The sequence below is a fragment of the Mobula hypostoma genome, chromosome 10 (genome assembly GCF_963921235.1).
Source record: "Mobula hypostoma chromosome 10, sMobHyp1.1, whole genome shotgun sequence".
NCBI lineage: Eukaryota > Metazoa > Chordata > Chondrichthyes > Myliobatiformes > Myliobatidae > Mobula > Mobula hypostoma.
In genome coordinates, this window is record NC_086106.1 from 15,230,037 (window position 1) to 16,267,500 (window position 1,037,464).

A 1,037,464-nucleotide genomic window follows, 5' to 3' on the forward strand; every position below is an offset into this window, starting at 1 on the left:
TTTCCTGGCACAATTTACATATTACTATTTAACTATTTATGGTTTTATTACAATTTATTATTTACGGTGCAACTGTAATGAAAATCAATTTCCCCCAGGATCAATAAAGTATGACTATGACTATGACTATGACTATGACTTGAGGTTTGTCTCCTTACAGGCAGCCACAGAACAAACGAACCCAATAGAGCCCATTAAAACAAAAGACCATCATACTCCCAATGTCTGCATCTGTAGATGTAAACTTCCTACTACTCACAACATTTACAAAGTCCAAAGTCTGGAGTGTTTTTGCGACATTGAGGAAGCGGTTGTTTTCCTGACACTTAAGTAATGTGACTAGATTTTTGCGAAGGAACATCGAGCCGAGACACGTAATCAACAAAGGTCAGAATGAATGGAAACAAAAACAGGTTTGAGATACTGGATGGCTAATCACTCTTACAAATTATTTAAAGGTTCAGCGAAATATGAATGAATTAAATCAGATTCAGGAAAGGCTGTGACTTCAAATTCCACTTATTCCTGGAAAAAAAAACAATTTTGTGATAAAAATACCTAAACTTGTAAATGGCAACTTATTAAGAATTTCTAAACAATGCTCTGCATATGTAGTTAATTTGTGTGGCAACTTAAAGCAGTGTTTGGATTAAATGCAGCACAATGTTTTCTACTGCTGGTAATGAAATAAAGGCTTACAGTGACAGCACATTCCTCTCCAACGTTATATTCCGAATTTTGTATCCCCATCTCAATGCCCTTGCAGATCAACATTGGGAGACTAACCTATCACAGAGTCACGGAGTCACATAGTGCAGAAACAGGCCCTTCAGCCCATATGTCCATCCTGACCAGGATAGCCGTCTGACCGATCTGTCTTTGGACTCTGGGAGGGAAAATGGAGCACCCGGAGGAAACCATCGTACTCACGATAAGGACATACAAACATCTTACAGAGGACGCCGGAATTGAACTCCAAACTCAGATGGCCTGAGCTGTTTCCTCTGGTGTGGGAGCTTAAGATCAGAGGGCACAGCCTCAGAATAGAGGGGTGTCCTTTTAAGAACATAAGAGCTTAAGAAATAGGAGCAGGAGTAGACCATCTGGCCCGTCGAGCCTGCTCTGCCATTCAATAAGACCATGGCTGATCTGGCTATGGACTCATCTCCACCTACCTGCCTTTTCCCCATAACTCTTAATTCCCCTGCTATGCAAAAATCTATCCAACCTTATCTTAAGTATATTTACTGAGGTAGCCTCCACTGCTTCATTGGACAGAGAATTCCAAAGATTCATCACTCTCTGAGAAAAGCAGTTCCTCCTCATAACCGTCCTAAATCTACTCCCCCAAATCTTAAGGCTATGTCCCCTAGTTCTAGTCTCACCTACCAGTAGAAGCAACTTTCCTGCCTCTATCTTATCTATCCCTTTCATAATTTTATGTTTCTGTAAGATCTCTCATTCTTCAGAATTTCAGCTTCTTTAACTTCTTTATCCAGGGAGCGGTGTATCTGTGGAATTCGTTGCCGCCGGTGGCTGTGGAGGCCAAGTCATTGTGTATTTTTAGGACAAAGGTTGATAGATTCTTGAGCAGTTAGGGCATGAAGGGATACAGAGAGAAGGCAGGAGATTGGGGCTGAGAGGAAAAGTAGATCAGCCATGATGAAATGGTGGAGCAGACTCAATGGGCCAAATAGTCAAATTCTGCTCCTATATCTTATTGTGTTATGGTAATAGGGTCACACTAATAGCTACACTACATGACACCCAATGGACCCATCCAGGAGTTTTTTAAGAGACCACAAACAAGAGAAAATCTGCAGATCTGGAAATCCGTGCAACACACACAAAATGCTGGAGGAACTCGGCAGGCCAGGCAGCATCTATGGGAAAAAGTATAGTCGGAGTTCCGGGCTGAAACCCTTCGGCAGGACAGGAGAAGAAAAGCTGAGGAGTAGATTTGGAAGGTCGGGGGGAGGGGAGAGAGAAACGCCAGGCGGTTAGTGAAACCTGGAGGGGGATGGATGAAGCAAAGAGCTAGGAAGTTGATTGGTGAAAGAGACAGAAGGCCATGGAAGAAAGAAAAAAGGTGGGGGAGGAGCACCAGAGGGAGGCGATGGCCAGGCAAGGAGATAACATGAGAGAGGGACAAGGGGATGAGAAATGGTGAAGGGGGAGGGGGGCGCGGGGAGAGGCATTACCGGAAGTTTGAGAAATCGATGTTCATGCCATCAGGTTGGAGGCTACCCAAGTGGAATATAAGGAGTCATTCCTCCAACTTAAGTGTGGCCTTATCCCGACAGTGGAGGAGGCCATGGATGGACCTACTGGAGTGGGAAAGGGAAGTGGAATTAAAATGGGTGGCCACTGGGAGATCCTGCTTGTTCTGGCGGACGGAGTGTAGATGCCCGGTGAAGCGGTCTCCCAATCTACGTCGGGGTCTCACCGACATACAAGAGGCACAACCAGGAGCACCGAACACAGGATATGACCCCCACCTGGAAAGACTGTTTGGGGCCCTGAATGGTAGTGAGGGAGGAGGTTTAGGGGCCGATGTGACACTTGTTACGCTTTTAAGTCTTTTAAGAGAGGTTGGCTTTATTTGTCAGGTGAGGTTGAAACCTACAGCGTAACGCGTCTGTTGTATCGTCAGTCAAGGCAGTCTATGTGGCCTTTACTAAATGAGCTGTGATAACTCCTGACAATGAGGATGTGCTGGGGGCAGCTTGCAAGCATTATCACGCTTTTAGCGCCAACATAGCATGCTCACAACTTACTAATCCTAACCTTTGGAATATGATCTGGATGATAATGTGGTAAATTGGATCAGCAAGTTTGCTGATGATACAAAGATTGGAGGTGTAGTAGACAGTGAGGAAGGTTTTCAGAGCCTGCAGAGGGACTTGGACCAGCTGGAAAAATGGGCTGAAAAAGGCAGATGGAGTTTAATACTGACAAGTGTGAGGTATTGCACGTTGGAAGGACAAACCAAGGTAGAACATACAGGGTTAATGGTAAGGCACTGAGGAGTGCAGTGGAACAGAGGGATCTGGGAATACAGATACAAAATTCCCTAAAAGTGTCGTCACAGGTAGATAGGGTCGTAAAGAGAGCTTTTGGTACATTGGCCTTTATTAATCGAAGTATTGAATATGAGAGCTGGAATGTTATGATGAGATTGTATAAGGCATTGGTGAGGCCGAATCTGGAGTACTGTGTTCAGTTTTGGTCACCAAATTACAGGAAGGATATAAATAAGTTTGAAAGAGTGCAGAGAAGGTTTACAAGGATATTGCCGGGACTTGAGAAACTCAGTTACAGAGAAAGGTTGAATAGGTTAGGACTTTATTCCCTGGAGCGTAGAATAATGAGGGGAGATTTGATAGAGGTATATAAAATTATGATGGGTATAGATAGAGTGAATGCAAGCAGGTTTTTTCCACTGAAGCAAGGGGAGAAAAAAACCAGAGGACATGGGTTAAGGGTGAGGGGGGAAAAGTTTAAAGGGAACATTGGGGGGGGGGCTTTTCTTCACACAGAGAGTGGTGGGAGTATGGAATGAACTGCCAGACGAGGTGGTAAATGCGGGTTCTTTTTTAACATTTAAGAATAAATTGGACAGATGCATGGATGGGAGGTGTATGGAGGGATATGGTCCGTGTGCAGGTCAGTGGGACTAGGCAGAAAATGGTTCAGCACAGCCAAGAAGGGCCAAAGGGCCTGTTTCTGTGCTGTAGTTTCTATGGTTCTATGGTTTCTATGTGAGGAAATGGGAGAACCCTGAGGAAAGCCAGAGGCAATGAAAAGTAGGTGCTGCTAATCTACATGCCTCAACCACTTACTCGCTCCATATGTTGACCATGAAAGGTTTTCCCTTAAGTTTGTCACCCATCTCACCTGAAATCTGTTCCCTCTATATCTTGATTCTCCAACCACAGTGAAAACAAATGCCATAATCTGAAAATTAATCTTCAGGGATGTTACACCATTATGGTTTTCTAAACTCCTGTTGAGCTTCTGTTTGTTGACCTGGAGATGAACAAACTTTCAAGTGATTACCAGTAGACAGGCAGATCATGCAAACGTTGGGACGCGATTTGAGAAGGCAAAACTCTAGTAACAGGACAAAAGGCTTGGTCTTCTTATCTAAGTTGGATAAAATTGATCGAAGATTTAGAATTCTTCTGGATAGCTGAATTGGAGAAGTCCAGGCTGTGGTGACATGAGGTCAGAGCTAAGGCACAGTGGGAGGAATTAGAAATTTAGAAAGTTTTTGACAAGAACAGGCTATTCGCCCAAACAAAGCTTGCCAAATTCTCATAGTGTGTTGCGCTGATTATCGAGTTTAGATTTGGAAGTCTCTAAGGCACTGCTTTCAACTACACAACTAGGTAGTCTGCTCCATGTGCCCACAACTTGCTGTGTAAAGAAATGCTTACTGATGTTAGTCTGATGCTTCCAGAATGTACTACCCCTGCACTGTACATCCTTAACCGAGGCTCAGCCAGGTCCAGGAGGAGGTGGGTGCTCTTTATCACAACCTGGCTGGTAAAGGCCACACACTGAATCCTGGAAGTAGCAGTTGCCATGGAAACCAGGCCTGAGGCACTGGGTCCCATTTCCCGTGCATGTATATTTTTGAACCTATGCAATGTTTTGATATATTTTTGAGGACAGCTGCAAGCTTCTTTTTATAAAATTTAATCCTGAATTCATCAATTAAACACGAAATTCCAATTGTTTCCCTGTTTTTTCCTAAACTTTGTTTTAATCCATTAAGCCATGCTTAACTCTTTCTTGGATTGACCTCCTAATTTCGGTGTTGAAATGATCTGCAGATACTATTTTTTCCCCAGTCCATTAGTTTATTCTTCAAATACACAGTGCCACTGTTGGAAAAGCTGTTGCCTCAGAGCCCCAGTGACCCCCGGTTTGATCCTGGTCTCGGGTACTATCTGTGTGGAGTTTGCATGGTCTCCCCAAGTGCTCGGGCTTCCTCCTACGTCACAAACGTGTGCAGGTTGTTAGATTAATTGACCGGTGTAAACCTAACTTGTGTGTCGTGAGGGGAAGAATCCAGCAGAGGTGATGGGAATGCTGGGAGAATAAATTGGGATGAGCGTAAAGAGTCAGTTCCTCCTTGACGGGCTGAAGGTCCTGTTTCTGCGTTGTATTACTCTATTGAAGTAGGGATGATTAGGTCAAGGTCCAACGGTCTTGCATAAGAAAGGTAAACGATAAAGTTCCTTCCCACACAATGTTTGGCATATCAGGCAGAAACTTTGCCATTTTTTTAGCATCTGTGTGTTTTACAAGGCTGGATTGCTAGCTCGACCAAAGTTATCCCCTTTGGTTCAAGAGCCTGATGGCTGAGGGGTAGTAACTGTTCCTGAACCGGGCGGTGTGAGTCCTGAGACTCCTGTACCTCCTTCCTGAAAGCAGCAGTGAGAAGAGAGCATGTCCTGGGTGGTGGGGATCCCTGATGCTGGATGCCACTTTCCTGTGACAGTGCTCTGTCTAGGTGTGCTCAATGGTGGGGATGGCTTTACCCTTGATGGACTGAACCATATCCACTACTTTTTGTAAGATTTTTCATTCAAGGGATTGGTGTTTCCATACCAGACTGCAATACAGCCAGTCAATATACTCTCCACCACACATCTCTAGAAGTTTGCCAACATTTTAAATGCCAGGCCAAATCTCCACAAACGCCATAAACTCGGTTCTTCTGAAGGTAAAGTCAGAATGGATGATCGTCCTCAAGCAAGCTCAGGATGGAAGTGATGAGACAGAATGCAGAACCAGAGCTTAGTAGCCTCTGTAGACCACTGTAGACCACTGTCAGTTGCTGAGATGAGGATCGCTTATGCCCAATGTCTCCATTTTCCTGTGATTAGTTGAATTGGAAGGAAATTAAAGAGGCATTGGATTCCAAGAGGAGAAAAATCCTGACTCTTGTCTACTGTCCTTGAAGAGATATGGAGTGTTAGCCTGGGCTGTAAGTCCAACCAATTCAGAATAAATCTCTTTTACTAATGCTGTAGGAGCATGCAGGGTGTCCAGGGAGGGGTAATACCTTGTTGTGCCCATTCTGGGGCAGCTCACTCACCTTTGGTACCTACCAGACACTCAGCTCTCACCTGTGGCTCCAAGAAGCGGTTTGCACACAACCAGCAGCTTCGACAGGCGGGCTAGACCAGGTGCGGGTAACAGGCAGCCTCATGCCCTGTGAGATAGGGCCATGCCTGTCCCAGCGTGCAAAGTCAGCTCCAGCGGTCTTTGTGTATCAGGGAATCCAATGACCAGGAAATTCGGTACGGCAACGTTCCGCAGTCTGAGCGAAGGGAAGAGAAGGTATAGAAGATGTCATGGTCATTCACTGTAACCAAGGAAGAGCTCAGTTTGTGACTCTTGTTCATACCACTGGACCTGGACTTCTGAGGTCAACAGCGCACGGCGGTCTTTCCACTTTTGAAAACTCTCCCACGCAGGTTTCAGTTCATGGTCGGACAGGACAGACAACCACCACGTTAATGGTGTAACTTTTTTTTTGCTGCTGGATGTTGGGGGGTGGAAGGAGGGTTTGATGTTTGATGTTTTTCTTTGGGTTGGTTTCATGGTTCTTTGTTTCGCGACTGCCTGTGAAGAAAACGAATTTCAGGGTTGTATACTGCGTACATACTTTGATAATAGAAGTCTAAAGATCTGTGAATCTTTGGATTATTTTATTATTAGTATTTTTTTTTTCTTTTGTATTTGTGCAGTTTGTTGTTTTTTGCCCATTGGTTGCTTGTCCATCCTGTTGGCTGGAGTCTTTCGTTGATTCTATTGTGGTTCTTGGATTTACTGAGTATGCCTGCAAGAAAATGAATCTCAGTGTTGCTTATGGCGACATATGTGTACTTTGATAATATGTTTGCTTTTTAATTTGTACTTTGGACAATAAACGCCCAGGATATCGATGCCCTGGTTCTATTGAATCAATAAAACACAACCTATGAGGATTTTAATTTCGGCATGTTTTCAGACGGGAAGGCAGAAAAAAATATCTAAAATAACAAAATGGTACATAAGACTACAGGTAAACAACAATGCACAAATGAAAAGTAATAAATATATTTTACAAAAGGAACATGTTCCAGGATGCTTACTGAGGATAGGGGGAATGGGAGCTCAGCTGTTTGCTGACGGGGCAAGTAATCTGGAGAATCGGACAAATAACTTGGAGACTGGAGTTTGAATCACACCGAGACTCAATGTAATTTGAACTTTGAACTTTAAACCTGTGGAATTCAGACTGGGTTAACTGTAATTCAGAATGAACACCCTCGACCAGTAACACACACAAAACTCTGGAGGAGGCCAAGCAGCACCTACGGAAAAGAGTAAGCAGTCGACGTTTTGGGCGCAGATCCTTCATCAGGACTGGAAATAAAGTTGAGAAGGTGGGGGGAGGGGAGGAAGAATGACAAGGTGATAGGTGAAAACAGGAAGTGGGGGAGGGGTGAAGTAAAGAGCCGGGAAGTTGATACAGGGCTGGCGAAGGGGGGATCTGATAGGAGAGGACAGAAGGCCATGGAAGAAAGAAAAGGACAGAGGAGCATTTGAGGGAGGTAATAGGCAGGAATCAGTTATCGTGATCATGAGATTCACAGATTGTCACAAGATCTGATCTGGTTCACTAATGTTTGTTCAAAAGAGGGAAATCTGCCATCTTAAAAATGTTCAAAGTTAATTCATCATCAATATACATATATGTCACCATGAGATACCACAATAAATTCAAAGAAACACAATAGAATTAATGAGAAACTGCACACAGAGATGGAGAAGTAGCCAATTGGAATCAGAATCAGGTTTATTTTCACCGGCATGTGTCGTGAAATGTGTTAACTTAGCAGCAGCAGTTCAATGCAATGCGTAATATAGAAGAAGAAAAAGAAAAATAAAAGAATAATAATTGTACAAATATAAAAAGAAAAAAATCAAAAAATAACAATAAATAAATACTGTAAGTAATAAATATTGAGAACATGCATTGTACAGTTCTTGAAAGTGAGTCCATAGGTTGTGGAATCAGTTCAGTGTTGGGCGAGTGAAGTTATCCCCTCCGGTTCAGGAGCCTGTTGGCTGAGTAGTGAAAACTCTTCCTGTGCCCGGTGACGTGAGTCCTGAGGCTAGAGTCTGGCAGCAGTGAGATGAGAGAAAGGCCTTGATGCTGGGGATCCTTGACAACGGATGCTGTTTTCCTGCGACAGCGCTCTTTGTTGATGTGCTCAGTGGAGGAGAGGTCTTTACCCTTCATAGACTGGGCTGCATCCATTACTTTTTGGAGGCTTTTCCCTTCAAGGGCACTGCTGCTTCCATACCAGGCCGTGATACTCTCCACTGCGCGTCTACAGAAGTTTGTCAAAGTTTTAGATGATGTGCCAAATCTTTGCAATCTTCTAAGTAGAGGAACAATACCTCATACTTCCTGTTAGTAGTCCACACTACAATGTTGATTCCCCCCAACTTCCCCTCTGTCCCTTTCCTCTCTTCCCCTGAGCTATCTAGTTCCCCTTGCACCCGCCCACACCCCCATCGCTCTGTTTCTTCCCCCACCCTCCACCATCTCCACATCACCCACACACTCGAACTGGGCCTCAGGCTCATGTGATGCAGCCAGTGATAAAACCATTAATAATGCTTGGCCCATTGGTGACTCCAGACCCATTGTCATGCGATTTCCACTTTCCTGGCCTCGGAAATGCTCCAGCAAGCTTCTCAGTTGTAATTTAGTGTTACATACCTCAAGGAGATCTGTGATTTTTTTTTGTGAGAATGAAGTAATGGTCTTTTGGAGGTCACCTGATGTAATTTTCCTGCCAATGTGAAGCCACGTGATGACACGTGCACCACGGGTGTATAAGGGAAGACCTCAGATGACGCAGTTGGTTTTTAGTTTTTAGTTTTCCAGCTAGAACATGCGGCTGTGTCTCCATTTCTGTTGCGTATTTGTTTTTATGACGCAGTTTCATTTTTAAAACGGAGTGTTACGTTCTGTTGCAAGGTACAATAGTGCTGGACTGGCAATTTTTGCTAGATGTGTTGATGTACCTTTTTCCAGCAGTAGTACAGGAGAGTGAAGACTTCATTGAAGTACAGGCTATGAAGGATTAAAATAAGTCGGGAATGTTCGGCAGTTTAATAAAGGATCAGCCTTATTGAGTCTTCGTTGAAGGAGTAGCAACCTGCATCAAAGATAACTCTTGCCAAAAGAGACAAAGTAGTTCATGCAAGGTGATCTCCAGAATTTAAGATCAGTTGTTTTAAACTGTTTATTTCCTGCATCGTGAATTCTTTGGACAGAACCAACAGGAAAGTCGCGTCTATGCCCTTCTCCAGAAAAGTCTCTCCCAATTGAACGTATAAATCTGTTGGACTTCCGAATTTACCATTTTAAGAACTATATCTGACTTTATCGCTTTAAGAACTGTTTTTCGCATTTAACACTTTAAGAACCAGTGCCGAGTGATGATTTGTTGAACGGCTGCATAGCGGTTAACTTCTGGTTAAGGTTTTGTTTTTTTTTATTGTTTCTCCATGTTTAATAAATGTTTGGTTGTTCTTATATAACCTGTCTGGATTGATATTCATTGTTGCCAGTTACGTAACACAAGCTATTAAACGCAAGCACAATAGATGCTGAATTGGCTGGACGCACACTACAGTGGAATAAAACAACAGCTCACTGTGATTCTCTCGAAGGTGACTAGAAAAGGGCAAAAAGAAATGTCCGGCTTTATCTGTGACACCCACGACACAGAGATATACATTTTTATACTTTATACTTTATACTTTATTGTCGCCAAACAATTGATACTAGAACGTACAATCATCACAGCGATATTTGATTCTGTGCTTCGTGCTCCCTGGAGTACAAATCAATAGTAAATATTAAACATGTAAATTATAAAATCATAAATAGAAAATAGAAAAGGGAAAGTAAGGCAGTGCAAAAAAACTGAAATGCAGGTCCGGATATTTGGAGGGTACAGCTCAGATACGGGTCAGGATCCGTTCAGCAGTCTTATCACAGTTGGAAAGAAGCTGTTCCCAAATCTGGCCGTACGAGTCTTCAAGCTCCTGAGCCTTCTCCCGGAGGGAAGAGGGACGGAAAGTGTGTTGGCTGGGTGGGTCGTGTCCTTGATTATCCTGGCAGCACGGCTCCGACAGCGTGCGGTGTAAAGTGAGTCCAAGGACGGAAGATTGGTTTGTGTGATGTGTTGGGCTGTGTTCACGACCTTCTGCAGCTTCTTCCGGTCTTGGACAGGACAACTTCCATACCAGGTTGTGGTGCACCCTAGAAGAATGCTTTCTACGGTGCATATATAAAAATTAGTGAGGGTTTTAGGGGACAGGTCAAATTTCCTTAGCTTCCTCAGGAAGTAAAGGTGCTGGTGGGCCTTCTTGGCAGTGGACTCTGCTTGGTTGGACCAAGTCAGGTCATTTGTGATATTGAGCCCGAGGAACTTAAAGCTTTTGACCTGTTCCACTGCGCACCACCGATGTAAATGAGGTCGTGCGGATCGCTACTCCTTCTGGAGTCAACAACCAATTCCTTCGTCTTGCTGACATTGAGGGATAGATTATTGTCTTCGCACCATGCCACCAGGTTCTTAATTTCCTCTCTGTACTCAAACTCATCATCACCTGAGATACGGCCTACAATTGTGGTGTCATCAGCAAACTTATATATTGAGTTCGATGGAAACTTGGCTACACAATCATGGGTGTACAGTGAGTACAGCAGGGGTTACATGAGGTGGAAACTAAATAAAATTGGTATTACATGGTGTAAGCTAATTTAACAATGTGACTATCTAAGGAAAGGAGTTAATTATAGAAATCAAACAAACTATAGATGCGGGAAGTCTGCGAAAGAAATGAAGATGCTGGACACTCTCAGGGGCTAGGTTGTACAGGTGGAGAAGGAGGCAGGCTGATCCAGGCCAATAGTCAGTTTTCAACTTCAGAACGAGATAGGAGAAAGGAGACGTCTCTGACAGAATGTATCTCACCCAATTTGCTCACAGATTCACTCAGTTGATTTTATTTATTTATTTTACTTTAGTTATTTAGAGATATAGTTCAGTGTGGAATAGGCCTTTCTAGGCCTTAGAGCCACGCCGCCTAGCAACCGCCCCCCCACCTCCCAACGACCCTGATTTAATCCTTGCCTAATCACAGGACAATCCACAATGACCAACTAACCTACCAACCGGTACGTCTTTGGACTGTGGGAGGAAACCGGAGCACCCGGAGGAAACCCATGCAGTCACGCAGAGGATGTACAAACTCCTTACTGATGGCAGTGGAATTGAACTCTGAACTCCGACGCCCCCCTGCGAGATGTAATAGCGTTGCGCTAACCACTGCTCTACCCACCTCATAATATATTATCAGGGATCTTACCAGTCCAACTGTTTCCATTGTTAATTTCAGCGAGTTGTGGACTTGCACCCCAAGTGTCTCTGTACATTAATGCTGTTGAGGGTCCTGCCGGCAACTGTGTATTGTCCCTCCCACACTGGACCTTTCCAAGTACAACTTCTCACACTTTCCCAGCCTAGACTCCATCTGCCAGCTCCCCATTCATAACTAACTGATCTGTATCCTGCCGGATCCTTTGACAATCTTCTTCACGGTGCACAGCTCCGTGTCTTGTAACATGTCCACTCACATACATTTTCATCCGGGACATTGACCTCCCCTCGGTGGCCATTTTATTAGGTACACCTGTACACCTGCTCGATAATGCAGATATCTCCTCAGCCAATCATGTGGCGGCAAGTCTATGACTAAAGAAGCACCACTGGGAGCGTCCCGACAAGTTGCATCTCCGTCTGGTACGAGAGCAGCCGAGCATCGGACTGGAAGTCCCTACAAAGGCCTGTGAGAGCTGAGGGGATCACAGGGGTCTCCCTACCGTCCACTGGGGACATTTATCAGGAGTGTTGTGTACACAGGGTCCTTAGTATTATCAAGGATCCCACCCACCCATCCAGCATCCTCTTTGACTTTCTCCCATCAGGCAGGAGACTCCAATGCATAAAGACAAGAACGGTCAGGGTGGGAAACAGTTTCTTCCTCAGGCCATTCGGCTTCTGAACTCCCAGCCGCATCGCATTCAAAGTGTCACTGGTTAATCTGTTCTGTACCTCACAATATCTAATTTATGTACTTTAGTTTGCTATTTATGCATGATTCATCTGTAGATTTTATCCTTACTTTTATAAGTTATTATGTGTTATGGGTGTTATGTGTACTATTGTGCTTTACACCCTGGTTCAGAGAAACGTTGTCTCACTTCTATATACTATATGGTTACTTATATATGTATATAGTTAAATTATAATAAACTTGGCTTAACTTGACTTAATTCTTACTTTCCTAAGTTATTGTGTGTTATGTTTGTGCTATACACCCTAATCTGGAGAAACGTTGTCTCCTTTGGCGGTATACATATATATAATTAAATGACAATAAACCTGACGTCTTGGTGAAATATAAAGTTAGCAGCCCACCCTTCCCTTGGAGTTAAAATGGTTTCTGGTCGCATGCAATGTTTATCCGAACTCAGTGAGCTCTGCACTTTTTCCCCCATTGGCAGATTCACAAGAGAGTGGAATCTGCTGATAGCCATTTAACACACATTTTACGCACGAGCTGTCCGCGGCCATGGGGCTCGCTCGGAGACTCATAGCCACTCCAGCTTCGAAGTGGGATTGGATTCCGCCGAAATCCATGCATTAGCTTCTTTCCCAGACCATACTACATCAAGATTTTCAAGTAAAATTACCTTCAAATGGAGGAGAAAGTCTGCCTTTCCCAAAACAAGCAATAATTAATAAATCTGTGCGTTAAAATTGGTCTCAATCAGAATGCACAGATTACATAGCTGTGGTTTTGACAAACCACATGATTAGAGCTATCATATCGATGGAAAGATCCTTTTTTATTTACCATTGTCCCCAGAAGAACCAAGGCCTAAAGCTCTTTACAGCCAACGGAATGATTCTGAAGCATGGTCTCTGTTATGGCCTAAGAACAAAGACAAGCAAACAATACACGCTAGCTCCCACAAAACAGTAATTTGTTAATGACCCAATACTCTGTTACATACTGTGAATGCTGGGGTGAGAAGCACTGGCCAGGTCACAGAATCAGAATCAGGTTTAATGTCACCAGCATATGTTGTGAAATTTGTCGTCTTTGTCGAAGCAGTACAATGCAATACATAATAGAAACATAGAAAATAGGTGCAGGAGTAGGCCATTCAGCCCTTCGAGCCTGCACCGCCATTCATTACGATCATGGCTGATCACCCAACTCAGAACCCTGTACCAGCCTTCCCTCCATACCCCCTGATCCCTTTAGCCACAAGGGCCATATCTAACTCCCTCTTAAATATAGCCAATGAACTGGCCTCAACTGTTTCCTGTGGCAGAGAATTCCACAGATTCACCACTCTCCGTGTGAAGAAGTTTTTCCTAATCTCAGTCCTAAAAGGCTTCCCTTTTATCCTCAAACTGTGACCCCTCGTTCTGGACTTCCCCAACATCGGGAACAACCTTCCTACATCTAGCCTGTCCAATCCCTTTAGAATTTTATACGTTTCAATCAGATCCCCCCTCAATCTTCTAAATTACAACGAGTATAAGCCTAGTCGATCCAGTCCTTCATCATATGAAAGTCCTGCCATCCCAGGAATCAATCTGGTGAACCTTCTTTGTATCCCCTCTATGGCAAGAATGTCTTTCCTCAGATTAGGGGACCAAAACTGCACACAATACTCCAGGTGTGGTCTCACCAAGGCCTTGTACAACTGCAGTAGTACCTCCCTGCTCCTGTACTCGAATCCTCTCGCTATAAATGCCAGCATACCATTCGCCTTTTTCACCGCCTGCTGTACCTGCATGCCCACTTTCAATGACTGGTGTACAATGACAATAATATTAGAAAAAAACCAGTGAATTATAGTCAGAATATATATATAATCATTAAATTCAAGTTGTGCAAAAATAGAAATTAAAAAGTAGTGAGGTAGAGTTCATAGGTTCAATATCTATTCAGAAATCTGATGGCAAAGGGGAAGAAGCTGTTCCTGAATCGCTGAGTGTGTGCCTTCAGGCTCCTGTACCTCCTGCCTGATGGTAGCAATGAAAACAAAGCATGTCCTGAGTGGTGGGGGGTCCTTAATGACGGATGCCACCTTTTTGAGGCATCACTCCTTGAAGATGTCCTGGATACTACAGTGGCTAGTAGCCATGATGGAGCTGACTAAGTTTACTACTCTCCGCAGCTTGGTTAACTGAGGAGAATTCACTTGTTCCTTTTCCAAGTAGTGTCAGAGGATTATTTCCAGCTACAGGGGAGAGCAGCCAGACTTTCAGATTAATTTCCCATCTGAACGTTAGGGTGTCCGACAGCAAAACATTCCCTCATCGTTGCACTGGAGTCACTGCACATTTTGTGCTGAAGTTTCTTGATATCTAGAATGCAAAGTTCTGGAGACATTTAATTGGAACCCTATTTCTGTCATCCAAGGCAGTACGTAAATGTATATCCTTTGATATAAAAGCATTTGTTTTGAAATCACATTGAACTTTCTTCACGAAAAGTGAGCAGATATTATCATTGACAGGATCTAATATCCAAGTAGAATGTTGGAAATTTATTGGCAGGACTTGCACTTAACAAGGAGCTGAAGTTATTAGTTTTATTGTTGGAAAATCAGTTTTCTTTCCAACAATAAACCTTACAGAATTTATCTTTTACCATTTTCCAAATGCTCAGCTTGGCTCTGGAACAATCCTGACTATATGTGAGATACACTTGGAGATGTGAGGGTAGGGGAAGGGACAAAACATGAGGCAAAAGACAAAAGGTGGTCATAACCTTTCACAAAAGGATATTCGGATTTTGGAAATGAAATTAGAGCAGTGTGGTAGCGTAGTGGTTAGCACAACGTTTCAGAGTACAGAGGACCTGGGTTCAATTCCCGCACCTGCCTGTAAGGAGTTTGTACATTCTCCTCATGACCATGTGGGTTTCCTCCGGGTGCTCTGGTTTCCTCCCACAATCGAAAGATGAACCGGTGGGTAGGTTAATTGGTCATTGTAACCTGTAAAGTAAGTTGAGGGAAATTGTTGGGCAGTGTGGCTTGAATGGCTGGAAGGGTTTCAATAAAACACATTTAAAAATTATGTTATAATTTAAACTTGTCCATACTAGCTAGCATCACTGCTGCAAAGACCCAACATAAGTGCATCTCTTTACTTGAATAACCAAACCAACTCAATTCAAAGGTTCAAAGGTTAATTTTTTTTATCAACATATGTACTCAGAATACAACTCTGATATTTGTCTTCTCCAGATAGCCACGAAATACAGAAAAACCATGGGAGTTGTTGAAAGGAAAGAGATCAACCCCCCCAAACGAAATAGAAAAAGAAACAAAACTCATAAACCCCTAATCCACAAGAACCTTCCACGCAAAAAAAACCTTCCCTTCACTCACACACCAAAATCTAACCAACAAGGACATCAGACCGCAAAATCAATCAACACCTCCTGCATCCAAAAAAAGTAACTTGTTGCCCAACTGCCAGTCGGCAACAAGAGAGAAAACACAGACAAACTGAAGGAGACCGATATAAACTACAGTCCACACCAATAATTACATCTTGGAATTTTGAAAATATCCTCCGTCAGCATCGGGGAGAGTGACAGCTTGAACTCAGTCCTTCCGTGGGGCCTTCATCCGCTGATATGCGGCCTCCCGACCGCTGCCAAATACTAATTAAAACCAAGAAAGCACTTTGAACTAACTAAAAATAAAAACTAAACAACTCAAGTCCTCCGTAACCAAAAAGGGCAGGAACATACAACTGTCTGGAACTCCTCAACCATCAGGGTCTTGAATAAAAGGGGATAACTACACTCCCCCACCCCATCATTGAAGTGTTTCTACAACCAATGATCTCACTTCAAGCATTCTTCATCTCATTATCTCATGTTCTCATTATTTACTGTTATTTATTTATATTTGCATTTGCACAGAATGTTGTCTTCTGCACTCTGGTTGATCTGTCAATGGTCCTGTTATAGTTACTGTTCTAGATTTGCTGAGTATAATCACAAGAAAATTAATCTCATATGACATATTAGATTATTAGATTAGATTATGAGAACATGCATTTAGTAACGCATGCATTAAGAAATGATACAATATTCCTCCGGTGTGATATCACAAAACACAGGACAGATCAAGACTGAAAAACTAACAAAAACCACATAATTATAGCATATAGTTACAACAGTGCAACAATACCATAACTTGATGAAGAACAGGCCGTGGGTACAGTAAAAAAGTTCAAAGTCTCTCGAAAGTCCCACATCTCACGCAGACGGGAGAAGGAAGAAAATTCTCCCCGCCATGCCCGACCACAGTCCAACTCTGAGTCGTCCGAAAACTTCGAGCTCTGATCAGTCCTCCAACACCGAGTACCGAGCACCATCTCAGCCGAACGCTTTGACCCCAGCCTTGGTCGCCAGCAGCAGGCAAAGCTGGGGATTTTGAGGCCTTCCCTCTGGAGATTCTCGATCGCACAGTAACAACGGCAGCGAAACCAGGCATTTCAGAAATTATAAATGATATATATATGCTCTGATAATAAAATTTTGCTTTGAACTTGAATGAGTGAGGTTCCATGGAAGTGAAGTCCTGGCCTGAGTAACCTCTCCTTATAAAACATAGAAACATAGAAAACCTACAGCACAATACAGGCCCTTCGGCCCACAAAGCTGTGCTGAACTTGTCCTTACCCTAGAACTACCTAGACTCACCCATAGTCCTCTATTTTTCTAAACCATATATCCATTCAAGTGTCTCTTAAAAGACCCTATCGTTTCCGCCTCCACCACCGCCGCTGGCAGCCCATTCCATGCATTCACCACTCTCTGCATCAAAAATGTGCTCCTGACATCTCCTTTGTACCTATTTCCAAGCACCTTAAAAATATGCCCTCTCGTGCTAGCCATTTCAGCCCTGAGAAAAAAGCCTCTGACTATCCACATGATCAATGCTTCTCATTATCTTGTACACCTCTATCACCTCTCATCCTCAGTCGCTCCAAGGAGAAAAGGCCGAGTTCACTCAAGCTATTCTCATAAGGCATGCTCCCCGATCCAGTATAACTCAGGCCTCCTGGTAAATCTTTTCCACACTCTTTCCTGTAACGGTGTGACCAAACCTGTACACAGTACTTCGAGTGAGGCCATGCCAATGTCTTGTACAACTGCGGATTAACCTCCCAACTCCTGTACTCAGTGCCCTGGCTGATGAAAGCTAGGGTGCCAAACGCCTTCTGCATCACCCTGTCTATGACGCCACTTTCAGTGAACCATGCAGGTCTCACCTCAGCAGGCTCAAGAACAGTTACTACCCCTCGGCCATCAGGCACTCGAATCAAAGGGTATAACTACACTCACTTGCCCTATCATTGAAATGCTCCCACAACAAATGATCTCATCTTAAGGACTCTCTACCTCGTTTTTTTATTGCTACTTATTCATATTTGCATTTGCAGAGTTTGTTGTCTTCTGCACTCTGGTTGATCTTTCATTGATCCTGTTATAGTTACTATTCTATAGATTTGTTGAGTATGCCCGCAGGAAAATGAATCTCAGGGTTGTATATGGTGACATGTATGTGCCCTCTTAATAACATTTTGCTTTGAACTTTGAATGTCAGGAAAATTCTCCAGAAATAGCAAAATTACTTTATTTTAATTCAATGCCAGGATCTGGGCATCACTGGTAAATTCAGCACTTATTGATCATCCCTAGTTCCCTTTGAGGAAGTGATGGTGAGCTGACCTGATCATGAAGGGTCAGTGATATATAGATTAGATTAGATTATGAGGTCACGCAGTCCTCTTTTATTGTTATTTAGTAATGCATGGGTTAAGAAATGATACAATTTGTTCCTCCAGAATGATATCACAGAAACACAAGACAAACCAAGGCTAAAAAAAAACTGACAGAAACCACATAATTATAACATATAGTTGCAACAGTGCGAAGCAATACCGTAATTTGATAAGAACAGGCCATGGGCACGGTAAAGAAAGTCTCAATGTCTCTTGAAAGTCCCATCATCTCACACAGATGGTTGAAGGAAGAAAACTCTTCCTGCCATGAGCTTCCAGCGCCGCAAACTTGTCGATGCAGCACCCTGGAAGCACCTGACCACAGTCCGACTCTGAGTCCATCCGAAAACTTCGAGCCTCCGACCAGCTCTCCGACACCGAGCACCGGGCACCATCTCTGTCGAGTGCTTCGACTCCGGCCCCGGCAACAGGCAATAGGCAAAGCCAAGGATTTGGGGCCTTCCCCTCCAGAGATTCTCGATCGCACAGTAGCAGCGGCAGCCAAGCGGGCATTTCAGAAGTTTCCACAGATGTTCCTCTGTGCTTCTCACGGCTGTCTCCATCAAATCAGGATTGTGCACAGCTTCCTACTTCACAAATACGATATCAATTTGGAGCGGCCGCGCAGGCTGCGTCGCGCCGCCATCTTCTCCTCCCCCAATTAGTACTTCCAATTAAGATAGTGCAGAGCTTCAGAAATATAACAGAGAATTTAGAACAGTACAGCACGGAAGAGACCTTTTGGCCTACAAGGCTGTGTAAAAGTAATTAAGCTAATGGAACCTAATGAAACCAATCCCTTCTGCCTGCATACAGTTCATATCCCACCATTCTCCACATATTCATGTGCTAAGGAAAATGCAATGCTAGCATTCATTTCAAGAGGTCTTAAATACAAGAGCAGGAATACAAGATGCTGAGGCTTTATAAGGCACTGGCGAGGCCTCACCTTAAGTACTTTGAACAGTTCTGGGCTCCTCATCTAGGAAAAGATGTGCTGGCATTGGAGAGGGTTCAGAGGAGATCCACAAGGATGATTCTGGGAATAAAAGGCTTATCATATGAGGAATATTTGACAGCTCTGGATCTGTACTTGCTGGAATTTAGAGAGACGAGGGGGGATCTCATTGAAATCTTTCCAATGTTGAAAGGTCTGGACAGAGTAGATGTGGAAAGGATGTTTCTAGGACAAGAGAGCATAGCCTCAGGATAGAGGGGCGTCCATTTAAAGCAGAGATGCAGAGAAATTTCTTCAGACAGAGGATGGCGAATCTGTGGAATTTATTACCACAGGCAGTTGAGGAGGCTGGGTAGTTGGGTGTATTTAAGGCAGAGCTTGATAGGTTCTTGATTGGACATGGTATCAAAAGCTGCGGGGAGAAGGCCGGGAATGGAGCTGAGGAGGGAAACCAAAAGGGTCAGACTTAATGTGCCAAATGACCTCATTATACTCCTATGTCTTATGGTCTCATCTAAGAGCCATCTAAGCACCTTTATCATATCAGCCTCCTTGACAGCACATTTCTGGTACCTACCATTCCCGTTGTAAAAATCTTGGTCCGCATATCTCCTTTTCTCACCCTAAGTGCAGGCCTGATAGTATTAGACATTCCACCCTTGGGAAAAAGAAAGCATACAAGCTGTCTACTCCATCTGTCCCATTCATAACTTTATAAACTTCTATCAGCCTCCATCTCTCCAGAGGTACAAACCCAAGATTGTCTACCGTCTCCTTGTAGAACATAGAAATCTACAGCACATTACAGGCCCTTGGGCCCACAACGTTGTGCTGACCATGTAACCTACTCTAGAAACTGCCTAGAATTTCCATATAGACCTCTATTTTTCTAAGTTCCAGGTACCTATCTAAGAGTCTCTTAAAAGACCCTATTGTATCTGCCTCTAGTCTAAAAATAGAAGTTACACATTCTAACTATGCATTAAAATCCATAATTCCATTGGACTTTTGTATTTTACTCATTAGTTTCTTATACTGTTGGAAAAAAAATGAAGGATTTCCTTCCTTCTTGCGCCTGCTCTTCATTTCCACCACCGTCGTCGGCAGTGCATTCCACACACCCACCACTCTGTTAAGAATTTTCCCTGCCATCCTTTCTGTACCTGCTTCCAAGCACCTTAAAACTATGCACTCATGTTAGCCATTTCAGCCCTGGGAAAAAAGCATCTGACTATCCACACGATCAATGCCTCTCATTATCTTGTATACCTCAATCAGATCACTTCTCATCCTCCGTCGCTCCAAGGAGAAAGGGTCAAGTTCACTCAACCTATTCTCATAAGGCATGCTCTCCAATCCAGGCAACATCCTTGTAAATCTCCTCTGCACTCTTTCCATAGTATCCACATCCTTCCTGAATATAATACTCCAAGTCGAGTCTGACTAAGGTCTCATATAGCTGTAACATTACCTCACGGCTCTTGAAACCAATCCCACAGTTGATAAAGACCAACACACCAAACATCTTAACACTGTCAACCCGCGTAGCAGCTTTGAGTGTCCTGTGGACATGGACCCTAAGATCTCTCTGATCTTCCACACAAGTCCACAAACACACACAAATATACACCGACATTTACACACATATTTGCACATGCATACATATATGCACTCATTTATACATATATATATGCATATAAATACACATAAACAGATACACATATATATGCACATATACATATTTACGCATAAGCACTTATGCATGCAAATGCACTCATATATGCATGTAATCACACATTTACACACAGATATATACATATCTACATACATATATAATCACACATACATACTCATTTATAGCCCTCTAATCCAGGCAGAATCTGGTAAATCTCTTCTGCACCCTCTCTTTGCCTTCTCATCCTTTCCTACAATGGGGATGTAATGCCCTGGTACACAAGATTCATATTTTTTTCTCTCTTGTGCTTTTCTGTTCTCTGTGTAAGCTGCTTGTCTGGGTTACTGTGGAAGATAAGAGAGAGGAGAAATGTGTGCCATCCGACGGGGATGGCACAAAATGCTGGACGAACTCAGCAGGCCAGGCAGCATCTGTGGTAAAAGAGGAAACAGTCGACATTTTGGGCCCACTGTGTCATTTGGCATTCTTCTGCACAATCCACACCACCACCACTGTTTGTATCATCTGCAACAGCAGAGGTCCCAGTGTGGATCCCTGCAGACCTCCAGCCAGAATAAGTCCCATCAGCCACTGTTGTGTTTAGCATTGAGGGGGATGGTGCAGAGCATACCAAGGTGGCAGCATGCAGGAAATCCCACTGAACTTCATCGATAACCCTGCTTGTACAGTATGTGAAATCCTCCCTTGTGGGAGTGGTATAGGAATAACACTATTAATAACCACTGCATCTCCCCTTCTTGAGAAAAAAGAAAAACAAGTTATGTACCTCTTGTCTGTAGAACTGCATTAAAATTATAGTCATTAAAATTGAGCAAATGAGCTCACTTTACCCATAGCACATAACTTATGCTCCTAACATAAACATAAGAAAATTGCCAACATTATAACTATCTTTCTCTTTTCTTCTAATGGTCTCTGGATACTTTCCATAAATATATGTAAACAACAGTCTTACTGTAAATTCTTGCTTATTGGGGAGCCCACTGTGACACCATCTTATCGAAGGTCAACCACTTTGGACCACACATTGTGTTTGGTATTGAGGGATGGTGCAGAGGACACCATGACACCAGCATGAAGAATATTCAAACTGAACTTTATTGACAACGCCGGTTGTACAATATGTGAGCCCCTCTCATGTGGGAGTGGCTAACCCAGTAGCATAGTAACTACCACAGCAGCCACTACCCTCTGCTTTCTACAGGGAGGTAATTCTGAATCCAAATGACCAATTCACATGAAATTCATGCATCTTGATCTTCTGGATGAAAAATACCATGAGGGACCTTGTCAAATGTCTTACTAAACTCATGTGGACAACATCCACCATTCCACTGTCTTTATCAAAAACCTTTATCACCTCCTTGAAAATCTCAGCAAAAACAAAGCCACGGTTACTGACCCTAATTAAGGCAACATCCTTGTAAATCTTCTCTGCAACATCCTTGTCAATCTCCTCTGCACCCTTTCTATAGTTTCCACATCCTCCCTGTAGTGAGGTGACCAGAACTGAGCACAGTTCTCCAAGTGGGGTGTGCCCAGGGTCAGACTTTATACTTTATTGTCGTCAAACAATTGGTACTAGAACGTACAATCATCACAGCGATATTTGATTCTGTGCTTCCCACTCCCTGGATTACAAATATTAAATATTAAAAATAGTAAAAATTAGTAAATATTAAAAATTTAAATTATAAATCATAAATAGAAAATAGAAAAATGGAAAGTAAGGTAGTGCAAAAAAACCGAGAGGCAGGTCCGGATATTTGGAGGGTACGGCCCAGATCCAGGTCAGGATCCGTTCAGCAGTCTTATCACAGTTGGAAAGAAGCTGTTCCCAAATCTGGCCATACGAGTCTTCAAGCTCCTGAGCCTTCTCCCAGAGGGAAGAGGGACGAAAAGTCTATTGGTTGGGTGGGTCATGTCCTTGATTATCCTGGCAGCACTGCTCTGACAGCGTGCGGTGTAAAGTGAGTCCACGGACGGAAGATTGGTTTGTGTGATGTGCTGTGCCGTGTTCACGATCTTCTGCAGCTTCTTTTGGTCTTGGACAGGACAACTTCCATACCAGGTTGTGATGCACCCTAGAAGAATACTTTCTACGGTGCATCTATAAAAAATAGTGAGGGTTTTAGGCGACAGACCAAATTTCTTTAGTTTTCTCAGGAAGTATAGGCGCTGGTAGGCCTTCTTGGCAGTGAACTCTGCTTGGTTGGACCAAGTCAGGTCATTTGTGATATTGACCCCGAGGACCTTAAAGCTTTTGACCTGTTCCACTTGCTCACCACCAATGTAAATTGGGTCGTGCGGTCCGCTACTCCTTCTGAAGTCAACAACCAATTCCTTTGTCTTGCTGACATTGAGGGATAGGTTATTGTCTTCGCACCATGCCTCCAGGTTCTTAATTTCCTCTCTGTACTCAAACTCATCATTACCCAAGATACAGCCTACAATTGTTGTGTCAGTATTTTTCCAATTTCTTTTCTTCAACCAAGGATCAATGTCAGCTAACTCTCCAGTCCTCTGGGACCTTGCCTGTGGCTAGACACATAAACTGGTAATTGACTATGACTAAATAGTAGATTTCATGTTCCCTTTTGGAAAATTCACAAAATAGTAGCAGTCCTGTCAACGAATCAAGGGTCTGAACAACAACTGAGCCTCTTGACCATGTCTGCATGCTTTTATGCATTGAGTTGCTGCCACATGATTGGCTGATTAGATATTTGCCCTCCCTCCAATTTCTGCTTTCCGCAGGGATCACTCCCTGTGTGACTCTCATCCATTCGTCCCTCCCCACTGATCTCCCTCTTGGCACTTACCCTTGCAAGCGGAATGAGTGCTACATCTGCCCCTACACCTCCTCCGTCACAGCCATTCAAGGCCCCAAACAATCCTTCTAGGTGAGGGGACACTTCATCTGTGAGTCTGTTGGGGTCATCTATTGCATCCAGTGCTCCCGGTGTGGCCTCCTGTATATCGGTGAGACCCAATGTAGATTGGGAGACCACTTCGCTGAGCACCTATACTCCATCTGCCAAGAAATGCGGGATCTCCCGGTAGCCGGCCCATTTTAATTCCACTTCCCAATCCCATTCCAACATGGCTTACTCAAGTGTTGCAATGAAGCCACACTCAAGTTGGAGGAGCAACAGCTTATATTCCATCTGGGTAGCCTCCAAACTGATGGCATGAACATCGGTTTCTCAAGCTCCCGGTACTGTCCCCACGTCTCCCTCGCCATTCACCATTCCCCATCCTCCTCTCCGACCTTATCTCCCTACCTGCCCATCACCTCCTTCTGGTGCTCCTCCCCCTTCCCTTTCTTCCATGGTCTTCTGTCCTCTCCTGTCAGTTTCCCCCTTCTCCAGCCCTGTATCTCCTCCCAGACTTTCCAGCTCTTTATTTCACCCCTCCCCCTCTCTCCGTTTCACCTTTCACCTCCTACCTTGTGCTTCTTCCTCCCCTCCCCCCACCTTCTTAACCTGACGTCTCAACTTTTTACTCCAGTCCTGATGAAGCGTCTTGGCCCAAAATGTTGGCAGCTTAGTCTTTTCCATAGATCCTGCCTGACCTGCTGAGTTCCTCCAGTATTCTGTATCTGCTCGCTTTCGGAAGCCTGGACGACAGAGTTTCAGAAGTGGAGTAGAACACGCAGCTGCTACTGTACGAGTTGCTTAGTATTGCTGGCTGGGGAATGAAAACAGCGAGTGACGATGCTTCTGGGAGTGTGCTGCCTTGTTGACCCGACGCAGATCTGACCCGACCTGAGAGATCACGCTACTGCAGTAGAGCAGCAGCAAGGAAAACACAAAGCACTTCCCTCTCTTCAAAAAGAGACCAGCATGGACACCGATTAAACCAGAAATTTGGATCAAGCACGATTGTTTTACAAATTCCTCCGACAGGACCACAACCTTGAGATAGGGCTTGGAGGCTTGTGTGCCTCAAAGACCCGGAGAGAGCTATGATGGCTGGAGTCAGGGCTGTGTGTAATGAACCAAAGCCCTGTGCTTTGGCTCTTGGTGGGGTCACCCATGCCGAACAGGTCAAAGGGTAGAGGCCAGACTAAGAGTGGTCCACCAGTCCTCCAGCTTCAGGGGTTCAGCTCAGGGCCAACAACCCCAACTGGTAAAACAAAACATTTATGGGAACAGCAATGAAGAATCCTTCTACATCTGAGTGTGACGGTATTCCTGAGTCTCCACCCGGGACCTGTATGACCAACAGTCGTGAAAACCGAGAGGAAGCTATTGACATGATGAAAGAAGCTCTGAACACCGCCAGAGATGGAGGACCTTCATTGCCAACGGTATAACAAGCCTTAAGTAATTTTAAAAAGCTATCTCTTCATTCCTTTCAGCCCATATTTATTATTGTTTCTAGGACAAAAATCAGAGAATGATGAATAATCAACGCAATTACATTTGGTACAAGATAAAAGTGGGAATGCTTTGTTTATGGACATTGTGGTTGGACTAATTTCTATGTAAATTTGCCAAGACTAAACTAACATTTAACATTACTGTGTTTATGCCCTCTCTGACCTAGGGATTAGTTGCAAGGCAAGCCAATGATTGCTTATTATCCTCTTGAATCACAGGCTTTTATGTGGCACTAATACAATTTTATTTCTGTACGTCCAGGATGCATTTAGTGATAATCCTTTTAAGAGGAACAAAATGATTTTTTTTTCAACTGCACGCATCTCCACATGTTTCTAATTCAAAGTAACTGTTGTGTGCTTCTGCCAGTTAATATTATCACGAAAGTTAAAGCAACAATCAAACCGAAAGGCATTTGAGATTTGAGAATGGCTTAAGGAGAAAGAAAGTATAAATCTTGTGATTTCAATCTGTAGTTCTGTAATTTGCCGGATTGTGTTTTGTCAAGAAATATGATACCATGAAGGTAACAGATAGTCAGCAATATTCTTAAGTGTTCAATTAGCACTGCTCAGTGATCGCTCGGCCAGCTAAAAATGATGGAAATTATGGTTGATTAAAGGTAAAGGTTAGTAGTTGATCTTGATATTTATTGCTTAATTAAGTTATCATTATTATTATTATTATTTGCCAGCCTGTGTTGTAATGGCATCAGCACCGGACTCCGAGGCAAACAGTCCCAAATTCGACTCCAGCCAGTTCCTTGCACGCTGTCCATCCGTGTCGAACTAGCAAATCGGCCTCATAAAAAAAATCAGTCAATTGCTGTGGGAACGTCAAAAATGCTTCCCGATGCGCCACAATGCGCGAGAAGGAGAAGGAATTATTTCTATTATTATTTCTTTTTGTATTTGCAGTTTCTTGTCCTTTGTACATTGGTTGTTTGCCTGTCCCGTTGGGCGTAGTCTGTCATTGATTCTATTGTGTTTCTTGTATTTACTGTGAATGCCCGCAAGAAATTGAATCTCATGTGCACTTTGATAATAAATTTACTTTGAGCTTTGCAAATGTTTTTATTCCAATTCTTCACGTCCTGCGCTTGGTTCTGTGACGCAATATGTATTCCTGGCCTTGAACATGACGCCCCCATGAGTGATGCAAGTTCTTACTTATGACCAATGTACATCCTTCCTCAATCACACTGAAGAATGATTCTTCTTTCTTTAAAGAAAGAGCATTTTACATCTGTCATCCACATTCATCATAATCATCATCATGTGCCGTGACATAATGGCTGACGAAGGGTACAGGACATGTTTGAGCAGCAATGCAAATAGGCAATAGTCAATACCATTCATTCATAATGTGCCATCTCATATGACATCATCATCATGTGCCGTGACATAATGGCTGACGAAGGGTACAGGACGTGTATGAGCAGCAATGCAAATAGGCATAGTCAATACCATTCATTCATAATGTGCCATCTCATATGACATCATCATTATGTGCCATGACATAATGGCTGACGAAGGGTACAGGACATGTTTGAGCAGCAATGCAAATAGGCAATAGTCAATACCATTCATTCATAATGTGCCATCTCATATGACATCATCATTATGTGCCACGACATAATGGCTGACGAAGGGTACAGGACATGTTTGAGCAGCAATGCAAATAGGCAATAGTCAATACCATTCATTCATAATGTGCCATCTCATATGACATCATCATTATGTGCTGTGTCGTATGACATTAACATTATGTGCTGTGTCATATGACATCATCACTATGTGCTGTGTCAGATGATGTGGGCGATCATGGTCTTTCCACGACCATGATTATCCTTGGCAAATTTTTCTGCAGAACTGGTTTGCCATTGCCTTCTTCTAGGCAGTGTTTTTACAAGATGGGGTGACTCCAGCCATTATCAATACTCTTCAGAGATTGTCTGTCTGGTATCAGTGGTCGCATAACCAGGACTTGTGATATACACCGACTGTTCATATGACCATCCGCCACCTGCTCCCATGGCTTCACGTAACCCTGATCGGGTGGGGGGGGGGTGCTACACCTTGTCCGCGGATGACACTTCCTTTAGTAAAGACGTATCCCCAACCCGCCACCCAAATAATCAATACCACATGACTCAAAAACCCAGCAGGATCACTTTGTTGAGTACAATAAAAAGAAAAATCGGCTAATATTTATAAATGTTTACAATTCCATATTCCCAATATAGATGCTGCCTGGTCTGCTGAGTTTGTGTGCGTTGTGCATGTTCCCAATATCGATCTATTTTTCAGTATCACAATGGCATGCAAGGCACTCCTGCTATCATCTGTCGGACATGCATCACCAGCCAAGTTCATGCTGAGGCCCTGACCAAAACAGGTAGCATGCACCTTGCAGCACACGTAAAATGCTGGAGGATCTCAGCAGGCCAGGCAGCCATCTATGCAATAGAGTAAACAGTCGACATTTTGGGCCGAGCCCCTTCATCTCGGGTAGAAAAGAGAGATGAGAAGTGAGAGTAAGAAGGTGGGGGGAGGAGAGGAAGAAGTACAAGGTGGTAGGTGATAGGTGAAACCGGGGGGGGGGGCGGGGGGGGTTGAAGTAAAGAGCTGGGAAGTCGATTGGTGAAAGAGATGAAGGGCTGGAGGATGGGAGAATCTGATAGGAGAGGTCAGACGCCATGAAGGAAAGGGAAGCGAGAAGTGATGGACAGGTAAGGAGATAAGGTGACAGAGGGAAGGGGAATGGGGAATGATGAAGGGGAGGGGGGGTGGAATTTATTAGAAGTTTGAGAAATCGATGTACTTCCTGTTACATATTGTACAGAGCAAGAAAGACGACAGAGCAGCATGATTAAATGTTTTTACTAAGTCATGTTAATAATGGTACACACTGGGCAACTTACAGAGCAGGAGCGACAAACTGGGATAAAATCATGCACACTCAAAAACCCATGCCTAAACGCCTCCCTTATGTAGGAAACCCGATCAATTCTCCACACAATCAAGCAGATGCATGTGCACTTGCCAATTCTCACAGTCGATCAGATATTGATCTACTACATCATAAACAGCCAGCATGTTGAGCCCAACGGAAAGAAAAACTGGATAATATTTATAAATGATTACAATTCAATATCCCTGTTATATATTGGACACAATAGGGTCTTTTAAGAGCCTCTTAGATAGGTACATGGAACTTAGAAAAATAGAGGCCTATGCGCTAGGGAAACTCTAGGCAGTCTCTAGAGTACGTTTCATGGTCAGCACAACATTGTGGGCCGAAGGGCCTGTAATATGCTAGAAATTTCTATGTTCTATATTCTAGATCCATTTTTCTGCATGTAATGATTTTACAGGGTGCTGTAAGGTGCTCCTTCCCTCTGCTGGCCTGCAGGTCACCCTTGGGCAAGGTGTAACACCTGTTTAGCCTCCCCCGCCCCCCAATCAGGGTCATGTGAAGCCATGGGAGCAGGTGGTGGATGGTCGTACGAGCAGCCGGTGCAGATCACAAGTCCTGGTTATGCGACCACTGACGCCAGGCAGACAATCTCTGAAGAGTGCTCATAATGGCTGGGGTCACCCGTCTTGTAAAGACACTGCCCAGAAGAAGGCAATGGCAAACTACCCCTATGGTATTTGCCTCTTCTACCAACCCACCGCTAGCCTACAGGTTACCTTTGGGCAAGGTGTGACACCTGCTTAACACCCACCCCGCCCCCCCCCCCGATTTGGGTCACATGAAGCCATGGGAGCAGCTGTTGATGTCGTGACTTGTCTATATCACAAGTCCTAGTTAAGCGACTACTGATACTAGGCAGATGACCTTGGAAGAGCATTGATAATGGCTGGGGTCACCTGTCTTGTGAAGATACTGCCCAGAAGAAGGCAATGGCAAACCACTTCTGTAGAAGAATTTGCGAACAGCAATCATGGTCATGGAAAGACCATGATTGCCCACGTCATGTGACATGACACAATGATGATGTCATATGACACAACACATAATGATGATGTCATATGACATGGCGCATAATGATGATGATGAATGATTGTATACAAGGTACCCGTTATCTTCTGACAGACATGCATCACTTGCCAATTTAAAGCTGAGGCCCCGACCAAAACAGGCAGAATGTACTTTGCATATTCAGTTGGGGTCCAAAAATCTGTTCCGGGCAAAGTGTGTAAAACTGGAGTTCTCGCTATTGAACTGACACAGGGTTAGGTGTCTCAGGAGGATATAGAATGCCAGTTTAAAAACAAAATCTTTGCAGTCTACCAAACAGAAAACGTTTAAAGAGCAGCTCTATATATTGGCTCAGGGAGCACTTTATTAGTTTTAAGATAGTGATGGAAAGGTTAGGACGTATCCACAGGGTCTATCAGAAGCCTGTTTGAAAGGAAAGGAATGAATGGCCAGCAGGAGTGCTTTATCAGGTGTCGGGGAGCAGCGTATTCCTCTTAACAATGAAGAGTAAATCTGACAAGTTTAGGGAGGCTTGGCTGAGGAGAGGTATTGAGGGTCTGATCAAGAAAAAGAAGAAACCATACGTTGGGCCTAGTAGGTCAGGATCGAGAGAACTATTCAATAATTATCATAAGGTTAAGAATGCTCTGAATAGGGAAATAAGGAGAGCAAAGCAAAGGACAGAGAAGGAGAATCCCAAGATTTTCTGTAGCTATATTAAGAGTAAAAACGATGGCAAGTAGAGAGTAGGTCCCTTCAGAGGTCGATAAGGACCACCTATGACCTGAGCTGCAGGAGTTGGGTGGGATTTTTAATAAATATCTCTCCTTGGTGTTTACACAGACCGAGGTTGTGGGCCTGCAGCCTCCGGGTCTACGGACTCAATTTGGTTCGGAATGCTGCTGCTTGCTTTTACTGTTTATATGATTAGTGCTTTTCTTTCTTTCTTTCTCTGTGTGTTGGGCGTTGGTCTTTTTTAAAAATTGGGTTCTTTCGGGTTTCTTGTTTCGTGGCTGCCCGTAAGCAGAGGAATCTCAAGGTTGTATAATTTATATGCACTTTGATAATAAATGTACTTTGAATCTTTGAATCAAGATGGAACGGTTGTTCGACTTAAATTTCATCTGTCGCTTCTTGGCCCAGTTGTGTCAAATCCTGTTGTAATCAGCCTGACCTCAGTTAAGCACCCCACTCCAATGAATAACGTCTAAAGGAGACATTCTGTGACCACAGGCTGCAGGGTTTGCCAACATGTGGGTTTTGGATGAGGACTGGCAAATTTCCAGCAGCCCACTCAGATTCCTGGAGGTGACCCAGTTGCAACATGCATAGGTCATTCATTTCCCAGTCGTTGGTATTCCTGGGGACCATCATAATGTCGGAACTAATCAGGCACACAATTATCGTGGCTGCATGAAAAAGCTGAAAGCTCCCTTCTCCACCAAATAGGTTTCATGAATTTTGAAAGTATTTTCGTCCTTTGGCGTGGGGCTAAAAATGGCACCAGAGGGTGAATTCTCCTAGGTCATCAGTGGAACAGTAAAATTCTTCTTCTTCTAATGCCTCTTTACCCCTTTTCAAGGTGGCTGGGGTCCTGTCGGAGTCTGTGATCTGCAAATGCACTCAGCCTGTGGATCTTCACAGCGGCGTACTCTCGTTCTTGGAGCTCGCCGATCGGCCACTTTTCCGATATCTCCAGGAGTGGCCGGAAAGACGGCACTTTCGGGGCACGGCCTAATGCGGCCCTGTGGACCCAGTTTTTCTGCCTGCTTCGTGAACTAAAGTGTCGAGGGGAGCTAGAAGATCAAGACAGAGTTGGAGGTCTCTGCAGTTGGCTGATCGTTCTCTCTCTCTCTCTTCCAATGCTGAGTGAGAGTTTGCAACTGATCCTTGAGTTGGGGGAAACTCGGAATAAAAGTGGCGCTGCAGACTGCAACATCGAAACCGTGACTGTTTGTGTCCCTTCTCGCTGTGGAAGGAGTGATATCTGTCTCTCCCTTGTTAGTGAGAGAGAGAGAGAGAGAGGGAGCCTGATGGATGTCGAACTGTTGGGATGAGCAGTTAGTTTTTGATGGACTGTAGACCACGGTCTCTCTTTGGGGGCTTTGCTGTTGCTGGCGTGGGGGGGGGGGTTGGTGGGAAAGCTGATGCTATCCGTTAGAATATGTTGGGGGAGGGTTGATTCTGCTTGTGGCTGCTTGTTTGTGGGAGGGGGATAGGGGGCTTTGGGGTTCTGTCAGTTATTCTTGGGGTTTTTTCCTTCTCTTTCAAGGACGTCTGCGGAGAGTAGGGATTTCAGGCCGTCACTCCTGGCATTTGTGCGCCAGCGTCCCCCGGAAGTGAGGAGAAAGAGCGTTAGCGAGAGTTTCGCAATGTTTCTCGGCGACGTACCCTTCACGGTTGGAGGTGTGAGCGTTGGAAAAGTAGAGTGAGAGGCCGATTCGGAACACAAGTTGGGAGACTGATAGGGGTTTGGTGGTTCACGTTGTGTGTGGAGGCTGATGGAGGAGTCTGCTAGCTCCAGCTACATGGCAGAGGTCATTAGATTTCTGAAACCAGATTCATCGAACGTTACCTCGATCCCAGCTTTCCCTTTGCAATTTGCCCTTCAATCCAATTTATTCTCTAGCAAGTTTCCACAGATGTTTGGCTGGGAGCATTCTAACTGGTTACATCACCGCCTGGGTGAGGAGGGTCCAATGCTCAGAGGGTTGTAGCCTTAACCTCCTCACTACCCAAAGGTGGAGCCCCAAGCGGGCAATATCCATCATTAAGGACACCCCTCCCCACCTAGGATGTGCCCTTTTCTCATCACTACCATCGGGGAGGAGGTACAGGAGTCTGAAGACCCACATTCAGTGTTTTGGGAACAGCTTCTTCCCCCCTGCCGTCAGATTCCTGAACGGTCCATGATCCCACAAACACTACCTCACAATTCCTCTTTTTCACTATTTATTTCCACGTTCTTATTGTAACTTACAGCAACATCTTATGTCTTGCACTGTGTCGCCGCCGCAAAGCAGCAAATTTTCATGAATGACACATGCCAGGGTCCATAAACCTGGTTCAGATATCAGGGGCTTGCTGAGTCCCCAGGCTTTTGGATCTTGTCGACCAAACTCCTGAGCCTTCCACTTAGCTTCCCAGTTCAATGCTGAATGCACCTTGGACCTTGCAAGGGCTTTCTGTAGTGGTCAGTTTATAGTTCATCTTTCAGGCATGAGCCAAAGTCCTGCGACTAGTTATCGAATTGAAGACAACAGCGCCAACAGCAAAGCTTAAACGATGCAATTACTGCATGGGGTGTGTGCGTGTGGCCCTGGGACAAATGAGCAAGTGCCTCTCTTGCACGGCTACCTTAGCGCTCAAATTTGTAGACGTTGCTTCCAAAGTCATTGCACCCCTATAAGATTAATATCATTCTTATATAACCTTATGAGGTGGGTTAGATAGCTGGCATCTTTTTCCCGACTGTAGATTTCAGCAGAGGGAAACCAGAAGTCCAGGAGCCAGTCCTCGTTGGAGGATCAGAGGTGGTGAGGGTCAGCGACTTTCAGCGGACCTGTCCTGGACCTAGCACACGGGCGCAATTACGAGGAAAACACGGCAGCGCTTCTACTTCCTTTGGAGTCCGCGGAGATTTGGCGTGACACTTAAAGCCTTGACAAACTTCTATAGACGTGCAGTGGGCAGTGTATCGACTGGCCGCAGCGCGGCCTGGTATGGGTGCGATGATGTCTTCCAACGGAAAATCTTACAAAAAGTAGTGGACGCAGCCCGGTATATCATGGGTAAGGTCCTCCCAACCATTGAGCACGCCTACATGATATGCTGTCATAGGAAAGCAGCATCGATCATCAGGGACCCCCAACCCAGCACACAGGTCATGCTGTCTTCTCACTGTACCAAGAAGGTACAGGAGCCTCAGGACTCACACCACCAAGTCCAAGAACAGTTACTACCCCTCAACCATCAGGCTCTTGAACAAAGCTTAGATTCAAAGCTCAGATGGAGCTTAGTAAAATAGAGAGCTATAGGTAAGCCTAGTAATTTCTAAGGTAGGGACATGTTCGGCACAACTTTGTAGGCCGAGAGGCCTGTATTGTGCTGTAGGTTTTCTATGTTTCTATGTTTCTATAAAGGGATAACTACATTCACTTGCCCATCCATTGAGATGTTCCCACAACCAAGATCTCACTTTAAGGACACTTTATCTCAATTTCTTGTTATTTCTTGCTATTTATTTATATTTGCATTTGCACAGTTTGATATCTTCTGCACTCTGGTTGATCTTTCATTGATCCTGTTATAGTTACTATTCTATATGCCCAAATGACTCTCAGAGTAGTATATGGTGACATGTATGTACTCTGATAATAAAATTTACTTTGAACTTTGAAATGTCTAATACTACAACTCTGAACCTATACTCTAAATTTTTAACGTAATTAAGGTGAGAGGGGCTAAGTTTAAAGGCAAGTGTGTGGCAAGTGTTTTTACACAGAGACTGGTGGGTACCTGCAATCCTCTGGCAGGGGTGGTTCATCCATTCATATATGACGTAGGCGATCATGGTCTTTCCATGACCATGATTGTTCTGGGCAAATTTTTATACAGAAATGGTTTGCCATTGCCTTCTTCTGGGAGGTGCCTTTACAAGACAGTGACCCCCGGCCATTATCAATACTCTTCAGAGATTGTCTGCCTGGCGTCAATGGTTGCATAACCAGGATTTGTGATTTGCGCCAGCTGCCCATACGACCATCCGCCACCTGCTCCCATGGCTTCACATGACCCTGATCGAGGGGCTAAGCAGATGTTACACCTTGCCCAAGGGTGATCTGCAGGCTCGCGGAGGGTTGATACCATAGAGGTGCTTAAATGGGTCTTAGGTAGGTATACATGCATGCAGGGAATCAAAGGATGGAGACATTATCTAGGAAGCAGGCATTTAATTAGAAGCTTAAACACAAGAAATTCTGCAGATGCTGGAAACCGAGAGCAACACACACAAAATGCTGGAGGAACTCAGCAGGCCAGGCAGCATCTCTGGAGGGGAATGAGCTCTCTAACAGCACTGTGGGTGTACCTACACCTCAGGGACTGCAGTGGTTCAAGAAGGCAGCTCATCACCACCTTCTTGAGGGCAACTATGGGTGGGGAATGAATACTGGCTCAGCTGGCAACACCCACATCCTGTGAATGAATTTAAAATCTTTTTTAAATAAACAGTAAAAAATTAAAAAGTAAATAGTAATTAGTAGTTTAATTAGTTTGACACAACATTGTGGAGTTCCTGCACCAGAGTGGAATTTGCTCTTTAGCTTCTGAAGAGGATCTGGGAGCCACATTCTTCAGAATTAGAGAGCAGAGCTCAACAAAGTCATGTCTAATTTTTCTTTCTTTCGATCTGAACGATAATTCTTCAATCAATAACCTCTTGTTGTCGTAATGAAGAAACAGTAGGTTTTTGGTTAGTCAAGGCGTCAAAGTTTATGGGGGGGAAGGCAGGAGAATAGGGTTGGGAGGGGTAATAAAGTTTATGGGGGGAAGGCAGGAGGGGTAATAAATCAGCCATGAAGGAATGGTGGAGCTGACTTGATGGGCTGAATGGCCTAATTCTGCTCCTCTGTCTTATGGTCTTCTCATCTTCTCATTGAGCGCTGTACTTGGGGTGCCACAGTAGCAGTTAGCGCAACTCCATTAGAGTATGCCGTGATCTGGATTTCAGAGTTCAATTCCGGTGCTGTCCGTAAGGAGTTTGAACGTTCTCCCCATGACCGCGTGGGTTTCCTGCAGGCGCTCCGGTTTCCTCCCACAGTCTAAAGACATAGCGGTTAGTAGGTTAATTGCTCATTGTAAAATGTCCTGGGATTAGGCTAGGGTTAAATAGGTAAAACTGTAAAACTGAACATTCCTACATGCAGAATTCAATGTTTTCTTCTGTGAGCGAGAGAGTACTGTAATTGTGCAATAATCATATCCCTGACACGTTCTTGTTCTAAGAGAGGAACCTTTAAAGAGAAACACGCGTGGCTGGCGCGGTTTCAGAGACGTCTGCTGCAGACGGCTGTCCAAGAAGGCTGAGTTCACGTACCCACAGGACGAACAAACATTCAGCAGTCAATCAGGAAGAAGGGGACGGCAGGAAGTGCAATCAGTGAGTTCAAACATTTAGCCTCGCGCTGAAGCTGACTATAACACAGCAAAGGCCATCAACACAGAAAGATGAGAACAAGCGAGGAAGATCTTGGAACAAGCAGACAAAAAGGAGGGCTTCATCCAACACCTTTCCGACGCTCCGCTTTCTGGAACCAATGATTTCTCTCTTTAATCTGACGATTCATTCAGGTCTTCTGTAAAACTGATATTGAGAGCAGAAGGTGCTGAGCCACCCTCGTCTGGTCTTTATTTGTTTATTGAGATACAGCACAGAATAGCCTTCGAGCCGCACAGCCCAACAATCCCCTGATTTAACCCGAGCCTAATCATGGGACAACTTACAACGACCAATTAACCTACCAACCGGTACGTCTTCGGCTGGTGGGAGGAAACTGGAGCAAACCCACGCGGAGAACGTACAAACCCCTTACAGGCAGAGGCGGGAACTGAACCCTGGTCACCTGTACCACAAAGCGTTGTGCTAACCACTACACTACCATGCCGCCCTAATATTGAGGCGTAATACCAGATTTTTATCTGGTTCTTTCCGGTGAAACAGAAATAATTACAACATACTGAGCAGCAGCATCTATGGAGGGGGATCAACAGCTGACATTTCAGGACTAGCCCCTGCATCAGGACTGGAAAGGAAGGGAGCAGCTGCCAGAATAAGAAGGTGGGGGAGGGGAGAGCGTACAAGCTGGCAGGTGATAGGTGGAAGGGGAACGTCGACTCAGACCATGAGAGGCCTGCGTCGGGCATTTTCATGCCTTACAAGGCGCAGATTGGAAGTCTGTGTGGGGCGCCACTCCTTGCACAGACACTAGAGCAATGTGTGGTTAAGTGCCTTGCTCAAGGACACAAACACGCTGCCACAGCTGAGGCTCGAACTGGCGACCTTCAGATCACTAGACGAACACCTCAACCACTTGGCCACATGCCCAACATCAGGTGAAGGGGAGGGAAGGTGAATTGGGAAACATAGAAATGTTAGCTGGATAACCACAAAGAATATGTTAACCACCAACACTCGAAATGCTGCAGGAACTCAGCAGGTCAGGCTGCATCTTTGGAGAAGAATAAAGAGTCAACGTTTCAGGCCGAGAACCTTCATCAGGACTGGAAAGGGAGGGAGAAGAAGCCAGAATAAGAAGGTGGGGGGATGTGGGAGGAGTGGAAGTTGGCAGGTGATTGGTGAGACCAGGTGAGGGGGGAAGGTGGATGGTTGGAGGAAGGGGGAGGGGTGAAGTAAGAAGCTGTGAGGTGATAGGTGGAAGAGCTGAAGGCCTGAAGAAGAAGGAATCTGATAGGAGAGGAGATGGGAGAAAGTGCACCAGAGGGAGTTGATGGGCAGGCGAGGAGAAGAGAAGGAGTGAGAGGGAAACCGGAATGGAGAATGGGAAAAAAGAGGAGGAGAGAGTGAGTGGGGTAGAAATGACCAGAAATGAAAAAAAATAGATGTTCATGCCATCAGGTTGGAGGCTTACCAGATAGAATGTGAAGTGTTGCTCCTCTAACCTGAGTGAGGCCTCATCTGGTAGTGGAGGAGGCCATGGACAGACATGTCAGAATGGGAATGGGCACTGAACAATGCAAAGCCTTTTCCAGTCAACAAGGTGCTTCTGGGATGGAGGACCTTAGTCACAAGAATAGGCTGGGATTGTTCTCACTGGAGTGCGGGGGCCTGAGGGGGCGACCTGAAAGAGCAGTGGTTCCCCCTTTTTTTAACCACGGACCCAGTCTGGGAACCCCTGTGAACTCATGAGGACATAGATAAGGTGAATGGTGACAGTATTTTTCTTCCCAGAGTTGGGATGTCTAAACTGAGAGGGCGTGGATTTAGGGTGAGAGGGGATAGATTTACAGGGGAAAGTTTTCCACAAGGTGGCCGGCAGGTATGTGGAACGAGCTGCCTAAGGAAGTGGCAGAGGGAGGGACAAGTACAACACTTAAAAGCAATAGGAAAATAATCACAAATAAAGGGCCAATCCAGCTTCTATCGCATATTTCCAAGAGTTAGAATTTTACTTTTAATTTTTTTGATCATCTTAGACCATCTCCTGAATCAGCTTCTGTGTTCGGTGACCCGGGTTCACTTCCACCGTTGTCTGCGAGGCGTCTGTACGCTCTTCCCGAGATCGCACGGGTTTCCTGCGGGTGTTCCGGCTTTCTCTCCTGTTCCAAAGACTAAGCAGGTTAACTGGCCACGTGGGTGAAATTAGGCAGCACGGGCTCGTTCGGCTGGAAGGGCCTGTCAACTGTGTCGTATCTCTAAAGATGAAACAACAAATAATATCTCTCTGATCGATAGCAGTGGTTGTAACTCTGCATATCGCAATTGTACAGTTCAAAACTTCACCTGCTTGGCTCTGCATTAACTGTAAGTTTTACGTGGCTTACCTGTATATTAGGTCTGTGAGGCTCTGTAGACTGCCCTGTAACCAGGTGGTTTTCACCCGGGCAGAAGTTTCTCTCCACACCCCAAAGACATGCAGGTTGCGAGGTTAAGTGGTCGCAGGAGGCTAACCCTGGCGTGGAGGGGGGCAGCAGGCTGATCGTGGGAGATGATTGGATGATGACAGAACGGGTTACAAGATCTAAGGGGTGAATTTGAGTGGCGGGGTGGAGATACGTCTCTACCAAAGGAGGTGTAGGATGCTTCTTCCCTCCACTAGGCTGCAGGTCACCCTTGGACAAGGTGTAGCACCTGCTTAGCTCCTCGATTGGGGTCACGTGAAGCCATGGGAGCAGGTGGTGGTTGGTCGTACGAGCAGCCAGTGCAGATCACAAGTCCTGGTTATGGGACCACTGACGCCAGGTAGACAATCTCCGAAGACTATTGAGAACCGTCTTGTAAAGATACCTCCCCAGAGGAAGGCAATGGCAAACCATTTCTGGAGAAAAATCTGCCAAAAACAATCATGGTCTTGAGAACGCGGTCATAGGTTGCGTGAACTTGGCCTTTTCTCCCTGGACCGACAGAAGATGAGAGGTGACCCGACAGAGGTGTATATGATGAGCAACATTGATCGTGTGGATAGCCAGAGGCTTTTTCCCAGGGCTGAAATGGCTAATCCAAGGGGGCATAGTTTTAAGGTGCTTGGAAGTATGTACAGAGGGGATGTCAGGGGTAAGTTTTTCACACAGAGAGTGGTGGGTGTGTGGAATGCACTGCCAGCGACGGTGGTAGAGGCAATACTACAGAGTCTTTTAAGAGACTCTTAGATAGGTACATGGAGCTTAGAAAAATAGAGGGTGGTAGGGAAATTCTAGGCAGTTTCTAAAGTAGGTTGTTACGTGGTCAGCACAACATTGTGGGCCGAAGGGCCTGTGATGTGCTGTAGATTTCCATGTTCTACGTTCTATGATCGCCTCCGTCATACGACACGGCATCTAATGATGATGACAAAGGTAGACTGCAACAAGCCTTCCCCCTTATCAGTGCTGAACAAAACTAGAGGTCATAAATTAAGAGTAAGGGGGAAGAGATGAAAATGTTTAAGAGGCATTTAGACCAAAACATGCACAGGCAGGGGGATGGAGGGATATTGATCATGTGCAGTCAGATGGGTTTGGTTTAACCATATAACCATATAACAATTACAGCATGGAAACAGCCGATCTTGGCCGCTCTAGTCCATGCCGAACGCTTACTCTCACCTAGTCCCACCGACCTGCACTCAGCCCATAACCCTCCATTCCTTTCCTGTCCATATACTTATCTAATTTTTCTTTAAACGACAACATCGAACCTGCCTCTACCACTTCTGCTGGAAGCTCGTTCCACACAGCCACCACTCTCTGAGTAAAAAAGTTCCCCCTCGTGTTACCCTTAAACTTTTGCCCTTTAACTCTCAACTCATGTTCTCTTGTTTGAATCTCCCCTACTCTCAATGGAAAAAGCCTATCTATGTCAACTCTATCTATCCCCCTCATGATTTTAAATACCTCTATCAAGTCTCCCCTCAACCTTCTACGCTCCAAAGAATAAAGACGTAACTTGTTCAACCTTTCTCTGTAACTCAGGTGCTAAAACCCAGGAAACATTCTAGTAAATCTTTTCTGTACTTCCTATAATTCTTCCTTCCTATAATTCTTCCTATAATTCGGTGACCAGAACTGTACACAATACTCCAAACTTGGCCTTACCAATGCCTTGTACAATTTTAACATTACATCCCAACTCCTATGCTCAATGCTCTGATTTATAAAGGCCAGCATACCAAAAGCTTTCTTCATCACCCTATCCACATGAGATTCCACCTTCAGGGAACTATGCACCATTATTCCTAGATCCCTCTGTTCTACTGCATTCTTCAATGCCCTACCATTTATCAAGTATGCCCTATTTTGATTAGTCCTACCAAAGTGTAGCACCTCACACTTATCAGCATTAAACTCCTTCTGCCATCTTTCAGTCCACTCTTCTAACTGTCCTAAATCTCTCTGCAAGCTTTGAAAACCTACTTCATTATCTACAACTCCACCTATCTTAGTATCATCTGCATAAACTTACTAATCCAATTTACCACCCCATCATCCAAATTATTAATGTATATGACAAACAACATTGGACCCAGTACAGATCCCTGAGGCACACCACTAGTCACCGGCCTCCAACCTGACAAACAGTTATCCACCACTACTCTCTGGCATCTCCCATCCAGCCACTGTTGAATCCATTTTACTACTTCAATATTAATACCTAACAATTGAACCTTCCTAACTAATCTTCTGTGTGGAACCTTGTCAAAGGCCTTACTGAAGTCCATATAGACAACATCCACTGCTTTACCCTTGTCAACTTTCCTAGTAATCTCTTCAAAAAATTCAATAAAATTTGTCAAACATGACCTTCCACGCACAAATCCATGTTGACTGTTCCTAATCAGACCCTGTCTATCCAGATAATTATACATACCATCTCTAAGAATACTTTCCATTAATTTACCCACCAGAGGCCGATAATTACTAGGTTTACTCTTAGAACCCTTTTAAAACAATGGAGCAACATGAGGAATACGCCAATCCTCCAGCACCATCCCCGTTTCTAATGACATTTAAAATATTTCTGTCAGAGCCCCTGCTATTTCTACATTATCTTCCCTCAAGGTCCTAGGGAATATCCTGTCAGGACCCGGAGACTTATCCACTTCTATATTCCTTAAAAGTGCCAGTACTTCCTCTTCTTTAATCATCATAGTTTCCATAACTTCCCTACTTGTTTCCCTTACCTTACACAACCCAATATCCTCCTCCTTAGTGAATACCGAAGAAAAGAAATTGTTCAAAATCTCCCCCACCTCTTTTGGTTCCACACATAGCTGTCCACTCTGATTCTCTAAGGGACCAATTTTCTCCCTCACTATCCTTTTGCTATTAATATAACTGTAGAAACCCTTTGGATTTATTTTCACCTTACTTGCCAAAGCAACCTCGTATCTTCCTTTAGCTTTTCTAATTTCTTTCTTAAGATTCTTTTTACATTCTTTATATTCCTCGAGCACCTCATTTACTCCATGCTGCCTATATTTATTGTAGATATCTCTCTTTTTCCAAACCAAGTTTCCAATATCCCTTGAAAACCATGGCTGTCTCAAACTTTTAACCTTTCCTTTCAACCTAACAGGAACATAAAGATTCTGTACCCTCAAAATTTCACCTTTAAATGACCTCCATTTCTCTATTACATCCTTCCCATAAAACAAATTGTCCCAATCCACTGCTTCTAAATCCTTTTGCATCTCCTCAAAGTTAGCCTTTCTCCAATCAAAAGTCTCAACCCTGGGTCCAGTCCTATCCTTCTCCATAATTATATTAGTTTCAATATAATTAAATTGTTATCCTGGTTGGCATTGACACTGTGGGCTGAAAGGCCTGTTCCTGTTCTAGACTGAGAGAAATCTGAGCTGCACCTTCTTCACCCAGAGAGTGGCAAGAACTTGCCCTGTAGCACAGGCCCATTGGTCCTTGCTGCGTGAGTTTAGTTTGTGTGTTGATGCAGTCCAGCTGCCACAGGGCGTGTGCCTTTTGACGTCCTGCCGGGCTGGCGCTGCGGTAAGTTGGTTCAGGTTTCTTGGGAAGTGCTCAGGCCCCGTCTTCAACAATGACCCCCGCGCGCGATCCGCCACGTCCTTTCTAACAGACCTTTGGCCAACTTCACGTTTTGCCGAGGAACTGAATGGCACCAGGTGCTTTACACAGAACCACTTTGGAACACCAGCAAAGGGGGAGATCCAAGCGCTTGACGGGACACGGCGGGATGGCGGAGCCAACTCGATGGGCCAAATGGTCCGATTCTGTCTTAGGGTCTTATGGTATCACAGCTGCAAATGCTGGAAAACCTCAGCAGGCCAGGCAGCATCTGTGGAAAGAGAAACTGTTAACGTCTCAGGTCAAAGTTAATGCTTCTCTTCCCATTGATGCTGCCTGACCTGCTGAGTTGTTAATGCTTCTCTTCCCATTGATGCTGCCTGACCTGCTGAGTTGTTAATGCTTCTCTTCCCATTGATGCTGCCTGACCTGCTGAGTTGTTAATGCTTCTCTTCCCATTGATGCTGCCTGACCTGCTGAGTTGTTAATGCTTCTCTTCCCATTGATGTTGCCTGACCCGCTGAGTTTCTCCAGCATTTTATGCTGTTGTTTCAGATTTCCAGAAACTGTGGCTTACTTTTTGATGTTCTCGACCAGGGGCTCCCAACGTTTTTTATGTCCTGGACCCCTACCGTTAACTGAGGAGTCCGCGGATTCCAGGTTGTTTACTTAAGGCAAGGTTGGATAGATTTTTGTGTAGTAGGGGAATTAAGGGTTATGGGGAAAAGGCAGGTAGGTGGAGATGAGTCCATGGCCAGATCAGCCATGATCTTATTGAATGGCAGAGCAGGCTTAATGGACCAGATGGCCTACTCCTGCCCCTATTTCTTGTGTTCTCATTCTGGACAATGTTGTTACCTGCGTTGCTGAGCAACAATTTTGCAATGTGGGCATGCAATCCTTCATCATTGTGCTGCGGGCTGTATGTGTCACACACTGATTCTGCAACCCCGTTGTTGTGCCAGTGAAACAAGAACTCAGCCACTGCATGGTGGACCACGTATATATGGGCCCCCTATCTTAGAAAGGATGTACTGATGTTGGATAGAGTTCAGAGAAGATTTACGAGGATGATTCCTGGAATGCAGGGGCTAACATATGAGGAGCGTTTGTCGGCTGTTGGACTGTATTCATTAGAGTATAGAAGAATGAGAGGGGATCTCATAGAAACGTTTCGAATGTTGAAAGGGTTGGACAGAGTAGATGTGGAAAGGTTGTTTCCCTTGGTGGATGAGTTCAGGACAAGAGGCCGTAGTCTTAGAATTAGAGGGTACCCAGTTAAAACAGAGATGAGGAGAAATTTTTTTAGCCAGAGGGTCGTGGATTTGTGGAATTCGTTGCCACATACAGCTGTGGAGGCCCGATCATTGAGGGTGTTTAAGGAGGAGATTGACAGATATCTAATTAGTCAGGGTATCAAGGGATATGGGGGAAAAGTCAGAAATTGGAACTAGATGGGTGAATAGTTTAGCTCACGGGGGAGCTGCGGAGCAGACTCGATGGGCCGAATGGCCTACTTCTGCTCCTTTGTCTTGTGATCTTGTGATATTCTACTCTGGATCAGTCCAAAACTGGACACACATCTGCGCCCAAACTGGAAACTCCAGTACAGTACCAAGGAAGTACAGCTGTGTCTTTGAGATGAAATGCGAAGTCAAGACTGTATCAGCTTTCTTACTTGCTGCCTGTTACACCGCTGGCGTTTAGGGCAGCAATGAAGATCCCCCATCTCGGGCGATGTTCAGGGCTTCCTTCATCATGTCAGTAGCTTCCTCTCGGTTTTCACTACTGTCAGTCATGCAAGTCCTGGGTGGAGGCTCAGGAAAACCATCACAGTCTCGGCCTGAAACGTCGACTGCGCCTCTTCCTATAGATGCTGCTTGGCCTGCTGTGTTCACCAGCAACTTTGATGTATGTTGCTTGAATTTCCAGCATCTGCAGAATTCCTGTTGTTTACACTCAGATTTTGAAGGATTCTTCATTGCTGTTTCCGTAACAATTTTGTTTTACCAGTCTGTTTAACCCTGAACCTGGAGGACCTCTGGACCACGCTTAGTCTGCTCTCTACCCTTTGACCTAGAGCCAAGAGCCAAAGCGTAAAGCCCTGACTCCAGTCGACATCGCTCTCCGGGTCAGTGAACCCAACGATAAGGTTGTGGTCCTCTTGGAGGCATTGAATTGAAGAAGGGCAGGGAGATTTCTGCCAGGTTTCCCAGCTAAGATTTTTCTCTCAAAATACCTAAAAATAGTATCTTCACATTACTATTTGTGGGGTGGTGTGGTAAAATGATTTAAGATTAGCTTTATTATTTATACATACATCAAAACGTCAAAACACACAGCGAAATGTGCCATCAACAATCAATACAGTCCAAGGATTGTGCTGGCAGAAGCCCACAACTGTCGATATTCGGCAATTAAGTAGCATGCCTATGCCAATTATGATTATGATGATTACGAGGACACGCAGTCCCCTTTTATTGTCATTTAGTAATGCATGTATTAAGAAACGATAAAAATGTTTTTCCAGAATTGATATCACGAAAACACATGACAAACTGACTTAAAAATGAACAAAAACCACATAATTATAACATATAGTTACAACAGTGCAAAGCAATACCGTAATTTGATAAGAACAGACCATGGGCACAGTAAAAGTCTCAGAGTCTCTCGAAAGTCCCATCATCTCACGCAGACGGTGAACCTCCAGCGCCGCCAACTTGCCGATGCAGCATCCCAGAAGCATCCGACCACAGTCCGACTCCGAGTCCGTCCGAAAACTCCGAGCCTCCGACCAGCTCTCCGACACCGAGCACCGAGCACCATCTCTGCCGAGCGCTTCGACCCCGGCCCCGGCAACAGGCAATAGGCAAAGCCGAGGATTTGGGGCCTTCCCCTCCGGAGATTCTCGATCGCACAGTAGCAGCAGCAGCGAAGCGGGCATTTCAGAAGTTACTCCAAATGTTCCTCTGCACTTTCTCACGGCTGTCTCCATCAAATCCGGATTGTGCACGGCCCCCTAGTTACACATATTGATATTCATTCGGAACGGCTGCGCACGCTGCGTCACGCCGCCATCTTCTCCTCCCTCCATTTACCAACGCTAACTGAACATCTTTGGACTGTGGGAGAAAACTGGAGCACCTGGAGGAAACCCATGCAGTCACGGAGAGAACGTACAAACTCCTTACAGGAAGTGGCAGGATTACTACCAGGCCCAACAGATCGATGCCCCTACAAAGAAGGCATGGCAGCGGCTACATTTCATTAGGTTTGAGCAAATTTGCTATGTCACCTAAAACACTCGCAAATTTCTACAGATCTGGAGAGCATTCTGATAGGCTGTATCACCGTCTGGAATTGGGGGTGGTGGGGCAGGGGTCTGCTGCACAGGATTGAAGTAAGCTGCAGAGAGTTGTAAAAACAGTCAGCGCTATTACGGGCACTAGCCTCCATTGTATCCAGGACATCTTCAAGGAGCGATGCCTCGAAAAGGCGGCGTCCATCATTAAGGACCCCCACCACCCAGGACATGCCCTCTTCTCATTGCTACCATCAGGGAGGAGGTACAGGAGCCTGAAGGCACACACTCAGCGATTCAGGAACAGCTTCTTCCCTCTGCCATCTGATTTCTAAATGGACATTGAGCCCATGAACATGACCTCACTTTTTAAGAAATTCCTATTTTTGCACTACTTTATACTTTATACTTTATTGTCGCCAAACAATTGATACTAGAACGTACAATCATCACAGCGATATTTGATTCTGCGCTTCCCGCTCCCTGGAGTACAGATCGATAGTAAATATTAAAAATTTAAATTATAAATCATGAATAGAAAATAGAAAAGGGAAACTAAGGGAGTGCAAAAAAACCGAGAGGCAGGTCCGGATGTTTGGAGGGTACGCCCTAGATCCGGGTCAGGATCTGTTCAGCAGTCTTATCACAGTTGGAAAGAAGCTGTTCCCAAATCTGGCCGTACAAGTCTTCAAGCTCCTGAGCCCTCTCCCGGAGGGCAGAGGGACGAAAAGTGTGTTGGCTGGGTGGGTCGTGTCCTTGATTATCCTGGCAGCACTGCTCCGACAGCGTGCGGTGTAAAGTGAGTCCACGGACGGAAGATTGGTTTGTGTGATGTGCTGGGCTGTGTTCACGATCTTCTGCAGCTTCTTCCGGTCTTGGACAGGACAACTTCCATACCAGGTTGTGATGCACTCTAGAAGAATGCTTTCTACGGTGCATCTATAAAAATTAATGAGTAAATTACTTACTTAGTTTAACTATTTAATATATATACTTACCATAATTCACAGTTTATTGTTCTGTTATCATGTATTTCATGGTACTGCTGTTGCAAAGTTTACAAATTTCACAACATATGCTGGTGATATTAGACCTGATTCTGCGCTTTCTGATTCTGGCGCTGGACGAGCTATGGGACCACTTTAAGTCATCTGCCTTGTTGTCTCCATTACACGTTACACTTCAGAGACTAGGATGCACTTCGGGAGATCACCACTTAATATCCCATTCACAGTGTCAGGGTATTACTGGCTAGAATATGCATGGCCCATCCCCAACTGTCCCTGGGGACTGAGTATTTCAGAATCCATCTCCTTGTTGTCTATCTGAAGTCATAAATGGCTCAAAGAGGGTAAGAGTTTCCTTCTCTCATTATTCATGTAACTAAAAGCAACCCTGTGCCTTGTCCAATGTTTCCTCTGAGGTGTGCGCACACTGCTTTTGCCAAGCCTGCACTGCTCTGTTATTATTGATGTCGTGAGGACTGACAAGTACCTGGATGACAGACTTGAGTGGAGCTCCAACATAGAGTCTGTGTACAAGAAGGGCCAGAGTCGCCTCTACTTCCTGAGGAGACTGAGGTCCTTTGGAGTATGCAGGCCTCTCCTTCGCATGTTCTACCAGCCTGTTGTTGCCAGTACAATCTTCTATGCAGTGGTGTGCGAGGGCAATGTCATCGGCATTGGTGATACCAACAGGCTCAATGAACTGACTAGAAAGGCTGATGGACACACCGGATGATGAGGGAGAACAAAGGACCCTACGGAAAATCCTGGCAATTCTGGACAATGTTTCTCACCCTCCGCAAGCCACCTTGGCTGAACAGAGGAGCACTTTTAGTAATAGACTAAGACAACTGCACTGCTCCAAAGAGCGCTATATGAGGTCATTCTTACCCTCGGACATTAGGCTCTAGAATGAGTCAACCTATAGCTGGGGAAGTGATGACCCCCTCCTGTTAGACTGTTTGAGGTAACTTATTTTTTATTCTTCCTATTTGTCTTCTAATATTTATATCTGTGCACTTCTAATTTTACCGTGATACTGTAATTTCCATTGGGATCAATAAAGTATTTATCTAATCTTATCTAGTGGCGCACGAAGGAATTTAAACTGCACGCAAAAAGGTTGTCGCCCTCTACCTCATTGGCATGTTAAGTATGTTTCATCATCATACACAATCACATCTCCTTTTCCGGTTTCTGATGCGGACCGTGTTGACAACGTGGCGTTTGCGATGATTTGTCTGCAGATTTTAGAACTGGCTTATTTATACTGTTTTTATTGAGGAAATTATTCAGTCTGCACATGTTGCTGTCACTGGGCAAAAAAAAATTGCGCAGCACAAGATTTTTGGGCGCACTGGTCATTACAAATTAGAGGGAACAATTGGCCTGGTTATCATTATTTCTTCAATTCCAGATTTATTTAACAAAGTTTTAAGACTCAAGCCATGCAGCTGGCTTAATCTTCAGGTCCGCTTTACCCAGGGAAGTATGAAATGTGCCAAACACAAGTATAAAGGCCGATTTATACTTCTGCGTCAAATCGAAGCCGTAGGTATGGCGTCGCCGCGAACCCTACACAGAGCCTACGCGGATCCCTACGTCGTAGCCTGACGCGCACCTCCCCCAAAATGTAACTACGCGTCGTGGCAACGCAGACCGCAACAACTGTGATTGGTCTGCTTGGCAACATCGCACTTCCTCCTACGCTGCAATAGCTTCCCTTCGGGCGACTGAAGGGCAGGGATGGAACCCTGGCTGCAATGCTTTCCATAAAGCTTTACAGACCTCCGAAATTATGGAGGACACATTTCGCTTTAACGGAAAAAGATGCTCGCTTTAAACTTGTTTACCCCGAGAAAGACTACCATGACCATGAAGCCTTGCACGGGCAGGTGTGTGCGCATGTGCAACATGCCCGAATTGCAGAGCGACGCAGACACACCAATGCACAAGTATAAATGCTCACAACGCACGTAGCCCACTTGCGTAGGTTACGGCGTCCATTTGACGCAGAAGTATAAATCAGCCTTAAGCCTTTAATTCAACTGGCACAACAGAGGGAAATGAGACTGCATCACTTCCTCAATGGTTCCCCGCTGTGATGTTACACTTAGAAGTCATGGAACACTGCAGCTAGTCTATCGGCCCATCTAGCCTAGTCCCACCAACCTGCACCCAGACCCTAGCCCTCCAAATCCTTCTTATCCATAGTTGACCCCTGTGGGAGTGGATCTAATTTCAGAATGGCCAGGAAACATTTCCCAGCAGCACTGCACTCCGGCCCCAAGGTCACTCAGATGTCAGTCTGGCACCCTGGTTCTCAGTGTGCGACCGCTCTGTAGACTTAAATTGGAGGTTGATAGGTTCTTGATTAATCAAAGGTCACAGGGAGAAGGTAGGAGAACGGGGTGGAGCGGGATCATAAATCAGCCATGATTGGATGATAGAGAAGTCTCAATGGGCCAAATGGTCTAAATCTGTTCCTGTGTGTTATGACCCTTTAGCGTGCAGGTGATGCCTGTGTTTGCACACACTGAGCTCCGATGACGTTGACTCATTCTGTGAGGTGCATAAAAGAATGGGTCTGGCAGCTCTCTTAGACACCACTGGACCAAGAACCTACTAATAATCATCACAGGCCTCATCACTTCTGGAGATCTCCCCTCCAACCTGGTTGTTCGCAAACCCCATTTCTACTTCCATCCAGGATTCACAAACTAAAACACCCCTAGTCGGCCTATGGTTTCAAAGTTTCAAAGTCCATTTATTACCTAAGTATGTATGCGATATACAACCCTGACATTCATCTTTCCCACAGACAGCCATGGAACAAAGTAAACCATGGAACCCTTTAAACTAAAAACATCAAACAAACCCCCACACACAGAACAGAACAATCTGTGCAAACGACAACAAAAAAAAGCGAAAAACACTGAAGATAAAACATGAAATCAAAAGAGTCCAGGCATGTTCAGTTCAGCTCAGTTTTCATTATCTGTGGGCTTCCATGATTCAAAATCGCCCAAAATAGCAACTGAAGAAAGAGTGTCCAGAAACCAGAATCACATCGTAGCAGAGCCCAATCCGCAAATCTCATCGATTAAACCTTGCTCAAGACCCAGGATTGTCCGTTCCTGCCCCTACTGAACTCTCCTCCTCATAGCTCAATGCCTCCTCGCTAAACCCTGGTCCAGTTCCTTCCCACCTACACCCGTGACACCTCACGTGTTCTCCACCGCTTCAACAGCTTTCAGTTCCTTGGCCCCAGCCGTCTTACCTTCATCATCAGTCCCTCTGCATTTCGGTCCCCCAATTAGGATGCCTCGGGGCTCTCTGCTTCTTCCTGGACAGTAGACCCAACCAGTTCCCTTCCACCGCCACTCGCCTCTGCCTGGCGGAACTGGTTCTCACCCTCAACGCCTCCTCCCACTTCTCTAAACCACTCACATGGACCCGGTTATGTCGTCCTATTCATTGGCTACGCGGAAGACCCCGTGTTCCAAACCTTCACGGCAACTCTCCCACAACGTTCTCCACTACACTGACAACTGCATTGGTGCTGCCTCCTGCACCCACGCACAGTTCGTCAATTCATCAACTTTGCCTCCGACTTCCATCTTGCCCTCTTCTTCAATGGGTCCATCTCTGGCACCTCCCTCCGCTTTCTTGATCCCTCCGAGTGCATTTCAGGAGACAGGTGATCCAACAACATTTACAGCAATGAAACTGACTCTCACAGCTACCTCGACTGCACCTCCCACACTAATAACACCACTTCTTTTTCTCAGTCCCTCCGTTATCGAGGTGAGGTCTTCCACTCCAGGATACGATTTGAAGAATGGGGCTTCCTCCCACAGCCATCCATGGAGCCTTCACCCACATCTCCTCTATTTCCTGCACTTCCACCCTCACCCCATCCTCTCACCCCTACAGAGAATACAGGGATACAGCTCCCCCAGCCCTCAGCTCCCACCCCACGAGCCTACACATCCAATATATCATACTCCGCAGCTCCTGACATCCACAACTCGATTCCAACACCCTCTCCTCCCCATCTTACCCTCGACTTCCATCTCTACTTCCTGCAGGGATCTCTCTCTTTCTCTCACTCTCACTCTCTCACACCCTCTGACACTCTCACTCTCTCACTCTCTCTCTCTCTCTCTCTCTCTCTCTCTCTCTCACGCACTTCCTGGTCCGCTCATCTCTCCCTCTCAGGCACCCTTCTCATAACTGAATACCTGTCCCTACATCTCTTCCCTCACCACCATCCAGGGCCCCCATGGGTGAGGCAATGTTTCAAACGCAAATGCCCGGCATTATCTGTTGCTGTTGCATCCGGTGCTCTCGTTGTGACCTCCTTGCTGTCGGTGAGACCAGACACAAAATGGATGACCGCTGGAAGTTCTGATGAAGGGTCTCGACCTGAAGCGTAGACTGTTTACTCTTTTCCATAGACGCTGATTCCTCCAGCATTTTGTGTGTGTTGCTTTGGGTGACCGCTTCATTGAGCACCCGCACTCTGCCCACCATGACCTTCTGGAGCTCCCAGTTGTCAGCCATTTTGATTCCCCTCCCATTCCCACCCAGACCTGTCTGTCCTTGGCCTCCTCCACTGCCAGGCCGAGGCTACACACAAACTAGAGGAAGAGCAACTGATATTCCTCCTGGGTAGTCTACAACCTGGTGACGTGATCATTGGATTCTCCAACCTTTGGTATCTGCTCCCCATCTGACCCTATACTCCCTCCTCCTTACCCACTTGCCCACCATCACCATATCTCTCCCTTCTCTCCCGCTTTCTCCATCTGCCTATCACTCATCACTCCTCCCACTGATTCCCCTCCCTCCCTTCATTCGATGCTCCATCTTCTTCAGGCACCATCTTCATAAACTGACACCATTCCCATTCTCCCCTTCTCCATCTGCCTATCATCCCTCTCCACCCAAATCCACCCATCACCAGCCAGCCCAGCGGTCACTCCACTCCTTCCCTCCATCTCTTTACAACAATTATCTCCCATCTATCTTTCCGTCCCCAGATAAAGGGTCTCGACTCAAAACATCGACTGCTGATTTCCCTCCCACGGAAGCTGCCTGACCCACTGAATTCTCCCAGGATTTCATATATTGCTGCTTATTTCAGCAGTCTTATGTGTTCCCTAGCAACCACCACTGCACTTCTACTGCGCCCCCCACCCCCCCACACCATAGCAACACACTGCTTTACAATAATAAAGGCTCCTGGCAAGATGTTTGTCACTACATTCAGATATGTGGCCCTAGTGCGGAGCGAGAGACATTGAAGTGGGCCGATAGTTCACAGACTTTAATGCGGACAGAGTTAGAGGGAAAAGAAAACAATAAACGCTAGGCCAAACAGGGCCATTAATCAAAACTCCCTTTAGAAAGATGAAGCCAACACTGCAGATCAATGGAATAATTAAATATAAAACGAATACCGCTAGTCTTCAGAGTCAGTTGACTGGACAGTCCAATTTCTCATGCAAGGCCGAATGCAAGCAAACAGCGAAACGTTGCTGTGCAAACACGAGGAAATTTGCAGATGCTGGAATTTCAAGAAACACACATAAAAGTTGCTGGTGAACGCAGCAGGCCAGGCAGCATCTATAGGAAGAGGTACAGTTGACGTTCCGGGCCAAGACCCTTTGTCAGGACGAGTCGAAGGGTCTTGGCCCGAAACGTCAACTGTACCTCTTCCTATAAATGCTGCCTGGCCTGCTGCGTTCACCAGCAACTTTTAAACGTTGGTGTGGTTTGCTCAAGTCTCGGCAAGCGCTACGACGAAAAGAATGGAGTTAAATACCGTCACCATGAAATAATAATTGGCTGACATGTGCATATTCACGAGCACGATTGCCAAATCCATGGTTGTGACAACGTTATGTTTTGTAACTCCAGGAAATAATCGAAAGAAAAACCCGGGAGTCAGGAAAGTGTTGATCTCACTCATACATCGCTGAGGCACTCTACGGTCTGTAAGGAGTTTGTACCTTCTCCCCAGGACCACATAGGTTTCCTCCGGGTGCTCCGGTTTCCTCCCACAGTCCAACGCGGTACCGGTTGGCAGGTTAATTGATCGTTGTCAATTGTCCTGGGTTAAATCAGGGGATTGCTGGGTGGTGCATCTCTAAGTGCTGGAAGGGTCTGTTCCAATCTGCGTGTCAATAAATAAATACCACATGGTGGTGTAACAACGTATGCCATTCACCCACAATGAATTATGTAAAAAAATACAAAGATGCTTAATCAAACAATATATTCACGAGACTCTGGAAAATGTGGATTACTTCCCATGTGTCGGGAATCTCCTCTTGGTGAGGGCAGACATCCATGAGGAGCACTGAATGTATCACGTTAATCGAAGCAGAATTAAAGTGGACACTCTCTTATTTACTTGCCAACTGCCTGTTATGGCACTGGTGTTTCGGGCAGCGGAGAAGGTCCTCCATCTCGGTCAGTCCTTGGCCATCTTCTCTAGTGTGCCCCGGGTGTGGTTCAGGGTCCTCAGTTCTGTCTCTGCAGTACAGCACCAAGTTGCCTGTGGTCTCCCGCGTTTCCCCTGCCCTTCAGGGGTCCAACGAAATGCTGTCTTGATGATAGAGTGAGCCTCTCCTCTCATCTCGTCCCCAATCCAAATCCAACAGGCACTCTCTTGATCCTGCCTTATAATTCAACAGGATTATGGCTGCCCCCTGTACCTCATCCATCACTGGCCATTGCTGTCTTCTTGGTAATGCATCCTCTCACAATGTACAAAAACTGCGACAGGCTGTCGGGTCAGCTGGAAAGGTCACCGGCTGCAATGTCTTGCCTGTGTCCAGGGCAAGAAAGCGTACGGGGAGAATCATTGCCGACACTACCCACTCGGGAACCAGCCTTTTCCAAAAGCTATGCACGCAAGTCACGGTAGCGTAGTGGCTAGCACAACGCTTTACAGTACCGACAACCCAGGTTCAATTCCCGCCGCTGCTTGTAAGGAGTTTGTACGTTCTCCCCGTGAGCGTGTGGGTTTCCTCCGGGTGCTCTGGTTTCCTCCTACAGTCCAAAGGCGTACCGGTTGGAAGGTTAATCGGTCATTGTAAATTGTCCCATGATTAGGCTAGCATTAAATTGGAGGGGGGCTTGGTGGCGCAGCTCGAAGTGTGGGAAGAACCTATTCCATGCTGTAGGTTGATAAAACATTTTTTAAAAATTTTAAATGCTGGAGGAACACAGCAGGCCAGGCAGTCCTGATGCAGGGTCTCGGCCCGAAATATTGGCTGTTTCTTCTTTTCCGTAGATGCTGCCTGGCCTGCTGAATCCCTCCAGCATTTTGCGGGTGCATGTCCTTTTGGATTTCCAACATCTGCAGATTTTCTCTTTTTATTTCCAAAGGCTCCCCTTTGGAGAACTTCACACCATCTTAAAAGTTTCTCCCTCTGGGCAGTTAATCTGATTAACCATTCTAGTTAGCCTCCCCCACCCCCTCTATCTATTTGTCATAGTCATAGTCATAGTCATAGTCATACTTTATTAATCCTGGGGGAAATTGGTTTTCGTTACTTACCCCTGACATCCCCTTGGTACCTATTTCCAAGCACCTTAAAACTATGCCCCCTCGTGTTAGCCATTTCAGCCCTGGGAAAAAGCCTCTGGCTATCCACACAATCATAGTCATAGTCATAGTCATACTTTATTGATCCCAGGGGAAATTGGTTTTTGTTACAGTTGCACCATAAATAATAAATAGTAATAAAACCGTAAATAGTTAAATAGTATTATGTAAATTATGCCAGGAAATAAGTCCAGGACCAGCCTATTGGCTCAGGGTGTCTGACCCTCCAAGGGAGGAGTTGTAAAGTTTGATGGCCACAGGCAGGAATGACTTCCTATGACGCTCTGTGTTGCATCTCGGTGGAATGAATCTCTGGCTGAATGTACTCCTGTGCCCACCCAGTCCATTATGTAGTGGATGGGAGACATTGTCCAAGATGGCATGCAACTTCGACAGCATCCTCTTTTCAGACACCACCGTGAGAGAGTCCAGTTCCATCCCCACAACATCACTGGCCTTACGGATGAGTTTGTTGATTCTGTTGGTGTCTGCTACCCTCAGCCTGCTGCCCCAGCACACAACAGCAAACATGATAGCACTGGCCACCACAGACTCGTAGAACATCCTCAGCATCGTCCGGCAGATGTTAAAGGACCTCAGTCTCCTCAGGAAATAGAGACGGCTCTGACCCTTCTTGTAGACAGCCTCAGTGTTCTTAGACCAGTCCAGTTTATTGTCAATTCATATCCCCAGGTATTTGTAATCCTCCACCTCCATTAACCCCCATCACTGCATTGCGCTGTAAAAACTTTAAACTACATGTTATAACGCTATTTACGTTGTAAGTAAATGCTGGTATTTATGTGCTCATGCACATTTTATTCCATATCGGCACTTTAAGTTCCAGCTTTACTTTCTACATAATTATTTATTTTTTATAATTGCTGAAGGTTGTTTACTTTCTTGGTGTATGTCACGCCCTAACACACCACAGCAAGTTCAAGGATCAAGTTCACCTTTATCCAGCATATACATTTACCTGTATTGGGAAATTGCTGGGGTTCGTTGGCGCTGGATGTTGCAAAAACCTCCAGCATTCGACAACTATATATTTTTATTTACTTATTGAGATTTAGTGCAGAACAGGTCCTTCCTGCCCTTCGAGCTGCACTGTCCAGTAATCTCCCTGATTTAATACTAGCCTACTCACGGGACAATTTACAATGACCAATTAACTGACCAACCGGTTTGTTTTTGGACATTACTGATCCACTTCTTGACCCACGACAGTTTGTACTCAGAGGAAACCCATGCGGTCACAGGGAGAATGTACAAACTCCTTACAGCAGTGGTCCCCAACCTCCGGGCCGCGAAGAATGCAGGGGTGCAGCGGTAGCCGGAGCGCGCCCAGCACATCTTTAAGAAAAAAGCCAAAATAAACAAGCTAATTAATTAGGTGCCGCCCAGAAGCCAGTCTTCATTAGAGGAACTGAGGTGGAGAGGGTCAATAACTTTAAATTCTTCGGCATTAAGGATCGACGTTTGTCTCTCTGAAAAGTGTCAGAGGATCTGTCCTGGGACCAGCACGTAACTGTCATTGCAAAGAAAGCGTGGCAGTGCCCATACTTTATTAGAAGTTTGTGTAGATTCAACATGTCACTTTGATCCTGACAGCCCTGTCTTTTCAGCCTGTCTGGGCTGGCGTTTAAATTGACCAAACAATGGAACAGCTAAAGGCTCCAGCGCCCTGGGAGGAGGTGTGAACATCGTGTAGACCAAGTGAAATTGGCAATCGCCTCTGATCTGAGCCCACATTTACGTGCCAGGAGGCACCTAATTAATTAGCTTGTTTATTTCAGCTTTTATCTTAAAGATGTGCTGGGTGCACTCCGGCTACCGCTGCACCCCTGCATGCTTCATGGCCCGGAGGCTGGGGACCACTGTCTTACAGGCAGTGTCGGGAATTGAACCCAGATCGCCTGTACTGCAAAGCGTTGTGCTAACCACTACGCTACCGTGCCGTCCATGGCTACATTCTTTATGCAGAATGAAGCGTTATATAAAAATAAAGTTAGAAGTCCAGATCTTGAACAAAATGTGCATAAATACTAGCATGTACTTACAACATAAATAGCGCTATAAAAAGTGGTTGAAGTGTTTACAGTGCAGTGACAGAGTTGAGGGGGTTGGGGGGGGTGCTAATTAGAAAGGTTGATCAGATCAGAATCAGAATCACTTTAATTTCCAGTACGTGAAACCTAGCGGAATTGATTATGATTTGGCGCACAATCTGACTTTAATGATTATAGGCCAGCCACTCTGACTTTAGTAGTTCTGAAAACGTCTGAACATCTGACGTTGGCCTATTTAAGTCCATTACTGATCCATTTTTTGACCCGCTACAGTTCGCTTATGGAACAAATCATTTTGTTGAGGATACACTTAACGTGCCCTCATTACGGCATTTAACATTTGGACTCCCCCAGCACCGATGGTTCAAAGGTACATTTAATGTCTGAGAAATGTATACAATATACATCCTGCGAGGATCTTGTTTATGGATTTTAGATCCGCCTTCAACACTACTGTTCTGAAGTTGCTCTGCAGCAAGCTATCCCTGTTTGCTGTAGCCTACAGTATCTGTCAGTGGATTGCGAACTTCCTGACAGGAAGGAAGCAGTTTGTAAGGTTGGGCTCCTACTTGTCTGATCCAATGTCTACAAGCACATGCTGTGTGCTCTTTCACCCCTCCTGTTCTCACTTTATACAAATGACCGTACCTTAGATTAATAGCACCTGGTGAAGAAACTTCTAAGATTAGGAACTTTTCATTTCTAATACATGGTGAATAAATTTGATTCTTGATTCGTAGTCCTTGATTTTACTGCCTGGTGCCTATTTTTCATGATTCCCTCAGTCTCCAAGTTTTATTGGCCCGAGTCTGGAATGCATTGAGATCAAAATTCAAAATACCTATAATCTTCTGAGCAAAAATATTTCTTATTCCAGGTCAGGAGGGTCAGAGTTCAGAGTTCAATTCTGCAACCGTCTGTGAGGAGTTTATAGCTTCTTTCCGTGAACCACGTGCGGGTTTCGTCCGGGTGCTCTGGTTTCCTCAATCCAAAGACGTACTGGTCAGTAGGTTAATTTGGTCATTATAAATTGACCTGTGATTAGGCTCGGGTTAAATCGGGGATTGTTGGGCCGCGAGAATCATTGGGCCAGAAAGGCCTGTTCCTCACTCTGTCTCTAAACCCGGGGCTCCCAACTTATGCCATGGACCAATATTGGTAAGCAAGTGGCCTGTGGATCCCAGGTTGGAGATTTCTGCTCTAAATAAACACAGTAATGTGCAAAAACCACACTGTCCAGTAATCCCCCTGATTTAATACTAGCCTACTCACGGGACAATTTACAACGACCAATTATCTTACCAACCAGCTTGCTTTTGTACATAACTGATCCACTTCTTGACCCACTACAGTTTGTACCCGGAGGAAACCCAGCAGTCATGGGGAGAATGCACAAACTCTTTATGGGCAGTGTTGGGAATTTAAAGTGGACATATGTAGAGGATGCCTAAGAATTTTGCACTGTCCTGTATTTGTCGACATGGAGCGGAGAGCGAGTTTGTAAATCTGACAGGAGCAAAGGACATTGGGAATGGTGAGGGTAGTGTACCACGGTAGGGGAGTGGGGCAGGTGGCAGAGAAGGAACACCAGGGGGCTGGGGGTGACATAGGTGCAGACACACCCAGACCTGAGATCCCAGGCAAGGTCACTTGATTCCAAACAATCGTTTTATTGATCTTTACAGAATGTCTCTCTGGTGCTTCCTGCCCCTTCCCCCTTTCCCCAGCCATGATTCCCCTCTCCCTGCTCCCTTCCCACTCTCGGTCCACAATAGAGATCCAGATCAGAATCAGGTTTATCATCACTCACAAGTCAAGTTTACCACCATTCAACTATATACATGTATACCGTCAAATGAGACAACATTTCTCTGGACCAGTTTTTTGGTTTTTCTTTTGCAGTACTTTATACTTCGTACTTTATTGTTGCCAAACAATTGATACTGGAACGTACAACCATCACAGCGATATTTGATTCTGCGCTTCCCGCTCCCTGGAGTACAAATTGATAGTAAATATTAAAAATTTAAATTATAAATCATAAATAGAAAATAGAAAAGGGAAAGTAAGGTAATGCAAAAAAACCCGAGAGGCAGGTCCGGATATTTGGAGGGTACGGCCCAGATCCGGGTCAGGATCCGTTCGGCAGTCTTATCACAGTTGGAAAGAAGCTGTTCCCAAATCTGGCCGTACGAGTCTTCAAGCTCCTGAGCCTTCTCCTGGAGGGAAGAGGGACGAAAAGTGTGTTGGCTGGGTGGGTGGTGTCCTTCATTATCCTGGCAGTACTTATGTATTACAGTGTATTACATAAAATTACCGCAGTACTGTGCAAAAGTCTTAGGCACCCTATCTATCTACCTATCTTTCATTCTATATATATACTGTAAGTAAGTGTTTCAGCTGTACTGATAGACTCTTTGTCTCATGTCTATGGATCCTGCTGAGCATGAGTGACTGTCGGTCTCAGTCTATGATTTTGTTTAAACTCAATATGGACATAAAATGAATTCTCTTCTCTTGAAAGGAAGCAGCACTTGCAGGAGACTTGGATTCAGACTGATATTTCAACCAGTCACCGACACATACCACCTTTAAGTGTGACTTCCCTGCTGGGAGCATGGGATTGTGGAATGTACTTTTGTACTATAGTTCGGCATCATTCCCTGAAATGGGGGGAATATCAGGCAATATTTATAATTTTCTTTCATGTGTGGGGTCAAGAAGAAGGTTTAGTGAAACAGATTTTTCCTTTTAAGCATATCCAATACTTCACAAAATTGCATCCAACTTATATCCAACAACTCGAATCATCGCACTGATATCATACACATGTCATTAATAAAAAAAAAAGGTTGCAAACACAATATGAATTCTTTGTTTGAAACTTGCTGGTGCTCCTCAGAAATGCTGGTTCACTTCAGACACAGCTGCAGTTTGATAAAAATCAATTAACGAATAAAGTCTTTGGCCGGTGCTTCGAAGCGAACGCCCTTCAGAGCTCCTGACAGCTGCTGTGCTAATTATCCTGAGGGCTGAGAATTTGCCAATATCAAAGGAATTGATGCATATCTTTTCTCTTAAATTTCCTCCTTTACGAGGTGGGTATGCTGTTGGCGGCGCTGGAGGTCGTTGTCCATACTGATTGGTTCTATCACGGCCTGGTAAGGAGATGGCGATTATTGTCCATCATGATGTATCGTGGAGAACATTCTGATTGGTTCTATCACGGCCTGGTAGGGAGGTGGCGATTATTGTCCATCATGATGTATCGTGGAGAACATTCTGATTGGTTCTATCACGGCCTGGTAGGGAGGTGGCGATTATTGTCCATCATGATGTATCGTGGAGAACATTCTGATTGGTTCTATCACGGCCTGGTAGGGAGGTGGCGATTATTGTCCATCATGATGTATCGTGGAGAACATTCTGATTGGTTCTATCACGGCCTGGTAGGGAGGTGGCGATTATTGTCCATCATGATGTATCGTGGAGAACATTCTGATTGGTTCTATCACGGCCTGGTAGGGAGGCTCCAAAATGAAGGACCAAAAGAGGTTGAAAAGGTTTGTAGACCCCGCCAGCTCCATCATGGGTGCAACCCTCCCCAACTTTGAGGACATCTTCAAGGAGGTGGCATCCGTCATTGAAAGCAATAAGGACATGCCCTCTTCTCATCAAAGAGGAGGTAAAGGAGTCTGGAGACCCACAGGCAATGTTTTAGGTACATCTTCTTCCTCAGTGACATCAGATTTTGACCTTGTCAAGATGCAAAACAACAGCGATTGACCCCGTGAACACTGCCTCCTTTTCTTTTTCTTTTGCTTTATATATTCATTTTATTTTTAAATTTTAACTTATAGTTACCTTTTTTTCAGACAGTCCACTGCATGTTCTGGCCAAGAAAGATCTCCAACCTCACCCTACTCCTTCAGTGTCCTCATGAGGAAACACTGGGGATGGACTGGGCATGTGGAAGGCCAACTCCATTACCAAGACAGCATTTCATTGGACCCCTGAAGGACGGAGGAAATGGGGGAGACCAAAGACAACTTAGGGCCATACTGTAGAGGCCGAAATGAAGACCTTGAACCACACCTGGGGCACAATAGAGAAGATGGCCAAGGACCAACAGAGATGGAGGACCTTCATTGGTGCTCCAAATGCCAGTAGTGTTATGGGCATAAGTATCATTATCTTTTTTTATCTCTTGCACTGTACTGCCGCCACAAAGACAACAAATTTCACAACATATGTCAGTGATAATCTGATTTGGAATTTGATTCAGAGACAGACGCATTGTTGAGTCTGGAGTTACACAGTATGGGTGGGGATGACAGATTTCCGGGTCCGAAGAAGATTTGTGAAACTAAGATGTAGAATTTCAGTAATTTGAAAGCAAAATCCCACAGATGCTGGGAGCTTGAAAGAAAACACTAACCTCTGGAAGTAATCAGCAGGTCGGGCAGCATCTGAGATGATTGAAAAGCAGAGTTACTACTTCTTGACGTGAAACGACCTTGCTCTCAAATGAGGTGTGACCTGAAGAATTCCAGCACTTAATTTTGTTTCATTAAATGATAAGAGTAATGACGTTAGTCTGGAAGTGGTTTGCCTCTCAAAACATTGCAAAATCTAGGATTAAACGTGATAAAAGGAAATTATTTCCATTTCCAAATGCCCTTCAGGACGTCACAAAACAAGTTATTTTTGTAAAGTGTTTCACTGTAAGAGTTAGAGAGCAGACAAGTTCTTTCCACTCTGGACTTCTCTACGTCTGGTTTTGCTCAATGTTCAGAGTAAATTTATTATCAAAGTACATATCTGTCACCATATACAACCCCAAAATTCTTTTTCTCGCGGGCATACTCAATAAATCCATGATAGATTCAATGGAAGCCCACACCAACTTGGGTGTTCACCTGGAGTGCAAAAGACACAAACTGTGCATGTACAAGAATAAATAATAATAATAAATAAATAAGCAACAAATATCGAGAACATGAGAAAAAGAGATCTTGAAAGTGAGTCTAGAGGTTGTGGGAACATTTCAACGATGGAGCAAGTGAAGTTGAGCGAAGTAATCCCCTTTGCTTCAAGAGCCTGATGGCTGAGGGGGTAATAACTGTTCCTGAACCTGGTGGTGCAAGTTCTGAGGCTCTTATACCTTCTTCCTGATGGCAGCAGCGAGAAGAGAACATGACCTGGGTGGAGGGTGTCCCTGATGATGGATGTTGCTTTCCTGCGATGATATTTTGTGTAGATGCACTCAAATGTAGATGTTCTTCCTCAGAGAAGTTGCAGTCATATCAAGTCCTTCCATCACACTTCCATACTCATAAGACAATAAGACCATAAGATGTACATAGGAGCAGGATTAGGCTTTTATTATGATTATGAGGGTACGCAGTCCTCTTTTATTATCACTTGGTAATGCATGCATTAAAAAATGATAAAAATGTTTTTCCAGAATGATATCATGAAAACACATGACAAACCAACTTAAAAACAAACAAAAACCACATAATTATAACATATAGTTACAACAGTGCAAAGCAATACCGTAATTTGATAAAGAACAGACCATGGGCACGGTAAAAAGTCTCAAAGTCTCTCGAAAGTCCCATCATCTCACGCAGACGGTAAACCCCCAGTGCCGCCAACTTGCCGATGCAGCATCCCGGAAGCATCCGACCCAAGTCCGTTCGAAAAACTCCGAGCCTCCGACCACCTCCCGACACCGATGCACCGAGCACCTTCTCTGCCGAGCGTTTCGACCCCAGCCCCGGCAACAGGCGATAGGCAAAGCCAAGGATTTGGGGCCTTCCCCCTCCGGAGATTCTCGATCGCACAGTAGCAGCGGCAGCGAAGAAGGCATTTCAGAAGTTTCTCCAGATGTTCCTCTGCACTTTCACGGCTGTTTCCATCAAATCCCGATTGATGCACGGCCCCTAGTTACACATATGATATTCATTCAGAACGGCCGCGCGCGCTGCATCGCGCCACCATCTTCTTAGGCTCATAGAGTCTGCTCCAGCATTCAATCATGGCTGATTTATTATCCCTTTCAACCCCATTCTCCTACCTTCTCCTCGTAACCTTCGACTCCCTAACTTATCAAGAACCTGTTGTAAAAAGGCGTATAGTGTGTTGGCATTCATCAACCATGGGATTGAGTTCAAGAGCCGGGAGGTAATGCTACAGCTATATAAGACCTCAGTTAGACCCCACTTGGAGTACTGTGTTCATTTCTGGTCACCTCAGTATTGGAAGGATGTAGATGTTATAGAGAGAGTGCAGAGGAGATTTACAAGGATGTTGCCTGGAATGGAGGACGTACCTTATGAGAATAGGTTGAGTGAACTTGGCCTTTTCTCCTTGGAGCAACGGAGGATGAGAGGTGACCTGATAGGGGTGTATAAGATGATGAGGAGCATGGAATCTCTGACGGTGGTGTCTGAAAAGAGGATGCTGTCCAAGTTGCATGCCATCTTGGACAATGTCTTCCATCCACTACATAATGGACTGGGTGGGCACAGGAGTACATTCAGCCAGAGACTCATTCCACCGAGATGCAACACAGAGCGTCATAGGAAGTCATTCCTGCCTGTGGCCATCAAACTTTACAACTCCTCCCTTGGAGGGTCAGACACCCTGAGGCAATAGGCTGGTCCTGGACTTATTTCCTGGCATAATTTACATATTACTATTTAACTATTTATGGTTTTATGACTATTTATTATTTATGGCGCAACTGTAACGAAAACTAATTTCCCCCAGGATCAATAAAGTATGACTATGACTATGACTATGATTGTGTGGATAGCCAGAGGCTTTTTCCCAGGACTGAAATGGCTAACACGAGGGGGCATAGTTTTAAGGTGCTTGGAAATAGGTACCGAGGGGATGTCAGGGGTAAGTTTTTCACACAGAGAGTGGTGGGTGTGTGGAATGCACTGCCAGCGGCAGTGGTGGAAGTGGATACAATAGGGTTTTTTAAGAGTCTCTTAGATAGGTACATGGAGCTTGGAACCATACAGGGCTATGCAGTAGTGAAATTGTAGGCTGTTTCTGGAGTAGGTTGCATGGTCGGCACAATACTGTGGGCCGAAGGGCCTGTAATGTGCTGTAGATTTCTATGTTCTGTTAACTTCTGCTTTAAATATACCAGTGATGGCCTCCAGAGCCATCTGTGGCAATGAGTTCCACAGTTTCACCACTTTCCATCTAAATAAATTCCACTACTTTTCTGATTTGTTCTGTTCTGGGGTTTTGCTCTCTGGTCCTAGAATCCCCAAATATTGGAATCCCTACCCCAAGTTATTGGACCCTCTCTCTCCCCCGATGTAAATCCCCTCGATGAGATTATTCCCAATATAAGCTCATAGTTCTTATTCTCTGATTCTAAATCTCCCATTCTGGTTCAGAAATCTTTCTTTTGTTTTTACCCTCCAAGCTATATGACTTTTATTATATCCTATTTCAGGATATGCAATCTCTTCCAGTCCTAATCTCTTCAATATTCAATTAAGACAATTCTGCTGCTTCAAAGAGAGTTATAAGAGGTCATTCTTACCCTCGGCCATTAGGCTTTATAATGAGTCAAACTGCAGCCAGGGAGGTGATGACACCCTCCGGTAAGACTGTTAAAGGTAACTTATTTTCCATTCTTTCTCACTTGTCTTCTAATATTTGTACATCTGTGCACTTGGTAATGCTGCTGTGATACTCTAACTTCCTTTGGGATTGATAAAGTTTCTATCAATCTATTGATCTATTCCTTAGTTCCTTATGTTACTACTCTGTTTTCCTTCTTTAAGGGAATCCTTGAGACCCATGTTTTTGGACAAGCTCTTGTCCAGCTCAGAGTTTTGCAAACGTCTACAGATGTACCCTGGAGAACATTCTGACTGGCTGCATCACCGTCTGGTATGGGGGTGGGGGAGGGTGTACTGCACTGGATTAAAATAAGCTTCAGAGAGCTGTAAACTTAGTTAGCTCCATCATGGGCACTGGCCTCTGTAGTGTCCAGGACATCTTCAAGGAGCAATGCCTCAAAAAGGCGACGTCCATCATTAAGGGCCTTGATCATCCAGGACATGCCCTCTTCTCATTGCTACCATCAGAAAGGAGGTACAGGAGCCTGAAGGCGCACACTCAGCGATTCAGGAGTAGCTTCTTCCCCTCTGCCATCAGATTTCTGAATGGGCAATGAACCCATGAACACTACCTCACGACTTTTTTTCTCTTTTTTGCACTGCTTATTTAACTTAACTTTTAAAATACATATAATTCTTACCATAGTTCACAGTTTTTATTAGATTTAGATCATGAGGACATTCAGTCCTCGTTTATTGTCATTCAGAAATGCATGCATTAAGAAATGATACAATGTTCCTCCAGTATGATATCACAGAAACACAGGACAGACCAAGACTAAAACTGACAAAAAACACATAATTATAACATATAGTTACAACAGTGCAAAGCAATACCGTAATTTGATAAAGAGCAGACCATGGGCACGGTAAAAAAAAGTCTCAAAGTCCCAATAGCCCCAACATCTCACGCAGACGGTAGAAGGGAGAAACTCTCCCTGCCATGAGCTTCCAGCGCCGCAAACTTGCCAATGCAGCATCCTGGAAGCACCCGACCACAGTCCGACTCTGAGTCCGTCTGAAAAACTTCGAGCCTCCGACCAGCCCTCCGACACCGAGCACCGAGCACCATCTCTGCCGAGCGCTTCGACCCTGCCCCGGCCGCCGAGCAACAGGCAAAGCCGAGGACTCGGGGCCTTCCCCTCCGGAGATTCAGGATCACACAGTAGCAGCAGCAGCGTAACAGACATTTCAGAGGTTTCACCAGATGTCCCTCCGCGCTCTCATGTCTATCTCCATCAAATCAGGATTGTGCGCGGCACCCTACTTGACAGATAACAGACATCACCACCGGAGTGGCCGCTGTGCGCTGCGTCGCGCCGCCATCTTCTCCTCCTCCAATATTGTATATTGCAACGTACTGCTGCTGGTAACGACAAATTTCATGGTGATTTGAAACCTGATTCTGAATCTGAGAGTTAAATTTTGTTGCCAATACCCACTTCTTGAGGCATTTATGCATCATAGGAGCTACGATGGAGCTTATTGGCAATATTGACAATGATGTCTTTACAGATTAATACTCATGTTGGTGTTGGGTTCACCCCAACTTCTGATCTGTATTAAAGCACCTGATTGCACGGATAGCTAGCCGATGGGTCTGCTCCTACTACTGAGCCCGAGGATATTCTGTAATACATGGACGTTACGAACCAGATACACTTTACATCTGGCCCCTCAACTTTACTTTAGACCTGGTTCATGCACAATTCCAGCCACATGAACAAGGTTCCCAACGTTCTCTGAAACATTAACTGAGTGGTTTTATTTCCTTCAGACAAATTAATGTTAAGGTTTTAATTATTTTCCATAAATTTAATGCATTTTAAATAAATGCATTATTTTCTATATATTTTTTAACGTTGAAAACATTTGTCTCCTGTCATTACAAGCTTACAAAAGCAATGAAGGTGAGTACAGGCCATCAGAAGACATTGGAAACTGTAAGGCCTTAAACATTTCTCTTACTCATCATCTGTCAGATCATTCATAACTGCACGTACACCGTAACACAATGCACAATGTGGCAACTTCAGTTTCTGAGTGGTATCTCATAAGAACAAGGAAAGCCCCCATTTGTAAAGGAAGCTTTGCATCCCTCTGGCTGAGTGGTGCCAATACAACAACAGGCAAGACCAAAGAGCTGGTCATTGCCTTCAGGAGGAGGAAACCAGAGGACCACGAGCCAGTCCTCCTCGGAGGATCAGAGGTGGAGAGGATCAGCAACTTTCAATTCCTCAGTGTTATCATTTTAGAGGACCTGGCCTGGGCCCAGTATGCAAGTGCAATTACGACGAAAGCACAGCGCCAGTCAGTTCTCTCCCCACCACACATCTATAGAAGTTTGTCGAAGTTCTAGATGTCTTCTCGAATCTTCAAAAACTCCTCGGGAAGCAGGGGCATACTGCATACTGTTGCGGAGGTTGTATTGTGACCTGTTTTGGTAGCATAACGAGATCACGTCCAAGGTCTTGCGTTCAGCGCCACATCTGACGAAGGCAGGCACCCTGTGTACAGTATTCACCATCCTATCTATCTGTGCCAACTCTTTCAGGGAACTTGGACGCAAGGTCCCTCAGATTCTCAATATTCCCCATTAGACTGCCCAAAATCCATCACCTCATTCCGATCAGGATTAAGGTCCATCTGCCCATTCTGCTGGTTGATCAGTAACTTCCTTCTCAACAACACCACGCACAAATATACGAAATGTAGAATGCCTGTAACCTTTACAGTCTATTGTACACAAGGGAGGTCCCAGATAACTGCCTCCTACCACCCTTGCCCTCCGACTCATTGTTTATGATAAAGGGAGTCAGTTAAGATCCTGATCAGCATCTAGCCTAAATACAGTAAAGGTGACGGGTGGAGATACGTCTCTACCAAAGGAGGTGTAAGACACTCCTTCCCTCCGCTAGCCTGCAGGTCACCCTTGACCTCAGCACAATCCTCGCTGATTTGATTTAATGCAAATGACACATTTCACAGTACGTTTCGGTGTTCTGATGCAGATGTGAAAAGTGAAACTAATCTATATCTTCTGACTACAGAAAATGTGCTTTGGTGTTATTCAGAAGCTGTTAATTGATTTTACATTAGGCTGTCTCATTGGTAATCTAATTAGTAATGATCATTTGGGTGACGGGATGGAGATACGTCTCTTACCAAAGGAGGTGTGAGGTTCTCCTTCCTCCGCTAGCCTGCAGGTTACCCCTGGGCAGGTGTAGCACCTGCTTTTTCCCCGATCAGGGTCACGTGAAGCCATGGGGGCAGGTGGTGGATGGTCGTACGAGCAGCCGGTACAGATCACAAGTCCTGGTTATGTGACCACTGACGCCAGGCAGACAATCTCTGAAGAGTGTTGATAATGGCTGGGGTCACCTGTCTTGTAAAGACACCTCCCAGAAGGCAATGGTAAGCCACATCTTTAGCGAAAGACCACGATTGCCCATGTCATACGACATAACGAACAGATTATGTAATATTATTGTAATATGTAGGCGTCATTTTTCAAACTAAAACTTTGCAAGGAGAGTTATCAAACAAAAAGTAACCGACAGCCAAAAAAAAATTATTATTTTTCAATGTTACGAACTAATTGATTTGTACGAATATAGGGTAAGGAGTCTTGATATGCGATGTAGTTTAATGTATTGACATATATATTTTTTCCTGTACTCTATATTCTTATATATAAATTAATAAAAATATTGGAAAAGGATTCATGAAGAAGCAGCACACACAAAATGCTGGAGGAACTCAGCAGGTCAGGCAGCATCTATGGAAAAGAGTAAACAGTCGATGTTTCAGGGTGAGACTCTTCATCAGGACTCTGATGCATGTAGAGGTGCTTAAAGAAGACCTGAAGGAATTCCTCTGTGGTGACAAAGGACTAACACAGGGTCTCAGCCCAAAGCATCACCCATCCCTCTGGCCCATTCAGTTCCCACACTGGTTTCAGCATCTTCAGACTCCTGTGCCTTCACGAGCCAGAGATTTATCAAAGAGGCAGCATTTAAGAGTGTCCTGAACTGGGAGTAGGAGGAAAGGGATAGAGGTTAGGGAATAAATTTCTAACCACAGGGACTGAGCAACTGATTGGCAGCAATACCAGGGGTGGGGTCAGGGAACTTGGGGACGGGCAAGAGGCCAGAATCAGGCTTATTATCACTGACATGTGCCATGAAATGTTTTATTTTGTGGCAGCAGTACAGTCCAAGACAGAAACATGACTCAAGGTTCCAGAAATAGTGCAGAAGAGAAATAGTAAGGCAGTTTTCATGGGTTCATGGACCATTCAGAAATCTGATGGCAGAGTGGAAGAAGCTGCTGCTAAATTGTTAAGTATGGATCTTCAGACTCCTGTACCTCCTCCCTGATAATAAGAAGAGGGCATGTCCCAGATGGTGAGGGTCCTTAATGATAGATGCCACCTTTTTGAGGCATCACCTCTTAAAGTTCTCCTCAATGGTAGGGAAGTGTTTTTTTTAGATTAGATTAGATTATGAGGACACTCAGTCCTCGTTTATTGTCATTTAGAAATGCATGCATTAAAAAATGATACAATGTTCCTCCAGAATGATATCTCAAAAAAAACACAGGACAAACCAAAACTAAAACTGACAAAAACCACATAATTATAACATACAGTTACAACAGTGCAAAGCAATACTGTAATTTGATAAAGAGCAGACCATGGGCACGGTAAGAAAAAAAGTCTCAAAGTCCCGCTCGACTCATCATCTCACGCAGGCAGCAGAAGGGAGGAACTCTCCCTGCCATGAACCTCCAAGCGCCGACAACTTGCCGATGCATCGGAAGCACCCGACCACAGCCGACTCTGAGTCCATCCGAAAACTTCGAGCCTCCGACCAGCCCCTCCGATACAGCCTCTCCGAGCGCCATCCTCTGCCGAGCGCTTTGATCCCGCCCCGGCCACCGAGCAACAAGCAAGTCCGAGGACTCGGGGCCTTCTCCTCCGGAGATTCTGGATCACACAGTAGCAGCGGCAGCGAAGCAGGCATTTCAGAAGTTTGTTCAGAAGAATGTGTTGATTCCACAATGGAGCTGGCTAAGTTACAGCCCTCTGCAACATCTTTCAGTCGTGTGCATTGGACCCTCCCTATGAGTCAGAATGCTGTCCACAGTACATCTGTAGAAGTTTGTTGGACTCTTTGGTGACATCTCAGATCTCCTCAGACTCCTAATGAAGTAGAGCTGCTGGTGTGTCTTCTTCAACGTGGTGGGCCCAGGATAGATACTCTGAGAGGTGGAGGAATCAACAGAGGACTGCAGTGGAAGACCTAACAAGGATGGGAATATACAAGGGCATAGGGAAAGTTAAAAAGTAAGGATGAAAATGTCAGAATCTGGTCAGGAGCCAATGTAGCAGAGAGACTGAAGTGTGAGTTTATATACGAGCACCACAATTTTGTTTTCCTGTTCTGGAAGGAACTCATACCAAAACCAAGGAGGCAAGTGGAACCACTGTGCTTCTTCTTTTTAAGCCTATCACTTCTTCTGAGATATAGGCCAGGGACAGAAGCTCACTGGAGTCTCTGTCGTGGGCCAATCTTTCAAGCTGTGTCCCCTGGTGTATCCCATCTTCAAAGATCCTTCCTCTCCTAGGGATGGGGTCTCCGGTGCTTCTGTTGGCATTTCCATAGCACTGGACTTTTATGGGACGAGATTGCTAGCCCCGTGACCAAGCCATTTTGCAGCCGGTCTTGTGACTGCCGTGGTGGAATTGGAACTAACCCTAGTCTGTAGGTTTTGAGTTCCTGTTTCTTGACAACATTGTACGGATCTGTAACCAAATTCAGACCCTGAAAATCTGTCAGTACCAAACAGACCGTTTTCCAGGGTTTTTGCGCATTGGTTAGAAAATATTCTTCATAAACACAAGAGTCTCTTCTGGAAAGAAAGGGAGAAGACATTGTTCTGGCTTCTTCCCTCTTCCTTTCAAAGTTCAAAGTAAATTCATTATCAAAGTATATATACTGTACGCACCATATACAACCCTGAGTTTCATTTTCTTGTGGGCATGCTCAATAAATCTATAGAGTAAGAACCATAACAGAATCAATGAAAGATCGCCCAACCTGGGTATTCAAACAGAGTGCAGAAGATAAAAAATTGTGCAAATACTAAAAGAAAAAATAATGATAACAAATAAATAAGCAATAAATATCGAGAACATGAGATGAAGAGTCCTTGAAAGTGAATCTGTTGGTTGTGGGAACATTTCCATGATGGGGCAAGTGAAGTTGAGTTAAGTTTTCCCCTTTGGTTTAAGTGTCCATTGGTTGAGGGGTAATAACTGTTCCTGAACCTGGTGCTGTAAGTCCTGGGGCTCCTGTATCTGATGAAAATTTCCAGCCTGAAATGTCAGCTCTTTATTCCTTTCCATAGATGCTGCCTGACTTGCTGGGTTCCACCAGAATATTGTGTATGTTACTCTAAAATATTCTTCGTGCTGGATTCAGCCACACATGAATTGGGCACTAAGTGTTAAGGGGCACCTTTATTGGGATTTCAGGTGGACAATTGAAAAACCAGCCCATTCCCAAAATGTGGAAGTAATTTGTCTAAAAGATGAGGGAAATTATTTGTGTTTAAAGCTACTAAATTGCCACAATTTGAATCTTTGTTCATCAGATCATAATTTATTTACATTACAGAACTTCTTAAACCCAAGACTTTGAAGGATGTTTGTTTTTTAAGGAAAGAATGTAAATTCCTGGCATTAGCACTACCAGATGTCTGTGTTTGGAACTTAGTGTGAACATTTCAAAATGTCGAACTTTAAAATAAAGCCACATCCGGTATGAGACATCTCGATCCTGTTGAGACTCTGTACGGTCCAAGTTGCTCCCCTTTATTCCCCGGTATTTCCTTGCCAACTTCAGATCAGGTTCACATTATCTTCCAAGGCTGAGGACAAAACCACTTCATGTGGGCTCCAGTGACGAGCTTCAGCATTGTACTTTGGGTGAGTAGTTCAAGAGTGATGTATTCTGAGGTTAAAAGCACTTAAGTGGGAGTGTGACTTTGTAGGTCATTTTGGTTGGATGAATGTGTTTCTCAACACCGACCTTCAATCACTCGAGTTGGCGCAGATCAGAGTTTCGTAATTATAAAAACAATTGCAGTTACTTCAATCTTTAGGTCTACTTCATCTCTTCAATGTTTCTGGTCGTCAGACACATTTATAAAGTTGAGGACCCCATTGATAAAAGCTGTCATAATAATCATAGGACCATAAGATATACAAGCAGAATTTCATTATGGCTGATCCAATTCCCTCTTAGCCCCAATCTCCCGCCTTCTCTCCCTGAGCAATCAACAACCTGTCAACCTCTGCCTTAAATACACCTAATGACTTGGCCTCCACAGCCACATATGGCAACAAATTCCACAGATTCACCATCCTCTTGCTAAAGAAATTCCTCCTCATCCCTGTCCTAAATGGACTGAGGCTGTGTCCTCTGGTCTTAGACTCTCCCACCATAGGAAACATTGTCTCCACACCCACTCTCTCGTGGCCTTTCAACATTCAATAGGTTTCAATGTGATGCCCCCCTCCCCAATGAAAAAATACAGCATGAAAACAGGCCATTCAGCCCAATCTGTCCATGCTGACCCATGAGCACCCTTGTGGATTAACCCTATTAACAACACTGATCCATACACTCACCCCACCCCCCATCTGCCTGAGTAATTCGTGTTCATCTAGGTACAAGTGCTATCGATGGTGGCCAACTGCAGTCAGTGCTCCCGCTGTGGCTTCATCTGTGTTGATGACACCAAGCACAGACTGGGAGACCGTTTCACAGAATACCTACAGTCTGTCTACAATGGACACCCCGAACTCCCAGCTGTTGATTGATTCCCCTATCACCGTTTGGTTTCCCGCCGCCTCCTCCCTCTTCAAGTCCAGGTTGCAGCAAATGGTCCACTCAGCAGAGACGATCACTGGCTGTCAGCTACCAACATTAAAAGACCTGTTCATCACGAGAACAAAGAAAAGAGTGGGAAAAAAATTACTGCTGATTCTACCCACCTATTCACCAAATTGCCACCAGGGAGATGCAACAAGACCATCACCACCAGGACTACATGTCATCTCCGAAGCTTCGTTTCTGTAGCTACCCAGCTTCTCAACAAAACTCACTCAGGTGTAATGCCTTAAATATCCCATCACAACCTCTGTTCAATGGTCTCGCCTGCTCTCCTTGTTCTGTCGATGATTATTGAGTCTGTTCAGATGTTCACATTTATTTAAGTTTGAGTATTGACATGGGTGCGTGTGAGCGTTCTGCTAATTATTGATTACTTACGGCTGTTTGCACTACTGTCTTGTAAATTGTTCGAGTTTAATTGTCATTCAATAATACATGAATACCCATGTATACAGCCAAATGCAACAGCATTCCTCTGGGGCCAAGATACAAAACATAATACCAACAGTCATACACAGCACAAGGCACATATAGCATAAATAAGATAACAAGCATGTGTAAGATATCAGTAAAATACAGCCATGTAAAGAAAAATATAATCCAAGACCCTGAGTCCATGAATGAATGAATGATTGACCCCGCAGAAGCTCCTGTGCTGTGCGCTGCCATCTTACCAGAGGTTGTTGGTTGCTATGGTATTTTCTGTTATGGTATTGTCCTGTGTTTTAAGCTTGGCACTGAACCACAATCAATTCTGATTGTGATTTCAACTACCCATCGCCACACTGACCTGATGATTCCTTGTCCTTCCCTACTTCTAGGGTGAAGCCCAATGCAAGCGGGAGGAGTAACACATCAAGTTTCCCTCTGGGTGGTCTACAACCCAATGGCATGAATATTGAGTTTTCCAGTTTCAGGTAAGTCTCTCGTTTTTATTTCTTCCCTCCCCCTTCTCCTTCTGGCTCTCCCATTTGTGTCCCCCTTCACCCACCTTTATACCTTTCCCCTTCCTCCATTCATCCACCACACACAGATCCCCCTCCACCCTACAACCACCCTCTAGCTAGTTCCAACTGTTGTTCACCTCTCCTTTATCCATTAATGGTTCCCATTCTCATCTCCTAGATTTGTCCGAATCCAACGACTTTGGTTCTGTTTATCTCCCTCCAGCTGTAGTTTCTAACCTTCACTCTCCCGCCTCCTACCTCTGCCCATCTGCCTCTGTCACAGTCTCCGAGCTCTATCTCCACCCACCCTCCCCCCGCCCACCCACCGGCACTTGACACCCATCACCTTTCCTTGCAAACCTCCCCCATTCCTCTGCGTCTGCCAGCCACCTCGTCCCTCCACCCTCAGTACTGATGTGGGGTCCATCAGCCCAAAACGTTGACATTTCTTTCCTCTTGCTGACCTGCTGAGTCCTTCCGGCAGATAGTGTGCTGCTTTAGATTCCAGCATCTGTAGTCTTGTGTCTCTAGGTTCACCAGGATGATGCCTGGATTAGAAAGTAAAAACTATAGAGAGACAATGGACAGACTTGGGTTGTTTTCTGTGGACAGAGTTTGTGGGGAGAGCTGGGGTTGGAGGGGTATAAAACTTCGAGGGTGTAGGCAAGGTAGATAGAGCCTTTTTTGCCCTTGGATAGAAATGTCAAATACTAGAGGGCATAGCTTTAGCATGAAAGGGGAAGATTTTAAGATAGATTTTTATGGAAAGTTCTTTTATATAAAGAGTGGTAGTCCGCATGTGAACTGGCTACGATTGAACCCAAGTGTGGAGGAATGGCAGGCTCCATCTAGAGCCGGAAACAGAATTTATCCACTGGAATTCCAACAGAACATCCGTGGATCGACCGAGCAACACCGCGAGAGAAATCATACTCAGAACAAGGAACCCGCGATAAGCGCTAATCAGGACTCCACTCTAAGTAGTTACAGTACGCAGAATTCGGATGGCGGAGCAAAGTTTAGATGGTGCTAAACGGTGGCTCCTCTGCTTGCATCTTCGGAAACAGCTCTATTTCTATCTTCGATATCTCATTTTTTCCTTTTCAAGGTTCTTTTGAAGACCCTGACCTGGAGTTACACGCTGACTTCAGTTCTTTGCGGAAATGGGATCCGCTGTCAGGGCCTCATGACCGGTTGCTTTTCGACAAGCCCTGGAAGACCAGCATGCCTTCAGGATGCCAGATTTTCATAGTTCTGAAGGCGGGCTGATTCAAGGCTGGTGCCCCTGACTGAGGCGTCGCAGGAGAACACAGAACATTGGGGGTAGTGGGTTAGCTGCCGTGCGTTGTATGCCCAGAGAGCTGAGCCTTTCCTGGACCAACTCTCTGAGCACAGAGCTTGGAAAAAGCGACACAACAGACTTTTAGCATCGTAAATCAGTGAGTTGTTTATTATGTCTCCTCTCTCGCTGTGAAACGGGGACACCCCTTTTTCCCTTATTAGGGAGAGAGAGAGCCTGTGGTATGTCGAATTACCAGATGAACGAGTAGAATTTTTGGGTACTGCAAGTCAGTGCCTTTATTGATGCTTGCTGCACGCTTGAATGCTTGGTGGAGGGTGTCAATGCTCTTTTTGTTGGTGGAGAGGAGGTTTGTTGCCTTGCTGCTGCTTGTGCATGGGAGGAGGGAGCTGGGGGGGCTTTGGGGTTCTATCGTTTTAATTGTCATTCATTCACTGGGCACTCCTCTGTTTCCGTGGATGTTTGCGAAGAAAAAGAATTTCAGGATGTATACATTTCTCTGACTTTAAATGAACCTTTTGAACCCGTTGAAACCCCATGCCAGTTGAAACAAATCTGACGAGATTAAACAGATAGCACAAGGGCTTAATCACTCTCATTAAGACAACAATTAACTGTTACAGGTGCTCCAGAAACCTTGGAGCCCAATGCTCTACAGCTCTCCACACAGGCCCGTAAGGCTCATGACAATACCTTCCTCTCTGAGGCCGACACCTGATGGCCCAAGGAGCCCTGAGGTACTTGAGATAGGGCTGGTAAACTCGAGACAGACCTGATGCTCTCAAGACAGGGCTGGTAAGCTCGAGACAGAGCTGATGCCCTATGTCTTGTCACACAGCCTGCAGGGTTCAAGGCAATGGTAGGTATTTGGAACATGCAGCCATGAGCAGAGGTAGAAGGACATATTTTATATTAAGATACAACACCAAAATCGGCCCTTCTGGCCAGTGTTACCCCATTAGATCCATGAGATCTTCTAATCCGTACATCTTTGAAGCACCCAGAGGAAACTCACGCGGTCATGGGGAGAACGTACAAACTCCTTACAGACACTGGCGGGAATTGAACCTGGGTCGCTGGCACTGTAACTGATTTATGTTGATAACCACATTACCATCCCACTCCAATATGACAGCAACATTTCAGAAACGTTTACCACCTGAACACGTAGGGATAGGGATCATGTGTAGGGAGAAAAGTTTGGTATAACTGGTCAGCATAGATTTTGTGGGCTGAAGGGCATGTTCTTGTGCTGTACGGTTCTGTGTTCAAAGTTTTATGTTACAATGGATATTCTCTTCATTCCTGCTCTTCAGAGATATTGCAAAGCCACGTCCACAGACATCTCGGGGAATATTTTCTGGCACACGATTTTTTTAATGCTTTTGGAAAGCCATGCTGGAATTTCTGAAATGTTAATCCCTGACGGGATGCGACGCTGGAACACTGTAACCAGCCTCGACAGAATATCTCGGATTCCTGGACCCGGACGGAAAGGTTTGCTGAAAGATGAAGCTGGCAATCCAGATCTGTTTGCACCATCCGAATAGTGGAATAAAATTCTGCTTCTTATCTATTCCTTTTGATTGTGCTGGGAACACGTTTGGTCAAGATGATTCGTACTACCATACCTCTCCTACAGACATAGAATCCACAATCTTCTCCAGTAGGAATACACACATACCATTTTCATAATGTCTGTTTTTGAATTCAGCCCCATACACCACAGATAAAGCCCTCCAACCTTTGAGCACATCTACTTCGTAGAAAAGCAGCATCCATCATCAAAGAACCTCACCACCCAGGCCATGCTCTTTTCTCGCTGCTGCCATCAGGTAGAAGGTACAAGAGCCTCAGGACTCGCACCACCAGCTTCAAGAACAGTTACTACCCCTCAACCATCAAGCTCTTGAACAAAAGAGGATAACTACACTCATTCCGTGAGATGTTCCCACAACCAATGACCTCACTTTAAGGACACTTTATCTCATGTTCTCATTATTTATTACCATTTATTTAGTAGCAGTTTGTTGTCTTCTGCACTCCGGTTGATCTCTGAATCAGAATCAGAATCGGGTTTATTATCACCGGCATGTGTGTGAAATTTGTTAACTTAGCGGCAGCAGTTCAATGCAATACATAATAAAGAAGAAGGAAAAATAATAATAATTCATAAATCAATCAATCAGTTACAGTATACCTATATTGAATCGATTAAAAATTGTGCAAAAGGCAGAAAGGAGGAGGAGAAGATGGCGGCACGACGCAGCGTGCAGCAGCCACTCCGGTGAATGATATCTGTAATCTGTCAAGTAGGGTGCCGTGCAGAATCCTGATTTGATGGAGACAGACGTGAGAGAATGGAGGAACACCTGGAGAAACTTCTGAAATGCCTTTTTCGCTGCCGCTGTTACTGTGTGATCCGGAATCTCCGGAGGGGAAGGCCCTGAGTCCTCGGCTTTGCTTGTTGCTCGGCGGCCGGGACGGGGTCAAAGCGCTCGGCAGAGATGGTGCTCGGTGCTTGATGTCGGAGGGCTGGTCAGAGGCTCAAAGTTTTCGGACGGACTCAGAGTTGGCTGTGGTCGGGTGCTTCCAATGCATCGACAGTTGTCGGTGCCTGGAGGTTTATGGCAGGGAGAGTTTCTCCTTTCTGCCGCCTGCTATCGGGACTATCGGGAGTCGATCGGAACTTTGAGACTTTTTTTTACCGTGCCCATGGTCTGCTCTTTATTAAATTATGGTATTGTTTTGCACTGCTGTAACTATATGTTATAATTATGTGGTCTTGTCAGTGTTAGTCTTTGGTTTGTCCTGTTTTTTTTGTTATATCACTCTGGTGGAACATTGTATCATTTCTTAATGCATGCATTTCTAAATGACAATAAATGAGGACAGTGTGTCCTCATAATCTAATCTAAATAATATATATTAAAAAAGTGAGGTAGTGTTCATGGGTTCAATGTCCATTTAGGAGTCGCACGGCAGAGGGGAAGAAGCTGTTCCTGAAACACTCATTGTGTGCCTTCAGGCTTCTGTATCTCCTACTTGATGGTAACAGTGAGAAAAGGGCAGGCCCTGGGCGCTGGAGGTCCTTAATAATGTACACTGCCTTTCTGAGACACCGCTCCTTGAAGATGTCCTGGGTACTTTGTAGGCTAGAACCCAAGATGGAACTGACTAAATTTACAACCTTCTGCAGCTTCTTTCGATCCTGTGCAGTAACCTTTCCAAACCAGACAGTGATGCAGCCTGTCAGAATGCTCTCCACGGTATATCTATAAAAGTTTTTGAGTGTCCTTGTTGTCACACCAAATCTCTCCAAACTCCTAATGATCCTGTTCTTTCATTGATCCTGTTATAGTTAGGATTCTATAGATTTGCTGAGCTGAGTATGCGGAAAAATGCATCTCCGGGTTGTGTATGGTAACATATATGTACTTTGATAATAAAATTTGCTTACTTTGAACTGCGAACACACTGCCACAATATCTACAGTTGGCCTTCCCACTTGGTATATCAGTTCTTGTTTAATTTGGTTCCAAAGTGAACTTTTTGTTTAATGTAAATGGTTTTATTACGGGTTAGATATGGGGTGGAAGTGGATATTGAACATAGAACATCGAACAGTACAGTATAGCACAGGCCCTTTGGCCCACAATGTTGTACACAATATTTTTTCAAGATGGCGTTGGCGATATACTTTGATTTTTTGTGTGTATCTCACTAAACTACTAAATATTGGATATACTTCTTCAGAACTGCGATCACTGCAGTTCTTTTAGGAAATGTACTTTTGAACTGTCTGAACGAACTAGCTATTTTGTGATCTCCTGAAGGACTGGCATGCAGTAATGCGGGTAGGGCACCTTGAGTAGATGGGATTCGGCCGGAAGAGAGAGCGCCAGGTCAGACTTCAAGCCGGATTAAAGTGCCGAGGCTCGAGAGCAGAAAATGCACTGGTGTTCAGCCCCTCTGCCAAGATTCCTCATCTGAGCCCATCCCGCCTGAGCCGTCTCCCTCTCTTCTCGCTACTACCATCAGGAGTGAGGTGCTGGAGTCTTGGGCCAAACACCACCAGGTTCAGGAGCAGTTGTTGCCTAGCAACCATCGGGCCTCTGTCCCAGCTTCACTCGACTCAGCACCGAACTGACTCCACGGCCTGTGCTCACGTTCCTGGTACTATTTGTTTATTTTTTTAAAATTTGCACAACTTGACCTCTTTTGCACATTGGATATTTGTCAGTATTTAATTTTTCATGGCTTCTACTGTATCTTTTCATTTACCTGTGGGCGAATGCAAGGAGATGAATCTCAAGATTGTATATAATGTACATACTTCGATAATATATTTACTTTAAACTTTGACCTCTGACATTTTTAACCTACTCCAACGTCAATCTAACCCTTCCCTCCCACTCAGCCCTCCATTTTTCTTTCACCCACGTGCCTCTGTACGAGTCCCTCAAATGTCCCTGATGTATCTGCCTCTGTCACCACTCCCAGAAGTGCGTTCCTTGCAATTATTAATACCAGTAAAAAAAAATGACTTTTCTGACATCTCGCCTAAACATTCCTCCATCATCATCGTCAGGTGCCATGCTCAGTTTGAGCTTTGACTGCCATGGCCCACACACTCCTGTTTTGGGTCAAGTGGATCAATTCATTGGTATTCATTTCCAGTTCTCTGGCTGCTGTCTCCATCATCATTTGTCTTTGTCTTCCTCTTTCAGCGGATGTTGTATATTTGGATTTTCAGAAGGCCTTTGACAAGGTGCCACACATGAGGCTACTTAACAAGATAAGAGCCCATGGAATTACGGGAAAGTTATATACGTGGATAGAGCGTTGGCTGTTTGGCAGGAAACAGAGAGTGGGAATAAAGGGATCCTACTCTGGTTGGCTGCCGGTTACCAGTGGTGTTCCACAGGGGTCCGTGTTGGGGCTGCTTCTTTTTACATTGTACATCAACGATTTGGATTATGGAATAGATGGCTTTGTGGCTAAGTTTGCTGATGATACGAAGAGAGGTGGAGGGGCCGGTAGTGCTGAGGAAACAGAGAGTCTGCAGAGAGACTTAGATAGATTGGAAGAATGGGCAGAGAAGTGGCAAATGAAATACAATGTTGGAAAGTGTATGGTTATGCACTTTGGCAGAAGAAATAAACTATTTTGAGTTAAATGGGGAAAGAATTCAAAGTTCTGAGATGCAACGGGACTTGGGAGTCCTTGTGCAGGATACCCTTAAGGTTAACCTCCAGGTTGAGTTGGTGGTGAAGAAGGCGAATGCAATGTTGGCATTCATTTCTAGAGGAATAGAGTATAGGAGCAGGGATATGATGTTGAGGCTCTATAAGGCGCTGGTGAGACCTCACTTGGAGTACTGTGGGCAGTTTTGGTCTCCTTATTTAAGAAAGGATGTGCTGATGTTGGAGGGGGTACAGAGAAGATTCACGAGAATGATTCCAGGAATGAGAGGGTTAACATATGAGGAACATTTGTCCACTCTTGGACTGTATTCCTTGGAGTTTAGAAGAATGAGGAGAGACCTCATAGAAACATTTCGAATGTTGAAAGGCATAGACAGAGTGGATGTGGCAAAGTTGTTTCCCATGATGGGGGAGTCTAGTATGAGAGGGCATGACTTAAAGATTGAAGGGCGCCCATTCAGAACAGAAATGCGAAGAAATTTTTTTAGTCAGAGGGTGGTGAATCTATGGAATTTGTTGCCACGGGCAGCAGTGGAGGCCAAGTCATTGGGTGTATTTAAGGCAGAGATTGATAGGTATCTGAGTAGCTAGGGCATCAAAGGTTATGGTGAGAAGGCGGGGGAGTGGGACTAAATGGGAGAATGGATCAGCTCATGATAAAATGGTGGAGCAGACTCGATGGGCTGAATGGTCGACTTCTGCTCCTTTGTCTTATGGTCTATGGTCTTTCTTTCCTTCAATCTTTCCCATAATTACCGTGCATGCTAACTCTCTTTCCTAATCACATGTCCAATGACATTACGTTGCATTTTCATGATCTCATACATTATTTCTCTTTTTGTGTTTGCTCTGTTCATGACATCCTCGTTAGATATTCGTTTCGTTCATGATATTCTTTGCATCCTCCTCAAAAACCACATCTCTGCTGCTACGATTCGTTTCCTCATGTTACTAGATATTGTCCAATATTCTGAGCCACGTAACATGACTGGATAAACGTAACATTTCAGTACTCTGAGGCAGGTTGTCATGCCTAGTTTAGTATTGGTCAGTATACTTCTCATTCTCGTAAAGGTGTCTTTTACCATCCCTATTCTTCTTTTGATGTCATGCTATTTGATGTCACCCAGCTTCCTAAGTAGCAAAAGTTCTGTACTTGTTTTATGTCTTCCCCGTTTATTGTCAGCCTGCAGATAGGATTCTCCTTCTTTTTGGATACAGGTTTCCCCCGCCATCCAAAGGTAGAGCGTTCCTATGAAACGGTTCGTAAGCGGGAATGTCATAAAGTGAAGAAGCAATTACCATTTATTTATATGGAAAAAATTTGTGAGCGTTCGCAGACCCAAAAATAACCTACCAAATCATGCCAAATAACACATAAAACCTAAAATAACAGTAACATATAGTAAAAGCAGGAATGATATGATAAATACACAGCATATATAAAGTAGAAGTACTTCTCTACAACGATTGCCTGAACAGATCTCCGTAGCGAAAATCTCACGCAAGCGCTCTCGGCAAAAACACTCTCCAGTAACCTTTAAGCTATGAAGACGCCAAATCATACCAAATAACGCATTAAAATACACAGCCTATATAAAGTAGAAATAATGTATGTACAGTGTAGTATCACTTGCCGGAATTGGGACAGTGCCGAGCACACTGCTGATGGTGTGTTAGGCTGAGTTGGCGAAGGTTGAGGTGGTGCAGTGGCCCCCACCCTCCGGGCAGCGAACAGATACTGATCCGCGAAGCGTGCAGGGGTACAGCGGTGGCAGGGACGCACCCAGCACATCTTTAAGAAAAAAGCCGAAATAAACAAGCTAATTTATTAGATGCCGCCCGGCACGTAAATGTCGGCCCAGATCAGAGGCGAAGCAATCGGTAATCGGCTCTGATCTGGGCTGACATTTATGTGCCGGGCGGCATTTAATTAATTAACTTGTTTATTTTGGCTTTTTCCTTAAAGATGTGCTGGGTGCATCCTGGCTACCGCTGCATTCTCCGCGGCAATGTATCAGTCCGCGGCCTGGGGTTGGGGTGGTGGGACACTGCGGTGTCATCTCATCGTCGTCTGTTTCCATCAGGGAGGCAGCTCATCTTCTTCTATGTCTGCCTGCTTCGATGTCGAAGGTCGAGGTTCGTCGTCTGCTGTGGCTGATGTGGAAGGCTTGCTTGACTGCTTAGCCTCATGCATTTTCTATCATACAGTTCTTTGTAAGCATTCAAGCTATCTTGCAAATACTGTATGCCCTAAAGCTACGTACCCTTTCAAAATTAAAGTTGTACTTTTCTGCAATCATTGAAGTGAAAATCTCACGCAGTTGCTTCATGTTCAGTTCCTGGACTACTTCACTTTCGGTCCGTTCACTGGGGCATTCAGTTTCGATTGTTATCCTTTCCTCTTACTATTACATCAGTTCTTCATCTATCAGTTCTTGGTCATGGGATGCCAAAACCTCTTCAACATCATCTTCGTCAACTTCCACAAGCCAAACTCACTTTGTCCTTACTTTGTTCACCACAATCGAAACGCTTAATTATGTCTAGTTTTATGCTAAGTGTAACACATTTACGAGCTTTTTCAGGCTTTTCCAATACCTTAGAACTCATCTTGCTAACGGCTGCTCACAGGCACGTGTTTAAGCAATGTCGGCTAGAATGCAGTTCCGAATCCGGGGGAGGAGCGGCTGCTCGGGGCGTGCGTTGCCTTTTTTCATAACAGTGAAAACACCTTCTGTTAGCAAAAACAGGTAACTAATGTAGGTCTTTTGTAACAGCGAGGTTTCGTAAAGGGAACGTTCGAAAACCGGGGGACACCTGTATCACCATACATTCTGTCTTTTTGCAATTGATAGGTAGACCCATTTTTGCACTTTCTTCAACAATTATATCAATTAAGTTTTGTAGTTCTTCCTCCGTACTTGCAATTAACACAGTGTCATCTACATATCTGAAATTATTGATGTTTTCACCTCCAGCTTTGATTCCCAAGATGTCTCTTATTTTTTGTAACATTGTTTCACTGTACACATTAAATAAATCAGGGGAGAAAACACACCCTTGTTTAACGCCTCTCTTGATTTTTGTAAACTGACTCACTTCTCCATCTATTCTTACAGCAGCAGTTTGTTCCCAGTACAGATTTCTGATTAGGCGGATGTCTTTCGAATCTAGATCTAGAGTTTTCTGTAATATTTCAAATAACTTATTTTGCTTCACTTTATCAAATGCTTTTGTGTAGTGGATAAAACAAACAAATCTTTTTGCACTTGAATAGCTCGTTTGAAAGTATCCTTAACATCAATATTGCATTTCTTGTACCTTTGTCTTTCACAAAACCATATTGTTCTTTACCTATTTCAGCTTGTATCTTACTTTTAGCTCTTGTCATCAAAACTCTCAAAAGTATCTTAGTGATATGACTCATTAAACTTATGGTCCTATGTAATTCACATTCTATTGCTCCAGGTTTCTTAGGAAGAGTGATAAATACTGATTTTTTTCATCTCTTCTGGTATTATTCCAGCCTCATAAATGTCATTGATTAAATCAGTAAGTTTTTCAATTCCATAATCTTCATGGGCAATAATTTGTTCTATTACTAATTCATCAGGACCTGCTGCCTTTCCTTTCTTCATCTTATTTATTGCATTACGAACTTCAGATTTTAAAATACTTTGATCTTCAATGTTTTTCTTAATTTCTGGTTTTTCGCCTCGATTGTCTTCAAACAATTCCTGAATATACTCAAACCATCTGTTCATAATCTCATTTTTTTCCATGATAATGGTACCGTCCTTTGTTTTCAAACATCCACCTGAAGAACAGAGGAGCTTTTTACCAGTGATATTCTTGATTTGTTGATGTAACCTTTTTGGATCAGTAATAGGGATTCTTTCTGTTTGCTCACATTCCTGGTTTAACCATTCTTCCTTGGCTTTTTGACATAAGCTTTTAACTTTTTTATCTAAGGACTTATATTCTATAGGATTTGCTTTCTTCTGTCTCCTTTCTTCCATTAGATTTTTGATTTCATCTGTCATCCATTTATTCTTTGTGCTTTTTACTTGTTTAGGAATCACTGACTTTGCTGATTCTACCAAGGCATCCTTTAGAGAGTTAAATTTCATTTCTACATGATTGCTATCATCTTCAACAGATTCTATTTCTAGACTTTGAAATCTGTTCCTTACTTCAATTGTAAATTTTTGTCTTAAGTTTTCTGCTTTAATTAATTGCAAGTAGTCAAGGGATTGTTCAGGTTTTTGCTTCTTTAGTTTTTTAAGTTTTACTTTTACATGACATACTGCTGGGTTATGGTCACTATTACAGTCTGCACCTGGATATGTTTTGCATTATTCCTCCACTCATTTAAAAAATCTGCATTCTAGCATTAGCGATTGTCATCCTGGGTGAATTACCTCAGTTTTCCAGACTATGGATGGAGAAAATGGCAGATGGAGCTTAAATCATAAACATGAGAAAGTCTGCGGACGCTGGAAATCCAAATCAAGACACACACAAAATGCTGGAGGAGCTCAGCAGGTCGGGAGCATCAATGGAAATGAATAACTAGTCGATGTTTCGGGCTGAGACCCTTCTCCAGGACTGAGAAAGAAGGGGGGAGACGCCAGAATAAAAAGGTGGGGGGAGGCGAAGGAGGCAGGCTGAAGGGTGGTAGGTGAAATCAGGTGGGTGGGAAAGGTCAAGGACTGGAGAAGAAGGATTCTGATAAGAGAGGAGAGTGGACGATAGGAGAAAGAGAAGGAGGAGGGGACCCAAGGGGAAATAATAGGCAGGTGAGAAGAGGTAAATAGGTCAGAGCGGGGAATAGAGGGGGGGGGCAAGGAATTTATTTAGAGGAAGGAGAAATCAATATTCGTGCCATCAGGTTGGAGGCGACCCAGCTGGAATATGAGGTGTTGCTCCTCCACACTGGGATGGCACTTAATCCAGGCAAATGTGAGGTGTCGAATTTTGGGGGATCAAATATAAAGAGCCACTCTTGAGGAAGTGTCCTCAACAGTGTTGGTGGACAAAGGACCTTGAGGTCCAAGTCCATTGCTCCCTGAGAAGAGCCACACAAGTCAATAGGGTGGCGAGGAAGGCTTCTGACGTGCTTGCTTTTATTAGTCAGTGTTCAAGGGTCTGGAACTCGTGTGACAACTTTATAAGACTCTGTTTAGGCCACATCTGGAGTATTTCATTCTATTCTGGGCCACTCCATTATAGGAAGCACGTGGAAGCTTCGGAGAGGATGCAGAGAAGTTTAACAGGATCCTATTTGGATTAAAGAATCTGTTTTCTTTGGAGCAGCAGAGGCTGAGGAGAGACCTGATAGTGGAGGCATAGAGTCATAGAAAAATACAACACAGAAACAGGCCCTTTGGCCCATCTAGTCTGTGCCCAACCACTTAAACTGTCTACTCCCATCAACCTGCACCCAGACCATTGCCCTCGATATTCATACCAATCATGCACCTGTCCAGACTTTTCTTAAGCGCTGAAATCGAGCTTGCATGCATCACTTGCACCGGCTGCTTTTTCTACACTCTCACGACCCTCTGAGTGAAGACGTTTCCCCTCATGTCCCCTTTAAACTTCTCTCCTTTCACCTTTAACCCGTGACCTCTGGTTGTAGTTCCATCAAACCTTAGTAGAAAAAGCCTGTCTCTAGCCCTTATAATTTTGTACGCTTCTATCAAATCTCCTCTCAATCTTCTACATTCCAAGGAAAAAAGTCTTGACCTATTCAATCTTTCCTTCTAACTCACAATTGCCCCCAGTCCCAACAGTGGTTTATAAAATTATAAGGGGCATAGATAGGTAGGCCTCTCCCACTCACCCATAAGCCTTTGGGATGTGGAAGGAATACAAAAGACCCAGAAAAAAAGCCATGTGGTCATGGGGAAAGTATTCCCACTTCATACAGGCAGCAGCTGAGATCAGAATTGAACCAAGGTCATTAAAGCTGTACAGCATCAGTTTTACCAAACGGATTTCAATCTGCAGCAAGAGCTAGTAAAAAAGGGACCAACATATTGATGCAGCTATAAAGAAGGCAAGACAGCAGCTATATTGCATCAGGAGTCTGAGGAGATCTGGTCTGTCAGCTAAAACACTCACAAGTACTACAGATGCACTGTGGAGAATATTCTGACTGACTGCGTCACCATCTGCTATGGGGCAGCAGGGGTGGGGGGACTACTGCACAGGATCGAAGTAAGCTGCAGAGGGTTGTAAACTCAGTCAGCTCCATCACGGGCACTAGCCTCCGTAGTACTCAGGACATCTTCAAGGAGCAATGCCTCAGAAAGGCGGTGTCCATCAATAACGACCCAGGTCATACCTGGTTCTCATTGCTATGAGCGGGAAGGAGGTACAGAAGCCTGAAGGCACACACTCAACAACTCAGGAACAGCTTCTTCCCCTCTGATCGTCCATCCGATTTCTGAATGGACGTTCAACCCATGAACACTAACTCACTTTTTTTTTGTTTGATTTCTTTTTCTTGCACTACTATTTAATTTATTTAATATGTAGTTACTGTAATTATACAGCTTTCTTTTTCTCTCTGTTATCATGTATTACATTGTGCTGCTGCCACAAAGTTAACAAATTTCACGACACATGCTGGTGATACTAAACCTGATTCTGAAATGATTTGCTTTACTGAATATAATATTTCTTGTAACTTGTCTGGTCCTACCTTTATAGTGACATACACAATAAAATGAAGTTGCGTTTGATCAGAATTTTTGTTCAAATTTGATCTCCCATGTTCCCCTGAAAACATCATCACAAGATGGACTAACTATTTAAGTGAGTATCCCATAAAAAAGAAACATCAGTTTCTACTAGTTTAGGAATGCGTTCTGTCATAACCACACTTGTAATCGATTGCAGAGCTGGAATTTATCCAAACTGCACTGAAAAATAACCTTTTGGAGATTATTTACAATGCAATAGTTCAAACCTGACCTTGGAATATGTGGAGGAATGTCCAAAACCCAGTTTGCCTCGCAGTTTTTTGCAAATAAAAAGATGCGTGCCATTTTATGTTGAAGAAAAAAGTGTAACAAGACATTTATTGAACTCCAAAGACACTGAACACAAAGCGTTGTAAAAGTCCTTTATGTAATTACGTCATCGGCCTCTTAGATCACCCACTCAACTCAGTGTCGGTGGGTGTGAATTATAGTCATAGTCATAGTCATACTTTATTGATCCCGGGGGAAATTGGTTTTCGTTACAGTTGCACCATAAATAACTAAATAGTAATAAAACCATAAAAAATTAAATAGTAATATGTAAATTATGCCAGGAAATAAGTCCAGGACCAGCCTATTGGCTCAGGGTGTCTGACCCTCCAAGGGAGGAGTTGTAAAGTTTGATGGCCACAGGCAGGAATGACTTCCTGTGACGCTCTGTGCTGCATCTCGGTGGAATGAGTCTCTGGCTGAATGTACTCCTGTGCCCAACCAGTACATTATGTAGTGGATGGGAGACATTGTTCAAGATGGCATGCAACTTGGACAGCATCCTCTTTTCAGACACCACCGTGAGAGAGTCCAGTTCCATCCCCACAACATCACTGGCCTTACGAATGAGTTTGTTGATTCTGTTGGTGTCTGCTCCCCACAGCCTGCTGCCCCAGCTCACAACAGCAAACATGATCGCACTGGCCACCGCAGACTCGTAGAACATCCTCAGCATCGTCCAGCAGATGTTAAAGGACCTCAATCTCTACGTACGTTTCCAGCAATTATGCTACCCTGGACAGAAACCCCCCCCCCCCCCACCCCTCCATTATTCACTAAAACTGGCATTGTGAGCCTGTCCGGAGCTCGGATGAACCGTCCGGCTTGGGTCCCATGTAGCCAGGTAGTGTTCGTGGGTTCAATGTCCACTCTGGAATCACAGGACAGAGGGGAAGAAGCAGCTCCTATTGAGTTGGGGTTCACTTTAAGAGGCTGGCCTTACATGATGGTGTAATTCCGTAAAGGACTTTTGCCGCACTTTGAGTTCAGTTTTTTTTTGGAGTTTAATAAATGACTCGTTACGGATTTTCTTAAACACAAAACACCTCATGCCGCTTTATTTGCGAAAACCTACATCGGTGACCCCGATGTGATGTCGGTGGTTGTCAATTACGTACATCTCCGCCAATACCCTACAGTCTCAACCGGGGTGTAACCTGGAAGCAGGCTCACGGTTTGGTGAGAGAGAGAGAGAGACAGAAGACACCGACTACGAATAAATATGTTGATCATTCATTTAACTAAACATCTAAATTACACAAACTACAAAACTAAATACTCAGCAAGCAGACACTTAGCAAAAAGTGCGCGCCGAGCAGACCTTCCTGACGGTTCTGTGAGGTGTGCACTGGGATCAAAAGGAGAGAGAAAACCCTTTACACCTGGGGCGTCTAAAACCAGACACCAGGTGCCGCGGCCCTCAAGCCGACCAATGGGAAGTGCGGCTGCAGTTTTTAAACTGACCAATCAGCGATCGACACAGCGGAAGCGGTGTTTGACTGGCAAGTAAGCCGCTCCCCCACACTACACATGGCCCCTAACGGTGGTGCTCACTCCTCTCAGTTGGAATAGCCATGGATTTTAGGCCTTCTCCAGACTGACACTGAAGAATTGCTCTATTGTTTGAGGTAACTTTTTCCTAAAGTGTCAGTACCTCCAGCTGAACTCTGTGTCTTTGTGTGTTTCCCCCTAGCTGTCATTCTGTTTTTTTGTATTGCCATGTGCTCTTGTTTGTTTTCATGCCCCATGTGCTCCTGTCCCTGCCCCGGCTCTACTCTGGCTCCTGTATCACGGATTACTCCACCCTCACCTGTTTCCCATTATTACCTGTGTTGCTGCCACCTGTGTCTCATGGTGCTCCACCTATCATCTGCCGCTCTGTTTATTGCTCAGTGTATTTCAGTCCTGTGTTTTCACCTGTTTGTTGCCAGACTGTGCCAGTGAGTTTTCCTGTTCCTGATTTTTGGATTTCTCCGGATGTTTTGACCTCTGCATGAACTTTAACGCCGACTTTATTTGCACCTCGGGATTTGTTACTCAACAGATATCACAGTGTGCACAGTACCTGGTCTGCGATTGGGTCCCTGCTCCAGTGTCTGACAGTACAATCTGGCCAGAATGGATCTCGCAGACCCTGGTTGTCTGAGAACTGTCCTGGAACAATGGGGTGTGATGCTGGGGAGACTCCAGAACCAGCTGGAGTCTGTGTTCAGGGCAGCCAAGTCGCTTTCTGCCAATGTAGCCGATCTCAGGGCCCAGACTCAGTCACTCCAGCTCTCCCAGAGCGCCCATCAACATTCTGTGACTGCATCTGCCACCCCGCACTCCGTGTCCCCGCACGCTCTTCCCGTCCAAGACCCCTGTCTGTCTCCTCCAGAAAAGTACTCGGGTGAGTCCCAGTACCTGCCACTCTTTTCCTTCCTAGTGCACCCTCATTTTTGAATTGCAACAAACAACATTTCCGGCTGATCGAGCCAAGGTGGCCTACGTCATCAACCAACTGTCCGTTCGGGCGAGAGAACGGGGAACAGCCGTCTGGGAGGCAGGCTCACCTTTCTGCAGTAGTTTTCAGTTACTTTCTGAGGAGACGAGAAAAGTGTTTGATTGCTCCAAACGTTGGAGAGAGGCTGCCCGTGAAATACTGCACATGCACCAGGGGCGCAGATCTGTGCCAGATTATGCCATAGAGTTCTGGACCCTAGCCACCTCCAGCGGCCGGAACCCAGAGGCACAGTATGACATCTTCCCGAACAACCTCTCTGAAGGCATCAAAGAGGAGCTGGTCACTCAGGACCTTCCTGCCACCTTTGAAACCCTGGTGGATTTGGCCATCCGTGTTGATATTCGCCTTCAGCAGCACCGCAGAGGGAGGGGCTCCAGAGGGTCCCTGGGGGGCACGGGGTGAGTTCCAAGCTCCTCGTCAGTCTGTATTTCCCTGCTGTCTGCCCCCATCTACAACTCCGTTCCAGAGCCCAAAGCTATGAAGGTTGACTGTACCCGCCTGATGCCAACTGAAAGACAAGGAGGAATCAGCACCCGCTCCAACCAGGCCACTTCATCTCCACCTGCCCAGTAAAAGCCAAGCTCTCACCAGTAGGATGAGGAGTACTGGTGAGCGTGACCCCTGTCTTGCCCTCGACACCACTCACTCTCATACCTGCTTCTCTGGAGTGGGGCGTCCAACGGCGAGCTGTCTCCATCTTGGTCGATTCTGGTGCGGAGGGGAGTTTTATCGATTCCGGCTTGGCTGCCCAGTGGGGGGGTTACCCACGTAGGCTCTCCAGTCACCATTCATGGCCAGTGCCTTGAACGGTCAGAGACTGGCTAACATCACCCATGCACAGCCCCGGTGAGCTTCAGTTTATCCGGCAACCATCATGCACAGTTAACCCTTTATGTTATTGACTCTCCTCAAGCTCCCATTGTCCTGGGCCATCCCTGGTCGGTTAAACACAACCCCCACATTGACTCAGTCGCAAGATTGTAGGCTGGAGCCCATTCTGTCACTCCCACTGCCTCTGCCATACTCAGATCCCCTTGACTCCAAGCCCAGATCCCCCTGAGGAATTTCTGGACCTCAGTACCATCCCTCATGAACACATGGACCTCAAAGCTGTGTTCAGTAAGTCCCAGGCCACTTCTCTACCACCTCATCATACATATGACTGTGTCATTGGCCTCTTGCCCAGCAGATCTCCCCAAGGGGCCGCCTATACTCCCTGTCCGTACCTGAAACAGAAGCCATGAGTAAGTACATTCAACAGTCTCTGGCTGCAGGTATCATCCGGCCGTCTTCCTCCCCTGCTGGTGCCGTTTATTGTTTTTTTTCTGTTGGAAAGAAGGACGGCTCCTTGCGTCCATGCATTGATTACCGGGGACTGAGTGAAGTCACTGTCAAGAACCGTTACCCTCTTCCGCTCGTGACCTCAGCATTTGAACTACTTCAAGGAGCCTCAGTTTTCACCAGGCTTGATGTCTGTAATGCCTACCATCTTGTCCGCATCCGTGAGGGGGACGAGTGGAAGACAGCCTTCAACACCACCTCAGGCCATTACGAGTATCTGGTCATACCTTTCAGTCTCACCAATGCCCCCGCCGTCTCCCAAGCCCTGGTAAATGACGTTCTCAGGGATATGCTGAACCAACTTGTTTTCATGCACCTCGACGACATTTTGATTTTTTTCTAAGTTCCTTGCTGAACACACAGGTCACATCCGCAGAGTTCTCCAGCACCTTCTGGAGAACCAGCTCTTTGTGAAGCTGAGAAATGTGAGTTTCATCGCAATACAGTCTCCTTCCTGGGATGTGTAATTTCAGGCGGTTCCATTTAGATGGACCAACAGAAGGTCAAGGCGGTGGTCGAATAGCCCCAACCTTTGACCCGTCGGGAATTGTAACGCTTCTTGGGCTTTGCTAACTTCTATCACCGCTTCATCAGAAATTACAGTACACTGGCTGCACCACTCGCTGCTCTTGCCTCGTCAGCTGTCAGATACTCCTGGTCCCCTGCTGCTGAAAAAACACTCTCTGACCTGAAAGGAACGTTTCACCTCTGCCCCCATCCTGATTCAACCCGACACCGACTGGCAATTCATTGTGGAGGGTGGATGCATCTGACAGTGGCGTAGGAGCTGTTCTCTCTCAGCGCTAGCTCCAGGATGAGAAGGTACACCCCTACGCCGCCTTCTCTCACCGCCTCACTCCCATGGAACGGAATTATGATATTGGAAACTGGGAGCTGCTGGCTGTGAAGTTAGCTCTGAGGGAGTGGAGGCATTGGCTAGAGGGAGCCAAGGTCTGGACTAATCACAAGAATCTGAAATGTATCCGTACTGCCGTACTAGCAAGCATCTCAACTCCTGTCAAGCTGGTTGGTCCCCTGTTGTTCTCAAGGTTCAATTTTTCTCTGTCCTTCCACTCCAGTTCCAAGAATGGGAAACCCGATGCCTTCTCCCAAAGATTTCCCTCCTCTGAGACCCCTGAGGTCCCCAATGTCATCCTCGCTGTCTCGTGGGTGCAGCGCAATGGGACATTGAATCCATTATGCATGCTGCTCAACGGAACGAGGCAGCCCCTAGTCAATGCCCCACTACCCATGTTTGTGTTCCCAGCTCTGTCCACTCACAGGTATTGCAGTGGGGTCATCCTTCCCAGTTATCCTGTCACCCTGGAACCAAGTGTACTCAGGCCTTCGTCAGTCAGCAGTTCTGGTGGCTCTCCATAGGAGATGACATCTGCAACTTTGTCTCAGTCTGCTCGGTCTGTGCTCAAGGCAAGAACTCTAACCGGTCACCCGCTGGTCTGTTACAACCCCTGTCTATCCCCAAGAGACCCTGGTCCCACATTGCCCTGGATTTTGTCACCAGTCTTCCCCCATGAGATGGTAACATCACCATTCTCACAGTAGTTGAGTACTTCTTCAAGTCTGTACTCTTCATTCCCTTTACCTAAACTCCCCTCTGCCAAAGAAACAGCCAAATTACTAATACTGCATGTTTTCAAATTGCACGGTTTACCAGCAGATGGGTCAGACAGGGGCCCTCAATCCGCATCCAACTTCTGGAGGGCATTCTGTAATCTTCTGGGTGCCTCTGTGAGTCTGTCTTCAGGATTCCACCCACAGACCAATGGCCAGACCAAGCGGGCCAACCAACAGCTAGAGGCTGTATTGCAGTGTCTGGTCTCCCAGAACCCCTCCTCGTGGAGTCAGCAGCTACCCTGGGCCGAATACGCCAAAAACTCTCATCCACCCTTAACCACCGATCTGTCCCCCTTTGACTGCTGCCTTGGCTGCCAACCTCCACTATTTCCTGCCTAGGACGAGGAGGCTGGCGTTCTATCTGTCGAGGCATTCGTCCGCCGTTGTCAACGGACGTGGGGGCGCACTTGCTCTGCCCTTCTCCGTGCCTCAGGCGTCCCATTGCTGAAGTCATCAGCCCTGCTGCTGTCCGTCTCAAGCTCCCTTCCGCTCTCTGCCACATTCACCCCACCTTCCATGTGTCCTGCATCAAGCCTTTCATGAGCCACCCCCTGTGTCCTGTCCCCAAACCCCCCTCCACCCCCCTCCACGGCTCATCGATGGGTCAGAGGCCTTCACGGTGTGTTGACTGCTAGATGTTCATCGCCGGGACTGCGGCCTCCAGTACCTTGTGGACTGGGAGGGCTACGGTCCTGAGGAGAGGTGCTGGGTCCCCGTCCGTAGATGGGGGGGGGGGGGGGGGAATACTGTCAGTACCTCCAGCTGAACTCTGTCTCTTTGTGTGTTTACCCCTAGCAGTCATTCTGTGTTGTTTTTTGTATTGCCATGTTCCCTTGTTTGTTTCATGCCCCATGTGCACCTGTCCCCATTCCTGGTCTACTCCGGCCCCTGTATTACTGAGTACTCCGCCTCTCACCTGTTTCTCATTATTACCTGTTTTGCTGTCACTTCTGTCTCATGGTGCTCCACCTATCATCTGCCTCTCTGGTTGTTGCTCAGTGTATTTCAATCCTGTGTTTTCACCTCTTTGCTGCCAGATTGTGCCAGTGAGTTTTCCTGATTCTGGTTTTTTGGATTTCTCTGGATGTTTTGATCTCTGCCTGAACTTTGATACCGACTTTGTTTGCCCCTCTGGATCTGTTACTCAATAAATATCACAGTGTGCACAGTACTTGGTCTCTGCTCCAGCGCCTGACATGAGGTTGAATGATGTTAAAGATTTCATGATTTTTTTTAAATTTTAGAAGCACAGTAACTGGACTCTCTGGCCTAACTAGGCTGAACTGCCCAATTACACCCAAGTGAGTAATTAACCTGCTAACCGGTATGTCTTTGGAATGTGGGAGGGAACTGGAGCAGCTGCAGGAAACTTATGTGGTCATGGGGAGAACATACAAACTCCTTACAGACAGAGGGGGATTTGAACCAGGGCGCTAGTGCTGTAATAGTGATACACTAAACTCTACACTATTATTTTGCTTATTTTGGGGGAAAAAAGTAAAGTTCTTCCCTTGGTAGATATTAGCCCTCCCCCCCCACCCCCAAGCAACATCATTTGAAAAAACATAGGTGATGTAATCACGATCTCCTTGTTTAGGGTCACATTGTGCAAAAGCGAGCATAAGACCATAAGACATAGGAGCAAAATTAGGCCATTCAGCCCATCGAGTCTGCTCTGCCATACCATCATGGCTGATCCGGGATCCCACTCTACCCCATACACCTGTCTTCTCGTCATATCCTTTGATGCTCTAACCAATCAGGAAACGATCAACCTCTGCCTTAAATATACACGCGGACTTGGCCCCCACCGCAGTCTGTGGCAGAGCATTCCACAGGTTTACTACTCTCCGGCTTTTTAAAAAATACATAAATAAGTTCCTCCTCACCTCTTTTCTAAAGGGGCTCACCCCTCAATATTGTGGCTGTGCCTTCTTGTTCTGGATACCCCGTCATAGGAAGCATCCTCTCCACATCCACCTTACCTAGTCCTTTCAACATTTGGTAGCTGTCAATGAAATCCCCACACATTCTTCTAAGTTCCAGTAAGTACAGACCCAAAGCTGCCAAACGCTTCTCATGTGTTAACCCCTTTATTCCCGGAATCATCCTCGTGAACCTGCTCTGGACTCTCTCCAATGACAACACACCAAATTGTTGACAGTACTTCAAGTGTGGCCCTGACATGTGGGGAGGTTTTCAGGTTGATCAAAGAATGTGTAGATTCTCAGCTTTTAAACTCCTCAGTTGCTGAAACTGTGCAAAAGCAGCCATGTTGGGAGGTTTTCCTGTTGTTCAAACAGTTCATAGATTCTCAATTTTAAAGCTCCTCATTTTCTATACACACAGAATAACATCACACAGAGCCTCCAGTATCTTTTACACAGGAAACGTTGGAAGCTTTCAGAATCAGAATCAGCTTTACTATCAATGACATGTCATGAACTTTGTTGTCTTGTGAAAACACTCCAGTGCAGGATTTAAAGAGAGCTAGGTTATAATAAAAATTAAAACAAATAAATTGTGCAAAATCAGAATAGTGAGATCATGTTTTGCGTTTGTTACTTTGATTTCCAGGCTGCAGATTTTCTCTTGTTAGTGTTCATGAAATGTGTTGGTGGAGGGGGAGAAGCTGCTCCTAAAACGTGGAGTGTGTGTCCTCAGACTCCTGTACTTCCTCCTCGATGGTAGCAACGAGAAGAGGGTGTGTCCCGAATGGTGAGGATCGTTAACGATGGATACCACCTTCTTGAGGTGCTTTTGAGCTGGAAACAGACGTTCAAAGGCAGTGGAGGTGTTGCGGAGGGTACAGACAACATTGCTATGAAGGTCTGAGGAGGTTTCTCAGAGACAACAAAATGATCTTCAACGACAGATCTCCACTGTGCAAGAGAAAATTGATCAATGGCTCCAGAGAGCGGGCAAGAAATTGGCGGTGCTGTTGTGGTGAGGAGGTTAATTGAGATTAAAGTTGTGGGATCTACTGAGACTGACCTATACTCAGTGCCCGCTTTATCAGGTACACCAGATATTTAATCAGCCAATCATGTGGCAGCAACTCAATGTATAAAAGCATGCAGGCGTGGTCAAGAGGTTCAGTTGTTGTGCAGTGAAACATCAGAATAAGGAAGAACTGTGACCACAGTGACGATGGAATAATTGTTGGTGCCAGATGGGGTGGTTTGAGTATCTCAGAAACTGCTGATCTCCTGAGATTCTCATGTACAACAGTTTCTAGAGTTTACAGAGAATGGCGTGAAAAACAAAAAAAAAAACATCCAGTGAGTGGCAGGTCTGTAGGCAAAAATGTTTTGATAATGAGAAAGGTCAGAGAAGAACGACCAGGGTGGTTCAAGCCGACAGGAAAATGACAGTAACTCAAATAACCGCTCGTTATAACAGTGGTGTGCAGAAGAGCTTCTCTGAGCACGTAACATGTTGAACCTTGATGTGGATGGGCTACAGCAGCAGACCATGAGCACGGTCACATTTTTAGTTACAGGTGGTACCGAATAAAATGGCCAATGGGTGCACAGCTTACATCAACGTGGCTGATGCTACCTGCACTTGCATCCATAACGATGAATTGTTTTGAGAGGTTGGTGATGAAACCTATCAACTCCTGCCTGAGAAGTGATGTGGATTCGCTCCAATTTGCCCATCAGAGCAACAGGACCACAGCTGGCTCTTCACTCAACCCTGGAACATCTGGACGGCAAAGATGCATACTTCAAGATGATCTTTATCGAGTACAGCTCAGCATTCAATATCATTGTCCCCTCAAAACTAATCAATACTCTTCAAGGCCTCAATACCTCCATCTGCAATTGGATCCTGGATTTCCTCACTTACAGACCCCAGTCAGATCAGATTGGCAGCAACATCTCCTCACCAATCTCCATCAGTACAGGTGCACCACAGGGCAGTGTGCTTAGTCCCCTGTTCAACTCGCTGTACACTTATGACTGTGTGGCTAAGCACAGCTCCAATGCCACGTTCAAGTTTGGTGAGGACACCACTGTTGTGGGCCAAATCAAAGGTGGTGATGAATCAGCATATTAGATTATGAAGACACGCAGTCCTCTTTTATTGTCATTTAGTAATGCATGCATTAAGAAATGATGCAATATTTCCTCCGGTGTGATATCACAAAACACAGGACAGACCAAGATTGAAAAAACTGACAAAACCACATAATTATAACATATAGTTACAACAGTGCAACAATACCATAACTTGATGAAGAAGTCCATGAGCACAGTAAAAAGTTCAAAGTCTCTCAAATGTCCCATATCTCACGCAGACGGGAGAAGGAAGAAAAACTCTCCCCGTCATACCCGACCACGGTCCGACTCTGAGTCATCCGAAAATTTTGAGCTTTGATCAGCCCTCCGACACCAAGTACTGAGCGCCATCTCTGTCCGAACGATTCGACCTCAACCTTGGTCGCCAACAGCAGGCAAAGTCGGGGATTTTGAGGCCTTCCCTCCGAAAGATTCCCAACCGCGCAGTAATGACAGCAGCGAACGAGCGTTTCAGAAATTTCTCCAGATGTTCCTCTGTGCTTTCACGTCTATCTCCATCAAATCAGAATTGTCCACGGCCCCTATTTGACGGATACGATATCATTTTTCACCGGATGGCTGCGCACGCGCAGCGCGCTGCTCTCTCTCTCTCCTTCCTATCAGATCTCCATATAGGGGGGAGACGGAAAATCTGGCTGAGTGGCGCCATAACAACAGCCTGTTACTCAACGTCAGCAAGACCAAGGAGCTGATTATTGAGATGAGAAAATCTGCAGATGCTGGAAATCCAAGCAACTTCAAGAGGTGGAAACTAGAGGCCCATGAGCCAGACCTACTGGAGGATCAGAGGCGGAAAAGATCAGCAACTTTACATTCCTCGGTGTTGTCATTTTGGAGGACCTGTCCTGGCCCCAGCGTGTAAGTGCAGTTACTAAGAAAGCACAACAGCACCCCTATTCCTTGAGGAGTTTGCAAAGATTCGGAATGACATCTAAAACTTTGACAAACTTCTATAGATGTGTGGTGGAGGGTATACTGACTGGCTGCATCATGGACTGGTATGGAAACACCAATGCCCTTGAATGGAAAACCCTACCAAAAAAAATAGTTGATACAGCCCAGTCCATCACAGGTAAAGCCCTCCCCACCATTGAGCACATCTACACTAAACGTTGTTGCAGGAAAGCAGCATCCATCATCAGGAGCAAAGAGGTCCTTCTGCAGCTGTACAGGGCCCTGGTGAGACCACACTTGGAGTATTGTGTGCAGTTTTGGTCTCCAAATTTGAGGAAGGACATCCTTGTTATTGAGGGAGTGCAGCGTAGGTTCATGAGGTTAATTCCCGGGATGGCAGGACTGTCACATGTTGAACGATTGGAGAGACTGGGCTCGTATACTCTGGAATTTAGAAGGCTGAGAGGGGATCTTATTGAAACATATAAGATTATTAAGGGATTGGACACGCTGGAGGCAGGAAGCATGTTCCCGCTGATGGGTGAGTCCAGAACCAGAGGCCACAGTTTAAGAATAAGGGGTAGGCCATTTAGAACGGAGTTGAGGAAAAACTTTTTCACCCAGAGAGTGGTGGATATATGGAATGCTCTGCCCCGGAGGCAGTGGAGGCCAAGTCTCGAGATGCTTTCAAGAAAGAGATGGATAGAGCTCTTAAAGATAGCGGAATCAAAGGTTATGGGGATAAGGCAGGAACTGGATACTGATTGTGGATGATCAGCCATGATCACAGTGAGTGGTGGTGCTGGCTCGAAGGGCCAAATGGCCTACTCCTGCACCTATTGTGTATTGTCTATCAGGGACGGCCACCACCCAGGTCATGCTCTCTTCTCGCGGTTGCCATCAGAAAGAAGGTACAGGAGCCTCAGGACTCACACCGCCCAGGTTCAGGAACAGTTACCACCCCTCAACCATCAGGCTCTTGAACCAAAGGGGACAATTTCACTCAACTCAACTTCACTCGCCCGTCATTGAAATGTTCCCTCAACCAATGGACTCACTTTCAAGAACTCTTCATCTCACATTCTTGATATTTATTAGTTTATTTATTTATTATTATTGTTTCTTTCTCTTTGTATTTGCATAATTTGTTGTCTTTTGCACAGTTGTTGAATAGCCAAATTGGTGTGGCCTTTCATTGATTCTATTATGATTATAATTCTATTATGAATTTATTAAGTATGCCCGCAAGAAAATGAATCTCAGGGTTGTATATGGAGATAATAATAAATTAATTTTGAACATTTGCTTGCCACCGTTACCTTGTAAACCACACAATTGTATCAAACCATGAGGGATGGGAAATTAATACCGACTTTATCAAGGACAGCACACTTAAAGAAATAATAATGATGGAATTAGTGCTGGAACAAGTGCAAGGAATGCCACTGGGAAAGTTGGAGGCTGCAACCAAGTCAAAGTTTGTGAGCTGACTCCCCTTCCCAGCCCATTTAAGAAATGAATCCAAAACCGCACCTCGGTTCAGCTCTGCTTGAGTTGGAGAGGTTCCAAGTGCACGTCGACTTCTGCCGGGGCAGCGAGAGGGAAAGTGGCCACACAGCATTTCCAAAAATAACAGCTGCATTTGTTTCACATCCCACCAGTGCGAGGTTTCGCTTCAAAGACAGGAGGAGGTTCCAAACCACATCAAAAATTCTGCAAAGTGTTTTGCTCGGTTTATCTCCAAAAGTGGCTGCTGGTTATTCCAGTCAGGGAAGTTGTGCAAACTGTTAATGTGATAATCTGAGGCCTGTCCAGTCAGAAGTGACTTTTGGAGTAAGCTATTAGGTTTCTGACTCCTCCAGCCAAGAGAGAATCAAAATGCAGCAGCATAATAGAAAACATTCTTCTAGGGTGCATCACAACCTGGTATGGAAGTTGTCCTGTCCAAGACCGAATGAAGCTGCAGAAGATCGTGAACACGGCGCAGCACATCACACAAACCAATCTTCCGTCCGTGGACTCACTTTACACCGCACGCTGTCGGAGAAGTGCTGCCAGGATAATCAAGGATACAACCCACCCAGCCAACACACTTTTTGTCCCTCTTCCCTCCAGGAGAAGGCTCAGGAGCTTGAAGACTCGTACGGCCAGATTTGGGAACAGCTTCTTTCCAACTGTGATAAGACTGCTGAACGGATCCTGATCCGGATCTGGGCCATACTCTCCAAATATCCGGACCTGCCTCTCGGTTTTTTTGCACTACCTTACTTCCCATTTTTCTATTTTCTATTCATTATTTATAATTTAAATTTTTAATATTTACTAATTTTAACTATTTTTAATATTTAATATTTATAATCCAGGGAGTGTGAAGCGCAGATTCAAATATCGTTGTAATGATTGCACATTCTAGTACTAATTATTTGGCGACAATAAAGTATAAAGTATAATTGAAAATTAACAGCATGTTTGTAGTTCAGCACAGAGACCTTGCAGAATATGATCCTATACTTTGGTAGCAGAAATAAATGTGCGGACCATTTTGTAAACAGGGAGGAAAACCAGGAATCTGAGATGCAGAGGGACTTGGGAGTCCTTGTGCAGAACACCCTGAAGGTTAACTTGCAGGTTGAGTCGGTGGTGAGGAAGTCAAATGCAATGTTAGCATTCATTTCAAGAGGCCTAGAATACAAGAGCAAGGATGTGATGCTGAGGCTTTATAAGGCATTGGTGAGGCCTCACCTTGAGTATTGCAAACAGTTTTGGGCCACTCGCCTTGGAAAAGATGTGCTGGCATAGGAGAGGGTCCAGAGGAGGTTCACAAGGACGATTCCAGGAATGAAAGGATTATCATATGAGGAACGTTTGATGGCTCTGGGTCTGCACTTGCTGGAATTCAGAAGGATGAGGAGGAATCTTATTGAAAGTTGTTGAATGTTGAAAGGCCTAGACAGAGTAGATATGAAAAGGATGTTTCCCGTGGTGGGGGAGTCTAGGACAGGAGGGCACAGCCTCAGGATAGAGAGGCACCCTTTCAAAACAGAGATGCGGAGAAACTTATTTAGTCAAAGGTGGTGAATTTGTGGAATTTGTTGCCACATGCAGCTGTGGAGGGCCGGTCGTTGGGTGTATTTAAGGCAGCGATTGATAGGTTCTTGATTGGACATGGCATCAAAGGTTAAGGTTACGGGGAGAAGGCTGGGAACTGGGGTTGAGGAGGAGATTGAAAAAAAAGGATCAGCCATGATTGAATGGTGGAGCAGAGTCGATGGGCCAGATGGCCTAATTCTTCTCCTATGCCTTATGGTCTTATGGTCTTCATTGCTGGAACTCCAAAGCAACACGCTGGAGGAACTCGGCAGGTCAGGCAGCATCTATGGCAATGAATAAACAGTCGATGTTTTGGGCCAAGATTCTTCTTCAAGATTTATGAACCTTATTAGCTCAAGTACAGTTTGTATACAGAGTATTACAGTTATATATTCACTCAGTGGCCACTTTATATGGTGTCACCTTGTATTAGGTATCTCCTATACTTAATAAAGTAACCACTGAGAGTACGTTTGTGGTCTTCTGCTGCTGTAGGCAGTCCACTTTAAAGTTCGACGTGTTGTGCATTCAGAGATGATCTCCTGCAAACCACTGTCATAACACGTGGTTATTTGAGTTACTGTCGCCTTCCTGTCAGCATGAACCAGTCTGGCCATTCTCCTCCGACCTCTCTCAATAACAAGGCATTTTCTCCTGCTGAACTGCTGCTCACTGGAAGTTTCGTTTTATTAATTTTCACACCGTTCTCTGTAAGCTCTAGAGACTGTTGTGCATGAAAATCCCAGGAGATCAGTGTTGTGTAGTTTGAACCAGTCCGGCCATTCTCCTCTGATCTCTCTCATTAACTAGTCACTTTCTCCCACAGAACTGCCACTCACTGGATTTTTTTTTTGGTTTTCCACACCATTCTCTGTAAACTCTAGAGACTGTTGTGTGTGAAAATCCCAGGAGATCAACAATTTCTGAGATACTCAAACAACCCCGTCTGGCACCAACAAAGTCAAAGTCATAGTCAAAGTCACTTAGATCCCATTTTTTCCCCATTCTGATGTTCAGTCTGAACAACAACTGAACCTCATGACCATGACTAAATGCTTTGATGCATTGAATTGCTGCCACATGATTGGCTGATTAGATATTTGCATTAACCAGCAGGTGTACAGGGGTATCTAATAAAGTGGTCACTGAGTGTAGTTGGTTCATTTTAGATTAGACTAGATTATGAGAAGACTCAGTCCTCCTTTATTGTCATTTAGAAATGCATACATGCATTAAGAAATGATACAATGTTTCTCCGGAGTGATATCACAGAAAACAGGACAGACCAAAGACTAACAGTGACGGAACCATATAATTATATATAGTTACAGCATAACCATATAGTTACAGCAGTGCAAAGCAATGCCATAATTTGATGAAGAACAGACCATGGGCACAGTAAAAAAAAGTCTCAAAGTCCCGATTCGATCGACTCCCGAGTCCCCGATAGCAGGCGGCAAAAGGGAGAAACTCCCTGCTGTAAACCTCCAGGCACCGTCAACTTGCCGATGCCTTGGAAGCAGCCGACCACAGCCAACACTGAATCCGTCTGTCCGAAAACTTCGAGCCTCTGACCAGCCCCTCCGATACAGCCTCCCGAGCGCCATCCTCTGCCGAGCGCCTTCGACCTCACCCCGGCCACTGAAACAAGCAAAGCTGAGGATTTCGGGGCCTTCTGCTCTGGAGATTCCGGTTACCACACAGTAGCAGCGGCAGCGAAGCGGGCATTTCAGAAGTTTTCCAGATGTTCCTCTGTACTCTCACGTCTGTCCTCATCAAATCAGGATTGTGCACGGTCCCCTACTTGACAGATTACAGATATCATTCATTCACCGGGGAGGCCACGCGCGCTGCCCTCGCGCCGCCATCTTCTCCGCTTCTCCTTTATTCTCTTTGTAGAGAGTATAAAGTGTAACACACAGAAAATGCTGCAGGAACTCAGCAGGTCAGGTAGCATCTACAGAAAGAAATAAATGGTCGACGTTTTGGGCTGAGACCCTTCATCAAGCCTGTTCTGCTGTGACCCATGAGGACCCTGGCAAACTCTCACTCATCCCCACAATGATCAAAGATTGATTTACCTCTGCCTTTTGTAGCATTGAGTATGAGAGTTGCAAACTCATTTTCGCTGCATTGGTGCATGACAAATTGAGCTATGCAATGACAATAAAGATGTTTCATTTCTTAAACACTCTGCTTCCACTTGTCCTTTAAGGATGAGTGTTCTAAGATCTCACGACTGACTGAGAGAAATAAGAGAGGCTTGCTATTTGGAAATAGAGGCATCTAACACCAGCGTCTGCCACAGCAGGGAGCATCCTCTCCACACTCCATGTCGAGACCCCACAGGATGTTTCTGTCTCGTTGCCTCTCTCTCCCCAACTGCTTTTCCTTTCCAGAATTATCGCCTCAGTTTGACACGTTGCAAAAGAGTTCACAGCTCTGGCAAGCATCTTACTCAGCAAGCAGCAAGACAGATTCCTGATTCACAGCAAAAAGCTGTTGATTGTATTCAACATTTCCTTTTCTCCTCTGTACGCATTAACCAGTTTCTTCGAAGTACATTCATAATCAAAGTAAGTATATCTCACCATATACTACCCTGGGATTCATTTTCTTGTGGGCTTTTACAGTAGAACAAAGAAATACAATAGAATCAGTAAAAACTACACACAAACAAAGACTGACAAACAATCAATGTGCAAAAGAAGACAAACTCTGCAAATATAAAATTAGCTATTATCACTGGACAACAATTTTTTTTCAGAAGTGTTGGTTCCTCAGAAATTTTTTTTTTAATAGACTGCTTGACGCTGAACACAAATATCATTTCAGGCTACCTGTATTATGCAGGAATTTAGAGAAGCAAGAATTTAACTTTTATTCAATATAATGTGTCTAATTGTATAATGGTGTTGACACTTTGCAATAGTTCAACTAAGCTAAAAATGCTTTGTTGATGATTTTTGTTTGTACTCTGTGTCTGAGGCTTCTCGCTTAAGCGTCCAACAATAATCAGCCAGCATTGATGGATTCCAGTTGCCCTGATACCGTTTCTCCATGACTGCAATGTCCTGGTGAAACCTTTCACCTTATCACCGACAGTGCCAGGATTTGCAGGGAAGAAGTCTAAATGGAATGCAGAAAATGAATCTTTAGTATCATGTTGCATTTCATGGTTTTGTGTGCCTGAAGCACATTGTCAACCGAGCTGCACATAGTTTGGTGCTCTGTAGTTGCCAAGAAAATTTTCAACAACATCCTTGAATGCCTTCCATGCGATTTTCTCCAGTCCCACTAGGGGTTCTTCAAATTGCTTGATATTGATGACCCACTTGATTTGTGGACTAACAAAAATGCTTTCCTTAATCTTGGCATCAGTTACTCTGACATGACTTGTGAATTGAAATAGCAAATATAGGTGATTTTTAAAAAATGGTGCGTGATAGGGAAATTTCATGATTTTCAGGATCAGCAGCTCAAAATTCATCAGATGCACCCAGAAGTATTCAGGAAGCAAAATCTTTGTTGTCCAGGGTAATAAGTAAATATCGGCGGGAGGAGAGAGAGCAGCATATGCACAGCCCTCAGGTGAAAAATGATATTGTATCCATTAAATAGGGGCCGTGGACAATTCTGAATTGATGGAGACAGACGTGAAAGCACAGAGGAACATCTGGAGAAATTTCTGAAACGCTCGTTCGCTGCTGTCATTACTGCGTGGTCGGGAATCTTTCAGAGGGTAGGCCTCAAAATCCCCGGCTTTGCCTGCTGTTGGCGACTGAAATTGAGGTCAAATCGTTCGGACAGAGATGGTGCTCAGTACTCGGTGTCGGAGAGCTGATCAGAGCTCGACGTTTTCAGATGACTCAGAGTCGGACTGTGGTCGGCATGGCAGGGAGAGTTCTTCCATCTCCCGTCTGCATGAGATGTGGGACATTTGAGAGACTTTGAACTTTTACTGTGCTCATGGACTTCTTCATCAAGTTATGGTATTGTTGCACTGTTGTAACAATATGTTATAATTATGTGGTTTTGTCAGTTTTTTCAGTCTTGGTCTGTCCTGTGTTTTGTGATATCACACCGGAGGAAATATTGTATCATTTCTTAATGCATGCATTACTAAATGACAATAAAAGAGGACAGCATGTCTTCATAATCTAAATAAATAGATAGATAGATAATACTGAGAACATGTGATGTAGCATCCTTGAAAGTGAGTCCATAGGTTGTGCAACCAGTTCAGTGTTGAGGTGAACGAAGTTATCCACATTGGTTCAGGAGCCTGATGGTTGAAGGGTAATAACTGCTCCTGATCCTGGTGGTGTGGCACCTAAGCTCTTGTACCTCCTTCCCAAAGGCAGCAGCGACTTAAGAGCATGGCCTGGATGGTAGGGGTTTCTGATGATGGATGCTGCTTTCTTGTGGCAGCACTCCTGGTAGATGTGATCAATGTAGGATGGGCTCTTCCTGTGATGACAGGGATGTATCTTCAAGAAGGGAGAGAAGCAGAAGAAAGGAAACTATAGGCTAGTTATTCTGACCTCAGTGGTGGGAAAATGTTGGAGTCAATTATTAAAGATGAGATCCCAAGGTACTTGGAGGCACATGATAAAATAGACCTAGTCAACATGGTTTTCTCAAGGGAAAATCTTGTCTGACAAATCCATATTTTATACTTTATTGTCACCAAACAATTGATACTAGAACGTACAATCATCACAGTGATATTTGATTCTGCGCTTCCCGCTCCCTGGATTACAAATCGATAATAAATATTAAAAATTTAAATTATAAATCATAAATAGAAAATAGAAAAATGGAAAGTAAGGTTGTGCAAAACAACTGAGAGGCAGGTCCGAATATTTGGAGGGTACAGCCCAGATCCGGGTCAGGATCCGTTCAGCAGTCTTATCACAGTTGGAAAGAAGCTGTTCCCAAATCTGGCCGTACGAGTCTTCAAGCTCCTGAGTCTTCTCCCGGAGGGAAGAGGGACAAAAAGTGTGTTGGCTGGGTGGGTCGTGTCCTTGATTATCTTGGCAGAACTGCTCCGACAGCGTGCGGTGTGAAGTGAGTCCAAGGACGGAAGATTGGTTTGTGTGATGTCCTGTGCCGTGTTCACGATCTTCTGCAGCTTCTTCCGGTCTTGGACAGGACAACTTCCATACCAGGTTGTGATGCACCCTAGAAGAATGCTTTCTATGGTGCATCTATAAAATTAGTGATGGTTTTAGGGGACAGGCCAAATTTCTTTAGTTTTCTCAGGAAGTAATGGCACTGGTGGGCTTTCTTGGCAGTGGACTCTGCTTGGTTGGACCAAGTCAGGTCGTTTGTGATATTGACCCCGGGGAACTTAAAGCTTTTGACCTGTTCCACTTGAGCACCACCAATGTAAATTGGGTAGTGCGGTCCGCTACTCCTTCTGAAGTCAACAACCAATTCCTGTTGGAATTCTTTGAAGAAATAACAAGCAGGATAGACAAAAGAGAATCTGTTAATGTTGTTTACTGGGATTTTTAGAAGGCCTTGACATGAGGCTGCTTAACAAGCTACAAGCCCAGGGTATTACAGGAAAGATACTAGCATGAATAAAGCCATGGTTGATTGGCAGGAGTCAAAGAGTGGGAATAAAAGGAGCCTTTTCTGGTTGGCTGCTGGTGACTAGTGGTGTTCCACTGGGGTCCATATTGGGACCGATTCTATTTATGTTATATGTCAATGATTTAGATGGTGGAACCGATGACTTTGTTGCAAAGTTTGCAGATGATATGAAGACAGGTGGAGGGGCAGGTAGTTTTGAGAAAATAGGGAGGCTACAGGAGGACTTGGACAGATTGGGAGAATGGGCAAGGAAATGGCAGATGGAATACAGTGACCAGTGGTGTTCCACAGGGATCAGCTCTGGGACCCCTCCTCTTTGTGATTTTTATAAATGACCTGGATGAAGATGTAGAAGGGTGGGTTAGTAAGTTTGCTGGTGGCACGTTGAGGGTGCTGTGGATAGTCTGGAGGGTTGTCAGAGGTTACAACGGGACATCGATGGGATGCAGAACTGGGCTGAGAACTGGCAGATGGACTTCAACCCAGATAAGGGTGAAGTGGTTCATTTTGGTAGGTCCAATCTGAAGACAGAATATAATATAAATGTTAAGACTCTCGGCAGTGTAGAGGATCTGAGAGATTTTGGGATCCATGTCGATAGGACATTGAAGCTGCTGCACAGATTGACAGTGTTGTTAAGAAGGCGTATGGTGTGTTGGCATTCATCAACCATGGGATTAAGTTCAAGAACCATGAAGTATTGTTACAGTTATATATGTCCTTGGTCAGACCCCACTTGGAGTACTGTGTTCAGTTCTGGTCACCTCACTACAGGAAGGATAGAGAGAGTGCAGACGAGATTTACAAGGATGTTGCCTGGATTGGAGGGAGTACCTTATGAGAATAGGTTGAGTGTGCTTGGTCTCTTCTCCTTGGAGTGACGGAGGATGAGAGGTGACCTGATATAGGTGTATAAGATAATGAAGGGCATTGAGGCTGTTTCCCAAGGCTGAAATGGGTAACATGAAGGGGCATAGTTTTAAGGTGCTTGGAAATAGGTACTGAGGGGATGTCAGGGGTAAGTTTTTCACACAGAGAGTGGTGGGTGCGTGGAATGCACTGCCGGTGGTGATGGTGGAAGTGGATACAATAGGGTCTTTTAAGAGCTTCTTAGATAGGTACATGGAGCTTAGAAAAACAGAGGGCTATGCGGTAGGGAAATTCTAGGCAGTCTCTGGAGTAGGTTACACGGTCGGCACAACTTTGTGGGCCGAAGGGCCTGTAATGTGTCATAAATTGCCATGTTCTATGTTCTACAAATACAGTGTTGGAAAGTGTATAGTCAGGAACTTTGTTAGAAGAAAATAAAGGGTTGACTATTTGCTAAATGAAGAGAAACTGCAAAAAACTGAGATGCAAAGGGCCTTGGGAGTCTTTGTGCAGGATTCCTTAAACGTTAATTTGCAGGTTGAGTCTGTGGTGAGGAAGGCAAATGCAATGTTAGCATTCATTTCAAGAGGACTAGAATATAAAAAGCAATGATGTAATATTGAAACTATATAAAGCATTGGTGAGGCCTTGCTTGGAGTATCGTGAGCAGATTTGAGTCCCTTATCTTAGAAAGGATGTGCTGAAACTGGAAAGAGTTCAAAAGAGGTTCACGAAAATGATTCCAGGATTGAATTGCTTGTCATATGAAGAGTGTTTGATGGCTCTGGACCTGTATTCACTCGAATTCAGAAGAATGAAGGGTGACCTCATTGAAGCCTATTGACTGGTGAAAGGCCCAGTGGATGTGGAAATGATGTTTCCTATGGTGGTCACAGCCTCAGAAGAGGGGGGGAGGGTCCTTTTAGAATAGAGATGAGGAGGAATTTATTTAGCCAGAGATTGGTGAATCTGTGGAATTCTTTGCCACAGGCAGCAGTGGAGGCCAAGCCTTTACGTATATTTAAGTCAGAGGTTGATAGATTGTGTCTGGTGCTCCCGATGTGGTCTCCTGCGTATCGGTGAAATCGGGTGTAGATTGGGGGACTGCTTCACCAAGCACCAGGAGTTCTCACTTTTTCGACAGAAAAAGCGAGATCTCCCGGTGGTCACCAATTTTGTTTCCCCTTTGCACTCCCATTCCAATACGTCTTTCCATGGCCTCCTCCACTGTCGTGATGAGGCCACACTCAGGTTGGAGGATTAACACCTTATATTCTGTCTGGGTAGCTTCCAGCCTGATGGCGTGAGCATCGATTTCTCAAACTGCAGTGATCCCCCGCCCCCATTTCACCATTCCCCATCCCCCTTTCCCTCTCTCACCTTATCTCCTTGCCTGCCCATCACTGCCCTTTTCTTTCTTCCATGGCCTTCTGTCCTCTTCTATCAGACTCCCCCTTCTCCAGCCCCGTATCTCTCTCACCAATCAGCTTCCCAGCTCTTTATTTCATCCCTCCCTCCCTCTCCCTCCCGGTTTCACCTATCACCTTGTGTTTCTCCCTCCTCTCCCTCCACCTTTTAAATGTGCTCCTCAATTTTTGTTCTTCAGTCTTGCCGAAGGGTTTTGGCCCGAAACATTGACTGCACTCTTTTCCATAGATGCTGCCTGTCCTACTGAGCTCCTCCAGCCTTTTGTGTGCATTGCCTGGATTTCCAGCACCTACAGATGTCCTCTTGTTTGTTAGTAGATTCTTGATTGGTTACAGCATGAAAGGATACAGGGAGCAGGCAGGAGACTGGTGCTGGGAGGGAAAGTGGATCAGCCATGGTGAAATGGCGGGACAGACTCGACGGGCCAATTGTCCTAATTATGTTCCTATGTCTTATGGTATCACAGACCAGAAAAGAGCACTTTCAATTAACAAAGCTTCACTATTACTCCTTAAACAGTACTGCCACCATTTGGATCACTCAGCATCTCTCAGTTGCCACAGAAACTCCTTCCATTCTTCCCACCTCTCCCACTTCTCTGTGACTTGAAATTGGGCCATTTAATAAACCTTTTTTTTTGTTGCAATGAAAGAGCACAGGCCTCACCCATTGCATTTCAGATTCCGATTGATTTATCAGATATACGTCGAAACATACATTGACATGCGCCATTTCTGTTAACAACCACCGCACCCAAGGACGTGCTGGGGGCAGCCCTAGGGTTGCCAACTTTCTCACTCCCAAATAAGGGACAAAAGTAGCAGTCAAATCCTGGGACACTTGTGTTCATCCTGAGAAAGACTACCATGACCATGAAGCCTTGCGTGGGCACTGTGTGCGCATGCATGACGTGCACATACGTGACGTGCGCATGCGTGTACGTGGCGATTTTTTTCTACAAATCGTTTTGGCTTAATCTTCCCGATTCTGTCTGAGTGAAACTACACTGTACATACATTATTTCTACTTTATATAGGCTGTGTATTTATCATATCATTCCTGCTTTTACTATATGTTAGTGTTATTTTAGGTTTTATGTGTTATTTGGTATGATTTGGTAGGTTATTTTTTTGGGTCTGGGAACACTCAAAAATTTTTCCCATATAAATTAATGGTAATTGCTTCTTCGCTTTACACCATTTCGGCTTACGGACGGTTTCATAGGAACTCTCTACCTAGCGGGGGAAATACGGGACAAGGGCGGTCCCCTATGGAACAAACCAATTTAGCTCAATATACGGGATGTCCTGGCTAATACGGGACAGTTGGCAACTCTAGGCAGCCCGCAAGTGTTGCCACGCCTTCCGGCACCAACATTGCATGCCTTCGATATTTCACAAAACAACACAAACATCATCAACAACAATAAAACAAGCCCTTTTCCAACACATCACACACCTGGACAGGCCTCCAACTCCAGGACAGGTTGCCTCCGGGCCTTCAGGCCTTGTCCCAGGATTCTTAGCTTCCAGCATTTTCTAACATTTTCTCTTTTTCTTTCAGATACTCTATACTTTGAGTTTTGAGTTTTTTCTTTCATTAAATGTAACTTTGGGCAATCAAATATAATTTTTTGTTTATAAAAGCAGTTCGATTCCAAAAAGGGCTGAAAATCTATCAGCTAGTGACAATAATACCATTTCAACTGTTGTTTATAAGTTCATCCCACTCCAGAGATTAAGGTGTAAGATCATTCTTGACACATTCCTGAACTCAGGGAGTCAAAGAATAACAGAAGCAGTATCTAGTCTGTGCTAAACCATATACACTTCCATCAACCTTCACTGGGACCATAGCCCTCCATATCCGTACCATCCATGTACCTATCCAAATTTCGTTTAAACATTGAAATCGAGCTTGCCACTTGCCCTGGTAGCTCGTTCCACAGTCTCATGACTCTCTGAGTGAGGAAGTTTCTCCTCATGTTACCCTTAACCCTTTCACCTTTCACCCTTAACCCATGACCTCTGGTTGTAGTCCCACCCAACCCCTGTGGAAAAATCCTGCTTACATTTACCCTATCTATACCCCTTATAATTTTGTACACCTCTATCAAATCTCCAGGGCCAGGATATCTCCATCAGATGGGAAAAAGACAATTAATTCTGTGCCTGCCCTTCCCATTTACATAATGTGACACTATTCACAGAAGAGCCTGGAAATTCTTCCGACATTAACCAAAGTCACTGAATGGTCCTTGTCTCAGTGCTCTTTATGTGTGCATGCTGTGTGACCGATGCCAAATTCCCTAAAATACAACGTTCTTATGGCTGGAGATATGTGGAATGTCTTATGGATGCAGAATGGGTGATATAAATGAGAAGCATTTTCATTATTTTTCATTCTTCCAAAATATATATATTTTTTCTGTCAGCTTGTTTCCTTCTTCTCAACGAGAGAAAGTTTCTAATTTTTCTGAGTAAGGGTTGTTTCAAAAAAAGAAGCATAGAGCATAGAAATCTACAGCACATTACAGGCCCTTCAGCCCACAATGTTGTACTGGCCATGTAACCCATTCTAGAAACTGCCTAGAATTTCCCTACCGCATCGCCCTCTTTTTCTAAGCTCCAAGTACCTAAGAGTCTCTTAAAAGACCCTATTGTATCTGCCTCTACCACTTTTGCAGGCAGTGCATTCCACGCACCCACCACTCTCTGTGTGAAAAACTTAACTCTGACATCCCCTCTATACCTACTTCCAACACCTTAAAACTATATCCCCTCGTGTTAGCCATTTCAGCCCTGAAAAAAGGCTCTGACTATCCACGTGATCGATGCCTCTCATCATCTTATACACCTCTATCAGGTCACCTCTCATCAATCTGGTTTTGAAGCCACATTACAAAATAAGTAAGACTCGGCCTGAAACGTCAGCTCTTTCCTCCTTTCCATGAATGCTGCCTGGCCTGCTGAGTTCCTCCAGCATTTTGTGTGTGTGTGTATGTATGTGTGTGTGTGTGTGTGTGTGTGTGTGTGTGTGTGTGCTTGTTGCTTAAGACAATATTTACTTCCCTGAATTCCCTCTTGAAGCTTCTAGCTGTCTTCACATCTTGCCGAAAATAAGATCAGTCACTGAAAGGGGGCCTGGACTTGTTACACATCGCTGCCAGTTTGGAGAGTCTGCACAAGCTGATGGACTGTCTTAATGCAAGTGACAGGAGCCTAAAACTAGTTCGCACCTCAGCAAGGATTCCAAATTCAATACTGAAAGCAAATCAGCACATTCAGTGTTTAGTGAGATTTGTAACTTAAACTGTGCTTATGCCAAACATGCCTTCGTCCTTTGTGAGAGGACTTAACACAGAGGTTCCCAAGCTTTTTTAGGCCATGGACCCCTACCATTAACTGAGGGGACCATGGACCCCAGGTTGGGAACCCCTGAGTTAAAGAGAGGGGTTTAAAGGTGATAGGGATGGGGTTATGGTGACGGTTACTGGGCATTTTGGCCTCTCAGCAAGCTTAGGCCTCTCATATTTTTAAAACAACCTAGAGCTGAGGGAAATGCAGAAATCGTTTTCTACAGGAAGGAGGGCCTTTCCCGCGACATTATTGGGAGCTGCAGTGTCTTGGGAAGCAATTGAAAGGCCTCAATAGTATGGATAAGGGAAGGATATTTCCTATGGTTGGAGAGTCTAGGACCAGAGGACACAGCCTCAGAATAGAGGGGCATCCTTTTAGTACGGAGATGAGGAGGAATTTCTTTAGCTAGAGAGCAGTGAATCTGTGGAATTCTTTACCGCAGGTGGCTATGGAAGCCAAGTCTTTAGGTGTACTTAAGGCAGAGGCTGATAGATTCTTGATTGGTTAGGGCATGAAGGGATACGGGGAGAAGGCAGGAGATTGGGGCTGAGAGGGAAAATGGATCAGACATGATGAAATTGTGCAGCAAATTTGAAGGGACAAATGGCCTAATTCTGCTCCTGTATCTGATAGTCTTATGGTCAGAGTATTTTTAATTAAATCATTTTCACAGCCATGAAGCATAATATCACAGATATATGGAGGAATTTAAGGTGGGGGCTTATATGGGAGGCAGGGCTTGAGGGTCAGCACAACATTGTAGGCCGAAGGGCCTGTACAGTGCTGTATGTTCTATGTATCACGGAGGCAGAAAACCACACAGGGAAGAAGTTCATTCCTAGCTACAAGTGAAAGAATGTGTGAAGATAAAGATGCTGCTCCAACTCTCCTCCACACACTTAATAGTGAGCCAACTGGTGCCTAACATTCTTACATGTGTTTCAAGCCAAGACCATTAAAGACTCTCCAACCACCACCACATCTCCTACAATGTTCTAATGACCAAACATTGATTCCTGAGGCTCACTGTTGTCAGGGCAGGAAGTATGAATTTTGCAAGGGTTTCGGCCTCCCAACATACTGCAGATTCTTGGTAGAGTTCCACGGCTTCCAATGAAATGGCCACGAGAAATTACAGAATACTTGCATTAAAAATGATGGCCTCTGGGTTCCCTTTTGCTGTATTTCTGTGTAAAATCTCAGAAATAGTGGTACTGGAGAATCGTCTGTTCTAATCATTTTACACTCAATCACATAATTCCTAAATCAGAACATCAGAGAAGCCGGATCTCAGAGAAATAGAATCTCAGATAAATAAAATCTCAGGGAAATAAAATCTGAGAGAAGCAGAATTCCAGATAAATAAAATCTCAGAGAAATAGAATCAGAGAATAAAATCTCAGAGAAATAGAAACTCTGAGAAATAGAACGATGGAGAAATGGAATCTCATAGAAACAGAATATCACAGAAATAGAATCTCAGAGAAATACAACTTCAGGGAAGGTGAATCACAGAGAAATAGAATTTCAGAGAAATAAAATCTCATGGAAATAGAATCTCAGAAAAATAGTATTTCAGAGACACAGAATCTAAGCGAATTAGAATCTCAGAAAAATACATCATTGGGAAGGTGAATTACAGAGAAATAGAATTTCAGAGAAACAGCATCTCAGAAAAGGAGAATCTCAGAGATCGGGAATCTCAGAAAAATAGAATCAGAGAAATAGAATCTCTGAAAAATAAAATCTTGGAGAAATAGAATTTCAAACATATTAAATCTCGGAGAAATAGAATCTCACAGAAATAGGATTTCTGAGAAATAGAATTTCAAAGTACTAGAATTCAGAAAAATAGAATCTCAAAGCAATATAATCTCACAGAAATAGAATTTCATAGGAATAGAATCTTGGAGAATAAAACCTCAGAGAAAAGGAATCTCTCAGAAGTAGAATATCAGAGAAAGAGAAACTCAGAGAAATAGTATTACTGGAAAGCAGAACCTGAGAGAAATACGATCTCAGAGAAGTAGGATGACGGAGAAAAACAATCTCTTAGAAATAGGATCTCACAGCAATAGAATCTCATGTAATAGAATCTCAGAGAAATAGAACCTCAGAGAAATGGAAACACAGAAAATAGAATCTCACAGAAATAGAATTTCAGAGAGGGAGAATATCAAAGAAACAGAATCTCACAGAAGGAGAATATCAGAGAAACAGAATCTCAGAAAATTAGGGTCTCAGAGAAATAGAATTTCAGAGAACTAGAACCTCACAAAAATAGAATGTCAGAGAAATAGAATGTCAGAATAGCATAATCTCAGAGAAATACAATGTCAGAGAGGGAGAATCTCAAAAAAACGAATCTCAGAGAAACAGAATTTTAGAGAAAGAGTATCTCAGAGTAATCGAATCGCAGAGAAGTAGAATCTCTTCGAAATAGTATCTTATATAAATAAAAACTCAGAGAAATATAATTTCAGAGAAATAGAGTCTCAGACAAATGGAATAGAACAATAGAATCTCACAGAAATAGAATGTCAGAGAAATAGAATCTCAAATAGCATAATCTAGAGAAATACAATGTCAGAGAGGGGGAATCTCAAAGAAACGAATCTCAGAGAAACAAAATCTGAGAGCAGGAGCATCTCAGAGAAAAAGAATCCCACAGAAACAGAATCTCTGAGAAATGGTATCTCTGAGAAATGGAATCTCTTAGAAATAGAATAAAGGAGAAATAGAATGTCAGAAATAGAAGCTCAGAGAAATGAAATCTCGGAAAAATAGAATCTCAGAGAAATAGAATTCAGAGATAAAGAATCTCGGAGAAATTGAATCTCAGATAAATAGAATCTCAGATAAATAGAATCTCAGAGAATTAGAATCTCTTCGAAATAGTATCTTATAGAAATAAAAACTCAGAGAAATATCATCTCAGAGAAGTGCAATTTCAGAGAAATAGAATCTCAGTGAAATAGAATTTCACAGGAATAGAATACGAGAGAAATATAATCTCAGAGAACCGGAATCTCAGAGAAATAAAATCTTAGAGAAATAGAATCTCAGAGAAACAGAATCTCAGATACATCAAATATCAGAGAAGGAGAATCTCAGAGAAATATAATCTTGGAGAAAAAGAATCTCGGAGAAATAGAAACCCAGAGAAATAAAATCTCAGACAAATAGAATTTCAGGGAAATAAATTCAAAAAGAAATAGAATCTCAGAGGAATATAATCCTACAGAAAAAGAAACTCCCAGAAACAGACTCTCAGAGAAATAGAATCCCACAGAAATATAACCTCGTTTTCCTCCAGGTAAATCATGTCTTCTGTGATTGTCAAGCCTGCCAGAAAGGGTATCTCAGAGAAATACAATTTCAGGGAGGGTAAATCTCAGAAAAAGAGAATATCAGTGTACTAGAATCCCAGAGAAATAGAATTTCGGACAAATAGAATCTCGTAGAAATTGAGACTTAGAGAAATAGAATCTCAGAGAGTTAGGATCTCCGAGAAATAGAATCTCAGGAAACAGAATTTCAGAGAAATGGAACCTCAGAGAAATAGAATCTCAGAGAATATGAATCTCAGAAAAGTACATTCCTACGGAAATAGAATCTCAGGGAAATAGAATCTCAGAGAAATAGAATCACAGAAAAAAAGTATCCCAGAGGAATAGAATCTGTCACAACCACGGATTCGGCAGCGCAGCAGATACGGCGACTGCACTCGTGAATATGCATGTGTCAGCTAATTATTATTTCATTGTGATCATATTTCACTCCATTCATTCCATTGTAGTTTTTGTCGAAACTTGGACACAGCAACACCTCGCTTCTTGCATTCCGCCTTGCCTGAGAAATTGGACTGTTGAATCAACTGAATCTGAAGACGACCAGTATTCGTTTAATTCTTAACTGTTCTTTTCAGCCGGGTAGGTTTCGTTTTCCATTTGAGAGTTTTAATTAACAGCCCTATTTGGCCTAGCGTTTATTGTTTTCTTTCCTCTTTAACACCGTTCGTATTAAAGTCTGTGAAATTCAAGCCACTTTGGTATCTCTCACTTTGCACTTGGGCCATGTCCAAACCCGGTGACAGCAAGTCTCGACCACGCAAGGGTGGACCCAGCGGAGAGAGATCAGCTGACCTTGGCCGTGAGATTCATTGGTCAGCGTGATTTGTCGAGGCAACAATGCTCCGTTGGAATTCCTATGTATGAACTCTTGTTTTTGTCTCCAGTGTGACAGAAGGATCTTGCCAAGTAATGGACCCAGCAAAGTTTGAACAGTGACGTTTTGACATTGGAGGCTTGAGGAGACAGTGCCTTTATTCTGAGTGCACGTCTTGACTCTACATTCCGAGAGTCCCACGTCAACATTCTGAGCTTCTCTAGTCTACATTGAGATTCCCTGGTATCTATTCCAAGCTTTTCAAGTCTAAAGTACTCAGGTCCCCAGCTTTGGGGTCCCGTGACTCAGATCTGCATGATAAATGAGTGCTTCAAGCAAGCTTATCAACTGATTCAACAAATCATTATTCGAGTCAGTAGTGTAAATTCTGGAAGAAAGCTACTCCAAAAGCTGATCCCTGGCTAGTGTGCAAATACACAAGTAACCCTATCAAGAGTATTTTTAACCCCTTGATGAATGTCATGGTGCAGACTGGGAAAATTGAACTTTCATGTAGCAAATTAAAACAGATCTATAGAGAACCAGCCAGCTTAACGATGAAAGAAACCTATCTATGCTGTCTTGACCTGTAAAGTTGAGAGTATATCCTAATTGTCTCTGGAAAAATTGTGAAAGATAAAACACTGTGAGCAAGACTTGAAAAGATTCCTTCTTTAGGTTTCAACTTTCATGGTTTCAAGGTTTCCCAAGTACTTTTCTCTATGTCTCCGGGATTTTCTTTTTCCAATTGTTTCCAAGGCTTATTCAATGTGTTTAGGGTTTTTCAGAGTCATCCCCATCTCAAGGACTCCCAAGCCTCCCTCTTGGCCCCGCCCAGGGTTTCTTGATCTCAGTCTGTTCCCAGGTCTCTCAAGTTCCCAGGACTCTCAGTCTGTTGGGGTTCCCATGCCCCTCTCTCAAGTTCCCCAGGTCTCTCTAGTTTTCAGATCTCCCTGGGCCATCAGGTGCCAGCTATAGGGAGGGGGGTCCTGTAGTGACTTCAGGCCTGTGCAGGGCATCAGAGAGCTTTTGGGTTCCAAAGGGTTTTTTTTTTACGGCAGCTGAATTTGTTAATTGTTGCTTAACTGTTATTAATGGTTTTAGAGTTTCTTGTGTTTTTCTCGAGCGATGTGGTAATGTGGTTTCCTGGTGCTGCTGTTTAAGTTTGTTAAGTTTATTTTGATAGGCTCAGGGATCCTGTGTTAGATTTATTGTTGAAGCAGATGCCCGATTAGCTCCAATCGGAGGGTTCTCACTTTGAGAATGCTCCGTCTCACGGTGTCACTTGGCCAAACTACCTCTGTAAACGCTCTTGTCTCTGTCTCTACGTGGAAGTCCTTGGCTCCGATATTGGCAATGCACACCATGGTACTTATCTACCAACATCACCAAAGGACATCTTGGACAAGTCCCTCGTTCTGAGGTCTGTGGTGCCTCAGGGGCTGCACCTAGAGAGGGGGGCCCTGTCACAACCACGGATTCGGCAGTGCAGCAGATTCGGCGATTGTGCTCATGAATATGCACGTGTCAGCTAATTATTACTTCATTGTGATAGTATTTAATTCCATTCATTCTGTTGTAGTTTTTGTCGAAACTTGGACATGAACACAGCAACACTTCACTACCTGCATTCAGCCTTGCCTGAGAAATCGGACTGTTGAATCAACTGAATCTGAAGGCTACCAGTATTCATTTAATTCTTAGTTGTCCTTTTCAGCCACAGTGTGGGCTTCATTTTCCATTTGAGAGTTTTAATTAACGGCCCTGTTTGGCCCAGCGTTTATTACTTTTTTTCTTCTTTAACACTATTCGTATTAAAGTCTGTGAACTATTGAAACACGTCAATATCTCTCCCTCTGCACTATGCTATGTCCGAACACAGTAAAAGAATCTCAGAGAAATACAATCTTAGAGAAGGTGAATCTCAGAGAAATAGAATCTCGGAGAATTAGAGTAACAGATTCTCAGAAAAACAGAGACTCAGACAAACAGAATCTCGGAGAAGCACATTCTCAGAGAAATAAAATCTCAGAGAAATAGAATCTCTGAGAAATAGAATCACAGAGAAAGAAAATCTCAAACAAGTAGAATCTCAGAGAAATTCAATCTCAGGGAAATAAAATCACAGTGAAATAGAAACAAAGAATAATAGAATCTCAGAAATGGAGAATCTCAGTGAAATAGAATCTCAGAGAAATAAAATTACAGAGAAATTGAATCTCAGATAAATTGAATCTCAGAGAAGGAGAATCTCAGAGAAATAAAATCAAGCAGAAATAGATTCTCAGAGAAATAGAAACTCAATGAAATAGAATTTCAGAGAAGTAAAATCTAAGAGAAATTGAATTTTAGGGAAAGAGAATCTCAGAAAAATAGAAACTATTAGAAGTAGAAACTCAGAGAAACAGAACCTCACAGAAATAGAATCTCAGCGAAATAGAACCTCAGATTAACAGAACCTTACAACAATAGAAACTCAGGGAAAAAAAATTTCAGAAACATAGAATCTGAGAGAAACAGCATCTCAGAAAATTAAATCTTGGAGAATAGAATCCCAGAGAACTAAAATATCAGAGAAGTACAATCTAAGAGAAATAGAATCTCAGAGAATTAGAATCTTGGAGAAACAGATTCTCAGGGGGGAAAATCTCAGTGAAATAGAATCTCAGGTTAATAAAATCTTGGAGAAAAAGAATCTCAGAGAAAGAAAATCTCAATAAAATAGAAACTCAGAGGAACAATATCTCAGAGAAGTGAAATCACAGAGAAGTAGAATCTCAGAGAAATACAGTAACATAGAAATAAAATCATAGAAAAATAGAATCTCAGAGAAATAGAATCTAAGAGAAGGTGAATCACAGAGAGGTAGAATCTTGGAGAAATAGAATCTCGGAGAAACAGAAGTTCAGAGAAATGTAATCCCAGAGAAATAGAATTGCGGACAATTAGAAAAGCAGACAAATAGAATCTCAATGAAGTAGAATCTCAGAGGAGGAGAACCTCAGAGAAATAAAATCTCGGAGAAGTAGAATTCCAGAGAAATCGAATCACAGCGAAACAGAATTTCAGAGACATAGAAGCTCAGACAAATAGAACATCAAAGAAATAATATCTCAGACAGGGTGAATCTCAGAGAAACAATCCCAGAGAAATAGAATCTCAGATAAATAGAATCTCAGAATAATGGAATCGAAAAGAAATAACTGCTCAGAGATGTAGAATCACAGAGAAATAGAATCTCAGAGAAAGAGAATTGCTGAGAAATAGAATCTCAGAGAAATGGAATCTCAGAAATATACATTCTCAGAGAATTAGAATCTCGGAGAAGGAGAATCTCAGAGACTCAATTATCAGAAAAATAGAATCTCAGAGAAAGCGAATCTCAGAGAATCAAATCCACAGAAATAGCATACCAGTAAAATACAATCTCACACAAATAGAATCTCAGCGAGGCTCTCTTAGGAAGAGAATCTCAGAGAGTTAAAATCTTAGAGAAATAGAATCTAAGAGAAATAGAATCTCAGAAAAATAGAACCTCACATAAATAGAGTCTCAGTGAAATAGCATCTCAGACAAATGAAATCTCAGAGAAATGGAATTTCAGAGAAATGAAATTTCAGAGAAATAGAATCTCAGGGAAAGTGAATCTCAGAGAAATGGAATTTCAGAGAAATAGAATTTCAGAGAAATGAAATTTCAGAGAAATTGAATCTCAAAGAAACTGAATCTCAGAGAAAGAGAATCTCGGAGAAATAGTATCTCAGAGAAATAGAATCCCAGAAAAATTGAAACTCAGAGAAACAGAATCTCAGAGAAGGTCAACCTCAGAGAAACAATCCCAGAGAAGTAGAATCCCAGGCTTTAGACCACCTGGACAACACAAACACCTATGTCAGGATGCTATTCATAAACTATATCTCAGTATTTAGTGCCATTATTCCCACAAACTTGATTGAGAAGTTACAGAACTTGGGTATCTGTACCTCCCTCTGCAACTGGATCCTCGACTTCCTAATCAAAAGAACCCAATCTGTGCGGATTGGTGATGACATATCCTCCTCGCTGATGATTAACACTGGTGCACCTCAGGGATGTGTGCTTAGCCCACTGCTCTATTCCCTGTACACACATGACTGTGTGGCTAGGCATAGCTCAAATACCATCTATAAATTTGCTGATGATACAATCATTGTTGGTAGAATCTCAGGTGGTGACGAGAGGGCATACAGGAGTGAGATATGCCAACTAGTGGAGTGGTGCCACAGTAACAACCTGGCACAACGTCAGTAAGACAAAAGAGCTGATTGTGGACTTCAGGAAGGGTAAGACGAAGGAACACATACCCATCCTCATAGAGGGATCAGAAATGGAGGGAGGAAGCAGATTCAAGTTCCTGGGTGTCAAGATCTCTGAGGGTCTAACCTGGTCCCAACATATCGATGTAGTTATAAAGAAGGCAAGACAGCGGCTATACTTTTTGGAGTTTGAAGCGATTTGGCATGTCAACAAATACACTCAAAAACTTCTACAGGTTGTATCGCTGTCTGGTATGCTGGGGCTACTGCACAGGACTGAAAGAAGTTGCGGAAGGTTGTAAATCTAGTCAGCTCCATCTTGGGTACAAGCCTACAAAGTACCCAGGACATCTTCAGGGAGCGGCGTCTGAGAAAGGCAGCATCCATTATTAAGGACCTCCAGCACCTAGGGCATGCCTTTTTCTCACTGTTACCATCAGGCAGGAGGTACAGAAGCCTGAAGGCACACACTCAGCGATTCAGGAACAGCTTCCTGAATGGACATTGAATCTTTGGACACTTTTTTTAATGTAGGGTATTTCTGTTTTTGCACATTTAAGAAAAATCTATTCAATATATGTAATTGATTTACTTGTTTATTTATAATGATTCTCATTTTTATTTTATTTATTATTCTTATTATTTTCTCTCTCTGCTAGATTATATATTGCATTGAATTGCTGCTGCTAAGTTAACACATTTCACGTCACATGCCGGTGATAATAAACCTGATTCTGATTCTGATTCTGAAATACAATTTCAGAGAAATAGAAACCCAGAGAAATAGAATATCAGAGAAACAGAATATCAGAGAAATTGAATCTCAGAGAAACAATCTTGGAGAAATAGGATCTCAGAGAAATAGAATCTCAAAGAATTAGAATCTCAGAGAAATAAAATCTCAGAGAAGCAGGAATTTGTATGTTAAAACTAGCTTCAAAAATAACTTCTGGCAATGAATATCACCTTACAGGATGCAGTGTCATTACAAGATCTACCAAATTGTCTCATCTTGGTGAAGTTAGAGTGAAAGGGGCATCAGAGTTCTAATAGATTGGGATAAGAATATTTTGTCATTTCTATGTTCATAGGGTAAGGGGGTTTAGAGACTTAAAGAGAATCTGAGATGGATCTTTTCACCCTGGTAGTGAGGAGTACCACCACTAGAGGGAAAGAGGTGGAAGCGAAGATACTGACAACATTAAAGAAGTCTCTAGACGAGTTTTTAATCCCTTTGGTATAGAGAGGTACAAACCAAGATTTGGATGTTGCGATTAACAAGGATGCTATGGGCATAGAAAGCTGATTGGCCTTTTCCATACTGTGTGATTTTAGAACGCGATGACACCCTGATTCTATAAATCTCAGGTTCAACAAAGTCTCCTCTACACCCTCCCCAGTGCAGTCCTTCACCACCTCCTAAGCAACATTTATTCCATGATACCTTAGAGGAATCATCAGAGTAAGGAAGTGATCAATTTAGCGTTCTTCAGCGTCGTTGGCCAGACAGCGGAAGGGAGGAATGTGAGAGGTCTACAAGGCAGCATCAATGGCTGGAGGAGAAAGGAGGCGAGCAGATGGGAAAGTGGGGCACCAAGCTTCAGTATCCTGTGTGAGAAGTTGGCCCACCTCCTCTCTCACCCCTCCAACCTTCTAAAATGTCACCACCTCCTCTTTTACCCAACCAACATTTTGAAATGTGACCACGACCTCTCTTACCCCATCAACCTGCTGAAATGTGACCATCTCTCGCACCATGCCAACCTGCTGAAATGTGACCACCTCATCTCTCATCCCACCAACCTTCTGAAACGTGACCATCTCCACTCTCACGCCATCAATCTTCTGAAATGTGACCACCTCATCTCTCATCCCACCAACCTTCTGAAACGTGACCATCTCCACTCTCACGCCATCAATCTTCTGAAATGTGACTACCTCCTCTCTCATCCCACTAACCTGAAACATACCCAAATCCTCTCTCACTCCATCAACCTTCTGAATTTTGACCACCTCTTTTCTCACCCCACCAACTCTGAAATGTGACCATCTTCTTAGTCACTCTATCAACCTTCTGAAGCGTGACCTTCTCCACTCTCACCCCACTAACCTGAAACGTGCCCAACTCCTCTCTCACTCCATTATTGTTCTGAAATAAGACCTTTTCCTTTCTCACTCCATCAGCCTTCTGAATCGTGACCACCCCTCTCTCACCCCATCAACCTCTGATATTTGACTACCTCCTCTCTCAGGCCCAACCTTCTGAAACGTGACCACTTCCTCCCTCATCTCATTAAACTTCTGAAACGTGACCAGAGTCCTGTGGTGACCTAGCGGCATTACACATTAAAGATGACTTCCAACTGGCAGAGAGGCCACACCTGAAGATCCTGGTGTGAACCAGACAAATTTAAATTATATTAAGCAGCAAACAGGAGAGAGTCTGCAGATGCTGGCAATCCAAATCAACATACACAAAACACTGGAGGAACTCAGCAGGTCAGGCAGCACCTATGGAAATGAATAAACAGTCAATATTTCGGCCTGCGCTCCTTCTTCAGGACTGAGAAGGAAGGGGGAAGACACCAGACTAAAAAGGTGACGAGAGGAGAAACAGACTTGATGATCACAGAGAGGGAGCAGTGAGATTAGCAGTTAGGAACAAATTATGAATCATATATAATCTTTTAAACAACATTGCTGATGAAGACCATAAGACATAGGAGCAGAATTAGACCATCTGCCCCATCGAGTCTGCTCCGCCATTCAATCATGGCTGATCTTTTCTCTCTCCTCCTCAACCGCAGTTCCCGGCCTTCTTCACGTAACATTTGATGCCTTGTCCAATCAAGAACCTATCAATCTCTGCCTTAAATTTGAGGACATGAGCTAAAGGGCAAAAGTTTAGGGGTAACATGAGGGGGAACTTCTTTACTCAGAGAGTGGTAGCCGTGTAGAACGAGCTTCCAGCAGAAGTGGTTGAGACAGGTTCAATGTTGTCATTTAAAGTTAAATTGGATACCTATATGGAGAGGAAAGGAATGGAGGGTTATGGGCTGAGTGCAGGTCGGTGGGACTAGGTGAGAGTAAGCGTTCGGCACAGACTAGAAGGGCCAAGATGGCCTGTTTCCGTGCTGTAATTGTTTTATGGTTATATGGTTAAATGCACCCAATGACCTGGCCTCCACAGCTGCATGTGGCAACAAGTTCCACATTCACCACCCTCTGCCTAGAGAAATTTCTACACATCTCTGTTTTGAAAGGGCGCCCCTCTATCCTGAGGCTGTGCCCTCTTGTCCTAGACTCTCCCACCATGGGAAACATCCTTTCCACATCTACTCTGCCTAGGCCTTTCAAAATTCGAAAGGTTTCAATGAGATTCCCCCTCATCCTTCTGAATTCCAGCAAGTACAGACCCAGAGCCATCAAATGTTCCTTGTATGATAACCCTTTCATTCCTGGAATCATCCTTGTGAATCTCCTCTGAACTCTCCAATGCCAGCACATCTTTTCTAAGATGAGGGGCCCGAAATGAGAGGGAGGAGAAGATGGTGGCGCAAAGCAGCACGCACGGCCGCTCCGAACTGATATCATATTTGTTAAATAGAGGCTGTGCACAATCCTGATTTGATGGAGACAGCAGTGAGAAGCACGGAGGAACATCTGGAGAAACTTCTGAAATGCCTGCTTCGCTGCCGCAGCTACTGTGCGATCAAGAACCTCCAGAGGGGAAGGTCCCAAATCCTCGGCTTTGCCTATTGCCTGTTGCCGGGGCTGGGGTCGAAGCTGCATCGGCAAGTTTGCAGCACTGGAAGCTCATGGCAGGGAGAGTTTCTCCCTTCAACCGTCTGTGTGAGATGACGGGACTTTTAAGAGACTTTGAGACTTTTTTTTTACTGTGCCCATGGTCTGTTCTTCATCAAATTACGGTATTGCTTTGCACTGTTGTAACTATATGTTATAATTATGTGGTTCTTGTCAGTTTCTTTTAGTCTTGGTTTGTCTTGTGTTTCTGTGATATCATTCTGGAGGAACAAATTGTATCATTTCTTAATGCATGCATTACTAAATGACAATAAAAGAGGACTGCGTGTCCTCATAATCTAATCTAATCTAATAATCTAAAACTATTCACAATACTCAAGATGAGGCCTCACCAGTGCCTTATAAAGCTTCAGCATTACATCCTTGCTCTTGTATTCTAGACCTCTTGAAACAAATGCTAACATGGCATTTGCCTTCCTCACCACTGAATCAACCTGCAAGTTAACCTTTAGGGTGTTCTGTACAAGGACATCCAAATCCCTTTGCGCCTCAGATTATTGGATTTTCTCCCCATTTAGAAAATAGTCCGCACATTTATTTCTACTATCAAAGTGCATGACCATGCATTTTCCAACATTGTATTTCACTTGCCACTTCCTTGACCGTTCTCCTAATCTATCTAAGACCATCTTCATCCTACCTCTTTCCTCAATATTACCTGCTCCTCCACCAATCTTGCTATCATCTGCAAACTTGTCAAAGAAGCCATCTATTCCATCATCTAGATCATTTATATACAGCATAAAAAGTAGTGGTTCCAACACCAGCCCCTACGGAACACCACTAGTCACTGGCAGCCAACCAGAAAAGGATCCTTTTTATTCCCACTCACTGCCTCCTACCAATCAGCCGATGCTCTAACCATGCTAGTAACCTTCTTGTAATACCATGGGCTCTTAACATGTGTGGCATTTCGTCAAAGGCCTTCTGAAAGTCCAAATATACAACATCTACTGCATCCCCTTTATCTCTCCTACTTGAAGTCTCCTCAAACAATTCCAACAGGTTCATCCGGCAGGATTTTCCCCAGGACTCGCGTGACTGACTGTAGTGAAAACCAAGAGGAAGCAATTGACATGATGAAAGAAGCTTTGAACACCGCCAGAGATGGTGGATCTTCATTGCTGCCCTAAATGCCAACAGTGTAATGGGCAGCAGGTAACCGACCAACAATATAAAACATTTAATTCCATTAATTATTTAATAGCATATCAATCTCACTGAACTGCAATCCATTAGTTCTGAGTAGTTGGAGTGAATAAAGCTCATGAAAGGGAAAATTACAAACGTAGATTAGATTAGATTATGAGGACACGCAGTCCTATTTTGTTGTCATTTAGTAATGCATGCATTAAGAAATGATACAATGTTTTTCCAGAATGATTTTACAGAAACACAAGACAAACCGACTGAAAAACTGACAAAAACCACATAATTATAACATATAGTTACAACAGTGCAAAGCAATACCGTAATTTGTTAAGAACAGACCATAGGCACGGTAAAAAGTCTCAAAGTCTCTCAAAAGTCCCATCATCTCACGCAGACGGTGAACCTCCAGCGCCGCAAACTTGCCGATGCAGCATCCTGGAAGCATCCGACCACAGTCCGACTCCGAGTCCGTCCGAAAACTCCAAGCCTTCGACCAGCTGTCCGACACCGAGCACCAAACACCATCTCTGCCGAGCACTTTGACCTCGGCCCCGGCAACAGGCAATAGGCAAAGCCGAGGATTTGGGGTCTTCCCCTCCGGAGATTCTCGATCGCACAGTAGCAACGGCAGTGAAGCAGGCATTTCAGAAGTTTCTCCAGATGTTCCTCCATGCTTCTCACGTCTGTCTCCATCAAATCAGGATTGTGCATGGCCCCCTAGTTAACACATTCGGAACAGCCGCGCTACGTCGCGCCGCCATCTTCTCTTCCCGCCTGATATATTCTGACAGGTGTAACGAAGGAGGTGGGTGAAACTTTGTGTGGAGCACCAGGACGACGTAACCAATGGCCCATTTCTGTATGTCTGCACACTCATCATTTTTGGTTAACGATGAAACTTCCAGCTCCTCGATCAATCGTAGAATGAGAGAAATTGTACATAATTATTATAAGTGCTGGAGGAGCCTGCTGGGATGTGGGAGGACCCATTTTGGGTTTGAAGGATCTGACCTGACTGTGGATTGTGTTGATACCTGCTACTCGAAGGCATCAGAGTTGGTGCGCAAAGGTGGCGTGCAGTCAATGTCTCGGATACTTCACTTGCGATCACAGGGCTCTGTTGGACAGTGATAACGTGAGTTGCCGCAGGCCTATTACCCTTCTCTGGTGGAGCAACAGATGACATGGGAGCTAAGTGGCCTTGGTTGTAGCAGGAAGTAGGCCTCAAGCCGCGGGCTTGCCTACTGCTGCAGACAGGGTGAGGAGATGCCAGAGGTGGCACAGCATGGCGTCTGCGCTTGGCTGGGGGCTGGCCACTCCCATTGGCACTGCCCTCCAAGGTTCAAGCAGTGAAATGACAGGCCGAATTGCATGCACCTGCACACTGCCAGGAGACTACCATCAATTGCAAGACATGTTGCGGAGGTATTTGAACTACATGTATATATATGATTTTTTTTCCAGGTGAATATGTTTCTTTGTTCATTATTTTGAATGTGCCATTTTGATTTGCAATTTGGCCCCAGAGGAACGGTGTTTCACTTGCTGTATATAATACGGTTGAATGAAAATTAAACTTTATTTGATTTGATTCGTGATTTGATTATTATAACAATCAGTGCTTTCCTCTCCCCTGGAGCATCTGCTTACCCAGACTTGCCCAGTGGAAAGGTTAAGCTCATTATCTCAAAGTTCAGATTTCAAAGTACATTTATAAACAAAGTATGTATACATTATACAATCTTGAGATTCATCTCCTTTCAGGCAAAGAAACCCCAAAAGAACCCATTTAAGAAAAGCGTCAAACACCCAATGTACAAAGAGACAAAAAAAACGTTTGAACTATAAAACCTAAGCGAATAGCATTCAGAACTGAAGTTTAACGAAAGACGCGAAGCCAGGCATCACTGCGCCTGGAGCAGGTTGCCGTCTCAGTTCAGCGCAGAGCCAAGTGGACGTCACAGGACCACAGACATGAAGCCAGGCATCACTGCATTTGAGGCCACAGTCTCAGGTCAGCGCAGAGCTGCGTAAACGTCGCAGAGCAGAGCAGCGAGCCGCACTGGGCAGAATCGGCTATCCCTTGCCTCCAGTCCTGACACCCTGACCTTTTAAATCTGGCCCAGCACTCAAATCATCCCAACACCGGGTCGTTCCTCATCCTTGGGCAGCGCTGGGGTCTGGACCCTGCCACCACAATTTGGCCCGCATCCAACCTTTTCAATTTCGCCCAGTGTTTAAATTGATCAGATATTGGGACTTGGCGCGTGGTCAAGTGGTTAAGGCGTTCGTCTAGTGATCTGAAGGTCGTGAGTTCGAGCCCCAGCTGAGGCAGCGTGTTGTGTCCTTGAGCAAGACGCTTAATCACACATTGCTCTGCGATGACACTGGTGCCAAGCTGTATGGGTCCTAATGCCCTTCCCTTGGACAACATCGGTGGCGTGGAGAGGGGAGACTTGCAGCCTGGGCAACTGCCGGTCTTCCATACAACCTTGCCCAGGCCTGCGCCCTGGAATCCTTCCAAGGCGCAAATCCATGGTCTCACGAGACTAATGGATGCCTATATAAAAAAAATTGGACTTCCATACTCCCGCCTCTGCTCGCTTCTCCATTATTAGTGGTGATCATCATTGATAAAGTGTTATTTACGAGGAAGGAGGCCGGTGGCATAGTGGCATCGCACTGGGCTTTGAGTTGAGTAGTCCCAGTTTCGAATTCAGCTGGCATCTTGGGCACTTTCCATCCATGTTGGTTTGAACATCAAGGTAGCAACTCGGCCTCGTAAAAAGCAGACAAATGGTAAAGAAACGGCAAGGTTGCAGAGAGGAATAACTATTTACAAGCAGTTTTCTTCGTTTTGTACTTTGCCACCAACATGTAGTCGCTGGGCACCACCAGCACCACCGTAAACCGGAAGTTGGCCTGTAAGAATCTATTCTGAGCATCACAACCTCCACCAAATAAAGTTTCATTCTCTAAATAATTTTTTAAAAATCAAATTCCCAAAGTACATGAAACAGGGATTGCTTACTTCAAGGTTGGCAATAGAATTAATGAGGTTGAAGCCTCTTTTAAACTATTAGTTCTCCAAAATCAACAATGTTGTAAGGTTATTGAAAAACACAGACAAGAAAGATAACTCAATGCATAAATCACCAATTATCAAAAGGCAACATCAAGTCCACCAACAAAATTGACATAAAATGAAACTTCGCTTTCAGTTTGATGAGAATAATAAGATGGATTATTTTGTTCCTTGGATGGATTTCAAAGAGGAAGAAATGTCCTTAATGACATCAACCATCTTAGTCATCAATATCAACTGTCCAGGATTGTAGCTTGTACCACGAGGAATCTGTCTTTTTTTGGTAATATAACTCTTAAGTAGATGAGCTTCTGTGAATGTTATTTGTTCATTTCATCAAACTTGCTATTACCCACAAGATTATATTTCATTAGGATTTGAGGAGATTTGGTAGGTCACAAAAAACACAAGTTTCTACAAATGTACTGTGGAGAGTTACTGTACAAGATCATGGTAAGTTGCAGAGTTGTAAAATTAGCCAGCTCCATCATGGGCACTAGCCTCTGTCATACCCAGGTCATCTTCTAGGAGCTGTGTCTCAGAATGGCGGCATCCATCATTAAGGACCCCCATCACATCTATTCTGGACCCAACATATTGATACATTTACAAAGAAGGCAAGACAGCGGCTACATTTCATTTGGAGTTCGAGGAGATTTTGGTTTGTCACCAAAGACTCTCGCGTATTTCTACAGGTGGACTGTGGAGATCATTCACAATGGTTGCATCACCATTTGGTATGGAGAGGGCATTGCACAGGATTGAAATAAGCTGCAGAAAGTTGTAAACTCACGCAGCTCCATCAAGGGCACCAGCCTCACCAGCACCCAAACATCTTTAAGGAGTGATGCATCCATTATTAAGGACCCCCATCACCCAGGACGTGCCCTCTCCTCATTGCCAGCAACAGGGAGGAGGGACAGGAGCCTGAAGGCACACACTCAATGATTTAGGAATAGCTTCCTCCCCTCGGCCTTCAGATTTGTGAATGGACATTGAACCCATGAACACTATCTCACAACTTTTTGCTTCTTTTTGCTTTACTTATTTAATTTAACTTTTAAACTATATATACGCACTTCTTACTGTAATTTGCAGTTATTTTATTATGCATTGCAATATGGTGGATGACATTCGTCTGTCTTGAAGGACAATGGGTGATGAACATCATCACAAGCCTAGGTATGGAGATCCAAAGATGCCCAGTCATCAAGATCCCCCTCTCAGTCTCACCAGTGTAGTCCAAATGAAAGCTTATGAAGCGATATGTTTAGGACCAGCTTGGGTGCAGAAGCTGCTGGAAGGATGTCCAATGACATCCAGCCGCCTTAGGGGCTCCACTCCGGATTTGCTGTCTGGGTTTACTCCCGTAGCCTTCATCTATCCCGCGGCTGCCCACAAGGCAGTGAGGCTATCAGCCTGAGTTCGAAAGGAGTTTGATTTCCGTTTGTCTTATGGGATACAGTGCAGGAAAATGTGAAGCATTTTGGTAAAAGGAACAAAAATGTGGACTATTGTCTAAATGGGGAGAAAATTCAAACATTAGAGGTGCAAAGGGACTTGGGAGTCCTCGTGCAAGACTCCCAGAAGGTTAATTTACAAGTTGAGTCTGTAGTAAAGAAGGTTCAAAGGTTCAAAGGTACAATTTAATGTCAGAGAAATGCAATGTTGTCATTTATTTCAAGGAGAATAGAATATGAAAGCAAGGAGATAATGCTGAGCCTTTATAAGACACTAGCCAGGCCGCATTTGGAGTATTGTCAACAATTTTAGGCCCCATATCTCAGAAAGGATGTGTTGTCATTGGAGAGAGTCCAGAGGAGGTTCACAAGGATGATTCCAGGAATGAAGGGGTTAACATATGAGGAGCATTTGGCCACTTTGGGCCTGTACTCGCTGGAATTTAGAAAAATGCATGGGGATCTCATTGAAACCTACCAATTGTTAATAGGACTAGATAGTGTTGATGTAGAATGGATGTTTCCTGTGGTGGGGGTATCCAGAACTAGAGGGCACAGCCTCAAAGTTGAGAGGTGACCCTTTGGAACAGAGGTAGGGAGGATTTTTTTTAGCCAGAGAGTAGTAAATCTGTGGAATGCTCTGCCACAGACTGGTGGAGGCCCATCCGTGGTATATTTAAAGTGGAAGTTGATCGTTTCCTGATCGGTCAGGGCATCAAAGGATATGGTGAGAAGGCAGGTGTACGGGGTTGAGTGGGATCCGTGATCATCCATGATGGAATGGCAGAGCGGACTCGATGGGCTAAATGGCCTAATTCTGCTCTTGTGTCTTATGGTGTCGCCAGCGAGGACGCGCTGTATGAGGCTTGCTGTTGGAGAGGCTATGTACTGGCAGGGAGAGACTTAAGTGGTGGAAGCTGAAAGTGAGAGCGATAAGCACCACCCATTACAGCACCACAACAACCATAACAACAAATTTCACAACGTAAACCGGTGATATTAAACCTAATTCTGATTCTAAAGTGATAGTATCAGTCTGGTCTGCATCTTCCCTGAACTAAACAACTTAACCAGTTAACCAGTTGATGCAAGCCAGTTAACATAACCCCATTGTCTTATATTGCACATGTCTTGTGTCATGCCTTGGGCCAAGCAGCTCTTTAACCCTTGGAAAAGTCAGCTGATGTGTTAGAAAGCTGAGGTTAGTAAAAAGCCCCCAGGCCACCGACGTTGAATATCCATCAGGGTAGCTACGTACTCTTGGAGATCGTTATGATGTTAACTTGTTCATAGATACTTGGGTTCCATTGAACAATAGTTGGAGAAGAAACATTGAGCCTGAAATTAGTTGAAAGTTTGAAAAGGCGCTAGAAGACACGATTACTCACTGACAACAAACGGATAATCCAGTGCTTTGTATTCAAATCTCACATTTATGAATGCAAATCTAGATAAATAGATTTAGTGGGAAAAGCTAGAAGTAGTTGTAGATGGCTGGCCTCTCTGACTGGTGGCCTATGACTAGTGATGTGCCACAGGGCTCGGTGCTGGGTCCATTGTTGTTTATCAGTGAGATTAATGATTCGGACAATAATGTGGAAAACTGGATCATCGAGTTTGTGGATGACTTCGAGATGGGAGTGCACTGGGCAATGTGGAAGGCTTGCAGTGTGACCTTGACCAGATGGGAAAAGTGGGCTGATGGAATGTAATACAAGAAAGTGTGAGGTGTTGCAATTTGGACAGACAAATCGGAGGAAGACTTACATAGTAAATTGAGGGTGTTTAAGGAGGAGACTGACAGGTATCTAATTAGTCAGGGTATCAAGAGATATGGGGAAAAAGCCGGAAATTGGAACTAGGTGGGTGAATAGTTTAGCTCATGGGGGAGCTACGGAGCAGACTCGATGGACCGAATGGCCTACTTCTGCTCCTTTGTCTTGTGATCTTGTGATCTTGTAAATGCTAGAGCTATGAGTCTATGATAGAACAAAGGACTTGGGAACAGAGATCTAATCACATCAAAGGTAGAGAGAGTTTTTAACACATTGGCACATTGAGCATCATAAATTAGGGAACTGAGTACTGAAGGGAGAATGTTATGAAATTGTGTAATACAGTTGAAACACTCTGGTTTCCTTGCTGCGTAAGTCTGGGGAAGGCAACCTCCGGCCCCGCTAAATTAGTGAGATTGAGGCCTGCTTGATCCCACCCCAAACCTCTTGTATGTGTGGATGCCGTGTAATTCGCTACCCCGTAACAAATTAATGCCACAAGATAGCAGACAGTACACTGCATATGATTAAAGGAATTATATTTATGAATCTTAACTTAACTAAAGGGTTAGTAAAGAAAAGCAAAAGGAAAATGGCCCATTTTAATTAAACAGTCCAATGTGCACAAGTTGGAGCTCATCTTGAAATTCTCTGTCACTCGCGAGCTGGGCCCTCGGTCAACGTGAAAGCACAAACCACCTTCCGAACGTCGCTCGCAGTCCATCTCGAAGAAACGGGTCTCCCACCAGGCTGTATGCTACAACCACTTCTCCCCAGGGTCTTCTCTCTTCATCTCCTCTCGAACAATCACCCAAACAAGCATGAAAACAGAACAGACTGCTCTTACAGAGCTGCCAAAAATGAAATACGTACAGCATAACAGTAAAAATATGAACCGGGGCATTACACATTGGTGAGGCCAAATTTGGAATATAATGTGCATTTCTAGTCACCTACCTACAGGAGCAATCAAAATCGGAATCAGATTTAATGTCAGTGATATATGTTGTGAAATTTGTAATTATGTGGCAGCAGTACATAGCAATACATATTAATAAAAAATGTGAATTTTAAAAAAACCGTAAGAAATATATACATATTTAAAAAGTTAAATAGATACTGCAAAAGGAGAAAAAAATGTATTGAGGTAGTGTTTATGGGTTCCATGTCCATTTTGGACAGAGTCCAGTGGAGGTTCACAAGGATGGCTCTGGGAATGAAGGGGTTAGCATATGAGGAGCATTTGGCAGATTTGGGTCTGTACTCACTGGAATTTAGAAGAATGCAGGGGCATCTCATTGAAGCCCACCGAATGTTGAAAGGACTAGATAGGGTGGATGTGGAGAGGATGTTTCCTACGGTTGGGGGTGGGGTAGATATCCAGAACTAGAGGGCACAGTCTCAAAATTGAGGGGTGACCATTTGGAACAGAGGTCAGGAGGAATTTTTTTAGCCAGAGAGTAGTGAATCTGTGGAATGTTCTGCCACAGACTGCGGTGCAGGCCAATTCCGTGCGTATATTGCAGGCAGAAGTTGATCGTTCCCTGATCGGTCAAAGGATATGGCGAGAGGGCAGGTGTATGGGGTTGAGTGGGGAGCAGACCCGGTGGGCTGAATGGCCTAATTCTGCTCCTATGTCTTATGGTCTTACGAATCTGATAGCACAAGGAGAAGAAGCTGTTCCTGAATTGTTGAGTGTGCGCCTTGGCTCCTGTACCTCTTCCCTGGTGGTAGCAATGAGAAGAGGGCACGTCCTGGGTAATGGGGGTCCTTAAAGATGGATACCGCCTTGTTGACGCGCGGCTCCTTGAAGGTGTCCTGGCTGCTGGGGAGGCTGGTGCCTACAATGGAATGCTGACTGACTTCACAACTTTCTGCAGCCTACTCAGATCCAATGCAGTTCCCCTCTGCCCTCCGCCGATACCAGTGATGCAGCCAGTCAGAATGCTCTCCACGATATGCCTGTAGAAATTTGCCAGTGCCTTTGGTGACATTCTAAACCTCCTAGGTTATTAATAAGGTTGAAAGATGTTGCCAGAACTTGAGGACCTGAGATATATGCAAAGGTTGAATAGGTTAGGACTTTATTCTATGGAGCACAGGAGAATGAGGGAGATTTTATTGTTGTTGTTCAGTTGAGTCCGACTCTTCGTGACCTCACGGACTATAAGGTTTTCACGGCAAGATACAGAAGTGGATTGCCAGGCCTCTCTTCCGCGCAGATGCTGCTGCTGCCCAGGTTGGGACCCGGCTGGGTTTGAACTCACGACCATCTGCCTCGAAGTCCAGTGCTGATGCCACTGCACCACCAGCCAGCCCGGGAGATTTTATAGGGGCATACAAAATTATGATGGGTGAAGATAGGATGAATTCGTGCGTGGTTTTTGCCCCTCAAGTTGCGTGAGACTAGAACTAGAGGTCGTAGTTTTAGAGTGAAAGGTGAAAGACAGTATTTAAAATGAACCAGAGGAGAAACGTCTTCACTCAGAGGGAAGTGTGAGTGTGAAAAGATCTGGCCGCGGAAAAAAAAATAGATGCGATTGCAACTGCAACATCTAAGAGAAGTTTGGATAGGTACGAGGATGAGAGAGGAACAGAGGGCCATGGTCCACGTGCAAAAAGAAGGGACTTGGCAGAAAAGCAGACTGGCATGGACTAGACGGACCAAAGGGCCTGTTTCTGTGCTGTAATGCTGTACAACCCTATGGTAGTGAAACTAACCTTCCGAACTAATGGAAACATCTTCAACATACAGTGACTACACCCCCTAAACCAAGGTGACCTGATCTGCATATCTCAGGAACATTAATTCGTTAAGGGAAAAATGATCAAGGGCTCCGTTAGTCCTAAGATTGGTGATACTGAACAAATTCCAATGCACAATCCAGCATAAAAAAAAATCTCAGGGCACCAGCACACTTTGCAATGGTTTGTCTGGCATTAAGTTCCAACGAACTGTCGCACTTTATCACATCTCTGATCACTGCTCCCAGCAATTAGCCAATAAATTACACCATTGCGCTGTGATTGATTGCAACAGGCTTTGCATGGGAGCACCAGAGACAATAAAATTCACCTTATTATCTCCTGATTTCCTATGTTGGATAAACTCTATAGTCCCTTACATTATATCACATGTAACAAATAATAACTCAAAATCTTTGGTAGTTAATGAGTTTTGTAAAGGTCTGGAATTGTTTTCTGGATCCTTCAAGTGTGTGTGTGTGTGTGTGTGTGTGTTGACTTTGGGAGACTTCGGTGTAGAGTCTTTCAGAACAGGAGCCTTCAAAGGTCGCCATATACCAAGCGGTCTGTGTCACCACCCTCCTTTCTAGCTGTGAAGCTTGGGCAACCTACAGCCGTCACATCAAGTCCTTGGAGCGCTTCCACATAAGCTGCCTCCAGCGCATCCTGGGAATAACTTGGCTTGAGCGGGTGCCTCACACTGAGATACTGTAAAGACCAGCTGCAGGAGTATTGAGGCCGTGATCGCCCAGCGTCAGCTGCAGTGGCTGGGGCACGTGATAAGGATGCCCCCATGTCAGCTACCCCACAGAGTGTTATACGGTCAGCTACATCATGGTCGACGCTCAGCTGGAGGGCCGAAGAAGCGCTATAAGGATCAGATGAAGAATGCTTTAAGGAAGTGCAAGATCAGACCCGAGGACCTGGAGGATGTTGCTGCTGACCGTATGACTTGGTGACAGCTGTGTAGGGACGGGGTTCGTATTCTGGAGATGGAAAGAACAACCAGAAGACAGCAGAAGAGAGCCGGGAGAAATACAGCCATGGTTGCCACCACTACCACATATACATGTCCCACCTGCAATAGAGCTTGTGGGTCCAGGATAGGACTGTATCATCATCAAAGATCTCACCGTTAAAGGAGTGGACATCGTCATCGGATTTCGATGGACAACCGAAGAAGAGAAGGGTGTGTGTGTGTGCGTGCGTGTGTGTGTGTGTATGTAGCTGCAGACTTTAAAAACGAATGCAAGGTTAAGTTCAGGGAGACGTATCTATTTCGTGTTGCGTGTTGTATTATGGGTTATGGTAATTTATACCCTGGGTTGGGGCACAGTAGAAGTGGATGAGTTAGGCAAAGCACACAAAACACTGGAGGAACTCACCAGGTCGGGCAGCATCCACGGAAGTGAATAAACAGTCGACTTCCCAGCTCTTTATTTCACCCTCCCTCCCTCCGAGTTTCATCTATCGCCTGCCACCTCGTGCTTCTTCCTCCCCTCCCCCTTCCCACCTTTTTGCTCTGACTTCTCCTCTTTCTTTCCAGTCCTGCTGGGAGAGAGGGAGGGGTGAAATAAAGAGCCGGGAAGCCGACTGGTGACAGAGATAAAGGGCTGGAGGAGGGGGGAGTCTGATAGGGGAGTGTAGAAGATCATGGAAGAAAGAGGAGAGGGAGGAGCACCAGAGGGAGGTGATAGGCAGGTAAGGAGGTAGGAGAGTGAGGGAAACAAGAATGGGGATAGTGAAAGGGGAGGAATTAACAGAAGTTAGAGAAATCGATGTTCATGCCATCTGGTTGGAGGCTACCCAGAAGGAATATAAGAGGTTGCTCGTCCAACCAGTAGAAGAGGCCATGTTGGAATGGGAATGGGAAGTGGAATTAAAATGGGTGATTACCGGGAGAGCCTGCTTCTTCTGGAGTATAGGTGCTCGGCAAACCTGTTAGCTTACATAGGCAGAGTCTTTGAAGGGATTTGGATATTTTTGTTTACTGCTTATTTTGGGATGGCAGAGAGGAACAGTTACTTCCCCTCTGTCATCCGATTTCTGAATGGACATTGAACCCTACCTTACTGTGTACTTTTAATTTTGATTTTTGCTTTACTTACACATCCTTATTGTAACTTGTTGTTTTTATTAGATAGATAGATAGATAGATAGATAGACAGAGATACTTTATTGATCCTGAGGGAAATTGGGTTTCGTTACAGTTTCACCAACCAAGAATAGAGTATTATTATTATGTATTATGTTGTTCAGCTGCCGCAAAGTTAACAGATTGCGCAACTTTAGATAAATATTATTATTCTGTCTTGTTTAACTTTATTATATTTCTTTGAAAGGCCTGTTTTGCCATATTCTTGCAGGGGTTAAAGTATAAAGAAGGTTATTCCATGAGTTTACGGGATGGGTGTGAGAATGATTTCACCGTGGGAAGAGAATTCCACCATTTTCCTTTTTAAAGTTCATTTCTCAACTGGCTTCTGGGAGCAGGAGACATGAATGTGTAACGACCTGAGAAAGGCTTCACAGCTAATGTAATGGTTTCTCTGTAGCGCAGTGTCTGGGTTATGACTAGAGATAACGGGGGCTTTGGAATGTGCGGCGTCCAATGGGGGGGGGGGTGTTTTCCTTCCTTGTGTGCCCGAGAGAAGGTTTAACGGTCTTTTGGTTCGGCGGAAGAATGAGCGAGAAGATGCCAGAACAGGGAAGCCGTAGACTGTAGGATGGAGTGGACTTGGAATGGGGTCGGGAGTCGACAATGCCCGGGGGAAAATCGATGGAGAGCGAACAGACGGGAAAACAATCTCCAATGCTGCGCATTAGAGTGTTTCATTAAGATGAGCCCTTTTTATTTTTCTTTACTAACCCTATAGTCAAATTAAGAATTATAAAGCTCAATTGTTTAATTGCATATTGTGTACTGTTTGTTATTTCGTGGTACTGATTTGTAACGGGGAACACATCCCCCAGTATCCACCCAAACGAGATTTCTCAAGTTTGGCCGGGCTGGGGGCTGTCATCATCCCCTAGATTAAGCGACTAACCGAACCTAAGGGTTACAAGTGCTTCCTCAAAAGAAATATATTTTTATATGTGATCTCTAATGACCAGGACTATGAAGGTGCTTTTGGGGCAGGTAATTATTGATGAGTACCATCGGTGCTACAACGTCAACAGCTCAGCAGCCAATTTTCTCTGGGTAGGCTCTCACAAACGGCAAAAGGCGGTTCTTAAATTAATAGCGGTGAGGACAATGAGAAGATTGCCGAGTTCTTTTTCGAAGCACTTCTACATTTATCTGAGAGGACAGAATTAGACTGTGTTTAACAATAAACCACTCCTTGTTCAGGCATTAGCTCTCTGCTAAGTTGTAGAGGCCTAGAACCTGGATTGAATCAGACAATTTACACCACGCAATGTGCGAAAGAGCATGGTGGTCATGTGCTCTCCTCTGAAGACTCACCAGTGCTCAGGCAACTACCATACATTTCCGTTTTAAAGATTGAATTAAAAATGAACCTTATTTGTCACACCTAGATCAAACCATGAAGTGAAATGCTTTTTAAAATTTATTTATTGAGATATGGCGTGGAACAGGCCCTCCTTGTCCTTCGAGGCTATGCCGCCCAGCAACCCCCGATTTAACCCTAGTCCAATCATGGGGCAATTTACAATGACCAATTGACCTACCAACCAGTATGTCTTTGGACTGTGGGAGGAAACCCACGCGGTCACAGGGAGAAGGTAAAAACTCCTTACAGGCAGCAGCGGGAATTGAACCTGGGTCTCCAGCACTGTAAAGCGTTGTGCTGACCACTACGCTACCGTACTGCTGGAGGCAGCCTGCAAGAGTCTCCATGTTTCGCAGAGCTTGCTAACCCTAACTTGAATGTCGTTGGACTGTGGGAGGAAACTGGAGCACCAGGAACCTACGCAGCCATGGTGAGAACGTACAAACTCCTTACGGACGGGGGCACGAACTGAACCCCGTTCTTACAGTTGCTGCTGTAAAGCGTTAAGCTAACTGCAACGGTGAGATTTGGGCCCCAAACATTGGGGATTGAGTAATGGGGGGAATCCGATAAGGTCTAAATAGGTTGCTGGGGACAAAGGAATCAAAGGACTGTGAATTGGGAAATTATCTGGACAAGATGGTTTGATATTTTTAGGAATCAGGGAATTGATAAATTTATTTATTATTGGCAAATGTACCAACGTGCAGTGAGAAACTTGCTTTCTATGCCATCCAAATGGAACGTTTCATTACAAAGCAACACACACACAATGCTGGAGGAACTCAGCAGGTCAGGCAGCATCTGTGGAAAAGAGTGGACAGTCGACGTTTCGGGCCGAGGCCCTTCTTCAGGACTGAGAGGGTAAGGGTCAAGGCGCCTGAATTAAAAGGTGTGGGGAGGGGAAGGAGGCTAGCTGGAGGGTGAGAGGAGAAGACAAGAGGGTGGGAAAGGTCAAGGGCTGGAGAAGAAAGAATCTGATAGGAGGCGAGAGTGGACTATAAGAGAAAAGAAAGGCGGAAAGGACTTAGCGGGGGGAGTAATAGGCAGGTGAGAAGAGGTAAAAGTTAGAGTGGGAAATGGAGGGGTGGGGGGGGTGAAATTAGTTTACGGGAAGGAAAAATTGATGCTTAGGTCATCAGGTTGGAGACTACCCAGATGGGATATAAGGTGTTGCTCCTCCCCCTCCCTCCTGAGGGTGGCCTCATCTTGGCTATGGATAGGCAACGTTACAGCAGTGCATTGAGGCAGTACAAGGGAAATCAAAAATAGAACACATAAAGATTCATTATGTTTACAGAGAAAGCGCAATGCAGCTAGACAATAAGGTGCAAGACTTCCGGTAAAATGGTGGTGCGCACGAATGCAGCGGCCTCTACGGGGGCAACTGCAGGTGCGATTGTCAGATTTAAATGTCTGGTTTTTACAATCGTAAGGCGCTGCTGGACAGTAGGAGCTTTATGTACTGCAGGTCTACTCCATCCGTGAATTACTCAACAGCAGAGGAACTGGAGGAGCTGGATTTGGTGCAGACCATTTTGCTTCCCGCTGTGGAGAGGCATCGGAGTCAGCAAGCACGAAGCCAGTGTGCTGCCTAACGTCAGGTGCCTGCCTTGGACATCTTGCAATTGTAAGACCCTGTTGGGCACTGGTAACATAGAATACTGCAGTTCACTGGCTTGGTGGTGAGACTGGCGGCGGGGGAGCTGCATTGCCTCGGTTATAATGCCAACTAGGCCTCATGTTCTTGCTGACAATGCCTATGGATTCAGAGACTTGGGCTCTATCTTTACCTCCTCCACCTCCTCTTTTTGCAGGGATTTCTCCCTCTACGGCTCCCTTGTCCATTTGTCCTTCCCCACCAATCTCCCTGCGGGCACTCATCCCTGCAAGTGGCCAAAGTGTTACACCTGTCCATTCACCCCTCCCTCACCTCCATTCAGAGTCCCAGACAGTCCTTCCAGGTGAGACAACGCACCTGCCGGGGTTGCCTATTGTGCCCGGTGCTCCCGACGTGGTTTCCCCTACATTGGTGAGACCCGTCGTAAATTGGATGGGGTGGGAAACCATGTCGTCGAGCATCTCTGTTCTATCCGCCACATGCGGTACTTCCCGGTGGCCAAACATGTCAGTCCATGGCCTCATCTTGTGCCAAGATGAAGACATCCTCAAGGTGAAGGAGCAACACCTTATATTTCATATGGGTAGCCTCCAAGCTGATGGAATGAACATCAATTTCTCCTCCCAGTAAACTATTTTCACAACCCCCCCCCAATTCCCCACTCTCTTAACTTTTACCTCTTATCACCTCCCTATTACTTACCCCTGGGTCCCGTCCTTCTTCCCTTCCTCCAATGGTCCACTCTTCTCTCCTATCAGATTTCTCCTTCTCCAGCCCTTAACCTTTCCCACCCACCTGGCTTCACCCATCACCTTCCAGCTAGCCTCCTTCCCCTCCCCCCCCACCTTTTTATCCTAACATCTGTCCCCCTCCTTCACAGTCCTGACGAAGGGTCTCAGCCTGAAACATTGACTCTGTTTATTTCCACAGATGCTGCCTGACCTGCTAAGTTCCTCCAGCATTTAGTGTGTGCTGCTTTGGGCTATATTATATTTTGTGTTTGACTATGTTTACTGCTGTCTTCTACGTCCTAAAAGTGCCTTGTGCTGTGTTAGACCTTTGGCACTGTGTTTTGCACCTTGGGCCCAGAGTAACACTGTATCACTTGGCTGCATTCAGGGGTATTCATGAATGGCCAAGTGACAATTAAACTTGAACTTCAACTTGAAGGCCATAACGAGGTAGATTGTGAGTTCAAAAGAATTTAACAAAGGTCACTCCTACTGTAAAGCGCTGTGCTAACCACTACGCTACCTTGCGTGTGTGGATGACAAGAGTCTAGAGAGAAATGGGCCAAGTTCAGACGGGATTTGCTTGAAGATATACCTTGGTCAGCATTGACAAACATGGGCTGAAGGGCTTTTTCTATGACTCTATGACCAGAGCATGGAGAGTATCATTTACTGCGGGGCTCTGAATGGAACTGAATGTGCCACAATCGCGTGATGTGAAGATGGGTCTCCACAAGGATGGTGCACTGGTCATTTCTGTCAATACATCATCCATCTGCCCCGGGCTGACTGGTGAGAACAAGACTCTTTCCTCTTGCTCCTCATGCGCTCCAGACATCTTTGGGCTTTCTTTGATCTCACCTGCCTACATGTCCTCACATGTTTTACAGGGGCCTCAGGACTCACACCACCATGTTCAAGAACAGTCACTACTCCTCAACCACCAGGCTCTTGAACAAAAGGGGATAACTTCACTCAACATCACTTGCCCCATCATTGAAATGTTCCCTCAACCAATGGACTCACTTTCAAAGACTCTTCATCTCATGTTCTCGATATTTATTGCTTATTTATTGATTATTATTGTTTCTTCATTTTGTATTTGCACCGTTCGTTGTCTTCTGCACTCTGGTTGAACGCCCAAGTTGGACAGTCTTTCATTGATTCTGTTATGGTTATTAGTCTATGGATTTACTGAGTATGCCCACAAGAAAATAAATCTCAGGATTGTATATGATGACACATATGTACTTTAATAATAAAGTTTACTTTGAAGTTGTTTTTATACTTTCCTTTTTGATTTAAATCTTACACTTCATGGACTCTGCTTTCTGCTGTATTGACCTTAAATTGTCTTCAAAAGAGTTTCCCCTTTTTCTTGTGCTTTACTCTGTATGCGCCTTGTCAGACAAGGAGTGTTCAATTTCACAATCACACCCGCTGTGGGACATAATTTATACAAATGGTTTGAGTTCTCTTCATTATCACAGAATCTGGGTGGCAGGGTGGGGATGTGTCTCCACTAACGGAGGTGTAAGGTGCTCCTTCCCTCCGCTAGCCTGCAGGTCACCCTTGGGCAAGGAGTAGTATCTGCTTAACCCCCCAATCAGGGTCATGTGAAGCCATGGAAGCAGGTAGTGAATAGTCGTGTGAGCAGCCGGTGCAGATCACAAGTCCTGGTTATGCGACCACTGATGCCAGGCAGACAATCTCTGAAGGGTATTGATAATGGCTGGGGTCACCACTGGCCAGAAGAAGGCAATGGCAAACCACTTCTGGAGAAAACTTGGCCAAGAACATCCATGGTCACGAGAGATGAAAGACCATGATTACCACATGGGGTGTGATGAAGAATTCCAGAATCAGCACAGAAACCCCAACCCCAGATCATGCTCCTTTCTCGCTGCTGCCATCTGGAAGAAGGTACAAGAGCCTTAGGTCCCACCCCAGCAGTTATTACCTGTCAACCATCAGGCTCTTTGAACCAGGGGGGATAACTTCACTCAACTTCACTTGTCCCATCACTGAACTGCTCTCACAACCTATGGACTCACTTTCAAGGATTCTTCATCTCATGTTCTCGATATTTATTGCTCGTTTATTTATTACGTAACCCTTAGGTTCGGCTAGCACGTGTTTGTCCAGGGGAAGACAGCCTCTGGCCCAGCCAAACTGAGAAATCTCGTTTGTGTGGATGCTGCATGATGTGTTGCCCGGTTACAAATCCGCACCGCAAAATATCAGACAGTACACCATATGCAACTAAGCGAGTGAACTTTATAAATCTTAATCTGACTATAGGGTTAGCAAAGAAGATTTTTAAAAAGGGCCCATTTCAATGGAAATGGTCTAATGTGCACATTGGAGTTCATGATTTCATCTAGTCGCTTCCTATCGACGACCTCCAATCATCGCCAACCTTTGGACCCTCGCACCAAGTCTAATCCGACTGGCGGTCTACCAACTCTCTCCGCTCACGTCTTCTCTCTTCATTTCTCGCCGACAAAAGACCACGAAATCCCTGCTCCCAGACCCACAAGAAAGAACAACATGCCTCTCGTTGGCTAACATATATCCCAAAGACCCTGTTATCTCTAGTCATAACCCAAACACTGCTGCTGCAAAGAAACCATTACCTTAGCAGTGAAACATTTTAGAGAGGCCATTACATTAGCAGTGAAACCTTACAGAGCGTTATAATTGTTATTATTTCCTATTTTTTTCTTTTGTATTTGCATAGTTTGTTTTTTTTTGCACATTGGTCCCATAGGTTGCAGGACTCCCAACGAAAAGGAAGGTTGGGAGCCCCTGAGCTATGGTGTCAAAGACTTTTGCATGGTGCTGTAACTTCAATGTGTTGCTTGCAATTTACAAATTACATTAAGAAATGAAGACTGGTTCTTGTTCTGAATTAATATCTGCTATATTCACATAAGCCTCACAAAGTCCAACCCTGCACCGCTGTCATGAGAGGCAGAAATGGGTATGGCCAGCCAACAGGGCTCTGGTGAAGCTCTGTAGGCCAACCCCCTGTACAGTGGATGCAATGGATTGCAGGAGTGTTGATGACCTCCAACCATACCGTTAACTTCAGAGAATGGAGATGGAAGGTTATCAATGACCTATGCTCCACTGGGAGCTGAGAAAGAAAACAGACATTCACGTAACTCCAGAATACTCCCTCAAAGCAAGCACAAAAGGCCTTGAGCTCATCAGGGAGTGAACTTCATTGGCATAGGGTATCTTGGGCACCCTATCTATATCTATGTGCCTAAGACATTTTGCACAGTCCTGAATAAGGTGCTGTTCCTACAGTTAGTGTACAGCCCTACTCAGGTAGTGGAAGTGGCTGAGGACAGGTAGGTCAGTGTGGGAATAGAAAGAACTAAAATGGCTCCAGACAGCCACAGTGGACAGAACAAAGGTGCTTACTGAGGAGTTGTCCTTGGTCGTAGTGATATAGAGAAGGTCATACTGGAAGTCATCACCATCATCGGTATGTACCATGTCATATGACGTAGGCAATCATGGTCTCATGACCACGATTGTTCTTGGCAAATTTTTCTACAGGAGTGATTTGCCATTGCCTTCTTCTGGGCAGCGTCCTTACAAGACGGGTGACCGCCCCCCCCCCACCCCCAGCCATTATCAATAATCATTAGACTGCTCACATTGTAAGCACTAGATGCAATCAACAAGGCTGGACGAAATGCATGCGAAAATCTACCTCACCAGGATGGAGATGAGGGAGAAGGTGCAGGGGCAGGTATTTCACCTCCTAGAGTTGCTGAAGGAAGTACCTGGGGAGGGAGGTGGATAGGTGAGGAGGGAAGAGTGGACCAGGGAGTTTTTAAGAAGAGTGTAAGGCAGAAAGTGGGGGTCAGATGTGCTTATCAGGGTGATCACATTGTAGATGGTGGAAATTGCAAAGAATGCTATGCCTGATGATCTAGGGTGGCAGGTGAGGACCAGGGGAGCTCTTTCCCTATTCTGCCTGTGTGGGGGAATAGGGTGAGGGGAAACAAGTGGGAAATTGAGAAGATGCAGGTGAAGGCCAAGGCTCCACCAATAACAGTGGGAGGGTGCCCCATTTTCAAAAAAAGGAAGTTATCTCGGATGTCCTGGTGTGGAGAACATCACCATGAGAACAGATGCAGTGGAGATGGAGGAACTGAGAGAAAGTGGCTGAAAGATGGTGAAGGGAATCCCAGAATAAAGAGGTGAGGGCAAGGTATGGAGTAAGAACTAGCAATTTAATCATGTATTGAATGGGCTTGTATATGAATGCCCACCCAAACAGATGTTGTGAATGAATCTGAATCCGGTTTAATATCACCAGCACGAGCCACAAAATTGGTTAACTTTGCGGTAACAGTGCAATGCAATACATTATAATAGAGGCAAGAAAACTTGAATTACAGTAAATATATATATATATATATATATATATATATATAAATAGTTAAATTAAATAAGTAAGGCAAAAATAAAAAATTTTAAAAAGTAATGAGGTTGTGTTCATGGGTTCAAAGTCCATTGAGAAATCGAATGGCAGAGAGAAGAAGCTGTTCCTGAATTGCTGAGGCTCCTGTACCTCCTTCATGATGGTAGCAATGAGAACAAGGCATGACCTGGTGATGGGGGTCCTTAGTGATGGATACCACCTTCTGAGGCCCTCCTCCTTGAACAAGTCATACTCAGAGTCATAGTCATAGTCATACTTTATTGATCCCGGGGGAAATTGGTTTTTGTTACAGTTGCACCACAAATAATAAATAGTTAAATAGTAATATGTAAATTACACCAGTAAATTATGAAATAAGTCCAGGACCAGCCTATTGGCTCAGGGTGTCTGACTCTCCAAGGGAGGAGTTGTAAAGTTTGATGGCCACAGGCAGGAATGACTTCCTATGACGCTCTGTGTTGCATTTCGGTGGAATGAGTCTCTGGCTGAATGTACTCCTGTGCCCACCCAGTACATTATGTAGTGGATGGGAGACATTGACCAAGATGGCATGCAACTTAGACAGCATCCTCTTTTCAGACACAACCGTCAGAGAGTCCAGTTCCATCCCCACAACATCACTGGCCTTACGAATGAGTTTGTTGATTCTGTTGGTGTCTGCTACCCTCAGCCTGCTGCCCCAGCACACAACAGCAAACATGATAGCACTGGCCACCACAGACTCGTAGAACATCCTCAGCATCGTCCGGCTGATGTTAAAGGACCTCAGTCTCCTCAGGAAATAGAGACGGCTCTGACCCTTCTTGTAGACAGCCTCAGTGTTCTTAGACCAGTCCAGTTTATCGTCAATTCGTATTTGTAATCCTCCACCATGTCCACACTGACCCCCTGGATGGAAACAGGGATCACCGGTACCTTAGCTCTCCTCAGGTCTACCACCAGCTCCTTAGTCTTTTTCACATTAAGCTGCAGATAACTCTGCTCACACCATGTGACAAAGTTTCCTACCGTAGCCCTGTTCTCAGCCTCATCTCCCTTGCTGATGCATCCAACTATGGCAGAGTCATCTGAAAACTTCTGAAGATGACAAGACTCTGTGCAGTAGTTGAAATCCAAGGTGTAAATGGTGAAGAGAAAGGGAGACAAGACAGTCCCCTGTGGAGCCCCAGTGCTGCTGATCACTCTGTCGGACACACAGTGTTGCAAGCACACGTACTGTGGTCTGCCAGTCCTGGATAATACGGAGGCTAAAGACCAAGATGGAGCTGACTCAGTTTACAACTTTCTGCAGCTTACTTCGATCCTGTGCAGAAGCCCCCTTCCCTTCCCTTCCTCCCCCATACCAGACGGTGATGCAGCCAGTCAGAATGCTGTCCGTGATACACAAGTGGAAATTTGTGAGCGGGAAATTGCAACACCACTTCAATAGCCGAGCGTATGGCCACATGTGACTCACACTATGACTCTTCAACACATTTCCACTGTCTGCAATCAATCGCGAACCTGACTGGTTTATTTGGATGAGCGGAGCACCAGAAACACTCAGCAAATTCACTTCTGTCCAGGACAAAGCACTCTGTTTGATTAAATCTCATTCCCTCCGCCGAAAGCTCGTTCCCTGCGCTTTCGCTGCGGGGCATGGCAGGTGTGAGAAGAGCTGCAGGGTTTCACAAAGGCGACCTCAACAACATCTCCCAAAACCAACAATCGCCTCCGGGGCCAAGGTTCATCAGGAGACCAGACCCACCGGCAACACACACCGAGTGCTGGAAGAGCTCAGCGGGCCAGGCAGCGTCTATGGAGAAGAGTACACAGCCGACGTTTCAGGCCGAGACCCTTCATCAGGACTCCTCTCCATAGGTGCCGCTTGGCCTGCTGAGTCCCTCCAGCATTTTCTGCTGTTGCTCTGGACCTCCAGCATCTGCATGATTTTCTCTTGTTTGTGATTCTACCAACAGGATCTACTCCAGGTTGGAAATATATCGCCATTCCTTCACGGTTGCTGGCTCATATGGCGCTGGAGGAAGTATTTCAACACATTCAAGAATGCTGGAGCAACTCAGCAAGTCAGCCAGCAGCTCTGGGAAGGAGTAAGCGGTCAGTGTTTCAGCTGAAACCCTTCAGCAGGACTCTGGAAAGAAAGGGGGAAGGCGGCGGGGAAAGGAGGAAGGCGGTGGGGAAAGGGGGAAGACAGCGGGGAAAGAGGGAAGGCGGTGGGGAAAGGGGGAAGGCGGCGGGGAAAGGAGGAAGGCGGTGGGGAAAGGGGGAAGGCGGCGGGGAAAGGAGGAAGGCGGCGGGGAAAGGAGGAAGACGGCGGAGAAAGGGGGAAGGCCATGGGGAAAGGGGGAAGACGGCGGGGAAAGGGGGAAGGCGGCGGGGAAAGGAGGAAGGCGGTGGGGAAAGGGAGAAGGCGGCAAGGAAAGGGGGAAGACGGCGGAGATAGGGGAAGACGGCGGGGAAAGGGGAAAGAAGGGGAAGCAGATCTCATGACCTGCTCTTGGAGGACAGGACCCAGGTGCAGAGGAACGGCGGGCTTTCTCTATCACAGAGGTCGTTGGCACCCACCCAGCCCAAGAGCAGGGGAATGGTAGAATGCCCATGAGGAGACAGAAACGAAAGGTTAGATATAGGAATCCCAACGGAGCAGTTGAGAGACACCGAGACAGTTCATTCTCTCCAGCACGATGACTCCGCCAAGACACAATGAGAGGCCGCTTTAAATAATCGTAGACGTGTGCCGGGACAATATGTGCCGATTATCTTGGCTGGATTAAACCAAAAACATAAGGGCTTGACGGCTCTGGTTAAAACAACTATTAGTAACACAGGTGCTCAAAAACCCTAGAAGTTCAACGCTCTAAGGGAAGGTGTCCAGGCTGCGAGGCTCCTGACGGTAGACGACCGGAGCAGTTTAAATGCCTCAGCATCACTTTCTCAAGAGCAATAAGGGAAAGATAGATCAACCTTCGCGGTGACATCTCTATACGATAAATTAATTTAAAAATGAAAGACTGGATTAGATGCTCAGGGCTTCCTGACTCAGCTGTGGGGCAGCTACCTCGTATGCAAAAGTTTTAGACACACACGTGTAGCTAGGGTGCCTAAGACTTCTGCAGAGTCCTGTAGATGACAATGAGGTTCGCTCCCTGATGGGCCCGATGCCTTTTATGCCCGCTGTTCGGGTGTGTCCTGGAGTTATGTAAATGTAATTCAAACAAGAACCAGTCTTCAGTTCTTTACGTCAAGCAGTTAATTGAAGTTGCTGTACTGTGCAGAAGTTCTTGGGGACCCTAGCAACATAGAACATAGAAATCTACAGCACACTACAGGCCCTTCGGCCCACAATACTGTGCCGACCATGCAACCTACTCTAGAAAGTGCCGAAAATTTCGCGAGCGCATAGCCCTCTATTTTTCTAAGCTCCATGTACTATCTAGGAGTCTCTTAAAAGTCCCTACTGCATCTGCCGGCAATGCACTCCACGCACCCTTTCTCGCCTCTAACTCTATTTTAACCTTAAACACAAGAGATTCTGCAGGTGTTGGAAATCCAGGGCAACACACACAAACTGCAGGAGGAACTCAGCAGGTCAGGTATCATCTGAGACCCTTCATCAGGACTCGAAGGAGAATCCCGTCTGCTCTCCTTTTTAACCATCCCGTCTGCTCTCTTCACCCTTCCCTCTTTTCTCTACAAGTTAACCTTTGTTCTTAGTTCTGATCAATTAGCCATTAACCCAAGAGACCGATGTTGTTTCTCTCTCCCAAGACACTACCTGAAAGGTGGGGGCTTTCCAGTGCACCTTTTAAAAAATTAAATCTCCAACATTTGTGATAGGGTGGTGGAGTGGAGATACGTCTCTACCAAAGGAGGTGTAAGGTGCTCCTTCCCTCTGCTGGCCTGCAGGTCACCCTTGGGCAAGGTGTAGCACCTGCTTAGCCCCCACCCGATCAGGGTCCCGTGAAGCCATGGAGGCAGGTGGTGGATGGTCATATGAGCAGTTGGTGTGCAGATCACAAGTCCTGGTTATGTGACCTCTGACGCTAGGCAGACAGTCTCTGAAGAGTATTGATAATGGCTGGGGGTGGGGGGGAGGGGTCACCTGTCTTGTAAAGACACTGCCCAGAAGGCAGCAATGGCAAACCTCTTCTGTAGAAAACTTTGCCAAGAACAATCATGGTCATGGAAAGACCATGATCGCCCACGTCGTACGACACGGCGCACAATAAACAAACTTCTGTGATAATCTAATGGTGATAACTTGCAAGAATTTGCTCAGTAGTTGTGCAAAAGTGAACAAATGTGAACAAAGTTGCAGGAGAGACACTGAAGCTAGAGGATATAGAAGTGTTTTATTCAACAAAAACGAGAAGCAAGCATCAAATTGGAGACCCTTTCGGAGGAAGAGCCCTGTTCGACACAATATTACATGACATTTTATATGCTAAACTTCAAAGGACAATTCTATAGTTACAATATATATACGGCGCTTCCTTTGAATTACAAATAACTTTCACACCTCCTTCTTTGCACCCACACTCCGGACACCCAAAATGAATGTGCTTCTGCATGGTCTAATGTTCACAGTTCGAGGAAGCTATTGTCCAGAGCTGCATTTTAAATTTAATCTACACTCCACATTCAGGTCTGAGGATTGGTTGCTGGAGTTAACACTTTGCTATGCACCCTGAGCCCAGAATCCGCGTTAACAGTGATGCTGCAGGAAAAAAACGTAGCCTGGAAACTTAACTGTAAATGTATGTGACATGTCACAGAGCCAGCGAATTGCAAGCGCAATCTCAGTTCCATAATCGACCATGATTGTTATGCATCCGCCTTTGCCATCTAAAACTTTGTTACAACAAAGCTTGTCATTCCCAGCCAGTAACCAGTAACAGATTGCATATTTGTACCCCTTAATCCGCCCTGAAAGAAAAAGGCTTTGTTATTGCTTCGAAATGTGTTTGTACAGAATCTGAAGGGGTCAGAGTGATTTCTTAGACATACTAAAATAAGCCCTATTTGTTACTGATGTCCACACACATGATGCAAACGGCACTAACAATGAGTCAGGAAAGCCCCACATATGAAGACAATTATCAAATGCTAACAAGTTCTGATGTGAATATGAAATATGACAGAGTCCCTGATACATCGGTCTTTTAGATTACATTTTCACTAACTGGAGGAATGCAAATACAATCTGTCCACTCCAAACCAGAGGCGCCTTCCTGCTCCCAAAGGTTTTCCAACACCAGGAAAACTGTCATTAATCAAATGCAAGATGAAAGGGAGGGAGTCTCGCTGCGTGCTTGCCTGTTTACTTTCATTAACGTTTTGTTTCGTAGAATTTACCATGTGTTACAGATTTTGCAATGTCAATTGTAACTTGGTCTGAATAATTCACTTTACAGGCCTGTGTGCTCTGCTAGTGTTTAATCTTGTAACAGTGGTGTGAACAGGCTTATTTAAGAGAAACAACACAGGAGACTCAGCAGATTCTGGAAATCAAAGCAACTCGCACAAAATGGTGCTGGAGGAACTCAGCAGGACGGGCGGCGTGAGCAAGCAGTCGGCAGATTGGGCCGTGGGTCCTTCCTCAGGGCTGGGGATATTCTTCAGGACTGCCTGTGAATGGAGAATTCTACGAAAGGTAGTGAATTCGGCCCCAGTACAACACGGGTAAAGCCGCCCCAACCGTTGAGCACATCCACATGAAACGCCGCCGTAGGAAAGCAGCATCCATCACCAGGGATCCCCACCACCCAGGTCATGCTCTCCTCTCGCTACTGCCATCAGGTAGAAGGTACAGGAGCCTCTGAACTTGCATCACCAGGTTCATGAACAGGTACTACCCCTCAACCATCAGGCTCTTAAACAAAAGGGGATGACTACCCTCACTTGCCCATCCATTGAGATGTTCCCACAACCAATGATCTCACTTTAAGGACTCTTTATCTCATGTTCTCATTATTTATTGCTATTTATTTCTATTTTCATTTACACAGTTTGTTGTCTTCTGCACTCTGGTTGATCTTTCATTGATCCTGTTATAGTTACTATTCTATAGATTTGCTGAGTATGCCCGCAGGAAAATGAATCTCAGGGTTGTATGTGGTGACATAAATGTACACTGATAATAAAATTTATTTACTTTGAACTTTGGAAGGGTCTTGGACCCAAAATACGCCTGTTCATTTCTATGGATGCTGCCCGACCTGCTGAGTTCTTTCAACATTTGGTGGGTGTTACTCTTATTTAAGAAAATGTAGCATCTCAGTTCTGGAATTTTATCGTTAAGAATGTAAGGCATATACACCCTTCACTACCTCAGTTTTATACCCTGTAACTAGGAGATAATATCCACCGTTCTGATAATGTCCTAAAGAAGAGTCTTGGCCCGAAACATCGACCATTTAATCTTCTCCCTAGATACTGCCAGACCTGCTGATCTCCCTCCTGGCACTTATCCTTGTAAGCAGAACAAGTGCTACACACGCCTTTACACTTCCTCCCTTACCACCAATCAGGGCCCCAGACAGTCCTTCCAGGTGAGGCGACACTTCACCTGTGAGTCGGCTGGGGTGATATACTGCGTCCGGTGCTCCCGATGTGGTCTTCGATATACTGGCGAGACCCGACGCAGACTGGGAGATCGTTTCGCTGAAAACCTACGCTCTGTCCACCAGAGAAAGCAGGATCTCCCAGTGGCCACACATTTTAATTCCACGTCCCATTCCCATTCTGATATGCCTCCTCTACTGTAAAGATGAAGCCACACTCAGGTTGGAGGAACAACACCTTATATTCCGTCTGGGTAGCCTCCAACCTGATGGCATGAACATTGACTTCTCTAACTTCCGCTAATGCCCCCCCTTCCCCTCGTACCCCATCCGTTATTTATTTATATACACACATTCTTTCTCTTTCTCTCCTATTTCTCCCTCTGTCCCTCTCACTATACCCCTTGCCCAACTTCTCCCCCCCCCTTTCTTTCTCCCTGGGCCTCCTGTCCCATGATCCTCTCATATCCCTTTTGCCAATCACCTGTCCAGCTCTTGGCTCCATCCCTCCCCCTCCTGTCTTCTCCTATCATTTTGGATCTCCCTCTCCCCCTCCCACTTTCAAATCTCTCACTAGCTCTTCTTTCAATTAATCCTGACGAAGGGTCTCGGCCCAAAACGTCGACTGTACCTCTTCCTAGAGATGCTGCCTGGCCTGCTGCGTTCACCAGCAACTTTGATGTGTGTTGCTTGAGTTCCTCCAGCATTTGGTGTGTGTTGATCTGGATCTCCAGTGGCTGCAGAATTTCTCTTGTTCATAATTTGCTGGTCCACTGTTATGTTCAGCACACTGACAGCTCAACTGTGAGTACAATTGGAATAAAAGAAATGTAGGAATGTTAAAAAAAAGGAATGACAACAAAATAATGAGAAATTCTGTGAATGCTGGAAATCCAGAGCAACACATACAGATAATGTATCTCAATAAATAAATAAATAAATTCCTTATTTGGGAAAACAATCAAAGAGGAATTGATGTGTATATGAGAGCGATGAAGTTTTTGGTTGCACAAAACACTGGTTAGCCCACACCTGGAGTGATGTGTACTATTCTGGTCACCACACTACAGAAGGATATGGTACCAATGGAGAGAGTGCAGAAGGTATTCACCAAGATGTTTCCTGTAATGGAAGGCTGTATTATAAGGAGAGACCAGACTGAATGGGATTATTCTCTGTTACAATACACACTCGACCGCGCTAGCCTTCCAAGATTTAGATGCACCAATACTCCAGAGTACGGATAGCTGGCACAGTCACTTTAAAGATTCTGGTCTGCGCCGTTAATTGGTGGCCAAATTTTGGCGCCAAGATTTGGCTATTTAAAGAGCACCTGAACTCGTGTTTGGGGCCTAATCGTCAGCTCAACTTTGGTTCAATCTGCAGTTGCATTTAGGATTTCTATCTCGTCTAGTCTTGTTAGGTTCTCATCTATAAATTTATTGAGTATGTCCATAAGAAAATGAATCTCAGAGTTGTATATGGTGACACATATGTACTTGAAATTCAAATCAAATCAAATTCAAGTTTAATTATCATTCAACCATACATGAATGCAGCCAAACAAAACAGTGTTCCTCTGGAACCAAAGTGCAAAACATACACAGCACATTCAAAGTAGTGTGCAAAAAAAAACCTAGTCATGAAGAAAAAATATGTATACATACATAGCCCAGGTCCCTGAGTGACATGTCCCCCAAATTGATGGTACAGTTCTCAGCAGTGCGCAGACACATGCAGTCCAGCCTGTCATGCCACTGAGTGAACACTGGAGGGCAGCACCAACAGGAGAGGGGCAGACCCCCCAACCACACACAGACACCACACCATATCCTCGCCTGGACTGCAGCAGCAGGCAAACCCACGGCTTGAGGCCGAGTCCTCACCACAACAGGGTCCACGCAGTCTGTCGTGCCACAAACAAAGGGAACAGGCCTACAGCATCTTACATTATCAATGTTCAACAGGGTCTTGTGATCGCAAGAGGAATGTTCAGGACAACTATCCACGGCCACAATGCACACCACCCTCACTCACCGATCCCCAAGACCTCCAATGCCCCCCTGCAGCAGGCAGCAACGTGGGTCTGCACCAAGCCCAGCTCCTCCGACATCCAGTCCAGCTACTCCAACCTCAAGCAAGCTCCTCCAACCAAGGTAAGTCCTGCCAACACCCAGTCCTGCTACTCCAACCAATAAGCAACTCACTGACAGAGCAGGCATGCAGCCCCCAAAGCTCTTGGAGCTCCTGATTGGCTGACACCACATTCCTAAGCTGAACAACAAAGCCCTTTATCTCAGCTCAAACCCAGGCAGGCTGAAAGTAGAACAGACTGCTCTTACAAAACTGCTGAAATGAAATATCTACAGCATAGTAGTAAAAATCTTAACCAGGGCATTACATATGTTCTATATTATCTGTTCTAGACCATGGGCTCCCAACCTGGGGTCCACAGACCCATCAGTTAATGGTAGGGTCCATGGCATAAAAAAGGGTGGGTACCCCTGTTCCGGAGGAAGGTGGACCTAATAGTTGGCATGGGCAGCATGCAACAAAGTGGCTCAATTCTATGATTCTGTAAGTACAGAGAAACAAATTTGATAGTAGTGATAGGGAAGAGTATTGAGAGTTGGCAACAAATAGTTCCCTTCTGTGTTCCTATAAGAAAAACTACCATGTTCAAAGTTCAAAGTAAATTTTATTATCAAAGGACATGTATGTCACCATGTACAACCCTGAGATCAGGCGACCCAGGTTCATTTCCTGTCGCTGGCTGTAAGGAGATTGTACCATGGCCATGTGGGTTTCCTCCGGGTGCTCCAGTTTCCTCCCACAGTCTAAAGACGTACTGGTTGGTAGGTTAATTGCTCATTGTAAATTGTTCCGAGTTTAGGCTAGGATTAAATCAGGAGATTGTTGGGCGTCATGCTTGAAGGACCAGAGGACCCACTGCACGCTGTATCTCAATAAAAAAAAATACTCAGTAAATCTATGGAATAGGATCAAGGAAAATCAAACAGAGTGCAGAAGAAGACAACAAACTAGGCAAATGAAAATTAAATAAATAGCAATAAATAACAAGAACATGAGATAAAGAGTCCTTAAAGTGAGACAATCGGTTGTGGGAACATCTCAATGGATGAGTGCAGTTATTCCCTTTTGTTCAAGAGCCTGATAGTTGAGGGGTAGTAGCTGTTCTTGAACCTGATGGCATGAGTCCTGAGGCTCTTTTACGTTCTACCTGATGGCAGCAGTGAGGAGAGAGCGTGACCTGGGTGGTGGGGATCTCTGATAATGGACGCTGTTTTCTTACGACAGCGTTCTGTGGGGATGTGCTCAATGGTGGGGAGGGCTTTAACAGTGATGGACTGGGCCGCATCCACTACGTTTTGTTGGATTTTCCATTTAAGGGCATTGGTGTTTCCATACCAAGCTGTGAAGTAGCCAGTCAATATACACTCCACTACTCATCTACAGAAGTTTGTCGGAGCTTTAGGTGTCATGTTGAATCCTCACAAACTCCTAGAGAAGGTGCTGCTATGCTTTATGACCATTCTGATCAAAACTGACCTCAGGATCACCAACTCCGAAGAACTAAATTAATGCTCTCTAGTTATGAACTGGCCTGCCAGAGGAAATGGATTGGTTTGCTCTGCTGCAGATTTCCCTCATTAGCACTGGGGCATGAGACCAAAGCCTTTCTTATAAATTGAACAAAAACAGTTCCTTGCCTTTTTTTCTCTCATTTAAAAATAAACTAGCATGCATTCAATCGGGATTTTGAAAGTGCTTCAACTTAAATTAAGTGTTTTCGAAAGCATTCACTGTCATAGCAGGCGGAAAGAATGCTGGCTAACTTGTGTTCAGTCACATTCGGAATTCCACAATGCTGGTGGCGGAGTATGTGAGGTAGATGCTGGGCCAGCCATCAAGGAGGAAAGAATGCTGGCCAAATTCTGTTCGGGTACATGCAAGTTCCACAACACTGGGGGCAGAGTACTGTACGTGATGGCCAGCCGTCAAAATAAATAGTTGGAAATATCTGACCCCCGCCCGTTCAATTTTCAGAAGAAGACAGCGCTAGCAAGCAATTCAACCAAGGGCAACATTTTCCAGATGGTTCACAAAGGGATTTCTTTCACTTCTTTTACTTTCAAATGTGGTTCTGCTACTGTTGGAACCTGTGATCTACATTCTGGCTGATTAAGTGACCGCACTTTGCTTTCTCCAAGAGTGTTCCATGATGTGGACGATCCTGAAGCCAAAAAGCCTGGATGGGCTGTGAGCCCACGACCAACTCCACTTCTTGCTGAAAGAAGCATCGAGAAAGATTGAAGTCATCGAGGCGAGAGCAGAAGGCGAGTAGGTGTTCTGCGTCGTCTACCAGCCTCTCACTCGCTGCCGCCAGAGGGAGGTGTCTGCATGTCCTGATCTCTCTCTCCCTCACTGCTCCCAGAAGAAGATCCCTGCGTTCTAATGGTCTTTCTTTCTCCCTTGATGTTGTCAGAGGGTGGTGCCAGAGTCCTGGGTCCTAGGCAAGGTTTAATCGACACCGTTTGTGGTCTGGACTCTGTCGTTCACGTTATGATGTGTTTCTGGTTTCTGGCCCATCCTTTTTATTGTTGCTATTTTAGGAGATTTTGATTGGGTGACCTACAGATAATAAATGACACAGCATTAGATTGAACTGAACATGTTTAGCCTCATTCAATTTTGTGTTTTATATTCTGTGTTTTTTGCTTGTTTTATTGCCGTTTACACTATCTTTTTGCATATTGTGAGGGAGGTTAATGTTTGCTTTGAACATCTCCCATGGTTTTCTTTGTTTCGTGGCTGTCCGTGTGAAGACGAATCTCAGGGTTGTATACTTTGATCATAAATGTGATTTGGATCTTTTGTGTTTCACCTTCAGTTAATGCATCCTCCCAGTGCAACAGTGAAACTCTCAATGATAGTTTGAAACATTGTTTATGATATTTGTTAGGGTGTTTTTGGTATTAGGGCACATAACAAATTAATTCAACCACCAACCTTCAGATCTGAATATAGATTGTAGATTAAATTTAAAATGCAGCTCTGAACAATGGGTTCCTAAGAACCACGAACCTCAGTTAATGCTGATTTAAATTTATTTGGGTGTCTTTAGTGTGGATGCGAGGAGGGAGATGTGAAGGTTGTGTGCAGTTCAAAGAAAGCATTATGGATGCATTGTAAATATGGATTGTCCTCTGATCTTAAGCATGTAAAATGCCGGGTAATGTTGGATCAAGCAGCCTTTTTCCTCAAAGAGGGTCTCAATATGATACGTGCTGTGTCTAATTTGGTTGAATAAAGAGACTATTTCATACCTACCAGTACTACTCTCTCTGGTGCCTTTGTTCATGTGACAACAATATCAAAATCACTTGTTCCAACATGGAAAGATCAAGCATGGGGTGAGGATTCCCTTCAGACCGTGCACAATGACAGCCTACATTCATTCACGATGATTGTGGCGAAAATGCAATTATCCATTGATGAGGGAACTTCTTCCATATTAATGACATCATGCAGGGAGCAAGAAACCAGCATTTCAGCCTCACACGTTCAGCTACTATCAGCAAAGTAAAGAGTTATTACAGGATTAGCTAGCTTTCAGAGACAACACAACCAGAATCAGAATCAGAGTTGGAATCAAGTTTAATATCACTGGCATATATAATCAAATTTGTTGTTTCGTGGCAGCAGTACTTTGTAATACATAATAATAAATTCGTGGCTGAGTTATAAAAAAAACTGGGTGTCGGGGTGGAGATACGTCTCTACCAATGGAGGTGTAAGGATCTCCTTCTCTCCTCTAGCCCACAGGTCACTCTTGGGCAAGGTATAGCACCTGCTTAGCCCACCCCTCCAATCAGAGTCACGTGAGGCCACGGGAGCAAGTGGTGGATGGTCGTATGAGCAGTTGGTGCAGATCAGAAGTCCTGGTTCTGCAACCACCAACGCCAGGTAGAAAATCTCTGAAGAGTAATGATCATGGCTGGGGGGTCACCCGTCTTGTAAAGTCACTGCCCAGAAGAATACAATGGCAAACCACTTCTACAGAAAAATTTGCCAAGAACAATAATGGTCAAAGATCATGATCACCCATATCATACAACACGGCACATAATGATGATGATGGTGATTGAATAAAAACTATTAAGTACAGTGAGAAGTACAGATTAAAAATAAAAATTATATTCAATAAGTAGTGCTAAAGGAGAGGGAGAAGTACTGATGTATTGTTCATGGGTTCATTGTCTATTCAGAAATCTGATGCGAAGGGGAAGAAGCTGTCCCTGAATCACTGAGTGTGCACATTCAGGCTCCTGTACCTCCTTCTTGATGGTAGCAATGAGAAGAGGGCATGTCCTAGGTGATGGGGGTCCTTAATGATGGATGGCACCTTTTTGAGGCATCGCCTTTTGAAGGACGGTGGGGAGGCTAGTGCCCACGATGCAGCTGGCAGAGTTTCCAACTTTCTGAATTTTTTCCGATTCTATTTCAAACCAATTAACCAGGGCATTTGGTTAAGTTCTGAGTTAATCTGTTCAAAGATCAAAGTACATTTATTATCAAAGTATACATGCAGATATATCTTCCCACAGGCAGCCACAAAAGAAAGAAACACCAAGGAACCTGTTCAAAGAAAAGAATCAACCTTACACCCCCACAAACACAAAAAAAAACAAATCATGCAAACAGCAAAGAAACACCAGTGAGACACACAAAATCGAAAGGGTCCAGGCATATTCAGTTCAGCTCAGTTCTAGTTCAATTTAGCGCTGTGTTATTCGTTATCAGTGAGGAAAGATGTACAATGGGTGACTTGACTCTTCATGAAAATAAATTAGTTTCACGTGATTCAAGCAAGCTCCAAGGGCTTATCTATTTAACTGACCCTAACCTTGGAGATTCCAGACTCTGGTGAACATGAAGCCAAATTCTCCAGCCTGGTATAGAGCAGATTTATCTGTAGATCCACATTGACCTTACAGAGAATCAGAATCAAAATTAGCTTTATCATCACTGATATATAGCATGAAATTTGTTGTTTTGTGATGGCAGTATAAAGTAAGATGTAAAAACAAATACTATAAGTTACAATAAATAAACAACTAAACAAAAACAAATAAATAAATAGTATAAAAGAGGAATAGTGAGGTAGCGTTCAAGGGTCCATGGACCATTCAGAAATTTGCTCGCAGAGGAGAAGAAACTGTGTGTGTCTTCAGACTCCTGTACCTCCTAACCTGTTGGTAGTAACAAGAAGGTGGTGTGTCCTGAATGGTGAGGATCGCTAATGATGGATGTCACCTTCTCGAGGTGCTTTTGACCTGGAAACAGACGTTCAAAGGCAGTGGAAGAGTTGCGGAGGGTACAGACAACCTTGCTATGCTATAAAGTTCTGAGGAGGGTTCTCAGAGACAACAGAATAACCTTCGAAGAGCGATCTCCACTCTGCAAGAGCAAATTGCTGAATGGCTCCAGAGAGTGGGTGGGAAAATGGCAGTGCTGTTGCGCTGAGGAGGTAAATTGAGATGAAAGTTGCGGAATCAACTGAGACTGACCTATACTCAGTGCCCACTTTATCAGGTACACCTGCCCGTTCATACAAATGTCAAATCAGCCAATCATGTGACAGCAACTTAATGCATAAATGCACGCAGATATAGTCAAGAGTTTCAGTTGCCATTCCGACCAAACATCAGACTGGGGGAAAGCTGTGATCTAACCGACCTTGACTTTGACCACTGGTGCCAGACAGGGTGGTTTGAGTATCTCAGAAAACTGCTGATCTCCTGGTATTTTGATGCACAACAGCCTCTACACTATATCGAGGATGGCATGAAAAACAAAAAAAAATCATCCAGTGCACGGCAGTTCTGTGAACAAAATTGTCTCCTTAAAGAGAGAGGTCAGAGGAGAATGGCCAAACTGTTTCAAGCTGAAGAGTCTTTCACGATGGATACTGAATTCTTGAGGCACCATCTTTCAAAGGCTTCCTCGATGGTAGGGAGGCTTGCGAAAGTGTTGGAGCTGGCTGTGTCTACAATCTCCTGTACATCATAGACCCAATACCAGTCAGTGATGCAACCAATCAGAATGCTTTCTGTGATAGATCTGTAGAAGTTCACTAGAGTCTTTGGTTGCATACCAAATCTCCTCAAACTCCTAATGAAGTATAGCCACACACATGCCTTCTACTGATTGCATCAATATGTCGGCTCAGATAGGTGCTCTGAGGTGTGGACGCCCAGGAACTTGAAGCTGCTCACCTTTTCTATTGCTGGCCCCTCAATGAGGACTGGTATGTGTTCTCTCAACCTCTCCTTCCAGAAGTCCATGATCATTCCACTGAGTGCAAGCTTGCCGTTCCAACACCACTCAACCAGCCAATCTGCCTCGCTCCTACATGCCTCCTCATCAGAATCTGAGATTCCACCAACAGCAGTGAATTTATAGATGCAGTTTGAGCTGTCCCTAGTCACAAAGTCTAGGGGGTAGAGTAGTGGGCTGAGCACACATCCTTGAGGTACAGCCAGTGGCTATACTTCATTAGGAGTTTGTGGAGATTTGGCACGTCAGCAAAGGTTCTAGCAAATTGCTTGTCAGCAAGGAGGGGGTGCTATTACACATCTGCGCTGAATGTGGTCTCCCGGTGAGGAAGTCGAGGATCCATTTTTGCAGAGGAAGGTAAAGGCCCAGGTTCTGAAGCTTGTTGATTAGGTCGGACAGGATGGCTTTAAGCACGTGCCTGACACACCCAGCCATAACATCTTGCATCTGCTGACAATCAAAATGAGAAGGGTTGTGGGATTTGGAGTCAGTTTGACAGAGCCACAAATGCAGGACATAGGCTCAAGAGACTGCAGATCAAGGAATCTGATGCAACACAAGGAAGCCCAAAGCAGCCAAGAAACCCATCTAAACTAGTCCCATTTTCCTGCATCTGGCCCATATCTCTCTAAACTTTCCTATTTGAATGCCCTTTAAAAAGTTGTTAATATACTTGCCTCAACTCCCTCTTTTAGCAGCTCAGTCCATTTGCTGACTACCTTTTGTGTAAAAAAAAGTTGCCACTCAGGTTCCTATTAAACCTCTCTCCTCTCACCTTAAACCAGCAAGGAGAGGCCTAGACGAGGCTGTAAGGACCCAAGTGTTGGAGTATCTGAGACTAGAATCGAGACGCGATTTTGAGACTGAGACGAGAACAGGGGTCTTGACTAGATGCTAGACGAGAACCTGACGAGACAAGACGAGAATCCAAAGGAGACAGATATCCTAGACGCAATCGCAGACTGAACCAAAGCTGGGCTGACAATTTAAGCACCAAACTTGAGTTCAGGTGCTCTTCAAATTCAAAACATGGCGGCCAATTAGCAGAGCGGGCCAGAATCTTAAAACCGCCCCACCTATCCATACTCTGGGGAATCAGCGCGTCTCAACCCTGGAGGCTGGTGCGGTGGGGTGCATACCGTAACAAAACCCATGCCCTCAAGCTCTTAATTCCCCACATCTAGGAAAAAGACTTTGGGAATTCACACTATTTATGCTCCTTATAACTTTATATACCTCTATAAGCAGTTCCTAATCTACTTCAGGTCTCGCTGATGTAGAGGAGGCTGTACCAGGAGCACCGGATGCAATAAAGAACCCCAAAAGACTCATAAGTAAAGTGTTGCTCCGCTTGGAAGGACTGTTTGTGGCCCTGAATGGAGGTGAAGGAGGAGGAGTAGGCACAGGCATAGCGCTTGTCACACTTGCCCAGATAAGTGGCGGGAGGGGGAATCAGTGGGAAGAGGCAAACAGGCATGGGAATCACATGGAGGGCAATTCCTATGGGAAGCGGAGAGTGGTGTAAGAGGTGGGAGAACAGAAAGGTGTGCTTCATGGTAGGATCTCATGATGACAAAGGTTATGGAGAATGATGTGCCACAAAAGGCTGAATTGCCCATGGCCGCCCATTTCAATTCAACTTTCCTTTCCCATTCTGACATGTCTGTCCACGGCCTTCTCCACTGCCATGATGTGACCAGACTCAGGTTGGAGGAGAGACAAATCATAATCCATCTGAGTAGCCTCCAACTATTAATCAATTTCTCTAACTTCCAATAGTTCCTCACCACTCTCTTTCTCCCTTTTCCATTCCCCATTCTGGCAACTCTCTTACCCCTTCTCTTCTCCTCACCTGCCCTTCACCTGCCTCTGGTGCCCCTCCTCTTTCCCTTTATTCCATGGTCCACCCTCCTCTCCTCCTGTCAGATTCTTTCTTCTTCAGTCCTTTACCTTTTCCACCAATAAGCTCCCAGCTTCCTACTTCACACCCCCTTCCCCCACCCACCCACTTTCCATCTCACCTGCTCTCACCAATCACCTGCCAGCTTGATCTCCTTCCCCCTCCCCTGCCATCTTCTTACTTTGGCTTCTTCTCCCCCTTCCTTTCCAGTCCTGATGAAGCGCCTCGAGCTGAAACATCAACAGTTTATTCCTCTCCACGGAGCAGGGGTTCCCAAACTTTTTTTAATACCATGGGCCCCTACCAGTAACCGAGGTGTCTGTGGTCCTCCAGGTTTGGAAACCCTGCCAGAGATCCTGCCTGATTTGTCGAGTTCCTTTGGCATTTTGTGTGGGTTGCTCAAAATTTCCAGCTTCTCCACAATCTCTTGTGTTCATAATTTTGTGTACTTCTTTGAGATCTCCTCTCATTCTCCCATGCTTCAGTGCTTGAGGCTACTACTTAGAAAGCCTAGTGCACCTGCATGGAGCGAGGGCTCGGTGTGATTACGCTGGCAGCGGTTGCTTTAGTTTTTATTTGTGACTGAGGCCTGAACTCTTGCTAACTGACTCGTGCTTATACTCCTGCCAAAGCTAAACTTGGGAGGTCGACCACAAGAGATCCTGCAGGTAATGGAAACCTTACGTAACATACACAAAATGCTGGAGGAACTCGACAAGTCAGGCAGCATCTATGGAAGGGTTTCAAAGTACGTTTATTATCAAAGTGTGTATAAATTATACAACCTTGAGATTCGTCTGCTTACAGGCAGCCATGAAACAAGAAACCGAAAAGAACCCAATTAAAAAAGAGAAAGACAAACCCCAATGCACAGAAAAAAAAACACAAATTGTGCAAACAATAGAAGCAAGCAACAGTATTCCGAACCAAATTGAGTCCGTAGACCCAAATCCCCCGAGCAGCCAGATTAGGTCCAAAGCCTCGGTCTCAGTTCAACGTATAGTGGGGCGAAGCACCACAAACCTCGCAGGCACGAAGTGCTTAGCAGCGGGAGCAGGTCACAGCCTCAGCGGCACGGAGAGAGGAGTGAACATCGCGGAAGAGCAAGCAAAATCGGCCCTACCCTCACCTCTGGTCTCGTCTGGGAATTAAGCAGTTGACAAGCTGAGACCCTTATTCATTGAAAGGAAGGGGGAAAGAAGCCGGAATAGGAAGGCGGGGAAAGGGAGGGAATACAGACTGGCAGGTGATAGGTGTGAACAGGAAAGGGGAAGGGAGCGGGATAAAGCGAGAAGCTGGGAGCTGATAGGCGAAAGAGGTAACGGGCTGAAGAAGAAGAAATCTGATAGGACAGGACAGTGGACCAGGGAAGGAGGAGGGGCACCAGAGGTGATGGGCAGATTGGGAGAAGGGCGAAGAGGGGATCCAGATTGGAGAATGGTAAAAGAGAGACGGGGGAGTGAGAGAAATGATCAGCAGTTAGAGAAATCGAAGTTTAATTCTGTGTGTGTTGCTTTGGGAGGTTGGCCTCTGGTCTGGTTCGCCCTGAGGTTTGGTGAGGCAAGGGGGCACAGGAGGGGTATCAGAGTGCAGCAAGTGGGCTGGATGCTTGGGAAGGGGCTGTCCAGAGACATCAGGGTCAGGGGGAAGACCAGATGCAGGGCGAGGGAGGGCCACCATTCAAGGAGAGGAGTGGATGTTGAATGAAAGAGTTCTAATCAAGTGCCGCGACCCAAAACATCAATTGTCTCTTTCCCTCTGCAGACATTGCAGGACCCACTAAGTTCCTGTAGCAGGTGATTTGTTGCCCCAGATTCCACCATCTGCAGTTTCTTGCGTCTCCGACCTAGATATGGTCCAACAGGTCAAATTGAAAGAAATTACATTTCAGGTCATATGACTCCTGATTCCAGACTTGTCCAGCGCAGGCCAACAATCTCCCAGTCTCTACCCTGTTGTACACATCAGGAGGAAGAAACTGGAGGTCCACGACCCAGTCCTTATCAGAGGATCAAAAGTGGAGAGGATCAACAAATTTAAATTCCTCGGTGTTATCATTTCAGAGAAACACAGTTGCAATTACGGCTGCGCCTTCTATTTCCTTAGGCGTTTGTGAAGATTCGGTATGACATCTAGAACTTTGACAAATGTCTATAGGTGTGTAGTGGAGAGTATATTGACTGGCTGCATCACAGCCTGGTATGGAAACACCAATTCCCTTGAATGGGAAATCCTACAAAAAAGTAATGGATACAGCCCAGTCCATCATGGGGATCCATGAGATGGGATCCATGGGATCCCAGTCCATCCCAGTCCAACCCTCCCCATCATTAAGCACATCTACATGGAATGCTGTTGCAGGAAAGCAGCATCGATCATCAGGGACCCCCACCACCCAGGACATGCTCTCTTCTCGCCGCTGCCATCAGGAGGAAGGTAGAAGAGCCTCAGGATTCATAGCACTATGTTCAGGGACGGTTATTACCCCTCAACCATTAAGCTCCTGAACCAAAGGGGATGACATCACTCAACTTCACTTGCCCCTCATTGAAATGTTACTATAACCTATGGACCCACTCTGAAGGACTCTTCATCTCATGTTCTTGATATTTATTGCTTATTTATTTATCATTATTATTATTTCTTTCTTTTTGTATTTGCAGTTTGTTGTCTTTTGCACATTGGTTGAACACCCTAGTTGGTGCAGTCTTTTAGTGATTCTATTATGGTTATTATTCTAATGAGTATGCCCGCAAGAAAATGAATGTATATAGTGACATATATGTGCTCTGATAATAAACTTACTTTGAACTTTGAACTTTCAATGACAGTACCTCACAATTTCAAGAAAGGGGGGGCACGGTGACCTAGCGGTTAGCACAACGCTTTACGACGCAGGTGACCCCGGTTCACCGATTAGGGTCCACATGAAGCCATGGGACCAGGTGGCAGATGGCTGTACGAGCAGCCGGTGTACGTCACAAGTCCTGGTTATACGACCACTGACGCCAGGCAGACAATCTCTGAAGAGTATCGATAACGGCTGGGGTCACCCGTCTTGTAAAGACACTGCCCAGCAGAAGGCAATGGCAAATCACTTCGGTAGAAACATTTGCCAAGAACAATCATGGTCATGAGAATTCGATCACCCATGTTTTACTTCACGGCACATGATGATGATGTCATACGACATGGCACATAATGATGATGAGTGTAAATTGGTTCTTGGCAGCCAGCACAGACGTGTTGGGCTGAAGGGCCTGTTTCAGTGCTTTATCTCTCCCCATGGCTCCACTAAAGAAGGGAAGATGTGAATATATTTCAATGGTTTCAACATGATGAGATGTTTTCAACCAACGTTGAAATCAGAAGATGGAAACACAGCCAATGACCCAATAAATTCAGCATTCCAAGAGGTTAGCTGCTGATGTTTGTGTCCAGCTTTGGAGGAAACTGGGATATGACGTGTGTCCATCTGTCTCTCCACTGCTTCTTTCCAGCCAATTGTACAAAGTCTGGGAATATTCGGAGCAAAGCGGCAGGCTGCAAGTGTGCCATAAGGTTTGGGTTACAGCAACAAGGTCACGACACTCCGCCGTGCGTGGTCAGCGTGTTTACACTCACCATCAGGAACCATATCAGTTCTGATGAACCCTTTTATTCTGAATCCCCCTGGCCATTACATGACCTTAAACATTTGTTATATTGTTTTCTGTGGAATGTAACAATACCCACTGAAAATGATGAGATGTAAAGGGAGTGGGAGGAGATAGCATGTAGATTTTATCAAATGATTTTTCTAAAGAGTACAATATTCCCAAGATCGTCTCTGGATTTACTCTGAATTTATTCCCAGTAAAATATTTATTTTCTTTTAGTTAATATTTTCATTTAACTGCACTTGTATATATGAAATTCTCCAAGAGGATCACAACCTTGTTGTAGGGGTTGAAAGATTGCGTGTCTCAATGATATGGTGAGCTACTTTGGCTCTTGGCAGGGTCACCCATGCCAAACAGGTCAAAGGGTAGAGGTCAGACTAAGAGTGGTCCACCAGTCCTCCAGGTTCGGGAGATCAGCTCAGGGTCAACAACCCTGACTGGTCAAACAAAATTGTGACAGAAGCAGCAATCCTTCTAAATCTGAGTGTGAGGGTATTCCTGAATCTCCATCTGGGACTTGTATGACTGACAGAGGAAGCTACAGACACGATGAAGGAAGCCCTGAACACCACCAGAGATGGACTGTCTCCATTGCCGCCCTAAACGTCAGTGATGTGATGGACAGTAAGAGAGAGAGTACATATGAAGTGCAAACATAGACTCCGAGAGTCATACAATACTGAAGCAGGCCCTTCAGCCCAAAGAATGCATGCTGACCTTTGGGTACCTATTCACACTAACCCAGTTTTAATCTCCCCGCTTTTCCACCAACTCACACAATTTTTGCCCCTCACCCGAGTAGTAGGGGCAACTTATTAACAACGGTTGAGGGAGAGACTGATAGAAAAATATGATCAATATGAAGAAGCATCCGATGTTTTTTTTTAAGAAAGAAGCACAATTGAAAATGGCCTTTGGACTGCACTGTTGCACGTCCCAGCCAGTGAGGACCTGAGGTCCTCTGCTGGTCGCGTCCCAGCTGTCTTCGTGATATGTAAGCCAGTACGCAAGCCTGAGCAGTACAATATGGAGGGCGAGCTGTTGCCCAGGTTGCAAGCTTCCCCTCTCCATGCATCCAATGAACCCAAAGAAACGGGAGAGACCAATACACTTTGGTACCGGCAGCGTTGCAGGAGTTGCCAGTCAGTGTTGGACTCAATGTAGGATTGCCTTAGGGACTCCAGCTTTGGGTTTTTCCTTGGGATTTAGTCCTGAAGCCTCCCCCGTGAGTGAGTATGACTGCAGGGCAGCGGAAGTTTGAGATCAGAGCTTCCCATCTCCTAGACGAGCTGCCAACCACGGCTGACGAGCCCCGTCTGCCCGAAGCGACTGGTTTGAAGGCGCCAGTAACCGGGCTTTTCCCCTTCTCCTGTCAGTAGAAACGTTTCTGCCGGGCTTAGTAGCTAAGCCACACGAGAAGGCCAGGAGCTGGACTTGGCTGCCACCCCATGTCACCATCACCACCCCCGGCTATAAGAAACTTAAGGCATCTTAGTGCAGTTATTGTTTGTTTGGTTATTTATTTATTGAGCTACAGCGCAGAATAGGCCCTATCGGCCCTTCCTGTGAGCCATGGCACACAGCAATCCCCTGATTTAATCCTGACCCCATCACAGGGTAATTTACAATGACCAGTTAACCTACCAACCGGTACGTCTTTGGACTGTGGGAGGAAACCGGAGAACCCGGAGGAAACCCACACGGTCACGGGGGAGAACATACAAACTCCTTACAGGCAGCGGCGGGAATTGAACCCGGGTCGCCTGTACCATAAAGCATTGTGCTGACCACTACGCTACCATGCCACCCCCGTTTAGAAACGTGATTGATAATCTGTGCGGGGCAGGGACCGACAAACAGCAAAGTATTTGCGGTAAGATCATGAGGTATCGAGTCAGGCCAAGCTATGTACCTCCACTACTTTTGGAAACATCGCCATGAGATCTTTTAAATTACTGAGAGAGAAAGGGAGACAGGGAAGCGAAGGTCAGCCTCACTGCGGCTGAAAGATTGACCTTCAGGAAGTAAGGGAAGATTGTTCGGATGAAACCGTTTAAGCCACTGAAGTCTGACGGAATGAGAGTGTGGACGGATTTGGAAAGTGACACCGAGACGGCCAGAGATAAAGCCTGTGAAGTCGAGGAGGCACTGAGCTAAAAGACGTTCAGAGACTTGGAAACATAATCAGGCCAGTCAGTTCTGAAATACGTGCCTCCCAGACAAAAGGCAAACAGAACACTTCAGATACATTCAACAAAGTTCAGGCACTGAGGTCGGATTGATGGAAGGAGCATTATTTTCTGCACAAGTTCCGAATCAGCAGAATAATTTATTATCTACTGGGATTTTCATATACGTAAGCAACATAGATTTGTTTCAGCAGGAAATGGCATAACCCCATAATAAAAAATTGGGTTTGCAGCCAACATATCAATTTCAAGTTCATTGACAAATTGTCGCATAAGTATTGGGAATTTTGGTTTGGTCGGTCGTAGAATGTTGTAAGGCATGAAAATGCTCGACGCAGGCCTCTCATGGTCTGAGTCGACGTTCCCCTCCCTCCCCTCCTTTAATCCTCTCCACAGGGGCTGCCTAACCTGTTGAGTTCCTTCAGAATTCAGTGAGTGTTACTTTAGCCGGTCCTTGCCTCCACTCTCCACTTATAATTCAAATTACCCACCATAGTTATTTCACTTGAAATAATCTTCATTCAAAAGGAATTTTAACCTTAGCTTAAATTGCCAGATTCCTGTTATAAAAATGATTTAAACAGTGTTCACTTATCACATTCCAGATGTCCTCCTTCCCTCCCCCCCCACCATTTTATTCTGCTGTCTTCCCCCTTCCTTTCGGGTCTTGCTTTGAAGCGTCGACTGTTTATCGATTTCTATAGATGCTGCCTGACCTGCTGAGTTCCGTTGTGTATGTGTGTTGCCCTGGACTTCTCCAACTTCTGGTCATTTTCCCCCCTCCCCCTTCTCTTTTTTGCCATCCCCCATTCCTGCTCCCCTCTTACCCCTCCCTTTCCTTCCGCTGCCCCTCCTCCCTCCCTTTCTCCTACCATCCACAGCCCTCTCCTATCAGATTCCTTCATCTTCAGCCATTGACCTTTCCCACCCACCTGGCTTCACCTATCACCTTTGAACTATCCTCCCCCCACCCCCAACATTTTCATCCTGGCGTCTTGCTCCTTCCTTTCCAATCTTGAAGGAGGGGTCTCACCCCGAAACGGCAACCGTTTATTCATTTCCGTCGATGCTCATTTTGTGTGTGTATGTGTGTTGCTCTGGATTTCCAGCAATTTGCAGAATCTCACGTGCTTTAGAGATTGATTGTATCACATGTCAGCGAGGCACTGGCTTGTAAAAGGTTGTAGAATTTTTATGCTCCCGGGCAATTAGCAAAGAAACTAAATTTAAAGTACCCTTTGAAGAATTATTTTTATCAGTTCATCTACAAGGGTGAATGAACATAAACAAAGTTGTGGCATGTTTACTGAATTCAAGTAGGCATAGCAATATACATGTTGTGTTTACATAATTTTACTGTGTTATATAATCCTTGTTTACAATTGTACTTGTTTGCAATCTCCACATATGTAATGCTAATTTGAAGCAAAACTTGAATAGAAATATTTAACACAAAGAGTGTTTGCGCATTCCTCTATTCCACCCATTGGCTCTACAAGAGTTTGACTCACAGTGAAAGTGCTCCAAAGACCAACTCTTTCACCCGTTAAAATACCTTCAACAAAGGATGATGGCCATGGCAAAATAGAATTATACTTTGCAGTCTGAATATCTTAAAAAATATACCATAGTCACCTCATTACCAATATGATTATGATTATGATTATGAGGACATGCAGTCCCCTTTTATTGTCATTTAGTAATGCAAGCATTAAGAAATGATAAAAACGTTTTTCCAGAATGATATCACGAAAACACATGACAAACCAACTTAAAAACTAACAAAAACCACATAATTATAACATATAGTTACAACAATACCGTAATTTGATAAGAACAGACCATGGCACAATAAAATATGGCAAAATAATTTAGATTCCTCTGATAAAGCTCGACAGAGAAGTGGGTGGACAGCAGTCAAATAAGATTTTAAAACTTTAGAAATCTGGAATGTGAATTTTGCAAACTGCTTTCCATAACAGAATCAGAATCAAGTTGAATATCATTGGTAACACAAACAAAATGCTGGAAGAACCCAGCAGGCCAGGCAGTATCTGCAGAAAAGAGCAAACAGTCGACGTTTTGGGCCAGGACAGGAAAGGAAGGGGAGAAGTCAGAGTTAGAGGGTGAGCAGTGGGTAGGAAGAAGTACAAGGGGGCAGGTGATGGGTGAAACCAGGAGAGGGAGTGGGTGTGAAGTAAAGAGACGGGAAGTTGATTGGTTGGTGAAAGTGATAAAGAGCTGGAGAAGGAGGAATCTGATAGGAGAGGACAGAAGACCGTGGAAGAAAGGGAGGAGCAACAGAGGGAGGTGAGAGAGAGAAAGAGGGATGGTGAAAGGGAGAGGGGCAATTACCAGAAGTTTGAGAAATCAACGTTCACGCCATCAGGTTGGAGGCTACCCAGACAGAATATAAGGTGTTGCTTCTCTAACCTGAGTGTGGCCTCATCAAGGAGGCCATAGACTGACATGTTGGAATGGGAATGGGAATGGAATTGAAATGGGTGGCTACAGGAGATCCCATTTTTTTCTGGTGGATAGAGAGAAGGTGCTCGGCGAAGCAGTCTCCCAATCTACACTGGGTGTGACCAACATACAGGAGGCCACACGAGGGGCACCGAATGCAGAAGATGACCCCCACAGACTCACAGGTGAAGTGTCGCCTCACCTGAAAGGACGGTTTGAGGTCCTGAATGGTAGTGAGGGAGGAGGTGAAGGAGCAGGTATGGCACCTGTTCAGCTTGCGCGGATAAGTACCAGGAGGGAGATCAGTGGAGAGGGATGAGTGGACAATGGAGTCACAAAGGGAGAAATTCCTGCGAAAAGCAGGAAGTTGGGGGGGGGGGAGTTAGGGAAAGATGTGCTTGGTGGTGGATCCCCTTGGAGATGGCAGAGAATTATGTGCTGGACACGAAGGCTACTGGGGTGATAGGTGAGGACAAGAGGAACCGTATCCCTAGTGGGTTGGTGGGAGGATGGGGTGAGAGCAGACATGCGTGAAATGGAAGAGGTGTGGGTGAGGGCAGCATTGATGGTGTTGGAAGGGAATCCCCTTTCTTTAAAGAAGGAGGACATCTTCTTAGTTCTTGAATGAAAAGCCTCATCCTGAGAGCAGATTTGGCGGAGGCGGAGGAACTGAGAAAAGGGGATGGTATGTTTACATTGTTGGGGTGGTAAAATTGCAAATGATACGCAGTTCTTTAAGAAGGGAGAGAGACAGAAGATGTTGTTGACTTGGATTTTCAGCAGGCCTTTGACAAAGTGCAAGACATGAGGCCTCTAAACAAGGTAAGAGACAAAGGTATCACAGGAAAGATAATAGCATGGACAGATGATTGGTTAACTGGCAGGAGGCAAAGTGGGAATAAAGGGAACATTTTCTGGTTGGCTGCCGGTGACTAGTTGTGTTCCGCAGGGGTCGGTGTTGGGACCACTTCTTTTTATGTTATATGTCAATGATATAGATGACAGAATTAATGGCTTTATGGCCAGGTTTGCAGATGATATAAAGAAAAGTGGGCGATTAGGTAATGTTGAGGAAGGAAGAAGTTTCCAGAAGGGCCTAGGGAGATTAGGAGAATGAACAAAGATGTGGCAGATGGGATGCAATGTAGGGAAATGTATGGTCATATATTTTGGTAGAAGGAATAAAGGCATAGACTATTTCCTAAATAGGGCAAAAATTTAGAAATTGGAGATGCAAAGGGACTTCGGAGCTGTTGCGCAGGATTCCCTAAAGGTTACCTTGAAGGCTGAGTCAGTGGTAAGGAAAGCAAATGCAATGTTGGCATTCATTTCGAGAGGACCAGAATGCTGAGGCTTTATGAGGCATTGGTCAGTCCGCACTTGGAATACTGTGAGCAGTTTCGGGCCCCCTATCTGAGAACGGAAGTGCTGGCAGTGGAGAGAGGAAGCTCACGAGAATGATCCTGGGAACAACAGGGTTAATGCACGAGGAGCGTTTGATGGGTCTGGGTCTGTGCTCGCTGGAGTCTGGAAGAATGAGGGAGAAATCAAATGGTTATTGAAGGGGCTCCCATCCTTTTTTTATGCCATGGACCAATACCATTCAGCAAGAGGTCCATGGACCCTAGGTTGCAATCTCCTGATGGAGAGGATAGTTCCAATTGTGCTGGAGTCTAGCACCGGAGGGCACAGCCTCAGGCTACAAGGACGTCCCCTCAGAACCAGAGATGAGGAGGAATTTCTTCAGCCAGACGGTGGCGAATCTGCGGAATTCATTGCCACAGACAGCAGCGGAGGCCAGCTCATTGGGTATATTTCAAGGGGAGGTTGTTAGGCTCTTGATTAGTCAGGGTGTCAATGATTATGGGGAGGAGGCAGGAGAACAGGGTTGAGTGGGATAACAAATCAGCCATGATGGAATGGCAGAGCAAACTTAATGGGCCAAATGGCCTAATTCCTTTCTTATGCCTTATGGTCCTATGGGGGGAAGGAGTTAAGGACAGTTAAGGACAAGCCCTTTGGTGTATATTAGCTGTAGGGCGGCTTCTTATTCCTATCATGAAGGGGTAATGAATGATCTCTGGCTGGGAGCCATCTTGGCTTCGTTGAGGATTACATTCCTTTTAGAATTAATCAGCCACAATTTCTTCTAAAAGAGTGAGTGTTTGCTTTTTATAAAGACAGAAGGCATGCGACAATGTTTGGCAAAAATTGATAATTATAGCATTAGATCTGGTGGTGATATTTTAGTAAGTAAAGCAACACACACAAAATGCTGGAGGTACTCAGCGGGCCAGGCAGCGTTGATGGAAAAGAGTAAACAGTCGACGTTTTGGGCTGAGACCCTTCGTCAAGTGGAATAAAGTTTGTTTGGGGAGAGGATTCAGGATAGGAATCAAAGCACACAGAAAGGATGTGCTCACTATAACCTGAACCTTTTATCCAAATCAAGTGAGAAGGAAAAAGTATCACAGGTGGTACATAGCTGGGAGGCCTTTGAGAAAATAATTGGCAGGATAGATAAAGGAGAGGAAGTAGATGTTGTTTACTTAAATATTCAGAGTGTTTTGACAAGGTGAGATTTGACAGAGGGTTATAAGATGATGAGAGACATAGAGTAGACAGGGGAAATCCTTTTTTCTCCCCCAAGATTGAAATGTCTAATACCAGAGGGCATGCATTGATGGTGAGAGGGGGTAGGTTCAAGGAGGATGTGAGGGGTAAGTTTTTTACTCAGAGAGTGGTGGATGCCTGGAATGCACTGCCTGGTATGGTGGTGGAGGCAAGTACATTAGAGGCTTTGAAAAGGCGTTTAGATTGGCACATGATTATGAGGAAGATTGAGGGATATGGACATTGTGTAGGTAGGAGGAATTCGATTTTGGGGTTTTTTGATTTACTTTTTAGCTGGGTCAGCACAACATTGCGAGCCAAGTAGCCTGTGCTGCACTGTTCTATGTTCTAAGGCACCGCACATGAGGCTGCTGTGGAGAATAAGAGACTATGGTATTACAGGAAGGCTACTTGCAGGGACAGAAGACTAGCTGATGGGCAGGAGGCAAAGGGTGGGAATAAAGGGAGGCTTTTCTGGCTGGCTGCCGGTGGCTAGTGGTGTTCTGCAGGGGTCGGCGTTGGAACCGGGTCTTTTCACATTATATGTCAATGATCTGAATGATGGAATTGATGGCCTTATGGCCAACGCTGCGGATGATACAAATATAGGTGAAGGGGCAGGATAGCGTTGATGAAGCAGAAAGACTCGGGCAGATTAGGAGAATGGGGAAAGAAGAGGCAGAGAGAGTGTAGTGTCGGGAAGAATATGGTCAAGCAAGATGAGTAGTATAGGCTATTTTCCTAAGTGGGAGCAAATTCAGAAATCGGAAGTGCAAAAGGATTTGGCAGTCCTCGTCCAGGACTCCCTAAGCATTAACTTGCAGACTGAGTCAATCGCAAGGAAGGCAAATGCAATGTTAGCATTCCTTTCAAGAGAACTACAATATAAAAAAAAACAAGGATGTAATGCTGAGGCTTTTAAAAGCATTTATCAGACCACATTTGGAGTATTGTGAGTGTTTTTTGTTTATCCAAGAAACGATGTGCTGGCTTTGGAGAGGGCCCAGTTAAGGTTCAGGAGAATGATCCTGGAAATGGAAGGGTTAACGCATGAGGAACAATTGATACTCTGGGTTGTACTCGCTGGAGTTTAGAAGAATGAGGAGGATATCATGAAAACCTATTGAATATTGAAAAGGCCTGGACAGAGTGGACGTGGAGAGGATGTTTCCAATAGTGGGAGAGTCTGGGACCAAAATGTTCACAAGTTCAAAGTCAAATTTATTATCAGAGTACATACATGTCCCCACATACAAACCCTGAGATTCTTTTTCCTGCGGGCATACTCAGCAAATCTACAGGACAGTAACTGTAAACAGGATCAATGAACAACAAATTGTGCAAATGCAAATATAAATAAACAGCAATAAATAACAAGAACATGAAATAACAACGTAAAGAGTCCTCAAAGTGAGACCATTAGTTGTGGGAACATCTCAATAGATGTGTAGTTAGTTCAAGAGCCTGATGGTTGAGGGGTAGTAACTGTTCTTGAAATTGCTGGTGTGAGTTCGGAGGCTCCTGTACCTTCTACCTGATGGCAAAAGTGAGAAAAGATGGCAAAAGCCCGCGTGGTGAGGATTTTTGATGATGGAGCCTCGGAATACAAAGAGTTCCCTTTAGAACAGAGATAAGGAGGAATTTCTTTAGACAGAGGGTGATGAATCTGTGGAATTCAATGCCACAGAGAGATGTGTTGACCAGGTCATTGCAGGTTGATGGTTGATGGGTTTATTCAATTAGTTATTTTAATTAATTTATTTGGAGATACAGCACAGATACAGACTACTGAGTGCATTGGTATTCTCCATCTTCCTGTACGCATGCGAGACATGGACCCTCACAGCAGAGCTACAGAGGAAGATAGAGGCATTGGAAATGAGATGCTATCGTAACATCTCGGGCATCTCATACTTGGACCACATCACAAACGAGCAGGTTTGCAACACCATCCAGCACCACATTGGCCCCCATGAAGACCTTCTCACAATGGTGAAGAAAAGAAAGCTGAGACAGTACGGCCACATAGCAAGATCCGGTGGCCTTGCAAAGCCCATTCTACAAGGAACTGTGGAGGGGAAGAGCAGGAGGTGTAGACAGAGGAAAAGATGGATGGGCAACATTAAAGAACGGACAGGGAAAACATTTGCGGTGACCCAGGCTCTGGCACACAACCGCAACAGATGGAACAGACTGGTGCAAAGCTTGTCATGACAGCACCCCGACGACTCCACCAGGAGTTAAAGGCGCAAGGCAAGGCAAGGCAAGGCAACAGCACAGAAGGGGCCCTTCCAGTCCAACAGCACAGCCGAGCAACCCACCTATTTGACACTAGTCTAATCACAGGATAGTTTACAATAACCTACTAACCAGTATGCCTTTGGACCTGTGGGAGGAACCCCACACGTTCACAGGGAGAATGTACAAACTCCTTGCCTACTGTGCCCAAATTGAACCAGAAACGCCTCGAGCTGAGGGTTACGCTAACCATTCTTGATTAGTAAGGGCAACAAAGGTTACAGAGATTTGGCAGGAGATTAGATTAGATTAGATTATGAGGACACTCAGTCCTCGTTTATTGTCATTTAGAAATGCATGCATGCATTAAGAAATGATACAATGTTTCTCCAGAGTGATATCACACAAAAACAGGACAAAACAAAGACTAACACTGATAAAACCACATAATTATAACATATAGTTACAGCACTGCAAAACAATACCATAATTTGATAAAGAACAGACCATGGGCACGGTAAAAAAAAGTCTCAAGTCCCGATTGACTCCTATAGTCCTCGATAGCAGGCGGCAAAAAGGGAGAAACTCCCCTGCCATAAACCTCCAGGTACCGACAACTGCCAACTGCCGATGTATTGGAAGCACCCGACCACAACCGACTGAGTCCGTCCAAAAACTTCGAGACTCCAACCAGCCCCTCCGATACAGCCTCCCGAGCGTCTTCGACCTCGTCCCGGCCGCCGAAACAAACTAAGCCGAGGACTCAGAGGCCTACTCCTCCGGAGATTCCGGACTACACAGGAGCAGCGACAGTGAAAAAGGCATTTCAGAAGTTTCTCCAGATGTTCCTCCGTTCTCTCACGTCTGTCTCCATCAAATCAGAATCAGGATTCAGAAGGAAAATAAATCAGCTACATGATCGAATGACAGAGCAGACTCGATGGGCTGAATGGTCTAATTATGCCTCTACGTCTTATGTTCCTGTGGTCTCCTGGAACATTGACACAGCCTCTGATATAGCTTGTAAGCTCGGCCTTATTCAGTAGGTTTAGGTAAATGAGAGGTGACCTCATTCAGGATGACAAAATCAAGGCAAGGTCACCTAGCACCGAAATGAGGAGAAATTAGAAACTGTCTGATATTTGGATCAGGCCTCTTGAAGGGTGTTCCATCCTTAGTCAGAGTTCATTGCAAATCATCCCACAAATGTACTTCTGCATGGAAAATACATCTTCGGGATCATCAAAAAAAACTATATCAACCCAGATTTTGCACTGCAAGCCTTTTCCGTGGAGATTCCTGGATTGGCAGGGTGCCATGGTAGCTTAGCAGTTAGCGTAACGCTCTTACAGCTTGGGTAGTCGCAGAGTTGGGAGTTCAATTCCGGCTACCGTCTGTAAGGAGTGTGTACGTTCTCCCCATGAATTGGGTGGGTTACCTCCAAGTGCTCCGGTTTCCTCCCACAGTCCGAAGGCGTACCGCTTGGTAGGTGAATTGGCCAGTGCAAGTTGTCCTGTGATTAGGTCTTTATTCTTTGGAGCGTAGAAGGTGGAGGGAGGACTTGATAGAGGTGTTTAAAATTTTGAGCGGGATTGATAGAGTTGACTTGGTTAGACTTTTTCCATTGAGAGTGGGGAAGATTCAAACAAGAGGACATGGGTTGAGAGCTAGAGGACACAAGTTTAGGGGTAACATGAGGGGGAACTTCTTTACTCAGAGAGTGGTAGCTGTGTGGAACGAGCTTCCAGCAGAAGTGGTTGAGGCAGGTTCAATGTTGTCATTTAAAGTTAAATTGGATAGATTTATGGACAGGAAAGGAATGGAGGGTTATGGGCTGAGTGCAGGTCGGTGGGACTAGGATAGGGTAGGAGTTTGGCACAGACTAGGAGGGCAGAGATGGCCTGTTTCTGTGCTGTAATTGTTATATGGTTATATGGTTATATGGTTATATTAGGCTAAGATTAAAGTAGATGAGGTATGTTGGCACGTGGCCAAGTGGTTAAGGCATTTGTTTAGTGATTTGAAGGCCGCTAGTTCGAGTCTTGGCTGAGGCAGCACATGTGTCCTTGAGCAAGGCACTTAACCACACATTGCTCTGCGACGACACTGGTGCCAAGCTGTTTGGGTCCTAATGTCCTTCCCTTGGACAACATCGGTGGTGTGGAGAGGGGAGACTAGCAGCATGGGCAACTGCCGGTTTTCCATACAACCTTGCCCAGGCCTGCGCCCTGGAAACCTTCCAAGGTGCAAATCCATGGTCTCATGAGACTACCGGATACCTATAAAGTAGATGGGTTGCTGGTACAGTTCATTGGGCTGGAAGGGCCTGTTCCGCTAAACAAAACTTCTAAAAAATATGCAACAGGAACGTTTTTGAAGTAGTAATGCAGAAAAATTTTCTGCAAATAATACGTTTTTTTTTTGTCTTTGTTCTGACGTCTTCCCCCTTCCTTTGCAGTTCTGACGAAGGGTCTTGGCCTGAAACATCGACTGTTTATTCATTTCCATAGATGCTGCCTGACCTGCTGAGTTCCCCCAGCATCTTGTGTGTGCATTGCTTTGGATTTAAGACGGTAAGACCATTGGAGCAGAATTAGACCATTTGACCCATCAAGTCTGCTCTGCCATTTCATCATGACCGATCCACCTTCCCGTCTCAGCCCCAGTCTCCTGCCTTCTCCCCATATCCATCCATGCCCTGACTAACAAAGAATCTATCAATTTCTGCCTTAAGTGTACGTAAAGATGTGCCCTCCACAGCCGCCTGTGGCAACGAATTCCACAGATCCACCAGCTCTCTAGCTAGAGAAATTCCTCCTCATCTCTGTTCTGAAAGGAGGAATTTGTTTAGCCAGAGAGTGGCGAATCTGTGGATCTCCAGCACCTGTGGACTTTCTCATGTTTAAAGTTTTTTGGTTTATGTTTGGTCCTGGTTTGCTTTATTTATGAAAGTCCTCAGGAAAAATCTGCCGGACTTAAAACTAGAAGTAAAAGCTAAAAAGACTATCAGAGCTTCAGAAATACTGATTAAATTCTTGCGGGCTTAAATGTTAGCAGTCAGATTTTGGAACCGAGCATGGTCGACTGCCATGATTTAATCTTTCACAGGCAGCATGATGAATAACTTTTCTTTTTAAAAATCAATAGTTAGTGGTTGCTAATGTAACTTGATGGACATGAAATAAGATAATTGAATCCTTTAAGAATCTTAATCCTCTCTGGCATTTTCTATGTCTCTATCAAACTCAACACAGTGGAAATGAACAGCTGTCAACAGCTGTGACTTCGTGGTTGGGTATGTTCAAAAGATAATTCCACTTATAGAGATAACTAAATCCCAGTCAGTTTGTTCTATGGAGTATAGAAGCAGCCTTTATAAATGTCATGAATACTGCTTTGTGCAATTAAAGAGCACAGGGCACTATAGATGGAACCAGCTTCCTCACCATACACTATTTGAAACTGTGCGTTTCCTAATACAAACATCTCTGATTTTGGAACAAGTCAGAGTCAAGTTTATTGTCATTTAACTGTATACATGAAAATAACATACATAACCATATAATGTATATGAAAATGAGACATAACACACCTATCACACGATAGCTTATAAAGGTAAGGATAAAATCTATAGATGAATCACGCATAAATAACAAACTAAAGTGCATAAATTAAATATTGTAAGGCACAGAACAGATTAACCAGTGACACATCAGATACGATATGGCAGGGAGTTCAGAAGCCTAATGGCCTGAGGGAAGAAATTGTTTCACATCCTAACCATTCTTGACTTTATGCATTGGAGTCTCCTGCCTGATGGTAGAAAGTCAAAGAGGATGTTGGATGGATGGGTGGGATCTTTAATAACTTTGTTGAGAATTTACTTTTATCCCTATTCTTCCAAATATTTAGGGTTTTTTTACTCATAAAAATACAGTCACATTGATGATCATTGATGATCATTGGTGAACATTGATGAACATTGATGAACACTGGTGAACATTAATGATCATTGATGAACATTGATGAACATTGAGGATCACTGAGGATCATTGATGAACATCGATGAACCTTCAGGATCATTGATGAACATTGACGAACATTGAGGATCATTGAGGATCATTGATGAACATCGATGAACCTTCAGGATCATTGATGAAAATTGATGAACATTGAGGATCACTGAGGATCATTGATGAACATCGATGAACCTTCAGGATCATTGATGAACATTGACGAACATTGAGGATCATTGAGGATCATTGATGAACATCGATGAACCTTCAGGATCATTGATGAACATTGACGAACATTGAGGATCATTGATGAACATTGATGAACATTGAGAATCATTGATGAACATTGAGGATCATTGAGGATCATTGATGAACATTGATGAACATTGATGAACATTGAGGATCATTGATGAACATTGATGAACCTTCAGGATCATTGATGAACATTGAGGATTATTGATGAACATCGATAATCATTGAGAATCATTGATGAACATTAATGAACATTTGTGAACACTTGTGAACATTGATGATCGGAAAGCAATTTGTTTTTATGCAGGAGGGGTGATTTTGATGTTTCTCTCCGAACGGTTTTCATGTTCTTTCTTTGTTTCATGGCTATCTGGAGAAGATGAATCTCAGAACTGTATGTGGATACATGCTATGACAATAAATGAACCTTTGGTCCTTTTCAGTTTATAGCAGAATATAAAATACTGTGCAAAAGTCTTAGACACATATATATAGCTAGGGTGCCTAAGACTTTTGCACAATGCTACAGTAACTTTATATATTGCACTGTACTGCTGTTGCTGCAAAAATTAATTTTATGACATATGTGAGTGATGATAAACCTAATTCCGATGTGGGTTACTGTGGACTGACAGTGGGAAGGGGGCAGGGAGAGTGAGGTTGGGAAAAGGGGAAGGGAGAGGGGAGGGAGCAGGAAGCACCAGAGAGACATTCTGTACTGATCAATAAGCCAATTTTTAGAATCAAATGATCTTGCCTGGTGTCTCAGGGTTGGGTGTGTCTGCACCCACACCACCCCCCCCACCCTTCTCTACCACCTGTCCCTCTCTCCTTCCGTGGCACTCCACCCTCGCCATTCTCAACATCCTTTGCTCCCACCAGATTTACAAACTCTCTCTCTGCTCCACATTGACAAATACAGTACTGTGCTAAAGTCCTAGATACCCTCACTGTATATATGTGCCTAAGGCCCCCACACAGTACTGTATCCGACTCTACCATGACCCCCAGCAATACATTCCATGCACTTACCTTTCCCTGTAAAAGACTATCTCCGATATTCTCCCGTACTTTCCTCCAATTGCCTTAAAATCATGCCCTCTCATATTAGCCATCGCTGCCGTGGGGAAAATGTGCTGGCTGTTTACTCTATTAGTGCATCTTATCAACTTGTACATCTCTATCAAGTCACCTCTCATCCTCCTTTGCTCCAAAGAGAAAAGCCCTAGCTCGCTCAAACTTCCAGAACGGCTATGAGACAGCCGACAGAGGAGAGGTTGACACCCTGACACAGTGGTACCAAGGTAACAACCTCTCCCTCAGTGTCCAAAAAACAAAAGAGCTGGTTGTGGATTACAAGAGGTACAGAGACAGGCTCGGCCTGATCAACATCAGTGGGACTGCAGTTGAGAGGATGAGTAGTTTCAAGCTCTTCGGTATACACATCACCGGTGATCTCACCCAAATTGTACACACCGGCTTTGCGGCAAAAAATGCACAACAGTGTCCCTTCCACCTCGGGCAACTGAAGAAGTTCGGCGTGGGCCCCCAAATGCTCAGGACCTTCTACAGGGGCACCATTGAGAGCTGACAGGCTGTATCACCGCCTGGTACGGGAACTGCACCAACCTCGATCGCTGGGCACTGCAGAGAGTGGTACGACAGCCCAGCGCATCTGTGGACGTGAACTTCCCTCCATTGAGGACATTTACAGCAGCAGGTGTGTAAAGAAGGCCTGGAAAATCATCGGGGACACCAGTCACCCCAACCATAAACTGCTTCAGCTGCTTCCGTCTGGCTAAAGTAAAGTAAAGGCATCCGTGTTAGTCCTGCGAGACCATGGATCTGTGCCTGGAAAATCTTCACTCTCCAGGGCGTAGGCCTGGGCAAGGTTGTATGGAAGACCGGCAGTTGCCCATGCTGCAAGTCTCCCATCTCCATGACACCGACATTGTCCAAGGGAAGGGCAAAGGCCAATACAGCTTGGCACCGGTGTCGTCACAGAGCAAAGTGAGCTTGAGCAAGGACACAACACACTGCCTCGGCTGGGGCTCGAACTCACGACCTTCAGATCGCTAGTCAAATGCCTTAACCACTTGGCCACGTGCCCACACGTGCAAATGGTACCGCAGCATTAAAGCCAGGACCAATAGGCTATGGGACAGCTTCTTTCTACAAGCCATTAGACTTCTAAATTCAAATGACAGTACACTGCGACGGAGTCACAATGCAAACATTTTTACTCTCTCACATTGTGGGATGGATGTAAGATTTAAATAAATTCTACATCCTAAATTCTAATATCTCTTCCACAATCACCATCAGCACAGGCCAATCACAAAGCTGTGTGCTTAGTCCCCTGCTCTGTTCACATTATACTTGTGACTGTGAGGCTAAGAACAATTCCAGTGTCCAATTTAAGTTTGCCGATGACACCACTGTCGTTGGCCAAATCAAAGGTGGTGATGAATTAGTATGTGGGGGGAGATTTTAAATTTGGCTGAATGGTGTCACAACAACAATCTCCATTCAATGTCAGCAAAACCAGAGGTCCATGAGTCAATCCTCATCAGGGAATCAGAGGTGGAGAGGGTGAGCCAACTTTAAATTCCTCAGCATTATCATTTCAGAGGATCTGCCCTGGGTCCAACACATAAAAGTGCCATTACAAAGAAGGCACAGGAGTGCCTGTACTTTCTTAAAAGTTTGTGAAGATTTGACATGTCATCTAAAACTTTGACAAACTTCTATAGATGCACGGTGGAGAAAATACTGCCTGCCTGTATCATGGCCTGGTTTGGAAACACCAACTCCCTTGAATGGAAAGGCCTATAAAAAAATTGAAGATATAGCTTAGTCCGTCATGGGTAAAGTTCTCTCCCACCATTGAGCACATCTGTGATGCTGCAGGAAAGCAGCCTACATCATCAAGGACCCTCCACCACCATCCAGCCCACGTTTTCTCCTTAGCAAGGAGGTACTGGAGCCTCAGGTCCCACACCACTAGGTTCAGGAACGGTTATTACCCCTCAGCCATCAGGCTCTTGAACCAGAGGGGATAACTTCACTCACCCCAACACTGATGCAATTGGTTTATTGATCACTACAGAATGTCTCTCCAACGCTTCCCGCTCCCTCCCCTCTCCCTTCCCCTTTTCCCAACCATGATTCCCCTCTCCCTGCCCCCTTCCCACTCTCAGTTCACAATAGAGACCCAGATCAGAATCAGGTTTATCATCACTCACACCTGTCATGAAATTTGTTTTTTTGCAGCAGCAGTACAGTGCTATACATAAAATTACTACAGGACTGTGCAAAAGTCTTAGGCACCCTAGCTCATATATATATATATATATATATATATAGCCTCTTCACCCTGCTCCAACAACGCCGTCTCCGTTGGCTGGGCCACGTACACCGCATGTCAGACAGGAGGATCCCGAAAACCTGCTGTACGGGGAACTGGCTTCCGGCAAGAGAACACAAGTGTGGTCCCATTTTCGTTTCAAAGACATTTGCAAGAGAGAGACACGAAGTCACTGAATATGAACGTCGAGAGGTGGGAGGACATCACAAGCGATCGCTCTCACTGGAGGCTGGAACTACGCAGAGGTCTAAAAAGAGGAGAAGAGAAGCTGAGGCTTGCTGCTGAAGAAAAGCGCACTCGTTGGAAGAACAGCACCAAGACAACACTGGAGGACAGTGCCTTCAAGTGCAGTCACTGCAGCCGAGACTGTCACTCCCGTGTGGGACTCTACAGCCACAACAGATGCTGCCCTACTAACACAGACTGAAGCAAGACTTTCCAGGCACAGAACCATGGTCTCACGAGACTAACGGATGCCACTATATATATGTGTGTGTGTGTGTGTGTGTGTGTATATATACCTCAGACTTTGACACAATACTGTATGTAGTTAAAAATACCAGTCTGTTGTACTGATTCCTCTTCTTGTAACATATTTTGCTTGAATGTGGAGATCGAGCAGCCACGCCAGTGTGAGAAACAGCCAACAACTAACATGCATTTAGTAGTGTTGGCTCAGTTTCTGAAGAATTGGAACAGCTGGAGAGCAGGAGCCATATCGTTCGTTAGTACAAAGGTCTCTCCATTCCAAGCACATTCGTGAAAAAGTGCACTGTCATAGAACGACTGCAAAGACACAAGGAAAGATTGTGCATTTTGAATCTGAACTGCTGTCAGTCTTTATTTTCCCCCTTGACAATGCACTGACACTGACCAGAGGCCACTGCAAAAACCTCAAAGTTTTCACTCACCGTGGTTGGCGCGACGTTATTACAGTTCTGGGGTGGCAAAACTCTGAGTTCAATTCCGGCATCTTCTGTAAGGAACATCTGTACGTTGGAATTCCATGGAATGCCTGGGTTTTCTCCGGGTCCTCCTGTTTCCTAAAGATGTGGCAGGTAGGTTAATTGGTCATTTTGAACTGTCCAGTTAGGTTAAGATTAATCAAGATTAAGAACATAGAACATAGAACAGTACAGCACAGGAACAGACACTTTGGCCCCAATGTTGGGCCAAACCAGCTAAAAAGTAAATCAACCCCCCCCCCCCAAATTATTCAATTCCTTTTATTACCTTCCACTTTCCCCACAATCTCATCTCACTTACAAACTGCAGATGATGCTGGACACTTTTGGGTGCATCTTAGGGATTTTGGGCTGCTGATCATGAAAATCACCATGAAATTTCTCCATTGTGCACCAGTTTTTTTTTAAATCACCTGTCATTTTTATTTCAATTCATAATTCAAGTCAGGATAACTGATGCCAAGATTAAGAAAGGCAGTTTTGTTGGTCCACAATTAAACAGGTCATCAACGGCAGGCAATTTGAAGAACTTCTAGTGGGACTGGAGAAAATCACATGGAAGGCATTCAAGGTTGTTGTTGAAAATTTTCTTGGCAACTACAGAGCACCAAGTGCGGTGCATGGCCAAGTGGTTAGGGTGTTGGGCTCACGATCTGAAGGTCGTGCGTTCGAGACTGGGCCAAGGCCGCGTGTTGTGTCTTTGAGCAAGGCACTTAACCACACACTGCTCCAGTCCACCCAGCTGAAAATGGGTACTGCTAAATGCTGGGGGTTAACCTCGCGATAGACTGGTGTCCTATCCGGGGGGGGGGGCGCAGTCTCGTACTCTCAGTCGCTTCACGCCACAGAAACCAGCATAAGCACCCTGATGGACCACAAGGCTCGGGACAGACTTTAACTTTTTTAACAGAGCAACAAACTACGTGCAGCTGGTTGACAACACACTTCAAGCATACAAAACCATGAAGTGCAACATGTCACTAAAGATTCATTTTCTGCATTCCCCAGTTAAACTTCTTCCCTGCAAATCTTGGCACTGTCAGTGACGAGCACGGTGAAAGGTTTCACCAGGACATTGTGGTCATGGAGAAACCGTATCAGGGCAACTGGAATCCATCAATGCTGGTTGATTATTGTCGGACACTTAAGGGAGAAGCCTCAGACACTGAGTACAAATGAAAATCACCAACCAAACATTTTTGGCTTAGTTGAACTATTGCAAAGCGTCAGCACCATTAGGCAATTAAACACATCATATTCAATAAAAGCTAATTTTTTGTTTCTGCAAATTCCTACGTGATACAAGTATTTTATTTTTTGACTCAATGTATTGCGTACAAGAGATGGGATGTTATGTTGAAGTTGATGAGACCTAATTTGGAATATTGTGTGCAGTTCTGATCACCTACATACAGAAAAGTTTGAAAGAATGCAGAGAAACTTTATGGGGCTGTTGCCAAGACTTGAGGACCCGAGCATTCAGGAAAGGTTGAACAGGTTAGGACTTATTCCCTGGAGCACAGGAGAATGACGGGAGATCTCATAGATATACAAAATTATAAGAGGTATAGATAATGTAAATGCAAGAAGGCTTTTTTCCACTGGGATTTGGTGAGACTAGAACTAGAGGTCATAGTTTAAGGGTGAAAGGTGAAATATTTAACCCTGAGGGTTCTTCACCCAGAGGGTGGTATGAGCATGAAACGAGCTGCCAGCGGAAATGGCGGATGAGGGTTCAATTCCAACATTTAAGAGAAATTTGGATAAGCACATGGATGGGAGGGTCATGGAGGGCTATGGTCCAGGTGTGGGTAGTCAAAATAACAGTTTGGCATGGGCTGCTTCTGTGCTTTATGATTCTATTACTCTAATCCCAAGCGCCATAAAGTCAGACTCAATTCTCACCTAAAGTGGTTACCAAGTTCCACAGATTCCAAGGTGCTTTTTGAGGAAAAGAAGAACAATCTCCAGTGTCCCCCCCCCAATATGAAAACAAGCCATGGGGCAATTATAGCACTGCTTTTGCAGGAGTTCGCTATGAGCCCCACTCCCTGCACCGCAGTGACGATCAAGCTTTAGGTTCTTAAGCACCTTGGGCCATCTTCTCTACAAAAGATGTTCTCAGGAATGCAAGTCCTCCCTGGCAGAGGAAAATCTGTGTCAACCAACTGACATCTCCAACTTCTGGATGTTCTCACCTGCTTCGAAGGACATCGGTCATACCAGTGCCCAAGAAGAGCTGGGTGAGCTACCTCAATGACTATTGCCCTGAAGCACTCACATCTACTGTGATATAGGTCTTTGAAAGGTTGGTCATGACTAGAGTTAACTCCTACCTAAGTGTAAGGAGTTTCTCCTTTTATGTTACTACGAAGGCTAACAAAATGGCTTCTTTGTTATGTTATAATTAAAATGGCTTTTCTGTAATAATAACTGTGATGTAAGGAGTTCTCTCTCTCTCTGCTTGTTTGGGTTATATTATTGATAAGAGAGAGAACGAACCAATTGGGATAGACATTATTCTTTCTTGTGTGTCTGTAAGCTATCGTTTCGCGGGGTTTTGGCACAGAAGGTGGATGGGGACAGAGTGAGGAGACGCGATGCTGTAAGCTGGGCGATGGGACGGACCCCGAGCAGGAGCCCGAAGCCCAGGGTCTTCGGCGAGGAGAGGAGACAAAAACAGACTGGTGTGGAGTGTCTGGTCGACAACCGTTGATCCCAGGCGGCGGGTCGAGGGGGTCGGAGGGAATCGAATGGTGGAAAGAAGATTCCATTAATTGAGCTCCAACGGTTGTGCATGAAGTGGTTGAACTTTGATAAGTTTGGTGCCTTTTATTTTCCTTTTATATTTTATCTCTATTAATTACATAGTTCCAGTAATATCTATAAAGTGTCATCATTTAATCGTATATGGTGTATTGTCTGTTATTTGGCGGGGTGGGGTACATCACACAGCATCCACACAAACTTGAGTACCCAGTTTAGCGGGTCCAAAGGCTGCTCCCTCTAGACGAAAGCGGGTTGAGCGAGCCTGAGGCTTACCGGGGGCTACCTAAGCAACAACCTGGACCTGTTGCAATTTACCTACCGGCATAACAGGTCTACAGTCCTGTAGTCTCACTGCCTCCCCAATCTCTTATGGTGCACCTGGACAAGAGCAAAGCAAATTCCAAACTGACGTTTTTCAATTACAACTCACCGTTAAAAGCCATCTTCTCCTCACTACTAATAAACAAGCTTCCAAACCTTGTACTTGGAACATCTATCAGTCCTCCTCGAGGTGGAAAGGGTTATCAGGTAGCAAAAGTGGTTAGGACAACGCTTCACAGTACAGGCAGCCTCAGTTCAAGTCCCACCACTACCTCTAAGGAGTTTGTACGTTCCCCCTGTGACTGCACAGGTTTCCTCCGGGTGCTCCAGTTTCCTCCCACATTCCAAAGACAACGGAATACAGTAGGTTAATTGGTCATTGTAAATTGTCCCATGATTAAGCTAGGATTAAATCAAAGGATTGCTGGGTAGTGAGGCTTGAATGGCTGCAAAGGCCTATTCTGTGCTGTATCTGGATAGATAGATAGATACATAGAGAGATAGATAGATACATGGAGAGATAGATAGATACATAGAGAGGTAGATAGTTAGATAGATAGGTACATAGAGAGATAGTTAGGTAGATAGATACATAGAGAGGTAGATAGTTAGATAGATACATAGAGAGATAGTTAGATAGAAAGGTACATAGAGAGGTAGATAGTTAGATAGATAGATACATAGAGAGATAGTTAGGTAGATAGATACATAGAGAGGTAGATAGTTAGATAGATACATAGAGAGATAGTTAGATAGAAAGGTACATAGAGAGGTAGATAGTTAGATAGATAGATACATAGAGAGATAGGTAGGTACATAGAGAGGTAGATAGTTAGATAGATAGATACATAGAGAGATAGTTAGGTAGATAGATACATAGAGAGGTAGATAGTTAGATAGATAGATACATAGAGAGATAGTTAGGTAGATAGATACATGGAGAGATAGATAGATAGGTACATAGAGAGGTAGATAGTTAGATAGATAGATACATAGAGAGATAGTTAGGTAGATAGATACATAGAGAGGTAGATAGTTAGATAGATAGATAGATAGAGAGATAGTTGGGTAGATAGATACATAGAGAGGTAGATAGTTAGATAGATAGATACATAGAGAGATAGTTAGATAGATAGATACATAGAGAGGTAGATAGTTAGATAGATACATAGAGAGATAGTTAGATAGATAGATACATAGAGAGATAGTTAGATAGATAGATCCATAGAGAGGTAGATAGTTAGGTAGATAGATACATAGAGAGATAGTTAGGTAGATAGATCCATAGAGAGGTAGATAGTTAGGTAGATAGATCCATAGAGAGGTAGATAGTTAGATAGATAGATACATAGAGAGATAGTTAGGTAGATAGATCCATAGAGAGGTAGATAGTTAGGTAGATACATAGAGAGGTAGATAGTTAGATAGATAGATACATGGAGAGATAGTTAAGTAGATAGATCCATAGAGAGGTAGATAGTTAGATAGATAGATACATAGAGAGATAGTTAGGTAGATAGATACATAGAGAGGTAGATAGGTAGATAGATCCATAGAGAGATAGTTAGGTAGATAGATACATGGAGAGATAGATAGGTAGGTACATAGAGAGGTAGATAGTTAGGTAGATAGATACATAGAGAGATAGTTAGGTAGATAGATAGATAGAGAGGTAGATAGTTAGGTAGATAGATCCATAGAGAGGTAGATAGTTAGGTAGATAGATCCCTGGCTATCAACATCACAAAGAAGACCAGCCACTACACTTCATTGGGAGTTTGACACAATTGACTATTTCACCAAAGACTCTGAAAAATTACTGTGGTGGAGAGCACTCAGAGTGGTTGCCCCACAGGTGGGTACAGTGGCTCACCAGAGGCTGCAGAGAGTTGTGGATTCAGCCATTTCTATCATGGGCAAAATCCTCCCACCACTGAAACACATTCAGGCGGTTGTGCCTGAAGAAGGGGGCATCCTTCATTGGAGACCCTCACCATCCAGGATAGCATTGGTCAGGAGGTACAGGAGCATGAAGACCCCTACACTCAATGCTTTAAGAGCAGTTTCTTCTCCCTTTCACCATCAGATTTCTGAATGAACACTCCCTTGTTATTTGTCTTTTGTGCTGTTTATCATTTGTGTGCTTTCTGCCCCTTATGCCACTGGTGTTCAAGATCCTCAGTCACACACCGAATATGGAAGAATTCTTCATTGCTGTTTCCATAGCAAATTTTTTGACCAGTCAGGATTGTTAACCCTGAGCTGACCCCCACCCCCCACCAAACCTGGAGGATGGGTGGACCTCTCTTAGCCTGGCCTCTACCCTTTGACCTATTTAACACTGGTGACCCGGCCAAGAGTCAAAGCATAAAGTCCTGACTCCAGCCAACGTAGCTCACCGGGTCATTGAGGCACGCAAGTCTTCAAACCCTACCACAAGGTTGTGGTCCTCTAGGAGGAGTTATTTGTGCAACTTACAGTAATATTTATGCACCATAATATTGCTGCAAAACAACAAAGTCCGTGCATGTCCGTGACAACAGTCCTGTTCCTGATTCTGATTCTCACTATGATGTAATTCCTAAGTTCATATCACAGCAATTTACCCGAGCATGCTCGCTTAATTTCTACAAACGTAGACCGAGGTAGCAGTTGTCCACCATGCCCGAAGACCATGACAGGAGACCTGGGCAGGAGAGTTTTTAAGGTGGAACAGACGTTGCACTGGGGCATTTCCAGTCTCTCGACCTCGGAAGTCTGGGTCCAGTGGTACGAAGAAACATTACAAACTGGGGTCTTTCCTTCTCTACTGTGGATGACCATAGGCAAACAATATTCATTCTTGCTACCCTTACAGTTCAAAGTTATCTGTGTATATATGTGTAAGGTATGAAGAGATATATACTTCACGCATTTACAGTCACAAACATACGGTATGTGTATATTGAATATGGTTGTTGGGAGGTGTCACAGGGATTTTACATTCCGAGAAAACTGTCCAGGATGGAAAGTCATGTTGTTTGCACGTTCCTTTCAAGAAGCAGGTGGAAAAATGGAGTTGAATTGCATACCTTTATCACATAATTTGCACGAATGAGAAAATGGCGCCAGCAGACAACGTGACATCCTTCAGACGGTTCACAAGACCATTTCTTTTGCTTCCTTTACTTCTTCTTCTTTCAGATATGATTCAACTGCTTTCAGAGCCAGTGATTTACAGTTTGATGGCGTGTCTTCAGGCCGATTGAGCAATCCGGTGTTTTGCTCTCTCTGAGAGAGTTCTGTCAGGCTTCGAGTGGGGACAAGAGCGGAAGGTGACACTCACAACACGCTGGAGGAACTCAGCAGGTCGGGCAGCATCCGTGGAAAAGATCGGTCGACGTTTCAGGCCAGAACCCTTCGTCAGGACTGTAGAGGGAAGGGGCAGAGGCCCTATAAAGAAGGTGGGGGGAGGGTGGGAAGGAGAAGGCTGGTAGGTGCCAGGTGAAAAACCAGTGAGGGGAAAGATAAAGGAGTGGGGGAGGGGAAGCCGGGAGGTGATAGGCAGGAAAGGTGAAGCATGAATAGGGGAAAGCACAATGGGTAGTAGAAGGAGACGGAACCATGAGGGAGGTGATAGGCCGCTGTGGGAGGGGGCATAATGAAATAGGGATAGGAGAAGGGAGGGAGAGGGAATTACCGGAAGTTGGAGAATTCTATGTTCATACCAAGGGGCTGGAGACTACCTAGACTGTATATGAGGTGTTGCTCCTCCAACCTGAGTTTAGTCTCATCATGACAGTAGAGAAGGCCATGTATGGACATATCCGAATGGGAATGGGAAGCAGAGTTGAAGTGGGTGGCAACCGGGAGAGCCTGTCTGTTGTGGCGGACGGAGTGGAGGTTCTCGACGAAGCGGTCCCCCAATCTGCGTCGGGTTTCACCGATGTAGAGGAGGCCGCACCGGGAGCACCGGATGCAATAGATGACCCCAACAGACTCACAAGTGAAGTGTTGCCTCACCTGGAAGGACTGTTTGGGGCCTTGAATGGTGGCAAGAGAGGAGGTGTAGGGACAGGTGTAGCACTTGCGCTTACAGGGATAAGTGCCGGGTAGGAGATCCGTGGGGAGGGACGTGTGGACCAGGGAGTTGCGGAGGAAACGATCCCTGTGGAAAGCGAAGAGCGGTGGAAAGGGACAGTTGTGCTTAGTGGTGGGGTCCTGTTGAAAGTGGCGGAAGTTGCAGAGGATAATGTGCTGGATCCGGAGGCTGGTGGGGTGGTAGGTGAGGACAAGGGGAAACAGACCGGAAGGTGAATGGGGTGTTTATCTCTCTCTCTCTCTCTCTCTCTCTCTCTCTGTGCCTCATGTTTGTTGCTGACAAAGGATGGTCTTAGGTCTTCGGGAAGTTTTAATTGATGCAGTTTGTGGACTGGACTCTGTAGTTCACGTTATGATGTGTTTCTGATTGCAGGTTGTTCCATTTTTTGTTGATACTTTGTGCGATTTTGAGTGAGGCAGACTGGTTCTGCGGCCTACAGTAAATGAACACCACAGTGCCAGATTGAACTGAACTGAGCTGAAACTGAATATTCCGGGACTGTTCCATTGACTTTGTGGTTTGATGCTTTAAATTCTGAGTTTTCTTGCAATTAGCATGATTAGTTTTTTTTTGACATGTTGGGGGTTTGATGTTTTCTTTGAATGGGTTCCATGGTTTTCTTTGTTTAATGGCTGTCTATGAGGAAGAGGAATCTCAGGGTTGTATAGTATATATATACTTTGATAATAAAGGTACTTTGAATTCTTAAATCTTTGGATCTTAAGTGAAAGCAAATTTTATCCCACATCTCAGATCTTTGGGTAGTGGTTCGTGAATTCTGTAAGAGTGAATTTTCATTACCCAAACAACCGCAATGCAGTTGTTGCCTGTATAGTTTTCTGAATTATTTTATCTCACAAGAGGATGAAATATGGTTGTTGTATATTTCCACTGATAAAGTTGTTAACCCAGAGTGAGCCTCTTTGTTGAACTGCATAGGAATGGCACATCATGGGTAATTTCAGTCAGAGTAATTTTGTAGTTAGACACCAGTCTAATGGTAAATTGGATAAAAGAGATTTTATCTCACACCTTCAATGAAAGGGATTAAGAACCTGAGGGGTTTGGAAGTTATCAGAGCACCATATTGTATGTAGTGATGAAAGGTTTAATCATTGAGAGAAGACATTTAAAGCACATTCTGCTCATAGGTGCTCTTTGTGAAGCTAACAGCACAACACATGCACACTCTCACACACACAGATACACACATAGTCATAGTCATACTTTATTGATCCCGGGGGAAATTGGTTTTCGTTACAGTTGCACCATAAATAATAAATAGTAATAAAACCACAAATAGTTAAATAGTAATATGTAAATTATGCCAGGAAATAAGTCCAGGACCAGCCTATTGGCTCAGGGTGTCTGACCCTCCAAGGGAGGAGTTGTAAAGTTTGATGGCCACAGGCAGGAATGACTTTCTATGACGCTCTGTGTTGCATCTCGGTGGAATGAGTCTCTGGCTGAATGTACTCCTGTGCCCACCCAGTACATTATGTAGTGGATGGGAGACATTGTCCAAGATGGCATGCAACTTGGACAGCATCCTCTTTTCAGACACCACCGTGAGAGAGTCCAGTTCCATCCCCATAACATCACTGGCCTTACGAGTGAGTTTGTTGATTCTGTTGGTGACTGCTACCCTCAGCCTGCTGCCCCAGCACACAACAGCAAACATGACAGCACTGGCCACCACAGACTCGTAGAACATCCTCAGCATCGTCCGGCAGATGTTAAAGGACCTCAGTCTCCTCAGGAAATAGAGACAAGCACACTCACACTCTCACCTCTCACACACAGATATGCACACGCACACACACACACACACACACACACACACACACACACACACACACACACACACACACACACACCCTCACACTCAGATATAAATACACACATGATCCCTGAAATGAAAGGGTTACTGTATGAAGAGTGTTTGATGGTTTTGGACCTGTACTCACTAGAGTTTAGATGAATGGCATGGGGGAGGGGGGAGGATCTCATTGAAATCTATCAAATATTGAAAATCCTGGATAGTGGATGTGGAGAGAATGTTTCTTTTGTGGGGGAGTCTAGGACCAGAGGGCTCAGCCTCAGAATAGAGGCATGCCCATTTAGAACTGAAATGAGGAGGAATTTCTTTTGCCAGAGGGTGGTGAATGTGTGAAATTACTTGCCATAGAGGGCTGTGGACGTCAAGTTAGTATGTGCAGGTATATTTAAAGCAGAGATTGATCGGTTCTTAATTAGTCAGGGCATGAAAAGTTACAGGGAGAAGACAGGAGAATGGGGTTGAGAGGGATAATAAATCAGCCATGATGGAATGGCGGAGCAGACTCGATGGACTGAATGGCCTAACTTGCTCCTATGTCTGATGATCTTGTGGTCTTTTTACGCTTGTCACTATTATGCTGTCTTGTCCATTGACAGCAAACATAACAGACTGTGCTAATGTCTTACCTAGTCTTAACAGCATCAGTCCTCTCTGAGTTTAGAACACCCAACTTATGGACACCAAGTCCATTAAAACAAACGTTTGGTGGACCAGCTGGATGGATAAGGATGGATTTACTGGCAGCTGTGAGGCTTACAGGAATCTTCTGTCGGGTGGGAACTGGGCCTCCTTTCTCCTCACAGCCCACCCACCTCCCCACCGAACTGCCATGATCCAGGGCTGGGGGAGCCAAGCAGATCTGTGCCTGCCGAGAGGGCTCACTTGTTCTCTCACTGCCAGCAAGGGTGGCTGGGCGCCACTCTGCCCGCACCTGCTCGGTCTCCCGTCACCACGGTGACCCGCTCCCACTCACCATTGTTCACTTCCAACTTGTGAACAGAGCCTAAGACTTTTGCACAGTACTGTAGCAACTTTATGTATTGCACCGTACCTCTGCCGCAAAAAAAGCAAATTTCATGACATATGTGAGTGATGATAAACCTGATTCTGATAGGGGTCTCTATTGTGGACTGAGAAGGGGGCAGAGAGAGGGGAATCGTGGTTGGGAGAAGGGGAAGTACCAGGGAGACATTCTGTAATGATCAATAAACTAATTGTTTGGAATCAAGTGACCTTGTTTAGTGCCTCAGGGCTAGGGTGTGTCTGCACCTGTTACCACACCCCACCTCACCCCTGACACTCCTTCTCTGCCACCTGTCCCACCCCGCTTCACCCTCACCATTCCCAACATCCTTTGCTCCCACTGGATTTACAAACTTGCTCCCTGCTCCATGTTGACAAATACAATCCTGTGAAAAAGTCTTAGGTGCCCTAGCTGTACCCTAAGAGGTTTTGCACAGTACTATAACTCAAGATAAACAGCCCAGAATCAGGGGTGTCCAATTCCACTTCCTTCCTTGAACTAGCTACCGTACCAGCCACAGGACACAGTAGAGAATCTCACCAAGCTGTAGTTCTTGCAGTCTCAGTGGCCACGTTATTAGGTACCCCCTGTTCCACGTGTCTTCCCCATTCTGATGTTTGGTCTGAACAACAACTGAAGCTCTTGACCGCGTCTGCGTGCTTTCACGCGTTGAGTTGCAGCCACACGATTGGCTGATTAGGTAGTTGTATTAACGAGCAGGTGTGCAGGTGTACCTAATAAAGTGGCTGCTGAGTATGTGTATTTTGATATTCTTTGACATCCTACCATCAGGCTGGAGACTCCGATGCATAAAGACAAGAACGGTCAGGATAGGAAACAGTTGTTCATTAGGCTTGACAGTTGTTCATGAGGCCATTAGGCTCCTGAACTCCCTGCCGCATCGCATTCGAAGTGTCACCAGTTAATCTGTTCCATACCTTACGATATTTAGTTTATGAGAACACTCAGTCCTCGTTTATTGTCATTTAGAAATGCATACATGCATTAAGAAATGATACAATGTTCCTCCAGAGTGATATCACAGAAAACAGGACAAACCAAAGACTAACACTGACAAGACCACATAATTATAACATATAGTTACAGCAGTGCAAAACAATACCGTAATTTGATAATGAGCAGACCTTGGGCACAGTAAAAAAAAGTCTCAAGTCCCGATTGGCTCCCGAGTCCCCGATAGCAGACGGCAAAAGGGAGAAACTCCCTGCCATAAACCTCCAGGCACTGACAACTTGCCGATGCATTGGAAACAGCCGACCACAGCCGACACTGAGTCCATCCGTCCGAAAAATTCAAGTCTCCGACCAGCCTCTCCAACACAGCCTCCCGAGCGCCATCCTCTGCTGAGCGCCTTTGACCTCGCCCCAGCCGCTGAAACACGCAAAGCCGAGGATTTCGGGGCCTTCTGCTCCGGAGATTCCGGTTACCACACAGTAGCGGCGGTAGCAAAGTGGGCATTTCAGAAGTTTCTCCAGATGTTCCTCCATACTCTCACATCTGTCTCCATCAAATCAGGATTGTGCACGGTCCCCTACTTGGCAGATTACAGATATCATTCATTCACGGGAGAGGCCGCACGCGCTGCATCGCGCTGCCATTTTCTCTTTCTTTTAATTGATGCACTTTACTTTGTTTACCTAGATGTAATTAATTTGTAGATTTTATCCTTACTTTCTTAAGTTATTGTGTGTTATCTGTGATTTATGTGTACTATTGTGCTTTACACCCTGGTTCAGAGAAACTTTGTCTCATTACGATATACATTATATGGTGATATACATTATATACATGTACATAGGTAAATGACAATAAACTTGACTTGACTTGAAATTTACTTCGAGCTTTGAACTAATCAACACTTTCAGCTGAGCCAGTCTTTGACTTCAAAGGTTCAAAAGGTTCAAAGGTTCTAAGGTTCATTTATTATCGAAGTACATATGCAATGCACAACTCTGAGATTCGTCTTTTCCAGATAGCGACGAAACATAGAAAGCCATGGGAGTCAGTTCAAAGAGAAACAGCAAGCCCACCCCCACCACACAAAAAATGGGACGGCTATGCAACCCATCAATGCCCCCCCAAAACCCCACTCCCCTGCACAAAAGACAACAGGAACACCGACACCCAATTTCTCCTCCCTTCACATAAAAAAAACTAACAAAAACGCAACAAGGACATCGACGCCCAAACCCTGCCCCCTCAGCACAAAAAAAGAACAAGAACGAAAGGAGGGAAAACGTAGGATATAAAAGCCATAAAACTGAAGAAGTCCATAGTTCCTGGTCCAAATCCAGAAATGCAGAACCGCGGTAACATCCCCAGACAGCATCGAAAGAGGGAGATACCGTTCGAGTGCAAGAGGCCTACACCCGGGCCACAGCGAGCCAACACACGGCAACAGGCTGCTCACAAACTCCCTTCTACGGCAGCAGAAGGATCCCAGCAGCGATTGAAAGGCAGGTGGGCGACGTCTATTATCCGATGTCAGTTATGGTATCCAGAGCTCCCAGTGCGGCTCCTCCTACTGGTCGCACCAAGCGCAGACTGAGCGATTTCTTTGCCAAGCACCTTCGCCCCTCTACTTGACATCAAGGCAATATTTGAATGTGTGCGTGTTATCAATCATACTCTAATGCATGGTTTGCCAAAGGTTAATATAAATGTACTACAATAGAAGTGTGTATTTCATCATTTCCCACTGATCCATATTCCCTCTGCTGAAATGATTGCTCATGCAGAAAACCATCTGTCTTAAGAGCTTCCATCATGGTGATAAATGTGCCTTAAACTCGTGCTTCTTGCACACTTTCAGTATTGCACTCAGTTAAGGTACCAAGAATTGTGGCCACTTTATTATCGGCACACCTGCTCAGCAAAGCAAGTATCTAATCAGCCAATCATGAGGCAACTCAATATATAAAAGCATGCAGACATGGTCGAGAGGTTCAGCTGTTGTTCAGGCCAGACATCAGAATGGTAAAGAATTATGATCTAAGTGACCTGGACCATGGAATGATTGTTGGTGCTGGACAGGGTGGTTTGAGTATCTCGAAAACCTGCTGATCTCCTGGGATTTTCATGCACAACAGTCTCTAGATTTCCATACACAAGATGCTGGAGGAACTCAACAAGCTGGACGGCATCTATGGAAAGGAGCAAGCAGTCAACATTTCGCGACAAGACCCTGAAGACATTAACCGTTTACTCTTTTCCATAGATGCTGCCTGGCTCGCTGAGTTCCCCCAGCATTTTCAAATTTCCAGTGTCTGCAGACTTTCTCATATTTGAGTCTTTAGGGTTTACAGGGAATGGTGCGAGAAACTAAAAAAAAGCCCAGTGAGTAACAGTTCTGTGGGTGAAAATGCTTCATTAATGAGAGAGGTCAGAGGAGGATGTCAGAGTGGTTCAAGCTGACGGGAAGGCAACAGTAGCCCAAGTAACCATGTGTTACATCAGTGATGTGCAGAAGAGCATCTCTGAACTCACAACACATCAAACCTTGAAGCGGATGGGCTACTTTAACAGAAGATCATGAACATACATTCAGTGGCCACTTTGTTGGGTGCAGGAAGTTCCTAATAAAGTGGTGACTGAGTATACGCGGACAATTTCTTGCATGTAGTGCAAGTGAGAAATTGCCTTCCTCACTGCTACAGAAGAAAGTGATGCAGGTCTACCATATGGTACAACTTTATTTATTTGTTTGTTTGTTTTCTTTTTTTAACAGCACTTACAATGCCTCAAAAAAAATTATCTTAAAGATTGAAAAAAGATTTTTGTGATAACAAAAGAAAAACCTACTAAGCAGAAAAGTGAGGAAAAAAAGAGAACCCATTAGGTGTACAACCCCGGAGCCATGCGTCATACAAAAAGCTTCTAAAAATAAACATCAAACCGCCAGCAAGAAAAGAAAATATACAAAAAAAAATTTACAATTAGATCGTGGAAAAATTATATCAATTAACTCAAATGATAATAACGAGCAAATGAGCCCCATCTTTTCTCAAAATCAAATAAAGGTTCAAAGGTTCGACTTCTAATTTTCTCCAAACTAAGACATAGCATCACTTGAGAGAACCATTGTGACAAAGTGGGAGCTGACGTATCCTTCCACTTCAACAAAATGGCCCTCCTGGCTATCAATGTAACAAATGCAATAACGTGTTGGTCAGACACAGAAATACCATGAATATTTTGAGGAACTATTCCAAAAAGCACAGTTCATTTATTGGGTTGTAAATTAATTTTAGGTGCTTTAGAAATTGTTGAGAAAACCGGCTTCCAGGGTATAACTTTAGCATACATTACTGCCCATGTTGGAGTTGATAGACCAAGATGACTATCGTGGAAGTAGTTTCAAATACAAGATAATTAAAATTCAAGCAGAGCTTGAAATGTTTAATAAACTTCAGATTTCTGGTTTCTGATGGGAGTTAGTCGGTTCAAGTGCATTATTGAATTGCAGGGGTGGGGGGGGAAGTTAAGATGCACCAGAGGGCGACTTCTTTGAGTCCATCTGTGAAACAGCTTGAGTTCCTCTCTTTTTAATATCTCTTCTTTCCTTTTCAGGGTGGCTGGGGTTCTGTCGGAGTCTGTGATCTCCAGCTGCACTCAACCTGCAGTCCTTCAGAGCAGAGGGTTCACACTCCCAGAGCTCGCCCACTGGCCGTATCTTCAACACCTCCAGGAGCGGACTAGAAGACGCGAGGACGTGTCCCTTCGGGGTGTGGCCTCACGTGGCCCTGTAAGCAACCGATTTCTCGCCGGTGTCACCAAGTGAAGCGTCACGGGAGATCGCATTATCGAGTCAGCGGCCGCAGCAGTCAGGGGCCTCAGCCCTCGAGCGACGTGCTCTCGCTCTCTCTCATTGGAGGGGAGCAGAGTTCGAGAAACTCAAAAATAAAAGCAGCGCTGCAGACTGTGACATCGAAACAGCGAACTTTTGATCTCCCCTCTCAATGTGGAAGGGGTGACACTTCTCTCTCCCTTGTTAGTGAGAGAGAAAGCCTGTGGAATGTCCAGGTGCTGGGTTATGGACTGTAGCTCTTGATGGACCTAGATTCATGGTCTCTTTGGGGACCTTGGTGGGTGGGGTGGAGGGGGTTGCTGATGCTTCCTGCTGAAACAAGTGGGAGGAGGGAGAGGAGGAGGGTTGATGCTCTGCTGCTGCTTGTGTTATAGGAGGGAATTCGAGGAAGTTTGGGGTTATAACGTTCTCCTTCATTTAGTCTTTGGGGTTTTCTTCTGTTTCATAGCTGTCTGTGAAGAGTATGAATTTCAGGTTGCATACTGTATACATTCTCTAATACAAAATGGAACCACTGAATCATTGTCTGAAACATTCGTGGGTACTGTCACGTTTCCCGAATATGAAAATAATAATGTGAATATTGTCAGGATTGAGTGGAGTGTAGATCCAAACAAACATTTTCTTCAGTGCTGATCTTAAGGTAAATAAAAAGTGTTTCCAACTGTAGGTTGGGGTCTACGTGGACGTTGCATGCCAGCTGTCGATGTGATACGCAAGCCAGAGCAGTATAAAATGGAGAGCAAGCTACTGGTCTTGCAGCAGGTTCCTCCTCTCCAGGCATCGATGAACCCAAAGGAACCACAGAGACCGATACAGTTTGGCACCAACGTCACCTTCGCAGGAGTTGTCAGCCAGACTGCCTTAGGGACTCCAGCTCTGGGTTTTTTTCCTCGGGGGTTCACTCCCGAAGCCTTCCCCATGAGTGGGTAGAGCTGCAAGGCAGCGGAGGTTGGAGATCAGAGTTTTCCTTCTCCTAGATGAGCTGCCAACCACATCCAACGAAAACAATTAGTTTTAACCCACCTTTGCCCCTTTTCCTGTCTGTAGAAATGGCTCTGCTGAGCTTAATAGCTCTGCTACACATGAAAGCCAGGAGCTGGACTTGCTTGTCAGAGGCTACTTGAGGTGCACGCCATTGGGAGTGTTTAATAGATAGTGGGAGTTCATCCCCACTACCCTCACAGGCTAAGACAACCTTAAGGATCCAGGTTCTAACTAAATGCAAAATAAAAAGTTGATACCATATGGTTTTGTATTATGTAGAGAGGAAAAAAGTCTACATTATTAATGATAAACAGAAGTGATTCTGAAGATGGAGTGCAGTCCTGATGAAGGGTTTCAACCCAAAACATTGGCTCTTTATTCCTCTCGATAGATGATGACCGACCTTCTGAGAGCACTTTCAAGGATTCTTCATCTCCAGTTCTTGATATTTAATTGCTTTATTATTATTATTATTATTATTCTGTTGTATTTGTACAGTTTGTTGTCTTTTGCATGGTTGTTTGTCCACCCTGTTGGGCGAGATGTTTCATTGATCGATTATGGTTCTTGGATTTACTGAAAATGAATCTCAGGGTTATTATTAGATTATGAGAACACTCAGTCCTTTTTTATTGTCATTTAGAAATGCATACATGCATTAAGAAATGATACAATGTATCTCTGGAGTGATATCACAGAAAACAGGACAGACCAAAGACTAACACTGACAGAACCACATAATTATAACATATAGTTACAGCAGTGCAAAGCAGTACCATAATTTGATAAAGAACAGACCATGGGCACAGTAAAAAAAAGTCTCAAAGTCCCGAGTCGATCGACTCCCGAGTCCCTGATAGCAGGCGGCAAAAGGGAGAAACTCCCTGCCATAATCCTCCAGGCACTGTCAACTTGCCAATGCCTTGGAAGCAGCCAACCACAGCCGACACTGAGTCCATCAGTCCGAAAACTTCGAGCCTCTGACCAGCCCCTCCGATACAGCCTCCTGAGCGCCATTCTCTGCCGAGCGCCTTCGACCTCGCCCCGGCCGCTGAAACACGCAAAGACGAGGATTTTGGGGCCTTCAGCTCCGGAGATTCCGGTTACCACACAGTAGCAGCAGCAGCGAAGCAGCATTTCAGAAGTTTTCCAGATGTTCCACTGTGCTCTCACGTCTGTCTCCATCAAATCAGGATTGTGCACGGTCCCCTACTTGACAAGTAACAGATATTCATCACCGAAGTGGCCGCACGCGCTGTCGGCAGGCCGCCATCTTCTCCCCCCTCCCGGGATATGAAGTTACTTCTAGTCACTTCTCCTAATCAAGCTGCAAAGTCCCCTCATTTATCTTCTTTGTTCATTTTAAGTTCAAGTTCAAGTTTAACTGTCTTTCAACCATATATGAATACCCTTGAATATAGCCAAATGAAACAGCAAAACTCCAGGGCCAAGGTGCAGAACACAGTGCCAACAGTCACACAGCATAAGGCACAGAGAGCACCTATAAGGCAGCAAGTGCATATATCAATAAAACAGTCACACAAAGTACGATGAGTGTTAGATAATATTCTGGACTTAGGGTGTATAGTAAAATATTAACTTCAGCCACCCATTTTCAGATCTGAATATGGACTGTAGATTAAATTTAAAATGCAGCTCTGGATGATGTGTTTTTTTTTTCTTTGCTATGAAAACAGGAGTTAATTGAAAAAACAGACAACAGGAATTCTGCAGATGCTGGAAATTCAAGCAACACACATCAAAGTTGCTGGTGAACGCAGCAGGCCAAGCAGCATCTCTAGGAAGAGGTACAGTCGACGTTTCAGGCCGAGACCCTTCGTCAGGACTAACTGAAGGAAGAGTGAGTAAGGGATTTGAAAGCTGGAGGGGGAGGGGGAGATGCAAAATGATAGGAGAAGACAGGAGGGGGAGGGATGGAGCCGAGAGCTGGACAGGTGATAGGCAGAAGGGGATATGAGAGGATCATGGGACAGGAGGTCCGGGAAGAAAGACGGGGGGGGGGGTGACCCAGAGGATGGGCAAGAGGTATATTCAGAGGGACAGAGGGAGAAAAAGGAGAGTGAGAGAAAGAATGTGTGCATAAAAAAGAGTAACAGATGGGGTACGAGGGGGAGGTGGGGCCTAGCGGAAGTTAGAGAAGTCAATGTTCATGCCATCAGGTTGGAGGCTACCCATACGGAATATAAGGTGTTGTTCCTCCAACCTGAGTGTGGCTTCATCTTTACAGTAGAGGAGGCCGTGGATAGACATGTCAGAATGGGAATGGGATGTGGAATTAAAATGTGTGGCCACTGGGAGATCCTGCTTTCTCTGGCGGACAGAGCGTAGATGTTCAGCAAAGCGGTCTCCCAGTCTGCGTCGGGTCTCACCAATATATAAAAGGCCACATCGGGAGCACCGGACGCAGTATATCACCCCAGTCGACTCACAGGTGAAGTGATGCCTCACCTGGAAGGACTGTTTGGGGCCCTGAATGGTGGTAAGGGAGGAAGTGTAAGGGCATGTGTAGCACTTGTTCCGCTTACACGGATAAGTGCCAGGAGGGAGATCAGTGGGGAGGGATGGGGGGGACGAATGGACAAGGGAGTTGTGTAGGGAGCGATCCCTGCGGAATGCAGGCGGGGGGGAGGGAAAGATATGCTTAGTGGTGGGATCCCGTTGGAGGTGGCGGAAGTTACGGAGAATAATATGTTGGACCCGGAGGCTGGTGGGGTGGTAGGTGAGGACCAGGGGAACCCTATTCCTAGTGGGGTGGTGGGAGGATGGAGTGAGAGCAGATGTACGTGAAATGGGGGAGATGCGTTTAAGAGCAGAGTTGATAGTGGAGGAAGGGAAGCCCCTTTCTTTAAAAAATGAAGACATCTCCCTCGTCCTAGAATGAAAAGCCTCATCCTGAGAGCAGATGCGGCGGAGACGGAGGAATTGCGAGAAGGGGATGGCGTTTTTGCAAGAGACAGGGTGAGAAGAGGAATAGTCCAGATAGCTGTGAGAGTCAGTAGGCTTATAGTAGACATCAGTGGATAAGCTGTCTCCAGAGACAGAGACAGAAAGATCTAGAAAGGGGAGGGAGGTGTCGGAAATGGACCAGGTAAACTTGAGGGCAGGGTGAAAGTTGGAGGCAAAGTTAATAAAGTCAACGAGTTCTGCATGCGTGCAGGAAGCAGCACCAATGCAGTCGTCGATGTAGCGAAGGAAAAGTGGGGGACAGATACCAGAATAGGCACGGAACATAGATTGTTCCACAAACCCAACAAAAAGGCAGGCATAGCTAGGACCCATACGGGTGCCCATAGCTACACCTTTAGTTTGGAGGAAATGGGAGGAGCAAAAGGAGAAATTATTAAGAGTAAGGACTAATTCTGCTAGACGGAGCAGAGTGGTGGTAGAGGGGAACTGATTAGGTCTGGAATCCAAAAAGAAGCGTAGAGCTTTGAGACCTTCCTGATGGGGGATGGAAGTATATAGGGACTGGACATCCATGGTGAAAATAAAGCGGTGGGGGCCAGGGAACTTAAAATCATCGAAAAGTTTAAGAGCGTGAGAAGTGTCACGAACATAGGTCGGAAGGGATTGAACAAGGGGTGATAAAACAGTGTCGAGGTATGCAGAAACGAGTTCGGTGGGGCAGGAGCAAGCTGAGACAATAGGTCGGCCAGGACAGGCAGGTTTGTGGATCTTGGGTAGGAGGTAGAAACGGGAAGTGCGGGGTGTGGGAACTATAAGGTTGGTAGCAGTGGATGGGAGATCCCCTGAGCGGATAAAGTCGTTGATAGTGTGGGAGACAATGGCCTGGTGCTCCTTAGTGGGGTCACGATCGAGGGGTAAATAAGAGGAGGTATCCGCGAGTTGTCGCTGTGCCTCGGCAAGGTAGAGGTCAGTACGCCAGACAACAACAGCAACCCCCTTATCGGCGGGTTTAATAATAAGGTTAGGATTAGTGCGGAGGGAGTGGAGAGCAGAGCGTTCCGAAGGAGTGAGGTTGGAATGGGGACAAGGTGCGGTGAAGTCGAGACGGTTGATGTCCCGTCGGCAGTTGGCAATAAAGAGATCCAGAGCAGGCAGAAGACCAGAGCGGGGTGTCCATGAAGAAGAGGAGGGTTGAAGACGGGAGAAGGGGTCATCGGTGGGGGTGGAAGAGTCCTTGCCGAAGAAGTAGGCTCGGAGACGGAGACGGCGGAAGAAAAGTTCCGCATCGTGGCGAACACGGAACTCGCTGAGGTGTGGGCGAAGGGGGACAAAGGTGAGGCCCTTACTGAGAACAGAGCGCTCTGCCTCCGACAGTTGAAGGTCGGAGGGGATGGTAAAGACCCGGCACGGATGAGAGCTGGGATCAGAGGGGGGAGGGGGGAGGCTGGGGGTGTCAATGGAGAGGGGAGGGTTGGGGTGAGAGGAAGGTGGAGCCTCTGAGGGCCCAGGAGTTGACGGTGGGATCTGAGGAAGACGGGGCTGCGGAGTGGTGGTGGGGGAAGGGGAGACGGGAGTCACAACAGCAGCACATAAAGACCCGGCCTGGAGTTCAAGGCTGGAGTCGCAGTTGGTGGTTGCGCGATCGCTTTGAATGTCTCCATGGTCGTTGTTGGAAAAAACAGACATTGTCTGGAGTGTGGGTGTGAAGAAGGAGGTGTGAAATTTATATGTAATTCAAAGGAAGCATTATAGATACATTGTAAATATAGATTTGTCCTTTGATCTTTAGCATATAAAATGTCATGCAGTGTTGGGTCAAGCAGGCCTCTTCCTCTGAAAGGATCTCAATATGATGCCTGCTGTGTCTCCTTTTGTCAAATAAAAGCCTTCTTCATATCTACAAGTACTTCCCTCTGTCAAAAAACAACAGTGATATATATGTACTTTGATAATAAACTTACTTTGAACTTTGGACTTTGAGTCTTGGGTATCACTAGACATAACAAAATCAATTGTAATGACATCAATTAACCAGTTTCAAGTCCACTACTATCTAATGTTCCAAAACAAACTATGATTCTCAGGAACACGTTCAAAGTGATGTAAGATCAACCCATCTGCATTCACCAAAAATGGCTAACAAACACAGATTTGACCAACTGCTTTCTATTTCATCAACTCCCAGCTTCTCACTTCATACCCCTCCCCATCCACCTGGCTTCACCTATCGCCTTCTAGCTTCCCTTCATCCTGCTTTTATAATCTGTCTTCTTCTCCCTTCTTTCTCTGTCTTGATGAAGGGTCTTGGCCCGAGATGTTGACGGTTTATTCCTCTCCATAGCCTGATCTGTTGAGTCCCTCCAGCATTTTGTGTACGTACGTTATTAATGATTGACTTGTTGATAATGTTTGTACATCTGCCTGGCTGCGGAAGGGGTTCAAAGCATTTCTCTCTTCCATCATGTTCAGGAGCTTTTTTTTTTCCAAGCACTGAGGTCAATCCTTTCGATTGGTAGCTGTGCTGGCTTTGATAGAGAGGTAGATCTGTAATACCGAGATGATATTCCCACGGGGAATTCCCACAGATCAACTTCAGAATGTATCCCCAGCAAAAATGGAGACCTTTGTTTTGATGAATTGTCCCTTCAAAAGTAGAACTCATCCAGAGCAATAATATATTCCCCTTAACCATTCCTCCAGAGTGAGTACTTCCAGTCACTTCTACTCGAGCTGCAAAGTCCCCTCATTTATCTTCTTTGTTCATTTTAAGTTCAAGTTCAACTATCATTCAACCATATATTAATACCCTTGAATACAGCCAAATGAAACAGCAAAACTCCAGGGCCAAGGTGCAGAACACAGTGCCAACGGTCACACAGCACAAGGCACAGAGGGTACATACAAGGCAGCAAGCGCATACATCAATAAAACACAGTCACATAAAAAATAATAGTCCGAGACCCTTGGTACATGAACTTTGCAGCAGTCTGCAGTTAAACACAACACAGCTTGTCTTCTGCCGAGCGAACACTAGGGGCAGCATCGACCCCAGCTCGGATGCCATGCCACACTGCCCCCGCTGGAGCACACCGATTCTGGCCCCTCTGTCCCGGGCAGCTGTAGACAGGCGACACCCTGGCTTCAGGCCTAGTCCTCCTTACAACTCCATTTCGAGTTGTGTCATAGGAAGAAATGGTAGCAGAAAAGATTCAAAGATGTGGTCGAGGCATCCTAGGGGGAAAAAAAATTCCCCACTGACCAATTACAGCAACTCAGGCTAGAGAAGGAGCTTTCTAGGTGGCACTGAAAAGCTCAAGTTCATGCATCGGGAGCTGACATAAACCCCTGTGTAGACACACCATTTCACATCCATCCTCCCCGCCCACCCTATCACCTACCTCTTGCCCTATCTGTGGAGGAGTCAATGGCCATCGGGAAGGAGATACAGGAGCCTTTGGTCCTGAACCACCACCAGGTTCAGGAACAGTTAGTCGTAAATGCAAAGGACACATTTTCTTGTATGTTTTGATGTCTCGATAGACGTGTGACAGATAAAGCTAATCTCTTAAACTTTAGGTTTGCAACAGTATGAGAAGATAAAATAAGACCATAAGCTTTTAAGAGCAGAATTAGGTCATTTGGCCCATCAAGTATGCTCCACCATTTCATCATGGCTGATCTATTTTCCTCTCAGCCTCAATTTCCTCCCCTTCTCCTCCCCGTTTATATCAACCTCTGCCTTAAATATACCGAATGACTTGGCCTCCACAGCCACCTGCGGCAATGAATTCTGGCTAAAGAAATTCCTTCTCATCTCCATTCTAAAAAGACGTTTCTCCATTCTAAGTCTGTGCTCTCTGGTCTTAGACTTACCCACCAGAGGAAACATCCTCTCCAAATCCACTTTATCAAGGTCTTTCACCATTCCATAGGCTTCAATTAGGTCACCCCTCATTCTTCTGAATTCGAGTGAATACAGGCCCAGAGCCATTAAACGCTCTTCATATGACAAGCCATTCAATCCTGGAATCACATTTGTGGAACTCTTTTGAACCCTCTCCAGTTTCAGCACATCCTTTCCAAGATAAGTGGCCCAAAACTGCTCACAGTACTCCAAGTGAGGCCTCACCAGTGCCTTAGAAATCCTCAACATTACATACTTTCTACTATACTCTAGTCCTCTTGCAATGAATGAAAATGAAGAGTTTGTATGTTTGACGTGAATGCAGTAGATCGAGGAGGGTGGAGGATGAGTTGAGGGGGAGTGGTGCTCTACAGTTGAGTTTTATGACGCAGTTGGATCAGGACATCAGTTGGAGATGACCTCAAAATGAGGTAATTGAGTGTCTTCCCTCACTGTGTCTGAGTCTTGTATCCTTGACTTGCTTTGCACTTCTGACTGCTTTCTTGCTATAAGACCATAAGACATAAGAGCAGAATTAGGCCATCTGGTCCATCGAGCCTGCTCCATCCACCATGCAATCTTTTATTATCCCTCTCAACTCCGTTCTCCTGCCTTTTCCCCAGGAGGAGGAGAAAATGGCAGCACTACGCACTGCACGCGGCCTCTCCGGTGATGAATACCTGTAATCTGTCAAGTAGGAGGCTGTGCACAATTCTGATTTGACGGAGGCAGACGTGAGAGCACGGAGGAACATCCGGTGAAACTTCTGAAATGCCTGTTTTGCTGCCGCCGCTACTGTGTGATCCGAAATCTCCGGAGGGGAAGGCCCCGAATCCTTGGCTTTGCCTGTTGCTTGGCAGCCGGGGCTGGAGTCGAAGCGCTCGGCAGAGATGGTGCTCGGTGTCGGAGGGCTGGTCGGAGGCTCGAAGTTTTCGGACGGACTCGGAGTCGGATTGTGGTCGGGTGCTTCCAGGATGCTGCATCAGCAAGTTTGCGGCGCTGGAAGCTCATGGCAGGGAGAGTTTCTTCCTTCTACCATCTGCGTGAGATGTTGGGGCTATCGGGACTTTGAGACTTTTTTTTACCATGCCCATGGTCTGCTCATATCAAATTACAGTATTGCTTTGCACTGTTGTAACTATATGTTATAGTTATGTGTTTTTTGTCAGTTTTAGTCTTGGTCTGTCTTGTGTTTCTGTGATATCATACCGGAGGAACATTGTATCATTTTTTAATGCATGCATTTCTAAATGACAATAAACGAGGACTGAGTGTCCTCATAATCTAATCTAATTACCTTCGACCCCTGACTAACCGAGAACCGATTAACCTCCGCAACATACACTAGATGCTGGGGGGTTCTCGACAGGTCAGGCAGCATCCATGGAAATGAACCAACAATCGACATTTCAGTCCGAGAGCCTTCTCCAGGACCTCCGCTTTAAATATACCCAACGACTTGGCTTCCACAGCCACCTGCGGCAAAGGATTCTCCAGATTCACCACCTCTGGCTAAAGAAATTCCTCCTCATCTCTGTTCTAAAGGGAAGTGCTTTTATTCTGAGCCTGTGTCTACCTGTCCTTGGCACCCACTTTCCATGCCCACTCTTTCAATGTTCTATAGGTTTCAATGAGATCTCCGCTCATTCTTCCATCCAGATCCATCAAACACACGTTCATTCCCATGAACCTTCTCCAGGCCCACTCCAAAGTCAGCACATCGTTTCTCAGGTAAGGAGCTCACAATATTCTGTGAGGTGTGAGGACAAGAGTGCTGGGGACAACCCGGTCTTGTCGGCTTGAGCTGGAAGGACCCGGCGTCCCCCTGGGCAACTTAGACATGGCCTCCTTTCTACGTCCGCCAAGGCGTTCTGTGCAGGACTTCCTTCCACCGTCAGCCAGGCTGGGCTCACTTGTGGAGTATCTCCCAGCACCTGCTCTCGCTGCGATCCGCTTTTCTTTTACGAGGCGCTGCAGCTTCAAGTTACGCAGGTTTCCAACAGGGCTGGGCCCCCTACTGATTCCTCAGCAGTAAATTACGTGAAGAGGGCTGGTTAGACACCACGAGCAGGGAGCAGGGAGCTGGCAGCATTCCTGCATTCCACACGGCAACACAGATTAATCATGCACGCAGCCTCCGCACATCTTCCAGAGTTTCCTGTGGATTCAACTTAACAGGCAGAATGCCTGCCTTGAGCCAATTTCTCCAGCAAGTAGTCTGCATAGAGAACGAGGAATTGCGAGTGGCTCCTTGTAATTTCCTGCAACTAATTCATTAGATTTCATAGCTGTTTTTAACTTCTGCCCCGTGGCTCCGGGAATTAAGTTTCTTCTCCACATTCAGTTTGCTCTGTGTCTGGAACAGAGCATCTTTGAAGGGCATTCCCCACAGATCTCAGATTTCGGCTGGGTCATATCTACAGATCTCCTGTATTAGGAGACGAGTGGATGGTGGTGTCTGAAACAGAAGCAGAAAGGTTGAATGAACTCAACCTGTTGAGCAGCATCCATGGAATGAGAAACCGGTTATCCGCCCTCAGAACTGGGGCAGCATAGCTGGACAGCGGCTCTTCACGTCACCGGAGACCTGGGCTCCATCCTGATCTCCAGGGTTATCTGTCTAGAGATTTCGCACTCTCCCCATCACCCCGTGGATTGCTTCTTGTACCTCTGACAACCCAAAGTTACACAGGTTAAATAGTCAATTTTCTTATTAAGAGTGTCAAACGTCCTTGTGTTCTGAGGTTGTGCTTCCTATAGTGGGTGAGTCTAAGACCAGAGGGAACAGCCTCAGAGTACAGGGACATCCCTTTAGAACAGAGCTGAGGAGAAGTTCTTTAGGCAGAGGTGGTGGCTCTGTGGAATTCATTGCCACAGACGGCTGTAGAGGTCAAGTCATTGGATATATTTATTAGATTAGATTAGATTCAACTTTATTGTCATTGTGCCAAGTACAGATACAAAGCCAATGAAATGCAGTTAGCATCTGACCAGAAATGCAAAGAATAGTGTTATTTACAAAATAACTGTGAATAAAAGAAGTGCTACAGCACACAAATACAAATGTACTGAGACAGTACAATACGGATGCAATACTGCTTAGTGCTGTGATGAGAGGTTCAGCAGGGTCACAGCCTCAGGGAAGAAGCTCTTCCTGTGCCTGCTGGTGCGGGAGCGGAGGCTCCTGTAGCGCCTACCGGATGGAAGGAGAGTAAAAAGTCCATGGTTAGGGTGAGATGCATCCCTGATAATGCTTTTCGCCCTGCCCAGGCAGCGTTTATGGTAGATGTTCTCAATGGTGGGCAATTGGGTGCCGATAATCCACTGGGCAGTTTTCACCACACGCTGGAGTGCTTTGCGGTCCGATACGGGACAATTGCCATACCACACTGAGATGCAGTTGGTGAGTATGCTCTCAATGGTACAGCGGTAAAAGTCCGTCAGTATCCTGGGACAGAAGTGAGCTTTCTTGATGCTCCGCAGGAAATAAAGGCGCTTATAAAGCAGAGATTGATAGGTCCTGGATTAATAAGGGTGTCAAAGCTTACAGGAAGAAGACAGGAGAATGGAGTTGAGAGGGACAGTAAATTAGCCGTGATCAAATGGCAGAGTGGGCCAAATAGCTTAACTCTGCCCCTGTGTCTTATGGTCTTAAGATGAACTGCCCCAAGTGTGTAGGCGAGGGTAAGATCTAGGGATAGTTAACAGGACTATTTAAAAAATGCATAAAAGATTCAAGATTCAAGATTCAAAGATTCAGAAGGTTCAAAAAACTGTAGATGTGAGTGGTACTGGACGATTGTGGTTAAGGCAGCTCACCCTGCTCTTCTTGGGTTGCTGCTCTTTGGAAGCAAGAGGATTGAGTAATTGAATTTTAGTGGGTCAACGCCATAGAACTCTACAACTCTAGCTCTGACAGAGTTTGCAGGCCACTACTTCGCTAACATCGTGAACGGCAGTGATGTTTCGCTCCCAGACGAGCTCGACGCCTTCCATGCTCGCTTTGAGAGGGAGAATAAAACTACAGCTATCAGGATCCCTGCAGAATCTGGCGACCCTGTGATCTCTGTCTCGGAGCTGAGATCAGAGTACCTTTCAAGAGGGCGAACCCGTCGAAGGAGATAGGCTCCGATGGTGTGCCAGGTAGGGCTCTGAAAACCCGCGCCAACCAACTGGCGTGTGTGTTCAAAGACATTTTTGATCTCTCAGTGCTACAGTCAGAAGTTCCCTCTTGCTTCCAAAGGGCAGCAACCCAAGGAGAACAGGGTGAGCTGCCTTAACCATTATCGTCCAGTAACATTCACATCTAAAGGAATGAAATACTTTGAGAGGTTGGTTATAATTCAGCTCCTGCCTTAGCAATTTGCTTAGTGGACCCACTGTAATTGGCTTTTGCCACAATAGGTCTACAGTGGTGGCAATCTCATTCAGTCTGGGATCATCTGGAGCAGACCAGTGCTAAGGCCAGGCTGTTGTTTATGGACTGCAGCTCAGCGTTTAACACAATCATACCCTCGGTACTAATCGACAAGCTCCAAACCACGGGCCTTTGTACCTCCCTCTGCAACTAGATCCTTGACTTCCTCACTGGGAGTCCCAGTCCTTACGGATCAGAAACAATATCTCCTTCTTGCTGACAATCAACACTGGCACAATTCAAGGATATACATGCTTTGCCCACTGCTCTACTCTCTCTACACCCATGACTGTGTGGCTAGGCACAGCTCAATTGCCATCCATAAATTTGCTGATGACTCAACTATTGTTGGCAGAATTTCAGAAGGGGATGAGGAGGCAAACAGGAGCAAGGTGGATCAGCTGGTTGAGTGGTGTAGCAATGACATGCTCGAGCATCAGTAAGAGCAGGGAATTGATTGTGGATTTCAAGGAGGGGAAGTCAAGTCCCCATCGAGGGATCAGAAGTGGAAAGAGCGAGCAGTTTCAAGTTCCTGAGTGTCAACATCTCTGAGGATCTAACCTGGACCCAGCGTATCGATGCAGTTACAAAGAAGGCACAGCAGCGGCTATGTTTCATTAGGAGTTTCAGGAGATTTGGCATGCAACCAAACGCATTCACAAATTTCTACAGATGTACGTGGACATGGAGGGCATTCCAACTGGGTGCATCACCATCTGGTATGGAGGGGGCAGTTGCACTGCACAGGATCAAAGTAAACTTAGTCATCTCCATCATGGGCACTAGCCTCGCCAGCTTCTTCCCCTCTGCTATTCGATTTCTGAATGGGCATTGAACCCATGAATACTGCCTCACTACTTTTTTTCTCTCTTTTTGCACTACTTTTTAAATATATATATGACTGTAAATTACAGTTTTCATTATTATGTATTGCAATGTTCTGCTCTCGCATAACACCAAATTTCGTGACATATGCCAGTGATGTTAAACCTGATTCCAATTCTGTTTAATCAAGAGCACAGAGCAAACGGCTCAAAGATTTTCTTAAACTCCCCTGAAAGAATGTAACATCTTCATTGATTTGTGGGAGTACCTGACCTGTCAGGGTCACGAGCAAACTCAAGCGCAGGAATCCCAGATTCTTCGGTAGTTCAAACAAAACACGGGATTTATTGCGGAGATTAACCCGCAAAGCTAACAAGAACTCAGGCAAGCTAGACAGAATCTTGAAGAACTGAAGTCGTTCATGAAGATCTTGGTTTGAGTTTCATCAGGCAACGATCCACAACGACCAATCAAAGAGGAGTTAGCATGCATCCCCCCCCCCCACCCTCGAAATCCACCCTGGAGCACATAGGAATTCAAGACCAATCAGACAACACAGGTATCCAGACGAAGCAGTAGCCCCCAAAGACAATAACTACAGTACAAGACATTGAAAACACCGTGCTAATTAAATTACCCCAAATTGAATAAAAGTGATAAATACAAAGAGTTTAACAATCCCCATGATCACAAATGAGACAGCTACAACACAAAGTGAAAATCCAGAGCTGGTCCAAAGACAAACGATTCGACATAAAAGGTAAACAGTCCCAGGGACACTGCAAACCCACGAGGTGACACCGAGAAAGTACAGTCCACATACTAGCAGAACGGGGAGGAACCATCGCACAGCCCCATGTCTCCCGATGACCCTTTGGTCTCGGTATCTGAAGATGACTTGCAGGCTGCCTTCAAGAGAGTGAATCCAAGGAAAGCACCCAGTCCAGATGGAGTACCTGGCCGAGTACAGGAGACCTGTGCTGGCCAACTTAGTGGTGTGTTCACGGATATCTTCAACCTTCTCGCTCCGGCAGTCTGTGGGACCCACCTGCTTCAAGCATGCTTCAATTATACCGGTGCCCAAGAAGAGTGAGGTAACCTGCCTCAACGACTATCGCCCAGTAGCACTCACGTCCACAGTGATGACGTGTTGTGAGGGGCTGGTGTTGAAGCGTATCAGCTCCTGTTTGAATGGTGATTTTGATCCGCTCCAATATGCCCTACTGAAGCAACGGGTCCACAGCAGATGCCATCCCATTGGCTCTTCACACAACTCTGGAACATCTGGACAGCAAAGATGCATACATCAGGATGTTCTTTATCAATTACAGCTCAGCATTTAATACCATCATCCCCTCAAAACTGATCAGCAAACTCCAAGACCCGGGCTTCAATACCTCCTTGTGCAATTGGATCCCGGATTTCCTCACTTGCAGACCCCAGTCAGTTTGGGTTGGCAAAAACATCTCCTCCATGATCTCCATCAGCACAGGAGCACCCCATGGATGTATACTTGGCCCCCTGCTCTACTCGATTTACACCTGTGACTGTGTGGCTAAGTACAGATCCAACACCATATACAAGTTCACTGATGACACCACTGCTGTGGGCCGTATCAAAGGTGGTGATGAATCAGCATACAGGAGGGAGATTGAAAATTTGGCTGAGTGGTGTCATAATAACAACCTCTCCTTCTTTGACCCCAGCATCTGCAGATTATTTTGTGTTTACTTTTCTCCGCACTAATCTCAACCTCACCATCAAACCCGCTGACAAAGGTGGTGCTGTAGTAGTCTGGCGGACGGACCTCTACCTCACTGAGGCCAAACGGCAGCTCTCCGACACCTCCTCTTACTTACCCCTGGAACAGGACCCCACCAAAAAACATCAAACCATTGTCTCCCGCACCATCACTGCCCTTATCAACTCCAGAGACCTTCCATCCTCAGCCACTAAGCTCATAATTCCCACACCCCATACCGCTCGGTTTTACCTCCTCCCCAAGATCCACAAGCCTGACTGTCCCGGTAGACCCATAGTTTCTGCCTGCTCCTGTCCCACCGAACTTGTATCTGCCTACCTGGACTCCATTTTGTCACCCATAGTTCAGTCTCTCCCCACCTACATCCGGGATACATCCCATGCCCTCCACCTCTTCAATAACTTCCAGTTCCCCAGTCCCGACTGCTTCATTTTCACTATGGATGTCCAATCCTTATACCCCTCCATTCCCCATGAAGAAGGCCTCAAAGCCCTCCGCTACTTTCTAAATAATAGACCTCACCAGTTCCCCACTACCACTACCCTCCTCCGGTTGGCGGAACTGGTTCTCACACTCAATAACTTCTCTTTTGGCTCTTCCCACTTTCTTCAGACCAAGGGTGTAGCTATGGGAACTCGCATGGGCCCCAGCCATGCCTGCCTCTTTGTTGGTTATGCGGAACAGTCTGTGCTCCAAACCTATTCTGGTACTGCTCCCCAATTTCTCCTTCGGTACATTGACGACTACATTGGTGCTGCTTTCTGCACCCATGCTGAGCTGGTCAATTTCATCGACTTTACTTCTAACTTCCACCCAGCCCTCAAATTCACTTGGTCTATCTCGGACACTTCTCTCCCCTTTCTCGATCTCTCGGTCTCCATCTCTGGAGACAGACTGTCCACTGACATCTTCTACAAGCCCACTGACTCTCATAACTACCTCAACTATACCTCTTCCCACCCTGCCACATGAAAAAATGCCATTCCCTATTCCCAGTTCCTCCGTCTCCACCACATCTGCTCCGAGGATGAGGTTTTCCGTTCCAGGACATCTTAAATGTCCTCTTTATTTAAGGATCATGGTTTCCCTTCTGCTGTCATCAATGATGCTCTCACCCGCATCTCCTCCATTTCCCGCACTTCGGCTCTCACCCCATCCTCCCGCCACCACAACAGCGACAGTGTTCCCCTTGTCCTCACCTACCACCCCAATAGCCTCCGGATCCAGCACATTATCCTCCGCAACTTCCGCCACCTTCAACAGGACCCCACCACTAAGCACATCTTTCCCTCTCCACCCCACTCCGCCTTCCGCAGGGATCGGTCCCTCCGCGACTCCCTGGTCCACATGTCCCTCCCCACGGATCTCCTACCTGGCACTTATCCCTGTAAGCGTAAGTGCTACACCTGTCCCTACACCTCCTCTCTTGCCACCATTCAGGGCCCCAAACAGTCCTTCCAGGTGAGGCAGCACTTCACTTGTGAGTCTGTTGGGGTCATCTATTGCATCCGGTGCTCCCGGAGTGGCCTCCTCTACATCGGTGAAACCCGACACAGATTGGGGGACCGCTTTGTCGAGCACCTCCGCTCCATCCGCTACAACAGACAGGCTCTCCCGGTTGCCACCCACTTCAACTCTGCTTCCCACTCCCATTCAGATATGTCCATACATGGCCTCCTCTACTGTCATGATGAGGCTAAACTCAGGTTGGAGGAGCAACACCTCATATACCGTCTGGGTAGTCTCCAGGCCCTTGGTATGAACATAGAATTCTCCAACTTCCGGTAATTCCCTCCCCCTCCCTTCCCCTATCCCTATGTCACTCTGCCCCCTCCCCCAGCTGCCTATCACCTCCCTCATGGTTCTGCCTCCTTCTACTACCCATTGTGTTTTCCCCTATTCCTTCTTCACCTTTCCTGCCTATCCCTCCCTGCCTCCCCTCCCCCACCCCTTTATCTTTCCCCTTACTGGTTTTTCACCTGGAACCTACCAGCCTTCTCCTTCCCACCCTCCCCCACCTTCTTTATAGGGCCTCTGCCCCTTCCCTCTTCAGTCCTGATGAAGGGCTCCAGCCCGAAACGTTGACTGATCGTTTCCACGGATGCTGCCCGACCTGCTGAGTTCCTCCAGCGTGTTGTGAGTGTTGCTTTGACCCCAGCATCTGCAGAGTATTTTGTGTTTACAGTCTCTCCCTCAGTGTCAATAAGACCAAGGAACTGATGGCAGGCTGCAGGAGAGGGAAACCAGAGGATCAGAGGTGGAGAGGGGCAGTAACTTTAAATTCCTGGGTGCCACTGTCTCAGAGGACCTGTCCTGGACCCGTCATATAAACGTAATTACAAAGAAAGCACGACAGCACCTCTACTTCCTCATGAGCCTGCGGAAATTTGGCATGTCATCAGAAACCTTGGCAAACTTCTGTAGATGTGTGGTGGAAAATGTGCTGACTGGCGGCACTATGTCCTGGTACAGGAACACCAGCGCCTTTGAGCAGAAAATCCTGCAAAAGGTAGTGGATTCGGCCCAGTACATCACGGGTAAAGCCCTCCCCACCACTGAGCACATCTACATGAAACACTGCCGAGGAAGAGTAGCATCCATCATCAAAGATCTTCACCACACTGGCCGTGCTCTTCTCTCGCTTCTGCCATCAGGTAGAAGGTACAGATGCCTCAGGACTCGCACCATCAGGTTCAAGAACAGTTACTACCCCTCAACCATCAGGCTCTTGAACTAATGGTGTTAACTGCACTCATCTATTGAGATGCTCCCACAAGCAATGATCTCACTTTAAGGACTCTTTCTTTTGTTATTTTATGTTCTCGTTACTCCCCCCACACCTTCACTATTCCCCATTCCCTTTTCCCTCTCTCACTTTATCTCCTTGCTTGGCCATTGCCTCCGTCTGGTTCTCCTCCCCCCTTTTCTTTCTTCCATCTTCTCCTGTTAGATTCCCCTTTCTCCAGCCTTGTATCCCTTTCACCAATCAATTTCCCAGCTCTTTACTTCATCCCTCCCTCTCCTGGTTTCATCTGTCACCTCTCTCCTCTCCCCCACCTTTTAAATCTACTCTTCATCTTCTTTTCCCGCTGAAGGGTCTCGGCCTAAAACATTGACTGTACTCTTTTCCATAGATACTGCCTGGCCTGCTGAGTTCCTCCAGCATTTTGTGTGTGTTGCTTGGATTTCCAGCATCTGCAGATTTTCCCTTGTTTATTTATTGCTGTTTATCTATATTTGCATTGGCACAGCTTAGACCATAAGACCATAAGACAAAGGAGCAGAAGTAGGCCATTCGGCCCATCGAGTCTGCTCCGCCATTTTATCATGAGCTGATCCATTTTATCCTATTTAGTCCCACTGCCCCGCCTTCTCACCATAACCTTTGATGCCCTGGCTACTCAGATACCTATCAATCCCTGCCTTAAATACACCCAATGACTTGGCCTCCACTGCTGCCTGTGGTAACAAATTCCATAGATTCACCACCCTCTGACTAAAAAAATTTCTTTGCATTTCTGTTCTGAATGAGCGCCCTTCAATCCTTAAGTCATGCCCTCTCGTACTAGACTCCCCCATCATGGGAAACAACTTTGCCACATCCACTCCGCATATCACTGCAACTTGTTGTTCATTGATCCTGTTTACCGTTACTGTTCTATAGATTTGCTAAGGATGCCCGCAGGAAAAGGAATCTCAGGTTTGTATGTGGTGACGTGTATGTATTCTGATAATAAATTTTACTTTGAACTTTAAGCTGAAAAAAATCTTTTCTTTTTTTTTTTTAAAAAATGAGCCCTGGTTGTGACTTGACCCATAATTGACCAAGGTGGGGAAGGACCATGAGGAAGGCGGCAAAACTCTTCAGTCTCTTCAACGGGAGGGTGAGAAGCCCAGTGAAAATGGCAGACGGAGAGCAAGAACCTCTTATACCTATTGTTTCTACCAAATTTGTTCCTTTTGGTTCCAAAAGCAACTGTGAGATGCTGCCATTTGCCCCTGTCATTTGGCTCCAGACAGATATCCTCGACCTACCCACAGAAACCTTAGAAACCGTAGAAAAACTACAGCACAGAAACAGGCCTTTTGGCCCTTCACATTGCGAGCCATCTCTTCAGATTTGGAGGCTGAGGGTAAGTGACCTTACCCTCAATCAGCCAGCTGCGTGGGGCTGGGCTGGGTGCTGGATGCTTCATGCAAATCATGTCTACAGATGAATCATTTTGACCCTCAGGACTATGTCTGGTTTGAGGTGCTGAGGAATGTACTCCTCATGCTGGGCTCAACAATAGGGCTTTTGTAACGAACATTACGATAACACTGCTTTGAGTTTAACACGACAAAATATTTTTATTGGAAATGATTCAGAGACATGTTTTGGATTTTGGAGATGAAGTTAATCTATCTCATTATTTATTTTGGGACATCCATGGAAGATTGGCCTTGATTCTGAATTGAATTGAATAGTTTTTTTTTACTTACATCCTTAATATACATGAGGAGTAAAAATCTTTGTGTTATGTCTCCGGCTCAATGTGCAATTTATAGTAATTTATAATAAATAGTATGTACAACAGGATAGTCAATAGAACATAGAGATACAGTTGCGTCAGCGTGAATTAATCAGTCTGATGGCCTGGTGGAAGAAGCTGTCCCGGAGCCTGTTGGTCCTGGCTTTTATGCTGTGGTACCGCTTCCCGGATGGTAGCAGCCGGAACAGTTTGTGGTTGGGGTGACTCGGGTCCCCGGTGATCCTTCAGGCCCTTTTTTCACACCTGTCTTTGTAAATGCCCTGAATAGTGGGAAGTTCACAACTACAGATGCGCTGGGCTGTCCGCACCACTCTCTGCAGAGTCCTGCGATTGAGGGAAGTACCGTTCCCATACCAGGCAGTGATGCAGCCAGTCAGGATGCTCTCAATTGGGCCCCTACAGTATAGAAAGTTATTAGGATTTGGGGGCCCATACCAAACTTCTTCAACTGTCTGAGGTGAAAGAGGCGCTGTTGTGCCTTTTTCACCACACATTTACACTTACCAGTAATGTTTACTTTCTTTCCAGTGGCAGAAGGCAGGGTAATGTTCACAGTTCAAGACAGGAGGGCCATCAGAAGAACAAGACAGGAAATGAACGATAGGGAGGGTTTGAGAGAAATAGTGAGAGACACTACAGCTGCTGAGTGCAACACACATAAAAGTTGCTGGTGAACGCAGCAGGCCAGGCAGCATCTCTAGGAAGAGGTGCAGTCGACGTTTCAGGCCGAGACCCTTCGTCAGGACTAACAGGTGCTGAGCGCAATCAGGATTTCAAGGATGAGCTTGGGAAAAGGTGGGTGGTCGGTCGTGAAGACTGAAAGTACTGTGGGGAAAGGGCGAGTGTTCAGGACAGAACAACACGAACAGGAACACAAGAGCAAGAATGTGTCATCCAGCTGGTCCACTCTGTCACTTGTCAGGATCATGGATGGCTTGCTAACCCAGGCAACCTGTTCATATTCTATATACCTTCACAGTATGGTCCGGGTCAATTTTGACCCGGCCCAAGAATCCCCTCATAACAAGTGTCTATACCAAATTTTGAACTACAGATCTATTTAGAATGTATAAATAGTCTATCTGACATTAAAAGATGGGTGATTAATCCTTAATTAATGTTTCAGAGATCTATTTCAATAGATACGGGTCAAATTTGACCCCAAACAGCCTCAATGTACATTAATCCTTAATTAATGTTTCAGAGATCTAAAATCCATTTCAATAGATACGGGTCAAATTTGACCCGGAACAGCCTCGACATACAAAAATTTGTTGCACCTGTACAAAAGTATAAAATTTTTAAATATTTTCATTTTAGCTGCTCCACCTGACTCTGCTTTGGACACTTTTAACTTGCACTGGACCCTTATAACTGATTTTAACTGACATGTGGCTGTTGTGTTTTACTATTTATTGTTATGTTTATTATTTAGTGTTGGGTTTGTTATGTTATGATTGCACTGCCCCTGGGAAACGCTGTCTCATTCTGCCCTGCAGAGCTGATGTATGGTTAGAATGACAATAAAGTTTTTTGAATCTTGAATCTTTTGCACAGTTTGGGTCACTTTAGGAAAAGACATCAAATTTCGGCTTTAAAAAATGGCATTTAGGGTGTTTTTACTGCTGTCAAATGTCAAAACAGGTCAAATTTGACCCGAACAGTATGTAAGGGCTAACCCAACGTCGTCTGCCAGCACTGTTCCCATATCTCTCAATGTCCTGCAATCTCTCACCTGACTTTGAATGACTGCAATGACTGAGTTTATAGGGTTATTCTATTTGGAGTGAACGAAGATAAGGTGTGACTTGATTGAGCTGTACAAGATGATAAGAAGCCTCCAAGAGGACCACGACCTTACTGTGGTTTGGATAACCTGAAGAACTGTGCTGACGGGAGTCCAGACTTTACGCTTTGACTCTTGGTAGGGTCACCCATGCTGAACAAGTCAAAGGGTAGAGGCTAGGCTAGAAGGGGTCCACCAGTCCTCCAGTTTCAGAGGTTAAGATCAGGGCTAACAATGCTGACTGATAAACCCAAAACCCTTACGGAAACAGCAATGGAGAATTTCCTGAGTCTCTCCCGAGACCTGCATGGCTGCCAAGACCAGACAGAGCTGGAGGCCTTTATTGCTGCCCTAAAAGCCAGCAGCATAACAGGCAGTAAGTAAGTGAGGAGAAACGTGGATGGGTGGGGAAAGGGGTTGAAGTGAGAAGCTGGAAGGCGATAGGCGGAAGAGGTAAAGGGCTAAGAAGATGGAATCTGATAAGAAGGAAAGTAAACTATGGAAGAAAGGGAAGGAGGAAGGGCATCAGAGGGAGATGAGGAGAAGAGAAGGTGTAAAAGGAGAGCCAAAAGGCAAAACAGAGAACGGGGATAGGAGGAATCACTGGAAGTTAGAGAAATTGATGTTCATGTCATCAGGTTGGAGGCTATCCAGCCAGAATTTGAGATGTTGCTCCTCCAACTTGAGAGGGGTTTCATTGCAGCAGTGGAGGAGGGCATGGACAAACATGTTGGAATGGGAATAGGAAGTGGAATTGAAATGGGAGGCCGCAGGGAAATCCCGCCTTTTGAAAAGCCTTGAAATAGACGATTGGGAGAACACAATTGAAAAGAACCAATAGCCCATAGCCCCTGAATGAACGTACTTCAGCAATGTGGAGAATACTATCAGGGCGCAGGACAACACTGAAAAGTTGGTAAAATGGACAGAGAAAAAGCACGTGGAATATAATCCAGGTAAAGGTGAGGTGGTGACCGTAGGAAGAGTCATAAGGATAGGACATATACAATAAATGTTCGGAATCCAGGAATATTGAGGAACATAGGGACTTTCTGTCGAAGTATCCCTGAAGATGGCAACAGAACAAGATAAGGTTGTTAATAAAATTCAAGGCCTACTTGTCTCCATTAGTCCAAGCAATGAATACAACAGGATCAGGTTTAATATCACTGGCATACGTTGTGAAATTATTATTTTGTGGCAGCTGTACAAATAAAAACTATAAATTATAATAAGAAATATATATAAAAGCTAAATTAAGTAAGTAGTGCCAAAAGAGGGGAAAAATTGTGAAATAGAATTCATGGATTCACTGTCCATTCAGAAATCTTGATGGCAGAGGGAAAGAAGCTGTTCCTAAAATGTTGAGTGTGTGTCTTCAAGTTCCTGGCCCTCCTCCGTGATGTTCTGGGTGATGAGGGTCCTTAATGGTGGATGCCGTCTTTCTGAGGTATCGTCTTTTGAAGGCGTCCTGGGTGCTGGGAAGGCGAGGGCTCGCGATGGAGTTGGCTGAGTTTACAACTTTCTGCAGCTCTTTACAACCCCTCCCCCAAACCAGATGGTGATGCAGCCAGTTCGAATGCTCTCTATAGTACCTCTGAAGAAATTTGTGAGTGCCCTTGGTGACACACCAAATCTCATCAAACTCCTAATGAAATATGGACTGCTGTCATGCCTTCTTTCTAATTGCATCAATATGTGGACCCAGGAAAGATCTTCAGAAATTTAGACACCCTGGAACTAGAAACTTCTCACTCTTTCCACTTCTGATCCCTCGATGAGGACTGCTGTTGTTCCTGTGACTTCCCCTTCTTGAAATCCACAATCAATTCTTTGTCTTACTGATGTTCAAGGCTGTTGTTGTGACACCATTCATCCAGGCGATCTATCTCACTTCCTCATCACAATCTGAAATTCTGCCAACAGCAGCTGTGTCATCAGCAAATTTATAAATGGTTGAGCTGTGCCTAGCCGCACAATCGAGAGTGTAGAGAGAGTAGAGCAGTGGGCTAAGCATGTATCCTTGAATTGTGCCAGTATTGGTTGTCGGGCGAGGGAGAGATAGTATTTCCGATCCATAAAGACAGTGGTCTCCTAGTGAGGAAGTGTGTTGGCGCGTGGCCAAGTGGTTAAGGCGTTGGACTAGTGATCTGAAGGTCGCGAGTTCAAGCCTCAGCTGAGGCAACATGTTGTGTCCTTGAGCAAGGCACTTAACCACACATTGCTCCTGCACGTTTATAGCCCAGGGGCGGCGGTTGGTGCAGTATGGACAAGACAAGACAAGGATCCAGTTGCAGAGACCCAGGTTTTGGAGTTTGTTGATTAATATTGAGGGTATGATTGCGTTGAACGCTGAGCTGTAGTACATAAACAGCAGCCCAAAATAGGCATTGCAATTATCCAGGTGATCCAAGGCTGAGTGGAGAGCAGTGAGATTGTATCCGCTCGAGAGCTGTCACAGTGATAGGCAAATTGCAACAGGTCCAGGTCCTTGTTTAGGCAGGAGGTGACTTTAGCCATGACCAACCTCTCAAAGCACTTCATCACAGTAGACGTGAGTGACCCTAAGTGATAGTTGTTTCCCTGCTCTTCACACTGCTTGAATTTTCTCAGCACACTTGTGTAATCCTTGTGCTACAATGGTGTGACCACAGTAAGTGATGCTTCGTTTGAAGAATTCAAACTTGTTGCATCATGCTCTGAGCCCAAAATCTTCTAATCTTTTTAACACTGTCTTGAGATTTTAGAGATGTTCTTTCTCGTCCTTACCAGTAACAATGATGTCATCCAGGTAACCTCTAGTGCCTGGACAGCCTTGTTACAGCTGGTCCATAGCTCTTTGCCAGAGTACAGGAGCAGATGCTGCTCCAAAAATAAGCCAATTGTAACAATAAAGCCCTTTGTAAGTGTTAATGGTGAGAACAACTTTTGACTCTTCTTCCATTTCTATCAGTAGGTAGGCCTCAGCTAAGTTCATTTTGCTGAAGTGTTCCCCCCCCCCCCCCGAGAGGTTTGTAAAGATGTCCTTTATCCGGGGCAGGGGTATTGATCTACTTTCAGTACTGGGTTGATGGTGACCTTAAAAACACCACCGATCCTGACAGACCCATTCTTCTTAGCTACTGGGACCACTGATATTGTCTATGGGCTCCACTGAACCTTGGAAAGATTTCCTTCAGCTTCCATGCGATCCAGCTCACTGGTTACTTTACCACGGATGGTATAAGGAACCAGACGGGCTTTGTAAAACTTGGGTACGACATTTTCATTTGACACTATTTTACGCTTGATAACGTATGTTTGAGTTTTCCACTCTCATCCTTGAACACTGCCGTGGTATCATCCAGTAACTTTCTTAATTCACATTCGGTTGACCATTGCAGGGGATGTGGCATGCAAATAGCGGATTGATCTTTAATCAGGTTGTAGTTGTCTCAGCCAATCACAACCCCACAATGTTGGCCCTCCTGTTTTTACCACATACAAGCCCAATGTGGCTTGTTGGCGTATTTCAGTTACGGATGCCATTCCCACAGGAGTTTTTTTTTCTCCCATAGTTGGATGTCTGCAGGCTTCAGTTCAGTGCTGCTCAGACTCATTTCGTGGGATGACTGAAACAGGTGAGCAAATGTCCAATTCCATCTTAATTAATTTGCTATTACCTCCTGGTGTAAGCCATATTGCTTGTGACGTGTTAGATTCACATTATCTCCAGTCCTGTGTCATCCTTATCATGACCAGATTTTTCATCAATAGCATGCAGATTAGTGCACTTTTTGAAACTGCAACTTGACTTTTTAGCTTTTTCCCTTCTCTGTGTAGACCATTTATTTTGGTCCAACTAAAGTGCACTTTGTTACATTTTCTGCAAGCTTTGCCTTTAAATTTGTATTGGTCTGGTGCATGTGAGCTCCTACCATAATGGTAACACAATTTGTTTGGCCTGGCCAGTTTCTGTTTAAACATTACAATTTTGTTCACGTTCACTGTCATTCCTAACTGTAACTCATTTGCATCTCTGTCTGATGTTTCCATTGATACAGCAATTTCACCTGCTCTTTTTAATCTGAGTTGTGCTCAGGCAGGAACTGTTTTTGAATGCTTTCTTGTAAAATTCCACAAACTAACTGATCTCTCAGTGCATCATTAAGCCCATCACTGAACTGACAATTCCTAGACAATCTCTTCAATTTAGCCATGTATGCTGAAATGGACTCCCCTTCCTTTTGATTCTGCTTGTGAAATCTACAGCATTCTGCAATCAACAATGGTTATGGTTCTAAATATTCCTGCATTAGTTTCAGGATATCAACAAAACATATTCCATTTGGTTTGGTTGGAGCAGTCAAACTTCTAAGCAAATTGTATGCTTTTCCATCTATTGCACTCAGCAAAACTGTCACTCACTTTTAATTGACTATTCCATTTGCTTCAAAATACTGCTCAATTTGTTTGGTATATAATATCCAGTTATCTCTTCTGCAATCGAATGCGTCTATCTTTCTGATGTAGCCAGCTATTTCTATTTCTTTTTAATTTATGATTATTATCACCCGGTACTTACTGTTTATGAACCTGTGTATTTCACCCATTTTCTGACTTTTTTTAACTCAATCATCTCTATCGCTTTGCAAAAAAATGCATGCACTATTTTTTTAACTCGAACATCTCCGGCAGGAGATGGGGGCTGCAAGGAAAATTGGATCAGCCGTAATGAAATAGTGTAACAGACTCGATGAGCCAAATGGCCTAACTTTGCTCCTATATCTTATGGTCTTATGGTCTTTTCTCGCTGCACTTCAACAGGTAGGTAGTGATCTTGGGTTCATTTTAAAACATTTTTGTCACTACTGTTACGTTTTGTAACTCCCAAACATAAAACTAATTGAAAGGAAACCACAGGGCCGAGAATACCACGCGGACTCTAGTTTCATTTTTACTTCAGTGAGGCAAGCTCTTGTGATGTGGTGGCATGATAACATATGCCATTCACATACTTTTACGTATAACCTGTAATAAATTAAGTAAACAACAAAGAATGCTTAATCAAACAATAAATTAACAATTAGTGCAATTCAGACCTAACCAGGTGACCTATCTTGCTCCAGTAAACTGACTCATTGTCACCTGCTAGTCACGGTATAGTGTCATCAGCACTGGAGCTGTGCTTAGCCAACAGTTATGTGTGTATACAGAAAAAAGCAGGGGCCTAAGCAAACAACAGGAATTCTGCAGATGCTGGAAATTCAAGCAACATACATCAAAGTTGCTGGTGAACGCAGCAGGCCTAAGCATGTAGCTTTGAGGTACACCTGTGTTGTTGGTCAGCGAAGAAGAAATGTTGTTACCAATTCTCGTAAAATGCTGGAGGAACTCAACAGGCCTCTGGAAAAGAGTGAACAGTCGACATTTCGGGCCCAGACACTTCATCATGAGTCCTGAACTGTTGTCTCTTTACTTGCCTCATAAGCTTTCCTTTGGACCACACTGGTGAGGCTGAGAGGTGGATCTTGACGACCGGGCATCTCAGGATCTCCATACCTTCTGCCCAGGCTTGTGATGACGATGATCTTCACCCATTGTCCTTTGAGAAAGCCAGATTTCAACCAACTTTGATTTCCAGCATCTTCAGATTTGTTACCAATTCTCACTGATTGATGAGAGGATAACGATAAGACCATAAGACATGGGGCCATTTGGCCCATTGAGTCTGATCTGTCATTTCATCCTGGCTGATCCATTTCCCTCTCAGCCCCAATCTCCTGCCTTCTCCTGTATCCCTTCATGCCCTGACTAATCAAGAATCTATTAACCTCTGCCTTAAATATACCTAATGACTTGGCCTCCACAGCCAACTGTGGCAATAAATTCCACAGGTTCACCACTCTTCTGGTTAAAGAAACCTGCAGAACATTTTTGTTCAGAGAGTCAAGGCCAACAAAAGCAGCACAGGGAACGCCATTATCTGGAAATTATCCTCCAAGCCACTCACTATCCTGACTTGGAAATATATCACCGTTCCATCAGCATCGCTGGGTCAAAGACCTGAAGCTCTCACCCTAACAGCAACATGGAAAAACCGAGACCTCAAGGCAGGTTCAAGGAGGGAGCTCACCACCAGCTTGGGAGGAGCTGGCCCACCCTGTGAAACTCGCATCCCTCGAACTGATATCGTATCTGTGAAGTAGGATGCCGTGCACAATCCTGATTTGATGGAGACAGCCGTGAGAAGCACGGAGGAACATCTGGAGTAACCTCTGAAATGCCCGCTTCGCTGCCGCTTCTACTGTGCGATCGAGAATCTCCGGAGGGGAAGGCCCCAAATCCTTGGCTTTGCCTATCGCCTGTTGCCGGGGCCGGGGTCGAAGCGCTCGGCAGAGATGGTGTTCGGTGCTCGGTGTCGGAGAGCTGGTTGGAGGCTCGGAGTTTTCGGACGGACTCGGAGTCGGACTGTGGTCGGATGCTTCCGGGATGCTGCATCGGCAAGTTTGCGGCGCTGGAGGTTCACCGTCTGCGTGAGATGATGGGAGTTTCGAGAGACTTTGAGACTTTTACCGTGCCCATGGTCTGTTCTTTATCAAATTACGGTATTGCTTTGCACTATTGTAACCATATGATATAATTATGTGGTTTTTGTCAGTTTTTCAGTCTTGGTTTGTCAAGTGTTTTCGTGATATCATTCTGGAAAAACATTGTATCATTTCTTAATGCATGCATTACTAAATGACAATAAAAGAGGACTGCGTGTCCTCATAATCTAAAAAAAAACTGTCTGCTTTGCTGCCAGGTAATTGTTGCTTCAGCACCCGTTTAAAAATGCACATTGCCCAAGTGGATTTCTCCAGAAGGGAGCCCTAAAATAAACAGAAGGTCAAAGCAACATTAGATTCTTGATTGGTCAGGGCATAAAGGGACATAGGGGAAGGCAGGAAATTGACGCTGAGATGAGAAGACGGAACGGCCATGATGAAATGACGGAACAGACTGGATGGGCCAAGTGGCCTAATTCTGCTCCTATATCTTACGGTTCTGATGTCAGCATGGACAACAGGAGGCAGAGACAATGCGGCAGCAGGCAATCCTTCATACAACATCAAACAGAGGGCGTCAGCCTCACCGTCTGGAGCACGGTGTCATCATTTGCTTTCACATATGGAGGCTTGGACAGGTTCTGCTGCGCTTTGAAGTTCTTTCTTTTTTAATCACTCAGGATCCTGTTCTGGATTCAGACAGATTTATCGCTCCTCTGTGAGGCGAGAATTGATGCTTCCAAACAAAGATCTGGAGAATATCGCTGAGGAAATAAAACTGTCAAAGAAACATCACCAACAGGTTAGGTAGGCCGCAACCTCTTCTTTGCGGTTTGCAAATACATTTTCTGTGCAAAAGTTTGCAACTGAACATCTGTGTGAGGCTACGGTTGATCAGGGTGCTGTGTCCTGGCTGTCTAGATATGCAAACCAGGGCAGTGCAATATGGAGAGCAAGCTGTTGCCCGTGCAGCAAGCTCCCCGTCTCTCCTCGCATCCGATGAACCCAAAGGAACGACAGAGACCGATACGGTTTGGTACCAGCAGCGTCGCAGGAGTTGCCAGTCAGCGTTGAACTTAGCGTAGGACTGCCTTCAGGACTCCAGCTACAGATTTCCTCTCAGGGTGTGCTCCCCAAGCCTTCTCCATGAGTGGGTACAGCGGAGGTTTGAGATCAGAGCCTTCCTTCTCCTAGATGAGCTGCCAACCACAGCTGACGAGCCCCATCTTCCCGAAGCAGTACAATGAAATGTATGATAAATAAATATAGAGAAAAAATCTGAATTACAGCAAGTATATATATGTCTATTAAATAGGTAAGTTAAAATAACTAGTGTAAAAAAAACCAGAAATAAAGGAGTAGTGAGGTAGTGCTCACAGGTTCAATGTCCATTTAGGAATCAGATGGCAGAGGGGAGGAAGCTGTTCCTGAATCGCTGAGTGTGTGCCTTCAGGCTTCTGTACCTCCTCCCTGATGGTAACAATGAGAAAAGGGCATGCCCTGGGCAGTGGGGGTCCTTAATGATGGACGCCGCCTTCCTAAGGCACTGCTCCTCGAAGACAGAGGCTCGTACCGATGATGGAGCTGACAAATTTTACAGGTTACACACACAAAAAATGCTGGTGAACGCAGCAGGCCAGGCAGTATCTATAGGAAGAGGTACAGTCGACGTTTCGAGCCGAGACCCTTGGTCAGGACTGACTGAAAGAACAGATAGTAAGAGATTCGAAAGGGTGGGGGGGCGCGATCTGAAATGATAGGAGAACACAGGACGGGGAGGGATGGAGCCAAGAGCTGGAAAGTTGATTGGCGAAAGGGATACAAGGCTGGAGAAGGGAGAGGATCATGGGATGGGGATGGGAGGCCTAGGGAGAAAGAAAGGGGGAGGGGAGCACCAGAGGATGGAGAGCAGGCAAGGAGTTATAGTGAGAGGGACAGAGGGAGAAAAAAGAGAGAGAAAAAAAAAGAGGAAAAAAATAAAAACTGATAGATAAATAAATAACGGATGGGGTACGAGGGGGAGGTGGGGCATTAGTGGAAGTTAGAGAAGTCAATGTTCATGCCATCAGGTTGGAGGCTACCCAGACGGAATATAAGGTGTTGTTCCTCCAACCTGAGTGTGGCTTCATCTTTACAGTAGAGGAGGCCGTGGATAGACATGTCAGAATGGGAATGGGACGTGGAATTAAAATGTGTGGCCACTGGGAGATCCTGTTTTCTCTGGCGGACAGAGCGTAGGTGCTCAGCGAAACGGTCTCCCAGCCTTTTTGTGTGTGTTGTTTGAATTTCCAGCATCTGCAGATTTCCTCATGTTTGAAATTTTATGGGTTTCTGTAATTTACTTTGATCTTGTCCCGCAGCACCACACCCCCCACCCCATACCAGACGGTGTTGCAGCCAGTCAGAATGCTCTCAATGGATACATTTGTAGAAGTTTTCAAGTGTTTCAGTTGACAAACCAAATCTTCTCAAACTTTGAATGAAATATAGGTGCCGCCTTGCTTTCTTTATAGCTGCACCGATATGTTGGGACCAGGTTAGGTTCTCAGAGATGGTGACACCCGGGAACATGAAGCTGCTCACGCTCTCCACTTCTGATCCCTCTATGATACTGGTTTGTGTTCCCTCATCTTACCCTTCCTGAAGTCCACAATCAGCTCTTTGGTCTTGCTGACGATGAGTGCCAGGTTATTGCTGCGACACCACTCAACTAGCTGGTATATCTCACTCCTGCACGCCCTTTCCTCACCATCTGAAATTCTGCCAACAATGGTTGTATCATCACAAGATCACAAGACAAAGGAGCAGAAGTAGGCCATTCGGCCCATTGAGTCTGCTCCCCCATGAGCTATACTATTCTCCCATCTAGTTCCAATTTCCGGCTTTTTCCCCATATCCCTTGATACCCTGACAAATTAGATACCTATCAATCTCCTCCTTAAACACCCTCAATGATCGGGCCTCCACAGCTGTATGTGGCAACGAATTCCACAAATCCACGACCCTCTGGCTAAAAAAATTTCTCCTCATCTCTGTTTTAAATGGGTGCCCTCTAATTCTATCATCATCAGATCTATAGATGGTATTTGAGCGGTGCCTGGCCACACAGTCATGGGCGTAGACAGAGTAGGGCAGTGGGCTAAGCACACACCCCTGAGGTGCGCCAGTGTTGATCATCAGCGAGGAGGAGATATGATCATGAAGCACCTTCAATAACTCCAAAAGACTGAAGTAGGGTAAAATAGAAAGGCTTTTATTCGCTGTACAATACAACCTCCGCGGTGAGTGTCTGCCCCCAGACTGAGGGGGAGGGGCAAGGCGAAATCACCTTTATTGAGGGGTCTGTGGGACGAGCCACAGGGGCAGTCAGCAGAGGGGCGTGTCCAGACAGGTAACCCAGTTACAACATATATATATGGTTTACCACAGATCACCAATCTGCACAGGTTGTGGTCTGGTTAGGAAGTTGAGGACCCTCTTGCAGAGGGAGGTACAGAGGCCTGGGTTCTGTAGTCTTCCAATCAGGACTGTAGTGAAGATGTAATTGAGCTGCGTCCTTACAGCTGGTGCTGTAAAGCATTACAGTAACGTTACCATGCACCCCTAAATGGTTCTCTTGATGCAAATAAGCAGTCTGGAGAGCAGGAACTTGCGATTTTTTATTTCCATCAGAATTTAACGCAGAGCCCCAAGTAAGCATCTGATCCAAAGGACATCACAGACACGCTCTCAATCTAGCAGACAGCACCCACTGTGAATGAAGAACCACATCTGCTCGATTGAACCAGGCTAAGGGGAGAAAAAAAGGATCATTAGAAAGGCAAATAGGATTTTGGATCTCGTGTATGAGAGCACTAACTGCGAGAGCAAAGAAGTGATATGATTTGTACCAGAAAACAGTTAATAAATTCATCATAATAATGATGTGCCATGTCGCGTGATGCGGGCGATCGTCAGAATCAGAATCAGGTTTAATATCATTGGCATATGTTGTGAAATTTGTCAACTTAGCAGCAGCAGTACAATGATAGATATAGGAAATAAAAGTAGTAAATGAATTACAGTAAGTATATAAATACGTATCTTAAATTATTAAATTAAAAATAGTGTAAAAAAATAATTTTAAAAAGTGAGGTAGTGTTCATAGGTTCAATGTCCATTGAGAAATCGGATGGCAGAGGGGAAGAAGCTGTTCCTGAATCACTGAGTGTGCATCTTCAGGCTTCTCTGTATACTGGGATTAGTCAGTCGTCCCTCTCCCGTCTGCAGCTGGTCCAGAATGCCGCAGCCAGGCTCCTGACAGGTGCCCGGAAGAGGGACCATATTACTCCTATCCTGGCCTCTCTCTACTGCTGCCAGTACGGTTCAGGATTGATTTTAAGATTCTCCTGTTTGTTTATAAAGCCCTAAGTGGGCTGGCCCCCCATTGTATCACAGACCTTCTCACCCCTTATTCTACTTCCAGGTCCCTCAGGTCGGCTGACTTGGGGCTCCTAACCGTCCTGCGATCTAAACTTAAGCTTGGGGTGACCGCGCCTTTGCTATTGTAGCCCCTAGACTGTGGGACAGCATTCACCTCCCTATCAGATCTGCCCCCTCCACTGACTCTTTTAAATCTAGGCTCAAATCTTACTTTTATTCACTAGCGTTTGAATCCTCCTGATGTGGCTGATTTTGGACTTGTGCCTAGGCCCTTGTGTTGTTTCTTGGATACTACTGAGGCTAGTACCCATGATGGAGCCAACTAATTTTACAACTTTCTGCAGCTTCTTTCAATCCTGTGCAGTAGCCAGTCAGAATGATCTCCACTGTACGTCTGAAGAGGTTTTCAAGTGTTTAGGTGACAAACCAAATCTCCTCAAACTCCTAATGAAGTATAGCCGCTTCGATATGTTGTGTCCAGGTTGGGTCCTCAGAGATACTGACACCCAGGAACCTGAAATTGCTCACTCTCTCCACTTCTGATCTTCTGTGAGGATTGGTCTTTCCTTGACCATGGTTGTTCTTGGCAAATTTTCTACATAAGCAGTTTGCCATTGTTTTCTTCTGGGCAGTGTCTTTACAAGACGGGTGACCCCAGCCATTATCAATACTCTTCAGAGATTGTCTGCCTGGGGTTAGTGGTCGCATCACCAGGACTTGTGATCTGATCCGGCTGCTCGTACGACCGTCCACCAGCTGCTCCCACGGCTTCACATGACCCTGATCAGGGAGGCTAAGCAGGTGCTAATTCTTGCCCAAGGGTGACATGCAAGCTTGCGGAGGGAAAGAGCACCTTGCACCTCCTTTGGTTGAGATATACGTCCACCTGACCACCCAGTAAAAATGGGGAAAAAAAAACCTGGAACCAACAAAGGGTCGATTCATTATAATAATACCCGAAATATTGACACAAATCGCTGGGGGATCTCAGCATTCATGGAGAGGAGATGCGGTGTCCATTATTCCATCATTAAGGACCCCCACCACCCAGGGCGTGCCCTCTTCTCACTGTTACCATCAGGAAGGAGGTACAGAAGCCTGAAGGCTCACACTCAGCGATTCAGGAACAGCTTTTTCCCCTCTGCCATCCGATTTCTGAACGGACTGAACCCATGAACACTACCTCACTACTTTTTATTTCTGCTTTTACACTCCCTATTTAATTTAACTATTTAATATACACATATAAACTTACTGTAATTTACAATTTTTAATATAATATATTATTATGTATTGAATTGTTCTGCTGCTACACAACATCAACAAATATCATGATTTAGATTAGATGATGAGGGCACGCAGTCTTCTTTTATTGTCATTTAGTAATGCATGCATTAAGAAACGATAAAAATGTTTTTCCAGAATGATATCACAAAAACACATGACAAACCGACTTAAAAACTAACAAAAACCACATAATTATAACATATAGTTACAACAGTGCAAAGCAATACCGTAATTTGATAAGAACAGACCATGGGCACGGTAAAAGTCTCAAAGTCTCTCGAAAGTCCCATCATCTCACGCAGACGGTGAACCTCCAGCGCCGCAAACTTGCCGATGCAGCATCCTGGAAGCTGATCATACTGGTCATACTAACCCTGATTCTGATTCTGTGGAAGCCCTATAGATGCTGCCCAACCTGCTGAGTTCCTCCAGCATTTTGTGCATGTTGCTCTGGACCTCCAGCATCTGCAGAACCTCTTGTGTCCAGAAATATTGAGCGATGAACTCAAATATTCTTGAAAATTAGGGAAAAATATCGAGACTATGAGCTAGTGGTTCTATTCGTCTCGATAATCGTTCACAGACGGCAATGTATGAAACGATCACATCAGAATGCTTTTTTTAAAATAAAGAGCTTTGAGATGTGCTGAAAAAAGTCCGTAATTTGAAAAGAAACCCATCAGCCTTTTAAGAAGGAGAATATGAGGAAAATTAAATGAGGCTGTTTATTCTGCGTGATGGTGCGGCGGGTAGTGCTGCTGTCTTGCTGCTCCGGGGAGCCAGGCTTGGTCCTGACTCCAGGCTCTGGCTGTGGGGAGCCAGCGTCCTGTGACCATCTGTGTTTCCCCCTGCTATCTCCAGTTTCCTCCCACGTCCATGGAATGTGCTGGTGGATGAACTGACTGCTGTAAATTATTCATTAATAGAGTCATAGAGTGTTACAGCACAAAACAGAACCATACCTCATACCTTTCAGTCTGATTTGTCCATACCAGACAGAGTATCTTCCTAAGCTAGATCCGTATATCTTTTCCATTTGTGTACCTGTCCAAATACATTTTCAATGTTGTAATGTATCTTCAACTACTACATTCTCTGACAGCTTCTCCCATATCCATCACCCAAAAGTTTCCCCTCAGGTCCCCTTTAAATAGAATCATAGAGCACTACAGAGCAGAAGGAAGCCCTTCAGCCCATCTAGTCCTTGTTCACATCAGTCACTGAAAGTAAGCATGCAGGTACAGCAGGCAGTGAAGAAAGCTAATGGCATGTTGGCCTTCATAACAAGGGGAGTTGAGTATAGGAGCAAAGAGGTCCTTCTGCAGTTGTACAGGGCCCTGGTGCGACCACACCTGGAATATTGTGTACAGTTTTGGTCTCCAAATTTGAGGAAGGACATTCTAGCTATTGAGGGAGTGCAGCGTAGGTTCATGAGGTTAATTCCCGGGATGGCGGGACTGTCACATGTTGAAAGATTGGAGCGACTGGGCTTGTATACACTGGAATTTAGAAAGATGAGAGGGGAGCTGATTGAAACATATAAGATTATTAAGGGATTGGACACGCTAGAGGCAGGAAACATGTTCCCGATGTTGGGGGAGTCCAGAACCAGAGGCCACAGTTTAAGAATAAGGGGTAGACAATTTAGAATGGAGTTGAGGAAAAACTTTTTCACGCAGAGGGTTGTGGTTCTGTGGGATACTCTGCCTCAGAAGGCAGTGGAGGCCAATTCTCTGGATACTTTCAAGAAAGAGTTAGATAGAGCTCTTAAAGATAGCGGAGTGAAGGGATATGGGGAGAAGGCAGGAAAAGGGTACTGATAGTGGATGAGTAGCCATGATCACAGTGAGTGGTGGTGCTGGCTCGAAGGACTGAATGGCCTACTCCTGCACCTATTGTCTCTTGTCTATTGTCCATGCCAGGCTATTGATCTGCCTAGTCTCACATATCTGCACCCGCACCATAGCTCTGAGTACCCTTCCCATCCGAGTACCTACCCAAAATTCTCTTAAAATGCTGAAAGCGTAGCCATGTCCACCAGTTCCGCAGGCAGCTCGTTCCACTCTCTCAACCTTCGGGCTCTCGAACCGAAGGGGATAACCTCACTCGCCCTGTCACTGAGAAGTTCCCACAACCTATGGACTCACTTTCAAGACCTCTTCGTCGCACGTTCTCGATATTTATTGCTTATTTGATTATTATTTATTTCCTCTTCCTTTTTGCATTTGCTCAGCTTGTTGCCTTTTGCACACCGGTTGAACGCCCAAGTTTGTGAGGCCTTTCGTTGACTCTATTACGCTTATTATTAATGAGGATGCCCGCAAGGAAATGAATCTCGGGGTTGTATATGGTGGCACATATGCACTTTCATAATAATTTTTACTTTGAAATTTTAACTTTTGAATAAATTGAAAATATATTGAAGAGGAGGAGGAGGAGGAGGAGAAGATGGCGGCGCGACGCAGCGCGCACGGCCACTTCGGTGGCGATGTCTGTTATTTGTCAAGTAGGGTACCGTGCACAATCCTGATTTGATGGAGACAGACATGAGAGTACGGAGGAACATCTGGAGAAACTTCTGAAATGCCCACTTCGCTGCCGCTGCTACGGTGTGGTCCGGAATCTCCGGAGGAGAAGGCCCCAAATCCTCGGTTTTGCTTGATTTGGTGGCTGGGACGACGTCGAAGGCGCTCGGCAGAGGATAGCGCTCGGGAGGCTGTATCGGAGAGGCTGGTCGGAAGCTCGAAGTTTTCAGACGGATGGACTCAGTGTCGGCTGTGGTCGGCTGCTTCCAAGGCATCGGCAAGTTAACGATGCCTGGAGGTTTATGGCAGGGAGTTTCTCCCTTTTGCCGCCTGCTGTCGGGGACTTTTGAGACTTTTTTTACTGTGCCCATGGTTTGTTCTTCATCAAATTATGGTATTGCTTTGCACTGCTGTAACTATATGTTATAATTATGTGGTTCTGTCAGTGTTAGTCTTTGGTTTGTCCTATTTTTCTGTGATATCACTGTGGAGGAACATTGTATGATTTCTTAATGCATGCATTTCTAAATGACAATAAACGAGGACTGAGGGTCCTCATAATCTAATCTAATCTAATCTAAAAATAAATCTGAATCTGGAAGTTTCAACAAACTCTTCGGTATTTTTGACATAGCATGACAATACAGAAAGCAAAGAGCCTCAACAATTCTGTTCTCAGTGAAGTATCTTCGCCTCCATGCCCAATATGAATTCACACGTTGTTCTTGAAAAAGGTCACTGGGTGTTAAACAGAAACTGCTTGATTTTCTTTATGAGCCGAGATGAGATGAGATAAGATCCCATGTGCTATATAGCAGAGCGGTTGCTCATAACAACAACTGCTATCTCAGTCTTCAGCCTGAAGACTTCTGATCTCTGACTCTGTGTTCCAGCAGGCAGTGTCTTCACTCAGTCAGCTCTGGGTTAGTATTAAACTCTAAAAGGACGTTGAACACTTCAGTACAGGAACAGCCCCTTTGGCCCACATGATTGTGCTGAACACCAAGCCAAATTGAACCAAATCTGCTCTGCCTCACCCCTCCCGCGGTGCTCCACTCTCCCCGTACCCAATATCCTTTCCTCCCGCCAGATTTACAAACTAGCTCTCCACTCACATTGACAAATACAGCAGTACTGTGCAAAAGTCTTAGACACCCTAGTTACATACAGTATTTGTGCCTAAGACTTTTGCACAGTGCTATATATTGATCTCAGCCTTGAAAGAAACTCAGTTAAGTGTTCAAAAACTTTCTTTTATAAAGCAAAACTTCCTCTGATTTCTCCGTTTGCTGCGGTTCAGGAAGGGTTTTGCCGCTACGCAATTGAGTTCCAGCCATCATATCTAAACCGTAAAATCCTTCAGCAAGTATAATAGATCTTCAAACTTAAAACAGCTCTAGCAGTGGAAAGTAAGTTATGAAAAAAATGGAGTTGAGTCAAGAAGATGTCTTACTCCATGCCAAATGGAGACCAGTTTCTCCTTGTCGTTGTCCTAAATACCCAGCTCCTTATCTTTGTTCCATATTCTTTATTCTAGATTCCCTCAGATCCGGTGAAGCCTGTGATATAGGTAGGAAAAGGGAAGAGGTCCTGAAAGGAGAATATAGGGAGCTAGGAAGGAAGTTGAGAAAAAGGACCGCAAAGGTAGTAATCTCGGGATTACTGCCTGTGCCACGCGACAGTGAGAGTAGGAATGCGATGAGGTGGAGGATAAATGCGTGGCTGAGGGATTGGAGCAGGAGGCAGGGATTCAAGTTTTTGGATCATTGGGACCTCTTTTGGCGCAGGCGTGACCTGTACAAAAAGGATGGGTTACACTTGAATCCTAGGGGGACCAATATCCTGGCAGGGAGATTAGCGAGGGCTACTGAGGTGACTTTAAACTAGAATGGTTGGGGGGTGGGAATCAAATTAAAGAGGCTAGGCGAGAGGAGGTTAGTTCACAACAGGGGGATGGGAACCAGTGCAGAGAGACAGAGGGGTGTAAAGTGAGGGTAGAAGCAAAAAGTAGTAAGGAGAAAAGTAAAAGTGGCAGGCCGACAAATCCAGGGCAAGCATCAAAAAGGGCCACTTTTCAACATAATAGTATAAGGGCTAAGAGAGTTGTAAAAGAGCGCCTGAAGGCTTTGTGTGTCAATGCAAAGAGCATTCGTAACAAGGTGGATGAATTGAAAGTGCAGATTGTTATTAATGATTATGATATAGTTGGGATCACAGAGACATGGCTCCAGGGTGACCAAGGATAGGAGCTCAACATTCAGGGATATTCAATATTCAGGAGGGATAGACATGAAGGAAGGGGCGGTGGAGTGGCGTTGCTGGTTAAAGATGAGATTAATGCAATAGAAAGGAAGGACATAAGCCGGGAAGATGTGGAATCGATATGGGTAGAGCTGCGTAACACTAAGGGGCAGAAAACGCTGGTGGGAGTTGTGTACAGGCCACCTAACAGTAGTAGTGAGGTCGGAGATGGTATTAAACAGGAAATTAGAAATGTGTGCAATAAAGGAACAGCAGTTATAATGGGTGACTTCAATCTACATGTAGATTGGGTGAACCAAATTGGTAAAGGTGCTGAGGAAGAGGATTTCTTGGAATGTATGCGGGATGGTTTTTTGAACCAACATGTCGAGGAACCAACCAGAGAGCAGGCTATTCTAGACTGGGTTTTGAGCAATGAGGAAGGGTTAATTAGCAATCATGTCGTGAGAGGCCCCTTGGGTAAGAGTGACCATAATATGGTGGAATTCTTCACTGAGATGGAGAGTGACATAGTTAATTCAGAAACAAAGGTTCTGAACTTAAAGAGGGGTAACTTTGAAGGTATGAGATGTGAATTAGCTAAGATAGACTGGCAAATGACACTTAAAGGATTGACGGTGGATATGCAATGGCAAGCATTTAAGGATTGCGTGGATGAACTACAACAATTGCTCATCCCAGTTTGGCAAAAGAATAAATCAAGGAAGGTAGTGCACCCATGGCTGACAAAAGAAATTAGGGATAGTATCAATTCCAAAGAAGAAGCATACAAATCAGCCAGAAAAAGTGGCTCACCTGAGGACTGGGAGAAATTCAGAGTTCAGCAGAGGAGGGCAAAGGGCTTAATTAGGAAGGGGAAAAAAGATTATGAGAGAAAACTGGCAGGGAACATAAAAACTGACTGTAAAAGCTTTTATAGATATGTAAAAAGGAAAAGACTGGTAAAAACAAATGTAGGTCCCCCACAGACAGAAACAGGTGAATTGATTATGGGGAGCAAGGACGTGGCAGACCAATTGAATAATTACTTTGGTCCTGTCTTCGCTAAGGAGGACATAAATAATCTTCCAGAAATAGTAGGGGACAGAGGGTCCAGTGAGATGGAGGAACTGAGCGAAATACATGTTAGTAGGGAAGTGGTGTTGGGTAAGTTGAAGGGATTAAAGGCAGATAAATCCCCAGGGCCAGATGGTCTGCATCCCAGAGTGCTTAAGGAAGTAGCCCAAGAAATAGTGGATGCATTAGTGATAATTTTTCAAAACTCGTTAGATTCTGGACTAGTTCCTGAGGATTGGAGGGTGGCTAATGTAACCCCACTTTTTAAAAAAGGAGGGAGAGAGAAACCGGGGAATTATAGACTGGTTAGCCTAACGTCAGTGGTGGGGAAACTGCTGGAGTCAGTTATCAAAGATGTGATAACAGCACATTTAGAAAGCGGTGAAATCATTGGACAAAGTCAGCATGGATTTGTGAAAGGAAAATGATGTCTGACGAATCTCATAGAATTTTTTGAGGATGTAACTAGTAGAGTGGATAGGGGAGAACCAGTGGATATGGTATATTTGGATTTTCAAAAGGCTTTTGACAAGGTCCCACACAAGAGATTAGTGTGCAAACTTAAAGCACACAGTATTGAGGGTAAGGTATTGATGTGGATAGAGAATTGGTTAGCAGACAGGAAGCAAAAAGTGGGAATAAACGGGACCTTTTCAGAATGGCAGGCAGTGACTAGTGGGGTACCGCAAGGCTCAGTGCTGGGACCCCAGTTGTTTACAATATATATTAATGACTTGGATGAGGGAATTAAATGCAGCATCTCCAAGTTTGCGGATGACACGAAGCTGGGTGGCAGTGTTAGCAGTGAGGAGGATGCTAAGAGGATGCAGGGTGACTTGGATAGGTTGGGTGAGTGGGCAAATTCATGGCAGATGCAATTTAATGTGGATAAATGTGAAGTTATCCACTTTGGTGGCAAAAATAGGAAAACAGATTATTATCTGAAAGGTGGCCGATTAGGAAAAGGGGAGGTGCAACGAGACCTGGGTGTCATTATACACCAGTCATTGAAAGTGGGCATTCAGGTACAGCAGGCGGTGAAAAAGGCGAATGGTATGCTGGCATTTATAGTGAGAGGATTCGAGTACAGGAGCAGGGAGGTACTACTGTAGTTGTATAAGGCCTTGGTGAGACCACACCTGGAGTATTGTGTGCATTTTTGGTCCCCTAATCTGAGGAAAGACATCCTTGCCATAGAGGGAGTACAAAGAAGGTTCACCAGATTGATTCCTGGGATGGCAGGACTTTCATATGAAGAAAGACTGGATGAACTGGGCTTGTACTCGTTGGAATTTAGAAGATTGAGGGGGGATCTGATTGAAACGTATAAAATCCTAAAGGGATTGGACAGGCTAGATGCAGGAAGATTGTTCCCGATGTTGGGGAAGTCCAGAACAAGGAGTCACAGTTTGAGGATAAAGGGGAAGCCTTTTAGGACTGAGATTAGGAAAAACTTCTTCACACAGAGTGTGGTGAATCTGTGGAATTCTCTGCCACAGGAAACAGTTGAGGCCAGTTCATTGGCTATATTTAAGAGGGAGTTAGATATGGCCCTTGTGGCTACAGGGATCAGGGGGTATGGAGGGAAGGCAGGTACAGGGTTCTGAGTTGGATGATCAGCCATGATCATAATAAATGGCGGTGCAGGCTCGAAGGGCCGAATGGCCTACTCCTGCACCTATTTTCTGTGTTTCTATGTTTCTATGAAGCGGCAATTCCGGACAAAACTTGAATCAATGAAGGACGCTCGACAGTTGAGGTAGGGCTTGAATACTATTATCTCTTATAAAGTGAACTCATGCGACATAGGAGAGAGCAGGGCTTTGCTTCCGGATGAGCTCAATGCCTTCTATGCTCGCTTTGACTGTCCAAACATGGAGAACCCATCACGAACTCCCACAGCCCCCGATGACCCTGTGATTCCAGTCTGAAGCCGGTGTGCGAGCAGCCTGCAGGAGGGCGAATCCACAAAAAGCATCCGACCCAGGTGAGGTACCTGGCCAAGTACTGAAGCCCTGTGCCAATCAGCTAGCTGAGATCTTTAACCAGTGTATAATACCAACCTGCTTCAAGTGAGCTTCAATTCTACCAGTGCCCAAGAAGAGTGTGGTGACCTACCTCAATGTCTATCACCCTGTAGCACTTACACCCACAGTGATGAAGTGTTTTGAAAGGTTGGTGGTGAAACGTATCAGCTCTTGCCTGAGAAGCAACTTGGATCCTCTCCACTTCGCCAACAGGTCCACAGCAGATGATATCTCCTTGTCTCTTTACTCAACCTTGGAATATCTCTACAGCAAAGATGCACGCATCAAGATGCTCTTTAAGGACGACAGCTCAGCATTCAGTACCATCATCCCCTCAAACCTAATCAGAAAGCTCCAAAACCTTGGCCTCAGTACCTCTTTGTGCAATTGGACACTGGATTTCCTCACCTGCAGACCCCAGTCAGTTCAGATTGGCAACAAACATCTCCTCCCCAATCTCTGTCAGCACAGGTGTATCACAAGGCTGTGTGCTTAGCCCCCCGCTCTATATTTATAACTGTGTGGCTAACCGCAGCTCCAATGCCGTAATCAGCTTTGCTGGCAACACCACTGTTGTAGACCAAATCAAAGGTGGGTGAAGAATCAGCAGATAGGAGGGAGATTGAAACTCTAGTTCAGTAATGTCATAACAACAACCTCTCACACAATGTCGGCAGGACCAAGGGGCTGGTTCAGGAGAAGGAAGCCGGAGGTCCATGAGCCAGTCCTCAGTGGAAGATCCGAGGTGGAGAGGGTTAGCAGCTTTAAATTCCTGGGCATTATTATTTCTGAAGAATTGTCCTCGGCCCAGCAGATAAGTGCAATTATGAAGAAAACACAGCAGCATCTCTACTTCCTTAGGAGTTGTCTGAGGCTTGGCACGACATCTCAAACTTTGACAAGCTTCCACAGGTGTGTGGTGGAGAGTATATTGACTGGCTCATGATGGACTGTCATGGAAACACCAAAAGCCTTGAACAGAAAATCCTGCAAAATGTAATGGATACGGCCTAGTAAATCACGGGTAAAGCCCTCCCCACCATTGAGCACACCTACACAAAACGCTGTCCCAGGAGAATAGCATCCTTCATCAGATAACAACGAGGCAGCCTACAGAGAGGAAGTCATCACCCTGACACGGTGGTGTCAAGAAAACAGCTTCTCCCTCAATGTCACAAAAACAAAGGAGCTGGTTGTGGACTACGGGAGGGATGGAGACAGGCTAATCCCTATTGACATCAATGGATCTGGGGCTGAGAGGGTGAACAGTTTCAAGTTCCTCAGCATGAACATCACCAAGGATCTCATGTGGTCTGTACACACCAGCTGTGTGGTGAAAAAAGCACAACAGCACCTATTTCACCTCAGACAGTTGAAAATGTTTGGCATGAGTCCCCAGATCCTAGTACAGGGAGGAGAAGATGGCGGCATGACGGCAGCACACGCGGCCTCTCCGGTGAGTGATGTCTGTAATCTGTCAAGTAGGGGACCGTGCACAATCCTGATTTGATGGAGACAGACGTGAGAGTACGGAGGAACATCTGGAAAACTTCTGAAATGCCCACTTCGCTGCCGCTGCTACTGTGTGGTAACCGGAATCTCCGGAGCTGAAGGCCCCGAAATCCTCGGCTTTGCTTGTTTCAGCGGCCGGGGTGAGGTCGAAGGCACTCGGCAGAGGATGGGACTCGGGAGGCTGTATCGGAGAGGCTGGTTGGAAGCTCGAAGTTCTCGGACGGATGGACTCAGAGTCGGCTGTGGTCGGCTGCTTCCAAAGCATCGGCAAGTTGACGGTGCCTGGAGGTTTATGGCAGGGAGTTTCTCCCTTTTGCCGCCGCTATCAGGGACTCGGGAGTCAATCAACTCGGGACTTTGAGACTTTATTTACCGTGCCCGTGGTTTTTTCTTCATCAAATTATGGTATTGCTTTGCACTGCTGTAACTATATGTTATAATTATGTGGTTTTGTCGGTGTTAGTCTTTGGTTTGTCCTGTTTTCTATGATATCACTCCGAAGAAACATTGTATCATTTGTTAATGCATGTATGCAATTCTAAATGACAATAAAAGGAGGACTGAGTGTTCTCATAATCTAACTTTCAACAGGGGCACAATTGAGAGCATCCTGACTGGCTGCAACACTGCCTGGTATGGGAACTGTACCTCCCTCAATCACAGGACTCTGCAGAGAGTGGTGCGGACAGCCCAGCGCATCTGTAGATGTGAACTTCCCACTATTCAGGACATTTACAAAGACAGGTGTGTAAAAAGGGCCCAAAGGATCATTGGGGACCCAAGCCACCCCAACCACAAACTGTTCCGTCTGGGAAATGATACCACAGCATAAGAGCCAGGACCAACAGGCTCCGGGACAGCTTCTTCCACCAGGCCATCAGACTGATTAACTCATGCTGATGCAACTGTATTTCTATGTTATATTGACTATCCTGTTGTACATAATATTTATTACAAATTACCATAAATTGTACCTTACACATTTAAATGGAAACAACAGGAATTCTGCAGATGCTGGAAATTCAAGCAACACACATCAAAGTTGCTGGTGAACGCAGCAGGCCAAGCAGCATCTATAGGAAGAGGCGCAGTCGACGTTTCAGGCCGAGACCCTTCGTCAGGACTTTAAATGGAGATGTTATGTAAAAAAAAATTTACTTCTCATATATATGAAAGGCATAAGTAATAAAGTCAATCCAATTCAAGTCAAGTCAATCCCCACTACATGCCATCAGGAAGAAGGTCCAGGAGCCTCAGGACTAAATCCACCAGGTTCAGGAACAGTTATTACCCCTCAACCATCAGACTCTTAAACCAAAGGGGATAACTTCACTCAACTTCAATTGCCCCATCACTGAAATGTTCCTACAACCTGTGGACTCACTTTCAGGACTCTGCATCTCATGTTCTTGATGTTTATTGCTTATTTATTGGTATTATTTCTTCTTTTTGTATTTGCACGGTTTGTTGTCTTCTACACAATGGCTGAACCTAGTTGGTGCGGTCTTTTATTGATTCTGTTATGGTTATTATTCTATAGATTTATTGAGTATGCCCACAAGAAAATGAATTTCAGTGTTCTATATGGTGATATATATATATACTTTGACAACAAATTGACTGAAATTCAAACTTCGAATCGTGAATGTCTCACTGGCATCATCTCTCATCTTTCTAGACTCACTCTGTGTAGATGCACTTAATGAAAGTAACAAAAAAAAATTAATTGACTGGAAAATATTCAGGACATTTGAAAGAGGCTCAGGTGAACGTCTATTTCTATTTTCTTTATCATCCTTTTGGCTGAAGAATAATTCAGCATGGACTAGTTTGGCTGTAGGGTCTGTTTCTATACTACAGAGTTCCATAACTCTTGTTATTTTATCATGAGTTATTTTGTTGTGTATTATATTCTCAAAATGGTAAATATTATAACAATTTTGATTCCAATAAATCAATGCACTTTGGCAGTCTTTATGTAATCCTATTAAGTAAGGAAGAAAAGTGCTGTTTTTGATATAATTGTTATGATTCAAACAATATGTTAAACTAGGTTCTGACTTTCTAAAGTTATTTCAGAATAAAAAAAAGGAGGAATCTCCCCCAATTCACAGCAAAGCTAAACTGCTCTGAAAATAACTTGCAAAAATGAGACCAAGATGTTTGGCAAGAGCAAGGCCGAGCTGAACCCTGGAGCTACAGTGAAGATCTGTCAGGAGACGGCACACCAGATGAATAGGCCTCAACCTGTCACAGGGTCCTTGGCCTGAAAATGACTTGCTGTGAACTGAGATGCAGGGCCATTGAGATACTGTCAGAAAGATAGCTTCAGGCAAAGGGATAACTATAACTGCAATGGAAAATCTAATTCACACAATTTTTCCTTTAAGTTCCAGACCACTGCATTCCAGAAACCACCCCCCCTACCCCCCGGAAGACCTACAGCTAGGAACACGCTCTACCACATAGCCTGAAGCATATTATAGCGCATTTTCCACTCGGCAAACAGAAATACATCCAGGTTGAAGATCAATGGTCGGTTCTGCTCTTTGGAGGGAACAATTGTTCATGAACCTTTCATTGATCTGCAAGTGGCATATAAGGATGGCACGGTAGCGTAGAGGTTAGCACAGTTCAATTCCCGCCGGTGCCTGTAAGGAGTCCGTACGTTCTCCCCGTGATCTCTGGGTGCTCTGGTTTTCTCCTACAGCCCAAGGATGTACCGATTGAGAGGTTAATTGGTCACTGTAACTTGTCCCGTGATTAGGCTAGGGTTAAATCAGGGGCTGCTGGCTCGAAGGGCTGGAAGGGCCTATTTCACACTGTATCTGAATCAATCGATCAATAAATGAGTCAGTAAGTAGACAAATAGACATCCGTTAGTCTCATGAGACCATGGATTTGTGCCTTGGAAGGTTTCCAGGGCGCAGGCCTAGGCGAGGTTGTATGGAAGACTGGCAGTTGCCCATGCTGCAAATCTCCCCTCTTCACGCCACCGACGTTGTCTGAGGGAAGGGCACTAGGGCCGATAGAGCTTGGCACCGGTGTTGTCGCAGAGCAATGTGTGGTTAAGTGCCTTGCTCAAGGACACAACATGCTGCCTCAGCTGAGGCTCGAGCTAGCGACCTTCAGATCACTAGACTGACGCCTTAATCCCTTGGCCAGTAGACAGATTGATAGACATCTAGACAGGCAGACAGATAGACAGAGATTCTGACAGGTAGACAAACAGACAGATCAATAGACTGACAGGTAGATAGATAGATGGATAGAGAGGTAGATGGACAGAAAGACAGACAAATAGATAGATAAACAGATAGATGGATAGACAAATAGATAGACAGATAAACAGATACATTAATTAATAAATAGATAGATAGACAGAAGGATAGACAAATAAATAAAGGGACCCTGGGAGCCATCAAGTTGTTGGTTGGGACTAAAAGAGACTGAACGAGTCAGCTTAACTGTAACATGCAGAATTCAGTTTGAGGAAATGGAGGCCAGCCACTGGAGATCAGAAAATACGAGTGTATTTTTAAGGCTGCAGCCAGGATCTGTGTGGGAGCACAGAAATTTGGGAGTCCATATATACATATGCATAGTTGAAGTGATGTGGAGAGGATGTTTCCTATGATAGGGATATCCAGAACTAGAGGGCACAGCCTCAAAACTGAGAGGCAATCCTTTAGAAAAGAGGTAAGAAGGATTTTTTTTTTAGCCAGAGAGTCGTACATCTGTGGAATGCTCTGCCACAGAGTGCGGTGGAGGCCAAGTCCGTGGGTATATTTAAGGTGGAAGTTGATGGTTTCCTGATCAGTCAGGGCAAAAAAGGAGATGGCAAGAAGGCAGCTGTATGGGGTTGAGTGGGATCCGGGATCAGCCATGATGAAATGGTGGAGCAGACTCGATGGGCCGAATGGCCTAATTCTGCTCCTATGTCTTATGGTCTTGTATGTTCATACACTAAGGGGCATGTATGAAAAATCAAACAGGTCATTGGTAATTTGCTTTTAATTCAGATAACTTGTACATTAAGACCATAAGATATAGGAACAGAATTGGGCCATTTGGCCCATCGAGTCTGCTCTGCCATTTCATCATGGCTGATCCATTTCCTGCTCAGCCCCAATCTCCTGCCTTCTCCCAGTATCCCTTCATGCCCTGACCAATCAAGAATCTATTAACTTCTGCCATTTATATACATAAAGACTTGGCCTCCACAACTGCCTGTGGCAACGAATTCCACAGATTCATCACTCTCTGGCTAAAGAAACTCCTCCTCATCTCTGTTCTAAAGGGACGCCCCTCTATTCTGAGGCTGTGTCCTCAAGTCCTAGACTCCCCTGCTATAGAAAGCATCCTTTTCACACCCACTCTATCAAGGTATTTCACCATACATTAAGTTTCAATGAGATCATCCCTCATTTTTCTAAATTCCAGTGAATACAGGCCCAGAGCCATCAAAAGCTCTTCATATGACAAGCCGTTTAATCCTGAAATCGTTTTTGTGAACTTCCTTTGAACCCTCTCCAGTTCCAGCACATCCTTTCTAAGATAAGGAGCCCAAAACTGCTCACAATACTCCAAGTGAAGCTTCACCAGTGCTTTATAAAGTCTCAACATTATATCCTTGCTTTTATATTCTAGTCCTCTTCAAACGAATACTAACATTACATGTGCCTTCCTCACCGTAGACTTAACCTGAAAATTAACCTTTAGGGAATCCTGTACAAGGCTCCCAAATCCCTTTGCACCTCAGAATTTTGCATCTTCTCTCCATTTAGAATATTGTCAACCCTTTCATTTCTTCTACCAAAGTGCGTGACCATACTCTTTCCAACACTCTATTCCAACTGCCATTTCTTTTCCCATTCTCCTAATCAGTCTGTAGCCTCTCTACTTCCTCAAAACTACCTGCCTATCTTCATATCGGCTGCAAACTTTGCAACAAAACCACCAATTCTATCATCCAAATCACTGGCTTATAATTTTAAAAGAATCAGTGCCAACACAGACCCCTGTGGAACACCACTAGTCACCGGCAGTCAGCCAGAAAAGGCTCCCTTTATTCTCATTCTTTGCCTCCTGCCAATCAGCCACTGCTTTATCCGTGCCAGAATCTTTCCTGTAATACCACAGGCACATAGCCTCATGTGTGGCACCTTGTCAAAGACCTTCTGAAAATCCAAGTAAACCACATCAACCGATTTTCCTTTGTCTATCTTGCTTGCTATTTCTTCAAAGAATTCCAACAGATTTGTCAGGCAAGATTTTCCCTTGAGGAAACCATGCTGACTACAGCCTATTTTATCATGTGCCTCCAAGTACCCTGAGACCTCATTCTTAATCATTGACTCTAACATCTTCCCAACCACTGAGGTCAGACTAACTGGCCTATAATTTCCTTTCTTCTGCCTCTCTCCCTTCTTGAGAACGGAGTGGCATTTGCAATTTTTCAATCTTCTGGATTCCAGAATCCAGTGATTCTTGAAAGATCATTACTAATGCCTCCACAATCTCTTCAGCCTTCTCCTTCAGAACATTGGGGTGCAGATCATCTGGTCCGGGTGACTTATCTACCTTCAGACCTTTCAGTTCCTCAAGAATCTTCTCTCTAGAAATGGCAACTTCACACCCTTCATGACCCCTGATACCTGGAACTTCCATTATACTGCTAGTATCTTCCACAGTACTTATTCAGCTCATCCACCATTTCACTGTCCCCCATTACTACCTCTCCAGCATCATTTCCAGTGGTCTGATATCCACTCTCACTTCTCTTTTACACCTTATGTATCTGAAAAAACTTTTGGTATTCTCTTTAATATTATTGGCTAGCTTACTTTCATATTACATCTTTACCTTCTTAATGACTTCTGTCGGTTTTTGAAAGCTTCCCATTCCACTAACTTCCCACTCATTTTTGCCTTATTATGTGCCCTCTCTTTGGCCTTTATGTTGGGTTTGACTTTTCTTGTTAGCAACAGCTGTGCCATCTATCCCTTTAGAATACTTCTTCCTCTTTGGGATGTATATATCCTGTGCCTTCAGAATTGCTTTCAGAAATTCCATCCATTGCTCTTCTACCATCATCCCTGCCAGTCTTCTTTTCCAATCAATTCTGGCCCAATCCTCTCTCATTCCTCTGTAATTCCCTTTACTCCACTGTAACATTGATATATCTGACTTTAGCTTCTCCTTCTCAAATTTCAGGGTGAATTTGATCATATTATGATCACTTTTATCTTAAGGTCTCGAATCAATTCTGTTTCAGTGCACAACATCCAATCCAGAATAGCTGATCTCCTAGTGGGCTCAACCACGAGCTGCTCTAAAAAACCATCTCATAGGCGCTCTAGAATGTCCCCCTCCTATAATACAGCACCAACCTGATTTTCACAATCTGCCTGCATATTGAAATCCCCCTTTGGCATGCATTTTCGATTTCACGTAGCAATCCTTACTGCTGTTTTGGGGTCAGTATACAATTCCCACCAGGGTCTTTTTACCATTGCAGTTTCTTAGCTCTATCCACAATGATTCAACACCTTCTGACCCTATGTCACCTCGTTCTGATGATTTGATTTCAGTTTTTACCAACCCCTTTGCCATCCCCTTTGCCTGTCCCTTTGATACAATGTGTATCCTTGGACATTGAACTCCCAACTATAATTTTTTTTCAGTCATTATTCAGTGACGCCTACAACATCATACCTGCCAATCTGCAACAGTGCTGCAAGTTCATCAACCTTATTCCATAGACTGTGCACATTCAGATACAATACATTCAGTCCCATATTCACATTTGATTTTGTCCGCCTTTTATGTTGCAGCCTCTCCTCACTACACATTGCCTCTGTTTGTAAACCAGCTACCTCAGCCTTGGCACTATTATCCGCCTTTCCTACCACACTTCTTGCACTGAAACATACACAGCTCAGGACACTAGTCGCACCATGCCCAACCTTTTGATTCCTGACTTTGTCTGAGGTCTCACCAAGATCTGCCTCCACAACCTCTCCACTAACTGATCTGGCACTCTGATTCCCATCCCCCTGTAACTCTAGTTTAAACCCCACCGTGCAGCATTAACAAACCCTCCAGCTAGGATATTAGTCCCCTTCCAGATCAGACGCAAACCATCCTTTCTGTACAGGTCTCACCCTCCCTGGACGAGAGGCCAATGATCCAAAAATCTTATGCCCTCCCTCCTACATCAACTCCTTAGTAAACTGTATAATCTTCCTAGTTCTAGCCTCATTAGCATGGGGAGGAAGCGATACTTCGTTAATATCAAGCATAGTTCTGGAATTAAAAGATCATTGAGTACCGTACAGGCTGACCTTTTCAATCATCCACACTAACCCCATTGCCCTCATTAGTTCTGCTTCCTCCTTCACCTTGCCTATTTTAGGTAGATGTGTCCTAAATGTAGTATTTACATCTGGCCCAACCATGTCTTCAGCCTTGGGTTCCAAATATTAGATTAGATTAGATTATGAGGACACGCAGTACTCTCAAACGCATCTCCCCCATTTCACGCACATCTGCTGTCACTCCATCCTCCCGCCACTCCACTAGGAATAGGGTTCTCCTGGTCCTCACCTACCACCCCACCAGCCTCTGGGTCCAGCATATTATTCTCTGCCACCTCCAACGTGATCCCACCACTAAGCATATCTTTCCCTCCCCCCCCCCCGCCGCTTTCTGCAGGGATCAGTCCCAATACGAATCCCTTGTCCATTCGTCCCCCCCATCCCTCCCCACCGATCTCCCTCCTGGCACTTATTCTTGTAAGCGGAACAAGTGCTACACATGCCCTTACACATCCCCCCTTACCACCATTCAGGACCCCAAACAGTCCTTCCAGGTGAGGTAATACTTCACCTGTGAGTCGGCTGGGGTGATATACTGCATCCAGTGCTCCCGATGTGGCCTTCTATATATTGGCGAGACCCGACGCAGACTGGGAGGTCGTTTTGCTGAACACCTACGCTCTGTCCGCCAGAGAAAGCAGGATCTCCCAGTGGCCACACATTTTAATTCCACATCCCATTCCCATTCTGATATGTCTATCCACGGCCTCCTCTACTGTAAAGATGAAGCCACACTCAGGTTGGAGGAACAACACCTTATGTTCCGTCTGGGTAGCCTCCAACCTGATGGCATGAACATTGACTTCTCTAACTTCCACTAATGCCCCACCTCCCCCTCATACCCCATCCGTTATTTATTTTTATACACACATTCTTTCTCTCTCTCTCCTTTTTCTCCCTCTGTCCCTCTGACTATACCCCTTGCCCATCCTATGGGTTCTCCCCCCCTTTTCTTTCTCCCGGACCTCCTGTCCCATGATCCTTTCATATCCCTTTTGCCAATCACCTGTCCAGCTCTTGGCTCCATCCCTCCTCCTCCTGTCTTCTCCTATCATTTTGGATCTCCCCCTCCCCCTCCCACTTTCAAATCTCTTACTAACTCTTCCTTCAGTTAGTCCTGACGAAGGGTCTTGGTCCGAAACGTCAACTGTACCTCTTGCTAGACATGCTGCCTGGTCTGCTGCGTTCACCAGCAACTTTGATGTGTGTTGCTTGAATTTCCAGCATCTGCAGATTTCCTCGTGTTTGCAGTCCTCTTTTATTGTCATTTAGTAATGCATGCATTAAGAAATAATACAATATTCCTCCGGTGTGATATCACAGAAACACAGGACAGACCAAGACTGAAAAACTAACAAAAACCATATAATTATAACATATAGTTACAACAGTGCAACAATACCATAACTTGATGAAGAACAGGCCATGAGCACAGTAAAAAAGTTCAAAGTCTCTCGAATGTCCCACATCTCACACAGACGGGAGAAGAAAGAAAACTCTCCCTACCATGCCGACCACAATCCGACTCTGAGTCATCCGAAAACTTTGAGTTCTGATCAGCCCTCTGACACCGAGTACTGAGCACCATCTCTGCCAAACGCTTCAACTTCAGCCTCTATCGCCAGCAGCAGGCAAAGCCGGGGATTTTGGGGCCTTCCCTCCGGAGATTCTCGATCGCACAGTAGCAGCAGCAGCAAACCGGGCATTTCAGAAATTCCTCCAGATGTTCCTCTGTGCCTTCTCACATCTGTCTCCATCAAATCAGAATTGTGCACGGCATCCTACTTACAAGTACGATATTACTTCACCAGAGAGCTGTGCGCGCTGCCTCGCGTCGCCATCTTCTCCTCCCACCTTTTAATATAAACCATCTTTTGTGTAAAATAAGCTTTCCCCTCAAATCCCCTTCCTCTAGTTTTAAGTACGCCCTCTTATTTTTGATGCTACTATGTGGGAAGAAAAGTTTTGACTATCTGCTCCAGGGTCCAGGGGTTCCTAACCTTCTTATATGTCCTGGTTTGTTCAGTATGTACCGTGTCATATGATGTCGATAATCACAGTCTGTCCATGACCATGATTGTTCTTGGCAAATGTTTCTACGGAAGAGGTTTGCCTTCACCTTCTTCTGGGCAGTGCCTTTCAAAGATGGGTGCCCCCCCCCCCCGCCAGCCATTCATTATCAATGTCTGCCTGGCGTCTGTGGTGGGACAACCACACAGGACTTGTGATCTGCACCAGCTGCTCGTACGACCACCCCTGTTCCCATGGCTTCACCTGACCCTGATCCGGGGGGGGGGTGGGGGAGCGTTAAGCAGGTGCTACACTTTGCCCAGGGGTGATCTGCAGGCTAGCAGAGGGAAGGAGCACCTTACATTTCCTTTGCTCGAGATATATCTCTACCCCAACACCCCAATGCTGTGGACCCCTACCATTGACCCAGGAGTCCGTGGACCCTAGGGGTTGCGAATTCTATCTGCACCTCTTATACTTTTGCTGTTCGTACCTCGTCAGGTCGTCCCTCAGCCTCCTCCACTGCGGTGAAAACAAACGCAGCCTATCCAATCCCTCCCCTTAACTAAAGTCCGCCAAGCAGTCAACATCCTGGCCAATCTACTCAGTGCTCTCCCCACAACACAACGTCCTTGCAACAGAACGGCACGATACCCCAAGTTTGGTCAACCCTGTATTCTGCTAAGCTACAGCACAATCTTCCAACTTTTATATTCTAATGGATATTGAATTACTCGTCAAAATTATTCTGTGTTAAGGATGAAATATTGAAAGCAAAGAGCATAAAAATGTTCTTGTAAAAGTGGTTAAAATCAAACTGAATTCAATGGAATAAGCTCTCATCTATTTAGGAAAATCCAGACAAAGGTGTCGAAAGTTGGCATCAGAACTCTGCCAGTTAGGAATAATATGAAGCTTATGATAGTATGGTATGGGCCTCCAGCGATCGGGGTCAACCGTGGATGTTGTGTCCTAGCTGTCTAGATATGCAGGTCTGAGCAGTACAATGTGGAGGCCCATGGAGCAAGCTCCCCCTCTCCACGCATCCAATGAACCCAAAGGAACGGCAGGGACCGATACGGTTTGGCACCAGCAGCGACTCCCGTGAGTGCGTATAGCCGCAAGGCAGCAGAGGCAGATGGGGCTCGTCAGCCGTGGTTGGCAGCTCATCTCAGAGAAGGGAAATTCAGATCTCAAACCTCTGCTGCCTTGCAGCTATAGCCATTCATGGGGAAGGCTTCGGGAGTTAACCCCGAGGGGAAAATCCAGAGCTGGAGTCCCTAAGGCAGTCCTACATTGGGTTCAAAGCCGACTGGCAACTCCTGCGACACCTCTGGTACCAAAATGTATCGGTCTCCACCGTTCCTCTGGGTTCATCAGGTGCGCGGAGAGGGGGAGCTTGCTACATGGGCCTCCACATCGTACTGCCCTGACCTCCATATCTAGACAGCACACATCCCACCTCTCCCAGAACTTCCGGGAGTCTCCTGCATATTAATAGTGGCTCCCTGATGCCCGCAAATTATATACGTTATCACGGAAATCAATATTTTTGAGAGCGAGCGAGAGAAAAGCAAAAGAGAGCACAAGAGCGACCACGAGAGAGAGAGAGTGCGCCATGACAGAGTGCTCCAAAAAAATATAAAACGTACATCACCCCAGACCACACGAAAGTGTAGCCCTGCCTAATACGGGTCAAAATAATGACAGTGTTGCTCACTGCACTGTTTGCAACAGTGACTTTTCTATTGCCCATGGTGGGTTAAGACTGTACAAGACATGTTGAGGTGAGTTTAACAGGTGTCATTCGTTCATTAGCATAGCTAACGTTATTTAAACTAGTTGGCTGGCTGCTAAGGAGCTACTCTATTGCAAACATCCCACCTTTCCCGGAAGTCTCCAGCAAATTGATGGTGCTACCTCCCTGAAATGAGTTTTTGCAGGGTGGGATGTCTGAGACAGCTAGGACACAATATTCATTATCAACTCTGACCAACGGAGGCCCTCACTCACTTCACTCACGATATGCAAAAAATTTGTTGGCACACGGCATGCAGTGCCGCCCCTCAATTCCTTAAACATCACCAATAATAAAAAGATACAGAATGATTAACTTTACTGTCATATTAAACAGCAAATGATTTTTTTTTACAAGGGAAGTGAGATATCTTCACAAAAAATGTTTCATGTCAGTTTGACGCAGCTTGGTGGCCGTGAGATCACATGACGCCAAGTTAACCTTTCCAAAACAGTTTCCGTGACAATTGATGGTACACCAAGCATGATGGGTAAAGAGGCAGGTTTTGTCAATGAGTTTGCAAGATATGCTCAGTGGCCACTTTATTAGGTACGCCTTGTACAACAGCTCGCTAAAGCAAATATCTAATCAGCCAATCATGTGGCATAATGGTAGGCAGACATGGTCAAGAGGTTCAGTTATTGTTCGGATCAAGCATCACAATGGGGAAGAAATTACTCTGACCGTGGAATATTTGTTGGTGCCAGATGGGGCGGTCTGAGTATCTCAGAAACTGTTGATTTGCCGAGATTTTCACACACAAGTGCCTAGTGTTTACAGAGAACAGTGCAAAAAAGCAAAGGAACATTAATTGAGTGGCAGTTCTGTGGGTGAAAATACCTTGTTAATGAGAGAGGTCAGAGGAGAATGGCCAGACCAGTTCAAGCTGACAAGAAGGTGACAGTAATTCATATAACCACGCATTACAACAGTGGTGTGCTGAAGAGCATCTCTGAATGTACAAAACATCGAACCTTGAAGTGGACAGTCTTTAGCAGCAGAAGACCATGAACAAACACTCAGTGGCCAGTTTATTAGGTAGAGGAAGAACCTAATAAAATGGCCACTAAGCATATGTAGGACATCCATTTATAGGCTTTTCTCATATAGTACATGCAGAGGCTTCGTATTCAAAAGTTATCCTAGAGGAATTTGAAGAATTGATGAAAATTATAGCCAAAGTAATTAATTATATTCCTGGGTAAGCATTGAAATAAGGTCAATTTCAGGTCGTGAATTGGATTAGACATTGCCTTTGTGGTAGTAGAGGGTTGCCTCTCTGACTGGAGGCCTAGTGCTGTGCCGCAGGGATCAGTGCCTCGTCCATTGCTGTTGTTTGTCATCTATATCAATGATCTAGATGATAATGTGGTTAGCTGGATCAGCAAATTTGCAGATGACACAAAAGTTGGGGGGTAGTGGACAGTGAGGAAGGCTATCATGGCTTGTAGAGGGATCTTCATCAGCTGAAAATATGGGCTGAAAAATGGCAGATGGAATTTAATGCAGACAAGTGCATGGTGTTGTACTTTGGTAGGACCAGCCCAGGGTAGGTTTTACACAGTGAAGGGCAGAGCACTGAGGAATGCAGTAGAACAAAGAGATCTGGGAATACAGGTACATAATTCATTGAAAGTGGAGTCACAGGCAGATATGGTTGTAAAGAAAGCTTTTGGCACATTGGCCTTCATAAATCAATGTATTGAGTAGAGGAGACTGGATGTTATGTTGAAGTTGAATGAAGACGTTGGTGAGGCCTAATTTGGAATACCGTGTGCAGTTCTGGTCACCTACTTATGGAAAGATATAAATAAGGTTGAAAGAAAATTTACAAGGATGTAGCCGTTTCTGGAGGGACTGAGTTACGAGGAAAGATTGAATAGGTTGGGACTGTATTCTTTAGAACGTAGAAGATTGAGTGGAGCTTTGATAGGGATATACAAAATTGTGAGGGGTGTAGATAGGGTAATTTCAAGCAGGCTTTTTCCACTGAGGTTGGGTGGGACCACAACTAGAGGTCATGGGTTAAGGGTGAAAGGTGAAAAGTTTAAGGGGATCATGAGGGGAAACTTCCTCACTCAGAGGGTGGTGAGAGTGTGGAACGAGCTGCCAGTGCAAGTGGTGCATGTGAGCTCAGTTTCAATGTTTAAGAGAAGTTTGGATAGCTACATAGATGGTAGGGACATGGAGGGATATGGTCAAGGTGTAGGACGATGAGTTTAAATGGTTTCAGCATGGACTAGATGGGCCAAAGGGCCTGTTTCTGTGCTGTACTTCTCTATGAATTTGTGATTCTAATTCACACAGCAAAGTCCACTTATGCTCAAAGTAAATTTGTAATCAAAATACATATATGTCACCATATACAACCCAGAGACTCATTTTCCCGCAGGCATTCACAGTGGAAGAAAGAAACGCAATGAAAGACCGCACCCAACAGGATGGGCAAACAACCAGTGTGCAAAAGACATAATAATAGGCATCCGTTAGTCTCGTGAGACCATGGATTTGCACCTTGGAAGGTTTCCAGGGCGCAGGCCTGGGCAAGGTTGTATGGAAGACCGGCAGTTGCCCATGCTGCAAGTCTCCCCTCTCCCCTCTCCACGCCACCGATGGCATTAGAACCCATACAGCTTGGCACCGGTGTCATCGCAGAGCAATGTGTGGTTAAGTGCCTTGCTCAAGGACACAACACGTCCCCTCGGCTGGGGCTCGAACTAGCGACCTTCAGATCACCAGACCGACACCTTAACCACTTGGCCACACGCCAGCACTGTGCAGAAGACAACAAACTGTGCAAATACAAAAAGAAAGCAAAAATCATAATAATAACAATCTCAAAAATTCCATGAAATTGAAAGACTTTGGAACATGAACAGGGTATACATTGTCCCAATAGTAATATCTACGACTGGTATCATCCTGAAGTCACTACACAATAGCATTAAACAATTAGGCCTACAGAGAAATATCTGTGTAAATCTCCAGAAAGCCACAATACTAAACACCATTAGAATAGTCCGGAGGTTCCTAGCAAATTGAGAAAAGAGTGGGCTTGGCTATCCTCTACCTCAGGTTTTACCAACTTGACCTGAGAAAAAAAAATAGTAAATAAGCAAGAACTATCGAGGACATGAGATGAAGAATCCTTGAAAGTGAGTCCAGAGGTTGTGGAATCAGTTCAGTGATGGGGTGAGTGAAGTTGAGTGAAGTTATCACTTCTGGTTCAACAGCCTGATGGTCGAGGGGTAGTAACTGCTCCTGAACCTGGTGGTGCGAGTCCTGAGGCTCCTGTACCTTCTTCCTGATGGCAGCAGCGAGAAGAGAGCACGGCCTGGGTGGTGGGGGTGGGAGGGGTCCCTGAGGCTGTGACAAAGCTCCGTGCAGATGCGCTGAATGGCGGGGAGGGCTTGCATAGCAAAGGCTCAGTCCTTAAACGATTTGTTGAGTACTTGGATGAAATTCATCTGTTTTTGATGAATTTTCTTGTCAAGACATTGTGTGGATTTATAGACTGAAGTTTTTTTTTTGCAGATTTCACCTCACATTTAAATTACATGAACACTAAATTACAGGGATCAGGCAAAACACTTGACATTATGTTTGATAATATAAAAGCCTTTGAAATCAAACAGGAAGTATTTAAACATGATGCCAAAAAATAAAGCTTATGCATTAGTGTGCAAATGTCTTACACTGCATATATCTAGGGTGCCTAAGACTTTTGCACAGTACTGTAGTAATTTTATGTACAGTATTGCACTGTACTGCTGACGCATAAAAAACCAAATTTCATGACGTATGTGAGTGACGATAAACCTGATTCTGATTGTGGACTGAGAGTGGGAAGGAGGCAGGGAGAGGGCAGTCATGGTTGGGAAAAGGGGACGGGAGAGGGGAGGGAGCGGGAAGCACCAGACATTCTGTAGTGATCATTAAACCAATCGTTTGGAATTGAATGACCTTGCCCGGTGTCTCAGGGCTGGGTGTGTCCTCACCCACACTACTGCTCTGCCCCTGGCACTCCTTACCCGCCACCTGTCCCACACCCCTCCCGCAGCACTCTAGCCTCAAAATTTCTAACATCCTTTGCTCCCGCTAGATTTACAAACTCACACTCCACTCTGCGTTGACAATTACACTTCTGTGCAAAAACCTTTGGCACCCTAGCTATATATATGTGCCTAAGACTTTCGCACGGTACACTAAAAGATTCCCCAAAAAAAGCACATCTTGCTGCTTTTCACACCTTAGGGCGGCATTTTGCCATTTTTTTTTAATGAGGCAGAGTTGCTCACTTGAAACTCAACCCACCGATAGAAAAGATGCAAGGAACCGGCCGGATTCGAACCAGGGACCTTTTGCCTCGTAGTCCAGTGCTGATGCCACTAGACCACCAACCTGTTATGACAGGTATTGAAAAGACACACATTGGGAGCTTTCCAATGCAATTTATGAGCATTATTGATTCAACTGCTAAACAACTTACTCCATGATTCATTAAGTACAGGTCATTTGAGTAAACGGCAAAATTCGTAAAGTGCACAGACGGTGTGACATTAGGCAAACCGAACTTTGAAATGTTATGGTGGATTGATTTGGAATATACAAAGAGCTCAACTTGGAGGCCAAAATTTGACTTAAGAGCTGAATTAGAAAATATTGGAAGGTGACATTTCATGACTAGATCATAGCATCAGAACCCTGAAAATGATGTTCTGAAACTCCAGGATTCTATTCATGAAAAATCTTGCCTTGGCAATATTAACTGTAGTTCCATCAATAGATCGTGAATAGGGTGGTGAATCTGAGGAGTTTGTTGCCACAGGCAGCTGTGGACGCCAAGATAGGTCAGTACGCGGGTGTAGGAAAATTGGAAGATTATGGAAGGCGGGTTTAGTTTGATCATGGAGTCAGCACAGCATAGTGGGCCGAAGGGCCTGTACTGTTCTATGCTCTGTCTGTGGAATTCATTGCCACAGACAGCTGTGGAGGCCAAGACTTTGGATATATTTAAAACAGAGGTTGATAGGTACTTAATTAGTCAGGTTGTCAAATGTAATGGGGAGAAGGCAGAAGAATAGGCTTGAGAGGGATAGTAAATCGACCATGACAAAATGGTGGAGCAGACATGATGGACTGAATGGCCTAATTCTGCTCCTGTAACTTATGGTCTTATATTCATGTGAGTCATTGTTTTCAAACAAATTTGTTCAGTAAATTTGGTTCAGTCTAATTACACTGGACATTTTTTTTCCCCGAAGTATTGCTCTATGATAGACCACTTGAAGCTGAACTCAAATACAAATTCAGACTACTTGTATCATGTAGGAATTTGGAGAAACAAGAAATTAAAGCACTTAATTATGTAACCGTGCTGACACTTTGTAAGAGTTCAACTAAAATGTTTTGTTGATGATATTCATTTGTAGTCAGTGTCTGAGGCTTCTCGCTGAAGTCTCTAACAATAATTGGCCAGCATTGATGGATTCCAGTTGCCCTGATAGAGAAATTTCATGGTGATTTTCATGCCCAAAATCCATAGGATATACCCAAAGGTATTCAGGAAGCAAAAAGTCTTTGTTTTCCAGTGCTACTGATGAGGTTATTGTTAAGTGTGTAGCTCTCAGACAACCAAATACTAGCCAGATATAAATTATTTGTCGCACTTAGTGCCACAACAAAAGTCTCACTGAGAGTAAAGTGTGTTTACTTTCCTTGATCTTTTCTGAATCTGTTTCAAAGCTTATAATTTCATGTTCATATTCCTTGCGTTACATATGAGGTACAATAACAATATAATTTAGAAATTGTAAATATTCAATCGCCTTTTTAAAAGATTAATATTAATTACTTTTGAACACATTTACTAAAATGCTGCATTTATTTCAGTCTGTGTTAATAGTAGAACAATGAATAGATGTAAATAAGCAACAGGACTCATCCTTTATCCTTAAAGTCTATAATTATTATTACTAATTCAATAACCAATGTTAATCACTGTTCAATATTTCCATGGCACGTGAGAAAACTTTTTAGAAGATTATCACTGATTCAGGCTGTTGGAAACCAACTTTTTAAAATACCTTATACTTTATTGTCGTCAAACAATAATACTTCAACAATATAAATAATACTTCTTATAAGATTTGTACTTTTTAACAAACTCGTGAATTTCACACTCACTGGCAGAAAGCGGTATAGCAGCTAAACTAACGGTTTATCACCTTTCTCATTTTTTATTGGCCAAGTCTTAGCACATTACCCATGGCGTGACGTAATTATTTTAATTATGTAGCCTATTAACTTGTTTAATACCATCTAAGGAATTTCCTTTATCTATAAAAATGATAGATTTTTCAGAAGTGCCATCTTTATTCTTTTGTCTGAGGAATAATTCCCCACTCCCAGAAGAACCCGAAGGATCAGAAAATTAAAAGATCCAACGGGCACGAAAAGGTTCCCTACCCCCCGTCTATCTGAGTCTCCTATGTTCCAAGAAATAAAGTCCTAGCCTGCCCAACCTCTCTCTATAACTCAAGTCCCGGCAGTACCGTCATAAATCTTCTCAGTACTCCTGCCGCTTTAAGGATGTCTCTGCCATAACAGGGGGAGCAGAACTGAACACAATACCCCAAGGGCAGCCCCACCATGTTGCACACCTTCAGCAGAACGTCCCAACTCTTGTACTCGGTGCCCTGACTGATTAAGGCCAGAGTGCCAAACACCTTCTTCACCACCCCGCCTACCTGCGATGCCACTTGCAGTGACCACGTAATTGTGCTTGGCAGCACTCTCTCCTCTAAAGCAGACATCGACTCAGGGATCAACCATCACCCGAGTAGTGTACTGGAACCTATGTAACATTAAGGAAAAGAGTCTTTGGAGATCATGACCTACAGGTCCAAACAAAACTTTTGGTCTATAGAGTGGTCCTCCTTCCTACATTCCTGTGTGGAGCTGGATTTAGATTATAAACACACGCAGTCCTCTTTTATTGTCATTTAGTAATGCATGCATTAAGAAATGATACAATATTTCCTCCGGTGTGATATCACAAAACACAAGACAGACCAAGACTGAAAAAAAACTGACAAAACCACATAATTATAACATATAGTTACAACAGTGCAACAATACCATAACTTGATGAAGAAGTCCGTGAGCACAGTAAAAGTTCAAAGTCTCTCAAATGTCCCACATCTCACGCAGACGGGAGAAGGAAGAAAAACTCTCCCTGCCATACCCGACCACAGTCCAACTCTGAGTCATCCGAAAAATTCAAGCTCTGATCAGCTCTCCGACACTGAGTACTGAGCGCCATCTCTGTCCGAACGATTCAACCTCAACCTCGGTCACCAACAGCAGGCAAGGCCGGGGATTTTGAGGCCTTCCCTCCGAAAGATTCCCGACCACGCAGTAACGACAACAGCGAACGAGCGTTTCAGAAATTTCTCCAGATGTTCCTCTGTGCTTTCACGTCCATCTCCGTCAAATCAGAATTGTCCACGGCCCCTATTTAACGGATACGATATCATTTTTCACCGGAGGGCTGCGCACTCGCGGAGCGCTGCTCTCTCTCCTCCAGCTTCAGGGATCATGGACCTCCTGCAGAAGACACCTGAAAACCCAGGAACAATCCCACCAAAGAGCCTTACAAAAGATTTTGAGGATCAGCTGGAAAGACAGACGCAATAGCACCAGCGTACTGGAGGAGGCCAACATGAACAGCACCTCCACCATGATAAAGCAACACCAACTCCGATGGATAGGTCATGTCATCAGGTGCCTAACTCATGTCTCCCCAAACAGATCCTTTTACTCCCAGCTGAAGGAGGGTCAACAAGCCCCTGGCTGGCAACTGAAATGCTTCAAGTTAACATCGAAATCAGCCTGAAGAAATTCAACGTTACATCTAAAACCTGGGAAGACATCACACTCAATAGATACACCTGGAGGAAACCTGTTCCAAAGGAAGCTGACAACAGGAATTCTGCAGATGCTGGAAATTCAAGCAACACACATCAAAGTTGCTGGTGAACGCAGCAGGCCAAGCAGCATCTATAGGAAGAGGCGCAGTCGACGTTTCAGGCCGAGACCCTTCGTCAGGACCAAAGGAAGCTGTGTTACGTGAGAGCGACCTCTGCTGTGCCACAGGGAACAAGCGATAGCCGCGAAAGGAGCGACAGAACAACCAAAAGACCCAACCGCTAACCACAGCCGGTACTCATTGCACCAGAATACGTGGATCCTGGATCGCCCTCTACGGCCTCTTGATGACACACCAGCAGACAACCCCTCTGGAGAACATCGTACCTCACTCGAGGGATCACATTCTGTTCCTCAGCATTCCAGAGTGCTACCATTCACAGTATAAATCCCGTCCTGGTTTGCCTTCCTAAAATATAAAACTCTGCACTTGTCGAAACTGAAGGCCATTTGCCAAGCCTCACCCACGTAACCAGCTGATCAAGTTCAAAGGTTCACCTTATTGTTAACGTAGGCGTGTACAATACAACTCTGATATTCGTCTTCTCTAGATAGCCATGAAATACAGAAAAACCATGGGGGTCGTTGAAAGAAAATACATTAACTTACCCCCCCCCCCGAACAGAAAGAAAAAGAAATAAAACTCACAAATCCCAAAAACCTCCACCCCCTCCCTCGCACAAAAAAAATGAACAGGTCACTCACACGGAAAGCTGCAGCCAAAACATCAAATCCTCAACCCCCTCCCTCACAAGAACAACAGTGACGATAACATCAAATCCCCAACCCCCTCTCTCACAAAAACAACAGTGACAATAACATCAAATCCCCAACCCCCTCCCTCACAAAAACAACAGACAATAACATCAAATCCCCAACCCCCTCCCTCACAAAAACAAGTGACGATAACATCAAACCCCCAACCCCCTCCTCACAAAAACAACAGACGATAACATCAAATCCCCAACCCCCTCCCTCACAAAAACAGTGACGATAACATCAAATTCCCAACCCCCTCCCTCGCAGGAAAGAACAGCGACAATATCATCGAAACACCCGACCCCGTCTCTCAGCAACGAAACATCAGGCCCCAAATCCCCAACCGTCCACTCTCACAAAAGCTAACAGATCACCCACCCACCTGCCAAACGTCCACAAGAACGAAAACACCGAAAGCTGAAGGAGACCAATATAAATTACAGTCCAATAATCACATATACCTCAGAATACCGAAAATATCTTCCCGTCGGCATTCGAGGAGAGCGGCCGCACACACTTAGTCCTTCCGTGAAGAGCGACCACCACACCGGATCCGAATGCCGCCAACCCGGCTACCGGCAAGTTTCCCCGCAACCTTTATAAACTTATTCAATGTCTACCATACCACCTAGTGTCATCTGCAAGCTTACTAACCTTGCCTTGCACATTCACTCCCAAATCACTATCTAAATAACAAATAACAAAGATCGCAGCACTGACCTCCATGGTACACCATAGTGACAGGCCTCGAGTGTGACAAACAGCCCTCAATTATCACTCTCTGATTCCCAACATCGAAATCATTACAAATCCAGCTAGCTAACTATTAGCTGTCTATCGGGGCTAAAAGGGTAAATAAATTGAATGGCAGTCTGACTCGATCTGCTCCTATGTTTCAACAAGTACATTTAATATCAGAGAAATATATAAATATACATGGTGAAATTCTTTTTCTTTACAACCATCCATGAAAACAGAGGAGTGCCCCAAAGAATGAATGACAGTTAAATGTTAGAACCCCAAAGCCCCCCCAGCTCCTCCTCCCATGTACAAGCAGCAGCAAAGCAATGACCCCCCCACCCCCCACCAACAGAAAAGCATCTGTGCCCTCCACCGAGCACTCAAGCGTGCAGCAAAGCATCAATAACACAGACTTGCAGTACCCCGAAGACTACTTGTTCACCCGGTATTTGACATACCACAGGCTCTCTCTCTCTCTCTCTCCCTAATAAGGGAAAAAGAGGTGTCGCCGTTTCACAACAAGACAGGAGACAAAACAAAACAACTCGCTGATTTACAATGTTAAAAGTCTGTTGTGTCGCTTTTTCCGAGCTCTGTGCCCGGGTGTCTGGGCACACAGCCAGCAGCCAGCAGCCAGCTCGCCGCCTTCGATCTTCCGTGTAATCCCACGACACACCAGACAGTGGCACCGTCCTTGAGTCAGGCCGCGAAAATCCAGCACCCTGAAAGCACACTAGTCTTCCAGGCCACGTCTTTGGCATATTGAAAAGCGGCTGGTCGTGAGACCCTGAGAGCAGGTCCAATTTCTGCAAAGAACCAAAGTCAGCGTGTAACTCCAGGTCAGGGTCTTCAAAAGAACCTTGAAAGGGAAGAAAAGAGGTATCAAGGATAGGAATAGAGCTGTTTCTGAAGATGTAAGCAAAGGATCCGCCGTTAGGCACCAGGACATTGCTACCACCTTCTCAATGTCCGAAAGGAGGCACAGGAGCCTGAAAGCTCCCACTCAATGATTCAGGAATAGCTTCTTCCCTCTGATATCCAATCTCTGAATGGACATCGAACCCGTGAACACTACCTTACTACTTGTTTTTCTCTCTTTATGCGCTACTTATTTAATTTAACTTTTTAAAATATACATTCAAAGATTCAAAGTACATTTATTATCAGAGTATACAACCCTGAGATTCGTCTTCTTCACAGACAGCCACGAAACAAAGAAAAACATCAACAACCTTGCCCACGCAAAAAAAAAACAAATTGTGCAAAAGGCAGCAAAAAAAAAGAGCGAAAAACACAGAATATAAAACACAAAATTGAAAGAGTCCGGGCATATTAAGATTTAAGATTTATTTTATTTCTTAATTCCACCCCACAACATGAGGGAGTAAAAATCTTTATGTTGCGTCTCTGTCGCAATGTACAAGCAATAATTGCATACATAATTGTTTTGTCTACAAGTATGTACAGTCAGATCAATGCGTATTGATAAATCTGATGACCTGGAGAAAGAAGCTGTCCCAGAGCCTGTTGGTCCTGGCCTTAAAGCTGTGGTACCATTTGCCAGCTGGTAGCAGCTGAAACAGTTTGTGGTTGGGGTGACTCGGCTCCCCAATGATCCTTCGGGCCCTTTTTACACACCTACCCTTGTAAATGTCCTGACTCATGGGAAGTTCACATCTACAGATGCACTGAGTTGTCCGCACCACTCTCTGCAGAGTCCTGCGATTGAGGGAAGTACGGTTCCCGTTCCAGGCGGTGACACAGCCAGTAGCAGTCCAGCTCGATGTTTATTATCTGCAGGTCGCCCCGATTCAAAGTCGCCCAAAATAGCAACGAGAAAAAGGGAGCGACCAGAAACCAGAAACACATCATAACATGAACTACAGAGTCCAATCCACAAACCACGACAAATAAACCTTATCCAAGACCCAGAACTCCAGGGCCAGCTTACTTCTTACTGTAATTTACAGTTTTTAAAAATTATTATGTATTACATTGTACTGCTGTGGTAAAGTTACCAAATGCCACGATGTATGCTGGTGATATTAAACCTGATTCTGATTCTCATCATTGTCCTATCTGTCCTGGATGCCACGCGATCTAACCTTCCAGTCTGGTCTGGCATATCAGATGGTGGCCAGATAGTGTGCAAAGTTTTGAAAGTAAGGAACTTAAATGGTCAGCCTAGACATGGTTTGCCAAAGGGTCTGTTTCTGAGTTGTCTGTAAACTTCATACTGTAAATAATGCAACAGAAGAGGGTGCTAGTGAGCTGGCAAGGTGGTACCAGGCAGATCATAAACACAAGAGATTCTGCAGACGCTGGAAATTTAAAGCAACGCACACGAAATGCTGGAGGAACTCAGCAGGTCAGGCCGCGTCCTTGGGAGTGAACAAACAGCCAACGTTCTGGGCCAAGACCTTTCTTCAGGATTTGGACTGATCGGTACCCTCCACTTTCCAAACTTGAGGATTTTATAAAGTGAACCTGCAGCAACAAGGTAGTGTTTCAGCTCTGTAAAAACCTTGGTAAGACCAGACTTGGAATATTGTGTTCCGTTCTGACCGCCTCATTACAGGGAGTATGTGCAAGCTTTAGAGAGGGCACAGAGGAGACTTACCAGGATGCTGCCCGGATTAGAGGGCACGCCTTATGAGGAAAGGTTGAACGAGCTAGAATTTTTCTCTTTGGAGTGAAGGAGGATGAGAGGTGACATGGTAGAGAGGAACAAAATGATAAGTGGCATAGATTGAGTGGACAGTCAGAGACCTTATCCCAGGGAGGAAATGGCTAATACAAGGGTACAACATTTTAAGGTGATTGGGGGAAGATCAGCAGTAAACTCTGAACACAGAGTGAGTGTGAGGAACACCCTGCCAGGGGTAGTGGTACAGTCAGGTACAGTATATTAGGGGCATTTGAGAGACTATTAGAAACACTTAGATGATAGAAAAATGGAGGCCTTTGTAGGAAGGAACAGTTAGAATGATCTTAGAGTGGGTTACATGGTCAGCACAACATTGTGGGCCAAATGGCCTGCACTGTGCTGTAATGTTCTTAAATACTTCAACACCGTCAAGTTACTTCTCCACAATTTAGAGCCGGGTTCTCAATGAAATAGTGGAAATTAACTACAGAGAGATGATTTTACATTCCTGGGGAATTTATTCCGTCACAAACAGAATCCAATGGTCTAAAAAACCACTAAGATAACTGGACACAGGAATAGACAATAGGTGCAGGAGTAGGCCATTTGGCCCTTCAAGCCAGCACCACCATTCACTGTGATCACGGCTGATCATCCACAATCAGTATCGTTTTCCTGCCTTCTCCCCATATCCCTTCACTCCGCTATCTTTAAGAGCTCTATCTAACTCATTTTTGAAAGAATCCAGAGTATTGTCCTCCACTGCCTTCTGAGGCAGAGCATTCCACAGAACCACAACCCTCTGTGTGAAAAAGTTTTTCCTCAACTCCGTTCTAAATTGTCTACCCCTTATTCTTAAACTGTGGCCTCTGGTTCTGGACTCCCCCAACATTGGGAACATGTTTCCTGCCTCTAGCGTATCCAATCCCTTAATAATCTTATATGTTTCCCCTCTCATCCTTCTAGAATAGCCTGCTCTCTAGTTGGTTCCTCGACATGTTGGTTCAAAAAACCATCCCGCATACGTTCCAAGAAATCCTCTTCCTCAGCACCTTTACCAATTTGGTTCACCCAATCTACATGTAGATTGAAGTCACCCATTATAACTGCTGTTCTTTTATTGCACACATTTCTAATTTCCTGTTTAATACCATCTCCGACCTCACTACTACTGTTAGGTGGCCTGTACACAACTCCCACCAGCGTTTTCTGCCCCTTAGTGTTACGCAGCTCTACCCATATCGATTCCACATCTTCCCGGCTTATGTCCTTCCTTTCTATTGCATTAATCTCATCTTTAACCAGCAACGCCACTCCACCGCCCCTTCCTTCATGTCTATCCCTCCTGAATATTGAATATCCCTGAACGTTGAGCTCCCATCCTTGGTCACCCTGGAGCCATGTCTCTGTGATCCCAACTATATCATAATGATTAATAACAATCTGCACTTTCAATTCATCCACCTTGTTACGAATGCTCCTTGCATTGACACACAAAGCCTTCAGGCGCTCTTTTACAACTCTCTTAGCTCTTATACAATTATGTTGAAAAGTGGCCCTTTTTAATGCTTGCCCTGGATTTGTCAGCCTGCCACTTTTACTTTTTTCCTTACTACTTTTTGCTTCTACCCTCACTTTACACCCCTCTGTCTCTCTACACTGGTTCCCATCCCCATGTTGTGAACTAATTCCTCTTGCCTAGCCTCTTTAATTTGATTCCCACCCCCCAACCATTCTAGTTTAAAGTCACCTCAGTAGCCCTCGCTAATCTCCCTCCCAGGATATTGGTCCCCCTAGGATTCAAGTGTAACTCGTCCTTTTTGTACAGGTCACGCCTGCGCCAAAAGAGGTCCCAATGATCCAAAAACTTGAATCCCTGCCTCCTGCTCCAATCCCTCAGCCACGCATTTATCCTCCACCTCATCACATTCCTACTCTCACTGTCGCGTGGCACAGGCAGTAATCCCGAGATTACTAGCTTTGCGGTCCTTTTTCTCAACTCCCTTCCTAGCTCCCTATATTCTCCTTTCAGGACCTCTTCCCTTTTCCTACCTATGTCACAGGCTTCACTGGATCTGAGGGAATCTATAATAAAGAATATGGAACCAAGATAAGGAGTTGGGTATTTAGGACAATGACAAGGAGAAACTGGTCTCCATTTGGCATGGAGTAAGACATTTTCTTGACTCAACTCCATTTTTTTCATAACTTACTTTCCACTGCTAGAGCTGTTTTAAGTTTGAAGATCTATTATACTTGCTGAAGGATTTTACGGTTTAGATATGATGGCTGGAACTCAATTGCGTAGCGGCAAAACCCTTCCTGAACCGCAGCAAACGGAGAAATCAGAGGAAGTTTTGCTTTATAAAAGAAAGTTTTTGAACACTTAACTGAGTTTCTTTCAAGGCTGAGATCAATATATAGCACTGTGCAAAAGTCTTAGGCACAAATACTGTATGTAACTAGGGTGTCTAAAACTTTTGCACAGTACTGTATTTGTCAATGTGAGTGGAGAGCTAGTTTGTAAATCTGGCGGGAGGAAAGGATATTGGGTACGGGGAGAGTGGAGCACCGTGGGAGGGGTGAGGCAGAGCAGATTTGGTTCAATTTGGCTTGGTATTCAGCACAATCATGTGGGCCAAAGGGGCTGTTCCTGTACTGAAGTGTTCAACGTCCTTTTAGAGTTTAATGCTAACCCAGAGCTGACTGAGTGAAGACACTACCTGCTGGAACACAGAGTCAGAGATCAGAAGTCTTCAGGCTGAAGACTGAGATAGCAGTTGTTGTTATGAGCAACCGCTCTGCTATATAGCACATGGAATCTTATCTCATCTCATCTCGGCTCATAAAGAAAATCAAGCAGTTTCTGTTTAACACCCAGTGACCTTTTTCAAGAACAACGTGTGAATTCATATTGGGCATGGAGGCGAAGATACTTCACTGAGAACAGAATTGTTGAGGCTCTTTGCTTTCTGTATTGTCATGCTATGTCAAAAATACCGAAGAGTTTGTTGAAACTTCCAGATTCAGATTTATTTTTAGATTAGATTAGATTATGAGGACACTCAGTCCTCGTTTATTGTCATTTGGAAATGCATGCATTAAGAAATGATACAATGTTCCTCCAGAAAAGTCCCCAATAGCAGGCGGCAAAAGGGAGAAACTCCTTGCCATAAACCTCCAGGCATCGTTAACTTGCCGATGCCTTGGAAGCAGCCGACCACAGCCGACACTGAGTCCGTCCGTCTGAAAACTTCGAGCTTCCGACCAGCCTCTCCGATACAGCCTCCCAAGCGCTATCCTCTGCCGAGCGCCTTCGACGTCGTCCCAGCCACCAAATCAAGCAAAACCGAGGATTTGGGGCCTTCTCCTCCGGAGATTCCGGACCACACAGTAACAGCGGCAGCAAAGTGGGCATTTCAGAAGTTTCTCCAGATGTTCCTCCGTACTCTCATGTCTGTCTCCATCAAATCAGGATTGTGCACGGTACCCTACTTGACAAATAACAGACATCGCCATCGAAGTGGCCGTGCGCGCTGCGTCGCGCCGCCATCTTCTCCTCCTCCTCCTCCTCCTCTTCAATATATTTTCAATTTATTCAAAAGTTAAAAGTTCAAAGTAAAAATTATTATGAAAGTGCATATGTGCCACCATATACAACCCCGAGATTCATTTCCTTGCGGACATCCTCATTAATAATAAGCGTAATAGAGTCAACGAAAGGCCTCACAAACTTGGGCGTTCAACCGGTGTGCAAAAGGCAACAAGCTGAGCAAATGCAAAAAGGAAGAGGAAATAAATAATAATCAAATAAGCAATAAATATCGAGAACGTGCGACGAAGAGGTCTTGAAAGTGAGTCCATAGGTTGTGGGAACTTCTCAGTGACAGGGCGAGTGAGGTTATTCCCTTCGGTTCGAGAGCCCGAAGGTTGAGAGAGTGGAACGAGCTGCCTGCGGAACTGGTGGACACGGCTACGCTTTCAGCATTTTAAGAGAATTTTGGGTAGGTACTCGGATGGGAAGGGTACTCAGAGCTATGGTGTGGGTGCAGATATGTGAGACTAGGCAGATCAGTAGCCTGGCATGGACAATAGACAAGAGACAATAGGGTGCAGGAGTAGGCCATTCAGTCCTTCGAGCCAGCACCACCATTCACTGTGATCATGGCTGATCATCCACAATCAGTACCCTTTTCCTGCCTTCTCCCCATATCCCTTCACTCCACTATCTTTAAGAGCTCTATCCAACTCTTTCTTGAAAGAATCCAGAGAATTGGCCTCCACTGCCTTCTGAGGCAGAGCATTCCACAGAACTACAACCCTCTGAGTGAAAAAGTTTTTCCTCAACTCCATTCTAAATTGTCTACCCCTTATTCTTAAACTGTGACCTCTGGTTCTGGACTCCCCCAACATTGGGAACATGTTTCCTGCCTCTAGCGTGTCCAATCCCTTAATAATCTTAAACAACAGGAATTCTGCAGATGCTGGAAATTCAAGCAACATACATCAAAGTTGCTGGTGAACGCAGCAGGCCAAGCAGCATCTCTAGGAAGAGGTGCAGTCGACGTTTCAGGCCGAGACCCTTCGTCAAGACTAACTGAAGGAAGAGTGAGTAAGGGATTTGAAAGCTGGAGGGGGAGGGGGAGATGCAAAATGATAGGAGAAGACAGGAGGGGGAGGGATAGAGCCGAGAGCTGGACAGGTGATAGGCAAAAGGGGATACGAGAGGATCATGGGACAGGAGGTCCGGGAAGAAAGACAAGGGGGGGGGGTGACCCAGAGGATGGGCAAGAGGTATATTCAGAGGGACAGAGGGAGAAAAAGGAGAGTGAGAGAAAGAATGTGTGCATAAAAATGAGTAACAGATGGGGTACGAGGGGGAGGTGGGGCCTTAGCGGAAGTTAGAGAAGTCGATGTTCATGCCATCAGGTTGGAGGCTACCCAGACGAAATATAAGGTGTTGTTCCTCCAACCTGAGTGTGGCTTCATCTTTACAGTAGAGGAGGCCGTGGATAGACATGTCAGAATGGGAATGGGATGTGGAATTAAAATGCATGGCCACTGGGAGATCCTGCTTTCTCTGGCGAACAGAGCATAGATGTTCAGCAAAGCGGTCTCCCAGTCTGCGTCGGGTCTCGCCAATATATAAAAGGCCACATCGGGAGCACCGGACGCAGTATATCACCCCAGTCGACTCACAGGTGAAGTGATGCCTCACCTGGAAGGACTGTTTGGGGCCCTGAATGGTGGTAAGGAAGGAAGTGTAAGGGCATGTGTAGCACTTGTTCCATGGACTCCGTCAATACTTCCCGCCGTCTCAGTAAAGCGGCCAGCGTTGGACTGTACTTCACATTTCCTTCAGCTTTTCAGTGTTTTCCTTCTTGTGGCCGGAATGTTAGTTTTTGTGAGAGTGAGGGGTTGGGGATTCAGGGTCTGTTCTTGTTGGTGTTTTTTCGGGTGAACGATCTGTTGGTTTTTATATAACAATAGACAATAGGTGCAGGAGTAGGCCATTCGACCCTTCGAGCCAGCACCACCATTCACTGTGATCATGGCTGATCATCCACAATCAGTACCCCTTTCCTGCCTTATCCCCATATCCCTTGACTCCGCTATCATTAAGAGCTCTATCTAACTTTTTTTTTGAAAGCATCCAGAGAATTGGCCTCCACTGCCTTCTGAGGCAGAGCATTCCACAGAACCACAACCCTCTGTGTGAAAAAGTTTTTCCTCAACTCCGTTCTAAATGGTCTACTCCTTATTCTTAAACTGTGGCCTCTGGTTCTGGACTCCCCCAACATCGGGAACATGTTTTCTGCCTCCAGCGTGTCCAATCCCTTAATAATCTTATATGTTTCAATCAGATCCTCTCTCATCCTTCTAAATTCCAGTGTATACAAAGAATGGCATCAAAGACTTGAGAATGAAGTCACAGCAACTGCGGTGCTACACTGACACAGTTCCCTCCAAAGATTGCTTTATCTGGAGTTGAGTAATGTTGTCCAGTGATCCTTCAGGCCCTTTCTACACAGCTGTCTCTATAAATGTTCTGAATAGTGGGAAGTTCACACCTACAGATGTGCTGGGCTGTCCGCACCACTCTCTGCAGAGTCCTGCGATTGAGGGAGGTACAGTTCCCATATCAGGCAGTGATGCAGCCAGTCAGGATGCTCTCAATTGTGCCCCTGTAGAAAGTTCTCAGGACTTGGGGGCCCATACCAAACTTTTTAAACTGTCTGAGGTGAAAGAGGCACTGTTGTGCCTTTTTCACCAGACAGCTGGTATGTACAGACCACGTGAGGTCCTCGGTGATGTTTATGCCGAGGAACTTAAAGCTGTTCACTCTCTCAACTCCAATTATCTTCCCAAAAATCATGATCATACAAAGGCAAATAATTAAAGATTATCTTTCGCTGTCAGATGGACATCGAAACATACAGTGAAATGTGTTTGCTTGGGTCGGGCATGTACCAGGGTAGCCCACAACTGTCTCCACCCAACATAGCATGCCCCACAACTTACTGATCCTAACTCATACATCTTTGGAATGTGGGGGAAAACAGGGAAACCGGAGCACCCAAAGGAAACCCATGAGGTCATGGGTAGAACGTGCAAACTCCACATAGACAGCAGTGGGAATTGAACCTCGATCTTACAGCTGGCGCTGTAAAACATGCTAAAAATCACAGAGCATTACTTTAAAGAAGGATACCAGAGTAATTCCCTTGATCAATATTCACCGCTCAGCCGTTATCATCTAACAGAATCTCATTATCATGTGACCATTAGTTGGATCCTGCTGTTCTCAATATGGCTGCCTGGAGATCAGCTTACTTCAGGAAACAATTTATTGACTCTAGAATAACTCAGAATGCTGGAGGAACTCAGTAGCAATATTGGAAATGAATAGATAATCGATGTTTGGGGCCATGGCCACCTTCAGGATTGAGAAGGAAACGGGAAGATGCCAGAATAAAAAGGTGAGGAGGGGGGAAGAGGGGAGGGAGGATAGCTGGAAGGTGAAACCAGGTGAGTAGGAACGATAAGGGGCTGGAGAAGAAGGAATCTGGTAGGAGAGGAGAGTGGACCACAGGAGAAAGGGAAGGAGAAGGGAACCCAGGGGGAGACGATAGGCAGGTGAGAAGATGTAAAAGGTCGGGGGGGGGGGATTTTTTTTAACCAGAAGGAGAAATCAATATTCATGCCACCCAGATGGAAATAACGGGTTGCTCCTCGACCCTGAGGGTGGCTTCATCTTTGGCACAAAAGAGTCCTTTGAAATGTCTGATTGCTGAAAAATATTTAAATGTTTCCTTCACCATGATTTGAACAGCTTAACAATGAACTGTGGAATACAGGCTGTTTTGGAATTAATTAGATACTGCCTGTTACAATGCGATTTCCAGGGGTTTTATTTATACTGTACATATATGTATGTCTGTATAAAACCAAAGCAATGCTGCTGAACTTACCATCAATTACCACAAGAGGGAGCTCTAAGGTAAGGCAGGACAGAGCATGATGGTAATGGGTCACACCAGAGAACTCTTGGCCTGCTTCTCAACTTGACTCCAGCGACGTGTGCCATTCGGATCGCTGTAGTACTGGAAGAACGTTGCTAAGCTAAAAAGCGTGCACCGAAGATTCGCCAGGACTTTACTGTTTGGGACCATTTTCCTTGGGGCAAAGGAGGCCGAGGGGTGACCCGATGGAGGTTTACAGGATCAAGACTGGCATAGAGAAGTTGAATGGTGGCAATCCTTTTTTTCTCTCTCCCTGGGTAAAACTAGGTTTAAGGTGAGAGGGGAATCTGTGACAGGGGACCAGAGGAGCTAAGTTATGCATGCAGCCAAGGGGAGGTACAGGCAGTGACCTCTTTATGAGGTAAAGGAAGTACTTGTGGTCTTTTGCTGCTGTAGCCCATCCTATTCGAGGTTCAGAGATGCTCTTCTGCACACCCCTGTTGTAACACTGGTTATTTGAGTTATTGTCGCCTTCCTGTCAGCATGAACCAGTCTGGATAGTCTCCTCTGACCTCACTTATTAACAAAGCATTTTCGCCCGCAGAACTGCCACTTTTCTGCTTTTTTGTCCCTTGCACCATTCTCTGTAAACTCTAGAAACTAGAGGAGTGGTTCCAACCATTTTTATCCCAATTCCCCCCCCCCCACAAAGTACTCTCACATCTGCAAACACCCTAAAGCACCTTCACACTTGCCAACATCCCTCTTCGACACAACATACTTTCTGGTGCCCCCATAGTGTAAGAACACGTCTACCATATGCTAACATGAGAAAAATGATTCTGCTTTAAATTTTTATTTGTCTTTAGACCTAGCTTACACAGTGCCTGTGTGCGCGCGCGTGTGTGTGCGCGCGTGTGTGTGTGTGTTACACGGGCGTGGCAGTGGACGAACCCAAGTGCAGAACACAGCGCGGCGGCAGAGTCGGGAGGCATTATCGCCGTAGCGAGCATGGAATCGTTTTCCAGGAGAGTCTTTACCCGAAGTCTTGGGTTTGGAGAGAATCCAGGAGCGATGCTAGACTTAGAACTGACAGTCCTAAGAACCATGAAACGAGGTTACTCACACCAGAGTCGACCAACAAACTGGCAGCTCCCTGTTATGATCACAGGGTCTTTATCCTGCATTTTCTGATGGAAAGTAGGTGTGTGTAGTTAGTGGAACCTGGGAATGATTGGAAATTAAACAAGGGGATTGAGGCCCAATTCCTGAGGTAAATAGCAAGGTGGGGGATTGCCAGAAGGGACTATGACAGTGTGGTACAACAGCTTTGGTATCAATGTGATCCTTGAGCTTGATGGTTTTAACCAGAGTTGAAATATCTGGTTCAAGATGTGACAGCAAAAGCCTTAAGTCCCCATGCGTAACAATGTCCAGGCGGTTTCTCCAAAGACCAGGAAACTTCATAAGACAGTGCAGCCACATACCATAAAAGCCAACATTTTTGAAAAGCATTTTTGCTTCTATATCATTCCGAATTTTGATATCCTTGAATTGATTCTGAAAATCCTTCTTCAGTGACTGCTGGTGTAAGCAGTACTCTTGCAAATCACCATATGTGAGAGTGCCATATTTTCCATGCAGGAAAACTGTGAGAACACTTTTCTCCCAATGGTTTGCTTATATATTTCCAATTTTCCAATAAAAGTGGACACTGCACTCATTGCCTGGATTAAATTGAAATTCTCACCCTGCAGTTTCATATTTAGAATGTTCATTTTGTTATACAGATCGGCTAGGTACGCCACAACTGCATGTAAATGTGCAATCTTTTTCCTCAAGCTCTTGTTGACTTTGAGCAAGAATTCAAACAGTGTCAAAAAGGTCAAAGAAACATTTTAAACAACAGTGTTTTGACAGCCAACGCACTTCAGTGTGAAGAAGCAAGCTTTCAAACTCTTCATCGTTATCTTGGCATATCTCCTCTCTCCTGTTTAATCCCAGCCTAATCACGAGACATTTTTACAATGACCAATTAGCCTACTAACCAGTACGTCTTTGGACTGTGAGTGCAAACCGGAGCGCCCAGAGGAAATTCACACAGTCACGGGGAGAAATATAAACTCCTTACAGGCAGGGGCGGGAATTGAACCTGGGTCACTAGTACTTTAAAGTGTTGCGTTAACCACTACACCACCCTGCTACCACGTCTACATGCTTTTCTACACTGAGTTGCTGCAACATGATCGGCTGATTGGGAATTTGGATCAACAAGCAGATGTACAGGAGGTACCCAATGAAGCGGGCACTGGGTGTATCATGGGTCCATGTTTGGAACAGGTAAAATGTCCCCAAATGGCTTGTTAGGGTAAAACAAAACACGATCGGTATGTTCTTCTAAATCTACGGGGAGCAGCTGTAACGTCCTGTGATGGAATGTGATTTTGCTCACTCCATGGGAGTCATTTACAGCAGCAGGCAGCCTGACAAACGCAGAAGGTCCCTTCCATGTCGATCGGCCGCCAGTAATTCGTTTAATCTTCAACACTATTAAATTGAGCGCTTTCAGGGGAAACTGGGCTACAAGGCACCCTGAACATGAGCCACCTTAAACCTGCCCAGTTTGTGATAACCGGCTGACCATTTCTAATTTTATTTTATTGACTTTGTTTGGAGATACTGCATGACAAAGGGGCCTCCCGGCCCAGCGAGCCTGATTACACCCACGTGACCAGTTAGCCTACTGAACCCCTACATCTTGGAATATGGAGGCAATTGGAGGAACTCTTCCCCCACCACCACCATAGTCGCAGGAAGAATATACAAACTCTTTGCCGGAATTTAACCCAGGTGCTAGCATTGTAATAACCTTAGACTGAAAAATACACTACCAGGATGCCCCTAGTTCCCATGGCAACATACCTACTACATTCCTATGGGGTGGAATTTTAAATTTGTTCCACAGTGACATGGAAGTCAAAAGTACAGCTTTATATCTGTAGAATAATTCTTGGACAGAAATGACTCAAGTGCTTTTAGAACACAGAACATAGCACAGGAGCAGGCCATTCGGTCCACAGTGTTTGTGCTGACCTTGATGCCAAGTGAAATTAATCCATCCAAGATTGCAAGAGTCAACGTTCAAGAATATTTGTTATCAAGGAATGTATACGCTACACAGCGTTCAGACTTGCTTGCTCACTGGTAGCCACAAAGCAAGAATCCCGAAAGAAAAACAATTAATGAGAAAAGATAGGCAAGGATAAGCAAGGACAGTCATCAGGATCTCGTCACAAAAAAGAAACTGTGAGATCAAATACTGAAGACTGCAACCCAGTTTTCCCTATTTACCAACTTGGCTTTACTTGTATCAAAATCCAGCGAGAATTAGATTATAAGAACACTCAGTCCTCTTTTATTGTCATTTAGAAATGTATATATGCATTAAGAAATGATACAATGTTTCTCCGGAGTGATATCACAGAAAACAGGACAAACCAAAGACTAACACTGACAGAACCACATAATTATAACATATAGTTACAGCAGTGCAAAGCAATACCGTAATTTGATAAAGAACAGACCATAGGCACAGTAAAAAAAAGTTCTCAAAGTCCCAAGTCGATCGACTCCTGAGTCCCTGATAGCGGGCGGCAAAAGGGAGAAACTCCCTGCCATAAACCTCCAGGCACCGTCAACTTGCTGATACCTTGGAAGCAGCCAACCACAGCCGACACTGAGTCCATCCGTCCGGAAACTCCAAGCTTCCAACCAGCCCTCCGACACCAAGCACCGAACACCATCTCTGCTGAGCGCTTCGATCCCCAGCCGCCGAAATACGCAAAGCCGAGGATTTCGGGGCCTTCAGCTCCGGAGATTCCGGTTACCACACAGTAGCAGCGGTAGCAAAGCAGTTATTTCAGAAGTTTTCCAGATATTCCGCTGTGCTCTTACGTCTGTCTCCATCAAATCAGGATTGTGCACGGTCCCCTACTTGACAAATAACAGATATTCATCACCGAAGTGGCCGCGCCGCCATCTTCTCCCCCCCCCCCGGGAGGATTAGTTGGATCGCAATCAACCTGCAAATGATGTGTAATCCCTCCATTCCTTTCTGTTGTGTATTTAGTCTCATAAATACGTTGTTGATTAAGCATTTTTGTTCGTTTCAATAATTCATGACAGACAAAATGTAAAAATGCCTGAATTGCACACGTCATTATATGTGCGCACCTCGCCTAAAGTGAAGAACAAACTTAAGACTCGCATCTCTCGGGTCTCTTGTTTTTCCTTTGAGTTAGTGTAATGCTTTGAAGTTACAAAATAACGCAAAGTTTTACAGTACCAGAGACCCGGGTTCTATTCCCACCACTGCCTGTAAGGAATCTGTACGTCCTCCCTGTGATCGTGTGGGTTTCCTCCGGGTGCTCTGGTTTCCTCCCACAGTCCAAAGACGTACTGGTTGGTAGGTTAATTGGTCATTGTAAATTGTCCCGTGATTAGGCCAGGGTTAAATCGGGGGTTGCTGGGTGAGCCAGAAGAGCCTATTCCATGCTGTATCTCAATAAACAAATAATTTAATTAAGTAACACTTTCATCTTCATGTGTCTAAATGCCTCTTAAATGGCACCACCAGATCTGCCTCCACCAACGCCCCTGGCCGTGCATTCCCGGCCCCCATCGCTCTCTATGTTAAAATAGTTGCCACGTGCATCTCCCTTAAACATTCCCCCCTCACCTTAAACCTGAACCTTCTGGTATTGGGCATTTCTGCCCTACAACCTAAGGGCATGTTTCTGGTCTCCTCAGGTTCAAGGAGCCATACAACGTAGAAACAGAGAAATGGTATTGGCCCAATAGAGCGCAAGTTGTCTACCCGAGCTGGTCCCACTTCCTGCATTTGGCCCATATCCCTTCAAACTTTTCCCGTCCATGTACATCCCTAAATATCCTTTAAATATTGCTCTTGTACCTGCCTCTACCTTAAAAGGACTACACTCAAAATGCTGGAGGAACTCAGCAGGCCAGGCAGCATCTATGGAAAAAAAGTACAGTCGACTTTTCAGGCCGAGACCCTTCTGCAGGTCTCGGCCCGAAACCTCGACTGTTGACTCTTTTCCAGAGATGCTGCCTGGCCTGCTGAGTTCCTCCAGCATTTTGTGCGTGTTGCTCTGGATTTCCAGCATCTGCAGATTTTCTCTTCTTTGTGATCTGACAGCAACTTTGGAGGCAGTCCAGAAAAGATATCCAATGCAATGAATATTGAATTTCATCAGCATTCGGTCATTCTCCTATCCCATCTCCTCTCTTTCCGATTCTCCTATGGTCTTCCCATGGCTGTTCCCTGTCCCATACCCTACTTCAAGCCTCCCAACATCCATTTTCATCCCTTCCACCCCCTGCTCTCCTGCTTCCCTCCATATACTCTGCACATTTCACTCATCTGCTCTGTCCTCCCTCATCTGGGCCGGGCCCCATCCAAACATCACCTCTCCTCTCATAGTTCCCATTCTCATGCATGTATCTAATTGCTGTCTGTCCGTATTGTATGTCGTGTTGTGCATTTATTACAGGTTGTGGTAACTCGTCTGGTGGATTGGGGCACGGTAGAAGCAGATGAGTAACCCTCACAAACTAACCCTTTGAACCATTAGTTTTGAGTCAGAGACTTAGTAGGGGACCTGGAATTTCTTGTTGACCGCTCATTTCGCTGCATTGCTAATTTGGTTACGTTAACTTCACTCTCACTACACTAGTTTTGATAGTTTTTTATAAGATCATTCATCTTTGCTGGTTTCACAAACGAAGGATCAAAGGCACTTTTTAGGACCTCGAACTCAGTTATCCAGAGGCGTGTCGAGTATCTCAGCAGTTTTGGTTTATTTCTCAAGTACCTGCTGCAGTCACCTGCATGACCTCAGATTCCAGCACTGGTACCATTTGTGTTCCAGCTTCTCATCCCTCAACCTCTTCACTCTTCCCCCTCCTCAATTGCCTCCTTTTTTTTGCCTATCATCTGCCTGCCACCCGCTCCAGCCCTCCACCTCCCCCATCTGCCATCATCTTTTATTCTCCTCAACCAAGCAATCATCTCCGGCGCCTCTCCCCACCCTCTGCCCATCACCCCCCTCCACTTTGGTCCCAATGCAGGGTCTCGGCCCAAAACATTGACAATTCCTTCTGCCCCACGGAAGCTGCTCGAGCTGCTGTGCTCCTCCAGAAGGCCGATGGCTGGCTTTGGATTCTTCTGGCTAATTGGCAGGTTGACAGTGTTGTTAAGAAGGCGTATGGTGTGACGGCCTTCATCAATCATGAGGTTGAGTTCCAGAGCCATGAGGGAGGGAGGAGAAGATGGCGGCGCGACGCAGCTCGCAGCGGCCACTCCGGTGAATGATATCTGTTATCTGTCAAGTAGGGTGCCGTGCACAATCCTGATTTGATGGAGACAGACGTGAGAGCACGAAGGAACATCTGGAGAAACTTCTGAAATGCCTGCTTCACTGCTGTTGCTACTGTGTGATCCAGAATCTCCGGAGGGGAAGGCCCCGAGTCCTCGGCTTTGCTTGTTGCTCGGCGGCCGGGGCTGGGGTCGAAGCGCTCGGCAGAGATGGTGCTCAGTGCTCGGTGTCAGAGGGGCTGGTCGGAGGCTCGAAGTTTTCGGACGGACTCAGAGTTGGCTGCGGTCGGGTGCTTCCAATGCATCGGCAAGTTTGCGGCGCTTCCGTCTGCGTGAGATCACGGGGCTATCGGGACTTTGAGACTTTTTTTACCGTGCCCATGGTCTGCTCATATCAAATTATGGTATTGCTGTGCACTGTTGTAACTATATGTTATAATTATGTAGTTTTGTCAGTTAGTCGTGGTTTGCCCTGTGTTTCTGTGATATCTTTCTGGGGAACATTGTATCATTTCTTAATGCATGCATGTCTAAATGACAATAAATGAGGACTGAGTGTCCTCATAATCTAATCTTATCTAATGAGGAAATGTTATATAAGACCATAAGCTAAGTAAGACCTTAGTTAGACCCCACTTGGAGTATGGTGTTCAGTTCTAGTCACCTCACTACAGGAAGGATGTGGATACCATAGAGAGAGTGCAGAGGATGTTGCCTGGATTGGAGAGCGTACCTTATGAGAGTAGGTTGAGTGAACTTGGCCTTTTCTCCTTGGAGCGATGGAGGTTGCGAGGTGACCTGGTAGAGGTGTGTAAGATGATGAGGGGCATTGATTGTGAGGATAACTTTTTCCCAGAGGCTTTTTACCCCAGGACTGAAATGGCCAACACAAGAGGGCATACTTTTAAGGTGCTTGGAAGTAGGTACAAGGTTGTCAGAGGTAAGTTTTTCACACAGAAAGTGGTGGGTGTGTGGAATGCACTGCCAGTGAAGGTGGTAGAGGCGGATACAATAGGGTCTTTTAAGAAACTCTTAGATAGGTACATGGAGCTTAGAAAAATAGAGGGTTATGTGGTAGGGAAATTCTAGTTAGTTTCTGGAGTAGGTTTCTTGGTCGGCACAACATTGTGGGCCGAAAGGCCTGTAATGTGCTGTAGATTTCTATGATTCTAATTACTGGGCTGAAAATATTTTCCTCTCAGGGGAGGGTAAGCAAGTTGGGCTTGTATCCTTTGGTGTTGAGAAGAATAATCAGTGATCTTTTCAAAATAGAATGGTGCAGGACTTCAGATGCAGAGTATTGCATGCAGTTCCGGTCACCTACCAACAGGAAAGTTATCAACAAGGTTAAAAGAGTGCAGAGGAAATTTACAAGGATATTTGAGGACATGAGTTATAGGGAAAAGTTAAATAGGTCAGCACTTTATTCCCTAGCGCAGGGATTTCCAATCTTTTTATGCCATGGACCCGTATCGTACCCCTGTCCTAGAGCATAGGAGAATGAGGGGAGATTTGATAGAAGCATACAAAATTATGATGGGTATATGCAAGCAGGCTTTTTCCACTGAGGCCGGGTGAGACTAGAAGTAGAGGTTAAGGGTGAAAGGTGAAATGTTTAAGGGAAACATGAGGAAGACCTTCTTCACTCAGAGGGAGGTGGGAGTGGGGTGAGAAGTGGTGGGATCGGGTTTGGTTACAACATTTGAGAGAAGTTTGGACAGGGACCTGGATGGGAGGGGTATGGGGGCGCTATGGTCCAGTTGAAAGTTGAATGGACTAGGCCAAATAATAGTCCAACACAGACTAGATGGACCAAATGGCCTATTTCTGTGCTGTAGTGCTCTATGACAATAAAATGTATAAAATAAGGACATAAGAAATAGGAGCAGGAGTCGGCCATCTGGCCCGTCGAGCCTGCTCCACCATTCTGGTTGATCTGGCCATTGACTCATCTCCACCTTCTCTCCATAACCCTTAATCCCCCTACCATGCAAAAATCTATCCAACCTTGTCTTAAATACATTTACTGAGGTAGCCTCCACTACTTCATTGGGCAGAGAATTCCACAGATTTACCATTCTGTGGGAAAAACTGTTCCTCCTCATCTCCATCCTAAATTTACTCCCATGAATCTTGAGGTTCGGAGTGGAAACGACTTTCCTGCCTCTGTGTTATCTATCCCTTTCATAATTTTATATGTCTCTATCATAAGTGAGATTGACAGGGTAGGGGTGCTTTTAGTAGTTGGGGAATTTTGAATGAGGAGGCATAGTTTAAAGGTAAGGGACCAGTTATTTAAAACCAAAGTATGAAGAAAATTCTCCTCACAGATGTATGAAACTCTGGAACTCCCCGGAGAGAAACGAAGGCTAGCTCATTAGAAATACTTAAAAGGGTGATACATTTTTGAAAGATCACGCAAAGTCAGCATGCATGGTAGAGCTCTTGAACAAAAAGGGGATAACTACATTCACTTGCCCATCCATTGAGATGTTCCCACAACCAATGATCTCACTTTAAGGATTCCTTATCTTGTAATTTCAAGTTCTCATTATTTATTGCTATTTATTTATATTTGCATTTGCACAGTTTGTTGTCTTCTGCACTCTGGTTGATCTTTCATTGATCCTGTTTACAGTTACTATTCTATAGATTTGCTGAGTATGACCACAGGAAAATGAATCTCAGGGTTGTATATGGTGACACAGATGTACTTTGATAATAAAATTTACTTTGAACTTTGAGTGAGCTACTCCTCCTCCTGCCTCCATAAGGCAATAAGACACAGGAACAGAATTAGGCCATTCAGCCCATCCAGTTTTCTCCGCCATTCCATCGCAGCTGATTCATTTTTCCTCTCACCCCCATTCTCCCGTGTTCTCCCCTTAACCTTTGACCCCCTTACTAATCAAGAACCTATCAAGCCCCACTTTAGATATACCCAATGTCTTGGCTTCCACAGCCGTCCTTGGCAATGAATTCTGCACATTCTCCACCCCAGGCTGAAGATATTCCTCCTCATTTCTTTTCTAGAAGGGCATCCTTGTTGTTCTCTGACTAGATTTTCTTGATCTCCTCATGGGTCAAAATTGTCATTAATGTCAAAGGAAACCTTGGACCCTTCCTTGCTCCTAGGTACAGTCGAACGCAGGGACCTTCTGAATCTTATCCCTACTACTTATCTGGGACTTCTCCATGGATTGTCACCTTGTTGTGGTGGAGAAGCTTGTGTGGTCCTGAGATCCCGAGAGCAATGCTGTCTGGAGCTATGCTCCTGGTAGGGTCACCCATGGCGGTAAGGTCGAGGGTGAGGTCCCTGACAAAGAACAATCCAACCAAGACCTCAACGGTGGAACAGGCAGACAAAGTTACTTCAAACTCAACGGCTGTGAAGGCGGATGAAGGCTGCAACAAATCCATCAGCTCCAATCGTCGTGGTTTCCATGCCATTGGAATCAGTTGGTTGGTTTGTGAAGTATCGTGTGCTTCTTGGAGTGCAACATCAAGTACACATTAAACAAATACATGCACAGGCGTCTTCGCTCTGTGCGGAACGAAGACCATCATCCTCGATCTCGAGGTCAGCCACGACGATGACTTATCTGGGAGCTGATGAACACTTCCGTTGGTTCCCTGGTATTGGACTCCTGCCAATTCTCATCATCATTTCATGTTCTCAATAAGATTTCAGAATCAGGCTTAATATCACCAGCATGTGTCGTTAAATTTGTTGACTTTGTGGCAGTGGTACAGTGCAATAGATAATAATAGAGAGATATAAATGTGAATTACAGTAAGAATATATAGATGTATATTAAATATTAAATAAGTAGTGTAAAAATTTTTTAAAGTAGTGAGGTAGTGTTAATGAATTCAATGTCCATTCAGAAATCGGATGGCAGAGCTGTACCTGAATCATTGAGTGTGTGCCTTCAGACTCCTGTACCTCCTGCCTGATGGTAGCAATGAGAAGAGGGCATGTCCTGGGTGATGGGGGCCCTTAATGATGGACGGTACCTTTTTAAGGCCCCGCTCCTTGAAGATGTCCCGAATACTGCGGAGGCTGGTGCCCACGATGGAGCTGACAAAGTTTACAGCTCTCTGCAGCTTAATTCGATCCTGTGCAGTGGTAACCCCCCACCTCCCCATACCAGACAGTGGTGTAGCCAGTTCGAATGCTCCCCATGGGACATCTGCAGACACTTGCAAGTATCTTTGGTGACATACCAAATCTCCTCAAACTCCTGATGAAATATAGGTACTGTCCTGCCTTCTTTGTAGCTGCGTCGATATGCTGGGTCCAGGACAGACCCTCAGAGATGTTGACCTCCAGGAACCTGAAATTGCTCACTTATTCCACTTCCGATCCCTTCATGAGGACTGGTGTGTGAGGAATGAACGCCCTCTCCCTACCCTTTCTGAGGTCCACAATCGGTTCTTTAACCTTACTGACGTTGAGTGCAGGGTTGTTGCTGTGACACCACTCAACTAGCTAATAGATCTGGCTCTTGTACGCCTTTTCTCATCACCACCTGAAGTCCTGCCAATGATAGCTGTGTTGTCAGCAAATTTATAGATGCCATTTGAGCAGCGCCTGGCCACACAGTCATGGGTATCGAGAGACTAGAGCAGTGGGCTAAGCACACACCCCTGAGGTGTGCCAGTGTTGATTGTCAGCGAGGAGGAGATGTTATCACCAATCCACACAGATTGTGGTTTTCTGGTGAGAAAGTCAAGGATCCAGTTGCAGAAGGAGGTACAGAGGCCCTGGTTTTTGGAGCGGGACTGGCCAAACAAATGAAACCCTTATTATTAAAGGTCCACTTATATCATGTAAAATTAACGTCTATACTAATTTCTATATTAAAGTTGCCATTGTAACAGGTAAGAGCTCTGGCCTTAAATAGCTCTGCTTACTCACCAACTTCACACCTCATTAGAGCAGGCTATTTTTCATTATAATTATCTTTGGTGTGAGTCACAGCACGAATCTTGTCACTTCTCTCTAGAGGTGCACAATCTCATTTCCCTTGCATCTGTATGTGGAGCAAACCAGCGAGTGTGGGCCACAGTCCTTTCTCAATGATATCAGGACAAGAAATTCTTTTACATAGGAAGACGCACGTTGAGGACGAACTTCAGGGAAGATGATCATTTTAGAAGGGAGGCAGTTATTGGCCTGGAGTGGTGGTAGGTGTAAGGAAAGTGTAAAGTTTTGTCCCTCCTTAGTACAAGATGTTGGTAAGTTGGTAAGGCAAAATAGTGTTAGTCTGGGATGTGGGAATATTTTGAGAAAGTGCAAGGGAACCAGCCCACAGCAAATGTTTTGAGAACATAGTGTGAGCCTTGAGAGTAGAGAATGGTGAACAATGTGTCTGTCTGGCAAAGTATTAGAGTTAGGCCTGTTGAAGGGTATAAAAAGGAGCAATTTCTTTGTGCAAGTGGGAGCCTTCTCAGGCTGAGTTGCAAATAGCATTAACAGCTGGAGTTAGAGACAAGGACAGAGAGAGGTGGGGAGGGAGAGAGCAGAGGAATAGGGAGAGAGCGAGAGGGGGTGGGGAGGGAGGGAGAGAGAGGGCTGGTGGGAGAGAGAGGGTGTGTGTGTGGGAGAGAGAGAGTGTGTGTGAGAGAGGGGGAGAGAGAGAGGGTGTGTGTGTGGGAGAGAGGGAGAGAGAGAGAGCGAGAGAGGGTTGGTGAGAGAGACAGACAGACAAAACAAATTGTCTGACACATGTGCTTCCCTCCGATAGTATATTGTGTGGCGTGACTGGTGGCATTGAAACGTATTAGTTTGTCTCATTTATAATTTCATTAATATTTCTTCTTTCTGTATTTAATTTAAAAAGCGGTGTCCATTATTAAGGACCCCCATCACCCAAACCATGCCTTGTTCTCATTGCTACCTTCAGGAAGGAGGTACAGGAGCCTGAAGGCACACACTCAGCGATTCAGGAACAGCTTCTTCCCCTCTGCCATCCGATTCCTAAATGGACACCGAACCCTTGAATACTAACTCACTACTTTTTTTATTTCTATTTTTGCAATACTTATTTAATTTAACTGTTTAATATCTATATGCTCATTGTAATCCATATTTTCCCCTATTATTATGTACTGCATTGTACTGCTGCTGCTAAGACAACAAATTTCATGACATCCGCTGGTGATATTCAACCTGATTCTGATTATTCTTCAATAAAGTAATTTCTTATATCCTTTAACACATGCTGAATCAGTAAAGAACATAAGTTTGAAAATATTTTTGTTACAGAATATAAAGATAATTTGGTGTAGGGAGTAGACCTGTGAAAGTGTTTGGAGGAGTGTTTGAGAGAATGAGTGAGGTTTCAAGGAGGTGAAGGATACAGGGAGATGATATCAGATGATGGGAAAAGGCCATGCCCTCTTCTCACTGTTACCATCAGGGAGGAGGTACAGGAGCCTGAAGACACACACTCAGCGATTCAGGAACAGCTTCTTCCCCTCTGCCATCCGATTCCTTAATAGACATTGAACCCATGAACACTACCTCACTTTTTACAAGATATTATTTCTGGTTTTTGCACGATTTTTAATCTATTCAATATACATATACTGTAATTGATTTACTTATGTATTATTATTATTTGATTTATTTATTTCTTCTTCTTCTATATTATGTATTGCATTGAACTGCTGCTACTAAGTTACAAATTTCACGACACATGCCGGTTATAATAAACCTGATTCTCATTCATTAAGAAAGTCTTTGACTACAAGTACCTCGGGTCAAGAATGATGAGTTCGGAGAAGGACATAAAGATACGGAAGGCGCTGGCGTGGAGGGCTATGAACGACATGAAGGAAATCTGGAAGTCGAACCTGACCCGAGGGCTTAAAAAGAGGATTTTCATGGCAGTCATAGAGTCCATTCTCACGTACAGATGCGAGACGTGGACACTCACCAAGATGATGTGAAAGTCTCTAGATGGTTGCGATACACGAATGCTCCGGATGGCTCTTGACGTGAGTTGGCAACAGCACATGACGAACGTCGAGCTCTATGATGACCTACCGATGCTCACCACTAAAATCAAGGTGAGAAGACTGCAACTAGCGGGGCACTGTCTACGCCACCCCGAGCTACCTGCCAGCCTAGTCATCATATGGGAGCCCAAGCACGGGAGGATGAACCCTGGGCGCCCTCCCAAGACTATGGTCAACACGCTCCTAGAAGACAGCGGCGCGGCTAATGTAGATGAACTGAACACACTGATGAGGGAGATGGAGAAGTGGAGAGTCCGTCATCGTGCCTGATGTCGGCCCCCTAGGCCTGAGTCGACGTAGTAGTAGTACTGATTCTGATTCTGACTCTGAAATCCAGTAGAAATTAAAGGAACCATTAGTAAACTTGTCTTTTGCACTATTTTTTTTCCATTCTGGTTGTGTTCTTTAATGCAAAATGTGTTTCATTTATGTTTTACTCGTTAACGTTTCCTATATGATATGTTGCTACAGGTGAGATTTTCATAGCAGCTATACTTGTGCATTTGACAATAAACTCAACTTTGACTTTGAGAGCGCGTGGAAAATTGCCAAGGTTGAAGATACTAAAACCATCTCTCTTGAAGGTTTGTGAGGTGGTTTCTAGTACAACAAATGCTTTATAATTTGGTAACAAAAGCTTTACAATCTAATAACAACCAATGCAGACCAAATATGGGGGCAGCCTACAAGTGTCTCCATGCTGACAGTGTCAACGTAGCATGGCCACAGTTTATTACCCTAACCCGTACATGTTTGGAATGTGGGAGGAAACCAGAGCACCCTGAGGAAATCCACACGGTCACAGGGAGAACATACAAACTCCTTACGGACAGCGGCAGGAATTGAACCGTGATCACTGGTGTGGTAAAGTGTTACGTTAACCACGGCACGGACAGTGCATGTGAGTAGTGGGGAGTATTTTGACTGGTTGCTTTACAGCCTAGTACTGGAACACCAATACCTTTGAATGGAAAATCCTACACAAAGGAATGGACTCAGCCCAGACCATCAAGGGTAAAGCCCTCCCTACCATTGAGCGCATCTACATGAAACACTGTCGTAGGAAAGCAGCATCCAACATCAGGGACCCCCAGCACCCAGGTCATGCCCCCTTCTGGATGCTGCCATCAGGGAGAAAGTACAGGAGTCTCAGGACTCGCACCACCAGGTTCAAGAACAATTCGTATCCCTCAACTGTCAGGCTCTTGAACAAAAGGGGATGATAACTCCACTCGCCCCATCATTGAAATGTTCCCACAACCAATGGACTCACTTTCAAGGACTCTTCATCTCTCATGCTCGATATTTATGGCTCATTTATTTATATTTGCATTTGCACAGTCTTTTTATTTATTTATTGAGATACAGCGCAGAATAAGCCCTTTGATTTAACCCTAGCCTAATGATGGGACAATATACAATGACCAACTATCCAACCGACTGGTACATCTTTGGACTGTGGGAGGAAACTAGAGCGCCTGGAGGAAACCCATGTGGACACTGGGGGAACATACAAACTCCTTACAGGCAGCGATGGGTTTTGAACCTGGTACTGTAAAGCATTGTGCTAACCACTATGCTACTGTGCCACCCGTGTGCTTGATAGTGATTACGCAGGGATAATTATTCCGCACATTCACCAGAAGGATGAGAGAAACGTTAGATTAATGTTAAATCCAAAAATCAGCATTCTGTATAGTCGTGGATCAGGGATTCTCAATCTGGGGTCCACAGGCCCCTTGATGAATAGTATTGGTCCACGGCATAAAAAAGGCTGGGAACTCCTGTCTTAGAGCATAGGAACAGGGTGTCCAATTCAACCTGTCAGTGCTGATGAAGTCGATTAGCTAAGTTCGAAATATTTGCCTACGTTTGTTCCCTATCTCTCTTACCTACCCATGGACCTGAGCAAATGTATTTTTAATGTGAATGTCCTCACCCCTACCATTTCCTTTGTTATCTAAGATTAACTTTACTTGTCACATGAACATCAAATTATGCAGTGAAATGCACCATTTGCATCAAATCAAATCTGTGAAGACGTTGCCTCTCAAGTTCTTTGCTAAATCTTTCCCCTCTCAATTTAAACCTACATCCTTTAGTTTTGGTGAAAAGGCTATGGACCTTCACCTTATCTATATCCTTCATGCTTTTATCCTCCAAGAAGACCACGATGTTGTCGTGGTTTAGAGGCTTGCGTGCTTCAATGACCTTGAAGAGCTATGTCGGCTGGAGTCAGGGCTTTGTACTTTGGCTCTTGGTGGGGTCACCCATGCCAAACAGGTCAAAGGGTAGAGGCCAGACTAGGAGTGGTCTGCCAGTCCTCCAGGTTAAGGGGATTCAGCTCAGAGCTAACAACCCTGACTGGTAAAACAAATTGTTATGGACACAGCAATGAAGAATCTTTCTACATCTGAGTGTGGTGGTATTCCTGAGTCTCCACCTGGGATTTGCATGGCTGAATTTGAAACACACCCAGGGCACAATAGAGAAGACAACCAAGGACAGATCGAAATGGAGACCTCCATTGCTGCCCTAAATGCCAGCAGGTGTAACAGACAGTAAGTAAGTAAATCATGATTTAAATTACCTCCATAGTGTTACGTTTTGTAACTTCAAAACATTAAAAAAAATTCAAAGAAACTCACGGGAGTCTGAAAATACAGATGTAGTTCGAGTTTACTTTAAGTGAGGTGCACATGTATCATGTGATAGTGTGATGAAATATGTAATTAATGTATCTTTACATCTAACCTATTATTAATTATCTAATTCAACAAGAATGCTTAATCAAACAACATATTTATACAAGAAGTGTAAAAGAGAGACAAGATTGGATATCGGACCACTGGAAAACGATGCTAGAGAGGTAGTAATGGGGGACAAGGAAATGGTGGATGAACTGAATAAGTATTTTGCATCAGTCTTCACTGTGGAAGACACTAGCAGTATAGTGGAAGTTCCAGGTGTCAGGGGACATGAAGTGTGTTAAGTTATCGTAACTAGAGAGAAGGTTCTTGGGAAACTGAAAGGTCTAAAGACAGATAAGTCACCTGGCAGATGGTGTACACCACAGAGTACTGAAAGAGGTGCTTGAAGTGATTGTGGGGGCATTAGTAATGATCTTTCAAAAATCACAAGACTCAGAAAACTGGAAAATTACAAATGTCACTCCACTCTTCAAGAAGAGAGAGAGGCAGAAGAAATAAAACTATAGGCCCGTTAGTCTGACCTCAGTCGTTGGGAAGATTAGGAGTCGATCGTTAAGGATGAGGTCTCAGGGTACTTGGAGGTACATGATAAAATAGGCCGTATTCAGCATGGTTTCCGCAAGAGAAAATCTTGCCCGACAAATTTGTTGGAATTCTTTGAAGAAATAGCAGGCAAGTTAGACAAGGGAATCAGTTGATGTTGTGTACTTGGATTTTCAGAAGGTGCCACACATGAGGCTGTTTAACAAGCTACAACCCCATGCTATTACAGGAAAGATTCTAGCATGGATAAAACACTGGCTGATTGGCAGGAGGCAAAGAGTGGGAATAAGGGAGCCTTTCCTAATTGGCTGCCGGTGACTAGTGCTGTTCCACCGGGGTCTGTGTTGGGACCGATTCTTTTTACGTTATATGTCAATGATGTGGATGGTGGAATTGATAGCTTTGTTACAAAGTTTGCAGACAATATGAAGATAGGTGGAGGGGCATGTAGTTTTGAGGAAGTAGAGAGGTCACTGAAGTACTTAGACAAATTAGGAGAATGAGCAAAGAAATGGCAGGTGGAATACAATGTTGGGAAGTGTACGGTCATGCACTTTGGCAAAAGAAATGAAAGAGTTGACTATTTTCTAAATGGAGAGAAAATACAAAAAAACTGAGATGCAAAGGGACTAAGGTGTCCTTGTGCAGGATTCCCTAAGGGTTAATTTGCAGGTTGAGTCTGTGATGAGGAAGGCAAATACAATGTAGCATTCATTTCAAGAGCTCTAGAATATAAAAACAATGATGTAATTTTGAGACTTTAGAAAGCACTGGTGAGGCCTCATTTGGAGTATTGTGAGCAGATTTGAGCCCCTTATCTTAAAAAGGATGTGCTGAAACTGGAGAGGGTTCAAAGGAGGTTCATAAAAATGATTCCAGCCTTAAATGTCTTGTCATATGAAGAGCCTTTGATAGCTCTGGGCCTGTATTCACTAGAATTCAGAAGAATGAGTGGTGACCTCATTGAAACCTATTAATGGTGAAAGGCCTTGATAGTGTGGATGTGGAGAGAATGTTTCTTATGGTGGGAGAGTGTAAGACCAGAGAACACAGCCTCAGAATAGAAGGGCATCCTTTTAGATCGGAGATGAGGAGGAATTTCTTTAGCCAGAGAGTGGACATCTGTGGAATTCATTGCCACAGGCAGCTATGGAGGCGAAGTCTATGTATATTTAAGACAGAGATTGATGCGTTCTCGATTGGTCAGGGCATGAAGGGATATGGGGAGAGGGCAGGTGATTGGGGCTGAGAGGAAAATTGGATCAAACTCGATGGCCCAAATAGTCTAATTCTGCTCCTATATCTTATGGTCTCATGGTCCAAGATTGCTCAAATATTATTGAAATATTAAATACACAACACTCAACCTTCTACATCACAGGGAAAATAGTCCTAGCCTATCCAACCTCTCAAGCCCTCCCCATAACATCCTTGTAAACCATTTTTGTTGCATCCTTTTCAGTTTACTTTGAACAGAAGAGCACAAGACAGACCCTTTGGACTGTTGCCCGTTCGTCAACAGAACAAGGTTAGGAAATTCACTACACAACTCGTACTTAATCAAAGCTCACACTTTCTTGTCTCTGTACGAACAAGAATGTAAATATGTTGACCCCGGGCAAATATTAGGACATGAATTCTGCTGTTCCCTCTGTACCAATTCTCACTCAGAGCACTTTTCCAATTTAAAACACCAAAACAGGGGACCTCTGTTGGCCAGAAGATCAATCCTTTCTTCGCCCAGCCCCTGCTGTGGGGTTCTTCCTTGCGATGATGGGCCTCTTGAGAGAGTTATCGCTGATAACACACTCAAAGTGTCCACTTTTATACTCATTCCATACCAATTCAAATATTGCATTCCAGTGTCATTGGATGTAGGTTATCTGATTGACCTTTAACACCTTTTTATTGGCTCTGATCTAGACCAGCATCCACTTATTGCCTTCTTCCCAGCAAGTGACAGTCGGTAATTTATGGCTCTTTATTCTCTTCAGTAATCAGCTGGAATCACTCTAGGCAGGCACCAACCCCAACATTCACAAACCTCGCAAATAACATCTCACAAATAACTTCTTATTTGGAAATGATCTCCAGTCAGGCAGATTACCTGAAACATCATGATGTCCACACAGAGAGCAAAGCAGCTCCATCTCACAAAATGGAGGATGCAAAACACTTCCACAAAATGGTAGCCTCCATCTCCAAGCACATGGCAGAAACAAAGACAATTGATCTGCCTGCTTCCACTGTTCTTGACCCATTTGAGTTCAATGTTTTGCATCCGCCACGGCCAACAGGACCATGATATTGTCCTGGACTAATTAAACCAATGACTCCTAATTAATCGAATCCCTCTTCCCCGCACATTGACCCTTCTCTGTATATTCATGTCCCTATCTATTAGTCTTTTAAACACTCCTGCACTATCTGTCTCTATAACAGCCCCTAGTGATGCCCATTCCAGGCACCAACCAACTCCCTGTAAGAAACAAAACCTGGTCTCCAGACATCTCCTTTGTACTTTTCTACTCTCTCGTTATGCACATGCCTGCTAGTACTAGACACTTCAATCCTGGAGGAAAGCTACTGGCTTTCAACTCTTATCTATGCCTCACATAATTTTATAAACTTCTGTCAAATCTCCCCTTAGCCTCTGTCTCTCCAAAGCCTCCATATCCCTCCTATAATGAGGCAACCAGAACTGAATGAAATCTCTAATGAAAGTTTATAAAGCTGGAGCATTGTATTTCTTTTCTTTCTTGAGGTAGTACAAGTACTTTGATAATAAATTTATTTTGAACTTTGAAAATAATTTTCTGACTCGTAACTCAATGCCTCAAGATGGCACTGGTGAATCTCAGCAACTTGCGTCTGGTGGCTAATGAAACACACAGAGCAAATGAATACTTTGTTAATCATTCTTTTTCTGGTAAACGATCATCACAAGCAATAGTCTGTAACTTCGAGACAATTTGACGTGGCAGCACCGAGGTGAGGCGAGGCATCTGGCGCGCCACCGATAGTGAGGAAGGCCCGCATTCCGATCGATTTAAGCGCCTGGACATATCGGAAAGGTCGAATCGAGGTGGCGGGGTCCAGGCCCCAGAGCATATCGAAGCAACTGAACCCAATGTTTGAATGATGATTTAGGCACTGGACTGGATTGGAAAGGTCATGGTGTCAGGACTGGAGGTGAGGGTCGGGCTGATTCAGCTCGCTGCTCTGCTCTGCGCTGAACTAAGGGTTTGTGGATGGATTCTCTGGGAACTTCAGTCCAGGATGCTGTTTGCTTACATGAATTGTTTTTTATCTCTCTGCACATTGGGTGTTTGACGGTTTTCTTTTTTTTAATGGGTTCTTTTGGGGTTTCTTTGTTTCATGGCTGCCTGTGAGGAGGTGAATCTCCAAGGTTTTATGAAGTATACATTGATAATATACTAAATGCACTTTGAACTTTGAACATCAAATGAAGGTAAGTTAGCTATATTCCTTTTGTACTGCCCTATCAGCCTTTCCAGCTACATATACTGGAACACAAGGCCCCTTTGTTCATCAAAGTTGCAAAGAATCCTGACATTAACCTTGTACTCTCCCGTTATGTTGGCTACCCCTAAGAGTAACACCGCACTCCTGCCCAGATTAAAGTCCATCTGCCACTTCTCTGTCCATATCTGCAACTGGTCCATATCCTGCTGTATCCTTTGGCAATCGACAGCATCACCAATCTTTACGTCATCTGCAAACTCACAAACTCACTCTGTCACATTTTCACTCAAATTACAGAAGTTCTAGTATGGTTCCCTGTGGAACACAACTGGTCCCATCGACCACTACCCTCTGGCTTCTATGGGAAGCCAATTTCAGATCCAATCAGCCAAATCACCTTGGATCCTAATTTTCTGGATGAGCCCACCATGTCAAATGTCTTACTATAACCAATGTCTCCAACATTCCCAGCTCTACCCCCATCAATCACCTTCATCACCTCCCACTGAAAAATTCAGATCGATCATTTAGGCGTGACCCACCCCACACAAAACTATGCTGACTATCCCTAATCAGACCATGCCTCTCCAAATGCTCATAGACCCCAAGCCTAAGAATCCTCTCCATTAGTTTCTCAACCACTGGTGTGAGATTCACCAGTCTTTACTTCCTAGGATTAATGACGTCCTTCCTAACACAGGGAGACCAGCTTTGTAGGCATTTCTCTGGATGTGACCTTACCAACATCTTACACAGCTGTAAGATATCACCCCCAACTCCTGGGCTCAATCCCCTGACTAAGAATGCCTTCTTCTCCACGCTGTTGCCACTTTCAAAGAACCAACTACCTGTACCCCTATGTCTCTTTGTTCTACAACACTATCAAGTCTGAAAAAAAACGCCCTCTACGTCCCATGCTCTGTCACCTACCATCAAAGCCAGTTTTATATCCAGTTGGCTAGCATGGCCCGAATCCCATGTTATCTCACCTTCCAAGCTGCACTGCCCTCATCTGAATTCTAAGTCACCTTTTCATAAATCTCGAACTAATTTGTGAGACATGATTTCTCATGCACAAAGCCGTGCTGACTATCTTGAATTAGTCCTTTCTTTTCCAAATGAATGTAAATCCTGTCTGTCGGAATCCCCTCCAAAAATGTATCCACCTCTGATGTTAGGCTCGCTGGTCTGCAATTCCCCAGCTTGTCTTCGGAGCTCTTCTCAAACAAAGGCACATTAACCACCATCCTGTGGTGATCCGTGTAAACAAATATATTTCAATTGTTCAACGGTTCACTTTAATACCGGAGAGTGTATACAGTATACCACCTAAAATTCTTACTCTTCACAGACATCCATGAAACAGAGAGAGAAAAACCCAAAAATAAATGACAGAAAAATGTTCGAACCCCTCCCCCCCATGCACAAGCAGAAGCAAAAGCATCCACTCTCCCCCCACTTACACCAGTAAAAGCATCAGCCCCCTTCTCCCACCACTCACCATGCAATAGCAAACCCGCCCCCCCCACCGGAGACCACGATCTAGAGTCCATCAAAAACTACTGTCCATTCCCACACTTCCACATCGCAGCAGGCTCTTAACGAGGGCGAGAGAGAGAGAGAGAAAGAGAGAGATCGCTCCCGCCACAGCGAGAGGGCAGGCCAACAACTTGCTGTTTCGACGTTGCAATCTGCAGTGCCGCTTATTCGAGTTCCCCCGATGCAAGAATCATATCATCATTCTCTCTCTCTCTCTCTCTCCCTCCCTTCCCCTCTCCCTCTCTCAGAGAGAAAGAGAGACCTCTGACAGCCTCGCTGTTTCGATCTCCTCATAACGTCATACAGTACAGTACTCTTTGATAGGGGCCCGGGGATTTATCTCTCTTTAAGTGTTTTAAGGCCTCCTGCACCTCCCCTTCTGTACTGTACATTCTCTTCCAGATCTCACAGTTAATTTCCCCGCGTTACGTCATATCCATATTTTTTCTCCATGGTAAATACAGGCAAGGAAAATTTCTTTAAGACCTCGCCAGTCTCCTGTGGCTGGAGGAATGGGGAGAGACTAAAGGAACAGCGAAGAGAATGGTGTCCACTCATCAGTTACAAGGAAACGAACTTGGACCGCTGGCACTGGAGAACTAGGTGACCATACCCCTCTGTACCCCCACCTCCCCCCAGGAACCGTTACGACAAAGCCCATGCTCTCGAGTACTCAGTGACGTTGGCATAAGCCAGCATCAGAGGCCCCCAACAGTTCTACAGGAGATGGACTAGCCAGTTCGCTGTATTATGCCCGCACTAGAATTGTGAGACCTACTTCAACCAGGAGCAGGCCGAACTAGATATCACAATTTTGATATGGGTAGTCTCCATACAAGCACTCCCAGGGCAGGACAGAGGTGCAGTCTATGCTTACAGACTAATTCTGTCATGGTCCAGTCCGTGAAGTCCGTATTCCGGTTCATGGACTGCTCCATTGATCCTTATTCCAGGTTTTCTGATTTTCCTTTGTTCTGTTGGGTGCTCTAATTGAGACACATGATTCTCATTTGGGCAGACACATGAATACCTCCGGAGAGCAGGGCTTGGTTGTTGGATTGTTCCTGCCAAAACCCCTGTCTGAGTCTCTTCTTGGCCCCTTCCTCCTGAAGTCTTGCCCTACAACCAGTGTCTGGATCCTTGCCTCCCCTGTAACCCTCTCCTGCACTGCTGTCAAGTTCAACTGCTGGAGCAAGATAAGGAAGTGTCTGTTGTTGTTTGGAACTGTCTCTGTCCATGCCTTCACTAGGTAGGTCTGGCTGTTGGTGTCTCAGGACTGGGTGTGTCTGTACTTGTACTACCCTCCTTCCCCTGGCACTCCTTCTCTGCCACCTGTGCCACACCCCTCCTGTGGCGCTCCACCCTTGCCATTCCCAACATGCTTTGCTCCTGCCAGATTTACAGACTTGCTTTCTGCTCCACGTTGACAAATACAGTACTGTGCTAAAGTCTTGGGCACCCCAGCTATATCCATGTGCCTAAGACTTTTGCATGGTACTGTAAAACTCTTCACCTGCCAAGTTAACTCACCAACAGAATGCAGTGAAAAACACCAAGATGAGGTACAGTCACCCCTCACTTGCTGTAATCGGACCTCAGCAGGAGTACTTAACACATATCAAGAAATCAGTGATAGACAGCACCTCGACACAAGTGTTTCTGAGATGACCTCCTTTTCTATCATTCTCTTGTCTCTAAGTGTTTTCCCATTTACCTGCAGAAGGTGCAGTGACCTCCCTTTTACTTCTTCCTTTTCCAATATGCAGAGCCCAAAATGCTTCTTCCAGGTGATTCACTCGTACCTCTTATAATTTAGAGTTTTGCACTCAAAGTTCATTATGTGGTCTCCTCTAGATTGGGGAATCTCCTGAAAACCATGCAGCTGCTTTGAAAACACCTCTGCTCAGACTGCAATAGTGACTCTGAGTTTAATTACCCATCCATTCAAAAGAACTGTGTATTACTTGAAGAAAAATTGCAGGAATAAAAACAATCTTCAGCACAGAGAGATTCTGCCGGTTTACTGTATCATCTTATTATTTTGTACACCTCAGCACCCTTGCTCCAGGGAAGAGAATGCAGCCTATTCAAACACTCAGTATAAGAAGATCTACATCGGCTCCTGCTGAGTCCCCTCCACACATTTCCCAGAGGAACTTCCCCTTCCTGAAGTCCACAATTAATTCCTTGGTCTTGCTGGCATTTAGTGTGAGGTTATTGCTGTGACATCGCTTACCCTGTTGATCTATCTTACTCTTCTATGCCTCTCCATTGGCAACTGAGATCTTACCAATAACTGTGATGACATATCCAAATTTATAAGAGTTTGAGCTGTTCGTAGCCACAGACTAGTCATTCAGAACCTTGCCCACAACCTATGCTTCCAAGCACATTCCTGGGTTGTCCTGCCCACTCCCTAGTTCTCCTCTTCCTCTTGATGTATGAATAGGATACCTTGGGATTCTCTTTAAACTTTCTTGGCTTTCCATGGCTGCCTCCTAATTCCCTTCCTAAATTCTTTTCTGCCATCTTCGTAATCTTCGGGTTCTCTGTTTGATTTTGGCTTCCTAAATATTAGATACACTTCCTTTTGAAAGAAGGTACAGGAGCCTTAGGACTCACATCACTAGGTTCGGGAGCTTGAGGTAAAAGAACCCTTAGGAACCAGTGATCACAATAAGATTGAGTTCAACTTAAAATTTGACAGGGAGAAAGTAAGGTGTGGTGTGGCAGTATTTCAGTAGAATAAGATAAATTACAGTGGTATGAGAGAGGAGTTGGCCAAAGTAAATTGGAAGGAGCTGCTGGCAGGGACGTCAGCAGAGCAGCAATGGTGTGCATTTCTGGGTAAAATGAGGAAGGTGCAGGACATGTGTATTCCAAAAATGAAGAAATACTCAGATGGTAAAATAGTACAACCGTAGCTGACAAGGAAAGTCAAAGCTACTATAAAAGCAAAAGAAAAGGCATGCAACAAAGAAAAGATTAGTTGGAAGATAGAGGATTGGGAAGTTTTTAAAAAACCTACAGAGAGCAACTAAAAAAAGTATTAGAAGGGAAAAGATGAAATATGAAAGCAAGCTAGCAAATGATATCAAAGTGGATAGTAAAAGTTTTTTCAAGTATGTTAAAAATAAAAGAGAAATGAGAGTGGATATAGGACCATTAGAAAATGAGGCAGGAGAAATAATAACGGGGACAAGGAGATGGCTGATGAACTAAATGAGTATTTTGCATCAGTCTTCACTGTGGAAGACACTAGCAGTATGCCTGATGTCGTAGTGTGTGAAGGAAGAGAAGTGTGTACAGTTACTGGTACATGCAGCTTAGAAAAATAGAGGACTATGGATAACTCTAGGTAATTTCTAAAATAAGTACATGTTCGGCACAGCATTGTGGACTGAAGGGCCTGTATTGTGCTGTAGGTTTTCTATGTTTCTAAGAGAGAAGGTGCTCAAAAAACTGAAAGACCTCTCTCGACATCCAAGATTCCCTTACCTTGCCGTTGTTGTCCTAGCCTCTCACTGCACCATACCTGTCTTTACTCTGTACAGTTAGTCTCTAAAAACTTTCTCATGTCAGATGTGGACTTGCATTAAAAAAGCTGATCCCAATTAACTCTCCCTAGTTCCTGCCTAATACTCTTCCACTTGCCCTACTTTCCCATATGCTCCATGCTTATCCTTGTGTATAGCCATCTAAAAACTTTAAGGAGTTATGGTTACTGTTCCATAAATGTTCTTCCAGGCTCCTGGCCGGGCAGGTCCAATTGGAGGTTTTTGTTTGTCTTTTTTGTTGCTGCTGCCCCCCAGAACGTGTGATGACATCTGCGGGTGTGTTGACTGTTAACGCAAACAATGCATTTCACTGTCTGTTTCTTTTTTAATTTTTAATTTTTATTTGGATAAGGAATTCATAAGTATCATGAACTTTTTTCACATGTATAACCTTTTCCTTTTTTTTTATATATGTATAAAACTATAATCGTTTATACATTCCTAAGTACACATTAGGATACAAGAAAAAATTAGACACTTAAATAGATAATTATGTGCAGTTGAAATTCTACTCTATTAGGCTAAGTAATAATATTACTTGTTAAGAAAATAGTAATAATAGTGGATTAATAATAATTTCCATATATCTCTTCTGGACCATTCACTGTCTGTTTCAAAGTACATGTGACATGAGTCTGAGTCCAAAATTAGACCTCCTACATTCTGATTTCAGAAACCCTCCTGGATCCACCAAACAAATTCTGCCCCATCTAAACCCCTTGCAGTAAGGAGGTCCCACGTCTATACTGGGGTTGCTGAAGCCACCCACAACACCCCGTTGACTTTTCATCTTTCCCTAATCTGCCTGCATAACTGTTCCTCAATAACCCGGTGGCTGTTGGGGGTCTAAGGTATAATCCCATCAGAATAGTTGCACCTTTTGTATTTTTGAAATCTAGCCATCTAGACTCAGCAAATGAACCCTCTATTTTGCCCTCTCAAGTGTAGCTGTGATGTTGACTAATATAGGTTACAAAGAGAGAGGCCAAATTACTGAACCCTGTGGAGCCACGTTGGTAACAGCCTTCCAATACGAACTACATCTGTCATCTAATATCTTTTGGATCATACCACAGAATCAAACTTGGATCTCAATTACCTCTCTCCTTTGAAGACTAGGGGCTTCATACTTTTGACCAATTTGCCACTTGGAGCCTTGTAGACTACATCAAAATACACGGCCTCATTGACACTCCAATGTTTGTTCCTTAAAACAATTCAGTCAGGCTAATTGGACACAACATTACCTTCAGGCCATTTTGAATTAATCTATGGCTTTGTACACAAATCCTTCAAAATAGATTCCAATAACTTTTCCATGACTGAGCTTAAACCAACAGGCCTGCATTTGCTTAGTTTTTCTACTTTATTCCTTTTTAAATACACTCTGGCCACTTTATGTGACACCCTCTATACCTAGTAAACTGACCACTGAATGTATGTTCATGGTCTTTTGCTGCTGTAGTCCATCCACCTCAAGGTTCAGCATGTTGTGTGTTCAGAGATGCTCTTCTGCACACCACTGTTGTGATGCATGGTTATTTGAGTTACTGTTGCCTTCCTGTCAACTTGAGCTAGTCTGGCCATCTTCCTCTGATCTCTCTCATTGACAAGGCATTTTCACACACAGAACTGCCACTTGCTGAATGTCACTTGTTTTTTGCACCATTCTTTCTAAACTCTGGAGACTGCTGTGTGCAAAAATCCCAGGAGGTCAGCAGTTTCTGAGATACTCAAACCACCCTGTCTGGCACCAACAATTGTTCCATGGTTAAAATCACTTAGCTCACATTTCTTCCCCATTCTGATGTTTGGTCTGAACAACAACAGGACCTCTTGACTATGTCTGCATGCTTTTGTGCATTGAGTAGCTGCCACATGACTGGCTGATTAGAATTTTGCATTAGCGAGCAGGTATTTATTAAAGTGGCCACTGAGCATAATTCTTCTGTGTTAGCAGTGCTCCAATCCTCTGTCAGCACTTCTGTAGCTAAGGAGGATTGAAAAATTATCATCAGGCCCTCTGAAATGTTCTTTTATCAGCTCGGGATATATTTTGGAAAACACAGAAGACTGTGGATGTTGGAATCTGGAGCAAAGAAAGAATGTTGGAGGAGCTTGGTGGATCAGGCAACTTCCGCGGAGTGACATGAGTCAACGTTTTGGGTTGGGATCCTCCATCTGGATTGAGGATATTTTTCTTTGGGTCAGATGATTTTACTTCACACTCTGGGATCAGAATCACAATTGTGCTGATGTAGGACGACTGCCAACGGGAGAAGGAGAAAAGGGTCTGCCACACCCTTCTTGTCTGTGTGAAACATCGATCCTGTTGTTTCTGTGAAACTGAATGCCAGCAAAACATAGTATAGTCATACTTTATTGATCCCGAGGGAAATTGGGTTTCGTTACAGTTTCCCTGTATTTCCCTGTCGACTGTACCTCTTCCTAGAGATGCTGCCTGGCCTGCTGCGTTCACCGGCAACTTTGGTGTGTGTTGCTTGAATTTCCAGCATCTGCGGAATTCCTCGTGTTTACATGAATTTCAGGGTAGTATACTGGCTCTGTCTGTCTAAGTAGACAATGGATGCGCCCGGTTTTCCGGGGTGCAGACCGGGGCGATGAATATGGAGATCCTGGGCTGCCCAGACATCAAGATCCCCTTCTCGGCCTCGCGAATGTGGCCCAAAGGAATGCAAAGCAGTACATTTGGCATCAGCTTGGCTGCAGGAGCTGCCGGGAGGTGACGTGATACGTCATCCAACCACCTTAAGGGCTCCACTCCGGATTTGTGTAGGGTTTACTCCTTAGCCTTCTCTTCTCCCGAAGACACCCACAAGGCAGTGGGATCTGTAACCCTGGATAGGGGCCCATACCGGGTGCTGTCAGCCGGAGCCAGCTGAGCCCGGGACTCGTGTAAGGCAGGGTCGTCACGCCCAGTAGTAGTGACATATGGAGCCACTACCCACTACCCACAGGGTAGTATATTGTGACATATATGTTCAGTAAGACCTTACAAAACATTAACCAGCTTGTGTACATCTGCATCAACATTACAGAAAGCCTCTCAACCATAATTCATTTATTACATTGCCTCCATGCCTGATTCAGCTTCGTGTCAGAATGAAGGTGTATCATTGAGCAGGTCTGTTGCCCCCCACCACTCCCCAGCACACAGGGCCTCCTCCTGACAAATAGATGCACTTGGTATATCATAGGCTCTCTGTGTAACGCATGGGGTCCCCTCCCTCCCTCTGCGCTTCAACCCTCTCCTCCGTGTCGGCCATTACGCGAGTCAGAGCTGTCTTACCAGCATACATCCCAGTCCATCACAGGCAAACCCGTCCCCACCAATGAGCACATCTACAGTGAGCACTGACACAAGGAAGCAGCCTCCATCATCAAGGACACCCACCAGCCAGCCCGTGCTCTCTTCTCGCTGCTGCCATCCAGGAGGAGGTACAGGGGCCTTTGATCCAACCTCACCAGTTTAGATTATGAAGACACGCAATCCTCTTTTATTGTCATTTAGTAATGCACGCATTAAAAAATGATATAATATTTCCTCCAGTGTGATATCACAAAACACAGGACAGATCAAGACTGAAAAAGAAACTAACAAAACCACATAATTATAATATATAGTTACAACAGTGCAACAATACCATAACTTGAGCACAGTAAAGTTCAAAGTTTCTTAAATGTCCCACATCTCACGCAGATGGGAGAGGGAAGAAAAACTCTCCCTGTCATGCCTGACCACAGTCCGACTCTGAGTCGTCCGAAAACTTCAAGCCTCCGATCAGCTCTCCGACACTGAGTACTGAGCGGCATCTCTATCCGAGCGGTTAGACCTCAATCTCGGTCGCCAACAGCAGGCAAAGCCGGTGATTTTGAGGCCTTCCCTCCAGAAGATTCCCGATCGCGCAGTAACGACAGCAGCGAACGAGCGTTTCAGAAATTTCTCCAGATGTTCCTCTGTGCTTTCACGTCTGTCTCCATCAAATCAGAATTGTCCACGGCCCCTATTTAATGGATACGATATCATTTTTCACCAGAGGGCTGCGCACGCACGGCACGCTGCTCTCTCTCCTCCCGTTTCAGAAACGGTTATTACTCTTCAAACATCTGGCTCCTGAACAGTATGGATAACTTCACTCAGCTCAACACTGAACCGATTCCATAACCTACGGACTTTCAAGGACTCTGCAACTGGTGTTCGCAATATTATTTATAATTATAATTTGGGTGGCAGGGAGGTGTAAGGTGCTCCTTCCCTCCACTGGCCTGCAGGTCACCCTTGGGTGAGATGTAGCACCTCTTTAGCTCCCCCAGTCGGGATCACGTGAAGCTATGGGAGCAGGTGGTGGATGGTCGAATGAACAGCTGGTGCATATCACAAGTCCTGGTTATGCGACCACTGACGCCAGGCAGACAATCTCTGAAGAGTATTTACTTTAAACTTGGAGCTGAAGCCCTTTTGCTACAGCAAACCACCAGCAACATTCCCATCGAGACGCAGCGGCAATTTAACGCCCATCCGGGTATTTAAACCACAGTAACGGGCCCTACTTCCCACACTGGAGGGAAACGGTTACAGCACAATCATGTATCGTGATTCACAAGCCCACTTTCAATCTCTTGGCCTCCATGGAATCAGAATGGTAGAGCACAGAAATAAACCACTCAGGCCACAGTGCCTGTGCTGATTGATTGAAAGAGGTATTCAATTTGTCACTTCCAGGATTTAATTAACTCCTATATGAAAGTTAATATTAAATCTGCTTACACCATCATTTCAGACAGTGGTCTCCAAACTGTAAGAAATCACAGTTACTCAACACGCATCAGATTCCTAGATGCAATAGTCAAACTAATTCTAAGTGTAATACTAAGGATAATGTATTTGATAGCATAAATCTACACACTTCTGCGCACCACTGTTGTAATATGTGGTTACTGTTGCCTTCCTGACAGCCTGAACCAGTCTGGCCATTCTCCTCTGACCTCTCTCATTAACGAGGCGTTTTTGTCCACAGAACTGCTGCTCACTGGATGTTTTTTTCGCACTATTCTCTGTAAACTCTAGACTCTAGGGGTTCCCAGCCTGGGGTTCATGGACCCCTTGCTTAATGGTATTGGTCCATGGCACAAAAAAGGTTGGGAACCCCTGCTCTAGAGACTGTTGTGCGTGAAAATCCCAGGAGATCAGTTTCTGAGATGCTCGAACCAGCCTGTCTGATCATTCCATGGTCAAAATCATCTCTTCCCCATTCTGATGTTTGGTCTGAACAACAACTGAACCTCTTGATCATGTCTGCATGCTTTTTTGCATTGAGCTGCTGTTATATGATTGACTGGTTAGATATTTGCATTATCAAACAGGTGTATAATGTACCTAACATGGTGGCCACTGAGCGTATGAACCCCCCAAGATGACCACGGCCTTGTTGGGTTTGGAGGCTTACGTGCCTTAATGACCTGGAGAGCAATGTTGGCTGGAGTTAGGGCTTTATGCTTTGGTGTTTGGCCAAACAGATCAAAGGGTAGAGGCCAGACTAAGAGTGGTCCATAGGTCCTCCAGGTTTGGGGGGTTCAACTCAAGGGTAACAGCCCTGACTGGTAAAGCAAAATTGTGATGGAAACAGCAATGAAGATTCCTTCTACCTCTGAATGTGACGGTATTCCTGAGTCTCCACCCAGGACTTACATGACTGACAGTAAACCAAGAAAAAGCTACTGACATGATGGAGGAAGCCCTGAACACCATCAGAAATGAAGGATCTTCATTGTTGCCCTAAATGCAATGTAGTGGGCATTAGGTCAACGAGTGTATGAACACGGGGACCTGGTTAAACAAAAAAAGCAAATTCTAACCAATGATATCACACTGAAAGAATTAACAGCCGGGGATCTTACTGTTTGGATGTTTGGAAATCAGCAATGCCGTTAACAAATTCTGAAGAGAAACACATGCACTGAGGGAGATATTTGTCAGAATTTGATTTTCTAATTAAATCACTGAGTCATTAGCACTTGATTTGAAAGTAATTTGTCATTGCACTGTAACAAAGTAAATCTATTTACTATAATAAATCATTGCGGGAATGAGGAAAATTATGTTAATATTTGAAAGGAATTACCTATCTGAGTAATAAATCTCTTGTTGAGCTACTTTTCAAATATTTGTTATTGCGAGGAAACACAGAAAATAGCCAGCAGGCAGGCAGTACACCGTGCAGAGTTTAAACCAAAGTTAAAATTCATTCCAGTGCTCAGAAACCAATGTCTGGAGAAATACTAAACAAATCCTCAAAATATATAAAAATGAACAATTAATAATTTAATATTGAAATTAATTCCTGTCAGAGTCATTCACAAAGCACACAGAAATGAAATATAGACAGTAAAGATCATGAGAAATAGTTTTGCCTTTGCAACACACACAAAATGCTGGAGGAACTTAGCAGGCCAGGCAGCGTCTATGGAAAAGAGTAAACAGTCAATGTTTCGGGCCGAGACCCTAATCCGTACTGACCAATGTGCATACTTGGATACTTGGGAGGTTGGCCCTTGGTCCCACAATGAAGTTTTAAAGCAAATATATCTGTATGTACTGTACATACACATGGAGGAACTGATGGTTGTCTGTAAGAAGTGATCAGTGCTCTGGATAGCTGTATCAAGCAGCTCCCTGCTGTGCAGCAATAGAGAACTAGTCTTTGTTTATGCAGCTGTACCTTGAGGTTTCAAATCCTGGTCTCTGCTTTGAAGTTTCAATGGAAGAAATGTGTTGCCTAATGTAGTTTGTGTGCTTATTATGATGTTATAGCTTTTAGAACACTGTACAGCATTTTCAGGTTTATTTAATGTACTGGTTACAGAAGAGAGAGCTTTGTTGGTTTTCCTCATTTTTTTGCAGTCTATGAGAAATCAGTGCCCCCATCTCTCACAGATGACACAGTCTTAGTGTAGTCTTTAGTTATTCTTCCTACCCATGTTCTCAGCTTCCCCCTCACCCTGACATCTTACAGAATATCCAGTCAGCAACGGGATGCAAGGCTGTAGGAAACAAGGAACTAGGCCTAGAGGTGTTTTTAACATACCTGCCTGACAGGTGAACATCCTTTTTTTAGGATGGGAGAGTTGGTCTCTTCTCTGAGGGTGTCAAGGAAGCTTCATCACCATCGCCATGCTGTCTCCTGACATGGCATCATTCTTCAGTCTATCTTGAAGTGTAGGGGAAAGGAGGGACTTTGGGACTGCAATGTTTCTATGGGGTTCTGGTTTTGTGGATGTCTGGGACGAGTACGAATTTCAGGCTGTATACTGTTTACATTCTCTGATATTAACTTATTGAACCTTTTGAGTGTGTGGGTGGTCACTTCCAGAATAATTCTACCAGCCCCTATCACTTTCAATTGTTAGCATCAATGGACACAGATCTGGAACAAGCTCGATCATCTTTGGTGAGGCCTACATTCCAAATATAGGTTGATTTGGAGATAACGGCCTGAATGCTGTGCAACAAAAATCTGAGTAAAAATGGAAAACAAAAGCAAACTGCAAGTCAACCAAGGCTTTTACTCCCAAAATTTTGTAAGCCAGGTTCAAGATCAAGTCCAAATATGAGGACGAAACCCAAGTCTGTTATATGTGTAGACGTAAAGATACAAGAAGACCACCACCTGGTCGTGGTTTGAAGACTTGCGTACCTCAGTGACCCGGAGAGCTATGTCGGCTGGAGTCAGGGCTTTATGCTTTGGCTCTTGGTAGGGTCACCCATGCCAAACAGGTCAAAGGGCAGATGCCAGACTAAGAGTGGTCCACCTGTCCTCTTGGTTCAGGAGTTCAGCTCAGGGCTAACAACCCTGGCTGGTAAAACAAAATTGTTACAGAAAGAGCAATGAAGAATCCTTCGACATCTGAGTGTGACAGTATTCCTGAGTCTTCACCCAGGACTTGCATGGCTGACAGTAGTGAAAACCGAGAGGAAGCTACTGACGTGATGAAGGAAGCCCTGAACATCGCCAGAGATGGAGGATCTTCATTGCTGCCCTAAATGCCAGCAGCGTAATGGGCAGTAATAAAACTAAACCCAAGTCTGTTAAACGTGTAAATGTAAAGATACAAATACTGGAGTTTACATGTAATTTAAAAAAATCTAATATGCATAGAAAAAATATGCAAAAAGATAAAATATATAAATTACATTGATGTGAGATTTAAATCTTCACTTGTAGTTACTGCACTGACCCACATTCACTCAAAAGGTTATTTATAGACCTCATGAACAAGTCCATGCAGTCCCGGAACCAGTTGATTGATCTGAAATGGCTCTCTAATTAATTAATTAATTAATAGGCTTGTGGTTTTTTTAACCCTAATTGCTTGGAATGCAGATATTAAGAGCATCAATTTAATGCCACTAGGACAAAATTCGGAATATTTGCACCTTAAGAACATCTATATAATGCTCGTGCATTGAATTATATCGGATGACATGGAGTGAGAGCCCAGGCTCATGTGTACGTAACACACAGAGGCAGGAGTAGGCCATCTGAGCCCTCACACCTGCTCTGCTACTCAATATGCTCACGGCTAATCTTTTACCAGCTCACCAGCATTCTCCTGCACTAATGCTCTATTCCTCCATTTCTTTAATAACCAAACAGCTATTGATCTGTCTTCTGTATGTGAGCCTCCTTTGTCATCTTCAATGTCCACAGTAGAAAATTCCAAATATCTGCCTCCCACTGGGTCATGGTATTTCTTTTCAAGTCTATCCCGAGACAGCTGATGATCTATTTTGAGATCACAAACTTAGTTCTAGCTACCCTAACCAGGAAAACATCATCGCTGATTCTAACTCTCAAGCCCCTGCAGAATTTTGTATATTTCAGTGCGATCACCTCACATTCCTCTGCACTCAGGAGATTATAAACTATGTCTGCCTCTCACATGCTTAAACTCCAGCTGCCACTTCTTTGCCCATATCAGTAACTGATCTATATTCTGCTGCATCCTTTGACATTGTCCACAACTCCACCAATCTTGTGCTATCTACCAACCCACCCATCCACATTTCTATCCAAGTCACTTCGCAAACAACAGAAGCCCCAGCGCCAATCCCGACAGAACATGCTACGCTGCCATGGGGCGTCATGGTAGCGTGGCGGTTAACAGGACACGATTACAGCTCAGGGCGTCGGAGTTCAGTTCTATTCCGGTGCTGTCTGTAAGGAGTTTGTACATTCTCCCCGCAACCACATAGATTTCCTCCGTGCATCTGGTTTCCTCTCACAGTCCAACGACGTGCCAGTTAATAGGTTAATGGTCATTGCAAATTGTCCCGTGATTAGGCTAGGGTTGCTGCGTGCTATGGCTCATTGGGGTGGAAGGGCCTGGCTGTGTTCTATCGCTAAATATGTCAAGGACCTCCAGCCAGATTAACGCACTTACACCATTACCACCATCTGTCTTCCAAGAGTACTATTATGGGTTCCCACTTAAAGGGTTTTATTTTATTTAGTAATATAGCATGGAGTAGGCCTTTCCAGTCCTTCGAGTTGCTCCGTCCCAGCAACCCTCTACAGACCCCCTCACCTAACCATGGGACAAATTACAATGACCAATTAACTTACCCGATACATCTTTGGACTGTGGAAGCAAACTGGAGAAAACCCACCCTTTCCATGAGGAGAACGTACAGAGACTCCTTATGGAACAGCAGCAGGATTGAACTCCAATCTCCGGAACTCTCTGAGCTGATACAGCAGTGTGCTAAGATTTGTCCTGTGAACACAGATTCTTTTAAAAAACATTTAACTTTCTCTGCCATTACTTTATTCCACTGTTATAATTTCACTTGACAGTCTGTAAGGGAGCTAAGCTATTCAATCTTACCCGTCTAAAATAGCCCTAAGTAAAGGCATCCATTAGTCTTGCGAGACCATGGATCTGTGCCTGGAAATTCTTCACTCTCCAGGGCGCAGGCCTGGGCAAGGCTGTATGGAAGACCGGCAGTTGCCCATGCTGCAAGTTTCCCCTCTCCACGACACCAATGTTGTCCAAGGGAAGGGCATTAGGACCCATACAGCTTGGCACCAGTGTCGTCGCAGAGCAATGTGTGATTAAGTGCCTTGCTCAAGGACACAACACGTTCCCTCAGCTGGGGCTCGAACTCACGACCTTCAGGTAGCTAGTCCAATGCCTTAACCACTTGGCCACGTGCCCACAAAATAGCCCTACTCTCTGTTTAAAAACGCAAACATGAGGAAATCTGCAGATGCTGGAATTTCAAGCAACACACATAAAAGTTGCTGGTGAACGCAGCAGGTCAGGCAGCATCTCTAGGAAGGGGTACAGTCGACATTTTGGGCCTGAAACATCGACTGTACCTCTTCCTAGAGATGCTACCTGGCCTGCTGCGTTCACCAGCAACTTTTATGTGTGTTCCAACTGTCTATTTTATGTTTTTCCACTGTTTTCCTCTTTTATTCTAATTTCCCTTTCATTAGCAAGCAACGCCTTGACCCACCTTTGCAAGATATCTGAGATTTTCCCAATCCTCAAGCTAATTAAAGGATTCACCAAACACTGACACGTGATTTCTGACTGCTTTTCCTCCACCTGCTGTTCCAATTTCAGGAGCATTTCAAGCTTTACGTAGTTGGTTCACGTTTGAGCATCCACTGGGGTGATGCGGCGAAAGACAGAGATTTATTTTTATTGCTTTCAAGACTCCTTGACAGCAATAACTTGAAAGTGAATCCATATTGTAATAAAAATATGGACATTTTCAAGGACACCATCTCATATACTCAATATTTATTGCTTCTTTGTTTTTTTTTAATTATTACTTCTTTCTTTTTGTATTTGCAGTTTGTCTCTTTTGCAAACTGGTTGAATGCCCAAGTTGGTGAGGTTGTTCATTGATTCCATTATGATTATTATTCTATTATGGGTTCACTGAGTATGCCTGCAAGAAAACGGATCTCAGGGCTCAATATGGTAACATGCATGTGCTTTGATAATAAAATTTACTTTGAACTTTGAACATCTGCATTAAGAGACTGCAGATGGACTTTGAGAAAGAACCCAGCAGCTCTGGATGTAGTGCGGTGCGTTATCTTAGCATAGACGGCACAAAGCGGGCCGGCTGATCGATAGTGGGAAGAGAGGTGGAGTCCGGGTTCTGAATCTGCTTGGGATCGTTAGAACCTTCAGTTCGGCAACAGGATTGTGGTTTGGGTGCCGGCATTGGAGATGGCAGGTTCTGTAGTCTGTAAATGGACAGTTACCCGATCCTTGCTGGATATGAGAAAGAACTGGTGGCACAATGACATCAGCGCCGGACGCGGGAGCGGAGGTTCCCAGGTTCGAAACCAGTCGGGTCCACTCCCGAGTACGCTTTCCATCCGCGCCGGGTTGAGTGTCGAGATCGCAACTCGACCTCGTAAAAGAAAGGGAAAAATACTGTGAAGATGTCTGTGTGAGGAATGGTGTGCCACACAGTCTCTCTCTCTCACTCCGCGCCTTGTAAAAGCCATGAAAAAGACATCATCACGGACGCATGCACGCATGCACATGCCAAAAATAAAGAAAAAGAACCGGTGATTGAAAGCGTGGATCCGATGAAGAATAAAGTATCGGACAGGCAGCAGGAAGAGAATCCCGGAGTTGTGGAAGCAGCGGGGATAGGGGCACCAGTAACCTCCTCATGGCGGAAAGCAGCATGTAGCACACGGTGAGAGAGGCAGTGGGGGAAGCAGTCAATTGAATGTGAGTACCTAGGGTCCTCAGAGGGTCCGAATCGAGAATCAGTCTGAACCGACTGGGAGAGTCATATAGAACAGAAACATGGCTTTTGGCACATACCGACCAAGAAAATCCATCTAAGTTGGTCCCATTTGCCAGTATTTCACCGATAACCTTTCAAACATTTCCAATCCATATAGCTGTCCATCCATCTTTTAAAAGGTGCTATTGTATACGTCAGCTTCTGACAGCTGATTCCACACAGATACCATCCATTGTGTAAAAAAAGTAACCCCTCAAATTCCTATTAAATCTTTGCCCTCTCGCGTTAACTCTATGCCTTCTAGTTCTTAGACCGTAAGACTATAAGATATAGGACCAGAAGTGGGCCATTCGGCCCATTGAGTCTGCTCTGCCATTCAGTCATGGGCTGATCCAATTCTTCCAGTCATCCCCACTCCCCTGCTTTCACCCCATACGCTTTGATGCCCTGGTTAATCAAGAACCTATCTATCTCTGCCTTAAATACACCCAGTGACTTGGCCTCCACAGCTGTTCACAGCAACAAATTCCACAGATTTACCACCCTCTGACTAAAGTAATTTCTCCACACCTCAGTTCTAAAAGGACGTACTTCAATCCTGAAGATGTGCCCTTTTGTCCTAGAATCCCCTACCGTGGGAAATAACTTTGCCATATCCAATCTGTTCAGGCCTTTTAACATTCTGAATGTTCCTTGATTCCTTATCGCTGGGAAAAAGCCTGATTGCATTCACCATCTTTATGTTCTCATTATTTTGTACAACTTCATAAGATCACCTCTCAGTTTCCTGTGCTCCAAGGAATAAAATCCTAGCCGTCCAACCTCTCTCGATAACTCAGTCCCTCAAATCCTGGCAACACTCTTGTAAATCTTTTCAAAGATTCAGAAGATTCTATTTTTTTTGTATCAAAGTATGTATGCAGTAGACAACCCTGAGATTTGTCTTCCCACAGACAGCCATGAAACAAAGAAAGTCATGCAACTCATTCAAGGTAAAGCATCAACCCACCACCCCCATGTGCAAAAAAAAACAAGTTGTGTAAATGGCAAGAAAGAGTGAAAAACGCAGAATATAAAACACAAAATCGAAAGATTCCAGGCATATTCAGTTCAGTTCAATCTGATGCTGTGTTGTTCATTATCTGCAGGCTGCCCCGATCAAAATCACCCAAAATATCAACAAAAAAAAGGAGTGACCAGAAACCAGAGACACATCATAACATAAATTACAGAGTCCAAACCACAAACCATGTTGATTAAACCTTGCCCAGGACCCAGGACTCTGGCACCACCCTCTGACAATGTTAAGGGAGGGAGAGAGACCATTTGAACGCAGGGACCTTCCTCCGGGAGCCGCGAGTGAGTGGGAGAGAGTGATTGGCAGACGCAGCCACTTTCCTCCTGCGGCAGCTAGCGAGAGGCCGGGAGATGGCACTGAACACCCGCTCACCTTCCACTCTTGGCTCGATGATTTTAATCTTCCTCAGCGCTTTAATCGGCAAGAAATGGGCTGACGCCCGTTTCGAGGCTTCTTGGTTTCGAGGCCGCATGCCTCACCGACACCCTCAGAGACAGCAACTCTGCACTCTTTCCAGTTTGATTCCTATAGCAGGGCAACCAAAACTGACACTCCAAGTGTGGCCTCGCCTGTTTTCTGCACTGTGACCTCCCAGTGGCCTGACTTATGAAGGCCAATGTGCCAAAAGCATTCTTCACCACCCAGTCTACCTGTGATTCTATTTTCAGCAAACTATGCATTGTCCTCCCAAGAACTCACTGTTCTATAATACTCCCCTGTTAGCTGCGAAAATCCCACCTGGATTTAACTTTCCCAGTTTCAACACCTCAGCTTATTCAATTTAAATTCCATTTGCTATTTCTCGGCCCACTTACTCGGATGATTAACAGTCCCCTGGTCATTTTTGATAACCTCCTTGTCCACTATACCATCCAATTTTAGTGTGATCTGCAAACTTACTAATCACGCCTCATATATTTCCATCCGAATGGTTGATATAGATGTCAAATAACAATCGGCCCAACACCAACTCCTGAGGCACACCATAGTCACAGACCTCCAGTCTGAGAAGCAACCTCACACATTCATCTTTGTTTGCTACCGTCAAGCCAAAGGAGTATCCGAGTAGTCAGCTTTCCCTGGATTTCAGAGCAGCCTACCATATGGAAGTCTATTAAAAAGTTTACCAAAGTTCATCTAAACCATATCTATCACCTTGCCCTCATCTACTTTCTTAGTCAGATTGTCAAAAGTCTCACAAAGCCATGCTGACTACCCCTAATTCTTGAGCAACACACACAAAGTGCTGGAGGAACTCAGAAGGTCAGGCAACATCAAAGGAGAGGCAGAAATAGTCAACATTTTGGGCTGAGACTGGAAAGGAAGGGGACAGAAGCCAGACAAAGAAGGTGGGGGATGGGGTAGGAGTACGAATTGGCAGGTGGTAGGTGAGGCGAGGTGAGAGGGAAGGTGGGTGGATGAGGAGGGGAAGATGGCGTGAGAAGCGGTGAGGTGATGAGGTGATAGCTGGACAAGGAAGAGAGTTATAGAAGAAAAAATCTAACAGCAGACAACAGTAGACCTTGGATAAAGGGAAGGAGAGGGAACCAGAGGGAGGTGATTGGCAGATCATGAGGGCCGGGGAGGGGAGAAGAGAAGGGGAGAAAGGGAGAAAGGGTGAGGGGGTAACTAGAATGATAAATGGAAAACGATAGAAGGGTGGAGCAGAAACAAAGGGGAGAGATCACTAGAAGTTAGAGGAATCACGCTATCAGTTTGAAGATTACCCCGACAGAATGTCACTCCACTCATCACTTTCCTTCCCCTCCACACTCTCATGACAAAATTCACCTTGCCTTAATTCAGAACATGAGCTACTGAACCATTTCCATCCCATGCCCCTTACCATAATTGATTTAAAACTAATAACCCTGCCTTGTGCAACTGGATCCTGGACTTCCTGTCAGATCGCCAGCAGGTAGTATGAGTAGGCTCCCTCACCTCCACCCCTCTGACTCTCAATACAAGAGCCCCTCAGGGCTGTATACTAAATCCCCTCCTTTACTCCCGGTATACCCATCACTGTGGCGCCAGCCATAGCTTTAATCTGCTAATTAAATTTGCTGATTGATTGGCCTAATCTCAAACAATAACAAGGTGGCCTACATGGAAGAAGTCATCACCCTGACACAGTGATGTCAAGAAAACAACCTCTCCCTCAATGTTGCAAAAACAAAGGAGCTGGTTATGGATTACAGGAGGAATGGAGACAGGCTAACCCCTATTGACATCAATGGATCTGGATTTGACAGGGCAAACAGCTTTAAGTTCCTCGGCATAAACATCACCGAGGACCTCACGTGGTCTGTACACACCAGCTGTGTGGTGAAAAAGGCACAACAGCGCCTCTTTCACCTCAGACAGTTGAGGAAGTTTAGTATGGGCCCCCCAAATCCTAAGAACTTTCTCCAGGGCACAATTGAGAGCATCCTGACTGGCTGCATCACTGCCTGGTATGGGAACTGTACTTCCCTCAATCACAGGACTCTGCAGAGAGTGGTGTGGACAGCCCAGCGCATCTGTAGATGTGAACTTCCCATGATTCAGGACATTTACAAAGACAGGTGTGAGAAAAGGGCCAGAAGGATCACTGGGGACCCAAGTCACCTCAACCACAATCTATTCCAGCTGCTGCCATCTGGGAAAAGGTACCTCAGCATAAGCGCCAGGACCAACAGGCTCCGGGACGGCTTCTTCCACCAGGCTATCAGACTGATTAACTCACATGTATTTCTATGTTACGTTGACTGTTCTATTTATTATAAATTATTATAAATTACTGTGATTGCACATTGCACATTTAGACGGAGACATAACATAAAGATTTTTACTCCTCATGTATGTGAAGGGTGTAAGAAATAAAGTCAATTCGATTCAATATAACTATGCTCCCCCCCCCCCACTGTCAACTCAGTCACCTGCCCTACCCTATTACTTAAGGATAGACTGAGACTTGCCCTCTCCCTAGTAGCATCCTCTATATTTGCTAAGTTCATTCAGGAAAGTTAAAGGACAGGGAGACCTGGATTCAATTCTCACAGCTGCCTGTAGAGAGTTTGTACATTCTCCCCATGACCGCATGGGTTTCCTCCCACAGTCCAAAGATGTAGCAATTGGTAGGTTAATTGGACATTGTAAGTTGTCCTGTGATTAGACTGCAAGCCTCAAGGGCCCAGAAGGGCCTATTCCATGCTGTATCTCAATAAAATGAAATAAATAAATACCAGAATTGATTGTGGTTCAGTGCCAAACATAAAAGGCAAGACAATACCATTACAGACCACACAATAGCAACCAAAATTGACAAGGCAATAGTACAAACAGTCATGAGCAATCAACAATTAGCAGAATGGTCACATGCGCAAATGTCAATAATCAAACTTAAGTAAATGTGAACATATGAACAGACTCAATAATTATCAACAGAACACGGAGACCATTTAACAGGGGTTGCACTGGGACAGTTACGGCATTTACACCTGAAAAAGTTTTGTTGAGAAGCTGGAAAGCTACTGGAAAGGTAAGATCCTCTAATATGACAAACCTATTATCCTTACAACAGTCCACAATCTCCCTGCATTGTGGAGATTTGCATTGCCTATTTGGGGAGCACAGAACAAACCCAACAATGGGGTCTTATTTCTCAGCTCCACCCATGAAGCCTCACTGAACCCTCAGTAATGTGATCTCTGACTCTATGATCATAAAATGCAGCTCCCCTCCTCTCTTTCCTCCACATCTGTCCTGCCTAAAGCTACCTCGGAACTTTGAGTTGGTAGTCCTGTCCCTCCCTTAGCTGTGTCTCTATAAGGCTAGAATATCCCAGATAGATATTCGTGATAATCAATAACAAGGAATGCTATCTTCTTGTAAATGTTTCTTCACAAAACTTGCTGCCTTATTGGAGTATTTTCACCCAACTAACACATTGGGAAACCGGGAACTCTATCCTCAAACGATAATTTTCTGCATCACCATGGCTGCAGTGTACTGTACTTGCAGAAGATGTTGCTGTTACCTGTCTAGGTGGTTATGAAGACTACCACCAGTAGCTGGCCCATGAGAACACTGGTTCCTCTCTGTATCACAGACCATTCTGACTGAAAATTATCATAGCTTCCTACTCAACAGTATTACGGAATATGTCCACCAGAAGGATTGCAAAGTTTCAAGACTCATCAGCGCTTCCTCAGGGGCAGTAAATAGTCTTTCCAACAAGGTTCTCATACTGAAAAATGAATCAATTATGAGGACACTCAGTCCTTGTCATTTAGAAATACATGCATTAAAAAATGATATAACGTTCCTCCAGAATGATATCACAAGAAAACACAGGACAAACCAAGACTAACACTGACAGAACCACATAATTATAACATGTAGTTACAGCAGTGCAAAGCAATACCATAATTTGATGAAGAACAAACCATGGGCACGGTAAAAAAAAGTTTCAAAAGTCCCCGATAGCAGGCGGCAAAAGGGAGAAACTCCCTGCCATAAACCTCCAGGCACCGTCAACTTGCCGATGCCTTGGAAGCAGCCGACCACAGCTGACACTGAGTCCGTCCATATGAAAACTTCGAGCTTCCGTAATGCATGCATTAAGAAACGATAAAAATGTTTTTCCAGAATGATATCACAATAACACATGACAAACCGACTTAAAAACTAACAAAAACCACATAATTATAACATATAGTTACAACAGTGCAAGGCAATACTGTAATTTGATAAAGAGCAGACCATGGGCACGGTAAAAAAAAAGTCTCAAAGTCCCGATAGCCTCATATCTCACGCAGGCAGCAGAAGGGAAGAACTCTCCCCACCATGAACCTGCAAGCGCCGCCAACTTGCTGATGCATTAGAAGCACCTGACCACAGCCAACTCTGAGTCTGTCCGAAAACTTCGAGCCTCTGACCAGCCCCTCTGACACAGCCTCTCCGAGCACCATCCTCTGCCAAGCGCTTCGACCCCACCCCGGCCACCGAGCAACAAGCAAAGCCAAGGACTCGGGGCCTTCCCCTCTGGAGATTTCGGACCACACAGTAGCAGCGGCAGCGAAGCAGGCATTTCAGAAGTTTCACCAGATGTTCCTCCGTGCTCTCACGTCTGTCTCCATCAAATCAGGATTGTGCACGGCACCCTACTTGACAAATAACAGACATCACCACCGGAGTGGCCGCTGTGAGCTGCATCGCACCGCCATCTTCCCTTCACTGGTAATTTCTGAATGAGGATCTAACATACATAGTATATTATGGATAATACTTTGCCGAAAGGGTCTTGGCACGAAACGTGGACTGTACTCTTTTCCTTAGATGCTGCCTGGCCTACTGAGTTCCTCCAGCATTTTGCGTGTGTTGTTCGGATTTCCAGTGTCTGCAGAACAAGTTTTGTTGAGAAGCTGGATAGCTTCTTCTTTGTGATTGAACATTTAGAGTTAACTGCATGAGATGTCCAGGATGTTCTGTTCTGTCTGTTATGGCCAGGAGGTCATGCTGTAGGAGGAAGAAGCTATTAAAAGGATATTTTCAGGAGAATACAATTCACATAGGATTGGGTGTTTGCTGTTTGGTAAGAACTTCTTGGGCTGAAGTGCCTGTTTTCATGCTGCACCTCTCTATGTCTCAGATGAGAGCCCCAATCTCTACAAGTGGATGGTGACACCAGCGAGCAATGTTACCAAAGGCGACGTTCTCAAGACAGTTCACGAAGCATTCCTTTCACTTATTTTATGTCTTCCTTTTATCTCCCATGTGGTTCTGCTATTGTTGGAGCTTGTTATCTGCAGTCGGGTGGCGTGTTTTCGGACCAATTGGGCAATCTGGCACTTTGGTGTCTCTGAGAGTGTTCGACAAGGCTGCGAGCCAAGCTTGCGGCATGGAGACTAGGAAGCCAGGAGACGGGGTGCGTCCATGATTGACTCCCTCTCTCACTGATTAAAGTGCTGAGGAAGATTGAAATGATCGAAGCCGGTGCAGAGGACGATCAAGTCTTCGGTGACTTCTACCGATCTTTCACTCGCTGCTGCCCAAGGAGGGTGTCTTTGTGTGGCAGTCTCTCTCCCCCTCTCAAGGGAAGGTCCTTGCATTCGAATGATCTCTCTCTCTCCCTCAATGCTGTTGGAGGACGGTGCCAGAGCAAGGTGTAATCCCTGCCATTTGTAGATTTGGACTCTAATTCAGGTTTATAATATGTTCTAGTTCTGGGCACTCATTTCCTTCGTTACTACTTTTGGGTGACTTTTGAATCGGGCCGTCTGCAGATAAAGAACAGTGAGCTAAACCAAAATATGCCTCTTGATTTTGTGTTTTATATTTTGTCTTCGTTTGTTTTTTTTTGTTGAGGTTTGCACAGAGGGGTTTGATATTTTTCTTTGAGCGGTTGGTTCTATGGTTCTTTGTGTTGTGGCTGTGGAGAAGATGAATTTCAGGATTTATGCTGCATACATACTTTGAATATTTGAATCTTGAATGTATAATATGACATTATTGGTCAAGTAACACACATAAAAGTTGCTGGTGAACGCAGCAGGCCAGGCAGCATCTCTAGGAAGAGGTGCAGTCGACGTTTCAGGCCGAGACCCTTCGTCAGGACTAACTGAAGGAAGAGTTAGTAAGAGATTTGGAAGTGGGAGGGGGAGGGGGAGATCCAAAATGATAGGAGAAAACAGGAGGGGGAGGGATGGAGCCAAGAGCTGGACAGGTGATAGGCAAAAGGGATATGAGAGGATCATGGGACAGGAGGTCCAGGAAGAAAGACAAGGAGGTGGTGGGGGGACCCAGAGGATGGGCAAGTATTGGTCAAGTAATGGCTTTCATGAACAGTTTTACCAGAAGGTGTATTATTGAGGCTATCACCACTTGTAACACAATATACTGTAGTTGAATTCAAGGAACCTAATACATGTTATCCCTGCTTCTGATTCCACATATTGTGCAGGCAATATGCTATTGCCTTTCAGCTTAGATCGTGTCCTTTCGTGATGTTCGTGCCATGTTTAGATCTTTTATCTGTGATCATGTGGATTTCCCCCTGGGGCTCTGATTTCCTCTCAATTTCCAAAGTTGGTACTGTTTTTATTTGGCCACTAAATATTGCCCCTTGTGATGAGTCCTGCAGCCAATAGAACATTAGGCTTCTAGGTCTCTCAAGGACCTGTATTTACTAATTGTTGTCTTAACTATAGACATTAAGCCCCTGTGCTTCCTGATACATTTTGTCAATTTAATCGTGACTGGTACGGGTTTTCTGCTTCTATGATCATTTAATGTGGACTCCCGTTTAGCGCACATTGTGGGGTTGGGAATGATCTGTCTCGCGATGTTGCTCGGTGGTGTCACCAGTGTTCTGCTTGAGTTCTCTGTTTCCGTCTCGACGTGGGAGTCTGTCGTTCCTCTGTACCTGGGTCCAGTCGTGGTCAGCGCTCACCCTGGCAGTCCCTAATGGATAGGAGGATGGTAGAATCGAGAGGAATTGATGGAAATGTGGGAAGAATTTTTAAAATGGGATCTGTGTAAACTGGTGCTTGATAATCAGTGTGGTTTCACAGGCCAAAGGATCTGTTGATGTGCTGTATTACTCTCATAAAAACTATGAAGAAATGGTGGGAGTTTTCAGAAATAAAATAGGATTAAGGTAAAAGCTTGCTTGTTTGTCAGTGAAAACTCTTTGAGCTCAAGGGAAAGATTCATGCTTATGCCTCTGTGACAATCTATATTTGGTTTAACTTGGGCTATAAGGGGTAATGTAATCAATATTAATCCATTTCCCAATTTACACCTGCTTAAAGTAGTGGTCATGAGCTTGTCAAAGTAAACTATAGGAGTGATAAAGCAATAAAACTGTGTTTCGAGCTTTGTTGGGGAGGGGTGGTGCAGCCATCCTCCAGAGTAGTTGATTGCACCTTCAACCCTTCCACTCTCTCTGTTACTCATACAATTTCTTTTGCGCTGGATTGAAACATCCATCCCTGCCCACCAGCTGTCAGACACTGGAGCAGGGATCCAATCGCAGACCCAGTACTGTGCACACAGTGATATTAATTGAGTAACAAATCCCGACGTGAGAACAAAGTCGGCGTCAAAGTTCAGGCAGAGATCAAAACATCCAGAGAAATCCAAAAACCAGAATTGTGAAACAGGCAGAATCAATATTCAGACGGACAGAGTACAGATACAAATGCTGGAAAGGCTCAGGAAAATTCACTGGCACAATCTGGCAACAAACAGGTGAAAACACAGGACTGAAATACACTGAACAATGAACAGAGAGGCAGATGATAGGTGGAGCACAATGAGACACAGGTGGCAGCAGTACAGGTAATAATGGGAAACAGGTGAGGGTGGAGTACTCAGTAATACAGGGGCCGGAGTAGAGCAGGGGCGGAGACAGGAGCACATAGGGCATGAAAACAAACAAGAGCACATGGCAAAACAAACCACAGACTGACGGCTAGGGGGAAAACACACAAAAAAACAAAGTTCAACTGGACACCAGCTTAACATTGAGAAGGACAAAGCCACCTTCTTCAACTTCAAATCGTACTGCATCTCTCCAGTACGGCTCTTAAGCCTCCCTTGGCCCGTCTGCTGTTATTCCAACGCACTCCCAATCTGCTTCCCGCTTTCCAATTTTGTGACCATCCAAATTTCTGCCCTCAGTGTCCCACCTCACATCAGTCCTGCCCACCATCTCCTCTGTGCCTGCTCACCTTCTCAAACTCAGAATCACATTATCATTGGTATATAATGTGAAACGTGTTTACTGCAGCAAAAACGCAAAAACATAAATATATAAATTACCAAAATAAATGAAGAATGCAAACGAAAGGCATAACAAAGCTGTGTTCATGGACTGTTCAGACCTTCTTGAAATTCACAGTTTCCTGATAGCATTGAGATTGTTGTTGTTGCATCACTCAACCATCTGATCTATCTCACTCCTGTAAGCCTCCTTGTCGGTTCTGCCAACAATTGCGGTGTCATCTGTAAAACAACAGATAGCGTTTGGGCTGTGTCTGTCCACACAGCCATTATTGTGGAGGGCTAAGCATGCATCCTAGAGGTGCGTCTGTGTTGAAAGTCAGGGGGGAGATGCTATCACCAATCTGCATTAACTTGGATCTCTCAATGAGGAAGTCAAGGATACAGGTGCAGAGGTACAGAGGCCTGGGTTTCGAAGCTTCCTATTAAGCACAGTTAAAACTCTCATCCTTGCCCCAAATCCACCCGTAATGTTATTCCATCCTAACCCGCGGACCCTTGCACATCAATTCTGAGGTGACAGCCATCGCCCTTTTACTTTGGCTTCTCCTTCAACCCTTTTTAATCGCTCCATCGCTTCACAAGGGACAATTTCCTAAATTTCTTCTGCAAACTTCACCTTAAAGCTAACCTATTTATTGTTTGTTTATTTATTTATTGAGATACAGCACGGAATAGACACTTGGAGCCGTGCCATGCAGGAATCCCAAAGTTTAATCCTAGCCTAATCACAGGACAATTTACAATGACCAAATAAGGGAGTGAGGAGAAGATGGTGGTGCGAAGCAGCGCACGCAGCCTCTCCGGTGAAATGATATTGTATTTGTTAAATAGGGGCCATGCACAATCCTGAATTGATGGAGACGGATGTGAGAAGCACGGAGGAAGAACTGGAATGCCCGGTTCGCTGCTGCTGCTACTGTGCGATCGAGAATCTCTGGAGGAGAAGGCCCCAAATCCTTGGCTTTGCCTGTTGCTGGTGGCTGGGGCTGGGGTCAAAGCGCTCGGCACAGATTGTGCTCGGTGCTGGGTGTCGGAGGGATAGTCGGAGGCTCGAAGTTTTCGGACGGACTCAGAGTCGGACTGTGGTTGGGTGCTTCCAGGATGCTGCATCGGCAAGTTTGCGGTGCTGGAAGCTCATGGCAGGGAGAGTTTTCTTCCTTCAACCGTCTGCGTGAGATGATGGGACTTTTGAGAGACTTTGAGACTTTTTTTTTACCGTGCCCATGGTCTGTTCTTCTATCAAATTACGGTATTGCTTGCACTGTTGTAACTATATGTTATGATTATGTGGTTTTTGTCAGTTTTTCAGTCTTGGTCTGTCTTGTGTTTCTGTGATATCACACTGGAGGAACATTGTATCATTCCTTAATGCATGCATTACTAAATGACAATAAAAGAGGACTGCGTGTCCTCATAATCTAATCTATTAGCTGGTACATCTTTGGACTGTGGGAGGAAACCGAAGCACCCAGAGGCAACCCACGCAGTCACGGGGAGAACAAATCCCGTGCATGCAGCGGCGGGCATTCAATTCTAAGTCCTAATGCTGTTAGAGGCTTTGATTGTTCTTTATTCTACATTAAAGGCACAAGGTGTTGTCAATGACGGACGGACACACACACACACACAAGTTCGGCACCCACAAACAGTCCGTCGTTGCAGCCCTAGCGCGTACAAACCCAACCTCAACACACGTGGCCTTCAGTGATGCCCCGCCCTCTCCCTCCCTCCACCAATCCCCTGCCGCTATTTTCCGCCCGGCCCCGACTTTTGGTCCAATTGGCCGCGGGTGGGCGGGGCGCGCTGGGGAGACTGACAGGCGCGGATGCTGCGAGCGTTTAGTCCGGCCGGGAGATTGCGGAGTCACCATGGCTGAGGGGGGCGAGGGCGAAGAGGAGATTCTTTTCCTCAGAACAGTAAGTGCCTGCTAACATCACCGAATAATTTAATGCCGCATCGTCCGACGTGTTATCACTGGTAGAGAGAGCAGGTGATACACGTACATAACATTGTAGGGGTGGGGGGAGAAAAATAGGATGGTTGTCGCTGGCAGTGCATTTATTCATAATAAAATAGGAATGTTTGATTGGGATAAAAATAGTATAATGTTTGAATAACCTACTTAAAACTGCATCTTATTCTGTGAGTGTTTTTTTTTGGACTTTATAATGACAAGAATTTACAGGAGCGAAATGCTGCAAGATGCTAGCCCTCTTTTAAAAAAATCTGACTCATCTCTCGCTATATATAATTGGACTTGGAATGTATGCTGTAAAAGCTGTGCTTGAATGACAACCAAGAATCAGTCCCTCAAGATTTAAAAAGGGAAAGTCGAAACAGTACTTGGGTGCAATCAATATTTTGGGAATGTTAATGTTGGCTTAATTCCAGCAATTATTCTTTCCCCCTATACAGTATTTGTTCTAACAGGTGTAGTTTCAGGGTCAGACTGAATTTTGACTTTTGGTTTAGCACAGATGAAAATTTCCACCAAATATTAGACAACAGTGTCTCATCAAGGCTAATTCAATTGAAAATATAAAGTATATGCTCAAAGGCTCACAAAATATGAATTTTCACTGTACTGTGAGTTGTTATCTGAAATTTGTGTGGTAGCCAGATTGCGTGTAAGATGTAGCGGTGGGATGTGTTTATTCTTTGTAACTGTGCGCAATTACACATAATATCATCTAGTTTTTTTTTATTTTGGGGACTCCAGAATTCAGAGGATTTTTTTTCCGAGTGTTCAATTATATCTAGAAAACTTTTAATATGTCTATCTAATGTACTGCAAATACACACTTTTATATTCACTGTTTCAAGTTGTAATGGTGCCTATGCTGAGAATGCACATTCTGTGATATATATAGTTGGTGTAATAAATCTGCCCAGGGAGATTTTGTTGCTTGCGTTCTCTGCTCCCCTGTCAGCTAGAAACAGCCTGTTGCTGCTGCCCTCATTCTGATATCATTTTTATTCTATGATTTATGCCTTGCATACTAAATTCTCATATGGCTAAAATAGAAAATTAGATCCGAGACCTTTGGAGGACTTCTCTCATTAGGGATGTTAATGATAACCCCTTTTTTTTTAAAAAAAGGAAAAATATTCGCTTTATCTTTTCTCATTTCCTGAAGTCATTCACTCCCCGTGGACTGCACTTCCAGCTAGCCGCTCTCTCATAATTGTGTGAATGTTGACAGGTTATCAAACAGCAAGGAAGAAGTGGCAATCAAATTGCCTGGATCCTGTCCCCGCCTGACGTCCATGTAGATGCAATTCAAACAGAGGTTGTTGAATTTTGATAGACACAGGAATTCAACCTCTTGTCGTGAAGGTATCAACGTCAATTGTAGTATTGTATCACTATCGTTGCTTCCACTAACTCAGAACAAGTCAGATGTTCAGCAAGAGTCTTCCCTGGAGAGATCAATTATTGCATGGACCATGAATTATAATTTGTCCAAATGTCAAAACTGTGTTACATTTTCTGGAGTCATTTATAAAACATGTGATAGCGAAGCATTTTGAGAAGAGTGAAAAGGGCTGCACAAAATTATTTGGATCTAGGATAGGAATGCCTTGCTGGACAAATCTACTAGAAGTTTTTGAAGATGAAGCTGATTGAATAGATGAAGGAGAAACTGTAGATATGTGCATTTGGTCTTTTAGAAATCTTTCATTCCAGTTCCCACATTATAATTGATGTCTAAAGGAGAGCACTTACCATTAGGGGTAAGGTACTGACGAGACTGAGAACTGGAGCAACAAACAATCTTCTAGAGGAAATCAGTGTGCTGAACAGCATCGGGAGGGGATGAGGGAGGGGGAATTGTTGCCCAGGATTTCGAGCTAAAATGTCAACAATTCCTTCCACCACCAACTCCCCCCACAGCCACCACATAAATACTGCTTAATCCTCCGATTTCCTGCAGCAGATTGTACGTGCATTGCTCCAAATTCCAGCATCTGCAGTCTCTCGTCTCTAAACAGAAAACTAATTGGCTGACAGGATACCGAAGGGAGGAATAAATTGGTAAGTTTTTGGCAGGGACAGGCAGTGACTATTGGGGTTACCACAGTGAAAAGTGCTAGGTCCCCAGTTATTCATAATATAGATGTACAGTATATAAATGATTTTAGATGAAGGAAATCAATGTAATATTCTCGTACTTATGTTTGTAGATGATATAAAGCTGGATTAGAGAACTATGAGAAGGATGCAGGGCAGTTCCAGAGTCAAGGAGTAACATAATACAGAAATAGATCCTTCAATCCAACTACCTTTATACTCGTGTTAACTACTTCCTCTGGCAGTTATTCATTACCCTCTGTAAAAAAGTTAGCTCTCAGGTCTCCTAAATTGCTCCCCTCTCATCTGTGCCCTTAGTTTTGGATTTCCCAATCCTGGGAAAAAGACTGACTATCCACTTTTTCCATACCCCTCATGATTTCATAACTTTTCCAGCGTGGTCAACCTGTCCCTATAACTCAGGCCCTCTAGCCCAGAGAGCATCCCCACATCTCTTCTGCACCTTCTCCAGCTTGACAGTGTCTTTCCTATAATAGGCCGTACACAATACAGCAAGTGAGGTCTCACCAATGACTTGTACAACTACAACAAAATGACCCTACTCCTAAACTCAGTATCCTGTCTAATTGAAGGCCAGCATGCTAAACACTTTCTACACCACCTTGTCTGCTTGTGTGGCTCCTTTCAGCAAACTGCACTTGCCCTCCCAGGCCCCTCTGTTCCACAACACTTGTCAGTGCCCTGCCATTCACCCTATCGATCCTACCCTGATTTGAGTGTCCAAAGTGCATCACCTCACAATGTACCTAAAGTTGAAATCTATTTGCCATTCCTCAAGCCATTTCCCTAACTGATCAAGATCTCTTTGCAATTCACTGCAATCTTCTCCACCATCAATAAAACCCCCTATTTTAGCATTATCAGCAACTTGTTAACCGTACATTCACATAAATAATGTTTAACTGATGTCCTAACACTGACTTCTGAGCACTGCAGTAGTCATGGGCCTTCAGTTCCAGTGTGATTTGGACAGGTCGTGGGACAGTGCAAATACTTAGTAGATAAACTGTAAATAAATTTGAGATTATTTGTTTTGGTAGATATGACAGAAAAAGGGGGGTTATTATCTCAACAGAGATAGATTTAGAAAGGTACATTAAGCTGCAGGTATCCTTGGGCACTAATCCATGAAAATAAGATGAGTACAACAGTTGTAAATGGTACAGTGATCTTCATAGCAAGAATGTTGAAGTATGGGACCTGGAATATCTTGCCATCACTCAGAGCTTTAGTGAGGCCATATCGTGAGTGTTGTGTAATGTTTTAGTCTGCTTGCTATGGAGATTGGTGCAGCACAGGTTCACTGGACTCCTTCCTCAACAGGAAGATTAACATATGGGGAGAGTGGATCGATTGCCTTCCTCAGATCTTTTACAGATTCAAAGTTCAAAGTAAATTTATTATCAAAGTACTTACGTCATCATATACAACCCCGAGATTCATTCTTGTGGCATTCACTGTAGGTGCAAAGAAACACAACAGAGTCACTGAAAAAACACACAAACAGCCATTGTGCAAACTGTGCAAATACAAAAAGAAAAGGAAAACAAACAAAATAGTAATAATTAAATAAGCAATAAATATCGAAGACATGACATGGAGAGTCCTTGAAAGTGAGTCATAGGTAGTGGGAACTGTTCCTGAACATGGTGGTGAGGGTCCTGTACCCCTTTGCTGATGGCAACAGTGAGAAGAAAGCATGGCTTGGATGGTGGGGGTTCTTGATGATGGATACTGGTTTCCTGCGACAGCACCCCTTTCCACTCATGTACTGTAAATGACATCAAACCACTTTGAATCTTGAGTTACGCTTGTAATCACTAGTGTGGAAGAATGTGAGGGGACTTAACAAATCCTAATAAGACTGGGAAAGAATTGATATAGGAAGGATAATCCCAGTGGTGGGGGAGTCCAGAACCAGTGGCTATACCTAATCGCTAAGAATGATGTGAGGAAAATTTTTTCCCAGAGAGTGGTAAACCTCTGAAACTTTCTGCCAAAGAAAACATTCAAAGAATTAGATATTATTAACCAAAATACCTTATTTACTGTTTACCACCATGGTCATCCCAGTTTTACCCTATTGCAAACATTCCCTGAAAGCACATACCATCAGGCTTGAAGACAGTTTCTATCCCGTCATTAAGCCTATTGAACAGTTCCCTAGTACAAAATAATGAACTTTTCAACTTTGCAGTCTATCTTGTTATGAGCTAGCACCTTCGAAATTACCTGCTCTACACTTCCTCTGTAATGGTAACACATTATACGTATTTTTACCACTCCTTCCCACCCACTTCCCTCAGGGATCACTCCCTCCGCAATTCCCTTTTCTATTCGTCCCTCCCCACGAATCTCCCTCTCGGCACTTATCCACATAGGCAGCCTAAGTGCTACACCTGCCCATACATCTCCTCCCTCACCTCCATTCAGGAAACCAAACAGTCCTTCCTGGTGAGGCAACACTTCACCTGTGAATCTGCTGGGGTCATCCGTTGTGTATGGTGCTTCCGATACAGCCTCCCCTACTTGGATGAGACCCATCGTAAATTGGGGGACCAGTTCGTCGACACCTCCGCCACATGTGGGACTTCCTGGTGGCCAAACATTTCAATTACGATTCCCATTCCAGCATGTTGGTCCATGGGCTCCTCTTGCGTCAAGACGAGGCCAACCTCAAGGTGGAGGAGCACACCTTACACTCCGCCTGGGAACCCCCCATGCTGATGGCATGAATATTGATTTCTCCTTTTGACAATTCCCCCCCCCCCACTTCTCCTAATTCTCCACTCTTCTCACCTGCCTATTACTCCCCGTGGGTTCCCTCCTCATTCCTTACTCCTGTAGTCCACTCTCCTCTCCTATCAGTTTCTTTCTTCTCCAGCCCTGGACCTCTCCCACTCACCTGGCTTCACCTATAACCTTCCACCTAGCCTCCTTCTGCTCCCCCAAACTTTTTATCCTGGCTCTTCCCCTCTTCCTTCTCAGTCTTGATGAAGGGTCTCAGCCCGACTTTTTACTCATTTCCATAGATGCTGCCTGACCTCCCGAGTTCCTCCAGCATTTTGCGTGTGTTACTTTGTACTGCATTCAGTTATTGTTTTACCCTGTGCTACCGAATTGACGTGTAAGAATGGATTGCAAGACAAGTTTTTCACGTACATTAGTACACGTAATAATAAACCAATTTACCCCTTCCTCCCCCATTCTCCCTTAAGCTGATTTGCCTCCTTCCCAGTTCTGATCAAAGGGTGTTTTTCTTCCTACAGACATGGTCTTACCTGCTGAGTGTTTCCAATTTTATTTTATTTAGATATACAATGCGGAATAGGCCCTTCTGGCCCTTCAAGCTGTACCACCAGCAACCTACCAATTTAACCCTAGCCTAATCAATTAACCTACTAACCGGTGCATCTTTGGACTGTGTAAGGAAACCGGAGTACCTGGAGAAAACCCATGAATTCCATGGGGAGGTAACTGCAAACGAGGATTGAGCTCCGAATTCCAACGCCCAAGCTGTAATAACATCGTGCTAACCGCTACACTGCTGCAATATTGTGTTCGATACTTTGCTTAGGGCAGAGGAATCATGGGATGTGGTGAGATAGCAGGAGCAGGGTACTGAATTTGCATAATTAGTCATGTGCGTGACGAGTTGTGGTGCAGGTTTCGAGCCTGGACAGCTTTGTCCTGTTGCTATTTACTGTGTCTTACAACATACGTGTTCTTTAGTCTTCAAGTAGGGTCAACTTGTGGCTAATAGTTTGTGTGTTGAATTGAAGATTTGTTGCTGCAGAACAGCAGGCTCTAAAATGAACATAGATATTTTTGGTTTTTGTCAGTTTATCGACTAAATAGAAGAAAACCTGATACATTTGAACCAAAAAGTCCTGTTTGTAAATCATTGATGCTCATTTCTTTGAAGACTTACTGCAAAGTAATAAATAATGACAAAGTCCACCAGCGCTCAATTGTAATGCTATTTAGTCTGAGGAATAGCATTGTGTTCATAAATAGTGTCAGCTTAGTTTGGTCTCAGATGATTCCAAACTAAGCTGACATGGAGGAACCTTCACGAACTCCCACAGCCCCCGATAATCCTGTGATTTCAGTCTCTTAAGGCCAATGTGCAAGCATCCTTCAGGAGGATGAACCCACAAAAATCATCCGGCCCAGATGGGCTGCTTGGCCAAGTACTAAAGACCTGTGCTGATCAACCGGCTGGAGCGTTCACTGAGATCTTTAACCTCCTTGTTTCGGCACTCTGAGGTACCCATCTGCTTCAGGCAGGCTTCAATTATACCGGTGCCTAAAAAGAATGTGGTAACCTACTTCAGTGACTATCATCCAATAGCACTTGCATTCATAGTGATGAAATATTTTGAAAGGTTGGGGATAGAACATACCCAATCCGGCCTGAGAATCAACTTGGATCTGCTCCACAACAGATGCCATCTCATCGGCTCTTCACTCAACCCTGAAACATCTGTACAGCAAAGATAATTAGGATGCTCTTTATTAACCTCCGCTTGACATTCAGTACTAACATCCCTTCAAAACTAATTAATAATCTTCAAGACCTTGGGCTCAACGTCCCCTTGTGCATTTGGATCATCAACTTCCTCACTTGCAGACCTTAGTCAGTTTGGATTGGTAACAGCATTTCCTCCATAATCTTCATCAGCAAAGGTGCACCACAAGGCTGTGTGCTTAGCCCCCTGCTGACTGTGTGGCTAAGCTCAGCTTCAACTTCATTTTCAAGTTTGCTGACGACAGCACTCTCATAGGCTGAATCAAAGGTAGTGATGAATCAACATATAGGAAGGAGATTGAAAATTTGGCTGAGCAGTGCCACAACAACGAACACTTACTCGACATCAGCAAGACTAAGGAGCTGATTATTGACTTTAGGAGGAGGAAACCAGAGATCTATGAGCTCGACCTCCTTGGAGGATCAGCGGCGAGGAAGATCAGCGGCGAAGATGGTCAGCAACTTCCCTGTCCTGTGCCCAGCAATTATGAGGAAAGCACGGCAGCACCTTTACTTCCTTACAAGTTTGCGAAGATTCAGCATGAAATCTAAAACTTCCACAAACTTCTGTAGAAGTGTGATGGAGAGTATATTGACAGGTTGCTTCACAAACCTGGTATGGAAACACCAATGCCCATGAATGAAAAATTCTACAAATGGTAGTGGATATGGCCCAGTCCATCACAGGTAAAAGCCTCCTCATCTTTGAGCACATCTACATGGAGCATTGTTGCAGGAAAGCAACATCCATCTTCAAGGACCCCCACCACATAGGACATGCTCCCTTCTTGCTGCTGCCTCAGGACTCGCACCACCAGGTTCATGAACAGTTACTACCCCTCAACCATCAGGCTTTTGAACCAAAGCAGATAACTTCACTCAACCTCACTTGCCCGTCATTGAAATGTTCCGACAACAAATGTTCTTTACATTTATTGTTTATTTTTTATTTATTATTATTTCTTTCTTTCTTGTATTTGCACAGTTTGTTGTCTTTTGCACATTGGTTGGACTCCCAAGTTGGTGAGGTCTTTCATTGATTCTGTTATGGTTATTATTCTATAGATTTATTGAGTATGCCTGCAAGAAAACATTGTATATGATGTACATGTACTTTGATAATAAATTTACTTTGAATATTGATGTTTTACGCTGTCACACCGTGCTATCAGGTGCGGGTAAGCGTGCCCGACGAGGGACACCAGTTTAAAAAAACAGATGGTAAGCTGCAACAGCACATTAGTGCAAGGGGTTTTATTTAGAGCCAGGTGGAAAAAGTGCAAAAGCTGCCCAAAAGTTGCAAAGAAAAAAAAGCATGTTTGTACAAAAATTTACAAATGTGTAAAGGCTTTCTCCATGACCCACTTTGTCATAACTTTTCAATCTAAGTCAACCACTATTCATCAACCATCCACTCCCACCCTCCGCATCTTTCTAGCAAAGCCAGACTGAGCATTTAAATCTGCCTCCACCTGGCCTAGAAGGACTAGGAAATTCTGCTGTTGGTGGGGGTGGGGGGTGGTGGTTATAATGATGTGACCAGGCCATAATAATTATTTCAGATGCAGAATTAGGACATTTAAACAGGGATTCTAACAAGCTACAGGTTTATTCCACAACAAATACCTTAGTTAAACCCATAGATCAGTGTCCAAATGCTCAGATGAATATAAGAGAGTAATGCCTCCCCACCAGTGGTGTTGCCTGTGTGAGGTGTAGTGCACCTGCTTCCACTAACCCAGGCATTATTTTAGGACGCCCCGAACTGCCGCTCAGGTCTTTTGGGGCCGTTCTGCTGCCTACAAACCGATGTAATGGTGTGAGTGAAAATAAATGACACTTTGAAATCCCTGTGACTAGAATCCTTATTTTTATGAATTATAAGCCAATGGAGCATGTTAACTGAAGCGATTGTACCAAGCTAGTGATTGTGTTACTGTTGGGGTGTATAAATGGTGAACTCCAAGGATTGCAGAACAGGAGGGTGAAGTGTGTGAACTACTGGGGAAACTAGACCAGGTCAGGACAAGGAGGAGTGGCTAACTGGGCAAAGGGGCAAAGTTAGCAGGAGAATTAGCATTGCCAACCTGTTCTGTCACATACACCAAAGCCGTCATATTATGACTAGTCCAAAATGCAGTACAGAAGGAATTCTGTGTTGTTGGAAATCCCACATTACAAATAAAATATTAAACCATCCAGTCATTTCAGATTTATTATAAAATGCCCTTTCCTCTGTATTTTAGACTTTTTAAGAACCCCTGACTCTTGGTATTGAAGAACAATAATGGATTTGAAATATTGAATCTCTTTCCACAGGTGCTTCCTTATCCAAGACTATCTGTTTTTGTTTCATATCACTTAAAATTATCAATTTTCTTTGAAAAACACTGTTTTTCAAAAAATTCTTGTCTTTACTTCTCTCTGACATCATGCAAATTGATGAGCTGGATTTTTGGGGCTTCCGCTGTTTGGAAGAATAATATTGGGTGGACTACCTGGCATTGAGCAGATTTGGAGAGGATAATGTTTCTGCAAGGCCCGTCAACTGTGCTACTGGGAACTAGGGATGGAGTTGAGAGAGCCATTTCCCAGACAGTTGAGCAACAACCTCATGTGACTGAATCATAGTCTGTACACTGGATGGGATCTGATTGTATGCCTCAGTTATAATTTGGGTATTGCTTTCATTAGGTTTTGGACTTGGGCACACCACACTAGCTTGTCTTGGAGCAATACCCAGCTCAGGATGATTTTCAGTATTAGTATCATATGAATAGCATGTTTAAGATTGTAATATTTAGTGTGAAGGTCAGGTGTGGTTGGTTCTGGTCATATCTTTAAGGCCGAGTGGACCTTCACAGGATCACGCCTTTCAACCCAAGTTGCTGTTTTAAACTCCTGGACACATTCTCTCCTATTGATAGGTTTCATGGCATCAACTGATAAATCATGCCCTGTGAACTTAACGAGGGTCAACATGCTTTCTGAGTGGGGTTAAGCATAGCTTGGTAGAACTACTGCTTTCTCAGACTTAAAGAACATATTTTCACATTAAATGATGACATTAAAGGAAGCCCTTTAGCTTATCAAGTCTGCTGATTTCCAAATCAATGCCAGTCCCATTTCCCCCACTTGTTTCTTTGTAGCCTTAGCTTATTAACATGCTAACCCTCCCACCTACACACCCTCCCATCCAATTCTCCTGCACCAGGGACAATCTACGTTAGCAAATTTAGCCTACCAGCAAAGTTGTAGAATGAGAGAGGAGCCTGTAACACCCAGAAGAAACCTGTGCAGACACAGGGAGAAGAAGCAAACTCCACACAGATGACATCAGAATGAGGAGTAGGGTAGAGGTCAGGATTGAAGCCAGGTCACTGGAGGTGCGAGACTGCGATAGTAACTGCAGTTCCATCATGCTACCGATGCTTTTGCCTGTGTCAATATTGATAGGGGTAACAGTCCTTATACAGACAAATTCCCATTTTCACATTGAGGACGGTGAAGTGTGGCATGACTACATGGCTGAGTTTCAGATAGGTTCATAACTAGTTTGGAAGTGTACATTGTGCATTTGTGGAGTTCTTTGAGCAACAACAGAACCATAATCCACCACAATTGCTCACAATAGTAAAGTTATCAAAGGGCTCAAATGAGAACAGTGAAAAGGCATAATGAGAGGAGCATATAGTGTATTTAAAACATTGAACATAGAAGACTATAGCGCGGGTACAAGCTCTTCAGCATACAAACTAATCCCTTCTACCAGTATAAGGTCCATATCCCTCCATTCTCTGTATATTCATGTGCCCATTGAAAATCTCTTAAACACCTCCATCTTATCTGACTCCATCACCACCCTTGACAGCACATTGCAGATATCCACCATTCTCTGTTTCTGTGTGTTGGTCAAGCATTTGCAAAATCTCTTTGTGTTTGTGTGTGTGATTGTAGGTCCCATGCATCCGAATCTTCTAGATGAGCATACTATGAGGGAGCTTGTTGAATCCTATAATTCACGTAGCCAACATCCACAAGTCTACTCTTTCATCAATCACCGAAAAAAATCAAGTTAGTGAAATGTGACCTGGCCTGCAGAGAGTCATGCACACTGTCCCTAATTAGGCAATGCTCACAATTTATTAGACTAATAAACCTCATTAGTTTTCCCAAATGTTCATAAATCCTATCCCTAAGAATTCTCTCAAAAAAATACAGTGCAAGACTATGTGCAGGTCAGACAGCAACAGACTGCTGAACAATTGCACAATCAACTGCTTCAAATCTTGCCCATCCAGTTGTAAATGGGGATGAATAATTAAACAGCTAACTGGGGAGGGGGGAGAGGAGAGAAACATGTCAATGTTGACAAGGCAAAGTTCCATATGTAGAACTGAAGCAATTGCAGCCATCACTGACCAGATGTGCTGAACAAAACTTTGTTTCTTTCAGAAGAGACCACCAATGTGATTCACCCCTCATGAAATCAAGAGATGTCTGACAGCATTGGATAGATCAAAGGTTATAGGACCAGACAACTATTTCTTTTCACTGTACTGTTAAAGCCTATTGAACTAGACCCAGAGTTATCTCATCATATGGAAAATTGCCCAAATATGTCTTACTCACAAAAAGCAGAGCAAATTGTATGTATTTACTCACATTCAATTTGGCCAGTCTTATCTCAGTCATCAGAAATATATAAATTGTGACTCGTTGGAATGTACGGAATCCATAATCATAGGCCTTTTTCACTGTATTTTTGACCAGGGATGTCAATACTAAATGCTGTTTCAGTCACTCCCTCAAAACGTGATGCTCTCTTTCTGTCTCTCACACTGCTATTTACAATTCCTCCTGCTCTGTCTGGCAACAGCATGTGGAATCCAGAGGGAAGAATTGGCATGTGCAGATCTGGGTCATCAGTGACTGTCACTGGGAATAGTGGTAAGGGTGGTTAACTGCCATCAGATGTTCCAGGGAGTCAGCCTGCCTTGTCTCCGAGGGCCAGTTGCCAAGCTCCTGGGATCTGTTTCTAGGGCTGGGTGAAGTGGAGAGTTGGAAGTAGTGTAGCCTATCACTCCTGACCATCAGTGCCATTTCCTTTCTAAAGAGTAATGAGCCGTGGAGGGACAGCATCTGATTCTCAAAAGGAACCATAAGACAATATCTGTCATTATTAGGTACCATCTGTTTTGTTTCAGACACAAAAATTATGTATGTAGCTTGAGCATCCATGCTCCTTTTCCCCCCAAGTGAATATATTTACTAGTTTTTTGTAAATTATGGCTATAAATAATGGTCAATATCCTCTTTTGGCTTTTTTTTGTCTGTGTTGAAACTCTAATTCTGTTACAATTTTTAAAAAAGTTTACCCAGCAATATAGATGGGTCCTTAATCAACAGAGAAGTGTTGGGAACATATTAATAGCCCTTAGTTAATCTGCTCACAGATAGCTGGTTTAGAATTCACCAGGAGAGTTTGGCTTCAGATCTTATAGTTCTGGTCCAAAGATGGATAGAAGGGTTGAAAACCAGAGGTGATGTGAGAGTGGTTGCCCTTGATGTTAAGGTATTCACTGAGTATAGCAACAAATACCATTGTCAGATTCGCAGACGACACGACAGTGATCAGGTTGATCTCCAACAGAGACGAATCAACGTACAGAGCGGAGGTACAGAACTTAGTGAGCTGGTGCTCAGAGAACAACCTGTCTCTTAATACAGTAAAGACTAAGGAGCTAATTATCAATTTTGGAAAGTCACGGGATGACGAGTATGCTCCAGTCTACATTAACAGAGACATAGTGGAGAGAGTGTCCAGTTTCAGGTTTCTAAGAATACATATCTCAGAAGAACTTAGATGGTCCACTAACACCACTACAATAGTTAAGAAAGCACAGCATCGCTTGTTCTTCCTCAGGACGCTGAAGAAAGCTGGTCTACCTGAACAAATGCTGGTGACCTTTTACCGCTGCACCATAGAGAGCATCTTAACATACTGCATCTCTGTGTGGTATCTCAGTTGTACAGCAGCTGATAGGAAAGCACTTTAGTGGGTTGTCTCTAGCACACAGAAAATCATCGGGACACAGCTCCCAGCCCTGGAGGACACCTACAGCTCTCGCTGCCTAAGGAAAGCTACAAGCATCTGTAAGGACAATACACACCCATGAAATCATCTGTTTGAACTTCTTCCATCTGGCAAACGTTATAAGATTTTCTATGCCCGCACTTCCAGACTGAAAAATAGCTTTTTCCCCAGAGCTATAATTGCTCTGAACCGATTGGTCAAGCATCATCCATAAATTTGTTATATTGCTACTTTAATACCGGTTTTATGGCTGTCATGCATCTGAGTTGAGCTTTTGTACTGCTGGACATTGCTTGTACTGGCTGGTTACTGGATTTTATTTATTGTTTATTTATTTTATTTGTTGTTTTATAGCATTGAGTATGAGAATTACAAACTCATTTTTGCGGTATTGGTGCATAACAGATTGTACTATGCTATGACAATAAAGATTTTTAAAATTTCAAATTCAAGTAAGTGTGGTAAAACCGATATAAATGGGAACCAGGGAGAGGAATACTCCATTTTGGAGTCACAGCTTACATGTTGAAAGACAGTTTTAATTGTTGAAGTACAATGATCTAAGTCACAGCACGTTGTTGAACAATGTTTTCCAATCAAACCGTCATCACTATGTATGAAAACAGGCCCTTCAGCCTAAATCATCCATGTGGACAAAGTAGTTTGCTTTATTGGCACCCTAATCTTTCATTCTTTCATTCTCACGAGTGTACTGGGGCGAACATCAGCTGCAAAATGCCCTGCAGTTACTTGGCAAAATTGCTCCAAAAGAGCCTCCCCAACTCATGAGCACAGATATATAAAATTAGCCATGCGTTTATGCTTCATGTAAAAGTTAAGTGATTTAGGATACCGTATTGGAAGTTTGAATTTGATGTAAGGAACTTGCAGTGAAAAATTGTTCTTGTTTTACAGTTTTTCTTTGGTCATGATGAATATTTTATATTAACAATAATGTTGAACCTGTGTTGTTTGAATGAAGCAAACATGTTTATCTTTTCATGAGAAAGCTGACCGTGTAATATTTGTTTTCAGCAGGCCATTTGATGGGAAATGAAAGATTTAATAATTGATACTTAATCATGGAAGTTGATACTCAGGTCTTCAAGATAATTTACTAAAAGATGCCTTAAGTTACTTATCCTGTTATGAGGAACCAATAATTCCATTACTAGCATTAAAATGTGTCAGATGATGTTTTTTTAACTGAAATTTTAGTCAATTGCTCAAAAGGATGTGGAGAGGGGGTGGTGCTAGGGGTGGGGATGAGGGAAAATATTGTGAATAGATTATACCAATTTCACCAAGTTCAGAATAATGAAATACATGAACTTCTGAAAGAACATTGCATGTTTTTTATAAGCACAGCTCGGTATACATGGTTTATTCAATTTTGCCTGTATTTAAGTTGTTCAAATAAAGAAAAAAAGTTGCATCCAAAGCCAAAAAGTGAATGTCTTTAAAAACAATAAACCTACTCATAGTTATGAAGCTGAGTCTACATTTCCAATGTGAATGCATAGAGGTCACCAGAGACTGGAATGAACTGGTACCCCTTTGCAATATGAATGAATGAAGACACAACTGTTATGAAATTTTATACAATTTTGTGGCAATGTATTGGATTACTAGAACTATCACAGATACATATCAGTGAGATTTGGAAGTGAAAGAAGAGGATTGGTTTCACTATCTAGTAGTCACAAATTCAATACCAATTATTCAGGTACTTAGAAATTGGCTTACGTCATATTAGTGGCACAATGTTATTGTGGCTTATCTTAATGTGGTTTGTGATTCATGAAGATTTTCACAGAACAGATTTTTTTTTGCTGTGTCACTTTCAGTTTTATATACTGGGTTGATCTGTTTTCTCTGCTACGAGTGATTAGCCTGCTGTTGTTATTTTTGCAGCAAATGTTCAAAATTGTAGATACTGGCAATCTGGAAATGCGATTCACCAGATTGTTCCCTGGATAGAACATTTCAGTTGTTCATTTAGTAGGCCCCACTCATTTCCTGCCCACCAGTTTGCTCTTAATAGGTGGAGAAAATAGATAGATAGATAGATATACTTTATTGATCCCGAGGGAAATTGGGTTTCATTACAGCCGCACCAACCAAGAATAGAGCATAAATATAGCAATACAAAAACCACAAACAATCAAACAACAATATGCGAACTATGCCTATTGTTGTTTGATTGTCGTTTTTGTACGCCGTAGGATTTTCCTTAATTTTATCTCATTAAACATCTTGCTATCCTGATATCTTGCTAGACACTATACTCTTTAAATGCCTCTTCTGCTTGAGAACTCTGTACCTCCTCTATGTTTCCCTTCTGTTCTCGGAGCAAGAAGGCTGCAGGTGAACGGCTAAGGATTTCCGGAGCGAAGGCAGTTTTACTACTCGGGGTAAAAGGCAAGACTGCGCAGGCGCGTCAGCCAGTAGAGCGGGAAACGTTTAAAAAGACCGACATATCCGGTGGGCAGTGGAGTAAGAGGTGAAAGAGTGATAGGGCTTTGGCTCAACGGGCTTAGGCAGTAACGAGGCGAGGTAGGTTTACCTGTGTTAATTGCGGAAAGGAAGTAGTATGTCTGTGAGGGCGGTTTTCTGTGCTCGGTGACAGATGTGGGAGGTCCTGGAGTCTCCCAGCCTCCCGGACGTCTATATCTGCACCCGGTGTGTCGAGCTGCAGCTCCTAAGGGACCGCGTTAGGGAACTGGAGATGCAGCTCGATGACTTTCGTCTGGTCAGGGAGAGTGAGAAGGTGATAGAAAGGAGTTATAGGCAGGTGGTCACACCGGGGCCACAGGAGACAGTCAAGTAGGTCACAGTCAGGAGAGGGGGAAGGGGAAGATTCAGGTACTACTGAGTACCCCTTGGCTGTACCCCTTGACAATAAGTACTCCTGTTTGAGTACTGTTGTGGGGGGGGGGGGTCAGCCTATCTGGAGCAAGCAACAGTGGCCGTGGTTCTGGCACAGAGTCTTGCCCTGTGGCTCAGAAGGGTAGGGAAAGGAAGAGGAAGGCAGTAGTAATAGGGGTCACTATAGTTAGGGGGTCAGACACGCGATACTGTGGATGCAGGAAAGAAACTCAGATGGTAGTTTGCCTCCCAGGTGCCAGGGCCTGGGATGTTCAGATCGCGTCCAAGATATCCTGCAGTGGGAGGGAGAACAGCCAGAGGTCGTGGTACATATTGGTACCAATGACATAGGTAGGAAAAGGGAAGAGGTCCTAAAAAAAGACTACAGGGAGTTAGGAAGGAAGTTGAGAAGCAAGACTGCAAAGGTAGTAATCTTGGGATTACTGCCTTTGCCACGCGACAGTGAGAATAGGAATAGAATGAAGTGGAGGATAAATGCGTGGCTGAGGGATTGAAGCCGGGGGCATAGATTCAGATTTCTAGATCATTGAGACCTCTTTTGGGGCAGTTGTGACCTGTACGAAGAAGGACTGGTTGCACTTGAATCTCAGGGGGACCAATATCCTGGAGGGGAGGTTTGCTAAGGCTACTGGGGAGAGTTTAAACTAGAATTGTTGGGAGGTGGGAACCGAACTGAAGAGACTGGGGAAGAGCAGTTGGCTCACAGATAGAGAAAGCTTGGAGATGTGTGTGAGGGAGGATAGGCAGGTGATAGAGAAGGGACGAGCTCAGACCAACAGTTTGAGATTTTAATGCAAGGAGTATTGTGAACAAAGCGGATGAGCTTAGAGCATGGATCAGTACTTGGAGCTATGTTGTGATGGCCATTACAGAGACTTGGATGGTTCAGGGACAGGAATAGTTACTTCAAGTGCCAGGTTTTAGATGTTTCAGAAAGGACAGAGAGGGATGCAAAAGAGGTGGGGGCGTGGTACTGTTGATCAGAGATAGTGTCACGGCTGCAGAAAAGGTGGACACCATGGAGGGATTGTCTATGGAGTCTCTGTGGGTGGAGATTAGGAACAGGAAGGGGGGTCAATAACTTTACTGGGTGTTTTTTATAGGCCGCCCAATAGTAACAGGGATTGCGAGGTGCAGATAGGAAAACTGATCCTGGAAAGGTGTAATAATAACTGAGTTGTCGTGATGGGAGATTTTAATTTCCCAAATATTGATTAGCATCTCCCTAGAGCAAGGGGTTTAGATGGGGTGGAGTTTGTTAGGTGTGTTCAGGAAGGTTTCTTGACACAATATGTAGATAAGCCTACAAGAGGTGAGGCTGTACTTGATTTGGTATTGGAAAATGAACCTGGTCAGGTGTCAAATCTCTTAGTGGGAGAGCATTTTGGAGATAGTGATCATAATTCTATTTCCTTTACAATAGCATTGGAGAGAGATAGGAACAGACAAGTTAGAAAAGCGTTTAATTGGAGTAAGGGGAATTAGAGGCTATCAGGCAGGAAATTGGAAGCTTAAATTGGGAACAGATGTTCTCAGGGAAAGGTACGGAAGAAATGTGACAAATGTTCAGGGGATATTTGTGTGGAGTTCTGCATAGGTACGTTCCAATGAAACAGGGAAGTTATGGTAGGGTACAGGAACCGTGGTGTACAAAGTCTGTAATAATTCTAGTCAAGAAGAAAAGAAAAGCTTACAAAAGGTTCAAAGAGCTAGGTAATGTTAGAGATCTAGAAGATTATAAGGCTAACAGGAAGGAGCTAAAGAAGGGAATTAGGAGAGCCAGAAAGGGCCATGAGAAGGCCTTGGCGGGCCGGATTAAGGAAAACCCCAAGGCATTCTACAAGTATGCGAAGAGCAAGAGGATAAGACGTGAAAGAATAGGACCTATCAAGTGTGACAGTGGGAAAGTGTATATGGAACCGGAGGAAATAGCAGAGGTACTTAATGAATACTGTACTTTACTTCAGTATTCACTATGGAAAAGGATCTTGGTGATTGTAGTGATGACTTGCAGCAGACTGAAAAGCTTGAGCATGTAGATATTAAGAAAGAGGATGTGCTAGAGCTTTTGGAAAGCATCAAGTTGGATAAGTCGCCGGGACGGGATGAGATGTATCCAGGCTACTGTGGGAGGCAAGGGAGGAGATTGCTGAGCCTCTGGCAATGATCTTTGCGTCATCAACGGGGATGGGAGAGGTTCCGAAGGATTGGAGGGTTGCGGATATTGTTCCTTTATTCAAGAAAGGGAGTAGAGATAGCCCAGGAAATTATAGACCAGTGAGTCTTAGTTCAGTGGTTGGTAAGTTGATGGAGAAGATCCTGAGAGGTAGGATTTATGAACATTTGGAGAGATATAATATGATTAGGAATAGTCAGCATGTCTTTGTCAAGGATAGGTCATGCCTTACGAGCCTGATTGAATTTTTTGAGGATGTGTCTAAACACATTGATGAAGAAAGAGCAGTAGATGTAGTGTATATGGATTTCAGCAAGGCATTTGATAAGGTACCCCATTCAAGGCTTATTGAGAAAGTAAAGAGGCATGGGATCCAAGGAGACATTGATTGCTTTGTGGATCTAGAACTGGTTTGCCCGCAGAAGGCAAAGAGTGGTTGTAGACGGGTCATTTTTTGCATTGAGGTTGATGACCAGTGGTGTGCCTCAGGGATCTGTTCTGGGACTCTTGCTCTTCGTGATTTTTATAAATGATCTGGATGAGGAAGTGGAGGAATAGGTTAGTAAGTTTGCTGATGACACAAAAGTTGGAGGTGTTGTGGATAGTGTGGAGAGCTGTTAGAGGTTACAGCGGGACACTGATAGGATGCAAAACTGGGCTGAGAAGTGGCAGATGGAGTTCAACCCAGATAAGTGTGAAGTGGTTCATTTTGGTAGGTCAAATACGATGGCAGAATATAGTATTAATGGTAAGACTCCTGGCAGTGTGGAGGATCAGAGGGATCTTGGGGTTTGAGTCCATAGGATGCTCAAAGCAGCTGCGCAGGTCTGTGGTTAAGAAGGCATACGGTGTATTGGCCTTCATCAATTGTGGAATTGAATTTAGGAGCTAAGAGGTAATGTTGCAGCTATGTAGGACCCTGGTCAGACCCCACTTGGAGTACTGTGCTCAGTTCTGGTTGCCTCACTACAGGAAGGACGTGGAAACCATAGAAAGGGTGCAGAGGAGAGTTATAAGGATGTTGCCTGGATTGGGGAGCATGCCTTATGAAAACAGGTTGAGTGAACTCGGCCTCTTCTACTTGGAGCGATGGAGGATGAGAGGTGACCTGATAGAGGTGTATAAGTTGATGAGAGGCATCGATCATGTGGATAGTCAGAGGCTTTTTCCCAGGGCTGAAATGGTTGCCACAAGAGGACACAGGATTAAGGTGCTTCTCCTCATCTGCTCCTTTCCCTTCCCACCCTCACAAACCTTATTCTGGCTTCTTCCCCCTTGAAGAGTTTCAGCTGGAAACATTGAATCTTCATTCCTCTCTAATAGATGCAGCCTGACCTGCTGAGTTCCTCCAGCATTTTGTGTGTGTTACCTTTAAAAAAAAAGAGAATGGTGTTTGTCATGTTTTGTAACTCTGAAACATTAAACTAATTGAAAGGAAAATAAAGGAGCTAGGAGATAACTGGTGTATGTTTTAATTTAAGCGAGGCGCTAATGTATTATGTGATGGCATCATGATGTTTGCAACTCATATATTTTTACATGTAACACACAATGAATTATTTAAACAAGGATGCTTAATCAAAGATTATATTTACAATATTTTTTAGGCATCCGTTAGTCTCGTGAGACCATGGATTTGCGCCTTGGAAGGTTTCCAGGGCGCAGGCTTGGACAAGGTTGTATGGAAGACCGGCAGTTGCCCATGCTGCAAGTCTCCCCTCTCCACACCACCGATGTTGTTCAAGAGAAGGGCACTAGGACCCATACAGCTTGGCACCGGTGTCGTCGCAGAGCAATGTGTGGTTAAGTGCCTTGCTCAAGGACACAACACACTGCCTCAGCCAAGGCTCAAACTAGCTACCTTCAGATCACTAGACGAACGCCTTAACCACTTAGCCACGCGCCAGTATTACTGACATATTAAATACACAACATTCCTCCCTGCTAAGGCTATAAATTCCACTTCAATATAGAATGCATCTCAACTTATGCACATAGTGTACTAAATAATATAACTAACATACAGACATACACAGCATAGTAAAATTTAAATTGGCCCATTCAGGCCTGAAGATTTAATTCCTGTGGGAAGCTTTCTTACTCTTGTAGTATAACGACTTTCCTGACAAGTGGGATCTCTCTGCTAGGCAGGCGTATCTTGGGCTGTGAAACAATCTCAGGTTCATGGGCCTCCTCTTTGGTGGTTGTAGGACTTGACTCTTGTAGGAGTGGTTCTGACAGCTCTGGACATCTTTCTTCTGGATGTGTTGGCAAGCTTCACTGGACAATGTGGATCAGAACGTCTGAGTACAGTGTCTGACAGCATCATTTCCTTTACCTTTTGGAAAGCCACCTCACACTGCTTTCTCCATTGCCATTTTTTTCCCAGTCTGTAGTAATGAATTCAAGGGGTGGAGCACAGTAGTTAGGTTTGGCAGGAACCTGTTATCGTAATTTACAAATCCTAACTAATAATCGTGGCTATGACATGCCCTTGGGGCATCCACCACTGTTTTAATTTTCCTAGCACCCTTGTGTAACCCTTGTGCATCGATGGTGTGATCACAAGAAGTGATGCTGGGTTTAAAGAACTCACACTTGTCATGTCTGCTCTAAGTCCATAATTTTTTAATCTTTTAACACTATCTTGAGATTTTGGAGATGTTCCTTGTCATCCTTACCAGTAACAATAATATTATCCTGGTAACACTGAATGCCTAGACAACCTTACAGCACCTGATCCATAGCTTTCATTGTGCAGGTGCAGATGCCACTCCAAAAATAAGCCTATTATTGTAAGTGTTAATGGAGAGAAATACTCATCTTCCGTCTCCAGCTGTTGGTAGGGAGGTCTCAGCTAACTCAACTTTGCTGAAGTGTTGCCTCCAGAAAGGTTTGCAAAGATATCCTTTACCCTGGGAAGAGAGCAATGATTTGTTATAGTACTGGGTTGATGGTGACCTTAAAATCGTCGCAGATCCTGATAGACCTATTCTTCTTTGCTACTGGGACCATTGACATTGCCCATGGGCACCACTCAACCTTGGAAAGAATTCCTTCAGCTTCCATGTGATCTAGCTCGATGGCAACTTTATGAAGGATGGTATAAGGAATTGGACAGGCTTTGTAAAACTTGGGTGTGGCATTTTCATTTAACACTAACTTACCTTTGATATGTTTGAGTTTTGTAATGCCATTCCTAAACACTGTTGTGGCATCATCCGGTAACTTTCTTAATTCGCTTTCAATTGACGCTATTACAGGGGATGTGGCATGCATGTGGATGGATCTCCAATCAAGTTGTAGTTGTCTCAGCCAATCATGCCTCCACAATGCTGGCCCTCCTGTTTTTAACCACATACAAGCCCAATTTGGCTTGTTGGTTGTTGCATTTCACTGTTGCAAAAGTCATTCCCACAGGAGTTATCTTTTTTCCAGTTTAAGTTCTTAATTGGATATCTGCAGGCTTCAGTTCAGTATCTTTGAAATGCTGTTCAAACTCATTTTGTGGGATGACTGAAACAGCCGAGCCAGTGTCCAATTCCATTTTAATTAATTCACCATTTACTTTTGGTGTCAGCCTTATTGCTTGTCTATTGTTAGCTTTCATATTGTAAATCTCAAGGTACCCAGTCCTGTGTCACTTGCATCATTATCAGATTTTTCATCAACAGCATGCAGATTAGTGCTGTTTTTGAAACTGCAACTTGATCTTTATCTCTCCCCTGTCCATTCCATTTATTTTTGTCTGCCTGACATGCTCTTTGTATGTGTCCTACTTTGTTGGTAACACAATTTGTTCAGCCAGGCTGGTTTCTGTTCAGACTTTGCAATTTTGTTCACGTTCACTTTCATTCCAGATTGCAACTCAATTGCATCTCTGTCTGATGTTTCCATTGATACAGCAATTTCAATTGCTCTTTAAAATGTAAGTTTTACTTCAGTAAGGAGCCATTTTTGAATGCTTTCTTGTAAAATTCCACAAACTAAACAATCTCAGTGCATCATTAAGCCCATCATTGAAAAGACAATGCTCAGACAATCTCTTCAATTCAACCACTTCTGCTGAAATGGACTCCCCTTCCTTTTGATTCTGCTTATGAAACCTAAAGTGTTCTGCAATCAACAATGGTTTTGGTTCTAAATGTTCTTGCATTCACTATATCAGCAAAGCTCAATTCAGCTGGTTTGGTTGGAGCAGTTAAATTTCTAAGCAAACTATATGCCTTTAAACCCAATGCACACATCAAAACTGACACTCACTTCTCATTAGTTATTTCATTTGCTTTAAAATATAGCTGAGTTAACTCAGCATACATCAGCCCATTATCCATTGATCAATCGAACACGTCAATCTTTCTGATGCAGCCAGCCAATTCTGCTTTCGTTTTTAATGATTTTTATCACCCAGTGCTCACTGTTTATGAATGTGTGAATTCTTCCTTTTTTTTACCTTTTTTTAAACTCGATTGTCTTTCCTTTTCAAAAGTCCAAAGGTTCATTTTATTATCAAACTATGTATATAGAATACAACTCTGAAATTTGTCTTTTTGCAAAGAAAATGTGCTGCTCTGAAGAAGGGAAAAAAAGCATGCTACACTTTTAAAAAACTTAACCATTCTTCACTGCACATTTTTCACACTTGAACATCTCACTGCACTTCAACAGGCTGGTACAGTAGTTGTCTTGGGATCATTTAAAAGATAGCTCACATACGTTAAGATTTACTTTACAAGGCATGCACTTACCAAGTGATGGTGTCATGATGTGTAATTCATGTATTTTTACATATAACCCATAATGAATTATTTTAACAAACAGTGCTTAATCAGATGACATATTTACAATCTTAATTAAATATTACTGACATATTAAATGCGCAACATTGGTGATGAATGAGTACAGTTGAAAGTCACGAAGTCTACAGTCTCGTCAAAATGCTTTTAAACTTTTAAAGTGATCTTGAATGACTCTTCCAGCTGCATGGAATTGTTTTGACTTAACAAATGCATGTAATGGTTGTAGGTTGGGGGATGTTTGAAAATTTTCTCATAGTCAGGAGAACCTGAACAGGCTGTTAAAGAATATTGTCCACAGAGGAGACATATTCTTTGCTCAAGGGAGTCACAGGAATCCTTCAAGGTGTACGCCAGATGATATTGGCAGGATATTTCCAAGGAGGTTATCTATAAAAAGTAATACTACATGAACCCTGTTTCAGAATGCCCATGATTTGGGAAGCCTATAATGCAAGAGTTTTCAGTGTCTGTTTTGACTGCTGTTGTGTCTAGATTCAGTCTCCTCTCATTAGGCTTGGTATACTTGTGACCACTCTTATGCAACAGTGAGCAAAAAACCCTGAACTGTCGCAGGGATCAGTGGGAGCAGCATGAGATATTTTTGAAGCTCGGAAGCTGACAGTGATCTCCATGGAAAAACAGTCAAGGGATTTCATTTATAGCTCTGTGTGTGTTTGCAGGAACTTGTAGATCTAATTGAGGATCTAAAAGTGGCCCTTTAGAGGCTCAGTAAAACTTGATTTTAGAGTAAATAATAAAATCGTCCCTTTTCAAAGTAACAGGAATAGAATGTTGGAGGCAAATTTTACACACTGCATTGTTGCTAATGCTGTTCTCTTAAGCTTAAAATTAGAATGATGTTATGACAAAAAAAAAATTCCTGCCAAAAATCTGGAAACCAGTTTCCTGGTTATGCCAATGTGAATGCAATGCAATTTTGCTATATTGTAGTTTGAAATGATTTGCCATGTTGACTCGAGTCACCTTCACGTCAAATTCAGTGTCTTTTTGCTTCAGTAAACGCACCAAATGAGATAGAAAAGGAAGTCTTCATTTCAATAAAATTCAAAGATTCAAGATTCAAAGTACTTTTATTATCGAAGTATGTATGCTGCATACAATCCTGAAATTTGTCTTCCCTATAGCCAACCACAAAACAAAGAGCTATGGAAGCAACCTGTTCAAAGAAAAACATCAAAACTGCCCCTCCCCCTGTGCAAAAAAATCACGCAAATGGCAACAAAAAATAGGCAAAAAAAAACACAGACTATAAAGCTCAAAATCAAAAGGAATATTTCAATTCAGCTCAGTACTCAATATCTGCAGGCCACCCCGATTCAAAAATCAGCTAAAGTAGCAAGAAAAAAGGTGTGACCAGAACTAGAACATATCGTAAACCAGAATTAGAATCAAAACCTACAAACGGCAGTGATTAAACCTTGCTTTGGCACCATCCTCCGACAGCATCGAGGGAGAGAGAGATTACTCCAACACAAGGACCTTCCCTCGAGAGCAGCGAGCGAGAGGCTGGTAGACAGCACTGAACACTCGCTCGCCCTCTGCACCCACTTCGATGATTTCAATCTTCCTCAGCACTTTAATCAGCGAGAGATGGAGTTGATCGTGGGCTCCTGGCTTCCTGGCGTCCATGCTGCACACTTTGCTCGCAGCCTCACGGAAACCGCTCGGAGACAGCAAAGCGCCAGACCATCCGATTGGCCCAAAAGCACACCACCAGACTGTCGCTAACCAACTCTAGCGATAGCAGAACCGCATTGGAAATAAAAAGAAGACATAAAAGAAATGAAAGGAGCTGCTTCATGACCCGTCCTGAGGATGTTGCCTTTGGTAGCGTTGTTCACTGGCTCCATCTTCTTCCGCATAAATCCTTATGTGTAACAAATACATCTGGATGCTTTTAGTTATTTCATTTCACAGCAACTGAATGTTCCAATCTTTGCATGTAATTGTAGAATTCTCTTAATTCTGAACTAAAAAAAAACACAATAGGCGGAATCCTCCCCCTCCCCCCCCCCACCGAACTGAACCTTGGTTAATTTGGTAATTAATGTTGTGATGCTTAAGTGTCATCTTAAAATAAATAAATAAACCACTTGAGATTTTAAGAATAGAGATAAAACAGTTGAATTATGTAATACAGCTTCATTGCCAATGTTGGAAACAAATAAATCCAGTGGCTTGGAATATTTCTTTACTGTAGTTTTAGTGCTAATGTGTAAGTGTACAAATTTGATCCATAAATTAAAAATGAGAAAATGCTAGCATCACGCAAATGTCAGATATCTGTGAGGATACTGCAACTTTATAAACTATTTTGCATTGTTGAATAAACATGACTGAAAGCAATTGTAGAAACTTTGAGGTACGGAATTGTAGCTCTTTTTGTTTACCATAATTAGAACATAGAACTTGAAGGTTTTATGCCCTGATAATTTTTTTCGCAATTAATATAACTTACTTCATGCTACATAAATTTGAATTGCTTATTAAGGTTAACAGTAGCACCTAGTTTTATTCATTTTTCATGGAACTAGTAACCTTGGTAATTGACATTGTTGGGATTACAGATACAGTACTGTTTGCTGACCAAGAGAAGTCAATTCCTGAATTTAGGAGTGAATTAATCCATGACTGGTGGTTTAGAGCTTTATTTCACGTGATTAAAGATAAATATTAGCCAGAAAGTTTGTTTAAATTTATGAATTGAAATAAATTTATTTTCTTCCAGCTTTGAAACAGCACTGGTTTCTTGGAAGTTTGTTTCAGCTTTCCTGAATAGTTGGTGCCGAGAGGTACAGTTGAAATTGGTGCTGATAATCTGAGCCCATCTACGTGGGATGAAAAAAGCAGCAGCTGTTCAGTGATTCCTGTACGAATCAGCAATTGCTGGCCTTAAAGTATTTCAGGGATGTGATACTTGATCAGCAAGTTGGCCACTGCTATTTGTAACACTTTCAGTTGCCAAATCAGTGTAGTTCAGTATGCAAAGAAGCTGCTTCTCTATGTACTATTTTTTAGTCACCCGTCATCTCTCAAAAAAATTCCCACTCTTTTATGTGTTTGAAAATTAATGAGATCTGCATCTATTTACAAAAAGAATCAAACGTTCTCTTCATGAGCTCTTTAACACCATATATTCTTTAAAAAGTGTTAATTTTTTTCCCCTGAATTTTTGATTTAAGTATTTCCATCATTTGTAAATTTCAGTTTGGATTTTATGGGTTAGGTTATATTTTATTGTTTTGATTTGGCAGAAAGCTTGTGGTTCATATGAGCATTAGAGTTTAATTCAAGTGGGCAGCTTATTTATTTGTATGGTACAGCCTGGTAGCAAATGTAAATAGTTCTTCTGGTTGTTTTTAATTGATTAGTAGAATTAGCAAAACTCACTAGACTGATTGACTTTAGTAGAATTGTGTTCCAGGCATGGATGAAATTGTCACAAACCCAAGAAAATCTGCAGATGCTGGAAATCCAAAGCAACCCGCACAAGATTCTGGAGGAACTCAGTTCTCAGCTGGCCAAGCAGCATCTGTGGAAAAGAGTACAGTCAATGTTTTGGACTGAGACACTTCATGAGGACTGGAAAGAAAGATGAGAAGTCAGAGTAAGAAGGGGGAGGAAGAAGTACATGGGGGTAGGTGGAGGGACAACACCTTATATTCCATCTGGGTAGGCTCCAAGCTGATAGCATGAATATCAATTCCTCAAACTTCTGGTAATTGCCCCCCTCCCTTCACCAATCCCATTTTGTTTCCCTCTCTCCTTACCTGCCTTTCACCTCCCCCTGGTGCTCCTCCTCCTTTCCATTCTTGCATGGCCTTCTACTCTCTCCTATCAGATTCTCCCTTCTCCAGCCCTTTATCTCTTTCACCGATCAACTTCCTAGCTCTTTACTTCATGTCCTCCCTCTCTGAGTTTCACCTATCACCTACCACCTTGTACTTCTTCCTCCCCTCCCCCCATCTTCTTACTCTGACCTCTCATCTTTCTTTTCAATCCTGAAGAAAGGTCTAGGCCCGAAACGTCAGCTGTTTACTCTGTTCCATAGATGCTGCCTGGCCTACTGAGTTCCTCCAGCATGTTGTGTGCGTTACTATGGATGAAATGTGGTTGAGGAGTTGTCATTATTTTCATAAACTTGCACATTTGATGGACAAAATATTTGGGAGCATAATTTAAGAAAGTCAATTAAGATATTGTTGAAAAGTTTGCCTAAAAATGATCAAATCATTGTGCCTGGTAAAATAACTTTTTTGATGCATAGTCATGAAAAATCCAAGGATAAACTTTCATTAATATTCATTATACAATGTGATGTTAGCATTTCCATGGCTAGAATATTGTGGCTGTGAAATGTAGCTTTATTGAGCTGCTTGCTAAAATGCCATGGATTCTGATTTGTTTTGGTTTCCATGAGAAGGGGATCGTCTGACAAAAAAAAAATAAAATCTCTCCTAACTTCTGAGCTTAAAGCAAACCCTGTTGCTCTCAGATGCAAGACACATGCTATTTACTCCCATGGTGGTGCATCATGACTGGATAAATGAGGAAAACTCATGTAAAAGCAAAACACTCCAGAAGATGGAGGAGGAAATGGCAAGGTTCCTAATCATGGGAAGGTTGGAGGACCTTGAATGACAAAAGATTGATCATTCATTATGTGCCGTGTCATTGCTGCCTTCTGTCTTTACAAAACAGGTGTCCCCCAGCCGTTATCAATACTCTTCAGAGATTGCCTGGCATCAATGTTTGCATAACCAGGACTTGTGAAATGCACCGGCTACTCATACGACCACCTACCCCCTGCTCCAGTGGCTTCACATGACCCTGATCAAGGGGTCTAAGCAGGTGCTGCACCTTGCCCAAGGGTTACCTGCAGGCTAGTGGAGGGAAGGAGCACCTTACACCTCCTTTGGTAGGGACAGCCTGCCACCCACATATTGAAATGCAATGAGCAACAAACTGCTGGAGGAACTTAGTGGGTCAGGCAACATCTGTGGAGGTAAAGTGGTGGTTAAGAAAGACCTGTACCAGGACTGAATATAGAGAGAAGATGGTCAGCATAAAGAACTAAGAGGGAGGTCTAAGGCAGGGTAGGTAGCAGGTGGAACCACGTGAAGAGTTGAATGATGTCTAGATAGAGCCAGGTGGGAGATGGGGAAGAGCAACACTCACAACACGCTGGAGGAACTCAGCAGGTCGGGCAGCATCCGTGGAAATGATCAGTCCAAAGGGTGGATCTGGGAGACAACATCTGGTAAGTGATGAGAAGAGCCAGATAAGGAAAAGAGGAAGTAAATGAGGTAGATAGATCAAGATTGCCGGAGAGGTGGGTGGAGGTAGAGGCTGGAAGGTAGTAAGTGGAGGCGCACTAGGTTACAGATGCTGGAGCTATTTAAGAGAGGGGAGGTGAGCAGCTGGATCCGGTTAGGAGTCGAGATAAAGACCCAGCAGGTATTATGTGTGGTGATAGGCAGATGAAACGAGTTGGGGGAAGAGAGAGCCTGGATGGATCAGAAAGGGATAGGAAGGATCGTGGGGAGTGTAGATTACAGGAAATTGAAAAATTCAGTGGTATCTGTTTGGGGAAAGGGAAAGGAGACTCGACTGGTGTGGTGTAGGTCAATGTTTCCCAAACTATTTTTAACCCACTGCCCCCTCCAAAGCACTTTCAATCTTGCCAATACCCCTCTTAGACACAATATACTTCCTGGTGCCCTCATAGTGTAAGAACATGTCTACCATATGCTAACATGAGAAAAGTGATTCTGCTTTAAATTTTTATTTGTCTTTAAACCTAGCTTGCACAGTACGGGTACAACAGCTTCGATATCAATGTGATCCTTGAGCTTGAAGGTTTTTAACAAGAGTTGAAATATCTGGTTCAAGTTGTGACAGCAAAAGCCTTAAGTCCCTATGCATAACAATGTTTTTTGTGAGTATATGGTTCACTGCACTGAAGCTTCTTTCAACAAAGTAGGAGGATGGAAACACAATGAAGAGCAGTTTGGCTCTTCTCCAAAGACCAGGAAGCTTCATATGACAGTCTAGCCACACACCACAAAACACAACATTTTAAAAGCATTTTTGCTTCATCATTTTGAATTTCGATAATTTCTTCTTGCAAGCTCTCTTCCTGTTCTTCCACCTTGCAAGGAACTGGGTTAATTACCCAGTCCAGAATTTCCAGATAGTTCAAATCATTGAATCAATTCTGAAAATGTTTCTTCAGTGACTGCAGGTGTAAGCAGTATTCTTGCAAATCACCATCTGTGAAAGAGAGTGCCATACTTTCCATGCAGGGAAACTTTGAGGACATTCTTCTCCCAATGTTTTGCTTATATATTTCCAATTTTCCTATAAAAGTGGACACTGTACATTTTGCCTGGATTAAATTGAAATTGCAGTTTCAGATTTAGAGTGTTCCATTTTGTTGTACAGATTGGCTAGGTATGCCACATCTCCATGTAGAAGTACTTGTTTCCCAATCTCTTTGACGTTGAGCAAAAATTCAATCACAGTGTCAGAAAGATCAAAGAAACATTTTAAGCAGCAGCCTTTTGACAGCCAGTGCACTTAGTATGAAGAAGCAAGCTTTCAAACTCTTCATCTTTATCTTGGCATAACTGCTGAAATATTCTGCTATTTAATGGACGAGCTTTCATTTTGTTGATAGCAAGTATACATTTTGAGCTCATTGTAGATTGATTCTCCATTAATGTTCCAATTTTAACTTTTTACAAAAGAAAATCTCTTCATAAACTTTTCTATTTCTGATTAGCCGTACATATGCCATTAGCAATGCCTTGTTGTCTCGCGGTTGACTCATTCAGATGATCCCAAATTCTGTTTTTTGTAGCTCTGTGCGTAGTTGCTATTCAGTGTTTTCACTCATTTTGTTAATACAATGAGCTACAGAGTTATTACTTAGCAGAATTGATCTTAAAATACTGGTATCCATTTTGAGAACAGTGGTGAGTACTTCTGATAGAGCAGGCATTAATCTTTCACTGATTGTATGAGATTTTCCACACTTTGCTATCATTTTGGAAATGTTATACAAAGCAATGAGACCCCTCTCAAGATCACTTTTGGCTTTCTTGGCAAATTACTCAGCTAAGTTAAAATAAGAAATTGAACTGGGAATGCCTGTTGGATGTTGACGATGGCAGCAAGTTGACACGGTCGGTCGGGTCTCGTGCCTCAAGTTAGAGTGCTGCTTATTGTCCCCAGCAACTTCTATTTCCCTTAACACCCCCTCAGGGCATGTAACCGCACCCCCCCCCACTGTTGGGAGTCACTGGTGTAGGTGATAGGCAGATAGAATCTGGTTGGGGAGGGGAGATTAGAAGGGCATCACAGTGACCTTCCAGGGTTTATATCAGGTGTTATTGGCAGGTTGATTCCAATGAGTTATCTATAAGAAGTGATACTACAGTATACAAGTACATTTTCTGAATAACTGCAGTTTTAGGTAGCCTGTAATGCTGGAGTATTTCATTCTTGTTCTGTCCACTCCAGGTACCTAGTTAACTCTTTTCTCATGAGATTTGCTATATTGGTAAGGTGATCTCCTTAATTCAACAGTGAGAAAAAAATTTGGAATATGCAGGGGAAGCATGGAAAAATTATTGCTATCTTACCTATCTACCCCCTCTCATAATTTTGTATTCTTCCACCAGTCACCTTTAGCTTTCTCTGTTCCAGAAAAAAAAACTCAACGCATTCAGTCTTGTAACATTCTTGCAATGATATGCTGCGTCCTGAAATGTACGGTTCTGGCAGAGAAGTTTCTGCTATCTGGACAGGTCAGTGCTCAGGAGGCTAAAGAACAAGAAGGGTTAGTAATGGGCATCCTTAATGCATGTCGGTATGTAGGATAAAGACAGTGCAGTTTCCATCACTTATCTTCACATTTGCCCTTTCTTGCTGACCAGAACAATGTCTGTTAGACACAATGACAACAAAGAGCAACAAGAAATAAATGCTCTATATAATTTATACATACAACTGTAACTAAAACCATACAGATAATTTGATAGTATATTTGCTCATTCACTCTCTATATCATGTCTTTATGTATTTTTGTGTACCTAATTAGGGTCCTGTAAATGGCTGCATTATATATTCCTCCAACTTGCAGGATTATTTTGAGGAAACCTAATGTTCAAAGGTTTACTTCAGGCTATGCTTTTCTCTGTGCTTGTTACCTAGCATGAGTGGGTACGATTTCTGTCATCTGTAAGAAAAGTATTAGATATGGCCCAGTCCATCTTGGGCAAAGCCTTCCTCACCACTGGGTACATCTACATGGAGAATTGTCGCAGGAAAGCAGCATCCATTATCAGGGACCCCCTACCACCCAAGACACTCTCTCCTCTCTGCTATCATCAAGAATCTGGTGCAGAAGCATCAGGGCTCACACCACAAGGTTCAGGAACAGTTATTACCCCTCAACTATCAGGCTGTTGAACTAGAGAGGATAACTTCATTCAATTCTGAGTTGGACAATCCACACCAGGGGTGTGTGAAAATAACTATTTTTTAATTAGGGTGGCATTAGAGATTTCAAAAGTGGAATTTCGTGGCAGTTTTGCTGATGTGAGGAGCAACCAGTCAGCCAGAGGAATTCATTAGAAAGGGCCAATAATAGTAATTCAAGTTCAAGAGGAGCGGCCATTCATTTGGAGTGTACGAGTCTTTAGAGTGACTTTATCTCTTCATGCTTGGGCAAGATCAGGCTTGTGTAAGGTAGATTATCTTGTAAGTTACTCTCTCTGTGTTCTTATTTGTTCAGTCCTCATCTATTAGTGCATGGTATAGTGAGAATGGCTCCAGAGTGGTATATTCCACTGCATGTGGGATGTGGGAAGTCTGGGAGACCTCCAGTTTCCCATATAAACACATTTGTACCAGGTATACCGAGCTACAAGTCCTAAGAGAATGTATTAAGGAACTGGAGCTGCAGCTTGATGACCTTCGACTCCTACTGGAGAAAGAGGAGGTGATAGACAAGAGCTACAGGGCGGTAGTCACTACTAACTTGTAGGAGGTATGCACTGTAACTAGGTGACTGTCAGGAAAAGGAGGGGAAATGCACAGCCAGTGCAGAGTACACCTGTGACCATTCCTTTCAGTAATAAGTATGTAACTTTAGATACTATTGTGGGGGACAACCTACTGGGGGTGGGGGGAGGTGAGCCACAGTGACCAGCTCTCTGGCACTGAGTCTGGTGATGTGGCTCAGAAGAGCAGAGAGGTGAAGAGGACTGCAGTGTTGACAGGAGATTCTTTAGTTAGATGAACAGAGATGAGGTTCTGTGGGCGCAATAGAGACACCCAGATGTAATGTTTCCTCCCTGGTACCATGATCAGGATGTCTCAGATCATGTCCATGGCATTCTCAAGGTTGAGAGTGAGCAGCCAGAAGTCTTAGTATATATTGGCACCAATGACATAGGTAGACAAGGTGAGGAGGTCCTGAAGATAGATTTTAGGGAGCTAGGTAGAAAGCTGAGAAGCAGGACCTCCCAGGGTAGTAACCTCTGGTTTGCTGCCTGTGCCACATGTCAGTGAGGGTCAGAACAGTATGATTTTGCAAGTGAATGCATGGCTGAGGAATTGGTACATGGGGCAAGGGTTCAGATTTATGGATCATTAAGATCTCTTCTGGGGAAGTTGTGAACTATACAAAAGGGATAGGTTACACCTGAATCTGAGGGGGTCCAATATCCTTGTGGGCAGGTTGGCTAGAGCTGTTCTGGTGTCAGGGGTCATGAAGTATGTGTAGTGTGTACCATTACTAGGGAGAAGGTTCTTGGGAAACTGAAAATCTGAAGGTAGATAAGTCACTTGGACCAGATGGTGTACACCTCAGGGTTCTGAAAGAGGTGGTTAAAGAGATTGTGATGATCTTTCAAGAATCACTAGATTCTGGCATGGTTCCAGAAGACTGGAAAATTGTAAATGTCACTCCACTCTTCAATAAGGGAGAGGGGCAGAAGAAAGAAAATTATAAGCCAGTTAGTCTGACCTCAGTGGTTGGGAAGATGTTGGAGTCAATTGTTAAGGATGTGCGTTCAGGGTACTTAAAGTTACATGGTAAAATAAGTCGTAGTCAGCATGGTTTCCTCAAGGGAAAATATTGCCTGACAAATCTGTTGGAACTCTTTGAAGAAGTAACAAGCAGGATAGAGAAAAGAGATTTGATTGAAGTTGTGTACTTGGATTTTCAGAAGGCCTTTGACAGGGTGCCACATATGAGGCTGCTTAACAAGCTACAAGCTATTGGCATTAAAGGAAAGATTTTAGCTTGGATAAAATGGATAAAGCACTGGCTGATTGGCAAGAGGCAAAGAGTGGGAATAAAGGGAGTCTTTTCTGGTTGGCTGCCGGTGACTAGTGGTGTTCCACAGGGGTCTGCGTAGGGACCAATTCTTTTTTGTTATATGCAAATTATTTGGATGATGGAATTGATGGCTTTGTTGCAAAGTTTTTTGATGATACAAAGATAGGTGAAGGGGCAGGTAGTTGTGAAGAAGTAGAGAGGCTACAGAAGGACTTAGACAGATCAGGAGAATGGGCAAAGAAGTGGCAGATGGAATACAGTGTTAGGAAGTGTATGGTCATGCACTTTGGTAGAGGAAATGAAAGGGTTAACTATTTTCTAAATGGAGAGAAAATATAAAAACCTGAGGCACAAAGCGATTTGGGAGTCCTTGTGCAGGATTCTCTAAGGGTTAATTTGAAGGTTGAGTCTGTGGTGTGGAAGGCAAATGAATGCTAACATTTCAAGAGGACTAGAATATAAAAGCAAGGATGTAATATTGAGACTTTGTAAAGCACTGGTAAGGCCTCACTTGGAGTATTGTGAGCAGTTTTGGACCCCTTAGACACTGGGGAAGGGTTCAAAGGTGGTTCACAAAAATGATTCCAGGATTAAACAGCTTGTCATATGAAGACCATTTGATAGTTCTGGGCCTGTATTCACTGGAATTCAGAAGAATGAGGGGTGACCAAAATGAAACCTATCAAATAGTGAAAGGCCTTGATAGAGTGGATGTGGAGAGGATGTTTCCTATGGTGGGAGAGTCTAAGATCAGAGGACACAGCCTCAGAATCAAGGGGTGTCCTTTGAGAATGGAGATGAGGAAGAAGTTTTCAGCCAGAGAGCAGTGAACCTAGGCAGCTGTGGAGGCCAAGTCTTTATGTATATTTAGGGCAGTGGTTGATAGATTCTTGATTAGTTAGGGCATGAAGGGATATGGGGAGAAGGCAGGAGATTGGGGCTAAGAGGATGAAATGATGGAGCAGACTCAATGGGCCAAATGGCCTAATTCTTCTCCTGTGTCTTATGGTCTAGCTTCACTTGACCCATCACTCAACTGCTCCCATTATGTATGGACTCACTCTCGAGAAATCCTCATCTCATGTTGTCAATATTTATTGCTTATTTATTTATTATTATTGTTGTTATTTCTTTTTTTTCCTTTTATATTTGCACAGTTTGTCGTCTCTTGCACATTGGCTGTCCTCCCCGTTGGTGTGGGTTTTCATTGACTCTGTTATGGTTGTTGGATTTATTGAGTATGCCCACTAGAAAATGAATCTTCTTTGATAATAAAATTACTTTGAACTTCTGGGGTGTATTAACTATGAGAAGTGGAACATCTATTCAAGAAGAAGTAAGCATACTTGAAGTGTAGGAAGCAAGAATCAAACAGGACTCTTCAGAGTTATAAGGTAGCCAGGAATGACCTTAAGAAGGGTCTTAGGAGAACTAGAAGGGGATATGAGAAGGCCTTGGTCAGTAAGATTAAGAAAAACCCTTAGGCATTTTAGACATGTGAAAATCAGAAGGATGACTTGGGTGAGGGTAGGACTAAGGGTGGGGATAAGAGAGGAAATGTGCCTGGAGTCCAAGATGGTAAGGGATGCCCTTAATGAATATTTTTCTTCAGTATTCACCGGTGAAAGGGACCTTAAGAATTAGGCTAATATGTTGGAACAAGTTACTGTTAAGAAAGAGGATGTGCTGGAACATTTGAAAAGGATCTGGGACTGGATGAGATCCACCCCAGATTACTATGGGAAATGAGAGAAGGGTTTGCTGCTCCTTTGTCAATGATCTTTGTGTCTTCACAGGCCAGAGGAGGGGTACCAGAAGATAGGAGATGACACATGTTATCCCTTTGGCTGTTTGGATTCAGAATTTGCTTGCACATAGAAGGCAGAGGGTGGTTGTAGATGGAGTGTATTCTGCTTGGAGGTCCGTGACTGGTGATGTTCCTCAGGGATCTGTTTTATGATCATTCCCCTTTGTGTTTTGTATAAATACTTCCAGTTTGGTCGCCGGCCGCTTGACCATGGTTTTTCGGTCGGGCGCCGGGTGCTCAGAGAGATTTGGCGGGGGGTGGACGCCCGGTGCTTGGCCGGGGGCCATGGTCGAGTGGTCAGCAGCTTGGGCCGGCTCCCCCACCGATCTCAGTCTGGTGAGGAGGGTGTGAGGACACCCAGCAGGACTGAAAAAAACAAGACCTGACAAAGGACGGATGAGCTCCTTGTGAGCCAACGGCCATCTTCTGTGGAAGAAATTAAAGCCTCACCACGTATCTACGAATTGTATGCTATGCACCTAGTTAGAAGAGACACGATGAACTTGGGCGCTGCACCGTAGGCCTGGACCTGCCCAAGGCCTCCGCCTCAGGAAGGGCCGAGCTCGAAGAAGCGGCCGTGGCTGGAGGCCAACATGGCCTCGGGCTCGAGTTCAGTGGGGGCGGCGGCGGGCGGTGCCAAGGCGGCCAGCGAGAACAAACTGGAGGAGAGGCTGTACTCGGTGCTGTCGCAAGATCGAAGAAGGTGGAGGTGCATAGCTGCCAACTCCGGATTCAGGACGGTACCCACTGACTGACTGACTGATTTAAGGAAGTTTGCAGATGGTGTTGTAGATAGTGTAAAAGGCTGTCATAGGCTACAACAGGACATTGATAGGATGCGGAGCTGGACTGAGAAGTAGCAAACGGATTTCAAACCAGAAAAGTGTGAAGAGATTCACTTTGGAAGGTCAAACTTGCACAGTGCAAGGTTGACGGCAGGACTTTTAGCAGTGTTAAGCAACAGAGGGATGTTGGGGTCCTCATCCCTGGGTCCCTCAAAGATAATAGGGTGGTTAAGAAGGCATGTGGTGTTTTGGTCATCATAAGTTGTGAGGTAATGTTGGAGCTTTATAAAACTCATAATACCACACTTGGTATATTGTTCAGTTCTAGTTACCTTGTTATAGGAAGGATGTGGAAACTTTAGAGAGGGTGCGGACGAGATTTACCAAGATGCTGTCTGGATTAGAGAGCATGTCTTATGAGGAAAGGTAGAGCAGGCTAGGGATTTTCTTTTTGAAATGAAGGAGGATGAGATGTGACTTGATAGAGATATATAAGATGATAAAAAGCATAGATAGAGTGAACAACCAATGCCCTTTTCCCAGAGCAGCAGTGGCTAATACGAGAGGACATAATTTTAAGATGATGGGAGGAAATTATGGAGTGGAAGTCAGAGGTTTTTTTACACAGATACTGACAAGTGCACGAAATGCACTGCCAGGGGTGGTAGAAGAGACAGATGTATTAGGATCATTTAAAAGACTAATTGGTACATGAATAAAATGTAATTGTAAGGCTATATGGGAGGGAAGGGTTAAATTGATCTCGGATTAGGTTAAAAAGTTGTCACAACATCGTGGGCGGAAGGGCCTGTACCGTGCTGTACTGTCTATGTTCCAGAAGGAAAACATTGGGTTGGCAAATTGATGAGTGTGCAAAAGCTACAAGTTAGTGGGTGTGGGTTGTTACCATGTGACGGGAAGCCAATGGAGAACAGTGAAAATAGGTAACTTAAAGGAAGCTTAACGGAGATGATTTCCACTTGCTGACGTGTGAACTGCTCAGCAGCTTGCCTTTAAACAGTGCAGGCCTCACAAGCATTGTCCAGTTGGAATTGAATCGTGCCAAAACACATTGCATCATACAATATGGAATTTGGTCCTTCTACCCACTGGGTTTCCAATGTCCATTAAGTTCCTCTCTACACTAATCCCATTCCTAACATTGAGTTCTGAGCCTTCGATGCCATGGTGTTTTCAAATACTCATCTATATACTTACATTATTGAATTGAATTGACTTTATTTCTCACTTCCTTCACATACATGAGGAGTAAAAATCTTTACGTTACATCTCCGTCTAAATGTGCAATGTGTACTCACAGTAATTTATAATAATAAATAGAACAGTGAGTATAACATAGAAATACACTCAAATCAGCGTGAGTTAATCAGTTTGATGGCCTGGTGGAAGAAGCTGTCCCGGAGCCTGTTGGTCCTGGCTTTTATGCTGCGGTACCGTTTCCCGGATGGCAGCAGATGGAATAGATTGTGGTTGGGGTGACTCGGATACTCAATGATCCTTCGGGTCCTTTGTTCTCACCTGTCTTTGCAAATGTCCTGAATCATGGGAAGTTCACAACTACAGATGTGCTGGGCTGTCCGCACCACTCTTTAGAGTCCTGCGATTAAAGGAAGTACAGTTCCCATACCGGGCAGTGATGCAGCCAGTCAAGATGCTCTGAATTGTTCCCCTGTAGAAAGTTCTTGTGATTTGGGGGCCCATACCAAACTTCCTCAACCACCTGAGGTTAAAGAGGCTGTTGTGCCCTTTTCACCACACAGCTGGTATATACAGACCACGTGAGTTCCTCGGTGAAGTGGATGCCGAGGAACTTAAAGCTGTTTACCCTCTCAACCCCAGATCCATTGATGTCAATAGGGGTTAGCCTATCTCCATTCCTCCTGTAATCCACAACCGGCTCCTTCGTTTTTGCGACATTGAGGGAGGGGGTGTTTTCTTGACACCACTGTGTTAGAGAGATGATTTCTTCCCTGTAGGCCACCTCGTTATTGTTTGAGATTAGGCCAATCAATGTAGTGCCATTGGCAAATTTGGTTAGTATTATGTGAGTGTATCTCCCCCCACTACCCTTTCTGATAATTCATTCCAGATTTTGAGCACCTGGGTGAAAAAAAAAAATCTTCAGAACCCCTTTAAACTTCCCTCCCCTTACCTTAAACCTATTCCCTTTGGTTCTGGAGAAAAGCAATGTCCATCGTATTTTGTATAATTCAGTGTGGTCCTTCTCAACTTTCTGTATTCCTCTCTGCCATCTGATTCGTAAATGGACTTTGAACCCATGAACACTACCTCACTTCTTTAATATTATTTCTGTTTTTGCACTATCTTAAATTTAATTATTTAATGTACATTATATACTTATTGTAATTTATTTACTTTTTTTTCTATATAACCATGCATTGTACGGCTGCCACTAAGTTAACAAATCCCACAGCATATGTCGATGATATTAAACCTGATTCTGGTGACTTTGTATTACCCAAATTTCCAAATTTTTTTTTGATCTGTGAGGATCACACGAAGATGCATGGATGTAAGGCTGAGGAATTAAAATCTCTTTCTGCCAGGACACGCTTGCTCTGAGATACAATTATGTTTCTTCAAAAAAATTAATAATTTGGAAAACAATTTTATATTATGAAGACACGCAGTTCTCTTTTATTGCCATTTAGTAATACATGCATTAAGAAATGATACAATATTTCCTCCGGTGTGATACCACAAAACACAAGACAGATCAAGACTGAAAAAAACTGACAAAACCACATAATTATAACATATAGTTACAACAGCGCAACAATACCATAACTTGATGAAGAACAGTCCATGAGCACAGTAAAAAGTTCAAAGTCTCTCAAATGTCCCACATCTCATGCAGACGGGAGAAGGAAGAAAAACTCTCCCTGCCACGCCCGACCACAATCCGACTCTGAGTCATCCGAAAACTTCGAGCCTCCGATCAGCTCTCCGACACCGAGTACTGAGCGCCATCTCTATCCGAACGATTCGACCTCAATCTCAGTCGCCAACAGCAGGCAAAGCCGGGGATTTTGAGGCCTTCCCTCCGGAAGTTTCCCGATCGCGCAGTAACAACAGCAGCGAACTGGCATTTCAGAAATTTCTCCAGCTGTCCCTCTGTGCTTTCACGGCTGTCTCCATCAAATCAGAATTTTCCACGGCCCCTATTTAACGGATACAATATCATTTTTTCACCAGAGGGCTGCGTACGCGCGGCGCGCTGCTCTCTCTCCTCCCACCGTTGAAGGTTCACAGGTAGATAATTAATGGTATAAATATCAAGTTAACAATGGGTCTTGGTATCAACATTGTTCCCTCAGCGAAATGGGGTGTGCAATAAGTGCTGGTCAGGTATATTCGCCTTCAGCAGAGATTAAAAAAACATATTTTTGGATGAATGTGATAAGGGATGGGCGAATTTATCACTGACTATTAACAGTACTTTCTGTTATTGATCAACTTCTTAAGAATGGACTTCTAGTTATTTTAAAACCTGGGTGTTGCTAGCAAAGCCAGCAATGCTAGCAATGCCCTCAAAGTGCCTTCTTGAACCATGAGAGTCCTTCTGATGAAGTGTAAGGGAAACCATAATCATGGAAGATTTACACTCTTTCTTGTTCATAATGAATATCTGGGCAAATATAATTAACAAAACAACAATCCCAGTTTGGAATTTCCAGCGTTACCATGCAAGTTTGGTTAGATTATGCTTGATAATCAGTTACCAGTGGTAGGGTAGGGACAAAGGAGTAACCAGTTTAGTAGCAATGACCTCAGTAGCTCTGACCTTTTGCAAATGCAGGAACAGTTGAGGTGCTTGTAACTCATGCACTGTAGATTTGTAGGAAAGCGAGGCAAAAGTCAGCATGGATTTGTGAAAAGAAAATCATGTCTGACGAATCTCATAGAATTTTTTGAGGATGTAACTAGTAGAGTGGATGGGGGAGAACCAGTGGATGTGGTATATTTGGATTTTCAAAAGGCTTTTGACAAGGTCCCACACAGGAAATTAGTCTGCAAACTTAAAGCACACGGTATTGGGGGTAAGGTATTGATGTGGATAGAGAATTGGTTGGCAGACAGGAAGCAAAGAGTGGGAATAAACGGGATCTTTTCAGAATGGCAGGCAGTGACTAGTGGGGTACCGCAAGGCTCAGTGCTGGGACCCCAGTTGTTTACAATATATATTAATAACTTAGATGAGGGAATTAAATGCAGCATCTCCAAGTTTGCGAATGACATGAAGCTGGGCGGCAGTGTTAGCTGTGAGGAGGATGCTAAGAGGATGCAGGGTGACTTGGATAGGTTAGGTGAGTGGGCAAATTCATGGCAGATGCAATTTAATGTGGATAAATGTGAGATTATCCACTTTGGTGTCCAAAACAGGAAAACAGATTATTATGTGAATGGTGGCTGTTTAGGAAAAGGGGAGGTGCAACGAGACCTGGGTGTCATTATACACCAGTCATTGAAAGTGGGCATGCAGGTACAGCAGGCGGTGAAAAAGGCGAACAGTATAATGGCATTTATAGCGAGAGGATTCGAGTACAGGAGCAGGGAGGTACTACTGCAGTTGTACAAGGCCTTGGTGAGACCACACCTAGAGTATTGTGTGCAGTTTTGGTCCCCTAATCTGAGGAAAGACATCCTTGCCATAGAGGGAGTACAAAGAAGGTTCACCAGATTGATTCCTGGGATGGCAGGACTTTCATATGATGAAAGACTGGATCGACTAGGTTTATACTCGTTGGAAATTAGAAGATTGAGGGGGATCTTATTGAAACGTATAAAATCCTAAAGGGATTGGACAGGCTAGATGCAGGAAGATTGTTCCCGATGTTGGGGAAAACCAGAACGAAGGGTCACAGTTTGAGGATAAAGGGGAAGCCTTTTAGGACCGAGATGAGGAAAAACTTCTTCACACAGTGGTGAATCTGTGGAATTCTCTGCCACAGGAAACAGTTGAGGCCAGTTCAATGGCTGTATTTAAGAGGGAGTTAGATATGGCCCTTGTGGCTAAAGGGATCAGGGGGTATGGAGGGAAGGCTTGGTACAGGGTTCTGAGTTGGGTGATCAGCCATGATCATACTGAATGGCGGTGCAGGCTCGAAGGGCCGAATGGCCTACTCCTGCACCTATTTTCTAAGTTTCTATGTTTCAAATACTACCCTGAGATTCATTTTCTTGCAGGCATTCACAGTAGAACAATGAAAAACTACACACAAAGACTGGCAAATGGTGCAAATACAAAAAGAAGCAGTAATAAAAAATAAGTAAATAAATAAAATTGAGAACGTGAGTTGTAGAGCCCTTAAAAGTGATTCCAAAGTTGTGTTCAATAATCAGTTCAGTGTTGAGATAAGTGAAGATATCCATGCTGGTTCAGGAGCTAATAAATTTCATGACATATCCGGTGATACTAAATCTGATTCTGATTCTGAGCCTGATGGTTGAAGGGTATTAACTACCCCAGAACCTGGTGGTATGTGACCTAAGGTTCCTTTGTCTTTTTCCTGATGATAGCAGTGAGAAGAGAGTATGGCTTGGATGGTGGGGGTCCATAATGATGCTTTCTTCTGGTAGCACTTTTTGTAGATATGTTCAGAAGTGGGGAGGCATTTTCCTGTGATTAATTGGGCTGTATTCACCCCCTTTGCAGGTTTTTCCTTCTAGAGCATGTTTGATGACTTAACTAGCTTTTAATAGGTACATTTAATGTCAGAGAAATGTATACAATATACATCCTGAAATTATTTTTCTTCGCAAACATCCACAAAAACAGAGGAGTGCCCCAAAGAATGAATGACAGTTAAATGTTAGAACTCCAAACCCCCCACCAGCTCCCCACTTCCATGCGTAAGCAGCAGCAAAGCAACAACCCCCTCCCCACCCCCACCAGTAAAAAAGCATCAGTGTCCCCCACCAAGCACTCAAGTGTGCAACAAAGCATCAATAAAGACACAGGCTTGCAGTACCCCAAAGACTACTCATTCTCCTAGTAATTTGACATACCACAGGCTCTCTCTTTCCCTAATAAGGGAAAAAGAGGTGTCCCCGTTTCACAGTGAGAGGGGAGACATAACAAAACAATTCACTGATTTATGGTGTTAAAAGTCTGTTGCGTCGCTTTTTCCGAGCTCTGTGCCCAAAGAACTCAGGTCTCTGGGCACATAGCCAGCAGCCAGGTCGCTGCTTTTGATCTTCCATCTCTCACGATGCACCAGGCGGTGGCACCGACCTTGACTCTGCGCGGCCTCCAGAACCACAAAAAATCCGGTACCCTGAAGTCGTGCCAGTCTTCTAGGCTGTGTCCTTGGCATATCGAAAAGTGGCCAGTTGCGGGTGCCATTTCCGCAAAGTACCAAAGTCAGTGTGTAACTCCAGGTCTTCAAAAGAACCCTGAAAAGAAAAATTACAGATATTAAAGATAGAAATAGAGCTGTTTCCGAAGATGCAAGCGAAGGAGTTGCTGTTAGGTGCCATCACCCTCTTAAACTTTGTTACAAATATTGCTGATTTGCTATGACAATATGACAAATTGCTTATAAAGTACCTATGCTATAGATTTTTTTAATACAGCATTCTCTTTTCTCTTTGATAGGATGATGAGGTAGTTCTTCAATGTACCACAAGCATTGTCAAATCACAAATTAAGCTCTGCCTTGCTGCTGAAGGATTTGGAAATCGACTCTGTTTCCTTGAACCAACATCAAATGCAAAGGTATTCTACTTTACGTAATATTTAACCTGAAATTTTCTCCAGTATTGAGTAGAGTAGTTAATGTGTGTTTTGAGGAGATTTTTATTGTACAGCTACTTTATCCTGGGATTATGCCTTTGCATTAATGAATTTATCAAATCATACTATTCTGAGTTCTGGAGTCATAGTATCATGAAAAAGTACAGCACAGAAATGGGCCTTTTGGCACATCTAGTATGTGCTGAACCATTTAAACTGCGTATTCCAATTGATCTGTACTTGGACCATAACCCTCCATACCCCTCTCATCTATGTACCGATCCAAACTTCTGTTTAACATTGAAATCGAGTTCACATTCACCACTTGTCGCTGGCAGCTCACTCTCACGACCCTCTGAGTGAAGATGTTTTCCCCCATTTTGCACTTAAACATTTCACCTTTCACCCTTAACCCATAACCTCTAGTTGTAGTCTCACCCAACCTTAGTGGAAAAAGCCTGCTTACATCTACCCTATCTATATCCCTCATAATTTTATATACATCTGTCAAATCTCCACTCAGTCTAAAAATATTTCAAGGAATGAAGTCCTAATCTGTTCAATTGTACTCAGTACTTTGATTTATGAAGGCCAATGTGTCAAAAGCTTTCTTTATGACCCTGTCTACCTGTGCTGCCACTTTCAATGAGTTACTGACCTGGATTCCCATAACATTTTGTTCTACTGCACTCCTCCCTGTCCTACCATTCATTGTGTAAGGCCTCCCCCGATTGGTCCTTCCAAAGTGTAACACTTCATACTGCATTAAATTCCATCTGCTATTTTCAGCCCATTTTCCAGCCATCTTTGTATCATTCACAAGCTTGGCCACAAAACCATCAATTCCTTCATCGAAATCATTGACATATAATGTGAAAAGAAGCAGTCCCAATATCAACCCCTGCAGAACACCATTAGTCACCGGTAGTCAACCAGAAAAGACCCCCTTTATTCCCATTCTTTTCCACATGCCAGTCAACCAATCTTGTACTAAGTTATTATCTTTCTTGTAATACCATAGGCTGTTATTTTGTTTAGCAGCCACATGTCTTTGACTTACTTTTTCAAGTGCCTCCAAGTTCCCTGAAACTTTATCTTTAATATGGGCTCCAACATCTTCCCAACCACTGAAGTCAGGCTAACTGGCTCCAAATTTCCTTCCTTTTGCCTCCCTCACTTCTTAAAGAGTGGAGTGATATTTGAAATTTCCCACTAATTTTTTACTATATTTGCTCTTTTGCTTTTATTCTGACTTTGACTTCCCTTGTCAGCTGTGGTTGCCTCATCCTTCCATTAGAATACTACTTCTTCTCTGGGATGTATTTATCCTGCACCTTCCAGATTGCTCCTAGAAACTCCAGCCACTGCTGGTGTGCCATCATCACTGCTACTGTCCCCTTCCAATCAACTTTGGCCAGTTCCACTCTCATGCCTTTGTAATTTCCTTATTATATGCCTTTTCTATTTCCAATTGTAATTTGTACCACACATCCTGACTGCTGTTCAGAGGCTTGTATTTAACCCCCAGAAGGGTTCTTTTACCCTTGCAGTTTCTTAACTCTACCAACAAGGGTTCTACATCTTCTGATCCTGCAGTATGTCACCTCTTTCTAAGGATTTGATATCACTTTTTACTAGCAGAGACTCCCCACCCCCTTTGCCTACGTGTATCTGTTCGAAACAATACCTATCCTTAAATGTCAAGCTCCCAACTATGATTTTCTTTCAGTAGTGAAGTCCACAATGTTATTCCTGCCAATCTCTTAACTGCACTACACGATCATCTTCCTTATTCCATATGCTGTATACATTCAAATATAACACCATCTTTCATATATTCAATACCTTTTTCAATTTTGCCCCCATGTTACACTTCAACTCATCCCACTCACTGCAATATTGCCTTACCATCTGCCTGTTCTTCGCAGGCTCGCTACCAACTGCCCCATCCTCAGCCTTATCCTCAGGCCTGACTAAGGGTCTCGGCCCGAAACGTCGACTGTACCTCTTCCTAGAGATGCTGCCTGGCCTGCTGTGTTCAACAGCAACTTTTATGTGTGTTGCTCAGCCTTATTACTCCAGTTCCCTTGTAGGTCATTCCACCATCCCCCCACCCCACCAACAGTATCCAAAGTGGTATACATATTATTGAGGGAATGGCCACAGGGCTACCTGCTTCCTATAACTTTGGGGTGATACCTTCCTGTATCTCCCATCTATCACCTCGTCATTCTCCCACGTGAGCTGATGGTCACTGAGCCGCAACTCCAGTTCCTGAGCATAGTCTCTAAGGAGCTGCAGCATGATGGACTTCAAGCAGGTGTAGTTATCAGAGAGACCAGAGGTCTCCCAGAGTTCGCAGTTCTCACACGAAGAACATACCACCTACTCTGTACCCATTCTCACCGCACTAGCTATGTACTAACAGACAAAGAAAGATAAAAGCTTACCAGAAACTTACCTTGGCTTTTGCCCTTTATTGCCAAAGCCTGACCACTCTAGCACTATCCACTTCAACAATGGCTGCTCTAATCACATCTTGCTTCTTCTTATTGGCCTTTGCCAAGTGCCTAATAGATATTTATGATTGAAGTCTACTACAAAGTTCTGAAAGGCCCTGAACTCTTTTTAAACCTCGTGCCACCTCAGCCAAACAAATGAGTGCTCGCGATGCTTGAAGCCCACTTGTTGCATCAGTGGTGGAGGAAATGAGTATTTTTTTGTCCTAGATGGTGTTGAGCTTCCTAGGACCATAAAACATGATTGAGAGTGAGTGTTGTGGGAGACTTGTTGCTGTTACAGAGTTCAGAGTAATACAGTACAGAAACAGGCTCCTTGGCTCAACTTTTCCATGCTGACCAACATGTTCACTTAAGCTAGTCCCATCTGTCCGTGTTTGACTGCATGTTTCTAAACCCTTCCTATCCATATTCCTGTTTAAAGGCATCTGTTAGTCTTGCGAGACCATGGATCTGCGCCTGGAAAGTCTTCACTCTCCAGGGTGCAGGCCTGGGCAAGGTTGTATGGAAGACCGGCAGTTGCCCACGCTGCAAGTCTCCTTGCTCCACGCCACCGATGTTGTCCAAGGGAAGGGCGAGGGCTGATGCAGCTTGGCACCAGTGTCGTCGCAGAGCACTGTGTGATTAAGTGCCTTGCTCAAGGACACAACACGCTGCCTCGGCTGGGGCTCGAACTCACGACCTTCAGGTCGCTAGTCGAATGCCTTAACCACTTGGCCACGTGCCCACACCATATGCCTGTTATTGTACCTGTATCAACTGCCTTCTCTCCAACTCATTCCATATATGCACTAGGTTCTGTATAAAGAAGTTGCTCCATGATTCTTTTTCAAATCTTTTTTCTCTCACCTTAAGACCTATGCTTTCTAGTTTTGGTTCTTTTTATTCCAAAGTCATATGGTTAGTAAGGGTAAGTAAGTTATGGGCATGCTATATTGGCACAAAAACATGGCACACTTGTGGGCTGCTCCCAGCACATCCTCAAAGCATTTCACTGTATATTTTGATACATGTGGCAAATAAAGCTAATCTTTATCTTTATTGTATGCTCCAAGGAATAAAATCATAGCCTGCCCAACTGGCGCTGTCTCAGGCCCTCAGGTCTTGATAATATTCTCGTAAATCTTCTTTGAACTCATTCTTGCTTAATGACATCCCTCCTAAAACTATATAATAATCTAAGTGTGGCCTCACCAACATCTTGTACAACAAGAACTAGCATCCTAACTCTTGTACTTGGTGCCCTGACTTCACCCCACTATTTAACTGTGACACCATTTTTAGTGAACAAGGTCCCTGTATTCCACAACACTCTTGTGACATGACCATTAACTGCATATGTCCTACTCTGGTTTGAATTCCCAGAATGAAACACCTTGCATATGTCTGAGTTGAACACCATTTGCCATTCCTCAGCCCATTTACCTATCTGATCAAGATTTTCTTGTTACTTTTGATAACTTTCTTCAGTATCTGTATTTCTACCTAATTTATTATTATCTGAAAACTTACTAACCATGCCTTGTACATTCTCAACCAGACACTTATATAAATAATGAACAACAAAGGTCCAAGCACAGATCCCTGTGGCATATTGCAAGATATATTGCAGTCTGAGAAATGGCCTTCCACCATCACTGTCAGCTTCCTAACATCAAGCCAATTATGAATCCACATTGGTAATTCTAGCTGGATCCCTTGTGATCTAACCTCCCAGACCCTCCTTCATGCAAGACTTTGTTGAAAGCCTTGCTGAAGTCCACATAGACTCTGTCCATTGTTCCGTTCATGCACACGCACACACCTATGCCAAGTATTTCTAATGAGAGATTGTCTATCAACATGTTGGTAGATCCTGTCCCTCAGCATCCCCTCAAGTAATTTATCCATCGCTGGATGTCAAACTCACTGAACTATAGTTCCCTGGCTTGTCTTTGTTGCCCCTTTTTTTTTAGATTACGAGGACACTCAGTTCTCGTTTATTGTCATTTAGAAATGCATGCATAAAAAAATTTTACAACGTTCCTCCAGAATGATATCACAAGAAAACACAAGACAACCCAAGACTAAAACTGACAAAGCCACATAATTATAACATATGGTTACATAGTTACAACAGTGCAAAGCAATACCATGATTTGATAAAGAGCAGACCATGGGCACGGTAGAAAGAAAGTTTCAAAGTCCCGATAGCCTCATCGTCTCTCACAGGCAGCAGAAGGGAGGAACTCTCCCTGCCGTGAACCTCCAAGCGCCGCCAACTTGCTGATGCAGCACCATTGGAAGCACCGGACTGCAGCGGATTCTGAGTCCGTCCAAAAACTTTGAGCCTCCGACCAGCCCCTCCAACACAGTCTCTCCGAGCACCATCTTCTGCCGAATGCTTTGACCCCACCCCGGCCGCCGACCAACAAGCAAAGCCGAGTACTTGGGGCCTTCTCCTCTGGAGATTCTGGACCACACAGTAGCAGCAGCAGTGAAGCAGGCATTTCAGAAGTTTCACCAGATGTTCTTCTGTGCTCTCATGTCTGTCTCCATCAAATCAGGATTGTGCATGGCACCCTACCTGACAAATAACAGACATCACCACCGGAGTGGCCGCTGCGAGCTGCATTGTGCTTCCATCTTCTCCCCCTGCGGGATATGATTTAAATAATGGTACAAGATTGGCCACCCTCTGGAGCTTCACCTGGGTCTACTGATGAAGCAATTATCTCTGCAAGGACCTCCACAATTACTTCTCTAGCTTCCCAAAAGGTCCAAGGATGCACTTGGTCAAGTCCTGGGGATATGTTCAACTTAATAAATTTTAAGGGCACGAATAGTTTGTACATGGTCCAAGACATCAGAGCTCACTTCCCTCAATTCCTTAACATCCATGATATTCTTCAGAGTTAAAACTGATGAGAAGTACTTAAAGATTCTCATCCTATTCTTGTGGCTCAACATATAGACGACTATGTTGATTTTCAAGGGAACCTATTCTCTCCCTAGCCATCACTTTACTCTCAATATGCCGGTAAAATCTCTTGGGATTTGCCTCAAACTTGCCTATCAGATCCATCTCATGCCTTCTTTTTGTTTCTTGATTTCCCTCTCAAAACACCTGACTTATGCCTTGTTTTTCCTGACCAAAGCCTCAATACTTCTTGACAGCAAGGTTTCACTAAACATAACAGTGTTATGCTTCACCCTAACAGGAACATGCTATCTGTAGACTGTAGTACTGCACTTTTAAAACTCTTCCACTCACCAGTTTTGCTCTACCTGCAAACAGACTCATCCACTTGACCTATGCAAGATCCTCTCTGTCCTTCCAAAAGTGGCTGTGCCCCCGTTTAGGTCCTTGCCCTGCAAAGCAAAAATTGCAGAGGATCCTGTAGGCAGTTACAGAGCATTATCACATCTTTGACTTACAAGGTGGTGAAAACGATTTGAAGTATCAGGAGGTAGATTATACACCACAAGGTATTCAGCTTTTCTCCTGTCTTTCTGATCATAATAATTTACACAGCTGCTCCAATTGAGATATTGGTCAATGGTGAACTCCCAGAGTGCTGAGAAGGGTCACCATTGATCAAAATCTCAATTGGAGCAGCTGCATAAATTTGTTTAGACAATAATAGACAATAGAGAATGTGCAGAAGTAGGCCATTCGGCCCTTCGAGCCAGCACTGCCATTCACTGTGATCATGGCTGATCATCCACAATCTGTACCCTGTTCCTGCCTTCTCCCCATATCCCTTGACTCCGCTATCTTTAAGAGCTCTATCTAACTCTTTCTTGAAAGCATCCAGAGAATTGGCCTCCACTGCCTTCTGAGGCAGAGCATTCCACAGATCCACTACCCTCTGTGTGAAAAAGTTTTTCCTCAACTCCGTTCTAAATGGTTTACCCCTTATTCTTAAACTGTGGCCTCTGGTTCTGGACTCCCCCAACATCAGGAACATGTTTCCTGCCTCTGGCGTGTCCAATCCCTTAATAATCTTATATGTTTCAATCAGATCCCCTCTCATCCTTCTAAATGTGTATACAAGCCCAGTCACTCCAATCTTTCAACATATGACATTGCCGCCATCCTTGGAATTAACCCAGTGAACCTATGTTGCACTCCCTCCATATCAAGAATGTCCTTCCTCAGATTTGGAGAAAAATTTTATAGTAGTTTTATAATCATATAATTATAAAATGAATATAATATTTTATAATGTAATTCTTTTGGTGTGATATCACAATTGAATGTTAGTGGTGGGTGGTTAGACTTGATGGAGATGGTCACTTCCTGGAACTTAGAGTTGTACGGCATGGAAATAGGCCCTTCAATCCAACTGGTCCAAGCCGCACTTTTGTGCCATGAATTCTGCATGCCACTAAATGTTGGTGAGGTTTGCTGCATGCAATTGTGAACTTCTTCATTTGCTGAGGAGTTGGAAGTGGAAGTGAGTACTGTGCAATCATCATCCCTCACCCCCCCCACCACAATTACAATCATCATCCCTCACCCCCCACCACCACAATTACAATCATCATCCCTCACCCCCCCACCACCGCAATTACAATCATCATCCCTCACCCCCCCACCACCGCAATTACAATCATCATCCCTCACCCCCCCACCCCCCACCACCACAATTACAATCATCATCCCTCACCCCCCACCCCCCACCACCACAATTACAATCATCATCCCTCACCCCCCCACCACCACCACCACAATTACAATCATCATCCCTCACCTCCCACCACCCACCACCACAATTACAATCATCATCCCTCACCCCCCACCACCACAATTACAATCATCATCCCTCACCCCCCCACCACCACAATTACAATCATCATCCCTCACCCCCCCACCCCCCACCACCACAATTACAATCATCATCCCTCACCCCCACCCCCCACCACCACAATTACAATCATCATCCCTCACCCCCCCACCCCCCACCACCACAATTACAATCATCATCCCTCACCCCCCACCACCACCACCACCACAATTACAATCATCATCCCTCACCCCCCACCACCCACCACCACAATTACAATCATCATCCCTCACCCCCCACCACCCACCACCACAATTACAATCATCATCCCTCACCCCCCACCCCCCACCACCACAATTACAATCATCATCCCTCACCCCCCCACCACCACAATTACAATCATCATCCCTCACTCCCCACCACCCACCACCACAATTACAATCATCATCCCTCACCCCCCCACCCCCCACCACCACAATTACAATCATCATCCCTCACCCCCCCACCACCACAATTACAATCATCATCCCTCACCCCCCCACCCCCCACCACCACAATTACAATCATCATCCCTCACCCCCCCACCCCCCACCACCACAATTACAATCATCATCCCTCACCCCCCCCACCCCCCACCACCACAATTACAATCATCATCCCTCACCCCCCCCACCACCACCACCACAATTACAATCATCATCCCTCACCCCCCCCACCACCACCACAATTACAATCATCATCCCTCACCCCCCCCACCCCCCCACCACCACAATTACAATCATCATCCCTCACCCCCCCACCACCACAATTACAACATGTACGTCAACTGGTGTTACTTTATGTATGTACTATCAGTCTCAGTATATAACAGATGCTTGTACATTGTGTTTTACATGGTTGCTTTTATATTTATATTCATTGTATTTTCTTTCGTTTTTTATTGTGTTCTTTATGCTCATTGTGCTCTTCTATGCTGTATTGGGTCCCGAATAACAACCATTTTGTTCCCCTTTACACTTGTGTTCTGAAGAATGACAATCAATAATTTTGAAACTTGAATTTTGAAAAGATCCCCATTTCTGATCTTGGGATACATCGAAGTCTATTGTTGAAGCAGCTGTAAGTGGTTGGGTCTAGGAAAGTGCCATGAGGAATTTCTGCAGAGACGTCCTAAGGCAGGAGTGATTGACTTCAAACAGCTACAGGCATATTTTGTTGTTTGAAGTATGACTTCCATAAGACCATAAGACAAAGGAGCAGAAGTCGGCCATTCGGCCCATCGAGTCTGCTCCGCCATTTTATCATGAGCTGATCCATTTTATCCCATTTAGTCTCACTCCCCTGCCTTTTCACCATAACCTTTGATGCCCTGGCTACTCAGATACCTATCAATCTCTGCCTTAAATACACCCAATGACTTGGCCTCCACTGCTGCCCGTGGCAACAAGTTCCATAGATTCACCACCCTCTGACTAAAAAAATTTCTTCGCATTTCTGTTCTGAAAGGGTGCCCTTCAATCCTTAAATCATGCCCTCTCATCCTTAAATCATGCCCTCTCATACTAGACTCCCCCATCATGGGAAACAACTTTGCCACATCCACTCTGTCCATACCTTTCAACATTCAAAATGTTTCTATGAGGTCTCCCCTCCTTCTTCTAAACTCCAAGGAATACAGTCCAAGAGCGGACAAATGTTCCTCATATGTTAACCCTCTCATTCCCGGAATCATTCTAGTGAATCTTCTCTGTACCCTCTCCAACGTCAGCACATCCTTTCTTAAATAAGGAGACCAAAACTGCCCACAGTACTCCAAGTGAGGTCTCACCAGCGCCTTATAGAGCCTCAACATTACATCCCTGCTCCTATACTCTATTCCTCTAGAAATGAATGCCAACATTGCATTCACCTTCTTCACTACTGACTCAACCTGGAGGTTAACTTTAAGGGTATCCTGTACGAGAACTCCCAAGTCCCTTTACATCTCAGAACTTTGAATTCTTTCCCTATTTAAATAATAGTCTGCCGGTTTATTTTTTCTGCCAAAGTGCATAACCATACACTTTCCAACATTGTACTTCATTTGCCACTTCTCTGCCCATTCTTCCAATCTATCCAAGTCTCTCTGCAGACTCTCCGTTTCCTCAGCACTACCGGCCCCTCCACCTATCTTCGTATCGTCAGCAAACTTAGCCACAAAGCCATCTATTCCATAATCTAAATCGATGATGTACATTGTAAAAAGAAGTGGCCCCAACACTGATCCCTGCGGAACACCACTGGTAACCGGCAGCCAACCAGAATAGGATCCCTTTATTCCCACTCTCTGTTTCCTGCCAATCAGCCAACGCTCTATCCACGTATGTAACTTACCCGTAATTCCATGGGCTCTTATCTTGTTAAGTAGCCTCATGTGTGGCACCTTGTCAAAGGCCTTCTGAAAATCCAGAGTGGTTTGCCAAAGGAGGTGATTGAATCAAATACAGTCGCTATGTTTAAGAGACAGCTGAACAGGTGTTTGAATAGGCAAGGCACAGAAGAATATGTCCTGTACAAGCACTACAGAAGATGCTGGTCAACACCATTGAAGAGGACAAATGAGATTAACACAGATGGACAAGATGGATATGTTGGTCTAAAGGACCCATTTCTGAGTTGTAGTCTATGACTGCATGTCCACTTGATTGTATTGTCGATGGCATTTTCCATTAGTCTGATCATTGAGAGTGGAATAATTGAATAGCTATTACCTTTATTGAATTTATTTTTCTCTCTGTAAGTATGTAGGCAATCTTCCAAAAAATCAGTAATTGTACTGGATTGTAGTAATTGTACTAGATGCTGCCTGGCCTGCTGTGTTCCACTAGCATTTTGTGTGCGTTGCTTGAATTTCCAGCATCTGCAGATTTCCTCATGTTTGAGTAATTGTACAAGAACATCTTGGCTCTATGCACAGGTAATTCTGGAGAGCTGGTCTTTAGCTGTCTAATAATGTTTGCAGTACTGTTGGGAATCACAATGGGAAGCTACAATGATGTAATATATTTTTATCATGCTATAATATCTCATTAAATACCTGTAATTGCACTGATTATGAAATGCAAAAAATCTGCTCAGTCAAAATTATTATAGTGAAGAATTCATATTGCACACTTAATTTTGATTGAAGTGTCATATTCCAATTATAGCAGTAGAGTGAAATATGGATATGTTCGCTTATTGGCTGAGAAGTTACAGTATATTGCTGTCATATACATGCAAACATGGTATGCCATTAAAATTAGCTTTTTGCAGCAGCTGCACGGTAACTGTTGACTTTTTGGAAGATTGCCCAACAAAAATCAGGTCAAATCCAATAATGGTAACAAAAATAGAATGACCAGAGCAACACACACAAAATGCTGGAGGAACTCAGCAAGTCAGGCAGCATCTACGGAAATGAGTAAACAGCTGACATGATTGTTTTCTCCAAGAAATAGTGTGGAACTGGGGGAATAGGATTTTTATGAGAAGCTTCATTGAAATCCTCTACCACAACAGTTATGAATGCTTAACCATTATGTATGCTCAATGCTGAGAATGGTAGATTACTATTATGAGGGCTGTAGATCGGGTTGAATGAAGCAGGCTTGTTCCACTGAGGTTGGAGGAGACTAGAACTAGAGGTCATAGGTTAAGGGTTAAAAGTGAAATGTATAAAGGGAACCTGAGGGGGAATTTCGTCACTCAGGGTGCTGAGAGTGTGGAACAAGCTGCTAGCAGAAGTGGCGGATGCGGGTTCTCTCAACATTTGAGAGAAATTTGGATGGGTATTATGGATGGGAGGGGTATAGAGGGCTATGTTGTGGGTGCAGATCAATGGAAATAGGCAGATTAATACAAACAGTTCGGCATGGGCTAGATGGGCCAAAGGGCCTGTTTCTGTGCTGTAATGTTCTTCAGCTCTGTCTCTGCTACAGGGATTCGTGGTTTAAGTGATTGAATAGAAAAGTGGTTCAATCATAGGATGAAATAGCAGAATTGGCTCAAAGGGCTGAATTCTATTTCTTAAAGTTCCTGCTCATTTTTAAGTTATTGGTTAATTGAATAAATAATATGGCCAATGTAAAAATTTATTTCAAATTAATTTATATGAAGAACAGCATTGATTTTGCCTCCCTTCTGTACTTACAGAATGTTCCTCCAGACCTTGCAATCTGCAGCTTTGTCCTGGAGCAGTCACTCTCTGTACGAGCTCTGCAGGAAATGCTGGCCAACACCGTTGAAAAGGGCAATGAGGTAGGTTGCGAAATTGGATGAGATAGTGTAATTACAAGTTCACTCTTTTTAATTCTGTTATCTTAATACAGGGGAAATGTCCTGCACTGAATGAACCCCAATTTGGTTTTTAAAAGTTTTTATTATATTGATTGTGGAAAGCTATAGTGGAATGAAAATATTCACAAGGTATTGAAACAATTGACAAAGAGTCTGTGACATTTAGCTTAAAGTTACAACATTAATTGTATGTTGTATAAGCAATTGAAATATGCATTCTATCATAGACGAATGGTAGCTCTCTATATAATTTATTTGACTTGTTAAATATTTCAGTTTTATTTCATCTGTGATTGAAGTATCACAATCGTATGCGCACTGAAAATTGTGAGGCCCTCTTTTGGTCGGGTTCAACCATGGATATTATGTTCTAGCTGTCTACATGATAATTCAAGCCAGGGCAGTACAATATGGAGAGCATCTGATGCCCATGCAGCAGGTTTCCCCTCTCCATGCAGCTGAGGAATCCAAAGGAATGACAGAGACTGATACAATTTGGCACCTGTGGTGTCACAGGAATTGCCAGTCTGTATCGAACTCAACACAGGACTGCCTTAGGGAGTGCAGCTCTAGTTTACTTCCGAGACCTTCCCCATGAATAGATATAGCCACAGAGGTTTGAGATTAAAGTTTTCCTTCTGGGTAAGCTCCTAACCATGGCTACACAACCCGATCTAACAGAAACAACTGGTTTTAAAAAAAGTGCCAGTAACCCAACTTTGCTTAGAAATGGATCTGCTAGGCTTGGTAGCTAAGCCACACATGAAGGCCAGGAGCTGGACTTTGTTGTCAGAGGCTAGTTAGGACGCACGCCATAGGGAGCATTTAATAGGTAGTGGGAGCTTATTCCCACTACCTCACCCGGCTATGACAACCTGTTATCATAGAATTACAAAACTGAGAATTACAAAATGAAGAATTTGTGGAGAGGTTTGTTGATTGGGAATAGCAGAGAACAATTGTTGATGCCCAAATTGTTGAAGTTAACTCATTTAATTCTGAAAGATATCACCATGCATTCTGAATTAAAAGAAAAATACTCCAACTTCAAAATAAAATTCTTTTAGCTTTGTATTTTGATATTAACAATATATAAATGAAAAGGATAGCCTGTTGTAATTAGAAGAACTGGATTATTATCAATGTTATGAATCTGTGACAACTATCACATTGGATCATTAGATACATAGCAAAGGGCACTGAATTTGAACTATGTTCAGGATAGTGTATGTAACTTTAAAACGTTTTGCTTTATAGTCATTGATACAGCATGGAAATGGGACTATTGACCCTCTGAGCAGCATTGACTATTATCTACCTATTGACACAAATCTGATATGAATCTATTTTACATTTTTGTCACATTCTTACCAACTCCCACCATATTCTATCACTTACTAGGGGCAATGTATAATGACTAGTAATCTACCACACTGCCTGTCTCCCTGTGACTGTCTCTCTATGAATTTAAATGTTTAGTACAGCTATAATTTATTTATTAATCCAGCATTTGTTAATCTAATAGTTTCATTGGCTGGTACTCAAATGTAGGAAGAAGTCTTGAGCAAAATAAAAGTTTACAAATTGTATGGGTTGAGTTGTAACTTTGATGTCTAATGAATGTGTATTAAAATCATGGTGTATGTAGACTGTCATCTTTCATTTTCAGCATGATTGAATGGCAGAGCAGACTCGATGGGCTGGATGGCCTAATTCTGCTCCTACATCTTATGGTCATTATCAACGTAGAGCATAACCGAAATATACATGGAAAACAAACATAAATGGGACAGTGAATGGGAAATAATAAGAGATAACTTTGTTAAACTGCCTGTGGGGTACTTAACTGCAATTGATCTTTCATGCATTTAATAGATATTCACATGTTTAATAAATAACATTATTCAGGATGTTAAGGATACTGTCAGTATAGAGTATTACCAGTATGCTCAGTGATTCAAAATACAGAACAAACACTCCACGTGTTGTCTGTATATGGAGATTCCATATTCTCCCTGTGCTGTGTGGGATTTCCTCAGCTTTCAGTTTCCTTCCACATCTCAAAGGTTGGTCTAATGGCCAATCTAAATCATCCATGATATAGGTGGGTGATAAGGGAAATGGAGAGGTGTTTATGACCAAATGAGAGATAAGTTTACAGGAAAGTAAGTGGGAGAATGGGATCCTTTTGAGAGCAGGCACAGACTTGTTAAGCTGAATGGTCACCTATCATGTTGGGAAAGCATGAGGATATCTGTTGTAATAGAAACATAGAAAACCTACAGCACCCCTCCCCCCGCTTTTCCTTCTCCCTGGGCCTCCTGTCCCATGATCCTCTCATATCCCCTTTGCTAATCACCTGCCAGCTCTTGGCTCCATCCCTCCCTCTCCTGTCTTCTCCTATCATTTTGGATCTCCCCCTCCCCCCTCCCACTTTCAAATCTCTTACTAACTCTTCCTTCAGTTAGTCCTGACGAAGGGTCTCGGCCTGAAACGTCAACTGTACCTCTTCCTAGAGATGCTGCCTGGCCTGCTGCGTTCACCAGCAACTTTGATGTGTGTTGCTTAAATTTCCAGCATCTGCAGAATTCCTCTTGTTAGCACAATATAGGCTTTTTGACCCACAATGTTGTGCTAAACATATACTTACTTTAGAAATTACCTCGGGTTACCCATACCCTCTATTTTTCTCTATTGTTTGAGGAATTGGTGAGGTGAACCATGGCTTCTCAATACAGATCATATGCAAAGGTCAAATGTTTCTATTTCTTTTAATTTTCTCAGAATTCCAGTTATTTTTCTGCTGGCTTAAAGGGTTAAATTAAAAATAACTACCCTTTAATGATCTATTTTCCAAGCAATTTAGCATTATAGACTTGATGGAAGAATTATAGAGAAACTTTTAAAGGTATAAAATCATTCCAAAAACACACACAAAAAAACGGTATTATGTTATTGTTGATGGGATGAGAATATCAGATGGTAATTTTTGATTCCCCAGATGACTTTGACTAGATCTTCCATTCTGGACACCAACAGTTTTTTTTGGAAAGCTAAAGATTCTGTGTTTCTTGTATTGGTTTTGTAACCATTAGAGACTAGTGCACGTAAGAAGTGTTGTAGAAAGACATAGCAGCAGAGCACCTCTAACCATTTTGGTTGTCGATTTCCTCCAATGCAAGCTTAAGCCACGTGCCCATCTGGTTGTATCCTGTCGCTGTGTTTAGGGGGGCAGGAGTAACTTGCCTGCTTGGCACACTCATAATTTGATGTGAAGTGGCCTTGTAAAATGAATTATCAATGTGGCTTTGAGCTGCAGTGATTTCATCTGTTGATGAAATTTCTAGTTCCTAGTAGCAAGTCAACCCTCAAATTCTTACATTCCAGGGAATAAAGTTCCAGTCTATGCAACCCCTTCTTGTAACTCAGGCCCCCAAGTCCAGGCAACATCTTTTCCACCTCTTTTTAGTTTAATAAACATGAGGACCAGAACTCCCAAGTGCTACCTCACCAATCACTGCATCGTAACTTTACAACTTCTGTACTCAGTGACCTGACTGAAGGTCAGTGTGCCAAAGGTCTTCTTCACCACGCTGTCTACCCGTTACACTGGTTTCAGCGCAGACTTGTACTCCTGGGTCCCTCTATTCCATAACACCCCGCCCCAAGGTGCTAACATTCACCTATGAGCCCCACTGTGGTTTGATCTCCCAAGATGTAATGCCTCACATTTAGCTAGATTGAAAACCATTTGGCAAAACTTCAGCTGATCATGGAGCCTACAAGCCTTTGAAGGGGGTGGTGAGCTGCTTTTCGAACCTTGAGGTGTAGGCATACCCACATAGATATTAGGAATAGAATTCTTGGATCTTGACCTAGTGACTTACATTTCCAAATAAGGACTTATTTGTGATTTGGAGGGCAGGTTCCAGGTGGTGGTGTCTCCTTGTCCTTCTAGCTGGTAGATGTTATGGATTTGAAAGGTGACTTGGTGAGTTGTGCAGTGTAGCTGGTATGAACTGCTGTGACTGCTTAGATGATGGAGTTAGTGATAGTAGTGGATGAGTCCCTATCATGTGGCTGCTATATCTTGGGTGGTGTTAAGTATTTGAATCTGCATTCACAATGCAAGTGAAGAGTATTTCATCATATTGCTGATTTGAAGGCTGACCTTATGATTGAAGGGATATCATTGATGAAAGCTGAGGAGAGCTGGGTCAAGCTGGGAAAAACCCCTGCAGGGATGTCTTGAGGTGGAGATGAATAACCTCCAGCCATCTCAACCTTCATCCTTTGTGTGAAGTATAATTCCAACCAGCCAAGGGTTTTCACCCGATTTCCATATACTCCAATTAGCCAGAACTCCTCGAGATCAAGGGCAGTTACTCTCACTTCACCTTTGGAATCCATAATTCTATCAATTGTTTTCTTCTTTAACAAAACAGTCTCTAAGCATCCAAGGAACCATTCTTGTAGTAAATTTTTACTACTCCTTATCTAAAACTTCCTATTCTTTCTATAATAAATACTGTAGTGGATCCCGAGCCAATGCTTTATAATGGTCAGGATAATTTCCTTGCTTTTACACTCTATTATTTAATTGATAAAAGGTAAATGTGATTGAGTGCTCAGACATTTATCCTGAGTCTTTATTGCTGTGGTACCCCTATGCATAAAAAACACTGCAGCAATTATTCTCAGTGTCATTCACCTAAACTTATTTTGGGCTCATAAAATCAGCACTGGCATTATGCTTACATAGTGAAGAAAATATTTGCTGCAGAAAAAAAGCCCAATTAGGTTAAAAAGGTACAGTTAAAATATTTAAAAGATAGTTGAGCAGCTACTAATTTGACTTCCCATTCCCATTTTGATATGTATATGCGTGTCCTCCTCTACTGCCATGACCAGGCCAAACTCATGCTGAAGGAGTAACTCTTCATTCCTACTGGGTAGCCCCCAACCTGATAGCATGAACATCGAATACTAATACTTCTGGTAATTTCTCCCCTTCCTCCCTTCTCTCTTTTCCCGTTCCCCATTCTGGTTACTCTCTCACCCCTTCTTACCTGCCCATCACCTCCCATTGGCGCTCCCATCCTTCCTTTTCTTCCACTGTCCACTGTCCTCTGCTGTTAGATTCCTTATTCTTCAGCACTTTTCCTCTTCCACCTATCCCCACTCAGCTTCTTATTTCAACCCCCCCCTTCCCACCAACCACTCTTTCTCCCTCACTTAGTCTCACCTCCAACTGCCTTTGCCTACCTTCTTATTCTAGCTTCTCACCCCTTCTATGCTAGGCCTGATGAAGGGTCTAAGCCTGAAATGTTGACTGCTTATTTTCCTCTGTAGATGCTGCCTGACTTGCTGAGCTCCTCCAGCAATGTATGTGTGTTGCTCATAAGTTTCCCATTATCTTGTTACAGGCTCAGAAAGCATAATTTCCCATTCAGAAATCTGGGTGGTCTCCACAATTGTTTCCCAATTGCCATGTTACCACTTCTTTGACCTTAAATTCCAGTCTTTTTTATATTAGTGATGTAAGGCTATTGTAGTCTGTAGTTCCCTTTTTGTGTCTTCGTACTTTCTTTCTTTTCAAATCTTTTTATTGTATATATAGGAAACATAACATGAGTACATCGAAGTAACAACAATTACAATGCCTCAGAAAAAAAACCATCATCTGAAAGATTGAAAACAAAATTTTGTGATAACAAAAAAAACCTACTGAGTAGAAAAGTGAGAAAAAAAAAGAGAACCCATTAGGTGTACAACCCCAGAGCCATGCGTCATACGAAAAGCTTCTGAAAATAAACATCAAACCGCCAGCAAGAAAAGAAAATATACTAAAAAAAATTTACAATTAGATCGTGGAAAAATTATATCAATTAACTCAAATGATAATAATGAGCAAATGAGCCCCACCTTTTCTCAAAATCAAATAAAGGTTCAAAGGTTCGACTTCTAATTTTCTCCAAACTAAGACATAGCATCACTTGAGAGAACCATTGTGACAAAGTGGGAGCTGACGTATCCTTCCACTTCAACAAAATGGCCCTCCTGGCTATCAATGTAACAAATGCAATAACGTGTTGGTCAGACACAGAAATACCATGAATATTTTGAGGAACTATTCCAAAAAGCACAGTTAATTTATTAGGTTGTAAATTAATTTTAAGTGCTTTAGAAATTGTTGAGAAAACCGACTTCCAGAACTGTTCCAATATAGAACAAGACCAAAACATATGTGTCAGTGTAGCTATCTCAGTTTTACATCTATCACAATGACCATCTTTACCTTCTTAAAGATTAGGGTTCCTTCTGATCTGTGGAAACTGTTCTTGCACCTATGGAATCCTGGAAGATAACAACCTGTGCACCCAAAACCCCCACAGAAGTCATTAGGTTCTGTTGATTTTATTGGCTTTCATTGTCATTATTTAAAAATACGAATATGGAACAAATGCGAAGGGAGATTGCAGATAGGAGGACGAATAAAAGAGTTGTTGACTGTTATCATCCCTTTTAACTGGGACTGCCATAATGCTTAGGGATTAGATAAGGCAGAACTTGTTAAGTGCTATCTGCAATCTCCCTTTATATTTACTCCATATTTGTACTTCTCTAAATTTTAAAGTTAAAACATTTTCTAAAGCAAATTGTAGACGTTTCTTTGGGAAATGAGACTAGTCAAGTGGCTGAAGTGTCTTTAGGAATAGTGATCATAATTCTATCAGTTTTAAAATAGATATGGCTAAAGATAGGGTGGTCCATGTGTCCTAAATATGGACAAGGCATTTGATGGCATTTTACAGTAACTTGCAAAGGTTGAATGTGAGAAGCTGTTAGTAGGTAAAGGGACATTTGGCAAGTGGGAGACTTTTAAATGTTAAATAGGGAGCTTTCAGGGCCAGCATGTTCCTGTTAAATGGCAAGGCTGGTAAGATTAAGCAACCCTGGCTGACAAGGGATATTGGGGCCCTGGTCAGGAAAAGAAGTGATATGCCAGGTATTGGCAGCTGGAATCAAGTGAATCCCTTGAGGAGCATAGAGGATGTAAGAATACACTTAGGAAGAAAATCAAGAGGGCAAAAAAGGCTCATGTGATATCCTTGCAGGTAGATGAACAAGACCCATAAAATATTCCCCAAGTAAATTTCAAGCAAAAGAGAGAATAGGTCACCTTGGTCTTCTGTTGGTGGAGTCACAGAAGATGGATGAGGTCACCCATATAAATTTACTGTGGAAAAGTTTATGGGAGTCTGGAAGTTCAGTGAAGTGAACAGTGATGTCCTGAAACATTTCAATATTATTGAAAGGGAGGTGTTGGTGGTCTTGCCATGCATAAAGGTGGATAAATCCCTAGAGCCTGACCACGAGTATTGTTGGATGCTGTGGGAAATGGAAGAAATTCCTCAAATTCTGGAAGATTTTTTTTTAATCTTTCTTAGCTATGGGTGGCTAAAGTTGTGCTTTAATTTAAGGAGGACTGCAAAGACAATTGCAGATCTGTGAGCCATGCTTCAGTGATGGGTAAGTTACTGGGATTCTGAGAGGCAGCATCTCCCTACATTTGGTAAGGCATGGACTGAAACAAGATAGTCAGCATGGGAAATCATGTCTCACAAATTGAGGTTTTTAAAGATGTGATTGAAGGGATTGATGTGGGCAGGACCTGAGGGGCAGGTTTGATGTGTATGTGGAACGAGTTACCCCATTCTCCTGCCTTCTCCCCATAATCTTTCATGGCCTGGCTTATCAAGAATCTATCAAACTGTCTTAAGTATACTCTGTTGAGGCCTTTCAACATTCAATAGGTTTTAATGAGATCCCCCTCTGAATTTCAGTGAGTACAGGCTCAGAGTCATCAAATTCTCCTCGTATGATAAACCTTTCAATCCTGGAATCATTTTCATCAACTTGAACCCTCTCCAATATCGGCACAACCTTTCTTAAATAAAGTGACAAAAACCTTTCACCAGTGAGGCCTCACCAGTGTGTTATAAAACCTCAGCATTACATCTTTACTTTTATATTCCAATCCTCTTGAGATGAATGATAACATTGTGTTTGCCTTCCTCACCACCGACTCAACCTGCATGTTAACCTTTAAGGACTCCCAAGTTCCTCTGCAGCTTGGATCTTTGAATTTTCTGCCCGTTTAGAAAACAGTCTTCACTTTTATTCCTTCTACCAAAGTGCATCATCTGACACTGATTTCCATGTGCCACTTTTTTGCTCCGTTCTTCTAATCTGTGTAAGTCTTTCTACAGCTTCCCTGCTTCCTCAACACAACCTGCACCTCCACCTATCTTTGTATTGTCAGCAAACTTGGCCACAAAGCCATCATTTTGTCATTCAAATCATTGTCATACAAAGTAAAAATAAGTGGTTCCAATACAGACTCCTGTAGAACACCACTAGCCACGGGCAGCCAATCAGAAAAGGCTCGTTTTATTCCCACTCTTTGCCTCTTGCCAATCAGCTGTTGCTCTATCCATGCTAGAATCTTCCCTGTAATACCATGGGCTCTTACCTTGCACCTTGTCAAAGGCCTTCTGAAAATCCAAGTACACATCATCCACCAATTCTCCTTTATCTATCTTGCTTGTTATTTCTTCAAAGAATTCCAATAGATTTGTCAGGACAAAATTTTACCCTTGAGGAAACCATACTGACTTTGGCTTATTTTATCATGTGACTCCAACATCTTCCCAACTACTGAGGTCGGACTCACTGGCCTATAATTTCCTTTCTTCTGCTCCCTCCCTTCTTGAAGAGTGGAGTAACATTTTCAATTTTCCAGTTCTCCGAAACCATGCTAGAATCTATTGATTCTTGAAAGATCATTACTAATGCCTGCATAATCTCTTCAGGCTCTTTCAGAATCCTCGGGTGTAGTCTATTTGGTCCAGGTGACTTGCCCACCTTCAAACCTTTCAAATTTCTGAGCACCACCTAGTAATAGCAACTACACTCACTTCTGCCGCCTGACACTCTTGAACATCAGGCACACTGCTTGTATCTTCTGTAGTGAATACTGATGCAAAATACTTATTTAGCTTGTCCGCCATTTCCTTGTCCCCCAATACTACCTCTCCAGCGTTATTTTTCTGCGATCCAGTATCTACTCTTGCCTCTCTTTTACTTTTTATATAGCTGAAAAAACTTTTGGTATCGCCTGTGATATTATTGGCTAGCTTACCTTCGCATTTCACCTCTTCTGTCCTCATGGCCGCCTTCTGGTTTTTAAAAGCTTCTCAATCCTCTAACTTTCCACTAATTTTTGCTCTATGCTCCAGAATACCTGCTCTAAAAAACCATCTTGTAGGCATTCTACAAATTCTCTCTTGAGATCCAAAAATCAGCACAGACCTGATTTTTCCCAATCTACCTGCGTATTGAAATTGCCCATGACTATCGTAATATTGCCCTTTTGCCGTGCATTTTATTCTCCCATGGAAATTTGTAGCCCACATTGGAGGTACGTTTATCACTCCCATGAGGATCTTTTTATTCTTGAAGTTCTTTAACTCTGCCCAAAACAATTCTACATCTTCCAATCCTATGTCACCTCCTTCGAAGGATTTGATTTCATTTTTTATCAACAGAGCCACCCTACCCCCTCTGCCTACCTGCCTGTGCTTTTGATACTACGTGTATCTTTCAATATTAAGCTCCCAACTATAGATGCTGCCTGACCTGCTGAGTCCCTCCAGCATTTTGCGTGTGGTGCTCTTTACACACATGCTGTCTGACCTACTGAGTATTTGCACCATTTTCTGTTTTACTTTTCTCTTTGCTTTGTTGTAATAATTTTAATACTCTGATTGTTGTTTCTAGATTGCTAATTATCATGTTTGTTGATCTTATGTCATGCACGGTAGCATAGTAGTTTTAGCACAATGCTAACCTGCCTGTAACAATTTGTACATTCTCTCCCTGGCTGTATGGGTTTCCTCCAGGTGCTCCAGTTTCCTCCCAGAGTCCGAAGGCATATGGTTAGTAGGTTAATTGGTCATTGTACATTGTCCTGTGATTAGGCTAATGTTAAATAGGTGGTTTGCTGGTGGCGTGGCTCCTAGGGCCTTTTCTGTGCTGTATCTCTAAATAAATAAAGATTAGCAGCATTTATTTTCTATATGTAGACAAATCTTTGCAGTCAAATTATATCCACTTTTTAAGTGACATTCACCCTATACAGGTACGTATATCTTCTTCAGAGACCGTGTGGGTCTGTGATCAAGTTGTGCGGCCTAAGATCAAAATGTACTTGTGCATTCCTTTAGTCATCGATCGATATCTGACTTGACAAAAGATACTCAGCAGATTAAATATAACACATTCCTTGCTCCTATGAAAACCCAGAAAACAATATGAATAGATTTTATAGTTCTTTGTTTAGCATATGCTATGGACAGAACACCGAATGGACAAAACATTTTTTAAAGGTGATTGGCTGGTATTTTCAACTGATTTTTGAAATATCAAATATGTTATAAATATTAGAAAAATATACAGAAGTATATGTTTAAGTCACATATTGTGTATACTTGTTATTTGTATGTTTTACTGACTTTCACTGATGTACTTTTGGTTTCTGTGAGTAACTGAGTGTTTTATCAGCAGAGAGATGTTGTAACTGAATTTAAATTACAGTTATTTTTTAACCTGAAATGTCTGTCATTCTATAGTTTTTCTTAGAGAAGTCATAACTACAAACATGTATTGGTAACTAGAGTACATGTATGCTTTATGCATCACCAGCTAAATTGTACAAAGTATTTATGAAGAGAGTTAGAAGTTAAAATACGTTGAGTCGACATTATCACATACATGCACAGCAGTTATCAGGAAACAAATCATTCTAATTTCCAGTGATTGACTGATAGTCTGAAATATTCTATCGTGCCATTTACTGGATTTGTATTAATTAACTTTGAAACAGGTGTTTTATCCCCTAATGTCATCAAAGTTGCTTTTGGCCATTGGATTAGTTTCTGTGTGTGTGTGTGTGAGTGTGCGTGTGCGTGCGTAAGAGAGAGAGAGCTGTTGTGGGGCGTTTACCCATCATGTAGGCGGAAAAGTCCAGAAGGAAGTGCAAATTGAAAATAATATACTTTTTTTTTCTGCTTTTCATTTTATCCACAATGCAAGCCTCTTGATCTGGACAAATGGGTATGTTTGTGTGTCTGTACTACTCTGGCTTTGTTGCTGTGCCCCCAATTTAAACTATTTTAAATCCCTTCTACAGGTGATTAGTCATCACTGCATGAGGTCTAACATCTTTCACTTCCTCATAAAGGCCCTGTTCATACCTTGCATTCATTTTACCATAACTTGTTATTTTCTTTTAAATTACTGTTTTCTCAGAATCAGCTGAGAACACTTTACATTGTCATTCTTTATACCTTTGCTTTTATTGAAGAAAACAATATCTTAGAATTAATAATCTACAAAGAACAGTTTCGGAATCAGAGCCTCACACTAATCTCCACATTATCTAGTTTTTGTTCAGATTTACTTATTTGCTCTTTTCTTAAACACTCGTTTCATTTTTCTTTATTTTTCATGACTTCTTCCTCCTTCCAGGCAAAATGTGCTTTACTGAAATTATAGAGAGCATGGGTCTACCTGGTAATGTACCATACCTGGTTAGAAGCATGTTTTCCTATAGAGATTCATTGTTTATTTTTTCCTCAAAATTTCCCCTTCAATGGTAGGTCACTCTGTGGGGAAAGTCATTCGACATACAGTAATTCTCAGAGAAAGGAAGCTATTTTGCTTCATCTTTTCTCTGGAGGAAGTACTCGTGTTGGAAAATTTAGTGTTGTCTCAGGTCTATCTAGAAATATTTAATAGATTTTGATTTGTATGCCCTTAGCTCAACATTCTGGATATTTAAATTCACATCTCAGTCTGACTCTTGGGTGCTCATGTGTTACAGGTTTAAATTTGACTGGCAAGCTGTCCAGCTGGTAAAATGTCACATTTGAATAGGTACATTCTGTTTTTAGATTTCAGATTTTTTTTTAATTTCAAAAATTATCTTTAGGATAAAATGCTTTCATTTTCCTCTTCAACTTATTCTGTCTCTCCTTTCCAAAACATTGGCTATTTAGTGCCAAAACTGAATTTTGCCTCCATGTCACAAATCAGTGATTCCTTTTTGATTCTTTTTGCATTTTTAGTTCTGGAGAATCAGGGGCCTTCTGATAAAACAAAACATTTTTTAATACACAGAATGACTAGTTGACCAGCAATGTGCAATATCATGAAACAGAATCAGGAAGAATTTACCACATGGAAGGGGACTTTGGGCCTATTGCATCCATGCTGATCTAAAAGAGCGCCCAGACTTTTCATTTGTTATTTGGAAGAATAAGATTGAGCTAAGTAATTATGCTTGGAGATATAGGTTTTCAGTGTGAGTTGCTGAAGTCGGGATAATGACGACATGAGAGCCCTTCACTGTTCAGTAAGATCACAGGTGGTCTTCACTTTCCTTTCCTATCCCTATTTCTGTTGATTCTCCTTTGGTCCAAAAATGTATTGATCGTGTAATCAGTGACAGAATTCCTGATGATGTCTAACATTTGCTCTTCTAAACTTTAAAGAGTAAAGATCCGTTCATCATGAGGTCTCCTTATCCAGGAATTCAAAGAAGTTAAAGTAAATTAAATTGATATTTTATTTGTTGCTAGTATCCACTTCAATGTAGTTTCTCTCTTCATATCATTTATTTGGTCACAGGGAAGGTAGATAGAACATTGGCCCTTATTTGCAAAGGAAAGGAATACATTTCTCTGTCATTAAATGTACCAGTTGGAACCTTTTCCAATGGGGTTGGAGTATGTAAGAAGGAAAGTCCTGCAAATTCACAAAGCACTTGGTGAGGTCATATCTAGAATACTAAAAACAGTTTGGCTCCCCAAAATGTTTGATTTCATTTGAGGCTCTTCTGGGGAGGTTCATTTGTAGATATTGTATAGAGAGAGATCATAGACCAGTACTGTACAGGAACAGACCTTCACCCGCGTCTGTGCTCCAGTCACGAAGTCAATCTAAATTGACATCTGCCTGCACAAGGTCCAACCCCTTCTGTTCCTTCCCTGCCTTTAAATGCCTCTTAACTGTTGTTATCAATCTGCTTGATATTATAACAACATTTAAGATATCCTCCAGTTTTCTGAGACTTCATCTGTGGCTAAAGAGGACACTACTCCCTGGCAAATCCCCAGCAATCTCTTGCCTTGCGCCTCTGTGTGCCATCTATCAGGGCCTATCATCCTGGTTCTTCAAGTGCTCAAATATCTCTTATTGATAGCAACATATCCTAGACTATCAACATATCCCTCCCTTAATATTATACAAGGTCCTTCTCTTTGATGAATATCAACGTGCATTTCTCATTTAGTACCTCACTTACTTCCTATAGTAGAACAATATCGCATAGGAACAAGCCCTTAGACCTAAGATGTTGTGCAGAATGAATTAGTGATTAAAAGTCTAACTTAACTAGAACTTCTGTCAACACAAATCCACATCCCTCTATTCTCTGCATATTAAGCTCATTTTAAATGCCTCTATCATACTTGCCTCCCTTGGCACCCACCACTTTGTATAAAGCAAAAATTATAGCCCATATATCTCCTTTGAATATTAAATGTATACCTTCTGATATTAGACATTTTGACTCTACAAGAGGAAAATGTGCCAGCTCCCTAATCTATCTATGCTTCATATAATCTTATAAACCCATATCAGCTCTCCTCTCAGCCTCCACCACTCCAAAGAAAATAACTGAAGTTTGGCAATCTCCCTTCATAGCACATCCCCTAATCCAGCCAGCATCCTGGTACATCTGTCCTGCATCCTGTCCAAAATCTCCACATTCTTCATTAAATGGAACTACCTTTCCATATCCCCAAGAGGTTCTACCCTTTTCATAGTTACTTTATGTTTTTAAAAAACATACAGTACTGTGCAAAAGTCTCAGGCACATATTAATAGCTGGGGTGCCTAATACTTTTGCACTGTACTGTGTTTGTCAACACGGAGTGGAGAGCTAGTTCGTAAATCTGGCAGGAGCAAAGAATGTTGGAAAAGGCAAGGGTGGAGCGCCGTGGGAGGGGAGAGGGACAGGTGGCAAAGAAGGAGTGCCAAGGGCAGGAGGTGGCCCAGATGCAGACACACCCAGCCCTGAGACACCAGGAAAGGTCATTTGTTTCCAAACAATTTGTTTATTGATCATTACAGAATGTCTTTCTGATGCTTCCCACTCCATCCCTTCTCCCTTCCCCTTTTCCCAAACATGATTCCCCTCTCCCTGCCCCCTTCCCACTCTCAGACCACAATAGAGACCCATATCAGAATCAGATTTATCGTCACTCACACGTCATGAAATTTGTTTTCTTTTGTGGCAGCAGTACAGTGCCATACATAAAATGACTACAGTACTGTGCAAAAGTCTGACTCACCCTAGGTATATATACGTGCCTCAGACTTTCACACCGTACTGTATGTATAAACTGCCTGGGATTTTCCTTAATCCGAACTGCCAGGGATGTATCACGGCCTCTTGTCGACCTACTTGTTCCTTTAATTTATTTTCTGCTTCATTTATATTCTACAAAGGCTCTGCACAATTTCAACTTCCTAAACCTTACTTGTGCTTCCCTTTACTTTTTGGCTAAATTTGCACCATTTCTTGTTATTCAGATTTCCAAAACTTTGCCATCCTCATCTTTCATCTTCACAGAAATACTCAGACCATGAACTTTAACCAGTCAGTCTTTAAACTCTCCCTACAAGGAAAGGTTAATCAGGTTATGGTTAGGAATTTAGAATATTCAGTAGCAATCGTATTGAAACGCTGGTTTTAAAAAAAAATCCCTCCCGTTCCCCTCTTTCTTTATTCCCCACTCTGGCATTTAACCTCTTTTCACCTTCCAGTCACCTCGCCCTAGTTCCCCTCCTCCTTCTCTTTCTCCAGTGGTCCACTCTCCTCTCTTATCAGCTTCCTTCTTCTCTAGCCCTTGACCTCTCCCACCCACCTCACTTCACCTATCACCTTCCAGCTTGTCCTCCTTCCCCTCCCCCTCCCCCACCTTTTTATTTTGGCAAACTCCCCCCATCCAGTCCTGAAGAAGGGTCTCGGCCTGAAACATCAACTGTTTATTTATTTGCATTGATGCTACCTGACCTGCTGAGTTCCACTTTGTGTGCATTGTTATTGAAACACAGATTGTTAGAGAGTTAGACTGAGAGGAATTTTTCCTTATGGGAGAATTCAGGTCCAAAAGGCGTCATCTGAGGATTATGGGATGATAGGAAGAATTTCTCCTCTGAAAGTTGAAATTCTGTGCTGCAGAGCAAGGAGTGGGCTGAGCCCCCGTCTATTTTTAAAGTTGCAGTTGACAGATTTCTATTCATTCATTAAGTCAAGAGTCACGAAGAAAGAGCAGGTTCGTTGAACTGGGAAATGTCAGATCAGCCACGATCATTGAAAAGCAGGACAGATTTGAGGTGCTGGATGAGGTATCTGGTCTTTCCAGAAATGTTTTTCCCAATGTTGCTGGAAGATGGGGGAAGAAGTCACAAGTTTGATGATGAAAACAGTGGGAATCATTTATCATGAATTATTTTATACTGTATTTACATCACGACAGACTCAAAATTAGCCAGATGGAATAGTATACTTGACAAGTAACTTTACTAAATATCTTTGCCGTGAAGTAGTAGATAGTCAGCTCTTAATTTTGCTGCCTTTTGGCCAGTTTCAGTATTCCATTATGAGTGGAATACTCAAGCAGCCAGCGCTCTGCTGCCTTTAGTGGAAGTGGCCAAGCACAGATTTCTAGCCCCACATCTTGCTGATCAAGCAAGAACATTATATTCATTATCAGAAGCTTGGATTCACTAAATTTTGTCAGGAACTGAAATAAAATTTCATAAAATAAATTTCTTTGCTTAAGTAGTTCTGGTAATTTAATGAAATTACTAAACAACAAAATACCATTCAAAAATTTTAGAAGACAAAAAGCACGTTCTCACTATATTGTTTTCTTTTACTAAGCTCACATTTTTACAAACTCAGATCTCTTTTATTTTCTGTATCAATTCTGCACCATTTTGCCTCCAACAGTCAAATATAAAATGATAAATTGCCACAATTTAGACATTGTATTTGGCTGAACAGGGCCACTTTTTCCTCCCAGTGTTTTAACCTTTGAGTAAGTCGTTGTATGCACCATGTAAAAGCAGATGCTGGTGTAAGCACGTTCGAGTGCATTGTATGTTATATCACTGCACTTCTCAAGCACACACCAAATTGAGTAAAATGCATAATACGTGTGACCTGACAGAAGTGACAGCATCCAGATCTGTGTTTACTGCACAGAAGAGGATATGGATACAATCTGAACTTTACCTGGTGTGTACTTTATATCTTCCCTGAATTTTTTGCCTTGTTGTGACTTCATAACATTTTACCTGGTACCTTAAGGGTTATTTAGCTAATACAATTACTAAAGTTAAAATAACATTAACTTAAGTGTGAAATAGTTGTTATTATCTTCAGATAACAACAACTGTAAAAATTGAGGTAAGTAGAGTATTATTTCTAATCACTGTTCAATATTTGAAATCAATATTGCAAACTATATTGTTGATTTTTTAAGCTGTTTTGTTATTCTTTATTGATACTTTGCAGTATGTTATTGCCTTGATTTGATTTGACGTTTGGAGGCAATAGTAAGAGGGGTCACAATGTTATAGAATGACTTCTCACCACAATTCTTCTCTGTAAAGTAAAGTTATGACCTATTGTGTTAAACTTTAACAGAGACTATATTATTGATGCATCTAGGTCTCCAACTTGCAGCCAGTTGATTTAATCTGTTTTTCACTATTTTAAAATTGACTTTCACTCACTAAGTATATGTCAGCATAGAACTTTATTGAAGCTGAGTCAAATTATTTACACAAAATTATCAACCTAATATAATTGTAAAGTGGAAAGAAAAAGGATTGGTAAGTAATCCCTACTGGCTTAGAGAGTGGAAATCATAAAGGCACAATGACTTAGAAATTGTAGGGTGCATAGGTGTGTTAAACTGTATTGCGTAGAGTGCCAGAGAATACGGCACAGCAGTCATAAACAAAATATGCCAAGCCTCAACAAAATTCTCAAGTGTTTTAGGCCCAAAATGTTCTCTGTGGCAAATCTTTCTTTGACATCTGCTGCCTTTAGGCGAAGGAAAATGAATGAGTCACAGGTCTGGTCATGGAGATGTGTGATTGGGATGACAGGACCATGGATGATTGGGAATGGGTAGGAAATTGTGTTAGCCGTGAATGATTTGGAGGGAGGAGATTGTGATTGACTTATTGGAAGTGTTGAAATGATAGTTGGTAGGGTGATCAAACTGCAGATTGTTCTGGTGATTGTTAGGTTATATTGAAAGTTTCCTTTGAGAAAGGGGAATGCATCTAGGGAAAGAAATGGAGGCTGAGCTGGAAATTGGAAGGGGACAAAGGTTAATCTGTAGATCATTGGAGTGGTAGGGGCTAATCCTGCCATGACCGTTAAGAATTACTTAAGAATGACTTACATAAGGCACATTTTTAGTGAAGGGCTCTGCACGTTTTGGTCTTTACATGCAGACCAGATTGAAGTAATGAAAAACAAACAATAAACAACAGGAATTCTGCAGATGTTGGAAATTCAAGCAACACACATAAAAGTTGCTGGTGAACGCAGCAGGCCAGGCGGCATCTCTAGGAAGAGGTGCAGTCGACGTTTCAGGCCAAGACCTGTTAGTCCTGACAAATGGTCTCGGCCTGAAACGTCGACTGCACCTCTTCCTAGAGATGCTGCCTGGCCTGCTGCATTCACCAGCAACTTTTATGAAGTAATGAAAAGCTGGTTTCTGAGTGAGTGGCCCACACCAAGGTCTAGGCATGCTCTAGATGCCATATATTCAGCATACTTGCATTATTGGCTCATCAGACATATGGAGGACTAGAAAGCAAATTGTGGTCTTCATGCAAATTGCATTAAGTCCACAATTTTGTTCTGTGGTTGTTTTTAAGAACCGCATAACACAATATGTACATTGTGTGATCCAGTTTCTGAGGATGTTCTTCCTATGTGGACATTATTTCAAAGAGCAGCCTGATGAATGGATGTTACGGTGAGTCTGGGCACTGTCCTCTCTGGTTGTAAAATATAGATTTACTGCTGACACTGATGGAAAGCAATTCTCCCTCTTTCCCCAACTCCGTGTATAGGTCTGACAAGTTAAAATTCTTTTCATCAATCAGGATCTGCTAACATATTGGTCTTCATCTTTTTTCATGTTAAATTGATGCTGTTCTGTGTTTAGTTTATCATCAGAGATTCAGAAAATTTGTATGTTTTCTTTTGATCAAGCCTTTTTATGGGCTTCTAAGAGTTGCTTTTAGGATACAATTTTAATATCATAATATAATAATAGGGATTTCTACCAGTTGTTACAAATGAACCACAGTGAACTGCTGCTTTGTTCAAGTTACATCTTATAACTTGGTATTATATATCACAAGACCTATTTTAGGAAGCATATTTTAGGAGAGATTATGCACATTGCAAATTACAAGAATGCTGTCTATGAAAATTCTGTTTGTATTTGCTTGAATTTAAACAAAAATTTAATCTAGTTGCTGGAAATCCATAGGAAAATAAAAAGCTCAAAGTGTTAGATTATGATGCTCACAATGTTGTCTTCTGCACATTGGAGAAACCATATGCTGATTGCAGGGTGACCTTTGGCTTCCAGTCACCTTTCACGTCTTTGTCCCACTTCTACTTTGATTTACCTGTCTTTGGCCTCCTCCGTTATTCCAACGTCAGCTCAAGCAACAGCAACACATCGTTCACCTAGACATTTTACAGATCTCTGGACTTAATGCTGAATTTAAACATTTCAGGTAGCCATTCTTTTTCTCTCCCTGAATCCATTTGTATATTTCAGGTAACCATTTCTTTCCTCTTCCATCCTGCAACAGTGGGATTTAATATAACTTCTTGACAAATTTGGTCCTTACCTCATCATTACCTGTGTTCTGACCAGCTCTCTAGCTCCTTGCAACTCATGCATTCATTTGTGTGTTCACTTTAACATTTCTGATGAAGTTTCCTTCACTTTAAGAATTGACCCTGTTCTTCCATGGATTCTGCTTCTCCTGAGTACATCCTTCTGGTTGCAGTTTGAAGAGCAATAAACAAAGTCCTTGTGCATGAAATGTAAAACTAATGTTATGGAACCCAAATTCAAATTTCACAACATTTATAATTTGAAATACAATAACAAATACATTTTAATTTTAGAGATTTCTCAATGTATAATCTAAATATATACCATCTTGTGCCAGGACTACTTGCAATCTTGTTTTGTGGTTTTGTTGCTTGTTGTGATCTGTGTTGCTTTGCTGAGCATTGTGGGGATGTTAGGTTAGCACTCAAATACGTGGCGCCCTAGCTCACACCTTGAGTGTGTTAGTTGTTAACCCAAAGAATACAATTCACTGTATATTGCAATGTTACGTGATAAATAAACTTGAACCTTGAATCCCAGTATGCTTCCTGTATGATCAATTCCATGTGCGTTATTATTGGCATGCTTTAACCGTGTCACAATCATCGATAAATCCATTTCATTATGCTATTATGTTACTTTTGCTTTGTTATCCCATGCAAAAAAAAAACGGAATATGATTAGGAGCATAAAAGCCAAAATTTATGATAGTTTGGCAAAACCCAAAGCACTTTGCTTTTAAATGATATTGTTAATGATGAAGAATTGGAAGAGCTGTTAGGGAACAAATGACCCCAACTCCTTAAGATAGCGACAGTGAAGGTTGTGCATGGCCTTGCAGAGGAGGATTAAATTGGTGTGAAACCAATTAGGGGGGAAACTGTAGAGTGTTTCTCTAGGGAGAATTGGGAACAGATACTTTTAGGCAACATACTCGAAGTGCTGGAGGAACCCAGCAGGTCAGGCAGTATTCATGGAAATAAACAAACAGTCGATGCTTCAGGCAAACTTTGAATATAAAGTCCATTGTGAAGATGTTAATATGCCAGGGCATTTTTATGGTAAAGAAGAGTAAGTGTTGGGTCTCTCAAAGAACATTAATATGTATAATTCCTCGGGGCCTGATAAAGAAACACCAAGCAAGGTCCGAAAGGAGTGGCAAGCAATTATTGTTGTTTCATTATTTAAGAAGGGAAATAGAAATGATCTTGGAAACTCTAGGCCAGTAAGTTTCACATCAGTGTTAGAGAAGCTATTGGAGAGGATTTTTATAGATAGCATTTAATAGCATTTGGAAAACCTTAGCCTGATTAGGGATGGTCCTGATGAAGGGTTTTGATCTCAAACATCGACTATTTATTCCTTTCCATGTGAGTTCCTCCAACATTTTGTGTGTGTTACCAGGGATGAATAGTATGCCTTTGTGCAGGGCAAGTTGTGTCTTAATAACTTGATTGAGTTTTTCAAGGATGTGCTTAAAGTGACTGATGACGGTAGAGCTGGGGATGTTATTTACCTGGACTTTGGTGAGGTATTCGGCAAGATCCCTCATGGGAGGCTATTCCAGAAGATTAAAATTAATAGGATCCATGGTGACTTGGGCATTTGGATTCATAATTGTCTTGCCCTTAAAAGGCAAAGGGTAGTAGTTGATGGGACTTATTCTAGCTGAAAGTTCATGGTTAATGGTGCTCTGCAAACATCCGGTGTGAAGCCTGTGAAGTTTGTGATTATATAATGACGGATGAAAATATAGACAGATGGGCTAGTAGGTTCACAGATAATACAAAGATGGTTGGCATTGGATAGTGGTGGTGTATAATGTAGAAGATTGCCGAAGGATACAGTGGGATTTAGACTAGTAGCAGATACTGGCGGGAAAATAGATAATGGAGTTTGATCTAGCCAAATGTGAGGTGTTACACTTCAGATCAAATGTCAAGAGACAGTACATTATTAATGGCAAGGTCCATAACATCGTTGATATACAGGTGATGTCTCTGAAAGCTCCCTGAAAATTACTGTACAGTTTGATTGAGTTGTAAAGAAAGTGTATGGCATGATTGCCTTGACTAGTTGAGGTACTGAGTTCAAGAGTCAGGAAGTTGCATTTCCTGTCTATAAAAACTAGATAGTCCATACCTGGAGTATTGTGTTCAGTTCTGGTCACCCCATTATAGAAAAGATGCAGAGGCTTTGAAGAGGGTGCAAAACTTGTTTACCAGGATGCTGCCTGGATTAGAAGACGTACCATAAGGAAAGGCTAGACAAACTTGAGTTGTTTTCTCTGGAACGTTGCAGGCTGAGAAGAGACCTGATAGAAATTTATGGGATAATGCGAGGAATGAGATAGACAGCTGGTATCTTTTTCCAGGGGCTGAAATGTCTAATAGAAGAAGGCATGCATTTAAGATGAAATAGTTTAAGTTTACAGGGCATGTGCAGGGCAAGCTTTGTACATGGAGAGTAGTAGGTACCTGGAATTTTCTGGCAGAGTGGTGGAGGCATTTAAAAGGCACAGAAATGTACAGACTATGCAGGGGTATGGACATTGTGTAGGCAGAAGGAATTAGTTTAGTTAGGAGATTAATTAGTTCAGCACAACATTGTGGGCTATAGAGCCTCTTTCTATGTTGTGCTATGTTATGCCCTATGAATTTTAAATGAAAATATGTTGAACATATTTAACACCTTACCAATGCAGTGTCTGTTTGTAAATGTCTCTTCTGCTTAAATACAATGATATTGGCATTTCTCCTGTTCATCTTCAACACGGTAGAATATTAATCTCCTTCCACTAAAATGAGTACGTGTCCAAATAATTTGGCTTGGTAGATATTGGGCTTTGAGTCTAAATTGAAGATTGAGGAAAACATTTTTTTTAAAATCTATGATTTCTCAGCCCAACTTAATCCTTTTTTAATAAAATGCTTTCATGAAAATCCACTGTTTGAGACGAAGATGCTATTGCCAGATGTGACACATTTATATTGATGAATATCAGCAGGAGATCTCTGCAGTGTATCTTTTCTGCATGGTGCTGTGACTTTTCCTGATGACAGCTTGTGTTTTATGATGTTAATATACAACGAAAAGTTGTATTTTAGAAATGGATGTGGGTGAGTTATTTCCGTGACAGAATTGGCCTTGATCGTGCTGCATCACAACCACAGAATCACTCTTTGAAGTAAATTTGCAGAATGATTGATTCCAAGGGTGCAGGTTGAACCATTAATTGAACTAAACTCTCACATATAAAAACAAATCCAATTCTGTGCCAGTCCCTGACTATCTGTATCAACAAGTGTGGTGATTTTGTTGCTTTATTTAATTTGATATAAATCTAATACACATAAAATTATTTGGATTTAATTTCCTTCTGTTTTTTAAATTTTACACTAATGTTTGAAAACTAAGGTTTGTAAATTGGTTAGGATAATCAGAGGTGTTATTTTAACCTTTGAATTAACAGACGAAGTGTCCATGTAGTAAGAATATGAAGCAAATGTATTTTTATTCAGTGCATTTTGACAATCTATCTTCTCCATCCATGGTTAAGTTCAATGTTGCATGTTACAAGTCAGATGTTCTCCAAAAAGGACTTTTGCTCCAATTTCCTCAGGCCAAACTTCGAAAGCTCTCCAGTTCACGCCCCACATCCTTATCATCTAGTCTTCTCCTCCCTCCCCTAGTGACTTCTGCAAACTTAGCCTGTCTAAGGAAATAACTCCCATGCTGAAACTCGTATCAACTAAACCTGTTAACGATCCAATCAGTTTAAAATTTTCTCCCATTATCCCTTTGAAGAACAGATCAAGCCTTGCATCCTAGTGAACTTAAATGATTTAAAAATGCAATGTAGTTTTACACATGAATACAGTTTTAGCTACAGCTACTACATCTCTCTTGGCTTCTCCACCACCAATGTATTATGACCTGATTCTCTCTTTGTCTTTCCTCATCTACTGTTGAAACATATGTTCTCTCTTAAGCTGACTATTCCAATGCACCTGGTCACCCTCCTATCCTTTGAAAACTTGAGGCCATCCAATACTCAGTTGCAATAGACAATAGGTGCAGGAGTAGGCCATTTGGCCCTTCAAGCCAGCACCACCATTCACTGTGATCATGGCTGATCATCCACAATCAGTATCCAGTTCCTGCCGTATCCCCATAACCTTTGATTCCGCTATCTTTAGGAGCTCTATCCATCTCTTTCTTGAAAACATCCAGAGACTTGGCCTCCACTGCCTTCTGGGGCAGAGCATTCCACATATCCACCACTCTCTGGGTGAAAAAGTTTTTCCTCAACTCCATTCTAAATGGCCTACCCCTTATTCTTAAACTGTGGCCTCTGGTTCTGGACTCCCCCAACATCAGGAACATGCTTCCTGCCTCTAGCGTGTCCAATCCCTTAATAATCTTATATGTTTCAATAAGATCCCCTCTCATCCTTCCAAATTCCAGGTATACAAGCCCAGTCACTCCAATCTTTCAACATTGCCCTTGTCAAATCTTACTTCCTTTTGTAACTGTGCTTTGATTTTATAATTTCTATCTTTTTCAAATCCTTTATGTTCATTTTCACCCTCTAAGTTATCTGAGTTCTTCCAATTCTGCATATCTGTTCACCCCTAAATATCATTGCACTCCCAACAGTAATCGTGTTTTCTGCTGCCAAATTAGTGAATTATAGGATTCCCTCCCAAAATCTCTCTGCCTTGTTCCTTCTCTTGCATCTTTATTTGTTAGTAACTTTAACACTTTCTTAAGTCTTGATAACAAACTATCAAGTATAACTAAAGTTCTACAAATTTCTAAGTTTTTCATTGACCATCGAGCCATGGAGTTGGTAGAGAATAGAAACCGGCCCTTCAGACCACTGCATCTCCTCTGACTATCATGCTAATTCCACTATGCAGAATTTCATCTTCCTCCATGCCCTGTTTATTCAAGTACCTATCCAGATAATTCATAAATATTGTTACCATTTCTGTCGCCACACCCTCCTCTGCATCTTGCCTTTAAACCTCTGTCACCTTAAACCTATGTCCTCTATAACCATATAACCATATAACAATTAGAGCACGGAAACAGGCCATCTCGGCCCTTCTAGTCCTTGCCGAACTCTTACTCTCACCTAATCCCACCGACCTGCACTCAGCCCATAACCCTCCATTCCTTTCCTGTCCATATATCTATCCAATTTAACTTTAAACGACAACATCGAACCTGCCTCAACCACTTCTGCTGGAAGCTCGTTCCACACAGCTACCACTCTCTGAGTAAAGAAGTTCCCCTTCATGTTACCCCTAAACTTTTGCCCTTTAACTCTCAACTCATGTCCTCTGGTTTGAATCTCCCCCACTCTCAATAGAAAAAGCCTATCCACGTCAACTCTATCTATTCCCCCTCATAATTTTAAATACGTCTATCAAGACCCCCCTCAACCTTCTATGCTCCAAAGAATAAAGAACTAACTTGTTCAACCTTTCTCTGTAACTTAGGAGATAAAACCCAGGCAACATTTTAGTAAATCTGTCTCAATTTTATTGACAGCTTTCCTATAATTTGGTGACCAGAACTGTACACAATACTCCAAATTTGGCCTCACCAATGCCTTATACAATTTCAACATTACATCCCAACTCCTATACTCAATGCTCTGATTTATAAAGGCCAGCATACCAAAAGCTTTCTTCACCACCCTATCCTCATGAGATTCCACCTTCTGGGAACTATGCACCATTATTCCTAGATCCCTCTGTTCTAATGACATTTGAAATATTTCTGTCAGAGCCCCTGCTGTTTTCCACACTAACTTCCCTTAAGGTCCTAGGGAATATCTTGTCTGGACCTGGAGACTTATCTACTTTTATATTCCTTAGAAGCTCCAGTACTTCCTCTTCTTTAATCGTCATACTTTCCATAACTACCCTTCTTGTTTGCTTTACCTTACACAATTCAATATCCTTCTCCTTAGTGAATACCGAAGAAAAGAAATTGTTCAAAATCTCCCCCATCTCTTTTGGCTCAGCCCATAGCTGTCCACTCTGATTCTCTAAGGGACCAATTTTATCCCTCACTATCCTTTTGCTATTAATATAACTGTAGAAACCCTTTGGATTTATTTTCACCTTACTTGCCAAAGCAGTCTCGTATTTCCTTTTAGCTTTTCTAATTTCTTTCTTAAGATTCTTTTTACATTCTTTATATTCCTTGAGCACCTCATTAACTCCAAGCTGCCTATATTTATTGTAGATCCGTCTCTTTTTCTGAACCAAGTTTCCAATATCCCTTGAAAACCATGGCTCTCTCAAACTTTTAACCTCTAGTTTTAAACATGCCTACCAAGAGCACCAGACACTGTCCATCTACCTTATCTACACCTGTCATAATTTTACAGATCTCAATCACGTTACCACTCAGCTTGCTTTGCTCCAGGGAAAACTGACCCAGCCTGTCCAATCTCCTAAAAGTCAAGCTCTCAGTCTAGGAAACATCCTCAAAACTGCACTTTGAGTTGCTTCTTCTGCTTAAGATGTATTGAAATTTTAAATGAAAGTTAAATATCAGAAATACAGAGCAGGTCAGGTAGCATTTAGGAGGGCGAAGCTGTTAACCTAGATTGATGATCTTTCATACAGGGAAAATGTTGTAAATTGCAGAAGAAAAAGGGAAGAATATAATGAAGAGAGGGATAGAGGGTGTTTCATGTTTGGAGGATAGAAAAACTGAGACTGGAAAACTAAAATGAAAATGCACAATGCTGCAAAAAGCAGGTCAGGCAGAAATTATGGAAAGAGAAATAGTTAAAGGTTCATCTCCGGGACTCTTCTTTAAATATCAGAAGGAAAGAAAGTTTGAGTAGCAGAGAAAGTGGTAAAGGAATAGAGTGAACAGAAAGAATATCTCTGATAAGATGATACCAAATGGGTGACTGTACCAATTAATTAGCAGTTAGCATCAGATTATTCTAATTTGAATGCAATGCATTGCTAATAGTAAGGCTGTGATCTTGCTTGGCAGGCCAGTCTACACAAATAGGAAAATAAAATATAAACCATAATGATGACAGAAAGATATGGACAATTCTGATACAGACAGAAAGATAAAGGTGAATTATATAAAAAGATAACTCATAAAATCATTTATCTAAAAGGATAAAGGAGCACCACAATGAAGTCGTAGTTAGCGTGATGCTATTACAGCTTGGGGCATTGGAGTTTAGAGTTCAATCCTGGCATCCTCTGTTTGGAGTTTGTACTTGTTCCCCGTGGAATACGTGGGTTTCCTCTGTGTTCTCCTGTTTACTCCCATAGTCCAAGGACATACTGGTTAGAACATTAATTAGCCATTGTAAATTGTCCCATACTTAGGCTAGTGTTAAGTAGGTGGGCTGCTGGTGGCGCGGCTCAGAGTGCTGGAAGGGCCTATTCCACGCTGGATCTCTGGAGCAAAGAATAGGTAAATAAAATTAGAGAACTCAGTATTGAGTTCTGAAAGCTGCAACGTGCTCTGACGGAAGATGAAATGTTCTTCTCAGGCTTGCTTTAGGCCTCATTGTAACAGTGCAGGAGGCCAGGAGGGGTTGTAGCCAGCAGGGCAGGGTGGACTTGGAGTGGGGCCGGGAGTGGGAGATTCAATTAATGTGGCAAATGTCTGGAAGCTCGGGGAATTCCTGTGGACTGAAAGCTGATACTCTGCAAAGTGATTACCCAATCTGTGTGTAGCCCTCAGATTCGGACAGCGGCGTTAGTCTAGGGAAGGCACTCTCTGGCAACGCCAAGCGTGTGGAATCTGAGGTGCAAAACCTCTTGTTTATGTGGATGCTGTGTGATTGGTTCCCCCATTACAAATCAGTACCACAAAATAACAGACCGCACACCATATGCAATTAAATGATTTAGCTTTATAATTCTTAACTTGACTAAAGGGTGAGTAAAGAAAACAAAACTAAAAGGGCCCATTTTAATGAAACAGTCTAATATGCACATGTTGGAGCTCATGGTTTCCCCTTCTCCGATTCTCCATCGATTTCCCCGGGCTTCATCGAATCCTGGCCCCACTCCAAGTCCACTCCATCCTGCTGGCTACGACCTCGCCTTTCTGGCGTCTTCTCTCTTCATCTCTCGCCGAACAAAAGACTCAGGTCACTCGTTCTCAGGCACACAAGAAAAGAACACTCCCTTCATTGGGCGACGCATATTCCAAAGCCCCTGTTATCTCTAGCCATAACCCAAACACTGCTGCTACAGAAAAACCAATACATTAGCAGTGAAGCCTTTCCCAGGGTGTTACATGTGTTTGATTTCTCCAGCGTAGAAGAGACCGCAGTATGGGCACTTAATGTAGTGCACCAAATAGGAAGAAGTCTGGGTGAATTACTACTTTGCCTGAAAAGATCGTGCCCCTACATCATGGGAGAGTAGAAGTGAAAGGACAAGGATTGCCTCAGAAAGTACCATTTGACAGAGAGTAGTGGGTGGTGAAAGAAGAGCAGACCAGGAGTCAGGGAGGAGAGAGCCCTTTAGTATATCAGGTGGCGGAGTCTAGGTGGAGTTGGCAGAAATTGTGAAGGTGACAGAGTAGAAGGTAAGAACCAGGGAAACTCTGCATTTGATCTACCCAAGAGATGAGATCAGAGGTGTGGGAAATGGATGAAATGTGATCAAGAACTCTACACAATGGCAGAGTAGAAATTATGCTTCAGGAAGAAGGCATCTGTGAGGAATGTCTCATTGTCAGAGCAATACAACAGCTGGCAGGACTAAAAGGATAGAGTGGAACCCTTACAGGAGGCAAGGCAAGAGAAAGTGGAGTGGGTGAGAGATTTGAAATGGGTCATACTAAAAAAAATCCTGTTATATTTTAAGAACAGGAAAGAAAGGTTGGAAGTGTGAGATGCAAAATTAGATTAGCTTATTATCAGAAATTGTCGAATTTGAAGTGAAATACTAAAGCCTGTAGTATGCCAAGCGAGGAAATAGGTTTATGTTGAGTTTCATTAAAACTACAGAGGTCAGTGGGAGTGAGAAAGAACTGGAAGCTGCCAATCTGAATAAAAGTTATCTGCAGGGCAGTCACTCTGACTGTTTGATTTCCTTTAATAGAAGGAATGCAACATAATAATTGAACAAAATGCAGAGGGATTAGGTGAGTAGGTACAAGAAAGGAAGGAGGAGGATGGCAGTATGGCTGTTGCATGTTCTGCAATTCCTTGGAATGGTGCAGTATGTATGGGAATGGGTGTGGGTGGAGATGTATGAATGGACCAGTACATTCGTGGATGAAGCACCATAATCAGAATCTTTTAAAGGGAAGGGAGAAGAGCACTCATTCATAGTATCAACATACTTTTATATATTTTAAGATGACAAGCCAACCTAATTAATTTATGTAATTTTATTGTCAATTACTACTTACTGACAACAGCATTGAATTAATTATTTTTGATGCCCCTTTACCCCCACCCAAGCCCTATCCAACCCCTTTCAGTATGGATCAAGTGGGCCTAAACCTCTTGAATTCAAGCTTAGGCTTTAACTATTAGAAAGCACATTTTTAAATAACATGATAGGCAAAGACCCATTCTAGGCCATGATAGGCTTGTAGGCTCTGGTCTTGGACACAACTTATGTCTGTAGCAAGGGCCTTGTGATTGGAATAGTCTTAATGCCTTACAGTAACTTCCATTCTCCAGGTCAGGAATTCCCAACCTGGGATCTACAGATCCCCTGCTTAGTGGTATTGGTCCATGGCATTAAAAAGGTTAGGAACCCCTGCTCTAGATCCTTTCAAGATCATGATGATCTGGTCTTTAAATTTTCACAATACTTATCTAAAAACAATCAGCAATTCAAGACCTCTTTTTGTTGAAGAGTATAGGCTGTCTTAATTTTGGTGTGCTAAGTGATGATTTGTGAAACTGATCATGTTTACCCTTTTTACACGCAGTCTTCTCAGGGAGGAGGGCATAGAACCCTTTTGTACGGTCATGCTATTCTTCTCCGACATTCTCATAGTGGCATGGTAAGTAAACAGAACAAACAACTATATATTCATTACTTTTGTAATCATCCTTTTAATGGATTTACCTTCCTCTAAATCGAGTTCCATGGACCCCAGGTAGAGAACCTCTGCTCTGAATGATCTGCTGTAAACAACTTTCTATGAAATGTTTGGATGCCAGTTAGTGAAAGAGGAACGCCTGCATCATTTCTCAGTCAACTCAACTATTTCTCTTTTCAAAGTCTACCGTGCAACAATTGTTACCTGTTTGCTAAGGTGTGCTATTGGATCTCTGTCAAATACAGTAATCTGTTAATGCCCAACCTGAGGAAGTCGAAATACATTAAAATCTGATCTTTTCTACTGTGGGTGATATTTCATCTGTAGTTCTACTTATATTTGAATTAATGCATTTCAGTCAATAAATCATGACAAAATTGTAATAAAATTAAAGAAAACGTTGGGAAAAAAGTGTTATTGAGGCAGATTTGAAAGAAATACTCGTGCCAGCAGCAGGAGAATGTCTCTGCTTTGCTGTTCAATATGATCAGAACTGATCTGATTGTAATCTCAACACCACATTCCTGTCTACTTCTGGTAACTTTACCCTTTGCACATCAATAGTTTGTCTACCTAAGTCTTGAAAATGTTCAATCATTCTGCTTTAATCAAAGTTTCCGACTCAGAACCTTCTGAGAAACGGGATTTCCCCTCCTCTCTGTCTTAAATGAGTGACTTCTTTTTGGACAGTGATGCTAGTTCTCGGTTCTTCCAGAAGGAACTTCTAAGAACCTAATCTGAACCTTAAGTTTGCTAATTTGCTATACACGAGAAAAAGATAGTTTTGTCCACTCTTGTAGGGAGCTGTCATGCTGAAATACTCTCCAGAGAGTCCTGGTAATGTTAAACCTGAGTTTTCCTGCTATGTTAGTACTTTAGGCAAACTACTACTATTTTTCAAATTTTATATAATATGTTACTGTTATTTAATGAAAGACATAATAGTTTAATGCAAAATAAAAGCTGAATTTTGTTTGATCTTGTTCCCTTGAACCTTTTCCTCAAACCTTCCTTACCTTGAAGCTGTCGTTTACATTTGGATGTCTCCATATGATTGTGGTGTCAAGGTTACAGTCAGATCAGTTGTGATCATATTGAAGAGCAAAGCGGGGACATGCTCCTGCTTCTGACGCAAGTTATTTCTTCAAATCCATTTCAGTAAAATGTATTTGAATATAATATCCCAATATATGTAAAATCCACATTTTCCATGGATCTTATATTGTTTATTTGTGACTTTAGTTCTGTTTATGAAGTTTTATTTTGGTAATACTTAAAAAGTAAATATTGAGTGGGAATGTTATTTATAAGATTGATTTTTTGACATTTCAATAATAGCAATTATAACTCTTGTCCTCCTTTGTTTACAGTATTTATGTTGTTTGACAACTTCGAGGTCTTTAACAGATAAATTATCCTTTGACGTTGGACTGCAAGAAGATGCGTCAGGTAATTTTTCAAAGATAAATAATGTTTTAATTGATTGACAATTCCTATTTTGAATGCTCAGGGAAAAATTTCTATGGTTCCCCTACTTTACACTTTAACTAAAATTTCATGGATTCAAAGAAGAAATGGAATGAACAGCAACTGTATTCTGTCCCAGAGCCCTTGTAGCCTCTTGTTAAAGTACATAGGAGTTTAACAGAAGCCTAGTGAAAGTAAACAACTGAGATAGTTTTTGTGAAAGAAGGAAAAATGGAAATTATGATCCAGATAATGTTTTCTTGTCAAAAAATATATTGGTGATTACCCATTTCCTGAATAGAATACAGTAAAACACTTGAGAAAGATGATTTATGGGATATAGCCTAAAGTTTTGTAACTTTAAAAAAAATTGACCAACTCTTAATTTGCATTTTCTCATCTACATTGTACATGTGTGCTGATTTTTAACACAATATTAATTGGGAGATTAACTACCCTAATTTAATGTCGTAACAACAGAATTTCTGTCACACGATGGAGAGTGTGTGCCTTCAGGCTTCTGTGTCTCCTCTCTAATGGTAACAATGAGAAGAGGTGGATTGAGTTGATTGGTGTATTTTTTCAGACCTTCTTTTATTATGTGATAAAATACTAGAAAATTCATAGCATGAGACTCACCAATGTGATATGCACAGGGGAAGCATGCTGGTGGACCATTCACCCAGCCTCCAAACAGAGGTCCGAAGGTGAAAAAGTACGTGTGGGGGATGACCTCATCCTTGTTAGTGTTTCCTCTGAGAGGTATCTGGTGAGTATATTTTTTAAATGTACTGGCATTAATGGCAAATAACCTTCAGGGCAACAATAGTAAAGTCTTATTGTTCTGAGTATAAATTAGAAATAACTAATTTGCTGTTGCAAATTTGAATTTTGTGGATATTTTTGTAAGAAACATTTTGAGGGAATAAACAGAAATGTGCTCAAGTTTGTAGTGTTCATGGGTTCAATTCTCCATTCAGAAATCAGATGGCAGAGGGTAAGAAGCTGTTCCTGAATTATTGAGTGTGTGCCTTCAAGCTCCTGTACCTCTTTCCTGGTGGTAGCAATGAGAAGAGGGCATATCCTGGGTGATGGGGGGTCCTTAATGATGGTTGCTGCCTCTTTGAGGCATCGCTCCTTCAAAATGTTCTTAATACTACGGAGGCTAGTGCCCATGAAGGAGCTGATTAAGTTTACAACTGTCTGCAGCTTAGTTCAATCCTGAGCAGCAGCCGTGTGCCCCCACCAACCCACCCCCACCCCCCCGCCACCCTTCCATACCAGACGCAGCCAGTTTGAATGCCCTCCAGGGTACATGTGTAGAAACTTGTGAGTTTGTTTGGTGACTTATGAAATAACCTCAAGTTCCTAATGAAATATAGCTGCTGACTTACCTTCTTTATAGTTGCATCGATATGTTGGGTCCAGGTTAGGTCCTCAGAGATATTGACACCAGGAACTTGAAATTGCTCGCTCCATTTCTGATCCTTCTATGATCCCCCACTTCTTATCCTTTCTGAAATCCACAATCAGTTCTTTGGTCTTACTAATGTTGAGTGCAAGTTTGTTACTGCGGCATCACTCAACAAGCGTATATCTCGCTCCTGTACACCCTCTTGTCATTGTCTGAGATTCAGCTAACAATGGTTGTTTCGTTAGCAAAAAAAAGTGACAGCAGGATCTCAAAGTAACGGGGATACTAGTAAAGCATTAAGTGTAACACAGATTTTCCATCAGTTGCCCCATAAATAGGCAAGTAAGTAATGTTTTTGGAGGATATGTAGCAGAGTGCATTGCTAGCTAGTTTCAAGGTAAGGAAGTGGAGTAAAATGATTTTCATAAAAGAAAGTGGATGGGGATATACCAGAAGGATCAGTGCTCGGACCACTTCAGTTCACAATATAGTTTGATTTAGACTTTGTAATCAAAAACAGTTACCAAATTATGGTAAAACCAAACAATTGCAGATGCTGATAATGCTGGAAGTAATCACAGTCAGGCTGCATCTGTGGGAGGAGAAACTACATTAGTGTTTCATGTCAAATTCTCTTCATTAGAATTTTGTTCTTATCGGGGTTTGACAAAGGATGTTCATTGTGAATCGTTAATCCTATGTTCCTTCCCACAGATGCAGCCTGACCTAAATATTTCCAGCATTTTCTGTTTCTTGTACTAAAATGGTGCTGGTCATCACTGAGGAAGATGTTAAAACCTGCTTAATGACAAATAACTAGCAAATAAAGTTCAATGTCATTAAATGTGAGGAGGTGCATCTTGGTAGGAAGAATAGGGACGTTACATTACTTGGAAAACTTGAGTTTAGGTGGGGTGGAAGAGCAATACAATCTCAAGGTACAAATGCACCAATCACTAAAAATTGATCCACAGGTTTATTTTAAAAAGGACAGAATTAAAAATAAAGATAAAGCAAGTAATGCTAAAATGAGGAATTCTGCAGATGCCGGAAATTCAAGCAACATACATCAAAGTTGCTGGTGAACGCAGCAGGCCAGGCAGCATCCCTAGGAAGAGATCCACGGCCTCCTCTTCTGTAAAGATGTATCCACGGCTTCCTCGACTGTAAAGATGAAGCCACACTCAGGTCGGAGGAACAACACCTTATATTCTGTCTGGGTAGCCTCCAACCTGATGGCATGAACATTGACTTCTCAAACTTCTGCTAATGCCCCACCTCCCCCTCGTACCCCATCCGTTATTTATTTATATACACAGATTCTTTTTCTTTCTCTCCTTTTTCTCCCCCTGTCCCTCTCACTATACCCCTTACCCATCCTCTGGGTTTTCCCCCATCCCCCTTTTCTTTCTCCATAGGCCTCCTGTCCCATGATCCTCTCATATCCCTTTTGCCAATCACCTGTCCAGCTCTTGGCTCCATCCCTCCCCCCCCCCCACCCCCCCCGTCTTCTCCTATCATTTTGGATCTCCCCCTCCCCCTCCCACTTTCAAATCTCTTACTAGCTCTTCTTTCAGTTAGTCCTGACAAAGGGTCTTGGCCCGAAACGTCGACTGTACCTCTTCCTAGAGATGCTGCCTGGCCTGCTGCATTCACCAGCAACTTTGAAGTAATGCTAAACTTGGATTAGACGCACTTTGAAGTACTGAGATAGCTCTGGCCATATTATAAAGGGAGTACATAGAGCTATAGAGCTGTAGAGGATGTTTACAACACCAGAAATGCAAGGATGTCAGAATCAGATTTATTATCACTGACTTATTTGTTGTTTTTCAGCAGCAGTACAGTGTAATGACATTAAAATTACTATAGATTACAAAAATAGTGCAAAAGAAGGAATAATGAGCAGGTATTGGTGGGTTCATGGACAGTTCAGAAATCTGAAGGCAGAGGGGAAGAAGCTGTTTGTGAGCTGTTGAGTGCGGGTTTTCAGACTCCTCTAACTCTTCCCCGACGGTAGTAGAGAAGCAGCCATGCCCGGGATGGTGAGGATCTTTAGTGCCAGATGATGTTGTCAGTGGTGGGGAGGGTTGTACTGATGATGGAGCCGGCTGAGTCTACAACCCTGTGCAGCCTCTTGCAGTCCCGTGCATCGGAGACTGCATACCACATAGTGACGCAGACAGTCAGAACGCTCTCCACTGCACACTTACAAAAATCTATATGAATTTTTGGACAATATTCCAAATCTCCTCAGAGTCCTAATGAAGTAGTGCACCTGATTTGCTTTCTTCATAATGTTTTGGGTCCAGGATAGATGCTCTGAGACGTTGTTGCTCAGAAACCGGAATGAGGGCTAGTGTGGGTTCTCCCTACTTCCCCTTCCTGAAGTCCACAACCAGTTCCTTGGTCATGCAACACTTAGAAGTGTTATTTAGCAAGATATACCTATTAAGAAAGGATAAATATATCGAGTGTTATTCTCATAAAGGATGGTTTAATAGTGGTCTTGAAAAATGATAAGGATTTTTATTAGAGTGGATGCAATGGGATATTTCCAAAGGGTGAAGAAAATTGCTAAAGGCAACAATATTGGATGGTCAGCAATACGCTAAGTTCAGTTTGAACTTGCTACTGAAGAGAGCAGTTGATACATTTCAATAGCGTTTGGATATATGTGAAGGGAAAAGCAATTGGTTGTGTTGATAGCTTTAGGTGGGGTAATGCAGGAGAAAGTACTGATACTGGATAAATGTTGACATGATGTCTGGGCTGAATAAGGTTTTTCTGTTTCTGATTAATTGTATGGAATGTTGGAAGAATCGATTAGCATCTTTCAAAATATTGCTAATGTAAGTATCCAAATGCTAAATGCATCAAAACGATTATTTTGTAATCAGGGTGATTAGTTTTGCATAGCAGCAAGCAAAAAAAACTTCCTTGTTTTGAGGTTCATGCATATCTAAGTCAGCTGTCTATTGGACATAATAAAATTATACATGAATAACATTGGTATAGTTAGGTCTGATGAGCTTCCATTATTAGTTACTTATGGTATATTGTAACTCTTAATGTGATATGTTGTCCCAAGCTTCTTCACAGGAGCATTATTACACAGAAATTATACTGTGTCACATAAAAAGACATCAGAGTTGTACAGCATAGAAACAGGCTTTTAGCTCACCACCACCATCTCTGCCAAACATCATGCCTATTGTTACCAATTACACTTGCCTGCATTAACTATGCTCCCCAACTACCCTCTGCCTCCTACCAAGACAATTGTGTATCCAGTGTGCAAAGTCACCTTAAATCCCATCTTCTGGAAAAGTCTATCTTGTCAGAAGTCTTGCTAAAGTCCACGTAGAGAATATCTACTGTCCTGCCTCCGTTAATCCTCCTGATCATCACTTCACCTCATTAATACAAAAGCTTGATCATATAAGTAGATCTAAAGAAAAAAACATTGCTAAGAAAGAAAGAGAAATGCAGAAAGTTAGACAAGGAATTACAGACTGCAGGCCCAATGCAACTGAAGGAGCTGTTTCCCAGTAAATATTTCAACCGTGAGAGGGATCTTGATATTTGTGAGGACAGCGTATATCAAACTGATATACTAAATGCTAGGACAAGTTAACATTAAGAAAGAGGATGTGCTGGAACTTGTGAAAAACATTAGGATAGATGAGACTTCGGGACCACGTGAAGTACACCCCGTTTGATTTCTGATTGCTGCACCTTTGGCGATAATCTTTGCATCCTCACTGACCACAGGAGCAGCACCAGGTGATTGGAGGGTGGCAAATGTTATTTGTTTGGTCAAGAAAGGGAGTAAGGATAACCCTGGGAATTATAGACCAGGGAGTCTTATTTCAGTGGTGGGAAAATTATTGGAGAAGATTCTTAGAGACAGGATATACATGCATTTGGAGAAACATAGTCTGATTAAGGATAGTCAGTATGGCTGTGTGAGGGCACATCATTCCTCATGGGCCTGACTGACTCCTTTGAGATTGTGACAAAGCAGGTTGATGAAGATAGTGCCGTGGATGTGGTGCATATGGATTTTCATAAGGCATTTGATAAGATTCCCCATGGTAAGCTCATTCAGAAAGTCGGCAGGTTTAAATTCCAGGGAAATTTGGCTGTGTGAATACAGAATTGACTTACCAATAGAATAGTATTTCCTAACCTGGGGTCCACAGAATCCTTGCTTACTGATATTGGTCCATGGCATAAAAAGGGTGGGAACCCCTGTAAGAGGATGGTTGTAGATGGAGCATATTCTGTCAGGAGTTTGGTGACCAGTGATGTCTCACAGGAATCCTACCCTTTGTGGTTTTTATAACTAACTTGGATGAGGAAATGGAAGAGTGGGTTAGTAGGTTTAACGATCACATGGTTGGTAAAGTTGTGGATAGTGTGGTGGGTTGTTGTAGGTTCCAACAAGGCACTGATAGGATGCAGAGCTGGGCTGGAAAGTGGCAGATGGAGTTTAACCCAGAAAAGTGTAAAGTAATTCATATTGAAAGGTTGAATTTGAAGGGTTAGTGACAGGATTCTTAGCAGAGTCGAGGAACAAAGAAATTTTGGGGTCTGTGTTCACAGACCCCTCAAAATTGCCACACAGTTGATAAGGTTGTTAAGAAGGCATATGGTATGTTGGCCTTCATTAATCTGGGTATTGTGCTCAAGAACTGCAAGGTAATGTTGCAACTCTATAAAACCATGATTAGACCACACTTGGAATTTGTGTTCATTTCTGGTTGCTGCACTATAGGAAGGATGTGGAAGCTTTAAAGAGCATGCAGAGCAGATTTACCAGGATGCTGCCTGGACTAGAGTGCATGTCTTATGAGAATAGGTTGAGTGAGCTAGGGCTTTGTTCTTTGGAGCAAAGGAGGATGTGAGGTGACTTGATAGAGGTGTACAAGATGATAAAAGGCATAGATAGCGTGGATAGCCAAGACTTTTCCCAGGGTGGAAATGGCTAATACAAGGGGCAGAATTTTAAGGTGATTGGAGGAAAGTATAGGGAGGATGTCAGAGGGAAGTTTTTTATACAGAGACTGGTGGGTACTTTGAAACCCTGGCACAGGTGGTGGTAGAGGCAGATAAAATAGAGAGATTGGTTTTAGAGTAGATTAAAAAATTAGCACAATATGGTGGGCTGAAGGGCCTGTACTCTGCTGTAATATTCTATGTTCTAAATAAAACTTGTGCAGGGTGTTCAAGATATTGGCAATATTTAGTTATTCTGTAATTATGTCAGTCATCATCACTTGAAGTGCATTTTCATGACTGAGGATGCTAAATCCAGAACTACATCCCAATTCCTTTGGTCGAGCAGTTCAGTTCGGGCATAATTCAAGGGGAAGTAACTTACCTCATGGGTATCCTAGATGGCTAAGAATATGCAAGCGATAACAAAGAAGAGGGGCGGGATATAAGTTTCAGAGGATTGAAAGTATATTTATTATAAAATAATTTATAAATTATACAACTGAGATTCGCCTCTTTAAGGCAGCCACAAAGCAAGACACCCATAAGAGCCCAAATAAAAAAAGACCAACACCCAATGCGAAGAGAAAGGGAAGAAAAGCACAAATCCTGCAAACAATAAGAGCAAGCAACAGCTTGCATGAAGATGAGGATTTTAACACCAGAGTGTTACTTAACTTGGTGTGAATATGGTAGGACTGAGGGTGAATTGGTCTTGCTTTAAGTTAGATATAGTAATAGAATGTGGAAGGATCTTATAAATATAAGCCCAGGCAAACAGACTCAAAGAACAGCTTCTTTCTCACTGCTATTAGACTTCTGAACCAATCACCCCTTTCACACTCCTTTCCTGGTGGTACTACACTGTTCTCGTGCCTGTTCTTTTATCTCTCTCAGTTATTTTGTTGTTGTTGCTTTATTCTTATTGGACTATGGTCTTTGCATCATTCTGTTGTTTTGTGTTTGATGTTGTGACTATTTATGATTATCACGTATAGTTACAGTTCACTCTGTGAGCTTCATGCTAACAAAGAATTTCATTGCGCCTTGGTGTATTAAGACAACAAACTCATCTAAATCTAATCTAAAGTAAAATGGAGATCATGATTATGTTGCAATAAAATCATTAATGAACATTTCAGCGACAGATTGGTTGAGGTAGGTCAGGGTCAAGTAATGTGGAGTGGTCGTCGTGATAATGCAGATATCTAGTCTGAGACTCATCTCTAAGCTAAAGATAATAAGGTGGGGAATGGTGTGGTCCAGTCTCAGATAAATATGTGGGAGAGGAATGGAGGTGGCTGTCATTTTAAAAAAAAAATGAATAATTATTCTTGCAGTTTGCCATAGTTGTTGTTCCTTTCCGCCTTGTGGTGCAACGGGCATCAACCTTGTTATTTCTTTTAGCATTTGTTTTTTAAGAAGATGGAGTTGCCAGCTCAGCGCTCAACCCAGCACCGATGGAAGGCGTGCAAGGAGCTGGCCAGATTTGAACCTGGGACCACTCACCTCAAGGTCCGGTGTGGATGCCACAGCACCACTAGCCGGCTTTAGTTTGCAATTAATTGTGTGGGATGATTTTTTTTCAGTAAGGCGATATAGGCAACGCTGAGAGTAATTTGTCAAGTCATGAAGCGTGAAGATAATTGATCATTGTAAAGATTACTCACTGTGGAAAAATAATTTCTCTCTCAAATGAAGTACCTTGTGTGTAGACCATAGAAAATATAATACTGACATTTTTTTCTCTGCGTATCTTCCTTCCTCCATAGCATTTATCTTATGCCAGTGGAGACTTACAAGTGGATGCATCTTTCATGCAGACTCTCTGGAATATGAACCCTATCTGTTCAGGCTGTGAACTTGCTGAAGGTTAGTTATGAAATGTAACATGTTGTCATTTAATGAACTAAATTATCTTAAGACAGAAAGAAAGCGTATTTTTATGTAACATATTGGTCTAATACATAGCAGAATATCGAAAACATTTAGATGGACAACGTAACTAAAGAGGCTGTGCAAAATTTCATATTGTTTAGACAAAATGTTCTTATGATTTTCCTCAAATGCAAGCTAAAGTTTCAAATAACATTTATTTGTTTCAAAACAAAATTGAAACATCCAAATTATGTAATGCTTTGGAAGATATCTCAATATGCTGTGGTACTTAATGTACTGTTTGGGTTGGAGATAGGGATGCCTTTATCCCGTGGGTATTGTAACTGCCAGAACATGAAAGCAGATATTTATCAAACACCATTGCTTTGGGGCAGTGCAGCTGTTGAGCTGACATTATATAGTTTAAATCCACCAGTGTTGAGTATATACTGGGAATAATGGTAGTGTATTAAGGATCATTACAGTTCACATACTGAAGTTTTGTTTAATGGTACTTTGAAACACTTCTTCACATTATATTCATAAAAGGGACATGCCGATGTTATTTGACCATGCACCGGCTATATGCATGAAATTCATTTTCAAAAGATTTCATCAATTAATTAATTTCACTTCTGATAAGTATATTAACATAAGTTAAATTTAAGAATTACTTATCTATAGGGCTAACCCCTATAGACTTCAATGGATCTGGAGTTGAGAGGTATAGACATCACCGAGGATCTCACGTGGTCTGTACACACCAGCTGTGTGGTGAAAAAGGCACAACAACACCTCTTTCACCTCAGGTGGTTGAAGAAGTTTGGTATGGCCCCCCTGAATTCTAAGTACTTTCTATAGGGGCACAATTGAGAGCATCCTGACTGGCTACATCACTGCCTGGTATGGGAACTGTACCTCCCTCAATCGCAGGACTCTGCAGAGAGTGGCATGGACAGCCCAGTGCATCTGTAGACGTGAACTTCCCACTATTCAGGACATTTACAAAGACAGGTGTGTAAAAAGGGCCCGAAGGACCATTGGAGACCCGAGTCACCCCAGTCACAAACTGTTCCAGCTGCTACTATCCGGGAAATGGTACCACAGCATAAAAACCAGGACCAATAGACTTCTTCCACTGGGTTCAGACTGCTTAGTTCATGCTGATGCAACTGTATTTCTATGTTATATTGATTATCCTGTTGTACATAATATTTATTATAAATTACTATAATTGCACATTGCACATTTGAACGGAGACGTAATGCAAAGATTTTTACTCCTCATTTATATGAAGGATGTAAGTAATAAAGTCAATTCAATACAATATTGTAAAGGGATACCTGTAGAATGATGAAAATGTATTTGTACTTTTTATTTGAAGTTCCATAATCTATCTCAGTGAAGTATCCTAGGATTTCATCTGGTGAAAAGTTTGCCATATGAGGAGAAGTTGAGCAGATCAGAACTCTTAGAAAAGTGAGGGGTGATCTCTGAGGGATATAAAGTTCTTTCAGGGTTTGACAGGAGTTATTGCTTCCACTGACTGTGTTGTCTAATAGCAGAGGCTATGATATCAACATAAGGGCCTGTTTCTGTGCTGTAGTGGTCTTTGACTCTTAAGGGGCCAGTCTTTAAGTGCTGAGGTGGGAAAATATTCTTCATTTACGGCAGTAAATGTTTTGAATTTATATCTTCAGAAGGCTGCAAAGATACCTTCACAAAATAAAGATTGATTAAAGATTAAAAGCATCCGTTAGTCTTGCGAGACCATGGATCTGCACCTGGAAAGTCTTCACTCTCCAGGGCGCAGGCCTGGGCAAGGTTGTATGGAAGACCAGCAGTTGCCCATGCTGCAAGTCTCCCCTCTCCATAACACCAATGTTGTCCAAGGGAAGGGCATTAGGACCCATACAGCTTGGCACCGGTGTTGTTGCAAAGCAATGTGTGGTTAAGTGCCTTGCTCAAGGACACAACACGTTGCCTCGGCTGGGGCTCGAACTCACGACCTTCAGGTCACTAGACCAATGCCTTAACCACTTGGCCACGTGCCCACAAAAGATTGATAGATTCTTAAATATTAAGGGAATCAAGAGAACTGAGGTTAGTGCAAAAAGAAGCACCAAAACAGATCCCCTCTGATCTTATGGAATGGTAGAGCAAGCACTAGGGGGTTTGAGGGAAAGGTGGAAATTGACCAGATTGGATCTATAAACTATGAAGAGCGTGTCACAGTATGGAAATTACTGTGCACCTGGGTAAGTGGTCACCACGCAGATCCTGGTGTATTTGACTGTTTGCCACTTTATTTTGCAGTTGATGAGATCCAAATAAATATTATTTAGGAATGACTTTGCTGTTTGATAGATATACAGCTTCAGTTAGTTTGATTAGATAGTTACATTTTAATTGACAGGGATCTTGTCATTACTGTAATTGCTAAAAATGCGTTTGTTCACATATTGGGCTGATAGTACTTAAAAAGTGGAGATCGGGTCAAGTTGGGATTGTGGGATGGAGGCTTGGGATGTGTAAAGAGTTACGTGAAGCTTGAGGGTCAGTTGGACGGGGATGAGGGTAACGGACAGGTTGATGGTAGTTGAGGTTGGATGGATTTGAGGGATTGGACTGGCACTTTGCAAAGCAAATGTTAGAGATCAGAATGGTAAATGAAATGAGGGTGGGATCAGGATTTTGTGTGGAGAACTGAGGACTACCATGTTGCCTATTGGGCCATGGTATCAGAGGTTTTGGTGATGGAGATTGCAGAGTTGGGGGAAGGTTGATGAGGGTTGGTTGGATGTGATCCAAAGATGATGCTTAGTAGTCTAGTTACCTGGTGGGCATTATAGTTTGGCACTCTGTTATTAAGACCTAATTATCTCCCGAGTGTCCAATGATGGTTGTCCAATGGCACGATATGCTCAGTGTGCTTTGTACAGGAATGATGTTATCTCACGCACCTAATTTGGAAGTGGCATCAGTGGTGCAGAGGCTCATGACGGGAAATGCTCAGTTGACTCTTACTTACTGCCCGTCACACTGCTGACAATTAGGGCAGCAATGAAGGTCCCCCGTCTCTGGCTAAGTTCAGGGCTTCCTTCATCATATCGGTAGCTGCCCCTCGGTTTTCACTACTGTCAGTCATGCAAGTCCCGGGTGGAGGCTCAGGAATACCGTCACACTCAGATGTAGAAGGATTCTTCATTGCTGTTTCCAGTCTGGGTTGTTAGCCCTGAGCTGAATCCCTAAACCTGAAGGACCGACGGACCACTCCAAGTCTGGTCTCTACCCTTTGACCTGTTTGGCATGGGTGATTCTACCAAGAGCCAAAGCATAAAACCCTGACACCAGCCATTGTAGCTCTCCAGGTTATTGAGGTATACAAGCCTCCACACCATGATAAGGTTATGGTCCTTTTGGAGACTCACAGAGTAACATGATCTCAAAATGATTGTTACTTTACAAGAATGAAAAATAAATCAATGTACAGTTGCATGTATTGAGAAACAAATCTACGGAACTCATTAATTTAAGGCATACATTTTATTTGTGATTTCATAAATATTACTTATGGCAGCTGTAACATCTGGTTTGAGTAACTTTGATGAAATGTATAGCGATTGCAATTAAATATTGCTTTAATGAAGTTGGTCCTCTGATGCAATGGAAACCAGTGTTCTGAAATACTTCTACTCAGAACTGTCTTATTTATGGATATTGAGTCAACAAAGCATTACAGCTCAAGTTGAGTCAAAGGTATGAAATATGGTCAGTATATCGTCGTCGTCGTTAGGTTGCATCTGGAATTTCCAGTAGGTGGACGATTTCCCTCCATGCCGCTCTGTCCCAACACTTGCCCACAACATCCCTAGTCTTGTCCAGCTTGGTTCAATCCTTGATGTTATCCAGCCACGTTGTTCTTTACCTTCCTCTTCCTTTCTTTCCCTCCACCTTTCCATATAGCAAGTCCGACAAGATGTTATCTCTCCGCGTAACATGTCCACAATAAGCAACTTTTAACTTCATAGTCTTCTCCAGCAATATCTGTGGTCTATCAACTTCGGACAAAACCCTCTCATTTGAAATTTTCTCTACCCAGCTGATCTTCAAGATTCGTCGATAACACCACATTTCAAAAACATTAATTCGTTTCATGTCATCCTTCTTCAGGCTCCATGTTTCTGATCCCTACCTCAGTACTGACCATGCATAACACTCGAAGCGGATTCTACTTTGGATGTCTACCTTCCGATTGCATAGTAGATCTTTTAGCTTCATGAACTGGGTCTTAGACGTACCTATTCTCCTTCTGATCTCAACTTCACATCTCCCGTCATCTGTCAGACAACTGCCAAGATATTCAAACTTCCACCCCTGTTCAATGTCTTGTCCATTCACTTGTAATGATACCATCATGAACGAGTGTTTAGTGTTTGTTTTGCTTACCACCATCGATTTTGATTTCTTAGGGTTGCTTTTAAGTCCGTAGTCAAGGCTTTTGTCATTCACTTTATTCAGCATAATTTGCAGTTCGCATTCGCTGTTAGCTAACAACATGGTGTCGTCCGCATACCTGATGTTATCCACCTTACGTCCTCCGATTGGAATACCTGTCTCCTGATAGTCGCATTCCTGAAAAATCCATTCTCCGCAGAGGTTGAACAAGTCTGGCAAGCCAACACAGCCTTGCCTTACACCTCATTTAATACATGCCCATGGTGATAGCTCATTTTCTACCCTGACCGCTGCTTTCTGTTTCCAATACAAGTTCCTTATTATTTGCACATTCTCCCATCCCAGATCATACTTGTTCAGTACCTCTATTACTTTCTCATGTCTTACTTTATCAAAAGCCTTTTCATAGTCAATAAAGCATAAGTAGATGGTCTTTTGTGCCTCAATGCATCTCTCCATGATGTTTCTCATTGCTGATTTAACTTTCATTCTGCCGAGCACTATTTTCAACAGTAGCTTGACACAGTGAGACATTATGCTTATTGTCCTGTGTTTGTTACATTTTAATCGTCCTTGGCTTTTTTGGTAAGGCAATAAATACCGATTTGAGAAAGTCCTCCAGTAGATTTCCTGTCATATAACTGTTGTTTAATATCGTTAGAAGGTTCATTTTTCCCTTCGGACCAACTGATTTCAGAATTTCAGTGGGAATCTTATCTTCACCGGCTGCCTTTCTGACTTTTAGACTCCAAATCGCATTTTCCATCTCTGACATCAATATTTTAAGTTGATTAGTCATTTGGTCAGTATATGTAGTCATAGTCATACTTTATTGATCCCGGGGGAAATTGGTTTTTGTTACAGTTGCACCATAAATAATAAATAGCAATAGAACCATAAATAGTTAAATAGTAATATGTAAATTATGCCAGTAAATTATGAAATAAGTCCAGGACCAGCCTATTGGCTCAGGGTGTCTGACCCTCCAAGGGAGGAGTTGTAAAGTTTGATGGCCACAGGCAGGAATGACTTCCTATGACGCTCTGTGCTGCATCTCGGTGGAATGAGTCTCTGGCTGAATGTACTCCTGTGCCCACCCAGTACATTATGTAGTGGATGGGAGACATTGTCCAAGACGGCATGCAACTTAGACAGCATCCTCTTTTCAGACACCACCGTCAGAGAGTCCAGTTCCATCCCCACAACATCACTGGCTTTACAGATGAGTTTGTTGATTCTGTTGGTGTCCGCTACCCTCAGCCTGCTGCCCCAGCACACAACAGCAAACATGATAGCACTGGCCACCACACACTCGTAGAACATCCTCAGCATCGTCCGGAAGATGTTAAAGGAGCTCAGTCTCCTCAGGAAATAGATATGGCTCTGACCCTTCTTGTAGACAGCCTCAGTGTTCTTTGACCGGTCCAGTTTATTGTTCATTCATATCCCCAGGTATTTGTAATCCTCCACCATGTCCACACTGACCCCCTGGATGGAAACAGGGGTCACTGGTGCCTTAGCTCTCCTCAGGTCTACCACCAGCTCCTTAGTCTTTTTCACATTAAGCTGCAGATAATTCTGCTCACACCATGTGACAAAGTTTCCTACCGTAGCCCTGTACTCAGCCTTATCTCCCTTGCTGATGAATCCAACTATGGCAGAGTCATCCGAAAACTTCTGAAGATGACAAGACTCTGTGCAGTAGTTGAAGTCTGAGGTGTAAATGGTGAAGAGAAAGGGAGACAAGACAGTCCCCTGTGGAGCCCCAGTGCTGCTGATCACTCTGTCAGACACACAGTGTTGCAAGCACACTCACTGTGGTCTGCCAGTCAGGTAGTCAAAAATCCATGACACCAGGGAAGCATCCACCTGTATCGCTGTCAGCTTCTCCCCCAGCAGAGCAGGGCGGATGGTGTTGAACGCACTGGAGAAGTCAAAAAACATGACCCTCACAGTGCTCGCTGGCTTGTCCAGGTGGGCGTAGACATGGTTCAGCAGGTATGTAGAAATATGATGTAGAAATAGACTGAAATATGAGCTTTAAAGGTTGAAGTGCATCAAAACAGTTCCGTTTACTCAGAGCAAACAGTTGAAAACTTTGAAAAGTGCTATGTTGAACTATTAGAGAGAAATTTACTCAGGTTCCTTTATGCTCTGTTTTTAATGTATACAGGATTCTTAACTGGAGGGCATGTTCTTCGCCTATTCCATGGCCATATGGATGAATGTCTTACTGTAGCATCATTTGATCAGGGTGAAGATCAATGCAGGTCGGTTTATAATTTTGTTTTTAAAAATATTTTAAAATATTCTGTTTTCAGCTGTGAAGTTTGTTTCTTAAGAGTAATAAAAGTCTCTTTCAAAAGGCTGTAATACTTAGCAGTGACAAGCCACTTGCGGTGACACTAGACTGCATGATTAACAACACTGCAGTTCAATCACTGCTCTCTGTGCTGCTGGGATAGTTGAGCAATGACTAGTCCTTCTATGACGTGGAGGGGAAATTTCAGGGCCAACTTCGGTACATCCTTGTATCCAGTGATCCATTGAAACATTTGTGTGACGGCATTAAAGACATTGTTCGCCATTCTCTTAGTGATAGAGGTCCTTCTTGTGTGCCCTCTTTTACCCTAAATCATTGGTTCCCAACCTGGGGTTCATGGACCTCTTGCTTAATGGTATTGGTCCATGGCATAAAAATGGTTTGGAAGCCCTGCCCTAAATCTATGTCCTCTAGCTTTATTCACCTTTGATAATAAGTGTTTTTTGCAGTTCACCTGACTGTACCTTTCATAATTTTATATACTTCAATAGTGTACCCGCTTAACTTCTCACGCTCTGAGAAATCAGGCCCAGCTCCTTCAGTCTCTCCTCATAACCGAAGCACTCCAACCCAGACAGCATCCTTCTTGCCCTTTCCTGGTGCTGTCACATCAATCTCATAGTGCAGTGACCAGAACTACGTGTGGTAACAAGACAGGGTCTGACCAAGGTTTTGTTAAGATGGAGCATAACCTCCCTGCTTCGGTATTTCCTAACTAAAGAAAGCCAGGATTCCATGTTTACTACCTGTACTTCTATCTGCAAGGATCTTTGGTATCACACACCAAGGTTCCTCTGTTCCTCAATACTCCTCAGGACCTTGCCATTTATGGTGAATCTCCTAACACCATTGGTGCTCCCAAAATGCATTAGGGTTATGTTGCCTCTAATACATTTTATCCCATTTCATCAACAAGTTTTTATTAATCTATACTATCCTCCACACTGTCAACAACCCCAGCAGTCTTTGTGTCATCTGTGAACTTACTGATCATTCTTCCAACATCTACATCCAAATCATTCTTGTATGTAACAAACAACTAGGGTCCCAGTACCAAATGTTGTGGAACACCAATAAACAGATGCATACAATTACAAAAACACTATTTTACCATTTTATCTCTTAATCCCTTACTAATTTTGGATCCATATTTGCCCTTTATCCTATGAGCCTTAACCATGTGGTCCAGTCTCCATTGTGGGACCATGTTGAAGAGCTTGATGATCTGCACTATCCTCATCAATACACTTTGTTACAGCCTGACAAATTCAGTCAGATTGGTCAGACAAACTTACCCATGGCAAAGCCACGATGGCTTTCTCTGGTCAGTTCCCACCTTTGAGTGATCCTTAATCTTATCCTTCATAATTTCTTTTTCTAATAACATCCCTGCGAATGATGTTGGGCTCACAGGTCTGCAAAGGCCAGGCTTTTTTCTGTTGCCCTTTTTGAAAAGTTTGAGCATATTTGTCATCCTCCAATCATCTAGTATCTCACTTGTGCCTGGAGAAGATTTAAGAATCTCAGCCAGAGCCACACACTAGAGGATGTTAGGATGGAATTTCATTTGCCATAGCCTTTTTTTTCTCTATCTATAGACATTTCTGTAATTTATGTTTTGTTGTGCTTTTGTCTTTTCTGATTATAACTGCCACTTCATAATAATCGTCATCTTGCAACATCACAGGTTTTTCCTCTTCTACATTGGAGAAACAAAACAGATGGCACTGTGAGCGAAGAATGTAATTCTGTGAATTCAGCAAAGTGGGCAGCTATTCTTAATTTCAGAATCAGAATCAGGTTTAATATCACTGGCATATGTTGTGAAATTTGTTAACTTTTCAGCAGCAGTACAAAACATATGATAACATAGGAAAAAACTGAATTCCAGTAAGTGTGTGTATGTTACATATGTATATATGATGTATTTCAGATATTTCTATTTAGTAGTGCAAAAACAGAAATAAAAAATGTAGTGAGGTAGTGTTCATAGTTCTGATAGCCATTCAGAAATCAGATGGCAGAGGGGAAGAAGCTGTTCCCAAATCACTGAGTATGCGCCTTCAGGCTTCTGTACCTCCTTCATGATGGTAACAATGAGAAGAGGGCATACCCTGAGTGGTGGGGGTCCTTAGTGATGGGCTCCACTTTTTTGAGGCATCGCTCCTTGAAGATGTTTTGGATACTATGGAGGCTAGTGCCCAAGATGGAGCTGACTAATTCAGAATAGGGTTGATGGGCAGAAGTCTGTCACTGTGTAAGGCTTTGGTACAATACTGTAGCATGGCTTTCTCATTAACATAACTTGCTGTTTTAAAGAGTTATTTCAAAAAGCTAATACATCACATGGAGCTGGAGGATTTTTAAAATTACTACCCCTGTCACAGGTTTTATGGATGTTGGAGACACTCCCAGATAAAATGGATGGTGCAAATTACAGTGGTTATTGAAGGTGGACAAGGATCATTCATCTTAAGGAGCGGGAAGTGTTTGACCTCTAAGAGGAAATACTTTTTAGAAGAAAAAGCTTGTATTTTGAAAATGATATGGTGTTTACCTCTGAATGTAGCAGCACAAAAGAGAGATAGGAAGAGTTCCATGTGCCAGATGGAACAAAGAGCAAGGTCATAAGGACAAGCCAGAGGACTACAGGCCAGTGAGCTGTGCATCAGCGGTTAGAAAGTTAATGGAAGGGATTCTGAGGGACAGGACATATTTGCATTTAGAAGGATAAGGACTGATCAAGGATAGTTTTGTTACTTGGAGATCCTATCTTTAATTGAGCTTTTTGAGGAGATGACCAAGAGCATTTATGAGGGCAGTGGTGATTGTATATTTAAATTCCTTGGCATTATCATAGAGGATCTGTCATAGGACCATAATGTAAGTATCATCACAAAGAAGGCACCACAGCACCTCTACTTTCTTCGAAGTTTGTGCAGGTTCAGCATGTCATCTAAAACTTTTAACAACTTCCGTAGATGCACAGCATAGAGTATTCTGACTGGTTGCATCATGGCCTGGTATGGAAAGCCAGTGCCCAAGAATGGAAAAGTGGTGAATGCAGTCCAGTCTATCACAGGCAAAGCCCTCCCCACCATTCAGCACATCAAGGAGCACTGTCAGAAGAAAGCAGCATCCATCATCAAGGACCCCCACCATCCAGGCCATGCTGTCTTTTCACAGCTGCCTTTGTGAAGGAGGTGCCGGAGCCTTAGGTCCATACCTGAGGTAGTATATGATGACATATATGTATTTGAACTTTGAACTTTAGCATGGCCCCTAACATTGGTTCAGAAGATTGCACCATGTGAAGCCCAAGATGAGCTAGCCATCTGGATACAAAATTGGTAGGAAGTAAAATGTAATGGAGCACTGCTTTTCAGATTACAAACCTGTAACAGAGTGATTGGTGCTGGGTCCTTCATTGATCATCATGTGACTCAAAAGAATATAGGCAACATGATTATTAAATTTGCAGATTATTGAACAGCGAGGCCTGAGGTACAAGTACATAGTTCTCAGAAAGAGACAATGTAGGTAGACAGAGCAGTGAAGGTGTATGATGCGTTTGCCTTCGTTGCCCCAGACATTGGATATAGGAGTTGGGACGTCATGTTACAATTGTAAACATCATTATTTAGACAACTCTTAGAGTACTGTGTGCACTTTTTGCTCGCCACATAATAGGAAGGATGTGATTAAGCTAGAGAGGATGCAGACTCTGCTCCATCTAGCGGAATTAGTCCTTACTCTTAATAATTTCTCCTTTGGCTCCTCCCACTTCCTCCAAACTAAAGGTGTAGCTATGGGCACCCGTATGGGTCCTAGCTATGCCTGCCTTTTTGTTGGCTTCGTGGAACAATCTATGTTCCGTGCCTATTCTGGTATCTGTCCCCCACTTTTCCTTCGCTACATCGACGACTGCATTTGCGCTGCTTCCTGCACGCATGCAGAGCTCGTTGACTTTACTAACTTTCCCTCCAACTTTCACCCTGCCCTCAAGTTTACCTGGTCCATTTCCGACACCTCCCTCCCCTTTCTAGATCTTTCTGTCTCTGCCTCTGGAGACAGCTTATCCACTGATGTCTTCTATAAGCCTACTGACTCTCACAGCTATCTGGACTATTCCCCTTCTCACCCTGTCTCTTGCAAAAATGCCATCCCCTTCTCGCAATTCCTCTGTCTCCGCCGCATCTGCACTCAGGATGAGGCTTTTCATTCTAGGATGAGGGAGATGTCTTCCTTTTTTAAAGAAAGGGGCTTCCCTTCCTCCACTATCAACTCTGCTCTTAAACGCATCTCCCCCATTTCACGTACATCTGCTCTCACTCCATCCTCCCGCCACCCCACTAGGAATAGGGTTCCCCTGGTCCTCACCTACCACCCCACCAGCCTCCGGGTCCAACATATTATTCTCTGTAACTTCCGCCACCTCCAACGGGATCCCACCACTAAGCACATCTTACCCTCCCCCCGCCTCTCTGCTTTCCGCAGGGATCGCTCCCTACGCGACTCCCTTGTCCATTCGTCACCCCCATCCCTCCCCACTGATCTCCCTCCTGGCACTTATCCATGTAAGCGGAACAAGTGCCACACATGCCCTTACATTTCCTCCCTTACCACCATTCAGGGCCCCAAACTGTCCTTCCAGGTGAGGCAACACTTCACCTGTGAGTTGGCTGGGGTGATATACTGCGTCCGGTGCTCCCGATGTGGCCTTTTATATATTGGCGAGACCCAATGCAGACTGGGAGACCGGTTTGCTGAACACCTACGCTCTGTCCGCCAGAGAAAGCAGGATCTCCCAGTGGCCACACATTTTAATTCCACATCCCATTCCCATTCTGACATGTCTATCCACGGCCTCCTCTACTGTAAAGATGAAGCCACACTCAGGTTGGAGGAACAACACCTTGTATTCCATCTGGGTAGCCTCCAACCTGATGGCATGAACATCGACTTCTATAACTTCCACTAATGCCCCACCTTCCCCTCATACCCCATCTGTTATTTATTTTTATACACACATTCTTTCTCTCACTCTCCTTTTTCTCCCTCTGTCCCTCTGAATATACCCCTTGCCCATCCTTTGGGTTCCCCCCGCCCTTGTCTTTCTTCCTGGACCTCCTGTCCCATGATCCTCTCGTATCCCTTTTGCCAATCACCTGTCCAGCTCTTGGCTCCATCCCTCCCCCTCCTGTCTTCTCCTATCATTTTGGATCTCCCCGTCCCCCTCCCACTTTCAAATCTCTTACTAACTCTTCCTTCAGTTAGTCCTGACGAAGGGTCTCAGCCTGAAACGTTGACTGTACCTCTTCCTAGAGATGCTGCCTGGCTTGCTGCGTTCACCCGCAACTTTGATGTGTGTCACAGGAATATTACTTGGACTGGAGGGCTTGAGTTATAAAGAAAGACTGGATAGGCTGGGGCTGTTTTACCTTTAGCAAAGGAGGATGAAGAGTAACCTTTTGGATGTTTGTTTATAAACTAATGAAGGGCATCAGTAGGGTGGAAAGTCGCAGTCTTTTTTCCAAGGTAGGTGAGTCTAAAGCTAGAGTGCATACTCTAGATTTGATGTGAAAGGTGTAAAATGTAAAGGGAATACAAGGGGCAGGTTTTACCAACAGAGGCTAGAGTGAGTATATGGGACAAGATAGAAGAGCTGGGTACTTCATGCAAGTTAGATTTTAATGTGTATTTAAGTGAAGACAGCACAGCTTGAATTTCTTTAAGGAAAAAATGTCCTATCTTTGTTGTGTTTTGTGATGCATGAGTTGGTGTTTGGACAGGGCACAGTTAGTACACCAGGAATGGGTGAAATCAACTTACTCAGCAAAGTTCTCTAAAGAAACTGAGCTAGCTCTCTATTTATGGCTCTGTGTGTTGTTTAAGCTAGACATGAGTCCAACTCCAAAATATAATTTAATGCAAAGCAATCACTGAGACACTTAGCTTTCACTGCAGTCTAGTGCAGCAGTCAGCACAATGCTTTACAGCACTGGCTACAAGATCGGGGTTCAATTCCTGCTGCTGTCTGTAAAGAGTTTGTACATTCTTTATGTTTATGTGGCTGTGTGGTACTCTGGTTTCCTCTCACGTTTCAAAGATGAGCTGGTTGCCCCCTACGGTAGTAAGCTGTGGGCATACTATGTTGACACTGGAAGCATGGCGACACGTGTGGGCTGGCTCAGCACATCCCCGACACAAGGAAACGCATTTCAATGTATGTTTTGATGCACATGTGACAAATGTAATGCTTAATGCTTTAATCTTTGACAGGTGCCATGTGCTAAAGCTGCTCTTCAAAGCTAACTTTTCTAACTCAAGGATAGAATGCCATCTATCTGATCTATGAATGGAAATCAGCATCCTATACTGGAAATATATTTTCCCTTTCATGTTGCGTCCGGTGCTCCCGATGTGGCCTTTTATATATTGGTGAGACCCGACGCAGACTGGGAGACCGCTTTGCTGAACATCTACGCTCTGTCTGCCAGAGAAAGCAGGATCTCCCAGTGGCCACACATTTTAATTCCACATCCCATTCCCATTCTGACATGTCTATCCACGGCCTCCTCTACTGTAAAGATGAAGCCACACTCAGGTTGGAGGAACAACACCTTATATTCCGTCTGGGTAGCCTCCAACCTGATGGCATGAACATTGACTTCTCTAACTTCCGCTAATGCCCCACCTCCCCCTCGTACCCCATCTGTTACTTTTTTTTTTATGCACACATTCTTTCTATCACTCTCCTTTTTCTCCCTCTGTCCCTCTGAATATACCTCTTGCCCATCCTCTAGGTCTCCCCCCCTTGTCTTTCTTCCCGGACCTCCTGTCCCATGATCCTCTCGTATCCCCTTTTGCCTATCACCTGTCCAGCTCTCGGCTCCATCCCTCCCCCTCCTGTCTTCTCCTATCATTTTGGATCTCCCCCTCCCCCTCCAGCTTTCAAATCCCTTACTCACTCTTCCTTCAGTTAGTCCTGACGAAGGGTCTCGGCCTGAAACGTCGACTGCACCTCTTCCTACAGATGGATACTGCCTGACTTGCTGAGTTCCTCCAGCACTTTGTTTTTCCATAACAGTAATGTTAGAACTACTTATTCACATGTCTAGAATGTAGCTCCCTATAATTTTCACTGGTAATTAGGGGTGAGCTATGAATGTTAACCTGCAACCAAAAGCTACTGTCTGTGAGCGAAAACACATTGAGTTAAATTTGATTCCACTTACTGAAATGGTTCTAGTTTCCATGCTTCTACTACTGGTTATCCCATTTTCTTTATGCGTTGTGAAAGCTTCAGACAAGAAACAGAACGTATATTTTTCTGCATATAGTCAAGACTTAACCATGCAGTCATTGTCTTATTTCTTTGTGCATCCTTAAGCATCTGTCTTTCAAAGGTCTTTTCCTGCCATTCTAGTGACATGCTGTGCTCCCCTGATTGTTGCTTGCAGAATGATTGTATCAGAGTAGATTGCAGATGGCTGTGAAGAGCAGCTATGTACAGCTATGTACAGCTCTGAGCCTTAATGCTTCAGCTTCAGAATGTCACTCTCCCCAGGAGCAGTAGTATTCAGGATCATCTGGCTGACAGACACCAATGGGGAATCTATCAGAATGATGATGATGGGACCTTGCATGCTGTCCTTCAGAGAGGATGGCATTGTTCTCCGAAACCACTGATAGTCCCCTAGAGTAGTGGAGGAGGGTATTAGCTGTCTTCTGAAGTTTTTGAAACAATAAATTGTTGGTTTGCAGTCATCCTCACATTCCTTTATCCTCGCTATCTTCCTCCAAGGTCAGACACTGGCGCCCAAACTCATATTGCCAACTTCTTGAGCTGCATGATCAGAATCATTCCTGTTACTTTAGGCGGCATTTTCCTATGGGGGGGATTATAATAAAGACCTGTAATAGGAGTGTCGGTGCAAAGCCATATTTCTATAGACCTCCATTCCCTGTCTGCGCACTCATAGAATCATGGAGACACCCAGAACAGGAACAAGCTCTTTGATCCACCTTGCTCATGCTGACCGTTAAGTTCTTACCTATGCTAAGTTCATTTATCAGCGCTTTTCTGTAGCCTTCTCTTCCTTGGTAATAAATGTTCAAAGTCTACCTGCCTCACCACCTGCTCAGATAATGTGTTCCACATTTCAGCCACCCTCTGAATGAAAAAAATCTTCCTCGACACCCCTCTAAATCTGTTGTTCCTCACTTTAGATGTTTACCATCTGTGTTCAAATGTCTGTGTTAGAGGAAGGAATGCTCACTCTCTACCGTATCTATGCCCCCTGTTCTCTTTGACGCCTTCATTAAGAGCTTCCTCAAGGGAAGCATACCCAGCCTATCGAGTTTCTCCTCGTAACAGAAAATAGTTGCAATTTTGAAACATCATCAGTAATTATCTGTTACAAGGAGAAACTCGATAGGCTGGGTATGCTTCCTTTGGAGCAGAGAAAGCTCTGGATGAAGGTGTCAAAGGTGTCATAGATACGGTAGAGAGTGAGCATTCCTTCCTCTAACAGAGACATTTGAACACATGGTAAACATCTAAAGTGAGGAACAACAGATTTAGAGGGGTTTCAAAGAAGATTTTTTTCATTCGGAGGGTGGCTGAAATGTGGAACACATTATCTGAGCAGGTGGTGAGGCAGGTAGACTTTGAACATACAAGAGGTACCAGGGATTCTCAGACCTGACTTTAAAAAAAAATCCAACTTTATGCAAATTCTTCTGGGCTCTAGTGTAGGGTGTAGTACTTAAATTTCTTCACCGGGAAACAATGCAAAGATCACCCATAGAAAAATCCAGTGCCATCTCCAAACTCTGCTTCGGGTGAGGTCAAATGTTACGAATGCCGAGCCACTTCTTGTTAGTACACACTTTTATTTGTTAAACTGCTAATAGTTTCCTTTTTGATTAGCAGAACACTCTGTCTGGTAAAAACATTTGTCATAGTTCTATTACTGGTGATGACCTCCTGTCACCTATGTTGACCGTTCATAGTCTGCTTTTTACATACCAGTCCCCAAGGGCTATTGAGGCTAACAATTTTAACGTCTCAGCCCAAAATGTCGACCTTTTATTCCTTTCCATAGATGCCACCTGACCTACTGAGTCCCTCTGCCATTTTGTGTATGTCACTCTTAATGATAAGGGAAATTCAATTTACAGACAGTTCTTGGTAACAGAGCCCTTATCTAACTTGCGGTCTCTGTACAGAGATAGTAGAAAATTTGTACATGAAAAATTCCTTCTGGGCACCCTCCAACCTGATGGCATGAATATTAATTTCTACTTCTGGTGAACAAATTTCCCCCACCCTTCCTCTATTCTCCACTCTGACCTTTCACTTCTTCTCAGCACTTCCCCCTGCCCCCCCCCACCTTCCCTTTCTCCTACTGTCTGTTCTCCTCTTCTATCAAATTCTTTCTAATCCAGCCTTGACCTTTTCTACCCTCCTGGCTTCACCTATCACCTTCCAGCTAGCCTCTCTCACATCCCCACACCTTTTTATTCTGGCATCTTCCCTCCTCCTACTCAATCCTGAAGAAGGGTCTCGATCCGAAATGTTGGCTGTTTACTCTTTTCCGTGGATGCTGCCTGACCTGCTGAGTTCCGCCAGCATATTGTGTGTCTTGCTTTGGATTTCCAGCATCTGTTGACTTTCTCTCGTTTGTGCTTCAATAACAAACTTTCAATAATCTGACAATTGTTAAGTGCTAATATACTCAATAATCCTAGGGGAGGGAGGGAGGGAACGTCGACTCAGACCATGAAAGGCCTGCGTCAGGCATTTTCATGCCTTACAAGGCGCAGATTAGAAGTCTGTGTGGGGAGCCACTCCTCGCACAGACACTAGAACAATGTGTGGTTAAGTGCCTTGCTCAAGGACACAAACACGCTGCCACAGCTGAGGCTCGAACTAGCGATCTTGAGGTAACTAGACGAACGCCTTAACCACTTGGCCACGTGCCCGACACAATAATCCTAACTTTAAAAAAAAAAGCCCTTTTGAATCTCTTTGGAAAAATTTCAAACTTCCTTTGTCATTTTAGCCATTTTAATTGTGCAAATTTATGAACTGAGTTAGTATTCTCTTTATATCCTACAGGTTTGTTCACTATGAAGGTGGTGCAGTGTGTAGTCACGCCAGGTCTTTATGGCGATTGGAGCCACTACGCATCAGGTAGGGATTGATTCTGGCTTCCAGTAATGATTCAATGTTATTTAGAGGAAATATGTGAATTAGATTAGTTTATTAGATTAACCAGGTAAAATTGGAAGCATAAAACCAGTGATTAATAGTATAGGTGATTCAAACTATACCTTGAATTAACTTTTACCTTAAATATTTCAAATTTAATAAAAAATCATGATGGGAAATATATGAGATAAGTTAATCAAGGAAATGGTTTAAATGAATATCAAATAAATACAAGTATTACTTGTAATTATACACATGTGAAACTGCAGTCTGAGAGCCGGCTGGTGGCGCAATGACATCAGTGCCGGACTCTGGAACGAAGGTTCCTGGGTTCGAATCCAGTCTGGGCCGCTCCTGAATATGCTCTCCATCTGTGCCGGGTTGAGTGTCGAGATCGCGACTGGACCTCGTAAACTGAAAGGGGAAAGTACTGCAAAATGGCTGTATGAGGAGTGGCGCGCCACACAGTCTCTCTCTCGCTCCGCGCCTTGTAAAGGCATGAAAAAGACATCGTCCCGCCAACATCGCACACGCACGCGCAGTTTGAATATAGTGTACAGGTCTGCTCTGCCTATCCAATGAAGTATATACTTGTCACAGGTAAGTGCAGTAAAAGATCATCCTGTTGATTTGCAAGATGGCATTGTAGGAATAGATGAATGAGAGGAGATGTCATTTACTAAAGATTTACATGTCAAGAGTTGATAACTTTATTCATGGAAATGTGAGCTTTCATTCATTTTCTGAATAATTGTTATTGTTCTCAACAGCTGGAGTGGAAGCCACATGAAATGGGGTCAGCCTTTCCGTATTCGTCATGTTACCACAGGCAAATATTTGGGCCTCGATGAGGAGAAAGGGCTTCTGCTCTTTGATCAAGAGAAATCAAACACCAAAATCACTTCATTTTGTTTCCGAATCTCAAAGGTGAGAAAAGAATTGTTTTTCTCTGTATTTATCATGTATTGCATTGTACAGCTGTCACAAAGTTAACAAATTTCATGGCATATGCCGGAGACATTAAACCTGATTCTGATTCTGAAAGTGAAGCAAAAGAGAAATAATTTATTGTACAAAATTATGCCGAGCTTCCCAGACATTTCTGGACGAGGTTATATAATTTATTCCTGGTCTCTGAGTTAGTTGATTTTAGGAAGACAGTAGTTGTATTGGTATCCCATTAGAATGAGTGTTTTACCCTGGATGCTTCATTTTCACTTTCATGCTTTTGAGGATAAGGGCTTCCCTCTCACAACAATAACAAGCACAAAAGAATGATTTCGGGAATGAGAGGGTTAACGTATGAGGAACGTTTGTCTGCTCTTGGACTGTATTCCTTGGAGTTTAGAAGAATGAGGGGAGACCTCATAGAAACATTTTGAATGTTAAAAGACATGGACAGAGTGGATGTGGCAAAGTTGTTTCCCATGATGGGGGAGTCTAGTACGAGAGGGCATGACTTAAGAATTGAAGGGCGCCCATTCAGAACAGAGATGCGAAGAAATTTTTTTAGCCAGAGGGTGGGTGAATCTATGGAATTTGTTGCCACGGGCGGCAGTGGAGGCCAAGTCATTGGGTGTATTTAAGGCAGAGATTGATAGGTATCTGAGTAGCCAGGGCATCAAAGGTTATGGTGAGAAGACGGGGGAGTGGGACTAAATAGGAGAATGGATCAGCTCATGATAAAATGGTGGAGCAGACTCAGTGGGCCGAATGGCTGACTTCTGCTCCTTTGTCTTATGGTCTAAAAGGGCTGTCTCCTCCTTGGAGCTCAGAGAGATTGTCATTTCCAAGACCGGGCCGTGCTGCTGCACTTCTTGATTTTGATCAACTAGACCTTGAGTAAGAATGATTAAAACTAAACTGTGATAATCAAGCAGAAGATAGATCTTGCTGGAAGAAACATACCCAAACTCTAAATCTAAAATCTACTTGCCCCAGTTCTGACTCATTCCTCTCCAGTCTTGAGCATTCTCCCTTATCATAGCTGATTTTGTTTTCTGCCTTTGACAGTGCACATTCTTAAAAGTTTATTTGACAGGCATTTCCTACTATATTTTTTAATAGGTAGGGCAAAATAAATAGCCATTAAATTATCCTGATTCTATCTGTGTGAGAGTGCTTGCTGATTTTTTAAAACATGGTAATCATGCTCACTGTATATGATTCCAATTTTTATTTTGAATTGAATTGACTTTATTTTTACATCCTTCACATACACAAGGAGTAAAAATCTTTATGTTATGTCTCGTCTAAATGTGCAATCATACTAATTTATAATAAATAGAACAGTCAATGTAACATACGAATACACTCAAATCAGCGTGAGTTCATCAGTCTGACGGCCTGGTGGAAGAAGCTGTCCCGGAGCCTGTTGGTCCTGGCTTTTATGCTGCGGTACCGTTTCCTGGATGGTAGCAGCTGGAATAGATTGTGGTTGGGGTGACTCGGGTCCCCAATGATCCTTCGGGCCCTTTTTTCACACCTGTCTTTGTAAGTGTCCTGAATCATGGGAAGTTCACAACTACAGACGTGCTGGGCTGTCTGCACCACTCTCTGCAGAGTCCTGCAATCAGTTTGTGAATTCCTGAGCAGCCTAGAATCTATGCTGATTGAAGTTGGATGTTAAAAGATTATATATTTATCAAGGTACAGCATAGAATGGGCTCTTTCATCCCCTTGAGTCGTGCTTTCCAGCAATCTCCGATGTAACCACAGCCTAATCACAGAACAATTTACAATGACCTGTTGACCTACCCAGTATGTCTTTAGACTGTGGGAGGAAACCAGGGCTCCCAGGGAAAACCCACGCATTCCACGGGGAGGACGTACAGAGACTCCTTACAGATGGCGCCATGAGATGTTATAGCTCTGACCGCTACACTATATATGAATAGTATTATTCTTCAGATGTCTGTTGACTACTCCTCCAGGGATTGTTCTCCACAGACTTAATGTGATCCCTCATTCACTCCAGTTTTGCATTCATGTGCAATGCCAGTTCTGACTCGTTAGTGCTTCTAAATGTTGCTCATTGAAATAGTTAAAATGTTTTGACATTCTGTAAGGAGAAATAAAGTCACAGACATCTTCAATAACATAAATAAAAGAACAACAGCAATCTCTTTCAAGTGAGCAAATGGCCTTTATACAAATCACAGTGAGCTGTGCATTGAAACAGGACTGAACCTAATTTTCTGCTCTCTTAGGATAAAATCGATACTGGTCATAAAAGAGATGTAGAAGGCATGGGAACTCCTGAGATCAAGTATGGTGAGTCGATGTGCTTTGTCCAACATGTGAACAGTGGACTTTGGCTGACCTATGCAGCAGCAGATACCAAGACAGTTCGATTGGGCCCCTTAAAGAGAAAAGTAAGTGCATCTACTTCCCAATTACAAATTAAGGCTTCAGCCTTAACATCATAAAATTTGTTATTTACCATTGAAGTTAATAGTTTACTCATTTAATTGTAAATTTCTGTATTGGAAAGTGACCATGCTGTTTGTTTGTGCTTCAAATTTTTTGTGATTATATACTATCTGCCTCCCATCCGACACAAGACCGTCAAGATCCCACATGAGGGAATGATTCAAAATAATTCGAGCCTAATAACATTTTTGTGATCAGCGACTTGTGACTAGTGAGACTCCACAGAGTTGTTTGTAATATACATGAATGATTGAAATTGATGAGCTGGTGTTCAGCGCACTGCCCTGCAAAGTCTACTTAACTCTGCACTGAACTGAAGCTGTGGCCTGCAACTAATCAGCTCCTGAATCGGCTGTGACTGGCTTCGTGGCTGTGGGCTCACTTTCATGAACTACAGTTCTGAATGTTATTTCTTTCTTTTATTATTTAGGCAACTTATTTTGTTTCCGCACATTGGCTGTTTGACAGAATTTTTTTAATGGGTTCTATTGGGTTTCTCTGTTTTATGGTTGCCTGTAAGGAGACAAATCCCAAGGTTGGAAATAGCATACAATCTTTGAGAATAAATGTACTTTGAACTTTGATTAGGATGGGAATGTAGGAGGCATAAATGGTAAGTTCACAAATGCAATGAAGATTGGTGGAATTGCTGATAGTGTTGAGAGTAGTCTTAGGCTACAAGAAATAACAGAGGGAGTTCAATCCTGAAAATGTGAAGCGACGCATTTTGGGAGTACTAATGTGGGTAGGATGTGCACAATAAGTAGTAAAGTTCTAGGGAGGAATGAAGAACAGAGGGACCTTGGTGTGCAAGTTCAAACATCCTTGAAGATGGCGGTGCTGTTGGATAATATGCTTTAGAATCAGAATCAAGTTTATTATCACAGCTTGTGTCATGAAATTTGTTAACTTAGCCTCAGCAGTTCAATGCAATGTATAATAGAGAAGAAGAAATAATAATTTTAAAAGAAAATCAATTACAATATACGTGTAGTGAATAGATTAAAAATTGTGCAAAAAGTGGAAATAATATATATTTTAAAAGTGAGGTAGTGTTCACGGGTTCAATGTCCATTTAGGAATCAGATGGCAGAGGGGAAGAAGCTGTTCCTGAATTGCTAAGTGTGTGTCTTCAGGCTTCTGTACCTCCTACCTGATGGTAACAGTGAGAAAAGGGCATGTCCTGGGTGCTGGAGGTCCTTAATAATGGATGCTGCCTTTCTGAGACACCACTCCTTGAAGATGTTCTGTGTACTTTGTAAGCTAGTACCCATGATGGTGCCGACTAAATTTACAGCCCCCTTCAGCTTCTTTTGGCCCTGTGCAGTAGCCCCTCCATACCTGAGCTTATTGGCATACTGGCCTTCATTAGTCAGGCATGAATGTCAGAGCATGAAGCTAATGTTCCAGGTTCACAAATCATTAATTAGACCTTATTTGGAAATCTGCATGCACTTCTGGTCAATGCGCAATAGGAAGGGTGTGATTGTGCTGGAGTTGGTACAGAGGAGACTCGCCAGGCTGTTGCCTGGATGGATTAATGTAGTTATGAGGCTGGTTCTGCTTTCCCTGAAGCAGAAGAGGTTAAGAAGGTTCATGATAGAGGTGCAGATCCTCTCAGGCTTATGAAGACCCATCTCATGGACACCCTGTACATATGAACCAGCTTCCATAAATATGGTTGAATTCAAATGAGAACCAGTCTGGGAAAACAAAATCTGTTTATGTGCAATCTCCATGCAGTAGTGAGACACCATCCCCTCAAACACAAACTGCTAGTTTCACTGTGGGAGGCCGTTTAGGAGAGTTGCTTTGGAAACTGACAAGATTCACTTCTATTAACGCTTGTGCAACATTTCGCTATAAAACAGTGCAACAACCACTGATACTTCAAGCCTATCAAAACCAGCCATCAAACAGGGACATCTTGCCTACTCCTGTACCATTGTAACTAGGCAAAGGAAGCCAGTAAGTAATCCAACTGTAACCTGGGAATGGCCTGTATATTAAGTTGAGGTATGTAGGTAGAGTAGTCTGTGCTGGCGCGTGGCCAAGTGGTTCAGGTGTTCATCTAGTGATCTGAAGGTCACTAGTTCGAGCCTTGGCTGAGGCAGTGTGTGTGTCCTTGAGCAAGGCACTTAACCACACATTGTTCTGCAACGACACCAGTGTCAAGCTGTGTGGGTCCTAGTGCCCTTCCCTTGGACGACATTGGTGGCGTGGAGAGGGGAGACTTGCAGCATGGGCAACTGCTGGTCTTCCATACAACCTTGCCCAGGCCTGCGCCCTGGAAACTTTCCAAGGCACAAATCCATGGTCTCACGAGACTAACGGATGCCTATGTATAGTCTGCAGGAAATTATTCCCCATACCAGAGGTGAACAAATCCAGAGGACACAGTTTTATATTAAGGTCTAAGAGATTTAGATGCAATCCGAGGAAGCCCTTTCTCTGTTAGAGAATGGTGAGTAACTTGAATGCACTGCCAAGAAAGTGTAACTTACAAAATTTTTTATATTTATTGCACCGTACTGCTAAGACAAACAACACATTTCACAACATACAGTATGTTAGTGATAATAAATCTGATGCTGGTGGAAGCAGAACTGCTGACAGCCTATAAGAGGTGTCTAGAGGAACACTTAGGTCAGCTTGGCACAAAAGGCTATGAAATATAGAGTTAATATGGATGGGTGCCACTAGTTATAATGAACATGTTGGGTGGAATAGCTTGCATCCAGGCTTTATGACTGTGACTCTAGGATAATGACTAGTCCTTAATCTCTCAACCCTTGTGTGCTTGAAGCTGTTTTCTCATACCTTAAATTGTTCCCATGCTCCAAATCATAAACACAAGTGATTCTGCAGATGCTGGAAATCCAGAGCAATACATGGAAAATGTTGGAAGAACTCAGCAGGTCAGGCAGCCTCTATATATAAAGGAATAAAGAGTTGAGTCATTTTGGGTTAACACCCTTCATCATGACCCATGCACCAAATAAAACTCCTTCAAAAAGAATGCAAAATTAGGTACGATCAAGAATTACTTTCATCCAAAATTTGCTCATGACCTGTGCAGATCCTGATGGGGCACTGCCAGCGTAATGCAGCTGCTGATGCTTTATTGAATTGAAGTCAGAAAAGAGCCTCTGTGCTTAAAGGTACACTTTGCATGGTAGTTGGACAGCAGTGTGAGAGGCCTCCGTAGGTCAGTCAACCATGGATATTGCTTCCTAGCTGTCTAGATACGCAAGCCTGGGCAGTACAATATGAGCAATGTTGCTCATGTAGCAAGCGCCCCCTCTCCACACATCTGAGAACCCGAAGAAACGGCGGAGACTGATAGAGTTTGGCACTGGCAACATCACAGGAGTTGCCAGTCAGTGTTGAACTCAACATTAAGACTGCTTTAGGGACTCCAACTCTGGATTTTTCCCTCTGGGTTTACTCCCAAAGCTTTCCCCATGACTGGGTATAGCGACAAGGCAGCGGAGGTTTGATATCAGGGTTTTCCCTCTCTTAGATAAGCTGCCAACCACGGCTGATGAACCCCATATTCCTGAAGTGAATGGGTTTAAGGCGCCAGTAACTCACCTTGGCCCTTTCTGTCAGTTGAAATGGTTCCGCCATGCTTAGTAGCTAAGCCACGTGTAAAGGCCAGGAGCTGGACTTGGTTGTCGGAGGCTATTTGAGGTGCACACCATTGGGAGAATTCAATAGGTAGTGGGAGCTTGTCCCCATTACCTCCCCCAGCTATAATAACCTAAAGGAACCTAGACAGCAGTAACATGTTATATATGCCATAGAGAAGATAGAGCTGGAGGAGATATGTAAAGAAAAACAGTGTTTTCTGAGTTGGATTCTGATGTTTTTTAATCCAAGACTCTTTATAAAATCAAGAAAGAGGCACAAAACATGTTGCTTCATGATAGACGCAAACGACAGGAATTCTGCAGATGCTGGAAATTCAAGCAACACACATCAAAGTTGCTGGTGAACGCAGCAGGCCAGGCAGCATCTCTGACATGTCTATCCACGGCCTCCTCTACTGTAAAGATGAAGCCACACTCAGGTTGGAGGAACAACACCTTATATTCCATCTGGGTAGCCTCCAACCTGATGGCATGAACATCGACTTCTCTAACTTCCGCTAATGCCCCACCTCCCCCTCGTACCCCATCTGTTATTTATTTTTATACACACATTCTTTCTCTCACTCTCCTTTTTCTCCCTCTGCCCCTCTGAATATACCCCTTGCCCATCCTCTGGGTTCCCCCCCCCCGTCTTTCTTCCCGGACCTCCTGTCCCATGATCCTCTCGTACCCCTTTTGCCTATCACCTGTCCAGCTCTTGGCTCCATCCCTCCCCCTCCTGTCTTCTCCTATCATTTCAGATCCCCCCCCCCAACTTTCAAATCTCTTACTCACTCTTCCTTCAGTTAGTCCTGACGAAGGGTCTCGGCCTGAAACGTCGACTGTACCTCTTCGTACAGTGCCTGGCCTGCTGCGTTCACCAGCAACTTTGATGTGTGTTGCTTGCTTCATGATAATTTTGTTAAGCATTAATAGAACAAAGAAAATTGAAAATTGACAGTAACAGGAGCAGAGGCTAGAAGCAGAAGGGAGAGAAGTAACAAAAAGGAAAGTGGTACTTTGTGGTCAGCTCATTTTATATCCCTTAGAAAAGAAACAATCCATTCAAATTCACAGATAAGAGTTAACCAATCAAATAGCCCCAATTCAAATAATCCAAGGGAAGCTTCCAGAATCAAACAAATATAACCATTAGGGAGACACACTGGACAACCGCATATACATATTATAGCCACTAGGAAGCATACTTAACAGTTACATATATACAAGTGGTTGTAAAAAAATAATCAGGCAATTATTTGTTAAACTGCAGTGAAAATAAATCTAATCCAACATCTGCAAAATAAAATAAAAATCTACTGAATGAGATGCAAGCCTTATATGAGCAATACCTCAAAAATATTGTAACATCGTAAGTTCTTTGAAGGTGATCTTAAACCACTTTAAAAAATCTTTTGACTTAATCTGAGAGAGGGTGAAATGCGTTATTCCAGTTCTCATTCTGAAATGCTACTCTTCCATTCCATGGACATTTTCCCAAGCCCAGCCTCTATCTTTCCTATATAAATGAAGTACAAAGATTATTGGAAAATTTTTGTTTGTTGTACATCATCCATTGAGGCAGAAATGCTAAGAAAAGAAGATAGGAGAGTTCCTGATCTTCACACCATATCACCTTCCCTCCTCTTCAACATGGGTAGTGAGACCATTCAAGCATCCAATAAATGATTCCTTCAATAGATAGGATCTCCAGAACACTACTAATCTGAGCACAATCTAAACACTTGGTGAACTATGGCCCTTAATCAAATTGTAGTGTTCATTTTTTAAAATCATCCAACGATAGTTATTTTCTGGATTAGGGTGCTCCAGTTTAAACTGCGGAGGCTTTCTGGATGGTTTGTGTGACAACTGGCAACATTAGATGTGTGTTTGATGAAGTGAAAACATCAGATACAATTTCACAGACCTCAACTAGAATTTCTCTGGCCAGTTTCATGAGCGTTGAAATTTCATTCCAAAATGCCTTTTAATTGTGATTTACACAAGGTCATGAGAAGAAGATAGTGGAAATTAGAATAAAATCAGAAAATAGTGGAGGTACTCAGCAGACTGCCATTATTCACTTGCTTGTTGTGATTTTAAAAAAGTCATTGATTTGAAATTTTTAATTTGTTTCTGTTTGCTTGACTAGCTTCATGTGGAATAAAGAACAATACAGGCCCTTCCGCCTATAATGTTGTGCTGGCCTTTTAATCTACTCTAAATTCAATCTAACCTTTTCCTTATACATAGCTTCTATTTTTCTTTCATCCATGTGCCTATCTAACAGCTTCTTAAATGTCCCCAAGGTATCTGCCTCTACTGTCACCTCCAGCAGCATGTTCCTTTAATCCACCACTCTGTGTGGAAAAACCCTACCTTAGATATCCCCCTATGCCTCAGATATCCAATCACCTTAAAATTATGTCCCTTCATATTTAGCCATTTCCGCCCCAGAAAAAGTCTCTTGCTGTCCATTCTGTCCATGCCTCATCACCTACACCTCTTATCAAGTCATCCCTCATCCTCCTTTGCTCCAAGGAGAAAATTCCTAGCTCGCTCAACCTATCCTCATAAGGCATGACCTCTATTCCAAGCAGCATACTGGTAAATCTCCTCTGCACCCTCTCTAAAGTTTCCATGTTCTTATAATGAAGCAACCATAACTGGACATAGTCCAAGTGTTGTCTAACCAGAGTGTTACAGAGCTGCAACGTTGCCTCGTGGCTCTTGAATTCAATCCCAGTTAAAGCCTACACATCATATGCTTTCTTGTGTGGCAACTTGGGATCTATGAATGTCTAAAATCCCTCCAGGATGTTCTTTTTTTATTCCACAATATGTTGACTTTGAAGTACCAGTCATTCCAAACAAAACCAACCCCATGTGAAATAAGCATATTTCTTTTATTGTGCCTGAGAATATATTGACCTTCCATGCATGCAGCTACTCTGAACATGCAGGTAGCAGCTTAACTACAGTATATCCACCTGGCAAATGGTCTTAAGTCCGATTAAAAGCAATTAAGGAAACAGAAGTCTATTTTTGTAAAGAAGACTTTCAGTGCTGAAATGAATAACCATTTTAAAAAAATTCTGTTTTAGGCTATACTACACCAAGAAGGGCACATGGATGATGCACTTTCACTCTCGCGTTCCCAGCAAGAGGAATCACAGGCTTCCCGAATGATTTACAGCACCAATGGCCTCTTCAACCACTTCATTAAGTAGGTGTTTTTCCATTTTTATTTTTCTGCCACACTTTGAACAAACAAATGAATACCTGGAAACATGTTGTAGGTCAGTCCAGATCAGTGGAGAGATTATTTAAATGTTAGCATTAGAATTAAATTGTTCATTTTCTGTGCAAATAATGATTGATAGATTGTAAACTTTGAAAATTTTTTGCCATTTCATAATGATATTTGGAGCACTTTCTTCTGTTGGTCAGTTCTCCTGATTGTACCACAATATAAATGAATGAAGTTCATCAAAAGAAATATGATCTATTTATTGAGATACAGCCCAAAATAGGCTCTTCCTGTGCTGCAAGCCATGCCACCCAGCAATTCCCCGATTTAACCCTAGCCTAATCGTGGGACAATTTATAATAATTATCCTACCAACCGGTATGCCTTTGGACTGCGGGAGGAAACTGGAGCACCCGGAGGAAACCCATGCAGTCACAGGGAGAACGTACAAACTCCTTACAGGCAGCAGCTGGAATTGAACCGGAGACGCCTGTACTGTAAAGTGTTGTGCTAACCACTACACTACCGTGCGATACCATACGTACGTGAGTATTTAGTGTAAGTCAGCAGGATAAAACTGAAAGTGATCGTAAGAATGACCATGAATTTTCATTGGTTGGCTGCAGGAATATTTAGAATAATAGTTTTCAGAACTGAATTCCTATGTTCACTGTACTCTTTATTGTTCTTTATGAAGAGGTCTAGATATGCTAAGTGGAAAGAATAAATCTTCAGCTCCAGTGTCCTTACCCATCGATACCATCGTGCTGAGCCTTCAGGATCTGATCAGCTATTTCCAACATCCAGACGAGGAGCTTGCTCATGAAGAGAAACAGACCAAATTGCGCTCACTCAAAAACAGACAGAATTTATTCCAAGAAGAGGTAAGCTAACACCTCCTTAAAAAAAAAAGGAAGAATCTATCAATGGAATTTCTTGATTTCAGAAGTAATGCAAAATAAACAATTGTCAACCTGTCTCACACCCCTCAAGCTAATTTCCACTGGCTTCAAGAAAACTAATTACAACTCCAATTTTACCCGTGAAACCATGTGAGTGCCTTGTTTAATAAGGCACTCCATCAGTCAATGTTAATGGCCTACTTACATCTGTGGTTAAAACACTATGATGCTACATGGAGGACTCTGTTAATGGAGTGGTGTGTGATTAAGGTGTTCAGGGAAATCATCTATTTATTGAGATACAGTGCAGAACAGGCCCTTCCAGCTCTTTGAGCCACGCTGCCCAGCAACGCACTGTTTTAATCCAAGCCTAATCTCGGGAAAATTTACAACGACCAATTCAGCCTACCAACTAGTACGTTTTTGGACTGTGGGAGGAAACTGGATCACCTGGGGTCACAGGGAAAACGTACAAACTCCTTACAGGAGCGGCTGGAATTGAACCCGGGTCACCTGTACTGTAAAGTGTTGTGCTAACCACTACACTACCGTGTTGCCCCCTATGTTAATATGAATGCAAATTAATATATGATTTTCTGAAGTCTTAGGGCGGTACAGTAGCGTAGTGGTTAACACAACGCTTTACAATACAGAGGACCCGGGTTCAATTTCCTGCTGCTGCCTGTAAGGAGTTTGTACGTTCTCCCCGTGAGCTCGTGGGTTTTCTTCAGGTGCTCTGGTTTCATCCCACAGTCCAAAGATATACTGGTTGATAGGTTAAATTGTCCTGTGTTCGGCTAGGATTAAATTGTGGCTCAAAGGTGGAGGAAGGGCCTATTCCATGCTGTATCTCAATAAATTTTTAAAAAGCCATTACAATTTGGTGTGATGTACCACCAGCAAAAGGAAGATTGACATTTACATCAGCAGTGCAACTGTATGGGTAAGGAATTTTTATGGAGTGTAGAGGTAAAAAAAATATGCTTTCAACCCAATTTTATCCAAGTAATTCAATTCTGATTATATGATTATCCAGCAGCCTGGCACAGGGAGCAATACCACTGGAGACACGAGACTGCAGATGTGGGGGCAGAGGGATGGTTGATGTTTGGATTGAGATGCTGCATCAGGACGAGAGTGTAGACGGAAGATGGCCAGTATATGGAAGTGAGAGGGAGGGGTGAGATGGTAGAGGCTGGTAAGTCATACATGGGACCAGATGAGGGAGGGACGATGGGCAGATGGAGCGGGTAAAGGGAGATAGAGCCTTGTCAGAGGTTGGTAGGTGATAAGTGGAAGCGTAATAATATGAAAAAAGGCAGGTGGAGACAGATGTTGGAGGGGAAAGGGTGGAGCCCAGATAGACTGAAAAGACAGGGTGTTGGGATCTGGGATGAGAGCCGGTTTTGCTTGTTCTCCGCGATGGTCGCTCCTCTCGCTCTGTGGCGCTGGGGTACAAAGACTGCCTTAGCTGCTGTGCTCCATGCCCACTAATACCTTGAACTGATAAGTGAGGCTTCGGGCCTAGTCCAGGCTGCTCCAGGGTTTGGATCTGGGGACTCAACTTTTGGTTCGGATTGTTGTTGTTGTTCACATCAATTGTTTGCATGATTTTTGCTTTTTTTTCCTCATGTGTTGGTCTTTTTTTTTGTTTAATTGGGTTCTTTTGGGTTTCTTGTTTTATGGCCTCTTGTAAGCAAACAAATCTCAAGGTTGTATAATTTATACAATCTTTGATAATAAATGTACTTTGAATTTAGAGATGGACTGAGAGGTGATAATGGATTGGAACTGGGTTGGGGAGGGGACAGGAAAAGTGAACTAAAAGAAAACAAATAAAAATAAATAGATGTATGAGCAGCAGGGGGAGGGTGATGAGTCAAGATAACAAGGGACGAACAATGGCTTTACAGATAGTTGAATGTTGGGGTTGAAATTAGCCTTCTAGAAACCAATGGAAATAAACTTCAAGGTTGTAAAAACAGGTTGCCAGTTGTATTACTTCTAAAGGGAGAGAGACCCTAGAGGAACTGGTGGGTACGGGATAGGAATCAATTGCCTGAAACTGGAAAATGCAGTGTTCATCTAAATATTGCGATGACGTTAGATGTGCAGTGAACTCTGGCTCACCACACATACGGCTATCAAGAGACACAGCGTGACTGACTTCACATGGAATTGAAATGTAACTGGATAAACTCAATCTGATTGCAATATTCTGTTGAGTACTCAGTGGAAGTTCTTAAATGACACCAATCCTCAACAAAAGCACCAACTTTCAAATGATGTAACTGGTGGTTATAATTGTGTTTCATTTTAGGGCATGATCCAGCTGGTGTTGGATTCCATTGACAGACTGAATGTGTACAACAGCGCCGCTCATTTCTCCGAGTTTGCAGGAGAAGAAGCAGCTGAATCCTGGAAAGAAATTGTTAACCTTCTTTATGAGCTATTAGGTACGGAATTTAAACACAATGCACACTTGGAAAAAGTTGGGATTTTTCAATCTCCTTTTTTCATGGTGACAGTTGGGTGTGGTGGCCTCAAAGTTTAAGTTGTTGAACTAGCTATCAGATCTCTTGGAGACATTTTGAGTTGCACCACAGCAGCAGGGGAAACATTCTCAGCTATTGATATAAATAGCCATTGATAAATCTCATTGATAAACATGAGATTGCTAGGTTGTCATGAACCAATAAACCCTTGAGGGAAGGAAATTTGCCATCCTTAGCTGATCAGGATCATAGGCCCACCAGTGTGTTTGAGTTTTTTTAATTGTCTCAGTTCAGGGATACACCATGACAATAAATCTTGGTTCGCAAACAATACCCGTATCCTGTGAGTAATTTTATTAAAAAGTCTTGCCAGAATATATGTTATGTGGTGTTAATCATTAATGTTTGATAGAATTCCCTGATATGGTTGTTCTTCAGCCTGCAGGTATATTCAGTTGGGCAGATTATCTAGTTATGTATCCCTGTGTTGTTTGAGGGGCCATGCTGTGCACGAATTATCTGATACATTTTGTAATATTAGATTAGATTATGAAGACACACAGTCCTCTTTTATAGTCATTTAGTAATGCATGCATTAAGAAATGATACAATATTTCCTCCGGTGTGATATCACAAAACACAGGACAGACCAAGACTGAAAAAAACTGACAAAACCACATAATTATACATATAGTTACAACAGTGCAACAATACCATAACTTGATGAAGAAGTCCATGAGCACAATAAAAGTTCAAAGTCTCTCAAGTGTCCCACATCTCACGCAGACGGGAGAAGGAAGAAAAACTCTCCCTGCCATGCTGACCACAGTCCGACTCTGAGTCATCCAAAAACTTGGAGCTCTGATCAGCTCAACAACACTGAGTACTGAGCGCCATCTCTATCCGAGCGATTCAACCTCCTTCTCGGTCGCCAACAGCAGGCAAAGCTGGGGATTTTGAGGCCTTCCCTCCGAAAGATTCCCGACCGCACAGTAACGACAGCAGCGAACGGGCATTTCAGAAATTTCTCCAGATGTTCATCTGTGCTTTCACGTCCGTCTCCATCAAGCCAGAATTGTCCACGACCCCTATTTAATGGATACAATATCATTTTTCACCGGAGGGCTGCGCATGCACGGCGCGCTGCTTCTCTCTCCTCCTAATATTATTAGGGTGTACACTTTTTAAGAGCATACCTTGTTGGTTGTGATGCCTTTTATGAAGTTTTGAGATCATGAAAGGTGCTGTATTGGGATGGCACAGTAGTGTAGTGGTTCACACAATGCTTTACGGCGCCAGTGACCCAGGCCTCACCACTGCCTGTAAGAAGTTTGCACGTTCTCCCCATGACCATCTGGGTTTCCTCCTGGTGCTCTGGTTTCTTCCCACAGTCCAAAAATGTACCAGATGGTAGGTTAGTTATTTATTGTAAATTGTCCTATGATTTGGCTATGATTAAATCAGGGGATTACTGGGCGGCGCAGCTTGTGGGCCCGAAAGGGCTTATACTACACTGTATGTCAGTAAATAAATAAATGCTGCACATACAAAATACTGGAGGAACTCAGCAAGTCAGGCAGCGTCTATGGAGGGGGATGAATAGTGTTTCATCTGGAGTAGAAAGGAAGGGGGCAGAAACAAGAATAAGAAGGCGGGAGGAAAGAGAGAGTACAATCTGGTAGGTGAGACCAGTGAGGGGGAGGACAGGTGGGTGGGAGAAATATTAAGCTGGCAGGTGACAGGTCAAAGAGACAAAAGGTTGAAGAAGAGGAATCTAATAGAAGAGAGCAGTGGACCATGAAAGAAAGAGAAGGAGGAGGGAACCAGAGGGAGGTGATGGGCAGGTAAGGAGAAGGGATGAGAGAGTAACCAGAATGAGGAATGGAAAAAGAGGAGCAGCGTTGGGGGGAAATTAGAGAAATTGATGTTCATGCTATTAGGTTGGAGGCTACCCAGACAGAATATGTTGCTCCTCCAACCTGAGCTTGTTCTCATCATGGTAGACATGTCAGAATGGGAATGGAAAGTCAAATTGAAATGGGTAGCCAATGGGAGATTTTGCCTTTTGTGGCGGATAGAGCGAGGGTGCATGAAGAAGTAGTACTCCAATCTCACTGACCTAGAGGAGGCCAAACTGGGAGCATCGGACACAACAGATACGATGGCCTCCTCTACTGCCGAATTGATACATTTTTTTTATTCATAAATCTTGTATTTTTCCCTTTGTGTACAGCTTCTCTCATCCGTGGAAATCGTAGAAATTGTGCACTCTTTTCTGATAACCTTGACTGGTTGGTCAGCAAACTGGATCGATTGGAAGCTTCTTCAGGTACCTTAATGTAGTGATAGTTATATTGGATGCTTGGCTTGTCAAATACTTGACAATAAAGAGTGTTTTAGGGTTTGACTACCGTACAATATTTGTCTGTGAGAGATCTAAGCTGCTTCTCTGTTGGCAAACCTTGCCAAAGGTTTTTACATCTGTATCCATGGTGGAGTGAGTACAGCATTAATGACATTCCTCATTTTTCTTTAAGCTTGCAGAATGGATCTAAAATCCTGAACATCTTGGTGTTATCCCCAGCTCTTCATTCTTATGCGGCAGTATTTATGGAGATATTTGTGTAAATCTCTGGTTTAAGTTAGTAGATTGTCATCTTAAACAAGTACAAAATTTAAGAAAATGAGAAAAAGAAACTGTTTAAGGTATTGTCAATTTATTATCAAAAGACTATGAATTGAAATCCATTGACAACATCTGACTTAAATTTGAACATAAAATTAAAGAACAGATGTGGCCAGCCTTCTTTGAATAAATCTCGTTTTGTTGTATTGGAGAGGGTTCAAAGGAGGTTCATGAAAATGATTCTGGAATTGGAAGGCTTATCCTTTGAGGAGTGTTGGATGGTTCTGGTCCTGTACTCACTGGAATTCAGAAGAATGAAGGGAGGTCTTATTGAAACCTCTCGAATGTTGAAAATCCTCGATAGAGTGGATGTGGAAAGGATGTTTCCTAAGGTGGGAGAGTCTAAGACTGGAGGGCACAGCCTCAGAATAGAGGGGTGTCCTTTTAGAACGGAGGTGAGGAGGAAGTTCTTTAGCCAGAGAGTGGTGAATTTGTGGAATTTGTTGCAGCAGGTGGCTGTGGAGGCCAAGTCATTGAGTATATTTAAGGCAGAGGTTGATAGATTCTTGATTGGTCAGGGCATGAAGGGATGTGTGGAGAAGGCAGGAGATTGGGCTGAGAGGGAAAATGGATGAGCCATGATGAAAAGATGGAGCAGACTCGATGGGCTGAATGGCCTGGTTCTGATCTTGTATCTTCTGGTCTTTAACCGTTTTTAATGCTGTTCGGTTAGGAATATTGTTTGAAATGCATTTACATTTTTACTTTCTCTAAAAGACAGCTGTGCAGGACTTCTGCTGTCCAGATGCCTCCTTATTTCAAAAATCTGCCTAAAGACCTCAATTTATAACCTCCCTCCCTTTTGAAACCTGCCTTAAAATGCACCTGGTTGATTCAGTTACTATCCCTAATATCTTATTGGGTTTGTGGTCAGTGTTTTCCTTAACATCAGTGTAAAAGCTGAAATGTGATTGAAAATTGTTCTGATGTTGACGTTAACAAATTTCATAACACATGCTGGTGATAATAAACCTGATTCTAATTCTGATTCTGGCATGATAGGTATCCTGGAAGTCCTGTACTGTGTTTTGATTGAAAGCCCGGAGGTTCTGAACATCATAACCAAAAACCACATCAAATCAATTATATCCCTGCTGGACAAACATGGTCGAAATCATAAGGTAGGTTAATAAATGGTGAGAAAAAATTTGATTAGGTAGTTTTAAACAAAAAAGTCTGCTGCATTCTACTATAGGGAATTTAAGGCAATCATCCCTGCAGCAAGCATCTCAAGTTAAGGCACGATTTTATATCCATTTGGGATCTGTTATGGAGAATATAATTCAGGAAGCAATTTCAGGCTTTGTAATAAAATGGCTGGTAAAATAGAATAGAGTTAGAAGTTGAGGTGGCTGCTACTTGGTGTAGCAAGAGGATTGCAGATACAGTGGCAGAGGAACCTTTCTCACAGATTGTTACTGCCCATCTTTCCCTCTTCCCACATCAGGCGCACTCTTACTCGGTGTCAGTCACCTGACCTGACCACTCTAAATTCAAGCATTCTCCACCTTTCCCCTTCCACCCATTGAATCTGTTTCTATTCCAAGTTTAATATCCCAGCAATTTCTCCCTCCACTGATCATATTCCTACTAAACTGCTGACCGCCCAACCTCTCTTCCCAGAAACCATGTTAAAAAGTTCTCCCTTCTCAGACCCTGGCTCTTTCCTTCATTTCTCCTTAGAAGACTAATCTTGGCCCCTTTTCCTGTCATCAGTCACTTTTTCCTCTTCAAAGTATTTGGGTGCGGTCACTTTGCAAATCCAGTTTTAGCCCTTGACCCTGTACTGAAGGATCTAGCAATGAAAAATAACATCTTGCAAAGACAAAGGTGAGCTATATTTCCTCTTCCTTATTTACCTATCGTCTGAGTCTGAGGCCTCCGTCAGTCAGAGTTAACCATGGATATTGCGTCCTGACTGTCTAGATATGCAAGTCTGGGCAGTACGATATGGAGAGCAAGCTGTTGTCCGTGTAGCAAGCTCCCCTCTCCACACATCTGATGAACCTAAAGGAACAGCAGAGACTGATACAGTTTGGTACCAGTAGCATCGCAGGAGTTGCCAGTCAGTGTTGAACTCAATGTAGGACTGCCTTAGGAATTCCGGCTCCAGATGTTTCCCTCTGGGTTTACCCCCAAAGCCATGAGTGGGTATAGCCGCAAGGCAGCGGAGGTTTGAGATCAGAGTTTTCCTTCTCCTAGATGAGCTGCCAACCACGGCTGACGAGCCCCATCTGTCCAAAGTGACGGCCCAAGTGAAAGGTGCCAGTAACCTACCTTTGCCCCTTCTCCTGTCAGTAGAAATGGTTCCGTTGCAATTAGTACCTAACACACATGTGAAGGCCAGGAGCTGAACTTGGTTGTCAGAGGCTATTTGAGGCACATGCCATTGGAAACATTTAATAGGTAGTAGGAGCTTGTCCCCCATTACCACCCCCAGCTATAACAACCCTAAGGAACCTATAAATCGTGTAAATTATAAAACCTTCTCTTCATCCCTCCACTACTGCCTCAGACTTCCTTCCGACTTCAGTCCTTTACCCATCATGTTCCTCATCTGCTTTCTGTTTCTTACCATCAAGCACAACCCCATCATTTTTGACGTACCTGCTGATGCACCTAGTTCTCCCATTCCATAATCTTTTGACACATCCACTAATTCTAAATTGTCAGACTGCTTGTCTGATGTTGAGTAATTGATAGGCAAACATGACTGCTGTGAAATTTTGAAAGATGTAATTGCATTCTGTATCCACTGAAGTCTTGAAATGAATCTTGAGAGTGTTTATCATGCACGCTGAGGTAGTAACATTGTTTGACCAGGTGCCAGTGGAGGTCTGACAAATGAATAAAGCTTTGTGCAAGTTGGTGTATGGATAGCAGAGTATTCAATGAGATGATGGTTGACAGAGTGAGAGAGCATCCTCAAACGTTCATTAGATGTGGATTATTTTATCAGAGTTAAATAAACTAAGGCTGAGCCAATATTGTAATATTAAAGCAGGAAATTGACTGTTTTATTGATAACACAAGATTCTGCAGATGCTAGAAAAATTGAGCGATGCCAACAAAATGCTAGAGGAACTCAGCAAGTTAGGCAGCATCTGTGTGGGGAGAGGGGCAGTAAATAAATAGTTGATGTTTTGGGCAGAGAGAACTGGAAAGGAAGGGGGCAGAAGCCAGAATAAGAACGTGGAGGGAGAGGAGGGAGTACAAGCTGGCATATGATAGGTGGGACCAGGTGAGGGGGAAGGCAGGTGGGTGGGGGAGGGAGCTGTGAGCTGTAAGATGGAAGAGGTAAAGGACTGAAGAAGAAGGAATCCAATAAGAGAAGTTAGTGGACCATGGAAGAAAGGGTAAGAGGAGCAGAACCAGAGGGAGGTGATGGATGGAGGAAGAGAAGAGAAGGGTTGAGAGGATAACCAGAATGGGGAATGCACAAGGAAAGAAGGGTAGAGGGGTACAAGTGGACAAGGAAGTTGCACAGAGAGTGATAGTGAACCCTACAAAATGCGGTGAGGTGGTCGGGGGGTGCAGTAGGGAAAGATATGTTTGGTGGTAGGACCCCACTAGAGGTGGCAGAAGTTTTGGAGAATGAGGTGCTGTATACGAAGGCTAGTGGAATGATAGGTAAGATCAAAGGGAACCCTATCCCTGTTATGCACACAAAATGCTGGAAAAACTCAGCAGGCCAGGCAGCCTCCATGAAAAAGTGTACAGTCGACGTTTCGGACCGAAACCCTTTGGCAGGACTGGAGAAAAAATATCTGAGGAGTAGATTTAAAAGGTACAGATGGGAGGGAGAAACACAAGGCGATAGGTGAAATGTAAAGGGAGAGCGATGAAGTAAAGAGCTGGGAAGTTGATTGGTGAAAGAGACAGAAGGTTATGGAAAAAAGAAAAGGAGGAGGAGCACCACAGGGGGATGATGGGTGGGCAAGGAGATAAGGTGAGAGAGGAAAAGGGGATGGGAAATGGTGAAAGGGGTGGGCAGCCACTACTGGAAGTTAGAGAAATCGAGGTTCATGCTACTAGGTTGGACGCTACCCAAGGTGTTGTTCCTCCAACCTAACTGTGGCCTCATCATGACAGTGGAGGAGGCTATGGTTAGACATATCAGAATGGGAATGGGGAGTGTTGTGTCGCATGAAGCAGAGACCTTTAAGACCATCCTGGTGAAGGATTAAAGTGCATAGGGCTGGATGCTCTTTGTGAAAATTAGGAGTTCAGGGCAGGGACAGAAGCTGGTGAGAGCTGCTGTCTGGCTTCAGCAAGGTAAGGATCAATCTGCCAGACTACCAGCAGCAACCCTACCTCCTTTTGTCTGTGGGTTTGTTGGTGAGGTTGGGATTGGTGCAAAGAGAGTGGATTTAGAGGGTATGTGATTCAAATAGGAGAGTGGAGTGGTAAATTTGAGAAGGTTGCTGTCTTATCAGCAGTTAGAGCTAAGGATGAGCAGAAGGTGAAAGTGGGGTGTCTAAGAAGGACTGAGTTGAAGATGGGGAAAAGGTTATTGGTGGAGTATTGGTGAGGGAGAGTGGGGAATCCTTGCCAAGAAATAGGCCCGGAGGTGACTAGAAGAGCTTAACATCATGGATGACACAGAACTACTGATAGTGTGGATATGTAGTCCAGAGCCCATCTTTGGTTCAGGTATGTTGCCTAGACTTATGTTGACTAGGTTCAGTCTTGCATCGTGGTCAGAGTGAATACTACAGTGGGGAAACAAACATTTTGGTGGGCACTTTATATAATTATATCCACTCTGAAATTGAGGTTGAGATACAAATGAATTAAATTTTAAAACTGAAGCTTGCAATATAGTTATTTAACCGTAAGTCCCAAACAAAAGTCAAATTGAATTGTTCTCATGTTATGCAGGTGCTGGATGTATTGCGCTCTCTCTGTGTCTGCAATGGTGTGGCTGTACGATCCAATCAAAACCTTATTACGGAGAATCTACTTCCTGGCCGTGATCTACTGCTCCAAACTAACATGATTAATTACGTCACCAGGTATGACAGACAAAAGTTTATAAATTGCTGACTATGTAGTCTGCTATCACCAGCCTTTTGGTTATTTTCTACCAAGTCTTGTCTTATCCATGACTTAAAGCTTAAATGAATTCATTAAAGTTTTAAACTCAGAACTGGATACAAGCAGCTGAATGGTCGTTCTCTGAAGGTGCTCCATTTTCTTACTTTTGGAGTGGGAATCTGCTCGGTTTCTTTCCCACTGGTTTAAAAAAAAATTGTTGTGCCTTCTGGGGCAGGAGCATGTTTCTAATGGTTTTGCTTCCAAGAATGCCATCTGAATTTTCCCAATAGGACCAATGAAACTTGTGTCTTCTGAGAGTAGATGTGTATCACTTCTAAACTGGAGGCAAGCAAGCTAATTTCAGATGTATTAAGTGTCCTTTAATAGTCTCTTTTGTTTCACACCTGGGGAGTTCCTTATGGCTGGGTTTGAATAATTTCAGACAACCTACAGACATCTCTCTGAGATTCTGGAGGGTTGCCCTGGCTCATGCTAAGGTTTATGCTAATAATATTAGATGCAATTTGCAAAAGGATTGAAAAACAATCATGCTGAAAGCTTGGCCATACCTTCTTGATGGAAAACTGGAATTTGAAGTTTTATATTCTAAAAGATGGCTCTTTGGATGCATGATAATTGGTCTTGGTGGGTTAATGTCTCACAAGCAGCAGCTAAAATCATTTTTCTCTAGACAGAAGAAATATTGTTCATCATATATTAATGTTGATTATATTTTGTTCATGTTCTCCTACATAAAATTTAACTAAATGTATGAATAAAGTAATCAAAATAAAATGCTTTTATCTCATTTTTATTCCAGCATGAGGCCAAATATTTTTGTGGGGACATACGAAGGTTCTACACAATATAAGAAGTGGTACTTTGAAATGATTGTGGATTATGTCGACCCGTTTGTGACACCACAGCCTACTCATCTGCGAGTAGGTTGGGCATTAACAGAGGGTTACAGCCCTTACCCAGGAGGAGGAGAGGGCTGGGGGAGCAATGGAGTTGGAGATGACTTGTATTCCTATGGTTTCGATGGACTTCACTTGTGGTCAGGTCAGACATTTTGTTCTTTCTGCTGTTCCATTAGTTGCTATTATACAACTGCTCTCTGGGGCTGCACCCACTTACTTTAGAATGAACATTATCCACTTCAAGTGTAAGGGGAAATTGAACAATGAAAGCATCACTTGACATCCAAGTCTATTTAAATCGTAAAAATGTTATTGTTTTATGCTGGTGAGGAGCAAACTGCTGAACTTCAGAAAGGGTAAGATGAGGGAACACACACCAATCCTCATAGAAGGATCAGAAGTGGAAAGAGTGAACAACTTCAAGTTCCTGTGTGTCAGTATCTTTGAGGAGCTGCCCTGGACCGAATGTATCGATGCAGCTACAAAGAGAGTATGAGAGTGGCTATATATTTCATTAGGAGTTTGAGGATGTTTGGTATGTCACCAAAGACACTCGCAAGTTTCTACAAATGTATCATGGGAAGCATTCTAACTGGCTGGATCACCATCTGATATGGGGTGGGGGGTGGGGCTACTATACAGGATTAAAATAAGTTGAAGAGAATTGTAAACTTAGTCTGCTCCATCATGGGCACTAGCCTCCGTAGTATCCAGGACATCTTCAAGAAGCGATGCCCCATCATTAAGACCTCCATCACCTAAGTCACACCTTGTTCTACACAAAATACTCTGCAGATGCTGGGGTCAAAGCAACACTCACAACATGCTGGAGGAACTCAGCAGGTCAGGCAACATCCGTGGAAATGAACAGTCAACATTTTGGGCCGAGACCCTTCGTCAGGACTGAAGAGGGAGGGAGCAGGGGCCCTATAAAGAAGGTGGGGGGAGGGTGGGAAGGAGAAGGCTGGTAGGTTCCAGGTGAAAAACCAGTAAGGGGAAAGATAAAGGGGTGGGGAAGGGGAAGCAGGGAGGGGATAGGCAGGAAAGGTGAAGAAGGAATAGGGGAAAGCACAATGGGTAGTAGAAGGAGACGGAACCATGAGGGAGGTGATAGGCAGCTGGAGGAGGGGGCAGAGTGAAACTGGGATGGGGGAAGGGAGGGGGAGGGAATTACGGGAAGTTGGAGAATTCAATGTTTTTGCCAAGGGGCTAGAGACTACCTAGACAGTATATGAGGTGTTGCTCCTCCAACCTGAGTTTGGCCTCATCGTGGCAGTAGAGGAGATATTTGGACATATCCAAATGGGAATGTGAAGCAGAGTTGAAGAGGGTGGCAACCGGGAGAGCCTGTCTGTTGTGGTGGACGGAGCGGAGGTCCTCGATGAAGCGGTCCCCCAATCTGCGCTGGGTCTCACCGATGTAGAGGAGTCCACACCAGGAGCACCGGATGCAATAGATGACCCCAACAGACTCACAAGTGAGGTGTTGCCTCACCTGGAAGGACTGTTTGGGGCCCTGAATGGTGGCAAGAGAGGAGGTGTATGGACAGGTGTAGCACTTACACTTGCAGGGATAAGTGCCGGGTGGGAGATCCGTGGAGAGGAACGTGTGGACCAGGGAGTCGTGGAGGGAACGATCCCTGCAGAAAGCGGAGAGGGGTGGAGAGGGAAAGATGTGCTCAGTGGTGGGGTCCTGTTGAAGGTGGTGGAAGTTGTGGTTGCTGACTAATCATGATATAATTTGTTTGGTTATATTGATCCATTCAAGATAACAATTAGGCATTCTGTAGCTGTAGTAATCTCAGGAAAGTGATAAATTTCACTATAGTTCTCTCTAAATTCACCGTATGCAGTTAATAACATAACTAGGGGAACCCCTGCATTACTGGAGAGCTGATTTAGAGATATCTGATTTTACACAAATTCTCCCATATATATTAAAGAATTTTTCAAGCTCATGTAGTTACTTACAGAAATGCAAGCATCTTCAGGAATTATGGAATAGGGACAGTAGCAAGTTAGTTCAATAGACAATCAGTCTTTAAAATAAATGACAGCAGCAGCTCAGTCAGTGGCACCACGACTGGGTCAGTTGTTCAGTAGGGGAGGTCAAAGACTACATGAGCTACAATGCTAGAGGCACTCTTTAGTCAGAAACACAGATAGGTGTGTCTGTGCCTATGATTGAGGCTCTACCCAATGGTGTGTTTCCTTCCTTTATGCCAGTGTCAAGCACGTGTCTGAGGGGGCACAGGACATTCTGAAAGAGGAGAGAAGGCAGGCAGAGGTCAAGGTCCACATTGTATGAATGGTAGGTAGAAAGGTACATGAGACCTTGCAAAGAGACTTCAGGGAGTTAGTTAAAAAGTTTTTTTAAAAAAACCTCTAAGGTTGTGATCTCAGGATTACTTTCTGTGGCACATGTTAGTGAGGCAAGAAATAGGAAGATAATACTGTTAAATGCATGGTTAGGGAGCTGGTGCAGAGGAGGTTTCAGTTGCCTGTACCATTGGGCTCTCTTCCAGGGCAGGTGGGACCTGTGGAAAAAGGACAGCTGCAGCAGAACTTGAAGGTGCATCAATATCAGGGAGGTTTGCTGGTCCTAACCTTGAGGGTTGAAACTGGTATGCCAGGGGGCAAGTGGAGGGCTGATTGAAAAGGTAGAAGTTATTTCAAATAAGTCTGAAATGAATGACGGGCAGAGCAAAGTTAGTGAACTTGCTGGAAATGATGGGCTTGAACTATATTGATTTGAATACAACAAATATTTCTAGCGAAGAAATTGTAGAGGCTGTGGCAGAGATATTTGCTTCATCGTTAGCCACAGGTGAAGTTCCAGAGGACTGGAAAGTGGCTAATGTTTTTACATTAAGAAGGGTAGCAAGGACAAGCTAAAGCCAGTCAGCCTGATATCATTGATGGAAAAGTTAACAAAGGAAATTCTGAGTGACAGGATCTACCAGCATTTGGATAAGCAATTTCTGATTAGGAGAAGTCAGCTTGGCTTTATATATAGAAAGTTATGCTTAAAGCACCTTATAGAATTTTAGAACACCACTTCCCTACTAACATGTATTTCGCTCAGTTCCTCCATCTCACTGGACCCTCTGTCCCCTACTATTTCTGGAAGATTATTTATGTCCTCCTTAGTGAAGACAGAACCAAAGTAATTATTCAATTGGTCTACCATGTCCTTGCTCCCCATAATCAATTCACCTGTTTCTGTCTGTAGGGGACCTACATTTGTCTTTACTAGTCTTTTCCTCTTTACATATCTATAAAAGCTTTTACAGTCAGTTTTTATGTTCCCTGCCAGTTTTCTCTCATAATCTTTTTTCCCCTTCCTAATTAAGCCCTTTGTCCTCCTCTGCTGAACTCTGAATTTCTCCCAGTCCTCAGGTGAGCCACTTTTTCTGGCTAATTTGTATGCTTCTTCTTTGGAATTGATACTATCCCTAATTTCTCTTGTCAGCCACGGGTGCACTACCTTCCTTGATTTATTCTTTTGCCAAACTGGGATGAACAATTGTTGTAGTTCATCCATGCAATCTTTAAATGCTTGCCATTGCATATCCACCGTCAATCCCTTAAGTGTCATTTGCCAGTCTGTCTTAGCTAATTCATGTCTCATACCTTCAAAGTTACCCCTCTTTAAGTTCAGAATCTTTGTTTCTGAATTAACTATGTCACTCTCCATCTTAATGAAGAATTCCACCATATTATGGTCACTCTTACCCAAGGGGCCTCTCACGACAAGATTACTAATTAACCCTTCCTCATTGCTCAAAACCCAGTCTAGAATAGCCTGCTCTCTAGTTGGTTCCTCGACATGTTGGTTCAAAAAACCATCCCACATACATTCCAAGAAATCCTCTTCCTCAGCACCTTTACCAATTTGGTTCACCCAATCTACATGTAGATTGAAGTCACCCATTATAACTGCCGTTCCTTTATTGCACACATTTCTAATTTCCTGTTTAATACCATCCCCGACCTCACTACTACTGTTAGGTGGCCTGTACACAACTCCCACTAGCGTTTCCTGCCCCTTAGTGTTATGCAGCTCTACCCATATCGATTCCACATCTTCCCGGCTTATGTCCTTCCTTTCTATTGCGTTAATCTCCTCTTTAACCAGCAACACCACCCCACCTTCTTTTCTTTCATGTCTATCCCTCCTGAATATTGAATATCCCTGAACGTTGAGCTCCCATCCTTGGTCACCCTGGAGCCATGTCTCTGTGATCCCAACTATATCATAATCGTTAATAACAATCTGCACTTTCAATTCATCCACCTTGTTACGAATGCTCCTGGCATTGACACACAAAGCCTTCAGGCGCTCTTTTACAACTCTCTTAGCCCTTATACAATTATGTTGAAAAGTGGCCCTTTTTGATGCTTGCCCTGGATTTGTCGGCCTGCCACTTTTACTTTTCTCCTTACTACTTTTTGCTTCTACCCTCACTTTACACCCCTCTGTCTCTCTGCACTGGTTCCCATCCCCCTGTTGTGAACTAACCTCCTCTCGCCTAGCCTCTTTAATTTGATTCCCACCCCGCAACCATTCTAGTTTAAAGTCACCTCAGTAGCCCTCGCTAACCTCCCTGCCAGGATATTGGTCCCCCTAGGATTCAAGTGTAACCCGTCCTTTTTATACAGGTCACGCCTGTGCCAAAAGAGGTCCCAATGATCCAAAAACTTGAATCCCTGCCTCCTGCGCCAATCCCTCAGCCACGCATTTATCCTCCACCTCATCGCATTCCTACTCTCACTGTCGCGTGGCACAGGCAGTAATCCCGAGATTACTAGCTTTGCGGTCCTTTTTCTCAACTCCCTTCCTAGCTCCCTATATTCTCCTTTCAGGACTTCTTCCCTTTTCCTACCTATGTCATTGGTACCTATATGTACCACGACCTCTGGCTCCTCACCCTCCCACTTCAGGATATCTTGGACACGATCAGAGATATCCTGGACCCTGACACCAGGGAGGCAAACTACCATCCGGGTCTCTGGACTGCGTCCACAGAATCGCCTATCTGACCCCCTTACTATCGAGTCCCCTATCACAACTGCCCTCCTCTTCCTTTCCCTACCCTTCTGAGCTACAGGGCCGGACTCTGTGCCGGAGGCACAGCCACTGTCGCTTCCCCCGGGTAAGCTGTCCCCCCCAACAGTACTCAAACAGGAGTACCTATTGTTAAGGGGCACAGCCACCGGGGTACTCTCTATTACCTGACTCTTCCCCTTCCCCTTCCTAACCACCTAATACAAATGCACAAGGCTTGATCAGTAAGTTTGCTGATGATATGAAATTATGAGGTAATGTTGGTAGTGAAAAAAGTTATTATAGATTACAGGGGACCTTGAACTATTAGGAAAGTGGGCCAAGGTGTGGCAAATGCAGATGTGTGTGAGATGCGGCATTTTGGAAAGTCAAACCAGTGTCGGGCTCGTACTACTAATAGGGCAGAATTTCCAGGTGAGTTTCTTAAAACAGTATGTCCATATTCCACCCAGGTAAAGGCCCTAACCTTGGTTTTGGAAATGAACCTACCCAGGTTGATTGGATTGGAGTTTTAGTAGGAGATTATTTTAGTAGTAGTGATCACAATTCTGTATCTTTTCAGATAGTTATGGATGAGGATAAGACTAGACCTTGGGGAAGATGCTAAACTGGGCAAGTCTAATTGATCAGTATTAGGCAGGATAAGTGATGATTAGACCGTGAGTATTTATAAGTAAGTCCATATCTAACATGTTGGAGTCATGTCAAGTTTATTGTCATTTAACTGTATACATGTGTATAACATATATAACCATATAATGTATATAGAAATGAGACAACATTTCTCTGAACCAGGGTGTAAAGCACAGTTTTACACATAACACTTGATAAATTATGGTAAGGATAAAATCTACAGATGAATCAGACAAACATAACCAACTAAAGGGCATAAATTAAATATTGTGAGGTACGGAACATTTGAAGGACAGCCAAGCAGAACTCAGAACCAACACGTATCTAGAAGAAAGAAAGAGCAAGATGGCAAGTTTGGGGAACCTTGAATGACAAAAACTGTTTGAAATGTAGTTAGAAAGACAAAAAGAAGCTCATGTACGACTTAGGAGCTGAAATTCAGAACTCATACAGCCAGTATTGTTCCTCCATTCGAGAAAAGCAGTAGAGGCAAACAGGGAAACTATAGGCCAGTGAGCCTTACATCAGTGGCAGGGAAATTGCTGGATAAGATTTTTTCTTAGAGATAGGATTAGTCACATCTGGAATGCATTGGCTTATTGAGAATAGTCATTGGAGCCTTGTTCAGGGAAGATCATCATATGAAGTTGATTGAGTTTTTTGAGTAGATTGATGACAGTAGGTGAGTGAATGTTCTCTAAATGGACAACAGTAAGACATTTAACAAGTTACCTCATGGTAGTATACACAAAACGCTGGAGGAACTCAGCATTATACCCTCTGTCTAAGGTCAAGGTCCAAGTACCATGTACCTGATAAAGGGTCTCGGCTTGAAATGTCAACTGTTTACTCTTTTCCAGGATGCTCCCTGTCCTGCTGGGTTCCTCCAACATTTTGTGTGTATTCCTTTGATTTCCAGCATCTTCAGATTTTCTCTTGTTTGTACCTCATGGTAGGCTGATCCAGAAGATTAGGGCGCATGCAGCCCATAGGTACTTGGTATATTGGAGCTTAACCTTAGACAGAGGGTAGTGGTGGAGTTAAATTGCTGACTGGAGGTTGTGATCAGTGGTATTTCACAAGGATCAATGCTGGGACCTCTGTTGTTTGTAATATGTGTGTGTGTGTGTGTGTAAGTTGGATGAAAATATAGGAGGCTTATTTAGTGAATTTTCAAAAGACAAGAAAATTGTGGAATTGTGCATAGGAATTGAGTAAGGACACCAAAAGATAGAACAGGGTATGAATCAGTTGGAAATGTGGGCAGTGAAATGGTAGATATGCAGACAAGTGTGAGGTGATGCACTTTGGTAGGACAAGTGTAAAGGGGAAAAAAATCGCAGGACCCTAAAGAGTATTGGTATACATAGGGATTATGGGGTGCAAGACTATTGCTCTTTGAAAGAGTAAATAACAGTGGATAACATGTTTTTAAAGAAGCATACAGCATTCTTGCCTTCATCAGGGCATAACATAGAAGTTGGGAACTCGTTGCAGCTGTAAAATCTATGGTTAAGCCATATTTGGTGTATTGTGTGTTGTTCTGGTTGACACTTTAAAGAGAGGATGTGGAGGATTTAGAGAAGGTGTAAAAGGAGCTCACTTGTTTATTGCCTGGATTAGATCATATTCACTATAAGAAAAGATTGGGCATTGTTTTCGGTGGAGCTTTGGCGGCTCAGAGGTGACCTGATAGATCAATTGTAAGAGGCATAGATAGGGCAGGTAGTCAGAGGCTTTTTCACAGGGTAGAAATGTCAAGTACTAGAATGCATGGACTTGAGGTGAGAGGAGTGAAGTTTAAAGGAGTTTTGCAAGGCAAGTATTTTTGTGTTGTACTTTTTGATGGTCTATCATACTTTAGGGCATCATAAACAAGCCTTTGGATGTGAGGTACTCTGATTCTGTATGATTGTAATTACACAGGGAAGACAATAAATAAATGTTCATGCAAATCAGCCCTCATCAAAATTATTCACTTACAATTTATGGGAAAATGGCTTACAGGCTTCAAAGAGTTCTCAGGCATGAACCTAATGTAACTCTGAGACTGTCTGAATGTGTCTATTTGTTGTTGCCTTTAACATGTGTGACTCCTAAACCAGTACAGTATTAGCAAAGGACGTAATACTATCTTATACCGATGAGTGAACAATGAGGATTAGTTACTGTTGGGAGAGTTTGTTCAGTTTTTTTTGTACTTTTTAAAATTTGTGATGCTTTTTCATCACTTTTAGATTACATTTATTTCTTTTGGTTACTGAAATCTGAAGCTTTGGAAACATGATTGATGGAATGGGAGAGAAAATAAGCTTTGGTGTTTCATGTATACACTAATACTTATTGCTGAAATATTAAGCCTTGTGTTTCTGTATTGACGCAGTAATGTGACTTTTGCAAGAGTACACGTCAGAGAGTAGCGGCACCTAACTAAGGTTCCAACTCAAGCTGAGTCAGCCCGGGTGATGCAATAATTGGATGGTGCGCAATATCAGCGGGAGTATTTTTAGATTGGTGATCCATTGATCCCCGTATAAAATGCATGTGGCGAAGAACAGAGTCTGGCTCAGGTCAGAGCCTCCCTTGTCCAAGTTACTTCTGACGTTTGAATAATAGAAACATAGTACGACTCGGGAGCAGGCCTTTCGGCCCAACGCATCTGTGTTGACCATGATTCAGAAGTTCAAAGTAAAGTTTATTATCAGAGTACATACATGTCACCACATACAGCCCTGAGATTCTTCTTTTTGCAGGCATACTTGGCAAATCTATAGAACAGTAACTGTAAACAGGCTCTGTAAACTGTAAACATCAGGAATTTTAAACTGTCGACAAACTGTGCAAATGCTGGTATAAATAAATAGCAATAAATAACAAGCATAAAATAACAATATAAAAGACTCCTTAAATGAGTTTTGTTCAAGAGCCTGATGGTTGAGGGGCAGTAACTGTTCTTGATCCTGGTGATGTGAGTCCTGAGGCACCTGTACCTTCTGCCTGATGGCAGCAGCGAGACAAGAACATGGCCTGGGTGGTGAGGATCTTCGATAATGGATGCTGCTTTTCTGCGGCAATGTTTCATGTCGATATGCTCATTAGTTGGGAGGGCTTTACCCGTGACGTACTGGGCTGAATCCATTAGCTTTTGTAGGATTTTCCACTCAAAGGAATTGATGTTCCCATACCAGGCTGTAATGCAGCCAGTCAGCACACTTTCCACCACACATCTGTAGAAGTTTGCCCAGGTTTTCGATGATATGCTGAAACTCCGCAGACTCCTGAGGAAGTAGAGGAGCTGTCGTGCTTTCTTCGCAATTATATTTATATGATGGGTCTAGGACAGGTCCTGTGACATAGTGACACACAGGAATTTAAAGTTACTGAGCAACACACACAAAATGCTGGAGGAACTCAGCAGGCCAGGCAGCATCTATGGAAAAAAGTACAGTCGACGTTTGGGTCAGAAACCCTTTGGCAGGCCTCAGTTACTGACCCTCTCCACCTCTGATCCTCCGATGATTACTGGCTCATGGACCTCTGGTTTCCCTCGCCTGAAGTCCCCAAACAGTTCCTTGGTCTTATTGACATTGAATGAGGGGTTGTTGTAATTACACCACTTAGTCAAGTTAATTTGATACCAAATTAAGGTGAACCTATCTGCTTGCTCATGGTCACTGTCCCTCTATTCTCTGCCTGTTCATGTGTCTGTCTATGTGCCTCTTGAACATTGCTATCATACATATCTCCTCCTACCACCTTCCCTGGCAGTGCATTCCAGGAACTTACTGCTCCGTGTGTGTTAAAAAAAAAACTTGCCTTGTAAATCCTCTTTTAAGTTTTTACCCCACGCATCTTAAACCTATCGTTTGTCCATTCATTATGTATCATGTCGAATGACGTGGGCAATCATGGTCTTTCCATGATTGCTCTTGGCAATTTTTTCTCCAGAAGTGTTTTGCCTTTACCTTCTTCTGGGCAGTGTCATTTACGAGATGGGTAAATACTCTTCGGAGATTGTCTGCCTGGCGTCAGTGGTCCCATAACCAGGACTTGTGATATGCACCATCCACCACCTGCTCCCATGGCTTCACATGACCCTGATCGGGGAGAAGGGGGTGAGCAGGTTCTGCACTTTACCCAAGGGTGACTGCAGGCTAGTGGAGGGAGGGAGCACATTTATACTTCTTTTGGTAGAGGCGTATCTCCACCCTGCCACCCCCATAAACCAATGCCTTTTAGTATTTGACAGTTTAAACTGAGTGACTATCTACTCTCATAATTTTAATGTGCTTCTATTAAGCCACCCCTCACCTCTGATGTGCAAACGAAAACAATCCAGGGTTATACAATCTCTCCTTATAGCTGATGCACTCCAATTTTAGGCAACATCCTGGTGAACCTCTTCTGCATTCTCTCCAAAGTCTCCAAAGACTTCCTCTGATGAGACAACCAGAACTGCACATGATACTTCAAATGTAGCTGAACCGAAGTTTTATATAGCTGCAATATGACTTGCCAAATTTAATGTCCAAAACCTTGACCAATGAAGGCATACAGCATATGATTTAGGTCACATTTCCATCCTATCCACTTGTGTTCCCACTTTAATGGACTGACTTGCATCTCAAGATCCTTCTGCACATCATTCCAACTCAGGATTCAGTCACTTACCGTAAGTTTTCCTCCTGCATTTGACCTTTAAAGTGCAACATCTTGTGTCTGGATTGAACTTTATTAAAGTTCAAAGTAAATATATTATCAAAGTACATATGTGTCACCACATACAACCCTGAGATTCATTTTCTTGCGGGTGTACTCAGTAAATCCATAATAGAATCAATGAAAGACAGCACCGATTTAGATGTTCAACCAGTGTACGAAAGACAAGAGCCTGCTGGTTGAGGGGTAATAATTGTTCCTGAACCTGGTAGTGTGAGTCCTGAGGTTCCTGTACCATCTTCCTGATGGCATCAGCAGGAAGAAAGCCTGATCTGCCATTTATCTGCCCAAATTTACACTTGACCTATGTATATTCTTCTGTATCTTTTGACCACTTACCTTGCTCTGCATAATTCCACCAGTTTTCACGTTGTCTGCAAGCTTACGACTCAGATCATCTGTATTTTCATTCAGATCATTAATGGTATGAACAGTGAAAGTTCCAGCACTTGATTTTTGCAGAGTGCCATGGTTGCAGACCTTCAGTCAGAAAAATACCCATCTCCTACCACCCTTGGTCTCTATGACCAAGCCAGTTTTGGATGCAAATAATCAAATCACTGTAAACACAAGATTCTACAGATGCTGGAAAGCCAGAGTCACACACACACAATTCTAAAGGCGCTCAGCTGGTAAAGTAGCATCTATGGAGAGGAGTAAAAGCCAAAGAAGAGTCTTGGCCTTTAATGTAGACTCTTTATTCCTCTCTAAAAACGCTGCCTGACCTGCTGAGTTCCTCCAGCATTTTGTGTGTTACCAAATCACTGTTCATTGAAGAAGTGCCATTTGACAGAGATACAAAGGACTAACACTTACGCATTTGACTTCTGCTTTCAGTAATTGCATGCTTTTTTATATATAAAACAAATTAAACTGAAGATGGAACGTTCAGTGAAAGGAAACTGGAGGAAAAAGTGCTTAAGAGATGGGAGCCCTGAAATGAAAGATCGTCAGTTTGTAGATGACAAAAGAGTGGAGTTACTTAATAAAGGCAATAAAATTTGAAAGCTTTTGTAATTGAACTGAGTCCCTGAGTAGAATCAATTGACCTGTATTACCATGCAATACTTTTGAGATGATAGGCATATTAATACATAAGATTCAGAGAAAGCACTCTCTGCTTTATAAAATACAATAGCTATATCCTCCCTCACCACCATTCAAGGCCCCAGACAGTCCTTCCAGGTGAGGCGACACTTCACCTGTGAGTCGGCTGGGGTGATATACTGTGTCTGGTGCTCTGGGTGCGGCCTGCTATATATTGGCGAGACCCGACACAGACTGGGAGACCGTTTCACTGAACACCTACGCTCTGTCCGCCAGAGAAAGCAGGATCTCCCAGTGGTCACACATTTTAATTCCATGTCCCATTCCCATTCTGATATCTCTAACGTCCATGAATGCCCCTCCTCCCCTTCTTACCCCATCCCTTATTTATTTATTATTTTTTCTTTTCCTTCTTTCTCTCTCTTTTTTCTCCCTCCGTCCCTCTCACTATATCTTCCTCTGGTGCTCCCCTCCCCCTTTCTTTCTCCCTAGGCCTCCTCCTTCTCCAGCCTTGTATCCCTTTTGCCAATCAACTTCCCAGCTCTTGGCTCCATCCCTCCCCCTCCTGTCTTCTCCTATCATTTCGGATCTCCCCCTCCTCCTCCCACTTTCAAACCTCTTACTATCTCTTCTTTCAGTTGGTCCTGACAAAGGGTCTTGGCCCAATACGTCAACTGTACCTCTTCCTATAGATGCTGCCTGGCCTGCTGCGTTTACCAGCATTTTGCGTGTGTAGCTATATCCCAGATATCTCTCGGTCTACCATAATATGGACCCTGCACTTTGTCTACCTGCACTGATCTTATTCTGTCTGGATAGCCTCCAACCTGACAGCGTGAATATAGATTTCTCCTTCCGGTAAAAAAAAATTCCCTCCCCCTACCTCACTTGGGAGTACCGTGTTCAGTTCTGGTCACCTCATTACAGGAAGGATGTGGATACTATAGAAAGAGTGCAGAAGAGATTTACAAGGATGTTGCCTGGATTGGAGAGCATGCCTTATGAGAATAGGTTGAGTGAATTTAACCTTTTCTACTTGGAGCGATGGAGGAGGAGAGGTGACCTGACAGAGGTGTATAAGATGATGAGAGGCATTGATCGTGTGGATAGCCAGAGGCTTTTTCCCAGGGCTGAAATAGCTAACACAAGAGGGTATAATTTTAAGGTGCTTGGAAGTAGGTACAGGGGGAATGTCAGAGGTAAGTTTTCCACACAGGATGTGGTGGGTGCGTAGAATGCTCTGCCATCCACGGTGGTAGAGGCAGATACAATAGGGTCTTTTAAACGACTCTTAGATAGGTACATGGAGCTTAGAAAAATAGAGGGCTATGCGGTAGGGAAATTCTAGGCAGTTTCTAGAGTAGGTTACATGGTCGGCACAACATTGTGGGCCAAAGGAGAGGGAGGGAACGTCGACTCAGACCTTGAGAGACCTGTGTTGGGCATTTTCATGCCTTACAAGGCACAGATTGGAAGTCTGTGTGGGGCACCACCCCTTGCACAGACTAGAGCAATGTGTGGTTAAGTGCCTTGCTCAAGGGCACAAAGACGCTGCCACAGCTGAGGCTCGAACTAGCAACCTTGAGATAACTAGACAAACGCCTTAACCACTTAGCCATGTGCCAAAAGGCCTGTAATATGCTGTAGATTTCTATGTTCTATGTTCTTCTATTCCCCACTCTGACCTCTAACCTGCCTATCACCTCCCCTGGTGCCACTCTTCCTTCCCTTTCTCCTATGGTCCACTATCCTCTCCTATTCTAATCAGATTCCTTCCTCTCCAGCCCTTCACCTGTCCCATCTGCCTGGGTTCACCTAGCACCTTCTAGCTATCCCCCTTCCCCTGCCCCCACCCTTTTTATTCTGGTGTCTTCTCCCTCCTTTTCCAGTCCTGAAGAAGGGTCTCATCCCGAAATGCTCACTATTTCCATAGATGTTACCTGACCTGCTGAGTTCCTGCAGCATTTTGTACGTAACTGTAACACTTTTTTGCTTTTTGTTTTCCTTTGTAACACCTTGATGAACTTGTATATAGAATAATGAGTCTAGATAGCATGCAGATGAAAAATTTTCACTGTATCTTGGTACATATGAAAAGAATCAACCAATTACTAATTTTCACACAGGATTCACCACCTTCATTGTGAAACGTTTCTTGTAAATTCTGAATGTTTTAAATCACAATCTTAGAATCCAAGTTCTGTTGTTAGGTCATTAAAATGAAACACACACATTGATAATACCAAACCAGGGGTATAATAGTCATAAGACAAATTCATATAAATTCCCTGTTACAACTATCTGTTTCTGGACAATGCCAGGTAAAAATAATATTAACTTATATTCTAAGCTACATCAGAAACTAAAAATGAATTAAAGCTGTGTGGAAAAATGTTCGTAGAATCTTTTATAAATAGCAAACCTGACAGCTCCTTTTATTTTGTGTGTACAGGCCATGTGGAGAAGGTGGTTGCTTCACCGGATGCACACATGCTTGCTGCCGATGATGTTATTAGCTCCTGCCTTGATTTGAGCGTGCCAAGTATCTCTTTCCGGATTAATGGTCATCCGGTGCAAGGCATGTTTGAGAACTTCAATCTGGATGGCCTCTTTTTCCCTGTGGTTAGCTTTTCGGCAGGGGTCAGGTGAGTTCTTTAAATAAGTACTTGTTTTGTCTAAATAATAAATTTATATTGTGATTTAAAAACTGCAATGGTTTTTGGAAGGTCACGTGAAATAAAAGAAACATTTTTCATGTCACAGATTGGAATGTGATTAATTTTACTGCTGAAAACTCATTTAGAATGTTTGACTATGAAATTGTCTACTTGCTTGAAAGTCACTTAGTTAGGAACATTTAGGCAGATACACTAGAGACATTTGAAAAATCTCTTAGATAGACACATGGATGACAGAAGAATAGAGAACTATGTGGGAGGGAAGGGTTAGATGATCTTGGAGTACGTTAAAAGGTCAGACCAAAGTCAAAAGGTCTGTACTGTGCTGTGATATTCCATGTTGTAAAAAAAACTCTGGTTTGAAACTGTCACCTAAACTTTTGACGATTCTGAAATAGAAAGTTATTAGATCAGATGATTGTAAGTGTGTGGGTAAAACTGTCATTTTGAGTTTAAACACAAGTCATTCTGGAAAATTAAATTTGCCCATTCGTTGCCCTGAAATTATTTTAAAATGTTATGTTTTTTGCTGAGAAATTAATTATCTGCTCTTTTTATTATTTCATGGCTGATAACTAAGATTTGTATCGTGATTCTTGAGACTTTATGGAAGCTGAAACTTGTCACCTTTGTGGCCTGAGTCATGCCTGTGTCACGTTGATGAAAATATGAAGATGTGCTTAGCCAGTGCTCTCCAGAAATGTATAGAGTAGGACTATTGTAGAATGAAATATCCCCATCCCTAAGCCTAGGAAAGTGTGCAAATGGACATGCAGAGCAGAGAAACTTGCTGGAAAAGGGATAGAGACTTCTCAGCAAGAACGTTTCACAGAAACCTGCCACCTTCTCCTGCTGTACCTGCAACCTGGGACAAAGTGATGCTGCAGCACCTAGTTCTTTTGGAGTCCGAAAGTTCAAAGTAAATTTGCTGAAATATGTGTATGTTAATATATAGTAGTGAGATTTTTTTTTGCAGCATTTACAGGGTAAAAAGAAATACAACATTTTTTTTTGAAAAACTCTTTAAATAAATAAAGACTGGCAGACAATCAATGTGCAAAAAAAGACAAGTTGTGCAAATTTTTTAAAAATCGAGTACATGAGTTGTGAAGAGTCCTTGAAAGTGAGTTTGTTGTTTGTAGAGTAGCGGTGAATGAAATTATCCATGCCAGTGCAGGAGCCTGATAGTTGTAGGCTGATAAATGTTCCTAAACCTGGTGGTGTGGGACCTCAGGGCTTCTGTACCTCCTACCTGATGGGAGTAGTGTGAAAAGGCTATGGCCTAGATGGTGGGAATCTTTGATGACGGATGCTGCTTTCTTGTGGCAGCATTCCATGTAAATGCACTCACTGGTTGAGGAGGGCTTTGGCTGTGATGGACTGGATTACATCCACCACTTTCTGCAGTGGGATTGCAGGTTTTCAGTGAACTGTGTCATTATCTTTGAACCACCGAGGCAAACTAAAGGATTCTATTGAATGAAAAGAGTTAAAAGTTGGTGAAGTGGTCATACCAGTGTATAATCCACAAATGGGCAAAAAGCAAGGGTTAAATTACCACACACAATCATGGAGTAGGTTATCGCAGGGTCTGCACTAGAGAAGCCTTATGTTCTTCAGCAGAATAGTGTCGACAATTATCACACATCTTTGCCTGTGTGGGTGCAATCCTTATAATAACCCAATGACAAACAGCCGTGGAGCTGGATGAGAAAAGGAGGAAACGAGAAAGCCCTTGCATGCAACTAAATCACTAGTACACAAATCCTACTTTCATTCCAATCAACCTCAACTTGCTTTTCTGCAGTTCCTGATCAACTTGGTCACAGAAGCCAGAAAAATAAAAGTACCAAATAAAATTTATAAAATCACAGCATTCTGCTTGGAAACATCAACTAATTCTTGTGCAAAGCCTTAGTGCCTGCATCCTATGTTACTTTGGATGCCCAAAGGATGAGCAGATTTTGCTGTTATTTTATTGCCTTTAAAAGTGAAAACTGCAAACTGCATCAGGAATTAATGTAGTAAATAATGTGCTTTTAAGTCATTTAAATGAACTATCCATCCTACAAGCCTGAGAGCAGAACAGACCATCCAGAAGGTAAGCACAATCCCTGGAAACCACCAATCTGTCAGAAAACATGTCACTAGAGTGGATTTCGGGAAAGCCTAAAGAACTGGGGCCTTGGGACCCCCCCTCCACACCCCCTCCCACTTTCCTGTCACCCTGTTGGCCAATGTGTAGCCACTGGAGAACTAGTTAGAAGACTTGAGATCAACACACGCAGAATGCTGAAGGAACTCAGCAGGTCAGGCAGCATCTATGGAAATCAACAAGGAGTTGATGTTTTAGTCCAAGACCCTACACCAGATCCTGATGAAGGGTCTTGGCCCAAAACATCAACTGTTTATTTATTTCCATAGCTAACTGCCTGATCTGCTGAGTTTCTCCAGCATTTTGCATTTTACTTATTTATTTATTGAGATAAAGTGCAGAGTTGGCCCTTCAAACCGTGTCGCCCAGTAATCCCCCGATTTAATCCTAGCCTAATCAAGGCACAATTCACAATGGCCAATTAACCTATCGACCGATACACCTTTGAACTGTGGGAAGAAACCAGAGAGCCTGGAGGAAACCCACACTGTATTGGGACGAGCGTGCAAACCTTCTCACAGACAGCGATGGGATTGTGTGTAACTCTGGATTTCCAGCATCTGGAGTTTTGTGTTTAAGACCTAAGATCAAGGTTGATTTATCTGAGGGGCATGAGGGGATGCTGTGTACTTTTTGTAGAGACATGGCTCACCCCCATCTCTCCTGACATGGTGCTCCAACCAAAGGGTGTTTTGATTCATCACGTAGACTAGATGGTAGTGTGGGTTAAACAACAGTTCATTGCTATGAGTTCTGGTGGCTTATTTCAACACAGTCTGCAACAATAAGTCTCAATAGTTGTTTCTTATTGATTTAAAATGATTTTTATATCATTGTTTGCATGCAGGGTTCGATTTTTACTGGGCGGAAGGCATGGTGAATTCAAGTTCATGCCTCCACCTGGTTATTCCCCTTGTTATGAAGCTCTACTGCCAAAGGAAAGAATGAGAATAGAGCCAATCAAAGAATATAAGCATGATTTTGATGGCATTCGAAATCTCTTGGGCCCTACACAATCATTGTCACATAGTGCATTTGCACCGTGTCCTGTGGATACAGCACAGGTAATTGTTAACTGTTTAAGTGGATTCAATTTAGTTTTGACTTTATTTGCAAATATTTACAGAGACCTATAATTCTATAGGTCTCTGATAGTTACAGACATTCAGTTACGGTATCTCCTGAATGATAGTCAATGAACCAGCTGAGGAGCCACTATGAAGGGTGTCAGCTCAGGTCATTATGGAATGCCCTCGGACTTGATATTGAGTCTGGCAACAGAATGGGAGGTCAGATGTGTGCAGCTAATGAATCGTGCAATCTGGTTTATAATAATCCTTCCACAACCATGCTTTTTGCTCTTCGATCCACAAATTGTTTTGTGCGCTGATAACTTGTTACCCAGAATCAAAATTTTTGTCAATCTGTTATAACCCCCTAGCAGCAATCTGCTGGAGGTACGTAGTGGGCCAATGCCTCACTTGAGACGGGGGAGGGGGGGCGGCGGGTGGGGAGGGATTATTGATGTTTCAGGTCTGATTATATAAGCCTGTAATCTCAGGGATTGTGGATCAACTTTATTCGCCATATACATTTACATATATTAGGAATTTGTCACGGAGTGTTGCTCAGGGCACAACACGCAACAAAATAACATTCAACAATGATAAAAGTAAAGAATTATATGAAAATTAAACTTAGATGTTCAAGTATGGATAGGAAATAAAGTGTTCATAAATAAATAAATACCAGCATGTTATTTTTCACAATAGGTCTTAAATATACTTCTTTCCTTGTTTATGGTTTAGTTTGTGGATCCCCGAGCTTATTCTTTTGTTAGCTAAGGGCCTATGGAGAAATCTGCCCAGTATTTCTATGTTTAGAGTGTTTTTAAATTTCTGTTTTGCTTTTGCCTGCTGGGTTTAGAAAGCCCATAATTATCATCTTTTGGTGTCATTTTAAGATGGTGACATGGAGTTCCCTAAATTTTTGACAGTACAGCAGATACTAAGGCATTATCATTTTAAGTGTTGATGATACTTTATATGGTGTGGATTTAGAAAGCTGATTTTTATTATCTAGATTGTTCTACCACCTCATCTGGAACGGATACGAGAGAAGTTAGCTGAAAACATCCATGAACTTTGGGCTGTAACGAAGATCGAGTTAGGTTGGACATATGGCACAGTAAGAATATCTTTTAATTACATTTCCTCATGATCTCGTTATGTAATGAAAGAAGTTAATGCTGAGTGAACTGCGGGCAATAAACATGAGGACCATTTAAATAGAGAAACTATGCTTGCAAATAATATTATAGGGGGTCACATGTTAGTGCAGGTAGTACAGAAACAGCTTCACAGTGCCAGAAGCCTAGGTTCAACCCTGACCTCCAGTGCTGTCTGTGTGATGTTTGCACGTTCTCCGTGTGACAATGTGGATTTTTTTCTGGGTTCTCCAGTTTCCTTCCACATCCCATAGACATTCAGGTTGGAAGGTTAATTGACCGCTATCATTTGACCTTTGTGTATAGGTGAGTGGTAGTCGACGGAAATGCTGGCCTATCAAAATGAGTTCGTATGACCAGTTGACAATTGCTACGGAGTCGGAGAATGCAAGGACCTGTTTCTGTGCTCTTGGACTCTATGAGGAATCATTGTGCTTTGGTTTTACCTTTAGATCCGGGATGACAACAAGAAACTGCATCCTTGTCTTGTGGCGTTTCATAGGCTACCTGAACCGGAGAGAAACTACAACTTACAGATGTCCGGTGAAACTCTGAAGTAAGTGCCATGCCATTGGAACGGTGACATTTATTACTTGCTTTACAGATAGCGAATAACACATTTTCTAAACATTTCTCCTCAGAACCCTTCTGGCTTTGGGCTGTCATGTTGGAATGGCTGATGAAAAGGCAGAAGAAAATCTAAAGAAAATCAAAATGGCTAAGTCGTATGTTCTGGACTTTTTAATTGTTGAATGTTTATAAATTAAATAGGTTGAATAAAACATGCAGCAACAAAATGTGCTCACGGTTCATCAAGGCATTAACTCCAGTATAGTAGACCTGTTTAAAATTAAATGCTTCCTTATTGCTGAGGTCCAGCTCCATTAAGGATTATTACTTGTGGAAATTTCCTCACATCACATTCAGCTATGTAACACCTGGCCCTAGCTAGCGGTTGCCTCCAGTGGGTTAGCCTTTATTATATCTAAGCTTATGATTGCACACAGATTTGGTCGCCCCACCAAAAGGATATGGAGGCTTTGGGGAGGGTGCAGAAGAGGTTTACCAGGATACTGCCTGGTTCAGAGGACATGTGCTATCACGAGAAGCTGGGTAAACTTGGGTTGTTTTCTCTGGAGTGCAGGAGGCTGAGGGGAGATCTGATAGAGGTTATGAGAAGCATAGATAAAGTGGAGAAGAGTACCTGTTTCCCAGGGTAGAAATATCTAATACCAGAGGACATGCATTGAAGGTGAGAGGGGGTAGGTTCAAGGGTATGTGAGGGGTAAGTTTTTTACTCAGAGAGTGGTGGATGCCTGATATGGTGGTCGAAGCAAAGGCATTGGAAGATTGTAAGAGACGTTTGGATAGGCACATGAATGTAAGGAAGATGGGGTATATGGACATGGTGTAGGTAGGAGGGAAACAACAGGAATTCTGCAGATGCTGGAAATTCAAGCAACACACATCAAAGTTGCTGGTGAACGCAGCAGGCCAGGCAGCATCTGTAGGAAGAGGTCTCCTGACGAAGGGTCTCGGCCTGAAACGTTGACTGCACCTCTTCCTACAGATGCTGCCTGGCCTGCTGCATTCACCAGCAACTTTGATGTGTGTTATAGGTAGGAGGGATTAGTGTTTCGGTGTTTTTGATTTACTTTTTAGCTGATTTGGCTCAACATTGTGGCTGAATGGCTTGTTCCTGTGTTGTACTGTTCTATACCCTATGTTCTTAACTACAGCCCCCATTTTATATTCTGAACAGTAGTTATTCTACCAGAGTAACTTATCACTTCTGAGTCCAACCATTAACTCATTACCAATTAATTTATGTTGTTGCTCAGTTTATTTATCCAACCCTTCCTCCTTTCATTGACTACTGTACCTGCTCATCGCCCACACACTCCTCCCACTGGGTTCCCTAACTACAGGAAAGATGTGAATAAGATTGAAAGAGTACAGGGAAATTTACAAGTATGTTGCCACGTCTGGTGAACCCGAGTTATAAGGGAAGTTTGAATAGGTTAGGACTTTATTTCTTGGAACATAGAAAATTGAGAGGAGATTTGATAGAGGTGTACAAAATTATGAGGGCTAGAGATAGGGTTTTTCCACTGAGGTTTGGTGGGAACATCACAGAGGTCATGGGTTAAGGGTGGAAGGTGAAAAGTTTAAAGGGAGCATGAAGGGAATCTTCTTCACTCAGAGGGTTGTGAGAGTGTGGAACAAACTGCCAGTACAAGTGGTGCATGTGAGCTCAACTTCAACATTTAAGAGTAGTTTGGATAGGGACATGGATGGTAGGGTTATGGAGGATATGGTCCTGGTGCGGGTCAGTGGGAGTAGGCAGTTTAAATGGGCTGAAGGGCCTGTTTCTGGGATGTGCTTTTCTATGACTATAAATATTCAAGTGAATCTTGAAGGGAAGTGTTTGGGGGAAATACTAGGGAAGAGAGGTTGTTTCTGTAGGCAGAACACATAAAAGAATCAAATAGGTTTGTACCTTGTGTTGTTCAGCTATTGTTTGTGGAAAGTTATATCTAATTGATTCTTATTACTTTCTTCCTTGCCCCTTTCAATAATCTGAATCATAATTAAATAAATTTTAATGCTTTAAAGATTATAATAAGAAGCTAACATTGTATGTGTTACTCATGAAACATGCAGTTTTAGGCTATGATTTTTTGTTAAATTTCAGATTGTCAAGTAAATAAAAAATGATCCATTATTATTACCATGGTCTAGAACAGGGGTTCCCAACCTTTTTTATGCCATGGACCCCTACCATTAAGCGAGGGAACCCCTGGTCTAGAAGATTGACCTTGTGGTGCTATTTATTTCAGTACTGCATGTTTGAAAATGGGCTGTGAATAAAATTTAAGAACAACCATCTCTGGCTTGTTTCTTATTGGAAATTCAACTGGGCACAAATCGGGACAATACAAAGTTGAGTCCCTTTTTTTTAATACTTACTGTTGCTTAGGCCTTCTACCTTATCCAAGTTAGTGACAACCCTTCTGTTACCAAATCAGTCCCTTCTTATTAATTTGAAACTTTCTGCTTCACCCCTCTCCTTGTTCAGATCATTCGAGGCTGTAACTCTCCAAACTCCCCATCCAAGTTTGACAATTGCTAAATAACTTTCTGTAGTATTTTCTCAGTCCCTTCTCTCCAGTGTGACTTGCTCAGCATTTTCTACGATTCTGTATTTTACAGCTTTATGTTCCTTTGTTCATGTTTTTTTTTTATTGCCAACTGGACCAGACTTCTGCTTGAGTTCAGTTTTTTTTTAATGTGAATTCTGATACCCTTCCATCACAGGTACCTCATGGCAAGTGGGTATAAACCTGCTCCACTTGACCTCTCTCATATAAAGCTCACTCCAGCTCAGAATACTTTAGTGGACAAACTGGCTGAAAATGGGCACAATGTCTGGGCGAGAGATCGCATCCGACAAGGGTGGACATACAGCATTTTGCAGGTAAGGAGCTAAAAAGGACCTCATTTTATATTCGGGATTTGAGAGTACATGGATAACCATTAAAAATGATTGTTTTCAATGTAGTCCAGGTGTATTCTTATATTTTAATTTTTGTACCCTCCAGGATGCCATGTATAGTTATCCTAATTGATTTTTATTTTATCATATTAATATAAATATAGAACAGTACAGCACAGGAATAGTCCCTTTGTCCACGACATCTGTGCCAAGTATAGTTCCAAATTAAATTAAATTTCTTCTTCCTGATCCACCTGCCTTCATTCTGTTCATATCCATTATCTTAAAGCTTCTAACAGCACTGTTATGTCTACTTCCCCCACTTCCCCGACTGCGTGTTAGAGGCACCTTCCACTCTGTGTACACAAAAAATAACTTGGATCAGTCAGGATAAAAGGGGAAATGTGTCTGGACATGGAGGACATAGGGAGCTCCTTAATATGTATTGTACTTAGGTATTCACCGATCAGAGGCACCTTGACGAATGTGAGGACAGCATAAAACAGCCTATGAGAACGAGGATGTGCTGGAACGTTTGAAAAACATTAGGAAAGATAAGTCCTCAGGATTGGATGGGATATACCCCATCTTACTATGGAAAGCAAGGGAAGAGATTGCTATGCCTTTGGCATTGATCTTTGCATCCTGCGTGGCCACAAAAGCAGTACTAGAAGATTGGAGGCTGGCAAATGATATTCTTTGGTTCAAGAAAAGTTATGGGGATAATAATAAGAATTATGGGACAGTGAATCATATATCATTGGTGGGTAAACTATTGGAAAGGATTTTTAGAGACAGGAATTCTAAGCATTTGGACAAGCATAGACTGTTTAGGGATAATCAGCATGGCTTTGTGAAGAGTTGGTTGTAACTCATAAGCCCCATTTGAATCCTTTGAGCAAGTGACAAAACAAATTGATGAAGGTAGAGTAGCAGATGTTCTTTACATGGATTTTACAAAGATATTTAACATGATAGTCTCATTCAGAAAGTCAGGAGGTTCGGGATCCCGGAATCTTGGTTGCTGATATTCAAAATTTGCTTGCCCACAGAGGGCAGAGGATGGTAGTAGATGGAGCATATTTTGTCTGGAGGTCCATGATTAGTAGTGTTCAGCAGGGATCTGTTCTGGGACCCCTGCTCTTCATGATTTTTAAAAACATGTCTTGGCTGAGGAAGTAGAAGGGTAGGTTAGTAAGTTTGCGGATGACATGAAGGTTGTTGGTGTTATGGATAATGTAAAAGGCTGTCGTAATTACAATGGGACATTGGTAAGATGCAGAGCTGGGCTGAGAAGTGACAGATGGAGTTCAATCCAGAAGAGTGTGAAGTGATTCACTTTGAAAGGTTGAACTTGAAGGCAGAATATAGGGTTAATAGCAGGATTCTTAGCATTATGGAGAAAACGGGGATCTTGGGGTTCACATCCATAGATCCCTCAAACTTCATAGGGTTGTTAAAAAGGTGTGTGGTATGTTGGCTTTCATTAGTCAGGGGACTGAGTCAAGAGCCATGAGGCAATGTTGCAGCTCTGTAAAACTCTGGTTAGATCATTCTTGGTGCATTGCGTTCAGTTCTGGTTACCTTGTTATAGGAAGAATGTAGAAGCTTTGGAGAGGGTGCAAAGGAGATTTACCAGGATGCTGCCTGGATTAGAGGACAGGTTTTATGTGGAAAGGTTGAGCGAGTTAGGGCTTTCCTCTTTAGAGGAAAGGAGGATGAGGACTGATTTAATAGAGAGGTATAAGATGATAAAGAGGCATTGATAGAGTGGACAGCCAGCACTTTTTACTCAGGGTAGTAATGGCTAATATGAGAGGGCATAATTGATTGGAGGAAAGTATAGGGGGAATATCAAAGTTAGGTCTTTTACGCAGATTGGTGGATGTGTAGAAAATGCTGCCAAGGTTGGTGCTAGAGGCACTGGGGACATTTACAAGATTCTTAGAAAGGTGAGTGGATGAAGGAAAAATGGAGGGCTATGCAGGAAGAAAGCATTAAATTAATCTTGGAATAGGTTAAAAGGTCAACACAATATTGTGGGCCAAAGGGCCTATAATGTTCGATGTCCTGACACAAATAACGAAGGTCCCAGCACTGATCCCTGCAGAACACCATTTTCAGGTGGCTCATCAGTGACTCGCCGTAATAAGGTTAGATGTGGTGATGTTGACCGACATTTACACCACTTTACATCCTGTACCACTTCTCGTAAAACTAAAGAAGGATTGGTCAGTCATAACTTTCGAATGATTTTTGTTAAATAACTGAACAGTCCTTTAGAAGGTCTCCAGTAGCTCAAGAATGTGGTCTTCTAAAAGGTAATTAGAATTGACTATTTAATGCAAGCCTTGCTAGCAAAACCCTCATTCCACAGGGGAATTAAAATTATGGTTGGGACATGAAGCATGTTAAGCTACTGCAGTGTTTAAGAGCCCCTCTTGTTATTTGATGCATAAATCAGTTTGAAATTTAGATATCATAGACTTCAATTTCAGAAACTTTCTTGTTATGTTTATAGGACATAATGAATAAGAGAAATCCCCGTCTTGTACCATATAATCTCCTGGATGAACGTACAAAGAAAACAAATCGAAACAGTTTGTGTGAGGCTGTCCGAACACTGATTGGTTATGGCTACAACATTGAACCACCAGATCAAGAAACCAGTATGTAACCATAAATCAGTAACAGTATGTAAACATAAAAGTTTTTCAGGACTATAGTCAATCTAGGATAAATAATGATTTGACAAGAGAAATGTACAAAATAATGTATTGAAGTATTGAAAAGGATAGCTGTGAAGGCTGTGTGTTGTAGCTGCAATGTGCAGAAGCTGATGGCAACCCGTGAGTTTGTGAGCAGCTACATCTGTTGAAATTGTTTGTGTCTTGAGGAAGTTTGTGTGTGAGATGCTAAGATAGAGTTGTATGTTTCTGTACTTGGATATATTGGTCAAGGAGGCAGCAAAATCCCTTAGGTTATGTAGTTATTTACATCTATTCTTAGATCATCTATAGGACGATGTGACTGTAAGTTAAGCAGATAATGGAAACTCTGGATGGTGTGTCAGAGAACATAAGAAATAGGAGCAGGAGTACGCTATCTGGCCCATCAAGCCTGCTCCACCATTCAATAAGATCATGGCTGATCTTCACCTACCTGCCTTTTCCCCATAACCCTTAATTCCCCAACAATACAAAAATCTATCCAACCTTATCTTAAATATATTCCACTACTTCATTAGGCAGAGAATTCCATAGTGTCACCACCCTCTGGGAAAAGCAGTCCCTCCTCATCTCTATCGTAAATCTACTCCCCCGAATCTTGAGGCTATGTCCCCTAGTTCTAGTCTCACCTATTAGTGGAAATAACTTCCTGCCTCCATCTTATTTATCTGTTTCATAATTCTATGTTTCTATAAAAATATATGTTTCTAGAGGTAGGTAGAGGTGGGAGTAAAGAAAAGACTGGTACATCTAATAATTATTTATCAATCTTAACTGGAGAAGATGCTATAAATTTAACATTGAGAAACCAAGTGCTCCAAGAAGATGTGGAACAAAATTAAAGGGACATACAGTAAGCGACAATCAATAGTTGGGATGGTGCTGGAGAAGGACTTTTAAGCCATTTAAATTAATTAATGATCCCACAAACTTAAGCCCTGACAGGCTAGCTAGGACAAACCACCCAAAAACGAGCTTGACACCTGGAAGAATATGTAGCCACCAGATGAGCCTGAAGTGTGGGTGCTTGAAACCACACACGTCCCTTCCCAGTATCCTTTTCAATCACCGGAGATCAAGACAGAGGACCTAAGAGCAAGATTGCTTTGTCTGAGGTACAGTACATGAGGGGCTCCTGTGAAGGTTGTTTCACAGAAGCATAGCTCACCTGCAACTCTCCTGCCATCATACTCCCACATGAGGTTTTTTTCGATCCACCACATGGACTAGGTGGGAGAGGCATAGAGTCTGAGAACACTATAGCACTGTAATAGGCCCTTCAGCCCATCACACGTATCCAGTACTTCCACTGGCAGCTAGTTTCACGCTCTCTCAGTGAAGAAGTTCTCTCTCATGTTCCCCTCTAAGCATTTCACCTTTCACCCTTAACCCAAGACCTCCAGTCCTAGTCTCACCCAACCTCAATGGAAAAAGCCTCAGGTTCTCAAGACTCGACAATATCCTTGTAAATTTTCTCTGTACTCTTCCAATCTTATTTTCATCTTTCTTGTATGTAGGTGACCAAAACTGGACACAGTACTCCAAATTAGGCCTCACCAACGTCTTCTACAATTTCAACATAACATCCCAACTCCTGTACTTAATACGTTGATTTATGAAGGCCAATATGCTAAAAGCTTTCTTTATGGCCCTATCTACTTGTGACACCACTTTCAATGAATTACATATCTGTATTCCCAGCTCCCTCTGTTCTACCATATTCCTCAGTACCCTACCACTACTGTGTATGACCTGGCCTGATCTACCTGTAACTCTCAGATTCAGCTAGTGGCTTAATCTAGGGGAAGACAGCCTCCAGCCCGGCCAAACTTGAGAAATCTTGTTTGGGTGGATGCTGCACAATGTGTTCCCCTGTTACAAATCAGTACCACGAAATAACAAACAGTACACAATATGCAGTTAAATGATTGTACTTTATAATTCTTACTTTGACTATAGGGTTAGTAAAGAAACAAAAAAGAAGGAGGGCCCATTCTCACGAAACAGTCCAATGTGCGACGTTGGAGCTCACGGTTTTCCCGTCTGGTCATTCTCCATTGATTTTACCCCCGGCGTCGACTCCCGACCTCATTCCTAGTCTACTCCATCCTGTAGACTACGACCTCCCCGTCCTGGCATCTTCTCTCTTCATCTTCCGCCGAACAAAAGACCACAAATACCTTCTCTCAGACCCACAAGAAAGAAATAACATGCCTCTCATTGGATGGCACACATTCCAACGCCCCTTTTAGGGAGGGAGGGGGGGAAGGAACATCGGCTCAGACTATGAGAGGCCTGCGTTGGGCATTTTCATGCCTTACAAGGCGCAGATTGGAAGTCTGTGTGGGGTGCCACTCCTCGCACAGACACTAGAGCAATGTGTGGTTAAGTGCCTTGCTCAAGGACACAAACACGCTGCCACAACTGAGGCTCGAACTAGCGACCTTCAGATCACTAGACGAACGCCGTAACCACTTGGCCCTGTTATCTCTAGTCATAACCCAAACACTGCTGCTACAGAGAAACCATTAGATTAGCAGTAAAACCTTACAGCATGTTACATGCCATTTTTCAGCCTATTTCACCAGTTGGTCCAGATCCCAATGCAAGCTTTGATAGTCTAACTCACTGTCCTCTACCGGTCTTGGTGTCAGCCATAAATTTGCTGACCAGTTTACCACAGTATCATCCAGATCTTTGATATCGATGAAAAACAACAATGGACACAGCACTGATCCCTGTGGCACACCACTAGTCACTGGCCTCCAGTCAGAGAGGCAACCACCTGCAACCACTCTCTAGCTTCTTCCACAAAGCCGATATCTTATCTAATTTACTACCTCACCTTGAATGTCAAGCAACTGAATCTTCTTGAACAACCTCCCATGTGTGAATTTATCAAGGGCCTTGCTAAAGTCCATGTAGACAACATCTGCTGCCTCACCTTCCCCAATTTTCCTGGTAACTTCCTCGAAAAGCTCTGGTTAGACACAACTTACCATGCACAAAGCCATGTTGACTATCACTAATCAGCCTCTTGTATGTCCATTCCCTTAGAATACCTTCCAATAACTTTCCCACTGCTGTTGTCAGGCTCACCAGCCTATAATTTCCTGGCTTATTCCCAGAGCCTTTCTTGAATTCAGAATAACATCAGCTATCCTCCAATCCTCTAGCAGCTCACCCGTGGCTAAAGATGTCTTAAGTATCTTTGCTAGGGGCCCCTGCAATTTCTGCACTAGCCTCACTGGGTTGGAAGGAGCACATGGTCAGGCCCTGGGGATTTATACACCCTAATATGCCTCAAGATAGAAAGAAACAACTCCCCTGTAATCTGTATATGGTCCGTGACCTTGCTGCTACATTGCCTCACATCTATAGGCTCTTGTGTCCATCTTCCGTGTAAATATAGTTGCAAAAAAGTCTGTTTAAGATCTCCCCCATTTCTTTTGGATCCACATATAGATTTCCACTCTGATCTTCCAGGGAACCAATTTTGTCTCTTGCTATCCTTTTGTTGTTAATATATCTGCAGAAACCCTTAGATTATCCTTCACATTATCTGCTAGAGCATCCATATGCCTTCTTTTAACCTCCCGAATTCCTTCTTAAGTGCCAGGAAAAAAAGACAACAGGATCTGCTTTGTGATAAAACATTGTGGTGCATAGATGTGGAGGTCTTGCCCCTGACCTTGAACATCTGGCACTAAAATGCCAACCTTTCTCCTCTGTCTTCTTGACTGTAGTCTATGTATCACCTCAGATAGACATCCAACCAGCGCTTGAGGTACTAAATGTCGTAATCAACAAGAACAAAGTCGCATACCCCATCATCTCGTGGCAGGAGACTTTAATCGGCCAGTTTGAAAAAGTCTTTGCTTATCTACTATCAACACGTCACCTGCAGCATGAGAGGGCGCAACACGTTCAACCACTGCTTCATCAAGTACACCTTCCACGCCGTTCTTTCCCTGCACTTTGGTAAATCAGACGACACGGTTGTGCGTCTTCTGCCTATGTACAGACCAAGACTCAACAGCACAGCGCCAGTGAAGAGGGCTGTGAAGAGGTGGAGGTGTGAGCTTGGGATTGCTTTGAGTCGGTGGACTAAGCTACGTTCAAAGATTTGTCAGCACCTCAGTGAATTTGCCACAGTTAGTTTTGGTATGAATCAACTTCTCCCTCTGAGGTTACCTGGATCTGATTCCTTTTGCCTGTTGCCACAGCAGGTATGATTTCTCTTGCTCTTCTGTCTGCTCTGAGCCATCTGCACAACGGGAACACTAATGTCAGGTTGTTATTCGTTATCTACGACTCAGCGTTCAACACAGTCATCTCACCAAGCTTATCAATCTTCATGACTTGAAGCTTTGCACCTCCTCTGCAACTGGATCCTCATCAGCAGACCCCAATCGTTGAGGATTCATAACAACATCTCCTCTTTGCTGACCATCAACACTGGCACACTTCAAGGCTGCGTGTTTAGACCCCTGTTCTAATCCCTATATGCACATTACTGTATCACTCCAATGCTATACACAAATTTACCACTGACACTGCTGTTATTTGGATGAACCACAGATGGCATGATTCTGAAAAATGACTAAATAAAATCAACTGAAATTCCTCAGTTGCAGGACAGTTCCAGCAAATGGGAAAGTAGTAACTGTAACTCAATGTCAGGAAAGGAGGGAGAGGCAAAAAGGAATGATAAACCAATTAACCAGATGTCAGTTGGCAAGCTACTGGAATCCATTATGAAAGATATAACAACATTACTTAGTGGATCACGATTCGCTTAGACAGTGTCAAAATGGTTTATGGAAGGATTTGTGTTGGACACATTTTCTTGGTGAAAACATATTTAAGAATTTATTCCACAAAGCTTGTTACATAAAGTTAAGAGCTGACAGGTTTGTGGTAGATGAAGGTATTATCTGTGTAGATATTGCCAGGTAGGAAAAAGGGTGGTTAATTTTCTGGTTGGTAGGTTGCACTGTAGATAGTGAATGTAGATAGACGTAATTCAGGGCCCAATACTTAGCATTAATGTGGGCTACATTAATTATCGGTATTGGGCCCTGAATTATGTCTATATTCATGGCCTTTGATATTGTGATGTTTGCCGAGCTTGGCAATTAGCTTGCAGGCGTTTCATTATCAATCGAAGTGACACCATCAGTGCGCAGTTGTAGGTGTTTCTCACTGGGAGCGCTCACATTTATATAGCCCATCAGTTCACTTACCTTGATCCTGATTGGCCACCCTCTCACTTGACCTTTGCAATCTATTGGCTCGTGTTTTTGTGGCTCTTAGGACTTTGTAGATGGCATCTATTTGTACATGTCTGTTTACAGAGTTATCAGAAGAGAACCACACTACTAAAGATTCTCGTGCCTGTTTCATGTTTGCTTGCGCCAGAACCTCTGTGGTGTCCCAGTTACAGTGGTGACCTTCTCGGTCTTTGTGTACTGAGATCAGAGACAGTAGATCATGTCTCTGTACTGCCAGTTTGTGTTCCTGTAAACAAGTTGAGAGCTTATGTCCTGTCTGGCCAGCGCAGTTCTTGTTGCAGTCCCCAGAGGTGATCCTGAACACCACATTGCTTTTGTCAGTTGTTTGTACTGATGCCTTGGTTCATGAGACAAGTTTCCTTAAAGTTGCTGTTGATTTGTGAGCGATTATGATACCCTGAAGTTCAAGCAGTCGAACTGTCATTTCTGATGTATTCTTGATGTAAGGCAAGGTCACATATTTCAATGTGAGTTGAGTAAGAAGATCTGCATGACTTTTTTTGGTAAGCATCTCCTCGTGGCCTGTTTGAAGGACGTAGTGTTGTGTATGTTCAAATAGCATTGCTGAGCATCTGTATCTGTCTTATGCAAAATCCCCGAGACTCTGATGCGTATGGCCCAAGATAATATGTATCGATATCGGCTTACATGAGGAAAATCTAAATAAACACCACCACTTCCCACCAATATGCAGAGGGTTAATAGTGAATGCAGTGTGCTTGAAGGACAATTTGGGAACAGAGGGGATTTGTAGATGACCTTGCAGGTTGAGGATGGGAGATTTAAATAATTACCATTTCTGTATGTCATGATACTTAACGTTCAGTTTTAATTATTCATATTCTTTTCTTTTGCCAGCTGCCCATACTACAAGTAAAGGCCGCACTGAAAAGGTGCGGCTGTTTCGGGCTGAGAAGTCGTATGCGGTGAAGAGTGGAAAGTGGTACTTTGAGTTTGAAGCTGTAACCGTCGGAGAGATGAGAGTAGGATGGGCACGACCTGACTGCAGGCCTGATATACCATTGGGTGCTGATGACCTTGCCTTTGTGTTTAGTGGATTTAAGGTTTGTTGCATCTTTTTCTCTTGCAATTAACAATTCAATTGCTATTGCACAGCTCCAGAAACAAACAAATAATCTTCATGCAACACACATCAAAGTTGCTGGTGAACGCAGCAGGCCAAGCAGCATCTGTAGGAAGAGGTGCAGTCGACGTTTCAGGCCAAGACCCTTCGTCCGGACTAACAAAGGGTCTCGGCCTGAAACGTCGACTGCACCTCTTCCTACAGATGCTGCTTGGCCTGCTGCGTTCACCAGCAACTTTGATGTGTGTTGCTTGAATTTCCAGCATCTGCAGAATTCCTGTTGTTTGCAAATAATCTTCATGTTCCTTTGTACAGACAGTGAGTGAAGATAAAGCATTACAGTAAGCTCAGGTGGTAAGAATTCAAGCATAGCGTTCACCAGCGAGAATTACTGGACCATGATCATGTACAAACCCTGTCTGATCTCACCCTCTCCCTTTTCCCTTTCATATCACCCCTGACATATCCAGCCTATACATGAACTCTAATGTTTTATAATTAGTAATGACATCCACATATAATGAAAAGAGGCAAAACTCACTATTGTTTAATTGCTCTTAAATAGTTTCAATCACTTTTATGTGCAACATTGTAACTGATAGTAAAAAAAAAATTAGTTTGACTGCTGAAAGATAAACTACAGAGAGGTAATAAATTTTGAAGCAGGTAACTGGTAAATGAACATCAGTATATTTAGGTATGAGTTAGCTCCAAGGTAGGAAAGGTGCAGGCATCTACTCCTTGGAAAATGTGTATCTCAAAGAGGGGCAGGGTGTTCTCAGAGTAAATATAGTGACACAAGTTATAAAACCCCATGTATAAAAAAGCAGAAGACAAAAGCACTGGAAAATTTTGCAGAGGAATAGAAATTGAAAGAAAAAGGCATATGTTAAAGATTTAATTAAGATGCTCTGTAAATAGAAATGATTTGGAAGCACCAGGGAAGCTGGGAAGAAGTGTTAATAAAATAATACCAGAATGCCTGTCAAGAAAGGTTGACCTGACTATAGTGTTGGAAGCTTTGAGATGAAAAGAAGATAGCAACAAATGGATCATGTACATCACGATTCTTCGTGCTTCATCACCCAATTTCAATGCAAAGCAAATCATAAAGCAAAGTTTGCGATTTGTCACACTGACGGGAAAGCCGGTGCTTCTCATTCCAATATCCTCTGAGGGGCCATGCATTTTGCACACATAATCTAGAACTATTCAGTGGTGGCCAACGACATGCAGCCCGGTCTTTCGGCTGTTTTTGTAGAAGTAGGGTTTTGATGAGCTGTGAAACAGAAACAGGCATCATGGGCTCTTTAAATACTTCAATAATTGGAGTGAGTTAAAGGAACCTTCCCGACCAGGTTACAGTTCAGAGGTTGGAATTGGATTCTTCTTAAAGTCATTTCCTTAGGTGATATCCTGTTGGGTTCTCCATTGCTTCTATCCTTCCACCATCCCACAGGAAGTACCTGAGAAGTTTCTGTACATAGTTTGTGTTTGAAATTTAGAACTCGTTTTGACAAGGATTTAAGAAGGAGCTGAATAAAGTGAAGGAGGAGGGACTAGATGCATATGCTGATAGGCTTCGTCAAAAAAGGCTTGAGAGGAAGCTTTTACATGGTGTATAAATTCATATGTTTGTATTGCTGATTGAGTGGTTTCAGTACTGTAAATGCTATAATACCTTTTTAAAATTGCGGAACACAAAAAACTGTTTTGCTTCAAGTTTTGCTAATTTTGAGGCTATGTTTACCTATTTTCTTATTTCCTAAGACCACTTAATCAATTGTCAGGGAATTTTAAAATAAAGCTTGATACCAGACTTCAAACAGCGAATCTTTGATTTTAACATGATATCATGGAGTCCACATGTGTGGAGTTCTGAGTTACAAGGAAATCAGTTTGTGTTTATTTCCAGTGACAGACAGATGAGTAAAACCATTACCCCTCTTAGATGTCAAAGAGTTGACAGTCTCTTCTCAGGGTTTGTGGCATCTTTGTCTACACTTATCTTGGTTATGCAGCTGTGTTATCTCTGTAAGGAGTAGTATCGGTGCCTGGCACAATGATCTTCGTTATGTAGATTTGCAACTTAATTAGAAAACACAGAATGTCCACAAGATCACAAAGCTTTAGCAACAGACAGCTCTTTTAACCCTATATTCGAATTTTTCTTCCGCACCAATGAGTTTCATGTTGGCTGCAAATTCCTAAGTGTATCTCTTTTTTTATTACCTTAGGGTCAGCGCTGGCATATAGGAAGTGAGCCATTTGGACGTACGTGGCAACCTGGTGATGTAGTTGGTTGTATGATTGACCTAAATGAAATGCACATCATGTTCACGCTTAATGGAGAGATGCTCATCAGAGATTCTGGTTCTGAGCTGGCTTTCAAGGACTTTGATGTTGGTGATGGTAAGTTATCGTAGGGATTTTGAAAGATGTATGAGAGCATTTATTATTTCAGTTTTTCAGAGAATTATTCCAGTAATATCAAAGCTGTCACAGAATAATAATCTGTCACCTCAGAAAACATCATTGTCTGCAAGTAGTAATCCTCTGAGGATCCTTGTCAATGAAGCTGGAAGTGTAATTTGATGTCCGTTTCATGATAGAGTTAATTGGAAAAAGACATTCCAGTAGGATGGTTTAATGGTGGAAAATAATATTTAGCTTTCAAAATATTGCAACACAAGTGCACAATTATCATAATATGCCAAGAACATAACTGGCTGACACTTCCAAAGATTTGATAGTATTATGTTACAGTTAGTAAATTAAAAATCATTCTTGTTCTAAATGCATGGGATAGGCAAAGGAGAATCGGTTGATGCTGTCTGCTTGGATTTTTAGAAGGCCTTTGACAAGGTGCCACACGAGGCTGCTTAACAAGTTAAGAGACCATGGTATTACAGGATGAAGCAGTGGTTGATTGGCAGGAGGCAAAGAGTGAGAATAAAGGGGGCCTTTTCTGGTTGGCTGCCGGTAACTACTGGTGATCCACAGGGTTCTGTGTTGGGACTGCTTTTTATGTTCTATGTCAGTGATCTGGATAATGGAATTGATGGCTTTGTTGCAAAGTTTGCAGAAGATACGAAGATATGTGGAGGAATAGGTAGTTTTGAGGAAGTAAAGAGGCTACAGAAGGACAGATTATGACAATGGGCAAGGAAGTGGAAGGTGGAATACAGTGTAGGGAAGTATATGGTCATGCACTTTGGTGGAAGAAATAAAAGAGTAGACTATTTTCTAAATGGAGAGAAAATTCAAAAATCTGAGGTGCAAAGGGACTTGGGAGTCCTTGTGCAGGATTCTATAAAAATTAATTTACAGATGAGTTGGTGATGAGAAAGGCAAATGTGATGTTAACATTCATTTAAAGAAGAATAAAATATAAAAGCAAGGATGTACTCTTGAGGCTTTATAGAGTACTGGTAAGCCTCATTCCAGTATTGTGAGCAGTTTTAGCCCCTTATTTTAGAAAGGATGTGCTGAAACTGGAGAGGGTTCAAAGGAGATGCATGAAACTGTTTCCGGGATTGAACGGCTCATTATATGAAGAGTGTCTGATGGTTCTGAGCCTGTATTCACTAGAATTCAGAATCATGAGGGGTGACCTTATTGAAATCTATCGAATGTTGAAAGGGCATGATAGAATGGATGTGGATTGGATATTTCCTATGGTGTGCAGAGTCTAGGACCAGAAGACACAGCCTCAGAATAGCAGGTTGTCCTTTTAAAATGGAGATGAGGAGGAATTTCTTTAGCCAGAGAGTGGTGAATGCATGGAATTCTTTGCCCATAGGCAGCTGTGGAGGTGGGGTCTTTATGTATATTTAAGGCAGAGGTTGATACATTCTTGATTGGTCAGGACATGAAGGGATAATGGGAGAAGGCAGGAGACTGGGGCTGAGAAGATAAATGGATCAGCCATGATGAAATGGTGGAGTAACCTTGATGGACCAAATAGCCTAATTCTGCTCCTGGATCTTATACAGAAGGGAATGCATTTGACATCTTTGCATTGTCTTTAGTCCCAGGCATGGTCTTAGACATGGCCAAAAAGTCTCTGTTTAAGAAGGGCAATAGAGACAAACTGTGAAATTACAAGCAAGTGAGGCTTACATCAATGGCAGGAAAATTACTGAATAAGATCCTCATGGATAGGATCTGGAAAATGCATGGACTTGTGAGGAAAAGTCGGCATGTTTGTACAGGAGAGGTCATGTCTCATAAACGTTTAAGGTGACAAAGATGATTGATGAGAGGGCAGTAGATGTTGTAGAATAGATTTTATTAAATCTTTTGTTAAGGTACCTACCTAATGATGCACTAAATCTCTCTCCTCTCACCTTAAGTTCTATTCCTGTAGCTCTTGATTTCCTAAACCTGGGATAAAGACTTTGGACATTCACCCTACCCATTCCACTCATCATTTTACACTCCTCTGTAAGGTCATTCCTCATTCTCTTATAGTACAATGAAAAGATGCCCCAACCTGCTCAACTTCTCTCCAGAACTCAGTCCCCCAAGTCCTGGTAACATCCTCATAAATCTCCGATGCACTCTTTTCAACTTAATGGCAATTTTCCTACAACAAGGTAACCAAAACTGAACGCAGTAGTCCAAATGCAGTCTCACCATTGTACAACTGCAATATAACATTCCAACTTCTGTAGTCATTACCCTGACTGATGAAGGCCAGCGTGCCAACTGCCTTCTTCAGCATCCTGTCTGGCTGTGACAACATTTTAAGGGAATCATATTCTTGTATTCTCGATCCCTCTGTTCCACAGAATCAGAATCAGATTACTATCACTGTAATGAGAAGAGGCCATATCCAGGGTGGTGAGGGTCCTTAATGATGGATGCCACCTTTTTGAGGCACTGCCTCTTGGAGATGTTCTTGATAGTGGGAAGTGTTGTGCCAGTGATGGAGCTGGCTGAGTGTACAACCCTCTGCAGCCTCTTGTGATCCTGTCCTTTAGGGTCTCTACACCAGGCTAAGCTGTAAGCAGTCGAAATGCTCTTCAATGTACACCTGTAGAAATTTGTAAGTGTCTTTGGTGACATACCAAATTTTGCAGAGTACCTTTGTGGCCGTTCCCCTTTGCCAGACGTCCCTTTATCTCAGGGTTCCCAACCTGTTCTAATGGATCCCTACCAATAACCGGGGGTCCGTGGACCATTAACTCCATACACCCAAGGCTGAGAACTGCTGCTTTACCTGCAAACAATCGACTCAGATTAACCTTTTCAAGTTCCTGCCTAATACCATCAAAATTTGCCTTACTCCAATTTAAAGCTTTAATTTGTCAACCAGATCAGTCCCTTTCCATAACTTAATTAAAACTATCAGAATTATGTTCACTAGTCCCAAAGTGCTCCGCTACTGACACTTCAGTCACTTGTCTTGCCCTATATCCCGAGGGTAAGTTGAACTCTGCCCTCTCCCTAGTAGGACTTCCTACATATTGCCTGAGGAAAGTTTCATGAACACTCCAATTTCACTCAATCTAACTCCTTAGCACTATGACAATTTCAGTCTATACTGGAGAAGTTAGTTACTATGACGACCCTATTACTCTTGCAATGTTCTGCAATCTCCCTGCATATTTGTTCCTCTAATTCCTGTTAACTACTTGAGGCTGATAGTACAATCCCAACAAGTTGACCATCCCCTTATTTCTCAGTCTCTGTCTAGTCCAACTACCTGCACATTAGATATGGCCACCTCACTGAAACTTTTGACTATGATGCTGTCAGCAAACCAGATTATCTTAAGTGCTTTTAGCTCCAGCTCCAGCTAGAAACAGCAACCGGACACATTTCCAACAGGAGTAGTCCTTCAGGACACTGGAAGTCTACCTGATCTCCCACATCCTGCAGAACAAGCATAATCTGCCATCCCGATGCTCTAATTACAAAGATTAAAATTGAGAAACCTTTCCCTTGCTTACCTTGACTCTTATCACCATTCTCTTTCTTTGCTAAAGACTTAGCACTTCAAACTCAAACACGCACTTTGAACAGAACCACTCTCCAAATGTCACTCCATTAGTGCCTACTTCCCTTTTATAACTACAAAATATGTTTTAAACTCTGCTGGCTCCTCTCTTCTGCTGCTAAGTTGCTGGGTCTCAAAGTTAACTCCAGTCAGGAGAAAGAATATTTCAGATGCAGGTAGTTGGGATGAAGCACATCCCTTGAAGAATCTGTGAGATGTATGAGTGAAACAGGACTAGCTTGGATGGGCATCTTAGTTAGAATACAGCCGGTGAACCAAAAGGCCAGCTCCTTACTGTATGACTCTCTAAGATGTAGCAATTCACTTAAGAAGGGAACTTGAAGGGACTAAAGGAGACATCAGTTAACCCTGGCAGATAAGGTAAAGGAGAATCTTAAGAGATTCTGTGACTAACTTAAGAGCAGAACACTAACCAGAGAGCATTCAGGAATCTTTGGACTTCTACCTCTGTTCCTCCATCCTCTGTAGGGTTCTACCATTCATTGTATTCGTTTCACTCTTATTTGACCTTCCAAAATGCATCACCTAACACCTATCAGAATTAAGTTCCATTACTCTGCTCAATTTATCAGTTCCAGTCTTCCAACACTTTGCTCACTTTTGGCTTCTCACTTTCAGATTCTCAATCTGACATCTAAGTTTATTTTCCAGGGTTCATTCCTGTGTGCAGCCTGGGACCTTCTCAGGTCGGGCGCATTAACCTGGGCCAAAATGTTGGCAGCCTGAGATATTTCACCATATGTGGTTTACAGGAAGGCTTTGAGCCCTTTGCAGTAAATATGAAACGGGACATCACGATGTGGTTCAGTAAAAGTCTGCCTCAGTTTGTTCTTGTTCCCACCGACCATAGCCATGTTGAGGTAAGTTTGATTAAAAAAATACTTCTGTACAAATGATGTAGCCTGTAAACATTGTAGTCAATCGCTAATAAGTAACAAATCTGTTCTAACAGTAAACTGATATTGCATTGTAAAGCTATGCAAAACATTTAATTGAAATGCTGTGTAGATGTGGGCTTTGTGCTTTAAAAAAATGTTGATATTATTTATTTATTGAGATACAGTGCGGAATAGGCCCTTCCGGCCCTTTGAGCTGTATTGCCCAGTAATTCCCCAATTTAATCCTAGCCTAATCATGGGACAATTAACAATGACCAGTTAACCTACTAACCAGTACGTCTTTGGACTGTGGGAGGAAACAGGATTCCTTATAGGAAGCAGGATGGGAAGAACTCAAGTCAAAATGGCTTACTTCCTTGGCTCGTAATGAATATTGATACTCACCTTCAGTATATCCTGTGATGGATGTCAAGAAAGGGAAAGAAAGAGATAGATGTGCACCTGTGTGAAAGCAAAAGCAAGATGGAATTTGACAGCAAAGCTATTAAGTATTTTGAGTTGCACAAACATGCGGGAAGCAGCATCAGTACAGTCATCAGTATAACAGGAAAGCTAATGTTGTATACTCATCGAGGAGAAAGTCTGAATAAGGACTATAACAAGAGTTACACCATATTACCAATGAAGGTACCAGCATTGCTTGGGACTGAGCAAGTTCCCATTGCAAGCCTTTCAGTTCAAGAAAGTTGGAAGAGTTAAAGGAAAATTTGTTTAATTCAAGAGTAAATTTAACAAGGTAAAGAGGAGAGTGCTGTTAGAAGGGGCTGCCTAGGATCCTGTTCCAGGAAGTCATGATGAGTTCTCAGCTGTTTTGGTTGGGATGTATGTAGATAGTCCATTGATGGTCAGTGAGGACTTGATTGGGCTGATGGTGGTGTTTCTGTGCTTTGAGAAATTACACATCAGTAGCCTCTGACTGATGATATTTAAAATCATTGTGACTTTGATAGCTTTGCCATAAATTCTTTTGCAGACATTTCTTCTTATCTCTACAAATTAATGTGTTTGTTTTCTCACTTTTCCACTTCAAGTACATGTTTCTTCACTTAGCTTTTTGATTCTGTTCTCTCCCCACCAGTGATGTTGACTTCCTGAGTGCATTCTGCATTTCATGTTTTTGTTTTGGAATAGATAGAATTGATAGATGAAAGATGAGGTAAAGAACTATGAAAGATCGTGAGGCCACAGGAACAAGCCTGTTAGTCATCCACAAACATTGTCCTTTTGGACTGAATATGTTCTACTTGCTGTCTCGTCACTTTCTGCCATTTGGTTAGGTTTGGTTGAGAACAGCATTTTGGTTAGGTATTTTTCCACAGAGTCTGAGAAAATATATTTACCTTTATTACTCTACATATATTCATGTGATGAAATTCGATGATAGTTCTGAGTAGTCAGTGAATACTTAAAGCTAAATTTTCTGTGACAATAATTACTGGCAAAATAATTTTTATGAAGCCATTATTTCATGTGGAAAATAATCCTCAGCACTTATTTTGAATTAAGTTTGGGGAAAATTTAGATAGCAGTATTGTTTTGAGTTGTACAGTACTATTTATAAAATTATTTACACACTACATTTTTCTCTGTCTTCATGCAGATTACTAGAATTGATGGAACAGTTGACAGTCCTCCTTGCTTGAAAGCTTCTCATAAAACCTTTGGATCGCAGAACAGCAATACTGACATGCTGTTCTTCCGGCTCAGCATGCCTGTTGAGTTCCATGACACTTTCAAATGCACCCCTGGCACTACACCATTGACCAGAATGACAATCCTAGAAGAAGAAGTTGAAGATATTGATATGGATTCAGAGTTTGAAGTCCTTAAAAAATCCGCCAGCCGAACTCAAACTGAAACACCTGCCAATGAGAAGGAGAACTTTAAGGAGGCACCTAAGGAACAGGCCAAAGCAGAGAATGAAAAAGATTCCTCCTCTGAAAAAAGTAAATCCAAAACTAGGTTAGTGTTTTTGAAGTTATTTGAAGAGAACACAGGGATTGCTGAGATGAACGAAGTCCAATTATAGTTGTCAACGGTATTTCTTTTTATGGTGTTAGTTTCTATTACCAAAGGAGGGACTTTGCTTTATCTTTGGATCAGTAATAGTTCACTGGAATCATTGAAGCCTCACAACAGAGAAAACGATTGACCTTTTGTATCTGTGTGGCACAGCTCAGTCATTGATAACTTTGCTTCCACTTCTCATAATGCAGCTGGTTTAGATCTTTTTTTCATAATTGAGGCCTCCAGATTTGACCATGGTATTGCATCCTGGCTGTCTAGATATGCAAGCCTGTGCAGTATGATATGGAGAGCAAGCTCCCCCGTCCATACATCTGATAAACCCAAAGGAACGGCAGAGACTAATACAGTTTGGCACCAGCAGTGTCGCAGGAGTTGCCAGTCAGCATTGAACTCAATGCAGGACTGCCCTAGGGACTCCAGCTCCGGACTTTGCCCTCAGGGTTTACTCCCAAAGCCTTCCCCATGAGTGGGTATAGCCGCAAGACAGCGGAGGTTTGAGATCAGTTTTCCTTCTCCTACATGAGCTACCAACCATGGCTAATGAGCCCCATCTGCCCAAAGCGACTGGTTTTAAGGCAACAGTAACCTGCCTTTTCCCCTTCTCATTAATAGAAACAGTTCCACCGGACTTAGAAGCTAAACCACACATGAAGGCCAGGAGCTGGACTTGGTCATCAGAGGCTATTTGAGGCGCACGCCATCGGAAGTATTTAATAGGTAGTGGAGCTTGTCCCCATTTCCACTCCTGGTTATAACAACCTTAAGGAACCTTTAGTGAAGAAACAACAATATATTTCCAAGTTAGGATGTTGTAGGTGTTGGTGCTGTTCCCAAATGCAATTGTTGCCTCTGGCATTCTTAATGGTATTTCCTACAGACATGGGAGATGCTGCTGAAGTTGCCCAGGAACTACAGTTCATTATGATCACTCTGTGGCCATTTTATGATACATCTGTAAACCTGCTTGTTAATGCAAATATCTAATCAGCTATTCACGTGACAGCAACTCAATGCGTAAAAGTACGCAGGCATGGTCGAGGATTCAGTTGTTGCTCGGACCAATCATCAGAATGGTGTAGAAGTGTGATCCAAGTGAATTTGACTGGGGAATGATTGTTGGTGCCAGACAGGGTGGTTTGAGTATCCCAGAAACTACTGATATTCTGGGATTTTCACGCACAACAGTCTCTAGAATTTACAGAGAATGGTGCGAGAAACAGAAAAAATGTCTGGTGAGCAGCAGTTCAGTGAGTGAATACACCTTGTTAATGAGAGAGGCCAGAGGAGGATGGCCAGACTGGCTCAAGCTGACTGGAAAGTGGCAGTAACTCAAATAGCCACATGTTCCAAGAGCGCTGTGCAGAAGAGCATCTCTGAATGCACAATATGTTGAACTGTGAAGTGGATAGGGTACAGCAGTAGAAAACCATGGACATATACTCACTGAGTGAGATTGCACCTCTGGAGCTACATTGTGTCAGTAGTGGAAGGCGTGAAAAATTAGTGGTGCATGTATGAATCAAGAGGTTACTTATCCCTGAAAAGTGCCAAGCTGCAGTCATCAAACCAAGTGGAGCGTATACCACAGCACTCCAAGTTGTGTTTTGGAAATAGTGAAAAAGTTTGGACTATCAGAAGAGTCACTTTCTGCAGATGACCCAGCTTGTGGCCTGCTTTCCTTCTGTGGCTACGTCAGTTGTTTTTCTTGTTAAGGGTGATCTTGAAATTTTGATGGTGTAATGATAAGGTCACTTAAAGTCAAAGGTGAGTGGGTAACCGTTTACTTGTTGGAAATGGCTGTTAGTCATCTCTGAAACGTGGGAGTTTAACCACTCATCTTTACATTGAATGGTGCAATATTTTACTTGCTACATACCAGACCATATCGGAATGTTGTCTACGTTCATGTGAATGGAAATGAATAATATGTAATCATCAGCAAACATCCCTACTTCTAACCTTCTGAGAGAAGTAAGGTCGTTGATGAAGATGGTTGGACTAAAGACACTTTGCTAAGGAATCTTTACGGTGTCGCCTGTGACGATTGACCTTCACAGACACAATCATCTTCCCTCGCACAAGAAATGACTCCAACTCACTGAACTGATTTACCTTGTTGCTGACAGATTGTTAGGTTTACCAAGAATCGCTGGGCCACCTTCTGTCAGTGTACCATCATGTAAAATCAATCCTTGTATCTAATTTTGCAGCTTCCCTCCTTACCTAATTCTTTCTATATTGCAAGATCTTTCCTTGGTTCTTTCGTTACTAGCTATTACACACAAGAATCTGTTCAACCTTTCCTTACATTATAAATCCTGTTTACCACATCTTTACCCATTTCCAGTTCTGATGAAAGTCCTAAAATATTAACTCTTTCTCTCCAGAAGTTGCCTGATATTTTGAGCAGTCCCAGCACTTACTGTTTTTATGTATGACTCATTTACTTAAATATCTGTTTTTCAGGTTCTTGTTCAAAAAAAAGCCTGCCTTCATTGCTCCTCCACCAGTTATACCAACTGTCCCTCGCTTGATAGAAGATGTGGTGCCAGATGACAGGGATGACCCAGAAATTATTATGAACACAACTACGGTAAATAACTAACTGGAATCTAAATGAATGTTAAGAAATAATATTTGCTGTCTTAAGCTGTTAGCTGGGACTGTTCTTTTCAAGTTACAAAGTATTTACAGTGTTATTCATGAGAGTAATTGATGATTTATTTATGAATATCACTGAACTGTCTACATTAATTACATTTCTAAAAGCACAAAATCACACTTTGAAATCCAATAAAAAGAAATGTCCATCATTTGGCCCGTATTTCAAATTTTACTGCATGTTCATAACTACCTGCTCTAATGCTTTACCTAACAGTATAGATGTTTATTGTACAATAATGTACCATTCAGCTCAACATGCTTCAAAGTTTCCTGGAGTGTTGCAGTTGTAGGACATAGTGAATCTTAGGTCCCTGGAGACTCTGGAGAAACTTCGGTGTGAAGATTACAACACAGATAGATAAGATGGTGAAGAAGATATATGAGATGTATATGCTGTCATTAGCTGGGACATGGAAGAGCAGAGGGTTTACAGTGGACAACTTTATAAAGCATTGGTTAAGCCACAGTTGGAGATCTGGTCAAAACATAGAAAGGATCTGACTGCACTGGGAAGGGTGCAGGGGTGATTGACCAAGATGATGCCTTGGAAGGAGTATTTTGATTGTGAAGAGAGAATAGATAGGTTATGTTTTTTCTCTTTAGAGTGGAGGAAAATTAGAGGTACATACATCTAAAAATCTACCTGGCTGGCAGACCATAATTTGTGCAGCCTCAGAGCTGTGTGTCAGACATGGCTATAAGCAGCCCGGGGGCCTCACGGGGGACTTTACTGGCTGTCTTCGTGTTCACCCTGTATACCTCAGTCTTTAGATGCAACACTGAGTCATGTCTGCAGAAATTCTCTGATGACTCAGCATTAATTGGGTGTATAAAGGCAAGATAGGAGAATGAATACAGGGCCGTGTTGGAGGACTTTGTCAAATGGTGCAAACTGAACCATCTGCAGCTCAACAGCAGTTAGACAAAGTAGATGGTGATGGACTTTAGGAAGACTAAGCCTGCATTGCTGTCCGTTACTACTGATAGTGAGAACGTGGATGTGGGGAGGACCTACAAGTACCTGGGGGTTTACCTGGATGACAGACTTGAGTGATCACCAACATAGAGCCTGTGTACAAGAAGGCCAGAGTCACCTTTACTTCCTGAGGAGACTGAGGTCATTTGGAGTATGCAGGCCTCTTCTTCACATGTTCTACCAGTCTGTTGTTGCCTGTACGATCATTGGCAGTGTGCTGAGGCAATGGTATCAACACAAGTGATGTCAACAGGCTCAATAAAGTGATTAGGAAGACCGGCTCTCTTATCGGAGTCAAACTGGACACACTGCAGGCTGTGGTAAAACAGAGGACCCCACGGAAAATCCTGGCAATTCTGGACAACTTTTCTCACCCTCTGCATGCAACCTTGGCTGAACAGAGAAGCACTTTTAGTTATAGACTAAGACAACTGTGCTGCTTCAAAGAGTGCGAATATAGGGTCATTCTTACCCTCAGCCATTAGGATCTATAATGACTCAAGCTATAGCCAGGGAAGTGATGACTTTCTCCTGTTAGACTGTTTGAGGTAACATACTTTTTTATTTTAATGCTACCGTGACACTGTAATTTCCTTTGGGATCAATAAAGTACCAATCTAAAACTAGAAGATCTGGATTTTGGGTGAGTGAAAGATTTAGAGAGGTTCTGCCGAAGAACTTTACTACCTAGAGGGGTAGATGGAATCTGAAATGCACTTCCTGAGACATTGTTGCTAGCAGATAACTTCAAATTAGATAAGTGATTTTTAAATCAAGCTACAAAAGGTCATGATCAAGTTTTGATAAATAGGACTGGTAGAGCAAAGTACGTAATGATCAGCATGGGTGTGATGGGCTGAAGGGCATATTTCTTTGCTGTATACCTCTAACAAATTCTTCTGCAGGGTTGCTCTATGATACTTTTCTCTTTTTTTCTGTAACCTACTTCCACAGTTCCCAACTTTATTCTGCATCAGGGAATTCCTTCCAATTTCCTGCCATGTTATTTATGATAGTCTTATATTAATGAGCTCTTGTTACAGAATTAAAATCAGCTGAATCACCTGGTAAAGAACATAAGTAACTTTCAACCTTAAGAATTAAATCTATCTTAAGAATTTGTTTAAAAGGTCAGAATTACAGGCCCTGTGAAGATGGTGATGAGTTGCTTTTAACTGCAGAGGATTAAGGAGTGGTCACATACAGAATAAAGTTAAAGGCTCTTCTCTGTGGAGGACATTAGCAAAACAATAAGAAGCTACAAATTGTGTGATTTATTAAATTCAATGTTATGACTTTATAGTGAGACATGAGAATGGACCATCTGTTGCCAGGTCAGGACAGCATTTAGTTCACTCCAACATCTCGTTCCCAATAATACGAGGATGATTCCTGGAATGCAGGGGCTAACATATGAGGAGCGTCTGTCGGCTCTTAGATTGTATTCATTAGAGTATAGAAGAATGAGAGGGGGATCTCATAGAAATGTTTCGAATGTTGAAAGGGTTGGACAGAGTAGATGTGGAAAGGTTGTTTCCCTTGGTGGGTGAGTCCAGGACAAGAGGCCATAGTCTTAGAATTAGAGGGTACCCAGTTAAAACAGAGATGAGGAGAAATTTTTTTATCCAGAGGGTCGTGGATTTGTGGAATTGGTTGCCACATATGGCTGTGGAGGCCCGATCATTGAGGGTGTTTAAGGAGGAGATTGACAGGTATCTAATTAGTCAGGGTATCAAGGGATATGGGGAAAAAGCCGGAAATTGGAACTAGATGGGTGAATAGTTAGCTCATGGGGGAGCTGCGGAGCAGACTTGATGGGCCGAATGGCCTACTTCTGCTCCTTTGTCTTGTGATCTTATGATAATACAAAAACCCTGAAAAATCCTAGTAATGTGGTACTTAAGGTTTCTATTCTGGTGTTTTATTTTGACAGTATTACTATTCCGTGAGGATATTTGCTGGGCAGGAACCAAGTGGTGTGTGGGTTGGCTGGGTGACCCCAGATTTTCATCAGTATGATGGCAGCTTCGACTTATCCAAAGTTCGCGCAGTCACTGTTTCAGTGGGAGATGACCAAGGAAAAGTCCATGACAGGTATCAGAGCTAATGCAGTTGAGAATTTAAATCCGCTTACTATAAATACCAAAACCTTTGCTGTTCCATTTTTGTAAATACCTATGATTATCTGCACATCATTTCTGAATTCAAATCGTCATTTTGTTTTACTAATATGCTCAAATATTTTACAATTTATCTTGGAATTGTTTTCTTTGTTGTTACTGTCCATTTGAAAATATCTTACTGGATGGCATAGGGCCTTTTTTGTATTCATTTTAATTAGTAACACAAGCTACAGTACTATGTAAAAGTTTTAGGGACATGTATATAGCTAGGGAGCCTAAGACATTTGCACAATACTGTAGTAATTTTATGTATTGCACTGTACTGCTGCCACAAAAAAAAACAGATTTCATGACGTGTGAGTGATGATGAACCTAATTCTGAGATGGGTTTCTATTGCGGACTGAGAGTGGGAAGGGGGCAGGGAAAGGGGAATTATGTTTAGGAAAAGGTGAAGTGAGTTAGAAGCACCAGCGAGACATTATGTAGTGATCAATAAACCATTTGTTTGGAATCGCGTGACCTCTCCTGGTGTCTCAGGGCTGGGTGTGTCTGCACTGTGCCATCCCCTGCCCCTGGCATTCCTTCTCTGCCACATGTCCCACACTCCTCCCATGGTGCTCCACCCTCAGCATTCCCAACATCCTTTGCTCCAACTAGATCTATAAGCTTGCTCTCCGCTCCACATCAACAATTACAGTACAAAGCAAAAGTCTTAGGCACCTTAGCTACATACATACGAGGGGTAATTGATAAGTTTATGGCCTAAGGTAGAAGGAATCAATTTTAGAAAACCTAACACATTTAGTTTTCCTACATTTACACACTTAGTCCAGTGGTCGTGGAGCATACGGATCCCTTCTTTGTAGAAGTCGGTGTCTTGGACCTCCAGAAGTGGTCCGCAGCAGGGGTGACTGATAAGTTTGTGGCCTAAGGTAGAAAGAGATGAGTTATTAACTTCAAACTTCCTGCATTTTCACTCAGCTGTATGACTCATCGCCTTCTGTTTTAGGCCATGAACTTATCAATCACCCCTCATATCTGTGCCTTTTGTACAGTACTGTCTATAACAATACTGATGAGATTTAGTCAACTAAAAGATTCCAAATGAATATCTGAACATATAAAGCTGCAAGAATTTACTTTCTTTACACAGTTTGAAAAATAAATTTGAGGAGCAATGTAAACCTCCAGTTTAAAATATACCAAATTTATCAACATTTTCTGAATTTCAGGTTGAAAATATCTGTGTAATATAAACAGACTTTCCTGTCAGCAAAATGTCAATTTTGTTAGTTTTAATGGATACCTGCTGTAAATTTATAGCTCACTAGAATCATCTGTCTAGACGACATTTTAATATAATACTTCTGATTCTTTTCATAAGATATTTTGCTCGGTATTTTGTAATCATCATTACAATGTGCTTTGTTTTATTTATTAGCTAGTTTTCATTTTGTAATTTTATGTAATTGTATTTTAAAACATAAAGGTTATGAATGGTATCGCTCCTCACTATTTACGAGAAGTTTTCAATACACTAAATATTCAACAATGAATGTACAATTTGGCTTTGTATTAAGTGTAGAATTTGAATGTATTGTAAGACACTACTCTTCCACTTTTGTATGTAACAATCTGTGTATTGCTAGAATCTTTTGCTCTTCCGACAGCATGAAGCGCAGCAATTGTTACATGGTCTGGGCAGGTGAATTTAGTAACAACTCACAGCAAGCAAGCCGGAGTAATGTTGACCTGGAGATCGGATGCCTTGTCGATTTGGCTACTGGCCTCATGACTTTCACAGCCAATGGAAAAGACATAAACACTTACTATCAGGTAATTTCACTCTCTTATCTGCAAGAGGTTAAGAAGATTAACTACTGTATTTTACTTAAGGAAATAAAAATATGAATAGAAAAGTAGGAAACGGGTAGATAAATCAGCCCTTGGAGATCTGCTCACTATTCAGCTATATTACAACAGACCTCAGCCTTGCACTTCCACCCATCTTGGATGCACTTCCTTTAATTCTGTTGCCTAGCTAAAACCAGTCCTGATGCAGACACCTAACCCAATATGTTGACCAATGGATGCTGCCTGACCCACTGGGTTCACCAAGCCATTCATTTTTTTTTTTGTACAAGATTATAGCATCTACAGTTTCTTATCTCGAGCTAAAATCTTTGATCATCAGTATAAAGTTACTATTTTGTTTGTTTCTTGCTATGGTAGAGCATTCCACAGCTTTGAGTCTTTGTGAAAGTATTCTCTTTTGAATGGTGAAATTATGATTTCCCAGTTCTGTTTCCTTGCTCTGCTGCCCTGAGTGAGCAGAATTATTTTGCTTCTATTTTCCCTACAGACTTCTTTAAATGTTATAATAATCCCATCATGTTATATTCCAAGGTTTAATTTATATAATTTCTAAAATCTGTTGTTCCTTGTGAACATTATTAGTACTCTTCCCCTATCAGGGACACTGTATTCTTTCTAAGGTGAACACCCAGAGCTTTACTGTGTTCCTGATGTGATCTAGCTCAGATGTATGGACATATTAAAATTTCCTCTTCATATTCTAGATCTATAATACTAAGGCAAAATACTGCAGCTTTCTTGTTCATGTTCAAGAGCATTTCTTTTAACTTTTCACTATTTAAGAAATATTCAGATCTTCCCTTTGTTCCAGAATAGGGAAGATATGGCCTCTCTTGTATCTTCTTAAAATCTATCTGCCACATTTCATTGTTCCTGTTGCACCATTGCCCCTTGTGCAATTTGTTGGGAACATTGGTTCTCTAGAGCAGGGGTGGCCAACCTATAGAAAGCGTGCCCAAGATGGCACGTGAAAAAAAATTGTTGGCACATGGCATGCAGTGCCACCCCTCAATTCTTTAAACCCCATCCATAATAAAAATATATGTAATGATTATCATTCCTATCAAATGCAACAGGAAATTATTTTTTACTACCTCAGAACAGTGAGATATTTTCACAGGGATGTTTCATGCCGCGTTGGCACCAGCCAGATGTTAGTATATGTTTTGAAATCCTCATATACCTGGTATATCCGTCAGTATTTGGATATGAAATGATTGGACTAGTTGGAATTGGCATTATTTTTTTCTTACTTCGTTTGTGAGTGGACCTTGGATGTTCAGTGATAGTAATAGTAAATATTGTATGTAGTTTAGTGGCTCCATGAAAGCTAATTATTCAATTGTCTTTTAAAAGATTAATATTAATATTTTTGAATAGGTCTTCTAAAATGTTTCATTTATTTCAATCTGTCTCTGGCATGCTTTTATTAATAGTAAACCAGTGAGTACATGTAAATAAGCAACAGGACTCGTCCTTTTTCCATAATTAGTATTATTAATTCATTAAGCAATGATAATCACTGCTCGCAATTACCATGGCATGCAAGGTAAGTTTATTTTCAATTTTGGTGTACTCTCTCAAAGAGGTTTGCCACCTTTCCCCTAGAGAAAGAGAGTAGGCATTTAATGGTGGGAATAGAGGAATGGAAAGATTGCTAAGTAATTATTTGGATTATTCTTACTAGCAGGAGGTACCAAAAAAAAAATCCCAACAATAGCAGACATTCAAGGGACCATCTCCATCACTAGAAACAAGGTACCAAGCAAGCTTTTGAGCTAGCTTTTGCTAGCAGCTGATATCCAAGTCATTTTTCTATGTCTGCTGCACCATTGCACAATGCAAAATAAAGTCTTGGACAAAGACAGAATAGGAAAGAAATTTAGTTGTCAACTGTAGTTGAGGCGAATGTGTTGGGGGAGAGGATTGGATATTGGAAAGATGTGATGTAGAGGGAGTCCTTGAGTTGATATTGGGTTTAGAGCAGAAGTTCCCAACCTTTTTTATGCCATGGATCAATACCATTAAGGAAGGGGTATGTGGACCCCACTTAGAGTCATGGAATCATATAACATGAAAAAAGGCCATTCAACCGCAAATTTCATACTGACCAATGGGCATCTAACAGTATTAATCCCATTTTACTACACTTCACGAGTAACTTTCTATGTCATAATGATTTATATACCTATCTAGCACTTGAGTGTTGTCAGTAACTCCGCTTACACCTCACTCTTCTGCAGTACTCCCTTCTACCTTTCACCCTAAATCTTTGTCATCTAGTTTTATTCAACTCTGATAAAGGAATATTATGCTTCTGCTTACTCCATCTGTAGCCTTCATAATTTTATATACCTCAATCATGCCCCCTCTTATCCTCATCCTCTCCAGGGAAAACAGACTTTGCCTTTCCAGTTTATCGTTGTAATTGACGAGGTAATCTTCTAATATATCACCTCTGCACTCTCTGCAGCATAGTTATATAAATGTTACAGTCTGGTGACGGAATTATATGCATTACCCCAGTTGAAGTCTATCAATTTTTTATAAAATTAGAGTATACCATAACTAGAGAGAAGGTTCTTGGGAAACTGAAAGGTCTGAAGGTAGATAAATCACCTCGACCAGGTGGTGTACACCCCAGGGTTCTAAAGGAGGTAGCTGAAGAGAACGTGGAGGCATTACTAATGATCTTTCAAGAATCACAAAATTCTGGAATGGTTCTGGAAGACTGGAAACTTGCAAATGTCACTCCATTCTTCAAGAAGGGAAAGAGACAAAAGAAAGGAAATTACAGTTAGTCTGACCTCAGTGGTTGGGAAGATGTTGGAGTCGATTATTAAGAATGAGTCTCAGGGTACTTGGAGGCACATGATAAAATAGGCTGTAGTCAGCATGGTTTCTTCAAGGGAAAATCATGCCTGACAAATCTGTTGGAATTCTTTACAGAAATAACCAACAGGATAGACAAAGGAGAATTGTTTGACGTTGTGTACTTGGATTTTCAGAAGGCTTTTGACAAAGTGCCACACATGAGGCTGCTTAACAAGCCTCAGGCCCATGGTATTACAGGAAAGATTCTAGTTTAGATAAAGCAGTGGCTAAATGGCAGGAGGCAAAGAATGGGCAGAAAGGGAGCTTTTTCTTCCTGGCTGCTGGTGACTAGTGGTGTTCCACAGTGGTCTGGGTTGGAATCAATTCTTTTTATGTTATATGTCAATGATTTGGATGTTGGAATTGATAGCTTTGTTGGAAAGTGTGCAGACGATATAAAGGTAGGTGGAAGCGCAAGTAATTTTGAGAAAGTAGAGAGGGCTACAGAAGCACTTAGACAGATTAGGAGAATGGACAAAGAAATGGCAGGTGGAACACAGTTTTAGGAAGAGTATGATCATGCACTTTGGTAGAAGAAGTGACAGGGTTGACTATTTTCTAAATGGAGAGAAAATGCAAAAAACTAAGGTGCAAAGGGACTAGAATATAAAAGCAAGAATGTAATGTTGCGACCTTATAAAACACTGGTGAGGCCTCACTTGAAGTATTATGAGCAGGTTTGGGCCCCTATCTTAGAAAGGATGTGCTGAAACAGGAGAGGGTTGAGGTGGTCCATGAAAATGATTCCAGGATTGAAATGGCTTGTCATACAAACAGTGTCTGATGGCTCTGGGCCTGTATTCACTAGAATTCAGAAGAATGAGGGGTGACCTCATTGAAACCTATCTAATGGCGAAAGGCCTTGATAGAATTGATGTGGAGAGGATATTTCCTATGGCAGGAGAGTCTGAGACCAGAGGATACAGCCTCAGAATAGAGGGGTGTCCTTTTGGAATGGAAATGAGGAGGAATTTCTTTACCCAGAAGGTGGTGAATCTGTGGAATTTTTTGCCACAGGCAGCTGTGGAGGCCAAGTCTGTATGCATACTTAAGGCAGAGGCTGATAGATTCTTGATTGGTTGGGCATGAAGGGCTATGGGGAGAAGGCAGGAGATTGGGACTGAGAGGAAAATTGGATCAGCCATGATGAAATGGCAGAGTAGACTTGATGGGCCAAATGGCCTAATTCTGCTCCTATGGTTTTATAGTCTTATAATCTCTCTGCTCTTGTATTCAAATTCCTAACACCTTTACACCATTCCCACTTTGATTTTTCCTGGTCTTGGCCTCTTAGCTTATTCCACTGAAGCCCTGTATAAGCTTAAAAAGAACAGCATTTGAGCCTCCAGTATGGCACATTATAGATCTCAATACTTAATACATATTAAACAGTGACTTACCTTCTTACCAGTTTCTATGATATCTGATCAATTCTGATAAAAGAACATTAATCTGTAATGTCTCAAACAGCCTCTGATAACCAAGTCCAACTCCTGCTCTTCACATATGGCTTAGCTGGAAAGTTCAGCAGAACCATTTCTATAGACAGGAGAAGGGGCAAAGGTGAGCTACTGGTTGTTTAAAACCATTTCCTTAGGCAGATGGGGCTTGTCAACGTCGGTTGCCAGCTTATTTAGGAGAAGGAAAACTCTGATCTCAAACCTCTGCTACCTTACTTATGGGGGAGGCTTCAAGAGTAAACATAGAACATAGAATAGTACACCACAGTACAGGCCGACCCTCAAACCCTGCCTCCCATATAACCCCCCCACCTTAAATTCCTCCATATACCTGTCTGAGGAAAGATCTGGAATTGGGGGCCCTAAAGCAGTTCTGCGTTGAGTTCAACGCTGATTGGCAACTCCTGCGACACTGTTGGTGCCAAACTGTTTCGGTCCGCCATACCTTTGGATTCATCAGCTGCATGAAGAGAGAGAGCTTACTGCATGGGCAACAGCTTGCTCCCCACATCATACTGCCCTGGCTTGCGTATACATAGACATCTAGGGCGTAACATCCATGATGTACCCCAACCAGCGAAGGGCCTCAATCAACCTGAAATACTAATTCTGTTTTCTCTCAACACCTGCAGCAATTTTTGTTTTTTTTTTAATTTAGATTTCCAGTATCTTCAGATCTTTTGCTTCTTGAAGTAAACATATATAATTCATTCTGATTTTTCTGTGTCTTGAACCTGACAATTTCAGTTCAGGTTAATTGAACATTATTTCCACTCAGTTATGTATTGATACTCATAAAATATTTGGTTCCCTACCAGGGGTCCACAGACCCCCTTGCTTAACTGTATCAGTCCATGGCATAAAAAGGGTTGGGATCTCCTGATCTAAACCTTTCCTATCTGTCTACCTGTCAAGTATCTTTTAAATGTTATTAATGTACCTTCCTCAACCACATTCTCTGGCAGCTCATTTCATATACAGACTTCCTCTGGATGAGAATGTTGCCCCTAAGAAAGTCACCTCTCATTCGCCCATGCTCCAGTGAATGAAGCCTCACTCCATAAAACGTTTCATTATGTTCAATAACACATATGAACAAATCAAAAAATTAACTCTTTTTGATAAATCAGATTGTGTTGGAAATTAAATATTGTTTGTCACGATATGGAACAGAAGTTCCCAACCTGGGGTCCGCAGATCCCCTGGTTAATGGTAGGGGACCCATGGCATAAAAAAGGTTGGGAACCCCTGATCTGGAAGGATGAAGTCATATATTTAAATTAGAAACACTTACTTTGATTTGTCAGACATTAGCTGTATTGACTTTTAAAATTGTCTGTACTTTACTTCAAAGGTTGAACCAAGTAAGAAATTATTCCCTGCAGTCTTTGTGCAGCCTTCCAGTCAGAATATGTTCCAGTTTGAGCTTGGAAAGCTGAAGGTAAGACCAACACACGAGTGGGCCATGTTTGTGAACTGTACATTGATAATGAATGGAATTCTTGAATCTGATTTTCAAGAAATATTGCTTTAATGCTTCATGCTTATTATGAAACTTTTCAATTTTTTGATGTTCATTATTGTTAATCTGCTTTGAAAGACTAATCAGCTGTACCTTAGAAATGAGTGAGTGACTTTCCGGCTCAAATGTTGAGAGCAGAGATGCTGTTATTCGTTTCTTCACTCAAGTTGTACACAGTTCAGCAAAGCAGATGGAACTACAATTAAATTTCACAGAAATTTTATTTCAAGGCATGTGGATAATATGCAAAAGAAAATTCTGATGAAGCTTTATTCCTACAGGATATGTTCATGTGCCAGGAATATTTCAAACTTGGCTTATTTTATAGTTTAGAGAAGGGTATTATACGAGGGGTGATTCATAAGTTCTTGGCCTAAGGTAGAAGGAGTCAACAGGTCCACCAGAGAAAGCAGGATCTCCCAGTGGCCACACATTTTATTTCCACATCCCATTCCCATTCTGATATGTCTATCCACAGCCTCCTCTACTGTAAAGATGAAGCCACACTCAGGTTGGAGGAACAACACCTTATATTCTGTCTGGGTAGCCTCCAACCTGATGGCATGAACATTGACTTCTCAAACTTCCGCTAATGCCCCACCTCCCCCTCGTACCCCATCCGTTATTTATTTATATACACACATTCTTTTTCTCTCCCTCCTTTTTCTCCCCCTGTCCCCCTCACTATACCCCTTGCCCATCCTATGGGCTCCCCCCCCCTTTTCTTTCTCCCTAGGCCTCCTGTCCCATGATGTATAACTCATCTCCTTCTACCTTAGGCCATGAACTTATCAATCACCTCTGCTGTGGACACTTTCTGGAGGTCCAAGATCCGTGTGCTCCATGACCGCTGGACTAAGTGTGCAAATGTAGGAGGGGACTATGTTGAAAAATAAATGTGCTAGATTTTCTAAAATTGACTCCTTCTACCTTCGGCCACGAACTTATCAATCACCTCTGGTATCTTAATGTATTAGTTACAGCAGTAGGGTTGAGGGATGGGTAGGGCTAGCAGCTCAATGTTCTGGGGTACGGATGCAGATACAGATACCACAGGCACGCTTGAGGTGAGTGTAAGCGATTTGGGGGACTATTATGACAATGTTTAGAAGGTGTTCTTGGGGAATTGTCTCATGAGGTTATGTGGGTGGAGCCCAGAAATAAGAAGGGGGTGATCACTTTCATGGGATTATACTATAGACCTCCCAATTGTCAGTGAGAATTAGAGGACCAAATATGTACCAATGCCTTTATTACGGAGCCTCGTGTCATTTATGGACATACAGTCAATCTATGTATATGAGCTATTTCATGTATTTATATTAATAATATTATTACTATTATTGTGTTTTTATCTTATTGTGATTTTTTGGGGGGCTGCATCGAATCTGGAGTAACAATTATTTTGAAAACACAAACAACAGGAATTCTGCAGATGCTGGAAATTCAAGCAACACACATCAAAGTTGCTGGTGAACGCAGCAGGCCAGGCAGCATCTCTAGGAAGAGGTACAGTTGATGTTTCAGGCCGAGACCCAATGAAGGGTCTGGGCCTGAAACATCGACTGTACCTCTTCCTAGAGATGCTGCCTGGCGTGCTGTGTTCACCAGCAACTTTGATGTGTGTTGCTTAACAATTATTTTGTTCTCCTTTACACTTGTGTACTGGAAATGACATTAAACAATATTGAATGTAGGTAGGTCTCGGATACAGTGGCTGCAAAAGCATTAGGGTTGTAACACCAGTGATATTAACTGTACAAGTCGTTGGAGAGACTGCACTTGGACCATGCAGTTTACATACTGCCAAAGACTGATGTCAAGCTAGCACTCCATATATTAAATGCTATGGTTAACAAACAAGAAACTGCTGTCCCTATTGCATTTCACACCCTTGCTGGGCTCTTCGTTCAGGCTAGCTTGAAAAAATCTCCGCCCAACTACCATCAGTGCCTCACCTGCAGCACCAGAGACCCAATACACTTGATCACTGCTACACTCCCATCAGGAATGCCTACCATTCCATCCATTGATCGTATTTTGGGAAGTTTGGCTGTTTTCCTCCTTCCTGCATATAGGCAGTTTTAAGAGAGGCACCAGAGGTAAGGACAACAGAGAGATGGTAAAGGGAGGCAGAGGAAAGGCTATGGGACTGCTTTGAATCAGTGGATTTAAGGACTTGTTTTCAAGGACTCATCAGAGGACCTGAATGAATACAGGTCATTGGGTAGTGTTGTCACTGTTATACTCTTCCTGGGTCTTTCCTGATATGGTTTGTTGTTTTAAGTCTAATTACTAGATCTTATTGCATAAATGTAAGTTCACAGCTGTTGTTGATTATTCATCGCGTTGTTAAGCTTTAGTCATCAGGTTGGCTGTTATGTAATCACTTGTATATTCATTCGTTAGAAGCACTTGTTAGAAGTCGAAGGGATTTCAGTCAATATCTGAATCTGCCTTTTGTTAGAATGCCGAGAAGTACTGTCTTTTTACACCGGCTCCTTGCATATTGTAACGCATTGGTGAATAATAAAACTGCCTTCAACTACAACTATGCGGGGACTGGCGTTATCTATCTGTCTAGTTTAAGAAAGTGGGAAAAACACTTGAGCGAGGGCAGAATAGTAAAAAGTCAACTCTCAATGGTAATTCCATCCGCGGTGGATAAGATATTGAATCTGCGAACTCCTGCATGACAGGAAGTTAAAATGTTGGCACAGAGAAAAGAAGCTTTGAATCCAGGTCAGTGTCGACAACGAAGAAGAGAAGGCTTGAAACCAGATCAGTGTGTTCAGTAAGTTCACCTAGATTATCTAGACAGTCTTACCGGATCCGTGGCAAGTATGGTGGCACTGGAGGACTGAAGCACCACTAGCCAGGGCATCATTTACAGAAAGAGAAATTGCTGTTAAAGTGAGATGGGTTGAATTAAACATTGAGAAAATCGACAGCCATATCAGAGGCACTACAGTATGAAAAGGAGGTGGAGGAGGCTTTAACCAAGGCCAAAGTCTTTGAGGCAGACATGGAGCAGCTAGCTAACAATGACAATGTTAGATCAAACTCACCATGTCATTTAGCCAAGAACTATGAAGTATATTCAAGACCAGTCTGCTTATGCACATACCCACCTGCCAGCAGACACTGAAGACTTAGGCCAGACAATCAAGATTGAAAGGAGTGGGGCTCCTCTTCCACGGGAAAACACCCCGCAACTCAACACCTTTTACCCAAATGGGACAGAACAGAGACCGCCTCCCTCACATGCTCAAGGCTCCTACATCGCATAACACGGGTGGTGATGCTTACCTTCTGGTAAAGTGTACCACACCCCCCCAATGAACCACAACCTAATCACAATGTGTCAGATCTTGCGAGATTCCTAGTCTGTCGTGACCTGCTGACAGCCAGACTCACCAAATTTGATGATAAGCCGGAAAATTACTGGGCTTGGAAGTTCACATTCTCCAACGCCACCGAAGACGTCAACCTCAAGCCGGTGAAAAGCTCGACCTGCTGGTGAAGTGCTTTGGACCCAAGTCTGCTGAGCATGCAAGCAGGTTAAAGTCAGTTCACATCTAACACCCCAATGCTGCACTCACTTTAGTGTGGCAAAGATTGGAAGAGTGCTACGGATCTGCAGAGGCAATGGAGACTGCTCCCTTCAACAAACTCCAGTCCTTCTCAAAGATTTTTTGCAGGAAGCACCAACTTCTCTGAGAGCCAGGAGGCCTGCTATTGGAGGTGGAGGCAGCCAAAGCCGTAAGCTACTTATGTGGCTTGTCTTACCTTGGTCTGCATGAAGAATTCGTACTTGGGGAAACTCCCCTATTTAGTCTGCAGGAGAAATAGATGTAAGAGTTTACCAGATGCAAACTGGAAAAAGGAAGTCAGCTTCCCACCCTTCTTCTTTTCTAGTTTCCTCTGGACTGAAACAAAAATGAGGAACAACCACAGCTTCATCATGACCAACTCTAGCTCACCACCACTTAAATCAGAGAAACCTGTTCGAGGCCTTGTCATGGTGCACAAAACTGAGGTCGGCAGCGCTGTCCAAAAGGATATTCTAAAATGTCTGAAGATCCTAAGAAACGGTGCTCTCTACATCGGAAACCACACCATCTCTGGAAGTGTAGAGGTGTCAGGGAGAGACCCTCAGAGGAGCGAAGGGCCTTCCGTAAAGAGTACTCCATATGTTTCCGCTGCTATTCTTCAACCAGCCACCGGGCACAGGACTGTAATGCAGTCATCCAGTGCTCTGAATGCAACAGCGATAAATATATTTCACCTCTTCATGTTGGCCCACTTCCCTGACCTGTGAAGAACAACACAAGTATCTCCTTACAGCATGGCAGAGAGGGAGATGAATCCCCTTCTTCTCTAGTTGACACCTGTTCCTGTACTGCGGTCTGTGGGGAAAATTCCACCAGTAAGTCATGTTCAAAGATCTGCCTTACAACGTTTACCCCAAAGGCCACCGTGAGAAGAGGATGAGGATGTTTGTTGTCTTGGATGATCAGAGCACTAAGTCTGATGAACTGGCTGGAATGTTCACAGACATCTTCCACCGCTTGCTTCAGCAGGTCTGACATATCACCAGCTTCAAGCATGCCCATGCCCAAGGAGAATATGATAACCTGCCTCAGTGACAGTCATCCAGTGGCACTTACATCCACTGTGATGAAGTGCTTTGAGGGGTTGTTCGTGAAGCATATCAGCTCCTGCCTGAGGAGTGACCTAGATCTGCTCTAATTTGCCTACCGTTTTAACAGGTCAAAAACAGGTGTCATTTCATTGGCTCCTCACTCAGCTCTGAAACACCTGGGCAATGAAGATGCACATATCAGGCTGCTCTTCATTGACCACAGCTCAATATTCAACGCTATCATCCCTTCAAAACTCATCACTGAGCTCCAAGACCTGGGCCTTGATACCTCCCTGTGTAACAGGATATTCTATTTTCTCACCAGTCAGATCCCAGTGAGTTCAGATTGGCAGCAACAACTCCTCCATAATCACCATCAGTACAGGTGCACCCAAGGTTGTGTGCTTAATGCCCCTTGCTTTACTCACTTTATACTTATATAATTGTGAGGCTGTGTACAGCTCCAATGCAGTATTTAGGTCTACTCTTGACCCCACTCTCATTGGCTGAATCAAAGGTGGTGACAAATCAGCCTATAGGAGGCAGATCGAAAATCTGGTTGAGTGGCGTCATAACAACAACAACCTCTTACTCAACGACAACAAAACCAAAGAGTTGATTATCGACCACGGGAGGAAGGACCAGGAGGCCCGTGAGCCAGTCCTCATTATTAGATTGGAGGTGGAGAAGGTCAGTAGTTTGAAATTCCTTGGTGTTATCGTATCGGAAGATCTGTCCTGCAACCAGCACACATTGTGCCTGTAAGTGCCAACACAAAGAAAGCAAAGGCTTCATCTCTACTTTCTTAGATGGTTGCATCGATCTGGCATGTCACCAAAAGTTGTGACAAACTTTTGTAGAAGCACAGTGGAGAGTATCTTAACTGGCCTAGTATGGAAACACCAATGCCCAGGAATGGAAAATTATACAGAATGTGGTGGATACAGCCCAGTATATCACAGGCATGTCCTGCCCACCATTGAAAACGTTTACGTGGACCAGAAGACCATAAGACATAGGAGTAGAATTAGGCCATTTAGCTTATCAAGTCTGCTCTCCCATTCCATCTTGGCCGATTTATTATCCCTCTCAACACCTTTCTCCTGTCTTCTACCCATATCCTTTGACGCCATTCCTAATCAAGAACCTATCAACCTCTGCTTTAAATGTACCCAGTGACTTGGCTGGCACAGTGTTTGTGGCAATACATTCTACAGATTCACCACCTTCTGGGAAAAGAAGTTCCTCCTCATCTCTGTTCTAAAGCGATGACCCTCTATTCTGAGCCTGTGCCTTCTGGTCGTAGACACAAAATAATCTGCAGATACTGGGGTCAAAGCAACACTCACAACATGCTGGAGGAACTCAGCAGGTCGGGCAGCATCCGTGGAAACGATTAATCGACGTTTCGGGCCGGAACGTCAATTGATCGTTTCCACGGATGCTGCCCGACCTGCTGAGTTCCTCCAGCGTGTTGTGAGTGTTCTTTCTGGTCGTAGACTCCCCCACTGTAGGAGACATCCTCTCCACATTCACTCTATCTAGGCATTTCAATATTCGATAGGTTTCAATTAGAAAACCCCTCATTCTTCAAAACTCCAGCGACTACAAGCCCAAAGCCATCAAATGCTCCTCATACATTAACCCTTTCATTCCTGGAATAATTCTCGTGAACCTCTTCTGGACCCTTTCCAATTCCAGCAGGTTGTTTCTTAGATAAGGGGCCCAAAACTGTTAACAATACTCCCAAGTGCAGTCTGACCAATGTCTTATAAAGCCTCATCATTACATCCTTGCTTTTATATCCTAGTCCTCTTGAAATGAATGCTGATGGACTACTACCATAGGAAAGCAACATCCATCATCAAAGACCCGCACCATCCACACTATGCTATCTTGCCACTACTACGAATGGGCAGGAGGTACATAAGCCTTAGGTTCCAAACCACTGGGTTCAGGAACAGATATTACCCTACAACCATCAAGATCCTAAACTGCCATTGATAATTTCACTCACTACAACTCTGAAGTGATTGTACGACCTATGGTCTCACTTTCAAGGACTCTTTACAACTCAAGTTCTCAATATTTTTTTTATTTGCGTACTTTATCTTCTTTTGCTCATTGGCTATTTGTCAGTTTAGGTACAGTGCTTCGTAAATTCTATTGTATTGCTTTACAATTCTATTGTAAATGCCTGCAAGAAAATGAATCTCAAGGTAGTATATGTAGACATATGTTTAGATTGATAATGAAACTTCCTTTGAACTTGAGCTTTGAACTTTAAACTTTGCAGTATTGTGTGCTGTTCTGGTTGCCCAGCTGCTGTATATGGAGGGTATCATTAACTGGAAAGGATGCAGGAAAAGATGTTACCAGGACTGGAGGGCTTGAGTTAGGAGAGGTGGATAGCCAAGGAGGTTGAGGAGTGACCTTTTAAAGGTACATAAAATCATGAGGGGAGTAGATAAGTTGAAAGGTCAAGGTCTTTTTCCCAGCATAGGGGAGTCTAAAAGTAGTGAGCATAAACTTAAGGTGTGAGGGAAAAGATTTTGAAAGAATCTGAGGGGCAAGTTTTTCCATACAGAGAGAGGTGGGAATATGGAATGAGCTGCCAGAGGAATTAGTAGAGCTGAGTACAATTACAATATTTAAAATACTTATGGAGGAATAGATGTTAGGAAAGATTTAGAGGAGTATGGGCCAAACACAGGGAAAGGGAGTTCAGATGGTGTGGGGCCTAGAATGATAAGGGAGTGAGGTAGGACATGGGACTAGCTCAAGTAGGCATGTTGGACCAAAGGCTTGTTTTCATGTTATATGACTCTATGATTCTCAACTTTCCTTATTATCATTTATACTGCTTTGGGATCAATCCAACTCAACAAAAAAAAGATGTTTTAGACTATATTTGTGTGCTGGTTTTAAAAAAAGGAAATTTTAAAAATAAATTCCCCAGGTAGTTGACTAAACGTTAGACTAAACTGTGTTCCTTTGAGGGTATTGCATAGCCTTGTCATTCTAGACACTGCACCGTGTGTATTCCTTTGATCCTCATTGTTTCCCCTCCTACCCCCATCCTGAAAGCAGAGTAATTCACCTTTCCTCATTCATCCTCTCCTTCCCCCATGCCCCTTGCATATGTGACTGGGTGGCAAACATTGTAACTGTACTGGAACCACCTGTCTAGAAGTATGCATTGGTCTAACTCATCCATACTGACCTAAACAATATAAACCTCTCTGACAGAGGGCAGTACACATTGGCATCTGCCCAACCCAACTCCCTCATTTCCTCCACCTACCAGTCATATTAGTTTCCATCATCTGTAGCCCTGTGCTGCCTCCACTCATCACCTTACAGCCTCCATTGCACTTTCCAGTCTTCCCTCCTCCATTTAACTACCACCAGTCTTCACGTAGATCCACCTACCAATTGTCAACTTTGGCCCCACCCCTCCCCTGCACATCTTTATGCTGACTATCTCCCCTCCATCTTTCAGTCCAGGTGAAGGATCTTGACCCAAAACCTCAACTCTCCATTTCTTTCCACAGATGCAATATGACCTGCTGAGTTCCTCCAGCAATTGTGTTTTTTTGCTATGGGTTCCAGCAAATGCAGACCCTTGTGTTTCTCTGGACCATTCACTTGGCACTTACGGCTAAACAGGGCTGCAAATATTTCAGCCTCGACTTTGGCATGTACACATTACATCCTGCTGTGGTTGAGAAAGGAAGTATTGTTGAAGCCTCCTTTATAGAGGTGTACTGCCCAGAAACGAGCCCTTTGGCCCACCACATCCATGCCAACCTTAATGTCCATCTATTGTCCACTTGCACTCTGTGTCTTCTACGCCCTGCTTATCCCAGTGCTAGTCTAAATGTAATTATTTTATCTGACCCTACGATTTCCTCTGATAGCAAGTTCCAGATAACCCCTCACTGTAAGAACAAAACTCCCCCCCAAACCCCTTTAAAACTCCTTCCCCTCAAGCTAAACTTATGCCCTCTTGTCTTTGGTACCCCTAATACCCCATGGGAAAAAAATTCTTACGCCTACAATTTGGTTGCTCCTTAGAATTTTATAAATCTCTTAGCCACCTTAGTTCCAAGGAAAGAAAACCCATCATAAGTAAAGTCTGGTGAATCTCCTCTGCACTCTCTACCTAATCCTTCCTGTAGTGTGGCAACTTGAACTGCACACAATCCTCCAACTGTGGTCCAACTAATGTTTTGTGAAGTTGCAAATAACATCCTAGCTTTTATATCTTATGTCTCAACCTATAACAGCAAACATGTCACGTACTCCCTTCACCACCAAGTCAAACTGTGTTAGCACTTGCGGGGAGGTATAGACTTCAACCCACTGTTCAACAATATTCCTTTGCATCTTACACTTTACTGTATATGCCCTTACGCTGTTTGCCTTCCCGAAATGCATCACCTAGCAGTAGTTAGAATTAAATGCCTTTTGCCACTGCTCCACCCAATTTTACAGCTCTAACATTGGACAACTTTCCACATAATCCAAACATCACCAACATGCCATCCATAAACTAACTAATCATGTTCACATCCAAATTGATATATGTTGCAAACTCTAGGGGTTCCAGTACTGATCCCTGTAGTACAACTCTGGGCACAGACTTTCAATCATAAAAGCTACTGGCACTTCCACTACCTCCCCAGGATAAGATAGTTTCTTGCAGGACTCTGTACATGTTATCCCAAAAAAAAACTTCCTTTGATGCATAACAAAATATGCTCCCTGTGGGCTCTCAGCCCAAAGGCTGTCCCATTCAATATTGGGAAAGTTTAAATTCCCCACTACTATAACACTTTTTCTTACATCTTTCTGAGGTTTGCTCAACTATCTCGTCCTCTAATTTGCACAGTACAGTTCTGGAAATGTGATCGCCCCTCTCTTCTTTCCATAGTCTAGTCATATGGCTTCATTTACAATCCCTCTCTAGATACTGCTGTCATGTTCTCCCAAATCAGGAATGTGACTACCTCTCTTTAGCATTGCCCTACGTCATATCTGAAGTGTTAAGTTGCCAATCATGTCTGTCTTTCTGTGACTGCAGTAACATTATTTGAGATACTGATCCATGCAACCATCTCATCTTACTTACTTCTGAATCCTCTTGCATTAAAGCAAATGTGATGGGATCTAATGACTCTCACTTGCTACCTTTCCAGTCTCACTGGACTCTCCTTTTCTATTTCCTACATATGAGATATTCTGTCCAACTGCTACTGTGTCTTTCTGGGTCTCAGCCTCTGCTGCATTGGTTTAAATCTTTTTGAATAGAACAAGCAAACCTCTGCAAAGATGATACAAAGATACACATCCAGTTTGAGTTAAACCTGTCCTCTTTTGTAAGGTCACCCTGCTGTGGAGGAGATCCCAATGACCCACACACCTGAAGCCCTCGCTCCTGCACAAGTTCTTTAGCCACCCCTTCAGTTGTTCTATCTTCCTACATCTGCTCCATGTTATGAATAACCAGAGGTGCATTACCTGCTTGCACTTACCGTCCTTCCTGGGGTTACGGTAGGAAACTTTGTCACATGGTGTGAGCAGAATTATCTGCAGCTTAATGTGAAAAAGACTAAGGAGCTGGTGGTAGACCTGAGGAGAGCTAAGGCACCGGTGACTCCTGTTTCCATCCAGGGGGTCAGTGTGGACATGGTGGAGGATTACAAATACCTGGGGATACGAATTGACAATAAACTGGACTGGTCAAAGAACACTGAGGCTGTCTACAAGAAGGGTCAGAGCCATCTCTATTTCCTGAGGAGACTGAGGTCCTTTAACATCTGTCGGATGATGCTGAGGATGTTCTATGAGTCTGTGGTGGCCAGTACGATCATGTTTGCTGTTGTGTGCTGGGGCAGCAGGCTGACGGTAGCAGACACCAACAGAATCAACAAACTCATTCGTAAGGCCAGTGATGTTGTGGGGATGGAACTGGACTCTCTGACGGTGGTGTCTGAAAAGAGGATGCTGTCCAAATTGCATGCCATCTTGGACAATGTCTCCCATCCACTACATAATGTACTGGTTGGGCACAGGAGTACATTCAGCCAGAGACTCATTCCACCGAGATGCAACACAGAGCGTCATAGGAAGTCATTCCTACCTGTGGCCATCAAACTTTACAACTCCTCCCTTGGAGGGTCAGACACCCTGAGCCAATAGGCTGGTCCTGGACTTACTTCCTGGCATAATTTACATATTACTTTTTAATTATTTATGGTTTTATCACTATTTAATTATTTAAGGTGCAACTGTAACGAAAACCAATTTCCCTCGGGATCAATAAAGTATGACTAGACTATGTTGCCTATCTCCTTTCTTTCCATACTTATGATATGACCAACCAGTGAAACGATTCTTGAATCCTGGATGCTCTATAGTGAGCCCAGCAGCAGCTTCAACTGCGTTATATGCTCAGACAGGAGCTGTAGTTGGACTCAGTTCTCGTAGCTCCAGAGAAATTTAATTGACACCTGCTCCCGTTTCTTATGTAAATGTATTACAAGTGAATAATGATATTTTCCCTTTGCGTTTTGCAGAATATTATGCCCATGTCAGCAGCTATGTTTAAGAGTGAACGGAAGAATACCAGCCCTCAGTGCCCTCCCCGACTGGATGTCCAGATGATTACACCGGTAGTCTGGAGTCGCATGCCAAACGACTTCTTGGTTGCAGAGACTGGACGCGTCAGTGAACGGCACGGCTGGGTGGTCGAGTGCGTTGACCCAGTTACCATGATGGCACTACATATTCCTGAGGAAAACAGGTTAGGAAGTGATTGTTTATGGTGTGTAAAACAATTTCAATTCTGAATGGTTCATTAGCCTAAACAAGCTTTAATGTACTCTACAAGTTTTTCAATATTTTCTTGCAGATGTATTGACATCTTGGAGCTGTCTGAACGCAACGACCTATTGAAATTTCACTACCACACATTGCTACTGTACTGTGCTGTCTGTGCATTGGGCAACAACCGTGTTGCCCATGCCATTTGTAGCCATGTTGATGAATTTCAGCTACTCTACACCATTGAGAACACGTACATATCAGGCCTTCTACGTAGTGGCTATTATGATCTACTCATTAGCGTGCATCTGGAGTCGGCCAAGCGATCTCGACTCATGATGAACAATGAGTTTATTGTCCCTATGACTGAAGAAACCAAGCAAATCACATTGATTCCATATGAGAACAACGTACACGGCCTGCCTGGTGTGGGAGTTTCCACGTGTTTGAGACCTCCTCTCCATTTTGCATCTCTATCGTTTGTTGGCACTAGTGATGATCGTTACCAGTTCAGCCCTGAGATCCCGTTAGATGTTCTTAAAACAAAGGCAATTAACATGTTGACTGAGGCTGTCCAAGACGGTGGACAACATACGAGAGATCCTGTTGGCGGCAGCGTGGAATTCCAGTTTGTCCCAGTGCTAAAACTTGTGAGCACTCTCCTCGTTATGGGCGTCTTTGATGACGAAGATGTGAAACACATACTGAAGATGATCGAACCTAATGTGTTTGTTGAGGTCAGAGAAGAAATTGAAAAAGCAGAAACTGAGGACGCTAAGGAAGAACCAGTGCCGGCAGCCACTGGGGAGGGGGAGGGAGAAGAGGAGGAAGTAAAAGAAGGAGAGAAAGATGAACAAGAGTCAGAGGAGCCCAAAGAAGCTAAGACTGTGGACGGAGAAGTCGTCAAGGAGGAGGAGCTGGAGGAAGGACTTCTGCAGATGAAGCTGCCAGAGTCTGTCAAATTACAGGTAAGAAATATATTGTTCATGAGAAAATATTGTTACTTTATCTTTCGTTAAATCTTTGGACACTCAGCTTTGATGGCATGGATTTTGTGGTGAGAATAATGATCAGGTTTCAGTACTCACCAATATAAAGGAGTAAATCCTGTGACAGATACTAGTGGCTTTACCTGAACATTTAATTTGGGAAGCTGCAGACTAAAAATTATCCCTCTTTTCCATACTACATCAAGAATCTTGCATTTCATATATATCCAATGATACAGAGCTGAGCACTTAGCCACTAGTTAATCACTGAAGTTTATACTTAACCATTTCATCAAATTGAGTTTATTGTCCTGTACACTACTCTGGTGCAATACTGATGAAAAACTTGCCTGAGCACCATAACAGGCACTTGGGTGAGGGCAATACACAGAATATAAATCATACGTAGGTTATACCTAAAATATATATAAAATTATATCACACAGTAGAAAAAAATGTCTGCAAAAGCAAGACCTTAGTGCAAAAATAAACAATTGAAGACAAACTCATGGTAGCCCAAAAGGTGGTCGTAGATTTCCATTACTAAGGTTGGGTTAGAACTCTGCAGATAAGTTCAAGAACCTGATGGGTTTAGGAAAATAATTCAAGTCAAGTCGAGTGTATTGTAATTTAACTATACACATGTATACCACCAAACATTACAATGTTTCTCCAGACCAGGGTGTAAAGCACAGTTGTGCACATAACACACAGATAGCACACAATAACTTGAGAAAGTGAGAATTAAATCTACAGATGAATTATGTAGAGATAAACAAAGTAAAGTGCGTAAATTAGAAATTGTAAGGTACATTCCAAATTATCTGATGAGATTTCGAATGCAATGTGGCGTGGAGTCCAGAAGCCTAATGGCCTGAGGGAAGAAACTGTTTCTCACCCTGACCGTTTTTGTCTTTATGCATCGGAGTCCCCTGCCTGATGGCAGAATGTCAAAGAGGATGCTGGATGGATGGGTGGGATTTGGCATCCTCGTGAGTGGATTGACCCTAAACCTAATGGTGTGGGACTCCAGGTTTCATTACCTCCTGCCTGATGATGGCAGTGAAAAGAGGGCATAACCCCTTCAGAAATAGTGTTTCAGAAATGCAAGTTCATTTTTTACTAAGTTAGATACGTAGGTATTGCAATTATTTTAGCTGATGGTTTTTAAATCATTCAGCCAAAAACTTGACAGGGTACCTAATGATGATTGCTCCCATGATACTACAGGTATCTTGAGCAACTACACATGAGAAGTATCAGTGGGGGAGAACTTCTGGGACCAGTGACCATAATTCTGTTAGTTTTTAAATAGATATGGAAATCCATAGGATTCGTCCACCAGTTGAAGTCCTAAACTGGTGAGATTTTGAAGGCATCAGACAGGAACTTGCAAAGGTTGTTTGGGGGAGGCTGCTTACGATAAAGGGATGTCTAGCAAGATAGACTTTCAGAAAGTCGAATATAAAATGGTGAGAGTTCAGGTCCAACGTATTTCTGCTAGAGTGAAGGGCAAGGCTAGCAGGATTTCAGAAGGGGGATTTGTAGCAACAGTAAGGAAAAAGAAAGTTGTGTATGTCAAGTATAGGTGACTGGGAACAAATGCCTCTTGAGGAGTGTAAAAGATACAGGAGTATGCTTAAAAAATCAGGAGGGCAAAAATCGAACATGAGATAGCTTTGGCAAAGGAAAGTTCTAGCAGATTCAATTAAATATTTTAAGAGTAAAAGGGTAACTAGGGAGAGAATAGGTTCCCCGAAGGGTCCATGTGGCCGTCAATATCTAGAGCCACAGGAAATAAGTGAAGAGTTAAATAAATATTTCTCATTTATATTTACCATGTATTACAGAGGCTAAGCAATTAAGGGAAATGAAAAGTGATACATTAAGCATATCCACATTACAAAAGAGGAGATACTAATGGTCTTAAGGCATATTAAGTTCTTGGGCCTGATCAGATAGGACATTGTAGGAAGCCAGCGAAAAAGTTACAGGGGCTCTGGTCAACATATTCGCAGTATCTTTTGCCGTGGGTGAGGTACTGAATGACTGGAGGGTGGCTAATTTTGTTCCCTTATTTAAGAAGGGTTGCAAGGACAAGTTAGGGAACTACAGCTGGTGAGCTGACTATCAGCTATGGGAAGGTTAATGTAGGGGATTCTGGGAGACAGAGTGCAGCTGCATTTGGAAAGGCAAGGACTGATTGGGGACGTCAGCATGGCTTTATGCATGGGGAATTGTGCCTCATTGAATTTGATCTGAGGTTTTTGAAGAGTTTGACGAGGACATGGTGGTAAATGTGGTCTATATATATTGGAGAAGTCATTGACAAGGTCCCGCATGGTTAGATCACATCAGATCCAAGGTACCTTAGCCAACTGGATACAAAATTGATTTGATGGAAGAAATTAGAGGTTGAGCAATTTGTTTTCAGGTGCAGGCCTGTGACCAGTGATGTTGTTTGTCATCTATATTAATAATTAGATGATGATATCGGTGACACGACTGGTAAACTTGTGGATGACGCCAAAATTAGTATGCGGTATACAGTGAAACAGGTTGTCCAAGGTTACAACAGGATCTAGATCAACTGGAAAGGGGAGAGATGGACTGACAAGTGGAATTTTACTTGGACAAGTAAAAAGTCATGCATTTTGGGAAGTTAAACCATGAACAGACATACATAGTGAATGGCAGGGCTTGAGGGATTATTGTAAAACAGAGAGATTTGGTTGTACAAGTTCATAATTCCCAGAAAGTGGCAAAACAGTTAAACAAATTAAACAAGTACACATGATTACCTTATTGGACACGGAAGTGTGTACAAGAACTGGGACACCATGTTATAGCTGAACAAGACAGTGATATGGCACCTGGAATATTATATTCCATAACTCCGTAACTTCCGCCACCTTCAACGGGATCCCACCACTAAGCATATCTTTCCCTCCCCCCCTCTCTCTGCATTCCGCAGGGATCGCTCCCTACACAACTCCCTTGTCCATTCGTTCCCCCCATCCCTCCCCACTGATCTCTCTCCTGGCACTTATCCGTGTAAGCGGAACAAGTGCTACACATGCCCTTACACTTCCTCCCTTACCACCATTCAGGGCCCCAAACAGTCCTTCCAGGTGAGGCATCACTTCACCTGTGAGTCGACTGGGGTGATATACTGCGTCCGGTGCTCCCGATGTGGCCTTTTATATATTGGTGAGACCCGACGCAGACTGGGAGACCGCTTTGCTGAACATCTACGCTCTGTCCGCCAGAGAAAGCAGGATCTCCCAGTGGCCACACATTTTAATTCCACATCCCATTCCCATTCTGACATGTCTATCCACGGCCTCCTCTACTGTAAAGATGAAGCCACACTCAGGTTGGAGGAACAACACCTTATATTCCGTCTGGGTAGCCTCCAACCTGATGGCATGAACATCGACTTCTCTAACTTCCGCTAAGGCCCCACCTCCCCCTCGTACCCCATTTGTTACTCATTTTTATGCACACATTCTTTCTCTCACTCTCCTTTTTCTCCCTCTGTCCCTCTGAATATACCTCTTGCCCATCCTCTGGGTCACCCCCCCCACCCCTTGTCTTTCTTCCCGGACCTCCTGTCCCATGATCCTCTCGTATCCCCTTCTGCCTATCACCTGTCCAGCTCTTGGCTCCATCCCTCCCCCTCCTGTCTTCTCCTATCATTTTGCATCTCCCCCTCCCCCTCCAGCTTTCAAATCCCTTACTCACTCTTCCTTCAGTTAGTCCTGACGAAGGGTCTCGGCCTGAAACTTCGACTGCGCCTCTTCCTATAGATGCTGCTTGGCCTGCTGCGTTCACCAGCAACTTTGATGTATGTTACCTGGAATATTATGTTCAGTTCTGGTCTTAGATCACATATTTTCCCCATTCTAATATTTGGACTAAACAACAACTGGACCTCTTGACCATATCTGCATACTTTTGTGCATTGGGTTGCTGCCACCTGAGAGGTTGGTTAGAAACTTGCATCAGCGAGCAGGTGGACGCTGAGTGTACGTTACAGGGACTGGAGTTGTAAGGGAGACGGAATAGGCTGGGATTGTCTTCTCTGGAGTGAACAGGGCTGAGAGGGTGACCTTATAGATATTTATAAAATCATGAGAGGTACAGATGAGATCCATCAGGCAGGTGGATCTCAGCAGACTGGGGGACTGCTTTGCTGAGCACTTCTGCTCTTTCCCCCCACAAAAGATCTCCTGGTGGCTATTCATTTCAATTAAAATTCCCATTCCTATCCTGATATGCATGTCCATGGCCTCGTCTACTGCCACAATGGATAGATACTTTATTGATCCCAAAGGAAATTACAGTGTCACAGTAGCATTACAGTGCACAGATATAAATATTAGAATAGAAGTAGAAAGAAGAAAAAATAAGTTACCATAAGCAGTCTAACAGGGGTGGGGTTTGTCACTTCCCTGGCTATGAGTTAACTCATTATAGAGCCTGATGGCCGAAGGTAAGTATGACCTCGTATATCACTCTTTGGAGCATCACAGTTGTCTTAGTCTATTACTAAAAGTGCTCCACTGTTCAGCCAAGGTGGCATGCAGAGGGTGAGAAACATTATCCTGAATTGCCAGGATTTTCCGTAGGGTCCTTTGTTCTACCACAGCCTCGAGTGTGTACAGTTTGACTCCTATAACAGAGCCAGCCTTTCCAATCAGTTTATTGAGCCTGTTAGCATCACCTGTGTTGATGCCATTGCCCCAGCACACCACTGCATAGTAGATTGTATTGGTGACAACAGGCTGGTAGAACATGTGAAGAAGAGGCCTGCATACTCCAAAGGACCTCAGTCTCCTCAGGAAATAGAGGCGACTCTGGCCCTTCTTGTACACGGCCTCCGTGTTGGTGCACCACTCAAGTCTGTCATCCAGGTGCAAACCCCCAGGTATTTGAAAGTCCTCCCCACTTCCACGTCCTCACACCAATAGTATCAGACAGCAATGCAGGCTTAGTCTTCCTAAAGTCCAGCACCATCTCCTTTGTCTTCCTAATGTTGAGCTGCAGATGATTCAGCTGATGAAGTGAACATCAATTTCTCTAACTTCTGTTAATTGCTCCCACTCACTCTCCCCCACCCCTTTTTTCCCTTTCCCCTTTTTTTCCATTCCCCATTATGGTTACCCACTCAGCTCTTCTCTTTACTCCTGCTCATCACCTCCCTCTGGTTTCCCTCCTCTTTCCTTTTCTTCCAAGGCCCACTGTCCTTTCCTCTTAGATTCCTTCTTTAGTTCTTTACCTCTTCCAGCTATCCCCTCCCAGCGTCTTACTTCATCCCACTCTCCCAGCTGCCTATCTTTTTTTTAGATTATGAGGACACGCAGTCCTCTTTTATTGTCATTTAGTAATGCATGCATTAAGAAATGATACAATGTACCTCCGGTGTGATATCACAGAAACACAAGACAGACCAAGACTGAAAAACTGACAAAAACCACATAATTATAACATACAGTTACAACAGTACAAGCAATACCATAATTTGATGAAGAACGGCCATGGGCATGGTAAAAATAGTTCAAAGTTTCTCGAAAGTCCCATGATCTCATGCAGATGGGAGAAGGAAGAAAACTCTCCCTGCCATGAGCCTTCCAGCGCCGCAAACTTGCCGATGCAGCATCCTGGAAGCACCTGACCACAGTCCGACTCTGAGTCATCCGAAAACTTCAAGCCTCCGACACCGAGCACCGAGCACCATCTCTGCCGAGCACTTCGACCCCAGCCCCGGCTGCCAGCAACGGCCAAAGCCGAGGATTTGGGGCCTACCCTCCGGAGATTCTCAATCACACAGTAGTACCTTGCCCCTCACTTGGTTTCACCTATCACCAATCCAGCTTTTATTCTTTTCCCCCTCTCCACCTTCTAATTCTGGCTCTTGCCCGGTTCCTCTCCAGTCCTGATGAAGGATATCAGCCCGAAGTATCAACTTCCATTTCCATAGATGCTGTCTGACCTACTGAGTTCCTCCAATATTTTGTGTGTGTGTGTGTGTGTACTGCTGAAGATTTCAGCAATTGCAGAATCTCTTGTGTTTACGTATGCCTTAATGTTTTCATATATCTTTTTCCCAGGAGTCTTAGCCTGGATTTTGTAAGTAGAGGAGACAGGTTGAAAGTGAGAGGGGAAAGATTCAAACTGTATCCTGAGGGACAAGTTTTCTCACAGAGGCTGGTGGGTATATGGAATAGGCTACCAGAGGAAGTGGTAGAGGTGGCTACAACTACATCATTTACAAGACATTTCGACAGGTTGAAATGTAAGAAAAGTTCAGAGCAGGGGTTCCCAACCTGGGGTCCACTGACACCTTGCTTAATGGTAGTAGTCCATGGCATAAAAAAGGCTGAAAGCCACTGGTTTAGAGGGATATGGCCAAATCAAAGAAAAATTTGACTAGCTTGGGACGATATTTGTGTTGGCATGGGCAAGTGGGGTTGTAAAACCTGTTTCTGTGCAATATCAGTCTATGACTATGTTCAGGACACAGTGTGACAAGAATTGGATCATGTTTCCCTAGTGACCTGAAGCAACCTGAAAATTATTACATGGTGACTGAATTTTTGAAAAAATGAGGAAGTAGTAATTTGTCCTTAATTTAGTTACTTGCATGTTTCTCAGCTCTTAATGTAAACTTCCACATCTATTTAGATATGATAGGATTATTTTTATGAAAATCAATAGCTTCTGTGAGTCTCAATTTCAGTTAGTTGTTGTCAGATGTCTACAAAAAGTTTAAAAAACACCAAAATTTGTGTTTTCTCATCTGGCATGTTAGTGTAACCTTAAACATTTGAGCTTATTTTATTTCTTTATTAGTTTTATTTGGGAGAGATATTTGTTGCACAGTTTAGTTGAAATTTACCATCCACACAGATCAGACAGATTAGTTTATCGTTATATACACTAGTATGAAATGAAATTCCGTGTGTGTTTGTGTGTGTGTGTGTACGTGTAGCTCACCGATTAAACAGTGTACATGACCGTAATAAATTCAGTAATAAATTGAATGATAAATGCTAAACCACAGATGTGGTGCAAAAATTAAGATTCTGACTATTAATCTTTTATTAATAATGCTCTGGTTGTGGAATCAATACAATAATGTTTTTAGCCAGTGTCAATTTTAAAGGAAGAATATAAATAACTAAAATTATTCACAGATTATTTTTATTTTTCTGTGATATGAGGCCATCAATTTAATAAGCTTTGCTGCACTTAAGCAGATTAAATTTTAAAGTGTTCATTAATTGTCTTTCTTCACATAGATGTGCAAACTTCTTCAGTTCTTCTGTGACTGTGAACTGCGACACCGGGTTGAATCGATTGCTTCATTTGCAGATAGATTTGTTAATAGGATGCAGATAGATCAGCGGGAGCGTTACCGTGAGCTCATGATGTGTTTCAACATGACTGCAGCAGAGACTGCCAGGAAAACAAGAGAATTCCGGTCGCCACCTCAGGAGCAGGCAAGTCCTCGTGTATTATCTTAAATAAGTGGGTTGATGAAAAGCAATCAAAAAGTTAGGGGAAAACTTAATGTAATACAGGTACTTTTTGTTGGAAAATTACCCAGAAATGTGAGTGTGTTCTGATGGGTTCCCACGTATGTGTAGTCACCAAGCTAGGCACAAAGTTTAATTTTTGTCATTTGTCCTCCATTGAAAAATGACAGATTTGTTTTCAGTCTGGTTCAAGATACTGGCAGCCAATTGATTGGACCTATGTGGGGTTGCTGATTGGAATAGCTGGGCATATTCTGACCTTGGGGCCAGTCATTTCATTGTGGACACGGATAGGCTCAGTGGTAAATGCAATATCATATGGAAAATGCGTTATCCGTTTTGTCAAGAAAAAAAAAAGAGAAGGCAGAATATTCTTTAACATAAGGTTGAAAAGTGCTGATGTTAAAACAAATTTGGATGTTAGTATCACAGAGAGTTATAGAGTTATGCAACACAGCAAGAGAACCTACCAAATTCATTCCAGCGTCAATCACCCATTTACACTAATCCCGTGTTATTCTTCCCATATTCCCATCACCTTCTCCCGGATCCAGCACTCAAATTCAGTATCAGGTTTAATAGCACTGGCATATGTCATGAAATTTGCTATCTTAGCGGCAGCAGTACAATGCAGTATATAATGAATATAGAATAAATAAATAAATCACATAAATAATAGTTCAATTAAGAATAATAGTGCAAAAAAATAGAAATAATAAAAAAATGAGGTAGTCTTCACTGGTTCAATGTCCATTTAGAAATCGGATGGCAGAGGGGAAGACGCTGTTCCTGAATCACTGAGTGTGTGCCTTCAGGCTCCTGTACCTCCTTCCTGATGGTAACAGTGAGAAGAGGGCATGTCCTAGGCGAGGTGGTGGGGGGGGGGGTGTTCCTTAATAATGGATGCCGTCTTTCTGAGGCACTGCTCATTGAAGATGTCTTGGATAACTATGGAGGCTAGGACCCATGAAGGAGCTGACTAATTTTACAACTCTCCGTAGCTTCTTTCGCTCTTGTAGAGCCCCCCACCTCCATACCAGATGGTGATGCATCCTGTCAGAATGCTCTCCACAGTACATCTATAGAAGTTTCAATTGTTTTAGGTGACAAACCAAATCTCATACTCCTGATGAAACATAGCCATACATTTGGGGCAATTTACAGCAATCAGCTCTTGGGATTTATTCTGCTTAATATATTTTTAAGACTGCCAGGACTTCCGCTTTTGTATGGATATATTTCAAGACACTCAATACACTCTTTCCTCAATTCTGTAGCTGCCATGATCATCCCATAGTAAATTCAGAAAAGAAACACTCATTTAAAATCTCGACCATCTCTTTTGACTCTAATGTAGGCAACTATGTTGATCATTAGGGGCCTTATTCTCTCCCTGGTTACCCTTTATTGGAACACGGGGCCAGTACATTTTGTCCCAATTAAGTGGCATGGAAATAGCTAAAAAGGTATTTTAAAAGATAAATTATTGTTTAACTGAGTTACAAATGATGTATTTTAAATGAAATACAGAACAAATTAGAACACTATCAATACTACTACAGTACTATAAAACTGTATTAGTTCCTAATACTTATCTATGGAGGAATTCATCCATGTCATTTTCTTTTGACCGTGAATGAACAAAATCTGCACAGACATCTAGTAAGATAATGGACTGCCTTTGTACAATTTTCGACATCTCCATTTTACAAATCTTCATTTTTATTGTAACATTCAAGATGATTGTCGATACCTTCAAATTCTTCGTAGTTCCTAACATGTTGAAGTAGTGAAATTGTTGATTTTCACTCCCTGCCATTTCTGGCATCTCCAAGCCTGAATGCTTAAAACCACAGTGAGTAAGACAGTTCTGAATTGTCTTACTGCTTAATTCTTGCCAACTACCAGTGACAAAAATCACTGCATTTTTAACACAAGCACACTCGACTGATGCTATTTAGAAACTGTTCGTTCTAAGCATGGTGTCATGTCCAACAGCCATACAAGTGCACGCATCTGACACTAGTTAGAAACTATTCAACAACAGCCTCCTGCCACATTTAAGTGGCATAGTGTCCCAAATAAATGAAGGGAAACCTGGTTATTTTCTCAATAAGTTTTTGCTCTTTATGAATTGTCCCAAATAAGCAGCTGTTGGAATTAATCGGTGGTCCAATTAGCCGGAATCCACTGTGCTTATAGAATCTGAGGATTCTCCTTTACCTTATCTGCCAAAGTAATCCCTATCCTCCTTTTGTTCTCCTGATTTTCCATTTAAGTGTACTTCCTAGATCCCTTCTCAAACTACCTCTCCCAAACAAATTTACCAATCATAAATAAATACAGCACGGAAACAGGCACTTCAGTCCAACTCATCCATGCCCACCAGGGTTCCCACCTAAACTAATCCTGTTCGCTGGCATTTGGCCCCTAGCCCTCTAAACCTTTCTCTCTTTATATACTTGTCCAAATGTTTTAAATGTCATTATCGTACTTGTCTAAACTACTTCCTCTGGCAGCTTTTTCCCTATATGCATCACCCTTTGCATGAAGAAGATGCCCTCATGTCTCTTGTAAATCATCTCCTTTTAACAATAAATGTATGTTCTCTAAAATTTGGTTTCTTTTTCTGCTTTTTTAAAAAAAAAGGTTTGCATGTGCCTCTTTATCTGTGCCCCTCCTGATTTTATACTCTTCCCTCTGTCTCCTCAACCACAAAGAATAATGTTCTAGCCTGCCCAATCTCTCTATATTGAGTCCCGGCAACTTTTTTGTAAATCTTCTTTACACTCTTTCCAGGTTAATGATGCCTTTCCAAAAATGGGGTGACCACAGTATTCGAAGTGTGGCATCACCAACATCTGATACAATTGCAATATAATGTCCCAGCTCTAATGCCCTGACTGATGAAAGTCAGCAGTCCAAACACCCTCATCACCACCTGTGATGCTACTTTAAGCTAAATAGGTACCTGTACTCCTTGAACCCTCTGTTCCATGACACCTTCAATGTATCCTGAATGCCTTTGCCGAAGTATATCGGTCCCTGAGAATTGTTTTGAATATACAAGGGGTGATTGATATGTTCGTGGCCTAAGGTAGAAGGAGTCAATTTTAGAAAACTTGGCGCATTTATCTTTCAACATAGTCCCCTCCTACATTTACACACTTAGTCCAGCGATCATGGAGCATACGGATCTTGTTCCTCCAAAAAGTGTCCACAGATGGGTTCGTGGCCTAAGGTAGAAGGAGTCAATTTTAGAAAACTTGGCACATTTATTTTTCAACATTTCCCCTCCTACATTTACACACTTAGTCCAGCGATCATGGAGCATACGGATCTTGGACCTCCAGAAAGTGTCCACAGATGGGTTCGTGGCCTAAGGTAGAAGGAGATGAGTTATACATCTCTCGTTACATGCACGTGTAGGTCAACGCTTTGAGTGATTATGCAGAAAGCTTGAAGTTAATAACTCATTTCCTTCTACCTTAGGCCACACACTTATCAATCACCCCTGCTGTGGACACTTTCTGGAGGTCCAAGATCCGTATGCTCCACAACCGCTGGACTAAGTGTGTAAATGTAGGAGGAGACTATGTTGAAAAATAAATGTGCTAGGTTTTCTAAAATTGACTCCTTCTACCTTAGGCCACAAACTTACCAATCACTCCTCGTACCACCCAACCAGCCATTTATCCAGGCCTCCATGAAAGTTGACGATATTAGCCTTTGAAAATGTAAACCACTATCCCTTCCTTGGCAGCATCCTCTCCTCAAAAGCAGACATCAATTCAAAGATCAACCATCATCTGAGTAGTGCTAGTGTAGTCTATGCAAGATTAAGGTAAAGAGTCTTTGAAGACTGCAACCTACAGGTCCAAACAAAACTTTTGGTCTGTAGAGAAATTATCCATTCTATGTTACTATATGGAGCTGAATCATGGACCTCCTACAGTAGACACCTGAAAACCCAGGAACAATCCCACCAAAGATCCTTACAAAAGATTTTGAGGATCAGTTGGAAGGACAGACACACTAACATCAGCGTGCTGGAGGAGGCCAACATGAACAGCACCTCCACCACAGTAAAGCAACACCAACTCTGATGAATAGGTCACGCCATCCAGATGCCTAACTTGCATCTCCCCAAACTGATCCTTCATTTCTAGTAGAAGAAAGGTCAACGAGTCCCTGGTAAGCAAAGGAAATGCTTCAAAGATAACATCAAAATTATCCTGAAGAAATTTAACATTACGTCTAAAAACTTGGAAGACTTTGCGGAAAGACCTGGAGGAAATCTGTTCAAGAGAGACTTATGCTACATAAGAGTGATCTCTACCATGCTGCAGAGAACAAGCAGCAGGTGCAAAAGGAGAGATTGAACAACCAAAAGACCTAATCACTAACCACAGCCACCACTTACTCTTGCGTGCACTGCACCAGAATATGTGGATCCTAGATCAGCCTCTATAGCTACCTGAGGACACACCAGTAGAAAACCCGAACCACTAAAAGGAGAACATCATACTCAACTTGAATGACCGCACTACTACCATTCACTGTACCAATTTTATCCTGTTTTGACTTCCCAAAATGCAGTATCTGGATTAAATGCCATATCTGGATTAAATGCCATTTGCCAATCCTCAGGCCACATACTTAGCTGACCAAGATCCCCATGTAATTTTGGATAACTTTATTCAACTGCCTATGATTCCACCTATTTCAATATCACCTGTAAATTTACTAACCACGCCTTGTACATTCTCATCTAAATTATTTATATACGTCACAAACAACAGCAATCCAGATCCCTGTTGTACAGCACTAGTCACAAGCCTCCAATTTGAGACTGTTACAATGGGGTGTTGGAAGCAGACCCAAGTGCAGGGCACCGACATGTAGGTAGCATTAACAGAAGTGTGTTTATTAATAGTTGCCAGGGAAGCTGGAGAGTGAGGATTAGGTGCTTACGTGGACATGAACGTTGAACAACGAACTGGAGGAGCCTGGACTTGGACTCAGACGTGGGACTTGGACTTGGACTCGGACGCGGAACCTGGACTTGGACTTGGACGCAGAGCCGGGACTCAGAATTGGACACGGAGCCGGGACTTGGACTCAGAATCAGACACGGAGCCGGGACTTGGACACGAGACGACAAAACCAAACAGACAGACAATTGGTATCTTGGCTTGGAGCAGCGGCAAACGGCCTGCAATACCCAGCTGGACACGAGACAACAAAACTAAACAACGACAGACAATTCGTATCTTGGCTTGGAGTAGCGGCAAACGGACGACTAAACTCAGCTGGACACGAGACGACAAACCCAAACAACGACAGACAATTCATAACTTGACTTGGAGTAGTGGCAAACGGATGGCTAAACTCAGCTGGACATGAAAACAACAGTATTCACAAAGCAACCCTAGGCACTGAAGCAATTTAGAGTCCACTATTTTTGGCGGCCCAGAACATGCATTACTGCCCTGCTCAGGAGACGGACCAGCAGGGAGTAGATGTAAGCCGGAGCTTTTATGCTGCTGGTTCAGATGAAAATCTGGTGCCCTAATCAAGGAGCCCCGTAGAACACGGGGAAAAGGAAATTAACTGAAATGAGGAGTCAACAGACTGGACCGTGACAGAGACAGGACTTTTCACCACCATGCTCTGCTTCCTACCATCGAGTTAGTTATGAATTGAGTTAGGCTATTCTTCATGGATCGCTTGTGATCTCATGTTCCATACTAACCCACCATGTGGGACCTTGTCAAAATGTTCGCCAAAGCCCATATAGACAACATCCATCAAACTGCCCTCATTCATTCTCCTGATTACCTCTTTGAACAAGTCTGGCAGCTTTGTCAGACATGATTTCCCACGCACAAAGCCATGTTGACTATCCCATGTTGCATTTTGGAAAATTAAGCCAGGGTTGGACCTACTCTATGAATGAAAGGGCTCTAGGGAGTGTAATAGACCTCTGTTCCATTACAAGAGAGTACAAGTACGCAGTTCTTTGAAAGCAGCATCACAGATAGACAGGCCTTCACACTGGCCTTCCCTTGATAAAGGTGACCATGATCAAGGGTGTGAATTTTTGTAATGTTCTATATAGCGGAGACATTAGGCTCACATACTGAGTACATTTAAGGCAGAGGAATAGATAGATAGTTACTAAGGGAATGTAAGAATATGGGTTTGGTGCAGGAAAGTGCAGCCATGAACTTATTAAAAGTTGTAGGAGCCAAATCGCCTACTCCTGTTTCTATCTCTCATGTTCTAGTAAGAAAGTGGGATTGGGATTTCAAACTCAAAACTCTGACTGAATTCTAAGGAAGTTCTCCTCGGAAGTCAGTCAAGTAAGTCAGGAATCCAAATGAGATCTCAGTCAGAATCAGAATCCAGTTTAATATCACCGGCATATATCGTGAAATTCAGACCATAAGACATAGGAGCAGAATTAGGCCATCTGGCCCATCAAGTCCGCTCCACTAGTCAATCATGGCTGATCCTTCTTTCTATCTCCTCCTCAGTTGCAGTTCTCGCCTTACTCCCCATACCATTTGATGCCTTGCCCAATCAAGAACCTATCAATCTCTGCCTTAAATACACCCAATGACCTGGCCTCCACAGCTGCATGTGGCAACAAATTCCACAAATTCACCACCCTTTGGCTAAAGAAATTTCTCCACATCTGTTTTGAAAGCACGCCCCTCTATCCTGAGGCTGTTGTCTCTTGTCCTAGACTCTCCCACCATGGGAAACATCCTTTCCACATCTACTCTGTCTAGGCCTTTCAACATTCGAAAGGTTTCAATGAGATCCTCCCTTATCCTTCCGAAATGCAGTAAGTACAGACCCAGAGCCATCAAATGTTCCTCATATGATAACCCTTTCATTCCTGGAATCATCCTTGTGAACCTCCTCTGGACCCTCTCCAATGCCAGCACATCTTTTCTAAGATGAGGAGCCCAGAACTGTTCACAATACTCAAGGTGAGGCCTCACCAGTGCCTTATAAAGCCTCAGTATCACATCCCTGCTCTTGTATTCTAAACCCCTTGAATTGAATACTAACATGGCATTTGCCTTCCTCACCACTGAATCAACCTGCAAGTTAACCTTCAGGGTGTTCTGCACAAGGACTCCCAGGTCCCTCTGAATCTCAGATTCCTGGATTTTCCTCCCGTTTAGAAAATATTCCACATGTTTATTTCTACTACCAAAGTGCATGAGTATGCATTTTTCAACGTTGTATTTCATTTGCCACTTTCTTGCCCATTCTCCTAATCTGTCTAGGTCCTTCTGCATCCTACCTGTTTCCTCAACACTACCCGCCCCTCCACCAATCTTTGTATCATCTGCAAACTTGGCATCAAAGCCATCTGTTCCATCATCTAAATTATTTATATACAGCATAAAAAGAAGTGGTCCCAACACCGATCCCTGCGGAACACCACCAGTAACTGGCAGCCAACCAGAAAAGGATCCTTTTATTTCCACTCGCTGCAATTTGTCAACTTAGTGGCAGCAGTACACTGCAATGCATAATAATAGAAACAAACTGAATTACAGCAGGGGGGATTCATTTATTTATTTATTTAATAGTTAAATTAAATAAGTAGTTTGTTGAGTGTGTGCCTTCAGGCTTCTGTACCTCCTTCCTGATGGCAGCACTGAGAATAAGGCATCTCCAACATTGGCACTAACCTCACCAGCATCCAGGACATTTTCAAGGAGTGATACCTCAAAAAGGTGTCATCCATTACACAGGACAACAAAGATTTTGCTTCCTGAATACTTTTGGGTGTATCTTATGGATTTTGGGCTGCTGATCATGAATATCACAATGAAATTTCCCTATCACATATAATTTTTGAACTCTCCCATACTTATCATTTCGATTTATAATTCAAGTCAATTAAAATGTTGGCCACAGTGTAAGCTGAAAAGTTCCCTATCTTGTCTGTCAAACATCAGATGAGAGGCACCCTCTACATGGTCATACACCTACACCCAGCCGCCTAAAGTCAAGGAGGAGCTTCATGAACAGTGTTGTTCCATTACAATCAACCCCATCTGAAGCCCACATCGCCTTGTGGAAAGACCAGCTCGCCAGTCTCAAACAACCCCCAATGATGGAAATTCCACCGGATGAAAGCCTTCCCCCAGGAGCTAATTGCAACGGGCAACCTGGCAGTGCCTTAACAGACTTAGGACTGATGTAGGTCGTTCAAAAGTGTCACTAAGCAAATGGGGATGTACATCTAGCCCGACAACTTGCGAATGTGGAACTGAGCCACAAACTATGCAACATCTCCTGCAATGCCCATCACTAGAGGAACACCGTACTGCTGCAGATCTTGCCGAATTCAACAACAAGGTGCAAAAATGTGTCCAGTTGTGGCTGGGCCATGTGTAGACTGTCCATGGACACAATAAGAAGATTAACAAAATATTTTTAACTTAGTTGAACTATTGCAAAGCATCAGCACCATTATGCAATTAAACACATTATATTCAATAAAAGTTACAAGTAGTCTGAAATTGTATTTGTGTTCATCTTCAAGCAGGCTATCATAAAAAAAATTCTGAAGAAGCAACACTTTTAAGAAAAATTTGATGTCCAGTGTTATTAAGGACCCCCATCACCCAGGGCATGCTCTCTTCTCATTGTTACCATCAGGGAGGAGGTACAGGAGCCTGAAGGCACACACTCAATGATTAAGAAACAGCTTCTTCCCCTCTGCCATCCGATTTCTGAATGGACATTGAACCAATAAACATTACCTCTACTTTTTTTTCTCTTGTTGCACAATTTATTTGATTTAACTTATATCTATATTCTTCTTGCTGCAATCCACAGTTTTTATTATTATGTGTTGTGACGTACTGCTGCCACATAACAACAAATTTCCCAATGTAGGCTAGTGATAATAAACCCGATTCGGATTATGAGATACGTAAGGAAATGGAGGGCTGTGATGAATCATTACAAGCAGTGAAAAAAATATTTTTAATGTTTTAAATTTATCTGGTGCTTTGAATTTGTCAGTTTTTGATATATATAGTATTTATTACATATTACATATTAAGATTCCTATCTCATTTTGTGTTGTGGTTATTTGTTGCAGATTAACATGCTCATGAATTTCAAACTGGGGCCAGATGAAGAGATCTGCCCTCTCCCAGATAAAGTGAGAGATGTATTACTCCACTTCCATGGCAAGCTTCTCACTCACTGTGGTACGTGCATAGGCATTGTCTAAAACTGATCCCTTCAAATACTATGTATTTTAAATACAAGAATCACTATTGTAATTAATTGAATATCTAGCAATATTCTGTGTACTTACAACCAAATTAAAGACATCTGTCACCGTTGTTTAATTATGTTCTGCCAAGATTTAAAACACAATCAACATGCTTTGGTTTGTATCATAGTTTCATATTTTGTATGGCAGGTAGGTCAAAATTCTGTAAGTTTTTTATTGTTAGTATACAGTACAGTTTATTTTCATGTGTGAAAAATATGGAAGGCGTAGTTGACAACTTTCAGGAAAAAGGAGGATATCTTTGCGAGAAGGCTCATCATTAGAACCAATGTAACTGAGATAGTTGTGAGAGTATATATTGGTTGTGAGACTATCCCCTGAGATAAAGAAAGCAAGATCAAGAAAGGGAAGGGAAGGATTAGATATAAGCCCTGCAGAAGTGAGAATAGGGTGGAAGTTAGCAGTAAAAGTGGAAAAAACATTCAAGTTGTATGCAAGTGCAGGAAGTAGTCCCAATGTACTTATCAATCCACTGGAAAAATACTTGAGGGAGGGGCCTGAGTAGGTCTGAAACTAAACCATGTTCCACAAAGAGATGAACATGGGACTTTCCATAGCCACACCTTCCACATATAGAAAGTCAGTGGAGCTGGACTTTAATTGCAGGCTGTATTTAGCCAGGTGATAGAAGATGATAATTAAAGAGACTTGGAGAACAACGTGGAAATAGACCCCTCGATCCATCAAGTTCACTCTGACTGTCAAGCACTAATCCCATTTGATTGTTCCCACACTCCCATTCATTCTCCCACACTCTATCGCTCACCTGTGCATAAGAAGCAAAAGTACAGAGGATAATTAACCTACCAAGCCACTCATCTTTGGGAAGTGGGAAGAAACTGGAGAACCGGCAGGAAACCCAAGTGGTCACAGTGAGGATGAACAAACTCAAGTCGGCAATGGAGGTCAGGATTAAGTTTGGGTCATTGAAGCTGTGAGTTCAGCAACATGACTTGCTACACTCCTGTGTGGCCCTTAACTTTTTTTTGTTGATGAGGTGATGAAAATAAAAAATTCTTTCTTTCTTTTTAAATCTCTTTATTAATTTTCCAAAATTATAAATAGAATAACAATATTGATACAGAGAGATTGGAATAACCTTACTGTTGATAAACATATACAAAAAAATTTCAAATAATACAGGTGTAATAGACTTCCAAACTCTTAATATAATTAATCATAGAGAAAAAAGAAATATAAAAAAAATACAAAGAAAAACCCCCAAAAAAACAAAAAAAGAAGAAACTAAATACTAAACCCAAAAAAAAAGCAAACGGAACAAAACAAGGCTGGACCAATATCTTAAATCGAACACATTCAATGATGTCGTCAACTCCGCTCCTCTATTCATATATTTTAAGTTAATAAGAAGGATTCGGAAAGGTCAAATTACATCATATGAAAATGTTGAATAAATGGTTATAAATAAAATTCAATACCCTTACAGTCTGCAATAAATACTCCGGCAGAGTATCTTTTAACTAAATGAACTTGTAAATTTTAATATCATAACCAGGTGGTCATTTCATCAGTGTTCAGCTGAACCAAGCAATTAACCGATATCTTGATTGCTGTTAAATGCAAAGCTGTATTTAAATCTTCATGACTGGAACTTGATATTTGTACTTACTGTATGGTTAAATTGATGATGAGTGAAATATGCCATAGTTCTTCTGCTTATGCTGTTAATTTTTACTTTTTCTACCTTTCCTATCACCTATCACCTTCTAGCTATCCTTGTTCTATTTCCCCCATCTTTATATTTTGGCGTCTTCCCCCTTACTTTCCAATCCTGAAGAGTGGTCTCAACCCGAAACGTAGATTATTTATTCATTTCCATAGATGCTGCCTGACCTTCTGAGTTCCTCCAGCATTTTGTGTGTGTTCCTTTGGATTTCCAGCTACTGCAGAATTTCTCATGTTTCTGTAGTCTGTTAGGGATCAATTTGGGGTGTGATGAAATTATGGAGAGCATAATTATGGGTTAACTAGAACTAAAGTCTTCAGGATATAAAACCTGTACACAATTTAACTTCCAACTGAAACATTCTAGCTAGAAATGATGTGCTGGCAAGCATTGAAGAGGGTTCAAAGGAGGTTCACGAAAATGATTCTGGGATTGAAAGGGTTGTCAACTGATAGTTCTGGGCCTTTACACACTGGAATTCGGAAGAATGAAGGGTGACCTCACTGAAACCTATCAAATGTTGGAAGGCCTCAATAGAGTGGATATGGAGAGGATGTTTCCTAAGTTGATGAAGTCTAAAACCAGAGGACACATCCTCAGAATGGAGGGGTGTCCTTTTAGCACAGAGATGAGGAGGAATTTCGTTGGCCAGAGTAGTGAATCTGTAGAAACTGTTACCAAAGGCATCTGTGCAGGCCAAGTTATTGAGTATTTTTAAGGCAGAAGCTGATAAATTCCTGATTAGTCAGGGCCTGAAGTGATATAGGGAAAAGGCAGGACACTGGGGCTGAGAGGGAAAATGGATCAGCAATGTTGAAATGGTGGAGCAGACGCGATGGGCCAAATGGCCTAATTCTGCTCCTATAGCTTGTGGTCTTATGGTCTAAACCAATCTTTGAGTATGAGGCATTCTGAGACTGTCCCATTGAAACTACATAACGCAGGACAGTAGATGAATCTATCTGCTATTAAATGGTTCAAATGGTTGTGTTTATAATCAGAGAATGTATACAGTATACAGCCTGAAATTCTTAGTCTTCACAGAGATCCACGAAAAACAGAACCCCAAAAGAATGAACGACAGAAAAATGTTAGAACCCCCAAAGCCCCCTCTCCCCCTCCCCTGAACAAGCAACAGCAAACCATCAACCTCCCCCCCCCCCACCCATTCAGCGGGAAGTGTCAGCGCCCACCACCAACCAAGCAATAGTGAAGCACCGAAAGAGAGACCGTGTTCTGCAGGCAGCAAAAGCTATTGTTTACCCAACAATTTGACATGCCACAGGTTCTCTCTCTCTCTCTGTCTCTCGCTCTCTCTCTAACGAAGGACAGAAAGGTGCCACCCAATTCACAGTGAAAGGGGAAACTAACAGTTGCTGTTAATATGTTGCAGTCTGCTGCATATCTGCCCACAGCATCCACTGCCGCAAAATCCTGATGTCCCTTCTCCTGCAATACCTCAGTTGGTGGCACCGACTTGGAATTAGCACATTGTTAAAGGTGTATCCCTGCCGCATAAAACACAGTTCAGGACAAATCTGTTTTGTCACTTAACCTCTGGTTAGTTGTATATTCATGCAGCCATCAATCAGGACTGTAACTAATGGGGTATATTGTGGGTGTCAACACCAGTATTGAATATTCAAAGCATTCTGCTTGTTGGGATACATGTGTTGCCATTGTAAATATGTAATTCTGCAAATTTACCAGACTATATTCCAAATATTAAAGTTAAATAGGTGATTATACTAATCGAAACCGTAGTTATTGTTTATTGTTATCTTTGTGTTGAAGAAACATGAAATATCATGTCAGGAAAGTGAGATTCTCTTGGATTCTTCTGGACTCTCTCTAGAAGGGGTTTGCTGTGTAAATGGAGACTTAGATTCAGTAACAGCCTAGTATGGCTCAGTTTTAGTCAGTCTCACTATAATCTAAATTAGTTCTTCTGACTTCAGAACATTTTTCAGATACTGAATATGATATCAAGTGGTTCAAAATGTAACAATTTGAAGCTACACCTGAATTTTCAAGCTCTTCTGAGACAGAATTATTTTACCTGACAGGCATTCAAATAGAAGAGGATGAGGAAGAGGAAGAGAAGGATACCTCACTCAAAGGGCGTTTACTGAACCTTGTTGAAAAAATAAGAAACTTAAGGAAGAAAGATGAGACTGAAGAACCTCCAGCTGAAGAAGAGAAGACGCCAAGTGAGTATTTTTTTGTTATAAGATTCTCTCATATAAAGAGAAAGTTTTCAGATCACCTGTACCAATTTTCTATAAGATTTCTGAATGGCTCAAGAAAGTTTTGCGAAGTGAAACTTAAAACAATTATTATAACAATCAGATTCGTGTTTTGTGATGGCAAACCAAAGAGTGAATAAGCCCACTGCTTCTGCTATTTTAAAGAGAACAGCGAAGCTCTCTGCGTTATTCAGATAGTTCTTCCCATTTCAGAAGGTTCAGCAGGTATCAGTGACCTGATGCATGATCTAAATTGGGTAATTTTCGGGCATAGCAAACAATTGGGAAAGCTGTCAAAATTTTATTGTTCATTGCGAGTGAAAGCGAGTACAAAAATGAGGAGATTATGTTTGCGTTCTTCAGAGCATTAGAAAGTCAACATCTAATGAACTACATGCAGTACTGTTCACCTTTTCAAGCAAGTAAATGTTTTTGGAAGCAGTGCAGCAAAGATTTACTTCAAATCTCCCACCTGCAATGAGCAGGTAGTCTTCTAAGGAAAGAATGGATTGACTGGACTGGAGCTTAGAAGAGAAAAGCTAGTTGACTGAAGCGTGTAGGATCCAGGGTGACAGAGTAAATTGTGGATAGGATGCTCCCTCTTGTCGGGGTCAGTGGGGTCACAGCATCCCATTCAAGATAGATGAGATTTTTTTTTCTCTCAGCATTGGAGAGGGTGTCTGGTGAATTTAAAGAGAATGGTGAAATATGGCCACCTTTTAGTTTTATCGGGAAGGTGGAAATAGACACCAGGAATCATGGGATTGGGTGTTTTAAGGGAGCTTGGGAATGGGGTCCAGCTGAATTTGAAAGAATAATGGGAACAAAGTCCCAGTAAGTTTAAAGTTAGAATGAGAATGAGTGAGCCAGATAGTGAACCATCCTGATTGTTGAATGATGCGATAGTTTTCATTGGAGTTTTGCTGCATGTGACAACTCAGAAGGGCGAATGTTTTCTACTCGTGTAGTTGTCTGTGTTGAATGCATTGTTACTTGGTGAAGGACATTGAAATCTTGTCAATGGAGCTGGGTTAGTCCTTGAATAAGCAAAATGTCAGGAAATTGTAGTTATCATGTGTTTCATGTATTTCTTCAGGAAGGAAAAAGTTAATTTTCAATTGCAAAGAGCTGAAATGAAGGAACTGGGATCCTGTTCTAAATATGCCTGTTAGATAGGATGATATCATTAGGACTTTGAGAAAGGACTGGTGGAGTCTTGGCTTTCCCCTTCAGGCAAAATTATAAAGTTTTCTTCTGTGCTCAAAGAAGCAGGTGTAATAAACACCTTACTTCCCGTGGCGATGTAAATGATAGCTGCTTCCTTCTGTTTGTCATTTGTACACCTGCCACTCAGTGAATTTGACTGACTATTGGGCAGATACCTACCTACATGTTAACTGTCTCAAGGTCCTGCTATTCTCTGTCCCTGCCACGTTAGGTTCACCCACAGTGTGCAGCTCTCTACCCTCTCACATATCCTTTTAACATTGATGCCAAGGATTTTCCAGTGTCTCGTCAGATTCAAAACTCTATTGACCTTGCACAAGTAATTCAAGTATGCATGCACTAATTCATAAGAGAATCTTGCATCTCATTGTAAATGGAAAATCAGCTTCACCAGAGGGTAAGACCACATAAGGGCAAGGAGGGTATTTATTTTTGGAGCCAGGTTCTGTTTCTAAGAATCTTCTCCAGTAATTTCTCTGTCACTAATATAAAACTCATCAGCCTATAGTTTCTTAGTTTGTCTCTATTGCCTTTCTTAAAGGAACAACCTTGGCTCTTCAGCTGCCTTTTGGGACCTCACCTGTGACTATAAAGGATAAAAGATACCCTCAGAGAGAATGAGGCACAGAGCTATTGGGGCACCTGAAGATGGATAAGTGCCCAGGCAGCAATGGAAATTGCTGGAGCTATGACAGAGACCTGTAGTCAGATGTCCCAAAGCCAGCTGAAGCAAAATCAATGTTGTTCCTTTAAGAAGGGCAATAGAGACAAGCGAGGAAATTATGGGCCGGTGAGTGTTACATCAGTGGTAGAAAAATTATTGGAGAAGATTCTTAGGGATATGATCTACTCACATCTGGAAAAACAGTATTATTTGGGATGGTCAGTATAGCTTTGTGCATGGGAGATTGTTTTATCAAACTGGATTGAGTTTTTTGAAGATGTGATGAAAATGATTGGTAAGATTAGGGCAATGGATGTTGTCCACATGGACCTCATTAAAATTTTTTTGACAAGTTTCCTGAGGGCAGGCTGATCCAAAAGATTAAACCACGTGAGATCCATGGTGACTTGGTAGACTGGATTCAAAACTGACTTGGCCCATTAAAGACCGAGAATAGTTTTGGATGGGTGTTATTGTGACTGGGAGGCCAAATGTAAGAGGAAAATATACAGAAGTTTCAGGACCCTTAAGAAGCACTGAGGGATCTTAAAGAAAGACTCCACAGTTCCATGAAGCAGTCAACATGAATAGATAGGGATGTAAAGTAGGTGTGAGGCATACTAGTGTCCATTGGTCAGGGATTTAATATAAAAGTCAGGAAGTCATGTTGTGGCAGGATAAAATTTTGGTTAGGCTACATTTGGAGTATTGTTACAATTAAGGATCACTACTTTCCAAAACCTCCACATCCTTTTTGTAGAGGGTGCCGAAGAGGTTCGCCAGAATGTTGCCTGGGTTAGAGAGTGTTATCTATAAGGAAAGGTTGACAAACTTGGATTGTCTTCTTTGAAGTGCTGGAGGCTGGAGGGGGAGGGGGGTGACCTGATAGAAGTTTATGAAGTTATAAGAGGGACAAGATAGGTTAGATATCAAGCCCTTTTCCACGGGATGGAAATGTCAAATACCTGAGATTTAATGTGAGAAGAGAAAAGTTTAGAGGAGATTTATTGTGGCAAACTTTTTTTACACAGTGACTAAGTGTCTGGAGTGCACTGCCAGGGGAGGTAGTGGAAGCAGGTGAGGTAGTTTAAAAACTACTTCGGCATATGAACAGGGAAGGGATGAAGGGATATAGACCACCCGCAGGCTTATGAGCAGTGTAAGTTGGCACAGACATCCTGGGCTAAAGGGCCTGTTCCGGTACTTTAATGTCCTGTGTTCGTCCTGTAGCTTGGTGCTTAAAATCAAGGTCAACTTTGATTTCGACCCTTTGCTTTTCCAAAATCATGAATCTTGAGAATCCGTTTTGTTCTGCTATAAATTTTACTTTCAATCTGTTACATTATTGGGAAATTGACTACAGCAAAGTCCATTAGCAGATAAAGCAATACCAGCTTCTGAATAGGATCAGTACTTTTTCATTGTAATTCTTGAAAGCAGTTGGTTAAGTGGGAAGAATTCACAAGGTTGCATCATTTCCAGCTAATATTACAGAATACAGATCAAATTGTAAATCCCACACCCTGTATGTTTACTGTCCTTGCAGCTGTTGTGTGTGTGATTAATGCTGTCAGCTGGACTAACATAGCGGTGCTGTATAAAATGTTACGTGGGGTAAACCAAGATACTTCATTAAAAGCACTCCCCACAGAGCTCAAATTGCAGCTGCTTAGGACATTCCAGCAGTAAAAAATAGTTCTGCTCTTTCAAAGGCTAAGCTGCCTTGAGTCCGTCTGCGGCGAACTGATTTGGTATGTAAAAATATTTGAATAGGCACGGGGTCACATAGATAGTACTGTTTTTTGTGATGAAAAAACGCACAGTAATGAAGAATATACAGGAGGAACACTTATTGCATTTAATTCTTTTTCAGAATGGAATTTTAACTTATTAACCAAGTCCCTGCAACTAAAATCAAGGAATGTGTGCATATTTTAAGTGCACCAGATTGGCACAAACATGTTGTGGCAAGGAGACTGGTGGTGGCTGGCTAGTGGGAATTTGGGGAGTGAGTACCAGTACTTGGAAGGGTTTTTTAGTTGGAAAAGGGAGAAAACCAGCATTTGTGAAGAGGATTAGGGAGCCGTCATGAAGGAAGGGAGGAAGATCAGCCTCTTGTGATGCAAGTAACTCACTCACTTGCAGTCCTTGAGGTTAAATTCTCTGGGACTGAGAGCACGGTGCCCTAGGATTGCCCAATGACTGGCAACCCCAAGACAATATGGTTAAAACCCTCCAGTAATTGCGCAGAGAACTAAGGCATTCAGATGTGCCCCGGTGCAGGAAGTATTCTGATGTGACAAAGGTGAATCACATCAGAGGTGCTGTTTGCATTTCATGAGTCATGTGAATGCAACTAGTTAACATATTTGTCTGGACAAAATCATTTTCAGATGCATGAAATTAGAAAAAGAACATTGTGCAATTGAATTTCTAGGCCTGGTATTTTATTTTGGAACTATGTGATTAGTAGGTCATGCTGATGATAACGCATTATCTTCCTTTGAGCTCTAGTCAAGTGGAAATATTCCATGATATTATAGAGCATAAAATAGTACAGTACAGGAACAGGCCCGTGAGCCAAACTAAACTAATCCCTTCTGCCCGGACGTTGTCTGTATCCCTCCATTCTCTGCAGATTCATGTACCTACCTAAGAACCTCTTAAATTCCTGTATCGTAGTTTCCTCCACTGTCACCAAAGCAGAACATTACAGGCACCCAGCACTCACAACTTGCTCCATACATTTGCTTCGAACTTATCCCCAGTAGTAGACATTTCCACCCTGGAGAATAAGATTCCGGCTATCCACTCTTAATCTCCGCCTCTCATAAACTTATAAACATGTATTATGTCCCCCTGAGCCTCTGTCAATCCAGAGGAAAAGATCACATTTGTCCAATCTCTCCTCATATCACACGCCCTCTGATTTAGGCAGTGTCCTGGTAAAACTCTTCTGCACCCTCTCCAAAACCTTCACACCCTTCCTATGATGGGATGGCTAGAGCTGAATGCAGTACTCCAGTTGTGGCCTAACCAGAGGTTTATAAAGCTGCAATATAACTTCCTTACTGTTGAACTTAACACCTCAGCTAATAAGAGCAAGCATATCATTTGCCTTCTCTATCACCTTGTTAGCCCATACAGTCGCTTTCAGGGAGGACTGGGCATCCTTACATCAACACTGTTAAAGGTCCTGCCACTAACAGTGTGCTGTCCCTTTCCATTAGTGCAACACCTCACAGTTGGCTGAAGTAAACTCCATCTACCATGACTCCACTCACATCTACAACGGGTCTGCATCCCATTATATCCTGTTTTGCCACTTTGGGGTACTTTAAAATTGATTGTATAGCGGGCAGGATTTAAATCTTTTGGGAAAGTGGGCCAAAGAATGGCCGATGGAATTTATTTTGGACAAGGGTGAAGTCTTGCATTTTGGTCAGTTTAAACCAGGGAAGGACTTGCACAGGAAATGGGGAGTGTTATAGAACAGGGACACTGATGGCTACAGGTACATAGCTCCCAAAGTTGGCAACACTGGCAGACAAGGTGACTTAACAGAAGTTGCATGGCATGCTTACTTTTGTCTCAAAGTACTGAATACGACTGGCCTGTACTTCCTTGGCTTGGCCTTGTAGTCCTCCTTAAGTGTAGAACATAGAACACTACAGCACAGGAACAGGCCAATTGGCTCACAATGTTGTGCCGAACCAGCTAAAAAACAAATCAAAAACACCCAAACACTAATCCCTCCTACCTACACCATGTCCATATCCCTCCATTTTCCTTATATTCATATGCCTATCCAAACGTCTCTTAAAAGCCTCTAGTGTATTTCCCTCTATTACCAGACCAGGCAGCGCATTCCAGCATCCACCGCTCTCTGAGTAAAAAAACTTACTCCTCACATCCCTCTTGAACCTAACCCCCCTCACCTTCAATTCATGCTCTCCGGTATTAGACATTTAGATGCAAAGTAAGCCATTATAGAAGAAGGCTGTCTAAGGCTAACTGAGGAGATGGATCAGCTAGAAAGTTAGGCAGAGGAATGGGCAAACAAATTCGTACATTTGTGCTGAATGGCCTAATTTGGGATTGTGACACCCTAGTTGAAGAAAGTATTGTTTCTGACCTGCCCTGTGTAGATTTACATTTTTAAATAAATTTACCTTTCATATTTTGACATTATCCCCATGGTAAATAATTATAGACTTCTCTAAATATTTCAACTGTGGCCAATATACATAAATCGCTTGGTTGCTAATCAGCCTTGCCCCTCCTCTCATGACCTACTTAGTACTTACATACTAAAAGAAGACTCTTGGGTTCACTTTATGCTATTCTTGTATTCTCTCTTTGCTTGTCCTATTTAATTATTCACTTTCCATCTTTGTTTCCAACAGTCAGTTCTCACCTGAATTATCCAATTAACATAGATTATACATCCTTTTTGTTTTGTTATATTCTTTATCTCCTGAAACGTTCTGTCTGTGGTTCGCTTACTGAAGATTATATTTATTTATTTATTGAGTAACGGAGTAGGCTCTTCGAGCCATGGTGCCCAGCAATCCCCTGATTAAATCTAGCCTAATCACGGGACAATTTACAAAGACTAATTAACCTACTAGCCAGTACGTCTTTGGACTGTGGGAGGAAACCAGATCATCCAAAGGAAACCCCACAAGGTCACGGGGAAAACGTACAAACTCCTTACAGGCAGTGGCGGGAATTGAACCTGGGTCCCCAGTACTGTAAAGCGTTGTGCTAACCACTAAGCTATGGTGCCGCCCACCTAGATGTTTATCAGTTTGCTAAAGAAAGAATGGAATTGTGTCGTTGTTTCCGTTGATTTTGGAGGATACTAAAGAAATTAGGAAAATAGGGGCAACAAAATATCACTGGCAAATAGGGTAAAGAAAATTCCAAGACATTTTAAGAAGTCTATTAAAAACAAAAAGGGTAAGCAAAGAAAGAGTAGGGTTTTTAATAACAAAAAAAAATTAGCTTTGTGCCTGAGGACATGGACATGACAAGCTTTTACATGAATGTGTCCAAACTTCCAAATTGCATTCACTAAGGGGGGAGGAATCATTGTAACTGGAGACTTCATTTACATTGTTGAATTTCCGAAGCTTATTAAGATCAAAAAGGAGGAGAATAGTGTATAGGAGCATGAATTACCAGCGTCTGATGAGATATTTACCAGCCTGCTATGGAAGGTCGTGGTGCAGATTTTTGCAGCCCATCAGAGGTACTGAAATCACTGGCCACAAGTGAAGTGCCAAATGCTTGATAGATGGCAAATGTTATACCTTTTTTCAAGAAAGGCCAAGTCATAGAGTATGTTTAAAGTGGATGTTGATAGATTCTTGTTTCGTCAGGGCATCAAGGTTATGGTGAGAAAGCAGAAGGGGTTGAGAAGGATAATAAATCAGCCATGATGGAGTGATGGAGCAGACTCGATGGGCTAAGTGGCCTAATTCTGCTTCTATGTCTTATTATCTTATGGTAATTATGGTCTAGTTGGAAGTTGGGAGTTTGTGGAAAAATTTCAGAGGGACAAGGAAAGCAGGAACTAATCAGTCACAATTAACAACTTTGTGAATCCATGAAGTATACTTAAATTTGCAAATGACACAAAAATTGGTGATGGTTTTTATGATGAGAAAGACACCTGCCTGCAGACATTAGGAGATTAGCTGGTAAACTGGTCAGGCCAATGGCAAATAAACATAAGGTGATGATTTTAGGCATCTAATAAGGGAGGGACGTACTATGAATGATAGGGCTGTAGAGTTTATTGAGCACCAAGGAGACCTTGGTGTACAAATGCAAAGTTCCCTGAAGATGGCAGATGGTGAAGGTGGCACATGCAGTTACTCCATTAGCTGTTGCACAGAGTATAGAGCTGGGAGATCATGCTACACATTTATAAGACACTGGTTGGGGAAGAGATTGAGTATTTTGTGCCTTTCTGGTCACCACATTACACAAAAGATGTGATTATAGTGAAAAGAGTGTAGAGGAGATTCACCAACATGTGTCCAGTGATGAGAAGAGTCTTCATGGGCTGATTTGATTTCCCTGGAGCAAAGGAGCCTAAGACGGTACCTAATAGACATTTACAAGATTTAAGAAGCATGGGTAGGTTAGATAGTTAGAAGATTTTCTCCATGCCAGAGATACTCAAGACAAGAGGGTATAGATTTATTATGAGATTTAAAGGGGATCTGAGGAAGATTTTTTTTGTCACCCAGAGAAGGTGGTTGTAGTTTGGAAAGCACTACCTGATCAACGACTGAATTGCTAAGGCTCAGAAAGCTATGAATGATGTGCTGGTAAATGGATTAGTATAGACAGGACAATATTCAGCATGGACATGGTGGGTTGTACGACCTGTTTTTTATATCGTATGATTCCTGGACACTACCTATCATTCACACTTTTACCTAACGTTGTTTAGTTATTCATCACTGTCACCAGTTATAGAGTCATATAGCAATACAACATTAATAATAGTCCTTTGGCCCAACCAACCCAATACAACCACCCAGCTAGACCCAATCTCCTGCCTTCTATGCCCTGCCCCTCCACATATTTGTCCAAGTACCTGCCTCACCCACTTCTGGCAGCAGCTTCTACATACTGACCACCCTCTGTGTGGATAAAGTTGTCCCTCAGGCCCTTTTTGAATCTTTCCCTCTCACCAAAGCACATGCCCCAAGTTTTGGATTCCCCCTACACTGAGGAAAAGACTGTTACCGTTCACCTTATCTATGCCTCTCAAAATTTTAAATACTCTTATAAAGTTGCCATTCAATCTCCTAAGTTTCAAGTTAAAAATTTGTAGTCTGGCCAACCTCTCCCTATAACGCAGGCCCTCTCGTTCTCATAACATCCAGGTAAATCTCTCTCTCTGCTATTTCCAGTTTAACCATGTGTTTCCTGTACCAAAGTGGCACATAATAATTCAAGTGTGGCTCTACCAATGACTAGCACATCTGTAATATAGTGTCCCAACTCCTATACTGAATGCCCAGCCTGATGAAGGCAATCCCATCGATTCCTTTTCTCCTATTCATTGCCCTGTAACCAATTTCTCTCACTTGCCCATCAACTTCCACAATTCTTTGAACAGCCACCTACATAAGCGGCTAATTTAATGTTGGCCAATTGACCTACTAGTACATCTTTAGGATGTGGGAGAAAACCAGAAACTTGAAAACAAATCCTTAAGGAAAATGTGCAAATTCCACACAGGTGGCACCCACGGTCAGAATTCTACCTGGAGCTGTAAGGCACTAGTATTGTTGCTATATCACTATGTCAATATTATCAAGTCAAAGTGGGACAGAACTGAAATTGTCAACATTGCTACCTAGTAGTTTATAAAATTAGCATGTCTTTGAATGAAAATACTGTCTTTAATGTCTTGTGCTCTAAATGTTTGCATGAATTTGTGTGATCATGGATGACATACGATTTGCACAATTTCTGTTATAGGTACATTGCAGGAGCTGATTTCTCACACAGTTGTTCATTGGGCTCAGGAAGCCTTCATCCAAAATCCAGAACTTGTGCGGCTAATGTTCAGCTTGCTGCATCGACAGTACGATGGCGTTGGTGAACTTATCCGTGCTATGCCAAAGGCCTATATCATTAATGCTACATCTGTGGAGGACACTATGAACTTGCTGGAATGTCTGGGTCAGATTCGCTCACTTCTCATTGTCCAGATGGGTCCAGAAGAAGAGAGGCTTATGATCCAGAGTATTGGGTATGTAGCAAGAAATTGTTAACAAGAATTAAGCAGACTTGCGTTAGTCCTTCGGTACCATCCAGGAACTATTTGAGCTCCCTTTGAACTGCTCCATTAAAGCTCTTTGAATTCCAATAATCTCTAATCTCTTCTCCCTCATCTTGCTTCCTCTAAAATGCACCTTCCATGTATGGTGCTGGGCTGTTAGTGTTGCTCCCTTGCAGCTCCAAGGATTCGGGCTTGATCCTGACCACCTGTACTATCTGTGTGTTCTTTGCGTGTTTTCCCTGCGTCTCCACCAGGTGCAATGGTTTCAAACCACTCCCCAAAGACGTCCTCCCCCAATACAAGCTGGCTTATTTATTCCTGTAAGGCAAATGTGGCAGAGGAAAAGAGAGGGAAGATGATGGATGTATGAAGGAAATAAGAAGGGTGGAGGGGTAGGGTTAGGATTGATGGACTTGCTCTAGTTGGAACTGGCAGACCATCAGTCGGCCAAATGCCTTGCCTCTGCATCATAATGCATAAGGAAAGTTCAAGTTCCAAGTAAATTTTATTATCAAAGTACATATATATCACCATATACAACCCTAGTTCATTTTCCTATGGGAATACTCAGTAGATCTATAGAATAGTAACTATAACAGGATCAATGAAAGATCAACCAGAGTGCAGAAGACAACAAACTGTGCAAATGCAAATAGGAATAAATAACAATAAATAATGAGAACACGAGATAAAGAGTCTTCAAAGTGAGATCAATGGCTGTGGGAACATTTCAGATATGGAGCAAGTGAGTCTAGTTATCCCCTTTTGTTCAAGAGCCTAATGGTTGAGGGGTAGTAACTGTTGTTGAATGTGGTGATGTGCTGAGGCTCTTGTACCTTCTACCTGATGGCAACAGCGAGAAGAGAGCCTGACCTGGGTGGTGGGGATCTCTGCAGACGGATGTTGCTTTCCTATGATAGCAAGCAAGCAAGCTATTTTTTGTGACCATAGTTGTATCAGTTATAAAATAGAACAGTATAGCACAGTACAAGTTGCGCTGACCTTGTACCCACTCTTCCCTTTATCTAACCCTTCCCGCTCAAATTACCCTCCAATTTTCATTCATCCATGTGCCTAAGTGTCTTCAAAATGTCCCTAATGTACTACCTGTCCCAGCACCACTGGCCCAAGCACCTATCACTCTGTGTTTGAGAAAAAACCTACCTCTGACTCATGTTCCCTCTGAGGTGTGCGCACGCAGACATCTTTTGCTACTTGTACACGAAGGAATCTAAACGGTGCACAAAAGGTTGTCACACAATCACATTTCCTTTTCCGGTTTCCAATGCGGATGGTGTTGACAAAGTGGCGTTTGTGATGATTTGTCTGCAAATTTTAACACTGGCTTATTTATACTGATTTTATTGAAGAAACTATTGATTCGCTGTGTTAAATTCCAAAGAAGCAAAGGGTGTGAAGCACAAAAGAACTGCTAGTTCATTTAAAGCGGATTGGCGTAATGAAACAGTAGAAACTGCTACACCTAGAGCTCATGAGGTCAGGAACAGCTATGAGAAATGTTTATGTGCAATATAGAAACTGGTATTACCTGCGTGTATTGCCATGATGCAAAAGTTGCTAAAGAAATTGCAAATGGGAAGAAATGGAGTGATATTTGGAAACATGACATTTCAAAGAGCCATTTAGCAAGCAAATCATATATGGACAGTCCACAAGTGCTCCACTGAGAAAATCCTCCATTACCCATTACAGGCCTGCTATGTATGTTTTGTGAGAGTGCAAATGAACAAGAGTGTATGATCAAACACAGAGGAGATCAAAGTTCTTATTGACCGTGTTTTGCTAGCTGTTAAAATGAGTACCTCTATATATAAAATATAATGTACACATGTTCTTGTCACTGGGCAAAAAATTGCATAGCACAAGACTTTTGAACACACTGGTCATGACAAATTAGAGGGAATATTGCCCACCTCCCCATACATTTCTCCAAACACCTTAAAGTTATACCGCAGAAAAATGTCTCTAGCTGTCCTCATTATCTATGAAAAGAGATTGAACTGGTCCACAGATTCAAGTTCTAAATTGACCAAGGTGATATTTGATAGTATGAGCCAGCAGCTTGCAAAGGATGATTGGAGTTGATTCTTTGCAGGCAAGGGGAGATAGTGAGACTTCAAACTCTGCATGTTCCTGTTCAAGTGTAGGGCAAGGCTGGTAGGAGTTTGGAATCCTGGATGGCAAGGGATATTGAGGCCCTGGCCAGGAAAAAGAAGGAAGCATGAATCAATATAATCAGCTGGAATCCCTGGAGGACAATAAGGGATACAAAAATGTACTCAAGAAGGAAATCAGGAGAGGATTAATGGGGTAATAGATAATTTTGGCAGAGAAGATTAAGGAAAATCCAAAGAGATTGTGTTTATATTAAGGCTGAAAGTGTGACTAGACAGAGTAGGGCCTTTTAAAGACCTAGGGGACACCTTTGAGTGGAGCCAGAGGAAATGGACAAGATTCTTAATATTTATATTTCTCCTCTGTTTTCATCCAAAACACCGTGGGGGGCTTGAGATGAAATTGTGGGAGCCCAGGCTGAGATACTTGCCTCCTTGTTAGCCCCGGGTGGGGTACTGGTAGACAGGAGGTTAGCAAATGTTGAACCTTTAAGAAGGATGACCAAGAAAAATCTGGGAATTTTAGGCCATTAAGTATAACATTTATGGTAGGTAAGTTACCTAAAAGAATTTTGGGATATAAGATACATGTGTATCTAGAAATATTTGGGCTAGTAGGGGTAGACAGTGCGGCTTTGTGCATGAAAGATCATGTCTTATGAACATGGTTGAAGTTTTTGATGATATGAACAAGAAAATTGATGAAGGCAGAATGGTAGACATGGTTGATATAGACCAGTAAGCCTTTAAGGTTCCAAATTGTAGGCTGCTCTGGAAGGTAGGATTGCATAGAATATAAGGAAGCTGGCTAAGTGGATATAGTATAGGCTTGATGGTAGAAAGCAGAGGGTAATGATAGAAAGTTGCTGCTAGGACTGCAGGCCTACGAGCAGTGGTCCACCTCAGGGGGTTGGTGCTGGGCCCATTGTTCTTTGTCATCAATATCAATGATTAAATTAGATTATAGATTATTGAGGACACGCAGTCCTCTTTTATTGTCATTTAGTAATGCATGCATTAAGAAATCATACAATATTCCTCCAGTGTGATATCACAAAACACAGGACGGAAGAAAAACTAACAAAACCGCATAATTATAACATATAGTCACAACAGTGCAACAATACCATAACTTGATGAAGAACAGGCCATAGCACAGTAAAAAAGTTCAAAGTCTCTCAAATGTCCCACATCTCACGCAGACGGGAGAAGGAAGAAAAACTCTCCCTGCCATGCCCGACCACAGTCCGACTCTGAGTCGTCCGAAAACTTCGAGCTCCGATCAGCCCTCCGACACCGAGTACCGAGCACCATCTCTGCCGAATGCTTCGACGAACGTGATTAATAAGTTTGTAGATGACACTAAAATACAGGGTACAGTGGACAATGAAAAAATTTAACAAAAATTTAAGGGGGATCTTGATCAACTGAGCATGTGGTTGAGGAATGGCAAAGGCATTGTTGCATTTTAAAGTCAAATCCAGGTAGAAATTTTACAATGAAGGGCAGGGCCCTGTGAGTGTTATAGGACAAAGAGGGACCTTGGTACATGATTTACTGAAAGTGGAGTCACAGGTAGATAGGATGGTGAAGAAGGCTTTTACCACACTGCTCTTCATAAGTCAGGGCATTGAGTATAAAAGTTGGGGAGGTTGTGTGCAGTTATATGAGGTGAGGCCACACTTGGAGTATTATGTTCAGCTTTGGTCTCTCTGCTATAGGAAATAAGTTATTAAACTAGTAAGAGTGCAGAAAAAAATGTAAGGATGTTTCCAGGATTTGAGAGACTGAATTAGAGAGAGAGTTTAGACAGACTAGGACTTTATTCCTTAGAGTGTAGGGGACTGAGAGGTGATCTTATAGAAGTGTATAAAATCATGAGGAGCATAGATATGGTGAATGTGCCCACTTTTTCCCCCAGAGTTAAGTTATCAAGAACTTGAGGGCGTAGATTTATTAGGAACTTGAGGAGCTACATTTTTACACAAAAGGCTGTATGTATATGGAATGAGCGGCCAGATAAGGTGGTTGATGCAGGTATAGGCAGGTACACAGAAAGGAAAAGCTTAAGTGGCTAATGGGCTAAATGCTGGCAAATGGGACCGGCTTAGATGGGGGATCTTGGTCAGGATGGACCAGTTGAGCTGAAGGGTCTGTTTCTGTGCTTTTATGGGTCCAAATCATTTTAGCCAGAGGGTCGTGGATCTATGGAATTCGTTGTTTAGCCAGAGGGTCGTGGATCTATGGAATTCATTGCCACATACAGCTGTGGAGGCCCGATCATTGAGGGTGTTTAAGGAGGAGATTGATAGGTATCTAATTAGTCAGGGTATCAAAGGATATGGGGAAAAAGCCAGAAATTGGAACTAGATGGGAGAATAGTTTAGCTCATGGTGGAGCGGACTCAATGGGCCGAATGGCCTACTTCTGCTCCTTTGTCTTGTGATCTTGTGAACTCTGACTCTACCCTTTTTATGATGTATATTGATCTCCATATGATCGCTAACTAAGATCTCTGATCCCTCCTCCCTATCTTCCTGTGTTAGGTCTGTTTTCCAGCTCTCGCTTTCTACTAACAGAATGACAGTCTATTATCTGGTTGGCTATCGGGCAAAGAAAAGTGGTAAAGGTGTCCCACTGTTAATTTTGAGAGGATTTCCTGGGATGCTTTAATGTCACCTTTATAGAACTCCTTCTCAGTGAACCTACCTCCCTACCCCTCTGCTCCCTCCCTGTAAATATCCAGAAGAACCTTTTACATGTCAACACTCACAACACGCTGGAGGAACTCAGCAGGTCGGGCAGCATCCATGGAAAAGATCGGTCGACGTTTTGGGCCGGAACCCTTCGTCAGGACTGAAGAGGGAAGGGGCAGAGGCCCTATAAAGAAGGTGGGGGGAGGGTGGGAAGGAGAAGGCTGGTAGGTTCCAGGTGAAAAACCAGTAAGGGGAAAGATAAAGGGGTGGGGGAGGGGAAGCAGGGAGGGGATAGGCAGGAAAGGTGAAGAAGGAATAGAGGAAAACACAATGGGTAGTAGAAGGAGGCGGAACCAAGAGGGAGGAGGTAGGCAGCTGGGGGAGGGGGCAGAGTGACATAGGGATAGGGGAAGGGAGGGGGAGGGAATTACCGGAAGTTGGAGAATTCTATGTTCGTACCAAGGGGTTGGAGACTACCTGGATGGTATATGAGGTGTTGCTCCTCCAACCTGAGTTTAGCCTCGTCATGGCAGTAGAGGAGGCCATGTATGGACATATCTGAATGGGAGTGGGAAGCAGAGTTGAAGTGGGTGGCTACTGGGAGATCCTGTCTGTTTTGGCAGACGGAGTGGAGGTGCTCAACGAAGCGGTCCCCCAATCTGCGTCAGGTTTCACCAATGCAGAGGAGGCCGCACCAGGAGCACCAGATGCTTTCACATGTCATAACCACCGCAGAAGGAAGCAGTAGTCGGCGGTCACCTTGTACTGTCTTTTTCATGCAGACCATAGCTTTGAAACAGCTGATCCAATACTACATTAAATGATATGACAGAATCTAGAGTTTTCGAGGAGCCAAGGAAGAGACGTTTTGGTCTCTGTTCCAAATGAACAGTTCTGGTTTTGATCTGAATCTAAGTCTTGATTCTGTTGTATTCTATTAAAATTAATTTACTTTTTATTTCTTTCTGAAATCCATGGCGTGGTAAGGAGTCAGAGATAATGCAGCACACAGAAAGGCCTTGTGGCCACCATGTCCATACCTACCAAGTACCCATTTATACAGATCCCACTTACCAGCAGTTGGTGTGTAGAGCTTTATGCCTTGGTGGTTTAAAAACTCCTTTGTATCCATTTTCAGTGATATACCTGCCTTCACCACTTACTTCTCAGACAATGTGCTCCAGATTGTAGCCCCCTCTGGATGAAAAATATTTTCTTCAGATTCCTCTTACTCCTCACCTTAATCCATATCCCCCGGTTATAGATATTCCTGTTAAGGAACATCAAACAGTAATGCACAGGACAGGCCCGTCAGCCCATGATTTAGTGACAAACTAATTAAATCAATAATTAATTAACCCTTTGACCATATCATTCTTTTTTTCTGCATATTCATGTGAGTAAGTCTCTTAAATACTCCCATGCTTTCTTCCTCTACCACTGACCCTGGCAGTGCCAGGCTTTTAAAATTCTGTGTGAAAAACATGCTGCTTCACACATCTTCTTTGTACTTTGCCCCTGTCACTTTAAATACATGCCTTTAGTGCTAGATATTTCCGTCCTGAGGAAAAAGATACTGGCTGTCTATTTTATAATTTTATATAATAGAATGTAATTTTACAAACTCTCCTCAGCCTCTACTGCTTCAGAGAAAACAACCCCCATTTGTCCAACCTCTCCTCACAGCACGTCCTCCAAGCTAGGCAACATCATGCTAAATCTACTTTGCTCTTCCTTCCTACAAAGGGACGACTAGAGTTGATTGCAATACCCCAGAAACTGCTTGATCAGAGTTTTATAAAGCTGCAACATAACAACACCCTTCCTCTTGGACTCAACACCTTGATTAATTTTACAGAATTACTTACCTGGATCCCAAGATCCTTCCGTTCATCAATATTATTAAAGGCCTTGCTATCACTTTACATTTGAATTCCAAAGTGTAATAATTTACAATTGGCTGGATTCATTCCATTCGCCATCTCTCTGTCCATATCTGCAATTGACCTATATCATGCTGTATCCTTTGACAATCGTCTGAGCAATCCACAACACCAATAATCTTTGTATCATCTGGCTCATTCTTTTTCATTCTACTCATTTACAGTGGTCCCAGTACCCCTTAATAACACCCCTAGTCATAGCCTTCCATCCAGAAAAGACCCATCTGCCACTACTTTCTGTATTCTATAGGTAAGCCAGTTTTTGATCCACTGAGACAAGTCGCCTGCTATGATAAAATATTTCCTACTATATATCCTATCTAGACGCTTCATAATTTTGTACTATACCACAAACAGCACTCTTCCCCCGCCACCCACCAGCATCCTATGTTCCAAGGAAATCAAACACAACCTTCCAAGTCTTTCCTCATAACTGAATGGTTCCATCCCAGGCAACGTCCTGATAAATCTTCTCCACACCCTCTGTAACGTGATCATGTCCTTCCTATAGTGTGGTAACCAATGTTTTGATATGGAAACAGACCATTAAGCCTGTGCTCAAAATCACTTTAATCATACACTAATCCCATTTTTATTCTTCTGGCTTTCCCACCATCTTCCCAAATTTTCCCTCTTGCCTCCACACTAAGGGAAATTTACAGTACCAAATTAACCTAACAACCTGCACACGTTTGAGATGTGGGGGGAGACCGGGGGGTGCGGAGGAAACCCAGGCAATCACAGGGAGAATGTGCAAACTCCACCTCAACAGCACTCGAGGTCACGATCGAATTCAGGCCATTGGAGCTGTAAGGCAGCATCTACCAGTTGCCTAGGTGGATAGTTTTGTGCAAGGAATTTATTTATGGCGACTAGAGGCAGATTACAGCTATTTCCTGTACCTCAGCACTTCAGTTGTGGAGTCTTCCCATGGATTTAATTTTTTTCCTTGTAATAAAACAGATTTTTTAGGACACCAAGTTAAATGATCTTATACCTGATTCTATTTCCTGTTGATACCCAGAATCTGCTAAATCAACTAACAGAAAATGGTCGTAAAATGCAGCCCAAACATTCAGTTAATTGAAGTCATTCACCAAAATCAAGGCCAAGGAAAGCATCGCCATAAGAAGAATTTTAACCCTGGTGAAACAGTTATCACTGAGAATGGGCCTCAACTAACTAGTAATAAACTGACCGGTGGCGTAGTGGCATCAGCACTGGCCTTCGAGGTGAATGGTGCTGGGTTCAAATTCAGCTGGCTCCTTGCACACTTTCCATCCGTCAGGCTAGCAACTCAGCCTCATGAGAAAAGGGAAAATGCTAAAAATAAACGGCGCAGGCATGGACAGCCATGACAGCAACTCCTAACAGCTTTTATATTACAATTAAAATAAGGTTATGAATTTGACAATAGAGTGATACTATCCAATAAATCAATGTTTAAAATATGCTGTGATCCTAATATTGTAATATTAGTACATTCTTACAAAAGCTAAAGGAAAAGATATATAAGCATTTTCATTGTTTTCCAGAAACATCATGAACAATAAAGTCTTCTATCAGCATCCAAACTTGATGCGTGCTCTGGGCATGCACGAAACTGTTATGGAAGTAATGGTGAACGTGTTGGGTGGTGGTGACACCAAGGTAATTGTGTGTTTTTAACCTGAGTTCTGAACTGAATTGCATATTATTTTAGAAGCTGAGTCAGTTGAAGTACTTTACATCTCATTCATCTTTTGTCATATTTCATAGCATTCAATGATAAGAATATATGAATAAATACATTCAGTGGCCAGTTTATTATTTACGTTTATAATGAGTGTATGTTTGGTGTCTTTTGCTGCTGTAGCCCATCCACCTTAAAGTTCAATCTGTTATGCATTCAAAGATGCTCTTCCGCACACCATTGTTGTAGCATTCGGTTATTTTGAGTTATTGTCGCCTTCTTGTCAGCTTGAACCAGTCTGGCCATTCTCCTCTCTCGTTAGTAAGGCTTCTTCGTCCACAGAATTGCCACTCACTGGATGTTTTTTGTTTGTTTTTCATGCCATGCTCTGTAAACTCCAGAGACTGTTGTGCATGAAAATCCCAGCAGATCAGCAGTTTGGCCTGAGTAATAACTGAACCTCGTGACTATGTCTGCCTGCTTTTACGTGTTGAGTTGCTCCCACATGATTGGCTGATTTGACGTTTACGTTAATGAGCAGGTGTTCCTAATGAAGTGACCACTGAGTGTAAATAGAATTGATCTTTCTATAGAGCACAGCAATGAGTTCCATTCAGAGCCATTCCAGGCTCTAACTTCTAATCGTGTCAGTTTATTTCCTCTCTGCCATTCAATTTCCTTTCATATTGATTGATCTTCTAAGGTCGGCTGGTGGCGCAGTGAGATCATCACTGGGCTCGAGAACGGAGGTTCCCGAGTTCGATCCAGTGACAGACGGCTCCCGAGCACGCTCTCCATCCGTGCTGGGTTGATGTCGAGCTCGCTACTCGACCTCGTAAAAAAAAAACACTTCCACCTCCAGTTTAAATTCTCATGCGGAATATTGTGGAGGATCAAATACTGTACCCAAAACCCAAAAACTAGTAGGCCATGGGTTCTGGACCAAGATTTTTTTCTTTTGCCTTCTAGTTACATCTGTTAAAACTTTAAATTCTCGAATCAGCTAATTAAAACAGCTTTTCTAACCTAATCTAAACATGCTATAAATCTTGCAGATTTCTATCTTTTTATTTAAAAGGGAAAAAATATTGTATGTAGTTTTTCCAACTTCTGTAACCCTGGTAAAAATTGTTCATTCATGGAATCATTCTGGTAAACCTCAATTGGATATCATCCTTACTAAAATGTGTTGACTAGAATTAAACATAGTACACTGTCTGGCCTAACCAGAACTTTATAAAGGTTCAGAATAGCACAACAGAACATGGAACGGTACAGCACAGGAATAGACACTCTGGTACAAGATATTGTGCAGAACTAATGAGACTAGTAATTAAATGCCCTTTCATGTGCCTACCTAATACCCTACTAAATGTCTCTATTGCCTCCACTACCACTCATGACAGCACATGCCAGTCATCCACCACTCTCTGAGTTTAAAGCAGTTCTCTTTGAACTTACCACTCACCTTAAATGCATGTCCTCTATTGGGAAAATGGTCCTAGCTGTCTACTCTGATTATGTCTTGCATGTCCGTATGAAAGTCTCTTCTTAATCATCAACGTTCCAGAAGAAACAACCCAAGTTTGTCCGGTTTCTCTTTATAACATATGCTCTCAAATCCAGGCAGCATCCTGGTCAACATCTTCTACACCAATTCTGAATCCAAATGGTCAAATCAGCATCCATTTTAATTTTCTGAGTGAACATATGATTAGGGGCCTTGATAAACATGTCACTAAAATCCACGTGGATAAAATCTACACCTCCACCTCCCTGAAAAACTCCAAGTTTGTAAGATGTGTTGCCCTGCACAAAATCACGCTGAATGTCCCTAATTACATCACGGTTTTCGAAATGTTCATGAACCCTATCCCTAAGAATCCTCTCTAATAGCTTCCCTACCATCGTTGGGTTTTGATTTTCCTTATGACTTCAAGAGCAGTAATTCACTTCTTTTTATAGTAGTAAATGTTCATTATAGTTCCATTGTTCTATTTTTTATAGGAGATACGGTTCCCCAGAATGGTGACAAACTGCTGCCGATTCTTGTGCTATTTCTGTCGCATCAGTCGTCAAAATCAAAGAGCCATGTTTGACCATTTAAGCTACCTCTTGGATAACAGCGGCATTGGACTGGGTAAGAGAATCTTTAACTCACATTTCCTGAGTTAAGTTCAACTCTTAAATGAAGATACTTCATTTAAAAACTAGTTTAACACTAACGTTTAGAAATTTAGGTATTTTGTACTGCTTTCTTTCATCTTGTTGGATAACTTAGTATTACAATGAATAAATACCACCAGACTAGACTTGCCCGGGCATCATCCCTGAAGAAGGTGGCAGAGTTTGTTATTGAAACTTTGGTTACAATCGATACCTGTACCCAGCTTGAATCCTGAGAAAAGCTTGTTAATTATGTACACCAGGGAAGCCCTAGATCCTGTTTTATTATTACAAATTTTGATTGTCACTTGATCGATGACTGACACGTAAGATACTTACTGTTTCTGTGGCATACTGGAACTTCCATATATGTTTTACCTTGAATGAATCCATTTTGCTATCACACTCTCTGATGGTCAATTTGCAGCCTTGTAGAATCTGTCTATAAGACTGTTTAATTCAATTAATTGCATTTCCTGAAACATGTCTTGACTTCAACTTTCATATTCCTTGATGACCGTGGCTAGTTGAAATATGGCATTAGATTAAAGGGAGAGTTTTGGTATTCACAGCTTTAGTTAGGTACAAAGTCTACTGTGAACTCGTAAAATATGGCAGCTAAGGTGGCCTTCCCCAGTTAAAGTTTGACTAATGGAGATACTAAGTTGATGAAATTATATGCCATTCTGTTTCTAATGTCACAGAGAACATTTTGGGAATTGCAGAAATGAACAGCAGTTGCCATGTTCTCTGCCATTGCAACTTGCAAATTCTATAAAATCCTGGTTAAACCATACTTGGAGTCCTGTGTCCAGTTCTGGTAGCCTCATTGTAGGAAGGATGTGGAAGCTTTAAAGAGCGTGCAGAGGAAATTTAACAGGATGCTTCCGGCACTAGAGAGCATGTCTTATGAGGGTGTTGAGTGAGTTAGGGCTTTTGTCTTTCAATCAAAGGAAGATGAGACTACTCTCTCACTGCAGCAGTTGGAGGTTCCCGCCTGCTTCAAAAGGGCAACAGTCATACCAGTACGCAAGAAGATCAGGGTGAGCTGGTTCAATGACTATTGCCCAGTTGCACTCGCATCTACTGTGATGAAGTGATTTGAGAAGCAATACTCACAACACGCTGGAGGAACTCAGCATATAAAGAAGGTAGGGCCTCTGCCCTTTCCCTTTTCAGTCCTGACGAAGGGTTCCGGCCCGAGACGTTGACCGATCGTTTCCACGGATGCTGCCCGACCTGCTGAATTCCTCCAGCGTGTTGTGAGTGTTGCTTTGACCCCGGCATCTGCAGAGTATTTTGTGTTTATGAAGTGATTTGAGAAGTTTGTCACGGCCAGGAACAACAACTGCTTAAGCAAAGAACTGGACTTGCTGCAATTTGCCTATTGTCACAATAGGTCTACAGTAGTTGCAATCTCACTGGCTCTCCACTCGACTTTGAATCGCCAACAATTGTAATACCTAGCAACACACACAAAATGTGTGTGTTGCTTGAATTTCCAGCATCTGCAGATTTTCTTGTGTTTGCGATTGTAATATCTAGGTCAGGTTGCTGTTTATTGATTACAGCTCAGCATTCAACACCATTATACCCTGAGTATGAATTCCAAAACCAGGGCCTCTATACCTCCTCCTGCAACTGGATCCTTGACTTGCTCATCGAGAGTCATTACAGATCAGAAATAACATCTTCTCCTTTGTGGTAAACCATATATATATGTTGTAACTGGGTTGCCTGTCTGGACACGCCCCTCTGCTGACTGCCCCTGTGGCTCCTCCCACAGGCCCCTGAATAAAGGCGACTGGACCTTGGCTCCTCCTCTCAGTCCAGGGGCATACATTCAGCATGCTGGAGCTCACATTTTACTGCGAATAAAAGCCTTTCAGTATTTTCTCTACTTCCAGTCTTTTGGAGTTATTGATGGTGCATTATCCTTGCTAACAATCAACGCTGGTGGGTGCGCCTTAGCCCACTGCTCTGTTTTCTCTACACTGAGAACTGAATGGCTAGGCATGGCTCAAAACAGCATCTATAAATTTGGTAATTACACAACTATCGTTGGCAGAATTTCAGATGGTGATCAGCTGGATGAGTCAACAACAACAACCTTGCACTCAATGTAAGGGCAAGGAATTGATTGTGGACTTCAGGAAGGGGAAGTGGAGGGGATACATACCAGTACTCATCGAGGGATCATCAGTGGAAAGGGTGAGCAGTTTCAAGTTCCTGGGTATCAACATCTCTGAAGATCTATTCTGGGCCCAACATATTGATACAATTACAAAGAAGGCTGTTGCAAGGACGTGGCTGGGGACGAACCCAAGTGCAGGACACAGGCGCTGAGGCAAAGTCATGAGGTGTTAGCACTGCTGTGAACAGGGAACCGGTATCCAGCAGAGTCTTTACACAGAGACTAGGGTCATGTAGAGTATCCAGGAAACAATGCAGAACTTAGAACTGACAGTTCTCAGGAATCAGGTTTACTCACACTAGAGTCGACCATGGAACTGGCAGCTCCTTGTTGTGATCACAGGGTCTTTATCTTGCATTTCCTGTATTGCAGTAACTGCTGCTGCAAAACAACAAATTTCATGGTGTATGCCAGTAATATTAAACGTGATTCTGATTCTGAGGTGACTTGATAAGGTAGATGTACAAGATGATAAGAGGCACAGATTGAATAGATAGCTAGAGACTTTTTCCTCAGTGTGGAAATAGCTAATTCAAGGGGATAATTTTCAGGTGATGGGAGGAAAGTATAGGGGAGATGTCAGAGTTAAGTATTTTTTTCCCCCATAGTGTGTGGAACACCCTGCCAGGGTTGGTTGTGGAGGCAGATACATTAGGGGCATTTAAGAGACTCTTTGCAAGGCACATGGATGGTAGAAAAATGGAGTGCTATTTAGGAGGGAAGGGTTATATTGATCTTAGAGTAGGTTAAAAGGTTGGCGTAACAACATAGGCCAAAGGGTTTATACTGTACTATAATCTTGTATCTTTCAGGAAAAGAATCTCTTCACTGAGCTAACAAGTTTATTATCATGGGAATTCATACCTAGGATATAAATGTGAAGAAAATTAGTTTTTTACAGTAGCAGCACAGTACATTAGAAACGTGATTAGCATAAATTACATAAAATACTATAATTTAACTCATGCAAAACTTACATGAGAAAGTAAACAAAAATAATAAAACAACATTAGTGAAAGTTGAGAAAAATATAGTCCAAATTAGAATTAGAATGTTGTTTGTGATTAGAATTCGGCTTTTTCAGGTTGCTTCAAGAACTTGATGATCATGTAGAAGAAGCCCCAAACAGTCCTTCCAGGTGAGGCATCACTTCACCTGTGAGTCGACTGGGGTGATATACTGCGTCCGGTGCTCCCGATGTGGCCTTTTATATATTGGTGAGACCCGACGCAGACTGGGAGACCGCTTTGCTGAACATCTACGCTCTGTCCGCCAGAGAAAGCAGGATCTCCCAGTGGCCACACATTTTAATTCCACATCCCATTCCCATTCTGACATGTCTGTCCACGGCCTCCTCTACTGTGGAGATGAAGCCACACTCAGGTTGGAGGAACAACACCTTATATTCCGTCTGGGTAGCCTCCAACCTGATGGCATGAACATCGACTTCTCTAACTTCCGCTAAGGCCCCACCTCCCCCTCGTACCCTATCTGTTACTCATTTTTATGCACACATTCTTTCTCTCACTCTCCTTTTTCTCCCTCTGTCCCTCTGAATATACCTCTTGCCCATCCTCTGGGTCACCCCCCCCTTGTCTTTCTTCCCGGACCTCCTGTCCCATGATCCTCTCGTATCCCCTTTTGCCTATCACCTGTCCAGCTCTCGGCTCTATCCCTCCCCCTCCTGTCTTCTCCTATCATTTTGCATCTCCCCCTCCCCCTCCAACTTTCAAATCCCTTACTCACTCTTCCTTCAGTTAGTCCTGACGAAGGGTCTCGGCCTGAAACGTCGACTGCACCTCTTTCTATAGATGCTGCTTGGCCTGCTGCATTCACCAGCAACTTTGACGTATGTAGAAGAAACTGTTGTTGAACCTTGAGGTGTGGGTCTTCTAGCCTCCTGATGGCAGCTGTGCGAAGAGGGCACCACCTGAATGGTGGTGGTCGTTAATGATGGATGTTGCCTTCCAGAGATATCACCTCTTGTAGATGTTCTTGATTGTGGAGAGACCTGTACCTGTGATAGATCCAGCTAAGTCCACGACTCTGTAGACGATTGTTTTCTTGTGCATTGGAGTTTCCACACCACGCAGCGATGCCTCCAGTCAGAATGCTTTCTGCTGTACACTTGTAGAAGTTTGTTGGAATCTTCAGTGAAGTAGAGGTGGTGGTGGAGGTGCAACTTCTTCATAGTTGTGTCTATGTGCTGGGCCAAGGATCCTCCAAGATATTAATACCCAGCAACCTGAAGCTGCTCACTCTTTTCACTGCAGACCCTTCAATGAGGACTGCTGCTAGTTCACTTGATTCCCCCTTTCTAGTTCTTTGGTTTTGCCGACATTGAGTGCAAGCTTGTTGTTATGACACCACTCAACCAGCTGATCTGTTTTACTCGTGTATCCCTCCTTGTTAACATTTATAATTGTCCAACCATAGCAGTGAATTTGCAGATAATGTTGGAGCTCTGCTTAGCCACAGTCATATGTTTAAAGAGAGTGGGGGGAGGGGGAAGCAAAGCGCAAAGCCCTAAGGTGCTCTGTGCCTGCTGTATCCTTTTAACAGCCTTTCTCATCATCCACAACTCCACAATTTTTATAATCAGAGCACCTAGATTTTATCTTAAACATATATGCCTACTACAAACAACAGAGGATGTAGCACTAAACCTTGCAGAATACCTTTAGTAACAGACCTTCAGTCAGAAGAATTCTGCTCCACTACTACCTCTATATTTCAGACCAAGTCAGTATTGTATCCAGTGTAATAGTTGTCCATGGATCCTATATGCCTTAATCTTCTGGACCCGTTTACCAAGAGCAACCTTGCAAATCCTTTTCTAAAGTCCCCGTAGACAACATCCACTGCCCTATGGTCGTCTATTATCTCCATCACCTCAAAAAACTCAATCAAGCTAAACTAATTGTCCATGCATTCCCAAAACGCAAGTAAATCCATCATTAAGGACCTCCATCACTCAGGACATGCCCTCTTCTTACTGCTACCATCAGAGGGGCGATACAAGAGCCTAAAGGCACACACACCCAACAATTCAGGAACAGCCACTTCCCCTCTGCCATCCGATTTCTGAGTGGACATTGAACCCATGGACACTACCTCACTACTTTTTTTTCCTCTTTTTGCACTAATTTAGCCTTTTTAATATATACTTACTGTAGATTACAGTTTTTATTATTAATGCATCACAGTGTACTGCTGCATAATAACAAATTTCACAACATATGTCAGTGATATTAAACCCGAGTCTGATCCTGATCCTGTCCCCAAGAATCTTCCCCAATAATTGTCATACTATTGACTTAAGGTTCACCATCTTATAATTTCTGGACTATCCCTATTGTCCTTAAAGGAATAACGTTAGCCTACTCTCTAGTGGTCTTACTTGGGACTGAAGAGTGCAAAGGTCATTGTCAAGGGCTCAGCAGTATCCTGGTGATCCATAAAGTATCCTGGGGATCCACAAGGTATCCTGGACAGATTCCATAAGGTCCTGGGAAATTCTCCAATTTAATGTTTTTCAAAACGCTACTTTTTCTTCCCACAAAAGTTTGTGCAATCCAAGATAATCAAAAGCTGTTGAGGTTGGTTTACTTCCAGTTTTCATGATGGATATTTGAAGGCCTTTTGTTAGATTAATTCATTATGATAAAGGATATGTCCAGTTGAGAAAAAATCTGGCATGATCAGGTTAGATAGCGAAGAAATTTCAGGAACAAAATGGTACTCTTAAGCTTGCTGTCACAAGAAAGGCAACTAGTTGTACGTCAGTTTTGCAACAGTCTTTATTATAAAGGTGAACAATGGGAGATTTTCCAGCAGGTTTATGTTGTGTTCACTGCTAATATGCAACTTTTATAAGCAGAAATGATTTAAAAAGAAATCACTCCTAAATTGTGCATAAGATTATACCTTCTTTAAAATTGTGGTTTTTCAAAATTAAAACCTAAATTGCATTCTCTTTCAAAAATTGAAAGCAACACACAGATAAAATATATATATATATATAGCCAAAAATTAAAGTCAAATTCTGAAGAATATATAGAACCAATTAAACAAGGAGGCTACAGTATAAGAAGCAATGCTTTAAAATAATCTGTTGACTCACAGAGAGATGCATCATGAAAACAAGCCCTTCAGCCCATTGATTCTGTGCCAACCATCAACCACAAAAGTAACATTGATCCCAAACACGAGGAAATCTGCAGATGCTGGAATTTCAAGCAACACACATAAAAATTGCTGGTGAATGCAGCAGGCCAGGCAGCATCTCTAGGAAGAGGTACAGTTGACGTTTTGGGCCGAGATCTCTTACTAGCTGTTCTTTCAGTTAGTCCTGACGAAGGGTCTTGGCCCAAAATGTCGACTGTACCTCTTCCTAGAGATGCTGCCTGGCCTGCTGCATTCACCGGCAACTTTTATGTGTTATGCTTAACATTGATCCCATTTTTATCTTCCCCACATTTTCAACTATCTCAGATTCTACAGCTTTGAAGCAATTTACAACAGCCAATTATCTTATAATCTTTGACTTTGGAATACACACCCAGTAGAAACCCACGTGATCACAGGTAGGACATGCAAGTATCACTCTGAGAGTAGCCGAAGTCAGGATTGAACTCGCATTTCTGGCACTGCAAGGAAATGGCTCTACTAGATGTGCCACTATCCTGTCCCAAACAATTTATGAAGAGTTAGTATTACAATTTTAGAATGTTTGTTAAAGTTGATACCAGAACGTAACAGAAGTGACGCCTCGTACTTACACAAGTTGACTGTGGCTTCAAATTAATTTTTTTTATTAATTTAATTTATTTTTGTAGCAGGCTCAAGGCATTTTGGTCATCTTTATTTAGAAATGGTAGAAAGGATTTATATCAGCCTGATTTATCAGAGGTCATTGTGGTGACTGAGAGGGGTACGTCCTTTATTTTCATTAAATGTGGCCTAGAGGTCACTCTTGAAGTGCTTCAGCCTGAGGATCCTACAGCAGGATGCTGGCAACAGCAGAGCTGTTAAAGATAAGTTCAGAGGGGAAAAAGGTGTGGACCAGGTCAAGCACAATCCAACCCAAAGTAAAAAAGGACTTTCCCTTGTAACTGATAAATATTTTAACAGAAACAATTTCAACCCATGAACAACTGCTGGATAAATTGAAATACATATTAAGTCAAAAAAAAACAAGTAATTAAATTTGTGCCAAGTAACTAAATTCATGCCAGGGACTGATTTTAAACAGGTAGCTCTTAAGTCTCAATTTTGCCACAGTTCAGCAAAATCCTTTATAGCAGGGGTCCCCAACCTCTTTTGCACCGTGGACCGGTTTAATATTGACAATATTCTTGCGGACCGGCCGACTGGGGGGTGGGGGGTGTCCAAGTAGGCTTAAACTCACCTCAACATGTCTTTTACAGTTAGGTTGCCAACTTTCTCACTCCCTAATAAGGGACAAAAGCAGCAGTCAAATCCCGGGACACTTTATCCCAGAAAAGACTACCATGACCATGAAGCCTTGCATGGGCACCTGTGTGCGCATGTGACGTGCGCATACGTGCTGATCTTCTCCTCCCCCACAAATCGGTTTTGCCTTCATCTTCCCGACTATACTGTACATACATTATTTCTACTTTATATTGGCCGTGTATTTATCACATCATTCCTGCTGTTACTATATGTTTGTGTTATTTATTTTCAGTTTTATGTGTTATTTGGTATGATTTGTTAGGTTATTTTTTGGGTCTGGGCACGCTCAAAAATTTTTCCCATATAAATTAATGGTAATTGCTTCTTCGCTTCACAACATTTCGGCACGAAAGGTTTCATAGAAATGCTCTACCTTAGCGGGAGAAATACGGGACAGTTGGCAACCCTACGTTCAAGTTCAACAGTGCGTGACAGGGAATGAGAAAAGGTGCTGCTAACTCATATCGTTTCCTCACGGCCCGGTAGCGCATACTTTGCGGCCGGGTGGTTGGGGGACTGCTGCTTTATTGAAACAACTGAGGCAATTTTTAAATTATACAAACCCCAAGCTGAATGTACAGTTATGTTTTCTGTTAATTCAGCAGCCAGTTATTATTCTGATCATTAGAGTCATTAAGTGATTCAGAATGACTCCTTTAATCACATCAAATTTATTTCTCAAACTTTTGGTTATGAATTCCAAACATAGAGATGAATCTGAACTGATGTCTGAGTGATAAAAGAGATTAAAATAGGGATACAGTTACCCTCAGAAATTGATCAGTACCACTTTGGGCCAAAAAGATTTGTCTGAGTGCAGGTCGGTGGGACTAGGTGAGAGTAAGAGGCCGAGATGGCCTGTTTCCGTGCTGTAATTGTTATATGGTTATATGAATAATCGACTGTAAGAAATTAAGCAGCACAAGAGATCCAAGGCTCAATACTAAACAGGCAGGGAAACTTTGGAAGGTATTTGCTGCTTTCATCTGATGAAAATTATTTTCATGGAGATATGTCTATACTGATTGTTGGAGTGCTGAAGTGTCACTTATGTATGTGTAGTTGATCACAGATCTGTTAGATTTGCCCACTTTCTTTCAAAAAATGTTGGAAGTAAATTCAGACCTCTTATGTTTTATAAACATGTGGATTGTTTGCACAATGCTGACACACTACTTTTTCCAACAAATGTAAAATATGCTGCTGGAGTTGCAAGCTTTGATTTAGTAAGAGAGTTTGTTGATCGAGAATTCTCCGAACCTCTCTGTTTGTTTCTTCCACAGCTGTGCTTATCTTCTTTTGTTCTTCCAGCATTGACTCCATTAGTCTTATACTTTTCTTGTGCAAGTCAGCATTTGATGCTCTCCTCTTTTTGATGGGTACCAATTCAGTTCTACAGTAAGTAGAGAAGGTGCAGAATACAGGTTCAGAACTCACACTCAAAACTTGTGGTGTAATTAGATTCTTTATACTTTATTGTCGCCAAACAATTGATACTAGAACGTACAATCATCACAGCGATATTTGATTCTGCGCTTCCCGCTCCCTGGATTACAAATCGATAGTAAATTATAAATCATAAATAGAAAATAGAAAAATGGGAAGTAAGGTAGTGCAAAAAAACCGAGAGGCAGGTCCAGATATTTGGAGGGTACGGCCCAGATCTGGGTCAGGAAAAGCTGTTCCCAAATCTGCTCCCAAATTCTGACTTGTAAAGGTGGGACTTATTGATATATTAAACCACTGTTGTTAAAATCACTTCCACAGAAATTGGACAGATACTGAACCAACTTCAAACAATTGGATACATATTATTCAGGCAGGCAAGTCTTGGGGTACTGCAAATCATTTCTCTTTCATGGGGTGAAGTAATCAAGTCAGACACAAGGTGGCGCAGTGCAATAGAACATGTTTTGCCAAGGCCTTAATTCAAATTCAGAAAAAAAAAGCTGCACACACAACAAATGTCAGCCTCTACTTTCTTATTAGTATGAATTTATATGATAATAGCTATCTGTACCCTAGAATCTCATCTGATATTAGGCAGGATCTTGGCATAGAACGAGGGTGATGAGTGAAGTTTTCTTTACTGAACTGACCAAGATTTATCTATTTGTGCCAATTATTACACCCACATTCTGACTGCCATCTGCCCTACAAACGTCTAACAAACTACCCACTTCAGTTAAGTACTGCTTCCTAGGGCTAAGATAGGGTTAGCAACACACACACACACAAACTGCTGGAGGAACTCAGCAGGCCAGGCAGCATCTATGGAAAAGTGTAAACAGTCCACGTTTTGGGCCAAGACCCTTCATCGGGACTAGAAAGGAAGGGGGAAGGTGCCAGAATAAAAAGGTAGGGGTGGTAAAGGATGACAGCTAAAAGGTGATAGGTGAAGTCAGTGGGAAGGAAAGGATGTTGGTGGTTTGCCTTGTAACAGCATTCACTGGTGCTCCCCCAGCCAAAAGCAGTGCATTAGAAGGAAGAGAATTTTGCCGTCATATCTGCTCCTTTCTGTTATGTCCACATTAATCAATTTGTATACTTTTCCATTCCTGCTCAGCCGTACCAGGAATTGAGTCTCTTGGTCCCTTGCTGCCTCACCACCTTTTTAGGTGTTCAACATTATTGGAGTTCCTGCTCCCTAAAATCCAGCCATGCAAAAAAGATAAACTTAATCAATTTTCCTGGTTAGAGGTTCTGACAGTGCCAAATGGGCCAACAGTCTGCACTTGGCTGAGAATGGGAAAAGTTAGCTGAAGATTTCTCTGGAATGTGTGCCTGACAACGTTGCAATATTAATAAGATGTGAATTATAAAAGAACATAAATAAAGCATTGAACATCGCAGCTCAGTACAGGCCCTTCAGCCCACAATGATGTGTTAACCTTTTAACATTTTGTAAGATCAATTTAACCCTTCCATCCTACATAGCCCTCCATTTTCTATTTTCCTTGGAGTTTAATCCAGGTGTTCCATGCACTCACCACTGTGTTGAAACAAAACAATTACTTCTGATATTCCCCCTTATACTTTCCTCCAATCACCTTAAAATTACCTTCCCCCCCCCCAGTGTATTCTGAGAACTGTTTAAACTGCAGCTTGACAGGTAAAAAGTAATAAAGGGATATTTTGCAGATGCATTCAGTGGACGTGTTTTTTTGATTTCCACATACAGTTTTAAAGAGAGCTCATTCAGTAAGGCGATATGGTTTGAGTTCAAATATAAGAAAGGTGCGATCACTGTGATTTGATTATCCTGTAGGCTTCCCAATACTCAGTGTGAGGAGGAAGAACAGATATATGGACAGATTTCTGAAAAAAAGCAAAAGTTGTAGTGGGTGACTAACTTCACCAACGTTGATTTCCTGAGAGCAACAGCCTTATGTGAGGCTGAATTTCATCACTGTATTCAGAAGGATTTCTGAACGTAATCCAGCTAGAAGGGGAACCATACTAGACCTTGTATGGGGAAGCAGGCCTATCCAGGTGATTGAGGATACAGTGGGAAAACATTCTGGGTACAGAGATCACAACTCTCAAGTCCCATGACAGTTACATCTGACTGTGGGCATTATTTAAAGGCGAGCAGGTCAGAATTCCAGACTTGCATGGTTCAGTAAGGATGGCAAGGTTATGGAGCCTTGGATGCCATGTGACGTAAGCTGAATGAAAAAGTAAAAGGATGCAAGTATAAGGTTTAGGAAGCTGAAATCAGACTGAACCCATAAGGAATATATATAGAGCAGTAAGGAACTTAAGCATAGAATTAGGAGGGTCAAAAGGGGCCATGAAGTATCCTTGGCGAGTGGGATTATTCAAAATGCAAAGGTGTTTTACACATACATTAAAAAGTAAAGGAGAGCTAGGGAGAGGGCAGAATCACTCGAGGACAAGGGAAGGATTTTACACCCAAGCCCTGAGAAGTCTGTGACCTGTGGTGTTCTACATGGATATGTGCTGGGACTCTGATGTTTGAAAAATAATAGAATATCTAAATGACAGATGATAATTAAAGCAAGTTTTCAGACATCACAAATTTGATGAAGTTCTGGATATTGAAGAAGTTTGCCAAAGATACAGCAGAATTTTAGAACAATTGTGCAATGCCTAAATCCATGTGTGGCCTACACGGAGTTTTTATAAAGTTGCAATACAATTCCAGACCTTTGAACTCAGAGTCTCAACTAATGAAGGCAAGCACGTCTTATGTCGTCTTTACCACCTTATCAACTAGCGCAACATCTTCAAGGACTTGGACCCCAAAATCATTTTGTACAATCAACACTATTAATGACCTCCAGCCAGAATAAAGCCCATTAATGTAGATAAGGTAATAATCTTTCTCCCAGTGAGTCTAAAACTAAAGAGCACAGGATTAAGGTGAGAGGGGAAAATTTTAATGGGGACCTCAAGGGCAAGTTTCTCCATATAGATGGTGGTAGGTATGAGCTGTCAAAAAGGGTGATAGAGGAGGGTGTGATTACATTTAAAGACATGTGGTCCGGTGAATGAATAGGAAGGGTTGAGAGGGATATGGTAAATGGTACTAACTCAGGAAAACATATTAGTCAGTGTGAACGATTTCTGATGTAGTGCCTGTTTCCTTTATGTTCCAGATTAAATAAATTAGCACCAGGATAGAAATTTAGAGTATTTCTGAAAAACAGTGCTTAGTATTAGGTTCTGTGACAGCTTTCCCAACATTCTGTGTGAATTACATGCAAACCATTGAAAATAAAACATGGGGCTGAATGGCACAATTCTCTGCTCCTTCGAATGCTCCACCATTCCATCGTGGCTGATTTATTATCCCTCCCCACCCATTCTCCTGTGTTCTCCCCATAACCTTTGAAACCCTGACTAATCAAGAACCTATCAACCTCCATTTTAAATATACCCAGTGACTTTGCCTCCACAACATTCCGAGGCAATGAATTCCACAGATTCACCACCCTCTGGCCAAAGAAATGCATCTTCATCTGTTCTAAAGGGACATCCTTCTATTCTAATGCTGTTCCCTCTGGCTCTAGACTCCCCCCACTATAGGAAACATCCTCTCCATATCCACTCTTTCATAGGCCTATCAATATTGGATAGCTTTCAATGAGGATTTCTCCCCCCCCCCCACCCCCCATTACTCTAAATCCAGCGAGTATAGGCCCAGGACCATCAAACATCTTCATTCCCCTGATCATCCTCTGGACCTCCAGTGCCAGCACAACTTTTCTAAGATAAGGGGTCCAAAACTGCTCACGATACTCCAAGTACAGTCTGACCAATGCGTTATAAAGCCTTACCATCATATCCTTGCTCTTCTCGAAATGAATGCTAACATTACGTTTGCCTTCCTCATCATCAACTCAACTTGCAAGTTAACCTCTAGGGAATCTTGCACAAGGACTCTCAAGTGCCTTCGCACTTCAGATTTAAGAATTTTCTCCCCAATTAGAAAATAGTCTATGCCCTTATTCCTTCTACCAAAGTGCATGACCATCGACTTCCCGACACTATATCCCATCTGCCTCTTCTTTGCTCATTCTCTCAATCTGTCTGTCCTTCTGCAGTCTCTTTGCTTCCTCGACACTACCCGCCCCTCCAACTTTCTTTGTATCATCTGCAAACTTGGCCACAAAGCCATCAATTCCATCATCCAAATCATCAATATATAATATGAAAAGAAGTGGTCCCAGTACATACCCCTGTAGAACACCACTTTGTCACTGGCAGCCATCCAGAATAGGGCCCCTTTATACCCACTCTGCCACCTGCCAAACAGCCAATCCTCTACCCATATTAATAACTTTACTGTAATGCCATGGACTCTTCTAAATAGCCTCGTATGGCACCTTATCAGAGGACTTCTGAAAATCCAAGTAAACAACATCCACTGACTTCCTTTCTCTTTCCTGCTTGTTATTTCTTCAAAGAATTCCAACAGATTTGTCAGACAAGATTTCCCCTCAAGGTAACCATGCTGACTTTGTCCTAGTAGCACACTCAAAACGCTGGAGGAACTCAGCAGGCAGCGTCTATGGAAAAAAGTACAGTTAACATTTCGGGCTGAGACCCTTCATCAGGACTGGAAAAAGAGATGAGGAGTCAGTAAGAAAGTGGGGGAAGGGAGGAAGAACCACAAGGTGATAGGTAAAACTGGGAGGGGAGAGGGGTGAAGTAAAGAGCTGGGAAGTTGATTGGTGAAAGGGATACAGGGCTGGAGAAGGGGGAATCTGACAGGAGAGGACAGAAGGCCGTGGAAGAAAGAAAAAGGTGAGGAGCACCAGAGGGAGGTGATAGGCAGGTAAGCAGATAAGATGAGAGGGGGAAAGTAGGAATTGGGAATGGTGGTATTCCGCAGGTTCAAAAGAATCGATGATCCTACCATCAGATGGGAGGCTACCCACAGAGAATACAAGGTGTTGCTCCTCTAGCCTGAGTGTGGCCTCATTGTGACAGTAGAGGAGGCCATGGGCTGACATGTCGGAATGGGAGTGGGAAGTGGAATTAAAATGGGCGGCCACTGGGAGATCCCGCATGTTCTGGCGGACAGAGTGTGGGTTATCAGTGAAGCAGTCTCCCAATCTACATCGGGTCTCACTGATGTACCCAAGGCCACATTGGGCGCACCGGATACAATAGCTGACCCCAACAGAGTCACAGGTGAAGTGTCGCTTCACCTGGAAGGACTGTTTGGAGCCCCGAATGGTAGTGAGGGAGGGAGTAGGTGTAGGGGCAGACGTAGCACTTGTTCCACTTACACGGATAAGTGGGTGAGGACAAGGGGAAACCCATCCCTGGTGGGGTGGCAGGAGAATTGGATGAGGGCAGACGTGCACAAAATGGAAGAGATGCTGTTGAGGGCAGCATTAATAGTAGAGGAAGGAAAGCCCCTTTCTTTGAAGGAGGTGGACATCTCCTAGTTATAGAATGAAAAGCCTTCTCTTGAGAGCAGATGCAGCAGAGACAGAGGAATTGAGAGAAGGGGATGGAGTTTTTACAAGTAACAAGGTGGGAAGACATATAGTCCAGGTAGCTGTTAGAGTCAGTGGGTTTTAATAGACATCAGTAGATGAGCTGTCTCCAGAGATAGAGACAGAAAGATCGAGAAAGGGGAGGGAGGTATCGGAAATGGACCAGGTAAATTTGCGGAAGCTAGAGGCAAAGTTAATGAAGTCGACAAGCTCCACATGTTTGTAAGAAGCAGCACCAATGTAGTCGTCGATGTAGCATAGGAAAAGTTGGGGACTAATACCAGTGTCGGCTTGGAACATAGATGTAGCCAACAAACAGACAGGCGTAGCTGGGACCTGCGTGAGTGCCAATGGCTACACCTTTTGTTTGAAGGAGGTGAGAGGAGCTGGAAGAGAAATTAAGAGTGAGAACAAGTTCTGCCAGATGGGGGTGAGTGGTGGAGGAGGAGAACTGGTTGGTTTGGTAACCAGAAAGAAACCGAGAGCTTTGAAGCCTTCCTGGTGGGGGATGGAGGTGTATGGCAACTGGACATCCATTGTGAAAATAAGATGTTCGGTACCAAGGACTTTGAAATCGTTGAAAAGGTCAAGAGCGCGTGAAATGTCATGGATGTAGGTAGGAAGGCACTGAATGAGGCAGGAACTATCACCGAGTCGAGGTATGCAAATATAAATTCAGTAGGGCAGGATCAAGCAGAAAAAATGGGTCTACCAGGACAGGCAGGTTTATGGATCTTGGGCAGGAGATAGAAAAGGGAGATGCAGGGTGAGGGAACTATGAGGTTGATGGCAGTGGATGGGAGATCCCCAGAGTTAATAAGGTTTGTGATGGTTTGGGAGACAATGGCCTGGTGCTCCTTAGTGGAGTCCTGTTCAAGGGGTAAGAAGGAAGAGGTGTCTGACAGTTGTCATCAGGCCTCAGCAAGGTAGAGATCAGTGCACCAAACTACTACAGCACACCCTTTATCTGGGGGTTTGATGGTGAGTTTAGGATTGGTGCAGGGAGTGTGGAGAGCAGTGCATTCAGAAGGAGTAAGGTCGGAACTTGAGGGAGGACTTTGGCCTGCTTTATCATGTGCTTTCAAGTGCCCCGAAACTTCATCCTTAATAATGGATTCCAACATCTTCCCAATCGCTGAAGTCAGACAAATTGGCCTATGATTTCCTTTCTTCTGGCTTCCTCCCTTTATAAAGAGTGGGGTGACATTTGAAAATTTCCTGTCCTCTAGAACCATTCCATGATCTAGTGATTATTGAATGATCACTACTAATGCCTCCACAATGTCTTCAGCTACATCTTTCAGAACCTTGGTGTACAGTCCATCTGGTCTAGGTGACATCTACCTTCAAACCTTTCAGCTTCCCAAGCACCTTGTCTTTAGTAATAGCAACTACACTCACTTATACCCCCTGACGTTCTCAAATTTCTGGCGTATATACTAGTGTTTTTCACAGTAAAGATGAATGCAAAATACTTAAGGCATTTGTTTGTCCACCAATGCTACCTCTCCAGTGTCATTTTCCAGCTGCCCAATATCCACTCTCACCTCTCTTTGACTGTTTATATATCTGAAAGTAGTATTTTATTATCTTCTTTTATATTATTGGCTAGTTTACCTTCATTATTTAAGCTTTTCTCTGCTTCTGTTCTTCAATTGCCTTCAATTGGTTTTCAAAAGTTTCCCAATCTTCTAACTTCCCACTAATTTTGTTATATTATATGCCCTCTCTTTTGCTTTTATGCTACCTTTGACTTTCCTTGTCAGCAACAATGGCCTCATCTTCCCTTCAGAATATTTCTTCATCTTTGGGAATATATACACACACACACACACACACATACATATATTATATATGTATGTGCATATATACACATGTACATACATATATACACACACACACATATATACATTATATATGTATGTATATGTATGTGTGTATATATATATACACATACACACACACATATACATATATTATATATATATATATATATATATACACACACACACACACACACACACATACATACATATATCTCTCATGTGCCCTCCAAATTCCCCCCAGAAAAACAGGCCATTGCTGTTCTACCATCATCCCTGCTAGTGCCCCTTTCAAAGAACTTTAGCCAGCTCCTCTCTCATGCCTATATAATTCCATTTACTCTACTGTGATACTGATAAATCTCACTATCTTTTTCCTCTCAAACTGCAGGGTGAATTCTATCATATTATGATCACAGCCCCCTAAACAACTTTTTCCAGTGTATTGCATAGGAACAGAGGAGTATTTACAAGCTCCTTGTGAAGATTTTGTTGACTCCCTTTAAAAATTAAGTATTAAAAGAAACATGGTGTAACAATATTTTCTATGAGGTCTCACTCTTAACTATCCAGCTTGAATCCAAATTTTGACTGGTGCCTTAGTCATTCCAGTCATTGTAATTTTATCAACAAATGAAATGGAAATAATGGCTGCCAATCAAAACCATTGTAACAACCCCTAAATTCGTAAGTAACTTGCTATTCCATATGGGGAGAAAACAATTGAGAGCGGAGTCCCATTAAACCCAAATCATTCCAGTCTGACACACCAGTCCATGGCCTCCTCTACTGTCACAATGAGGCCACGCTTAGGTTGGAGGAGCAACACCTTATACTCCATCTGGGTAGCCTCCAACCTGATGGCATGAAATTTGATTTCTCAAACTTCCGGTAATTGTTCTTCTGCTTTCCTTCACCATTTCCCATTCCCATTTCCTCACTCATTTTATCTCATTACCTGCCCATAACCTCCCTCTGGTGCTCTTCCACCTTCCCTTTCTTCCATGGCCTTCTATCCTCTCCTATTAGAATCTCCCTTCTTCAGCTCTTTTTCTTTCACCAATTGACTTCCCAGTTCTTTACTTCAACCCGTCCCCCACTCCTGGTTTCACCTATCCCCTACTACCTGTACTTCTTCCTCCCCTTTCCCCCACCTTCTTACTTTGGCTTCTCGTCTTTTTTTCCCTCCAGTCCTGAGGAAGGGTTTCGGCCCAAAACTTTGACTGTTTATTCTTTTTCACAGATGCTGCCTGGCCTGCCGAGTTCTTCCAGCATTTTGTGTATTGCTCACTCCAGTTTGGGATTGATCCCATAATTAAAATGTCAAATTATTACGTTTGGCTTACCTCAGTTGTGAAGAATGAAAACTAGATGAGTTTTCTGTGAGGTCAGACTCAGAAGAACTTCCCTCAGATATCACGACATCATCATTCGGAAATGTTTGTTTCAGTGAGGGTGATAGAGTTTCTGATTTGGTTGCTGAAGGTAATTGTATTATATCCTCAGATATACCGGATTCATCCTGACCAGAGAACTGAGCAAGCATCCTGTGGATAGCTTCATAATAGGGCCAGTATGAAGAGGAAGCTGCACTTCCACACGTAGCCTTGAGTTTTCTAGTTGAAATATGAAATATTAGTACAATGTGTTAATCATAAAGCTCAAAGAAAATAAGTTTAGTATTAAAATTTCGTTAATAAGGATGTTACATTACATAATTAAATGTTGAAGTTTTATTAGTCTATAAAATTAAATCAAAAGTCATCTTGTCTGCCACAATGAAAGAGTAAGATTCAGAAAGTAAAGAAGTACCCTTTGTTTCCTGTAGGTTTTAACAATGCAGAGGTCATGCAGTTATAGACAATATAAAGGAATAGTCCTTGTACAGTTAACATGTACTGTATATTCAAAGTAGTAAGATTCTCAAATGACTGCAATAAAATCATAAACTTTCAATGTACATGGTAATTTGATAAACAAAATCATGATCTGAGAAGCACATAGGCAGTAACCACTGATTATCATTTGCAGTAATAAGTTAGCTAAAAAAAAAAGTGCATAATCTTGCAGCATCCATAATTTTCTTACATTGAATCGTAATTCTGTGTGTGGAATAGAGTCCGAGAGTCATAGAACACACTAGCAAGCCAGTCAGCATTACTTATCCCATGTTGACCACGATGCTGATCTAAACCGGTTCCATTTGTCTGCGTTTAGTCCAGATCCCTTTCTAAGCCTTTCCTATCCATGTGCCCATTCAAGTGTATTTTAAATGTTTTAATTCAACCTGCCTCTACCAATTTGGCAGCTTGTTCCAAACGTACACCACCTGCTGTGTGGTGGGAAAAAGTCTTGGCTCTCACATCCCCTTTAAATCTTTCTTCCTCACCTCTAGTTTAGACTTGCCTGCCCTGGGGAAAACTGTGACTATTCATGAATTAGTTAGATGAATGAAACTGGTTTGTGTGGTAGATTTTCTGCTTGGAAGAAAATCTATGTCAGTAACACTGTTAATAATGTCAAGTGAGTACAGACCCAGAGCTATCAAACATTCCTCATATGATAACCCTTTCATTCCCAGAATCATCCTTGTGAACCTCATCCGGGCCCTCTCCATTCCCAGCACATCTTTTCTTAGATGAGGAGCCCAAAACTGTTCCTAAAACAATATTCAGGATGAGGCTTCACCAGTGCTTTATAAAGACTCAGCATCACATCTCTACTCTTGCATTCAAGACCTCTTGAAATGAATGCTGGCACTGCATTTTGCCTTCCTCACCACAGAGTTAACCTTCCCTTTGCATCTCAGATTTTTTGATTCTCTCCCCCATTTAATGTCTGTACGTTATTTCCACTATGAAGGTGCATGCATTTTCCAAATTGTATTGCATTTGCCACTTTCTTGCCCATTCTCCTAATCTGTCCAAGACCACCTGCATCCTACCTGTTTCCTCAACACTACCTGCCCCTCCACGAATCTTCATATCATCTGGAAACTTGGCAACAAAGCCATCTATTCTATCATGTAAATCAGTGATATACAGCATAAAAAGAAGCGGTCCCAACTCCGATCCCTGCAGACCACTACTCATGGGCAGCCAACCAGACAAGGATGCTTTAATCCCAGTCGCTGCCTCCTGCCAATCAGCCAATGCTCTAACTATGTTAGTAACTTCCCTGTAATAGCATGGGCTCTGAACTTGGTAAGCAGTCTTATATGTGTGCACCTTGTCAAAGGCCTTCTAAAAGTCCAAATATACAATATCCACTGCATCTCCTTGATCTATCCTATTTGTAATCTAATCTACTCAAAGAATTCCAACAGGTTTCTCAGGCAAGATTTTCCTTACGGAAACCTGACTTAGTCCTATCTTGTCACCAAGTACTCCATAACCTCATCCATAACAATTGCTTCCAACATCCTCCCAAACACTGAGGTCAGACTAACTGGTCGATAATTTATTTTCTGCTGCCTTCCTCCTTTCTTAAAGAGTGGGGTGAGATTTGCATATGTTGGAGAGTTGGGGGGTGAGGGAGACTATGGGGTAGAGTGAGGGTTTGTGGATATTAGAGGGAGTGGGGCCGGTGAGGGGGACTATGGGGGAGATTATGGGGCCGGTGGGGGAGACTATGGGGGAGAGTGGGAGTGGTGAGGGAGATCACAAACAAGATTAACTCTGCAGAGGCTGGAAATCCAAGCAATAAACACAAAATGCTGGAAGAACTCGGCAGGCCAGGCAGCATCTGTGGAAAAGAGTACAGTTTATGTTTCAGGCAGAGTCCCTTCAGCAGGGCTGGAGGAAAAAAAATGGAGTAGAGTTAAAAGGGAGGGGGGCGAAGAAACATAATGTGATAGGTGAAACCAGGAGGGGGTAGGATGAAGTAAAGAGCTGAAAAGTTGATTGGTGAAAGAGATACAGGCCTGGATGGTGCGGGTGGGGATGGAGTCTGATAGGAGAGGACAGAAGGCCATGAAAGAAAGAAAAGGAGGGAGGAGCAGTAGAGGGAGGTGATAGGCAGGCAAGGAGATAAGGTGAGAGAGGGTAAAGGAGGATGGAGATTGGTGAAGGGGGAGGGGGGAGTCATTAGCGGAAGTTCAAGAAATCGATGTTGATACCATCAAGTTGGAGGCTACCCAGACGGAATACAAGGTGTTGTTCCTCCAACCTGAGTGTGGCCTCATCATGACCTGATAGAAGTGTATAAGATGATGAGAGGCATTGATCATGTGGACAGCCAGAGGCTTTTCCCCCCCCATGTCTGAAGTGGCTAACATGAGGGAGCATAGTTTTAAGGTGCTTGGAAGTAGTTACAGTGGGAATGTCAGAAGTAGGTTTCCACACAGAGAGTGGTGGGTGCACGGAATGCTCTGCCAGCAACAGTGGTGGAGGCGGATACAATGGGGTCATTTAAGAGACTCTTAGATAAGTACATGGAGCTTACAAAACTCGAGGGCTATGTGGTAGGTAAATTCTAGGCAGTTTCTAGAGTAGGTTACGTGGTCAGCACAACATTGTGGGCAGAGGTCTGTACTGTGCTGTAGAGTTCTATGTTCTGAATCGTGAATAGTTACTGAAATTTGCAGTGGTTCAGTACTAATCCCTTTTCTTATCCAGAAGAGTAAAATAATGAGGTAGTATACAGATAAAGGATTTAAAAAGTATTAGCAGGTAATTAAGTCGCCCAAGTACAGAGAAAATTATTATGCTGAGAATAAAGCTAATAGAGTTAATCAAACATATAAAGGGAAAACATTGTCATCTCAATCCAAAAAAAATTCAAACAAGTTAAATGGCAAACCAAATTTTTCCACAATGTAAATAAGATCTTTAATTGACTTGCAACTTCAGAACTATTGATTTTTTCAAAGCAGAGAAGGAGACATTTAACCCATAATTCTTAGTCCCAGTTCAAATTGCATCTCAGAAATCTCTGTTTTAATTCTGCCTCTCTGGTTGTCTCCCACCGTTGCCTATGAAGAGTTTGTACATTCCCCCTGTGACTGTGTGGGTTTCCTCTGGATCCTCCAGTTTCCTCCCACAGTCCAAAGACATACCAGTTGGTAGGTTAATTAATCATTGTAAATTGTCCTGTGAATAGGCTAGAGTTAGACTGGGGGATTCTGGGTGGTACGGCTCAAAGGGCTGGAAGGGCCTACTCCATGCTGTAACTCAAAAAAAATAAATAAAATATACTTCTAATACCCAATTCTCAAACAATTGACAAAATAAGTTATTCTCTTGTTGTAAAATGTTGTGGATCTTTGTTGGACTGCCCCTAACTTTGTCACTGGTGAGGAATACAATTCTTAGGCAGGTCCCTGGAGGTCATGATTTTTTCCACTCATTTCTGTGGGTTCTCAAAATAATAGGGTCCCATAGACTTTGCATAATTGGATTTTGTAGTGCCCGAGAGAGTAGATCCACCTGCTACCAACATCAAGATTCTCAATGCCATTACAAATGGTCCTCCTCCATTCTGAGTTGTGATGAGCCAACAATTCCATTGAGTCAATGAGAAAGTTTCACCCTTTCATGGAAATTTTGGCTCAAACCTTAAATAATTTCCTGTGTCCATCTTTCATCATAATGGATCTCTGAGCAGAGTGCCTATTTTTTTTGGAGTTTTGTATCGAGCCCAAAAAGCCTTATGAAGAGCCCATTGAGTACTGGTTCCCTTATCTTGGCAGTATATTTGGATGGTTCTATGGGTACCTTACTGATGCTGGCTCTCCAGTGTTTTGATATGCCTGCAAGTAAGCACTTGTACAATTCAACAACCAAAGGCTTCTCTTGTGTCCCGAGTGTTTGCCTTTAAAGACAAGTGGTTCATGAGAAATGGGAGCCAGGCCACATTTACCAGCCTCTTGTCATGGACTTCTGTTGTTGGTAATCATTGTGCAGAGGAGGCAGGTTGGCAGGCGACCTTTTCTTGTAGAAATGAGCCAGTGATGACTTTGAGCTCGACCTCCAATTGCACACATGTGCAAGCACCATCTGCACATTGATGAGTGAGGTGGGATTGACTTTGGTTCTAGGGCGGGGACAAAGTAGGTGCAACAGTTTCTCAGTTGTACTGACAATTAGTCTCATTGTTGAAAGTAATGTGCAGCATTGTAGTGAGAAACACTGAAAGAAGAAAATATTGAAAAACTGCAAATGGTGGAACATTAGCTACTTGGCAGTCCTCTGAGACCTTTCCTGAAGCTAGATACAAAGATCTTGGTCGAAGCCCCATCAATTTTATCTTGTACTTCTCTTAATAATCTGAGTAATATCCCATTAGGTCCTGGGGATTTATCCACCTTAGTGTTCTTTTAGAAAGCCAACACTACCTCTTACTATATCTCAAAATACATTTTGTATTAGCATGCTCCAGACTGATCTCATTGTCTTTCTCATCCTTCTTCAAGGTAATTACTGATGCAAAGTTCCCATTTAGGACCGCACTCACATCCTCCATCTCCAAGCACATGTTCCTGCCCTTTACCCTTAGTGATCTTACCTACTCCCTAGTTATCCACTTGCTCTTGATGTATGTAGAGAGTGCCTTGGGACTCTCCTTAATCCTACTTGTCAAAAACTTTTCAGACCTTCTTGCCTCTGCTAATTCTCTTAAGTTCTTTTCTATCTTTATAACTCTCTAAGGCTCTGTTTGATTTTTTTTTAAATTTTCTAAACCTTTTCATGTTTTCTTTGTGTTGGGCACGTGGCCAGGTGGTTAAGGCGTTCATCTAGTTATCTCAAGGTTGCTAGTTCGAGCCTCAGCTGTGGTAGTGTGTTTGTGCCCTTGAGCAAGGCACTTAATCACACATTGCTCCAGTCTGCGCGAGGAGTGGCGCCCCACACAGACTTCCAGTCTGCACCTTGTAAGGCATGAAAATGCCCGACGCAGGCCTCTCATGGTCTGAGTCAACGTCCCCTCCCCTCCCTCCCCTTCTTTACTAAATTTATCCACTTCCCCATTCAAGGTTCCCTTACCTTGCCATCCTTGTCCTTCCTTCTGACACAACATACCTGTCTATTGTATTTCTTTATTTTCCTGTAAAGGCCTGCAAGAAATTGAATCTTAAGGTAGTATATGGTGACATGTACACTCAGGGTCACTTTATTAGGCACACCTGGACACCTCAATAATGCAAATATCTAATCAGCCAATCACTTGGCAGCAACTCAATGCACGAAAGCATACAGACATGATCAAGAGGTTCAGTTGTTTTTAAGACCTAAAATCAGAATGGGGATGAAATGTGATACAAGTGACTTTGACAGCAGAATGCTTATGGGTGACAGGCAGAGTGGTTAGAGTATCTCAGAAATTGTCAATCTGGAATTTTCACATGGTCTCTAGAGTTAACAGAGAATGGTGCAAAAAAAAATCCAGTGAGCAGCTGTTCTGCAGGTGAAAATCCTTTGTTAATGAGAGAGGTCAGAGGAGAATGGCCAGACTGGTTCAAGCTGTCAAGAAGGCAACAATAACTCAAATAACCACACGTTACAACAGTGGAGTGCAGAACAGCATCTCTGAATCCACAACACATTGAACCGTGAAGTGGATGCACTACAGCAGCAGAAGATCACACTGGTTTCAAATTTGGTGGCCATTTTATTAGGTACATTCCTCTACCTAGTAAAGTGGTCACTGAGTATATATCTACTTTGATAATAAATTTACTTTGACTGTCCTGGTCTCTCTTCAGTTGGTCATCACACACCCTCCATATATCAGCCCCAAAGTTGCTGTTCCTGCCTAATACTCAGCAGGTCATAGAACGTCTATGGAAAGGAATAAACAATCAACATTTTGGGTTGAGACCCTTCATTAGGGCCAGCCATTCCATAGATGCCACCTGACCTGCTAAATTTCTCCAGCATTTTGTGTGTGTGTGTTACTCTGGATTTCCATCTGCAGAATTTCTTGTGTCTTTGAAAGATTTTTTTTTGTTTAAACACACAAGGAGTGATTGAAATTTGAAACACATTGCCAGAAGTGTAGGTGAAGTCCGTTACAATCATTAAGATATATTTAGACAGGCATTTATACAGACAGGTCTTAGAAGAATATAGACCTAGCACATAGGCAAAAGGGATGAGTATAAATAGGCAAGAAGTTCAGCTACACACACAAAATGCTGGAGGAACTCAGCAGGTCAGGCAGCATCTATGGGGAAAAAGTAAACAGTTGATGTTTCAGGCTGAGACCCTTCTTCAGAAAAGATGAGAAGTCAGAGAAAGAAGGTGGGGAAAAGGAGGAAGAAGTACAAGGTGGTAGGTGATAGGTGAAACTGGGAGGGGAGGGGTTGAAGTAAAGAGCTGGGAAGTTGATTAGTGAAAGAGATAAAAGGCTGGAGAAGGGGTAATCTGACAGGAGAGGACAGAGGCCATGGAAGAAAGGGAAGAGGGAGGAACATCAGAGGGAGGCTGTGGGCAGGGAAGGAGATAAAGAATGGTGAAGGGTGGGTGAAGGGACGGGGGACAGTTACGGGAAAATCAAGGTCGATGTTCATGCTATCAGGTTGGAGGCTACCCGGATAGAATACAAGGTGTTGCTCCTCCAGCCTGTGTGTGGCCTCATCACAGCAGTCTTAGTAATCACCCCTTGAGTGTGTAAAAGTAGTTTAGCATGAACTTGATGGGTCAAAAGGCCTGTTTTTACTACTTCTAGACTCTATAACCCTGAAATAATTAGATACCCAAAACTGCAAGAAAATCCTATTATCTCCTTCGCACACATATACATCAAGAATTCTAGTTTTGTCTTCTTTATGTAGTTCTGCTTTTGAATATTTGTATCTATATATCTATTCTATACTACTTCTTTCCATTTAACACTTAAGTTGTATTTCTATCATGTCCTCCAAAAATAAACAAAGCTTGCTTTTATCTTGATACCTCTAATAAATGTAAGGCACCCCAAAATGCTTCCTTGATATTTAAATTGAAAAGCAGTCCTACGAATGGCAATGAAAGAAGTGGCAATAATAATTTGTCTTCGTCTGTTTTAAGATACATGTTGGATAAGGTTTTTGAAGAGATTTCTTCCACATTTTGATATGGTAAAAAGGAATACTTTATGTTAACCAGAAACTAAAATCAGTTTAACACCTCATAGAAACACTTCTAACAAAGCCACAACCTTGACAGCCCAGATAATGTAACAGGTCAAGTAATGTGTAGGAGGGGAGAAATTGTCTTGAAGCCCTGCATCAGTCCTAAATTTATAAAACATCAGTTAAGCACAGCTGGAATATTTGTACATTCCTAGTAACACACATTAGGAAAGATGCGATTACACTGGAAAGAGTGCAGAGAAAATTCACCAAAATTTGAATGACCTTAAAGTGTATTAAAGTAGATAAATACCCAGAGTCTGACATACCCAGACATTGTGGGAAGCTAGCGAAGAGATTACTGAAGCCCTTGCAGAAGTAGTTTGCTTCATCTTTGGCCACAGGTGAGGTTCTGGGGTACTGGAGTATCAGTGTTTAAAAGGTGTAGCAAAAACAAGTCAGAAAATTACAGGCCGGTGAGTCTGACATCAGTGATGCAAATTCTGTGCAACAGGATCTACCAACATTTGGAGAGATGGCATCCAATTCAGCACACAAACTAACAAATTTTTTGAAGTTCTTTGAGGTAACCAAGAAGGCAGGTTGAGGATAGGATAGTGGATGTTATCTTTATGAATTTTAGCAAGGTACTTCATAGTAGGCTGGTCTGGAATGTTAGATTGCATTGGATCCAGAGGGACATAGCAGAATGGATTCATAATTGGCTCAGTAGTAGAGAGCAGAGGGTGATGGTCGGGGGTTGTTTCTCAGACTGGCGGTCTGGGTTTAGTGGAGTTCCATAGGGACTGAAATCTTTGTTAGTGAATGTACAAGACATGGTTAGTAAGTTTGCAGCTGATACTGAAATAGGTGTTGTAAACAGTGTAGAAGAATTTTGATCAGCTAAGGTACGTGGGCTATGGATTGACAAATAGCTTTTAATCCAGATGTTCTTTCTCGCACCTTGTGGCACATCCGGCAGCATTTTGCCGTTTCCATACTATCTGAGTTTTTTTTTTAATACGAGGCCGAGTTACTAACTCGACACTCAGCCCAGCGCAGATGGAAAGCGTGGAAGGAGCCAGCCAGATTTGAACTGGGACCATTCACATCGAAGTCCAGTGCTGATACCACTACACAACCACTGGCTTAATTTCAATCCAGATAAATGTGAGGTATTGTGTTTTAGAATATCAAAGGGTTTATACAGTGAGTACTAAGGTCCTGGGAGTGTTATGGAACATGATCAACATTTAAAAGTCACCTAGATAGGAAAGGTTTAGAAGGCTGAGTCAAAAGTGGACAGGTGAGATTAGCTCACCAGGCAGTAGTCAGCATGAACAAGTCGGCCAAAGGGCCTGGTTCAACGCTGTATGAATAAAAGAATACCTGATGGTGCTTTAGCTACAAGGAGAGATTAGATAGACTGGCTTTCTTTTTACTTAGAGCAGCAGTTGAGGACGGACCAATAGAGGTGTACTAAATTGTGAGAGGCAGAGATAGAGTAAATAGGAGAGGTTTTTCCCCCATGGTGAAGATGTCAGAAAACAGAGAACAAGAGCCTTAAGGTGAGGAGTAAGAAGGGACCTGAAGAAGAAATTTCTCACTTCAAGGGTGTTACACTCTAAGCGCACTGGCTGAGGCAGGTGATCTGATTAACGTCATCTCAAATGAAATTTAGTGGTTTCATAGATACCAGGAAAAGTTGTCTTAAGGCAACAGTCTTATTGGCATTGATCAGCTAGAAATTTGGGTGGAGCAACGTCAGGTGGAATTTAATCCTGATGAATATGAATTTGTGTGTCTTGGAGGGTAAAGAAGGATAGTGCATACACAGTAAATTATAGGGACTCTAGGGAGTATTGATAAACAGAGAGATCTTGGAGTGTAGGGGAATTACTAGGACAGGCTGGTCTGAGATATCCAGGATTTGGATTTGTTAAATTGTGATTACTATCATCACATGTACTCGGTACAGTGAACACCTTGCTTTTGTACACCATCCATGTAGATCATTTCATTCCAACAGGGAAAGCAATCACAGAAAGCAGAATAAAGTGTCACAATTACAGACAAAGTGCAGAGTGAGCAGACAATATTGTGAAAGGCCATATCAAGGTAGTTTGTGAGGTCAAGAGGTCAGTTTACTGCACTAGGGAACTGTTCAAAGGTCTTACAATAGCAGGATAGAAGTTGTCCCTGAGCCTCTGTACCTTCAGGCTTTTGTATCTTCTGCCCGGTGGGAAGGGAGTAAAGAGAGAATATGTTAGAATGAAGCTTGGAAGGCATGCAAAACAAAGGTTTTCACAGTGCCTCAGTATATGTGACAATAATAAACCCATTTTCCAAGTTACAAGTCCAATTGAGTTTAGTTATGAGAGGAAGTTACTGACTCTCCCTCTCTAGAATGAAAGCTATGAAAGGCCTGGTCACTGAGGAAGTGCAGCATTTCAGAATCCTGATGGTTTCCTCCTTAGTGCATGATGTGAGCCAAGGGCCAGAGTTTGCTGTGGATGGAAGTCGGGGTGGGGAACCCCAGAGGTCAGCAATGAGGGTAGTTTTGTGGCCAGACCTGGGATCAGGAATGCATGTACATCTCCTGTTCCTTTCAAACTCAGTGTTCACAGGAAAACTTATTATACCACAATGTAATGTGTTAAAAGAAAAAGATGAAATTGAGGTGTGTTTGGCGGTGTAATAGGCGGTAGTCTAGACAATCCACTTGTACAGTACTGAAAGAGTTTTACCAAAGATAGATTTCTGGACAGATAGGGTTTGAAAAGAGAGCAGTTGTTATTGAGCTGGGATAATATCAAAGGATGGAGCAGGCTGCAGGAGCCAGACGGCAGCTTGCTGTCCCTTGTTTTGTGTTTGTTTCGAGATCAGCGTCTTTCAATCCAAAAGCTGTGCAACTGAAAAATTGATTTTTGTATACATGTGGCAAAAAAGCTGTATGCATTTGAATTGATAGTCTATAATTGTGTCAAGTTCTGGGTGGAAGGGGGATGACTGGAGAGGCTACCGCAGGGTCATGAGTGGTCAGACATGTGTAAGGCCCGAGGTCACCAATAGTGAGGTGGGTGTGAATACTAAGAACACCAACATAAATGAGTAATAGACATTGTAAAATCTGACACCCTGTAACAAACATAGAACAAAACCTGATTAATGGCTGCTTTGGTGTGTGGATCTCGTTTGCACAAACAATTTTAATGTGAGCACTGTACAGCATACAGACCTTGGACAAGAGTCTGTGGTACCAGCATACAAACATAACACAGTTTATGATGAAATTTCATTACAATATACAGAAAGTCTAATGCAATACCATAGAATTTCTATCAGAATCAAGTTTATTATCACCGGCATGTGACGTGAGATTTGTTAATTTAGCAACAGCAATTCAATGCAATACATAATCTAGCAGAGAGGGAAAAAAATAATAATAATAAATAAAACATAATAAACAAGTAAATCAATTATGTATATTGAATAGATTTTTTAAATGTGCAAAAACAGAAATACTATATATTATAAAAAGTGAGGTAGTGTCCAAAGCTTCTAAGTCCATTTAGGAATCGGATGGCAGATGGGAATAAGCGGTTCCTGAATCGCTGAGTGTGTGTATTCTCTAAGTTTTTTAAACCAAAAACTTAAGAATAATAGGGGAGATTTTGTGTTTAACAATTCTAACTTACACTTCAAGGAAAATCTGCCTTACAATTAACAAATCTTCCAGTACAGACTGCTGGGAAAATTCACTTTGTGAGGTCTTGTACATTAAGAAGCTGAAGCTATAAAGAGGTTATCAAAACTAGCTTTGTTTAATCAGCAAAGTCGTGCTCCAGATTCAGTTTGTTAAAACACCGAAAACATTTTAAAAACATTCCCTTTCTGAATACTTCTGAAACATGTAAAATGGTTTTAAAATGTAAACATCTTTAAATGAGATGAAAGATTAAAAAAAAATACTTGGGGAAAAAAACTAAAATATTTACAACACTTCCAGTTTCAAACACCTTCACCACTTCAAATAATTTAAATTAGCAAGCTGGTAGAGATTTATATGTAGAAAAAATGGCAAGATTTGAAAGAGTAGTTCTAAGTCTTAAATCATTTATTTCCATTAAAATCAATGAGAAAATATCTCTGATGCATTCTGTCCAGGCAAGTTCTTATTGTAAGTGATGTTCCTCATTGAACACCCTAGTGACTCCAATGCTGGTAGGCAGTTTGATGGCTCTTTCTGCTTGGATTTTGAACACAGATACACGGAATTCCAAATGTTACCATCAGTTTTGCAGAGAAATGACTTGGTTTGCTGCAAGTTTCACCATCATTAGTCTGCAAAATCCAGGCAGTTGCTTTCTAAATTCTTACATTAAACACTCAGTAAAATTTCCACGTTTTGTAGCTGCTCTAACAATAAAGGAGATGTTCCCATTTTCCAGAGATATTGATTATTCTTAGAATTGATGAGCAGTACCAATATAATACAGAAAATAATTCTCATAGAAAGCAATACCTCAGGTTTAATACACTTTACAGTACGATTATAATGCTTACCTGTACTGAAAGGTTAGATTAGTAACTTTAGTTCTTATTTGATCTTTATCACGGTTTATCCCAGTGGCTTCATAAAATTCTTCAGCTATCTTTTCATATACTTTAGCATTTCTCTTGGCTGTTCGAAGATCTGATAAATACTCATTCCATATACGTATCAGAACACTTGTTTCAACCTCAGTCCAGTTGCTTGATCGCTTTGGTTTGTCTATTTGAGCAGCTGATCTATTGCTGCCACTGTTACAAGCTGCCATTTTGGAAATACATCAGCGTATCCGTGAGGAGAAGCTTTAAACATCTTATCTCAGAGTTCATGACTGATGGCTAATTGAAAAGCTTTTAAATTCTGGCAAGCATTTCTAAAACCCTTTTAGAACACATTCAAAAGGTTTTAGATAAAAGGATTGATGATGGATGACTAACATAATTTCTTTCAAGTAAAAGCTTTTGGATGAATGCTTCTAGAGTGTAACTGCCTGAAAAGGGTGCAGGATTTTGGCATTCCATTCTGTATTTAAATACTTAAAGCTTTTTCAGCTGGTGCCTGTTAGCTCTTGATGTAAAGTGCCTGTTGCCAGGGTAACATTGTATCAGTGATGGTCTAACACTGATGATGCTACTTTTCTTAAAAGCTTTTAATTGGTTCCCTTCATGAAATGAAGGTCGCTCTTAAATTCTAAAAGCTTTCAATTGAAACCATTGAATTAGCCATCTGTCAGAAGTGTAATTGGTGTAATTAAGAGATGAAATCCTGAAATACATTTATTCCACGTGACTGGCTACATTGTGCTCAGTTTCAGTCAGATCAATGGAACTTAATTTCAGAGAATACTAACATCATAGTATGAAAAACAGTAATTCAGTTTTACTGTTTGCCTGATGCATTGAAAATATCATATAGATTTTTGATTCTAATTGTGACCTGACATATTCCTTCTGGGCGATTTTGACACCAGAGCAGGTTCTAATGAAAAATTGTAACAATTGTTTTATAGTAAATAATTTCAAAGGTTCAAAGTTCAAAGGTTCAAAGGCTAATTTTATTGTCAAGTTATGCATGTACAATACAACTCTGATATTTGTCTTCTCCAGATAGCCATGAAATACAGAAAAACCATGAGAGTTGTTGAAAAGGAAGACATCAACCACCCCCCCCACACACACACACACAAAAAGAAATAGAATCAAAACTTGCAAACCCCAATCCCTCCACCCCATCCCTTGTACAAAAAAACTAACAGATCACCCACATGGAAAACGGCAGCTAGAACATCAAAACCCCAAATCCCCAACCCCTTCCCTCTCAAAAAAGAACAGCAACAAAAGTATCAAACCTCAACTTACATCACAATATGTGACGTGGTAAAATCTGCAGATATATTATAAAACATAAGGCACCTCCATGTAAAATGCCAGCAGCAATTGCTCTTCATTTTGTCTATTAGGATGTGTCATTGTGTGTGTATTTGTGAACTGCTGTAAAAGAAAATTATATAAGCTTTAGATTTTCACAGTATCAACCGTGCACTAGTATCATGTCTTTTACCATCTGAGGACATCACAAATACTCTACAGGCAATGAAATACTAGAAATGCACACTGCAAGCTTCCATAAATAAAAATAATAATCAGATGATCTATTTTAGTGATGTTGTTTAGGAGGTAATTATCAGGCACAGGGCACAGGGGAGTTATTCTTTTCCCATGTTTGAAGTTGTGCCATGGGATCTGGTTAAACCATCTCATTCAAAAGGTGATAATGCTGTCCCCTTGGTATTGCTTAAACTACACTGGAATGCCAGCTTAGATCTCCAGTGCAGTCCAAGCCATAGCAAAGGGTCAGATCTTTGCAGAGTGGAACTTGAACTTGAAACATTTTAACTTGACATTCGGAAAGCTGCTAATCAAACCACAAGTGAAAGGGCAGAAGTTACAGAGCGCAAGAAAATAGAGACACAAGAGGCTGCAGGTGCAGGAGTTTGGAACAATAAGCAAATTGCTGGAGGAATTTAGTGGGTCATGCTGGGGCGGAAATACACAATCAACGTTTCTAGTTGAAACTCATCTGCCTGACACGCTGGGTTCTTCCAGCAGATTAGAAGCACAAGAGCTTCTGCAGATACTGGAAATCCAGAGTAACATGCAAAAAAAAAATGCTGCAGGAAATCAGCAGGGCAGACGGCATCTACTGAGAGGAAGAAATATTTGACATTTAGGGCCAAGACCCGAAATGCTGACTGTATCTGCCTAATCTGCCGAGTTCCTCCAGAATTTTATTGTGTCTTCCAGATAATTGTTTGCTGCACCCTGAAGACACGTTTTTATCTACCTCTATCACTTAGACTGTAAACTAGTTGGAAGAAAGGCAGTATAAAAAGGTGAAGGGACAGGGTGGCAAGAGCTGTAAATAATAGGTCGATCCAGGTGCAGAGAGGTGATAACAGATACAGGTTGGGAGGTGATAGGTGGTGGCAACAGATTATGGAATCTGGCAGAACATGGAACCAAATAAGGGAGGTGGGGTAGGCATGTGGGACAGTTGGATGAGGGAATAATTGTGGGAAGGGTATATAGGTGATAGGTAGATAGAGTGGGTGGAGAAGAGGAAAGAAACAGGGTGAAGAGAGCTAGGGTGGGTGTGGGAGGAAGTGATAAAGGGGTCAGTCATAGAGTCACACAGCATGGAAACAGGTTCTTCATCCCGACTTATCTATACTGACTGCGTTCCCAGCAAGCCCACATTTGGAGTCCTCTAAGTCTCTCCCATCATTTTTCTTCTCTAGATGGCTTTTAAATATTGATAGCCTCAACCACTATTTCTGGTAATTCCAAATATGCACTATCCTTTGCATGAAGAAGCTGCCCCTGATGTACCTTTGGAATCTCTCCATTCTGATCTTAAACTCTTGTACCTACCCCTCCCTGGGAAAAAACGATGTGCTTTCATCCTAACTCTGCCTCTCATGATCTTATAGACCTCTATCAGGTCTCCTATGTTTCAGGAAATTAAGTCCCAGTCTACGTAACCTCTCTTTGTAACTCAACCCACCAAGTCCAGGCAACCTCATGGTAAATCTTTTCTGTACTCTTTCTAGTTTAATAACATCTTTCCTATAAAAGTGCTGCCAACATTGTACACAACACTCCAAATGGCCACACCAATTACTTATATAATCGCAACATAACTTTCTAACTCCTACACTTCATGCTCTGACCGATGGAGGTCAGCATGTCAAATGTCTTGTTGACAACTCTAACTGTGAAACTGTTTTTGGCCAACTACGCTCTTGCATTCCTAGGTTTCTCTGCTCCATAACCCTTCCCAGGCCCTACCATTCACTATATAAATCCTACCCTGGTTTGATCTCCCAAAATGCAATTCAGCACACTTATTTGGAGTGAAAGTCATTTGCCAATCCTCATCCCACTAATCAAGAAACCACCCGTAACTTTTCATACCAACCTATTTTAATATCATTCACAGACTGACGAACAAAGCCTTGTACATTCACATCCAAATCATTTATGTAAGTTACAGCCAACAAGAGAGATAGCAGAAACAAGAGAAAATCTGCAGATGCTGGAAATCCAAGCAACAAACACAAAATGCTGGAGGAACTCAGCAGGCCAAGCGCATCTATGGAAAAATGTTCAGTAGATGTTTTGGGCCAAAACCCGTTGGGAGAATTGGAGAAAAAAAGCTGAGGAAAAGGTGGGGGAAGGGGAGAGAGAAACACCAGGTGATAGGGGAAACCTGGAGGGGGAGGGATGAAGTAAAAAGCTGGGAAGTTGATTGGTGAAAGAGACAGAAGGTCATGGAAAAAAAAGTGGGGAGGGGCACCAGAGGGAGGAGCAAGGAGATAAATTGAGAGAGGGAAAAGGGTATGGGAAATGGAGAAGGGTGATGGTGGGGAACATTACTGGAATTTTGAGAAATTGATTTTCATGCCATTAACTTGGAGGCTGCCCAAATGGAATATAAGGTGTTGTTCCTCCAATCTAAGTGTGGCCTCATCCTGACAGTGGAGGAGGCCATGGATGGACATGTCGGAATGGGAATGGGAAGTGGAATTAAAATGGGTGGCCACTGGGAGATCCCGCTTGTTCTGGCGGAAGGAACGTAGGTGCTCGGTGAAACAGTCTCCCACTCTGCGTTGGGTCTCACCAATATTCAGGAGGCCACACCAGGAGCGCTGAACACAGTAAATAACCCCAACAGACTCACAGGTGAAGTGTTGCCTCACCTGGAAGGACTGCTTAAGACCCTGAATGGTAGTGAGGGAGGAGGTGTAGGAGCAGGTGTAGCACTTGTAGCAGGTAGCAGTTTGCATGAAATTGAAGAATTCAGTGTTTATACCATCAAGTTGGAGACCACCTGCGCGAATATGAAGTATTGTTTCTCTAGTTTGCATTTAACATCACCCTGCCAATGGTGGGTGGCTGAGGACAGACAGGATGGTTTGGAAATGAGAAGGGGAATTAAAATGGTTGGCAACCAGGTGCTCCAGAAAGTTATAGCAGACAGAGTGCAGATGCTTGGCACACATGTCGCCAGGGTAAGACCTAGCTGCTCCAACCTGCCTAGCCCTTTAATGCAGTCATGCCTGATCTATCCCAGGCCTCAATTTTCTTTTCCTTGTAGCCTTAAATTCCAATGATCATTCTTTTTTTTCCCAATACCTCCAGTGATCTGGTCTCCACAGCCTTCGGGGGAATGAATTCCAGAGATCTATTCCAGAGAAATGTATCTGCAAAGAGCATAAATGTGTTTAGAAATGATGAGAGCCCATTTGCCTTTAGCTGTTTATTATCAATTGAGATGAGTTTTGAGAATTAGCACTCCTGTCCATGTTCTCTCTCTCCCTGACTCAATTCAGGGAAGATTTACTCACTGATGCCTGAAATGGATGGGTGTGTGGGTCACCTTTATAGAAACATAGAAAATAGGTGCAGGAGTAGGCCATTCAGCCTTTCGAGCCTGCACCACCATTCAGTATGATCATGGCTGATCATCCAACTCAGAACCCTGTACCTGCCTTCCCTCCATACCCCCGATCCCTTTAGCCACAAGGGCCATATCTAATTCCCTCTTAAATATAGCCAATGAACTGGCCTCATCTGTTTCCTGTGGCAGATAATTCCACAGACTCACCACTCACTGTGTGAAGAAGTTTTTCCTCATCTCGGTCCTAAAAGGCTTCTCCTTTATCCTTAAACTGTGACCCCTGGTTCTAAACTTCCCCAACATCAGGAACAATCTTCCTGCATCTAGCCTGTCCAATCCCTTTAGAATTTTATACATTTCAATAAGATCCCCCCTGTGGTTATGGTTGGGCAGACAGGGATTGCATCCCCCAGAGCATAGAAAAATGAGAAGAAAATGGATAAAACAAAGGTCATGAGGGTGCTGAATAGACAGATCTGCTGAGAATATTTTCTCTTCTGGGAAAGATCTGGAAGTAGGGGTCATTTTGTAAAAAATATGCTTTGCTGATTTAGGGCAACTGAGGTGGGTCTATTCTCTTCCTCAAAGAACAAAGGAAGAAAATTACTCAAATATGTTTAAGGCTGAGGCAGATAGAAACATAAGGAGCAAGAGTGCAAAGATGAAAATGTAGAGGTTGATAGTTCAATGCACAGGGCTCAGACTACAATCCTGATCTTACTAACTGGTAGAGTAGGCTGGAAGTCATCGGATTCCAACAGCTACACCTCTGGGCCTCTTTCTGCAATTGGATCCTCACCCTCCTCGCTCATCATAGATTGAAAACCTCATCTCCTCCTCACTGAACATCAACACAGATGCAGCTCAGGTTTGTGTGAGGTGATAACACTACGGTTTGTTGGCAGAATCACAGATGGTGACAAGGAGGCCTTTGGTAGTGAGATAGGTCAGCTGGTTGGCGTCATAACAACATCCTTGCACTCAAGATCAGCAATGTCAAGGAAGTAGTTGTAGACTTCAGAAAGGGAAATTCAGACAAACACGCACTGTGCTCCTTTAAGCATCTGCAGTAGGAAGGGCGAGCATCTTCAAGATCCTGGGTGTGAGCATCTCAGAGGACCTATTCTGGGCCCAACACATAGTTGCAACCATGAAGTAGACATACCAGCGTCTTTACTTCCTTAGAAGTTAACGGAGATTCAGCATGTCATTGATGAGTTTGACAAAGTTCTGGATGCACAGCGGAAAGAATTCTGACTGCATCATGGCCTGGTATAGAAATTCCAACGCACAGGAGTACAAGGGGCGACAGTGAGTAATTAACTTAGTCAGATTTATCATGGGTGCAGTTCTCCCAGCCATCAAGGACATCATCAAGAGATGTTGTCTTCAGGAAGGTGATATCAACATTAAAGATCCAGATCATAATCTCTTCTCATTGCTACCTTCGGGCAGGAGGTACAGGAGCCTGAAGACCCACACCTCAAGGTTCAACAACAGCTTCTTCCTCACTGTATTTCCTGCGTCAACTCAGGAAGTACAACCTGCCTCAGGAGCTGCTGATTCAATTCTATTCAGGAATAATCCAGTCTGTTCTCTGTTCGACCATCACTGTCTGGTTTGGATCAGCTACCAAACAAGACAAGAATAGACTCCAAAGAAAGGTCAGGGCTGCGGAAAGGATTATTGGTGTGAAGCTGCCCTCGATCCAGGACTTATATACATCTAGAGTCAGGAAGCGAGCAAGCAGCATCATTGTAGACTCATCACACCCTGGACATCACCTGTTCCAACGCCTTCCTTCTGGTAGGTGCTTTAGATCACTGTATGCCAGGACAAATAGGTACAAGAACAGTTTCTTTCTGTATGCCATAAGTCTTATGAACACTTGAATTTTGTCTATTATAAACCAAGTCCACCTGTACATACACAGGTATACCTCATTGTATATAGTTCACGATTATTTGCACTATTGTTTTGTTTGCTTTTTGATTCTGTACAGCAAAAACTCAGGGAAACCGGCATCAAATTCCCTGTATGTGTCCACATACTTGGCGATAATAAAGGATTCTGATTCTGCCATTGGGTTCTTGAACCGATGTGTAAAACCTCAGACTATACATTTTTTTCTCAATTTGCATTAATGTCATTATATCTATTTTAGTTAATATAGTTGTGTAAGTTTTATATAATTTATGTCAATGCTAACTTACGTTTGTTATGTCTGTAATGTACAGAGAAACTTTGCTGCTGCTGCAAAAAGCTAATTTTCATGGTATTTATAGGTGTATGGCAGTATGCAGCTATAATAAACTTGAACTTGAAACTTGATGTACAAATCTTTGCTCCTATTTTGTATGTAAACTTAAAAGATTATCAGACGGGAGCATTGTATCTGCAGGTCTCCCTCTCAAGTAGAGTGATATTGACCCCAGGGCCAGACGGGATGTAGCCTAAGTTACTATAGGTAAGCGATGGGAAGAGATTTCTGTGCTTTTGGCGCTCATCTTTGCATCCTCACTGGCCACAGGAGTAGTACCAGAAGACAACAGGGTGGTAAATGTTACTCCTTTGTTCAAGATAGGTAATAAGTTTCATCCCAAAATTATAGACCAGCGAGTCAGAGGTGGGCAAACTATTGGAGAGGATTCCTGGAGACAGGGTTTTCAAGCATTTGGAGAATCATCCTGTGATGGTACATTGTGAATACCAGCATTTGGCTAGCGTTTGCAAACTATAAAAATTGTGATTTTCATTAAACACCCAGAGGCCACTTTATTAGGTACACCTGTATACCTGCTCCTTAATGCAAATATCTAATCAGCCAATCATGTGGCAGCAACTCTTTGCATAAAAGTATGCAGACATGGTCAAGAGGTTCAGTTGTTGTTCAGACCAAACATCAGAATGGGGAAGAAATGTGATCTAAGTGACTTTGACCCTGGAATGACTGTTGGTGCCAGACAGAGTGGTTTGAGTATCTCAGAAACTGCTGATTTCCTAGAATGTTTATGCAAAGAGTTTACAAACAATGGTATGAGAAACAAAAATCATCTAGTGAGTTGCAATTCTGTGGGTGAAAATGCCTTGTTAATGAGAAAGATCGGAGGAGATTGGTGAGACTGGTTCAAGCTGATAGGAAGGTGACAGTAACTCAAGTAACCACGCCTTACAACAGCAGTGTGCAGAAGAACGTTTCTGAATGCACAACACATTGAACCTTGAAGTGGATGCGCTACAGCAGCAGAAGACCACAAATGTACACTCAGTGGCCACTTTTATTAGGTACAGGCAGTGTCTAATAAAGCATCCACTGAGTGTATAATGATAGCAAACAAAACCTACATCATTGTATCTACACTATCAACTTTGCCAGTGACCAAAGACTTAAATATAAACACATTACAATTGTCCTTCACAGTCAGTGAAAGAATGTCCGTGTTCCACCAGCAGGGAAACCCAATGTCGTCACTTAATTCATTTATTTCAATTCTGGTTATGGAAGCATAGGGCAAAATTTGAAGGTGGCAGATAATGAACATAACAAGTTGCTTTCCTGTGCAGTTGTGAGGTTTGTGAGCTGAGCATTAAAAGCTACAGAACATGTAATTAATTATGTTTGCTGTTATAATTTATAAATGTTATAGTAATTTATGCATTGCTTAGTTTCATTCGAAGCACAATATTCATTAAAGTTGATTTTCTTTATTATCCTCAGAGGAACTAGCCTGCTTGCTGACTTGTTTAATTGATTCCACTCAGGAATGCGAGGTTCTACTCCGTTGGACGTTGCAGCCGCCTCATGCATTGACAACAACGAACTTGCCCTCGCCCTGCGGGAACCAGATTTGGAAAAGGTAATGAAACTGGAATGGAACCCATGCATTTTTATCCGGCAACACACATCAAAGTTGCATTTTTATCCGGCAACACACATCAAAGTTGCTGGTGAACGCAGCAGGCCGGGCAGCATCTGTAGGAAGAGGTGCAGTCGACGTTTCAGGCCGAGACCCTTCATCAGGACTAACGTGGTATTTCTGTGTCTGACCAACATGTTATTGCATTTGTTACATTGATAGCTAGGAGGACCATTTTGTTGAAGTGGAAGGATACATCAGCTCCCACTTTGTCACAATGGTTCTCTCAAGTGATGCTATGTCTTAGTTTGGAGAAAATTAGAAATCGAACCTTTGAAACTTTATTTGATTTTGAGAAAAGATGGGGCTAATTTGCTCGTTATTATCATTTGAGCTAATTGATAGATTTTTTCCACGATCTAATTGTAAATTTTTTGGTATATTTTCTTTTCTTGCTGGCGGTTTGATGTTTATTTTTAGAAGCTTTTTGTATGATGCATGGCTCCGTGGTTGTACAACTCCCCCCTCCCACTTTCAAATCTCTTACTAACTCTTCCTTCAGTTAGTCCTGACGAAGGGTCTCGGCCTGAAACGTCGACTGCACCTCTTCCTAAAGATGCTGCCTGGCCTGCTGCGTTCACCAGCAACTTTGATGTGTGTTGCTTGAATTTCCAGCATCTGCAGAATTCCTGTTGTTTGCATTTTTATCCGGTATCAGTTACTGAAGTTAAACCTCACAAAGTTGTAGAAGGAAATAAAAATATTGAATAGTTCTACATGGGATTTCATCCTATAAATTATAAATGGCAAGGAATTTGACTCCAGGTGTTTGGTGCATTTATTTGTTTGTTTATTTATTTATTTTTTATTCTTTTTTTTTGTATTTGTTCAGATTCTCTTATTTTGTTCTTTGATTGTCAGTTTTTGTGTGTAGTTTTTTATTGATTCTGTTGTATTTCTATGTTCTACTGTGAACGCCTGCAAGAAAATGAATTTCAGGATAGTATAAATTTACTTGTGATTTGAACTTTGAAATTTGCTGTGTTTAGCACAATGCCAAATCCAAAATCTACTGTATTTTGCATTAAAACTGACACAATATATGAACAAGATAATATCACTTTTCATTGAAGAAAGTAACTCTTCCCCACAATAGTTCATGGGCTGAAGATCAGAACGTAGCACTGTGCACGTCGCTTCTTCCCCGTGTTATTAATTTGCTGCTTTTCATCAAGAAGGACCAATGTTCTCTCTGCAATATCTGGCATTAAGTGTTACACCTTGGTGTATATAACAATAAACTTATCTGAATCTGAAGTAAATGGATCAGGTGTTCTCAGTTTTGAAGAGAAGGGAAGCGTATTTAAGAGGACAAGTCATACTTTTGGAACAGGCAGGTTTAGTTTTCTCTGGCTGAAGTGATCAGAAAAAATAATCTGTGTGCAGTTGTCTTATAGTGAGCCCTTTTTAGCGGACAAATGTTGTCTTTTACATACACACAAAATTATTGGAAGCTAGAAGCAAGGGTAGGACATGTGGTTCTGCCGCTTAATGTGATCATAAGACCATAAGACAAAGGAGCAGAAGTCGGCTATTCGGCCCATCGAGTCTGCTCCGCCATTTTATCATGAGCTGATCCATTCTCCCATTTAGTCCCACTCAGGTCATGACTGATCTACCCCAGACCTCAACTCCTGCTCTGTGCCAGATTCCAATAGGCCTGAATTCCTTATTTTTTCAAAAATGTATCAACCTCCACTTTAAGTACATCTATGATCTAGCCCCCACAACCCTGTGGGGGTGGGGTGGAATTTTCAGAGATTCATTGCCCTCTGTGTTAAGTTTCTTCATGCTTCAGTTTCAAATAACTAGCCCCTTATCTTGAAACTGTGTTTCCTTGCTCAAAGCAGATTGATATCAGTCCTGTTATGTCCCCTCAAAGTCCCATGTCCTTCAGGTTGTGCCTGGGTTTAGTACATGTCATCTGACCTGCAGAGGAATTTGGAGTGGGAGGGAAAAGATCCAGTTCTGTGGTCCATTTGGGTATCAATTATGTAGATAAACAAGCAAAGAGGTTCTGCTGAGAGAATTATGAGCAGCTAGGGACTAAATTAAAAAGCAATAATGAAAAAAAACAATAATCTCTGGATTACTACCTGAACCACATGCAAATTGGCAGTGTCAATAAGATTGCTTCATCGGCGGGCTACAATCAGTACAAGAGGTCGTTCATTGGTGACACAGCACGTGGTTTAAAAAGAGCTCCGGTGCTTTTGGCTCTGGGCCAATAAAAAGAAAGGCTGTATTGGTGGAGTGGCTATTGTTGGAGCGGGCCATATTAGAGTGGTCAAGCTTTGGCTCAACAGGCTTGGCCAAGCACAGATGCAGGGTCTAAGTAAGTAAATAAGAAAGTTTCTAGTAAGCTTTTTCCTTCTGCTAGTACATAGCTAGTGCGTAAGAATAGATCCAGGAGTATTGGTATGTTCTTTGTGTGAGACAGGGAACTCTTGGAGACCTCGTCTCCCTGATAACTACACCTGAGGTACATCAAGCTGCTGCTCCTTATTAATCAGAATCAGAATTACTTTATTGTAAGTACTGTATATGAAACATACCAGAATTGATTGTGGTTTGGTGCCAAGCATAAAACACAAGACAATACCATTACAGACAACACAATAGCAACCAATGATTCACAAGATAATAGTGCAAACAGCCCTGAGCAATCGACAATTAGCATAACGGTCACATGCGCAAATGTCAATAATCAAACTTAAATAAATGTGAACATATGAACAGACTATAAGTAATTATCAACAGAATAAGGAGAGATGGAAAGACCCTTTAATAGATATTGTGAAGGGATATTTAGGGCATTACACCTGAGTGAGATTTATTGAGAAAATGGATAGCTACAGGGAAGAAACTTTGGAAATGATGTGTAGTGCCAGTGGTGATGGACTTGTAGTGTCTCCCTAATGGCAATTTGGTGACTGCTAGGGTGGGTGGAGTCAGCAGTAATTTTTCAAGCTCTTTTCTTCGCTCTGGCGATGAACAGGTCTTTTAATGTTGGTAGCTGACAGCTAATGATCTTCTTCAATGAGTGGACACTCTCTGGTACCTGGACTTGAAGAGAGTGGCGGCAAAAGGAAACTAAACGGTGATAGAGATGGTCACAACACTCAATTCTGGCTGAGTAAAAATTCATCAGAATATGTCCTGAGATGTTAAGTTTCCTAAGCTGGTGTAAAAAGAGCAATTTCTCCTGGGCTTTCCTGGTGTAAGCATAAAGTGCTAGACCTGCTTCAATGTATTAGTAATGGTAGACCCAGGAATTTGAATGACTCAACCACAGACACACTGACTATTAATTTCCAGGGGGGTGGGGGTGCAGGTAGGGTATTGTTGGTGAAAGTCAATCCTCATTTCCACTGTCTTGATAGCATTAAGCTCCAAGTTGTTACGAGCACACCATGCTCCCTTTGGAAGCAGGTCACATCATTATTAGAGATGAGATGAGACTAACTGCACTCGTGTCATCCACAAACTTTAGGATTTTAATGGATTTGTCTGTGGAGGTACTGTCACTTGTATAAAGTGAAAGAACACAGCCCTGGGGAGAGCCTGTGCTTATAAGACATTGGATCGAACAAGTAGGAGCCCAGCCTTATGTACTGTTTCCTCCTGTCAGGAAGTTGGTAATCCATTGACAGATACTGTAAGTTACAGCTAGTTGGGGTAGCTTGCTGTGGAGCAAATCCAGAACAATAGTTTTGAAGCCAGAGCTAAAATTCACAAACAAGATCATCGGCTAGGTGTTGGAGAGTTCAAAGGTTAAAGATTGTAATGAAGGCACAAGTTAACTGTTTAAAAAAAAGTTGTATCCTCAACTGAGAGATTTGCTCTATAAGCAAGCTATAGCAGGTCAAGAAGAGGATCAGTGACAGAATTGTTAGGTCATCAACAGACAAAGGTTTTCATACTACTAAAGTCAGAGTGACTGGCCTATAATCATTAAGTCCAGTGATCTTGTCTTTCTTGGGAACTGGAATGACTGTAGCAACTTTAAAACAGTCCAGAACCCTGCATAATTGCAGGAAATTATTAAATATCTCAATGACGAGTGCTAGCTACTCCACATAGTGCCTTAGAGACACCATCAGGGCCTGCAGCTTTCCTGATGTTGTGTTTTCCAAACAGTTTGCAAACGTCTTCTTGATTCACAGGAAGTATAGGGTGGGATGGAAGGAGGGGTAAGAGGGGGAGGAGGCTGAAGAAAGTGAATGCGGCTGGGGTGAAGGGGGGATAGTGATATTGGAGTGGTTGTGAAAGGAAGGTAGTAGGTGCTCAGCATATCACGGTCAGAGGAAGTGAGAAGAGATGCTGATTGTCTTTATCAAACCAGCAATAAAATTGATTGAGCTGATTGGCCAAGGTGGGGGGTGGGGGGAGAGACTTGGTACCAGTTCTGTTTGAAGTTGGTAAGACTTTGCAGGGAACTCCAGACTGCCTGGCCATTGTTGTTGACGTCTCTTTCTAGCCAATCCTTGTGAGTGGCTTTGCCATTTTCAGAGCTTCATTGAATCGCCATTTTGCAGAGCTTTATTCCTCTCAGTTTCCAGACCTGTAGGCATGATCCTTTGCAGATCTGAGAGTCCTCAACTCCTTGGTGTCGTTGTTAAACCTCACAGTGATCTTTTTAGGAAGACACATATTTTCACAGAAAGATATGTACGATGTTACACTGTCAGCATATTCATCTAAACTGCTACACCAGCCTTCCATGGCTTACCAATCCGTGCAGCCTAAGCAACATTCCAATAGCCATAGGAGTCCATCGATGTCTGATGGTCCTGGTTGGTTTAGACGGTTTCAATTTGCGTTTATAGCTGGGAACAAGCATGATCAGAATTGCCAAGGGGTGCCTGGGAAAAATGGCGGAATGCCCTTTAATGTTGGTGTAGAAGTGGTCCAAAGTTCTGTCTTCACGGGCAGGGCAGCTAATGCATATGGTGGTATTTGGGCAGATCTTGTTTCATGTTGCAATGGTTAAAGTCCCCCATAATGAAAATGACAGTATTGGGAAATTTATTTTCCAAATCATAAGCGTTATTGACCAACAGCCGTCGTGCAGGTTGAGCGTTCACGTGAGGGAAACTGTAAATACCAAATAGTTAAGGAACTGGAGATGCAGCTGAACGACCTTCGGCTTATACTGGAAAATGAGGAGGTGATAGATAGGAACTACAGGGATGTAGTCACCATTAAGTTGCAGGAGAAAGGTACCCGGGTGACTGTCAGGAGAGGGGAAGGGAATAGGCAGCCAGTGCAGAGTTCCTCTGTGGCCATACTCCTCAATAGTAAGTTTACAGCATTGGATACTGTTGTGGGGGGTGGGAATGACCTACCAGGGGAAACAGCAGTGACCAGGTCTCTGGCACTGAGTCTGCCTCTGTGGCTCAGAAGGGAAGGAAGACAAGAAGAGTGCAGTAGTGATGGGGGATTCCATAATTATAGGAGCGGAAAGCAAGTTCTGTGGACGTGGAAGACACACCCAGATGGTATGTTGCCTCTAAGGTGTCAAGGTCAGGGATATCTCAGATAGGGTCCATGACGTTCTAAAGGGCAAGGGTGAACAACTGGTTCCGACGACATAGGTAGGAAAAAGGAGGAGATTCTGAAAAGAGATATAGGAAGTTAGGCAGAAAGTTGAAAAACAGGTCCCCCTGAGTAGTAATCTCTATATTGCTGTCTGTGCCACGCACCATTGAGGATAAGAATAAGACTGGACAGATGAATGTGTGGCCTAAGAATTGGTACAGGGGGCAGGGTTTCAGATTTCTGGAGCAATGGAATTTCTCCTAGGGTAGGTATGACCTGTACAAAAAGACGAGTTGCACTTCATCCCAAGGGGGACCAATGTCCTTGTGCGCAGGTTTGCTAGAGCTGAAGGGGAGGGTTTAAACTAATTTTGCAGGACAATGGGAACCAGAGTTTTAGGGCTGAGGATGAGGCAGATGCAATGTGTAGTGAGACTGTGAGGGAAGGCAGGCAGATGATAGGACAAAATTGCAGTCAGTGGGATGAGTTAAGGTGTAACTGGGGGCCAAAATCAAAAAGGGCAATAAATACACAACTGAAAGTGTTATATTAAAATGCATGCAGTATACAGTATAAGGTAAATGATCTTGCAGCGCAGTTGGAAATCGGCAGGTATAATGTTGTGGGCATCACTGAGTCAGAGCTGAACGAGATCATAGTTGGGAGCTTAACATCCAAGATTACACATTGTATTGAAAGGACAGGCAGTTAGACAGAGAGGTGGGGTAACGCTGTTGGTAAAAATGAAATCAAAGCCATAGAAAGAGGTGATATAGGATAGGAAAACTTAGATTTTTTTGTGGGTAGAGTTAAAAACTGCAGGTGAAAAAAAACCCTGACGGATGTTATATACAGGCCTCGAAACAGTAGCCAGGATTTGGGCTGCAAATTACAATGGAAAATAGAAGAAGCATGTAAAAAGGACAATCTTGTGATCACCATGGGGGATTTCAACGTGCAGATCGATTGGAAAAATCAGGTTCGTGCCGTACCCCAAGAGAGGGTTTGTAGAACGCCTATAACATGGCTTGTGGTTGAGCTCACTAGGGGAATGGCAATTCTCCATTGGATGTTAGGTAATGACTCAGATATGATTAGGGAGCTTAAGTTAAAGGAACCCTTAGGAAGCAGTGATCAGAATATGATAGAATTCACCCTGCAGTTTGAGAAGGAGAAGATAAAATCAGATATATCAGCATTACAGTGGTGTACGAGGAAATGCAGAGGCATGAGAGAGGAGCTGGCCAAAGTTGATTGGAAAGGGATACTAGCAGAACAGCAAGGGCTAGCGTTTCTGGGGGGAAATTGGAAGCCACAAGAAAGATACAGCCCAAAGGTGAAGAAGTAGTCTAAAGGGAGGATGAGGCAACATTGGCTGACATGGGAAGTTAAAGACAGCATAAAACCAAAAAAAAAAGGCAGACTATGGATAGTGTAGCAGTTAGCTCAATGCTTTGCAGTCCCAGCAGTGGCTGACTTTAAGGAGTTTGTATGTCCTCCCTGTAACCGTGTGGGTTGCCTCTGGGTGTTGTATTTTCCTCTCACAGTCCAAAGCCGTACCAGTTGGTGGGTTAATTGGTCATTGTAAATTGTCCTGCAATTAGGCTAAGGTTAAATCGGGGGGGGGGGGGGGTTTGCAGCATGGTGCAGCTGTGCAGCTGGGAGGACCCAAATAAATAAATAGATAAATCAAAATAAAACATAATATTGCAAAAATTAGTGGGAAGTTAGAGGATTGGGAAGCTTTTTAAAAACCAACAGAAGGCAACTGAAAAAGCCATAAAGAGAGAAGAGATGAAATATGAAGATAAGCTGCCAATAATATAAAGAGAATATTGGAAGTTTTTCAGAATCAGAATGAGGATCAGGTTTATTATGACCGGCATGTGACATGAAATTTGTTAACTTAGCAGCAGCAGTTCAATGCAATACATAATCTAGCAGAGAGAGAAAAAAATAATAAAATAAAACATAATCATAAACAAGTACGAACTTTGTAAATCAATTAAGTATATTGAATAGATTGTTAAAAAATGTGCAAAAACAGAAATACTGTATATTAAAAAAACTGAGGTAGTGTCCAAAGCTTCAAAGGACATTTAGGAATCAGGTGACAGAGGGGAAGAAACTGTTCCTGAATCGCTGAGTGTGTGTCTTCAGGCTTTTGTATCTCCCACCTAATGGTAACAGTGAGTAAAGGGCATGCCCTGGGTGCTGGAGGTCCTTAATAATGGACGCTGCCTTTGTGAGACACCGCTCCCTAAAGATGTCCTGGGTACTTTGTAGGCCTGTGCCCAAGATGGAGCTGACTTTATTTGCAACATTCTGCAGCTTCTTTCAGTCCTGTGCAGTAGCCCCTCCATACCAGACAGTGATGCAGCCGGTCAGAATGCTCTCCACGGTACAACTATAGACGTTTTTGAGTGTATTTGTTGACATGCTAAATCGCTTCAAACTCCTAATGAAGTATAGCTGCTGTCTTGCCGCCTTTATGACTACATCAATTGTTGAGACCAAGTTAGATCCTCAGAGATCTTGACACCCAGGAACTCGAAGCTGCTCACTCTCTCCACTTCTGATCCCTCTGTGAGGATTGGTATGTATTCCTTCCTCTCACCCTTCCTGAAGTCCACAATCAGCTCTTTTGTCTTACTGACGTTGAGTGCCAGGTTGTTGCTGCGGCACCACTCCACTAGTTGGCATATCTCACTCCTGTACGCCCCCTCGTCACCACCCGAGATTCTACCAACAATGGTTGTATCATCAGCAAATTTGTAGATGGTATTTGAGCTGTGCCTAGCCACACAGTCATGTGTATACAGAGAGTAGAGCAGTGGGCTAAGCACACATCCCTGAGGTGCGCCAGTGTTGATCGTCAGCGAAGAGGATATGTTATCACCAATTCTCACAGACTGTGGTCTTCCAGTTAGGAAGTCGAGGATCCAATTGCAGAGAGAGGTACAGAGGCCCAGGTTCTGCAACTTCATGTATGAGGAGTAAAAGAGAGATAAGAATGGATATTGGACCACTGGAAAATGATGCTGGATAGGTAGTAATGGGGGAACAAAGAAATGGCAGACAAACTTAATAAGTTTTTGCATTAGTCTTCTCAGTGGAAGCCACTAGCAGAATGCCAGAAATGCAAAGTGTCAGGGGGCAGTAATGTGTGTCATTGCTTTACTTAGGAGAAGGTGCATGGGGTGCTGAAAAGTCTGAAGGTAGATGAGTCAGCTGGACCAGATGAACTACACTCCAGGCCTCTGAGAGAGGTATCTGAAGAGATTGTGAAGGCATTACTAATAATCCTTCAAGGATCACTAGATTTTGGAACGGTGCCAGAGGACTGGAAAATTACAAATGTAGCAGTGTTTAAGAAAGGACGCTGGCAGAAGAAAGGAAATTATAAGCCAGTTAGCTTGACTTGTATGGTTGGGAAGATGTTAGAATCTGATATGAAGGATGAGGTTTCAAGGTACTTGGAGGCACATGATAAAATAGGACAAAGTCAGCATGGTTTTCTAAAGGAGATATCTTCCTTGATAAATGCGTTGGAATTCTTTCAGGAAATAACACAAGATAGAAAAAAAGAGATTTGGTGGATGTTGTTTATTTGGATTTCCAGAAGGCCTTTGACAAGCTGCTGCACCTGAAGCTGCTTAACAAGAAAGCTACTAGCATGAATAAAAGATTGGCTGACTGGCAGGAGGCAAAGAGTGGAAGTAAAGGGGACCTTTTCTGGTTGGCTGCTGTTGACTCGTAGTGTTCCACAAGGGTCTGTGTTGGGACCGCTTCTTTTCACATTATATGTCAATGATTTGGATGAAGGAATTGATGGCTTTTTGACCAATTTTACGGAGGATGCGAAGATAGGTGGAGAGACAGGTTGTGCTGAGGAAGCAGAGTGTCTGCAGAAGGGCTTAGGCAAGTATGGGAAAAGAAGTGGCAGATGGAATATAGTGTAGGGAAGTGTGTGGACTTGCGCTTTGGCAGAAGGATTAAAGGCATGGACAATTTTCCAAATGGGGAGAAAATTTAAAAAGCAGAGTTGCAAAGGGACTTCTGATTCCCAAAAGGTTAAATTGCAGGTTGAGTCAGTGGTGAGAAAGGCAAATGCAATGGTAGGTTTCATTTTGAAAAGACTGGAATATAAGAGCAGGGATGTGATGCTGAGGCTTTAGAGGGCATTGGTCAGAGCACACTTGGAGTATTTTGAGCAGATTTGGGTTCCTTTCCTAAGAAAATATGTGCTGGCATTGGAGAGGGTCCAGAGGAGGTTCACGAGAATGATCCCAAGAATGAAAGGGGTGACATATGAGGAGCATTTGGTAGCTCTTGGCCTGTAGTTGCTGCAGTTTAGAAGAATGAAGGGAATCTCATTGAAACTTATTAAATATTGAAAGGCCTAGATAGAGTGGACGTGGAGAGGATGTTTCCTATCGTGGGGGAGTCTTGGAACAGAGGGCACAGCCTCAAAATTGAGGGACATCCATTAGAACAGAGACATGGAAAAATTTCTTTAGCCACAGGCGGTAAATCTGTGGAATTCATTGTCACAGACAGCCGTACAGAGCAAGTCATTGACTATATTTAAAGTGGAAGTTGATAGCTTCTCGATTAATCAGGGCATGAAAAGTTACGGGGAGAATTACATAACTCAGGCTTTGGATAAGCTTTAAACTATTCAGGGTACAGGGTGGGTTCAGCAGTTTGGAAAAGTACAGATAAAGTGAAAGGGAATGCACATGAAAGATTACTGAAGTTTCCAGGATAATAAATAAGACTGAAGTTCATAAAGGGATAAGAATTTAACTTCAGGCAACATGGAGACAAATTTTAAAAGAAGGGTGGAGAATACAGCACTGAAGGTGTTAACACGAGGAATTCTGCAGATGCTGGAAATTCGAGCCACACACATCAAAGTTGCTGGTGAACGCAGCAGGCCAGGCAGCATCTCTAGGAAGAGGTACAGTCAACGTCTCGGCCTGAAACGTCGACTGAAGGTGTTATATTTGAAGGTACACAGTATCAACAAGGTAGATGAGCTTATAGTGCAGTTAGAAATTGGCAGGTACAGTGTTGTGGGGCATCACAGAGTAGTGACTGAAAGCAGATCACATTTGGGAGCTAAACATCTTATTGAAAAGAAAGTCAGGTGGGCAAAGGAAGTGGGGTGACTTGTTGAAAAAAGGTTGAATCAAATCTTTAGCAAGAAGTAGCAGAGGATCAGAATATGATGAATCCTGTGGGTAAAGTTAAAGACCTGGTCAGAGTTGTATATAGACCTCTGATAGTAGCCAGGATGTTGGGTACAAATTACAACAGGAGATAGAAAAGGCATGTAAGAAAGACAGTGTTACAGTGGTCAGGGTGGACTTCAATATGCAGATAGACTGGAAGATTCTGGATGGAACTGGATCCTAAGTGAAGGATTTTGTAGAATGCCTACAAAATGACTTTTTAAAGCAGCTTGTGTTTGAGCCCACGAGAGATAAGACAACTCTGGATTTAGTGTTGTGCAATGAACCAGATGTGTTTTGGATGCTTAAGGTAAAGGAACCCATAGGAGGCAGTGATTAAAATATTATAGAATTCACTCTGCAGTTTCAGACGGAATAGTTAAATTTGGATGGATTGGTTTTGTAGTTCAGAGGCATGAGAAAGGAATTGGCCAAAGTTGATTGGAAGTGGACCCTAGCGGCAATGGGAGGAGTTTCTGGGACTAATTTGGAAGATCGTATCATCCCAAAGAAGAATAATTTTTCCACTTATTTCCAATATTAGGTGGTAACCTACCTGGCAGGATGTGGACTGCAAAGCTGCCCTATGCTCCTGGCAAAGGGATATCCTGATATTGGGTGGAATCCTGTTGGAGGAGAACGCTACCTAGATTTTCTCCGTTTTGCTGTATTTGTCAATGGTAAGTAGATCAAATTAACAAATGTAAATGAAAGTTAAATAAGCAAGTTTTAGTATTATGTTTTGTAGAATCAGGATTCATTGGGCCCCAAAGTTTGTACGTATCACAAACTTCGTTTAGTAAAGAATTGGATATAAAATATGACACTTACCAACATATGCTATATAATGCCGAAAACACCATTGCTGATTATCTCTCAATCTGTCTTGATATTTGGTTGATTGTTAGCTTGGCCTTCTCTCATTTATTCTTTTCCCTTAGAAATCTGAGAACAGACCTTATCAATACTTATCAAAATACTTATACTAAATGCTTATCAATTTTTCATACCGGATATGACCTTGCAAGCAGAAAGGAAAGCTTACTTTGTTTCCATATAAAAGGTTAGTTTGCAAAACTATTAATAAAGAGCCAAGCCCATCAGTGGAAATACTAAGCAAATCTTCCTTACGTGAATGAATACAGAAATGTAGAAAGTAGGAAGCTGGCAAAGGCTATCTGGCTATTCGGCTGTCCAACTTTTCAGTACAGTCATGGCTAACTCAACACCATATTCCCACTCTGTGCTCAAACACCCTTTATGCCTTTCATAGGTATCCAGAATTTTTTCTCCTTCTTAATAATATTCAGTAACTCGAGTCTCAGTTGAGCCCCTGCAGTCTGAGACTGTGACACTACATTTGAAACACCCCAGTCAGGGGAAGTATCCTCCCCACATACATTATGTCAGGCTCTGTTAAGATTTTAAGCAACACACACACAAAATGTTGGAAGAACTCAGCAGGCCAGGCAGCATCTATGGGAAAGAGTACAGTCAATGTCTCAGGCTGCTGAAGGGTCTTGGCCTGAAAAGTCAACGGTACACTTTTTCACAGATGCTGCCTGGCCTGCTGAGTTCCTCCAGCATTTTGTGTATGTTGCTTGGAATTCCTGCATCTGCAGATTTTCTCTTGTCTGAAAAGATTTTGTATGCTTGAATTGTTTCTATTTCAGAAAAGAAACTTTACACACACAAAATACTGGAGGAAGTCAGCAAGTCATCTGTGGAGGGCAATAAACAACCAATATTTTGGGCCAAGATAGTTGTAGCAAGGGTGGGGGGGAGATCGGTCTCGGAAGGGATAAAACTGGAGTGACTATGCAGGTAAGTTGTAAACAAGGTTATCTGCTAAGTGAGTGAAGAGGATTATTAGAGAGAGAATAGACAATACTGCACGAGTATTAAGTATTAACCCTTTTAAAATTAACAGGCTGTTAATTCACATATATAGTTTATGAATACATAATTACTGTTGTTGCCCCATTCGCCAGATTTCAGAAAATTAGTCATTATATTAGAACATAGAACATAAGAAATAGGAGCAGGAGTAGGCCATCTGGAGCCTACTCTGCTATTCAAGAAGATCATGACTGATCTGACCATGGACTCATCTCCACCTACCTGCCTTTTCTCCATAACTCTTAATTCCCACACTATGCAAAAATCTATCCAACCTTGTCTTAAATAAAATTACTGAGGTAGCCTCCACTGCTTCATTGGGCAGAGAATTCCACAGATTCGCCACTCTGGGAAAAGCAGTTCCTCCTCATCTCCATCCTAAATCTACTCCCCCAAATCTTGAGGCTATGTCCCCCAATTCTAGTCTCACCTACCAGTGGAAACAACTTTCCTGCCTGTATCTTATCTATCCCTGCCTCTATTACACAAAGTTTAAAATGTAAGAGATTTCATTTAGGTACCACTGCCTTCACCTCTAATGACATTTAAGTAAGATCAACAAATGAAGGCAACAGGCCACTATGGTTTAAAAACCATTTCCTCATTATAACAGATACTGTGTTACCACTCCACATAGCTTACATATATTGTTTAAATTTTCCCACCCGATCTCCTGTAAAAATGCTATTCCCTTTTCTCAGTTTCTTCATTTCCGCCGCATTTGTTCTCATGACACGGTTTTCCGTTCCAGGACATCAGAAATAGAAACATAGAAAACCTACAGCACAATACAGGCCCTTGGGACAACAAAGATGTGCTGAACATGTCCTTACCTTAGAAATTACCTCAGGTTACCCATAGCCCTCTATTTTTCTAAGCTCTATGTACCTATCCAGGAGTCTCTTAAAAGACCCTATCGTATCCGCCTCCACCACTGTCACCAGCAGCCCATTCCACACACTCACCACTCTCTGCGTAAAAAAATTTACCCCTGACATCTCCTCTGTACCCACTTCCAAGCACCTTAAAACTGTGCCCTCTGGTGCTGGTCATTCCAGCCCTGGGGAAAAAACCTCTGACTATCCACACAATCAATGACTCTCATCATCTTATACACCTCTCTCAGGTCACCTCTCATCCTCTGTCGCTCCAAGGAAAAAAGGCCGAGTTCACTCAATCTATTCTCACAAGATTTGCTCCCCAATCCAGGCAACATACTTGTAGATCTCCTCTGCAACCTTTCTATGGTTTTCACGTCCTTGCTATAGTGAGGCATCCAGAACTGAGCACAGTACTCCAAGTGGGCTCTGATCAGGGTCCTATATCGCTGCAACATTACCTCTCGGCTCCTAAACTCTATGCCACGATTGGTGAAGGACAATGCACCACTTGATGTCCTCCTTCTTTAAAAAACAGGGTCTCCCTCCCTCTACTATTGATGCTACCCTCACCTGCACCTCTTCCATTTCCTATATAGAAACATAGAAAATAGGTCCAGGAGTAGGCCATTCGGCCCTTTGAGCCTGTACCGCCATTTATTATGATCATGGCTGATCATCCAACTCAGAACCCCGCCCCAGCCTTCCCTCCATACCCCCTGATCCCTGTAGCCACCCCATCTTCCCACCATCTTAATAGTGAAAGAGTCTCTCTTGTCCTTACCTACCACCCCATCAACCTCTGCATCCAACACATTATCCTCTGCAACTTCCACCATCTCCAAAGGAATCCTACCACTAACCCTCCACCCTGACTTTCCGTATGGATCACTCCCTCTGCGATTCCCTTGATCATTTGCCCCACCCGATTAATCTCTCTCCAGGCACTTATCCCTGAATCCTGACCATGATCTGTCAAGGACCGTGTGGTGGCTACTCGTACATCAGCCTCCCCACACTAAAGGAAGTCATTCACAGGCAGTCTCTGATAAGGGAATCCTCCTAACACCCCAGACGTGAATCCCAGATCAGCCCCTATAGCTACCTGAAGACACAATAGACAACCCCTTAGGAGAACATCATACTCGACTCACGTGATCACACAAAAGTTGCAAGAAGGATGTGGTAGCATTAGAAAGAGTGCATAAGAGATTTATTGGAATGTTTTGCCTGACATGGGTGGCCTTAATTATAAGACGAGATTGAATTAGACTGACAACACACACAGAATGGTGGAGGAGCTCGGCAGGCCAGGCAGCATCTATGGAAAAGAGTAAACAGGCAATGTTTTGGGCCAGGACCCTTCATCGGAACTGGAAAAAAGATGAGGACTCAGAGCAAGATGGTGGGGGAAGGGAGGAAGAAGCACAAGGTGGTAAATGATAGGTGAAACCAGGAGAGGGGGACAGGTGAAGTAAAGAGCTGGGAAGTTGATCGGTGAAAGAGATAAAGGGCTGGAGAAGGGAGAATCTGATAGGAGAGGATAGAAGACCATGGAAGAAAGGGAAGGGGGAGGAGCACCAGAGGGAGGTGTTGGGCAGGTAAGGAGATAAGGTGAGAGAGGGAAACGGAAATGGGGAATGGTGAAGGGGACTAACCTGAAGTTTGAGAAATTGATGTTCATGCCATCAGGTTGGAGGCCACTCAGAAGGAATATTAGATGTTGCTCCTCCAACCTGAGTGTGGCCTCATCACAGCAGTAGAGGAGGCTGTGGACTGACATGTTGGAATGGGAATGGGAAGTAGAATTGAAATGGGTGGCCACTAGGAGATCCGGCTTTTTCTGGTGGACCGTGTAAGTGCTCCATAAAGCGGTCTCCCAATCTATGTCAGGTCTCGCCTATACACACAGGAGGCCTCACCAGAAGCATTGGGTACAACAGATGACCCCAACAGACTCACAGGTGAAGTGTCAACTCACCTGGAATGACTGTTTGGGGTCCTAAATGGTAGTGAGGGAAGAGGTGTAGGGGCAGGTGTGGCACTTGTTCCATTTGCAAGGATAAGTACCGGGAGGGAGATCAGTGGGAAGGAACGAATGGACAAGGGAGTCGCTTAGGGAACGATCCCTGTGGAAAATGGTGGGGGTATGGTGTGCTTGGTAGTGGGATCCGGTTGGGGATAGTGGAATCATGTGCTGGATGCAGAGAGTAGTGGGTGGTCTGTGTGTGATGCTTGGATTTGCAGCATCTGCAGATTTTCTGATGTTTATTGAATTAGATTGGGTTTGTTCTCACTGGAGCAGAGGAGTTTGAGGGTCAATCTGAAAACTCTCTCTTCCGACATTGGCTGATCTGCGCCTGCCTCAAGGTGTTGTACAACATTCCTGAGAGTACTTGTCGGAAAGGAGTAGAAGAATACAGGCTCCATAGTCAGTATGGAACATCCCATTCCCATTCTGACATGTCTATCCACGGCCTCCTCTGCTGTAAAGATGAAGCCACACTCAGGTTGGAGGAACAACACCTTATATTCCGTCTGGGTAGCCTCCAACCTGATGGCATGAACATCGACTTCTCAAACTTCTGCTAATGCCCCACATCCCCCTCGCACCCCATCTGTTACTTATTTTTATACACACATTCTTTCTCTCACTCTCCTTTTTCTCCCTCTGTCCCTCTGAATATACCCCTTGCCCATCCTCTGGGTCCCCCCCCCACCTCGTCTTTCTTCCCGGACCTCCTGTCCCATGATCCTCTCGTATCCCTTTTGCCTATCACCTGTCCAGCTCTTGGCTCCATCCCTCCCCCTCCTGTCTTCTCCTATCATTTTGGATCTCCCCTTCCCCCTCCAACTTTCAAATCCCTTACTCACTCTTCCTTCAGTTAGTCCTGACGAAGGGTCTCGGCCTGAAACGTCGACTGTACCTCTTCATATAGATGCTGCCTGGCCTGCTGCGTTCACCAGCAACTTTGATGTGTGTTGTCAGTATGGATAAGTTGGGCCCTTTGTTATAGAGATGTATAGCTCTGTAATTTTGACTCTCTGGCTCTGTGAATTGGCCATTAGGTGTAGGAATTCATATCCTAGAATGCTTAGTTTAATTGTAGTTTATTTGAAGCAGTCTGGGCTTCAACCAGCAAGTATCTATAAATTGCAATGGGGTAATCACTGTTGTAGGAAATGTGAAATCTCACTTGTGCACAGTAAGATCAAACAAACTTTGTTATAATTTGATTTAGAATTTGTCAGCTGAAGTGTAAATATCGCTAAGGAACTTCCCTGGCAATGGGATAGATTACAGCTACTTCAGAGAGCAGACCAGGCCCTCAGTTTAACATTTTATCATCATGTCATCCTCTGACCAGACTGATTAGTACAGCTCTGGAATTTAAGATCAGCTCACAAAATTCAATAAGAATAATAAGGCATCCATTAGTCTTGCGAGACCATGGATCTGCACCTGGAAGGTCTTCACACTCCAGGGCACAGGCCTGGGCAAGGTTGTATGGAAGACCGGCAGTTGCCCATGCTGCAAGTCTCCCCTCTCCACGACACTGATGTTGTCCAAGGGAAGGGCAAGGCATGGGCCAATACAGCTTAGCACTGGTGTCGTCGCAGGTGTGCAGTTAGGTGCCTTGCTCAAGGACACAACACGCTGCCTCGGCTGGGGCTCGAACTCACAACCTTCAGGTTGCTAGTCGAGTGCCTTAACCACTTGGCCACATGCCCACTCAATAAGAAACAGCAATAGATTTCAATAGGTACATTTAATGACAGGTAAATGTATTCTATACTGTATACATCCTGAAATTCTTTTTCTTTGCAAGCATCCACGAAAACAGAGGAGTGCCCCAAAGAATAAATGACAGTTAAATGTTAGAATCCCAAAGCCCCCCCAACTCCCCCCTCCCACACACAAGCAGCAGCAAGGTAACGACCCCCCTCCTCCCCCACCAGCAAAAAAGCATCGGCGCTCCCCACCAAATACTCAAGCGTGCAGCAAAGCATCAATAAAAACACAGATTTGCAGTACCCCAAACACTACTCGTTTGTTGGGTAATTCAACATACCAGGGGCTCTCTGTCCCTTCCTAGTAAGGGAAAAAGAGGTGACCCCGTTTCACAGCGAGAGGGGAGACAAAACAAACAGCTTGCTGATTTATGATGTTAAAAGTCTGTTGCATCGCTTTTTCCAAGCTCTGCGCCAGAGAGTCAGCCCCAGAAAGGTTCAGCTCTCTGGACACACAGCGCACAGCAGCTAACCTGCTGCTCCCAATGTTCCGTGTTCTCCCACAATGCCTCAGTCAGGGGCATAGCCATGTCTATGGTTGGAAATAACTGATTTCTTTCATGGTAGAAAGGAAATCTGTTCTGCACTGGAAAATACAACAACAGCATGTCTTAATGCAATGAAACCAGACTATGTAAACATAGAGTGTAATTAAAGACTTCCCTATCCTAATCATATGGCGCATGTAAAAATCCTTGTTGTCTCTCACCGATTTGCCTTCAGGGTGTTTGTTTTGTGATTTTAGGTGAAAGTGTTGAAGAAAATGCCAACGTTGTGGTACGCTTGCTGATACGTCGCCCCGAGTGCTTTGGGCCAGCCCTACGGGGTGAAGGTGGTAGTGGTTTACTAGGAGCTATTGAGGATGCCATCAAGATTTCTGAGGATCCTGCCCGTGATGGACCAACAGTCAAGAAAGACCGTAGACGGGAACAGTAAGAAAACAATGTTAAATAACGGGTGTAATGTGCTCCTGGGTCAGTAACAGCATTAAGGAGTGTCTCAATGAGCACTTGAATTGCTTAGACATAGAGAGTTAGGACCAAGTGGATTAATGTAGAAGATCCTCATTGATTAGATTGGATGAGTTAGGCGATCAAAGTTCTTGACTGCACATAGTATCAAAGGTTACCGGGAGTAAGGCTGAGGAGGGGGAAGCAAGATCAGCCATGACTGTATGGCAGAGCAGACTCAACGGGCCAAATCCCTGATTCTGCTCCTATGATTTATGGTCTTATGGTCTAAATAAAATTGACAGGTAATCACAGAAAGAAATATAAGGGCAGATATCAAGGACGAAGATGACTCGGTATGAGATGCTCAAGAGAATCGTTGAAAATACTTGCTTAATTGGTGAATGGTCAATATAGAATGTTTCTTTTCCCCGTTGCAAATTTCACCTGAGCCATACAAATGACTGGGATGAGTTCTGTGTGGTCAGTTGTTACCCTCACCTACTCAAGAAACACATTCAAAAAAAATTAAAACATCAAAAAAATTTGTGGGGCAAGAATTAAAACAGATTAAATTGATTAGTGAATGTAAACATGCATACACTCAGTGACCACTTCATTAGATACACTTGTTTATTAATGCAAATATCTAATCAGCCAATCATTTGACAGCAACTCAATGCATAAAGGTGTGCAGACATGGTCAAGGGATTCAGCTGTTGTTCAGACCAAACGTCAGAACGGGGAAGAAATGTGATCTAAGTGACTTTGACCGTGGAATGATAGTTGGTGCCAGATGGGGTGGTTTGAGCACCTCAGAAACTGCTGAGCTCCTGGGATTATCACACACAACAGTCTCTAGAGTTTACCGAGAATGGTGCGCATAACAAAAACATCCAGTGAGCAGCAGTTCTGTGTCCGAAAGCGCATTGTTAATGAGAGAAGTCAGAGGAGAATGGCCAGACTGGTTCAAGCTGAGAGGAAGGCGAAAGTAGCTCAAATAGCCACGCTTTACACCAGCAGTGCACCTCCGAACGTGAACATGTTGAACCTTGAAGAGGATGGGCTACAGCGGCTGAAGACCACAAACAAACACTCGTGGCCACTAGGTGTATATATTGTGTGTGGAATAGTTTCTTTACACTTTTAAAGTTATTGATACCAAGCAGCAATACACAGTGGGCAGTGAAGGTGTTTGCTCGCACTATTTTATACCACCAGCCCCTCCATATCCACATCCTCCTACTTGACTTACAAATAACTGTAAAATCATTTTTGTACTCTAACTCTTGAGGGGAAAAAAACAATTGTAAGTGAATGTTTAATCAAATAGAACGGTATAGCACGTGGACAGGCTCTTGTCATACCAAACTAACTAAACTAATGACACCTAATCCCTTCAGCCTGCACGTGGACCATATCTCTCCATGCTCCTCATGTTCCTGTGAAACATCATCCCGAGTAATGACATAGTTTTTATCCTTTGCAGCTTCAGTGAAGAAGTTCATGAGGAAAACCAGGAAAACCGTGTCCATCTGGGGAATGCCATCATGTCTTTCTACTCAGCACTGATCGATCTATTGGGCCGGTGTGCTCCAGAGATGCATGTAAGTGATTGCCTAATATTGATGAAGCAATTGCTGCTTCCAATTGAACAGTCCTCATAAATATGTGCCTGTTGTTCCTATTTCACATTAGAAAACTTTACATAAAAGCCTTGATAGATATGTAAAAAAAAATGTATTAGATAAGTAGATGGATACTTTATTGATCCCAAAGGAAATTACAGTGTCACAATAGCATTACAAGTGCACAGATATAAATATTAGAAGAGAAGTGGAAAGAATAAAAAGTAAGTTATCTCAAACAGCCTAACAGGAGGGGGGTCATCACTTTACCAGCTATAGGTTGACTCATTATTGAGCCTAATGGCCGAGGGTAAGAATGCCCTCAAATAGCGCTCTTTGGGGCAACACGGTTGGCTTATCTATTACTAAAAGTGCTCCCTATTCAGCCAAGGTGGCATGCAGAGGATGAGAAACATTGTCCAGAATTGCCCGGATTTTCCATAGGGCCCTTTGTTCTACCACAGCCTCCAGTGTGTCCAGTTTGACTCCTACAACAAAGCCAGCCTTTCTAATCAGTTTATTGAGCCTGTTGGCATCACTGATGTTGATGACATTGCCCCAGCACACCACTGCATAGAAGATTGTACTGGTGACAACAGACTGGTAGAACATGTGACGGAGAGGCCAGCATACTGCAAAGGACCTTCTTGTACACAGCCTCTGTGTTGGTACTTCACTCAAGTCTGTCATCCAGGTGCACCCCCAGGTACTTGTAGGTCCTCACCACATCCACATCCTCACCATCAGTAGTAACAGGGAGCAATGCAGGCTTAATCTTCCTAAAGTCCATCACCATCTTTTTCTTACAACAAGAGAGAAAAAAAATCTGATCTGTCTTCTGCCAAAGCAAGTAAATGACTTTGGTTATTGAACTTCAGCAAATATTGCCAAAACTGTAACCCCTTTGCTGACGGGAACAATGTCCATAATAATTTATTTTATGCATTGAATCCAGAGAAGTAATCATTTCATTCTCCCTTCTATTTGTGTACTGAAGAAAGACATTAAATGTCATTTGGCTGCCTGTGACTAGTGGTGTTCTGTACTGGGCAGTGTTGGGGCTGTTTCTTTTTATGCTGTACAGTATATCAATGATTTAGATCATGGAGTAGATGGCTTTGTTGCCAAGTTTGCAGATGTTATGAAGATTAGTGGAGGGGCAGGTAGTGTTGAGGAAACAGGAAGGCTGCAGAAGGTCTTAAATTGGGAGAATGGGCAAGAAAATGGCAAATGAAATACAATGTTGGAAAATGCATGCTCATGCACTTTGGTAGAGATAAATGTGCAGACTATTTTCTAAATGAGGAGAAAATCCAAACATCTGAGATACAAAAGGATTTGGGAGTCCTTGTGCAGAACACCCTAAAGGTTAACTTGTAGGTTGAGTCGGTGGTGAGGAAGACAAATGCAATGTTAGCATTCATTTCAAGAGGTCTAGAATATAAGAGCAGGGATGTGATGCTGAGGCTTTATAAAGCACTGGTGAGACCTCACCCTGAGTATGGTGAACTGTTTTGGGCTTCTCATCTGAGAAAGGTTTTGCTGGCTGTGAGTGGGTTCAGGGAAGGTTCACAAGGATGATTCGGGAATGAAAGGGTTATCATATGAGGAACATTTGATGGCTCTCGGCCTGTGCTCGCTGGAACTTAGAAGGATGAAGGGGGATCTCATTGAAACTTTTTGAATGTTGAAAGGCCAAGACAGAATAGATGTGTGAAGGATGTTTCCCATGGTGGAGGAGTCTAGGACAAGAGGGCACAGCTTCAGGATAGAGGAGCATCCATTTAAAACAGAGATGCGGAGAAATTTCTTTAGCCTGAAGATGTGAATTTGTGGAATTTGTTACCACATGCAGCTGTGGAGGCCATGTTGTTGAGTATCTTTAAGGCAGAGATTGATAGGTTCTTGATAGGCCATGGCATCAAAGGTTACAGGGAGAAGGCCGGGAAGTGGGGCTGAGGAGGGGGAAAAAGGATCAGCCATGATTGAATGGCGGAGCAGTCTTGATGTGCCAAATGGTCTAATTCTGTTCCTGTGCCTTATAGTCAAAATAATCTTGAAGCTTGAATACGATGTGATTCCCCTCATGGGACAACCTTTTAATCCTGATCCAGTCGTTAGTGTCATGCTTCATGGTGTCTGGATATTTCAATGGTATGTTTCCCCATGATCTTCCTGTTTCTACTTGCTCAAGCAATACTGAAACTCGCCTGTGAAGATGAAGATGGTGCACAGGAAATATTCAGTCAGGAAAATTAAAGGTCACACAACTGATTTTATGTCAATTTTGTTTACCGTGAGTCACTTTCATTCCTTCCTTCCTGAACATGTACAGTATTATGAAATTGCCGGTAACTTATAAGAAACTCCACATAATAGTTTACACTTTAAGGATTTATAAGTTTGATTGAAATTTCTGTTAATTAATTGCTGGACGTCAATGTCAGTGAATGTCTTCAAAGGAATATGAAAATCCATTTGGAGTCATAGAAAAGTACAGCACAGTGGCAGCTCCTTCAACCCATCTAGTCCATGCTGAACCATTTAAAGTGCCTACTCCCATGGATTTGCACCAGGACCATAACCCTCCATAGCTCTACTATCCATATACCTACCCAGATTTCTCTTAAATGTTGATTTCGAGCTCGCTTGTACAGCTTGTGCTGGTAGCTTGTTCCACATTCTCATAAGTCTCTGAATTAGGAAGTTTCTCCTCATGTTCCCCTTAAACTTTTCACCTTTCACCCTTAACCCCTGACCTGTAATTGTAGTCCCACCCAACCTCAGTAGAAAAAGCCTGCTTGCACTTACCCTATCTGCTGTATATCCCTCTTAATTTTGTATACCTCTGTCAAATATACCTTCAGTCTTCTACATTCCAAGGAATAAAGTCCTAACCTATTCAATCTTTCCATATAACTCAGGTCCTCCAGACCCAGCAACATCCTTGTAAATTTTTTCTGTAACTTCCAATATTATTTACATCCTTCCTGTAGGTATGTGACCAAAATTGCACACGATACTCCAAGTTAGGCCTCACCAATGTCTTATGCAACTTCAACATAACATCCCATCTCCTGTATTATTCGGATTTCCAGCATCTGCAGAGTTTCTCTTGTTCTTGTATTCAATACTTTGATTTATGAAGACCTATGTACTCAAAGCTTTCTTTATGACCCTATCAACCTGTGACACCACTTTCACTGAATTATGGACCTGTATACCTTGAACCTTTTATTCTACGGCACTCCTCAGTATCTCATCATTCACTGTGTAAGACCTACCCTGGATGGTCCAACCGAAGTGCATTAAATTTCATCTGCCAGTTTTCAGCTCATTTTTCCAGCTGGAACAGATTTCACTGCAAGCTTTGATAGCCTTTCTCACTGTCCACACCCCCAATTTTGGTGTCATCAGCAAATTTGCTGATCCAGTTAACCACATTATCATCCAGATTGTTGATATAGATAACAAAATGGACCCAGCACTGATCTGTGCAGCACTCCACTAATCACAGGCCTCCAGTCAGAGAGGCAACCATCTACTACCACTCTCTGGCTTCTTCTACAAAGCCAGTGTCCAATCTAATTTACTAGCTTATCTTGAATGCTGAGCGACTGAACCTTCTTGACCAACCTCCCATGCAAGAACTTGTCAAATACCTTGCTAAAGTCCATGTAGACAACATCCACTGCCTTGCCTTCATCAACTTTCCTAGTAACTTCCTCGAAAAACTCTGTAAGATCGCTTAGGCACGACCTATCCTTAATCAGTCCATATCTATCCAAATGCACATATATCTGGTCCCTTAGAATACCTTCCAAAAACTTTCCCACTACTGATGTCAGGCTCATCCCTCGGACTGTTAGGTGGTCTGTAATATAACTCCATTAAAGTAGTTATACCTTTTGTATTTCTCAGTTCCACCTACAAGATGCGTTCTCCAGTCTGTCCTGACATTTTCCCTGACTAGTAACACCACCCTTCCTCCTTTAATCCCTCCCACTCTGTCAAGTCTAAAACAACGGAACCCCAGAATATTGAGCTGACAGTCCTGCCCCTCCTGCAGCCAAATCTCACTAATGGCTACAATATTATAATTCCAGGTGTTGATCCATGTCCTGAGCTCATCTGCCTTTCTTACAATGCTTCTTGCATTGAAATATACACAGCTCAGGACATTAATCGCACCATATTCAACCTTTTGATTCCTGCCTTTGTCTGAGGTCTTAACAACATCTGTCTCCACAACCTCTCCACTATCTGTTCCGGCGCTCTGATTCCCATCCCCCGCGTCTCTAGTTTCTTGTCTGCATTCCGAGGTAGGCAAAAAAAATTGACTTTGCTGAAATGAGCAGTACAGTTCATTTGACCACTTGTTGCACCTTGTTCTGTGTAGAATATGTAACCACACATGCCCCTTGGATTACTGTAATACCTTTATTTTTATGGTTATATTAACAAGTTATATCATTTTATTTTCTAATATTGCACATTTTAAGTTAAGTACCCTCACAAATGACTATGTGTCTTGTTGGGATACTTGCTGTGCTTCCAAGAAGGTCGTAATTCTTGACTTGAAGCTGAACCTGAACTAGTCAGGCAAATCTTATGATAGGATCATCTTTCTAAATTTCGGTGTGTAAAATGAATTTAAATACAGTGGATTCTGGTTAATTGAGGAGGCTGCTTATTTGGGGCAAACAATAAGTAATTGAAAAAATAGTTGGGATTTCCTTCATTTATTTGGGGCATTATGCTGCTGAATTCGAGTAGGAGACTGTTGCCGAGCAGTTTCTGACTAGCATCAGTTACTTGCACTTGTGTGACCATTAGACACTACAATGCTTAGACTAGTTTTTAAATGGTGTCAATTGCATGTGTTTGTGTTCAAAAAGCAGTGATTTTTGTCACTAATAGTTGGTGACAAATAAGCAGTAAGACAATTCAGTAATGGAAATTTTTAGCCGTAGGGCAAGGTTAAATAAATTGGAATAGTCCAAACCCTCAACATATTTAAATGGTGCATGAGTGTCTGTAATAAACATGAGCTTCAGGGCTGCATATAGATCATGGACTGGAGATTGGGATTAGGTGTGGTTTCATAGGCAAGTTGTCAGGCACTATTTAAACGAGGTTGACTCTTTCAACTAGCACAGGCACGACGGATGAAGTGTTTCTGTGTCATTAATTTTCTGTGACTTTTTGCTGTCCAGTACAGGAACTGAAATATGATTACCTAAATGGCTCTTTTGTCAAGTGACTTCATTTTAAAGAGTCATAGAGTAATTCACCATGGATACAGCTCTTTGGCTCCATGCCAACCACGGTGCTTTGCTGTAACTTTCAATGATTGCCTGTTTTTCTCTTTTTTTTGTTAATAGCTTATTCAAGCTGGTAAAGGTGAAGCATTAAGAATTCGAGCAATCCTGCGATCCCTAGTTCCCATTGAAGACTTAGTTGGTGTTATAAGCCTGCCATTGCAGATACCTGCTTTTGGAAAAGGTAAAATAAACCAGGTGTGGTTCCACTGTAACCCCTGACCTAGAATACATGTCTAAACTACCAAATACACTCAGCAAGTCAGACATCATTCTTGGAGAGAGAAACCTAGAATCAGAGTACAATACAACACTAAAACAGGCCTTTTGCTTCAACTTGTCCATGCCAACAGTGATGCATCTGTGCTGATCCCATTTGCCTGCCTTAAACTCATATCCCACTACTCCTTTCCTAGTTAAGTACCTGTACAATTGTCTTTTAAATATTAATATCTCTTCTAGCCATTTGGTCCGTGTCACAACTACCCTCATGTGTCAAGAACTTGCTTCCCAGATATCCCTTAAAATTCTCTCGTCTCACCTTAATCATGAGGCCTTTAGTTTTAGAGTCCCTCACCATGTGTAAAAGACTCTCACTGTCTATCCCAAGTATGGCCTTCATAGTCTTACATACCCTGCTGAAGTCATCCCTCAGCCTCCACTGAGAACAAACCCAATCTAAACAATCTCTTCTTGTCACTACAACGCTCCATTCCAGGCAGCATCCTGGATGATCACTTCTGCTTCCTGTAGTGTAGTGAGCATAGTTGTCCATGCTACTGCAAGGGTGGCCTAACTAGTGTTAATACAGCTACAAAGTTATGCTCCATCTTCTGCAAATGAAAGGATGCCAATTGCTTTCTTCACCATTTTATCCACTCATGTCACCATTTTAGCGGGACTGTACACTTGCACTCCAAAGTTTCTCTGTATACGAACACTTTTACGATCCCTGCCATTTACTCTCTAAGCCCTGCCAGAATCTGAACTCCCAAAATGCATTTCTGCATTCTTGACTCCCATCTGCCACTACTCTGCTGTACTTTCTAGCTGGTCTGTGTCCCTCTAGATCAGGGGTGGCCAACCTTTTACATTCCATGCGTCAATTTTTCACTCACGAGTTCAGATGCGCCATACAACTCTTGTACCCCCATTCAATTCTGGTAAAAATATGTTAATATACAACTCGTGCATGAAAAAATCGCATCTGAACTCGTTCGTGAAAAACATGACGCATGGAATGTAAAAGGTTGGCCACCCCTGCTCTAAATCATTAGACAATTCCTTTACATTCTATAATTCCACCAATTTTCCTGTCATCAATAACTTGCTAATCAGGCCAACACCAATCCCTGTTTCTATTCAGAAAAAGACCCACCATCCTCTGCATCTTATTGCCAAGCCAATTTTGAATCCAGTTTGCCAACATGTCTTGAATACTTGGTGACTTAAACTTTTAGACCAGCCTGACATTCAAGAATTTGTGAGAAGCCTAGTTAAAGTCTGCCTATACATGTCAGATGCCTTGCCTTCATCAATTAATTATCTCCTTAAAAAAATTCACTCAGTTTGAAAAGACTGGATACCACCTGCAACCTTGCTGACTTCCATGAATTAGAATCAGGTTTATTATCACCAGCATGTGTCGTGAAATTTGTTAACTTAGCAGAAGCAATTCAATGCAATACCTAATATAGAAGAAGAAAAAACAATAATAATAATTAATCAATTACAATATAGTAAATCAATTACTGCTTTACCAAGAGAATATAATTCCTGTTCCTTAGACTATTTCCCTTATTCAAAAATCTTCAATTTTCACCTGAAAATGTCCATGAAAGGAGACATGCTCTGTAATTGAAGAAATCTGGCCCTTTCTCAGTTGTCTAAGAATTATCAGACCAAAAAGAGATGACTATTTACTATTTCTGAAGTAAATTTTGTTAGGGTGATATCCCAAGTTTTTTAATGGTTGTGACAATCACTGAGAACAACATCCTTTGTCTCACTATCATGAACTTGCAGGCCTGACACAAAGTGGATGTACAAACAAAAAAAACTTTAACTGCAGCATCTTAACTTACACTGAGATAGATGATCTATTATTAAAATGATAGAAACTTGCCCTAGTATTATTTGTTGCTTAGGTGTGATAAAAGGCGTTTTTGCAGATGCAGCAATGGTTCAATGGTTTAATATCATAGAATGTATACAGTGTACAACCTGAAATTCTTACTTTTCACAGACATCCATGAAACAGAGGAAAAACTCCAAAGAACAAATGACTGAAAAAAAAAGAACTCCAAAGCCCCCCTTTCCCCTTTCATGCACAAGCAACAGCAAAAGTATCAACCTTCCCCCTCCTCCCACCTGCCTTAGCAAAGCATCAATCCCCCCACCATCCACCATGTAAACAACAGTAAAGCCTCCAAAGAGACCATGATCTGGAGTCCATCAAAAACAATAATCCATCGCACAGGCTCTCTCTCTCTCTCTCTCTCTCTCTCTCTCTCTCTCTCTCTCTCTCTCTCTCTCTCACTAACAAGGGAGAGAGGGGTGTCACTCCTGCCACAGCGAGAGGGGAGGCCAACAGGTCACAGTTCCGTTGTTACAATCTGCAGAGCCGCTTATTTTGACAACAGCATGCTCTGCTGTCTCAGCATTCTGATCTCGCGTGACGCTTCAGTCGGCGACCTTGGTGGGGAATCGGGTTACCTGCAGGGCCACACCCCAAAGGCGCACGTCTTCCGGGCCGCTCCTGGAGACAACGAAAATGCTAGACCATTTAGTGAGCTCCTAGAGCGGGAACCCACCGCCGTGAAGAACCGCAGTTTAAGTGCAGCTGTAGATCACGGACTCTGGCGGGACCCCAGCCACTTTGAAAAGGAAAGGAAAAGACATTAAAGAGAAGAAATTAAACTGTGTCATGATGAGCTGGAAGAAGTTGCTCCTTGGCGCCAGCTTTAACTCCTCCTGTTTTATGGGTTTAGCTGCGACCTCATTTACAGACTATTTTTTAGTATGAAGCAAACTTGAGCTGCATGCCTGTTGTGGTCTGAATCCTGGGTTTAGAATTAATTTGTTTGTTTTTGATTTCCAGATGGCAACATTGTTGAGCCTAAGATGTCGGCTAGTTTTGTTCCTGACCATAAAGCTCCTATGGTGCTGTTCCTGGATCGTGTCTATGGAATAGAAAATCAGGACTTTCTTCTTCATGTTCTGGAAGTTGGCTTCTTGCCTGATATGAGAGCTGCTGCCTCCTTAGATACTGTGAGTAATATAATTTTAAGTGCCACCTTTCAGCTCTTTTAGAAAATTCACACAAAGTATATTTGCAGTCAAATGTTTTGTCATTGCATATATCTGTATTTTAGGCAAACCTATTTTCACCTTGCTACAAAAAATGTGTCAAGACATAGGACAGTAGTACTTTAGTGTGTTGCTGGTTCTTCTGACTGGTCTGGTGTGGAATATCACTTTCATTCATTCACTCACTCAGAATAAAACATAAACATTACTTCAGCCTGTAATCATCTGAACCCGCAGGCTTGATGCAATATTTCAGTGACTGAACTCTTACCTCACAGAGGGTAAATAATCACAGGGTTCTATGTCATGGAAATGGGCCTCTTGGCCCAAGTTGTTTATGCCAACCAAGGTGCATCCCTGGGCTAGTCCCATTTACCTGTATTTGTCCTGTATCACTCTAAACAGAGACAAGGAGACACCTCTTTCTCCCTTATTAGGGAGAGAGAAAACCTGTGGTCTGTCAAATACCGGGTGAACAAATAGTCTTTGGGGTAACTGCAAGTCTGTGGCTTTGCTACTGCTTTGCTCACGCTTGAGTGCTCGGTGGAGGGTGCCGATACTTTTTTTTACCGGTAGGGGGAGGGGGGATTGTTGCTTGCTGCCGCTTACATGCAGGAGGGAGGGAAGCTGGGGGGGGGGACTTTGAGGTTCAAACATTTAACTGTCATTCATTCTTTGGGGGCACTCCTCTGTTTTCGTGGACGGTTGTGAAGAAAGAGCTTTTCAGGATGTATATTGTATACATTTCTCTGACATCAAATGTACCTTTGAAACATTCCCTATCCATGTATATGTCAAAGGTCTTTTAAAGTTGTAATTCAGAATCAGGTTTATTATCTCTTACGTACATTATGAAATTTGTTATTTTGTGGCAGTGGTACAGTGCAAGACTTAAAAAATTAACATAAGTTACAAAAATAAATAGCATCAAAGTAGATTAGTGAGGTAGTGTTCATGGACCATGCAGAAATATAATGGTGGAGGGGAAGAAGCTGTTCTTAAAATGTTCAGTGTGGGTCTTCAAGCTCCTGTACCTCCTCCTCGATGATAGTATTGAGAAGAGAATATGACCCAGATGGTGATGATGCTTAATAATGGATGCTTCCTTCTGGAGACACCGCTTTTTGAAGATGTCCTCGACAGTGGGGAGCTGTGTGCCCTTGATGGAGCTGGCTGAGTCCACAACCCTCCATCTTCTATTGATCTTATTCATTAGAGCATCCATACCAGGACATGATGCAACCAGTCAGCATGCTCTCCACCGTCTATTTGTGGAAGTTTGATAGTCTTTGGTGGCATTTCAAGTCTCTTCAAATTCCTAATGCCACATAGCCTCTACTACTTCTTCTAGCAGAGTCCCATAAACCCAACACTTGCCCCTCGGGGGTTGGGGGGGGTGGTAACATTACATGATTTTCACCTTTTCTTTGAAAAGAAGTGAACAACTAGGTGTAAGCAAGAAAGCTTACTTACACATTGTCACTACTTGGATATAAGCTTTGACAATTATTGGTAATCGAACTACCCCTGTCACCTTGGACAATGATGCACCTCACTTATGTTCGTAATACTTCTCCAGGCTAGGCACATAATAGGACATTACTTTTAATTGTCTAATTTGGCTTGTAAGCCACTCTTAATTCCACATCCATGAAGTGATGACGTGGCTATTGTCACCATTTCTGCCCCTGTAGCTTTGCCCAATAAGCCCACACCTGCACCTTGAGCTGAGTGAAAATCTGTACTTTTCATTGTCATGCTTTGCAAAACTGAAGTTCTCATTGCTTTATCCATTTAAGGATGTTCATGTTAAAATATGGCTTGTTTTCACTCGTTACTTCATGTGCGTATTAGTCTTCCCTTCATCACTATCCAAGGATATTCTGAAATGACACTGTTTTACTTGTCTCACACTGACAAAGTAATCTCTACTTGCCACCTCTGGCATCGAGTATTGAATTTAAACTATTCATTATGGTGCTCGATTAAAGTGTGCTTTGAGCTCTATATCAATTTCATCAAATACATTCCATGATGCCATTCTTGTTTGTGCTGTGTAAATGTCAGTTTCCCTCTGGCTTTTGATTTTGCTCCTGGATCATTGCATTTTCTTCTTCAGCATTATCCCCCATTTCCTTAACAATATTTCCAGAATATTTTACAAACATTCTAAGTAGATGCTAAATGCTGGAAATACTCAGCAGATCGGGCAGAGTGGTGGCATTAATACTTCAGGTTGTTTGAAAGGTTTTTCGTCAACCTGAAACATTAATACTGTTTCTCACTCCATTGGTGCTGTCTGATTGGCCAGCTTCATTCGTGTTTTTTTTTAATTTCCAGGATTTTCAGCATTTTATTTTTGTATTAGTCTGTAAAATGACAATTATCCGTGAGGTGTGTAAGGCTTTATAAAATAATGTTTATTTTTATATAGATCAACCGAAATCAGTTGGAGGTATATAAAGTAATGAAAGGGCTGTATTGCACACATATCAAAATATAATTTCATTTTGGGAGATTGGGAAGAACATTTAAACTGTACACGATGAGGTAGAGATAAGAGAACATACATAAGAACATAAGAAATAGGAGCAGGAGTAGGCCACCCAGCCCATCAAGCCTGCCCCGCCGTTCATAGCTGATCTGTCCGTAAACTCAGCTCCATCTACCCGCCTTTTCCCCATAACCCTTAATTCTCCTACTGTATAAAAATCTATCTAATTGTGTCTTACATATATTTAGTGAAGAAGCCTCAACTGCTTTCCTGGGCAGAGAATTCCACAGATTCACCACTCTGGGGAAAACAGTTTCTCCTCATCTCCGTCCTAAATTTTCTCCCCTGAATCTTGAGGCAATGTCCCCTAGTTCTAGTTCTTATCTATCCCTTTCAAAATTTTGTATGTTTCTATAAGATCCCCTCTCATTCTTCTGAATTCCAGAGAGTATAGTCCCAGGCGACTCAATCTCTCCTCATAGGTTAACCCCTTCATCTCTGGAATCAACCTGGTGAACCTCCTTAGCACTGCCTCCAAAGCCAGTATATCCTTCCTCAAGTATGGAGACCAGAACTGCACACAGTACTCCAGGTGTGGCCTCACCAGTACCCTGTATAGTTGCATTATGACCTCCCTGCTCTTGAATTCAATCCCTCTAGCAATGAAGGCCAACATTCCGTTTGCCTTCCTAATAACCTGTTGTACCTGCAAGCCAACTTTCTGCGATTCATGTACAAGCACTCCCAAGTCCCTCTGCGCAACAGCTTGCTGCAATCTTTCACTATTTAAATAACAATCTGCTCTTCTATTATTCCTTCCAAAGTGGATGATCTTGCATTTGCCAACGTTGTATTCCATCTGCCAGACCTTGGCCCACTCACTTAACCTATCTATATCCCTCTGCAGACCCTCCACATCCTCTGTAAAATTTGCTTTTCCACTGAGTTTAGTATCCTCAGCAAATTTTGCTATGCTACACTCTGTCCCCTCTTCCAAAGCATCAAGAGACTTGGCAATCATTCGTGTGTGTGTGTGTGTGTGTGTTGACTCAGAATAGAGCTGGTCTATTTCCGAGTTGATGCAGACATTCAGTACCTTAACAGTGAGCATATATTCTACTGAACTGCTCTCGTTTCAAAGTTTCAGAAGTTAATTTATTATCAAAGTATGTATGCAGAATGAAGAGAGCAACGGCTCGAACACAGCAGCTTTCTGAGGAGTATGACTGTTCAAACACAACAGCCTTCTGAGGAGAGCGACTTCTTGAGCACTTGCTCTCCTCCGCATTCGCCTCATTGTTTCAATCTTTCTTGACACTTTAATTGGCAAGAAATGGAGTTGAATATGGTCCCATGCCCCATCTCTGAGCTGTTTCTCCTTGAGGCAGCTAGAGCTCATGCTCCCTACCTAGAATTTGCATGGAGACAGCAGAGTGCTAGATTACTCAATCGATCTCCAAACTGTAAGTCACGGGCTCCAATAGTTCCAGAGACACACTTAAGATAAAACAAAGACATAGAAAAAGTGAAATAAGTATTCCCCGAGCAGTTATAGAGAGGTTTTTCAACCTTTCTGGTATTTTTGGTCCAAGTTGGGTTAATGTTTTCTCTGTAATAAAATGATCTGATGGGTGACATGGAAAACAAAGTTTATCACTGTATCTCAGTACACATAACAAGAATAAGCCAATTTACCAATTTATAGTGTGGTGCAGTGGGTTTACCATGGCATTCAAGACATTTGCATGTGACCTATTGCTACAAAGACTTTCTGAGTCTGTTCCTGCCCATCATTTTCACATGACTCTGTTTAAATTTTAAGTGATATTTGAATGAATGAAGTTGTGTTAAAAAGCTATGTTTGTTAATATTCCAGGGTGCATTATTGAATTTGATTAACACGCAATATAAATGGTGTTCCTCCCTAGGTCGCTTTCAGTACCACTGAGATGGCTCTGGCTTTGAACCGATATCTTTGCACTGCTGTTCTTCCTCTGATAACCAAGTGTGCCCCATTGTTTTCTGGGACAGAACATAGAGCTATAATGATTGATTCCATGCTCCACACCATTTACCGATTGTCCAGGGGTCGTTCACTGACTAAGGCACAGAGGGACATTATTGAAGAATGTCTCATGGCACTTTGTAGGTAAGTTTGTGGCTGTAAAGTAATCAAGGATAGTTTTTTTTTGTTTTGGTACAGTTAGCAATCCAACTGCAGATTATACCCAAGCTTGAGGCTGAGATATATCCTGGGATGCACAGGGACACATCATTACTGAAGTAACCTGGGGTCATCAGGTGTTTTAGGTCTTTCAACATCAGACAATCTCGCCCAGTCGGCCCCTCCCGAGTTGATCAGGCTCTGGCTTGTGTCCCAGCCACATTGGTCCACGGGTCAAACCTCTTGATCTATAGCCATCTGGAGATTTGCTCAGCAGCCACCATGACAGTCTTGATGGCTCTTTGCTGTGCAGCCCCCATGATGCCAAGGAGAGAGTGAGTTCTGCACAGTAAGCTGCCAACAAAGCCTCTATAGGCTTGCATGGTGCCTTCCACTGTTGTCTCTGGTACTACTGTACCAGCTCCTGGTATTTGGACTTCTTACACTCAAACGCCTCCTCAATCCAGTCTTCCCAGGGCACTTGTCAGTTCTACCATGGCACCTGCTTTGAGGTTTATGACAGAATGACCATTGTCAGGTCTCAGGGATGATGATGCGATGAAGTCAGAGAACTTTAATTGCTTGCTAAGAGCAGCTTTCAGTTGTCAGTCCGACGCTGTGGCAAGCAAGCTTGTTGGTGATCTGGACTGATGCTGTGCTGTGGTCTCCGGCTTTGACAAAGGCTGTGGGCTTTCTGGGTTAGCGGAGGTGTTAATGGCCAAAGAGGTGCTTTTTGCCACTGCCTTCAGCACCTGGTCATGGCACCAGCAGGCTTTTGGGCAGCTGCTCAGGATGCATTCTGGGTTCCCTCTGCCAGAGAGGACATGGTGTCCCATTTTTGCCCCAAGCAAAAAGGTTCGCTGGACTAGGTAGGATGTCATACACATGAACTCAATGCTCCGGGGTTCTGCCTGCCAGATGTGGACCAAGAGTTCTCTCCCCCCCCCCCCACCTTGTTCAAGCTTCCTGCTGCCCACTCCTACCATCCTGGTGGTACACACATCCTCGACAGTTGCTCGCACCTCTTCCTGGACCAGTTTGCACCTGTCCCTTGCCCTGGTCCCAGCTGAAGTGGGGTTGAAGGGAAGTTGCCCAGCCCTGCCTGACCAGATCCCTGTGCCTCAGATGTGACTCAGCTATCTCCACTGCATCTTTGGCCTTCCATTTCCTGCCTAACCTCATCACTAATGTTGAGGCCTTCTACCCTAAATGGGCGTAGTTTTATTCTACTTGTGCTAGATTTCCCCACTCTCTCAGCATCCATCCTATCAAACCCCTTGATCTAATGATTGAAATTATGTTGAAATGCTATGTTTGTAAAGATTCTAGAGTGCACTGATTAACTTGATTAACAAGCAATGTTTGTAGAATCTCTTGTGTTTCTGCAATGTACACATTATGATGTTCCTCCCTGGGCTGCTTTCAGCAGCACTAAGATGAGTCTGGCTTTGAACCGATATCTTTGCGCTGTCATTCTCCTACAATCTACTGAGTATAGGCCCAACTTGATGAACCTTGATGACAAAATTCAAAACACCAAGCTGCAAAGTGACTTGGTGTCTTTGTGCAAGGCTCTCTAAAAGCTAACTTGCAGGGTGAGTCAGTGGTGAAGAAGGCAAATGCAATGTTAACCTTAATCTCGAGAAGACTAGAATAAAAACACAGATGTAATGCTTGACCATAAGATGTAGGATCAGAATCAGGCCATTCAGCCCATCATGTCTGTTCTGCCATTTGATCTTGGCAGATCCACATATCCCTACCTCATTCTCCCTGTGGAACCACAGTAGTTATAGATAGTCAATTTGAAAGTGATCCATTTACTTTAGCATAGTACTTAGTGTAATTGCTTTACAGTGCCACAATTTGATTCCCATAGCTGTTTGTATGTTTTTCCTGTGACGCGCAGGTTTCCTCTGAGTGCTCTGGTTTCCACACACATTCCAAAAATGGACGATTAGGATTGTTAAACTGTGGGCATGCTATGTTGGTGCCAGAAGTTTGACACTTGCAGGCTGCCCCCAGTAAATCTTCACTGATTTGATTTATCTCAAACAGCACACTTCACTGTATGTTTCGATATTTCAAAGTACATGTGACAAATAAAATTAATTTTTATTTTCTGCTTTCTGAAACCTATCCATAATAATATCTTGCCCCAACCCTGTATACTCTTGTGCAGTTCTTTTTATATGCCATCTTATTAAATGTATTTATAAACTCCCAAGTACACTACATCTTTTTATTTTCCATTATCCACACCATTTTCTACATTCTCAATGAAGCAAAACAAGTTTGTCAAACATGACTTCCCTTGCATTTAAGTATGGTACTGCTTGTTTGCCCTTTTATTTCCCTAATATTCTTAATTATGAATCCCTGTTATTTTTTCAATGATTGATACAAGGCTGACTATCTATAATTTCTTGTTTTCTATCTCTCTTGAGTAGCAGCATTACATTTGTGGTTTTCTGATCCTCTGGAACTTCTCCAAGAATCCAGGGAATTTTTGCAAGATCACAACCAAAGCATCTACCACCCTTGCAACCACTTCCTTTGAAAGCCTTGAACCATCTCAACACTGAAAGAAACCATTTGACCAAATGGATGTATGTTGGTCCCAAGCAAGATAATGTTATTCCCCCTCTCCTTAGAGTCATAGACAGATGCAAACCAGAAACAGGCTCTTCAGCCCAGCAAGTCCATACTGGCCATCAACCACCTCTTTAAACCAAGGGTCCACGGATCTCTTGCTTAATGGCCTTGTTCTATGGCAAATAAAAAGTTGGAAACCCCTGCTTTAAACTAATCCTGCATTAATCTTTTTTTAAAATTTTCCCTACATTCTTAACGGCTCCCACAAGACTTGACCAATCACCTACAAACTAGAGGCAATTTATAGAGGCTAATTAACATGCAAACCAGCACATCTTTGGGAAGTGGGAAGGAACTGGACCTCCTGGGGGAATCACATGATCACAGGGAATTTCCACACGACAGCATCTGAGGTCTGGATTGAAACTGGATCTCTGGCGCTGTGAATCAGTGGCTCTACAAATAATGCCACTGTTCTGCCCTGTCCTTAGCTGTTTGTAGTCCTGGTACTTATTCTCTCTCAAACATCCATTAACTTTCCTTTCATTATTTTTCTATCTAAGGAGACTTTATAATTGCCAATAAATCTTCCATTGCATCTCTGGTATGTGGGTGGAAATAGAGCACCAGGTAGAAACTCATGTGATCACGAGGAGAACATACACACACCAAATAGAAAATACATGACATCAATGAAGACCCCAACACTCCTCTTCCTCTTGGATTCCTCCTTTGGGCCTTTTACCTTCTCTTGATCTTTTCATTTCCAGTTGCTATTGCAACGTAATCTACTGACTATCCATAATTTCTCTTTTACCCACACTCATAAAATGAAGTTTGGAAAGATTCCCTTTGGCTTAACTCATCTGTGTTGACCAAGGTGCCTTCCTGACTGAGCTAGTCACCCATTTGCCTGCATTTGGCCCGTATTCCTCAAAACCTTTCCTATCCCTGAACCTGTCCAAACATCTGTTAAATTATATAATTCTATCACCTCCACCACTTTCTCTGGCCACTCGATATATCTATTACCCTCTGTGTGAAAAACCTACCTCTCAGATCCCTGTTTACCTATTACCATCTGATGCACTACCAATTACTCCATAAGACTGGAGGTAGAGTAAATACTGAAAGGCTTTTATTAACAGTAAATGGCCCAACGTCCATGCTGAATATCTGTCCTGGACTGAGGGAGGAGCAGTGGCACAATCGCCTTTATTCAGGAGTCTGTGGGAGGAGCCACAGGAGCAGTCAGCAGAGGGGTGTGTCCAGACAGGTAACCCAGTTACTACCTATATGCATGGTTTACCACACCCTCTCACCTTAAACATATGCCCTCTGGTTTTAAACTCACCCACCCTGAGAAAAAAGACTGTGACCTTGTACCCTGTCTAGGCTACTCATGATCTTGTGAACCTGTGTAAGGTTACCTCCTCAGGCTCAGCCTATCTAATCTGATCTCATACCTCAAGCTGTCCAGTGCCAGAAACATACTTGTGAATCTTTTTTGCATCATTTGTAGCTTAATCATATCCTTAATCAGCCTTCCAGAGGGCTCTAAAGTTCAAATTTAAAGTAAATTTATTATCAAAATACATATATGTCTCCATATGCAATCCTGAGATTCACTTTCTTGCAGGCCTACGCAGTAAATCCAATAACCATAATAGAATCTCTGGAAGATTACATGCAACAGGGCAGAAAACTGGTGTGCATGGAAGACAAAGAACTGTACAAATATGAAAGAGAAAAAAAAATAATAATAATAAATAAGCAATAAATAGCGAGGACATGAAATGAAGAGTCCTTGAAAGTGAATCCATAGTCTGTTCTGGATCTTTTCAGTGCCAGCTGCCGACGAGACATCAACCGTCTCGATTTCACCAACTCTTTCTCCAATTTCAACTTCACTCCTTACGAATGTACTGCTCTCCACTCTCTCAACACTACTAACCTCACCATCAAACCTGTAGATAAGGGAGGTGCTTTCGTAGTCTGGCAGACTGACCTCTGCCTTGCTGAGGCCCAGCGACAACTGTCAGACACCTCCTCTTATTTACCTCTCAAATAGGATCCCATTAAGAAACACCAGGCCATTGTCTCCCACACCAATACCAACCTTATTAGCTCTGAGGATCTCCCATCCACTGCCATCAACCTCATAGTTCCCTTACCTCACACCTCCCACCTCCCATTTCTACCTCCTACTCAAGATCCACAAACCTGTCTGTCCAGGTAGACCCATTGTTTCAGCTTGTTCCTCCCCATTGAACTCATATCTGCATACCTTGACTCAGTTTTATCCCCACTGGTTCAGTCCCTTCCTACCTACATCCATGACACTTCACATGCTCTTGAGTTTTCGATGATTTCAAGTTCCCTGACCCCGAGCATTTTCACCATGGATGTCCAGTCCCAGTAGACCTCTATTCTCCACCAGGAAGGCTTGAAAGTACTCAGTTTCTTTCTGGACACCAGACCCAACCAGTGCCCCTCCACCACCACTCTTGTCTTCACTCTAAATAATTTCTCCTTTGGCTCCTCCCACTTCCTTCAAACAAAAGGTGTAGCCATGGGTACTTGTATGGGTCCCAGCTAAGCCTGCCTTTTTGTCAGCTACAGGGAACAGTCGATGTTCCAAGCCTACGCTGGTGTCACTCCCTCACTTTTCCTATGCTATATCGACAACTGCATTGGTGCTGCTTCCTGAAACCATGCTGAGCTCATCAACTTCATCAACTTTGCCTCCAACTTCCACCCTGTCTCTGTCTTTGGAGACAGCTTATCCTTTGATGTTATTACAATCCCACTGACCTTCACAGCTACCTGGACAGTACCTCTTCCCCCTCCGTTACTAGTAAAAATGCCAAGCCCATCTCTCAATTCCTCAATCTCCACTGCATCTGCTCTCAGGATGAGGCTTTTCATTCCAGAATGAAGGAGATATCCTCCTTCAAAGAAAGGGGCTTTCCTTCCTCCACCATCAACGCGACCTCTTCCATTTCAGCCCTCAGCCCATCCTCCCGCCACCCCACCAGAAAAAGGGTTGTTTCAGTCCTCACCTACCACCCCAGCAGCCTCCGCGTCCAGCACATAATTCTCCATAACTTCCAAAGGGATCCTACCACCAAGCACATCTTTCCCTTCCCCTCCCCCCCAACTTTCTGCTTTCTGCAGGAATTGCTCCCTATGCGACTCCCTTGTTCACTTATCCCTCCCACTGACCTCCCTCCTGGCTCTTATCCTTGCAATTGGAACAAGTGCTATACCTGCCCCTACACCTCCTCCCACACTACCATTCAAACAATCCTTCCAGGTGAGGCATTACTTCACCTGTGAGTCTTTTGGGGTCATCTGCTGTAACCAGTGCTCCCTTTCTGGCCTCCTGTGTATCTGTGAGCCCTGACGTTAAGTGGGAGACAGCTTCACAGAGCACCAACACTTTGTCCGCCAGGAAAAGCGGGATCTCCCATTGGCCATCCATCTTAATTCCACTTCCCATTCCCATTCCAACTCCAACATGTCAATCCATGGCCTCCTCTACTGTCACGATGAGGCCGCACTCAGGTTGGAGGAACAAGACCTTGTATTCCATCTGGGTAGCCTCCAACCTGATGGCATGGACATCGATTTCTCAAATTTCCGGTAATGACCCCTCCCCATTAGATTCTGTTAGATTCTCCCTTTTCCAGCGTTTATTTCTTTCACCAATCAACTTCCCAGCTCTTTACTTCATCCCTCCCAGTTTCACCTACCACCTTGTGTTTCTTCCTCCCCTCCCCACACCTTCTAACTCTGATTCTTTTTGCTCCTATCCTGCTGAAGAGTCTCGGCCTGAAGCATCAACTGTACTTTTTTCCATAGATGCTGCCTGGCCTGCTGAGTTCCTGCAGCATTTTGTGTGTGCTGCTTCAGATTTCCAGCATCTGCAGATTTTCTCTTGTTTTCCATAGGTTGTGGGAACAGTTCAGTGAAGTTGACTGGTTTATCCCCTTTGGTTCAAGAGCCTGTTGGCTGGGGAGTAATAACTGTTCCTGAACCTGGCGGTGAGAGTCTTGAGACTCCTGTACCTTTTCCTGATTACAACAATGAAAAGAGAGCATGATCTGAGTGGTGGGGGTCGCTGATGATGGATGCTGCTTTCCTGTGACAACACTTCATGTAGATGTGCTGAATGGTGGGGAGGGCTTTACCTATGATGGACTGGGCCACATCCACTACCTGTAGGATTTTCCATTCAAGGGCATTGGTGTTCCCGTACTAGGCTGTGATGCAGCCTATCAATATATTCTCCATTATACAAAGTATCAAAAGTTTGTCAAAGTTTTAGGTATTGTGCCAAATCTTTGCAAACTTCTAAGGAAGGTGAGGTGCTGCCTCAACAAGGTTTATGAGGACGTTGCCTGGATTGGGGAGATTTACAAGGACGTTGCCTGGTTTAGGGAGATTTACAAGAATGTTGCCTGGATTGGGGAGATTTACAAGGACGTTGCCTGGTTTAGGGAGATTTACAAGAATGTTGCCTGGATTGGGGAGATTTACAAGAATGTTGCCTGGATTGGGGAGATTTACAAGAATGTTGCCTGGATTGGGGAGATTTACAAGAATGTTGCCTGGATTGGGGAGATTTACAAGGATGTTGCCTGGATTGGGGAGATTTACAAGGATGTTGCCTGGATTGGGGAGATTTACGAGGATGTTGCCTGGATTGGGGAGATTTACGAGGATGTTGCCTGGATTGGGGAGATTTACGAGGATGTTGCCTGGATTGGGGAGATTTACAAGGATGTTGCCTGGATTGGGGAGATTTACGAGGATGTTGCCTGGATTGGGGAGATTTACAAGAATGTTGCCTGGTTTAGGGATTGGGGAGATTTACAAGGACGTTGCCTGGTTTAGGGAGATTTACAAGAATGTTGCCTGGATTGGGGAGATTTACAAGGATGTTGCCTGGATTGGGGAGATTTACAAGAATGTTGCCTGGATTGGGGAGATTTACAAGGATGTTGCCTGGATTGGGGAGATTTATGAGGATGTTGCCTGGATTGGGGAGATTTACAAGGATGTTGCCTGGATTGGGGAGATTTACAAGAATGTTGCCTGGATTGGGGAGATTTACAAGGACGTTGCCTGGTTTAGGGAGATTTACAAGAATGTTGCCTGGATTGGGGAGATTTACAAGAATGTTGCCTGGATTGGGGAGATTTACAAGGGTGTTGCCTGGATTGGGGAGCATGCCTTATGAGAATAGGTTGAGTGAACTCTGCCTTTTTTCCTTGGAGCGACGGAGGATGAGAGGTGACCTGATAGAGGTGTATAAGATGATAAGAGGCATTGATTGTGTGGATAGTCAGATGCTTTTTCCCAGGGCTGAAATGGCTAGCACGAGAGGGCACAATTTTAAGGTGCTTGGAAGTAGGTACAGAGGGGATGTTGGGGTAAGTTTGTTACGCAGAGAGTGGTGAGTGTGTGGAATGGGCTGCTGGCAACGGTAGTGGAGGCAGATACGGTAGGGTCTTTTAAGAGACTCCTGGACAGGTATATGGAGCTCAGAAAAATAGAGGGCTATCGGTAACCCTAGGTAATTTCTCAGGTAAGGACATGTTCGGCACAGCTTTGTGGGCCGAAGGGCCTGTGTTGTGCTGTAGGTTTTCTATGTTTCTATCAGATATTCAAGGACATTCGATAGCCAGTCTTCTCGTAGTGGGGCAAACTAATAAAAAAAAAGACTGGATGGCTGGAAGATTATAGTGTAATACTTCTCTTCCCCTTCATCAGAAGTTATAGTGCACATCCACCTCAACATTGTCCCGACACATTATTTATCTAACTGTGCCACACATTCCCCGTAACTACAACACTGTTCTGCATTCTCTTTTCTTTTCATTACCTTGAAGTAATTATGTATGGCATGCTTTGTCAGGATGGCACGCCAAATAAAAGTGTATAGTCTATCGCACTACATGTGAGAATAATGAACCAATATAATATGATGTGGCACACTTGTCTTCATTGAATGGGGCACTGAGTACAAGAGTTGGGATACAAGTGACAGCTGTATAGAACATTAGTGAGACTAGTTCAAAAAGACATTTTAGTCAGCTTTGTCACTGGGCCAAAGGGCCATATAGCATATGGTTCTATGACATCCAGACTCACTTTCAAGAATCTTTACAAATCATGTTCTAGGTATTATTTTTATTTGCATAATTTGTCTTCTTTTGCACATTGGTTGTTTGTAGCCCTTTATGCATATGTTTTCATAAAATTCTGCTGTATTTCTTTTTTCCTGTAAATGCCTACAAGAAAATGAATCTCAAAGTAGTATATGGTAACATATGTGTACTTTGGTAATAAATTTACTTTAAACTATGACTCTGTGACAATATTGATTGTTCTTTCCCTGCTTTTACAGCTATCTCCGTCCATCAATGCTGCAGCACCTACTGCGTCGACTGGTGTTTGATGTACCAATATTAAATGAATATGCCAAGATGCCACTGAAGGTTGGTTTCATTGCATATACCTCCCCCGTTTTTATCAAACATGAGTATTGAGAAGTTGTATGAAATTGTATGCAACAAACTGTTTACAAATATTAAGAATCCTGGAAGCACTCAACAGTCAAACCATTTCAGTGGGGCAAGTCAACAGATTGGGTTAAGGAACCTTCTTCACAGCTGGAAAAATGCAGAGCAGGGATCATCTCAATAATTACTTTTAAAAGTGAAGTTGGAACATAATAAAATAGTAACCGTTTGAAGTAGAACAATGCTGAAGGTGGAACAGCCACAGATTTAGGGAGAGAAAAGGGGCTTTATCTGAAATAGTTATTCTCAGTTTTGGAAGTTCAGCAAAGGAATGAATGGATTGGTCCATGTTATCTGTGGCAGCATGGTGTCAGTTTAAAGAGTGTATCTGCGTGCTCAAGAGCTGTGTCAGTCTAGTCCCGATCTGTTTAGGTGTCTAATAGTGATTCCACCATCTCTCCGGGCAGTACATCACAGGCACCTCCCATTCTGTGTAATAAAAAGCTTGTCGAACATCTCTTTTAAATTTCTCCCTCGTGATTTAAACCTGTATAAATATATATGGAGCCAGCTTCCAGAGGAAATGGTTGAAGCAAGTATATTAAATACATTTAAGACGTCTGTGAATGACAAGAGTTTAGAGCAGAGGTTCCCAACTTGGAGTTCATGTACCTCTCAGTTACTGGCAAGGGTCAATGGTATAAAAAAGGTTGAGAACTTTTTAACTCTAGTTAAGAGAGATATAGACCTAATGCTGGGAAATGGGATTAGCTTAAATATACTGTGCTTGCAAGAGTCTACAACTCTCTATGACAATAAATGCAGTTATCAATATAACAGGAAAATAACTGAGGGAGGAGGCCTGAAACAAGGAGTCTTCCGCATATCCAACAGAGAGTCAGGCGTACGTGGAAAGGGACTAGTTAGACCTCTGCACAAAAAAGAGATGAAAGGGCTTTGGTTGTAATTGTTGACTGAAAAATAATTGTTTTAATTTTGTAACATAATAAAGTCATTTTATAAAGCTATATATGTGATTATTTAGAAGCCATATGTAAGGAAAACCAGATTCTGCTGTAGTATTTTGACCACAGTGTTTGAATTGTAACTTTGAGCTCCCGGTGGGAAGCCTCATCTGCAGGAAGTGCCTGGCAGACTTTCAAGCATTGATGTTAATTATTTACTCACCATTAATTCTAGTAAAATGATGAACAGCAAGGCTCCCACTAGGGAGCACAAAGCCAGGTTTTTTGTTAATAAATTACATGAAAAGGCTTAGTTAGTGCTGCAATTTTAATTGCCAAGTAGGTATAACATTGCGAATTCAAAATTGTTCCATATTCTTAAGAGCTCTCCTTGAATATTTCCTCAGGATAACAGAAATGAGCCTGATAAGGTGCTCCACAAAACTGGAACATGTAGTTCTGTATCTGTATATTGCTTTATTTGTCACATGTACATTGAAGCATACAGTGAACTGAGCGATTTACATCAACGACCAACACAGACCAAATGTACTCCGGGAGCAGCCCGCACATGTCACCATGCTCCCGGGGTCAACATAGTATGCCCACTGTTATATCGTGAACAAAGTCACAGGAGAGACACTGAAGCTAAAGGATATAGAATTGTTTTATTCAACAGAAACAAGCAGCAGGCATCATATTGAGATCCTTTTGGAGGCAGAGGCCTGTTTGACTCAATATTATATGACACTTTATATGCTAATGATCAAAGGATAATTCTATACTTACAATGTATCTATAGTGCTTCCTTTGAATTACATATAATTTTCACACCTGGATCAGTACTTGGAGCTATGATGTTGTGGCCCTTACAGAGACTCGGATGGCTCAGGGGCAGGAATGGTTACTTCGAGTGCCAAGCTTTAGATGTTTCAGAAAGGACAGGGAGAGGGGCAAAAGAGGTGGGGGTGTGGCACTGTTGATCAGAGATAGAGTCATGGCTGCAGAAAAGGAGGAAGTCATGGAGGGTTTGTCTATGGAGTCTCTGTGGGTAGAAGTTAGGAACAGGAAGGGGTCAAGAACTCTACAGGGTGTTTTTATAGACCCCCACCAATAGTAACAGGGATATCGAGGAGCAGATAGAGAGACAGGTTCTGGAAAGGTGTAATAAACAGGGTTGTTGTTGGTGGGAGATTGTAATTTCCCAAACATTGATTGGCATCTCCCTAGAGTGAGGGGTTTTAGATGGGACAGAGTTTGTTAGGTGTGTTCGGGGAGGTTTCTTAACACAATATGTAGATAAGCCTACAAGAGGTTAGGCTGTACTTGATCAGGTATTGGGAAATGAACTTGGTCAGGTGTCAGATCTCTCAGTGGGAGAGCATTTTGGAGGTAGTGATCACAATTCTACCTCCTTTACCATAGCATTGGAGAGGGATAGGAACAGACAAATTAGGAAAGTGCTTAATTGGAGTAAGGGGAAATATGAGGCTATCAGGCAGGAACTTGGAAGCATAAATTGGAAACAGATGTTCTCAGGGAAACATACAGAAGAAATGTGGCAAATGTTCAGAAGATATTTGCATGGCGTTCCGCATAGGTATGTTCCAATGATACAGGGAAAGGATGGTAAGGTACAGGAACCTTTGTGTACAAATTCTGTTGTAAATCTAGTCAAGAAAAAAAGAGCTTGCGAAAGGTTCAAAAAACTAGGTAATGATAGAGATCTAGAAGATTTTAAGGCTAGCAGAAAGGAGCTTAAGAATGAAATTAGAATAGCCAGAAGGAGCCATGAGAAGGCCTTGGTGGACAGGATTAAGGAAAACCCCAAGGCATTCTACAAGTAGGTGAAGAGCAAGAGGATAAGACGTGAGAGAATCGGACCAATCAAGTGCAACAGTGGAAAAGTGTGTATGAAACCAGAGGAGATAGCAGAGGTACTTTATGAATACTTTGCTTCAGTATTCACTACAAAAACGGATCTTGGCAATTGTAGGGATGACTTACACTGGACTGAAAAGCTTGAGCGTGTAGATATTAAGGAAGAGGACATGCTGAAGCTTTTGGATAGCATCAAGTTGGATAAGTCACCGGGACCAGACAAGATGTACCCCACGCTACTGTGGGAGGTGAGGGAGGAGATTGCTGAGCCTCTGGTGATGATCTTTGCATCATCAGTGAGGTTCTAGAGGATTGGAGGGTTGCAGATGTTGTTCCCTTATTCAAGAAAGGGAGAAGAGATAGCCCAGGAAATTACAGACCAGTGAGTCTTACTTCAGTGGTTGGTAAGTTGATAGAGAAGATCCTGAGAGGCATGATTTATGAACATTTGGAGAGGCATAATATGATTAGGAATAGTTAGCATGGCTTTGTCAAAGGTAGGTCATGCTTTACGAGCCTGATTGAATTTTTTGTGAATGTGACTAAACACATTGATGAAGATAGAGCAGTAGATATTGTGTATATGGATTTCAGCAAGGCATTTGATAAGGTACCCCATGCAAGGCGTACTGAGAAAGTAAGGAGGCATGGGATCCAAGGGGACATTGCTTTGTGGATCTAGAACTGGCTTGCCTACAGAAGGCAAAGAGTGGTTGGAGACGGGTCATATTCTGCATGGAGGTCGGTGACCAGTGGTGTGCCTAGGGATCCGTTCTGGGACACCTACTCTTCGTGATTTTTATAAATGACCTGCATGAGGAAATGGAGGGATGAGTTAATAAATTTGCTCATGACACAAAGGTTAGGGGTGTTGTGGATACTGTGGAGGGCTGTCAGAGGTTACAGCGGGACATTGATAGGATGCAAAACTGGGTTGAGAAGTGGCAGATGGAGTTCAACCCAAATAAGTGTGAGGTGGTTCATTTTGGTAGGTCAAATATGATGGCAGAATATGGTATTAATGGTAAGACTCTTGGCAGTGTGGAAGATCAGAGGGATCTTGGGGTCCGAGTCCACAGGACACTCAAAGCTGCTGTGCAGGTTGACTCTGTGGTTAAGAAGGCATATAGTGCATTGGCCTTCATCAACTGTGGGATTGAGTTTAAGAGCCGAGAGGTAGTATTACAGTTATATAGGACCTTGGTCAGACCCCACTTGGAGTACTGTACTCAGTCTGGTCGCCTCACTGCAGAAAGGATGTGGTAACCATAGAAAGGGTGCAGAGGAGATTTACAAGGATATTGCCTGGATTGGGGAGCATGCCTTATGAGAATAGGTTGAGTGAACTCGGCCTTTTCTCCTTGGAGCGATGGAGGATGAGAGGTGACCTGATAGGGGTGTACAAGATGATGAGAAGCATTGATTGTGTGGATAGTCAGAGAATTTTTCCCAAGGCTGAGATGGCTAGCACGAAAGGACAGAGTTTTAAGGTGCTTGGAAGTAGGTACAGAGTAGATGTCAGGGGTAAGTTTTTTTACACAGAGAGTGGCGAGTGCGTGAAATGGGCTGGCAGCAACGGTGGTGGAGGCTGATACGATAGAGTCTTTTAAGAGACTCCTAGATAGGTACATGGAGCTTAGAAAAATGGAATTGCTATGGGTAAGCCTAGGTATTTTCTAAGGTAAGGACATGCTGGGCACAGCCTTGTGGGCCAAAGGGCCTGTATTGTGCTGTAGGTTTACTATGTTTCTACATCCTCCTTTGCATCCACACACCAAGCACACAAAATAAATGTTGATCATCATTGTCTGGTTTTCAGTTAATTGGCATCCAAAGCTCCAGGAAACCATTGTCCAGGGCTGCATTTTAAATTTAATGTACAATCCTCAGTCAGGTCTAAAGATTGGTTACTGAAGTTAATATAACCTAACTCCAGAATATGCCCTAATACCCACGGCTCATGAACCCTTTCTCACCAGTGTGTTTTTGAAATGTGGGAGGAAACTGGAGCAGCCAGAGGAAACACAGTCACAGGGAGAACATACAAACTCCCTACAGACAGTAGCAGGAATTGAACCCGGATCGCTACTGCTGTATAGCATTACACTAACTGCAATGTTACCCATTGTATGTTTGAATTGGGTTTTCTTTGTCAGTAACTGTCAAAAAATCTGGTTTATCTGAGAGAATTGTACAGTTCTTAAAAGTTGAACAAATAATTCCAATTGCAATTTGTGGTATTGTATGACAGATGTGTTGTGGGTGGATCGAACATTGAGTGCTATCATTTGTCATTCATTACTTGTTTTCAACATTACCAGCTGAAATTGGGTGATATTTTCTGCTTACGATTAGCTGTTGGTCACTCATTTAGAAGTGTGCTTCCTCAGAGGCCTCAGCATTATTCAGGTTATTCTCCCACTTTACATAACCTTCAGTGCTCTGCTGTGGAAGTTTGAAACATGACACTGCCAGACTGCTGCAAAGCCACACATGTATTTTGAATGTGTACTACCATTTTCCCAGTTATCACCTCTTTCCCAGGTTGCTTCCGTGCATCAGAATCAAGTTTGTTATCACAAGCTTACGGCATGAAATTTGTTGTTTTGTGGTGGCACTATAGTACAGTACATAAAATATACTGTAAGTTACAATAAGAAGTAGATTTTAAAAAATTAGTACAAAAAGAGGGCAAAATAGTGAGATAGTGTTCATGGGTTCGTTAATCTTTAAGAAACCTGATGGCAGAGGGGAAAGAACTGTTTTTAAAATGTTATGTGTGTGTCTTCAGGCTCCTGTATTTCCTCCCTTATGGTAGTAATGAGAGGACATGTCCTGGGAGGTGAGGGTCATTAATGATGGATGCTGCCTTTTGAGGAACCACCTTTGGAAGATGTTGTCAATGGTGGGGAGGTTAGTGCCCATGATGGAGCTTGCTGAGTTTAGAGTTTACAATCCTCTGCAGCTTTTTTTTTGATCTGGTGCATTGGCCTTCCTGGAATCACAAACAAGAGAAAATCTGCATGTAGCGCCCTGGGGAAGGTTTCACTGCTAACGTAATGGCCTTTCTGTAGAAGCAGTGTTTGGGATATGGTTAGAGATAATGGGTGCTTTGGACTGTGAGCCACCCAATCCCGGGAGCTGGGTTTTTTTGTGTGTACCTGATATTGGTGTGAGCTGGGGTCTTTGTTCGGCGGGAGATGAAGAGAGAAGACACAGGAGAGAACCAGGGACGGTGATTCGATGGAGCAAGGTGCCAAGGTCTACTGAGGATCAGTGAACATGACTTTTGGAAGAGTTGAGCTCCAATTTGTGCACGTTTGACTGTTTAATTGTAAGGGCCCTTTTTTGTTTTTTTTTTCTTTCTTTTCTTTACTAACCCTTTAGTTAAGGTAACATTCATAATTATAATTCCTTTAATCGTATGCAGTGTGTTGTCTGTTATTTCTTGGCACCAAGTTGTAACAGGGTAGGAAATTACACAGCATCCACACAAACCGGGGTTTGGGATGGGAGAGATGGCTAATCTGTGCCATGTTTCCTGCCAGATTCGTGCAAAGAATTAGGAAGACATATTTCTTATTTCAGAGTTAAATGGCTTGCCCAGATTTTGAGACATTGAACCCTGTTCCCACTCTATTCAATATTGAAAGAACTTTAGAAGTTTCAGTGAGATCTTTTATTCACTTCAGAGGATATGGGCTACACAATCCCTTCTCATACTGCAACCCACCATCTCTGGAACCAATCTGGTTCAATGCCTCTATAGCAAGCATGTCCTTTAGTTCAAGAAACCAACATGGTACACACGAGGTGCAATCTCACCAAGTCCTACATGTTTATGGAAAAAACTCTTTACTGACGTACTCAAGTCATCTTGCAGTAAAAGCCATCATATCATTTGCATCTGGGGAGGGTGTGGCTACTGTACAGGATCGGAAGAAGCTCGAGAAAGTTGTAAAATTAGTCAACTCTATCTTGGGTACTAACCTCCAAAATATGTTCAAGGAGCAGTGCCTCAAGAAGACAGTGTCCAATATTAAGGACCCCCATCACCCAGGCCATGCCCTCTTCTCATTGTTACCTACAGGAAGGAGGTACAGAAGCCTGAAGGCACATTCACAGTGATTCAGGAACAGCTTCTTCCCTTCTGCCATCCGATTTCTAAATTGACCCCTGAACACTACGTCCCTTTTTACAATTTTTTGTGGTTTTGCACTATTTTAATGTAACTATTTACTATACAAATACATACTTACTGTAATTGATTTTATTATTTTGTCTATGTTATCATGTATTGCATTGTACTGCTGCCACAAAGTTAACAAATTTCATGACATATGCCGGTGATATTAAACCTGATTCTGATTCTGTCCTTCTTAAAATACCTGGAAGTTGAGTTCTTTTCAGTTCAGTTAAGATGTAAATTTGCCATAAATAGCTCAGAATGAGACAGTCTATTTTTATACCAAGCAAGACAAAAACCATTCTTGCACGGGAATAACATGGCAAATATCAGCCATAGTATAGTATGATCATCTCCAGCAAGAGTACATCCAGGCACTTTGCCATGATGTTTCACTGGTGAAATGGGTGAAATGGGTGAAATGGGTGGCATTCTGGCACAGCCACAGGTCGTGCTGCTTCACAGCTTCATGATATCAGCCCTGTGCGTTGTTAGCGGCTTTTCTCCGTGATTATCTCACACCCAAAACTTGTGTTGGTGCACTCATTGGCTACTGTAAGTTACTCCTTAGTGTAGCTTAAGGGCAAAAAGAATCAAAAGGGGATTGCTGGACGTGTCTGAGAATAAGCAGCAGTGATATGGGGAAATAAGGAAAGAAGTGGGATTAATCAGGTTGCTGACATATCAGCTCATGGGCTGAAACCTCCTTTTATGTCATAGGTATAATGTAAGACCAAAGGCGAGCCGATGAGCATGCCTGGTGTTTCCAGCATTTTGAAGGTGGAATAGCTTTCAAGCAATTCATCCTCCTGTAGGTTACTAGGGTTGAAGAGAGAACCATTCAGTCACACCACACATTCTCCACTATCCTACTTCACCCATGTTACCAGGGGAGTGCTAGTTCCTCTGTACAGCACAGGTCAACTATCTTCCTGCAGGAATACAACACTCATTTTGCCAGCAAGTTCTTGCAGTTGCCTGCTAGCTGAGAATTCAGATCACTGCTAGTCATGGCAAGAGCTCATCTATACTCAGAATTTCTTGTTCGTAGTCATTCACTGTTACCTTTCATGAACTTGGCTTATAGCTACTGTGGAAATACTCCATAATGCGTGTCTTGTCCAGGCAAGAAATGATACTCCATTGCAAACCCAATCTGCTTTGGAGCTGATTTAAAGTTACTGTAAGATTACATTTTTATGATCCTCGCTGCAGAATATCTACCTTACAATGTACTTAGTAATTAAGTATTAAGTTTCTACTTAGCAGTGATCATAGAACATTGATACAGACTTCCAGTACGTCCTTACTGGTGCCACTTAAAAAGAACAGAGTTTAAAAAGTGACAAATTTCAATGTCACATACCTCCAAAATTTGAATATTTGGAAGATGATGTAAGTTGGGAGTAAATGAAAATATTTAAAATGTAGGTGCTAGGTGTATGTAGGAGTGAGGCTTGGAGTTTTGGTTTATTTGTGAAGGTATAGTAAGGAAATGGTGCAAAGTTGTGTCTGATATTTGTTAAATGAATACTTGGTGTATTGGGTGCAGTGTTGTTTCTTGGGAAACTGAGATTCATTAACGTGTTCACTGACCTTCACCGCGTGTACAAGGTGATTTTTTTTTTCAGTACTTCATCCAGACCCTATTGTACTTCTGTTGGAATTGATCTCTGCAGGAACACCTTGCCAAGAAGATACGACAGGCTTTTGAGGGGTCAGCAACAGAAAAACTCAGACTTCCTTTTCACGCCTTCCACTGAACAATGAAAAACACCTGAAATGTTGGGTGTGCACTTTTTTTTTTGCATGTTCCACCACAGTTTCTCCTAAGAATGTCTTCCAGTAGTTGAAACCAATTAGTATTTTCCATTTCAAGCACAGCCATGGTTTGCTGGTGGGAACAAATGTCAAAACGATACCCCTGAGGAAAAACAACACAAGAAAATCTGCAGATGCTAGAAATCCAAAGCAACACACTCAAAGTGCTGGAGGAACTCAGCAGGCCTGGCAGCAATCTATGGAAAAGAGTATGGTCTCGGCCCAAAATGGTGAACTGCTTACTCTTTTCCATAGATGCTGCCTGGCCTGCTGAGTTCCTCCAGCATTTTGTGTGTGTTACCCTGAGGAAAAATTCAGTTTCAAAAGAGTGTGATAGTCTCTAGTTGAGCACTGTAATAATGAGAATGAAGTGTGCTCAGTCACTTCAGTTCAATTAATGCAGTTCAAGATAGTGTAGATTGCTCATTTATCATGGTTCCAACTGTCATTTTATGGTGCAATCCAATTTCTACTCACATGAAAGCAGGGGAAGCTGAATTAATTAATTCTGTGCCACTACTTTTTAAAAAATGAAGCTACTCTCGTGTGTTTAGTGTTGTGCTCTTATATTTGTGGAAAAGGTCCATTGATTATGTTGTAAAATACAGTACCACTTTGGATTCACAATATCATCTTCCATTAATCCCAATAATTCTCATCCCATGGCCAAGTGGTTTCTAAAATGAGACGGATAAAAATTAACATTAGGAATTCTCTTGGAAAGAGTGTCACTATGATTGAATTTCTTCTATAAATGGAGGGCACAATAGTTCAATTTAATACCAGTTTATCATGCCGAGACAAGGGAGTCTGTAACGAGTTGAGGAAGGAGTTATCCTAGATTAGGAACGTAGGCTATATGATGGAATAGTGGAAAACTGTCAAAGAGATTTTTAAGTATTCAACAGAAGTATATTCCAGTTAAAAGCAAGGACGGTAATGATGGGAAGAGCCAGCGCTAGATCACTAAGGAAATGAAGGAAGTCATCAAACTGAAATCTTATGCATACAAAGTTGCCATGAGTAGAAGGAAACTGGAAGCTGGGAAAAGTTTAAGGAGCAACCAAGAATCACTAAGCAAGCAATAAGGAAAGATAAGATAGATTATGAGGGTAAACTAGCAGGAAATATTAAAAAAGGTTGAAGTTTTTATAATTATATAAAGTAGAAAAGGGAGGCTAAAACAAATGTAGGTCCCTTGGAAGATGAGAAGAGGAAATTAATATCTGGTAATATAGAAATGGCTGAGGCCTTGAACAACTATTTTATGTTGGCCTTCATGGTAGAGGACTGATCTAACAAGCTAAAGAAAGATGTTATGGATGTGATGGGACGTGAGGACCTTGATACAATCTCTGTCATTAAGGAGATAGTGCTAAGCAAACTAGTGGGCCTAAACATAGACAAGACCATTGGTCCTGATGGAATGCATGTCAAGGGACTGAAAGAAATAATGTAAATTATAATAGAGGCATTTCTTATACCTCATTAGAATTCTTTAGATTCTGGGCAAGTCCCACCGCATTGGAAGACAGCAAATATCATGCCATTTTTTTAAAAAAAAGGAAGTAGGCAAAAAGCCAGGTAACTATAGGCCAGTTAGACAGATAGAAAAATACTTTATTGATCCCAAAGGAAATTACAGTGTCACAGTAGCATTACAAGTGCACAGCTATACAAATATTTGGAGAGAAGTAAGAAAGAATGAAAAATAAGTTACCTCAAACAGTCTAACAGGAGGGGGTCATCACTTCCCTGGCTATAGGTTGACTCATTATAGAGCCTAATGGCCGAGGGTCACAATGACCTCACATAGCACTCTTTGGAACAGTGCAATTGTCTTAGTCTATTACTAGAAGTGCTCCTCTGTTCAGCCAAGGTGGAATGCAGAGGGTGAGAAACATTGTCCAGAATTGCCAGGATTTTCTGTAGGGTGCTTTAATCTACTGCACCTCCAATTAGTTTAAAGTTTATCGTCTGGAAAACTTGAAGCTATCATTAAGAAAGAAATAGTAAGACATCTGGACAGAAGTGGTTTCATCAGGCAGATACAGCTTGGATTCACAAAGGGCAGGTTCTGTTTGACAAGCTTACTAGAATTCTTTAAGGATATAATGAGCACAGTGGACAGAGGGGAACAGGTGGATGATGTATACTTGGATTTTCAGAAGGCTTTCGATAAGGTGCTGTATAAAACACTTATCCATGAGATAAGGATGCAGAGAGGTAGGGGGGGTAAGGTATTAGCATGGATCGAGGAAGAGAGTTGGAATAAGTGAGTGTTTCGCTGGTTGGCAGTCAGTGGTGAACAGAGTGTTGCAGGGGTCGGTGCTGGGCCCACAACTGTTCACAATATACATTAATGACTTGGAAGAGGGGGCCAAGTATAGCGTATCTAAGTTAGCTCAATGGCAGTAAAAGGAGTGGTTAAAAGAAACTGAAGAGGATGTGGAGAGTCTGCAGAGAAATATAGCCAGGTTAGGTGAGTGGTCAAGGGTTTGGCAGATGGAATACAAAGTCGTCCACTTTGGAAGGAAAAATAGAAGATCAGGTCATTATGTAAATGGTGTAAGAATGCAGCGTGCTGTTGGGCAGAGGGACTTGGGAATGACTGAACATGAATCGCAAAAGATTGGCTTGCAGATGCAACAGGTTATCAAGAAGGCAAGTGGAACGTTGCTCTTCATTTTGAGTGGAATTGAATTTAAGAGCAGGGAGGTTGATCTACAACCACTGGCTTTAGAGGTGGTGCAGAGGCAGTTCACCAGGTTGACTCCAGAGTTGAGGGAATGAGCCTATGAGGAGAGATTGAGTCACCTGGGTCTATCTGGATTTCAGAAGAGAGAGAATTTCATTGAAACATAAAATTATGAAAGGGATTGATACGAGAGAGGTAGGAAAGTCATTTCTACTGGTAGGTGAGACTAGAACTTAGGGAACCTACCCTCAAGATTTGGGGGAGTAGATTTAAGAAGATGAATCAAAACGGCTTTTCCCAGAGAGTAGGACTCTGTGGCATTCTCTACCCAGGAAACAGTAGATGCTACCTCGTTAGATATATTTAACACACAGTTGGATAGATTTTTGCATAGTAGGGGATTATGGTAAAAAGGAAGTAGGAGGACCTAAGTCCACAGCTAGATCATTCATGATCAGCAGAGCAGGTATGATAGGTCAGATGGCCTAGTGCTGCTCCTATTCCTTATGTTCTTCCGTTAAAAGTGTTCCTTCTGTTTCTCCCATTGCAGCTACTAACCAACCACTATGACAGGTGTTGGAAATACTACTGCCTTCCATCTGGATGGGCAAATTATGGTGTCACCTCTGAAGAAGAACTCCATCTGACTCGGAAGCTCTTTTGGGGAATCTTTGAGTCAGTGTCTCAGAAGGTATGATCACTGAAAGGACCATGGAAGTAACTGAACTATCTTTATGAATTGGTACATCAACACCTCCATCCTAAATAAAATAGCTTATGTCAAGATAAAGTGTGTTTGTACTGGGGAATGAAATTCTTCTCCAGAAATTTTCTGCTTTGAGTTTTCACAGTGCATGTGGGGAGCAAAATCTCTGTATATTCCTGCTCCAGTAATGTGTTTTATTCAGCCTTGGAATAGGTGCTTACCAGATGATGAAAGTCAGCAAGTATTTCAAGTGCAGAGGAAAGCATAAGTGTGCCCAGTCCTACCCTTTTGAGTAAGGATCCTTGCAGCACAGTAATCAGCATTGCTGAGGTCCATAATAGATCATTGCCTTATTTGAGACCAGATCAACCAGGAATGCCTGCTTTGGCCCAGGAGTAATTTTTGCTCACTTGGCCATTGGTGGAATGTTGTGAAAAATGGCAGGTAATAGAACGTCAAGAAGAACATCATCACTGTGTTGGATTATTACAGTGTGGGCTGCTGTATACCAATTAATTTTTGAGTTGGGATTATAAATTGTACATGACTGTTATGTCCACTAACAAAGAATTTTCTAATAATCTCTCTGTGATCAAATGCCACAAACGCCCTGGTTGAATTTTTCTGTAATCACTGAGCTCAGTTTGTTACCGGCACTGGTTGAGCACATCGGATGAAGAAGGCTAGTTTTTGCAGTTAATGAAGACTTTCACAGCAATCACCTTGTATCCCCGATTATATTCCAGTTCCTGCCTTTAGCAGCCAGCTCCTGCCTCTCGCACAAGGTCATTTCCTCCTACTCGCTTGCTTCATCAGTTCTTCCCCAAGTAGCTACGCCCTTAACCATGGTTCAGGGAACTGACCATGAGCTCAAGAGTCTATTTAATCTGCTTTATCTAGGACTCAACAGTACTGAACATTCATGTGTGTTAACAGTTTTATAGAATGCTGTTATATACTGAGTGATTGTACTGATGTTGAAATATAAACACATTTATTGCATGTTTTACAGAAATATGATTCTGACTTGTTCAAGACAGTCATGCAGTGCCTCTGTGCAATAGCTGGTGCACTCCCACCCGATTACGTTGATGCCAGCTATTCCTCCAAGGTCGAGAAGAAAGCTTCAGTGGATGCAGAAGGCAACTTTGACCCCAAGCCTGTGGATACTATGAAGTATGCATCGTTCGTTTATTTATTTATTGACAAACAGCACAGAACATGCCCTTCCGGTCCCTCATGCCATGCTGTCTAGCTTAATCCTAGCCAACTCTCAAAACAATTTACAATGATCAATTAACCTACCAACCCAGTACGTCTGACTGTGGGAGGAAACCGGACTACCAGGGGAGAACATACAAGCTCCTTAAAGGCAGTGACGGGAATTGAACCTGGGTCGCTGGTACTGTGAGGCGTTATGCTAACCACCATGCCATACTGTGCCTCCCCCATTGTTAGATTAGATTGTTCTATTCTTCTCAGTTTAACTTTAGACTCTAGTGTACGGTTTGGTGAACCACAATAAAACTGATAATCTGACACGCTCGGGATTTTGGTGATGCTGGGCTAGCACGTTTTCCAGACTATTGAATGTTATTCTTTTAATACCCAGCACATCTTTTTTTGTTTATTAATGCATTTTATAGTTAACTAGGCAGTCAAAAAGGAGCACAGATAACAGGACTGCGGTTAGGTCAGGGAGGGTGAGGGGAGGGAGCACAAGAATTGAGGCCACAGTAAACAGAAGTGAGTGCAGGAACCAGAACCACACTGAGTCGGAATGGAGCTTGGAAACCGGGGCATCAACGAGTGAACCAGAGCCCCAGCGAGTGGAAGGGAGCCCAGCAAACATTACCTGGTGAGCTCGTTGCTGAACCATCAGGATTACCAATCAGTTGGATGGTGAATTATCAAAGCTTTATTGTATAATTTGTTACTTGAATATTTCAATAATAGATTATTGTGGTAATTAAAGGAGGACAGCATGTTTGTGTGTCTTGTTGACTTTCCCAACTGGTAAGAAGTTTGTTTCAACATACCCCCTGAGTCTGTTTGTGGGCAGCACTGCAGTGGTATGCAGGAATTGAAGGGTGCTCTTCATCAGTGCAGTCACCTGATAAAGCAGTCACGTATTTTCTGAATTCGCTGTTTAGAAAACAACCTAAACCTTTATTCTTTTTACACTTCCCTACACTGTATTCCATCTGCCACTTCCTTACCTGTTCTCCTAATCTGTCCAAATCCTTCTGCAGACTTCCTGCTTCCTCAGCACTACCTACCCCTCCATATACAACAGAGGGATGGGAACCAGTGCAGAGAGACAGAGGGGTGTAAAGTGAGCGTAGAAGCAAAAAGTACAAAGGGGAAAAGTAAAAGTGGCAGGCCGACAAATCCAGGGCAAGCATTAAAAAGGGCTAAGAGAGTTGTAAAAGAGCGCCTGAAGGCTTTATGTGTCAATGCAAGGAGCATTCGTAATAAGGTGGATGAATTGAAAGTGCAGATTGTTATTAATGATTATGATATAGTTGGGATCACAGAGACATGGCTGCAGGGTGACCAGGGATGGGAGCTCAACGTTCAGGGATATTCAATATTCAGGAGGGATAGACACGAAGGAAGGGGAGGTGGGGTGGCGTTGCTGGTTAAAAAAGAGATTAACGCAATAGAAAGGAAGGACATAAGCCGGGAAGATGTGGAATCGATATGGGTAGAGCTGCGTAACACTAAGGGGCAGAAGACGCTGGTGGGAGTTGTGTACAGGCCACCTAACAGTAGTAGTGAGGTCGGAGATGGTATTAAACAGGGAATTAGAAATGTGTGCAATAAAGGAACAGCAGTTATAATGGGTGACTTCAATCTACATGTAGACTGGGTGAACCAAATTGGTAAAGGTGCTGAGGAAGAGGATTTCTTGGAATGTATGCGGGATGGTTTTTTGAACCAACATGTCGAGGAACCGACTAGAGAGCAGGCTATTCTGGACTGGGTTTTGAGCAATGAGGAAGGGTTAATTAGCGATCTTGTCGTGAGAGGCCCCTTGGGTAAGAGTGACCATAATATGGTGGAATTCTTCATTAACATGGAGAGTGACGTAGTTAATTCAGAAACAAAGGTTCTGAACTTAAAGAGGGGTAACTTTGAAGGTATGAGACATGAATTAGCTAAGATAGACTGGCAAATGACACTTCAAGGATTGACGGTGGATATGCAATGGCAGGCATTTAAAGGTTGCATGGATGAACTACAACAATTGTTCATCCCAGTTTGGCAAAAGAATAAATCAAGGAAGGTAGCGCACCCGTGGCTGACAAGAGAAATTAGGGATAGTATCAATTCCAAAGAAGTAGCATACAAATTAGCCAGAGAAAGTGGCTCACCTGAGGACTGGGAGAAATTCAGAGTTCAGCAGAGGAGGACAAAGGGCTTAATTAGGAAGGGGAAAAAAGATTATGAGAGAAAACTGGCAGAGAACATAAAAACGGACTGTAAAAGCTTTTATAGATATGTAAAAAGGAAAAGACTGATAAAGACAAATGTAGGTCCCTGCAAACAGAAACAGGTGAATTGATTATGGGGAGCAAGGACATGGCAGACCAATTGAATAATTACTTTGGTTCTGTCTTCACTAAGGAGGACATAAATAATCTTCCAGAAATAGTAAGGGACAGAGGGTCCAGTGAGATGGAGGAACTGAGCGAAATACATGTTAGTAGGGAAGTGGTGTTAGGTAAATTGAAGGGATTGAAGGCAGATAAATCCCCAGGGCCAGATGGTCTGCATCCCAGAGTGCTTAAGGAAGTGGCCCAAGAAATAGTGGATGCATTAGTGATAATTTTTCAAAACTCGTTAGATTCTGGACTAGTTCCTGAGGATTGGAGGGTGGCTAATGTAACCCCACTTTTTAAAAAAGGAGGGAGAGAGAAACCGGGGAATTATAGGCCGGTTAGCCTAACGTCGGTGGTGGGGAAACTGCTGGAGTCAGTTATCAAGGATGTGATAACAGCACATTTGGAAAGCGGTGAAATGATCGGACAAAGTCAGCATGGATTTGTGAAAGGAAAATCATGTCTGACGAATCTCATAGAATTTTTTGAGGATGTAACTAGTAGAGTGGATAGGGGAGAACCAGTGGATGTGGTATATTTGGATTTTCAAAAGGCTTTTGACAAGGTCCCACATAGGAGATTAGTGTGCAAACTTAAAGCACACGGTATTGGGGGTAAGGTATTGGTGTGGGTGGAGAATTGGTTAGCAGACAGGAAGCAAAGAGTGGGAATAAACGGGACCTTTTCAGAATGGCAGGCGGTGACTAGTGGGGTACCGCAAGGCTCAGTGCTGGGACCCCAGTTGTTTACAATATATATTAATGACTTGGATGAGGGAATTAAATGCAGCATCTCCAAGTTTTCAGATGACACGAAGCTGGGTGGCAGTGTTAGCAGTGAGGAGGATGCTAAGAGGATGCAGGGTGACTTGGATAGGTTGGGTGAGTGGGCAAACTCATGGCAGATGCAATTTAATGTGGATAAATGTGAAGTTATCCACTTTGGTGGCAAAAATAGGAAAATAGATTATTATCTGAATGGTGGCCGATTAGGAAAAGGGGAGGTGCAACGAGACCTGGGTGTCATTATACACCAGTCATTGAAAGTGGGCATGCAGGTACAGCAGGCGGTGAAAAAGGCGAACGGTATGCTGGCATTTATAGCGAGAGGATTCGAGTACAGGAGCAGGGAGGTACTACTGCAGTTGTACAAGGCCTTGGTGAGACCACACCTGGAGTATTGTGTGCAGTTTTGGTCCCCTAATCTGAGGAAAGACATCTTTGCCATAGAGGGAGTACAAAGAAGGTTCACCAGATTGATTCCTGGGATGGCAGGTCTTTCATATGAAGAAAGACTGGATGAACTGGGCTTGTACTCGTTGGAATTTAGAAGATTGAGGGGGGATCTGATTGAAACGTATAAGATCCTAAAGGGATTGGACAGGCTAGATGCGGGAAGATTGTTCCCGATGTTGGGGAGGTCTAGAACGAGGGGTCACAGTTTGAGGATAGAGGGGAAGCCTTTTAGGACCGAGGTTAGGAAAAACTTCTTCACACAGAGAGTGGTGAATCTGTGGAATTCTCTGCCACAGCAAACTAGCTATGTTTAAAAGGAAGTTAGATATGGCCCTTGTGGCTACAGGGGTCAGGGGGTATGGAGGGAAGGCTGGGTTCTGAGTTGGATGATCAGCCATGATCATAATAAATGGCGGTGCAGGCTCGAAGGGCCGAATGGCCTACTCCTGCACCTATTTTCTATGTTTCTATGTTTCTATGTCTTTGTATCACCCACAAACTTGACCATAAGGCCATCAATTCCATCATCCAAATCATTGACATTGAATTGACTTTATTTCTTACATCCTTCACATACATGAGGAATAAAAATCATTACATCACGTCTCTGTCTAAATGTGCATATGATGTGGAAAAAAAGCAGCACCAACACTGACCCCTACAGAACACCACTGGTCACCAGCAGCCAATCACAAGGGGCCCCCTTTATGACCCCAACACTGACCCCTACAGAACACCACTGGTCACCAGCAGCCAATCACAAGGGGCCCCCTTTATGACCCCAACACTGACCCCCACAGAACACCACTGGTCACCAGCAGCCAATCACAAGGGGCCCCCTTTATGACCCCAACACTGACCCCTACAGAACACCACTGGTCACCAGCAGCCAATCACAAGGGGCCCCTTTATGGCACTCTGCCTTCTGCCAGTCAGCCAATCTCTGTCCTTGCTAGTATCTTTTCAGTAAGACTGTTTAGCAGCCGTGTGTGTGGGACCATGTCAAAGGCATTCTGAAAATCCAAGTAACATTCACTAACTCTCCTTTTTCTATCCAATCCAGTAACTTTCCTGTCATTGATGTAAGACTCACTGGCCTATAGTGTCTCGGATTGTTCTTACTTTTCCTCTTAAATAGTGGAATAACATTAGCAGCTCAGCAGTCCTCCAGGACTTTGGCTGTGGCTAGAAAGGTCACATTGGTCAAGGCCCCAGCAATCTCATCTCTTACCTCTCCCAATAACCTGTGATATATCCCATCAAGTCCTGGGACCATCTTTCAGAGACCCAGCATTACCTCCTTTATAATCTTGAAATGCCCTATCTTTCTTGGTAAATACCAATACAAAGTACTCATTTAGGATATTACCTACATTTTTCTTCCTTTTTCCTTGAGTGGTTCTACCCTCTCCTTAGTTATGCTTTTGCTCTTGATAGAGTACCTGGGGATTCTCTTTAATCTTACTTGCCTGCTTCTCCTAATTCCTTTCTAAAGTTCCTTACTGGCTTCTTTATTATCCTGAAATGCTCTTTTTGATTTTTAGCTTCCTAAACATTACACACACTACATTTATCTTCTCAAGATCCAAGGTTTCCATACCTTGCCATTCTTGTGCTTTCTTTGTACTAGAACGTACCTGTCCTGTACTCTGCACAGTTGGTCTTTAATCTTTTACAGAAAGTGGTGGGTGCTTAGAAAGTGCTGCTAGGTGAGGTAGTAAAGCAGGTACATTAACAGATACATCCTTGAGAAGCGTTTAATGCAGACATACAAACAGGCTGAGAACAGAATGATAAGGACTATGTACAGGCTGAAGGGACTTGGTTAGATTAGGGTCATGATCAGCATAGACAGTAGGCCAAAGGGCTTGTCCTACACTGTTGTTCTATGTTCTGTGTTCAGCTGTTATGCTCTGTGCATTCCAATAAGATGATCATCATAAAATCGCAATTCAACAAAGGTTTTGCCCACTCTATTTTTGCTTTGCAAGTATGTCCCAACTATTTTAAGAATTTTAAAATGATAATTACAAAACAGTTGAATGGAAATTGCTCAATATGTATCAACTAAAAATGAGCAAGAGATGGTCTCATCTATGAAAGAGGCACTAAAAGCAAGGTAGTCTCGAAAAGTAGCAAAGTCTAACCATAAATAATAGATAAGGAAGGTTTTTTTTACACAGAGTGGACTGGTAGATTTATCTGCATATGTGAATCAATGTTTGATAATATTTGATTTTTACAGTGTGATAATTCCTGAAAAATTGGACCTCATCATCAACAAATATGCAGAGTATACTCATGACAAGTGGGCTTTTGAGAAGGTATGATATTTCAAATGCTTTCAATTTCTTAATTTGTTTTACTATAGGAATGTCATGTCTTCAACCAGATGCTTGTGTAACATTAAAACTCTAATCTATATGAAGCAGTAGTTATGTGGATCATTTTGCAATCAAACTACTGCAACATGTTTAGTTGATCATGTTTCTGTAATTTTCATGCCAGTTTAAAATTCAGATTTTCTTTCAGTACTTCTAATGTGTTCACAGCAAAGAAAGTTTGTTGAGATCAAAAGTCAAACTAAAACTCATTCCTCACTGTTGAGCGTGAATGGGAAATATGCCAGGAGTTTAACAACTGGCCTTTATTGTCAGTTTGACACCAAAAAACCAGTTCTCTGGTCTATCCAAAAACAATAAATACTGAATTATCACAACGGTATTTTCAAACAGTACGTTTGCATAAATGTAAAAATACACAAGCTACGGTACAAATTGAATGTTCCTTGCTGGAACGAAGCAGGGGTTAGAGGTTCTGGTGTCTAATGTGTTCCCCTCCTAATATCTAACATCATTGGACAGTACAGTCTATCACCTGCACTCAGCACTAGCCAAAGCTAGTTTTTAGATAGATAGATAGACATACTTTATTGATCCCGAGGGAAATTGGGTTTCATTACAGTTGCACCAACCAAGAATAGAGTATAAGCATGGATTCAGATATAGACCTGTGCAAATTACTGGCCTTTACACGCTGAGCAGAAGCCTGCATGTCCTTTGTCCCGTGCCCATGTCGCTGACCTTTGAGTTTATACCCCACTGTCCCCATTTTGTTCTTTTTAAGTCTGATTATTTTGCCAGAGGAAACGCTGTTGTCAGACTTCTCAGAGTTTCGTGTCCAGATTGATTCCTAGTGACTCTTTAAACAGCCTGGGAAGATGTACACGCTCCCTCCTTGGAGCCGTGGGAAATCAGTGAAGTCATGAGACCCCAGCGATCAGCTTTCCATAATGGGAACAAGGGAAGCTGGAATAGATCATGGGGAACATAGTACAAAGCTGGCCTCTGCAGTCCTGGTTACCATTTGCTCCTGCCCACATACAGTAGCTCCCATGACTTTCCTTGCTGCTTTTAGAGTCAATGTCTGATACACTTTTTAAAATGGCGAGAAATTGCAGTCCATAAAAGTAAATCTTAAGTGCATGGAAATTTGATTCCATAGTATTTGTTTTTGTTTGTGTTTTGCAATTGAAAACTGATTTTCCTGGAAGACAAGCACGATGTGTCATTAAAACCTCTGCTGGAATCCTTTCCGTCGTGAGTTACCCTTGTAGTTGAATGTGATTTCCGCACCATTGAAACATGGGATCTTGGCATTTCCGTACAAGACCGTAAGACATAGGAGCAGAATTAGGCCATTTAGCCCTTTGAGTCCGCTTCGCTATTTCATCATGGCTGATCCTGGATCCCATTCAACCCCGTACACCTGCCATCTCACCATGTCCCTTGATGCCCCGACTAATATAACCTCCTTTTTTGGAACTTTGCAGGAACTTGTACCACATTAAACTGGAGACATTATTGGACACTCTCAGCATAACATACTTTCCACAGTGCAGAACCAGCCTGTCCTGCTGGAGAATAGGTGCAATAATGGAATCCTTGCCTTTGCTATCCCACTCCCAAGGTCCCCACTGACTGTAACACAGCCAGTCAGGCAAATTTTCTGCTAATCTCTGACACCCTAGCGTCCGGTCCTTACAAATTATGACCAGTGCCAAAACATTTCCTACGTCTTCTCCACTCACTTTATCTAACTACAACCCCATGACCTAGCACCAATTTTGGAAAGTCCTGATCCCCTCTCAGCATTTGCTGGAACGTCTCCAGTCCATTGCTCCATCACTATAGCCACAGGCACAACTAGGCATGCGTGCCTTGCTGCCAGCTTGACTTCTGAGATTGGGATAGTATTGCCTGTGGAAGAGAGGTATAAAGGTTGACCAGTTTTCCATCAGTTCCAGATGAGTTCCACCCCAGCGAGAAGTTTGTAGGAGGTAAGGTGCAATATTGCAGCAACAAGAACTGAAAAAAATTGTCAGTCATTGAGTCACAGTGTAATGAAGAAGCCCTTAAGTCAGACTCGTCCATGCCAACCAAGTTGTCCATGTATTTCTCTATCTCTAACAGTAACCTTTTCTAACTTTGTACTATACAAGTGTCTTTTAAATGTGGATAATGTACCTCAGAGATATAAAATGGAAATTAATTGTTGCAGGCATTTGTAGCTCTAGTCCCTCCCAGCTGGAATCCAACAGGTTTCAGCCATCTGCTGGTATTGGATGGAGCTTCTCCCTCTATTTCTCCTGGATGTATTGCAAGATGAAGATCACACCGTGTGTGTCAGAATCTGCAATCAATTCTGCACTATAAACCCAATGTATTTTTTTTAAATTAGATTCAAAACAACTGGAGTTACGGTGAAGTTAACGATGAAGAGGCCCGAACTCACCCTTGGTTGAGGCCATACAAAACATTCTCTGAAAAGGTATAAAACTTACTCAATTGATCTCTGATCATGTAAATGCCTTCACCGGTATAAACACCCATAATAAGTGCCTTTGTTGATTAACTTTAACCTTAGTAAGTTTCTGGGCTGCAACTTTTAAACAATTACCTTGTTTCCAGGACCGAGAAATCTATAGATGGCCAATCAAAGAATCCCTGAAGGCTATGATTGCTTGGGAGTGGACAATTGAAAAAGCTGTTGAGGGGGTGGACAAAAGTGAGAAAGGAGAGAAAAAGGCTCGCAAGATTTCACAATCTGCCCAGGTAAGTGTACTTTGTAACTAACATTTTATTCAGTTAAAACGGTCTGATGAGATATTGGATATCTGATATGACTTCAGTTAAAATGGTCTGAATTTGATATGGCTCAGTTTGCAGTAGTACTTAACCTCACAGTTTGTAGTGTATATGCTTCAGTGAACTTCTATCCTACGTTCTTTCATAATATTACAGAAAACTTTCAATGAAGAGGTCATTCAGCCTTTTGTGCTTGTACAAATTGGAAAAAGGTGTACAGCATAACCTAATCCCAACATCCAGGACAAGTTCCATTGTCTTGAAATACACATGAAAGTACATTTTAAATGCAAAGTGTGCCTTCAGAACTCCAGGGCACCGCAATTCCCTTTGGCTAACTGAGGAATAAAATGTTCAAAGGTCGATGCCGCAAGCCCAAGATGCACAGAACAGCAGTGACCCTTTGTGCTTCAAAGATATGGATAATCTATAGCAGAGGAGAACTATCACTAACACAGTCTGCACAAAATCCCCCAAATCCTTTGGCAGGATTGATAGAACACAGAAGAGTACAGCACAGAAACAGGCCATTCGGCCCACAATGTTGTGCCAAACCAGCTAAAAAGCAAATCAAAAACACCAAACACTAATTCCTCCTACCTACACCATGCCCATATCACTCATCTTCCTTACATCCATATGCCTATCCAAATACCTCTTAAAAGCCTCTAATGTATTTGCCTCCACCACCATACCAGGCAGTGTATTCCAGGCATCCACCACTCTCCGAGTAAAAAACGTACCCCTCACACCCCTCCCCACTCCTGAACCTACCCCCTCTCACCTTCAATGCATGCTCTTTGGTATTCGACATTTCAATCCTGGGAAGCAGATACTCCATGTCTACTCTATCTATGGCTTTCATAATCTTGTAATCCTCTAACAGATCCTCCCTCTGCCTCTGGCACTCCAGAGAAAACAACCTAAGTTTATCCAGCTTCTCATGACAGTACATACCCTCTAAACCAGAAGCATCCTGGTAAACCTCCCCTGCATCCTCTCCAAGGCCTCAACATCCTTGTTATGGTGGGATGACCAGAACTGTACACAATAGCCCAGATGTGGTCTAACCAGAGTTTTATGAAGTTGCAACATAACCTCTTGACTTTTGAACTCAATGCCTCGACTAATAAAAACAAGCATTCCATAAGCCCTTTTAACCACCCCATCGACCTGTGTAGCCATTTTCAAGGAGCTATGAACTTTGATCCCAAGATCTCTCTACTCAGTAACACTGTTAACGATCGTGCCCTTAACAGTGTACAGACACCTTGTATTTGCCCTACCGAGGTGCAACACCTCGCATTTATCTGGGTTAAACTCCATCTGCCATTTCTCTGCCCATATCTGCAGCTAGTGTATCTTTAGTAGACAAGGTATATAATATAAGAGCTGGGAATTGTATGAAATAGTGGTGATGGAGAAGTGTGTGATTTCTGGTGGCTACACGACAGGAAGGATCTTATTTGTACTGGAAAGGGTACAGAGCTGTTTCACAAAGATATCACCTGGGGTGGAGCATTTCAATTATGGCCAGGCTGGGTTTATTTTCCTTGGAGTGGAGGAAGCTGAAAGGCAGCCTGACAGAGACATACAAAATTATGATGGACATAGATAGTAAGACACTTTTCCCCCCCGAACAAAGGTGACAAACATTTGTTCACAGATTTAGTAGACATTAACTATGCTTTTTGGAATAATTCCTCAAAATATTCTTGGTATTTCTGTGTCTGACCAACATGTTATTGCATTTGTTACATTGATAGCTAGGAGGGCCATTTTGTTGAAGTGGAAGGATACGTCAGCTCCCACTTTGTCACAATGGTTCTCTCAAGTGATGCTATGTTTTAGTTCAGAGAAAATTAGAAGTCAAACCTTTGAACCTTTATTTGATTTTGAGAAAAGATGGGGCTCATTTGCTCGTTATTATCATTTGAGCTAATTGATATAATTTTTCCACAATCTAATTGTAAATTTTTTAGTATATTGTCTTTTCTTGCTGGCGGTTTGATGTTTATTTTTAGAAGCTTTTTGTATGACGCATGGCTCCGGGGTTGTACAACTAATGGGTTCTTTTTTTTTCTCACTTTTCTGCTTAGTAGGTTTTTTTTGTTATCACAAATTTTTTTTTCAATGTTTAAGATAATGTCTTTTTTGAGACATTGTAAGTGTTGTTACTTCAATGTCCTCGTTATTTTTTCTGTATAATATAACAATAAAAAGATTTGGAAAGAAAGATTTAGGAGACAAAGAGAAGGAGGTTTACATAAGGCTTGTGGAAGAACGTTTGGCACCCAGGGTTGTTTGAAATCTAGTGGCTGGTGAAGGCAGGGACTCTCATAGCATTTAGGAAGCGTCTCATGAACACTTAAATCGTCATGGCATAGAAAGCTATAGACCAAGTGTAAAAAAAAAATGAGATTGATATCAATGGATACTTGGTGATTTTCATAGACTCATTGGCTGAAAGGTGTTTCTCTGTGCTGTGTGACTCCATGACCCTTAAATTGGAATAGGAGCACTCAGGAAGGCACTGAATATCTTGAATTTGATTGATGGAAACATGAGGAGGCCATGTGGAAGTAGTGGAAGGAACCCACATCACAAACAATTCTCCCACCCTCGTAGTCAAACAGCACCTTTGATTGAATAAGTTCAGCAGGGTTTTAGTCTTACTATGCTGTTAGTCATTATCTTTTTGGATTCTGCTTTACTGTTCACTAATTTCTCTTGCAGGTGGTCTATGACCCCAGTCATGGTTACAATCCACAGCCACCTGAACTATTGAACATGACCTTGTCTCGCGAATTGCAGGTACACAGGCCGGCTTGTTCCTGCTTACTAATTCCTTATTTTTAGTAGAATGTAACCAACCAGTTTACTTTTTAACTATTCAGAAGCTGGCATTTTTATTGCTCGCAGAGAGCTTGGGCAAAATTGCAAGCTCAGCTGCAAATTGTGTCAAATACAGTTATAAGATGATGGTGCAAGTTAATGGGCTGTCGTAACTTATGCCAAATCATTTGTACCCCAAGGTCTTTAAGAATTTGCTTCAGGTTGTTTAAAGCTTGATTTGCAGCCTCTGACAGAAGCAAGAGAGGTACTTGCTGAGCCTTGGCTGATGTGGCTGAGTAGATTATCCACATGCACAAATAAAGTTCAAGTTCAAAACTCAAAGTAAATTTATTATCAAAGTACATAAATATCACCATATACAACCCTGAGAAAGGCATTCCGAACCAAATTGTGTCCTCCAGTCTGAACCCCAGAGCACCCAAAGCCTCATTTATCAGTTCATTCATATTAACAGGCACAGAGCACAGCAGCTGGGGCAGTCTTCATTGCCTCAGAGGCATGGAGAGAGGAGTGACCATTGTGAAGAGTGAGCGAAATCGGCTCTCGCCTTAGATCCCAATACTCTGTCCTTTTAGTCTATCTGGGCCAGCATCTAAATTGAAACAACGAACAGTAAGAAGCTCTGGAACCCTGGAAGAGGAGTGAGCAGCGCGGAGAGCGGGCGAAATCAGCTTTCGCCTCCGATCTGGGCCAGCGTTTAAATTGTTTAAACAGCGAATCGTACCTAGCACTAGGACTCAGCTACCGTGAATGGCTCCGGGCCTAGACCACGCTGCCCAGCGACTTGCTTTGGGCTCAGATTTCGCCGCCCATTACGACAGATCCATTATTACAAACAGGACAATCCATAGTAACTGTCAGGATATAATATTTGAGGATAAACAAACAAGAAGGACCTAATTAATAAATATAGCCATTCCAAACATACGTAACATACAGAAATCAGTAAGTGAAAATCACCAGAAATATGCTGAATTAATAGAGGAAATTGGAACGTGAGCAGGGTATACATTGTCCCAGTAGAAATATCTACAATTAGTACTATCCCAAAGTCACTACACAATAGCATTAAGCAATTAGGCCTACACGATAATATTTATGTAAATCTCCAGAAAGCCACAGTACTAGTGTTTTCTAAACACTATTAGAATAGTCCAAAAGTTCCTAGCAACTGAGATATGAGCATCCCTGGCTATACCCATACCTCAGGATTTGCCAACTTGAGCTGAGAAAAAATAAAATAACAATATTAATAATAAATAAATGATAAATATCAAGATGAAGAGTCCTTGAAAGTGAGAAATCAGTACAAAAAAAGTGTTTAGTTATGTTTGATTACGTCATGTTATTGAAGTTTGACAAATGTAGGAATTTTGTACAGTATTCAGTTTTCCACATTCTTCACTATTATCCTTTCTAAAGTCTGGTTAAGCAGACATAATGGCTCATCTCATTTCTTTAAAATGTTAAATTTTGTCTGTTACCTAAATGCACCCTGTATTTTGCAGTCAATGGCTGAGCAACTTGCTGAAAACTACCACAACACTTGGGGTCGTAAGAAGAAGCTGGAACTACAGGCCAAAGGTTTGATTATGTTATCAGTCATGTACCACTATGTATTAAAATAGCTTTCATAGATGGTGCATCTTCTATCACAGCAGCATCAATGTGGTTTTGTTTCTGTTTAATAAGATATTTGCATTATGCGGTATCTTCCACGTTACGTTCAAGACTTTATCTTAAGGTTCAAGACCTTATCATACATAAAGGCTGAGAAAATCTTCAGCTCAACTCCAACCCCCACATGTTGCTATACAGTTCAAAGTTGATCTGACCTGAAGTAAAACAATATTGCACAAATTTAATGCCCATGGTAAAATTCGACTGTTGCCCTCACAGCACCTTGTCCAGTACAGGGGTTCCCAAACTGGGGTCCACAGACCCCTCGGTTAATGGTAGGGACCCAAGAAATTTAAAAAAAGGCTGGGAACCCCTAGTCTAGTATAAAACTCTTCCAAGTAATATCAGCAGTAGTTCAAGAGGTAACATTCACTTCCAGTAAGACTTAACATCCCTCTGGTTGTAATAATTCTTATTCACTCAAAGGACAAGCAAATTTTACTAACCCTGTTTTCTTGAAACAGTACTATCAAAACTCCAATGCTGATAACTGAGACCAGCAGCAGCTCTCAAATACAGTTTCATATGGGCAACATTAACTAGCTTCGTGACAGTCACTCACAACTTCCCAAACTCAGAATCGTTCCAGCCTGCTTCTGCTAATCACTGTCACATCTCAGTTTTATTGCACACTGTTGTCTTGGTGAGGTCATTCAAACTCCATACTCTGGGAGAGGAGACTTCATCAACTTTTCATTTACTTCACCAACCCACAGAAGCAGATAGCTGACATAATCCTGAAGTATAGGCATTCATGCCTATACAGGGTTCTCTCTGGTGACATGCTGGTGACTGCACTCTTTAATACACTTTTTTACTGCTTTTATCTCCTTGATTCCCTTTATCCTTTCTCATTGGGTTTCTCTCATTATCTTCGTCTAATCCTCAGTGTGTGTTTCTCGATTATATATATGTTACACTGCTTAAAATTTCCTTTCACATATTCATGCCTTATTGTTTTTAATCCTTATGTCATCCTTATTTATGGCCTTCTCTACTGCCAAGGTGAGGCCACCCTCAGGCTGGAGAAGCAACACCTTATATTCCTTCTGGGTAGCCTCCAATCTGATAGCATGAATACAGTATTGATTTCTCCTTCTGGTAAATAAATTCCCCACCCCACCCCCTATTCCCCACTCTAACTTCTACCTCTTTTCACCTGCCTATCACCTCCTCCTTCCCTTTCCCCTTTGGTCCACTCTCCTCTCTGATCAGATTCCCTCTTCTCCAGCCCTTGACCTTTCCCACCCACCTGGCTTAGCCTATCACCTTCTAGCTAACCTCCTTCCCCTCCCCCCACCTTTTAATTCTGCCGTCATTCCCGGACCCCCCCCCCCGCCCGTCCTGAAGAAGGGTCTTGGCCCCAAATGTCAACTATCTATTAATTTCCATAGAAGCTGCCTGACCTGCTGAGTTCCTCCATCATTTTTTGCGTGATCCTCATTTATTTTTCTCTTTTCCATTGTTTTCTTACATTCCATGTATCCTTTTGTAACTGTTTTCCAACTCCTTTTTACACATGGTGTTTTAAACAAAAATCCATTCCAGGTAGTTTTTTCCAGCTCGAGTTTTTCTCAGTACATGATTTCAATAATAAGAATGCTAAAAAACTTGATTACATGAGAATTCAAGTCATCCACAATAACTTCAGCTGATATGAATGGGAGGGAGGTTTGGAAGCAGGAATCCAGACACAGTTGTTAAAAATATTGGCTCTGTGCTTAAGAAAACTCCTCCACGAGGATCACAGCCTTGTAGTGGGGTTTGGAAGCTTGCGCGTCTCAATGATCTGGGGAGCTATGTTAGCTAGAGTCGGGGCCTAGTGCTTTGGCTCTTGGTAGGGTCACCCATGCCAAACAGGTGAAAGGGTAAAGGCCAGACTAAGAGCGATCCACCGGTCCTCCCAGCTAACAACCCTGACTGTTCAAAAAGAATTGTTATGGAAACAAGAATGAAGAACCCTTCTACATACCATCACAGGTATGGACAAACAGAGATGGAGGACCTTCATTGCTGTCCTAAACCCCAGCTGTGTAAAGGGCAGTAAGTAAGTAAGCTTAAGAAAACAAAGACCAATATTTACCCTCTTCACTTCTCTTCCCTCACCCTTAGTCTTAACTACTTGCTGCTCCTATAATTAATTTGATCTACAATATCTTAGAACCTGGTTTTCAGATTTTTACCTTGACTTCTGTTTGTCCACTTTGTTATTTTATATCTCACATTTTCTCCTTTCGATATCTGCCTTTCATGTTTTAAATTAGGTGGTGGAACTCATCCCCTTTTGGTACCATACGATACACTGACTGCTAAAGAAAAAACTCGGGACAGGGAGAAGGCTCACGAATTGCTCAGATTCCTGCAGATGCATGGATACGCTGTAACAAGGTCACTTTAAGCATTATTTACTTGCTATATCCATATTTAAAGGTTCTAATAATGTACAAATGAATTATTAATTAGGAATAGGCAACATGACTTGGTCTGTGGGAAATCATGACTCTCGAATTTAATTGCATTTATTGCACAGGCAACCAATGGGGATGATCAGGGCCAAAACAATAGATATTACTTACATGGAGACACAGGAGACTACAGATGCTGGAGTCAGGACCAACAAGCCACCTGCTGGAGGAACTCAGTGGGCTGAGCAGCATCTATGGGGGGGGAAATGAGTCAAAACTATTCAATATGAAACATTAACAATTCCTTTCAACCCACAGGTGCCACTCAGTCCGCTGAGTTCCTCCAGCACATTGTTTGTTGTCTACATGGACCCTAACAACGGCTTTGACAAGATCCCACAGAGTAGGCTGGTCCAGAAAATAAGATCACATGGGATCCAGGCTGAGCTAGTGATTGGATACAGTTTAAATTTAATGGCAGGGTGGTAGAGGTGAATTTGTTTCCAGATTTGAGGTCTATGACCAGTGGCGACTGGGTTTGGTGCTAGGTACCCTCTTTGTCATATATATTGATTAATGGATAGAATGGACACTCAGAGGCCACTTTATTAGGTACACCTGCTCGCTAATACAAATATCTAATCAGCCAGTCGTGTGGCAGCAACTCAGTGCATAAAATCATGCAGACTTGTCAAGAGGTTCAGTTGTTATTCAGACCAAACATCAGAATGAGGAAAAAATGTGATCCAAGTGACTATGACCGTGGACTGATTGATGGTGCCAGACACGGTGGTTTAAGTGTCTCAGAAACTTCTAATCTACTGGGATATTCACGCACAGCAGTCTCCTGAGTTTACAGAGGTTGGTGCGGAAAACTAAAACCACCCAGTGAGCGGCAATTTTGTGGACAGAAATGCCTTGTTGATGAGGGAGATCAGAGGAGAATGGCCAGACTGTTTCAAGCTGACAAGAAGGTGACAGCAACTCAAGTAACCATGCGTTACAACAGTGGTCTGCAGAAGAACATCTCTGAACGCACAACATATCGAACCTTGAAGTGAATGGGCAACAGCAGTAGAAGACTACTCTGGTTTCAATCCTGTGCTTAATAAGATGGCCACTGAGTGTCGATGACCTGATTAGTAACTTTGCGGATGATACTAAAATTGGTGGTGTGATGGACAGAGAGGAACACTGTCTAAGGTTGCAACAGGATGTAGGATTGACAGATCTATGAAGTGATACATACTGGGAAGTTAACTGAGGGGAGGATGTAGATAGTGAATGACATTTCCCAGGGATGTGTTGTACAACAGAAAGACCTGGGGTTATAAGTACATAGTTCCCTGAAAGTGGTGACACAGATGGACAAGGTGGTGAAGAGTACATTTGGAACTTTTGCCTTCATCAGACAGGGTATTGAGTACAAGTGTTGTGATGTCATATTTACAGCTGTACAAGACATAGGTGAGACTTCACCTGGAATATTGGGTGTAGCTCTGGTCTTGAGGGAGAGAGAGCAGAGAAATTTCATGAGGATGTTGCCCGGGCTTGAGTTAGAAGGAGAGACTGAATAGGCTGGGACTGTTTTCCATGGAGTGAAAGAGGTTGAGGCCTGACCTTATAGAGATTTCCAAATGGTGAGAGACATAGATAGTGTGAATGGTCACAGTACTTTTCCCAGGGTAGGGGAGTGCAAATCTAGAGGGAATACACTTAACGTGATGGGGGGGGGGGGGATGATGTATCGTGGATCAGAGAAGCAAGCTTTTCCCCACACTCAGGACACCCAACAAGCTGTTAGTACAAGTGGTAGCGAAAGGTACAATTTGTGCAGGTTCATCGATATGAAAGACCCAAGATATGGACAAAATGCAGTCAAATGAGACTGGGAAAGCTTATTGGTCAATAAGGAGGAGTTGGGGTGAATGGTTTGCTTCTGAGCTGTATAACTCTATTTCTTTCATTCAGTGACAGGAGGGGTTGTAAAAAGTAAGAATGCAAGAACAATTAACACAATAATGACAAAATTTTATCAGCAGCATACTACTTGTTTTATCCGTAAGAGATTCAAAATAGTATCTATGACATTCATGCAGACTGTAGTATGAGACCTGCAGCCTGCTGCATTGGACATTAACAGAGTTGTACCACACAGACTGGAGCTGACATTACTTGCTAATACTAATGTGCTGTCATTTTGCTGCTCAACACTCAGCTAGTGCCAATACAGAGCAGAAGAAAGGCCTCCAGCTGCAGCTATTTAACCAAATGATTATAAGTTAATTGCTCATTAATTTGTTGTGATTGTTGAAACATTTTTATATGCCATTTATGTAAGGAGAATGGGAGCCCAAAGGGTTGGACTTGGGCTCAGAACCATGTTTTTCTTTCCCCAGGAGTGATCAATGAAGGTAGTTCCCGGAACAACGAATTGAATTACATCAGACCATAAGACATTGGAGCAGAATTAAGCCATTTGGCCCATTGAGTCTGCTCCATATTTCCCTCAAGGCTGACTCATTATCCCACTCATTCCGGTATTTCAAAAGGATATCAGTTGAAGTTCAAAGTAAATTTTATTATCAAAGTACATATATGTCACTATATACAAACCTGAGAGTCAATTTGTTGTAGGCATACTCAATAAATCTATAGAACAGTAACTATAACAGAATCAATGAAAGACTGCCCAACGAGGGCGTTTAATCAGAGTGCAGAAGGTGACAAAAGAAATGGGTCTGGCACTGAAGTACAACTCGTGCCAATGTGCCTAGTTGGATTTCTAGAGTATTGCAGATAAGCCAAAAGTAGTCCTCATCACTTTTCACTTCCTCCAAAGAGTGTTTACCGTCACTAGAGTGCTGAAGTGCACAGTATTACATTAATGAAGTGTCATAGCCAAGTGCAACCAGCAGTCATAGTTATAGAAAGATGCAGCATGGAAACAGGCCCTTCAGCCCATCAAATCCCTACTGACCATCACCAGCCTTTTATACTACTCCTCTATTAATCCCACATTCTCATCAGCAACCCTCAAATTCCACCTCTTACCTACAAAGTAGGGCAAATTTCAGTAACCTATTAACCTGCCAACCTGACTTGGGAGGAAACCGGAGTACTTGAAGGAAACTCACACAGTCACAGGGAGAATGTGCAAATTCTGTGAGCAGGGAATTCCATTCAACCCCATTGAACCTGAGTCTCTGACACTCTAAGGAAATGGTTCTGTTAGCTGCTCCACAGTGCCACCCAAAACAAGGATCAACACCATAGCAATTGACGCTGATACTCCGCTGGTTGTTAAGTGAGTTACCACCACTGAGCTTGGGGCACGATCAATGCTGACCATTTTATTTCATGTGGAGTCTTGTGACAGGATAGGAACATAAGCACCAGCTTTGGTCGCTTCATATGCCCCAAACCTATAGCAGGTATGCAAAAGTCCCAGATTTAACTGTCCTGGACAACAGCAATTCACCTTGGAACTGTCACCATGGCCAGCTCTCATTGGCTCAATTCAGCAATAAATGACAAATTGATTAATGAGGAAGGAAAAAACAGTCAGAAATATAGCTTGCCTGGAATATGGAAAGAGTTTCCAAAGAATTTTACAAAACATTAAGAAGGCTGGTCATATGGAATAATAATGTAAAATAGGGAGACTGTGGATAATTTAAACAGGAATTTTTCGTCAGACTTCATTATAGAGAATACAAGTAGCATCTCAGAATTAGCTGTGAACTTAGGGGTAAGGAGGGAGGAAATCAGGAAATTTCTAATGACTAGGGCTGTGGGCTGACAAGTCTCTGGATCCTAATAGACATCACCTTTTGGTCCCAAATAAAGTTGCTGATAAGGTGTTTGATGCATAGATTTTAACTTTACACGTTCCTTTAATTCTGGGAAGGTTCTGTTAGATTGGAATTATAGCAAATATAACCCCTTTATTCAAAGAGGAAGACAGAAAGCAAGGAATTACATGCCAGTTAGCCAAAATTCTGTCCAGGGGAAGTTTTGAAAACAGTTGGGGAATGAATTGAACTGCCATGCTAAGGACATGTGTGGAAGAACTGGTACTAAACAATGCTGTCACAATTCTGTTTCTATAACTATTGGATTAACCTATTCATTGCCATCAGATCAAAGGGCATTTTGACTCGCTCATGAAGAGAGGCCAGTCTCAAAAGATAGTTTCACTTTGGAGACAAAAATACTCATTGTACTTGAAACACTTTTAAGGTATCAACAGTTAATACTTATAATGTATGTAAAATAGGAATTGTTTTTAATCTTTTATAGAGGAATGAAGGATATGGAATTAGACACATCCTCAATCGAGAAGAGATTTGCCTATGGTTTTCTGAAGAAATTGTTGCAGTGGTTGGACATAGCTCAAGAGTTTGTTTTGCACATAGGTACAAGTTGTGAAACTACTATATTTACTTTAATATTCACTAACAAATGCTAAGTTGAGAAGTGTACACTCTGATGGTCAGTTTTCATCCCACACATGAGGATCATAGATCTTACAACAGCCAGAGAGGAAATTTTCCCTTGAAGTCAAGATTATTAAGCATTGTGTCTCCATCAGCCTCTCAGGCAGTACACCAAAATTCTAACCATCCTCCGGGTGGAAAAAAATTCTTCTGTCCTCTCTAAATATCCCTTAACTTAAATCCATGCACTCTGGTGATAGACATGTCTGCATAAGGAAAAGTTTACTACTGTCTATCTTAGTCTCCCTCATAATATTTTAATGTCATTATGGCAGCAACTCTGTATCATCAGTGCAGGATACTGTGGTCATTGTCTCTGCAGCATTTTACTGAAAGAGCAAATGTCCAAATAACCCCAATGATTCAGTTCAAAGAGTCAAAGTATATTTATTATCAAAGTTTGTATAAATTATACAACCTTGAGATTTGTCTGCTTACAGGCAGCCACAAAGCAAGAAAACCAAAATAACCCATTTTTTTATATAAAAAAGAAAAAAACAACAAAAAATCAGCAGATGCTGGGAAGTCCTGCTGAAGGGTCTCGGCCCGAAACGTCAACTGTACTTTTTTCCGTAAATGCTGCCTGGCCTGCTGAGTTCTTCCAGCATTTTGTGTGCGTTGCTTGCAAAAAGGAAAGACCAACACCCAATTTGTGCAGCAAAAGAGAGAAAAGAAAACACAAATCATGCAAACAATAAAAGCATGCAAGAGTTCTATTGATTCTATTGTTTGAAGCCTCCTAATGAGGCTTTCAGACTAAACACAACACCATTAACCCCAAAGCTCGGTGATATCTAATTTCCAACAAATTTAATGTAATGGGACTAGATAAAAAATAGCACTTTGATTCTATAAGGAAATGGAATTACATAAAATATTTTTTTGCATAACTAGTTAACAGTAGTCATCGTATTCTATTATGGAATCATGTCTGGCTATCATATTTCAGTGATTTGGATGGGTGTCAAGAGCAGGCTTTAAGAAAATTTAATTCATGCTTTTTCAGCTAGACTTTCAGGGTCATTGATTTACTAACTAGTACATTAGATTCATTGGTTGAAGGAGACAAGAACAGTGTAGATAAATATATTTAGAGCGACTTTCTAGTATGAAGGACAGTATAACAGCCGTTAATGAGAGTTTGACAATTATTAGTCTGTGATCTGATTTATTCTCCATTCTTGTATGGAGAACATGTTTTTTAATCCTACATTTTGATGTGATTTGGATACAACTGCTATTTGAGCCTGCGCTTAATCAGAAAAATAATGATGTGCCAATGATGCCTTTCCTTCTTCAACACAGAGGCTGTTGTGAGCAGTGGAAGAGTTGAGAAATCCCCTCATGAACAGGAGATCAAGTTCTTTGTAAAGGTATGTGTGGGAGCTTTTTAATTGCAACGGCTGAGCGATGAGCAGAAGGGATAATTTATGAACAGTTGTATTCTAGATTAAATTATTGAACGAAATTAGGTATTGTTCTTATTCAAAGTAGCAAGTCTTGTTTACAGTAGCTTGAATGTATTGTCACTCAATAAAAAAATAATCAGCAAAATATGCCTCTTGGATGCTTTGCTATGTCAGATTTTGCTGCCACAGTAATCAGGTAGTACTCATATCTGGAACTGCCACAGTTTCTAGGATTAGATTTAGCTCCTGATTCCTCTTTTTGATTTGCTCATATTGGAACCACTGACCTATCCTCCTCCAAACAATGCAATATTGAAAGGAAAGGTCAGGGATTATTGCAGAATGTGAAGGCTTACATTGTATGAAGAAGGCAAAACCACGTCGGTATGATTTTCAGCTGAAGTTGGAAGTAGTGTGACTAGAGCATAAATAATACTTAAACTTTGTAACTTCAAATTGTAAACTGCACATTGGCTTCAGTGGTACCCAGCTGTGTGTATATTACAGACATCGAATCACTGTTAGATACTGTGGCCAAATCAAATCAGATTTTCATTCGTATCATCGTGCAATATTGCATTGGGTAAAATTTGAAGATAATCTTGCTCTAGCTATATGCATAAAGCTTGGATTTCACCTACTTTTAGTGTGCCAAACTGTCATTACATTTAGATCACCTAGATTTGCCAACATTTTTTGAAACAGAGCTGTTCATAATTTTAAAACTCAGTGATTTTAACATCTAGTTAATTGTTACTCACTTGTTGTGGGTGCCGTGGTAGCGTCGAGGTTAGAGTAACACTGTTACAGCGCAGGGCTTTCCAGAGTTCAGAGTTCAATTCCAGTGCAGTTCTCTGAGGGGTCTCTGTACAGCCTCCCCATGGAATGCTGGTGTTTTCCCCAGGTGCTCTGGTTTCCTCCCACAATCCAAAGATGTACCAAGTAGGTTAATTGGTCATTGTAAATTGTCCCGTGATTAGGTTAGGATTAACTGGGGTTGTGGAATGCTGGGGCAGTGTGCCTCGAAGGGGTGGAAGGGACTGCCCCACACTGTATTGCTAAATAAAGAAATATCCTGATTAACCTATTTTCAAAGGTATTAACAAAACTGCATTACTGTTCTCAAAAATATCAAACAAAACTTTTAATCAAAAAATGCACTCTGAAGCAGTAATTGTGATTGATGAAATGCATTACTTTCATCATTTGCGAATGATACCGAATGGAAATGCTGTGCATTCTCTACTCAGATTCCTGATTGTGGCCAAAGTGGAAGTCCTTAGGTATGATCAGTAGATCTTTTTCATGGGATTAAATAATATGAGAGGGTGTATGAGGACAATGTAATTGCTACACAATATGTAGATTTTCAAAAGATATTTGATATTTATTAGAGTTTAAGCCCAGTGGAAAGGAAGAGCAGTGGCATATGCACATTGAACTATGTTTGGGACAAAAACCAGAGTCATGGCAAACAGTTTACTTTTGAGCTAGAAGAAAGCATGCAGTGTTCCTCGCATTAGTTTTAAAACTGTGTTTATACTTCAGAATTGATTCAAAGAAACATTTCCAAATTTGCAGACAATATGCAGTTCAGCCGTATGATAACCATAGACTTCAGGAGGTCAAATCTGGGAAGCGGAACACGCACCCACATGCTACAGGGAGAAGCTGGAAGCCCCAGGAAGTGTTTAGAAATGATATGGGGGAACGGGCCCAGTTGTATAGTCTGAGAAAGCTGGAATTGTTGCGTTTAGAGCAGAGAAGATTGAAGGGCAATTTATCAGAGTGTTCAAAACAATAGAGGATATAAAGAGAGTGAAAAAACAAAAACTATCCATTGGCAAGAGTTGGAAGGTGGAGGAAATGGATTCAAAATTAAAAGGATCGGGTTCCATGAGTCGTGTCCTGGAATTAAGAGTCTCAAAGCAATTTCAATTAAAGTAAACAGATAGTTACAGGAGAAAAACAAAAGCAGGGTTATAGGAAACAAGTTTGGGAATGGGGCTGTCTGAATACCACTTATAAATTTGGATGGGCCGCATAACCTCAACTCCCACTGTAATAATTCTATAATTTTATTCTATCAATGTATAAAATGAATCTTAAAACCTTTTTTGTTCAAAACTACTTTACACGGCCCATTTTATCTGAAATAACAAAGCCAACAGGAACTGTAGCATCAGAGCTAAGTGTGAAGCTTCATGAAAATAGTGTGTAATGTTTTTAGCATGAAATTATGCATGATACTCGAAAACTGTTTAGATTAGGAATCACAGTATGCGTAAGTTCATCGAGTGACTTGGAGGTGCATTCAATAATGCATTAACATACTGATTAATATAATAAACACAACATGTCTAACAAATACAGCATCCCCAAACTGAAATTTCAACTTCTAATGCATTTTTCCCCTCAGATTTTGCTCCCATTGATAAATCAATACTTCAAGAACCATTGCTTATACTTCCTTTCTACTCCAGCTCAGCTCTTGGGCAGTGGAGGACATGCCTCGAACAAAGAGAAGGAAATGATAGCCAGGTATGTGTTACCAGCAGTGATACAAATTCTACATGTTACTTATTTCATAAAGTTGCAAAGTTTTAAATAGCGGAAGCACTAATATATCATGTTTTCTTTCTAAGTCAGTTTTCCTTCTCTTATTCGATTGACTCAGCTAACAAATGACTATAAAAGTGTACATCAGTCCAACTAGATCATTACCATTTGCAATAGGGTTCAGGAACTGGCAAATTTTGCTTTTAACTATTTTCATGGTTTAAACTATCATGAAGTGATAGTGTCATACAGCATAGAAACGGACTCTTCAGGCTGACTCATCCAAGCCGACTATGTTGCCCAGCAAGCGAGTCCCAATTACCTGCATTTGGCTCTTAACCTTCTAAATCTCTCCTATCCATGTACTTATCAAAGTGGCTTTTAAGTATTGCTTTATGTATCCATCTCAACCATTATCTCCTGCAGCTCATTCCAACACACCACCCTTTGCGTAAAGGAGCTGCCCCTGATGTTCTTTAAGAATCTCTCACCTCTGACCTTAAACCTATGCCCTCCTTCTTTTAGCAGCCCCTCCCTGAGAAAAGATCACATGCATTCAATCTGTCTATGCTCCTCGTGACCTTGTATACCTCTATCAATCACTCCGCAGTGTCATACATTCCAGGGATTAAAATCCTAGTCTATGCAACCTCTCCTGGTAACTCAAGCCTCTAACTCCAGGGCATTCCCTGGTAAATCTTTTCTGCACCCTTTCTAGATTTACAATAACAGGGCAGCCAAGACTGTATACAATACACCCACTATCTTATACAACTGCAGGATAATTTCCCAATCAATGCCCAACTGATGAAGGTTACTATGCCAAATGCCTTCTTCACCACCCTATCTACATGTGATAGTGATTTCAGTGAACTGTGCTCTTGTACTCTAGGTCGCTGGGCTCCATAACATTCCCCAAGGCCTTACCATTCACTGTATAAGCCCTGCCCTGGTTTGACCTTCCAAAATGCAATACCTCACACTTAATTGGATTGAAGTAATGCACACAAAATGCTGGAGGAACTCAGCAGGCCAGGCAGAATCTATGGAAAAGAATAAACTGTCGACGTTTCGGGCCGAGACACTTCATCAGAATGGTCCTTCACCAGTCCTGATGAAGGGTCTTGGCCCAAAACTGTTTACTCTTTTCCATAGATGCTGCCTGGCTTGCTGAATTCCTCCAGAATTTTATATGCATTTCTTTGATTTCCAGCATCTGCAGATTTTCTCTCATCTGGATTGAGGTTTATTTGCCCTTCCTCAGACCACATACCTGTAATTTTTCCTAACCTTCTACACTATCAATGACACCACCTATTTTACTGTCATCTGCAAACTTACTATGCATGCCTTGTACATTCACTTCCAAATATAAATTACAATCAACTTGGATCCCAACATCAACCCTGTTGCACACCACTAGACCCAAACCTACAGTCCAAGAAACAACCCTTGAATATTACCCTCTGCTTCCTATCACTCAACCAGTTATAAATCCAAATTGTTATCGACCCCTAGATCCTGCATGACCTAACCTTCCAGACCAGCCTGCCATGATGGACCTTGTCAAAGGCTTTGTTAAAGTCCATCTAAAAGCATCCACTGCCCTGCTTTCATCTGCCCTCTTGGGTATACCCTAAAAGAACTCCAAAAGATCTGTCAGACATGGCTTCCCACACACAGAGTCATATTGACATTTCCTGTCTCTCCTAATGTTGGTAGATCCCGTTCTTCAGAACGCCCACCAGTAATTTACTGTTATCAGACTTAACAGCCTGCAGTTTGCTGGCTTGTTTTTGCTACCTACTTTAAACAATGGTACTACATTAGCCACTCTGCAGCCCTCCAGAACTTCACCTATGGCCAGAGACCATAAGACATATGAGCAGAATTAGACCATTGAGTCTGCTCTGATCAGAGATTAAGCAAAATCTCTGCAAGGGTCTCTGCAGTTTCTTCTCCAGCATCCCACAAGCTCTAAGAAAACACCAGATCTGGTAACGTATGTGTATTTTGATAATAAATTTACTTTGAACTATTAAGAGGATTTATCCATCTTAATGCACTTGAAGGCCTGAAAAACCTGTTCCCTTCTATGTGGTCCAAGACATCAGAATCAGGTTTGTTATCCCCAGCATGGGACATGAAATTTGTTAACTTAGCAGCAGCAGTTCATTGCAATACATAATCTAGCAGAGAGAGAGAAAAAAAATACAAATAAAATAAAACATAATAAATAAACAAGCAAATCAGTTACGTATATTGAATAGATTTTTTAAAATGTGCAAAAACAGAAATACTGTATATTAAGAAAAGTGAGGTAGTGTTCATGGGTTCAATGTCCATTTAGGAATCGGATGGCAGAGAGGAAGAAGCTGTTCCTGAATCGCTGAGTGTGTGCCTTCAGGCTTCTGTTCCTCCCACCTGATGGTAACAGTGAGAAAAGGGCATGTCCTTGGTGCTGGGGGTCCTTAATAATGGACGCTGCCTTTCTGAGACACTGCTCCTTAAAGATGTCCTGGGTACTTTGTAGGCTAGTACCCAAGTTGGAGCTGACTAGATTTACAATCTTCTGCAGCTTTTTTCAGTCCTGTGCAGTAGCCCCTCTATCCCAGACAGTGATGCAGCCTGTCAGAATGCTCTCCATGGTACAACTATAGAGGTTTTTGAGTGTATTTGTTGACATGCCAAATCTCTGCATACTCCTAATAAAGTATAGCCGCTGGCTTGCCTTCTTTATAACTATATCGATATGTTGGGACCAGGTTAGATCCTCAGAGATCTTGACACCCAGGAACTTGAAGCTGCTCACTCTCTCCACTTCTGATCCCTCTATGAGGATTGGTATGTTCTCTTTTGTCTTTCCCTTCCTGAAGTCCACAATCAGCTCTTTCGTCTTACTGACGTTGAGTGCCAGGTTGTTGCTGCAGCACCACTCCACTAGTTGGCATATCTCACTCCTGTACGCCCTCTCGTCGCCTCCTGAGATTCTACCAACAGTGGTTGTATCATCAGCAAATTTATAGATGGTATTTGAGCAATGCCTAGCCACACAGTGATGTATATACAGAGAGTAGACCAGTGGGCTAACCACACACCCCTGAGGTGCACCGGTGTTGATTGTCAGTGAGGAGGATATATTATCACCAATCCGCACAGACTGTGATCTTCTGGTTAGGGAGTGGAGGATCCAATTACAGAGGGAGGTGCAGAGGCCCAGGTTCTGCAACTTGTCAATCAGGATTGTGGGAATGATGTTATTAAATGCTGAGTTATTGTCGATGCACGGCATCCTGACGTAGGAGTTTGTGTTATTCAGGTGGTCTAAAGCTGTGGAGAGCCATTGAGGTTGCGTCTGCCGTTGACCTATTATGGCAATAGGCAAATTGCAATAGGTCCAGTCACCACTCATTTCTCTCATTTTCTTAGCTTCTATTGTTTTCTGCACAGTAAAAACAGATAAATATTCATTAAAAATATTTCCCATTTCCTTTCGTTCAACACACACATAGGGCTATATTGATTTTTAAGTGATCTATTCTCTCCCAAACCACCCTTTTGCTCTTAATAATTCAAAGTTCAAAGTAACTGCTGCTGCTAACAAATTTCACGACACATGCCGGTGGTAATAAACCTGATTCTGATTCTAAATTTATTATCAAAGTACATATATGCTACCATACACAGTACAAACCTGAGATGCATTTTCTTGTGGGTATATTCAATAAATCTAATAACCATAATAGAACAATGAAAGACCACACCAACAGGACAGACAACCAGTATGTAAAAGAGAACAAACTGTACAAATATGAAAAAAAGACATAATAATAATAAAGAAAGAAAAAATAAATATTGAGAACATGAGATAAAGAGTCCTTGAAAGTTAGTCCGTAGATTGTGGGAGCAGTTCAGTGATGGGGCGAGTGAAGTTATTCACTCTGCTTCAAGAGCTTGATGGTTGAAGGGTGCTAACTGTTCCTGAACCTGGCCCTGTGAGTCCTGAGGCTCCTGTGCCTTCTTCCTGATGGCAGCAACGAGAAAAGAGCATGGCCCGTGTGGTGGGGGTCCCTGATGATGGATGCTGTTTTCCTGCAACAACGCTCGTATAGATGTGCTCAGTGGTGGGGATGGCTTTACCCGTGATTGACTGGGCCATATCCACTGTTGGGATTTTACCTCATCTTGTCTTCCAGATCCCACTCTTACCCTTTTAACGGCACTCTACTCTTCTTATAGTCATCAGTTAGTAGATCCCAATTGTTTATTCACAGTGTAACCAGAGTCTCAATATCAAATGCCTTCAAAATATAAGTGTCTCCAGATATTTTCCATGCAGGCTAAAGTCAGCCATACTGACATTTGAGCAATGGGGGAAAAAAAACAAATGTCTTAACTTCATGGTGCCAGTTCCACAAGGTGGTTATTTAACTGTAGTCGACTTCAATTTCAGGCTCTAAATTTAGTCCTGGCACAGCCTTAACCCAGTTTGTACTCAAGCTGTACTAAAATCATAAATGCAGTTAAAATATTGTGGTTATTTGAGGAAAAAATGTAATGTAAATTAATCTGTCAAACAATATGACAAACAATAAATTGTCATGAGAGCATTAAATGAACTTGCTACTTTTAATATTTGCAATATGTTTAAATAACCATGACATATATTGTCTTGGCCATTAGTTATATATTGTTCAGTAATCTGAGAAGGTATTGTATGAGATGTTTAAACTCCCGTTACAAGCCCTTGTTTCCCTGCCAGCTGGAGAAAAGGAAAAGAAAGTCAAACTCAAGTGGATAAAATTGTAATTTTGTGGTTGTCAGCTCATGAGGTTCAGTGCAATTTATTATTTGCTGGAGGGTGCTCCTGTGGTTTGACATAATCTGCTTCTCATTTTCAGATTAATTGTGACGAATTGCTCCCAGCCATCCACTATTCTCCGTTTAATGAAAGGCTTTAGTGCACGCTTTCGTTTACATTAAGGTTCTCAGAGAAGTACATGCCTGCTGCCGTTATAAATTTTTTGCTGGAGTTATTCTTTAGCTGAATTACTTGTTAAATTCAATAACTTTTTATACAGATGAGGGGGGGAACCCAGACTCCAAATTTGACAAGTGCCATCTCTGAAATCTTACCCATTCTTCTCACCAAAGTACTCCTCCCCTTTCTAATGCAGCTTGCATTCATCGATCTCAAGTATTTTCCATTAAAGTTGCTCGAATTTTGCTGCTTTTAATTGTCATTGCAACATAAAATTGAAAACCTCCGAGATAGAGGTATGTAAAATTTAACTTAAGTTTCAGCAGTGTATTGTTGAAATAAACAATCCATGCTTTAGCCAGAGGGTGGTGAATCTGTTGTCACGAATGGCTGTGGAGGCCAGGTCATTGAGTGTCTTTATGGCGGAGGTTAATAGATCATTGATAAGGATACAGAGAAAAGGCAGGAGCATGAAGTTGGGAGGGAAACGGATCAGTCATGACCAAATGGTGGAGCAGGCCAAACGGCCTAATTCTGCTCCAGTGTCTTATGGTCTAAACAGGGACCTAGGAGGGTTACACTGAAAATGGCATCGCAAGTCGACAGGGTGGAGAAGGAGGCATCATCGGGGCAGTGAGCATAAGAGATGGCGGTGGTCCAAGGTGCTGGTAAGGCTGCTCTTGGAGTATTGTGTACCACTTTGATCACTCTGTTACAGGAAGGATGTAATTAAGGTGGAAGAATTGCAAAGAAGGTTTAGAAGAACGTTATCAGGATTCAAACTCGAATGATTGAGTTACCGGGAGAGGTGGGGCAGGCGAGGACTTTATTTCTTGGAGCTTAAGAGACTGAGAGATAACCTTATAGAGATGAACAAGTCATAAAGGGCATAGACAAGCTGAATACACAGCCCTTCTCCCAGGGAAAGAAAACAGAAGCATAGAATTAAGGTGAGAGGGGAAAGATTAAAGGGGACCTGAGCTGCAACTTCTTCACGTAGGGGGTGGTGTGTATGTGGAATGGGCTGGTAGCAACAGTAGTTGAGGCAAGTACAATTACAACATGTAAGAGACATTTTGTTAAGTATTTGGACAAGAAAGGTTCAGAGGAATGCAAGCCAAATGTGGAAAATGGGAGCAGCTTAGATGGGCACCTCGGTCAGCATGCACAAATTGTTTCTGTAATACTCTATGAGAGTGATATTCTGGTCCAACACAAGGTGGACCAACACCCGTCTGAAGCCTCTTCCAGCAGAATGATAAATAACTATAGTATCATGTGTAGGGTTTGTCATTGCTTCTGAACATTAGTTTTAAAATGCTGCTGCTTATAGAAGTGTCTTTTAACATACTCACCATTTAGAATATGGTGTGCGGTCCTAGTCACACCATTACAGGAAAGAGATTATACAAATTCACCAGAGTTTTGTCTAGATAGGATGGTATTGATGATAAGGAGAAGCTGGATGTAACTGGATTACTTTCACTGTAACAGGCTGTGAAGTGAAGTATATAAAATTACCATTATTAGATTGGGTAGATGGTCAGGCTCTTTTTTCCAGCTGGAAATGTCAAGTACTAGGCATAGTATTCAAGTGAGAGGGGGAAAGTCAAAGGAGATTTGCAAGGCAAAGCAAAGTGAGAGTTAGGTGCCAAGAACAAGCTGCCAGGGGAAGTGATGTGATCGCCACGTTTAAGAGGCATTTAGACAGACAAATAATAGACAGAGAATTGAGGGATATGGACTTCCGGCAGGAAGGTGGTATTAATATATATTGGCTTCATGGCCAACGCATATATTACGGGCCAAAAGACATGTTCCTTTACAGTACTGTTAAAAGTTCCTTGTTCTGAATCTATTATCGATCATCTTCAGACTGAAAGACTCATGCTTATAGATTAGAAGGACTAATCTGCAAACTCAGTCAGAGATATGACCCAGCCAGAATTTTTCTTTTCTTTTGGCACATCATAAAATCAATGACATGCAAGTATTTACTGAGTTTTGCTTCAGAAAACTTATCCCATAGCTTTGCTCATTCGATATGGTTATTCTGGGATTCATGGGATCCCATCTGTAACTTGACAGCATTAACACCAATTCTGTGTTGACTTAGTGCCTTCCTCCTGAGACTCCAGAAGTTTATGTTACATTAATTTATATATAGTAATTAAACTCTTAAACAGGATCAATGAGTAGTCTTTGACAGCCATTTTAATCTTGAGATTTCATTGCAACAAATTATTTAGCAAAAATTGTGAGGCATTATACAGGAACATTATGAAGCAAAGTTTGCCAATGATCAATATGAGGATATATTAGCACTGGTGTCCTAAACCATATTGTAGCCAATTGCTGACCCAGATTTTCCCTGACTGCATTTCCCATGGACTGGATATAATTGCTTTTAAATCCCTGAGACTTGGGAAAAGTCCACCGGAAATAGTCACACGATTGTTTTTACATCTTGCAACCAGTTTCACTTTAATCATTTTAAAGTCTATCAGTCTCAGACAATTGAACATGTACCACAATATTAAACAAACTGCAGTGTGTTTGGAACATTGGCTGAGCGCTTTTATCAGTGCCATTTAAATCAATGCCTTGAAGATGCTGTCGTCAGGTTTATTGTCATATGCATAACATGTGCAAGAAAATCTTGCAGAGGCATTACAAGCAGTGCATCAAATAAGCAGCATTCACAATAAAAGCATTCTTAAATATAAATTATATTCAAAATTTTACCGGGTAGAACATAAATTAGAACAGCGGTCCCCAACCACTGGGCCGCGAGGAAACGATATGAGTCAGCCGCACCTTTCCTCGTTCCCTATCACGCACTGTTGAACTTGAACATAGGGTTGCCAACTGTCCCGTATTTGCCGGGACATCCCGTATATTGGGCTAAATTGGTTTGTCTCGTATTTCCGCCACGTTCCTATGAAACCTTTCGTGCCGAAATCGCGTGAAGCAAAGAAGCAATTACCACTAATTTATATGGGAAAAAATTTTGAGCGTTCCCAGACCCAAAAAATAACCTAACAAATCATACCAAATAACACATAAAACCGAAAATAACACTAACATATAGTAAAAGCAGGAATGATATGATAAATACAGAGCCTATATAAAGTAGAAATAATGTATGTACAGTATAGTGGGGAAGATTAAGTGAAAACCGATTTGTGGAAAAAAATCGGCACATACGCATGTCACGCATGCGCACACAGGTGCCCGCGCAAGGCTTCATGGTCATTGTAGTCTTTCCTTGGGTAAAGTGTCCCGGGATTTGACTGCTACTTTTGTCCCTTATTTGGGAGTGAGAAAGTTGGCAACCCTAACTGTAAAAGACATGTTGAGGTGAGTTTATCCCTACTTGAACACCCAACGCCCCCCCCCGCCCCGTCGGCTGGTCCGCAAGAATATTGTCAATATTAAACCGGTCCGCGGTGCAAGAAAGGTTGGGGGCCCCTGAATTAGAACAACAAAATTCCATTGTAGGGCAAAGTAATCAAAGTGGTCGCTGAGATCACAAAGTAGTCACAGAGTGATCAGGATTTTGTGGATTGGTTCAAGAACCTAATGGTCGAAGGGAAATACCTTTTCTTGAACATGGTGTGATGTGAATTTAGATTTCCATACCTCTTGTCCAGTCATAGCTGCTAGGAGGTGGCGTGGCCGGATGGTGAAGATCTTTGATGGTAAATGTTGCCTTCTTGAAGCAGTGCCTCATGTAGATACTACTGATGGTGATGGTGGGGAGGGATATTGGGCTGAGTACACTAGTCTCTGCAGCTCCTCATATTCCTGCACACTAAATTTGCCATTCCAGACCATGATGCAACCAGGCAGGATATTTTCAACAGTACATCTGTAGAGGTTTGATAGACTGCTCAGTGACAAGCCAACGGTCCTTAACCTTCTGAGAAAATGAAGACGCTGGTGTGCCTTCCTTGTTATTACATCTGTGTGCTGGGCACAGGACAAGTCACCTGACATGTTAACACCCAGGAATTTAGAACTGCTGCCTCTCTCCTCAACTGAACCCCCCAGTGTAGAATGGGGCATGTTTCCCCCTCCCTATTCTGAAGCTGGCACGTGGCTAAGTGGTTAAGGCGTCGGTCTAGTGATCTGAAGGTTGCTAGTTCGAGCCTCAGCTGAGGCAGCGTGTTGTGTCCTTGAGCAAGGCACTTAATCACACATTGCTCTGCGACGACACTGGTGCCAAGCTGTATGGGTCCTAATGCCCTTCCCTTGGACAACATCGGTGGCGTGGAGAGGGGAGACTTGCAGCATGGGCAACTGCCGGTCTTCCATACAACCTTGCCCAGGCCTGCACCCTGGAAACCTTCCAAGGCGCAAATCCATGGTCTCATGAGACTTACGGATGCCTGTAGATTCTGAAGTGAAAAATCAGTTCTTTAATATTACTGATATTGAGTTAGAGATATCCCACCACTCAACCAAGTGTCCTATCTTGCTCCTGTCAGCTGACTGATCACCACCTTATCAGCAGATTTATATATGGCAATGGAGCTGTGTGTAGAGGAGTAGAGCAGGGTTAAGCATGTAGCTTGAAGCGCACCATGTTGTTGGTCAGCAAGGAGATGTTGTTCCCAATCCTCATTGACTAAGGCCTGCCAATGAAGAAGTTGAGGATTCAGTTGCAGAAGGCTTTCTGGAAAGGCACTGTACTTTTTGACCAAAGCATTTTTTTCGTACTGGCAATTTGAAAGATGACTGCTGATTGGTTCCTGCCAGTGGATCCCTGTGCTCTTGGCTTCTCTCATTTCCACTGAGACCAGTGATAGAGGTCAGGCATGCTGACCTGTGGAGCACTTGCCCAGTCTGGATAGGGCATTTTAATTTTCATCCAGTAAACACTGTATGCTGTAAAATTATTACGTGTTTTATTATTTAATATTAATAATAATATTTAAAATAATAAATGTAATACACTAATCATGACCTGTTAAAAGTTGTCTGGGAGTAGGGCTTCAGGATATGCTGCCTGAAGACGACTGAACACTTGCAGACTCTTCCACTCTTTGGAAGGATTTGTCAGCAAGGCTGTCAGTTCAGTTGGACTTGTGGAGGTCACACAAAATGCTAGGCTGTGGGATTCGTTTAGAGAGCAACTACAAGGGCTGAGCATTGGTAATTAATTGGATTATTGTTGTCACATGTACCAGAACTTTGGTTTGAATGCCATCCATACAGACCATTTCACCATATCAGGACATTAAGGTAGTTCAAGGGAAAAGCTATAACAGAATACAAATTGTAGTGTTACAGGGGAAGTGCATTGTGGACAGGCAATAAGGTGCAAGGCTATGACGAGGAAGACTGGGAGGTCAAGATTTCGTCTTACAAGTTAGTAGTCCGTTCAGTCGTCATCTACCAGCAGTACAGAAGCCGTCCTTCAGTCCAGTTGTACAAGCTTTCAGCATTTTGTATCTTCCATCTGATGAGACGAGAGAATGTCCAGGATGGGCAGGGTCTTCGATTACTATTTACCGACTGTTTTACTGAGGCAGCGAGAAGTGTAGACAGAGTTCGCTCCCTAGCACCTTGCAATACTTTATTGTCTCCTTCGTCTTTAAAAGCCTGTTCTCAGTCATTGCTTTAGATTCTGCAGTGGGAGGGTCAGGAAGAGGAGGAGAATTGGATGGGGAAGGTTGGAGAGAAGAATAAACAATACACACAACAGCTGGCAGAGAAGGAATGTAACAGGAAACCTCTGGCACGCTGTCAGGACTCATCCAATTGCCTAGAGTCCCCACAGATGAGCAATATAAGGAAAGACTACTAAATCACGAAGGTTCTATTATGCTGGAAATTTATGATGCAATTTCCCACTCTACACTAAACTGCAATCGACCTTGTGTGTTGTAACTGGGAATAAGCAGCTAGTCAATATAGAAGGTTATTATTCAGAACAAGCAGGTCTTCTGAAGAATCTATTTCTCCTCTCCCGACACTCTGCAGTATAATGCTTTTCAAACACAAAGGTAACGATAAGTGATTAACTCCAGCTTCGCTGGTTATAATTATCCACTTCAGCATTTTGAGCGGTGTATAGAGGTAATTTTGCAGAATTACTTATTTATAATGGGAGCGCATTTCAACTGACAGAACCACTTTGAATATTTCGATACCAGTGGATGGTCCAAGGGATTCTGAGCACAAAGCCCTAGTACCCAATATATACCTCTTTTGTTTCATTAGAACATAGAACAGTACAGCACAGGACCAGCCCCTTTAGTGCATGATGTTATGCCAAACTAATTAAACTGGTAATTAAATGTCTGACTAATTTTATCCCTTCTGCCTACACAATGTGTAGCGCCCTCCCATCTGTTCCACAGTCTCTTTGACCTCCTACGGTCAGGCAGACGGTAACGCAGTATGAGAACATGAACTGTTAGGCTGGGTAACAGCTTCTTTCTCCAGGCTGTGAGACTTCTGAATATCCCACTACCACCCAGTAAACATTATCTATAACAGCGCCAGTAACTTTATACAGCTGTATATTTAACTATGCGTCTCTTTTAAATTTCTATCAGGTCTCCCCTCAGCCTCAACTGCTCCAGAGAGAACAACGGAAATTTATCCAACCTCTTCTAATGACACAAACCCTCTAATCCAGACAGAACCCCAGTAAACCTCTTGCAGGCCTTCTTCAAAGCCTCCACATCCTTCCTATAATGGGGTGACTAGAATTAAATCCAGATATAGCCTTGCCAGAGTTTGGTAGTCGTCGTGCAATACAGCACTGATACAGGCCCCTACGCCCTACGGGTCCATGCCTAGTTTTTGACTCCCCTATCTTTAATATAACCATATAACAACTACAGCACAGAAACAGGCCATCTTGGCCCTTCTAGTCCGTGCCGAACTCTTACTCCCACCTAGTCCCACCAACCTGCACTCAGCCCATAACCCTCCATTCCTTTCCTGTCCACATAGCTGTCCAATTTAACTTTAAATGACAACATCGAACCTGCCTCAACCACTTCTGCTGGAAGCTTGTTCCACACAGCTACTACTCTCTGAGTAAAGAAGTTCCCCCTCATGTTACCCCTAAACTTTTGCCATTTAACTCTCAACTCATGTCCTCGTGTTTGAACCTCCCCCACTCTCAATGGAAAAAGCCTATCCACATCAACTCTATCTATCCCCCTCATAATTTTAAATACTTCTATCAAGTCCCCCCTCAACCTTCTACGTTCCAAAGAATAAAGACCCAACTTGTTCAATCTTTCTCTGTAACTTAGGTGATGAAACCCAGGTAACATTCTAGTAAATCTTCTCTGTACTCTCTCTATTTTGTTGACATCTTTCCTATAATTCAGTGACCAAAACTGTACACAATAAAAAGATCTTCCATCCGTCTTTTCTATGCCTCTCAATTTTAAACACTTCTAAAAGGTCTCCCCTCATTCTCCTATGTTTCAAGGCTATGAAGGTTTAGCCTGGTCAACCTCTCCCTATAACTCAGGCTCTCTTGTTCTGGCAACATCCCCATAAATCTTTTCTGTACTGCTTTCAGTTTTACCACATCTTTCTTATAACAAAGTGATCAAAGCTGTACCCAAAACACTGGAGTGCAACCTCACCAGCATCTTGTATAACTGCTTCATAATGTCCAAATTCCTATATTGAATGCCCTGAAGGACAAAGGCCAGCGTACTAAACACCTTTTCATCACCACGTCTATCTGTGACTCTGCTGTCAACTAACTACTCTTAAGCCCCTTTCTTCCACTGCACTCCCTAGTGCCCTACCATTCATAGAGTAAGTTCTATGCTGGTTTGACTTTCCAAACTGCATCATCTCACACTTACCTGTATTGGAATTCATTTCCCACTCCGCGGCACACTTCCTTAACGGATCAAGGTCCCCTTGTAATCTGCAATCAGCTTCCTCAGTATGAACAGCACCTCCTAATTTCACGTCATCCACAAACTTATTGATCAAACTTTGTGTGTGTACATGCAGCAAGACTGCCAATAACAGGCAGCATCTCAGATGCAGCAGCTTCTATAAGACTTACTGAATGTGTTACTGCCTTTCTTAAGAGTATTTTTTTATGATGGCAAGATCCTGCTGGGCATTAAGAACTTAAAGTACTGTGCTGTGAATGACTGGTGGTAGTGTGTTTTTCAGCTTGGCCTTGGAGGAACACTGTTTTGTTTGGCTGTATTCATGTACGGTTGAATGATAATTGAATTTGAATTTGAATAAATCATAACAAGGTTCCCCTGCAGTACAACACTAGCCACTGGCCGCTATTCAAAGAAGGAGCATTCAACTACTATCCTCTGCTTCCTACCTCTGAGCCAATTTTGAATCCACCTAACTAGTTTTCCCTGGATTCCAGGGAACCCGACCTTGCAAGTCAGCTTACCATGTGGGACTTTGTTTGAAGTTGCAACATAACTCCCTGACTATTGAACTCAGTGCCTTGACTAATAAAGGCCAGCATGCCATCTGCCTTCTTTATCACCTGATCAACCCGTACAGTCATTTTCAGGAAGCTGTGAGCTTGGACTCCAAGGTCCCTCTGTACGCCCACACTGTTAAGGGTCCTGCCATTAATAATGTACTGTCCCATTACATTTGATCTCCCAAAGTGCAACACTGAAAACTTGGCCAGATTAAACTCCATCTACCATTGTTGAGGGATGTCTCCCTGGATGTAAGTAAAAGTAAAGGCATCCGGGACCATGGATCTGAGCCTGGAAAGTCTTCACTCTCCAGGTGCAGACCTGGGCAAGGTTGTATGGAAGACTAGCAGTTGCCCATGCTGCAAGTCTCCCCTCTCCATGACACCAATGTTGTCCAAGGGAAGGGCATTAGGACCCATACAGCTTGGCACCAGTGTTGTCGCAGAGCAATGTGTGATTAAGTGCCTTGCTCAAGGACACAACACATGTTCCCTTGGCTGAGGCTCGAACTCACGACCTTCAGATCGCTAGTCCAATGCCCTAACCACTTGGCCATGTGCCCTGGATGTACAAATTACCATAATATTAACTGACTAAACAGACATGTCCTGAACTGTGTAATATGCAGTAGGGATATACTGAGGTGTTAATACAGAAGATGGCCACTTAATACACTCCCTGATCTCACCATGGGGATTTCAGTGAGGGCTAATTAATATGAATCTTTATTTATTTATTGTCTTCCTCTGAGTAGCTACAATGGCATAGAATTAGAATGTCCCACACCCAATGACAGCTTTCAATGGCTTTATAGTATCAACGGATTGAGATACTATCTTTACGTAAATATCTGCAGAGACAATTGTCTTGTCAGTTTCCAAAGCCTTCCACGGTGAAGTATGTGTTCTTAACAAACAATGGTGTCTGATTACAGAGGGGAGGTTACATGTAAACAGGATTTTTTTAAGACTGGTTCTCATTGAATTATCTACTTGTTTCACTATATTTTGTCGCTCCTGAAAATATTCCATGTTTAATTCAGGGGTTCCCAACTTTTTTTTATATGCCATAGAGCTCTACCATTAACCGAAGGGACTGTAGGGCTTAGTAAAATTTACAAAGCTGGTACAATGATAGGAACTATTTACCCTTGAGTTTTTCCTTAGTGACTGCCTTCCCTTACAAACAAGGACAAGTGCTACCTCGTGGCACCTGCTTGCTCCTCAGTAGTGACCGTATGCTTCCAGATGTCATCTCTTTGCTCTATCAGAGCAGTAATCTTCTTCCTGTTAATGGCCTGCAGCTTTTATTGAAGCAAAGAGACTTTGGACAGATCCAACTTTGACTCAGTGAAAGCTGCTGAATTGTGAGAGCATCGCCTGACGCAAACTGGAATTAAAGGATTCCTGCACTCTTAGGAGGAAGGCCAGCAGGCATGGAATATTCATTTTATAATTTCGATACCTACAGTATCCTTGGTTCCAGCAGGGGTTAAAACCTGTGTGACTTCAGCATATTGAGCAGCATCTGTGGGAAGCAAAGGAGATGGGCAACAGTTCAGTTTGAGACAATGCATCAGAGCTGTCTCCATCCTCTCCAGCCTGTGGGACAGAAAGGATCAGCTCCAGTTTGTTGGACTAATTGTCTTCTGGGGGTCACTTTTTCCTGCAAAACCAAGGGGAAAATTGGTATCAAAGTGCTGGAATGGCATGATTGTGGTTATTGAATAATGACTGTGTTGTGTAGCGTGTGCTTCAAGCTCAGAGGATCGATAAGAAAGAGGTGGTGTCGTAGAGAGTGTAAGTGAGCAGCCAAAGAAAATGCCACCCTCATGGGATAGTGATATAAATGTGTGAATTGGCTTAGTGGTTTGGTTGCTGCAGTTCTGGCTGTGTCTCTGCATGACTGATGTGGAATTCCAACTGCCAGGGTGTTAGCTGTGGAACATTTCATGGGATTGTGGAGTGTTTTTTGGTGGCGTAGTGGCATCAACGCTGGACTTCGGGGCAAGAGCTCCCGAGTTCGATTCCAGCCGGCGCCCTTGCACACTTTCCATTTGTGCTGGGTTATGGGCTGGTGATCTCTTTTTTTAAAAAAAAAACTCACCCGGCAGAAGGCCATGGCAAACCACTGCTGTAACTTGCCTCCTACACGATTTCCCAATACGTCAGAGCGGCGTGGAAGGAAATTGCCCGCTAACCGGGAAATTCCGGATGCGACATACCTGTTGTTCCTTGTGCAGCCATTTCCGATCACACCTTTATGCCTTCTGTACATCCCTCCAAGTGCAGTGTGATGCTTTCCCCTCTTCATGTCATCCACAGGTCATGCTCATCAAAGTCAGTAAAGCAGAGGCATGACCCTTGCCCACACAATCTGCCTCTAGCTGTGCTGTGACTGACTTAAAAGTTCAAAGTAAATTTATTATCAAAGTACATATATGTTACCATATACTACCTTGAGATTCATTTTCTTGCAAGCATATACAGGAAAAATAATGCAAAGGAATTTACAAAACAAAATTATGCATAAACAAAGACTGACAAACAACCAATGTGCAAAAGAAGGCAAATTGTGCAAATTAAAAATAATACTGAGAGCGTGGGTTGTAAAGAGTCCTTGAAAGTGAGTCTGTAGGTTGTGGAATCATTTCAGAGTTGTGGTGAGTGAAGTTATCCATGCCAGTTCAGGAGCATGAGGGTTGTAGAGTAATAACTGTAGATGGGGAACTTTGATGATGTACACTGCTTTCCTGTGGCAGTGCTCCATGTAAGTGTGAGAAGAGCTTTGCCTGGGATGGACTGAGCTGTATAAACCACTTTCTTTCCTTTTTCAATCTTTTTATTAGTTTCATAATAATAAGCATAACATGGTAATGGTACAAAGTTATTGGGAATTTAAGGCATCCATTAGTCTTGCGAGACCATGGATCTGCGCCTGGAAAGTCTTCACTCTCCAGGGCGCAGGCCTGGGCAAGGTTGTATGGAAGACCAGCAGTTGCCCATGCTGCAAGTCTCCCCTCTCCACGACGCCAATGTTGTCCAAGGGAAGGGCATTAGGACCCATACAGCTTGGCACCAGTGTCGTCGCAGAGCAATGTGTGATTAAGTGCCTTGCTCAAGGACACAACACGCTGCCTCGGCTGGGGCTCGAACTCACGACCTTCAGGTCGCTAGTCCAATGCCTTAACCATTTGGCCACATGCCCGCACTATTGGGAATACATTGTTATAATTAGCATAAGTAATTATAAAGCCAGTTAACACTTAAATGATAAAACTTCCAATCATATAGGATACAGATGAACAATATAAAACAAAGAAAAATATCTTTAAAAAATCATGAAAAAGGGAAAAAAAAATTATAACCCCCCAAAAAAACTAATCTAAACAGAATTAATCAACTGAACTAAAAAAAAAGACATGGGCTGTTATGTAACGTCATTTAAAAAAAGAGGAAACCTTAGTGTTGACGACTCCATTCCTCTCAACCAATATTACAAAGAAATAAAATAAGTTTGGAAAATGTCAAATTACGTCATATGAAAATGTTGAATAAATGGCCTCCAGGTCTTTTCGAATTTAATAGAGGGATCATAAACAACACTTCTAATTTTTTCCAAATTTAAATACAGCATAGTTTGAGAGAACCATTGGAATGTGGTGGGAGGATTAATCTCTTTCCAATTCAGCAAAATGGATCTTCTAGCCGTTAATGTAAGAAATGCAATCATCTGACGAGCTGAAGAGGTTAGATGACTTGATTCTATCATTGGTAACCCAAAAATAGCAGTAATTGGGTGAGGTTATAAGTCAATATTCAAAACAGTTGAGATAATATCAAAAATCTCTTTCCAATATTTTTTCAACAAAGAGCATAACCAAAACATATGAGTTAAAGAAGCTATCTCGGAATGACACCTATCACATCTAGGATTTATATAAGAGTATCAACCACTTTCTATGGACCTTTCCATTCCAGGACATTAGTGTTTCCATTCTACTTTACTTTATACTTTATTGTCGCCAAACAATTGGTACTAGAACGTACAATCATCACAGCAATATTTGATTTTGCACTTCACACTCCCTGGATTACAAATGTTAAATATTAAAAATAGTTAAAATTAGTAAATATTAAAAATTTATATTATAAATCATAAGTAGAAAATAGAAAAATAGGAAGTAAGGTAGTGCAAAAAAAAGCCGAGATGCCGTGTTGCAACCAGTTAGGGTCCTCTGCACTGTGTATCTATAGAAGTTTTTCAAAGTTTTTGGTGACATACTAAATCTACGCAAACTTGTAAGAAAGTGGAGACACCGTCGTGCCCCCTTTGTGGTGACACTTACTTGCTGATCCAAGGACAGATCCTCTGATATAATAACTCCAAGGAATTTAAAGCTCCTAAGCTTAGCCCCCTTATGGGGTCTGGCTAATGAACGTCTGGCTTCTTCCTCCTGTAGTCACGAATCAGCTCTTTGGTTTTGCTGGTGTTGAGTGAGAGGTTGGTGTTGTGGCACCACTCAACCAGATTTTCAATCTCCCTGCTATATGCCAATTCGTCACCGCCTTTGATTCAGCCAACAACACTGGTGCCGTCAGCAAACTTAAATGCGGCATTGGAGCTGTACTTAGCCAAATAATCATAAGTATAGGGATGAAATACTGATATAAATTTGCAATTTGTCAACTTGTGTGCAATATTGCCACCATAAGTAAGGTAAAGTGGAAAAGCTGTTCAAAATGACTGTGATCCAGTATAGCATTTAACATTCGTAAACACAAAATACTCTGCAGATGCTGGGGTCAAAGCAACACTCACAACACGCAGGAGGAACTCAGCAGGTCGGGCAGCATCTGTAGAAACAATCAGTCCATGTTTTGGGCCGGAACCTCCTGACGAAGGGTTCCGGCCCGAAACGTCGACTGATCGTTTCCACAGATGCTGCCCGACCTACTGAGTTCCTCCAGCGTGTTGTGAGTATAGCATTTAACATTCACTATCTTGATTAGCTGTAAACTAACCGTACAGCAAATATTTAGCAATAGCATTTAGATGTAACAGTTCTAGTATACCTCAGACCAGGAGAGATAATGTGGCAAAGAATAGTATTCCAAAATGATAGTCAATGCAAGGATAGTTTGACAAGACGATAAAATATGAGCAATATTGCTGTTTCATAGTTACATTTGTGATGGTATTGAGTTTGCTGACTGAGATATTCTAAACTCAGATGAAGACCTTAAGCCGTATCGGATGTAACTAACCACGAGACTCTCTTTAAAGGGAGATTATACTGTAACTACCCGATCTACAAAGACTAATTTACTTCCTGTTTATTCTCTACAGCTGCCAATACCCACTACTTGAGTGGTGGGTCCCCCCTCCATACTGAGTAGAAGATACTTCCAGTTAACAAAGTAGTTTAAACACAGTTCGTTTATTTTCAGTGATACACATTTAAATCCAAACAATGTTTTTAAAACACATTTAAAACTCACAGTAGTTTTCTAGCTTATAAAACATTTACAAATTACAAACCATTTCTAAAACACAAGGAATTTCCAAAACCCGGGTACAATTCTTATAAACTGAAAATACATACTAATAATGCAGACGAACGAATCACCCACCGCAGAAGAGGAAGCCAGAGGAATCGATTCTAATTACCATCTTCCTATCAATATTCTGAATGTTCTTCAACCACTCCTGATAAGCTTGAATGCTCTCCACATTAATACCTTTCTATCTACCACTTGAGTAACTTCACGTGTTTATGATATTTCCTCAGATGCCCTCATAACGTAAATGCTGTAAGAGCATTTTGGGGACACAGATCTCAATAATAACAAAACTGTAAATTACAGTAATTATATATATTATATATTAGTTCTTTAACTTATATATGTTAAATAACTAATGAAAAAAGTGGGGGGAAAAAAGTAGTTAGGTAGTGTTCATGGGTTCAATGTCCATTTAGAAATCTGATGGCAGAGAGGAAGAAGCTATTCCTGAATCATTGAGTGTGTGCCTTCCGGCTCCTGTACCTCCTTCCTGATGGTAATAATGAGAAGAGAACGTGTTCTGGGTGGTGAGGGTCCTTAATGAAGGATGTCACCTTTTTGAGGCATCGCTCCTTGAAGGTGTCCTGGTTGCTGGGGAGTTAGTGCCCATGATCTTTCTGCAGCTTATTTTGAACCTGCGTAGTGCAGTGCCCCTCCATACCAGATGGTGATGCAGTCAGTTAGAATGCTCTCCACTGTATATCTGTAGAAATTTTCAAGTCGCTTTCGTGACCTACCAAATCTCCTCAAACTCCTACTGAAATATAGCCACTGTCATGTCTTCTTTGTAACTGCATCGATATGTTGGGCCCAAGTGAAATCCTCAGACATGTGGACACCCAGAAACTTGAAATTGCTCACCATTTCCACGACTGACCCTTGATGAGGACTGGTATACACACCCTCTTCTTACCCTTTCTGAAGTCCGCAATTAATTCTTTGGTCTTACTGATGTTGAGTACAAGGTTATTGCTGTAACACTAATTTGTCTCACTCCTATATACCTTCTCGTCACCATCTGAAATTCTGCCAGCAATAATTGTGTCATCAGCAAATGTGCGGATGGCATTTGAGTTGTGCCTAGCCACATGGTCATAGGTCTAGATAGAGTAGAGCAGTGGACTAAACACACATCCTTGAGTGGTCAAAGCAGCTAAGCTAACTTCCTTACATGCATATACCTTCCAACTATAGACACATCAGTTATTTGACCTGCTAAATGATATTATCCATCTGGTTCTGCAAGCTTCCTTGAACTAAGCAACTTAGAGTCAACTTGAAGTTTGAAACAAGCCAAATTAATCAACCCATTGTCTAAAACTGCAACTCGAGCAGCAATAAACCACGCTTAGTGAGCCAAATCTTACTTCTCACAGAGTGTCTACTACCTACAGAACTTGTTTTCAAAGCTGATCTATGGACAGTACTTGTTTTAAATTTAATCTGATTACTGCTTGCCACTTACATTTTAAGAACTGAAGCCGACTTTCATTTATGACTAGAAGTCAAACAACTGTTAGTTGTTAGAATTGTTTGTGATCTTACAAGTGGCTGCTGCTGTGATTTGCAAACTAACAAGAGGTCCACTGGCCAGTAGTGAACGTCAATCAATATTAATCCCTAGGGGCATATAGAAAAGGGAAATTCTGATGGAGATAAATGTTGAAAAAGACGAAGAAATATGAAATTTAAGAAGTTAGGAATGCATAACATTTTTAAAGAAAGATAACACTAATATTTTGTGCCACCTATTTGTTTAATATAGTATATACATTTTTTTCAAAAAAGGATGCTGTTGCCAGAGTATAGAATTATTAGTTGATTCAAGGAATCATTAAAATAAAATAATCCCCAGTTTTCCTGAGAAATTGTGTTCAAATGCTGGGAGTTAAATTAACTTGTTTTTAAATGATTCAAGAAGGGAGAAAGGAAATGCAAAATAGATTAAAGTTTATCTTTGCATTACTTATTTATTGACAAGTGGATTTCAGCTGAGGCTGATATGTTGATATTGAAAGTGCATTATTGTACATGTTGGCACCCTAGTAAAAGAAAATAGATCTTAAACCAGTGAAAATCAAAACTGCAGATACTGGAAATCTAAAATAAGAATGGTAAGTGCTGGAAATACTTAACAGGCCAGACAGCATTTGCAGGAAAAGAAAATCAGAAGACCTTAAACACGTCTCTGTTCAAACAAATGGCACCTGTAAGAGCAGAGTATTTCCAGCACTCAAGCAAGAGAACATCTGCAGATGCTGGTAATCCAAGCAACACGCTCAAAATGCTGGAGGAACTCAGCAGGCCAGGCTGCATCTATGGAAAAGAGTACCCAGTTGACAATTCAGGCCGAAACCCTTCAGAAGGACTGGAGAAAAAAAAGATGAAGAGTAAACAGGTGGGAGGAGGGGAATGAGAAGCACAAGGTGATAGCTGGAACCAGGAATGGGAGGGATGAAGTAAAGAGCTGGAAAGTTAATTGGTGAAAGAGATACAGGGCTGGAGAAGGGGGAATCTAATAAGAGAGGACAGAAGGCTGTGAAAGAAAGAAAGAAAGGGGGAAGGAGCACCAGAGGGAGATGATAGGCAGGCAAGGAGATAAAGTGAGAGAGGGAAAAGGGATGGGGAATAGTGAGGGGGAACATTAGCGGAGGTTCGGGAAATTAATGTTCACGCCATCAGGTTGAAAGCTACCCAGAGGGAATATAAGGTGTTGTTCCTCCAACCTGAGCTCCCCCTCCCAGTTCCATCTATCACCTTGTGTATCTCCCTACCCTCCCTCCCACCTTTTAACTCTATTCCTCATCTCTTTTACTCCAGTCCCGCTAAAGGGTCTCGGCTCAAAACGTCGACTGTGCTCTTTTCCATAGATACTGCCTGGCCTGCTGAGTTCCTCCAGCAGTTTGTGTGTGTGTGTGTGTATTTCCAGTTCTCCTTGTTTTAGTTTTAGGTCTCAAACCAACTGTTTTCGATCAGGAGGTAAATCTGCTTCAGCCTTCTCTCATTGTTAATTCCTTTCTAGTGTTATTTGGTGCTGCCTGTTCTTCTCTCTTCTCACTTCTTTTCTTCCTCATTGTTTCTCTACTTCAGTATCTTCTGCAAACTCGCAGCTTTGATCAGACATAGAGTCTCCCTCTTTGGTAAGCTGCATGGAGTGTTGGAACATAGTGTTACTTTCTAAGCTTGTATTGTTCAGTCATGCTGTCATTTTGTCTGTTGCTGGGTTTATTTTTCTTCTGTGCGAAACGTTCTTCAGAAAGCGATACACTAGTAGTATTGTGCTGAAAAAAGTTTGGAATCTGCTGAGAAATACCTGTAGTACAGTTGAACTTCATCTTTGTAATCATTAGCACATTTTAGCTGATTTATGTTGCTCTTTTAATTCAGATTCAGGGAGGGCGGTATTCAACATTCACCTTTGGGAAACAAGACCAGCCTCAAGCCCTTAAAAGATCAACATAAAACAGCTTTTGTTTCATTCTCAGAGAGTGGCTGAGGGTTTCATTCTTTTAGTTCCTTGCTCCATGCCCAAATGTTTCATGACATTGATTTTATTTAAATATCTTACACCTGGTATACTTGCTCGTGTTCTGTGTGCTTGTACTAGAGTGTGCCTGCATAGGCACACATAAGCTACAGTATGTCACTCAACAGCTTTGTGCTATGTGCAGCTAACTGTGTCATTGTGGTTTGGACTGAAGTGTATCTAGCTTACTCTTGCTTTACAATATGAATGCTATTTCTAACTTAAAGAGCAAAAACAATATATGTTAAAAGACAATTTACAGACTGAAATAACTAGAGGAAATTATGTTTTAAATTGTGAGTTAATGAACGGTCTATAAGCCTACAGAAAACATGTTTAAAGCATCCTAGGATCAAAGACGTTCACATTGCAAGTATATTTCAGTACTGTATATTAGAAGATTACAAGCAAGAAATTCTGTTATGTAACATAAAGTTTATATGGATGATAAAACGATTTGTTGGAAAGTAAATGATTGGGTACTTAGAGTATCATTTATAAAGTTTGTAAGTTACATCAGAGTCCCTTATCTGCATGATATGCCACCACAAAGGTGCTGACGTGTTCATCGGGGTCTCGTGCATTGAATATTTTAATGCCAACGATGGAAAATAGAATCAAGCCCTCACAAAACTGAGACAAATGTTGACAATACCTAAAATAAAATAGGGGCAACATACATCAAAGTTGCTGGTGAACGCAGCAGGCCTAGCAGCATCTGTAGGAAGAGGTGCAGTCGACGTTTCAGGCCAAGACCCTTCGTCAGGACATAAAATAGGGGCAGACTGTTTGGACCCTTCATTCCACTGTTATTAAGAACATAGAATAGTTATGCACAGGAACAGGCTCTTTGGCTCACAGTGCCTGTGCCAATTTAAACTGCCCATCCCTTCACCCCTGTCTGTTCACATGTCAGTCTAAATGCCTCTTAAACGCTGCTATTGTATCTTTTTCTATCACCTTCCCTAGCGACGTGTTGCAGACACCTATCATCCTCTGTGTAAAAGGTAAACTTGCCTTGCAAATCTCCTTTAAACTTTGCCCCTTTCATGCTAAATCTATGCTTTCTTTTGTTAGAACTTTCCACCCTAAGAAAAAGACTGTCATTCAGCCCTGACGATGCCCCACCACCTCACGAGCTTATACTGTATAACTCTATCAGGTCACCCTTCAGCGCTCCGGAGAAAACAACCGAAGTGTGCCCTACCTCTCCGTATAGCTAATGTTCTCTGATGTAGGCAACATCCAACTTCTGCACCCACTCCAAGGCCTCCATATCCTTTGTCTAATGAAGTGATCAGAACTACATGAAGTTTTTAATAGCATGACTTCCTGCTTCTTATATTCCTCGACTGATAAAGGGAAGTATGCCTTCTTTACCACTTTCAGGGAGCTACGGACTTGCACCCCAAGGTCCGTCTGCACATCGGGGTTCCTCAGGGCCCTGCCGTTTACTATATACTTGCCTCTGGTACCTGACCTTGCAAAGTGCAACCCCTCACACTTGTCCAGATTAAACTCCCTCTGTCATTTTTCTGCCCATATTTCTAGCCAGTCTCTATACTGCAGAACCATTTGGCAACCATCCCACTATCCACAACTCTACCAATTTTTGTGTCATCTGTAAATTTACTAATCAGTCCACCCCTATATTTTTGTCCAAGTCATGAGGTCCCAGCACTAGTCTCTGGGGAACATCACTGGTCACAGACCTGCAGTCAGTATATTCCCTGTATCTTATTTGGCCAAGCCAAATTTAAATCCAGTCTACCAAGTCTCCATGGATGCATGCGCCTTCATCTTCTGGATCAGCCATCCACAAGGGACCTTATCGAATGTTTTACTGAAGTCCACATCAATGTTATCCATGCATCTACCCTCATTGATCATCTTTGGTATCTCTAAAAAACTCAATGGTTGCAAGACACAACCTTCCCTGCACAAAGCCACACCAAATACCCTAATAGGTCTATACTTTAATAGATGAGTGCATCTTAACCTTAAGAATCTTCTCCAGTAATTTTCCTACCAATGATATAGGCTCATCAATCTATAATTTCCTAGTTTGTCTCTACAGCTCTTCTTAAACAAAGAAACAAGTTGGCTATTCTCTAGTTCACTAAGACTTTGTCTTTGGCTAAAGCATATTCAAAGATCTCTGCCAAGGTTCCAGCAATCTCTTCCCTTGTCGCTCTCAATAATATGTAATAGTTATCCCATCACTCCTTGGGACCTTATACCTTAATGTTCTTCAAAAATCCAACACCTCCTCCTCCTTGACATCAACATGCCCTAGAATATCAACGTACCTCTCCCTGATCTCACCACCCCTTTTTCATTCCCCTTTGTGAATTCCATTGAAAATACCCACTTAGTGTCTCATCTCCTTCCGCTGGCTCCAGGCAGAAATTCCCTGCTTTATCTTTGATTGGTCCTACTCTTTACCTGTCTACCCTCTTGTTTTTAATACATCTATATGTTCCTTAACCCCAATCACCAAAGACATTTCATGGCCCCCTTTAGCCTTCCGATTTCCTGTTTAAGTTCTTTCTTATTTGCTTTACTTCTCAAAGGCCCTGTCCAATTCTGGTTTCCTAAACCTTTCTTTACTTTTTTTGACTAAATTTACAACATTGCTGTGCATCACAGTTTACATCACATCACATTGATTTACATCACAGTTGCTTAAAAGCTATTTGCCTTTCACACTGTATACCTCTATCAGGTCACTCCTCAGTCTCCTCCACTCCCAGGGTTACAAACCCAGCCTTTCTAGTCTGTGTTCAGAACTGAAACCTTCTGCAGGCTGAGATTCTCTTTTCTACCAACAACGCGACCAATTTTTGTGCCACCTGCAAACTTATTAATCATGCCTCCTGTGTTCACATCTAAGATACCAAAGTATCTTATAAACTCTCAACAATGGTCCTTATAATATACCATTGGTCAAAGCCTTCCAAACACAATAATAACTCTTCCAGTATCCTCTGATTTAGGTTTAGATTCTGTCTCTAATGACCAAGACAGTTGTAGATCCATTTTTCCACCTTGCTCTGGATTTCCTGGGTCTAACATTTTCGACCAGCCTTCCTCATGGGACCTTATCAAACACCATGTAAACTACATTAGCTGTCCTACACTCATCTATTGGGTTATCACTTCAAAAAGCTCAGTTAAATTAGTTAAACAGGATCACCCACCAGGAAATCTGTGCTAGCTTCATATTCAATGCCTGCCTTTCCCATTTAAAATTGATCCTGTCTTTTAGTGTTTTTTCAGTAATTTCCCTGCCACTGCTATTGCACTCACTGGTTGATAATTATTTGTCTAATCCCTATCTATGTTTAATGGGTACATGCAAATCAGATCAAATCAAGTCGAATCAAGTTTAATTGTCATTCAAGTCAGACATGGATAGAGCCGATCGAGACTGCGTTCCTTTGAGGCCCTGTGTGCATCCAAAATAACAAGAAAGGGGGAAAAATGAACATAGGCATGTAAGAAAACACATTTTTAGTCCAAGAGCCTGAGTGACAAGTCCCACAAACTAATGGTTCCCAGCAATCCAGCTTGTAATTCCACCAATCCAACACTGGAGGGCAGCACCAACAGGGGAGGCCATCCCCAACCGAGCCCAGACGCCACGCCACAATGCAAGCCCGCAGGCCTGAGGGCTAGTCCTTGCCACAACTGAGGCAACACTGCAGCTCCGCCGCCTGTCTCGCCATCAAACAAGGGAAGCAGGCCTGCGGCTATCAAAGCCCAACAGGGTCCTGCGATCACAAAAGAAACGTCCAAAACAGTCACTCGCGGTTTCACTACACACCACCTTTGTGCCAACTGGAATCCTTCGGCCTGATATCCTGACTCGCCTTCTGTGCACCATCGGGTGGTTACTCTGAACAATAAGCAGTTCACTGATGTGGTAGACCTGCTGTACACGTAGTTATGGAAGTTAAGAATAGTCTTACTATATATAAAAGCACATTTAACAAAGAAAGAAGCACCTTTGCTTGGCCCCTGAGAGTCTGCTGAATGCATACACACCGCCATTTTACCAGAAGTACCAGAGCCTGCCCTTTGGCTCCTAATGGGTCCCACCCTATCTTCAGTTATCTTCTTGCTCTGAGTATACTATAAAAATACCTTGATCTTTTTAATCAGTTGGTATTATTTTGTGGCCCCTCTTCGTCCTCCCCTGTTTTTGCTGCCCTATACTTTTTATGTGCCTCTTCCCCCTTCAAGAAGCCATCCGTTTCCCTTGATGTAAGGGGTAATGACCCCCTCCACTGTGACCTAAACGTTGGCCCATTTCACTTTGAGAAAAACTGTCACTTCTCAGATGTAAAATAGATATGTTTACAAGCTGCTGTCAGTCTGTGTTTGACAGATCCTGTCTAATGACACAAAAATTGATAATATTGTTGGTAAGTTGAAGGGTAGTCTTGGGGAACAGAATGATATACATCAGCAGATGAGATAGCCACGGCAATGGCACTTGGAACTCAATCCTGATAAGTGTGCGGTAATTCATCTTGTGTGTGTAATAACTGTAGATATACACCACGAATGGTAGGACTCTAGGGAATATTGAAGAACGGAGGACGTACAAGTCCAAGGTAGCTTCCAGACAGATAACACAGTGAGAAAGGCATGCAGGAAGCTTGCCTCAGTAGCCAGGACGTAAAGTGTAAGTGTTGGGAGGACTTTGTACGACCTACTAAAATGTTGGCTAGGACACAGGAAGTACTGTTTGCAGTTCTAGTCACCTCATGATAGTAAGCACGGGATTGCACTGGACGGGGTGCAGGAGAGATTCAGAATGGATATGGTGGGACTATTTCTCGACTGTAGAACTCTGTGGACTACAACTCTACATTGAAATTACCCCAACTAGTTTAAAAACTTCTCAGCAGCATGAACCAACCCTCTATCATTGATATCGGACACATTAGGTGTACCCAGTCCTGCCTGTACAGATCCCACGGACCCAAGACATGTTCTTAATGATCCATAAAGTTAAGCCCTCCTGCTGTCCCTCCTACACCATCCCATTACCTGCATGTGTTTACCTGACTTATTTCCCCTGTTGCTGTACTCAGGACCACATAACACTGCAAATAACGTGGAGATGTCAGCCTTGGATGTCCTCTTCTTTAATCTGCTAGAGAACGCCTTAAATTCATATTACAGGACCTCATCCCTTTTTCTTCCTACGTCATTGGTACAGACATTTACTATGACCTCTGACTGTTCCTTCTGTTTTAGAATGCCCTACAGTTGATCTTAGGTGACCAGAATTGCACATAATACTCCAAATCAGGCCTTGCCAACATCTTGGACAACTTCAACTTAAAATTCCAACTCCTGTACTTTGATTTATGAAGGCCAGAAACTCTCTTTACGACCCTATTGACCTGTGACGCCACTTTCAAGGAATTATAGATTTGTGTTCCCGGATCCCTCTGTTCTACTGCACTCCTCAGTGCCCATTCACTGTGTAAGTGCTACCCCAGTCTGTCCCCTCAAACTGCAAAGCGTCACAGTCATCTGCATTAAATTCCATCTGCCATTTCTCGGCCCACTTTTCCAGCTGGCCCAGGTCCCACTGCAAGCTTTGAAAGCCTTCCTCGCTTCCTCACCTCTGCATGATTACCAGCAACATTAGAGCTCTCCTAATTTCCCAGAAATTGCAGGAGCATTCCATACAACTGAGTGGGCTTATGTAGGCAGGGGTTTAAGTAAGAGATTTATTCTTTTGTCTTTTTCCAGTTTGTACATCAGAAGGGATTGCAAGGAGTTTGGGGAATGGGATATGAGAAGGTGTGTTAGATGTGAGTATGCAGCAGTTGAGGGGGGTCTTTGCTTTTTCTTCACATCCTGGGGCTACAGTAAAGAGTTACACTCTTTTTGGTCCCCAGGTCCTTTCTGGATTTAGTAGAAGGATGCATTGTGGCAGCACATCATCTCAAGAAATGGAAAGGAGGTGATGCTGAATGGATTCTCTGAAAGTAGACTCCAGACAAAGTGCTAATAAATAGGATTAGTATAGGTAGATACAAGATGGTAGGTGGGCCTGTTTTGTATGACTACTTGTGTGATAGGTGGAGATGAGGACTAATTTGGTGGTGCAACGGGGTTAGGCAGAGTAAACCTAACTGCTACAGACAGTAGATATGATGTGGAACTGTATTTTCTGGTTAGATCACTGAAGTACCTGCTGTGCCGAATCTTGGAGACTGCCTTAATAGTCACTTAGTTGTCATCTTGGTCCCCTGTAGCTAAGACTTAGTGACTGTAGCAGATTCTCACAGCGTTCTCATTACCCTTATCAGTAAGGCAAGGAAAGCACTGTGAATGTGATCATTTATAATCTCTTGTGAAAGCATTTTTTTCCCTGACTTCCAACTCCCTCCCTCTGTTTGAATATCCATGGAAGTACTTGAATTAGACCATGCTATGCAGAGCAACATCACGGTCAGCACCTAACCATGTGTAATGTGATAAGCAGGGCTACATTAAAACGCCAGCAGAAGCACTGAACTTAATTCTGAGTTTGATCTTGTGACACAGGACTCCCTGTCCCTATGTTCTTATCAGACTCAGATGATTGAGGCCCATGTCTTCAAACTTGCTGTTGTAGCAGTTTGGTGCCTTAAATAATTCAGATAGCACCTTGTTTTGGCAGCTACTTTGAAGCTAGTTTTTTTTTTGTTAGTATTAACTACAGCTTCCATGAGAAAAAGGCATTATTAGAAATTGAAAGACATCAGGTTTACAGGAGATAACACATATTCTAAACACAAGATTCTGGAGATGCTGGAAATCCTGAGGAACATACACCAAGTGCTGGAGGAACTCAGCATCTAAGGAGAGGAATAAATAGGTGATGTTTCAGGCCGAGACCCTTCATCAGGTTGGGTGAATGGGCAGATGCATGGCAGATGCAGTTTAATGTGGATAAATGTGAGGTTACCTACTTTGGTGGCAAGAACAGGAAGGCAGATTACTATCTGAATGGTGTCAAGTTGGGAAAAGGGAAAGTACAACGAGATCTAGGTGTCCTTGTTCATCAGTCACTGAAAGTAAGCATGCGGGTACAGCAGGCAGTGAAGAAAGCTAATGGCATGTTGGCCTTCATAACAAGGGGAGTTGAGTATAAGAGCAAAGAGGTCCTTCTGCAGTTGTACAGGGCCCTGGTGAGACCACACCTGGAATATTGTGTACAGTTTTGGTCTCCAAATTTGAGGAAGGATATTCTTGCTATTGAGGGAGTGCAGCGTAGGTTCACGAGGTTAATTCCCGGGATGGCGGGACTGCCATATGTTGAAAGATTGGAGCGACTGGGCTTGTATACGCTGGAATTTAGAAGGATGAGAGGGGCTCTGATTGAAACATATAAGATTATTAAGGGATTGGACACGCTGGAGGCAGGAAACATGTTCCCGCTAATGGGTGAGTCCAGAACCAGAGGCCACAGTTTAAGAATAAGGGGTAGACCATTTAGAACGGAGTTGAGGAAAAGCTTTTTCACACAGAGGGTTGTGGATCTGTGGAATGCTCTGCCTCAGAAGGCAGTGGAGGCCAGTTCTCTGGGTGCTTTCAAGAAAGAGATGGATAGAGCTCTTAAAGATAGTGGAGTCATGGGTTATGGGGAGAAGGCAGGAACCGGGTACTGATTGTGAACGATCAGTCAGGATCACAGTGAATAGCGGTGCTGGCTCAAAGGGCCGAATGGCCTACTCCTGCACCTATTGTCTATTGTCTATTGACACAGATTCTGTTCTTTAGCCAGAAAATGAATCCGTAAGAAAGGTGGCGAGAGGTTGAACAGATTATTTCATCAAGGTACATTGGGCAGTGGAGGAATCCAAACTGCTAGAGTGGAAAAGAGGTGGTAAATAAAATTCTGCCAAGGAACAAGTGAATGATTGCAGCTCAACACATGGGCTCTATATTTAATTGTTTTTTTTTTCCACGAGTAATTGTACGAATGCTTGAATGAAAAGTTGTTTTCTTCATCTGAGAAGGCAACGCAACAGGTGGAATAAAGTTTGGTCACGGCCACTAAATATTTATTTCATGGCCACTAACTCTGCTATCAAAATGAATGAGTATAGTAGATTGCTTGAATGTGTTGAGACCTTCATCACTTGCTATATCTGAATTTCTGTAGTTTTATTCCCTTTCTCCTGGTAGATTTGGAGGTTTATAGTACAATGTTGTTAGTATAACACACTTTGTTGATGCCTCTCGGATGAACTGAGATCTAAATCCAATGCCAAGAAACAAAAGTGTTGATCGTGCAATCACTGCAAAGATGTTGTGTTAAAAATCTCTTTTTTGTTTTTATAGAACATTACAATACTGCACAGGCTGTTTGGCCAACAAGGTTGTGTCAACCTTGACGCCAATATAAAACAAATATCCTCCTCCTGTATATCGTCTATATTCCATCCTATCCATGTGCATCTGAAAGCATCTTAAACTCCACCATACTGCTTGCTTCCACTACTACCCTAGGTAACCCATTCCAGATACCTATTACTCGCTGTGTAAAAATAAACTTGCCTCTCATATCACCTTCAAACTTCCCCCTATTAGCTTTAAAAGCATCCTCTCTGGTGTTTGATATTTCTACTCTGGAAAACAAATTCTGACTGTCTACCCTATCTACACTGCTAATCATTTTAAAAACCACTACCACATGTCCACCCAGCCTCCAGTGCTCGAGGAAGAACAACCCAAGTTTGTCCAATGTTTCCCTATGGCTCATACCCTCAGGCAGAATCCTGGCAACTCTTTTGCACCCACTTCATATTCCTTACATCCTTCCTATGATAGGGAAACCAGAACTGCATGCAATACTCCCAAGTGCTGACAAAAGTATTGCATAGTTGAGGCATGGTTTACTTAATCATATATTCAACAACCCTGCTAATAAAGGCATGCCATATGCTTTCTTTACTGCCCTATTCACTTGCGAACAATGGACTAGAACCCCAATGTCTCTCTGTACCTCACTGCTTTTAAGGGGTCTGCCTTCAACTGTATACTTTCTCCTTTTATTTGACTTCCCAAAGTGCAATATTTCACACTGCCCAGATAAAAAATCTCCATCTGCCATTTCTCAGCCCGTATCTCTAACTAATCTACACTCTGGCCGCTTTATTAGGTACCTCCTAACCAGGTTGGTGGTCTTCTGCTGCTGTAGCCCATCCACTTCAAGGTTCGAAGTGTTGTGCATTCAGAGATGCTCTTCTGCACACCACTGTTGTAACGTGTGGTTATTTGAGTTACTGTCACCCTCCTGTCAGCTTGAACCACTCTGGCCATTCTCCTTTGACTTCTGTCACTAACGAGGTGTTTTCACCCACCGAGCTGTTGCTCACTGGATGTGTACTTGTTTTCCGCATCATCCTTTGTAAACTCTTGTGTCTGAAAATCTGAAAATCCCAGGAGATCAGCAGTTTCTGAGATACTCAAACTGTCTGGCACCAACAATCTGTCTACAGTCACTTAGATCCTATTTCTTCCCCATTCTGATGTTTGTTCTGAACATCAACTGAACCTCTTGACCATATCAGCATGTGTTTATGCATTGAGTTGCTGCCACATGGTTAGATATTTGCATTAACGAGCAGGTGTACCTAATAAAGTGGCCACTGAGTGTATATCCTGCTGTATTCTTTGATAGTCCTTTACACTGTCTACCAATCTTGGTGTCATCCACAAGCTTGCTAATCCAGCCATCTACATTTTCATCCAAGTCATACTGTATACCATAAACAACAAAGGACCAACCTTTGAACACCACCAGTCATGCATTCCAGCCAAAATAATAGCCTTCTACCTCTGCTCTCTGTGTTATATGGGCAAGCCAGTTCTGAATCCACACTTGCAATTCCCATGATCCCACGCATCTTTTTCTTCTGAATCAACCCACCATTATAAAGTCCACTGCCCTCGTCAAGCATCTTTGTCACCTCAATCAAATTTGTAAGGCATATTATTCCAAATGTGCATAGATCCTATCCTTCAGTATCCTTTCCAATAACTTCCTTACCACTGACATCAGGTTCGTTGGCCTATAATTACCAGTTTTCGTTTTGAACAAAGGCACAAAATTTGCTGCATAAATTTTGCTGGTGAGGACACAAATATCCATCAAAACCCCAGTAATCTCCTCATTGGCTTCTTTCAGTATTCAGGGACACGTGCTATCAGGTCCTGGGGACTAATACAACTTAATGCTTATCAGAAGACCCAGCTCTATCTTCTTAATCTCTAGATGTCTCAGCACATTAGCAAGCCCCAATCTATTTTCACTATCCTCCTGTTTCTACTGTTCAGTAAATATTGACACAAAGCACTCTCAGCCCCTTGTTCTGACTCCAAACATAACTTCCCTCCTTTATCCTTGAGTAGACCTACCCTCTCCTTGTTATCTTTTTCTTAATGTAATTATAAAATGCCTTTCTAATTGTCCTTGACCCTTCTCACCATGGACATTTTATGGCCCCTTTTGGTCTTCCTGATCAGCTGCTTGAATACTTCCCTGCTGTCTTTAAATGCCGCAAGGGCCCAGCCAATTTAAGCTTCCTAAACCTTATATTTGCTTCCTTTTGTGTCTGGGTTAGTAATTGTCTGCACCGGAAGCATGGTGAGACTTGTATATCCTTGCCCAAAGCACATTCTTGGACTGTGTTGGTCCTTGGCACAAACAACACATTTCACTGTCTGTCCGATGTGTTGATGTATATGGACAACTAAAATTAATCTCGCCGTCTTCTCCTTCCTGTCTAAAATTAGCAACAATCATTTCATCTAAGGCTACCTTATCTTACCATCCTTGCCCTTACTGCCAATCCTGATCTCTGATCAACAACTCCCTCATGTCAGGCATGGACTTGACTGACAACAGCTGTCCCCAATCACTGCCCCTTAGCTCCTGTCTTATCCAGTGGTAATTTTCCCTCCACCAATTCAGTATCTTCCTGCAATATCCAGTTTTATCCTTACTCAGAACTGGTTTCAAAGGTATAGAGGTATAGAACACTACACCACAGTAACAGGCTCTTCAGCCCATCTAGTCCATGCCTGACCATTAATCTGCCTAGTCCCATCGACCTCTATAGCTCTCTGTACCCCTCCTATCCATGTACCTATCCAAATTACTCCTAAATGTTGAAATTTTATCTTCCATCCATCACTTACGCTGGCAGTGTGTTCCACACTCTCACCAGCCTCTGGGTGAAGAAGTTCCCCTTAAACATTTCACCTTTCACACTTACTCCATGACCTTCTAGTTCTAGTTCTAGTCTCACCCAACCTCACTGGAAAAAGCCTACTTGCATTTAACCTATCCATACCCTTCGTAATTTTAAATATCTCCATCAAATCTCCCCTCAATCTTCTACATTCTAGGGAATAAAGTCCTAACCTATTCAGTCTTTCCCTATAACTCAGGTCCTCAAGTCCCAGTGTTGTGGTGTGGATGAAATCACTGGAGAGACAGAGTCACTGGTAAATACAAAGCAGCTTCTTTAATCGACACAACAAGGTATAGCAGGCATCATACGGACAGAGACGTTTTCAGTAGAAAGGTCTGCTAGCCCAATGTGGGCTCGATATTTATACGCTAAACACAAAGGGCAATCGCTATATTAAAAGTTATAGACAATGCAAAGACAATGCTTCCTTTCGAAGCTGCATACAGAACATCACACCTTCTGACTTCATTCTTTCCTTCCGATGCCAACATGTCTGGGTTGGTACTCACAGCCTTTAGGAGTGCAAATCAAATCCACAATACATTTATTTGGTATTTTACATGCTAACATAGAGGACAATTAATATTTTAAAGTATAGATAATACTGTCTTCGAAACTACCTGTAAACTTCACACTTCCATCCGCAGCGTATGGCTAGTACCCTGATATTCACAACTTTTAGGAAGTGCATTGTTGTGAACTCAACCCTCAGTACTTTGTCAAACAGAAGACTAGTGGCCAGAGTCATTTAAGTGTAAATGAATCGTCTACCCAAAAACTCACTCTAACACCGGTAACATCCTTGTAAATTTATTCTGCACTCATTCAATCTTATTGATGTCTTTCCCGTCAGTAAGTGAGCAAAACTGCACACAGTACTCCAAATTAGGCTTCACCAATGTCATACACAATTTCGGCATAACATTCCAACTCCTGTACTCAGTACATTGATTTATTAAGGCCAGAGTCCCAGAAGTTTTCTTTATGACCCTATCTGCCTGTGACGCCACTTTCAAGGGATTATGGATCTGTATCCCCAGATCCCTCTGTTCTATAACGCTCCTCAGTGCCCTGCCACTCACCATGTACGACCTACCCTGGTTGGGCCTCCTAACGTGCAACATCTCACGTTTATCTGCATTAAATTCCATCTTCTATTTTTCAGCCTGTTTCACCAGATGGTCCAGATTCCACTACAAGCTTTGATAGTCTTCCCCGCTATTCACTACACCCCCAATCTTAGTGTCATCCACAAATCTACTGATCCAGTTTACCACATTGTCATCCAGATCATTGATATAGATGACAAACAATGGACCCAGTACAGATCCCTGTGGCACACCACTCGGCGTAGGTCTCCAGTCAGAGAGGCAACCATTTACTACCACTCTCTGGCTTCTCCCACGAAGCCAATGTCTAATCCAATTTACTACCTCATTTTGAACGCCGAGCAACTGAACCTTCTTGACTAGCCTCCCACGCAGGACCTTGTCGAGTGTTTTGCTAAAGTCCATGTGGACAATATCCACTATCTTGCCTTCATCCACCTTCCAGGTAACTTCCTTGAGAAACTCTATAAGATTCGTTAGACGTGACCTACCACCGCAATGCCATGTTGACTATCCCTAATCTGTCCCTGTCTGTCCAAATACTCATACATCTGGTTCCTTTGAATAACTTCCCCACTAATGATGTCAGGCTCACCAGCCTGTAATTTTCTGCTTTATTCTTAGAGCCTTTCTTAAACAACAGAACAACATTGGCAAACCTCCAATCCTCTGGCACCTAACCCATGGCTAATTTTTTTTTAAATATCTCTGCTAGGGCCACTGCAATGTCTGCACTAGCCTCCCACAGGTTTGGAGGGAACTCCTTGTTAGGCCCTGGGGATTTATCCACTCTAATTTGCCTCAAAACAACAAACACCTCCTTTGTAATCTGTATAGTGTCTAAGACCTCACCTTTATAGACTTCGTATCTGTCTCCCGAGTAAATACAGGTGCAAAAAAACCATTTAAGATCTCCACCATCACTTTCGGTTCCACGCGTAGATTCTCTCTCTGATCTTCCAGAGGACAATTTTGTCTCCTGAAATCCTTTTACTCTTAATATACCCTTAGGATTCTCCTTCACCTTGCCTACTAGGGCAATCTTCTTCAGCCTTCCTGACTTCCTCCTGAAGTGTTCTCTTGCACTTTTCTCCTCAAGTACCTCATTTGTTCCTTCCTGTCTATACCTACCATGCACCTTCTTTTTTTTCTTCGCCAGGGCCTCTATCTCTCGAAAACCAAGGTTCCCTAAACCTGTTATCCTTGCCTTTTGTTCTGACAGAAACTCTAAAAATTTCACTTGCCAAGTGTACCTTTGCCAGAAAAGAACCTGTCCCAACCCAGACTTGCTAGATGCTTTCTGATACCATCAAAATTGGCCTTTCTCCAATTTAGAATCTCACCTGAGGACTAGACCTGTCCTTTTCCATAATTACCTTGAAAATAATGGTATTCTGATCACTAGATGCGCAGTGTTCCCCTTCACAAATTTCTGTCAAATGCCCTGCCTCTTTCCCCAATAGGAGATTTAGTATCGTACTCTCTCTAGTTGGGACTTCTGTGTACTGATTAAGGAAACTTTCCTGAACACATTTGACAAACTCTTTCTCATCCAGCCCTTTTATAATATGGGAGTCCCAGTCAATATGGGGGAAGTTGATATCACCTATGATTACATGGTAAACACAAGAAATTCTGCAGTTGCTGGAAATCCAAAGCAACACACACAAAATGCTGGGGGAACTCAGTAGGTCAGGCAGCATCTATGGAAATAGTCGACGTTTTGGCCCGAGACCCTTTTTCAGGACTGGAAAGAAAGGGGGGGAGACAGCAGAATAAAGAGGCGGGAAGGAGTATGAAGATAGCTAGAAGGTGATAGGTGAAGCGAGATGGGTGGGAATGGTAAAATGCTGGAGAGGAAAATGGACCGTGGGAGAAAGGAAGGAAGGAGGGGCACCAGGGAGAGGTAACATGTAGCTGAGAAGAATTAAGAGGCCAGCGTGGGGAATAGAGGAGGAAGAAGGGGAGCGAATTTTAGGAGATATCAATGTTCATGCAATCAGGTTGGAGGCTACTCAGGCAGAATATGAGGTGTTGCTCCTCCACCCTGAGAGTGGCCTTATCATGACAAAAGAGGAGGCTAAGGATTAACATGTCAGGAACAGAATTGAAAATTGGAATTAACATTGCATGCCGTCAGAAAATTCAGCTCTTAGAGTGAAGGGGCTCGACAATGCAGTCCGCCAATTTACGTCGGGTTTTACCAATGTAGAGGAGGCCATGTTGGGAGCACCAGACACAATAGACAACCCCAGCAGATTTGCAGGTGAAGTGTTGCCTCCACTGGAAGGACTGTTTAGTGCCCTGAGTGGGGTTGAGGGAGGAGGTGAATAGGCAGGTGTAGCACTTTGGCCGCTTGCAGGGATAAGTGTCAGGAGGGAGATTAGTGGGGAGGGATAAATGGATATTGGAATCACGAAGGGAGTGATTCCCTTTGGAAAGTGGAGAGTTGGTCAACCTTACACCCTTATGTACAACCTTATGTTTCGAGCGACAGTAGACAACCTCTCTACAAATTTGATTCTGAATCCGCAGACTGGTGGGTTGTCTATAATAATGTGTTTATACCTTTCTTATTCCTCAATTCTACCCATAAAGCCTCACTAGACAAGCTCCCCAGTCTGTCCTAACTGTGCACTGCTGTGACATTTTCCTTGAGTAGTAATGGGACCCCTCCCTCTTTAATCCCTTCCACTCTATCACATCTAAAACAATGGAACCCAGGGAACATTGAGCTGCCAGTCCTGCCCCTCCTGCAACCCAGTCTCACTAATGGCAACAATGTCTTAACTCCACGTGCTGATCCGTGCCCTAAACTCATCCACCCTTCCTACAATACTTCTTGCATTGAAATATTCGCAGCTCAGAACATTAGTCGCACCGTGCTCCACCTTTTGATTCCTGACTTTGTATGTAGGCTTAACAACAACTTTCTCCATGACCACTCCGCTATCTGTTCTGGCATTCTGGTTTCTATCCCCCTACATCACTAGTTTTAACCCATGCACCACCAGCAAACCTTCCCACTAGGATATTAGTCCCCCTCCAGTTCAGGTGCAAACTGTTCCATCTGTCTGTATATTCATGTTCTTTAATGTTAAAGATAAATTCTATTTACATAAATATATTTCATCAGTGTAATCACCTTATAAAACAATAAAATTACAATACTTGGTAATAGATACATGTATGACTGAACATGTATGTGTCCAGAAAGAGACCAAACTGACTGCAGTGTTTGTCAGGAAACTTCGATTTTGTGCTATGGAATCTTTTACATCCACCAGGATCACCAATTAATTTAACATCTCATCCAAAGCACAGTACTTTCAATAATGCAGCCTATCCTCTGTAATGAAAAGTGCTGGTAAGTTTGTTGAGTTTCATTCAACTCAGAGGTGAAGGTGTTATCACTGAACTTATGTTGGTATGATTTGAACAAAAGATTCAGAAAGTCTGAAGAAAAGTACGACAGTAACAATCGTTATGATGTATTTGTTTTAGAGGAGCCTGTTTTCTGATCTTTGTCTACTGAAGTCTGCAGTGTTTTTCTGATGGGAACAATATGGCGTATAACTCCAAAACTCTTGTTGCATGTGTAATTCAAAGCAAGCATTAATGACAAACTGATAGGTGTGAAACATTATTGACACACATCTGAATAATTCCTCTCATTTACAAAACAGGTACTGATGCTCCTGCAGTCATAAACTGTTTGCATATTTTAGCAAGATCTCTGGATGCCAGGTAAGCATTTATTTATTCATTTGAAGCCCTGAGTTTAAATCAAGTTATGGACCAAGTCTTCCTTTTTCCTGATTTCTTGGTTCTGTTCCCATCAAGCGTTCTACATCTAGTTTTGTCCCGGGCCCTCAGTAAAGGGCCTTGAATCCCTTGTGGCATACCCATTATCCATCTAAGCATTCATAACAATCCACAGACACTTGTAAACAGTTATATCCAGTTGCAGTGACAGCTTTGTTGAGCACCTTTGCCCCATTTGCAACAGGGAAGATTTCCCGACGGCTAACCATTTCAATTCCACTCCCATTCCCATTCTGACATGTCGGTCCATGGCCTCCTCCATTGCTATGATAAGACCACTCTTGGGATGGAGGAGTAACACCTCATTCCGTTTGGGTAGCCTCTGACCTCACAGCATGAGCATCGATTCCTCCAACTTACAATAATTTCTCCCCACCACCCCCTGCACCTTCTCTCCTTTTATGTTCCCTATTCTGGCTCTTCTCTTATCCCTTCTCTTCTTCTCACCTGTCTATCATCTCCTTCTAATGTCCTTCTTCCTTCCCTTTCTCCCATGGTCCATGCTCCTCTCCTTTTAGATTCCTTCTTCTTTAGCCCTTTACCTTTTCCATCTATCACCTTCCAGATTGTACTCCGTCTCCCTCCTCCTACCTTCTTATTCTGGCTTCTTCCCCCTTCCTTTCCAGTCCTGTCGAAGGATCTGGGTCCGAAACGTCGAATCTTTATTCCTCTCCAGAGATGCTGCCTAACCTGCCGAGATGCTCCAGCACTCTGTGTGTGTGTGTGTGTGTGTGTGTTACTCTAGAAATTTGAAAGCTTCGGAACATGTGCTTTTTTATTTGTTAACAGGACAGTGATGAAATCCGGACCTGAAATAGTGAAAGCTGGTCTGCGGTCATTATTTGAAGGTGCCTCTGAAGATATTGAGAAAACAGTGGAAAATCTGAAGCTTGGCAAAGTCTCACAGAGTCGAACCCAAGTAAAAGGAGTTGCTCAGAATATTAACTACACGACAGTGGCCCTTCTGCCTGTACTTACCTCATTGTTTGATCATTTGGCCCAGCATCAATTCGGAGATGATGTTATCTGTAAGTATCACACTTTTTTACTGGCTTTTATGCACTAACTAATCCATAGCAACACATTAAAATATATTAAATGGCCTACATCAATCCTACAAACCACACATCAAATGAAGGAGTTCTCAGAAGAGCCCAAGCAGTTCGATCACTCATTCCAACAATAAGAGAAAGACAACTCAGGTTCCTAGGACACATCATGTGGAAAGATGAACTAGGAAACCTCATACTCTCTGGAAAGATCGAGGGGAGTAAACCTAGAGAAAGACCTCAGCTTATGTACATCAAAAGCATAGCCAGGTGGCTACACATCGAGGAAATCGGAAGTCATCCAAAAAATGAAGGATAGATCTATATGGAAAACCATGGTCACCAACGTCTGCATCGGATATGGTACCAAGACAGACAGACAAACATCAATCTGTACTTTATGATAATGTTTCCATTCTGAATTCCTGTTTTCATAATTATAATGGAAGGTCCTTTTTGTAAGAAAGTCTGGTCAAGGTGTTGCAGCCAGGCATTCAGAAGTGTCATCAACAGCTGGAGGATGTGATCAGATGATTTCTGTCTTCACTGCCCACAGCAACCACAACCTACATTTATGTTTCTAACATATTAATTCATCCCAAGTTTCTTAATATAGACATCATCAAGCAAACATTTGAGACTCAGTCACTGGAAGATGTGCCTGAAAGGCCTGGTCATGGAGTTGAGTTTTAAGGGGCATCTTAAAGAAAGAATGGAAGGTAGAGCGGAGGTATTAGAAGGAAGTTGCCAGGCTTCGTCCCTTGGCATCTAAAAATGATTTGAAAGCAGTAGGACAATTAAAATAGACTTTGCAAAAAGCCGGAAATGCAGCCCAGCCTGCTGAAAGCTGTAAGTGGGATTTTCAGAGAGGGAATTGAAGACAAGCGTGAACATTTGAAATTTAAAACATTTGTAGCCTGGGGAAAAGTACACGCTCAGGACAACAAAGACTTTTTCGGGTTTTAATTCCTTTATCGGTTTTCGATGTTTAAGTGCCAGAAGAGGGTCGCGAAGCAAAACGAACGAATTTACAACCGGTTCTTGCCATTACAATCTCAGTTTAACTTTCAATCCACACCCTTGCCTATGGACAGAATTGCATATGCAGTATAAAAAATACCAGAACTAATACGGTACTAATACGGTAGTGGCAATCCTGAAGGAACACAATACAAACAACATTAGAATCCCACCCACCCTGCATCTTCTACATAGCAATGAAAAATGTAAGCGAATACATCTCATCTAAGACATACACACGTGCCGAACTTCCGAACAGAGACCAAACATTCACGCTATGTGGTTACATGCACAATCAGTCCTGATACAATAAAGTTAGACAAAAGGTAGACTTTGGCACAACTTTTACAAGGTATTGCTTGGTAGTTCAATTACAGGAAGACTGACCTAGTTGGCTGGTGAGGAACTTTGCCCAAGCCGCGCAATCCAGCGTCGAGTCACTTACTCCAGAAAATCTAAAGTATCCACACGTAAAGCATGTCAAACCACCGATATGCTCGATCCGCAGACAAGCATAAACGAAATCACATGGATATTGTCAATTAATGCTCACCTTTCCTCACCATGCCCAGCCTCAGGAGGAACCCAATTCCAACGCCTTACCACGTCTTCAGCAGAAAGCAAAATGGTCTCCCCACTATCCTGCGCGTGCTTAATGATATCACCATCTCCCTTAAAGGCACAGACAACTATTCCAGCATTACCCGGATGGATGCCTAAATACACTTTTAACAATACTGAATAAGATCCGACGGTCACCCGGTTACACATTATCCAAACAAGGGGCAGAGTCAGTCAGCAGGTATGTGAAGATATAATGCAACAGAATCACCTACTATCCGCTGGTGTAATAATCCAATGAATCAGGTAAGTTCAAGAAACTTATCCAGAGTAACACCCATGCAGTGAAGTTTGAAAGCTTACCTAAAGTATTTTACACACTTATTACTCCAATGCAAACATTAGCTAGAAGACAAGTTGAGAAATGGATAGTCTAGGAAATTGTCTCCAGCAGCCTCTGTCACCCACTCTCCCACATACATCTGCTTTCCATTTCTTGCCTGGTCTAGATTTTATTTAGGTACAGATATAAATGTTGTATGGTAAAAATTGTCTGGTTGTGTTTTTCAGTGGATGATGTCCAGGTTGCTTGCTATCGAATCTTGTCCAGTATCTATTCTCTTGGAACCACAAAGAACTCATATGTGGAGAGGTAATTAAATCATATCTCCAATTTGGCTTCCAGAATTTTGGGATCAGAGAAAAAGGCAATTAGCTGTATTTTTTTGCTGGAGGTCTGGAATGTGTATATGATGTCTATTTAACTGACCTCCTTTAGTTTACATCGCTATGGATGAAAATTTTACCCAGCTCAACATATTCGTTGATCCTAAAGTTTTGATTTGTATCATGAAGAGTTAGCCATCTGCTTTGGTGAACAGTGTGGCCCATCTTTTTTCATTTTCTATAAGAAAGTCAAACACTTCAAGTCAATTATGTAAAAGGCCAAATTTCACAAAATCAGTCATATTGACTTTGTGAATATATGAATTGTGCTTGCACAAGTGCCAATGGTATAATGTGTGCTTCTTCAGAGGAGCCTTGTCTGGTTACTTCAGAGCAAAACTTCATAGTTCTGGCAACTGAGGCTTCATACTGATGGAACTGGATTATAAAATCGATCCTCTGCTCAATTCTTTCCTCTTTGCCAATGAACTTCTGAAATATGGAACTGAAACTTTATGGGATATATGCGCAGCTTAATGCGTTGCTGGCAGCATTTTCTGGGCAGAACACAGGAACCAACTTCAGCCAAGATGTCTATGCTGAATATGCTGCCAAATGAAACTAAATCTCTTCTGGATACACATGACCCATAACCTTCATTCCACACATATTCATGTGTCTATCTATAAAACTCTTAAATATCATGATCAGATGTGCTTCCACCACTACCCCTAGCAGCCCATTCAAACGTGTAAAATCCTGTCCATATCACTCTTTGAACATATCATTCTCATCTTAAATGCATGTCCTCGAGTATTTGACATTTTTAACCTGAGAAAAAGATTCTGAAATCTCCATCTTACCTCTTATAATCTTATAAACCTCCATAAAGTCTGTAGCCAGTCTCTAATGCTCCAGAGGATCAGTCCAAGTTTGTCAACCTCTCCTGATAGCTCTAATCCTGAAAACATCCTTTTGAACTGCTGCTGTACCCTTTCCAAAGACCTCTGTAATGGGCCAACCAGAATTGCACACCGAACTTCTAGTGCAACCTAACCAAAGTATTTTAGAGCTGCATCATTACTTTCTTACTCTTATATTTAGTGACGTAAACAATGAAGGCAACCATACCTTCTTCCTTCTTTATCACTCTCATCTACTTGTGTGGCCACTTACAGGGAGCTGTGGACTTGGTTCCCAAGATCACTTTCTAAACCAACACTGTTAAGGAGCTTGCCTTTAACTGTATACTTTTCCCCTTACATCTGACCTCCCAAATTACAACGTCTCACACATTACTGGGCTGACCTCCTCCTACCATTCATCTGCCCATATTTATAAGTGAACTATATCTAACTGTATCCCTTGATGGCCTTCACTCTCCACAACTCCACCAGTCTTTGTGTCATCTGCAAATTTGCTAACCAACCCATCTACATTTTCATCTAAGTCAATGGCGGATTTATTAGGTACAGGAGTGGAACCTGGTGCAGTCATGCTCTCTTCTGACTACTGCAATCAGGAACAAGGTACAGGAGCCTCAGGACTCGTACCACCAGGTTCAGGAACAGTTATTACCCCTCAGGCTCTTGAAGCAAGGTGGATACTTCACTGAGCTGTTCCCACAACCTATGGACTCTCTTTCAAGGACTCTTCATCTCATGCTCTTGATGCTTAATGCCTGCTTGTTTCTTTGTTTATTTATGTATTTATCATTTTTATTATTATTTCCTTTTTTTCTTTTAGTATTTGCAGAGTTTGCCGTCTTTTGCACATGGATTGTTTGTCCATCCTGTTGGGGGGGCGGTCTTTCATTGATTCTATTGTGTTTCTTGTGAATGCCCGATAGAAAATGAATCTCAAGGTTGTGTATGGTAACATATATGTACTTTGATGTAAACTTACTTTGAACTTTGCTCTTCTGCTATAGCCCATTCACTTCAAGGTTCGATATGTTGTGCATTCAGAGATGTTCTTCTGCTCACCACTGTTGTAACGCATGGTTACTTGAGTTACTGTCACCTTCCAGTCAGCTTGAACCAGTCTGGCCATTCTCCCCTGACCTGTCGTTAACAAGGCATTATCGCCCACAGAGCAGCCACTCACTGAATGTTTTTTGTTTTTCACACCATTCTCTGTAAACTCCTAGAAAAGACTGTTGTGCATGAAAATCCCAGGAAATCAGCAGTTTCTAAGATATTCAACCCACCCCATCAGGCACCAACAATCATTCCACGGTCAACATCACTTAGATCACATTTCTTCCCCATTCTTGATATTTGGTCTGAGCAACAACTGAACCTCTTGATCATGTCTGCATGCCTTTATGAATTGAGTTGCTGCCACATGATTGGCTGGTTCGATATTTGCATTAATGAGCATGTGGACAGGTGTAATGAAGTGGCCTCTGAGTGGATATTTCAGAAGTGTAGTAAATATGATGTTGGACTTGACAGGTGGTCCACCTATGGAGTTAGAACTCCAGCACTCTGCCAACACTTACACTCAGCAATCTGTCTACTGAACCTAGGATTATTTAGACCTGCTGGAGGATCATCTCAGCGTACAGGAATATCTGTGCAAATATTAAACAAGTTTCATTTCTTTTGAACAGTTGCATATTTATTTAATATTTAAGTACACATTTCATGGCTGGCTTAAGTCAAAAGATGTGGTTAATTGCCAGTGTGTTTTTTTTCAAATTTTTATGAGCATTTTCACTACAGGCATGGCACAAGGGGCTCACGCTAGCAACAGCTTGCAGTCTGTAAAATATGTGATTGTGGTAAACCATATAAATATGTTGTAACTGGGATACCTGTCTGGTCACGCCCCTCTGCTGACTGCCTCTGTGGCTCCTCCCACAGAGCCCTGAATAAAGGCGATTGCTCCATTGCCCCTCCTCCTCAGTCCAGGGGCAGATACTCAGCATGGTGGAGGTCACATTTTACTGCTAATAAAAGCCTTTCAATATTTACTCTACTTCAAGTCTTTTGGTGATATTGATGGTACATCAGTGATAAAGCTGATCAGGTAGAAGAAGATTTAATTTCAGTATTACTATTTATTACAGTTCCTCCAGGTTGACAGTATTGTCTTCTCAAGGATAACAATCATAGCATGGCCTGGTATTTCAGTTTCATGAAATAAAAGCCATTCTGATGATACTTGCTAAGGTGTTGGATGACAAACCGAGATTGATCATAAATAACGTTAAGACTGAAATGGTATAATCTTTGGAAAAATGCATTCCTCTTAATCAAGTATGCTACAAGAGAGTAATGCAAAAGTCAAGGCTAGGATTGTACTCTTATCGGTCATGGAGAGTTTCCTTGCCTAACTAGTGTTTTTGTTTGATGATGCTGGCAATTGTTAGAAAGATATGAAATGCCAAATCTTAAAAGTATTTTGTGCACCTTCAGTGGACATGTACCTCGGTGCTGACTGATTTTTTTTTAGAACACATTCCTAATGTTTTTAATGTGACTGGAGGGGTGGCACATGTTCCACACTAGGTGTTTTGAAAATACTGTTCCGTTTTGAAAATTATGTTGAATTTGTGGGCCTTGACTGCAGGCAGCGTCCCTCTCTCGGTGAATGTCTTGCGCGATTGGCGGCTGCCATGCCAGTGGCCTTCCTCGAGCATCATCTGAACGATCACAATGTCTGCTCCGTTTATAACACAAAGACTGAGCGGGAAAGAGCCAGTAAGTACAAAAGGAACTAAAAGTATTGGTGTTCACTGGGTTTAATTGATAGGAGAGTTAATAAAATATTAAATATAAATTTGATGAAGTTACTTGGGACTATATGGATGACCACCTTGTGGTGTGCTAGCTTGGCACAGTAGAAGCTGAGCTTTTTTCATTGGCTTGGCTAATCTGTAAAATACTCCAGGTAATTGAGGGAGTGAGAATATGTCTGAAAATTCTAATATACTTCAAAATTGTTGCTATTGGTATTGAAATTGGTTTTATTATTGTCACAGTGAAAAGCTTGTCGTGCATACTGTTTATACAGATTGCACAGTGCATTGAGCTGGGACAAGGTAAAACAATAACAATGCAGAATAAAGTGTAAGCTACAACATTAGAAGTTCGAGGGTGAAGTGATGTCAGAGAAACGATGGAAGAGCAGTGGGGATGATGATCATGGCATTAGTATAAATATAATAAGTAACTGTGAGATTTACCTAAAAGAAAACAAATGTCAAGGACTCTAACAACATCCAGATAATGACAGTCCTAATTAATACTAAAGCAAGTCATGAGCCTCTTTTACAGTTGAGATCTGCCCCGTTTGCAGGCCTCAGATTGAAATACAATTCTGTGCATAGTGTACGTAACACTTGACATCACTGTTCTTACTCAGCATTGCCCATTTTTCATACACTTTGTATACATAAAGATCCTGATCAAAGTTCACAAAGCACACTGCCATCTCAGTATTCCCTTGCAATGCACACAATATGTATTAGAACTTTCTGTGCTGTTTTTGGTAACACTGTATGTTAACATATGTAAGTGTTGCATACAATAATGTTCACAGAGCAGACTGGAGATAATTTGATTTCTTGTGTGTTTTTTTTGCTTGTTACAGTTTTGGGTTTGCCGAACACCGTTGATGAAATGTGTCCAGATATTCCTGACTTGGACCATCTCATGAAGGAAATTAATGATCTCGCAGAGTCTGGTGCTCGTTATACCGAGATGCCACACGTTATTGAAATTACACTTCCTATGCTGTGTAACTATCTGCCACGATGGTGGGAACGGGGTCCTGACAATGTTACAGATGAAAACGTAACGCACTGTACAAACATCACCTCGGAACATCTCAATGCCCTGCTGGGAAATATTTTGAAGATTATAGTTAACAATTTGGGTATTGATGAAGCATCCTGGATGAAAAGACTTGCAGGTACATGTCAATTCAGAGCACTGAGGAAGTACGATATATGACAGGAAAGAATAAGTTTGGCCGAAGTAAGAATCCAGTATTTTGTTAGTGTCTTCGAAAATTTCAGTCAAATTGTGACAGAGAGCACTTGGTGAATGTACTCCTTACACACACACACACACACACACACACACACACACACACACACACACACACACATAAACGTTGCCTTGTCATTCTATGTCATTGTGCTGAGTGTACACATTTCAATGTCTTTCCCAGTGTGCTGTCATAATGAGTTCTAAACTGAGCTGATACACTCAAGTTGGCCTTATGGTACCTTTTCCACCAAGCACAGCGAAATATTCTATTTCTTTAGTAATGGGATGTGTAAATGTATATATGTTGTCTGTATACTGTAGTTAAGGTAGATATTTCTGTTTATTTTGTAATATGATTGTAACTACATTACGTTGTGCATCAATTTCTAATTCATGCGTAGATTTAAGTTAACTTTGTTGGTAATTAAAGGTGGTATGTACTAGTGCCTAAAAAAAAAGCTCTTTGCCCTCAGTAGGGGTCGTTCACACTGGACAAGAATAGTATGGAACTATTATTGTATTTTCTGGTAGATATATTTTTATAAATATTGGCAGTTTTTTTTTCACTATTTTCACTAATTTTTTAAAGTTTGATTTTTGACACACCTTTGCAGCTACTCCAACCATTTTTCCTTCGGTCGTAACCCACTAATCTAACAGAAATATTTTATTTAATTTTTAGTATTAACTTTGTCTTTAGTTCAGATTTGGCTCATGAAATTCCTCATCACGTGTGCCAGGCAGATCTAGTTGGCCGCTCTCGTGCAGTGGTGGGCGAGCATCTTTTAAGTGGATATGCTGTATTAACCCAACATGTCAGATGTAAAGGTCTCGTGCTGCCATCTTGAAGAGGAGTAAGGAAATGATCTCCAGTGTCCTTGTTAATATGTTGGCTCTTCATCAATTATGTTTAACAGATTAACACAGCATTGTTACAGTGCCAATTGTGAGACCTTATTGTTTGCAAGTTGGCTTTATAACTTTCACAGGTTGTAATGCCCAAGGATTGTGAGCAGGTCTTCATTATAAGTGGACAGATGGGGAATTCTGATACTGAAGGAGCTGGTTGAATATGTAATAGTTACAGAATGAAGGGTCTCTTACTGAAGTGGGTACCTCTTTCTATTAAGAACCTAATTCAGTAACTGTGGCCTTATTGCTTTGGTGATGCCCAGGTGTTAACTACGAAATATAGCTTGCGGCTGAGGAGATGCCTGTTCCCCCTTATTAAATTTTATATACTTGGACCTAACTTACAAATTTGACTTCCCTGGTGACTCTACATTTTTTTCACTCTTCTAACTGCAGCATAATGTCTGAGAATTTTCCAGAAGATTTCCTGTTTTGCTCCCACTTGCTTGCATTTGCAATGACGATTTTTTAACAGATAGTGATATATGTGTCCAGTTAAGTATGTGTGAAACTATTTCAAGTGTAAGTTGAATATTCTCCAAGAAATAGGTATCCAATGCAATAAAGAGGTAATTATAAATCTTTTCAAGTTATAGAAATTAATGCTATCAAAAGCCCCGTGAAGAAAGCATGGAGGGCCATGGCCTCCTCTGCTGTCACAATAAGACCACACTCAGGCTGGAGGAGCATCACCTCATATTCTGTCTGGGTAGCCTCCAACCTGACATCATGAACATCACTTCTCTAACTTTTTCTAGTTTCTCCTCCTCCTCTCCTCTCTTTTTCCATTCCCATTTTCCCATACCCCTTCCCTTCTCCTCACCTGCCCATCACCTCCCTCTGGTGCCCTTTTCCTTTCCTTTCTCCCATGATCCACTCTCCTCTCCTATCAGTTTTGTTCTTCCTCAGCCCTTCTACACCTATCACCTGCCAGCCTCTCAGTTCATCCCCCTCTCCACCTCCCACCCACTTTCCCCCTCACCTGCCTTCACCTATCACCTGTCAGCCTGTGCCTCCCTACACCTTCTTATTCTGGCTTCTTTTCCCTTCCTTTCCAGTCCTGATGAAGAGTCTTGGCCCAACTGTTTTATTCCTCTCCATACATGCTTCCTGACCTGCTCAGTCCCTTCAGCATTTTGTGTGCTGCTCTGGATTTCCAGCATCTGCAGAATCTCTTGTGTTTACGAAGAAAACATAAATTTACTAATATAAAGAATCTTTTAAATTAAATTGATCTAGAACATAAATTAGGCACTGAACGAGCCACATGGCAAACCCAATAATGTGGAAGTTTGTTAACGCTGATGGCTCCATATGTTAAAACTTATTTCCAAGTAATTTCTTTTTCTCTCCTTCCAGTTTTTGCACAACCAATTATCAGCAAGGCCAAGCCTGAACTGTTGAAATCCCATTTCATCCCTACCATGGAAAAGCTAAAGAAAAGATCGAAGAAAGTAGTGGCTGAGGAGGATCAGCTGCGCATGGAGGGCAAGGGAGACGTTGTGGAAAGTGAATTACTAATTCGAGACGAGTTTTCTGTTCTCTGCCGTGATCTGTATGCTTTGTATCCACTGCTGATTCGTTATGTGGACAATAACAGGTAAGCATGCCATTATTCTGGGGAAATTTGAAAATAATGATCCGGCACCCACTGAGGTGGGTTCAGGCTGATCTACCATCTAAATGTTTAATTAGAGCAAGTTTGACCTTGAATTTTATGTTAAACACCTCGGGCCAAATTTCTTCAGTCCAGCAGCTGAGAGGTGAGGAGAATGGCTGGACTCCAGTTAATGGCTTTAAAGCACTGCCAAGAGCTGTGGTAGTTCATGGCAGCAGACCTCAAACTTGTGGAGTGCACCTCCTGCACGATAAGGGAGTCGGGGACAATTCCTGCATCCATGGCAACTACATGCTCAGGAAGTGTCTCCCGATATAGCCACTGTCCAACTCCAGTTATGGAGTATCCGTGATACTGATTGACACATTTGGTGCCATGGCCACACCGTGGTAAAGACTACTCAGGCAGGTGAGGAAAGGGTAACAACCAGGCAAAGCAGAGGAAGGCATGTTTCCTCTCAAAGTTCTAAATAAATTTTGTTATCAGAGTACATATATGTCACCATATACAGCCCTGAGATTCTTTTTGGGGCAGGCATACTCAGCAAATCTATAGACTAGAACTGTAAACAGGATCAATGAAATAGCAAGTAGAGTATAGAAAACAACAAACTGTACAAATGCAGATATTAATAAATGGCAATAAATAACGAGAGCATGAAATAACAAGATAAAGATTCCTTAAAGTGAGATCATTGGTTGTGGGGACATCTCAATAGATGAGTGTAGCTATCCTCTTTTGTTCAAGAGCCTGGTGGTTGAGGGGTAGTATCTGTTCTTGAACCTGGTGGTGTTAGACCATAAGACAAAGGAGCAGAAGTCAGCCATTTGGCCCATCAAGTCTGCTCCGCCATTTTATCATGAGCTGATCCATTCTCCCATTTAGTCCCACTCCCCCGCCTTCTCACCATAACCTTTGATGCCCTGGCTACTCAGATACCCAGTGGTAGTCCTGAGGCTCTTGTACCTTCTACCTGACGGCAGCAACAAGAGAAGAGCATGGCCTGGGTCTTTCATGTAGATGTGCTCAATGTGTGGGAGGGCTTTACCCATGATGTACTGGGCCGAATTCACTACATTGGTGTTCCCATACCAGGCTGTGATGCAGCCAGTCTGCACACTTTCCACTAGTCATAGTCATAGTCATATTTTATTAATCCCTGGGGAAATTGGTTTTTGTTAGTTGCTCCATAAATAATAAATAGTAATAGAACCATAAATAGTTAAATAGTAATATGTAACTTATGCCAGTAAATTATGAAATAAGTCCAGGACCAGCCTATCGGCTCAGGGTGTCTGACCCTCCAAGGGAGGAGTTGTAAAGTTTGATGGCCACAGGCATGAATGACTTCCTATGACGCTCTGTGTTGCATCTCGGTGGAATGAGTCTCTGGCTGAATGTACTCCTGTGCCCAACCAGTACATTATGTAGTGGATGGGAGACATTGACCAAGATGGCATGCAACTTGGACAGCATCCTCTTTTCAGACACCACCGTGAGAGAGTCCAGTTCCATCCCCACAACATCACTGGCCTTACGAGTGAGTTTGTTGATTCTGTTGGTGTCTGCCACCCTCAGCCTGCTGCCCCAGCACACAACGGCAAACATGATAGCACTGGCCACCATAGACTCGTAGAACATCCTCAGCATCGTCCGGCTGATGTTAAAGGACCTCGGTCTCCTCAGGAAATAGAGACTACACGTCTACAGAAGTTTGTCAAAGTTTTTGATGTTATGCCAAATCTCCACGGACTCATAAGAAAGTAGAGGCACTGTCATGCTTTCTTTGCAATTATATTTATATGATGGGTCCATGAAATTCATTGCTTTGCAGCATTAGTACAGTGCAAGTCATCAAAATTACTATAAGTTACGAAATAAATAAATAGTGCAAAAGACAAATGATGAGGTAGTGTTTATGAGTTCACTGACTGATGATGGAGAGGAAGAACCTGTTTTTAAAATATTGAGTGTAGGTCTTCAGGCTCCTGTCCCTGCTCCCTGATGTATTAACATAAAGAGGGCATGTTCTGAGTGGTGAAGGTTTTTAATGATGGAGGTCGTCTTCTCTAGGCACCATCTCTTGAAGATAACCTCAGCGGGGAGGGTTGTGCCTATGATAGAACTGGCTGAGTCTGCAGCCCTGTGCAGCCTTTTGTGATCTGGGCATTGGAGGCTACACACCAGACTGTGATACAACCAGTCAAAATGCTCTCCTCTGTACATCTATAGAAATGTACAAGTCTTTGGTGACGTAGCAAATTTCCTGAAGCTTCTTGTGAAGTAGAAGCTCGGCATGCCTTCTTTGTGATTGCCACAGTGTGTTGATCCTCTGAGGTGTTGACACCCAGAAACTTGAAGCTGCTCAGCCTTTCCACTGCCAACCCCTCAATGAGGACTGGTACGAGTTCTCCCTATTTCCCCTTCCTAAAATCCACAATCAATTCCTTGGTCTTGCTGACACTGAATGTGAGGTTGTTGTTGCAATTCCACTCAACCAGCTCGCTCCTATATACCTCCTATTCCTAACTATGCCCTTCATGATCTATACACCTTTATAATAACATCCTGTATTCCCCTACACCCCAATGGAATAAAGCCCCAATCTGTGCAGCTCAGTCCCTCAAGTCCCAGTGACATCCTTGTATATTTAAGACCATAAGACCATAAGACAAAGGAGCAGAAGTAGGCCATTCGGCCCATCGAGTCTGCTCCGCCATTTTATCATGAGCTGATCCATTTTATCCTATTTAGTCCCACTGCCCCGCCTTCTCACCATAACCTTTGATGCCCTGGCTACTCAGATACCTATCAATCTCTGCCTTAAGTACACCCAATGACTTGGCCTTCACCGCTGCCCGTGGCAACAAATTCCATAGATTCACCACCCTCTGACTAAAAAAATTTCTTCGCATTTCTGTTCTGAAAGGGCGCCCTTCAATCCTGAAGTCATGCCCTCTCGTACTAGACTCCCCCATCATGGGAAACAACTTTGCCACATCCACTCTATATCTATGCCTTTTAACATTCGAAATGTTTCTATGAGGTTTCCCCTCATTCTTCTAAACTCCAAGGAATACAGTCCAAGAGCAGACAAACGTTCCTCATATGTTAACCCTCTCATTCGCGGAATCATTCTAGTGAATCTTCTCTGTACCCTCTCCAACGTCAGCACATCCTTTCTTAAATAAGGAGACCAAAACTTCCCACAGTACTCCAAGTGAGGTCTCACCAGCACCTTATAGAGCCTCAACATCACATCCCTGCTCCTATACTCTATTCCTCTAGAAATGAATGCCAACATTGCATTCGCCTTCTTCACTCTTTCCATGTTAATGGACATTAGAGGTCAGGATTGAACCCAGGTCAATGGAATTGTGAGGCAGTGGCTCCTGTAGCTTTACCACTGAACCCGGTATCCCTGTGCCTCTTAATTCCCTGCTTGCATTCTTTTCTAGCTTATTTGTAATCTTCAAGGGCTCTGCTTGGATTTATCTTCCATCATATAAATCCTTTTCCTTCGTGACTAAATTCGCCACCTGTTTTGACTTCCAAGATTGTCTTACCTTGCCATCCTTGTCCGTCCTTCTTACTGGAATGTAGATATCCTGTGCTCCATGCCATTGATCCCATCCGGTGTGGACTTTCCCAAAAACAGCCATTCCCAACTAACTCTCCCTAGTTCCTACCCTGTACTCTTGTAATTTGCTCTGTTCCAATTTAATATTCTCGCAAGGTCCATACTTAAAACTTACATTCTGGACGCTGTTCCCTAACTGAGGGTAGCGTGTAGCGTAGTGGGTACCACAACACTTTGAAGTACAGGTGACCCAGGTTCAATTCCCACCACTGCCTGTAAGGAGTTTGTATGTTCCCCTCATGATTGAGTGGGTTTCCTCCAGGTGCTCCAGTTTCCTTCCACAGTCTGAAGATGTACTGGTTGATAGGTTAATTGGTCATTGTAATTTGTCCCATGATTAGGCTAGGGTTAAAATGGAGGAATGGTGGGCAGCATGGCTCAAAGGGCTTCTCAGTGTTGTGTCTCAATCAATCAATAATTCATTCATTCATCTCCCAGGGAAAGGTCAGTCACCTGTCCAGACTCAATTCCCAATAACAGGTTCAACATGGCCCCTCATCTCGTTGGTTTCTCAAACTGATTTGAGAAACCCTCCTGGATGCACCTGACAAATTCTGCCTCTCGCACAAGGAAAGTCCCAATGGGATACCTAGGTTGTTATTCATGTGGCCAATCTTTGTATGTAGCTTTATTCTGTAGGAACAGTTTTGGCCAACACCATTTATGATTCAATTGATGGAATTTCACTGTTAACACACATTTTGCAGATTGAAACAGAATTAATGTATTGGAATTAAAAACATGGTTTTGAAGCAGAACCCTCATTTAGTGCTGATTTCTTCATCTTGAACAGAAGTTTGCTTTTTGTGTAATAGTTCAGTATTTAACAAACATGAATGGCCAGGTAGGCCCATTGTCTCTGCCTGCTCCTGCCCATTGAACTTGTGTCATCATACTTCATCTCCATTCTGTCCCCCCGGTTCAGTCTCAGCTTCTTTCTCAATAAAAGAACCAACCAGTCCCCTTCCACCACCACCCTCGTCTAAGTGGCAGAACTTCATCTCCTCACCCTCAGTAGTTTTTCCTTTGGCTCCTCACACTTTCTCCGAACTTGAGGGGCCTCAGCTATGCCTGTTTATTTTTTTTTGTTGGCGACATAGAACAGTCCATGTTCCAAGCCTTCCCTGGTAATGATCCCCAACTCTTCCTCTGCTATATTGATGACTAGATCGGTGCTGCCTCATGCACCCATGCTGAGTTCACCAGTTTCATCAACTTTACCTTCAACTTCCACCCTGCCTTTAAATTCACTTGGTCCCATTTCTGACACCTCCCTTCCCTTTCTCAATCTCTCTGTTTCCATCTCTGGAGAGAAACTGTCAACCAACATCTTTTATAAACCTACTGATTCCCACAGTGCCTTGGCTGTACCTCTTCCCACCCAAGCCTCCTGTAAAAATGCTATTCCCTTTTCTCAGGCCCTTCATTTCTGCCTGGGATGTGGCTTTCCTTTCCAGGACATCAGAGATGTCCTACCCTTCAAAGAACAAGGTTTCCCTCTCTCCACTATTGGTGCTGCCCTCACCCTTTTCTCCATCATTTCTCAAATGTATGTGCTCACCCCGTCTTCCTGCCGCCTTGACAGTGATACGAGTTTCTATTGTCCTTACCTACCACCCCATGAGCCTCCTCATCCAACACATCATTCTCCCACAACTTCCGGCCATCTCCAAAGGGATCCTACTGCCAAACATATCTTTACCTCGCTCCCCCCCCCAACATTTAATGCAGGGTTCACTCCTACCGAGATTTCCTTGTCCATTCATCCCTCCCCACTAATCTCCCTCCCAGCACATCCCTGCAAGCAGGCAAAATGCTATATATGCCCATTCACCTCCTTCCTCACCTCCATTCAGGGCCCCAGACAGGCCTTGCAGGTGAAGCAACACTTCACCTGTGAACCTGCTGGGGTCATCTATTGTGCTGGTGATCCCACAGCGGCCTCCTCTACATAGGTGAGACCCATCGTAAATTGGGAGACCTCTTTGTCGAGCACCGTCACTCCATCCTCCAAAAGCATAACTTCCCAGAGGCCAAACACTGTAATTCTGATTCACATTTCCGCTTTGACATGTTGATCCATGGCCTCCTCTTGTGCCACAATGAGACCAACCTCTGGGCAGACCTTATATCCTGTCTGAATAGCCTCCAACCTGACGGCATGAATATCGATTTCTCCATCCATTACAAAAATTTTCCCACCCCGTCCCCACTTCTTTTATTCCTCACTCTGGCCCCTTACCTCTTCTCACAGCCCCCTGGGTTCCCTCCTCCTTCCCTTTCTCCTATGGTCCACTCTCCTCTCCTATCAGACTCCTTCCTCTCCAGCCCTTTACCTTTCCTACCAACTGGGCTTCACCTATCACCTTCTAACTATCCTCCTTCTCCTCCCCCCACCTTTTTATTCTGTTATCTTCCCCCTTCCTTCCAGTCCTGAAGAGTGGTCTCGGCCCAAAACATCAATTGTTTATTCATTTCCATAGATGCTGCCTGACCTGCTGAGTTCCTCCAGCATTCTCTGCGCGTCACTTTATTATCTTTCTGTTTTGCTTATTGTCACAGAGCCAAGTGGTTAACAGAACCAAACCCCGATGCCGAAGAGCTTTTCAGAATGGTGGGAGACATCTTTATCCTGTGGTCGAAGTCACATGTAAGTTTCGCAAGGTTCTGCAAATGGTATCAAAGTATGAGGCTCCACATGTTGGTGGTTCCATCATTGCTTTGCTTTTACTTCTTCATCTCCCTGCAACTTAATTCTGGCATAAAGGTAATATATAGCAGCTACTTTGTCCTGTGAAAAATTACACCAAACTGAACTTGGTTTTAAAGCTTAATATAAAGTGTTTAACACCCCTATTTAATTATTTTCAGTATCTGATGTTGATATATTATCTGGAAAATGGAATGATATTTATATGTGGCTGTCTCTAGGACAAGTTAACCTGAAGATGGGAAACAGGCCATAAACTACTGTCAACTTTGGTTTCAATAAATGCCAGTGAGTGTTATGTAAAGCAAAATGAATTTGAAGTCCGTTTCAAAAGTGCATATTGCTGTATTCCCATCTAAATATGCACCTTTCTACCCGAGTGGTTTGGCGTCTGTATAAATCATTCTATTTTTCTGTGTATGTGGCAACAGAAAAGGTGTGTGAAGCTGGTCAGGCACGAAATATTCCATAAACAATGATTTCTCCCCATTCTCCATACATTCCAGCCTTACATCTATACTTATTACCAAACTCCCTCAGATTTCCCCCATCTTCCAACCAATGCCAGATTCCTGATTTCCCCTTTCCTCGTGCCATTCATTACTCCTTCTGGTTCCCCCAGGTACCAACTCTTCTCCCCCTTCTCAACCATCCCTTTCATTCCTTCCGGTACCATCCCTTCAACCACCAACCATCCCTGTTCATTCTTTCCAGTTCCATCCCCTCAACCACCAACTGTCCTCTGCCACCCATCACTGCTGCCCATCAAACGTTTCCAGCCCCACCATTACGTCCCCAGCCACACGGAAATCAACATAAACTTGTGTTTCTAGTCTTTGGGGCTAGGTGCAAGGTAGCACATTTTGATCTCAAAGGACTGCAGAGAGTAGGGTGCATTGATCGAATCAGTCACTGGCATTTCTTTTAGTTGCTGTGGAATATTTGGAATGCATTAATTCCTGCTGGTCCTTCCCCATTTTCATCATGCCTGTGTTTTATATGGTCCTATCTGACTAGGAACAATGGTTACTCAATGCTCAGTGTGTTTCAACTAATTAACTTACTGGCTGAAGAGTCGTAGTGTACTGAAACATTGGGCTATTTATGAGAAGCTTAAGTGACACAACAAGGAGAACTGTTGCCTCATGCCACCAGAGAGCCAGGATTCATTCCTGACCTCTGGTGCTATCAGGGCATAGCTTGCACCTTCTGTTTCAGATATCAAAAAAATTAGCTTCCTCCACTTTAAATATTCCTAACGACCTAGCATCCATAACTTACTGGGGCAGAGATTCTAAGAGATTCATATCCCTCTGCAAGAAGAAATATTTGCTTAGCTCAGTTCAAAATGACAGGCTCTTTGTCTAGAAAGAACAATGCTGCCCCGTGAAGGACAAGATTGAGTTAAAGATTTTGCTAGACAAAGAGTATGGAAACCAGTTAGTAGCATAGTTTGTTATAAGACCATAAGATATAGGAGCAGAAGTAGGCTATTCGGCCCATCGAGTCTGCTCCGCCATTCAATCATGGGCTGATCCAGTCATCCCCACTCCCCTGCCTTCCCCCATACCCTTTGATGCCCTGGCTAATCAAGAACCTATCTATCTCTGCCTTAAATACACCCAGTGACTTGGCCTCCACAGCCACTTGTGGCAACAAATTCCACAGATTTACCACCTTCTGAATAAAGTAATTTCTCCACATCTCTGTTCTAAATGGATGTCCTTCAATCCTGATGTTGTGCCCTCTTGTCCAAGACTCCCCTACCATGGGAAATAATTTTGCCATATCTAATCTTTTCAGGCCTTTTAACATTCGGAATGTTTCTGTGAGATCCCCCCCTCATACTGCTGAACTCCAAGGAATACAGCCCAAGAGCTGCCAGACGTTCCTCATACGTCCTGAGATTACTACCCTGGAGGTCCTGCTTTTCAGCTTCCTACCCAACTCCCTGAATTCTCTCTTCAGGACCTCCTCCCATTTTCTACCTATGTCATCGGTACCAACGTGTACCAAGACTCTGGCTATTCACCCTCTCCCTTCAGAATACTCTGCACCCAATTCGAGACATCCCGTACCCTGGCACTTGGGAGGCAACACACCATGCGGGTGTCTCTTAACAGGCTGACAGAATCTCCTGTCTGTTCCTCTCACTATGAAATCCCCTATGACTACCGCATTCCTCATCTTCTCTCCCTTCTGCACCACGGAACCAGGCTCAGTGCCAGAGACCTGATCACCTAGGTTGTCCTCTATCAGGTCACCCCCCCCCCCACCCTCCCCCCAACAGCATCCAAAACCTAGCTTATATTTTGTAATTCACAAGGAAGTCAAACAAACTTTGCTTTTGCAATCGATTTATGCATGTATAAAAGGAGCGGTGCTCCCTGTATTATTTGGAGTTCAAAACTCACTGTTGGTGGTTCCACTCCCCACGATGTCGTGAATAAAGCTCTCATTACTTCGAAGTCTGAAACTGTCCGAGTGGTGTATTTGAGTAACTTCTCTAACAGTTCTGGCAACAAGGAAGAGCTGGCAATCACACTGTTAGCGAGCCACTCTTCCGTTATTCATGAATAAAGCTATCCTCTAGTCACTTCAAAGTCCATATCCAATTTATTTGTGACCAACTTTAAATGAAATTCCTTAGCAAATTTATTCCCTAACATGCCCTAAGTGAGTTACGACACCTGTGAGGACATGGTGAAAGTTCACTGACAGATTCTGAAAATTTAATTTTTTTTGCCCCCTCAGAATTTCAAACGGGAGGAGCAGAACTTTGTGGTGCAAAATGAAATCAACAACATGTCATTTCTCATCGCGGATAGCAAAAGCAAGATGTCCAAGGTAAGATGCCGACCCTAATCTATGAGAGCCTCGTTTCCACAACAGGGCCCCATTTGAAGCGGGTCCTTAATGTTGTAACTTACTATCGTGGATTCTGAATTGAGATACCACCAGCTGTTTGGGCTTTATGAGTTGTTTAAGAGAACCAAAATGATGCCAGCTGCCTTATTGGTGAAAGACTGTAACCACTGCTCTGTAAGGGTAAGAGTTAAGAATAACGATTCCAGGGACTTCTGGATATCAAAGGACATTTGGCATTTGTTTTTTAAGAAGTGGATAGAAGGTGTACAGTACTGAAAATTAAGGAGGCCCATATGGGAGTATAGAGAGTGCAGTACTTAATGAAGAAATTAGGATGCATAGAGGATTGATGATTTTTAACTGGCAGATGCAATTAGGGAAAATCCCAAACATTATTGAGGCTTTAATGAAGGTGTAAGTCAGATAAAGGCAGCTTGGATTAACTGAATCCCTTGAGAAGTATAAAGGTTGTTGGAGCGAACTTGGGGAAGAAACCAGGAGAGCAATATCAAGATATGTGGTATGCTTAGCAGTCACAGAGTACAGGGCACAGAAACAGGCCCTTCAGTCACTCAGATCATATCCTTCCATACCCCTGCCATCCACGTACCTATCCAAACTTCTCTTCCATGTTACAATTGAAGCTGTATCTTACAATTTTTCTGTCAGCTCATTTGACACTTGCACCAGCCTCTCAGTGAACAAATTTCCCCTTAGATATTTCACCTTTCATTCTAAACCTGTGAATCCTAGATGTAGTCCTACCCAACTTAAGGGGAAAGTACCTGCATGCTTTCACCCTGTCTATACCACTCATAGTTTCGTATACCTCTACAAAATCTCCCCTCAATCTCCTGTGCTCCGAGGACTAAAGTCCTCACGTAATCAACCTTTCCCGATAACTCAGGACCTCAAGTCCCAGCAACATCCCTGTGAGCTTTCCTGTATTCTTTCAACCTGTGACCTACCGGTGATGCCACCTTCAAGCAATTATAAATCTGCGTTCCCATGTCCCTTTTGTTCTAATGGATGCCTCAGAGTCCTACCATTCACTGCTTAAGTTTTACCCTGGTTTGTCTTAACAAAGTGCAACACTTCATACTTATCTGCATTAAATTCCACTTGTTAGTTTTCAGCCTAGTTTCCTAGTTGGTCAGGATCATGCCTTTCTCTCTGTCCACTATGCCCCCAGTCTTGGTGCCATCTGCAAATTTGCTGATGCAGTTCACCACTTTCAGAAGGCCTTTGACAAGGTGCCACATATGAGGCTGCTTACCAAGTTAAGAGCCCATGGTATTACAAGAAAGTTACTAACATGGTTAGAGCATTGGCTGATGAGGCAGTGAGCGGAAATAAAAGGTTCCTTTCCTGGTTGGCTGCCAGTGACTAGTGGTGTTCCGCTGGGGTCGGTGTTGGGACCACTTCTTTTCATGCTGTATATAAATGATTTAGATGATCGGGTAGATGGCTTTGTTGCCAGGTTTGCAGATGATACGAAGATTGGTGGAAGGGCAGGTAGTGTTGAGGAAACAGGTAGGCTGCAGAAGGACTTAGACAGATTAAGAGAATGGGCAAGAAAGTGGCAAATGAAATACAATGTTGGAAAATGTATGGTCATGCACTTTGGTACTAGAAATAAATGTGTGGACTATTTTCTAAATGGGGAGAATATCCAGAAATCTGACATGCAGAGGGACTTGGGAGTCCTTGGGCAGAACACCCTGAGGGTAAACTTGCAGGTTGAGTCGGTGGTGAGGAAGGCAAATGCCATTTTAGCATTCATTTCAAGAGAACTAGAATACAAGAGCAAGGATATGATGCTGAGGTTTTATAAGGCACTGGTGAGGCCTCACCTTGAGTATTGTGAATAGTTTTGGGCCCCTCATCTTAGAAAAGATGTGCTGGCATTGGAGATGTTCCAGAGGAGGTTCACAAGGATGATTCCAGGAATGAAGGGGTTATCATACGAGGAATGTTTGATGGCTCTGAGTCTGTACTCGCTGGAATTCAGAAGGATGAGGGGGGATCTCATTGAAACCTTTCAAATGTTGAAGGGCCTAGACAGAGTAGGTGTGGAAAGTATGTTTCCCAAGGTGGGAGAGTCTAGGACAAGAGGGCACAGCCTCAGGATAAAGGGACACCCTTTCAGATCAGAGATGCGGAGAAATTTCTTTAGCCAAAGGGTGGTGAATTTGTGGAATTTGTTGCCACGTGGAGCTGTGGAGGCCAGGTCATTGTGTGTATTTAAGGCAGATTGGACATGGCATCAAAGGTTATAGGAAGAAGGCTGGGAACTGGGGTTGAGGAGGAAATTAAAAAGAGGATCAGCCATGATTGAATGGTGGAGCAGATTCAATGGGCCAGGTAACCTACTTCTGCTCCTATGTCTTATGGTCTTATTATCATCTAAATCATTACTATAGATGACAAACAACAATGGACCCAACATCGATCCCTGTGGCACACCACTATTCACAGGCCTCCACTCAGAGAGTCAACCATTTACTACCACTCTCTGGCTTCTCACACTAAGCCAATATTGAATCCAATTGCCTACAAAGTTCTACATGGGAGACTAGTCCAGGTGACTTGACCTTCTAGACCAGCCTCCTTTGTGGGACTTTGCCAAGGCCCTGCTAAAATACATGTAGATAATGCCTACTGTCAACCTTCTTGGTAAGCTCCTAGAAAAACTCTATAAGATTGATTAGACATGACCTACCACACACAAACCCATGGTGACTATCCCTAATCAGCCTTGTCTATCCAAACACTTATGTATCCTGTCACATGAAGTACCTTCCAGTAACTTACCCACAACTGACATCAGGCTTACCGGCCTATAATTTCCCGGCTTATTCTTAAAGCCTTTCTATAGCTGCCTCAGAGCTGAGACAATTGTGGTTACTGTTTCCAAAGTGTTTCCCAGCTGATACTTGCAGCACCTGCCTTGTTTCATTTCCTAAGATGAGGTCCAGTATCATCTCTTCTGTGGTAGGACTTCCTACATATTGTCTCAAAAAACTATCTGGGAAGCACTTAACATATTTTGCCCCATCTGAGTACTTTGCACCAAGGCAATCCCAGTCCGTTTTAGGAAATTAATATGCCTCACCATGACAACCTCATTGCTTTTCCACCTTTGAATAGTTTGCTTACTCATCTGATACTTCAGAAGCAGTGCTGTAATATGAGGAAGACTGTGCAGGCTGAACTTGTTTTTCCTTGTGCAAAGGAAAGTGAAGAGGGACCTGATAGAGGTGGAAGAAGTTATGAGTATCATGATAGAATAGACAGTAGTAAACATTTCTCCATACCAGAGGAAACATTTAATCAGAGGGCATAGATTCAGATTATGGGTTTAAGAATGGATACAAGGAAGACTTTTTTTAATCTGAGGAGCGGCTGTAGTTTGGACAACACTGTCTGAAAGGTTGGTGGAGACTGAGACCGAGGATATTTAAAAAGTATCTAGGAGATCATTTGAATTGCCAAGGCATATTATGGACCAAGTGTTCATAAATAGGTACTTTATGGTTGGCATGGACATGATGGGCTGAATGGCCTCTTTCTGTACTGTACAACTTCATGACACTCTGTTACTCTGTTAAAGTTTACTGGAAGAATGCAAAGCAGCTATGAAACATAGAACAGACTGCTAGGAATCCTGCTACCTCCACACTCATTCTGCAGAGCTCCTCCAGAGCAATCTAGGCAGAGTCACCTGCCCTTCAGTCATATTGTCTATGGCAGCATGGTTTCTTCCCATTGTATTCAGTCATGGTCCGTGTCAGTAGATGCCCTTTGTCCTGTCTAATTTGGATTGATAGCTCGAATGCATATGGCACAGTTGACTACCACAGAAAGAAGATATTTCTGCCAAAATACCAGATAGTGATCCACAAAACTCAATTCCTGCTGTAATATAATAGCGGGCTGTTCATTCTGGCTGCAGTACATCTCAGAGTTGGCAGATACCAGTCACCTGGCAGCGTATATGCAATTAATGACAACCTGTATCAGACCTTGAGAAGCCATGTGCTCGTTCTGGTTTGATTTCTCTGGCCGAATACTGTGCAGTTTGCTCCCCTTAAATGGAAGGCAGCTGGAATATAGTGCAGGGAAGCGAATGGTCATGCACTTTGGTGGAAGTAATAAAGGCATAGACTACTTTCTAAACAGGGAGAAAAATCTGAAATCGGGTGGAAAAGGGCTTGGGAGTCACTGTGCAGGATTTCCTAAAAGTTAAGTTGCAGGTTGAGGCAGAGGTAAGTAATGCAAATGCAATGTTGGCATTCATTTCAAGGGGACTAGGATAAAATAAACTAGGATGTAATGCTAAGGCTTTAAAAGGCATTGGTCAGACTGCACTTGGGAGTATTGTGAGCAGTTTTGGGACTCTTATCTAAGAAAGGATGTACTGGCACTGGAGAGGGTCCAGAGGAGTTCATAATGATTTCGGGAACGAAAGGGTTAATGTATGAGGAGCATATGATGGCTGTGAGCCTATATTTGCTGTTTAGGAAAATGAAGGTGGATTGCATTGAAACCTATTGAATGTTGAAAGGAGCAACACACACAAAATGCTGGAGGAACTCAGCAAGTCAAACAGCTAGTCCTGACGAAGGGTCTTGGCCTGAAACGTCGACTGCGCCTCTTCCTATAGATGTTTGCCTGGCCTACTGCGTTCACCAGCAACTTTGATGTATGTTGTCTATAGAAATGAATAATCAGTCGACATTTTGGGCCAAGGCTTCATAAGGACTGGAAAAGAAGGGGAAAGATGCTGGAATAAAAAGGTAGATGGTGAGGAAGGAGGACAAACTGGAAAGTGATAGGTGAAGCCAGGTGGATGGGGGAAATATTGAAATGCCCAGACAGAGTTGAGAGAATGTTTGTATAGTTGAGTATAGGACCAGAAGGCACAGCCTCAGAATAGAAGGATGTCCCTTACGAAAAGAGATGAGGAGGGATTTCTTTAGCCAGAGGGTGGTAAATCTGTGGGATTCATTATCACAGGCGGCTATTGAAGCCAAGTCGCTGGGTGTATTTAAAGTGGATGTTGATAGTTTCTTGATTAGTAAGGGCATTAACAGTTATGGAGAGAAGGCAGGAGAATGGGATGAGAGGGATAATAAATCAGCCACGGGTGGAATTGCAGAGCAGACTCGATAGTCTGAATGATCTAATTCTGTTCCTATGCTCTTAAGATCATATGATCTGGGGACGTTCTTATGCATCATGGAAGGTGTTGTGGTTACCTGCACTTTCTGCCTGGAGGCAAGCTAATTACTAATTCCTTTTGAGTTCATTGTCATGGCCAATTTGACAGCCAGTAAACAGTCTCCTCGCCGTGCTCTGGGATTGCAGTTGTGGCCAGACATGTGGCTACTTTCAGCATGTTCTTACTTAACTGCATGGCTTTCACAGTAAAGGTCGTGGTCTGTTGGCTCCTTTCAGCCTCTGACCAAAGCATGGCGGAATTTGACTCTTATACTCCTTGTTAGCTGATATGTTGAGGTAAGCATACTCCCCATCTCAGTCTGCATTTCTGTTAACCATGTCACCGAAGTATCCCTGTCGTGATAGATTCTGGGTATGTTGATCCATGTGAGCCATTGGTTAAGACCCCACACCAGCTGGTAGACGGCAAATCACCTGTGTCCTGTGTATCTCCCTGTTACAAGCATCCCTCTAATGTAATCTGCTTATCCCTTACTGTGTCAGTCTCTAGGGGAAGTAAGAAGCAAGATGCCTTTTCAGAAAACAAAAGTTAGTTGTAAGTTTTAAGCTATTTCCAAAACACCTTCATGGTGATGCAAGCAGGTAACTACTGTAGATCAAATCAAATGAGTTATAGCTGTGAGACTGAAACATCATTTTAATAAGTTTAGTTGGCATATTTCTTGGAACCTCACTGGCCAAAGAGGGAAGATAGTCTCCTCCAGCCTGCAATGAGCTTATGGTCTCTCCCCCCACCCCATGTGTGAGTGCGCATACACACATCCATACTGTTTCTCACAGTCTAAGCCTGAATAGAGGAGATGAAAGTCATGAATAAGTGTTTGATTATTTCTGATGGATAGGGTAGAATCATAGTGAGGTATGATGTAGGAGAAATTAAGTCAAATAGCTGGTATGGATGTCTCATACAACCCACATAAAGTCTATGTCAGGATGTGGATAAGTATGATTATGTAATGGTGGTATTGTAGGGGAGAGTAGCTCCCTTTGATATATCTTCTGGCATTGGTGCATGCTGTGGGGCTTCCTCCCCAGAAGTGTCTGGGTTGTTTGTGTTTGAGCTGTTTATATTTTTGTAGTTAGATTTTGAAACTTTTAATGAGCATGGCTAATTGGATTTTATATTCGATTTCTTATTTTAGAAAAACAGCAAATCAAATATATTCTCTTGAAAACTACTGAGTTTACTGAAAACAGTTCCATAAAATATATGCAATCATTCATTTTAAAATGTGAAATGTAACAATGACTTTGATGACACAAAGGTTGGGGGTGTTGTAGATAGTGTGGAGGGCTGTCAGAGGTTACAGCGGGACATCAGTAGGATGCAAAACTGGGCTGAGATGTGGCAGATGGAGTTCAACCCAGATAAGTATGAGGTGGTTCATTTTGGTAGGTCAAATATGATGGCAGAATATTGTATTAATGGCAGTGTGGAAGATCAGAGGGGTCTTGGGGTCCGAGTCCATAGGTCACTCAAAGCTGCTGTGCAGGTTGACTCTGTGGTTAAGAAGGCATACAGTGCATTGGCCTTCATCAACCGTGGGACTGAGTTTAAGAGCCGAGAGGTAATGTTACAGCTTTATAGGATCCTGGTCAGACCCCACTTGGAGTACTGTGCTCAGTGCTGGTCACCTCACTACAGGAAGGATGTGGAAACTATAGAAAGGGTGCAGAGGAGATTTACAAGGATGTTGCCTGGATTGGGAAGCATGCCTTATGAGAATAGGTTGAGTGAACTCGGCCTTTTCTCCTTGCCGCGATGGAGGATGAGGGGTGACGTGATAGAGGTGTATAAAATGGTGAAAGGCATTGATCGTGTGGATAGTCAGGGGCTTTTTTCCCAGGGCTGAAATGGCTAACACGAGAAGGCACAGTTTTAAGGTGCGTGGAAGTAGGTACAGAGGAGATGTCAGAGGTAAGTTTTTCACGCAGAGAGTGGAGAGTGCGTGGAATAGGCTACCAGTAACGGTGGTGGAGGTGGATACGATTGGGTCTTTTCAGAGACTCTTGGATAGGTACATGGAGCTTAGGAAAATAGACGGCTATGGGTAACCCGAGGTAATTTCTAAATTAAGTACATGTTCAGCCGAAGGGCCTGTATTGTGCTGTAGGTTTTTTATGTTTCTATGACTTTAACAACAGGCTGCCTGCTCCTTTAGTTATTTTTTTTTCCCATTATGCTTTCCAGTTGTAGGGGTTAATGTGATGCACAATGCTTTATACATTCCACAGGTACTCGGAACATCATTAAGTAATTTTTCTACCCTATTCAAAATCTATTTAGTAAGATCACGATGTATTATTTCTCTGTGCTATTATGGTTTAAAAGATCTTCTGAAATCAGTTGCACAGTTTTTACGGGACTGTTGCACTGTTATTTCTCACTGAAGAATCAACAGGGTGACATCTTATCAGAATCAGGTGTAATATCACTGGCATTGATCATGAATTTTGTTAACTTTGGGGTAGCAGAACAATGCAATACATGATAAATATAGAAAAATACACTGAATTACAGTAATTATATATGTATATTAAATAGTTAAATGAAGATAAGTAGTACAAAAACAGAACTTTAAAAAACAATGAGGTGGCATTCATGGGTTCAATGTCCATTCAGAAATCAAATGGCAGAGGGGAAGAAGCTGTTCCTGAATCTCTGAGTGTGAGCCTTCAGGCTCCTGTACCTCCTTCCTGATGGTAGCAATGAGAAGAGGCATGTCCTGGGTGGTGGGAGTCCTTAATGATGGAAGCTGTCTTCTGAGGCACTCCCTTGAAGATATCTTGGTTACTACGAGACTAATACCCATGATGGACCTGACTAATTTTACAACTAATTTTAGAGCTTAACTTTTAGAAATTAATTCATGTTAATTTTGAAGTCCTGAATTTTATTTTAGCTTATTCATTGGATTTAGGTAATATATGCAATTCACAAATTCTAAAAAGCCTTTTCAAGCCAAAAAAAAAGTGTTACTCTATTTTTTTTCACATTGTCATTAATCAAATTTACTTTGTGTATCTCTGCACCTTGTTTAGGTTTGTTAGAGTGCCATACTTAACATTTCATTTGCTGGACTTTGGTAACAGAAGTGAAATCTCTAACAATTTCCTAATTCCTTATCTTTTCTATGGCATATTGGTATCTGCGGTCGTGCCTGCCTGAATAGGCTGGAGAGGATGGACAGGTCAGAGGGCATGATGATATAAATATGCATCCGCTGTGCAGCGAGCTTTCGCACTGCTGATGGCATTGCCCCAGATTATTCTGCTAAGGCCCTCTCAGTACCATGCTGCTTCAATTTCTATCACCAGACTCATGGAACCGGGCAAAATGTATTTAATAATGAGATGCATCACAAAGATTCTATCATGTGGAAAAAAAATGGCATCATCTGGTAAAAAAAACAAATATTTTTATGTGAAACCGGTAATTAAACAACTTTCAGACTGGTGACAGAATAGACGGTGTGGCTTGGCTCTACAATGTTAGGCTTAGCTATTAAATTCAGAGAGGCATCAGCCACTGGCAAGCAAGTTACGAAGAGCCCTATAATGTCTTGAACGTTCTTCAGTGTCGTTTTTTTATTTTAATGGTCTGGGGAGGGGAAAATGAACCCTGTAATAATTGACTTACAGGTATTGATTATTGCCTTAAATGTCAGCCCTAGCTTGTTGCTTTTATGTGCTAGCAGAATCAAAGTGATTTTTCTTATCAGTTTCTACTTCTTAATGTTCTCCTGGTATATGTTTGGAAGCTGATGTTACCATTAGAAACAAACAAAAATCACTGAAATATCAGTTACAGATTAATAAAAAGATTAATATCTTTTCCACCAGAATGTAAAATGAAAGGAATGACTGAATTGTCAGAATATCTGAAACCCATTTCAAGTAGTTCCATTATGTTTGTGACTGCATATCTCAAGGTCCAATTCTGTGATTACGTTATTAAAAGTATAACGAATAATGTTTTAACCCAGCATAACTGGCTCGTGCACCTGTTTGCCACTATATCACCTGCCTCACTAGTAACAACTGTAATTATAACTTGCTAGAACTGGGTGAGCAGCGGGCTGGGAATCAGAACACTTTCTCGCATTTGACCTTTCTTCTTCCCTCTCTTTGTAGCACTGCTTTACTATACAACTAAGTAAGACTGCATTTCAATACATTGGGGTGCAGACGTTTAATGAGAATTAATTGTCCCAGTTCCATCTGCTTTGTGGGCCTGTTCTTTCACTGAAATATCAGAAGTGGTGATGTATCTTCTGAGTATTTAGAGAGATTATTTAACCAACTCACAGAGCTAATTTTTCATCATTAATTCAGAATACACGATGTTCTAAAAAACTAATTTACAAGCTGTTGTGCATTTAAAAGGTATTGGTTCCAGGAGATTAATTCTCCCATCAGGTGGCCTATTTTCAGGAGCTACTTGTAACTGTGCTGTAACACACAGTAGATACACATCTGTGGATTTTAAACAATTCTTCCTCTTCAAGAATTTTGAAAATATGATTTTAATTGCTTGTTAAACTTTTGGATTTTCATCAGATTTTTAGTCCATCTCAGTCCCAGTTGAACCAAATGTTAATCTTGTTCTATGCAAAACACAAGGGATTCTTTTTTCAAGAATTTATCCTCTAAAGAATGGGTGGCCTGATAACCTGTCCTTCTCTGCTGTTTAATATGTTATGCCAGGCTAAGTTTTAATCCATAGATCACTAAACATGCATCAGCGTTTTTACAGGAATGTTACAGTTTTCCACTTTTGATATCAATGGATATGAATTAATCTGCAATTATTTTCAGGTACAGACTCAGTACCATGGATTGAAATTGTTTTTCTCTCTTCAGCACCATGCTCAACACAACCTGTCAACAGCACTCTAAGGGAGTTAGCTTCACATTAGCTTCAATGTAATTGAACAGCAGATCAGGATTGAGGGTGCTAACTGACTTCCTATTATTCCTGTGTTGCTCAGGCAATATATAAGTTTGGAACTGTCTGCCTGCCTGTTAGCATCTCCAAGCTAACACAGGGTGGGAGAAGTGAGGTGATGTACAGCCAGTTGAACAAGGAACAGAAGACTCTGCAGGTGCTGGAAATCCGGAGCAACACACACAACAAACTGGAGGAACTCGGCAGGTCAGGCAGCCTCTATGGAGAGGAATAAAGACTCAATGTTTCGAGCCAAGACCCTTCATCAGGACAAAGAAAGGGGGAAGAAGCCAGAATAAGACAGTGGGGTACGGGAAGGAGTACAAGCTGGAAGGTGATAGGTGGGATCAGGTGAGGGGAAAGGTGGATGGGGAGGGGAGGGGAGAGATGAAACTGGGAGGCAATAGGTAGAAAAGATAAAGGGCTGAAGAAGAAGGAATCTTAAGAGTGGACCATGGAAGGAAGGGAAGGAGGAGGGACACCAGAGGGAAGTGATAGGCAGGTGAGGAGAAGAGAAAGAGGTAAAGGGGAACCAGAAAAGGAAAAAGCAGCATTTTGTGTGTGAACAAAGAACATCTTTTTTCTTACATTCCGTAGATCTTGGTTTTCAACAATAAACCCCTGCCTTTGGTTAGAGGCCACTGAAGCCTCCTGAGTAGAGAGACAAACTCCTAAAAGAACATTTCTGTTTAAAAGTAGAAACACAAGAGATTCTGCAGATGCTGGAAATATTGAACAACACACTCAAAATGCTGGAGAAACACAGCATCAATGGAAGGGAATAAACAGTCAAGGTTTTGGGCTGAGACCTTTCATCGGGACTAGAAAGGATGTCTTCTGCCCCATTCCTTTCCAGTCCTGATGAAGGATCACAGCTTGACACATCAACCACTTATTGCCCTTCACAGATGCTCCATGTCTCTATTTAATGTGTGTCTGTTTTAAACATCTACCTTGGCTCATGTTAAAAAGTGCGTAGGTTAACAATGAAAGGAATGTTTCTAACGATAGAAAGTGTTGCAGAAATTCATTAGCCTTCTCAGAGGAGCATTAATCAGTTGCTGAACAATGCCCCGGCAATTATTTTGCTTGTGGGTCCATCACTTACTGCAAATGCTTTACAGTGTAGGGTTCAATTCTCACTGCTACCTATAAGGAGTTTGTACATTCTTACCATTCCTCCGACAGTTCAAAGGCATACCAGTTAGGTTAATTGGTCATTATAAATTGTCCTATGATTAGGCTAGGGTTAAATCAGGGGTTGCTGGTCAGAACAGCTTCAAGGGCTGGAAAGGCCTATTCTGTGCTGTATCTCAATAAATAAATAGATAGATTTAGTGGTACTCAAAGCTGAGAGTCAGGATCTGCTGAATTGGCTTTTCTTTCATACACTGCACAAAGGAGCCCAACTAAAACTGAGTGATGGATCAGAAGGGTATATGGGCAGTAGCTGGTTAGACAGCCTGAATGGGGTGGGGTGGGATGATATGGGAGTCTGACTTTTCTTTCTCTCTCTCTCTCCCTCTTCCTCTTCCTCTCCCTCTCATTCTCTCTCTCTCTCTCTCTCTCATTTTCTCGCATTCTCTCATTTTCTCTCATTTTCTCGCATTCTCTCTCTCATTCTCCCTCATTATCTCTCCGTTCTCTCTCTCATTCTCATTCTCAATCTCATTCAGGGTTGTTAATCCTGAGCTGAACCCCCAAACCTGGAGAACGGGTGGACCACTCTTAGCCTGGCCTCTACCCTTTGACCTGTTTGGCATGGGTGACCCTACCATGAGCCAAAGCACAAAGCCCTGACTCCAGCCAACGTAGCTCTCCGGGTGACTGAGGCACGCAAGCCTCCAAACCCTACGACAAGGCTGTGTTCCTCTTGGAGGAGTCATTTCTAAGTGCTTCACAAGACATGCAACACTGAAGAATTTGAAAATTGTTTTCTGGAATTTGAAGATTCTGCTGTTAATTTCCATGTTAGCTGTTTTAATTTAATTTTATGAAACAGTGTCCCATAGAACAGAACAGCACAGGCCTTTGGTCCACCAAATACAATACTAAATTTCTTTTGCTTGAAATGATCCATATCCCTCCATTCCCTACATATATATGAGTCTGTCTAATAGCCTTTTAAATGCCACCAATGTATCTGTTTCTACCACTACTGGCAGCCCACCAATCTTATCTTTAAAAAAAAACTGTCCTACACATCGTCGTTAAACTTCCCGTCTCTCACATTAAAGGTAAATTTTTTAGTACTTGACAGTTCTACCCCTGGAAATAGACTGATTATCTACCCTATCTATATCTCTCATAATTTTATATGCGAGGCATACATTTTATAAACTTCTATCAAGTCTTGCCGCAGCCTTCAATGTACCAGAGAAAACAATCTGAGTTTGTCCAGCCTTTCCTTACATCTCATACCCTCTAATCCAGGCAGCATCCTGGTACGTTTCTCCTCCACCCTCTCTAACATCGTTCCTGTACTGGGGCAACCACAATTCCAAGTGCAGCCTAAACAAAGTTTTACACAGCTGCAATATTAATATCATACCCTTATACTCAGAAGGCAAGCCATTAGCTTTCATTACCACCCTATAATCAGTGAGCAAAGGTCTTGGACCCCCAAGACCCCTCTGTACATCAGTGCTGTTACCTATCCTGCTATTAATTGTATACTTTACATTAAACCTCCTAAATCTCAACACCTCACACTTGCTCGGGTTAAACTACCTTTTCTCTGCTCATGTCTGTAATTGATTATATTCTGCCGTATCCTTTGGCAGCTCCCTACGCTGTCCACAAATCCACCAATCATTGTGTCATCTGCAACACATCCACATTTTCATCCAAGCCTGTTTTAAAATATCAACCAGCAGAGGCCCCAGCTCTGACCACTGTGGAATTTCACTAGTCATGGACCTGCAGTCAGACTAAGTCCCATCAACCATTAACCTCTATTCTAAATGAAGAAAAAAAATTTCTGAATCTAAAAACAGCCAAGTCATCTTAATCTTCAGCATTGGCATGCCATGCAAGACTAATGCTGTACTAAAATCTATGTTGACAACATCCATTGGCCCACCTTGATCAGTCATCTTCATCAAAAACCTCAATAAGGTTATCCTGCCCAACACAAACCATACTGACTGTCCCTTAAATACTTGGAATTTAGAAGGCTGAGAGGGGATCTTATTGAAACTTACATGATTATTAAGGGATTGGACACGCTGGAGGCAGGAAGCATGTTCCCGCTGATGGGTGAGTCCAGAACCAGAGGCCACAGTTTAAGAATAAGGGGTAGGCCATTTAGAACGGAGTTGAGGAAAAACTTTTTCACCCAGAGAGTGGTGGATGTATGGAATGCTTTGCCCCAGAAGGCTGTGGAGGCCAAGTCTCTGGATGCTTTCAAGAAAGAGATAGATAGAGCTCTTAAAGATAGCGGAATTAAAGGTTATGGGGATAAGGCAGGAACTGGATACTGATTGTGGATGATCAGCCATGATCACAGTGAATGGCGGTGCTGGCTCGAAGGGCCGAATGGCCTACTCCTGCACCTATTGTCTATTGTCTATAATCAGATCATGTTTTTTCCAAGTGTGCCAAAATCCTATCCCTTCATGACAGTGGTAGCTTTCCTACCACTGTCATGAAGCTCACTGGCCTATCATTACCTGGATTATTCCTATAGAAACATAGAAACATAGAAAATAGGTACAGGAGTAGGCCATTCGGCCCTTCGAGCCTGCACCGCCATTTATTATGATCATGGCTGATCATCCAACTCAGAACCCAGCCTTCCCTCCATACCCCCTGACCCCTGTAGCCACAAGGGCCATATCTAACTTCCTTTTAAACATAGCTAATGAACTGGCCTCAACAGTTTGCTGTGGCAGAGAATTCCACAGATTCACCACTCTCTGTGTGAAGAAGTTTTTCCTAATCTCGGTCCTAAAAGGCTTCCCCTCTATCCTCAAACTGTGACCCCTCGTTCTAGACCTCCCCAACATCGGGAACAATCTTCCTGCATCTAGCCTGTCCAATCCCTTTAGGATCTTATACGTTTCAATCAGATCCCCCCTCAATCTTCTAAATTCCAACGAGTACAAGCCCAGTTCATCCAGTCTTTCTTCATATGAAAGACCTGCCATCCCAGGAATCAATCTGGTGAACCTTCTTTGTACTCCCTCTATGGCAAAGATGTCTTTCCTCAGATTAGGGGACCAAAACTGCACACAATACTCCAGGTGTGGTCTCACCAAGGCCTTGTACAACTGCAGTAGTACCTCCCTGCTCCTGTACTCGAATCCTCTCGCTATAAATGCCAGCATACCGTTCGCCTTTTTCACCGCCTGCTGTACCTGCATGCCCACTTTCAATGACTGGTGTATAATGACACCCAGGTCTCGTTGCACCTCCCCTTTTCCTAATCGGCCACCATTCAGATAATAATCTGTTTTCCTATTTTTGCCACCAAAGTGGATAACTTCACATTTATCCACATTAAATTGCATCTGCCATGAGTTTGCCCACTCACCCAACCTATCCAAGTCACCCTGCATCCTCTTAGCATCCTCCTCACTGCTAACACTGCCACCCAGCTTCGTGTCATCCGCAAACTTGGAGATGCTGCATTTAATTCCCTCATCCAAGTCATTAATATATATTGTAAACAACTGGGGTCCCATCACTGAGCCTTGCGGTACCCCACTAGTCACCGCCTGCCATTCTGAAAAGGTCCTGTTTATTCCCACTCTTTGCTTCCTGTCTGCTAACCAATTCTCCACCCACACCAATACCTTACCCCCAATACCGTGTGCTTTAAGTTTGCACACTAATCTCCTATGTGGGACCTTGTCAAAAGCCTTTTGAAAATCCAAATATACCACATCCACTGGTTCTCCCCTATCCACTCTACTAGTTACATCCTCAAAAAATTCTATGAGATTCGTCAGACATGATTTTCCTTTCACAAATCCATGCTGACTTTGTCCGATCATTTCACCGCTTTCCAAATGTGCTGTTATCACATCCTTGATAACTGACTCCAGCAGTTTCCCCACCACCGACGTTAGGCTAACCGGCCTATAATTCCCCGGTTTCTCTCTCCCTCCTTTTTTAAAAAGTGGGGTTACATTAGCCACCCTCCAATCCTCAGGAACTAGTCCAGAATCTAACGAGTTTTGAAAAATTATCACTAATGCATCCACTATTTCTTGGGCCACTTCCTTAAGCACTCTGGGATGCAGACCATCTGGCCCTGGGGATTTATCTGCCTTCAATCCCTTCAATTTACCTAACACCACTTCCCTACTAACATGTATTTCGCTCAGTTCCTCCATCTCACTGGACCCTCTGTCCCTTACTATTTCTGGAAGATTATTTATGTCCTCCTTAGTGAAGACAGAACCAAAGTAATTATTCAATTGGTCTGCCATGTCCTTGCTCCCCATAATCAATTCACCTGTTTCTGTTTGCAGGGGACCTACATTTGTCTTTATCAGTCTTTTCCTTTTTACATATCTATAAAAGCTTTTACAGTCCGTTTTTATGTTCTCTGCCAGTTTTCTCTCATAATCTTTTTTCCCCTTCCTAATTAAGCCCTTTGTCCTCCTCTGCTGAACTCTGAATTTCTCCCAGTCCTCAGGTGAGCCACTTTCTCTGGCTAATTTGTATGCTACTTCTTTGGAATTGATACTATCCCTAATTTCTCTTGTCAGCCACGGGTGCACTACCTTCCTTGATTTATTCTTTTGCCAAACTGGGATGAACAATTGTTGTAGTTCATCCATGCAACCTTTAAATGCCTGCCATTGCATATCCACCGTCAATCCTTGAAGTGTCATTTGCCAGTCTATCTTAGCTAATTCATGTCTCATACCTTCAAAGTTACCCCTCTTTAAGTTCAGAACCTTTGTTTCTGAATTAACTACGTCACTCTCCATGTTAATGAAGAATTCCACCATATTATGGTCACTCTTACCCAAGGGGCCTCTCACGACAAGATCACTAATTAACCCTTCCTCATTGCTCAAAACCCAGTCCAGAATAGCCTGCTCTCTAGTCGGTTCCTCGACATGTTGGTTCAAAAAACCATCCCGCATACATTCCAAGAAATCCTCTTCCTCAGCACCTTTACCAATTTGGTTCACCCAGTCTACATGTAGATTGAAGTCACCCATTATAACTGCTGTTCCTTTATTGCACACATTTCTAATTTCCTGTTTAATACCATCTCCGACCTCACTACTACTGTTAGGTGGCCTGTACACAACTCCCACCAGCGTCTTCTGCCCCTTAGTGTTACGCAGCTCTACCCATATCGATTCCACATCTTCCCGGCTTATGTCCTTCCTTTCTATTGCGTTAATCTCTTTTTTAACCAGCAACGCCACCCCACCTCCCCTTCCTTCGTGTCTATCCCTCCTGAATATTGAATATCCCTGAACGTTGAGCTCCCATCCCTGGTCACCCTGGAGCCATGTCTCTGTGATCCCAACTATATCATAATCATTAATAACAATCTGCACTTTCAATTCATCCACCTTATTACGAATGCTCCTTGCATTGACACATAAAGCCTTCAGGCACTCTTTTACAACTCTCTTAGCCCTTTTTAATGCTTGCCCTGGATTTGTCGGCCTGCCACTTTTACTTTTCCCCTTTGTACTTTTTGCTTCTACGCTCACTTTACACCCCTCTGTCTCTCTACACTGGTTCCCATCCCTCTGTTGTGAACTAACCTCCTCACACCTAGCCGCTTTAATTTGATTCCCACCCCCCAACCATTCTAGTTTAAAGTCACCTCAGTAGCCCCCGCTAATCTCCCTGCCAGGATATTGGTCCCCCGAGGATTTAAGTGTAACCCGTCCTTTTTGTACAGGTCACACCTGCGCCAAAAGAGGTCCCAATGATCCAAAAACTTGAATCCCTGCCCCCTGCTCCAATCCCTCAGCCACGCATTTATCCTCCACCTCATCGCATTCCTACTCTCACTGTCGCGTGGCACAGGCAGTAATCCCGAGATTACTACCTTTGCGGTCCTTTTTCTCAACTCCCTTCCTAGCTCCCTATATTCTTCTTTCAGGACCTCATCCCTTTTCCTACCTATGTCATTGGTACCTATATGTACCAGGACCTCTGGCTCTTCACCCTCCCACTTCAGGATATCTTGGACACGATCAGAAATATCCCGGACCCTGGCACCAGGCACTATGTCGCTTCTCGAACAAAGGAACAGCACTGACTGCTCTCCGGTCCTCAGGACTTCGTCTGTTGCTAGATGATACAAAAATCTTCAAGCCTCTGCAATCTCATTTCTTCCTCCTTTCAATCAGCTGGGATATATCCCATTAAGCACTGGGCACTTATCCTCCTTAATGTTCTTCATCACGAAGATGGCACCACCATCTTCCTAATCTCCAACTGTGCTTATTATCCTCTATGTCCTCCATCTCAGTGAATGTCAATCCAAAGTACTATTTAGAACCTTGCCCACATCCTTAATTTCCAAGCATAAATGCCCTCCTTTATCCTTGAGTACTCCTACCCTCTCCTCGGTTATCCTCTTGTTTTTATTGTAAACATAAAGTACATTGGGATTCTCTTTAATCATGTTTGCCAAGGACAGCCCCTTTGTCCTTCCTAATACCCTGCTTAAGTTCTTTCCTGCTATTTTTATATTCCCGAAGGACCCCGTTTAATTTTAGCTTCCCTAAACCTTACATTGCTTCCCTTTTATTTATTAGACTAAGTTTATAACCTCTGTCACCATCAGAAATCCCCTTACTTTGCCATCCTTGTCCTTCCCACTTAGCAGAACATGCCATTCCTTAACTCTAATCAGCTGGTCTTTAAACAACTCCTACATTTCAGTTATGAACTTGCCCGACATCAGCTCCCCCCAGTTACTCCCCTAAGCTCCTGTTTAATAATGTCATATTTTACCCTGCCACAAGTTCCAGACGTTGTTATTCATAACTATTTTAAAACTTAAGGAGTTGCGAACACTGAAAGTTAACCAGTTACCTAACCAAGCTCATTTCCCAAAACAGAGTCCAATTAGGGAATGGAGGGCAGTGGTCTGGGTGCGGGCAGGAAAGCAAATCTATATGGACTAGGTGTTTCTGTGTTGTGCTGCTCTATGAGTCTATGACTTCTTTTAGCTCCCTCTCTATCTTATCTAATACATCAAAACCCAGAAATGTCAAGCTGCCTATCCTGCCTCTCTTGCAAGTAAGCCTCTGTAATGGCCACAACATCGTTGTTCCATGTATTGATCCAGGTTTTAAGTTAATCTGCCTTACCTGTAATATTCTTTGCATTGAAAACAAAACGTATTTCAGCCCATCAATCCCCTACTAATGGGCATTTCTCATCTTTCTTTTCAGAATTAATTGTCGTAACATTTACCTTTTCCTCAAGCCCTCTACTTGCTGGCCTGCTGCTCAGTCATTTCCCCCCACCCCCCACCACATCACTCCAAGTTGCTAAACCCCTTTAATATTGTGGTATTGTGATTTGGTGTATACATGCACATTATTGAGAATCACATGGAGACTTCATGGTTAAACTTATTTTAACCCACAATTTGATGTTCATAGATTCTTTAAACCGAAGTAATATCAACTCAGCAGCATCAAAGTTATCCAAAGCTTATGATAGTCGGGAAGTTGCCAGGAAATCTGGTCATGGTCATGTACTGCAGATGAAAGGAACCTTGAGTTCTTTACACTTATTTCAGTTCCATTACATGTATTTCATATCAGAACTACACAACTGGATTAAATTGTCTTCAGTAGCAGAGCAAAATAGATGATAATATATCAGCATTCTATCTTATATACATTCTTACAAAAGGAAGTTATGAATGAGAGTTTAAAATGAGAGCAGCTGATTTGTGACCTATTGTATTCTGCCATTGATCAATTTCATCATTTCCAACTCAGCCCACTCACCAAACATCGTTCATAGAGTTTTGATCAGAAACCTTATACAAATGATTTGATCCCTATTAGAACTTCCCACATGCACACTCTGCTTGTTTAACACAAAATGCTGGAGGAACTCAGCAGGTCAGGCAGCATCCCGTGGAAAAGAGCAATCAATCAATGTTTCATGCCGAGACAGTTCTGCAGGACTGAGAGGGAAGTGGGGGGGGGGGGGCGCGGAAGGGGAGGGTGTTCCCTTCCATGGATGCATGCTCTTTTTCATGGGGGCTGCCTGACCTGCTGAGCTCCTCCGGCATTTTGATTTCCAGCATTGCAGTATTTTCTCGTGTTTAACCAGTTTTAATATCAACATTTTCAGTTTCAGGGTCTTATCTTAATTGACTCAAGGTTATGAATGTAAGTTGTTACCTTAACATTTGTAGTGAAACATGAAACGGTAGGTGTAATCCATCACAGAAAGAAAATGCTCAATGCCTAGAAAGGTACTGAGGGAGAAATGGCCTGTAGTGCTGTTCCTTCACTTTCTGGTTTTATTTCAGATTTGTCATCACTGAAGTGGATTGCTTGATGTGGGCAGGAGTTTAAAATGGAGGAAGGGTACCTAATTTCTCTTTATGACCACCCTATTTTAACTTGGGTTCTGGTAGGATGTGAGGTCTTCACCCATAGGAAGCCATCAGTCCTATATCAATTGGAAGATTACTTTATTTGGACACAGACACCACTTACATGCTGGTAAATCTAGTTTAGAAGAATACAGAATATGTACTTTTCCATTTAAGTTTCCTTGTGAGTGGAGCAGGAGAATTTCTCTGAACTTCAGAAGAAAACCTTGGTTCACCAAAGCCCAATCTTCCTGCATCATGATTACCTGATTATACCTCCAGTCTAAGTATCTGTTTCCACTGGAGACCATTACCACAAATCCCAGCCAAAACCTTGCTGCCACCAGTTTATCAGCGATTCTTGCCTGAAGAGGGAAACAAAGTCTACTGCAAATTAGTATCAAAGCCCAGAAAGTTTAAAGCAGCCAAGCCTCGTGAGGAACAACAGGAAATCTGCAGATGCTGGAAATTCAAGCAACACACATCAAAGTTGCTGGTGAACGCAGCAGGCCAGGCAGCATCTGTAGGAAGAGGTGCAGTCGACGTTTCGGGCCAAGACTCTTCGTCAGGACTCGTGAGGATGCAATTTGGCTTTCTCTCACCACTGTTAGTCTTCTAATTAAGATCATAGTCTGTTTGTAAGAATTATACATGTGAGCCAATGTAGTATGACATGTACAGATCAACAAAGACAGGGATGGGCTGGGTGGAAGACAGCTGCTGTTCTGTGGTGAGTTAGGTTTCCAATGACTATATGTTGGCCCAGGATAGATGACAAGTTCAAGTTCATTTCGTCATCTCATGGTGAATGTGACTGGATTTCACAAATGACATACAGACCAGGAGACATCTAAATTTTGCTCTTCAACCTGAAGTTGCCTGGTCTCTGCTGAGCAATTTGAGTTGAAATCTTTACCTGTTCCTTACCATTGGTTTCATGATCTGATCTTAGTCTCTGTGCTCTAATTGAATTTCAGTATATCTGGTTCAAGAAGGACCTTTTGTTTTCCATTGATCTCTGCTGGAAAGTCTGATGTTCACTGGTTTTAATAATCTGCTTTACCCCGACTCTTGAATAATCAATCTATGGAACTCACTTGATCAGTGGTCATTTGAATTAGATACTTGAGAGAGATTAATATCTGGCACTAATTAATAACTTCCTCTCCTAGCCCAAGTTGCAGGTGCTAAAGTTTATGTTATGCCCATATTTACTGAATGTTGCATGTGTTGGTGATGTCTGAATAAACAGGGGTTCAGATAGGAGATGTTCATGATGCTTTTGGAAACTGGCACTGTTATTTAGGCTTTTTTTAATGTAGTTAAATTTAATTATTTCAGTCAAAAGCTAAATGGATTGGACATGTTCTTATCTTAAACCCTGTCTCAGTACATCTATTCTATGGGCATTTTTGTTATAGTTCAACTTTATCATTGAACGGTATTCTCCACAATTTATGGTAAAAATTAAAAACATCATCACTGTGGCCTAAAACATTTTAACACCAATTAGGCAAACTATGTCAAATGTAGAATTTTTCACCAATTATATTCTATAACATACATTTATGTAACTCACTATGGTGAAAGGATTTTACCTTTTTGAAAGGGTGGTAAAAATTGGTGTGAGGTCCTACATTTTTTTTAATTGTACTGCCTACTGGAGGGGATTCATAGGGATATGTGTGTCTAATTATTCTTTTTTTTGACAATTTAACTACTTTTTCACCTGCAACTTAAATTTACCTTTTATAATCTGATAAATGGCATTGTATTAATTGTGATTTTAGAATCATTTATTTCATTGTTAACTGCAGTCAGGAGGGTCTGACCAAGAAAGGACCAAAAAACAGAGGAGGGGTGATCGTTACTCTGTACAGACGTCGCTGATTGTGGCAACTCTTAAAAAAATGCTTCCTATTGGCCTAAACATGTGCTCACCTGCTGATCAGGAGCTCATCAACATAGCGAAGCCAAGATACGCCTTGGTAAGTGATGAATTTTGTGGTGTATGTTGATGGGTGGTTGAGTGGTTGGGTGACGGGGCGGAGATACGTCTCTACCAAAGGTGGTGTAAGGCACTTCTTCCCTCCGCTAGCCTGCAGGTCACCCTTAGACAAGGTTTAGCACCTACTTAGCCCCCCCCCCACCAATCAGTGTCACGTGAAGCCATGAGAGCAGGTGGTGGATGGCCGTATGAGCAGGTGACGCATATCACAAGTCCTGATTATTCGACCTCTGACATCAGGTCGGCAATCTCTGAAAGGGATTGATAATGGCTGGGTCATCTGTCTTGCAAAGACACCACCCAGAAGAAGGCAATGGCAAACCACTTCGATAGAAAAATTTGTCAAGGGCAATCAGGGTCAAAGACCATGATCGTCCACATCAGATGACTCAGCTCATAATGCCAATGATGATATTGATGTCTGTGTTTATCATTTATCAGACTTTGGATGTCCTGTGAGACCAATGCTGTAGACGGAGGCCACTTTAGCCCTTTGAGTCTGTGTCAGCTTACAAAGCAACCTGCTTTCTCACAAATCTTCTTGTAACCTCTTCTCCACACAAGCCTAATGGCGAACTCCAGTCCACCCTCATCCGGCTTGCACAACTTTGAAATGTTGTATTTTTGAGTACTCAAGGGAAACCCTACACAGCCACACAGGGAGAACATGCAAACTCTACACAGACAGAGCATCAGTGGAAAGAGGAGATCAAACTCAGTTGTGTTACCTCGCCTTCCAACTACTCCTGTACGTGTTAAGAAAGACCCCTAGGTCCAAGTACCAGAGGAAAACTTGTCTGTTTGCTCAGAATAGAAAAGAGAATGGAAGTAGCACCTATAAAATGCTGGAGGAACTCAGCAGGTCAGGCAACATCTGTGGAGAAGAATAAACTTTTCAGGCTGATACCCTTCATCAGGGAGAGTCAAAGAGAATAAGAATAATTTCTTATAGGAGCTTCATATTCAAAGGCTTCTAACATTAAACACTACATTAATTGTAACATCAATTTATTTTGAAAATTACTTGTTCACCAACTGCATATGTGCATTTTGGAGCCACACTTTGAACAGGTCAGTGCCATGTCTCTGACCACTGTCTTGTGAGTCGGGAATTATGGATTTACCTTTCTGCGTTATGAAGAAGTATTCCAAAGAGCTTACTAAGCTTGTGTACAAACCCTTAACAGAATTCTACAACTTCTTTTTACATATAGCAAAAAAATAACATTCTACCCTTCTAAAAGCAGCTTAAACCAAAGTAATGTATTTATGTCAATTTGAAGTTTAATGTTTTGCTATTTTCTTTGATGTGGCACCAATTTACTAACTCTCTTTACCATCTGACAGAAAGATACAGATGAAGAGGTGCAAGAGTTTCTTCACAACAATCTCCATTTGCAGGGAAAGGTAAAGGGATGTACTTTCAGAGCAACAAAAAGGCATTTAATATTTTTAATCTGCATCTTCAGACAACCATAAATTTCAAACTCTACCAGCAGCACAGTTTGGACAGATTTTTCCTCTCATTGGCTTACAGGCCTTTAGTTCATTTAGGTCTAATTATGGAAGAACCTTGGGATTGTCCACCTGTGATAGTTTTCTATTCACTGACTAATATAGGCCTGGTGGAGTTGCTGATTAGGGGAGTCAACCCCTGGGTCTTATTACTGGCACCATTTCTTCAGTGTCAGGATGTAAGCATGTTTCATTCTCACCTCACTTCAGCCATGCATCATTGAGAAAAGTTCAGAATATATTCCAGTAGAGTGAAAAAATACAAACTAATGCTCAGATTCCAGGCAGAGGAATTTTAGACAGAAAATCAAAACATGGTAATAGGAATCTGATACTTGTCTTTCCCAGATTAATTTGATTTTTTTTAAGAGTCCTGAAATGCATTAAATAATATCTTCTAAAATTTTCTCTGTAGCACAAGCTCTCTGCCCAGTACTTTGTGGATCCTGTCTTCTTTTTAAGTAGAAGAGTTATCATTCCATGGAAATGAAACTTCCCAAATTTGATTTAGGAAAATTAAAATCATTTATCTCATTAACCTTAAGGTGAAGCCCATCAGGACTTGGCGACTTGGCAACCCACAGTTTAGGCAATTTTCTACAGGTTCCCTGGTGATTGTAAATCCCACAATTCCCCCAACTTTTCAATTGCAAATTCACAGCTATTTCTGTGACCTCTGTAGTGATAATTGATGCAAAATCCCTATTTAGTTCACCTGTACTAATTCCCCAGACTCATTTGCTCTAGTACCAATACTCATTTTGTTTTTTTTAATTTTTTTTTATTTATTGAGATACAGTGCAGAATAGGCCCTTCTGTCCCTTCAAACCACAACTCCCAACAACCCCTCCATTTAACCCTAACCTAATGACGGGACAATTTACAATGATTAATTAACCTACCAACCGGTACGTCTTTGGACTGTGGGAGGAAACCCACGCGGTCACGGGGAGAACGTACAAACTCCTTACAGACAATGGCAGGAGAAATATCTGTTGAAAATCTTATTATCTGTACTTTTTAAAATTCCTTGTGGGCTTTATCTCATCCCATTTTCTCCCCCTTCAGTTTATTAGGCTGGAGTAATTTATAGAGTAGATGAACTATATTGTATCAGTAACATATTTATTTTCTTTATTCGGTTTCATAGTGCGAAAATTCTTCTTCTATGAGATGGCAGATGGCACTGTACAAGGACATTGCTGGTAAAGCTGAAGACAGCAACAACCCTGAAAAGATAGTGAAACGGGTGCAGGAAGTCTCTGCGGTCCTGTTCCACCTGGAGCAGGTATAGACATCCAGCAAATGTCATCTCTGTTCTGTTGTCAGTCATCCTGAGTGTGTGAAAGAGTGCACCTATAAAGAAATAGCAACATCGGTGCTGTATTTTTAAATCATTATTAATCTTCCTCCACCTACCACCTGTTGGGCGCGTGGCCAAGTGGTTAAGGTGTTCGTCTAGTGATCTGAAGGTCGCCGGTTCGAGCCTCAGCTGTGGCAGCGTGTTTGTGTCCTTGAGCAAGGTACTTAATCACACATTGCTCTAGTTTGTGCGAGGAGTGGCGCCCCACACAGACTTCCAATCTGCGCCTTGTAAGGCATGAAAATGCCCGACGCAGGCCTCTCATGGTTTGAGTCGACGTTCCCCTCCCCTACCACTTATATTCTTTCCAGTTCCCCAGAGACGGACCAATATCCTTGCAGGGAAGTTTGCTAATGCTTCACGGGAAAGTTTAAACTAGATTAGCATGGGGGTAGGACTCTGAACAGGAGCAAGTTATGGGATAAAGCAGTAACCTGTGAGAAGATCAGGATAGCCAGGAACACAGTAAAGGCAGGGAAAGCAATACTAATTTAAACTGTATTTATTGCAATGCTGGAGGTTTAACAGGTAAGACAGAATAACTCGTGTGGATTAGTTCTGAGGACTGGGATGTTATAACCATAGAGGAAACATGGCTGAGAGACGGGCAGCATTGGCACTCAATATTGCAGGATACAGGTGCTACTGGTGCGACAGAAGTACGGGGAAGTGAGAAGGGGGTGTAGCCTTTTTAAAAAGGGAAGACACAACAACATTACTTAATGATGACATCCTGGGGTTTATCCAGTGTGGCCGTATAAATAGATCTTAAAAACAGGAGGTTCACTCTTATGGGACTATATCATAGACTCTCCAACAGCCATGGGAACTTAAGGAGCAGGTGTGTTGAGAAATTGGTTATAGTTGTAAGAATAATAGGGTTCTATTAATGGAATATTTTTAATTTCCCCAGTACTGACCAGGCCACTCGGGGTGGAATTTGTGAAATGTGTCCTGGAAAGTTTCTTGAGTCAGAATATAGAGGACACAACTCATGAGGGGGCACTGCTAGACCTCCACTAAGGGAACGTGGCAGGGCATGGATCGGAAGTGGCAATCAAGGAGCACTCTGGCTCTAGAGATCAGAATTCTATCATTTTTAGATAGTGATGGAAAAAATAGGACAAATCCACAGCTTCTAAACTGGATCAGGGTTAACCGTGGGAGAATTAGAGAGGATCTAGCACAGGTTGACTGTATGAACCTGTTTGAAGAGAAATGAATGAATGGGCTGTGGGAGGCTTTTAAGAGTGAGATAGCAGGAGGCTAGAGCAGCATTTTCCTGTTATGGTGAAGGTGAAACCTGGCAGGTTTAGAGAACCTTGGCTGACAAGGGATAATGAAACTTTGGCCAAGAAAAACAAAGAAGTATTCAATAGGAGGTTGGGATGAGATGAATCCCTTGATGACTATAAAAAAGAGTAAAAGGAGGGCGAAGAGAGGGTGTGTGATGGACCTGATATTTAAGATCTACACTTAGGTCAACTGGAAAACATGCAGATAAGGGTGTGCCGGGACTAGAGAGCCGGATTTATAGGGAGAGGTTGGCCAGGCTCGTCCTTTATTCCTTGGAACATAGAAAAAAAGAGGAGCATGCTTATTAGAAATGTTTAAATATATGAGAGGCATAGATAAGGTAGGTGATGACAGGCTTCTTCCCATGGCAGGGTGGTCTTGGGGTGAGATGGAAAAGAATTAAAAGGGAACCAAGGGACAGCTTATTCATGCAGAAGGTGGTGATTATATGGAACGAACTGCTCGAGGAAGTGTTTGAGACAGTAAAAAATAGCTGGGGAGCGGAGTCTTGCAGAGATATGTACCAAACCCAGGAAATTAGGACTAGCTAGGTGAGCACTTTGTCAGCATGGACTCATTGGGCTGAAGGGCCTGTATCCATGTTGTATTGTTCTATGACTTTGCAATATATTCTGCTCTATATTTAATTAATTAGCTGACAAACTTCTCAGTAGGTACTTCAAAAATATATCTTAATTTCACTCCCTACGCAACTCCCTTGTCCATTCGTTCCCCCCATCCCTCCCCACTGATCTCCCTCCTGGCACTTATCCGTGTAAGCGGAACAAGTGCTACACATGCCCTTACACTTCCTCCCTTACCACCATTCAGGGCCCCAAACAGTCCTTCCAGGTGAGGCAACACTTCACCTGTGAGTCGGCTGGGGTGATATACTGCATCCGGTGCTCCCGATGTGGCCTTTTATATATTGGTGAGACCCGACGCAGACTGGGAGACCGCTTTGCTGAACATCTACGCTCCGTCCGCCAGAGAAAGCAGGATCTCCCAGTAGCCACACATTTTAATTCCACATCCCATTCCCATTCTGACATGTCTATCCACGGCCTCCTCTACTGTAAAGATGAAGCCACACTCAGGTTGGAGGAACAACACCTTATATTCCGTCTGGGTAGCCTCCAACCTGATGGCATGAACATCGACTTCTCTAACTTCCGCTAATGCCCCACCTCCCCCTCGTACCCCATCTGTGTGTGTTACTTATTTTTATACACACATTCTTTCTCTCACTCTCCTTTTTCTCCCTCTGTCCCTCTGAATATACCCCTTGCCCATCCTCTGGGGCCCATCCTCTGGGACCCCCCCCCCCTCCGTCTTTCTTCCCGGACCTCCTGTCCCATGATCCTCTCGTATCCCTTTTGCCTATCACCTGTCCAGCTCTTGGCTCCATCCCTCCCCCTCCTGTCTTCTCCTATCATTTTGGATCTCCCCCTCCCCCTCCAACTTTCAAATCCCTTACTCACTCTTCCTTCAGTTAGTCTTGACGAAGGGTCTCGGCCTGAAACGTCGACTGTACCTCTTCGTACAGTGCCTGGCCTGCTGCGTTCACCAGCAACTTTTATGTGTGTTTCTTAATTTCAAATATTACTGCCGTGATAGATTCTGTGGTCACTGACTACAAATGGGTGTCAAAATATGTCCACTACATCTAACATTATACCATCAAAAGACTGATTGAGAGCAGTACTATTTCTGATTTGCCACTCACTAATAATTCTCCAATAATCACTGATGTTTAGACAGAGCATCCTTTCAAGTCCAAGAAGATGGTTTGGTATAAGCTGTTATCGAAGCAACGCAGGAGAGCTGTGGTAGCATGTTTCCGCATGACCCCTCTTTACAACTTGCCAAGGTAAGGTATCATAGAAGGAGCACAGAAGCAGAGAAAATCTGCTTTGTTTCTGGTTGTCATCCCATAGGATATCCATGTACGGCTGCTGCCTATTAGATTTTGTTTGCCAGTCGACAATGAATTAAGCCAACTATCCTGTGGTCTTTTATTTCAGCTCAGTTTAAGATGAGGGAGATGTTTTACATTTGAACAAAAGGAAAGTAAAGCGAATACAAGGTTTAGGAATCAGAAATCAGACAGGGCCCTCAAGGAACATCAAGGAGGGAAGAAAGGACTTCGAGAAGCAGGAGGATTGAGGGGGGCATGAAATATCCATAGCGAGTAGCATTAAAGAAAATCCGGAAGCATTTTACGCATTTGTTTTTAAAACAGGTGGGCAGATGGGGAAGGCTCAAGGCCACCAACATTCAGAAGGGGATTCATGTCTGGAGTGGATGAGGAATAAAATGAATACATTGCATTTGCATTCCCTAATGAGGAGCACGTGGAGGATAATGAGATCAGAGAGAAGGAGGTTGCTATAATAGGGCATCTTGATATCAATGATAAGGAGATATTAAGTCTTTTGAAGAACATTGAGGTGGATAAATCCAGAATCCAATAGTATCTACCATTGGTAATTGTGGCAAGAGAAGAGATTGCTGGAGCCTTCATGGGGACCTTTATCCACAAGCAAGGTGCCAGAGAATCTGAGAATAGTGTTTTTCCTTTGTTTAAAAAGCTCAATAGGATTAAATGCAGCACATTATAGGCCAGTAAGCCTTATACTGGTAAAGAGGTTGTTGTAGAAGATTCATAGGGATATGATTTACTCACATTTGGAAAGGCATAGACATATTAGGCATACTCAACATGGCTTTGTGGTGGTTAAGTCATGTTGTATGAATGATTGCGTTTTTTGAGGAGGTGATAAAAAATTATTATGAGGGTAGAGCAGTGGATGTTGTCTACATTGGTTTCATTGAAACATTCATCATAACCCTTAAGGTAGGCTGATTCAGAAGATTAGACACATAGGATTCATGCTGACTTGGTAGACTAGATTCTAAATTGGTAGAAGATGGTGCATAGTGGTGGAAGGGTATTGTTCTGACTGGATGTCTGTGACTAGTAGTGTTCCACTGGGGTCAATGCTGGGACTTCCATTTTAGTAGGTGGGCTGTTTAGTAAGTTTGTGAATGACACACAGATGAGTGGAGTGTGGATAATGAGGAAGGCTGTCAAAGGATATAGCTGGATATAGATTAGTTGGAAACTTGGCTGGACAAATGGCAGAGGAAGTTCAATCCAGACAACTGTGAGGTGTTGCCCTTAGGGAGGTCAAATGTAGGAGGAACCTAAGGAGTATATGCCAGGCCCTTGGGTGTATAGGGTGGTAGACAAGATGTATAGAGCTTTGGTTAAGCCATATTTGGACACCGCCTTAGAGATAGAATGCGGAAAATTTGGAGAGAGTGTAGAAGGGGTTTATCAGGATGTTTTTAGATTCGAGAGTATCAGCTTTAAGGAAAAACTGGACTTTTTTTAAAGAGGGGAATAGTTTAATTTGGCATTGTAGGCCAAATGGCCTGTTACTGTGCAGTACTATCTTATGTTATATTAAAATATGTATTAACTTAGGTTTGTCCAACCTCTCCTTACAGCTCATACCTTTAATCTAGGCAGCATAATGGTAAACATCTTCTGCAGCCTCTCCATAACCACTGCATCTTTGAATGCACTACTCCAGATGCAGCCTCACCAGAGTTTTATAAAACTGCAATATATATTCCTGACTTCACTTTCAGAGAGCAATGGAGTTGGACTCTCTATACATCAATGCTGTTAAGGACTTTGCCATTATCTGTGAACATTTGATCTCCCAAAGTGCAGCAGCTCATACTTGGCTGGATTAAACTCCATCTACCATTTCACTGCAGCTGATCTATATCTGCTTTCTCCTTTGGCATCTACAACATCATCAGTGTTTGTCATCTGCAAGCTTACTAACCCAGTCATCTACGATTTCATCCAAGTCATTTTAATATCACAAAACAGCAGATGCCCCAGTGTGATCCCTGTGGAACACCACTAATCGTGAGCCTCCATCCACATTTGCCTACATTTATCTTCTTCTCTTCCCTACTCTGGCCTCTTAATTCTCTTCTCACCTGCCTATCACCTTCCCTGGTGACCCTCCTCCTTCCCTTTCTCCCATGGTCAACTCTCCTCTCCTATCTGATTCCTTCCTCTTCAGCTCTTTACCTTTCCAACCCACCTGGCTTCATCTATCACTTTCTAGCTATCCTCCTTCCCCTCCCCCCCCCCACCCTTTTATTCTATTGTCTTCTTCCCTTCCTTTCCAGTCCTGAAGAACGGTCTCAGCCTGAAATGCCAACTGTTTGTTCATTTCCATGGATGCTGCCTGACCTGCCGAGTTCCTCCGGCATTTTGTGTGTGTTGCTTCGGATCTCCAGTATCTGCAGAACTTCTTGTGTTAAGAAATTTTATGTATTTGATATACACAGTATATATTGTAGCCTGAAATTTCAGTTACTCCCTGTGCCTGAAGGAAGAGGGCAAAGGCATACCTAATACTACGCCTGGGCTTATTGCCATTATTTTCTGTTCAGTAATTAGAGCTCCACGATTTGATTCCGTTTTCCAAGTTGTAGGAGTGAGACTTCAGCTGAAGACCATTGATGTTTGGCTTTGTTGATTGTGTCATTTGTTATAGATTTAGCAATTCTTGCATCTTAAAGATTGCACTAAGAAGCTGATAGTGTTTAACAAAAACGTTTTTTCTCTACAGCACTCAGACGTGATTAACTTTGGTGTTGAATAACTTGTAAAGCAGCTTTGTGGCACAGAGACAAATGTAGAAATTTTATCCTCTTCTCTCAGACCTAAAATTAGCTATTACTTCATGAACGCCTATCTGGAACTGTGGCTTCGCAGAGCGTGTGAGGAAACAGACTTTGCAAGTCTAGTATACCTACTGATGGTAACGTAGACTTTGCATAACAATTTCTGGCACTAAATCTTAGAACTAGCAATGCACATGGTCCCTTGACAAGTATGTTGTACAATTGCTGCAGAATCTGATGGTCAGAGCAACAAGCTGAAGAACTGAAGTCGTCCCCTAATTCTTGATTAGAGCCAGTTGAAACACAGACTGATTTAGCCAGCTTTAGTGCAGTGTCAATAGTTGGTCAGATGTGAGGGTATTATCAATGACCAGACATTCCCAGTTTCAAAATAAAGTAGAATTGAAGGCGAGGCAAATGGAAGTTGTAGCTTAAAATAAAAGAAAGGGATTCTGAAAGGAGTGTCACCATCAACAGAAAGTAAACTGAACTGATTTCTTTTTACCATTAGAATATATCTAGATTCATCCTAGCAGTCAGAAGACTTTCAGTTAAATGGTTTGAGCACTCATATTTCCACAGTAATTTCAAGGATACTATAGATAAAATAATTTCATATGAATTTCAAGCCTTAGAAAAGGCAGTTGTAACCTTCTTCACTTTATTTGTAGGTACTTGAACCTATTGGGCAATAGCTATACTTAACTATTATCACGAATAAGCAAACAGTCACAGTTATAGTGGAGGCATTTACTCTTTCTTGTTCTCTGATCTATCAGTGGAGCAAAATTGTACAAATGCTATCTCTAACAATTGTGTGATAAGATAGTTAACCACTAAGTCATGTCTTTATTCCCAAACCCTCCTGTTTTCGATCTCACCCTTCCTCAGGCACCGAGCATGTAACCTCTTCATCGAAGGTTATAGAAATACTTGGATTGACACCGAGGAGCATTCGTTTGAAGATAAACTAATAGATGATCTGGCTGTAAGTACTGGTTTCTGTGAGCTGGCATGCAGCTGTGCTGTACCAGTACGTACAACCCTGTTTCTGCACCATCTGCTGTCGCTTGTATTTTTGCGTCAAGTCTATGGCAAGCAATGCCATGTCTCTTGTCTTTCTGTGTTGCATCACTGGAAACCAGGAATAGCTAAGTCCGTGGAATGAAGCCTTTTGTATGGCAGAGCTATAATCAAGGCTAAACTTTGTTTTTTAAAAAAAACTTACAAAATTCTGCAAGTCATTCTCCTTGATGCTCATTTTTCCTTTTTATCCTTTACTTGCCTAATTTCCTGCTGAAAGAACATACATGATGTCTGAAAGTTTTGTTGGGGGGCATTAAATAATACCAAAATAATTAGAAAAATGAATTGCATATGGGATGAGTAGGATGAATTAATACAATTTGAAAAGAAAACTGTGCTTTGGGTATTGATTAATAGAAGAAATATAGTAAGATTTTCTACCTGTCTGAATGATTTGTGCACGTTACTTCATTTACTGTCCTCGAATTCGCTTTTGCCCCATAAGTGAATATCCACTTTATTTTAGTCATAGCAGGCCTCTTTGTTTTACAGACGTAATTTCATACTGCATAATGTTCATAGATTACGGCCACCTCCATAATTATGAGCTGAGCTCATAACACTGCAATTAAATACTGCATCCAACTTAGTTAAGCAGTCATATAATTACTGCTGATCAGTGATACAAAAATATAATTCACTAGAATGTAAATGATGGTTCTTTACTTTTAAAAAATCCAATTTTATTCTCATCTATTCTCAATTTGGATTTTATGCCAATTTTAAAAATACTTTGCCACAAGTAGCCAAGCACTGAGCCTGATTTATGGAAAAAGTAGCAGACAAAGGAATGCCATACTAATACATTAATTGTTACCATTTCAATATTTTATATTTTATATAAACTGCAGTTTCATGTCATGTACAGAACAGTAGTCATACAGTGCATCAATAAAAATTGGTGAGAATGAAAAGGGACATGCCAAATTTCTTTAGTTTTTTGAGCAACTAGAGACATGGAGACTTTGTTGGCCGTGTCACCTATGTGGTTGAAAAAGGTAGGAACTTAAAACTCTCAGCCTTCTTGACGTCAGCACCAATGATGTAAATAGGACATGTGCACCACTCCCCTGTCTGCAGTAAATTACCAGCTATTTTGTTTTGCTGACTTTGAGCCTGTTGTGTTAACACCATGTAAGAATCTTAAATCGATAGCTCTTGATCAGAACAGTGGGTATCTGAATCTGTTCCATACTAGATGCTTCTCCTTGGCTTAAATGGTATAATGGAAGTTCATTCTAACCCATAGCAAGATTTCCAAGCCTGGAAGTTTTGCATAGTTTACAGTAGTTGCAGTACAGAACAGTACAAATATAAGTAATTATGCTTCAATGGAACCTCCTCACACCCCTCTTCATTTTCTCTCTTGTCTTTGTTTTGCATTTCCTTAAATGCACCACTGTCAGGTGATCCAGTTACCTCCTGTACTGTTTCCTGCATTCTAATCACTCTCCTTGTAAATGCCTAGTTGAATTAGATTATTGGTGAATCCTGCATTTACGCCAGGTATCCCCACAGTGAAAACATTGGCGTGTCCACCCTGTCAAAACTTTTCATTTCCATAACCTCCCTCTGGTCAAACAGCTTCATACCTCAGCCTGGTCAATCTTTCCTGGGTACCATAAACATTGTTGTACCACCGTACCTCCCTTTTTGTAACGATACCAAATCGATGAACGAATGATGATGTTGGGAAATGAACACCCTTGAATCAGATAATGAAAATGAAGAACAATTTGCATATGGTGGACATAATAATGTCATTGTGGTGGTACAGCAATTAGTTTTGCTGTCTCACACGCCGAAGACCCAGGTTTACTTCTGACATCGGATCCTGCCTGCATGGAGTTTGTATGTCCTCATGTGACTGTGTGAGATTCCTTCAGAAGGTCCAATTTCCTCCAAAATCCAAAAGATATGGTGATTGGTGATCGTACTGTGCCTCAGTTCCCTCTTCCCCTCTCCCCCTCTCCCAGTTTACTGGGTACTTATTTTCCAAAGTCTTTTGTTCTTCCATCAACAATGTATCACCTATTCATTAAAATATCATCTAACTGCGGATTAGATCCCCATTCAACAAGCTTCTGAATGTTTCCAGTATTTTATTGCAGTCATGAGCTACTGACAGCTCTAAATTGCAACAATGTGTGCGAGTTGCTCCAAGTTATTGTTTTCTGAAAATAATAAACAATAGCGGCCCAAGCACTAATTCATGTGGGACATCAATTCCCATATCTTGCTAGTTTCAACGGCTTTCAACTAAGTTCCAATTTATAAAAGAATGCGGAATGGATAACTAGCTGTGGAAATCATGCTTGAGAAAAACAGTAAGTACTGCCCTCTGCAGGTCAGAGTTAATATTACAGGCTGATGGTTCTTCACTTTAGTGATAGTTCATCAAAATAAGAGATGAACTCTGCTGCTCCCTCCACAGATGAGGCTCTTTATTTACAGCATTTTAGCTTTTTGCATTCTTAACACCTGAAGCATTTTGCTTTTGGAATATATGTTTCATTCCCAGTTTCTAGCTATAGATAGATAATACCTTACACACACAGTGGATTCCATTTAATTGGGCACATTGGGACTAGTATATTTTGGCCCAATTAAGGGACTGCTCTAATTAGCTGAAGTTTTATGGAAACAGTTAAAATGTATAAAAAAAGTCATCCCAAAAGTTGAAAGGTTCATTTTATTATCAGAGAATGGATACAGTATACAACCTGAAATCCTTACTCTTCACAGACATCCACGAAACAAAAAACCCCATAGAATAAACGATAGAAACATCAAAGCCCCCTTCCCCTTCCCTTCACACAAGCAGCAGCAAAAACATCGACATCCCCTCCACTCGCACCAGCAGAAGCTCCAAACCATCATGCCCCCCAAGCAACAGCAGAAGCCCCCCCCCCAAAAGTGACCCCGATCCAGAGTTCATCAAAACTATAGTCCATTACCCAGCACTTCAGTATCTGAGAAAGGCTGTCTCTCTGCATTGAGGGAGAGAGAGGTGGCTCTTGCAACAACAAGGGTGGAGACCAGCAGCTTGCTGTTCCAATGTTACAATCTTCCATGTTGCCTCTCCAAGCCTCCCCATCTTGAGAACTGACAGGCTCTCACTTTCCATCAAAGGAGGGAGGGGGGGAATCGCTTAAGTAGAGAGGCCTACCTCTGACAGCAGCCGGCCAATAGCAAACACACCGTCTGCTGTCTCAGTGTTCCAATCTCAAAGCTTCAGTGGGTGAAATCAGCGAGGAATGGGGTCATCCACAAGGCTGCTCTCTGACTTCCAACTTCTTTCCCTTGGAATTTTCCTCAATTTTACATAAGCTTCTCTGACCTGAGTTCTTCCTTTTATTATGCAGTAATAAAGGAACATTATCCATCCTCCACACTCTGGTACCTTGACTGTGGCTAATAAAATTAATTTAAAATTAACGTAAATGCTCCCAAGTTCCCTTTCAAATGAGGTGTACCCTTGTACAGGTGCCACCTGCTCCAGAAGTTATCCCAGTAATCCAAGTACCCAAAGCTCTGTCCCTTTGTACCAGCTCTTCAGTTAGCCATTCATCTGTCCTATCCTAATTTTACCCTCACCAGCAAATAGCAGAAGATGTAATCCTGAGATTAGAACCCTAGAAGTTCAATTTTATTTTTTACTTTTTGTCTATCTCTCTGAATTCGCTCTGCAGAACTAGTTCTTTGAAGCTTTCTGTCCTTCAGAATGTTCCTGATCCTGTAACTAGGGAGTTAAGAAACTGCGGATGCCAGAATCTGGAGCAACAAACAATGTGCTGGAAGAACTCAGCGGGTCAGGCAGCATCAGTGCTGACGCAAGGTTTCAACCTAAATTGTCAACAATTTCTTTCCTCCGACAGTTGCTGCATGACCTACTCAGTTCCTCCAGAACATTGTTACACCATTCTACTGTCTCACTCTCAGCTACAGAGATGTTCTTCTGCGCCCTCATTAATGAATTCCCCCACACTGGCATTCAGAATCAGGTCTAATATCACTGGCATAGTCATGAAATTTATTAACTTTCCGGCAGCAGTACATTGCAACACATGATAACATAAGGAAAAAAAACTGTGAATTACAGTAAATAAATATATATAATAGTTAAATAAGTAGTGCAAAAACAAAAATAAAAATGTAATTACATAGTGTTCATGGTTTCAATGTCCTTTCGGAAATCAGATGGCAGAGGGAAAGAAGCTGTTACTGAGATGCTGAGTGTGTGCCTTCAGGCTTCTGTACCTCCTACCTGATGGTAACAGTGAGAAAAGGGCATACCCTGGGTGGCAGGGGTCCTTAATGATGGACACCACCTTTTCGAAGCACCACTCCTTGAAGATGTCTTGGATACTATGGAGACCAGTACCGATGATGGAGCTGACTAAGTTTACAACTCTCTGCAGCTAACATCGATCCTGTGCAGTAGCCCACCATCCCCCCCCCCCCAATCATACTAGACAGTGATGCGGCCTGTCAGAATGCTCTCCATGGTCCATTTGTAGAAATTTTCAAATGTTTTAGGTGACAAACCAGATCTCCTCAATCTCCAAATGAAATGTAGCCGCTGTCTTGCCTTCTTTATAGCTGTAGCGATATGCTGGGACCAGGTCAGGTCTTCAGAGATGTTAACACCCAAGAACTTGAAATTGCTCACTCTCTCCACCTCTGCTCCCTCTATAAAGATATTTTCGCTCCTCTACAGCACCTCAGAGCCAACTGCAGTCCACATTTTTTTGCATATTGCATGTTTCAAAGTGGCAGATCATGGTAATGATGTGGTTCTAAGTTGCATGCCAAATGATGTTACTTAAATGCAACCAATAGCCAACTTGTGTAAGCATGTCATTAGAAAGAGGATGCACTATAATTTCTGCAACTGCTCTATGGTAGATCAAGAAGTCAAACAAATAATAGAGCTTTGCAAAAAAAAAATCCTGTAGTGATGTACATAAACATGTACTATGCGAAGAAATTGTCCATCAACTTTCATCCTAGAACCTTAAGCAGTTGGAAGAAGGGACACTGTAGACTTACCAGGAGAAGGTGCCATTTACTCAGATGGCACAGCTTTCAACAGCGAAACAGAGTCATCGTCCCTGCTCTCATTCTCACATTCTTTAATTAGGACTGTCCTCTACCACAGTTAATATTGCTGTCAACTCTGTTTCCTCTTTCTTCCACTTCTACTCTCACCTGCTCCTCTCCTAACCAGAGTAATGGTTCCCTGCCTTCACCTTCTAATGCACCAGCCTCCATGTCGAGCAGTTTATCCTCCATAACTACAGCAACCTTGAACAGGATGCCATTAGCAAATACAGTACCTATTAAGTATTACCTATTAGCAAATAACGTAATTGATTTACTTGTTTATTATTATTTTTATTTTATTTATTATTATTATTTTGGTCTCTGCTTGATTATGTATTGCATTGAACTGCTGCTGCTAAGTTAACAAATTTCACGTCACATGCTGATGATAATAAACTTAATTCTGATTCTGACTGATTTCCCTCCCCTATCAGTATGAAAGGCGCAGAAACAAGCCCTTCAGCCCACCCAGTCCATGTCAATCATGATGCCCATCTAAACTCATCCCATTTAGATTAGATTAGATTATGAGGACACACAGTCCTCTTTCATTGTAATTTAGTAATGCATGCATTAAGAAATGATACAATGTTTTTCCAGAATGATATCACAGAAACACATGACAAACCGACTTAAAAACTGACAAAAACCACATGATTATAACATATAGTTACAACAGTGCAAAACAATACCGTAATTTGATAAGAACAGACCATGGGCATGGTAAAAGTCTCAAAGTCTCTCGAAAGTCTCATCATCTCACGCAGACGGTGAACCTCCAGCGCCGCAAACTTGCTGATGCAGCATCCCGGAAGCATCCGACCACAGTCCGACTCTGAGTCCGTCCGAAAACTCCGAGCCTCCAACCAGCTCTCCAACACCGAGCACCGAGCACCATCTCTGCCGAGCGCTTCGACCCCGACCCCAGCAACAGGCAATAGGCAAGGCCAACGATTTGGGGCCTTCCCCTCCGGAGATTCTCGATCGCACAGTAGCAGCGGCAGCGAAGCGGGTATTTCAGAAGTTTCTCCAGGTGTTCCTCCGTGCTTCTCACGGCTGTCTCCATCAAATCAGGATTGTGCACGGCCCCCTAGTAAACACATATCGATATCAATTCAGAATGGCCGTGTCACGCCGCCATCTTCTCCCTCCAAACATTTACCCATAGTTGGCTCATATCCCTCCAAAACATTCCTATCCATGTGCCTGCCCAAGTGTCTTTTAAAAATTGTTATTGGAGCACTATTCCCATAACTAGAGTCAGAGAGTTATACAACACAGAAGCAGGCCCTTCATTCTCACGTGTCCATGCCACTAAGATGTCATCCTGAGTTAGTCCCATTTGGTCCATATCCCTCTAACCTTTCCTATCTATGTAGCTGTCCAAATGTCTTTCAAACATAACTGTGCCTACCTGTAGCACTTCCTTTGCAGCTCCTGCCATATGTTCACCACATTCTGTGTGGAGAAACAGGTTACTGTAAATCTTTACCCCTACTGTCTTAAACCTATGCTTTGTAGTTCTAGACTCCCCTGCTCCAGGAAATAGAGAGCATAAGACATAGGAGCAAAATTAGGCCACTCAGCCCTTTGTATCTGCTCCACCAATCCATCATGGCTGATTTACTATCCCTTTCCCCTGCTTTCTCCCTGAAAACTTTGACACCCTGACAAACCAAGAACCTATTAAACTCAGCTTTAAATACACTCTATGACTTGATCTCCACAGTCATCCATGGTAATAAATTCCACAGATCCACCACCATCTGCCTAAAGAAACTCCTCCTCATCTCAGTTCTAAATGGACATCCCTCTATTCCAAAGCTGTGTCCTCTGTTCCTAGACTCACCCACTATAGGAAACACCTCCACCTCTCCACCTCCACTCTGCCTAAGCCTTTCAATATTCGATAAGTCTCAAGGAGATCCCCCTTCATTTTTTAAAATTTCTGTGAGTACAGGCCCAGTGCCATCAAAATGCTCCTCATACGTTAACCCTTTCATTCCTGGGATCAATCTTACGAACTTCCACTGGACCCTCTCCAATGTTAATACATCTTTTCTTAGATAAGGGGCTTAAAACTGCTCACTATACTTCATGTGTGGTCTAACCAATGTGTTATAAAGCCTCAGCATCACATCTTTGCTTTTATATTCTAGCCCTCTTGAAATGAATGCTAACATTGCATTTGCTTTTCTTACCACCGACTCAACCTACAAGTTAACATTTAAGGTATCCTGCACAAGTACTCCCAAGTCCCTTTACACCTCTGATTTTGAAATGTCTCCACATTTAGAAAATAGTTTATGTCTTTATTTCTTCTACCACTGTGCATAACCATAATCTTACTACATTCCATCTGCCACTTTTTTGCCCATTTCTCCCAATTTGTCCAAGTCCTTCTGCAGACTGCCTGCTTCCTCAATACTACCTGCTCCTCCACCTATCTTTGTATCATCTACAAACTTGGCTGCAAAGCTATCAATTCTGTCATCTACATCATTGACATATAATGTGAAAAGAAGTGGTCCCAATACCAACCCCTGCAGAACACCATTTGTCACCAGTAGCTACCCAGAAAAGCCCCCCACCCCATGCCAATTCTTTGCCTCCTGCCAATCAGCTAATTTTCTGCCCATACTAGTTAGTATCTTTCACGTAAAACCAGGGGCTCTTACTTTGTTAAGCAGCCTCATGTGTGGAACCTTGTCAAAGGCCTTCTGAAAAATCAAAAAAGCAGCATTAATTGACTCTCCTTTGCCTATCCTGCCTGCTATTTGCTCAAAGCATTCCAACAGATTTGTCAGGCAAGATTTTCCCTTGAAGAAACCATGCTGAGTTTGGCCTATTTTATCATGTGCCTCCAAGTACCCTGAAACCTCATCCTTAATAATGGACTCCAACATCTTCCCAACCACTAAAGCCAGACTAACTGGCCTATAATTTCCTTTCTTCTGCCTGTCTCCCTCTTAAAGAGTGGAGTGGACATTTGCAATTTTCCAGACCTTCGGAACCATTCCAAAATCTAGTGATTCTTGGAAGATCATTAATGATGTCTCCACAATCTCTTCAGCTACCTCTTTCAGAACCCTGGGGTGCAGCCCATGTGGTCCAGGTGACTTATCTACCTTCAGACGATTCAGCTTCCCAAGCACCTAGCAATAGTAACTTACTTCTGCCCCTGACGCTCTCGAATTTCTGGCATACTGCCAGTGTCTGTCACAGTGAAGACTGACGCAAAAGACTTACTAAGTTCATCTATCATTTCTTTGTCCCCTATTACACTTCTTCAGCATCATTTTCCAATGGTCCAACATCCACTCTTGCCACTTTTTTACTAGACCATAAGACAAAGGAGCAGAAGTCGGCCATTCGGCCCATTGAGTCTGCTCCACCATTTTATCATGAGCTGATCCATTCTCCCATTTAGTCCCATTCCCCTGCCTTCTCACCATAACCTTTGATGCCCTGGCTGCTCAGATACCTATCAATCTCTGCCTTAAATACACCCAATGACTTGGCCTCCACTGCTGCACGTAGCAACAAATTCCATAGACAAAAAAAATTTCTTCGTATTTCTGTTCTGAATGGGCACCCTTCAATCCTTAAGTCATGCCCTCTCGTACTAGACTCCCCCATCATGGGAAACAACTTTGCCACATCCACTCTGTCAATACCTTTCAACATTCAAAATGTTTCTATGAGGTCTCCCCTCATTCTTCTAAACTCCAAGGGATACAGTCTTCATATCTCTTCATATATATGAAAAAATATTGGTACCCTCAGATATTTTTGGCAATTTTACAGTACCTTCATATTTCATCTTTTCTCTCTTTTAAGTTTTTTTTAGTTGCCTTCTGTTGGTTTTTAAAAGCTTCCCAATCCTCTAACTTCCCGGTAATTCGCTTTTGCTTTTATGCTGTCTTTGATGTCCTTTGCCAGCCACATTTGCCTCATCCTCACTTTAGATTGCTTCCTTACCTTTGGGATATATTTTTCCTGCACCTTCCGAATTTCCCCCATGGCCACCATCTATTACTGTTCTGCCGTCATCCCTGCTAGTGTCCCCTTCCAATCAATTTTGGCCAGCTGCTCTTTCATTCCCCTGTAATTCCTTTTACTCCACTGTAGCACTGGTATATCTAGTTTTACCTTCTCCTTCTCAAACTGCAGGGTGAATTCTATCATATTATGATCACTGCCTCCTTGGGGTTCTTTTACCATTCATTTCCTAATTAATTCTGGTTTTCTGCACAACACCTAATCCAGAATAGCTGATCGCCTTCTGGGCTCAACCACAAGCTGCTCAAAAAAGCCATCTCAAAGGCTTTCTGCAAATTCCCTTCCTTGGGATCTAGTGACAACCATATTTTCCCAATTTACCTGCATACTGAAATCCTGACCATTATTGTAACATTGCCCTTATTACATGCCATTTCAATTTTTCTTTGGCTAATTTCCCCCATACCAGCCTATCCAATTGCCTCTTCCAATGCAAGCCTTCCAGACTTGGCAACGTTTTTCTGAATCTCTTCTGCACCCTGTCCAGCTTAATCACATCCTTCATACAGTATGGTGACCAGAACTGCAAACGATTGTCCCAGTGCCATCTCCCCAGAATGTTATATGGCTGTAATGTGACATCCCAACTCCTGTACTCAGTACAATCCAATGAAGGTACCTATGTCATACACCTTCTTCACCTCCTTCTCTACCGAGTAGTTCATGTACCTCTCGGTCTGTCTGTGTACAGCACCATCATTCACTCTTTCACTTCCCAAAGATTACATCGCTTCACATTTGTCTGATTTAAATTCATTCTGCTATACCTTGGCCCACTTTTCCAGCTGATCCAGATCCTGCTGTAGCTCTGAACTTCTACTTGTTGACCTATTTCCATTTCAAATCAAATCGTTTTACAAATAATGTGTTGCAGAAAATAACAGCCACTTTCATACCGTTAAAAAATTGGGACAATTCTTTCTTCCTCCCTGTTGAATGGTGAGACACAGTTAGTGCTGCTGCCTCATATTTCTAGGGATCTGGATGCAGTCCTGACCCATGGTGCCATCCCCACAGACTTTGCACCATGTCTTCGTGACTGGGCGAGTTTCCTCCGGACTCCTCCCAAACGCTAAAACTGTGATTGTTGGTTAATTGGCATTGTTAATTACTCCATAGGGTAAGTCAGTGACAAAAAAAAAATTTGAGGAGCTAAATGTGTGTCATTTCATATTGACGTGCATGGTTAATCCAAGCACATGGCATATTTTTCTCCTCTAACTTTTCTATAAAGTGCCGGCCGGTGGTGTAGTGACATCGACACCGGACGTTGAGGTGAGTGGTCCCGGATTCCAAATCGGCCGGCTCCTTGCACACTCTCCATCTGTACTGGGTTGAGCGTTGAGCTGGCAGCAACCTTGTAAAAGATAGTCCATAGTAATTTTGTTTTACCAGTCAGGGTTGTTAGTCCTGAGCTGAGCTGCTGAACCTGGAGGACTGGCGGGCCACTCTTACCCTTTGACCTGTTTGGCATGGGTGACCCTACCAAGAGCCAAAGCATAAAGCCCTGACTCCAGCCAACATAAGTGACTCTCCAGGTCATTGAGGTATGCAAGCCTCCAAACCCAGTGACAAGGTTGTGCTCTTCTTGGAGGATCATGGCACAGGAGCCTTGGACAGCATTAATGTGTTGCCAGAGGGTGCTGATGACTTACACATGTGGGCTCCAATTAGCAACCTGGCCTGCCGAGTTCCTCCAGCATTTTGTGTATGTTGCCTGTCAACTGATGCTTAAATCAATATGCCCAATTGACTTAAGCCTAAGTCGAGCAAAAGTATATGGATGGAGAACAACATACTGTGAGCCCACCAAGCTTTCGTCTTCATACACTCCTATGTAATAGCAAGGCCTGGATGACATGCACAGTGTGAGGAGTTTCCACCTTTGTTGCTGCAGACGCGATCTCAGCAATTTCTGGCAGGAGAAGGTCACTGACATAGAGGTCCTGGAGTACACCTATACCAGCAGCATACAATCGTTCAAAGCCAACAATGCTTACAGCAGATTAACTGCATTCATCAGATAGATGATGGCCACAAATCCAGCGGGTTGCTGTTATGTCTGCTGCTCGCTGTGAAAATGGGGGACACTTCCCTCTCCCATATCAGGGAGAGAGAGAACCTGCTGTTTGTCAAATGCCAGATGAAATGCGATAGTCGTTGGGGTAACTGCAAGTCTGTGTCTTGCTATCACCTAGCTCACGCTTGTGCTCGGTAGTGGTGCGTTCTTCTTTTGCTGGGGGGGTAGTGAGGATCGTTGCTGCCGCTTAAGTGCGGGAGGGGGAAGCTCGGGGAGGACTTTGGGGTTCTCACATTTAACTGTCGTTCATTCTTTGGGGCACTTTCCTGTTTTTGTGGATGTTTGTGAAGAAAAAGCATTTCAGGAGGAATATTGTATACATTTCTCTGAAATTGAACCTTTGAACTTTTGAACATCCATAGCTCCAAAAGTGAGATAGGGAGAAGGAAGTCACCAACAGACAACTGTCCTGACGAAGGGTCTCGACCTGAAGCATCGACTGTTTACTCTTTTCTATAGATGCTGCCTGGCCTGCTGAGTTCCTCCAGCGTTCTGTACGTATTGTTTTGGATTTCCAGCATCTGCAGATTTTTCTCATGTTTGTGACAAACAACTGTGATGTTTCAGCCATTAGGCAAGACCATCCAGGAAGGCAAAGAGAAGTGGTACGTTTAGCTAACTAAAGACCAGCAAGTTTTGCATCTTCTTAGTCCATTGCCTTCGTCTGCAATGAGGAGGAAAGGCCACCATGTTTGCGGGATTTCTGCGTAATCCCAGAGGATATTGAACATGGAGTTGATCAAAAAAAGCATAAGTGAGCAGAGGAACCATAGAAAGCAACCATCCTATCTGAATGCATAAAAGCTTGGTATGGCAACTGCTCTGAGCGTGAGCAAAAAAGGACTGCAGAGACTTGTCTTATCTCTACTTCTCACTCCCTCAGTGAAGCAGCAGCAGAATGAAATACTCCACCCACCAGAAATTCTCTCTACTCCCTTCTCTCTTCTCCCAAAAGGCAGAAGAAACACATTTATTGTTATTGTTTTCTCAATGCACTGTGTAATGATTTGATCTGTATGACAAGCTTTTCACTGTACCTCAGTACATGTGACAATAACAAAGCAATTTACTAAATACCAATCCTACCAGGAGAGAAGACTGTCAAAGAATTTATTCAGTTATATCCTTATTTGAAATGTCTCTAATCAGGCTCACCAGGCTGTAGTTCCCTGGCTTGTTTTTGCTGCTCGTCTTACATAATGGTACAACATCAGCCACTCCCACCCACCTCCATCACCCATGGCTAAAAATGATGCAAATATCTCTGCAAGGATTTCCACAATTTCTTCCCTAGCTTCCCACAAGGACCAGTAATGCACTTGGTCAGGCCCGGGATATTAATGTACTTTAGGACTGCCCATGCCTCATCTTTGGTCATTTATGTATGGCCCAAGACATCACAACTCATTTTCCTCAGTTCATCAGCTTCCATGGTCTTCTCCACATTAAACACCGAGGGGAGTTTTTCCAGCAATTTGTACAAATTCTATCCCAGCCATATTCTCTCAAGCCTTCTCATTTTGTATCCTGATAACTAGGTGACCAGCCAAATTCCCCTTTTGTAATACTCTGTCTGATATTTTTTCATGAATGCTCTTTGCCATTTGTTAAAATCTACTGTCATTTATTTCTTAAAAACAGGCTTTAGGTAATTTCCCTCTCCTTCCTTCTGGGAGCTATTTTTCCTGCTCCTTTTTCCAGTACAGTAGTTTATACACTTCATTCTCCCAGCTATGCTGAAATACAAAGATAATGCCTACCACTGTAAGGCTCTGATAATCCAGCACCTTCAAGACTTTGGTGTTACTCAACTGGCAAATTTTCCAGACTAATTTTCCAGAGTTTTAAGGAAATGCAGGAATAGAGTCTAGGTAAGTTTTAAAGAAGCGCAGGAACTGGACCCAGTTGAGTTTTAAAGAAGCACAGGAATTGGGCCCAGGTGAGTTTTAACAAAGCACAGGACCTGAAGCCCTGGTAAATTTTAAGGAAGTTGGGGACTGGACTTCAGGTGAGTTTTAAGGAAGTGAAGACCCTGGAGCCCTGGTGAGTTAAAATGGAGTGTGGGAAACATTATCAAGTGATCTAAGTATCAAGCCAACAGGATACCCGATCAAAAGGCTAGTGAATTATCTGAGTTTTATTGCATTATCACCATGGCTGGGTGAAGGGGCAAGAGGCAAAGGTCCAATAAATGGAAGAAATCAACCAGCAAGTAATTCATTAAGTAATACTGATGAGGTTCTAAATTGGTGTTCACTGTTTGTTCTGAAAAAGTGTTGCAATGGCTTTTAATTAATTTTATATGCTAAAAATGCCATGATCTGCCCACTCTGTCCACATCCACCTGATGATACTCCAGAATGATTTGCCCCAACAGGTGCACATAACATAATGAGCATTTTGGAAGATTGAGGACATTTGTAGGACTTGCATCTTTGCTCATCTAACCAATTAAAATATGAGACCTATTTGCAGTCAACCTATTCTAACAGAAGAAGGTCCAGAAATGTTGCAGGAAATCCATCCAATTGAATAACCATTTTGCAAAGATACAGTAGGAACTTTTTATAAAATAATACATCTGCTTAGGATGTATTTCTAGAATTTTATGTATAAAGTTGCCTCACGAAGTAATTCTTCCTCTGCTGAATCTAACAGTGTATTAACTGCGGTGTATGCATGTTTATTAAAAATATTCACTTCATGTAGGTCATGTCTGCCTAGGAAATAGGAAAATACAGCAATTTATGTAACATACTGCAGATAATGAGTATGGTTTACTTGACTGAATGCAGAATCTGAGTTTGCAAGATTTTGAAACAGTTCCCCAAGAGCTCGTAAAACTGAATGATCTAATTAAAATGTGGATCAGGAATGCAAGAGGACTTTTACAGAGTACTGCATAACAAAGGCCTTGCATGTATTTGTGTGTGTGTGTGTGTGTGTGAAGTTCTATACTGGAGCCTGATGCAGTTTGTTTAGCTCTTCATTCAAGCTTGCTGTGCTTTGTGGCTGATTTATCAATAGAAATCGGGTGAAGAGGAAGAGGAAGAAGAAGAGGCAAAAGAGTCAAAGCCTGATCCACTTCACCAGTTGATTCTTCACTTTAGTCGTACGGCTCTAACTGAGAAAAGGTGTGGATTTGTATAATCACTTTGTCAAATATTTTTTAAAGTACTTGCAACTTTTGTTAAAATGCCCCACTGTGGGTTTAATGGAAAGGGTGAATTAACGCTCCCTTCATTCACAACAGAGTTGTAACCAATCTCAAGCAATTAAAATAAAATCTCTCATTCAGCCTACTTTAGCAATCTCTACATAAGAAGTTTTAAACATGTTAACAAAAGCCAGACCGTGCCCTGATATTTGTACAGCAAAAGCAGAAAATACTGGAAATACTCAACAGGTCAGGCTGCATCTGTGGGAAGAAGAGACACTCAGCATTTCAGGTTTCTTTGAGTTCTAACAAAGGACCAGAAGCATTAACTCTCTTTCCACAGATACAGCCTGACTTGCTCAATATTTCCAGCATTTTTTTGGCTTTTGTTTTTAATTTCCAACATTTCTGCATTTATATATATTTCTCCATACTTGCATTCTCAGTCAAAACAGAATAGACGGATTTCTGATAATAATCTTTTTTTCGGTATGAGTTAACCACATTGTAGAGATTTAATCTCTGTACAGCTATAATAATAAAGGGTGACTGCCTGAAATATGAGAATCACAGGTTAAAATTTGGCTATGTGTTTCCAAGTTTTTCAATAGTGAGTAGTTCAGTAATGGAGAAACATTTTATGCATCTGACTAGTAGGTACTACCATTTATATTCCAGAGTTTGCTCCCAGTCTGCTAAATCTGTCACTGTTTCGGCATGCTGTGTGTTCTATTTCTGTGCATTTGTTGGTGTGAATGGTAATGCCAGCAAGTAAAAGTCACATTTACAATGGAGTAGATTAATTAAGCATCGACAGCACTAAATTATCTTATTCTCTCCGAAACTATGTTACTTTGGATTGTTATCAATAAAAGATACAATAATAAAACAATAGCAGGATTTCAGTTAGGTTACGCTCAGTGAATGTCGGTGCAGGAGACAGAGCCACCTGCTGGAAAATCAGAATTCAGTTGCAAATGCAATCCATTTAGTGGAATAAAGGCAAATCGGACAGGATTATTGGAGAGTTTTTTTTAAAAACTTGCAACTTTTGTTAAAATGTTCCACTGTGGGTTTAATGGAAAGGGTGAGTTAATGCTCCCTTCATTCACATCAGTGTTATAACCAGTCTCAAGCAAGTCAAACAAAATTTCTCTTTCAGTGTGCTATAGGGAGTTACTGTTTAGGTAGAGTTAATGTTTCAGGTTGATAATCTTTCAATTAATTTTAAAATTCAAATTTGGTGGCATAGTGCTTTACACATTGCTTTACTGTACCAGCGACCTGGGTTCAATTCCCACTGCTGCCTGTAAGGAGTTTGTACGTTCTCCTCGTGACCATGTTCACTCCTCTCACAGTCCAAAGGCATACCAGTTGTTAGGTTAGCTGTTCATTGTAAATTATCCTGTAATTGGGCTGGGATTAAATTCGGGATTACTGGGAAGTGCGGCTCAAAGGGCTGGAAGGGCCTATTCCCCCTTATATGTCAATAATAAATAAAATATATATATTATGAACATTTTGAAGAAGTAAATTTGTCAATTTTAAATTACCATAGAAGTCATAGAATTCTAAAAAAAATAAGAATTCTTCTTGTTTCACTTTGTTTTCTCTGTGTAGAAAATATATCAGTTTCAAGGACAGGCTAGTATAGTGAGGGTAAGAGATGCATATTCAGCTGCCAGTTGACGGGGGCAGTCACTCGTCTAATTGAGATGTAATGATGTATCTTTGGGTTGTTTTAACCCAATAGCAAGTTTACTTGGGTCTCGGTGTACATCAGAAACATTTTTTTTTTCTAATTCCCCTCAGCAAACTAGAAATGGACCATCTCTACGTGTCATATGCTGATATCATGGCAAAGGTAAGTACAGCCATTTGTTCTAATAAATATTTGGAACAATTTCATCAGATACAGTTGTAGAGTCATACAGCAAAGAAATGGGCCCTTCAAACCCCAACTAAGGCATACTGCCCAAGATCTAAATAGTCCCATTTGCCATATCCCTCCAAACCTTGCCTATCCGTGTATCTCTACAATTACTTTTTAAATGTTGTTAATATGCTTGCATCAATTGCTTCTGTTAGCAACTTATTCCCAGTGGTGCAGTGCTAGCCGGAGCGCATCCAGCACACCTTTAAGAAAAAAGCCAAAATGAACAAGCTAATTAATTAGGTGCCGCCCAGGGTGATTTGAGTATCTCAGAAACTGCTGATCTCCTGGGATTTTTATGCACAACATACTCTGGAGTTTACAAAGAATGGTGCCAAAAACAAAAAAAACATCCAGCGAGTGGCTGTTCTGTGAGCAAAAACATCTTGTTAAATCGACTCGCTGGATTTTTTTTTTTGTTTTTGGCACCATGCTTTGTAAACTCCAGAGTATGTTGTGCATAAAAATCCCAGGAGATCAGCAGTTTCTGAGATACTCAAATCACCCTGGGTGGCACCTAATTAATTAGCTTGTTCAATTTGGCTTTTTTCTTAGAGACGTGCCGGACACGCTCCAGTGCGCTCCAGCTAGCACTGCACCACTGCTTATCCCATATACTGACCATGCTATGTGTGGAAGAGTTGGCTCTCAGGATCCTATTAAAGCTCTTCCCCTTTCACCTATGTCCCCAAGTTCTTGATTCCCCAACCCAGAGAAAAACCTGTTCACTTTGACGTACATGATTTTATACACCTTTGTAAATCACCCTGTGCTCCAATGCAAAAAACTCCAACAGTCCCTCAAGTCCTGCCAACATCCTTGTAAGACCATAAGATACAGGAGCAGAAGTAGTCCATTTGGCCCATCAAGTCTGCTCCACCATTTCATCATGGCTGATCCATTTCCTTCTCAAACCCATTCTCCTGGCTTTCATGTCCCGAGTAATCAAGAACCTATCAATCTCTACCTTAAATACAGCCAATGACTTGGCCTCCACAGTCACCTGTGGCGATGAATTCCCCAGAGTCACCACCCTCTGGCTAAAGAAATTCTGCCTCATCTCTGTTCTAAACCGACGTTTCTCTGCTCTGAGGCTCTGCCTTCCTGTCCTAGACTCCCTGAACATTCAACTTTTTATAGGTTTCAATGAGATTCCCCCCCTCCACACCATTCTTCTAAATTCCAGCGAGTACAGGCCCAGAGCCATCAGTTGCCGCTCATATGATAATCCTTTAGTTCTTGTGAACCTCCTTTGAACCCTCTCCAATGTCAGCACACACTTTCTTAAATAAGGAGGCCAAAACTGCTCACAATACTTCAAGTGAACACTCACCGGTGCTTTATAAAACCTCAGCATTACATCCTTCCTTTTATATTCTGGTGCTCTCGAAATAAATGCTAAATCTGCTCTGTGCAATTTCCAGTTTAATGGCAGCTTTCTTATAGCAGGGTGGGCAAAACTGAACACAGTATTCCACATGTAGTCTCACCAGTGTCTTGTACATGCAACTCCTATACTCAGTCCCCTGACTGATGAAGGCTAGAATACCAAAGCAGCCTTCACTATCCTGTCCACTGCGACACCGCTTTCAGGGAACTTGTACTGCTGGGTCCCTGTGCTCTACAATACACCCCAGCACCCTGCCATTCACTGTGAAAGTCCTACCCTCGTTTGGCTTCCCACAGTGCCACACCTTCTGCCTACAGTATCTGAATTCACTCCATTTGCTATTCCTTGACCTAGCTACCCACTGATCAAGATCCATCTGTAAATCCTGATAACCATCTTCACTGTCGATGACACTGACTATTTCAGTGTCATCTGCAAAATTACTAACCGTGCCCTGTACGTTCTCATCCAAATCATTGATTGATGAACCTAGCATTGAGCCCTGGGGAGCATCACCAGTCCAAGCTCACTGGCCTCCAGTAGTATATAATCTTAAAGAGAAAAGTTTATTGTCATTTGCACAAGGTGAAGATCTTTTGTCATTGATACTCCCTTGCCACATTGGAAATTCAAATTTATCCAAATTATATTTTGCTTACTATAGCCTGGGTTTTATTGTTTTTTTTCCTCAAATAATCTGCAAGATCTTGTGATCTCTGATGACCAATCTGAATTCTCAAGGTTTCAAATCATATTCCATATATTTTGATGATTAGACAGGACTCCTTGATACCTTCTGCCATCTCGAATTTTTTATTGCATCACAGTCATTTATAATTCCAGAACAGAGTGTATCAGAGGCACAATCAGCCAATAAGCAGTTGAATGGGGTACAGCTACTGAACGAGGAACACCTCGAAGCCCTTTTCTCATGTAGTTATCCTCTTTTCAATGTGATTGTCTTTTTATATATATCGGACTACTGACTTGCTGGGACATTCTCAAAAAAGACTAAAGACACTATTTAACCATAGCAAGGGTATTGTAGAATATTGCTATATGTTGTACCCGGAGGGCCGCTGTTTTACTTTGTAGGGTTAAAGTTAATATTGCTGAATGAAGCTTATCTGTTGCTTTCAGAGTTGTCACATTAAAGAAGAAGGTGCAGAGGAGGAAAATGAAGAAGATGCTGAACTTAGCTTTGAAGTAAGTCTGTAATGAGCCATAAAGAGTCTCAAACACAATAAGCTACTAGTTCCGGTCAGAGAACTGAATTTTTGGATCCCGTTACGCTGACTGCAACCCCTGCACGCTGTTCCCTCTAAACTGCGGGAGAGTGCAGCCGCGCAGTGAACAAATGCTCCCGTGCAAATATTCTTTGTTGCTGCACAGCCGGAATTTTCTTCAATATAATGTTTTATTAAAGTGCTGCGCAGTTTTCAGGCCATGTAAAATTTTCCTGCTCAGAGCGAAGGTTGGCCTGCGCAACTGTAAAGAAAAAAAATTGTGGAAATGTTGCTCTTGCATATTAAGTTTGTACAGTTCCATTATAAAGTGAGGTAAGTTAATGTTTCTGTAAGTTGCTACTGATCCCTGGGTGCATGCTTACAAATAAATGACTCAAATTAGCTAAGCACAAGCTGAGTTATATCTTCATGCTGATGTTAATTTTAGTTATGCACCTATACGAGGACTATAAGTTGCATAACCACAGACACAAAACTGACTTTAACTTTCCTGGATTAACAATGTGCAGGTTGACTCTTTGGTTTGGCCTTCAGTGCATTGGTCTTCATCAAACGTGGGACTGAGTTTAAGAGCCAAGAGGTAATGTTGCAGCTACATAGGACCCTGGTCAGACCCCACTTGGAGTACTGTGCTCATTTCTGGTCACCTCACTACGGGAAGGACGTGGAAACTAGGAGACAGGGTGCAGAGGAGATTTACAAGGGTGTTGCCTGGATTGGGGAGCATGCCTTATGAGAATAGGTTGAGTGAACTGGGCCTTTTCTCCTTGTTGCGACAGAAGATGAGGGGTGACCTGATAGAGGTGTATAAGATGATGACAGGCAGTGATCGTGTGGATAGTCATGGGCTTTTTCCCAGGGCTGAAATGGCTAGCACGAAATGGCACAGTGTTAAAGTGCTTGGAAATAGGTACAGAGGAGATGACAGGGGTAAGCTTTTTACGCAGAGAGTGGTGAGTGCATGGAATGGGCTGCCAGCGACGGCGGTGGAGGTGGATACAACAGGGTCTTTTATACTCCTGGATAGGTACATGGAGCTTAAAAAAATAGAGGGCTACGGGTTACCCTAGGTAATTTCTAAAGTAAGTACATGTTCGGCACAGCATTGTGGGCCAAAGAGCCTGTATTGTGCTGTAGGTTTTCTATGTTTCTATGTTAACCTTTTCTCCCTTACTGTGTAGGTATATAACACTTGTAACTTTGTATGATTAATTTCTGACAAACTGCTGCTGAAGCTATAGTAGCCAATTGGAAATGCCTTCAGAAAATCTTCCATTCAAACAATGTTTTTCTTGGAGGTTCTAGACACTGCTCGCAAAACTAGTATTTAAAGTCTATCCGTAAGTGCCCTTTAAAAGATGAACCATTTGCTGGAATTGCTGCACTTCCGTTCCTCGGTAAGAATTCCAAGATTTCGACCCAGCAACAATGATGGTACGGCAAGTGATCACGTTTCTTCTTGCAGAAACATGGCTCCAGGACAACATCCCAGGCACCGTTAATCTTCAGGCCCAGTCACTCAGGAACTTGTACTAAAATTACTTTGTGCTATCATAACTATATGTTCTGTGTGTGACTGTATGTGCTGTGTTTTGCACCTTAGCCCCAGGGGAAGAATGTTTTGTTTAGCTGTATACATGTATGTGGTGAATGACAATTAAACTTGAACTTGAAATACCTGCGTTTCCTGTTACTGAGTAAGAATTCCAAGATTTTAATCCAGCATCAATAATGGAACAGCAAGGTGTTTCTGGCAGTGGAGGGAATTCATATTTAGAGGAATAAAGGGGTTGTTTGATCCTGGAGTGTGTCAAACCTCCAGGCACTTTTCACTGAGAAATTCTTCCAGTTAATTGAAAGATATTTTGTCATATAGTAAAAAAGTGCTGGAAATACCCAGCAGGTCAAGTCACATCTGTGATAAAAGGAGCAAAGCAAGCATCTCAGGGTAAAGTCTCTTGCCAGGTCACTCCTATTAACTCTGGTTCTTCTCCCATAGTTGTGATCTAACTCACTGAGTGTTTCTAGCATTTACAGTTTTTTGTTTTAGATTTGTCACATTTGTTTTTTTTTAAATTTATTTTCAGGTGACTGGTCAGATCAAGTTCCGGTCAACAGCTACTTTCTACTTTATAGTTTATTGTCGCCAAACAATTGGTACTAGAATGTACAATCATCACAGCGATATTTCATTCTGCGCTTCCCACTCCCTGGATTACAAATATTAAATATTAAAAATATTTAAAATAGTAAAAATTAGTAAATATTAAAAAATTAAATTATAAATCATAAATAGAAAATAGAAAAATGGAAAGTAAGGTAGTGCAAAAAAACCGAGAGGCAGGTCCGGATATTTGGAGGCTATGGCCCAGATCCAGGTCAGGATCCGTTCAGCAGTCTTATCACAGTTGGAAAGAAGCTGTTCCCAAATCTGGCCATACGAGTCTTCAAGCTCCTGAGCCTTCTCCTGGAGGGAAGAGGGACGAGAAGTGTGTTGGCTGGGTGGGTCGTGTCCTTGATTATCCTGGCAGCACTGCTCCGACAGTGTGCAGTGTAAAGTGAGTCCACGGACGGAATATTGGTTTGTGTGATGTGCTGCGCCGTGTTCACGATCTTCTGCAGCTTCTTCCGGTCTTGGACAGGACAACTTCCATGCCAGGTTGTGATGCACCCTAGACGAATGCTTTCTACGGTGTATCTATAAAAATTAGTGAGGGTTTTAGGAGACAGGCCAAATTTCTTTAGTTCTCTCAGGAAGTAAAGGCGCTGGTGGGCCTTCTTGGCAGTGAACTCTGCTTGGCTGGACCAAGTCAGGTCATTTGTGATATTGACCCCAAGGAACTTAAAGCTTTTGATCTGTTCCACTTGCGCACCACCGATGTAAATTGGGTCATGCGGTCCGCTACTCCTTCTGAAGTCAACAACCAATTCCTTCGTCTTGCTGACGTTGAGGGATAGGTTATTGTCTTCACACCATGCCACCAGGTTCTTAATTTCCTCTCTGTACTCAAACACATCATTACCCGAGATACGGCCTACAATTGCTGGGTCATCAGCAAGCTTATATATTGAGTCTGATGGAAACTTTGCTACACAATCATGGGTGTACAGTGAGTACAGCAGGGGGCTGAGTACACAGCCTTGTGGGGCACCGGTGCTCAGAGTGATTGTAGAGGAGAGCTTGTCCCCTATTTTTACAGCCTGGGTCCTGTCTGTGAGGAAGTTGAAGATCCAGCTGCAGATCTGAGTGCTAAGGCCCAGGTTCCAGAGCTTAGGAATCAGTTTATTTGGAATGATGGTATTAAAGGCAGAGCTGTAGTCAGTGAAAAGGAGCCTTACATATGCATCTTTATTTCCAGGTGTTCTAAGGAGGAATGTAGGGCCAGAGAGATGGCAACTGACATTGACTGTTGCTCCGGTAGGTGAATTGCAAAGCATCGAGGTTGTCCGGTAGGCTGTGGTTGATGTGTGCCATAACCAATCTCTCGAAGCACTTCATAGCAATTGATGTCAGAGCCACAGGTCGAGGTCGATAGTCATTCAGGCATGCCACCTTGCTCTTCTTCGGCATTGGGATTATCGTTACCTTCTTAAAACATGAGGGGATCTTAGACTGAAGCAAGGAGCAGTTGAAGATGTCAGCAAACACTCCAGCTAGCTCGCTTGCACAGGCCAGGAGAACCCGTCCTGGGACGCCATCTGGGCCCGTCGCCTTCCTTGGATTTATCTTCAGGAAGGCCCTTCTAACGTCCTCCTCGGTGACGATGAATCTCGATGCCACCAGGTCCGGTTCATCTGGAGGGAGCTCCTCTTCTGTTCGAATCTTGCGTAGAATATGTTAAGTTCATCAGGAAGAGAAGTGCCAGAGTTATTGATATTCCCAGCCTTTTCTTTGCGCCCAGTGATCTCATTTAGACCCTGCCATAGTCTACTGGCATCCCTTTGGTTAGCCTGGGCTTCCAACTTGGCTCGATATTGCCTCTTGACGCCCTTAATGGCCTTCCGGAGTTCACACCTGGATTCAGTGTAGCAACTGGTATCCCCAGACCTAAAAGCCGCAGCTCTAGCCTTTAAAAGGGACTTGACCTCATAATTCATCCAAGGTTTCCGGTTAGGGAATACCCAGATCGTCTTGCGAGACACACAGTCCTCCGTGCATTTCCATATAAAGTCCGTGACAGCTGAGGCATACTCGTCGAGGTTAGCTGCTGAGTCTTGAATACTAACCAGTCCACCAATTCTAAGCAGTCACGGAGGACCTCATCCGTTTCCTCCGTCCAATGCGACACCACTTTTGACACCGTGACCTCCCGCTTCAGTTTCTGTTTGTAAGCCGGGAGGAGTATGGCCTGATGGTCCGATTTTCTGAAGTGAGGTCGTGGGACGGAATGGTAAACATCCTTGACTGCTGTGTAGCAGTGGTCAAGTATATTTGGGCCTCTAGTCGGGCAGGAGACATGTTGGTATAACTTTGGCAGCACCTTTCTGAGATTGGCCTGGTTAAAGTCCCGAGCTGTAATGAGCAAAGCCTCCGGATACCTGGTCTCAAATCCACTGATGTTGGCATACAGTATGTTGAGAGCACACTCCACGTCCGCCTGGGGGGTGGGGGGGGGAATGTAGACCGCTGTCAGTATGACCGAGGTGAATACCACTGACTTTATGCTTTTTGCTGAAATTGTGTGAAGGTTTGCTGCGTGGAGGATCAGAGTTCTTCATCATTTGAAGATTTACAAATTATACTGCATAGAGTTAGCAGTAAACATATTTATAATGAAGCAAGGGTATAGATGACGATGGTTGCACATAGCATAATGTCCTGAGGAGCTCCTGTGGCCATGTCCCACAGCTGACATGCTTGGTCTCTAGAAACCACAGTCATCTTCCTTCATGCATCTTTTGACAAGTAGGTGAAGACTTTTCTCCCCCTGATTTCCCATTACTGTTAGTTTCAATGTGGCTGCTCACTGCCAGTCACCTCTCACCTTAGACCATCAGACAGAATTAGGCCATTCATAGAACCATAGAACACTACAGCACAGAAAACAGGCCATTTGGCCCTTCTAGTCTGTGCTGAAACTTTATTCCCAGTGACCTACACCCAGTCCCTAACCCTCCAGACTGCTCCCATCCACGTATCTATCCAATTTATTCTTAGAACTTAAGAGTGAGCCCGCATTTACCATACCAGATGGCAGCTCGTTCCACACTCCCACCACTCTCTGAGTGAAGAAGTTCCCCCTAATGTTTCCCCTAAATCTTTCCCCTTCACCCTAAAGCCATGTCCTCTTGTATTTATCGCTCCTAATCTAAGTGGAAAGAGCCTACTTGCATTTACTCTGTCTATACCCCTCATAATTTTGTAAACCTCTATCAAATCCCCCCTCATTCTTCTGTGCTCCAGGGAATAAAGTCCTAACCTGTTCAATCTTTCACTGTAATTCAACTCCTGAAGACCCAGCAACATCCTAGTAAATCTTCTCTGCTCTCTATCAATCTTACTGATATCCTTCCTATAGTTAGGTGACCAGAACTGCACACAATACTCCAAATTTGGCCTCACCAATGTCTTATACAACCTCACCATAACATCCCAACTCCTGTACTCAGTACTTCGATTTATGAATGACAGAATGCCAAAAGCCTTCTTTACAACCCTGTCTACCTGTGACACCACTTTCAGGGAATTATGTATCTGAACTCCCAGATCCTTTTGTTCCTCCGCACTCCTCAGTGCCCTACCATTTACTGTATGTCCTACCAAAATGCAACACATCACACTTGTCTGCTTTAAATTCCATCTGCCATTTTCTGGCCCATTTTTCCAGTTGGTCCTGATCCCTCTTTAAGCTTTGAAAGCCTTCCTCGCTGTCCATAACACCTCCAATCTTAGTGTCATCAGCAAACTTGCTAATCCAATTTACCACATTATCATCTAGATCATTGATATAGACAACAAACAACAATAGTCCCAGCACAGATCCCTGAGGCACACCACTAGTCACAGGGCTCCAGTCTGAGAAGCAATCATCCACTACCACTCTCTGTCTTCTCCCACACAGCCAATTTCAAATCCAGCCCATTGAGTCTGCTCTGCCATTCCATCATCCCTCTAACTCTATTCTTCTACCTTCTCCCCATAACCTTTGACGCCCTTACTAAGCAAGAACCTATCAACTTTGCCACTTTAAGTATACCCAGTGACATGCCTCCACAGCCATCTATGGCAATGAATTACCCAGATTCACCACCCCTCTAGCTAAATGAATTCCTCTTTATCTCTGTTCGAAAGAGACATCCTAAGGTTGTGCCCATTCCCCCGGTCCTAAGCTTCCCCACTTTCCACATTTTAATCAAGGTTGTACTGAGGTCAGGTATCAAGTAACATTGGCAGAGACAGTGAGCAGGTTGCTGGCGAGTTGACTGAGGGGAGTATATTTCTTATATAATTCTTTATTTTTATTATTGTTGAATGTTGTTGGTTTTTGTTGCATGTCACACCACAGCAAATTCCTAATACATGTTAATGTATATGCGGATACACTCGATTCTTGATCCTTGACACTGTTGACAATGGCTTACATCACCTCTGATTACTGGGAATATTCCTATTGTTGTGACAGCCTGGTTTGTTTTGTCCTGCTTTCTGTAAATAGGACATGGGCAAATTTCCATGTCTTCTGGTAAATTCCACCTTGGTAAATGTACTCAGACAGTAGGGCAATAAACTCCAATCTGCAAACACCATTCTCACTGCACACACCGAGCTTTCAAACACAGCAGTCAGCAGAGAGTGTTTTTGACATCTGCTTATTTCTGATTATTGCGAATCGAAGTAGCATTAGTCTGAAAAGTATTCATGGCCTAGAAGTTCATTCTCAGCTCCTAATGCTAAGTGTACTAGGTAATAACTGTAGCACAATGCCTCGGAAATTTATCTGTATTTTCAGCACTATTTGGCCACAAAATGAATTGTGGAAGACAAGCATGTCATCAGTTCAGTTATCTATTTAATAGTTCAATTTTATGCCAGAGATTGTATACAGTACACAACCTGAAATCCTTACTCTCCGCAAACATCCACAAAACAGAGGGGGAAAATAAACAAAAGGATGAATAATGGAAAAAATGTTAGAACCCTAAAGTTCCCTCTCCCCATGCACAATCATCAGCAAAGCACCAGCCATCCCCACCACTTGTTCCAGCAGAAGGTATCAGCCCCCACAGCACTGACCAACCAGTTACAAGCCCCCATCTATAGACCATCCCAACACTGCAACATCTCAACAAGCCCTCTCTCTCTCTCTCTCTCTCTCTCTCTCTCCCTCCCCCCCCCTCTCTCCCTCTCTCTCTCCCTCTCTCTCTCGTCTAGCATAACTTATTTCAGGTTTCCCCAACTTGAGAGTCAGCAGACTCTCTCTCACCATCTAGAGAGCAATCACTCTAGTGCGGAGGTCTCGACAGCTGCACCCGGTGTCTCGATGTTTCGATCTCCCACAACGCTTCAGTCGGCGACGTCAGCAGGGTATCGGGCCACCCACTGAGCCACACCCCGAAGACACACGTCTTCCAAGCCACTCCTGAAGATCCTGAAGCACAGGCCACTCAGAAAGCTGCCAGGAGTGAGAACCCACCACCCATGAAGATTGTAGTTTGAGCACAGCCATAGATCACGGACTCCAACAGGACGCCAACCACCTTGAAAAAGTGGAAAAAGACATGAGAACAGAAGATTTAAACTGTTAATGGAGGGAGTACAGATTTATAGCTGCCCTCTGAGTGTCCAGACCTGGACAATAATGTCATCTTTATAGGAAGGATGTGGAAGCTTGGAGAGGAGATTTATCATAATGTCGCTTGCATTAAAGAGCATGTCTTATAAGGAAAGATTGAGCGAACTAGGGTTTTTCACTTTGGAACAAAGGAGGATGAGAGATGACTTGATAGAGGTGTACAAGATAATAAGAAGCATTTGTTGTTCATTGATCCTGCTTACAGTTACTGTTTTTTAGACGTGCTTAGTCGTCGTCGTGGCTATCCCTCGAGGTCGAGGATGATGGTCTTCGTTCTGAAGAAGTGGCCCACAGAGCGAAGACGCCTGTGCGTGTATTTGTTTAATGTGTACTTGATGTTGCACTCCAAGAAGCACACGATACTTCACAAATCAACTAACTGATTCCAATGGCATGGAAACCACGACAATTGGAGCTGAGGGATTTGTTGCAGCCTTCGTCCGCCTTCACAGCCGTTGAGTTTGAAGTAACTTCATCAGCCCGTTCCACCGTTGAGGTCTTGGTTGGATTGTTCTTTGTCAGGGACCTCACCCTCGACCTTACCGCCATGGGCGACCCTACCAGGAGCATAGCTCCAGACAGCATTGCTCTCGGGATCTCAGGACCACACAAGCCTCTCCACCGCGACGAGGTGACAATCCACGGAGAAGTTGCTTAGTATGCCTGCAGGAAAAAGAATCTCGGGGTTGTATGGGGTGATGTGTATGCACTCTGATAATAAATTTTACTTTGAACTTTGAACTTTTGAACTTTGATCAAATAGACAGCCAGACACTTTTTTCTCAGGGTGGAAGTGGCTAATATGAGGGCCATAGTTTTAAGGTGATTGGAGGGAAGTATAGAGGGGAAGTCAGAGCTAGGTTGTTTATACAGAGAGTGGTGGGTGCATGGAATGCCCTACCAGCAGTTGTGTTAGAGGCAGATACATTAAGGACAGTTAAGAAACTCATTTATATAGGCACATGGGTGATAGAATAGTGGAGATCAATGTAGGAGGGAAGAGTTAGATTGATCGTAGAATAGGTTATAAAGTTGGCACAACATCGAGGGCTGAAGAGTCTGAACAGTGCTTTCGTATTTAAAACGTGATGGTGTGACCTTCGACTTGTATTAAAGGACGACACCCAGGATGAACATAAAGTGATTATGTCCATATGAGGTATGGGAACAAGGAGAGTTATTTTTTAAAGTTGAAGTTAACCTGTCAGGAATGGGCTGCTAACACTGGTTTCTGTCATCTGGAACCAGGTCAGGCTAGTTCACTGAAAAGACGAATGAGGTTTCTCTCACATATTGTAAAGTACAGTATAATTTCAATTATGAATGGCCCATTGTGTCCATGAGCATTAGTATGTGCTAATGAAGATACCAAACATGCAGCGACATATGTATCACATCTCATTTCTATTTCTGACAACTTGCTCTATGGAAATTGGCTGCCATACTTTCTCTAATAAAGTTGTTACTCATTTGCAAAGTATTTCTCTGATGCTTTCTCTTTTTTTCTGTATCTTCTTAGGAAAAGGAGATGGAGAAACAAAGACTTCTATACCAGCAGTCCAGACTACATAGCCGTGGATCTGCTGAAATGGTTCTACAGATGATTAGTGCATGCAAGGGTATGAATTTTATAAAATAACTACTTCTCAGTTTCATCAATGATTACATTACATTAATTCTGTAATTACATTACGATGTAATGTATAGCCCACAGACGCAGTAGAAATCTCATTACTTTCCCTATTTCTTTTAGACAGATAACAATTGTAGAATTCTGGACATTAACTTGAGCTAGATCTTGCTAGTCTAGTTTTCGGAGTTCCGTATATGGGTCTTTGGGATTTAAGGGAAGAAGCAGAGGAAATGGGAGTCAGAATCCCAGGGGCAGCAGTGATTGCAGAGTGATATTATTCTGCAGTCGGGGAGATTTCCTCAGATGAAGGTAACTCATTTTTTGCACATGTTAAGTGTACTTGGTTTTGATGCACCTATTGATAGTGCTGGCCAGCTCAGGGAAGTCTTGCAGAAGTACCCATGTTTTGATATCTGCAGCAGGGGAATTTGAATTAACATTCTTGATTGCCCTTGTTTGCATAGAGTGGACATCCACTCAGCTGTATGCTTATACTTTCTTCCTACTGTTTTGATACCAGGAGTGAACTCTACTTGGTAGCTTCTTGCAAATTTAAATAAGTAACAGCATAATGGAATTCCAAAGTGTCATGGGGATTTAAAACTCTCATTTAACTCTACAGAAAACAATAAACTAAAACTTGGAGTATGGTGGGTCTGTTGTAGGGATGCAGGTTTACCATCTTTGTAAGGTTGCAGATAACTTGCCAAGACTTTTCTTCCCCATTTCACAGGTGAGCCTGGTACAATGGTTTCCTCAACTCTAAAGCTGGGTATTTCCATTCTGAATGGTGGTAATGCTGAAGTCCAACAGGTAAAAAGTTATACATTATTATTGCTGCCTTATACAATATTTTATGTATATTCATATCATGTCTATTATTATAAAACCCAAACAGTTATGTGAGCGTGATTTGTAACATAGTGTGGTGCGATACTATGGTGGAAGTGACTGGATTGTAATCAAGGCTGGGTTAAAAATTTAAAAAGGCTAGGATAAAACAATTCAGAGTTCAGTTTCCATTTTAGCCAGTGGGCTATTCAGATTCAGCTAATCAGGTAAATCTAGAATGAATGTAAAACTCCATCTAATTTACAAATGTTAGGTATTCTGCTTAGGCAGGGAAATACATGTGATTTACACTCCATAGCTGTGTTTTTAGCTACCTCCTGTACCTAATAAACTGGCCGCTGAGTGTATGTTTGTGGTCTTTTGCTGCTGTAGCCCATCCACTTCAAGGTTCAATGTTGTGCGTTCAGAGATGCTCTTCTGCACACCACTGTTGTGAGGCATGGTCATTTGAGTTACTGTCACCTTCCTGTCAGCTTGAACCAGTCTGGCCATTCTCCTCTGACCTCTCTCATTAATAAGGTGTTCTCATCCAAAAAAACTGCTGTCCTCTGGATTTTGTTATGCATTTCTCACAATTCTCTGTAAACTCAAGAGACTATTTTGTGTGAAAACCCCAGGAGATCATCAGTTTCTGAAATACTCGACGCCCTGCCCGGCACCAACAGACATTCTACGGTCAAAGTCACTTAGTTCACATTTCTTCCCCATTCTGATATTTGGTCTGAACAACAACTGAACCTCCTGACCATGTCTGCATGCTTTTATGCATTAAGTTGCTGCCATATGATTGGCTGCTAAGATATTTGCATTAACAATGAGGTGTACAGGTGTACCTAATAAAGTGGCTACTGAGTGTATATGAACTTCAGTCAACTCTTTGACTAGGTCCCACACAGTACAAAATATTACTGTACTGGTTCAAAATGTTAGGGCTCATGGGATCCAGGGCAAATCAGTAGACTAGGCTAAGATTGGCTTGGCAAGAGGAGACAGTGCATTAGAGTTAGGTTACGTATACCTAAGACTTTTGCACAATACCATATTATGAACAGCAGAGGTCCAGCAGCAAGTATTGTGAGACACCACTTATCACAGGCATCCAGTCACAGCAACAGCCCAGTGACAGGTTGGTGTTGGGACCCTTACTGTTCACAATACTGTGTATGTGAATGAATTAGAGGCATGGTTACTAAGTTCGCAGCTGGAAGGCTGTTTTGCAGACTGACCATCCATGACCAGTGGTGTTCTCCACGGGTTAGTGTTCACCCTATTCCTACTTGTCAGCAATAACGGTGATTTAGATCAGAATGTAAGAGCTACAGCTAGTAACTTTGCCGTTGACCACTGAATAGGTGGTCTCAATGACAGCGAAGATGGTTATCAGGATTTTCGGAGCAATCTTGTTCATCTGAGTAAGTGGGCCGATGAGTGGCAAATAGAGTTTAATTTTGGATAAGTGTGAGGTGTTGCATTTTGGAAAGACAAATGGGAGCAAGGGCTTTCACAATCAATGATAGGGCCCTAAGTAGTGTTGTAAAACAGAGGAGTACAAGTACATGGTTTTCTGTAAATGGTGTTGTGGTAGACAATGTGGTCATGAAGGCTTTTGGTATATGGGCCATCATAAGTATAGGAATTGCGATTTTGGTTGCAATTGAACAAGATGTTGGTGAGGCCTCATTTGGAATCCTGTGCTCAGTTTTGGTCACCCAGTAATAGGAAAGATGCCATTAAGCCTGAAAGTGCACAGAGGATATTTATGAGGACATTGTTGGGACTTGAGCGACTGAGTTATGGAGGGAAATTGAGCAGGTTGAGACGTTATTCATTGGAGTGTAGAAGACCGAGGGGTGACTTTATAAAGGTGTATAAAATCATAAGGGACTTTTTTCCTAGGATTGGGGAATCAAGAATTGCAGGGTATAGGTTTAAGGTGAGAGGGTGCAGATTTAAGAGGCACCTGAGGGGGAGATTTTGCACCCAGAGAGTGGTCTGTATATGGAATGAGCTGCCAAAGGAAGTGGTTGATGCAAGTAAATTAACAGCATTTAAAAGGTACTTGGACAGATATATGGATAGGATCTTGCTCAACATGAACCAGTTGTGCTGAAAGGCCTTTCTCCATTATGTGTGACACAATGAAATGGTCTAAAACATGGCAAATAGATTTTAAACCTGACTAATGTGAGCTCCTCCATTTAAGAGCACTAATGAGCCCAGGACATACATCATGAAAGGTAAGGTAACAGGAAGTACTGAAAAGACCTCAGAATATAAGTCCATAGATCTTAGAAAGTGGCAACTCAAGTGGATAACGTGGTTGGAAAGGCGTACTGGTCTTCATTAGACAGGGCATTGAATACAGAAGTAGGGAGATTATGCTTCAGCTTCATAAAACCTTGGTCAGACTTCAGCTGGAGTACTGAGTGCAGTTCCGTTCTTCCAGGGTAGGAATGGAGGTGGCATGATTCAGAACTTTGCAGGTGACACCAAATTTGTGTTATAATGGACATTGAAGAAGATGATCTGCGATTACAGCACAATCTAGATCCACGAGGAAAGTGGTCCAAGGATTGTCAGAGGGAATTTAAGTGCAAAGTGTTAAATATTAATAAGTTGAAGTATAGTATTTATGTCTATACCTCTCATGATTTTGTATACCTCTATCTGATCATCTCTCAATCTCCTACAGTTCAGGAAATAAAGTCCTAGTCTACGCAACCTCTCCTTATAACTCAGATCCCAAGTCCAGGCAACATCCTGGTAAATCTTCTTGGTACTCTTTCTAGTTTAATAACATCTTTCCTATGACAGGATGGCCAAAACTGTACACAATACTGCAAATGTGGCCTCACCAAAGCTATCTGTTATAACTGCATTATAACTTACCAATTCCTGTACTGAGTGGCCTTCCCAATGAAGGCCAGATGCCAAGTGCCTTCATCACCACTGTATCTGCCTGTGATGCCACTTTCAGGAAACTGTGCACTTGCATTTGTAGGTCCCTCTATTCCATAAGACTCCCCAGGTCCTTACCATTATTAGTCTTGTCCTGGTTTGACCTCCTTCAATGCAATACCTCATATTTATCTGAACTAAACCCCACTTGCCAAGCCTCAGCCCACATACCCAACTAATCAAGATCCCTCTGTAATTTTTCATTGCCTTCCACACTGTCTACAACACAACTGCGAACTTACTAGCCATGCCTTATATATTTACATCCAAATTGTTTATATAAATTACAAATGACAAAAGTCCCAGCACTGACCATGGCTCATCGCTAGGCCTCCAGTCTGAGAAACAACCCTCGACCATCAGCCTCTGCTTCCTACCATTCAACCAATAATGAATCCAATCCATTATCTCCTGCTCTGGATCCCATGCAATCTAACCTTCCAGACCAGTCTGCCTTGACAAAGGCCACTCATTTCTCTGTTACCTTAGCTTCCAGTAGAAACTAAAGAGAAATATTTATTAAAAATTTTACACATGTTTGTTCTGGTTCCACATACAGTCTGATCTTTAAAGGGATCTATTCTCTTCCTCACCTTCCTTTTACTCTTAATATACTTATAGAATCTCTTGGGATTTTTGCCTCATGTTGCCTGCCAGATCCTTCTCAGATCCTCTTTTTGCCCATCTAACTTCCCTCTTAAGTGCATTCCTACACTTTGTGTAGCCATCACTGGTTCCTAAATACTTACGAGTAGTGTATGCCTTAATCAGAGATTCAATATCATCAAGCAGGGTTCCCCAAACCTGTACGCCTTTCCCTTCACCCTACCAGGAACACGCTGGATCTCAACTTTTGACATCACTTCACTCCTTTCCCTGCAAACAATCTCTCCCAATCAAGCACTGCAAGATCCCACCTAATGGATTTATTTTACCCCATTTCAGGACCTTAACCTGTGAACCAGCCATCTCCTTCTCCATAATTATTTCAATTTGTGGAAAAGACTGAAAATTTAGAAAGTTGATCATGACAGTACCGAACAATTGTCTACTTGTTGTTAAAAGTGACTATGCTTTTTGTTTAGAAAATGTTAGACTACCTGAAAGAGAAAAAAGATATCGGTTTCTTCCAAAGTATGCAAGCTCTCATGCAAACCTGCAGGTGAGTGAGTTTATGCAGTTCATTTCTGTATTTTTGCATTTTTAATGCAGTGAGTTTTCAATTCTGGGTCCACTAGCAAAAATGCTTTCACTGTCTGGCTCATCAATAATTTCCACTAGTTCAGGCACAAATCATTTCCTGATTGACTGGTTGACATTTCTGCTGAAAATTCAAATGACAATACTTCTGCTGCAACACTTTCCCCTCACCTCTTTATGCCGGCTAATCTCCCCTCTGGCTTCCAGTCCAGACGAAAGACCTCAAACCGAAACATCATTTAGCCGTTTTCCTCCACAGGTGCTGCCTGACTCGTTGAGTTCCTCCCAGCATTTTGTTTTTTGCTCCAGATTCTAGTGTCTGCAGTCTCCTGTGTCCCTAACGTTTACCAGACTGATACCTGGAATGTTTAGGTTGTTTTATGATGAACCATTTCCCAATCCAGGCTTGTATCCACTGGAGTTTAGAAGAGAGAGAGAGAAGATACTTGATCAAAATGTAAAACCCTGTGGAGAATTTTATGTATGAATTATGGGAGAGTCTAGAACTAGTCTTTGAAAGGTAGGCAGAATTCAATCAAATTATCATTGTCTACAGCAACCTTCTCAGACAGATCAGATCCTAACACTTCCAATAACTTGAAGAGTCATCAAGTCATGTACATTACAGGGCAGAAACAGGCCCTTCGTCCCATCTAGTCCATACCGAACTATTACTCTGACTAGTCCCATCGACCTGCATCTGAAACATAGCCCTCCATACCCCTCCCCTCCATGTACCCATCCAAAATTAAAGATGGGATCCACACATAATAAGACTGAAGGCATTAGGGGCCTGCAATCAAAGAAGGAGGAAATGTTAATGCAAGTGCTGAGCTAGCACAAGTAAAGTTTGCGTGTAAGTTTTACTCCAGAGGAGGGTGAAGGCTTTGATGAGGCCATCTATAGAAAGTGACCATGTGTGCCTAATGAAGTGTGGGGCTGCAGTAGTAGACCTGCCAGAATGCAACAAAGAGATAGCCAGCACAAATCTTTGCATAAGGCAAGGATTTATCCTGTCCAGCACTGAAGTGGTTGGCAACCTCATTGGTACATTTCAAAACCAACTAGAATGAAGCATCTGATGGCCTGTCTCTTAATTTCTGGCTGGCGTAGGTAAAAGACAGGCAACTAACTGATGATGTCGTGGAGACCAGGAATTGAACTCACAGCCTAATTTTACTGCCGTGATGATTATGATTTACTTTGTTTGAGGGTTCCTGTAGAGTACCATAGCAGTCCACAACCATGTCCTAACAGCACTGCTGATCTGGTGGTCCAGGACACAAGAGGCTGTCTGATTTTTACTGTACCAACATCCACAATCCCACAACTGCCACACTGTCCATACCCTTGCTGTTAATTGTAAATAGTTCATCTTGGCCCGATTGCTGCTACAATGTCAAAACAATGCATTCCAAATCTGGAACGTTCATTGTCAGACTTGCCTGAAGTCAATCTCCAGGCCCCTCTGACGCCAGTCACCTTGCTGTAGTCAATGCATTCAGGTAGAATTCACACAAAGCTGGGTGGCAGTGTGAAATGTGAGGAGGATGTTATGAGAATGCAGGGTGACTTGGACAGGTTGGGTGAGTGGGCAGATGCATGGCAGATGCAGTTTAATGTGGATAAATGTGAGGTTATCCACTTTGGTGGCAAGAACAGGAAGGCAGATTACTATCTGAATGGTGTCAAGTTAGGAAAAGGGGAAGTACAGCAAGATCTAGGTGTCCTTGTTCATCAGTCACTGAAAGTAAGCATGCAGGTACAGCAGGCAGTGAAGAAAGCTAATGGCATGTTGGCCTTCATAACAAGGGGAGTTGAGTATAGGAGCAAAGAGGACCTTCTGCAGCTGTACAGGGCCCTGGTGAGACCACACCTGGAGTATTGTGTACAGTTTTGGATTCCAGATTTGAGGAAGGACATTCTAGCTATTGAGGGAGTACTGCGCAGGTTCACGAGGTTAATTCCCGGAATGGCAGGACTGTCATATGTTGAAAGATTGGAGCGACTGGGCTTGTATACACTGGAATTTAGAAGGATGAGAGAGGAGCCGATTGAAACATATCAGATTATTAAGGGATTGGACAGGCTAGAGGCAGGAAACATGTTCCCAATGTTGGGGGAGTCCAGAACCAGAGGCCACAGTTTAAGAATAAGGGGTAGACAATTTAGAACAGAGTTGAGGAAAAACTTTTTCACACAGAGGGTTGTGGTTCTGTGGAGTGCTCTGCCTCAGAAGGCAGTGGAGGCCAATTCTCTGGATTCTTTCAAATAAGAGTTAGATAGAGCTCTTAAAGATAGCGGAGTGAAGAGATTTGGGGAGAAGGCAGGAAAAGGGTACTGATAGTGGATGATCAGCCATGATCACAGTGAATGGTGGTGCTGGCTCGAAGGGCTGAATGGCCTACTCCTGCATCTATTGTCTATTGTATACACTAGGATACATGATTTGGGGAAGTTTAACTTACCAAGTTTTATTAACTTATTCATTTAGGTTCTAATATCTATTTTTTAGTTTGGAAAATTTTCTGAGTCTAAAATGATAGAAAATAAGAGATTTTGTTGCAGTAGGTGTCACACTTTTTTTTTAAGTATAACCGTAAATTCCTGCAGATGCTGGAAATCCAGAGTAACACACACAAAATGCTGAAGGATTTTTCTGTCCTAATGAAGGGTTTCAGCCCAAAACATTGACTGTTTGTTCATTTCCATAGATGCTGACTGACCTTCTGAGTTCCTCCAGCATTTTGTATGTGTTACTTTAGTAGGATCACACTGTTTTATTACGAAAGGTTATTTACTTGCTCTGTGCGTATTTTCCCTTTACTAGATTAAATAAAGATTAGCTTCAAATATTACTTACTTACTGCTCATTACGCCACTGGCTTCTAGGGCAGCAATGAAAGTCCTGCTTCTCTGTCCGTGGCCCCTCAGATGTAGATGGATTCTTCATTGCTGTTTCTGTAACAATTTTGTTTTACCAGTCAGGGTTGTTAGCCCTGAGTTGAACCCCCGAACCTAGAGGACTGGAGGACCACTCTGCCCTTTGATCTGCTTGGCATGGGTGACCCTCCCAAGAGCCAAAACATAAAGCCCTGACTCTGAACGACGTATCTCTCCAGGTCACTGAGGCACGCAAGCCTCCAAACCACAACAAAATTGTGGTCCCCTTGGAGGAGCTTCAAATATTAATCAAAGATTATTCGTCTAACTGTTGTCTCCACTGTAGGAAAAACTGTAAAGTCAAAGGCTAAGTTTCAGGCGTAACAAAACCTTAAGTAGCTTTTTGCCACCTTCAGGATGCACTTGCTGAATGAATTTTAAATCCGTGCCAATTATTTCTAAACAGTGTGCTGGATCTCAATGCTTTTGAAAGGCAGAATAAGGCTGAAGGCCTAGGAATGGTCACAGAAGAGGGAACCAGTAAGTAATTCTTCATTATGGTGAGTTTTTTAATTATTGAATTGGAGAATTTCAACTTTGAAATTGTAATAAAATTAGGAGGAAGTAATTGATGAATAAGCCTTCTTCTTGATACTACATAAAATCAGGAGCGGGTTTGATATCACTGGCACATGTTGTGAAATTTGTTATTTTGCAGCACCAGTACATTGCAATACATAATAAAAAACCTATAAATTACAATAAGTACAGTATACACTATATAATTAAATCTTTGTCCTTCATAGTCTGGATGCATCCCTGTTTTTTACAGCAGAATCTATCACCTTGTAATGCCTGCAACAGTTGCACATCTCTACTTGCCAAATATATATATGTATGTATATGTCAAGTAGCGCAAAAACAGAGGAAAAAATAGAGAGATAGTGTTCATGGGTTCATTGTCCATTCAGAAATCTAATGGCAGAAGGACTAAGCTGTTCCTGAAACATTGAGTGTGTGGCTTCAGACTTCTGTATCTCCTCTTTGATGGGAACCAAAGAGAAGGGGACATATCCTGGGTGATGGGGGTCCTTAATGGTGGATGTTGCCTTTTCGAGGCACTTCCTTTTGGAGGTGTCCTCAGTGCTGGGGAGGATAGTGCCCAAGATGGAGTTGACTGAGCTTACAACTTACTGCAGCTTTTTCCAATCCTGTGCAGTGGCCCCTCCATACCTGATGGTAATGCAGCCAGTTAGAATGCTTTCCAAGTACATCTTTAGAAATTTGCAAGTGTCTTGGATGACATAACAAGTTTCCTCAAAATCCTAGTCAAATAAACCCACTGTTGTGCCTTCTTTGAAATTGCATCAATATGTTGGACCCAGGATAGATCTTCAGAGATGTTGGCACCCAGAAACTTGAACCTGCTCACCCTTTTCACTGCTGATCCTTCAATGGGGACTGGAGTGCTGTAACGAAGGATTTGTTGTTCTAATATCCTAATATATTTTTCAAAGTTTATTTTGTTTATTTTCTTTCCAAAACTTGGTAGAATGTATAATTGTATAATGTGTTCGAGTTAATAATTTCTTCAGTTGATTTTTGTTCAATAATATTTACTGAATGATTGTGATTGTATTTCAGTTTCCTATTTTTAACTTATTTTTCATCCTTTTTTTCTTTTTCACTTTCTCTCGTCTACAGTCATCAAACGTGAAAGTGGTAAATAATTGTTTAGGTTTTATCTTTGGTTTTTTTTCACGCAATTTCTGTGCAGGTGAAAACCAACAAAACAGCATCTGATCCCTGTTCTTCTGCAGTCTGGATGCTCTGAGATTTGAAAAGCTTTTAACTCAATCTTTACTTCTGACCTGGTTGGTAAAAAAAAAGAGCATTTAAGAGGAAATATGTTAATCTAGACTTGCAACTGGTGCTCATGCCACAAAATTCTTGCAGCCGTCCCATTTATGGTTAGCTGAAGCTTGTTCTTCCTCCACTCAAACACACAGTTTGTAGTGAACCTGTCAAAGTTTTCTCTCCTGTCAATATGGCATGCTAGCTGAGAGAACAGTTAGGTTGCCTTGTTACACACATAAAAGTTGCTGGTGAACGCAGCAGGCCAGGTAGCATCTCTAGGAAGAGGTGCAGTCGATGTTTCAGGCCGAGACCCTTCCTGGTTGTATTGTATAAATAACAAAGGAATTAAACAAGACTTATGTTGACAGAGACCGTGATATATCTTTCCGTGGCATAAGATATAAATGGAATATTAAAGTAAAGAAGGTAATATTAAGGTATAAGTAATATTAATATAAAGAGTCTTGAGGAATCAAAATCAGGTTTAATATCCCCAACATCTGTTGTAACTTGTGTTGTCTTTGCCGTAGCAGGTGCAAGGCAATGCATAATAATAGAAAAAAAACTTTGAATTGCATTGTATATAAAATTGTTAAATTAAATACGTAATGCAAAATAGAATTTAAAAAGTAGCGAGATAGTGTTCATGGATTCTACGCCTATTCGGAAATCGGATCAGTGCAAGATGCCCACATCTTGTATTCCATGGCTCTTTAGTCCAGTCACGATAGGACAATGTAACCAGAAGATCAGATTTAACAATTCAAATTGAGGAGTGTTTATGGAGTGGACAGCTAACATGCATTGTGTTGGGAGCTCCCTCAATAACCACACAACTGCATTTTCTGTACCGCATCAAGGATTGGGGAATTCTGGCCTTTTGCACATTCTTAACAGAAGCATTGACTCTAGTTGTCCGGTTTAGGATTGGTTAGGATTAGTTTTATGGCCTTAGTAAACCACGTGATTTAAGCTAAATCTGAGTTTCAGATGCCATTTAATTATGCTGCCTACGTCTAATTAGGATTGCAAAGCTGTATTTGAAAGGGAGTTTAGCATTCCATTAGTTTGTGAAATTTTGAATTAAATACTTTTTATAAGAAATAACTTCTTTCTGAAACACTTTCCCAAAATTAATGAAGAACTCTCACACATCAATTCCCTTAAAAGCCAAAGCAGGAATCTGTGGCAGAGAAAAATTAAATCAATTAATGTGGAATTCCAAAACTGACATAAACGAATCTAAAGAATCTAATTGATTTTAATATTTTTAAATCTTAATTTTATTATTTTGATCAGATAGTTGCTTTTTTGGTTAATTAAAATCTGCAATGCATGTTCAATAATATATTAAAAGTGTGTGTGAGTGTGTGTGTGTCTGCGTTTGTGCTTGATACCTTTTATAATATTGAACATTCTCAGGATGCTGTGCATTTCCAGGTGAGAGTTCCTTGTGTGAGTCGAGCACATAACACCTGCAGAATGAGTGTATGCTTTAAAATTAATGACCGGATCTTTTTTAAAGCATTTGTGAGAAGGCAATGACTTTTAAATGATTTGATGAGTACTAAAAGTACAATAGTTAATTGTGTTTAACCCCCTATTGGTTAATCTATTTTTCAGAAGGCAAACAAAAGGGTTCTGGTATGTTGATGAGCATTGCCAGTAAAAGAATTGTTGCATTGTGTGCTTTTATTTCTAGAGCTCACTCATCTACTGATACATTCTTCCATAGAGTAGACATTACTCATATAATCACAATTAATACTGTCTCTAATTAATTCATCTCCATTCATTTTGAGTGGCTACTCTTGTTTCCTCATTTAATATTGTTGAGAAACGTTGGGCTAAATTTTCACTTCAGCTCATTCAGGCCAGGTGAAATAAGGTTTAGTACCAGCGGTTAGTCTAACTGTAGAGTCAGTGCATCTGCAATGCTTTCTTGTAACAGTAAAAAAAGGATTTCACACAGATAACCCTGATCTGATTTTAAGTAAACTGGACTTGACCGAAGATACCTTCTAAAACTGCTTTTATATTGGAAGAAAATGGATTTGTATCATTAACACGACAGTCAACGAAATATTTAACTGGCACAGAAAAAAAAAATCCCTATTAGAGGTGCTAGGTTCCTAAGCATGACTGGAAGGATTTTAAAAATTCTATCCGTATTTTTATCCATTTCATGTATTTTTAATCAATTGTAGAAAATGAGTTGGCCCTTTCCACAATCCTCTTTCGACATGACTGATCTATTTTCAAAATGGTATTGTTGTACAGGACTTAATCATCCATAGCACCAAGCAAGAGGATTAGCAAAAGGAATTTGTGGGTGATCTCCATCTGCCAACAGTTTAGAGCACAGTTGCTGACAGAAGCAAAACATATACAGTATTCAACAAGCTGCCTGAGTAGCACTAATAGCCCAAGACAAATTAAACCTTTGTCCTTTATAGTCTGGAGGCATCCCTGTATTTTACAGCAGAATCTATCACCTTGTAATGCCTGCAACAGTTGCACATCTCTGCTTGCCAAACAGGCCTGTACATGGAATGGGACTCAGCAAAGAAAGCGAAAGATTGAAACGAACACCTGTACATAATGAATGCGTGCAGTAAGGATTCCTGTAATGAACAGGGTTGGAATACAGCAAACCAATCATTCCTCTAATAACTTAATCCTTGATAATTCCATGCATTTTGTTTCTCACTTGTTTCTTGTCTTGTTCCTCACATACCATCTCCAGGTATGATCTGTTTGGGACCAGAATGAAGCACTGAGCCTGACAAAATGCGCAAATAGCTATTTTATTTTGACATATCTTATAAATATTATCAATATGATTTGTCAGTGCAGTTTCCCTGGGTTTCACTGTTTCATAATTACTACTTTGTGTTTCCTTTTTGGAAAAAGTAGGTACAGTAAGTGGCTGCAGAGTGTCCCAGAGGGGTGGAAAGGCTACAAGATCCCACAAAAAGAAACAGTACTTGTCCCCATGTTTATGAGGAACATCAGCAATTTAGACATTGAATTTAATGTGTAAGGTGGCTGAGAAAAAGTACAGCAGATGGCAAATGAGGAGGAATTTGACAGATGGAAATAAGGTTAGGATATCCGGATGTTAGATCACTTTGTCTGCCCGCAGATTCTCTACACAGATTTTAGGAGGAAATGACAGGCTACTCCTTCAACTTTTGCTTGTGATATTCAGTTGCTGAAGTCTCGTACTACTATGTGCCTCACATGCTATATTTTAATTTTAGTAAACTTTATATTTAAAGTAAGTTCAGAAAGTTTTGTCTTCACTGAAACCACAGACAACTTCCAGTAAACTGACTATGACAGCTGACCAGCTTCTTCTGAGGAATAAAGATTTAAATACTATGAAGAAAAATAAATTAAAGGAATGCTGTGTGCATTCAAATTCAGTTAATGAGAAGCACTTCAGAGATCCTTTCATCATTAGCACCTGTTCTCAAGTACGTATACCCAGAAGCACAATTTAGCCCAATTAAGTGATTTCATTAAGCATTCCTAGGCTGCATAATTAGAATCGCCACAATTATACAGTTGCCAATTTCAGTGCTGAACGGTCTAGAATGCTTTAAAAGTTATTCAATAAGTTAATCCCTCTCCTCCCTGGAGAGCCCTTGGCACTGAAATGGCTCACTGAAATTGTTCATGGAACTAGAACCTTACTTCCTTACTTGGGCCCTTAGCTCCGAAGTAGAGCATAGGCCATCGATGACCTTCCATCTCCATTGACCTCTGAAGTCGATGGTATGGTTGGAGTTCGTCAACGTGTCTGCGATCCATGCATCCACTGTCCAAGGGATTAGTCTATACAGCTTCACTAGAGTCCTGTTGGCCAGCATTACCCATTTCCAACTTGTACACCAGGTTCCGGCCATTCCTCATTGCTTCTGAGAGTCCTTGCATTTATTAATAGTTCCCCACCCCCCCCACACAATTTAACCCGTCACATTTTTCATGATTAAGTCCACCTTAGTAACTGATTGATGTCATTCCACAGCCAAAGACTAGTGGGCCAACAGATTCAGGATCTGGTATAATATCACTGGCACAGTCATGAAATCTGTTGTTTGCAGCTGCAGTACATTGCAAAACATAATAAAAATAATAAATTTCAATAATAAATATATAAAATATTAAATAAGTAGTGCAAAAAGAGCAAAAAAGGAAAAAAATAGTGAGGTAGTGTACAGAGGTTCAAAGTTCAAAGTAAATTTATTATCAAAGTACATTTATGCCACTATATACAGCCCTGAAGAGGAGTTAGAATGCACGGTAATTATGGGAAAGACTGAAGGGAAGAAAGCAAGAGGAAGACAAAGACAAATGATAATGGAGACAGCAGCCAGAGAATTAGAAATGAATACCAATGAATTGATCCACTTGACCCGAAACAGGAGTGTGTGGGCCATGGCAGTCAAAGCTGAAACTGGGCACGGCACCTGATAATGATGATGATGATGTTACAGCCCTGAGGATTTATTTTAGATAGAATCATAGGAAAGTACAGCATAGAAACAGGCCCTTTGGTCCACCTAATCTATGCTGAGCCATTTAGACTGCCTACTCCCACTGACCTGCACTGTGATCATAGCCATCCATACCTCTACCTCTACGTTTTAAACTTAACAAATTTTCTAGGAAGCATACTCAATAAATCCAGTAACAGTAATAGAATCGATGAAAGACCGCACCCAGCAAGACGGGCAACCAGTATGCAAAAGACAACAAGCTGTACAAATAAAAATAAATAAATAAATAAACAAACAAGCAATAAATATCGAGAACATGAGATGAAGGGTCCTTGAAAGTGAGTCTATAGGTTGTGGGAACAGTTCAGTGACGGGGCAAGTGAAGTTGAGTGTCCTTGTAGTTCATTATCCTTTTAGAAATTTGACTGCAATTAGGATAGCTACTTCACTTGTCCCCTTGTTCAAAAAGGGCAGTAGTGATAAACACAGCACACTACAGACCAGTGAGCCTTACAGTTGATGGAAGGAAAATTATTGGATAATGAATTGGTTCACTTTCAATGGTAGGGACTGATCAAACGGAATCTACGTGGTTTCTTGCTGGAGGAAATCCTCTCTCATAAATTTTGAGGTTTTTGAGGAATAAACTAAGAAAATTGATGCAGGAAGGGTAGCAGATGTAGTGTACTTGGACATTAACAAGGGTGTTTACAGTCCTGCGAGGAAGGGTTAGGGCACATAGGATTCAAGGTGTGCTGGAAAACTGGATCCAGAACTGGCTTGGTGATGGGAAGCAGGGTGCAGTGATCAAGGAATCCTTTTCTGACTGGAAGTTTGTATATACTAGGTGTTCACAGGGATTGGTACTGGGGCCATTGTTGTTTGTCTTATATATAAATGACTTGGATGAGAACGTCTGATCAGTAAGTTCACTAATGACGCATAGTGGACTAACGAGGAAGGATAAGTAAAGATACAGAGGACATACACCACCTGGAAACTCTGGGCTCAGCAGTGACAATGGTATTTAATCTCTGAGGCCGACGTAAGAGCATCCTTCGGGAGGGTGAACCCACGGAAAACATCTAATTCAACTAGGCTTCAATTATACCAGTGCCTAAGAAGAATGTGGTAACCTACCTCAATGGCTATCACCCAGTAGCACTTACATCCACTATGATAAAGTGTTTTGAGAGGTTGGTGATTAAACATACCGACTCATGTCTGAGAAGCAACTTAAATCTGCTCCAATTTGCCTACTGGCTCATCATGTCCACAGCGGATGCCATTTCATTGGCTCCTCACTCAACCCTGGAACATCTGGACAGCAAAGGTGCATTCATCAGCATGCTCTTTATCGACTACTGTTCAGCATTCAACACTATCATCCCCTCAAAACTAATCAATAAGTTTCAAGACCTTGGCATCTTTACCTCCTTGTGCAATTGGATCCTCAGATTCCTCACTTGCAGACCCAGACAGTTGGACTGGCAACAACATCTCCACAATCTCCATCAGGACAGGAGTACCACAAGGCTGTGTGCTTACTTCACCCACTCCCCCCACCCTTCCCGTCCACCACTCTACTCACTTTATAACGATGGTGAGGCTAAGCACAGCTCCAAGCCCCGAAGAGATTGTTCTTGCTACACCGCGGGTAACATGAATTTTTACTCCATGTCATTGAAAGTGTTGTGACTACCTCTCTCACCATTTGGTTTCCTACCACCTCCTCCCTCTCCAAGTCCAGGTTGTAGTGAGTGGTCCACTCAGTGGAGAAGATCATTGGCTGTCAGATCTGTTCGTCGCCAGAGCAAAGAAAAGAGCTGAGAAAAAAAGTCATTGCTAACTCCATCTTCCCCAGCAGTCACTTAATTCACCAAATTGCCATCAGTCATCTCTGAAGCTTCTTTCTGTATCTGTCCTGTTTCTCAACAAACTCACTCAGGTGTAATACCCTAACATCCATTAAATGGTCTTTCCTGTTTCCCTTGATAACTATTGAGTGTGTTCATATTGTTCACATTTATGTTCACATTTATTCACATTATGTTCACATTTATTTAAGTTTCATTATTGACATTTGCTCATGTGACCGTCTGCTAATTGTTGATTGCTCAAGGCTGTTTGTACTATTGTAAACTTTGATTGCTATTGTGTTGTCTGTTATGGTATTGTTCTGTGTTTTATGCTTGGCACTGAACCACAGTAAGTTCTAGTGTGTTTCATATATTGGCAATAAAGTGATTTTGAACCTGATTTAAGTTTGCTGTTGACACCACTGTTGGCTGAATCAAAGGAGGTCACGAATCAGCATATAGGAAAGAGACTGAAAATCTGGCCGCAAGAACCTCTGTCTCAATATCAACACCAAGGGGCTGATTATTGACTTCAGGAGGAGGAAACCAGAGGTCCACGAGCCAGTCCTCATCAGGGGATCAGAGTTGGAGAAGGTCAACAACTTCAAACTCCTCGGAGTTATCATTTCAGAGGACCTGTCCTGGGCCTAGTACGTGTGCAATTATGAAGAAAGCAGAGCAGCATTTCTACTTCCTTAGAAGTTTGTGAAGATTCAGCATGACATCTAAAACTTTGACAAACTTCTAGAGATGTGTGGTGGAGAGTTTATTGACTGGTTGCTTCACGGCCTGGCATGGAAACACCAATGCCTTTGAGCGGAAAGTCCTAAGTAGTGGATAAGGCCAGGTTCATCATGAGTCAAGCCCTCTCCACCATTGAGCACATCTACATGGAGTGCTGTCGCAGGAAAGTACTATCCATCATCAAGGACCCTCACTACCCAGCCATGCTCCCTTCTCATTGCTGCCATCAGGAAGAAGGTACAGGAGCCTCAGGACTCACTCCACCAGGTTCAGGAACAATTATCACACCTCAACCATCAGGCTCCTGAACCAGAGGGGATAACTTCATTCAACTTCATCGCTCAATCACTGAACTGTTCCCACTACCTATGGACTTACTTTCAAAAGGACTCTTCATCTCACGTTCTCGATATTTATCACTAATTTATTTATTATTAGTATGTTTTTTTCTCTTTCGTGTTTGTGCAGTTTGTTGTCCTTTGCACACTGGTTGTTTGTCTACCCTGTAGGATGCAGTCTTTCACAGAAAAGCAGGCTCTTCAGGAACGCTGATGTACTGAGGTCAGGCAGCATCTGCAGATGAGAACAAGATGTGAGTTAATATTTCACATCAGAGGCACCTTGTATTAAAAGATTTATTTGGGTGTGGATGTTTAGATTTGAAAATTAAGAGCTCAGATCAGAATGGTGCAGTGTGCATACATTAGATTGATCAGTAAAATTAGGGTCTGCCAATCAGGAGAGACTGAGTCAGATGATTCCAAGTTCTCTCATTTTCAGAACAATGAGAGATGATCTCATTGATGGAAATGAGATTTTTTACATCTTGAGAGGCTGTTCACCTTATCTAGGTCGTGGGGTCAGTTTGGAAATGAGGGATTAGTCATGCATGTTACCAGGTTCGGATATGGCCCATGTGCGGAGTGAGAGACACTGAAGCAGGTCGATAGTTCAGACTTTAATACGAACACTGTTAAAGGGAAAATAAAACAATAAACGCTCGGCCAAACAGGGCCGTTAACTAAAACTCTCTAAAGGAAAACGAAGCTACACTGCGGCTGAAAAGAACATTTAAACATTAAACGAATACCGCTAGTCTTCAGAGTCAGTTGACTTGAAAGTCCGATATCTCAAGGAAGGCCGAATGCAAACAGCAGCAAAGCGCTGCTGTGCTCTGCCCACGTCTCGACAAGCACTACGACAACAAGTATGGAGTTAAATACCACGATTAAATAATAATTAGCAGACATGTGCAAACCCCCAAGCACAATTGCCGTATCTACTGTGCTGCCGAATCCGTGGTTGTGACAGTGCAAGGCTGAGGTGAAGAAAAACTTCTTTAGGAATTTAATATCCTAGAGGGCTGTGCATTGTTGACAGGAAAATTGGGAGCATTGTTGATAATATGGAGGATAGTCTGATTTTGATCAGCTGAAAAATTGGGCAGAACATAGACAGATGAAAGATAACATAGGTATGAGATGATGTACTCAGTAGCCAGTTTATTGGGTCTACCTGTACACCTGTTTGTTAATACGAATATCTAATAAGGTAATCATGTAACCGGAACACAATGCATGAAAACATACAGTCAAAGTCAAGAGGTTCAGCTGTTGTTCAGACCAATATCAGTATGGGGAAGAAATGTGAGCTAAGTGACTTTGACCATGGAATATTGTTGGCACCAGACAACAGTGGTGTGCAGAAAAGCACTTTTGAACACACAACACATCGAGCCTTGAAGTGATTGGGCTAGAGCAGCAGAAGATCACCAACATACAACTCAGTGGCCTTTGACAAGGCATGGTAGGCTGCTGTGGGAAGTAGAGGATGATGGTTGAAGATGTTTTCGAACTAAAGGCCCTTAATGAGTGTTGTTCCCCAGGGCCCAGTGCTAGGCCCATTGCTATTTGTCATTATGTTAATGATTGAATGAGAATGTACAAGGTATGGGTACTGATTGCAGGTGACACTAAAATAGATGGTATCATTGACAGTGAAGATGGTTATCAGGATTTACACAGGGATCTTGATCAGATGGGTAAGTGGGCCCAGGAATAGCAAACCTTGATTTAATTCAGATAAATGCAAGGTTTTGGATTTTGGGAAGGACGTTCACTGTGAGCAGTAGGACCCTGGGGATTGTTATCAGACTGAGAGAATTAGGATTACATCTACATGGTTACCTGAAAGCTGCATCATAGAGAGACAGGGTGGTAAAGAAGGCTTTTGTCGTCCTATCCTTCATCAATCAGGGGACTGAGTGTAGAATTTAGTTTATTATGTTGCTGTAGTACAAGACGATGGTGAAGCGACATTCAGATCTGGGTCACCCTGCTATAGGAAAGATGCCAAATATTTCCTATAGCATATAGATAATTCAATTAATGTCTATAGAGCAGATAATATTTTGGAAAGAGTGCAGAGGAAATTTACAAGGATGTTGCCAGAACTCAAGGGACTGAGCTATGAACAGAGGTTGAGCAGTTTGGGACATTTAGTTTGGAGCAATGGGTAATAAGTGGTGATCTTTTAGCGGTGTGTAAAATCATGAGGAGCATAGATAAGGTCAATTCATGCTGTCTTTTTTCCAAGGTTTGGGGAATCAAGAACTAGAGGACTTAGGTCTACGATGAGTGGGAAGAGATTTAAGAACCTGAGGGACAACTTCTTCACCCAGAGTATGGGTGTATAAGTGTATGGTACGAGCTGCCAGGGCAAATAGCTGAAATAGGTACATTAACAATATTTAGAAGGTACTTGGACAGCTACACATGGATAGGAAGTGTTTTAGAGGGTTAAAGAGCAAACGCGACAAATAGGACTAGATTAAGTAGGAACCTTGGTCAGCAAGGACGAGTTGGGTCGAATGGCCTTTGTTTTGTATCCATGAACCTTGGAGTCATGGATACTCTGGCTAGAGCTAGAGAATAGTATGCCTTTCTGGTCACCACACTTCTAGGAAGGGCATATACTGGAGATAAAGAAGAGGAGATTCACCAGGATGCTGCCTGGGATAGAACATTTCATTCGTGAGAGCTTGTACAGGCTGGGTTTGTACAGACAGTTTGCTTCCCTTGAAACAGAGGAGTCTGAAGAGGTCCTGACAGAACTATCCACAATTCTGAGGGCTGTAGTTAAGATGGAGAGTGAGAAATTCTCAAGTTCAAGTTTATTGTCATCTAACTAAACGTAGATACAACCAAATGAAACAATGCTCCTCTGGACCATGGTGCACCCACAAAACATATATCACACACAGCACATAAAGCAAAATATTATATGATGTATGTTAATAAAAGATAATTCAAAATGCATATAGTAAAGTGCAGCGCAGGTGAACAGTAAACAGCTTGCGGTTCTAGTGACGGGACGTTGGTGGTGACAGGGTGTTCATTAGTCTCACAGCATCAGGGAAGACGCTGTTACTCAGTCCAACAGTCCCATTCCTGATGCTTTTGTACCTCCTTCTGGATGGTAGCCAGTCAGGGATTGTGGAATGGGTGGTAGGGATCCTCAACAATGCTTTGGCCCTTCATCTGCAACGCTCCTGGCAAATGTCACAAATAGGAGGGAGGGAGACCTCAGTGATCCTCTCGGTAGTTTTTACCATCTTCTGTAAGGTCTTGTGGTCCAATGCCTTGCAGCTTCCGTACCGCACAATGACGCAGCTAGACTGGACACTCCTAATGGTGCTCCTGTAGAAGGTTGTTAGAATGGGGGCAGGGAGCCTTGTACGCCCCACCCTCCTCAGAAAGTGTAGCTGCTGCTGTGCCTTCTTGACTAGTGAGGAGATGTTGTGGGTCCAGGTTAGATAGTCCATTGTGTGCACACCAAAGAATATTGTGTTCTTTACTCTCTCCAAGGCAGAACCGTTGATGTGCAATGGAGAGTAATTTCTCCCCATAATTGAGACATCTAAACCATAGGTCAAAAGTAAAGCATAAGAGATTTAGAGGGCAACAGAGGAACATTATCTCCACTCAGAGGTGGTTGAAGACTGGAACGTACTGTCTGAGAAAGTGGTGGAGCCAGGTATTCTCACAATATTTACAAGGTATCTGGATGACCAATTAAATTGCCGAGGCAGAGAATTCCACAGACAGTTGTTGGTAGGTGGTTGATGTTTAACAGGTACATGCACAGGACGGGTTTAGATGGACATGGGCCAAATGCAGACAACTGGAACCAGCTTAGATGGGCAGCTTGGTCAGCATTCATGGGATGGGCTGAAGGGCTGGTTTCCTTGCTGCATTATTCTGTGATTTTAGGCAGTGTTGGTACAGTAGTCAGCATTGATTGGTGGGCTGAAGAGTCTGTTTGTGTACTGCGTCACTACCTCAACTGTCAAGGAATCGGATGTTGTAGTGATCAGGGAGGTGAAAGGCCAGTGAGGATTTTATCAGAAATGGTACTGCCTCAAAAAATCACATGATCTTAGTACTTACATTATAAAAACGTATTTATTTGTGGAAATAATTGGGAAAATGTGAACTCGGGTGGTTGGTAGTTGGGTTGGGTTGTTCTCTGATCTTGGCAATCCATTTGTAAATGTTTCATCACCAAACAAGCAGAAATCATCAGTGAGCTGTTAATTTTGGTGTGTCCTCTGGATGCTTGGCATTTATGTAGTTAGCAATCAGCTGATTGAGCCAATGCAGGCAAAATTCCACACCACAGCGTACGAAGTTCACCATGCAATCAATCAGTGACGAGATTTCCTCCCCACATCGCAACTGAGTTTCAGAAATGACGACCGATAAGCTGATGAAAAGTACAGTATATAATGGCTAAGCATTCGGAGGATACACCACAATCAACAGCACCCTATCACATGATGACAAAACACTTGCAAGTGAATTGCCGAGATCAGAGAACTCAACCCAACCATATTCATATGGTTTAACAGTAAATGAAATATAAAAGCAGAATTCAGTTTTAATTTAACACATAAATTCAGTTTTAATTTTTTTAATTAAGAAATTGAACCCCAGAACTTCTGTCCCGTAGTTCTGAAATAACGGTTGAGGAGTGGACTACTGCATATTAATGACCAAAGTTCACAGTAAATTTATTATCAAAGTACATATATGTCACAGTATACAACCCTGAGATTCATTTTCTGTGTCTGAGCTGCACCACACTGGAAGGTTTGGCTGGGCACGTCTGATGACTTTGTCTTTTAGGCATATTTTCCTTTACAGCATTGTCCAATCTATTAGAGAAACATTGCAGAACACGTCAGGGTCTGAGTGACTCCTGCTACCCTGACACTTATCCATAAACACCTTTGAACAGAAAGAGAGTGCTGCCACATCCCAATGTGATTTCTGTAACAAAGGTGATCCCACAGTGCTGCTTGGTGCAGAGTTCCAGGATTTGGTCTGAGGGACCATGAGGGACCAGCAATGTATTTCCAAATCAGACTGGTGACCAAGAAGGCGAGGAGCAGGCAATGGTATTCCCGTGGTCTTTCCTGGTGATAGAGCTATTGAGTTTATGAGATACATGGCTGAGTGATTATCAGTATAAATGCAGACAGTACACAATGTAACTGTAGACAGTCGAAAGTACAACAGCCACTGGGTACCAGTAATGGGGAGACAAGTGCTCAGGTGGGTAGGGTGCCGATCACTTGGGCTGCCCAGTCCTGGGTGATTTTGCGGCTCTTGTCTCCTGCTGTAGTTACTCCCAGGCAGGTAGAGAGCAAGCCATCATGTTCCTAATTTGTGCCTTGTATCTGAGGATTCAGAAGATAAAAATGGGTCTTAGAAGGTCAAAGTAGGTAAAATTGTGCAGCCCTTGAGATCGGTCTACTTACAGGCAGCCACAAAACAAGAACCCAATCAACCAACACCCAATGTGCAGAGAGGGGGAGAAAAACACCACTCATGCAAGCAACAACATTCAGAACAAAAGCGAGTCCGTAGACACAAAGCCCGGAACAGGGCCATAGCCTCGGTCTCAGTTCATCCCACAGCAGGGCAAATCGCCAGGGAGCCCGGAACAGTCTCACAGCCTCAGCACCGCAGAGAGAGGAGTAAATGTTGTGGAAGAGCAGAATCGGCCCGACCCTTGCCTCTGGTCCCAACACCCCTGCCTTTTCGGTCTATCTGGCGTGATGATGTCAATGTCTCTCATTGGAAATGATCATCACCTTGTGGCATTCATAAGGCAGCTTCATTTGCAGAGGATTTGCAAATAGATTCAGTGTTGTTTATTCTCAGTGTCTGACATAATGATGAAAGGAAGGTGGTTGTTGTCAGCGGCTGATCAGGATTGACCAGGGAACACTGCTGCAGAGAACTGAGGTCATGCCCTGGGGTGGCGCTGTTTGATCACAGGCAACATAAAATTGCCCTTCCCTTTAATGCCAATCAGTTACATTTTGACCAAGATGCCTTGATGCCAGACTTGATCAAATATTGCTGTGACAGTCACCCTCATTTCACCACCGGAGTCCAGCTTTGTCTACTAAGGTTGTGATGAGGTTTGAAGCTCAGCTGGAAATTGATCAGTTCAATATGGCACTTGAGAAAACTTCTGTGGTATAATTCATTTGGGAACCGAGATCATGTGTACTAAATGTGGCTTCAGTAGAACGACCTCAAAAATACATACTAAAGCAGGAAAGCAATGGCTTGATGCTGGGGGCGAGTTCTTGTTCACTGACAAAGGAAACATCTTTTGGTCTGTATGGGCCTGAATGATTTATTTTCTGGTGTGAGTTGGATAGCCTCTTCCTTTTCAGGTCAGACCTTTATTTGAAGAGAGACATCAATTAAGCTTAGGTGAGCAATCTTTTCCCCCCACTTCCAACCATCAAATCCAATGCATTTGTGTTAGAACTGCTCAGGAGATTACTTCAGTTCCACTTCAGATGAAAATTTTGCCCAGAATTGCTTTTCTTAACATTTTCTTCTTGAAGTGATTTTTTTTTAACATCAGTGTTACTAATTTATAAAGAACAGAGCTAGTGTCAATGATAGAGCAAGCATTTGTCTAATAATTTCATACTTAGCAGTCTATCACCATTCCATCTCTTAAATCATCTCATCACAGAAAGTTGGTAGAGACTAGAAATGAACATAAGTGCTTTTTAGATAATGTAAAAACAGTAGAAACTGCATTTTTTGAATTTATATAGTGCCTGATGTGAAGGACAGGTTCTAAGATTCTCTTTGGGATGGAGAGGGGCAGAAGTGTCTAGTTTTAAGATTAAAGTACATTTTTGCAAAGTCTATACTAATGAAACAAAGGACAATAAGTTTATCTGAAGAAGGTAACTCACAAGTGGTATATGGAGTTGAAGGAAGAGTTGAGGTAGCATTGAGAGAAGCCATGTAGCAGTTTCCAAATATTAATAATTTTGGAAGCTAATGAGACGATATCATGAAATCCATTTGGGAAAGAGAACATTTGAGGGTGAAGTGTATGCACTTTCTAAAGATTTAAATCAAAAGAATGTAACCACCCTGCATTTTCCCAGATGACTCTTACATATGCGGTGAACCTATGTATATTTTGGTCCTAATTTGTTTCTAAACATTTTACTAATTCAGAGTTGCTGGTGAGGTATGAACATGGTTAACATTAAACAATTGTGCCGGATAGCGAGTGCACATATTTGTGGTTAAGATTTTGACTTATTCCACCCTCCCCAGTCCTAAAACCTCTCAAAACTATTTTTTTGAACCATACCCCACCATCTGCTTTTGATAAAAGTAATTACTTACCTGTTATGTGACTTTAATCTTTATCTTAATTCCTGTCTTATCAGGACAGTCATGCTTCCAAGGCAAGAATTTGGTAGCATATGATTGAAAATCAAAGAAGTGGTGCACAAACCAATGGACTATGTACATGATCAGTTCCACTTTTAACCTACTGTAGAAGGAGCCAACCTGATCAGTTCAAGTTCTGGTGATGGCAAAATTTTACTATATTGGAATGGCAACTATGGCAAAAAGAATGGCGGATACCCATTATAATTCACTAGAAAAGTGATTCACAGTAATGAGAGCATTAGGGTGTAAATTATGTTAGTGAACTTCATCAAATAATTAAATTTCAGTTAAATTATTTTTTCTCCTCATTTTTACCCCTTTGAAGGCCACAGGATGTCCCATACATGCTTGCTCCTGTCTAACTTGTTTCTAAACAACATCGTTTCAGAATGCATAATTCCAGTAAGGATCAGTGACTATCTAATTTGAGACATTAAGTGCACCACCTGCAATGAGACCAATTCACATAGAAGCAATCAGCAGGGATCAAGCACGTTACTGAAAACTAGGACCATCCTACACTTGATATTTCAGTAGTTTCGCTCCGTACATTTTCAGATTAACAGGTAGCAAATGCATGTTCACTTCCAATCGCAAGTACACACAAACACAGGAAAAACAAAAATGCTTGAAAGAAGTGTTTGGCTCTTTTATGCAAGTAAAGAGGACCTATCACCAACTGCCATATAGCAGGTGGGTAGCATTCATCAGCTACACTTTAGGGCAAGAATTCCCAACCTTTTCTATGCCATGTACCCCTACCATTAACTGAGGGGTTCATAGACCCCTGGTTGGAAACCACTGCTTTAGGGAAACTAGCCTGATTTCACTTCTTCCTTGACCCAAATTCCTAACCTCACCTCCAATGTCCTTCATTAATTCTGCATCCAAGCTCCTAGTTTTTGAACTTCCGCACACTGACTCTCATCCCCCAACATTCGGCCCCCTCAAATATCAGTTCACTTCTCTGATATCAGTGACCCGCTGCCTTAGGGTTCAGCAGCCCGTAGCCATAAGGTTTCAGCACCATCAGCAACTTGATCTTCCTCCTTCAGAATCATTCCTCATTCCCTAAGCGGCTGCAAAGTCTACAACTGGTGCAGCTAGCACAACGCCAAAACTTCATCATTACAGAATCTCAAGCCAAGGATACTTGCCTCATTCTTCACTGTGGCAGCTTTAAATGAAGATGTGGAAGTGGGGTATTATGACAGGGGAAATTTTCATCACAGCACTGTTCGATGGTTTCCTTCAGCAAGCTGGGCTACCTGGGTAACACCAGCATCTCCAACTTCATGTTTATGATATAAATTGAAGTTTTCTCTTTATCTGAACTCAGTTTTGCAGCAAACCCCTCTGCAAAAGTAACCGTTTGAGAGAATCTCAGTTGGAAGAGGTGGTACGTGAATTTTCCTGTGTGGGTATGGGTAGAAAGGGTTTCATCTCAACAATGTCACCACATACATTTCTAAACTTTAATGCTGAAGTCATTATGATTGCACGATTTCATTACTAACAATGGCTTTCTTTTTAAAAAAAAGATAATTCCTTGTATATCATTGTGAAGCGTATGTTTCTTCTTCAGAGTAATGACTTTTCTTTCTGTGTAGGCGAGAAAGTGATGTCAGATGATGAATTTACTCAAGATCTGTTCAGATTCCTGCAGTTGCTTTGTGAAGGACACAATAATGGTATTTGTGATTACTATCTATCACTTCTATCAATTAGTTTTATTTGCAAAAATAAGTATTTCCTTCTTGCATCTAAATCAATGATTATTTTAAGGTTGAATTTTTGGGGACAAGATCACTGTCTTATTTTAAATAGTAATTTGATGTTATTAGTTTAAATAAGTTACTTGCAACAAATACAACTTCCTAGGATCCAAGAAATAAGAATTTACAATCATGAATCACGTGCAAAGTGAAATGGAAAATAAGATACTAGTTGCAGTTGGTTAGGCAGTGAATGATGCTTAAAGTTTTAAGCTTCAAAGAAAATGGTTGAGGAAGGTCTGAGACAATCCAGTGAACTAAGTAATGCATCAGAAGATGACTAGGTTTCAGGGGCAGAATTTCTCTGGGAAGCCAAGCTGATGTAGCCAACCTTATTTATGTCTGTCAGTTAACTTTAGTCGTGTATCAAGTAAGTCACTAATAGTGTTCATTGGGGGTCAGAAGCTGGGGCATTAAGTGTATAAATTTTAATCCAAAAGCACAGCCAAGTGTTCCAATACCGTGCTACCTGTCAAATTAGATTAGTTAAAATTTACTATCTGTGCTTGTTGTGGAAGAAGCTCTTTCTTCCACAATGAGATTTAGGCAATGTGTCCTCCCAACTTGCTGTTAACTCATGGGCTCATCTGTGTGACATACGGTGCTTACTAATACATTTTAATGGAATTTCTATCTGAGTCAGTTGGAGGTCTTTTTTGGCTGTCAATTAAAACGGTGGGATTAATCTTTCGATTGGGTTGGAAGTGGTTTGGTTCAATGTTGCTTCATTTTAATTCCATTCTTCTAGCCTTTAAATGGACTTTTGTCACCACCAAATCTTTAATTACTTAAAACTTGTATCAGCATAATATTTAATTGCTTTGTAAAAAGGGTACCATATTTGTGTGGTTCCCTACCTGTTTGCCAGTAGGAAGTGCCAGTCTGAGTCTAAATTGCTTCTCCAGAAGAGAGAAATAATCCAACAACAGCTTCTCTAAATCTAGCTCAAGATGAATCCTTGTCAATGCAATACCATTTTCATCTGCTGGAGTGCTAATTCTCCCTTTCTCCTCCTATCTCTCTTACTTCCTTTAAGACACCTCTATAAAATCTCATTTAGCCAAGGTTTTGATAACTACCTTACTATTTCCTTCTGTGTTACACTACATGAAGTTTCTTGGAATAATCTACCGCATTAAAGGTGCTACATAAATGAAAGCTGATGGTGTCAAATACTGTGAATTGCATCCAAATTATTGGAGAGGTAAGTTGGGATAGGACAACAAATCTGAAAGAAATATGCATTCTTCCTTGAAAAGTAAACAGTTAAGTAAAAACACTGAATTTGTGCAGCAGACATACAACCTCACTTTTATAAACAGTGGTTTGATTTACTCAAGAAACTTGTTTAAAATATTTTTAAAGTGTATAGAAAACAGATAAATACAGAATGTAGAGAAAATGCAAAACATGTTCTAGAGTTTTACATCAAAGAAATTATAAAAAAAATGTATGCTTTGGAAGTCTGAATGGGAAGTTGAGTATTTTAAATGACTTGGAGAGTAGGAATGAAGAACATGGATTGTTGTATTGGAAAAATGCGATTATGGATGCAATGAACTTAGATACTAGTATGATGAAAACTCAATATAAAAGTAAGCAAATTCAAAACATGTTGGGAAAAAATGTTCTTTAGGAATGATTAATGTTTGAAATAATCTACCAAGGAAAGTAGTGGAGTCGGGTATTGACAGAGTTCAAATGCAGGATGGCATTTTTCATCCTTGGCATTACTTACCCAGTATTTTTAGGTCATTCTACTTAACTGAGAATTGGGGAAAACATTTAAAAATAACAATACAGTGAACGAATACTGTTTATACTCAAAATTACAAACTGAAAAAAACAGCAGTGAGAGAAATTTGTAATCACTTCAAGTTGGGATTACATTTCTATCTCAATCCTTATCAAAATTTCTTATGGTATTTGTTCTGAATTTTAATGTTAAATTAGGAAATAAAGAATGTACTACCTGTCAATACATATACGAATATTCAAGATAGATCTGTACACATTTCAATGTGACTTTCTAATTATAATTCTATTTGCTGTTTCATAAGAATATTTAAATGGTTATAAATTGTGGATGATGTTGGGTTTTTCGGTAAGTGTGGCTTGTGGTTCATTATTCAATAAGGATATTACTTTTTGTGTAATAAAGTCTAAACAAAATTCACAGAATTACTACAAAGGTAACAGAACTAAAAGAAGCCCTGTTATGTTCTAGACATCTGTTAAGCAGATATATTAAAAAAATGTATTTTACTTTCAGATTTCCAGAATTACCTGAGAACTCAGACAGGTAACACCACAACTATCAACATCATTATTTGTACAGTTGACTACCTGCTGCGCTTACAGGTGCTTATCATGTTTTGAATTTTGGGTATTTATGTTGGCCTGAAAGATTGAGTGAAGAAACTGTTTCACTTTATTCCTTTACAAGCTCCTGTATCGTTTTATAGCAAAGTGTCTGTAAATGTGTGCGTAATATCAAAACAATCTCAAAAAGGAAATAATTGTAATTGGTTGAATCTACAGGGAAAAATATTGTTGTTGTAGGGTAAGGAAAGACTCCCATTCATAAAGAAGGGATCATTGGAAGTATTGTGAGTAGGTTTGGTCACCTACCTACAGGAAAGATGTAAACAAGGTTGAAAGAGTGCAGAGAAAATTTACAAGGATGCTGCCGAGTCTGGAGGACTTGAGTTATAAGGAAAGACTGAATAGGTTAGGACTGTATTCTTTAGAACATAGAAGACTGAGAGGATATTTGATGGAGGTATACAAAATTATGAGGGGTACAGATGGGGTAAATGCAAGCAGGCTTTTTCCACTGAGGTTGGGTGGGACCTAGAGGTCATGGGTTAAGGGTGAAAGGTGAAAAGTTTAAGGGGAACATGAGGGGAAACTGCTTCACTCAAAGTGTGGAAGGAACTGCCAGAGCAAGTCGTGCACATGAGCTTGACGTCAACATTTAAAAGAAGTATGGATAGGAGGGATATGAAGGGTTATGGATCTGGTGCAGGTTGATGGGAGTAGGCAGGTTAAATGGTTTCGGCATGGACTAGATGGGCCAAAGGGCTTGTTTCTGTGACTACCATAATGCACATTTGTAAACTGACAAATTGCCTGAAACTCTTATATCTGCATGACTAATCCTGTTGTCTCTTTCTGGCTTAGGAATCTATCAGTGATTTCTACTGGTACTACTCCGGAAAAGATGTCGTTGATGAGCAAGGAAAGAGGAACTTCTCCAAGGCTATGGCTGTGGCAAAGCAAGTGTTTAATAGTCTTACTGAATACATTCAGGTAATAAATCACCATCCAACATCCAACTGAAGTTTTTCTCAGATCTTAACCTTCATGTTCTAGTGAAATCTCCACTTTTGCATTTTATGATTGCACTGTCCTTCTGTATCAATTCTGTTACCTCTTGAGCTTTCCAAAGTTAATTAGTTACTGCCTGTTACGCCGCTGCTGTTTGGGACAGCAATGAAAGTCCTCCATCTCTGTCTGTCCTCGGCCATATTATGCCCAGGTGTGGCCCAGTGTCCTCATTTCTGCCTCTACGGTACTTTACCAAGATGTCTTTGGTCTCCCGTGTTTCCTCCGTCCCTCAGGGAATCCAGTGAAGTACTGCCCTGATGATGAAGTTGGCCTGTCTTCTCATCTCTGTGCCCAATCCATCTTTAATGTTTCTTTATGATGATTGTGGCCATGTCCTCTCGGTGACACTGAGGGAGTAGGGCGTGGTTGGAGATCTTTCTTGGCCAGAAAAGACGGAGGATCTTCCGGAGGCTCGTGGTGTGGAATGACGACAGCTTGACAAGGTCATTCTCCATCACGCTCCAGCATTCTGACCCGTACAAGAGTGTGGAGAGAACACAGCTCTGGTACAGCTTCACCTTGGTGAGGACACTGTACTCGGTTGATCCTCCTGTGTTGCTCATTGATCTGAAGACATTTCTCGCTTTGCTGACTCTGCACTGGGCATCGTCCTTGGCCCCACCATCCTGCAGCTCTTCAAAGACAGGCGTCGAACTCTGAATACTCAGTTTTCATTATTGATTGGCAGGTGATTTGTCTAGGTTTAATTTTGTCTTTGATTTGGTGTTCTGTGCACCTGCTGATGCAGTCTCTAAATCTGAATCTCACATCAGCAGCCATTTAGAGTCATAGAAGCAGGCCCTTCAGCCCATCTAGTCCGTGCATGGTCCCATCAACACTTGTGGCTGACCATACTACTTACTGTCATATTTGATTCAAATCTAACCTTCAAACAGAAGACTGTTTCCGATCGCAAAACTGTTCCTGCCTTAGCTCTGTAAGATCCTGCTAATTTAAATTTATTTTTAAGCTTCAGTTTATAATGTAACAAAATGGACTGATGGATGTCCTGTGTCATCCATTATGAAGAAGGAATACGTAACAAAGATGTGAGTCGTAATCTATTCCTTGGGACGTCAGAGGCCCCTACTCTAAGGGACTGTGGCGCAGGCCTCTTCCTCCAACAGGTTTCCTTTCTGGGTCACTCCTTTACTCTACACGTGCAGTGTGTGTGTTGTGCCTTTATTCTCACTCCATGTACCAATCCAAACCTCTCTTGAACATTGAAGTCACAACTTGAACTGGCAGCTCATTCCACACTCTCACCACCCTCTGAGTGAGGAAGTTTCCCCTCATGTTCATCTTAAACATTTCACCTTTCACCCTTAAACCATGACCTCTAGTTGTAGTCCCACCCAACCTCAGTAGCAAAAGCCTGCCTGCATTTACCCTATCTATACCCTCATAATCTTGTATACCTCTATCAAATCTCCCCTCAGTCTTCTACGGTTTAGGGAATAAAGTTTTAATCTATTCAGTCTTTCCTTATAACTTAGATACCCCAGTCCCGGAAACACCCTTGTAAATTTTCTCTGTACTCTTTCAATCTTATTTACATCTTTCCTGTAGGTAGGTGACTAAAACTGCACACAATACTCCAAATTAGGCCTCACCATCATCTTGCCATGTGGGACAAGATTTTTTTTTTATACACAGTAGGGTAGTGAAGGATATACTACTACTACTACTACTACTACGTCGACTCAGGCCTAGGGGGCCGGCGTCGGGTACGATGATGGACTCTCCACTTCTCCCCCTCCCTCATCAGTGTGTTCAGTTCATCTACATTAGCCGCGCCGCTGTCTTCTAGGAGTGTGTTGACCATAGTCTTGGGAGGGCGCCCAGGGTTCATCCTCCCGTGCTTGGGCTCCCATATGACGACTAGGCTGGCAGGTAGCTCGGGGTGGCGTAGACAGTGCCCCGCTAGTTGCAGTCTTCTTGCCTCAATTTTAGTGGTGAGCATCGGTAGGTTGTCATAGAGCTCGACGTGCGTCATGTGCTGTAGCCAACTCACGTCAAGAGCCATCCGGATGTTGTATAAGAGTGGTATTTAAGCATTTGTTAGATAGACGCATGAATACACAAGGAATGGAGGGATAGGGATCGTGTACATGCAGATAGAATTCACCATCGTGGCCAAAGAGCCTGTTCCTGTGTCGTACTGTTCCTTTTGTTTTAATGTTAAAACTCTGAGTTTGTTTTCTAATAACTTCAAATTCTAGCTTGTTTACCTCCTCCAGCCCGACAACCCTCTGAGTTATCTGTACTCCTCCAGTCCTTGCCTGTTAATCTTGATGCTTCCACCAGGGGTGGCTACGTTTCCCTCCCTAAATCTCCCAGCCCTCTGTTTCCCTTCGCTCTTTCTGTTCATTTGTCCTGCTGCCTCCAATTTAGTTGAAGCAGTCTAGGATTTTTTTCTATGTTAAAGGCATTATATAAATGTAATATGTTGTTGTTGATTAAAATATCTGATCACAGTTATTTATAGTTTCATTCATTCAAAAATGGCACAGCACAAGGGCAGGGGTTATAAAGAGTGGCCTACACTCATTGTCCAGATGTACCTAGAGTATGTTTTTTTTTTGTTGGCACACAAAGTCTTCAGATATTTATTTGGCACTGTTTATGGTCCGTAAGCAGTCATGCATGTAATTTTTAGAAGTCACAAGCACCACTGTTAGCAAAAGGCACTAGTCATTATTGTTCTCAATCTCTTAAAACAGCAGTACCCAGCTGTAGCTGCGACAAAAAGTCATTGGTGAATCTGAAATGGACAATTTGGAAGGTAAAAAACAAGGTGGAGAGGGAACACCATCCTGTTTAATAGTTAGTAAAATAGTCACCAAATTGATGGATACCTGGAGAGAAGATTGACAAACTAGAGGATCCCCGAAATAATCTAGAAGGTTTTGCTCAAATAGTTATCAGATATTTGTTCTAACATTTCATTTCAGGAAAGCTAACTCTAACAATGGTACAGGTAATGGCAAACACAGGAGCTAAGGGTTTGATTCTTTTATGTATAGTTTACACTATATTTTTGTGCCATATACACAAGTTGTCATCATTGCATGAAGAACCATCGAAGTACAGGATTAGATAAATTAACTTTTAAGCCTGGTTATTAAATTCTACATCTCCTGATTCTCTCGTACTTTTGCATGGCCAGATACGTCTCACTTATTCTGGCATTAGATTTGAACTAGTGTGAAACTATTTTATGTTTGTGACTTTTGATATTATGGTCTCTATAGCCAAGTCCAGAGCCTTTATCAATGACCCAAACACTGGGTCTTGAGGGTTGGAAAATATTGAAGATGAATGTGACGTATGTATTTAGATAACTGTCTTGATATGCTGCAGTGTTTCCTTTAAGTTTTAACAGTACCTGATGGGTAACAAACCTCTTTATAAAATTGTGTTTCACAATCGGCAAGCAAAACTATCCACTCCAATTTTAGAACATAGAACAGTACAACACGGAAACAGACCCTTCACCTCACAATATCCTCATCTGAATTAAACTAAATCTCTTCTACCTGAACATAATCCATATCCTTCATAACCTGCCTATTCATGTGTGTATCCGACAGCTCCTCAAGTGCCATGATTGTACCTTGTATTTCAACTACATTTGGCAATGTGTACCAGGTATCCACCACCCTGTGTACAAAAAAAAAATCCCTATACATCTCCTATTCCCTCTCACCTTAAATTGATGTCCTCTAATGCTTTACAGAAGCATTTAGACCATTAAAAGTTTCCGTAAAGTACAAGAGGACATTTGAATTAGCATGCCCAACAAAGGTGGTGTCTTATCAGTTACAGTGTGCTCCCAATGTAAACATTAAAGTTCAAAATCAAATTTATTTTCAGAGTACATACATGTCACCACATACGACCCTGAGATTCCTTTTCCTGCGGGCATCACTCAGCAAATCTGTAGAATAGTAACTGTAAACAGGATCAATGAACAACAATATCTATAGAACAGTAACTGTAAACAGGATCAATGAACAATAATATCTATAGAACAGTAACTGTAAACAGGATCAATGAACAACAAAATCTATAGAACAGTAACTGTAAACAGGATCAATGAACAACAAAATCTATAGAACAGTAACTGTAAACAGGATCAATGAACAACAAAATCTATAGAACAGTAACTGTAAACAGGATCAATGAACAACAAAATCTATAGAATAGTAACTGTAAACGGGGTCAATGAACAACAAAATCTATAAAACAGTAACTGTAAACGGGGTCAATGAACAACAATATCTATAGAACAGTAACTGTAAACAGGATCACTGAACAACAATATCTATAGAATAGTAACTGTAAACAGGATCAATGAACAGCAATATCTGTAGAATAGTAACTGAAAACAGGATCAATGAAAGAGCAAGAGCATAGAAGACAACAAACTGTGCAAATGAAAATATAACTAAATAGCAATAAATAATGAGAGCATGAAATAACAAGGTGGAGAGTCCTTAAAGTGAGATCATTGGTTGTGGGAACATCTCAGTACGAGTGTGATTATCCTCCTGTTCAAAAGCCGGATGGTAAGGGCTCTTGAATATGTACTTAAATGAATCATTTGTTAAACACAAATATTGAAGTAAACAATGTCATTGTAGTTTTTGAAATCATATTGAATCACGAACTATTAGCATTATTTTAATAGTATATAAACTTGATTTTGAGTTTGAGAGTCTCTACTGAGAAGGATTACAAGATTTATGTTCACTAGTTTCCCCAGTGACTTGGTCACAATCACAACATTCTAAACTAACGCGGATTATTCCAGTTGTTAATAAATAACCATTGCCTTATTTAACAATATTTTACAAAGAAATTTCCGAAAGTTTGAATGATAAATTATTGAAGTTCTGAGGAGTACTTAGAACCAGATTGCTGTCTGCTCTGAATGACACTGTACCTAATCGTGTTGCAGGGTCCGTGCACTGGCAACCAGCAAAGCCTGGCTCACAGCAGGTTATGGGATGCAGTCGTTGGGTTTCTCCATATCTTCGCACACATGATGATGAAGCTTGCACAGGTAATGCCATTTCAGTGTCAAATCAGTCAATTCTTCTAACCTAGTTCCTTCAACCCAATTTTTAAAATATTATTGTGTTTTTTTCTTGAATATTGTCCCACAGTAGAATACATACTGTACAAGCAGATTAATGTTTTCGCCCAACAGGTCTTAACTCAGCTCCAGCTAGAAAGCTGAATTGAGGTCCCCTTCTGCAGTGGAACTTTAAGTGCCTGGATCACGTCAGTTCAATAATTTCTCTGATCTGATCTAGGTATTCATGATTCCTTTCTTAATGCAAGTAATTGAAATAAGTATTAATTTTAAGAAGGGCATTTCAACGAAGCTTCAATATAACTATTCCCTAGGAATGTTATACCTGGAGATTATCTGTACAACAATTTTCCTTTTTTTTAAACTCACTGGCTTTTGTTGTATGTGAAAGAATCAGCTTTATTCTTTTTCTATGAAACCTGTAATTGGTATTTAGCCATGAGCATTATATGAATATCCTTTTGAAAGTATATTCAGTGACTTTTAGTCTATGAGTTTCAAACACAGTTTTGTATGTGAAAACAAATTTGAAAGAGGCCGTAGTGGAAACACTGATCTCAAAGCTATGAAATTACTTTAAAACTAAAACAGAATCTTTCAACAATTAAATCCATTATATCATTCACCAATGTTGAACACATAAAGATTAAAATATTAGCTTTAATAATATATATTGCTTTAACAGTATTTTGTTTAATAGTATATTGATAGCTTGTTTTCAATCTTTCAAGTTTTAATAGTAAACTTCAGTTAAATGTTGCCATTAGTTAAGAAAACTTGGTCCCGAATTTCCGAAGAGAAATAATGTTTTTAGCCTTAAAATTGAGGAAATTGACCATCATCCCCTTTAGCACGTGCATACTTGTTGCTATTACAAATATTGCTGATTCCCTGCTTCTTCACGGGTTACATTGTCTTACAATCATTTCCAGTTTAAGATCGTAAGACCATAAGACATGGGAGTAGAATTAGGCCATTTGGCCTATCGTGTCTGCTGCACCATCATGGCCGATCCTTTCTTTCCCTTCAGCCCCACTCCCCAGCCTTCTCCCCATAACCTTTGATGCCGTGACCAATCAAGAACCTATCAATCTCCACCTTAAATACACCCAACAACCTGGCCTCTACAGCTGCCTGTGGTAACAAATACCACAAATTCACCATCTTCTGTCTAAATAGATTTCTCTGCATCTCTGTTTTAAATGGACGCCCCTCTATTCTGAGGCTGTGCCTTCTTGTCCTGGACTCCCCCACCATGGGAAACATTATTTCCATATTTACTCTGTCTAGTCCTTTCAACGTTCGAAAGATTTCAATGAGATTTCCCCTCCCCCCCCCATCCTTCTAAATTCCTGCGAGTTCAGGCCTAGAGCCATCAAACATTCCTCATATGATAACCCTTTCATTCCCAGAATCATCCTTGTGATCCTCCTCTTAACCATCTCCAATGCTAACACATTTTTTCTTAGATAAGCTCAAAACTGTCCACATACTCAAGGTGAGGCCTCACCAGTGCCTTATAAAACCTCAGCATTTATAATCATAAAAACAAACCGAACCAATGAAAGTTTTCTGCAGACCACTCCCACTGGCCACACAATCCAGTCTATTGTGCTTCTCTCCAAATGTTACTGTACAAACACCTGCAAAATCCTGTCATGAAACTGAATGGGAAAACTGATCCTTAAAGCATTTTCAATCATTGAAAATTTGCAGACATTAAGTAATGTTGGCCACAGCCCAAACTGCAAAATTGGCCATTAGACAGAGCAAGGACTAACTTGAGTAAATTATACAGAAGTATTGGAACAACATAACCTAAAGAGTAATTTTAGGAATTAGAAAAAAGAAGAAAAAGACTGCTTATAGAAGTATTAATTTAGGAAGGTGTATTAATATTCAAGTGATATAGTCATTACAGGACTCCTGGATTTTTTATTTGTAGCAATGGATGACTTAGAGACTTAATGTATGAAATATAAAACCGGGATGCAAGGTGCAACACTGTCTAAAGTAGTATTTTTCCATGCCTAGCTTTTGAAGCATTCATTCGTAAGGAGTTTAATAATTTATCCTAAAGGGTTTTAATTTTTCATTATTGTCATTGTTTGAATAGAAACAAGATAGCTGCATATTATTTTTAAAATATAAATATTTGTATTTTCCTAGCATCTATTGAATGTCTTAATTGTTTAATTCTGGAGGTAATTCATGTCCCGAGAAGCTATATGAAATATTTACCAAAGAATGTTTATGGATATACTATACCAGCAATGTTACCTGAGGTACTTGGAAGAAAATAGTTTTATCCCTGGAACTATTTCATGATGTCAACAATTTATATTAAAAAATTCTACCAGTAATCTGTGGGATTTGTTTATGTAGTTATACTTGTGTTTGAGTAAAAGACTGTGTATAGAAAGTGCAGGGAAGAGGAATGAATTTAATCTATTTCCCACAAAGTGTCTAAATATCATTTTTATTCTGGTGAACAACAGATGCCTGATAATCGAGGATCCAGAAATAGCGTAAGAATTTCTGTGTACCGCAGCTGCCATCTCATGCAAGCTGTTTGTCATAAATGCTGTCATTTTATTATTTTTCATTTGGGCATAAAACTCTGCAGTCTTTAATTATTTGTTTTGGTGGTACATCAGGCTTAACTTGCGCTTTTTATCAAAATGCTCTAGTTGCTGTTGAATTTAAGTGGTTTATTTAAAGTGGGATTAAGTATGTATTCAAGCACAAGGAATGGAAGGTCCACGTCTTAAGCATCGATTTCAACATCAGGCGTTTTTAGCAGTGTATATAGGAATGGCTTTTAAACTGAATGAAAGCACAGTGGCTATTTCCCCTGAGAAGCTGACCCATACTACTTGTGTTTTGTAAACTGAACATGATGGGTAATCACTAAAGGGACAATCTGCCGCCAGTTTAAGGCAAGAGTGCGTATAAGTAAGGTGACAGCAGTAACTCACTGAGCACGTTAACTGGCTTCAGAAATTTCCAAATTTACTTAAAGCCAATTAACTGGTTAATGGCCATGAAAGAAATAATTTAACAAGTGATTTCAAATGCTCTTTATATTTTTACATTCAATATCATTTCCCAGAACAGGTAAAAGTTAACTTTTATGTTTGAACATTGCTTTAGGAGATTTTTTTATTTCTTTAAAAAAAAAGAGATTGATGCAAGGACAGTGCACTTTCTGTTCTCTGAAACTTTCATCCATCTAATTTGTGAACGATTAATGTCTATCAGACCATTACATTATGCCTAATTTTGCTGTCTATCCATTGCTATATGTTTAAACCTTCTGCCAGGATCACAATACATTTCAGCCCACCAGTATTGTTGATGTTATTCCCTGAATAACTTGCAGGGGAAACATTTCTGGTGTTAAGATATTTGCATCATATCACTTGTAACCAAAAATGAGTATCAGGCAACCTTGAAGCTAAAACTTGCATCCATCTTGTTATGCTGACATGCTGATGTTTTAACAGTACAATCGCTTTATTGTCTGAGAGAGGAACAGTTGTTCATTTTCTTACATTTTCCGTTAGGTCAATGTATGATTTTGCCTTTGTATGATCCATTGTAATCTCTGCATTATGATATAGTGTATCTATGCATTCCAGAACAAGAAATTGACATCAGCCTTTATCAAATACTAAATTTTAAATTTTACACTATTTGCTTCAAACTTTTTGTAACATTGTGTCTTTTTCAGGCATTCTTACAACCAACACACACAAAATGCTGGAGGAACTCAGCAGGTCAGGCAGCATCTATGGAAAAGAGTAAATGGTCGATGTTTTGAGCTGAGACCCTTCATCAAGACTGGGTCTTGGCCAGAAATGTCTTTTTCATAAGTGCTACCTGACCCGCTGAGTTCCTCCAGCAATTCAGGTGTGTTGCTTTGGATTTCCAGCATCTCTAGATTTTCTCGTGTTTGTGATTCTAACAACTGGATAGAATTGTATCCTTAAAGTATTTATGTTGCAATTTTTTACTGTCTGTAAGTATCCCCTCACTCTTCCATTGCTAGTTCGTAGAGTCATAGAACACTACAATACAGAAACAGGCCCTTCAGCCCATCTAGTCTGTGCTGAACTGTTAATCTGCCTAGTCTAAAATAAACATTTAGCTCAGGTTATATTAATCTTAAACATTGGAATACCATGTACAATTAAACTTCTTATTGGATTATTTTCAAATACAACAATCACCAGGTTAGAACTTCTCTTGGACGGCACTATATTTTTTATACGTAATATGAGTAAATTGTGTGTAAAACCTGATCACGCAATTGGATTATCTTCCTTTGTGACTGTTAACACACCTTCCCAAGAATGATCCATGCATGTGGCACATGTAGAGACCAGAGGACATGTTCAGTCTGGGCAACCATCGGACAACAGATGCTTTGGCCTCAGTTAGGCGAAGTTCCATATTTTGCGTAAGACAATTTGTAGTTCCATAATCTGTTCTACTGAGGTACGCTCTGTGTGGGAATTGTTTGTACTGGAAGAACAGGGTTTCCTTTAGTTCTTTTAATTCAGATTGCAGGCTGGTTGACATTCTGGAGACCTGTTCAGGTGCAAAGCCACATCAAAAGGTTGAAATGCATTCAGTCACTTGACAGGAATAGCATGGGCTCGTAGGGAAGTGCAGCATGAAGACGTACCGTTCAGCCTAACACAACCTCATCAACCACCCATATTAATCCCATCCTCCAGCACTTGGCCAACAGCTTTCTATGCCTAAGTAATTCAAGTACTCTCCCAGCCACTTCTTCCCTGCTGTCAGTGACTCAGCTTCCACCAATCTCTCTGGCATTGTATTTCAGACACTCCTTAATCTCCTGGTGAAAAAGGTCCCTCTCAGACCCACTCTAAATCAGTTGCTCCTCATTATAAACCTATGTCCTCAAATTTTATTCACGTCTGGTAAAGGGAAAGGTTTCTGCAGTCTTACCCTATCTATACCCCTCATAATTTCATGTACCACAATTGTTTGTTTCTTATGTGCCATGTCATATGATGTGGGCAAAAGTGACTATGATTGTTCTTGGCAAATTTTTCTACAGAAGTGGTTTGCCACTGCCTTCTTCTGGGAAGTGTCTTTACAAGACGGGTGACCCCATCCATTATCAATACTCTTCAGAGATTGTCTGCATGACGTCAGTGGTTGCATAACTTGTGATCTGCACCGGCTGCTCATATGACCATCCACCACCTGCTCCCATGGCTTCACGTGTCCCTGATTTTGGGGGGTGGGGGTGTGTGACTAAGCTGGTGCTACACCTTGCCCAAAGACTAGTGAAGGGGAAGGAGTGCCTAACGCCTCCTTTGATAAGGGACGCATCTCCACCCCACCATAGTGCCTCAATTGTAACCCCTCTTATCCTTCTCCAGTGGTGGACTGGAGGGAAGCAGGGGTGAGGGGTGGGAGGAATCCTAACCACAGTGGTAGCAGTAGCTGGTGATTAGGTGTTAGAGACAGTACTTGGGAAGGAGCAGACACATACCTGATGGGGAGGGTCGGTTTACTGGCAGGTGAATCGGTGAGGTGCAAACTCTCCTGATTCTTACTCCACAATTAATACTACAAGGCATTGTCACACGTTTTGAACAGCTGCGTTTCCTGATATCAAGTAAACCTTGCCACCTGTAGCTGAATACTGACTGACTGTTAGATTAAAGGCAATTGCCTCATCACAATACAGTGGATTCTAGTTAATTGGGATACATTGGTGTTTTGTATTTAATACTTAAGTAATATTTGAGTAATACTGTAAACATACTGTTTGATTAAGCATTCTACGGTGTTTACATAATGCATTATGGGTTATATGTAAAAGTACATGAATGTCATACGTCATTGCACCACCACATCATAAGTGCGCGTCTCACAAAACTAAGGAACGTAGTACACATGCATCTCCTGGCTATGTTTTTCTTTCGATTAGTTTTATGTTTTGGAGTTACAAAACATAACAGTGGCAACGAACCCAAGGCAACTACCTACCTGTTGAAGCACAGTGAAATGTTCAAGTTTAAAAAAAGGCAGAAAATGGACGAAATTCGCGGGTTCATAAACAGTGAGTACTGGGCGATGATAAATTTTAAAAGATCAGAAATGGCTGGCTACAACAGAAAGATAGATTTATTCAATTGCACAAGTGATAACTGGATGTTCTATACTGAGCAAATTGAACAGTATTTTGAAGAAAATGAAGTAGCCAATGAAAAGTGAGTGCCAGTTTTGCTGAATGCATTGGGTGGAAAGGCATACAGTTTGCTTACAAGTTTGCTGATATTGTGAAAGTAATAGAGGAGCATTTAGAACTGAAGCCATTGTCGATTGCAGAACACTTTAGGTTTCATAAGCAGAATCAAAAGGAAGGGGAATCCATTTCAACATACGTGGCTGAATTAAAGAGATTGTCCGAGCATTGATGGGCTTAATGATGCACTGAGAGATCGTTTGGTTTGTGGAATCTTACAAGAAAGCATTCAAAAACAATTCCTAACTGAAGCACAACTCACATTTAAAAGAACAGTTGAAATTGCTGTATGAACAGAAACCATAGGCACAGACACAGTTGAGTTGCAGTCGGGAATGAAAGGTACTGTGAATAAAATTGCGACATCTATACAGAAACCTGTCTGGCCAAACAATTGGTGTTACCATCATGGCAGTGGCTCGCAAACCAATGCAGGTTTAAGGGCAAAACTTGCAGAAAATGCAGCAAAGTAGGACACATACAAAGAGCATGTCAGTCAGTCAAAAATCACTGGAATGCACAGGGAGGAGAAGAAGATAAAAAGTCAAGTTGCAGTTTCAAAAAGCACTAATCTGCAAGCTGTTGATGAAAACTCTAATGATGATGAGAGTGACAAGGACTGGCTAGCCTTGAGATTTACGATGTGAAAATTAACAATAGACAAACAATATGTCTTGCGCTAGAAGTGAACAGCAGATTAATTAAAGTGGAATTGTACACTAGCTCAGCAAGTTCAGTCATTCCACAAAATGAGTCTGAACGGCATTTCAAAGATATTGAACTGAAGCCTGCAGATATTCAACTAAGAACTTATACTGGGGAAAAGATAACTCCTGTGGGAACGACATTCGTAACAGTGAAATACAACACCCAACAAGCCACATTGGGTTTGTATGTGGTAAAAAGAGGAGGACCAGCATTATGGGAGTGTGATCAGCTGAGACAACTACAACTCGATTGGTGAGCTATCCACCATCCCCTGCAATAGAGTTAACTGAAAGCCAATTGCATCCCACATCCCCTGCAAGAATCAACTAAGAGCAAATTAAGAAAGGTAGTAGATCATGCTAGCACTGGAGAACTAAAACATATCAAGGGCAAAGTGGTGTTAAATGAAAATGCCACACTCAAGCTTTACAAAGCTCGTCCAATTCCTTATACCATCCGTGATAAAGTTAGAAGGCTGAAGGAATTCTTTCCAAGGCTGAGTGGACCCCATGGGCAACACAGGTGTCCCAGCAGCAAAGAAGAATCAGTCTGTCAGGATCTTAAGGTCACCATCAGCCCAGTACTGAAAGTAGATCAATACGCTCTGCCTACTATAGAAGATATCTTTGCAAACCTTTCTGGAGGAAAGCACTCCAGCAAAGTAGACTTGGCTGAGGCCTACCGACAGATGGAGATGGAAGAAGAACCAAAAGTGTTTCTCACCATCAGCACTCAGAAAGGGCTTTATCACTACAACAGGCTTATTTTTGGAGTGCCATCTGCACCTGCACTCCGGCAGAAAACTATGGCCTAGTTACTGCAAGGCTGTCCAGGCACTCAGTGTTACCTGGAGGACATCATTGTTACTGGTGAGGATGAAAAGGAACATCTCCAATACCTCAAGACAGTGTTAAAAAGATTAGAAGATTATGGGTTCAGAGTATAACATGACAAGTATGAATTCTTTAAACCAACCATCACTTACTGTGGTCACACCATTGACATACAAGAATTGCATAAGTGTGCTGAGAAAGTTCAAGCAGTGGTGATGCTCCAAAGCCGAAGAATGTGTCACATTTGTGGTCCTTTTTAGGGTTTGTCAATTACTATAACAGATTCCTGCCAAACCCGGCTACTGTGTTCCACTCCTTGAACTCATTACTACAGATCGGGAAGAAATGGCAATGGACAAAGCAGTGTGAGGTGGCTTTCTAGAAAGCAAAGGAAATGGTGACGTCAAACACTGTACTCACACATTATGATCCACATTGTCTAGTGCGGCTTGCCTGTGGCACCTTACCTTATGGTATGGGTGCAGTCTTGTCAGATGTTATGAGTGATGGAAGTGAATGCCCCATGGCCTTTGCATCATGTTCCCTTACCGCTGCAGAGAAAAATTAGGCACAGATTGACAGAGAGCCCTGGAGTCTGGTTTGGTCTGTAAAGCGTTTCAATCAGTACTTATATGGAAGAGTGTTTACCTTCAATACTGATTATCAACCACTGGTGTCCATTTTCATTCCACAGGAGAGTGTTCCACTAACAGCAGCAGAAACTCAGAGATGAGGACACAAGTACAAGATCAAGTGTGAGAGACCAGCTAATCATGGAAATGTTGACGGATTGTCCCGTTTACCCTTGGAAAAAGAAATACCTGAAAAATTTACCAAAGAGAACACTCTTTTTGATGTATTCTCCCTAATACAAATCAAAAGTTTCACTATTATGGCAGAGATGATCCAAAGGGAAACCAGAAAAGAGCACACACTGTCTCAGGTCTACATAGCAACCCAAAATGGCTGGGATGTGCAGCAGAAATTCTAGTTCCACTATTTTCACCAGGGTTGGGATGAACTTGCCCTTGACAGAGGTTGCCTTGTGTGGGGATTGAGAATGTTGTACTATCCAAGCTGAGAGCTAAAGAGTTGGAGGAATGTCATGCCGGTCTAGGTGTGGTCAAAATGAAAGCGTTGGCTCAAAGCTTTGGTGGCCTGGGATAGATCAGCAAATTGAACAGCTTACCATGCACTGTTCAGATGCCTTCATGACCAGAGGAAAGGTGTCCAAAGCTGTCAAGACCACGTCATGTAGTCCCCGAGCCAACTCTTACAACCATCACGAGGAGGCCCCAGAACTTGAGATTGTTTCACAGCCACAAGTCTCACCTGCCCAGTAGAGTGACCCATTCCACCCCCCCCCCACCGCCCCCATCAGGAAAGACATTATCCCACAAGAGTATGAAATCTTCCACTACAATTAAATCTTTAGGCTTGAGTGAGGCAATTTAAAATTTACCATGCTATAGATGTCTGTATAGTATATGTATTATGTAAATATACTGTATAAATATATGTATATAAGTTGAGATGCATTCTATGTTGAGTGTGTGTTTATACAGTAGCTAAACGGGGGAATGTTATGTATTTAATATTTCAGTAATATTGTGAATGTATTGTTTGTCATAACACCACCATGTCATTAATACACACCTCACTAAAGTAAGAAGTGAAATACACATGCACCCCCTGGCTCCGTGTTGTTCCCTCAATTAGTTTTCATGTTTTGGAGTTGCAAAACATAACAACTGGGGTCAGTAATTTTGCCTCAATTAAGTAGCTGCCCCAATTGCCCGAACTTCCATGGAAATAGTTAAAAAGGTATAAAAATTCCAAACTACTGTTTAACTGAGTAACAAATGATGTATTTAAATACAATACAGAACAAATTAAAACACTATCAGGATCAGGTTTAATATCACTGTCATATGTCATGAAATTTGTTATTTTGCAGCAGCAGTACAATGCAATACAAAATAAAAAGTATAAATCACAATAAGTATGTATATATAAAAAAAATTAAGTAAGTAGTAAAAAACAGAGGGAAAAAGATACTGAGGTATTGTTTATGGGTTCATTGTCCATTCAGATATCAGATGGCAGATGGGAAGAGGCTGTTCCTGAAACGCTGAGTGTGTGTCTTCAGGCTTCTGTACCTCCTTCTTGATGGTGGCAATGAGAAGAGGACCTGTCCTGGGCAATGGGGCCCTTACTGATGGAGGCATCGCCTTTTGAAGGTGTCTTCGATGCAGGGAAGGATAGTGCTCATGAAGGAACTGGCTGAGTTTACAACTTTCTGCAGCTTTTTCCCATCCCGTATGGTGGCCCCTCCATGCCAGAGAATGATGCAACCAGTTAAAATGCTCTCCACAGTACATCTGTAGTAATTTGTGAGTGTCTTTAGTGACATACCAATTCTCCTCAAACTCCTAATGAAAATATAGCTGCTGTCTTTCCTTTGTAATCACACCAATATGTTGGGCCCAGGATAGACCCTGAGATGTTGACACTCAGTACCTTGGAAGTGTTCACCCTTTCCACTTCTGATCCCTCGATGAAGGGCTGGTGTGCATTTTCTCAACTTCCACTTTCTGAAGTCCACAGTCAATTCCTTGGTCTTACAGATGTTGAGTGCAAGGTTGTTGCATCAACACCACTCCACCAGCTGATCTATCACCATCTTCATCGCCATCTGAAATTCAGCCAACAATAGTTGTGTCGTCGGCAAATTTATGGATGGCATTTGAGCTGTGCCGAACCACACAATCATGGGTGTAAAGAGAGTAGAGCAGTGGGCTAAGCATGCATCCTTGAGGTGTTGATTGTCAGCGAGGAGGAGATGTTACTTCTGATCCGCACGGACTGTGATCTCCAGCGGAAGTCAAAGATCTAGTTTCAGAGGGATACAGAAACCCAGGTTTTGGATCTTGTTGACTAGAACCGAGGGTATGATAGTGTTGAACACTAAGCTGTAGTCGATAAACAGCAGCCTGACGTAGGTAAGATTCTGTTAAGATGTTGGCTTTTGGATGCAACAGCCTTTTGGGGGCCAAGCAAAGGTGTTTATTTTTTTTTAAACATCTTTATGGGGACAGGACGATGCTGGACATTAATTTTGCAGGTATACCACATCAGTGAACTACTTGTTTGTGGAAGAACTGGCCTGCCTGCTACAGAAGGCATCGGAGTCGATGAGCAAAGGCGGTGTTCAGTCTAACAGCGAGATATCATCTTGAATGTTTCTTTTACAATCTCAAGACCTGTTGGAGATTGATATTGTAAAATGCTGCAAGTCCTTTTCCCTTGTTTACTGGAAAGGCAGACAGCGGGGGAGCGCCGTGGCCTCTGTTGTAGTGAGGACTAGGCCTGTTGCAGCAGCCCAGGAGAGGAGACATCGATGGCAGTGGATGCTGGATTGGGGGCTGGCCCCTCCCAGCAGTGCTGCCCTCCAGTGTTCGATCAGTGGAATGACAAACTGGATTCCTTACATGCTTGTGGACTGCTGACAACTACTTGTTCTTGCTGATAACATCCATGCACCATCAATTTACAGGACACGTCATTCAGGGACTTAGGCTATAATATACATTTTTTGTGTGACTGTATGTTTATTGCTATCTTATATGTGCCTTGTACTGCGTATGACTGTTGCTACAGTGTTTTACAACTTGGCCCCAGAAGAACGCTGTTTCGTTTGGCTGTATACATGGGTATTTATGTCCCGTGGAACGATAATTGAACTTGAACTTGTATTACTGCTACAATTCTATAAAACTGTGTATTAGTTTCTAAGCAACACACATAAAAGCCACATATTTTAATCCCACGTCCCATTCCCATTCTGATACGTTCACCAGCAACTTTTTTTATGTGCGTTGCTTGAAATTCCAGCATCTGCAAATTTCCTCGTATTAGTTTCTAATATCGGCAGAGAAATTCTTCCAGTGCACGTTGTTGTGTATGCTGCCAGTTAACTAAATGAACAAAGTCATTGCTGATACCTAGTGCTAACCATTAACTATCGAACCACCTTCGAAATAAGAAAACAAATGATCAAAAAAACGTTGCATTTTGAATCAGCATCTGTCAGCCCAAATGGATAACATAACATAAGCGTATGCCACTGATAACTACTGTATTTTAAAATTATTTGCTCTAAGCACGGTGTAGTGTCTAACAGACACGCAGGTGGCCGGCCATTTCTAGCACCTCCGAGCCTGAGTACTTGAAACCACTGTGAGCAAAGTAGTTCTGAATTGTCTTATTGTTTATTTCTCTCCAACAAAAATCACTGCTTTTTGAACACAAACACACACAACTGACACTATTTAAAAACTGTTCGCTCTGGTGTCTAATGGCTGCATAAGTGCACGTGACTGATGCTGGATAGAAACTGTTTGGCAACAGCCTTCCGTCTCAGAAGTGGTATAGTGTCCCAAATAAGTTAAGAGTATCCCGGCTATTTTCTCAATTAGTTTTTGTTCTTTAAGAGTTATCCCAAGTACGTGCTTTCCTAATTAACCAGTGACCAAATTAACCAGAATCCACTGTATTTCAATGATCATTTAATATTTGGTATATCAGTAGATGTCAAATTCAGCTCCTGTTCAAGATTTTTCTTTTTGCAAAGTAACAATGACATAACAATAAGTCACATGTATTCAGGAATAAATGTTCAGTCCTCTATATTGCTGTCATGTTAAAGTCAGTATGAAACATTCAAAGTAATGTACAAGTCCTTTCAAAAGATGTGTGTGTTTTGCCTTATCAATACAATCTTTCTTGATAACTTTTGAAAGTAGTTTTATGTTTAACAACATGAAATAAGCCATTTTAACCATGAATGCTGTGAGGAAAACTAATTATATAAGGTGTGATGTCATTTTAATATATAATATCCATTATTTATTATCATGCATAAAAGGAGCATTTTTGGATTAAAGCTCGGCATGAGGTAAGCTTTAACCTGCTTTTCTGGCTGCTTTTTGCATCAAAACCAAGCTTTCCAAGTCATTGCTTCAAATGATGACAATGTTAATCTGCTTGAGAGATGTTTTATTGTAAGTGAAGTCATCGTTTGAAGATTCATGTTAAACCAGATGTTGCTGGAATAAGAATTTGGTGGTGTTTCATAGAGTCATAGACTCATACAGAACAGGAAACGATCCTTCAGCCCACTACATCCATGTGAGCTATTTGGCCATCTGTTCTGATCCTATTTGCCCATATTAAGGTCATATCCGTCTATGCTTTGTCTATTTAAGTGTCTATCTAAATCAGGGGTTTCTCACCTGCGGCCCACAGACTCCTCAGTTAACAGTAGGAGACAGTAGCATAAAAAAGGTTGGGAAGCCCTGGTCTAAATGCTTCTCTAGTGCACTAATTGTGACTAATTCACCACTTTCTCGTGCAGCTTATTCCAGACGTCAGCCACTCTGAGTAAAGATCTTACCCCTTAGATCCCCTTTAAAACTCCTTCCTTTCACCTTAAACCACTTGCTTTTGATAGTCCTATCATGGAAAACAGCAGTTTTGACTATCTACCCTATCAATGGTAATCTCTCGTAATCTTATGTACATCTATCAAGTCACCTTTCAGGCTTCTTTGCACCAGAAAAAAAACACACACACAGCCTGTGTAATCTCTTCTGATAATTCATGCCCTCCAATCCAGGTAAATTTAAATTGTTTTTCTACCCAATGTTTTCAGAACAGTGGGACAGATAATAACTATCCTAAGGAGTCATATCTTCATCAGTTAGACAGCCAGCTGGTGGCGCAATGGCATCAGCGCCAGACTCCGGAGCAAAGGCTCCCGAGTTCGAATCCAAGTCAGGCCACCCCCCCCCCCCCCGGGTTGAGCTTCAAGCTCGCCACTCGGCCTCATTAAAAAAAAAAGGGTCGAGTCAAGAACATTCATATTGTGACCTGGTTAATCTGAAAGGAAACCAATCCTGACACCACGTGCCAGACAAGAATGGCTGACTGTCTGGTGCGATACGCTAAAAAAAATCAGTCAGACAAAAGCTGGTGCCCTGCTTTGACAGCAACCTACCCTCCCAAGTCAAAGGTGGTCTGGAAGGTTAGATCACATGGGATCTAGGGTGAGCTAACCAACTATATAATAAATTAGATTGGATGTAAGAATCAAAGGAGATAGTGGAGGATTGTTTTCCAGGTAGGAGGTCTGTGACCAGTGGTGTGCTAGGTCCCCTCTTGTTTGGATGAGAATATAGGTGCCCTGGTTCATTTGTGGATGACACTAGAGTTGGTGGTATAATAAAGAACATTATCTAAGCTTACAACAGGCTCTAGATCAACTGGGGAAGTGCACCTAGGAATGGCAGATGGAGCTTAACTTGGGCAAGTGCAAAGTATTGCATTTTAATAACGTAAACTAGAGCAGGACTCACTCAGTAAATGGTAGAGCCCTGGAGAGTGTTGCACGGCGGAGAGACCCTGGAAGTGGTGACACATGCACACATGGTAGTGAAAAGGATGTTCGACTCGGGGCATTGAGCATAAGAGTTGACTCATCAGCTATACAGGGCATTGGTGAGACTGTCACCTGGACATAAGAAGGATGTCCTTAAGCTAGAGATGATTCACAAAGGTGTTGCTGGGTTTAGACAACTTGAGTTACAAGGAGAAACTGGATAACCTGGGTCTTTTTTTCCTCCTGGAGTGTAGGAGGCTGAGGGATGACCTTATACAGTATATATAATCATGAAAAGTAAAGATAAAGTGACTGGTCACAATCTTTTTCCCAGGATGGGAGAGTCTAAAACTAGAGTGAGAGGGAAAAGATTTAATGAAGACCCAGAGGACAGGTTTTTCATGCTGAGAATGGAGAGTATTTGGAACAAGCTGCTGGGGTACATTTACAACATTTAAAAGACATTTAAACAGGTTCAAGGATAGGAAATGATCAAGGGATGTAAAAACCAAATGCAGACAAATGGGACTAGCTCAGGTCCCAGGGGTGAGTTAGGCCAACAGCCCTGGTTGAGTGCTGTATAACTCTGTACCTCCGTGACTCTATAAACAGTAAACAACCACCACACACTTTTCTGCAACTATACTCCCCTCCTGCATTGCTGCAGAATGCTTAAGAAAGTCTTCATTGTTCTATATACTGAAAAGTATTAGACGTTCAAACCTTTGGTGGAATGGTTCATGGAAATTAACTTAAAGATGGTGTTAAAGTGGAGAGAATGCCGTTTGACTACAACGTTAATTGTGATGTAAACATTGATAAGGACTGTTCTTCATTGAGCACAATAAAGGATGTGGAATCAAGTGTTTCTTTTTACAAAGGAGGACGGAGAAAGAGACTCGGAGACCTGTCTGAGGCACTGAATGATGCAGGAATGTTGGTGAAAACCACTGTATCCTTGAGGCTTTGCTTCAAACATCTCCAGACACCACTTATTGTATGTGACGATCACGACCCTGGTGCTCAGCAACAGTCCTGAGTCACCAGAGCTAGACCAGTCAAGGAAACCACAAGCACCTTATTACAGATGAAGATTATAGAATTGTAGTGATTGCTTTCCTCATTGCATCATAGTGTGAAGAGGTTTCAGGGCTCACCTGGAGAAGTGGAGGAATGAACTCTGCAAGACAGTCAGTTCAACTGGATGGATGTTTCACACTTTTCATCTGGAAATTGACACTGAGTCAGGATTTTGGGATGTTGGACAGAGAAGGCAGCAACCAAATGGCCAAACCAGGGTCAGTGCTATGATAGAGAGGGAAGGAGCAGTGTGTGTACCTTGCGTTGGAAGGAGATTATGTCTGGAGGCAGTACACTGGGTGGAAGGCAGTAACAGCTGGGCGGTTGGGATTAGGGATTGCAACAATTACATCTAGTGCCTTGGATTTGGGATGGTTGTTCAGAACTTGCCTTGGGTTTGGGTCTTGGTGAGCGTGGGTAGGAAGAGCAATCAAATTAGTTCAGTAATGGGAAGGGCACAGAGATTGTAATTGGGGCTGTGGGTAGTGGGAAGAACAATTATTGAAGCTGGTGCCTTGCATGGAAGTGGACAAAGCCCATGTTCTTTCTAACTCACACCCTTCGGGCTATCCCTACACACTTTGCACTTTCATTCTCCTGACGTTGTGGTTCCCCGGGTCCCATTCGAGTCTGACAGCCAAACTATACCATTTCTGTCTTTCATACACACATACTCTTCTTCTCTCACCTCTCTTCCTCTCTCCATCCTCTTCCTCTCTCCCTCCCTCTCTCCCTCTTCCTCTCTCCCTCTTCCTCTCTCTTTCCCCCTCTCTCTCTCTCCCCTCCCCTCTCCCTCTCTCCCGTCTCCGCTCCCCTCTCTCCCCTCCCTCTCTCCCCTCTCCCCCCTCCCTCTCTCCCCTCCCCTCTCCCTCTCTCCTGTCTCCGCTCCCCTCTCCCCCTCTCCCCCTCTCCCTCTCTCCCTCTCTCCCCCTCTCCCCCTCTCCCTCTCTCCCCTCTCCCTCTCCCTTGCTCCCCTCCCTCTCTCCCTCTCTCTCCCCATAATTTGATGATTGACGAATGGATTGGGGATAAAGTGAAAAGGATGACTGGGTTGTAGGTGTGAGAGGGAGTTTTGGGGTGGAGTTGCCAATGAGTGGATAAGCAGAAGCTGGATAGTGGGGGCTGCTGTGGATAGGTGGTGAGGAGTGAATATCAGCATTGTCATAAGGTCTGAGGATAAAGAATTATCACTGCCATTGCTCTGCTCAGAAGTGGGGAGTGAAGGAGGGGGCTTAGGTGGAGAATGTTGCTGGAATGAACAAGACTCGTGTTGGAAGTGGGAGAAAGAAACAAGTGGGATATGTTCTGTGGTCAGATTTGGGGCCAAGGAGAAATGAGGGTGTGGATAGGGCATAGTGTCAGGGACAGTTGTGTGTTTGGCATTCAGAGCCTCCCATGGGACTCGGGGTACAACGAAACCAGGAGAATCAAAGGGAAAGGGTGTGGGTTAGGAAGATAACTGATTTGGTGTCTGGGTATTACAGTGGGTAAAAGGCCATGGAAAGGGGTAGGGTTGGGATTGTTTGGAAGATCTTTGATGAATGTGCAGTCTCATCAGTGACCTAAGGGTTTATTCTGGATATCCAGCATCTTTCATTTTCCTAGCCTATTTAGCGTCAGCTGTGGAAGCTTATCTGTGGTTTTCCTGATGCTTGCTCAGGAACATACCCATCTGTATCTGCTTCCCTTCAAGGCTAAGTCTTGCTAAAAGCCTTTGGAAAATTCTCCTGTGGGGTCCAAATATACTTCCGGTGTTCTCACCCACAAATCTAATTGATACCCGTCTGCCTAAATCAATTGCTGAATGAGGCACGTGATTTCTTCTTTGATTGACTGACGTGGTTTCCATTTGACTGGCCGTCCTATCAAGTGATCGCTAAGCAGTATCAGTCAGTTCCTTGACACAGTATTCGAGTCAGATTTGTTTTCACTGATGTGTGTTGTGAAATTTGTTGTTTTATGGTAACAGTACAGTGCAGGGCATAAAAATTACGGTAACGTAACATAGAAACATAGAAAGCCTACAGCACAATACCAGCCCTTCGGCCCACAAAGTTGTGCCGAACATGTCCAAAGGTACATGTTCCAAGGTACCAAACTGAATAAATAGTGCAAAGGCAGAATAGTGAGGTAGTGTTCGAGGGTTCATAGATCATTCAGAAATCTGAATGGCAGAGGGGAAGAAGCTGTTCCTAAAAAATTGAATGTTGGTCTACAGGCTCCTGTACCTCCTCCCTGATGACAGTAATGAGAAGAGGGCATATCTTGGAAGGTGAGAGTCCTTAAAATAGATGCAGCCCTCATGAGGCACTTTCTCTTGAAGATGCCCTCAGTAGTGGGAGGTTTTTGCCCCTGACGGAGCTAGCTCTGCAGCCTTTTTCAATCCTATGCTTTGGGGCACCAGACGAGACCATAATGCAACTAGTCAGAATGCTCTCCTCCATACATCTGTAGAAATCTGCTTGAGTCTTTGGTGACATACCAAATCTTCTCAAACTCTTATCAAAGTATAGCTGCTAGTGTGCCTTCTTCCTGATTGCATCAATGTGTTGAACCCAGGTTAGATCCACTGAGGTGTTGACACCCAGAAACTTGAAGCTGCTCAGCCTTTCCACTGCTGACCTCCCCCCCACCCCCCGCCGCCCAATGAGGACTGGTGTGAGTTCTCCTGACTTCGCCTTGCTGAAGCCCACAGCCAGTAGCAGCAAGTCTCCCTTAAAGCAACTGCTTTATCGTTGGTCAGTCTGAGCTATTTGCTTAAACTCTTTTAGGTCCTCAAAATTGTCATGGCTCTGGTCTACCTTACACAGCTGAGGCAAGGTGAGAGTTGAATGTGCAGTGTCAAATTCTACCTCTTGGGATATCCACTCAATTTGACGCCCATGCTTTTAATGTTAATATGGCTGACATCCGTACTGCAGTAACGTTGATTGCATGGGCATCATCCAATACCTATGTTACTGCTTACACTGAAGCACAAATACACTTTGTTATTTGATCACGGTTAATATCAATGTCTTCAATGTAAGCAGTTGTCATTACAGCAGAAGTGCCCACCCTAATTTGACCATACCTCTGCATTTCTTTAGCCTTCCAGTCTGTAAGTGATAGGAGGTAAAAAAATTTTACTTGACAATTTTTACAGGAGGCCCTTCCATTCTTCAAAGGTGAATCAACAGTCGACAATATTTCTGAAGAGATTTCCCAAACAGGAAGAGTAAAGACCACTGCACACAAATAATTGTCAAAAACTCAGCAGCTGAATCTTTATATGGCAAAAGAAGGTACTTTTGCATTGTAAATCTAAGTAATGGCAGGTGGTGACTAGTGGGGTACCGCAAGACTCGGTGCTGGGACCGCAGCTATTTACAATATATATTAATGACTTAGATGAAGGGATTAGAAGTAACATTAGCAAATTTGCAGATGACACAAAGTTGGGTGGCAGTGTGAAATGTGAGGAGGATGTTATGAGAATGCAGGGTGACTTGGACAGGTTGGGTGAGTGGGCAGATGCATGGCAGATGCAGTTTAATGTGGATAAATGTGAGGTTATCCACTTTGGTGGTAAGAACAGGAAGGCAGATTACTATCTGAATGGTGTCAAGTTAGGAAAAGGGGAAGTACAACGAGATCTAGGTGTCCTTGTTCATCAGTCACTGAAAGTAAGCATGCAGGTACAGCAGGCAGTGAAGAAAGCTAATGGCATGTTGGCCTTCATAACAAGGGGAGTTGAGTATAGGAGCAAAGAGGTCCTTCTGCAATTGTACAGGGCCCTGGTGAGACCACACCTGGAGTATTGTGTACAGTTTTGGTCTCCAAATTTGAGGAAAGACATTCTAGCTATTGAGGGAGTGCAGCGTAGGTTCACAAGGTTAATTCCCAGGATGGCGGGTCTGTCATACGTTGAAAGATTGGAGCGACTGGGCTTGTATACACTGGAATTTAGAAGGATGAGAGGGGATCTGATTGAAACATAAGATTATTAAGGGATTGGACAGGCTAGAGGCAGGAAACATGTTCCCGATGTTGGGGGAGTCCAGAACCAGAGGCCACAGTTTAAGAATAAGGGGTAGACTATTTAGAACTGAGTTGAGGAAAATCTTTTTCACACAGAGGGTTGTGGATCTGTGGAATGCTCTGCCTCAGAAGGCAGTGGAGGCCAATTCTCTGGATTCTTTCAAGAAAGAGTTAGATAGAGCTCTTAAAGATAGCGGAGTCAAGGGATGTGGGGAGAAGGCAGGAAAAGGGTACTAATTGTGGATGATCAGCCAGGATCACAGTGAATGACGGTGCTGGCTCGAAGGGCTGAATGACCTACTCCTGTACCTATTGTCTGTTGTCTATCGTCTAATGTCAAAATTTCTCACCTGCACTTTCACATACCTTCCTTTTATAGTGCCACAGATATGCACGAGATGTGCCTGTTCATTCTCTTTCCTTTACTATTAACTGCACATGAATTGATTTGATGAAAAATAATCTTTTATATAACTGCTCAGGCCAGTACGCCCAGTACTTGCAAGATACTGGCTAGACGGTTATAAATGAAAGATAATAGATAACTAATCCCGAGTACTTCACCCGCAAGTCTGGCGGGGTCATCTACACAATCTAGTGCTCCAGGTGCGGCCTGCTCCACATCGGTGAGACCTGACGTAGATTGGGGAACCCCTTTGTTGAGTGCTTTCGCTGTGTCCGCAGCAGGCAGGATTTCCTGGTGACCAACCATTTTAATTGCATTCTCCAGTCCCATTCCAACATGTCAGTCCATGGCCTCCTCTGCTGCCACATGAGGCCACCCTCAGGCTGGAGGAGTGGCACCTCATGTTCTGTCTGGGTAGGCTCCAACCTGACAGCATGAACATCGATTCTTCTCACTTCCCCTCCCCCTTCTCTCTTTTTCCATTCCCTATTCTGGTTCGCCAATTACTCTTTCTCCTCCTTACCTGCTTATCATCTCCCTCTGATGTCCCTCGTCCTTCCCTTTCTCACCCCTCCTATCAGACTCCGTCTTCTTCAGCCCGTTACCTTTTCCACCTATCACCTTCCAGCCTCTCACTTTATTCCTCCCCCCCCCCCGCCAACCACCTACCTTCACTCTGAACTGGCTTCACCTGTCACCTGCCAGCTGATATACCTCCCCCTCCCCACACCTTCTTGTTCTAGCTTCTTCCCCCTTCCTTTCCAGTCGTGATGAGGAGTCTCAGCCCAAAATGTCGGCTGTTTATTCCTTTCCATTGATGCTGCCTGACCTGCTGAGTTCCTCCAGCATGTTGTGAGTGTTCACAGATGACTATCTTGTTGAATATCATGTCTCTTACAGGTGAAAGCCAATTTTGGCAAAAGAATTTCATGATTTTTGCACCTCCTCTGGACTATTCTCATAAATAGTGACACTTGTTTTATTTGTCATCTGATGGATAATAAAGGACAGTTATCTATGCAGATATCGGTGGAGTCATGGACACTGTAAAGGGCTTATCAAAAGGTATGGCAAAATACTATCAGCTGCTGACATAGTTATAGTTAAAGATTCTGTATAAAACTTTAGTCAGACCGCACTTGGAATACTGCGTGTTGTTCTAATCGCTCCGTTATAGCAGGGATGTGGAGACTGTCGAGAGGGTGCAGAAGGGGTTTACCAAGATGCTTCCTCAACTAGAGGGTATGAACTATAAGGAACGTTTGGACAAACTTGTTTTTTTTCTCTCTCTCTGGAGTGCGTGGACTGAAGGGACCTGCTAAAAAATTTATAAAATTGTGACAGGCAGTGGTAGACAGTATCTTTTCCTCAGGGTAAAAATGTCAAGTATAGGAGGATGTGCATTTAAGGTAGAAGATGGAAAGTTTAAAGGAGATATGCGGAGAAACTTATTTTACACAGGAAGTGGTCGGAGTCCAGAATGGGCTGGCAGGAGTAGGTGTTGGAAGCAGATATGATAGAGGCTGATATTTAGACACACGAATGTGCAGGGAACGGAGGGATTTGGATCATGTGCAGGCAGAAGAGGTTTAGTCAAAATTGAATATATGTACATGTAATAGTACATGTACATACAGGTACAATGAAGAACTTACTGGTAGCAGTGTCACAGGCACGCACAGAGCATCATGTAAGCAGCATTCACAAGAAAGACATACAGTAAATTAAACATAGATTGTACACAATTTTTAAAAGAAAGAACACAATTAGTGCAAGGTAAAAACAAAGTGCAAAGCACAGTACTGCAGTGATTAGGATTTTGCCACTTAGTTCAAGAACTGAATGGTTAAAGGAAACCTGGTGACTTGGGGCTTCTGTACCTCCAGCCCAGTGGTGGTTGTGCAGAGATGGCATGGTGGAGATCTCTGATGATGGATGTTGCCTTCTTGACACGGTCCCTTACCTTACTTAGTACAAACATTGTGGGCCAAAGATCATGCTGTAGGTTGTTACCTATTTCTTTGAGGTATGGCAATAACGTGATGGCTCTCTTCTTGCCACTAGTAGACAAGCTTTGTTTGCAGGAACCCCTTAGTCCTGCTTCCATCCTGGTTCTGTGGTTTCTACGTGATGAGACCAATGTAGGACTTGTAGATTCCACTACAGATGGGGCAGGAGGTGCCTGACTGGGCACATGGCTGGGAATTAAAGATTAAAGATCAGCTTTATTTGTCAACATGTGCTTCAAAATATCCAAACATACAGTGAAATGCGTTGTTGCATCGATGACCAGCACAATCCAAGGACGTGCCGGGGAAGCCCGAAGTGTCACAGTGCTTCTGGTGCCAACACAGCACACACAGAACTTATTCATCCGTGCACCTTTGGAAACTGGAACACCCAGAGGAAACCCACAGGGTTACGCGGAGAACATACAAGCTCCTCACAAACAACAGCAGGGATTGAACTCGGTTTTCTGGCACTGTAAAGCGTTATGCTAACGTCACGCTGCCATGCCACCCCATTGTCAATATCCTACAAATATCCTGCCTTACTTCTCTGAGCAGTATGGGTCAGGGTATGGTGACAGAGCTTTGAAAACGTCCTTTGATTTTTGTCAGCCTGTGACAGACCTCAGAATAGAGTGGCTCTGGTGTGGGGGATGTAAATAGTGTGACCTGTCCAAAAGAGCCAAATGAGTGTAAAGACGGTCTCAGAGCTGGTGCCATTGGGCTGGTAGAGGATCCTATCCATTTATATTTACATTAGATTCTAAGGATTTTGCAGATGGGTTTTCCCTCCAGTGCCTTCATTGATTAGACACAATATCATTTTTAGTTTTAATCTTTCACATTACATGGAGTTGAAATGTGTGTTCCAGCTTTAACACATTTTCTGTTCTTTAAGAAGACATTAACCCTTCTTGATCCCAAGCATTTTTGTTGATATGTCACTGGAGTAATTAACAAGAGGCAACTCATCTTGAGACACTGTCGGAGATGCTGCTCAGGTCTCAGTAAGAGTTTTTGTACAACTTTTTGATAATTTTGACTGCTTACTCTGGTGAACAAAAGTACCCACTACTTCCAACAAGTTTAACAGGCTCACTACCCAAGAGAGTTACGATAAACTGCTTGTCATCTCATTAGCGTAAAGCATCACTAAATAACGCTGACTTTTTCTCATCCAGATGGAATATTCATACCCCTTTATTTCTGTATTGGTAATAACGTGATGCCACCATTGAAATCCTTAACGGTTTTCCATTTATTCACAGGATTCCAGCCAGATTGAATTATTGAAGGAGCTCTTGGACTTGCAGAAAGACATGGTGGTGATGCTACTCTCCTTACTGGAAGGTAAATACAGTAATTCATTCAGTGAGTGATAAAGTGGGGGACAAATGCTCACGCTGTTGGTGTAATCATCGTGTAATCCGCAAACACAGGAAGGTCTGCAGATGCTGGAGATCCAAAGCAACACAGACAAAATGCTGGAGGAACTCAGCAGGCCAGGCAGCACCTATGGAAAAGAGTAAACAGTCGACATTTTGAGTCGAGACCCTTCATCGGGTCTGGAAAGAAAGAGAAGTCAGAGTAAGAAAGTGGTGGGGGGGGGAGGAACTGCTAGGTGATAGGTGAAACCGAGAGGGGAAGGGGCAGGTGAAGTAAAAAGCTGAGAAGTTACCATTCTTTCATGGTCTTCTGTCCTCTCCTGTCAGATTCCCCCTTCTCCAGCACTTTATCTCTTTCACCAATCAACTTCCCAGCTCTTTACTCTTTTCCAAAGATGCTGTCTGGCCTGCTGAGTTCCTTCAGCATTCTGTGTAATCCAATTTGATCCATTGTGGAGACAGTTGCCTTCAAATATGATGGCAGAATATAGTATTCATGGCAAGACTCTTGGCAGTGTGGAGGATCAGAGGGATCTTGGGGTCCGAGTCCATAGGACACTCAAAGCTGCTGCACTGGTTGACTCTGTGGTTATGAAGGCATACGGTACATTGGCCTTCATCAACCATGGGATTGAGCTTAAGAGCCAAGAGGAAATGTTACAGCTATATAGGACCCTGGTCAGACCCCACTTGAAGTACTGTGCTCAGTTCTGTCACCTCACTTCAGGAAGGACGTGGAAACCATAGAAAGGATGCAGAGGAGACTTACAAGGATGTTGGCTGAATTGGGGAGCATGCCTTATGAGAATAGGTTGAGTGAACTCGGCCTTTTCTCCTTGGAGCGACGGAGGATAAGAGGTGACCTGATAGAGGTGTATAAGATGATGAGAGACATTGATTGTGTGGATTGTCAGAGGCTTTTTCCCCAAGGCTGAAATGGCTACCACGAGAGGGCACCGTTTTAATGTGCTTAGAAGTAGGTACAGAGGAGATGTCAGGGGTAAGTTTTTTACGCAGAGAGTGGTGAGTGCGTGGAATGGGCTGCCGGCGACGGTGATGGAGGTGGAGGTGGATGCGATTGGGCATTTTAAGAGACTCCTGGATAGGTACATGGAGCTTAGAAAAATAGAGGGCTATGGGTAACCCCAGGTAATTTCTAAACTAAGTACATGTTCAGCACAGCATTGTGAGCTGAAGGGCTTGTATTATGCTGTAGGTTTTCTATGTTTCACTGCTGGAACAAAGCTCTGTAAATTCTTTCACACAGTGCAACATGTCTGTGTTACAAAAGAGGTGGTGGCAGTCTTGAGGTCCATAAAGGTGGACGAATTCCAGGGGCTGATCAAGTGTATCCCGGCAAAGGACAAAATTACTGAGGTCCTGGCAGAGATTTTCCTTGGCCGTGGGTGATGTACCGAAAGGCTTTATGTGCCTTTAAGAAGGACTGCAAGATAAGCTAGGGAAATTGCAGGGCAGTGATGGCAGTGATATATCCAGAACATTTCTATTTAAACTGTGACCTGTACAAAAAATACAGGTTACACCTGAAACCACAGGAGACCAATATCCCTACAGACAGATTTGCTAGAGCTTTTGGGGAAGGTTTAAACTAATTTGGCAGGGGGATGGAAATCAGAGTGATTGGGCAGCTGACATACAAGTAGATGCAGTATGTAATGAGACTGTGAGGAAGGACAGGCAGATGATAAAGCAGAATTGCAGCCAGTGAGATGAGAAGGTGTAACAGGGGGCCAAAATCAAAAAGTTCATGGGAACTTAACACCCAAGGATAAACCTTGTATCGAAGGCCAGGCAGGTAGGCAGAGGGGGTGGGGTGGCTCTGTTGGTAAAAAAAAATTTGATTGGAAGATGTAGAATCCTTGTGGGTGGAGCTACAAGGGTAAGAAGACCCTGATGGGAGTTATACACAGGCTTCAAAACGGTAGCCAGGATGTGGGTTACAGATTACAATGAGAGAGAGAAAAGGCCTGTAAAAAGAGCAGTATTGCAATAATCATGGAGGATTTCAGTATGCAGGTAGATTGGGAAAATCCAGATGGTGCTGGATCCCAAGAAAAGGAATCTGTAGAATGCCAACAAGATGGCTTTTTAGAGCAGCTTCTAGTTGAGCCCATTATGGGAATATCAGTTCTTGACTGGGTGTTATGTAATGACCCAAATTTGATTAGGAAGCTTAAGATAAAGGGACCCTTAGGAGGCAGTGATCATTATATGATAAAATTCACCCTGTAGTTTGAGAAGGAAAAGCTAAAATCGGATGTATCAGTAGAGTAAAGGGAATTACAGAGGCATGGGAGAGAAGCTGGCCAAGGTTGATTGGAAGGAGACACTAGTAGGGATGACAGCAGAACAGCGATGGCTGGTGTTTCTGAAGGAAATTCGAAAGGGACAGGAAAGATACATCCCAAATAATGAATAAGTGCTTTGAAGGGTGGATGAGGCAACCGTGGCTGACAAGGGAAGTCAAAGATAGGATAAAAGCAAAACAGGGCATATAACATTGCAAAAGTGGAAAGGTAGAGGATTGGGAAGCTTTTAAAAACCAACAGAAGGCAACTAAAAAAGCTATAAAGAGAGAATAGAAGAAATACGGAGGTAAACTAGCCAATAATATAAAAGAGGGTACAAAAAGTTTTTTTCAGATATACAAGGAGTAAAACAGAGATGAGAGTGGATACTGGACGATTGGAAAATTACACTGGAGAGGTAGCAATGGGGGACAAAGAAATAGTAGAGGAACTTCATAAGTATTTTGTGTCATTCTTCACTGTGGAAGACACTATGCCAGAAATGCAAAAGTGTTAGGGGGGCAGAAGTGAGTGTCATCGCTATTACTAAAGAGAAAGTGCTTGAGAAGTCTGAAGCCTGGAGCACATAGCTGAAGAAATTGTGGGGGCATTAATAATGATCTTTCAAAAATCACTAGATTCTGGAATGGTTCCTGAGGACTGGAAAATTGCAAGTGTCACTCCACTCTTTAAGAAGAGATGGAGGCAGAAGACAGGAAATTATAAGCCAGTTAACCTGACTTCAGTGGTTGGAAAAATGTTGGAGTCTATTATTAAGGATAAAGTTTTGGGGTACATGAAAAAATAGGCCAATGTTAGCATGGTTACCTTAAGGAGAAATATTGCATGACAAATCTGTTGGAATTGTTTGAGGAGGTAGCAGGTTGGGTAGACAAAGGAGAATCAGTTGATGGTGTTTGCTTGGATTTTCAGAAGGCCTTTCACAGGGAGCCATTCATGAGGCTGCTTAATAAAGTAAGAGCCCATGGCATTACGGGAGAGGTACTAGAATGGGTAGAAGATTGATTGACAGGCAGGAGGCAAAGAATGCGAATAAAAGGGGCCTTTTCTGGTTGGCTGCGAGTGACTAGTGGTGTGCCGCAAGGATTGAGGTGGAACCACTTCTTCTCACCTTATATGTCAGTGATTTGCATGAAGGAATTGATGGCTTTGTGGCCAAGTTTGCAGACGATACAAAAGATAGGTGGAAGGGCAGGTAGTTTTCAGGAAGCAGGGTGACTGAAGGAGGACTTAGCTAGATTAGGGGAATGGGTAAAGAAGCGGCAGATGAAATACAGTGTCATGCACTTATACAGTCATGCACTTTAGTGGAAGGAATAAAGGTGTGGACTATTTTCTAAATGGAGAGAAAATTCAAAAATGAAAGGTGCAGAGGGACTTGGGAGTCCTTGAGCAGGATTCCTTAAAGGTTAACTTGCAGGTTGAGTCAGCAGTAATGAACACAAATGCAGTGTTAGCATTCATTTTGAGAGGACTAGAATACAAAAGTAATGATGTAAAGCTGAGGTTTTATAAGGTATTGGTCAGACCACACCTGGAGTATAATGAGCGGCAAATCTGCTGGCATTGGAGAGAGTCCAGAGGAGGTTCACGAGAATGATCCCAGGAATGATAGGGTTAATATATGAGGAGCATTTGATCCCTTTGAGCCTGTATTCACTGGAGTTTCGAAGAATGAGGAGAGATCTAATTGAAACCTATCAAATCATGTCTGGATAGAGTGGATGTTTCCTATAGTGGGGTGTGTAGGACCAAAGGGCGTAGCTTCAGAACAGAGAGATGTCCATTTAGATCAGAGATGAGCGAAAATATCTTTAGCCAGGGGGTAAAGAATGTGTGGAATTCTTTGCCACAGACTATGCAGGCCAATTCAGTGGCTATATTTAAGGTGGAGATTGATAAATTCTTGGGGGTCAAATGTTATGGGGAGAAAGCAAGAGAATAAGGTTGAGAGGGTTAATAAATTAACCATGACTGAATGGTGGCGTAGACTCAATGGATTCAATGGCCTAATTCTGCTCCTTGGTCTTGTGGTCTAAATTGATACATTCAAAGCACTAAACTCTTTATATAATGAATCTCTTGGACAAAGAGTCCATTACCTTCCTGGTAGGTCTTCCATTAGTGTAACTTACAGTTTTCATGTATTATTTAAGCCTCCACCTTTCCACACAACCCAATGTTTCTGATATCATCAGCTTAACCCCCTACCTCAGGCTCCCCAGCCTTGGCCCTGATCTGCTATTGACCAATGTTGCTACCAAGTGTCCCTAGCCCCACCACAGCTTTCTCTGAGGGAATTTCCTTAACCTTCTCCTCGGCTTCCAGATCCCATCTCTACCCATCTCCATTTCTATCTATACATACCCTGGCCTACTATGTGTTACTGTGGTACCCCACAATCTTCTTTCTTACTCCATACCGTGGTCTGCTGCTCAGCTACTTACATGCACTGTGCTGTGGTGGTTGAAGGAACAGCTTCTGTTTGCCCAAGCGTGGTGGACCTCCCTTGAATCTTGTGCAGAGGAGAGTTTTACTGCAGTGTTTCCCTCAGCAATACTGTGTTCGTGCTCCTTTTCTGGAATGGTATAGTGTACAGCCATGTGTGTAAGTTGTTGTCCATGAACCCATTGTTCATAAAATAACAAATGGGCTTTTACTCTTTTCTTTTGCTATTAATGGTCCAGAGAGGGAAGGGGCTTGTGTGGCCATTCTGGGATAACTCACTCACCTTTTGTTCCCACCGGGCACTCAGCTCTCACCTCTGGCTTCAAGTAGCTATTTGCATGCAACAGCGGCCACACCCTGGTACAACAGGTGGGCTAAACCAGGTGAGGGTAGTGCCAGGTGTCATACCCCAGAGAGAAAGGGACATGCTTGTCCTAACATGTGAAGTCAGCTCTGACGGACTGGGTGGATGAGATCAACAGTGAGTTCCAGTGGCCAGGAAGGTGGTTCTGCTTCGTGGAGAACGAATGGCCTGACAAGGTACAGAAGAAATCATGGTCATCCCGTGCAACCAAAGAAGACCCCAGTTGTAGCAATTAATCGTACCACTGGACCCAGACTTTCAAGTTCTGGCATTCTTCTCAAGTTTTACTGGCATAATTTACGTATTACTATTTAACTATTTATGGTTCTATTACTATTTATTATCTATGGTGCAACTGTAAAGAAAACCAATTTCCCCCAGGACCAATAAAGTATGACTATGACTATGACTATTACTAAGTTTGCAAGAGTGGAACAGCCCCTTTGCTACTTTAAAAACTCTCCTGCTCAAGTTTCTTTGTACAGCATTAGCAGTAGGGTAGCTTCCTTTGCAATGTCATTATTAGATATCACCCGGTGTGTCTTCCAGTCTTTCCCTACCTGTTGATAAGGAACAGAAAGAACAGTGTGTTTCCAAGCAGAGAACTTGTGTGGGCCAGGTGACTTTGGTTTAAATAAATTCCAAGCAACTTTTAAAAGTACCTCCAGAATGTCAGAATGATCCTAGAAAGCATGATTGGTGCACCTGAGGTGTAGGATGAAGAATATTTTTGAAGTCTGGATCCCGTTACTGGTCTCCTCCTTTGTGATGTCTAATGTTACAGTGTTGTCAGCAGTTCTCAGACAAATATTACCAGCTGAAGCTTTGTCAGTTTGGTATGTTTGCAACGTTCTTATCTGTGGAAAAACTATATAGCATTCTTTTTTTTTTGATTGCTTAACAGAGCTAACCTTTTTTTTCTTTCTGGTCCTTTATTTAATAACCTCAACCCGACAGAGTGAGTTATACAATACAGAAAATTGGCCCTTTGGCCCAAGTCATCCATGGCAGCCCATTGCCTACCCGAGCTAGTTCCATTGACTCCTCCAACATGTTCTTACCACAGTCAGTGAAAACTTTTGTTTCAAATCACAATGGTTAGAATTTTAATAATTTCCAAACCAGTCTGCAAACATCTGCCATGAGGGTAGTTGAAAAGTTATCCTTGCAGGAAGAATATAAACAATGCTTGATAACAGTCAACTATAAATTAGGAGCAAACCATTTGGCTCCTCATGTTATCACTGCCATTTCATAAGATAGGGACTATAAACTCTACTGCATTATCCCGTCTAGGCACGGTAACCACTCACTCGCTTACCAAGAATCTATCTATCTCCAAACACTACGTAAAAACTTTTCTGCCACCAATCTTTGAGGAAGTTTTCCAAAGGGTTATGGCCTCCTTTGAAACAATTTCCCTTCATCTCAGTCAAATTAATGACCTCCTTTTTCCGACGGTGATCCCTAGGCCTTATCTCCTTCCTTTCCACATCACACTGTCAAGACTTCTCAGGTTCTTATTTGTTTCAAAATGATCTCTACCTTCTGTATTCTGAAGAGTAGCCTGTCCATTCCTTTCTTGTAAGACAGCTGGCCTCCTCCCATAGGAAAATATGGAAATCTACTCTTTTCTAGCTTCTTTATGTCTATTAATATGAGTAGTTTTAATGTCAGTTTTGAATGATAGATATAAGCAATGTATTTTGATAGGTTTATATTTTGAAATTAACTTTATTCTGTTAGTTATTTACTGTCTGTTATGCCGCTGGCAATTAGGGCAGCATTGAAGGTCCTCCATCTCAGTCTTCCCTTGGCCATCTTCTCTATTGTGCCCCTGTTATGGTTCAAGGTCCTCATTACTGCCTCTACATTAAGGTGTCAAGTTGTCTTCCATGTTTCCTCCCTCCTCAGGGGTCCAATGGAGTGCTGTCTTGATCATGGAGTTATTCTGGTTAATATAATATTTTAGAAATAAAATTACGTATTTCATTGGATTTTCCATTGTCCATATAAAAATGAATACACATTTGTTGCAATGAAACAGCACTTTCAACTGTTCAAAATAAAATCACATATTTCCTCATTTGTTATTTTCAGGAAATGTTGTGAATGGAACTATTGCAAAGCAAATGGTGGATATGTTGGTGGAGTCATCAAGCAATGTTGAAATGATCCTAAAATTCTTTGATATGTTCTTGAAATTGAAGGACATTGTCGTTTCTGATGCATTTAAAGATTATGTAACTGACCCCAGAGGACTTATCTCAAAGAAGGATTTCCAGAAAGCAATGGACAGCCAGAAACAATACACACCTTCTGAGATCCAGTTCCTACTTTCATGCTCAGAAGCAGATGAGAATGAAATGATAAACTATGAGGAATTTGCAAACCGGTTCCAAGAGCCAGCTAAGGATATTGGTTTTAACGTAGCTGTGTTGCTCACTAATCTGTCTGAACATGTCCCTCATGATACAAGACTCCAAAACTTCTTGGAATTGGCAGAGAGCATCCTCAATTACTTCCAGCCTTTCCTAGGGCGCATTGAGATCATGGGTGCCAGTAAGAGGATAGAGCGCATTTACTTTGAGATCAGCGAGGCCAATAAGACGCAATGGGAGATGCCTCAGGTCAAAGAGTCCAAGCGGCAGTTCATCTTTGACGTGGTGAACGAAGGTGGAGAATCTGAAAAGATGGAACTCTTTGTCAACTTCTGTGAAGACACCATTTTTGAGATGCAGATTGCTTCAAAGATCTCAGAAGCAGATGAAGAAGAGAAGTCAGAAGAAGACGAAGAGGAAGAAGAGGATGCTGAAGGGGCAGAGACTGAGAAAATATCTTCCTCGGCTGAGGCACAATCTGCCTTTGCAGGGTTCCTTAGCTCCATTGTCGACTTTTTTAAAATATTTACATTTAAGAACATAAGGAAAAAGTATAGGAAACTAAAGAAGATGACAATTAAAGAGATTGTGATGTCTCTGGTGTCCTTCTTCTGGACTTTGTTTATGGGCATCCTGCACTTTATCTACAGCATCTGTAGTGGTTTCTTCATGATAATATGGAATACCTTATTTGGAGGTGGCTTAGTTGAAGGAGCCAAACATCTGACTGTCACGGAACTCCTGGCCAGTATGCCTGATCCCACTCAGGATGAAGTTCATGCTGACATTCCTGACGTTAGTAAGGCTGAGGCTGAAGGAACTGCAGTCCAGTCTGAGTTTGAAGATCAAGTGAAAGAAGAGCAAATATCGGAGCAGTCTGATGTTAAGAGGGAAAGCGGCCAGCTAAGGATGGGTCCCGAGCCCAACCTAGGACTCGGTGACATTGTAGAATCTACGCCAGTCGAGCCTCCAACCCCAGAGGGCACTCCACCTACTTTCAGAAAAGCGAGGGTGAGTACCGTGTTCAGCATTCCGGATAAGTGCGAACAAACTCAGATCTCAGATTTAATTTCACATTAAGTTATCGGATTATAATTGTTAGCAAACTTTCTTCTTGAATTGATTGTGGAGCGTATACTTAGTGGTCACTTTATTTGGTACTGATGGGGGAGAAGGAGAGGGAGACAGACATCCCACCCTGCAAAAACTCATTTCAGGGAGGTGGCACCATCAATTTGCAGGAGACTCCCAGAACTTCCGGGAGAGGTGGGATGTTTGCAATAGAGTAGCTCCTTAGCAGCTAGCCAGCTAGTTTAAATAACGGTAGCTATGCTAATGAACGAATGACACCTGTTAAACTCACCTCAACATGTCTTTTACAGTCTTAACCCACCATGGGCAATAGAAAAGTCACCGTTGCAAACAGTGCAGCGAGCAACACTGTCAGTATTTTTGACCCCTATTAGGCAGGGGTACACTTTAGTGTTTTATATTTTCTTTTTTTGGAACACTCTGCCACTCTGACTTTTTTTGGAACTCTCTTGCTCTTGCTCTCGCTCTCTCTCTCGCGCTTGCTTTCTCGCTCTTGCTCTTGGTCTCGCTCTCTCTCGCACGCACGCACTCTCACGCTCTCTCGCGCTTGCTTTCTCGCTCTTGCTCTTGGTCTCGCTCTCTCTCGCACGCGCGCACTCTCACGCTCTCACTCGCACTTGCTTTCTTGCTCTCGCTCTCTCTCTCGTGTGCGTGCTCTCTCGCTCTCTAGTGGTCGCTCTCACTCGCGCTTGCTTTCTCGCTCTTGCGCTCGCTCTCTCGTGGGCTCGCTCTCAAAAAAATTGATTTCCGTGATATTGTACATAATTTGCGGGCATCAGGGAGCCACTATTAATATGCGGGAGACTACCGGAACTTCCGGAAGAGGTGGGATGTCTGGGGAGATGTGGAGATCGTCATCGTGCCCGACACCGGCCCCCTAGGCCTGAGTCGACGTAGTAGTAGTTATTTGGTACTGAGCGGGTGTACAGGTGAACCTAATGAAGTGGCCACTGAGTATACTTAATTTTCTTGCATTGAAGCAGCAAGAAAAACCACAGAGTGAAAAATGAGCATAATGTAAATAACGGGCCTGTAATTTTTTTCCCCTCTACTTGTTCATAGATTGTTCAAAGTAAAATCTAAATCTCACAAATTCCGTTTTTAAATCAGCCCATTATGCTGGCTGGACTAGTAACTCTGAACATTATCTCCACATTACTGTTAGTAGACAAACTATTCTTGGTCAGCCATTCCTCAAAACAGACGTTGTTTTTACCTGGAGCTAGTGTTAAAACCATAAAGAGTTTTTTTTCTGCAGTTTTCAATGTGGTCATAAAATGAGCCTTTTACCTTTAACAGCAACAGATTGAAACTCAGTTCGATGTTAAGTCAGACGACCAACTCAAGACTGAAGCAGAGAAAGCGGAGTAAGTCTTTTTATCCTTAATAGATTTCTCAGAATACAGTAAATACCTGGGGATAAGGTCATTCCACAACAGCAGGATAACATGCACAAAATGCAGGAGAAACTCAGTAGGTCAGGCAGCATCTATGGAGAGGAATAAACAGTCGGCGTTTCAGGCCGAAACCCTTCATCATCACATTCTGATGAAGGGTCTTGGTCCAAAACATCAACTGTTTATTCCTCTCCGCAGATGCTACCTGACCTGCTGAGTTTCTCCTGCACCCTGTGTGTGTGTGTGTGTGTTTTACTCTGGATTTCCACCACCTGCAGAATCCCCTTATGTGTTTTTTTTAAAAACTTGTCCTGTTGTACATGATTTATTAATGCTCAAATTGAAATATATTTCAGTCAGACACTGTCTTTCAGTTGTAAACCCATAGCCAGCAGCTTACAGTGCAGAAACCCAATAGTCTTCATTTGACCCAAGAGTTCATTGTACATCAGCACAAACCAGGGCAATACTGCGCAATAGTACCTTGGATCTGTTGCACCTCTGCTGTAGAGGCTCTTGTATGACTTACGTGTTTTGGCAATAAGTATCAGTATTCAGATAGACAGCAGATTTTTATCCCAGGTCCTGCACTTGTCATATCACACTTTAACTGCTGCAACGTGGAATGATGGTTCTGTTTTCTGCATTCAAAAGCACAGAGAATGGTGAAAAGGCTGAGAAGGATATGAAAGAAAAAGAACTAGTAGAACTCCCAGAAGAAGAAAAGGGAAAGGCAGAAGATAAAGAAAGAACAGAGGAAAAGGAACAGCCCGAGGAAAAAGAAGTGGGAGAAAAGGCAGAGGAAGAAGAAGAAAAAGAAGAAGAAGTTACACCAGCGAAGAAGGCGAGGAAGAAAGCCAAGCTGGAGAGGAAAAAGGAGGAACCAGAAGCTGTCATGGAGTTCTGGATCGAGTTTGAAAACTATAAGACCAAGCTTTTGGTAAGCACGAATAACTCTTAAAAGTCTGTACAGGAATTTATCAAGGTACAATGTTAAATATATTTTTAAACTGGATCATTCAAAATAGAAGCCGGGTGAGTTCAACAGGAGTTATGGGACACATCAGGAGAATTCAAATTAGCATTTGGTTTAAGAAAGAAGCAAGAATTTAAAAAAGAAAAGTTTCACATTGAATGAAACAGTATGTAGTCTTACAGAAATAGTATACCGCGTACAAACGTGAATCAAGAGCAGGAGTGGGTACCTAGTCCAGTGAGCCTGCAGTTCTATTACTAGGATTATGACTAACATCATTGTAATCTCAACTCTGCACTCCAGCCTACCTTCACTAATTTTTCCCTCTTCCTTGACGAGATTCAATCTCTCTCTCTCTCCTTTAAAATAGTCAACAACTGTACTGCTTTCTATTGAGAAGAGAGTCCCAAAGGTTGATGACTCTCCAAGAGAAGACAATTCATCTTATCTCTCAGATAGGTGACTCCCTATTTTTAAACAGGAACCAGTTGTTTAAATCCTTCCCTTGGGATCTTACCTGTTTCAGTCACTCCCCCCTCCCTCTTTTAAACTTAACTGGGTAAAGCCTAGTTATCCCACCATTCCTCACAAGACAGTTAGTCCAGTAGACCTTCTGTAACTTGCTTCCAACACTTTATCATCAATAAGGCGGCAGAGGTCTCTAAAACATAATCTTACTTACCTCTGAATTCAGTTCCTTCAGTAATAAACAATAACATAAGAAAGCTAATGGCATGTTGGCCTTCCTAACAAGGGGAGTTGAGTATAGGAGCAAAGAGGTCCTTCTGCAGTTGTACAGGACCCTGGTGAGACCACACCTGGAGTATTGTGTACAGTTTTGGTCTCCAAATTTGAGGAAGGACATTCTTACTATTGAGGGGAGTGCAGCGGAGGTTCACGAGGTTAATTCCCGGGATGGCGGGACTGTCATATGTTGAAAGATTGGAGCGACTGGGCTTGTATACACTGGAATTTAGAAGGATGAGAGAGGATCTGATTGAAACATATTAAGGGATTGGACACGCCTGAGGCAGGAAACATGTTCCCAATGTTGGGGGAGTCCAGAACCAGAGGCCACAATTTGAGAATAAGGGGTAGACCATTTAGAACGGAGTTGAGGAAAAACTTTTTCACACAGAGGGTTGTGGTTCTGTGGAATGCTCTGCCTCAGAAGGCAGTGGAGGCCAATTCTCAGGATGATTTCAAGAAAGAGTTAGATAGAGCTCTTAATGATAGCGGAGTCAAGGGATATGGGGAGAAGGCAGGAACGGGGTACTGATTGTGGATAATCAGCCATGATCACAGTGAATGGCGGTGCTGGCTCGAAGGGCCGAATGGCCTACGACTGCATCTATTGTCTATTGTCTATTCTTTTAAACCTTCCCACCAGTCCATGCAGCAGAATAACCTAAGTCTCCTCGCCTTGAACCACCGCAGTTTCTCATCATTTCATCACATGCTTTTCTGTTGTTCTTTCCCAATTTGGCACTTTCATACTTTCCTGCATTGCCACATTCTTGCCTACATTTTTCTATATTACTGTTTCCTTTGGCCAGATCCTTGGTCACTCAATTAACCCATCTGTAACCCTTTGTCAGTTTCTCTTTACATCTTACTTTCCTGCCTATCTTGACATCAATGGCCAAATAAGCAACTTCAGCAGCTTTACCCCAGTCATTTATATACATAGTAAAATTTATATTAAAATATCCTTACCAATTAAATATGTTATTAAATCCTTAATATTAAATACCATATTAATGAAAGGACAGAATAAATAGTAGTTTATAGTAAAAGAAGAATTTCGTTGAGAGAGATAACTTCTGTAGAAAAATTTGCCATGGATCATGATCACCCATGTCATACGACATGGAACACAATGGTGATGGTGATGATGGAAAAGGATATGGACCACTTCAAGGTAAAAATAGTTAACTGGAGAAGGCTTAGATTTGTTAAACTATGTTTTTTGACAACCAAACTTTCATCCCAGTTTCGATGGGATGAGCAAATGCCCCTGGGGAAATTGGAAAGAGAGTTTGGTGAGCACGACTGTTGTAGAATAATGTTGCAGCTACAGATCAGGTACATTCCAGTGAAGGTGGTAAGGGGAAACTAGAGCCAGAACTCCTCTGTTGACCAAAAGGAAAGAAAGTAAAACAGTGGGTAAAAAGGAACATTTTTTCTAAGTGCAAAATAGGCTGTTTACAGAAAGTTCTGTGACAATGTTAGCAGAAATGGGAGGAGCAAAGAGAGATCATGAGAAAAGGCAGCAGCAATCTTAGAGGGGAATTCAAACAACACACACAGAATGCTGGAGGAACTCAAAATGGGCCCGAAACATCAACTGTACTCTTTTTCCTAGATGCTGCCTGACCTGCTGAGTTCCTCCAGCATTTTATGTGTGTGTGACTGGAATTTCCAGCATCTGCAGATTTTCCCTTGTTTGTGAGGGGAATACAAAACTATTCTGCAGGTGTGCGGAACAGAGACCGTAAGTGAAAGTTACATATGGAAGCAGTGGGCATGGCTTTACATCAGTCTTCAACAATGAAGAAGGTGTGATTGAAGCCTCACAAAGGAAGAGGTAAATGAGATTCTAAATGGGCTAAAAATTAAAACTAGAAATCCTTAAAGTAGTCCTCTCCTGGTCCAGATGGGATTGCTGAGGGAAGTATGGAAGGAAATCGCAAAGCTTTAATTAGTGACGAAGTTCGAAAAAATTGCAGTGATGATGGACTTCAGTTACTGGAAAAATTGGGCTGTTTTCCTTGGAATAGAGGATCTTGTGAGGGATCTGATCACGATATTTAACATCATGAGGGGCATAGACAATGTTCCCATTTGCAGAGAGGTCACAAGCTAGGAGACATTGATTGAAGATGATTGGCTGAAGGACAAAATGTAACATGAGGTAAAGAATTTTGTTACATAAGTGGAATGGGCTGCCAGGGATAGCAGTGGTAACAGACTCGATTGTAGTGTTTCAACAGGAGCTGAACAGTGAAAAGAGAGAATGAACATGTAACATTGTTTTTGACAACACAACAAAATGGAAACACTCAGCAGGGACAATTAGTGAAAGAAATCGAGGTAAACTTTTTCTGGAAATAAAATAGACTTTGGTTATTCCTATTTAATTGATACAAGTAATGAATTTGGATGCAACATTCAATGACAAGTATCACTGTATGCCATGCAATAAATAAATCTTTTTCCATCTTTTAACCAGAATTACTTATCAAGAAATTTCTACAATCTTCGCTTCCTAGCCCTGTTTGTGGCTTTTGCAATCAACTTTATTCTCCTCTTCTATAAGGTAAGTGTGGTGGCAAACAAAGAGATGAAACCCTTTGAGAAATCTGGAAGTTTCACCCAAAGTCACATGTGAAATGGTCCCAGTTTTGCTGATAACCAATAATTCTCCCAACTTCACTGTTAATATTGAAGACTGAAGTAAACCATTCCCACTCTCTGTGTCTACTCTAATTTATTAGTATCTAATAATCTAATTTTTTGAGATCTGAGCATAGTCATAGTCATACTTTATTGATCCCGAGGGAAATTTGGTATCATTTGCAGTCAGGTATTTATGGCTCATTCCTAATTCCCTCAAGAAGGTAGTTGTAAACCATCTTCATCTCCATAGACCAGGGAGCCATAGACAGGTTGATATCCACAGAGAGCTAAGGGGGGAAGGGTTGTGATTGATGCACCATCAATAACTCCAAAAGACTGGAAGTAGGATAAGTACTGAAAGGCTTTTATTCGCAGTAAAATGTGACCTCCACCATGCTGAGTATCTGCCCTGGACTGAGGGGAGGAGCCAAGGCCCAATCGCCTTTATTCAGGGGTCTGTGGGAGGAGCCACAGGGGCAGTCAGCAGAGGGACGTGTCCAGACAGGTAACCCAGTTACAACATATATATTTGGTTTACCACAGTGATAATCCCATTTTGGGTTTACAAAGTAGATGTAGAGACTAGTGAGATGAAGCTGAGGCCCAAGGAGACTCTGTCTCCTCTATTTCTATTCTGTCAGGGGAGAGAGGAGGCATGAACAGACTCTGGAAAATTGAGAAAATTCATGTGAGGGCCTGATCAACTATGACAGAGGGAAAACCACCTGCCAGAAAGAGGAGCACATAGCAGAGATAGCAGAATGGAAGGTCTGATCTTGAGAACCGATGCAGTGGAGATATGAGAAACTGAGAGAAAAGGATGACATCCTTAGAGGGGGCAGGCTGAGAGGGGATATAGTCAAGGGAGCTGTGGGAACCGGGGGCTTATTTATGTAATAGTGGATAGTTTATTTGCTGAATCAATATTATAATATCATCAAATCCTTGAAAAATATTCAACTTGCTGTGATATACTTTAAGACATTTTGAGAAATAAAAATGTTCTTTAAATGTAAAATCTTTACACCTCCCTCCTCCACCCTTCTTCCCAAATAACCCACCATCTCTTACAGCACCATTGACGGGCTGGAAATTAGTAAATCAGCAGATGTGTCCTGCTGATTTACATAGGTAAGTCTTAAGAGTTTCCCAAGTGATTGATAGGTCACTTTTGTGCATGGAAGGTATCCGTGGTCGAAGATGAAGAAGATTTTGAAGCGGCAGGCTTTGAGGATGACATGATAAGCACAGGTTTTGGAAATGGAAATGGAGATGAAGAGGAGGAGGAGGAGGATGAAGATTCACTGGTTTATTACGTCCTTGAAGAGAGTACAGGTTATATGGCACCAACGTTAAAAATCCTCTCGATTCTGCATACGCTGCTCTCCTTCCTGTGTATTATTGGATACAACTACTTGAAGGTAAGGACAAACTGAACCTAAACTTCTTCCAACAATACGATCTGCAATACACCCACATGTTGGACATTTATTTATATTGTCTTTTGATCTTTGTGTTTAATGAGAAAGGTTCTCTTTTCAAATTGGTATTATTTCAAAGTGGCTGTTTATACAATGGCAAATTGAGATGTTAGTATTACATCATATTTTAGTCCTTTCTGACTTCTGCTAGATTTCAAAAATATTGCCTTTTTGATAGAGAGATGGTTATAGTACACTCACAGAGTCGGTAACCAAAAGATATTCAAAGTTATTGGCAAATGAACCAAAGATTACATGACCAAACAACTTTTAATTGAGTTGAATTGACTTTATTACTTACATCCTTCATATACACGAGGAGTAAAAATCTACGTTACGTCTCCATCTAAATGTGCAATGTGTATAGAAACATAGGACATAGAAAACCTACAGCACAATACGGGCCCTTCGGCCCACAATGCTGTGCCGAACATGTCCTTACCTTAGAACTACCTAGGCTTACCCATAGCCCTCTATTTTTGTAAGCTCCATGTACCTATCCAGGAGTCTCTTAAAAGACCCTATTGTTTCCGCCTCCACCACCGTCGCCGGCCGTCCATTCCACGCACTCATCATTCTCTGCATAAAAAACTTAACCCTGACATCTCTGTACCTACTTCCAAGCACCTTAAAACTATGCCACTCGTGCTAGCCCTGGGAAAAAGCCTCTGACTATCCACATGATCACTGCCTCTCATTATCTTGTACACCTCTATCAGGTCACCTCTCATCTTCCGTCGCTCCAAGGAGAAAAGGCCGAGTTCACTCAACCTATTCTCATAAGGCATGCTCCCCAATCCAGGCAACATCCTTGTAAATCTCTTCTGCACCCTTTCTATGGTTTCCACGTCCTTCCTGTAGTGAGGCGACCAGAATTGAGCACAGTACTCCAAGTGGGATCTGACCAGGGTCTTGTATAGTTGCAACATTACCTCTCAGCTCTTAAACTCAATCCCACGGTTGATGAAGGCCAATGCACCGTATACCTTCTTAACCACAGAGTCAACCTGCGTAGTAGCTTTGAGTGTCCTATGGACTCAGACCTCAAGATCCCTCTGATCCTCCACACTGCCAAGAGTCTTACCATTAATGCTATATTCTGCCATCATATTTGACCTACCAAAATGAACCACCTCACACTTATCTGGGTTGAACTCCATCTGCCACTTCTCAGCCCAGTTTTGCATCCTATCAATACCCCACTGTAACCTCTGACAGCTCTCCACACTATCCACAACACCCCCAACCTTTGCGCAGTTTATAGTAATTTATAATAAATAGTATGTACAACAATATAACATAGAGATACAGTTGTGTCAGCATGAATTAATCAGTCCTTTAATTCTTTAACTTTTGTGATTCTAATTCAAAATTGTTTATTGTACAAGGGTGTGAAGGAGAACAAAATGATTGTGACTACAGATCCAATGCAGCATAAAAAATACACAATAAGCATAAAGAACACAATAAAAACAAACAAAAACACAATAAATATTAATATTAAAGCAATCCTATAAAACACAATGCACAAGTAACTGTTATATACAGTACACAGACTGGTTGTATGTACATGCTAGGTTAGATTAGATTATGAGGACATGCAGTCCTCTTTTATTGTCATTTAGTAATGCATGCATTAAGAAATGATACAATGTTCCTCCAGTGTGATATCACAGAAACACAAGACAAATCAAGACTAAAAAACTGACAAAAACTACATAATTATAAGATATAGTTACAACAGTGCAAAGCAATACCGTAATTTGATAAATAACAGATCATGGGCACGGTAAAAAAAAAGTCTCAAAGTCTCTCGAAAGTCCGATCATCTCACACAGACGGTAGAAGGAAGAAAAACTCTCCCTGCCATGAACCTCCAGCACCGCAAACTTGCCGATGCAGCACCCTGGAAGCACCCGACCACAGTCGACTCTTGAGTCCGTCCAAAAACCTCAAGCCTCCGACACTAAGCACCAAGCACCATCTCTGCCCAGTGCTTCAATCCCGGCCCCGGCAATAGGCAAAGCCGAGGATTTGGGGCCTTCGTCTCCGGAGATTCTCGATCGCACAGTAGCAGCGGCAGTGAAGCGGGCATTTCAGAAGTTTCTCCAGATGTTCCTCCGTGCTTCTCACGTCTGTCTCCATCAAATCAGGATTGTGTACGGTACCTACTTAACAAATACCGATATAATTTTGGAGCGGCCACACGTGCTGCGTCGCGCCACCATCTTCTCCTCCCCTCAATTATGCTAGGTGTTGTGAATGTGAGAATAGTGGTGAGGGGGTTAATGGGTGCAGGTGTCTAGTGCTCCTGGCATGGATGACGCTTATGCATTTTGCATTTACAACATGAGCAGCACGGTATTCAGTAGTTCAATGTGACTCAGGTAGTGAGGGACCATTTTCATTAAGCTAAGAGTGAATATTGAATCTTTGGCCTTTGGTGTTGAATTTGCTCAACATTTTCTCTGAAATAATAATTAATATGTCACCTTGGCATTACTTTCACAGAGAAATTGTTTTCTGTTTTCTATAACACCTTTAGGTTCCTTTGGTCATCTTTAAACGAGAGAAGGAGCTTGCCAGAAAATTAGAATTCGACGGTTCATATATTACGGAGCAACCTGCTGACGATGATATTAAAGGACAGTGGGATCGACTCGTTCTCAACACACCGTAAGACACACCCATTTCTAAATTATAAGAATAGCTCAAACACGCAAATTCAAGCAGCATTTGTCTACAAGCTTTTCCCACTGAGGTTGGGCCAGATGAGAACTAGAGGTCATGAGTTAAGGGTGAAAGGTGATATGTTCAAGGGGAACCTCAGGGGAAGCTACTTCACTCAGAGGGTGGTGAGAGTGTGGAACATGTTGCCGGTGGATGCAGGTTTGATTTCAACGTTTTAGAGAGGTTTGGATAGGTACATGGATGGGAGGGATATGGAAGGCTATGGTCTAGGTCTGCAGCTGGATCTTCAACTTCCTCACAGACAGGACCCAGGCTGTAAAAATAGGGGACAAGCTCTCTTCTACAGCCACTCTGAGCACCAGTGCCCCAGAAGGCTGTGTACTCATCCCCTTGCTGTACTCACTGTACACCCATGATTGTGTAGCCAAGTTTCCATCAAACTCAATATATAGGTTTGCTGATGACACAACAATTGTAGGCCGTATCTCAGGTAATGATGCGTTTGAGTACAGAGAGGAAATTAAGAACCTGGTGGCATGGTACAAAGACAATAACCTATCCCTCAACGTCAACAAGATGAAGGCATTGGTTATTGACTTCAGAAGGAGTAGCGGACCGCATGACCCCATTTACATCGGTGGTGCGCAAGTGGAACAGGTCAAAAGCTTTAAGTTCCACGAGGTCAATATCACAAATGACCTGACTTGGTCCAGCCAAGCAGAGTCCACTGCCAAGAAGGCCCACCAGTGCCTTTACTTCCTGAGAAAGCTAAAGAAATTTGGCCTGTCCCCTAAAACCCTCACTAATTTTTATAGATGCACGGTAGAAAGCATTCTTCTAGGGTGCATCACAACCTGGTATGGAAGTTGTCCTGTCCAAGACCGGAAGAAGCTGCAGAAGATCATGAACACAGCGCAGCACATCACACAAACCAATCTTCCATCCGTGGACTCACTTTACACCGCACACTGTCGGAGCAGTGCTGCCAGGATAATCAAGGACATGACCCACCCAGCCAACACACTTTTCGTCCCTCTTCCCTCCGGGAGAAGGCTCAGGAGCTTGAAGACTCGTACGGCCAGACTTGGGAACAGCTTCTTTCCAACTGTGATAAGACTACTGAACGGATCCTGACCCGGATCTGGGCCGTACCCTCCAAATATCCGGACCTGCGTCTCGGTTTTTTTGCACTACCTTACTTTCCATTTTTCTATTTTCTATTTATGATTTATAATTTAAATTTTTAATATTTACCATTGATTTGTAATCCAGGGAGCACGAAGAGCAGAATCAAATATCGCTGTGATGATTGTACGCTTTAGTATCAATTGTTTGGTGACAATAAAGTATAAAGTAGAAGTAATACTAGGTGCAAGTCAATGGGACTAGGCAGAATGATACTTCAGCATGAACTAGATGGGCCTAAGGGCCTTTTTCTGTGCTGCAGTGCTGTATGACTCGATAACTCTAAGCTAATTACAGAAGAGTTGTATAGGTAATAATATGTAAAATAGCTTTTAAACTAGTTGTAGGATTTCGTTGATTTACTCAATGCAGATTGATTGAAAGTGGGCTATTGTGGATGAAAATTTAATATATGTAAACGTAATGACACGGTTATGTTCTGTTACAGCATGTACTGTAGACTATACCTGATATAGTAAGAAAGTAAGTCTGTTCCATCACTTTTCACCTCATAGTGACGCTGTAGACCAGTGTAACACGAGTTATATCCCATATATTAGATAGTTTTGCTATTCTGAAGCATCAACATTACCGTAATATTGAATTATATTTCTTCTATTAATTTATAGGTCCTTCCCAAATAACTACTGGGACAAATTTGTCAAAAGAAAGGTAATTATGTATTTTTGAAAAATAATTGTAAATAATTTCTAAAACTATAAGACTTTTCAAATACTCTTATTTCTAACTGCAGATTTTGTCCAAAGCTTTCAACTGTGGATTGTTTGGTGTTCCAACTATTGATCTTTGGCATGCCTTTAGTTTTATAATGAGAGGTCTATAACAAGTTATTGAAAACTATTCGCCAAATTTTCTTATAGAAAAGAAATGTAATAGCACGCATTGAAAAACAAGCATATTGATTTTTTTCTTTTTTTCCCAGGTGTTGGACAAGTATGGTGATATCTATGGCAGAGAGCGTATCGCAGAGCTGTTAGGCATGGACATGAGTGCGTTGGATGTCACTGTGCCTCAGGAAAAGACTCCCGCGGCCGATAGTTCTTTTCTTTCATGGTATGTATCTGCCTTGGTTTTCCAAGAGATACTAAAAATGTCCATTTGATCCGAAGCATTCTGTAATAGAGCCAAATTCTTTGTTCTGATTTTGTAATGGAGCCCATGTCACCAAATTACGTTCATTTTCAGTAGCATTGTGGCTGTTATACTATTTGCTATTGTCAAACGCTACCACAATAAATCTACATTCAATGGCCACCTGCTCATTAATGCAAATATGTAATCATCCAATCATGTGGCAGCAACTTAATGCGTAAAAGCATGCAGACATGGTCAAGAGGTTCAGTTGTTGTTCAGACCAAACATCAGAATGGGGATGAGATGTGATCGAAGTGACTTTGACTGTGGAATGATCACTGGTGTCAGGCAGGGTGGTTTGAGTACCTCAGAAGCTGCTGATCTCCTGGGATTTCCACGCACGACGAACTCTAGGGTTTCCAGAGAATTGTGCGAGAAACAGAAGACATCCAGCGAGCAGTAATTCTGTGGATGGAAGCGCCTTTTAATGAGAGAGGTCAGAGGAGAATAGTGAGACAGGATCAAGCAGTAAGGAAGGCAGCAGTAACTCAAATAACCACCATTACAACAGCAGTATGCAGAACAGCATGCCTGAATGCACATGTCAAACTTTGAAATGGATGGGCTACACCAGCAGAAGACCACGAACATACACTCAGTGACCATTTCATTAGGTACAGGAGGTACTGAATAAAATGGCCACTGAGTGTCTGGTCCAAATGCCACCCAACAAGATTTCTCACTGTGACCATGGTATAAGATTCTGCTGATTAAGTTTCATGCTGATAAATTTTAAGTTGAAGAAGGTTGGCTAACTTCAAATACCAAAATGGGAGCTTTGAATACTCAGACAGCAGAGCAGCACAAACAGTGGAGATGCTGCTGGTTTATTCTTGATCTTACATGCTGTCTGTGTGGAGTTTACATTTATTTATTTATTGTGACCACGTGAATTTCCTACAGCATCCAAAGGATGTACGGGTTAGTAGGTGAATTGCCCACGCTGTGTTGGTGAGTGTTAGTGTTATGGAAATATTGAGAGAATAAAATGTGATCCGTATAGGATTAGTGTAAGTGGTCAACTTTAACATGATGGGGCAAAGGGCCTGTTTCTGTGTTGTATAACCTTATTCAAAGATTCAAAGTACATTTTCATCAAAGTATGTATGCAGTATACAACCGTGAGATTTGTCTTCAATACAGCCAGGAGACAAAGAAAACTATGGAACCGGTTCAAAGAAAAACATCAATCCACACCCCCCCCCCCATATGTGCATTAAAAAAAACAAACTGTCCAACGGCAACAAAAAAAAACAAGCAATAAACAGAATAAAAAACACAACATCGCAGAGAGTCTATATTCAGTTCAGCTCAGTTTGTTATCTGCAGGCCATCCTGATCAAAATAATCAGCAAAAAAGGAGAGACCAGGAACCAGAAACACATCATAACATGAACTACAGAGCCCAATCCTCAAACCATGTCGATTAAACCTTGCCCAAGACCAAGGATTCCAGCACCATCCTCTGACAGCAGAGAGAGAGAGAGAGAGACCTTCCTTCAGGAGCAGAGAGAGAGAGAGAGAGAGAGAGACCTTCCTTCAGGAGCAGAGAGAGAGAGAGAGAGACCTTCCTTCAGGAGCAGAGAGAGAGAGACCTTCCTTCAGGAGCAGAGAGAGAGAGAGAGAGACCTTCCTTCAGGAGCAGAGAGAGAGAGAGAGAGACCTTCCTTCAGGAGCAGAGAGAGAGAGAGAGACCATCACACACAGACACGTAACAACAAGCAAGGTGCTGGTAGATGACGCTGAACACTTCCTCACCGCGATGATTTCAGTCTTCCTCAGTGCTTTAATCAGCAAGAGATGGAGTTGATGATCATGGGCTTATGCCCATCTCGAGGCTTCTTGGCCTCGAGGCCACTTGAAGCTTCACAGAATCCTCTCGGAGACAGCAAAGCATTAGATCATTCAATAAAAAGTTATAACTTTATGACTGAAGATGTTAGATGGAACTATTTCCCCCAAAATATAAAGCCACACTTATCTTCCACAGGTTTCACATATCTAATACTTCCTGTTTTTATCTTTCACCCATTTGTAGGATCACATCCCTGGATATCAAGTACCAGATCTGGAAGTTTGGTGTGATATTCACCGACAACGTAAGTAGACATGGACACGCTATAAAGTGCCACTGAAAGAAAATGTTTTGAGCAAAGTACTTTATATAGCATTGGATGGAAAGCAAACCAATCGAATTCGAGCAATGGTGTTAGCATTGCAAAGTTTTAACAAAGTGTACAAAAAATACATGAAGAAAGAGAAAGGGAAGGGTGGGGCTTTTGTTAGATCATTCTGATACTGAAAAGACATACATTTAATTCATGTAATTAATCAGCCTGTCTGTATGACAGGGTCTTCAACATAGTTTGGTTTAATTAGTTCTGTTTTATTTTCTCAGTCCTTCCTTTATCTTTGCTGGTATTTGGTTATGTCCATCCTTGGTCATTACAACAGCTTCTTCTTTGCTGCACATCTTCTGGACATTGCTATGGGTGTCAAAACCCTCCGCACCATCCTGTCCTCTGTCACTCACAATGGCAAACAGGTAAGACCTAAAAGTCATAGACTTACACAAGCACAGAAGCAGGCCTTTATCGACATTTTTATAACATCTTACTTCCCAGTAATCGGGTGAAAGGGAAATGAAACTCTTTACAATTGCTTTCAAAAGAGCCACATGCTCCCTAGGTAGAGATTGCTTCTTGGCCATCAGTTTAAACTTGCAGCTTTCTGTTTCTTGCAGCTGATGATGACCGTCGGGTTGCTGGCCGTCGTCGTGTATCTCTACACAGTTGTGGCTTTCAATTTCTTCCGCAAATTTTATAACAAGAGTGAGGACGAAGATGAGCCAGATATGAAATGTGATGACATGATGACAGTAAGTTTTTTGTTAATTTCTTTTTAAAGTTATAAAGATCCTCATAAAGTTCTACAGCATAGAAATTAGCTAAGCAACAGGTGTATCTCGGTGGTAATATTTCAACATATGTATGATACATGTAACAGAGGTATACAAGATGATAAGGGACATAGATTGAGTAGACAGCCAGAGACTTTTTCCCAGGGTGTAAGTGGCCAATACGAGAGGAAAGTGATTGAAGGAAGGTATAGCGGGGGTGTCAAAGATAAGTTTTGTTGATACAGAGAGTGGTGGATGCATGGAACACCCCGCCTGGGGTGGCAGTAGGGGCAGATACAATAGGGGCATTTATGGACTTCTTAGTCAGGAACATAGACGATAGCAAAATGGTGGGGGGGGGGGTTTGTAGGAGGGAAGGGTTAGATTGAGTTTAGAACAGGTGATAAGATTGGTGCAACATTGTGGGCCAAAGGGCCTGTACTGTGTTGTAATGTTCTGTATTCTATTTTCCTTCTCCCACCTGTTGTGACTGCTGAGCTGAAGCAGATGGAAACTGTAGCTGGGATTTATAAAAGGCTTTTTAGCTACACAGTAGATCTTCTGGAGAATCTAGTTCTCTCTCTTTCTACATAACAATTTATACTTTTGAAGCATAAAAACATCAATAAACAATCAATCATAGCTTCAATGGCTATAATTCCATTCAGTGAAAACTTTAACATTTTCACTGACAACAGGTAACTTTGTAGAATTACATATTTATAATGGTGGACAATCATGCGGAAAGATGAACTAGAAAAACTCACACTCTCTGGAAAGATCGAGGGGAGCAAACCTAGAGGAAGACCTCGGCTTATGTACATCAAAAGCATAGCCAGGTGGCTACACATCGAGGAAATGGAGGTCATCCAAAAAACGAAGGATAGATCTGTATGGAAAACCATGGTCCCCAACGTCCGCATCGGACATGGTACCTAGACAGACGGTGGTGGACATCCCAAACAGCAGAACTGCTGATGGCTGATGGCTGGTCAGAGAGCTTCTGAGCACTAACACCAGACCCCCAAAATCTACAAACATGAGAAAATCTGCAAATTCTGGAAATCCAAAGCAACTATGGAAAAGATGGTCAAATCCTGATGAAAGGTCTCGGCCCAAAACGTCAACAGTTTATTCTTTTCCATAGATGCTGCCTGACCTGCTGAGATCCTTCAGCATTTTGTGTGTGTTAACCAGAATATACTCTGTTACAGTGTTGAGGAGAGCTCCAGGATATTAAGTGATAAAACAGACATGTCTGAACTGTGCATTAAGTAGCAGGGATAAGTCTTTAACAAAGTGTTAATACAGGAGGCAGGTCAATTAATTGCTTTTGTGTTCTCATCCTGTTTTCAATGAGCACTGATTAGCATGAATATTCATCTGTTGTCGACCCCCTGTGTCATTTCAATGATACAGAATGAGAAGGCCCAACACCCAGTGATTAGTCTCAATAACCTTAACACAGTTGGAGTTAAATTGTGAACAGGTTTTATTTCCTGAGGCTGGTTCTCATTGTTAATTATAACTGCTATCCATAACTACACAGTTGCAGAGTAATCCCTCACACTACCAATTCACAATGTCAGTATTACCCTCAATTCTTTAATCTGATTAACAAACATCCTGATGTGTATGGGAGGGGAGGGGTTGTCATAAATTCCACACTCTGAACTACTTTCTTGCTATAGAAGTTTCCCCTGTATTCCTTATTGGCAAATTCACACTGATAGGCTCAATGTAAACTCCTCGGTGTGAAAATACCTTCCCTGGGCTTATCCCTGTATAATTTTAAAGATCTAGACACCTTGTCTACAGCACTGAAAATTAACTCTGACCACATAGAATTGTCTTCCAGATTAATTACTAGCTTTATTGCGATATTTCACATCCTTCATGATCCTCTTCATGTTACACAGAACAGTATAGCATGGGCATAGGGGCCCTTTGGCCCACAATGTCTGTGCTGAGCATGATGCCAAATTAAATTAAATATCTTCTCCGTGCAAATTCATGTGTCTCACTGAAAGTCACTGTTGTGGCTGCTTCCTGCATCATCCCTGACAACCATTTCCGGGCACCTCAAAGTTCAAAGTACATATATGTCACCATATACTTCCCTAAGATTCATTTCTCTCTGTGTGAGACCAAATTCTCCCTGGGTAAAAAAAACTTGCCCCACACATCTCATTTGAACATTCCCCCTCTCATCTTGTGTTCCACCCTGTCTACTTGTGTTGCCTCTTTCAGGGAGCTATGGACTTGCACCCCAAGATCCGTCAGTACATCAATGCTCCTAAGGGTTCTGCTATTTACTGTATACTTTTCACATACATTTAAACTTCCCAAAGTGCAACACCTCACACTTATCCAGATTAATCTTCATCTGCCATTCTGTGCCTATTTTTCCCACTGGTCTACATCCACCCAAATCTTTTGACAACCTTCATTACTGTCTGCAGTTCTTCCCTTTTTTTTGCATCATAATTGATTAACCTAAGATGAACACAGCAACAGTTGTAGAGAATCGTCATCAGAGCTGGGCCATCAGACAGCTGAAAGCAGAATTGCATCTCAGTAAATTTAGTTGCCTTTATAAGTTACAGAGACTCTGTCCTCTAACCTACGTCTGTATCTCTACCTGACAGTGTTACCTGTTCCACATGTATGTGGGTGTAAGAGCTGGTGGCGGTATTGGTGATGAGATTGAAGACCCAGCTGGAGATGAATACGAGCTCTACCGTGTTGTCTTTGACATTACGTTCTTCTTTTTTGTCATTGTTATCCTCCTGGCCATCATTCAAGGTATGACACAAGGTTTATTAACTTAAATCTTGGCCCCACTTTACTGACCATCCGTATCCCTGCTCTCTGAAGCACACCACAAACAAATCCGGAAAGACCGAACTTAGATGCGCCCAAGGTCCTGGAATCAAGTACTGAGTCCCTGAAAGGCAACAGGGTCTCAATCAACATTATAAAGGCTGGTTGGGGAGAGGAGAACCCAGATTAAGCTCTTCTGGAAGCTTTTGACTGTTCAGAGAGCCCTGGGCCCATCTTTGCCAGCTGACAGGGTTTTTCAAAGTTTTTGAGTATCACCAAAATTCACAAGCATTTAACATGATTAAAAATGGAATGAATAATTCGAACAATTAAAACTTATTCAAACCCATAACCTTCTTCAAATTATCTTCAAACAGCACTTTTAATACTGGTTTGAGAACATCAATGCCTTGAGTAGAAAATCCCACAAAAAGTTGTTGCAGGAAAGCAGCATCCGTCATCAGGGACCCCCAGCACCCAGGACATGCTCTCTTCTCACTGCTGCCATCAGGAAGGAGGTAGAGGAGCCTCAGGACTCTCACCACCAGGTTCAGGAATAGTTATTACCCCTCAACCATCAGGCTTTTGAACCAAAGGGGATAACTATCCAATTTCGAAATAGACATTGAACCCATGGACACTACCACACTACTTTTTTTTTAAATTTCTGTTTTTACACTACTTATTTTAATTTAACTATTTAATATATATATTTTCTGTAATTCAGTCTTTTTCTATATTTATCATGTATTGCATTGTACTGTTGCTGCAAAGTTAATAAATTTCACAACATTTGCCAATGATGCTAAACCTGATCCTGATTCTGAACTTTACTCGTCCCATCACTGAACTGTTCCCACAACCTATGGACTCACTGTCAAGGGCTCTGCATCTCACCTTCTCGATATTTATTGCCTATTTATTATTTATTTCTTTTTGTTTTTCCACAGTTTGCTGTCTTTTGCACACTGTTGAACCCCCAGTCCATGTGTCCTTTCATTGATATGGTTATTAGTCTATTACGGATTTATTGAGCATGCCCACAAGAAAATAAATTTCAGGGTTGTGTATGATGACATACCGTGATAATAAATTTACTTTGAATTTTGAATTTTCAACTTTAAATCATCAAATTACAAATCAGTTAAGGAAATACAGTTTAACGTGCTTTATTTCTCCCCTTGCCCTGGCCCTACTAGTCTTATTCAATTGATAGAGCTTGGATCCTTTGCCAAGATAACCTGATGCAGAATCAAAGAGTTCAAAGTATTTTTGATATATCAAAGTACATATATGTCTCCGTATACTACCCTGAGATTCATTTTCTTGTGGGCTTTCACAATAGAACAAAGAAATTCAATAGAATCAGTGAAAACTATGCACAAAGACTGACGAGCAACCTACGTGCAAAAGACAAACTGTGCAACTACAGAAATAAATAAATAATAGATAGTAGTTCTGAGACGTGAGTCATAGAGTCATTGAAAGTGAGCCCATTGGTTGTGGAATCCGTTGGTGCTGGAAGCATGGTGACACTAGCCCAGCGCAAACTTTGCTGATTTGATTTGATGCAAAGCGATGCATTTCACTCTGTTTCAATGTACATGTGACAAATAAAGCTAATCGTTCTTTGTAATTCATCTGTACAGAAACACCATTCAGTATTACTGAGCCACAAACAAGAGAAAGATGCTGGAAATCCAAATAGCACACGCAAAATGCTGGAGGAACTCAGGCAGCAACAGTCCTGCAGAAGGGTTTTGGACCGAAACATCGACTGTTTATTCATTTCCATAGATGCTGCCTGGCCTCCTGAGTTCCTCCAGCATTTTGTGTGTGTTGCTCAGTGTTATTGAAGTACACTACAAATCATCTAAACACACTCGCACACACACAGTTGTTTGCTCAGTGTTCTAAGGTTTCTGAGAATCAATGCTGTGTTGAACATTTTTAATGATGAAGAATTATTTTCCTTTTATCTGTGTCAGAACTTTCTACAAATTGAAGTAGTTCTATTTGGACTATTTTTTTGTGTGCATCTCACTGCCTATAAGACAGAAAGCATAGCACCCTTTTTTAATCTGATGTGTAATCACATTGTCAAAACATTAAAGTGCTCCAGGTAACGCTTTGCGGTGGGTGTACCTCTGCCTACGTGGATAAGCTGTTCCGTGTCCTCAGTGATCCCTCAACAAGAACGAGCAGTTTGTTTTACTGGTGCAGTATTTCCTAGGTGACTGGCAAAGGCCCGTTTAGCTTCATACACTGCAATACAATCATTATCATCCCGCAGGCTAATATTGTGTATTCAGAGAGACAGCATGTCATCACAGACTGCACATCCCTTAATTAGAAACACAAGATTCTGTAGCTGCTGGAATTCCAGAGGAACACACACAAGATACTGGAGGAACTCAGCAGGTCAGGCAGCACTATGGAAATGAATAAACAGTCGACGTTTAGGGCCAAGACCCTTCATCAAGACTGTTTATTCATTTCCATAGATGCTGCCTGACCTGTTAAGTTTCTCCAGCGTTTTGTGTATGTTGTCCTTATACTCACGCAATTCAAAATATTAGGATTGAATTTCCATAGTGGTCTCCCATTCTCTCATGTAACCGTAGTGGAACACCTGGATAATAGAGGGTTGATAGGAGATTCTGTGTAACAGGCAGTATTTGTATATGTTCCCACAGGATTGTGCCAGTGCATCAACTGATGCTGCACCGAGGATTTACCAGTGGTCTTCTGAATCAGAATCAGCTATATTATCACTGACATATGGCGTGAAATGTGTTGTTTTGTGGCAGTGCAATACCTAAAATAAACAATAAGATATATATATTTCTTTGAATAAATAGAGCAAGAGAGCAAAAATAGTGAGGTAATGTTCATGTGTATAGTGTCCATTCAGAAATCTGATGGTGGAGGGGTTCCTAAAATGCATCTTCAGGCTTCTGTACCTCCTCTCTGATGGTAGTAATGACAGGAAGGCATGTCCTGGGTGGTGGGAGTCATTAATAGTAGACGTCATCTTTTTTGAGACATCGCCTTTTGAAGGTGTCCTGAATGGTGCAGAGGCTATAGCACTCATGATGGAGCTGGCTGAATTTACAACCCTCTGGCAGTGTTTTCCGATCTTGTGCAGTGGCTCCACCATACTTGATCATTGACAACTGGGCTTTCACCATTCTAGTGCCTCCCTCATTGGAAACCTACCTCACTGCAATGGTGAGAGAGAGGTTTATGCCTTCATCTCAGTCTAATATATACACAAGCATTTACATAGCCAATCTATGGTTTTTGTACAACAGCTGTGGAACCTCACAAAACTCTCGGGACACTAACGAAAACAGTTCTGCTTTTCTCTTGATCTCTTTGGTACTTGACTGTGAACACTAACTAGATATGTGTATTGCTGAAGAAGTAATAACGTCTTGTTTCCACTCTTAAGGTCTGATTATCGATGCTTTTGGTGAACTGAGAGATCAGCAGGAGCAAGTGAAAGAAGACATGGAGGTAGGAATGAGGAGTTGCTTGGGATTCTTCTGTTGGTGGTTTAACATATAGAACAGGTTTCACTTAAGTCAATTGTGTCAAATAAATAACAGGGTGTCAGATCCAGCGGCAAAGTTGGTAATCGGCCTCCGGTTTATTACACAATCAAAGCTAACACTGCTAACAAAGGAAATCAGTCAAATGAAAACAGTATGTTACGTGTCTCAGACTGCTGACCCACACCATGAATTCTCAAGTCAATGGTAAATTTATAAATTGAGAACATCCTGTGTGATTACATGGTGCATTGATTACAGGGACAAAAGTAAATAAAAGAAGGCAGTGAAATGAGGTAACAGTTCAAAAATTCTGAGTGTGGGAAACCAATATATTGATCACCCAACCGATCTTGCATGAAATCATGACAAGAAATTCCATAAAACTGCAAACCTTAAAGATCTGTAACAGCTGAAAGTCAGCAATACAGTTACTCTAAAGGATGATTTAATTGTCACTTTTCAGGTATGACCAATATCCACCAGAAACAGCACAGAATTGTTCAAGAGCAGTTTAAGGGTTCACACCTGTTCCAGACAGTCTTCCTGTTGTCGTGGCAACACAGATCACTGTTCCCAATTCCAGCCAACACAGGACCATCTTCCCTGTGCTTTGGTCTTCTTCAAAGTACATAACTTCATCTTATGAACAACAAAAACCTCTTAAATACAAAATAACATAACTATTTCTGGTTCATGAGAGCATAATTACATTTAGCACTGATGCTAAATTGCATTTCTCCTCAGAAAATAAAAAATGGGCTAGAAAACTGTTCGGTAAATCGCTAAATTGGTTTATCATTGTCACATGTGCTGAGGTACAATGAAAGAATTTATCTTGCGTATCGTTCATACATTTCAATTCATTACAGCAGTGCCGCGAGGTAGTACGAGGTAAAACAATAACAGTGCAAAATCATGCAGAGTGCATAATGCTTGAAGCAACTTTAATGTTGGTTTGTACTCAGAGTGAAGCACTATAATGGAACCTGTGCGGTTCCCACTAGGCCCATGGTCGTGTCGGTACACCATTCAGAAATAGGCGTTAATTCCTGAAGGTCCATTGAATTCAGGCTGCAGGAGGGCAGAATTGAGCTCCCTGATTCTCACAAAGGGACTTGTAGAACATAGAACAGTACAGCACAGGAACGGACCATTCGGCCCACAATGTTGTGCTGGACCAGATAAAAAGCAAATCGTAAACATCCGAACCTCACCGATGTCCATATCCCTCCATCTTCCTCATATTCGCAGATCTATCTAAACATTTCTTAAAAGCCTCTAATGTTTTTTGCCTGTACCACTATATCAGGCAGTTTATTCCAGGCATCCACCACTCTCTGAGTAAAATCTCACCCCTCACATCCCCCTTGAACCTACCCCACTCACCTTCATGCAAGCCCTCTGGTAATGGACATTTCAGCCTTGGGAAACAGATACTCTCTGTCCACGCCTCTCATAATCTCATAAACCTCTATAAGATCTTCCTCAGCCTCCACCACTCCAAAGAAAATGACCCAAGTTTATCCAGCCTCTCATGAGAGCACATGCCCTCTAAACCAGGCAGCATCCTGGTAAACCTCTGTTGCACCCTCCCCAAAGCCTCAACATCCTTCCATTAGTGGGACAACCAGAACCGTAAGCAGTACTCCAGATCTGGCCTAACCAAAGTTTTATAATAGTCATAGTCATAGTCATACTTTATTGATCCCGGGGGAAATTGTTTTCATTACAGTTGTACCATAAATAATAAATAGAAATAGTAATAGTAATATTACTATTAGTAAATAGTAAATAGTAATAGTCATAGAAATAATAACGTAATAGAAAATAGTAATAAATAATTAAATAGTAATATGTAAATTATGCCAGGAAATAAGTCCAGGACCAGCCTATCGGCTCAGGGTGTCTGACCCTCCAAGGGAGGAGTTGTAAAGTTTGATGGCCACAGGCAGGAATGACTTCCTATGACGCTCTGTGCTGCATCTCGGTGGAATGAGTCTCTGGCTGAATGTACTCCTGTGCCCACCCAGTACATTATGTAGTGGATGGGAGACATTGTCCAAGATGGCATGCAACTTGGACAGCATCCTCTTTTCAGACACCACCATCAGAGAGTCCAGTTCCATCCCCACAACATCACTGGCCTTACGAATGAGTTTGTTGATTCTGTTGGTATCTGCTACCCTCAGCCTGCTGCCCCAGCACACAACAGCAAACATGATAGCACTGGCCACCACAGACTCGTAGAACATCCTCAGCATCGTCCGGCAGATGTAAAAGGACCTCAGTCTCCTCAGGAAATAGAGACGGCTCTGACCCTTCTTGTAGACAGCCTCAGTGGTCTTAGACCAGTCCAGTTTATTGTCAATTCGTATCCCCAGGTATTTGTAATCCTCCACCATGTCCACACTGACCCCCTGGATGGAAACAGGGGTCACCGGTACCTTAGCTCTCCTCAGGTCTACCACCAGCTCCTTAGTCTTTTTCACATTAAGCTGCAGATAATTCTGCTCACACCATGTGACAAAGTTTCCTACAGTAGCCCTGTACTCAACCTCATCTCCCTTGCTGATACATCCAACTATGGCAGAGTCATCCGAAAACTTCTGAAGATGACAAGACTCTGTGCAGTAGTTGAAGTCCGAGGTGTAAATGGTGAAGAGAAAGGGAGACAAGACAGTCCCCTGTGGAGCCCCAGTGCTGCTGATCACTCTGTCGGACACACAGTGTTGCAAGCACACGTACTGTGGTCTGCCATTCGGGTAATCAAGAATCCATGATACCAGGGAAGCATCCACCTGTATCGCTGTCAGCTTCTCCCCCAGCAGAGCAGGGCGGATGGTGTTGAATGCACTGGAGAAGTCAAAAAACATGACCCTCACAGTGCTCTCTGGCTTGTCCAGGTGTGCGTAGACACGGTTCAGCAGGTAGACAATGGCATCCTCAACTCCTAGTCGGGGCTGGTAGGCGAACTAGAGGAGATCTAAGTGTGGCCTGACCATAGGCCGGAGCAACTCCAGAACAAGTCTCTCCAGGGTCTTCATGATGTGGGAGGTCAATGCCACCGGTCTGTAAGTCATTGAGGCCGCTACATAACCTCTTGACTTTTGAACTCAATGCCTCGACTAATAAAAGCAAGCATTCCATAAGCCTTCTTAACCATCCTATCGACCTGTGTAGACACCTTCATGAAGCTGTGAACTTGGATCCCAAGATCTCTCTGTTCAGAATCACTGTTAAGGAATTTGCCTTTATCAGTGTATTGTCTCCTTACATTTGCCCTACCGAGGTGTAACACCTCACACTTATCTGGGTTAAACTCCACCTGCCATTTCTCTGCCCATATCTGCAACTGATCCATACCGCACTACATTCTTTGCCAGTCTATAACTATCCACAACTCCACCAATCTTGGTATTACCCACACATTTACTAACCCACCCATCTACATTTTCATCCAGGTCACACTGAACTGCTGGTACAATAAAACGCAGTTCAGTCAGAATCCGATGAGGGATTCCTTACTGTTGATCAGGGTTTAGGTGGTAAGGATTTTGATCAAGGTGCAGGTGCAGCCAAGTCATGAAAAGTATATGTACTGAGGTGGTCAGGCTTCTCCCAGGTAAAGCCACTCATCAAAAAAAAAGCACACTATTTTTATAGAAGGCCATTTAAATTACAGAATGAGGCAACCATTCAGTGAGGAATTGTACTCAGTACTGGAGAGTACACAGAAAATAAGGTAAGGGATTCATATTTACCAATTCAACTCCTTCAGCTGTTGTCCACGTGGACTCCAGTAAGGCTTTTAACAAGGATCCCTCACAGCGGACTGGTCTGGAAGGATCCAGAGGGAGATAGCGGATTGGATTCAGAATTGGCTTAGTGGCAGGAATGGCAGGGTGATGGTCAAGGGTTCCTTCTCAGACTGTGATACAGGGCTCGGGGCTAGGATCCATGCTGTTTGTCATTTATATAACCAGTCTGGATGTACAAGGCATAAGTTTGTGATTACTTCTATCTACATTGTAACTTGTTCTTTGTTGTTGTTTCGTACTTATTAGTAATTATCTCTCTCTTTTCACTTAACAGACCAAGTGCTTCATTTGTGGAATTGGCAGCGACTACTTCGATACAACACCGCACGGGTTTGAAACGCACACTTTGGAGGAACACAACTTGGCAAATTACATGTGAGCAATCAGTTTCGCAAAAAAAAGACTTTTGATGTGCATGAGTGTGGCTTTAAAAATTGCTCATTAACGTGCATTTCTGAGAGCAAAATACATACAGTACATTGCAAGATATTATATTGAAGTAACAACACAAAAAGACCAATCAGCTCAATGTGTAGTTGTCTTGTATTCAAGGCTTTGGTCCCAACATTTTTAGTCTTCTGCGGCAACACAAAATGCCGGAGGAACTCAGCAGCTCAGGCAGAACCTTAAGTGCTGCCTAACCGGCTGAGTCTCTCCAGCATTTCGTAAACGCAAAATACTCTGCAGATGCTGGGGTCAAAGCGACACTCACAACACACTGGAGGAACTCAGCAGGTCGGGCAACATCCGTGGAAACGATCAGTCAACGTTTCGGGCCGGAACCCTTCGTCAGGAACTTCTCTCCCCTTTCTCGATCTCTCGGTCTCCATCTCTGGAGACAGGCTGTCCACTGACATCTTCTACAAGCCCACTGACTCTCATAACTACCTCGACTATACCTCTTCCCACCCTGCCACATGCAGAAATGCCATTCCCTATTCCCAGTTCCTCCGACTCCACCGCATCTGCTCCGAGGATGAGGCTTACCGTCCCAGGACATCTCAAATGTCCTCTTTCTTTAAGGATCGTGGCTTCCCTTCTACCGTCATCAATGATGCCCTCACCCGCATCTCCTCCATTTCCCGCACTTCGGCCCTCACCCCATCCTCCCGCCACCACAACAGGGACAGAGTTCCCCTTGTCCTCACCTACCACCCCACCAGCCTCCGGATCCAGCACATTATCCTCTGCAACTTCCACCACCTTCAACAGGACCCCACCACTGAGCACACCTTTCCCTCTCCACCCCTCTCCGCTTTCCGCAGGGATCGGTCCCTCCGCGACTCCCTGGTCCACATGTCCCTCCCCACAGATCTCCCACCCGGCACTTATCCCTGTAAGCGTAAGTGCTACACCTGTCCCTACACCTCCTCTCTTGCCACCAATCAGGGCCCCAAACAATCCTTCCAGGTGAGGCAACAATTCACTTGTGAGTCTGTTGGGGTCATCTATTGCATCCGGTGCTCCCGGTGCGGCCTCCTCTACATCAGTGAAACCCGACGCAGATTGGGGGACCGCTTTGTCGAGCACCTCCGCTCCATCCGCCACAACAGACAGGATCTCCCAGTTGCCACCCACTTCAACTCTGCTTCCCACTCCCATTTGGATATGTCCATACATGGCCTCCTCTACTGCCATGATGAGGCTAACCTCAGGTTGGAGGAGCAACACCTCATATAGCGTCTAGGTAGTCTCCAGCCCCCTGGTATGAACATAGAATTCTCCAATTTCCAGTAATTCCCTTTCCCCATCTCTATGTCACTCTGCCCCCTCCCCCAGCTGCCTACCACCTCCCTCATGGTTCCGCCTCCTTCTACTACCCATTGTGTTTTCCCCTATTCCTTCTTCACCTTTTCTGCCTATCTCCTCCCTGCCTCCCTTTCCCCACCCCTTTATCTTTCCCCTTACTGGTTTTTCACCTGGAACCTACCAGCCTTCTCCTTCCCACCCTCCCCCCACCTTCTTTATAGGGCCTCTGCCCCCTCCCTCTTCAGTCCTGACAAAGGGTTCCAGCCCAAAACGTTGATTGATCATTTCCACGGATGCTGCCCGACCTGCTGAGTTCCTCCAGCGTGTTGTGAATGTTGCTCTCTTACTTAAGCATTTTGAGTGTTGCTCCAGATTTCCAACATCTGTAGGCATCTTGTATGTCACCTTTATTCTCCTTTCCATTTTGAATGTATTTTTTTTAAGTTTTCTGTTAGACAAACTCCATTATAGAGCCCTGATTAATACTACTACTTCCACTTTCCAAATTGCTTGCCTGTAACCTTGTTCCTTCACACTTTTCCTAGACCTGCAATACATTACAAACGATAAAGAGACCTCTCTGCTACTTTTAAAGGCCAGAGAAACATGATGATGATGAAAGTCTTGAATTTGGTATCAATAGGAAGCATTTAAGTATCCTCCTCCCTGGAAAATAAGACGAGGGCCTAAATATACCTTTGCATAAGTCCAAATAAAAGTGCTGTGTGATTGAAAATTGGTTTCGACCTCAAATGTCGATTATTCCTACTCTTCACCCACCCATAGATGCCGCACGACCTGCAGAGTTCCTCCAGCTTTCCTTTGCTTACCTTGTATCTGACTGAAGTGTTTTTAATTAGAAACACAGAAAACCTGCAGCACAATACAGGCCCTTCGGCTCACAAAGCTGTGCCAAACACTTCCTTACCTTAGAAATTACCTAGGGTTACCCATAGCCCTCTATTTTGCTAAGCTCCATGTACCTATGAGAGGCCTGCGTCGGGCATTTTCATGGTCTGAGTCGACGCTCCCCCATGTACCTATCCAGAAGTCTCCTTAAAGACCCTTTCGCTTCCGCCTCCACCACCGTCGCCGGCAGCCCATTCCACGCTCTCACCACTCTCTGCGTAAAAAAACTTACCCCTGACGTTAATTGTTGTAGAGCCTGTGTCGTAGAGGGCACTAAGGCCTTGTATATGAATGCTTGCTTATCTGTGACCATCTTGTGGCTTCCAATTGCTCATGTTCCAGGCTTCAGCTTTTCCCCGTTCTCTATGTCGCTTGCACCATGACTCAAAACACTTTAAGCTCACGGTCTCTCTGTTTCAGGTTCTTCCTGATGTATCTAATTAACAAAGATGAAACTGAACACACGGGTCAGGTACGTGGTCTTTCTGACCCCCCTTTACTGGCACTAGGCATTTGTGCAGATACGGGGTGGGGTGTGGGCTGAGCACAGATGGGCAGATGATGAGTTGTGGAAGACCCTCCAAGTGTGGTCTCAGCAGAAAATTGTACTCTTGCAACATTACGTTCCATCTGCTGCACTCTGTGAAGGCAAGCGCCAAGTACCTTCACACCATCCTGTCTCACTGTGTTGTTAATTTCAGAGTACTATGTCCCTGTACCCCTTGTTCTCTCTGTTCGACAACATTCTCTAAGGCCCTGCCATTTACCATGTAAGTCGTGCCCTTGTTTAACTGATACCTTGTACTTGTCTCACCTAAGTTCCATTTGCCATTCCTTGGCCCACTTCCCCAGTTCATCTACTTTGTAGATCCTGGTGTGATTTTAGTAGGCTTCTTCACTAAATCACCAATTTTGGTGTCATCTGCAAACTGACACGTCATGTTAACAACATTTTGTAATCCAAATTATTCATATATACAACAAACAACAGAGGACCCAGCATCATTCCCTGCAGCCCACAGGACACCAGTCTGAAAACAACCCTCTATCTCCACCACCTGACTCCTTCCATCAAACCATTTTGGTACCTAATGGGCTAGCCCTCCCTGGATCTCATGTGGACTAGCCTACCATGTGGGACTTTTTCAAAGGCCTTGCCAAGTCCACTTAGACCATGTCTACCACCCTGCCCTCATCAATCCTCCCTGTTACCTCCTCAAAAAACTCTATTGGATTCAAGAGACACAATTTACCTTGGACAAAACTGTGTGGACTATTCCTAATTGGAGAGATCCTGTCCCCCAGTCCAGCCATTCTCCTCTGACCTCTCTCATTAACAAGCCATTTCCACCCACAGAACTGCCGCTCACTGGATGGTTTTTGTTTCTCACACCATTCTTTGTAAACTCTAAAGGCTGTTGTATGTGAAAATCCCAAGGGGGATCAGCAATTTCTGAGATACTCAAACGATACTCTGGCACCAACAATCACTCCATGGTCAAAGTCGCCTAGATCAGTGGGTCCCAACCTTTTACTGCTGGTGGTCCACTTGTGACTTTCACTTACCTCTGTGGCCCCCACCCTCCATAGTCTTCATTAGTTACTGAAGTTTTTCTTGGCCATCTGTACTAATTACTCTAATATACAGTCAATGTTTATGAATTGTCAGGTTATAGGTATTTTTATATGTTAAATATAATGTTACAGGGGTATGTGAAAAATAAAACTATTTCAAAGTTCTGAATAGGATACTTTACTTATATAGTATTCTTCCAAGCAGCAACAAAAAAGCACTTGATATTGTTACTTTCGACATTTCAAGCCGAGACCCTTCGTCAGGACTAACTGAAGGAAAAGTTAGTAAGAGATTTGAAAGTGGAAGGGGGAGATACAAAATGATAGGAGAAGACAGGAGGGGGAGGGATGGAGCCAAGAGCTGGACAGGTGATTGGCAAAAGGGATATGGGGGGGGGGGAACCCAGAGGATGGGCAAGGGGTATAGTCAGAGGGACAGAGGGAGAAAAAGGAGAGAGAGAGAAAGAATGTGTGTATATAAATAAATAACGGATGGGGTATGAGGGGGAGGTGGGGCATTAGCAGAAGTTAGAGAAGTCAATATTCATGCCATCAGGTTGGAGGCTACCCAGATGGAATATAAGGTGGTGTTCCTCCAACCTGAGTGTGGCTTCATCTTTACAGTAGAGGAGGCCGTGGATAGACATATCAGAATGGGAATGGGATGTGGAATTAAAATGTGTGGCCACTGGGAGATCCTGCTTTCTCTGGCGGACAGAGTGTAGGTGTTCAGCAAAACGATCTCCCAGTCTGCATCGGGTCTCGCCAATTGCAGAATTCCTCATGTTTATGATATTGTTACTTTGTGTCTTTTAGTGAGATCCTTGCTACTGATGCAAGCTGGCGAGTTTTTCAGAATCAGAATCGGGTTTAATATCTCCGGCGTATGTCATGAAATTTGTTAACGGTAGCAGTCATGCAATACATGATAATATAGAAATAAATGAATAACAGTAACCATATATATGCATATTCAATAGTTAAATTAAGAATAGCAGTGCAAAGACAGAAATAATAAAAAGGTGAGGTAGTGCTCATGGGTTCAGTGCCCATTTAGGAATCAGATGGCAGAGAGGAAGAAGCTGTTCCTGAATCGCTGAGTGTGTGCCTTCAGGCTCCTGATGGTAACAATGAGGAGGGCATGTCCTGGGTGGTGGGGGTCCTGAATGATGTTTGCTGCCTTTCTGACGCACCGCTCCTTGAAGATGTCTTGGATACTATGGACTACAGAGGCTAGTATCTATGATGGAGCTGACTAATTTTGCAACTCTCTGTAGCTTCTTTCGATCCTGTGCAATAGCCCCCACTCCATACCAGACGGTGATGCAGCCTGTCAGAATGCTCTCCATGGTACATCTGCAGAATACCTGGTTGCAACTTGGTTCAAAATAATCGAAGATCACCTCTTTTCACAACAGCTAGTCTGTTAGGAACTTTTGATAGGTGAAGAGCTTGATTAAAACCACATTGAACTAGATAGAGGGTGTGAAATCCAACTTAAAATAAGCTTGCTTTCTCCCAGAGCTGTGGAAACTTATTTTGAATATCACTAGTTATCCAGAAATTTTGCTTGAGCTTTTCTATCACTCTGCAGCTCAATAAGACATTCTTGCAACGTGGTGTTAACATCATTCACATTTACCCCAAATAGATCTACCACCCAATCTGGAATATGCATTTCCAGCAGGTCTCTGAACTGAAATTCCATATCAGTGTGCAGTTGTTTCAAATGATCAAGATATACAATCTTGCGATTCTATTTAAGAGTGACCAGTGAAGGAAATTACATAAACTCACGACGTTCAATAGTTTGAGTTTTCCAAGGGAAGTGATAATGGCCTCTTCATATGATACGCGATTGTCAGTTTGTTCCTTGTAACTTTATTTGTTTAATAAATTCCATGTTTGAAATATATCTGACAGGTAAAACATGTCAGCAGTGACAATTTGTTCTCCAAGCTGTTTCTCACTTAGAAATGCTACAATACTGTCAAGAAAAGCAAATTAAATTTCCTTTCAAAATGTGATAAGTACCAGGGGTTTAATGGAAGTTGTGGTGGTGTGGTAGACCTCCCTGCAGTTTAGCTGTTTCTGGCAGACGAACCCACATCACGTTTTTTATGTACTATAACACGCTCGATTCAGTGGAAGGCAAGCGGAACCACGTCCTGCCATATACTCACTGACTGGCCTTGCTGCAGACAGCCCTGCCCAGTCTGCAGTTTGTGACTTGGGGGTGGATGTGGAGCGGGGCACAGCGGGCCGCTCTGCAGGGTCTGAACGGTGATTTGTGCTTGGTCAAACAGGAGCAGAGTGATGTGCTGAAAACCGCCCCCGCCCCCCCACCACACATAGGCTAATCTGTTTTGTTACCTCATTTGCATCATCTAGCATATTTTCCCATTCATTTCATTCAGGGTTGCAATTAAATTACATATATCCATTTCTTTATTATTTATACTGTATGTTTTAGTAATATTTCATTAAACAGTAAACCTATCATGGCCCATTCAGAGACTTCCGTAACTCCCCCACCCCCCACCCATTTCTTGTTTTGTACTTGTGGTCCTGATGAAATCCAGCATGGCTTCCCGCAGGCCATATGGTCCAATCTGAGAGCCACTGACTTAGATCACATTTCTTCCTCACGCTGACGTTCGACTTGAACAACAGTTGAACCTCTTGACCGTGTCTGCATGCTTTTTATGGATTGAGTTGCAGCCACATGATTGGCTGATTTGCTTTAATGAACAGCTGTGTGGGTGCACTTAATGAAGTGGGAACTGAGAGTGTAACATCTCAATCAGACTACCAGCATGTACAATTTAAAATTAGCCCGAACATTGTGAAGCAGATGATGAACTTCAGGCTTTTCAAGTGGCTCCAGAGTGTGTGAGAGAGAGAGCTTAGGAGAGGACTTTCAGATCTTTAGGATAATAAGAAGGGTAAGCTGGGGATACTTCAGTTAAAAACTGAACAATCAATTCAATAGGCATCCGTTAGTCTCGTGGATTTGCGCCTTGGAAGGTTTCCAGGGCTCAGGCCTGGGCAAGGTTGTATGGAAGACTGGCAGTTGCCCATGCTGCAAGTCTCCTCTCTCCACGCCACTGATGTTGTCCAAGGGAAGGGCATTAGGACCCATACAGCTTGGCACCAGTGTCGTCGCAGAGCAATGTGTGGTTAAGTGCCTTGCTCAAGGACACAACACGCTGCCGCAGCTGAGGCTTGAACTAGCGACCTTCAGATCACTAGACTGACGCCTTAACCACTTGGCCATGCGCTGTGATGACAAACCAAGTTAGCAGAAGATTGATGCTGATGAGAGGGATAAGTGAGACAATGGAGAAACATTCAAAATGCTAATAAGAGAGAAGAGAGAGATTAACGAGAAAGAAACACATTTCAGAATAGTGACAGACCGGTTGCTTTGAACCTGAACTGTTTGAAGTTTGATGGACAGGCGATACCCCAGCAGGGGGATAAAAGGAACAGGTTTGCTAAGGCAAGTCAGACACCACGAGATAACGAGACCCTGGAAGAGCGGTGTGCCCCCACAAGTTGGTGGGACTTTGGAGGTCTGGTCACGGGAACCGACCATAGACGCACAGGGTGAAAAGGTACGATCGGCGGGAACCTGGTGTGTGTGTCCGCCCTTGCCTGGGTGCCAGGTTCACCGCGGAAGAACAGTCCTATCCGGAACGGAGGGGTCACAGTCGGTGACCACAGAAGACATAAAAGGGCTCGCCCGAAAGCTAACTGCGAAGAACATCAAAGGTCTGTTTGAATCAAAATTTGCATTCTCTCTCTCTCTCCAACGGCACAACAGCGATTACTGCGAACTGTACTAAGCTGAACTGAACTCTGCGTCACTTGAGACTGATCATTTTACCCCTAGACTGCGATAGAGCTTGGTTAATTCCTATTACCCCAGTTCTGTGTACATGTGTGTTTTATCATCGCTAACCTGTTGCATTTATATCCTTACGATTAGAGTACTGTGTTACTTATTTCTTTAATAAAACTTTATTAGCTTCTGTTAAACCAGACTCCAACTCGTGATCCATTTCTGCTGGTTTGGCAACCCAGTTACGGGGTACGTAACAGCGCCAACACAAAAACTGAACATAAATAAAATATTTGCATGTTGTTGTCTATTTAGAGATACAGCCCGGAACCGCCCAGAAACCCACCTATTTAACGCTAGCCTAATCACAGGATAGAATGACCAATTAACCTACTAACCAGCAGATCTTTGGACTGTGGGAGGAAACCGGAGCACCCGGAGGAAACCCACGCAGTTCATAAAGAGCATGTACAATCTCCTTACAGGCGGCACTGGGACTGAACTTCAAACACCGATGTCCTAGTGTCACCCTAGCTGCTACGCTACCATGGTGCCTTTTATAGTACCTTATATTCGTCATAAAATCTTAACATTGTCTGGAGAAAGCAATGAGTTTCCAGTAAAATGAGTGAGGCTGAAAACCTTGGTGTCTTCAGGGTAAATTGATTGTGGGATAGGGGTCATTTTGGGATCTGATTCGGTGAATTGAAAGAAGCTGGATCACTTTCCACAGCACGGTAGTAACACTATTACAGTGCCAACAACCTGGCTTCAATTCCAGCTGGAAGGAATTTGTATATTCTCTTCATGAAGACGTGGATTTGCTCGAGCTTGTCCAGTTTCCTTCCACACTCCACAGACATACGGTTGGTGGGTTAATTGGTCTCTATTTTTTTTTAATATTCTTGATATCACCAGCAAAGTGCTGAGTGTAGAAAGAGTTTTATGTCTTGGCCTGTCAGGTTTATGTCAGGTGGTACCCTTACCTGAGTGGGCACGTGGCCAAGTGGTTAAGGCATTGGACTAGTGACCTGAAGGTCGTGAGTTCGAGCCCCAGCCAAGCGAACGTGTTGTGTCCTTGAGCAAGGCACTTAATCACACATTGCTCTGTGACGACACTGGTGCCAAGCTGTATGGGTCCTAATGCCCTTCCCTTGGACAACATTGGTGTCGTGGAGAGGGGAGACTTGCAGCTTGGGCTACTGCTGGTCTTCCACACAGGGTGAAGATTTTCCAGGTACAGATCCATGGTCTCGCAAGACCCTTGCCTGACCATCCTCACCGATAGACTTCAGGAGAAGTCCATGAGCCAGTCCTCAGTGGAGGATTAGAGGGGGAGAGGGGCAGCAACTTTAAATTTTGGGGTGTAACTATTTCGGAGGACCTGTCCTGAGCCCAGCCCATAGTGCAGAAACAAAGAAAACACAGCAGTGCCTCTACTTCCTTAGCGTTTGCAGAGACCTGGCATGTCATCGAAAAGGTTGGAAACTTCTGTGGTGGAGAGTATATTGAACTGGTTGCATCACAGCCCGGTATGGAAACACCAATGCTCTTGAACAGAAAGTAATGGATGTGCCCAGTCCATCACGGGTAAATCCCTCCCAACTGTTGAGCACACCTGCGCGGAGCATTGCTACAGGAAAGCAGCATCTATCATCGGGGACCTCACCACCCAGGCTGGGCTTCCTTCTTGCTGCAGTCATCAGGTAGAAGGTACAAGAGTCACAGGACACACACCACCAGGTTCAAGAAAAGTTACCATCAGGTTCTTGAACCAAAGAGGATAACTTCACTCAACTTCATTTGCCCCATCATTGAAATGTTCCCACAATCAATAGACTCACCTTCAAGGGCTCTTCATCTCATGTTATTTATATTTATTATTATCTCTTCATTTGCATTTTACATAGTTTGTTGAATTCTGCACTCTGATTGAACACCCTAGTTGGACAGATGTCCATTGATTCTGTTACGGTTATTATTCTATAGATTCATTGAGTACGCCCACAGGAAAGTGAATCTCAGGATTGTATATGGTGACATATATGCACCTTGATAATAAAATGTACTTTGAACTTTGAATTGAACATTGAGGCTTAGCTTAAAACGTTGATCCAGCTCATCCTTGTTTTTGTGTGCAGGAATCTTATGTATGGAAGATGTACCAGGAACGATGCTGGGATTTCTTCCCTGCTGGTGACTGCTTCCGGAAGCAATATGAAGATCAGCTGGGATAACGTGCTGCATTTTAACAATCCATGAATTCTAGCTAGTTCCTCGCCCTTTCTGCCGTATAACACATGCTTGTAAAAAAGAACAGATAACTAAAGTGGATTTTATTACATATACAATTTTTTTTAAACAAAGTACCTGAACCAGATATGTAAATTGGATATGCTGCTTTTGCACACAATAATCAATTACTGAGTCTTGATCTAGATTTATACTTCAATGTACATTGAAAATTCTTGATATTTTAGGTATCTTTTTTGCAAACGGGGGAAAGGTTGAATAAAAAAGTGCCTTATCCTTATCCTGAAATATTATGTAAAGCAACCCTTCTTCCCTCTCCATAATGCCGGCAATGGGACGTCATTGTTAGGTAGAAGAACCATTGTAACTGCGTACTAATTTTCAATAACAATTTCAATCCTAATAATTGAAATAGGCATCGACTTCAGGCAACTGCATTCTGTTTCCAATAGTCACAGTGCTGTTTATTACGAAGCACCCAAAATCTGTCTGTTTTCATCAAATGACAAAACTAATTAGTGAAAACAGTACATTCAGAAAACAAATATTCACCTGTCTTTTTAACTCCATATCTATATGAACTGTTTTCCAATGTAAGCCCTGAGCATCTGTTTATAAGGACTGCCTGTGCAGCTACTGAAGCCTGGTGCAAGGATTTGTCCAGATAAAGACAAGTGCACTTTTAAAATACTTTTTAAAGTGCACTCTCAAAGCTTAATTGGACATGCTGCTTTTGCACACAATAATCAATTAATAAATAATCAATTATTGCTAACCTAATTTATTTTGTTGGAAGTAATTATAATTGAACTTTTCAGAGCTATCTTTAATCAAATACTTATTTAATTTGCTATTAATGCAGTCTCAAATGCCTGCTTATTTCTTTCCTGTGTACCATTTGAGACAAGTTCTTTTGCCCAGCCGTGATTGTTCCTGTATTTAAGAGGGTGCTTTGGAAGAGCGATTGTGCCTCTCATGTATGTGGAATGGATACAGTCAAAACACTGTTGGTAAACCTTTCAAAATTAGTTTAAGGTTTCTTTCTTGTTCCTGAATGGGTGATTATTGTAGCATGTAACCACCTGTGTAGTTTGAAATTTTCATTCAAATTTTGCTACAAGGATAGGAATGCATTTTTATACAAGTTGACTCTCTCTTGATTAACCAACCCTAAATGTGAAGCAATGTTTGCATTAATCCAAAATTTTTTAAGCGAAGCACTGAAAACTGGTCATTATTAAGGAAATACAGATGTGTAAACTTGGTAATGTTGGTTCAGTTCACATGTAAGGCTAATACCTCACTCTGTGGCTTATCCTGTATGATGTTCTGGGCCAACCCTTCAGCCATTTAGTTCTGAAACATGTTCAAACAATGCTGATTACATTTCCAGAGCTTTAGAAAATTGCAACAAATTAAATGGTATGACTGCTTCAAAGATGACACAACCTTTGAAATTCAGTTCACTTGAGTGTCCTACTAAATACAAAGTTTTCACTCAGGAGAAATCAACTTGGTTCCTGTCTCCTTTAACACAAAAAAGTTGTTTGCCGTTTAATTATTGACCATCTGCATCAAGCAGAGGAATATAACAGGACTGTAAAATTGCCTTCTGATAGGTTGAGTTGGAACTACTCAGTTTAACTGGATAGTGGCCTGTCAGTTTTTATTAGTATACAAGAGTGTGAGGGAACTAGACTCGGGCTACAGTTCACACAAGTGTTACAATGCTCTGCCTCTCCAAATAAATTGGTTAACCTTTGCGTTATAATTTCTTGCTTTACAACCTTATTTAATTATATTTTTTGGACTAACAAAGGCAAAACTTAGTAGATTGAAAACGTTCAACCCAGTGAGAACACAAAGTTAGTCAATGTATAAGATAGAGAACATTGCACCACACTGGCTACTAATAAAAGGAAACATACACACAAACTGCTGGAGGAACTCAGCATCTGTCAGGTCAGGCAACATCTGTGAACGGGAGTAAACAGTCAACGCTTCGGGCTGAGACCCTTCATCAGAACTGGAAAGGAAAGGGGAAGGAGCCAGAATAAGAAGGAGGGAGGGGGAGGAGGAAAACAAGCCGGCAGGTGATAGGTGAGACCAGGTGAGGGGGAAGGTGGGTGGAGGAGGAGGGATGAAGTAAGAAGCTGGGAGATGATAGGAGGAGAAGGCTGAAGAAGAAGGAATCTGATAGGTGAGGACAGTGGACCATGAAAGAAAGGGAAAGAGGAGGGGAACTAGAAGAAGGTGATGAACAGGTGAGGAGTTGAGATGAGAACCAGAACAGAGGATGGAAAAGGGGGGAGGGAGGAGAAATTACCAAAAGTTAGAGAAATCAGTGTTCATGCCATATGGTTGGAGGCTACTCAGATGGAATATGAGGTGTTGCTCCTCCAAATTGAGTGTGGCCTCGAGGAGGTCGTGGTCCTATATGTTGGAATGGAAATGGCAAGTTGAGTTGAAATGGGTGGCCACAAGGAAATCCTGCCTTTTATGGTGGATGAAGCGAAGATAAAAATTTCAAGCTGCTCTGAATCTCCTCTGCAGAAAGAGAAGGGGACTACAATCACTTATACAAAGTTGGATTCGGTGGATGGAAATAAATCCAAACTTTACAAACTCTGCAGAAGACTAACAGAAAAGGAGCATAGATTAGACATAGAAACATAGAAAATAGGTGCAGGAGTAGGCCATTCGGCCCTTCGAGCCTGCACTGCCATTCAGTATGATCATGGCTGATCATCCAACTCAGAACCCTGCACCAGCCTTCCCTCCATACCCCCTGATCCCTTTAGCCACAAAGGCCATATCTAACTCCCTCTTAAATATAGCCAATGAACTGGCCTCAACTGTTTCCTGTGGCAAAGAATTCCACAGATTCACCACTCTCTGTGTGAAGAAGTTTTTCCTAATCTCGGTCCTAAAAGGCTTCCCCTTTATCCTCAAACTGTGACCCCTCGTTCTGGACTTCCCCAACATCAGGAACAATCTTCCTGCATCTAGCCTGTCCAATCCCTTTAGGATTTTATACATTTCAATCAGATCCCCCCTCAATCTTCTAAATTTCAACGAGTATAAGCCTAGTTCATCCAGTCTTTCATCATATGAAAGTCCTGCCATCCCAGGAATCAATCTGGTGAACCTTCTTTGTACTCCCTCTATGGCAAGGATGTCTTTCCTCAGATTAGGGGACCAAAACTGCACACAATACTCCAGGTGTGGTCTCACCAAGGCCTTGTACAACTGCAGTAGTACCTCCCTGCTCCTGTACTCGAATCCTCTCGCTATAAATGCCAGCATACCATTCGCCTTTTTCACCGCCTGCTGTACCTGCATGCCCACTTTCAATGACTGGTGTACAATGACACCCAGGTCTCTAGACAGGGACTTATACTGCAGTAGGTAAAGAGAGGTAAGATTGAGAAAAATAGGAAGAGAGAAGAAGAAAGAAATAAAAAAGAGTGAGAGGAAGGTGGAGAAATGGTGTCCAAGTAAAATGGAGAGAATTTCTACAACGTCTTTTCAGAAAGCAGAAGGTGTGGGGAGAATAAAGAGAGACAGGAAGATAGGAGTGAGACACCAAGAGAGATTGAGAGGGGGAGAAAGACTGTGAGAAAAGTCTCTGATATCTCCACACCTAACCTTCCTCAGACAGTCTCTCAGACCACCTCCCCTCAGAACCCACTCCTTTCAGCCCATCGTTTCCTCGCTTATCTCCCACCAGTTGCTCCTCTCCATCTCTCCCTTCTCTTCCTCTCTCTCTTCTCTCAAGCCACTGCCCCTCTCTCAATCCTATCTAACTTACTCCAATCTATCTCCCTCCTCATCTGCCACTCGACCTCCACGCTCTCCCATTTCTTTTGTATCACCCCTCACCATACTTATCCCCACTCTATATTCCCTCAGCATCTCCCCCTTGTTTGCCCTCTCTCTATCCCCATCTCCGTATACATCAACATATTTTCTTCCCTCACCTCTCTCCACTTCTGGGAGAGTTTAAACTAGAGTGATGGGAACCACAGGAGCAGGGCAGTAGATGGTTGGGTTGAAGGCAAGAAAGCTGATTTAACAAGTAGGGATAAAAGGAATACAGGGTTGTAGATGTTGTATTTGAAAGTACACATTATATGGAATAAGGTAGCGCAGTTTGAAATCGGAAGGTATGACATAGTGGGCATCACTGAGTCCTGGCTAAAAGAAGATCACGGTTGGGAGCTCAACATCCAAGGATACACGTTGTATCAAAAGGACAGGCAGGTAGGCAAGAGGGGGTGGGGTGGCTGTGTTGGTAAAAAATGAAATCAAATCTTTAAAAAGAGGTGACATAGGATCAGAAGGTAGAGAATCCTTGTGGGTGGAGTTAAGAAGAAGTATTCTAAAGGAAAGATGAGGCAATGGTGGCTGACCAGGGGAGACCAAAACAGCATAAAAGAAAAAGGAAGAGTATATATTATAGCAAAAATCCTCAAAAAGGTAAAGGATTGGGAAGCTTCTCAAAACCAACAGAAGGCAACTTAAAAAACCGCAAAGAGAGAAAAGATTAAATATAAAGGTACTCCTGCCAACAATATAAATGGATACAAAAGGTTTTTTCAGACATACTGTATAAAGAATAAAAGAGATGAGAATGGATATTGGACCGCTGGAAAATGATGCTGGGGAACAAAGAAATGACTGACAAACTTAATAAGCATTTTGCATCAGTCTTCACTGTGGAAGGCACTAGCAGATTGCCAGAAATGTGAGTGTCGGGGCAGAAGTGGGTGGCATTGCTATTACTAAGGAGAAGGAGCTTGGGAAGCTGAAGAGACTGAAGATAGATACTGTAAATCACCTGGAATAAAAGCAAAACAGATGGCATATTACATAGCAAAAAATAGTGGAAAGCTAGAGGTTTTTAAAAGCCAACAGAAAGTAAATAAAAAGCAATAACAAGAGAAAAGATGAGACCATTATGTAGACATGAAGATACAGATATTGAATTGTTTGCACTAATGTACACATGTGCTTCATTTTGAATTTTTAGGCATTCAAATGACCACTGTGTGGCCACTGCATTCCCATTGTAGGTGGTTCACTCTCTTAATTAACCCTACTCCTGGAGTTCTTCTCCCAACACACTGGAACCCACAACTGTGCCATGATTAGATTATGAGGACACGCAGTCCTCTTTTATTGTCATTTAGCAATGCATGCATTAAGAAATGATACAATATTTCCTCCGGTGTGATATCACAAAAACACAGGACAGACCAAGACTGAAAAACTAACAAAAAACACATAATTATAACATATAGTTACAACAGTGCAACAATACCATAACTTGATGAAGAACAGGCCAATGCACAGTAAAAAAGTTCAAAGTCTCTGGAAAGTCCCACATCTCACACAGACGGGAGAAGGAAGAAAACTCTCCCTGCCATGCCCATTTTGTCTGTATGAAGAGTAGACAAGACAAGTTTTTCAATGTACTTGTGCCTCTGTACATGTGACAATAATAAACCAATGCCAATAAATGATAGGGTACTAGAGAGTATTGAGGAACAGAGGGATCATGGAATCCAAGTTTGTAGTTCCCTCAAACACTTAGTAATGTTTCCTACCTGAAGTTGTCCCTGATTCAGCCATCCCACACTCCGCGCTGGAAATATTTTGTTTTAAATATCTCCATCAACCAATATCACAATGTAGGTCATGGCATCTGAATGAGAAGTAACTCCCACGAATCATAATGAAACAATTGTCCTCTGATTCGTGTATTGTAAAACTAGTCAGGAAAACAGAATGAGTGGGCATTAATGAGTAATTAATACCGTCTCCATTTGAATAGCGGGTGACCTTTAAATATACCTCAGAAGGTCACCATCAGCCGCACCAGCCAAGTAACACCAATGAAGACAAGGTTAGGAAGCAGGTGGCCGTGGTTGGCACTAACATCATGGAACAAAGGGCCAGTTCCTGTGATGTACTGTTCTATGTGCTCTCTATATACCAGAAGGGAGGCAGAAATAAGTTATTGGTGTGTAAAGTACTGGGTGGAACGGTTCCAACACCTTTGCCAGTCATGAAGGGGTTAAATTAATTTATCGCAGGAAATGGGGCACACAGTCGGGGGAGGCAGTCAGATATTGAAGGGAAGCTTAAGTCAGTCACGTAGGTCGAGCAGACATCACAAGATAATGGTCGGAATGGTCGTCCCCTCAGTACTAATCCACAAGCTCCAAAACCTGGGCCTCTGTACCTCCCTCTGCCAATAGATCTTCAACTTCCTCATCGAGAGACCATTCAGTAACAAATTTCTCCTTGCTGACTCAAAGGTGAGCACTTAGCCCACTGCTCTACCCTCTCGACCTTCATGGCGGTGTGACTAGACACGTTGCCAACGCCCGTCTGTAAGTTCAACGATGACACAATTGTTGTTGGCAGAATCTCAGATGGCGATAAGGCGGGGTGCAGGAGTGAGATAGATCACCTCATTGAGTGACGTTCAAACAACCTTGCACTCAACTTCAGTAAGTCCAAGGAATCGACTGTGGACTTCCGGAAGGGGAAATCGAGGGATCACACACCAATCCTCATCAAACGGTCAGAAGTGGAAGGGTGAGTGGCTTCTGGTTTCTGGGTGTCAACATGAAGATCTATCCTGGGCCCAATATATTGATGCAATTATAAAGAAGTCGGGCCAGTTGAGGAGACTTGTTATGTCACCAAAGACTAGCAAATGTTTACACATGTGCCCCAGAGAGCATTCTAACTGGTTGCATCACTGTCCGGTATGGAGGGGCCACTGCACAGGATTGGAAAAAGCTGCAGACGGTTGTAATCTCAGCCAGCTCCATCATGGGCACTAGCCTTCAAGGTATCAAGGACATCGTCAAAAGGTGATGTCTCAAAATGACGACATCCATTATTAAGGGTCCCCCACCACCCAGGATATGCCCACTTATTACTACCATCAGCGAAGAGGTACAGGAGCTTGGATACATACTCTACCTGCTAGGAAAAGCTTCTTCCCCCTCACCATCAGATTTCTGAACACTATCACGTTATGTTACTCTCTTTTTGCACTGCCTATTTATATTTTTAATTTCTTATTGTAACTTAGAGTATTTTTACATATTGCACTGTACTGCTACCATGAAACAGATTTTCACAAGATATGTCCATGGCGATAAAACTGTTTCTGATTCTGGGATATCAGGCTAGATTGCATCTATTTTAATGCAAGGCAACAGAGGGTGTTGATCAGAACGTGGGAATAAGATATGGTTGCAATAGCTAAGGCACGGACAAGGAGAATGTAGAAGTCAGTGTCATGGTTTCAATTAATGGGGTAATGAACAGGAATATTAGATTAGATTAGATTATGAGGACACGCAGTCCTCTTTTATTGTCATTTAGTAATGCATGCATTAAGAAATGATACAATATTCCTCCGGTGTGATATCACAGAAACACAGGACAGACCAAGATTGAAAAACTAACAAAAACCACCTAATTATGACAGTGCAACAATACCATAACTTGATGAAGAACAGGCCATGGGCACAGTAAAAAAGTTCAAAGTCTCTCAAATGTCCCACATCTCACGCAGACGGGAGAAGGAAGAAAACTCTCCCTGCCATGCCCGACCACAGTCCGACTCTGAGTCGTCCGAAAACTTCAAGCTCCGATCAGCCCTCCGACACCGAGTACCGAGCACCATCTCTGCCGAATGCTTCGACCCCAGCCTCGGTCACCAGCAGCAGGCAAAGCCGGGGATTTTGGGGCCTTCACTCTAGAAGATTCTCGATCGCACAGTAGCAGCAGCAGCGAACCGGCGTTTCAGAAATTTCTCCAGATGTTCCTCTGTGATTTCACATCTGTCTCCATCAAATCAGAATTAAGAGCACAAGAAGTAGGATTCACCGCACACCCCCTGAAGCCTGCCCCTTCATTCAGTACAATCATGGCTGGTCTACTCTGGATTCAACTCTCCTTCCAGGCCTGTTAAATTCCTTAATTCTTCAAACATTTATCCATCTCCACCTTCAGTGTATCCTGCGATCCACCCCCTACCAGAGTCGGGGGCAGAGAATTCCAGATATTCACTATAACCCAAGAGCAGAAGCTTCTACCCAATTTGAAATGGCCAGCTCTTTATCCTGTAACTATAGGATCCCGGGAATGAAAGGGTTAACACGTGAGGCGTGTTGGATGGCTCTGGGTCTGTACTCAGAATTTTGGAGGAGGGGGTGGATCTTATATTAAAACCATCGAATATTGGAAGACTGAGATAGAGTGGACATGGAGAGGATATTTCCTCTAGTGGGGGGTAACGGACCAGAGGGCATAGCCTCAAAATACAAGGATGTCCCTTGAGAACAGAGATAAGGAGGACTTTTTTTTAGGTAGAGTCATTGAAAACTACAGCACAGAAACAGACCATTTGGTCCTTCTAGTCCATACCAAACCACTAATCTGCCTAGTCCCTTCAAAACTGCAACCTTCCCATCAATGTACCTATCTAAATTTCTCTCAAACATTGGCACGACCCCACAGCCACAACTTGTGCTGGCAGCTCATTCCACACTCTCACCACCCTCTGAGCAAAGAAGTTTCCCTTCATGTTCCCTTTAAACATTTCACCTTTCACCCTTAACTCATGACCTTTGGTTGTAATCCCACCCAACCTCAATAGAAAAAGCCTGCATGCATTTACCCTATTCTATACCGCTCATAATTTTGTGTACTCCCCTCAGTCTTCTCAATCTTAGGAATAAAGTCCTAACCTATTCAACCTTTCCCAACAATTCATGTTCTCAGCAACATCCCTGAAAATCTTCTCTATACGCTCTTAATCCTAATTACATCTTTCCTGTAGGTAGGCAACCTAAACTACACACAATACTCCAAATTAAGCCTCACCAACTTCTTTACAATTTCAACATAGCATCCCAACTCTTGTACGCAATACATTGATTTCTGAAGGCCAATGCACCAAAAGCTTTTTTCACATTAGGCCTTGTCTACCTGTGATGCTACCTACAAGGAATTATGGATCTGTATTCCCTGATTCCTTTGTTCTACCCCACTCCTCAGTGCCCTACCACTCACTGTGTAAAAGCCACTCTGGTTGGTCCTACCAAAGTGCAACACCTCACACTTGTCTGCATTAAATCCCATCTGCCACTGTTCAGCTCATTGCATCAGCTGGTCCGAATCGCACTGCAAGCTCTGATAGTCTTCCTCGCTGTCCACTCCACCCCCAATCTTGGTGTCATCCGCAGATTTGCTGATCCAGTGAACCACATTATCGTCCAGATCACTGATATAGGTGACAAACAACAATGGACCCTACACCAATCCCTGCAGCTCACCTCTAGTCACAGGCGTCCTGCTACAACCAAACTCTGGCTTCTTCCACAAAGCCAATGTCTAATCCAATTTACTGCCTCATCTTGAACGCTGAGCGACTGACTCTTCTGGACCAGCCTCCCATGTGGGACTTTGCTGAAGTCCACCTAGACAACACCAAGGGGACATGAAGGCCTTGCCTTCATCGATTTTCCTGGTAACTTTCTTGAAAAACTCTACAAGATTGGTTAGACATGACGTTCCACACACAAAGTCATGTTGACTTTCCCTAATCAGTCCCAGTCTATCCTGTTACATACCCTGTGGGTATCTTGTGACTGTCTTATGAGCATGATGTAATAATGGTCTTGCAGAGGTCACATGATGTAATTTTCCTGCCAGTGTGAGGTCACATTACCTGTTCTCAACAGGTATATAAAAGGAGACCCCTGGTGTGACGCAGTTAGTTTTTCAGTTTAGTTTTGTCTTAGTTCTCAGTTATTCCGTTATGCTGCATATTTGCCATTTTGCAGTTTCATTTTAAAACAGAGTTTTCCTTTCTATTTTAAGGTGCAAAGATTGGTGCTGGCAGTTCTGCCAATTGCTGCCAGGTTTGTGTGTTGCATCTATAATTTTTCCTTTACAGTAGTATTGGAGAGTGAAGACTTTATTAAAGGACGGGAACCTGAAGGATCGGAATAAAGTTGGAGTCGTTCGGCGGCTTTATAAAGGATCAACCTTATTGAGGCTCCGCTCAAAATACGGTGACCCGTATCTGAGACAACTCCTGCAAGAGCAGGAAAGGTTTGGGCAGTGTTCACTTGCCAGGAAAAGGTCAGTTCCTTTAAGCTGTTTTATTTCCTTCGTCGTGAATCCTTTGGAGAATCAGCAGTAATGTCATGTCTTTGAAGAAATCCGTTTCCAGAGAAGTCTCTCCTTATTGACTGTGTGAATCACTTGGACTTCCGAATTTACCACTTTAAGAACTGCTTTCGCATTTACCCTTTTAAGAACTGTTCCAGAGTTGCCGTATAGCAGTTAACTTCCGGTTAAGTTAGTCGCTTGAATATTTTTTCGCTATTGTTGAGCAGAGTTTAATAAATGTTTGCTTTTTTTAATAAAACCTGACTCAATTAATAATTCATTGTTGCCGGATCACGTGACAATCCAAATACTTATATCCCTTAGAATACCTTCCAATAACTTTGCCACTAGTGATGACAGGGTCACCAGCCTATAATTTCCTGTTTATTTTTTACAGCCTTTCTTAACAACAGGAAAAAAAACATCAGCTATTCTCTAATCCTCCAGCACCTCACCTGTGGCTAAGAATGTTTTAAAATTCTTTGCTAGGGCCTCTGCAGTTTCTGCACTAGCCTCCCATTGGGTCTGAGGGAGCACCTTGTCAGGCCCTGGGGATTCATCCACTCTATTTTGCCTCAAGACAGCAAACACCTCCTCCTCCTCTGTAATCTGTATAGGGTCACTGTGGCTTTGCCTCACATCGATAGACAGAGGGTGATGAATCTGTGGATTTCATCGCCACAGACAGCTGTGGAAGCCAAGTCATTTGGGTATATTTAGAGCAGAGGTTGATAGGTTCTTGATTAGTATGGGCATTAAAGGTTACAGGGAGAAGGCAAGAGAATGGGATTGAGGGGAATAATAAATCAGCCATGATGGAAAGGCAGAGCAGACAAAATGGGCCGAATGGCCTAATTTTGCTCCTGTACCTTATGGCCCCTTGACTGTCACTCAGAAACATCCCGATATCCATCCTATCAATCCTTCTTAGAATCTTACACGCACAAATAAGATCACGCCTCGTTCTTCTAAGCTCCAAGGAATACAGACCCGAGAGGAAAAGAGGTGGATCTCTCCACTAGCTTTTCCAACGGTGAGGAGGAGATGCAGGAGCAGATGTGTGAAGCAGTGACAGGAGAGTTGCAAGAACAATAGAACTGTAGCAAGAGTTACAACTTGTTCACTGTTTAGGATCTCGTGTGACAGAAACAGTCCAGACAAATCCACTCACAGACAAGAGAAACTCTGCAGATGCTGGAAATCCCAGCAACACACACACACAAAATGCTGGAGGAACTCAGCAGGCCAGGCAGCGTCTAGGGAAAAGAGTAAACAGTCAACGTTTTGGGCCGTGATCCTTCAACAGGGCTGGAGAAAAAAAGATGAGGAGTCAGAGTTAGAAGGTGGGGGAGGGGAGGGAGAAACAGAAGGTGACAGGTGGAACTTGGGGGGGGAGGAGGGATGAAGTAAAGAGCTGAGAAGTTTGGTGAAAGAGATAACGGGCTAGAGAAGGGTTAATCTAATAGGACAGAGCAGAAGCCCATTGAAGAAAGAGCAAGGGGGTGCGGAGGAGAACCAGAGGGAGGCAATGGGCAGGCAAAGAAATAAAGTGAGACAGGGAAAAGGGGTGAGGAATGGAGAAGGGGGGGCATTACCAGAAATTCAAGAAATCGACGTTCATGCCATCAGGTTGGAGGCTACTCAGATGGAATATAAGGTGTTGCTCCTCCAATCTGAATATAGCCTCATCACGACAATAGAGGGGGCCATGGATAGACATATCGGAATGGGAATGGGAAGTGGAATTAAAACAGGTGGCCACTGGGAGATCCCACTTGTTCTGGCGGACGGAGTGTAGGTCTCCCAATCTACGTTGGGTCTCTCCAATATACAAGAGGCCACACTGGGAGCACCATATACAATAGATGACCCCAGCAGACTTTCAGTTGAATTGTTGCCTCAGCTGGAAGGACTGTTTCGGGCCCTGAAAGGTAGTGAGGGAGGAGGTGTAGGGACAGGTGTGGCATTTGTTCTGCTTGCAAGGATAAGTGCCAGGAGGGAGGATCAGTGGGGAGCAATGAATGGACAAGGGAGTCGTGTAGAGAACGATCCCTGTGGAAAGCAGAAAGTGGGGGGAGGAAAAGACGTGCTTGGTGGTGGGATCCTGTGGGAGATGGTGCTTGCTGGTTGGATCCCGTTGGAGATGGAGCTTGGTGGTGGAATCCCACTGGAGATTGTGCTCAGTGATGAGATTCCGTTGGAGATTAAGCTTGGTGGCGGGATCCTGCAGTAGATGGTGCTTGGTTGTGGGATCCCATTAGAGATCACACTTGAGGGTGGGATCCCACTGGAGATTGCGTTCAGTAGTGAGATCCCATTGGAGATTGCGCTCGGTGGTGGGATCCCATTGGAGATGGGGCTTGGGGGTGGGCTTGGGGGTGGGATCTCATTGGGGATGGGGCTTGGGAGTGGGACCCCATTGGAGATGGGGCTTGAGGGTGGGATCTGATTGGAGATGGGGCTTGGGAGTGGGATCTGATTGGAGATGGGGCTTGGGAGTGGGATCCCATTGGAGATGGGGCTTGGGGGGGATCCCATTGGAGATGGGGCTTGTGGGGTGGGATCCCATTGGAGATGGGGCTTGGGGGGGATCCCATTGGAGATGGGGCTTGGGGGGTGGGATCCCATAGGAGATGGGGCTTGGGGTGGGATCCCATTGGAGATGGGGCTTGGGGGGATCCCAGTGGAGATGGGGCTTGGGAGTGGGATCCCATTGGAGATGGGGCTTGGGAGTGGGATCCCGTTGGAGATGGGGCTTGGGGGTGGGATCCCATTGGAGATGGGGCTTGGAGGGAATCCCATTGGAGATGGGGCTTGGGGGGGATCCCATTGGAGATGGGGCTTGGGGGTGGGATCCCATTGGAGATGGGGCTTGGAGGGAATCCCATTGGAGATGGGGCTTGGGAGTGGGATCCCGTTGGAGATGGGGCTTGGGGGTGGGATCCCATTGGAGATGGGGCTTGGAGGGAATCCAATTGGAGATGGGGCTTGGGGGGGATCCCATTGGAGAAGGGGCTTGGGGGTGGGATCTCATTGGAGATGGGGCTTGGAGGGAATCCCATTGGAGATGGGGCTTGGAGGGAATCCCATTGGAGAAGGGGCTTGGGGGTGGGATCTCATTGGAGATGGGGCTTGGAGGGAATCCCATTGGAGATGGGGCTTGGGGGGGATCCCATTGGAGATGGGGCTTGGGGGTGCGATCCCGTTGGAGATGGGGCTTGGAGGGAATCCCATTGGAGATGGGGCTTGGAGGGAATCCCATTGGAGATGGGGCTTGGGGGGGATCCCATTGGAGATGGGGCTTGGGGGTGGGATCCCATTGGAGATGGGGCTTGGAGGGAATCCAATTGGAGATGGGGCTTGGAGGGAATCCCATTGGAGATGGGGCTTGGGGTGGGATCCCATTGGAGATGGGGCTTGGAGGGAATCCCATTGGAGATGGGGCTTGGAGGGAATCCAATTGGAGATGGGGCTTGGAGGGAATCCCATTGGAGATGGGGCTTGGGGTGGGATCCCATTGGAGATGGGGCTTGGAGGGAATCCCATTGGAGATGGGGCTTGGGGGGAATCCCATTGGAGATGGGGCTTGGAGGGAATCCAATTGGAGATGGGGCTTGGAGGGAATCCCATTGGAGATGGGGCTTGGGGTGGGATCCCATTGGAGATGGGGCTTGGAGGGAATCCCATTGGAGATGGGGCTTGGGGGGAATCCCATTGGAGATGGGGCTTGGAGGGAATCCAATTGGAGATGGGGCTTGGAGGGAATCCAATTGGAGATGGGGCTTGGAGGGAATCCCATTGGAGATGGGGCTTGGGGTGCGATCCCATTGGAGTTGGGGCTTGGGGGGGATCCCATTGGAGATGGGGCTTGGGGGTGGGATCTCATTGGAGATGGGGCTTGGGGGTGGGATCCCATTGGAGATGGGGCTTGGGGGTGGGATCTCATTGGGGATGGGGCTTGGGAGTGGGACCCCATTGGAGATGGGGCTTGAGGGTGGGATCTGATTGGAGATGGGGCTTGGAGGGAATCCCATTGGAGATGGGGCTTGGGGGGGATCCCATTGGAGATGGGGCTTGGGGGGGATCCCATTGGAGAAGGGGCTTGGGGGGGATCCCATTGGAGATGGGGCTTGGGGGGGATCCCATTGGAGAAGGGGCTTGGGGGTGGGATCCCATTGGAGATGGGGCTTGGGTGGGATCCCGTTGGAGATGGGGCTTGGGGGGGATCCCATTGGAGATGGGGCTTGGGGGTGGGATCCCATTGGATATGGGGCTTGGGGGTGGGATCCCATTGGAGAAGGGGCTTGGGGGGGGATCCCATTGGAGATGGGGCTTGGGGGGGATCCCATTGGAGATGGGGCTTGGGGGGGATCCCATTGGAGATGGGGCTTGGAGGTGGGATCCCATTGGAGATGGGGCTTGGGGGGGATCCCATTGGAGATGTGGCTTGGGGGTGGGATCCCATTGGAGATGGGGCTTGGAGGGAATCCCATTGGAGATGGGGCTTGGAGGGAATCCCATTGGAGATGAGGCTTGGAGGGAATCCCATTGGAGATGGGGCTTGGAGGGAATCCCATTGGAGATGGGGCTTGGGGGGGATCCCATTGGAGAAGGGGCTTGGGGGTGGGATCCCATTGGAGATGGGGCTTGGAGGGAATCCCATTGGAGATGGGGCTTGGGAGTGGGATCCCATTGGAGATGGGGCTTGGGAGTGGGATCCCATTGGAGATGGGGCTTGGAGGGGATCCCATTGGAGATGGGGCTTGGGGGTGCGATCCCCAGTCACCATCAAACATCCATTTACACTAAATCCTATGTTGAATCCCAATATCTTTAAATCCCCAAGAACCTAACACTAACCTGCACAACAGGTACAATTTACAGCAGCCAATTACCCATGCGACATTGGGACATGCGAGGAAACCAGGGCCCCGGGTGGTGGCGGGATTGAAGCTGGGGGCTCAGCTCCGGCCATTTGCAATCAGGTATCTCCCAAAAAATAATGTCCCATTCCAACCACGTCCATGACTGCATTTCCCTTGGTCGGGCTGAAAGATCAATACAGAGAAAAGCCCTTCCATACATATTTGAAGCATTCCAATCCCCCAGCACAAACTCTGCATTCATGAAAGGGAGCCAGGTAACGACTGACTGGTTAGTCTAAAGTCAGCAGAAGGAAAAAAATTGGGAAAATGGCAGGGAATAAAGGATTAATCAAAGATGTCCATCATAGATTTGTGGAGGGTAATTCATTTTGGCTGCTTTGGTTGAATATTTGAAAGAAAGCCCGTTGATGAGGGCAGTGTGGCTGTTGCAGTCTGTGTTAGTCGGTTTAGTTCAGATTCTAAGGGTCAAATCATTCCTCCTCAGAGTCTTTCTAAACTTCTCTCTGAGCTTCATTGAAAGTGTTAATCTGGTGAGCCTGCCGGTCACCAGGCAGTTGGAGAATTGGGTCCAAAACTAGTAGCAGGAGACAGAAGGAGTGATGGGCCAGTGGGGGGCGGGGGTTGCTTTGTTATTGAACACTGTGAATGGTGGGGAGTGTCGAGGAACAGAGGGATCTCGGTGTAGAAGGGTAGGACACATACTGTGACCAGAGGTTTCCCACAGGGATCTGTGCCAGGAGCCTTACATCAGCAAATTCAATCTGATAGTCACTTCGAGTTAGAATGGGCAGGAAATCTGACAGTGCTATTGATAAGAGGGAGGGGTCATGATCAGATGAATCCCTTTGTGAGGGGCTGGAGCGATGACAGATGAAATTCAGTCCCCATAACAGAAGACGACGCTCTTTGGGAGCGCAAACACGAGGAAATCTGCAGATGCTGGAAATTCAAGCAACACACACAAAAAATGCTGGTGAACGCAGCAGGCCAGGCAGCATCTCTAGGAAGAGGTACAGTCGACTTTTGGGAGGACTGATAGGGTTGGGGTTTTCAGCATAAATGGTAGGGGCCTAGAGACTATTGAGGAACAGAGGGACCTCGGTGTACGAGGGTAGGACACACACGGTGAATGGTGGGGAATTCGAGGAACGAGCGCGGGGCAAGCTCTGTGAATGATAACATACTAGAGGAGTATTAAAGAACGGAGGGGCATTAGTGCGCAAAATCTACGAACCTCCGAGGACGACAGATTGTCAGACAGTCAGATAGTCAGACAGTCAGATAGTCAGACAGTCAGGCAGTCAGACAGTCAGACAGTCAGACAGTCAGGCAGTCAGGCAGTCAGATAGTCAGACAGTCAGGCAGTCAGACAGTCAGGCAGTCAGATTGTCAGACAGTCAGGCAGTCAGACAGTCAGGCAGTCAGATAGTCAGACAGTCAGACAGGCAGACAGTCAGACAGTCAGATTGTCAGACAGTCAGATAGTCAGACAGTCAGATAGTCAGGCAGTCAGACAGTCAGTCAGACAGGCAGTCAGATTGTCAGACAGTCAGATTGTCAGACAGTCAGATAGTCAGACAGTCAGACAGTCAGACAGTCAGACAGTCAGACAGTCAGACAGTCAGTCAGACAGGCCGTCATGAAGCCTTGGGACCAGCGCGGGGCGCAGGAGAGCGTCGGGCTCGGCACTCCGACACACCGGACCATCGTCGATTCGTTTTAACTAGAACTTGTTAAGTGACTGGTTTGGTCGTTAAGTTTTACTTCTGTGTTTTTCGTACCGCTTGTTTTTTTGAAAGCGGTTTTCTCGTGCATCCTGCTTTTAGTTTATTAAGTTTTGATGTTGATTCGCACGGGGTTCCTGTTCCGTATGCACTATTTAAATTCGCCAGGACAAACACTCATCGCTGGGTTCCGAGTGACTGGGTGGGGTGTCTGTGTGTTATTGCTGTGTTCTTCGAATAAATCCTTGTCGTTACTCCGCGCCGAGTTTACTCCGCGCCGAGTTTACTCCGCGCCGGGTTTCCTTTGCCTGAAGATCCCGTCATCAGGATGACATGATTCGGCAATAATAATAATTAGCCCCATTATTATTTTCTGTTTCCACTTCCTTGATAATAAATCAAGTATTTTACACACCGTGTGCCTTCGCTGTGTCCATTTGCTCCTGACCTCTGGCGCTATTCCTGTTAGTCCTGTGGGTGCTGCAGCCGGCTGCTTTTGTGTGTGTGTGTGTGTGGGGGGGGGGTAGGATCTGAGGGAGTTGAAGGGGAGGAGAATCTGAGGGGGTTGAGTGAGGAGAGAGATTAGTTTATTAATGTAGCTGAGGAACGGGGAGGGGGAGAGCAGGGGCTCCCGACCTGTTTTATGCCGTGGGCCCCTCGCCATTTGCGGAGGGCTGCGTGGAGCCCAGGCTGGGAACCCCTGGGGTAGAGCGGGAGGGAAGAAATGGGGCAGAGGAAATCGACGGGAGAACAGGTGGAGAGAATCTGAGACAGAGGACGGGGTGGGTGAGGACAGGAGACGAAGGTGTGGGGCCTTGGGAGAGTGTGTCTGTGTGGTTCGAAAGCACGCAACATTCCTAAGAAATGCAAGCTAAGCAAATCGTGTACAGTTTTTAGAGAAAAGAAAATAATTGGAACAGAAAATAAAACAGTGGCCTAGTATGGCTGTACTGAGGTACCGATCGGGGCTGTGCTCGTTGGTTCAGGAACCGGACGGTTGAAGGGAAGTTGCTGTCCCTGAAGCTGGTGGCGAGGGGCTTCAGGCTTCGGTACCTCCTGCCCGGTGGGGGCTGTGAGAAGGTGGCCTGGCCCAGATGCTGGGGATCTTTGATGGTGGACGTTGCCCGCTCGAGGCAGTGCCTCTTGTAGACACTCCCGAAGGTGGGGAGGGATGAGCCCGACCAGTCAGGACATTTGCAACCGTGCATCTGCGATAGCTTGTTAAGAACGTTGGGTTGGGGTGTGTGTGTGAGGAGAGAGATGGCCTAAGTGAGAAAGAACGCCAGTAAACATGGTGTTTTGGGATTTTAGTGAGGTGTTGGTGAACTCACTCAGAAAGCCAGCAGGCGTGGAATCCACTAGGGTTGTAGATTGAGAATTGGCTTGCCCACTGAAGGTTGTAGCTCGGCGACATGTTATGCCTGGAGATTGGCCACTAGTGACTTGGAGACCCTGCTCTTTGTGAACCCTTGCAAATACCTTGGGCGAAGAAGCACAAGACGGTTTAGTAAGTTTGCAAATGACACAAACGCTGGAGGTGTTGTGGATAGTGCTGAAGGTTGTCCTAGGTTAACAGCAGGACGTTGGTGGGATGTGGAGGTGGGCAGAGAGGTGGCAGATGGAGTTTAATTCAGGAAAGTGTGAAGCGATTCACTTCGGAAGGTGGAATTCGAAGGCGGAGTACAGGGTTAATGACGGGATCCCTAGCAGTGTGGAGAAACAGAGGCATCTTTGAGTCCTCGCAAATTGACTGGAAGGTGTATGGTATGTTGGCCTTCAATAGTCGGGATGGGTGGGGATTATTGAAAAGCAATGTGGCAGCTCTGTAAAACGCTAAGACCACACTAGGAGTATCATGATCAGTTCTGGGCACCTCATTATAGGATGTGGAAGCTTTAGAGAGGGTGCAGAGGAGATTTATCAGAACGCTGCTTCAATTACAGAGCTTGTCTTATGAGGAAGGTTGAGTGAGTTCGGGCTTTCCTCTTTGGAGAGAGGGAAGATGGGAGGTGACTCGATAGAGGGCTACAAGAGGCACAGAGAGAGCAGACAGTCAGAGACTTTTTCCCAGGGCAGAAATGGCTAACACGAGGGGGCGTAATTTTAAAATGATTTGGATGAAAGTGAATGGACGATGTCAGAGGTAAGTTTTTTTTTACTCAGGGAGGGGTGGGTGTGTGAAACACACTGCCAGGGGTGGGGGTAGAGGCAGATACATTAGAGACTCTCAGATAGTCACAAGAATGAAGGGAAAACGGAGAGCCAGTTAGAAGAGAAGTGTTAGATTGATCTTAGAGCAGGTTAAAAGGTCGGCATTAAACCGCGGGCCGAAGGGCCTGTACTGTGCTGTTATATTCTATGGAGGGTGAGAATGAAGGAGATTGGGTCCAGAAAGGAAACATAAGGCAGGTGTGGGATCAGGGGGGTGGAAGAGGGGCACGAAGTGAGAATAATGGAGAAGAGCACGTGTCCCAGAGAGCAGGGAGAGAGAACAAGGGAATGAGAGAGAGAGAGAGAGAGAGAGAGAGAGAGAGAGACAGAGAGAGAGAGGGAGAGAGAGAGAGAGAGAGAAACAAGGGATCTTTATAATCAGGGGAATAAACTGAGGGAGCAACACAATGTCTGAGGAACATACTGAGAGACTGTCCTGATGTCAGGAACGTACTGAGGGACCGTGACACTAACCACGCAGAGCACACGTCACACTAATGAGAATGTGTGACACTGTCCGGAAACCTGCAAGTGGATCTCTGCATTGATGAGGATCACACTGAGGGAGCTCCATGCTGATGGAGGTGTGTATCACACTGAGGGAGCTCCACGTCGACGGGTGTGTATATCACACTGAGGGAGCTCCACATTGACAAGGGACCCATATGGTGTACAATATTGAAACTTGTGGCCTCCAATGTTTTGTTTTCTTTCTGTTTCCGATAGAAGAGCCTCTCATCCTGGAGAAAATTCTTCCATCAGAAATGCCCGAAACGTCACGGTCACAGAGTCACCCAGCACAGAAACAGACCCTTCAGCCAACCAAGATTCCCATCTGCCCAGATCCTCAACCTTTCCAATCCATGTACCCGTCCAAGTGTCTTTTAAATGTTGTTCACATACCTTCCTCTGGCAGTTCGTCCCGTACACGGACCACCCTTTGGGTGAAAATGTTGCCCCTGTCCCGATTCCCCAACCCTGGGGAAAACACCATGACGTCCTGACGAAGGGTTCCGGCCCAAAACGTCGACTGATCATTTCCACAGATGCTGCCCGACCTGCTGAGTTCCTCCAGCGTGTTGTGACTGTTGCTTTGACCCCAGCATCTGCAGAGTATTTTGTGTTTACCGTGGACGTTCACCCTGTCTGTGGCCCTCATGCTTCTATGCATTTCTTACAAGCTCAGCTCCCAGCCTCCACTCCAAGCAGTAAAGTCCCAACCTGCCCACCCTTCTCTCAGTAACTCAGCCCAAGTCCCAGCAACATTCTGCTGAATCTCCTCTGCACGCTTTCCCACGTAATGTAGCAGGGCGAGCAGAGCGGAACGCAATTCTCCAAGTGCACGCTCGCCAATGTCTTGTACAACTGCAACACAATCTAACCTCCCAGCTCCTGTGCTCGGTGCCCCGACTGAAGAAGGACAACGCGCCCAACACCACCTTCACCCGTGACACAGCTCCGAGGTCCCTCTGTCCCACAGCGCTCGCCGGCGCCCTGCCATGCACTGTGAAAGTCCGGCACGCTGCTCCTGCCTTCCACGGGTGCCTCCGTCTCTGTCTTCGAGCCGCGCCACCCAGCAATTCCCCCGATCTAATCCAAGCCTAATCAAAGGGCAATTCGCAATGACCAATCAACCTACCAACCCCGTACGTCTTTGGACTGTGGGAGGAAACCAGAGCAAGTGGAGGAAACCCACGCGGTCACGGATTGAGCGCATAAATCCCTTACAGTCAGTAGCGGGAACTGAACCCGGGCCGCCAGTACGGCAAAGCGTTGCGCTAACCACTGCGCTACCGTGCCGCCTCTCTGTGTTCTACGACAGGTCGCGAACTGAGGGACACAGATGAGTGAATGTACTCAATACTGAGGGTCACCTCTGGAGAGACTGAGAAATGGCCTCGCCCACCAGGATCTCTCTGCTGATTGGCTAAGATGGCTGTCCATCTGCAGATGCACCACCCGGATTGGTTGTTTTTACCCCATCGGTGAGAAAGACCATTTTGTCCCCACTGGCTGTTTGGAGCATTTTTTTTTATTTTTGATACTGAGCGCAGTCCTCGCCCCCAAGCCTCATCCCTGCAGACCGGCTGATACAGAGCGATTCGCATCCTTTGTCACTTCCCTCCGCTCGCGCGGCGACTTGCCGCTACTTCAGGGCCAGGACTACTCCCGCCATGTGACCTTCACCTCGTCCGTCCGGTACCTGCCGAGGAACAGCACAGGGGTCACACAGCAGGGAAACAGGCCTTGCAGACCCTCTTGTTCATGCCGACCAAGCTGTCAACCCCAGCCCCAGCCACTCGCGTTTGGCTGCCACCCACTTCAAACTGATTCCCCACTCCCATTCTGACATGTCGGTCCGTGGCCTGCTCTACAGTTAGGCTGAGGCCTCACTCGGGTTAGAGGAGCCACACCTCGTATTCCGTCTGGGTAGCCCCCAGCCCGATGGCAAAGGCATCGATTTCTCTCATTTCTGGCAATTACTTCTCCTCCCCATTCTTTTTCTATCCCCCATTCTGGTTTTGGTCTCACCTCTTTCTCTTCTCCTCACGTGCCCATCTCACTCCCTTCTTTCCCTTTCTCCCATGGCCCACTCTCCTCTCCTATCAGATTCCTTCATCTTCAGCCCTTGACCTCTTCCACCTATCACCTCCCAGCTTCTTACTTCAACCCACCCTCCCCCTCACCTGGTCTTGCCTATCACCTCCCAGCTTCTCACATCCCCTCGTCCCCGACCCACCTACCTACCCCCTCATCATCCCCCCATCCCTTCCCAGCTTCACATCCCCCCTCCCCAACCCACCTACCTACCCCCTCATCATCTCTCCTATCCCTTCCCAGCTTCTCACATCCCCTACTCCCCAACCCACCTACCTACCCCCTCATCATCCCCCCATCCCTTCCCAGCTTCACATCCCCCCTCCCCAACCCACCTACCTACCCCCTCATCTCTCCTATTCCTTCCCAGCTTCTCACATCCCCCCTCCCCAACCCACCTACCCTCCCCCTCACCTAGTCTCATCTATCACCTCCCAGCTTCTTACTTCAACCCACCTTCCCCCTCACCTGGTCTTGCCTATCACCTCCAGCTTCTCACATCCCCTCGTCCCCGACCCACCCACCTACCCCCTCATCATCCCCCCATCCCTTCCCAGCTTCACATCCCCCCTCCCCAACCCACCTACCTACCCCCTCATCATCCCCCCATCCCTTCCCAGCTTCACATCCCCCCTCCCAAACCCACCTACCTACCCCCTCATCATCCCCCCATCCCTTCCCAGCTTCACATCCCCCCTCCCCAACCCACCTACCTACCCCCTCATCTCTCCTATTCCTTCCCAGCTTCTCACATCCCCTACTCCCCAACCCACCTACCCTCCCCCTCATCATCCCCCCATCCCTTCCCAGCTTCACATCCCCCCTCCCCAACCCACCTACCTACCCCCTCATCTCTCCTATTCCTTCCCAACTTCTCACATCCCCTCATCCCCGACCCACCTACCTACCCCCTCATCATCCCCCATCCCTTCCCAGCTTCACATCCCCCCTCCCCAACCCACCTACCTACCCCCTCATCATCTCTCCTATCCCTTCCCAGCTTCTCACATCCCCTACTCCCCAACCCACCTACCTACCCCCTCACCTAGTCTCACCTATCACCTCCCAGCTTCTTACTTCAACCCACCTTCCCCCTCACCTGGTCTCGCCTATCACCTCCAGCTTCTCACATCCCCTCTCCCCAACCCACCTACCTACCCCCGCATCATCTCTCCTATTCCTTCCCAGCTTCACATCCCCCCTCCCCAACCCACCTACCTACCCCCTCATCATCTCTCCTATCCCTTCCCAGCTTCTCACATCCCCTAGTCCCCAACCCACCTACCCTCCCCCTCACCTAGTCTCACCTATCACCTCCCAAGCCTGTACACCTTCCACCTTATTCTGACCTCTGCCCACCTTTCTGTCCAGTCCTGATAAGGGGTCTCGACCTGGAATGTCGACAGTTTATTCCCCTCCATAGATGCTGCTTTACTCACTGTGTGTGTGTTGCTCAAGACCTCCAGCACCTGCAGAATCTCTGTTCATATGTCCCTCCAAACCTTCCCTACCCATGTACCTGCCCTAGAGCCTGTTAAGCATACCAGTCTGTGACAGAAGAGTTATATTTGATTCCCCCTTGGGCTAACCTAAAGAGGGCAACACAAAATGGGCGTTTGTACAACAAAATGCTGTCGGTTTGGAATGTGGGAAGATCTGCGTGGACACACACCCTTGAAATGAGATACTGGTGAAGAATGTTTTCTTCCTTAATGACCTACTGCCTCTGTTTTGAGGAACAGTTATTACCCTCAACCATCAGGCTCTTGAACTAGAGGGGATAACTTCATTCTCCCAAACACTGAACTGTTCCCACAACCAATAGACTCACTTTCAAGGACTCTTCATCTCATGTTCTTGATATTTGTTTATTTATTATCGTTATTAATTCTTTATTTTTGTATTTGCAAAGCTTCTTGTCTTTTGCACACTGGTCGTCTGCCCTGCTGGGTGGGACCTTTCATTGATTCTATTATGGTTATTGGATTTATTGATTATGCCACAAGAAAATGAACCTCAGGGTTGTATATGGTGACGTATATGTACTTAGATAATAAATTTACTTTGAACACAATTATGTGCCTAGGCCAAAGGGCACAAGGAATAAGAAGGTATGACTGAAACCTCTACAGGATGAGAAAGTACTGGGCAAAAGTTCTGTTAGATTTGTGAAGGCTTTAAAAATCAGCATTTTCTTGGTGCAAATTGGAATCATCCCTAAGGCCGGTTTGTGACAGGTACAAGGAGGCAGAGAAAAGGCTGTCGGACGTCTGACGTTTGCTCTGGCATTATATAGATCAGTTCACTGACTGATATTAACACAACCAAAATGCTGGAGGATCTCAGAGGCCAGGCAGCATCTAGGAAAAGAGTAGAGTTGACGTTTTGAGCCGAGACCCTTCAGCAGGACTGGAGAAAAGGAGAAAAGCAGGGAAACAGAAAGCACACCAGGTGCCTCCATCACCACCCTGTCTACCCGCGTCACCAATTTCAGAACCGTATGTTCGTCACCCTTGTTCTACAACACTCTCCAGGGCCTTACCCGCGAACTGAGCATGGGGAAGGCCCTGGTTAAACCGATCAAAGTTCCTGGTTAAGTTCCATCTGCCAGTCCTCGACTCATTTCCCCAATTGATCTAAATCCTGCCGCAACCTTGGATCACGTTCTTCGCTGTCCACCGCACCGCCAACTTTAGCTGTCTACAAACCCTGTGGCCAAAGTCGTCACCAAACTCAGAACAGTCTCAGCCTGCGAAGCCCCCACCAGCTGAATGAACTCAAACGAGCTGCCAGTCCAGGACTCTATCCCATGGACTCTAACGCCTGCTCTTGAGTCTGGAACGATCAGAGCTGACCACACTGGAGCAAGGTCCAGAGGGTAGGTGTCGTGACGTTCCCGCTGGGGGAAGGAAGGCTCTCGGCTGGTGGGAAGTGGTTACAAGATTAAGGACAGTCATGCAGAGCTGAGGGATTGGAGGATCTAACCCGGGCCCTCCATTGATGCAATCACAAAGAAGGCACGTCAACAGCTTGTTTGAGGAGATAGACAATAGGTGCAGGAGTAGGCCATTCAGCCCTTCGAGCCAGCACCACCATTCACAGTGATCATGGCTGATCATCCACAATCAGTACCCTTTTCCTGCCTTCTCCCCATATCCCTTCCTTCCGCTATCTTTAAAAGCTCTATCTAACTCTTTCTTTAAAGAATCCAGAGAATTGGCCTCCACTGCCTTCTGAGGCAGAGCATTCCACACATCCACAACCCTCTGTGTGAAAAAGTTATTCCTCAACTCCATTCTAAATTGTCTACCCCTTATTCTTACACTCTGGCCTCTGGTTCTGGACTCCCCCAACATCGGGAACATGTTTTCTGCCTCCAGCGTGTCCAATCCCTTAATAATCTTATATGTTTCAATCAGATCCCCTCTCATCCTTCTAAGTTCCAGTGTATACAAGCCCAGTTGCTCCAATCTTTCAACATATGACAGTCCCGCCATCCTGGGAATTAACCCCGTGAACCTACGCTGCACTCCCTCGATAGCAAGAATGTCCTTCCTCAAATTTGGAGACCAAAACTGCACACAATACTCCAGGTGTGGTCTGACCAGGGCCCTGTACAACTGCAAAAGGACCTCTTTGCCACGTCACCAAAGACTCCAGCAAATCTCTGCAGGTGGAGAGCATTCTGACTGGTTGCACCTCCGTCTGGTCTGCAGGCTCCAATGCCCAGGACCGCAAGAGGCTGCAGAGGGCTGAAAGCTTGGCCAGCTCCCTCAGGGGCACAGACCTCCCCCAACATCAAGGGCGTCAAGGCCGACTCTCAAGAAGGCATCAGACACTGAGGACCCTGGCCATCCGGGACATGCCCCCTTCTCATTACTGCCACAGGGAGGAGGTACAGGAGCCTGGAGAACATTTTAGGAACAACTTCTCCCCCTCTGCCATCAGATCTATGTATGGTCCATCAACCCCTGGACACCACCTCACTACCCCTCTTTTGCACTTTGTAACTTGCAGGAACTTTTAATGTCTTACCATGCACTGCTGCCACAAAACACATCTCACAACACTATCAGTGAGAATAAGACCATAAGACATAGGAGCAGAATTAGGACATTTGGCCCGTCAAGGCTGCCCCGCCATTCAATCATGGCTGACCCTTTTTCCCTCTCCTCAGCCCCACTCCCCGGCCTTCTCCCCGTAACTTATGATGCTGTGTCCAATCAAGAATCTAACAATCTCTGCCTTGAATACTCCCAACGACCAGCCCTCCACAGCTGCCTGTGGTAATAAATTCCACAAATTCACCACCCTCTGGCTAAAGAAATTTCTCCGCATCTCTGTTTTAAATAGACGCCCCTCTATCCTGAGGCTGTGCCCTCTTGTCCTAGACTCCCCCACCATGGGAAACATCCTTTCCATATCTACCCTGTCTCGGCCTTTCAACGTTCGAAAAGTTTCAATGAGATCCCCCTTCATCCTTCTGAATTCCAGTGAGTACAGACCCAGAGCCATCAAACGTTCCTCGTATGATAACCCTTTCATTCCTGGAATCATCCCTGTGAACCTCCTCTGGACCCTCTCCAATGCCAGCACATCTTTTCTAAGATGAGGGGCCCAAAACTGTTCACAATACTCAAGGTGAGGCCTCACCAGTGCCTTATAAAACCTCAGCATCACATCCTTGCTCTTGTAGTCTAGACCTCTTGAAATGAATGCTAACATGGCATTTGCCTTCCTCACCACCGACTCAACCTGCAAGTTAACCTTTAGGGTGTTCTGCACAAGGACTCCCAAGTCCCTCTGCATCTCGATTCCTGGATTGTCTCCCCGTTTAGAAAATAGTCTGCACATTTATTTCTGCTATCAAAGTGCACGACCACGCATTTTCCAACATTGTATTTCATTTGCCACTTTCTTGCCCGTTCTCCTAATCCGCCTAAGTCCTTCTGCATCTACCTGTTTCCTCAACACTACCTGCCCCTCCACAGAATAAAACAGGTTCTGGGGCGCTCTCCGCTCCACAGGGCGGTGGAGCTGGATCTTGGTGTGGCGGGTGTAGGATAGAAGCTGAGGCTTGAGAGGCCGAGTGGCCTATTGCTGGCCCCTGTGCCTCAACCACAAGGCTGCTGAACCCACTTACAGCCTATCCTTCCCTACCAACCAGGATGCCAGTCTATCTGATCCGATTTGCCAGCACAGGGTCCTTATCTCTCCACTCCCTGACTGTTCATGTGTCTAACAGCCTCTGCTAACTGTTGTACAGTACCGTGCCAAAGTCTCGGGTGCCTGAGAGTTTTGCAGAGTACTGAAGTAATTTTATGTATCGCACTGTACTGCTGCTGCAAAAAATTCAAAACTTCATGGCATATGTGAGTGATGATAAACCTGATTCTGATCTGGGTCTCTGTTGTGGACTGAGAGTGGGAACGGGGCAGGGAGAGGGGAATCATGGTTGGGAAAGGGGAAGGGAGAGGGAAGCACCAGAGAGACATTCTGTAATGATCAATAAACCAATTCTTTGGAATCAAATGACCTTGCCTGGTGTCTCAGGACAGGGTGTGTCTGCACCCACCCTTCCCTTCCCCTGGCACTCCTTCTCTGCCACCCGTGCCACACCCCTCCCGTGGCACTCCACCCTCGCCATTCCCAACATCCTTTGAACCTGCCAGATTTACAAACTTGCTCTCTGCTCCACGTTGACAAATACAGTACCGTGCTAAAGTCTCAGGCAGCCCAACTATGTAACAGTGCCTAAGACTTTTGCTCAGTGCTGTCTCTGTCTCCAACAGTACCCCTACAGCACAGTCCAGGCACCCACCACTCTGTAAAACTTACCCCACACATCTCCTTTAAACTATCCACCTCTCACCTTAAATACAAAACCTTCTGGTGTTATACTTTTTTACCCTGGGATTAAGATACCAGCCATCTACTCTATCTATACCTCCCATAATTTTATAAAAATTATCAAGTCCCTCCTCAGCCTTTAGCACTCCAGAGAAAACCCAAGTTTGTCCAACCTCCCCTTATAACTCGCTCTCTCTAAACCAGGCCACATCCCGGTGAGCCTCTTCCGCACCCTCTCCAGAGCCTCCACATCCTTCCTGCAATGGGGTGACCCGAATGGCAGGCAGCCTGACTGGAGTTTTATCCACCTGCACCGTGTCTGTAAAAACGTCTCTCCCCAACACCCAGACTGGCACCAATGCCAGTTCACTCGCTCCAGATTCCCGTCGCCCCTCCCCCACGTTCCACGCGGTCACCGGGAGGACGTGCAGACTCCACGCAGACAGCGCCGGAGGTCGGGATTGAAGCTGCTGGAGCTGAGGTGGTTCGGGTGAGGTCTGACAGGTGCCAGACTCCATGGGGGGGTTTGTTGGTGAGAGCGAGGTTGAACTCGAGGGGCTGAATGCCGTACCAGCCCACGGATCTAACCGTGTATCACGTAGCGCCTCGGTGAGAGAATTCCCCGCCGGGGACGGGTGGGCAAGGGAGGTGTGCTTGTACCTCTGAGTGATCCAGGAGTCCTCCAACGCGGTCACCTGTCCAGCCCGGAACATCTCCCAGCCCGCCTGGGCTATCATGGCACCGTTGTCAATGCAGAACCTGTGAGGATCAATGCCAGGCTGAGGCGGACAGAAGGACAGGACGGGACAGACGCGCGGTTCCAACCCCAGGAGAGAGGCACGACAGAGGAACGGTGGCGAATGGAGTTCGATGTAGATAAATGAGAGGGGTTGGCACTTTGGGAGGACAAACCAGAGTATGACTTGCACAGTGAACGGTGGGGCACTGAGCTGTGCACCAGGCAGAACAAAGGGATACACTGGCGCACTGGCCCTCATAAATCAGGGCACTGAGTACAGGAGTTGGGATGTTGTACAAGACGTTGCTGAGGTTTGGAGTACTGTGTGCAGTTCTGGTCTCCTACCTGCAGGAAAGATGTCAATAAGACTGAAAAAGTGCGGAGACAATTGACAGAGATTTTTCCGGGCTTGAGGACCTGAGTAATAGGGAAAGGTTGAATAGGTTAGGTTCATTCCCTGGAGCACAGGAGATGTTATGAGGGGTAGAGACAGGGTAAATGCAAGCGGGCTTTTTCCACTGCGGTTGGATGAGACTAGAACTGGAGGTCGTAGGTTAAGGATGAAAGGTGAATGTTGGACGAGACTAGAACTAGGGGGTCATAGGTTAAGGGTGAAAGGGGATCTGAGGGAGAACTTCACTCACAGGGTGGTGAGCATATGCAATGAATGGTGGATACGCGTTTAATTGCAACATTTTAGAGAAATGTGGATTGTTCCCAAATCACTGAGTGTGTGTCTTCAGGTTTCTGTACCTCTTCCCTAATGAGAACAAGGCTTGACCTGGTCCTTAATGACAGATGCCATCTTTCTAAGGCTCCTTGAAGATGTCATGGATACGATGTAAGTCAGTGCCCATGATGGAGTTGACTGAAGTTACAGCTGTCTGCGGCTTATTTCGATCCTGTGCAGTAGCCGCTCCCCACACCAGGCGGTGATGCAGCCATGTTAGAATGCCCTCCACAGTACGTCTGTAGACACTTGCTGGCAGACAAGGTGGTGGAGAAGGCACACGGGATATCTGCCTTCGTTAGCTGGGCCAGTGAAGTCAGAGCACAGCAAGGGGATAGAGAGCTTAGTGATGGGGCGTCAATGATGACGACCTTTCCGTCCTTTACTGCAAAGAGGGGCGTGGGTGGGGACAGTGAGAGGGTTGAGAGCTGCTAGCTCCTGGGCGTGGATGCCACCGACGGCCGGTCCCGTTCCAGCCACAGCCAAGGAAGCTCAGCACCACCTGGGCTCCCCTCAGGAGGCTGACGAAGTTCAGCATGCCTCCACCGGCTCTGACCAGTTGTCGCTGATGGAACTGTTCTGTCTGGGAGCACCACGGCTTGACGTGGCAACGGCCCCGCCCGTGACCGGGCACATCACAGGAACCAGCCTCCCCTACGTAGACTCTCTCCGCACTTCTCAAAGTAGCCAGAGAAATCTACCCCGGACGTTCTCACTTCACCCCTCTCTCATCGGGCAGAAGACACAAAAGTCTGAAAGCACGTCCCACCATACTCAAGAACAGCTTCTATCCCGTTGTTGACATATACAGTAAGATGGCAGACAACCCAGATAAGTGTGAGGTGGTTCATTTTGGTAGGTCAAATATGATGGCAGAATTTAGTATTAATGGCAAGACTCTTGGCAGTGTGGAGGATCAGAGGGATCTTGGGGTCCGAGTCCATAGGATGCTCAAAGCAGCTGCACAAGTTGACTCTGTGGTTAAGAAGGAACACGGTGCATTGGCCTTCATCAATCGTGGAATTGAATTTAGGAGCCGAGAGGTAATGTTGCAGCTATATAGGACCCTGGTCAGACCCCACTTGGGAGCACTGTGCTCAGTTCTAGTCGCCTCACTACAGGAAGGATGTGGAAACCATAGAAAGGGTGCAGAGGAGATTTACAAAGGTGTTGCCTGGATTGGGGAGCATGCCTTATGAGAATAGGTTGAGTGAACTTAGCCTTTTTTCCTCGGAGTGATGGAGGATGAGAGGTGACCTGATAGAGGTGTACAAGATAATGAGAGGCATTGATCGTGTGGATAGTCAGAGGCTTTTTCCCAGGACTGAAATGGTTGCCACGAGAGGACACAGGTTTAAGGTGCTGGGGAGCACGTACAGAGGAGATGTCAGGGGTAAGTTTTTTAAGCAGAGAGTGGTGAGTGCATGGAATGGGCTGCCGGCAACGGTGGTGGAGGCGGATACGATAGGGTCTTTTGAGACTTTCGGACAGGTAGATGGAGCTTAGTAGAGGGCTATGGGTAAGCCTAGTAATTTCTAAGGTAGGGACATGTTCGGCACAACTTTGTGGGCCAAAGGGCCTGTATTGTGCTGTAGGTTTTCTATGTTTCTAAGCTAGATTCTTGGCCTCACAATCTACCTCATTATGATCTTGTACTTCATTGTTCCCCTCTATTTTTGCCGGCTTTTACGTTTTATTCTGCAGTGTTATAGTTTCAGCTCATTGCACTGTGTAGTAATCGGAACTGTACGAACAGGACACAAGACAGGTTACACGATATCTCAGTACGTGACAATAATAAACCAATTCTAACCAATTTGAGCTGGGAGGTTACGGTATAACCTTTTTAAATGATGGTTAAGGCCACAGCAAGAGTTCTGTGGACAGTCCTGATCGGCACTCTGTTATTAAGGACTGCAGTGGAGATTTTCCACAAAGGTGCCCAGGAGGGGGTGTCTCAGTGACAACGGACTGCACTTTGCTTTCCTTAGACCTGAGTTAGAGGCGTGAAAATTAATAACAGGCACAAAGAAAGCAGATAAGAGAATGTTTTCCCCCTTCACCAGAGGTGTTTATAATCAAGACAGAGGTTTAGAGTCAGAGAGTGGATCTGAGGAATGTTTTCAGCTGGGGGTGGAATCTGGGACACATTGCCTGAGGGGGTGGTGGAGGTATGAATCCCCCTGAGGCAGAGGGGGGTCCGGACACTGAGGGTGGGTAGTGAGACAGGTCGGGGCGCTGTGTGCATGCCCTCCCCCTCTCCCCCTCTGCCGCCACTCACCTCTCATCGGTAGCAAAGACCTTGGCTCCCCTCTGCTCGCACATCACCCCCATCATCTCCTGCAAGCGCCGGTTACCTACGGAAGACCGGAAGGTGCACGTCACACAAATCGGCGTCCGAACCTGCCCACACCCGCTGCACCACGGGAAACCACTCAGCCAGGAATCCCCACCGCCCCTCTGAAATATCCACCTTCTTGTCATCCCTCACCCTGAGAGATCTCCTTCTCCACTAACCACTCCATAAAAATTACCCCAGATTAGAAACTGAAAACTGTGCACGGTGCTCCCGGTGTGGGTCTGACCCAGGGATACGGAGACGGGAACTGTGCACGGTGCTCCCGGTGTGGGTCTGACCCAGGGATACGGAGTCAGTAACTGTGCACGGTGCTCCCGGTGTGGGTCTGACCCAGGGATACGGAGACGGGAACTGTGCACAGTGCTCCCGGTGTGGGTCTGATCCGGGAATACTGAGACAGGAACTGTGCACAGTGCCCCCGGTGTGGGTCTGATCCAGGAATACTGAGACAGGAACTGTGCACAGTGCTCCCGGTGTGGGTCTGACCCAGGGATACGGAGACAGGAACTGTGCACCATGCTCCCAGTGTGGGTCTGACCCAGGGATACGGAGATGGGAACTGTGCACGGTGCTCCCGGTGTGGGTCTGACCCAGGGATACGGAGATGGGAACTGTGCACGGTGCTCCCGGTGTGGGTCAGACCCAGGGATACGGAGACAGGAACTGTGCACAGTGCTCCCAGTGTGGGTCTGACCCAGGGATACGGAGACGGGAACTGTGCACAGTGCTCCCGGTGTGGGTCTGACCCAGGGATACGGAAACGGGAACCGGGCACGGTGCTCCCGGTGTGGGTCTGACCCAGGGATACGGAGACGGAAACTGTGCACGGTGCTCCCGGTATGGGTCTGACCCAGGGATACGGAGATGGGGACCGTGCACGGTGCTCCCGGTGTGGGTCTGACCCAGGGATACGGAGACGGAAACTGTGCACGGTGCTCCCGGTGTGGGTCTGACTCAGGGATAGAGATGGGGACCGTGCACGGTGCTCCCGGTGTGGGTCTGATGTCGCCCTGCCCCGTTACCCTGACACACGTACATCCTACCCCTCCGACGATGAGCACCTCCTCTGATCCACAATGCGCCATTGCCCTCTCAGTCGTCTCCACCAACATCGCAAAGACCGTTTCCTGAAAGCACATGGGTCACCTTCATGTCAGTTCACCAGTTAATGCACCCACCCCTCAAAATCCCCAGCTCGACAATTTAACCAGGTAGTGCCTCAGTGTTCCTCTATCCCTCGACACTCCCCACCATTCACAGTGTGTGTCCTACCCTCGTACACCGAGGTCCCTCTGTCTCTCGACACTCCCCACCATTCACAGTGTGTGTCCTACCCTTGTACACCGAGGTCCCTCTGTCCCTCGACACTCCCCACCATTCACAGTGTGTGTCCTAACCTCGTATAGTGAGGTCCCTCTGTCCCTCGACACTCCCCACCATTCACAGTGTGTGTCCTACCCTTGTACACCGAGGTCCCTCTGTCCCTCGACCCTCCCCACCATTCACAGTGTGTCCTACCTACCCTCTGTCCCTCGACACTCCCCACCATTCAGTGTGTGTCCTACCCTCTGTCCCTCGACACTCCCCACCATTCATGGTGTGTGTCCTACCCTCTGTCCCTTGACACTCCCCACCATTCACAGTATGTGTCCTACCCTCTGTCCCTCGACACTCCACACCATTCACAGTGTGTGTCCTACCCTCTGTCCCTCGACACTCCCCACCATTCAGTGTGTGTCCTACCCTCGTACACCGAGGTCCCTCTGTCCCTCGACCCTCCCCACCATTCACAGTGTGTGTCCTACCTTTGTACACCGAGATCACTCTGTCCCTCGACCCTCCCCACCATTCACAGTGTGTGTCCTACCTTTGTACACCGAGATCACTCTGTCCCTCGACCCTCCCCACCATTCACAGTGTGTGTCCTACCTTTGTACACCGAGGTCCCTCTGTCCCTCGACACTCCCCACCATTCACAGTGTGTGTCCTAACCTCGTATAGTGAGGTCCCTCTGTCCCTCGACCCTCCCCACCATTCACAGTGTGTGTCCTACCTTTGTACACCGAGATCACTCTGTCCCTCGACCCTCCCCACCATTCACAGTGTGTGTCCTACCCTCTGTCCCTCGACACTCCCCACCATTCACAGTGTGTCCTACCCTCTGTCCCTCGACACTCCCCACCATTCATGGTGTGTGTCCTACCCTCTGTCCCTTGACACTCCCCACCATTCACAGTGTGTGTCCTACCCTCTGTCCCTTGACACTTCCCACCATTCACAGTGTGTGTCCTACCCTCTGTCCCTCGACACTCCCCACCATTCACAGTGTGTGTCCTACCCTCTGTCCCTCGACACTCCCCACCATTCAGTGTGTGTCCTACCTTTGTACACCGAGATCACTCTGTCCCTCGACCCTCCCCACCATTCACAGTGTGTGTCCTACCTTTGTACACCGAGATCACTCTGTCCCTCGACCCTCCCCACCATTCACAGTGTGTGTCCTAACCTCGTATAGTGAGGTCCCTCTGTCCCTCGACACTCCCCACCATTCAGTGTGTGTTCTACCCTTGTACACCGAGGTCCCTCTGTCCCTCGACACTCCCCACTATTCACAGTGTGTGTCCTACCCTCTGTCCCTCGACACTCCCCACCATTCACAGTGTGTGTCCTACCCTCTGTCCCTCGACACTCCCCACCATTCATGATGTGTGTCCTACCCTCGTACACCGAGGTCCCTCTGTTCCTCGACACTCCCCACCATTCACAGTGTGTGCCCTACCCTCTGTCCCTCGACACTCCCCACCATTCACAGTGTGTGTCCTAACCTCGTACATCGAGGTCCCTCTGTCCCTTGACACTCCCTACCATTCACAGTGTGTGTCCTAACCTCGTATAGTGAGGTCCCTCTGTCCCTCGACACTCCCCACCATTCACGGTGTGTGTCCTACCTTTGTACACCGAGATCACTCTGTCCCTCGACCCTCCCCACCATTCACAGTGTGTGTCCTACCTTTGTACACCGAGATCACTCTGTCCCTCGACCCTCCCCACCATTCACAGTGTGTGTCCTACCCTCTGTCCCTCGATACTCCCCACCATTCAGTGTGTGTTCTACCTTCTGTCCCTCGACACTCCCCACCATTCAGTGTGTTTCCTACCGTCTGTCCCTCGACACTCCCCACCATTCACAGTGTGTGTCCAACCCTCGTATACCGAGGTCCCTCTGTCCCTCGACACTCCCCACCATTCACAGTGTGTGTCCTACCCTCGTACACCGAGGTCCCTCTGTCTCTCGACACTCCCCACCATTCACAGTGTGTGTCCTACCCTCTGTCCCTCGACACTCCCCACCATTCACAGTGTGTGTCCTACCTTGTATGCCAAGGTCCCCCTGTCTGTCAACACCCCCCACCATTCACAGTGTGTGTCCTATCATTGCACACTGAGATCCCTCTGTCATTCCACACTCCCCACCGTTCACAGTGTGGAAACCCCTGCCCAAAACGCATCACTTCACACTTATCAGCAATAAGTTCCCTCCTAATGCTACCTTACCCTCCAACGTCTGAAGATCGTCCAGGAGGACCCGTTCAGACGAGGGAATATGACACAGGGTGTCACATTGTCACCAATCTCCGACCCTGCCCATGGCTATCCCAGTCCCCTGACCCTTGTTCCACTGGACAGTACGGGGGTACAGCGGGTAGTGCTGCTGCCACAGATCCCTGACTCAGGGCTGATCCTGACCTCCGTCGCTGTCTGTGCGGAATTTGCTGTGGATTTGCCCGGGGTTCTCCGGTCTCCCACGTCCCACCGATGCGTGGGATCAGTGGGCTAATTGGCCGCTGTTCTGGAATCGTGGAGACAGACAGTATGGTGACAGGCAATTCGGCCCACCCGAGCTTTGGACCACGTTTGGACCCTTTGCTTAATGGCATTGGTCCTCAGCATAATACAGTTTGGGTCACCGCCCTCAAACTTTCCTATCCATGACCCTGTCCGAGTGCCTTTTAAATGTCGTTAATGTACCTGGTCAACCACTTCCTCTGCCAGCTCGTTCCATCTGCGGACCACCCTCCGGGTGATCCAACTGTCCCTCAGGCCCCTTTTAAATCTCTCCCCCCTCATGCTAACTCACAGCTGGGCAGCTGGAACCACACAGGATACCTCACGACTGGTCCCACCAGTGTACGGCAGGGAAGGCTCTGGGGGGGGGGGGGGCCCAAGACGAGGGGAATGTGGAGAGAACGAAACGAAATCAGTGGCTCAAGGTTTCTACGTCTCTGACTGTGTGAGCTGGGCTTGGGACTGGGACGCCCTCCGTACCTGCAGGGAGTAGCAGAGATCCTCGGCCGTATACTTCCCAGTCGCAATCATCACCTCAGCAACGTCCTGAAACAGAGACACGTCAAGTCCCACAGACCTACAGACCTAGCCGTCCTCCAGCCGTGCACCCAGAACGGAATGGGGGGTGGGGGTGAGACATTGGGAGGGACAGGGGGTGGGGACGGAGTGAGGGGGAGGGGCGGATGGGGGTGGGGATAGAGGGGGAGGGGGTGAGGGAGACAGATGGAGAGAAAGAGATGGAAGGAGGGGTACGAGAGGGGAAAGAGGGGGACAGGGGAGGGAGATGGAGAGGAGGAAAGAGGGGGAGAGAGAGAAGGGGGAGGGGGATGGAGAGAGGGCGAGGCAGACAGAAGAGGGGCTACAGAGAGAGAGGGGTGGGGATGGAAAGGGGAGAGGGTGACAGGCAGGGGCAAGAGATTGAGAGGTAGACGGGGGTCTGAAAGGGGTTGGGGACAGAGAGGGGATAAAGATGGAGAGGGACAGAGTGGTGAGGAGAATGAAGAGTTGGGGACGGAGAGAGAGGGAGGGGGACGGACACCCTGGAGCCTGAGATCCCCACCTCGATGTGAGATAGAATCCCCGAGAAGGAGACGTCCATTCCCTTCACTGTGTAGGGCAGATCGACGAAGACCGTTCCCCTGAAACGAAGCAGAGAGTCCGTGAGAGGGGCGGGGGTCCTGTGAGATACAGGTCAGAGTCAGTGTTTGTGTGTGTGTGTGCGGGGGGGGGGCGGAGAACAGGGAGTGTCACTGTCACTGTCTCAGTTTGTGTTGGGGAGGATACGTTGGGGGGTGTGGGGAACTTGGGGAGGGGTATGTCACTTTATGGGTGTTTCAGGTGTTATCTCCCCCCACGGGGTGGGGATGTCTGTCCCAGTGCCCAGTCCTCACTGCTTCGCCATCTGTTCGATGTTGTATCCCGGGCTCGGGTCGTTGGAGATCTGTACAGAGATAGCAGACATCACCGAGTTACCTCAAGCTCGGTCTTAAAGTGTGGTCCCTCCTCCCCCTCAGAGCTGCAAACCCTCCTCTCTCCCATCTCATTCCCCATACCCTTCTCCCTCCTCCCCATAACCTTGTACCCTCCTCCCTCCTCCTCATAAACTCAAACCCTCATCCTTCCTTCTCATAATCTCAAACACACCTCCTCCCTCACAACCTCGAACACTCCATCCTCCTCCCCTTAACCTCATATCCTCCCTTTCCCTCCTTCGTAACCTCAAACTCTCCTCCCTCCCCTAACCTCAACCCCTCTTCCCTCCTCCCACATAACCTCAAACTCTCCTCCCACCTTGACATAACCTCAACCCCTCCTCCTCCCTCCATAACCTCAAGCCCTTCTCCCTCCCCATAATCTCAAACCCTCCTCCTCTTTCCATAAACTTAAACCTTCTTCCCTCCCCCTCATAACCTCAAACTCTCTTCCCTCCATAACTTCAAACCCTCCTCCCCATAACCTCAAACCCTACCTCCTTCCTCATCTCAAAGCCTCTTCCCTCCTCCCTCCCCCTCATAACCTCAAACCCTCCTCCCCACATGACCTCAAATTCTCTTCCCTCCATAACCTCAAACCCCTCCATAATCTTCCTCCCTCCTCCTAACCTCAAACCCTCCTCACTCGAGTTCAAATCCTCCTCCCTCCTCCCCATAACCTCAAAACGTACTTCCTCACTCATAAACTCAAATCCTCCTCCCTCTCGTAACCTCAAACTCTCTTCCCCCTGTAACTTCAAACCCTCCTCCCTCCTAACCTCAAACCCTTCTCCTCCCTCCATAACCCTCCTCCCTCCCCCTCATAATCTCAAACCCACCTACTTCCTTCCGCATCTCAATCCCTCCTCTTCCTCCTCCATAACATCAAGCCCTTCTCCTCCCCTTCATATCCTCCATCCTCCTCCCTCCCCTCTCTCCACCTTACAGCATTAAGTCCTGCTCCCTCCTCCTTCTCCCACCCTACCCCACCCTGCACCCGCCTCACTACATTGGAACCATCATCCTGATCCCTCCTCCTCCTCCCTCGGGACCTCCCTGTGAACCTCCCTCACTTCTCCCTCCCCCCGGCAGTGAACCTCCCTCACTCCACCCGCCAAGGTCCAACATGCCCGTGCTCCTGTGACGAGTGGCTTTTCCCTTGTAGCAACCCAACAATAACCCGTGCATAAACGCAAGACCGGCCACCGTCGGGGTAAACGGAGGGGCAGGGGAACCACTCTGCAGAGGAGAGGGAGAGAGGGAGGGGGTTTCCCTGGGGATGGAGGAGAAGGAATGGGGGAGGGGGATGAAGGGGAGAGGACGGAGATAGGAGCGGTAGGAGGAGAGAGAGGGGAAGGTGGTGAATTGGGTTGAGTGGAGTGGTAGGGGAGGAGATGGACAGAGAGGTAAGGATGAGGAGAGGGGATTTGGTGTGAGGGATAGCAAGGGAGGGGAGGGGAAGAGGGGATGGTGGAGGAGGGGAGGGGGAAAGGGAGTGGTGGAGGAAGGGAGGGGAGGGGGAAAGGGGATGGTGGAGGGGGGAGAGGAGGGGAAGAGGGGAGGGGGAAAGGGGATGATGGAGGAGGGGAGGGGGAGAAGGGGTGGAGGAGGAGGGGAGGGGGAGGGGGTGGAGGAGGAGGGGAGGGAAGAAGGAGGAGGAGAGAGGATGGTGGAGGAGGGGAGGGGGAGAGGGGATGTTGGAGGAGGGGAGGGGGAGGGGGAGAGGGGATGGTGGAGGAGGTCCCTAGGGGTGGTGATGGTGGAGGAGATCCCTGGGGTGGTTCCTGTGTGGGTTTGCCCCCGACATACAAACGCACCTTGAGTACCCGGGCGAACCGATCCAGGCAGTTGCCCACCGCGATATCAATCGTCTCCCCAAAAATCCGGTACCGCTGTTCAGAGTAGGCGATGACCTGGAGTACAGGGGGAGGGGAGGGGTGATCACAGTTCCCCAACACCAGTGTGTCTCCCCTCCCCAACAACCTCAATCTGTCTCCTCCCTCCCCACCCCCTTAGTCTGTCCCCTCTCCCCAGCGTGTCAGTCCCCCTCCGACTCCTGCAGTTTTCCCCTCCCCAACCCCTTCAATGTGTCCCTCTGAATCCCTGTGATCCCCCTCCCATCTTCCGCAGCATGTCCCCTCACCTGATAGTGTCCCCTGCCTCCCCAAAACCCTCAGTGCGCCACCCCATGACACCATGATCCCCGACCCTCGCTGGGTACCTGTGTGTTGCCGCCACTGACATACAGGACAGTGGGATTGGTGGCTCCTGTGATCAACCTGCCCATCTCGATGTGCCCGACACAGTGATTCACCCCTAGGAGGGGCCGGTTCCATAACTGGGACAAGGTGCGGGCCACGATTGCCACGCAGACCAGGGGCGCCCCCATCCCTGGCCCTGTCACGGGCAAAGAGCACCTCAGATCAGTGGGAATGTTCTGGACAAGACCCCACATTCACACACCCAACACTTTGTCACAAGCCAACACAACACCCACTATCGGCCCGCTTCCCCAGCCCTGAAACATCCCGAGCATTGAATCTTCCAACAAATTCACCCCACCAATCACAGTCCATCACCCACTCCCCACCAATCACAGTCCGTCACCCACTCCACACTAATCACATTCCGTCACCCACTCCCCACCAATCACAGTCCGTCACCCACTCCCCACCAATCACAGTCCGTCACCCACTCCTCACCAATCACAGTCCATCACCCACTCCCCACCAATCACAATATGTTATCCATTCCCCACCAATCACAGCCTCTCATCCATTCCCTACCAATCACTGCTCACCTTCCACTCCCCGCCAATGATGGCCCAGCCTGCCCACTCCCCACCAATCACAACCCTCCATCTACTCCGCACCAGTCACAGCTCACCACCCACTCCACTGCATGGACCACTGCGTTCACAACGTTTGCCCCTTTACCTTTGGTATAAGCCACACAGTCGATGTCCTCCGGCCTGATGCCTGCCTGGTCCAAGGCTTCTCTCGTGAGATCGAGCACGCACTGACGGTGATGCTTAGCTGTGTCCCTCGGAAGGAAACCTTCAACAAATCAGAACACTTTATCCCAGCCTGTAACCCACTGTCAGTCTATATAATGTCTAAACCCTGGTATTTGTTATTCTATATGTAAACCCCCAAACCCTCTGGATCAGATCCCAGTCTGTAACCCACTCCCGGTGATCTGTTATTCTATATATAAACCCCCGAACCCCTGAATCAGATCCCAGTCTGTAACCCACTCCCAGAGATCTGTTATTCTATATATAAACCCCCGAACCCCTGGATCAGATCCCAGTCTGTAACCCACTCCCGGTGATCTGTTATTCTATATATAAACCCCCGAACCCCTGAATCAGATCCCAGTCTGTAACCCACTCCCAGAGATCTGTTATTCTATATTATAAACCCGCTGAACCCCTGGATCAGATCCCAGCCTGTAACCCACTCCCGGGGATCTGTCATTCTATATATAAACCCCCGAAACCCCGGATCAGATCCCAGTCTGTAATCCACTCCCAGGGATCTGTTATTCTAAATATAAACCCCCTGAACCCCTGGATCAGATTCCAGTCTGTAACCCACTCCCGGTGATCTGTTATTCTATATATAAACCCTCTGAACCCCTGAATCAGATCCCAGTCTGTAACCCACTCCCAGAGATCTGTTATCCTATATATAAACCCCCTGAACCCCTGAATCAGATCCCAGCCTGTAACCCACTCCCGGGGATCTGTTATTCTATATATAAACCCCTGAACCTCTGGATCGGATCCCAGCCTGTACCCCAATCCTGGAGATAGTTTATTCTATATATAAACCTCTCAAACCCTTATATTGTGACCCGTCTTTGTCGCACCCTTGGGGATCTGTTACTCTGGGTATAAACTTCCCGAATCCCCGAGACCGGATTCCGAGCTGTTCTCTCAATAAACCTCTGGAAGCCTGCTGTCAGCCCAGGATCACAGCAGGCTGCTGCCTACCTTGCCCCGGGGGTGTGATGTACGTCCTCCTTGGGTTGGAGAGCACCTCGCCATCTTTGACGATCCCAACTCCTATCTTGTTGGCACTCCCCTCGAACCCGATCACAATTGTCATGGCGACTGTCTGGACAGCAACAGTATTGGTGAAGGAAAGGTTAGTGTTGTCTCCTCGCCAGCACCTCTCTCTTTCATTGTCCTTTGTCTGAGTGATTCCTCAATGCTGTTCAGGGCTGTCACGGTCATACAGCACGAAAACAGGCCCTTCGGCCCAACTCAGCCAGGCCCAGTGAGATCGTCCCACCCCCACCCCCCGAGTTAGCCCATCGCCCTCTAAACCTCTCCTACCCATTGTTTATCTGGATGGCTTTTCAATCTTACCAATGTGCCCCCCTCACCGACCATTCCCGGCAGCTCATCCCAAATCCGCACCACCCTCTGGGCGAAGAAGTTGCCCCTGATGTTCCTTTTAAACTTCTCGCCCCTGACCTTCAACCTTTGCCCACTTGCTCTTACCAGCCCTCACCTTCTCCCTCCATCCCCCCTCACCTTCTCCCTCCATCCCCCTCACCTTCTCCCTCCACCCCCTCACCTTCTTCCTCCATCCCCTCACCTTCTTCCTCCATCACCCTCACCTTCTTCCTCCACCCCCTCACCTTCTTCCTCCATCACCCTCACCTTCTTCCTCCACCCCTCACCTTCTTCCTCCACCCCCCCTCACCTTCTTCCTCCACCCCCTCACCTTCTTCCTCCACCCCCTCACCTTCTTCCTCCATCCCCCTCACCTTCTTCCTCCACCCCCTCACCTTCTTCCTCCACCCCTCACCTTCTTCCTCCATCCCCCTCACCTTCTCCCTCCATCCCCCTCACCTTCCCCCTCCACCCCCTCACCTTCTTCCTCCACCCCCTCACCTTCTTCCTCCATCACCCTCACCTTCTCCCTCCATCCCCTCACCTTCTTCCTCCACCCCTCACCTTCTTCCTCCATCCCCCTCACCTTCTTCCTCCACCCCCTCACCTTCTTCCTCCATCCCCCTCACCTTCTTCCTCCACCCCCTCACCTTCTTCCTCCACCCCCCTCACCTTCTCCCTCCACCCCCTCACCTTCTTCCTCCATCCCCCTCACCTTCTCCCTCCATCCCCCTCACCTTCTCCCTCCATCCCCTCACCTTCTCCCTCCACCCCCTCACCTTCTTCCTCCACCCCCTCACCTTCTTCCTCCACCCCCTCACCTTCTCCCTCCACCCCCTCACCTTCTTCCTCCACCCCCCCTCACCTTCTCCCTCCACCCCCTCACCTTCTTCCTCCACCCCTCACCTTCTTCCTCCACCCCCTCACCTTCTTCCTCCATCCCCTCACCTTCTTCCTCCATCCCCCTCACCTTCTTCCTCCACCCCCTCACCTTCTTCCTCCACCCCCTCACCTTCTTCCTCCACCCCCTCACCTTCTTCCTCCACCCCCCTCACCTTCTCCCTCCACCCCCTCACCTTCTTCCTCCATCACCCTCACCTTCTTCCTCCACCCCCTCACCTTCTTCCTCCATCCCCCTCACCTTCTTCCTCCACCCCCTCACCTTCTTCCTCCATCCCTCTCACCTTCTTCCTCCACCCCCTCACCTTCTTCCTCCACCCCCTCACCTTCTTCCTCCACCCCCTCACCTTCTTCCTCCACCCCCCTCACCTTCTCCCTCCACCCCCCCTCACCTTCTTCCTCCATCCCCCTCACCTTCTCCCTCCATCCCCCTCACCTTCTCCCTCCATCCCCTCACCTTCTCCCTCCACCCCCTCACCTTCTTCCTCCACCCCCTCACCTTCTTCCTCCACCCCCTCACCTTCTTCCTCCATCCCCCTCACCTTCTTCCTCCACCCCCTCACCTTCTTCCTCCACCCCCTCACCTTCTTCCTCCATCCCCCTCACCTTCTTCCTCCACACCCTCACCTTCTTCCTCCACCCCCTCACCTTCTTCCTCCACCCCCTCACCTTCTTCCTCCACCCCCTCACCTTCTTCCTCCACCCCCTCACCTTCTTCCTCCACCCCCTCACCTTCTTCCTCCACCCCCTCACCTTCTTCCTCCACCTTCTCTCCCCCTCACTCTCCCCCTCACCTTCTTCCTCCATCCCCCTCACCTTCTTCCTCCATCCCCCTCACCTTCTTCCCTCCATCCCCCTCACCTTCTCCCTCCATCCCCCTCACCTTCTTCCTCCATCCCCCTCACCTTCTCCCTCCACCCCCTCACCTTCTTCCTCCATCCCCCTCACCTTCTTCCTCCATCCCCCTCACCTTCTTCCTCCATCCCCCTCACCTTCTCCCTCCACCCCCTCACCTTCTTCCTCCACCCCCTCACCTTCTCCCTCCATCCCCCTCACCTTCTCCCTCCATCCCCCTCACCTTCTTCCTCCATCCCCCTCACCTTCTCCCTCCATCCCCTCACCTTCTTCCTCCACCCCTCACCTTCTCCCTCCATCCCTCTCACCTTCTCCCTCCACCCCCTCACCTTCTTCCTCCATCCCCCTCACCTTCTTCCTCCACCCCCTCACCTTCTTCCTCCACCCCCTCACCTTCTTCCCCCATCCTCCCTCACCTTCTTCCTCCATCACCCTCACCTTCTTCCTCCACCCCTCACCTTCTTCCTCCACCCCCTCACCTTCTTCCTCCACCCCCTCACCTTCTCCCTCCATCCCCCTCACCTTCTTCCTCCATCCCCTCACCTTCTCCCTCCACCCCCTCACCTTCTTCCTCCACCCCCTCACCTTCTTCCTCCATCCCCCTCACCTTCTTCCTCCATCCCCTCACCTTCTTCCTCCATCACCCTCACCTTCTTCCTCCATCACCCTCACCTTCTTCCTCCATCCCCTCACCTTCTCCCTCCACCCCCTCACCTTCTTCCTCCATCACCCTCACCTTCTTCCTCCATCCCCCTCACCTTCTTCCTCCACACCCTCACCTTCTCCCTCCATCCCCTCACCTTCTTCCTCCACCCCTCACCTTCTTCCTCCATCCCCCCTCACCTTCTTCCTCCACCCCCCTCACCTTCTCCCTCCATCCCCCTCACCTTCTTCCTCCATCACCCTCACCTTCTTCCTCCATCCCCTCACCTTCTTCCTCCATCCCCCTCACCTTCTTCCTGCATCCCCCCTCACCTTCTTCCTCCACACCCTCACCTTCTTCCTCCATCCCCCCTCACCTTCTTCCCCATCCTCCCTCACCTTCTTCCTCCACCCCCTCACCTTCTTCCTCCACCCCCTCACCTTCTTCCTCCACCCCCTCACCTTCTCCCTCCATCCCCTCACCTTCTTCCTCCATCCCCTCACCTTCTTCCTCCATCCCCTCACCTTCTTCCTCCACCCCCTCACCTTCTTCCTCCATCCCCCTCACCTTCTCCCTCCACCCCCTCAAATTCTTCCTCCATCACCCTCACCTTCTTCCTCCACACCCTCACCTTCTCCCTCCATCCCCTCACCTTCTTCCTCCACCCCCTCACCTTCTTCCTCCATCCCCCTCACCTTCTTCCTCCACCCCTCACCTTCTTCCTCCATCCCCCTCACCTTCTCCCTCCATCCCCTCACCTTCTTCCTCCATCCCCCTCACCTTCTTCCTCCATCCCCCTCACCTTCTTCCTCCACCCCCCTCACCTTCTTCCTCCACACCCTCACCTTCTTCCTCCACCCCCTCACCTTCTTCCTCCATCCCCCTCACCTTCTCCCTCCATCCCCCTCACCTTCTTCCTCCATCCCCTCACCTTCTTCCTCCATCCCCCTCACCTTCTTCCTCCACCCCCTCACCTTCTTCCTCCATCCCCCTCACCTTCTTGGTCTAACTTCTTTTCCACAGATGCTTCCTGCCTTGCTGAGTTCCTGCAGCATTTTCTGTAGGACACCCAGTGAATGGTAGGGTGCTCAGGGAGTAGTATGGAACAGAGGGACTCCGAATAAAATTCAAAGTTCAAATAAATTTATTATCAAATTACACATACAGTATATCACCACGTACAACCTTAAGATTCAATTTCCTGTGGGCATACTCAGCAAATCTACTGAATCGTAACTAAACCAGCATCAGTTAAAAATCAGAATCAGGCCAAGTGACAAGTGCCGTGAAATTTGTTAACTTAGCAGCAGCAGTTCATTGCAATACATAATATAGAAGGAAAAAACAAAATAAAATAATAATAATAAATCAATTACAGTATATGTATATTGAATAGATTAAAAATCCTGCAAAAAAACAAAACTAATATATTAAAAAAGTGAGGTAGTGTCCAAGGGTTCAAAGTCCATTTAGGAATCAGATGGCAGAGGGGAAGAAGCTGTTCCTGAATCACTGAGTGTGTGTCTTCAGGCTTCTGTATCTCCTACCTGATGGTAACAGTGAGAAAAGGGCATGCCCTGGGTGCTGGAGGTCCTTAATAATGGATGCTGCCTGTCTGAGACACCGCTCCCTGAAAATGTCCTGGGTACTTTGTAGACTAGTGCCCAAGGTGGAGCTGACTAGATTTACAACGCTCTGCAGCTTCTTTCGGTCCTGTGCAGTAGCCCCTCCACACCAGACAGTGATGCAGCCTGTCAGAATGCTCTCCACTGTATATCTGTAGATCAACCAGAGTGCAGAAGACAACAAACTGTGGAAGTGCAAATACAAATAAATAGCAATAAATAAATAATAAGGTAGAGTCCTTAAAGTGAGATCATTGCTTGTGGGAATATTTCAATGATGGGGCAAGTGAGCGTACTAATACCCTTTTATTCGAGTGCCTGATGGCCGAGGGGTAGTAACTGTTCTTGAGCCTGCTGAGGTGAGACCTGCATAGTTCACTGAAAGTGGCGTCATAGACAGGGTGATGCAGAAGGCGTTTGGCACCCTGGCCATCAGTCAGGGCACTGAGGTTAATCTGCAGTTGTACAAGACATTGGCGTGGCCTCACTCGGAGTGCTGTGCACAGGTTTGGTCACCTGGTTATAGGAAAGAGTGTGGAAAAGATTTACCAGGAGGCCTGAGTTACAAGGAGAGGTTACGCAGACCAGGACTTCACTTCCCTGCGACGTCGGAGATCGAGGGGTGACCTGACAGAGGTATGGGAGGTCATGCTCACAACAGGGCCAAGGTTTAAGGTCAGAGGTGAGAGATTTAACAGGGACTTTGGGGGCAGCTTATTCACGCAGAGGGTGGTGCGCATTTGGGACGAGCTGCCAGTAATATTGGCTGAGTCGGGCACATTGGCAACATCTAAAAGCCCTTCAGATAGGTCCGTGGATAGGAGAGGTTTGGAGGACTGTGGGCCAAACACAGGCAGAAGTAACGAGCTCACGGGCTCACGAAATCGGTACTGATGACCCCAACTCATGTTCTCAGCATTTTTTTTTTTAATTGTTCACTTTTTTGCATGCAAGTTGTTTGTCAGTCTGTCTGCTTACATAGTTGTAAATAATAAATTCTACCGTATTTAGTTTTCTTCAACAAGAAAATTAATCTCCAGGTAGTGTTTGGTATCATGTACTTAGATAATAAATTTACTTTGAACTTTGAGCCAAAGCAGCTGTTTTTATTCCGTATGACTTTAAATGCGAGGTGCTGCACTTTGGGAGACGAAATGCCAAAAGACAGGATGCTGTTGATGGAAGGACCCTTAGCAAAGGGGTCTCGGGCTCCTCGCCCATAGCTCTCTGAAGCGGCCGCACAGGCCCAGAGCGTGGCAAAGAAGGCAGGCAGCATGCTTGCCTTTGTTAGTCGAGGCACTGAATTCCAGAGCCGGGAAGTTACGTTGCTGATTTATAAAGCTCTGGTCCGGCCACGTCTGAAGTATTGCCTTCAGTTCTGGTCAGCCCGTTACGGGAAGATGCGGAGGCTTTAGAAAGGGCACCTACCTCTGACATCCCACCTATACTTTCCTCCAATCGCCGTAAAAATTGTGCTCCTTTGTATAGGCATCCGTTAGTCTCATGAGACCATGGATTTGTGCCTTGGAAGGTTTCCAGGGCACAGGCCTGGGTAAGGTTGTCTAGAAGACTAGCAGTTGCCCATGCTGCAAGTCTCCCCTCTCCACGCCACTGATGTTGCCCAAGGGAAGGGCATTAGGACCCATACAGCTTGGCACCGGTGTCGTCGCAGAGCAATGTGTGGTTAAGTGCCTTGCTCAAGGACACAACACGCTGCCTCAGCCAAGGCTCGAACTAGCGACCTTCAGATCACTAGACGAACGCCTTAACCACTTGGCCACGCTCCTTTGTAACCCTAGGTTACAAGGGTGTTGGCTGTACACTCTATTTATGCCTCTCATAACCTTATATACCTCTATCAATTCATCTCCTTCAGTCCTGAGGAAAAAAGCCTAGCTCACTCAACCTCTCCTCATAAGACACGCTCTCTAATCCTGACAGCATCCTGATGAATCTCCTCTGCACCCTCTCTAAATCTTCCACACCCTTCCCATAATGAGGGGACCAGATCTGAGCACAATATCCCCAAAGAAGGAGGGTCCCGGTGAAGGGTCTCGGCCGGAAACGTCGACTGTTTATTCACTTCCACAGATGCTGCCTGGCCTGCTGATGCCCTCCAGCGTTTTGAGAGTGTTGCTCTGGATTTCCAGCATCTGCAGACTCTCCTGTGTTTACAATGTTCTAAGTGCGGTCTAACTGGAGCTTTATAGAGCTGCAGCATTATCTCACGGCTCCTGGACTCAATCCCCACCGACCAGGGTTAGGCTTAACACCAAGTTTTACCACTCCAACGACCCGGGTTCCATTCACGCCGCTGTCTGAAAGGAGTTTGTACGCGGGGGTTTCCTCCCATGTCCCAAAGACGTGCGGGTTACCATAGAAAATAGGTGCAGGAGTAGGCCATTCAGCCTTCGAGCCTGCACTGCCATTCAGTACGATCATGGCTGATCATCCAACTCAGAACCCTATACCTGCCTTCCCTCCATACCCCCGATCCCTTTAGCCACAAGGACCATATCTAACTCCCTCTTAAGTATAGCCAATGAACTGGCCTCAACTGTTTCCTGTGGCAGAGAATTCCACAGATTCACCACTCTCTGTGTGAAGAAGTTTTTCCTCATCTCGGTCCTAAAAGGCTTCCCCTTTATCCTCAAACTGTGGCCTCTCGTTCTGGACTTCCCCAACATTGGGAACAATCTTCCTGTCTAGCCTGTCCAATCCCTTTAGGATTTTATACGTTTCAATCAGATCCCCCCTCAATCTTCTACATTCCAACGAGTATAAGCCTAGTCGATCCAGTCTTTCTTCATATGAAAGTCCTGCCATCCCAGGAATCAATCTGGTGAACCTTCTTTGTACTCCCTCTATGGCAAGGATGTCTTTCCTCAGATTAGGGACCAAAACTGCACACAATACTCCAGGTGTGGTCTCACCAAGGCCTTGTACAACTGCAGTAGTACCTCCCTGCTCCTGTACTCGAATCCTCTCGCTATAAATGCCAGCATACCGTTCGCCTTTTTCACCGCCTGCTGTACCTGCATGCCCACTTTCAATGACTGGTGTATAATGACACCCAGGTCTCGTTGCACCTCCCCTTTTCCTAATCGGCCACCATTCAGATAATAATCTGTTTTCCTTAGGCTTAGAAAGTTGCGGGCGTGACATACACTGTTGCTGGAAGCATGATGGGACATCCTCAGACTGTGCTGGTATCAACACAAACCGACAAATAAAGCTAATCTTTAGTGAAAGCCAACACAGCACAAACCTTCTCAGCCACCCAATCAACTCCCTCCTGTCATCTGGCAAAAGGCACCTAAGCGTTCGGGCTTTCACAACCAGACTATGTAACAGTTTCTTCCCCCAAGTCATCAGACTCCTCAATACCCAGAGCCTGGACTGACACCAACCTACTGCCCTCTACTGTGCCTATAGTCTTGTTTATTAGTTATTGTAATGCCTGCACTGTTTTGTGCATTTTATGCAGTCCTGGGCAGGTCTGTAGTCTAGTGTAATTTTTGTGTTGTTTTTTACATAGTTCAGTGTAGTTTTTGTATTGTTTCATGTAGCACCATGGTCCGGAAAAATGTTGTCTTGTTTTTACTGTGTACTGTACCAGCAGTTATCGTCGAAATGACAATAAAAAGTGACTTGACTTGAAGTTGTGGGACAACTTTGAGGCACCTACGCTGTCTCCAAGATCCCTCTGTTCCTCCCTACTGCTCAGAATCCTCCCCCTAACTCTGCCTTCCAAAGTATGCTGACCACCCCAATGTCGTCGGCCGAATCAAAGGTGGTAAAGAATCAGTACCTATGAGGAAGACTGAAAACGTGGCTGAGGGGTGCCCCAACAACAACCTCTCACTCAATGTCAGCAAGACCAAGGAGTTGATTATTGACTTCAGGAGGAGGAAACCAGAGGCCGATGAGCCAGTTCTCATTGGGGGGGATCTGCGCTGGAGAGGGCCAGCAACTTTAAATTCCTCGTCAGAGGACCTGTCCCGGGCCCAGCACGCAAGTCGAATTACGAAGAAAGCATGGCAGTGCCTCCACTTCCACAGAGGTCTGCGAAAATTCAGCACGACATCTAAAACTTCGAACAACTTCTATGGCGAAGAGCATATTGACTGGCCGCATCACAGCCTGGTATGGAAACACCAAATGCCTTGAACGGAAAATCCTGCAAAACAAAAAGTGATGGCCCAGCCCATCCCGGGAAAAGCCCTCCCCACCATTGAGCACATCGACATAAAACAGGGTCCCAGGAAAACAGCATCCATCATCAGGGACCCCCACCACCCAGGACATGCTCTCCTCTCACTGCTGCCATCAGGGAGAAGACACAGGAGCCTCAGGACTCTGAACAGCAGCATCAGGGACAGTTACTACCCCTCAACCATCAGGCTTTTGAACCAGAGGGGATAACTTCACAAGTCCCATCATTGAAGTGTTTCCACAACAATGGACTCACTTTCAAGGACTTTTCATCGACATTTATTGCTTATTTATTTATTATTATTACGTCTTTCGTGTTTGCACAGTTTGTTGTCTTCTGCACTCTGGTTGGGCGGTCTTTCATTGATTCTATTTGTGCGCCCGCAGGAAGATGGGTCTCGGGGTTGTACACGGTGACATGTATGTACTTTGATAATAAATCTCACTCTGAGGGGAATCGCTTCACACTTTTCTCAGACTGAACTCCAACCGCGATGGAGGCTGTCAGACCGGCACATGGTTGTGCAGGCAGAAGCGATTTAGGTTAATTCGCCACCATGCTCCGCCCCTCTCTTTCCCCCAACCCCTTCGACCACACTCCCCCGGGTTCCCCCCGCCGCGAACACTCGGCCCGACGCCCCGTTACTTGCCCACCACGCCGAAGCTTCGCATTCGCCGCTCGTACTTCCGGCTGACACGGACCGATACTTCCGATACCGAGGAGCGGGGCAGTGTCGGTGGAGGACCGTGAGGGAGCGGGGCAGTGTCGGTGGAGGACCGTGGGGGAGCGGGACAGCGTCGGCGGAGGACCGGGTGGGGGCGCAGTCGGTGGAGGACCAGGAGGGGGGGCGCAGTCGGCGGAGGACCGGGTGGAGGGGCGATGGTGGGGGCGCTGTCGGCGGAGGACCGGGAATGGCGGAGGTTCCCAGGAGCGGCGCTGTCGGCGGAGGACCGGGTGGAGGGCGATGGTGGGGGCGCTGTCGGGGGAGACGAGCCGCCTGCACCTCGTGGCCGGACCTGAATCCCCAGTCTCCGCTCGGCGGCCCCGCTGCAGTTCTGTTCCGCATCCCCGGCCTCCTGCTCCGGTTCCTCGGAACCACCCGCAGCTGCACGATGCCGAAACGGCGGCAGGAGGCGGAGACAGGTGGGTGGGGAACAGTCCCCGGACATTCCCACTCCCCGTAACCCAGGTCTCCGCCTTTCCCTCCTCACCCCCTTACCCTTACTCCCCACTTACCCTCCCCCACCCACTGACCCTCTCCCCACCCCCTTACCCTCTCCCCCTCTCCCTCCCGCCCCACTTACTCTCCCCCACCCCCCCTTACCCTCTCCCCACCCCCCTTACCCTCTCCCCACCCCCCTTACCCTCTCCCCACCCCCCTTACCCTCTCCCCCACCCCCTTACACTCTCCCCCACCCCCTTACACTCTTCCCACCTCCTTACCGTCTCCCCACTCACCCTCCCGCCCCACTTACTCTCCCCCACCCACTGACCCTCTCCCCACTCTCCCTCCTCACCCCCTTACCGAATCCCCACTCTCCCTCCCGCCCCACTTACTCTGCCCCACCCACTGACCATCTCCCCACTCTCCCTCCTCACCCCCTTACTCCCCACTCCCTCCCACCCCACTTACTCTCCCCCACCCACTGACCCTGTCCCCACTCTCCCTCCTCACCCCATACCCTTACTCCATTCTCCCTCCCGCCCCACTTACTCTCCCCCACCCCCCTTACCCTCTCCCCACCCCTTTACACTCTTCCCACCCCCTTACACTCTTCCCACCTCCTTACCGTCTCCCCACTCACCCTCCCGCCCCACTTACTCTCCCCCACCCACTGACCCTCTCCCCACTCTCCCTCCTCACCCCCTTACCGAATCCCCACTCTCCCTCCCACCCCACTTACTCTCCCCCACCCACTGACCCTCTCCCCATTCTCCCTCCTCACCCCATACCCTTACTCCCCACTCCCTCCCACCCCACTTACTCTCCCCACCCCCCTTACTCTCCCCACCCCCCTTACCCTCTCCCCACTCTCCCCCACCCCCTTACCGTCTCCCCGCTCTCCCTCCCGCCCCACTTACTCTCCCCCACCCACTGACCCTCTCCCCACTCTCCTTCCTCACCCCCTTACACTCTCCCCACTCTCCCTCCTGCTCCACTTACTCTCCCCCACCCTTCCCCCGTTACCCTCCCCTCCCCACTGACCCTCTCCCCATTCTCCCTCCCGCCCCACTTACTCTCCCCCACCCCCGTTACCCTCCCCCATCCACTGACCCTCTCCCCACTCTCCCTCCTGCCCCACTTACTCTACCCCACCCCCTTACACTCTCCCCACTCTCCCTCCTCACCCCCTTACCCTTACTCCACTCTCCCTCCCGCCCCACTTACTCTCCCACCCACTGACCCTGTCCCCACTCTCCCTCCTCACCCCATACCCTTACTCCATTCTCCCTCCCGCCCCACTTACTCTCCCCCACCCCCCTTACCCTCTCCCCACCCCCTTACACTCTTCCCACCCCCTTACACTCTTCCCACCCCCTTACACTCTTCCCACCTCCTTACCGTCTCCCCACTCACCCTCCCGCCCCACTTACTCTCCCCCACCCACTGACCCTCTCCCCACTCTCCCTCCTCACCCCCTTACCGAATCCCCACTCCCTCCCGCCCCACTTACTCTGCCCCACCCACTGACCCTCTCCCCATTCTCCCTCCTCACCCCATACCCTTACTCCCCACTCCCTCCCACCCCACTTACTCTCCCCCACCCCCTTACCCTCTCCCCACTCTCCCCCCTCACCCCATACCCTTACTCCCCACTCCCTCCCACCCCACTTACTCTCCCCACCCCCTTACCCTCTCCCCACTCTCCCCCACCCCCTTACCGTCTCCCCGCTCTCCCTCCTGCTCCACTTACTCTCCCCCACCCACTGACCCTCTCCCCACTCTCCTTCCTCACCCCCTTACACTCTCCCCACTCTCCCTCCTGCTCCACTTACTCTCCCCCACCCTTCCCCGTTACCCTCCCCTCCCCACTGACCCTCTCCCCATTCTCCCTCCCGCCCCACTTACTCTCCCCCACCCCCGTTACCCTCCCCCACCCACTGACCCTCTCCCCACTCTCCCTCCTGCCCCACTTACTCTACCCCACCCCCTTACACTCTCCCCACTCTCCCTCCTCACCCCTTACCCTTACTCCACTCTCCCTCCCGCCCCACTTACTCTCCCCCACCCCCTTACACTCTCCCCACTCTCCCTCCTCACCCCCTTACCCTTACTCCACTCCCCCACCCCCCTTACCCTCTCCCCACTCTCCCCCACCCTCTTACACTCTTCCCACCCCCTTACCCTCTCCCCACTCTCCCTCAGGCCCCACTTACTCTCCCCCACCTACCCCCGTTATCCTCCCCTCCCCACTCTCCCTCCCACCCCACTTACTCTCCCCCACCCCCGTTACCCTCCCCCACCCACTGACCCTCTCCCCACTCTCCCTCCTCACCCCATACCCTTACTCCACTCTCCCTCCCGCCCCCTTACCCTCTCCCCACTCTCCCTCCCACCTCACTTACTCTCCCCCACCCTACCCCCGTTACCCTCCCCCACCCCCCCTTACCCTCTCCCCACTCTCCCTCCTGCCCCACTTACTCTCCCCACCCCCTTACCCTCTCCCCACTCTCCCCCACGCCCTTACCCTCTCCCCACTCTCCCCCACCCCCTTACCCTCTCCCCACTCTCCCCACCCCCTTACCCTCTCCCCACTCTCCCTCCCGCCCCACTTACTCTCCCCCACCCTACCCCGTTACCCTCCCCTTCCCACTGACCCTCTTCCCACTCTCCCTCCTGCCCCACTTACTCTCCCCCACCCCCTTACACTCTCCCCCACCCTACCCCGTTACCCTCCCCTTCCCACTGACCCTCTTCCACTCTCCCTCCTGCCCCACTTACTCTCCCCCACCCCCTTACCCTCTCCCCACTCTCCCCCACCCCCTTACCCTCTCCCCACTCTTCCTCCTGCCCCACTTACTCTCCCCTTACCCTTCCCTTCCCTGCCCCACTTACACTCCCCCACCCCACCCCCTACCCCCTCCCCACTCTCCCTCCCCGCCCCACTTACCCTCCCCTTCGCTGCCCCACTTACACTCCCCCACCCCACCCCCTACCCTCTCCCCACTCTCCCTCCCCGCCCCACTTACCCTCCCCTTCCCTGCCCTACTTACAGTCCTCCACCCCGTTACCCTCTCCCCTCTCCCCCACCCTCTGCTCCCCAGCACGCCTCACTTTCCATTCCACTACCTCCATTCCCCTCCCCTCCTCCCTCTCTGCCCCTCCCATCTCCCCTGGTCCTCCCTGTTATTATTTTCTCCTCTGACACCTCTGAACCTTCCACAGAACCTCCTGCCAAGAAGGGTCGAGGTTCAGGCAAGACCAAGACCAAGGACAAGGCCCTGGCCCCAGACCCCGCCGATGGCACCTTCGAAGACAGTCCGGACCGATCGCTGACCCAGGATGGCCAGCCCAGCACCCTGAGGATCTGCTCCTGGAACGTCGACGGGCTGCGGGCCTGGGTCAAGAAGAACAGCCTTGAGGTAGGGGAACGTGGATCTTAATAACAACTTGGAGGTCGGGGGTCTGGTGAGCTCCCTGTACTCAGTGCATGGACTGATGAAGGCTGAAAGCCTTTTGCACCTGTGACAGCATTTTCAACGAACTATGTGCTCCTAGGTCGTTCTGCGTCTCGTGCCCTACCATTAATAGTATGAAGACACTTTCAAAAATGCATCACCTCCTACTTGATGGTACTGAAATCCATTTGCTATTCCTCAACCCACTTCCCCAACTGATCAAGGTCCCTCAGTGATCTGCCATAACCTTCACTAACATCGTCATCGTCAGGTGCCGTGCCCAGTTTCAGCTTTGACTGCCATGACCCATACACTCCTGTTTCGGGTCAGTGGATCAATTCATTGGTATTCATTTCCAATTCTCTGGCTGCTGTCTCCATCATCATTTGTCTGTGTCTTCCTCTTGCTTTCTTCCCTTCAATCTTTCCCATAATTACCGTGCATTCTAACTCCTCTTTCCTAATCACATGTCCAATGAAGTTACGTTGCCTTTTCATGATCTCATACATTATTTCTCTTTTTGTGTTTGCTCTGTTCCTGACATCCTCGTGAGATATTCGTTTCGTCCATGATATTCTTTGCATCCCTCAAAAACCACATCTCCACTGCTTCAATTCGTTTCCTCACGTTACTAGATATTGTCCAACATTCTGAGCCATATAACATAACTGAATAAACGTTCACTAACAACAACCCCTAAATCCGTGTCATCCACGAAATTACTGACCTGTTTATTTTCAGCCTGTTGGGCCGCTGGGACTGAGGGCAACAAAGAAGATCCTCCATCTGTGTGGTACTGTTACTCACAGATGTAGAAGGATTCCTCTTTGCTGCTTCTGTAACTATTTTATGTTTGACCAGTCAGGGCTGTTAACCCTGAGCTGAACCTCTGAACCTGGAGGACCGGTGGACCATCTTAGTTTGGCCTCTGCCCTTCGACCTGTTTGGCATGGGTGACCCCACCAGGAGCCAAACCACAAGTCCCTGGCTCCAGCCAACATAGCTCTCCGGGTCACTGAGGCACGCAAGCCTCCAAACCCTACGACAAGGTTGTGGTCCTCTTGGAGGACAAAATTACTGACCGAACCTTAGCCACTCACATCTAAAACATTGACATAAGTAACAGATAGCAAGGGTCCCAACGTCAACTCCTGCAGCATGCATCACCGACCTCTGTTCCAACTTACAATCACCACCCTCTGCTTCCTGCCTCCGAGCCTTTTCTGAATCCACCTTTAACTCACTCTCCCTGGACTCCATGGAACCTGGCCTTCCAGACCAGCCTACCTGGTCACGGGACTTGCTAAAGTCCAACCGGACAGCGTCCATTTTGTTTTACCCGCGTCTGCTCACCCCTTCTGAATAAGGGTCGTCCAGCACGACTTCCCACACACCAAACCACGCTGACTCCTAATCAGACTCGTGTCCACCCAAGAATTCCCTTCAGCCACTTCCCCGCTACTGATATCAGGCTGCCCAGCCTGCAGCTTCCCCGGCTTGTCCTTTCTACTTCTTCAACAACAGAATCTGGGTGGCAGTGTGAAATGTGAGGAGGATGTTATGAGAATGCAGGGTGACTTGGACAGGCTGGGTGAGTGGGCAGATGCAGTTTAATGTGGATAAATGTGAGGTTATCCACTTTGGTGGTAAGAACGGGAAGGCAGATTATTATCTAAATGGAGTCAAGTTAGGAAAAGGGGAAGCACAACGAGATCTAGGTGTCCTTGTTCATCAGTCACTGAAAGTAAGCATGCAGGTACAGCAGGCAGTGAAGAAAGCTAATGGCATGCTGGCCTTCATAACAAGGGGAATTGAGTACAAGAGCAAAGAGGTCCTTCTGCAGTTGTACAGGGCCCTGGTGAGACCACACCTGGAGTACTGTGTGCAGTTTTGGTCTCCAAATTTGAGGAAGGACATTCTTGCTATTGAGGGAGTGTAGCGTAGGTTCACAAGGTTAATTCCCTGGATGGCGGGACTGTCATATGTTGAAAGTTTGGAGCGACTGGGCTTGTATACTCTGGAATTTAGAAGACTGAGAGGGGATCTTATTGAAACATATAAGATTATTAAGGGATTGGACACGCTGGAGGCAGGAAGCATGTTCCCGCTGATGGGTGAGTCAGGCCGTTTAGAACGGAGTTGAGGAAAAACTTTTTCACCCAGAGAGTGGTGGATATATGGAATGCTCTGCCCCAGAAGGCTGTGGAGGCCAAGTCTCTGGATGCTTTCAAGAAAGAGATGGATAGAGCTCTTAAAGATAGCGGAATCAAAAGTTATGGGGATAAGGCAGGAACTGGATACTGATTGTGGATGATCAGCCATGATCACAGTGAATGGCGGTGCTGGCTAGAAGGGCCGAATGGCCTACTCCTGCACCTATTGCCTATAATCTGCCGCAGCTGGGGAGGGCTGGCGTCGAAGGCGGTGCCCAAGGTGGCGCTACGGTGGGGGTGTCAAAGATGAAGAGACTGGTTTTATTTGTTGCATGAACATCGAAGTTTTACAGTGAACAATGCGGTCTGAGGAAGTGCTGGGGGGGGCAGCCCACAAGTGTCGCCACACCCTAGCGTGCCCACAGCTCTCAAACTCGAACCCGTACATGTTTGGGATGTGGGTGGAGTCCCCACGCGGTCGTGGGGGAAGTTACCTACCGACAGCGGTGGGATTTGAACGCTAATCTCCGGCACTGTCAGGCGTTACGCTCGCACACTCGGATCTGCTCTCAGTGTCCCCGTTTCAACCCCTCGCAGTGGGTCTGCTCCGAGAATCCGGACGTCCTGTGTCTCCAGGAAACCAAGTGCTCGGAGAAGCAGGTGCCTGAGGAGGTGAAGGGCCTGGCCGACTACCCCCACCAGTACTGGGCCTCCTGCCAGACCAAGGATGGCTACAGCGGTGTGGCGATGCTCTGCAAAGCCAAGCCACTCAACGTCACCTTCGGAATCGGTGAGTATCCCTCTGCTCTCTCGATGTCACTGTGAACCTTTGTTTGCCCCCTTCCCCCTTCCCCCATCCCCTTCCCCCTCCCCATCCTCCCTTCTCCCCCTCTACCCTCCTCCCCTCTCCCCCCTCCCCTCTCCCCCTCCCCCCTCCCCTCCTCTCCCCTCCAGGGTCCCACCGTCCACGCTGAATGTCCTACTCTGGCTTGACCTCCCAAAGTGCAACGCCTCACCCTTACTTGGATTGAAAGCCATTTGCCAATCCTCAGTCGACATCATCATCATTAGTGTTGCCCTGTTGTTTGACGTGGGCGATCGTGGTCTTTCCATAACCACGATTGTTCTTGGCAAAGGTTTCTACAGAAGCGGCTTGGCCGCCTTCTGGGCAGTGTCTTCACAAGATGGCTGTCTCCAGCCATAATCAATGCTCTTCAGAGATTGTCTGGCGTCAGTGGTCGCATAACCAGGGCTTGTGATGTGCACCGGCGGTTCATATGACCAACCACATAACCTGCTGAAAAGATACCCCTGTCAAGTTTCATAACCTTCTACTCACTGTCTATAATACAATAGTGTCATCTGTAAACTTGGTACTAATCATCAAACGTTTTCCCCAGTCTTCAAACAGCAGACCTTCCCAATGATTCTCACAGCTACCTGGACTTTACCTGTTCCCCCCACTGTCACTTGTAAAAGTGCCATCTCCTTCTCTCAGTTCCCCTTGTCTCCAGCGCATCTACTTTCAGGATGAGGCTTTCCGTGCCAGAACTAATGAGATGTCCTCCTCTTTCAAAGAAAGGGACTTTCCTTCCTCCACCGTCAATGCTGCCCTCACCCACATCTCTTCCGTTTCACGCACATATGCCCTCACCCCATCCTCCTGCTGCCACACCAGGTATAGGGTTCCTCTTGTCCTCACCTACCACTCCACCAGCCTCCGCATCCGGCCCGCTATTCTCTGACCTGGCAGTCCACGGCTTCCCATACTGCCGCGATGAGGCCACGCTCAAGTTGGAAGAGCAACACCTTGTTTTCCATCTGAGTAGCCTCCAACCTGATGGCATGAACTTCGAATTCTTGAACTTCCAGTCACTATTCCCTCATTCCCGTTCCCTTTCACCTTATCGCCTTCCCTGCCCATCACCTCCCTCCTCTTCTTCCATGGTCTTCTACCCTCTCCTATCAGGTTCCCCCTTCTCCAGCCCTGTATCTCTTTCACCAATCAACTTACCAGCTCTTTACTTCACCCCCTCTCTCTCTCCCGATTTCACCTATCACCTACCACCTTGTACTTCTTCCTCCCCTCCCCCACCTTCTTACTCTGACTTCTCCTCATCTTTTTTTTTTCTCATCCTGGTAAAGGGATTTGTCTCGAAACGTTGACTGTGCACTGTTTTTCACAGATGTTGCCTGGCCTGCTGAGTTCCTCCAGCATTTGGATTTCCAGCATGTCCAGATATTCCTTTCTTTGTTACTACTAACCATGCCCTGTACATTCACACCCCAATCATTGAAATGGATTATAGACAACAAAAGTCCCAGCACTGGCCCCTTGCAACTTCACTTGATGCAGGACTCCAGTCTAAGAAACAACCCTCTACTTCCTACGACTGAGCAATTATGAATCCTATTTGCGAACTCACCCCCGAATGTTAAACTATATTTGCCTTTCCTCTGCACACTTACCCAGCTGATCAAGATCCCTCGGTAAATGCTGTTAAATACACGTCCACATTCTCGTCATTCTCCTCACACCCTTCGCCTCCTCGCCCGTCCCTTCCCTGTCCCCCCCTGCCCTCCTCGTCCGTCCCGTCCTCCCTGCTCCCTCACACACTCCCACTCTGTCTCGCATGTGCAGAAACACTTGACGGAGATTGGAATTGAACCAGGGTCATGGGGTTTAGTCCCATCTTCATTTCGACCCTATGCTGCCCTGTACACCCAGTCCCAAGTAGCATTGTCATAGTCCTTGGGAGCTAGTCCTTGCCGTGCTAATGGTGCTTGTGAGCCAATCACCTTGTGCCTTTTTGCCCGGTTGCTAGGAGTCGAGGAGCACGACGAGGAAGGCCGGGTCATCACCGCGGAGTTCAACAAGTGCTTCCTGGTCACAGTCTACGTGCCAAACTCTGGCCGGGGGCTGGTGCGGTTGGATTACCGCAAGACGTGGGACAAGGACTTCCTCGCCTACCTCAAGGGGCTGGAGGGCAAGAAGCCATTGATTGTCTGCGGGGACCTCAACGTCGCCCACCAGGAGATTGACCTCAAGAACCCCAAGACCAACAAGAAGTCGGCTGGCTTCACCCAGGAAGAGAGGGACGACTTCAGCACCCTGCTGTCCGAGGGCTTCGTAGACACCTTCCGGCACCTCAACCCCGACGTTCCTTATGCCTACACCTTCTGGACCTTCATGGGCAACTGCCGGGCCAAGAACGTGGGCTGGCGGCTGGATTACTTCCTGCTGTCCCAGGCTCTGCTCCCCCAGCTGTGCGACAGCAAGATCCGCTCCAAGGCGCTGGGGTCTGACCATTGTCCCATCACCCTGTTGATGGCCCTCTGAGACCCCGCCATCCTCGCTTCGCCCTGCTGATGGCCCTGTGAGACCCCAGTCTGTCCCCGTCAACCTCCCGTTACCTTGAGACCCTAGCGGCCTGTGCCACCAACTTCCCATCATCCCGAGACCCCTGTCCTGCTGATGGATCTCCAAGACCCTCGCCACCCTCCCTGTCACACTGAGACAGACCCCATCCATCCATCACCCCTCCCCTCGGGTGCCGGGGGGGTTGTCCAGTGTTCAGTCACCCTGTGAGACCCCTCCATCACCCAGCGACCCTTCCCCATCACTCCCGTTCAATCCCCAGAGCCGGGAGACCCTCATATTGTTGAAAGCAGGTGGTCAAGAGAATCTTGCCCAGTTCAGCAGTGGCTTTACCAAGGTATGCATCAGGCCCCTTGGGGTACAGTTTACCCGGGGTTCAGTTGGGGCGTGAGGTTGGGGTACGGTTTACCTCAGGGAATAGTTTGAAATTGAGGTCCCTGCGTCTGGACAAGTTTCCTGTCGTCACCGATTCCTCCTTATTGGGTTTGATCTCTCCACCTCTTTTAAGCAACATGCCAGCTGTTTTTTTTTAAACGTAGTTTTACAGGAGCTGCATTTGTGCGGCTGTGGTCCAGGGAGGCTGTCTGGGAGAGCAAGGTCCTGGCTTAAGTGGAGATGTCCCCTCTACTCTCGTGTATCGCAGCACCAGATGCTGTTCCAGTGGTGCTTTTGCTTGAAATGTGTTTGGGACAGAATCACATTAATAAAACAGACCAATTTTTAGAAACATCTACCTCCTCGTGTATATGTGTGTGAATGGAAAGGAAACTATTTGTTGTTTCTCCCTCTGCAAATACTGACGGTTTTAAGCATTTTACTTTATTTTTACTTTATTGTCGCCAAACAATTGATACTAGAGCATACAATCATCACAGCGATATTTGATTCTGCACTTTGTGCTTCCTTGAGTACAAATCAATAGTAAATATTAAAAATTTAAATTATAAATCATAAATAGAAAAGGGAAAGTAAGGTAGTGCAAAAAAACCGAGAGGCAGGTCCGGATATTTGGAGGGTATGGCCCAGATCTGGGTCAGGATCCGTTCAGCAGTCTTATCACAGTTGGAAAGAAGCTGTTCCCAAGTCTGGCCGTACGAGTCTTCAAGCTCCTGAGCCTTCTCCCGGAGGGAAGAGGGACGAAAAGTGTGTTGGCTGGGTGGGTCATGTCCTTGATTATCCTGGCAGCACTGCTCCGACAGCGTGCTGATCGATTTTAAATGTTACCCTTGCCCCCCTCAGCCGCAGAGCAACGTCCAGAACTGTCCAGCAAAGGTTGGCGAGGACTACGTTCATGCAGAGCGGTAACAGGCCTGTCAGCATTCGAACCAGTCCTGTCTGTTCTCATGTGGCCCATATACTGTACCTCTAAACCAGGGGTTCCCAACTATTTTTATGTCATGACCAATACCATTAAGCAAGGGGACCATGGAACCCTGGCTGTCAACCTTTCCTGTTTTTAAATATTGTTAATGTACCTGCCTCAACCACTTCCTCTGGCTGCACATTCCACGTAAATACCACCCTTTGTGTGAAAAGAAAGTTGCCCTTTAGGTTCCTATTAAATCTTTCTCTGCCCATCCTAAACCTGTGCTCTCTAGTTCTTGATCTCCTCAACCCTGGGGGAAAAGAATCTGTGTTCATGCTGTCTATACCCATCATAAGCCTATATGGATTCCTAATCTCCCTATAACTCAGGTTGTCAAGACCTGGCAATGTCCTCATAAACCTTTTGTCACTCATCCGATTTAATGACATCCTTCCTATAGCAGGGAGACCGAAACTGAAGGTAATACTCTTAAGTGTGACCTAGCCAGTGACTTGTACAATCGCACAGTGACGTCCCAACTCCTGTACTGACTGACGAAGGCCATCATGCCACCCCCCCCTCAGCACCACCCAGTCTACCTGTGACGCTATTTTTCAGATGTGGGTGCGTCTTGATCACAAACCACCCAGGTAATTCCTCCAGCCACTTTCACGAGCAGAGGTGTGGGAGGCAGCCCGTTCAGGTCTGTGTAGGGTGTTGGAAGGGTGTGCATCCAATGCCAGAGGCTAATGCCAGGACCGCCCAGTCATGGAGGTAATCATTCTGACTCCCTCCCCGTGAGTAACAGATCAAGGCAACAAAGAAAGTACGTGCCTAATGACTGGGTGACCTGGTTCCCTCTCATGTCCCACAAACGTTTGGGGGGGGTGAAATCAGTGGGTTCATTCGCTGTCTATAACTTTCACATGGGCACATTGGTGAAAGTAAAATGGAGGGTTAGATTGATCTTGGAGTAGGTTACTGTCTGTGATCGATCTGCTTCTATCACCACCCCTGGCAGCATGTTCCCTGTACCCACCACTCTGTTGGGGAAAGAACTTCCCTCTTAAATCCCACACCCTTATGCTCCCATCACCCTGAAGCTATACCCTCCCCACCCTGGGAAAATGCCTCTGGCTGTCCATTCTATCAATGCCTCTTATCTCGTACACCTCTACAAGTCACCTGTCATCCTTCTTTGCTCCAAAGAGAAAGCCCCAGCTTTCTCAAATTATTGGTTTACAGGTGGGAATGGGCCCTTCAAGCCATGCTGCCCAGCAATCCCCAATTTAATGGGGATTTTATGGAGGGATTTAAGGTGGGGGGGGTATATGGGAGGCAGGGTTTGAAGGTCGGCACATCATTGTGGGCCGAAGGGCCTGTACTGTTCTATGTTAATCCTAGCCTAGTCACGAGACAATTTACGGTAACCAATTAACCTGCCAACTGATTTGTCTTTGGGCTTTGGGAGAAAACCCACACGGTCACAGGGAGAACATACAAACTGCTTACAGGCAGCATCAGGAATTGAACCCAGGATGCCTGTACTGTAGAGCGTGGTGCTAACCACTACGCTCTCGTGCCATCTTCTTTAATCCAGACAGCATCCTGGTAAATCTCTTCTGCCTCCTCTTTGTAGCTTCCATACTGTTGAGGCCAGTTCATTGGCTATGTTTAAGAGGGAGTTAGATATGGCCCTTGTGGCTACAGGGGTCAGGGGGTATGGAGGGAAGGCTGGGTTCTGAGTTGGATGATCAGCCATGACAATAAATGGCGGTGCAGGCTCGAAGGGCCGAATGGCCTACTCCTGCACCTATTTTCTATGTTTCTATATCTTTCCTATAACGAGGCATCCGGAACTGAATACAATACTCCCAGGTGTGATCTAACCAGGGTTTTGTAAAGTTGTGACATTACCTCTTGAACTCCATTCCCTTGTCCTGGGTTGGGTGAGAGACCCAGTCACACACAAGGACAGAGCTCCCACCTACACAGCACGGTCCGTCTGCAGGACCTGCCCCAGGCTAGGACAGGCCAAACCCTACAATGGCCAAGGTCACCACCTCAGTGAATGGTCTGGGGGAGAGGGAGACAGGGTCCCAGTGACACTGGGCTGTATTGTGAGTCCCTGGACACAGGGCGAGGCGGGGGGGGGGGGGTGACCAGAGACTGGGCTGTATGTAGTGCGGCTCTTAGTCCCTCAACTAATGAAGGCCAACACACCGTATGTCTTCTTAACAACACTATCAACTTGCGCTGCAACTTTGAGAGATCTTTGGACGTGAAGCCAAAGATTGCTCTTTTCCTCCACACTGCTAAAAATCCTGTTTCTTAAAATCCTGTATTCTGTCTTTGAGTTTGACCTCCCAAAGTGAATCACTTCACACTTTTCCAGCCAGATCTCCTACAACTAATTCGACAGCAGGAATAACCTAGGAGGAACAGGTGACCTGAAGCCCAGGATGGAACAGAAGCTCGGCACAGACTGACTGACCTGTTTTGCTGACTGCTATGAGGGGTGATCTGCAACAGGCAGCTTTTCTCCCCCCAGGGTGTAAATGTGAAAAACAGGAGGGCAGTGGTTTCAGGTGAAAGGGGTAAGTTCAAAAGAGGGTGATGGTGGAGGCAGATACGATAGAGGCGTTATAGACACGCAGGAAGAAGGGACTTGGTTTATTTTGGCACCATGGTCAGCACAGACACCGTGGGCCTGACCCTATGCAGTATTGTCTGTAAAACGGAACAGCGCTCCAAACCAGGGTTAAAATCATTTACCCTTTATTGTTAAATCAACATAAAATTAATTTCCACTGTTAAATAGAAGGCATGATACAGCAAGCATAGCGATTAGTGTGATCCGACAAGCGAAGGAGCTGAGTGCAAACCCACTGCCACAGCTCAGTCCAGTACCAGAGTGCACCACCCAACCCCTCACCCACAGGAACGGGGGAGGAAGGGAACACCGATCCACCAATGGGGAGTTAGAGAAAACAATCCAATTGGTGGGGGGAAGAACAGAGGTAGACTAATCCACCAATGGGGTGACAGATAGACTGATCCACCAATGGGGAGGACAGAGATAGACTGATCCACCAATGAGGTGGGGAGGGGGGACAGAGGTAGACCAATCCACCAATGGGAAGACAGAAACCAATGCACCATGGTGGGGGGGGGGGAAGAGAGACAAGATAGATTGATCCACCAATGGGGCACAGAAATACACAAATTTACCAAAGGGGGAACAGAGATACATCGATCCACCAATGGGGAGACAGAGATACACTGATCAACCAATAGGAACCAGACACCCTTAAAGGAGCGCCAATTACCCATGATGCCTTTCAACGACTGAAGCCACACAGGCCCACATCCGCCATGGGAAACACTGATCCCACAGCCCTGCGCACAGCGGATAGGCCTGTGCCAGCCCATTCCCTTGTCCTGGGTTGGGTGGGAGACCCAGTCACACGAGGACAGAGCTCAGAAACCCCGGAGCTCCCACCTACACAGCATGGTCCATCTGCAGGACCTGCCCCCGGCTAGGACAGGCCAAACTCTACACCGGCCGGGGTCACTAACTCGATGAATGGTCTGGGGGAGAGGGAGACAGGGTCCCAGTGACACTGGGCTGTAGTGTGGGTCCCCGGACACAAGGCAGGGGGAAGTGGGGGGTGGTGGGTGACCAGAAACTGGGCTGTAGTATGGGTCACCAGACACAGGTTAGGGGGAGAGAGGGTGACCGGATCCCGGGCTATAGTGCAGGTCACCAGACACAGGGCGGGGAGCGGGGGTGGGGGGGCAGCGACCGGACACTGAGCTGTAGCACGGGTCACTGAACACAAGGTAGGGAGAGAGGGAGTGACCAGAGACTGGGCTGTAGTGCAGGTCACCAGACACAGGGCGGGGAGCGAGGGGGGGGGGCAGCGACCGGACACTGAGCTGTAGCACGGGTCACTGGGCACAGGCTCCTCGGAAAATCGCCGCGTGGTCCCTCAGTCTGTCAGTTTGCTCCTCAGTGCATTGAGTGGCTCCATCTAGGATGTGCAGTTTCCCGATGATTCCAGGGTCCGGGACCCTTTCGCTGATCAGGAGAAGTTCTGGATGGGGTGACTGACCCTCATGCAGCCCCAGTAGCAGGCCCGTACCAGGCAACAGACGCTCAGGGTGATGGGCACTGCCCAGGCAGCATAGATCCCGTGGTAGTGTCTGGCGTTCCTCCATGTCGTCGCCTGCGGAGCAGATTCAGAATGTCACAGGTCACACAGCAGGGAAAGAGGCCATTCGGCCCAAATGGTCCATGCTAACCAAGATTCCCTGTCCACTCTGTCCCATCTCTCTCCTTTCTTATCCACGTACCTGTCCAACTGTCTCTTAAATGTTGTTAATGTACCACTTCCTCTGGCAGCTCATTCCATATGCAGACCACCCCTCGGGTTCCTATTAAATCTTCCTGTTTTCACCTTAAACCTGTGTCCTCTGGTTCTTGATTCCCCTACCCTGGGGAAAAAGACTGTGGGCGTGTACCCTATTTGTGCCCCTCGTGTTTTTATATACCTCCAGATGATCATCCCTCAGTCTCCCACACTCCAAGGACTGAAGTCCCAGTCTGTTCAACCCCTCTCCACAACTCTGTCCCTCGAGTCCCGGCAACATCCTCGTAAATCTCCTCCGCTCTCTTTCCAGCTTAATGGCATCTTTCCTACGGCAGGGCGGCCAGAACTGAACACAATACTCCTAAGTGCGGCCTCAAACACAGAAGCAGAAAAAATTATGGAAGGGATAGATAAGATAGAGGCAGGAAAGTCGTTTCCACTGGTAGGTGAGACTAGAGCTAGGAGACATAGCCTCTAGATTCGAGGGAGTAGAGATGGAGATCAGGAGGAACTGCTTTTCTCAGAGAATTCTCTGCCCAATGAAGCGGTGGAGGTTACCTCAGTAAATATATTTAAGAAAACATCGGATAGATTTTTGCATAGTATGGGATTAAGGGTTATGGGGGAAGGGCAGGACATGGTCAGATCAGCCATGATCTTACTGAGTGGCAGAACAAGTTTGACAGGCCAGATTGCCCACTATTTCTTACGTTCAGCAACATCTTGTATAACCGCAGCATGTCCCAACTCCAGCTCTCAGTGCCCTGACTGACGAAGGCCAGCACCTGTCTATTTGTGACTCCACTTTCGGGGAACCATGTACCTGTACCCCTGGGTGCTTCTGCTCTGCGATGCTCCCCAGGTCTCTGCTGTTCACTGTGAAAGTCCAGCCCCATTTGTCTTCCCAAAGCGCAACACCTCGTACTTATCCAAATTAAATTCTATTTGCCATTCCCTGACCCACTGACCCAGCCGATTAACGTCCCGCTGTAAATCCTGATAACCATCTTCACTGTCAACGACAGCACCGATTATAGTGTCGTCCGCAAACTTACTAACCCTGCCTTGTACCTGCTCGTACAGATGACAAACTTACTAACCCTGCCTTGTACCTGCTTGTACAGATGACAAACTTACTAACCCTGCCTTGTACCTGCTCGTACAGATGACAAACTTACTAACCCTGCCTTGTACCTGCTCGTACAGATGACAAACAGCAATGGGCCCAGCCCCGAACCTTGGGGAACACCGCTAGTCACGGGGTCTCAGGGGGAGGGTGGTTACAGTCCGAGAAACAACCTCCCACCTTCTCCTTCTGCTTCCTATCATTGACTCTCCCATAGATGGACCATCAGAATCGGAATTAGGTTTATTATCACTGGCATGTGATGTGAAATTCAAGCAGTTCCCACAGGAACAATCGGCCTTCCCCTCAACCATCACAGACCTTCCTCAGAGGAAGGCATCTTCGGCCCCTCCTGATAACTCAGAAGCCCCACACCAGGCAACATCCTGGTCAGACCCCACTCCAGTGCAGTCATGAGCAGGGCCAGAGAGCAGAGTATTGATCAGCGGGTGAGAGAGTCAAAGAGCAGAGTATTGATAAGGTGACAAGTCAGAGGGCAGAGGATTGATCAGGTCAGAGGGTCAAAGAGCAGAGTATTGATCGGGTGACAGGGTCAGAGGGCAGAGTACTGATCAGCAGGTGAAAGGGTCAAAGAGCAGGATATTGATCGGGTGACAGGGTCAGAGGGCAGAGTACTGATCAGCAGGTGAGAGGGTCAAACAGCAGGGTATTGATCGGGTGACAGGGTCAGAGGGCAGAGTATTGATCAGGTGACAGGGTCAGAGGGCAGAGTATTGATCAGCAGGTGAGAGGGTCAAAGAGAGTATTGATCGGGTGACAGGGTCAGAGGGCAGAGTATTGATCAGCAGGTGAGAGGGTCAAAGAGCAGGGTATTGATCGGGTGACAGGGTCAGAAGGCAGAGTATTGATCAGGTGACAGGGTCAGAGGGCAGAGTATTGATCAGGTCAGAGGGTCAAAGAGCAGGGAATTGATCGGGTGACAGGGACAGAGGGCAGAGTATTGATCAGGTGAGAGGGTCGAAGAGCAGGGTATTGATCGGGTGACAGGGACAGAGGGCAGAGTATTGATCAGGTCAGAGGGTCAAAGAGCAGGGTATTGATCGGGTGACAGGGTCAGAAGGCAGAGTATTGATCAGCAGGTGAGAGGGTCAAAGAGCAGGGTATTGATCGGGTGACAGAGTCAGAGGGCAGAGGATTGATCAGGTCAGAGGGTCAAAGAGCAGAGTATTGATCGGGTGACAGGGTCAGAGGGCAGAGTACTGATCAGCAGGTGAAAGGGTCAAAGAGCAGGATATTGATCTGGTGACAGGGTCAGAGGGCAGAGTACTGATCAGCAGGTGAGAGGGTCAAACAGCAGGGTATTGATCGGGTGACAGGGTCAGAGGGCAGAGTATTGATCAGGTGACAGGGTCAGAGGGCAGAGTATTGATCAGCAGGTGAGAGGGTCAAAGAGAGTATTGATCGGGTGACAGGGTCAGAGGGCAGAGTATTGATCAGCAGGTGAGAGGGTCAAAGAGCAGGGTATTGATCGGGTGACAGGGTCAGAAGGCAGAGTATTGATCAGGTGACAGGGTCAGAGGGCAGAGTATTGATCAGGTCAGAGGGTCAAAGAGCAGGGAATTGATCGGGTGACAGGGTCAGAGGGCAGAGTATTGATCAGGTGAGAGGGTCGAAGAGCAGGGTATTGATCGGGTGACAGGGACAGAGGGCAGAGTATTGATCAGGTCAGAGGGTCAAAGAGCAGGGTATTGATCGGGTGACAGGGTCAGAAGGCAGAGTATTGATCAGCAGGTGAGAGGGTCAAAGAGCAGGGTATTGATCGGGTGACAGGGTCAGAAGGCAGAGTATTGATCAGGTGACAGGGTCAGAGGGCAGAGTATTGATCAGGTCAGAGGGTCAAAGAGCAGGGTATTGATCGGGTGACAGGGTCAGAGGGCAGAGTATTGATCAGGTGAGAGGGTCAAAGAGCAGGGTATTGATCGGGTGACAGGGTCAGAGGGCAGAGTATTGATCAGCAGGTGAGAGGGTCAAAGAGCAGGATATTGATCGGGTGACAGGGTCAGAAGGCAGAGTATTGATCAGCAGGTGAGAGGGTCAAAGAGCAGGGTATTGATCGGGTGACAGGGTCAGAAGGCAGAGTATTGATCAGGTGACAGGCTCAGAGGGCAGAGTATTGATCAGGTGAGAGGGTCAAAGAGCAGGGTATTGATCGGGTGACAGGGTCAGAGGGCAGAGTATTGATCAGGTCAGAGGGTCAAAGAGCAGGGTATTGATCGGGTGACAGGGTCAGAGGGCAGAGTATTGATCAGCAGGTGAGAGGGTCAAAGAGCAGGGTATTGATCGGGTGACAGGGTCAGAAGGCAGAGTATTGATCAGGTGACAGGGTCAGAGGGCAGAGTATTGATCAGGTCAGAGGGTCAAAGAGCAGGGTATTGATCGGGTGACAGGGTCAGAGGGCAGAGTATTGATCAGGTGACAGGGTCAGAGGGCAGAGTATTGATCAGGTCAGAGGGTCAAAGAGCAGGGTATTGATCGGGTGACAGTGTCAGAGGGCAGAGTATTGATCAGGTGAGAGGGTCAAAGAGCAGGGTATTGATCGGGTGACAGGGTCAGAAGGCAGAGTATTGATCAGCAGGTGAGAGGGTCAAAGAGCAGGGTATTGATCGGGTGACAGGGTCAGAAGGCAGAATATTGATCAGGTGACAGGGTCAGAGGGCAGAGTATTGATCAGGTCAGAGGGTCAAAGAGCAGGGTATTGATCGGGTGACAGGGTCAGAGGGCAGAGTATTGATCAAGTCAGAGGGTCAAAGAGCAGGGTATTGATCGGGTGACAGGGTCAGAGGGCAGAGTATTGATCAGCAGGTGAGAGGGTCAAAGAGCAGGGTATTGATCAGGTGACAGGGTCAGAGGGCAGAGTATTGATCAGGTCAGAGGGTCAAAGAGCAGGGTATTGATCGGGTGACAGGGTCAGAGGGCAGAGTATTGATCAAGTCAGAGGGTCAAAGAGCAGGGTATTGATCGGGTGACAGGGTCAGAGGGCAGAGTATTGATCAGGTCAGAGGGTCAAAGAGCAGGGTATTGATTGGGTGACAGGGTCAGAAGGCAGAGTATTGATCAGGTGACAGGGTCAGAGGGCAGAGTATTGATCAGGTCAGAGGGTCAAAGAGCAGGGTATTGATCGGGTGACAGGGTCAGAGGGCAGAGTATTGATCAGGTGAGAGGGTCAAAGAGCAGGGTATTGATCGGGTGACAGGGTCAGAGGGCAGAGTATTGATCAGCAGGTGAGAGGGTCAAAGAGCAGGGTATTGATCCCGTGACAGGGTCAAAAGGCAGAGTATTGATCAGCAGGTGAGAGGGTCAAAGAGCAGGGTATTGATCGGGTGACAGGGTCAGAGGGCAGAGTATTGATCAGGTCAGAGGGTCAAAGAGCAGGGTATTGATCGGGTGACAGGGTCAGAAGGCAGAGTATTGATCAGGTGACAGGGTCAGAGGGCAGAGTATTGATCAGGTCAGAGGGTCAAAGAGCAGGGTATTGATCCCGTGACAGGGTCAAAAGGCAGAGTATTGATCAGCAGGTGAGAGGGTCAAAGAGCAGGGTATTGATCGGGTGACAGGGTCAGAGGGCAGAGTATTGATCAGGTCAGAGGGTCAAAGAGCAGGGTATTGATCGGGTGACAGGGTCAGAAGGCAGAGTATTGATCAGGTGACAGGGTCAGAGGGCAGAGTATTGATCAGGTCAGAGGGTCAAAGAGCAGGGTATTGATCGGGTGACAGGGTCAGAGGGCAGAGTATTGATCAGACACCTCAGAGAGAAAGGATAGAGTGATACCTGAGAATTGATCAGATTTCAACGGGCCACGCGTCTGACCCACTGCCAAGCGGACACTTACTGCCACTACAGCCGATACGATGGCCAACAGGAGTCCGAGGCTGAAGATCCAAAGGCACCGTTTGCGGGGATACCTCCTCCCGATGGAAGATCTGGGAAACGAGACGGGAAAGCTCAGTGCACGATGTAAAGGAAGCAAAGGAGAAAACCCTGTTACGACAGACGGCTGTACTGGGAGCTGGCGGTGGGTCTGAAAGTGGAAAAGGCCATTCCGCCCATCAGTGTTGGCCCTCCCAGAATGCCCATCAATCCCTCTCCCCAATTCTCACAGTGGGGATATAGCAGAGGGGTGTAGGCAGGGGGCAGAGAGTTGTTTGGGGTGGTGACAGACAGCCATGGAGTAACAGGTGGATTTGGGGGAGTGGGGGTGGGTGTGGAGAGTTGTGGGGTTGGGGAAAGGTGACCGTGAGGTGCATGGAAATAAGGCTTCGGAAGGCAAGGGCGGGGTAGTGGGTGGAGGAGAGGGGAGTTGCGAGAGAAAGGGGAGGGAAAGGGGGCAAAGTAGAGGTGAAGGACTGGGAGGGGGAGCGGTACGAGCAAGTAGGGATGGGGGAGAGGGGAGGGGAGAGGGGAGGGGAGTGGAAGGGGGTTTGGCAGTTGCCGTGGGGGAGAAGGGGAGGGGGTGGTGGAGTCATGAGGCCTGGCGTCCAGCAGACAGGGATCGACGTCATACTCACACACGACGACAATGTGGACAGCGAGCGAGGGTCCGGTCCGTGAACTCCCTCCACTGCAACACAGAGAGAACGACTGAGACTGTCCCTCACCCCTCATGTCGCCCTCCACCTCCACATCCTCCTCCTCACCCTTCCCCTCACAATCCCTCCCTCACATCCCCTCCCTCACCCCTCCCCTCACATCCCCACCCTCACCCCTCACATGGCCCTTTACCCGCCCCCGCCCACCTCACCCTCACCCAAACGTCCACCTCCTCATCCTTCCCCTCACATCCTCTGCCTCACCCTTACCAGGAAGGTGTGCTTGCAGTGGCCACAGATGACTCGGACCCCGGGAGGCTGTGGCTCAGGCTCAGGACTGCTGGGCCCTGCGCGTACAGGCCCCAGGTTGATGATCCGTTTACTGGGGGGGAGAGCAGAGAGCAGTCAGCGCAATGTATACCCCAGACAGGTGGGCCCATCAGACCACCATCCTCTCAAACCCCATGGTCCATCACCACTCCCCCACACATGGTGTATCTCAGTGCCTCTCCCTCTCTCTGTATACTGAATGATATCTCCCCTTCCCCCTCTCTCTCGCGGGGGAGATCCGTACACTGGCCAGCGTCTCGCGGGGGAGATCCTTACACTGACCAGGGTCTCTCATTCCCTCTCTCTCAGGGGAGATCCGTACACTGGCCGGCGTCTCACAGGGGAGATCCGTACACTGGCCAGCGTCTCGCGGGGGAGATCCATACACTGGCCGGCGTCTTGCAGGGGAGATCCGTACACTGACCAGGGTCTCTCATTCTCTCTCTCTCAGGGGAGATCCGTACACTGGCCGGCATCTCGCGGGGGAGATCCGTACACTGGCCGGCGTCTCGCGGGGGAGATCCGTACACTGACCAGGGTCTCTCATTCCCTCTCTCTCAGGGGAGATCCGTACACTGGCTGGTGTCACGCGGGGGAGATCCGTACACTGGCCGGTGTCTCGCGGGGGAGATCCGTACACTGGCCGGCGTCTCGCGGGGGAGATCCGTACACTGGCCGGCGTCTCGCGGGGGAGATCCGTACACTGGCCGGCGTCTCGCGGGGGAGATCCGTACACTGGCCGGCGTCTCGCAGGGGAGATCCGTACACTGACCAGGGTCTCTCATTCCCTCTCTCTCAGGGGAGATCCGTACACTGGCCGGTGTCTCGCGGGGGAGATCCGTACATTGGCCGGCGTCTCGCGGGGGAGATCCGTACACTGGCCGGCGTCTCGCGGGGGAGATCCGTACGCTGACCAGGGTCTCTCATTCCCTCTTTCTCAGGGGAGATCCCTACACTGGCTGGTGTCTCGCGGGGGAGATCCGTACACTGGCCGGTGTCTCACAGGGGAGATCTGCACACTGACCAGTGTCTGTCTGTCTGTCTCTATAAAACGCCCCCCAGCACCGCGGGCCGATACCTGTACTTTTAACGGTGCTCTCACCAGTACGGCCGGGGACAAGCGATCCTCTGCGAGGTGACCTTGCAGATGAGAAGACAGTTGCAGGGACACCGGACATACTTCTTCCCCACGGGGGCATTCTTTATGGGCTGTGCAGGGGAGCGAAGGAGGGAGAAAGAAAGAGGAGGATGAGCCTGGGGAGACGAACTTGGGTGCACGACAGAACGAGTCACCCCCCCCAAGTGCCTCGGCGACAGCCCTCACCGTGGCTTCGTTGCAGACGCCACACTTGACAACGTGCTGCTGCATCTTGCCCTCCACGTTGATGAGGGACTGGCAGACCCGGCAGTTGATCATCGGGGTGCTGCCACTCTCAGGGCTGGTCATCGGGGAGTACGGCGGGGGGTCCTCGCTGGGCAGGAGTGTGGGGGCTGTGGCCGGTGTCTCGGGGAACTCCGCAAAACCTGGCAAACAACAGGAACACAGGACGGGCATCAATGGCACCGCGCAACGGGCTGAGGGGAGAGGGGAGGTCTTCAGTTCACACAACAATGGGCTACGTACGGCACTGTGTCAGTCACACTACAACAGGCTACCTACAGTACAGACAGCGGGATTGCACATCAGGCCCGTACAGTACCGACGGGGATGATGGCAGTCACTACAGAAGAACAGAATGCATACACTACAGGCAGAGGGGGCAACAGTCGCACTGCATAACAACCTACATATAATACAGGCATACGGACTGTCAGGCTCTGCACTTGAACGGGCTATATACAGTACAGGGGAAGGGGCTGTAAATCTCACTGCACAACGGTCACTGTATGGTACTGGCTGAGTAGATGTCACACTGTACACAGTCTCCATACAGTACAGGCGAGGGGATGTCAGTCACACTGTACAGAGTCTCCGTACAATACAGGGTAAGGGGACATCAGTCACACTGTACACAGACTGTACAGTATAGGCTGAGGGAATGTCAGTTATATTGTACTACAGCCTCCGTACAATACAGGCTATGAGGATGTCAGTAACAATGCACAACAGTCTCCATACAATACAGGCTAAGGGGACATCAATCACACTGTACACAGTCTCTGTACAGTACAGGCTGAGGGGATGTCAGTCACACTGTACAGAGTCTCTGTACAGTACAGGCTGAGGGGATGTCAGTTACACTGTACACAGTCTCCGTACAGGCTGAGGGATGTCAGTTACACTGTACACCGACTCTGTACAGTACAGGCTGAGGGGATGTCAGTCACACTGCACAACAGTCTCGGTACAGTACAGGCTGAGGGGATGTTAGTTGTATTACACAACCATCTCCTCCATACAACACAGGCTGAGAGGATGTCAGTCACACTGTACTACAGTCTCCGTACAGCAGCCAGGAGACGTCAGTCACACTGTACAGGCAGTGTTAGCATCAGTAGTGCCAATCCTCCCATCCTACTCTCCTCCTGCAGCGCCTAACATCACCTGTGAATAGATTGAACCTCCGCCTGTTTACCCTCCCTTCCATCTGATCCTGGTCAACCATGGTCCTGCCCCACCACAACCCTGTACGTTGGCAAGGTGGGGGACAATCTCCATCTGGTATTACACCGAGGTGGTGAAGAGGAAGGAGGGGTGGGGAAAGGACAGCAATGAAGGCGGAGAAGGGAGAGTGAAGGTGATGGGGGGGGGGGAGACCTCACCTGTCCCATCTTCTCTGGGCCCCAATCAGTGATGGGAGAGCAGGGGGCCAAGAGAGTGTGTGTGGGTGTGACCATAGGGAAACAGCAGGTTTATAAAGTTGGGGGGGGGGCAGGGCTGCACGGGACAGGACGGCCCCACAGCTGTATCTGTAGGAATGAAACAAAATGGGGGTAAAGGGGAAGCGACAGAGGTAATAGGGAAACGGCAGGTAGTAGGCGGGTCAAAGAGTGGATGGGCAGGGATAATGGGGAAGGGGCAAGTCCATTGGTCTCCTGGGTGGGGCTAACAGAGAAGGGACAGAGCAACACTCACAACACGCTGGAGGAACTCAGCAGGTCGGGCAGCATGGAAAAGATCGGTCGATGTTTCGGGCTGGAGCCCTTCATCAGGACTGTAGAGGGAGGGGGCAGAGGCCCTATAAAGAAGGTGGGGGGAGGGTGGGAAGGAGAAGGCTGGTAGGTTCCAGGTGAAAAACCAGTAAGGGGAAAGATCAAGGAGTGGGGGAGGGGAAGCAGGGAGGGGATAGGCAGGAAAGGTGAAGAATGAATAGGGCAAAACACAATGGGTAGTGGAAGGAGGCGCTTATCCCTGTAAGTGCTACACCTGTCCCTACACCTCCACTCTCACCACCATTCAGGGCCCAAAACAGTCTTTCCAAGTGAGGCAACACTTCACTTGTGAGTCTGTTGGGGTCATCTATTGCATCCGGTGCTCCCAGTGCGGCCTCCTCTACATCGGTGAAACCTGACGCAGATTGGGGGACCACTTCATTGAGCACCTCAGCTCTGTCCGCCACAACAGACAGGATCTCCCAGTTGCCACCCACTTCAACATTCCCATTTGGACATGTCCATACATGGCCTCCTCTACTGCCATGATGAGGTTAAACTCAGGTTGGAGGAGCAACACCTCATATACCGTCTGGGTAGTCTCCAGCCCCTTGGTATGAACATAGAATTCTCCAACTTCCAGTAATTCCCTCCCCCTCCCTCCCCCTATCCCTATGTCACTCTGCCCCCTCCCCCAGCTGCCTACCTCCTCCCTCTTGGTTCCGCCTCCTTCTACTACCCGTTGTGTTTTCCCCTATTCCTTCTTCACCTTTCCTGCCTATCCCCTCCCTGCCTCCCCTCCCCCACCCCTTTATCTTTCCCCTCACTGGTTTTTCACCTGGAACCTACCAGCCTTCTCCTTCCCACCCTCCCCCCACCTTCTTTATAGGGCCTCTGCCCCTTCCCTCTACAGTCCCGATGAAGGGCTCCAGCCCGAAACGTTGACTGATCGTTTCCACGGATGCTGCCCGACCTGCTGAGTTCCTCCAGCGTGTTGTGAGTGTTGCTTTGACCCCAGCATCTGCAGAGTGTTTTGTGTTAGAGAAGGGACAGGGTCGCTGGAGAGGGGCGTGGCTAAAGGGAAGTGCGTGTGGTGGGCGGGGCCAAAGAGAAAGAGGGCGGGTCTAATGGGGAAGGGGCAGATAGTGGGCGTGTCCATACGGGGTGGAAAGGCGGGGCTAATGGGGAAGGAGAGTCGAGCGTCCCCAGGTCCCGATGCTCACGTGATCCGCCCCCTCCCCTTTCCTCTCCTCGGCCCGTACCACGAGTTTCGGCCTCGCCTCACCTGCCGGCTTCGAGAGATGCACGAAGGGCGGGGTGGGGAGGCCAGGACCGGGGGCCGGGGCCGAGGCCGAGACCCCGCCGCCCTCCTCCAACCCTCCGCCGGGCAGCAGCGGCGATCGCTCCCCGCTCCCGGCCATGGCGGCTGGCGTATGACCTCAGCGCGCCGTCGCCCTCTGACGTCAGCGCTATCGCCCCGCCCCCAGGTCCCGTCCCTTTAAAGTGGGCGAGACCAGCTGGCTGATCCCTTTAAAGTGTGACGACAGAAAAGGTCTCACTGTTGGACTCAGTGATTATGTTAGAGACTGAAATAAGGAAGGCCCAGGCAAATAGAGAGTCAGTAGTGGCAGTGTTCTTTGACATTGAAAAAGCCTATGATATGATGTGGAAGGAAGGATTATTAATTAAACTGCACAAGATGGGGGTTGGTGGGAGAGTTTTTAATTGGATTAAAGATTTTTTGTTTGGTAGAAAAATTCAAGTTCAGGTTGGATCAGAATTATCAAAACAGTACATAGTGGAAAATGGCACATCTCAAGGTAGTGTGATTAGCCCGCTACTTTTCATCATTATGATCAATGATGTCTTCACAAAGGTACCAGTGGATATAGGTAGGCCACTGTTTGCGGATGATGGGACCTTGTGGGAAAGAGGCAGGAACATGGACCATATAATCAGGAAACTACAAGAAGCAATTGATGAAGTGGTGGAGTGGGGTTATGATTGGGGATGTAGATTTTCAGTAGATAAAACTCAAACTGTATTTTTTACCAGGAAAAGGGTTGAGGTAGGGAAGAAGTTAAGGATGTATGGGGTTGAATTAGAAAGGGTTGCATCATTTAAATTTCTGGGAGTTATATTTGATTCACGATTAACATGGGAAGACCATATCAGGAAAGTTGAGGAGAAATGTAAAAAAGTAATAAATGTGAAGAGATGTTTGACTGGTAGGGAATGGGGAGCAAGTTGTTCAGCTTTGAAGAGAATGTATGTGGCTTTAGTGAGATCTGTATTGGATTATGGAAATATAGCATATGGATCAGCAGCTAGGTCTCTTATAAGGAAACTGGATGTGATTCAGGCTCAGGCCTTGAGAGTGTGCAGTGGGGCTTTTAAAACGTCACCAGTGTCAGCCCTACAGGTAGAAATGGGAATAATGCCTTTGGAACTAAGAAGGATGCAACTGATGGCAAACTACTGGGCTAACTTGCAGGGGCACAATGATTCTCACCCTACTAAAGGAGTGTTGCAGGAGTGCTGGGAAAATGGGAGGTTTCAGAGGGATACCTTTAGTTGGGTAGGGAATGATATCGCGAAAGAATGTGGAGTATTTGATCTGAGGATAAGTCCTTCAGTAGTTCATCCGGTTGTAGCTCCATGGAAGCTTGTATGGCCTGACATAGACTGGCATTTGTTAGAGGTAAAAAGGAAAGAAAGATATGAAACAGATTTGGTAAATGCATTTAACTGTCATGTAATGGAAAAGTATAGTGATTATACTCACATTTATACGGATGGTGCGAAGGAACCTGAAACAGGAGTGACAGGGTTTGGGGTGGTAATACCAGCAAAAGAAATTGGGATCAGCAGAAGAACATCTAATAAGTTAAGGGTGTTTACAGTGGAGATGCTGGCAGTGTTGGTTGCGTTGCAATGGGTGCAGAAAGCCAGATAAGCCAAAGCATTGATATGTTCAGATTCATCCTCAGTTCTAGCAAGTTTAAGGTCTTTTCACACAAACAGTCGGCAAGATGTACTTTATGAAGTCCTTCAGTTAGTGACAAGAATTGCAAATCAGGGAGGTCAGGTAAAATTTCTATGGGTTCCAGCACATGTAGGGGTGAAGGGGAATGAGAGGGTGGATGAGTTGGCAAAGAGGGCGTTAAAGAAAGAAAATGTGGAAATGCACATTAGTATCAGTAAAGCAGAGGTTAAGTGTGTAATCTGGGAAAAAGTCAACCGAATGTGGCAAGAAAGATGGGACAGGGAGGGGAAAGGGAGGCATTTATATCAAATACAAAAGAGTGTTGCAGTTACTAGGGTAGGTAATGGAAACAGAAGAGAGGAAATTGTGTGGACTAGGTTAAGGCTGGGGCATTGTGCATTAAACAAAACATTGAAAATGACAGGGAAACACCAGACAGGATTGTGTGAGGAATGTCAGGAAGAGGAGTCAGTAGAACATGTAGTTTTGTGTTGCAGGAAGTATGGGATACAGAGAGAGATGATGAGAAATAAATTAAGGGAGTTGGGGATGCAGGAATTCACATTAAAAGGGATGCTGGGCATGGGTGAGAGAGCACAAGTCCGGGTATTTTTAGTGTTTTTAAGGGGTACAGGAGTTTTTTATAGAATATGACGAATAAACAGGAATAGGATACTAGGATGGTCAAAGATGGGAGGGTGAAGTGTAGGTTTGTATATATGTGTGTGTGTGTGTGTGTGTGTGTGTGTGTGTGTGTGTGTGAGATTGGGTGAAGGGATTTAGAATGTATGTCTAGTGCACATTCTGGAGCAGAGGGTGGCGGTAATGCACCATTAAGCTGGATGCCAACCGCCGTAAAACAAGATACAGACAGACAGAAGTCTCCCTCACCCCCTTCTCTCTCCACCTCTCCTCCTTCCCCACTCCCCCTCTCTTCCCCATCTCTACACCCATCTTTCACCCCCCTTCCCCTCCCCCTCCCTCCCATCCTCACTCCTTCCTCTCTCCCCTTCCCACACCCACTCCTTACACCTCCCCACTCTGCCCTGCACTCTTACCACCACTCCTTCCTCTCTCTCCCCAAACCCCGCTTCCCCCTCACCCCTTCTCTCCATCTCTCAACCCCCATCCCCCATCTCTCTCACCCCCTCTCTCTCTCTCACCCCCCTCTCTCACCCCCTCTCTCACTGCTCTCTCTCACCCCCCTCTATCTGACCCCTCTCTCTCACCCCTCTCTCTCTCACTCCCTCTCTCTCCCCCTCTCTCTCTCTCTCACACTCACCCCTCTCTCACCCCTCTCTCTCACCCTCTCTCTCTCACCCTCTCTCACTCACCCCCTCTCTCACCCCCCTCTATCTGACCCCCTCTTTCACCCCCACTCTCTCCCCTCTCTCTCTCACCCCACTCTCTCCCCTCTCTCTCTCTCACACCCCCTCTCTCACCCCTCTCTCTCACCCACTCTCTCTCACTCACCCCCTCTCTCACCCCCCTCTATCTGAACCCCTCTCTCTCTCACCCCCCTCACCCCCTCTCTCACTGCTCTCTCACCCCCCTCTATCTGACCCCTCTCTCTCACCCCCTCTCTCTCCCCCCTCTCTCACCCTCTCTCTCACCCCCTCTCACCACCCCCTCACCCTCCCTCACACCCCTCACTCATCTTCCCTTTCACTCCCCTCCCTCACCCCCCTCTCACTCCCCTCATCCCTCTCTCACCCCCTCTCTCTCACCCACTCTCACTCACCCCCTCTCTCTCACCCCCTATCTGACCCCCTCTCTCACCCCCCTTCACCCCCTCTCTCACTGCTCTCTCTCACCCTCCTCTATCTGACCCCTCTCTCTCACCCCCTCTTTCTCTCACCCTCTCTCTCACCCCCTTTCACCACCCCCTCACCCTCCCTCACACCCCTCCCTCATCTTCCCTCTCACTCCCCTCCCTCACCCCCCCTCACTCCCCTCATCCCTCTCTCACCCCTCTCTCTCTCACCCCATCTCTCTCACCCCTCTCTCTCTCACCCCACTCTCTCTCCCCTCTCTCTCTCACACCCCCTCTCTCACACCCTCTCTCTCTCACCCTCTCTTACTCACCCCTCTCTCTCACCCCTCTCTATCTGACCCCCTCTTTCACCCCCTCTCTCACCCTCTCTCTCTCACCCCACTCTCTCTCCCCTCTCTTTCTCTCACACCCCCTCTCTCACCGCCCCCTCACCCCATCCCCTCTCTCTCACCCCCTCTCTCTCAACTCCCTCTCTAACCCCCTTTGTCCCACTCCCCTCCGTCTCACTCCCTTCTGTCTCACACCCTTCCGTCTCAACCCCCTGTCTCACCCCCCCACCCCTCTCTCTCACCCTCCTCTCTCACCCCCTCTCTTTAACCCCCTCCTCACCCCCACCCCCTTCTCTCACCCCCCTCTCTCACCCCCTCTGTCTCACCCTCCTCCATCTCACCCCCCTCACCTCCCCTCTCACCCCATCTCTAACCCCCTCCTCACCCCCCTCACCCTCTCTCTCACCCCCTCTCACCACCTCTGTCCCACCCCCTCAGTCTCACCCCCTCTCTCAACTCCTCATCTCCTCTCATCGCCCCCTCACACCCCCCTCTCTAACCCCCTCCTCACCCCCATCCCCCCTCTGTCAACCCCCTCTCACCCCCTCTCACTCCCTCTCTCATCCGCCCTCTCTCACCCCCCCTAACCCCTCCTCTCACCCTCTCACCCCCCCTCACCCCCACCCCTCTCTCACCCCCTCTCAACCCCTCCCCCTCCCCCACTCACTCCCCTCTCCACTCCCCCTCCCCCTCTCAACCTCATCACCCTCTCTCACCCCCCTCTCACCACCCCCCTCACACCCGTCCCTCATCTTCCCTCTCACTCCCCTCCCTCACCCCCCTCACTCCCCTCATCCCTCTTTCACCCCCTCTCTCTCACCCCCTCTGTCACCCCCTCCATCTCACCCCCTCTCCCTCACCCCCCTCACCCACGTCTCTCACCTCCTCTCACCCCCCATCACCCCCCACCCCCCGTCTCACCCACCCCTCTCTCACTCTCTCGCCCCCTCTCTCACCTCCCCTCTCTCACCTCCCCTCTCTCAACCCCCTGTCCCACTCCCCTCTGTCCCACCCTCTCTGTCTCACTCCACTCTGTCTCACCCCCCCACCCACGTCTCCCACTGCCCTCTCACCCTCCTCTCTCACGCCCTCTCTCAACCCCTCTTGCCCCCCCACCCCCCTCACCCCCTCTCTCACCCCCTCTCTCTCAACCCGCTCTCTCACCCCCTTTGTCCCACTCCCCTCTGTCCCAACCTCTCCGTCTCACCCCCTTCCGTCTCACCCCTCTCTCTCACTCATCTCTCTCACCCCTCTCTCTCACCCCCCTCTCTCTCACCCCTCCTCTCACACCCCCCTCTCTCACCCCCTCTCACCCCCCTCACCCTTCCCCACTCACCCCCTCCCCTCTCCCTCCCCCTCTCAACCTCACCCCCTCTCCCTCTCACTCCCCTCTCTCACCCCCCTCACCTCCCCTCTCACCCCCCTCTTTAACACCCTCCTCACCCCCCACCCCCCTCACCCCTCTAACCCCCTCCTCAACCCCCTGTCTCAACCCCCTCTCACCACCCCCTCTCTCACCCCCTGTCTCACCCCCTCCGTCCCACCCCCTCACCTCCCCTCTCACCCCCATGTCTAACCCCCCCACCCACCTCTCTCAACCTTCTCTCACCCCCTCACTCTCATCCCTCTCTCTCTCACCTGCCCCCTCTCACCCCCCTCACACCCCTCACCCCCTCTCTCTCACCCCCTCTCTCACCCCCTTTGTCCCACCCCCTCTGTCTCACCTCCTCTCTCAACCCCTCACCTCCCCTCATCCCCCCTCACACACCCCTCCCTAACCTCCTCCTCACTCCCAATCCCCATCTCTCAACCCTCTCTCACCCCCCTCACCCCTCTCTCTCATCCGCCCACTCTCACCCCTCCTCTCACCCTCTCACCCACCCTCGCACCCCCCTCTCTCACCCCCCCCACACCTCTCTCACACCCCCCTCACCCTCCACCACTCACCCCTTCTCTCCTCCCCCTCCCCCTCTCAACCTCACCCCCTCACCATCTCACCCCCCTCTCTCACCACCCCCTCACCCCCCTCACACCCCTCCCTCATCTTCCCTCTCACTCCCCTCCCTCACCCCCTCACTCCCCTCATCCCTCTCTCACCCCCCTCTCTTGACCCTCCATCTCACCCTCCTCTCTCTCACCCCCCTCCCTCACCCCTCTCTCACCCGCCTCTCTCGCCCCCTCCATTTCACCCACCCCTATCTCACCCTCCCATCACACCCTCTCACACTCTCTCAACCCCTCTCACAACCCCCTCTGTCCCACTCCCCTCTGTCCCACTACCCTCTGTCCCACCCTCTCTGTCTCACTCCACTCTGTCTCACCCCCCTCTCTCTTACCCCCCTCACCCACGTCTCTCACCGCCCTCTCACCCCACTTTCTGACGCCCTTTCTCAACCCCTCTCACCCCCCTCTCACCCCCCCTCTCTCACCCCCTTCTCATCCCCCCTCATCCCCTCTCTCTGATCCCCTCTCTCACCCCTCTCTCTCACCCCTCTCTCAACCCCCTCTCTCATCCCCCTCTCACTTCCCCCCCTCACATCCCCTCTCTCTCACCCCCTCTCTCAATGCCCTCTCTCACCCCCTTTGTCCCACTCCCCTCCATCTCATCCCCTCTAACCCACCCCCCTCCATCTCACACCCTCACCTTCCCTCTCACCCCCATCTCTAACCCCCTCCTCACCCCCCACCCACCTCTCTCAACCTTCTCTCACCCCCCACTCTCACCTCCCTCTGTCACCCCCCTCTCACCCCCCTTCTCACCCCCTCTCACACCCCTCCCTCACCCCCTCTCACTCCCCTCATCCCTCTCTCACCCCGTCTCTCTCACCCCCTCTCTCGCCTCCGTCTCACCCTCCTCGCTCACCCTCCCTCTCCCTCACCACCCTCACCCACGTCTCTCACCCCCTCTCAGCCCCTCTCACCCCCCATCTCCCCCCTCACCCACATCTCACCCAACCCTCTCTCACCCCCTCTCTCACCCCTTCTCTCACCTCCCCTCTCACCCCTTCTCTCACCTCCCCTCTCTCACCTCCCATCTCTTACCCCCCTCTCTCAATCCCCTCTGTCACCTCTGTCCAACCCTCTCTCACCACCCCACCACCCCCCTCACACCCCTCCCTCATCTTCCTTCTCACTCCCCTCCTTCAGCCCCCCTCACTCCCCTCATCCCTCTCTCACCCCCCTCTCTCGCCCTCTCCATCTCACCCCCCTCTCCCTCACCCCCCTCACCCACGTCTCTCGCCCCCTCTCTCTCACCCCCCTCTCTCGCCCCCTCTGTTTCACCCACCCCTCTCTCACCCTCCCCTCACTCCCTCTCACACCGTCTCTCAACCCCTCTCACAACCTCCTCTGTCCCACTCCCCTCTGTCCCACTCTGTCTCACTCCACTCTGTCTCACCCCCCTCTCTCACCCCCCTCACCCACGTCTCTCACTGCCCTCTCACCCCCCTTTCTGATGCCCTTTCTCAACCCCTCTCACCCCCCTCTCTCACCCCCCCCTCTCACCCCCCTCTCATCCCCCCTCATCCCCTCTCTCTCATCCCCTCTCTCTCACCCCCTCTCTCAATGCCCTCTCTCACCCCCCTCTCATCCCCCCTCATCCCCTCCATCTCATCCCCTCTATCCCACCCCCCTCCATCTCACCCCCTCACCTCTCCTCTCACCCCCCTCTAACCCCCCCTCACCCCCTCTCACACCCCTCCCTCTCACTCCCCTCCCTCACCCCCTCTCACTCCCCTCATCCCTCTCTCACCCCCTCTCTCTCACCCCCCTCTCTCGCCTCCTCTGTCTCACCCTCCTCTCTCACCCCCCCAACCCCTCCTCTCACCCTCTCACCCTCGTCACACCCCCCCCTCACCGCCCCTCAGCCCCCACCCCTCTCTCACTCCCTCTCACCCCCCACCCTCCCCCACTCACTCCCCTCTCCCCTCCCCTCCCCCTCTCAACCTCACTCCCCTCTCACCCCCTCACCCTCCCCCACTCACTCCCCTCTCCCATCCCCATCCCCCTCTGAACCTCACCCCCTCACCCTCTCACCCCCTCACACCCCTCCCTCATCTTCCCTCTCACTCCCCTCCCTCACCCCCCTCACTCCCCTCATCCCTCTCTCACCCCCCTCTCTCGCCCCTCCGTCTCACCCTCCTCTCTCTCACCCCCCTCTCCATCACCCCCCTTACGCACGTCTCTCACCCCCTCTCTCTCACCCCCTCTGTCTCACCCACCCCTCTCTCACCCTACCCTCACACCCTCTCACCCCCCTCTCTCACTTCCCCTCTCTCACTTCCCCTCTCTCACCTCCCCTCTCTCACCCCCTCTCTCAACCCCCTCTGTCCCACTCTCCTCTGTCCCACCCTCTCTGTGTCACTCCACTCTGTCTCACCCCCCTCTCTCTCACCCCCCACCCACGTCTCTCACCGCCCTCTCACGCCCTCTCTCAACCCCTCTCACCCCCTCTCTCACCTCCCCTCTCTCACCTCCCCTCTCAACCCCCCTCAACCCCCTCTGTCTCACTCCACTCTGTCTCACCCCCCACGCTCACCCCCCTCTCATCCCATCTCTCACCCCCTCTCTCTCAACCCCCTCTCTCACCCCCTTTGTCCCACTCCGCTCCATCTCACCTTCCGTCTCACCCCCTTCTCTCACCCCTCTCTCTCACCCACATCTCTCTCACCCCTCTCTCTCACCCCCCTCTCTCACCCCCCTCACACCCCCTCTCACCTCCTCTCTTTAACCCCCTCCTCACCCCCACCCCCACTCACCTCTCATCCTCTCTCACCCCTCTGTCTCACCCCCCTCCATCTTACCCCCTCACCTCCCCTCTCATCCCCAACTCTAACCCCCTCCTCACCCCCACACCCACCTCTCTCAACCTTCTCTCACCCCCTCACTCTCATCCCCCTCTCTCTCACCCGCCTCTCTCACCCCCCCTCACCCCCCTTCTCAACCCCTCTCTCACCCCCTCTCTCTCACCCCCCTCTCACCACTTCCGTCTCACCCCCTCTCTCAACCCCTCACCTCCCCTCATCCCCCTGTCACACACCCCTCTCTAACCCCCTCCTCACCCCCAATCCCCCCTCTGTCAACCCCCTCTAACGCCCTCTAACCCCCTCTCACCCCTCACTCTCATCCTCCCTCTCTCACCCCCCTCTCTAACCCCTCCGCTCACCCTCTCACCCCCTCTCACAGCCCCCTCTCTCACCCCCTCTCACCACCCTCACCCCTCCCCCTCCCCCACTTACCCCCTCCCCCCTCCCCCTCTCAAACTCACCCCTCACCCTCTCACCCTCCCTTCTCACCCCCCTCTCAACACCCCCTCACACCCCTCCCTCATCTTCCCTCTCACTCCCCCCCTCATCCCTTTCTCACCCCCTCACTCTCACCCCCTCTCTCACCTCCTCCGTCTCACCCTCCTCTCTCACCCTCCCTCTCCCTCACCACCCTCACCCACGTCTCTCACCCCCCATCTCCCCCCTCAACCCGTCTCACCCACCCCTCTCTCACCCCCTCTCTCACCCCTTCTCTCACCTCCCCTCTCTCACCTCCCCTCTCTCACCCCCCTCTCTCAATCCCCTCTGTCCCCTCTGTCCCACCCTCTCTCACCAGCCCTCTCAGCCCCCTCACACCCCTCCCTCATCTTCCCTCTCACTCCCCTTATTCAGCCCCCCTCACTCCCCTCATCCCTCTCTCACCCCCCTCTCTCGCCCTCTCCGTCTCACCCCCCTCTCCCTCACCCCCCTCACCCACGTCTCTCACCCCTCTCTCTCACCCCCCTCTCTCGCCCCCTCCATTTCACCCACCCGTCTCTCACCCTCCCCTCACTCCCTCTCACACCCTCTCTCGACCCCTCTCACAACCCCCTCTGTCCCACTCCCCTCTGTCCCACCCTCTCTGTCTCACTCCACTCTGTCTCACCCCCTCTCTCTCACCCCCCTCACCCACGTCTCTCACCGCCCTCTCACCCCCCTTTCTGACGCCCTTTCTCAACCCCTCTCACCCCCCCTCTCACCCCCCTCTCATCCCCCCATCCCCTCTCTCTCATCCCCTCTCTCACCCCTCTCTCTCACCCCCTCTCTCTCAACCCCCTCTCTCATCCCCCTCTCACTTCCCCCCTCTCTCATCCCCTCTCTCACTCCCCCTCTCTCAATGCCCTCTCTCACCCCCTTTGTCCCACTCCCCTCCATCTCATCCCCTCTATCCCACCCCCCTCCATCTCACACCCTCACCTCCCCTCTCACCCCCATCTCTAACCCCCTCCTCACCCCCCACCCACCTCTCTCAACCTTCTCTCACCCCCTCACTCTCACCTCCCTCTGTCACCCCCCTCTCACCCCCTTTCTCACCCCCTCTCACACCCCTCCCTCTCACTCCCCTCCCTCACCCCCTCTCACTCCCCTCTCTCACCCCCTCTCTCTCACCCCCCTCTCTCACCTCCTCCGTCTCACCCTCCTCGCTCACCCTCCCTCTCCCTCACCACCCTCATCCACGTCTCTCACCCCCTCTCACCCCCCATCTCCCCCCTCACCCCCGTCTCACCCACCCCTCTCTCACCTCCCCTCTCTCACCTCCCATTTCTTACCCCCCTCTCTCAATCCCCTGTCACCTGTCCAACCCTCTCTCACCACCCCCTCACCCCCTCACACCCCTCCCTCATCTTCCCTCTCACTCCCCTCCTTCAGCCCCCCTCACTCCCCTCATCCCTCTCTCACCCCCCTCTCTCGCCCTCTCCGTCTCACCCCCCTCACCCACATCTCTCACCCCCTCTCTCACCCCCCTCTCTCGCCCCCTCCGTTTCACCCACCCCTCTCTCACCCTCCCTTCACTCCCTCTCACACTCTCTCTCAACCCCTCTCACAACCCCCTCTGTCCCACTCCCCTCTGTCCCACCCTCTCTGTCTCACTCCACTCTGTCTCACCCCCCTCTCTCTCACCCCCCTCACCCACGTCTCTCACCGCCCTCTCACCCCCCTTTCTGATGCCCTTTCTCAACCCCTCTCACCCCCCCTCTCTCACCCCCCTCTCATCCCCCCATCCCCTCTCTCTCACCCCCCTCACACCCCTCCCTCATCTTCCCTCTCACTCCCCTCCCTCACCCCCCTCACTCCCCTCATCCCTCTCTCACCCCCCTCTCTTGACCCTCCATCTCACCCTCCTCTCTCTCACCCCCCTCCCTCACCCCTCTCTCACCCCCCTCTCTCGCCCCCTCCATTTCACCCACCCCTCTCTCACCCTCCCATCACACCCTCTCACACTCTCTCAACCCCTCTCACAACCCCCTCTGTCCCACTCCCCTCTGTCCCACTCCCCTCTGTCCCACCCTCTCTGTCTCACTCCACTCTGTCTCACCCCCCTCTCTCTTACCCCCCTCACCCACGTCTCTCACCGCCCTCTCACCCCACTTTCTGATGCCCTTTCTCAACCCCTCTCACCCCCCTCTCACCCCCCCTCTCTCACCCCCTTCTCATCCCCCCTCATCCCCTCTCTCAACCCCCTCTCTCATCCCCCTCTCACTTCCCCCCCTCACATCCCCTCTCTCTCACCCCCTCTCTCAATGCCCTCTCTCACCTCCTTTGTCCCACTCCCCTCCATCTCATCCCCTCTAACCCACCCCCCTCCATCTCACACCCTCACCTTCCCTCTCACCCCCATCTCTAACCCCCTCCTCACCCCCCACCCACCTCTCTCAACCTTCTCTCACCCCCCACTCTCACCTCCCTCTGTCACCCCCCTCTCACCCCCCTTCTCACCCCCTCTCACACCCCTCCCTCACCCCCTCTCACTCCCCTCATCCCTCTCTCACCCCGTCTCTCTCACCCCCCTCTCTCGCCTCCGTCTCACCCTCCTCGCTCACCCTCCCTCTCCCTCACCACCCTCACCCACGTCTCTCACCCCCTCTCAGCCCCTCTCACCCCCCATCTCCCCCCTCACCCCCATCTCACCCAACCCTCTCTCACCCCCTCTCTCACCCCTCTCTCTCACCTCCCCTCTCACCTCCCATCTCTTACCCCCCTCTCTCAATCCCCTCTGTCACCTCTGTCCAACCCTCTCTCACCACCCCTCTCACCCCCCTCACACCCCTCCCTCATCTTCCTTCTCACTCCCCTCCTTCAGCCCCCCTCACTCCCCTCATCCCTCTCTCACCCCCCTCTCTCGCCCTCTCCGTCTCACCCCCCTCACCCACGTCTCTCGCCCCCTCTCTCTCACCCCCCTCTCTCGCCCCCTCTGTTTCACCCACCCCTCTCTCACCCTCCCCTCACTCCCTCTCACACCGTCTCTCAACCCCTCTCACAACCTCCTCTGTCCCACTCCCCTCTGTCCCACTCTGTCTCACTCCACTCTGTCTCACCCCCCTCTCTCACCCCCCTCACCCACGTCTCTCACCGCCCTCTCACCCCCCTTTCTGATGCCCTTTCTCAACCCCTCTCACCCCCCCTCTCTCACCCCCCCTCTCTCACCCCCCTCTCATCCCCCCTCATCCCCTCTCTCTCATCCCCTCTCTCTCACCCCCTCTCTCAATGCCCTCTCTCACCCCCCTCTCATCCCCCCTCATCCCCTCCATCTCATCCCCTCTATCCCACCCCCCTCCATCTCACCCCCTCACCTCTCCTCTCACCCCCCTCTAACCCCCCCTCACCCCCTCTCACACCCCTCCCTCTCACTCCCCTCCCTCACCCCCTCTCACTCCCCTCATCCCTCTCTCACCCCCTCTCTCTCACCCCCCTCTCTCACCTCCTCTGTCTCACCCTCCTCTCTCACCCCCCCAACCCCTCCTCTCACCCTCACCCTCGTCACACCCCCCCCTCACCGCCCCTCAGCCCCCACCCCTCTCTCACTCCCTCTCACCCCCCACCCTCCCCCACTCACTCCCCTCTCCCCTCCCCTCCCCCTCTCAACCTCACTCCCCTCTCACCCCCTCACCCTCCCCCACTCACTCCCCTCTCCCATCCCCATCCCCCTCTGAACCTCACCCCCTCACCCTCTCACCCCCTCACACCCCTCCCTCATCTTCCCTCTCACTCCCCTCCCTCACCCCCCTCACTCCCCTCATCCCTCTCTCACCCCCCTCTCTCGCCCCTCCGTCTCACCCTCCTCTCTCTCACCCCCCTCTCCATCACCCCCCTTACGCACGTCTCTCACCCCCTCTCTCTCACCCCCTCTGTCTCACCCACCCCTCTCTCACCCTACCCTCACACCCTCTCACCCCCCTCTCTCACTTCCCCTCTCTCACTTCCCCTCTCTCACCTCCCCTCTCTCACCCCCTCTCTCAACCCCCTCTGTCCCACTCTCCTCTGTCCCACCCTCTCTGTGTCACTCCACTCTGTCTCACCCCCCTCTCTCTCACCCCCCACCCACGTCTCTCACCACCCTCTCACGCCCTCTCTCAACCCCTCTCACCCCCTCTCTCACCTCCCCTCTCTCACCTCCCCTCTCAACCCCCCTCAACCCCCTCTGTCTCACTCCACTCTGTCTCACCCCCCACGCTCACCCCCCTCTCATCCCATCTCTCACCCCCTCTCTCTCAACCCCCTCTCTCACCCCCTTTGTCCCACTCCGCTCCATCTCACCTTCCGTCTCACCCCCTTCTCTCACCCCCCCTCTCACCCCTCTCTCTCACCCACATCTCTCTCACCCCTCTCTCTCACCCCCCTCACACCCCCTCTCACCTCCTCTCTTTAACCCCCTCCTCACCCCCACCCCCACTCACCTCTCATCCTCTCTCACCCCCCTCTCTCACCCCTCTGTCTCACCCCCCTCCATCTTACCCCCTCACCTCCCCTCTCATCCCCAACTCTAACCCCCTCCTCACCCCCACACCCACCTCTCTCAACCTTCTCTCACCCCCTCACTCTCATCCCCCTCTCTCTCACCCGCCTCTCTCACCCCCCCTCACCCCCCTTCTCAACCCCTCTCTCACCCCCTCTCTCTCACCCCCCTCTCACCACTTCCGTCTCACCCCCTCTCTCAACCCCTCACCTCCCCTCATCCCCCTGTCACACACCCCTCTCTAACCCCCTCCTCACCCCCAATCCCCCCTCTGTCAACCCCCTCTAACGCCCTCTAACTCCCTCTCACCCCTCACTCTCATCCTCCCTCTCTCACCCCCCTCTCTAACCCCTCCGCTCACCCTCTCACCCCCTCTCACAGCCCCCTCTCTCACCCCCTCTCACCACCCTCACCCCTCCCCCTCCCCCACTTACCCCCTCCCCCCTCCCCCTCTCAAACTCACCCCTCACCCTCTCACCCTCCCTTCTCACCCCCCTCTCAACACCCCCTCACACCCCTCCCTCATCTTCCCTCTCACTCCCCCCCTCATCCCTTTCTCACCCCCTCACTCTCACCCCCTCTCTCACCTCCTCCGTCTCACCCTCCTCTCTCACCCTCCCTCTCCCTCACCACCCTCACCCACGTCTCTCACCCCCCATCTCCCCCCTCACCCCGTCTCACCCACCCCTCTCTCACCCCCTCTCTCACCCCTTCTCTCACCTCCCCTCTCTCACCTCCCCTCTCTCACCCCCCTCTCTCAATCCCCTCTGTCCCCTCTGTCCCCTCTGTCCCACCCTCTCTCACCAGCCCTCTCAGCCCCCTCACACCCCTCCCTCATCTTCCCTCTCACTCCCCTTATTCAGCCCCCCTCACTCCCCTCATCCCTCTCTCACCCCCCTCTCTCGCCCTCTCCGTCTCACCCCCCTCTCCCTCACCCCCCTCACCCACGTCTCTCACCCCTCTCTCTCACCCCCCTCTCTCGCCCCCTCCATTTCACCCACCCGTCTCTCACCCTCCCCTCACTCCCTCTCACACCCTCTCTCGACCCCTCTCACAACCCCCTCTGTCCCACTCCCCTCTGTCCCACCCTCTCTGTCTCACTCCACTCTGTCTCACCCCCTCTCTCTCACCCCCCCTCACCCACGTCTCTCACCGCCCTCTCACCCCCCTTTCTGACGCCCTTTCTCAACCCCTCTCACCCCCCCTCTCATCCCCCATCCCCTCTCTCTCATCCCCTCTCTCACCCCTCTCTCTCACCCCCTCTCTCTCAACCCCCTCTCTCATCCCCCTCTCACTTCCCCCCTCTCTCATCCCCTCTCTCAATGCCCTCTCTCACCCCCTTTGTCCCACTCCCCTCCATCTCATCCCCTCTATCCCACCCCCCTCCATCTCACACCCTCACCTCCCCTCTCACCCCCATCTCTAACCCCCTCCTCACCCCCCACCCACCTCTCTCAACCTTCTCTCACCCCCTCACTCTCACCTCCCTCTGTCACCCCCCTCTCACCCCCCTTTCTCACCCCCTCTCACACCCCTCCCTCTCACTCCCCTCCCTCACCCCGTCGCACTCCCCTCTCTCACCCCCTCTCTCTCACCCCCCTCTCTCACCTCCTCCGTCTCACCCTCCTCGCTCACCCTCCCTCTCCCTCACCACCCTCATCCACGTCTCTCACCCCCTCTCACCCCCATCTCCCCCCTCACCCCCGTCTCACCCACCCCTCTCTCACCTCCCCTCTCTCACCTCCCATTTCTTACCCCCCTCTCTCAATCCCCTCTGTCACCTGTCCAACCCTCTCTCACCACCCCCTCACCCCCTCACACCCCTCCCTCATCTTCCCTCTCACTCCCCTCCTTCAGCCCCCCTCACTCCCCTCATCCCTCTCTCACCCCCCTCTCTCGCCCTCTCCATCTCACCCCCCTCACCCACGTCTCTCACCCCCCTCTCTCGCCCCCTCCGTTTCACCCACCCCTCTCTCACCCTCCCTTCACTCCCTCTCACACTCTCTCTCAACCCCTCTCACAACCCCCTCTGTCCCACTCCCCTCTGTCCCACCCTCTCTGTCTCACTCCACTCTGTCTCACCCCCCTCTCTCTCACCCCCCTCACCCACGTCTCTCACCGCCCTCTCACCCCCCTTTCTGATGCCCTTTCTCAACCCCTCTCACCCCCCCTCTCTCACCCCCCTCTCATCCCCCTCTCATCCCCCCATCCCCTCTCTCTCACCCCCCTCACACCCCTCCCTCATCTTCCCTCTCACTCCCCTCCCTCACCCCCTCACTCCCCTCATCCCTCTCTCACCCCCCTCTCTTGACCCTCCATCTCACCCTCCTCTCTCTCACCCCCCTCCCTCACCCCTCTCTCACCCCCCTCTCTCGCCCCCTCCATTTCACCCACCCCTCTCTCACCCACCCATCACACCCTCTCACACTCTCTCAACCCCTCTCACAACCCCCTCTGTCCCACTCCCCTCTGTCCCACTCCCCTCTGTCCCACCCTCTCTGTCTCACTCCACTCTGTCTCACCCCCCTCTCTCTTACCCCCCTCACCCACGTCTCTCACCGCCCTCTCACCCCACTTTCTGATGCCCTTTCTCAACCCCTCTCACCCCCCCTCTCTCACCCCCTTCTCATCCCCCCTCATCCCCTCTCTCACCCCTCTCTCTCACCCCTCTCTCAACCCCCTCTCTCATCCCCCTCTCACTTCCCCCCCTCACATCCCCTCTCTCTCACCCCCTCTCTCAATGCCCTCTCTCACCCCCTTTGTCCCACTCCCCTCCATCTCATCCCCTCTAACCCACCCCCCTCCATCTCACACCCTCACCTTCCCTCTCACCCCCATCTCTAACCCCCTCCTCACCCCCCACCCACCTCTCTCAACCTTCTCTCACCCCCCACTCTCACCTCCCTCTGTCACCCCCCTCTCACCCCCCTTCTCACCCCCTCTCACACCCCTCCCTCACCCCCTCTCACTCCCCTCATCCCTCTCTCACCCCATCTCTCTCACCCCCCTCTCTCGCCTCCGTCTCACCCTCCTCGCTCACCCTCCCTCTCCCTCACCACCCTCACCCACGTCTCTCACCCCCTCTCAGCCCCTCTCACCCCCCATCTCCCCCCTCACCCCCATCTCACCCAACCCTCTCTCACCCCCTCTCTCACCCCTTCTCTCACCTCCCCTCTCTCACCTCCCATCTCTTACCCCCCTCTCTCAATCCCCTCTGTCACCTCTGTCCAACCCTCTCTCACCACCCCTCTGACCCCCCTCACACCCCTCCCTCATCTTCCTTCTCACTCCCCTCCTTCAGCCCCCCTCACTCCCCTCATCCCTCTCTCACCCCCCTCTCTCGCCCTCTTCGTCTCACCCCCCTCTCCCTCACCCCCCTCACCCACGTCTCTCGCCCCCTCTCTCTCACCCCCCTCTCTCGCCCCCTCTGTTTCACCCACCCCTCTCTCACCCTCCCCTCACTCCCTCTCACACCGTCTCTCAACCCCTCTCACAACCTCCTCTGTCCCACTCCCCTCTGTCCCACTCTGTCTCACTCCACTCTGTCTCACCCCCCTCTCTCACCCCCCTCACCCACGTCTCTCACCGCCCTCTCACCCCCCTTTCTGATGCCCTTTCTCAACCCCTCTCACCCCCCCTCTCTCACCCCCCTCTCTCGCCCCCTCTGTTTCACCCACCCCTCTCTCACCCTCCCCTCACTCCCTCTCACACCGTCTCTCAACCCCTCTCACAACCTCCTCTGTCCCACTCCCCTCTGTCCCACTCTGTCTCACTCCACTCTGTCTCACCCCCCTCTCTCACCCCCCTCACCCACGTCTCTCACCGCCCTCTCACCCCCCTTTCTGATGCCCTTTCTCAACCCCTCTCACCCCCCCTCTCTCACCCCCCCTCTCTCACCCCCCTCTCATCCCCCCTCATCCCCTCTCTCTCATCCCCTCTCTCTCACCCCCTCTCTCAATGCCCTCTCTCACCCCCCTCTCATCCCCCCTCATCCCCTCCATCTCATCCCCTCTATCCCACCCCCCTCCATCTCACCCCCTCACCTCTCCTCTCACCCCCCTCTAACCCCCCCTCACCCCCTCTCACACCCCTCCCTCTCACTCCCCTCCCTCACCCCCTCTCACTCCCCTCATCCCTCTCTCACCCCCTCTCTCTCACCCCCCTCTCTCGCCTCCTCTGTCTCACCCTCCTCTCTCACCCCCCCAACCCCTCCTCTCACCCTCTCACCCTCGTCACACCCCCCCTCACCGCCCCTCAGCCCCCACCCCTCTCTCACTCTCTCTCACCCCCCACCCTCCCCCACTCACTCCCCTCTCCCCTCCCCTCCCCCTCTCAACCTCACTCCCCTCTCACCCCCTCACCCTCCCCCACTCACTCCCCTCTCCCATCCCCATCCCCCTCTGAACCTCACCCCCTCACCCTCTCACCCCCTCACACCCCTCCCTCATCTTCCCTCTCACTCCCCTCCCTCACCCCCCTCACTCCCCTCATCCCTCTCTCACCCCCCTCTCTCGCCCCTCCGTCTCACCCTCCTCTCTCTCACCCCCCTCTCCATCACCCCCCTTACGCACGTCTCTCACCCCCTCTCTCTCACCCCCTCTGTCTCACCCACCCCTCTCTCACCCTACCCTCACACCCTCTCACCCCCCTCTCTCACTTCCCCTCTCTCACTTCCCCTCTCTCACCTCCCCTCTCTCACCCCCTCTCTCAACCCCCTGTCCCACTCTCCTCTGTCCCACCCTCTCTGTGTCACTCCACTCTGTCTCACCTCCCTCTCTCTCACCCCCCACCCACGTCTCTCACCGCCCTCTCACGTCCTCTCTCAACCCCTCTCACCCCCTCTCTCACCTCCCCTCTCAACCCCCCTCAACCCCCTCTGTCTCACTCCACTCTGTCTCACCCCCCACGCTCACCCCCCTCTCATCCCATCTCTCACCCCCTCTCTCTCAACCCCCTCTCTCACCCCCTTTGTCCCACTCTGCTCCATCTCACCTTCCGTCTCACCCCCTTCTCTCACCCCCCCCTCTCACCCCTCTCTCTCACCCACATCTCTCTCACCCCTCTCTCTCACCCCCCTCTCTCACCCCCCTCACACCCCCTCTCACCTCCTCTCTTTAACCCCCTCCTCACCCCCACCCCCACTCACCTCTCATCCTCTCTCACCCCCCTCTCTCACCCCTCTGTCTCACCCCCCTCCATCTTACCCCCTCACCTCCCCTCTCATCCCCAACTCTAACCCCCTCCTCACCCCCACACCCACCTCTCTCAACCTTCTCTCACCCCCTCACTCTCATCCCCCTCTCTCTCACCCGCCTCTCTCACCCCCCCTCACCCCCCTTCTCAACCCCTCTCTCACCCCCTCTCTCTCACCCCCCTCTCACCACTTCCGTCTCACCCCCTCTCTCAACCCCTCACCTCCCCTCATCCCCCTGTCACACACCCCTCTCTTACCCCCTCCTCACCCCCAATCCCCCCTCTGTCAACCCCCTCTAACACCCTCTAACCCCCTCTCACCCCTCACTCTCATCCTCCCTCTCTCACCCCCTCTCTAACCCCTCCGCTCACCCTCTCACCCCCTCTCACAGCCCCCTCTCTCACTCCCTCTCACCACCCTCACCCCTCCCCCTCCCCCACTTGCCCCCTCCCCCCTCCCCCTCTCAAACTCACCCCTCACCCTCTCACCCTCCCTTCTCACCCCCCTCTCAACACCCCCTCACACCCCTCCCTCATCTTCCCTCTCACTCCCCCCCTCATCCCTTTCTCACCCCCTCACTCTCACCCCCTCTCTCACCTCCTCCGTCTCACCCTCCTCTCTCACCCTCCCTCTCCCTCACCACCCTCACCCACGTCTCTCACCCCCCATCTCCCCCCTCACCCCGTCTCACCCACCCCTCTCTCACCCCCTCTCTCACCCCTTCTCTCACCTCCCCTCTCTCACCTCCCCTCTCTCACCCCCCTCTCTCAATCCCCTCTGTCCCCTCTGTCCCACCCTCTCTCACCAGCCCTCTCAGCCCCCTCACACCCCTCCCTCATCTTCCCTCTCACTCCCCTTATTCAGCCCCCCTCATTCCCCTCATCCCTCTCTCACCCCCCTCTCTCGCCCTCTCCGTCTCACCCCCCTCTCCCTCACCCCCCTCACCCACGTCTCTCACCCCTCTCTCTCACCCCCCTCTCTCGCCCCCTCCATTTCACCCACCCGTCTCTCACCCTCCCCTCACTCCCTCTCACACCCTCTCTCGACCCCTCTCACAACCCCCTCTGTCCCACTCCCCTCTGTCCCACCCTCTCTGTCTCACTCCACTCTGTCTCACCCCCTCTCTCTCACCCCCCTCACCCACGTCTCTCACCGCCCTCTCACCCCCCTTTCTGACGCCCTTTCTCAACCCCTCTCACCCCCCCTCTCACCCCCCTCTCATCCCCCCATCCCCTCTCTCTCATCCCCTCTCTCACCCCTCTCTCTCACCCCCTCTCTCTCAACCCCCTCTCTCATCCCCCTCTCACTTCCCCCCTCTCTCATCCCCTCTCTCACACCCCCTCTCTCAATGCCCTCTCTCACCCCTTTTGTCCCACTCCCCTCCATCTCATCCCCTCTATCCCACCCCCCTCCATCTCACACCCTCACCTCCCCTCTCACCCCCATCTCTAACCCCCTCCTCACCCCCCACCCACCTCTCTCAACCTTCTCTCACCCCCTCACTCTCACCTCCCTCTGTCACCCCCCTCTCACCCCCCTTTCTCACCCCCTCTCACACCCCTCCCTCTCACTCCCCTCCCTCACCCCCTCTCACTCCCCTCTCTCACCCCCTCTCTCTCACCCCCCTCTCTCACCTCCTCCGTCTCACCCTCCTCGCTCACCCTCCCTCTCCCTCACCACCCTCATCCACGTCTCTCACCCCCTCTCACCCCCCATCTCCCCCCTCACCCCCGTCTCACCCACCCCTCTCTCACATCCCCTCTCTCACCTCCCATTTCTTACCCCCCTCTCTCAATCCCCTCTGTCACCTGTCCAACCCTCTCTCACCACCCCCTCACCCCCTCACACCCCTCCCTCATCTTCCCTCTCAGTCCCCTCCTTCAGCCCCCCTCACTCCCCTCATCCCTCTCTCATCCCCCTCTCTCGCCCTCTCCGTCTCACCCCCCTCACCCACGTCTCTCACCCCCTCTCTCACCCCCCTCTCTCACCCCCTCCGTTTCACCCACCCCTCTCTCACCCTCCCTTCACTCCCTCTCACACTCTCTCTCAACCCCTCTCACAACCCCCTCTGTCCCACTCCCCTCTGTCCCACCCTCTCTGTCTAACTCCACTCTGTCTCACCCCCCTCTCTCTCACCCCCCTCACCCACGTCTCTCACCGCCCTCTCACCCCCCTTTCTGATGCCCTTTCTCAACCCCTCTCACCCCCCCTCTCTCACCCCCCTCTCATCCCCCCTCTCATCCCCCCATCCCCTCTCTCTCACCCCTCTCTCTCACCCCCTCTCTCTCAACCCCCTCTCTCATCCCCCCTCTCACCTCCCCCTCTCATCTCCTCTCTCTCACCCCCTTTGTCCCACTCCCCTCCATCTCATCCCCTCTATCCCACCCCCCTCCATCTCACCCCCTCACCTCTCCTCTCACCCGCCTCTAACCCCCCCTCACCCCCTCTCACACCCCTCCCTCTCACTCCCCTCCCTCACACCCTCTCACTCCCCTCATCCCTCTCTCACCCCCTCTCACACCCCTCCCTCTCACTCCCCTCCCTCACACCCTCACTCCCCTCATCCCTCTCTCACCCCCTCTCTCTCACCCCCCTCTCGCCTCCTCTGTCTCACCCTCCTCTCTCACCCTCCCTCTCCCTCACCACCCTCACCCACGTCTCTCACCCCCTCTCACCCCCCCATCTCCCCCCTCACCCCCGTCTCACCCACCCCTCTCTCACCCCCTCTCTCACCCTCTCTCACCTCCCCTCTCTCACCCCCTCTCAAAATCCCCTCTGTCACCTCTGTCCAACCATCTCTCACCACCCCTCTCACCCCCTCACACCCCTCCCTCATCTTCCCTCTCACTCCCCTCCTTCAGCCCCCCTCACTCCCCTCATCCCTCTCTGAACCCCCCTCTCTCACCCCCTTCTCTCACCTCTCTCTCACGCCCTCTGTCCCACCCTCCATCTCACCCCCCTCTCTCTCACACCCATGTCTCTCACCCTCTCACCTTCCCTCACCCCCTCTCTAACCCCCTCCTCACCCCCACCCCCTTCTCTCACCCCCTTCTCTCACCAATCTCTCTCACACCCCCTCACCCACGTCTCTCACCCCTCACCCCCTCTCTCACCCCCTCACCCCCCTCTCTCACCCCCCTCTCACTCCCTCTCTCACCCCCCTCTCTCAACCCCGCTCACCTCCTCACCCTCCTCTCACACCCCCTCTCTCACCCACCTCTCTCACCCCCTCCTCTCACACCCCCTCTCTCACCCACCTCTCTCACCCCCTTCTCTCACCCCCCTCTCTCACGCCCTGTCCCACCCTCCCGTCTCACCCCCTCTCTCAACCCCCCTCTCTCTCACCCCCCTCACCCCTCTCTCTCAGCCCCCTTTCTCCCCCTCACCTCCCCTCTCACCCCCATCTCTAACTCCTCACCCCCCACCCGCCTCTCTCAACTCACTCTCACCCTCTCTCTCACCCCCCTCACTCCCTTCACCCTCCCCCTCTCACTCCCCTCTCTCACCCCCTCTCTCACCCCCCTTCACCCTCTCACCCCGCTCTCACCCCCCCTCCCCCTCTGACCCCCCAAACACCCCTCACACCCCTCTTTCACCCCCTCACCCACTCTCTCTCACCCTACCTCACCCCCTCCCTCTCACCCCCTCCCTCTCAGCCCCTCTCTCTCAACCCCCTCTGTCCCATCCCCCTCTGTCCCACCACCTCCGTCTCATCCCCCTCCATCTCACCCCCTCTCTCTCACCCCCCTCTCTCACGCCCTCTGTCCCACACCCCCGTCTCACCCCCCCTCTCTCTCTCTCCCCCCTCACCTCCCTTCTCACCCCCATCTCTAACTCCCTCCTCACCCTCAACCCGGCTCTCTCAACCCACTCTCACCCCCCTCTCGCTCACACCCTTCTCACCCCCTCTCACCACCCTCTCACCCCCCTTCTCACCCCCCTCTGAACCCCTCTCTCACCCCTTCTCTCACCCACCCTGTCACCCCCTCAGCCCCTCTCTCAACCCCCTTTTCTCACCCCCCTCCCATCCCCCACCCCCCCACCCCTCTCTCACCCCCCTCTCACCCCCCTCAGCCTCCCCCTCTCACCCCCCTATCTCACCGCCCCTCTCACTCCCCCACCCTCCCCCTCTGACCCCCCAAACCCCCCTCACCCCCTCTCACCCCCTCCCTCACCCCCTCCCCCTCACCCCCTCCCTCTCACCCCCTCCCTCTCAACCCCCTCTGTCCCATCCCCCTCTGTCCCAACCCCCTCTGTCCCACCCCCTCCGTCTCACCTCACCCCCTCTCACCCCCCTCTCTCTCACCCCCTCTCTCACCCCCGACTCTCTCTTCCCCCCTCTGTCTCTCCCCCTCTGTCTCACCCACCTCCGTCTCACCCCCTCACCTCCCCTCTTACCCCCATCTCTTACCCCCTCCTCACACCCCACCCGCCTCTCTCAGCCTCTCACCACCCTCACTCTCATCCCCCCTCTCTCACCCCCCTCTCTCACCCCCTCTCTCACCCTCCCTCTCACCCTCCTCACCCTCTCTCCCACCCCCTCTGTCCCACCCCTTCCGTCTCACCCCCTCTCTCAACCACTCAACTCCCCTCATTCCCCCCTCACACCCCCTCTCTAACCCCCTCCTCACCCCCATCCCCCCTCTCAACCACCTCTCACCCCCTCTCACTCCTCTCTCTCAACCCCCTCTTACCTCTCTCTCTCATCCGCCCTCTCTCACCCCCCTCTCTAACCCCTCCTCTCACCCTCTCACCCCCCTCACACCCCCCTCTCTCACCCCCTCTCACCGCCCCTCACCCTCGCCCACTCACCCCCCTCAACTTCACCCCCTCACCCCCCTCTCCCCGCTCCCTCATCTTCCCTCTCACCCCCCTCACCCACGTCTCTCACCCCCCCTCACTGCCCTCTCTCACCCTCTCTCACCCTCCCCTCACACCCTCTCACCCCCTCTCTCACCCCCCTCTCTCACCGCCCCTCTCTCACCCCCTCACCCTCTCCCCCTCACCCTCCCCCCCACCCTCCCCCTCTCACCCTCCCCCCTCACCCCTCTCTCACCCCCCTCTCACCCCTCCTGTCACCCACTCCCTCACCCCTCCCTCACCCCCCTTCTCACCCCCCTCCCTCACCTCCCCTCTCACCCCCTCATCCCTCTCTCACCTCCTCTCTCTCACCACCCTTCTCTCACCCTCTCTGTCCCACCCCCTCTCTCTCACCCTCCTCTCTCTCACCCCCCTCACCCCCCATACACCCTCTCACCCCCTCTCCCTCACCCCTTCTTTCATCCCCCTCTCTCTCACCCCCCTCACCCACATCTCTCACCCCCTCTCATCCCCCCTCACCCCCCCACCCACCTCTCTCTCACCCCCCTCTCCTACCCCCCCTCTCACCCCCTCTGTCCCACCCCCTATCACCCCCTCACCTCCCCTCACCCCCTCACACCCCCTTTCTAACCCCCTCCTCACCCCCATACCCCCTCTCTCACCCCCTCTCATCCCCCTCTCTCTTACCCTCACCCTCCTCTCATCCCCTCTCACCCCCCTCACACCCCCTCACACCCCATCTCTAACCCCCTCCTCACCCCCATCCCTCCTCTCTCACCCCCTCCTCACCCCCCATCCCCCCTCTCTCTCACCCCCCCTCTCACCCCCCTCCCACCCCCCCTTCTCTCACTCCCCTCACCCCTCTCTCCCACCCCCTCTCTCTCACCCCCTCTGTCCCACCCACTCCGTCTCACCTCCCTCTGTCTCACCCTCCTCTCTCTCACCCCCTTTCACCCCCCTCTTACACCTCTCTCTCACCCCCCTCTCTCCCCTTCCTCTCACCCCCTCTCTCCCCCTTCCTCTCACCCCCCTCACCCCTCCTCTCACCCCCTCTGTCACCTCTCACCCCCCCACCTCTCTCACCCCCTCAACCCTCTCATCCCCCCTCACCTCCCCTCTCATCCCCCCTCACCTCCCCTCTCACCCCCTCTCCTACCCCCCTCACCCCCTCTCTCTCACCCCCCTCTCTCACCCCCTCCGTCTCACCCCCCTCACCCCCTCACACCCCCTCTCTAACCCCTCCTCACCCCATCCCTCCTCTCTCACACCCCTCTCTCTCATCCCTCTCTCTCATCCCCCTCTCTCACCCCCCTCTCTCACCCCCCCTCTCACCCCCCTTCTCTCAGCCCCCCTCTCTCACCCACCTCTCCTACCCCCCTCTCTCAACCCCATCTCACCCTCCCCTTCTCACCCCTCTCACCCCCCTCTGTCCCCTTCCTCTCACCCCCTCACCCCTCCTCTCACCCCCTGTCACCCCTCCCACCCCCACCCCCTCTCTCACCCCCTCTCTCACCCCCTCCTCTCCCCCTCCCCCTCTCTCACCCCCCCCTCTCTCTCACCACCCTCTCACCCCTCTCTCTCTCAACCCCCACCCCCTCTCCTACCACCACTCCTCTCTCTCTCCCTCTTCCCCCCTCTCTCTCCCTCTTCCCCCCTGTACCTCCCTCTTCCCCCCTCTCTCCCCACATTTCTCTATTTTATCATATATTTCATTGTGAACAAACTTCACGACACATGCCAGTGATATTAAATCTGATTCTGATCATAATCATGTGCCGTGTCGTATCACGTGGGCGATCACGGTCTTTCCAAGAACCAGATTGTTCTTGGCAAATTTTTCTACAGAAGTGGTTTCTTCTGGGCAGTGCCTTTAGAAGACGGGTGACCCCAGCCATTATCAATACCCTTCAGAGATTGTCTGCCTGGCGTCAGTGGTCACATAACCAGGACTTGTGATCTGCACCGGCTGCTCGTACGACCATCTGCTAGCTGGTTTCACATGACCCTGATCTGGGGGGTGGGGGGCTAAGCAGGTACTACACCTTGTCCAAGGGTGACCTGCAGGCTAGCAGAGGGAAGGAGCACCTTACACCTCCTTTGGGAGAGACATATCCCCATGCTGCCATCCGAGCCTACTGTCAATTATGGACATTTTTAATGCATCGCACTGTCCTGCAAAACCACAGAACTTGCAGCATGTGTTGGTGATGATAAATCTGATTCTGGTGCGGAGAATCCAATGCACAGGTCACAAGAGGCTGCAGAAGGCTCTAGCCTCCGACGGCCACGACCTTCCCCACCGTTGAGAGCATCTTCAAGAGGGAGTGACTCAGGAAGGGGGCATCCGTCACTGAGGACCCTCACTCACCGGGACGTGCCGTCTTCTCGTTGCTACCATCAGGAGGGAGGTTCAGGAGCCTGAAGGCGCACACTCAACAACACGGGAACAGCCCTTTTCCCCCTCCACCATCAAATTTCTGAATGGCCCACGAGCCCAGCCTCGCCATTCCTCTTTTGCTTTATTCTTTTGCGTGTGTGTCGCAAATTATAGTGATTTCTGAAGCAACTTTGTCACATGGTGTGAGCAAACTTATCTGCAGCTTAATGTGAAAAAGACTAAGGAGCTGGTGGTAGACCTGAGGAGAGCTAAGGTACCGGTGACCCCTGTTTTCATCCAGGGGGTCAGTGTGGACATGGCGGAGGATTACAAATACCTGGGGATATGAATTGACAATAAACTGGACTGGTCAAAGAACACTGAGGCTGTTTACAAGAAGGGTCAGAGCCGTCTCTATTTCCTGAGGAGACTGAGGTCCTTTAACATCTGTTGGACGATGCTGAGGATGTTCTACGAGTCTGTGGTGGCCAGTGCTATCATGTTTGCTGTTGTGTGCTGGGGCAGCAGGCTGAGGGTAGCAGACACCAACAGAATCAACAAACTCACTCGTAAGGCCAGTGATGTTGTGGGGATGGAACTGGACTCTCTGACGGTGGTGTCTGAAAAGAGGATGCTGTCCAAGTTGCATGCCATCTTGGACAATGTCTCCCATCCACTATATAATGTACTGGGTGGGCACAGGAGTACATTCAGCCAGAGGCTCATTCCACCGAGATGCAACACAGAGTGTCATAGGAAGTCATTCCTGCCTGTGGCCATCAAACTTTACAACTCCTCCCTTGGAGGGTCAGACACCCTGAGCTAATAGGCTGGTCCTGGACTTATTTCATAACTTACTGGCATAATTTACATATTACTATTTAACTATTTATGGTTCTATTACTATTTATTATTTATGGTGCAACTGTAATGAAAACCAATTTCCCCCGGGATCAGTAAAGTATGACACTAGGTCAGCAGGTCAGGCAGCATCTATGGAGGGGAATAGACAGAATCAGGTCTATTATCACCGGCATGTGACGTGAAATTTGTTAACTCAATGGCAGAAGTTCAATGCAATACATGATCTAGCAGGAAAAAAATAAGTAAATTGAATACAGTAAATATCTATATATACACATACAGGTATGTATATTAAAAAGGAAAGGTACGTCGGATCTGGAGTTTCTCCGGTTAGCGGACGATTTCCCTCCACGCCTCTCTGACGTAGTGGGGAACCGCGTACGAGGCAAGTTACAGCAGTGGTTTGCCATTGCCTTCTGCCGGATGAGTTTCCAAAGAGATCACCAGCTTGTAACCCAGCACGGATGGAAAGTGTGCAGGGGGAGCCGGCTGGATTCGAACCTGGGACCTTTCGTCCCGAAGTCCGACGCTGATGCCACTACGCCACCAGCCGGGTCAATGTATATTAAATAGATTAAAAACGGTGCAAAAACAGAAATAATATATATTAAAAGAGTGATGTAGTGTTCATGGGTTCAATGTCCATTTAGGAATCGGATGGCAGAGGGGAAGAAGCTGTTCCTGAATCACTGAGTGTGTGAGCCTTCAGGCTTCTGTATCTCCTACCTGATGGTAGCAATGAGAAGAGGGCATGTCCTGGGTGCTGGAGGTCCTTAATAATGGACGCTGCCTTCCTGAGGCACCGACCTCATTACAGGAAGGATGTGGATACCATAGAGAGAGCGCCGAGGAGATTTACGAGGACGTTGCCTGGATTGGAGAGCATGCCTTATGAGAATAGCTTGAGTGAACTTGGCTTTTTCTCCTTGGAGCTACGGAGGATGAGAGGTGACCTGATAGAGGTGTATAAGATGATGAGAGGCATTGATCGTGTGGATGGTCAGAGGCTTTTTCCCAGGGCTGAAATGGCTAGCATGGGGGGGGGGGCATATAGTTTTAAGGTGCTTAGAAGTAGGTACAAGGGGTATGTCAGAGATAAGTTTTTCACACAGAGAAAAGATAGTGGGTGCGTGGAATGCACTGCCAGTGAAGGTGGTAGAGGCGGATACGATAGGATCTTTTCAGAGACTCTTAGATAGGTATGTGGAGCTTAGAAAAATAGAGGGTTATGCGGTAGGGAAATTCTAGGCAGCTCCTAGAGTAGGTTACATGGTCAGCACAACATTGTGGGCCGAAGGGCCTGTAATGTGCTGTAAATTTTTGATGTTCTATGTCTTGGGTACTACAGAGGCTTAGTGCCCAAGATGGAGCTGACTAATTTTAAACATTCTGTAGCTTTCTTCGGTCCTGTGCAATAGTAACCACCATTCCCCCCCCCCACCCCACCCCTATATAACAGTGATGCAGCCTGTCAGAATACTTTCCACAGTACATTTGTAGAAGTTTTTGAATGTCTTAATGACAAACCAAATCTCTTCAAACTCCTAATGAAAAATAGTGGCTGTCTTGCCTTCTTTATAGCTGCATCGATATGTTGGGACCAGGTTAGATCCTCAGAGATCTTGACACCTAGAAACTTGGAATTGCTCACTCTCTCCACTTCTGATCCCTCTATGAGGATTGGTTCGTGTTCCCTCATCTTACCCTTCCTGAAGTCCACAATTGACTCTTTCTGACATTAAGTTGTTGCTGCGACATCACTACACTAGCTGGTGTATCTTGCTCCTGCACGCCCTCTCGTCTCCATCTGAGATTCTACTAACAATGGTTGTATCATCAAGAAATTCATAGATTGTATTTGAGCTATGCCTAGCCACTCAGTCATGGGTAGAGAGGGAGTAGAGCAGTGGGCTAAGCACACACCCCTAAGGTGCACCAGTGTTGATCATCAGCGAGGAGGAGATGTTATCACCAATCCACACAGATTGTGATTTTCTGGTGGGAAATCAAAGATCCAATTGCAGAGGGAGGTACAGAGCCCCAGGTTCTGTAGCTTATCAATCAGGACTGTGGGAATGATGGTGTTAAACCCTGGGCTATAGTCAACGAACAACATCCTGACATAGGTGTTTGTATTGTCCAGGTGGTCTAAGGCCGTGTGAAGAGCCATTGAGATTGTGTCTGTTGTTGACCTATTGTGGTGATAGGCAAATTGCAGCGGGTCCAGGTCTTTGCTGAGGCAGGAGTTGATTCTAGCCATGACCAATCTCTCAAAACATTTCATCACTGTCGACGTGAGTGCTACTGGGCGATAATCATTAAGGCAGATCACTCTACTCTTAGGCACTGGTAGAATAATTGCCTTTTTGAAGCAGGTGGTAACTTCCAACCATAGCAGTGAGAAGTTGAAAATGTCCTTGAATACTCCTGCCAGTTGGTTGGCACAAGTGTTCAGAGCCTTACCAGGTACTCTGTCGGGGCCTGCCACCTTGCAAATGTTCACCCTCCTGACATCGGCCTCCAAGACACAGATCACAGGGTCGCCTGGTTCAGCAGGGATCTTCTCAGCCGCAATTATATTCTCCCTTTCAAAGCAGTCAACGTTTCGGGCTGAGACTCTTCTTCAGGACTGAGAAGGAAGGAGGAAGATTCCAGAATATAAATGGACCTGGGGGGGGGGGGAAGAATTCTTTTGCCTTCAACTATCCTGCTGTCGCAAAGCAAAAAAAAAAATTCATGATATATGTCAGTGCTAATAAAGCTGACTGTGACTGTGAGTGTTGAGATGGTGAGAGAGGGAGAGGGGAGTGTGAGATGGAGGCAGAGACAGTGAGGGATAATGTCACAAACAAGAGAAAATCTGCAGATGCTGGAAACCAAAGCAACACACACAAAAAATCCTGGAGGAACTCCGCATGAAAAAGAGTAAACAGTCGACGTGTTAGGCCGAGACCCTTCATCAGGACTGGGAAGGAAGAAGAAGAGTCATAGTAAGAAGATGGGGGGAGGAGAGGAAGAAGTACATGGTAGGAGGTGATAGGTGATTCTGGGAGAGGGGGAGGGATGAAGTAAAAAGATGGGATGGGAAGGGAGCTAGGGCTTTACTCTTTGGAGAGAAGGAGGATGAGAGGAGACATGATAGAGGTGTACAAGATAATAAGAGGAATAGATAGAGTGGATAGCCAGCGCCTCTTCCCCAGGGCAACACTGCTCAATACAAGAGGATATGGCTTTAAGGTAAGGGGTGGGAAGTTCAAGGGGGATATTAGAGGAAGGTTTTTTACTCAGAGAGTGGTTGGTGCGTGGAATGCACTGCCTGAGTCAGTGGTGGAGGCAGATACACTAGTGAAGTTTAAGAGACTACTAGACAGGTATATGGAGGAATCTAAGGTGGTGGCTTATATGGGAGGCAGGGTTTGAGGGTCGGCACAACATTGTGGGCCGAAGGGCCTGTACTGTGCTGTACTATTCTATGTTCTATGGGAAGTTGATTGGTGAAAGAGATACAAGGCTGGAGAAGGAGGAAAGGGGAGAGGACAGAAGGCCATGGAAGAAAGAAAAGGGGGAGGAGCACCGGAGGGAGGCGATGGACAGGTAAGAAGATAAAGTGAGAGAGGGAATTGAGAATGGGGAATGGTGAGGGAGAGGGTGGGGGGCAATTACCAGAAGTTGTAGGAATCTGAGTTCATGCCATCAGGTTGGAGGCTACCCAGGCGTTGCTCCTCCAACCTGAGTGTGGCCTCACCGCGGCAGTAGAGGAGGGAGTGGACTGACATGTTAGAATAGGAATGGGAAGTAGAATTAAAGTGGAAGCCACTGGGAGACCCACTTTTTCTGGCAGACGGAGCATAGGTGCTCGGCGAAGCAGTCTCCCAATCTACATTGGGTCTCACCGATATACAGGAGGCCACACCGGGAGCACCGGATACAGTAGATGACCCCAACAGACTCACAGGTGAAGCGTTGCCTCACCTGGAAGGACTGTTTGCGGCCCTGGATGGTTGTGAGGGAGGAGGTGTAGGGGCAGGTGTGGCACTTGCTCCTCTTGCAAAAGTAAGTGCCAGGAGGGAGATGAGTGGGGAGGGACAAATAGACAAGGAAGTCGCACAGGGAGCGATCCCTGTGGAAAGCGAAAAGTGGTGGGGGGGGAGGGAAAAATGTACTCGGTGGTGGGAACCCATTGGAGATGGCAGAAGTTATGGAGAATTATGTGCTGGACGTGAAGGCTGGTGGGGTGGTAGTTGAAGACAAGAGGAACCCTATCCCTAGTGGGTTGGTGGGTGGATGGGGTGAGGGCAGATGTGTGTGAAATGGAAGAGATGTGGGTGAGGGCAGCGTTGATGGTGGAGGAAGGGAAGCCCCTTTCTTTGAAGGAGGAGGACATCTCCTTAGTTCTGGAATAAATAGCCTCTTCCTGAGAGCAGATGTGGCGGAAACGGAGGAATTGAGAGGACGAGAGAAGTAACAGGGTGGGAAGGGGTTATTGTCCAGCTAGCTGTGATAACCGGTGGGTGTATAGAAGATACCTGAATCCAGAGACAGAGAGATCGAGAAAGGGGAGGGAAGTGTCAGAAATGGACCGGGTAAATTTGAGGGTTGGGTGGAAGTTGGAGGCGAAGTGGATGAAGTCGACGAGCTCAGAGTGGGTACAGGAAGCAGCACCAATGCAGTCGTCGATGTAGTGTAGGAAAAGTGGCAGAGAGACACCAGTGTAGGTTTGGAACATAGACTGTTCCATATAGCCGACAAAGCGGCAGGCATAGCTAGGACCCTTAAAGAGCTCTTAAAGATAGCGGATTGAAGGGATATGGGGAGAAGGCAGGAAAAGGGTACTGACTGTGGATGATCAGCCATGATCACAGTGAATGGTGGTGCTGGCTCGAAGGGCTGAATGGCCTACTCCTGCACCTATTGTCTATTGTCTATTGAAAGGTATTGAATCATTGTGGATAGAGCTAAGGAACTACAAGGGTAAAAAGACCCTGACGGGAATTGCATACGGACCCCAAACAGTAGTAAGGATGTGGTCTATTGACCCACATGAGAGTCAAAAGAGAAATTATTGCGAGTGAAGACAAGTTCCACAGGACTGAGGAGAATGGTGGTGGAGGGGAACTGGTTGGGTCTGGGGTCTAGAAAAAAGCGAAGAGCTTTGAGGCTTTCCTGATGGGTGGGTGGTGGAGATGTGTAGGGACTGGACATCCATAGTGAATAATAGTCAGGGACAGGGAATTTGAACTCATTGAAAACATCAAGGCGTGTGAAGTGTCACAGATGTAGGTAGAAAGGGACTGAACGGGGATGGGGGATAAAACTGAGTCGAGGTCTACAGATATGAGTTCAGTGGGGCAGGAACAAGCTGAAACAACACGTCTACCTGGACAGGCAGGTTTGTGGATCTGGGGTAGGAGGTAGAAACGGGAGGTGCGGGGTGAGGGAACTATGAGGCTGGTGGCAGTGGATGGGAGACCCCCAGAGTTAATAAGGTCAGTGATATTGTGGGAGACAATGGCCTGGTGTTTCTTAGTAGAGTCCTGTCCGAGGGGTAGGTAAGAAGAGGTGTTTGAGAGTTGTTGCTGGCCTCAACAAGGTAGAGGTCAGACTGCCAGACTAATACAGCACCCCACCCCACCCCTTATCTGCAGGTTCGGGTGGAATAATGTGACTGGGAGAGGGAGGGGACTGTGAGACATGGGGTGAGAGTGTGAGAGAGAATGGAGAGGGAGGGAGGGTGCGTGTGAGAGGGGAACTGTGAGCAAGATGGGGGGGTGCGAGAAAGGGACAGGGACTGTGAGAGACCATGAGTGAGAGAGTGAGGACTGCGAGAGAAAGTGAGGGGGTAGTGAGTACAAGACAAAAGGTGGGGCGCAGAATGGAGAGGGAGCAAGTGAGAGAGGGACTCGGGGAAGGAGATAGAAAGTGTTCGTGTGTGTGTGTGTGTGTGTGTGTGTGTGAGAGAGAGAGAGAGAGAGAGAAGGGAGGACAAGAGAAACCCAGGAAGAGAAAGTATGTGAGAGTTTGTGTGAGAGAGGAGGTTGGGAGGATGAGAGGGGGGATAGATCAATGCAGCCTGCAGAGGGAGACAGAGACCAAGAGATAGATTCCGATTCCTTGTCTACTCAGTAGTGATGGATCCAGTCAACTGGCCCCCTCCCTCCCAGAGCTACCGACAAAGGATGGAGTGCAATTGGGAGAACCCCCCCCCCGCCCGACCCTTTCTATCTCTCTAATTGATGGGGAGGGGGGAGAAAGAGAGAGGGAGGGGCAACGGGGACGGGGAGAGGAGTAGGAAGGGAGGGGGTCACGGATACAGGGAGGGATGTTGAAGAGCGGAGGGTGTGGGTGGTGTCTGAGGCAGGGAGGGGTATCACTGAGATGGGAAGAGATGTAAGGGAGGGAGTGGGTCGCAGAGACAGGGAGGGGTGTGGATGGGTCAGAGAGATCTGCTGGGGTTTAGGGGAGAGATGGGGGTCACAGAGGTGACGAATGTAGGAGAGGGTGATGAACTTTCCCACCCTCCCACATCCTGAGGCAGAACCCCTGTTTGAGGAGACCCCACAGTGCAGATACCCTCACACTACCCCCCCCCAACTCACTCTGATTTCACCGAGAGCCCATCCAGCCAGGATCAGAACCACCTCCCTCTCCATAACTACAGCTACCCCTCTGCCAAAGTCTGGAACGTACCCTCTCAGGTCCAGTGCTGCCAGGAGTCGTTTCCGTGGGAACAGTCACTGAAAACATCACTTGGTACACAGTCCACATCACCAACTGCTCTCCCCACACACAGACCTCTTTATCTCACTCTCTCTCTCCTCCTGTCTTTCTCCCCCCCTCCCTCTCTCCCCCTCTCTCCCTCCCCTCTCTCTCTTCCCCCTCTCCCTCTCTGCCCCTCTCCTCTCTCCATCCCTCACTTCCTCATTCCCACTATCTGCCTCTCCTCCCTCCCCCTTTCCTTCCATTCCTCATCATCCCCTCTCTCTCCATTACCTCTCCCTCTTCTCTCCCCTCACCATCCCACCACACACTCCCGGGCACAGACAAAGTGAAACTCCCTCCACATCGTCCCATTGCACACTCCCCCTCTCCCTCTCTCTCCACCCCTCTCTCTCCCCCCACTCCTTCTCTACCCCCTCTCTGTCCCTCATCTCTCATTCGTAAATCTCCCTTCTATCTCACTCCCTCTCTCACCTCACCAACTTTTCTTTCCTGTCTCTCTCTCCCCCATCTCTTCCCCCTCGCTCTCGCCCCCCTCCCTCTCTGTCTGCTTCCTCTCTCTACCGCCTCCAGCTTCCCCCGCCCTCTCCCCCTCTCTATCCTCCCACCTGTCTCTCTCCCCATTCTCTACCCCTCCTTGTCTCACCCCCCTCTACCCCTTCTTATCTTTCTCTCCCATCCAATTCCTCCCTTTCTGCCCTTCCTGCCCCGTCTCCCCTTCCCTCTCCCCATCGCCCTCTCCCCCACCTGCCCCTCGCTCCCCATCCTGCCCAATCTCCCTCTCCCCATCCCTCTCTCCCCCATCTGCCCCTCTCCCCATCCTGCCCCATCTCCCTCTCCTCATCCCCCTCTCCCCCATCTGCCCCTCTCTCCCCTTTTGCACCACATTCTCACTGCTGTCCCTCTCTCTCCCCCTCTATTTCCCCTTCTCCCCACTCTCTCTTTCCTGCCTCTCTCCACCATCCTCCCCTTTCTATGCCCCAACCCACCTCACCCCCTCTCCCCTTCTCCCCCTTCTCCCTCCTTTCAAAATCTCTTTCTCTCTCTGCCGCCCTCTTCCCTGGACTATGTAGCTTCTGCGAAAGTCACGCAACTTTAAGTGAAATCAGGAGACGTTTTTGCAAACGTTGGAACTCCCATATCTTATCTAAATGGAGTTATTCATTGCTTGATAAGATTTTCTGATGTAAGCTTGCAAATACTTGTTATAAAGAGACTACAGAAAGATAAGGTGTCTTCAATCTTGTCCCATCGCACACTCCCGAGGTCAAACAGAAAGTGAAACTCTCTCCACAAAGTCCCATCATGCATCCCGGGGTCAGACACAGAGTGAAACTCCCTCCACACCGTCCCATCACACACTCCCGGGGTCAGACACAGAGTGAATCTCCCTCCACACCGTCCCATCACACACTCCCGGGGTCAGCCACAGAGTGAAGCTCCCTCCACACCGTCCCATCACACACTCCCGGGGTCAGACACGGAGTGAAGCTCCCTCCACACCGTCCCATCACACACTCCTGGGGTCAGACACGGAGGGAAACTCCCTCCACACCGTCCCATCACACACTCCCGGGGTCAGACACGGAGTGAAGCTCCCTCCAGACCGTCCCATCACACACTCCCGGGGTCAGACACAGAGTGAAACTCCCTCCACACCGTCCCATCACACACTCCCGGAGTCAGACACAGAGTGAAGCTCCCTCCACACCGTCCCATCACACACTCCCGGGGTCAGACACGGAGTGAAGCTCTTTCCACACCGTCCCATCACACACTCCCGGGGTAAGACACAGAGTGAAGCTCCCTCCACACCGTCCCATCACACACTCCCGGGATCACAAACAGACTGAAACTCCCTCCACACCGTCCCATCACACACTCCCGGGGTCAGACACGGAGTGAAGCTCCCTCCACACCGTCCCATCACACACTCCCGGGGTCAGACACGGAGTGAAGCTCCCTCCACACCGTCCCATCACACACTCCCGGGGTCAGACACGGAGTGAAGCTCTTTCCACACCGTCCCATCACACACTCCTGGGGTAAGACACGGAGTGAAGCTCCCTCCACACCGTCCCATCACACACTCCCGGGGTCAGACACAGACTGAAGCTCCCTCCACACCGTCCCATCACACACTCCCGGGGTCAGACACAGAGTGAAGCTCCCTCCACAGCGTCCCATCACACACTCCCGGGGTCAGACACAGAGTGAAGCTCCCTCCACACCGTCCCATCACACACTCCCGGGGTCAGACACGGAGTGAAGCTCCCTCCACACCGTCCCATCACACACTCCCGGGGTCAGACACGGAGGGAAACTCCCTCCACACCGTCCCATCACACACTCCCGGGGTCAGACACGGAGTGAAGCTCCCTCCACACCGTCCCATCACACACTCCCGGGGTCAGACACAGAGTGAAACTCCCTCCACACCGTCCCATCACACACTCCCGGGGTCAGAAACGGAGTGAATCTCCCTCCACACCGTCCCATCACACACTCCCAGGGTCAGACACAGAGTGAATCTCCCTCCACACCGTCCCATCACACACTCCCGGGGTCAGACACGGAGTGAAGCTCCCTCCACACCGTCCCATCACACACTCCCGGGGTCAGACACGGAGTGAAACTCCCTCCACACCGTCCCATCACACACTCCCGGGGTCAGACACGGAGTGAAGCTCCCTCCACACCGTCCCATCACACACTCCCGGGGTCAGACACGGAGTGAAGCTCTTTCCACACCGTCCCATCACACATTCCTGGGGTCAGACACAGACTGAAACTCCCTCCACACTGTCCCATCACACACTCCCAGGGTCAGACACAGAGAGGAGCTGTGCTGACTGAGCTGGGAGAAATCGAAGGAAAACTACTGGATAAAGTTCGTGGAATACTTTGGAGGTTGCTCTAAAAGTCTCTTGGACAACTGAGTGAGTGACGGCGTTGGCGTGGAAGCTCGGTGTGGAGTTTTTGCTGCCGGTTTGGACTGGGTTTGTTGGCGGCTGCTTACTGCGTAGCTCCCAGCTGCGGCCGCTGGCAACTCGCCAGTAAGCCGGTTCGCTCCAAAACCGGAGGCAAACGCCGTCGTTTTCCCCCCATTGACATCGGGGCAACGTTCCTCCTCCATTGTTTTCCTGATTTTTCGTCCGGTGTCGGTGCCGGTGCCGGAGCATCTGGAAGGACGTTTCGGCCTCTCCCGGCCTGGGTCTCTGCAAGTCCGACGGAGCCTTTCCTGGCGCCGAGCCAGCGAGGAACTGTCGACTGCAAACTTTCCCGGCCAGTTATTCGACTCGCTCCAGGACTTCTAACTGGCACCGCCGCAAAATTCTCGGACTGGAAAGAGCGCCAGCATGCCGGACCGGTCTCCAGGGAGTCGCGGGCCTTCGGGGAGTTACGCAAGGGCGGCTGCCTCCCCGGCTTCGGACAACGCCCTGTTTCGGTCGGTGAAGGTGGAACGTGGGGTGCAATGTATTTTGCGCCCTGGAATGACACTAGAAAAGTGTACGGAGGCAATGGAGGACCTTGTGGGGAAAGGTGGTATTCTGGCCACCGAGAAGGAGTTCGGAAAGGCGGTGTTCTATCTGGTGAATGAAGAGCTAGTGCACCGGGCCCTAAGCAGGGGAGTCACGGTGGACAACATCTTTTTACCTATGGAGCTGGTGACGGCCCCCACGCAACGTATCGTGCTTGGGCATGTTAAGCCTTTCATTCCAAATGAGGACTTGCTTCCCCCACTGGCCCGTTTAGGGCAAGTAAGGTCGGAGATTACTGCCATCCGACACAAATTTAAGAGACGCACCCTCCGCACCTTAATCTCTTTCCGGCGTCAGGTTTTCATGCAGCTGGAAAGGGAGGACGATGTTGAGGGCCGCTTTACTGTCCGGCACGAGGGAGTAGATTATCAGGTGTACTGGAGCTCCGAGCGCCCACGGTGCCATGCGTGCAGGGAGGTGGGGCACTTTCGGAGGGACTGTCCTGCCGCCCGGAACCCGAGGGAGCCCACTTCGGGCACCAGTGCCGCAGCTACCTCTGCCCCTGATCCTACTCCTGCGCGTGCGCCTGCACCTGCATCTGACCCTGCCCCCGCCCGTGATCCTGCCCCAGCCCCTCACCCTGCCCCTACCCCTACCCCTGTCCCTACTTCTACGGTTGGGTCGGTCCCTGCTCCTCTCCCTGTAGTTCAGGTGGGGGACGGGGTGGAGTCTGTGCGGAGTAAGAAGGCAAAGGGGAAATCCAAACATAGTAAGAAGCGGGCCTTTGAGGCCGCAGAGCTCACACCCATTTCGTCTGAAGTGGAGCGTGGGGCTCGGGGAGGTGCGCAAGCAGACGGGGCGATGGAAACAGAAGGCGCCGCCCCATCGGTGAAGCCTGCACCTGTGTGCTCCTCCAGCGTGAAGAGGAGAAGGGAACGTTCCCGCAAGAGGGCAGGGGATGTAGATGCGGGGGAGTCCCAGGAAGGGGTGGGAATCCGGGTAGGGGTTGGTTCTAAACCTGAGTCCTCAGATGTAGCCACCAGTCCTGGGGTAGATGGTGTGGTTGTGCAAAAAGCTTGTGATAGGCCTGTTTGCACAAATGAGGCAGCCCTGGAGGCCTCCACCCAGGACCTACAAGTCAGCGCCTCTCTGGAGGCCAGTGTACCGAATAGTGTAAGAGGAGACGAGGCAAAGCTCTCTCATTCTCAGCACCAGGCGGCTTATGAATCCCTTGGACCAAAGGTGCCGGGTTCCCCTCTATGCCTGCCCCCTAGGGAGGACGATATTCTGTGCACATCGACCCCAGCAATAAATGACTTGCAGGGAGTCCCTGGGGATTGTCTCTCCACTGTCGCAAATGTGGATGAGGCTGATGCGACGGTGGAGAAGGCAGGTAAGAGCGAGGTGCCCGCTGCGCGGTGTGGGACGCAGGCGCAGCCATCTATTGGAACATGCGGGGAGGCCGATGGGGATTCTGTCTGCAGTGACGGGTTGGAGGGGGACTCTTTCGATAGTGAAACAATGGACATCCTCACCCCTCCTGAGAAATCCCCATTGATACCTGTAGAGGAAATTAAGCATTTCATTCTCACCTCTGAGGGTGCCAAGCACCGGCCTCAGCTAGCCTCGCTTCGCTGGCCCAGCATGCCGAGGCTGGTGAGGTCCCTGCGAGTCATCCTCAGACGAAAGGGAAAGGGAAAGAGGAATGCGGTGGTGGGGAACGACAGACGGCAACTAAAATCTTTCCTGGATGACCTAGTAAGGGACATCAGAGGGAGAAGCAGCCTCGCTCCTACGGGGGATGGTGGGTCACAGGGTGTTGCTGGTACCGCTCGAGCCCGGAAAGCAAAAGGTATCCTTGCTTTCTTTCCGGACAGTGTGGTGGAAGGCACCTCCGCTCTCACCGAAATGGGCGCAGCTGCTGAGACCTAGTGTGTTCCCGCCATGAAGCTTACCATAGCTAGTCTCAATGTAAACGGCAGCAGGGGTCCTCTTCGCAGGCATAACAATCTCTCAGTCCTCAGGGATGGGCGGTATACGGTGAGTTTCCTGCAGGAAACCCATACCATCCCTGGGGACGAGTCTGCTTGGCTCCTGGAGTGGCAGGGCGGGGTCTACATGAGCCACCTCAGCTCCATTTCTAGCGGGGTGGCGATCCTGTTGGCCCCGACCTTCCAGCCAGTAATTGAAAGAGTCCAAGACGTTGTGCCCGGCCGTCTGCTCCACCTGGTTGTGCGCCTGGATGGCGTACCATTGCATTTTATCAATGTGTACGCTCCCAGGCGCGGTGTGATGCAGACGCGCCTATTCTGTCAGCTGTCCACCCTGCTGAGCTCCATCGATCCTGGGGACTGCGTCATCCTCGGGGGAGATTTCAATTGTACCCTCGAGGCGGAGGACCGTTCGGGCCTCCAACGCGACCCAGCATCAGCAAAAAAGTTAAAGGAGCTAGTCGGCTCCTTTGACTTGGTGGACAGCTGGCGGAATTTTCACCCCAACTCTAGCGCCTTCTCGAGAAGGTCTAGAGAAGGAGGTTCCAGGATAGACCGCATTTACATCTCTCGGGCCTACGCCTCCCGCGTGTCGGCGTCCTCCATGCGGCCAGTGTCGTGCTCGGATCATCACCTTGTGTGGATGGAATTTATTCCACTACACCCTCGGGTGGGATCCGGGTATTGGCATTTTAACAACCGGCTGCTGGAGGACAGCCGTTTCCGGGATTCGTTCCGAGCGTTCTGGGTCTCCTGGAAGGAGAGGCGGAGAGAGTTCTGCTCCCTACGGCTATGGTGGGATGTGGGCAAAGCCCACATCCGGTTTTTATGTCGGGAGTACACTAGGGGGTCGACCAAAGGGCGGGGCTCTGAGATTGAGCGGCTTGAGAGAGCGTTGCTTGACCTGGAGTCCCGCCTCGGTCCGACCACTGGAGACCAGCAGCTGTGGCAGGAATACCAGGAGAAGAAGGACGCACTAAGGGACTTGCAGCTTCAGCAGTCCCGAGGTGCGTACGTGAGGTCACGGATCCAAATGCTGCAGGATTTGGACCGTGGCTCACCCTTCTTCTACTCGTTGGAGAGGTGGCGGGGAGTTCAAAAGCAGCTAGTGGAATTGCTGGCTGCCGATGGCTCCTCCATCACGGACCCTGATGGAATTAACAACGAGGTCCGTTCATTCTATCGGTCCTTATTCTCGCCTGATCCGTCAAATGCGGAGGCGTGCAATGAGGTCTGGAAGGATTTGCCTAAGGTCAGTCCAGAGGATGCAGTGCGTCTGGATGCCCCCCTGACTCGGGAGGAGCTGTCCACTGCCCTTCGGCAACTCCGGAGGGGCAAGTCCCCTGGTTTGGATGGACTGAGTGTTGAGTTTTATCAGGCTTTTTGGGATGTCCTGGGGGATGATTACAGCCTTGTCCTAGGGGAGAGCCTAGCCACCGGAGAAATGCCCCTCTCATGGCGAAGAGCTGTTGTGGTCCTACTGCCCAAGAAGGGAGACCTCCGCCTGCTAAAGAACTGGCGGCCGGTCTCCCTCTTGTGCGCGGACTACAAGATCTTCGCCCGGGCAATGGCCAACCGTCTGGGTTCGGTAATTGGACAGGTGGTCCATCCTGACCAATCTTACACGGTCCCGGGCCGCTCCATCCAGGACAATGTCCACCTAGTACGGGACCTGATCCACCTGCTCCAGGAGACTGGGACCCCGGCAGCGTTTCTTTCTCTTGACCAGGAGAAGGCGTTTGACCGGGTGGACCACAGTTTCCTGCTGGGCACCCTGCAGGCTTTTGGGCTCGGACCACACTTTGTGGCCCGAGTTCGGCTCCTGTACTCTGCCGCAGAGTGCCTAGTTAAGATCAACGGATCACTGACAGGACCTATCCACTTCCGAAGAGGAGTGCGTCAAGGGTGCCCCATGTCCGGTCAACTGTATGCGATCTGTGTCGAGCCATTCCTCGGCCGCCTTCGGCGAAGGCTGACAGGTCTGGTTCTGCGCGAACCGGACATGAGGGTCGTCCTCTCGGCCTACGCCGATGACGTACTCCTCATGATGACAGACCCCTGTGACCTGCGGAGGATGCGCGAGTGCCAAGATGTTTTCTCGGCGGCATCCTCCGCCAGGATCAACTGGGCGAAATGTTCCGGACTCTTAGTAGGCCAGTGGCAGGTGGACTCCCTGCCGGAGGAGATGAGAGCTTTTGAGTGGAGCACCAGACGTCTTCTCTATCTGGGAGTCTACCTGAGTCCTTCTGGGGAGACCTGGCTGGCGAACTGGCAGGACCTGGAGACAAAGGTCATGGCCCGGCTTGGGCGCTGGTCAGGCCTTCTCAGGGTGCTTTCCTATCGAGGCAGGGTGGTGGTCATAAACCAGCTGGTGGCCTCCATGTTGTGGTACCGGATGGTCACCTTGGCCCCCCCTGCCCCTTTTGTTGCGAGAATGCAGAGGAAGCTGGTGGACTTCTTCTGGGGAAACAGGAAACACTGGGTCTCTGCAGCAGTTCTGAGTCTCCCAGTAGGAGAGGGCGGACAGTCGCTGGTGTGTGTACGCACACGACTGGCGGCTCTCCGCCTCAGGACTCTGCAGAGATTCCTGTACGCCGAGCGCCCTCCCAGGTGGCACGTGTTGGCGACTTTCTTCCTCCGGAGGGGCTGCTGCCTTCACGAAGATATGCAGCTACCACCGGCAGGCGTCAGCCGTGCTGCTTTGCAGAGGCTGCCCGGCTTCTATCAGGACCTACTGAGAGTCTGGAACATGGTTGCCTCAGGCCGGGAATCCCCTCCTCTGGCAGAGGGCGGGGTCCTGGCCGACCCTTGCCCTGCCTCAGCGGATGTCGGTGCGGCTCAGGTGTGTGGATCGACTCAAGCTGAGCTGCTCGTCGGGCCCAGGCCCCGCAGCCTTACCCGAGAGACGAATCCACACAACTTGAGCCGTCTTTCATCGACACCCACAATCCCATTCAGGGATGCAGGCAGGAGGTACCTTTATGGGCTGCTGCTCCACACCCTCCACTTCCTAGCCTTTGTCCACCGTCCCGACACGCCATGGCGGTCGGTCTTTCCACCTGGAGGTGAGGGGGGTCCCCAATGGAAGTCCCTTTACAAGGGAGTCCTCCCCATGCACCTTGGGGATCTCGGCTGGAGGGTGCTGCATAAAGCGGTGCCCTGCAATAAGTTCTTTAGTCTGTACACGGATCTCCCAGCCGCGTGTCACTTCTGCGGGCTGGAGGAGACCGTGTACCACATGTACGTGGAGTGTGTGAGGCTGCAGCCCCTTTTCGCGTTTTTGCGTGGGCTGCTTCTCGCCTTCTGGTTGCATTTCAGTCCCACCCTATTTATATATGGTCATCCAGTAAGGAGGGGGGCACAGAGGGATGAGGATGTCCTTGTCAACTTGCTCCTGGGGCTGGCGAAAATTGCCATCCGTGGCTCCTGGAAAAGGGTGGCAGGAGGTTCTCCCCGGGCGGACTGCCTGGCTATGTTTAGGGGGTATGTTCGTGCCCGGGTGAACATTGAAAAGGAATACGCACAGTCCACGGCGACCGTAGAGGTGTTCCGGGACCGTTGGGCTCCGCGGGGTGTAAATGCCATCATTGATGAGGATGGCAATATATTGGTTTAAGATGTATTGTCTGTTTGTAGTGTAGTAAATATGTTAGTCACTGGGTTTGTAAATATTGTATAGCACCGACATTTGTAATAAAGAATTTTGTAAAAAAAAAAGGGTCAGACACAGAGTGAAACTCCCTCCACACCGTCCCATCGCACACCCCCGGGGTCAGACACAGAGTGAAGCTCCCTCCACGCCGTCCCATCACACACTCCAGGTGTCAGACACAGAGTGAAACTCCCTCCACACCGTCCCAGACGGACCTCGCTGTACAAGGGTAGGACACACTGTGAATGGTAGGCTCCTGGGGAGCGATGGGGAACCAGTGGAGACTGGTATTCTTCCAAAGATCCCTAAAGGACAGAGGTCAGGTTTTGAGGAATATTCCGGGTCTGAAGCTCCTGTAAAAACTAAAATGGGGAGAGAACCAGTTAACCGTGAGGTGGGAGTGGTGGAGTCAGGAGGAGATGTCTGATAGGGTCAGTCCGCCATGGCCCAGTTAGCTCACAATGAGGGTTGGGTTGGGCTGCTGTGTTCGTGTGATGTCACGGTAATCGTCAGGCAAGACCAGGAGAACAAGTTACACAATGGAAAAGCAGGAAGTGGAAATCGTAGCCAAGGTAACATCTGGCTCAGAACTTGTTCTGTTACAGACAGGAAGGGCACCTGAAGTTGGCAGATTACTGCAAGACGGGGAGTTGCCCTGAGAGTCTGAAGCAGAATTCCGTTTATTATCATTAACGTATGCCATGAAATATGCTGTTTTGGGACAGCAACACAGTGTAAGGTATTAAAATTCTATAAATTACAAAAATATGTAAATGAGGGAATAGCTGCGGTCCATACACAGACTGTTCAGAAAGCTGGTGGTGAAGGAGAATATGTTGTTCTGAATCATTCTGTCTGGGTCGTCAGGCTCCCGTATCTCCTCCCCAGTGGGCGTGACAAGAACTGGACATCGTCCCGAACGGAGAGAGTCCTGAACGGAGAGGGTCAGGCACTGCCTCTCGAAGATGCGCTCGATGGTGGGGACGCCTGTGCCCCTGATGGTGCCCGGTGAGCCTGCAAACCCTCTGCCCTCTCCTGTGACCCTGAGCCTCGGAGCCTCCAGACCAGAGACTGATGCAACCTCTCCCAATGCCTGCCATCGCACGTCCGTAGAAATCTGCATGAACCCTTTCCAGGGTGAGTCAAAGGTTCAGAGCACAGTTATAATTCATTAATTACACACGAGATACTTGTGCAATCCAAATAACCACTACGCAGAGAAAGAGAGGGAACAAGAATCACACACGTCATGCAAACAACGGAAGCAAGCCAACAGCGTCCCAAATCAGACCGCGTCCCAGATCCGGTCGCGGAGTACCCGAGTAAGTTCAAGTCTCGGTCCCCAGTACATCACACCAGCAGGGCAGAAAGTCAGAGCAGTTTCAGAATATATCTGCGAAAGGATAGGTCTGGTCGGCTGTTTGAGATTCCAGATTGGAGACGGGCCAGCTGTGATGGTATCAGAAATGATCTGGCCACGCTGGATTGGGACAAACTGTTCTCTGGCTAAGGTGTACTTGGAAAGTGAGAGTCCTTCAAAAGTGACATCTTGAGAGTACAAAGCTTGCATGTGCCTTTCAGAATAAAAGGCAAAGATAACAGGTGTAGGGATTCTTGGTGTTGGAGAGATATTGAGGCCCTGGTTCAGAGAGAAAGGGAGGTGCACAGCAGGTCCAGGCAGGTCGGAACAAATGAGGTGCTACTGGAGTATGAGAAATGCAAAAGAACGCTTAGGAAAGAAATCGGGAGGGTGAAAAGAAGGCATGAAGTTGCTCTGGCAGACTTGGTGAAGGAGAATCCTAAGGGATTCGGCAGATATGTTTAAGAACAAAAGGATTTCAAGGGACTAAATTAGTCCACTGAAGATCAGAATTGTAAGCTTTGCATGTTGCCAAAAAAAATGGGGGAAATCTGAAATGCTTTCTTTGCCTCAGGAGACAGACACAGAGTCTATAGAAATGAGGCAAAGCACTATCAACTTCATGGACCCTGTACAGATTACAGAGGAGGAGTTTTTGCGGACCTGAGGCTTATTGGGCTGGATAAATGCTCATGGGCGTGACATGATGTTCCCTCGGACCCTGCGGGAGACAAGTGCAGGGACCCAAGCAGAGATATTTAAATCATCCTTGGCGAGAGGAGAGGTATCAGAGGATTGGAGGATAACCAATGTTGCTCCACTGTTTAAAGAAGGCTTTAAAAATAAACCAGGAAATCGTAGGCCAGCACCACACCCCTGCCTGACTCACCCCACAACATCAGTAGTGGGAATGTAATTGGAAGGTATTCTAAGGCACTATCCCTCCCGCACTGTCCGATCACACACTCCCGGGGACGGACACAGAGTGAAGCTCCCTCCACACCATCAACACACACTCCCGGGGTCAGACAAATTGAAACTCCCTCCACATCGTCCCAATGCACACTCCTCCTCTTTCCCTGCTCTCCCTCCACCTCTCCCTCAACCCCCACTCCGCCACTCCCTCTCTCTCTCTACCCCTATGTAAATGAAGGAATAGCAATAGACAATAGACAATAGGTGCAGGAGTAGGCCATTCAGCCCTTCGAGCCAGCACCACCATTCACTGTGATCACAGCTGATCATCCACAATCAGTATCCAGTTCCTGCCTTCTCCCCAAATCCCTTCACTCACTATCTTTAAGAGCTCTATCTAACTCTGGAAAGAATCCAGAGAATTGGCCTCCACTGCCTTCTGAGACAGATCATTCCACAGAAACACAACCCTCTGTGTGAAAAAGTTTTTCCTCAACTCCATTCTAAATTGTCTACCCCTTATTCTTAAACTGTTAAACTGTGGCCTCTGGTTCTGGACTCCCCCAACACTGGGTACATTTCTTCCTGCCTCCAGCGTGTCCATTCCCTTAATAATCTTATAAGTTTCAATCAGATCCCCTCTCATCCTTCTAAATTCCAGCGTATACAACCCCAGTCACTCCAATCTTTCAACATATGTCAGTCCCGCCATCCCAGGAATTAACCTCGTGAACCTACGCTGCACTCCCTCGATAGCTAGAATGTCCTTCCTCAAATTTGGACTCCAAAACTGTACACAGTACTCCGGGTGTGGTCTCACCAGGGCCCTGTACAGCTGCAGAAGGACCTCTTTGCTCCTATACTCAATTCCCCTTGTTATGAAGGCCGACATTAGCTTTCTTCGCTGCCTGCTGTACCTGCATGCTTACTTTCAGTGACTGATGAACAAGGACACCTAGATCTCGTACCTTCCGTTTTGGAGGTGAAACTCCCTCCACACCGTCCCATCATACACTCCCGGGGTCAGACACAGAGTGAATCTCCCTCCACACCGTCCCATCACACACTCCCGGGGTCAGACACAGAGTGAATCTCCCTCCACACCGTCCCATCACACACTCCAGGGGTCAGACACAGAGTGAATCTCCCTCCACACCGTCCCATCATACACTCCCGGGGTCAGACACAGAGTGAAGCTCCCTCCACACCGTCCCATCACACACTCCCGGGGTCAGACACAGAGTGAATCTCCCTCCACACCGTCCCATCACACACTCCAGGGGTCAGACACAGAGTGAACCTCTCTCCACACCGTCCCATCACACACTCTCGGGGTCAGACACGGACTGAAACTCCCTCCACATCGTCCCAATGCACACGCCTCCTCTTTCTCTGCTCTCCCTCCACCTCTCCCTCAACCCCCACTCCTCCACTCCCTCTCTCTCTCTACCCCTCTCTGTCCCCATCACTCATTCATAACTCTCCCTTCTATCTCACTCCCGCTCTCACCTCACCACCTCTCTCTCCCTCCTATCCACTATCTCTATCCCCTCTCTCTACCCCCTCTCTCCCCCTCACTCTCCCCTCTATCTCTGCCACTATCGCACTCCCCCCTCCCCTCTCTCTGCCCCCTCTCTACCCCTCCCTCTTCCCTCTCCCACTTCCCCCTTTCTATCCTCTCACCCCTCACTCTCACCACTCTCCCCTCTTTCTCATCCTTCTCTCCCACCCTCCCATACCCCCCTCCCTGCCGTTCCTGCCCTGTCTCCTCCTCTCTGTCCCCCGTCCTCCTCTGCCCTCTCTACCCCTCTCTGTCTCCCTCTCCCCCACTCTCCCCTCTCTCTGCCCCCAAACCACCTCACCCCCTCCCCTTCTCCCCTTTCTCCCTCCTTTCACTCTCTCTCTGCCGACCTCTTCCCTGGACTATGTAACTTCTGCGAAAGTCACGCAACTTTAAGTGAAATCAGGAGATGTTTTTGCAAACTTTGGAACTCCCATATTTCATCTAAATGGAGTTATTCATTGCTGGAATAGATTTCCTGATCTAAGCTTGCAAGTACCTTTATAAAGGGACTACAGAAAGATATGGTGTCTTCAATCTTGTCCCATCACACACTCCCGAAGTCAAACCAAAAGTGAAACTCTCTCCACAAAGTCCCATCACGCATCCCAGGGTCAGACACAGAGTGAAGCTCCCTCCACACCGTCCCATCACACACTCCCGGGGTCAGACACAGACTGAAACTCCCTCCACACCGTCCCATCACACACTCCCGGTGTCAGACACAGAGTGAAACTCCCTCCACACCGTCCCATCACACACTCCTGGGGTCAGACACAGAGTGAATCTCCCTCCACACCGTCCCATCACACACTCCCGGGGTCAGACACAGAGTGAAACTCCCTCCACACCGTCCCAGAGGGACCTCGCTGTTCATGGGAAGGACACACTGTGAATGGTAGGCTCCTGGGGAGCGATGGGGAAACAGTGCAGACTGGTATTCTTCCAAAGATCCCTAAGGGACAGAGGTCAGGTTTTGAGAAATATTCCAGGTCTGAAGCTCTTGCAAAAACCGAAATGGGGAGAGAACCAGTTAACCGTGAGGTGGGAGTGGTGGATTCAAGAGGAGATGTCTGATAGGGTCAGTCCGCCATGGCCTAGTTAGCTCACAATGAGGGTTGGGTTGGGCTGCTGTGTTCGTGTGATGTCACGGTAATCGTCAGGCAAGACCAGGAGAACAAGTTACACAATGGAAAAGCAGGAAGTGGAAATCGTAGCCAAGGTAACATCTGGCTCAGAACTTGTTCTGTTACAGACAGGAAGGGCACCTGACGTTGGCAGATTACTGCAAGATGGGGAGTTGCCCTGAGAGTCTGAAGCAGAATTCGGTTTATTATCGTTAACGTATGCCATGAAATATGCTGTTTTGGGACAGCAACACAGTGTAAGGCATTAAAATTCTATAAATTACAAAAATATGTAAATGAAGGAATAGCAATAGACAATAGACAATAGGTGCAGGAGTAGGCCATTCAGCCCTTCGAGCCAGCACCACCATTCACTGTGATCACAGCTGATCATCCACAATCAGTATCCAGTTCCTGCCTTCTCCCCAAATCCCTTCACTCACTATCTTTGAGCTCTATCTAACTCTGGAAAGAATCCAGAGAATTGGCCTCCACTGCCTTCTGAGACAGATCATTCCACAGAAACACAACCCTCTGTGTGAAAAAAGTTTTTCCTCAACTCCATTCTAAATTGTCTACCCCTTATTCTTAAACTGTTAAACTGTGGCCTCTGGTTCTGGACTCCCCCAACACTGGGTACATTTCTTCCTGCCTCCAGCGTGTCCATTCCCTTAATAATCTTATATGTTTCAATCAGATCCCCTCTCATCCTTCTAAATTCCAGCGTATACAACCCCAGTCACTCCAATCTTTCAACATATGTCAGTCCCGCCATCCCAGGAATTAACCTCGTGAACCTACGCTGCACTCCCTCGATAGCTAGAATGTCCTTCCTCAAATTTGGACTCCAAAACGGTACACAGTACTCCGGGTGTGGTCTCACCAGGGCCCTGTACAGCTGCAGAAGGACCTCTTTGCTCCTATACTCAATTCCCCTTGTTATGAAGGCCGACATTAGCTTTCTTCGCTGCCTGCTGTACCTGCATGCTTACTTTCAGTGACTGATGAACAAGGACACCTAGATCTCGTACCTTCCGTTTTGGAGGTGAAACTCCCTCCACACCGTCCCATCATACACTCCCGGGGTCAGACACAGAGTGAATCTCCCTCCACACCGTCCCATCACACACTCCAGGGGTCAGACACGGAGTGAATCTCCCTCAACACCGTCCCATCACACACTCCAGGGGTCAGACACAGAGTGAATCTCCCTCCACACCGTCCCATCACACACTCCAGGGGTCAGACACAGAGTGAACCTCTCTCCACACCGTCCCATCACACACTCTCGGGGTCAGACACGGACTGAAACTCCCTCCACATCGTCCCAATGCACACGCCTCCTCTTTCTCTGCTCTCCCTCCACCTCTCCCTCAACCCCCACTCCTCCACTCCCTCTCTCTCTCTACCCCTCTCTGTCCCCATCACTCATTCATAACTCTCCCTTCTATCTCACTCCCGCTCTCACCTCACCACCTCTCTCTCCCTCCTATCCACTATCTCTATCCCCTCTCTCTACCCCCTCTCTCCCCCTACCCCCTCTCTCCCCCTCACTCTCCCCTCTATCTCTGCCACTATCGCACTCCCCCCTCCCCTCTCTCTGCCCCCTCTCTACCCCTCCCTCTTCCCTCTCCCACTTCCCCCTTTCTATCCTCCCACCCCTCACTCTCACCACTCTCCCCTCTTTCTCATCCTTCTCTCCCACCCTCCCATACCCCCCTTCCTGCCGTTCCTGCCCTGTCTCCTCCTCTCTGTCCCCCGTCCTCCTCTGCCCTCTCTACCCCTCTCTGTCTCCCTCTCCCCCACTCTCCCCTCTCTCTGCCCCCAAACCACCCCACCCCCTCCCCTTCTCCCCTTTCTCCCTCCTTTCACTCTCTCTCTGCCAACCTCTTCCCTGGACTATGTAACTTCTGCGAAAGTCACGCAACTTTAAGTGAAATCAGGAGATGTTTTTGCAAACTTTGGAACTCCCATATTTCATCTAAATGGAGTTATTCATTGCTGGAATAGATTTCCTGATCTAAGCTTGCAAGTACCTTTATAAAGGGACTACAGAAAGATATGGTGTCTTCAATCTTGTCCCACCACACACTCCCGAAGTCAAACCAAAAGTGAAACTCTCTCCACAAAGTCCCATCACGCATCCCGGGGTCAGACACAGAGTGAAGCTCCCTCCACACCGTCCCATCACACACTCCCGGGGTCAGACACAGAGTGAAACTCGCTCCACACCGTCCCATCACACACTCCCGGGGTCAGACACAGAGTGAAACTCCCTCCACACCGTCCCAGAGGGACCTCGCTGTTCATGGGAAGGACACACTGTGAATGGTAGGCTCCTGGGGAGCGATGGGGAACCAGTGGAGACTGGTATTCTTCCAAAGATCCCTAAGGGACAGAGGTCAGGTTTTGAGAAATATTCCAGGTCTGAAGCTCTTGCAAAAACCGAAATGGGGAGAGAACCAGTTAACCGTGAGGTGGGAGTGGTGGATTCAAGAGGAGATGTCTGATAGGGTCAGTCCGCCATGGCCTAGTTAGCTCACAATGAGGGTTGGGTTGGGCTGCTGTGTTCGTGTGATGTCACGGTAATCGTCAGGCAAGACCAGGAGAACAAGTTACACAATGGAAAAGCAGGAAGTGGAAATCGTAGCCAAGGTAACATCTGGCTCAGAACTTGTTCTGTTACAAACAGGAAGGGCACCTGAAGTTGGCAGATTACTGCAAGATGGGGAGTTGCCCTGAGAGTCTGAAGCAGAATTCCGTTTATTATCATTAACGTATGCCATGAAATATGCTGTTTTGCGACAGCAACACAGTGTAAGGCATTAAAATTCTATAAATTACAAAAATATGTAAATGAAGGAATAGCAATAGACAATAGACAATAGGTGCAGGAGTAGGCCATTCAGCCCTTCGAGCCAGCACCACCATTCACTGTGATCACAGCTGATCATCCACAATCAGTATCCAGTTCCTGCCTTCTCCCCAAATCCCTTCACTCTGCTATCTTTAAGAGCTCTATCTAACTCTGGAAAGAATCCAGAGAATTGGCCTCCACTGCCTTCTGAGACAGATCATTCCACAGAAACACAACCCTCTGTGTGAAAAAGTTTTTCCTCAACTCCATTCTAAATTGTCTACCCCTTATTCTTAAACTGTTAAACTGTGGCCTCTGGTTCTGGACTCCCCCAACATTGGGAACATTTCTTCCTGCCTCCAGCGTGTCCATTCCCTTAATAATCCTATAAGTTTCAATCAGATCCCCTCTCATCCTTCTAAATTCCAGCGTATACAACCCCAGTCACTCCAATCTTTCAACATATGTCAGTCCCGCCATCCCAGGAATTAACCTCGTGAACCTACGCTGCACTCCCTTGATAGCTAGAATGTCCTTCCTCAAATTTGGACTCCAAAACTGTACACAGTACTCCGGGTGTGGTCTCACCAGGGCCCTGTACAGCTGCAGAAGGACCTCTTTGCTCCTATACTCAATTCCCCTTGTTATGAAGGCCGACATTAGCTTTCTTCACTGCCTGCTGTACCTGCATGCTTACTTTCAGTGACTGATGAACAAGGACACCTAGATCTCGTACCTTCCTTTTTGGAGGTGAAGCTCCCTCCACACCGTCCCATCACACACTCCCGGGGTCAGACACGGAGTGAAGCTCCCTCCACACCGTCCCATCACACACTCCCGGGGTCAGACACGGAGTGAAGCTCCCTCCACACCGTCCCATCACACACTCCCGGGGTCAGACACAGACTGAAACTCCCTCCACATCGTCCCATCACACACTCCGGGGGTCAGACACAGACTGAAACTCCCTCCACACCGTCCCATCACACACTCCCGGGGTCAGACAGAGAGTGAATCTCCCTCCACACCGTCCCATTACACACTCCCGGGGTCAGACACAGAGTGAAACTCCCTCCACACCGTCCCATCATACACTCCCGGGGTCAGACACAGAGTGAAGCTCCCTCCACACCGTCCCATCACATACTCCCGGGGTCAGACACAGAGTGAAGCTCCCTCCACACCGTCCCATCACACACTCCCGGGGTCAGACAGAGAGTGAATCTCCCTCCACACCGTCCCATCACATACTCCCGGGGTCAGACACAGAGTGAAACTCCCTCCACACCGTCCCATCATACACTCCCGGGGACAGACACAGAGTGAATCTCCCTCCACACCGTCCCATCACACACTCCCGGGGTCAGACACAGAGTGAAGCTCCCTCCACACCGTCCCATCACACACTCCCGGGGTCAGACACAGAGTGAAGCTCCCTCCACACCGTCCCATCACATACTCCCGGGGTCAGACACAGAGTGAAGCTCCCTCCACACCGTCCCATCACACACTCCCGGGGTCAGACACAGAGTGAAGCTCCCTCCACACTGTCCCATCACACACTCCCGGGGTCAGACACATAGTGAAACTCCCTCCACACCGTCCCAGACGGACCTCGCTGTGCAAGGGTAGGACACACTGTGAATGGTAGGCTCCTGGGGATTGATGGGGAACCAGTTGAGACTGGTATTCTTCCAAAGATCCCTAAAGGACGGAGGTCAGGTTTTGAGGAATATTCTGGGTCTGAAGCTCCTGTAAAAACTAAAATGGGGAGAGAACCAGTTAACCGTGAGGTGGGAGTGGTGGATTCAAGAGGAGATGTCTGATAGGGTCAGTCCGCCATGGCCTAGTTAGCTCACAATGAGGGTTGGGTTGGGCTGCTGTGTTCGTGTGATGTCACGGTAATCGTCAGGCAAGACCAGGAGAACAAGTTACACAATGGAAAAGCAGGAAGTGGAAATCTTAGCCAAGGTAACATCTGGCTCAGAACTTGTTCTGTTACAGACAGGAAGGGCACCTGAAGTTGGCAGATTACTGCAAGACGGGGAGTTGCCCTGAGAGTCTGAAGCAGAATTCCGTTTATTATCATTAAGGTATGCCATGAAATATGCTGTTTTGGGACAGCAACACAGTGTAAGGTATTAAAATTCTATAAATTACAAAAATATGTAAATGAGGGAATAGCTGCGGTCCATACACAGACCGTTCAGAAAGCTGGTGGTGAAGGAGAATATGTTGTTCTGAATCATTCTGTCTGGGTGGTCAGGCACCCGTATCTCCTCCCCAGTGGGCGTGACAAGAACTGGACATCGTCCCGAATGGAGAGGGTCCTGAACGGAGAGGGTCAGGCACTGCCTCTCGAAGATGCACTCGACGGTGGGGACGCCTGTGCCCCTGATGGTGCCCGGTGAGCCTGCAAACCCTCTGCCCTCTCCTGTGACCCTGAGCCTTGGAGCCTCCAGACCAGAGACTGATGCAACCTCTCCCAATGCCTGCCATCGCACGTCCGTAGAAATCTGCATGAACCATTTCCAGGGTGAGTCAAAAGTTCAGAGCACATTTATAATGCATAAATTACACACGAGAGACTTGTGCAATCCAAATAACCACTACGCAGAGAAAGAGAGGGAACAAGAATCACACACGTCATGCAAACAACGGAAGCAAGCCAACAGCGTCCCAAATCAGACCGCGTCCCAGATCCGGTCGCGGAGTACCCGAGTAAGTTCAAGTCTCGGTCCCCAGTACATCACACCAGCAGGGCAGAAAGTCAGAGCAGTTTCAGAATATATCTGCGAAAGGATAGGTCTGGTCGGCTGTTTGAGATTCCAGATTGGAGACGGGCCAGCTGTGATGGTATCAGAAATGATCTGGCCACGCTGGATTGGGACAAACTGTTCTCTGGCTAAGGTGTACTTGGAAAGTGAGAGTCCTTCAAAAGTGACATCTTGAGAGTACAAAGCTTGCATGTGCCTTTCAGAATAAAAGGCAAAGATAACAGGTGTAGGGATTCTTGGTGTTGGAGAGATATTGAGGCCCTGGTTCAGAGAGAAAGGGAGGTGCACAGCAGGTCCAGGCAGGTCGGAACAAATGAGGTGCTACTGGAGTATGAGAAATGCAAAAGAACGCTTAGGAAAGAAATCGGGAGGGTGAAAAGAAGGCATGAAGTTGCTCTGGCAGACTTGGTGAAGGAGAATCCTAAGGGATTCGGCAGATATGTTTAAGAACAAAAGGATTTCAAGGGACTAAATTAGTCCACTGAAGATCAGAATTGTAAGCTTTGCATGTTGCCAAAAAAAATGGGGGAAATCTGAAATGCTTTCTTTGCCTCAGGAGACAGACACAGAGTCTATAGAAATGAGGCAAAGCACTATCAACTTCATGGACCCTGTACAGATTACAGAGGAGGAGTTTTTGCGGACCTGAGGCTTATTGGGCTGGATAAATGCTCATGGGCGTGACATGATGTTCCCTCGGACCCTGCGGGAGACAAGTGCAGGGACCCAAGCGGAGATATTTAAATCATCCTTGGCGAGAGGAGAGGTATCAGAGGATTGGAGGATAACCAATGTTGCTCCACTGTTTAAAGAAGGCTTTAAAAATAAACCAGGAAATCGTAGGCCAGCACCACACCCCTCCCTCACCCACCCCACAACATCAGTAGTGGGAATGTAATTGGAAGGTATTCTAAGGCACTATCCCTCCCGCACTGTCCGATCACACACTCCCGGGGACGGACACAGAGTGAAGCTCCCTCCACACCATCAACACACACTCCCGGGGTCAGACACGGAGTGAAGCTCCCTCCACACCGTCCCATCACACACTCCCGGGGTCAGACACAGAGTGAAACTCCCTCCGCACCATCAACACACACTCCCGGGGTCAGACAAATTGAAACTCCCTCCACATCGTCCCAATGCACACGCCTCCTCTTTCCCTGCTCTCCCTCCACCTCTCCCTCAACCCCCACTCCTCCACTCCCTCTCTCTCTCTACCCCTCTCTGTCCCCATCACTCATTCATAACTCTCCCTTCTATCTCACTCCCGCTCTCACCTCACCACCTCTCTCTCCCTCCTATCCACTATCTCTATCCCCTCTCTCTACCCCCTCTCTCCCCCTCACTCTCCCCTCTATCTCTGCCACTATCGCACTCCCCCCTCCCCTCTCTCTGCCCCCTCTCTACCCCTCCCTCTTCCCTCTCCCACTGCCCCCTTTCTATCCTCCCACCCGTCTCTCTCACCACTCTCTCCTCTTTCTCATCCTTCTCTCCCACCCTCCCATACCCCCCTCCCTGCCGTTCCTGCCCTGTCTCCTCCTCTCTGTCCCCCGTCCTCCTCTGCCCTCTCTACCCCTCTCTGTCTCCCTCTCCCCCACTCTCCCCTCTCTCTGCCCCCAAACCACCCCACCCCCTCCCCTTCTCCCCTTTCTCACTCTCTCTCTGCCAACCTCTTCCCTGGACTATGTAACTTCTGCGAAAGTCACGCAACTTTAAGTGAAATCAGGAGATGTTTTTGCAAACTTTGGAACTCCCATATTTTATCTAAATGGAGTTATTCATTGCTGGAATAGATTTCCTGATCTAAGCTTGCAAGTACCTTTATAAAGAGACTACAGAAAGATAAGGTGTCCTCAATCTTGTCCCATCACACACTTCCGAAGTCAAACCAAAAGTGAAACTCTCTCCACAAAGTCCCATCACGCATCCCGGGGTCAGACACAGAGTGAAACTCGCTCCACACCGTCCCATCACACACTCCCGGGGTCAGACACAGACTGAAACTCCCTCCACACCGTCCCATCACACACTCCGGGGGTCAGACACAGACTGAAACTCCCTCCACACCGTCCCATCACACACTCCCGGGGTCAGACACGGAGTGAATCTCCCTCCACACCGTCCCATCACACTCCCGGGGTCAGACACAGAGTGAATCTCCCTCCACACCGTCCCATCACACACTCCCGGGGTCAGACACGGAGTGAAGCTCCCTCCACGCCGTCCCATCACACACTCCCGGGGTCAGACACAGAGTGAATCTCCCTCCACACCGTCCCATCACACACTCCCGGGGTCAGACACAGAATGAAGCTCCCTCCACACCGTCCCATCACACACTCCCGGGGTCAGACACAGACTGAAACTCCCTCCACACCGTCCCATCACACACTCCGGGGGTCAGACACAGACTGAAACTCCCTCCACACCGTCCCATCACACACTCCCGGGGTCAGACACGGAGTGAATCTCCCTCCACACCATCCCATCACACACTCCCGGGGTCAGACACAGAGTGAAACTCCCTCCACACCGTCCCATCATACACTCCCGGGGTCAGACACAGAGTGAAGCTCCCTCCACACCGTCCCATCATACACTCCCGGGGTCAGACACGGAGTGAAGCTCCCTCCACACCGTCCCATCACACACTCCCGGGGTAAGACACAGAATGAAGCTCCCTCCACACCGTCCCATCACACACTCCGGGGGTCAGACACAGACTGAAACTCCCTCCACACCGTCCCATCACACACTCCCAGGGTCAGACACAGAGTGAAACTCCCTCCACACCGTCCCAGACGGACTTCGCTGTTCATGGGAAGGACACACTGTGAATGGTAGGCTCCTGGGGAGCGATGGGGAACCAGTGGAGACTGGTATTCTTCCAAAGATCCCTAAGGGACAGAGGTCAGGTTTTGAGAAATATTCCAGGTCTGAAGCTCTTGCAAAAACCGAAATGGGGAGAGAACCAGTTAACCGTGAGGTGGGAGTGGTGGATTCAAGAGGAGATGTCTGATAGGGTCAGTCCGCCATGGCCTAGTTAGCTCACAATGAGGGTTGGGTTGGGCTGCATTGTTCGTGTGATGTCACGGTAATCGTCAGGGAAGACCAGGAGAACAAGTTACACAATGGAAAAGCAGGAAGTGGAAATCGTAGCCAAGGTACCATCTAGCTCAGAACTTGTTCTGTTACAAACAGGAAGGGCACGTGAAGTTGGCAGATTACTGCAAGATGGGGAGTTGCCCTGAGAGTCTGAAGCAGAATTCCGTTTATTATCATTAACGTATGCCATGAAATATGCTGTTTTGGGACAGCAACACAGTGTAAGGCATTAAAATTCTATAAATTACAAAAATATGTAAATGAAGGAATAGCAATAGACAATAGGTGCAGGAGTAGGCTATTCAGCCCTTCGAGACAGCACCACCATTCACTGTGATCACAGCTGATCATCCACAATCATTATCCAGTTCCTGCCTTCTCCCCAAATCCCTTCACTCACTATCTTTAAGAGCTCTATCTAACTCTGGAAAGAATCCAGAGAATTGGCCTCCACTGCCTTCTGAGACAGATCATTCCACAGAAACACAACCCTCTGTGTGAAAAAGTTTTTCCTCAACTCCATTCTAAATTGTCTACCCCTTATTCTTAAACTGTTAAACTGTGGCCTCTGGTTCTGGACTCCCCCAACACTGGGTACATTTCTTCCTGCCTCCAGCGTGTCCATTCCCTTAATAATCTTATATGTTTCAATCAGATCCCCTCTCATCCTTCTAAATTCCAGCGTATACAACCCCAGTCACTCCAATCTTTCAACATATGTCAGTCCCGCCATCCCAGGAATTAACCTCATGAACCTACGCTGCACTCCCTCGATAGCTAGAATGTCCTTCCTCAAATTTGGACTCCAAAACTGTACACAGTACTCCGGGTGTGGTCTCACCAGGGCCCTGTACAGCTGCAGAAGGACCTCTTTGCTCCTATACTCAATTCCCCTTGTTATGAAGGCCGACATTAGCTTTCTTCACTGCCTGCTGTACCTGCATGCTTACTTTCAGTGACTGATGAACAAGGACACCTAGATCTCGTACTTTCCCTTTTGGAGGTGAAACTCCCTCCACACCGTCCCATCACACTCCCGGGGTCAGACACAGAGTGAATCTCCCTCCACGCCGTCCCATCACACACTCCCGGGGTCAGACACAGAGTGAATCTCCCTCCACACCATCCCATCACACACTCCCGGGGTCAGACACGGAGTGAAGCTCCCTCCACACCGTCCCATCACACACTCCCGGGGTTAGACACAGAGTGAAGCTCCCTCCACACCGTCCCATCACACACTCCGGGGGTCAGACACAGACTGAAACTCCCTCCACACCGTCCCATCACACACTCCCGGGGTCAGACACAGAGTGAATCTCCCTCCACACCGTCCCATCACACACTCCCGGGGTCAGACACAGAGTGAAGCTCCCTCCACACCGTCCCATCACACACTCCCGGGGTCAGACACATAGTGAAACTCCCTCCACACCGTCCCATCACACACTCCCAGGGTCAGACACAGAGTGAATCTCCCTCCACACCGTCCCATCATACACTCCCGGGGTCAGACACGGAGTGAAGCTCCCTCCACACCGTCCCATCACACACTCCCGGGGTAAGACACAGAGTGAAGCTCCCTCCACACCGTCCCATCACACACTCCTAGGGTCAGACACAGACTGAAACTCCCTCCACATCGTCCCAATGCACACGCCTCCTCTTTCCCTGCTCTCCCTCCACCTCTCCCTCAACCCCCACTCCTCCACTCCCTCTCTCTCTCTCTACCCCTCTCTGTCCCCATCACTCATTCATAACTCTCCCTTCTATCTCACTCCCGCTCTCACCTCACCACCTCTCTCTCCCTCCTACCACTATCTCTATCCCCTCTCTCTACCCCCTCTCTCCCCCTCACTCTCCCCTCTATCTCTGCCACTATCGCACTCCCCCCTCCCCTCTCTCTGCCCCCTCTCTACCCCTCCCTCTTCCCTCTCCCACTTCCCCCTTTCTATCCTCTCACCCATCTCTCTCGCCACTCTCCCACTCTTTCTCATCCTTCTCTCCCACCCTCCCATACCCACCTCCCTGCCGTTCCTGCCCTGTCTCCTCCTCTCTGTCCCCCGTCCTCCTCTGCCCTCTCTACCCCTCTCTGTCTCCCTCTCCCCCACTCTCCCCTCTCTCTGCCCCCAAACCACCCCACCCCCTCCCCTTCTCCCCTTTCTCCCTCCTTTCACTCTCTCTCTGCCGACCTCTTCCCTGCACTATGTAACTTCTGCGAAAGTCACGCAACTTTAAGTGAAATCAGGAGATGTTTTTGCAAACTTTGGAACTCCCGTATCTTATCTGAATGGCGTTATTCATTGCTGGAATAGATTTCCTGATCTAAGCTTGCAAGTACCTTTATAAAGGGACTACAGAAAGATATGGTGTCTTCAATCTTGTCCCATCACACACTCCCGAAGTCAAACCAAAAGTGAAACTCTCTCCACAAAGTCCCATCACGCATCCCGGGGTCAGACACAGAGTGAAGCTCCCTCCACACCGTCCCATCACACACTCCCGGGGTCAGACACAGAGTGAAGCTCCCTCCACACCGTCCCATCACACACTCCCGGGGTCAGACACAGACTGAAACTCCCTCCACACCGTCCCATCACACACTCCGGGGGTCAGACACAGACTGAAACTCCCTCCACACCGTCCCATCACACACTCCCGGGGTCAGACAGAGAGTGAATCTCCCTCCACACCGTCCCATCACACACCCCCGGGGTCAGAAACAGAGTGAATCTCTCTCCACACCGTCCCATCATACACTCCTGGGGTCAGACACAGAGTGAATCTCCCTCCACACCGTCCCATCACACACTCCCGGGGTCAGACACAGAGTGAAGCTCCCTCCACACTGTCCCATCACACACTCCCGGGGTCAGACACAGAGTGAAACTCCCTCCACACCGTCCCAGACGGACCTCGCTGTGCAAGGGTAGGACACACTGTGAATGGTAGGCTCCTGGGGATTGATGGGGAACCAGTGGAGACTGGTATTCTTCCAAAGATCCCTAAAGGACGGAGGTCAGCTTTTGAGGAATATTCCAGGTCTGAAGCTCTTGCAAAAACCGAAATGGGGAGAGAACCAGTTAGCCGTGAGGTGGGAGTGGTGGATTCAAGAGGAGATGTCTGATAGGGTCAGTCCGCCATGGCCTAGTTAGCTCACAATGAGGGTTGGGTTGGGCTGCTGTGTTCGTGTGATGTCACGGTAATCGTCAGGCAAGACCAGGAGAACAAGTTACACAATGGAAAAGCAGGAAGTGGTAATCGTAGCCAAGGTTACATCTGGCTCAGAACTTGTTCTGTTACAGACAGGAACGGCACCTGAAGTTGGCAGATTACTGCAAGACGGGGAGTTGCCCTGAGAGTCTGAAGCAGAATTCCGTTTATTATCATTAACCTATGCCATGAAATATGCTGTTTTGCGACAGCAACACAGTGTAAGGCATTAAAATTCTAAAAATTAACAAAAATATGTAAACGAAGGAATAGCAATAGACAATAGACAATAGGTGTAGGAGTAGGCCATTCAGCCCTTCAAGCCAGCACCACCATTCACTGTGATCATGGCTGATCATCCACAATCAGTACCCTTTTCCTGCCTTCTCCCCAAATCCCTTCACTCTGCTATCTTTAAGAGCTCTATCTAACTCTTTGGAAAGAATCCAGAGAATTGGCCTCCACTGCCTTCAGAGACAGATCAGTCCACAGAAACACAACCCTCTGGGTGAAAAAGTTTTCCCTCAACTCCATTCTAAATTGTCTACCCCTTATTCTTAAACTGTTAAACTGTGGCCTCTGGTTCTGGACTCCCCCAACATCGGGAACATTTCTTCCTGCCTCCAGCGTGTCCATTCCCTTAATAATCTTATATGTTTCAATCAGATCCCCTCTCATCCTTCTAAATTCCAGTGTATACAACCCCAGTCGCTCCAATCTTTCAACATATGACAACCTGCCATCCCGGGAAATAACCTCGTGAACCTACGCTGCACTTCCTCAATAGCAAGAATGTCCTTCCTCAAATTTGGAAACAAAAACTGTACACAATACTCCAGGTGTGGTCTCACCAAGGCTCTGTACAACTGCAGAAGGACCTCTTTGCTCCTATACTCAATTCCCCTTGTTATGAAGGCCAGCATGCCATTAGCTTTCTTCACTGCCTGCTGTACCTGCATGCTTCCTTTCAGTGACTGATGAACAAGGACACCTAAATCTCGTACCTTCCCTTTTCCTAACTTGACACCATTTATATAGTAATCTACCTTCCTGTTCTTGCCACCAAAGTGGATAACCTCACATTTATCCACATTCAACTGCATCTGCCATGCATCTGCCCATTCACCTAACCTGTCCAAGTCACCCTGCATTCTCATAACATCCTCCTCACATTACACACTGCCAGCCAGCTTTGTGTCATCTGCAAATTTGCTAATGTTACTTTTAATCCATTCATGTAACTAGCTGCGGTCCATACACAGACTGTTCAGAAAGCTGATGGTGAAGGAGAATATGTTCTTCTGAATCATTCTGACTGGGTCGTCAGGCTCCCGTATCTCCTCCCCAGTGGGCGTGACAAGAACTGGACATCGTCCCGAACGGAGAGAGTCCTGAACGGAGAGGGTCAGGCACTGCCTCTCGAAGATGCGCTCGATGGTGGGGACGCCTGTGCACCTGATGGTGCCCGGTGAGCCTGCAAACCCTCTGCCCTCTCCTGTGACCCTGAGCCTCGGAGCCTCCAGACCAGAGACTGATGCAACCTCTCCCAATGCCTGCCATCGCACGTCCGTCGAAATCTGCATGAACCCTTTCCAGGGTGAGTCAAAGGTTCAGAGCACAGTTATAATTCATTAATTACACACGAGATACTTGTGCAATCCAAATAACCACTACGCAGAGAAAGAGAGGGAACAAGAATCACACACGTCATGCAAACAACAGAAGCAAGCCAACAGCGTCCCAAATCAGACCGCGTCCCAGATCCGGTCGCGGAGTACCCGAGTAAGTTCAAGTCTCGGTCCCCAGTACATCACACCAGCAGGGCAGAAAGTCAGAGCAGTTTCAGAATATATCTGCGAAAGGATAGGTCTGGTCGGCTGTTTGAGATTCCAGATTGGAGACGGGCCAGCTGTGATGGTATCAGAAATGATCTGGCCACGCTGGATTGGGACAAACTGTTCTCTGGCTAAGGTGTACTTGGAAAGTGAGAGTCCTTCAAAAGTGACATCTTGAGAGTACAAAGCTTGCATGTGCCTTTCAGAATAAAAGGCAAAGATAACAGGTGTAGGGATTCTTGGTGTTGGAGAGATATTGAGGCCCTGGTTCAGAGAGAAAGGGAGGTGCACAGCAGGTCCAGGCAGGTCGGAACAAATGAGGTGCTACTGGAGTATGAGAAATGCAAAAGAACGCTTAGGAAAGAAATCGGGAGGGTGAAAAGAAGGCATGAAGTTGCTCTGGCAGACTTGGTGAAGGAGAATCCTAAGGGATTCGGCAGATATGTTTAAGAACAAAAGGATTTCAAGGGACTAAATTAGTCCACTGAAGATCAGAATTGTAAGCTTTGCATGTTGCCAAAAAAAATGGGGGAAATCTGAAATGCTTTCTTTGCCTCAGGAGACAGACACAGAGTCTATAGAAATGAGGCAAAGCACTATCAACTTCATGGACCCTGTACAGATTACAGAGGAGGAGTTTTTGCGGACCTGAGGCTTATTGGGCTGGATAAATGCTCATGGGCGTGACATGATGTTCCCTCGGACCCTGCGGGAGACAAGTGCAGGGACCCAAGCGGAGATATTTAAATCATCCTTGGCGAGAGGAGAGGTATCAGAGGATTGGAGGATAACCAATGTTGCTCCACTGTTTAAAGAAGGCTTTAAAAATAAACCAGGAAATCGTAGGCCAGCACCACACCCCTGCCTCACCCACCCCCTCCCCCCAACATCAGTGGTGGGAAAGTTATTGGAAGTTATTCTAAGTGACCAGTTATGAGTATTTGTATAGGCATGGATTTATTAGGGATAGACTGCATGGCTTTGTGCATGGTAGGTCATGTCTAACCAATCTTAAAGAGGAAGTTACCATGAAAGTTGATGAAGGCAAGGCAGTAGATGTTGTCTACATGGACTTTAACAAAGCATTGGACAAGGTCCAGCATGGGAGGCTGTTCAAGGAGATTCAGTCGCTCAGCATTCTGGATGAGGTAGTAAATTGGATTAGACATCGGCTTTGTGGGAGAAGACAGAGAGTGGTAGCAGATGATTGCCTCTCTGACTGGAAGCCTGTGACTAGTGGAGTGATGCGGGAACTGTTGATGAGTCCACTGTTGCCTGTCATCTGTATCAGTGATCTGGGAGATCATATGGCTAACTGGAGCAGCAAATTTGCAAATGACAGCAAGATAGAGGGTGTGGTGGACAATGATGAATGCTATCATTGTTTGCAGGGGAATCTGAACCAGCTGACAAAATGGCAGAAGGAATTTAATGCAGGCAAGGGTGAGGTTTTGCACTTTGGTATGACTAACCAGAGTTGGACATACACAGTGAATGGTGGGGCACTGAGGAAATACAGGTCCATAATTTGTTGAAAGTAGTGTCACGTGTAGATAGGGTTGTAAAAAAAGCTTTTGGCACATTGGCTTTCATAAATCAATGTATTGAGTACAGAGATGGGATGTTACGTTGAAGTTGTATAGGACATTGGCAAGGCCTAATTATGGTACTGCGTGCAATTTTTGGTCACCTACCTACAGGAAAGATGTAAACAAGGTTGAAAGAGTGCAGAGAGAATTTACAAGGATGTTGTTGGGTCTGGAGGACTTGAGTTAGAAGGAAAGATTGATTAGTTTGGGACTGTATTCTTCAGAACATTGAAGACTGAGGGGAGATTTGATCGAGGTATACAAAATTATGAGAGGTACAGAGAGGGTAAGTGCAAGCAGGCTGTTTCCGCTGAGGTTGGGTGGGACTACAACCAGAGGTCATGGGTTAAGGGTGAAAGGTGAAACGTTTAAGGAGAACATGAGGGGAAACATCTTCACCCAGAGGATGGTGAGAGTGTGGAACGAGCTGCCAGCACAAGTGGTG

The 1,037,464-nt window shown here is 44.4% G+C and overlaps 4 protein-coding genes and 1 long non-coding RNA gene across 15 annotated transcripts in view; 3 read left to right on the top strand and 2 right to left on the bottom strand.

The window, feature by feature from the left end:
- The first annotated feature begins 318,782 nt into the window (after positions 1 to 318,782).
- LOC134352669 (ryanodine receptor 1-like) lies at positions 318,783 to 900,296 on the top strand. Of its 8 annotated transcripts, XM_063060038.1 has the most exons (108): positions 318,783 to 318,843; positions 361,117 to 361,236; positions 372,716 to 372,820; positions 384,017 to 384,037; positions 401,896 to 401,970; positions 403,380 to 403,458; positions 404,133 to 404,245; positions 411,664 to 411,763; positions 418,401 to 418,497; positions 428,677 to 428,751; positions 429,540 to 429,696; positions 431,979 to 432,143; positions 438,941 to 439,062; positions 439,784 to 439,970; positions 442,309 to 442,444; positions 444,717 to 444,812; positions 446,172 to 446,290; positions 450,051 to 450,184; positions 451,027 to 451,268; positions 465,045 to 465,237; positions 468,273 to 468,489; positions 469,508 to 469,612; positions 470,105 to 470,208; positions 470,294 to 470,377; positions 472,971 to 473,130; positions 475,670 to 475,817; positions 482,030 to 482,235; positions 484,493 to 484,667; positions 488,932 to 489,140; positions 490,780 to 491,141; positions 493,674 to 493,800; positions 496,781 to 496,941; positions 498,642 to 498,807; positions 504,535 to 504,621; positions 515,929 to 516,155; positions 516,264 to 517,143; positions 524,469 to 524,669; positions 533,845 to 533,956; positions 537,799 to 537,942; positions 547,376 to 547,649; positions 555,989 to 556,103; positions 558,133 to 558,265; positions 597,083 to 597,177; positions 608,560 to 608,695; positions 615,330 to 615,516; positions 617,024 to 617,141; positions 622,547 to 622,667; positions 625,584 to 625,753; positions 630,215 to 630,435; positions 639,461 to 639,551; positions 651,677 to 651,817; positions 652,845 to 653,008; positions 658,918 to 658,996; positions 661,413 to 661,502; positions 661,643 to 661,786; positions 664,556 to 664,633; positions 666,184 to 666,259; positions 668,620 to 668,743; positions 673,063 to 673,178; positions 674,565 to 674,632; positions 677,088 to 677,209; positions 699,313 to 699,362; positions 715,817 to 715,877; positions 716,745 to 716,983; positions 719,156 to 719,237; positions 722,828 to 722,958; positions 723,851 to 724,171; positions 726,523 to 726,763; positions 732,984 to 733,071; positions 735,886 to 735,978; positions 744,417 to 744,434; positions 757,562 to 757,732; positions 759,100 to 759,159; positions 760,418 to 760,555; positions 763,684 to 763,796; positions 767,534 to 767,630; positions 782,004 to 782,110; positions 783,946 to 783,997; positions 786,597 to 786,662; positions 796,016 to 796,115; positions 796,863 to 796,942; positions 801,025 to 801,101; positions 804,489 to 804,562; positions 805,727 to 805,744; positions 807,503 to 807,523; positions 822,385 to 822,465; positions 824,822 to 824,910; positions 825,733 to 825,861; positions 830,903 to 831,007; positions 833,539 to 833,568; positions 843,801 to 843,830; positions 854,096 to 854,177; positions 861,455 to 862,746; positions 864,127 to 864,194; positions 864,879 to 865,164; positions 868,433 to 868,519; positions 869,784 to 870,020; positions 872,626 to 872,756; positions 874,586 to 874,628; positions 874,900 to 875,030; positions 877,150 to 877,210; positions 877,510 to 877,656; positions 877,855 to 877,989; positions 880,659 to 880,815; positions 884,288 to 884,352; positions 888,483 to 888,583; positions 891,287 to 891,338; positions 898,427 to 900,296. In XM_063060038.1, exons 1-108 carry the CDS (start codon positions 318,796 to 318,798, stop codon positions 898,520 to 898,522), a joined length of 15,255 nt encoding a protein of 5,084 aa, XP_062916108.1. In that variant the 5' UTR covers positions 318,783 to 318,795; the 3' UTR covers positions 898,523 to 900,296. The 8 variants fall into 8 exon arrangements, with proteins under 8 accessions (XP_062916108.1, XP_062916109.1, XP_062916111.1 ...); XM_063060039.1 differs by lacking the exon at positions 843,801 to 843,830; XM_063060041.1 differs by lacking the exons at positions 833,539 to 833,568; positions 843,801 to 843,830.
- Positions 900,297 to 919,580: 19,284 nt separating this feature from the next.
- osgep (O-sialoglycoprotein endopeptidase) lies at positions 919,581 to 948,564 on the bottom strand. 2 transcript variants are annotated; one of them, XM_063061277.1, is made up of 12 exons: positions 948,453 to 948,564; positions 939,157 to 939,280; positions 938,096 to 938,215; positions 937,381 to 937,556; positions 936,977 to 937,072; positions 935,079 to 935,128; positions 934,748 to 934,826; positions 934,168 to 934,233; positions 930,878 to 930,968; positions 929,764 to 929,839; positions 926,674 to 926,772; positions 919,581 to 919,768 (listed from the first exon to the last, which is right to left on the bottom strand). In XM_063061277.1, exons 2-12 carry the CDS (start codon positions 939,269 to 939,271, stop codon positions 919,729 to 919,731), a joined length of 1,008 nt encoding a protein of 335 aa, XP_062917347.1. In that variant the 5' UTR covers positions 939,272 to 939,280; positions 948,453 to 948,564; the 3' UTR covers positions 919,581 to 919,728. The 2 variants fall into 2 exon arrangements, with proteins under 2 accessions (XP_062917347.1, XP_062917346.1); XM_063061276.1 differs by having other exon boundaries at positions 948,457 to 948,498.
- A 150-nt stretch (positions 948,565 to 948,714) lies between these two features.
- Positions 948,715 to 958,680, top strand: apex1 (APEX nuclease (multifunctional DNA repair enzyme) 1). Its single transcript, XM_063061278.1, has 4 exons — positions 948,715 to 948,946; positions 952,191 to 952,387; positions 955,174 to 955,366; positions 957,402 to 958,680. Exons 1-4 carry the CDS (start codon positions 948,715 to 948,717, stop codon positions 957,914 to 957,916), a joined length of 1,137 nt encoding a protein of 378 aa, XP_062917348.1. The 3' UTR covers positions 957,917 to 958,680.
- A 3,342-nt stretch (positions 958,681 to 962,022) lies between these two features.
- pip4p1a (phosphatidylinositol-4,5-bisphosphate 4-phosphatase 1a) lies at positions 962,023 to 974,174 on the bottom strand. Its single transcript, XM_063060047.1, has 7 exons — positions 974,017 to 974,174; positions 970,963 to 971,162; positions 970,741 to 970,847; positions 969,579 to 969,690; positions 969,288 to 969,340; positions 968,612 to 968,702; positions 962,023 to 963,490 (listed from the first exon to the last, which is right to left on the bottom strand). The coding sequence occupies exons 1-7, from the start codon at positions 974,150 to 974,152 to the stop codon at positions 963,347 to 963,349; spliced, it is 843 nt and encodes a 280-aa protein (XP_062916117.1). The 5' UTR covers positions 974,153 to 974,174; the 3' UTR covers positions 962,023 to 963,346.
- Positions 974,175 to 1,017,018: 42,844 nt separating this feature from the next.
- Positions 1,017,019 to 1,037,464, top strand: part of LOC134352672 (uncharacterized) — a 28,398-nt gene continuing 7,952 nt past the window's right edge. Inside the window, exons 1-3 of one of the 3 annotated variants that reach the window (XR_010019434.1) lie at positions 1,017,019 to 1,017,814; positions 1,026,764 to 1,027,033; positions 1,034,841 to 1,035,192. This is a non-coding gene — a long non-coding RNA (uncharacterized LOC134352672). Of the gene's footprint in view, positions 1,017,815 to 1,026,763; positions 1,027,034 to 1,034,840 lie in introns of all 3 variants that reach the window. The other 2 variants (XR_010019433.1, XR_010019432.1) reach the window with 2 other exon arrangements.

What these genes read in the sequence shown, in the direction of transcription:
- LOC134352669 (XM_063060038.1), top strand. Translation starts at nt 318,796, where the DNA reads ATGGCTGAGGGGGGCGAGGGCGAAGAGGAGATTCTTTTCCTCAGAACA. An exon ending in AGATTCTTTTCCTCAGAACA is followed by an intron (nt 318,844 to 361,116) that starts GTAAGTGCCTGC and finishes TCTCTTTGATAG; the next exon opens with GATGATGAGGTAGTTCTTCA. An exon ending in TCCTGTGGTCGAAGTCACAT is followed by an intron (nt 733,072 to 735,885) that starts GTAAGTTTCGCA and finishes TTGCCCCCTCAG; the next exon opens with AATTTCAAACGGGAGGAGCA.
- osgep (XM_063061276.1), bottom strand. An exon ending in CTGTGTGGCTTATACCAAAG is followed by an intron (nt 937,557 to 938,095) that starts GTAAAGGGGCAA and finishes TGCCCGTGACAG; the next exon opens with GGCCAGGGATGGGGGCGCCC. An exon ending in GTCTTTGCTACCGATGAGAG is followed by an intron (nt 926,773 to 929,763) that starts GTGAGTGGCGGC and finishes TGATCCTCACAG; the next exon opens with GTTCTGCATTGACAACGGTG.
- apex1 (XM_063061278.1), top strand. Translation starts at nt 948,715, where the DNA reads ATGGCGGAGGTTCCCAGGAGCGGCGCTGTCGGCGGAGGACCGGGTGGA. An exon ending in TCAAGAAGAACAGCCTTGAG is followed by an intron (nt 952,388 to 955,173) that starts GTAGGGGAACGT and finishes AACCCCTCGCAG; the next exon opens with TGGGTCTGCTCCGAGAATCC. An exon ending in CAACGTCACCTTCGGAATCG is followed by an intron (nt 955,367 to 957,401) that starts GTGAGTATCCCT and finishes CCCGGTTGCTAG; the next exon opens with GAGTCGAGGAGCACGACGAG.
- pip4p1a (XM_063060047.1), bottom strand. Translation starts at nt 974,152, where the DNA reads ATGGCCGGGAGCGGGGAGCGATCGCCGCTGCTGCCCGGCGGAGGGTTG. An exon ending in GCATCTCTCGAAGCCGGCAG is followed by an intron (nt 971,163 to 974,016) that starts GTGAGGCGAGGC and finishes GTTGTTTGCCAG; the next exon opens with GTTTTGCGGAGTTCCCCGAG. An exon ending in TGTCCACATTGTCGTCGTGT is followed by an intron (nt 968,703 to 969,287) that starts GTGAGTATGACG and finishes CTCGTTTCCCAG; the next exon opens with ATCTTCCATCGGGAGGAGGT.